The following is a 1,142,773-nucleotide window of genomic DNA, read 5'->3' as shown; positions in this document are numbered from 1 at the left end:
CCCAAGGAAACTAACCTGAAAGTTCTCAGATATCTCCAACTACCTGAGAGGTAACACCAGGGGGAAACAGCATAAAGTAATACTATTAGATAACACTCAATACATGTACACATACGGGGTGGTTGTTCTACCCTTTTCTTAGGAGAAAGAACCAGAGAACTGAAAGAGACCAAACTGCAGGAACTGAAAGTGAACCAACAGCACCTCATGGAGAAGAGAAAGATCTTTACTCCTCCTGTAGGGGTCAGGCTGGTGGCTCTGAACTATTCCTCTTGCATCACCTCATTTTTGTCATAACTCCCAGCTGCTGGCAGACAGCTAGTCCCCCTCTTCTTCCCTTTAAAAATTACAGTTCCCCCTTACAGTCCTCTCTGGCAGTTATTTTTCTGGCTTTAATAGGGGCTTGCCTGCCTCCAGAACACGTGCAGTAGCTAAGAGCACTTCCACTAAAAGAAAGGCTGCAGAAGAGATGCATCTTGGGATTAATATTTTATGAAGATTAAGTCATCATAACATTTGACTCACATGCATTATGCACATTGGTGGCTTCTTCCCACTGAGCTGTTACCACATAGGAATCTTTACAAGCACACTTAGAGTCAGGGCAAAAATCGAAGAGGTGTTAGAGCACGGTGCCATATTTATTCTCACTCACTGGCTTCCACCCCCATGTGCAAAGCACGTTCATTGAGACAGCTTCTCCAGCTGCCAACTCTGCAACAGCAGCTTGGGAATGTGAGAAATCCACCTGTTACTTCTGCCCTGGCAATTCTCACCAGTAACAAAGAGTCTGATACTGGAGTTTAGCTGGCAATTTTGCTGATCATGCACTGGGAGGGTGCAGGGGAAGAGAATCCCACTCACTCTGCCAAGGTATATTGGCTCTGCCGGGCCAGGTCTAGTCAAACTCGCATGCAAATGCACTAATTACTACTTGAGAGAAACACAGGCAGCAGGTACTATCAGCGAGTTAGGTGGTAGCATTTTCTGTCCATGATGGCCAGTGCAGAGCTAGTTGTAACAGATACATACATGTTCCCATGTCAAAATTCCCTTCTTCCCACCCACATTTTACATGGCATTATGGGAGTGCTGAAGATGATGTCAACATCTATTCATCTTCACTGCTTACGTGACCCCATTGCTATTACCATGGTTGGCTGGTGAAAACCTGGCTAGGGAAGGCAAGCCCAGCCCTGTCCCTTCTTTCTGAGGTTCCACCCCTTCCACAAACTTCACCCCTCTTCCCCACCCTTGGTGGAGCCAAACCCCATCCTGAACATCCACAGGCCCCTTAGTGTCCCCGCTTCCATAGGGTGGCACAGCCCCACCCTTCCCGGACAGCCATCACACATGGCAGCCAGAGAACCAGGCTACCATGCCACAGCCACAGCCTGCCTCAGTGGTTGAATAGCACAGGCAGTTTGAGGAAGGCAGTACCTTCCCTCACCTACTTTACCCGCCTCCCCAGGCCATTACTGTAGCACCTGAGCCTTGCAATCCATCACATGTTTATCCTCAAAATCCTTCTGCGAAGGGAAGCGCTACTATTCCCATTGCTCAAGGTCACATGGGATATCTGGGGTAGAGCAGGGAACTGCTCCCCACTGCTGGACCATCTTTCCTCCTTTCATGACAATACTGTGTATTAACAACCTCTCTGGCTCCCCCTCTCTGACACGTGTCACTGGTAGCAAGCATAGAGACCATTCCAGCCAATGAGTCTGTGCTGCATTATTCCTTCTTTGTTTTTGCCCTTGAGGGTTTATTTACAAAAGAAAGGAGAGATTGTAAATCTGCCCTGCCCAGAGCCAAGGGAGGAGCAGTTAGGGACTCCAAATAAGCAACATGAAAGGACCCAGGTCTAGTGGCTTGTGCACCAGGCGAGATTTTCCAAAGAGTAATTGAGGGCAATGCACAGATGTGCACAATCTGCAGAGATAAACAGGTGATGGAGACACCCATGCCTCTTCCTGCCCTGGCGCACTACTTCTACCATCTCTCCAGAGCTACAGACCCAAAACTAGCGGACTTACATCTCCACCCTGACAATGATAAATATGCCCCCACCAGCTAGTTCAAGATCCATGGGTCCTACACATGTCTATCACAGCATAAGTCGTAGCTCATCCAGTGCAACAAATGCCCCCACAAACAACTGTGACAACCCAGGCCATCACTACACTCTTGAAAGTGCTCACACAGAAAGAACATAAAAGAGGTTCCCCCGCTGAACCATCTTCTCGGTCTCCTTTACCCCCTGGCTGGTTTCCAGCCAGCCCTGGCTACTTGCTGTGGCGCTTAGTGAGTATGGGCAGTGAGTAGTGGTGGGACTGGTTACATTTCATCTCTGCTGCCCTTTACATGCAGGTGTCAGCCCTTTACTTGCTCCCCCACCTCACTGCCCTCTCCCTGCCGGGCCTCTTCACCCTTCTGCCTCCAACAGTCCTGGCTGCTCCTCCATATCCCCCCACCAGGGCGTGCCCCACTCCTGGCACTGTGCAGAGAACCAGCCCGCCAACATCCTGGATGGCAGACTCCTTCCTCCCCGACCTCCTCTGGCTGGGCTGGCACCCAGGGAAAGCTCACGACTCTACGGCTCAGGGTGCTGGCCAGGAGGAGCCAAGCCCTGCATGTGCCAATGTGCCAAACAGGGCCCCTCAGCTAGGCTCTGCAGGGGCAGGGAGGAAGGTTTTTCCTGCTTGCTTGTGTCCCAAACCTGCAAACTCCACAGCAGGCCCCCCCCACCCCAGGCAACAGCATAGCACCCTCTTCACACACTACACCACCCTAGGTCCTGTCCCCAGGGCATCTGGGGCAGCTATGTCCCCAGGCACCCTCCACTGCTGAGCCAGCTCTTTGCTCCCATTCACTGAAGCCCCTGCAGACAGATTCTCAGAGCCTGGGAGCACAAGGCAGCCTTAGGGCTTAATTTCTTCCTACCCACGTGCTAGCCAGGGGACAGGAGGTGTCCGGGTTATGTCGGTGGCCAGTGGCAGCTTGGAGGTGTTAGCTACCTTTCTACACTGTGTAGGTAGGAAGGGACAAGCTGCTTCCAGCCACAGGGGAGCGGGGGAGATAACCTCTCAAATACACAGGCCAGATCATCCCTGCCCCTATTTCCATCTCCCTGCAGGTGGGAGCAGGTCCCATCCTAGAGTGCTAGCCAGATGGAGTCAGGCCAGGGCAACTATTCTTCTGTTTGACAGATCTAACAGCCTGTCTCTAGAGCGGCAGTGCACTCCCCTTGTTCTCCCCCACCTGCCCTCTGCAGGATTGTAACGCATGTCAAAGCTCATTTGCCCACTGTTGATTTGCCCCTGATGTTGCTCCTCATTCCATGTGCCCCAGAGAGAGCTTGGCTTTTAAGGAAACCTATCTGCCCCTGCTTTGGTGTGAAGAGTTTATGTGCAAGAAACTTTCCTGCTTTGCAAGATCCCTTGAGATTTGTTCACTGTTAGGAATGCACAGACATCTATGGGCATCACATCAAGCTGGAGTCTGGCTCCCCATAGGCTTTAGCCAGTAAAACTTCCTTCAAACTTCTCTGGTTTCACTATACCATACACACCAGCTCCTCAGCTGCTGTAAACCAGGGCAGCTCCGCATAATGTGCTCTTTGCAATGCACAAGAAACTTTATTAGTTCTACAGAACCCAGAAAGAAGTTTGCACATTCCTGAGCACCACGTGACATTGCCTCATTTAACTGTTCTTAATTTTATACACAATTTTATTTAATAGCACGTGTCTGTAAAAAATGCTAATTTATATGCGTCGTTGAACTGGTCCTACATCTCCTCCTGTCGCTTGTGACTCCACAGCTCTTTTCTGCCACTCTCTGTACCTGGAACAGTCATAGTTCTTCAGTTTGCCAAGGAGTCTTATTCTATCCCTTTTCTCTGAAAAAAATCTCACTTCTTTTAGCAGATGGCTATTGGCAGAAGGGTCTTGAGGTTATCCCCAGGCTTGTCTAAAGTATGGGGAAGATTGACCTGTTCAGGGTTGATCTTTCAGAGTCTGATTTTGTGCATCTGGTGAAGACACGTGAAATTGAACTATCTGGGGTCAGCAGTCAACCCCTGTACTCCTTAATATGGAAAGGAGTAAGGGAGGTTGGTGCTAGAGCTTCTCCCATCGACACCCCCTCTGTGTGGCCGGCCAAATAAGTTGATGGCAGATAAGTCAATACTAACTGCGCAATTGCCATAACTAGAATTGCATATCTGCAATCGACTTAACTGCCTAGTATTCACTAAGCCACAGACACAGATGCTTCAGCAAACTTTCCACCCCAGTGTTACCCCAGTCTGCAGCTCTGTTCAGCTATTCCCACCTGACAGCTGGGTTCCCACTTGAGTCCGTACTATCCCTCCTACATCCTTGCCTGCATTTTGCCGGTTCAGTCTCAGCTTTTAGGCACTAGGAAGATATGATGTCAGGCAGGGAAGACAGAACCATCAGAAAGAGAATAAAAACCATTAAGTATTTATAATCAACTTGCCGTATAAAGAAGACAACTAAAATACATTCACAGATTTCAAAATCTTCTCAGATAAATTATTTAGGAGATGAAACACCTCTCTCCAACACAAGCCCCGAAGAAAAAAATATAAATATTCCCATAACAACAACAATAAAAACTCTGCTTAACAGAAATCCAACCAAGATTCAGTACGTATTTCTCCACTGCTGATTTAAAAGACATTCCCTAACTAGTGCTCAAACCAGCCTGTCACCTGTAGACACATGCCTGTCTCCATGGGACCCAATGCCCCACACATTACCTACCTTTGTCACGGCCTGAGCCTGTACTGTGCTTAGCATTCTTAACACCCATTGAAACCAAGGGACCCTGAGGTCACTCAGGAATCACTTAGCACCATACAGACCGGTCCTCAGTTGGCAGCACACAAACCCACAGAGACAGAATTCCAATGCCAGGTGCAATTCTTGGCGATTCGTGCCGGACTGCAGGGATGGACAACCGGGAAGAGTTCCACATCTGTGAGCCTCAGTAGCCCACAGCTCACTGGGGCTCCACCTGTGTACCCCTCCCACATGCCTTGCGCACACATCCCAGAGCCCCATGCTTACCATCTCATCCCCCTTGCTCTCAACACTTTCAGAGCATGCAAATGACCCGATTTGTGCTCTGTCCATGCTTCTCCTCCAAACAGCTGATTTACGGCATTCCAGCTCTGGGAGGGAGGGAGAGGAGCAGGGATGGAAGGTGAGTCAGGCGATTCATGGCACTTTAAAAGTTCAGGGAGGGAGGGGGAGGCTTAGGAACTATGGGACTCTGGTGCCCCAATGCTCAAGAGGCACACTGGGGAGAGAGGAGCTGGGGGGTCTCAAGCGGCCCTCCACTGCTGTACTGTATGCAAATCAATTACTTCAGTGGGTAAAAGCCAGAGTCAGTTCAATACCTATTGGGATTCATTGTAAGTGGTTACTCAAATAAAAAGCTGAACTTGCTCCTGCTGTTTGCCCCCCATTTCACAGTTGAGCAAATGAGTAATTCTGCTCACTGGGGCAGACAGTTTTAAGTAAAGATTACCAAGCCGCACTCTTTTAACTTGTATATAGGGGTATTCTCACTAGAAAACTAATGATAAGAGGCACACTTATCCAGCCAGAGAGCAGGGGCCGTGCCATGTGACCTCCATGTCCAATCCAGTGACAGCTAAGCAAAACATATCTCAAATGTGTTACTGAATGTCTTCAACACACCACTCATGAACAATCAACAGATCAAAATTATTGACCAAAGCCTTTCCTATGAGTATTTCCTGGATAGCAGTAATGCTTGTAATCAACCATTAGAAAAAGAAGGGGCTTGCAAGTTTTAAATGAAAAAAAAAAAGGCAAAGTCAATACTTGTTCATAATTTTGGGGTTTTTTTAAACAGCAGTTTTTGGAGAAAAATCCAACTTTCTAAAAAAAACAAAAAAAAAAAACCTCCACCAGTTCTAGCTACAAATTATTTTTTCAGCTCTAGTGACAACTGACTGTTACTAGAATTATTCTGACACGCTGTTCAAGGGAACATCTGTTTCCACTCTGACTCCTTTAACTTTCAGATGTGAATAACAAAAGCTTATTGTCATGCCATGTCTTCCATCTCCACTTGGCAACCGCCGCGTGATTATGAAGTTATTGTTACACGGGATGTTCTGTTTGTCAGTTTATATTTTCCGTTCGTATCTATTTTTAGGTACTCAGCATTCCATAGGCCCTCGCTGATAAATCTGAAACCTTTATAGCACATCTTGACAATTCATCTCATAGAGCCAACCTCCCAGGAAAGGAAACCTAAACCACTTTCCCCCACTTAACTGGATGAGATTCATATTCATGTCTTTTAAACTTCAAACTCAACATCTTCCCATCTGCTCTTTAGATGCCACAGTCCTTTCGCATTGCCACTCTTTTATTCTCTGTTCATAACTCTTTATGTTCCCTGAGAGGTTTCCAGATGCTTTTGAGTCTGCTACACTCATGGACGATTTGGATTTTAAAGTTCATTTTTTCTCTCCCTCTTTCAGGAAAGAAATTACCGAGGCCATTACTCCTACACAACAGTTACCTAGCAAAATCTTAGGGTCACAGATTGGAAAGATAAACATTACACAACAAACAGAGCTACTAGCCAACACCACAGCCCATCTAACAAGTTTTAAAAATACTTTCATTTACTTTTCCACTATTTATGCGGTCTGATTTCCATTTCAGTCAGCTTGGAGGAGGACGGAAAAAAATTTCAGGCTGAGCAATTTCAATAGCTATTGGCTGTGCATTGTTGGAGCATCAACACTGCTGACACCAGAGATAGCTGGATTCATAGTGCGAGGAGCATTTTGGAAGACTTTGCTCTGTACATGAACTCTGAACTACTCCAGGATCATCTTGCACAGATGGTCTAGTGGCTCTCACCTAAAGCTTACCTGTCTGTATTGGCTGTCAGACATCTGGATCACCCTGTTTATAACAACGTTGCTCAGGATTGGGGCGTTCAGCAGTGCCTGACAGCAATTTGAGAAAGTGCTGGTCTCCTAAAAACGGAAGAATTGTAGGACAGCAGTTAGCAGGAGAAGAATCATGACCAAAGTTCAACATGGTACTCCACAAGAAAAACAGTGGCAGAACATGGTACATCTGACCAGGACATAGGGGTTTCCCACCCTCCACACCCTCCCCGCCCCGAAAAAAAGCACAGAGCTGTCTAGTCACAGTGTCTCACCAAATAAGTAGATTAAGCCAGCATAAACAACACAGTGTGGGCACACTGTTTGGCTAGGTCTACACTAGAAACATCTGTGAACAGGGAAATCTTGACAGAATCTCTGAACAGATTGCATCCACACACAGCTTGCTCTGTCCACAGAGAACTGCCAGACTGCACCGTCTTTTGGTGCCAGAAAGTGGAATGGCAGCTCTGCAAAGAGGGCTGCCTGGCAGCCGAAAGCCCACTCTGTCGACAATAGTGTCCACGCTGCATTTCTGTCGACAATAATCTGTCACTAGATTGTTGTGCCTCGAATTTTTTGGCTGTGTCTACACTTGTATGCCTCTTTTGAAGGAGGCATGCAAATGAGGGAAATTGAAAATATATATGAGGTGGCAGATATGTAAATCTGCACCTCATTTGCATTTTCAATTTCCCTCATTTGCATGCTTCTTTCAAAAGAGGCATACAAGTGTAGACACAGCCAAAAAATTCGAGGCACAACAATCTGGTGACAGACTATTGTCGACAGAGTGGGCTTCTGGCTGCCAGGCAGCCCTCTTTGCAGAGTTGCCATTCCACTTTCTGGCACCAAAGGACGGTGCAGTCTGGCAGTTCTCTGTGGACAGAGCAAGCTGTGTGTGGATGCAATCTGTTCAGAGATTCTGTCAAGATTTCCCTGTTCACAGATGTTTCTAGTGTAGACCTAGCCAAACAGTGTGCCCACACAGCGTTGTTTATGCTGGCTTAACCTACTTATTTGGTGAGACACTGTGACTAGCCAGCTCTGTGCTTTTTGGAGTGTGTGTGTGGAGGGTGGGAAATCCCTATGTCCTGCTTTGAGGGATAATACTGTCAAGGGAAATGCAGAGTTTTGTCAAAACTCTGTCTACAAAATGCTTTAAGGGTGTAGATGCTACCTGAGTTACGTCGACAGAAGGGGCCTTCTGTCGACAAAACTCTCTAGCGTAGCCCCAGCCTTTCAGCGTAGTTACACTGGTAAATTTATAGAAGGAAAACCTATATTGGAAAAAATAATTCCCATCCAGACAAGTCCTTGCTGTGCCTTCGTATTAACAATTTATTTTAATTGAAGGTGAGTGAGAGCTACCAAATTCAGATCCTAACCCAGGTTTCAAGCTCTCTGAATGCTGAGGTTCTTTGACCTGGGGATAGTAAATTTAGTCTACTCTGGAAAGAGCAGCAAATTAAAAATGTTGGATCTGGAACCATATTTGTAATCAGCTGTGAACACATCATGCATCATTTAGTTTTGTGAGCAACAACTGTAGTTTTGTCAGCCCTAAATGTTCAGATATTACAAGAAAGCCCCTCAGCCCCAAATCACGAATACAGTTTATAAGTCATGATAGCTGGGATTCTTTTTGATTGCTTTCAAGGTTCACAGGTTAATGTTTTTCCCCACAAGAGAAACTGAAATGCAGGTATCAGGAACATACCAATCTGGGATGCAAGAAAACAGCAAGAATTAGAACACTGCCAAGTGGCACGTCACACAGATGTACTGGTGCTCATGCAGATAGGAGTAAAGGCTTTTGAACGCATCTGGCTATGCCCTAAAATTAGAAGCTCTCAGGAAGGAATACGTCTATACCAGTACTACTGATGTCTGTTTCTCTAATTAGCTATTTTGAGCATTGCAGGTTTTCGGGATGCGATAGCCTTTCATAAAGTAGGTTGAAGATGCTTGTTATATTCAAAATGAGTCATAGCAGAAGGCGGAAATCTGACCAGCCCCTATGTCAAAACAAATAAACTGATAGAACAGATTTTGGGGTCAGTTTACAAATAGCCATATCTAATCAAGTTTTTGACATCTGGAAAAAGCCAGAAAAAAAATAAGATTTATCCAAGACATTAGGCTTTCCCAGGGAGATTTTGATATTTTAGCCTAATAAGAATTTATGCGATTTCCCTGGTCTTGAAGCCATGTTCTGAAAAACATATGCACACTTATAAACGGGTCTTCAGTTGTAAAAATGGGAGCAAATGACATTTCACTTAGAGCAAGTGTTTTGGTTGTAACAAATGGATTCCTTCGAAACAGAGCGCTGTTTACACCAAAATACTGGCTGGTTTTGTAACTATAATTAATATTTTATGGCAACAAAAATAGAAATAAGTATTAATACTGCAGAATATGGGAGATGAATCTCAAGTGACTTCCCTCACAGCTGAATCTGAACTTCCAGAAGCTGGAAGGGCACTTGAACCGATACTATAATTCACTTTCATTTCTGACTGTTACCTCCTCCTTTTTGAAACATTTAAACCATCCTACTTTAATAATAGTAAACTTCTAACTCTCAGGGTGGTTAAACACTGGAATAAATTGCTGCAAGAGGTTGTGGAATCTCCATCACTGGAGATATTTAAAAGCAGGTTCAATAGGCATCTGTTGGAGATGACCTAGGTGGTGCTTGGTCCTGTCACAAAGGTAGGGGAAAGGGTAGGGGTTATAGTCTCTCCAGTTCTAGTATGCTATGCTTTCTCAGCTCTGAGATGTCTGTAATGTTCCTCAGTAACAAAAAGACAACTATTTTAGCATTATTATATGATTTAGTGGGTGAGACCAGAAGTTCTCAAACTGGGGGCTCACCAGCTATCTCCCTGCTTTGAAAAACAGAAAACTTGGGGGACCAAAAAGAGATGAAATAAAGAGCCAAGAGAGTCATCAATGTAAGCAACTGGGTTTTTTTCCCCCCAAAAACCCTTACCACCTCACAGTTAACTAAAAATATACATTTATTTTGGGGAAGTTCTACGCGACAAATTGTAGCAGTAATCATTTATGAGAGGGGAGCAGGACCTGAGAGAGTAAAAGGATGCAGTCCACACTAAGAATTAAGTGTGAAACTCATCCTGTAGATCATTATGAAGACTCCTCAGCATTCTGGAGTAAAGCTTTTTAACCCCTACACCAGCCAGAGTGGACTGTTGCTAACGTCTTTGTCTCGCAGTGGAGCCTCTGCAGACATTAAGATTCCAAGCCCTCCAAGTTGGAGAACCATTTATGGTCCCTCTGAATGGCCAGTGGAAAACCAATGTCAGCACTGGAATTTCTTCGAAACATGCATTCAGATTTTTTATGTTTATTGGCTGCAAATCAGCTTGACACATGACATTCTAGACTCATTTTGCAGCATCCCCTTTACAATCTTATTCCTAAATATATAGTCAAAAGAGATTTCCAGCTTTCTCCCCCTGCCCCAAACATGGCAACTGTAACAGCATTTAAAATGTGAACTATTCCATGGCCACACTTGCATTTCAGCATAGAGTATACACAGCAGTATAAACAAGTTTGTCCTGGCATGAAGATAGGGGCTCAAGAGGTCAGTCTTCCAGGGTACTCCTTTCAGTTGAGAGGAATAAGAGAAGTGAATGGGAAAGTTTCTCCCTTTGACTGAAAGATGCACACTATAACCAATATTTCTAAAAAAAGCTTATGAAAGAATTAATCTAGCTCATGTATTAAATAGCATCCATTATTATTTTTACGTTTTAAAACCCCCTGATAAGAGGGCTCAACCTCTACAATGAAAGCCCTCTCCAAAGATTCTGTACTGAAGAAAGACCCAAATAGGAGAGATAATACATCAGGTTCTTCAGGTAAGAGGTAGATAAAGGAACAGGTCTTGAATTCAACTTGAGCTGTCCAGAGTGCAGCTTTAGTAAATATCTTCAACCCCCCTGGAGCTTTTATAGCATGTTGGGTGGGAGGTATGGGGTGGGCCTCCAGCAAACGTACTATGAGAATTTAAACAACAAGCCATTGCTTAAGTAGTCAGTTCACCAATTTTTTAATCAAGACTGGGTGTCTTTTGAAAAGATGTTATTTGACAGTTCTGTCACAAACACTTCTCCCTCCTCCCTCCACAAAGGCTCCACCAAATGAGCAAATTCCTTATTGTTGCAGTATTATTTTCAGGTTCAGACTGATCAAGTCTCTTTGGGGCTACTTTACTGAACAAAGCTGAGAGCTCAGATATAGTTCATTTAATATTGTTACATACCACTAAGCGAGGAGACACTAGAATAGCGGATGAGACTGTCTGCTTCATAGCTGTAATCAGCCAACTACTCTTATCCACTGTGCAGTGCTCTGTAATTCTTATCCAATGTTAAAATCTTTAGCTTTGGGAAGCAGGCCAGTCTCTCAAGCAGCTCTTCGAACTGAACGCATCAGTGCTCAAGGATTTTAGGACTATCCTTCAGGTGTATCGGTGCTCCTCCTTTAATGCTGCAAAGCATCCGCATTCTTCCAAAAAAAATCTACTCAGCACATTTTATTCCAGCCACTACAGAATGATGTTAGTCTTGATACTGATTGTTCTCTCTCTCCAGTTGCTCATCATTTATAAGTGTAACAATAAAATGGTAATGATGGTAATTTTAGACGTACAAAGCCTTTCATGTGAAGAACTCAATGCTAATTACAAATATTAAGACTCACAAGGCTCCTGAGAGGTCACTCGATATGCCATTATTACAGATGCATAGAATGAGGTATCAAATGGGTACAGAGAGAGATTAAATGAATTTCCCAATATCAATGAGAGAGTGGTAGAAATAAGCACAAAACAGAAGTTGACACTAAACTATGTGGGGATCAGATAACACAAGCTCCCACTCAAGTGGCTTCTTACTGTCTTGATCGATCCCTCTAAAACATATTTGCATGGAAGAAATGCAATAACAAACCTAACTCTATTGGTCTGGAGTTTTTTTCATAAACTATCTCAAGAACCTAAGGGATGTGATGCATTTCATGGTCTAGCTATGTGTTGTCGTAGAGATTTCCATTCTGCAAAGGAAAAGTGTTGTCCAGCTCATTTGTATCTCCACCAAAGTCACCCATCCCTGGTCCTCCACAGATCCAGTCAAGCCTCAATGACTTAAATGTTTTGTTTGATGTCACCGAAACTAAGACGCAGCTGCTGTTTTGCTGAAGGTTGTCACAAAGCTTTTCAGTAATCGCTTTCAGACAGAATAGATGCTCAATTGTTATTTCCTGTTGAGAAAAAAATTAGCTTGCTCTTCTTTAATAATTCCCTCAGATTCCTTTTTTTAATCTCTTAAGCAAATTAGCGCAAAAGACCTTTGATGTCTGTGCCAAAAATTCCTCAGTAGTGGATGGAGTTGAGAGCATCTCCCGCTCTTATGTCTGAGGATGATAACCATTATTTACAGCCCTAAGGCATTTTTTAGCTTTTCCCGATTTCTTTGCAGAGTCTGTGTTTCGTGGCCTGCCACCACTAAGACCCAAAACCTACTGCCATCTATAAGGACAGCTATGGCATCTTTCACAGCACAACTCTTTTTTTCTGCTTCACAGTGGAAAAGCTTAGGGCACATCTATATTTATGTGAAGATCGATGCTCCAGAAGTCAATCTTCTAGGGTACGATTTAACACTTTTAATAGGGATGTGCCATATTGACTGCTGAGTGCTCTCCTATCAACTCCAGTACTCCTTGCAGTTGAGAGGTGTCAGAGAAGACAATGGAAGAATTTCTCCCATTGACTTCCCGCAGTGGGGCCACACTGGAAGTTCTCATAGGTGGAGTTGCATATCTTTAGGCAAATTTCTTTTGTGATGTAGACCTGGCCTCAGTCTGAGCAGCAAATTTCCCCATGAAAAGGTATACCCCATATCCACTGTTTGTGCTATATTACTCATCAAAACTTGTTTTAGTATTTGTCTTCACTATGCTGGTTAAGGTCGATTTTTTGGGGTTCGATTTCACATATCTAGTAGGGATGCGTGAAATCAGACTATCTGCCGGCAACAGTCAAGCTGTACTCCTCAATCTACCTCAAGGAGGTCGAAGGGAGAGTTTCACCTGTCATCCTCCCTTAGTGCAGACAGCCAGGTAAGTCACTTGTAGATAAGTCAATTCCAGCTCCACTATTGCCATAGATGAAATTGGATCTCTACAATCCACTTTAACATCTTGTGTAGACCTGGGCTTAGAGCTTTAGGAAATGACCTTTTCTCATTTTAGTCTACTCTATGGAGTTTTGCCAGCATAGCTAAGTTGACTAGGAGTGTGTATATATGGAGAAAACACACACAGCATCGACCAGCAGACATAGTTATGCCAGCAAGACTCCATTTTGACAACTCCTGCACCAGAAGAGCGTCAGCTTAGCAAATATCATGCAGTGAGGTGGAGTACAGCTATGCTGGCAGAAAGACTCCTTCCATCAGCTGACACTGCATGTCCATTGAGGGCTCTGTTAGCATAGCTGTATTAGCAAAGGCTCTGTAGTTTAGCCAATCCTTCAGAGTGAGAACCAATCAGGAGGCTCACTCACCCAAGGACAGCACTGCTATCTTATGCTTCTGAGATGCAAAAATATCCTTGGAAATTTTGTTGCAGTTTTGTTTATTACATTACCTATACTGACAGTGTTGCTGATTATATAGCCACAGGTCAGTTCCAATATGAGCAGCAGCTGGAGGTGATGGTGGTGGTAAGAGTGTTCCAGGCAAAGGTGGCAAATGCAAAACACATAATAGGAACTATTTTGCACACAATTAGCCTGTGGAACTCACTGTCCCAGTATATCACTAGGCCTTAGCACTGTCCCCAGGAAAGGGTTGGTTGTTTTATGGAGATGTTTTATGGACATAAACAAAAAAATTAAAATAATTCTAGAAGGAACATAAACTCTCGTTTTGTGTCTGAAATCACCTGCAGGTATCAGGAATAAGGAAGACATTTCCCCTGGGGACAGGGTATGCTAGAACCTAACACTTTGTGTTAATTGTAGCTTCCTCTTAAGCATCTAGGACTGGCCACTTTTGATGGCAGGACTAAATGGATGAATATGGCAATTTCCCCATTCCAGTATAACACACTGCCAGGGAATCTGAAATCAGCACTGCAGGGATAACCGACTGCAATACAATTCTTGGCTATTTCCGTTGCATCTAAATCAGTTCTTGCATTCACACGTTATTTTGCCGTGAAATGTGCACTCAGTATGCCTGTACAAAACTTTTAAATTAGAGTAACATGCAAAATATCGGCATCTTTTTATTTAAGTTGTGCTGAGGGAATAGACCGGCCTGCGTTTCCAAAATGAAAACCTCCCTGCCCGCACGCACCGCAAGTGGAAACAGACTGTGGCAATCTCTCAGTTTCTCCTCCAGGAGGCCTGATGCCGCACAGTACTCTCTGTCATGCTCTAGTGTGTTAAGGATGAGGTTGTTCCAGTGGTGACAACAGGTGTTGTGCTGCAAATGCTGCACAACAGTGACGGTCCCTTAAGTGCTCTGCAGACCATCCTGATAGAAGTAGTCTGTTCATTGGTCAGTCCCAGGGCCCATTCATGGCCACCCTCTTCTGTGGTTGCCCAGCTCAACACTGACTAAGGGATAGATTAACCTGCACTGTGGAGGTCCCTACTCTCTTGTCCCTAGAACGCTTCATTAAGAGGAGGGTGACAAGCAGTTCTCTTCCCCTGGGACTGCTATATTCCCTGCCCTCTTCTCCAGGTAAGGGCCATTCGCTCCAGGCCTGGAGACATTGGGAGAAAAGAGGGCCCCAAATGGCCCTTCCCTCAGAGCTCTAGAGCTGGGGTGCCACCAAACAATCAGGGGAGCATTCAATAAATTCAGCCTACTAAAATGGACAAGGTCTTTTCTTTCTTGAGGTACCTTCTCAGGCTCGCCGCTGGGCAAAAGGGGCAGTTGCACTGGGGCCGCGTGTTTCAAAGGGGCCCGGAGCTGAGGCAGTGCTCCTCTGTGCGGCTCTGAGGGAGTTAGCGCAACGGTCTGAGTGACACTAAGGGCTGACTACTCCTTCCGCCCTTGGCCCCGCCCCTTCTGCATGCACAGAGCCAGGCCACCCTCTCAGCTTGCCCCAGGGCCCACAGAGACCATCAGCCCCGCTGTACCTTCGTAATCCCCAGCAACAGCTTGCTCTGTCTCACAGCCCAGGTACTGCCTTACAAAAGCAACCGTCATTACTGGCTGTATGCTGTAGATAGAAGCATTGCGCAGCCTGGTCACGCTATCCACTAACTTCCCCCATCACAGAATCAGAAATGGAGTAAGGCTGGAAGGGACATTGAATAGTCATCGGGTCCAATTCTGTGCCCAGAGGCAAGACCTAGCAAACCTAGACAATCCCAAGAGGTGTTTGTCAAATCTGTGCTTAAAGATCTCCAATAATGGCCATTCCGCGCTCTCTCTCAGAAGGCTACTGCACATCTCAACTACCCTTAAAGTGAGGCATTTCTTCCCCATATGTAACCTAATCTTGCTTGCTGCAGATTAAACCCATTACTTCTTGTCCTACCACCAGAAAACATGGAGAATAATTGATCCCTGGCCCCCTCATAACAACAGTCTTCAAATATGTTAAGGTCCACACCCCAGTCTTTTTGAAGACTGAATGTGCTCCTTTAAAAAAAAAAAAAAAAAAGCAAACTCTCTCACAGGTCAGATTTGCTAAACTCTATCATTTTTCTTGCTCTCCCTGGACTCTTTCCAATCTATCCACATCTTTCTTAAAGTGCGGTATACAGATTGGACATGGTATTTCAACTGAGCACTCACCAAGGCCAAACAGAGTGGGACATATAAAATGCCTTCATGATATCAGAAGTTGCTATGAAGCTCATAAAACCATATCAGCTTTCTGCCTGCTATGTTACTTGGATAAACAATACCACAAGAACATTTGGCTCGTGACTGACTGAAAAAAGCAATGTAACTGAAGATGCTTGTCCACTCAAGTTATTACCTCGCCCACCTTGTATCCTATGTAACAGAGAGGGCGAGTACTTCTTCCAAGCTTTCAACAATACTAAGATTAGGAGCACCAGTCAGGTCCCCCCTGCAGGCAGCTGGGGTGTTGCTGGGGCTTAGCCTTCCCTCCACTGGCCCTTCAGTGCTGTTCGGAACACAGCTACCTGGGGCTTTGGTGGCAGTTTAAAGGGCCCTGTGGCAGTGGTGGCCTGAAGCCCTGGGACCGTTCAAATCGCCAGGATTTGAGGCTGTTGTACTCTTTGAACTCAATCAGTGGGCCTGCGACCGTGTCTCTCATGCTACCCATTTCTCATTGAAACATCAGCCTGACCCTGCTCATAGAAAGATCTTTATACTGGTTATACTGTTGTAATTACTGAGTTTGCTCTGGATCCCATCTGCCTAGGTACCAAGAGCATGCCAAGTATCCCACAGCTCACAAGCAAGACCCACTGGACTTCAGCAACAAGGCCTTCTTGGTGTTAGCCTTCATCCTTTCCGACTCATCAACCTTTGAAAGACATAACCTATTGAAGCAGAAACAAAAGTTAAATATTTTCTAATTAAAATAAATTATTTGGTTGTAGTCACAGTGAGGGAAGAAGAAACAAATTACAATTTGGACTGCAAGCAAAGTAAAGCAGGTACTGTCTTTCGTTATACCTATATATAAGTTGTAGCATAATAAGGGCCTCCTCTCTTTGGCAACACCCCCCCCGCCACAAATCATCAAACTGTGTCCCTCTACAGGCAGCGTATATATTAGAATATTTCACACTGGAATTGGAAAAGCTTGAGAAAAGGGCAAGAAAAATTATTAGAGGTATGGAACACCTTTTGTCTGAGGAGAAATTAATAAGATTGTCAAGCAAAAAAGTCCCAAAGACATGATTAAGCAGAGGTAGGGTAGGGGTCTCAAAAATCATGAATAGCATGAAGAAAGGAAATATGGAAGTGTTATTTACTCCTCCTCATAATGCAAGAACAAGGGATCACCCCATGAAAATAATAGGCAGCAGGTTTAAAATTAACAAGGGAAGTATTTATTCCTTCACACAATACATGGTCAGCCTGTGGAACGCCATCAGAGGATGCCATGCGGGCCAAGACTGTAACAGGACATTCAGGACTATAAGAGACAGACTAAAACAGGGTAGTCATTCTGTTCTGGTCAGTCCCTCTGGGGCACCTGGTATTGGCCATTGTTGGAAGAGAGAATACATGGCTGGATGGGCCTACGCTCTGACCCAGCATGGCTGTTCTTATGTTAAGTACAGGTTGAACCTCTCTGGTCCATGGCACTCCGATCCAGCAAAATCTGTGGTTCAGCAGGACGAGAAATCCCCAGTAGCTGGGAGCAGGGGCCAGCTGGCAGTCCGACTGGGAGTCTGGAAGTGGAGCTGGGCCAGTAGGCAGGGGGTTGGCAGTCAGAAATGGAGCCTGGCTGGGAGGCCAGTGGCAGGGAGCCAGAAATGACCAGTCAGGTTCCAAGTGTACCGTACCAGGGAGGTCCAACTTGTATTGCCGTACGAATTCAAGGCCTCCGTTTAGCTGAATCCAATGAGTATGAGGGGCTCTCTGCATTTGTTATAACTGGGCCATTTGTTTTTTTTGAATATGACTGTCTCAATCTGCAAAAATTGAAAAAGTTGTAGCTGTGCCACAGCTATATGTCTAGTTTAAAGACTGCTTGTCTGTGCAAAAGGAGACCATCTGGATCTGCTTTATGGTTAACTTTTTTTAAAAAAAGTATGTACTGTATATATAAAGTTTCTTAACTTTTGCCAAAACAACTCAAAGCATAATGGCTCCTGCATGCTATTAGCAATGCAGAGCAGCTGCAAACTTTCATTAGGATAATCTTATATAATTATATATAGTCTTCCCATACAATTGTTTAAAACCTGGCTTCTCCAAGTAACAGCATATTTTGTAATAAAAAAGGAAGTCTTCCAGTTAGGAGGAAAGAAATCATTTCAACCGGAACTTTATTCAGAGCTTTTATTTTAAAATTAAATATTGAACTTTCAAAATGCCAGATTTTTCCAGCTATACCTCCGGTGTGGTCTGGCCAAAATATCATGGTGGTTTTGCGACCTCCTGTTGATTTATTGGGGGGGGGTGGGACTCAGTGCTTCTAAGAATTGTCACATTTCAGTTTTTACTCAGCTAATAAGCCAAAAAATGTATTAAGATGCTACACATGGGCTGCTTTTTCAAAAGATCCTCTTTTTTTCTCCACGTGTGAGATTGTGGTGAAAGTGTGTAGCGAACACCCAAGTCCCTCTCTCCTCTGATTCAATTGAATGCTCACATCCTAGATGTGTAAAGACAGTGGAGAACTATACGCACCCCATCGACCCCATTCCTGCCCTTCCATATCTGGACACATGAATGTAAGTCCTGATGTAAGCAGCAAAATGTTCACTGACTTCAATGAGAATGGGATTTCTGTCTATGGACCCCATGACCAGGAGATTCAGAGATGTTAAGAAGCCAAGCCCAAAACCAAGTTTGTAATGTAAACTAAAGCAGATCCTACTGGTGGGTATTGCAAATAAAATGATTTGTATTGGGCAGCTGTAGGAGGAACATCATCATTCTTTCCTTTGGAGGTAAGGAAGACAGCAAAGCAGCTGCAGAAAGTGGCTCATGCTAGGACTGATGGACACGGAGAATACTACCAGGGGGCAGTGGAGCAAAGGGGGCAGTTGCCCTGGGGCCTGACAATTCAAGAGAGTCCGGGGCTTTGACCACTACTGCATCAGCCAGTGCCCCAGAACCCTTAAATCCCTGCCGGAGCACCATGCAGTGCCGTCAAGGCATCTCTGAGGGCTGACTGGGGGGCCTGGTGTGATGTGCACCGGGCAGTGCTGAAGAATGGCTGTCCCAGCCCCACCCCTTCTGCATGCAGACCTGCCCCATTCAAGAGCGCAGACCCAGCTCCCCCAACCCCTCTTGCCCAGAGGCCCAGAAAGTCCGTTGGCTCCGCTGCCTATGTGTTCTGCAGATTCTCTCCTCTTTGCGCCATTTCCTCCCCCTCTCTCTTCCTTAGTCTGTCTCATTCTCTCCTAACACAAGGTCACCCATGGCCAGCAGATGTCGCAAGCAGAAGGAAGCTGAACCTCTCCAAACAGCCAGGTATGGGCCACCCACACTTTGCCCTCAGCCCCCTTCTGTTTCCAGAGCAATGGGGGGTCAGGGGGAAACTCACACGATTTAAAACAAAAATTACACAACTAACAGGACGCTAGTTGCTGTTGCACCATTCCCTCGGCTTGATTGTCCTCCTGTGCCTCCTACCTTTTTCTATCTTGTCTGTTTAGACTATATGCTCTGCAAAGCCAGGACAGTCTCTTATTGTAGTTGGTCCAACACCTAGCTAAACAGGGCATCATTTCTTGGGGAGCTCCTAGTGATAATCAGAATAAACTGTTAAATAACAGAAAGTTTTGCAGAATTTAGTCTCTTGGGTACTAGAGCTGACCTGGTTGGGATGTCAGGGTATTCACATACCAGCTCTTCCACAGAGAGGTAAGTGCTGTGAAACTAGGTGGGACCAGAAAACAGCCTTAGCTTACCCGGCCTGACCTCCTGTATTACACAAGTCACTATCCCTGAACTGAGCTCAATTACTTGTGGCTGGCTAAAACAGCTGTAATGAAGGAGGTTTCTGGGGGCACTGATGAGCGAGTCAAATCAGTGCTAAGAGGCAGGGCTACTTACAACCCAAGACTGGGACTACTCCACTATAAGGCACACCAAACCAGTCACAAAGAGCACTTGTGTTCACCCTACTGGCTAGTAAGCAGTCATACAAGCAATCCTTTAGGCACTCCAGGTTCTCTTTGCAATCACCATTTCTGAAACAGATGAGAGGTTGTGAAAACCAATCTCACCAAATCCGAACAGGCTCTTCCAATTGCCAAGGATCAGCCACTTTTCCAGGTCAATTTATACTTCACATCTTACCCAAACGAACACACTGTCCCAGTCCTCTAGAATCTAACAGAAGGACTGAAGAAAAAAAGAAAAAGGGATGAGAGTGAAATTGTTCAAAGAATCTTATTACACACACCAATTGCAGACTTATTGATACAGGCTTGTAGCAGAGGTGGAATAATCTGCTGTCTTAAAACTAGTCTCCGGAATGCATCCACTATTAGGATGGGACATCGGTCAGTTCAGAGCAGAGGTCTGTTGTAGGTGATTAGCAGGATAGAAGACAAATGGAGGAACCTCTGGGACCCTTTTTATAACCTTGCCCATGTGGCGGGATTCCCTTTGTTCCTCTTGTATGAACATATGTGCCAGGATGGAGTTTGTCACATGAGCATGTCATCTGTCCATGCAAGATTCAGTGCTTTTTAGGTCTCAGTCATCACTTACATGCTGGTCTGAATGTTTACAGCAAAGCTTATCAGCTGTCAATTAGCACCACCTAAGTCAAGTACTTCTATTCACTTGATTAGCAACCCTTTCAAAATAGGTTGGCTCAGCCTCCAGTTGGTATTTCTGAGAAACATCTGAATTGCAAGTACAGAGCCAGTACTTTGAACTTGAAATACAAAAATGTTACACACATATGAGCAGTATAAACAGATTCAGCAAATCATATGCTTTCAATAGACACCTTGCTCAGCCCACTTTGCACAAGATTTGGTGCAAGCGTATGATAGTGGTTGCAACTATGATTTGAACACTCATCTAAAAAATCCAATAATGTCAGAACATCACTTCCAGAAAGACAGCCATTCTTGAGCTGAAGGCACTGAGAGAGGCAGAACCTCCTCATTCTCTCAGTAGTTTGTTCCACTAGTTAATCAGCTTCTTGATAAATCTGTGCCTAACTTCTCATTTGATGTTTTGGGGCTTCCAATACTTCCATGCAAGAAGGAGGAAGTATATCCATTATGATTAAGCAGGGTGTGTGATTTAAAGCAGTTCTCAAACTGTGGGTCAGGAACCCAAAGTGGGTCACCAGGGCTGGGGCCCAAATCCAGAGCTCCACTACCTGGGATCAAAGCTGAAGTCCAAGATCTACTAATCCAGGCTTCAGTCCTGGGCAATGGGCCTCAGGTTACAAGCTCCCTGCTGGGACTGAAGCCATTGGATTCAACTAGGGCTTCCCTGCCTAGAGCTGTGGGGCTTTTGCTTTGGCCCACACCCTGGCTGGTGGGGCTTGGGCTTTGGTTCAGGGTTCTCCTGGCATCATATAGTTACGGGGGCTGTGACACAATGACGTTAGAGAACTGCTGGGTTTGAAGGTCACTTAAATAGTCTAACCATACTAGTTCAAAAGTGACTTGAGATCCAGGGTGTCTCAGTTTCTGGGTTCCTCAAGCGGGAAAATCCTTTAAAAAGGCCCAGTTTTCAGGAAGTGGATCTCAGCCTTCTCTAAAAAAATCAGTTTGTCCCTTTACACTCGGGACCCAGAAACTGAGGTGCCCCAAAATAACTAGTCACTTCTGAAGAAGCTTCTCCACAAAAGGCATTGATTAAAAAACAAAACACACACACACAAACACACACTCAGTTGGACCCCCCAAACTGAACCTAGGTTCCTGGTCTTGGGGGGGTCCAACTGCTTCCCAGCACTTATTTTGCTTTTACAGAGCTGCAGCAAGAGCTTGTATTGTTCGGCCAGCCAGGAACACAAATACATACATCAGTTTCTGTTTAATATTCTTGGCCCTAAAGGAAAAAAAAATTGTAGTTCAAGACTGTGTCATACAATCAGTCTGACATCAAAAGGTAAACTTGCTGAGTGACGCTCAGAATGCATCCGTTCCACCACCCCAAGATTAGACACTGCCCACATTACATAACCTATTCTAATGAATATTGCCATACCACTTTCCCTCCATTCCTCTGTGCTGGGTTGGTCACCAAGATACAAATAAAATAACCAGGGCAGCAGTTTCCATCACAGATCACTTACGTTGTCTTCTCTCCAGAAGGGAATTTATTTGCTCAACTACCTTCTGTAACTTGGAAGGCCCAGCAGGCTTCTAACATCCAGATCTTTGTATTTTAATGGCAACTATCTGAATAATCAGGCAGGAAGCTTGACTGCTCTATTTCATAAATAGAGCCCCGCCAAATTCACGGTCCATTTTGATCAATTGTATGGTTATAGGCTTTTGAAAACAGTAAATTTAATTATTTTAGCTGTTTACATCAGAAATTTTCCTAGCGCTACAACTATAGGGATTCTCACCCAAAAAAGGAGGTAGGCAGGGGGATGCGTGCACGATCTTGCCACCCTTACGTCTGCATCACTGCTGGTGGTGATGCTGTTGTCAAAGCCGGACAGCTGGAGGGCAACAGGTGCTGGCCAGGGACCCAGTTCTCAAGGCAGAGCCACCACCGGCAGCAATACAGAAGTAAAGATAGAACAGTATTACAACCCGTACTTCTGCATTGCTGTTGGTGGGGCACTACCTTCTGAGCTAGTTGCCCAGCCAAAACACACCACACTCTGAGGGCAGGTCTACACTAGACCTGAAATTTGGTACTAGATATGCAATTCCCGATATGGCAATTGCATAGCTGGCATTGATGTACCTACGATCGATTTATCTGGCTCCCTCACTTGAGGAAGGCCAATGGGAGAAACTCTCCCGTTGATCTCCCTCACTCCCTGCAGTAAAGAGGAGTACGAGGGTTGACTGTCAAGCCCTTATAGTTCAATTTTGTGTGTCCCCCCTTCCCAGTAAGTGTAGATGTACCCTGACTACTCAGCTCTGAAGGCAGTGGACAAGTAAAGGTTGCAATACCATCTCACACACACACACACACACACACACACACACACACACCCCTAAAATAACCTTGTGAACCTCCCTGTAACTCCCTTTTGGATCCGAACCCAAACACTGAGAAACATTGGTCTCCCCCGTGAAATTTGTACAGTGTAGGACAAAAGACCAGATTTAATGGAGGGAGACCACGGTCCATGGTCTGTGACATGTTTTTCATGGCCAGGAGTGTGATAGGATCCTACATATAGCAACGTTTGAATAACCTGCCTAGATCCATTGCCCAGAACTCAAACCAAATCTACTATTCCAATGCACCCTAAGGCATATGGCAAGCTCCAGGTCCCATTGTGCTCCTTGGGGTGCTAGATAAACATATGCAAAGAGCCAATCCTTCCTGAAATTGCTTTACTAATCTATGAAGAACAGAGGTACAAGAAGGGTGGAGAAGAGGGCTATGGGCTAATGAGTTTGAAAGCACCTACATCATTTGGTAATCCAACGATCTTTCTGCACTGTAGGTATGTGACTGCACAGAGGGTACTATAGAGTCTACACCCGGAGGCCTGGACAATTGTTCAGGCAAATAGGAGGCACTGAAGTCCATGCTGCTGCAGCTTAAAGTGAAAAATTAAAGCTAGCTCAGGCCTGGCTACTACAGTTAAACTCCATAATGGCAATGTAAACATAGCCATAGGGTACGTCTAAACCAGGCGTGTCCAACCCACGGCCTGCATGCGGCCCTGGACAGCTAGTAATGCAGCCCCACAAGATCGTAAACTTTTAACATTATTATGTGATTTATATACATTAACTACATTATACATTTTATATGTGGCCCAAGACAATTCCTCTTCACTCAATGCTGCCCAGGCAAGCCAAAAGGTTGGACACCCATGGTCTAAACTATGCAGAAGATCGACTGGTCAGGGTCAATCTTCAAGAGTTCAATTTTGTGAGCCTGGTAGAGACAGGCAAAATTGAACCATCTGGAGTTGTTAATCGACCCCTGTACTCCTCCATACCATTAGGAGTAAAGGAGATTGATGGGGGAGCTTCTCCCATCACCTTCCCTTTGCGAGCTGTCAGGTAAATCAATCATAACTATGTTGATTCCAGCTACGCAATTGCCATAGCTAGAATTGCAAAGCTACAATCCACTTACCTGCCTAGTGTAGACCTGCCCCAAATCTCATTGGGGGGAGGGGAAAATCAGTTGGACTTAGGCTCTTCAAAGCTTTTGAAAATGGGACGTGGCTGAACTTTCCAAAAGTCCCACAATCAATTTGATCCCGTTTTTAATATAATTTGAAAGGGGGAGGTGGTTTCTACAGAAAGATGGAGTCCACCCTTGGTGTTTCCTTCCTTCCTTCCCTCCATGAGCTATCATTAACTGACTGAGTTTCTGCAGGCACTGCGGTAAAGGTGAGAGACGTGTACTCATCTACAGCTAGTTCTGGGAGGGCATTCCGTGCACACAAGGCAACGTGGGAATGTTCGCGAGGGAAGATGACAAACGGGCAACTGAGCTGGCACAGATGATGATGAAGAGGCAGTGGGGGCGACGTGACATGCAAAACCAGCTTACATAAAGTTCAGCAAATCTTGAGGCCTGACCTCCCCCACTGATTGTCCTGGAGAACTCCGTTAGCACTAGAAACACAGCTCTGTGCTTTTGGGGGTTGCAGGCTCATGGCTCCACTTTCTGCTGATCACCATGCTGTGCATGCCCCTCAGTAATGCTGAGTTCCAAAGTTCAAAACTCACATGTCAGACCTCAAAAACACAATGAAGTTTGGATAAAATGTGTGTTTTGAACTCCCCCTGCCAACAGTCTGGGTGCAAAGGGGATGCTGGCTCCAAAGATGCAGTGCTTTGAACTTCTCCTCAAACCCTACTGCATCAATTCTACGACCTCCCCAGCTCCACAGCCTTCAGCCTCGTAATTATCTAACCCCCGAGCTGCACATCACTTTGGCCCACCCACCAACCACCCTCTTCCGCTCAGCATATGTGACCACAGTTCATTACACAAGACTTTCAGCTTGGCTGACAGAGGGAATGTGGTGATCTTGTCAACAGTGAGAGAATAGCATGTGGAAACAGCTTCAGAAGGAAGATGCAGAATCTGGCTCTGGCTGCGAAGCACTGAAGTTCATGGTAAGAAGGAATTATCAGATAGGGAGAAAAAAGACAGGGGCTGAAGAGTGGGACTGGGTGACAATACAACTGCAGAAGTCCTCAAGTCCCACCCATCAGTCCCTCTCAAATACTGACTTGTAACTACTGTACTCTGCAGGTGCACGATAAGACAACACTGAAGTATGGCCATGCCCTGGCTTGGTCTTGAGCTAAGTAACATCCAGTTTCATTGCCAGTTATAACTTCCTGCTTGTCCCATAGCCCCACAACCACCTTCTTCCTTTGCCCCTGCTTGTTCAGTCAGTTTGGGAGACTCTGCCTTCTGTTCACATGGACTGGGAAGGTCACAAGTGGCGCTTATGCTTCTCTGTCCAGGGAGGGAATGGTCCTTACACAATTGGAAATCTGCTGCTGGCATCAGTGCTGGAATGAGACAGGACAGCTGATGAATGCTGAGGTCCATGGCTCCTCAATAGCAAATGTTTCTGTGCAGCAGTCCATGGCTTTGGACATTTCTAGCAGATGGCTCAGCTGGGCTGACAGTGGAATGTGTTGCCTAGATTGGACAAAGTTAACTGCAGCCTAGTGCTTTTTACTTATGAGTTGCTTTCTACATTCCATGGGATGCATTAACAGGAGTGTTGTGAGCAAGACATAAGTCATCATTCTTCCGCTCTACTCGGCGCTTATTAGGCCTCATTTGGAGCACTGTGTCCGGTTCTGGGCACCGCATTTCAAGAAAGATGTGGAGAAATTGGAGAAGGCCCAGAGACGAGCAACAAGAACAATTAAAGGTCTAGAGAACATGAGCTATGAGGGAAGACTGAAAGGACTGGGCTTGTGTAGTTTGGAAAAGAGAAGACTTAGAGGGGACATGATAGCGGTTTTCAAGTACCTCAAAGATGGTTACAAAGAAGTGGGAGAAAAATTGTTTTCTTTGGACTCCGAGGATAGGACAAGGAACAATGGGCATAAACTGCAGCAACGGAGGTTTAGATTAGACATTAAGAAAAACTTCCTAACTGTCAGGGTGGTTAAACACTGGAAAAAAATTGCCTAGGGAGGTTGTGGAATCTCCATCACTGGAGATATTTAAGAGCAGGTTAGGTAGACACCTATCAGGGATGGTCTAGGTGGCATTTGGTCTAGTGATCTATGCTTCTATGAGGAAAATCTGTTTAACAAGCCAGGAGCTCCTCACCACCAGCATACATTTGAGAGCCTGGATACCTCTGTGGATGCATAGGTCTAAGACCACCCCTGCTCCTATAATCTATTAGCTTCAGCCACCTGCAGTATCATGACTACAAACAGCTAACTGCTTCTAACAAAGCCAGGATTAAATTTAGCATCAAGACTGAAAGGGGAACAGGAAGGTAAAAGACGCCTTCTTGTTTATGATTATAGCCAACGGGTGAATGTCATATTATCTTACTCATGCTGTGACTGACCAATGGTTATGACTCAATGGCAGGTTTATGGTTTCAGGTCACATCGGGGAATAGTTTTACAAACAGATGTAAAGCTTCTCCCCATGGACTGGGTAGCACACAAGGTCAGAGTCAGCAAATCCTACCCTAAAAATAGATTCTGGTTTCAGAGTTGGTCAGATATCCTGTGTTGTCCTGCCACACTTCGTAGAGCCAAGCTACCTGCAGTGCCTGCCTAACTTTCAGGTAAGCCTAACCAATATCATCTTGATGTTTCCTATGCTATTCTTCCTTTTAAAAAGTAACTTGGCAAGTCATGGCGCAGACTGAATTCTGGCAAACCTTCTGAGGTAACTGAGGGCTTCATAACATTGTTACAGAGAAAAGGTGCAAAGAAGTTGAGAATCAATCTTTGGAAGAATATAGGGTCAGCGTCTCTTAAAAATCCTACCATGAGGACACTTATAAGAAGAAAATTAGCTAAAATAAAATGTGTTTATACAATAAATCTACTTTAAATCTGGAATGAAAACAGATTAAAAAGATAGAGAAAATCCAGCTGCAATTTTACAGGGTAATTTTTCAGTGGTATCCACCCTAAACTCAGAAATCTTCCCCAACTAAAATATTTGTTCATTCTCTGTTGATGCTTCCTCAAAATTTGACTTTTCTAATCCAGTTACAGATCCTATGAAATGTGAATGCAGTTTTAAGTTTCTTGGTCACTGTTAGGATATCCAGTGTAACTCCCAACTTCACCTGTTTTAAATTAACCAACAAAGAATGAGCGCAAAATGTATTTTTTTTAAGGCGGCATCAGAGGTTTAGAGAGGCACTGCAATAGCCAGTTAGTTGGAATGTACACAGCAGGAGGGTTTGGGAAATAATTATATAGAAACTGTGACTCTGGTTTGAAATTATTTCAAGACAACTGAATTAAATGAGCTATTTTACAACCCCCAAATCCTTCAAACTTAAGGACATCTGGGTGATTCAGAGGTTGAATTAAATGACAATATCTGCTGAAGGCAATACTAGATACAGATCATACTTTCAGGAGTTCCTTCATTTAATACAAACGGTGTACTTTTGGATGATTAGTTATGTATTTATGGCCCTTGTCTGCACGCTTTCTGGTCTCAGCTGAAGTAGAGGAAACCAGCTTTTATGGAGGTTTCAGAAGGGTAACAAAGTTAAGATTTCCCCCCTCCCCAGGATAGGCTTTTAATACTTTCTACATTTCAACTACATTTTAATCAGCTGTAAAAAAATTATCCTGAACACATTCCTCAATTCCTCGCTGCAGGACTCAAAGTACCAGATTGGCTCATAATGACACAGAGCATTGATACTATGAAGATGCTATAACCAGGAGAAGCATTTTTCAGCCCTCAATACACTTAATGAAGTAACCTAACTCAAAAGAGCTTTGTTGTAAATTATGTATGTTCAGCTCTATGTGACAAGTCCATTCTCTGACCCTAGAAAGCAAAGCACTGCCTCCACGCTAAGCCTGAAGCAGACAGTGCACTTCACATTGTCTGTACATCGAATTCTGAATTGAGAGCGCTCTGGCATGTAACCACCCGCTGCTTAACAAAATGAGATGCACTGAGGTTGATTAAAGAGGGTTAAGTGCGTGCTGGCCCAGATCAGATGTATGGAGTGGTAACATCATCCCAACTACTCATGCTGCCTGGAAGGGAAAGTACAGGACACTAGCCAGGAATTCAGGGAACGTACTACACTACCTTTCACTATTTCTAAAGAAAGAAACTTGGCTTATTTAGGACCATGATTTTGTTTCCCTTTGCAAGTGAGAGGGCACTAGTATGCAGACAGTCATACAGCTAAATTAGTTCCAGATCTCTTACATTCTCTTGAATACACATGAGGACTTCTCGTTCTGATCACTCGATCTCAGAAATTTTTCACACACTTTCAGTGTTTGCAACTATATATTTTTTCTTTGTGTAGTTAAGTACGAAATGTGATGTTGCACTCATATGGAGCTTGATAGGCCTAGGATTGCACTCAAAGTCAATGGCAAAACTTCAATGGTTACACTTGTCTTTAGTGGGACAGCTATGCAATGAACAGAAAAAAAAATTCTAGCCCACTCCAGAAGACCACAAGTGATCTACTGTAACATTCATTTTATGCATGGAAATGTTTCAGCCAAGCTCCTAGGTTTTCGGCTTAAGTACATGTTGAACCTCTCTGCTCTGAAGCTCTCTTGTCCAGCAACATCCATAATACATCATAATTTTAGTTAGCTGGATGACCACTTATCATGGGTGCGTTCAAGTTTCCCATGGTCCCATAAATTTTGTTTACAGCCACCAGTCCTGGCTCTCAGTGGTCTGTGGTTTATTTAGCTCTAATTCACCCCTAAATATCTTCTAAGAGCCCAGCAGGCAATGAAAGTGTTGGTAATGTGCTAGACAATATAGACGTCCTGTGGTCTGGAAAATTCTCTTATCTGGCACCGGTGAGGGTCCTGAGGGTGCTGGATGACAGAGGGTTACCCTGTACAAACGGGAGTAAATACATTCACCTCCTGCACTCTTGGGGTGAAATCCTGATACTATTGAAGTCAATTTCACCACCGATTTTAGAGAAATCACTCTGGATGCATAATCCTGCCCATGAAGTTCACTAGGGACTCTCTTACTGCTATTTGATTTTACGTGCCAGTTGCCCAGACGCTATGGTGATGGACACCAATAGAAAATCTTAATGAGCAGAAGATGCCTGCCTGCTCTCCTGAACTGCTTTGCTGTTTTCTTTCCTTCACACATCTTCCCTGATGATCTTTACGCACATGTACGAATACATGTACGTGTGTATTAGGCATTGCCAGAGGAAAAAAAACAGAGGAAAACTGAGGCTGCAGAACCCTAAGAAGTGAAGCCAACCCTTTTGTGTGTGGGTGAAGTAAATTAAGTATCAGTCACCCTGTGTAAACATATAGCTAAAAATGGCTTGAGCTATCAGAGATGCTGACTAATGAAACCTGCCAGTGCTTTGAACTTTTTAAAGCAGAACTGCTTTTGCTAGGAACCTAAATGTACAGAATTAGCTCCCAAGTTTGAAAGGTCTGGCCTCGGTGCCGTCCTCAGCACCCATCACCGCACTGTTTTATTGACCTGCCTTTCTCAAGGATGGGACTGTCTTCATTGCAGTGTTAACATACATGCCCATCACTTACACTAACACTAACCTCTGGAATTAGCTTAGCTCAAAGGGTCACACTGCAAAGCGACACTCAAGCAGCAGCGAGTGGTCAGTTTAGCAGGCCAGGGTAGCGGAATCCCCACTGTACAACTTGCATGTTGGCAGTACTTGTGATTTAATCCTCACCCTGACAGTACCTCAGGCTGGAGGTTTTTGTTTGTGGATTGGAGCCCATGTAAATGAGGGATACAAGAAGCTGCAGCCCAGGCTAACACTACAGCGAAGACAAGCCCTAATTGTTCTCACTTATGCAAATCAATGGGCCTACCCATGCAAGGAAGGCCAACAAGCTTTTATCTGGAGAAATGATAACTAGTTTGCTGTAGACCTTCCCCAGCCTGGCTTCACTGACCGATTATTCCCACAACTACACTTCATGTGAACTAAAGGCCACATATCGAGTCACTTGCTTTACACTTGGAGACTTTCTACAAAGATGCCAGCATGTCCACCTTGTCTCAAAGAGAGAAAGACCAGCTGCAAGTAGCCAGACACCACTACTGGTGTTTGTACAGCACCTAGCACAACAGTTCCTGGTCTCAGCCAGGGCTTCTAGATTCTTTCACGCAAATACGACAGGCAGAGGACTGGCAACAAGGGTCCAGTGCGTTAGCCTGGGGTACTCCTGAGAGGGCTTCGTAGCTATTTCAGGCCAATGAAAAGGAATAAGCTGCACAGAGAAGCAGTTACTGGGGTCCCGGCAGGGGGCAGAGGACACAGCCTCTTTTTTCTCCCTTTTACAGATGTTTGGACATAAATCTCACTGAGCAATGTGTCTGGCATCTTAGTGTAGAGCAGTAAGATTTATGCAGCACAGCAGCAAGCCAAAACATTTAGAAAACAAGAATACTTTGCACTTACAGAATGCCCTGTATCCATAGACCTCACACTGCTTCAGAAATATGCACCAGAGCCTGTCTAAACCTCATTTATGAGAGGCCAGGAATCTACAATTTCCTGAGTGCCAGAGTTTGCGGATGTTTTGGTCCCCCTTTATCCATGGGGCCACTGACACACACTGAAGTTCAGGTACAATTGCCAAGAAAGGCTGCTAATTTGGGGACCTGATTTTTCAGAGGTGCTCAGCACCCACTACTCAGTGGGAGCTGCACCTGCTCAGCACTTCTGGAAATCAGGCCTGGCATGGACATTTTGGAAACATGAGTGTTTGTGATTAGCCCAAGGCCACACAGGTGCAGGCACAAGACTAGAAATTCCTAACTCCTAGTCCTCTGCTTCGCTCCCTGGATCATACGCTTTCTCTGAAACAGACGGACCAGCTAGAACATATTACAGACCAGCAGACTTTCCTTACAAAACAACCACCAACGAACTACAAACAATTCCATTTGGCAACCGGGGAGCAGATAGTGAGCATCAGCTACAGAATCCGTTGCAGAGCCTAACGCACGCTGTTTATCCAAATTAGCTGCACAATTACTTCTATCAATGCAAAAACAGTTGAATGTTTTTCTCAGTGCACAGCACTTGAGAGAGACTTAAAATGCAGTGTAATTTGCCACAGCGTATGTCCTGAAGTGGTTTGCTAATGAAAAGAGGATTAAGTCTCCATTATTTTGTGAAATCACTAACAATATTTTCATTTATATACATATAACCCCGGGGGAAAATATTCCTTCCAACCAAATGCTTAACAAATAAAATTCATTAGATAATGTGCACTTTGCTCTTATTTATGCAAAGTAAGATTAGGGTATGAAATTACAGATGCTGGAATTTCAATCACCCTGTGTTTGATAAGTTTAAAGATCATCACAGCAGCATCATTCGGAGTCAACAGATTTTTGAACCTAATGGTTATGTCCTGGTCGGCAAATGAGTCAGGGTAAATAGAGGAAAACACATCAGCGCTTATCTTATGCGAGGCACACCAGGCTCAGCTCCCGTTGAGAATTAGGAATGAGTGAAGACTAACTATTGATTAAGAAACTCCAGGTTTGGCCCTACAGAAATAGATTATGTGACCCACATACCTAGGGGTGTACTTCATTGTCCTACGTAGTGGCTCGTAGATCACTTATGGAGGGAAACAATGAGTCTCCTCTACAGCCTCAGCTGAGAGCCAGCTGGCTTCTAGCTCAAACCATAGAACAGGGGTGGCCAACCAATTAGGAACTAAGTGCCATGGATAGAGTGCAAAGAGCCATCTATTATATATATATATATATATATATATATATATATATATATATATGTCTAGAGAGATAAACACAAATGTATAATATGTGGCTTAATGCCCTCACCCTCCTCCAGAGCCAGGCACCCCCAGCTCTAACCCAACCCCCCCACCCGCCCCTCCTCCACAGCCAAGCATCCCCAAACCCCCACTCTAACCCAATCCCCCAGAACCAGGCACCTCTAGAACCCAACCCCCACCCCTCCCCTCAGAGCCAGGCACCCCCCAGCCCTCCCCCACTCTTACTGCCAGTGACTCACTGGAGCTACCACCTCCACGCGCTTCCCACACCAAGCACTGGGGCAGGGGCACAGAGCGGCGACATCACCCCCGGCGCACAGCTCCGAGGAGAAGCCACACTTAGTGGCTCAAAGAGGCATGGGTTGGCCACCCCTGCTGCAGAGGCTCCCTCACTGAGGTTGGTCCCAGGTTCGAGCCTGCCTGTGGATGGTTACAACTGTACTCAGCAACTCTGAGGATGGGGCCCTTCATGAGTAGCCATCTGTCTGAATCCTGCATGGCAAGGGACAGGGGAGCAGCACAAGAACGTTAATCCCCGACACTTCCGTAGCACTTTTCCTCCCTAGGGTCCAAGGAAGACAATAGGTACAAATCTCCCCACCCATTTTACAGCTGGGGAAATGGAGGCACAGGGAGATGACATGACAGCCCCAAGTCACTTGTCTCCTAGTGCAGTGCACTCTCCACCCAGTGAACAGCTAACAAGGCTCAAAGAATACTGCTCAGCCTCAAGGAAGTGGCCACAGCTGTCTGGTCCATAGTAATGGTTTGGGGCAGCCGTCCCTGGCCAAGGTTTTAGGGCCCACCCCCACAGTGGCTGCCTCGACTGTCCGATGGGCTGGGCCCTGGGCAGCCCACAGGATCACTGGGAGACCTGGTGTGGGGCATCGGCTGGAGTCAGCTCCCCAGCCAGCACTCACTGTGTGGATGGGGTGGGAGAGACCCAGCAGCCTGCTCCAGTCCGCCATGCTGCCTCCCCGCAGGCCTCAAAATCATCATCTGAGTCCTTCCCCAAAAATTGCTGGAGGAAAAGGGATACAGAAGTGGTAAGTATTGTTACTGACTCTTAATAGGCGAGACAAAGCTGAGACACTCAATCCAAGTCTGACCCATAAAATAGGCTGAGCCCTTTAAAAAAAGAACCTGGACTTTCTCTGCCATAACTTCCGATTTCCCTTAGACATACATTTCTCGTCTCTATCTTTGAGGCAGTAGTAAGGGGCCAGAGAAGGAAAAGAAATCCAACCAGTTTTTAACCTCTAATCGAATTCAGGGAGCAATCTTCCCTAAGCTCTGTCAAACACAGAGACCCAATAAAAAGGCAGATGAGAGTTATCTGGTTCTTCGATGGACACTTACCATTTTTCCCCAAACAAATACTTGGCAGTAATTAATTCCAGGGCCTGTGCAGCAAGCCAGCTTTATACTATTGAAACTACATGATTTCCTGCTGAACTTTAGAATCAAATCTGAAATATATATATTATTAGGGAGTTTCAATGGATGCTTCCTTGTATTGTAACTCAATTCAAACGTCCCCTCAGCAGATAGTATTGGCAAGGGATAAAAGAGCATAGTTTGCTTGAGAGTTCAGGGGGAATATGGCTTCCCAAGAACACCAGCAGAACAGAATGGGTCTCAGAAGAGGTTCCATTTTCAGAGCACTAACTTAGCTTAAAACTGAAACAGTATGTTGCAGTAACACAGATGATCACTTGCAGATGTAACTATGCCATTTTAAGGTCGGCATGTGGAGCGCAAGACTATTGATGTAACAAATCCACATTCTACGATGACAACAACAACTAGGGGCCTCTCTCTCTGTCTCTCACACGCACCCCCATCCACCACAGTCAGGTCTAGAACCTTGGGCAGTCCCTCAGTATCAAAATTACAGGCCTCAAACCCTTGAGCTAAGGAGAACATCCTCTCCCTGCTAGCACCAGCACTAGGTCCTCGATCCTCAGCACCTACCACTAAGCAAGGCACAACACTCCTCTCTCATCCACAGTTAAAAAAATAGTACGCTGGTGTCTCTGTAAACATCAGACAGACAGCATTAAACAGGCTGGTGTCAGGAGTGTGTTTTGGTAATTAGGAGAAAGAGTTCACCTCAGGAATTACTGCTGGTAGTGCAGAAACAGAACGCCGCCATGTGCTGGAAGCATGACCACTCACATTTCCTTTCCAAACTCATGGGCCCATTTAGCCAAACTGCCCGGGCCAGTCTTAAAGGCAAGTGGGCAATCAGGGCCAAAGACCAGGGCAGCAACTTCATAGGACACCAAATCAGCAGGGGTGGGGAGGGAACATTGCTCAGCCTTCCTCCTCTCCCTTTCATTCTCGACTGGCTGGCCCTGAACGTTGGAGGGAAGGAGACAAAGAAGTGTGCCACTGGGGGTGGGGACTGTAAAAGCCAGACCAGCAAATGAGATCATATTTTAGGAAGATTGGCTGAAAGATGGTGTCGCAGTTTCCAAGGCCTGTGCACCTCTGACCCCTCTGAGGCTGCCAAGAGAGTACCCCGCTTAGGTCGCAGGCCTGCAGCCATCAGCTTTTCCAGGTCAGGGTCCCATGACCCACTGCCTCAAGTGCCAACAGAGGCTGCCGACTCTTGCCATTCACTGTGATCACCTTAAAAGTCTGACCTGAGCTCACCACCCTGTGGTCCTGTTCTCTGCTACCACGTCCTGCTTTAGGCTAGCCACTGCTTCCATTTCCTGCCTCTCCTCACCTTCCTAGGAAGGGCTCGTGGCTATGCCCAAGCCTCTCTCCAGGCACCATTTTATTCCTCAAACACAGATAGAGGCAAAAATATCAAGCACAAACAGCAGCACCTCTGCCTACCTCGTCCGGCCACAGCCTCCAGAGATTTCTCCTTGGCATCTTCCACGGCTGAAAGGAGATCACATCATTCCCTTCAGGGCCTACCAGTCTCCCTGCTGGAATTTATCTCAGCCCTTGATAGGGATCACCTGACATCTCCCCAGCTGGACTGTTAATTGAACAGGGCTGGCTGGTGGGGATGACCAACCAGCTTCCAATAAAGCAAAGTCATCTTTAATCAAACAAAAGTATCACAAAAAATCCGAAAAACAATAAACAGTTTCTCGACATGTCCCGCTTACCTGATGTCATCCATCTTCTGTATGGAGAGATGGGCAAAGTATTTCAGGGCCCCTCACAGAGCCAGTTCTCCTTGGTCAGCCACATGCCAGTTCTTGGATTGCGCGAGAGTGACCTTTCTTCCTACATCAGAGAGGGCACAGTATAGGGTTTTCTGTTCTCTGGAACAAGGTCAGACCAATCTATGCAACTTCATCCCCCATCCCCAACCCCACGTAATGACCTTTGTTACCTGCCTAGAGATATAAGAGTTTGTAGTCATTATTTCTCTTCTCCCACCACTGTGATTTCAATTCCTGAAGGAAACTCTTTAGCTCTCCAAGAACCCAGAATACAATGCCAACCCCATAAAAAACACATATCAACTTAATAAAGCTGATGCAGCAATCAGTTTTGTGTTCCTTCTCTCTGTCACAGCTGGCAACCAGTGCTAGTGAAAATGAGCCCAATTTCTGAACAAACATTCACACGCGCCAAGCAAAAAAGGAAATTCACAATCCTGCCTGAGCTTCAACAGAAAGCAGCCGTTTTGTTGAATGTTGTGGAAAAGCATCATTTTATCAGGCACCATTTTCCCCAAAACATCAGTGACCAAATCCAGTATATTTGAGGAGTTTGGGGGAGGGAGGCTAGGCTCCTCTGACTGCAGAGAGAGTGGGTTCTAGTCCCTAGGAGGCAGGCTGTCTCTCCTGGGAAGGAGCAGTCCTGTTCTACCACCTCTCTCCTTTTCCAACACGATTGCCAATCGCTGCTGTTCCCCTTACTTGGCCTCAATGCTGGTTGCATGAGGACCACGGACAAGAAACACAGAGAAGTTACAGAAGAACACTATGGCTATGTCTACACTAGCCTGGAAGATCAACCCACTCAGGGTCGATCTTCTGTGGTTCTATTTCATGTGTCTGGGAGGGATGCATGAAATCAACCTCTCAAGGGTCACAGTCAACGCCCGTAGTCCTTGCAAGATGGGAGCAGTAAGGGAGGTCAATGGGAGAAACTCTCCCATTTACTTTCTTCAGTAAGGATGGCCAGCTAGAATTGCATATCTGCAGTTGATTTACTTTGCCTAGTATAGACATAGCCTCATAACGGATGACACAAGACGACTTTTGTGTTGCTTTTGTTGGATTAAAGATGCCTTTGCTTTATGGAAGCTGGTTGGTCATAGCTGGAAAATCACAATATAACAACTCCCCAAAACAGCGGCACATCTCACCCCGCTGTACACTCAATTGGCTCAGGTTGAAACACTTCTCTACAGAGACCCCTTCATCTGCAAGAGGGACCAGGAATCCCCCCAAGCATTTAAAGTGATAGCTCTACCCTTTGAGCACACCTCTCCATACACCACAGCAAAGAGATGGGAAAAAGCAATCAAGTGACTCTGATGGGGCAAGATTAGCAGCTGCCTGAGGACAACAGGAAGGGAGGGAAGTTGGTTTCCCCATAGATGTTACAGAAAGAGGAAAAAAGGAAGGAGGCACTGAAGACAACCGGCCCCCTCCTCCCCACCACCATTTTCATTTAGTGCTCCAAGCTCAGTCTGAGAAACCAACAAATGCTGGGAAAACAGGATTAATTTGTAGTCAGAACGTCATGGATGGAATCGGTGAAGACCGATTGATTTGCCCACTCTCATTTTCTAAAGGTTTTGGCTCCATTGAGAGGAGCCCTGACTTCAAGTGCAAAGCTCAGATCAAACTTGGCGCTGGACCTGGAATTCTAGCTTCTAAAGACAGGGTTTGATGTGGAGATGAGCTGCACAGTTGGAGTAACATTCTGCAGGCAGCCCACAGAACAAAGGCACTCTTTGCCTTTGGTAACCTGACTGTCCATGAAAGTACAAGAGGCATTACAATCACTTTGTTCTTTGCAAAATCCCTTCTATGATATACTCCCTGGATCTACGGCATGAGCATACTTTTTGTAGTATGCAGGGTCTCGGAGCCAGCATGGATATGCAGCTAAACTTGTATCAATTTGAACAGAACATGACTCGAATACACTTTTACCACTTGTCATTTGCTTTCCTGCTGTTGCTGATCCTTACTGGAGATGTACCAGGTCAATAAGTAGGTTGCTCTTTAAAACATGTTCTGACTACATTAGTAGTGCCACCTCACAATGGGCCAGAATGAAATTACCATGCTGTGGAATTCCCCCCAAAGTGTTTTGTTCTTTCTGGACTAGATTTAAAGTAATGGGAATCAGAGATCCTGTTTTTCTCATCCAGGAGCAACCAGCATTGCTCTGTTGGAAGGCTGGCTCAAGGTAATTGTCTTACAGACAGAAAGATTTCTGCTTGGCTGTGGCTAGGTTAGGACTGAATGTATTTAGTGAGATTACATGAGCTAACATGTTCTATAGGTGTATCTTCACCAGGAAAAAGATGTGTTCTTCCCCAGAAGGTAAAATCCTAATGACAAAGCAGTTTGCAGTTTCCATGTGTGTCAGCAGCTCAAGTTAAAGGCTGAATTCACGGGGTACATCTATAGTCCAATTAAAAAAAAAGAACAAAAACTATGGCATGATGCAGATGGCCAGAGTCCACTGATTCAGGGTTGTGGGGCTCAGGCTGCAGGGCTAAAAATTGCAGTTTGGAGGTATGGACAATCTCATGGGGTTCAACAAAGACGAGTGCAGAGTCCTATACTTGGGACAGAAGAATCCCAAGCATTGTTACAGGCTGGGGACTGACTGGCTATCACAGTGCAGCAGAAAAGGACCCGAGGATAACAGTGGATGAGAAGCTGGATATGAATCAACAGTGTGCCCTTGTAGCCAAAAAGGTTAATAAAATGCTCCTCCTAATGCACCCCAATATGTCCAGCATCTCAAGAGAAGTTATTATTCCTCTTTATTCGAAACTGGCGAGATCACATCAGGAGTACTGAGTCCGATTCTGCCACCCCCACCCCAATACAAAAAAGATGTGGAAGCACTGGAGAGGGTTGAGTGGAGGGCAATCAAAATGACCTGTGAGGAGAGGCTGAGGGATTTGACTGTATTTAGTTTGCAGAAGAGAAGGGATTTCAAAGCAGCCTTCAACTTCCTGAAGCGGGACTCTAAAGAGGATGGAGAGAGGCTGTTCTCAGTAGTGATGGATGGCAGAACAAGGAGCAATGGTCTCAAATTACCATGGGGGAGGTCTGGGTTAAATATTAGGGAAAACTATTTCACTATGAGGCTGGTGAAGCACTAGAATATGTTACCTGGAGAGGTGGTGGAATCAAGGGTTAAACTACATACGGGAGCAGAGTTGAGTCAACTGAGAGTGTTTGCTGAAGTCCGGCCCTTTATTTGACTTCTCTGTGAACACGTTTATCCACTGAGCTATCAAGGGAGCCAGAGGTTACAAACACATTCTGACTGAGGGGGCTGCATCTGCCAGAGAACGTGTCTATCCCTTTGTATACAGCTCCAAATCCAGGCACTTGGGTTGTGTTGCTCTCAGTGTCAGCAAGGGTGGGTTCAGCTGGCTTTGACACTTCTCTGAGTTTTCTATGGTTGTATTTTAGGTACTGCCACATTCCCCGGATCCAACACCAGTTACGCGCCCGGGAACAAGATGTCTTCCTTGAGTTTGAACACCAGGAAAAGAAGTGCCTACACAGCAGTCAAAGTGGACCCTGATGGAGATTACTGCACGCCTGGAGCATTTGAACTAGAGCGGCTCTTCTGGAAAGGCAGCCCCAAGTACACTCACGTCAATGAAGTCTGGCCTAACCTCTACATCGGAGATGAGTAAGTGAAAAACGCAACCCAACAACAGAGCCACATGGCACAGGGATTCTTACCCCTACACTCCCAAACCAGGCCTTAGAAAGGGAGTAAGGCAGCCCCACCTCTTTCAGGGTGCGTAAAAGCAGATTTTCCCTTCTTGCTTTCAAGCGCCACAGCCCAAAGAAAAGGTTTTCATAGCCATGTGGGCAACCCCCCTTACCAAAGATGGTATGAGGGACCAGCTGCAGCTTTTGGGCATAGTTATGTACTGTGTTAGGTGGCTAATTTCAATGAGTAACTTGCCATTAATTGCCAAGTGACAGCCCCTTTGTCATACTGAGTGAAGGGTATATGGCTGGGGGGGAGGGGGGCGGGCAAGTGTTAGCCTGAAATGGAACTGTTGGAAGCGACTGAAGAGTCTTCCCAAAAGCTGGAAACATTTCACCACTTGTAAGTCAGAGCCTGGCTGAGGATGGGGGAGTGAATCACAGAAAAAGGGTGTGGGGGCTCCCAGGTATTAAAAATATTAAATTTGTCCTTATTCAAAGGCATAAGATGCTGTGATCTCATTCTCAGTTGTAGGGCTCATCTCACCACTCTGAGCAAATGAATGTGAAAGTTCAGGATTAATCTGGAAGCAGCTATAATATTCTGTTACCCAGAACCAGCTCCACACACAGACAATCAAAGCTGTCTGCAGAGCTGAACTTTTCTTAACCCTTAGGCACTACTGGTCAAATTCCCATTTTCCCCCTACCCCTTTCCCTAATGGGACAGTTACTTTACAACGTTACTAAACAGCACAAGCTGTAGCCCCACCAACTCTGCGGCATTCATAATATTTTTAAAAGGACCTAAAATTTGTCCATCGCCAGCATTAAAAAGTGGAAAGATAAACAGCTTGTTTTAAAAAACGTTATTTGAGTCCCAGTACCCTTGACCATTAAATTCTGCAGCAACCAAGGCAATAGAAAGACCCACACGAGAGAGCTGGGCTAAAAGCACATAGGGGATGGTTAACATTTCATAGAGGACATTTTTTGTGACGCTACAAATTAACATGGCTACTGCTCAGCTAATGGACAAGGGAGTGGAGGGGTGTATATGTGAGAGAGAGAGAGAGAAAGAGAAATTGGTTTCTTGCTAGATCTTTTTAAACCCAAGTTTCAATAAAAGCAGGGTGGACCTTGTTGAATGCACCTGATGTTTTCTTTCCCCTTCCTTGTTTAAAATTATCAGGAACTCCTTGGGGACTGGATATTAGACAAGCCAGGTACACACGTCCTTGGGCAGGGCTTGATGTCAGCGGGTACACTAGCAAACAAATTATTTTTTTTGTGGCCCATCTGTCTAGTGGGGTATGAACAGACCATCAGGCAAGACTCGCTCCATTAATGGGACACGTGGGCAGCTAAGCATTTAGTCCTAAGCAGTGAAGTTCAGGCTGCAGAGAACATCATGAGGCCATAATAATCCATTTCTGCACAACTTCACATGCTAGCACATGGGCAGTGCTGCTCTCTGAGTCCTTCATTAGAGTGGAGCTGGTTTGTTTTAACACTTCACCCAGATGTATATGTTCCTTTTTAATTACCCTCATGTTCCAAGTATTGAACCCACGATAAGTCCATTGGGAGAAGAAGAGTTTGTGTGACCAGCAGCTTCTGCCCTCAAGTCTTCCATGTGTGTCTTTTTAGGGCCTGGTTGAAGCGTTGGGCCACTGAATAGCTACTGTGGAAAAGGCAACAGAAGTCAGGTTCATTTTGTACCCTTCCCAAACATGCTAATATTAATGGATGCTCTTAGAAGTATTTAGTGGCATGCTCATTTCAAATCAAGTGTACACATACATACAGCGTTTATTTTCAGAGCCTCCACATCTGGGCCTCATTCCTGCCTTCTGCACTTACAAGGTTAGCAGCGACTGCTTATAGAAATGCCAATTAATTATCCTGACTGTATAACCACAGCATTGTTTTAATGCATTGCAGGCTACCTCAGAGCCCTGGGAGGCCATTCATTCCTTTTGTTACAGGACTTGGCTGCAGCTGTTTCCCAGAGGCAATGAAACACCCATGAGGCTTGTCAGACCCAAACTAATTAAAGCTTCAAGTTTAACATCCTGTGTTCAGCTCCAGTTGAAGTTTTCCTCCAGCAAGTTCCAAGGACTTTTAAGAGGCTCCCAAAGACAGGAATAGAAACACACTTTTGAGTCATCCATGGCCAGATTTAGTATCACGTAGATTATCTTCTATAGGACAAGGAGCTGCTTTGTTTGATTTCCTTCTTTTATAGGGCACTGTTTGATGTAAGACAGGTACCCTCTTCAGGTGACCTGGTTGGCTGATCCTCAGCCATCAATTACAACCAACACACTCGGAAAACTGGCACTGACTGGGACAACCAGCTCCTACCACAGAGCCTGAAAGTAGAGATAGTATTTGCCAAATTACCCATTGCTATGTATGATTTTGGAACAGCTCCAAAACTTAAGAGTTTATTTTCTGGTTCCAAAGTACCACTCGCAAGACTTCAGCTATAGATGATACAGGTTGAACCTGTCTAATCCAGACCTCTCTTGTTCAGCAACATCCATAATCCACCAGAATTTTTGTTAGCCGGGCAGTCTCTTACCTTAGGTGTGGCCAAGTTTCCAGTGGTCTTATAAAGTGTGTTTACAGCCATCACTCCTGGCTCTCACTGTTCTGTGCTGTTATTTAGCTGTAATTTACCTCTAAATGTCTTCTAAGAGCCCAGTAAGCAGTGGCAGTGTTGGTAATATCCTAGACAATACTGCCCACCCATGGTCCGGCAAATTCTCTTTTTTGACACCAATCAGGTCCCGAGGATGCCTCATGAGAGAGGTTCAATCTGTAGTGATCACCTAAGATCTTGGCCTTATTTGACCCTATCCCCTAGCTCTGATTAGGCCTCAGGCCTGAACCCAATTCATATCTCAACACCGTCCCGTTCATCTGTCTCTACCGAAAAAAGAAACTATGCGAGAAATTCCCTCTATGTGCAATATATTTTAAGACTATCTTCCAATTGCAAAGCTGAGCCAAACCCTGGTAGGTTTGGTGAGAAGGAACCTTCTCTACAAGTCAGTGATAGAGTTGACGACCATGGTTGCCAGAAGGGGGTGGTCTGAGAACTGATGAAGGCAATTATGCTTGCCAGTAGCTCACACAGAGAGAGCATCAAGGAGATAGGGGACAGTTGTAAAACACACAACGTGTTTAGGTGCTCATTGATTGATTCTCATACATTCGTACCCCTTCCCTACCTTGAAACGATGTCTCTGGCTTGTTCAAAGTGGCTATGGATAAGGGGGAAGGCCATTTGGATTAGTTCAGATGAAAACGGATTGGCTCACTGCATATTTATAATCACACTGTTTAGAACACATGAAGTCTTACGACATCCATGGATGTTGATTGGAACATTTCATGTTCCACGGATAGGGACGCAGAAGCTAGAATTACATTCATAGAAGGGACAGCGTGTGGGGATAATTTTACTTTAAAAAGGCACATGCGAAAAGATTTTGCTGTGATAATGGCATAGTCATCTGCCAGTCTTAGTGGAAGCTTTGTGAGCTGGGTGGTAAATATGTGACTCCATTCCAATAAAAATTAAAAACAAAACAAAACAAAAACAAAAAATAACCCACACCTAAGGCAGAAAAAGCAATGCTATGGACTTTAGCTTAAAGTGCCAAGAAACAAGTGGCAATGATGGCTTTTCACGCCAAGCATCCTCAGAAATCATTTTAGTCTGCCCCTGATTTGCAGCAGTTAAATCACTATGAGTGTCAAAGTCAGAAATTAATTGTCTAGGTCAAAAATGTTTCCAGGCTCTGATGCTTCTGATGTGGGAAAGTTTTTGGTTTGGGGCTTTTTTTGGTCTCTCTCAGAATCTACAAAACCTCCGTCAGCGGATTTGCTTCGGGCTCTGGATTGCTCACTGAATCTCGGCATTCCCTACTCAGCAGCTGATAGGAGTTCCTATGGTTGTGGAGAACTTGTCAGCTAGTTTGCAGAGGAAAAAAAAATTGCTTCGATTCTTGTATCTGAGGAGGCAGAGCAATGCCTGGCGGGGGACAAATGGTCCATTATGTCCACATAAGCTTCAGCAAGCAGGACGTCTCTAGATGCAGGAGAAGATGTGAGAATTTTAGGCCCAGGATTACTGGAGAGCGTAAACGTCTACCTTAGCCATGGCAGGTTGCCAGCTACTCTTAAGGGAACAGAGATACCATCTACAGTCAGGAATTCCTCTTTAGACACTGAACATCTGGAAGATTAGTACCATGCCCCAAGCCTTTCCTTGACTCAAAAATGTGTGAGGAGATGACTCCTTCCACAGTATCCCACTGCCTCCAATTTCCTTGACCCTTCTCAGTCTGAGCCTAAACTTGCCTAGAAAGCAGCTGTTTCTGTTGCTCAACGATCACCTTCAGGGACTGACCGAAAGATGAGTGTCCATAATGATACTGGATACACCAGCTGCCTCATCAGATAGCACTATGAAATGCTGTGGAGTAGGGAGTGTGCTCTGTGCTTTTCTTGTGGAGGGATCTCAGAGGCTGTAGTTGCTTTGCTTCCCCCAGGGAACTCCAAGGTTTAAATAGGGCTCCATCTTCTTCTCTTTGACAGGTGAGAGAGGCAATTGGGAAGGTTAATGAAGAGGCATTGGGGCGGCATCTGCAGTACGTGGTGGATACCCAACTTGTGTTTCTCTCTCTTCTGAGCAGATGGCCTGGTTGTGTGTGGGCGGCAGCTCAGGAGGGATTCAGAAGCCATCCAGCTTATTAGCAGAGTGCCCAGAGAGAGCACTGTGTATTTCTGTGGGTGAGGCACATCTGCACATGCCTTGGGGCACATAAAATTTATTGTACCCCTGGACATTAAAAAATAGAGGGAATACTGATTGGTACCATCTTTTTGTCCTTACATGAATCTTAAGGAAATAAATACCCTCATCAAGGAAATGGCTGCAACTGAATTATATTTTTGATTGGGCCACTTCCTCCCAGCCCATAACCAAGCAACATGTTCGGAATATGCATATAATATGAAGTGAAGTATCTTCTTTCCCTCCCCCCGCCATAAGAGTCACTCTCATAGCATGTACTGTCTATTGTCAGAGAATTTTACAAACACAATGATGGACTGATCTGCCTCCTGTTCCACTCAAGAGGCCCTGATGTTGTAAAGAGTTGAGCCCCTGTTTAAATGTGGTAGTCCATGTGCTTAAGTCCTTCGCTGAATCAAGACTACTGTCCCTAGGATATCTTGTTATTAAAAGGCCCGGTGGTTTTTTACTCAGTGATCCAAATTTTCTTCAATTCCTTCCTTGCCAGTTTGAGATGCATTGTCATTTTCCGAATTATCTCCCAACAAGGTACTTCACTTTCCCTGGCCTAAAGTGTGTTTAAGGCAGACATTGAAGATCATGATGGCTTATGCCATGTAAAAAGAAATCAAGCACTAAAATACAGAAGACCCAGAAGAGTACAATGAAAACAATTGGAAGATAAGTCAAATGTTGAGAGTTTCACCTATGCTGGGCATTCAGCCCTGACTTTCTTGGGCGTTGTGGCTTTATGTTCAATATTACCAGAGAAATAGAAATAGTTATCACGTTTACAAGGCAATACCATTACTTATGGAGGGCGTAATACAGAAAACTCTTAGGAGGACTATTAAAATTGGGTGCTGAGCTAATAGCAAAAGGGAGAACTTGTGCGTCATGTGCTAGCTAAAAACAAACTAAGGATTGAATTATAAACCATTGAACAAGCTAACAGCCTCTGAGCATCTCTCGCTCACTAACTGCCTTCCGCAGGCTGTTAGGTATTCAAATTTTACATGCTTTCCCTTCTGTCTACAGCACTACTAATACCATAGTGGTGCAGGAAGCACATTGAACACAAGAAAACACACCCATCTTGTGATATACCCAATAATAGCCAATGCTATTCAAATACAAAGGAGCTAAACTATGAACTGAGATTTTCACAAGTGCCTCATGACTGTGGCTGCTTCCAAGGCTACATCCTCACAGAAGTTTTGGGTTGTGCTATAAATCAACCTCACCTCTTGCCAGCGAACTTGATTTAACCGAGATGCTTGTAAATTCTGGTGTTTGCACTGCACAAAGGTTTGTTCCTGGTCCTGGTTGTGAGAGTTATGGCCAGGAACAATGTTTGAATTCAGAAGCGTTCATGAGCTTCTACATCAGAAATTACAATCATGTTAGCTCACGGTAATTAGCAATCAAGTCAGTTCATTTAAAGCAAGACCAAAACCCATCACTACTGTTCATTATATGTAAAACCTCGGAGCCCCAGTTACAGACCCGGACCACAGGGTACAAGGTGATACATAACCAGCATCAAATACCTTACAATCTGAGACCACAGATGGATACAGACTAATAAGGCCATACACGGTAACAATGTCACATTGTTGGTTATGATTGACAGTGGTCCTAGCTTACCACATTTTGTAGATTTTGTTTTGTAGATATTGAGGACAAGGACCGTTACAGAGATTTTGAAGTCTAGACTAGGACTATTTGTATTTTCACAAAGACTGTGTTCAGTACTGCACAGAACAAAGGCACAATGTCCTGGCCTTGCAGATTTTGCAACATACTAGAAAAAGGAGGATAAGTTCTTGGTATAAGCCCTCTACAGACATTACAACTAACCCTTTCAGACAGAGGCACCCAAACCCACAATGAGACCCTTACAGTCTTATCTGCAGAGGGGCAGAGAGCTCACAATGTGATTTGCAGGCAGACTCGGCACCACTGAAAGTCAGGGCATTTATTAAGGTGCTAGTTCAGCAACCGTGTGCTTGAATTCCACGGATGCACTATGGCTTATCTCAAAATAGGTGCTAAGTCCCTATCTTAACAGCACCTATTTTGAAATAGCTATTTTGAAATAGGTGCTATTCGTTACAGAGTGAGGTTCAGCAATTTCAAAATAACTGTGTGTACGCTAGGATAGTTATTTTGAAATAAGTTTGCTGTTTAGACCTACCCTAAAGGTCAAAGGGAAAAACCTCAATGATTGCATTTCTTTCAGAGTTAGTAAGAGCCATGGGACCCTTAGATGAATTTAATCCTCATTGGTAACCGACTCTTCCATTAGTTCTGTGATCGTAAATGATGACAGATGGTGTCAGAGTGTTCAAGCAAAGGAGTGGGAGGAAGAATTCAGCTCAGTTTGTGAGTTGGACAAGTCAGCTCAACCTCTCCATAGCTCCAGTTTCCCACCTGTAAAATGGGCAGAGCCAATAACTGCCCACCGCTCACGGCTGTTCGGCAGATCAGGTTGTCAGGAACATCCTGGGATGACAGTATTTTGTAAATGCAGGGGATCCAGTCTGCTTCCTTGAAGCTTTGTCAGCATTAATGTGGTTTATCATTTGCAGAAGAAGAGACATATTTCTGAGTGGATGCAGCATGAGAGAGCACCACTCACATAGCTGACAATGGTGTGTGTTTAAACAGGAAAACTGCACTGGATCGCTACAGCCTTGAGAAAGCCGGCTTCACCCATATCCTCAACGCAGCCCACGGCCGGTGGAACGTGGACACGGGACCAGACTATTACAGCGACATGGCCATTGAGTACCATGGGGTAGAAGCAGATGATCTCCCCACCTTCAACCTTGGTCAGTTTTTTTATTCAGCTGCCGAATTCATTGAAGCTGCACTTCAAGACCAGAGAAGTAAGGAGGAGGAGGGGGACAGAGAAAGACCTTGTTTGCTAACACTGATCTCTTAGTCCGCAGGATTATTAACCAAAAGTAGTCGACTCCTTGGGGGGTGGGGTGAAACAGGCAGAGAAAGTCAAGGACCATGGGCACAGGACCAACAGGCAATGGCTGGTCATTTTTGGGAAACCAGTGCTGGCATAGAGCTCAGTGTGTCTCAGCCATTGAAATCCAATGGGATTTGGTAGCAACCAAAGAGTCCTTCCCCACGGATGGGTCACTCTTAAGCAGCTGTCTCCCGAAAAGACAGGTGTCCTGAGTACAAGCAGAACGCACTTGACAAGCCTGTACACTGTTCCCTATGATTTTTCCCATCCCTGGGTAGAATAAATTTTGTTATGTGCGCCGAGGCATATGTGGATGTGCACCACCAAGAGACACACACACACGTGCTGCCAGCTGCAGGCACTCTGCTAATCAGCTCAGCAGTGCCTGAATCTCTCCTGGGTGGTCGCCCAAGTGCTCAGCTTACAGGGAACCCTGTGCAGCAAACAGTCTCAGGAGGAAAGTTGTGAACACAATGGGCCACTGAGCTCCTCTGCCATTCCTAGAGGTGGTCGCTCTGCCCTTAGCTGGGAGGCCTGTTGGCAGGGCACCTGCCCAGGCTGTCCTTATCTTGTGTATCTAGGATTCCAGTTTCCAGAGCTGTCACTTCAACATTTCTTATCCTGAAGCATTAGGCTCACCATAGAGACACACAACAGCATTTGCATCCCTCTGCCGTCAGATCCTTTCCCAGCCATAACAGGGATTTATTGTTGCCATCTTCCACGCTGTGGGAGACTGAAATCACTTTGACAGCACAGATCTGGAAACATTCGTTAAGGCCTTTGTTGAGTCCCAGCTTGATTACCGCAGTTCATTATTTGCTGACATCCAGCAGCGCTCCAGCTAAGGGTTTAAGCTCACGTGACGCACAGCAGCCTGGACCCCGCACGGACTTGGAATATTTCCTCCAGTTCTTGCTTTTGACAAAAATCTCAACAGGGTGTTTTACCAAAAGCCAGCAGAGAAACTGCAGATCCTCCTGCTGACTGACAAAGCCTTTAATATCAGGGCCTCCTAGCAAGTTTCCAATCTCTTGTGTTCTTTGCTGGTTAAATGAGCAGCTACCAGTTACCTGGCAGGGCCCCCCACCCCACCCAAGCAGTCACCAGCCAGGGCTTAAGTGTTCAACAAGCACCGTCCTCAGCCACAGAACCTGTCCTGTTAATGCAGGAAGGTGATCAATCGTGGCCATTTTAAAAGCAAAGAGCCAATTGCACTGTGTGTTTCTTGTAGATTTTAGGGTCTTAGAGGTTCATTGGTGAAGAAAGCTACTTAAAATGGGCAAGACTCTGCCCAAAGTACTGCTTCCCAAAAGGGTGGGGAATACAGGTTGCACCTCCAAAAACCAGCACTCTCTGGTCCAGCCACTACTGCTTCTGACAGGGTGATGGGTCCTTCCAGCAGCCACGAGACACCAGCACCGTCTGGGGTTCCTTCCTTCTTCTCTATGTAGTCTTGGTGATTTGTAATGAGTCTGGAGCTAATACTTCTGCTGTCCCCTCGCCTCATGTTGGAGGCCTCACTGCAATGGCTTCCCCAGAGTGTTCCTCACTTCTATGTGGTGATGACTCTCAGACATGTCAACTTCAAACCTGGCTCCTTCAGTCAGACACACTACCATTTTGACATTGTATGTTCTTTCTTTGTGAATAATATGAAGTCTTTCCCTAGTCCCATGGAACCAGTTTGTTCCACTTGGGTATCGTGGGCTTCAGCTTCTGAAGCCCACCTCTTTGGTGTGTTTTCACTGGGGGAAAACTAATTGAACAACCTGTAGGCATGGTTCAGTCAGCTGGGTGCTCTCAGAACACATTTGGTTATGTGTGTGAGGTTATTTTTTAAAGTCACTGTTCTTTAAAAAGGGACAGCATGAAGCACAGAACACATTTGTCAACAAGGTCTGTAATGCAGGTGACAAACAATTTCTCTCATCAGGGAAGGAGACTTCTGAAAAACAGTCATTTGTTTTTAACAGCTGGGGTACGAGGGCAATGCAGTCTGGAAAGATGACATCACACACACCCCAACCACTTGCGGGGCATTTTTTCCCCGTAATGCACCAGGAAAAAAAACACTTGGGAGTAAGTAGTAGAGGAAGAACATTGACCATCCACCCCATATTTGGTGGAATGGTCCCATATTTGGGACACTAAAAAGGTGGTTCCTACTTATTTTTTAAAAGGGCTTAACTGTCCCATATTTGTCCCCGTCCCCTGCCCACCTGCTGACCATTTCCATCAGCAGCTGCTGGCTGGAGAGCACTGGGCTGCTGTGTCCAGGCCGCTTCCCTGGGGCTCTGGGTGGAAGGATGGGTGGCTGCCACTTCCCCAGGGCTCTGGAGGATGGAGGGAGGGGGAGTGCTGGTGGCTGCCACCTCCTTGCCGGCTTCCTGGGGCTAGGTGGAGCTGGGAGGAGCTGCCCCTCTCCCCGCATATCTCCCTGTCCCGTGTTTGGGACAGGGAGACATATTCACCCTAGAGTCAGAGCACTAGTTTGGAAGATCTAGGCTCAATTCTCTGCCCTGCCACAGACTTGCTGTATGACCCTGAACAAATCACTTAGTCTTTCTTTGCCCCCACCCCAATCCGTATGTCAGGGAAATAGCCCTTCCTGACCACCCAGACTTAGTGTGAGGATAAATACAGTGAGACTGTGAGGCACCCAGCCATATAAGGAGTTTGGCTAGATAGATTAGCACCCCAAAGCATTTGACCAGCTACACAGAAGTAGGTGTCACTTCGCCCATCAACACACTGCACAGCTGGGCCCTGCAGGGACAGGGCAAAGTCCTGCCTTCCTGATAGGCCCTCACAGGGATCTTTAATGTCTGTGCATCTGTTGTGTCATGCAAGCGAGGTACTAAAACTTCGACAGAACTTTATTTACAAAAGTGGAACCTCTAAAAAACTGCTGCACCCTCCTGTAGCTCAGTCTATAGCTTCCCCCTCCTCCTCCCCGTTTCCTGGGCTTCCAGACTCCCAGCGGCCAGTGCTGCCAGTTCCAGGAATTACAAGCAGTGTTACATCTAACACACCACAGCGCCATAGACAGGGTCTCCATCTTTGCCATTTCCACAGGCACACGGGCATTTTTTCTCCCTCCTTTAACACCGTAAAATACAGGTTCTCTTGCCAGACGCCCACAAAGTTCTCTGTTTCCCAGCTCCCCAAGCAAAGCCTCTATCCTTCAGCTTTCCCCTCCCGTCAGTCATTTACAGCACCCTTCTGCCCTGGCCCATTGGCAACCTCGAGGCTCCAGCAACGGGAAGGGCTGAACAAATGGGAGTTCTCATCTGTTTCAAATATTCTGAGTAACGTTAGAAGGGATTATCATTTTCCGTTATCAGGAAGGCTGGAAATCTGCCAAGAGGCCGCTAAAACTATCTGCTGGGATGAGGATGCAAGCTGGGGCCATTAATCCCCTTGTGCTGGCAGTTCCTGATGTGTCTGTGAGACAGCAGGGCTGCTCCTGCCAGGAAACCACCCCCTGCGCTCCCAGCACCAAGGAGCCAATGGCTGGGAGATGAAACCAGGCTGCACTGGATGTAGATCACAACATAAAAATGCCTCTGGCCTTGCAGTGGCGTTTGCAGTGTTATTTGAGCGTTGGAGGTCGTACTACGCAGAGCTTCAGCTGCTCGCTGTCCCCCACCATCTCTTGCAGGCACAGGTCACCTCTGTCAGGTACACTGATTAAAACAAACCCAACCCCACGGTAGCTGGGCTGGGGTGCAGGTCTACAGGCTTGGGGGCTCACACAGATGTGGCAGATGTTCCCATTAGGTTTCAGAGCAGGATGTCCTGTGCCAGATGCAAGCCCAAGTCTGTCAGCCGGGGCTCTGAGACATTGCTGCCAGGAGGCTTAAAATACAGCGTGGATGTACCCACAGCGCGGCACCCTTCTCCCGTCAGGGTGCTCCACTCAACCCCAGCTTTGATCCTGCCAGGGCTCTGCAGCCCAGAACCCTTTGCAGCAGTTCCTGCAGCACACAGAAAGGCCCAATACCCTTCCACCCTCCTCTGCCTGCCCAACTCTTACCAGTAGGGGACAGCCAACGCTTACCAGGTCTATGCTAGACCTTAGAGCCAATTGTAGATACGCAATTCCATCCACTGCAATTGCATACCTGGAATTGACTTAGCTGCGATTGACTTACCTGGCCGTCCTCACTGAGGCAGGCAGATGGGAGAAACTCTCCTGTCAACCTCCTTTACTCCTCACAAGATTGAGGAGTACAGGGGTCGACTGTCGACCCTGAGGATTCAGTGTTGCATGTCCCCACTAGGTGCATGAAATCGAGCCCTGGTCAATCTTCCGGGTAGTGGAGACATACCCTTACTCATTTGCCTTACAGCAGTGCTGAGAGGCTCCCACAGAGACCGACACCGACCCCATGCCAACAATGCCTAAATGCAGTAAGGCACAACCCCCAGCCCAAGAGTTACGCTCTAACCAGGCAGCTCAGACAGTGGGTGGTGAACAGAATCGTCATCCGCAGCTGTGCCACGGGGGTTAAGTGATTCTCCTAAGGTCATGCAGGAAGTCAGTGGCAGAGCAGGGAACTAACTACTGAGCCATCTTCCCACTCTGGCCCTGATATTGGGAGGGAGCAACTGAAAGCATGCTTTTCATCCTCCCAGAGGGCATGAGTATCTGGTTCCTCAGCACCTACACCGGGCCTTCTCCTTGCAATTCTGCCCCCACCCAGAGAGTAAATGCTCCTGGACTCAGCAGATTAGTGAAGCACAGTAAACTATGGGACAGTGGGAGTCCAATAAAGGGGCGCTTCAGCATGGCTTTGCTGGCTACCTACTGTAGCACTGGAGCCCACCCCCTCTGGCTGTAAATTAGTAAACCTCCCGCTGAAGCATTAGGGGTTGGGACTCACTGGGTGACTGTCCGTGGCCAAGGCACTTGACTGCTCTAAGCTAGAGTCCCTGCCTCCACAAGAGGGTATTTATGAGGCATCCAGGGAAGCTGTAAAGCAAATGAATGGCTGTAAAGCACGCAGGGTGTATCTACAGTACCCGGGTGATTGACCCGGTTAGGGTCGATTTCTCACGCCTAGAAGGGATGCATGAAATCGAACTATTTGAGGTCAACAATCTTGCGAGGAGCAAGGGAGGTCGATGGGAGAGTTTTTCCCATTGACCTCCCTCAGTAAGGGCTACCGGATAAGTCGAACATAGCTACATCGATTCCAGCTACGCAATTGCTGTAGCTAGAATTGCGTACCTAGGATTGACTTTAAGTTGTTATGTAGGTCTGGCCTCCAATTTCTGGGTGGAAGGCACGAGAGAAGGGGAGAGTGGGGATTACTGGTCAACCTGAAAGCCATTTCTGTGTTTGCTTGTGCAGACAAGATCTTAGTTCATTGTGCCATGGGACGGAGCCGATCGGCCGCCTTGGTCTTGGCTTACCTGATGATTTACAAGAACATGACCGTGGTGGACGCCATTGAGCAAGTGCTGAAGCACCGCTGCATCCTCCCAAACCGTGGCTTCCTGAAACAGCTGAGAGAACTGGACATAAAGCTGGCACTGGAGAGGACCGACGCCAGGAACAGCATCCAAGCCGACGGAGAGGAGCAGGGCACAGGGATCTAGTCTTCCTCGTGCCCTGGGGCTACTGCTCGCTGGAGGAAAACCTAACAAGAGAAAACAGGGGTTGGAAAACAAGAGTGTGCCAAGTCCTTTGGGAAGGATCAATGCCAGCTGAAATGCCTTACAGGGAATCTCAGGTGGGAGGCAGATCAAAGGAGATGGGGGGCGATCTCCTTAGGGAGCATCACACAGAAGCTGCTGGCTTCGCACTGCTCTTCGGGGCTCGGCTGTCCAGACAAGAGAACGGAGGGACTTGGGAGGGAAGGCAGCGGCTCTGTAATGACTATGAGGGCAGGCCCCCTGGGTGAAGGCTGGGGTAGCAGGCAGGCCCATGGACTGCGATTCAGGCCCAGCTGCTCCTCCTGCCGTGTTACAATAAATGTTGAACCACTGTTATTTTAATATGATTTGCGAGGAGCTAGTTTACCCCACAGCAAACCCCCAAGTACAGCCTAACACGTTCACTGAAGTGTACCCAGCCCATGGCACAACACATTTATTATGTGTGTCAGAAGGAGTTCGCTGAACAAGGAGGCACAAGCCCAGCTTCTCCTGAATTGCCTGGGGTTAGCAGAACCCTTCCACGTGATGACACCCCCGCTGGTAACTGCCAGTTCAGCTCCCACTAGATGCGAGGCCACGCTACGGGACCGAGGGGAATTGGAGACCGAAGCAGCTGGACAAAGCCTGAGCCAGAATCAAAGCTGCAATCCTCCTTGAAGCTGACAGTTAACTGGGGTGGGTGGCACAGAAGCTTCCCTGGGCAGGGGTGGAAGCGGGGATTAGCCCGTTGTCCTGCTTCTTGCACCTGCAGCCCTGCCCACAGGCCACTCCTGCTCCACCCCCCATTCTTGCCCCTGTCCCGCTTGCCCCTCCCCACCACCACATCTCTCTTTGTGCCTCCACCCATCACAAGACCCTCTGCCCACCACATAGGGCTGCCAGATGCCCAGTTTCCAACCAGAACAGCCACTCAGAAGAGATCCAGGTGGCTCTGATTAGCACTGCTCTCCAGGCCTTTGAAAGTCCTGTTAGCAGTGCAGCAGGGCTGTGCAGGCACAGTACTGGCCCTGGCTCTGAGGTTCTCTGACAGCGGCTGGCATTTTCCTCTGGCTCCTAGACTGAGGCACAGTGAGTTCCACACACTGCCCCTGCCTCCAGCTCTGGCTTGACAGCTCCCATTGGCTGGGAACCATAGCCAATGGGAGCAGTGGGAGTGGCATCTGCAGACCGGGGCAGTGCACAGAGTCACCTGGCCGTGCCTCCACCTAAGAGCCAGAAGGAAATGCTGGCAGCTTCCGGGAACCAACTGGGGTCAGCACCACCCAGAGCCCCCTCTCCCACCCCCCTACCCCAGCACTGAGCCCCCTCTCCCACCCCAACTCCCACCCAGAACCTGCACCTCCTCCCACACTCTCTCCACTCAGTCCCAGCTGGACCCCCGCCCCCATGCCACAAGCCACTCATGAATGAGGGAGGGTGGCAGAGCGCAACCAATGGAAGGAGGGGAAATGGAGTGAGTAGGGGTGGGGCAGGAGGTGGGACAAGGGTGTTCAGTGTTCTGCATTCAGAAATTTGGCAACCCAACTGCCGCACCACTCCCCAGCTCCGAGGGAGCTTCTTCCCCTGCCACTCTGTGTCCCTCACCCACTGTCAGACCTTCCCCCACTGCCATTCGCCTCTTTACTCTCCCACCCACTGCATCATCCTCCACCACCACTTGCCAGTTCACTCCATCACCCCCGGGAGACCCTCTCACTGAGGAGGGAGGCAGAGGGTGGTGGGGACTTCGGGGGGGCGGGTAAAGGAAAGAAGGAAGACTCACCGAGCAGCAGCAGCAGCAGCAGGTGGTAAGAACCTCAGGGAAGGGGCAGAGCACGTTCTGGAAGAAGCAGAGTGTGTTCAGGAAGAGGCAGGGCCACTGAGGCAGGGCCACTACGGCCCTGACATCTGGCTGCAAGTCAGTCCATGGCAGCTGCAACAGAGCTTGGTTAGCCTCCCGTGGCATGTTACTACCTCTGGGGTGGGGAAAAAGACGACATTTTGAGTTTATCTTCCTGTACCCAAGTTTGGGCTCCCTTCAGACCCCCAAAATCCTAAAGCCAGTGCCACCGATTCTTTGGCAAGGCCAAAAGCAGACATTTCGTGGGAAGGGTCAGAGATCTGATTTGTATCTAATCCAGAGAAAATAAATTGAACTTTAAGTGTTTGCCTTTCAATCCGCTTCTTTGAGAAAGGACCAGATTCTGCTATATTCCCACCTTCCCCACTATCACCATGTCCCTGTCTCACTTCATTTGCAAGACGACGGCTAAGTACAGCCCCTAAAAATAGTTTGCAGCTGGCCCCAACAGGGTATCACTGCACCAAACGCCCTCTCAGTGATAGGGTGCAAGTCACCTAGAAAATATAGCTCTGCTCTAGCATCCTACAGCTTGAATCTCTTCTTTGGACAGTCAGAGACAATGCAGCTCATAAGCCCCAGCATGAAGCAAACCAAAACCAGGCATGAAGCATGCTCTAGTGGAGCTTGGTATGGAAGGAACCTCTGGAGGAGAGGAGATGACTTCATAGTCTAAGCCTTTAGGAAATGTTGCAATATCTTCCTCTTTAATCAGGCTTTTCCTCCACAACCAAAAGACACAACCTCAAGCCACCTCCTGTACCAACCATCCATTCCCACCCAGAATCCTACCCCAGCAGAGTGTTCAATGAGCAAACGTCAGATTTGGAATTATAGAATTCTAGGGCTGGAAGGGACCTCAGGAGGTCATTCAGTCCAGCCCCCTGCCTAAAGAAGGACCAACCCCAACTAAATCATCCCAGTCACAACTACATCAAGCCGGGACATAAAAACCTCTAGGGATGGAGATTCCACCACCTCGCTTGGTAACGCATTTCAGCGCTTCACTACTCTCCTGGTGAAATAGTTTTTCCTAATATCCAACCTACACCTCCCCCATCTGTAACTGAAGGACGTTCACCAGAGATGTTGGTGTTCCCAGACTATTTTACACAAAAGATCTTGGATGTTGCAATAGCACCCCTCCCCAGATGGATGAATTAAACGACGAAGAGTGAGTGGTGGAGTAGCTAGCCATCCATCTCATCTGTGATCCTCCTGGCTTCTCTGTTCCCATCCTGTTCAAGTGACAAGCTCCAGCAAAGCAGAATGCAAACAACACAGAGAGTCATGCTGCCATCCCGCACAGACACTTTTAGAACAGGGCAGAAAAATATAGGAAATACAAATACACTATACACAAGTGACAAAATAGCACACAGAACAAATCTTGTATATTCTACCATCTAGTTTTAACAGGCTCTCACTAAATGGCTGAAGTGTTCAGGTTTCAGAAGGCTTGCTCCTGAGGAGTTTAAAGGTTCTGTTAACCATGCAGACAGCTGCAAAGCATCACATAATTGACTGGGATACAAGACACCAAATGAAGGAAGGATAGAATGATGCCCCCTTATTGCTATGTTTTTTATTCTCCTGGAGGAGCATTCAAAACAAATGGAACTCCTCAAAAATAGACATCCTTTTTCTTGTGCAAACTGCTTTTCCCTTTGGGCTGGTAAGGCGTGGTTTGTGCTTAACATTATAAACAACCATGCTTCAAATAACAGTTTTAATGAGGTTCTGCTTGTCTGCTTCTTTAAAGAAAAACACCCATTCAACAGAGACCATGTAGGTTAACCTGAGGGTGGAAAAAATGAACATTTACAAACCATGTTGTTTTCATTATCCAAGACGGAGCTGTTGCTATGCTCTCAGTCATAACTGTTTACATTCCCGAATGAGGAGCTGGGCTTGAACCACACTACAAAAGCGGCCAACACAAAAGGCTCTCATCTACTCTGCGCACCAAACCCTAATGAGCATTGTGTTACCTCACACAACACCTCACACTAGTACCGGCATGGACCAGGCCTTGATATTCTTCCACCTAGCCAAAAGGCTAGACTAAACTGTACTTCCCTGCCTTACGGACACACACAACACCCTGTCCTCAGAGGTTTTCCCATCTAACACTAAATCTCACAGACAGGCTCATCTTCACGGCCCAGGGAAATAACTGTCTCACAGTACAGTTAATCAGAGCACTTTCTTGTCCTGTACTGGGGAACCACAAATGAAGGCGTTACAGGGAGGCTGTGGAATCAAAGCAGTGAAACCCATCTGAGAGCGCGACACAGCATCTCAAACAGATGGAGGATACACTGTCCTTGAAGGCAGTGAAAAGCTGCTTTCTGGGGGAAAATCTCAGGGGACAGGCAAAGACATACCGTGTTCCTAAGCATCCATGCCTCAAATGGAGCACTACTCATGGACTTAAACTGGGTCTGGCTAAATGTGTTTCCAAGGGTGAAGAGTAGATCGGTGCCTTTTGTAGTGTGACCGCCTTTTGCTTTCTCTTTGTGGGGCTTGAGTATCTCTTACGTGAGATGGCAACAAAGCGATTCCTGCTCCTTCATCCTTCCGGGACAGGAAGGCAGCCATCCCCATGACCCTCCCATATACAACACAGACTGCCGTCCCTTATCATGCCGTGTACATGTTTTGCCTCTCCAAGCCAACTTCGAAAGAAACTTCCATGAATGCTTGGACCCAAAGGCTTTGTGCAGGAGATAGTTTATCTTTACTCCCTTCCAGAGCAATCCCTCAATGAACCTCCCTTTTGACTGGGGCAATGAATTAATTTGGGACAGCTAGCCAACTCAGACTCACAGCATGCCCTTGCAAACTTCCCTCTCTTCCGAGGAAGAATTAAACCCTTCTTCCTGCCAATCAGGCCTATCCATCCCACGATACCTTAATGGGTCCTCACATTGACCAGGCAGACAGATGCTACGTCATTGTTCTTACTTCACTCTGGTAGGATCAAACAAAATCCCTCCTCACCTAAGCCCAGGGACCAGCTGTGCCAGTGCCTGTTCTCTGCCAATTTGGTGGCCATCATAGCTAGAAGTGGATTTGTAGCTGGTTTGGTGGTAGGTTTCTTATCGTGAAAAACAGATGGGAAATAATATCACAACAACACTGTCCGAGGGATGAGCAAGTGTCTGCACAATTCTTATGGAAAGGAAAGAGGTGAAAAATTCTACTTCCTGCTGATAGGGGTTGATTGTATCCATCTGACATGACAATGGATCATGTGCTCCTGTTGCCTGCAAGTTGCAGCAGTAACGAGATTGAGCCTGTTATATACAGATCTTCTCCTGGGCTGTGCAACACATAACTGGCTCTTTTTTATGTCCAGCAGCTTGTTGCATCTGAAGAAACTTTAAAAATATTTCCATAAGGGTACTTTCCAATATAAACAATTGCTGTACTTACCTCAGAGATGTTTTTCCATAGTCAATGGGAGAAAGACTACGTATTAAAATATGACCCACGCTATGAATATAGCTAAGACCCCCTGTTAGAGCAGTTGTTAATAGCTGGAAGGGACTGCCACCTGGCAGCCTTGAAGACTGATTCTCTGCACTCCCCACGACATAGGAGGAATCTTACGATCTTTCAACCTAGATGGATAAGGACTACAAGCAAACTCATCAGCCCACAAAACACAAATCTGAGCCATCTGGCTTTTAAGAATCTGCACGTTGTCACTGCACCAAAAAAGATGAAAAACAATCAACAGGACCCGAGTTCTGAAAGGAATTGATTAGAGTCCAATACCTTGAGCGGTCTAAAAATAGCACAGGATCAGCCAAGTTAGTTGGTCTCCATGTAAGGCTGAAGGACTCTTCTGGGTGCTGCTCTCTAGGAAACTAGGGCCTGGCTGAGTAAAATCAACACAATGTTCTGTACAAAAAGAATGAAAAATCATCATCATCATCAAGGGTACAGGAAAAGGAAGAGAATATTAAAATGTCAGCAATGCAAGGTCAGAGGTCACATGGTCTTGGGGAAGAACTGCAGAGAACAGCCAGAGACTCCAGATGGCCTTTTCTCATTTGTCTTTTCCAATCGTAGTGTGCTCTCATTGTTTTCATGTATTCCCCACCTGTCTTCATCGGCTGTCTCTTGTCTTAGACTGTCTTTTCTGCCTTGAGGCTAACATTCTTTCTGTTCTGTGTTTGTACATCTCTTAGTACAATGGGCAACAACTGGGGCTTGAAGGCACTGAGAGAATAGATAGAAATAAATGATAAATAAAAAAGTAGAGAGCAAGCTGGCTGAGAAAGAAACAAACATCTGCTATCTTGACTCTGGACATGGGTTTTGTTGTATTGATTGCTTGCCACATGAAAAAAAAAGGACTATCACAATAATCTGAAGTTATGGCAAGCACAAATAGGAAATACTATATCCTAAAATTTACTATATATTCAAGTTTGTCTATCTGTCCATCCATGCCTCTGTTTGTTCAGGAACTCTTCCTAAACTGAAGAAGGGGGTCTTCTCCACAAAAGCTCATGCTCAAACAAATTTGTTAGTCTTTAGGGTGCTACAGGACTGCCAATTATTTCCCCTAAGCTTTAAGAGCTAGGGCCACTAAATTTGGCATGCAACTTCCTTGTATCATAAATTAAAGCAAGGTAAGTGTTTGGTTGGGCCAGGACAATGGGATGTGCCTAGAAGGATATTGTTTCTCCTAACGTGGAAAAGGAGGACTCTGGTAGCAGAGACAGTTACTCTGCATAATGACCACAGGGGGCAGTAAGGGGCCAGAAATGGAAACTGGGACAACTATAATCCCAGTGGGAAAGCAGGAAGCGGGGGTGGAGAAAGGGATAGCTACTGTGAAGGTATTTCAGAGTGTGCGCCTGTTTGTCCTGCAGCTGAAAGACTTAGACCAAAAGCTGCTGCAATAAGAGAAGGCTGTGGCTGTCCTCTCTCCTTGGGACAGCCTGCATACTGAACCCCTCACCTCCAGCCCCACTCCAGGACAGTTTTAAACAAATAAACACAAAAAAATGAGTTAAGGACCCATGCAACGCTGGGACAATCTTTTATACTATATACTCAAACATAAAACACTGTATAACAAAATTACTATCTCACCTTCCATCAGAGGATCCCAATGTGTTTTTGCACATACGAGTTTTTCAAGTTTATCACCCACAATCCCTATCATAGCAAAGGGAAATGGGGGAACACCCGCCCCCTTCCTCACCTTCTTGAGGATCTGGGCTTTATTTGTATTAAACGGGGAAATTCTTCATCTGCCAATACAAACATGGCATCACAGTTTGTTGGGTTATTCCACTGTCACCATTCTTATTATGTATATATGTATAACATACCAAACAGTTTTGTATCAGCCACTCTGACAGGTAGTTAATTTTCCAATGTTTTTAAAAAACAAACAAACAAACCCTCATGTGCAGACATTAGGGAGAGTGAGCTTATTAAAAGCTTTTTGCATCAGGGAGTGATTACACAACACATGCTTTCTGTTGATATTACATTCCTTCCAATAGGATTAGCTCGCAGGTTGGGCCTTCTTTATTTGGTTCATCTAACCCAATCTTCGTGTGCAGTGCTAATCACTTACCGCTGACAGACTGACAAAGGACTGAGCAAAGCTGGCATCTGGAGGTGGTGTTTCAGTGCACTGTGATTCTGTGGCTTGCACGTCAAGTGGGCTTAGCTTACATGTGAAATATTTGGCCATGCGTTTTGCCTGTCTAGCTTATTCCAGGCAGCCCCCTCCACCCTGCCACTACCACAACAAAATAAGCTATAAAGGCAAAAGCACCAGTCTAACTGCATGCACACTATTGCTTTTGCTGGCACAGCTATCAATCAGGGATCACACATTCTATTTCTGACCAATATAACTTCTCTAGCACAAGCTGTTAGTGTAGATCTGATCTCACTGCCAACCATACAAATTTGCCAGAAGTTCAGAGGCAGGTGGGTTCTTTCCATCTTGACCAACATCATCCACAATAAAAACGTTCTGCTCTCTAAGTGGGCCCTCTTCACACTCAAACGTCATGTTCTTCCAATTATTCCTATAGTAGAACCTGTGCAAAACTCAGTCTTGGCAAATAATGCTGATGACAATTCAGCTAAAGAAAACTGATTGACTTGTAGGAAGAGAACCCAGCTGATATGCTCTTTAGTTCTGCAAGGACAGCAGAAGCAAAAAAGTCAAAACTTCTTTGTTACCAAAGTGAGCAATGGCATTGAATACTGGTTGAACCTCTCTATTCTGGCACCCTTGGGACTTGACCAGTGCCGAACACGAGAATTTGCTGGACCACAGAAAGTAAATATGGTCTAGCAGCATTATCACCACTTCCACTGCTTATTGGGCTCTTAGAAGATATTTAGGGGTAAATTACGGCTAAATAACAGCACAGAACATGTAGAGCCAGGACTGCTGGCTATAAACAAACTTTATAGGACTGCAGCAAACTTGGCCACACTCGTGATAAGTGATTATCTGGCTAACTAAAAGCAATCCATCTGAGAAGAGAGCAAAATTTTATAAAGCAGATTTATCAACTTACAACTACACATTAAAAATGAGAGTTGTTACAAATGAACTCAGATGATGTCAGCAACATCTGTCCACGTCAATGTAACTTGATTTTGAAATTAAGGGTTTGAAAAGTGTTTATTGTGTGCACATAGAACAAACTTTTCCACAAAACTTTCAATCGTACATTACAATGCAAATACTAGCAATATTCTAGCATCTGCATGCTCAGTATCAGAGCACCAGGCACTGATGTACAAGTTGGGCCTGGTGTGCCAAGGAGTTACAGTGGTGTAAAAGTGGAGTGACACAGCAGTGGTTAAGGCCCAGTTGTCTTTATTTTTGGATTTCATATAAATATACAAACAGAAGTCACATAATGTGCTGCTTTTATTTCAATGTGCAATCATTTAACATACAGAGCTGCAGAGCTTCAGTCTGAAAACTACACACACACACAATCCTGCATGTTTTAATCTCTCATCACACATTGAAATAAGCAGTGTTTTCTTCATTCTCTTTGTTGTAGTTTCCTAAAATTAAAAAAGCTATGGCAAAAACATTAGGGCAGATGCTGCTCCTACAAACATGTAAGCAAGTGTTTAGCTTTATGTACACTCCATAGTCTCTCTGGTTTCTACAGAATATTCAGTACATAAAGATAAGCATTTGTGTAACTCTTCGTATGACCATGCCCTTAATGCAGCACTATGGGTGACAGCTGAAACTCCAGAAAGACAGAAGTTCAAAGTTATGATGCTCTCAACAAGTTTAGCCCCTGTTCATGCACACACCTACATATGTGAAATAACTTAACAGGGTTCAATCAACAGGTTTAACTTGAACAGGATTCAAAGAAGAACTAGATAAATTCATGGAGACAGGATGGGTAGGAATGGTGTTCCTAGCCTGTTTGTCAGAGGCTGGAAATGGATGACAGGAGAGGGATCACATTGATGATTACCTGTTCTGTTCACTCTCACTGTGGCGTATGGCACTTGCCTGTTAGAAGATACGATACTAGGCTAGAGGCACTTTGATCTGACTCAATATGGCCAATCTTATTAACTTCACACAAGTGATCCCATCACATTCATGTGGGATGGCTTAAACATATCAAGACACCTCACAAATGTAAGAGCTTGCAGGACCAGAGCTTTCATTTGACCATACCGCACATCATTATTCAGGTGTGAGGTTTCTGTTAAGTAATACACACATTTCTGACTTTTCTGTTCATTTAGATTCCCTCTTATGAAACTGCTTTTATATACTTTTATTACTACTACTGCATTTTTCAATTGAAATTATGAAAAAAATTGATATATCAGCTTTAAGTGTAGAAACACCTTCAGCAAGTCTCACGAGAATATTTCTTTTTCGTGATTTTGTTTCATGTGTACATGACCTAGATGTGACAGACATGACGACTGCGCTTATGAGACATTCTCAGTTTTTCTGCATTTGCAAACTGCTTTTGAAAGTTGTTCAAATATCCAAAACTGTAAGGAAAGTTCATCTCTGGATATGTAATACATCATCTTGGAATCTGGATCTTCATTGTAACTGAAGATAACAGTCCAAAGGACAAAGAGAATACAGCTTTAATACTGAGAGACAGCTCTGCACAACTACACTGAAATAGCCTTCTAATAAAGCATAACTTTTTTAGAGCAAAGCACTTTACATTAAATATTAAATATTTTGTAACATCTTTTATATATATGTAATCATCCCATATTTTCTTTTATTCATTTTTAAATTATCCTAGATATTTTTATTTTCACAAAGTATACACAGCTGTGAAGCATCATCTGCATTTAACAGCCTAATCCAGAACCCACTGATTTTAAGAGGCTTTGGATCAGTCTCTCTTGTTAGAGAGATCTATAATGAACACAGTAAGGTGAAATGACAATTCCCCATGCAACATCAGACTATGACAAAGACAAGAGGCTAAAAATGGCTCATCATAATTTATTTTATGTTAAAATGTACAGCTTGGGGTTGGTTTGTTTTTTTTTTGTTTTTTTTTGTTTTTTTTAAGTGACTGACTAAAAAGATAACAGATAAATACAAGAGTGTCACTGGGTCCTATTTTACACATGTATCAAGCCTCTTCTGCACGGCCCTTACAGTTACTCTGTACAGGTACAAAGGCTACAAAAAAAGGAAGCAATATAAACAGACACATAGCTTTTGCCTTTTTACATGCGATCAGTAAGCTTAGTTTGAACTATTCACACGCTACTGCTCTATTTCTTTCCCTTAAAAAATAACTTCAATATTTTATAAAGATAGAAAAATCTACAGATGGAATGAAAATGTAAAGTTAGAGGCATTTCCATAAAATAGCAACTTTACACCAAATTCACAATTTTTTTTTTAAAATCCTGCCAAGTATTTGGACATATGTGAAAATGTTTCAAAACATGACAAATAAACACTGAGATATGCTTCATTCAGTCAACAAAAGTCTGCATTTATAAAACAGAAAGCTGCCTTTTTATTCCCACCCCTCCCACCGCCCCAAAAGAAATCGGTCACCAAAAATGGAAAAAAGAGTCTCAACTTTACACCAAACATTGAGCAATAAAACCCTTTGAACTAACCAAAATGTGAATAGCTTTTACAGCTTTTTTATTTTTACAACTTTTATAATTAACAAAAATATAGTTTTGTTTTTTTACCCTCAAACTAGGGTAACCTAATCAAGGCAAAAAACTTAAGAAATGGCTTACTGTTAAGCACGAACACTTGTACAGTACTACAAAATGCACTGTCACTAACAAAGACATTAGCGGCATGCAGAAGTGTCACCTTAAGAAACAAAATGTACAATAAATGAAATGCTAGAAGGCATTTACATGTGGGGGAAGTGGAGAGAAAGCTCAGGGTCCAGTACTAATTTTGGGAGTCTACAGATCCACATTTGTCATGGGAGCAGACACGTAAAATGGCTCTGGACCAGACTGCTACGTAATTGCAGTTCATAGAAAGAATTCTTCCTTTCCAGAGAACTTCAGTCAAAATTAAAAATTTAAAAAAAAAAAACAAAAAAAACAAAAAACCACCACTCCCACACCACCCTCCCCCCCCCAAAAAAACCCAAACAAACAAAAGAGAGGTACAAAAGAAAGAAAACAGAAAAACTTGTCTAAGGCTTTCTGCTGCATACAGCTTTTAACGTGGTGCCAACAAATGTTTTTGCATTCACACCAATTGCTGGTTTTGAAATCGTACTCGCCTATTTGTGCAGATCAATCCGATACACCAGTCTGGTAATATGACTCTCCAAAGAGCCTACCTTCTCATGTAGGATCCATTAAGAGACTGTTTAGACATGCCAGTATTCATGTAGCCATGATGCCCTGGAGGAGTGTACATCATGTTACTGTGTGGTGTTGTCTGCATTGGCTGCTGTGCATATGGCTGAGTTCCCATCATTCCCATCTGCATCTGCATAGGGTATTGGGGTGTTTGATTCATATATCCATGGTTACTATGATATCCACTGTTCATCATGGGCTGGGACATACTATAGCCGTTCATCGCATTAAGGGTATTCATATTCATGTTCACCGAATTGACATTATAAGTGGGAGCTGGCATCAAATTTACACTCATATTCATACCACGTTGCATCGTTAAGGTCCGTGCAGGTCCTTGCATGGCCACAGTCTGTGAAGCACGCCCATAGATTTGTGACTGATGAGCTGCTGCTGATGGGGGTAGGGGGGCTGATTTGGTTCTCACAGATACATGCCCTTTGCCAGCCATCTGAGTCTGCAGTCTTTGGGTATGGGATATTCCAATATTTGATGCTGCCATGTTACGCTGCAAAAGGGGAGGAGGCAAATTCATGGGAGGTGGAGTAAGATTTGGAGGCGGGGTCATAGTAGCTTGTGCTTGGGATCCTCCAGGAACTGTGTGGGGGGATTGAGAAAGCTGAACAAGCCCTGTATTACTTAAGGGTGTGGACAAAGAGGCACTGTTTGCATAGGAAGTTACAGCAGCAGAATGGCTGTAAGGCAATGAATGATCCATAAGGGTATTCGTTAACTGTTGTAGTTTGGCAAGGCTAAAGGTGGCAGATGGCTGTGGGTAATGCCCTGCTCCAAATTCACTCTGACCCATTCTTTCATATAGGCCAATATTGGCATTGCCAGTCTCTGGGATTTCAGTTAACTGCATAGGTGGTGTAAAATTAGCAGCCATGCTGCACTGAGATAACTGTTGGTTGCTGCTTGGTGGCCTTTCAACAACACAGCCTTGGGGAGATTTTACATTACAGGTAGGAGGAGAACTGATGTTGGTTTGTTGCATCATACTGCAGCTCCCGTTAATATTAGACATTTGCTGCGTCACTGCACAGCTACTCTGCGTTAGGTTACTGGATGTAAGGTTGCTATACGAGCAACTGTTTTGTGAAGAGTTGTTTCCACAGATGCTACTTCCCATTGTAGAATCGTAACTGCTTGGGTTTTCGTAGTTTTCTGTTGTGCTCTCAATGCTTCCTAGATCACTAAACCCACTATCCACAACTTGTTGTGAATGATCAGAAACTGATGGGACATCCATCATTGGGCTGGTTTCCATGTTCTGTAAAGATGGCACAGAGATGGCACTTTGATCTGGGCTGATTTGAGCATAACTGTTCTCTAATGGAGGAACGTTTGGACTATTAACAGAACGAACTGACTGGCTAGGATGAGAATGGACAGATGAGACTGGGCTACTGTGGTCAGATTGTTGACAATCATCCAGTGTGGTCATTTGCGGACTTTGGTCAGTATGAGTGTAATTCTGCAGGCTTCTACATGCCTCTTGTGTCTCTGAACAATCCTGAAATGCATCTTCCTGTTCACTTGTTTCCTGGGTTAGAGACTGAACTGCTTGTACTGTCTCTGAATCAATCTCTATGGGTTCAGTACTTTCTTCCTTGAAACCAGAATTTAATTCTTCATTGTCCTTTTGGTCCTGATTATCATCTCTGTGATCGTCATCAGATTCAGGCACAGGCTCTGAATCCGCAGTAAGCTCTTTTTGGTCACCTTGACACTCAGCTGCAAGGTCAACACTACAATCCATTAAGTCCTCCTGATTTGAATTAGCAGTTTGTACATTTATTTCTAAAAAAGACTGCTGGCTCTCTAACACTTCTTTGAAGGCTTCTCCTGGTAACTCCTCTTTCTCCACTTCTGTCGAACCCATGTGACTATCATCTTCATCATCTGCATCATGATCCTCAGTGTGAGATGGTTCTTCCTCCTCTTCCTCTTCATGATCATCCAAATGTTCAGGCTCATCTTTTTGCACGTACATTTCCTCCTGTGGGTCTTTATCTTGATCTTTTGCAATGACAACATCTTCCTCTGCATTCCTTTCTTTTTCTTCTACTTTCATTAGATTATTGTCTATGCTTTCAAAGGGTTCACTGGGTGGGTTTAGAGGCTCAGGTTCCAACTCTTTTGCTTCATCTTGAGGCTGCAAGTTCTTAATAGGCTCTTTAATCTCTTCCACTGCAACAGCAGGAACTTGGCAGGGCTTATCTTCAGATACTGCCTTCTGTTCCTCCACCATTACCTGGTAGTCAGGCTCCATAGGAGTCTCAGGTGGGGTGTATAAATTAAGCTTAAAACCAGGCTTCCTTTCTTTGTTCTGCCTCCATTTAGATGGACCACGCTTCATGCCTTTGGGCCAGCCCTGTTTACACCTCAAGGGTTCAGGATTGTCTTTAGTTTTCTCTTCTAAGATAGCTACATCCTCTGTGTTGTCTTTGGGAAGCAGAGAACAGAGAAAAGAAGAAGAAGAAAAGTTCTTAATTAGCATAAACAAATCCATTTCCACCAACATTCCATCCATTAAACCAAAATTAAGTCATACATTTTTTTTTTTTTTTAAAAAAACTTTGGATAATTAAAAGTTAAACAGCTAGTAAATAGAAACTTTCAATCTAACAACACATGTAAGCAGGGCAATATTTCCTAGACATCCACTGCTTCCTACTCAGTAAAACTGTATAAAAGTTTTACACACTAGAGCATATTAGCTGACTTAAATGTGGACAGCCACCTTATTTGTAGCAATGGTATAGTCAACCCCATGACTATATATGTATTTAAAAATCATTTGGTCCTTCCTGAATTTTAAGCAAAAACATTTTTAAATAAAGGGAAGTGTCCCCTACTAATCTGTGATTTATATAAACTATTTACTCACTTTGTAGTATTCCTATGTCATGGACAAACAGAATACAGAGTTAATTTGCAGAATAGAACAGAATGCTATAAAGTTTACAATTTTAAATCTCTCCTACTAGTGAGATAAACTAGCCTGCCAAGTGATTTACTGTACAGTAAGGCATTTGATATGGTCTTGCATGATATTCTTATCAAACTAGGCAATTACACCTTACACGTGGCTACTATAAGGTGGATGGCAAAACTGGCTGGATAACCGCACTCAGAGTAGTTATGAATGGTTCTCAATCCTGCTGGAAAGGTATAACAAGTGGGGTTCTGCAGGGGTCTGTTTTGGGACTGGTTCTGTTCAATATCTTCATCAATGGTTTCGATACTGACATAGAAAGTACGCTTATTAAGTTTGCAGATGATACCAAGCTGGGAGGGGTTGCAACTGCTTTCGAGAATAGGGTCAAAATTCAAAATGATCTGGACAAATTGGAGAAACGGTCTGAGGTAAACAGGATGAAACTTAATAAAGACAAATGCAAAGTGCTCCACTTAGGAAGGATCAATGAGTTTCACACATAAAGAATGGGAAGCGACTGTCCAGGAAGGAGGATGGCAGAAAGGAATCTAGAGGTTATGGTGGACCACAAGTTAAATATGAGTCAAAAGTGTCATGACGTTGCAAAAAAAAAAAAAAAAAAAAAAAAAAGCGAAATCATGATTCTGGGATGTATTAACAGGTGTGTTATGAACAAGACACAAGAAGTCATCCTTCCGCTCTCCTCTGCGCTGGTTAGGCCTCAGCTGGAGTATTGTGTCCAATTCTGGGCACCGCATTTCAAGAAAGACGTGGAGAAATTGGAAAGGGTCCAGAAAATAGCAACAAGAATGATCAAAGGTTTAGAGAACGTGACCTATGAAGAAAGACTAAAAGAACTGGGCTCGTTTAGTTTGGAAACTGGGGTGGGGGTGTATGAGGGATGCTACACAAAAAAAACCAGTCTGAAACAGAGCTAAATAAAACTGAAAGTACAGGCAATATAAAAAAATCAATTCAACTGATTACAAAAACAACAAGAAAGAAATATATTTCAGTGCTTCATATAGCTGCCTTCAAAGACACAGCTTCAAAAAACTAACGGCCTCTAAAAGGGTTACTCCAAAAGCACACAATAGTTGGCAAATGTAATAAGACTCTTTGGCCTGATCTATACGCAAGTATCAGTATAGTAACAGCAGTACAGCCCTGCTGCGAGGGATCCAAGTCTACTTACACCAGTACAGTTTATTTCTCTACAGGAACAGGGATAAACTATTCCAGGATAAGGCACCTCTACTCTGGTAGAATGGGACCCACACTAGGGGTTTACTGGTAAAACTATATTGATATACTGGTACAAAAACTGCGTGCAAACCAGGCATCAGCAGAGGATCTCTCAGTTGGTCAACAAAATTTAACTTTATATCATATCTTGAAAACTATTTGCTCTCCTGTACCAAACAGATACCTGCAGCTTCTGAGAAAGTTTCTATGCAGGAAAACATAACTCATTCCAAATTTGGAATTAAACTGATTTTTCCACCTGATAGTTAAATGGGAAAAAGATGAGGACTCTCCCAAAACCGCTCATTGGTGAATTCACTTCATATCTTTAGCTTTCCAGCTGGGCAATATCCTTGAAATCAAACTTGGTGAGCAGCTGTTAAGAGGTGCATTAAATAAACTGTTGTGCACATTTTAGGGAAGACCTGGGACCCTAGGCCTAAGCATCGCCCTATGAATCAACAGAAGAACGGACAATTTTGGCAGTTGTGCCAGTGCTTAAACCGCTCCAGGCTATTTTGAAAGGCGGAAACAAAAGTCTCCGGGAGCTTCTGGTGGAAAAACGCAAGGTCTCAGTTTATTAATATAGCTCTGCAGAATTGCCAAACAAAGTGAAAAGGACATATTGTTGCTGAGGAACAATGCAAATTTCAGTAGTTCTCATAACTAAACTGCTATCAATGCTGACTGCAAAAAAGTCACTGGCATAAATGTTTTCTTTGTGTAGCTATAGGTTTCATGGAATAAACTAAAGTGAAAAATCTCTTGGTTTTTCCTGGCCTAGAATGAGCTAGTTTGTTGTAGATAAACTTTTTTTGTTCTTTCCCGTATGGGGAAAACAGGTATATCTCAAATGGAAATAAAACCTGCTAATTTTCTCCTGATCAGGAATAATGTGCTGAGCAAGCTACAGCAGGACAGAGGGAGCAGAAAAACTAAACATTACATATACTGAAAAAGGAAACATGCCTCAAGCTACCATGCAAAGCAAGCAGATAAAAGGGAACTAAATGTGTAAAGGATCTCTCACAGGGACAAAGCATTAGTAAAAATGCACCTGATTTTGATAATGAAATGTTAACATTTCAACAGCTACCAAAAGCTGGTCTCTAACCTGCTGGTTAACAACAAAAGCAGGTGCTGCCTTTGAAAAGCCAACAAGTCAACTTTAACACAGTTTAAAAATAATGTTCATCTTACTTTTACACTGATCATCATGTTTACAACAATGATTGTCTTTCTCCTCTTTGTCTTCCTCTTCCTTCTTGTTCTGCCTATCAGGTTGATACTGGAATATTTTTCTGATCACAGGCTTTAAGTCATCATCTTCACCATCTATCTCACAAGTAGGTTCCAGCTGTGGCATTGGTCGCTCTTCATCTGAGTGATCAAAGGGCTCATTCAACACCTCTGTGGTTTCAGAAATTGTCTCTGTTGTAACACTACTATTAATCCTTCTGCGTTTACGACCCCTTTTCTTTTTCAAGATGAAAGGTCTCTAAAAATAATTCCAAAAATATAACAATGGACCAAGTAAATTTTGTGAAGTGAGTATATGAGGGTCTAGTCTACTTATCAGTTTATAAATTACCTTAGGTTGCACTTTTAAATCTAGATTACACTTTTTACTACTATACACTGAAGCAATACAGTTAAGCAGTGAGCATGTGCCATCCGAGACAGAAAGCACACCATAATCTTTGTGTTATGAAGGTGAAAATTAGTATCTATAGTTTAGGCTGGGCTTCCAGATTTTATTCTGGCTAGAAAAATAAAAATTCACAACAGTACTCTATAGAATATTTATGCTTACAAACACCTGATTGTACACTTAGAGGTTCATAATTGCACCTACATTTGAAAGACTCAAATGCACAGCTTATACTTTTAGATCTCATGTTCCTAAAAATTATGAAGCTGCTTATAAACAAGCAGTACATGGTAAACAGCACATTGCCAAAAGAAAAAGCCCAAGGTTAAACTTGGTGTAAATAGGAGCAACACACCAAACAATGTTACAGTTTGGCAGCTGTAGAAAAGAAGGGTTTGAATAGGTCCAGCTAAAATTTCAGTGAGCTATATTTCCATTGTTCCCTATTCATTACTGAAAGACTCACATCTACTTTAAAATTCTCTCGTCTAAAATATGCACAACGGGACTCTCATCTTTAAATTCACACCAAAGCAATGTAAATATATGCATTAAGCCAATTAGCTTAACATTTGGGTTTGTAAATTAACAAAAAATATTCAATGTGATTTTCATCAAAATAAAATTAAATATTCACATTTAAGTAAAATTTAGATGGTTTACCTCTTGGCATAAGGCGGCTTTGTATAAGAAAATAAAAGTAATATTTTAAGAAACAAGTTTTTCTTAAAAATACATTTGCTTTACAAACACTCTTATCCTACTACCTTATCAACAAGAGAAAACACAATAGATGTGACTCCATCACAAAGGGGCAAAGCAACCCCAAATAAAGATCTGCAAGAGCCAATTAAAATGTTTAGTCTGTGCCAACCTAAACAGCAGAGGGCAGTCCTTAGTTTAAAAATAAAATCTTAATACTGACATTTAGAGCCATCCATTATTTGTAATCATGTAAAAAAACTCGGAAGGAAAACCCAACTGCAGAGAAAACGGCTAAGAACTAGGGCAGGTTCACTGTACAAACACAGTTTAGGTTTTAGAAAATCCAACAGCTTAATGAAAGCTTGTGAACAGAAAAAACTCCTGTCTTTTCAAAACATCTTTTTGACAAACAGGCTTTGATTGTAATGAGCACTGAACAATGTGAACCAGAAGTGCTAAAAGTGACATACCTTTCTTTTGATGGCCAGCGATTGTGGTTTGGTCAGTCGTGGAGGTGAACTTTGATGAGTCTCATCTTCCTCCTCATCCTCACTGCTTTCTTTAGATTGCTCTGTGGATGGCCCTCGCTCTCCAGTCACTGCCACACTCTCTGGAGATCTCAAGTACTTATTTTTAGATTGTACTTTTGCAGGTGATTGCCTACTATTAGCTCTTGTGGAGAATATTTCTTGCTCTTCCTTTTCCCAGCAGCTAGCCTGTTCCATCAGACGCTCAGCCTGAAGGTTTGGGGTTAAAATAATGGGTCACTGAAACAGTATTAGCCATATTCTTAAATTCAACTACAGATTTACAATAAGTCAACCCTGATTAGCACTGCTGTCTTAGCAGCAACATTTCAGCTGAATCATCTAGTAGCTCCTTTACAACAGTTAAGATAACAAATCAAAGAAGATTGCATTTCATGGGATATTTAGCACTATTAATGATGCAGCGAATTGATTTAAGACCTTTAGCACTACATTACATGCCCAGTGACATGGATCACTGTGAGCAAGTTCATAAACACAAAGAATCGATTGACACTGCAACCTTTGAGTTCTGCTCCAAATCTGATCTGATTCCATGCTCCTGGACTACTTCAGAAATGGCAAGTAAAACTTCATGACACGTGAGACTGAGTTTAATTTTTCATATCGATCTTCCAAAACTTACTATATCTCCAAAAACCCTGAGTTATAACTGATTACTACTGAAGTGTTACACAGTCAGTATTTTGCACATAACTAAGATCTGGCAATGTTAAACAATGCTGTATTTAAGGCAGCCTACTACTGAATGGTAAAGATGAGAAAAGAAGTCCAAAGGAAAAAAAATTCTAATTGGCACTGTTACCTCTTTTTCAGCTTCCCTTTCTTCTTCAGAAACTGCAGCATTAGAAACAAGCAGCGGAGTCCATCTCAAACATTCAGGATCTACTTCATTGACACGTGGATTAGCTTTCAGTTTCTCCATGTGGCTTGTGATCAGTTTTTCCCTTCTAATAATTACAAATCTAGAATTCAAAGGCAACTGTTGATTTTAGAAAAACACCAAGACAAAAACAAAGTCATTTTGCATCTTAAGTCTCCTGCATAACTGCTTTGAAAAGAGAGGTACTGGTAAAAATAAAAGGGAAGATGGAGCCCTCCAGGTGCACATGGATGCAGGAGAAATATTGCTCATGCTGGTGTTTTCTCATCAGAACAAAATTGAGCATAATTTCCAAGGTAAAAGATATTAAACGGGATTAATTCAAGGAAAGAAGAGGAAAGGGCAGCAGCAGAATTTTACACACATTTGGAAGATGGCTGGGGTGGACCTTGCCCATCCCTGCCATAAAAATCTCCCTAATTTTGACACGGAACCTATTAGGACAAAGCAGAACACACATGGTACAGCGGCACTTAAAAATGGGAAGGTTAATGACTAAAGTATCATTCCTGTAAACCCAGTCTGATTGAGCAGAGAAGCATACTACAAATACAAGTATTTTAATAACAGAAAAAGAAATGACACATAAGAATGGCCACTCTGGGTCAAACCAATGAGCCATGTAAGCCCAGTACCCTGGCTTCTGACAGTAGTCCATGCCAGATGCTTCAGAGGGAACGAACCGAACTGGGCAGCTTTGAGAGATCCATTCCCTCTCATCTAGTTCCAGGTTCTGGTACTTGGAGGTTTAGGGACACACAAGTGTATCCCTGGCTAAGAGCCTATCATCTTTCTTGAATTCAGTTTCACTTTTGGTCTTCACCATAACTCACGGCAAAGAGCTCCTATGTATGCCTTGTGTGAAGAACTACTTCCTACATCTGTTTTAAACCTGATGCCTCAACTTCATTGGTGACCCTAGTGCCCATATTATGGAAAGGTGTACGTAACGCTTCCCTGTCTGTGACATTATCTAATTAGGATATGACCACGCAAATCACTGTAATTGATACCATATAATTACAACAAATCTTATATAAAGTGGGATGCATGGCCAGACACAGTTAAGCTGCAAGATAAATGATCCAAAAATCAACCTTTAAGGACATATTAGTAGATAATGTGTGTGTTTTTGTGTGTTTACACACACGTTAACCTCTAATGATGTAACAAAATGGTTCCTGTCTATACTGTATTTCTCTCTCTATGAAGTGTATGGCAAATCATCTCTGAATGGTAGAAGGTAACTGGCTTATGGTAATTTGTACAACTAATTACCAGTGATGCTTGGGAAATGGGTCTATTTGGAAATCTCTGATTGCCCAAGAGCTCTAAGCTGTCAGGAGATGGTCTGGAACTTTATAAAAACCCTTTAGATCCTGATCCTTTCTCTGCACCTGCAGAAGCTTCATCAGGGGAAGTCTGACTTGCAAGACTGAGATCTCTAGTCCTAAGCTTGATCTTCCTGAATATGGACATCGGGCTATACATACATAAACTACGGACTAATTCTGACAGAACTCTTTGCAACTACAAAGCTCACCATCTCTACTATGAAGCTCATGTGAGAACAGTACTCATGCCTGGATGTAAACCAATCCTTTAACAAACACACACTCCTTCCATTTTAGTAATTTTTTAGTTTAGTTAATAAGAATTGGCTACATGAAGGTATTTTGGTAAGATCTGAAATATTCATTCGCCTGGTATGTAATGTGTTTGAACCCTTAGGAATGGTAGAACTTTCTTATATGATAATTAAGATTTTCAGTAGCCCTCATCATATTTGACTTGGGTATCTGTGTAGAGACCTAAGGCTGGGTCATGCTAAGGGAAATGGTTGTTGTTTCTGGGTAACCAATATGGTATTATGGAAACTGTTTTGTGCTGGCTTGGTAAATTTACGTATTGGGATAGCTACCAGCACTGGGGATTGACTGCCCCGTTCTTTGCAGTTTACCCTATGTAATTCCAGCATGGCTCCCTTCCACATGCTCATTCTTGTGTTATGTGAATGGGTAAATAATACTTCCTTGTTCACGCTTGTCATATTCCCCATAGTCTCTCTTTTCTAAGATCAACAACTTAAAGAGCAAGGCAATCTTCTGGTTCTCCTTGGGACCCACTTCTACCATGGTCATTAAGAAACTTAATAAACTGAAGGGCACATAGATATGAAAAAAAAATACAATTTGCCAACTATCCCTATCTAGTTACATTTGCAAGGGGGAAATTCCATGTGTAGATGTATATAAAAGCCACGTGTATCTGATTTAATCCCCTTCTTCTACACTTCATGGGTTGATTTTTAAAATTTGGATGCTGTTAGTGGCAGAGACTTTGTGCCAAATTCTCCTGATATAAATTTGCACAGGCTCAATGAAGGCAACAGAGCTCCATTAAACATATACTAACAGAGAATTTGGCGTCATGCTTTCATATTTGTTTGTGCCAGGTACAAAGAGACTCTGACTGTGACTGTTGCTCATGAAAGCCTCTTTCACTGTGCAGGGAAATCTGGAAGGATAGAGTGTAGTGCAGACAACAAAAGTCTGGAACCAGACACAGAAAAGACACAGCAAACACACATATGTGAAGAACTTAATGAACTCAAGTACATAACTATTCACGTGCATAAAAATACTCATATGCTAAAGTGTCTGTACAATTGAGCACTGTTGAGATTATTTCTGTTCATCAAGAAGCACCTGTTTATAACACTGGAGTAATATACTCTTATTTTTAGCACATCAATAACCAAATCTGGAAAAGTATCCATTGACAGATCCTCCTAACTCATAACCATCTATATGGAGAGTCTCCCCTTTTTACCTATTCATTTCACCCATCCAAGGTTTTTTTAATTTCATGTTTTGTTCTCATGTAAATTACATCTTAAATTGATGCTATATTTTTAATTTGACTGCAGGAAATTGTGTCATCTAGAATACAAAGCAATGCACGGAAGACAAAATATAAACCATCAGAATATTTGGGGACTGCAAGGATTCGCTTCTCCAACACCACCAAACTTAAGTGTCCCTTAACAAACCTTCTCTCCAAAGCACTCACAGGCTGTGTCAGATGTTGCAAAGTAAACCAATATAAACGTAAATTACTGCTTGCCAAGAGTGGCAATATCAAGGGGGGAGGTGATGAGACAGTATCTCCACAATGAAGGACACCACAATTGGCTCTGCTCCTAGGAGGAGGATGATTGCTAAATTCCTATGTAGAGCCACCAATTGTTGTGATTTTGTCGTGAGTCTGGTGATTTTAGAGCCATTTTAAAAGCCCCAGCTACTGGAATTATGACAATCAAATGTGTAGCCATCACAATTGCAGAGAATAATTGCTAAAGGGAATGCACTCCAACAGAACCCTTTTTTTAAAGCAAAACAAAAAAAAAAAAACAAAACACATTTTTAAGATACTCATTTTGGTAATAGATTCATCCCTTCTAGAAAATGCCTGATGCTGGTAATAATGCGTACAGAAAAAGGTACGTATTATTGAGTCCACAGTCACTGCCTTCTTTCTTGCTTTGTAGGATACCCTTTCCTCAGCAATCACTGTCCCTTCACCAACTAAGTTTGCAGACTTTTCATTTCTCAAGCTGGAGTTTTTAAAAAAAGTGTTTTAGAGCTTATTTATGCTACACAGACTATTCTAGCATGGCTCTGGTGTCACAGCTATGCTGGCATGAACCCATAGCGTAGATGCAGCCTACATCAACAATACTTGTTTCCCCCCCACTCCCATCCCCGAGTTGTGTAACAATACCACTCCTCTGGGGGACAGCAGAAAGGCAGACAGAAGCACTTTTTCATTGACTTAGCTGTGTCCACACAGGAGGCAAGCCAGCACAGTTAAGTCACTGAAGGGTATGGATTCTTTACAAACTAAGTGACACAGCTAAGCTGATCCTAAATGGAGACCAGGCTCATGAGATGCAGAAACATGGGTCCCACTTAAAATTAACAAGACCACTGTCTTAAATCATTTAGGCATTCTGGTAATTTTACCCTAGAAGCTTAATCTAAATTTTCAAACAAGTATATTAATAAAAAGGTGCAAGTAAAAAAGGACCCTGTCAACTTAAAAAAAAAAACTGTTACAAGCACTACTGAAATGAAAGCAAATAAAGACCAATATTTCATTCTTTTGCTTCCTCTGTGCATCTGCCTCAATGGATGTAGCCTGTCAGATACCTTTGCTAGGATTTCTTTCCAACAGTAAGGAGCAGAGAATGCTCTCCTATTCTTTCACTTTTTTCAAACTAGGAAAATAGGACTGAAAAACAATGAAAATCAGAGAGGGGATCATGGTGTGGATAAGTACCTTCACTTTCAAAACAGGTGTTGGCTAGCTTTTCAAGTTTGCAGCCCCTTCTTAAGGCAATGACAATCAGCATTAAGCCTCCATAAAAGTCTATGCAAAGAACATGAGTTTAATTTCCTATGGTAAAAAGTGTACTCAACGATTATTTCTACATTGAATATGTGTGTCTTCCTAGGTACTCTTCAAGTGGAATATGCTTTACTGACCGGTCTTCCCGCCTGTCTATCATACTGTGCTGCTGCAGGGTGGTGGCAATATCATGCGGACACATCCCAGTGGCTCGGCTCATGCCCTTGATACTGATATGTTTCTCATGATGGCAATACAGATATTCTAATATGACGCTTTTCCAGTAGGCCAAGTATGAGAGACGACCGAGATCAGACAGCGGCTTTTCAGGGGAACCTGCTTGTCCTTCTCTTCTAGAAAGTAAATAACCTAACAGAGGAAAGAGAGAGAACATTTTATTGAACCAACTCACCCTGAGAATTTAGGACATGCCCTATTACAGAGAAAATATATAACAGACATGTCAATGTGACCATGTGCTATGAAAACAAGAGAGATTCAGCTGAAAAGAGAGGCAGAAAGGCTCTCTCTCTCTGAAAAGCCTCCAAGAAGGTCTTGAAAGACTTATTGTTTGGAATTCCTTACAGCAACCTTTAGATTCGTTTGTATGATATCAGTATTTCAAACCTGCATCCAAAATGTTTCAATCATGGGGAAAAAAAAAAACAGATTTTTCAGGACAATAATATGCAAAGGTGCTGGAGCACCTTGTCTTGAAGCGGTTTCCATTACATACAGGGTTTCCAGTTTGCTTCAGTGCTTCTCAGCCCCACTGATAACTTGAACATATACACTGACATTTATATGGCTACCTGCAAATACTGAACAAAGTCCTTACATGGCACTGTCACAGGGAATAACAGACCTTGGATGGCCCTACTGACAGTTGTATGATTAAAAAGTCACCTTAACTAAAACGTAATAAGCAACATGCAATATAACTTGTCGATTAACCTGAACTTGGGTGAATTTTTTTTTAAATGACATCTTCATTAAGTCAGCTGGAAGAACATTCAACTACTTCCAGTTTTGTGTCTTCCACAGTAATTAGCTTAATTTTACAGTATAATAATGAAGACTAGTCCTTTAGTCCTCCTCAATTTCAAGAAGCATTTAATTATAAAACAGAGCAAACCTGCTTCAAGATAGTGGGGAAAAAAATCTCGAAGCTGTTATTATAATGAAAAACTACTTACAGAGAAGAAATGGTATAAATGAATGACATCTATCTTTCCCTGATTAAATACTCCTTTACCTTCACCTTTGTGAACACTCTCCAAATGCAGACCTTAAACAGCAGGTATCCATATTTATGAGGTTACATTGCTCAGTGTGTATCAAATTACAGTCCACCAGCACTGCTAGTTTTCTCTCTGATAAACAGCTTTCTAAAATGACTTGATGCATTAAACTTTAAAAACAAGTCAGAATTCAATTTCTTAAATTCTCAAATCTCACCACAAATGCAAGTTCGCCACAGCCAATTTTGTGTATCCCAAGACAAAATCAGCATACTCCCCAATACATTTCCGATTTTCCCCCATACTTCAATCAGAATGTTTTTCACAATAAATTAAAGCCAGGCAGTTAATAATTTGAGTAGTGAAACAGTTGCTCTTATGTATTTATTTCCTTGCTTCTCTGCAAACTTTACTTTCTGCAAATCAACAGTCTTTGTTTTTACTTTCCTTGTGGATCCCATCCAAGCTGACAATGCAAAGCGTATCTACTCTGATCACTCTCGCATCTGGACCAAAAATGTCCATTATACAGAAAAAGCAGACATATTATCACACACAAAATTATCAGTAACATTGTGCTTGCAGTTAAATATTATTCAGCTGTCTACTAACCTGTTAATAAAAGGGTTTATGAGGAATAACGCCTACTACAGGTTGAACCATTCTAGTCTGGCACTCTCTGGTCCAACAACATCCGTGGTCCGGGATCATTTTTAGTTGACCACACATATGGTAAGTGGGCATCTGGCTAACTTTCCCGCAGTCCCATAAAGTTTGTTTATAGACACCAGCCCTGGCTCTCAGTGTTCTCTGTTAGATGTAATTTACGTCTAAATGACTTCTAAGAGCCCAGCAAGCAGCAGAAGTGTTAGTCATGCTACCAGACAATATTGACCTCCTGTGAATCAGCAAATTCTCTAGTGCAGCACTGGTCACGTCCTGAGGTTGCCGGATTGGAGAGGTTCGACCTGTAGTTTCTTAGGAGGAATGTTACCCCAGAGGAACTCTAAAGTCTGTCTACACTTATAAAAACCCTCTCGACAGTTGGGCCACTTACCATATGACTGCCATCTCTCAGCCAGTGCTACTTATGCCTTACTGCATTAAGACGGCTAATAAAAATATGCCCATTATGTATGGTAGTGCTTTACAACTTCTGTTGACTAAGATATATTTCCTAACAAGCTTTTCTTGACCACTGTGCATACAGAAGACAGCAGTCTTCATGTTCTAAGGGGTACTGGGCTGGATTAAGGGCCAAGAATAAATACTTTACTTAAAACTTGGCTATAACACAGACCCACTTATGCCCAACACATTCTGTACAACTTTGGAGAAAATTTTAGTTGTAACTGATAAGAATTCTATACCAGCTTACTTATGCTGTAAAGTAAGACAAGCTTTGTATTTAAAATGCCCAGATGTCACTGCTAATCAGACACAGTATGAACTTGCAATGCACGAAGAGGTATGATAGTTTTCGATACAAGCAGGAGAAGAGTGAGTTTGTACAAGAACACGCAATGCCCCATAATGTAGAGACCAAAGCCGGCTAAATTATGATATAATTTGAAATCATCAGCTAATGCTCTACATTGCTTACTTGGTTTTGCTTTTTCTAACATCACACCTTATATTACAGCATTAGTGCGCTATGTATATTGTACCAAAGTATCTTTGCATATCATTATGGTTATGCAACCTAGTTAAGACAGCACTAGATCAGGACTCAGCGCACCCAGTTTCCATTCCCAGCTCAGTCACTGGCTTGCTAGGTGATTAACCTCGGTGTCTGCATTTCCCACATCTGGAAAACTGGGATGATTACCTCCTTTATAAGTCACTTTGAGAAATGCTGATGCAAAGCACTACACAAGAGTGAGGTACTACTTATTATTAAATCACTGTAAACGACTTTAGAAGTTATACTCTGGAGTACAGGATGCTTCTGTTTGCTATATTCACACACACTCCCAAAACCTCTTATAACAGCTTTGTCTACATTAGGGACTTGTTAATTATACCCATTCCAGTTGAACTAACATGGAGGTAACACCAGTGTGTATTTTCACCCTAAAATTTTGCAGTATACACCTAGTAAAATGATAAAAAGTTTGGAGAACTTGACCTAGAAGGAAAGTTTAAAAAAAGTTAAAAAAAAAAAAACAAAACAAAAAACCTGGGCATTTTTCCTCTTAAGAAAAGATGACCGAGGAGAAAAGGTACTGATAAGTCTTCCAATACGGTAAGCACGGTTATAAAAAAGGATGGTGATCAACTGTGCTCCATATACACTGAAACTAGGACAAGAAGCAAGTGACAATCTGCAGCAAGAATCATTTAGGGTAGACATTAGGAAACCCAAACTGTAAGGGTAATTAAGCCCTGGAACAGATGTCAAAGGCACGTTGTAGAGTACCTGTAAGTTTTTAAAAACCAGTTAGACAAACACTTGCCAAGGAAACTCTGGTGTACTAGGTCCTACCTGAGCATGGGGGGCAGATGGACTAGATAATTACTCAAGGTACCTTCCAGTCCTACATTTCTATGACCTAAATGTATCCACAATGCTCAGATCACATTACCCTTAAAATAATTTCAACTCACAGCATAAAAGATTCGGATTAAAGAGTAACTTCATTTTACTTCCAGCGTACATAATGTAATTGGTTCTATAATTTAAATTACATCTAGTAAATTAAACTTACCAAACAGATGCCAAATAATTGATCTAAGTTGCAGGTAAATAAAAAACATTGATCTTGGTAGCTCCTGTATTTATCCTGAAGTATCTGAAATGAGTACAACACGCCCCTGTTAAATAGATAGCCCCAGTGCTGTTATCTCCATCTACTCTTTACAATGGATATCCTCAAAATGGTGACTTAACAGATCCTCTAAGAATCTAATCCATGACTTGAGATTAGGGATGCTGGCTACATTTGGCGGAAAAAGTACAATAAAGAGCCATTATAGTGGATACTGTTTGTTACCAGTAAGTGTGAAGCAGAAGTACTGCTAGGTCTAAATTAAGTAAAAAGGACTCCCCTTTCTCAGTTCACAGGGATGCATGGCGCCATCTAAGGTCTGCCAGATGAATGCTCAACAAAATTAATATCCAAAGTAATGTTAATATCTGGCACACTTATCCCTTCCTCCAGGTTCGAGAAACAATGTGTCCATGTGCATTCAGGCCCCTAGTTCTCTTACATGAATCTCCTATTACTACTACACCTCATCAAGAGAGGAGACAAAGACTGTGTAGCCGCGTCTACACATACCGGCTACTTCAAAGTAGGCGCGTCAACTTTGAAATAGTGCCCGCCACGTCTACACTATTTCGAAGTTGAAATCGACATAAGGCAGTGAGACGTCGAAGTCGCTATCCTCATGAGGAGATGGGAATAGCGTCCTACTTCGACGTTGAACGTTGAAGGAAGGCACGTGTAGCCGATCTGCATCCCACAACATCGAAATAGTGGTGTGTGCCATGGCGGCCATCAGCTGAGGGGTTGAGAGACGCTCTCTCCAGCCCCTGCGGGGCTCTATGGTCACCGTGTGCAGCAGCCCTTAGCCCAGGGCTTCTGGCTGCTGCTGCTGCAGCTGGGGATCCATGCTGCATGCACAGTGTCTGCAACCAGTTGTCGGCTCTGTGGATCTTGTGCTGTTTAGTGCAAGTGTGTCTGGGAGGGGCCGTTTAAGGGAGCAGCTTGCTGTTGAGTCCGCCCTGTGACCCTGTCTGCAGCTGTTCCTGGCACCCTTATTTCGATGTGGGCCGCTTTGGTGTGTAGACGCTCCCCTGCAGTGCCTACTTTGATGTCGTGCTGCCCAACATTGAAGTTGAATGTCGACGGCACCAGCCCTGGAGGACGTGTAGACGTTATTCATCGCAATAGCTCATTTCGATGTCGAAATAAGCTATTTCGATGTAGCATTCACGTGTAGACGTAGCTTGTATGTGGCATATGGGAGGAAACTGTATAATCCATTTTAAATATTAAAACTCTACTCCACAAATTTAAGGGCAGAGATGAGTAGCTCCCAAGGATTCCTATTGTAGGCAACACTGAAGTTCTCTCTCAACTCGTGGCTATGCTCAGTTTGATACTCAGTTCCATTGGGATCTCTCTGAACCACAACTTACCTATGAAAATTTCTGCAGAATGCTTATGTACAGCATTTTATATTATCACAATTCTACTAAAAGCAATTTTTTTTTTTAATAATTATACCACCACTATGCAACTTAGGAACACATCTCCCTTCTCCGGCTTCCATTACGCATCATGAGAGAAGGGACTGTTTGCAGCCATTGTGAAGAATCCTGACTGCGTCTAACATGACTCAAAGGCTTACAAACATTGTACGAAACAGACAATGCTGATCCATCATTTTCTGATCAAATTCATGCATGAATGTAAGTTTTTACACAGCATTTTTCAATATCCCAAGCTAGAGAAGTATCAAGCCAACTGTACCCAGTTTTTCTGGTGACAGGCTCATAAATCTGAGCTCACACATATGCAAGTGTGGTAATTCTGCTTCCTCCAGAGACTTTGTATAGTCCGAGGAAAGCAAAAACACCAAGCTCAGCAGACTGAAGCAAAGCTTCCATTTGGTCTGCTGGGAGAAATCAGGTTTCCACACCCCGGAACTGAGACATCTTGCTTGGCACCTTTTGCCTTACAAACTCCAGATGAAGTTCAAATTTGCTGCAGGGACTGGCCACACCTTTACTGCCACCTACCATTTAAATACTTTCAAAGCTGTACTGAAATAAGCAGCTTTTTTCTTTTTTTAAGTAGTAAGGCTTCCTTAAATTACAATTAATGTCCCCCATATTCAAGACAAGACTTATCACAGAGATGCCCAAATAACTTTTTTGGTGGGGTGGGAATAAGTTCCAGAAAGCAAATCAAGTGACAAGTGGTCTGGGGAAAAAATCTGTACAGAGGAAGTAAGTAAGTAAATAAAATTCTCCCCTAGAAAAATGAGTAGTATATTATTCTTTCAAAAATGCTTGTGCAAAAAATGAAGATCAAGACAGTACAGCTTTATAAAGATGTTCATGTACCGAGAGAAACAACCGGGCAACAGACTTGCAGATGTTCTCCACAGGAGACAGATGTACTTTATACCCAGAAGGCAGCTATGGAATATGGACAGGAAGTGCTGATCCCCTGAGGAATCAGTTTGTCACTGAATAGATATTTCAGGATATAGCATCCAATCAACCTGCCTATGGAGAATTTAGTGTCTTAAGCATTTACAGGGGGGGAAAAAAGGAATACATGTTTTCCTTGTTCCCCTGAAGTGGATGGCTACAATTAGATAAACTTTAACGGGTCATTCACACTTGCCATATTTCTCTTATAGTATTAAGAGAATGAGAGAAGGATCTCTGATGTATGCAAAAGACAGAAATAGCTATTGTTAAAGAGAAGTAATCAAGGATTTCACAGTTAGATGGTCCTCCCATTTCCATCAAATGAGGGACTGGATCATGGTAGATGCGTTTATTCTGCTTTGCATCTCTTTTTAAAAACAGCTGCAAGGAATCCCTGAAGCTCTCCTATACATGTAACACCAAGGAACTGCAGGTACAGATGAACTGATGACACCACTCCAGAGATCAGTGCCTGAATCTTCTGAAACTTTTCATTGTGTCAGGAAGACTCTGACTCTCCTCCTGTCAGTCAATCCCAGTTCACAGGTGGACAATCCATTGAGAGAGAACCAGATAGCTCTTTATGTTTAGGAAGGTTATCCTCTTAGTGACTTTGAGCATCTGATGGGAAAATCATCTAAAAAAAGTATAACAGAGTTACGGGCATAACTGGAACATAAAGACAAACTTCTGCTACATTCACTGAAGTAAGATGGTTTCCTGCAGTGCCAGTGAAAGATGATGTCAGTGCTGTGGAACACTGTTGCCACGGGACACCACTGTCAGTTCCACTGGCAGAAAGTACAGCATGTTAATTCAGCAGACCTCTGTGTTATTCACAAAAATGACCACAGGCTCAATTTGGTAGCGAATGCACACGATCAGGCTTATTTGTTGACAAAGCAGGACACTAGTGCCCCACAGGAGCTACAGGTATACTAGCACATGTATGCCTATGACAATGTACCTGCTCAGTCAGCATACGAGGCTGCTGTCCCCTTGGCAAGTATAAAATTACCCTTATGTGACTTCTCTTCTTATGCATTGACATAAACAAGATAGGTAATACACTCCAGATGTTTGTTACCCACATCCTTATACCTGCTAGCTCAAACAAAACCATCTTATCCATTATCCTGTCATGCCAACCTTATTTTACAAGGGGTCACAGTACTCCTGTACAATCTCTTAAGAATGTGTTTATGTAGTTTCTTAAGAGATCTGTATTTTTAATGGCATCCTCTCCAGTCAGAAATGTGCTTACATGGTATTCACCAATATCTAGCGTCTAATTTGGCTAAAGCCAGGCCTGCTCTGGTTCACAGCCTTTGGTTTACACTGTTAGTAGGCCTAGGGCTCCAGCCAGGCCTACAGATCTGAATTTCATTTTCTTCACAGGCTTGTTCTGTTCCTTTTGAGGTCTAAGATGGCTTGGATATCTTGAGCACTTGTGTACCTCATTCCATATGGAGTTAGAGAGGTAATCATGCCTGAAAAGGTCAGACCTTCCTCTTGGGAAGAAGACAGGTCTGTACAGATGCCTGATACCTCACCAGGTGACTATTAGTCAACTGAACAGCTCTTCGGGAAATTCTGAAGCTGTTTTCCCCTTTTCTGGTGGACTGGAATGAGAAGAAATGCGTGGTTAGGGGAGGGTTGGACTTACCTATGAGGAATCCCTGAAATTAAGAGAAACAATTTGCTCAGGAAGAGATGTCTCTAGGGAAATCTTGGCTGCAGTGGAGGAGGAATGCCAAGGTCTCCCCCCCCACAAAAACAACCCATCCATTCTCTAAGGACCTTCTTCTGGCACAGCATGACTATGCAAGCCATCTGCAGTTTCCTTTCTAGAAATCCTGAGGTCTCCCCTCACCCTTCTCCGAGCTCCCCTGTGATGAGGAGGGAGCAACAAATAGGAGATGGATCTTCAGGGTGATCTAATAAGTGGTTCAAGCCTCCAGAAATTTGTTGCTGCAATGCTATTAGTTTAGGCAAGAGTGCTGCCCACTGCACTCTGAGAGGCAAAAATATGTGGCCATGTGGACTGAAGGGGCAAGGCCAAAACCTAAAGCTGTCTCTGAACTGCTGCTAGTATCTGCAGAAAGAGCAGCATAACAGAAACTGCTTTTTCGGAAAGAGGCCAGAATTTAGAAGACATGTTTTACAACAACTTCCATCTAAGACAGTCCCTATGAATCACAGTGTTTTAACCATTTAACCAGTATTTAGCCATTTGATGTATTCAGCATCCTATGCAGAGGCACATCTTTGGGAAGTGTTTCCTAGCACATATTGTACCTCTGGACTGCAGTCAGATGACTTACAAACTGGCATCTACTGAGAGGCTTACAGCAGTGCTCAAGGGAAAATGGTGATTTTAAACAAGTTTGGCATAATTTCTTCAACAAGGCCAGCACAGATTAACCGAACTACACAAATTCTGTTCATACCTCTTTTATTAATAGACTTTAAACATATCACTCTTTCCAACAGCATCCATTTTGCTTTAGTAAATAGATGTGGAAGAAGAGGTCTCTTCCCAGTGCTCAGATCTTGTTTTGTTGAAATTTTGAGGATTTTTATGGAATCTTATGCAAGGCCACCTAGCTCACGAGGTAAGCTAGGCCACAGTTGTCACCCCTCCAAACATTACACTCCCAAACATTCTAATAATATCTTGGACACCAGTCACTTAAATCTTAAGATCTACTATATATCTGAGTATGTCTAAGTCTCCTCATCCAAGCGCTCCTCCTAAACTGTAAGAGCTACGACCACCAAATTTGGTACACTGCTTCCTCTTCATATCATTTAAAGCAAGGTAGTTTGGTTGTGCCAGGAAAATGGGATGTGCCTCAAATGGGATAGCTTCTCATAAAATAGAAAGGGAGGCCCCTGCTTTACAATGACCACAAGGGGGCAGCAGGGAATATGTGATAGAAAGAAGATACGGGACAGAAAGAAGGGCAAGAGGGGAGCAGCAAGGGGTCAGGGATAAGAATGGGGACAGTTAGAACCCCACTGTGCCAGTTAGGGGCAAGTATGGAGATAGGGACAGTTATCTGCTCCATATCTGAGACAGTTTGTTTGTGCATCTGTCTGTGTAGGGCTGGGGACCACGCACGCCTTCTCCAGCTGTGCCCTCCGGAGCTGCAGCAGACATGGAAAGGCACTTCTCACCTGGCCCCAAGCTGCTGCCGTGAGAGGGGGCTGGTGTACTCTTCTCTCCTGGGGCAGCCTGCATACCGAATCCCTTGTCCTCAGCACCACCCCCACAGCGAGGATTTAAATGAAGAAAAACACCTGAGTTAACAATCTAAGTAACACAGGGTAAGTCTTCTAGTTAAATATAAAAGGGGGAGGCCCCTACTCCAGGACAGTCTAACTGAGCATCACCATGAAAGCTGAAAAACACTACCAGGGGGAAGCTGTTCTAGATTTGATTTTAACAAATAGGAAGGAATTGGTTGAGAATTTGAAATTGGAAGGATGCTTGGGTGAAAGTGATCATGAAACCATAAAGTTCACAACTCTAAGGAAGGGGTAAAAGGGAAAAACAGCAAAATAGAGATAACAGATTTCAGAAGGGCAGATTTTGGTAAACTCAGAGAGCTGGTAGGTAAGGTCCCATGGGAAGCAAAACTGAGGGGAAAAACAGCTGAGGAGAGTTGGCAGTTTTTCAAAGGAACATTATTAAGGGCCCAAAAGCAAGCTATCCCGCTGCGTAGGGAAGATAGAAAATATGGCAAAAGTCCACCTTGGCTTAACCAGGAGATCTTGCATGATCTCAAAACAAAAAAGGAATCATGTAAAAAATGGAAACAAGGGCAAATTACAAAGGATGAATATAGGTAAATAACACAAGAATGCAGGAGCAAGATTAGAAAGGCTAAGGTACAAAATGAGCTCAAACTAGATATAGGCATAAAGGGAAACAAGATGGCTTTTTATAAATACATTAGAAACAAGAGAAAGACTAGGGACAGGGTAGGGCCATTGCTCAGTGAGGAGAGAGAAATTGTAACAGGGAACTTGGAAATGGCAGAGATGCCCAATGACTTTTTTGTTTCGGTCTTCACTGAGAAGTCTGATGAAGGAATGCCCAACATAGTGAATGCTATTGGGAAAGTGGTAGGGTTAGAAGTTGAAATAAAAAAAAGAACAAGTTAAAAATCACTTAGAAAAATTAGATGCCTCCAAGTCACCACGGCCTGACAAAATGCATCCCAGAATACTCAAGGAGCTGATAGAGTTAGCTATCGTTTTTGGAAAATCATGGGAGACAGGAGAGATTCCAGAAGACTGGAAAAGGGCAAATATAGTGCCCATCTATAAAAAGGGGAATAAGAATAATCCAGGAAACTACAAGCCAGTCAGCTTAACTTCTGTGCCAGGAAAGATAATGGAGCAGGTAATTAAAGAAATCATCTGCAAGCACTTGGAAGGTGGTAAGGTGATAGTGAACAGCCAGCATGGATGTGTAAAGAATAAATCATGTTAAACCAATATCTGATAGCTTTCTTTGATAGGATAACAAAGCCTTGTGGATGGGGAGAAGCGGTGGATGTGGTATACCTAGACTTCAGTAAAGCATCTGATATGGTCTCGCATGATGTTCTTATCAATAAACTAGGCAGATACAACTTAGATAAGGCTACTATGAGGTGGGTGCATAACTGGCTGGATAACCGTACACAGAGAGTAGTAGTTAATGGTTCTCAATCCTGCTGGAAAAGTTTAACAGGTTGGGTTCCGCAGGGGTCTGTGTTAGGACCAGTTCTGTTCAATATCTTCATCAACGGTTTAGATATTGGCATAGAAAGTACGCTTATTAAGTATGCAGATGATACTATGCTGGGAGGGGTTGCAACTGCTTTGGAAGACAGGGTCATAATTCAAAGTGATCTGGATAAATTGCAGAAATGGACAAAGGTAAACAGGATGAAGTTTAATAAGGACAAATACAAAGTGCTCCACTTGGGAAGGAACTATCAGTGTCTAACATACAGAATGGGAAGAGACTGTCTATAAATGACTACAGCAGAAAGGGATCTAGGGGTTACAGTGGACCACAAGCTAAATATGAGTCAACATGTTGCAAAAAAAACCAAACATGATTCTGGGATGCATTAACAGGTGTGTTGTGAACAACACACGAGGGCTACGTTTACACTAGCCCCAGATTTCGAAATGGCCACGCAAATGGCCATTTCGAAGTTTACTAATGAAGTGCTGAAATGCATATTCAGCGCTTCATTAGCATGCAGGCAGCCGCGGCACTTCGAAATTGACGCGCCTCGTGGCTCGTCCCAACAAGGCTCCTTTTCGAAAGGACCCCGCCTACTTCGAAGTCTCCTTATTCCCATGAGCTGATGGGAATAAGGGGACTTTGAAGTAGGCGGGGTCCTTTCGAAAAGGAGCCCCGTCGGGACGAGCTGCGCGGCGGCGAGGCGCGTCAATTTCGAAGTGCCATGGCCGCCCGCATGCTAATGAAGTGCTGAATATGCAATTCAGCGCTTCATTAGTAAACTTCGAAATGGCCATTTGCATGACCATTTCAAAGTTTGGGGCTAGTGTAGACACGGCCAAGAAGTCATTCTTCTGCTCTACTCTGTGCTGGTTAGGCCTCAGCTGGAGTATTGTGTCCAGTTCTGGTCACCGCAGTTCAAGAAAGATGTGGAGAAATTAGAGAGGGTCCAGAAAACAACAAAAAACGATTAAAAGTCTAGAGAACCTGACCTATGAAGAAAGGCTGAAAGAATTGGGCTTGTTTAGTTTGGAAAAGAGAAGATTGAGGGGGGACATAATGGCAGTTTTCAAGTATCTAAAAGGGTGTCATAAGGAGGAGGGAGAAAACTTGTTCTTCTTGGCCTCTGAGGATAGAGCAAGAAGCAATGGATTTAAACTGCAGCAAGGGAGGTTTAGGTTGGACGTTAGGAAAAAGTTCCTTACTGTCAGGGTGGTCAAACAGTGGAATAAATTGCCAAGGGAGGTTGCAGAATCTCCATCCCTGGAGATACTTAAGAACAGGTTAGATAGATGTCTATCGGGGATGCTCTAGATAGTACTTGGTCCTGCCACGAGGGCAGGGGGCTGTATTTCATGGCCCCCTGAGGTCCCTTCCAGTCCTAGTAGTCTATGATTCTATGATCAGCAGATGCAACTGTTAATTTTGGTCAGCTATTTCTCCTTTCCAATGCTGCCAGGCCATCTCATCAGATGCAATCCTCATAGAGCCAAAGACACAGATTGTGAAATGGGGCAGCTCTGGGAGGCTTTTTTTTTTTTTTCAAGTCAGCTTTGCATTACGGTCTAAGTGAGGTTTATATAATGTATTGGTGGCCAGGTGAAGGTTTACCGATGTCTCCATGGATTACCTTTGATGCTCATATCTGCTTTAGGGTCCTTTGGTATGAAATATGCCATTTCAAGCAAATTATGAATTTAAATTCCTCTACACAAGAGGAATTTGTTTAGCTGAAACAACAGTTAACCACTGCTTTAAGACCCCACCCAACTTTCACAACCTCCAAGCATGACTTTGCATTCTCTGTATCACCTCATACCCACTGAAAAACAACCAACCATGCCTCTTCACTGAATGTGCACCAAAAACATTTAACCCAGAATGCTTATGACTACAGTTAAGACTTCACTTTGCTTATGCAGGGAGAAGGCAGAAGCATGCATGTTTTAGGGTGGAGGAGAAAACTGGATAGGCTGAGTAAGTGGAAGAAAGGTGAAAGCACAGTTTCTGTAGGTTGTATGGGTTGGGTGAACACTTCCCTTAGTGGTATCCTGTTTGTTTTAATATATCAAGAGCTGATATAAATGCACTTGAGCAGCCTTAACCGAACTTCAGAACTTTTGTTAGGGGGCTCGTATATTAAACCACCATTTCTACTTGTAGGACACTTTAATTTCAACATATTCTTAAAGCGTTAAACTTATAGTTATGTAATAAAACACATGGATCACTTTTATTGAAGTGGTTTCATCACATGACAGTCTTTAAAGGTTAATCTTTAATGCCTACAGACTTCAGGACAATCCTGGAGGATGGCAATCCTACTTTTATCTAGTCCAAAATAATTTCTTTCTGCAGTGGCAAGTGGCAGATGGTTAACAGCAAAACCAACAGTTTACAACAATACTATTGCGTGCAATTGAAGTAAAGTGAGTTTTAGAATGCAAGACATCATTGGGCCAGGCCCACCAGATTTAACAGATTCCACTGTTGTTCTCCCATGGAAATGCCGTGAGATATGTAGCAAACACAAATTATTGAGACAAATGATAAAATCAACTTATAAGCCCACAGATAACAGCATTGTCAGTAACAGCCAACATAGATGAATCATGAACAAATCATGCCAAACCAACCTAATATCTTTCTTTGGCAGGATTACTGGCCTGGAGAGGGAGAATCTTTAGACCTGGTATATCATCATTTTAGTAAGTTTTTCCACGCAGTTTCACGTGATATTCTCATAAGCAAACCATGGAAATGCCATCTAGCTGAAATAACTCTATGGTGAGTGCAAAACTGGTTGAAAGACCATACTTAAGGAGTAGTCGTCAATGGTTTGCTAACAAAATGGGGGGAAGAGGGGCATAGCTACTGGAGTCCCACGAGGTCTGTCCCAAGCCTAGTATCATTCAGTACTTTCACTGATGACTTGAATGGCGAGTATCCTTACAAAGCCTGCAGATGACACCAAGCTTGGAAGAGCTGCAAGCACTTTAGAGAAGAGGATTAAAATTTGTAACAACATTGACAAATTGGAGAATTGATTGGAAAAAAAACCAATATGACTTTCGGTAAAGACAAGTGCAAAGTACTGCACTTAGGAAGGCCCTATCAAACAGAACTATAAAACAGGGAATAACTGGCTAGGTACTGCAGTAAAACAGTTCAAAGTTATACTGGATCACAAATTAATACAGCCTACCAATGTGATGCAGTGGAGAAAACAGGTTGTGGTGTACTGACAAGAGTATCACATGGAAGACTAGGTAGGCATGTATTGCGCTCTACTTGGTACTGCTGAGACTTCAGCTGGTGTAATGCATCCAACTCTGGATGCCACACATCATGGAATAAGTGGACTAATGGAGAGAGTCAAGAGGAAGTTAACAAAGATGACAAAAGGATGAATAATCTGACCTGTGAAAAAGGTTAAATAACTGCACCAGTGTAGTTTTAAGAAAAATCTAGTGGATTGGGGACCAGATAATAGTCTTCAGATATGTTAAGGAGCTATTACAAAGATTACAGTGATCAATTGTTCGCCATGTGATCTGGAGCTTGGAATTAAGCAATGGTTTTAATCTATAGCAAGGGAGATTAGGCTACATATTAGGAATAATTTTCTAACTCTAAAAATTGTTAATCTCTGGAACAGGCTTCCAAGGGAGATTTTAGAATCCCTGTCATCGGAGGTTTCTAAGAGCAGGTTAGAAAAACAGTTGTCAGGGATGGTCCTCTTTGGCAGAGGGGGCTGCACCATCCCCACTATCCTTGTATTTCTACGGTTCCGTAAATGGATCATACCTTGGCTGCACCTCATATAAAAAGCGCACTTCCAGGAACATAAGACACACTAAAACCAGTCAGGGTCAATGATTTGATATAAATTTTTAGGAGGCATCCCTCCTATTAAATCACTAGAATCACTTCCTGCATCTGTGTGTCCCTTGACAATTTCTCATCCATATACTTAATCTAGCCCAGCCTTGATTAATTTGCTGAATCAGATAGTGTCACAGCTCAAAGCATGACCATGGGCCATTCATTTTATGTGATAAACAAAGAATGTGGATCTGATCCAGAATGGCCATTCTTAACTTCCTCTAATGTGAATATTTACGTTTATGCTGTTCCTTTCAGGATGATGTCATATAAGACAGTTTCTTCATTCTTGTGGAAGACCTTAAACGTGACATTTTAAAATCTTTTCTGGCATTCTCTTTTCACTGCCTGTCATGCAATACGTGGGAGCATCTGGCTCTCAGATAAGAGAAAATTTGGCTATGTTACTTATCTCAGTCTAGAGGGTGAATAGCCTGTTCACCAAGACTACTGCCTTACATCTGTCACTCATAGCCTCACGTCAAAAGCATTCAAGGGCATTTCTTGAAAGAATGCTACAACAGAGATCAGATGCTTCAAGTGCTTCACTATTCAGTTCTAACCAGCTACTGATAATCTAGACATTCCATGAAATGTAGTTGAAGAAATGCAACACAGGCAAGCCACAGAAATCTCTCACATGCGTCCTCTCCCGACTTTTGGATTTTTCTGAATACTTACCTCCTGTTTTCATTTTTAAATAAATTATGCTGGATATTTCTTCTAAAAGAGTACATATTGAAAAGTTACTACACTGATATCTAAAGTGGTATCAAAAGTGCTGATATGAACAGGATGAGACTTTGTCAAACTACACTACAATGGTGCACACTGAGAAGCACCTCTTTTTCTACTTTGAAGGGGTAGAAAATAAATTGTTTTACAAAATTAAATAAAGGAGAAGTTCTTAGAAATTGATGGAGCCACAAGAACCTTGCTATGACGGTATTTAGGCAAAGCCATCTCAGTCTGAACTCAAGCTGAAACTTACTTGCATATTTTATTTAGATAAAACCACATTTGTTTTTCATTTATTTAAGAACAACAAAAAAATCAGCCCTCCAGGCTGAGACTCATGGAATCTGCCTTTTGGGAGGGATGGATTTCTCCTGTCAGTTACAAAACATTGGAAACCAGAGTTTACAGTGGAAAAGTCAGCACAATCTTAATACTGCCTCTGTCACTATGAAGCAATTTAACATATTAAACAAATTAGCCAAAATATATTAATAGCCCTGAGCAAACAGTCACCTTTCTGTAACATTTAGATTACAATAATTGCCCTCTTCTGGGAAACTCTGAATTAAAAAAAAAACAACCACCCCACAACATTCCCATCCTTTCAAGCACAGAAATAAATAGCTAATAAACTTCTGGGAACTCACTCATTCCTCTCACAGATGCCATTTCTGTTTGCATCTCAATCCAGTTTCTACTGATGGATACACAGCATGCAAACCTAAACCAAATAATGTGTTTTTTGTCTTACCAGGGCGGAGAATGACAGTTAAAGTGTATCATCATTTAGCGTCTTCTCAATGTATTCATTTATGTACAAAAAAATCAGGGAAAACCTTCAAACATTTGGATTCACTCCCTTACTCCTTTTAAAATACCTCTTTGCAAGTGGAAAAAAAATTGATTAAAAAGACTAAAGCTTTCAGACTCCCAGCAGGTTCTCAGTATTGTTTTGAGGGTAATTTAGAGAACTGTACACAAATCAGGAGCTCAAATGCAACCCATTAATCTCTAGAACCAGAGGAATTGACCCTACTGCAAAGATTTATAATTTCTAGAGTAAATTAAAAGAACCAGACATGCAAAACGAACTCTGGATGATGGACCCTCAGTGGGTCCATCTTCCGGGTAATGTAGACATGGCCTAACAGATTTATTTGGGTAAAACTTCCTGGGTAAAAAATACGTCACCAGATACATGGAGACCTGTCCATGCATCTGACAAAGTGGCTTTTAACCTACAAAAGTTTATGGCCAAATAAATCTGTTGGTCTCTAAGGTACCACAGGACTCCTTGCTATTTTTGTGATTTAAAATGAGAAAGTTGCAGAAGGAATACTGACATGAACTAGAAAGTCTGCCTAGAGGGAGTATTTCAGAAGGTAAATTTACCTAGCACAGGTCTGTTCAAGGCACCTGCTGGTGGAGAACACTGCACTGGGGGTGGGAGTCCACTAAAGAGTCTTCATGCTGACAAGTTATCTGTAAACCTGAAACATTGAGGCCACGTCTATACTACAAAATAACTTTTAAGTGGCTTACTTTGAAGTAGAGCATCTACACACAAAAAGTACCGTCCCTTGCTTCCAAGTAGGCTCCCCCCTATGTCAGACTAAAACGTGTATACACAATAGCCTCTACTTTGAAGGAAGGGGCCAGGATGATACGATCCAGGCAGTGGTTGCATGGCTAACAAACCCTTCCAGACTACCAGCCAGATGACCTCTTAAAGGGCCCCTCCCAAAACCCTCACCCGGCACGTGCTCCGGGCTGCCAAGCTGCACACAGCACAGCACTCCCTTCGCACACAGCCGAGCCACTGCAGGGTCCAGCATGGATCCCAGCAGCTCCCCGAGGGGGATCTCCTATAGCTCGTGGCCAGTCTGCTGGCAGTGCCGCTGCTGGCCATCACACATATACAGTGCAGGGCCAACCACACAGCCCCCACCCTGTGGGCCCTCTGCCGGGGGAGCAGCTGCACCACATCTTGGTTACCCAGCATCACTGGAGCTGTCCCACCAGCACCGACCAGGGGGACCGCCGTGTGCTGGAGGACTGGGACAAAGACCGAAGACTGCAAAACCTCCGGACGACCCTGCAGACATTTGAGCATCTGTGCCACTGGCTCGTCCCAGCCCTCCACCACTGGGACACCAGGACATAGCCCACAGTCTCCCTGCTTAAGAGGGTAGCCATTGCCCTCTGCAAACCGGTCACCCTAGACAACTCCTGCTCCATCGGACATCAGTTTGGGGCGGGCAAGGCCACTGATGGAAGTAAGCCAGGACAGGGACACACATCCTTCATGGGAGGGGGGACATCCAGCAAGGGGTGGCTTTGTACAGGGCTGGGGAGGAACCCTGAGTGGGGCTGGCAGAGAGCCCTGCCTGGGGCTGAGGGCCATTGGGCCATACACTCAAGGACTCATCTCTCTCGTATCCCATGCAGGTCAGCTGGGCAGTCAACACCCTCCTCCTCCGCTGTGTGGTCACCATCAGCCATCACCCCAGCAGGCTTTGTGGACCTGGGGTTCCCACTTGTTTTGGCGTGCTGGACGGCACGCACGTTTTGATCCGTGCCCTGGAACACAGCGCCGGGGCCATGATAAAAGGGTTAGCACTCCGTGGTCTGCTGGGCCCCCATGGACACTAACAGTCTGTTCATGGACATCTACGTGGGATGGTCCAGCTAGGCCCATGATGCCCAGGTGCTCAGGAACTCGTGTCTCAGCCACAGAATGCAGGAGGGGACCTACCCTGCCACACGCAGCTCCCTGTGGGAGACCTCACCATGCCCCCCTGCATCATGGCTGACACCGTGTACCCTTCACAGCCGCGGCTCATGAGACCCTACACTGGATGCACCAACTCACCACAGGACTGGTTCAATGCACTCCTGAACCATGCCAGTAGTGCCCTGGAGCAGGCTTTCAGGTGGCTGAAGGGGCAATTTTAGAGACCTCCTCATGAGGCTGCAGGTCAGCATCCTGAACATGCCGACACTGGTCGTGGCCTGCTGTGCTCTCTGCAGTATGGTGGAGGGCAAACGTGAGCCCTTTGTCCAGGCCTGTGCTGCCGAGACCGCCGCCGGGTATAAGCAGCTGACCGATGTCCCGTGCTGTGAGGAGGAAAGGAACAGCGTGTGGGTCAGGAGGCCTTTGATCAGGGCCCACAATAACCCATCCCACTGCACACCCCCACCACACAAGAGGGGCACAGCGTTAGGGACGCAAGAATGTGGATTTTCTTTGTGCAAAATAAAATTTAAAACATACTAATAGGTCATTGGATGAAATTATTTACATGAGGGAACTATGTACAACAGGGATCCTGGAGTAGGTGTTGGGTTGGGGGACTGAACTGGGAGAGGGTGCCAGAACGGGGAGGCTCATCCATCCACTGGGGCGGTGGGCCAGGAGCCATGACAGGCACAGGAGCCCCTGCCACCCCAGGTCTGGGGACCCCTGTGGAGCAGGGATGGGACTGGAACTACAGGGGGTAGGTGTGTGGAAGGGGTGTGACAGCATCAGGGTCAGAGGTGGAGCGTAGGCGGAGGGGTCAGCTCACCCTCCGTCATGCTGGCCACCAGCCACTCCATCAGTGCCAGGCAGGTGGCAGGCCCTGGAAGTTGGTGCCTGCAGCGGAGGCTGCGGGGGAACGTTGGGTGAGGCGGATGGTGACAGCCTGGGTAAGGGTCTCCAGGCAGACCCGCAACCAGACCTTCTGCTCCCTTGCCAGCCAGTCCTGCACCACAGTTGTCGGCTCCCACAGGGCGGCTGTATGTGCGGTCGCCGCCGCCGCCTCCTCCTCCCTGCGACGGCGGCATCCAGGCTGGCGGTGACTCCAGTGGCAGGCAGCCTGAGGTGGGGTACCAGCCTCTTGGACCTTGTTGTCTAAGGGCTGGTCACAGTTGGATCCTGGGTTGGCTCCCAGATGGTAGGCCTGTGGAGACAGAAGGGGACAGGGGAACATCCCACCAGTCGTGCATCCTGACCCTGTGGCTCTGGGCCCCCACTCTCCCTCCCACTGCATGGTGGTCTGGGGGCCCTGTGGAATACTGGGTACAGGAGGGTCCCCACATGGTGTGGCTGGATTCGCTGCAACCCCCTATGCCCTTCATGGTCAAATGCCCTGTGGAGCTAGACAGGGCTGTGGGCGATGTGCACGGCTGCGGGCAGCCTTCCCCCTCCCCAGGGCATTCTGAACACGCAGTGCCTACCTGCAGGTACCTCCACGCACTCGGAGGAAACCCAGCCAGAGGGGTCCCGACTTGATGGTGTGGAAGGGAGAGCGATGACAATGGTCCCAGTGCTAAAATCCTCATAATCGCTCCCTGGCTCAGTCCTCTGGTCCCTCAGGCAGGGGATGGTGTCTCCCGAGGGTCTTAGCTCCCCAGCAGTGGCCACCTCTGGCTCCTCCTCTGGCTCCGGTGGTGGTGCAGTGGTGTCTACTGCATACTTGGGGGGCTGGACCTCCTTGGTCCTCAGGAGCTGCTGAAGTTGCTCATAATGGGGGCCATGGGTGGGCTGTGCCCCTGAGCCTATGTGGGCATCCCTTGCTCAGCAGTACAGCTGCCAGAGCTCCTTGACCTTAATCCGGATGCCCTCCCCAATCCGGACAGGGTTCCCCGAGGAGGCAAGCCCCCTTGCCAGGTGCTCATAGGCACTGGCATTGCAGTGCCGTACCCCCGTCTACAGCAGGATCTCCTCATTCCTTCCACAGTGCGAGGTCTTGCACTTTCGCATCACTCCGTGAGTGGTCCCTCTTGGGATGCCACTTCACCAGCTGCTGAGATCCCTCAGGGAACTCGCTGGTGGGCTTCGGGGGCTCAGGGCCCTCTGGGGGGATGCCATGGCTGGCTTGGGGTGCAGTTGGCAGCTGAGGCTTCAGGAGGGGGCTGTGCAGCAGAGGGCTAGTGGTCCCCCTGCTTGTGGCATGCTCTCAGCTTCCTGCCTGGGGTTGCCAGGGAAGTGACTCCTGCCAGGTGGCTGGCAGGGACCATAGAGCCCTGCCTGAGCTAGAGAGACTATCTCCATCCTCCCATGGGGGAGGGGAAGCCTCCTTGGTGGACCCCTTACTTCGAAGTAGTGAGTGCAGAATGTCTACACACACCCTACTTCAAAGTGCAACTTCAAAGTAAGGTACTACTCCATTCCCAGGAATGGAATAGTAACTTCAAAGTTAGCATCCCTTACTTCAAAGTTAACTTTGAAGTAAGGAAGAGTGCATGTAGACGCTCTGCAGGCTACTTCGAAGTAGTGTCTTACTTCGGAGTTAACTTTGAAGTAAGTTTGTAGTGTCGATGCAGCTTGAGTGATGCACTCTTAGCCACTGGGCCCAGAGTCTGAATGGAGCAAAGCCCGTTAGCTTGCAGAGTAGCCACAGACTGAGTTTTCTGGAGAATATCACAATTACAATGTGTCTGAATCCAAGTTCTTTTCTGGGTTGACAAAAATAAAAAGGATTACATGTACGAAAAGCAGCTTATAGAACCTCCTGAAGCTCACCTGTAGCTATCCAACTGTGGCTTGCAGCATGCCTAAATCAACATTTATTATATTTTTCTTAATTTGCAAGTGCCTCTCTCAAACACAATGTAAACCAGCTAGGCACTTCGTTAAAAACAAGGCAAAGGTAACACAAAATCTGCTCTTCTTCTTGCTGCCTCACAGTACAAATTGTGCCAAAAACAAAGTTACTGAGCAGGCTTATTAAAAAAGAGTTGTTGGAATAACTGGATAATATTAAAACGACTTCCTATAAACACCAGAACTGGGCCAGACTGATTCCAGACACATAATGTGCATGTCCTTTTATTAAACAAGAACAAAAGGTTACACCCTAGTTTTGGAGAAAGGTTTTAAAATCATCATAAAGGCACTCATGCCTTAGCAGCTGAGAAAGGAACATGCTCTCTTACTGACTGGTGCTTGAGGATGTGCATCTCTTACTAAAGGAGGAAAAGGAAGGGTTAGCCTCTGGGAACCTCTGTTGCTGACTAGGTTCATGTCCCTGGAAATAAATTACCCTCTCCATTGATTCCCTGGGCTAGACTAGGACAAGAACATTTCCAGTGGAGAGAAGTACAGAGAAGACATAAGTCTGTAACAGAGAACAAGACAACATGAATGATGGTCTGTTTTTCCAAGAGAAGGATTTATAATTTTCTATTAATGTTTCTTGTATTCTCTTCAGCACAATCTCATCAACATAGTTCTGTATACTTCCTCTCCTCCTGACCTATCTCCAGGAATTGCTCTTTTCTTACTTACCTCTGCTTCCATAGCATTTCTTCCACAAACTGCCTCACAGTCATCATGGGGTTGCTTACCTTTCAAAGGCTAGTCTTTGGCCTTCTTCTGTATAAGCAATATTTTGAAATGCCTAAGTATCTCTCTTTCCCTCTCTCTCCCTCTCAGAGGCATGAAAGAACAGGATTTCCAGAACAGAATTCTAGTAAATTTCAATTTACTACAGGTTAAACCTCTCTAGTCCATACCCTCAGGACCTGACTGATGCTGAACAAGAGTTTGACAAACCACAGGAAGTCAGTATTGTCGAGCAGCATTACCAACACTTCCACTGCCTAGTGGGCTCTTAGAAGACATTTAGAGGTAACTTCCAGCTAAACAGCAGCACAGAACATTAAGATCCAGGAATGGCTGCTGTAAATGAACATTATGAAACCACAGGAAACTTTGCCACACTCATGGTAAGTGGTAAACCTGCTAATTAAAATCATGCCAGACCATGGAAGTTGCCAGAAAAGAGTTCCAGATTAGAGATTCAACCTGGAGTCGCATTTAAAAACTGAACAGAAAGGCATGCTATCCAAGATCTCCCATCACATCCTGAAAAGGTTTCCATCAGAGTAACTGTGCACCAGTGTTTTTAAAAAGCTATATGAAAATCCTGTAACAATTATGTCAGGACTACAAAGACATTTAAAAATTAGAAGACAATTTAAGCATCTAGGAGGACCCTACACAAGCTATACACACAAAGGAAGATCCATATTTGGGCCCCTTAACCCAAGGGGTAACCCCTAAAAAAAGCATGTTTAATTTTTCAAAATCCTAACCCTCTAAATCCTAAGGTACTGGGGGGACCAAGTTACAACACAGCTGAACTAAAGAACTGTTTACGCCAGTATGACTAAAAAAGACCAAACAACATTTTAACTGTTACGACACCACGTTAACAGTTCTAGTGCTGCGGCATGATTACGTCCTGTCTACTAAGCTGTTATCACAAAAGGTAATTCCCATTTAAAACTCTGCCAGGTACTGTGGTATTGTAAACCAGATCCAAACTAGTCGTTTATTTCATTTTCCATAGGCAATGTGTCATGGAGATGTTTTTTCTCATATTCCCCAGCATTGCTAGTACTGCTCCAGTTCCACCAGCAGTAGCAGTAGGGGAATCACAGACACAGCCAAGACTTCCTGTAGCTGCTAGTTGGAAGCTGCATGCCATCCATCCCAACTCGTAGCACATCTATACGACACGGAGGTGAAATGCCAACATGCTGATGGCATCTGAATGCACAAGTGCTACTGTTGATCGAACTCAACTGGTGGGAAAAACAGTGGGAAATTTCAGCAGTGGTATCCTAGATTAGACAGGACTTCTGAAAGGCTGGAGCCATTTCCAATAACTTATTTGTAGTCTTAAGATAAAAATCAAAAGCTTTCTACCATCTTTCATAGCGTATGGTATCTCAATTTACTTCAATAAGTGCTCATATTGCAACACAAACAAAGTAGTTACATGCATAACTGAATTTCTCTTCACCCACTGCCCTGGACTTCCAAGAGTCCCATTTGAATTTGTAAAAAGATTTGCTGATGTGACAACACACTGTACTTTAGCAATATTCAATCGAAGCCCCATTCAATACAAGCATACAATGGATTTTTCTCTGTTGAACTTATTTTCAATTGTATGAAGTTTGGAATCATAAACATTTGTACTTCTGTCTGTGCAAGACATCAAAAGTCTTTTAAATATCACACTTTGACAGAGCACTTTGACAGGGCTGAACTGGAGGAGCTAAGGAAGGCAGAGGTGTTTGTTGATGAGACTTTCCGGGACATAGTAGGGCTGTCCCACCTCCAATCTGACAGTCCTGATGCTGTTACGGAGGATGAAAGGCTCAGGGAAGGAGAGCAGTCAATGGGAGCAGAGGGAAACCATCCCATAGTTGGGACCCTCCTTCCAGAGGGTGCTATTGTATCCTCTCATACCGAGGATACTTCTCCGGGGGAGGGAGCACCAGCTGTTAGGAAGAAGCAGGTTTTAGTAGTGGGGGATTCAATCATTAGAAATATAGATAGTTGGATTTGTGATGACCGGGAGAACCGTATGGTGACTTGCCTGCCTGGTGCGAAGGTTGCAGATCTCTCGAGCCATCTAGACAGACTTATGGGCAGTGCTGGGGAGGAGCCGGTGGTCGTGGTACATGTTGGTACCAATGACATAGGGAAGGGTAGAAGAGATGTTCTGGAGGCCAAATTTAGGTTACTAGGAAAGAGACTGAAATCCAGAACATCTATGGTGGCATTCTCTGAAATGCTTCCAGTTCCACGCGCAGGGCCAGATAGACAGGCAGAACTTCAGAGTCTCAATGCGTGGATGAGACGATGGTGTAGGGAAGAGGCGTTTAGATTTATTAGGAACTGGGGACACTTTTGGGGTAGGGGGAGCCTATACAGGAATGATGGGCTCCACCTAAATCAAGGTGGATCCAGACTGCTGGCATTAAACATTAAAAAGGTCGTAGAGCAGTTTTTAAACTAAGAGGTGGGGGAAAGCCGATTGGTGCGGGGGAGCACCTGGATCGGACGGCGACTTCTCTTACACGAGGCTCCATAGATAGGGATTCCCTAGAAGTTAGTCAGATAGGGAACGTGGGAAATAATATATGGGCAAGATCAGATGTGAAACAATCGCATATAAAAAAATCCAACGCGTCTGTGAAAGGCAGACATATAAATAGCGGTAGTTTTTTAACGTGCTTTTACACAAATGCTAGGAGTCTGTCTAATAAGATGGGTGAACTGGAGTACCTCATATCAAAGGAGGAAGTTGACCTAATAGGCATCTCAGAAACATGGTGGAATGAGGACAATCAGTGGGACACTATCATACCGGGATATAAATTATATCGGAAAGACAGAACAGGTCGTGCAGGTGGCGGAGTGGTACTATATGTGAAGGATAATATAGAATCAAATGAAGCAAAAATCCTAAAGGAATCAAAATGTTCCATAGAATCATTATGGATAACAATTCATTCCTCTAATATGAATATGGCATTAGGAATATATTACCGACCACCTAACCAGGACAGTGATAGTGATGCTGAAATGTTAAGGGAGATTAGAGAGGCTATCAAAATAAAAAACACAGTAATAACAGGAGATTTCAATTATCCCCATATTGATTGGGTGCATGTCACCTCAGGACGGGATTCAGAGATTAAATTTCTTGATGCCTTAAATAACTGCTTCTTGGAGCAGCTAGTACAGGAACCCACAAGGGGAGAGTCAATTCTCGATCTAGTCTTGACTGGAACGCAGGATCTGGTCCACGAGGTAACTGTTACTGGACCGCTTGGAAATAGTGACCACAATATAATAACTTTTAATACTCCTGTGTTGGGAAGAACACCGCAGCGGTCAAACACTCTGGCATTTAATTTCAAAAAGGGGAATTACACTAAAATGAGGAAGCTAGTTAAACAGAAACTAAAAGGTAGAGTAACTAAACTAAAATCCCTGGAAGCTGCATGGAAACTGTTTAAAGACACCATACTAGAGGCCCAACTTAAATGTATACCCCAAATAAAAAAAACACAGTAAGAGACCTAACAAAGAACCACCATGGCTAAACAGCCATGTTAAAAAGGCAGTGAGAGAGAAAAGGGCAGCTTTTAAAAAGTGGAAGTCAAATCCTAGTGAGGAAAATAGAAAGGAACATAAACACTCCCAAATTAAGTGTCATAATGTAATAAGAAAAGCCAAAAAAGATTTTGAGGAACAGCTAGCCAAAAATTCAAGAAACGATAGTAAAATGTTTTTTAAATACATTAGAAGCAGGAAGCCCGCTAAAAAAGCAGTGGGGCGCTTGGACGATAAAGATATAAAAGGAGCGATCAAGGAAGACAGTGCCATTGCGAAGCGATTAAATGATTTCTTTGCTTCAGTCTTCACGGCTGAGGATGTTACTGAGGTTCCTAAATCTGAGCCAGCCTTTTTAGGTGACAAATCTGAGGAACTCTCTCAGATTGAAGTGACATTAGAGAAGGTTTTGGAGTTAATTGATAAGCTGAATAGTAACAAGTCTCCAGGACCAGACGGTATTCACCCAAGGGTTCTGAAAGAACTCAAATGTGAAATTGCGGAGTTAACAACAGTGGTTTGTAACCTATCCTTTAAATCCACTTTGGTACCAAATGACTGGAAGACGGCCAATATAACGCCAATATTTAAAAAAGGCTCTAGAGGAGACCCTGGCAATTATAGACCGATAAGTTTAACATCAGTACCAGGCAAATTAGTAGAAACACTAGTAAAGAATAAAATTGCAAGGCACGTAGAAGAGCACGAATTGTTGGGCAAAAGTCAGCACGGTTTCTGCAGAGGGAAGTCGTGTCTAACTAATCTATTAGAATTCTTTGAAGGGGTTAATAAACATGCGGACAAGGGGCACCCAGTGGACATAATATACCTAGATTTCCAGAAAGCCTTTGACACGGTCCCACACCAAAGGCTTTTATGTAAATTAGGCGGTCATGGGATAGGAGGAAAGATCCTTTCATGGATCGGGAATTGGTTAAAAGACAGAAAACAAAGGGTGGGAATAAATGGTAAATTTTCACAATGGAGGAGGGTAACTAGCGGTGTGCCCCAGGGGTCAGTCCTGGGACCGATCCTGTTCAACTTGTTCATCAATGATCTAGAAAATGAGGTAAGCAGTGAGGTGGCAAAGTTTGCAGATGACACCAAGTTGTTCAGGACAGTCAAAACCAAAACAGATTGTGAAGAACTACAAAAAGATCTCAGCAAACTGAGCGATTGGGCAGCAAAATGGCAAATGAAATTTAATGTGGGTAAGTGTAAGGTAATGCACATTGGAAAAAATAACCCAAATTACACGTACTACATGATGGGGTCAAATTTAGCTACGACAGATCAGGAAAGGGATCTTGGAGTTATAGTGGATAGTTCTCTGAAGACATCCACGCAGTGTGCAGCGGCAGTTAGTAAAGCAAATAGGATGTTAGGAATTATTAAAAAAGGGATCGATAATAAGACAAAAGATATCATACTTCCCCTATATAAAACTATGGTACGCCCACATGTCGAGTACTGCGTGCAGATGTGGTCTCCTCACCTCAAAGAAAGATATATTGGCATTAGAAAAGGTTCAGAAAAGGGCGACTAAGATGATTAGGGGCTTGGAACGGGTCCCATATGGGGAGAGGCTAGAGAGACTGGGACTTTTCAGTTTGGAAAAGAGGCGATTGAGGGGCGATATGATAGAGGTATATAAAATCATGAATGGTGTGGAGAAAGTGAATATAGAAAAATTATTTACCTTTTCCCATAATACAAGAACTAGGGGACACCAAATGAAATTGATGGGTAGTAGGTTCAAAACTAATAAAAGGAAATTTTTCTTCACACAGCGCACAGTCAACCTGTGGAACTCCTTGCCCGAGGAGGCTGTGAAGGCCAAGACTCTATTAGGGTTTAAAAAAGAGCTTGATAAATTTTTGCAGGTTAGGTCCATAAATGGCTATTAGCCAGGGATAAAGTATGGTGCCCTAGCCTTCAGAACAAGAGCAGGAGATGGATGGCAGGAGATAAATCACTTGATCATTGTCTTCTGTTCTCCTTCTCTGGGGCACCTGGCATTGGCCACCGTCGGCAGATGGGATGCTGGGCTGGATGGACCTTTGGTCTGACCCAGTATGGCCATTCTTATGTTCTTATGTTCACTAAAAACAGCCAATGGGAAGACTTCCTAAAGAGGCACTGCGCTTTCATGCATAGACTCTTGAATATGTTATTACTGGAAATTGGATGTTTGGACAACAAACCAGTTTTATGCTTTTCCTACTAACACCTTGCAAGTTGTTCTGGCTTTCACCACACAAACAGGTTTCTTACATAAAACTGATATCCTCTTATGCTGAGCAACAGCTGTTCAAACAAAACTGACAAAGGGATAAAAGTCTCATGAGTATTCCAACTTACCACTTGTCCAGAGTGATTACAGTATAAAGAGGAACATTTGGTCTTCAAGTTGGGGTGCAATTAGACAATTTATACAGCTAGCCAATATGCAATTAATTAGTGCAACAAGGACCACGTCATTCTTATGCACCTGACCTAATCATGTAGCTACGTAAGATGTTCTGAAGATGTATTTAATCCATCTGCCCCTGAAGTCACAAATCACAATTCCACTACTGATAGTTTGGCTGGGAAACGACATTTGTTCAGACAATGAATTACATGAGGCAATATTCAAGGACAAAGGGTTTGGAAGAAGAATATGAACCTCTGAGACACATAGGGACGCCAAGTCTACACTACAATGAAAAATCAATTTAAGATACACAACTCCAGCTACATGATTTGCATAGCTCTAGTTCATGTATTGGAAATCAATTTGTTGTGCCGCCCCCGCAGTGGGAGGTTGACCAGAGAAAGTCTCCCATTGACTTCCCTTACTCCTGGTGACAGGGTCAGGGGTGAAGCCCTGATGGTTTGATTTAGTGTGCCTGGTGAGGCCACGCACTAAATCAAACCCCAGATGCTCCAGCACCACCATGCCAATCTTCTAGTAAGCATATTTGTACCCTGAGTGTTCAGTCCTATTAAGAGTTGCAAAAATTAACCTCTCAGAAACTGAAGTTATTAAAAAAAGCTTTAATATTGAAACTCATTTCTGCTGTAAAGGCCTTACTCTGTATTTCACTTGTCTTACTTTGTCTAACGGAGTTAACTAAGTCAGCTATTGATACTGCATAAATAACTATAGTATTCAGGTGCCACTATGTTAATAAAATCATAACTTTACAACAGACTGTTACATGCTGCAATTAAATCTGATCTAGAAAGTTTATGAATAGAGCTTTTGTAATACTCTTGACAACTCAAGTCTGCCAACCCCAGTTTCAAGAGTGCCTGCATACTATATACATGCAAGCAGACATACACTTACACAAATAGCATCACAGGCAGCCCCCGTACCATCTCAATGGTTCTCACAATGAAGATGGATTCAAATTACTTATGAAAGCTTTTCAGATACACACACTACAGATGCCATCACATTGCTGAAAACCCCAAGCACACAAAAGAGCTTCAACAAAACCAAACTGCCGCCAAAACTTGGGAACAGCTTGAGATCTGAAACTCTCTCACACAGAGAGGCCCTCACAGACTAGAATAGGGCCTTTCAGAAAATAGTCAGCAGCACTATTCCATGCTCAAGAGATTGCTCTCAAACAGTCTGCACTGCTGAACTCTGATTTTCTACTTACACTATGGCAAAAGATAGTAAAAAGAATCCACCTAATGCAAAGGAAGAGAAGATGAGCGAACTTTTCTCAAAAGTGTGTTCTGAGCTCTTATCCATTCCCTTAAAAGGATCCCCATGAGTGAATAATCAGATTCACAAGGGTTCAGATCATGCAGATTTTTATTAAACTGAGTTTTGTTAACAATACATCCTAGTAAAATAAATTCTTAACATACAAAGTAAGAACTGGAGGGGGTTAGTGCAACATACAGTATCAAACAAGAGCTTGGAAAGCAAAGCAGCAATTTGGTAACAATTTTTATGATAAACCACCACTTACAGGGAAATATTTTCACAGAATTTTAAATCATACCAAGTGACAGCTTTCAATCCTGTGCCATGACAAAGAATTTGTTTTTTAAATTAAATGGTGCAAAGAGATGGTTAAAAAAAACGAGCAAGGAGTTGGACAGCATAGTACACTCTAAACTGATGTTTCAGCACAGAATTTCAAGAGCAAAGTAGGAAATACCAAGAAAAAGAGAAACGGGGAAAAAAGGCAGAAAAGTCAAAATGTGAGATTTGATATAAATGTACCCTCCCAAAATATGACTTTACCATTTTTCATAATATTCTGCTCTAATTATGGCAATACTTTGTGTGTGCTGTGTCCATGCCTCCTATTTATGTCAAAGATCGAGAACCTTAAATAGGAGTGGATATCATTTTTGAAGGTGCCTTAAAAATGCTTTCAAAGGGCCCACAATGCCAGGGTCCTTACAAATATTGTTACTGAGAAAATGAAAGGTCAGCTGTAATTTGATATCCTTAGGTAAGTGAACAACCTGCTACATTCTCTTTTCTTCTTTCTTGCATGAAGGAAAAATCTTTACTTATTTTGAACAGGGCCAAGTCAAAGTTTCTCTTACTATTGTTACAAGGAAGAATGGTAGCTATCACTTGCCTAAACAATTCTCAACTAAACAGAGCACACAAGGCCTGAAACCTTTGATTCCTTTACAGAGAGTTTCACAGAAGGGGTCAAACAAATCCCCTATACTGAGGGAATGAAGGGTAATGCAGACAGTATTAAAGTCAGAACAACAAAAAGTTTCCTTTGAAAATTAATTGGCTAACATTCACTTCACCTGTGCCAGGTTTTTTTGGCCTACACAATGTGGACTAATTAGACAGTAAGTGTGAGGAGAGGAATTACAGCACTTTGGAAGCGAAAACCATGCTGCCCACAGGAGAAAGAGATTTGACAGCAGGTTAAACCATTCAAAAATCATTACGGCAGTTTGATTCTTGGATTTTTTATGAACAGATCTCTATTTTAAAAACACAGTAATGACTTCAAACACTGATGTTTGTAAGTACAGGATGAACCTCTCTAGGCCAGCACACTCTAGTCTGCCAGCATCTGTGGTCCAACGTGATTTTAGCTCATGAGATGCTCATTTCTCATGGCTGTGACCAAGTTTCCTGTGGTCCCATAAAGTTTGCGGCCAGTCACCACTCCTGGCACTTAGTGTTCTGTGCTGTTATTTAGCTGTAATTCACCCCTAAATGTCTTCTAAGCAGCAGATGTATTGGTAACACTGCTAGACCTCCCCTGGTTCAGCAAAGTCTAGTGAATCAGCCCTGAGGGTGTCACACTAGAGAGTTTCAACCTGGAACCTATGTTATTACAATCAGGAATAAAGGTAATTAAGAACAAAAAGTATATTCTGGCTCTCCCATAATGTCTAGTGGTACTTATTAGACAACCCATACTTCCAGGGAAGTTCTTTGTAATCATCTCAACTGACAAGCCTGTTGTTCCAAAAAGGAAAGATTATCTCTATCGCTATTCAAGAGCATTCGAACAATTGGAGTGGGAGCTCACAGCTATTCTGTAACCAAAAGGCACATCACAGTGGGGCTAATAACTTGGAACATGGTGCAACTTCCAGATCTCACAAATCCTATATAAAAACTTCTAATTTCTTTTGTACTAGAAGCTGGAACTAGAAATCACAGAGGGTGCATGAGGTCAGATGCAAAACCCTCACACTCCAATCTGGTACTACACGTCTGCTACACCAAGATTAAGTCAAACTGTACAACATAATGATGAGCTCCCGGGAAGACGTAGGAATATAGTAGAGAGAGGAGTGCTTAGAAACTTCACTATACAGAGTCACTGTGGCACAGGCCCACTAATGAAGGTGGAGCAAGGGGGAGGAGAAGGGAGTCACCCTGGGGCCTGGAGATCCCAGCTGCTTCTTCAGGCCCTTTAAATTGCTGGTAGAGCACTGCAGAGCATGCCGGGTAGTTCTTAAGGCTGCCTGGGGAGACAGGAGTGCCACACTGTAGTCTCCAGGCAGTGCTGAGTGGAAGGTGGGTGCACTGCAGTCCAGCCGACACCAAGGGATATCTGCCCCCCCCCAACCCCACCCCTTGTACCCATGCTCCTTCCAAGGGTATGGAGCTGGGCTCCTCTGCCTCGCCCAGGGGTCCAGCAAGGCTGGAAGCCCTGCTGCTGTAGCATGCAGCTAGCCAACAAATACTGTAATCAAATGCAATGAAAGACATGCTGTTTTGCCACCAAACCACCATCATGGAGAGAAAGAGCAACCTAAGAAATACACTCTGGTGGGGTTAGTCTCAAGGTGTGGTAAGTACGACCTGTCAAACAGATACAGATGCTCAACAGCAGCATGCAAGAGTTAAAAAATCACCATGCTCCAAAAGAAACAGACCTGATTGATGAAAGTGACTAGGATCCTGGAGATAAAAGGGAAGTAGCTAAGGAGGAACACCCCTCCCCACCCCACCCCTTTTTTTTTTTTTTTGGTAAACGAGCCTCTCCCTTCTAACTATCATCTCTGAAGGACAGAAAGCCTGACTCCAAGGGCTTGCCTACATGGGGACACTTCAAGCTCTCATTCAAAAGTCAAGTGGCCTGGATTTGCTGTAGCTTAATCCTCCTTCACAGCAAACTAAGCCATTTTATTGCTGAATGAAATCATCCACGCAGGAGTTTAATGCACTTTAACTTTCAGCTTTAGTTGATTCATATTAACTTTCCTGAGTGCCCCCCTGTAGACGAGCCTTTAATCTGTCAAAGCAAGTAGGGGAGGAGATCAAGATGTGTATTTGAATTTCTTATGCACCTGTACAGACACATACCCAGATAAATGGGTTCTGACACAGGGTCCTGTGCAGCTTGCCACCTGGCCAGATGAACAAAGCGTATGGCTAAGTAGGAACTCCTGGCTCATGCAACTCCAGCAAAAACTGGCTTCTCTCTCCTTCCCTGTTTGGAGGGAGGGAAAGAGAAGCCCAACCATCAGCTCCTGATTCTACCTGGATCCCGACTGCTGCTCTCCTGAGGCTGAATTGGTGACATGAAACAATCCCAGAATGGCTTCTCCCTTCCACTCAGACCTGCCTGAGCATTTCCTTCTTTTCCAGACTAAAAATGTTGCAATTATTTAATTAAAACACAAAACTTCTTAAAAGTTTGAAAAAAAAACAAGACTAAGACAGTGTGGTTTAAAATTAGCTTGGAAGGACCTGGGGATAAAGTAACAGAACTAACACACCAGGTACTCGGATGGATTACGAAGATCTTTACATCATTTTTCCAGATTCTTAAATCCTCTGTTAAATCCTAGAAATGGCAGACTTCCTGCACGCATGTGGAAATTTTATAACTTCAATAAGTTTCTTATAGACATATTGGAGATCACACTGGCAGAGGAAGAAACTCAAGTTTTCATTCAAGACAATCAAATACCAAATATAACGTGTTAACAATATCTACAACATGCTGTTAAGGGAGGAATGAGTTTTTTCTTAGTGAGGGTGCTATTTTGCTGTGAGGTCTCCAGCAACAGGAAAATGAATAGAAATTGCTGCACTACATATGTGTCATAGCAAATGCCTGCTGTTTTCACCAGCACAGTGCAATATATAACGAGACCGTATGGCTGCCCACAGAAGCAAATATGTTGGTTAATGGAGATGCCTTTTATTAAAATCCATAACCTTCCTGCAAGGTTGTCTACTCACCCCGTCTACTGTAAAGTCAACTTTTCCTATCAAATGTCCTTTCTTCACTGTTACTATGCGTTAGCCTTCCTTCAAGTTGCTTTCAATGCCAGCAAGTTACCACTGAAATACAGATGCTCTTGCATTAGAGAAAAGTCTTACTCCTGTGTCTAAAGCACTAGGCTGAATGTCTTTTACTATTCTGATAAATGCATAGTGAAGCTAAGTAAAATGATGCTGAGTAATTCCCAGAGGCTCATCTTCTTGGATAATAAATTACCACAATATATTTCAAAGTTTATCTTTAGATTAAGATCCCCTCTCATCTAAAAATCTCAGCTTGACAGGATGCTTGTTATTGGTTCTTTCAAGAGGCTACTCTCTTGCCTTGGGGTCACCCACATCATCAGTTTTTGTCAACTGATTTCATGAAATCACAACGAGCACCGAGCATTACCTTGGCTCCCACAAACTCACAGCCCTTCACGTACTCAGAGGAAACTGATAAAGAAAAGTTGCTCACTGTAGTAACGGTGGTTCTTCAAGATGTGTCCCCGTGGGTGCTCCACAATAGGTGTCGGGCTTGCCCGGCGCCACAGATCGGATCTTCCAAGCAGTTTCTGCCGGACCGCACATGCGCCGGCGCGCGCCGATCCCTTGCGCACTCCGGTCCCCGCCAGTTCCTCGACCAACCGCCTCGGGTGCGCCTGCAAAACACTAACAGAGATCCGAAGCGGGGAGGATGGGCGGGTAGTGGAGCACTCACGGGGACACATCTCGAAGAACCACCGTTACTACGGTGAGTAACTTTTCTTTCTTCTTCGAGTGTCCCCGTGGGTGCTCCACAATAGGTGACTACCCAGCAGTAACCCAAGAGAGGGGGTGGGTAATCGGATTATGTGCAGCTTGTCCCCGAGAGGACCGCTGCAGAGAGACGGGTATCCTCTTCGAATACCCTGTGAAGGGCGTAATGTTTGGCGAAGGTGTCGTAGGATGACCAGGTCGCCGCTCTGCAAATGTCTTTTAACACAACGCCCTTGAAAAAGGCTGTTGATGCCGCCACCGCCCTAGTGGAATGAGCCCTGGGAGTGGCCGATAAAGGAGTCTTTTTGAGCTCGTAGCACATTTTTATGCAGGATACAATGTGCTTTGAGATTCTCTGCGAGGAGAGACCTTCTCCTTTCGATTTGGGAGCGAGGGAGACTAGGAGTCTATCCGTTTTCCGGAAGGACTTGGTCCTGTCTACGTAGAAGGCTAGCGCCCTCCTCACGTCCAGGAGGTGTAGGCGCGCCTCTTCGTTGGAGTTATGAGGCTTTGGATAAAACAAGGGTAGAACAATAGGTTCGTTAATGTGAAACTCGGAAGAAACTTTGGGAACAAAGGCTGGATGCAGCCATATGGTTACTGCCTCCTTGGAAAAAACAGTGCAGGGTGGCGTTGCCATGACTGCCGCAAGCTCGCTCACCCTACGAGCTGACGTAATCGCAAGAAGAAAGGTCGTCTTTATTATAAAGAGGTGGAGGGGAACCGTGGCCAAGGGCTCGAACGGTGGTCCCATTAGCGTGGTAAGCACCAGGTCCAAGTTCCACGAAGGTGGAATCGGTTTCCGAGGGGGGTATAGGTTTACCAACCCTTTGAGGAACCTGGTAACCATAGGGTGGGCGAACACCGTGTGCCCTTCCTCCTCATGTCTGAACGCCGAGATGGCGGCAAGGTGGACCTTCAACAAGGATAGTGAGAGTCCTCCTCTCTTGAGGTCGAGTAAATACTCTAGTATTGTAGGTATAGGCACCAAAAGGGGGGCCAGCTGTTTGGTAGAACACCAAGCCGTGAAGCGAGTCCATTTTTGCTTGTAGGTCTTCCTGGTGGAAGTCCTCCTGCTACTTTCTAGGACTTGCTGTACTTCCACTGTGCATGTGCTCTCTAGGGAGCTGAGCCATGGACTAACCACGCTTGCAGTCGCAGGCTTTGGGGGTGCGGGTGCACTATGGACCCCTGGCCTTGCGTGAGCAGATCCGGCGCTACCGGAAGAGGCATCGGTGGACGGTCCGACATGCGCAGGAGTAGGGGGAACCATTGTCGTCGATCCCACGTTGGGACTATCAGGATCATCCGGGCCCTTTCCCTCCTGGCTTTCTGCAAGACTTTGTGGATCAGCACTGTGGGAGGAAACGCATAAAGCAGGGGGCCCCTCCATGGGATCGCGAACGCGTCCCCCAGGGACCCCCATCCCAGTCCTGCCCTGGAGCAGAATCGTGGGCACTTCTTGTTGTGCTGAGTGGCAAACAGGTCTATTTGGGGAAAACCCCATGCGTGGAAAATCGGCCGTAGCAGATCGGGACAGATCTGCCACTCGTGTGTGAGTGCAAAACGCCTGCTCAGCTGGTCTGCCTTCACATTGTGCGCACCCGGCAAGTATGAGGCTTTCAAGATTATATTGTTGGCGATGCACCAGTTCCATTAGCGGATTGCTTCCGCGCATAAGGCACGGGATCGAGCTCCTCCTTGCCTGTTTATATAAAACATGGTGGAGGTATTGTCTGTACTGATCCCGACGACTTTGCCTTGTATGTGGTCTCGAAAGTGTCTGCAGGCGTTGAACACTGCTCTGAGCTCCAGTATATTTATGTGTAGTGACTGTTCCGTGGGTGACCACAGTCCTTGAGTCACCTCTTCGCCCATGTGCGCTCCCCACCCTATGAGGGAGGCATCTGTAGTGAGAAAAACCGATATTTGAGGCTGGTGGAAGGGTACCCCTGTTAGCAGGTTCCTGGGGTTTACCCACCATTGTAGGGATTTGCGCACCCCGGCTGTGGGCGACACCACCCTGTGAACGGTGTGTACTGCCGGTTTGTATACACTCGCCCGCCAGTGCTGCATGCTGCGCATGTGTAACCTGGCGTTCTGTACTACGAACGTCGCCGCTGCCATATGGCCCAGCAGCTGCAAGCACGTCAAGACCGGCACCGTAGGGCTGAAGGTGATGACCTGCACGAGAGAACCGATGGCCCGAAAGCGAGCCTCTGGTAGATATACTCTCGCTGTAACCGAGTTTCTGCGAGCCCCTATGAACTCTATGTCCTGTGTGGGGTCTATTTTTGATTTTGCCAGATTGATAACCAGGCCAAGTGAAGAGAACGTGTTTGCTGTGACGCGTATCATGCGCAGAACCTCCCCCTTCGAGGCCCCTTTGAGCAGGCAGTCGTACAGATACGGGAAAATAAATACCCCGTCTGTGCAGGTAGGCTGACACCACTGCCAAGGTCTTGGTGAAGACTCTGGGGGCCGAGGAGAGGCCAAACGATAGGACCTTGTATTGGAAGTGTTCATTGCCTACCATGAACCGGAGGAATCGCCGGTGAGCCGGATGGATAGTTATGTGGAAGTACGCGTCTTGTAAATCGAGGGCTGCGAACCAGTCTCCATCGTCCAGTGCTGTCAGGATGGAGGCGATTGTGGTCATCCGAAAACGCTGCTTGCGCAGGTACCTGTTGAGGCCGCAAAGGTCTAAGATGGGCCTCCAGCCTCCTGTCTTTTTCTCCGTGAGGAAGTACCTGCAGTAGAACCCTTTCCCTTGCAGTTGCTCCGGCACTCTTTCCACTGCCCCTATGAGCATGAGATGGTCCACCTCCTGCCTGAGCCTTGGTACATGGGAGGCCTCCTGGAGGTGGGGCTTGGGTGGAGGTCGTGACGGTGGGAGCGACTGGAAGGGGATGGCGTACCCCGTGGCTATGATCTCCAGCACCCATTTGTCTGTGGTGATCCTTTGCCACTGGTCGTAGAATGGTCGGAGGCGATGGTGGAATAGTCGCTTCGGATGACCTTGTGCGATGGTAGCGATGGCGCAGCCCTGGATCTGTATGTCAAACTTGTGGCCTTTGGCCCCGCCCCGAGGACGCACGGCTCTGTTGTGAACGTCGCCTGGGAGTTCTGTACTGCTGGTGCTGTTGATGTCGCCCTTGCTCGTAACCCCTGTGGTACTGGGGGCGCTGTTGCTGGTACTGGTACCGTGTTTGTTGAGGGTAGTACCTTTTCTTTGTGTATGGAGGGGTGTAAATCCCCAGGGTCCTGAGTGCCGGTGCTGTGGAACGTGCTGCTGTGTCCGCAATGTCCAGGGCGATCTGAACTCCCGTCCTCGAGGCCACGTAGCCTTCTTGCACTATGGCCTTGAGCACCGGCTTTTTGTCCTCTGGAAGCGAGTCCATGAGGGAGGTTAACCTGGAATAGTTGTCGAAATTATGGTTCGCTAAGTGCGCTGCGTAATTTGCCATTCGCAACGTTAAAGTGGAGGAGGAGTAGACCTTTCTGCCGAACAGCTCTAGCTTCTTGGCATCTTTGTCTGTTCCCCCTGTCCTGAATTGAGATGTCTTTGATGTTTGTTGCGACGACTCCACCACCAAGGAATTTGGCTGTGGGTGGCTGAACAGGAACTCCATGCCCTTCGCCGGCACGAAGTATTTCTTATCCGCTCTCTTTTGGACAGGCGGAATAGTCGCAGGGGTCTGCCATATCGTAGTGGCGGACTCTAAGATCGCTTCATCAAGTGGTATTGCTACTCTGGAGGAGGCCGGAGGTCTCAAATTTTTGAGGAGCTTATGGTGTTTCTCTTGCACCTCTGCTGTCTGGATGCCTTGCGTGAAGGCCACCCTCTTAAACAGCTCTTGAAACTGTTTGAGATCGTCTGGAGGATGGATGTCCCCCGGGGCCGTAGCCTCGTCCGGGGAGGAGAGCGAGGAACCGCTGGGGTACGTCTCTCTGGACCCTTCCGGTTCCTGCTGGTGATGGTACACCCTCTCGCTAGAGGTTTGCGAGGGAAAATCTCGGGGTTCCATAACCAGTCCCCCCTGAGATGCTTGAGCCTCTGTCCCCGGTCGCAATTGCCCTCGGGGGTACGAGATCGTCTGTGGGGATCTTTCCCTAGTAGATTGCCGATGGTGTCTATGCCCCGCGTGGTAGGGGCGACCATGGCATAATAGTCCAGCGGTTCAAACCCCAGGAAGGGTGAGGTGGTCCCAGCCAGGGTGAGTCTGGTTGCAAAAATGGAGAAGGGGGCTCCGGGTAGGCTAGGGGGGACCCCTGCCTTCTGGTTGGAGTGTGCAACATAAGCGGAGGGCTGTGAGAAAGCAACTCCACAGCCCTGTCCGGAGAGGGGCTGCAATGCCTCCTCTTGTGTGCAGCCTTCCCCCTCCCTGGAGGAGGTAACTCCGCCCCCTGACGCACAGGGGATCCCGGCCCCGTCCGCACCGTGCTAGGCACGCTCGAAGGCGGTGCCGCACGTGCGGTGTCCTTCGGTGCCTGCAGGCTGCGTGCCTGCGCGCTCTGCACCGCCGGTTCCCTGGGGGTCGGTGCCGCTGCCTGCGGTGCCCCTGGTACCGGTGCTTGTTTAGCCGCCGCCCTGCCTGCGGTGCGGGGCGGCTGGCAGATTATCGGAGGCTGAGCCGCTTCCACGTGGCTCTCCGTGCCGCCGCCGATCAGCTGTTGCTGCGGCTGGGGGCTGCTCGCTCCTCCCGTCCCGCTCGCTGTTGCTGCCGGCAGGGATCGGGCTGGGGAGGCTTTCCTCCGTTTTTGCGCTGATGGGGTGAGGGAGGCAGCTTTCCTTTTAAGGGCCCCGGAGGGTCCCTCCTGCTGCGGCCGCTCCGGCACGTCTGGCTGGAGGGCCTTATGAAAAAGCAGCATTTTAAGCCGCATCTCCCTGTCTCTCCTTGCTCTGGCTGTTAATTTAGCACAGAAGGAGCATTTCTGTGCAACATGGGACTCCCCAAGGCACCTTATGCATAGACTGTGCCCATCGGACGCTGGCATCGCCTCTCGGCAGGACTCACATTTTTTAAATCCTGAAGAGGACATTGTTGGTGAGTCTTTCAGTTGTTAAACGGGTACTTAGCACCTTCTCTGTGCTGTTTTCCCCTTCCGAGGGCCTGCCGCAGCAGGAGGGCTGATGGCCCTATGCTCCTGGCCTCCGGCGCTTGTTACTGGGACTGGATTGAAGCTGTCCCGCTTGCAGTTTGTTTGTTGCTTTTGTGTTTTTTTTTGTTTTTGTTTTTGTTTTTTTTTGCAAAAATAACAACCGGCTAACTTGCAGTAGCCTAAGTACTTGAAAAAACTTTAAAGAAAAACAGTTAAAGTCATTGAATACGCTACTTGGCCTTAGCCTAGTTCGGATTCCGTCTGCAGCCGACGGCGGTTAAGAGGAACTGGCGGGGACCGGATCGCGCACATGGCCAGGAGCGCGCAAGGGAGCGGCGCGCGCCGGCGCATGCGCGGTCCGGCAGAAACTGCTTGGAAGATCCGATCTGCGGCGCCGGGCAAGCCCGACACCTATTGTGGAGCACCCACGGGGACACTCGAAGAAGAACCACTCATTTTGAAGTTACAAACCTGTAAGCATGATCAGGATATAGCTACAAATGTTCTTTATTAGGGTACATGAACAAGTCAGCAGAAAGGTGGACAACAAAAACTATGGCAAAATGCCTTGCTTTGGACCACCACAGGCACTCTGAAACATGAGCCAGAAGATAACTGCTTCCTTATTCAAATCCTTTAGTCATTAAGTCTGATTGGTATTCATATACCAAGACAGAAGCACAGCATGTTTTGCTAGCAACTTTTCAGCAGCTGTCTGTTCCTAGCAAAGGCTGAACCCAGGCTGTACTAAACAGTCTTTGCTACTGGAGACGAGAGAACTCAGCACTAGACTGCACTAGTTCCACTCTTGATTCTTATAGTCTTTAGTAAAACCTCCTTGGGTCCTACTTGCACTCCAAGTTCTTCATCCCCAGTCCCCACCTAAAATCTGATGCTTGCAACAATTATTAAAAAGAACATACCTAGTTTTCCTAAATTAAAATATCCAAAGATCAGTATCCCACAGCCATAGAGTGAGCTATTTTCCACAGTCAGATTAAGGGCTTCAAAGAGTACATTTTCAAAAAAACCAAGGTCCCATGGCCAAATATCATAAAACTTTATAGCTCAAGCCTAACCATAAACAGCAACTGGGTATTGAAAGTCAGTGTCTTCCAGGGCTCGACAACTGTGCAATAGCTAGTAACAGAGAGAAAGCCATGTTAGTCTATATACTATCAAAACAAAAAAGCAGTCCAGTAGCACTTTAAAAGACTAACAAAATAATTTATCAGGTGATGAGCTTTCGTGGGACAGACCCACTTCTTCAGATCATAGCCATACCAGAACAGACTCAATATTTAAGGCACAGAGAACCAAAAATAGTAATCACGTTTGACAAATCAGAAAAATATATCACGGTGAGCTAATCAGAGAGTAGAGGGGCAGAAGTGGGGCAGGGGGGAGAAGAGTCAAGAATTAGATTAAGCCAAGTATGCCAAACAGCCCCTATAATGACCTATAAAATTCCCATCCCGGTTCAAACCACGTGTTAATGTGTCAAATTTGAATATAACATTTGAATATTATTGAATAATACTGAATATTTTATATTCAAATTTGACACATTAACACGTGGTTTGAACCGGGATGGGAATTTTCTAGGCCATTATAGGGGCTCTTTGGCATACTTGGACTGAAAATCTAATTCTTCACCCCCACCCCCGCCCCATTTCTGCCCCCTACTCTCTGATTTGCTCACCTTGATAATATTTTTCTGATTTACCAACCTTGATTACTATTTTTGGTTCTCTGTGCCTTAAATATTGAGTCTGTTCTGGTGTGGCTCTGGTCTGAAGAAGTGGGTCTGTCCCATGAAAGCTCATCACCTAATAAATTATTTTGTTCGTCTTTAAAGTGCTACTGGACTGCGTTTTTGTTTTGTGCAATAGCTCGTTTACCTTTCATATACATTCTGTCCTTAGAAAAAAGTGCTGTATTGCAGGAGTTTACTTTTTATGACTATTTTCCTGAAATCTGCCAGGGTTTTCAGGGCAGACAACAGTTGTGAATGTATTCAATTATGAGATCATACCTATTGTATCCAGTTGCATTTTTGCCATAGTTTTTTCAAACATTTGCAGAGAGATAAGCACAAGCTGCACAGAATTATACAGTACAGAATTTTATGAAAGAAAAGTCACTGACCTCTGGCTTAAGGAAGTCATTCATTATTGCTATCTTCTCTGTTCTTTTAGCTTTTCTCCTGATATTCTGTGATCTTCATTGTTTATGCTGACACAAAAAATCTAAAAATACTCTATGATGGGGTGTCCTGCCCACACCAGTCCTAACTAGTATGACAAGATAACGTGAGTGAATGAGCTATGCAATGTGGCACTGAAGCAGCTCGAAAAGGGCTTGAATGCAAAGCTTCTCAAACTTCGCTTTGCTGAACCCCTTTAGAAAAAACGATGTTAGTCACAGACCTCCGACTGAAACAAGGTTTGACAGAGTTGTAAGGTGTGCTTGCTAGAAACACGTACAAGAGTACTTAAAGCTATCATTGCAATGGGTGGGCCTGCTTCCAACTGCAGAATCTATCCATCCATCCATCCCTGATGATGGCTGACAAGCAAACTCATAATTCTTCACTTCCTCTCAGGACTGGAACTTTGTCTTCACAACTGCCAATGTGGAAACAGATGCTTCATATACATTTGTATTTGGGAAAGGCAGAAGCACTTAAATCACTTCTGCAACTAAAACTGGGCACAGTAAGCAGCAACAGCTGGCCCAAACTGGCTCTCTGTATGTGGTCACATTCCTCCATGCTGAAATTTGTCAAGTAAACAGCTCAGGGCTTGCTGAAACCTGGAAGGTGAGCAACAATCCCATCTCTCACACAGCCGATTGTCATGCTGTGTGTCCAGAAATTCTGTCAGTAATGGAAACCATCTCCAAGATTCTACTGCTCAGCTTAGTTTGCTAAATCTCTACTTTCTTCTGCAATGCTGCATTCTTGTTGCTCACCTCAACTATGGGTCTATCTCCTGTTGGTGCAGACAGGCTCAGTGCATTCAACAGACAACAACAAAAAGCTGCGCAATCCATATCAAGCCTGAAAAGTCTGAAACAATCTTGGAACTATGCACAGAAAGAATATCCAGCAGTTCTTTGCAAAGCTCTGAAGCTTTTTCCAGCATTGTGCCAGGACATATCCTGTGTACTTCCACATGGAACAGTAACTTCTCATGCCCTGCCCCCATTTGTAAGCACCGCTTTGCAAAAAGGTGTGATTTCAAAGGCAGGGCTTTGCAAAGCTCTTAACTGTCATGGCTGTATTTAGCACAGCATGTAATCTGGGTTCAGTTTTGTTTGCTACAACAGCTGCAAGAGTGCTCCTATGTGTATTCTGCTCAAAAAAATATATTAAATACTGCAAAATTTTAAATAAATGTGGAGGCTCAAGCATGTCAGCAGGGAGCTCTGACCATTATCTGCGCAGAGGTAGTAGATCAGCCCACTCTCTCTCAGGCATAAACTGAATGGTAAATTTGTACCTGACTGACACAGCACAAGGTCCAGGACCATCCCAGAAACACCCCAGGGCCCTGTCTCTCTGTGCCAAGTACACTATATATATGCAGGCTCAGCCCAGCAGGAACCAAGCATGGAAGGGCTTAGCATAGGGAGAGCCAGATATGGAGTGATAAGGTTCTGGGTGGTGCAATCTGGATGTGGACAAGTTAGTGAGTGAGGGGTCTGGGTGTGAGGGAGATGTGGATCAACAGGGGCTTTAGGTGGGGGAGTTCAGTGAGCAGATGCATAGGACGTTGCAAGGGGTCGAGAAGATGGCCGGAGTTCAGCAGGGTGGGTTTGGATGTGGCGGGCTAAGAGGTGGAGGTGCAGGTGATGGCTTTGTGAGGTGGGAATCCAGTTGTTGACCTGGTAGTACTGGGTGCAGGGAGTGAAGCTTGGTGAAGGAATCTGGGTATGAGGTGGTCCTAGATGCACGGGGATCAGGCGGATGCGGGAGCATCTCTGTGTACAATGAAGCCTCCCCCCACCTTGGCTAAGGTGCAATGGGGACAGGAAGCAAGCAGAGGAGGCAGTACTTCCTGCCACTGGAGATGTTTCTGGATGTGGGTCTGACCTTATCTAGTCACTCCTTGCAAGGGCAGAGGAAGTCCCATCCTCCTCACCCCAACCATGACGAGCACCTGAGTCTGGCACAGAGTGGGAGCCACTGGCCGGGGCATCTGCAGATCCATCCCATCTCCCGCCTCTCCAATTTAGCACCCTGCTGGCTGCTCTGGGCACCTGAAATAATACACCCACGCTGCTAGGGAGCAGCAGGTAATTGCTATTGTGGCTTCCCTTTGCCTCCCTTTCAGAAAGTCATTTTTCTGCAGGGAAGCTAAGAAATCTGTGGAGGACATGAATTCCATGCACACACAGCAGCACACAATTCTCCTACGAGTGACAACATATATTGTGTTCCAACCACCTGTGGGTCTACAGCTCATATGATTGGTACAATGCCATTCCTACTGCCTGTCATAATGGCAGCACCACCAGAAGAGACAGCACCACCTTTCTCCCAATTCAGCTTTCAAGAAATAATCCAATAATTTGATCTTTTTCTGACACATTGTCTCTTCTGCTAACTCCAGACTATCTTACAAAATTCCCCCAAGCCAAACATAATGACTCAAAACTAACAATTGTATTCTCTCAGGTCCCTCGCCCCACTTGGAGAAATGCTGCTCTAGTCGACCTCATTATGCTTCAGAGTTAAAGGGATTCAACTGAACTGTCAAAACATGGCAGATACATCCAATCTAGCATCCTGGCTTGGGCAAATACATGATGCCCACAACTATTACGGCACCAGTACAGGTACCCATTACATACTTATAGCACAGCCTCCCTTAATCAGAGGATTATGGAAACTGCAGGCCATATAAGCAAGTGTAATCACAATGGTGCAACCACTCACGCATGGATGCAAGATACTTGCAATGCAAAGTTCTGTAGTATAAAGATGGCTGGAAAGAGTTCCAGAAGAACAGAACTTTGCAAAAGATCTGCCCTAGCCCACCTCTGGCTGAAGCTAGGGAGTTGCAACCAACTTGCTGCCCAGAGTTTGGATTAACCTCTAGGCACAAAATGTTTACTATATGCACAGGACTACCCCCTCACCAGTTGAGGTCACATGATGATGATGTCATCATGTATATTCTGGAAGCCATGGAGCTGGCTGCCTGCAGTGTGGACCATAATTTATTCTACAGTGGACTCCTATGGATTCACCCTTGAATCCCAGGTGAGTGGCTGGGCCTGGAAGGCCCTGTCCTGCTTTTGGTTTGATAAGGAGAGAGTCTGTTAGCCCCTTTCTAACCAAGGACCCTGTGCAGAGCCAACAATCCCAGCAAAGGGTCCTAATCCTGCCCTGCACTGGACATCCTGTAGTAGTTCAACACTGGATGGCACTGTACATCAGTATAAAGTGAGACCAATTCAATATACTGGAAAAAAAAGGGGGAGGTTGTTTTAGGCAGTAAAATTATATTGTATTAAACCATATTGTATAGGGAATGGCATGGGATTTGTCACGTACACAAAGAAAGCATGTGCTAAAAGTCTGATCAGACAGAGAGCACCACAGCTCTCTGCAACAAGGGTCACTTCTAATTAAGAGAAGAATATTAGCTACTCAGCAACTATCACTTCAAGAACCAGGTGGGATTTACCCTGGAGATCTCCCATTCAGATACAGAATCAGCCAAATTCTGCTTCATTTATCGTTCTGCTGGACGCTGTTATTGGCTGCCATCAAGTGGTCTGCTCTCTCGACAATTACTTTGTGAAAACTGACAAATGTGTAAACACCTTTTCTCAGGACACATGGGAAAAAACAATTACATGCACCTTTATATAGTGAAATCCAAAAAAAGCAATAACCTGAAGCAAGAGCTTGCATGGCAAGGTCAACCACAAGCTTAGCCATGCAGGCTGATGGGTTTTTCCTGGGACCAGCTGTAAAACACAGGGGGCTTGGGGACTTAATTGTTGCAGCTACGTCTCTGTATGCATAAAAGAAGCAAAAAGCTGCAGAAAGCCAGGAGTGGTAGTAAGCGTAGCCCTGGGAGGAAGCCCAAGATACGTTTCTAATGGGCACAGTACTTGCTGGAAACGAAGAGTTGAATTTCTGAGCAAGGAAATTGCTTGCTCCTTGTCTCTAGTGGATTCATACATAAACAGGACTGCACAACAGTACTACTGGATTTGCATAACCTTTTCTCCTCTTATCACAGACAACCTGGCCAGGCCCTGAACAGTGCCTTACCACTATGCAGCATGCTTTTGCAGAAGAAGTGGTTGGTTGCAGAACATAACAGGAACACTTAAAAAATTGCACATGGTATAGAGGTGCAAAGCTGACTACAAAAACAAATGAAAATAATTTGGGATCAGCCTACAGAAAGGGTGTAGTATTAGGAAGTTTCACTGAGCACTGATTCATACAGGAATCAGACAGACTGCTAGATGCACATAACTTAAAAAGGGCCTTTCACTTACATAATCGTTTGGTACAACAGCCTAATTTACCATTATTCCACTTATACCCAGGTGGAGTTGCAAACCTCTATAACCAAACCCCAGCCTCAAGGAGCTGCTTGTACACAATACACAAACACACACACACACACTTCTCACTTTTATAGGGTTTTTTTTTAAATAAAACAATTCCTGAAGGTGAACTGACTAATATCTACGTGGCAGGAGCTTCCTTCTTTATCGTATTTTTTTATATATACAAAAAAAGGAGTAAGGAACCTCCTGCCACAGAAATACTCAGGATTTGCTTTCTCTTTCAGAATTGCTTGAAAACTGCCAAATTAACCTGCCTTATCACACTTAACTACCACACCAAATACACGTTCCAATTTTCTAACAGACTATGTGATTTAAGAGACAAATCACCTTACTTCACTAGAAAAGACCACCATCTCTACCCAGGGACAAAATTATCACCTAGGTCAAACACAAAAATCTGTATTTATTAGCCCAAATTTTGAAACACTAATGTTTACATTTAGACACCTAAATAAAAGGAGCTTGGTCTTCAAATGTATGGAGTACCAACAGCTTTCAAAGAAGTCAAACAGAGGTAACATGATCGTTGCCTCCAAATATTAACTGTCAAAATTTCGATTTGCATGCCTAACTTTAACTACCCCATTTTGAAAAATCTGATAATTGGTTTTCCCCAAGATAAAACAGCATGTGACAATGAGTAACAATATTGTACTTGTAAACTGATAGTTTTCTAATGACAAGTTGAAATAAGGAGTAACGTGATTAGAGTTATTCCAAACAGAAATGAAAAACACTGTGTGGAAACTAACACACATAATATAAATACAGACTCTCAGGACTGGAAGGGTCCTCCAGAGGTCATCTAGTCCAGTCCCCTGCAATGTACAATCCCCTGTAATGTGATGTAGGAATGTTTAGTAAAGTATCTTGGGCAGAATAAAAAAAAAGAGAATAGTCATTCAAATCTTCTTCATAGCTAACAACACTGTCCAAAATTCCCACTTAAAGAATATAACACAAGTTACTGCAGAGTAAGCAAATTAGAAAAGTCATACCAAATCTGTGTTTATATATGAGCAGTTCTTCAATCTCAACAAATAGTTTGGAACTGGATACTCATCTTCTGGGACTTCCAAACCCGCTGCACTCATGAATCAGACCATTATTCTATAAATACACATCTTACCATGCTTTCAAAAACCAGAATGGGTCAAGTTCATACTGTAGTTTTGTAGAACACCTGGAAGCTCCAGAATAACACAGCTACCCTCCGAGAGTACTTCCACCAAACTCAGCTTTCACACACAGGAAAACAGGTGAAAAGAAACATTGGCTAAAGGCATACTCTTGACTTATATTTTCATCCATGCCATTCAATTGTCTTAACATAAAAACTTGTTTCTCTGCTGTAATTTGGGCTGTCCTGCCTCAAAGCACACTTTTTCACTTAAGAGAATTCACGATACTCTTGTTTGTGGAAACTTAGGAGCTTGAACAGAGTGTTATACTAATAATTATAATCAAGTTTAGGAACAACAGTCATTTCAGCTCTTCTATCTCACTCCAGAAGCAGTTTATTCCGGGTAATCTAGCACAAAAATGCACCATTGAAGAGATGTACAAACAGGGTACAAATGCATAGCCAGCTGTATGTTAATACATGCTGTGAAGAAAAGAACAAAAAGTAGAAAGGCAAATAGAGATCATCTATATAATTTTGTTATTTATTTTTGTAGTAGAAACCTAAGAGATTTTCTCCTGGGAGTCACATGCCAAAAATCAACCTGATCTCTTTCTAAAGTCAAACTTACTCCATGAAATCTGAGAGCTTGTCTATACCACCTTGCAGCTTAGACAAAAGAAGTGTGACTAACAGTGAGCAGCAAGGAAATTTGCTCTGACTCTGCTGGTTGGGCTCTTTGGGTGCAAATCCAAAGGTTCCTAGTTCATTTTAATGAAGTCTTTAAAAAAAAATACTACATTACCATGAACTCGGAAAGTTTTACTTTGCACCCCACAGCAATGTGAAGCATTGCAGACATACCCCAAGTAACAACGTCTATCAAAACATCAGACGCTGCACAATTCAGGCTATATATAATTATCATGTATTTTTAAAAAATCTCGTAGGATGCAATCAACAAATTACAGTAGAATGACAGTAGTCTAATGACTGACTTTCTCCTTAGAAAGTTTAATTTATTAAAAAAAAAAAAAAGTCGCCTCAACCGAAGCACAGGCAACTACAGACACAAAGTTACATGTGTAATGTTAATTTTTATAAAATGATAATCATGTGCCATGAAAGAGAGGCACTTTGGCAGTTTGTAAGCAATAATCTGCTCATTGTTTTGATGTAAGTATCTGATAGGTCTCTAAACTGCAAAGCCGTGCAGCTGTTTCTCAACAGCGTGAGTCAGTGAGCTCAATTTATTTTGGGCTACAAACTCTGCTGGTTGACTTGATGAAATCAACGGCTATTATCAATTATCACTTCACAGAATCTGAGATACAATAATTACTTCCTGTTTCAAGTATAGGGAAATATGGTGTGACAAAGTGGTAAATTAAGACTTTTAAAACAATCATTATGTCAAAGTCACAACTATTTTGCAACAAGTACATTAAAATGAACCATTCTGCAGTCCAATGTTTCAGGTAAGTGGTTCTTCTAGTATTCTACGTTTTGACTGTCATTTTGTGCTTACAGGTCAGAAAAGTGGGTGTTAAATTTTACTCCACCCAGCAGAATGTTAACCCAGCTGCTCCACTCTAGTTATTTGTGAAACAGTACCTTTCACCTCCAAGAATGTGATAATTAAACCACTTATTCCCAGTATACGTGGCGAGTTAGTCTCAGCAACTGGCATGTCCCACGGCCACTTTGCCAAGCCGTGTTTTGTCCCTCCTTGCTGATGTTGCACTCCATATGTATCTCACTAGAAATTAGGACATATCCCTTTGTTCTTTGTGCTGCTGTAAGATGACCTGTTCTACAATTCTTTCCGGTGAACTGTCCTTGGCACAAAGAGGGAATTCTAGGAGGGTACTAGGAGGCTATCAACACTAGAATGATTTAGCCTGCATCCTTACTGCAAAGCAGGAAGCGGTTACCAACATGAGTTAAAATGGAACGCGAGCACTAACCCACACTTTCAGCTGTGTTTCTTTGCCTGAGTCGAAGGTATCACCTATCTCTGGTGAGGGTTGTGTGTGTGGCTGGGGGAAGATGAAGGCTAAGGGCAATATTGGGCCAAGAATCTGGTCAAATTCTGCAGTGAAGTCATATTCTAAATCATCTCAAAGAATGGGGAATAATCCAGGAGTCTGATGCACTGAAGGCTCTTTACAGAAGGGGCAGTGAACATAAACTTCAGCAGGGCCATCTCCAAAGCTCCACTGGTACCTCCAGATTAACAAGTACAGGAAGGTAACTGGTATGGAGGATGAACCCAGTGTAAGAATGCTCCAGTAAGATATATAGTGCATTGGAGTTCCTGTCTGACGCTCCCTCCAGGACTGAATTAAATAAGAAAATATTCCCATTTGCTGTCATCCAGCTAGATCTCACCAAGCTAAGCTTGGTGGTGCATGCTAAGGTAGCGTCAAGAAAAACCTGGGATTTTGTAGCAGACTTGGCAATTCAATGGGGGAGTGGGGGAAATCCCTCTGCCTTTCACATCAGTACTAAGGAAAAAAATCCAGCCTGGTGTTATTTGAGGGTGTTGCAGTCTTACCATACATACTGCGTTTCTGGTAAGGCACAACACTGAGGTCCTACCACCTATGGTCTTTAAAAGTTCAACATACCCCTTCAAAGTAGAGGTGTTAATACTCATGTCTGGGCCAAATTCAAACACAAGTAACTACTCTCTTTAATTTTCCCTGCAGTTCTAACAGTATATGGTATTCTTCACTTCCTGCTCTAAAATGTTATGTAATCTAACTGCACAGTTTAGACAGCTGTTGTGTTCTGCTCCACTGGTGGCTGCCTTTCAATGGGGGATGAAGTGATCCGTATTTATCTCACTGGGGTGTTGTGAAGCTTAATTGTTTGTAAAGCTATTGGATGAGAGGCACTATAGACATAGTATTTTTCTTAATCCTAATGTTTTTTAAAAGCAGTGTGACCATACTGTGCAGAATGTTGCAGACTGAGAATATCAGAACTCTACAGTCGCCAGCTATTGTCTTAGTCCTGCTGTTATACCATAAATGTGTTTTATTTGCACTTAAATCCACTTGCATGCCCCTTTGAGGCACAAGCCCTATTATTAGAGCCCTGTGAATTTTTCCATTTTCTTTCTCAGGAAGTTTGCTTTCTCATGCAAGGCTCATTGTAAAGGATGGTTAGGTCCTGACCCTGGGGGTGGGAAGCCCTGGGGCAAAGAGGTGGGTGTTGCAGAGTGAGTGAGCCCTACATTCATCCTGAAACATCAGCTCATTTCCTGCAGAGCTGAGCCCAGATCCCTGCTCTGGGCATTGTGGCACATGGGGTCACATTGCCACTCAGGTTTGGCCCACCCACCTTTACAAAACTGAGCGGGCACTGGCTGAAAACATGGGAGTCCACCTATTGTTTTAACCACCTATGGTGACGTAGACTCTCATAATGCTTTTAAAGTCACAGTGAAATCTCAATTTCCCATTTCCCAACATCTCTAGCCTCTCTCTAAATGACATTACAAAGTCAGATTTAAAAGCACAGGAGGCTGAAACGTTTACCTACCTTCTGTTTTGAATTTCACTGTGATTTAAAACTGAGGGGAATGAGGTGATACATGGGTACACTTAAACAAATGATCCTTAAGCTTTTCAAAAAGGTCAGAAGTACAAATTTGCATAATAAAGCAGCAAGGATAAAATCATGAATGCCAGTTTATATATTCGCCACAAACAGCAGAGTTTTCACTAGAGAAGGCAGTAATGAAATACCTCTATCCCCCACCCCTATTTTTAAAGGAAAACAGAAATATGCTCTCTTTTCATTAGAATTGTTAAGCTAAAAATATATTACAGATTAAAAAAAATGTATAAAGTGGAGAATGCGTGGGACTAACACCTTCTTTAGCTTTAATCACAAATAATTGCCTCTTTTTGTACTAATGAGCAGTGCAAAATGGAAAGTAATTTAGACGTTCATTCAGGGTAATAGCTTTGTGAGCTAATATTACTGCAGAGAGATCTATTCTCAATTTCCTAGAGTACAATAACTGAGCAGCAGTAAGTTTTTCACTTCAGGGAGCTTTTCTACCCTATGTAAATATAAATAGAAATCCCATTATCTATTGATAAAAAACAACAAAGCAGGTTAAATAAAGTTTTATATGTTACTGTTTCCCCTAACAACCAACAGCTCTGTGGATCATGAATGTAAATAAAGCACTTCACTTACTGAAATCAATGAGAAACCTTCCAAATCCTTGCCTTTGATATTGGGGCATGATCATTATGCAGGAGACATTGTACTTCTGCTGGCAAAGCTTTTCCTGAGGGAAGGAGAAACAGATCAAGTATGTCAAAGCACTGCTGAAGTGGGCAATTCCCTGCACCTGCCACTGTCCTTGTAAAATATTCCAGAAAGGTGAAAAGACGTATCTGGTCAATACCAAACCAGAATAATTCTGAAGTATTCATTAATTATAACGAGGAAGAGCATCAATCAAATGCACCCTCTAAAATATTTCTTTTTACTATTTTACCACTCGACACCACAGAAATCAAATAAAAAAAATCCAAAGGACTTGCATAAACACTATAATGAAGGTTAAGTGCCCAATGTGGGAAAAATTCTTCTGTACGACACTGATTATTTTGTCAGGGATCGACAAGGGAAAATAATCAGTAAGTTAGGTTTGTAGCAATTGCCATGTTAAATTATTTACTGCCTTTCACCTACATTTCATCTTTTACCTTTTAGCAAATACTTTTAATGCTAATACAACTGTGCAATTGAAGTGATATAGCTTTTCCATAGCCTAATGCATTCTCCTCGGAATACAAGTGGAAAAAAAAAAAAAAAAGCTTGGGCCATCACATCTCAGCATTTCAGACAAGACAAAAATCACATGACTATGTACATAAGGAGGCAAAGATTACACTGACTACCTAAGACAAAGGGAAAAACAGGAACACAAACTAAACTAAGAACCAGCCCTTGTAATAGAGTCTGAAGGATTTTTTTTTAAATGGATGCCATATAGAAGCAATAATATTTTAGCAGGAATATTCAAAAAATGCCCAAATCCACATAAGAACTGTCTTAAAATAGGCCTCTTCCTATATTTTAGCTGTAAATCTAAAAGCCACTGGGTCCTGTGGCACCCTAAAAACTAATGGATTTATTTAGACATGAGCTTTCGTGAGTAAAACCCACTGCATCATCAGATGCATCCAACCAAGTGAGTTTTAGCAATGAAAGCTTTTCACCAAATAAATCTTAGTCCTTAAGGTGTCATAGAATTCCTAGAATTCATTTTTTGCAGATATATACTAACACCACTGCCCCTCCAAGAATTAAATCTAGGTAACTTTTTAATAAATGTCAAGAGCATCAAGGACCTGAATCAGACCACTCAAATCCACATGTTCAACAGAAAGGTGCAGCAAGCGCAGATGTGACAGGAAGCTACTCAGGGTTCCACATCAGGAGATGCCAGAATAATATGGGAATTGTGATGGTCACAAGTTGAAAGGGGCAGTGTGAACTCATGCTCCTTCACATGTGAAATTTGACTACCCTTTTGCCACATTTAATAAAAGTATCACAGCTCGGGTGGAAAATGTACACTATGGTACAGCTTAGTCCCTATTATGGCCCCAAGCTCCTTGAACTGACTGCCACAATATGCACTTTAAAATATTACTTTGCCCATAGCAAAGGAGTCAGAGGCGTTTTTACCACACAATGACACTAGCTACAGATGACTGATAAGAAAGGGCCCCAATTCAGGATAGCACACCCGTATATGCTAAGTCCCATTGAAGTCAATGGGTTTCAAGTACACGTTTCAGTGTTTCCTTGAACTTGAGCCAGGACATGACAAAGCTCAGAAACTGGACCAGGAGTTGAGAAGAAAACAGCCAAAACATTTTTTGGGGTGGGGGACAAATGCAAGACATTTATTTTGAATGCTAATGCATATCCAGTGGGCCCTGATATTCACAAAGTTAAGGAATGCTGCCTCAGACAATTTCCAGATCTGAAGAAGTGGGTCTGTCCCACGAAGGTTCATCACCTAATAAATCATTTTGTTAGTCTTTAAAGTGCTACATGACTGCTGGTTTTTTTGTGAAGATACAGACTGGGATGTAATTGAATTTTTACAATAAGTGTAAAGCCATTTCTGAGATCATGTATATAGTGGCACTGGCTCGTGTGCCAAGAGAGGTGTCTAATGAAAGCTGGTATTGCCCTGAAACCACTTATGCTATTTGTATATCTGTGCCTTGTTTGCATGTGAAGTTACAGATATTCGCTCTATAGCTGTATTAGAAATGGTATCGAGCCAAGTGTACACAATGGCTGCGTCTACACTAGCAAGACTTCGCAGAAGGAGGGGGCTCTTTCAAAAGATCTTGCAGAGTGTCTCCATGTAAAAAGCAGCGCTCCTTTCGAAAGCGCTCTTCCACTCCTATGTCAGGAAGAGTGCCTTCTTTTGAAAGAAAATGGGTCTAGATGCTCCGCAAGCTCTTTTTTCCCCCCAAAAAAGAGCAGTCCTTGTGGAGCCTGATTTTTCCATCTCTGGCCCATTTTTTCAGAAGAGCAGGGGCTATGTGGATGCTTTCTTTTGAAAGAGCAGATCACTCTTTTAATATGCTTTTTTTGCATGTGGACGCACTCTTTCAAAAGAAGTTCTTTTGGAAGGGCTTCTTTCAAAAGATCTCTGTAGTATAGCTGTAGCCAATGGGAAGTGTGGTCACCGCTCCAACCAGGATGATGGACTAAGCAAAGGCTCAAATGTCAAATACACATCTCAGGAATTTGCGATGCGTCACCTGGGAAGCATCCAAAGGCAAAGTGCCACAGCCTCTCACCTGGTCAGGTGACCTGGGCTAAGCAATGGGATTGAGATCAGATGCCCGGACATCCATTCCACATACTGTGTAAATGAACTGGGACATGGTGGCAAACTCAGCAACCGCAAGAGCCCACCTGATCAGGTGACTCCATGCCCTATTGAAAGAAAGGACTTTTTCCCTCCACATGAAAAACTGTAAGATAGCCCAGGGTGTGACCATCTTGATTCCAGTCCTTCCATCTGCATGAACTAAGCCTATGTGACCTGGGATCCTGCCCCCAATGTGGTCTGTTTTCAAATACTTTCAAAGAAATCAACATATTATAATATAGCTTGCCCGCATCAATACCTGTAATTGATGTATGTAATGTATCACTTAAACAATTTGTTTCTCTCACCCTATACTTACTTTCTTTGTTAATAAGCCTTAAGATTTTAGATTCTAAAGGATTGCCACAGAGTGCTGTTTTGGTTAAGATCCAAGTATATATTGACCTGGGACTGTGACTGGACCCTTTGGGGCCTGGAACAATCTGTCTGAATTTAGTGAAATAGGTTTTAGTAACCTCTCACCTGAGTAAAGGGGAGCTGCTGAGCTGGGCTTTTGAAGCAGCTAGAGAATCTGTAGGTTTGCTTGTGCGGCTTCTGGATGGCCAATGGAGTTGGCAGAGGTACTCTGATGGTTTGATTTGCCTTAGTGAGAAGGAAATCACAGCCTGGGCTGAAAGTGGCCTGGTTTTAAGCTATATACCCTGGGTTGGTTCCTTTAGCTGTGCCCAGAACCCTCATCATATTACACAGGCTAACACAGATACCTCTGGTGTGACTATTCAGACAACACATGTACTAGAAGGTAAGCACCAATCTCAGATGTGGTAGTACCATTTCAGCTATAATCTGTGTACTTGTACTCATCTAAACTATGACTGATAGAGAGACTTACAAGGAAATAGATCAAAGATCTGAGACTGTGCAAATTACGTCTGTCAATCCCACTGTTATTTAGAGAATGTCTATACTATAAAGGCTGGAGTAGGATTCTTCCATCACTGGAGTAACTCTACCCCCCTTGAGACATAATAGCAAAGACTTCTGTTGACCTAGCAGTGTCTTCACCGAGGCTTGCGTGAGCTTAACTGCATTGCACAGGGTATGACATTTTTCAAATTTTGCCTTGAACAATATAGCTAGGTCAACCTATGTTTCACATGAAAAATATGTTCTGTACTCTCTTCAAGCTTTATATCTGAGGACAAATGTATCAGTCCAACAACTCAGACTGTGCTGATACTCTGACTTAATCACTTTCAAAAAATCTTTATATTTCATCTTTCAGATAATTTTTTTATTAAGAGCAATCTGAAGGAAAATAAGAAAAAAAACCACCTGATTTTTAAAGATAAAAATGTTTGTATGACATGTTAGTTTGGAAGCAACTGATATACAACACTCTTATCTATCTGAAAGCTGACAGAAATAAATGTAGGTTTTTTTCTATTCCAGGCAGCTTCACTTTTACCTTTCAATTAATTTTACTGTAGCCTCTGTCAAAACAATACAGAAGAATTCGCTCATAGTAATAATGGAGATTATTTTGTTTAAATTTAAAGTGCCACCAAAAGTCAAAGACATCCACTATGAAAATTAGTAACTTAGGGCTTGATTTTAAAAACTGTAACGTGCAATTAACACACACCAAAAAGTCACGTATTTAAGCACACAAGTGACCAAAAACGCATAGAAATGGTCACAGACAAATGGTCATTTTCCAGTTAATTTAAGTCCGAGTGGAAGAAGAGGATAAGCTATTGTTATTGTCTATCAAACAGCACACAAGTTTGCAGATAGGATTTCCAAAATTTTAAAAAACTGTCCTCATTATCATTTGAAATTACATATGCAAAAATAATGGACTAAGAACCATAGTTTTAACAGGGGAAAAATTATGACTTGCTAATATCAAAAAGCATATAGAGATATTGCTTTACCTTAGAGAAATAACCAACTAAGTGACAGCCTTTTTCATCATTTTTTGTAAGAACGTAGAAAAGGAATGGCTCAACATCATAATACAAGGTTTTGTGGTCCAGAAAGAGCTTGGCTAACAAGCAAAGATTTTGGCAATAAATTTTGCTCACATTTCCATCAACCTTAAAAAAAATTACAAAGATAAATTTATTTTCCATACAAACATCATTTCCCACAACACCACCATTTTAACATAAAACAGCATCTTGTACTTACAGTATCCTTTACGAAAACCTGAAAATGCAATATTAAGGGAAAAAGCGTTAACTTCAGAATAGAAATTCTCTTGCCTCAAGTAAGACATAGAGCTTCACTATTCATACTAAATTGTTTGCATTAGCAAATACCTTCAGAAGATCTGGATTTATGAAACAAGGTAATTTAATCTGATAATTGGTCCAGTTAGGTTTGGATATGTCTCTTTCACTTATTCCCCTATAATTAAACACACATGAATTTGAGAGCAAACATTATTAAAGCTATCTTAAGGTCTGGGTCGTCACTGAAGGGGCTTCCCCAAAAGTAGCACATTTTGGGCTGCACTATTTTGAGTTGCTGAAGGGCCAGCAAATGGGATGTCAGTTTGCTTTTGTACACAGCAGTATTTTAGATATAATTAGAGAAGATAAAAATTCTACACTGGAGCAAAGATGCGAGTAAGCAAAAGAAGTAAATTTTCAAGCTAAGTACCATAATTAGTCTACATCTCTTATACGTATGAAGACTCAAGCTGTGATACTGATGGTTACAGACAAGCTAGGCACAAATGCAGATTTCTTTGATCGCAATGACTTTTCCCCTGAAATAGAGAGCATAGGAAGTGTAAATAGCAGTCTTTCCCCAAGATTCTTCTTCAGGGAAATGATTACTTGCAACTAGAGTCCTTTGATGATGAGACCATCTGTCTTTTATTTACACTGAGAGCCTTCTTGTCTGCATACAGCCCCAGAAACTACTTCCTGTATTGTAATCCATTTCCAGAGTCCATTCTTGGTGTGGCCTGGACAAGCCTGACCTTTACCTGCTGCATCAAAGAATCACAGAAGATGAAGACTGGAAGAGATCGCAGGAGGTTATCTAGTTCAACCTCCTGCTTAAAGCAGGATCAACCCCATCTAAATCATACCACTGTAAAGTGGGTATAACTAGTACTAATCTCACACAGATATGTGGCTGTCTGGGGGTAGATCAGAAGACATCTGTAAATTATCTTATGATAAAAAATTACTTACAAGTTAAGAATAACTAGTACAAATACTATTATGCATAGTCTCGTGTATAGTACCCAACAATTTCAGAGCTATTTTAAGCATATCCAATGCAACTGACTCTGTAGTATGAAAATGCGGGGAGGGGTTGTTCTTCTGCACATGTGCAAACAAGTGATGAAAACAAAAAAATAAAAAGTCAGCCTTAATTAGATTTTAAAAAATTGTAATGGTTAACTATAGACATTTCAGTTAGTCTTAAAACGTTGGCATGGAATACTAGATTTTGTTTTTCAATTCTCATAGAAAGAGGAAGTGTACAATTGTTACGTTATTTCAATGGAAGACTTCCTAGCTATTAAAAGTAATTCTACCAACAGCTCACCCTTTAAAACATTCTATTAGCTATTTTGTGAAAGAGCATTTTATGTGAAGATGGAAAGGCACTGCCTAACTTTCTGATAAGACCAGCTTGTTCAGCAGTTTAAAGGGGGAAAATGGACTACAATCTCAATTACATGCGGACACCAATGATGGCCAGACTAGTATGGAGTAATAAATTATGACAATAAATCTCCTCTTAGATCTGAAGGGAAGAGTATGTAAACATGAAATGCCCTAGGGCATTTTCCGCTCATTGGAGAAAACAGAAAAATAAGAGCCGATTCCCTTCTCTGTCCAGTTGGGCAAGGAATGGTCACTGTCCTGTCGGCCACTGTACCCTGCTGAAAGTCTGCAGCATTTCTATCAAGTGTCTACTCGAGTTTATGCAGATATCGGAATTGGAAATAATCTCCCTAGCCAATGCTTCAAACTAACTGAAAAAGTGAATCTTCAAGTGTCTCAGTAATCAATTCCAAGCATCTCAAACAGCAGAAAGAAAAAGGGGTCATCTGATGAGTCCAGATTTTCCTTCTACAAAATATTCTCTCTTCTCGGGCTCTTTCTGAAAGACTCAAGAATGTTTTCAAGAAAGAAAAGAAAGAAAAATGAAGGCCAGAGTAAGTTTTGATCTATGGGTTGATGGCAGCTCAAAGAACACTGTATAGTGGTGGATTCACCACATGCCCAACTCTGCGTTAGCAGGTGCTAAAAGAACCCTGTAAAGGGAACCCGTTAGTTATGTTCACTGTTGACTCAGTAGCGCAGGCATGGCTTTTTAGACTTTGGAAAAGTTTAAGGGAAGTAAGAATAGCTCTATGCATGAGAGGACAAGGGTGTGGCTCGCTCATGCTATGGGAAAACAATAGGAGTAGTAAAATCTGGGGGAAAACATTTAGCTTAGGGTTGGTATCATTTTAATTCAGAATTATCTTTCAGTTAATAACATGAAACCTGTGACTGACTCTAGAACAGGTGCTAAGATTTGGTTCAGCTGGGGACTCCAGGAGATTATACATCCATATTTCAAGACATGGAACAGACAAACATACCTGCAGGTGTAAAATATACTTACCCAATATGGAAGTGCTACATAGCAGCACCTGTGACACCCACATTACTTTGTTATCAATATTTTTGTTTACAATTTAGACTTACTTCTCAGTATTGCGAGTCAGAAATACTGGTACCATTCTTCTGAGAGAATTAAGATGGTCCTAAGACTCCACAAGTCTTTTGTGCTAGTGGTACTGGTACTAGTGCTTTAGAAATCTAAGTAGGTTAGGGTAACTGGGTGCAGCTATGACACTTGAAGCCTTGATACAGAATATTCAACAGTTAAGCTTAAGGGTCTTTTCATAATAAAAATGTGGTCAAAAGTCCTTTGTAGATTAGCTCTAAGACATCCTGAAGGATCGTAGTCTATTTGGTTTAATTTCGGAACTAAATTAAAGGCAGTTACCCCAGCCAGATTTGGAACAGGCTGTTCAAAGTAATACAAGTAATAGCCTGGGACCAATGCACCCCAGCAGAATGCTGCAGGAGATATTTCTCAAGCTTCTGTAGTTGGAATAATTTTAGTTTCAAAACTTAGTGATCCTGAAGTCCTACATCAACCATGCAGAAAACAAATGAGGAAAATGTTTCCTTTGCACTTCCTATACAGCAAATAAATCATGCTCATTGTTCTCTTGCTTTCCAAACAAATCGGTGTCACAAATGAATGGCTATAAAATATCTATGAAATCATTGACCACGAATGGTATGGGGAAAAGTATTATCTACCCATCTCACGTAACATAAGAATTAGAGGAGCAGCCAATAAATTTAACTAGGCACCAGACTTAAAACTCCTATAAAGAAGTATTTCTTCACATGACAGTCAACTTGTGGAATTCGCTGCCATCGGATTTTGTGAACCAAAAAGTATGATGTGGTTCATAAAAAAATAAGATAAATTCACGGTGAGTAAGTCCTTCAGTTGTTAATAGCCGAGATGGTTGGGGTGCAAACCCAAGCTCTGGGTATTCCTAAACTTCTGTCAGACTTTGGGACTGCGTGATGGGGATGAATCACTCAAAAATGTCCTATTCTGTTAATTCCCCCAAATAATCTAAAACTGGTCACTGTTAAAAACAGGTTGCTGAGCTAAATGGACCACTGGTCTGATTCAGTATGGCTCTTATGCAATGTACAGAAAGGAGGAAAAAAAGGAAGGGTGGCTTTATCAGACAAGAAAAAGAACTGAAATGTAGTTGGAAGATATAGTTTGAATACACATCTCAAAGCATGTTGCACCAGCAAGCCAGGACAAGTGTTCTACATAACTTATGTGTACACAATATATATATGAGGTGGGGAAAATGAAAGGAGATTTACTCTGAGCACACTGTCAGTATTAGTGGGAAGCACATTTATGGTAGAACATCAGAGTTACAAACACCTCAGGACTGGAGGTTGCTCATAACTCTGTAAAGTTTGTAACTATGAACAAACATCCAAAGTTACATCTTTTCTTTTAAAGATTTTTAGTTGAACGTTGACTTAATATAGCACTGAAACTTCACTATGCACAAGAAAAACCTGCTGCTTTCCCCTTTCTTAGTAGTTTACATTTAACACACTACTATAGTGCTGCACTGTTGGCTTTTTTTTTCCCCCCGTCTCTGATGCTGCTTGATTGTGTACTTCCAGTTGCAAATGAGATGTTGCAGTTAACCATCAGTACCTCTGGAGCTCATAACTCTCAGGAGCTACTGTAACACGTTTATCTTCTTCTGCTCTTGGCCTTCAATTGGTACATAAATCAACTCATACATTTACGTTTTTCTTTTTTTTTTTTTAAACAATCTGGATTTTAATACACCTACCTCAAATACTGAAAGGTCATTTCTTCTGTATATTTCATTGGCTGGAGGGTGGAACCAACCACACTTCTTTGAGTGTCTTAGCAAAATATTTTTACTTTTCATATATTTAAGACAGAATTCACACAGGTAAAGCTTTGGTAGTCTGTTGAAGTAGAAAAATCATGAAGAGTTTTAGAGTATGGTTAAAGTTCTAAACTATGTGACCAAAAATTACATGTTCTCCCTCTCTTTCGCCCATTGTAAAAATATCTGAACAGACTTGAATTAAAACTGTATTTTTGTGTATGCTAAATATGCACCACAGGGGGAATATCAAAACAAGCATCCATTATCTGAAAGTAGAGATTGTCCCCAGCTTATGAACAGGTTACGTTCCAAACACCTGGTTGTAACTCGATTTGGTTGTAAGTTGGAAATACGCTTATACTGTAATCCCTCAGGGTACTTGAGGGTTAGATTCCACACAACCCTCATGTACATTGAATTTCACTAAATCAGGAAGGGCTTCAGTTAGAGCCCTGAGAGGGGGCAGGGGGGTTGAGCCTGGGGTGGGTTAGGGCAACAAGGGTGGTGAGAGGGTGCAGTTGAGCTGGGGCTTGCAGGAGGTTGGGGCCAAGCAGTACGGGGTTGGGGTGGGGGTTAAGCTCGGCCAGGAGGTTGGAGCCGGGGCTGCCAGGGGGTGGTAGGTAGCGGGGTTGGAGCTGGAGCCCTACACACAGGGGGTTGGGAACCCTGGGCGCAGGTTGAAGCCGGAGCCCTATATGCTGGGAAGGGTGAGCTGGGGCCGTGGGGGGTTGAGCAGAGTGAACCGGAGGGGGGGGGATTAGCTGGGGGGCTAGAGCCTCATGCACCTGCAGCAACTGACAGTTTGAACCCCACGCACATGCTGGTGGTTGACAGCCCAGTGAGTGCCGGGGAAGGCGGGGGGTCAGCTGGGGACAGGGAGGGGGTTGAGCCAGGCAGAGGGGGAACTGAACGGGGTTGAACCAGAGCAGGGTTGGGTTGAACTGGCAGGGGGAGAATAGAGCCCCTGTGCATGCTGGCGGTGGCTGACAGCTGGAGCACCAAGCACGGGGGTAGGGGGGAGCTGGGGCCACATGACGGAGGGACTGAGCCGGGCAGGGGGCTTGAATGGGGGGGTGCACCACGGCAGGGTGGTTGAGTGGAGGGGGGGTTGGAGCCCCGCTGGGGGCCGGGAGCCAGAGCCCCAGGCACAGGTTGAAGTCAGAACCCCATGCATTGGGGCGGGGGGGTGAGCCAGGCAGGGGGAGGGGTTGAACAGAGGTGCACCAGGGTGAGATGCGTGAGCAGGCAGGGGGGGGCAGCTTGGAGGAGGGGTTGTGGGGGAGCCCCAGGTGTGCGGCTGGAGCCCCCCGCTGGGGGGAGGTGAGCTGGGGTGCACGGGGGTGGGGTGAGCTGGAGGTTGGTCGTAAATACAAAGGGTTGTAAGTTGATGTGTTCATAAGTTGGGGACCGCCTGTAATGCACATTAGAGAGAGTCATGCAAGTGATTTTCTCTGAAATTAGAGGAAAGGTTTTATAACATAGTGGAGCTGATTCAGCTGAGTCAGAAGTGAAGGATGCCTCATCTTGACTGATCCCTGTCCTGAACTGTCATTCGCTACCTCACATAACGTCACAGGAATTAGAGAAAGAGAAGACCTAAAAGTTCACCAGGTCCATATTATACGGCTAGAACAAAAAACTGTCCCCTGTAGTAAATTTTCTAGCACTAGGTTTTTAATCACTTTAAAACTACAGAAACTGTTATATAAACTAATTATATTATAATCTCTTTGGAGAAGAGGCCAATTTATACATCCTCTAAAAGCAACTAGCACACACTGGGACCATTTATAGGTGGTTAAGATAGCTTACCTCCTACAAGAGTAACCGAGAGGGAGCCGTGCTAGTCTATACACTATTAAAACAAAAAGCAGTCAAGTACCACTTTAAAGACTAGCAAAATAATTTATTAGGTGAGCTTTCGTGGGACAGACCCACTATGCTCTGAAGAAGTGGGTCTGTCCCACGAAAGCTTACCTAATAAATTATTTTGCTAGTCTTTAAAGTGGTACTTGACTGCCTTTTGTTTTGATACTTCCTTCAAGTATTTGTAGGCACTGATTCCACATCTCTATCACTATGCTAATATATGCACATATTTCTTTCCTGGTAAACCACCCCTGAAGACTTTTCATCATTTATCGTTTTCTGTAGATGCACCTTATGGGCAATTTGGTGCCTAAAAGTGCATCCATTCTAGAGACAATTTCCTCCACTATACAGAGGAATTATCACTTCACTGTTTCACAATGGGCATCCGAGAATCACAACGTTCATTTTAAATGCCATAGTACACTGTTGGTTCATACTAATGTACTACCACTATCACTGCAGCCTCCCCATGGGATTAAATTAGCTGGTTGCTCAAATCAGTGTGGCAAAAATGAGCAAAGTTCATGAATAGGTGAAGTAGGCTATTGCCACTAGAAAGCCCTGTGTTTAACAAGATGAAGCTGTTCTGATCCAGCATGCTTCTGTTCCCTTGATGTCAGTATATTCTGTTCACAATATATATATCATTCTTACCAGAAGAGGGAAGTACAAGGTGGGGCATAAAAACAAAAGGTAAGATTTATAGTTATGTTTGCAATAAAGGGACAAATAAGAACTCATACAATATGAGTAAGACTGCAAAAGAAGTGCTTTGAGAAGAAATAATTTTGGCTGCTGCCTCAATGTGTTTGTGAAATGTAATCTCATCTGAAATACTGTGAAGCAAAATAACCAGGACAAAGCCCCCATCCTCTCCATCACAGAAACTATCCCCCCAGAAATCTGGGCCATTCTATTTATTACCTTGCATACTCCTGCGGATAAGGTGAAGAGTACCAGGTCTGGATCTCATATTTCCCAAATTCTATCACTGAAGGGTATCGGCCACTTGTTTCACTGCTGTTTACACATCCAATTTTCTGTCAGGTGTAACAAAAGCAAAATGTTCCAGTTAGAAGCAATGAGAAAAGGGTCAATTTTCACTTTCACTTGCTTAAGACTAGGAAACCTTGATGAGCTGTCTGGAAGTGGCAAAATATGGGGATGGAATCCAGGATGAAGAAAGCCTGTCCGGACTGGAGAGAGGCAGTAAAAACTGGCTGAAAATGGCATTCCGCTGGAGGGCTGGATGCTCGGAGATGCTGATCACAAAACAGGCAGGTCTGTCAGAAGTCAGGTCCAGCTAAACAGGCTTCCTGGTTTAGTAAATCTCAGAGAGAATTGTTTCTGCTTGTTTGAAGTCCTGGATCCAATTCTAAGAGGTCCTTCCCCAGCAGAACCACATGAAGGACGGTGGCATAAATAGCACCTATTTTATCACAGACGGCGACAAACCCCTGCTCCAGGCAGTTGCATGGAGGGTCCAATCTGCAACCTCCAGTGCCCAGAGGGAGTTAAAATATATGTTAACTTTAGCTGACATCAAAAAGTCCTGTGGCACCTCCATCTATTCTAAAGGAGTGTAGCCTAGCTTTCAGGAACAAACAATTTCACAGGACTGAGAAGTGCAAATACCCTATAGACACGTGATTTATGGTTGACACAATGTCAGCCCTAAGTGTTCTGGTCTATTCTGAAATTGGCTGTTGATGATTTTACCTCTTAGTTTGCTGCTAGCAACTGCTCTTTAAACAAATTCTCATCCCTCTGCCATGAGTCACAATATAGACAGTTGGATTTATTTGGTTAAGGTAAACTTCCCACCACAAAGTCCCCATTTAATTTCCTGAGTGGACCCTGGAGGTCTTTGTCCTATCAAGGGACTGCAATCATGTCAGCTAAATATCAGAGGAGCAGCCGTGTTAGTCTGTATCTGCAAAAACAACAAGAAGTCCTGTGTCACCTTATAAGCTAATGGATATTTTGGAGCATAAGTTTTCATGGACAAAGGCCCACATCATCTGATGTTGCTACCCTACCTTACAATAGGTGGAGGGGGCAGAACAGGGCTTGTACAGGAGGGCACGATTCTAGATTCTGACATCACCCTGCAAAAAAAAAAAAAATAGTGGGTGCTGCCATGTGCACCCTCCATTCCAGAGATGCAGTGTTTGCCTGATGCACAAGGTCTCCTTGAGTGCCACCCGTGAACAGCGCCTTGCACAGTAAGATTGAAAAAAACAGTGCCCCTTTACACTGGCCCCGGAAAACAAAATCCCTGTTTTGCCAGAGAGAAATCCAGTGTGTACATCAGAGGTTTCCTCAGTCAAAGCAAGTTTATAAAGAGCAAAGGAAGATATCCTGCCTCAGAAGGGTATATATTTATAACACAAACTAAAATTACAAGAGCGTGTGAGCATCAATTGATACAACAGTTTGAAGGCAGAGCCAACTCAAACATTTCAAATGACCATAATCTTATCAAATGTAAAGCATTTTAATAACTGGAAAACATAAGCAGTAAAGTTATATTCCAATCATAAAACCCAGTGTGGCATGCCTTACAGAAGAGTAACAGGACATTGACATTCTCTGGTGGCTTTTCATAACGGCTGCTTTCTGCATGGGGGTGGAGGGTTGGGGAGAAAGGGCATAATGCACAGCTCCTAATGACCAACACTTACATGTCCAAAGGGCTGGTCAAGATTTTAGTCTTCCATTCTTTGCCTAGTCAACCAGAGTAAGATACCTAAAGTCCACAAACGTCACTCATCTGGTTCACTTCCCAGGGATAACATAGCTGTAATCTAAGGCAGGGGTGTGCAAAGTGGGGGGCATGAAATTTTGTAAGAGGGGGGTGTGCAAGGTGATCAGGCTGCTACTTCCCCTTCCCACAGCACAGCCTCCTTTGCCTTCCCCCAGCCATTCCACTCCTGTTGTGCTGATCTCCGAGAGGAAATCTTTCCTGCCCCCGCACCCCCCCTTTTTTTTTTTTGGCCAGAGGCAGCAGCTCACTCCAGTTCTCTCCCCCAGGAGGAGGATGTGGCCTTGCTGCAGGAGAATAGCTTCATTAATGAGTCAATAACTCTCCTGCAGGAAAGTGAGCAAGGCTGAGTGTTCAGGGAAAACGTCCCACTGTGTACACAGCCTGTCCCATGTGTTACAAAAGGCTCTGCTTGCAGCTGCCAGCAGCAGAGGCTGCGGGACACTGTGGTTAGAGAAGCAGGCAGGCTTCACACTCTAACGAAAACAAGACAGCTCAGCTTCCAGGCCTGACCAGATCAGCAACTACCAGCTACTCACTCCCTGCTCCCGCCAGGCAGGGCTCTCAAGAAAAGTAAATCCCCCTTCAGCAGCATGCTGAGATCTCCCAAGCACTGGCTCTGGGCTCAGGTTCCACCAGTGGCTTTAATTTACAAATGCTAATTCTATTTTATAAGTCGTGTTCAGACTTAATTTCTTGAGACACCCTGGGATGGGCTTGCTTCAAAGCTTCTGAGAGTCTGATATAAAGAGAGGAACATATTTTGTTTAAAGTTTCATTGCTGCTGAGAATCCTTTACGGTAAGAATCAGTATAAGTTACAAAAATAGCACAAATTACTATCATCCTCTTTCTGTTTAGTGCCAGGGTCAGAGGAATGATCCCATGGGTCCAACTGATAAAAAAGGAGATTTACTCCCCTGAATGAACTAAAAGTAAAAGCCAAGCTTTTTGAAAGAAAAAGTGGCACTCAGAAAGCTTATTTATCTGCAGTCTGCCCACTGGCCCCTGGGGCCTTCACCACCGCTGAGGGAGAGCAGCACGTCACTTCCAGGAGACCACTGCTCGCTTCCAGGGTCATTGGCCAGGGGAGGGGAACTCTGCAGGGACAAAAAGTGGGGCCTTACGTAAAAACTTTGCTCACCCCTGATCTAAGGGAACCTATGTATATGCAACATATAAACACACACTAAGTATGAAACACTAGGTCAAAGGAAAATATCAAAAATACAATGGAGGATGAACAAACATCTGAAAAATCAAAGTATATTCATAAAAGTAACTAAACTAACCACAAAATGTTTTATTACTGATGTGATTTTCAGTCTTACCTCCATAGAAAGTTCCCGAGCCTGTTTAAAAACTTCCACATCCTCCTCAGTAACAACTTTCTTGCTCCCCACCAGAATTGCATCTGTATTTTCTCGTTTGATGCTTATTTTGATTTCTGTATCTGTTATTTAAAACCAGCAGAAGGATTATTCAAAGACATGAAGACCACATGTCTTACAATTCCTGAGTGGTACTCCTAAACAGCACTGCAGATGATGATGGCTGTTAAAAACTCCTATTCTAGTTTAAATTTTGAATTCTTTACAATTGTTATAGCAACTACACTTTCCCTCCACCCCCCTCTAGTTTTTAAAGCTGCTGCAAGAGCAATTTTCACTATTTTCTTTTCTCTCTCTTATAGGCCTTTATAGGCCACTTCAACTATACTAAATGAATCCTGAACACGACCTTGCCAAAACTGTTAAGGTGATACTAGTATATGTATAATTCATTCTAGTCTCTAACACTATCCCTCCATAAAAATAAAAAAAACTGTGTCCCCTTCAGTGCTAGTTTAAACAAAAACCCCACCTCTTAAAAATTAGAGAAGCCAATGCTATGCTAAATGTACACTCCGACAAATATATTTCCTCTAACTTAAATAAAAATAATTAGGAAAAGGACATTTTACAGCAGTACAGATTAAGTGTTGTGGAGACTGCAGCAGGATGGAATTGGTCATGAAAAAAAGCAATGGAAGAGAGGGAGATGAAGAACTGAAATGTCCATTATTGTAAGCACTGACATCACACAATCATAATGACAGCACTACTGCCAGACAGGGGGCAGGGGAAAGAACAAGAAAGTAGCATGGAAGTGGCTACTCATGCGGTACTACAAAGACATAAGCAACATTATGAAGACATTTGGGGAGCCTAGTGCCAGTACAGATGCAAAAATAATAATAAAACGGTGGTAAAGTATTAGTGAGAAAAAACATTTTGGAGGTTTAGTTAGCATTAGATAAAAGGTCAAAGTTTCATTGCTTTTGTATGAAAGTGAAGTAAGAATAAGAGAAATAGCTAAGACCTATGTGACAAAATAAGAATTTTGGTTTTGGACGGGACGCAGGTTTGGTTGGAGCTTTGACCTTTGCTTACCATCATCCTGATCAGGTTTAATCCTTCCGTCTGCCAAGCTCCCCTTCCCTGGTGAGAGGGTCCCCATCTGAGGGGTCACTTTATACTTTAATCTGCCTAGAATCCTGTGCTTTTTAAGGAAAGTTGTTCGCTTGAAGTGAGCAATTGCTTTAAAAGCACCTCCTCTAGACACACCCCATCCAGAGGTGGAGGAATGAGAAATAAACCTACTTCTAATCTCTTTCTTTCCAAAGAAATGGATATTAGATTTTGATGTGGAAGATAACTCTGGTTTACGACGCATACGTTTGGGTGGTGCATAACTTGGGTGCCCCTTTTTTCGAGACTGTCCCTGGGTGGCATAAATATGAGAAAGTCCATCAAAGAGTCCCTTTAGCTGACTGTTATTAGGAAGGCTGCTAAAGGAAGGTGCACTTGACTGACTGGAAGAACTTTGGGGAGAGTTAGAAGAGGTGGAAGTGCAGGATTTTTGTGAACGGGGGCTCTGACCAGAGATGGGAGTTGGGGGTGGAAGTGAAGAAGGTGGAGGTTTTAGCTTTTGTGTGGTACCTGTAGCCAACACATGAGAAGTGCATGACTGTTTCTGAGAGACCTTTTTCCTTGGACGATAGTGCTTTGAAAAGTCTATTATTTCACCTCGTGATCTGCGACCATCGGGTGATGGTGTAAAAAACTTAGTAAGGCCATCAATGAGCCCTTTGGTTTTCTTGTTAACTTTAAGTGTAGAGGCAGATATGTAGGTGGAGGTGGTGGTGATTTTGGTGGTGGCACCAGGCCGAGTGGGGTCTGTAACAGGCAATCTGCTGCTTGAATCCTTCACAGATGCAGCATGACCAGATGAAGGTGTGGTACAGACTTTAGTCTTTTGACCCCTACCAGGTGACCCCCTTCCTGTGAATGCATTCATGGATCCTTCATCACTGGTTACAGACCTATGCAAAAATTTGGAAAATAAAATCAGCATTAAAAAAAACTACAAAAACTGCTGACAAACAATTTTACATAAAACATATATGCCATTGCACTTAAAAGTCAATAGTGGAACCGTGACCCTTGAATATTTATGCACTACTGACAGGATTCAGTGAATGAAAGTGAACAGCTGATAAATATCAGATTTCACTGGATAGTCCATAGCCTATATCAATAGTAAGGAAGTGGGATGGAAAAGTCTTCAGTATACACAATACAATTTATTTTAAGGAAAATATGCTTTCAAGGGAGAAAAATCATTAATATACTGGCTTTGTTAACATCAATTGATTCACTGCTGTGGAATCTGTAACATACATCCAGATGTGCACGCCCTGTGCTATTAAGTATACCCAGCACATCAAAACATTTTAATTGATTTCACCAGAATGTTCATTAAAAGCTAGCAGAAGTGTTCCACCAGTATGGGGAAATAATACAGCCAATCCTCAGTACACTGGTATTTTTGTATGATCTTGTTAGATTACACCACTGAAATTAGTATTTTTTAATACAAGTGCATAAAAATATCCCCTTTCAAAAAATGAAGCTCTGTGCTCAAAATGAGGCAGTTTATGCACAGCACTACCACACAGCTAACAAAGCGACCTCTATTTTTTAGAAAAAAAAAGTGTAGTTAAAGCAAAAAGACAGAAGTAGGGAACCAGCAGAAACATAAATAAAACAATGATCAGAGAAAAGTCATAAGTGGGTTAGGCATGATATGAAGGAATCTGAGGAGAAGTGGTGAATTTTACTAAGAGTGAGCAAAGGGCATGCTTCAGACCAAAGCCCGCATTTTAAAAATAAATAAATAAATTTAAAAAAATAAAGCTGATTCAGCTCATGGCTAATGACTGAATGACAGAATATTGAAGAATGGTATTTGGCTGAAGTAAATACTAACTGAAGAGCTGAGGTTCTTCATAGTAAAGAAATACATGTCATCAGAAAGCGTTATATTGCAAACCCAAACAAAGCTGCATAATTGCATCAAATTATTCCACTCCTTTCCCCTAATGCATCCTTGCATTTATTTAAAAAGTTAGCTTATGTATTTTGCAGAGGAAGGTTTTCTTCCACAGATTTTCGCCTTCTGAATGGTGAAGCGGAAACAATTAATTCCAACAGATTACTCTAGTTAAAGATGGAACTGCCTTGTACTACCACCTGGTACATGATCTCCAAGAGCTCACCAGCCTTAAAACTGCCCTCTGCTTCACTCCCACTTATCACTGAATTTGGGTAGCTGATAAGCTCTTAGAATTCCCAATGTTATTTCAAAATATTATTTCCTCTCTCTAAAGTCTTACGAATATTTTGATGCCATAGCCACAGCACCTACTGTCAATACCAGATGGTGCCAATAACCACCAGGGCACAGAGGTTAACGAGCACCTGGTGTTACCTAATCCTCAGCAGTAACTTGCCTTGTTCATGGTTCCAAGTAGAAGTCCTATTTCTCTAGTAGAGGATAAATTTCCATACGCTACACTGAAAGGCCTAAGCAGCTTCAACAACATTGTACACATTAAGGGCCAGCACCATATGAAAGATGGTTAGGTTCACCATCTCCCATATCCTCCTACTGCTTTTAAACTTGGATTAGTTTTGCAATAGAGCCACTTAAGGAATTATTCTTCTCTAGTCCTCTTACTCATGCTTGCAAATTAAAATATAATCCCATTTTTAAGGAATACTCTTCAGTGGGAAACCCTATGCTCTTTTGAGTATGACACATACGTACAATTGGGAAGACAGAGGAATAGTTTATTTTTTGCACAAATCCTAAAAATCAGCCTCAGGATTAGCCAAGAATCCTCAGACGCAAGTGGGGAAATGAGATCTTTATAGTTAAAACCATCACACAAGCTCTTTTAGAGAACCTGGCCGTTTTTAAATGATTTACTTATAGTATGGCTGTGATGCAATGGCCCAAAGAGCAAGATGTTAGAATGGTACCATGTCATTTTAAATGGTTCTGTTGTGCTTTAGCAGAAGTGAAATCAAGGCCCTCAGATGCCATCCCTGTCATGATGGAATATGCACCCGTAGCGAAGAGGAGAGTGGGGCAGAAACACTACTACAATGAAAAGCTGAGAGGACTCATACTTTTTTCCTTTATTTTTAATGCCTACGCTGGTAGTTATCTCCAGAGTGAAGTAGGAAGTCTAAGGTTTCTCCTCCCCTGTCAGTTGCTGGTGTGTTTGTCACAGTCCCCTGGTCGTTACCTTCACTTCTCTCCAGGGCTACTCTAGCCCCACCAGGGGCATGGAGAAGTCAGAAAAAAGGCACAGGTGGTATTTCTAGGAAAATCTCTCATCTTCCTCCAGACAGGTGTCTCTTGATGCTCCCTTCATCAGCAACACTTCTTTGAAAAAGGGAAATTCACTGCCCCAAAATTTGGTTAATGTTGTTAGTAGTGCTTTCTACTTTCCAGAACATCAAATGCTCCTATTATACTTAAGTTTCTGAAAAACGGGAACTACAGGTCAAGGTAATGGCTCCCTCACCACTGCCTTCCTGCAAAAGGCAATAAGCTCTGGACCAAATCAAAAACCTTCCTACTCCTAAACAAAATCTACATTGCAATTTGTCTAACTCGATGCTACAGCACTACTGTTGTTCATACGTTCTTACTGACATCTGCTGGGCTCCTAACTCATTGATCCAGAGGTTAACTGCAGCAAGTCATGGTCATACAGCTGTGACAGAGGAATCAGAAATCTCTTTCCTTCTCTTTGACACACAGAAGGCCAAGCAGACAAAAACTGTTAAAACTCTACAGGTATTTTAGTTTGCCATGATGTTGTACCCTTGTTAGTTCCAGGTATTAGACGTACAAGGTGGGTGATACTGCATCTTCTGTTGGACCACCCTCTGCTGGTGACAGATGCAAGCTTTTGAGCTACGTGGAGCTCATCTCCAGATCTTAAAGCTGGTGTAACAATTACCATTGTTACCTCCAAATACTGATGTTCCACATTGCATGGCAACAAGAGAGAGGAACGTAAGAGCACTTCACCATTTCTAACACTCTCTTGTACATTCAGTGCCCATTAGAACTCTGCATTATCTGCACTGGCTTCCACCAAGTTCCATGCACTTCCTTTGTCCTGCTTTATTGCTTTAGGGAGATCTCCCGATATCTCTCTCTCTCTAGCAGGTTGGTGGTACACATCACAGAGCACTGCCAGTTTCAGTCACATGTAGGTGACAGTGATGTCTCACAGGGATTGTCTAGGATAAGGATGGACAGGTGTTAGGATCTAGGAACTCTTTGGTGGTTTGACTAAACAAAGTGGTTGAATGTAGGGCCATGTCAAGCTAATCTGTGTTTACTGAGCCTGATCCATGCTCAACCAAATAGTTTCTATTGCATTACTTGGTGCATTTTCCACTCTGTCCTCCAGCTGCTCAAGAAGAGTACAGTCCTGTGCTCTCTCACAGTGACATAAGGGGGCAAAATTAAGTTGTTGCGGGAGACTTCCTGCAACAGTATATTTCCTAGTTGTCAAAGGTTTAAATTTAATTTATCATAACTATGTTAGTACTGAGAGGATTACGTATAAGGGCACCTGACATTCTGGACCAGTAGGAGATGCTGCCAGTCAACCTTAACTCTAAGTTAACCAAATTTTTAGAGCATCACTGGCAATGGAGAGTGAAGAAACCGTAGGACAGCTTTAGGTGTGTATCAGTGTTCATTAATGACGAAGAAACTCTCCCACAGGACAGTGATGAGAACCATAAAAGTACAAATGAATAGCAGGGGAAGAAAGGGTTGCAAGGCACATGCAGGGGCATATGTAGGAACACATGATGAACAGTGACACGCTACTATCCTTATCTTGCTTTGCAGATTTAGAAAAACCCATTCCTCATGTTCAACATTAATGCAAAAGTTTGGCTCAGCTTCTGTGCTGCCCCAGCATGCTACCAACTCATCAACCTGCCTCTCTGATGGTCACATCTCTCTCTGATTTTGCCACAGAAATGGAGCTATCCAGTGTACAACCTGGAGCAGGGAAGCACAGCAACAAAGAAGTAGGAAAGAGAATGGCAGAGAAACTCCATTGTGAAATGGGGCTATCAATTGGGACAAGCCCAAATCTGGCCCAATTGGGACAAGCCCAAATCTGGCATCATCAGGCCCAAATCTGATGAAGATAGGCCCAAGCTCGTTTCATTAAACCCTCTTGACACAGACATAAAAATACAGGACAATTTTGGAGAACAAGGAGATCTGATTCCTCTAACTAAGCAGCTGTGTTTGCACATTCATTTTCTTCTAACACCAGAATATGAGACGGAATATTACTGGGCTCCCAAAAAGGAGGCTACCAATCAATCTACTTTGTAACCGTCTCACCTCATTTCCAGAGTAACAGTCATTATAAGAGGAGCAAGAAGTAACTAATGTGCTCTAAACTTTGCAAACTGATGCTATGGTGTCAAGATGTGGCAATCAGTGGTGTGCATACATCACTGAACCTCACTCTTGGAACAAGAAATGATGAGTGAACTCCATAGATGCGCTTAGTGCAAAGTTGACAAAATGAATCAGTGAGATGGCTTTCAATTTTGCCCTTTTTCTAAGCTGTCTTTTTAGTCCATGCTATGAATATTTCTTGCTTTGCTTTCTCATGTGTGTAGCATTAAAAGGTTGGGAGAAGGACAAGGGAGGCAGTAGTTCCTTCATCCAGTCAGCAGACCTGCCTCCAGCTTTAAGATACCCTACAACTCTGTGTTGTTATATAAATGTTCCCGGAAAAAGTAGGTGCCAAAAAAGAGTGACAACAGCCTCTTCACTGATGCATTACTTATCCCATAAGTGGAAGAGAGGTATGAGGAATTGCAGCCTGTCCCACTCCTGACCAGTATCTATTTAAACAGCAACAAAGGTCAAAAGGACTTTTTCCAAAGTAACTCTGGACTCAATAGCTCGGTCCCATGGAATACCTCTGAGGATTGAACTGGGAACAGACTCACAATGTCACCTGTTTTGTGGGCAGGGGTTTCATACACATCTAGAGGGCATTTGTAGCAATGTTAGGAGGTGGCAAATGGCTTTTCTGAAACAGCATCTTTTTGCAAATAAACACTCAGCATGGAAGAGTCTCCTGAATGGGCAACAAATCAACAGGAGGATTGTTGCAAGATCTCTTTTGGGGTAAGGTGAATTACATTTTTCACTTTATCTGTGTATCATCCATTTGATAGGGATTGTGCAGATGACCCTGATATGATCAATTAGTGTTTTTTTTTAAAGCATCATATAGCTATTTGTTATTGAGGATCATTGGCACCATTTTCATTTGGGAAAAAGGCACTGTTCACATATGAATTTAAATCTAACTCCTTCCCTTGATTCAACAGTGACTATTTTGAAAGTAATGCAGATTTTTAGGATAACTTTTTGCTGCCATAAGACGACTCAGAAATACCAACTGTACTTAATTACTTTCCATCCATTACATTGAAGATTGTGCATAATAGGTGCTTTTTATGTGGTTTTTCCTGAGACTGTAGTCCTCAGCAAAAGAATTACTGTGATTTCATTTTAAATAAATCGGTCAATTAAAATCTCATTGTGTTACATTTTCAAGAACACTCTAGTCAACTGAAAAAATGGAACTTACAACATTCGTTGCTTTAGTTTGTTTTTCGGCCGTCCAATAGGTTTTGCATATCGTCGTCTTATTTGTGCAGCTTTCTCGTGAAGTAGCTTTCTTCCCTTCTTCTTTGGTCTGCAGACTTGGCAAATCCACATCCCTACATTGATTTAGAAAAAAATGAACTTAATTATTTTAACTGTACATCCATGTGGCAGGTGCCCATTTTGTACTCATGAAATACAATGCTACACCTCAGGTGCATTATTGCAGATTCAGGTGTTGACCAGCTAATAAGCTGAGTGCCCACAGCTGGCAGCATGTTTCTAATGGTGATGGATATCCGCCTATGCCTCAATGCACGTAACACAATTTATTCCGCACGTGGATGGAAAAATTAAAGGAAACATTGGTAGGTTGCTCTGATCTAGAGGGAAAACTTTGCTGCACTTTGCCTTCTTGAAACATGTTACAGCATGGTAGTGTCTCTGCACAATTTTTTGGTCTTACAATGTAGACAGGACAAAATCGTATTCTGTATCTCCTGAAGCCCAACTAAGATTTAAGGGGGCAGCAAATTAAATACATGTTTTGGTTCCATCCATGGTGTTAAACGAACAGTGCTTTAATCCTGTCAGGGTGTGAGGGGATTGTTATGTTTTAAAAGAGTCCCCAAATTCATGATGGTTTGCAGTGTAGATATATTAGCATACTACATCAACAATCAGGCTAACTGTGATTATATATAGTTTAATATAGCTCTATGCTCCACTTTGTTAAACGAAATCAAAACATACTTGGAACCTACAAAAATTTGCAAAAGTTACTGCATAACTGGGGTTGCAAGGTTCATATTGGTAACCAACTGTGATAGTTACAACCATCTCTATCTGTGAAAACCACTCTTGAGGACAACTGTTTGCAGGGAAAAATCACTCGGGGACAACTGGATGGTGAATGGTCATGCCGATACAGCTTACAAACAATTAACAGAAGAATTTTCTTAACCACAGCATCCTCCAGAAAATAGTATCTCCTGGTGACAGCACACTATAGTACGGTTGCTGCTAGCAGCGTTTGATAAGCCATACTGTTTTAAAATCTTGTCAACAGTAATCATATTTAACACTCCTGGGGGAATTTTGCATCACCATGCACATGCAAAATTCATGGCCTCCACAGATTTCTTTGCTTCTCTGCAGAAAACTGATTTCTGATGGGGAAGTAAGGGGAAGCCACAAGAGCAGTCACAATTCCTTCCCCAGAATCACAGGTAGGTTAGTACCGATGTCCAGAGCAGCTGCAGTAGGAGGGCTAGGCAGTCATGCACGTGAGAGAAAGCAAGAGCTAGACATTCTGTGCTTGTGGCACACAGAGCGGCTTTGGGGTATTTCTGTATGGAGCAGGCTCTGTCCCCTCAGGCAGGGCAACACATACCAGCCTGGCTGCTTAGTGAATTGTTCCCACTGCTAAATTTTTAAGGACCCTTTGCATTGCCAGACTGGTGTAAAAGGATCCTTATTGTAAGAGACAGCATGACCTTTTAAATGGTTATGGTAATTTAACAATTAGAAGTGGTTTAAATTTTTGAACTGAAAAAATTTCCCTTCCAAATGCAGTTCATGACCTGTTTGCTACTGACTCTCCTAGATGTGATCAGTGATACAGGTTGAACCTACCTAGTCGAGCACCCTTGGGATCTGACCAGTGCCAAACAAGAGAATTTGCTGCATCACAGGAGGTCAGTATCATCTATCAGTATTCCAACTCTTCCAATGCTTACTGGGCTCTTGAAAGACTTGTAGGGGTAAAGTACAGCTAAATAACAGCACAAATATGGAGGAGAAACAGGACTGGTGGTTGTAAACAAACTTTATGGGATCACAGGAAACTTGGCCACTCCTATGATAAGTGTTCATCCAGCTAACTGAAATCATGCTGGATTATGGATGTTGCCGGATAAGCGAGTGCTGGATTAGAGAGGTTCAGTCTGTGAATATAAACTAACTCCCCAACCCTCACTTGCTCTTCAGTTGCCTGTGATGAAACATTGATCATATGGCTGCAAATACATGTTAACTAATAACTAGAAGTAAAGAATCAATACTAGCTATGTTATTATTAGACAGGAGATTTCCTCCAGTGCTTGGCAATCCAATTCTCCATCCATTGTACTTGCAGTTGAATTGAAATCAGTGCGATTCCAGTGCTTTATTTTAAGAAATAAAATCTGAAGAATTTTAGATTACTGTACACAGAATATTTTTGTGCAGAATTCCCCCAGAAATGGTTTTAAAATGCAGTAGCAGGTGCTTTCATTGCCGGGTTAGGTCAAAACTCTATACAACTAATAAATATGTAATTTTGACATGCTCACATCTATTTTCAGCATTCTCCAAACTCCTCTCCAAAATGTTAGCCAGCTTATAAACTTTAGAAAATGAAGGGAGGCAACACAAACCTATCTACATCAATGGCACTTGAAAGAAACGGCCAGATCAAGTCTAGCTGTAATTTCCAAGATATGGTGACTCAGTTATGTTACCCACCATCTCTCCTTACCTGGCCAAGCACAAAGATGGGCAACTGAATACAAAAAAATTGATCATTTAAGACAAAGGGTACTACAAACAACTACTTCTGGAGCAATTTTTATAACGAAGTATGAAAAAAATCAGTAAGGTCTCCGCAGGGATTTAATGAAATGAGAGAAAAGACATGTAACACTAAGCGGAGAGAGATTCTTCGCAAGAATAAGGGAATTCTGAAAACACAACTGTCACGTGTATTTTAACAATATATTCTGGAAGACTCCAAGGAGATTTTCTCCATGTGCCCTGATACATTCCACTATGTCTATCTCATAGGTTGTCAGTTATGGCCTTGCTCAACAGCTTCACTCTGAATACACAGTTCAGTGACTCAACTCATGCTATACAATTGATCAATGGGAACGTCATTCACTTTGCAGGAAGGAATCTTACGAACAGTCAAGCTCAAAGAGGATTTGCTTTTCACGTTCCAGATGGTACTGCTAAGAAATCCATAATCCATAAATGCTGAGACTAAGTGGCACTCAAACATGTGGCCTAAGAGGTTGGTACAGGAAAGATTTTCAATATCACCTTTAGGCATTCGGGAAAGCGGTGGGTCACAGCATTCCATGTGGAACCCTCTATCGCACGAATCGCAGAAGAGCATGTTATCCTAAAAAAATTAAAAAAGGGTTAATACAAAATTACTCAAGATCCCGCATCACTGCTTTTTATATTTCAAACCTGACAGTAAGAGGGACAATAAGAAATGGAAAACAGTGATTATAGAGCTTACTAAATGATATAGGCTTATATTTTTACTCTTTTTTAAAGCAGCCTGAAATTGTAAAGTTGAAGAGACTAGTGCATAAAATGTGTTAATATGCAAACACAAAACTCCAAAGACACTATGCTATTAAAATATGAACTTACTGCATTTTTGCCTTGGATTCTGCATGCACTGCATGTCTTGCATTCAATACACTGCCATCTTAAGGCCTTTACATTTGTGGTTAACTCAGGACAAAATTTCAAACATGATGGATGCCCTGCAAAAAAAGTATTTAAAAAGTGTTGAGGTTCAATAGAATTTCAACTTCTGTGTTCTACAACAGCCACGACATAGAGTTTTTCCTCACTAGAACCCTGCCCATGTAGCAATGCTCAGAATTTTATACTTTTATAGTATGGGTAGAGGTGGAAAGTTTGCATTAACTGTAATCATAATGTGTCACTAAGTCCGTAAATGCCTGAAACACAATGATGTCTTATCCAGGCTGTCTCCACAGCATATTAAATTATTACCAACTTGTTGAGGAGGCAGGGGGAGAAAGGAAGCTCTTTGTATACTTGAATTCATCCCTTTCGTGGGAGACAGAGTGAATCGTAATTCATTAAAAGAGAGTTTAATATAATAGCAGTAATAAATTTCAAAGCTTTAGAACTAGGTTACAGTATTTAAGTACACTCAAAATCTATTCACTGAACTATATAAATATACTCTATATTTTAGTTATTTTATTACTTCCTTCTGCTGTCCTACAACACACATTTTATGACAATAGTAAAAAAAAACACCACATAGTAAGATATGGATATGAACAAAATTCAAAAAATATTTGGCATTAAACAGAAATAACAAGTATCTGCTACATGCCCTCCTATGAAATGGATCTCTGCCCCTTCTGGGGTTGATGTTTGGTGAGGACACATGTTAATGATTAAGATCATCAGTTCCTCCTTTCAAGAAGGCAAATTAACAGGCACCTCCGCAAATGCAGCAGTATGCTCCTTTAGGATTGACTGAACAATTATTGCCAATGACCTCACCAGTAATTACCCTTAGTTCTGGCAAGACAGAAGTGATATGAACATGAAAGGGCAACTCCTCAAAAGAAGAAGAATTTGCCAGTTGTGTACCCACACTGATGATTAAGACCATCAAACTACAAATTGTCAGGATGGTAAGAAGATCTGAGAGCCATACTGATTCATCACTATTTCTAGACAGATGCATCGTCACAACCACAAGGAAATGTCTGCATACATACTTATCAGTGCACTCTTAGGCTGTTTGTATGAACAGCCTGAAATATGCTAATGAGAAGCAGGTGCAAATTCCCAGCGCCTCGTTAGCATAAGGCCACACGATTTGGAGTCCAGAAGTCTTTCTTCCAGATTCCAAAACAATGTGTAGAAGCACTGCCCCCAGGGGAATGAAGTCCTTCTGGAGACCCCTTCTTCCTGAAAATTTTGGGGAACAAGGGGCCTCCGGAAGGACTTACTTTCAGAAGACCGCGCTTCTACACATTGTTTTGAAGTCTGAAAGAACATCTTCCGGACCCCAACTCATGTGACCTTATGCTTATGAGGCACCGGGAATTTGCACCTGCACCTCATTAGCATATTTTGGGCTCTTCATTAGCATGCCACTTTCGGAGGAAACAGCCTTAGAGAAGAGCCTAGCCACGTGATCCAAGCTCTCCCCTCCTCCAAGTTAGACAGCTGTCAATCTCCTTACCTGTGGATGAGCCAAATGACCACAAAAAAGCTTGAGTATAAAGCAGAGGAGAATTTCTTCCTGTCTTTGTCCCAATCTCTAAAATCCTTTAACACACAGGGCTATCTCAGGGATGACCTCACAGCTTTGAAGCCCTTCATGCAGCTTTGCTCCAAAGAAAGAACGCAGTTGGAGAAAACCAGTTTTAGACTATTACATACTGGAGAAGAGGGGTCATTAGACAGAAGTTTTTATTTTAGTTGAGAACAGAAGGAATTGTAAGTTTGGTTCTGCCTCTGCCACTTACCATCTATGTCAAATGTCTCAAACTGTCTGCCTCAGTTTCCACATCCAGGAATCTGAGAGTCTTATGTTTAGTAGTAAGTGGTTTGTGATAAATCAGTTGAAGTTTTCAAAGAACTGTGATAATAAATATTATGTAATGGACAAGCTATTATTATGCTGCATACTCTCATAATCCAGAAATGTTAATAACCTAAGTGTCTTAGATTTTGTGGTCTTCTATTTCCACCAGTTCTGTTACATTAACAATTCAGACATATCACTTGCTTCTAGTGCCCATTCATGTGGAAGAGAAATATTCACTAGAGTGTTCCTGAGGACACCTGTCACAGCCAGAATGCAAATAAAAGTGTTTTAATAGCTGGATATATCTTGGTTGGTTCCTTTCTCCACTGAACCAACCACACTCCTTCCAGTATTTTAAAATTTAAAAATGGGACATGGGCTAGTAAATAAGCAGAGAGTAGGAGACACCCATCCCTATTGCCTTAATTTGGCTTCAATTTCCACTCCCTTAACTGAAGTTATCCATCCCATTCCCTGCAGACCCCAGTTACCTTTCTCCTCTCTATGCCCTATCCCCTACTGGTCTTTGTTTGTCTATCCTCCCCACAACCCCATGCCTTGGTCTCCCTGCCCTGGGCCTTCTTTGTCTAACTACATTTGTACACATTTGCTAGTTCTCACTCTCCCCTCAATCTCAGATATCTTCTCTTCCCCTTTCCTCCATTCATCCCCACAACATAACTTCATCCTATAGTTCTATTTCTAAACATGTTCTACACTGGCTAATTAAAAGTAAGTTTGTATGACATCACCTCCACCCTCCAAAGCTCTGTGGCACCTTTCACCTCTCAGCTGTGCAGTAGGGAGTAGAAGCAGTATCATCCTCTCTCTACAACAGGTGAGAAGCAGCCTCAGCATGTGGCTCAAAGGATTATCGTGACACTGTCAAAGCTGAACAGTACCACTGTGACTGTGCAGAGCTGCCTCAGCAAACCCCACAGCAGTGTGACCAGATGCCCTAGTTCAGGGGTCTGCAAACTATGGCTCCCAAGCAGCATGCAGCTCTTTCAGGACTTCTTTGTGGCTCCTGACGCTATAATTGAAAAGTTTAAAAAAAAAACCCCAACAACCCTCCTCCTGATTATTTTCAATACACAGTGAACGTCTAAAAGCCCACAAACGAACAACTCGTATCTGAATAGCAAAGAAAATGTGATCTCAAAACGCTGGATAACATCCCCTTGCATCCTCCAGAGAGATAGACTGAGAAGGTTCAGGAGTACAAGTCAGGAAAACAGTGGTGTGTACGTACACACACACACACACACACACACACACACACACACACACAGAGTTTGAGAAAACAGAATATGTTAAAAGTTTGTTAATGTCCTGCAGTAAACATGTATCGCATTACAAATCACTGCATGTGCTGTTCTTAAAATAGTGGTTACAAAACGGAGGGTTTCAGGTTATTTATTAAGTACCATCTCATATTCACCAGCACTGCAGCTTCTGAATTATGGAATTTTTTACCAAATTGGAAACAAAGAACCTTCTTGCTATTTTGGTTGCCTAACCCTGCCCTAGTTAGTTCTACATGTACTCTGACAGAAAAGGCCAAAAGCGGGCACAACAGAGCACCCCAGATTTCAACTCTGAACAGCTTCTCTGTATCAATGGTGAAAAAGCCTCCTGTTGATGGAGAATCTCCCCTCCCAAGCATTCCCAGAGTTTCCCTGTTTTTTTGCTGGAGTCAGAGTGACCATATATGATATGGCACATATGATTGAATGAATGTACAGAGCACAGACCAACATCCTCTGAAAACAAGCACTGCAGTTTTTCCTCTGAATCAGAATTTCACCCATAGACTTGCTTGGTCCAGCAAGCATAAGGATTATTGCTACAAGTTTCTTTTACTACAACACAAAGGAACCACCTTGTAGGTCCACCGCAACATGCAAATCACAAGTTCAGTTGCAACAAACCTCTACGCAGTCTAGTTTTTCCTGTTTATGTGGTGCTCTGAGATTGACTTTTATTTTAATAAGTCATCAGTATGGCTAAACTTCAGCCATCTGGCAATCTGATTGGCAGTCTCAACATTTCATTTAGTATATTTAATACATCTGAGGAACTAATTAAAGATAATTTAGTCTTAATGAGGCAGAGAGAATGTATCAGTGTTAATTCAAATGGAAGCTGATCCATGAAAGTCAAGGCTTCCAATTCTAACATGCCTTAGAACTGCCACAGATTGTTTTATAATGCAAGAATAGCTAATATTTATTACATCCTGATTAATGCAAACCTTGTTTGCAAAGAAGCCAGTTTAACAAACTAAGCACTAATGCACTCCTTTGCAAATTAATATTAGATCTGGGGTTGACAGAAAGCACTCAGAAATTAGTAAGTCACAAATAAAACAGTTAAAGGCAACATGAACTTGAATATAGAAAATCCAGCCATTTGCTTTACTATATGCTGTAAATACATTAGGATACATGCTTATAGAAGTCTGTCACAAGGTGACACAAATCAATTCAGAAGAAGCAGATAATGGCAAAAGTTTATCTTGCAAAAATGGAAATTTCCTTTTTTATAATTCTAGTTATAGCCCATGTTCTAAGCTTTTATGTAGACATTATCTCAGCTAACAGACAGGTTCTCCCATCATCGTAAGTAATCCACCCCTGCAAGAGGTGGTACCTAGGGCAACAGAAGAGTTCTTCCATTTGGCCTAATACTGTCCACGTAGAAACTTAAGCTGGCGTAACCATAGTGTTCAGGGTGTGTTTTTTCAGACCTCTGATCAATTTAGTTAAACCAACCTAATATTCTAGTGTAGACCAGGCATAAGTGACTTGTCCACGGTCATATAACAAGTGTGCAGCAGAGCAAAGGAACCATCCAGACCAAAAGGAAGATTAACAGCTATGAAACACCTTCAAAATTATGTCACCATTGACCCACCAATCTCATTAATTTTCTCAATGACTTCATTGATCATTGTCTTCTGTTCTTCTTCTCTGGGGCACCTGGGCATTGGCCACTGTTGGCAGACGGGATACTGGGCTGGATGGACCTTTGGTCTGACCCAGTATGGCCATTCTTATGTTCTTATGTTCAAACACTTGTTGCCTAAGAGGTTACAGAAGAGCACCCTTTGGGACAAGCCCGTTGAGAAAACCATCAGTTGTCTAAAAGTCCTTTATTGGCCTGTTCAAAAATTACCTGCTATAAACACTAAGTTGTCACACATTTGTACAAAGTCTCCCCCAGTCTGCAGGAATGCACTATAGAGTATTTATATATTTGATGTTAAAATGTTTTAATTTTAATTTTCCACAAATTGCTTACTCCACCAGAATAAATATTGGGAAAACTAGTATACTGGCATTTGCCTAATATTTCAAATCACTGGATGAAAAAGTTTATATTTTCATCTATATATTTTTAAAATCGGCTTTTATATATAATCTGCAGCAGCACAGATAATATGATTCCTTTTTCCTCTACCCAGGCTTCTCTTAAATACTGTAACTCAGTGCCTGTGAAAGATGTTTCCAACAGTCTTACAGGTAATGGGTAAGATTTCGAAACTCAGATGCACAAGTTAGGTTTCTAAAATCAAAGCCCAAATTTTCAAAATATGCTTCTCCCATTGATTTCAGTGAGAGCTGAAGTCACTCAGCACCTTTGAAATTTAGGTTCAAATCAACAACAACGGCCTAATTTTTAGTTCTTCAGATTTGAAAATCTTGGCATGAGAGTATTTTGACTGTAACAGGAAATTTATACTGAACAATGACTTAAAGATAAATTTCAGATGGCTCTTATACCATTTGCAAGTAGAACTAACTTACCACTGCTGCCACAGTCTGCACAGGAGAGCAGTTCTTCTGGTTTTTTTTCACGATTTGATTCTTTAGTCCCCAAACAGAAGCTACATATTGGAATGGGATCAGCTCGTGGCTAGGGCAAAAATAAATACAAATTATTACTTCTCTTATCCAAAAAGTGATATTTCAATCACCTTTCCTTAAAATCAAAAGACAATACTTTAACTTCATTTTGTTTTCTAAATGTTAGTTTCTTGGTTTATCCAGACACTGCAATATTGAAGTTATTTCTCCCCAATGGATATTATGTTGTAGCCACCTCCCTCACCTCACATTTAAACACAAAATGTATACTTTGTGTCTTGACAGTATAATTGATAACAGCACTATCAAAGCTTTTTATAAAATGTTAATTTTGCCTCAAACACAATCCAGTCAAGCACATTTATTATCTTCTTTTATAGATGAGGAAAACAGTGGCATAAGTGGTGAAATGACTTGCTCACCGTTGCATCTCCTCAGTGGAAAGCCATGAACAACTATCAATCCTGGGCTCAACTGTATCAATTTACCTGGAATAAATGGGTCAGACGTGTTAACGTAACCCAGTCAACATCTACCACTACATAGTTTTACACACAAACTATGGGGTTTGGTACACACAGACCTCAGCCTGCTTAGTACCATAGCAAAAATCTTAAAATCTGTATGGTTTAGTAAAGTTAGGGAAAAGGCAGAACAGTTAAAACACCTGAAATGTAAAACATTCAGTGAGGTTTTGATTTTAACATTATCGTGTGTTCCCTTTTCCATTAGCTAGAGAGACTAAGCAGGAAAACCCTTGTTTGACAGTATCTTTGATGATATTCCAGTTAGGAAAAGAGAAGTTAGCAGACATGTCTAGGAGTTGTGGTTTAAGTCCAGTCCCACTTCACCTCAGTGATATCTGGGATTCTGCTGGAGCTGGAAGAAGTGGCACTGTCATCTGGATCCAGTTAGGACACCCCTTGGGATTAGGTCTGGGGTCTCAGGAGACTGTGGGGGCGGGGGCGGGGGCCGACTGCCACCATGGTGAAGCTTGTTCCTCTAGCCGCCATATTTTCTTTTTGTATTCCTTCTTCCCAGCCTCATGCCCCCCACAATAAAAGTATCTTTAAGGACTCTGTAGTGGGGCAGCTGTCCCACTCTGGCTTGCAGGAGCCCAAGCTAACCAGGAAAGAACTTACTGAAAGCTAATCAAGTGAACGCTTGAAAGCAGCCAATCAGGGCCACGCTGGGCCCTAATGAGGGGGCTGCAGGGTAGAGAGAAAGGCAGTCTCTCCCTCGAGGAGAGGAGAGAAGAACTGGCTCTTAGAGAAGCGCCTAAAACTGAGCAGTGCTGAAGAACCTGCAGAGGCTGGAAGAGCTCCAAGCTGACAACTGCCAGACTGGTGCCCTGACACAAAGAGAAGGTTCTGGGGCTGTGGGAAAGGGGACAGGGAAGCAAGAAGTAGAGCAGAGTTGGAGGAGAGTTGCTAGAAGGTCCCTGGACCAGAAACTAGAGTGGTGGGCCGGCCTGGCCCCCCTTTTCCTCCTCCCCAAATAGCTGGACTTCAGTTTGCCCTTGAAGGATGGAGCTAGACTGAGTACTACAGTGAGCCAATGAGGCAAGTGATAGCACTAGAAACTTCTAGTCCCCCAGAAGGTGGGGAAAACCCATGGAGCAGACACAGCTGGAAGGCAGTGTCCTGAAGCAGATGCAATGTTCCAGGAGTGATGTGTAAGGATGAAGGAGACCAAGGAAAGAATGGTAAGTGAGACACCACTCATGAAGGTGAACCAATGAAACAGCTAATTCCCAAAACCATCAGCAGGCAGTGCTGCTGTGGTGATGCCAACCTCATTACAGACCTGTAAAGGGACTGGTGTGCGAAACAGCCCATCCTCTCATTGTTTAGTCCACCAGTTAGGCCTAATATACAACATACCAATTCTGGCTCATTAATTTCCATTTCCACACCTTCCGTTTCTACCAAGCATAATTTCAGCACAGTCACTGAACCATCTCCAGAGGTTTTTTTGTTTAGACCAATTCAATATGTCTCTTTGGTTTTCTTGTGCCTGTTCTCATTAACACCTGTTGTGACATCTTATGAACATTTACATTTCTTTTTAGTGGAGGTTACAACTAGAGTATATTGGTAGGCCCAACTATCACAACACCTCTTGTTCATGCCTGCTCCACACTGAAACAACACTATCTCTAATGAGACAAAAATCAAGGGGACATAAAATTAAACTGAAGGTGACAAAATCAAAACTGGTGAAGGAAGTAATTATTCTACACTAGACACAAGTAAATATTAGGACTCATTATTAGTATAAGTTCAGCAAAATTCAAATAAAGATTGAGCTGTAGTAGGGAAACATGAACATTACAAGTTTTAATAACGATTACAAAAACAAGTAAGAACTTTGGAAAAGCCAGATCTTCAAGTCTCTGGGCATAAGCCTACTTCTAAATACAAAAGTAGGAGGACATGTTATCCCATAACTATCCACTAGAGGGCTTTCTTGCACCTTCCTCTGAAACAGCTGGTACCAGAGAAAACATACTGAACTAACTGGACCACTGATCAGATCTCATCTGGTAATTTCCATGTCCTTGTTTAACTAATATATTCTATGCAAATAAATGAGACAAGCACAAAGTTTAACCTAGGAAGTCTTAGCCTTTCTCCAAAACATTTTTCTGATCAGCATTCACTTGAGAGGTCTCACTGATCTTGATGTTCTTCATTTGCTGGATCAAACATCAACATATTAAAAACACTTAAAATAATTAGTATAATAAATTTCAGTGTGTGAAAATTAATTGCATCGTCTAGAAAAACCTTGCTTATGGGACTGCTCCCAATGACACAACCAAGCCCAGCCCTTTCTTCAATGTAACTATTCACTGTAGGAAGTATAAATGTTTGCACAATTAAGCACTAACAGAATTTTTAAATGTCATAGTTAATAGAGAACAGCAATGAAACAGTTAAAAATCTCAACTGAAAGATCCGGAATGCAGCAGAACTATAGTATTAGTTTAGATACCAAACTGAACAAATGATTTTTTTTAAAGAGTTACACAAGCTCTAAACCTCAACATTTTTACATTCCCAAAATGTACTTGTCCCAATGTTTCTTTACTACTCCTAGCAATACTAAGGCCCCATACACCTATTTATACATAGATCCTGAATACACAGAGGTAGTAGGTTTCATAGCTGTTAACACAATGAATTAAATAAAAATCTATTTCTCAGAACTACAGATTTATTGTTTTCTTATAGGTCCCTTTAAAACATAATTGAAGGGATTCGGATAGTCACACATACCCTTGACATACACACCACACACAAAATCCACCCTCAGTAAAATATCCTTGATTCTCTGAGGAATAATGAACTTACTGGTATTCATCTTCCCTAAATGTACTAAAAGAAACAAATTATCATCTTATGTTGTATCAAATATAACTGCAGACAACACAATGATTACTTTTAATGCTATACATTGTTACAAATAATGTGCACTGCTGGAAAAAAAAATCAAATCACCAGCTAGAGAGAAAAAATTAGAAATGACACATTGTTATTTTTCTAAGTCTATCATGTTTCTAAAACAGTGAAGATGAATTTCAGTAATTTGTTTTAGACTGTTTTGGGGTCTTCTTCAATAGTACCATTTACCTTATTGGTTGGGGCATTCTTCACTTCAAAGTTTAAAAAACAATACAAAAAGGTAAGGAAGGAAAAAAAAAAAGATGGATTGATTGCTCCTCTCAATGGCAACTTTTTAAACTCAGCTCTTCCCTTCCCACTTCAAATACACTGGAATTTTTGTCTATGCAAATGTACTTCCTAAGAGTAGTCAGAACATTTCCCCATTACAGAACCCTTTAATGAATTTGCTAAAGCAACTGCAAAGAGGTTACTGACCCGGTCATCATCTTAAAAAACACCAAGCAGCCAGTGCTATGCACTGGTGGATCAAGTTATTGCTCAAATGCAGCACAGAGGGAACACTTTTGGCCCTACAAACAACAATTAAAAGAACAGCCTGTTTTTAAAAGCAATAATATTCCCTCCACAAAGGCCAATGAAACCCTCTCTTTCCAGTCATAGTATTCTTTCCTTCATTTAACAATGCTTTAGTCGTTTCAGCCATGCTTACTGCAATAAATAATTCACAAAATGTCACGTATCATTCATGTAATGAAACAAATACAGATCTACAATCTCATTTGTCTTTCCCAGATGATTTTTTCCTGTGAGAGAGACATGGCTATCAGCCAGCACTCATGCTTTTTTCTTTTTTTGTTTTGTTTTTAACTAAAGGTAACATAAAGGACAAAGGTTGTTGGTAGTTCAGAGCTAGAAAGACTGATGTCCCCATAACAAACCTAATAATAGAAAGCTTAAACATCCTATCACTTCATGCTACGTTTTCTAGAACCCTACAGCGCTGATGTTTGCCTTCAGCCATTTATATTAATGATAACTATCTCAGCACACCAGTGCATTATAACGCAGAAATAAATGCCTGCGATGCTCCATATCACTGAAAACGTAAAACACTTTGAATCCTTCCCAATGCACTAACTCAATTATCCAAAATTATGTGACTAGGATTTTAAAAGAAATGCCACAAACTAGTTTTAGGATTATTTTGGCTCACCACTGTCTCAACAGACATATGCACAAAAAAGAATTTGTTTTACTGAATTAGGATATGATCCAACAAACACTAAAAATAGCAGATTAAGTACTGTATGTACCTTACACCCATATACCTGTGTTTCCAGGTCATATCTATTTGTTTAACGGCCCAACCCAAGTAGTTAAGTACCAGTGTCCTCAACACAAAGTTAACATGTAAAAAAGAATAAAGTATAATTCTCCTCCTCCTCCTACACCAACAAGAATTGCCAGGTAAGCTCAGATCACACCATCTTTGTAGTCAGCAGTAATGGCAGGAAGAAGAAAAGACACAGCATGACTTTCACCTCAAACTCACTATACTAGCGTAGTGAAAGAAATCTTGTTGTGTCTTGTAAACTGAACTGATGTGATAGAAAAGATGTTGACTGAATAAATGTGAAACCTCAACATATTTTCTGACCGTAGAAAAAAGTCACAAATAATTTGCTACCAACTTTAAATCACCACAAAAGCTCATTTTTAAAGAGCACAAATTACTAACCGTGTTAAACTATCTAGTCAGGTGAGCTAGTAGAGGCTGCATGCCACCTGTTCAAACAGTGTGCATACAACCTAATTAATCAAGGGCCATTTTTCCCTATGAATTGACTTTGAGAGCCAGTGAAAATACCATGATACATATAATGACTTAATTTTGTTTTAGCATAGTAACTTAATATTTCTAACCTGTATTTTCTCTTACCAGAGCTTGTAGAGTGGTCACCATTAATTATTCACCACTAAGATTAAAAACTGTCTCCTTCCACGTGTGTTACTGATAACAAGTATGCAAGGATTTCACATGCTAAAACAGAGGACTGCCAACACGCTTCCTGATAGATGTTTAAAAAAAAATTAAGTCTTGAAGCATTTTCTATTATTCTTGTGAGAGTAACATGACATGAGTAACTCATTGTATTTTAACAGGTATCAGACCACAGTTATTTGCACATATATCAGACTGTTGTACTTGAATGGCACAAAAATACTAGAATGCCGCAGTGATAGTAATTTCACTGACATCAATAGCTCCGAGACATGCCCATGGGAACACAACGGCCCTCTAGCTGCACACTTCATAACCTGGAGCTGTCCAAGGACAGCAAGATGTCTCTACACCAGTATATATGAAAACCAACCCCAAGCTATAAAATAACAAAAATATTTATTATAACCACTGAAGTAATTTATATACATTGTTCAGCAGTTTGTGTTATTTTGACATTTCATAAAAAAAAGAATTATTTGCTAAGAGGTCCTTTTTCCACTCCATGTTAGAAATATAGTATTAGTATCTAAGAGCATTCTATTCTCAACACTTACAATTTAAAATACATTAAATTAATTAAACCAGTGCAAATTGTGTTTAGACAGCCACTGTTATAGAGCCTGAAATCTGCCCTCTGGAACAAGACCTTACATTTTCCATGAGCCACAGCTATTTGTCACACAATGATAATGAGCTTTTCCTACTTGACCAAATTAACCATCGATTAAAATCCAATGGAGTTACACCAATTTACACTATGACAAATTTGGCCCAAGGAGCAAGAGAGCTTGGTATTTCTCTTCACCATTTGCTAATGCTCTTATGGAAGTTACATGTTGTTCAAATACTCTCCAAGTTACTTAGACTGTGGCAATGTGATGGGGTTGAAAGGTCAAATATCAAACCTATGAGAGAGATCTTCCATGAATTCTAAGTTCCCAATTCTACAAACTCTGAATAGCTTCATACCTTGATGTGGTTCCACTGAATTCTATTGGATTAAGGGTCAAGATCACATTGTGCTTTGCAGACTCCTACCATGCTCAAAGTTACTTGTGTTCTTAGTGAGATCCCACAATTATCTGTCACCCATATGCATTAACTAGTTTAGATTTTTAAATCTGTGCTTTTTAAAACTGAAATTTCTTAAGAAAAGTTGAAAATGTTTTTAAAAAGTTAAACTCACTATAGTCCCACAAACAAACTCCCTTATCTCAAAGCTTCACCTCTACTACAAAAATGGAGTAGAAAACTTTATAGCTACATCTACACTAGAAGCATCTGTCTACAGAAGTTGCTGTCAGGAGAGAAGTTCCAACAAAATTTCTTTCAACAGATAACATCTACATATGTAAGCGGATCAATCTTTTGACCCACTCTGTCAACAAAAGGGCCCCCCGAAGCACCTACACAGCTTTTTCTCAACAGTTTCTGTAGACAAAATGCATTTTGTATGTAGACACGCTGTGAGTTTTGTCAGCCAAACCCTGGTTTTGTCTACAAAACACTCTCTAGTGTAGACGTAGCATAGATGTATTATATATACACAGCCATTATACACCTATATTCAGTAGACAGAGGCAGCAAGCGAGTAATTTCAGGCTGAAAGGTGCTTTTACGTCAAGTTAGAGGCTGGGGTCAACACTGTTTAAACTGGAAATTGCCACAATCTTAACTATGGATCCCCTGCTATGGTCCCATAATCTTTATCCCTGTGCAGACAGCTACACTCTTATTTACAACCTTACGAAAAAGTTTTCTAAAAACATTCCAATTAGTAGTACGGATCTGCTTCTCTGGCCTGTTCTAGATTTCCATAATGTTACTAAATGGTCCCTGAAGACTCTGCTTTTAATTTCAGTTCCTACTGAGATAGGGGTGTGCATACACGAACTAGAACTCTTTTTCTGCATCAGAAGACAGGCCAAGGACCAAAGGGAGCAAGGGGCTGTTATCTCAAGCACAATTGCTTTGATGGTTGATCTGTAGGAGGCACATTGGCATGGTATTATGACTACTTTAAACTGCAGTTCCCTTGCTGCACATCCTATGTTTTTATCGTCTAGAACTGACAACCCAGCTCCTTACATAGACACACATTCATTCTCTCTCTCTCTTTCTCTCACACTCACACACACACACACAAAATTTCTGCTCTTGCCTGCTCTTCATCTATAGTCCAACTGTCTTTCAGACATTACATTTGATTGAAAAGATTATTATTATATCATAATTAGGATTTAGGCTTCAGATTCATAATAAAAATACTACAAAGGCTGCTCTGAGCAGGTGCTTGGAAATACTTCTACCAAAAAATCTTTAAGTTCAGATTCTTACCACCATTAACAGCTTTTTAACCAAGGATCTCAAAATGCTGGAAAAACATTCTACTGCCTGAACCTCCAACACCCCCTTGTGAGCAGTAAAATGGGGATAACAGTTTTTACAAATGGGAATCTGAGGTACACACAAAAATACTTGCTCAAGGTCATGTAGCAGAATCAGAGCAGAGACAGGTTCCCTTACTCCTAGCGCTGGGCTTACCCTCAAGGCAATTTTCTTTTTTTGCTTGAAAAATGTGAGAATGCAAAGGGTGTTTATCCATGAAAGCTCATTATCTAATAGATAAAATCAATTTTCTTTAAGGTGCTCCAGGACTGCTTGGGACTTTTTTGTTTGTCCGTTTGTTTTTTTGTGAGGTTAACAAGTACCATTCACATAGCACTTGCATTTTAGAGCAGATTTTCACTCAGAGCCTTTATTAATCACTGTATAAACATCACCTATCTGCACCCATCTATATGCACCCATCTTTGGGAGACACCACCTCTCAGCAGCATTATCTTCCCCTAATGTTTTCAACCAATACAGATTGCTCCCTGGCAATATTAACTAATTATTATTCTATTTGCTAGAATTCTTTATCTTTATTGAAAAGAACTCTGTTCACATTTTAGTGAGTGAAGAAATGCAAAAGACAGCATACACTAAAAAAGACAGGTTTCTAAATTAAACATTTTTCAAAATTCTCATAAGACAGTGCCAGTTTTCTCAAACAGGAAGACAATATTTCAATTTACACTCAAGACAGGTGAGATCACACGAGCAACTGCTCAGAGACCAAATGTCTGATTTGTAGCTTTGGATGTCTACAATATGAAGACGACAACTGGCTACAAACAAATTTCATGCAACGACAGCAAACTTGGCCATGTCCAGGATAAGTGGACATCCAATTAATGACAACCATGCTGGACCATGGATGTTGCCAGATCAGAGAGATTCAGTCTGTATGACATCTACCATGGTAACATTCAAATGCCTCAGTCAGGACGATTGCCCCACTGCACTCGGCAGTGTATAAAAATTAAGAAAAAATATGTGAAGAAAAGTAAAGATTAAAATTCAGCCCATGTGTATGGGATATGCCCTAGGCAGAGGCAATAATTAAATACAATTTTAGTCAAATTAAGGCTTACGTCATGCCAAAGGTTTGGGTTGGTTCCCACCAACCTTATCCTACAAGCCATTATCTCTACCACTACTTCACTTTGTCTGGTTATCTTTTATAGCCACATAGGTTGAAACCTAAATCACAAACTCCTTCCACTGTAAATCAGCATTTCCCAAAGGGTGGGGCATAACATCCTGGGGAAGATGCAGAGGAGTAGGTGAGAGGTGCAGACCTATCACTCAGTTACTTTTCAATGTCTCAGGGCTTGTCTTCATTTCTGTGAAGAGCAACCTGGTTCAGGTCAATCTCTCACTGATCTCTCTGGGGTCTGCAGGTGACCCCTGTACTCCTCAATATGATGAGGAGGAGTAAGGGAGGTCAACAGCAGAAACACCCCCATTGACCTTCTTTACTGAAGACAGTAAATAAGTTTATTTCTGATACATCTATCCTAGCTATGCAATTGCCATATCCAGAATTGCGGATCTGAAATCAACTTATTTTCCTAGCATAGACCAAGCCTCTGTAATTTTTAAAGGGCAGCCTGAAGTTGCTAAGGCTGTGAAGAAAACCAGGCCCTGAGTATACTGGAGGCAGAAAATCTGAGTTTACAGAGAGCCTGAAACAATAGTAGCTACTGAGATACCGAATACCTTATTCATTTCAATGGGCACCAACTTGGATGTCAATGACAATGCTCTGTCAACACAAACTATTTCACTGTTCATCAGGAGAGATAAAAAAGGTGTGGAATTAGAAAGAATACTGCATGACAACATTTAAGAGAATCTGATTGTAATTTCTTGAAGGAGTCATTTTTGAAAATTTTCTAAGTTCAGTAACTTCTCAAGATGATACTATCAAACTAAAATTCACCTAATTTCTTTAAAAAAAATCCAGTCCCTGAGCATAGCCAACTCTTTTAAAGAAGTATGCTAATTTTTCTGAAATTCTCTTTTAAAACGTGTGCTTACAAGTCTTATTCGGGATAAGGAATGAGAGCTTTAAGTTAGTCACCTTACATTTTACTTCTAACCAAAACAGATACAAAATAGATACAAAATTGCCTCACAGAAGGAAGGATTCTTATGTTGACAATGTCCTTTTAAGTGGCACATTCAAGTTTGGTAGGCATAAAAACCAAACAGAAGAGCATTAGTTTTACTCCCCATGCAAGCATCTCTTCACAGCATTTTGGTTACACCCCAGTGATGACATACAATTTCTAGCTCTTAATTTATTATGAGTGGACACATGGATGAGCATTTACATTGCACACTCCCCATCATTACCAAGACCAAGATAATCAGCCAGCTAGTGAACCAAAGTCAGTGAGAAATCTTGGTCACAGTCCACCTGAGCCACACTGCACATACACTAAGAAGAAAAAAAGGCAACTACCAATTCTGCCAAATTATACTAAATTACATGATAGTTCGGTGATATAAATCAAATTAACAGCTGGATCTCATCTTCACTTATGAACCTAAGCTTGCATTTAAACTTAAAGTGAAGAGTGTAAATCCATTAATCCCATTGTGCTGTGACAGGATTTAGTCAGTTCTGATTACTTACAAAGACAGGAAAAGTTTCAGAGTTACAAGATGCCATCTGGCAGTGGGCTAAAGCCAAGATAATGCAATGTCCTCACAGCTCCTGTGAAACCACACCACCTCTATGAGGGCAAGACACCTACCTTTTCCAGTGGCATCACAAAAAGAGGAAGGAAGATTTCTCTTTTCCCCGGATAGCAAAAGGAAGGCTGGCTATGTCATTCTACTGTCCTTTCCATTCGTGCCATTCAAAATAAGACTGGGAGAAGAGGACAATCTCTTGTTCCTCAGAAATATCACTGAAAAGGTAGTGGACTTACAGCACCTTAAACTTTTCTGCTGGAAAGGTTGGAGCTTTTCCACCTTTGTACTAACTCTACAGCTAGAAGAACGTAACTCCAAAAGCACTGGGAATTCATGCTGAGCAGTCAGATCGTAGCAGCTGAAATGGATAGGTATGTGCTAAATAATATTCCTTTCCAGTCTGATCACCTTGTAGTTCTGAATTGCTACAGTCACTTGCTGTCAAGCCAGAAAAGCAAGTTTTCCCCACCACTGCTTCAACAGACTATCTAATTTATATCCAAAATGCCTCCAGCTCTCTGGAGTCACATAAGGAATCCCCGTGTATTATAAATGCCTGATGCAAGCTGGAACTTTGCTGTAACTCTCAGTCATCTGTGACCAGTGCCCTTCCATAGGTTACTTAGGTATCCTAGGCCTTTGCAGATTTCCCACAATGAAATTCTTCTGCTGCTTTCATCTCTCATAATTGCAGCTCTTTTTCATCTGCTCGTCATTGGCTTATGGAACTAGAAAGATGGAAGAAATAAAAAAGTGTCCCTCAAACTCCTGACAAAGTTTCCCAAGGTTCATGCTACCACCACTTCAGCTTTTAGAAAGCATCAGAACATTAGATTTCACATGCCTGAAATACTTCTGAATGTGTTCCAATCTGCAGTCTAAACTTCAAGTCACTTATGATCAGAAAGATTTACAGAAATAGTTCTTCCACCAAAAGTTCACAGTTACGCTCAAACGGCAATGGCTGACTTAGTCATTTGAAATAAACGTTCACCAAAAAAAGATTCTAGTAATGCTGGCTATAATCTTACAGTCTGAAGAAGCTATACTCTAGTTTAATACCTCTTACAGATTTCCACGTGAGAAGAACCATCATTATGATCTAATCTGATGTCCTATGTAGTATAGCCATAGAACTTCCCCTAAAATACTACCTAGAGTAGATCGTTCAAAAAAAGAGATGAGTGATGGGGTGGGGAATCCATGATAACCATTGGAACAATTTTACTATGGGTTATTTCCTGTCTGAATTTGACTAGCTTCATCTTCCATCCACGTTCTTCTCCAGATGGAAGAGCCCATTATTAATATTTGTTCCACATGTATTTATTTATAGACTGCATTCAACGAACCTTTAATCTTCTGTTATGCTAAATAGATTGTGCTCATTAAGTCTATCACTTTAAGACGTGTTTTCTACCGGAAACCCACTGATCGCTATACTTACCTTCACGCTTCCATCCTGCACATAACTAGATCCATTGTTTACAGTCAAGCCCTTAGGTACAATCGCATTTGCTCTGATCCTACTGACAGAGACCAAAAACTACAAGATCTTTACCAAATATTCATAAACCTGAATAACCCACCAGGAGAAATAAAAAAACAAATCGACAGGGTCAGATGAATACCCAGAGACCAGCTACTCCAAGATAGGCCCAAAAAGGCCAAGAACAGAACACCACTGGTCATTACCTACAGCCCCCAACTCAAACCACTGCAACACATTATTAAAGACCTACAACCTATCCTTTATCAGGATGCCACACTCCAGAAGGCCCTAGGTGACCCGCCTGTTCTCTCCCACAGACAACCTCCCAACCTTATGAGGATTCTCACCAACAGCCACAGTCTATACCGCAGGAACACCAGTCCTGGAACTTTTCTTTGCAACAAAGCCCGCTGCCAGCCTTGTCCATATATCTATTCTGGCGATACCATCACTGGACCTAACCAGGTTATTCACAGAATCACGGGCATATTCTCATGTTCCTCTACTAACATCATTTATGCCATCATGTGCCAACAATGCCCAGATGCTTTGTATATTGGACAGACTTCAAACTCTCTTAGACAAAGAGTTAATGGGAACCAGACAGACATAAAAACACTCGTGATCCACAAACCGGTCAGACAACATTTTAATGGAGTGGGCCACTCTGTTAATGACTTAAGAGTTTGTGTCTTACTGAAGAGGAATTTTCACAGTACTTTGGAAAGACAGGCTGCTGAACTCTTTCATATTCAAATTTGACAGATAAACACGTGGCTTGAATTGAGATGCGAATTTTCTCGGTCATTATAGGGGCTCTTTGACATACTTGGCTTAATCTTATTCTTGACTCCCCCACCCCCCGGCCTTTCCTCCACTCTCCGATGGCTCACCTCGAGAATTTTTTTTCCTGATCTGTCAACCCTGATTACTGTTTTTGGTTCTCTGTGCCTTAAATGTTGAGTCTGTTCTGGTATGGCTATGGTGTGAAGAAGTGTGTCTGTCCCATGAAAGCCCACCTAATAATTTATTTTGTTAGTCTTTAAAGTGCTACTTTACTGCTTTTTTGTTTTCTAATGCATTAATCAATCAACCAACCATTCTCATCTCTCTTTACATAACTACTGTCCACTATAACACCTGCAGCCAGGTAACACCCTGAAATTATCAAGGCCAACTACAGACTTTGCCACTAGTTTGATGCACAAACCTGGGCAAATTATTTCACTTCTCTGTGCTTAAGATTCTGATAAATATTGATTTCTTCATAAAGTGCTTTGAGATCAACTGGTGCTAGGTAATATTACTGTAAAACAACAAACAAAGTAATGCACAGAAATGCTACAGACAATCACAAGGGACTGTGAGAGGATTTTCTATTTAAAAGGAATGGCTAACTAAATTTAATAACAGACGGGTGGAGGCCAGGGATGTAGGCAAACTTGGACAAGAAAACCGAGTAACACAGCCAAAAAAGAGCAGCCTCAAAATCCTTTCAGGAACCGGCTGCCAAGGAAGAAAGCAAAACACACTCCTTCAAGGCTAGGTTTGGAAGATCCCTCTTCAGTGCCACTGTAGCTTTCAGTGGGGTTTATTCACGTCCCCCTATCTCTAGGGAATCTTATGCCGCAGAACAGCTTCAGCTTTACACTAATGACATATAGATCTACCACACTAAACTGGACCCGTCCCCTTCTGTCCGAATTAATAGCATAGCCTCTTTCTAGTCTCTGTCAAGGTGCAGCTGCCAACACTAAACTACTGATCACCCTGGACATTTCCATTACCCCCTCTGCAATTTACATCTGTAATCTGGGTGTCATCTTTGACTCCAACGTCCCTTGAGATCCATACAACAGGACTGAATTTAAATCTTACTGCTTTTTCTTGTGTGAGGTCCTCAAGATCCATCCTCTGGCAACTCACAGAAATACCAGATTTGCTATCTCCAAGGGGCCAGCATATACACAACCTGTTTGATTCAGCTGAGGCTCAGCTCCTAACAGCACTGGGATCAGTGTTCCCTGAAAGCCGATCGCTTGGGCAGCCACCTAAGAGTGAGATTCAAATGATGGTCAACTGATTAGCAAAGCGTCCACATTGCCAACAGCCAGCAGCATGTGTTTCTACTGTTGATGCACATTTGCAAATGCTTCAGGACACACAAAATTTCTACACGTGTAGAAAAAATTAGATGGAACAGTGACTGGGATACATTTATGATGATCATCAGAAGTTTATTATCAAACATTAAAACTTAAGAGACTGTGAGAAAGGATAATGGAATCAAAAAGTTACACACACAAAAATTAAACACACTTTCTAGAGACCAATCTTAACTTTAAAAGACTAAACACCTGCCTAAACGCTGTCCTGCCTCACTTAAACCCCCTTTACTTTGCTTCCAATCAGGGCAAGATGGGATCCCCTTTTTATGAATGCAATCACACTGCTAAGCTATTTTTCTCAAGTGCAGGATAGAGAGGCATCCCTCTTTCCCTCCTTTTTATATCCTCAAACCCATTTTTTGTCCCCATAATCAAGATGACCCCACTATCTCCTCTATGCTTAGTCTCTAGTGTGCTGACTTCATGTTGATTTCATATGTAGATGGTGAGTTCATTGTGTTGCTTTATAATGATTAAACTACAGGTCAACCAAAGACAAAGAGGTGAATGAATATACATCCTTTATGTGGCAGAAATCTGTTTGACAAACTCGCCTTGATTCAGATTTTTGGGGACATATTTTTGGTGGGTGTACACACACATCTGACCAGGCACTTGTGCACACACTTAAGTAGCAATTTTAATGACCGGCATGCCTCTGCTTTTCTTTGAAAACTTCATGTGACATTCTTTCAGGATAAATACTATGAAAGCAGCGTCCACTAAATGAGAGGTGTTTGTCGGACCTGTCCAGAGTTAGTGTTACAGAACAATAAAACTTTTGTCATTGAGGGGGCTCTTAGGGCTACGCACTTACCTTCACTTTTAAGCTCTCCACCACCCTGTGACACTGCACCCCATATTTTTATGGAAATACCTTTTAATATCAATGTGCAAAACTCAAAACCTCAAACTCGAGTTCCTGTAACCAAGCCATCACAGAGATGGGCTGTTCTCAGTGTCTGTACTACTCTGCTGTTGGGCTGTTACCCCAGCACTGTTCCTTTGCTTGAGAGACCAGAGCTTCCAGCTCAACAGGACAGGATAGTGGGGCTCCCCGCAAGGGCACATAGGTGAGCTGAGAGGTATGATTAGCCCCATCAGGTCTCAAGGGCATCTCTGTGACCCAACCATTCACATACCCTAGCAATCATTTCTTAAATACCATCAATTACTGGTTCTGTTATACCCCTAATGCTTGTAAAGGGCACCATTTAACAATCCAAAGAAGCACTACATTATTTTTCTTTAATCTCACCTTACAACTTGCCTTTGTCATGATGCCTACAAAACATTTGACAAATGTGTAAGCAGCTGGTGTGCTGAGATGTTATTTATGAAGTTCTCAATAGCTTTCCTCTTTCCTCCTACACCCATTAGTTGAATCTGGCTGTCTCTCCTGTTATATTTTAATTGTATGCAACTCTTTGGGGCAAGGATTGTCCTTTCATCATATGTGTATAAGTACAGAGTCTAACTGCTCTTGCAATACTAAAAATTAATATGACAATTAAGAAGAACATCATGGACACAGACGTGACCGCCCATAAGCCAGGGATCAGAAAGAGGGACAGTTAAGAGCCCACAGGGCCTAGCAAGCATGCCTGTTTTCAAAGTCTTTGGGAAAGCATAACCTCTAAGGGGACTGGTGAAACTTACTTCTTCAGTATTAAATTACCTTATTACTCTAATGCTTGCCTAGATGTTCACACAAGAAGTTACAAATTGAAAATATGCAGTCAACATTATCCTACATAAATATTGATATGCTTGCAGTGCAGCATAAGGTAATTAATTGTTTGGATACTAATTGTTCTGGGAAAAATGTTTAACTGCAAATTAAATTGATTACATACATATTTTATTTAACATACTCTTTGGGGGGCACGTTTGCTATTAGCGCAATCCTGATTTGAATAGCATTGGAATAAAAAGAGCAGTAAGGCATTCATGGGACCAAACTAAACACATGAAATGTCATCTTAATCAGAACAAGAACTCCAGTCATTGTGCATCAGCAATAAGTTGTTTAATTTCCATACACCAAAGCAAATCACACAAGCAATACACACCCTCACTCTCAAACACAAAACAAACAACTAACCTGGTTGTGTTTGATATTTGCAAAGGCTAGAAAAGGTGGCCAAGGAAAACTGAAGTCTGAAACCAGACACAAAATGTCAAATGCAATTCAGAAATCATAATCAAACATTTACTTCTCAATACAATCACTATATACGTGGACTTGTGCGATATTGTTTTCTCCCTTCTGAAAAATCATTTAATATTGGACAGATTATTCCTTCATCACAGATGTATTGGCATTCATTTAATTATTTTAAGAATAAGCACAGTACAAATCATATTTCATCTAAATTACAAGGGTATTCAGCTCACTTACAAGGCTGCACACTAGTGAATTTACACTACCAAATACCAATACATCATGTAAACTACTGTGAAGAGGCTTGCGGGAAATGTAAGGCATTCTATTTATCTGTTGTTAAACGACATTGATTTGTTTCTGGTAAATACTCCAAATAAGTGTTACTGCCATTTAGGCAGACTATGCTATATTTACATTAAAGCCTCGTACGTTAAATCAACAATACAGATAATTAACACACATCCTCACAACTATGAAGACAGATCCCTGGTTTCCATGATGAAAAGGGAAGAGTAAAACCTGTAAACATCGAGTACAGTAAGTGCTAAATCATTTAACTTGTGATCCAACAGAAACTGAACTCTACTCTCATGAGATTATTTAAAAGCTAAAACAAAGAAGTCACTCAATGCACCCTTTGCTTTACAAACCAGTACACCTGAGACATGATGTCATTGAAAATCTACCAGTATTCATGATAAACATTTCACACAAGTCTTCTGAAGGAATTATGACTTGTGAGAAAAATAGTTTTAGTGTACAAGGTGCTGAAATCCATCAGTTTATCCCTGCCACTTCAAATACAGTAAACTCTCGAATTAATGGACTAATGGGTGGAAATGTTGGTGAAGAGGTTTGTAAGAGAAATGTTTCAAAATCTGAATTGATGTTAAAAGATTCCTTGTTGTACACTGTGCTAAATATCAGAGACCTTGGTGGCCTAGGTGCACACTGCCTCGGAGAACCTGTAACAGACAAGGAAATGCCCTAAGAAAAATAGGTAAGATTTGGCTTGAAATGCACTAAATCAATCATTGAATGAGCACAGACCTCAGGAACGGCATTTGCAAAAGGAGCCCAAGAACTGCAAGGACAACCAGGCCTTTGCCAGGCAGGCCACAGAACCCACGATCAGGGCCAAGGAAGAGCAGACTGAGATGCTAAACTGCTTGGTGAAGCAACGCAGTGAGCCAACATAGATTCCCACCTCACATTCCGAAATCAGATTCAAAAGGTTGCCACTGTCCATATCATGCACCCTGCCTAGCTCCTCTGAGCCTACTTCCTTGGTCAGTAACGTCAAGATCATCTCCACTGACATGCCTAAAGTCCTAATGACAGTTAACGGAGCATGCGCGAGAAGCGTGGTATCCATTTTCTCACACTGCAGGAAGTACACATCAGAGAATGTCATTTTTCTATCTATCTATCACAAAAAAGCCACTGAACAAAGCAATGCCTGATGGGACATTTTGCATGGTCCCAAGATGACCTGTGCTCTATTCCAAGGCCCCACAACACCTAGTGATAGACAGCGTTGCCAGAAACTAAGGGATACATACTATCAATGGGGGGAGGTAAAGACGTGGACACAATCTGTCGAAAAAGGGAGCAAGTATAAACATATTTGGGTGACTTCTGTGTGTCGATATTAGTTTCTGCAACAAAATTCGGTTATGCAAACATAGTCTAAGATTAGAATGGCAAAAAGATTATGAAATCCCTAGGCCTTGTCTACAACAGAAGGATGTACTACTGAAACTAAGCCTAAAGCTAAACACACACTAAATCCACTAAAATAGTTAAAAATGAATATATTGGAAATAGTTTCCTTATAGGAACTGTTGAAACTAACTAGAAAGGCAGAAGGAAGTCTGGAGAAATATTCTACTTTCAGCTACCTATCGCGCTTATTTGGCCTGCATCACTGAAGCACCCAAGCACTTTGCAATTATGTATTCACCACAACCATCATAAAACTGGGCAGTGGTATTATCACCGTTTTGCAGATGGCAAATTGAGGAGCAGAGAGTAAGTGTCTTGTCCAAGGTCACACAGGAAGTCTATGGTGAAGAACAAAACGCAAGTCAGGTCTTCCCCAGACCCCAGACTACATCCTAAGACTGGAGGCTCTTTCCTCTTAATTTACTTGGGGTGGCACTCCCAAAAAACGACACACAACCCATTCCTAATAGGTGTCATTAATGATCTGAATTGATGTCAAAACAATGTACAACTCTTTCAGAAGTTAAATCCGTACTTGTTTGGTGCTGTTTAACTTTGCTAGGTTGATTACAGAAATCTTATTTAAAACAAAATGTAAATGTCTGTAAGATTAAAACTGCAATAATTAATACATTTTACAAGCTATTGCATGTTAAAGGAATTAGATTAAAATCTTACAGGACAATTCAAACCCCACTGAAGTCAGTGGGAGTTTTGCTACTGATTTTAAGAGACTAAGATTTCACCCTGAAGTTTTAAAAAATCCTCTGGAAATTATTTAAGTGAACCAGGTTTGACTGTATCATTTAAGAGACCCTTAACTTAAAACACACAAAAAGTTTTTGTACTTTTGGTATACCAAAATGTACTTACAGTTCGATTTGTTTTTCTTGTAACATTTGTTTGAACCTTACTTTCAGGGCCAAATAAACTGATTGCTTCTAAATTCAATGTATGTTTCACGTTTGCAAAACTACCAAGCAAGGCAGACAGGATTTTGTAAGAAAGCACCCTCACGTAACTGGATCTGAGCTGAGTGCCTTAGATCACTGCCAAAGAAAAAGTATGATCTAGTTATTCCACATGCACCAAAAACATTTTGATAGCCTAATTAATCATGAACATAACTTTTCAGACATTACATAATTTCACACAGACTTAACTTCCAGCTCCTGCCAAAGAAAACAAGTTTGTATGGAAAACAAATCAATACTTTTAAAAAAAGAGTGATAAAATAAGAAAGAGGAAAAGAAAGGGAAAAGGGAAAAGAGATGAGTTAATACTGCAAAAAATCTCTTACTCCGTTTAATTTTACTGCTCAAAGCACAGTAAAACCCAGAGTTAAAAAGTGAGACATTAGTTCAAATATACATTTGAAGTAAAACTACTGACTCAAAATGACGACTCCCAAATGATATCAAACTGAATTCTCCACAAACAGATGCAAATGTAAGCCATATGAAGAAGTTTCTAAGTCTCCAGCACTCCTGTTTGGGGAAACTAACATCTTTCAATAAAAATATGTTCAATTTATCATCTGTAGAATAAACTGTTACTTGTAAATCCCCAAAGAATTGAATTGTTGCTACTTTAGTTTAGTGAAATATTCTCTAAAGGCTTCATCCGTTGACATGCTTTAACATCTTTCCACAGACTCCCACCACATATTATCATTCCTCTAAGTCCCCACTGTCCTATCTGCAAAGGATCCCCCAAAGGAAAAAAACACAACGTGAGTTTTACCCAAGCACCAGAAGACAAAAAGTTCTGAAACATAACCTACTCCATCACTGAGACCAAATTGGAAGATACATGGAGGAAGGACCAACTAGTACCCTGACTCTGGGTGACTATTAACTATCAAAAAAGAGAAGTTACTCACCGTAGTAACTATGGCTGTTCGAGATGTGTCCTCGTGGGTGCTCCACGATAGGTGTCGGGCTCGCCCCAGCGCCGCAGATAGGAAACTTTCCAGCAGTTTCTCTTGGGCGCACATGCGCTGGCGCGCACCGCTCCCTTGCGCACCCCCGGCCACGTGCGCGATCCAGTCCCCACCCGTTCCTTGACCAACCGCCTCGGATGCTCCTGAAAAACACTAAACAGAGATCCGAAGCGGGGAGGATGGGCGGGTTGTGGAGCACCCACGGGGACACATCTCGAAGAAACATCGTTACTACAGTGAGTAACTTCTCTTTCTTCTACGAGTGTCCCCGTGGGTGCTCCACAATAGGTGACTACCTAGCAGTAACCCAAGAAAGGAGGTGGGTAATCGGTTTATGTGCAGCTTGCCCTTGAAAGCACTGCTGTCGACAGACGAGTATCCTCTTCGAATACCCGGTGCAGTGCATAATGTTTGGCGAAGGTGTCATAGGATGACCAGGTCGCCGCTCTACAGATGTCTTTTAACGCGATGCCCTTGAAAAAGGCTGTTGACGCCGCCACCGCCCTGGTGGAGTGGGCCCTGGGCGGGGCCAGCAAAGGAGTCTTTCGAAGTTCGTAGCACATTTTTATACAGGACACAATGTGCTTCGAGATTCTCTGTGAAGAGAGAGACCCTCCCCTTTTGACCTGGGAGCGAAAAAGACTAGAAGCCAGTCCGTTTTCCGGAAGGACAAGGCCAACGCCCTCCTCACGTCCAGGAGATGTAGGCGTGCCTCCTTGCCGGAGCTGTGAGGCTTCGGGTAAAACGAGGGTAAAACTATAGGTTCGTTAAGGTGGAACTCTGAAGAAACTTTTGGAACAAAGGCTGGGTGCAGCCGTAAGGTTACCGCCTCCTTTGAGAATACTGTGCAGGGCGGCGTTGCCATCACTGCTGCGAGCTCGCTCACCCTGCAAGCTGACGTGATTGCAAGAAGGAAGGTCGTTTTTATCGTAAGTAGACGTAGGGGAATTGTGGCTGAGGGTTCAAAAGGTGGGCCCATTAGCACGCTGAGCACCAGGTCCAAGTTCCATGATGGGAGAAGCGGTTTCCAAGGGGGGTACAGGTTTACCAGCCCCTTCAGGAGCCTGGTAACAATAGGATGGGCAAACACCGTGGGCCCTTCCTCTTCTTGCCGAAAAGCCAATATAGTGGCGAGATGGACCTTTAGTGAGGACAGGGAGAGCCCGCCTCTTCTGAGGTCCAGTAAGTATTCTGGTATTACAGGTATAGGAACATCAAGGGGAGCTAACTGCTTGGTAGAACACCATGCAGTGAATCGAGTCCATTTCTGCTTAAAAGTCTTCCTGGTGGACTTCCTTCGGCTACTCTCCAGGACTTGATGTACTCCCTCCGTACATGTACTCTCTAGGGAGCTGAGCCATGGATCAACCATGCTTGTAGGCGCAGGCCTTGAGGGTGTGGGTGCACTATGGACCCCGGGCCTGTGTGAGCAGGTCCGGCGCCACTGGAAGGGGAAGCAGTGGGCGGTCCGACATGCGCAGAAGCAAGGGGAACCATTGCTGTCGATCCCACGTTGGGACTACGAGGATCATGCGGGCCCTCTCCCTCCTGGCTTTCTGCAAGACCTTGTGGATGAGCACTGTGGGGGGAAACGCATAAAGCAGGGGGCCCTTCCACAAAATCGCGAATGCGTCCCCCAGGGACCCCCGCCCCAATCCTGCCCTGGAGCAGTACTGGGGGCACTTCTTGTTGTGCTGAGTGGCAAACAGGTCTATCTGGGGAAACCCCCATGTATGAAAGATTGGTCGTAGCAGATCGGAGCGGATCTGCCATTCGTGCGTGAGTGCAAAGCGCCTGCTCAGCTGGTCTGCTTTCACGTTGTGAGCGCCTGGTAAATAGGAGGCCTTCAACGTTATATTGTTGGCGATGCACCAGTTCCACAGCCGGACTGCTTCCACACATAGGGCACGGGACCGAGCTCCTCCTTGTCGATTTATATAAAATATGGTGGAGGTGTTGTCTGTACTGATCCCGACTACTTTGCCTTGTACGTGGTCTCGAAAGTGTTTGCAGGCATTGAACACTGCTCTGAGCTCCAGTATATTTATATGCAGTGACTGTTCCGTAGGGGACCACAGTCCTTGCGTCACCTTGTCGTCGATGTGTGCTCCCCACCCTATGTGGGAAGCGTCAGTCGTAAGAAAAAGAGAGATTTGTGGTTGGTGAAAGGGTACCCCTGTTAGCATGTTCTTGGGGTTTACCCACCATTGCAGGGATCTGCGCACCTCTGTTGTGGGCGACACCACCCTGCGGACAGTGTGGGACGCCGGCTTATAGACACTCGCCAGCCAATGTTGCAGGCTGCGCATATGCAATCTGGCGTTCTGCACCACAAACTTTACCGCTGCCATGTGGCCTAGCAGCTGCAAGCACGTTAAGACCAGCACTGTGGGGCTTTATGTAATGACTTGCACCAGGGAACCGATGGCGCGAAAGCGAGCGTCAGGTAGATAGACCCTTGCTGTAATAGAGTTAATACGAGCCCCTATGAACTCTGTCTTGTGTGGGGTCGGTCTTTGACTTCACCAGGTTGATGACCAGGCCCAGCGAAGAAAACGTGTTCGCTGTGACGCGTATCATGTGTAGTATCTCTGCCTTCGAGGCCCCTTTCAGTAGGCAGTCGTCCAGATATGGGAATATAAATAGCCCCTATCTGTGCAGGTAGGCTGACACCATTGCCCGGGTTTTGGTAAAGACTCTGGGGGCTGAGGAGAGGCCGAACGGAAGGACCTTGTCTTGGAAATGTTCTTTGCCAACCATAAAACGGAGAAGGCGTCTGTGTGCCGGGTGGATCGTTATATGAAAATACACATCTTGTAAGTCGAGGGCTGCAAACCAATCTCCATCGTCCAGTGCCGTGAGTGAGTATAGAGGCGACTGTGATCATCCGAAAACGTTGTTTGCACAAGTACCGGTTGAGGCCTCGAAGATCTAAGATGGGCCTCCAGCCTCCTGTTTTCTTCTCTGTGAGGAAGTATCGTGAATAAAACCCTTTCCCCTGGAGTTGCTCCGGCACTCTTTCCACCGCCCCTATGAACATAAGATGGTCCACCTCGTGCTTGAGTTTCGCCTTGTGGGAAGCATCCCTGAGATGAAGCCTGGGCGGAGGTTTCGGCGGTGGGAGCGACTGGAAGGGGATTGCATAACCCGTGGCTATGATCTCCAGTACCCATTTGTCTGTGGTGATCTTTTGCCATTATGAGTGGAACAGTCGGAGGCAATGATGGAACATTAGCTGGGGATGGCATTGTGCGATGGTGGTAATAGTGCAGCCCTCGACCTGTCCATCAAGGGCCTGCCCCGAGGATGCACGGCTCTGTTGGGAACGTCGCCTAGAGGTTCTATACTGTTGCTGCTGTTGATGTCCCCCTTGGTCGTAGCCCCGTTGGTATCGAGCACGCTGAGGTTGGTACGGGTATCGCCTTTGTTGAGGGTAATACTTTTTCTTTCTGTATGGAGGAGTATAAATACCCAGGGTTCTGAGTGTAGCTCTTGAGTCCTTACTGGAAGGAAGGACCAAATCGGTTGACTCTGCAAACAGCTTCTGCGTGTCGAAGGGGAGATCAACAATTTTCGCCTGCAGATCCCTCGGGATACCCGATGTCTGAAGCCAGGATTCCCTGTGCATGACCAATGCCGTAGCCATTGAGCGTGCCGCCGTGTCCGCCACGTTCAGGGCGATCTGCACTCCCGTCCTCGAAGCTGCATAGCCCTCTTGCACGATGGCCTTCAGCACCGGCTTCTTATCTTCTGGAAGCGAATCCATGAGAGAAGTAAGCCTGGAGAAATTATCGAAATGATGGTTTGCTAGATGTGCTGCATAATTTGCCACTCTCAACAGCAGGATAGAGGAGGAGTATACCTTCCTGCCGAATAGCTCTAGCTTCTTGGCATCTCTGTCTGTGCCCCCCGCTTTGTACTGAGAAGTCTTTGATCTCTGCTGAGACGATTCTACCACCAGTGAATTTGGTTGTGGGTGACTAAACAGAAACTCCATGCCCTTCGCCGGGACAAAGTATTTCTTATCCGATCTCTTGTTTATAGGTGAAGCGGAAGCCGGGGTCTGCCATATGGTGGTGGCTGACTCCATGATTGCTTCGTCGAGCAGAATAGTGATTTTGGATGAGGCCGGAGCTCTCAGATTTTTGAGGAGCTTGTGGTGCTTCTCCTGCACCTCTGCTGTTTGGATGCCTTGCATGAAAGCCACCCTTTTAAACAGCTCCTGAAACTGTTTGAGGTCGTCCGGGGGAGCAACATCCCCGGGGGCTGTAGCCTCATCGGGGGAGGACAAGGAGGAACCACTTGGGTAAGCCTCCCTCGAACTCTCAGGGTCCTGCTGTCGGTGGTACACCCTCTCACTAGAGGCTTGCGAGGGAAAATCTCGGGGTTCCAATATCAATCCCCCTGAGACCGCTGTGTTTCCATCCCCGTCCGTGAGTGCCCGCGGGGGTATCGGACGGTCAAGGGGGACCTGCCCCTGGGTGTATGCCTGTGGTGTCTATGCCCAGCATGGTAAGGGCGACCATGGCAGCACGGGCACGGTTCCTGGGATGGAGACCTGGACCACTCTCGAGGTGCATACCCCCGATGTCTGGGAGAATGAGATCTTCTCGATGACAGACAATGGTGAAAATGGTTTGTGATAGTACTCCAGGGGATCCAATCCCAGAAAAGGCGAAGGTGGCCCGAGCCACGGTGACGCTGGTTGGAGGAACAGAGAAGGAGGCTCTGGGTAGGCTGGAGGAGACCCATGCCTTCTGGTTGGCGTGCGCAGCATAAGGGGAGGGCTTGTTGAAAGGAGCACTGCAGCCCTGTCCGGAGAAGGGCTGTGGTGCCGGGTTTTTGCTGCTGCCTTTCCCCTCCCCTGCGGGGCTGGCACCGCCCCCTCCCGTGCCAGGGATCTCGGCCCCGCTGTCAGCGCCGCGCGGATAGCCTCCTTCGGTGCCTGCAGGCTGCGTGCCTGTTGGCCCTGCACCGTTGGCGCCGCGGGGATCTGTGCCATTTGCAGCGGTGCCGCCAGTTCCAGCGCTTGCCTGGCCGCCGCTCTGAAGGCTGTGCATGCCGGCTGTTTAGTAATCAGAGGCTCAGCCTCTGCCACGTGTGCTACCACGCTGCCGCTTGTTTGGGACTGCGGCTGGGGGCTGTGTGCTTCGCCCGTCCCACTCGCTGTGACCGCCGGCAGGGATCGGGCTGGAGAGAGCTTCCTCCGTTTCTGCACCGAGGGGGTGAGGGAAGCCACCTTCCTTTTATGGAGCCCTGTGGGTCCCTCCAATTGAGGCCTCTCTGGCACGTCTGGCTGGAGGGCCTTATCAAACAGGAGCATTTTCAGTCACATTTCTCTGTCTTTCCTGGCCCTGGCTGTGAGCTTAGCACAGTGGGAACACTTCTGGGTAACGTGTGATTCCCCCAGGCACCTAATGCATTGACTATGCCCATCGGAGGCTGGCATAGCTTCGCGGCAGGACTCACACTTTTTGAATCCTGAAGAGGACATCGTGGTGAGTCTTTTGAGCTGTTAATAGGGTACTTAGCACTGTCTCTGTGCCTGTTCCCCTTTCACGGACCCCAGCCTGCCGCGGCAGGAGGCCTACTGGCCTTCACGGCCCCGCGCTCTCTCTCTTTTACTAAAACTTTTATATATATATATATATATATATATATACATACACACACACACACACACACACACACACACACTTTTTGTCCTTTTTCCTCTTCTCCTCTTTTTTTTTTTGCAAGAAAAGAAATCAACGGTCTAAACTAAAAACTCTAACTACGCTGACTCTGGCCGCAGCCTGAGCAGATTCCGTCTGCAGCCGATGGCGGTTAAGAAGGAACTGGCGGGGACCGGATCGCGCACATGGCCGGGGGCATGCAAGGGAGCGGCGCGTGCCGGCGCATGCGGGTTCCGAGAGAAACTGCTGGAAAGTTTCCGATCTGCGGCGCCGGGGCGAGCCCGACACCTATTGTGGAGCACCCACGGGGACACTCGTAGAAGAACAAACCCTTTCTGCATTTTTCAATCTGTGGTCTCCCACACCACTGAAAGTTATGGGAACAGAACAGTGATGGTGAAAGCTTGCTTCCTTTTCTCCATCAATCCCCCAAGGAATGGCTCAGCAACTGCAATGTAACCGAACAAAGTGGAAGCTTTAAACATTCTAAACTGAAATTATATGCACAAGATTTGATGGATATGGATGTCAGGTCCACCAAGCTGACAGAGGCAATGGTCCCCACCGTGAAATCGTAGAAGTTAAGGAATGGGCAAGCTTGCAGCCACTTCAATGAAAATAAAACTGGGAATTTATAAGTGATTAACATTCAACATGCTATTTGCACAAGTAAATTTTAATTCTAAGATTGACTAATTAGGTCATGAATCATAACCGCAAACATACACAATATAGGATCAGATGAACCAAATAATGAATGGGAAGCAAGAGCTATATATTTTAAAAGGCTGTCAGAACTGTAGAAGTGGTTTGTTTCAAGGCCATGCATAATGTGCAGCAATTTAGAAATGATTGTCAGTCTTCATTCAATGCTCTAAATTTATTAACAAGTTAATAGCATTCAAGTAGAGTTGGTGAACATGTACACTCATTATGTTCAAAGATCAAAACAATCCATAATGGATAATCTCTCTCCAGTGCTCACTCACACTGGAGAAACTCATCATCCCCCCTCCTCATCCCCCCTCACCACAGACATCCTTTGTGTCTATTTTAAACAATTCTGTTTTCCAAAAAGCACGAGATACAGCTATTCAAAAACTTTATACTATTCTTTTGCTTTAGCCAGGGTGCTGTATAGCAAAATTCTGAAGTTCTCTGGGAGCAAAAAAGGTCACTAAGAAGATCATCATCATACTAACAGCCACACTGAAAGGTTAGACACTGGCCTATACGTTCAAGAGGTTCTAATGATTTGGTTGCTCAACAGAAGGTATTTTAAGAGACTGAAGATAAGTTCTCAAAACTTTCAGTCAATCAAGTTGCTTTAAGATAGTGAACTGAGCTCCCAAATATCAAAGCACATAAAAATCACTTGGGAAATTTAGCTATTAGATTCTTTAAAAACTGCACTCACATCAACCTGCCTGTTTCCATAAATGGAATAGTTGGTAATAGGCAAAGATCTTGTAAGCATCACATTAAGTTGCCTTACAATTGTTGCCTTACAAACTAGGAAGATTTACTAAAAGACCATGCCCATGCCTTTTCTTTTGGAAGAGTTTCCTGAATGCCCCGATTCCTTTGTTTTACGACCATAGCTCTGGGGATTCCTTCATCAAGGTCCATCTGTGCTTTGCAAGCAGAAGTATCATCTGGAGAACTATTTCTCATCTGTATTGAGAGTTATGTTTGACAACGTACTTTTGGTTTGAAGGTGAGGATGAAAATGTGAAAGAACTTCAAATCTGCTTTATTATTCAAGTCAAGATCTAATTATTACCCTGAAATCTATGCCAAATGGGTCATCCAATGCCTGATCTGCTGACCTTTCATGTTATGGGTGAACTGCTGAACAATCTTTGATTGTTAACATTAGTGTATTCTGAGCCATGTTCGATACATTGATACAGTCTGTCTGTACATAGCAGTTTACTTTTACTACATGTAAGTGATAAAAGATTAAGTTATTCACCCACACCACTGAAATTATCATGCAAAACATAATGTTAAAGTCACATCATATGTGGATATTCCAGTCCTCCTCTTAGACAATTCCAGCCACGTACTAACCACTGAAGGATGAGGATGCCTGTCTCATATTAGAGACCCGCCATTCTTTCTACTAAGTGAGTTGTATGGACAGTAATTTCTGATCCCATAACTCTGCTGGGAAAAATGGCAGCAATTGCAAAACACTAATCTACACTAAATTTACAGCCACACATACTTCAGCAACTATATCAGGACTATTGTGTTAACTTTATCTTATAGCTTGCTGAGTTCTGAAATGAGAGTAAATCTTGAGAAAGTCCAAGTATAAAATTAAATCACCTTAATTGGACTATTGCTACACAAATACTATATCAATATACTGCTAATCCCTCATTTTACCAACTGCTAAGAGAAGGTAGTTTTACAGGGGGGCGGGGGGGAGAGGAGAAAAGTCCAGACCACCACCCAGCCTCATAAATTGTACTCAGACAAACATCAACAGCCTCAGGAGAACACAGAAGACCTAGAAAACCCTAAATACTAGAAGCTTACATTCATCTACCCTACTTGAAGATACCAGACAATTACTGTATCCTTATACTAGGATAATGCATTTCAACACAGAGAACAAGATTACGTATACGTTCTGAAGTGAGGAGCAGGAGTTAACATATGTTCTGTGAACCCTATTAACATCTAGTGTGGTTAAGTGTAGTCTATTTTATACTGTATTAACTGCCTGTCTAATTCAGTGCAGATCTATATAAAAACACCGATTTAAAAAAAAATGCTCTGTATATTAACAAGTACATACAAACAGAGTATTTGATTTTTTTACCCCAGCAATACTTCACTTGATTCTAATTCATCTCCAGGATTATCATATAACTACCAGTTTAAGGCTGAATCAATGTTTCTTCACTTGACTGAGCAACCCAAATCAATACCAACAAGGACATTCTGCTGTCAAAAATGAACTGCTGTTCATGCTGCTAGTTCCCCCTGGGCTTGGTGTTACAGAATCATGTTAGATAGACCCCACCACATGCTGCTCAAAGTGACACTGATCATTCTGTAGGTACAGAACAGGGTATTGATGTCCTATATAAAGCTAAATCAACACAGATAATTACTTGCAGCTCAAGAAAATTACACAGTTATCAATGCAAACAAGTTGAAACTATTTGTATCTTGCTTTGCAACAAAAAAATCAACGCACCATTTCCATTTACCTAATATATGTGCACATAAGAGATTACAAAATTAGAGGAAAAGGGGGCTGACTATAGATAAAAGCTTTTTTTAAATTTGCCATATATTTGCTAATATAAAAAACAAATTTTTAACACAAATTCCCGGAATCAACAAGGTTGCCCTTTCAACCCAAAATGTCATAAAGAACTTCAAAAATTACACAAATCACACTTTCACTGTATAGTTGGCAAACAGGGAACATGTTTTTTGTTCTTTATACATTACCTAACACATTTTCAGTTTAACACATGACTAGCAAGTAGATAAGCAAAAAGAGAGAGAGATAGGAAGTGACTACAAGATTTCACTGTTTAAACTGTTGGAAGTGCTTGTTTCAAATACATTCCCAAAAATCTCTAGTGTGCAAACAAGGTGTACCCTTTCGTTTCTCCGAGGTGTGTTCTGATCCTTTGTAAATTTTCTCTGTTTCTTTTTCTTCTAAAGCACCAACTATGTGGAATCTCTAGAACCCAGTGATACTAATATAGCTCTGCTCCAATACAGTGTAACATTTATATAATGCAAAAACAATGAGAAGTCCTGCAGCACCTTATAAACTAACATATTTTGGAGCATAAGCTTTTGTGGCAAAGACCCACTTCATCAGATGCAATATCATGTAACAAAGAAATGGCTTCTACCAATATATGCATTATGCTACAAGTCAAGAATTTCCACAATTTTTTCCGTATCCTTCAACAAACCAAGTTTGTTCATATGCTGTCCAAGATATTCCAGTTAACTGAATCCATACTGCATGCATTTAATTGGCTGGTGGACTCCAATTCTTTAGTCAGATGTAGCATCCTTGCAAGGGTTTGCAGAAATTACTGAACACACACGTGTTACTCTCCTTTATGTAACAAAATGTTACTTAGACACTAGATCGGGGTCAGCAACTTTTTCGAGGCAGAATGCCAAAATTTGACCTTTTGACTTCTATGTATCGTCCAAGTGCCAGCGATACCTTTTAAAGTCACTAATAGTCCTACTTACAACAGCTTCAGCAATAAATAAATAAATAAATATTAAGAGCTTTATCGTTTAGGTGGTTGTTAGTAGCATTAACTGGTCTTTTTTTTAATCCACAGGCAGCGTGGCTCTGAGCAAGCTCCCAGCTGCACAAAGGAGAGGTGGGGCTGAGCTCCCACCTCACATGCCAATGGAAATCTGCTCAAGTGCCACTCTTGGAATGTGGGATGGGAGTTTGCTGACCCCTGCACTACAATTTTCTTCAATTGTTTAGCTTTATTACCACCAGCCAAACCAAAAAGAAAAGTTACTCACCGTAGTAACGATGGTTCTTCGAGATGTGTCCCCGTGGGTGCTCCACGATAGGTGTCGGGCTTGCCCCGGCGCCGTAGGTCGCATCTTTCCAGCAGTTTCTGCCGGACCGCGCATAGGCCGGCGCGCGCCGCTCCCTTGCGCGCTCCCGGCCACGTGCGCGATCCGGTCCCCGCCCGTTCCTTGACCAATCGCCTCAGATGCTCCTGAAAAATACTAAACAGAGATCCGAAGCGGGAAGGATGGGCGAGTGGTGGAGCACCCACGGGGACACATCTCGAAGAACCATCGTTACTACGGTGAGTAACTTCTCTTTCTTCCTCGAGTGTCCCCGTGGGTGCTCCATGATAGGTGACTACCCAGCAGTAACCCAAGATAGGAGGTGGGTAATCGGTTTATGTGCAGCTTGTCCCCGAGAGGACCGCTGTCAAGAGACGGGTATCCTCTTGGAATACCCTGTGAAGGGCATAATGTTTGGCGAAGGTGTCATAGGATGATCAGGTCACCGATCTGCAAATACCTTTTAGCGCAATGCCCTTGAAAAAGGCTGTTGATGCCACCACCGCCCTAGTGGAGTGAGCCCTAGGCGGGGCCAGTAAAGGAGTCTAAGTTCGTAGCACATTTTTATGCAGGATACGATGTGCTTCGAAATTCTCTGCGAAGAGAGACCTCCTCCTTTTCATTTGGGAGCGAGAGAGACTAGGAGTCAAGCCGTTTTCTGGAAGGACTTAGTTCTGTCTATATAGAAAGCCAGCGCCCTCCTCACGTCCAGGAGATGTAGGTGCGCCTCTTTGTTGGAGTTATGAGGCTTTGGACAAAATGAGGGTAAAACTATAGGTTCGTTAATATGAAACTCTGAAGAAACTTTGGGAACAAAGGCTGGATGCAGCCGTAAGGTTACCGCCTCCTTGGAAAATACTGTGCAGGGTGGCGTTGCCATAACTGCCACAAGCTCGCTCACCCTGCGAGCTGACGAGATTGCAAGAAGGATGGTCATCTTTATCATAAGGAGATGGAGGGAAACTGTGGCTAAGGGTTCAAACGGTGGTCCCGTTAGCGCATTAGGCACCAGGTCCAAGCTCCACGAAGGTGGAAGCGGTTTCCGAGGGGGGTAGAGGTCTACCAGCCCTTTGAGGAACCTGGTAACCATGGAATGGGCAAACACCGTGTGCCCTTCCTCTTCATGTCTGAAAGCCGATATAGCAGCAAGGTGGACCTTCAACGAGGATAGGGAGAGTCCGCCTCTCTTGAGGTCCAGTAAATACTCTAGTATTACAGGTATAGGGGCAGCAAGGGGGGCTAATTGCTTGGTAGAACACCATGCAGTGAATCGAGTCCATTTTTGCTTATAGGTCTTCATGGTGGAAATCCTCCTGCTACTTTCTAGGACTTGTTGCACTCCCTCCATACACGTGCTCTCTAGGGAGCTGAGCCATCGATTAACCATGCTTGCAGTCGCAGGCCTCAGGGGTGTGGATCCACTATGGACCCCTGGCTTGCGTGAGCAGATCCGGTGCCACCGGGAGGGGCATCGGTAGATGGTCCGACATGCGCAGGAGTCAGGGGAACCATTGCTGTCGATCCCACGTTGGGACTACTAGGATCATTCGGACTCTCTCTCTCCTGGCTATCTGCAAGACCTTGTGGATAAGCACTGTGGGAGGAAATGCATAGAGCAGGGGGCCCCTCCACGAAATCGCGAATGCGTCCCCCAGGGACCCCCGTCCCAGTCCTGCCCTGGAGCAGTATTGTGGGCACTTCTTGTTGCGATGAGTGGCAAACAGGTCTATCTGGGGAAATCCCCATGCGTGAAAAATCGGTCGTAGCAGATCGGAACGGATCTGCCACTCGTGTGTGAGTGCGAAGCGCCTGCTCAGCTGGTCTGCCTTCACATCGTGAGCACCTGGTAAACATGAGGCTTTCAAGGTTATATTGTTGGCGATGCACCAGTTCCACAATCGGACTGCTTCCGCACATACGGCACGGGACCGAGCTCCTTGCCGATTTATATAAAACATGGTGGAGGTATTGTCTGTACTGATCCCGACTACTTTGACTTGTATATGGTCTCGAAAGTGTTTGCAGGCGTTGAACACTGCTCTGAGCTCCAGTATATTTATGTGCAGTGACTGTTCCGTGGAGGACCACAGTCCTTGTGTCACCTTTTCGCCCATGTGTGCTCCCCACCCTATGTGGGAGGTGTCGGTAGTCAGAAAAACAGATATTTGTGGTTGGTGAAAGGGAACCCCTGTTAGCATGTTCTTGGGGTTCACCCACCATTGCAGGGATCTGTGCACCTCTGTCGTGGGCGACACCACCCTGTGGACGGTGTGTGCTGCCGGTTTGTACACACTCGCCAGCCAGTGCTGCATGCTGCACCTATGCAATCGGGCGTTCTGTACCACAAACGCTGCTGCTGCCATATGGCCCAGCAGCTGTAAGCACGTCAGAACCGGCACCGTAGGGCTGAAGGTGATGACTTGCACGAGGGAACCAATGGTGCAAAAGCGGGCATCTGGTAGATAAACCCTTGCTGTGATGGAATTTATACGTGCCCCTATGAACTCTATATCCTGTGCGGGGTCTATCTTTGATTTTGCCAGATTGATGACCAGGCCCAGCGAAGAGAACGTGTTCGCTGTGATGCATATCATGCGAAGTACCTCCTCCTTCGAGGCCCCTTTCAGTAGGCAGTCATCCAGATATGGGAATATAAACACCCCCTGTATGTGCAGGTAGGCTGACACCACTGCCAAGGTCTTGGTGAAGACTCTGGGGCCCGAGGAGAGGCCGAACGGCAGAACCTTGTACTGAAAATGTTCTTTGCCTACCATAAACCAGAGAAAACATCTGTGAGCCGGGTGAATAGTTATGTGGAAATATGCATCTTGTAAGTCGAGGGCTGCCAACCAATCTCCATCGTCCAGTGTCGTAAGTATAGAGGCGACTGTGATCATTCGAAAGCGTTGCTTGCGCAAGTACCGGTTGAGGCCTCGAAGATCTAGGATGGGCCTCCAGCCTCCTGTCTTTTTCTCTGAGAGGAAGTATCTTGAGTAGAACCCTTTCCCTCGGAGTTGCTCCGGCACTCTTTCCACTGCCCCATAAGCATAAGATGGTCTACCTCCTGCTTGAGTCTCGCTTCGTGGGAGGCGTCCTTTAGGTGGGGTCTGGGTGGAGGCCGTGGCGGTAGGAGCGACTGGAAGGGGATCGCGTAACCGTAGCTATGATCTCCAGTACCCATTTGTCTGTGGTGATCTTTTGCCACTGGTCGTAGAAGTTTTCGACCTCTGTTGAGACGATTCCACCACCAGAGAATTTGGTTGCGGATGGCTGAACAGGAACTCCATGCCCTTTGCCGGGATGAAGTACTTCTTATCTGCTCTCTTGTTTATAGGCGGAGTGGACGCAGGGGTCTGCCATATTGTGGTGGCGGACTCCATGATTGCTTCATCAAGCGGAATAGCTATTTTGGAAGAGGCCGGAGGTCTCAGGTTTTTAAGGGAGCTTATGGTGTTTCTCCTGCACCTCTGCTGTTTGGATGCCTTGCGTGAAGGCCACCCTTTCAAACAGCTCTTGGAACTGTTTGAGATCGTCCGGAGGATGGACGTCCCCTGGGGCCGTGGCCTCATCAGGGGAAGATAGCAAGGAACCGCTAGGGTAAGCCTCTCTGGACCCCCTGGGTCCTGTTGACGGTGATACATCCTCTCGCTAGATACTTGCGAGGGAAAAACTCGGGGTTCCAGATTCAACTCCCCCTGAGATATCTGCGTTTCCGTCGCCGATTGCCCTCGGGGATATTGAACCGTCTGGGGGAGGATCTGTCCCTGGGAGTATGCCTATGGTGTCTATGCCCCGCGTGATAGGGGCGACCATGGGAACACGGGCACTGTTCCGGAGATGGAGACCTGGACCACTCTGGAGGCGCATACCCCCTGCGTCTGGGGGAGCGAGATCGTCTGGGTGATTGAGAGAATGGAGAGACTGATTTGTGGCAGTACTCCAGGGGTTCAAAGCCCAGGAAGGGCGATGGTGGTCCGAGCCATGGTGATGCTGGCTGTAGGAACGGGGATGGGGGCTCAGGGTATACTGCAGGTGACCCCTGCCGCCTCGTTGGAGTCCGCAGCATAAGTGGAGAGCTTAGAGCGAGTAGCTCTGCAGCCCTGTCTGGAGAAGAGCTGTGGTGCCGGGTTTTCTCTGCTGCCTTTCCCCTCCCCTGTGGGGCTGGCTCCGCCCCTTTCCGCGTCAGGGATCTCGGCTCCGCTGCGGTGCCGCGCGGGTGGTCTCCCCCAGTGCCTGCAGGCCGCGTGCCTGCGAGCTCTGCACCGGCGGTTCCCCTGGGGTCGGTGCTGCTAGCTGCGGTGCCGCCGGTTCCGCCGCTTGCCTGGCCGCCGCCCTGCCCGCGGTGCGGGGCAGCTGTTTGATTATCGGAGGCTCAGCCTCTGCCACGTGCGTCTCCGCGCCTCCGCCACTTAGCTGTGACTGCGGCTGGGGGTTATGCGCTCCACCCGTCCCGCTCGCTGTGGCTGCCGGCAGGGATCGGGTTGGTGAAAGCTTCCTCCGTTTTTGCGCTGATGGGGTTAGGGAAGCAGCTTTCCTTTTATGGGCCCCTGCGGGTCCCTCCTGGTGAGGCCGCTCCGGCGCGTCTGGCTGGAGGGCCTTGTCAAAGAGCAGCATTTTTAGCCGCATCTCTCTGTCCTTCCTTGCTCTGACTGTGAGCTTTGCGCAGAAGGAGCATTTCTGGGTGACATGAGATTCCCCGAGGCACCTAATGCACTGACTGTGCCCATCGGAGGCCAGCATCGCTTCGCGACATGACTCACACTTTTTGAATCCTGAAGAGGACATTGTGGTGAGTCTTTGAGTTGTTAATAGGGTACTTCGCACCTTCTCTGTGCCTGTTCCCCTCTCGGACTCAGCCTGCCGCGGCAGGAGGCCTAATGGCCTTACATCCCCGGGCCTTCACTGCTCCGCTTGCTACTAGGGCTGTAAAACTTTACTTTTTACTCTCTTTTTTTTTTTTTTGAAAACAATAACAAGCTAACTTAAGCTAAAAGACGGAAAAAGAAACTCTAAAGACTTTAAAAACATTAAATACGCTAACGATGGCCATAGCCTGAGCGGATTCTGTCTGCAGCCGATGGCGGTTAAAGAGGAACTGGCAGGGACCGGATCGTGCAGGTGGCCGGGACCGCGCAAGGGAGCGGTGTGCACCGGCACATGCGTGGTCCGGCAGAAACTGCTGGAAAGATCCAACCTGCGGCACCGGGGCGAGCCTGACACCTATTGTGGAGCACCCACGGGGACACTCGACGAAGAACTAAACAGTTATTTAAAAAAATAACCCTCAAAAGCATAGTGGGCCCAGCAGGTCTCGGACAGTGGTCAGAGCTCAGGGTGGCACACTAACAGCAGGGACCAGCTGGTGGTTGGTGCATGCTACAGTCAACGGAGCGCAGCGGTCTAAAGGCATGGGGCCCAACACAACCACCTTGCCCTAATGCCAGGCCTGCTCAAAATACCTTCATTCCAAAAACTCTATTAAATTAGACAAGTCCCGCAGACTTGTGAAAGTCACCATATTTAGCTGCTTCATTTGAAGGCACAGAGTGAGAGCGTAGCCATTTCAAAACTAGGGAAAATTTTTCCAAAACAGAACTTACCAGCAGGCTTTTTGTTTGTTTGGTGGTTTTTTTAAGAAAACCAACAACTGGATCTACATGTTTCAAGTCAGTGCTGTTGAAGGATACTGGCGACTGCCAATACGCACTCTTCTCCCCCGCCCCTGGCCCAAATTACCTCTGTTATAGAATCAAAGTCAGTCTTTCGGGAATCTACTTTCATTAACTAAGTAGGAATTCTTAAAACATACTACACAGGTCACAGTCCAAGCTTTCACCCAAGGCCTTGCTGCTCCCTGAGTTGACTGACAGATTGATCCAAGAGCCACATACCAGGACTGATAGGCCTTTGGCAGAAGCCCCGAGTCCATCCGTTTCCTGTATATTCACCATGAAGTGAAGTGAAACACATCTGTACCAATGAGTTACCCGTAATCAACATTAAGTCCCTTGCAAGGTTTCAACGCCTACTACCAAGGTGACAAAACAAGAGAAACAGACGAATGTGATACTGTCTTCAGACCTGCCAACAGGGGTGGGGCGTAGAAGGAACAAAGGGGGCAGCTGTCCCAGGGGCCTGGTGATTCCAAGAGGCCCAGGGCACCAAGCTGTCAGAGCACCACAAGGCATGCTCCAAGCAGAGCTTAGGGCCGGCTGGCTGGCAGGGGAAGGGAGGGCAGAGCAGAGCACACTCCAGATGGTATTGAGGGCTGGCTGCTCCCCCGCCCAATCCCTTCAAGAAGAAAGAAAAGTTACTCACCGTAGAAACGGTGGTTCTTCGAGATGTGTCCCCGTGGGTGCTCCACAATAGGTGTCGGGCTTGCCCGGCGCCGCAGATCGGATCTTCCGAGCAGTTTCTGCCGGACCGCGCATGCACCGGCGCGCGCCGTTCCCTTGCGCGCTCCTGACCATGTGCGCAATCCGGTCCCCGCCAGTTCCTCGACCAACCGCCTCGGGTGCCCCTGCAAAACACTAACAGAGATCCGAAGCGGGGAGGATGGGCGGGTAGTGGAGCACCCACGGGGACACATCTCGAAGAACCACCGTTACTACGGTGAATAACCTTTCTTTCTTCTTCAAGTGTCCCCGTGGGTGCTCCACAATAGGTGACTACCCAGCAGTAACCCAAGATAGGAGGTGGGTAATCGGATTATGTGCAGCTTGTCCCCGAGAGGACCGCTGCAGAGAGACGGGTATCCTCTTGGAATACCCTGTGAAGGGCGTAATGTTTGGCAAAGGTGTCGTAGGATGACCAGGTCGCCGCTCTGCAAATGTCTTTTAACGCAACGCCCTTGAAAAAGGTTGTTGATGCCGCCAACGCCCTAGTGGAATGAGCCCTGGGAGTGGCCGATAAAGGAGTCTTTTTGAGCTCGTAGCACATTTTTATGCAGGATACAATGTGCTTTGAGATTCTCTGCGAGGAGAGACCTTCTCCTTTCGATTTGGGAGCGAGGGAGACTAGGAGTCTATCCGTTTTCCGGAAGGACTTGGTCCTGTCTACGTAGAAGGCTAGCGCCCTCCTCACGTCCAGGAAGTGTAGGCGCGCCTCTTCATTGGAGTTATGAGGCTTTGGATAAAACGAGGGTAAAACAATAGGTTCGTTAATGTGAAACTCAGAAGAAACTTTGGGAACAAAGGCTGGATGCAGCCGTACGGTTACCGCCTCCTTGGAAAAAACAGTGCAGGGTGGCGTTGCCATGACTGCCGCGAGCTCGCTCGCCCTACGAGCTGACGTAATCGCAAGATGAAAGGTCGTCTTTATTGTAAGGAGGCGGAGGGGAACCGTGGCCAAGGGCTCGAACGGTGGTCCCATTAGCGTGGTAAGCACCAGGTCCAAGTTCCACGAAAGTGGAATCGGTTTCCGAGGGGGGTATAGGTTTACCAACCCTTTGAGGAACCTGGTAACCATAGGGTGGGCGAACACCATGTGCCCTTCCTCCTCATGTCTGAACGCCGAGATGGCGGCAAGGTGGACCTTGAACGAGGATAGCGAGAGTCCTCCTCTCTTGAGGTCGAGTAAATACTCTAGTATTGTAGGTATAGGCACCAAAAGGGGGGCCAGCTGTTTGGTAGAACACCAAGCCGTGAAGCGAGTCCATTTTTGCTTGTAGGTCTTCCTGGTGGAAGTCCTCCTGCTACTTTCTAGGACTTGCTGTACTTCCACTGTGCATGTGCTCTCTAGGGAGCTGAGCCATGGATTAACCACGCTTGCAGTTGCAGGCTTTGGGGGTGTGGGTGCACTATGGACCCCTGGCCTTGCGTGAGCAGATCCAGCGCCACCGGAAGAGGCATCGGTGGACAGTCCGACATGCGCAGGAGTAGGGGGAACCATTGTCGTCGATCCCACGTTGGGACTATCAGGATCATCCGGGCCCTTTCCCTCCTGGCTTTCTGCAAGACTTTGTGGATCAGCACTGTGGGAGGAAACGCATAAAGCAGGGGGCCCCTCCACGGGATCGCGAACGCGTCCCCCAGGGACCCCCATCCCAGTCCTGCCCTGGAACAGAATCGTGGGCACTTCTTGTTGTGCTGAGTGGCAAACAGGTCTATTTGGGGAAAACCCCATGCGTGGAAAATCGGACGCAGCAGATCGGGACGGATCTGCCACTCGTGTGTGAGTGCGGAACGCCTGCTCAGCTGGTCTGCCTTCACATTGTGCGCACCCAGCAAGTATGAGGCTTTCAAGATTATATTGTTGGCGATGCACCAGTTCCATAAGCGGATTGCTTCCGCGCATAAGGCACGGGATCGAGCTCCTCCTTGCCTGTTTATATAAAACATGGTGGAGGTATTGTCTGTACTGATCCCGACGACTTTGCCTTGTATGTGGTCTCGAAAGTGTTTGCAGGCGTTGAACACTGCTCTGAGCTCCAGTATATTTATGTGTAGTGACTGTTCCGTGGGTGACCACAGTCCTTGAGTCACCTCTTCGCCCATGTGCGCTCCCCACCCTATGAGGGAGGCATCTGTAGTGAGAAAAACCGATATTTGCGGCTGGTGGAAGGGTACCCCTGTTAGCAGGTTCCTGGGGTTTACCCACCATTGTAGGGATTTGCGCACCCCGGCTGTGGGCGACACTACCCTGTGAACGGTGTGTACTGCCGGTTTGTATACACTCGCCCGCCAGTGCTGCATGCTGCGCATGTGTAACCTGGCGTTCTGTACTACGAACGTCGCCGCTGCCATGTGGCCCAGCAGCTGCAAGCACGTCAAGACCGGCACCGTAGGGCTGAAGGTGATGACCTGCACGAGGGAACCGATGGCCCGAAAGCGAGCCTCTGGTAGATATACTCTCGCTGTAACCGAGTTTATGCGAGCCCCTATGAACTCTATGTCCTGTGTGGGGTCTATTTTTGATTTTGCTAGATTGATAACCAGGCCGAGTGAAGAGAACGTGTTTGCTGTGACGCGTATCATGCGCAGAACCTCCCCCTTCGAGGCCCCTTTGAGCAGGCAGTCGTACAGATACGGGAAAATAAATACCCCGTCTGTGCAGGTAGGCTGACACCACTGCCAAGGTTTTGGTGAAGACTCTGGGGGCCGAGGAGAGGCCAAACGGTAGGACCTTGTATTGGAAGTGTTCGTTGCCTACCATGAACCGGAGGAATCGCCGGTGAGCCAGATGGATAGTTACGTGGAAGTACGCGTCTTGTAAATCGAGGGCTGCGAACCAGTCTCCATCGTCCAGTGCTGTCAGGATGGAGGCGATCGTGGTCATCCGAAAACGTTGCTTGCGCAGGTACCTGTTGAGGCCGCGAAGGTCTAAGATGGGCCTCCAGCCTCCCGTCTTTTTCTCCGTGAGGAAGTACCTGCAGTAGAACCCTTTCCCTTGCAGTTGCTCCGGCACTCTTTCCACTGCCCCTATGAGCATGAGATGGTCCACCTCCTGCCTGAGCCTCGCTACATGGGAGGCCTCCTGGAGGTGGGGCTTGGGTGGAGGTCGTGACGGTGGGAGCGACTGGAAGGGGATGGCGTACGCCGTGGCTATGATCTCCAGCACCCATTTGTCTGTGGTGATCCTTTGCCACTGGTCGTAGAATGGTCGGAGGCGATGGTGGAATAGTCGCTTCGGATGACCTTGTGCGATGGTAGCGATGGCGCAGCCCTGGATCTGTATGTCAAACTTGTGGCCTTTGGCCCCGCCCCGAGGACGCACGGCTCTGTTGTGAACGTCGCCTGGGAGTTCTGTACTGCTGGTGCTGTTCATGTCGCCCTTGCTCGTAACCCCTGTGGTACTGGGGGCGCTGTTGCTGGTACTGGTACCGTCTTTGTTGAGGGTAGTACCTTTTCTTTGTGTATGGAGGGGTGTAAATCCCCAGAGTCCTGAGTGCCGTTGCTGTGGAACGTGCTGATGTGTCCGCAACGTCCAGGGCGATCTGAACTCCCGTCCTCGAGGCCGCGTAGCCTTCTTGCACTATGGCCTTGAGCACCGGCTTTTTGTCCTCTGGAAGCGAGTCCATGAGGGAGGTTAACCTGGAATAGTTGTCGAAATTATGGTTCGCTAAGTGCGCTGCGTAATTTGCCATTCGCAACGTTAAAGTGGAGGAGGAGTAGACCTTTCTGCCGAACAGCTCTAGCTTCTTGGCATCTTTGTCTGTTCCCCCTGTCCTGAATTGAGATGTCTTTGATCTTTGTTGCGACGACTCCACCACCAAGGAATTTGGCTGTGGGTGGCTGAACAGGAACTCCATGCCCTTCGCCGGCACGAAGTATTTCTTATCCGCTCTCTTTTGGACAGGCGGAATAGTCGCAGGGGTCTGCCATATCGTAGTGGCGGACTCTAAGATCGCTTCATCAAGCGGTATTGCTACTCTGGAGGAGGCCGGAGGTCTCAAATTTTTGAGGAGCTTATGGTGTTTCTCTTGCACCTCTGCTGTCTGGATGCCTTGCGTGAAGGCCACCCTCTTAAACAGCTCTTGAAACTGTTTGAGATCATCCCGAGGATGGATGTCCCCCGGGGCCGTAGCCTCGTCCGGGGAGGAGAGCGAGGAACCGCTGGGGTACGTCTCTCTGGACCCTTCCGGTTCCTGCTGGTGATGGTACACCCTCTCGCTAGAGGTTTGCGAGGGAAAATCTCGGGGTTCCATAACCAGTCCCCCCTGGGATGCTTGAGTCTCTGTCCCCGGTCGCAATTGCCCTCGGGGGTACGAGATCGTCTGTGGGGATCTTTCCCTAGTAGATTGCCGATGGTGTCTATGCCCCGCGTGGTAGGGGCGACCATGGCATAATAGTCCAGCGGTTCAAACCCCAGGAAGGGTGAAGGTGGTCCCAGCCAGGGTGAGGCTGGCTGCAAAAATGGAGAAGGGGGCTCCGGGTAGGCTAGGGGGGACCCCTGCCTTCTGGTTGGAGTCTGCAACATAAGCGGAGGGCTGTGAGAAAGCAACTCCACAGCCCTGTCCGGAGAGGGGCTGCAATGCCTCCTCTTGTGTGCAGCCTTCCCCCTCCCTGGAGGAGGTGACTCCGCCCCCTGACGCACAGGGGATCCCGGCCCCGTCCGCACCGTGCTAGGCACGCTCGAAGGCGGTGCCGCACGTGCGGTGTCCTTCGGTGCCTGCAGGCTGCGTGCCTGCGCGCTCTGCACCGCCGGTTCCCCGGGGGTCGGTGCCGCTGCCTGCGGTGCCGCCGGTACCGGCGCTTGTTTAGCCGCCGCCCTGCCTGCGGTGCGGGGCGGCTGGCTGATTATCTGAGGCTGAGCCGCTTCCACGTGGCTCTCCGTGCCGCCGCCGATCAGCTATTGCTGCGGCTGGGGGCTGCTCGCTCCTCCCGTCCCGCTCGCTGTTGCTGCCGGCAGGGATCGGGCTGGGGAGGCTTTCCTCCGTTTTTGCGCTGATGGGGTGAGGGAGGCAGCTTTCCTTTTAAGGGCCCCAGAGGGTCCCTCCTGCTGCGGCCGCTCCGGCACGTCTGGCTGGAGGGCCTTATGAAAAAGCAGCATTTTAAGCCGCATCTCCCTGTCTCTCCTTGCTCTGGCTGTTAATTTAGCACAGAAGGAGCATTTCTGTGCAACATGGGACTCCCCAAGGCACCTTATGCATAGACTGTGCCCATCGGACGCTGGCATCGCCTCTCGGCAGGACTCACATTTTTTAAATCCTGAAGAGGACATTGTTGGTGAGTCTTTCAGTTGTTAAACGGGTACTTAGCACCTTCTCTGTGCTGTTTTCCCCTTCCGAGGGCCTGCCGCAGCAGGAGGGCTGATGGCCCTATGCTCCTGGCCTCCGGTGCTTGTTACTGGGACTGGATTGAAGCTGTCCCGCTTGTAGTTTGTTTGTTGCTTTTGTTTGTTTGTTTTTTTTTGCAAAAATAACAACCGGCTAACTTGCAGTAGCCTAAGTACTTGAAAAACTTTAAAGAAAAACAGTTAAAGTCATTGAATACGCTACTTGGCCTTAGCCTAGTTCGGATTCCGTCTGCAGCCGACGGCGGTTAAGAGGAACTGGCGGGGACCGGATCGCGCACATGGCCAGGAGCGCGCAAGGGAGTGGCGCGCACCGGCGCATGCGCGGTGTGGCAGAAACTGCTTGGAAGATCCGATCTGCGGCGCCGGGCAAGCCCGACACCTATTGTGGAGCACCCACGGGGACACTCGAAGAAGAACACAGCTGTCCCCCACACCTCACGTTGCCCAAGAGCCTGGCAAGGGTGCCGAGCCTCTCCCCATAGTTGTCATATTGGCAGCCCTAGAAACACAGACTATTTTAAAAATCTACAGAACAGACGTAAGGATCAATGAAGTCTTGCTTACCAGCAAGTCTTAATTGTGTTCTAAAGATACTCAACTAGTATGCAGATTGTAGATCCATTTACTTTAACATAATAAATCAACTGAGCATCAGCCCATCTCAATGATCAATAAATCCTTGGCGTCTCCAATAAAAATGTAAGTGAAAGATGTGAAATTTTATTCATATAACGTGCAAACTTATTCTCTAGGAACCAGACAGACTCCATCTCATTTACGTAAACCACTGACCAGCCAAAGAGGATCCTGACCTCCAGTAATTGCTGACCTGAATTATATTTAAAATTGTCACCTTGAGGTAAAAGGCATCCTATCACATAACAATCTCTTGAGGTAAAGATATTAATGAATTGCAACAATCCTTTCAGTTGGTTTCTCACCTAAGAGCTAAGTCTGTAGGGACTCCACAAAAATTAAATGTACCATGTTCAGATAAACAGAGACCATATTGCAGCGACATCTTTTATCATAAGGTTCCTACAAAATTTCCTTCATGTTCCCATGCACTTCTATAAAACTATTAGTCTATGTGCAAGTCTTGGGTGAAATAAGCTACTATCTAGAATCAAGGATGTGTCATTCTAAGTTCTTCTCTATCTGGCAGCCCCAGGACTGGGAGGTTGCTGGATATTCAAATATTCTGGATAATAGATATACCTAGCAATGTGCAACACCAAAGAAAAAATGAGATAAAAAGTATTAAGAAACAAAAATGTATGCAAAGTATTTTACCAACAATCGTATCATACGCTGTAAACGTACACTGTATTTGCCGTATGTATTTGTATTTACTTTCACTATACTGTTCTTATGGAAAGCGTAACTAAAACTTACTTATGGTTAAAATGCCAGTTATTTGAGAGTTCCAGACAACAGAACACCAGATCTGAAAGAGCGCACTGTATTGGGCATCAAGTAAGTCATAGAAGAGACTGAAATTTAGGATACTAGCAGATTTACCCAGCAACACTCAGGTCCTTATTTAAAGTTTGGGTTTTTTTGTTTCGTTTTGGGTTGGGTTGTTTTTTCTTTTTTCCTTTTTTTTTTTTTTGGGTGTGGGGGGAGTGGAGGCAACAAAAGAAAAAGGTACATGCTTTATTTAAATAATTGTATTTCTCAAAAATAGTGGTTTTATGAAATTATTTTTATTTCAAACTTATTAGAAAAGGAATTAAAATTTTTCCATTTAATTTTTTTAGTAAATTTTTAATGGAAATTCCATCAAGTGTATTTTCTCTCTTCATACCCATAATCTCTTAGCGCTATGTTTTAACAAAAAAAGGGGCTACAGTCACTTTGGTTTCCAATAATATTTTCTTCTGTCTTTCAAACCTTACACATTCATTCAGCTGTGGCAAAACAGAGCACTACTCTACATTTCTCAGTTCTCTCTCTTTTCTGTGAGGTTTAATGAGAAGCAATTGTATTCCAGGCTCACCCTATTGGTTTTGGCTCAACATGGTTCAGCCTCTTTCAGCATTCACTCAGTTAAGTCAAATTTGAGGATGGTACTTGATTTGGTGATTCTTTCTCTCCCGTTTTATGATATGCAATCCCATTACAGGTGCATCCCATTGTCAAGGCATAACCAACCCCTTAACATTGCTTTAAGTTATAAGAAGTAGTAGATGAAATTTCGTGGTCCTAGTTCTTACTGCTCAGGAGTTCCTGATCACACAAACACTCTGTCTAACACACACAGCAGATTAAACCTCATACCACTGCCAACAGCTGGGAGCAGCATTACAGTAGAAATAAGCCAAATAGCTGTGTAAGATTCCATTTTCTTCAATAAACCAAAAAGGAAATACCTAAGTGAACAAAAAACTTGATCAAGTCCTAAAGCTGAAAGTCTGTTTCATTGGTATTCCAAAAGTTTTTAAAATTTTACACCTCTTCCAAAAGCAAGATTTTACATCTGAAAATTGCCATTACAGTAGTCATTCGTTACTCTTCCTGCCTGTTTACACGGCCCACCAAATTTAAATTGCTCCCCTATTTTTTTTATTAAATAGTTAATGTTTATGAAATGTGTTGCAACAATTTCAGAAGTGATTTTGACCCAGAACACTAAATTAAGTTTTACCAGAAATCTCTAAGCTCATTTTTGTGGACTCAAAGTATACTTCAACATTCACTGGTTTGTTTAGCATTATTTGTTGCACTTATTGTAACAAGTTGTAGAATTCTGTAAATCTATGTAAATCTTGTACAAGTTGAACTCCTTTAATCTACCACCCTAGGGATCTAACCGGTGCCAAATGATAGAATTTGCCATACCACAGGAGGTCAATATTGTTAAGCACATTACCAACACTTCCACTGCTTACTGGACTCTTACAAGACCTTTAGGGGAAAAATTAGAGCTAAAAAAATCAGCAAAGAGCAATGAGAGCCAGGAATGGTGGCTGTAAAACAAACTTTATGGGACCACAGAAAACGTGGCCACACCCATGATAAGTGGTCATCGTCCAGCTAACTAAAATCATGCTGGATTATGGATGTTACTGGACAAGAGAGTGCCAGACTATAGAGGTTCAACATGCACTTTTACACTGTATTAACAATACTGTTTAGAAACCAATGTATATGTTTTGTAGTCACACTGTAGCATACCGAAAAGTTCCAATATTTTGGGCAAAACGCATTTTCTAAATAGGAAATGGGATTTTTAACTTCACAATTTGTTATTTTGATCTTGGTATATATTTTTACAAATGTTGTTATAAGACAATGAGAAGGGCAACGGGGAACAATTAATTATTATATGGCAGTGGGAAAACTATCTCCAGCTGATATTAGGAAGCCTACCAAAAGCCATAGGCACACTTTATTAAGTCTGCAGGATGTGTATTTGGAGTGGGAGAGGTAATGGTGGTAATGCAACTCCTAGACATGGGGATGAAGAGGTAAATGAAGGGGGATGACCTTATCTACTTACATTTTTGATCCAACCAACTGTAAACATTTACCTTTAAAACATGTTAAAAAAAAAAGAGACAGCTACATATTCTGTAACTGGTGTTCTTCAAGATGTGTTGCTCATGTCCATTCCAATTTGGGTGTGTGCAGGCGCATGCCCAGTCACTGGAAGCTTTTTGCCCTAGCCAGTAGCCATGGGGTCAGTGCAGCCCCCCCGGAGTGGCGCTGAAATGGCGACCAATATACGCACCGCCTGACACCCCTCCCCCCACCTCCCCGCTCAGGTCCCTCTTGCCAACTACTCAGACAGTGGGGAAGGCACGAGGGTTTTGGAACGGACATGACCAACACATCTCAAAGAACACCAGTTACAAAACAGGTAACTGTCTTTTCTTCTTCGTGTGATTGCTCATGTCCATTCCAAGTTGGGTGAATACAAGCCAATGCCTAAGAGGTGGGGTTGGAGCCCTGAATGGACTGCAAGACAGCCCTGCCCACTGTAGCGTCTTTCCATGTGTGCTGCATCAAAGTGTAGTGTGCTGTAAACATATGAATTGAGGACCAGGTGGCCACCCGACAACTGTCCTGGATAGGCACATGTGCCAAATATGCCACAGATGATGCCTGCGCTCTCATGTGAGTGAATGTACCCTAACCGGAGGGGGAGGAACCTCTGCAAGCTTGTAACACTCCATATCTGCTGAGAGGAGACCAGAAGGCCCTCCATCATATCAGCAACTGCCACAAAGAGTTGCTGAGTTCTTCTAAAGGGCCTAGTCCTATCCATCTAGAAGGCTAGTTCCTTTTTAACGTCTAAGGTATGTAAACAGTGCTCCCTCGGGGAGGCATGGGGCTTTGGATAAAATACCAGTAGGGAAATGACCACTTTAGGCAAAAACGTGGGGTGAGGTCTCAGCCTAACTTTATTCTTGTCAAACACGGTGCACAAGTGGTCCACTAAACATACCCTCAAATCAGAAACCCTCCTGGCTGAGGTGATGGCCACCAAAAATGCTGTTTTGTAACTCAAACAGCAGGGAGCCAGGGTTCAAAGGGGTCCCCATAAGCTTGGCTAACGCCAAACTGAGATCCCACAGGGGCAGTGGTGCCTGAACTTGGGGCTTGATTCTTTCTAAACCTTTCAGAAAGCTTTTGACTACGAGGTCAAAGAACACAGATGACTTTCCGTGACCTGGGTGAAAGGCTGAGATATCAGCTAAGTGCACCCTAACCAAGGAGAGGGACAAGCCCTCCTGTACCAGACCCCAAAGGTAATCAAGGGGATGGGGGCTTGTGAGGGAGATAGCCCTCAGAGACACCCACACTGAAAACCTTTACAACTGAGCCAAATAAGTCACCCTCATGGAGGGTTTTCTACTATTTAACAATACTTCCTTTATGGGATCCGAACAGGCCAGCTCCCAGTCCCTCAACCACGGAGCCTCCAAGCTGTAAACTGCAGAGACTGGAGATTGGGATGTTGCAGTCTCCCCTCTTGCTGCGTCAGCAGGTCTGGCCGGATTGGCAACGTCATCAGCTTGTGGAACAACAGGTGCAGGAGGGTCGAGTACCAGTGCTGATGGCCCATGCTGGCGCCACCAAGATGATCAATGCCCCTTCTGAGCGAATCCTGAGGAGGACCCTGTGAACTAGTAGAATTGGAGGGAATGCATACATCAGCCTGCCCGACCCAGGGACACTGAAGGCGTCTGCCCAGGACCCTGGGCTCTGATTGCGGTAGAAGCAAACTATCCTGCATTTTGCATTGAGGTGGGAGGCAAACAGGTTCACCTGGGGATACCCCCACTTCCAGAAAATAGAATGAACAACCTCCAGGTAGAGAGACCACTCGCGATCTGTAGAGGACCTGCTGTGTTGGTCCGCCACTGACTTGTGGCACCTGGCAGGTAAAGGGCTTGCAGCATGATGTGCCGTATGCAAAAGTCCCAGAGCATCATGGCCTCATGGCACAGGGGGAGAGGGGCATTCACCCCCGCTCCATTTGTTGATATAGTACATTGCTGTCATGTTGTCTGTACTAATCGACACACAATGTCACGTCAGCTTGGCCTTGAAAGTCACACATGCTAGTCTGATGGCCCTGAGCTCCCTCATATTTATGTGGCGCTGAAGGTCCAAAACACTCCAAAGAGCCTGGATTCGTAGCGGACCCAGGTGTGCTCCTCACCCCGAGTCCAAGGTGTCCATTACTAGGGAAAGTGAGGGCTGCCGAGGAGCAAAGGGGACACCGTTGCAGGGTTGACAAAGTCTGTGTCAGCACCATAACCGCCAGGTCTAAAACACCTCTTAGAGGGCACTACACTGATGAGAGCCATAGCTGCAGAGGGCACACCGTTAACGTGGCGTGCTGTACCACAAAGGTGTATGCTGCCATGTGACCCAGCTAACGCAGGCAGCACCTGGCCATTTTAGTGGGAACTGCCAGGATGTCTCAGATAATGGCGCCATCGACCTGAACCTGTTATTTGGCAGGAACACCCCGGCACACCTGGCGTCCAGTCATGCCCCTACAAACTCTATTGACTGAGACGGGACCAACACGAATTTCAACTCATTGATCAAGAGACGGAAGCTTACAAAAAAGGTTTGACGGATCAACTGTACATGCTGAATCACCTGCTGCATGGAATGACCCTTGACCGGTCAGTTGTGCAGGTACGGGAACAGCTGCACCCCTTGCCTACGCAGGGGCACAGCTATACCGCCATCCATTTGGTGAGGACCCTTGGGGCCGCAGGCAGACCAAAAGGCAGGACTGTGAACTGATAATGGTTCACATCTGCCATGAAGCTGAGAAACCTCTTGTGAAGAGGGTAAATTAAAATATGGAAGTGTGTGTTCTGTAAGTCAAGAGGCGTGAACCAATCCCCCCGCTCCAGCATCAGGAGTATGAGACCCAGGGATATCATATGAAATTTTAATATTTTTCACAAACTTGTTGAGACCTCTTCGGTCCAGGATGGGTCTCAAGCCCCGCCTTTAGTTTTGGAATTAGGAAATACCGGGAGTAAAACCCCTTCCCCCTGAACCTGGGAGGTACTTCTGCGGCCCCAGAACCCAGGAGGGACTGCAATTCCAGCCAAAACAGGATCTCATGAGAGGGGTCCCTGAAGAGGGACAGGGAAGGGAGTTGGAAAAGGGGGTAAACAGAAAACTGAATAGCGTATCCCCTCTCGACCGTACGCTGGACACACCAGTCTGTGGAGATGCTGCACCACATTTGGTGTCAGGGGGATAGGTGAAACAAAAAAAAAAAAGTGTGGATGCTGGAGTGGGTGAGATCAACTCGATGCTCCCAACCATGACATCAAAACTGAGGCTTTAGTCCCTGTGGGCCCTTTTGGTGGCCTTGAGGCTGTTGGGCTGAATGACGCCTGCCCGTCCTGTTCCACCTTCTACTTCCCTCCCTCTGTGGCTATGGAAACAGTCTTTTACTGAGCAGAGGGGTTAAAATGCCTGAGTTGGTTGGCAAGTGTACGCAGGCCCAAGGAGCAGAGGATGGCCCTACAATCTTTCAGACCATGCAGTCTTTTATCTGTCTTATCTGAAAATAAGGTAGGGCCGTCAAAGGGGAGGTCCTGGATCATCTGTTGGACCTCATGAGGCAGCCGGAAACCTGCAACCACGCCCTCCCTGCACCTTGCCACTCTGGACACCATAACCCTCATGGCAGTGTCCACAGCATCCATTGCTGCCTCCAGGGCTTCCCTTGAAATCAATTTATTCTCCTCCACCACAACTACAAAGTCCTGCTTGGCTTCAGGTAACATCACCTCAGAGAGCCTAGACTGGGCACTGACTGTATTATAAGCCTACCTGCTAACCTGAGCCTGCTGGTTAGCAATTCTTAACCACAACCCTCCCATTGAATAGGCCTTCCTCCCATTGAGGTCCAAGCATTTACCTTCTCTATTTTTCAGGGAGGGACCCTGTAACCCTTGGAGTTCTTCATGCTTAGCAGCGTCCACTACCAGGGAGTCAGGTGGGAGGGTGCGTGAACAAGTGCTCATTGCTCTGGGATGAGACAAAAGTATTGTCTTTCATTCCTATGGGCTGTAGGAAGGGCAGAAGCAGGAGTCTGCCAGTGGTAATTGTTTTGATTATGGGCAGAGCCACCCTGGTGGGGTCTGTGGAGGACAAAATGTCCATGACGGGATTCATTTCATCCCAGACCTCCTCCGCTTGCATCCCCAAGTTTTGGGCCACTCTAAGAAGCTGCTGAAAAGCCTTGCCATGCTCCAATATAGGTGAGACTGATAAGCCCACCACTCTCTCTTCCAGGGAGGAAGAAGATGATAGCCCTTGCACCTCCATTTGGAGGGGAAGGGCAGCAGAGAACTGTTCATGTGCTTGGCTCCCCGTGGAAATTATGGGAAACTGGGGGGCACCGTAGGTGGAGCTGGCATAGGCACTGGCTGGCCAGAAAACTCCACCACACGTGGCACAGACAGCACGATTACTGTTCCCTGTACTTAAAATCGGTGCTGGTGCCTGGTCCATCGACACCGTAGGTACAATTACAGATGGCGCTGGCACTGAAGGGATCAAGTCCTGCTGTGACAGCACCAACGATAGTGCCGAGGTGGATGCTGACAAAGCAGATGCAGAGGGCTACACAATGACCACCACTTCCTGTCTTTGTTCTAGTGGTGGAGCGCCCAGTGACGTCAACGGCACCGAGCACAGGATCGGAGGGGCCCCAGCACTGTTAAAAGGCACTCCAACAGCCTGGCCCTGCACCTCACGAAATGCCCACGGAGTCTAGAAGGGCCACTGCTGAATCACCTGCAAAGCCAGTGGCCAGCCTGTTATCATCTGAGTGATGACTACGGTGCCTGTGACGGCTATGGTGAGACCTTCTCAAGCTGCTACTCCATCCAGAGGTCGGGTAAAAGTAGTCCAACTCCAACACCAATTCAGCAGCAGATGACCACAGTGGCCACCTACATCGAGGACGGTGCCGGTGCAGGAGTATAGGGCACCTGAAACTGGCCCACAGTCTGCTGGGTCAGCACCTGAGCGCTCGGCACTGAACGCTGTGTCAGGCCAGCATCAACGCAAGCTCAGGGGTTGGTGCTGGTGTCACATCCATGGGCCCCAATCGCTCCATTTCAGTGTTACGGTGCCTGTCCACCATAGATAGAAAAGGACCTGGCACTGTCATCTGCAGGAGTCCTTGTGACATTGAAAACATCTGCATTGAGGGCAAGTCCACCACCTGTTGGCTCCTTCTCTGCACCAGCTTCAACAGATGCGCCTCCTGCCCTTCGGCAGTACGCACTGGAACCTTGGACTTGAGGCTGCCCCACTTCGACTTCAGCAAGTGATGCCTCTTGTGCTTTCTCCTCTTCATCAACTTTGGAAAGTGACTCGTATGGCGCCAAGAAGGCGACAGTGCCTGCATCTGTTCTTGGTGCCAGGAGTCCTTAGGTGACACTGTGGTTGACAGCATTGGTGAACTTTGCACACGGGAGGCTCCACTGTCTATTCCTGCTGGAGACTCTTGAGGCTTAAGAGCCGTCACCATTAAGAGGACTTTAAGGCGTTGGCCCTATCTTTCAAAGTTCTGGGCTTAAAGGCCTTACAAATTGGACAGTGATCACAAAAGTGTCCTTCTGCCAAGCAAATCAAACAGGCTGAATGGGGCATCAGCTTTGGGCATATGTTTGCCACGTTTTGAACAAATCTTTCAGCCTGGGGAGCCAGGAATTCCCCAACACCGAGGAGGACAGAAAACCCCACCTGGGCTATTAGGTAAAATGCTAAGATTAACTATCAAGTACTAAAACTATTTACACTTCAAGAACTATCTACACTATACTAGGCTACAAGCTAAAGAACTGAGCAGAAAAAGCAACAGCTCCAATGACCGGCAGTACGGCAAGAAGGAACTGAAAGGGCAGGGGCCCAAGCAGTACATATGCGGGTCGTCATATCAATGCCAGTTCAGGGGGTGCCGCACCGACCCTATGGCTACTGGCTAGGGCAAAAAGCTTTCAGCGACTGGGCATGCACCCACGCACACCCAACTTGGAATGGACATAAGCAATCACTCCAAGAAGAATATAATTCTTTGGCTTTTCCAGTCTTCTTAGATGCTTCTATTTTCTATACTCCTTCTAGCTCTCTACACCTCCCCAACCCTCAATATCGCCTATTTATGTCCCCTGCTACAAACCATCTCCCCTTCATCTGCTCTCCCCATTCACCTTTCTTATGTCTCCTGAACAGCCTCATGCCACTCAATTACCTCATCCACAAACTCACCTCCCTCTCTGTCCATTAACCTGAGTTCTGCTAATTCCCACCACCACCCTTTTCTCTTAGCCTGCCACCCATTCCTGGACTTGGAATAAAGACTACCACATTTTATTATTTTTAAAATGTTTCTTACCATACTGCTGCTCTGTATACATGCGAAAACAGCTTTGTGCAGATACAGGTAGATAGAAAAGGATATGAGAAGAATAGGAAAACCAGGTGAGAGCGTATAAGATAATATTCTCCATGCTTGACCATGTGTACACAGAGCCAGGATTAGAGTTTACACAAATCTCCCTATGGAGAAAAAAGCAAATAAACAGTTGACAGCAAGGCGGCAAAGCAACCTTGACTTACTTACAAAACTGTATCAAGTAACTGACCAAGATGGTCAGTTTCGTAGTTACTCCTTCTCCCCTTTCTTGGGGTCTTTTTTTTCTTTTTTTTTTTTTTTAAAAAAAAAAAAAAAAAAAAAAGCTTCATATGAGAGAGACTGTGAAGTGAGAGAGACTATTCCCTCTAACTTTCTTTCCTTCACCATCCTTCACCATGTATACTGCTCTTAAGAGCCCTGAATTAGCACAATAAGGAAAGCACGGAAGTGCCCTTTATTCAATCGCCTTTTAATAATCTCCCCACTAAACCACCTCCCTTCTCCCACAAAAGCCAAACCTATAAGGCCCTCTTCCTGGCAAGATGAGCAAAGTCAAACAACTCAATTTGGAATTTTCCAGTCCAAGCCATTTTGAAAAAAAACCCAAGTCAAAAAAAAAAAAAAATCTGGAAAATTTTAAGCAGTAAGCACAGCATTTTTGGAATATCATGGGTCAGAGTTTCATCTGTCTTCAAAGGATGTAGGACCCACACATTCACAAACAGCTGGAAATCTGGTCCCCCTGATTTTTTGCCAAAGCCCCTGGTAAAGAAGAAAATATTCTACTCAGAGATGAGATATGGGGGAATATTAAGAACAGGCTGCAAATTTAAACTTACAGTGGAGAGCTAGCTTTAATCTTGACTTTGGAGCGGCTAACACCACTTCATGACTCTTGCACTTTTTACTTCAGTTTTATTACCTCACCAGATTACAATCTCCTCTAAAAGGGAGATGAGAAGGTTTTGGGTTTTTTTTTTTTGTTGCTGTTGTTTTAAACTGCAACAGAAAGCAATCCTGGCCAAAACAGGAACTGCCCATTAGCCACTCTATCTCCACAAGACAGCAGCCTTATTAAATTACAACTGTTTGAACAAGGTCAAGCACTCAGGGTTTAATTCAAAGTGTTTCCAGGTATAATGCTGTCAGGTCAACTTAAACAAGCCAACAGAGGCTTTGAGCCTGATTAAATATTAAAACAGAATCTTTCACATCTGTTTTTACCCAAGGATGAAATTACTGTACATCACTTCAACCAGCTCATTAATACACTGTACACATATCTTGCCTCAAAGGTTACAGGAATATCAATGCTTTCAGAGTGCCTGCAGAGAAACCTACACAACACAGCTAGAAGTGAGGTCACTTTATACGTTAGCAAGATGTCAATATTCCTTTATAAATGTGAGAGGTAATCAGTTAGACACAGATTAATTTAAAAATTAAAGGCTGGAAACCTCCAGTGAAGCTAAACCAGTTGCTTTTCAGCTGAAACCTTTTAATCAATCATTCATCACATTCTCTTTGATAGATAACTTGATAACAGACGTTGCAACAGAAAGTTTGATCCAACGGTAATTATTTTTCAAACTGGAGAGCTGTCACGTCCAACTAGAAATCTGTGGCTTTTTTTTTCCCCCGCAAGTTTATAAGGCGTAATTTTTAATTGGAACATAAAAAGGTCCATCAGGATCATCTGTTTAAGCAGCTACCATTTCAAATAGTACTTTGATGCTAAATTATGGAGGGAAAACGTTTGAAGATATGTTTTCTTTGACAACGATACATATTGCATTAATGTTCTCAGACAAAGATCTAAAGCATTCCAACAGCCAAAAAACTAAATGCTCTTCAACTGTGGCTTTTGTGAGACAGAATAGAAATTAATCTCAAGCTTTTGAATGAAATATATAAAAATACACAATGCCAATTTACAGACAACTTAAAAATGTATGGCCAGGGTGGGACTTTGGGCAAAGATACAGAAGAGAATGGCTTTAGACCTGATCTCTAGTTATCTCAGAAGAGAGAGCAACTGTCATCCAGAAGCCAGCTGCCTACTGAAGTGGAGTTTAAACATGTACATATACAGTGACGAAAAAATATTCTTCATGAATTTGCCACAATACTTTTTACCTCACAGTGCAGTATTGCCAACTCAACAGTACAGAAGAAAAATACTATTTCAATATCACCAGGTTTACATAATAAATAGGAGAAACCCAAAAGAAGAAACTTTAAGAATGTTTTGGCATTTATACCAAGGGCTAAACCTGCACATTTTAAACACTTGGAGTTAATAAGGCATGAGACAATTTGCTCAAGACAAAATAAAATTCCAATACAACAGTCTTCTACCACAATTTACATTTGAATGATATAACCAACCAGACCAAACTATACTTAATGTAAAGTCAATAAACTTTTTTGGCTGTTGACACAAAAACCTGCTGGGAATTTAACACTTAAGGAAATTAATCATTATAACACTTTGAAATTATTTGCTCTTTAATCCACTTTGTTGTAGTTGGATTTAAATCAGTAACTTTAACAGAAAGTGGCCTCATTAAACTCGAGCCAGTTCAAAAACTGTCTTCCATTAACACCAACATATGTGAGCTAAATAAAAATATTCAGTTCCTCTTACACGTATGAATGTTCATTATAGAAGACTCCTATCAAACCACCACCATTGGAGTAACATGGAGTAAAATCATTTAATCATTGATCTGATCAAGTGTCTACAGAGACTGACTTGCCTGCCTCAGACAGATTATCTGTAGGCATTACAGAGGTCAACAGTTCTTATGTTCACCACACAAAAGCACAACCACTTCTGTTTCTCCAAATACAACAACCACAAACCCCCATACATACTACGGGTTGAACTTCACTAATCCAGCACCCTTGGGACCTGACTGGTGCCAAACCAGAGAATTTTCCAGACCACAGGAAGTCAATATTGTCTAGCAGCACTATCACCACTTCCATTGCTTACTGGGCTTTCATATGACATTTGGGGTAAGTTAGAGCTAAATAAAAGCACAGAACACTGAGAACCAGGTCTGGTGACTGAAAATAAACTTTATGGGACCATGGGAAACTTGGCAACACCCGTGGTAAATGGACATCCAGCTAACTATAATCATGCTGGACCTTGGATATTGCAGGACCAGAGAGTACCAGACTAGGAGGTTCAACCTGTATGACAATCTTGCTACCCAAACTTTCCTTTAAAAACTTAGGTCATCTAATGTGGATTTGGGATGCTTTACAGAGACAGTAGAGACTAAATTCAGTTCTGTTCAACTCATTCTGCCAGGTCTTAAGAGCACAAATCTCTCCCCTCTACTAGGTCTCCACCTGTTTTCAGCTTGAGAAACTTAAAGCTGTGAAGGACTCTCTGAGCAGCAGATCCTCGGTGCATTTTGTCAGTTTACACTACTTGAGGATCTACCCCACTCCTCCTTAAGAGATGAACCTGATTTCATTTTAAATGGAATTCAGCATGTTTACATTTTATTTACAGAGAAAAATACCCCGAAGTTTGTGCTTCTGTTTCCTCATCTGATTTGAAAAGGCATATAAACCTGAATTCAAGCCCTCACTATAAGATATGTACATTTCTCAACTAGGCTTACTTCTGCAATAGTTCTAGACATGTTAGAGAAGTGGTTTTAAAGAATAGAGAATGCCATCTCTGCAAAGCAAAAGGTGTTCCCTCAATTTAAGAAAAAAAAAAAATGCAGACTTGGCACCTTAAATGGGGCTCCACTCCTGAAAATACCAGCTCATTGCCAGTCCACTAGCAAGGCTACCTCAGTGCAATCCACATTACCCTCGCTGGCATGGTATATATAAGCAGAACAACACAATTGCTCTGTCTGGTATAGTGAACCTGACAGTGGGGAAATGCAAGTGGTAAGGAAGACGTGAAAGAATAGGCAGTTCAGAGAACACACTCGGGGCACAATTAAACCCTCAGCCAATCATCATTTTCAGCCAGGAGTGGCTAGTTTTCTTTGGAGACAGACTGTGCACCTCCATTTCAAACAGACTGTACAAGTCCACTGAATTCTAATCAGGTAGAAAAGGAGAACATGTTGGCAAAAATGTGGGTTTGCACAATTGTGGGGTCTCAGCCTGATTAATAGGATCCTTGTAAATGAACAAAATTTTACACTCTTACAAGTAATTTTGGTTTTTTTCCTAAAATGAATCCATTGCTCTGGGCCACAGATGTAGCTCACGAGCACTTGTTGCCCCATATAGTAGAAATGGGGCAGAGTGCATTAATTAAAAAGTGCCTCCTGCTAGTATGTCAGCTGAACGCTGAATACCCCTCCCCTCAAATGCTTCCAAGGCCAGGAAGGGAAAACTAAATCATTACAACTTAAACTGAAGGAAAAGACAATTAATATGTCTATGTCACGATAGTGACGTTAGCCCTGCTTAATAGTTCATCGTGCCCTGAACTGAAATTAGACATAAAAAGGTAAAACAAGAGTAAGTCCATAGAGACCAGTACAGATGAATGTACTAGGTGACATTAAAACAAGCAGATAATGCAAAACCAGTCCTTTCTCCTACCGCTGATTTATGGCTCTGGACAGAAGTCATAGGTAACAGGAAGCAACATCAACTAGCCATATGGAGAGGGTAATAAATGGCGGGAAATGCAAAATGTCACTAGAAATAAAAGAAAGTGTCTGTAGTTGAAGCAGAAAGAAGAGCAATTAAGAAACTTTCTGCAATACAATAGCCTGAGATTTAGATGCTACACTAAAGAATATTGAATTAGCTTTGAATTAAAAATTAACTAGCTTGCAGAAGGAATACAACCTGTATTAATACAAATATACATATCAAAACCAATTTTACTAGCAATTCTCGGTCCTGAAACAGATCAACAACACAGTAAAGGCTCTACTGGCTGAAATATTTGATTTTTTTGTTTGATGAACGTTTCAATTTTGAAATCTTTAGAAAAAGATGAAGGTTCTGGTGACCATTCAGCCATGCAGATTTCCTTTATTGGTTGGTATTTTTCCACTCTACATACTTTTTTTTTTTTTTAAACCACTTTTGATGAGGTTCAGCAAGGATAAGTGCAGAGTCCTGGACTTAGAATGGAAGAATCCCATTCACTCTTGCAGGCTGGGAACAGACTGGCTAAGCAGCAGTTCTGCAGAAAAGGACTTGGGGATTACAGTGAATGAGAAGCTGTATATGAGCCAACAGTGGGCCCTTGTTGCCAAGCAAGCTAAAAGGATTTTAGGCTGCATTAGTAGGAACACTGCCAGTAGATCGAGGGAAGCGATTATTCCTGTCTATTCAGCAAGCACAGAGAAAAAGTGATAGGAAGGCCCTCCCCTCAAGTGATTAAGAGAACAAGAGAAGTTTTCTAGTCATTATTTGCAAGGAGCTCCAAGAGTCTGCCTTCCCTTACCTGGACTTGCTTAAAAGGCTTTGGTTCCCATTAGCTGCATAACACAGACTGACAGTATTTGTTGAAAGACTGTTTGATTACTGATCACAAAAAGATCCTAAACTGCATGCCAGTAAAGTGGAGGCTAGCTCATGCTGTATGCATGATCCTGCAGGGCTGGTTAAATCCTCTTTACAAGCACCGGAGAACGCCCCTATACCACCGGCAGGCCACCTCTGCAAAATAAGCTATTTAGCCAACTTGACAGGAGCATCTAGCTACCAGAATGTTTTCCAAAATCTCCCTGGAAGGAATTGTCTCAACCACAAATTCACCATTCCAAAATTAACATTGAAGAGCATCACATTCCCATCCTCCTGCTTCACATTCTACTATCCTGCTTTCAGAAGACTACAGTTTACATTACTTCTCCTCTTCCTCGTTGAGCCTGGCAATTTATTTCCTGTTTACCAACAATCTTCACATAACAACAAAGGTGGTAAATCACTGTTCCAATGTGCACAAGAGAGAGGGCTCTGAAACTGGCAAATGCAGGGGCATAGACAGAAAGAAAATATGGTTTTGAAGATAAAACAGTTACAGCGCCAGAGGAAAATTCTGCCCTCCCCCTCCCCAATTATTTGCATAAATATCTGAAGCTGGGCTTAAACACAAGATCATGGCACGCCCCACAATTTCCCCTGTTGAGATTTATAGTTAAAATTCCAGCACACTTATTGGTTAGATTAGAAAGAATGAGATATACCTTTTACCAGACCACATACATTTATTATAAAACACAAACCAAGAGATTTTTCTTCTTCGGATGCTGACAGTTTATAAATTAAATTATTTTGACTAATGAGTTTGCTTCTCTTACTCTTCATTTGCACAGCCTATAGTCTTACATCTAGTCACGTCCATTACTTTCTACATAACTGACCAATTACACAGCCATAATTCTTTCCCCAGAAATACTGTAAACTGAATGACACAGGATCATAGTTACCACTCTTACAACAATTCCACAATGTATGCTGGGCTCAGTTTATGTTTTGACAAGGCTTAAGATATTTGCCCTACAGCCCACAAAGTTTGATCTAAAAAGCACCGCACAATAATTAGATTTAAGCAACAGAACTACTTAAAGCAATACATTCATCTATGGGTAGAGCTTTTACAGTTTTAGACTCATTACCTAAAGAAATTGAATAGCTGCAAGAGCTTCATTTGCCTCCTGTTCCACAAGTTTATACATTTAATTTCATTGACAGCAATTGGTAAGTATGAATTAATATTAGTACTGTAGGTCTACCCATCGTAGACAGACACTTGGAGCAATGGAGAAAGGACATGTCTTGGCTAATTCAATTTTGAAAAAGAAGCAAATGTACTTTGTACTCCTAATATGGAAAACCCTGGAATACACTCACCTAGAAACCTTTCTTCACAGAAAACCAAAATGGTAGCTCCTATATAGCATCCACATGCACAACAGTTGATAGCACACTTCAGTAGTATTTTTGTTGCTTACCATAAAATATTGCAATGTTTGCCTGTTTCTACCCAGCACAATTTCTTCATGCAAAGAGAAAACAGGTCTGAGGAAATATAAGTGTCCTATTTAACATGCACTAAAGCAAATATGCTATGAAAGCTGAGAAACAAACTTTTTTATGAACAGCCTGCAGCCTAAATTTAAGATTACCCCTGACTGGAATGGAGGGGGAATAAGAGGACAGCAATAAGAAAGTGGCAGATTTTAATCCAGATACAGCTGTACTTTATCAAAACAAAAAGCAGTCAAGTAGCACTTTAAAGACTAGCAAAATAGTTTATTAGGTGAGCTTTCGTGGGACAGACCCACTTCTTCAGACCATAGCCAGACCAGAACAGACTCAATATTTAAGACACAGAGAACCAAAAACAGTAAGCAAGGAGGACAAATCAGAAAAAGATAATCAAAGTGAGCAAGTCAGAGAGCGGGGGGGGGGGGGGGGGGCGGAAGATCAAGAATTAGATTGAGTCAAGGATGCAGACGAGCCCCTATAGTGACTCAGAAAGTTCCCATCACGATTTAAACTATGTGTTAATGTTCCGAATTTAAATATAAATGTCAGTTCGTCCACTTCTCTTTCTAAAATGGAGCGATAATTTCTCTTCAGTAACACACATACCTTGAGGTCATTGACAGAATGGCCCATTCCATTACTTTATATCTGTCCCAAACTGTTAACACTGCCCATGTGATCCAAAGAATGTATTTAGGCACCCGGTGGTGTGATCTCTCCAATGCTGACTTAGAAGCAAAACTCCCATTGACTTCAGACTCACAAATGGAAATGGCGATGGTGGAGGACAATCTGATCGAAGCATTTCAGCTCTCTTAACTTATCGAAGCAATGTTGACTGAAACACAGTGTGAACTATTTGCACAACAATTTTATGTCTGAGTCGGAAAGATATTAATGGAGGCTTGGACTTGTCTTTTTCAGGACTGCTGAACAGCTGAAGTGTGGAACTTAGCAAATAAAAGTCTCGTTGCAAAAAATCTAAAATTCTACTCACAGTTAGCAAACTCAAAAAAAATATTAAATACCCACTTAAGTAAATTCAGCCTGCAAAATGGAAAATGAGTAGAAACACAAATAAATCCAATTTAGGTTTTTTTTGTTTTTGTTTTTTTTTTTAAATAGTAGTTTTTAATCCATTCTGTTCCACCGTGTCACCTCACGGTCTCTAGCTCTAGCTGGTTGCAGTTTTCAATGGCAGAATTGAAGATAATATCCCAAACAAGCAACTTATTCATAAACATAAAATAACAGAGCTTTCACAGTTTCATACTTCTAGCTTCACAGATACCAAGGATCTTGCTATTGAAGTTTCTGGTCCAGTATCTTACCATCACCACTATTTACATTTACGGTGATGATCACTCGGATACAATGCATCTCTATTCCGCAGGACTTTTCAGCGTCTCACTTTTGGCTTCCACATCAAGATACCATAGACTGCCAACACACTCAACCAGCATATGAGGGTCCCAGCGCTCAGGTAGCAACCTGGCTCTGAACTGGTTTTCATTGCAATTAAGCATTCTATTAGCCCAAGCCCTGGGTGCACCCAAATCACTTAGCACAAGCCAGCCACAGCTTTTTGAATTGCAGAATAGACATACCCTTATAGAATGAGAGATCTAGCCTTCTACCCGGTCCTCTTCACCCTCCTCACACACTACATTCCCCATGCAGAAAAAATCCAAATTCATCGTTGAGGATTATGGGTACTAGAAGAATATTCAAGTCTCCTACAAGTAGCATAATTCCATCAGAAACCGAATAAAGCAAGCCTGTCTTGTTAAAACAAATCAGCGACAAAAGTACTATTTGGTAAGCAAGCAGAGGGTTTTCTAAGGTCTTAGATGCTTAAGAAGGGCTAAGAGCTGATCTGGGGCTTTGCATACTTTCTTGAAGACAATGCATCTTCATTTTCTCTCCCCTCTTGCAGGGACAAATGGAATAATTCTTAATTCAGATACCTGCAACACTCCACAGCACACATCATCCCAAAAATAAACACATATGCTAGATCTGCCTTAAAAATCAGTGGTCAAAACAGTTAACAGTGAGATCAATTTTGAAACCTAAACAATGATAATGAAATACATAACCAAGATGATTCAAGGAATTCCTAGCTCTGAGAGCTTTCCCTTCTGCAAGTCTGATTGCACATCCAAAGAAAAAAAAAATCACTGGTTCAGATCCCTAAAAATGTTCAGCTCTTTTGATTAATAATGAAAGTTTACATTCTAGAGGAAGGAGGAGTTTTTGTAGCAAAAGCCCAGGAAATGAAGGAAATCCCTCCAGTTAGAACTGGACAGCACATGGAAATGTATCTTCTGGAAGCCCATCCCATTTTTTTTAAAGGGACTGTTTGCTAGCAGGGAACAAATGAACATAGAGACCAAAGTCAGGTTGTTGAAGTCTTGCATCTTCTGGAGGTATTCAAGCACAGTAAACCATCGAGTTACACAGGGGTTGCATTCCTGCAACCCTTGCCTAACCTGAGTTTTCGCTTAAGTCAAGGGGAGACATTCCTGGCTCCCCTGAGCTTGCAGGAGCTGGGAAATTGACCTGCCCACCAGGGCAGGTCAGATTCCTGCCTCCCAGAGTGGTGTGGAGCCAGGAACCAAGGGGCAGTCTGGCTCCCATTTCCCCACCACTTGTGGGACCCAGGAAACTGCCCAGCCACATGCTGGTCAGATTCCTGGGTCCTGCAAGTAGCAGGAAGATTGGAACCAGGCTGCTACTTGGTTCCCAGCTCCCCGGTGCTTAGGGAACCCAAGAAACTGACCAGCCATGAGCTGGTCAACTTCCTGGTCCTGCAAGTGGTAGGGAACTGTGAACCAGGCAGCAGCTTGGCTCCTGGTTCCCCTCCCCTTGCAGAGCCAGGAAATAACCAGGACACCAGCCTTCGTCAGTTTCCTGTCTCCAGCCAGTGCAGTGGAGCCAGGAACCAGAGGCAGCTTGGCTCCTAGCTCCCCTCCACTCCTTGGAGCCAGGAAACTAATCAGGGCTGCTGCCCTGCTCAGTTTCCCAGTTCTGCAAGAGGAGGGGAGCCAGGAACCGGGAAACTGCTCCTGTCAGCCTGACTCGCAGCTGCAATTCCTGACAGGAATGGTTTCCTGCTCCTGTCAAGGTCGGCAATTACATTCACCCAAGACACACACAACTTAGTTGCACATATCTTGAGGTTTTAGTGTAGTCTGGCCTACTTGATGTAAACCTGAAGACAAATTCTTGTGCAACAGAGGCACAGTTTGTTCCTATCTAGTAAAACTGAGGCTAAGCGCCGTAATGGGAGTTGGTCTTAGCACAGCCATTATCAGAGCTAATCACCTGACAGTAACTTAGAGGAAGGGCTGGAATTTTTCATCACACAGCCAGCTGACTTTGATCTTTCTAGTTCAAGAGCCTTGGCTAAAAGGAACAAGGGAAATTTTAAACCAAATGACACTAGCGCACAGTGCAGCAACCGATGACATGCATAACCTTCTTTTGTCATCAAACCACCTTACCACAGAGCACATCAAACAGAAAGAGTTATTTTGCAGTAGTTACACAAGTGTAGGTGGATCACTGGGGACATTTAATTGCCATGAGTGTTGAGTGGTCAGGAAAGGGGTGTGACTCGCATCTTTCAGAAGACAGGGCTACTCAATAAGCTACAAGCAGAGTCTCTTTTCTGACTGGAAAGTTACCCCTAGAGCTGAATGGGTTTGCAGTTGGTTTAATGATAGCAGATAAATTAATTTGTTTACTCACAAGATCAAATACTACTAAAAAGAAATCCCAATGGTTATAACTGCCTGCTGTGTCCAACATAACAACCATGAAGCGAAGGAGGAAAAGTTGCCCCCAGGGTGGAAACGGAGCAGCTCATTGCTGTGTTTTAACAACCAGACACAAGGGCTATTAGAAGAACTCAACATGGAACACCACAGCTCATGAGAAAGAGCACTTTAACAGAGAACCACAGTAATGCTCTGTGATGGACTGCACTCTTCTTGGCCTTGTTTTGGGACATGGTAGGAATTCTGTGATGAATATAACATTGTCAATGTACCTATTAATTTTGAAGTGCTTGTTCTATATTTATGATTTATTGTACTGTTTGTGTCACTAATCCTATGAGCTGTGTGTAAATGTTCAGTAGCAAGTTAGTGGGTACTTTCAGAACTGCTAGGCAAATTAATAAAGATGACTTATTTTCCAAATAGAAGCAGTTTATTCAGCAACAAAACCAGTGCAAAGAAAAAAAAATATCCATGCAATAAAGAGCCAATACATGAAAAACTTAAACAATTAATAAATTGAACTTGGCAAAGGGAAAGAATCATGTCCATTTTATCTTCACATAAAGCAACCCTGGCTTTCACAGGATTATATACAACATATATGAAAGGTTACATACAGCATATATGAAGCTGCAGTTGTCCCCAGGTAAAGTAACAGATAGGTATGCAGACCCTAATAACATGAGGAATGTACTAGCGGGGGCATATAAAGCAAACTCTAAGGGGGTTGTCCATGGATTGAAAAAGGGAGGTGAGCCCAGGATTATTGAACCTTCCAGTCCATAAGAGTACGCAGCACCTATGTTAGCTGCCACAGAAGGGCCCTTATACCTTGCTACATCTCCCACTCCTTTTCCTCCTGAACTCCTGACCCTCTCTCCTGTCAGGTCTTTCCTTCTGCAGGCTGCCTGCAATGGTCACCTGCCAGGACCTTTGCTCACAATCTGATGCAGCACTTGATTGCAGGATCTCACTGAACAGGCCACCCCGAATCCTCCCCCTTTCTCTCTCTCTCTGGCTCAAGTATTCCATGCATGTGGAGGAAGAATCCTTAAGGTATCAATAGTGACAGCTCCAGGTAAAAAACAGAGGTTGCATTGTCAGATTCATAACAGAAAGTGAAAGTTAAGATTTAGAACTCCCTTCCCTTGCTTTTCTGATGTGTTACAAAAGACATGCTTATTGACACTTCCGTCTCACAGTGCATGCCAACACACAGCAGCAGACATGGTGAATAAGGTCCACTAGCGGTGAGGGAAATGAGGAGGGCATTGCTTGGTTTCATGAAACTATGAATTTGGTGCAGCAGCATTGAACACTGGCAGAGTTTTCCCACAGGCAGTGGTGATTCTAGCAGATATCCGATTCCCGAGGACGACGACGACGACGTAGAGCGTCCCCAGCTGCTGCTGGTGTCCAAAAGCAGCCCAGCCAGTATGCTGCTTCCCCATATACTGCAATGGTACCTGCCAAAGTTATCACTGACTGCTACAGGAAAGCGCCTACCATACCCAGCAACCTGTGGGAGAGGGTTGCAAAGTAATTCCATAGAATCTCATGGAGAGCTCAGGACAACTCAAAGTACAGTTACAGAAATAAACCGCTCAGTGTGGCCCTCTCCTGCCTAACTCTAAGGAGGAACAAAAAAGCAGATAACACTACCTCTCTCTGTTATACCGCACTCTTCTCGTATGAATAAATTAATGAAAAGTTGACAGCTGTGTCCTGCTACACTGGAAGCACCATCAATAAATCATTTTAATGGGAAACACACTTACCTGAGGTTCCTACCCCTGCATCAGACTTGCCTGTGCTAGACTGCCAGGAGAGATTACAGGGCAGGGAAGTCTCAAACAGGTCCTCGCTCACAGCACAGCTGGAACCCCCTAGTTGCCATACCCCCAATCATCCTCCCATTCCCGGACCTGTGACTTGGGTTCTGCAAAAGGTATCCATGGTTGTCTGTGCTGTGCTGGTGCAGTGTCTGCTAAATATAGCATGGAACTGTTAGTTAAAACAGTGTCTCTAGCTTGGAACTGTATCAACTGTTGGCCTCCTGACACGGCTGATGCAGTTCCTTCACTTTCCCAAGACGCTGCTTCTGGGGCCTGTCATACCCTCTTGTACTGCAACTTCATGCATGTCCACGTTTCTTCAGCGGATTCCTAGCTGCACCTGCACAGCCTCTTCTCCTTGCAGATCCAGGGAACCCAGCTTGTCCTCACAGTGGTCAGGCATTGTGGGACTGGTGAACTGTTAAGGATAACAAGTAACGTACCACCTATACTTGTGTTACACAAATATTAACCAAGGCTCAATACCTGTCATGGACATGGTCTTCCTGCATCATTGTAATGGAGCATTTGCACTGGTCCAGAGGCAAATTTAAGTGGAGACATACACAACTAGGCAAACGCGTAGCAGCTTATATTGACCTAACTTTACAGAGTAGACCTGGCCTGGGAAAAGGAGAACTTATATTCGTTCAACACTGGTGTTTGGTGAGGAAAAAACCCGTTTCCATGTAAGTTTTCTGGAGATTTCTTTGCACTGAAAATCCTTTACGGAGGCAAACAAAATTTCCATGGTCTTATGCTGATTCCTACTATTTATTTGATGAAGAACTTCACCACTCAAGAACAAGTATTGCATCTCATGCACTGAAAGGATCTAATTTTCCTCCAGTTGTAGACATTTGCAACATTTTTCTAAAAGTCCACCTAAAAGAAAAGGCCTTTCTCTAAAGCTCTTAGATAACTGTCCCAATATCAGGACACACACAACGTTGTTAACAGTGGTTAAAATTTGGATGAGACAACAACAGGGCTAAAGCTATAATTTTGGTGCACTCACAAGCTGAGCAGATGAAATTAAAAAAAGGCAGTGGTAATCAGGACAGGGGAAGAATGAAAGTTAAGCGGACAGCAAAGAGGATTAGATTTTTCCCCAGAAGATAAGCAGGATTTGAAGCACTTTAGATTTTGGCTACTTAATCCCCAAAGCAAGTTTCATGTTTTTCTGTAACCTCTTATTAAAAATGAATTTGTTTTTATTTTAAAACTGCCAGTCAATTGAGATACAAATCTGAGAAAGGGCAGGAAGCAGTTGACTGTGTAGCATATTACACTAAGATGTGAGATGCACTGGTTGTTTTTATTTCCTACTTGTTAGCAAAAATCTAAGTTAAGCTCACAGTAGGAAAAGATAAACAAAGCAATAAACCTGTTCTGCTTGAAATCACTGGACCAGTAATTAATTTAGGTGAGAAAGTGAAATCTGTTCACCCTCAAATACTCTAAATCTCTAATAATCATAAAGCCTTGCTGAATTACTCATGCTGTTTATTTGTTTACTAGCCTAATTAGTGTCATGTTACAAATCTAAAATCTGCAATGCTATTGTGATAGGTTCAATCACAGATTCCTCTTGGGTTTGTCAGCCAGTGTGCTGGTCATGCCACTGAGCCTGCCAACTGTCTTCCGAGGTGCTCCATAACCCTGTCCTGCTGGGCTACAAGCTCCAGTCTCCATCAGCAAAGGCACAGACTTGGGATAACAACTACAGTCATGATTGGTAATGCAGGCAACTAGAATTGAATAAAATGGCACGGATGCACATGCAAAGAGAGTTAGTTTCCAAAACTGTACTGAAAACAAAAGCTCCACATTTCTTTTAACCCATGAAAGAAAGTTATATTCACATATACCTAGAAAATTTTGAACAGTAACAGTAATAGCCATCAAAAGCAACAAAACGATTTGTGGCACCTGACAAACTAACAGATATGGAACATAAGCATAACCATCATAATTCCTGTTGAATTAGTAACAGAGAGATAGCTGTGCTAGTCTATATACAATACTATGAAAAACAAAAAAGCAGTCCAGTAGCACTTTAAAGACTAACAAAATAATTTATTAGGCAATGAGCTTTCATGAGACAGACCCAAAGCTCACCAGATAATAAACTATTTTTTGAGTCTTTAAAGTGCTACTGGACTGCTTTGTTTTCATCAGAATTCCTCTGCTACTGCACAGCCACAACCACAGAGATGGTTCAGACTGCACATTTGGATCTGAGCCAAGTGTGCATGTTTACTGCACCTAAGATTGGGGTTACCACCATCATGTGAATTAAGACTATTAAACAATACAAAAAAGTTATAAACTGGCAGAAAGGACTGAGCGAGCGTTACTTTGTTAAAACTGGCAAAAAAAAAAAAGCCCATTTCCTCACGAAAAGACAGGGATTCGCAGTAGAGGAGGGAAGTAAAATGGATGGAGTAATCTGATTTTACAACCTCGAGAACCTAGTTTGTCAGATGTGATCTCCCATTCAAATTGAAGGTGAGTGAGACAGTACTCCAGGGGCAGAGGCAGGTACACTGGAGCACTTACAGAGCTGAGAAGTGGGGTTGTTTCAGTCTTTCAACCAAACAACTGAAATTTACGTTTTGATGAGGAGGAGTGGTATGTGGTCAAAGTGCAGGTAGTGAGCCACTCCTTTCTTTAAAAAGTTGGTTTCTTACTAGAAATCTCAGAACACTGGACCAGCTGAGATCTCTGCAGCTTGAGATCTACCAAGCTGAGTTGCAGGTCTATAAATTCCAAGTGATTGCAAAGTGGATCTGCATGCCTTTTTAGGTGCACAATAATGCATAAATCTCAGCAAAAAGTTTCTTGCCAATCAAAGGCAAGATCCTGGCCAGTATTTTAACCATGCTGACGGAATCCAAACGGCTGGAGCCAGAATGCCTGATGCAAAACAACTGTCAAGCTGGAGCATGCTGTAATATCAGCCTCATGTAGGAAGACTACAAGGATGTTCTAGCCTGCATCTGATCCTCAGCTATTATGTCATGGAATGGTTTACAATATTCTGCCAAAAGCTGTTCAGAAAATGGCATGAACTTGGAACAGGTGATGCGATTAGTATTACCAAGCTCTTATGATTAAATATGCAATCCTGAACTGCAAGGTCACAGAGAGGATTCATACGGTCAAGAAGTCAAGGTGGTTTTGGTCTTTGTGTTATGGGACTGATTTAGAGTGGTGCTGTCTGTCACTTTCCATTTACCACTTCAACAAACTAGGAAGTAAGGCAAAGGATGGAAAAAAGAAAAATTTTGGCTGGGACATAATATTCCTTAGCAGCACACATTCACTTCGAAGGTATGTTTGCTGATGTCTGTCAGACGGCCCTGGCAGAATCCAGGAAGACCTAACTAATGGCCACAGCTACTCAAGCAAAAGGTGATATTTGCAAAGTGTCTAAGAACTTGTGCTGTAACATCTCCAAGGGGAATTTTCAATGATTTTTTCAAAAATTTTGGGGAAGATGGGGCTTCTGGGAGGAGGGTTTCGTTGCAGAAGATCCCCGTGGGCCGCACGTCTGCACATGTGTTTTGGAGTCTGGAAGAGCTTCTTCCGGCCTCCAAACCACATGCCGATATGCTAATGAGGTACAGAAAATGTGCATCTGTGCCTCATTAGCATCTTCCCTATAGCTCATCACTGTGCCACTTCCAGAAGAAGCAGCACATGTAGATGCAGCCTTTGTGTTTTAAAGGGCCAATTTCACAAAACTGAAAACAATCATGAGCCATATCAACTAGGAAGAAGAATTTAATCAGAAAAACATGAATGACACTATGGAAGCATTTAAGACCACTTTACTAAATGCCAAAAAAGCCACAATCCATGAAGGTTTGAAAAACCGTATCGGTTTAGAAGGCAAATGAAGACAGCTATAAAAATAAAGAATCTAAATATAACAAATGAGAGAAAGGAGAAGTAAAAAATAGTGGCTATCAAACAAAAACTAGGAACTGTAGAAAACTGCTAAGGGAAGCAAAGTATCATAACGTGAAATATATGGCCAAGAGAGTGATGGGCAATAAGTAGCAGCTTGACGTATACTAGAAACAAGAACACTCTTAACAAAATTATATTGGTCAATTATTAGCTGGAAATGGTAAGAATCAAGTGTTAATTAAATATTTCTGTTCTGCATTTGGGGGTGGGGGAAGCAGATATTTAGTCACTCTTTCCATTCTACTAGCATCTCAGGAGCATGTTAAACAGCAGCTACTAAAATGAGAAGGTCTGAATGAACTGGGTGAGTAGAGTCACTGGACTGCTAATGTTGTTTTGCAATAAGTCTTGGAATAGTGAGAAAAAGTTACAGGCCTGAAAGAAAGTTGATTTTATGCCAGCCTTTAAAATAGTAAATAGGATGACCCAGGTAATTATAGGACTGTCACTCTGATATTGATCCTGAACAACAATGCAGTGGCTGAAATGGGACTTGATTAACGAAATATTGAACAAAAGCAAAATAATTAATACCAAATCAACACAGTTTTATGGGACATGGATCCTGTTACAGTAACTTAATATTTGTGGATGACACTTTCTTTGATAGAGTTCACATAATATACACTGACTTCTGTAAAGCATTTGTAATACTGGACATCTTAATTTAAAAAAATAAAGATCTAAAATGAATCTGACACATTAAAACAGATGAAAAGCTGGCTAACTGATAGGTCTCAAAATGCTACTGTAAATAGGGAATCAACGTTGTGTGAATCCAGAGAGCTCCCACAAGGATCAGTTCTTGGCTCTACTATATTTAACATTTTTATCTATTACCTCAAAGAAATTGCAAAATCACAGATAAACTTTGCAGATTATTAAAAAATTGAGGGAGCAGTAAATAAGAAAAAGGACCTGTCACGACATCAAGCCATATGGCCAAATACCAAGTATACATCCAGGGACAACAAACATAGGCCATGTTAACACTATGGTGGACTCTACCCTTGAAAGCCATGATTCTGAAAATTATTTGGGGTGGATAATCAGCTGAATAAAGACTCAACACAAAAAGCGATGGCCAAAATATTAATGCAGTTCTGGGTTGCATACACAGAAATCTCAAACAGAACTAGAGAGGTCATTTAACCTGTGTCTTTGGCACTGGTGCCACCCCACTTGCATATATTATGTCAAGTCTGGTGTTCACATTTTAAAAAGGATTATGATAAATTGGAGAGGGTTCAAAGAACCACCATGCAGATAATAATTAAAGGATGAGAACATACTTCACAGGCACAGACTAAAGGAGCTCAATTTATTTAGCATAACAAAAGAAGGCTAAAGGGTAATTTGATGATACGTCTTAAGTAACTAAATCAGTGGTGTCCAATATGCTCCCCTTTTGCCACGTGAGGCGAACGGGGCAATGCAGTGTGGCAAAGTAAGGCTCAGGAGAGCTGCACGTGGGATGTCCCTCCAGCCGCTCTGGGCACATGCCCCACACCGCAAGGTTGGGCAAGCGCATGGAGGCAGTGGCAGAGGCAGCTCCTCTGGCCCCAGCTGCATTCTGGGGCAGCTTCAGCGTGGGCAGCTTCCGTGAATAATCTGGGGTTGTGGGGTGTGCCTTGCTGGGGGGCAGAGTAGCACCTGGATTGGGGAGAACGGGGCGGCAGGGTTGTAATGATCCCTTTCATTCCTTTTGGACACCGTTGATCTAAATGAACAATATTTAATAATGAGCTTGTGTCTAGCAAAGAAAGGTATAAAAAGATCCAATAACTGGAAACAGAAGCTAGACAATTCACACTAGAAATAAGGCACACATGTTTAGTGGTAATACCTCTGGAGCATCTTATTAATGGTCCTGGTGGATAACCCATTATTGGCCAGCTTTAAAAATCAGGATTTGACTGGATTTTTTTAGAAAAACACATATAAAAGACTAGGAATTATTCTAAGGACAGTTCTATGGCCTGTTATACAAGAGGTCAAAGTTGGACCAGAGGATCACAAATGGTCCCTTCCCACTTCAGAACCTATGAAACGATAAAAGACAATGAGTATACATACACTGTAAACCCTGAGAATTGCGATTTCAATTTGCATTTAACTTGCATTAAATGCAAATGCAAACATCCCACCCCCACCCACAGTGCCCAACTCGCCAAGCTGAGGAGCCTGGCGTGCAGGGACCTGCTTGCCATGCAGTTTCTCCCAGCTGGGAGAAACCACAGTGCGATCAGCTGTGTGCCCCCCAAGCTGGGGGGAGCCAGACGCAGAATGGCTGCCCTTCAACCACTTTCCCCAGCTCCCTGCTCCCCCAGCTCCCAACCCTCCCCATTTTAAGCAAAATTTGATATATGTGGAGGTTGCCCAGGATGCAACCTCCACGTAAACTGAGGGATTACCGTGTGTGTGTGTGTGTGTGTGTGTGTGTGTGTGTGTGTGTGTGTGTGTGTGTGTGTGTGTGTGTGTGTGTGTATATATATATATATACACACACACACACACACACACACACACACACACAACATAAAACAAATCACTTCTTTTTAAATTAACATTCTTACTAATATAGTAAATAAAGTTCTGTCATTTTGCCCCTATTAAAATCCTGTACAGCAAACCCCCGATAGGCGTGACTTTGATTTGCACCTAAACACGCGTTAACATGCGTGAAGCACAAATTGAAAGGAGCGCAGCTCCCTACTCCAGCTCCCTGCTCCCCCAGCAGCGGTAAGCCAGAGAGAAGCCACTCTGCTGAGGTTGTCTGCCCGCCTAGCTCCCCCACCGGGCAGAAACCGCGCCGCAGCAGCTGTCTGTCCACCAGACAACTGATGTGGCACAGCTTCTCCCCTGGCTCCTGCGAGCCAAGGGGAGCCCAGCAGTCCCCACCCATGACTTGTGCAAAATTAGAGTTATGTGATGGTGTGCAGGAGCACAACCCTTACATAACGCAGGGGTCTGTTGTATTAATATTAAGTTTTCAATATTCCTAGAAGAGTGTTTAACAAACATTCCTCAAGAAAAAATATCCTCAAGTGTGAATTTATGCCTATTATAAAAAGTTCTCTAGGACTTCACCCATTTTCTTCCTCTGTGGATGTTTTGTTTGTCTGAATGCAGTGTTATGACTCCCAAGACTCACACAGACCACTAACTGAGATAGCGTATTTGAAGGCTTTAGCAAATAATGTGCACACTATGCTATATTTTTACCATAATGTAGTCAATTGTCAAGAAAAGTCTTGCAGACTCCACATCACTGCAGTCTTAAAGATCAACATATATAGGTACAATGACGGTCAGCTATTATAGTATAAAACCAGAAATTAACTGAAATAGAGGAGAGCAGGAATGAGGGGGAATAAAAGAAAACATACACCCTCACCTTGAACTTTATTAATGTGGAAACAAATTCATCTTTGGAAGCTTTTGTTAAAGGAAAAAATAGCTTAGAACAAGATTAAAAAAAAAAAAAAAAGAATCAGAGGCCTACCCAACAAAAAGCCAGCTTCACTGCACTGATATTAAAAACTGTCTTCACCAAGAATGAACAGGAAAGGAATAAGTACTAGCTGAAAATCTCTGCAGCTCCACCTGATAAACAGTCTCCAGAGCACGACAACCGGTTCTGGGGAATCACTTGCAGAAAGTGCAGAACAGCTTTAACTTCCATTCACAAAGCTGAAGAGTAGAGTATTTTAGAAAGTAGATACACAGGACATTAGGATGTTTCTGCACATGCATTCAAGTTTCAAAGTATCAATAAAGGACACAATTTGATGTTGTTAGTGAACAGAGAATGTGTGTAAAACATACACACTCTTTAAACCCAAATGCTGCACACGCAACAAAAACTAGAAGTAAAATTTCTGCTTTGCTGGTGTGGAACTGTTTGCATAAAGTGACTCTCTACATATTGCCTGCCTCTGTGAAATTAGTCCCAATTATGGGTCTTCATATGCTAATTTTACAAATGGTTTAATGCTGGTCTTCAGTGGAGTCACTCCTGATTTACACTCACTTAAGTGAAAGGAGAAAAAAACCTCACTATTACTATAGTTTACCCATGACAAAGTAAGTATTAATGCCAGAATTCTGATAATTTACTTCAAAAAGGATCAGCATTTTCCTTCTGTCATGCAGCCTGAATATTTGAGTCTTTACATAGTAGTATATAGTTACTTGCAATTACAGGTACTGTTACAATGAGCTATTCGGCTACAGCTTGTTTTGCCTAGAAACAAAAGCACTAATATTTGCATAAGCTTGCCCTTGCTGAAAGAGCCTTTATATAAGCCCAACAAAGGTTACCAAAGTGTAAGATTCTTTACCATAGAGTCAAGTGCTAATTTCCATATGTACAACTATGCTATAGTCACATTAGAATCTGCTATGTAAACACACACATTACTCCCAAAGCAGTCTATTTTAAGATCCAAAAGAGATACATCCTTTGTTTTCAAACTGGCATTTATATAAACAGACTTTATTCCACACACTAACAAGAATTTTAGAATTTAGATCAGAGACCAGAAAAGAATAATGATGCCCATGGGAAAGGAATTGGAATTAAAATAAGCCATTACACTGAAAGGCGGGGGGGGCCGGAACTATAAAGATATTCCACTGGGAACAGGAGAAAAATCCATTTGTTAAGCCTAAAAAGCTGCTTCAAATATCAATTTATGATGGGATGCAACCCATGGTTAAATGTAACATTTTGCTTAGAAGCGGAGACTGATTTGATTCAAGATAATGAAATGTGGCAATTGGGATAATCAAACAAAGTAGAAACCTATTTCTCCTTTATTCAGAGTTGAGAAATATTTGACAAAGACATCTTTGATAGATATGGCAAAACATCTTGCTGCCCAGGTCTCTAGTAAACATCTCCCCTGGGAAGCATATTAAAGTGTTACTTTATATGAAGTATATCACTTATTTGTCACATGGGCCTTAAATTGATACTGTAAAATGTAAACTGTATCAGTTTCTTCTGTACCAAAAGTCGACCTTATGTTCACCCTTTTATAAAAGTTTAAAATATAGGAAGTCATTTTATTACACTATTCAAATAAAAATAGGCATTTCAAGTTCGGCACTAAAGCAGTTTTAACCAGAAGAGCAGAAAAATTTTCTGGTGTAGGTAGAGGTCAGTGCTTAATTTGTAATTAATGAGATGTCAGGGCTCAAGCAATTTTTCCCTTCTCTAAACTTTCATAATAAAGGTGACAAGACCAGAGGTGCCAGGGCTATGAACTACCAACCCCGGAGGTGCTGCAGCTCTGCCTTGCTGGCTGTGGCACAATTTACGGAGAGGGTGACAGATGGAATTTGAGCCATATAAATGTAAGAATAAGTAAAACTGTAGATTTACAAATTAGACAACTACTTTTTATGAAGACATTAGGGAAGTGTGAAGAAGCATGAAAAAAAACAGACCAAAGATAAAGTAAATAATTATTCAGGACTAGAAAACACTACACTTCACTTCCTCACAGCAAGCTACTCACAGCTCTAAATATCCCAGTTACTCACAAGTACAGTGATACTTCACACAACTCTTCACATATTTCTGCATGAAGGAAATCCCCATTGAGTAGATCACAATGTGCAAAGGAATCTATTCTCTACAAACGTGTACTGTAAAGTTTTCACTTTCTGTTAAAGGAAAAAATGGCCATATGGTACACAGCAAGATAGTATGAATATATTACTTCACATGCTCAAAATCACTGCAACAGCTCATCTCACTCAAAGGCATTTTACAAACCCTAACTGTCACAACCTTTTAAAAAGTAATCTTTGGAATTAAATTATAAGTGATCTCCTCATTTTTATATATATATATACATTTTATACACACACACACACACACACGGTTTATCCCATAAAAGCTGTACAGTTTTAAATACTTTATGAAACTATAGGACGCAAGAAACGTTCTAAAGCTTGATCTACCTTGGCCTGCAAATCCACAATAAATCAGAAGGGGGGGGGGTGGTTTTGTTTAATTTGTTAATACTGTGGTACTAGAAACCAAGGCCTTCATTCTTACAGAGGCATAAATCACCACCAGATATTATTACATAGATAGTCTACTGCTGGTGAACTAGACTCATACACACTTCTACAGCCTGGATGGTTGATTCTTCATCTTCTAAAGATGCTGTCTCAGGACATCCTTATGAAATTCTAAATCTTAATAGAACCATATTAGTCACAAGACAGAATAGGCAACTGTGACAAATGTCCACAATAGACACTGTTTCAATAATCAGCAAATCCTTTTCACTATAATCATTTTGTTGTGAATGCTAGTCATAGGCACAATGAAACCTCAGGTCTCTGATGGGAGCCTCTTTCTACTAGAGACGTCACCCACACCAATCATCTTCAGGCAACGCTGAAAGAAAAAAAAAAAAAAAAATAATCACATCTCAAAATTAATTTTCTGAATTAAAGCACTTGCCTGTATGAATACAACCTACCTGAACTCAAGTGAACACACACAATTCTTAAGTCAAAACCAAGGAAGCTAAACAATTACAGAAAAGCAAGCATTTGGTGTTTAAAAAAAATCAGAATTACTACTAAGCAGGTACACTTGTCAGTACTGTCAAAAAGAGGGTAGAAACCTACAGACAGTCTAATCAGAACCCATAAAAGCAAGCAACAGATAGTCAGAACCACTTCACTGTCTCTATTAATATGCAAAGATTCTGATTTCTTGGAGATTTGTCATGTGATTTATATCTTAAGAAAGATGGACGCTCTGACTTCCACAGGAAGTCTTTCTAAAATCTAAGTGAACACTAAGAGCCTGATCAGTAAACTCAGTTTCAAATCAGTTTCTAACTAACATACTTCTTATTAGCAAGTAGGTGCTCAAAGAAAAAAATTGAAACAAAATTGAAAAAAAGGGTAGCAGTTAGTCAGCCACCTGAAAAAAAACAAAACAAAACATTGTTTCTATGGATTTCGTTAAGACCATGAATATTAGAGCAACTTCTTGTTTTTCTTCTATTTAAAATATCGAACATGGTGGCTAAATAAAAAGAACTCTTGTCCTGTTGCTATGCTGTGTACCTGGAATCAGGCTGAACACCCGTTAGCATAATCTTTGTCCATTCCAAATCCAGAATTAAACAACACTAGAGCAGCTGCTTGGTGACTGGTCTGTGGAATTCAATGAATGACAAAAGGTTACCTTAATTCAATGAGATAATCAGCACACATTTACCCACTACCATGAGTTTCCTAACCATCTGCAAGGCGGCAGAGCTAACTGCCTATAAAACAACTGGCAGCATGCTGACATGTCCTCACATCTCTCATGTCAATAAAAATTTCTCTCTTAGCAACAGCTAAAAAGAAGCTGTACTTAAAGAGATTTTAGAAGCATCATGAACCAATGACTTCTTTCCAAGTGATGTTGATTGCTAATGATCCCTAAACATATGTCTAATCTCATTGGTAAAAATATATTTAATACATTTAAAAACATGGCTTTTGAAAGAGATAACAAAGGGGCACTATTGATGTACATGTAAAGGCACAGCCTATCTTCTTCAAAGCTACTACCCTACTGATCAGACCAGAAATGAGGCCAAACAAAAATGCATGAAACCTATTGAACAAGAAATCAATGATTGCTGTTGTAATTTCTATCATTAGCCTTACATTAAACTACAACAGACTTTTATCTACACAAACGGAAGTCCCGAACATGCAAAAGATACATATATGTTGCCGTACTGAAATATGAAATTTATACCCTGAACACTTTTTCTTCCAAATAAACTTTAAAGGTGAATTAAAAGATAAATTAAAAGCTGCTTTAAGAAGAAACAAACTTTTTTACCAGTTTTAAAATTGGTCCCCTCCCCAAACATCAGCTCTCTTTTGCCTATAAAATCAGGCGGCTTGTCTACCATATACAGGATATTTAAAACCCAAAACAAAATTTGGAGTCTAAATTTATTAGTGTTATTGTGCCCTTCACTAGAGACTTGATACTGTCATCAAAATACTCAAAATGGATGAAAACACTGAACCACATATGATACTAAGTACAGATAATATGGCTCAAGAGGAAATACATTTTTCCCTTGAGCCACTTATTTCTTAGTATCCATACTGAGTTTCTTTGCTTATGAATTCACTTTTAAAATTTAAAAGTACACAGAAGCATAGCATTGCAGAAGACAACATTCTGGTACTCAGAGGTTAGATATAGAAACATGGCCCTCTTAACAGATTGCAAATGCTTCCTCCTGTAGAAGCTGCATATAAGAAGTTAAAGTTGATATGTTCACACAACAAAATCTAAGCATCCAGACATTTTTGCCTTAACAAAACTGACAGCTGGGAGCTCTATGGCATTTACTAAAATAAAATGAGTTTAGAACAAGCTTACAAACATAAAACAGTCAACTGATCGGTAGTCAAAAGCCTCATTTTAAAAGGTATTACACGAGTCTATTTTGTCATCCTGGACTGTAGCTGCGAACTAGCCACACTGAACATTGGTTTTGCCCCTTTTGGTCATTTCCCTTTATCAAATGGTATGTGTAATTACCATATTGTTAAGTCTCTTTGCAAAGAGATTCAAAGCCAGACTTCACTCGCCCCACTCATGTTGAATAGCCCCACTGATAATACAGAATAAGGTGTTATTCACCATGAAGGAGGGAGACAGGCCAAAATCTGGCTCTCTTACTAAGAAGTCAAATTTATTTCAATAACTTCCTAGAACAAAATTCTGAAGGTACCACATTTCAATTTTATTTACATCACTTGTTTGAAACAATGGGATGGTATGAGAACATATGTTGTAGCCTGACTGAATTCTCTCTCAAGCATATAAATGTACTTCCTAGATGAACTCTTGGGTGACACTCCTTTGAAAGACTAGCATTATTGGTAAGTAAAATTACCACCAATGATAATGTTTGATTTTATTATATAGGACACTAGGTTGCAAAAAAACAAACAGTTAAAATTCATTCTAGGTACTTTAAGTCATCAGAAGAAGTTACCTGGAAATAAATTTCAAAGTGGGTGTTGTGCAACCTGGGAAGCAATACAGTGTAGCCTTGATTATTCAGACTCCATAAGAAGTGATCAGGTACCTGAGACTTTCAACTTTACAAAGGAAAAAAAAAAAAAAATGGAGAAACTAGAACAGCAAGGAAGTGAAAACAGATATCACAGAGATGACAGAAACATGCTGGAATGGTAGACATGGGTAAAATACAGGTATTGAAGGGCATATGCTGTTCAGAAAAGAAAGGAAGAAATGCAAAGGCAGTACAACAGCATTGTATATTAACCATGAGGTAGCCTGTAAAAGAATTTAGAAGCAATGGAATAACCAAGACAAAGTCAGTTTGCACCAAAATTCCTCTGAAAAAGAAAGCTACTAGAGGTTCCCCTAGGATAATTTGACTGACCTTTGGACACAGAGAGATGCTTTTTTAAATAATTTTAATGAAATTACTACTGCTAAGAACTGTGTGATTATGGAAGACTATTTTCCCAGATACAGATTGGAAAAACAAGCGCTACTAACAATAATAGGACAGATTTTCCTGGATGTAGTAACTCAGACTTCTTCACTGAGCCACAAGAGTGATGCCCTTAAAGAACTGGAATTGGTGAGGACCCCATAAAAAAGCTGGCTGTTTGAGTGATCATTAGCTAATTAAGTTTAAAACTAAATGGATAAACAAAAACACCTGTACAACTTAGTTTAGAAAAGAGAAGATTGAGGGGGGACATGATAGCAGTTTTCAGGTATCTAAAAGGGTGTCATAAGGCAGAGGGAGGGAACTTGTTCTTCCTTGCCTCTGAGGCTAGAACAAGAGGCAATGGACTTAAATTGCAGCAGGGGAGGTTCAGGTTGGACATTAGGAAAAAGTTCCTAACTGTCAGGGTGATCAAACACTGGAACGAATTGCCAAGGGAGGTGGTAGAATCTCCATCGCTGGAGATATTTAAGAAGAGGTTAGATAGATGGCTTTCAGGGATGGTCTAGAAAGTGCTTGGTCCTGCCATGAGGGCAGGGGGCTGGACTCGACGGCCTCTCAAGGTCCCTTCCAGTCCTACTCTTCTACGATTCTATAGCAAGGATTCTTGACCTCAAAAGTGCTAATTTAAAAAAGTGAAAGGAATTAGCCTGGGAAGTGGATTGGACTGAAGAACACAAGGAGCTGAATGTGGAGGGCACTTTGGAATTACTTTAGGTCGAAGTTCTGGAAAAACATCTGAGGCCTGCATCCCAAGAATGGGAAAAATCCACAAGTAAGGGCTCCAAACCAAGTATCTCAAAAACAGGTGACTAAGGGAAAAAAGAAAGCCTAAAAGAAATGGAAGATGAAATGGAGTAGATGTCGCTTTAATCATATGGGCTGTGTCTACACTAGCCCAAAACTTCAAAATGGCCACGCAAACGGCCATTTTGAAGATTACTAATGAAGCACTGAAATACATATTCAGCACCTCATTAGCATGCGGGCAGCCACAGCACTTAGAAATTGCTGCGGCTCGCTGCCGCGTGGCTTGTCCAGACAGGGGTCCTTTTCAAAAGGACCCCGGGAACTTCAAAGTCCCCTTATTCTTATCAGCAGATCAGAATAAGGGATTTCGAAGCTCCCGGGGTCCTTTCAAAAAGGACCTGTCTGGATGAGCCGCACAGCAGCGAGCTGCAGCAATTTCAAAGTGCTGTGGCCGCCCGCATGCTAATGAGGTGCTGAATATGTATTTCAGCGCTTCATTAGTAATCTTCAAAATGGCCATTTCGAAGTTTTGGGCTAGTGTAGACATAACCATGGAGTCAGAAAGTGTAGAGATAAAACGAAAACTGCAAAAAAACAAGTCATGCAGTGCTGGATCGTGCAAAAGAATAACAGTAAAAGGTTCTATTGCCATCTAAATAAGATGAAAACAAGGAAAGAAGAAGCGTGACCTTGAAGCTCTAAGAATGGGATGGTCATTAAAGATAATCTAGGCATGGTCCAGCACCTAAATGAATACTTTGCCTTGGTTTTTAAATGAGGCTAATAAAGCGCTTAGGATAGTGGCAGGCAGGCTAATGGGAACAAGGACATGCAGGTAGAAATTACCACATCCTGCCGGAAGTCAAACTAAAACAGCACAATAGTACTATATCAGAAGTCCTGGATAAGCTCCATCCAAGTATCTTAAAGGAACTGACACATGAAATTGCAAGACGCTAAAGTAATGATTTTAAATTAATCTGTAAACTCAGGGGTCATGTCCTATGACTGCAGAATTGCTAATAGAGTTCCTTTTCAGAAAGAAAAAAATAAAAGTGTGGAAAGTGATCCAGGAAACTACAGGCCCATTAGTTTGATTTCAGTTGAATAGAAGGTCTTCAAACAGATTTGTGAAGAAAAAGTAGTTAAGGACATAAAAGGTCAATAGTAACTGGGATAAAATACAACATGGCTGCATCTACACAGAGTTTCCCTTACACAAAACAACTAAATGCCGTTTTAACTCTGGGCATTGTTTAAGCAGCAGCAGCGCTTAGAGCTGCAAGTGGCTCCTTAAAAGAGCCGTGTGCAGGTCTCGAGCCCCAGGCTGTTGACCCATGGCCTAACCAAAAGAAGGCTGAGAGAAGATATAATTGATCTCCACAGACACACATATATCTCCAGAGGGATCAATACCAGCCAGGGAGAGGCATTATTTAAGTTAAGCGCCAGGATGGACACATGCACAAATGGATATTAACTGGCCACCAACATGTTTGGGGTCTAGCATATTTTGATCAGGAAAATATCTTCCCCCAGGTCCAATCAGAGGCCTTGGGGAGTTTTCACTTTCTTCTGCAGCATAGGGCACAGCATGAGGAAGAGGGGTAGCTCAGTGGTTTCAGCACCGGCCTGCTAAACTCAGGGTTGTGAGCTCAATCCTTGAGGAGGTCATTTAGAGGTCTAGGGCAAATAGATTTTGCTTTTTTAAAATCGGTCAGGAACGGTGCTTTCCTGCAAAAGGGCAGGGGACTGGACTCGACCTCCTGAGGTTCCTTCCAGCTCTATGAGATGTATATCTCCATAAGCTCTGTAATTCTATTCACAGGTCACTTGCAAGTGTAAATTGTGGAAACTCTGTATCTTAGAGTCTTTAAACTATTATTTGAGGACTTCATTAGCTCAGCTGGAAGTTATGGGTGTGGTTCTGTAGCCTACAATGTGCAGGTGGTCAGACTAGATGATCACGATGGTTCTTTCTGACCTTAAAAGCTAGGAGATAACTCATTCGACAGTATCAAAAGATCTACAGTCAGCTCTGCATTATGAAGAGCTCTAAAAGTCTCCTAAAATCCATAAGAAGAAACTTCTAATCATACAGAGTGCTCATGATACACTACAGCACACCCTCACTCCTCAACAGGTGTTCTACTCCTAGTAAATCTGGCACAACGTAGACACTCCTGCACTAAGATTAGAAAAAGAGAAAGTGGAGGAGGAAGAGGAGGAGAAAAACAGGACTCCCTTCTCCATTCAAAACAACCAACTGATAGCAGAGCTCTTTTTCATCTTGAGAAAAAAGGAAGCGGAGGCTGCTGCCCAAATTCAGGGAGGTCAGCCAACCAGCCTAGAGGATTTAGAATCTGTGCACATTCAGAAATCAGACTGCCCAGTCTATTGGCCAGCCATCCATCTTATCCAAAGTAGTTAGGTGTCCAAAACAATACATCTAGGAGTCTTCCCTTTGGAAGCAAAGAAATACACATTTGAAGCAGTTAAACTAGTCTTTCATATCCATGTTAAAGTCCATCTCTTTTTGAAAGATCACATATTCCAAGAATTCACATGAAAACTGTTGGGTATAGCTAGGATTCCAGTGTAGAGACTTGTTTTGTTTCAGTGCTCATGCCTACAAAAAGGCAGTGGGTGAACGTATGCTTGAAATGTGAATAGAAAAATGTCATTCTTTAACATTAGAAATCTGCTTTTCCAAGATCATCTTCTGCTCTTACTGTTAGCGAACAGTGCAATGAGGAGCTTTATCTTTTCAGAAGTGTTTATTTTGCTATAAATAACATCTTTTCATTTACAACAGACTGGTTAACCAATATGGGATTGGAAGAGGTAAATACAGTACCTACAGAAAATAGTAAAAAGAGTGACTGAAGTTTTAAAATTGTCAGTTGGCACATGTTAACAAGATAACAGGTAACATAATGTCCTTAGTACAACTAAGTCTGTTAAACTTTTTCAGATGAGCAGTAACTAACATTAGTTTCTCTGGTGTTGAAGGTTCAAATTAATAAGCCAAAGGAATGCAAAGAATAAATTCTGATCACATACAAGTTCTGGGATGTCAATAGTTGAGAAATGTTTGAATCCAACTAGCCTGTCTGCTGCCTAATTTTGTTGCTGTTTATTTATTTATGGATGGAGCTAACATTGTGCGTCAAGTAGAACTGAGTTATTTAATTGCTTAGTCTAAATACACAAATACCCTTTCAATAATTTAAGTATTTAAAGGAGTTTTAACATTCATCAATGATCTGGAAAAGGGAACTAAACACTGAAGTGGCAAAATTTGCAGATGACACAAAAACTACTTCAAATAATTAAGCCCTGAACAGACTGTGAAGAGCTACAAAAGGAGCTCACAAAACTGGGTGACTGAGCAACAAAAATTGCACATAAAATTCAAATTTTGAAAAATGCATAGTAATACATGCTGGAAAACATAATCCCAAATATATTTACAAAACAATGGGGTCTACATTAGCCATTACCACTCAACAAAAATCTTGGGAGTCACTGTGGACAGTTCTCTGAAAAACAGCCACTTAACCTACAGTGGCAACTAAAAGAAAGTTGGGACTCATTAAGAAAGGAATTGATAAGACACAGTATCCGACTGACCCTCCGTAAATCCATGATACATCCCTATCTTGAATATCGCATGCTGATGTGATTGTTCTGTTTAAAAAAAAAAGACAACAGAATTTGAAAAAGTTCATAAAAGGTAAACAACAATTATTAGGGCATCTTCCATACAAGGAGGAATTCATAAATCTGGGAGGCTTTAGGTAAGAGTTGATTAAGGGAGAATATTATAGTGATCTATAAAATCATGATGAGCATGGAAAAAGTAAATAAATGTTATTTACTCCTCTTCATAAAACACAAGAGCTAGGGATCACCAAATGAAATAGGCAGCAGGCTCAAAACAACAAAATGGAACTATTTCCTCACACAGTGCAGTCACCCTGTGAAACTCCTTGCCAAAGAACATAACTTGCAGACCCAAAACTAATAGGGTTCAAAAAGTAGTAGATAAATTCATGGAGGAAAGGTCCATCAATGGCCATTAGTGGAGCCCTTCCAAAGTCACAGCCCATTTTGGTCACTTCCATGGTAGAGAGTACACTTAATACATTTGCCAAGATGGGAGGAGTTGCAAATATCCTCCCTCTACTCCCATAAGTTCAGGGACATACAGAAATCAAGGACCTGCAGATCTTTTTGTAGGCTCAGACCTTTATTGGTGCAGTAACTCGCTCTATTTCTGGACTGCAATAAAGGCTTGTGGTGATCTGAGTCCTATAGCTGAGGAAAGACTCCACTTCAGTGAAGCTGTGTCATGGCTCTGTCATGAGGACATATGCAGGGTCTTTGAGACAACTAGATTCACTTCACATGTTTCATGAAGGCTGATGCAATTTAGCTTGTGTACCTAAGAGGAACTCCACAGAGCTACAGTGGAGAGAATCTGAATTTAAAGTTTGGATTTTATTCAGGCATGCTGAGGAAGCAATAAAAAGTAAAAATGCTAATAATTTAGTGGTGTATCAGCAAATTGTGTTTTTAATTTGAAAGTAGTCACATTACGTTAGGTGGTAGACGCAACTAACTGCCATGTAGTTAGAGGCCACGCAAAAGCTAATAATATTCCAGTCTTTGCTTAAAGTCTCCAGTTCTGCTTAATCATACTCCTTAGAAATAAAGCACAGTGAATACTAAATAAGGCTATAAGCGTGTCAGGGAGGTTGCAGAAATTAAGAGGAGTTCTGTGACTTTCGACCTTTGCAGCAGCTGGTATAGCTGGCCCAGGAGCTGCCCGAGTCTCTTAGGCAGCTCCTGGTAAGCTGCACTGCATGCTACTGGGGTAGTCTTGGGCCACCTCACTTTCCGCCTCCCCACACAGAAGGCATTTGGGGCACAGAATGGGGCAAGAGATGCAGACAACATCCATCTCAGGGTCAGGGGTGGCTCCCCTGGCCCCTAGACAAAGACATGGCCAGGACGCTCTGCATGCTGCCTCCACTTGCAGGCACCATCCTTGCAGCTCCCATTGGCAACAGTTCCAAGTCGAAGGGAAATGCAGAGCCAGAAGCTGGGGAGGTGGCAGCATTCAGAGTCCCCCTCCCCAGCCATGCCCTAGAAGCCAGGGGACATTTTGCCACTTCTAGGAAGCTGCACAGAACTAGATAGGAAGCCTACCAACCTTGCTAAACACCAGCTCCCTGCTGGGGTCCTGGGACACCCCAACCCCCAAGATTTAGTCAAAAGACATATGGTTAAAAAAAGTCAGAGACAATGAATTTGTTTGCTTCCCGTGACTTGTCTATGACTTACTAAAAGTACCCAACTAAAACGTAGCCTCAGTAATTAATAGTTGTATCCATTGGACCACAATGTACTACTATTAAAAAAAAAAAAAATCTTTGTTTACTTTTTGGTTGGGATAATCTGAAGCATATGCATGAGGGATATATATGGAATCTATTTACATTTGAAACTAGCATAAATCACTTAAGCATACATGATGGGTGTATAAACTCTGCACTGGAATTAAAGGGGATAAGAAGCAATTCTAGGCCCCAACACACCAGCAAAGCATGTTCCAGCTGGAAGGGAACTCAAAAAGGGAGCCAGACAGCTCCAAAGCAGCCTGACAGAAAAGGGAGAGAGATCTAGTCTGAGCATTCCTGAAAAAGAAACCTTCTCCCAGAAAAAAAGAGCCTGCCCGCTAAGCCATAAGGAGTGAAGGTTCAGTTACCTTTTGTTTTACTACTTTGAGACAAACTGTGAGGACTCTGGCAGGAGAATGGGTTCTAGGAAGTAGCCCGGGAGGCAGCCTTAAGGAACTCCTAAGTACTTGATATAGGTGTCTCTTGCTGTCTTCTAGGCATGGATTAAAGAAAGAAACAGTAAAAGATCTTTGCAAATGCACTGCTGGGACTGGAGACAAACAAGGGTCAGACACACCCCTGTACCTTCCTCAGAGTCACAGAATCATAGAATACTAGGACTGGAAGGGACCTTGAGAGGTCATCAAGTCCAGCCCCCGCCCTCACGGCAGGACCAAGTACTGCCTAGACAATCTCTGATACACACTTATTTAACCTGTTCTCAGAGTCTTCCCAGAAAGATAAGACTGGGTCCGGTGACACCACCAAAGGATCAAGTCACCACTCATGAAAAAAGACAGGCTGCTTCAGGGTGTGACAGTGACCTGGGAATAAAATGAGAGGTGCAGAAAGAGCACAAAACTACCCTTAACCACTAGGGAATACCACCTGCAAATATCACCAATAAGGCATAGGGGTGTGGAGAGGAGATCTACACATTATTGCTTTTAAGCTCAGCCTTTAGGAGGGGCATCTGAAGAATAAAACAAAAAACCTTGAAATTTAAAACAGAAATATCTATGTCCTGCGTGTATTTGGGGGTTAGTTACCCAATTCACAGAAAGGGGAAAGAAAGCACACAGGGAAATGGATTTCCATCCAATTTCTCTACAAACTAGTAATTTAATTAGGGTTTTTCTAAAAAGCAGCTGAAAAAGATATGAGTAGTCAGAGTTCCTTAAACTTTCCTAAGATGAGTTATGTTACCTAATAAACTGATACATTTAACAATTCCTTTGCACCATACATGCCAAGAGCTCAGCATGCTCCTTAAAGGCAATACACCTGTGGGGTGGGCAACAACTATACCCTTCCAAAGAGTGGAAGGAAGGATGGAGAAATTAAAATAACTTGCCCATTTAGACACCCTTGGTTTTATGGAACTCAAGAACAGACATCCACCAGACCCATGTTGTTCCTAAAGCCTGCTTAACTGAGGCCCATAAAATCCTAAATCCCCCTCCCTCCACCCCCAAAAATAAAAAAAAAAAAAAAAACTAAGGGACTTACCTGAACCACCAGAGGCGCACTGCCTGGACCATTGCCACTGCCGGAGCCACCATGGGCTCCTCCCACCAGTGGGTGATGGCATTTACGCATGCCCCACCCCTGGTGGGAGGAGCGCATAACGGTAGCAGCTCTTCCAGCCACACTCAGCACTGGGCTCCGGCTCCTCCAGTAGCAAGCATTTGGGGGCGGGGGCTCAGTAAACCCTCTGATTGAACAGATGTCCAGGTTTAATGGACACCTCTCCCCTCCTATTAGTCCGTTAAATTGGACAGTTTACTGGACTCCTAATTCTTAAGAGCACTTTCCAATAGACTTCCTGCTGTATGACTAACTAAAGATATGACTTTCCTCAGTAAGTATATAATTAAAGTGTTAAATAAATCAGCAATAGAAATGAAACTACAAATAAATGCAAAACACATCACTACTGCATAAGCAGAAGCCATCGACTTGCTCTGCTGGGGGGTGAGGGGTCATGTCTTATGTCCATTTAGAAAGAAGGTTCAAGTTACCAGGAAGAGTTTAATTACATTAAAAAAAAAAAAAAAACACCACCACAGAACAGCAAGATTTCCCCCTCCCTTTACATGTCTATATATTGCATATCTTAAGTGTCTTGACAATGCAATTTTGGGTGCATGTCACACAACTGATGGGAATGTAAATTTAAAATGGCCACAGAAGAGCAAATCACTGGTTTCAAAGACACGCTGCATCAGCTCTAACGCTGTGCCGCAGAGTTAAATACAATGCATGTATGCAATGTTGTAGCAGATTTTTGAAAGATAGGTTGCAATGCATCAGATTAGAACCTGCTCCAATAATCTGTTTTCTTCAGTCACCATTTCTCACTTCATTTCCCCTATAAAAAATGGTTTGTGTTCAGAAAATATCTATGTTTTGTACCTGATCATTTTCCAAAACTGCTTGAAGGCTTGTATTTGTAAGTCAACAAGATTTATTGCCAACCAACATGACATGCTAAATTGGAATTATGCCTATTACACAATTTTCCAATATCCAAAAAAAAAAAAAAAAAAAAAGTTTAAAATTTGTGTAAATGGTTTCTTGGAATAGAATTTATTGGCAGTGGTGCCAGAGTTCAGTAGCTAGTGGAAAAATTTCGATATATTGAAAGGTTTATAGCAGGTCAAAGCTAATCAGATCTGAAGTTTCCATCCCTGTTTATCAGTTCTAAAAAGAGTATGTTTATAGACTGATGAACACTTGTTCTTAACAAACCATTTTTCCCCAAAGCATCCATGTTAATTGGCCCCTGCAGCAGGACTACTGGAACACACAACATAAAACCAAGAGGAATAAAGTCAAAAATCAAAGCAGTACATCTCCCCCTCCTGGCCCCTGGTTATATTAAAATTGTTTTGACAAAAGTATTATTATTTTGACTACTCAAAAGAGATATTACAAAAAACAAGGACTATGTGGAACTGTATTTCTGTACAGACATTTTTATAAAGGTTCCTTTAATTACCAACACTTTAATAAGCAAAGCTTCATAAGAGATTGGTAAATTGTTGTTATCAACATTTCTAAACAGATGAAGAAAGAAGCGGGGGGGGGGGCGGAAATGATTAAGGCCACTATTCAACAACAAGTTCCAGATGGGAGATGGAAAGCTCACAGGGAAACTAATAGACTTCATGCTGATGGATGGCTATTGGAACCAGTTGCAGGATCTGACCATTCTGATAACTTCAAAGCTTCAAAAGAAATCTATGGCAAGCTCAGTAAGAGAACCTAGATCACCTGTCAATCCCATTTTGAACACCCCACCCCGTGCACGCATGCACACACGATTCACTTATCCATATCTTTCTGTTTTATATATTGTGAATTGTTCAATGTTTTTCTCAGCTTACGTTTTGAAAATGAGGCAGCAGAATGTAAAATTCCTTCAAGTGATGGTTCTACAATAGAACACAAAAACCAAATATTGTACATAGGGCTACCCACTCCTATCAGTGCACTGGCTAAAATCAAAAGTAGTAAATCCACCTGTTAGCTCGCAGTCTACGTCTACTCCCCAGGAAGAAATACACCGATGGCCCCGGAAACCCAAGTTTTGCACTGACGAAAGTGCACTCCCCGTTAATCCTGGGTCCCAACCACACAGATATCACATTTTAAAAAAAGGACAAAGCCAGACCACCCCAAATAAAACATTATCCAGGGACAAAAAAAATTAATACTTAGCAGCACATATTGCCAATTCCATTACATTAATACTGGCCATTCCTGCAGAGGGTTCTGCTGCATGGTAGGAGTGCCACTCTGCTGAACACATTCCCAACATGAAGCACTCTGTGGGGTAGTGAGGTTTCTTCTCTCCTGGACCAGATCCCAGCCCACCCTAAAAATCAAAGAACAATAAGGCTACACCAAGCAGGTGGACTGCTAATGTTTGCCCCCTGCCTGTAATTCCACCAGAAGGAAATAAATATGAAAGTGGCCCTGGCCTCAGACTCATACGCTCTGCTGGGATGGCAATGATCCTCAACCCCGAACATATCCCATTTACTGGTGGCAGGATACAACAGCAGAGATCTCTCACATACACAAGACACTGTTCCAGGGTAACTGAATGCAGCATGACTTTCCTCTGCAGAGAAAGCAGCTCCCACAGCACTCAATGAAACAGCTGGACTCTTCCCCACTACTCACCCTACCAGTGGAGCAGTGTCTCCAGACCTTATGCCATCAGTTTACACCATTCACAACTATCAGGTTGTTTTTGCAAACATGAGTACCATGAACTTTTAGCTAAAGCCTTATTCTGGGGCAGCCGACAGCATTCATCCATTAAAGTGTCTTACTCATCCCGGGACTTATTGATTTTTTTTAAACCATGGCTGCACAATGTTGCCAACTAATGCACCACATACCTGTGGATTTGTTTTTGTTGTTGTTGTCAGCAGGGACATGATAAAAACACTCAAAACAAACCATAAAACCAATCAAAGGCTAAGACTGGGTCAATTTGCCCAGCTGCAATCTCACAAAAACTGCTATTTCGCCCTGAAGACTTTTTTTAAAATTGTACCTTTTGTTCTTAAGAGCTGAAAGAGACATAACAAATGCAGTGATGTCCAAGTCCACAGAAGGCCTACAATAGTAGCCCAAAAACATGAGTGCCCCCTTTCATTGCACTGAGGTGTCAATTGATACCTAGAGATGATGATACAAATGCAAAGCCTGTTAGTCCTCCTATTTATCATTTAAAGAAGGAGGACCAGAGATTTGCACAATTGGTCTCATTTGGGTGAGTTAAGTGGATGCTGTCTGGGTGATACCACAACCACATATTTCTCTCCATACCTATTCCAAAACACTATCAACAATTAAGCCCAAGGAGATTAGAAAGACCCATAGACACATTCAATCCATCACCATTCAACCCCAGTAGCAGCCAAAACCACAAGCAGCCCGGTAGAGGATAGAGAGCACTTCAGATTCGTACATCTGTACGTTTTACTATGTTCAATCCTTCGTTTGTGGAATGGATATGGGTAGGGCTTAATTTTGTGGATGGAGAACAGTTTTCTTGAGCCTCAAATGCTGCCTACCATTAATTTGCATATTGAAAATACTCATCTATAACTGTAAAGAAGAAGGACCTCAACACCTGCTTCCATTGTGGTATTCAAGTGACACACAGCCCAAAGTATACTGGCCATTTAACACTATCTTCCCATATACTGAACTTCTACACATTAAGACAGCTGAAATGCTTTTTCAGGCCTCTACACCTCACTAGTTTGCAGTCTGAAGTCAATGGGATTTGAGCTCCTAAGTCAGTTGGTCAGTTCTGAAAATTCCAAAATGTAAGCTTCAGAGACTAGCTTTTAGTTTTTAAAAGACTTTTGGTTGACTTATATAAAAGCCACAATAACGTCAATTTATTCAAAGTCTAAATAATTTTCATTGTTAACACTGAAGCAATATTGTTTTGACATGATAAAGGCTTTGCATCTAGCATGACAATAAAAATGCAATTTTAGATCTTGATTCTGATATACTTATGCACATGGGTATTCCTATCAAAGGAAATGGGACTATTCATGTCAGTAAAGTTATATAACTGCTTAAATATTTCAGGATCAGACTTTATTTTTTTAAATTATTTTCCCTGCAGCAATTTTGCAAAAATTAAAGAGGCCCAGACCCCGAGCCAGCAGTGACCTCAAAAAAATTCCAAAGCGTATTTATCTACATTTGCAGTATGTCAGGAGCCTGGAATTATATCCCAATGTCAGTTCCCTAACTGCCACACCACAAATGGCACAATGAACCACTACCCCTGACAGCTTTAGAGCTCAAGGCCTGCTGCATCACAGCAGCCCCAGCCCATGTCTCTGGCTGGGCAGTCAGCATTCTTTTTCAATACCTATGCTAAGTTGCCAGAAAAGAGTTTTCTAAACCACTTGACTTCCCATCTCTTCTCTCTCAGGAAGAGAGATTCTCTACTGTAATTTTGAGGTATCAAATGAAAAAACTATGGGTCATCAGCATTCAATTTATACTCAGAAGGATTTCAAACATAGTGGAAGGAAATCAGTCAAGAGAAATAGCAGACAACCATTCCTAGTTTTCTTGGCACTTGATATACAGCTGTGCTCCTGAAATATCAAGGAGCAGTGGGACAGATAGACAGAATCTCATAAGCATCGACAAATCAACTGTACTATGATGAGAGAACATTAGCCAAATGGGAGCTGAAAAGAATAAAATTAAGGCTTCTCTCATTGTGAGACTTGACAGATTAAAAGATTTCATTTTGTTTACCAGAGAAGAACTTGATGCTTTTAACATAGAGAAATCTGAGACAGAAAAAACATTTGCAAGCTACAGATCAAATTTCTATAACCTGGACTCCCCTAATCTGGTAACATCCCTGGTCTGGCATCATCTGCAACCCACAAGGGGGCTCTAAGACTGGCACACTCCAAGGGAAAGAATGGCACACTGCAATCAGAAGCATTATCGGAGCAGGGAAGCCTAGGACCTCCCTTGGTCCTGGAAAAAGGAGGATTTGTAAGAAGAATTAAAGCAAAGTCTTCAACGCTCAGGCAACCAGAAAGTGTCAGAACACATTGTTAGGGCTTTGTGATTTAGAGGACAGTTAAGTAGGAATATCCCTTACAATACATATATAAACAAAAAACTATCTTGGGGGAGAAAAGCGGAAGGTAGAGAATGAACTTTTAGGCTGCCTACTCCCTAATGCATCAGGCTGAAGTGAAGGTCACCAAAACCAAGTCAGCTTTCCAAATGGAAAAATTAAGATCTGCTTCAGGGCTTGGAAAAGCATTAAGAAAAAAAAAAGAAGAGTTGCAAGGAGCAGATTACAGGATTCATAAAGGGATGCAAGGACTTTAGTGGGAACTTCATCAGAATGACACTACTTGATCACAAGATTTCTCAAGAAACCATTTACTGAACCCATATATATCCTCCAGAGATGCCAGTGGCTATGATGCTCCTCTCTCCTGGGGGTATGTTCTGAAGGCTTAGCTCTTCCAGGAAGAGGCAATGTATTACAAGTTAGTACTATCAAGCTTTCTCTGGCAATAGCTCAGTTATATGAGCATTGGCCTGCTAAACCCAGGGTTGTGAGTCCAATCCTTGAGGAGGCCATTTAGGGATCTGGGTCAAATATGTTAATAAATAAAAGGGGTGAGGTTCTTGGCCGTGCCAAGAGGGCAGGGTCCAGGACTTAATGACCTCCCCAAGTCTCTTCCAGCTCCATGAGATAGATAGATATCCATCCATCCATCCATCCATCCCCCTCTATATTTTATATATTATATATATAAATATATATATACACACACACACACACACACACACACACAGAGAGAACGAACACTGGAAGGGAACCTTGGGAGGTCATTGAGTCCATTTTCCCAGCCTCCTGGCAGGCCCAAGTACCTCCCATGCCCCTTTCTTTTTTTTGTTTGTTTGTTTTTTGCAACCTACTTGCTCCAGATCCCTAAATGGCCTCCTCAAGGATTGAGCTCACAATCATGGGTTTAGCAGGCCAATGCTCATACCACTGAGCTATCCCTCAGAGAAAGCATGAGAGCACTAACTTCCAGTACATTACCTCTTCCTGGAAGAGCTAAGCCCTCAGAACATATCCCCTGGACAGATGAGTAATATATCCACTTGCATCTCTGGAGGAGGAGGTGGGGAAATCTGGCAATTAGGAGTGTTTCAGACAAACTGATCCATCCATTCACTAGTCAGAGAAGGTTTTCCCTACAGGAGAGCCTCCAGTCTGAATTCCAGAAGTTGTTCAGTAGATGAAAGACTAAACACATACTAGCTGTTGGCAGGCTGGTCACCAGGGTCACTCATAAGGATGTGCAGTTCCTGATGAATACTCTCTGTAATGCAATTCCACCCCTGCAAGCAACTCCTGGTTTTAACCTTACAGAAGAAAGAGCTTTCTTCCCACCTTTTTATCTGTGACAACTCCATAAAGTGGTGAGGAATCTAGTCTACTAGTTCATAACAAACCTAGAGCTTTTTAAGTGCATTTTAGCTTCTGCTCTTGGGTATATCTGGAAGCCAGATGGGTAAGACAGAGCAATTAGCAAAACCTTTAGCCAGCAGGCTCCAGTTGCCTTTCCACAGGAAAACAGAGGAGAGGGGAGGAGCCCTGAAGAGAGGCTAGTGCCAGAATATTCTCTATACATTGGCTCCCTGCCTGACAGACAGAAGGAGAAACACCCAGTGTCTGCACTGGCAGAAGCAACATCCCAGACAATTGAAATTCAACCCATGCCAAGTTATAATTTGAAAAGCAAGTAAGGTCTTCATAGGCCAGTAAAAACATTAAATAGGGGTTCAAAGAATGCAAAATTAACAAAACAGCTTGGTTTTGCAATAAAATCAATTTGAAGGGACAAATTGAAAGTGAAAGAAAAAACACAAACAATGAATACTTGGCATTAAAACTAAATGCAGAGAACTATTACTCAACTTTCAGGTTTTTAAGGCATTCACGAGCCCTAAGAAATTATTAAAAATTGATACATATCAGATGACACATTGTGATTGAAGTCTAAATATTTTAACTCCCGGACCATAAGAAAACTCAGTAGCTATCAATACCTACTCTGTCACAAACCACTGCACATTCATGTCTACACAGAGTAAGCTCTTGAAAACTATGAACCTCACATGCCTGGTTTTTAATGCAGTCCCTCTTCATTAGTACATGAGTGTGGTGGGGTTATCCACTAGAAACCAGAGATCTGTTTCTTCACCTGTGCACACACTACATCCGTTTGGCAACAGCTCCAAAAAGGAAGATTTTAATTGGATTCATACAAGTTATACCACAGGATTTTTTTAAATATTTACCAAACAAACAAACAATCCTACATGGAAGGAAATACAGAAATAAACCATGATTCTAACCACTTAAACACACGACATCAGCTTGAATGCCTTGAATTTGACCACTTAAAAACGTATCAGTTACCCAGGAGAGAACCTTTTAAATAGTATATCCAGAAATTTTGATTTTTTTAAAAGTTGTATGCAATCTTCTGCTCTCTAGGAGTGTTAAAGTATGTAAAACTTCTAAATATCTTTTGGTGAGCCTGAGGCAAACACTCAGCATGTTCAGGCCTGTCCTTCCCTTTCCTCAAACACCTCCTGGCTGCTTCCTTAGCTTTTAATATTGCTGCTGAGCCTTCCTGAGCAGCTGTGCATAAAGAGGGATAAAACTGGCCAAAATGACGATGCAAACTGACTACATGATTTTTGGCTTGCTTCAAAAGGACAGTGAAATACACAAGATAAACAGAAAAATATATGCAAGTTTCTTCTGCTACTCTCTCTCTCTGCCCTACCTGTTTTAGAAGTTACCTGTAACTATTACCAGGTTCGCAGTTTTCAGGCTCAAGTATGATTTTTCGTTAGTGTTCCTCTGACATTAGGCTGCCTCTAAAAATATCCACACCAAGCAGTTATAGTCATCTTGGTTTTTTCCTATCTCCCATAAGAATGCTTAAAGGCATTTGCGATAACATAACTCTGTTTGGCAAAAACATCTTTTCACTCTGACTCGTCTCCTCTGTTAACATGACAAGCTGGAATTTGGTTAGTTTCTCTAATATGCCCATCCAATTGTATTACAATCCAGTTAATTTGAATTCATTCATCGGTCTGTCTCAGCTATAAGCGTTAACTATTTTTGGGACTGGGGTTGTGACTTATCTGGGATGCTCTTTAGAAGTTCAATTAATTTAGCTCAATCACACTTTCTGCCATCCAGCCCAGAAAGCTTACTGCTGACTACATAGAGGATCTTCCTAATGGAATATCTTTTGCCTATAGGGCAGGTGCTTCCAGTCTTCCATGCAGAAAGAGAGGAGCAAAAGTATATGGAACAATAAGAAGTGTCTTCACTGCACGCTTCCCTTCTCATACTGCTGGGAGCCCTGGGAAGCCCCTCCATGTAAATTTTGTACAATCACAAGAACATAAGAGCTACTGCACTGGGTCAGACCACAGTCCATTTTGCCCAGTATCCTGTCTCCAATAGTGGCCATCTCGGAGTGACAGCGGAATCTACAGAACAGAGCCCTAATGGAGCAATCCATCCCTGTCATCTGCAGTAATGAGAGGGCCTGAAAAATCAGGCTTGGTGTAAAGCTTAAAGCCTAAGGCCTCAACAGCATAAGGAGTCAACATAGAGCAAAGATAAAGCAAACACACCAAAGCTGTAGTCCTGCTCACAGGAATTTGGCAAGGGCTGCTTATACTGCAGCATAATACAGACTTAGCATCTAGCACAGTTGAAGAACATGAATATTCCAGGAAGGTGGTCACAGAATATTCTGGTTGGTACAGAGATAACAGGTACATTCCAACCCAGGTTCACTACAGGGTGGGGATGACAGCATGATGTATAGTGTTGTTTTGATGGTAATACCATCTATAAGGTAATGGGTAGTATCTAGTTACATTAAGGGGTGTCAACTTATTACAGTTAGGGGTTGCCCCGGGATATATGCCAGAGACATGTAACTTGTTTGTACCTGGGCAAACAAGTGTATGTCACTGGGATTGTGTTGACAGGCTTAGGGGGCACGAGCGCCCCAGTCTGTACCCCAGATTATGCAGAGTCCTTTGCTGCGGCATATGCATGCGCTAGAATAAAACTGCAGACTGCTTATGTAGGAGTCCAGGAGGCTAGAGACCATACGTCAATGACAATAAACCTGGTTCCAGTTCCTTCATACCTCACTTCAGTTGTGGTTTTTGGGGACTTTTGGAAGTCTGTGGGATCAGCTAACTGCAGGGTGTATACTGCATTCCAAAGAGAGCGTGTGTGCGCACGCACAGACGCACGCAAACACAGCCAAAGGTTATCAACACAGAACGGAGAACAGCAGATGTTCAGAACCCACTCTGGTAACGGCGGGTCACTACATCATCCAATAGTCAGAGGCTTCGGGTCATCCCAAGCATGGGGCTGTATCCGTGACCATCTTAGCCAATAGCCATTTATAGACCCATCCTCTATAAATTTACCTAATTCTTTTGTAACCCTAGACAGACTGTGGCCATTACAACATCTGATAGAAATGAATCCCACAAGTTAGCTGTGCATTTCATAAGTACCTCCTTTTGCTTGTATTAACTCTGCTGCCTCTCTTTTGGCAATGCCTCATTTCTGACTGTATGAAAGGGTAAATATCACTTCTTTAGTCGTTTTCTCCACACCATTTATGATTTTATAGACCTTTACCATATACCTCTTTAGTCACTTTTTTAAGCTTAAACCCTAAGTCTTTTTAGTTCATCTTCACATAGAAGCTGTTCCACACCAATCTACTCTGAAACTTTGCAGGTAATGGACTTGACATTTAAACACACGTCCCCTCAAGCCTCATGCAGATGTTCCATAGGAAATAAATAATGTAACTAAAGTTTGCAGAAACAGCATTAACTCTGCCTTGTGACTTTTACCCACGTTGGAGCTGGGAGACTGGAGCACAGCTATGGTGAGAATACCAGTGGACTATACCAGGGTTTCCCAAACTTTATGTAGTTGGGACCCAGGTTTTCTTCAGCACCCTCTTCTGCGGCCCAAAAATATAAACATAAAAAAAATGAAAAATTAATAGTTTTTCCACTGTTTATTATTTATTCACAATAATAATAGGACATAGCGATAATCTGTATATTTTCTAAGAACCAGGGCTCCCCACCCCGGAAGGCCAGTACTGGGCTGCAGACCACACTTTGGGAAACAGTACCCTATACCATTCTTAACAGAATCCTGATATTGAGACAGAGACAGAAAGAAGGATCCAGAGAACTTCAGGGAAAAGGCTAACCCCAGAGCTGGACAGCTCTAATATTTAACATAGGTTTTGCATGCAGCACAACTCCTCTGTGAGGTCACAGCCCCACCACTCAAACACCAGCATTTAAAGAGAGTTCACACTCCTGTTTTCCAAGGCAAACATCAGAGATCCCACAGCATTGTTTGTGATACCATCTCCTAGAAGCCCCACCTGAGATCAGGCCTCCAAAACGTGCAGGACACTAGAATAAGAGACAGTAACCCTTGCTGGGTAATATCAAGGTCTGCATTTGGTCACAACAGTTAAAGTTCAGTTTGCTTCCACCAACCTTTTGTATAGATGGAGTTCCATGATGCACACACATACACAAGCGTCTCCATTATCCCACCCTGATGTGTTACCACTTCTAACTAAAGCTGCATGAGCAAGTGCTTACAAGATCAGGCAAAACATCCGTGATAACGCGCCTTTAAAAACAAACATACTAGTCCTGTCAAAATCCCGCTCTCACTGCAAAAGGCTAGTTGGCTACATTTTGTTAAATGAAATTGAAGTGGTAATCTTTGATACACATTGTGTAACAACTGTATGAACTATTATTCCTTTCAACTAAAAAGCTGCACATCACATTTTTCCCTTCAGTACTAACCTATTCACTGATGGCAAGCGCAGCAGCAGCAGCAAGATGAACAAGACACATGATTAAGGAATTTATAAAAAAGTGGTTATTTTAAAATAAAGCCATGAAATTTGTAGTTTCTCAGGACACTAACACATGCACTATACTTAAAAAGGACTCACTAATGGGGCTAGATCTCAGCTGGTACATGCCCATCTCTATTATTTTAGATGATATACATAGGTTTCCAGAAGCTGATGTAAAAGCTTAGAAACTTTGAGTAAAAATATAATTAACATAAATTAGAAGCATGTTTTCCACACGTGAATTTGCTTCATATGACAAATGCTCAGTTTTTGATATCAGAGAACACTTAATATCAGAGAACTGATTTGCTGGAAAAGTTTCCAAAAATGTAAATCTATAACAACATTTCTTAGTGGTACAATAAAGGCTGACTTTTTCAGCACAATGACCTATTTGATTATTTGCTTGCTCTGTATACGAGTTACTATCCCTTTACTACCAATAGGTATTTCCTCCTAAGAGCACACAAAAGATCTGATATATTAATGTGTTTTTATTTGTTTCAAAAGATTCCCCTCAGGTGTAGAATACGGAATTCCTCAAGGTACTTGTAATGATGAAGCTCCCAGTGGTTTGCGCAATTAAAGCTATACAGTGTATTAATAGGGCAATAATCACATGGAAAGCAATACTACCAAATTCCTATTCCAAATCTAGGGCCAGATGAGCCACAAATGTTTCAAAACATTAGCACTCCCACTGATATAAGTGGCAAACTTTGAGCATTCCCACATACATATATGTTTGCATATTCAGGCCTCTAGTCAGTGTCACTCTACCATCAGCTAAAAGTGAACTATTTCAGTACTAGTCAGTTGATACAACATTATAGGGCAATGCACAAGCTAGGCTCTAATGAGAAAAGGTGTGTAAAACTGCTAAAGGAGGACTTGATAGAGATGCTAGTTACAGTCTTCGTAAGTGTCAGAAGAAATGTGCATGTTATGTAAGGTCAGAACTGAACATTACAAAAATGCATCTGGAGTTCAAAAGCCACTCTGCATGCAATCCATTACAAAAGCCACTGAGATGAAGAATTCAAAGCAGACTGAGATACCAAGTGTCAGAGTAAGAGTAATTTTACTGATGTTTCAAAAAGCACCCCACAGCCTCCAAATGAGAAAATGACAATTGGTTTTCTTTAGGTATGCCATTGATATGCTCTTATCTCATCCTTTAAAATAATGAAATGAAACCATAGAAATAATATTTGGAAGAAGTCAGTGCCATAAAACACCTCTGCTGGAAGTGTAAGAGCCACATGGTAACAGCAGCTGTATGATGGTCAAGAGGATTAAAATGGGCTGAGGAAGGTTTTCATGGCACAGAGACACACAAAAGAGCCCATGTGACAAGGAAGGGGAAGCAGCACATTGATCTGACATCTCCAGTTCTTAGAATGCACATATTTACTCTTACGCACAATAACTACAGTTCTAAGGCTGAAAATGACTAAAATGCCCGTCTTCAAGAAAAAGGGCTTAAGACTACATTAGAAATGTATTAACAACAGTTTCACTAATAAGTATTGCTATAGTTGTGAAACAAATTGCATCTAATCCACATATTATAGTACAAAACTACATATACAAAATGAAACTGCTTGAATTCTCCTATTTTTATGCAAGGATTCAGGCAACATCATAATATTACTTTACCAAGCTGATGAAATAGACGACAAAAAGAAATAAATTTAATCTCCCAAAGTGCTCAAGCATAAGCACCACTTGTTGGCCTTGTTCCTTTTCCGACTTAAAAAGCCAAACAAACCAGGAACAGCTCAAACACTTCACAATAGCATATGCAGCAATGCTAGCATCACCCTTCAGAATGTGTTATTTGAAGACTGATGCACAATTAAATTAATCCACAATTATTCCAAAATACAACAATCAACTTCATATAAAAGCTAAAGGAAAACTGGAGCTGTCACTTATTTGGATTTTGTTTTCACATGTTTAGATTTGCCTTGATTTTCCCCACTTACCTGGTCTTTTTCATGGGGTAGAAGGCTTACAGGCGGGAGAGAAGTTGGGAAACCACTGGAATATTTTGGAGTGCCTTTGCTGTCCAAATTACCATAATTCACCTTATATTGGGGTCCATCCTTCAGTAATCTCCCATTATTTACAGCACGTTTGGCTCCCAGCCGTAATCTCTGCTGAAAGACTGGGTTGTTGAAAATACTTGCGAGGTCATTTTGACTTCTCAAATATTTCTCTATGTTTTTCAGAGAGGAGCCATTTGGTTCCTGAAGCCCTTCGATTGCTCTTCTCAATAGTTTATTCCAATCCACATTATGAAGCTCATTTGAGGCTCCTCTAGACCCCTTAACAGACTTAGGAAGAGTGCCAGGTTTAACAGATGAAAAACGCCCAGGATTATCTGGGTCCTTGTAGGATGCAAGGCCTTTGTTGGTAACTTTAAGAATAGAGCCATCTTGAACACTTAGTTCCAACTGTTCTGAAACAGTTTTCTTATCTAATCCATGTGAGGCGCATACAGCGTGACAAATTCTTTCTTCAGATGGCCTTTGCTTTTGCTTTTTAACCTTTTGTATAGCCTCAAGAATCCATTCTGTGTAAAGTGGGTTTGCAAGTTTTACCATGGTTGACCAATAATATCTTCCAGCCAAAAATTACCCATAGAGGTTTCTCCTTATTCTTTTAATAAACCTTTCAGAGGTTATTCACAACTCTAAAACAATCAGAGGGTTCCACACACTGGTTAGCAGCTTCTCATAAATATCCATCTTTCAGGAATCAGGAGAGACACAGAAACACGTGCTGACTGAAATTCATTATTTTACCAACATGGAAGTCTAATAAGACTGTTCCTGGCAGCACAGGTACATCCTTACCAAGGAAGGTAAAAAGCTTTAAAGAGAGAGAAAAAAAAAAGGAAACAGTTAATGCTGAAATAGATACAGAATGACAATAAAAATAAATTTTCTGGCATCTGTTTTTAGCTTGGAGATGTACCATGTGACTTTTAAAAGTAACATTATTTGCAATATGTGCTTGAGAATTCCACACTTCCCACTCCTTTTAGAAAGTGGTCCACAAAATACATAAATTTCTAGTACAACTGTAATTTTCAAAGTCCCAACTTGCCAATCAGTTACTGCTGAGTTCTTAAATAGATTCAATTCAGGGAACCACCAGGAAATCCACTACTATAAACAAACAAACAAACAAACATGATAGGTATGCACTATGGTCTTATAATTAAAGAAATGTTTAATTGTACTTATTAGGGACCTAACTGACAAAGTGCCCTTTGTAACATTTCCTTCTTTCCAACAGCAATTAAATACTTGTTTTGTTTAAACAATGACAAGGCCTGTGGCACCTGACAGACTGACATATTTTGGAGCATAAGCTTTCATGGGCAAAGACCCACTTCATCAGATGCAACGTGGGTCTTTGCCCCTAAGGTCTTACGCTCCAAAACATCTCTTAGTCTATAAGGTGCCACAGGACTTCTCGTGGTTTTTGCAGATACAGACTAACACGGCTACTCCTCTGATACCTGTTTTGTTTAATTAGTTTATATATAGTTTAATCACAACCACCATAACAATGTGAACACTGTATGACTAATAGTACCCACAGTAAATATCAAAATGTCACAGTATGTATGGGGATGACTATATGACATCACCTCTGGGGGTTAAAAACAAGGGTCTACCTGTGCCAGCAACACTAGACATTCTTATGAACAAGGAACTTTACCAATGGAGTGATAGGATGAGTCAGATATGTATAATTCCTATTTTTCAGTACAAAGGCACACAAGTGTACTGACTTAAGTGTACAAGATGCCATTAATCCATGGCATTTGTTTCAACACAAAATTTCCTCCAGTTTCTTGTCATGAATGAGGGATCACGTGGGCTCCAGAGTTAACTGAAGTTTAGACTATCAAACAGTTTCTCAATCAGGTGTATACTCGCTTTGTGACACAAGGTGTTAAGCAAATAACTATATCCATACAATAGAGATGAAGAAATACTTCATCACTGGTAAAATCTATCATAAAAACACAGTCCATATTAAAAAAAGACCAAAACAAAAAAAAAATGACCAACTACTTCTGAGCACATTTCCTGTCATATGCCAGTTTTACATTAAAACCCCATGATACGATTAATACTTCAAATAAGAGATAAAGCTGAAAATAATACCACATAAAACAGAACTCAATGTTTAAACAGACTGTTCTCTTGAAAAGCATGATTCTCCAATTTTCCAGAAAAATCTAAATTTAAACATGCATGTCAGCTGTTAAGGCAGCATGCAATGAAACAAGTGCAAAACAAAGCCAACATTAATATCTCCAGTAAAAAACGGCTTTTTCCAATAAATCTGTTTTTCCAAGAAAAGTGAACTCCCTCTGTTCTTTTAAGTAAAGTATCAGAGAGGTAGACAAGTTAGTCTGTATCTTCAAAAACAAGAAGTCTTGTGGCACCTTATAGACTAATATATTTTGGAGCATAAGCTTTCGTGGGCTAAGAAGCAGGTTTTGCCCATGAAAGCTTATGCTCCAAAATATTTGTTGCTTTTAAATAACACGACTTCTTGTTGCTTTTAAATAACGAAATTCTTGATCTGCAATACAACTGAAAACAGAGTACACAGGATACTTCATTACCCGACTAAGAAATTGCAATTCCACAAGTCAAACTTATCTAGTAGTTGGAGTTATTTTAATCTTCTTTGAAGGTAACTTTCAAGAGGAGCAAACAGGCATGTGCTAAGTCTTGAATTTTTCTTCTTCTTGCAAGTTTCTACTCCAGAGCACATCTCATATAGTACTGCCCAGGAGGTTTAAATAGTGGAAGTGTGGTCAGTTATTCATAAAGTTAAATGGTTCTAAGCAGAAGATCACTAACTCAATTTTTATGACTGGATCATCCTTTAGCTTTGGGTGGTCCTTAAGTAATACCAGGATTACAAACACCAGTAGGTGCTCAGAGTTTAAAAAACCATCACTCATTCTGATTTTAAAAAAGGGGAAAAAAAACCACATGATATGGATATTGCATTGGCTCCTACACTGAAACTTGCTGATCTGAACAGACTGGCTAGTGAAAAGGTAGCTCCACCCTTTCAAAGCTTAATTCAAGTCCATACTAGTACACAAACCATATTAACTACTATTGTTTGAAAATTCTCACGCACCTGAGAATAAAACAAAGTAGCAGTGGTGTAGCACATTAAAGACTAACAATATAATTTATTAGGCAATAAACTTTTGTGGGACCGACCCACTTCTTCAGATCAGCATGTCCCGATCTGAAGAACCGGGTTGGTCCCACAAAAGCTCTTCACCTAATAAATTATTTTGTTAGTCTTTAACATGCTACACCACTGATTTTTTAATTTGTGAAGACACAGACTAACACAGGTCTCTGTCTACGACTGAGAGCAAGCTTCCACCCAGCTGTAGCTGAAAGGACATATATTGATACTCCATTGTGGACAGGATTAAGTTCAAGATAGAATGTCTGTTAGTAGGAGCTATGCTCTGCTTAATGTTTAAAAGCATGAAGAAGGTTTTACTACAGTTTGGAACCATGTGGTAGAGAGATGAATACTGGGCGAAGACCATTGCAAATGTAGCTATGGTGCTTAAAGAGAGATTTAGGCTGAAAACAACTCATGCTTTAAATTGAAGCATTTTGAACCTAGGAGACTGTCTTAAAAACCCACTAGTAAACACACCTTAGAAGTCAAACTAACACCATTTTATAGGGCTTGCCCATTTCCTGTAATAAAATCCTGACGGAATTCCTTTCAGTGCCAAAAGACTCCTGTTCAGCTGAATTTCTTGAGAGAGAGTGTATGTTAATGAGTTGTGTGGCTCTACACTGTATATTCCATGGAGATAAGTCAGTGCCTCAATTAAGCTCTTAAAAATCATAACTGCTGAGTCATACAAATCTGTCACATATTAGATTTACTCAAGTTCATACTGTTACATTATATTCATATTAAACTACAAACCACACAGTATAGGGTCTATTCCAACCTCTGAGAATACTGCTGAAGCATATCAATATAAATGCTGTCACCAATAGGTTACAGGAACTTTTACTAGCCAATGGCTGTGGCAGATGAGTATATAAGCTTTAGTCTACATCTAATTCTGCCTGCACACTCCTGTGAAACTCTTGGGCAGCAGAGTCACATTTTTTTTTTACTTGTTTACTTTTAATTCCATGTCACAACCTCCTGCACACTAGCACCTACTCAATCAGCACTAGTGGCTTGTATCACCAAAAGCACACAATTTCCTTGGCATATGGCAAGGTCCCCTCAATGGAGAAGCAGGACCTCTGAAATTTACTTGCTCCAGAGGTCCACCAGAGCCTGTGTTTGTTAAGCTCCAAGGCACAGGGCAACACTTGTATGACCTGGCTTATGAATGACTTTTTTTTTTAAAAAGCTGACAAATAGCGACTTACTCTGTTCTTTTGTCATGGAGTGCATTTACTTAGCAAGTATCAGAGGGGCAGCCATGTTACTGTGGATTTGCAAAAGCAATGAGGAGTCCTGTTGCACCTTACAGACTAACAGAAATGTATGAGCATAAGCTTTCGTTGGCAAAGACGAAGTGGGTCTTTGCCCACGAAAGCTTATGCTCATACATTTCTGTTAGTCTGTAAGGTGCCACAGGACCCCACGTTGCTTTTACTTAGCAAAGCACCACAAACACCTTCACACTGGGCACCGAAAAAGGTCTACTGCAAATGAAATACTTACTAGTAAACATTCTCTCCAGAATAAAGCCTAGTTCACTGCTTTAGCTTTTCTGGCTTGCCTTACTCTAAAAATTCTAAAATTAATTTAAACAAAAACAAAACACCAGAAACAATTACTTGGTCTAGTTTAAGGCAACCAAAAATCAGACCAACACTTTGAGTCACTTCCCCAGTACATACTCAGCAAAATATCACTCCAAGATAGGGATGTTGATGTTTACCCAGTAGCCTCATCCTAAATATATGAGTCTTACCAGTTCACAGTTATAAGCAAGAATACCTCCTACCCACTCTGAACAGGTGGTTGCTCCAGACAAGCCACCAGTCCCCATTCACGGTGGCCAGGAAGGGGACCAGGGCTGCTCCAGCCCTGCTGGAGCATCCTCTACCCACAGCAGCACTGTGGGTAGGGAAAAAGCTCCAGCCCAACCCTACTCATTAAACAATTAAATAAGATTTGACATCCCTACCCCAAGAGCCTTTTCAAAGTTCAATTCATAAAGCTATGATTAATAACTCTGGGGAAATATGGCTTATCACTGCCAAATCCATATAAAAAAGTCAGACGTTTAGAACTCAAAATCGCAATCGTTATCTGGACAAAAGTTTGTTGGTACTTCATTTTATTATGTACAATAGTATTCTTTACTAGTTCATCTCAGTGTTCACACTACTCTTCCAAAAAAAAAAAAAAAATCCAGACATTAGCATTAAGTAATATTCTATTAAAATTTTCATAAACTCCAACAAAGCAAGGATTAGTTTCACCACCATAATCTTAAATTGGGAGGGAACAGTTCCAAGTCTCTTGGTGGCATGCATTAATTTAGTGGGTTTAGCTGCCTCATACTATGCATTATAGTTTCAGTTTCTCAAATGCTCAGTTTTGCCTTGGTTTTGAAAGTCAAAACATGCAGTATCTTAGCAGCAAGACTGTTAGGAATTGGTAATCCTTTGACTACGTTTTTGAACATATGGACACAAGCAGAAAGCATGCAGATACAGTAGCACTGGAAAGCACAGTATCTTGCTTTGCAGTACAAGAAGACTTCCTGTCCAATAGATGTCCTATGTTTAAGTTGTAAACTAGACAAGATCAACAACACTTGCAAAATCACAACAATGTTTAGAATGAAGTCATGCATCCTAGCTGTAAAAACCATAGCTACTTAAGGGATGAAGAACGCTCTGACTGAAAATGTCATTCTTGCATGTAGTCACTAATCCTATAATCCTGAAATGACATCTTCCTTTAGACTAAAGTTGTGTCAAGATCATTCAGAAGCAATTTGAATTTCAAAAAGCAATCTGTTTGCTTAGATAGAAATAAATTTTAATTTAGTTGTTCTTTTTAATAAGAAAAACAACAAGCTTTTCAGACACCTGAAAGATAAAGATCTCAAATTTATCCTCAGATGCTTTAAACATTATGCATAAATAAAATTTTAAACAACAGATTTGGAGATGGGAGAGGAGAAAGAGGAGGAAAAAACAGCGAGTTGTGCAACCTGCAGGTAACCTGTAAAGTACCATTTCATTCAGCCCCATCCTACTTGATCTGTTCATAAACAGCAGAAGCAGGAGGAGCAGCAGCAGCAAGCCAGCTCTCTGCTGCAGCATCAGGGTCAGGTAAGGATTGCAGCAGAAGTGGAGAAAGATGAGAAAACTGCCATTGCATTAAACAAACTCTCTTGGTCACATTCCAGTCATCCAGTCCATTATGTAAAAGTAGATAACCCATAAATTCTAATTCTTTCCTACTTGTCCTTCAATTAAAGATTCAAGATATTAGTTTCCTTCTCAAAATAAATACAAGCACAAAATAAAAGAATCAAATAGAGACACTCCCAGTGCACAAACCACTCTTTAAACTAAAATTATTCAGATCATTCAGTCAGTTATTTTTCTTCTCACACAGTTCATACCTTTAGTTATGACAAGTAAATAAACTGGTACTTGCATAAACCTTAACTGCAAAAGAAAACACACTGGCAACTTTCACTGGAAGAAGAATCAAGGGATTATTTATTTTCTTGGAAAGCAGCATGCGTAAACCAAGATCTGATGAAGTGTTTTCAGGCTGTGATAGCCACAAACCAGCTTAGAACAGATTAAAATAACAACATGACAGCAACAAGCACCACCAGCAGCCCCACCCCCACACGACAGCAACGAAAGTAAACGTTTGCCGTTCCCTTCTCTTCCCCTCATCCCATAATTTAAAGCAGTAAATGTACTACTACGACACTAATCTGAAGTCATCAGCAACTATGAGGAGATATTCTGACACCCTGGTTAATCAGGCGTAGATGCTTTTATTGGGGGTATATTTTTGTGGGACGAGGGGAGATCTGAAGGCAATGAGGTTTTTTTGGAAAGGGGGCGGGGGGGATTTGAAATTCTCAGTGATAGAAGCAGCAAGTTTGGACCACGGATGCATTTTAAGCTAAGTGCGTTCCAGGCAGAATTTCTGAAGCTGCAGGGTTATTTTGAAATTGGCAGTATTTTTGCGATCTGGCAAGTCTCAGTCAGCTATGGGGCGGGCGGTTCAATTGGGAAAGGGGCTGGGGAGCATAATTTGATATTATAAATCTTCTCTATAGACAGGCACCCCCCTCCCCTTTGCACGCACGTTAGCTGGCAGGGCTGCAGGAGCGGCGGGGGCAGCATCACGGTGCAGCTGTTCCCCCCCCGGCCCCACGAGGCGGTGCCTGTGTGCGTGTGAGACATGCCCTCCCCGGCCCTGGGGGAGGGATGCGTTGGGGACAGCTCTCCCCTCCCCCTCTTCTCAGGGTACCACTCACCTCGGCTGGGATCAGGGCTGGAAAGGGGAGGAGCAACCTCCAGGTGCGGCGGCAGTGGCGGCTGCTCCCCCTGCTGCTGGCTCTTCCCCCTGCTGCTGCTGCTGCTGCTGCTGTTACTGTTGCTGGGCTGAGGCTGCTGCTGCTACTGCTGCGGCTGGCTCCCCCGCCCTCCCGACCCTGCTCCTGCTGCTCCTGCTCCCCCCGCTGCTGCTGGGCTCACCTACGCCGCCGCCATTTTGTTTCACCCTGTTGTAGTTAACGTGAATCCGACATGACACTGATTACAGCCCAATGGAGTCTCATTAAAACCTTACCTACCCCCTCCCCCTCTCTCTGGAGCGCGCACCCCGCCCACCACCGCCCGGCATTGGGCCGCGCGGCGCCAAGCTCATTGGTCTCTCCCCGCTGTCCATCGCCCGACAGCAGGAACGGCGCGCCCCGCCCAGCAGCCAGACTGGCTCGCCATTGGAAGGCGGGACGTGCCAATCCCGGAACACGCCCCAGTATTCACAAGAAACCCCGCCCATCTTTCACGGGAGGGTGGCACTGTGGACAGCCATTGGCCATCGCCGCTGCCAACACTCGCGGGGACGCGGCTACCCCGCGGCCCAGCCTTGAACTCAACCGATTGGCAGCTGATTACTGGGAGAGAAGGAAGAGAGGGAATCTCGCAGCCTTGCCCTTTTATTGGCTGTCGCTTCCGTCAATCTCCCCTATTTCCAACCCCTTCCTCTCAGTCACCGCCCGCTCCTGAAGTTTGTTCGAGAGGTGAGCGCTGGCAAGAGGCAGCGACGGCTAATGCTTCAGGGCGGGCGCGCGACACACACCAACACATAGCGTTAAATATGGAGCTTCACGAGCGTGCCGCTCATCTTGCCACGCGGGCGGGCCAGATGGACCTTCCGTGTTCTCAGCAGACGCCTCCAGAGGTGCCTGGCGCTAGCAGCGACTTAAGGACAGCTCTCACCATGGAACGGAGAGATGGGGGAGACACATGACTCCCCACAGCCATGGCCACACCAGGTGCCTACAAGTTTCCCCATGCAAACCACAAGGACTCCCAATCACACCCTCCGCTAAGGAACAATTACAGCCTCGCAGTACAGGGTGGGCGCATGCAACATACAAAAATGCCAGCCACCCCCTGCCTTCCCTCCCCCACCTAACCAGCCATCCCCTCCTCTGCAACATGCATGGGGACGCTGCAAGGCTTGGCCGAGTACAAGTGTCTGCAAACACGTGCATCAGTCTCCAATACAAAAAGACAAAAAAAAAGTACATAGCTTAGTGACAAGCGCCTTGCACAGAGAGGAGGGAAAGGGGTTATTATGGAAAATTGCAGCCTGTCACCTAATGCAAAACAAACCCCATCGCATGCTCCCCGTTATCCCCCCTCCCCCATCAACTCCTATGAGTCTAACCTCCGGTGCAGGTTTCCCCCCTTTGCTCGCAATGACCTCCTTTTCTCTGGCTGTGTGTGTTTCTGCAGCAGCGGTTCCTGCGGAATGTGCTGCCCCTGAAACGCGATCGCGCCTCTCTCGCTCTCTCTCTCCTGGCTGCAACTAGAACCAGAAACACAACAACAACACAACCTCCCCCTCACACATACACAGTGAGGAAACGCAGCCAGGATAGACAGACAAGGAATGGAGGGGGGGAATCCCTAGTTAGCAGATTGATTGCATCAGTTACATTTGAAACCCCCTTTGCAAAAAAAATAATAATATATAAAGAATACCTTGTTTCCCCTCCTCCGCTGTGGGGCTCGTCTTCTTATACACACACACATACACCAAAAAAAAAAAGGTGTGGGTGAGATATCGTGCATACAAAAATGGGTTGCAACCGTTCACGTTCAGGATGTGGGGACGCAAAGGGAAAAATATTAAATAATGACTATTGTTAATTTTTTCCAAAAGTCATGCTAAACCTCAAGTCTTCTTGATGCTAAATGGTCGCAGATTGGAACACTGGTGCTAAAAACACAGACTCTGATAACAGCTAATTGAAAGGTTAATCTGCATAGGCTGTGACAGATGAGGTCCCTCCCCACTTTTCTGTCTGCTGCTGGAAAGTAGGAAATAGAGCTTTTTAAAAAAAATACTGAGGCATATTGGAAAGATTGCTAATTGCTGATGATCAGTACCAGTCTGGCTAGATCTGGGTTACAGACCAGGCATGGGCCATGGACCCAGGGAGGGTTAAGGTTTGAGGTGTTTTGGTTGGACTGTGTGGTAGTATGTGCTTATAAACATCTGTGGTGATCTTAAAGCTTTCTTCGGGGTTCGCAAGCTGCTGAGTTCATTTGAAAATATATATCAGGAGATTTAAAACTAAATAGACAAAAATCACACAGACACACTGCAAATGGTCTGTATTATAAAATACTTTAATGGCTTCAGTACATAATGAGGGAGCCTCCTGGACCCCTTTCTCCATCCCAGTCAGGTCTGTTATAATTGCCAATGGGACCCGAAGAAGATGTGAATTGTGAATATTTTCCTCTCCTCTGTTGGTAAGATTACTGTAAGTATGAATTTTAGGGTTCAGCATGTCCTTATTTCTTTGAGTATTGGAATTATGGGAAGGCTACCCTGGTGCTGGATCCCATTTCCCACCTTCTGTTCCATGCTAGTCTTGAGTGACATGAGCAACAGCCAGACAACAGGTCAAAGCTTTTGTACCTTCAGATATTTGCTCAGCTATGGTGAGGAAACATCATACTTCAGGATAGTCTAACATAACATATATCTATAATATCATAAAATGTTACCTGCTATGGTAGCATGTAGCAAGGTGAAAGTTAATTTACTCAAAGATCTTTTCAAAAGGATCATCCGTTTCAGAAACCAAATCTGTGATTTGATCCTCAGATCATACCTATGCTTAATGTTAGTCATACCGGTAGGTCCTCTGAGGTCTCTTTCCACATACAGGGCTTGTCTATACTACCACCTTCCTTTAAAGGAAGGATGGTAATTAGGGTTTTGGGAGTTTACTAATGTACTGCTGCCACGCATAGGCCACACTTCATTAAGCAAATTCCCCCCTGCGGCAAGTCCAAAGTTTTAAACTTTGGAGTACCCGCATGCGTCTAGCCACAGCGCACCCCCCAGTACTTCAAAGTGCTGGGGCAACTTCGAAGTTCCCTTACTCCTCAAAATTTTGGCTGCGTCTACACTACCACCTTCCTTTGAAGGAAGGATAGTAATTAGGGTGTTGGGAGTTTACTAATGAAGTGCTGCCATGCATAGGCAGCACTTCATTAAGCAAATTCCCCCCCACGGCAACTCCAAAGTTTTAAACTTCAGAGTACCGGCACGCATATAGCCACAGCACACCCGCCAGTACTTCGAAGTGCCGGGGCAACTTCAAAGTCCTCTTACTCCTCATTGAGTCCCCTTACTCCTCCTCACGGCTAGACGTGTGCTGAGACTCTGAAGTTTAAAACTTCGGAGTTGCCACGGGGGGTGGGGGGTGGGGAATTTGCTTAATGAATGCTTAATTTGCCTATGCACAGCAGCAGTACATTAGTAAACTCCCAAAACACTAATTACCATCCTTCCTTCCAAGGAAGGTGGTAGTGTAGACACAGCCACAGTGAGTGAACAGCTACCTGCAGGTATCCTTTTGTAATCACAAACCCTCAAAGTTTTGTGAGGTTCAGCGCTGGCTGTGTACTGGTATCATAGGGAAAAAAAATAAAAGACAGACATCTGACATCAGACAGTGCACAGGAAATGACCTGTTTCAATAAACCAAGGTCTTTCCCACGTAGCAGATGGTCATCATGGATTTTATTTAGATCAGCAGATCTGGATTTCCATATTAATGCTAAATGTTAAGGTTTATTACAATTATTTCAGAAAGTCAATCATATCAGGTTATGTATAAGGCAGCTGGTTTGTTATGTTCCAGAGCCCAGTAAAATTGAATGGACTATTTACAAAAAGCCACTGGATGAAAATTTTACTCCAGCCTATATGGAAAAATATCTGTTGACTGAAGGATTTCTATTGGTGTTTTATCTGCACAACTGCAATATTACAAACACACAACGGGAAATTGTATCATCTGTTGATCTACCATTTGTTGGAGAGCCGTGCTTTCACCATCCACCACATGTGTCATTTTCAGAATTTAATGATTGTTTAAAACAGTTTTAAAAATCATTGGGAAATACTATAAATCAGGACAAGGGCTATATAGCACAGCGGCACAATTGAAACACTGTTTGGCATGTCATGTCAATATTTCTACTGTAAACTCTTTGGCTAGGTCTACACTTGTATTCTTCTTTCAAAAGAGGAATGCAAATGAAGGAAAACAGAAATGCAAATGAAGTACTGATTTAAATAGCTCACACTTCATTTGCATCATCTCTTTTTGAAGGAGTTTTTTTTTTTTGGGAAAAAGAAAGTGTAGATGGGGCTGTTTTGAAAATAAACCCCATCTTTGAAATAATCTTTCTTCCTGAAACAAAATAGAAAGAAAGGTTCTTTTGAAGATGGGGTTATCAGATATGTAAATTAGTGTCTCATTTGCATTTTCAATTTCCCTCACTTGCATACCGCTTTCAAAAGAGGAATGCAAGTGTAGGCACAGTCATAATGCATTTCAAAAGAGCCCTTAGCTATTTTGAAATAGAGTGTCTACACATAATAGAGCCTATTTCGAAATAGAGCCATTGGATGCACTATGGACAATTTCAAAATATCTCCTATTCCCTGTCTACACAGCCCCTGTTTTGAAATAGCTATTTCAAAATAGGCATTATTCCTCAGGAATGAGGTCTACCTAATTTGAAATAAAACAACCATTATTTCAAAATTATTTTGAAATAGCAGTTGCGCTCTGTAGATGTTATTTCAAAATAACTTTGCTGTTTAGACATACCCTTAGGCTACATCTACACTACCAAGATCTTTCAAAAGAAGTCCTCCAGAAGATCTCTTCCAAAATAACTTCTTTCAAAAGAGCGTGTCCGCACACAAAAAAGTGGCTTAAAAGAGAGAGCTGCTCTTTCAAAAGACAGCATCCACACAGTCCCCACTCGTTCGAAAGAATGGGCCAGGGATTGAAAAATCAGGTGCCATGAAGACTGCTCTTTCGAAAAAAAGGGCCCACGAAGCATATACACACATTCTCTTTCAAAAGAAGCTTTCAAAAAAAAGGCTGTTCCTGAAATAGGAGCGGAAGAACACTTTTGAAAGGAGTGCCGCATTCTTTTGATTTAATTTTGAAAGAATGCTCTTTGTGTGTAGCCCCTCCGCTGGCTATTTTGAAAGAGCTATTTATTTAAAAAAATATTTTGAAAGAACTTGCTAGTATACATGCAGCCTTAGTGTGTTTGCTGTACTGTTATTTGTCACACAATTTTTTTCCTACTCAGATGTATTTTAGTCTGTGAGCTAAATGTTGGATCCCTCTGTTGTTGTTTATTTGAACTATTCAAAGCAAACTATCCTAATTTAAAACAGCTTTATAAAATATATAAACAAACTCCAAACACCTTGAGAATGTGTCAGAAGCCAATAAATACAAAAAATTGCTTTCACCCATCTCATGGTGAGATTTACATGCCTGCAGCTGTTCCCAGTGGTGATGTTACTGTGTTTGTCTCAGAATGAGAGACACAAGCTAGGTGATGTAATATGTTTGATTGGACCAATTTCTGTTGGTCAAGGAGACAAACTTTTGAGCTCTATAGGGAAGAAGAGCTTGAAAACTTGTCTCTTTAACTAACAGAAGTTGGCCCAATAACTATTGCCTCCCCCTCCCGTACAAACACAAAAACACCTCTCTTATAACTCTTAACTACAATACCAAATAACACCCCTAAGTACTGAAAGATGTGTAGACACCTCAGGCAGAAATATGCTGTTATCCCCCCACCCCCCGCCACTTCCCTGGGGGTCTCAAATCAATACTTTCCAAGATCAAAGGCACACTATTGCGTGCAAACTGACAAGAAAATATTATGGTCCAATTCACCATACCCCCTCAATTTCCTTTGCCTAATTATGATAATCGTAATTTTTTTGTTTTTCTGTAGGAAAATAAAGGTAGGACTTCACATTTTCACTGTTAGACACATCTCTTCACATATCAACATATTTTATATATTGTATGTCACACACTTGTTCTGGAGTTGTGGATGCTCAATACTTTCAACTACCAAGCACTTCAGGCTGAAACATTATTATTGAAACCATATAGAAGTCTGAGCTCATTTGTCATGCGTTTGCTGAACTATACATACGTGTCTGTGAAGCATAGGTTGGGCAGTATACAAACAATAATAATAAATTAGGGCCTGATCCTGCACTCTATGTAGGAATTACTTCTGTATGTAAAGTTATTACCATGTGTAAGTAAGATGAGGGCCTTAATCCATGGTGTAAGTCTATTAAGATCAGTGGGGTTTCACTACAATGGCTTTGTCACCATCTATGCAACAGGGCCCATGGAACCAGAGGAGCAAGGTGAGGCTGATGTTTGAACCTTCTTTTAAAGCTCTTTATTTTATTTGTGTCAAACAAACAAAAATTAGCTAGGGCTAACAGATTAGCACCAGCTCTGAAATTAGACATCTAAACACACATGCTGCCCATTTGTGAAAGGCAGGTCCTTCAACAAGTGCGCTTCCTTTCCTGGGAATTAGTATTGTCCATTACTTTATATGCACTTAGGAAAAACAAGGTTACATAATTTTAAAAATAGACTCCCAAATTATCTCTTTTGGCGCTGTTAAGAGGTAAAATCCAGTCCCCACTGAAGCAAATGACAAAAGTCCCATTGACTTAAATTCAGCTACAATATCACCCAAGCTTTATTGTGTAAGGACCATACATATACACATTATCAGCACATTCCAACTGAAACTTTCCTCTCCTGACTCAGCCCCTGGCCTTGGGAAAAAGGCATCTGTAAGAGCTCAGTAAGTTACCTCTCTGCCCGCTTGTGTCTCCATGAATCTGTCAGGTACACAAATTCTACAGTTACAACTCTTTTTCTGGTCTGTTTCACTGCCCAAGTTCAACAGCTAGACTGTGGCCCTGACTGTGGGCTCAAGCACCCACACAGATTTCTTTCTGGCCTGGAATAACTCATCCCTTCTTCACCTGATCTCTATCTGTTCTGCAACCTGTTACTTTCATTGTAACTGAATCTGAAAGAGTGATCCATATGTGTCAATCCCCTTCAAGGTGGATTTTACATTGCTTGTCTTATGTATGAGAATACATGGTATGTTTTATTATACGCACTATTGCACAATGGAACCCCAGATCCCTGCAAGTTTCACCTTGCACAAATAATTAATAAATATTTCATTATGAGTGTTATTACCATTTATTAATAAAGTATATTCATGTGCAGAACTCACTTCTCAACATCAGATAGGTCAGTGATTATTCATAAATAACAAGATGATAATATAAAACAATCACCTGCTGATATGTCATTTAGTTCTTTTATTTTCTTTCTAAATCCCTAAAACTAAGAGTTTACAGCAGGAATGCTGACACAGCTTTAGCTCAAGAATTATAATTGGCATGATGCTATGACACAAGAATATCAGTGTTTGTTCTGGATCAATTGCCATCCCATTGGAACAAAGAGTGACTTTTAATAATCAATCACAGGTCTGTAATTTTTTTTAAATCTAAGGATTTCACTTACAAACATTGAATAATTAACCCTTACAACAGACTTCTGAGGTGAGTGTATATTATTATCTCAGTTTTACAGATGGAGAAACTGAGGCATAGAATGGCTTGTAGTGAGTGTTAGAACTGGGAATAGAAACCAGTCTTTCTCTAAAGTCCCCTGTTCAAACTCCTTAGAATATAATTACACTGCAATAAATTACCTATGGCTGGCCTGTGTCAGCTGACTTGGGCTTGTGGGGCTATAAAACTGAAGTTTATTTATGCAGACTTAGACTGGTGCCCCACAAGCCCTAGTTAGCTGACATGGTCATCCATGGGTGTTTTATTGCAGCATAGACATATCCATAGGACAGGGGTGAGAAAACTTTCTATGATGGGCCCTACTTTTCACCCCTGCAATTAGCAGGGTCCCCCCAATCTGTCTAATGTAATCCAAAAGAACAGCAATTTCAGTTATGTTCATATAAAAAAACAAGCAAACCCTTTCAGCACGTGCAAGAAAATAAGTCTGTAGAATGTAAAAAACTGTATTAACTGGTATATAAATGTGAATCCACATACATAATAACAGTAACATATTTCAACATTGTTAATGAGACGGATGAGCATGAGACCCAACAGCCAATTCTGCTGTGCCCCCCTTGTGAAATTCCCCCACCTCGAAGGGACCTGTCCCCAACTTTGCTCTCCCATGCCTTCGGATTCCAGTTAGAGAGTAACTCTGTTAGACAAGAACAAAACCATCTGCTTGGAAATACACAATTTGACACCTCTCAAGAGGCTTGTTCTGCCACAGTAACTACTAGTCAAGATAGCTTGTATACCTCATCGGGATAAATGGGTTTCCAGGACTTTAAAGTTGCACACTTCCCACAAAACAAACAAGCAAACAAACAAACAAAACTTCCCTAAAGCACAGCAGAAGAATAAGATGAGAGGCTTATATAGTGTCTTTCTTATGTACACGACCCCAAAATCCTGTGTAATGCATAAGCAAATCAAGATCAAACTTAATGCTAATAGAGTCCATTTATACACAGTTAATAAAATATTAAGTGATTAATAGATACCTAATAAATGGTTAATCAATTGTTATGAGTCCAACAGGTCAATAGGATGTTTATATCCTGTATAACAGTGTTGCTTAAACCATGTTCCGTGGAACACTCGTGTTCTGTGAACAACTTGCAGATGTGACACAAGCGTCTGACACTTTTTTGCTATCATACACTGATGGTCTAGATTTTTTGTTACCAAATCCAGATACAATGTTACTTCTTCATTGCTATGATGCCTGGTTAAATTACTTCATTTTGTTCTTGCTGTATACGTTCATCATCATCATCATCAACAACCATGGGCTCAGTGCCCGTGGGTGTCTGATGCCTCTCTCACTATTTCCTTCCATCTTTCCCTGTCCAGTGCGGAGTGGCTTAGTTTCTGTAGACTAGCTCCACACCAATCTACTACATCATCTACCCATTCTCTGTGGGATTTGCATCTCCTATTCAAACCATCCATTATGCTGAATACCAGGGTCTTGATTTTTCATTCATCATTCATGTTGCAAATTTGCCCAAATAGCTGTAACTTCTTTTGTATAACTGGCTGCAGTAGGTTCTCTTTTGGCTGTATCTTCCTATATAATTCCTTGTTGGTGACCTTCTGCATCCATCCTATGCTCAGGATCTTTCTATAACAACTCCTCTTGAGCACCGATATTCTTCTCTTTGAATCCTTTGTTATCACTCATGTCTCACATCCATACAACTTGCTGCTAATTGCTTTGCTTTTCCAGCAGTTATCCATTGCCTTCAAATGCTCTCTTGATTTCACTATTCTAGTCACTATTTGCTTCTTAAAGTCTAGATAATACATTATGTCGCTCCCCAGATATGTAAGCTTCTCTACATTCTCTAGTTCAATCCCATCTACACCCAATCTTCCTTCTTATTTCCTTAATGCCATTGTTTTTGTTTTACTGAAGTTCATAATCAGTGTGTACTGCTTCTCTTGTACCATTTTCCCTAGCTTTTCATCCTTCTCAGTGATAACTGTATCATCCGCGAACCTCAAGTTGTTAATTCTTTTCCCGTGCACAAATATCCCTTCTACCTCTTCCTTGATCTTGTCCATCACTCTAGATGTGTGATGAAGATACTCGGCGATATCAGATCGCCTTGTCTCATACCTCTACTTCTTCTAAACCAACTTCCCAACTCCCCATACATTCTTACTGCTGCCTCCACACTGTAATTGATATCCTTCAACAACCATCTCAGTCTGCTAGCCACTCTGTATAACTCCAACACCACCCAAGTCACTTTCTGATCTATGCTGTCAAATGCCTGTTGAAAATCGACAAAGCAAGTGCAGATGTTCTTGTTCTTTCGTTGAGCTTTCTCCACTATCAATCTATGCCAATATGTGCGGTATGATACTTCTATGTTTCCTGAACCCTGCTTGCTCGTCCGCTAGATGTTCTTCTAGCTCCGATCTTTGTCTCTCCGTCAGTATCACCATCAGCATTTTTGTATATGTTGCTGTTTGTTATTTTCTTTTTTTGGTCTGACAACAATTTTTTGTTCAAGAAAATTTTCATAGGCGTTCCATGTAAAAATGTAGTTTGGTGTTCTGTCATCTAAATAATGTAAGAAGCACTGCTCTATAACATCAACCAACACGCTTATAAATCCCTATAACATACTCATGGTCTGCACCATGCTTATAACCAGTGTTCCCTGTAAACTGAGTGCTTGAGCAGCTGCCCAGGTGAGTTTCAGGTGCTGCCCAGCTGATTGTCAGAATGCCCACACCCACCAAGAGCTGGCAGCATGTGTTTCTATTGGTGGTGTACATCTACACATGCCTTGGTGCACACAAAAAAATTTATTCTGCCCATAGATGGGAAAAAATAGAGGGAGCACTGCTTATAACCCTTGTTAATCCTTTATTAACCCTTTATAAATGTCACCTTATTATAAAGTGTGATCCAAAACATTTCTGCTCTTGCCACCTTCAGTAAATTATGTCATGCTCATATGGATTTTTCCCCTTGTCAAATGTGTGTGTCTCTTTTGGCAGATGGAGCTTGACTGCTGGGTGCAAACGTAGTGTTTTTCTGTCTAATCGCAAGAGGAAAGGCTGGCCTTTTAAATTCTAGCTCCCTGTGTCAGGCAGTGTCATTGAACTTGGCACAGCTTTGTATTTTTACACATCTTTACCATGCTTCTTTGTGGGCAGCTGACATGATGAAGGATGGAACTGAAAATGAATAGAGAGCTCTTTTCTCAGACCTAATGAAAGTGGTCATAATCAGTCATCTGTACAGGCCCCTCATCCTCAAATTGTGATAGGGCTTTTTTCAGTTTAGGTGAAAAGGGAGGAGGGTGGTGTTTGTAGGAAAGGTTTTAACACCTCAGATTGTCTTTGTTAGCATTAAAGTAATTAACTCTCCAATCATTATCAGTTGACTTGCCCACAGGTTCAGGTTTCCCTCCTGTTGTTCCCTTTGGGGATATTGAGTTGCCACTTCTTGAGATGATGCGATTCTCTTTAGCGTTTGTATGAAATCCCCCTTCGTGGCTTCCCACAGCTTTTTTAGTGCTCTCACTCTATTTTAATGGCTTTTGCAGTCACAACCTTGTCCATACCCATCTGGAGAGGATCAGGAAGAAAAATGCTTCTTCCCAGCCAACCATTGCAGACCTCACCAGGAGAAAACAAGTCTCAGTGGGGGAGCCATATTACTCTGTAGCTTCACAACTAACAAGCAGTCCTGTAGCACATTTATTGGGTCATGAGCTTTCATGGGTAAGACCCATTTCTCCTGGTGCCCAGCTGAGCCATTGGGAGAAACTGCATAACTAATAAACTTAATAACTAATTAACTAATAACTTAATAACTAATTAACTCTGAGTTTCTGAAGCACCCTAAATCTGAGGCGCCCAATCAGGCATGGCCTTAGGAAAAAGCAAACAAGGCTGTTGCCCGGAGCCCTGTGGCTTCAGGGACCCACACTACAATTGAATATAGCCCACCAGCAAGCCCCTGCTGTCACTGTGCCACCTTGGGCTCTGCAACCGCTTTGGCCGGGCCTCCTCCCAATGGTTAATGAATGAAGTTTCACAGCTGTGAGATAGTTATAAAACACTGTCATTTAGTTACAGCTGGTTGAAATTTTTCAGATTTTTCTCTTTTTCATTTAATTGTTTTTGTCAAATGTTGTCAAGAAGAAGAGAATGAGTGAGAGGGGACTTTGGGCCATTTTCATTGGTTTCATTTCCCTCATCCCTCCTGCATTTTTTTGACTTGTGTATCCCCTTGTACCACATGAGGAAAGGGAAATGGCCTTAAAGGGCCTTTACAAGCTGCCTTTGTTGAGAGCAGCCCAGAATCTGCTCTAACTTTCTCTGGAAGCTGAACTCTTTCCTTTATGGTCCCTCCCTTTTGTGTCTTCTGAAGTTATACCATATGGAGCTCAGCCAGACACCAAGATCTTGGCTAATGCCTCCTGCTGGGATTTTAACGGGGTATATTTGCTTGTTTATGCTTATTAATATGTTTAACATTTTATTTAAAATGCCTTGACTGCTTTCACTGTGGGAACCATTGTCAGCACTAGGAGAATCAACCACTTTCCACTGCTGCTGACACAAGCTCAGGTTCGCCCATCTTTGCAACATAGAGGGCCCTGGCATAGATGGGAAGTCCACAACCCAGAACACTCCAAGCACAGAGTGTTCTAACTTTGTTCAGTGCTGGTCTTACCAGCATGGTATCATCAGCCAGCAGCTGGTCTAAGGCTGGTGAAGTTGAACCAGAGCTATAAACAGAGGGAGATATTTTTAAAATGCCTCTTGGGAAGGAAAGAACTGTGTGTAAAGAGAATTTTTGGAAATATAGCTGATGGAGCCATCAATCGATTGACCTGCCTCAGGTATTTGAGCGTGTTAATGACCAGAGGAGCTAGGAAATGCAGTAAAGTGAAGGTAAATTATCAGTGCTGGAAACATAAAGTAATCCTCTTTAAATATTCAGCTGCAGAGCCCCGTGGCACAAGCTATCCCTTATGTTCTCTGTCACGGGTAGGTAGATAGTGACTCATCAGGATGCTGGGGTGGGGACCTCACAGTCTGGCATCATTAAGCCTTTTGTTTAATTCATAAAAATATTGTATTATTTTTAAAAGGGGGATTTTTCAACTCTCTCCGCTGATAGAAGCACAAGCAAGATCAGGGCAGGCAGTGCTGTGGCTGCATGTATTTTTGTGGTTCTAGCCATCACCCCCTCACTGTCCTGATGTTTTTTCCCTTTGTTATTTTGTATCCCACAGTGCCAGCTAAGTCAGTGAGTTGTCAGGCTCAGCACTGCTGCTGCAGGATACAAAATAGCTGAGGGGGAAAAATCAGAATGGTTGGAAGGTGGAAGGGAAAGGCCATTTTTTTTTAATGAAAACAGTAGCACCAGCTGCATCCTGCAACTTGCTAAATTAGCCAGTCTGTTGTTTTGCTTTTAAATTTTGTGTGAATTCAAGAATAGGTTGTGGATGTCTTGGCAACTCATGAATGAGGCCCTTTATGAAAGAATTCACCTTGCAGAGGGGCTGCTGTCAGGCATGCAGGCCTCTTTCCATTAATTAAGCTACAGAACATCCTCTCTCATTTTTGAGCCCCCTCGATGCTTGGGTAATCAAGCCCTGTGCACTTCCTCAATATCTATCCCTGTTTCACTTGCTTTTTTGCAGGATTTTCCCCCTCCCCATTAATTTTGGGCCACCAAACATTTTTTGTCTTAAACCTTTTCACATGGCTTATTTAACCTATTTAGATTTCATCTCCAAGCTATAAGAGAACATGAATATGTTGTTCTGATGCGAACATCAGTGTTCTCTGTGTCAGCAACTGAAGGTGCCTCAGAGCAAAGGGGGGTATTTTCAAAGCACAGATGGGAGGTAGGCAATTAACTGACTTTCAGTGGGAATTGGGTGCCTAATTCCCATCTGTGCCAACTGAAATCTCCCCTTAATTCCAGCTTGTCTTACTCACTTGAGCAGTCCTTTTGCAGGCAATGGGAGTTTGCAAGCATTATGACTAGCAAATTCTAATGAAGAATTGGGGCCTGTAACAACTCAATTACATTAGTCCTTGTATCCTGGGGCATCACCAAGGTCTCTATGACTGTATAGTAAAAGCACAGTGAACTGAAGCACCTACCTCAGGGGTGGCCAACCTGCAGCTCTTTGAACCATTAAATGTGGCTCCTCCTGGAAGCCACGCTCTGGGAGTGCTGTGTGCCCACATACCCCAGCGCTTGGTGGTAGACTGTGTGGCAGCAGTAGTGGAGGTGGTGGTGGCAGCTCTGTTGCAATTTATTTAAAACAAGTCATTTTCGACAACCGCCTCCAAAAGATATTCCATTCAAAAATAAGCAGCACATCTTTGATCCCTGGCACTTGCCCTTACTGGGACACAATGGATAAATCTGTGGATTATTAAGAAAACAGATACCGAGCTATTTAAGAGGAAAGAAATCTACAAATGTATGTAATAAATTCCCACATTACATCATAAATATAACTACCTTACAAATACCGCTGTGAAAGCTACGAAGCATGAGTGAACATTCAGTCAGTGGTAAAAATTGAAAAATAAGAAATTATTTATTTTATAATAATTATTTAAATGATTATTTATTTAATTACTGGGCATATTCATTTTCCTTTTACCGTGGTTAGCTTTAGAAAATCAGCATATTTCAACTACTACCAAATTATCTGCGATATCACAGGTTTTTCCTGTATTAAAATTTGGAACAGGTAGAATTAGAATTAACACTTAGTCTCTGCCCAGAAAAATTTACAATCTATCTCTTCATTATGTTGTAGACAGTGTTTTGGACAATGATGCTTCAAAGTACTCGGAATCTGTAGGCTCAACCATAATAAGTAAATGAGTAATAACAATAGTTAATAAACTACATGCTATTTACTTGCAAATGCTGACTTTTTAATGGCAACGTCTGAATTTAGTTTAAAACCAGTTCAGAGATATAATACTGTCCTGAATTGTAAATTTGGAATATGCAGGGAAAGGAGAAAAATGTTCCTGCCTCCATTCTGCTTTAAAATGTTCTTCTGGCTTAATTTAGCAGTACTGGGAATCAGGCAACTTGGGTTTTAAACTGGATTTTATTGATTTTAATGTAATTTACATTTTGCCAACACATCTGAAAAACCAGGCCCAAAGTTTCATTTTGTCTTCATTTCCCAACTACAAAGGCCTAGAGGAGCTATTATTAACAGTTGCTCTCTCTTACCACAGAGGGCAAGACAAGACACAATGGGTTCAAACTATAACATGGCAGATTTAGATTAAATCTCGGGGGTGGGGGGGAAGCCCTCCTTACGGTAAGAACAGTAGGACAATGGAACAGACTGTCTTGGGAGGTTGTGGAAGTGCTGTCATTGGAGCTTTTCAAAAGGAGGTTGGATAGTCATCTGTTTTGGATGGCCTAGACACAGAAATCCTGCATCTTGTCAGGGGGCTTAGACAGTGGTTGTCAGACTTGTTTGATCACAGCACCTTCTTTGTGTTTGTAGTAGTTTGTGCCCCCTCCCTGCTACACAAGTACATATATCGATTAAAAAATTGTAACTCTTACAAAATATTACAAATCAGTAATCTGGTGATTCAAAGAAAGCTATTTAAGTATACACTAATGTCAAATTTAAGCAAGATACTTCTTGGGGGGGGGGTCATGGCATTGCCACCCTTGCTTCTATAGTGGGTAGCTGAAGAACATTGGGTGGTTGGTGCCCAGCTCTGAACACAGCAATACCACACCACACCACCCATATTTCTTTGCTGCTGCTGTGCCTGGCACTCCCATCACAGCTGCATGGTAGGAGAGCAGAGACTGGTGGTCAGTGACCTGCTCTGAAGGGGGTGTTGCCACCACCAACACGGTAGAAGTAAGGGTTGGCTGGAAAATGCCTTTTATGCCCTGACCAACCCATGAAAGATGCATGATTTCTTTGCAGTTGAAGCAGGCCCCATTCTTCGCAATTGATAACATGTGCCCAGTAAGGCTTTTCCTCCCTAAATCTTCCCACATCCCTGGCAGAATATGTTCTGTGCCCACCCAGAGAGGCACCTCCCCTCATTTCAGACTCTCTAGACTAGTCTCCGAGGGGGTAGCCATGTTAGTCTGCAGCTTCACAAAAAACAAGCAATCCTGTAGCACCTTAAAGACTAACAATTTTATTTAGTAGGTAATGAGCTTTTGTGAGTAAGGCCCACTTCATCATACCCACCAAAGCGCACTGCCTAGTAAATAAAATTGCTAGTCTTTAGGATGCTACAGGACTGCTTATGTCTCTAGACTAGATACCCTTTGTGGTCCCTTCTAATCCTACAGTGAGATATTATGAAATCCAATCCATTCATATTTCTGAAGTACTTTGAGATGAAAATGCTACAGGAGGACAAATTATTATTATGAACAAAGTCATCAAGGAGGGCATTCCTGCCCAGATCCTATTTTCCCACCAACTCTGGTTGCACATTCTTAATTTGTTTTGGGGCTGATTCTTGATTGTCTTTCCCTGTTTTCCTTCAAGACATTCCAATAACCACTGGAGACCTTTGAAATAATGGAAAGTAAAATAGCTTAATCCAGTAGTTCCCAACCTTTTCACTAGTGCAGACCCCCAAACAACCCCCCCCAAATATTTCATGGACCCCCCCAATCACCACTCCAAACCATTCATGGACGTATATCAAAGCCAATTCTAGCCACTATATACACTTAATTACATGAAAAAGGAAACCACACCACCGATTTTCGGACAGCAATTAATAACACTATTGGAACGTATTTATCTAAAAAGTAATAATTAATTGTAATGTGGCAATTTATTTAAAACTTATTTTCTATGATCATTTTTATTTATCATTTTTTTTCATGGACCTCAGGGACAGCCAGGCATCCAAGAAACTTAGGTTGGGAACCACTGGTCTAATCATCTGAGCAACTGGGCAGTGGGAACTCCCAGCCCAGCCCAGGCATGTCAGCCCCCTCCACTAGTTTTGCCTGGAGCCCTGGGCTCAGTTTTCCCATTTGTTAAATAGGGACAGTAATAACCTACCTGTCACAATGAAACATTTTGAAGCTGAAAAGTGCTATTCTCTATGTAAGTTCTGAGTATTATTACACAGAACATGATCAGTAAAGGACAGGATTTTCTGAGCATGAACACCTCAATCTATTTCAATTGCTGCATACATTTTTCTATTATAACAATTAACCTCTTATAAAAAAGAATCATCAGTGAGTCTACATGTTGAATTTATATACAGTAGATAATTGCTTTGAAGAAAAAAAAAACTACAGTCAAGGAAATTGCATTTCTCCTTTTGCTTCTAAAATTACACTCTTTTGACTTCCCAGCTGGTAGGTAACACAAGCAATCAGAGTAGGGTCCCTTGAGCACAGTCGTACAACATGCATGAAAACTAATCTCATTTTATCAAGAATTAACCCACATCCAGCCATGTTTAATAAGCACTCATTTGTGACTCAAGCCCACCCAATCAAGAAGATGCACATCCCATAGGGCTTAGGTTGCAATGAATTTGCTAGTTAATTTTGCAACAATTCAGAGGCCTTCAACAGCAAGGCACCAGGATAGAAAGGAGGGATGGTTTTGGTGTTAAGACATCAGGAGATCTGGCTTTAATCTCCTTGCTCTGCTACAGACTCCCTGCATGGCCGGGGGCCGGTCACTTGATCTCTTTGGGACTCAGTTTGCCATTTGTAAAATGGGAGTATTCATACTCCCTTCATCTATCCTGTCTGTTTAGTCTGAAAACCAAGGGATTCCCAGTCTCTGCTGATGTGTCTAGGTGCAACTATAACAAACAAATAGCCATAGTAGCTGGCAAATTTAGTGCATTCGCTTCCATTTTGATTAATGTCTTTGGGTTTGTCAGTTTAAAAATCTCTTAGCTCCTCTGCCTTACCTTCCCCTTTTTAAGCTGTTTCTAAAGAATTAAAAACTCTCTGCAGTATTGAATCATGGAAACTTACAATGAAAAATGGATTGTCATGTCCATTGTTCCAGGGCTGGGGACTGGCAAAACATTTCACTTATTTACTCTGGATAGTTTCCTGTAGTACATCTGTGCTTTGTACAGCCTACCTAGCTTTAAGGATGTCCTGAGAATGAAAATTCAGACTGAAGTAATGAATACTTAACTCAATTTTGACCTTTCTTCTGCAAGTCACCTTAATTTGACCCAAGCAGTGGGGCTCCTACCATTCCCATGAGAGATCATTCAACAGTCTATCAAACATGCCATCAGTATTTTTTCCCCTGACATTTAGTTTATTTTTTTTTTTATTTTCACCTTATTGTGCCCCTAATTATAGCCCCTGAACAATTCCTCTCCTTTTGTCGTGTTTAGCTGCAGACAGTTATCTTATGCAAGCAGTTGCTACATTCCCCCGGCATCATTTAACCAAGCTATAACTGCTTATTTCTGTTCCTCATAAGCAGATTGTGTCAGCCCAATTGAATACTGGAAGATTCTAAGGTCCAGCACATTCAGATTTCAAAAATCTTCACCTGGGTGAATGTTGTGCTTATGCATATTGTAAAAAACACATTGCAAGAACAGGTTACAGTCTATTAGTGTAGTCAAACACCTGACACCCGTGTGTGTATATACATGTACGTCTGAAGGTGTTAAATGGAGAGCCATGGTGACTGAGCTGCAGGGTCTTCGAATGTGGCATTTTGATTCCCCCTGTTTTGAGAACTAGCAAAATACAGAATTACCATGTTGTAATTTGACACCTTAACCTCATGATGCTGCCACTGTACCCATACTGTATTTGTCCGACTAGATGTATCTTTTGAACATGTTTTTACTGAATTGAGTACATGAGGAGTGTCATACTGATGCCTGCTACATGGACTTTGATGCTACTCTATGGCCCTCATCTTCCAAAAGCCATACAAATATGACCCTCCATACACAGAGATTTTTTTTTCGCAGTGATAATGCTGTATTCAGTATGGTTTCAAATCAACATATGCCACACTACTTCAAGCCCTCTTTTACATTTGTGCAGGACATCTGCATATTTTACACCGATGTAATGCAAATATAGATAGATCGATAGATAGCTCAGCATGGCTACAGCCTAATTTTACATACATTGGAATACCATTAAACTCAAAGCTACAGTACTAAAGCACCAATCCTGCATATGGTCAATCTTATTGCAGTCACTACTCACCAGTGAAGATGCTGGGTTGTTGTTGGTGGGAACACAATGAAACGTCTCCATTATTTCTCAGTCTGTACCTCAGGTGTTCAACAGGAGCTCACATGCAATCCTGTCATGGTCCAGTCAGACCTATGCAACACCTATTGCTGCTCAATGCACAAAAGGAGAAACAGATCCAAATGACCCTTTGAGAGAACCAGCCTTGGCTGAAGTAGAACGTTTTCATTTGCTTCTGCTGAAGTCACTATTTGTTGTGTTGTAACCCTTCCAGGAGGTCATCGTGAGCTTTGTGTGCAGCTAGCTCAGGAAGACGCACGCTGTCCCTTGTTGTGGAGGGGCTCCAAGGGCCGATCGGTGTGGGCCAAGCAACTGAGGAGCAGAAAGGAGACCCACTATTTAGAAAAGAGGTCCCTGAAATTTTTAACCTCTCCCTCCATCCCCCATGAGCTGGGGCCAGGATCAGGGTTGTGGCTCCAAGAGAGGGTGGTACAGACAGAAGTAAGGCAGCCTCCCCTAGGAGTGCTGGCAGAGCTTTGGCTTGGGGCCAAGGCCTGCAGCTGGGGCCTCTAGGTGCGGGTCAGCAGTCAGGGTCCTGAGACTGGAGCTTCAGGCACAGGTCTGACATCTGCAGCCAGAGCTGGAGCTGGGTGGTGCTCCCTCCCTGCCCCTCATGGGCACCCCTCCACATATTCCTTGGCACCCCCAGGGGGCATGCCCCACAGTCTGGGGACCTCTCATGTAGCATGACAGGGCCCCTGTTGCCTAGGAGCAGGGGAACAAATGTGCCGGTGGAGAGGAGGGGGTGGAGTCAAATGACGGACGGGAAGAAGGGCTAGCCTGACCAATAGGAAGTGAGATTCCCTCCCCTTGGGGCACAAAGGAGGGAGACGCCATTTTAGAGCCCTCTGGAGCCTGCCACAGAAAAGGGTTGGCTGCTTGCGGAGCTGGGGGGGAGGCCTAGGCCTGCTTGCAGGGTTCCCCCTCAGACATGGCCTCTGGGGAGCAGGAAGCAAGAGCTCTCAGCTTGGCCCTGCACCCTTCCAAAGTGACTCCCAGTTTGTGGACTTTTGTTAGAAACTTCTCTCCCAGCCAGGGTGAGTTAGTCCTCCAGCTCCCCAGGGAAGGTCAGTTACTGCATGGGCAGCTCTGCTCTGGCTGTTTGTCCAGGGCTGTTGCATGCTGGGAGCATGTCTGAGCCCTAGGGTAAGGGACTAAAGTTTGGCTTCTTAGTACAGTTTTGTAAGCGGCACCTTGGGCTCAGTACCCCTTGGGAAATCCTGGGACCTGAAGCAGTCAGATTCCTGCATGAAGTGCACATCTGCCAGCAGCAAGCATCAGCCACTATACAGAGGCTGAAGAGCCCGGAGCCCTCGGAACCTGAAGACCCATGGCACAGCCGTGAGTGCACCGTCCTTTAATTAACATGTCAGGGAAATTCTTTGGGGTTTCCAATCTGGGGGGCAAGGGTGTGGGGATTTTGTTACCTGCTGCTTATTAAACCTGTGGAGGGACTAACTGTTTTACCCCACTTATGAGTTTTCTGCTCCATACTGAACCCAGTCAGCCAAGTTGTATCTGGTGCACGGGAAGATACCATGGTTATTTGTCATCAAGGGCTCCTATAAAGTACATATACCAACAGGACACTAATTTTAAGCTTGCTCTCTCAGGCCATGTGACTGTTGAATTGACAACTATGAGCATGGGCACACAGGAGAATAGTGTTTTACCAAGTAATATATTTATCTCATGCTTAATATAATTATTGTGTTAAATATATTGTGCACATTTGCATAAGGGGTGCTGTTGTATCCCTAGCCTGAAATAGTAATAACAGATACCAAATACATGGCTTCTTTTGGCAGCACCTCCACTGTAAAAATTGTGTTATTTGTTGGAACAGTCCAACTACATGGCAACTAAGTGGGGATTATCCTGTGATTGGAAATTTCTTTCAAAACTGCTCTGGTGACCCTGCCAGAAAGGAGCAAAGAGGGGTGAGGGAGGGTGGAGGCACCACCAAATGAAGTCCTATGAGAAAAGTTGCATGCTGCTGAGAGGGCACCAAGATTTAGAAGAACCCAGGCTTGTCCACAAAACCTATAAGGAGATTGGCACTTAAGGAGGTGACCAAGTGGATAGGGGATACTACACTATTTTGTGTTAGTGCGAAATTTTTTCCCTTATCTCCAGCTCAGTATTTTTTCCTGCAAGTACCAAACTAGTTAAGATGTTTCTAAGCAGTAAAAGGCAATATCTATTGAATTATTCAGGGTTGGTTTGAATTTTCTTCAATTCCATACATTTTGCAGATACTAAGGGGCTGAATCAGTAAACCTCTTCAGCTGGAATTTTCAGAGGAGCCTGGCACCCAACTTTCATTGCTGTTTAGTGGTGAGTGGGTTCAGAATTGTCTTGAATGCCTTCAGAAATTCTAGCACATGTTCAAGGTTAGAAGAGGCTTTGCTGAACTGGAGCCTAAAACCAGATTCTTCCCTCAGTTCCACATTTACTCAGTCACACTGATGTCAAAACAGTTGTTTATGTGAGTAAGGCAAGAGGACTGTAGTCTTTAAGTTATGGCACACACAAGCACTTCAAAGAAAAACATCAGGGATTCAAGGACTGATTTAGGAAAGCACTTAAGAATGTGCTTTCCTGAATTGGAACCCCAGATAGTGGTCTGCCAAACAGGGAGGTAAAGGAATTAAACACTTTGCCTCTTTTTTCTCCCTCATTCAAGAACAGCACATTCATTCATCTGGCTGATTATTTTTTTTTAAACATATAACAAGGGAAATAACATATAAAAATGGCATCTAAGGATAAGATCTAGATCAAAATCAAAGCTCCAAGGAAGCTGAAAATACAGTCTTAACACTGAAGTCTCCCTGTTAAATAGACTTTTCAACAGCATCTCATTACAGACCCAGTGTTACCGCTACCCTGAGGTCCGCTCAGTTATTTTGCATTGTATAATTTAGATTTCAAATGCAGAAGCATGAAATGGAATGTGTTGGAAAATGTTACTGGTTAAAAGCACTAATGGCTCATTGGACTAACCTTTCTATTCTGTGTGTGTTATTTCCAAACCCCCACCCCCACAACCCTTTGTGTTGCGATTTATTCCAGTACTTAGCCACTCTGAAAGTTAGGATGTTTTTCCTCATGTTTAACCTATACCTCACTTGCTGCAATTAAAGCCACTTGCTTCTTGTTCTGTCCTCACGGATGGAGAACAATTTTTCTCCCTTCTCCTTATAACAATCTTCTAGGGACTTGAAAACTGCTATGTCCCTTCTTAGTCTTCTCTTTACCAGACTAAATAAGCCCATTTTTTTTCTCAAGCTTACCTCATAGGTAATGTCTTCTAGGTTTTTAATAATTTTTGTTGCTCGTCTCTAAATTTTCTCCAATTTGTCCCTGTCTTTCCTGAAAGATGGCATACAGAACTGGACACAGTACTCCAGTGGAGGCCTAATTAGCACAGAGTAGAGCAGAAGAATTACTACTTGTGTCTTACTTATGACACTCCTGGTCATGCATCCCAGAATTTTTTTTTGTAAGACTGTTACACTGTTGGCTCATATTTAGCTTGTGGAGTCATCAGATCTATTTCCAGGCTTAAAGTTCAGCTTCTCCATACGAGTATTTCTAAACTGGGACCTGAGCTCACACATAATGAGCACTTCTAGAGAATTTTGCAGCAGTCTGCAGGTCTGTGTCTTGGTTGAAAGCAGAGATCGGTTTAAAAAGGGCATATTAATGACCATGGCTAATTTCTAATCTAGTCAAATGCATTTTAGAGTTAGGTGGCTGAGGTAGGGAAGCAAATTTTGTTTTGGTTTTTTGTTTTGAAAACCTGATTTGCATGTGGCATAGGTTGCTAAGAACTCTTGAATGCAAATATCTGATCCACCAGTAATTTACGCTGTGTCCCAAGGCTAGTCATGGTGGGTGTGTTACACATTGAGCTGGGTGTGTGATTTCTAGCTTGAAGAGACATCCTCGTGCTTTTTCTGACCCTCTTAGCATGCTTAAAAGGAGCACATAGCTCGGGCAGCACGAGCAACAAGTATGGGCTTGCCACACCAAATTTGCTCATACAGCAAGTACAAGCCCCTCCCACTGCCATGGCCTCAATCTATTTTTAGAGCATTAGGTAAGAGCTGGTTGCAGGTATGTCTTCAAACTGGGACTTCCTTCCTCCCTATCCCTATCCAGAGAAGAGCAACTAAAATGATTAAGGGTCTAGAAAATATGATGACAGAGAAAATTAAAAGCATTGGGTTTGCTTAGTTTGCAAAAGAGAAGGCTGAGAGGGACCATGGTAGCAGCTTTTAAGTACCTAAAAGGGTGTTACAAGGAGGAAGGAGAAAATTATTCTCGTTAACCTCTGAAAATAGGACAAGAAGCAATGGACTTAAGTTGCAGCAAGGAAAGGTCAGATAGGACATTAGGGCTACGTCTACACGTGAAGCCTACATCGAAATAGCTTATTTCGATGTAGCAACATTGAAATAGGCTATTTCGATGAATAACGTCTACACGTCCTCCAGGGCTGGCAACGTCGATGTTCAACTTTGACGTTGCGCAGCACCACATCGAAATAGGTGCTGCGAGGGAACGTCTACACGTCCACATCGAAATGAGGGTGCCAGGCACAGCTGCAGACAGGGTCACAGGGCGGACTCAACAGCAAGCTGCTCCCTTAAAGGGCCCCTCCCAGACACAGTTGCACTAAACAACACAAGATCCACAGAGCCGACAACTGGTTGCAGACCCTGTGCATGCAGCATGGATCCCCAGCTGCTGCAGCAACAGCCAGAAGCCCTGGGCTAAGGGCTGCTGCCCACGGTGACCATAGAGCCCCGCACGGGCTGGAGAGAGAGCGTCTCTCAACCCCTCAGCTGATGGCCGCCATGGCGGACCCCACTATTTTGAAGTTGCAGGCTGCGCAACGACTACACGGTCCCTACTTCGACGTTGAATGTCGAAGTAGGGCGCTATTCCTATCCCCTCATGGGGTTAGCGACTTCGACGTCTCGCCACCTAACGTCGAAGTTAACTTCGAAATAGCGCCCGACGCGTGTAGCTGTGACGGGCGCTATTTCGAAGTTAGTGCCGCTACTTCGAAGTAGCATGCACGTGTAGACACGGCTTACGAAAAGTTTTTCCAAACTGTCAGCATGGTTATGTAGTGGAATAAATTGCCTAGGGTGGGTGTAGAATTTCCATAATTGGAGATATTTAAGAACAGGTTGGCTAAATATCTGACAGGGATTAGTACAGGGTAGTGCTTGGTCTGCCGTGAGTACAGGGAACTGGACTGGATGACCTCTTGAGGTCCCGTCCAGTTTTGCTTTTCTGTGATTCTATCTGGATGTGTAGACATGCCCTCAAAGCAGTGTGGACACTGTGCAGGTTAACAGGTATGTGGCTGGCTCCCAAGTCTGAGTACATGGATTAGTATTGCTTAGCTGTGAGCAACTCCACTGAAAATCCCAACTCTCATTGCTGTATCCACACTTATTCTAAAACTCATTCTCAGTCACTTGAAACAATTGTAAGAAAACTGGTCTGTTCTTCAGGGTCAATTGTGGGAAGGCATTGGAAGACTTTCAGTGCTTGAATGGTTTAGTTATGCTTCCCCACTGCAAAGTTCAGATGGATTCTGGTCTCAAAACTATACTCCTATCCATGCAAGCTAGTTTAAGTAAAGTACCTCTGGAAGAGTGTCAGGCTGTGCTTAAGCTAGGCTAAGAGCGTTGACCACAGATACGCAATTCTAGCTATGGCAGTTGCATAGCTAAAATCAACATAGCTGTGCTCATCTAACTTGGTTGCCTGTGCTAGGTAAGGTTGATGGGAGAGAGCTTTTTCTCCTTGACCTCCCTTACTCCTCACCTCTTGGAAGTAGTACAGGAGTTGACTCCGACCCCTGAAAGGTCAGGTTTGCATGTCCGTACTAGATGCACAAAATCAAACTCCAGAAGATCAGCCCTGAGCAGGTTGATCTTCCAGGGTAGCGTAGACCTGCCCTGAGAAGGTTTTTAGTGTGGATGGTTGTGGGGTTAAGGCAAAAATCTGGGTAAAGGCCCTTGTTAATGGTGCATACCTTAAGGGACATATTTTACCATTGATTGTTAGCAGAGCTACCCAGTTAAACTGATGGCATTTGAACTGTTAAGCTCTTTGTGTCTCAGTTTTCCCATGGGTAAAACGGGGCTGATGATTCGGCTCTGATGCCCAGAGATGTGAGATTAATGAGGCAGTGTTTGTACAGAGCTAAGCAGTATCAATGTGCTAGTTTTAACACTTTCTTTAGGCAAACCAGCTTGAAGAGATTATTAAACCAAGTAACATGGAATGCCATAATGCAGGGTTGGGCGAAATTTTTGAGGGGGTTCCACTCCAACATTTTGGAAAGTGGTAAAAGGCTGTACTTTTCTATGGAGGAGGTCAGGGGTTGGTGCAGATGGTGGCTCAGGGTAGGGAATTGGGGTGCAGGAGAGGGTGTGGGATCTGAGAGGGAGTTTGAGTGAAGGAGAGGGTTGTGACTTGGGGCGGGGGGGTGGAGGGGATTCAGGAGCAGGGTCTGGGAGAAGATATGGGTGCAAGAGCAGATTCTGACCTGGTAGAGTGGTATAGGAGGGGATGTAGGGTCTGGGAAGGAGTTGTGACCTGGAGCAGTGGGTGCGGAGTGTGTGGGTCATGACCTGGGGCAGGGAGTTGGGGTGTGAGGGGGATGGGATGGCAGAGGCAGGGTCTGCCTGTTTAGACACTTAACTTTGGTGGCTCCCTGCCAGAAGCCCAGCAGGACCCTGGCTGCTGTGTACCTGCACACTACTCAAAGCAGCCAGCTGCTGTGCCCATGTGTGTCTCTGCCTGCTTGCCCTGGGGCTGGGGTTGTGCTCTGCAAGCACAGGTCAGACAGCTCCCATTGTCAAGTTGCCAGTCAATGGGCGCTGAACCTATTGTGCTGGGGGCAGGGACTGCACCCAAATTCTTCCTTCTTCCCTCCTGCAAGGGGCATGTGGCTCACAGAGGCGAATGGCCCCAGCTGTCAACCACTTTGAATGGACTCAGGCTGTGGCATGCAGGGAGCTTACCCTCACACCCCACCAGGCTGGATCCAAAGGCTTGGCAGGCCATATCTGGCCCATGGGCCATATTTTGCCGGCCCTTGTAATAATGCAACACTGCTGGAAATGAAACTGACTGTAAATTGTGTTAATGCATGGAATGCTAATGAGGTAAAGGGAGCAGAAAAGAGGATAGACAAAACATTCCTTGGCTGCAGAGTGAGAAAACCCTGACAGCCATAGGTGTCATGTATGTCCTTTGTAGTCTCATAGATGTAAGCTGCAGAGCACAAATCAAAAGAGAGGTGCAGGGCTAACCAGTGGAAAGAGGGTGCATGATGTCTTGGTGAGGTTCCCCAGCTAGTCTAAGCCAGCTCTGGTGACCCCATTAAAATGGGGTCGCTACACGCTTTAGGGTCCTGAACCTCTGTTTTAGACAAACGTGCATCAGGGCCATTCCTCCTAAAATGCTCCACAGAAAAAAGAAATGGATAAATTCATGGACGCTAGGTCCAGCAATGGCTGTTAGCTAGGCTTGGCAGGAATGGTGTCCCTAGAACCTGTGTGTCAGACGATGGAAATGGATGATAGCATTTTGATGATTAGCTGTTCTGTTCATGCCCTCTGGGACACCTGGCATTGGCCACTGTCGGAAGATAGGACATTGAGCTAGATGAACCTTTGGTCTGACCCAGGGTGTCCATTCTTATGCTTCTAGACACCTTCCCCTCCTGGATAATGACCAGGCCTGTAGCTGGAGGGGGAATAATAGAGGCAACTGTACAGGAGCCCAGTATTTCAAAGGGGCCTGGAGCTCCTGATTGCCACAACTGTTATGGCAGCAGCAGTGGTGGCCAGAGGCCCAGACCCCTTTGAAATGCCATAGAAATGCCACTCCACAGCTTGGAGTGGCTCTGAGGGTGGGGGAAGGGCTCAGCCATGTGCTCGAGGTGGCACGAAGGGCTGACTGCCCTGAGTCCTGCCCTTTCCACTGGAGACGCCACCCCTTTGGAGGCATAAAGCGCTCCCTCCCACACACCTGGCTCCCAGGCCTGTAGTGGCTGTTGGCCCACTGTTAATGACAGTGCCTTTACAGTGGCCAGGAGTCTAACCCAGGCACCCCAAATGACAGGTGAGAGTCTTACCTGAAGCATCCAGGATGTAATTTGGTACTTTTCCCATGCCTGCAATAAAGCGTTGGCACAAGACACACAGACTGCCTTTCTCTTATCCCTATGGCCCTCATATACCTGCATGCACATTCCACAAGGGGACATCGTCCCTTCAGCGAAACACAAACCTCCTTTTTCCCAACACTGTTACTTCATGAAGTGGAAGAGGAAAATGAGAGCGAGCACAGAGCCGTTGTCAGTGATTACTCCATTAATGCTCTTTATTAAAAATAGAAACAAGCATCTGCTAATTACAGCACACTCCCCACTCCCTTGAAAAGTAGCAAATGAATATGGGACTACACCTGTACATGTTTATTTCCTCCAGTTGCTGCTCATTTATTTTGCAGCACAAACGACGACTCAGGTAGCAGCTGCCATAGTGAAAATATTTGTTCATTGTGAAAAGCATTCTTTGTTACGCATAGCATAGCTAGGGAAAAGGGGCCAGCTAAAAGATGGGATCTAACAGTATGAAAATATGCAGGGTCCATGCTTTGTCATAACTGCAGATGGCGTCACCTAACACAGCTAGTGTAGAACCAGGATTCTCTTATATTGAATGTAGCATTCAAAAAAACAAACAAATCACCCCGTGGGCTCAATCTTTTGAACATAGGCAAGGTAGCATTGCTCAAGTGAGTAAGTAGGACTTCTCTCCAAGGTGATATCACTTGTGCAAAAATATTTGCAGACTAGGACAATAGCATCTGAAGTTCATGTTGCCCTAGTATTTAACCAGCAGTAAAATATTACAGGCCAAATCCTGAGTTGGTGTGACTTTCCATTAGCTAAGGATTTGGCCCTAGATATTTTCTGTCTTTGTTCACCACCTACAATAACCACCATATATGTTCCACCACGACATATGCAACAAGGCTTGTTGGTGTTTAATGCAGGGTTAATCTGCCATAGAGTGTCCAAATTCTGACTAGTACTGTGCACATACATAAGGTAGCAAAACTGTAGCCAGCACTGAAAGCAAGGGATAAAACGGACCTCCTGGTTTCTGCTGTTTACCAGAACATAAGGAATAACCATTCTGCAGTGTCTTGCAGTAAAACATGGAAGGGGTGTAATGAGATGGTTCATCTGGTTGGCCACATAACCCTATATGGTGACCTATAGCAAGTATGCTGCAAACAATCCTTGGGGTTAAGCCTATCACAAATAACTCCTAATGCCAGTAATGGAGTACAGTCAAGAGCAGCTGATATGGTGGCTTTAGTCAAGCTGCAGGTGCATGTCTTTGCTGCTTTTGGAGTATATCAGTGGTGCCACTTAGAGTAGAGGCTAGTCACAGCTGTTGCTAGATGCTAGCTAGAATCTGGCCCCCGTTCAAATAAATGTATCATGATGAATAAGTCCAGCCAGCAATGAAAAAATATCTAAGGTATGTTGACTATTCAGGGTGTTTTCAGATTAAACACAATGTTTACTAATGGGTAGATGGAAGAGATTAAAAAGGCTACGCAACATCTGTGAGAAATCTTTAAAATGTGGAGTGCAGTAGGGAGGTCTGTAGCATGTCACTGATTTGTACTGAGGTTATCACAGCTTCTGTTTAAAAGGTGATAGCACAATATGACCTTTAGCTCCAATGTACTGCAGTATAGGTTCCCTCCCCTTTAACAATGTGAATTTGATGCTTATTAAATGCACATTTGTGGAAGATGTAGGACTCTGTTTAGCCAGTGTAAATTTCCCCTCAGCACTTCATCAATGTGCTTTGACCCTGCATGTGCTGGATAAAGGGTTACCTGATGATACGTTCCCCTTTCAGTTGTGTGCTGTTCTGCTGAAATGACCAACAACTGAGTTAATTGTGGTGGTGGCTTTTGCACTGAGTGGTGGCTCAGTAAGAGCCAGGTTGAACCCCATCAAACTCATTTTGTTTGTCACCAAAGACCTATCATATCTTAATTAACTCTGTCCAAATTCTAATTCCAATCACCAGTTCTCTGAAATCCCCCTGTATGTATTTACACTTCTGTAATAAAACAGCCTCCCCAAGATTTCAAATCCTCCCCAAACAATTGTCTTTGGAATGGCATTTTGATACTGTCACTCAGTTTTTTAACTGGGTAAATGTCTCCCTAAAGAAAATACGCTAGGGATGGCTTCATTGTTCTCAGCAACGATAATAAGGAAATGTCCTCCCTAATGCTTAGTTTGTCTATGGTGATTCTGTATTATGGTATCACTTACATGTAACACCAGATGCAGGCTGGCTATGCAGTTGCCCAATGGCTGCCAGAATTTCTGAATGATCTTCACGTGAGTTGAGGTGTCTGTAATTACAATGTAAACAATGTTAAGTGTTTATCTTTTAAAAGGATGCTAATATATTCAAATCGTAGGCTATATTCAGTTTAGCAGGCCACACACCAAATTTCTGTCCCTCCTCCAGTGGTGAAGCTGTAGCAAAGCTATAGATAGGGGAGAGACAGGTAAGGTCTGTTAATAGGCCCTAATCAAAACCCTGGAGCCAAACAATAATTAATTTTTATTGGTAGGTGGATCCAGACATTAGCAGTCTCCCTGTCTTTACATTGGGTCAGACCAATATCCTGGACCTGAACCATTCCTCCATACTCCAGATGTTAAAAAGCCAGAACTCTTTTCTGCTTCTTTTGAATTTGCTTGCTTGGCAAGGAAGATATCTATACTTCTGTCTGGTTTGCTAATAGGACACTACTAGACTGTGCTACCCAACTGCATAACTGTTATAATGATAAGTGCAAAGAGAAATTTCCTGAGAGCTCACTTACGGCATGTGTACACTACAAGTCAGGGCAACCTCCAGCTTCCACATTCATTAACAGCAACGAAGGGTCCTGTGGCACCTTACAGACTAACAGAAAAGTTTTGAGCATGAGCTTTTGTGAGCACAGACTCACTTCATCAGATGCATCTGATGAAGTGAGTCTGTGCTCACAAAAGCTCATGCTCAAAACTTTTCTGTTAGTCTATAAGGTGCCACAGGACCCTTCGTTGCTGTTACAGATCCAGACTAACACAGCTACCCCTCCCATACTTGACACATTCATTAAGGCAGTCGTGTAAGTTCACACCACACAGTTACTGTGTCAGTGGAGTATTTCTTAATTATCAACACTTCCATCAATAGGTGGAGAGTAATGCACTGCTAGAGGTGTTGAAATGGTTTTGCATTGCCTCATTCGATCAAAACTTTGTTGCAAGGGAGAATGGGAACCTGGCTTTGATCTCCCATGATGCGCTTTCTTCTCATCTTGCCCTGACATCAACAGCCAAATAAGTCATGTTTTTTCCACTCCTTTTTTTCCTTTTTTCAAAAGCCTTGCTTAACTGTGCATACACTATAGCTTGAGAAGCATGGACTCCATTCAGCTATGCAGTCGTCTCATGAGCATTACAAACATCTCGCATGTTATTCTGCAATATTTCCAGAGCTAAGACAGGAGCCACAACATGGAACATTTCAGTGTCACACAAGTAGCCTTGCTGCAAGCTATTGAAACAATCCCTGCTTGCTGCTGGAAGTCATGCATCAACTCAACATGGAGGAATGCTTTTTCTGATCCTGAAAAACAAGCTCTGCATGGTGGAACTACATCATCATGCAGCAATGGGACAATGAGTAGTGTCTGTAAAGCTTTCAGATGCAGAAGACCACTTTCCAGGAAACCTCTGCAGTGCATTCCCCAGCCTGGAAGCACACCACTAAAATGAGAGCTATCGTGACAGTGGAGCAGTGAATGGTGATCACTCTGTAGTAGCTTGCAATGCCAGACATCTACCAGTCAGTGGGGAATCTATTCTGTGTTAATAAATCCACTCTGGGAGCTGGTGTGATCCAAGTGTGCAGGACCATTGAGCAACTTCTGCTAAGAAGCGTACTGCCTCAGGGCACTGTTCAGGACTCAGTGGATGGTTTTGCCATGATTGAGTTCCCTAAGTATGGCTGGCTTGTAGATGATGATATGCCTGCTGTCTTGGCACCAGACCGTCTTGCCAAAGAATATATATTTGTACAACTGTGTTGCACACCTTCATGGATCACAGAAGGTGTTTTACTGACAACAGTGAGGAATGGTCACGAAACCCACATGAGGTGCATGCCTTTAGGAACACATGCCTGTTCACAAAGCTGCAATGAGGGACTTCCTTTCCAGATTGTGAAATAGCCACTAATGAGGTTGAAATGCCAATTGTAATCCTGGGAGACCCAGCCTGCGCCTGACTGCCAGGATCTCAGCTGATATTTCATCATCATCCACTGGTACACAGGCCACCTGGACAGCAGTAAGGAGCAGTTCAACAATACACTAAACAAGTGCAAAATGGGGGTGGAATGTGCCTTTGCAATGCCTTTTTTTTTTTTTTTAAGAAAATAAAAGAGGAACTGATACTTACCTAGCTTCCTGAAACCCATCCCCAGCCAATCTCATGGCTGGGGCTGCTGAGGTGCCAGTACTCAGTATTGGCAAGTACTGGCCCAAAAAAAACCACTGTGCCTTTTGGATGCTTAAAGGGTTGCTGGTGCAGTTTGCTTACTAGGCGAGAGCTTAGTGAAAGCAATAGCCCCCTTGTTATTACTGTCTGCTGCATGTTCCATAATATCAGAAAGGCAAAGGGAGGGAGGTTTCTGAAGGGGTGGGGTTTGGAGGTAAATAGGCAGGCATCTAATTTTGAGCAGTCAGATACTAGGGCAATAAGAAGAGCCCAATGAAGAGCTCTGCATCTTCAGGAGGCTTTGAAAACCCTTTTCAGTAATGAGCCTCCGTAATGTGGACCACCTACCTGCATTGTACCTTACCATTTCCTCTGTCTTTTCAGGTTCCCTGTACCTTCCCTTCACCCTCCAAATACCATGCCCAGAATAGAGTTTCATTCTCACAAAGTTGTTTACTGAGCAATTGAACTAAAGAAAAAAATTTAATAAAATAATTAAGGAAAACAACAATCTTGGGTAAATTGTTTGATAAAGTTGGGAGGCAAAAAACGAAGTCAGTCTATGAAAGCAAACAGTCTTGGCCCTCAAAGGTCTTCAGGTGGACACCTTTTGTTTTTAATACCCTCCTCTGGTATCTTACCTCGATCCTCCTGGAATGTTTGCGGAGGGAAGGTGACTAGGAACAGGTCTGTTTTGCAGACTGTTGTACAGGGGCTGTTGTACAGCCTCTAGCTGTTTTTTGTGAAGCGCAGCCAGATGCCTTATGTCTGATGGGTCCTTCATAATCTACAGCATCTCATCCTGTGTGGCCCACTCATGCTTCTGGGATGCTCGCCATTTGTCAAGACAGTGAAGTCCTCCAAGCTCCGAGTTCTGTGTCAGCTGCCCCAGAGGTATTCATTATCTCATTGAACCAGTCATCACATGTTCTGTTTCCCTCTTCTAATTTGCTGTAGCCTCTTGGCTGAGGTGGAGTATGTGCCGAAGGCCAAGCATTCCACCAGAAGGCATGTAAAGCGCAAGGAAACGATTCTCGGTGCATACGCTGGGTCTGGCACAAGGCTGCTATTTCAAAGTCACTTTCCTTATTACACTCAAATGCAAGCCAGACCACAGTGAGACTTCCTACTCAATGAACCAGTTGGCAGTATCAGTCATGGTGGGTGAGGCCCAGTGGCATGGGTGATGGTGGTGAGTCTTTGCTACAGGTTGTGGAAAAACTGCCTCAGGAGCACAGGTGGGCAGTGCTGTGGTTGCTTTGTGATCAGGGACCAGCATTAAGTCTCCCAAACCGCAGTCTTTGAGTCGGCGCAGGAGTGTGTGGGGGTGTGTGTGAAAATATTTGTGGCAATGAGAGACCATAGAAACACCCATGCCTGTTTGTCTTTACACCACCAGTAGCCATTGCCCAGGGCTTGTAGATTCTGAGGTCAGCATCAATTCCAGCCACCCAAATCACCAGCATGTGAGGGAAACCATAGCTGAGGAACCTGGAAATATCCATGTCTGTGGTGCAGAACCGGTGTGACTGCTCTTCTTTTAGGCCTGCCAAAGTTCTTTGATAGTCACATGGCATTGTTGCATGTATCTGCTGTAGCCCTTTTTCACCATACCCTAGGTTATCACTGCATGGATGTCTGTGTTTCTTTGATTGGAGCTGTGCTGCATCACCTTCTATCTCCTCCAGTCTGTGGTACATTTAGGACGTTGCGTTCCCACGATCAGTTGGGCGGGTGCACTCTCTCTCTCAACTGATCCAACAGGAAATGGGAATTCAAAAGGGCTTTTTCCTATGTTTGTGGCTGTTGTGCAGTGTAGTGGAAAATATTTTGCAGTATGGTGAAAGAAAAACTTTGTGGGCCATGTCTGGAAGCCAATTCAGTTGACCTACACAACAATGCATCTACACTGCCTCTCATCCTATCGACACTGAATTAAGCACTACACTGCTTGTGGAGGTGGAGTAATTAATTTGCCCTTACAGTGAAGTCAGCGGAAAGGTACCTGGTAGTAGATACACAGATTCTTAGGTCGATTTAAGGTGAGTTCTGCCAACCTAAGTTTGTAGTGGAGACCAGGCTGGAACAGTGCCTCATCACACAACCTAGCTGCTAAGGATCGTAAACACAGGTTTATGTAGTATGGGAGCAACTGACCCTGAGGGGGAGCTCCCATGCAATGCCTTCCATATCCCTTTTGATCAGTGGACTAATATATGGCCAGTCAGGGAGCGGAGGCTAAGATATCCACACCTTGTGCTCTGTAGAGATCTCAACAGCAGGAAGACCTTGCAGGAGACATGAGGCAGGGCAGTTGCTACAGCGTCTACACTTATATCGATCCAGAGGCCCAAAATGCTATGCCGAGGTAATGTAGAAGCAGCAGTTGCCATTCAGTCCACAGCAGAGATGTGTGCCCCACACGGCTCACTCTCTGTTACTATACAACTGGAAGTGTGACTGCAGCTCAGGTACTCGTGCCCATGCTCTGGGTAGCATGGATAATGACAGCAGTGAAACTACGGGAGCTTGGGCTCAAGCATGAGCTGTACAAGCTACTTAGAATTCCATGTGTGTGCTTATGCTCCTAGCCCATGGTGAAAGCCCTGCCTGTGTGCCTAATTTTAGCTGTGCTTGCTAGATGACAGCTAATGTGGGTATCCTCAGCAGGCTGGAAGAGAGGGTTACTCACCTGGTACAGTTACGGAGGTTCTCCAAGATGTGTGTCCTTGTGGGTGCTTGACTAGGCAACTGCAGTGTAGCCATGTCCATATGCTAAAGGAGTGGTTGCAGATGGCTTACAGGGCAGCATGTAACCTGTGTGAGCTTGAGTGAGGCAATGTTTCCTCTACACATACTCGCTAAGTGCTTCAAACCAAGCTCAATTACCAGGCCTTTGTGAAAGGAAGGAATGGATTTACATTAGCAGGAACAGCAGTGTGTTAAGTAGCACAATCATCTGACACTCAGGACTAACTAGAACTGTTTACAGAATGTTTTCCCACTTTAACATGAAAGAGCCTGGATATTTCTGGCTTGTCGGGCATATAATGGCTCATATTTAGCCAATCATTCTCATGAAAGATCTTGTCTTCTTGCTTGGATTGTAATGAAGTTCCTCTTCATCCAATTTATTCCTGGTTATTCATGTATTACCTTAAAGGAATTTCACCAATTTTGTCATGGGAAATACTTGATTGGCAAGGTGCTTGGGAGACTGGTTTTTTTTTTCTTTTGCTTATGGTGTAGATTTAGCCAGCAATTTCCAATGCTATAATCTGAAGAAAAGTGATAACACATCAGACTACAGCACACAAATGAGACAAGACTTCAGATTAATAGGAAGATGATTGTTTTTCTTGACTGATTACTTTTAGCAGTTTAGAAAATTAAAAAAAACTGCATTGGAGGGGAAGGGAATGACAAAACAAACATTTTGACTGTAGTGAGATAAGTAACATTTGTCCTTTATTCGGAAGCTTGACTCTTGCCATTTTTTCTGGCAGCAGGAAAAGCAGCCAGTGTGGGTCCTGTGTGAAGGTCCATTTTTTGTGGTGTTGTAGTAAGCCTCTTCTACTCCTACCTCTTGGAGCATAGGCCACTGGTGACCATTCCCAGCATTCCTTGTCTTTTTTACATGGCTCACCTTTAATAGTAAAAGCTACAAATTAGGGTTTTATAGAGCAGAAGCAAGCAAAAAGGGAAATACAACGTACAGACAGCTTATTAGCAGAATTGTGAGGCATGAGGTTTGCACAGAGTTGTGTGGTGTTTCATCAGCAGACTTGGCAGGGGTTGGGGAGGGACACATGACCCTCTCTGCCACTTGTACTGAACATCTTAACACACTATAAAGTAGGGAGTTAGGGAGATACCTGTTGTGCGCCGATACCATTAAACATCACAATGTTAAACTTGCTTAGTAGATGACTTCCAAGACACAATTTAAAACACTGTAGGCAGTGAAGGTAGTAATTTGCAGCCAGTACTGTGCTAATGGATCACTATGGTTTCAAGTGGCAGGGTGTGATGGTGAACTTATGGTCATTTAAAAAAATTGGCCTTATTGCCATATTTGGAAGGTTGTCTCATTCCAGCATCCCTGGACAATCCAGTAAGATATGTGGACCAGTAAAGAGGGAGGCAGAGAGTGATGGGCCAAATAGTTAACAGCTTTCTTGATGATTACTTCAATCCTGAAAAACATTTTCAGCATCAGAAAAGACGAGAATTTCTCACGGTCTGGATCTAGAAAAACATCATGTTAAAACATATGAGGCATAGCGGTACCTAAAATGGCATTAAAATGTGAATTTGCATTAGAGATCTATTTAGCATTGTCAGCTGGCTATGGGTAAAGCTCCTCTAGAAATAAACTTGAGTCAGTTATCAACACCCCTCCAAACACCTCATGAGTTTTAAGAAACGGGAATCCCCAGAGGCCTATTCTCCTGGCAGAATTATGTCTGAGCATCAGATAAATTCATGTGCGCTCTAGGGGATCTCATTTTTTCAGACACACTTTAAGATTATGGGTTATGGAGCACTAGTAGTAAGAAAACCACCTACATTTGCATTTTCGAGGAGTGCTGACAGTTTAAACAAGCTGAGGATCAGCCTCTCAATTCTTAAGTTAAACCTATATGGCTGGTAGTTAAGAGAAATCATCTTACTCGAGTATAGTGCATGCCCTGATCTGGGATACAACATACACCATACTTCCAGAAGCATCGTGGAGACTTTTTGTTTGCTTTAGAGCAGAAACCCATTTTTAAGGCAAAGTGCATTCAAAGTGAATCCTTTCCTAAGGCCAGGCCAGCCAAACAGTGCAGACTAGGGACATCACTGACCATTCATGGATTACCAAGTTTGTCCTAATCAATGTAAAGTAATACCTCAGACTTACGAACACCTTGGGACATTGGTTTATAATTCTGAACAAAGTGATATGATTGTTCTTTCAAAAGTTGCCAGTTGAACATTCACTTAACAGAGTTTGAAACTTTAGTATAAGGAAGAAGAATGCTGCTCTCTCTTTGTTTTTAGTAGTTTACATTTAATGTAGTGCTTTAGCCCCAGAGCACCCACAGAATCAGCCCCTGTGCCATCTTTGGTAAATAACATGGAATTGTTGGTTATTTACGTTTTCCACCAACAAAAGATGAACCACTTTGTCTTTACCATGCTCGACAACAGCTGCAACGGGCTGCGTTTGGGGGTCATTCTAAGCCACACCTTGGGTACTTCAGTGATCCAAGCATGCCCATGATTTCCCTGCCCAGCCCAGTGATTATAAATTATATTCTCAAGCAATGCAATTTCTAAAATAAACAATTCCTTCTGGTACAAACCCACAGATAGGTGGTGCCCTTGGAGTTTTGACACACACTTCTCTATTGCACTTGTACTGGCTATATATATTCTGCCAACCTGCAGGCAGAGATTCCAGTAGCCTTCATACAGAGCCCACTGTGATTTGTAAGAAAGTTTTGTAAATTGTATTGTTAGGCTATGTCTACATGAGGCTTTTCCCGGCAAAACTGTGCTTTTATCAGGAGAAACCGTGGAGTGTCTACTTGCAAAACATGCTTTGTCAACAGTTTGACAAAACCCGGCACATCCGCCAGCAGTATTATACCTCTTTCCATTCAGGTACAACACCTCTCTTCAGTGTTCGGTCAATAAAACAACCATGTAGACACTCCAGGGCCCTTTTGTCAACAGACAGGGCTTCCAGTTCACCAGGCAGGTCTGTTTGCAGAGCTTCCGGTCAGCTGCTCTGTTGAAAGAGGGCCAGGTAGTCTGTCCACTCTCTGTCAGAGTGGATTGCTCTTTTGATCGCTGCTTTTATGGGTAGACTCAATTTGCTGACAGAAGTTCTGCCAGGAAATTGCTTCTGACAGCGTCTTCTGCTCAACAGAGGCTTCTCATGTAGCCGTAGCCTTAGAGGGGCTTGCCTCTGCTGTGGAGGTGACACAACTATTGTGGAAATAAAGTTAGGTAGTAGCAGTGTAGTGGCTACTTAAGTGACAGTTTAGGAATAGATGACAGATTGATGCACTGTTCAGTTGGTACACTTATAACAAGATGAGCTTTTTTTTTTTGAAAAGAGCCACCCTCAATTTCCAATCCAACTGACTTTAAAAAGATTTCAGAGTAGGTGTCACCCTTATCCTTAATCCCTCTGTTGCTGTTTGTTGGTTTACAGACAGGTGAATTTATTTATTTGTTTTTAATGTTTCTCTCTCTATAGATGCAGTATGAAACCCCATAGAAAACAATGGGAAACCTAAGTGACTAAAAGTTAAAAACAATGACATTCATGCTTCACTAAGTGCTGTAAATGCATAAAGTAATATATACAAAATATAAACCTCTATTGAATAATCTTTTTCATAGAATTCCATGTTACTTGTAAAAACAGTAGATAAAAGACTGTTTATATTGAAATGTGATTTTTTTTTACAATCTGTGCTCCTTCAAGCATGTGTTGTTTTTATTGCACCACAGTCATACATATCAGTTTTTTTGGGAGCAGTTCTATACCGATTTACAGCTCATGCCATTCCTTGGGTTGCAGGGTTTAGTCAATGCAGAATTTGGTCTTTTAAACTTAATTTATCTAACAACTTGTCCATATAGCTGTGCCCTAATTCTGTGCCAATCACTTGGGATGTTTAGAAACTATCACAGGAGGTGCTTTTTTACAGCCTTTACTCAGAAGAGCTTAACACGGTTTATGGACAGCATTGAGAGAAGTAGTAGAATAGGGAAACTGAGGCACTGGGTGGTAAAGAATTTTGCCAAAGTGTGCATGCCAGGTGGCAATGGAAACCAGGCATAACCAACACCTAGCCCTCTGACTTGAGTGGCAGGTCAGATGGACAGCAGGCTGAACTTTGGAGATGATTTACCTGCTCAGCTATAGCACTTTTTCTGATTTGTGTCTAGTCAGCCTTGGTTTCATTTTTAACTTTTTTCATTTTCTTTTTAGGAAAGGAGACACTTCAGCAGGTTTGGCACCTGATAACTATTAACTATCACACTTCAATAACCAAGAGATAGAACAGCATTAAATACATTTGAATTGTGCAGCAGGGCTGTAGTTCATCTCAGCACACAGCAGTCCCATTCTCTAATCACACTGAAAGGAAGCCCACCTTACTGTCATGTTGCTCTGCCCCTATCTTTCCATCCTGTCATTGGCCATGCAAGGCCTATAAAGCTCACTGACACAAACAAAAGCTTTCCCTTACGCCAATTCTGGTGAGACTGGACCAAAAAAACAGACACAAAAGACTTGCCTTTTTTTTTTTCAGAGAACATTTTATTTTAATTTTGTCATCAGTCTGCTTACTATGTGTCTTGATAAGAGAATATATCTCCTGCATTTCTGAATCTCTGATACGCAATACCACCTTGAGCTTCTAATAGAGTCTGGGTAACATTCCCTCTCATTAACACAGAATTAACTCCATTGGTGGGGTGGTTTGTAATTGCAGACTGCTGACCACTTTCTATGGCCCTAAGGGTTAAAGGGGGCAGTTTTGTTTTTTAAACACATTTTCAGCATTTTAACCCTGCCATTTTTGTACTAATCCTTTTTAAAAAGATATTACACAGCCCAAAGTTCTGGGTTTTAAAATAAGAATTTTGGTTGGCCTCTGTGGGAAATATTTAAAGCATAAAATGAATAGTGTTTGCCACAGAAGTCAGTTAGCATTCTTTTTAGATTAACAGTAGCTCAGAGAAACCTATGTGGGGGATTAGACCAAAAGAAAGATGCTTAGGCAGTAACCTCTGAGCAACTTGGTTACTGAACTAGTCACAACAGAAATAACTGTCTCAAAAGGTCTTAAGTGTGAAAATTGTCTTGGGGACATGCACAGTGAGTTAGAGATATTTAAAACAATAGGTTCATGCTTTAATATGTACCCTTAGCACTTCATATGTTTAGTTTCCATTTAAACTGTAAAATGCTGAGACAGTAGCAGTGAATACAAAAATTAAGATACTCTTTCCCTTTGATCTTTTGTAAAGACTAATGAATTGTGTAATCTCCAACACCTCTGAAATTTGTCCGGTTAAAGGGAAGTATTCCTACCTTTTCCATGCCTGTCTCAATTCACTACGAGGGCTATATTTAACAGGCCAATCACATGATTACACATGAATCCCTAATCCTAATGCTCAGGAGCACTGATTACTATAAAGCTTTTGCAGGATGAGTTCCTTTAAATCCCCAACATGTCATCACACTTTTAATTAACATTTGTCAGCTAAAACTGCGGCTAAGACATTCTAAATTAAACATGGTTCCCAAGCTTGTCATATTTCAATAGCTTGTATTTCTCATGTAATTTCCAGGTAGGGTATTTGAAGATGAAGCTTTATTCTTTTCTTCCTACCTTCCCCCAAAATAAGAAGTTACCATTAGCCCCATCCTCTCTCTGAAATATAAGGGTCAAATAGCTCCTAGAAGAAAAGGCAATTAGAACTATTAAAGGGGAAACAGTACAATGTCAGGGGAAACAGTACAATGAATGATATTGCCAATACTATTGTACTCAAGGGTGCACTACTTTCATGCATTCAGCTCAATATGGATGGGGGATGCTGGGTTATAGAGCTGTGAGACTTGGCCAAGGTCACATGGTGGATCAATAGCAGAGATGGGAACAACCCACGTGGCCCAATTCCCCCCTCCTTATTCCAAACCAGTGGAGTAGATGGAGTGTGCTGCTTCTCTGAATAATGGGCCCCTGAGCTCAATGAATAGCTCCCATTAACTTCAGTGTTATAAGAAGAAAGCCAATGTGTGTAATGTTAGGTAAAATTATTCCCTACTGTGGTAGAACGCTTACTGCAAAGTGATGGTCATTTTAGCTGGGTAAGCATTGGAAGTGGTGGGTTTCAAAGGAGGTACCCTCCTGCCAATGTCCTGATCTGAAGTGCAGTGGCTTCAGATCAAAGTGCAATTGAATTATGGTTCAAGTTGAGAGTCAGACTCACCTGAGTTCATCTGGCAGGGCTGAGATTTCAATTGCTCTTTGAAGGCATGTTTTTCAGGAAGCCCATTCTGACATAAAAGTGGTTAGTACAGGACAAAATGGAGAAAAAGACACTTGTGGAGGCAAGGCAGAGCATCAGTAACCACTACGTGGACTAAAATCTTCAAGCAGAGGTAAGGAGGAGGAGGGGAAAAGAAAATATGCTGAAAGGAATTCAAGGAAATCATCTGACAGTACCTTGGAAGTTATTTAGCATAGCTTCAATAACAAGAAGTCCTGTGGCACCTTATAGACTAACGTATTTTGGAGCATGAGCTTTTGTGGGCAAAGACCTGCTTTGCCAGATGCGTGAGTGGGGTGGGGGGCAGTTTCAGAGGAGGTTTTAAAATTTTAAAGGGGATCTCAGCAAAGGGAAGAGCCAGAGCTGACAAAGTCTATTAGCATAGCTTGGCAAGCTGTTGCTAAGTAGTCATGCATTGTCTTAGGATTTCCATGTACAGATACTAAGGAAGGGCTAAATATACTGGGTCAGATTCTGATGCCCTTCCTCAAGTTGTGCTCGCTCCTCCAGCAGTACCATTGGTTTCAAGGTAGTCTCTTGAGTTGTATTGACTCAAAGAGCTGGAGCATCAACAACCCACACTCTCATGTATCTCAGTGTAAGAACCAGGACTTCAGCTGAAGACCTGAACTCCTCTGCTTTTTGTACTAAAATAAAGAAACTTGTGCTACATATAGCAAATATAAAATATATTCCATATCTTGGGGATCGTCATAGACCCAGACCTTTTTCACTATGGAAACCGAATTGAAACAATGTAATTAAGATGAAATGAGGAGCATAAACATTGTAAATCCTACTGTTTTTAAATGAGACAACTCTCTGGGTGAAACAGGGGTAACATGGAATGAAGGTGTTACAAAAGGGAATGGAAGATGGCCCTGAGTGCTGAATAATAGCAATGTCAGATTTAATCATTAGAACTCTGGGATTTTCACAACTACCAGCCAAATTCATGCTTACAAAATAATACCTGTGTTAAACTGCACAGCAACAAGGTATGCATATTCCAGAATGGGAGTCCCTTCACGGAGATATTTACGAATAGCACCACATGTAGATGAGCCTGTAGTGTGAAATCTGAGATACAGTGCAAGAGTAGCAGCTGTGAAGTCAGGTATCTAATGTAAATGCACATAGTTGTCTTGGCAGAAATGAAGAGAGCCTGCATTGTACCCTGTCTATTTCTCAAGCATCCCTTAATCCTTTAAGGATAGGCCGCTCATTTGGCACCATGTATTGGGTTAGTAGAGTCATGTGAGTGCGGAGAAGACTTTCTGAGCTACTGTGCCTCCTGCAGTGTCTTGGTGTATAAGTAGAAATGCCATTTCCACCTCCTTTTTTGAAGGCAGAGCCTGCTCACTTCTTCAGTCAGCCAGCTCTATAGCCTATGCACAGGATTATGGTCTTTCCTCTCCACTCCTCTGAGGGCAGGTAGCACCCTCAATGTTTTAGCAGGAAGTAGTTTCTGGGCTCAGGACAGTGCAAGACTCCAGCTGTATGATGCCCTTTTGTGGTTCATACTAGCACTTTGCTACTAAATTCTGAACTCTTTTATGGTGTGAACACTACAGTGAGAAAATGCGCAACCACTTCCTTCCTTAGTGCTGAGCACATTCCTGAGACTGAACCTAGTGTCAGCCTGGACACTTAAAGTTGCAAATGAAATCTCAAGCTCCATCATGTAATGTGGGTTCAGCAACTGCTTCCTGGCCTCTAGTTTAAGAAGGCTTGTGCAGGAAGGTTGAACACATGCTGCACGGCTTTGCTCTCTTGGCAACGAAAGGCCAGGGAGTTACTTTATGACAATATTTTATTCATCAGTATCAAATTATATAGCAAAGTAACGAATGCAAGTGTCAATCTCTTTTGAACACAGTAATACAAATAAAATCCGGCTTATTGTTTAATTATCCAAAGTAAATTACAAGTTTAATAGTGTGCGTTTAAGAGACTTCATTTGGCGTATGCTGACAAGACATCCTGCATAAATATTTCTGTACCTCATTTTCACAATGTGTATATATCTTAATTAAACAAAGCATTTAAAAAGCTTACACTGAGGAGACAGATATCAACTGTACAGCTAGATCCTATCATGAGATCATGTCTCTACTTCAAAGCACTAAGAGTGCATATCTTACTGGCCAGGTTGATAGATGCATATGAATGTACAAATTAAGGTTTGGATCCTGCTTGAAAATAGTGTCTGATCCAAACCCAAGACACCACTGGAAAAACTCTTAACTTCAATGAACTTTGGATGAGGCCTTTGAATTACTGGCAAAACATCTATTAACAACTGAACTGAGAGCAGAACTGAGCCTCCAGGCCAGAGCATGCCTGTTATACTTACACTAGGGGCTGATTCTCTTCAAACTTAGGCTACTTTTAACACTGAAGTACAAGCAGTTGGGAGGAGTGATTACTGATTTACACCACTGTGAGATAAACGTCAGACCTGCTGATTTTACACATGAATAAAGTGATCAGGATTTGGCCATGGTGAAACAAGATAGAGGTTTCTCTAGAAATATTTTGAGTTTATCAGCTGTGGCAGCTAAATGAGACTTCTCTCAAACTGTGTGAATACAACTTTCCAGAATGATGTGAGGCTAAGCTTCACTTAGCATTTGTAATCCTTAAATTTACACCAGTGAAACCGTCTATTGGTATGAATAGGAAAATACCGTAGCAATATATGTTTTGTATAGTATAAAGTGAACAGAAGTACAGAAGCCTTGATGCAGGAAATTGGGAGGACGAGGAAGGGGCAATATGAAAAATTTAGGCAGAGATCCCTATAAACATAAGTTTCTCTTGATCCCTCTTATTCATTGGTATCAGTGGAAGTCAGGCTTTTCTGGGAAGGTACAACCAGAACGCTTTATGATCACACTGGCTGCATAATGTCCACCACGGATGCACTCTGTCAGCACTCGGTCATGGACGAGCTGGGAGAGAAAGCCTACAGAAGAAAAGAATGGAGAGAGAATGAAGAAGATAGTTAGATATTTGAGTACATTACACATTCCCTGATTTGGCAAATCACTTAGCATATGCCTGACTCTAAGTGTATTAGTAGTCCCTCTGAAGTTAAATTTAAACACAGGCCCCATATTGAAGGAACTTTCTGAAGTGGGGCCTTATTTTTATTTAAAGCTTCCATGTTGTGGCTTCAAGCAAACTGTATTATTAGCAGGGCTGCAACTGCCTGATACTTGAGGAGGCACAGGTAAATAAAGATGCAGGGGCCCTCCAGGGACTAACCCGATGGAACGTATCTGGCCGACGGGGTGGTATTTGCCCACCCATGCTCCAATCCCATTTCAAAATGTAGAAGCCACTCATCATGTTGGCGTGAGTTCCTGCTTTTCATATCAGCTACATTTATAGACCCATGGACCATCTGCTCCTTGTGAGAAAGCAAACTGCTTGAGAGCATATGTGTTAACTTTATTCATAGATGCAGGAGTTCAAAGCAAAATTGAATAAGAACTTTTAAAATGATCAGAAAATTCAGATAGCAGCTGCTGTGCTCTGCTCATTAGGGAAAGAGCAATCAAGATTTTAAAAACTGGGTGCTTAAATTGAGCTCTGAAATTAGACATCTAAATAAGTGGTTCCATTTTCCAGAATATGGACTAGTCAGCACTTTTGAAAGATCAGTACACTTATCTACACTTATTTGCTCCAAACCCTCCGACAGAGACAAACACCTACAGGATCTCTACCAAGCATTCTTGAAACTTCAATACCCACCTGAGGAAGTGAAAAAACAGATCAACAGAGCCAGACGTGCCACGAAGCCTCTTACTACAGGACAAGCCCAAGAGAGAAACCAACAGAACACCACTAGCCATCTCCTACAGTCCTCAGCTAAAACCTCTACAGAGCATCATCAGGGATTTACAACCCATCCTGGACAATGATCCCCTACTTTCACAGGCCTTCGGAGGCAGACCAGTCCTTGCCCACAGACAACCTGCCAACCTGAAGCAAAACCTAACCAGCAACTATACACCACACCACAGTCACTCTAACTCAGGGACCCATCCATGCAACAAACCTCGTTGCCAGCTCTGCCCGCATATCTACACCAGCAACACCATTACAGGACCTAACCAGATCAGCCACACCATCGTGGGTTCATTCAGCTGCACATCTACCAATATAATTTGTGCCAGCAATGCCCCTCTGCTATATACATCGGACAAACTGGACAGTCTCTACATAAAAGAATAAACGCACACAAATCAGACATCAGAAATGGCAATATACAAAAACCCGTAGGAGAGCACTTCAATCTCCCAGGCCACACAGTAGCAGACTTAAAAGTAGCTATCCTACAGCAAAGAAATTTCAGGACCAGACTCCAAAGAGAAATTTCTGAGCTACAATTCATCTGCAAATTCGATGCCCTCAGCTCTGGCTTAAACAAAGACTGCGAATGGCTGGCCAAATACAGAAGCAGCTTCCCCTCCCTTGGTGTTCACACCTCCAGATCAACTGCTGTTAATAAACCTCGCCCTTGCTAACTGAGCTAACCTTGTTATCCCCACCCTTGCTCTGGCTTATTTATACCTGGCCCTGCAGATTTCCAAGACCAGCATCTGATGAAGTGAGTCTGTGCTCACGAAAGCTCATGCTCAAAACTTTTCTGTTAGTCTATAAGGTGCCACAGGACCCTTTGTTGCTGTTACAGATCCAGACTAACACGGCTACCCCTCCGATACTTTACACTTATCTAGTTACCAGTGCCTATGAAATATATCCACTGCCTATAAAGCCTGAAAGCAGTCAGATATCAGCATCTTTGAAAATCAGGTCCACCTAGTTAGGTGCTTTCCTGAGGACTCTGAAACCTAATTTTAATCTCCTAGTTTGGGGATTTTCAAGGAAGCCTGCTGAGTGAGGCACCAGCTACGTGGACAACTCCCTTAGATCCTTTGAAAATTCCAGTTTCCTTTCAGAAACTCTTGTCCTTAATCTCCATACATGCACCTGCACAAAGGAACAACCTAGTTAACAGTAGTTATGATAGATGAGTTCAAATTGAATTTAAATGTGAAGAGATTAATTATATAATTAATCAGAACCAGCCCCCCCCCCAGTATTTCAAAGGTAACTGGTTTGTACTCTTACCAAGTAGTTTAATCTTTTTTTAAACACATCTCAGAATAACAAGTTTGTTTCTCTCTCTCCCCCATCTAACCACAGGAGCAAAACCACCCTCAGCCAGGAAAGTCCAGAATTAAGAAAAGACCAAACAAACTCTGTAAGCCTTTCACTCATCCTTTTATTCTTGACCTTCATTTTCACCCATCAAAGTCTCCATGTCACATTCAGGCTGCCTCCGTGTTTGACAGTGCAAGATTAGTCTCAAACCACATTTCTTAAAAGTAGCTCAAATCTACTATTTGCCACCTTATCAGAAATTCTGGTTCAAAGAGAATGACACATTCCACTCGCTCTTTTTTGACAGAGCCCTATATGTTTTCTATATTCAGTTTGGTTACTATTAATATAAACAACCTATATTTTATTGCAATACTCTAAGCGCTACAGGAAGGCTATTTTTATTTACCCTGTATTTTATCTTTAAATATTTATTCTTCATGGGATGTTCAGCCCTATTTTTAGAATACAGTAAAGCATTCTTTCCTGTGTAATACCTGTTAGTAATTTAGAGATCAGTGTGTATCACAAAGATCACATAAAACATGATTTAAAAAAATCTCAAGAACTGTGAACAATACCAATGAGCCATAACCTCTACCATCATAACAGTGAAAAAGACTCAGCTGATCCTCATCATCTCTAAATTCCACGGACATGGAGAAAAGCAATGGCATGCCAGAGATTCTGGAAAAATAGGTGTTTTGGTTGACAATGTGACAACCACAAAAGATTCTTGATATGTTTTACCATTAATATTTTTCCATGGAGTCTTGAGCCCTGTTAATCCAGTTTCCCAGATATGACTGTACTGACAAATTCTGAAATGAAAGTCTGATGTCTTCAATACACAAGGAAGAGAGTCTTAAAAATTGACAAGGAACTGTGCCATGAGCGCTGTCAGCAATGGCCATCTGAGGCTGAAGTGACCCGTCTGGCAGCAAGAGGGAGTTTTGTATAATATAAACTGAACCTCTCTAATCTGTAACACTTTAGTTTGGCAACATCCAAAATCTGACATGATTTTAATTAGCTGGATGACCACTTATCATGGGTGTGGCCAAGTTTCCTGCTGTCCCATGAAATTTGTTCACAGCAACCAGTGTTCTGTGCAGTTACTTAGTTCTAATATATCCCTAAATGTCTAAGAGCCCAGCAAGCAGTGGAAGTGTTGGTAATGCTGCTGAACCATATTGACCTCCCGTGGTTCAGCAAATTCTTTTGTTCAGCACCAGTCAGGTCCTAAGGGTGCCCAGTGAGAGAGGTTTACCCTGTAGCAGCCTCAGAAGTAATATCACATCAAGTAATAATGCAAACATATAAATCACAAGCATATACGTATAGAACTTACTAAACATAGGCAGTTAGCAAAGTAGCCCCTTGGGAAACTCCAGAAAGCACTCTTGGTTTAGTAGAAAAACAAAGCACTCAGGCAGATTTATTTTAGCTATGGAATTACCTTTTAAGTGTGTTCAATAAAAGGCAATTAAATTCAACTAAAAGTCTGAGTGTGGGTTCACCAGTGTGAAACTATCTGTACTGCAAACACTGTGAGAGACCTGTCCAGGACTCCAGTCCTAGAAAAGGAAGTGCAAGACCATACGTCTGATATACAGTACTACTGGAATGCCGTAAGTCCCTCCAAACAGTGCCCACACACAGCATTCTGTGGCATTCCAGAATGATTCCAGTCTTGGCCCATTTCCTCTGCATTACTCTCTTCCCCTATGTACTACCTACTCTTAGCTCCACATGGACATGATTATCCTTCTGTGATTCTGGGCCAGTGAACAAGTTTCTGAGAGGCTAGAGGCTCCTGGCTACCCTCACAATCAGTGCAGTACAAAAAAGGCACAATTCCTTAATGAAGAGAAGCTCTGCTAGACCTGAGAATCTGGCCTTGTATATTTTTCAAGTCAGCCTTTGAATTTTTCCCCTTTAAATACTAAAAAAAAAGTTGTCAAATATGTCAACTGGAAGACAGACAAACCCACATGACCCTTTAAAAACTGCCTCCTGATTCTTCCAGATATTCCCCCACTTCCAAGTCAATGTAAACTAAAAATCTAATCTTACATGATTCCACTAGCCATTCAGGCCACCAATGGCAAAAACAAGTAGGGAAGACATAGGTTTAAGGAAGTAGTCAACTACTGGTATGGCATAATGTTGCGTTAACACCAGTCTGGTCAACTGAGATCAGGTGGCTCACGGAGCTGGTGCCAAGACATCAGCCAACTGACTGTAAAAGACATTGGCAATAACTGTTTCTGCAACATAGTCACTGAACAACTGTATTTAGACATGCTGTGGTTCCTCCTTTTTTATTTTTGTGGCAGATGGTGGATATTACAGCCAAGAATTGTGGTAAGCCAGAAACTCATCCTATCTATCAAACTGATGGTTGGCTATTCTGAATAGAAATATTTTTGACCACAGATATTGTCCATGGGTTAAAGTATAACTTTAAATGAATTTTTAAGCCTAGAAATTAAAATATAGGTATAAGGCAGAAAAAAAAGCCTGTAGGCAAAAGCTTGTATGATATTACTTAAGCATTGAGTAATGGGAAACTAGGCCTATAAGCTTTAGCATAAGTAAGTTGACCAACAGTGACCCTAAGTCATAAAATATAATTTTGCTATAAAGAGTTCTACTGAAATTCTGTACAAAATGCTGACAGGTAGCTGAAAAAAAAATCGGTTGATACCAGTTTGGGTATTTCAGGATAGCAAATGCTTAAGTTCAGGACTGATAAATAATCAACAGACATATAAGTTTAAAATAACTAATATATTACTGTATATAAAGACACCCCAACAATATGACAGGGAGGAAGTTAGTAATGGGCAGTGGAGCACAAATGCTTGCATGAATATTTATTGCATGCATCAGCTACAATAAAGCTAATCAGGGCTTAGATTAGTGAAACCTTGGCCACCAGAATTGTCTGGCATGCCACAGATAAGTTAGGACACCATGAAGCATGTCAGGACCTTATAGGCCATCACCTGTCTCCCTGCCCTAGGTCTCAACAAGAATTGTGTGAGAATGCATATCACCAGATGCTGAAAGTAGAGTTAATAGATTACTGTTACATTCTCATTTGATTCAAAACTTCTATGAGTTCACCAATTATGTAAATAAAGCTATATCAAATTCAAGTTTTTTTCCAAAGTGAGTTCCAACTGTGCACATTATGTTTCCAAATTCTAACGTTAACTCTAATAACTCTGGGTCAAATCTTGGAAATGAAACTTGTCAAGCCTCAGAGCATTAATCTGAGTGAATCAGTTGGAAATTCTTAAACAACCAATGCACAATCATTAGAGCAGGCAACACCGATGGAATTTGAGTAGTGCAGCTTTGTACATTGTTACAGTGTAAGACAACCAAACAGATGCATCTTAAAGCCCTTTACATCTTCCCCCAAACTTCACAAACCGTAGCATCTTCTATCTCCAAATGTACTTGAAATTATACACACTATTTTATATTTCATTACCTATGTGTCTACATACAGACACAAACACATGCAGCATGTGAATCTTCCTTTAAAAAAAAAACAGCTGGATGATCTGTGCCTCTAGCTATGGTGCAGTCCTTAAACTAATTACAAGTGAAAGAAAAATGTCACTTATCCCCCTCAACAAAAACACGTATCTAACAAGTGGCAACCTTGAATTCTCGCTGTAGCTGAAAGCACATTAGAAATGCCTTTCTGATTATAGCACGAGAGGAAAGTTTTAATAAAAACTAATTAAAGTACAAAAGTCCCAAGTGGTTAACTGATTTTAGGAGCTAAATTTCTAGCAATTCTAATTATCCTCTCATGGCTTTACTTAGTGTTTCACAACCATGACAGATGACAATGAAAAACTGCAGTTAAATTCATCCAGCTTGACACCACGCTAAGCACTGGCTTCTCCCTCTCCAAGTAAAATCAATACCATGTTTGAGTAAACATGTTTACAGCTTTATTAGGATGTCTTGCTTGTTCTGTAACAGCTACTTGAAGCCCCAGTAACAAATCGACTCAACTTAGTTAAACCTAGAGAGCTGGGTAAGAGGCCCATCAATAAGGTTGTTATAAAAATAAACTGCAGGAGATCAGAAAGCTGGAACAAACAGCGTGGTAAATGTCAATATTTTTACTTCTACAGAATGACAAAATCATGAGATCAGAAATAAAAGGTTTAGGAAGTCTATTTTCACTCTACTTATATAATGTTTCACATGCTAAATGGTAACTACTTTTCACTGACTATATAAAACCTTGCTACGAAGCTTCTTATTTTCTAATCACCAGCATGAAGGCTGAAACAAGGATGCACTCAAGAGTAACAGTTAGTGCTGTTATTGCTATTTCCACTCCTCTTTTTTCTTTTAAATTTATGGCTGTATTTTTAGTGCTTTTTTTTTTTTTTTTTTAAAAAAGAATCACTCAATTGTGCGTGCAGTTTCCTCAGCCTGAGTTTATACCATCATTAATGGATGGACACTCATACAAGGAAAGCAACTTTGCACTGACTGGATGAATGTGTGCAAGTGAAGGGGGGTGGTTTCACGCTGCTTTAGTAGTTATTTCCTGCGAGTGCAGCTATGTTTGCAAGCAAAAAGAACTAAAAAGAATACCTGTGAAACAAGTCTACAAGAGCAAAGGACAGAACAAATTCCACATCATCGTTATCTCAGCAAGGAATCAGTTGATGTTTGCAAAGTGTTTTTTTTTAATTGCAAAGCATGTTTGCACTATTAATACCATCAGTAAATTTACCAAGCAATTCACTAATGCTGGTAGAGTGAGACATAATCGTGCTTCTCTGTGCCAGCCAGGGTGCTTCTGCCCTACGAGGATCCATTCTCAATGAGAGCAGGCAGTGTTGCCACATCATCGCCCACCTTGATGTTTGTACTGTGGGGCCAGCAAGCGTATACTGCATCCGGAACTCTACAGGAGCTCTGCTGCTGAAGCTTGTCCAAGGGATGCATATATGGCCTCATGCAAAGTCTACTGAAGTCAACAGGAGTCCTTTCATTAACTTCAAGGTGCTTTGCATGAGCCCCTTAATCAGCTCATACCTTGGCTGCCCTGCACATGCCTAGTAATTACCACCCACCTCTGTAATTAGCAACAGCCCTGTATGAAACCCAGGGTGGAGAGGAGGGTGTACTTTTTCCATTGATACAGCCTCCTCTTCTAGTAGAGTTCCATAATCAGTACAGAGACCAAGAGGTGAATTTGAGCACTTAGGATATATCTCTACTGTGTTTTAAAACCACATCAAGGAATCTCTTGTGACTCCACCTGCAGACTCAGGCTCACACTACAGCATTAAAACCAGCTGGGTAGCTATTCTGATTTGGGCTGGAGCTTGGACCCAAACCTATTCCCCTCTCTGGGGTTCACAGTCCATGTGCCAAGGTTTACACAGTTGTTTTTAGTTCTGCAGTGGGAACACAGCTCTAGATCTGGACTCTAGGACTTGCTGCAATGAGTTATGCAGTGTAGACCTATACCTAGGTTAAGAATCATTGATGTAGGGACATGAATTATCTCCTCTCTCTTAGAATATTGCTAATACTTTTGCACTGTTTCAATGTATTCTGTGAATAGAAATACAGGCACTAGTCAAATTAGATCAAGCCGTTTCCTTGCAAAAACCAAATGCACCAAGTATCTCTAAGAAACGTGTGATGGTCTTGTCATACTTTTTTTTCTTCTCCCTTCCTGTCTCTGGTCTTGGAAGAAGTTCTCATTTGAATCTGGCCCTGCTTCACTGGAATGAGGGGAAAAAATGAAACATTTAATGGGCTCCAGGCTCCCCAAAAGTAATCTGAGCATTGCATCAGTTAAATTAAAACATGGACACTTTCATCTGAAGGACATTTTCTGGAATCTGAAAAAATTTTCTCTCTATGCCAATATTTCCCACACAAGTAAATTGTTTCTGGGAAGTTGGATAAAGTTCTTTTTCACCATTTTGAGACATCAGAATGAAGACAAGTGGATTTTTAACAGTTCAACACATTTTCAGATTCTTTTTATCTGCTTCAATAACCCAACTGTGACACCTGGTTCCAGATGTCATGGCAAATGGACATGCCATAAAAATAATGGCTAGAAGATAATCTGGTTCATTTAATGCAAAAAGACAGTTATACATTTTACAGTGCAGAATGCAAAATGCTACTTTCTGATCAGTTTTTAACAATGTTTGTAGGAATGATGCTCCTATCATCTGCCTGAGATAATTAAATGCAAAGAGGTTTCATGAATGTAACATTATGGTAGAGATTTCACATGCACAAAAACCAGGACATTCAAAGTTATAGTTCCCACAGCAACCATAAGTCAGCCACACAGCTCTTTGCAAATACATTACTAGGCATTAAAGCACGCAGAGTGAAACAAAATAAAACCTTTGTGCAAGGGTGAGGACTTTTGTGGGCTGAAATTCTCTACCACAGCACTATATTAAGAGAGATGCTATGTAATGAATTAAATATAGTCATATTTAATGCCTTTGTTTAATGACTACTGCTATGCTAAATTGACGTGACCAGAAGAAGACTGCTGTCAATTACTAAGAAGTGGCAGTGACAGTAGTGTTTCTTAAGTACGCTGGGAAAGTATGATAAAACAACTTCTCAACTGGCACGGTATTTTATCCTTTGTGGCCCTGATCCTTCAAACGCTTTCACATATGCTTAACTTTGCTATTACGAGTAGCTCTAGCGATTTCAGCAGCTCAACCCACAGTAGTAAGGCTAAACATGTGCATGCAAATATTTGCAGGCTTGGGACCCATGTGCTTAAATATTGTGTAGTGACGTGTATCTCCGGGGTGAAATCCTAGTTTCACTGAAGCAAATGGGAGCTTTTCTATCAACTTCACTGGTGCCAGGATTTCACTCTAGGTGTGTTCCCACCTAAGAAGTGGGTGCATTTTAATGTTGGTGGAAGCGATAGACAGTATATAAAATTATAGTAGCAGAATACCTTATAGATCATCCAGTCAATAATACTCTTAGTGACAGGGCAAGATACAGGTCCCCATTAGTGGACCTATCAGATATGAAGTGACTACTATATTTCAAGTATATTATACTTCAACATGTTTTATATTTTATGCTAACATAGTATCCGTTTAATTTGATGTATCATCTCTCAGGGGACTATATCCTACCCTGTCTCCCAGAGGAAACTGCTTGATGATCTAGTCTGACTAGTGTTTGTATTTCTATTCACAGAGTACATTAAAACATTGCAAAAATATTAGCAATGTTTTAAGAGAGAGATAATATCTCATTAAAGTCACTTCTCTAACATTCCATACAACATTTTCTTCATCATTATGTCATTTTTCTAATGGATGCCACATTAACACAAAATAAAATGTTACACTGACAGTAGGCGTGACAAAATATTTTTAATACAGCAATGATTTGCTTTCAGACTAAGTCACATTGTGTCCTAGAACTAACAGAGCAAAAACTGGAACCTTATAATTTGTTATGAAAATCTAGTTCTAATACAAATTATTTTTAAACATACAAAACACATTCACAGTATTCATTTCTCATCAAGCCTGGCAAGAAGGTCATTAAGAATGATGGCTCTCCTTTAAGGCTCAGTTCTGTAAGGTCATGAGTATTCCGCAATGCTGTTGGTATCAATGAGAGCTGACAGTGCTCAGCACCTTGACAGATCAGAGCATCATAGATTAGGGCAGCTCAGACCCTAAGGCTATGTTGAGACTGCTGAGAATGGTTGGCAAAAGATACGCAAATTGTGCAATGTGTTTGTGTATATTTTGCAGACTGTTCTGTTGGGAGAGGCTTTTCTGATATTTGGCCTGTCCACAGGGGGCCAAATGTCAGAAAACCCCCCTCTGTCAAGACATCCCTTCTTCCCCATGGAATGAGGTGTACAGGGATGTCAACAGAATGCTCCTGACTGGCAGATCTCTTCCCAGAGACCTGCGTTCTGGATGCACGCTGTCAATAGAAGCTTTGTCGACAGAAGCCAACAGTCTAAACATAGCCTAATTCTGCCAAAGCAAGAACATACACGCATCTCTGTTAATACATTAAAAAAATCAAATGTTACTTCAAAATGACAGCAGGTGAATAAGTATTTTGTTGATCTTTCACTTACTTCTTTGCATCATTTTCTAAAGCATATATTTTGTGTAATTGGAAATTACCATTTTTAATTTACTGTATTTCAATAAGATGAAAAACAGACAAAACAATAAAACCAAGCAGTTGAGTACCTGGATCCCAGTGGAAAGGCAGTAAGCAAGAAACACAGATAGGACTGTATTGATATTGCATTTGGAGAACAGTGCATGACCCTGTACATATACCAGTACAAAAGGTGGGCTGTGAGCTCAGGACTGGCCACCACTTCGCCCTACTCTACCCCACCTCAGAGTCCAGCCTGGCTCTTCACACCTCTCCCTCCCAGCCATGTTACAGCAGCATATCTACATTTTTATACTCCAACAGACTACTATGAATAATTTAGTATTTAAGAAATTTAAAGATAAGCAAAGGCATTTTGTCATTGTGGGAGGGTGGCTGGCTGGGGATCCGCGCAACAGTTGGCGGTGAGCAGGGTGAACCACAGGCCAAAAGGTTTGAGAACCACTGCAATATACTATAACATTTTACATCCAAATAAAGCTTTGATTGCAAACAATTCTGATTAGTTTTCATCATAATTAATATTTACAGATTTGTACAGTTTGAAATAGTGAGCTAAAGGGAAAAAAGGAAATATTCAGTGTTCTTCCTTAGTGATGTGTTTATTTTTTTAAAGGTGGTGGCGATTTAAACAATATGGCAAATTTCTGGATTGCGCTAATTTCAATGTGGGAAATGCCTACTGTTGGTTGACTACAACATTTATCAGCATAATAGTGCACTTCTAGCAGTGACAGAGAAAAATCCACTAAAGATATAATCTGGCACTATTCTAGTTTATGTAAGGTCAGTCAGAGAGCCAGAGGGGGCCTCTAGTAGCCTCGTTTTAGATGCAGCATTTATCTTTGTGACATCAGAACACACAAGGAGTATAGTAATGAACATGTTGAGAGTTGTGACAAGTCATCCCCGGGAAGTGAAGACTGATGCCTTCTCTACAGCTGAGCTATTAGACTGGTAGATGCTGTTTATACAACAGCAGCATTAAAAATGTGGAAAATGGGTTGTCAGTCAAAATGCTTAGAACATTAAAAAGGTATTTTTATTATAACAATTTATACATCATCAGCTATGATTTCAACAACAGGATTGCTCAGAGGCAATTAGCCACCCGTGTTGTAAAAACGAAGACAATGTGAGCACTGATCTGTTAGAATGTTTATCTTCACTTGGAAGGAAAGACCAAATAACACACAAGTAGTACCCCCTTGACTTTCTCCTCATGAAGATACTATTTATAACAGAAATAAGCCATTGTGTTTTATATATCCATATATACTAAATTGCTATCACAACAATCATACTGCCAGCTGGCAAATAAAGTTGTATCTCGAGGCTGCGGTATCATTAGAGGGCTGTATTTCATGGTTGTGACATTAGATCCATGAAATGTCTCTTTTTAAAATTTGATTGAAAAAACTGTGACAACTTTCCATGGTATGTTAACAAATTAAAATCGCTATACACTGATGAACTAAATGCCACTGTATGGCGATTGCGTAGTCTTTGATATCACAGTCCTACCACTCAACAATGAATTGTTCCAATTTTATGAAACTTTGATTTCAAGACATGTACGCATTTTTTTCTTGCTGTCTATGTAGCTGGGCGAGTCTTAGAGAAATAAACATAATCTGCAAAGGCTTATTTTGTGCCCACAACAATTTTAAGAAAGCATGGGATTTTTGTTTTGCTTTGCTTTGCTTAGAACTTTATAATACTATACAAATATAGGATGTACAAGAACTTTTGATGACAGCCGCAAACTCACTCATCTCAGAATTTTAATATCACAAACCACCAAAATTACTGTTTATTGACCATAACAAAAGAACTTTCTTATGGGTAATCTCATAGCTATCTTCTGGGGCACTTTAGTTAAATCTACAATTTGCATGTAGATGCTTGCACACAAAATGCCATCATTGTAAATGAAGGAAGGACTTGTGGGTCTCTTGAAACTGGTGCACATTCATGCTCCATGTTGATTGACTATGGGAGGAGGGAATTTCTATGGCTGCTTGTGAAAGCACCACTTTTCATTCAGTCAGTTTCTTAACCACACTAAGAGTTCACAGAAAATGTTGGAGGCTGGGACTTTCAAAGGAGCAAAGAGGAATTAGCTGCCTAACTTCCATTGACTTGCATATGATTTGCATGCCTAACTTCCTTACTTCTTTGAAAATCCTGCTGGAAGCCAAAATAAAAATTTTCATGCTTCTTCGATTCTCTGTGCAAGAGGGACTGCCCAGAGCCATGGGGAAGGGATGCAAATAGGGATAAGTAAAGAGCTCCTCTGAGATTTTATGACTAATTTGAGTGAATTCAAGTCAGCAGCGCCTAATGCTATTCATCCCAGGAATTTGGTGAAGAAATTTGAAAACCACTATCAATATTTGCAAACGCATAGAAGACCAGAGAGATTCCAGCAGACTGGAGAAGGGCTAACGTAGTGCCCAGCTTTAAAAATGAGTAATGGGGGACCTGAAGACCAGTCAGTCTGACCTCAAAATCCAGAAAGGTCCTAGAGCTACGTATATAACTTCCTGTGAGCAGTTTGCATCTGGGCCCGGGTGGCCTAGTTGCTAGGCCCCCTGGCCAGGGCCTGTTGAATGGGTCTGCAGCCCCCACCCAAGAGTCTATGGGTTGAGTTTGGGGCATGGCTCCGAGAATCTAGTTCCCCCTTTTAGCAGGAGAGGGGTTCCGCAGAGTGGGACTCCTTGCTCCCCTCGGTACCTGGGCTGCACCCTCCGGTGGCTAACCAGGTGGCAGCTCTGGCCTGGGCCTCCTGCCTCAGAGCCAGCTCCTGACTCTTGGCTGGTCAGCCCACAACTGAGCTGGGTTCCCTCCCTTTATACCCCTCCAGCCCTGACACTGGCCGCAGGTGAACTGGGGTGGGGCTAACTGGGCTAACAGGCCTTGTTTAACCCCTGCCTTGCCTGGCCTCCCTCTCACATTCCTACACATCCCCCCCCCCCCGAAGACCCCCACAGGGGTCTGCCCCTCCCCCAACTGTGTTCCTTTTCCCCGGGGAAAAGAGTCCGCATTTGCATGATCCTTTCCTGCACGATGCTGGATTTGGAAGGAGAAGGGTTGAAGGGAGAGGTAATACCTCATAATTCTGGGGTTTGTTTCTTTCATTGCCTGTAGCCAGCGCAGGGGGGTGTGGGCGGTGATGAGGATAAAGTGTCTGCCCAGGAGGTAGTATCGGAATGAGTCTATGGCCCATTTGACTGCTAGGGCCTCTTTCTCTATTACCGAGTAGGCCTGCTCCCTTGGGAATAGCTTACGGCTGATATAAAGAATCAGGGTGCTTCTCACCTCCCACAATTTGAGAGAGTACCGCTCCCACCCTGACATCCGAGGCATCCATTTGTAGCAGGAACTTCTTCGAGAAGTCAGGGCTGTACAGGATCGGTTCTCAGCAGAGCTGGGTCTTTAGGGCCTGGAAAGCTTCCTCACACTCTGGGGTCCATGGGATGCGGTTGGGAACCTCTTTCCTGAGGAGGTCAGTAAGAGAGGAAGCGATACAGGAGAAGCCGGGATGAAGTGGCGGTAATACCCTGCTAACACCAGGAACTGGCGCACCTGTCTCTTTGAGGATGGAGGGGCATACTGCTGGAGGCCTTCGACCTTCCCAACTAGGGGGTGTACCATGCTCTTCCCCAGGGTGTACCCGAAGTAGGTGGTCTCATCCCTTCTGAGGCAGCATTTTGCTGGGTTCGCCATCAGGCCTGCTTCCTGGAGGGACTGCAATACGACAGACACATGTGGTAGGTGGGTCTGCCAATTGCAGCTATAGATCACTATATTGTCCAAATATGCTGTGGTGTATTGATGATGGGGATGTACAAGCCAATCCATTAGGCGCTGGAACGTAACCATAGCACCATGCAGCCTGAAGGGCATGGTTTGGAACTGGAAGAGTCCAAAGCAGATGGAGAAAGCCATCTTCTCCTTGGACTCAGGCGTGAGGGGGATTTGCCAATAGCCCTTGGTTAAGTCAAGGGTAGTGATGTATTCGGCTTCCCCAAGCTGATCGAGCAACTCATCTACGCAGGGCATTGGGTAGCCACTGAATTTGGATATGGCATTCAACTTCTGGAAGTGAATGCAAAACCAAGTGCTCCCATCCAGTTTGGGGACTAGGACTATTAGGCTTTTCCATTTGCTGGAAGATTCCTCAATTACCCCCAGCGCTAGCATCGACTACAGTTCTTGCTTTACCACCTCCCTCAACTTCTGGGGAAGAGGTCGAGGTGTCTCTTGGACCTTAACCCTGGATTCAGTCTGGATATGGTGGACAGGTTATCGTAAGGGAAGAAAGTGTCAAATGGGGTCCCAGAGGGATCTGTCCTGGGTCTAGCATTATTTACCATCTTTATTAATGACCCACTTATAAGAATAGAGATCATACTGATGAAATTTATAGAATACACAAAATGGGGGGCAGAGCTAATGTTCAAAGAATTCTTTATAAACAATAACATTCAAAAAGACAAACATAAGGTGCTACATTTACAGAAGAAACACAAATATGCTAATAAAAATGTGGGATAACTGGTTTGGCAGTAACACTGCTCAGAAGGATTTAGGAGTTGTGTTGCATCAATCTCAGTATGAGTCAACGATGCAATGCTCTTGCAAAAAAATGCAATTTTGGGTTGCATTAAGTGAGACATAGCATGCAAGTATGGGAGATGACAGCACTTCCCAACTTATCAGTGGTTAGGTCTCAGCTTGAAAACCATGTCCAGTTTTGGTCACCAATATACAGGGAAGCTGTAGAGAAACCAAAAAGGCTCCAGAGAAGAGTGAAAAAGATGATCAATGGAATGGAATGCAGCCACATGAGCAAACACTAAAGGAACTGGATAAGTTTAGTTTGGAAAAGTGGAGCTTAAGGGGGGACATGGCAGCAGTGTTCACATTTTTGAAAGGCTGCAGTAAGAAAGATGGAAATAAATTGTTCTCTCTTGCCACAGAGGGCAGGACAAGAGGCTTAAACTACACAAACTACAGCATAGCAGATTTAACCATAGGACAATATTCCCAATTTTAAGGATAGTAGGACAATGGAACACAGTGTCTAGAAGAGTCATGAAATCTCCTTCATTGGAGCTTTTCAAAAGCAGGATGGTTAGCCATCTGTCATGGATGGCTAAGACACAAATCCTGCATCTTGGCAGGGGATTAAATGAGACAACCTTGAGGTCCATCTAACCCAATTGGCTCTATGATTCTACAGGGGTAGCTTTAAAAATGTTGAATATAATTCTGCTTTCACTTACACCAATGACAAAACTGTAGAGTTCAGTGACGTTATTCATGGTTTAACACATAAAGCCCATTTTTTTTACGTTAAACAACTTCTTGGAGCAAAGTAATGATTTGATGAAGCTATCCCCGAAAAGGGAGCTACATAAGCCTGTTTATACATTTCCTATGTTGTATTTTACATATTTAAAATATTTTACATATTCAGAGCAATTTTTTTAAAACGTCAATAACGTATAAATATATTACAGTGCATTGTTCTGAAATCACTTATTTGGATGTCAACCTATGGAGAAAAATTTGCATTAGTCACAAGGAAGAGGCCAATCTTTGCACAGTTGAGGGACACTTGGAAGCTTCCCAGTAGTTTAAAGGCCAGTTGTAGTTTTTAAAGGCATTCAGATTAAGGTCGAGGATCACAAACTGCAACCTTTCTTTCACATTAAAGATGAGGGGTTTGGCTTTATTTTGGCCCATGTGGCAACAAGAATATAACCAAAGGCAGGAAAATATATCCAGTAAATCCTGTGTACCTCAAAATGATTAGCTAATGCAAAAGTCAGTGAGGCACACAGAAGATATGTAGGAGGACAGATTATTCTTGTTGTGTTAAGTACTAACTTCTATATGAATTGTGTTCTGATGGCTGATACAGTAGCTGTCACTGAGCAAGACAGATGCTATGTTTCATTAAAAAGGGAGAGAGAATTGTTTAGTCTGCAAGCATGTACACCCAGGAAGGATTTCTCTTTGGAGTTTTTAAACTATAGGTGACTTCTTCCTTGTATGTTTTTATGTTAAAGCTATCAATGGGATTTTGAAAATATGAGCTCGTGACTGCAGCTTTGATATCAACAGAAGTAAAATTTTCTGGCTTGTACTTGGCACCTCACAGCACTTATTGAGAAGCTGCTTTTATCTCAAGGATTTTGGCCCTTGCAAGTGGCATAAGATTTTTTTTATCTCATGGCCATAACAACACTGCACATATTTTGTCACTGCTACATTAAGCTACTTGAAAATAATTTGCAGTTGCAGTTCATACTATAGCACTTTTCCTGCAGCATAAAATGAAATCACATAATATTAGCTAGGACATTTGTTAGAAGACCCATAGAGCATATTGATTGTGCTCCTTTTTCCTCTTCATATGTTATTTTTCTTCTCTGTTCCATTTAGTGGACAGAGACTATGGGAGAGATTTTGTAGACAACAATGACAGCGATTGTCACAAAAATATTCTCACTGTTTTCTTTTGATACTGTGGCAATGTCAAAGAGGATTCCAGATGGCAGACAGACCTGCTATGACAAAACAGCAGGACAGCAGAAACAAGTTTTCTCTTGATCTAGGAAATTAGGAAAGCACATTGCGCTTAAAATGATACAACTTTTTATTTCCAACGCATGTTGTCATTACATGGGCTTCGCAAGACATGATTAGGGTGGTTCAAGATGGGAGTAGTTAAATAATAAGGAAATCTTTCCAAGTGCTACAGAATCAGACTGTAATTTCATTTGGCGGGCCCTGGTGACATAAACCATGTTAGCAAAGCTCAAGTGATTTGTCAATGTCACCAGAACCCTGAGGTGGAATGACAGTTTTAATTTATGGGTGTTTCAGGGATTCATATCATATTAGAACTGGAAATCTGGTGTGCTGCTGTAAACCACTAGAGGTGCTGAATTCCTGTAAAGCAGCTTTTGCTTTTTGAAGCTGGTAAAAGGATGTGGTGCTGCTGAAAACCACCAGAGGCAGCAGAACTGATGATAGTGTTCAAAAAAGCAATTGGGCTAAACAAGACTTAAAAAATAAGCATCCGGTGCCAGATCCAACACAGAAGGAGCCTGGGTTTGATCTTCCATGGGCATCTTGGTCAACTCTAAACTGAATTCAAACCAAACATGGTGGAACATCAAGGATTCCCCAGTGGGTGGTGTGGTTTCCCATGACAGATCATCGAACACACCACTACCTACCATTCAATTTATAAATATGAAGAAGAAATTTACTGTGATAAATTCTGTTCCTGCTGATGTAGCAATTTGGCTCAATCCACATCAGGTGAAATTGTGGTGGCTGCTCTATACAAGCCAGACAAAAGAGGAAGAAGGAGAAGAGAGGTGTTTTAAAATGACAATATATTTTACGAACTTTTAAAATTCAAGTTCTGAAGGGTCCTTCTGGGAAAGAGGTAATGTGGTTTTCTGCCTGCAGATGGAAGCAGGGAATTTCAGAGACATTTCTGAGGTCAAGTCGTACATCAGGACAAGTTCCAGTACAAAAATGCAGTCCATTTTTTGTTTCTAATTGCGTGGCAGGGAAAAACTTTTTGCTAGTTATACGAGGAGGCTCAAGGCCTCATTTTTAGAGGTGCTCAATACCCACAATGCCAGTTGAAGCCAATGTGAGGTCTGTGTGCTCAGAAACCTTTTAAAAATTTTTCATCTCAAAATTTTAAAATGTATTGCAGTTAAGTAGTGAGATTCTATCTAAAGAAAAAATACATTTCTTATTTCTGTCTTCCCCCGCCTTTTTCTGTCCCTAAAGCTATCTTGGGGGGAACAGGTCTCTAACCTTACATTTCTTGTTATTCACTGACGCCAACTTTTCCCTGGAATCTTGGGGGTCTCAGAACTAGATTCTACCTCAGTTTCCCATGCCTGTGGACATGAGTGGCTCAGCTTAAAGGGTTTCAACGCACACCATACATTCTAGCACGCTGGCCACTTGGGGAAAAAAACAGACTTCTTGCATATAATCTTTAGTTTCAAGCAGGGCTGACATGACCCTGTCTCAGCCACTAATTAAAGCAAAGGTCTTTGATCCAGCAGCCCATGCTCAGCCGTACTAATTTACTGCTCCCAGAGAAGTGAGAGCTATGCTGAGAGGATTTTAATTTAATTTGCAAAAACAGTCATATTCTCCAGTCTCCAATACAACCATGAGAGTATTTTATGAATCAGCAGATGGGATTTGAAGCATTTTTTGACACGGAAACTAAAAGCTCAATCAAAAACCTATACTGAAGTGTTGGGAGTATCAATATACATGACCTTCTAAAATGAGAAGACCTGAAAAGGTAGAATAAAAACTTTCCATTATTAAAAAACAAAAACAAAACAAAACAAAAAAAGCTGGGTAGGACAAAAATCCAAAATCTGGCTCTAGTGGCAGCTGGAGCTCTGGGCCCCTTCAAAAAGCCCAGCCCCAGGGCGGGCCTGAACAGTATGAATTTTGTAAAGTCCTGGCCTTTAATTCATGCGTTTTTGCAAAGTTGTGTTTAGAAATCAGTGCAGGACTTGACAAATCATTGTTTCATGTGTCTATCTCGTGACAGAGTGCTGGAAAGAGTTTTTGAGCTTTGCAGTTTGCTGTGGGTTTTTTCTCTCTGAACAATCCCAAGATCACTGCAAACTATTTGTCTGTGATCTGAATGCGCTGAGCCTGTCTACACAAGGGGGAGATACATCCATACTTGAGGTGAGTGACAGGAGTGCAGCATTTCAGAAGAAAGTAGAGATTTGAAAAACTCGGCTGAGCAGTGGAACTTCAGAGATGTTTCTACTGCTGAAAGACTTTCTGGACATAAGCAGCATGACTATTGACTGTGAGAGAGACAGAATTGTTGCTCAACTTCCAGCATTGACCAAGGACTGAACAGTTTACAAATATCTACATGGGGGAATATGATTGGGTTTGGGATCTGTTCTCAACTTTTGCAATGTCATTTTGTCACTTGAGTGGAAAAGCAGGCCAGCCACTGCTCAACTTATCCTATGACTGCACACTGGAAACTAAGTTTCAGAAAAAGACATGTGGCCAGTTATGGCCAGCTGTTGCTGCACCATACCCAGGTTTATTTTCAGTGAAAGTGTTGCCACCTTGCCCAACAACACAGGCACATCAGTCTCTGCAATGACAGCTACGAAAACAAAGTTCGTAGCACATTTTTATACAGGATACGATGTGCTTCGAGATTCTCTGTGAAGAGAGACCACCTCCTTTTGATCTGGGAGCGAGAGAGACTAGGAGTCTATCCGTTTTTTGGAAGGACTTAGTCCTGTCTATATAAAAAGCCAGCGCCCTCCTCACGTCCAGGAGGTGTAGGCGCGCCTCTTTGTTGGAGTTATGAGGTTTTGGATAAAACGAGGGTAAGGCTGTAGGTTTGTCAACATGAAACTCTGAAGAAACTTTCGGAACAAAGGCTGCATGCAGCTGTAAGGTTACTGCCTCCTTCGAAAATACCGTGCAGGGTGGCGTTGCCATAACTGCTGTGAGCTCGCTCACCCTGCGAGCTGACGTGATTGCAAGAAGGAAGGTCGTCTTTATCGTAAGGAGACAGAGGGAAACTTTGGCTAAGGGTTCAAACGGTGGTCCCGTTAGTGCATTAAGCACCAGGTCCAAGCTCCATGAAGGTGGAAGCGGTTTCCGAGGAGGGTACAGGTTTACCAGCCCCTTCAGGAACCTAGTAACCATGGGATGGGCGAACACTGTGGGCCCTTCCTCTTCGTGTCGGAAAGCCGATATAGCAGCAAGGTGGACCTTCAACGAGGATAGGGAGAGGCCGCCTCTCTTGAGGTCCAGTAAGTATTCTAATATTACAGGTATAGGCACAGCAAGGGGAGCTAATTGCTTGGTAGAACACCATGCAATGAATCAAGTCCATTTCTGCTTGTAGGTCTTCCTGGTGGAAGTCCTTCTGCTACTTTCTAGGACTTGTTGCACTCCCTCCGTACATGTGCTCTCTAGGGAGCTGAGCCATGGATTAACCATGCTTGCAGTCGCAGGCCTCGGGGGTGTGGGTGCACTATAGACCCCTGGGCTTGCGTGAGCAGGTCTGGCACCACCGGAAGGGGCATCGGTGGGCGGTCCGACATGCGCAGGAGTAAGGGGAACCATTGCTGTCGATCCCAAGTTGGGACTACTAGGATCATGCGGGCTCTCTCTCTCCTGGCTTTCTGCAAGACCTTGTGGATGAGCACTGTGGGAGGAAATGCGTAGAGCAGGGGGCCCTTCCACGAGATCACGAATGCGTCCCCCAGGGACCCCCGTCCCAGTCCTGCCCTGGAGCAGTATTGTGGGCACTTCTTGTTGCGATGAGTGGCAAACAGGTCTATCTGGGGAAACCCCCATGCATGAAAAATTGGTCGTAGCAGATCGGAACGGATCTGCCACTCGTGTGTGAGTACGACGTGCCTGCTCAACTGGTCTGCCTGCACGTTGTGAGCGCCTGGTAAATACGAGGCTTTCAAAGTTATATTGTTGGCGATGCACCAGTTCCACAGGCGGACTGCTTCCGCACATAAGGCACGGGACTGAGCTCCTCCTTGTCGATTTATATAAAACATGGTGGAGGTATTTGTCTGTATTGATCCCGACTACTTTGCCTTGTATATGGTCTCAAAAGTGTTTGCAGGCATTGAACACTGCTCTGAGCTCCAGTATAGTTATGTGCAGTGACTGTTCCGTAGGGGACCACAGTCCCTGCGTCACCTTTTCGCCCATGTGTGCTCCCCACCCTATGTGGGAGGCGTCGGTGGTGAGAAAGATAGATATTTGTGGTTGATGAAAGGGTACCCCTGTTAGCATGTTCTTGGGGTTCACCCACCATTGCAGGGATCTGCGCACCTCTGTCGTGGGCGACACCACCCTACGGACGGTGTGTGCTGCTGGTTTGTAGACGCTTGCCAGCCAGTGCTGCATGCTGCGCATATGCAATCTGGCGTTCTGTACTACGAACGTTGCTGCTGCCATATGGCCTAGCAGCTGTAAGCACGTTAGAACCGGCACTGTGAGGCTGAAGGTGATGACTTGTACGAGGGAACCAATGGCGCGAAAGCGGGCATCCGGAAGATCAACCCTTGCTGTGATGGAGTTTATGCGTGCCCCTATGAACTCTATGTCCTGTGTGGGGTCGATCTTTGACTTCGCCAGGTTGATGACCAAGCCAAGCGAAGAGAACGTGCCTGCTGTAACACGTATCATGTGTAGTACCTCTTCCTTCGAGGCCCCTTTCAGTAGGCAGTCGTCCAGATGTGGGAATATAAACACCCCCTGTCTGTGCAGGTAGGCTGACACCACTGCCAGGGTCTTGGTAAATACTCTGGGGGCCGAGGAGAGGCCGAACGGCAGAACCTTGTATTGGAAATGTTCTTTGCCGACCATAAACCGGAGAAAACGTCTGTGAGCTGGGTGGATTGTTATATGGAAATACGCGTCTTGTAAGTCGAGGGCTGCCAACCAATCTCCATCGTCCAGTGCTGTAAGTATAGAGGCGACTGTGATCATCCGAAAACGTTGTTTGCGCAAGTACCGATTGAGGCCTCGAAGATCTAGGATGGGCCTCCAGCCTCCTGTTTTTTTCTCTGTAAGGAAGTATCTTGAATAGAACCCTTTCCCTTGGAGTTGCTCCGGCACTCTTTCCACTGCCCCTATAAGCATAAGATGGTCCACCTCCTGCTTGAGTCTCGCTTCGTGGGAGGCATCCTTTAGATGGGGCCTGGGTGGAGGTCGTGGCGGTGGAAGCGACTGGAAGGGGATCGCATAACCTGTGGCTATGATCTCCAGTACCCATTTGTCTGTGGTGTAGAATGGTCGGAGGCGATGACGGAACATTAGCTTTGGATGACATTGCGCGATGGTAGTGATAATGCAGCCCTCGATCTGTCTGTCAAACTTGTTGCCTTTGACCCTGCCCCAAGGAGGCACGGCTCTGTTGGGAACGTCGCCTGGGAGTTCTGTACTGTTGGTGCTGTTGATGCCGCCCTTGCTCGTAGCCCCTTTGGTAGTGAGCATGCTGGGGTTGATACGGGTATCGTCTTTGCTGAGGGTAATACTTTTTCTTCCTGTATGGAGGGGTATAAATCCCCAAGGTTCTGAGAGTAGCCCTTGAGTCCTTACTGGAATGAAGGACCGAATCAGTTGATTCAGCAAACATCTTCTGTGTGTCAAAGGGCAGATCAACGATCTTCACCTGCAGATCCCTCGGGATACCCGATGTCTGAAGCCAGGATTCCCTGCGCATGACCACTGCCGTAGCCGTTGAGCGTGCCGCCGTATCTGCTACGTCCAGGGTGATCTGAACTCCTGTCCTCGAGGCTGCGTAGCCTTCCTGCACGATGGCCTTCAGCACCGGCTTCTTATCCTCTGGAAGCAAATCCATGAGGGAAATCAGCCTGGAGTAATTGTCAAAGTTATGGTTTGCTAGGTGTGCTGCATAATTTGCCATTCTCAACAGTAGGGTAGAGGAGGAGTAGACCTTTCTGCCGAATAACTCTAGCTTCTTGGCATCTTTGTCCGTTCCCCCTGTCTTGTATTGAGAAGTTTTCGACCTCTGTTGAGACAATTCCACCACCAGAGAATTTGGTTGTGGGTGACTGAACAGGAACTCCATGCCCTTCACTGGGACGACGTATTTCTTATCCACTCTCTTGTTTATAGGCGGAGCGGACGCAGGGGTTTGCCATATCATGGTAGCGGACTCCATAATTGCTTCGTCGAGCGGAATAGCTATTTTGGAAGAGGCCGGAGGTCTCAGGTTTTTGAGGAGCTTATGGTGCTTCTCCTGCACCTCTGCTGTTTGGATGCCTTGCGTAAAGGCCACCCTTTTAAACAGCTCTTGGAACTGTTTGAGATCGTCCGGGGGGTGGACGTCCCCTGGTGCCATAGCCTCGTCGGGGGAGGATAGAGAGGAACCACTAGGGTAAGCCTCTCTGGATCCCTCTGGGTCCTGTTGACGGTGATACATCTTCTCGCTGGAGGCTTGCGAGGGGAAATCTCGGGGTTCCAGAATCAACTCCCCCTGAGATATTTGTGTTTCCGTCCCCGTCCGCAATTGCCCTCGGGGATAGTGAACCGTCTGAGGGGACCTGTCCCTGGGGGTATGCCTATGGTGTCTATGCCCCGCATGATAGGGGCGACCATGGCAACACGGGCACGGTTCCTGGGATGGAGACCTGGACCACTCTTGAGGCGAATACCCCCGGCGTCTAGGGGAGCGAGATCGTCTCGGTGATTGAGACAATGGTGAGACTGATTTGTGATAGTACTCCAGGGGGTCAAATCCCAGAAAAGGTGAGGGTGGCCCGAGCCATGGTGAGGCTGGCTGGAGGAACGGGGAGGGAGGCTCAGGGTAGACTGGGGGAGACCCCTGCCTCCTTGTTGGAGTTCGCAGCACAAGGGGAGGGCTTAGAGAGAGCAGCCCTGCAGCCCTGTCTGGAGAAGGGCTGCGGTGCTGGGTTTTCTCTGCTGCCTTTCCCCTCCCCTGTGGGGCTGACTCCGCCCCTTTCCGCGCCGGGGATCTCGGCCCCGCTGTCAGCGCAGCACTTGGCACGCTTCGCTGCGGTGCCGCGCGGGTGGTCTCCCCCAGCGCCTGCAGGCCGCGTGCCTGCGAGCTCTGCACCGTCGGTGCCCTGGGGGTCTGTGCCGCCGGTTCCGGCGCTTGCCTGGCCGCCGCTCTGCCTGCGGCGCAGGCCGGCTGTTTGATTATCGGAGGCTCAGCCTCTGCCACGTGTGCTTCCGCGCCGCCGCCACTCATCTGTGATTGCGACTGGGGACTATGTGCTGCACCTGTCCCGCTCGCTGTGGCTGCCGGCAGGGATCGGGTTGGCGAGAGCTTCCTCCATTTTTGCACTGATGGGGTGAGGGAAGCCGCCTTCCTTTTATGGGCCCCTGCGGGTCCCTCTTGTTGGGGCCGCTCCGGCACGTCTGGCTGGAGGGCCTTGTCAAAGAGCAGCATTTTTAGCCGCATTTCTCTGTCCTTCCTTGCTCTAGCCGTGAGCTTTGCGCAGAAGGAGCATTTTTGGGTGACGTGAGATTCCCCCAGGCACCTAATACACTGACTGTGCCCATCGGAGGCCGGCATCGCTTCGCGGCATGACTCACACTTCTTGAATCCTGAAGAGGACATTGCGGTGAGTCTTTGAGTTGTTAATAGGGTACTTAGCACCTTCTCTGTGCTTGTTCCCCTCTCGGACCCAGCCTGCCGCGGCAGGAGGCCTAATGGCCTTACGTCCCCGGGCCTCCGCTGCTCCTCTTGTTACTAAGGCTTTTATATACCTTTTTTTTTTTTTGCAATAAGAAAAATAACAAGCTAACTTAAAGACTGAAAGACTGAAAAGAAACTCTAAAAACGCTTAAAACATTAAATACGCTGACTCTGGCTGCAGCCTGAGCGGATTCCGTCTGCAGCCGATGGCGGTTAAGAAGGAACTGGCGGGGACCGGATCACGCACGTGGCCAGGAGCTTGTAAGGGAGCGGCGTGCGCCAGCGCATGCGCGGTCCAGCAGAAACTGCTGGAAAGATCTGATCTGCGGCGCCGGGGTGAGCCCGACACCTATCGTGGAGCACCCACGGGGACACTCGAGGAAGAACTAAGTACTCTTTGCTCTTTTTGTAAAGCACTACTAACAGTACAAATTTATATGAAGCACACATATATTTTTGCCAATCAGTTTCTCAGTTGGTGGTTGATGATTAACATTGCATTTAAAAAGGGGTCACTCAATTAAAAAAAAATTGAGAATCTCCATGTTAGGCTGTGCATCCAATAAGTCAAGGTCTACTGGGACATGTGCTTATAATTACTCAGGGCTGGTTTACTCTAGAAAGTTAAGTCGGTTTAACTACATTGCTCAGAATTGTGAAAAATTTCACTTGCATTGACCTAGCTACTATCTTTTGAAGAACTAGATTTATGACAGCGATAGAAGAACACATTCCATCACTGCACCTGGGCCACCATAGCATTTCTAATGTAAACTCAACCCGCATAGAATCACAGAGCTGGAAGAGACCTAAAAAAGCCATCGAGTCCAGCCCCCTGCTCTAAGCAGGACCAAACCAATCAGATCAGCCCCGCCAGGGCTTTGTTGAGGTGAGACTTAAACACCTCCAGGGATGGAGACTCCACTACTTCCCTGGGTAGACCATTCCAACGCTTCACCACCCTCCTAGTGAAAAAGTTTTTCCTAATGTTCAACCTGGACCTTTCCAACCACAACATGAGACCATTGTTCTGTGTTCTGCCATCCGTGACCACCGAACAGCCTCTCTCCAGCATCTTTGCAGCCTCCTTCAGTAAGTTGAAGGCTGTTATCAAGTCCCCCCTCAGTCTTCTCTTCTGCAGACTAAACAGTCCCAATTCCCTCAACTTTTCTTCATAAGTCATATGCTCCAGCCCCCTAATTATTTTGGTCGCCCTCCGCTGGACCCTCTCCAGTGTATCCACATCCTTCCTATAAATGGGGGCCCAGAACTGGACACACTACTCCAGATGCGGCCTCACCAAAGCTGTATAAAGAGGAATAATCCCTTCTCTGGATCTACTGCCAACACTTCTCTTGATGCAACCTAATATGCCATTAGCTTTCTTGGCTACAACGGCACACTGTTGACTCCTGTCCAGCTTCTCGTCCACTACAACTCCCAGCTCCTTTTCTGCAAAACTACTACCGAGCCAGTCGGACCCCAGCCTGTAATAATGCTTGGGATTCTTCTGGCCCAAGTGCAGGACTCTGCACTTGCCCTTATTGAACCTCATCAGATTTCTTGCAGCCCAGTCTTCCAATTTGTCTAAGTCAGTCTGGACCCTGTCCCTACCCTCCAGCATGTCTACCTCTCCCCCTAGCTTAGGGGATGGATATGAGAACCTTCAAGATGCAAAAGCATGTCACTGCACTACAGCATGTCACAACAGAGGCTACAATCAACTAGGGAACTTTTGGATTGGATTTTCTCTTGGCTTATGTAGAGTCATTTTGAAAACAGGAACAGACATAACATCCTCTTTTTTTGAGAGATCATGCCAAAATATAGTAAGTTTGCAAATGGATATTAAGCAGTGCCAGATAATATTCAAGTCTAGTTTTAAAAAGTGAACTCTATTATTTTCTCATCTCCAAACAACTAAACTGTAAATGGATGTTCTAGGACAAAATGACATGATCAGAAGACATTACACTCAATTATTAAAGTGCTATTTAATATTCATTATGACCTGTTTGAAAGAACAACAATGTGTTAACATTTAAGCCAGAAGGAAACTGAGTACATTGTATAATGTGTTTGATGCAGCTTGTTTATGCAACATTCTGACAGATACAATTAATCTCATGAAAACTATCACAGTATAACATAACAACAGATTATCTTTAAAGTCATAGAACACATTTTTTCCTGTGAGAATTAACACATAATAAAACAATTTCAGGAGGCAAATGAAAACTTGTAAAGAAGAAAATTAAGTCTAAAGCACAATTTGAAATTCTAGACTAAAAAATTTGTATTTTATCAAGAATATGGGGAAAACAGTCTTATCTCCAAATAAGTAAAGTAAGCAATATGTACCTCCAACAAATGCATCCCCAGCTCCATTGGTATCAACAATTTCACTCTGGTCACTGTCTAAGACAGGAAAAGCAGTCACTTCATTTTCTACATGAATAGGGGAAAAGAAAACAGTCATTAACAAACAGAATCTGAAAGACCTCAGTGCAAAATAAAACAATCAACATGCGAATGTGAGTGCTTAACAATTCAATTTGGACCCAAAAGGATCGTTTATTATTTTAGAAGTCAGTTTATATATCACATGAACTTGTGAGTATACCTGGTTAAACTAAGGCTATTTCTACACTATGAGATAAATTCAAATTTAAGGCAGTTAACTCAATATTACAACAAGACTGTCTTAACTCTAAATACCATCAGCTCAATTTTAGGTTACACTAATATCAATATCATAATATCAGAACCAGCCAGGTGTAGCATTAAGTTCAAATTTAAAAGTCTGAATAAACACCAGTGGGGAAGCACCACATCTTAAAACTGAATTTGTTAGTCTTCAAAGGTGTCCCATATATACCCTGCAATGCTCCACAGTGCTCTGCTCTGGCCACTACTCTCCAGGTGCACAGGAATTAGATAACAGGAAGACTGTGAATTTCAATTTGGGACCAAGAAGCCCGTGAGTGTGGGGAGATATTTGTATGAGAGGCTGAGAAATGTCTTTCTTTGCTAGTAGTGCTGTGAGAGCATCTACCCATTACAAACAGCCCCACCACACACTTGGTATTTTCTTCTGCACTGCCTGGTGCCAGCCACTGCACCACATGGCAGCAAGGCTGTTGTGGGGGGTCGTGCTTGTATAAGAGGCTAAGAAACTTCTCAGCAGTTAACATTTGTGCATGCCCCACCCTCCCCCACAGGCGCCATGCATTTGGGGTCTTTTCCACGCTCAACCACATCATGTGGCTAGCCCCTGACCAAATAAAAGGATGTGCCTGCCATTTGGTGCTGACCATGCTGCCAGGCAGCATCATGTCCTGGCTTGCACGCAGTTAGGGCTCCTAGGGCAGGAAAGATTTTCAGGGGCTCACAGCTGCTGGGGAGAAGTCTACCCTGACAGCTAAGATTTTCTGGGTGTTGCTGCCACCAGGAGAAATCTCCCCTGGTGGCTAAGATTTTTGGGGCCTTTCTGCTGCCAGGGGGGAGTCTCCCCCGGCGGCTACAATATTTGGGGGCTTGCAGCCAGCCAGAGGGACTACTTCAACTGGCCCATCACTGAACCCCCTTACTCCGACAAAGACCAAGGTGGGTGGCTGTTGTTGTGGGGGAAGTCTCAAGTGGCTCCACTGGGGGGAATGGTTCAAGTGGCTCTCAAGCCATGGACACGGCAACCCACAGCCAAAAAAGATTTTTGGGGACCATGTCAACTGGCCATTCAACCTCCCAAATACCAAATCATCCCACAATGGCAATGAAATTTGGCGAGCCCCATCCCCCATGTTGGCAATGCGTGTGTAGTGAAGAGGGAAGCCAAAAATCTTTTTTCCTAGCCTTTTCTATCCTCTTTCTTCTAACTTTGGACCCCTTTATGTAGGGAAGAGTGGGTGGAGGACCAGCTGAGAATACAGACAGTGCACAGAAGCTGTATAATGGACTGGGAAGCCAAATACCCTCCCCCTCAGCAACTCTCTTTTTTCAAAACCTTTACTATCTGTTCTTTCTTCATGATTTCCATTGTCCCTGTATTATTTTCAGGGATCAAATGCAATCAAGGAGGGAGGACAGTCATTGGATGGCCAGCTGAAAACACAGACTGTGCACAGAAGCTGCATAATGAACTGGGAACACAAACCCCTTGCCTCAGCAACAATCTTTTTTCAAAACCTTTCTTCATGCTTTTCATTGTCCCTGTATTATTTTCAGGGATCAGAAGTAATCAAGGGAGAGGGGAAAGCCAGTGGAGGGCCAGTTGAGAGAGACACACCTGCTGCTTTTTATAAAATCTTTCATAGTTCAGTTACAGCTACAGTTTTAAAAAATAATTCAGTTATAGAAGCAAGAGATTTCTGTGCATTTGGTGATCTTTACTGATGCACTTGTTTTCCTTCCTCCTACCTGGAAAAATGGATGTTTGCTTACCACAGGAGGGGAATGAGGGCAATGCAATGTGGGAACATGATGTCAAATACCAGCAAAAACACTCAGCATGCTACGGGGATGAGGAAACTGTGGGACAGGTTCCCACAATGCAATGTATGTTTGCCGATTGAGTGTGACAGCAATAAGTCAACTTTGTGAGAAGCACGTGGGGAAGTGAGGATAGTCAGATTTGAATTTATAAATTCCAACATTACAAAATCAATATTAATAAATTTGAATTTGTTTCATAGCGTAGACATAGCCATAGCCATAGTGAAAGGAATATACAAGAAGATGCAAAGACAGATGCAAAGAGACAAGGCAAAAAAAAACAAACAAAAAAACATCCTGCCAGTGGGCCAGCTAAGCCCAGGATTGAGAGTTCAGTCCCTGAGGGGGCCATTTAGGGATCTGGAGCAAATAGATTAAAAAAAAAATCCATCAGGGATAGTGCTTGGTCCTGCCAAGAGGGCAGGGGACTGGACTCTATGACCTCCAGAGGTCCCTTCCAGTTCTGCCTTTCAGCTGGAGACAGCTGACACAATTTTAAGACTAGCCAGTCCAGGCCTCAGGAAGTCTCGAGTACAAAAGAAAAGTCCTACAAGTGTCTGCATTAGAAAAGCTGACATAATTACAACAGTAAAACTGCAAGCAAAGTTGAAAGCTAATACATTTTGGACACCAGAATGTTTCGAAACTTTACTTTTAAAAAAGTATCTGAGGATGAACCCTAGGAATTCTCAGTCAAAACAGATTTGGTTTCAAAACCTCCATTGAGTTTATACTCCTTCCTTGGCATTCTTTTTAGCATCTCACCTCTGAAGGTCTTTGTCCTCTGCAGGCTCCCATAACAACTATCTCAACAGATGGATCAAGAGAATCTGCACCTCCAGTTGACCAACAGACAACTGAACATAATTATACCACTTACAGACAACAGCATTAGCAATCTAGGGTTATAAATTTAATATATTCCACTAATTAATCAGCTAAGGCTTTCCATGTGGTAATGTCATAATGACGTGATACAATATAACGACTACCCTGTCACGATATTTTGTTAGTGTGTGAATTACACCTCCAACAGAGCCACTGGAAGTTCCGCCTTTGGTATGCAGTGTGCACTAAAATGGTCTCAAACAAATTCCCTTTGGCAGATAGTTAAAAAAAATTGTCTGTCAGCCAGCAAAACTAAAAACCACCCAGAGCTGCTGTTCTACTTTTATCAAAATTAAAGGCTAAGTAATAGGACAAATATTCCTACCAATATGTAAAAATTGCAGGTGTTCAGTCTTTGCACTGTGCAGCTACACAGCAGATCATGAAATGGTTCATACACAGAGTACTTGGACAGACACAAAGAATCCCAGGCTGGGAAGCAAGCATAGAATTCAAAGCCTAAAACCAGGAGCCTGTGTGTATGTTGCAGAGGTACCAGAAGGATCCTGGTTTCTAGTGTAGTGTATCAGCTCTACGGTTCTTCACCATCTGCTGTTAAGTGAACCAGGCAGATATAATGATGCTGCCTCCAGAGGGAACTGTTGGCTGGCCCACCAGGAAGGGAGGGGAGCATCAGCAACAACCATCAGTGAGAGGCAAATGAAAAAAGAAAAGGGTAATGAAAAAATATCAGATGAATATTCCTGTTAAAGAACAGGTTTCAGTCAGTACTCAGTGCATCTGCTCTGTTCAATTAATAAAGCTATTTAAAAACACCACTTAAATTCTGTTGCATCATAATCTTCAAGAGCTAAGCATTTCACCCCATCCAGTACTTCAACAGGATTCATTTGAATTGAAAATCAAGGAATACAGATCTTGTATTCAACTCTGCCAGGAGAACAGAATGCATTCAGCCAGCAGATAAAGAAATAGAACATATTTTGCTCTAGCTTATGCAAAAACAATCCATAAAGTGGCAAACCTATTAAAGACACATTACAATGAAGAGGTTTGTTGGGTTGTTGTAGCCTTCTGTATGCACACACAGATGTTCCACGTAAAGTACATGTGCCTACATATTTGTTTGTGTGTGCATGAACGTGTGTATGTGCACAGAATAGAAATAATGCAAAATGTTGTATTTTTTAATAAGCTAAGCAAGCAGTGATCAATATTAAACAGGGTTCTGCATTTAAGCAAACTCACGTGAATGAAACAGCTCACGCCACCATCTTCTTTCTCCTCACTTCTCCTGAGTCCTTCCCTAAGCTCCCTGTAGTACTCTTAAGAATGTACTGCATTTATAAACTTCTGTACTATTCCTTCTGTATTAGACATAATAGTAGGCGACTCTAAATTATTTAAAAAATAAATGCATAAATGACTTCAGCTGCTATGATAAAAATTTGCTCTAATATAATTTTCCAGTTTTTATTGGATCATCCAGTTTGTTCTTCTGGTTTCGATAAGCTCATAATATTTACAAGTAGCATGAGTCAGATGCTAAGGGTTCAGAAACAGTCTGTGTGGTTTTGCAGCATGTACTGTTTTGAAAAGTTGATATTCTTACATACTGCACATGTTTAATACAGCAAATTATAAAACCATTTTGTCTATGCAAATATGTATTACCACAACAGCATTTAATTACTCCTTGGGACCTACAGCATCAGACTATTTCCTCTTTTGTTTCAAAGTGCAGTTAACAATAACATTTAAAATATACTGAACGTTAAGGCTCTATCTTTAACCCACACAAAAGTATGTCAGTAGACTTAATTCACTTTGCTATGCCATTGCAGCAGGATATGTGATATCTAACATCACCCAACAATATGAGGGCCCTGTAGTAACTAGGAACAATGAGGTGAATTAAGGATGAACCAGAAGCCTCCACTCCAAATCTCCTTGCTATTGTGAGTTTAATGTTACTTTAATTTCATTTTCATGTGTGATATATTATATTATAAACCTCCCAAATCCATCATTGTGAACACAAAGACACCTTTGCTAAGTGCACTGGTCATCAAATGACCTTGCTTTTCAAAGTCAGTTCTGATTTCATTTATCATTCTGACAGCTTATGAAATAAAGAATAATTACATAAGTATTTTGAAATCCAAGTGCTGGTCCCCTGGGCATAAAATCCACTGTGCTCTTTTTAAGCAACAAATCTCTTATATGGTATAAACACATTCAAATGCAGGGCACCCTCTATGTGGTTTTTTAGAAGCTAGGGATTATGTGTGAAAGTTACAGCAGGTGTAAATAATTAAAAAAAATGGTAATGAATATCACTGAAAGCTAAAATCTTAGGGCATCATCTTACACTGACTTCATACCAATAAAATTCCACCATCTTCAGCCCTTGATTTACACTGATGTATGTATGATCAAACTCCGCCATGAAGCCACTGAGAGCTCCATGCCAGTCCCAAGCCTGGATGAAGGAGGAGGCTTGGTCAGATGCGTGTCGATGTGCTGACCGTCAAACAACAATACAAATGAACTAGTACAACCAAATGTTAGGAGATGCCAGCTCGGACATTGCCCGGAAAAACAAGGTCCACGATACCAATTGAGCAACTGGGATTGGGTCGATAAATTGGCTACCGAAAGATGTAGTGGTGCGGAGCTAGTCTACAGAAACCAAGCCACTCTGCACTGGATAGGGAAAGATGGAAGGAAATAGTGAGAGAGGCATCAGACACCAACAGGCACTGAGCCCATGGTTATTGATGATGATGATGATGATGAATGATCAGAATCAAGCCCTTAATGTAGTGGGCCTCCTATGCTGAGGGTACGCAATCTTAGTCAAAGTCAATCCAGTGGTAAGTTCTAACTGTTACTAATTGTTGTGTCATATATTATCATCGTCGTCGTCATCAACAGCCATGGGCTGAGCAACCATTGGTGTCTAATGCCTCCCTCACTATTTCCTTCCATCTTTCCCTGTCCAGTGCAGCGTGGCTTAGTTCCTGTAGACTATCTGCTATATCAGCTACCTGATATAGTCTGCCTCTCCTATTCGAACTGTCCATTATGCTGCATACCAGGGTCTTGATTTTTCGTTTGTTGTTTATTCTGGAGATATGCCTGAATAGCTGCTACTTCCGTTGTATAACCTTCTGCAGTAGATTCTCTTTCAGCTGTATCTTGCTATATAATTCCTCATTGATGAAATTCTGCATCCATCCTATTCTCAGGATCTTTCTGTAACAGTTATATATTACACTATCTGTTTTATTTAGAAAAAATGTACACTAAATGTATCTACACAAACAATATTTTTGTAGGTAAAACAGTAGCAGAAGACAATAGCTGTGTCTACACATGCACGCTACTTCGAAGTAGCGGCACTAACTTCGAAATAGCGCCCGTCGCGGCTACACGCGTCGGGCACTATTTCGAAGTTAACTTCGACGTTAGGCGGCGAGACATCGAAGCCGCTAACCCCATGAGGAGATAGGAATAGCGCCCTACTTCGACGTTCAACGTCGAAGTAGGGACAGTGTAGACGATCCGCGTCCCGCAACGTCGAAATTGCCGGGTCCTCCATGGCGGCCATCAGCTGGGGGGTTGAGAGACGCTCTCTCCAGCCCCTCAGCTCACTGGTGGCTGCGTGGAGCGGCCCCTTAAAGGTCCCCTCCCCCGCCCTGCCTCTGCAGGAAGCTGAGGCAACGTGCAGGCTGCAGCCTGCACACGCGGGCAGCTTGCAGCACCCTCAGCTCCTGAGAGCGGCGATGGCGAGCCAGCAGCCCCCCCAGCGCCCCCAGGGGACCCCCCCCAAGAGGAGCCAGGGCAGCCAGAAGACCTGCCAGTATGGGAAGCGGCAGCGGGGCCCCTCCTGGACGGAGGCCGAGCTGCGGGACCTGCTGGGGCTCTGGAGCGAGGAGAAGGTGCTCCAGGTAATGGGGAGCAAGAGGCGGAACGCGGATGCGTTCGCTCGGCTGGCCGATGGCCTGGCTGCCCGGGGTCACCCTGCCCGCACTCCGGACCATGTCCGGAGTAAGGTGAAGGAGCTGCGGCAGGGTTATGCCCGGGCCCGGGATGCGGCCAGCCAATCTGGGGCCGCCCCCGTCACTTGCCCCTTTTACAGGGAGCTCAGGGACATCCTGGGCTCCCGGCACACCTCCTCCCCTCCGGCCACCCTTGACACCTCGGCTGACGAGCCCCAGCAGGCCCTGCAGCCGGAGTCCGACCCGGAGAGAAGCCCCGCACCCCGGGGGCCCCCCCCGGAGGCCATCCCCGGGACATCGCGGCAGGAGGAGGAGGAGGGGGGGGGTGGGGCTCCTCCTCCGCAGAATCCAGCCTGCAGATCCTCCTCCTGCCATCCCGGAGCAGCAGCAGGGCCTCCGACCCCCGGGGATCTCCGGACCGTGGGAGCGGACCCACAGGTAGGTACCCCTCTCTGGTGGACACCCCGGGGCTTGAGGGGCGGGGGTAACAGAGATGTGTCCAGGGCCCCCCACACGCTCACATGGCCATGGCCCCAAGGACACCAGGGCCATGGCCCTCACAGCACTGCAGCCATCAGCCTGTGCCCCCCCCCACCCTGCATGACAGTGCCATGCCCCATCCCCGGGCCAGGGGGGAGCGGAACCTCGAGGGGTCCCCGGGTGGAGGGGGTGGGACACCCCGCAGCAGCAGCATGTGATGGAGTGGGGGGAGTGCCAAAGGGAGACTCAGGCTACATATGAGCCACAAGAGCCGAGGAGCTCCCAGGGGCAAAGGAGGATCCTGGCGCTACAGCTGGCAGGTGACACCTCTGCCCTGAGCAAACAGGAGGGAGGAGCCGAGCTGGCTTGGAATTGGGGGGCGAGGGCGGGGCCACAGGTAGAGGCTAGGGGAAGGGAGAGCTGGTAGGCAGCCAGCCAGAGGAGGGGGAAAGCTGCATCCCAGAGGGGCCCCCCTTGGGGTCTTCTCCCCACGACGGGTTGGAAGGACTGTCTCTTCCAACAGCTGGTGCTGTCACTCCTGCCAGAAACTGGCCATCTGTGGGCTAAGAAAGCTCTCCTGCTCTCAGACCCTGCGGGGTGAAGTGAGAGTCACTCCCACCAGGGGACGGGGTGCAGGGCAGGGGGACCCCTGAACCCCATCCATCACAGCAGCATCTCCCGGGGATGGGGAACCTGCAGCACAGGGCGGGGGGGGACAAAGGCCACGGCTCGGGGCCCACACTAACGCCTGTCTCCATTCTTCTTTCCCCCCTCCTCTCCTGTGTCCTGCACCTGCACCTGCACCATCCGAAGGACCGGAAGAGAGCGGCGGCGAGGCCTCGGTTGTCCCGGAGAGCCCTCCGGGACCCTCGCTCCAGGGCAGCCCCTCGGCCGAGGAACGACCGGCCCCGCGGAGGGCAAGACGGCGGACCCCGCACCTACTACTGGCAGCGGCAACGGACCCCCAGCTGCTGGCCATCCTCCGCCGGCAGCTGGAGGTGTCGGAGCAGCACCTCCAGCTGCAGGAGCGGGCGCTGGCCTGGCGCCAGGAGGCATGAGGGGCCTATATGCAGACATTCAACCGGCTGGTTGATTACCTGGCCCCCCATGCCGCGCCGGCCAAGCCATCGCCCGCCCTGCCCGCTCCTGCAGCCCCACCACCAGCTGCTCCAGCCATCGCCGGGCCGTCCGCCGTCGCCCCACCACCCACACGCGAGGGCCACAGCGCCGAGGGACCCCTGGAGCCACCCGAGACTCACCGGCGCCGATACCTTCCGGTGCAGCCCGCTCCCACCCAGGCGCGGACCAGACTGCAGGCACGGCGGGGCTCCCGGCCGGGCACGCCCAGTGCTGGGCTCTAGGGGCGAGGGGCCCGGGACGTGGCCCCCCCCTTGTTGTACATAGTTGGACTGTTTGTTTTTGGTGCCCCCGTTTGCCCTGTCCCCCCATGTAAATAGTTCTCCCCGTTCTCCTCCCTGCTTTTCTTTTTTGTTGATGGCGCACACTTCTTTGCTTTGTGGTTGTATTGTTTTATTTGTGCCCATCTTGCTTTGGTTGAACGTTTGTCCCTCCTTTTTGGTTTGTGTTTCACATATTTATTTATTTACATACAAAAAAAAAAAGTTTCGTTAAGACAAAAAAAACGTTTACGTTCACCCACAAGTTCGTGCTGTCATTTCTCCAGGACAAGTGGGGGGGGGCGGTGGGGTGCTCCATGGTGTGGGCATTGGGGCAGGAGTGTGGGGGAGGAAGGGGCGGGCAGTAGGGGGCCTGGGCAGAGTTCACCCCGTGGCCTGTTGGTCGAAGTGGGCCCGCAGGGCCTCCCGGACCCGGGTCCCCTCTGGGTCCACCTGCCAACTGGGGGCAGCAGGTGGCTGCACGTGTGCCCTGCCGGCCTCCGCGGCCCAGCCCTGCAGAAAGGTCTCCCCCTTGCTCTCCACGAGGTTGTGCAGAGCGCAGCAGGCACCCACAATCTGGGGGATGTTGTTGGGGTCGGCATCCAGGCGGGTCAGGAGACATCGCCAGCGTCCCTTGAGGCGGCCAAATGAGCGCTCCACTACCTGGCGCGCACGGTTCAGGCGCTCGTTGAAGCGCTCCTGGCTAGCGGAGAGATGGCCCATGTAGGGGTGCATGAGCCACGGCCGGAGGGGGTATGCCGCATCTGCGATGACGCAGAAGGGCATGGTGGTGTCCCCCAGAGGGATCTCCCGCTGGGGGATGTAGGTCCCCGCCTCCAGCTGGCAGCACAGGCCCGAGTTCCGAAAAACCTGGGCGTCGTGGGTGCTGCCAGGCCAGCCCACGTAAATGTCCTGGAAACGTCCCCGGCTGTCCACCAAGGCCTGCAGGACGACTGAATGGTAGCCCTTCCGATTGAGGAATTGTCCTCCACTGTGGGGCGGGGCGCGGATGGGGATGTGAGTCCCATCCAGAGCCCCGAAGCAGTTGGGGAAGCCCAGGGTGGCAAAGGCGGCGACAGTGGCATGTGGGTCCCCCAGCCTCACGAGCCTGTGCAGGAGCATGGCGTTGATGGCACGCACGACCTGCAGAGAAAGCACATGGGACAGCCCCAATGAGGGGTGAGCAGGGTGTGCGTGGCCCTGCCCTGCCCTGGCCCCCCTGCCCTGCCCTGCCCTGCCCTGCCCTGGCCCCCCTGCTCTGCCCTGGCCCCCCTGCTCTGCCCTGGCCCCCGTGCCCTGCCCTGGCCTCCCCCTGTGGGTTCTCTTACCTCCATGAAGACAGCCCCGACGGTGGCCTTTCCGACACCAAACTGCTGGCCCACGGATCGGTAGCTGTCCGGAGTGGCCAGCTTCCAGACAGCGATGCTGACCCGTTTCTCCACAGGGAGGGCACGCCGCACGGCAGTGTCCCGGTGCCTGAGTGCGGGGGTGAGCCACTGGCAGAGCTCCAGGAATGTCTGGCGGGTCATCCTGAAGTTCCGGAGCCAGTGGTCGTCGTCCCACTCCCCAAGCACCAGCCGCTCCTACCAGTCGGTGCTGGTGGGGTAGCTCCACAGCCGCCGGCGTGTGAGGCGGGGGGTGGAGCGGGGTGCTGCAGGGGTAGGGGTTGAGCCCTGCTGCCCTGGGGGCATCTCCTCCCCTGGGGCAAGAAGGTAGTCAGCTGCCTCCCACATGGCATGAGCCAGGGCAAGCCCTGCTCCTGCCGGGAGGGCTGGGTGGACCTCTAGCTGCTGCTGCTGCTGCTGGGGGTCCATGACTGCGGCGCCCGGGGTCTGTGTGCCTATGGCTCCTCAGACCGCGTGCTGTGCAGGCTGAGTGTATGTGGGAGGGGCCCTTTAAGGGAGCGGCTAGCTGTTGCCCCGGAAGCACTAGTCCGCCTGTTGACCCTGTCTGCAGCTGTGCCTGGCATCCCTATTTCGATGTGTGCTACTTTGACGTGTAGACGTTCCCTCACTGCGCCTATTTCGATGTTGGGCTGAGCAACGTCGAAGTTGAACATCGACGTTGCCGGCCCTGGAGGACGTGTAGATGTTATTCATCGAAATAGCCTATTTCGATGTCGCAACATCGAAATAAGCTACTTCGATGTAGGCTTCACGTGTAGACGTAGCCAATAAGGCAGAACAATATTGGTTTAAAAAAAAAGTCCTTCCTCCTGCCCTGATACACACAAACTAAAGTTGCAAACTAAAAATAGCCAGTTTCATGATGCTAGTTGAAACATTGATGTTAGCTTTCTAGTAGCACTGGGCTGCCTGTAAACCAAATTAGAATCACAGATTACATGTCTGCTTGTAGTACACTAATGAACACTAGCAAACAATCATTACATCCAATTAGACTGAGTACTTTTCTTAACTGGTTCATTTACTAGTCTCTCTTGCTCCGAGAAGTAAATTAAATGTGTAAACTTATATTTAATTACCTGTAACAGAATTCTTTAAGGCAACATGTCCAAGTACCCTTAACTTCACATGAAAAAGAAAGGCATTTAAAATGAAAAAGCATTGTCTGAATGCTTCTTAAAATCACAAGCTTTAGATCCATTGGAAGATACAGATCACAGACATGCCAACAAGCTGGGGCACATTCATTTGTGAATCTGAACTTTTTATAAAACAATAACTCAAGCAGAACCCACCTGCAACTCTCCATGCAATTTTCTTTAGACTGGGCACAAATCCAAATGGAATGGAAAGGAGAGGAAAAGAAAGGACAGAACAAAATAAAAATAAGATATTAACTTAAGCCCAGAAATACAGAAATGGCTCTAGGCAGCTGTGGTGAGGAGAAGTGAGAGGAGTATGTGGAATGAACTCCAAATCTGCTGAGCCAGACATGAATGTTTAACCCTCTCCCAAGAAGAGAAAACAGTGTTTAGGTTTCTACATCATTTTTACAGCCAGGTAATTAAACAGATCCTTAAATTAATAGAGCAATAAAGTTTTTTTTTTGTTATTCTTGTTTTTACTGCTGTAAGCAGCAATGTCACTGCTGTATTCCATAAAAGGAACAAAAGGAAACCAGCCTCGTGTACATTAAGTAGATACTGTCACACCAACATCAATACCAGCACAGTGATGCCCAAAGCGATAAACAATCCACAGGGATGGTGCAGTGCTCTAAGCCTCTGGTTAGAAATATCTAGACATTCTGTGATGATGGATTTCAAACCTAGCAGGGTTGATTCAGTCTATCATTCCAAAGTGGTCCCAGGCCAGATACAGCCTGAGTCTGCTCTGCGTAGGCATGATAGGCTCCATGGCACTTTTGTCAAGGGTAGGAGTTTGACTTTTAGTTCTACTAGGGCTGATTATTCTCTTGTAATTATTGTAAATGAGGAGTATGTTATAGAAGTGAACATTAAATGGCGCAAGCAAGAAGATAATCATGCCCATATTTTGGGGAATGTTTAGGGATTCTTCCAGTTAATAAGCACTATGCAAAATATATAAAATCAAAATAATGAACACGTAACAGCTACTGTACCATAACTTTTTATGCATGCAGTTGAGAGACTTTTTGACTATGCACACAGAAGTTAAATCTATCAAAATTGAGTGTTGCCAAACTGTCAGTGAGTCATCTTTTTCTGTACCTTGCTCATTATTACTGAGCAACATACCGCATGGCTCTGGTGCTACACTAAATAAATAGTGAAATCACGGAAACAATAATGCATGATAATTCAATGCAAAAATACCCCAGTGATGCCATCGGGCTAAATTTCTCATTTGCAGCTAGTCCAGCCGGACATACAGCACACAGCTGCACTGCCCCAGGAGCAACCATTGGGAAGAAATTTCACCTTTGAGGCAGGGAGGTCAGCTGTGCTAGGGCCTTGTTGTTGGGATGGCATGGGATTGGAAGAGTGAAATGGAGCCAGGGCTCCACTTGTTCTATGGTTCTTTCCACCTACCTACACTGGGGAGAGTACTATATGTGCAGACCCCATTCCTTCCCCCACTACATAACCTCCTTTTCTTCCCACTTCCAAGCCATCAGAGGAGAAAGAGGACAGATGCACGAGGGCCATCTTCCTTCCCTATATGCTCCTGCATAGCCACACATTATCCACTCCATCGGATTTTACTCCTGGGTAAAACAGAAGTGTTCTGGCACCTCATGTTTGACTACTGGACTAACACCTGATTCTGGACACGCAACAATATAAGACCACTGGTTTGAATTGACTCTGGATTTACATCACGGTGAGAGCTGAATCAGTGTTATCTAATTGCAAGAACTGCAAAACTCAACAGCACTAATGAACGACTCATTCTTGCATGTTTTTAATCGATCCAAAAGTGTGTTCTTCACACAAGGTCTGAGCACCCCTTGCTCTTTGGCACTCTCTGTCCAGCTCACTGCCAATGCCATCAGCTGAAGTTCTGGTTCATTTTTAAAATCTTATTTTTTTTTGTTTTTGTTTTGACCAGTATACAAAATATTCCAGTTTATCAGCGAAGCAGGGGAGGGTTGCATAAGATGCTGAAGTTTTAGTTCTGGCTCTGATGAAATATATGCATATGTAAATGTATATCTATATTCCTAAGAAAAAGTGCCCCGAAGATCTGGCTGCTGAATTTTTCTGGCATGTGTCACAATATTTGAAGTGAATTCTGTTGAAAAAGCCCCATATAACTTCACGAGAGAACTACTGCCATTTGCCTGTTAGGCATCCTTTTCTGTGAGAGCTGAAACTGCATCCGCTGAATTGCCAGAAAAACTCCCCCAATTCAGCATGGCTGCTAAAGACAGAAGGTAGCATTCAGAATGAAATAATTTTCCTGTGATCTGTGTCTGAGAGAGGGAAGGGATGGGAGGCTGAGGAAAAGCAGAGTCGTAAGGTTTAAACATGAGGCATGAAAGAAAAGCCCGATTCTGAACTTGGACAATATTTACATTGGAGTAATTCAAATGACTATAATGGAGTTACTTCTGAATTATACCAGTAATCATGATCACAATCAGACCTAAAGATAGGAATGAGTCAGGGCAACCCAAGACCCAAAATACTGTCCCATGACCTGCTCAGACATGTATGGCTTGATAGCCCACTGCATTAACTTCTATTATGACAGTTCAGCTTCACTAAAATCAATCAATCAACACCAGCATAAAACTAGTGTAACACAGTGGTGAATCCAACCTTAGACATTTATGTACGCAGACCTCACTTTTGTAAATATGCACTCAGAGACTTCAGGCACACAAAGATTTCAGCTACCGTAAATGATTGCAAGGCTTCCCATTTTTACCTTTGAGTTTTCAAAATAATTCATTTTATTTACTTGTCATCTACAAAACCAGAGCATGTTTGTTTTAGAAGTACAGAGGTACAAGCCAGGAAACAAAGAAATAGCCAATAGCGAGCAAAGAATTAAATGTTTACTATGGAGGAAAAAAGTTCATTTGTTTGGATTAACTAGTTTAGACTTTTTGCCAGTCTGTCTTTTGTTTATAGTTGTAAGTGTGCCTGATTGCTGGTATGAGTGTACGAGACTATCTGCTGATACGTGTGTACAAGAATACATGTGACTGATGGATAAAACCTGGAGGACTGTTGCCCAGTATTGATGAGATTGAGAGGAATTCCTATTGATTCAATTCATTAATACTTAATGTAATTTCATAATAATGTCCCATACCCAAGGACCTCAAAGTACTTAAAAGACATTAATTAAGTAAGATTCACCAAACTTCTGAAAGAGAGGATAATGTTACCTCCACTATGCTAGACAGAGGCACAGAGAAATTAAAACTACTATATTCAAACACTGGGCACCTAAATCAGGCCAGTTTTATTTAGATACATAAATCTGGATTTAGGCACCTAAAACAAAATTAGCCTGAAATTTTCAAAGATGCTGAGCATCCTGTCTGCTACCAGGGTCACTGGGAATTGCCTAGGACCATCTGAGAGCAAGAGTCACCCAGATGAATTGGACCAACAAAAGGCTTTGAATACTAATGACCCACGGTAGAAGTGTAAGTGCATCAGGAACTTTGGAGCAGGCAGCCACACTGGCAAGGTTGTGGGACTCCTTATGCCTCTGAAGATTCTGCCGCACCTATGTGTGCTGTCGCAGAGGGTTAGCGTTAGGGGAGGGACCACAGGTTCTGCAATTACCTGATTCCAGCAACTATGACGCTGCAAAAATGTTCCAGGTCAGTATTCTTGATTTGTGTGTTTGGGTGACTGCACTTCAATCTGTGCCACGATACTGCAACGCTGAATTGCTGGCACTATTAAGATGTTACAGCGTGGAAAAATTTTCAAGTAAATACTGGACAATATTTAAGGAGAAACTCTCAAAAATGTTAAGGTTGACTTCTGCAAAAATGGAATGTAATTTAATTTTGAAAAGAAAGAGATTTATTTTTTCAGTCGTAATCCCTCTTATTTTCACTAGATTCCTCCCATTTATGTATAGCTTTCTTTTGCATGGGGTGTGTACAGCCCTCCACTATGCAATGTGCAAGTCTTTTCAGGTACACCTCAGTGACAGAGGAGAGAATACCAAAATCACATCATTTAAATGAGTGCCATGTTAGATGACAGTTTTATTTATGTGTCATGATAATCTGAGAAACACAGGTTGTCAGGAGAGGCAAAAATGGGCCCAAGACACTTGTATTTTATTTGAGCATCACTGAGACTGAACAGAAAAGGAGTGAGCACTAGGTCATTACAGAGAACTTTTGAAGTAGCCTTTTCTTCAGGAAAATTTTATATTTAGTTTTATAAATATGATCAGTCCATCTGAGAAAGACTGTCTTCCTCAGCCCATGATCATTAGCTATCTAACACGTGGATATATTTTTTCACACCCCCTATTTTTATTCATTGGATTTTATTCTCTTGGACAAAAGTCAGGAAGAGGAGAGAGAAACTTGAGTGACACCCTATTAGTGCCTTTAAATACCTATTTTTATGTGGAGAATTTAATTTCTCCTAGTTTTGTTTAGAAATTAGATCTAGGGCTTTTAATTCTTTTTATTGCTCTCGTTCTGTATTTGTAAATTCTCTGTTGCCTTTAATTAAGATCTCTCTAGACTGATTATTATTATTTTACAGATTGGGAGTTTGCTTATTAAGTAGATTCTCATAGGCTTTCACAGTTTTTAATATATCTATTAGAAGATGCAAGTGCAGTGTGGGCTGAGATTTGTGCTATTCTCAAAGGGCCACATTCTGCTGTCAGATGCACCCAATAAAGATCAGGAGTGGCTTTATTATCTTCAGTAGAAATACTCTAGACTTACATCAAGTAACTAAAAGCAGAATCTGATGCAAAACAAACGAGAGTTTCACTGTAAATTAGTTCTTCATTGTTCCTTTGATAATTAAATATACAGAACGCTATCCTTTTATGAGCACCTAATTAGTATCAACATGATTTTACTTAATTATTACTGTAATTAGAATGTATAGGCTTTCTTCAGTTCAAAATAATGACGTGTACATTTCAATGTAAATTATGCCACACTAATATTTAGTTTATAGATATTGCCTTCATGGTGAATGCTCATTAGGGTGCAGTTATTATAACAACAATTTAGACAGTTTCTCGAAACAGCACTTGAATTGTATGTTTGCATAGCAAGCCTTTTAAAGAATGGCTCTAGGAAACAGCACTAAGAAGGTAACACAACAGGATTTATAATACACACACCACTGTCACTTACAGTGAAACCTGAAGCTATAAAAACAGGATGCTTGACAAAACCACAATAATCAGGCCAGAAGGCATAAATTAAAAATCTCCATCTTTCACATTTACAGAACCTTGTCAAGTTTGTACTACAGCCTGTCATTTTTAATTACTCTTCCTCCAAGGTTTTACTACCATACTATTAACTGCATCCTACAGTTTTACACTTAAAAATATCTTTTAAAACCTTTGATCATGTATTTTGAGCATTTAACACAGGTTGAAACTCTCTAGGCCGGCACACTCTCATCTGGCAAAATCCATAATGCAGCAAGATTTTAATTAGACAGATGACCACTTATCATGGTTGTGGCCAAGGTTCTCGGGGTCCCATAAAGTTTGCTTACAGCCACTAGTCCTGGCTCTCAGTGTTCTATGCAGTTACTGACCCCTTAATGTCTTCTAAGAGCCCAGTACGTAGTGGAAGTGTTGGTAATGCTGCTTGATAATATTGACCTCCCGTGGTTTGGTAAACGCTCTCATTTGGCACTGTTCAGGTTCTGAGGGTACTGGACTAGAGAAATTCAACCGACAGCAAATTAAAGGAAGATGAAGTTATGAACATGCTAGCAAATAAGTTAAAAATACATACTTTGTGCAATTATTTTTGGGCTATTGTCCCTGTTCTGTTGCAATTACTAGTTATTTTGAATGAAAAGGGGGGAAAAAAGACAGGAAGAAAAGTCTGCTTTTAAAGCAGGATATTGTTTAATGATTTAAATAATATTCTGCTACAGGCCAGAGCTAATTTCTCTGTTTTCTTATCTGCAGAGGGAACTAGACCATATCAGTTACATCTTCAGGTGAGAAAATGATGGTGGAGAAAGACAGTTACTTTTTGCTTTTTAATCCATCCATCATAGAGGATGTGTTTGATGATTATTTCTAATTTTAAAAAAACAATTTAAATTAATATTAAATTTTGGAATTTAAATATTGTAAACACATACTTTAGACAAATAAAAATGATCTTTTATGATATGGAAGCAAAATGAAGATAAATAACTATCAAACTGCCAAATTTTCATTTGCATGCAGTTGTCAGCCATCTCTCTAGTTTGTCATTTGACTTTTTTTTTTTTTTAATCATGTATTTCTATTCATCTTTCTTTGCCACCAGTTGAATACTACTAACTGCTGTGAAAGCCACTGTGGACTCTGCATTCATCTGTAGGTTTTCTTACAGCTGAATGTAGCCTACCTTTTTAGACTGTATTTTATATCTCTATGCCAACAGAAACGTTGAAGACTTTTTTTCTTTTTCCATATAAAAAGCAAATGGAAGCATGGTCACATTTAGAAGCCTGCAACTCACTGTGAGCAGTAAACTAAGAGGTAGCATAAGATACCAAAGAATGAACAATGCTTCTTGGAAACGGGATAAGTTTAGAACATATTCCTGATGAGTGAACTTGTCAGACTTGATCATTGTTCTTGTATTACTTCACTCCTTCATTTGCTAGCTTCCTTTTTCTGATTTTACTGGTTAAGTACTTGCTTAACTTGCAGTGGAATGCAGGATGAATCTGCAAGAGGTGTACTTCCACCCACCTCTCGCCTATGGGCAGTCCCCTGATCACCTCATTAACCAACTCCAGCATTTATAAGAAGAATAGGAAATTCATCAGTGGCAGCCTCTCTGACAGAACAAGGCTGTCACCTGTCATAGCCACACCCAGGAGTTTGGTCCACAATCTGTTGCCATTGCCTTGCAATCTGGGTTTAAGAAGCCAACTTCTTTCCGTCTCTTTATTGTATTTTTAACATCTAATTGCTATGCCAGTTTCCTCCATATTGTTTGGGGCCACAGCCTCACTAACATCTGTTTTCTGTCTCCATGCATTCCCTATCCTAAAAGCCTGCGTCACAACCTATTTCTAGGACAAATGTTTGGCACTTTGTTGCATATTTCCAAATATCTATTTTGGGTACGCACAGGGCCTCCTTGTTGGCTTCTTTACCCCCATTCCCACCTTTATTAAATCCTTAAATAAAACCCCTTCTATGACTGTTGACATTTCTGAGATGCGTATGCTAATAGGAAATCCAGGAAGCTGTCTTCATATACAAGCAAGAAAAATGTTTATGTAAGAGATACATAAAAATTTCCATCCCACAAGAAAAGGAAAATTAAAAGAGAAGTGCACTATCAGTGCAAATGCTGTGTTGAAGTGTTCACAGATGGAAGTGCAGTGATTAACAGTGAGCAATAGGTATTGTGCTACAGCCTGCTGTAATTACATAATTATTGATGAACATGCTGTTGATAAACAATGCAAGCATTAGGATATTAAATTTCTTACAATTAAGTGACTAAGGAAGCTGTTTATTGCCTTCCGCTATACCCTCTGTTAATAAGATCAACATTGCAGATGTTCATGTATGCTGCATTGATGTTTAATGATGCATGATGCTCTAGGTGGTTCCCATAACCTTGCTTTGTCTACCATGAGCTGCTTCGATTGATACGATAATAGAGAAAAGAGGTCTGAAACAAGCTGGGCTGTACTGGCACAATTTACATAACTTTTAAATTTGCCATTAGTTGATAGCCAACTGCTCCGAAAAATTCTTGTTCAGTTGTCAATGACAACAATAGATTGTACAAACACTATTCTGAAACTTACATGCTGGGGAGCATGTGTGTGTGTAAGTGTAAGTGTGAAAGAGGAGATATTGCTTGTGGTGTGTGTTTTATTCTATCAGAAAAGATACTCATTACCAAATTTCTAAAGCCAACAATTTGGAATGGAGTTCTTCTGTTTCATCCTGTGATCAATTGCTATTAGCCACAATCAGTTCAGGTTCACAGTGCAATATCACAGTCAGATTTTAAGTGTTACAAATATTTGACTTCACAGAACATCTTTTTGTTGCCCCTTTCCTCCATCCAATTAATGGGCAATGAACAAAAGTAAAACCATCAAGTCAAGTAAACACAAAAGGAATGTGTCTATGAACTTTAAATCTTGTTGGAATGATTGGATGTATTTTTAAAACAGTGTTATTATTATTGTACTGTTATATCACCTTGCATCGATGACCATTAAACTAATTGTATGCAAACATGTCTCAGAGGGGTAGCTGTATTAGTCTATGTCTGCCAGCATAACAAGGAGTCCTTTGGCACCTTAAAGACTAACAGATATATTTGGGCATGAGCTTTCACGGGCAAAAACCACATCATCAGATGCTTGTCCTTATTTAGCAGATCTGTTCTCTGTGTGCATTTCAAGTCAGCTCCCTTACTTTACTGGCATGAATAAGTATTTTATTCCTTTTAGCCATGTAGAATGCATACACATAGGATAAAGTGAGCAAGTCTACACTCTTGGTTCACAAAGAGTCAACCAAATGATTAATTTAAGCATCCACCTTTACCTTGTATTCACGTGTACACCTAACTTGTACTTTAATACCTCATCAGTGTCCAGGTTATAGATGATGCTGGGTGAACAACAAAGGTCACCATTTGATTTCTAAATATTGGTGTTAAAAGCAATTCCCACCCCTTTATATATAAAAGCAGGAACATTTACTGTGGAAACTTTTGACTCATGCTAACCACAGAACCTCACCAGTCCACTTTCACGTAATTTTCGCTTCTTAGAGTGAATCCTCTATTTACTGTGTTTATATTTTGCCAGCTCTAGGCAAGCTGTTGCCCTATACAAAGAATTCTTTCCATCCTCCTGTCCCAGAAATCAGTCAAGCAGGCCCACCTCCAATCATTTATTTCTGTAGTTCCTCCACCTTTTTCATTTTTTTCTACCAATGACCCATCACTGTCTTGTTCTTCCTAGAACTACAAATCTATTGTCAATCTTGGCACCTTCCTCCCACAGTCTACATTAATGGGAAATGGGCCCCACAGCACATAAACATCTGATCAGCTCAGTCGTGCAGCGAGTTTTCCCTGAGAGAGACAGACCTGGCCCAAGTACATGCTTATTTTGTACAATAATTTTTTGGTGACTATTTGCACTTGTGAAGATTACAGGACTGACAACGTACATTGTGTTTTGTTAATGTACATTCTGTCATCTACAGCAAAAGCATGACACAGAGAACTACAACTTATTACTGAGTGAGCATTGTGGGAAAGTTTAATCACAAGATGGGAACTAAAGTCTCTATATTAAAGGTGATAGACCAGGGATCAGCAACTTGCAGCTCTGGAGTCACTTTCGGCTCCGAGCACTGACTTCTCTGTGGCTCTGGATGCTGGAATTAGATTTACCATATGTCTGGTTAACTCTCTGTCTGGCCAGGTTTTTACAAAATCTGAAAACGTCCAGGATTTTACTCAGCTCCTGCAAAGACTTTCTGCAGCCTGGGAGTTTCACCTGACCCTTGTGTTTGCTTCTGCTCAAGTTACAGCTGCTTTAGCTTGTTGACAGGGAGCAAAGTCAGGAATGGAGTCGGCAGGAGCGGAGCTGTTCGAGAAGATAGTAGGGGGATTTGCCCCTCCCTTTTTGTTTCAGGAAGTGAGATCTGTGGGGGTGGGTTCAGGCTGGGAGCTAAGCCCTGTCCAGCCTGCAGCATGTTTGCAGGCAGCCAGCCCACCCATGCATTGCCAGTCACTGGCAAGGTAAGCACTCCCCTTGTGGGGGCAGGTTCAGGCTGGGAGCAAAGTCCAGCAGGCAGAGAGCTTGCAGCCCAGCTGTGAATGGAGCCACCCTAGGTGTGGAGAGAAGCAGTTCCCAGGTGCAGAGAAGCAGTTACTAGCTACCAGATAGAGCTGCCTTGGCCTGATTGCTGTACAGTTACTGTCAGGATTTTGGACGCTGCTCAAATTAATTAATACTGATATTTTCCCAAGTTATGGACTCGGGAGCAGGAGGAAAGAAAAAACTGTTCAGCTTGGATGGCAAAAGGGTGCTCACATTCACTGTGGGCTACTGAATTATCTTCCACCTCCTGCCCTAGGTCTGTGATGATCTAAGGCTCAGGGTCTGCCCACCAGTAATGAGCTTTCAGCTTCCCTTCATCCTCTGGGTTGTAGGTGCCAGCAACGAGGATGCTTAAAGAGCAAGTGTGCCATAGGCTGCTAATGGGGATCAACCAGATAAGTTCTGGTTCATTCTCCTAATATCTCTCACAGATGGGTCAACTCAGGCAGAGAGAGCCAGGCTTCACAAGTGCTGCAAACCTGTGTCTGAAAAACAGGCCTCAGCCAACTCTCTTTTGCTGCCAGTGTGCTCTGAAACCCACTCTCAGTCTTGGTGTGCCATTTATGGACTTCTGCTTAAGGTGAACCAATGAAATGCTGGAAAAAGAATTTTTCTCCAGATGCCTCAGCTTCTGCTCTAAGCACTAGGCAGGGGGCATGAAATTTCATAATGGGGGCACATGGCAATCAGCATCCCCGCTCTGGCCTCTCCTGGTTCCTCTCCTCACCCCTGCCATTGCAAATAGAGCATGGCGCATAACTTATGGGAGACCAACACTTGCTTCTGGGACATTGGACAGGCTCGGGGAGGGGCACTGCTAACTGCAGGAACAAAAAGTGGGGCCCAACATGAAAAAGTTTGCTGACCCCCGCAACACCATATGCTCCTACATTGAGCCCCTTTGGATCACCAATTAATTTCCGGTACTCTCTGCCACTAATTAGGACTGATCTTGAAAGCCTACTAGGACTCAGAAGAAGGTTAAATAATAAATGTGCTACTAAGGTGTGAGTAGCCTAAGTGTCCAGTTCTCTCTGTACCACAAAAACTACAACCTGTTACCAAGCCTTTCAAAGTACATAAAGTTCTGCACAGATGAACCTGCAGGTGACTATGAGATGTGAAGCAGACAGTGACGTGAACCAGACAGTGCACTCAAGATACAGTACGCACAAAGATGAGTGCAATAATTAAGCACTCAGCCATGTTTTGTTATAAGTTCTTTACCACCATGAACAATCCCACTGAAGTTAATGGGCTTTCTATTTACTTCAGTGAAGCCTTAAAAGAATTTCATGTATTCTAGCCAACTCTTTAAACTTCAGTAGCTTGCTGCAGGTCCCCATCCTGTAATATGCATTGGTAGCCCTGAAAAAATGAGCAAAAGATGTCAGTCACCTTATTCCAAAAAGATCTTAAAAATGCATAGTGCAATGTCAAAAAGGCTATGTCTACCCTAGCCCACCCTCGAAAGGGGGATGCTAATGAGACACTTCAGTATATTCTAATGAGGCACTGCATATTCATTTGGTTATAGGAATAAGGGGATTTCGAAGTGTGCAGGATCCTTTCAAAAATGACCCCGTGTAGACAAGCCATGTGCGATCGAAAGCGCAACTTTCGAAGTGCTGCAGTTGCCATTATGCTAATGAGGCACTGCATATTCATTACAACACCTCATTAGCATATCCTGATGTGTCTCATTAGCATCCACCTTTTGAAAGGGGTTGGGCTAGTGTAGACATAGCCAAAATGTCATTGTGGAAACTTCAATACCCTTACTTCACTGAGGAGTTGTCAAGGCAGCAGCAGTGGTGAGATTACTAACAACACTGGAGTACCAGATCCATAAGAATGGTAAAAAATCTAAATTGCCATCCTCCCAATAAGTTTTTAATTCGGAGCTCAAGAGTGCTTTGCTTTACCATGTGCTCATACTCAAGTCTTCTAACACGTCTAAACCCAGACAATGGATTTAATCACTGATACAAAAGTTGTAAGTTCAAATTGGTCTTGATCTCTGGCAGTATGACATTATCAGAAAGCCATTAATGGTCTGAAACTGAAACACAAGATCATTAATAAAAGCAGAACCATACAAAGGTAAAAAAAGGAAGTTTTATTAAAAGCATTGATCATGACCTCGGGCACCACAGACATTGATCTTTCTGCATCCCCACAAGAAAAAATATCAAAGCCAACTTATTATTATGATCTATTATGAAATCTGCTGAAGTAGTTGGCTCTTTAATCCCATACAATAAAAAAAATCCCTCATGTAATTAAAGTAAAATGAAAATAGATTTCTAAAAATCTGTAGTGAAATTTAAGTAATAAGCATGACATCAGATTAATGTAACGAAGTAATCGGTATATATAATATATGTGACATAACAATGGATACCATCCCAGAGGTTTTCATTTGTTACTTGAGCTATTATTTGAACTCAAAGGTTGGAAGGTGAAAGACCAGTGCACTATAACCCTCTTAATCACCAGCCCTTTGTATCATCTTATTAAACAGCATGGGCTGTGTAAAGAGAAATGGGCTATATCAAATGCTGAATGTTACAGCAGAATAAAATATGCATATGAATCCATTATACTACTGAACTTTAATTTTGAAATACACATTTAATGAAAAATTATAAAAGAATTATTATACACTGAATATGTAACAAATAAATATTTTCTTGTGAATAAATATTTTATGGCATATAGGAAAGCTGTGTGTGAGGTCCAAGTACATACTTGTCCTAAGACCAACACACGGTGAGAAACCGTTTAGTTGAGCTCTGCTGCACAGTGCCCTTCTGAATCTTGTCAATTGCCCCTCCTCATGAACAGTCTTTTCAAATACAGTTTGTAATTATTATGGTACATTTTTACAGGAGAGCTAGATAAGTTCCAGAATGATCTCTATGGCTCTTTCAAGCTTCTCTCTGCAACCACACAGGGAACTTTTGTAAAGAAAGCTGAAATTCCTACCTAACCACACACCTGTAGGTAGTTGGGATTTACAAACACTAAGGGCTTGTCTACACTTGCCCCCAACTTTGAAGGGGGCATGGTAATCAGGAGGATGGGAGATTACTGTGCTTTGCACTTCATTAGGCTAATTCTCCCCCACAGCAACTTGGAAGTGCTGCACTGCTTCCAGGGTCTCTAATCCAATATAGGCTCCTGCGTGTAGACACGCTGTTTCAGATAAAGTTTTGCTAATTCTGGGGCTTCTTTTTACTGTAGATGCATTACTCTGGAATAGTTTATTTTGGAATAACAACTCCAGAATATACAATTCTGGAATAACTTTGCTGTACCGACTTACCCTTTCTGTGTTAACTCTTCAGCAAGTCACTTAAGTGGAATTTTACTCTGAACAGGAACTATAAATGTGGTGTTTGTGGAATCACATTTGTTGTTTCTCACTGGTCACATACACAATCTACTCAGTTTAAAAGGGTACTTTTCCATAATTGCCTGCAAATTCACCCTGGGATCGGAAATTCAAAGTAGGGTTTAATTGACGGCCTTTAGGTTCCTTATTATTAGTGATGATGTGTGAAAAGGAAAAAAAAAACCAAAGTTCCCACTTGGATTCCCAGCTGTTATGTTAAATAGACAGGTTTGGCAGTTAAAAAAAGATAATTTTATTTTAACCTGAGCAAATCTGATATGGAATTTTTGTGAGGCAAATAACATGGAAGGTTCTACAGAGCCTTTTTAGGGCAAAAGTACTCCATTCTATATAGGTGCTTATACTGCACTGCTCAGTATAGTGGCTGAATGCCTTCTAGCAGTGCATTAAGTAAAATGACTAATATCTGTCACAAAACAAAGCAGCAGAAATGTAGTACTTTAAAGACTAACAAAATGATTTATTCGGTGATGGGCTTTCATGGGACAGTGCTACGTTTCTGCTGCTTTGTTTTGTTGGAATACAGACTAACATGGCTACCTCTGTGTTTATCTGTCACATATTTTATTCTCTCTCTCTGCAAGCAGAGAGCTACACTTTACCAAAGTAAAAACTGAGACACAGAGGTTAATGTGGGTCTAATGATACCTTTCCACCACACGAGCTTGTCTTGATGCCTAATTCAAGACTATAAACTTCTGAATACTTTGGAAGTTGCTAGACAAAGTGAAAAATTACTAAATATTATGCATTCTTTGAAACATAATTATTAGACTAAGCAGATATGAGTATCCAGAAACTTAATTTTAATAACATATTTGTTTGTGCTTTTAGTAAAATTCTCAAGCAACTGCTTTCAGATAGCATCCTGAGGAATGCCAACCACACACACATTCTGCCAGCTTCATCATTCATTAACACATAATTGCTGACTTTCATCATTATGTGTGCTTGATGTTTTCCTAAACAGCAGCATTTTAAAACAATTAAAAGGCAAAGTAATTCACATAAAATTAGAACAGGACCTCTCAAGCACAAATGGTGTTTTATGTCTCTTTACTGAGAATTCATTGCATGTTCAAAGTTTTCTGTTTTTCAGATAAGAATAATAGTTAACTAGATTTTTATTTGCAAAAAGTATTGGAAACAAAGACATTGTATTTGTGAATAGGAAAAAAAACCCTCTTCTGGAAAAACAGATACATTAGACAACACTTTGAACACCCAACATTCCCTAGGACCAACAAATCTCCAAATTGTGTGCAATCCAAATATAGCAAGACTGACTAGTACACTGGTTAATTGAGGTTCTTCTACTTTTTGAGGGACAAAGTATGAAATTCACCATAATGGAAGAGAAAAACTTTGGTTTTCTATGTGAGTTCAGAACACCAAATCTATAGTAATTTATGGAAAGACGGGCTAAAAACAGACCTAGCACAAAATGCCAGTAATACCCACTGTGATAAATGTGTCTGTGTGTTTTATAGATAAGCTTACAAGCAACATGCTGGGCAATGTTTACAGTATTTACCTGTCAAAGAAAACCTATTGACCTCTAGTAAGAGCTCACTGCATACTTAAACATCAAACACTCTTCTTGGTTCCCAACCACAGCTTATTGTATCATACCATTGTGATTAAGTAACTGTCCCTTCAATTCTCTATCTTGGAAAATTTCTATAAGATTTTTAAGAAATTAAGTTAAAAGTAAAAACAAAAAAATATTTAAACCTGTGACATATTCTTCTCAAATGGATGGAGTTCCACAATTCATAAGTTAATACTATTCATATTTGTGATTAACTTCAAATAGGATTGAGATCTGGCCTTAACCAAATATATATTTAGAATTAAAATTTATAATCACATTAATGCATTAAAATTAAATTTTTGTTTCTGTTCCTTATTTTCTTACCTACATCAAGTCAATGGGACTACTAACATATATTAAAGTTACTTACATGGCTATATAGGTCAGGATTGGGGTCTAGATGTAAAATTTAGTCTTACTGCAATATGAAATATTGGGAAAGGAATTACTCAAATCAGGAAAAGCTGAAAGGTTTATTGTCAAAATGTTAACATGGCTACATAGCATAGCACAGCCTATTTTAAGGTATATATTAAACAACAAGTACTATTATGAAGGGTCACATTTAAGAAAGAAAACAGGAATAGAAATTATTACATATTTATAATGTGACAGAGATTAACAGATGGAATTTCCTGACTTTCTAGTGATCTTCATGTTGCATATGTACTAGCTTTTCCATTTAATTTCCATAGCTCTTTAAGAGGAAAAAGTTCTGCTAAATTGCATTAAAGATGCCTTAGTGCACCTATCGAAATTTAAATACTTCTTGATGTTGCAACTGTATTTGGCAATACAGTCTTAACTGATGCATCCAGCCCAAGATGAAGTGGCCTTTACTGAAACATCATTAATTCAGGAAGGCTTACCTAGGGTGGCCTGAATGCATAAATCTTTAGAAACACATCCAACCTTTACTGCAGTGTTCCTAATAAAGGAGCCCACAAGCAAGGTAGCCCTAACAGAGGTGGTCTTAAAAACACTGGGAAAAACAAATGGAAAATTCTAATATTCATGCTTTAATATGCCAAATTTAATCATTCATAACATTAAAAATACTGAAGTGACTTTCTTCAAATTGAGATTGTTTTTCTTTCCTCTATTAAAACCATAAAACAAGACCAGTTCAAATTTGTAGCTTCAGCTGTTTTTTAATTATGCAAATATTTCAGTTGAAAAGTATGTTTTTCCACTGCTGAACTGATTATGCTCAGATTTTCCAAAAGATTTTCCCTTGGGCTGAGCCCCGACATAAAATATATCTAACCAAAAGCAATTTGTTTAGATGTGTCATGAACAACCTTGCAAAGTGGTAAATTTCACAGCACTTTACACTGACAAATGATACAGTGCACATATAGTTACACAATATATCCATGCCTATGTGTAATTATTGTACATATGCAAATTACATCACTTTCCAGTGAAATACTCATTATAATGTAATACGTGTTTAAACAGAACACAGGAAGTATATATAATGTCAAAATACTATAGCTAAAAATCACCATTCTGTCCTCTCGCTCTGAGCCTGCTCCATCTTCCTTGATACATTGAATTGAAACCCCAACAACCCTTTTCTGCCTACTTACATTATTATAAACCTCTCCTGGACCCTATACCCAATCCAGTCCTTTTTTGGTAGTTCTCCCTCTGTCCTCTTCTGTTTCTCTTGGCTTTCTGCTTTTCCCTATACTACATCTTACCATTAAGCAATCTTTTTCTTACAGACCCACCCCCAAGTTAAAAATCTCTTTTAAAACACCCTTTTGCCTAGCTTTGTGTTAATGCCCGAAAACTCCTCTGCCTGTTCACACTCTCTGGACTCATCCTTTAATGTCTTGCAGTGTAACTGTCCAATGTCACTTGTAAGCTTCTTAAGGGATGGACCTTAAACTGTACCATTTCCGAGGCAGGGACCCATCTAAAGCCTGGTAAGTGCTTTGCACATTTACCACATGCAACTTTATAAGTAAGGCTATATCTAGACAGTAGCCGTAAATGAGAATAATTTACACATTTTGCGCAACGCATATTGTGTAAATTGTTTTGAGAGACCTTATTTTGAACTTGGTGCCATCCAAACAGCACTGAAGTTTAAAATAAGGGGCTTTTTAGAGGTTCCTATTACCCCCTCACCATGATGGGTAGTGGAAATGGAATACCATGCTTGAAATACAATGCTGCTATTTCGAGCATGTGGTGTAACCCCAGAGTTGCTATTTTGGGATACATTTATATCCCAAAATAGCAACAATAGTCTAGACATAGCCTAAGAATAAACATGACAAATAATAATGATAAACAATCATTTTATAACAGGAAGTGAAAATAGCATATTCAATGGAATTGCAGGGGGAAATTCACAATTTTATAGAGGTTTCAGAGAGTTTAAGACTAGAAGTGACTATTAAATCATTGAGTCTGACTTCCTCAATATCACAGATCACCTATTTTCACTCAGATGCAAACACCAAGACCCTGCACCACTAGTAGAAACAAATGCGGCTGGCTGTGGGGGCTATGCCAATCACCTGGGTGGCACATGAATCTCTCCTGGGTAGTTACCCAAACATCCAGTATACGAGGAACACTACCCGGGGGAAAATTCCTTCCTGACCCCAAATCTAACAGTTACTGAGAATTTGAGCATGTAAATAAGATCCACCAGCCAGGTATGTAGAAAGAAAATTCTCAGTAAAACCATGGAATACCAGTCAAACCTGTCTAGTATCCTATTTCCAGCTACAGCCAACCTCTGAAACTTTAGAGGAAGGCAAATGAACAAACAAAAGTATTACACAGAATACACATAGCCAATCGTGCATCAGTAGGAAAAAAATTCTGTTTAAGCAAGCATCAACTAATTCCCTAAGCTGGATGTGCTACAGAATCTTTCATGAATTCACTGAGTGAGGGCCTTATTTTTACTTTTCAAGTAAAAGAAGTGGTACATCCTCTTTTAATTTTCACTTATATTTACTATTTTTACTAACCAAGTAAAAGAGTTGGTACCTGCAATGGATGTATACAGGCCTAGTCTGTTGACTTCAGTAAAGCTAGGCAATTTTACACAAGTTGTCCCACAAGATACAGATATTTGCAGAAACAAATCTAAGAAATTTGTCAAAAAGAAAAACCCTCATCATCCCAAAGTATTGTCCACAGCCTCTTGATCAGAACTGAGAAAGAACCTGCAAGAACTTCAGGTGTTAAATACTTCTCTTCTGTCCCACAATTTATGTTCATGTGTTTTCAAAAGAGTAACCTACCTCCCCCCACCTTTCCATATGCTAGCAGAGAAGTAAAATTCCATCTCAGTCTTTTACCAAGCGGGTTGCTAAGTGGAGGGCACATAAATCTAGGTCTAAGTGTACTGTCTTGCTAAGGGGAAAGGAACTACTTAGGCATGACCCGTGACAGAAGATCCAGCTAATACTGCTGTGCCTTTGCTAAAGCCCATGTACCAGAAAGATTTATGAGATTTATTATGTAATTTTTTGAAGAACAATAACCACTTATGAGCTATAATTGCATAGCTCAAACATTTACAAATAAGCCATTTCAATTAAATCGCAATTTGTAACAGTGATTCAAAGAGCTACTCAATTACTCCTATTACTTTTAAGTTTAGAAATAAAATTATTTCTGCAGGAACCCTCTTAAGCCTCAAAAGCAAGACTAATAAAAAATAAGCATAATTGATAAGAACTATCAGCAAACTGGAAAGTACTTCAGCCAATTAGAAGAGAATTACTTCTTATATCTACACTATACGTTCCCTCCCTGGCAGTACTGAAATTACTCATCACTACCAAATGAGCTCCAGCCCCTACCCAACTGTTACTCACAATTGAATTGAGAGAGTTGGGAGTACTGGGACTGTGCGGGACCTGGGGTACGGTTCTCAAGAAATAGAGTGTCTTGGTGAGATGTGTTCCACAGTGCTAGGATCTCATGAATTTATTGAAAATAACTCAATTTTAAAGCTGCTGGACTCAGACTGGTGATGCTACAAGAAGCTCCAGCTTTCTCGCTATTTATTTCTTGCCCAGGGGAAACGCTACTCTGATTGGGCAACTTCCCTGCCTCCTGGGGAAGAACAGCCAACCAGAGCAGCTGCAGGCAGCTCTCTCTCATCCCCTCAGGAGCAGAGAGGAGTTTTTAGATATGGGATGAGAGAAGAAGAATGAGCTCGTACCATTTTCACAACATGGAAGGGGCAGAAAGAGACCAGTCATTCAGATGGTTCTGCTTAATCCCCTCTCTAGCTCTGCATCGTCAGGTCTTGGAACAAAAGAGGATCCTGACACATTTGACACTCTCCACCCCCTCAAGTCCTGGGAGAGGGGAATGAAGAATTCTGGAGCTGCAAGAGGAGCAGCGTTGTACTGATGTGTGGCTGGCAATCAAAGGAGTCAGTAGAAATCTCTGTAATTGGGCAGAGTTGGGGTCTCACAGCAAGAGCCCAAAACTACCCAGAGCAGTCTTGCTTGTTCACCATCTAGCACAATGGGGACCTTTTTCCATGATTGGCGCTCCTAAGCACTATAATAATACAACTCACAAATAAGGATACTACTGCCCTATACATTTGGGAGAGCCGCCAAAAAACCAGTCACTAACCTATTCTGTAACTGAGAGGTAGCTGTATTAGTCTGTATCTTCACAAAACAAACCAGCAGCATTGTAGCACTTTAAAGACTAAAAAAATAATTTATTAGGTGATGAGCTTTCATGGAACAGACCCACTTCTTCAGATATGTATTGGAGGGGTAGCCGTGTTAGTCTGGATCTGTAACAGCAACGAAGGGTCCTGTGGCACCTTATAGACTAACAGAAAAGTTTTGAGCATGAGCTTTATGGAAATTCTGATGAAAGTAAACTGGCACGATAAAAATATAACAGAGAGATCTCTCAATTAAGTCTGCATGGAGTCTGCTTCACTCTCATGTAGTGCCTGGAGCATGCTGAAGAACAGAGCTGAACAGAGCTTTCCCTGGATTTGCTCCTGCCAATCCAGCAGATGAGTCCACTGTGACGAAGAAGACCAGAGCTGATATCAGATGCTCCCCAATGTTCCTCAGGATGGAGGTGATAAAATTTTCCAATATTGGAGTAAAGAGAATTCAAGTGCACTTTAGGCAATCTATCCAGTAAATGTTTCAGGACAGTTAATGGCAGCAAGGGGAGAAGGAATGAAAGCAGTAGATCTGTTACATGGATGCTGAGGCCCTGAGTTTGAGATAGGATGGGAGAAATAAAACCTTTCCCAGCATCTCTCTTTGACCTAATAACCAGGAAGTCACTTTTGTCACGCTCAGCTGATCAAAGTCAGACCAAAGGTTATTTAATTGCAGTCTACTCTAAAGTAGGAGTTTTCCCCTAGCCTATTCAAACCCATGGCTGGCTAACTGCCTCTTTTCCCTTCCAAGTATTCTTTTAACCTCTGACCAAACTCTTCCTATCTGGTTTCTTCAGCAAGATATAAGAATAAAATGCAAGACGACCAGTCCCTGCCAAGATGGATTAATTGCTTCTTCTGCATTAAGGAAGAGAGCCTGGATTTGTACACTCAGATATCATTCAATGCTGCAATCTTGCCAGTGATCTGCTACAAACATGCTACAATGCCAGGTTTAAAACACATGCCCAAATAACTGTGCTAGCATTGCCCTATGCCATTCTGTGGTGTCTCTATATACTAAATAAGGGACACATTTTCCTTCTATGCCTCATTAGTACTTTAAGACAAGGAGGTAGGAAAAGGCTGATCCATATTCAAGAAGGGGGAGGGGGGACAATAACAAATTGGTATCTCTTTTGAGAATTGCCCCACAGGCCAAGCATTTTTATGTTCTTAATCATTATTAAATGACTTAACATGACACACAGAGCCTGGCAAATGATTGCATCCTGACATGAGAACGAATTACAAATGAAATGAAAGATCAAGCTGTATTAGAGGACTGCCTCTGGGAAATGAAAATCTTTAATTCTCTTTTATTATTGACATTTATTTGGCTGCCATGAATAACAACATAGCAAAGAGATTCAGCGATGCTTGTGCACTGAATAGCTTATCCCAGGGCTCAAAACTGCCTTAACATTTGTCATGTTTGCTTTTGTAGCTGACACCACTACATACCCTCTCTATCCATCTTGCATTTATCATGCATATAAAGTGCATTTTCTAATTTAAGTTCATTTTCATAGGGAACAAACAGCTAAGATTATCAAGTATCAGTTCACCAATACGATCACAGTTTTAAAAATATCAAATAATGGATTAATGGATTTGTGAACAACTCCAGTTTAAAGAATAAAATAAATGCACAGTGGAAATTAAAATAAGAGTACTGGAGTGTTACATATGAGATTTAAATTTACTACCATCATTAACTCATGTATACATTTTTTACTGCTATTTTTCAGCCCACTGTACAAAGTTCAAGTGGAACATCTCCATATGGGCCACTGAAATACTGCATAGTAACAGAGAGATAGCTGTGCTAGTCCATATACTATCAAAACAAAAAAGCAGTCCAGTAGTATTTTAAAGACTAACATAATAATTTATTAGGTGATCAGCTTTTGTGGGACAGACCCACTTCTTCAGACCATAGCCATACCAGAACAGACTCAATAGTTAAGGCACAGAGAACCAAAAATAGTAATCAAGGTTGACAAATCAGAAAAATTATTATAAAGGTGAGCAAATCAGAGAGCAGAGGGGCAGAAGGAGGTGGGGGGAAGTCTAGAATTAGATAAAGCAAAGTATGTAAGAGAGTAACAGAGAGGAAGCCGAGCTAGTCTATACACTACCAAAACAAAAAGCAGTCATGTAGCACTTTAAAGACTAGCAAAATAGTTTATTAGGTGAGCTTTCGTGGGACAGACCCACTTCTTCAGACCGGAGCCAGACCAGAACAGACTCAATATTTAAGGCACAGAGAACCAAAAACAGTAAGCAAGGAGGACAAATCAGAAAAAGATAATCTTGATTTGATTTCTGATTTGTCCTCTTTGCTTACTGTTTTTGGTTCTCTGTGCCTTAAATATTGAGTCTGCTCTGGTCTGGCTCCGGTCTGAAGAAGTGGGTCTGTCCCACGAAAGCTCACCTAATAAACTATTTTGCTAGTATGTAAGAGAGGCCGCTGAACTCTTTTATATTCAAATTCGACACATTAACACATGGTTTGAACCAGGGTGGCAATTTTCTAGCTCATTATAGGCTCTCTTTTACATACTTTGCTTTATCTAATTCCTGACTTCCCCCCATCCTTCTGCCCCGCCTCTGCTCTCTGATTTGCTCACCTTGATAATAAGTTTTCTGATTTGTCAACCTTGATTACTATTTCGGTTCTCTGTGCCTTAAATATTGAGTCTGTTCTGGTATGGCTATGATCTGAAGAGGGTCTGTCCCACGAAAGCTCATCACCTAATAAATTATTTTGTTAGTCTTTAAAAATGAAATACTGCGGTTATTTTCTGGAAGCAGAGCTGTCATGCTTGCAAGGCAAGACAGACATTTCCAAATCTGAACCTTTGTTGTTTGAAAACAGTTTGTGGCTAACAAATAAGGGGAAAAATAATATAAAAAACCCAGAAGTAATTCAGTATTGCCCTAAGACCAAACTGTAAGACAGTGACATATCTATTTGGAGTCCAATCCCGCAGTCTTAGCTCTAAGCAATTTCCGATTCCACTAGAAATTGGGCTCAAGTAAGGACAGATTCCTAACAGTCCAATCCTGAAAGGTGCTAACCTCTATCTCATATTGAAGTCCAAAGGTGGCATTTAGTTCCTCACACAAGGCACTCAGCAAGTAACAGAATCAATTCCTTACTTAATATTTTACCTTGGGCAGGAATTAATGGCTAAAATGGTTTGTAACAGGTCACGGCAGTAACTATTATTTAATATAGGAAATATGGGTGGAGAAATTAAAGAACCTGTTAAAAGGCAAACACATAGTTATGTTTGTAAATCTGTGTCACATAATTACTTCAAAGAACAGACACCTCTTGTATCCCAACAAGAACACCTTTTTTCCACCTCTTCCTTTGAGAATGGAAGAGCAGACATCTGAGAAAAGCTAGAAGAGAGACTTTCTGCTCAAAGCAAAAAGACTGTTAATTCACTCAGTGCTGGATTTCACTTCCTCATTTTCACAAATGCTTAAACGTACTATACTGTTGCAGCAGCTGTTCTAAACAAGTGGAGCTTGTTCTTGTTTGAAGCAAAGATGGCTTTGCAGATAAAATCTGAAGTCATAAATAAGCAGCGTAAAACCAATTAGAGCCATGTTTTAAAATAACTTAAGAAAAATTATCACTAAATTGTTGAACATTTCTGTGAAATATTAACTTTGGACATTTAGGACATTTAGGAGTTTAAAATATGAGAAACTTTTGTCAAGATAAAATCAGGGAAAGATAAGTACTTTGAATACAATTTGACAGTTATAATTTGTAAAGCTACTTCATGATTTACCACATATATATTCCGTGATATAACAATACAGCTTAAAATATGTACCTGTAGCCATTATAGTATCATCTTTCCCTTGGGTGAAGACTACAATTCGTTGCCTTTCAGGGTTCACCTTTGGCAGGGCTTGTGCCTTCCGGGCTATCTCTTTAATATCTTCAGTCTATTAATAGCAAGAGAGAAAAAACTCTTGTAGCCAGCATACCAGAGCAGTGAAAGATTAGGACTTTATTAGCAGAACAAAGATTTATCCTCTTACAACTAGATAATAAAATAGACTTTATTGTCTATTGAGAAAGTTGTTTAAGAGGAAGAATCCTTCCTCCTCCTAAATGTTTATGTAGTATTAAAAGGCCATTGGCTATAGTCTTGGAAGTGATTCTGGAACTATACCAATTGCTATAATGCAGAGACTAATGAAAGAATTATACAGCATTTCCTAATTGGCAATTTCTATTGATTTTCCTTGTTTTGGCTAAATTCTAACCTTATCCTCCATAAAAATAAAAATAAACAGAGAGAAAATAACTCAGAAAATCTGTAAGTCCTGTAGCACCTTACAGACTAGCAGATATTTTGAAGCATAAACTTTAGTTGGCAAAGACCTGCTTCATCAGATGCATGGGGGGTGGAGTTTCTAGAGGAGTATTTAAAGAGGGGGGTCCCAGTAAAAAGGAGGCCGAGAGCAGACATGGTCTATTCAGTCAGGGTGGAAATGGCCCATTATTAGTAGTATACATCAAGAGAGGAGAAAACAAGTGAGATCAGTAGGGGGGATGTGTCCCACTGTCGGATTCTAATGTGGAGGGGTGAACATCCACAGCAGAGAAGCTGCTTTTGTAAGCGGCCAGCCACTTCCAATCTCTGTTTAATCCTTGGTTGATGGAGTCAAATTTGCAAATGAATTGCAGCTCAGAGATTTCTCTCTCCATTTGATTTTTTTATTTGTTGTTGTTTTTGTAGGACAGCTACTTTTAAATTTGTTACTGAGCGTCCAGGGAGACTGAAGTGTTCTACAGGTTTTTGTATGTTACCGTTCCTGATGCCTCATTTATGTCCATATATTCTTTTACGTAGAGACTTTCCAGTTTGTCCAATGTAAATTGCAGTGGGGCATTGCTGGCTCATGATGGCATATGTTATATTAGTAGATGTGCAGGTAAATGAGCCCCTGATGGTATGGTTGATGTTAGCTCCTGTGATGATATCGCTGGTGTAGATATGTGAGCAGAGCTGGCAGCAAGGTTTGTTGCAGGGATTGGTTCCAGGTTTAGATTTACTGTGTTGTGGTCTATTGTTGCTGGTGAGAATATGTTTAAGGTTGGCAGGCTGTCTGTAGGCGAGGACAGGCCTGCCTCCCAAGGTCTGTGAGAGTGAAGGATCATTGTCCAGGATGGGTTGCAGATCACTGATGATGCACTGGAGAGGCTTTAGCTGGGGGGGTGGGGGGACTGGCTGTATGTGATGGCCAGTGGTGTGCACTTGTTTTCCTTGCGAGGCCTGTCTTGTAGCAGGTGGCTTCTGGGTACCCGGCTGGGTCTGTCAATCTGTTTCTTCACTTCCTTAGGTGGGTATTGTAGTTTGAGGAAAGCTTGGTAAAGGTCTTGTAGATGTTTGTCCTTGTCTGACGGATATGAGCAAATACTGTTGTACCTCAGTGCCTGGTACTGTTGTACCTCAGTGCCTGGCTGTATACAACGGATCATGTAGTATGCCCTGGATGGAAGCTGGAGACGTGCAGATAAGCATAGCGGTCCATGGGTTTTTCATTTTGGGTGATATTTATGTGACCATCACAGCAGTGTCCAGGAAGTGGATCTCTTGTGTGTACTGGTCCAGGCTAAGGTTGATGGTGGGGCAGAAACTGTTGAAATCACTGTGGAACTCTTCAGGAGCCTCTTTTCCATGGGTCCAGATGATGAAGATGTCATTAATGTAGCGCAGGTAAAGGAGGGGCGCTAGGGGATGAGAACTGAGGAAGCGTTGTTCTAGGTCAGCCATAAAAATGTTGGCATACTGTGGGGCCATGCGGGTGCCCATAGCAGTGCCACTGATCTGAAGGTATAAATTGTCCTCAAATCTGAAATAATTGTAGGTGAGGACAAAGTGACTTTGCAAATGAATGATATTTGCTGGAGCAGTCACAGATTTGCTGCAGGTTGCACCTCCTAAAACCAGCACTCTTTGCTCTGGCAACATCCCTCTTCTGGCAGTGATGCTCCTGGAGCAGAGAGACAGGGCAAGGGGACAAGTTGGGCTGTCCTACCAACAGCTCCACAGAGGTGCAGTGGGGCTGGGCCAGAGGTGGCATCCCCTGGAAGCCCCATGGAGTGAGGCTGTGGCCAGAATGCCAACATCCCTCAGGCAGCTGCATGGGGCCAAAGTGCCAGCATCCCCATAGCCACATGGAGGTGGAGCTGGAGCGAGAACCACAGTCCAAGCGCCAGCCTACGTGATACCCCAATGGCCATGCAGGGCCAGAACCAGAGAGCTGGCTGCAGTGGCAACCTGTGGCTGGAAGGCTGGGGAGTTGTGACTGGAGGGAAGCATTCATCCCCCCAGTCCAGCAAAATCCCTTGTTTGTGACCACTGAGGTCCCCAGGGAGGTGCAACCTATCGATGACATTGGCAGGCTCATCATACCATCACATCCAGAAACTTATCAAGCTCACTCTTGATGCCATTTAAGATATTTTTGCCCTCATCATCTCCATGGAAGGCTATTACAGAACTTCACTTCACTGATAGTTAAAAAGTTTCGTCTAATTTGTTAATGGATAATTATAGCCATTTGTTCTTGTGTCCGCGCTGGCACTTAAATTTAATAACTCCTATCCAGCCCTGGTATATAACCCTTCTAATGTACTTATTGCAAGAAGTTATATCTCCCACCAACCCTCCTTTAGTTAGGCTACACAAGACAAGCTCTTTGTGTTTCATCTGTAGAACAGTAAGGTCTCAACATCTGAGAGGGCTGCGTGTTTAGAACCCTTGCAAATATTGAATTTCAGGAATATGGCTCCCGCCTGAAGTCCAGCTGCTGGCGCTCCTGCCTGGGGCCCTGGAGGAAGCGGTGGCTCCCGGCACTCTTGCCTGGGGCCCTGGGGGAAGCAGCAGCTGCTGGCTCTCCTGCCCAGGGCCCCAGGGAAAGTGGCCACTTGGCCGCTTGCACATAATTGAATTAGTGAACATTAAGATCACAAATCTTGAGACCCTATTGTACTGACTAGCTGAAATAAATTTGGGCCTGATTTTGGTACTTTTACTAGCTGTGTGAGGGAGAGGGGAAAGTTTCCATTTTTTTTTTTTTTAAATCTTTCATGGTACGTGTTTAAGCCATGTCTACCTGACCACATAATTGTCTCACGCTGCGTCTACACTGTGAGATAAGTGCCTTAAATTCAAGTTAGCTCAATTTTACCATGTGAGTGTCTTCACTTTAAATACCATTAGCTTGATTTGGGAGCACTAATGTTGAGATTAAAATATCACAGTTACCTGATGGGCATAGTGTCAAGCTTGAATTCAGTTCGATTAAATGCCAGGGTGGAAGCGCTACATCTTAAAATCGAATTTATTAGCCTCCAGAGATGCCCTGTACAGAACCCACAATGCCCCTCAGTGCTCTGCTCTGGCCGTTGCTCTCCAGGTGCACTGGAATTAGGTAACAGGAAGACCGTGTATTTCAAAGTGGGAGCAACAAGCCTGTGGCTGTGGGGTTATGTTTGTATGAAAGTCTAAGAAATGTCTTCCTTTCTTTGCAATTAGTGCTGTGAGTGCATCCACCCATTACAGTAAACCCTCAAATTACGCGGGGGTTGTGTTCTTGCAATTTTTGCAGAAGTACTGGGGAGGAAGGAAGCAGTCTGGTTCCCAGCTTGCCTGGGCTTGCAGGAGCCAGGAAATAGAGCAGCCCACCTGAGCTGGTTGGCTTCCTGGTTCCCAGAGTGGTGGGGAACCAGGGGGGAGCCTGGCTCCCCAATCTCCCCGCTGCTTGCAAGACACAGGAAACTGATCAGCTCATAGGTGGTCAGTTTCCTGGTCCCACCAGGGCAAGGCAGCCAGGAACCAGACTGCTGCCCTCTGTCTTCCTCCAGCAGTGTGGCTGTCAGGCTGACAGCCAGGCCCCTGGGGGATGGGACCATAGAGCAGCTTCAGGTTGTGCTTAACTCACATTAATGCAACTTATGTGCAACTTGAAGTCATGTATTTTGAGAATTTACTGTATAAATATCCCCTGCAGGGAGTCTGTGGTTCTGTCTCTACACTTGTTATTTTTCTCTGTGCTGCCTACTGCCAGCTGCTGGCCCGCCGCACCAGGTGGCAACAAGTATGTTGTGGGGGTTGTGTGTGCATAAGACACCAAGAAACTTCTCAATGGTTTACATTTGTATGCGACTCCCCCCTCCTCCTCCACAGGCACCATACAGTTGGGATCTTTCCTGCGCTCAGCCACATCATGTGGGTAGCCTCCAGTCCAATAAAAGGATGTGCGTGCCGTTTGGTGCTGACCATGCTGCCAGGCAGCACCATGTCCTAGCTTGTGCACATTTAGGGCTCCAAGGGTGGGAAAGATATTTGGGGGCTTGCAGCCGTTGGGTGGAAGTCTTCCCTGGCAACGAAGACAGTCGGGGGGACCACTTCAACTGGCCTCCCACTGAATCCCCCCATACTCCTAGCAAGGGACCAGTGGTCCTTGCAGCTGCCAGGGGCGGGGAGGGGGTGGGAAATTGGGGGCTTGCTGCCACCAGGGTGAAGTCTCCCACAGCAGCTAAGATAGCCGGGGGGGCTACTTCAGCTACTTCAACATTCCAAGTGGCTCTGCAGCCGCAGATCATAGCACCCCACCAAAAATATTTTTGGGAGCTTGCTGTCCATTGCAGACTCCTGCTGGTTTGATATTTTGGTTATAAAATCTTTTTGCTAACATTTCCTATCGGTCTTCATGCTCTAACCCCATCAAAAATCCAGAGGGGGTGGGTGCTAGTTGAGATTCCTAGTTCTGTTATTAGTTCAGTGTATGATACTTCACTGCCATCACCCATGTTGGCAATATCTGTGTAGTAAAGGGGAATGTCAAAAATCTTTTCACCTAGACATTTGTATCCTCTTTCTTCTAACTTTGCGAACACAGTCAGGGTCCCTGTATTATTTTCAGGGATCGGATGCAATCATGGGGGGCGGGAACACTCAGTTCTCACTTATTGAGAACACAGCCATTGCACAGAAGCCTTATAGTGCACTGGAAAGCCAAAGTTTTTCCCCTCAGCAACTCTCTTTTTTGAAAAACTTTCCTATCTTCTTTTTCTTAAAGCTTTCCAGGGATTTTTCACTGCCATCACCTGTGTTCGCAAGGTCTGTATAGTGAAGAGGAAAGTCAAAACTCTATTTTCCTCGACTTTTCTATCATCTTTCTTCGAACTTTGCAAATACAGTCAGGGTCCTTGTATTATTTTCAAGGATCGGATGCAATCATGGGAGTGGGAACACTCAGTGAATGGCCAGTTGAGAATTCAGCTACAGAAGAAAGACATTTCTGTAAGCTTTTTTGCCATTTCTGTGGATGATTTACCTTTCCTTCCTTCAATGGGAAAAAAGGGCATGTGCTTACCATGAGAGGGGAATGAGGAAAATGCAGTATGGGAAGATGATCTCAAAGACCAGCAAGTACACCCAGAATGCCACAGAAATGAGGGAACTGTGGGATAGGTTCCCACGATGCTCTACTGCAACAGTCAATGTTCGCCAATTGAGTGTGGCAGCAGTAAGTCGACTTTGTAGGAGCATATGGTGAGGTGATGTGAGGATGGTCAAATTTGAACTTATAAATTCCAGGATTACAAAATCAATATTAATAAATTTCTTGTAGTGTAGACACACCCCAAGTTTATGCAGGTTTATCATGTGTCTTGTCCTGGCTTTCTAATTCAGAATTTCCAAAATTATTTTACTAGTCATCTGAGACCTGTGATTCTGTGACCAGGATTGTAACCAAAATTATTACTACATACCTATCAACTGCATTGTTTTTGGTCAAGGCTATCCTGCACTTCTGAAATCTAGTTCTGGGTGTTTACAGTCCCTGCCAATGTCACAGAAAGGTTACACAATTTTTAGAACTGGCTTTTTACTAGCAGGGCATGCCATTCTGAGTGAGTGGGAGGTCTCTGCCTCCCTTTGCTCCCCAAACACCTTACCACAGCTGTTCTGCTGTCTGCTGGAATATCCAAAACTGATCCAGGGCAGAAAGGATGAGGCAATAAGGCGGCAACCAGACAAGCAGTAGCTGTTTCTTCCCTGCCTGTACAGTCCCAGATCCTCTTAACCATAAAAATATGGAGAGAGAGAAAAGACATGGTGGTTGTTTTCTCTCTGCCCCACCCCTGAAGACTGGGGGAGATATGCAGGGTGACACATGGGGAAATGGAGAGAACAAAATAGTGATTGGAAGATAAATTTCCCTATCTTGGCTGAGGGGAGAAGAGAGAAAGGTTACATTGTCCTATTCTCCAGGAAAAGAAGGATGAGAGGAACCCTGAAGATGCCAGAAAAGGAACTGAACCTGCACTTCTCCTGTAAAGATGCTACTGGATATCCTCTCAGAAAGAGGATAACTGCAAATAGGAGACAGGATGTCTGGAGTCAGAGAACAGAAGGTTTACATTGGATGAGACGAGTATCTAAACTACCAGATGTTTTTATCTAAATCCTGAATCTTTAGAGGCCATGAAGAGAGGCATGAAAAAGAAGAGAATAAAACATCAGACAGCTCAAGGAAAATAAGGCTAGAGAAGAGGCTATTAGATTTAACTAGGAGGTGGTCCCTAGAGACAATCATTAGTGAGCTCACAGTAAAGAAGATGAAGGAATCAGAGAATCTGAAGACATTTGGAGTAAACTAACTTGCTCGAAATTCAGTGTCAAAGCAGTGAGAATGATGGAGCTATAGTTTCAGAAAATGGTATGATCAAGAGAGAATTTCTTCAGGGTGAAGGATTACAAGGGTGTCCTTGAAAGCAGAGAGGAAAGACCCAAGGGGGAAAAGATTAGTTGAGGATGAGGGTGAAGGAGGAAATGAAAGTCAGTAAGATAAAACACAAATTTTCAGGTAAGTGTAAGTATACAGGAAGCTGGAAGTAGTAGTAGTAAGCTGTATCTGAGTTACACAGAAACAAAAAGGTCACAAAATACAAAATTTCAAATCAGGGTAATGTAGTGTCATGTAACTGTTGCTGCAACCTTTGAATAAAATTGGATATTATCTTTTGCCTTGAGAATAGATCAGTTAATTTTCAGTCCAACCTTCAGATATTGGGGATGAGGGAAACTAAAATGAGTCTGTGTAACAGAAGATGGTTATAATCTCAGTGTGGGAGAGTCCCTCACCTCTTTTCAGTTTAACTTAGTCTCACTACAGTAAACCTTCAAACTATGCAACTTCAGGTTGCACGTAGCTTGCTTTAATGTGAGTTGAGCACAACTTGAAGCTGCTCTGTGGCTGTCAGCATGCTTAGCTGTCCACATTGCATTTTCCTCATTCCCCTCCCATGGTAAGCAAATGCCCTATTTTCCCATTGGAAGGAAGAAAAAGTATGTCTGTAAAGGTTTCAAAGAACCATGCTTAAAGAAAGAGAAAACACAATTTAGTCATTTTCGGTAAAGTTATACTTTTATTTGGAAATACCCTTTTGTTTTGTGCCAGAGATAGGGCAAGATCCTTAGCTCTATGATAAAAATTCCAAAAATGGTGCTAAGAAAGAGCACGTTTGAAAGACCCTTTGGATGTCCTCCCACTCTAATTTATCGAGTTAGATGGTCTTCTGTCTCTCTTGAAAGAAATACCAATGAGTTTTCATCCACCACTGCATTCTGAGGCTATAAAGAATACAATGTTCAACTCTTTTCCATGTCCACCAAAGGTAGGACAAGAAGTAATGGAATTAGACTACAGCAAGATAGATTAGGTTAGACATTGGGAAAAACCTTCTAACAATCAACGTAGTTAAGCTCTGGAGTTGGCTTTGAAGTTTGGTGGTGGAAACACTAACACTGGTAGGTTTTAAAACTGTCTGGACATCTGGACAAACACGTATGAGAGATGGTCTAGGTTTACTTGGTCCTGTCACAGCATAAGGGACTGAGGTCCCCTTCAACCCTTCATTTCTATTAATCTAATTTTATTTATTTATTTTAGATTCATATATATATTTTTGCTCTGCCCAGCTTCCACTCTTGTCATACTCTTCTGTACTCTTCAAGTTGTTACTTCTCACTGCAAACTACTGAATCCATTTTAGGTATTGGGTTCTTTTAAAAAACATTATCCAAAATTTACAAAGAAGCAAAACAAAACAAAACAGCACGTAACGTATAATTGTTAACTCACAACTGACTTTTCTTCATGCTTAAACAATGGTTATTTCCCCCCACATTCTGGTTTGCTTACAAACAGCTAGTCTATCCATTTCTTTTTACATTAGACTTGGTCTTGAGCCTGGTTTGTTTACACAGTGCTTCATACAACAAACTACAAAATTCTCCAGCAGGCATTTCCAAATTACTTTGTGCTGTCCAAAGCAAGCTCTGAAAACATTCTTAAACAGTAGTGGCTTGGCTCAGCTTTTTCCAGCTTAACTCTCACATTATGTTTTATTATCTATTATGTTTAATTATATATGAAACATCTGAGGTTATCCTACTTTCCCTGAAAGTCTCTTTTTGGTGTTGGGATTTTTTTCAAACCAGAAATGAAAAACAACAGAGCAGATACTTATCACATTTTATACACAAAGTGTCAGCAAACATGACATGTCACTTACTGCCAAGCAATGGGCCAATGAGAGATCATAGTCACTGTGCACTTTACTCATGTGGTCTAATCACACGTGGCAGATTTAGGATGTTCAGGAATAATCTTGCTACAATTTCTAAGTAAACACTAATGGAAAGGTTAATAAGATGCTAGTTAACAGATACCAGCAAAAGTTGTTTGTCACTAGGACTAAATTTAAACTAAGAACATTTAAAGTCTTTAACTCAAGGTGGTAGCAAGTATAAACAATGCGTAGGCTTAATATACTACTTCCCCACTTTTTTTTATTGCCTAGCGACAACTGTGTTGAAATAATTTGTTACAATACATGTGATACTTGGAAGCATGTGCAAAATTCATTTAATTGATAGAATAAATGGCAAATATATTTTTGTGGTAACAATAAAGATTATACAAATGAAACCTGGTGGTAAAAAATAAAAACAAAACAAAAAAAAACCCTCTACATTTCTACAAAGCAGTTGCAAGAATTTATGACACACACAGGCCATGTCTACACTAGCCAAAAACTTCGAAATGGCCATGCAAATGGCCATTTTGAAGTTTACTAATGAAGCGCTGAAATACATATTCAGCGCTTCATTAGCATGCGGGCAGCCGCGGCACTTCGAAATTGACGCGGCTCATCCAGATGGGGCTCCTTTTTGAAAGGACCCCAGCTACTTCGAAGTCCCCTTATTCCCATCTGCTCATAGGAATAAGGGGACTTCGAAGTAGCTGGGGTCCTTTCAAAAAGGAGCCCCGTCTGGACGAGCCGCACGGTGGCGAGCCGTGTCAATTTCGAAGTGCCGCAGCCGCCCGCATGCTAATGAGGCGCTGAATATGTATTTCAGTGCTTCATTAGTAAACTTCGAAATGGCCATTTGTATGGCCATTTCGAAGTTTTTGGCTAGTGTAGACATAGCCACATTGAAATAGGATAGCCCAGTTTTAATACCTGAAACACAGATATACCTCTGGTGAATGATCCTAAAGAAATCTAACTTGGGGAACAAATAATATAAATCTCTCTCTCTTCTTTTGTACATAATCAGACCCAAACAAAAGTGGCAAGTTCTCATATTAACCTATGGGGTCCTAAGTGTGCTGCTCTTATTAAAGCAAATGGGAACTGAAGAGTCAAAGCCCAGTCTATATGTTTGCACTGAGAACATATTATTTTAAGTGGGTCTGATTCCAGTTAAAAAGTCTTGAAAGGGATTTACATGTGCTCTGTTCTGCAATTTAGATTTCAGTAGGATCACTTAACTATCAGTAAAATTAATAGAGTTGTCGTCACAATAATTACAGTGTTTAAGACCTGAACATTTGGAGATGGCACTATCATTCTCTGTATCAAGTTATTTGAATTTAGCCATTGAGAAACTATTAAAAAAATCTTGAGTTAATCAAATAAGAAAATCCAGACGATAAAGTTGACATCAAAAGCTCTGAAAATTGCTGTAAAATCAACTGTGTTTACTTCAAGAAAGAGAGTGTTAAGTGAGGGATCGTAAGTTCTGGAGAACACATATGGAAAACACCAACTTGTGTGCGTGCAGGAACAAAAACTTATACCACCCTTCCAAAAGAGGCTGTTTGTAGAAGCAGGGTTCACATTAATCAGTTGCTAACCATTTTATAGACACTATTCCTAAAATTCGTTTGCATAATAATAATCTGCATGTGGCAGGGTTTAAGTTATTTAGACAGTGTTATATTTCACTATTTAGTCTTGCTTCACCACTGCTTTAGCAGAGAATCCTTATGGAGTGTAATGCAGCTAATGAGGTAGCTTTTTAACTGAACAAACTGACAGGTCCCATATCTGCAGAGGCAGCTTGAAACCGTGCCCAACCTCTCGGCTTCCCAAGAGGCTTTTCAAAATTCAATAAATAACATCTGTAGGCGATGTTGGGTGCAGACCTAGCAGAGTGCGTCATAACACTGAGCTGGCAGAACAAAGAAACCATGACGACTGCCAAGTTTCCATGGCAACCGCTGCGAGGCTTGGAGAGTATAATAGCACATCAATCACTGTCCAAAAGAACTTCATTATCAGCAAGAAAAAAACCTTTAGGATCTGTTTAGTGTGCAATTGTGGGTTAACTTACCTCAAAGCCTTGCTCTCTAGCAAAAGTGGCAGCTTCCTGAAATAATAATAAAAAAAGAACAGTTAATTATAAAGTGTCAGATAATGAAGAAGTAACACATTTTCAAACTCATTCAGGCAGTCTTCGTTTTACACAATTATCTCAATAAATCCAAATACAGTTGCTCAATTTTGATACTTGCACTAAAAGGCTTTCTCCCATCCCCACCCAGGCAGGACAGCAGTATATTATCAACGGGCTTCACAAGTTCAAATGAAGAAGGTGCAATGTTTGTTTTTCTCCAGCTGGAAAATTTACTTCTGGTCGTAGTAATTTACAATATCCAAGCATAAGGCTTTAACATGAATTCTTAATTAAAAAGCATCATATGTATTATACTTCAGGACATTTAGGTCATTAAGCCTTTTTAAAAATCATTTGTTGGCTACTGTGCGTTAAAGAGATATCATGATGATCTCTATGATTTAAAAAAATGAGATCAAATTTTTGTGGCAGAATCCCTCTGATGTCTTAATCACAGTGTCCGACATTGTAACTGTGCTCTTTTCCTCAAAGAGCAGGAGAATTATCAGGAAACCACAACATCCTCATTTCTTGCCTGTGCTAATTGTGCCAATCATATCTTTTGTTTTTCAAAGCAAGCAGAAGACATAGAGGATGATAGCAATGCTATTTTCCTATCCACTTTCCACCTAAGCATAAGCAAATATTGCAGACAATTGTCAACAGTTTTTCACCTTAACTTGCCTTCTTCCAAATTAACTTTGCCACGTTATTAATAGATGGATAGCTCTTGAGCTGCAATAGCCAGATGATCCACCTAAACTAAAACTACCACCATACCAAACCATTTAAGGCAGTGCGCTTAGACATAGAGTTAGTATCTCTAGGGCAGCTTTTGGAAATGCTTCTCTTTTATACAGTATGCCCAGGAGAGAAAAAATACCCATTTGTGAACCTACATAACCTACCAATTTTTAGACATTTTAAGAACTTGAAGTGGATGCAATTGATTATAGTAACTGTACAGTCAGTTTAATAAAATGTGTTAAGCTGAAAAGCACAACTCCTCAGGCTTCTCACTGCAGAAACATAAGGCTGCCCAGGTTAGTCTTCGCTGATGTTGACAGAAAAACTGAATCATGATCCTGACAATTGGGTGCAGGCAAGGTTAGCTCCTTTGACAATTTACTTACAATAGAATTCCTTCTTGTACATCACATAGTCAATGACATTTGCTAGCCTGGCTGTCAATGAAGAGTGTAGGGTTCAAAGATATCACGCAGTGTTTCCTAAACCAGCATGTCATTAACAAATGCTGTGTTCATATGAAAAAAGGAGTCTTTAAGTCTCCACTATACAGTGATGCACTTACAATGAACTGCAATACAATCAGGAAAGGCTTAGATGGTACTGGGACATGGAAAAAGCAAAAATGAATAAAGAAAGGAATCAAACTGCACAGAGAAGATGAAAATGAACTAAAAAACATGGATTGTTGCCAGATTACATTTTTCTCCTGGTTTTTAGTTATAAAATTGAAATAGGAAGTTATACTGATCTGTCCTGAGGGTCCCTTCTTTAAGGCCCCAGAGCAACAAGACATTAACATCTGTGTTAAACTATTGTTTGGACAGCAAAGTGGATACCACTACACTCTTACATCTGTGAAGTGCAAACTATTCCAGTTAACAGTATTTTTATTTCCTTGTATGGGAGAGATACTTTTAGGAAATTCATCTTAATATTCTGGAATTGGGCATTCTCATATAACACATGCAATTTGAAAGTCCTGGCTCATCCACAAAAACTTGCGAACACTTGGATACCACTTTAAAAATACATTATCTTCCAATTTTCCCTCTTCATCTTTTATGCTGTCTGCTATCCTTACTGCTAGATAAGTAACGGTGGCTGGTTTATACAACCACAAATTTTCCTATAATGAACCTTGAATCTAAAGTGTCTGAAAGAACCACAGAGCAACAGCATGTTTCATCCGCTACCAACAAAACTCTTGAACAGTTTGTTTCAAGAATTGTGGGCTCGATCCTGAGATACGCTGAACACTTGCAACTCCCTGTGAAGGATCACATAACAATTTAAAAATAACCTTAACCTGAAAGCCCTCACAGTACAGACTACAATAAAGCTCAGACATAACACTGAGGATCTGAAGATTGGATTTGCAGAACAGTGAGAAATATTAGACACGGTATAAACACCTGGGATCGTTCAAAGTTAATTTAACAAAAGAGAGGATGATTCCACTAAACCTTAAAGTGGGGGAGGAAGAGGAGTCTGGCTTTCTGGGGGAAAGGGAACAGCCATTTCCTGGTGGAGAGGGGCTCAGAAGCTGCTGCAAAAAAGGGGAGTAGGTCTCTATGGTGACACAGTCTCATCCCAGGGACAGGAAGAACTGGGGAGCTGAAATGGGGAAGCCCAGTGGGAGAAGCCCTTTTTCCCCATACCAGGTGTAGCAGCACCCACACTTGTTTGCTTTCAGGTGGCAAAAATCCCTTGTTTGGTCAGGATGTGCTGTGGGCATCACCCTGGTTGTTCTTTCGTAGGGGGGCTGGGAAGGAATTTTTTCCTCCCCACTAGACACGCTTACGTGGAATCAGTTGTTCGCACTTTCTGCAAGGGGACTTGGGTGTGGGGGGGATTGTTATGGTGAGTAGGGAGGGAAGTGAGGCTATGATGTTGGAGCCCACTATGTAAGTGTGAGGTGGATGTCCAATGCAGGTATTCCATAGGAAAGGGATACAGTGACCAAATAAATGGCTTGGTAAAGGACTTTAAAAGGTGTTTGTTAATGGAGCGGAATGGAGGGAGGTTTGGTGCTCCTATAACTGGCACAGCAGGGAGCCAACTCCCGCCTCCCCTTTATAGCCCACCTTAACCCTCATTTGAGGTGGTGAGGGGATGATAAAGTACCAGCAATTGGTTGACTGGGGAACCTGGATGGAAAAAAAGGTGCCTGGCAGAAGCCCTGAGTAGCTATTCATGGAGTTACCTTCACTGCTTTATCTGCTGGCTAATTCCAGATATCTGTTAATAAAATTGCAGCCTGATTAAAACCATATCAAGTGTCTCCTGTCATTCTTTCAGCATAGCTGGACAATCTTTCATTTCTTTTCACAACAAGAGTGAAAAAGAAAACAAGCAGTCCCCATCTGTGCTGCCTCGGGGTGCCTCACACTGAGCTTCACATCTCTAATAAAGTAGTCAGGTTAAAATCTAACCTTCAAGTGGCTCTAACACGGAGTCTACAAGGGTTATGATAGCCAGTCAGGTCCTTCCCTAATGCGGGTGATAATCAGTATGATAATCACTATATTTCTAGGCTTTACATTTTCTATCTGACATCAGGAGTCACAAAAAAGGAGGGATTAAGGAAATAAGCAATCTACACAGAGACTTTACTGCTCCCGGGAGAATGCAGCATTTTCATTCATGCATGACATGCGACATCAGTGAAACAAAACAGAATTTTCTAAGGAGGTTGAATAGTTTTTCTCCCCTACTTTTGATAAACTTTCACTGAGTCTTATTTTCACAAAACAACACTTACTTTTGTAAAAGCCCATTTTGTGCTCAAAGTATGATACATATTTATATTCTTCATACTCTCATCTATTCCACATTTGTACTGCCTATCACAGCATATTTGTTACAGTATAGCCCAAACTAGAAGTAGAACTGGTTAACAATAATGCATAAAAAGCTGGGAAATAGCTGGCAATAGTTCCTGTAAAACTATGTCTACAGTGTAGTTTAACTTGATTAACATTCTGTCACTAAAATTAACACACACCCTTTCTTTTGGCATAAGGTTGAACAATTTACACAGGAAAGGGGAGATAAACACAAGAGATAACAATTAAAAAAAAACACCCTTCCTTTAGTTCCCACCACCGCTATATGCTTCGTCTCTTTGCTAGGTTAAAACTATTTACACTTTTGTATGCATTTTATTGCTGTTAATTTCCTAGTATTTATTAAGTGGCATTGTCTACAATCTAGACTGAGACTAATTGTATCATGGCTTGTTAAAATTCGGAAGCCTTTTATAACCAATAATATAAAAGGATGTGTTTATGAGTAAACAGAAGCATATCTTCCAAACACAGGATTTATTAACCTCTGCTTTGTTATGGGCATTTATCCCACTTTTCAGCAAGAATTTGCTGACTACTGCGCTCAGTGGTTCAACCACCAATGACTCTGTGTTCTCTTTGCCATAACAAACTCTAGGCAAACTACATATAACATTTTCCTGGAACACAGAGGCCTTCTTTTATTGGTAGTCAGGTTATATATGGCAGCTTAATTAAATGATACCCAAAACAGTAACAAAATGCGTGCTGGATTAAATTTAATTAATTTAGGTCAATATAAAACTCATACAATTCTCTTCATAATTTAAAACTATATATTGCTGAAATCAACTGATAGGCCTTTCAAAAATATCAGCATTTTGACTTTTAAGCCCACAAAAAAAAATCAGTAAATACAAATTTTGATGTTGTAGCTAAAACCAACACAATTATAAAAAATGATAAAGCAGCTGGAAAACAACAATAACCTTGCACATGAATTCCTTTACAATAATTATAGAAGATAGCAAATGGATGGGATGCACAACCTAACCTTTCCCCAAATATCTCACCATAAAATTCAGTCACTTTTTACAACATTTCTATCATAAGTTTGCCTTAATATTGACTATTTATGGTGGAATGCTCAGAAAGCCTGGTCAGTTCAACCTCTCAAATCCAGTAGTCTCTGATCCAGCAACATCTCTGATTTGGCATGACCATGGATGTTACAGGACCTGAGAGTCCCAGGGCTGGGGCAGGACCTGCATCAGTGGGGCAGGCAGGGGGCAGGGCCATGGCAGTGGCCAGCAGCCTGGCCCAGGGCCAGCACTGGAGCCTCCACTGGCCCTGCTGCAGCAGGTGGCAATGGGAGGGAGGTAGAGTCCCCGCTGAAGTGTGGGGCTAGGGTCAGAGCTCCTGATGGAGACCCCGCAGGAGGATGAAGAAGGAACCTGGTGAGCAGAAGCCAGTGGGCCCCGGAGGCTGGAGAGCCAACAGTGAGCACCAGGGCCCCAGTGGCTGGGGAACTGGTTGGGAAGCAGTGGGGCTGGAAAGCTGGCAGGAAGCCAGCCGGGGAACTGCAGGCCAGGAGCCATCTGGGAAGCTGTAAGGCTGGGGAGTCTGGAAAGTGGCAGTAGCTGGATGACAGGAGAAGAGCCCCGAGGGCATTGACCACTCCTGGTCTGGCAAAATCCCTCATCCAGGACTGCTTGGGTCTGGAGGGTGCCAGATGAGGGAAACGCAACCTGTATATGCATCGTGGAAATTCAGGTTATAGTCATAACATTTTCTGAAAGTTTTATAAGTGGTGTCCCCCATTTCCTTTGGCAAGACAAAGTAGCAGCATATCAATGGATTCTGGAACATGAATCATTTTAAAGTCTCCTACCCTCACAGACAATGGTTTTATTATATTATAATATTTCTCCAAAATCCTAGTGGAATATGAGCAACAAAACTTTGATGGATTCTTAAAACCCCTAAGATCATGCAGTTTGAGTCTGCATTTGGCAGAACCACCGATTCACTATTTTACTCCCACTAATACCTTATTTAGCCATTTCTTGAGCGATGTTCACCACCATATCCATAGCAATCTATAGCATGGCCCACTTGCTCTTACTTTTACAGACTTTTAAAATCTAACCTAAATGTTCCCTTCTTTACCTTCAGGCTATTGCTCCTTACACTATCAGCTCCTAAGAACTGTGAATTATTATTTTCTTTCATTTATATTGTTTCCTTGAATGTAATAAAGACTATGATCACCTGCTCAGACACTTCTCTTTATTTCTATACTATAATCATTTAGTCTTCTGTCTTCCTAGCAATTCTCCCCTAATCTTTGTATAACTTTGTCTTCTTTGAATTCTCTCATTTTTCTACATCTCACCTTGTTTGCCATAATGAGACACCAATAGCATGTTTTACTAAAGCAAAACTCTAATTACCTTAATAGAACGAAGGACAAGAAATTAATATAAAGACGGATACAGTTAAGAGGGAGAATTTTTAATATAAAGGGTGCACTTTGGTAAGGTGACCAGATGTCCTTTTTTTTTTTGTTTTTGTTTTTGTTTTTTTTTAAAGGAACAGTCCTATATTTAAGCTCTCCTGATGGTGAGCCTTTTTTTTTTTAAATGGGCAATTGTCACACATTTTTCGTCTCTTCCCTCCCATCAGTACTGGTGGATCCTACTGCTGGCCAGATCCTTGCTCACCAGCCACCCACCCACCAACAGTGAGCTGGAGAGTCTAGCAGCTCAGGATGGGGGTGAGTATACAAGCCCAGCAGTTGGGCATACCTGCACCATGCAGGGCTGGCTGCCACCTCACACCCCCGCTGATACGCCAGTGAAGTCCCTACTGCATGCCCACTCTCAGCCATCAGTCTTCTACCCCCACCGCACCACATTTCCAGGCAGCACTGGCTGCTTGCTGAGGTGGTTGGTGAGTGTGGACAGGCAGTATCTTGTTATGTCACCTCTGCTGGCTGCACATAGACCTTTTACATACTTTCCCTCTCACTGTCCTCTATCTGCAATGTCCCTTTACCCCTTCAGCCATGCTGGTCCTCCCTATCTTCCCAGTGGGGTGCATCCTGCTCCTGGCACTGTGCCAAGAACCAGCCTTGGTCAGGTCATTCAGCTCACCAACAGCCTGTTTGGCAGACTCCTTCCTTCCCCACTGCCTCTGGCTGGGCTGGCACCCTACATAGCACTGGCATTGGCAGCATTCACCACTCCTCAGCTAGATTCCACAGTGGTGGGAGAGAAGCTATTTCCAGCCTGTTTATACCCCAACCCTGCAGGTCCCCAGGCAGGACACATCACACCCTCTTTACATGCTGCCCCCCCACCCTAGGTCCTGCCCCAGGGAGTAAAGGACTGCTCTGTTCCCCAGGCACCTTCCCCTGCTGAAGAGTCTGATCCCTGAGGCCCCTGAAGCCAGTTTCCCTGCGCCTTGGTGCTCAAAGTGTTCTTAGGGCTTAACTCCTTCCTGCCCGCACTTTACCCAGGGGACAGGAGTTGGCTGGGTTATGTCAGTGGCTAGCAGCAGCTTGGGAGTGTTAGCTGCCTTTCTACACTGTGCGGGCAGGACGGGACAAGCTGCTTCTATTCATAAAGGAGTTGGGGGAGAGGGGGCAGAGAGTGAGGATGGGAGGGAAGAGATGCCCTTTGGAAAAACATGGGCCAAGTCACCCTTACCCCCATTCCTATGTCCTGGGAAGCAGCTTTCATCCCTTCCTGGCCACACAGTGCTGAAAGGCTGCTCACATTCTGGTGAGAACCATGACAGAAATTGGGAGGAAGGGGGTGCTGTGACCCTGTGTGTCTCCCACATGCTCCGGTGAGCAGCCATGGAGTGTGGAGGGCAGTGGTTAGGGAGGGTTGGATCAGGTCTCTAAGTCATCCCCATCCCCATGTGAGAGAGGTGTATGAGAATGTGCGCATCACCTCTCCCACTGCAAACTTTAAAGTTAAAAAGGTAAATAAAACGACTCCAGCTAGACAGTATTTCTTTTTAACAGCAGCCCAGTCAACTTGATGTTAATTTGAATGTTTGTACTCACAGAATCACAGAATGCTAGGACTGGAAGGGACCTCGAGAGGCCATTGAGTCCAGCCCCATGCCCCAATGGCAGAACCAAGTACTGTCTAAACCATCCCTGACAGACATCTATCTAACCTGTTCTTAAATATTTCCAGTGATGGAGATTCCACAACCTCCCTAGGCAATTTATTCCAGTGTTTGACCACCCTGACAGTTAGGAACTTTTTCCTAATGTCCAAACTAAACCTCCCTTGCTGCAGTTTAAGTCCGTTGCCTCTTGTTCTATCCTCAGAGGCCAAAAAGAACAAGTTTTCTCCCTCCTCCTTATGACACCCTTTTAGATACCTGAAAACGGCTATCATGTCGCCCCTCCATCTTCTCTTTTCCAAACTAAACAAGCCCAATTCTTTCAGCCTTTCTTCATAGGTCACATTTTCTAGACCTTTAATCATTCTTGTTGCTCTTTTCTGGACCCTCTCTAATTTCTCCACATCTTTGTTGAACTGCGGTGCCCAGAACTGGACACAATACTCCAGCTGAGGCCTAACCAGCACAGAGTAGAGCGGAAGAATGACTTCTCGTGTCTTGTTCACAACACACCTGTTAATGCATCCCAGAAACATGTTTGTTTTTTTTTGCAACAGCATCACACTGTTGACTCATATTTAGCTTGTGGTCCACTATAACCCCTGGATCCCTTTCTGCTGCAGTCATTCCTAGGCAGTCTCTCCCCATTCTGTATGTGTGAAACTGTATGTACTGCCTAGTTCTGATTGATTGCCATTGAACTCACTTGAATATGAGTAATTTTACCAGGTGTCCTGTATTCAGCATACAGTCACCCTACACTTTGGAAGTTGGATACAACATTTTCTTTGATGAGGCTTTCTGATAAACAAAGTTCAGATAATTTAAGTTTTATTGCAGTAGTGACACACTGCATTTGAGCTGAGTGGTTAAAAAGTATATCCAGGATATACACACTAATGTATCTTGCCTAGAATCTGTGTAAATTGTTAAAAAATAAATAGATGAAATCAAGCATTTGGGTATGCTTTGGTCACAATGCATCACAAAGGTGTCAGAAATGTAGCTCTATTAAAAATGAGTGCATGTGGAAAGACTTGTCCCTCTTGAATGTTGTAAACTAAGGAAAAAGCAGCTCACCACCTTCTCTGACCCTTGCTAGCAGTCTCTTTCCACATGGATTAATGCTTAATTGCATGCAGGATTGCTTTCTCTCTCTTCACTCCATCAATTAGAACATAAACTCTCTGCTTCCACGTTTGAAATCTGGCTCACTGCTCCCTTTGTATGTACTGTAAACGTCAAAGGTGCTGAGCTCCCTTTGATATCAGTGGGATGTCTGGGTGCTCAGGACTTCTGAAGTTCAGACACCTTTTTGCTGAAGACTTCTTTCCCCCTTTATGAAAGGTGATAACTCTCCTTATGTAGAAACCTGGTATCTACGAATATTGCTATCAAGAGCACCAAGAAGCCCCGACATGGGCCCCTCTTGTAACAGACTCATCATTGTGGGAGTTAAACTTGTGTTTGAGTAGGGGATGAAGTTTTTATTAAATGCCTCAGTAAGCTGTGCCACATTTTCCACTCTTTCAACTGCAGGCCATGTTACACCATTAAATAAGATCCAGGAAATGACATCTGTCTTAATGCAGATGTAAGCAGGGTCTGAATGAACTCTCCTCTGATGAAAGAGTGTGAGAGACTTCAGGAGCAAACTGTTTACATGACTAGACATACTCTGCTTAGATATCCAGAAGATAGAGCAGTATTGCTCAAAGTGCTCACTTTTGGCTGGTGCTGGATTATGAATCGATTTAGCACAGAGTGAGGAATTTATATCCATGAGTGGAATAATTTTTGCTATGTGCACCAGTATGGAGGTGATGTATCGCATAACAAAAGTCACTCTGCATACATTGGTTGTTAGGGATGGGGCAAAGCGGCTGGGGTGTGGAAGGGGCTCAGGGCTGTGGCAGAGGGTTGAGGTGTGGCATGAGGACTCTGGCTGGGGGTGTGGCCTCTGGGACGGGGTCATGGATGAAGGATTTAGAGTGCAGGCTGCCTTAGGAAGAGAGGACTACCCTCAGCCCTCTCTTACTGTAGCAGCTTGGTGCCAACTAAGAGGTGCCTTTCCACAGCTGCTCAGCTCCAGCATGCACAGCCGGAGGAGGTGTGCCTGTCCTGCAGCTGGGGCAGGCCTGGTTTAGCGTGGGTGGGCTCAGGAAGGGGGTGCCTGTCTCCTGGCCATGGCAGCTCTGGGCTGGGTGCCATGGCTGAGGGAGAGGTGCCATGGTCAGAGGAAAGGTGCACTCCTTCAGAACAGATAGGGAGTTGCCGCAGAAGGGGAGAGAACCTCACCCCCATCCTGGAGCTGCCACAGCGAGGAACTGCTCCCCTCTGTGTTGGGACTGACAAACAGAGGTGGTGCTCTGTTCAGGTGCAGAGGTGACACTCTGCAGGGCTTGTTAGGCAGCTGTGCAGCCATGTAGGTTAGAGGGATCTTAGATCAGCCTCACCTGAAAGGACCTCATTAATTGAGGGGCTCAAATGCCATACCCCTGTGGAAGTAAGAGGGAGGGGACAAGCATTCCAACCAGGAAATGTGGACTCTCCCTCAGGGTCCCCAGTCTGGTTTAACCTGTTTCTCTCCGCTTTATTATAAACTGTCCAAATGACAGCTGAAATCACTTGTGAAGAGGCAGTGTTTCTGCCCCGTTTGCAGAGAACTGAAAATCAAAAAAAGAGATTGAGCTACACAGGTCACAGCAGATGAACAGGAAGTAGCAGAAGGTGATTGACAGCTGGCTGTCACCATGGTTACCCTTGATCAGTGGGGACCCAAGGTTGAAAGGTGCATCTGAATGAGTTCATCTCCAACCTGGAAAGAAGGTATTTGGCCTGCTCTGCCATTTGAGTACTTATTTGGTCCTGGCTGTCCTGCCAGCCACAGTCTTCAGTCCTGGTTATTCCGTCAGCCATGGATCCTCGCTCCTGTCTGCCCCATGAGCTGCTCTTCTTCATTGCCTCACCAGTCACTTATTCCTCTCTGCTGGCTGCCTCACCAGTCCCTTGTTTGGTGAGCAGTCAGCTGCCAAACAAGTGACTGGTGAGGCAGCCAGCAGACAGGAATAAATGACTGGTGAGGCAATGAAGAAGAGCAGCTCATGGGGCAGTCAGGAGTGAGGAATGGCTAACGGAATAACCAGGACCAAACACTGTGGCTGGCAGGACAGCCAGGACCAAAGTAGTACTCAAATGGCAGAGCAGGCCAAGTACCTTCTTCCCAGGTTGGAGGTGAACTCATTCAGATGCACCTTTCAACCTTGGGTCCCCACTGATCAAGGATAATCATGGTGAGTGGGGTGTAGTGAGGGAACAGAGAGGAGCACAGCAAAGGATCTTTGGCTGTAGAACTCAAGAACACGAGACACAAGGCCCTGCCCCACACTCTCTGGGCTTTGTGTCTGATCGCAGTCTTGTATTTATGAATCCTGCTTGTGGCATTTTCCCTAGTTGATGTCAGGTGACTTCTTTCATTAAAAGTTTCATTTCTACATTCAGACTCTGGGCTTGCAAGTGTGGCATCCAAAGGCACCCAGCGATGATGTGCCATTTTCCCAGATTAGTGGAAGGGGCTCAACTCGGTTTGTGTTGTATTGTTGAAAAGGAATCCCCCAGATACTGAATCCAACCTTGCTTGCTGCTGGCTCCTCCTGGCAGAAAGATTATAGACAGAAAGGACAACAGCTTTCTGGCTGCCATGTTTTAGAATGCAACAAAAGCATCACACGTACATCACCAATTCCATGACATAAGTCTTGGGAGGGGTTTTCTTTTACCAAGCCTGACTACTCTATGCAACACATAAACGATTTCATATGATCTGTAGTTCACTGTATTTATTATAATGTGCTACATATGTTACGTATGATATCTTCATTTTATTACCTGCCCTGTTCTCAAATGAAGACCTGTAACAGCAGACCACGGACCTTAACATGATGAATCAGTACCATTCAAGAGCCGTGATTAACCTTATCTCACGTACTTAGGAATGATGCCATATCTGCATAATAAAATGCTTAAGATTATTTACGTTTGGTTAAGGAACAGAGATATTACCTGGGCAGTTGGCAAACTTAGTTAGGCCCTGTGCAAGGCAGGGGGAGGGGCCTGTCTGCGGGCTCCCAGAAGAGGCAGGGCCTAGGGCAGAAGGGGTGGGCTGTATGATAGCATCCTGCAGCCAGATCTTCAGTGCCACCTGGGGCTCTGCTGGAAATTTACAGGACCCTGGGCTCCAGCACCTGCTGTGGTTGCTGGTGCAGCAATGACAGCTGAGAGTCCTGGGACCTTTGGAAATCTGTGGGCCCTTTTGTTCCCACTGCCCCATCATTGGCAGGCCTGGTTATTAATGAAGAGTAGGTGATTTTTCAAATAAAGAAGGATTTAAAGTATACTAATGACATAACAGTATTCAAGACAAAAATTGGCATCAGTAAGATACTTTAAAAGAAGAGGTCTATGAAGTGTCCACTAGTGACCGCATGGCAGCTGGACATTTAAAAACAAAAGGATAGACAGACAGTTTATGTGACAGGTCTTCATTGGTACGATCTGTCATAATTCTGTTCACATCAATGGAACTACGACAATTGACACGACTTGACGACCTGTCCATATATACTTTTGTTAATGGCAGCGCTAAGCTTGTTGTGGCTAGTAACAAGAACATATATTTTCTCACCAGTCTAGTTTAACACAACCACCAATAGTTATTTACAACACAAAACACTCGTCTACTTTACATGGAGTTTTATGTGGTTGCAATTTGGCTTAGGGAGCCACATTCTTTTTAGGTGAGATAGTACTGCATTCCATTGTGACAAAACAACATATGCACCTACACCTGTATAAAAACTGCTCAGTTATACAGGGTACACAGAAGTCGGCAGCAAAAAAACATTGTTCCAGAACATTTTTCAATTGCTTTAGAAAGGGAGAGATGGAGTGCTTCAGAACAGAGGGAGAAAGGGAAGCATCGAGAATATCTACTGAAGCATATATGTACCTGATCAAATTCCCATATACTTGGTGAAGATTGATCCGAGTTTGGAGATGCTCTGTGGGAATACAATGATTCAAACTATTTTGCCTCTTGACAAACATTAGAGATTTGTCTAAAACATTATTCTTGTCAGTCTAGTGAGGAGCATACAACTGTTCAAATTTTTAGACAAGAGATCAATTAAAGCTAGTCACAGACTGGGTTGCCCCTGCAGAGAGCCTGAGAACCATCACTGTAGTCTCTGAAGAAGTGCATACCCACTGCTATTTATTACACAATAAAGCACATAATGGCATTAACAGGATGAAATCCTGAACACTTCTTCCTTTCCTCTAAGCAGTATCAGATCCTAAAATTACTTTAGTTCATAGAGGCTAGTTGGGATGTATATTTTGAGCTATATTTCTGCCTCAAATTTCCCCAGTGCTGCTGCAGAAACTGACCAATTCATAAAGTACATGGGCTTCACCAATGGGGAAAAGGAAAAAAAAAAAACCATGCAGAACAACTGAAAATACTATGGGATAAGAGCTGCAATGTGCACATTAGTTCCTCGTGTTTTACCAGAGGGAATTATTTGTGGGGTCCCATTTAGAAAAAAAAAATCCAATTTTGTTTCTCATATCAGCCTTGGGTCAAGGCTCAAGCATCTTCATATCTATCCATCATTATCAATGGTTTTCTTATTTAGATTATTACTAGAATTGTAGTCGCTGCCAGAATCTTCTGGAAAAATGAAAAATAAACTTTTTTGGGGAAAAAAAAAGAAGTCCGAGTCAGAGAAACTTAATGCCCATTGCAAGGTCTCCAACAGCTGTGGTAGAGATACATCTCTGAGTCATTTTGAAATTTCATGACAAAAACAGAATTATCATCTCCACATTATTATCATCTCCACATTACATCCTAGCCTCAGGAACAGCACTATATATTTCTCTCTTCACTGTATCTCAGCTCATATGCTTCTGGTATCAAATTGCCTACAAGATATTACCATAAGTTGTGCATTCTTCTGACCGTGTCTGTCTTTACTTTTAGAGGCAAATGATAGGTGGGGTGGAGATAAAAATCTCCTTGGTTACTCCACAGAACAAATAAATGAAGATGGAAACAAATATGTTAAAATCAAGTGAACAGATAAGGTGTGAGGAGAGAGAAGGATTTTATAAATGTGCACAAATGAAAGACATCCAGGATGTTTAAAAATCTATAGTGGTGGCTCTTGGATTCTCCGTCTGTAATCTGAAACCTCATGTATTACTTCCTGGCTGAGGGATCCAAACAGAAACAAAGAACTCCATCACTTTCAACAAGTCCGACTGTGATTGCAGCCTTTCAGACTGCCCTAACATCACAGACAAGACTTTCTCATCCAGCAATTTTAGCTGAAGAGAATGATTAGGTTTTTCTAAAACTGCTGTGATATAGCAGGACTTGCGGAGCACCTATTGTCAACTCAATAGCTAAAAGGTTAGTAGATTTTTAGAAGTTAAAAAAAATGTGATATACATGGTTTGTATGATGTCATATGCAGCCATTTAGAGTTATAACTAATGGCTATCAAGTCAGGAATCCTATAAAGAACACAGGGTGAATGATCATACAACTCTCTTCATGTGCTAAGTTTAACTGCTCAACTAACTCCTGTCCAAGAAAATAAAACTGACCTCTTCATCTGTCAGTAACATACTTCTTACTGATATTAATGACTGATTTTACCTTGTTTAAGTTAGTTTGAATTCAACTGACTTAGACATTCTTATTGTAGACAAATTATTATGCCACTGCCTGTTAACTTAGCCTGTAAAAGTCTGTACATTTTTTACAGCTCTCTCTGAAAACCCAACTTAAGATTCATGACTTCTGTTGCATCTTACAGTTTTGGCTACTACAGTTGTGCTAGACGCACAGGGTATGTCTACACGGCAATTTAAGCCCCATGTTGGTAGGACTCCATTTAGCAGACAACGGCAATATAGACATTTCATGATTTGCACTGGGTTTGTTAGGGCTTGAGTTTCTACGCTCATTTTAGTATCACAGGTTAAGAATTGCTGAAAATCACAGGTTCCAACCTTGAGCTCCCGGGTCTGCACTCATTATGAGGGCTTGAGTCTAACCACACATATCCCAGACTTGGTAGCACCCTCCTAAAATGGGTCTGCTGTACTCTAGTTCATAGTGCAGTGCGGGAAAACTTGATTGTCCATAAAGTTTGACTGTCTAGAAGACAAAGAAATTTGGCCCATGGCATACTTTTGGCAAACTCCCAAAGCACAAGTCTGGTGGACTTGTATCTACATTGCAAAGCAATAGGGCTTGAACCCTATTGTAGCTTTACTCAAGCTTGGACCCTCCACCTCATGAGTTCCTAGGATGCTGGAACAGAATGCTGTGTTAGATGTATTTGCAAAGAGAAAGGGTGTTAGGCTTAAGCCTGAATTCAAACTCCGGGCTTACATACAGACATATCACAGTGAGGTGCAGCCCTACCGCATAAAACTGATAGACACAGGAACAAGACAGATGCAGTATGAAAGGAGAAACAGAGGCATGGAGATGTGAAATAACTTGCCCAATGTCACATGGCAAGAGGGGGCAGAGTGAGCAGGGGATCATCACAAAAGTAATGCCCCCAGTCAAATGAAGAGAAGGTCTGATCAATGTGCCCTCTAATTTTTTCCGTGTGTGAAATGATTCTGATAAGTGCACCAAGAGGATGTGCATCACCAGTAGAAACATATGTTGTCAGCTGTGGACACTCAGCTAATCAACTGGGCAGCACCTGAATCTCTCTTGGTCATCAGTCCAAGTGATCAGCTTAAAGAGAACACTGGTTCTCATGGATCACAAGGACAGTTCCATCCCCGTTCTCTTAGCAGGAAGAATGACAACACTGACACAAGCATTAATAAAGGTGAAAAAATATAAAGGATTCTTTAAGATTTTGACAGGAATTGGCCTTACTCTACAGATTAATTTCATCTGGGCTAATCATGGTATGTCTATATTGCCATTAAAAACCTGCAACTGGTCCATGCCAGCTGACTGTAGCTCACAGGGCTTGGGCTGCACAGGTGTTTAACTGCAGTCCAGATGTTTGAACCTGGACTGGAGCCTGGGTTGTTGGACCCCATGAGGAGGGAGGGACCCAGATCCTGGGTTGCAGCCTGAGCTAAGAAGTGTACATTGCAATTAATCAGCCATACAGCTCAAGCGCTAGAATCCAGAATCATCTGGTACAAACTAGCCACAGGTTTCAAACTGGAGTGTAGCTATTCCTAGAGTTCCTATCAACCTTGGGCAGATTTGAACAAGAAACAAAAGGCTCTGTGTCCCATTACTGATTTCTTCAGTCACCTTCCCATAGGATTTGAATTTAATTATCTTTTTGAAAAATTGGCTTAGGTAAAAAATGTCTATTCTGACAGCTGGTTTTCTGCTCTCAAATGCAAAAGCAGGATATTTTCAAGAAAAAAAAAATAGGGTCCAGCATTCCAAAGCTGAAAAGGAAATGAGGATACTTCTTGTCACACCCTTTTTATTTTGAAGGCACATCTCTCTTGCCAGTAAAAACAAATTGTAAGCTACAAAAGGTGAAAAATCTGAATGACTGAATCATATACTTACTAAGTAACTTGTTTTAGGTTTTATAACTAAAAGTAAACCATGTTAAAATTGCATTCCTGTATGAATAAGCATGTGATGTTTCACTAAACCTTGATAATGTAATTCACATGGCAAACAAAATGTGTACAATATATCAAAGATATGGGTAGTTACAGGCACATAGTCTTCATGTGCAGCACATAGGTGATTTCATGCAAAGTGTGTTCCTTCACCCACTGTGATCCTTTCAGGAAGTCTGCTCAGAGCTGTACTGGATTTTTTAAACACATGGCAATATGCATAAAATTATCGGACATAAGTGGTTTTGCATGTCAGTGCCTTCATTTTCCCCTGGAATTAACATTTGATATCCTTTACTTTTCCATATGCACCATGTTTCTTGCAGTGAAACAAAGTGAGAACTTCAGTGGATTTTATATGAGGGTCTCACATCCCCTTCCTGTAGGATATATTCTTTTGTTTTATTTTTTTGTCCATACCCCTTGTACCAAATTCTTAGTAGTAAAATCAGTTGCTTTTCGTTTGCCAGACCACTTCCTTGGAGACTATCAGATCATATCTTCACAGACCACTGATTATCTATGAACTATTGTTAAAGACCACTAGGTTAAAACACCATTCATCTTAGGCAGTGTTAACCTGATTAAAACTAAGTTTATTAGCAAGGCCTTTTTATAATTGATTAGCTTACATGTTCTGTTAAAAAATAGTTTCATCTTACCTAGACATAAAAAAGCTAAAGTTCAAATAGATTTTTCCTACAGTTTAATGAATAGGAACACTGTACTAAGTGATTCTACAGATTGTAAATCTAGGTGGTTAACTTTCAACTCTAGAATGAAAATGAAAGGTTTGGCCTCAATTCACATAAAAATATTGCGGATGACTGAGTTATGGGCACAGATGCACTACAAAGGGGTAGACTTGGGTTAAGTCCAAATTAAACTCTACAATTTTCAAATGTGACGAGGACTGGCAATATTATGAAGCTGACCTCTAAGCTTCTATGCAGTAAGGAAACCATTGCAGGAATACCACTTGCTTGAAACTGTCAGTTGCATTGCTTTCTTTGTAGCAGTGTAACACATTCACAGAACAACACTGTTTCTGACATTTTGGTACATACTTCTTCAGCTTGCCTGTCACCTATGATAATACCAGATAACAGATTTAATCCCAGCACTACAAATTTGAACCAATTATCATTTCACTTTCTTCCCTACAATCTTTAAAATCTTTCATTGATTTTAGGCTCTGTCATACTATCACCAGGTTTTTTTCTTTAATTACTAGAATTTACAGATTAGTATTTCAGTATATATAGATGACATGTTTATACTGGTTAAATTTATCCCCCTCCAGGTGATACGATAACTGAAAGACTATAAATCCTCTTCAAACCAAAACTAAATTTTTTAGATTAGCTTTGGCTTTAATGGCTCCTTCAATGTCTCTATGTCCTTACATGGCCCCATCACCATAGCAGCTGAGTACATCCCAGTGGAAATCTCTCTTTTCCTTTTCTGGCCAACAGTATAAATAGCTTAATTAGTGTGTTTGCTTTTTTATGTTTTATAGGGGTCTGGATAGCAACTCCTATATTTAGGATGCCAAACACTTTTCACTATGAAAAATTCATATGACCTTTTATCAAGAAGCTGTATTATTTCCATTTTTTGCAGCAGGTGTTTAAAATTTATGAGGGAGAAACCCTGGGACCAAAGAGATGCCTATTCTTTCCCCCATGAAACTACACTCAAGCTAGCATATAACTTTTGAAGAAAATTTCCCTTCTTTCACTAATACTTTCAGTAAAACTTTAGCAACACCCCAAAGCAGTAACTAATTCTGAATGTTCTTAAAGGACAGTATCATGTTGCCAAAGCACCACCACACTGGCTTGGGAACCCAAAGAGAACAGGGCCTCATTTGTGATGGTGAGGGGGAAGAGAGAGCTGTGCTGGAATCTCTTTGCTTGCTTTGTAAGAGTGACACAGGTTTATAGAAACCCCTTGTGTTTGCATCTCTCTTTTCTACAACCATTCTAATTCAAGACTTCCTAAGAACATTCAGAAATTTTGGCACTCACATAATACAGAACTATAGTATAAATATCTATTTATGTTAGGAACACCAAGACAAAATGTAAAAAAAAGTGGAATGTGCACAGGTGGAAAAATATGCACTGAAGTGAAAAATATGGCCCTCACCTCTGTTCCTAGATATCTGTTAAAGTTTCTTTCTTTCTTTTTTTTTAAGTGATAAGCAGTAGATGTTTTCACCCTCTCTTTAAGATGATCTTGTGTGATGTCTGCTGTGTAATGTTTCAGAAATGTTTCTGGAGGGCTCTCTGATTCCAGATTTACGTTATGGAAAACAAACATACAACTGCCCCACTGACAAACAGCCACACATACATTTCACCCAGAACTTAGCAGGCTCCTGTGATCAACAGTTGGACATTATGCAGCAGATACTGTACTGAAAATATTTTTTTAATTATGTTGAACTAGTTCTTTTCAAACCTGGCATCTGTCCAAAGCACATATGGAACACTAAGCACAACCATAAAATTTTATGTGCTAGATTTGACTACAGTTCTAAGCTCTAATTTATACTTTCTGCATTTTGATAGACGACTAGCTGCAGTTGATAAAGCTACAGCATAAGGGCCCTGTTCTCCAAATACTTACACCCCAGACAGCTGGACTTGGAAAGTACAAGAGCCAAGTAATTCAATAATTATTCTTGTGTTGTGAATTGTCTAGGGATATTCGCATATACTGAGGGCACTAGAGGAAGATGCATCTCCAACAGAAGGGTTCAAACCTGTGTGTTCCCATCCTCATCAACAAGTCTGCTACATATGGTTTCTCAAGGAACTTAAAACTATCGCAGTGTCCGATAACATTCCATAGTATTTCAATAAGCATTTGTGAACAATTAGAGCTGCTCCTGGTGTCTGACTAGATCTCAGTTTGGATTGTTTTCCTCCCACCCCTTGCTCACAGCAGCCTGTGAACTAAGTGATGGCAATTGCAACACTCAGCGCTGTTACATAAACACATCATCCTTGCCAGATCCCCCTGCAGTGCTCCCACTTCATGAAATGAGTCTCTAGCATTTGGTGATGTACTGTACCAGCAGTTCTCTTTCACGTGACAGAAAATATGTCCTCTGCTCCTGGCTGCAGAGGAGCATGTGTGTGAACATGTCCTTGGAATCCACCCCAGATCATGGGGTTTGACCAGCAGCAGAGGATAAGGAAGGAGCAAGAATATGAAATCACAATTTTAGTAGCAGTAGCACAGCCTGCATTTAGAAAATGTATCAGGCTTATTCCTTCAAAGTCTGCTGTTCATATAGTAAGAGCCTGGGTGTATGGTCCCTTCACTTTCTACAACACTAGAATACATTTTCATACGTTCACTTTTACCAACAATGATAAAACATGCTAGGCCCTAACTTTCCTATAAGATGTGCGCTTTAAAGTTGACATTTAGAATATTTTCAACATGGCTATAAAAACAATAAGTGGCAAAATTAGGAAAGCATAGACATAAGGAGTGAGAACTGCATAAACATGAATGGCATTTCACACACTAAGCCATTAAATCCAATAAATCAACCATATACCTGACCAATCAGAGAAGACTGCAAAGTACACACTGCTCCAAGCCTGCCAGTTCTGCTGCTCAGTGGGATGAAGAACATGAGTGGCCATTGACTTGTCCTCACTTGGGACTACCTTCTCCAGATTTATTGTGACTAGTCCACATGTGGTAAGTATGGCACCTTCCCATTTGTACACCATGGCAGCAAGTGGATACAATATAGTGCTTTAAAACAATTAAGCACAACTCCTTCCTACTGTCCCTCAGGCAGAGTAAACTTTTTGCCTTTCACATAGAAAGGAATACAGCAGAGAAATGCCAGACTAGTTACATTTGCTTATTAATGATGGACTGTAAAGCAGGAAAACAAACAAACAAACAAAAAACCTGTGTTAATGCCCTTTAAACAGTATGTAGACTGTCTCAGACTTATGATCAACAGTATTTGTAAAAAATTAGAAGTTATCTTGTCCTGACTTCAGTCATTTTACTGGAGCACTTTGGTCATCACTACAGTGTTGGGATAGTAACCTCACAGCTTGAGGCTTAAACCTGAGCCAGTCCCAGCTCCTGATTGAAGGGTTAAGGGATGCAGAATCAAACTTCATAGACTCACTTCCTACGACTAAATAGCCACTAACCTTTCAACCTAGGATTGTTTTTAACTCCTCTTGCCAGTCTCCTCACCCACCAACAGATTAGATTGTCCATTAATGTCTCTGGGAGGCTGGGCAACACATGCACTTGCCTCTGAGCTAGGCATTAAATGTCAGGAACCTGAGAGCCAGCAGGTTGCTGGCTGAGCCTGTAACCCTGCATTCATGAACTGCTTCAGCACACAACTTTTTATATGACAGCCAGTTTTTAAGGACCTGTAAAAATTTACACACAACTCTTGAACATATTTGCAGAGCCGTGGGTAGGGAAAGACCAGGTCTGTGGTAACAGAGCTCTCCCTACCTCTAGTCACTTCTTTCTGCTGATTTGTGACCCATTGCTCTAGCCTGCCACCCTCCTGTGGATAATACTAATTTAGGAAATCCAAGACTCAAAATTCCTAATCCCACATACTGGGACTAGGTGTGCCATGAAGGCACCACCCAGGACTGCTGGAAGATTACCAAAGACCTCTGGTAAATATAGGGAAAGACAGGAACAGATGTATTCTTACGTAGGAAAAGAAACTATGTTAGAAATAACACTGGATGGTCATCTTTACAAATTATAAAACAAGCAGTAAAAAACCTAAAAGATGTTTCTACATCACCATTACAATCAGAGAAAACGTCTTCCTGAATGCTACACATTTTTTCTTGGAATACTGCAGATAGGTATTCATTTGCTGGACAAGACACTGAGTTAAATATGGAGCAGTAGAAGATTCCTTGCTGATAAGGGAAGCTTATCATTCAGTTGCATAGGCTTTACTCCACCAGTGACACTAAAGTCCTGATATCTTCTCAGAACAATTACTTTCTACCATAAAATGTTTTGTAAAGCAGCATGTGTTGCTGTTACTTAGGAAGGTGTTTGACAATTCTCAAGTTCTATCTGCAGTACTTGTGTAGAAAACGATCATAGTTCAGGTGACATTGGCGTTGTGCATTTCAAAACTAGCATAGGAATTAGATAAAACAAAAAAAGCAGACATGTAGCACTTCAAAGACTAATAATATAATTTATTAGGTGGTGAGCTTTCATGGGGCAGAGCCACTTCTTCAGATCTGAAGATAGTGATGTATGGGAAAGCAGAAACATCTTTTGGGTTTTTTACAGTGTGTTTTATAAAGATTACCACCCAATGTTTTTTCTCACTTAGTTTGTTTTTCTACGTGAGAATATATTTGTTCTTGTCTTTCCCTGTATTTATTGGAGGTAAACTGGAAATTTCCAGTACAGCATTATCTCCAGATCTGAAGAAGTGGGTCTGCCCCACGAAAGCTCATCACCTAATAAACAATCTTTTTTAGTCTTTAAAGTGCAACATGACTGCTTTTTCTTTTGTTAGAATACAAGCCAACATGGCTACCTGTCTGCTACTATAGGAAGTAAGACCATTGCCATGGTAACTACACTTTTGTAGTGAACACTGAGGTACACAGGTACATAAAACTTGTATAAATTGTGACTATGTAAGTTACTTCTGCCCTGGAGCTGCAATGATTCACTCTCTTTAAAATGGTTAAATCTGGCCATAACACATAACTTTATTTCACTAAGATGATGACCCTCCCCGCCCTCCTACAATGCATAAAGACGATGTGATCATTTACCTAAAAAGTCCAATGAACTTTTTAGAAGAGTATTTCTGCTGTTAGGTCTCTAGCCAACTGAAAGTATGCAGTCCCGTGGCTCCTACAAAACCCAGTCGCTTGGGGAAGGCTGATTGACTGCATACGCTTGGAGAGGACTGGGAAGTTGTTCACTTCTGGGAAGTGCAGAGCTGCTCCCGAGTGTAGTGCCTGTCTAAATGAGCTCGCTGCGTTTGCGCCACCACTCTTTACACAGGTTTCTGTCCATTCTGCAGCGGGAGTAATTGTCATACACAGAATTAATGGCTGGGGTATGTGGTCAGGATAAGGAGAATACAGCTGACTACTGGGATTCATCCTTTTTCTATCTATTCTTAAATAAAATGGAGTTACATTTATGTGAAGTGGGGATTTTTGCCCATTTTCACTCTATTAATCATTTGGGACAGGGATGAACAGACTGATCTCTTTTCACAAGCTAAGCTGCAAAATGCAACTGCCAGTCCTATAACACATCTCTCTTTTTTAAAAAAACAGGAATCTTTACTTTCCTTACTTATGGACATGGTGTTAAGAGACACACATTGATGGAAAGCCGTTAGTGGAGAAAGAAAGCAAAGGTAACTTCCAGTTCAGTTTGTGCAACCTTTATTTTTTAATCCCCCAATTTAGAATTGTCTAACCTCCCTGGCTGTGTCCACACTAGCCCCGGCTTTCGGGGGCGGGGATACGGTAATATAGCACTTTGGAATATGCTAATGAGGCACTCCCATAAATATGCGGTGCCTCATTAGCATAATGGCAGCCGCATGTGCTTTGAAACTGCCAGTTTCCAAATGCATGCTGCCTGTGTAGCCAGGGGCCCTTTTGAAAGGACCCCTTGATTTCAAAAGCCACTTCTCCCCAAAACTCCTGTGATGAACCAGCCTCCATATTAGGACATAACTGGTTGAAATGTAGATGTTTGGTGGGTCCACAACACAAGTTCCATTTGTGTCAGTGATGGGCAGGGGGAACGGAGGTGTATTTTGTGACAGAATTATGTCATCATGGTACAGGGGTAAGAATCAATCTGAAGACTCTGAGGTCAAAAGAATTACTGCAGATCAGAAGCTATAGAAGCATAAATCTTCAGAAACACATCTACCAGTACACATTCATTTCACATAATTTGATTGGATGAATAGAGAGTTCTTTTTAAATTAAAAAAAAAAGAAGTCAGCTCATGCAAGGAAAAAACATCTCACAAACCTTTAGATAAAACTGTATTTTACATATATGGAAAAAGTGTGAGTCAATGTCTTATACAAGTACCAGTCATGACTCCATAGTTCACGGAGTCTGTTTTGTACTCAAAGCAGGGATGTGATCCCTTTGTTTGGTATGATACTCATAATGATTCCCAAATTTATAGCACTGTTTGATTATAGAATAAATTTCCTGCACATTTACAAGTAAATCCATTAATTAGTTGCTAATGCAATAAAAATTAAAAATTGGGTTCTTAATGACATTAAACATCTGTATCAGGCTTTTATTTGTCCCAAATGATATTAAACAGTAAAATATTGCAGACACTTAAAAACTGTTCATATTGTTCACTCTTGTGCTCAGGATATACTTGAGGAGATTATCAAAACAAAAAGCAGTCAAGTAGCATTTTAAAGACTAGCAAAATAGTTTATTAGGTGAGCTTTCGTGGGACAGACCCACTTCTTCAGACCATAGCCAGAATGGTCTGAAGAAGTGGGTCTGTCCCACGAAAGCTCACCTAATAAACTATTTTGCAAGTCTTTAAAGTGCTACTTGACTGCTTTTTGTTTTGATAGTGTATAGACTAGCACGACTTCCTCTCTGTTACTATTGAGGAGATGAGTTTGTCATTAAGTAAAAGTACTGACTATTGGTTTATCTGTTATAATCACTAAAGCTATAGACAAGCTCTGGTGAACTGCTCAAGACAACTTATGCGGACAAACGATGATATCAGCAGTAATTCAACCAATTATCACCTTTCCTCTCCAGCCAATTGCCACTCAACAGCCCTAGTGGTTATGGTGACTCAGTGGTATGAGAACTGACACTTCTCAAGTCTTTTCATTTTATGATTACCTTGCTTTACTGACATCGGTCTACAAGAGGTATGGGGAGGCACACTAGACTTTGCATAGGTGCCTGAAAGGTTCCCCATGTTACTGTTCCCTTAGTTCCACTGCACTTCACACTTTTGGTGAAAGTGAGGGATTGGTCTCTGCTACTTTACAGAGCACAGGTCTCAGTAGCACAACCCTCAAAACCTGCAGTTTTGGAGCTAGATTCACTAGAATGCTTTGTTTGCTCTGATGATACAAAAGAGCTGTACATTTGTATGTGCTGGCCACCGCATGTTGGCTGCTTCAGTGAATCAGGGAGTCTAGCTTTAAAAGTAAATCACTTTTTGAACATTTTTAAAGTTCATATTCTGTATCTTCAGATTCTTAAAAATGTCACAAAGTAGCATTCTCCTTGATTTCCATTTAGTGCTCATGTGTAGCATTTTGAATAATTTTGAAAAGCCAAGGATATTCCAAGAAAAATACCCATGTTAAGGTGCAGTTAAGGTTCAGTTAATTAAGGGCAAAAACATTACAAGAAAGTTATATCCCAGAACTAAGCATTATTATGCTTGACCCAGGAAATTCAGGGTCAAGTCTGCACTTGAAAGAAATCCAGGCATATTAAGGGAAGAAAGGTAAAAGTAATATTCCCAAGCAAGCTGTACTCTGATATCTTGAGAGGAAAAATACATGAAAAAAATTGTGCTGTGTCTTCAAAAACCAGGTCATTTAATCTGGGACCGCCAGCATTAAAATATTTGAATCTTCACTGTATGGGTGTTTTGGGCCACTGCTCCAGGGCACTATTACTACTATTGATGGTAGCAAGAGTAATATATAGGCAGCCCCCAGGGACACTACCCCTATGTGGCTCCTCTCTTGTGCTGATGGGGAAGTAAGTTGCTACAGACATTAAGGGAGATCACCACACCTCCCCTGCGCATCCTGCAGGGACTGCTGGCCTGCATGTGCAGGCCTGCCAATGTGGGGGAGAGTAGCTACCCCAGGGTTCAGCCTTTCAAGAGGGCCCGGAGCTTCAGCAGCAGCACTGGCCGGAGCTCCAGGCCCCTTTGAAGTGCCAGTAGCACTGCCTCACTGCTCTGCACTGCTGTGGGAGGCCCAGTGAAGTGGTCCTAGTGGTGCTAAAAGTGACTGCCCTTGGCCCTTCACCTTCTGAGCACCTGAAGTTGGGCTCCTGTCGCACTTTGCCCCAGGGCCCACAGTGGCTGTCAGCCCCACTGAGCATGAGGTATTGATATCTGACAGTGCACTAAACTGAAAGTGTACAAGTCTGTTGTCCTGACCAGTCTCCTGTATGCCTGTGGAACCTGGACCTTGTACAGAAAACATAAAACTGCTGGAGCACTTCCACACACACAGCCTGAGGTCAATACTGCACATTCAATGGCAGGACAGAGTTACAAACCTGGAAGTCCTGGACAGAGCAGGAACCACGAGCATCGAAGCCATGATTCTGACAGCCCAGCTTCGCTGGATAGGGCACATCATACGAATGGAGTTGTTAAGAATCCCTATACAACTCCTCTATGGTGAACTCTCCCAGGGCAAAAGGAATCAAGGTAGGCCTTGCAAGAGATATGACGACTGCATGAAGGCCAACATGCTCATGCTGGTTTAAAACCAGATCAGCTAGAGCAGCACGCAAAAGACCGAACAGGCTGGCGTACTCTCGTATGACACGTGTATGACAACTTTGAAGAGCAGTGACACATATGCCTCACTGATGCTTGTGAGAGGAAGAAAGCAACAGCAGTAGCCACATCAACAGAGCCAGGACAATTCCCTTGCCCCCACTGTAAACGCCCATGCCGTTCAAAGCTTGGTCTCCTCAGCCACATGCGAGTCCACAACTGATTAGCCTGTGCAAGCTCAAGATGTCATCGTCGGACAAGACGGACTACGTACTACTAGTTCCATCTGCTATATCACCTTATGCTTTTTTGCATAGTGGAAGAGCTAGCACACAGCCTTGCTTGTCCCAGAATGCTTGGAGCCATGATAAAGACAGTGCTAATGTGACAAGGATGGAAGGCTGTATCTTGCTTTTTTTCTCTCCAACATTAAATCAGGGCACAATCTGAGCCGTAAGCCACACATTTCTTAGTAACCATCCCTTCCATTTCTTTAACTGATGGCCAACAGCTGGTACAAAAAGTGGAGCCTACTTTGAAAGTATTTATACAGAAAGGAAACTAAAATGATTGACAGTGAATTTTTACTTCTGTAGCAAAGGCTAATTTGCATTTTACGCTGTTTCAGCAGTCTGACTTTTTCAAAATCACTGGCTCAGTGGCACCATATGGAGCATGTTGAACTTAAGATACCAAGAACGTGTCCAAGATATATCTCACTCCAGTGTGTTAAAACATTCCACCCTGCAGCTGCCATTGTAAGAATATAATTCAGATCCTAAAGTTTAAAGAAAAACAGTGTCGCTTACTATACTTACCAAAACACAAGAATTCTTTGTTTCCAAGTAACAGTCACTAGATTCTACCAAAGAATAACTCTCAGTTAAATGTTTTTAAAACCAAGGCTGAGTATTGATTTTTGATTGCTCATAAGCAACTCCAGAAGGAACTGTTTCAAAAGGAATAAGTATTATATCTGATGGCTTTGTTTAATTTGGCATCTACAATCACACATGGACCCGTGGATAAAATCAGTTCCATTTTGTTTGTTGTCCTCAACAACTATTTATTGCAAGATGGTTACAAGTTTATCATCGTTATACTTCAAGTACTTTCTTTATTTTTCTGATAGCGGACACTAAACTAGAATTACTCCAAAGCTTGAACAGGTGCTGTTCGTATGCTGCATTCTCCCAATGAACCGCAGCATACATCAGGAGCCCTGGGAATATGCAGAACCATTTGCTACCCACACCTAAAACATCTGAGTGCTGTGGACCTACCCTCTTGTAGTGTTCAGCCACAGGCTGCACTTAGAAGCTGACTCCTCAAGTAAGATTTTTATGAAGTAGGTGGATGCCACATGTACTTAGTCAGGTGCTGCTGTTTCAGTCATGAACAACAAGAAGTCCTGTGGCACCTTATAGACTAACAGATAAATATATACATTTATATATTATATATATTTATCTGTTAGTCTATAAGGTGCCACAGGACTCCTTGTTGTTCTTGAAGATACAGACTAACACGGCAACCTCTCTGATACTTGTTTCAGTCACTGAGAGTAAGCCGTGCTAGTCTAGACACTATCAAAACAAAAAGCGGTCAAGTAGCACTTTAAAGACTAGCAAAATAGTTTATTAGGTGAGCTTTCGTGGGACAGACCCACTTCTTCAGACCATAGCCAGACCAGAACAGACTCAATATTTAAGACACAGAGAACCAAAAACAGTAAGCAAGGAGGACAAATCAGAAAAAGATAATCAAGGTGAGCAAATCAGAGAGTGGAGGGGGGAGATCAAGAATTAGATTGAGCCAAGTATGCAGATGAGCCCCTATGGTGACTCAGAAAGTTCCCATCACTATTTAAACCATGTGTTAATGTGCCGAATTTGAATATAAATGTCAGCTCGTCCACTTCTCTTTCTAAAATGGTGCAATAATTTCTCTTCAGTAACACACATACCTTGAGGTCATTGACAGAATGCCCCATTCCATTAAAATGTTCACTAACTGGTTTCACCTTGATTATCTTTTTCTGATTTGTCCTCCTTGCTTACTGTTTTTGGTTCTCTGTGTCTTAAATATTGAGTCTGTTCTGGTCTGGCTATGGTCTGAAGAAGTGGGTCTGTCCCACGAAAGCTCACCTAATAAACTATTTTGCTAGTCTTTAAAGTGCTACTCGACTGCTTTTTGTTTTGTTTCAGTCATGTTAGTCATAACGTGTTGTTGCAGTTAAATCATAAGGGTCAAAATCCTGAAAGCTATTTTAGCAACTAACTACCATTGATTTGAAGAGGAGTTAGTTGCTTAACTACCGTTGAGGATCTAGAACTAAAGCATCTGACACACACTGGTTGCTCTGCACTCTTGACAGCTAAAATACTCCCTCCAATCCCATTAAATACCCTTTCCTTTCTCCCTGCACAAATACGCCACAGACTATATGGTTATGGTTATATCTGGCTATGGTCTGAAGAAGTGGGTCTGTCCCACGAAAGCTCACCTAATAAACCATTTTGCTAGTCTTTAAAGTGCTACTTGACTGCTTTTTGTTTTCACAGACTATAAGTGACAGAGAGTAAGCGTGCAGTTTTTGAGGGGCTCCAGGTCTCGTTATTTGAGAAAGGAAGCCAGGTATAGGACAGAGCAGGGGAAAGAAAAAGCCACAGAGAAGATGCTTGCGAATGAGTGGAAGCTATAGCAATCTTTGGCCAAGTAACAGAAAAGAGAGCAAAACTTTCCCTGACTCACAGATGCTCTCTACACAGGGTCTGCTAACCAACGAGGAACTACTTTGACTACCACAGCAGAAGTAGAGTAGAGCAACATAGGCTCATCCTAGAGGTCACTATGCACCTTATATGGTGAGATAAAGGGGTGACTTGGAGAAAGAAACAAATAGGGAACACACCTTTTCTAGCTAGTTAGTGTTATCTTTGTCCGGGTTTAGTTACCATGGAGTCCTTCCAGAGAACCACAGACATTAGCTAATCTGGCATTAGCTAAAATACTGTCTAGTGCTATCTGGCAGATTTCCTTACTGCACTAGTGAGGAGGTATTACACAGTATATAACGGTCCTATAGAGAGAAGCAGACAGCTTGAAACTGCCTATGATTTTTTGAGACAGCCTCTGTTCCTTCCATAATAATCACCATGGTTGGTGCACTCATATGGGAAAGAGAGTTAGACCCTAGCAGAGGTAACTGACTTTCTGCTCAGAAAGTGTATGTATCACTCCGACAATACTCCAAACTACTAAGGGCCAAGAAATTAAGATCCATTGTTTGGTTCTGAAGTTAAATCTTACATGTAATAGGCCATGACTACACTAGCCCCAAACTTCAAAATGGCCATTTCAAAGTTTACTAATGAAGCGCTGAAATGCATATTCAGCGCTTCATTGGCATGCGGGCGGCCGCGGCACTTCAAAATTGACGCGCCTCGCTGCCGCGCGTCTCGTCCTGACGGGGCTCCTTTTCGAAAGGACCCCACCTACTTCAAAGTCCCCTTATTCCCATGAGCTGATGGGAATAAGGGGACTTTGAAGTAGGCGGGGTCCTTTCGAAAAGGAGCCCCGTCAGGACGAGACGCGCGGCAGCGAGGCGCGTCAATTTTGAAGTGCCGCGGCCGCCCGCATGCCAATGAAGCGCTGAATATGCATTTCAGCGCTTCATTAGTAAACTTCGAAATGGCCATTTGCGTGGCCATTTCGAAGTTTGGGGCTAGTGTAGACACGGCCCCTGTATGTTTGATATATTGTTATTCCCATTTCAGATGAGGAAATTTGAAATGAGAGAGAGGTTAAGTGACTTACCCAGGGCAGAGGGAGCAATTATCCTCAGGAATTTTTTTTTTTTTAAATCTCCTATCTCTATGTTCAATCCATTACAGCAATGTGTGAGTTCAAACATGTTTACCAAGGAACGAGTGAGATGTGAAGCTTGGCTGCTAGAATTGAGCATACATTTGGAAGATTTTATGGTGTCTCCTCAAGGTGCTGACCATTTGACAACATTCAGTGTATATATATCTTACCTGGGCTTATTCATCTTCAGGTTGTCTTGTGCCAGCTTCACCAAAATACAGGGAAGTTTAAGAAAGACTCACCAACAACAGGAGTCAAAAGCCCAACTACTGGTGAGAACACTAATCTCCTGACTTCATGAAGCTGTGACTGCAATCTAGACGTAAGAGAAGAATGAAGGGGGATTTGATAGCAGCCTTCAACTTCTGTAGTGACAGATGGCAGAACAAGGAGCAATGGTCTCAAGTTACAGAGGCGGAGGTGTAGGTTGGATAACCCTCGATTTAACGAACCTTGATAAGATGGACTTTGGAAATAAAAGATGATGTCTGCCAGCCTCTGCCCCCTTAGTCCCCACAAATAAATCCTAGAGACTCACCAGAGCTGCCGCTGGGGCTGGAGGAGCTGCTGGAGTGGCTGGGGCCACCAGAGGTAGAGGAGCCGGGGGAGGGGCTGCAGCAGGGTACAGGAGCTCTCCTCCCCCAGACTCATGGAGCATGTCAGTGCCTGGCCACAGCTGCCTGCAGTGCCACTGAGCAGCAGCCATGGGGTTGGAGGCTGCTTCCTGCTGGCAGCGGCCACACTCCACCTTCCTGTGGGTGGCTCAGATCCGGGGCCTGGAGAAGCTGCAGTGCTGAGAGCTGCAGGAGGTGGAAGGAGCCAGGCCGACATTCAGCTCCTCTCCTGGTAATTGGGAGATGGAGGTGTGAGGGGAAGAATGGAGCAGGAGGGGGAAAAGAAGGTGGGAGAGAGGACAGGAGTGAGTGATGGGCTGGGAAGGTCAGTGCATCATCATACAGTATAACCATTCGGATATAGCAGATTTTCAGCATTAATGGACACTCCCTCTCCCCATTAGTCCATTAAGTTGAGGGTTTACTGTATTAGGAAAACCTTTTTCATCAGGAGAGTGGTGAAGCACTGGAATGTGTTGCCTAGAGAGGTGGTGGAGTCTCCACCCCTAGAGATTTTTAAGTCCTGGCTGGACAGAGTCCTGGCTGGGATGATTTAGTTGGGGTTGATCATGCTTTAGGCATGGAGCTGGACTCAATGACCGCCTGAGGTCCCTTCCAGCCCTAGGATTTTATGATCCTCACCCAGTGCCAGAACTAGCCCCTACTGTAGTTTAAAGGAATATTTCAATTGATTTTAATAGGAGCTGGACTGTGGTTTAAACTATTACGTCATTTTAACTACTCTTCTGTTCCAACCTGATCACATTCCTTCTATTGACCTCACATTGTAAGCAGTAAGTATGGCATTTACAGTCTAAGACACCAGTACAGGAAGAAAAGAATGAGTAAAGGAAGAACAATCAAGGTGCCATGTTTGTGCAACAGCAGTTAAAACATTTTCCACAGAGGCCGTGTGGGAACCAGCAAAATGTTACAAATGTTCTTTAGTGTGATTTGGTAGAAAGAATCAAAGTATGCTTCTGGAATACCAACTTTACTAGAGCCTTGTGTGGATACAAAATTTGTATTCACATCCACATCTGTATATGCAAGAATGAACTGTGGACATCTGCAATGATATCCATGGATATGGGTATCCACAGATATAAAGCTGATAGCCACAAATTTGCGGAGTTATAGATACAAAATTTCTATCCATATCTGCATTTGTAGCCACAAAAATGAACAGTGGGTAGTTGCATCAACAGCCAATGATGTGAATACCTGCAGCTACAATGCAGATATCCATAGATTTGCAGGGCTCTAAATATTTCTGTGAAAAAGTTGGAAACTTTCATGGCAGAGTTTTTTTCCCTGTTGTGGAACAGGTATGTGGGAAAAGAGTAAAGCACAATCCTTAGAAGTAAGTCCTCTTCTTCCCATTCTTGCACATGTTCCTTTAAAGGCCCTGGTCATGCCTAAAGCTGCAAGCAGGCATTTCCTGGAGCTCCTATAAAAGTAAGAACATATAAATGGATGGCAAATGCCTATCTATCTTTTCCTCTATGAAGACACTTTTTCTTTGGTAAAGGGGCCTCCTTATCCTCCCACAATGGCACCATCTTTCTTTGGTACAAAGGTGACAGTTTTTCCTCAAGTTATTTAGAAGGCTCAATTAAATGCCTTCAAAGTGAAACAGAGGATGACACCAGTGGCGCCACAAGCAGTTGTCCCATTCTGATTTTTTTAAAAAATGCAATGGAATATGTCATAACATTAACTATTTTGTTACAAGAACAACTCTGATTACATAGGTCTGAGTTCTCTGTTCTTGAGAGAAAAATAATTGTAAAAGTAACATAGGAACAGCCCATAGTGGAATAGACTAGTGAGCGATCTACTCCAATATTCTGACAGTTCAGCAACAGATTCTTCAGAGGAAATTACAAGAAACCCACAGTGGACAAGAATAGAGTGCTGATATGAGAAGTTTCTCTCCAATTGTCATCAGATGATGGCTAGCTTATGCCCTGAAAAATGAGAGTTTCTCTTTCTTAACTGTGGATGTTCTCATTATCCATCTAAATGTCCAATCCTCTCCACCCATCCAGCATATAGAAACATTATTACACCCATAAAATTATATAGCCTAAAATGAAAAGCTTGGACTTATTAATTTGCATGATGAAATTAAACCATTTTAAAAATAAAATAAAAACATAAATCATAATATAGCTTCAATTTCTGCCACTATTTGTTATTTAAAGAAAATAATAAGAGGAAGGAATGCCTGAATAATTGACTCCTGAATTAAGCACCTTCCTGGTGTGATAACATCCCTCTCTAACCTATTACAAATTCCTCTTTCACTCTGGATCCATCCAAATGCCTTCTGAAGCAAGTAGGTTTCTGAACATTTATGATTCAGTATTCCACATGGCATATTTTTAGGTTCAAAATAAGTAGAATAAAATCTCATTTAAGAATAGTAGAGGTGAAGGTTGATTAAAAAGTAGTAATTAAAATTTATTTCCAGACAAAAATAGCTTTGGAAGAGAATGTGGGAATTTAATAGGTAGACTTTGAAATAGGATTGTGTTATACGGAAGAAAAAATGGTAATACTTTGTTATTTAACATGTGTGAAAAGATTATTTATTTTGACTTGTCATTTCAACTATGGCCTAGAAAGAATCCTGGGGATACAGCTATAGGAGGGTAGTACAGAAAATACCACAATCTTAATTTGAGTTACACTTAAATGAAACAGAGCTCTATCTCACTTTGACACACACCCTGTTTCCTGCTTCAAATGTTTTGCTTTAAATCTGTCAGGGACTGACACAGTATGGAATATACACCTTAATGTATCTAGGGAGTTAACTCTTACTAAAATGAATGGCTGTATATGCATACTTGTTATGATTTGCTAGATCACATATATGAAGAATTCCAAGTGAATGTAATGACTTACACAGATGTTATGTTAAATTAAAAGCACAGTGATGCAGCTATTCCCTGCTACAGCTTTTACATAATGTTAGTACTTGATCAAATGATTCCGTGGAAAAAGCCAAGTTCTGACCATGAACCACAAAACTATGCAAATTGGGATGCACATTCAAAGTCATTGAGTTATACATACCCTTTTGGATGGCTGGTAAGCTGTTTATGTAATTTAGATTTCCCCATGCCATTTTCCAACAACTCATTTCCTAATGTTTTGAGACAGACCATCAAGAACACACACAGCTTTTCATATGATATTTTAAGAACCCAGAGAAGTTACTCATCTTAGACTGTGCCACAAAAGCTTAGCCTTCCGTTGCATCCCCTTTATATAATTAAAAATACAGTTGGTAGGTTATACTAATAGCAATCAATGTACTGCAACTCTAATGACGTCAGAATTCCAGTATGGATTTCAGTTTTTGGACTGTGGTTTAGCAGAGGTCAATTTATAGTTCATAAACAATAAATTTTCTTACAGGAAGGGGGAAAAAAAAGGTGAATATCTACATTAGCCATTTTACCTCTTGGGCAATCCTTATGAAACAGCCTCAATATTGTCATTAGTAGCTTAGATTTCTTCCTGTTAGTGTAAGAATACTAGTGAAAGTCCATTATGTTAATGGAAAGGCCTATAGTGGGTGATGCAGGCTGCCTAGCCTTTACTCTCCTTTGCAGTACAGATTCAAAAATGAAATGGTTGTTGCTCAGGTTAAAAGCTGTATGTGAAACCTTCTTCACCATGGTAAGCATATTCTACAAGCTATAGGTAGAATCTGAGGCAGAGAATATGTAGATGGAGGTGCAGGGGAAAGAGGAGTTGGGTGTGTGGTTTTAGAGAAATGGTACTACATGATGGCTTGGGAAGACATGATACATAATAATCAAATTATAACTATTATTTCTGAAGCATACTGATAGATAGCTGTCTTAGTCTGTATTCTAACAAAACAAAACAAAAAAAAAAGCAGTCCTAGCACTTTGAAGAGTTTTCCTTGCAACAAGCCCCATTGCCAACTTTCTCCACATCTCTCTTCTGGAGATACCATCACTGGACCTAACCACGTTAATTACAGAATCATGGGCACATCTCCTGTTCCTCAACTAACATATATATGTCATTATGTGCCAACAATGCCCACACACCATGCACGTAGGACAAACTGCAAACACTCTTCCACAAAGAATGAATGGACAGAGAGCAGACATCAAAAATCTCCAAATACACAAACCTGTCAGCCAGCACTTTAATGGAGTGGGCCATACTGTTAAAGATCTGAGAGTCTGTGTTCTGCAGAAAAGAGACTTTAATAATTGTCTACAGAGAGAATGCTCAGAGCTAACATTCATATTCAAATTTGACACATTAACACATGGTTTGAACAGCGACAGTTTGAATTACCTGACCCATTATAAAGACTCTTTTACATACTTTGATGTTTGATCTCACTCTTAACTCTCCCTCCCCACCCACATCTCTCTGCTCTTCTGATTTGCCAGCCTTGGTAACAATTTTTCTGATTTGTCAACCCTGATAACCATTTTTCTGATTTGTCAACCTTGATAATTTTTGGACCTCTGTGCTTTACATATTGAGTCTGTTCTGGTAAGGCTATGATCTGAAGAAGTGGGTCTGTCCCATGAAAGCTCATCACCTAATAAATTACTTTGTTAGTCTTTAAAGTGTTACATGACTGCTTTTTTGTTTTGAAGCATACTGAAGTAAGCTTCATGATTATTTCCCAAAAAGCAAGGTACATTTCTGATACGAGTTATGAAAATCCAAGTAGCTTTTGCCATCTTCTTCCAAAATATTTCTGTACGATTAGAAATATGCAGAAGAAACAAATACTTATTTCCCTGTAGTAGGTATTAAAATAACTTGTTATAACATTTGAATTGGAATAGAATGGCTGTACTGAAGATTACATCTATTTGAATTACTGGAAATTATCAGATTTCCCTGGTAACACAAAAATTTGGAAGAATTCAGAATTGCTGTAAAATACAATTATAAAGCACTGTTCTTGTGGGACTGTCAAAAGTGGCAGCATATTTTGGATCCAAGAACAACAAAGGTAGCAGGAAGTGAGTGGCAAGTAATGGTTAATCCCAGGAGTGGAACTGAGAGAAGGCCCTGAGGAATTACTCATTCTAGCCAACAAGCAGATGCCCTAGTAATTCTTCTACCTGTGGAAGACAGACAATAGGAGTATGTGGGGATATGGAGAAATAGGAAGACTTAATACAACACAAAAACTGAATTAAAGAATGCTGACATTGCAATGACAAGCACAGAGAAATCAGGAAATGCCAGAATTTAAGGTCATCTATTCAACTTAAATTTGGGCCTACTGTGTGTACGCATTAAAGCCAAATTTTTAATTACATGATCACAAACTATTTTTTCCATAAGAACGACCATACCAGGACAGACCAACTATCCACCTATCCTGCCTTCCAACAGTGGCCTATACCACCATACAGGAGGGAATGAACAAAACTCCAGCTTCTGGCAGCAAGAAGTTAAGGGACACCCACAGCATGGGGTTATGTCCCTGATTATCTTATCTTATACAGCACTAGACCTATCCTCCCTGAATTGACATAGCTTTTTAAAAAACTCCTGTTATAGTTTTAGCCTTCACAGCATCGCCTGGTAACAAGTTTTGAAGGCTGATTGTATAATGTGTAAAAAAAAAAGTTTGTTACGTTTGTTTCAAACCTGCTGCGTATTGATTTCATTGGCTAACCCCTGGTTCTTGTGTTACGTGAAGGGGCAAGTAACACTTCCTTTTTCACATTTTCCACATCATTCATGACTTTATAGATCTCCATCATATCCCCACAACCCCAGCCATCAAACTTCTAAGTTAAACAGTCCCAGTCTTTTTAATACCTCCTCATATGGAAGCTGTTCCATACCACTAACAATCTTTATTAGCCTTCTCTGTACTTTTCTCAATTCTAATACATCTCTTTTTCAGCTGGGGTGACCAGAACTGCATGAAATATTCAAGGTCTGGGAGTACCATGGATTTATATAGTGACATTTTGGTTTTTATGTCTTATTATCCGCTTCTTTCCTTTGGTTGCCAACACTGTGTTAAAAAAAAAAAAATCAACTGCCAGTGCACATGGAGCAGATGTTTTCAGAGAACTATCCACAACGCCAAGGTCTCTGGTGCAGTAATAGATAACTTAGCCTCAGTCATTTTGTACGTATAGTTGGGATTATGTTTTCTAATATACATTACTTTGCACTTACGAACTTCATCAGTCATTCTGTTGCCAGTCACCCAGTTTTATTAGATCCCTTTGGAACTCTTCTGAGTCAGCTTTAGCAATAACTGTCTTGTGTAATTTTGAATCACCTCTATATTTTGCCAGTTTATTGTCTACCCCTTTTTCTAGATCATTCATGAATAGGGCCCTACCAAATTCTTAGTCATTTTGGTCAGTTTCACATCCATTGGCTTTTAAAAAATAAATTTCTGTGATTTCAGCTCTTTAAAGTGAAATTTAATAGTGTTTAATTAATACTGGGGAGGTCCTGTAACTGTTGAATTTGGAGCCATAGTAAAATTGCCATATTCCCCAGGATTGTATAAGGAGTTTGGGCGGGGCGGAGGGGAGATAGTAAGGTTATTATGTGGGAGGGTGTGGCAGAATTGCTACCCTTCCTTCTCCAGTGCAGCCTGCAAAGCTGGGCCCTCTGTCAGCAGCTGCCACTCTCCAGCCACCTAGCTCTGAAGGCAGCAGTGATGAAGTAAGCATGGCATGATGCAATAATGCCACCCATATTTCTGCACTGCTGCAGGAAAAATGCTTCCTTTTGGAACTGAGCATCTGGTGGACAGACGCTGCTCTCCGGCTCTGAAGTCACGACAGAAGCAAGCATTGAAATACTGTGAAACCTCCAAAAATAAACTTGTGATTCCCAGCAGCTCCCTTTTGAGTCAGGCTCTCCAACTGAGAAATACTGATCTCTCTGATGAAATCTAAATTTGTACAGTATGAGGTAAAAGCACAAAAAAGACCAGTATGATATTTTTTCTACCAGTATAGCACCCAACTGCTTCACAAACAAAAAAACTGAACTTAATAGCCCTGTGAGGAGAGGTGCTATCATTATCCTCATTTTACAAATGGTAAACGGAGGCACAGAGTGACTAATGCCAAAACTGTAAAAGTTGTTCAATAATGTTGGGTGCTCAACTTGCGGTGTTTAATGTCTGACTTTGTAGAATATTTACCAAGTGCTATAAAATGCTATTTGTCAAAGCACAAAGTTCTAATTTACTTCTGCTGTGGTGGTGAATTCTCAAGACTCCTATAAACCAGGCTTCAGGTGTCTCTCACTGAACACTCAGAAAATGAGGAGCACGTAGTTACAAGCATCTGTGATAATTCTGCTTTAAATGACGAGTCTGAAGTCACATTCAAGCTTTGTGGAAGGGGCAGGGATGGAATTCAGTTCTCAGGAGTGACATTCAATTTCCTTAACTGTTAAACCCTCTTTTCCAGTAGTCCTTAATCTTATTCGCTGTACACTTTCCAACTTCTCTAACTACTGAGGCAGAGGTCCTACAAACAACAGCCTTGTTTCTGGAATAGTCCTGATTAATTTCTAGAACACTGTACACTGAATGAGGCATGGTTACTGTGGAGAAATACGATATGATTAAGTGTACAGAGTCTTCAATTACAGCATCTTTTATTTTTTACACAAATCCTATAATATGATGCAATCACATGCACAGTAGGGTCCAAATAATCTTGCTGACTAGCTATATGCAACATGAAAGACCTAGCTACATATACACACCACTGCCCTGGTAGGGTTCTTACAGAGTCTAGAACATGCAAGAAAAATAAGTGTAACAGATAGCTCAGAAACTATTTAAAGAGGTACACCTCAATTGCTATACACCGTAATTTACGGATGCACAGGCAACCTTATTTCTTCTTAGTACTCAACATTCTAAACACTAATGTTCTTTTAAACAAGTGTTTTTTTGTGTGTGCAATTTCCTAAAATAAAATAAAATAAAATTCTGCCAGTTGGTCATCAGCAGTATTAGAACCTACCTGAGCTAATGAAGTAAGTGGCACCATTAGTATGGAATATTCTGATTGATCAGGTCTGCCAATGGGGAGAGGCAAAGGGGAAAACTGCCTCAGGGCCCACAGATTCAAAAGGACCTGGGGCTCTTGTCTGTCACTGCTGCAATGGCGACTGGAGCCTCGGGCGCTTAAATCACTATCAGAGCCCAGGCAACACTGCAGGCCTGGCAGGGATAGCCCCCCAGCCCTGCCGCTTCTGCCCCAAACCCCGTTCTGGGAGTTCAAACACATTTTCCCCAGGCGCCTGGCAATTCTGTCGACCCCTCTTCTACTCGTTGCAGATCCTTTTGCCAGTGTCCCTTCCCAAGCCTGCCCCATATCATGCCTGCTGTCTAGAACCAGATTTAAAAATCAGAGGACGTATCAGAATATAATACTTAAGAAATTATAAACGTTCTTTATGATAAGCCACACAAGTATCTACGTGCGAGAACTCTACAACTACATGTGCATTTTAGCAGCGCAGAATGATATTCCACTAACTGTCTATATTTCTATATAGAATAACAATGAACCATGTTTCTTATCCCTGTTTTCTTACCTTGATATCACATAAACCCTAAAAACTTTGAGCCATTGCCTTGCCCCACTACATTCTCTTTACCCATCCTGAGTGACCCCTTAAGTGGCTAAGCTCACCATGGCATAAGGAGCATGGCACAGGAAAAGAGCATAGTTGAAATCTTCCTGGTTAGTCTTACAAGCCCTAGTTATGCTGGAGGCTAAATCTGCCCCAGAACAAACTTCAGCTGCAGCTGAGTGTGGAATCCTGCATTCATAGCCAAGTATTTTCCAGTTATTTGCAAATATTCCTGTTAAACACAAACAAGCGCTTTTGTAAACATTTCAATCTTCTTCTGTGACTTTATATTAATTATACTACTTAGTTTTATTAATATCCTGACTGATAACAGCTGTTTTATGATGTAAGTGCCCTGCTTTATGCCTAATTTCATATACTTTACCTTTAAAAAGTCCTGAAGGATCAACTTTAAAACAATACACTTAGAAAAAAAGAAAGCCTGCCTTATGCCTACAGGTAGCAGAGGTTGGGCTAAAACAGAAAAGGTACATCTACACTAGAAGGTTTTGTCGACAAAACTTGCAGAGTGTCCACACACAAAATGCATTTGTTGACAGTCTGTTGACAAAACTCAGCACTTCTGCTGACAGCATTCTACCACTCCACAATGAGGAATGATGTGTTTGTGGACAGTTTCTGTCAACAAAAAAGTCATTTAGATGAGCTAGCTGGCCATCTGTTGACAAACAGGGTGTCTGATTCACTGGGCAGCTCTGTTTGCTGAGCTTCTGGTTGGCTGTTCTGTTGAGAGCGCGAATGGGCAGTTTGGCTGCTCTCTGTCAATAGAACAGGCCACTTTTTTGATCTGCCTTTGTGTGTGAACGTGATATGTTGACAGAAGTTTTCCAGAAGATCTCTTCCAACAGTAACTTCTGTCGACAGATTGCTGTAGTTTAAATGTAGCTGTAGAGTGAAGACAGCATTTCTAGAAGTTAGAACAGAAGTTAGAACCAGAAATCCTTCATTCTGCTTATTCTTAACTCTGCTAATACCTTACTTTATTACCTTGGGCTCAGTTTATCCATTTGTAAAATAGGGACAATAATACACTGCCACTGTTTGGAGATGCTCTGTAAAGTGCTATACAGTGCAAAGTATTGTCATCATTACTAAAAGAGAAGCTGTTGAGATACAATGGAACCTGCCTTCTTCTCTAGAATAACCCTTTGACCTTGTACTAAACTCAGTATAGTATCCACTCAGTACACTGACTTTTTTATTCCTCATCTCAAAAGTATCTAAAATCTGGACAGTTTAATTGACTCCTTTTTCAGAGACACTACTGAAAAAATATCATTAGCTTTAAGAAATGAAGCTTCTGTAAAGCATAGTCTCCCTTTTATATGCTCATTCATTTTCCACAAGAAGGAAAAACATTTTTGAGGTAAGATTCCCAAATGATTTAAACAGCTAACAATTAGTTAAAAGCAGCCCTAAATATCAACTTACGTATTAGGCTCAATTTTTCTTTCATTCATAACATACTAAGGTAAACCAGTCTAAAATAATAACTTATTACTCCTGAATTTGTATGGTAGTGGTTCAGACAATGTAGATAAACTGGAAGATTAATTGAAGCAGAATGAATCACTCTGAAATATGTTGCTCTATAAAGTATGATGAACTTCACAGTGATTGAGATAATTCCAAATAACGGCTTTTATCAATGATGGCTGCAAGGTTAGGAAATTATTTAAAAGCACTTCTTCTTAAGACTGCCAATGCAGTTCACAAAAAATGGGAGGAGGCAGAAAAGGGTGGGGGAGAGAAGGAGATTCAGTGTTTGCAGCTGAAATAGCCTTGGGCTATTTCAGAATCCTTCCCACAGCACATCTTTACAACAAGCCAATGACATTATAAACCTCTCTTTTGCTACAGAACACCTCATTTTTCTGTGGAGCACAATTTATTAGACTCAGACCCGAGAAAGCAGTTAACTCTGTGACTTTTGCAGTAATACTAAGATGCCATAGTTCTCTTATGATTGAAAATTCAATACCTTCACTAGAACATGGGTGTCAAAATTCTGCAAAGAAACAGAAAAGCTTTTGTTAAAAATATTTTTCCCTCTAATGAATATTACCTTAAATGTCTGTCCATTGGCCCCAATCCCCCTCCTTCCAGTTACAGATTTTATAAAAATCAAAATCCAGCCTTTAGAACACACACTTTTTGCTATTTGCTTACAGTGTTGGAAGAACAAATATTGGCGTTTTGGGACCTTTAACATCTGTTCTTCTCAGACTGAAAGAGAAAGAGAAGTTACTATCCTTGGTGCAGTAACTGTTGTTCTTAGAGACCTGTCCCCCTATGGGTACTCCACTGTAGGTGCTGGGCTCATCCCAGTGCCACAGATCGGAGACTTTTCATAGCAGTAATCAGCCAGGCCACACATGTGCAGGCAGCACCTCAATCTACTCTATGAAGTGGGAGGCAGAAATCTCACAGGGGACCTAATCTTTTTGGGCAAAATCGCCATCGCCGATGAGACTCTCTGTTTTTCAGTCGGTTGGTCAGGAGATACTGCAAATTCTGATGATGAGGGCTAGAGTGCTCTGTACAAGCGTATCATGCGCAGCCTCATTTCTCTATTGTGGCAGGCCCTCGCAGTCAGCTTACTGCAATGAGGGCACTTTTGTGGTATGATGAGCCTCACCAAGGCAACAAATAAAGGCCAAGTATGGGCTTGTCTAGTTTTGTCTTTTTTTTTTCTTTTTTCAACTGGTGCTAAATATTACTAAATCCTGGTGCTAAATATTACTAAATTAACTACTAACCATGAAGAGAACCTGTGGCAACTATTAACAAATATACTAGCATGGCTATCTCTCTGTTACTATTCAATTAACAAATATGTACACTCTTATGATCAGGTAAATGTTGAGATCCATTTGCTCCATCTGCAGCTGGGGGCAGTTGAGAGGAACTGACAGGAGCTGTACCACGCACATGGACAAAAGGTCACAAATGCCACGAGACACCAACCGCACATGCGTGGCCTGGCCAATTACTGATATGCAAAAGTCTCCAATCAGCGGTGGCAGGATGAGCCCAGCACCTACAGTTCAGCACCCATGGGGACATGACTCAGTGAAGACGAGATTACAAATGTTTTCTCTGTATGTACTTAATAAGAATACAGATCAGAGAGTAAAGAGATATGGATACGTCTACCTGTGGTGCTTGTGGTTCTCTCTTTACCTCTATTTACCACTCTCTATTTACCTCTTCACGCCAGTCGAGTCATTGCTGCCACACACAAATTGACTAACATCAACTGTTGCAGTAGTGAATTGGGGGAACCTATCCCACATTTCCCTCATCCCTGTCACATTCCAGGTATGCTCGCTGGTCTTGATGTCATCTTCCCCCATTGCATTTTCCTCATTCTCTTCCCAATCCCTGAAAATATGTTGATCCCTGGAAATAATGCAGAGACCCTCAAAATTGGAAGAAAGAATTTTTGGTTTCCCCCCACATTACAATGCCAACATGGGTGCAGCAACTGTGTTCTCAACTGGACATCCACTGAGTATCCCACCTCCCATGATTGCATGCATGTTATTCCTGAAAGTAATATGGGGCCACGACTGTATTTGGAAGTGAGAAGAAAGAGGACAGAAAAATGTAGGAAGAAGGATTTCCCATTTTCCCATTCATCTTGTTGGCACTTGAAAGGCTATTTGGCTTTCCAGTGCACTGTGAGGCTTCCATGCAATGACTGTGTTCTCAACTGGCCATCCACTGAATATCCCACCTCCCGTCATCACATGCATGTGATATCTGAAAATAATGCAGGGTCCTGGAATGTTTTTTAAAGTTAGAAGAAAGAAGATAGAAAAGTGCAGGAAAAAAGTTTTTGTTTTCCCCCTGGCGTCAGCAAGACCCAGTATGGGCGAAGGGGGGGTGCAATGGGGGGCCAGTTGAAGTGGTCCTTCCCCAGCAGCAGCAAGCCCCTTAGCCACCAGGGGAGACCTTTTCCCTGGTGGCAGCAGCAAGCCCCTTAGCCGCCATGGGAGACTTTTCCCCAGTGGCAGCAGCAAGCCCCTTAGCTACTGGGGGGAGACTGTTTCTCCTGCAGCAGCAGCAGGCCCTTTAGCCACCGGGGGGGTGGGGTGGGGGGATTTTTTCCTGTGGGGAGCAAGCCCTGGCACTGGCCAAGTGGGAATGTGGCTCTGTGGAGGACCAGCTGGGGTGGTCTTTCCCTGCAAACCCTTTAGCTGCCACAGGAGACTTTTCCCCAGTGGCAGTAAGACCTGGTATGGGCGAAGGAGTGGGGGTGAGTAGTTGGGAGGCCAGTTGAGGTGGGTCTTCCCCATGACAGCAGCAAAGCCCCCAGTATCTTAACCATGGGGTGAGATTTCCCCATGGCAGCAGCAAACCCCAGATTCTTCTTCGAGTGTCCCTGTGGGTGCTCCACAATAGGTGACGGGCTTGCCCGGCGCCGCAGATCGGATCTTCCAAGCAGTTTCTGCCGGACCACGCATGCGCCGGCGCGCGCCGCTCCCTTGCGCGCTCCTGGCCATGTGCGCGATCCGGTCCCCGCCAGTTCCTCTTAACCGCCGTCGGCTGCAGACGGAATCCGACTAGGCTAAGGCCAAATAGCGTATTCAACGACTTTATCTGTTTTTCTTTCAAAGTTTTTCAGATACTTAGGCTACTACGAGTTAGCCGGTTGTTATTTTGCAAAAAAAAAAAAAAAAAAAAAAGAACAAACAACAACAAACAAACTACGAGCGGGACAGCTTCAGCCAGTCCCAGTAACAAGCGCCGGAGGCCAGGAGCTACGGCCATCAGCCCTCCTGCTGAGGCAGGCCATCGGACGGGGAAAACAGCACAAAGAAGGTGCTAAGTACCCACTTAACAAAACTCAAAGACTCACCAACAATGTCCTCTTCAGGCTTTAAAAAATGTGAGTCCTGCCGAGAGGCGATGCCAGCGTCCGATGGGCACAGTCTATGCATAAGGTGCCTGGGGGAGTCCCATGTGGCACAAAAATGCGCCTTCTGTGCTAAATTAACAACCAGAGCACGGAGAGACAGGGAGATGCGCATTAAAATGCTGCTTCTTGATAAGGCCCTCCAGCCAGACGTGCCGGAGCGGCCGCAGCAGGAGGGACCCTCTGGGGCCCTTAAAAGGAAAGCTGCCTCCCTCACTCCATCAGCGCAGAAACGGAGGAAAGTCTCTCCAGCCCGATCCCTGCCGGCAGCAACAGTGAGCGGGACGGGAGGAGCACGCAGCCCCCAGCCGCAGCAACAGCTGATCGGCGGCGGCACGGAGAGCCACGTGGAAACGGCTCAGCCTCCGATGATCAGCCAGCCGCCCCGCACCGCAGGCAGGGCGGCGGCTAAACAAGCGCCGGTACCGGCGGCACCGCAGGCAGCGGCACCGACCCCGACAGAACCGGCGGTGCAGAGCGCGCAGGCACGTAGCCTGCAGGCGCAGAAGGACACCGCACGTGCGGCACCGCCTTCGAGCGTGCCTAGCACGGTGCCGACGGGGCCGGGATCCCCCGCGCGTCAGGGGGCGGAGTCACCTCCTCCAGGGAGGGGGAAGGCTGCACACAAGAGGAGGCATTGCAGCCCCTCTCCGGACAGGGCTGTGGAGCTGCTTTCTCACAGCCCTCCGCTTATGTTGCAGACTCCAACCAGAAGGCAGGGGTCCCCCCTAGCCTACCCGGAGCCCCCTTCTCCATTTTTACAACCAGCCTCGCCATGGCTGGCACCACCTTCACCATTCCTCGGGTTTGAACCACTGGACTATTATGCGAAGTCGCTCTCTCCAGTGTCTCGACGATCTCCCTCCCCCAGACGCAGAGGGTACACACCAAGGGAGTGGTCTAGGTCACCCTCCCAAGAACAGTGCCTATACTGCCATGGTCGCCCCTACCACGCGGGGCATACACACCATCGGCAATCTACTAGGGACAGATCCCCACAAACTATCTCGTACCCCCGAGGGCAATCACGACCGGGGACAGAGACTCAAGCATCTCAAGGGGGACTGGTCATGGAACCCCGAGATTTTCCCTCGCAAACCTCTAGCGAGAGGGTGTACCATCACCAGCAGGAACCGGAAGGGTCCAGAGAGATGTACCCTAGCGGTTCCTCACTCTCTTCCCCGGACGAGGCTACGGCCCTGGGGGACGTCCATCCTACGGACGATCTCAAACAGTTTCAAGAGCTGTTTAAGAGGGTGGCCTTCACGCAAGGCATCCAGACAGCAAAGGTGCAAGAGAAACACCATAAGCTCCTCAAAAATTTGAGACCTCCGGCCTCCTCCAGAGTAGCAATACCGCTTGATGAAGCGATCTTAGAGTCTGCCACTACGATATGGCAGACCCCTGCTACTATTCCGCCTGTCCAAAAGAGAGCGGATAAGAAATACTTCGTGCCGGCGAAGGGCATGGAGTTCCTGTTTAGCCACCCACAGCCAAAATCCCTGGTGGTGGAGTCCTCGCAACAAAGATCAAAAACATCTCAATTTAAAACAGGGGGAACGGACAAAGATGCCAAGAAGCTAGAGCTGTTCGGCAGAAAGGTCTACTCCTCCTCCACTTTAACGTTGCGAATGGCAAATTACGCAGCGCACTTGGCGAACCATAATTTTGACAACTATTCCAGGTTAACTTCCCTCATGGACTCGCTTCCAGAGGACAAAAAGCCGCTCCTCAAGGCCATAGTGCAAGAAGGCTACGCGGCTGCGAGGATGGGAGTCCAGATTGCTTTGGACGTTGCGGACACGGCAGCACGTTCCACAGCAACCGCAGTGGTGATGCGAAGGGAGTCCTGGCTCCAGACCTCGGGTATACCGAGGGATCTGCAGGCGAAGATAGTTGACCTTCCCTTCGACTCGCAGAAGCTGTTTGCTGAATCAACTGACTCGGTCCTTCATTCCAGTAAAGATTCAAGAGCCACACTCAGGACCCTGGGGATTTACACCCCTCCATACACAAAGAAAAGGTACTACCCTCAGCAAAGGCGGTACCAGTACCAGCAACAGCGCCCCCAGTATCACAGGGGTTACGAGCAAGGACAACATCAACAGCACCAGCAGTACAGAACTCCCAGGCGACGCTCACAACAGAGCCGGGCATCCTCGGGGCGGGGCCAAAGGCCACAAGTTTCACATACAGATCCAGGGCTGCGCCATCACTACCATCGCACAAGGTCATCCGAAGCAGCTGTTTCACCATCGCCTCCGACCATTCTACGACCAGTGGCAAAGGATCACCACAGACAAATGGGTGCTGGAGATCATAGCCACGGGGTACGCCATCCCCTTCCAGTCGCTCCCACCGTCACGACCTCCACCCAAGCCCCACCTCCAGGAGGCCTCCCAGGTAGCGAGGCTCAGGCAGGAGGTGGACCATCTCATGCTCATAGGGGCAGTGGAAAGAGTGCCGGAGCAACTGCACGGGAAAGGGTTCTACTCCAGGTATTTCCTCACGGAGAAAAAGACAGGAGGCTGGAGGCCCATCTTAGACCTTCGCGGCCTCAACAGGTACCTGCGCAAGCAACGTTTTCGGATGACCACGATCGCCTCCATCCTTACCGCTCTGGACGATGGAGACTAGTTCGCTGCCCTCGATTTACAAGACGCGTACTTCCAGATACCCATCCATCCGGCTCACCGGCGATTCCTCCGGTTCATGGTAGGCAACGAACACTTCCAATACAAGGTCCTACCGTTTGGCCTCTCCTCGGCCCCCAGAGTCTTCACCAAAACCTTGGCAGTGGTGTCAGCCTACCTGCACAGACAGGGGGTATTTATTTTCCTGTATCTGGACGACTGCCTGCTCAAAGGGGCCTCGAAAGGAGAGGTTCTGCGCATGATACGCGTCACAGCAAACACGTTCTCCTCACTTGGCCTGGTTATCAATCTGGCAAAATCACAAATAGACCCCACACAGGACATAGAGTTCATAGGGGCTCGCATAAACTCGGTCGCAGCGAGAGTATACCTACCAGAGGCTCGCTTTCGAGCCATCGGTTCCCTCGTGCAAGTCATCACCTTCAGCCCTACCATGCCGGTCTTGACGTGCCTGCAGCTGCTGGGCCACATGGCAGCGGCGACGTTTGTAGTGCAGAACGCCAGGTTACACATGCGCAGCATGCAGCACTGGCTGGCGAGTGTATACAAACCGGCAGTACACACCGTTCACAGGGTGGTGTCGCCCACAGCTGGCGTGCGCAAATCCCTGCAATGGTGGGTAAACCCCAGGAACTTGCTAACAGGGGTACCCTTCCACCAGCCGCAAATATCGGTTTTTCTCACTACAGATGCCTCCCTCATAGGGTGGGGAGCGCACATGGGCGAAGAGGTGACTCAAGGACTGTGGTCACCCACGGAACAGTCACTATACATCAACGTACTGGAGCTCAGAGCAGTGTTCAACACCTGCAAACACTTTCGAGACCACATACAAGGCAAAGTCGTCGGGATCAGTACAGACAATACCTCCACCATGTTTTATATAAACAGGCAAGGAGGAGCTCGATCCCGTGCCTTATGCGCGGAAGCAATCCGCTTATGGAACTGGTGCATCGCCCACGATATAATCTTGAAAGCCTCATACTTGCCGGGTGCGCACAACGTGAAGGCAGACCAGCTGAGCAGGCGTTTTGCGCTCACACACGAGTGGCAGATCCGTCCCGATCTGCTACGGTCGATTTTCCACGCACGGGGTTTTCCCCAAATCGATCTGTTTGCCACTCAGCACAACAAGCAGTGCCCACGATTCTGCTCCAGGGCAGGACTGGGATGGGGGTCCCTGGGGGACGCGTTCGCGATCCCGTGGGGGGGCCTCCTGCTTTATGCGTTTCCTCCCACAGTGCTGATCCACAAAGTTTTGCAAAAAGCCAGGAGGGAAAGAGCCCGGATAATCCTGATAGTCCCAATGTGGGATCGCCAACAATGGTTCCCCCTACTCCTGCGCATGTCGGACCGTCCACCGATGCCTCTTCCGGTGGCGCCGGATCTGCTCACGCAAGCCCAGGGGTCCATAGTGCATCCGCACCCCCACAGCCTGCGACTGCAAGCGTGGTTAATCCATGGCTCAGCTCCCTAGAGAGCACATGCACAGTGGCAGTACAACATGTCCTAGAAAGTAGCAGGAGGACTTCCACTAGGAAGACCTACAAACAAAAATGGACTCGCTTCACGGCTTGGTGTTCTACCAAGCAGCTGGCCCCCCCTTTCAGTGCCTATACCTACAATTCTAGAGTATTTACTGGACCTCAAGAGAGGAGGACTCTCGCTATCCTCGTTAAAGGTCCACCTTGCCGCCATCTCGGCGTTCAGACATGAGGAGGAAGGGCACACGGTGTTCGCCCACCCTATGGTTACCAGGTTCCTCAAAGGGTTCATAAACCTCTACCCCCCTCGGAAACCGATTCCACCTTCGTGGAACTTGGACCTGGTGCTTACCATGCTGATGAGACCACTGTTCGAGCCCTTGGCCACGGTTCCCCTCCGCCTCCTTACAATTAAGACGACCTTTCTTCTCGCAATTAAGTCAGCTCGTAGGGTGAGCGAGCTCGCGGCAGTCATGGCAACGCCACCCTGCACTGTTTTTTCCAAGGAGGCGGTAACCATACGGCTGCATCCAGCCTTTGTCCCCAAAGTTTCTTCCGAGTTTCACATCAACGAACCTATTGTTCTACCCTCGTTTTATCCAAAACCTCATAACTCCAACGAAGAGGCACGCCTACACCTCCTGGACGTGAGGAGGGCGCTAGCCTTCTACGTAGACAGGACCAAGTCCTTCCGGAAAACGGATAGACTCCTAGTCTCCCTCGCTCCCAAATCGAAAGGAAAGGGTCTCTCCTCGCAGAGAATCTCAAAGCACATTGTATCCTGCATAAAAATGTGCTACGAGCTCAGAAAGACTCCTTTATCGGCCACTCCCAGGGCTCATTCCACCAGGGCGGTGGCGGCATCAACAGCCTTTTTCAAGGGCGTTGCGTTAAAAGACATTTGCAGAGCGGCGACCTGGTCATCCTACGACACCTTCGCCAACCATTACGCCCTTCACAGGGTATTCCAAGAGGATATCCGTCTCTCTGCAGCGGTCCTCTCGGGGACAAGCTGCACATAATCCGATTACCCACCTCATATCTTGGGTTACTGCTGGGTAGTCACCTATTGTGGAGCACCCACGGGGACACTCGAAGAAGAAAGAGAAGTTACTCACTGTAGTAACGGTGGTTCTTCGAGATGTGTCCCCGTGGGTGCTCCACTACCCACCCATCCTCCCCGCTTCGGATCTCTGTTAGTGTTTTGCAGGGGCACCTGAGGCGGCTGGTCGAGGAACTGGCAGGGACCGGATCGCGCACGTGGCCAGGAGCGCGCAAGGGAGTGGCGGGCGCCGGCGCATGCGCGGTCCCGCAGAAACTGCTTGGAAGATCCGATCTGCGGCGCCGGGCAAGCCCGTCACCTATTGTGGAGCACCCACGGGGACACATCTCGAAGAACCACCGTTACTACGGTGAGTAACTTCTCTATCTCTTTCCTACCTTTGGAGCCCTAAATGCTCGACTGGCAGCATTGTCAGAAGAGTAGGCACATCCTTTTTTTGGGTTGGGTTGGGGGCTACCCATGTGATGTGACTGAGTGCAGAAAAGACCCAGACTGTGCAGTGCCTGTGGGGGATGGAAGGGAGTTTGTAAACAAATGTCAACCACTGAGAAGAAGTTTCTCAGCATATTACAGACGCACAACCCCAGGCACAGCCTTCTTGACACGTGGTATAGCAGGTCAGGGGCTGGTGCCAAGCAGTTCAGGAAAAAAACAGCAAGTGTCCAGATGGAGCTGCAAACTCCCTGCAGGGGCTATCTGAATGGGTATTGCACTCACAGCGCTAATAGCATAGAAAAAATGCCATTTCTCAGGCTCTTGTACTAACATTAGCCCACAGCCAAAGGCTCACTGCTCCCGCTTGGTAATTCAGGCTCTTCCTGTTACTGGAGAGCAGCATCCAGAGTAGACCACTGAGAGGAGCACTATGGGTTACATACAGGACACCTTTGGAGGCTAATAAATTTGCTTTTAACATGTGGCGTTTCCACACTTGTCTTTAATCGAACTTCTGACTTCGAGTTTGACGCTATACTCATCAGGTAACTGCGATTTTGTAATCTTGAGTTTAGTGCATGCAAAATTGAGCTAATAGTCTGTAAAGTGAAGACAGAATCATGGTAAATTTGAGCTAATTGATTTAAATTCAATTTTATCTTGTAGCATAGACACAGCCTTATTTCCTTTAGCAGTAGCCATTTGTGGGCCAAAAATTCAAGCAGCTAATTTAGAAGTTGGGCTTGAATTTGATTCAAATATTCAATGTATTTTGCACAGAAATGTGTACAAAATGCATATTTGTATACAATATAATACAGTATCACAAGAAACAGAAATAGATGGACAGATTTATTTATGCTGCAAAACTTCCAATTAAAACAAGCACAGAGACGCAAACCAGTGAATCAGCTGCTTTCAACGAACAAAAGCAAGTTCAAAGTCAGGACAACTGCAACCATTGACAGTGCTTTTAGAATTAAGGCTTTTCCTTGTCATCAAAAGAGGAGTAACAGGAGAAGGTGCAAGGTAAACATATACTAAATAAGACACAGTATCAAAATAAATAGTAGAATCCCTGAGTAATACATTTTCCAATATGCTGTCTCTATGAACAATATTCAAAGGATGTCTTTTGTGAGGATTTTTATATGTTATTATTAGAAACTAAGATTTACAAGCATTTTAATTTAAGGAGGCACCATATGCCATTTTGATACAACTGTTAAGTACAATAATGACGAGGCAGGCTTGTTTTATTGGCTGTGTGTGCAGATGGAACCATCTTTCTAACGGTCAGGATACACGACTCAGAACCATTTTTAAGCTATTGTTACTGCTTTTCAAAATGTTCAAGCCTTTCATACATCCTCCTTTTACAGCAGCATTTTTGTTGTTGTACCCACATACCTTTCCCAATCTGATTGCAACCGTACTCCGTAATAGCAGAACTTCAGTTCAGAATCCTGTAATTAATTTGTTCACAGACCTCACCTTTAGAAGTAACAGCTTCATACGCTGGAGAGAAGAAAGTTCTGATTTCCAAGGGATCTTGTTAAAATTGATTTCCTATATTATTGTGCTGTGTTAAGAAACTCTGATTTCACCTTCATGTTTGGGATTACTGTTGTATTCTACATAACCTCCTTGTAACTTGCACTGATTTGTGAACTGTAAATCTTAGTGTTTATCTATGCAATTTTATTACTAAAACAAAAGGACATGCCACTCAAACCCTTATTTAGGTTAAAAGAAAATAAATATTCAACATTTTCCATAGAGAAAATCTACAGGAACAGACACGTTGGAAACCTGACAAAGCTAACAAATGGTCCTCTCAGGAGCAGAGGCGCTTACAATAGGCAGGAATGTGGAAGGGAATGCTGAGATCCCTGAAACCTATGAGGATAAGAAACTCCTATATAACATTTTCCCAAAAGTTTGCAAACACCTTCCTTGGCAGCATATAGTACTGCGCCATAGGTGCTGCCATTGGTTACTGCACCTTCTTTGAGAGGTATGGAACTTGAATTCACACCCCTAAGAGCTGCATTTACTTCCCACATGACAGGTTTTCAGAGGGAACAGAGTTGCTGATTCCTGCCTGCATCCTCCTTTGAACCAAAACAGGACTACAAGACTTCTGGAACCCTCATCACAAAAAGCAAGGAGAATGTACCTTTCAAAGAAATGGGAGAACAACCATGCAGGCGTAGTACTGCTCTTCATCTTTCACTTATCCCCTTGCATGTGTTCCTCTGTTTGCACAAACATTATTAAGCAAGAAGAAACCATCAGCTCATTAGGAGAATTTACATTTGGATGTAATTTTCAAAGCCTTCATCTTTAACAACCAAAACTGCTGCTGAAAGTTAGCTTGAGTTGTAAAAAGTATGGATTCTGAGGTAAGTTTTCATAGATGAGTTAGGAAGCAGCTGATGACACAGCAGTTATCATCAAGAGAGAGCTGACCTTTATTTGAGAGATAAAACATCCTGCGGCAAAGGAGAATGTGCTTATTCCTGGCAGGTCAATTACGCAATCGTTATGGTAGCTTGGAAGGTATTATTGCTAAGAACAATTTGCAAAATGACACATTAATTATTTAATTTAATAGCAATTATTTAATTTAATTTATTTAATATTTATTATTAATAATACATTAATTTATTAATTTAATTTAATTAATAAAATTAATTTAATAAAAATTAAAAACAATGACAATAATCAGGTTCTGTAGTTATGTATTGACAGATAATGGTCACATCTACACTAGCCCCAAACTTCGAAATGGCCACGCAAATGGCCATTTCGAAGTTTACTAATGAAGCGCTGAAATGCATATTCAGCGCCTCATTACCATGCAGGCAGCTGCAGCACTTCGAAATTGACGCGGCTCGCCGCCGCGTGTCTCATCCTGACGGGGCTCCTTTTCAAAAGGACCCCGTCTACTTCGAAGTCCCCTTATTCCCATCTGCTCATAGGAACAAGGGGACTTCGAAGTAGGCTGGGTCCTTTTGAAAAGAAGCCCCCTCGGGACAAGCCGCGCGGCGGCGAGGCGTGTCAATTTTGAAGTGCTGCGGCCGCCTGCATGCTAATGAGGCGCTGAATATGCATTTCAGCGCGTCATTAGTAAACTTCGAAATGGCCATTTGCGTGGCCATTTTGAAGTTTGGGGCTGGTGTAGACGTGGCCAGAGACTTCAAAATTAGTAGCATTGGTTATTTTTATATCCAACGTTTTGTGTTAAATTTATTACGTGAAGTCTAGTTAGTAAGTGTCAAATATTGAAGCAAGAATGTTTTGGATAGCTCTGCAAAAGATTTCAAATACAAATTATCAACATACCAATAGCCACTGACTGAGCTACACTTGTAGCTGAAAACTAGAACAGTTTATTGTAGTGGTTCAGCAACACCACTCCAATTAAGGCTATGTGGCCGTTTACATTCTAAACTAGAACATTTATTTTGTGAAGTTTACAACTTCTGTTTTAATTACCATCTAGTTGAAACTTGGAATAACCAATCTCCATTCAGATGTAAATTTTTAAGCACCAGATGTAAATTAAAAACATTTTGGCAATTGGCTTTAGTTTAGGAATGGCACCAATTTGGAATTCTACTGCTCAGTGATGCTTTTTGCATTACTCTAAAAATGAACTGTTTAGTGCTCTACAGTAAAATTGTGTTGGTCCACAATGTGAAGTGATGATGAATATACAGAAGAGTAAAACCATGTGTGAGGCCTACTCCATTCTTATAAACTAACAATTCTACCATCTAACATACATTTTCTAGCTTAAATGCTTCAGTTGTATGTCTTTTTACTGTGTATGATAGATGAATTAGCAAAACTCAACCAAAACAAAATATAAAGACAGAAGGGAAGACCAAAATAGATGGGAAAAAATAGGTGTTTAGATAGAACATTGGCTCAGCCTGCTAAGATGGTTCACTTAATCTCAAGATATATATAAACAGATCATTAAACATTATTATACATGGCTTAAAATCAGGGTAATGCCTCCAGGAGAAGTAGTAAGAGGAGGAGCAGTCAAAAGGTTGAACTGTGTAAGAGAAAACTGTTCTTGTTAAAAAAAGTGTTTTGCATGCTCTTTACCACAGGTCAAGATATATGGAATAGAAACATGTGGAGCAACAACATACAGCCTTAGCTAATAATCAAGGAGTATACCATGGAAAGAGAAGGGATTTGAAATCAGACTGACAAGAGAATATACCACAGTAAAAGGCATCCTAAAGAAAGAAGAATCTAAAGGGGAAATAAACAGGTTCCACAGCAAGAAACAAAGGTGGATTTAAAATATGTATGACAAATGCAGGGGGCATTATACACTGCCTTATGTATTACATTATTACACAGTACATTCCCCGTTCTGGTGTAAGTCACTGACTAAGCTGCTATTTCGAAAGAAGATATTTCGAAAGAAGAATATGCAAATTTGGTGTTATATGCAAATTTGTACCTTGTTTGCATTTTTGATTTACCTCATTTGCATACCTCTTTCAAAAGAGGAATGCAAGTGTAGACACAGTCTACCAGAGTAAAAGTCCCCCAACAAATGCAGTGTACCTCAAGAGTGACCTGTGGCTGCAGGAATGGAGGCTCAGAAAGAGCGGCTATCAGCAGAATAGGAGATCTCACTCTGGACAGCACCCAGGATTAAAATCTTGCTGACTCAGGAACATCCCAGACATTCCAAGCTAGCAACTGTGGATAAAGGTGTGGCATTGGTAGCCAACAGGCCAAGGATGCCTCATTCTACTACAGGTTTGGAGCTGTTTGGGGAAAATAATGGTGATCCCCAGCAGGTTTTCATGACTTCTCCAAGTGATAATAAGAAGGTGAGAGACAAAGACATCTCTGAGACCAATGATGAGGAACATTCCAAACAGTCCACAGATAATGACAGTCCCCAACAAATGTCCAGCCACATCTGAAGGTCAGCATGTCTAACACATTGGTAATGATGAAGTTAACACAGTAAGCACTCCAAGCACGGAAAGGGGCCTCAAACTTACACTCTACCCCAGAGCAGATATCAGCACTTCAGCTGAAGTCAACACCATTCCCATCATGGCAGCAAGCAAAGTCATCAACAGGAGAAAAGAGTACCTGCATTGACAAGATTTTCAGTGCCAAAATGGCAGACAACTTTGCTCCTGTACCTTGAGTTAGAAGAGGTGCCAAAATTAGTGCCTACAAGTCCACAACCCATACAGCTGACACCAAAGGCACTGATGAAGAAACCATTGCATTTGAACACCACAGAATGTGAGGTAACTCAGGGGCTCACAGGAAAAGCAAGTCTCTTGATGTTCAATATGCTTGCACTGGTATGCTGTCAAGAAAGCCAAGATCAATGCTGACATCAGTACTATACTCACTGGACAAGTCACAGCTGAAACTGGGACATTTCTGAGTGCTGTTGCCCTTGCCTCAGTACTGGCCTCGCCCCAAGTAGATGGCCCTGCTCTCTCAAGTCCTGGAAGAATCACAGTGCCTGTTTGCACTCTTTTTAGAAGGGAGAGAGTAACCTCTCCCAGCTCTAGACCCACTCCTATCTATTTTATGAGATTTTTTTCCAGGGGTACCAAAAGAAGAACATTTTTTCTTCATCCCAGAAGCTGAGCCCATGCTACCTCAGATATCCTCTGGGAGGCCTAGCAATTCATAAAGGTCTTCAATAACAAGCAAGGCACATGGCTTGCTGCAAAGGTTGCTACTTCAGATGCAATTCATTGATTCACTTACAGATGCAGCACCTTTACGTAAAGCGCCCCCTCCCAGGCACAACAAACAAAACAAAATCCCTGTACACATGGATGGAAGTAGTATGTAAAATTGGCAATTCTTCTTTGAATGGTTGCAGACATGTATTCCATGTGTAGAGGTCACTACTGAAGACTGTCATCTCACGCAATGTTTAACCTGGTGATGGCATCACCTGGGATAACTGAGAGTTATCTAAACTACTCAGGTAAATCAACCTAAAAGTAGCACTAACTATACCAATGGTTAACTATATACAATAAAATCCCAGGCTGAGCTAGAACATCATGAGGTAAAATATCACACAAAATGTTCCAACGCTAGCCGTAGGCAGCGAGAAGGAGCTGAGAGGAGAAATGGAGGGGGTCAAAGAAGAGCTGCCCTTAAATAGTCAGTGGAGGGTTAAGGGCCAGAGGACATGGACATTAACACAGTAGTTATTGCCAATTTCTCTGGCTTTGGTGTGCTGGGTGCACACACACCTCAGTGGAATACATGTCTGCAACCACTCAAAGAAGAACTGCCAATTTTAAATACTACTTCCATCCAACTATCCTTGGTTAGCAGACTCACTTTATCCTACTGCACCTGAAGAAATATGTTATTTTCTAATCTTTAAAACAGAATTCAGGGCTGGTCAATGCTATGTTTTGCACTGATGTATCTGCACCAATGTACACCCTGATGGCTGACATGCCGTAGTGGCATGAAAAGTCACTTACTTATACAGTACAATTTACTCTGATTGGAAACTTAGAGGAGCTAATTTCTATCCCAGCATAGCTCTGCTGGTTGAAAAATTTCAAGGGTAGGCAAATCCTCACTCAGTTCATTTACTTATGTGACATTCTTCAGGAGTTCACCCTTTTAATTCATGATAAGCAAACATCTAAATACTTAAGAACATGCATAGAGCACTATGACTTAAGAACCTGCAAAGAGGTATCAATGCAACCAGCAAAAATCTTAGCCTCATTGAGCTCAATGTCTACTTTGCCATTTACTTTAGTGGGCACAGGAATTCAACCAATCTGGCTACCTCATACTTGCACTAAAAACATAATAAAAATGAATTTCCAATCCACCTTCCATAGGGATCATTGAGAAGTTTAATTATTTTCCTAGTGTTCTCCTCCTTCTGCTCAAAGAAAGTGTCTACTTAATTGCAGAAAGGGCCATCATGATTAATGCTATGTCTACTCTACGCAATAAAGTAGAATTTATTAGAGTTGAGTTTGTAACACTGGGTTTTATAAAGCTGAAGTTGAGTTTCTGCACATGCCCATAAAGTCAACTTAATGCGCCCTCACTAAATTGCCAAAAGTTCAACTGTTGCTGCAGTGCATTGTAGGAACATATCCCTCAGTTCCCTCAGCCCCAGGGCATTCTGGGTTTCCTTCCTGGTGAATTATGGGAAAAAATGTCGTGCAAGTGGTTGTGGGTGTGTGATGTCACCTTCCCAGAATGCACTGCCCTCATTCCCCTCCCGTTGAAAACAAACAGCCATTTTTCTGAAGTCTCTTTCCCCTGATGAGAGAAATTGTTAGACCTTTCCCCCCACCATGCCATTTCTAAGAATCCATTGCTGGCACTGTTCTTTATTCTGCCCCTTTTTAAAGAACAGTTACTTTCAAAAATAACCTGACTGTACCATGTCAATAGGCCACTCAACTACTTTTCCCATGGTGGAAGCTGAAGCTCCCGATGCCCAAATGGAATAAACTGGCTGTCTATGACAGGAAAAGACTTCATATTATTTTCAAGCAAAGAATTAAAAGTAGGGAATCACAGAGGAAAATACACCAGACAGGTGGGCTGCAGAAGGTGAAGCACCCAAATGAGCTATGGGAGCACACAGCTGACTGTACCATGCCAACAGGTCACTCAACTACTTTTCCCCCTGTGAAAATTCACCCACCTGACTGTACCATGTACCCATTATGTCCAAGTGGAAAACAGGCTCCATACAATTAGGGAACAACTTCATAGTATTCTCAAGGAAAGAAGGAAAAGTAGAGAATACCAGTGGGAAGAAATCCAAACAGTTGGTGGGCTTCAAAAGCTGAAGCACCCTTAGCAAATGAGCTCTGAGAGCACACAGCTCACTGTGCCATGTTAACAGGTTGCTCAACTATTTTCTCCCTGTGAAAATACACCAAAGAGGTGTGCTACAGAAGGTGAAGCACCCAAATAAGCTCTGGCAGCATCCAGATGACTTTACTATGTCAACAGGTTGCTCAACTAGTCTTCCCCCTGTGAAAATACACAAAACAAGCCACTGCTAGGTGGTTCATTCTGTTCATTTTTTGTAAAGAACAGTGAGTTTTAAAAATAACCTTACCAAATGTGTCTCTAGGGCTAATGAGCCCAGGGAACATATAGCTGACGGTGCCATGTCAACAAGTTGCTGGACTACTTTTTCCCCTGGTGAGAAAACACCAAACAGTTCACTGCTGGGACTGTGACTTATCCAAGCCACACACTTTACAAAGGGAGAGTATTGGTCCATGTTTATTCGGGGGGGGGGGGGGGGCAGCCTCAAAAAATACCAGTTGCCAAGGGCCAGCTGAGTAGCATGTTGACATGGTTCAATCAGTTGTGTGCCTGGGCAGAGGGGTCAGTCCCAAAAATATCTGTCAGCAGGGTCCAGCTCCACCAGCACATGTTGCCTCTGAGGGTCCAGCCCCCCAAAATTTCAGTTGTCAGGGGCCAGCCCCCCAGCATATGTTGCCTTTGAGGGGCCAGCCTGGAAAAACTCAGCTGGCAACTGATCAGCTAAGTAATCTGTTGACATAGTTCAATCAGTAGTGTGTATAGGCAGCATGGAGCAGGAAGGAAGCGGCTACCCCAAAAAACATCTGCTGCCCTCTGAGGGGCCAGCCCTTGAAAACATTTGCCACAGGGGGCCAGCCCCCTGACACGTTTTTGCCTCTCAGGAGCCAGCCCCTGAAAAACTCAGCTGGTAAGGAGCAGCTGAGTAACCTGTGGACATGATTCAATTAGTTGCATACCTAGGCAGAGTAGAGAGGGCAGCCCCGAAAATATCTGCTGTTGGGGGCCAGCCCCCCCCAGCACACATTGCCTCTCAGGGACCAGCTCCAAAAAAATTTGCCACTGAGGGCCAGCCTCCTGACACTAGATGAGATCCACCCGAAAAATGTAAAAAGGAGAAAACTAGTTTCTCGCAGCAAAGAAGCCAAAAGGACATGGGAAGGACATGCTGATATTTGGAAGCATGGGCTACACTGCACAGCTGGGCAACATGGTGTGGTGGGGCTGTGGCTAGCCACATATTTTAGTGGAACAGGGACTAGCCACATAGCCTTATGGTGCCTCTGGAGGAGGAGTGGCTGCCCTATACAAATGTAAAGCACAGAAAAAAAGGTTTCTCAGCTTCTCCAGCTAAATCCTGTGCAGGGCGAAGTCTTCACCATGCATATGGCAGGACATGCCACTGTCGGCAAGCACGCTCCTCAGAGCCCAGCTGCCACATTATGTGGTGTAGTGGGGGCTAGTCAGCCAGCCGAAATGAGATCCTCATTCTCCTGACTGCTCCACACTAGGGCTCTTTTTCATGCCTAGATGTGATTGCCACACTGGCCAGAAAGAAAATGAATTAAATTGCTGGGCTTCCTGTTTCCTACTTCCTGCACACCTGGAGAGCAGTGGAGGTGAAAATGGCCAGATCATGCACATTCTGGGCACTGTGGGATACTTCTGGAGGCCAATAAAATCAATTTATAGTAATGCTGTTTCCACACCTGCATTAATTCAACTTTTTAAATTCAAATTTGACGTTACACCACATCAGAGGGTCAGGACAAGAGAGTCGACTTTAGCGCCCCTTAAAATCGACCTAAAGGTATCTGTAGCGAAGACAGTCACATTGTAAAATAGACCTAAGTGCCTCAAAATCGACTTTCTGTTGTATGTAGACATAGCCTAATCTATGAAGATGAGACTTTTTAACAGGTTAACAGATTAGCAGCCCACTGAACCCATTACACTTGTTTAATCATCTCTTTTTCAAACTTCAACTGTAAATTAGATTCTACAGTACCATGTTCCACAAAGTTCCTTTAAGTATATGATTATGGAGAAAGAAAGATCAGAGATTATTCTAGGCATAAAAATGGTCTAAAATCAGGGGAGATTATTCTAGACATAAACATCTATCATAAACAAATATTTTTCGTAGGACTCACCGTCTCATTTCCGAAAAGGATGTCAACATAAGGCATGACTTGCATCAGTGGCTCTTTATAAAACTGGCTAATAAAAGGCGCAGAAAGATTCAAACTGAAGATCTTGTTATTTGCAGAAGAATGAGTGGCCACTTTTAATACTGCTTCTGGTGAAACTGTAAGAAAAAATCCCTGCAAGCAGACAGACAGATATATATTATTAATTTCAAAAAATAAAATCATATTAAATAAGTTGTTTGCAGTAAAGATAAAACATGAAAAATACACACAGCAAATGTGAAACTGTGTATACCTGCCATCCTTTGATTTAATTCTTTAGATTAATCCATTGTGTCTGATCTCATAATAAAACAATATAGTATTTTAACAATGGAACAGGCTATCATCATACATAACTGTTAATATTTATATCTGTTTATACATTAATAAAGCTAATATCAATCAAAGGAAACTGAAACAAATAGCTACATATATTGCCTCCCAAAAGAAAACCTAACATAGAATAAGGAGAGTAAATCTGGATTTAGGAAATATGAATGAAGATCAGACCTGGCCTTTACTTCACTTTATTACCTTCTGAGGAAACCAACTCTGCTGGTATGTATATATCAGGCTCACTCAAATTACACAAGCTAAAGCTTAAAATAAAATTGTCATTATCTGACATTAGTAGTCCCTATTAGTTTCTTTAAAGTTTCCAGACACTAGAAAAACAGGCAACATCTACCTTTTAGTCTTTAACTGAAATACATCCTTGGTAACTTTGAACTACAATGATAATATTAAATATCTTTAGTTTACTAATGTATTACAGTATTATGAACAGGTGCTCTGGAGACAAGAAGTTAAAGAAAGTTAGTATAGCTGGACGCTGGTGGGGAGTTCTAATTAACATAACTATTCCAAGCTCTGTAGATTGTACATAAGTTAAACTTAGTTAAACCCGTGAACCCCACGTGGGGCATAGGTCATCCACAAGGCTCCTTCACCTGGTTCTATCTTGGGCAATGGCTTCAATCTGGCCCCATGAATATCCCAGTTCTTGTGCTTCTGTGACTGTAGATCTCCTCCATGTTATTCGGGGTCTTCCTCAGCTGTGTTTCCCCTGAGGATTCCATTTTAGAGCATGTCGAACAATGCTGGATGGGGGTTTCCTCAAAGTATGTCCCAGCCATCCCCATTTTCTCCTTTTTATTTGGATCCCCACTGGCTCTTGGCCTGTTCGTGTCCACAGATGTTCATTCGTGACTTTGTCTTGCCATCTTATTTGTAATATGTACCTCAGGCATCTATTCAAAAACATCTGCAGTTTGTGTGTTGAGGACTTTGTGGTGCGCCATGATTCACAGGCATACAGCAGGACGGACTTTACATTTGAATTGAAGATTCTCAGCTTCGTTTCGACAGAGATGTTGTGTGATCTCCATACTGGCCACAGAGTTTGAAATGCTGCTGTGGCTTTGCCAATCCTGGACTTTATGTCTAGGTCAGTACCACCATCTTTATTCACAACACTACCTAGATAAGTAAATTGTTCGACGTCTTCGAGGGTCTCTCCCCCTAAAGTGATGTTGTCTTGTTTAGTGTGGTTGACCCTCATAGTTCTAGTTTTACATCTACTGATTTTCAGGCCTGGCTTTGAGGCAGCGCTATGCAGTGCTGCAACTTTGCTGTCCATATGCTCATGCCGATATTCCAGGAGAGCAATGTCATCAGCAAAATCGATATCCTCTAATTGACAAGAGAAGGTCCACTGAATACCTCTCTGGTGTCTGCTTGTTGTTTTCAGCATAATCCAATCCACAACCATAAGGAAAAGGAATGGTGAGAGTAGACATCCCTGTCTCACACCTGTTCGGACAGTGAAAGATTCTGTCAGAGTGCCATTATGTACAACCTGGCAAGTGGAGGATTCGTAATTGGCTCGAATGAGATTAATGATCTTCTGGGGAATGCCATGATACTGCAACAGTCTCCACAGTGTATTTCTGTCTACACTATCAAGGGCCTGTTCAAGGTCTATGAAAGTTATATACAGTGGGGAGTTCCATTCCAATGACTGTTGTATGATGATCCTCAAGGTTATCATCTGGTCTACACATGATCTCTCGCTCCGAAAACCAGCTTGTTCATCCCTCAACAGCCTATCAATCTCTGCTTTCATTCTCTCCAACAGGATCCTGTTGAAGACTTTCCCAGGAATAGACAGCAGAGTGATGTAGATTGTACATACTTTATAATAATAGTGGTCATTTTTCCAGAGCTCCGCCCTCTCCCAACTCAAATGATGAAAACAAGGCACATTTAAATTTCTTAATGGAATACTAAACAGAGCTGAACCAGAAACAATCCAGCATATCACTTAATTAAACTTCAGTTTTCATTTTTATTTTTTTAAATCCTCCAGCACCATTAAAAGTATACTGTGTCCACAGGTTTCCACCATTTATTTAAGTCTTGTGCTCATCTGTCTAGGCCTCTGCATGTCATACTGGTGAATTTAGCTGTCACTGTTGTTCTAAATAATATGTTTCTATGTTGTTCTCTTTTTTCTGTTTCCTGGTGGTGCCCAGTTATCACGTGCCATGGAACTTGTGCTGGCGGCATCCTGAAACTGTATGATAAATACATCCATCATTTTCTTTTTATGGCATTTGATGCTTCAGTATAGTTCCCTCCTTTGAATTTCTGATGTTACCAGAAATTGTCTTTAATGCACTTTGAAGATCCTTCATAGGTATTTACTTTGCAATGAGTTAATCATCCCATCAATTTCTACTTCTACTCATCTACTTCAAAAAGGGGGACAGACATGACACTAGCATTCAAAATTTATAGTTGTGTATTCAGTTCCAGTCATACATTTATTCCAAATCTTCTCAAGCTTATATTAGTTATTTGCTATTTTCGATATTCATTGCTTGACTAGCATGGTGTAGCTATCATTTTATTTCTCACTCCCGGGATAGGTAAAATTATTTATTTCTTTTAGTATGTGGACATCAAAATGGGAACCATGAATGAAAAGAAGTGATTGCTGCCATTGTGTGCTCAATGTTCTGAATCTTTGTCACTAAAATCTAATATAAAATGTTGCACTGCACATATACCAATCATCATTTCGAAACCAATTGCCACTTAGTAGAACCAATAATTAAAAGCAGAAAAAATGATTGAGTCTTCATTAAGGAGCAATCACTTACCAAATATGATTATGCAAGTAAAAAAAAAAAAGGTTTTATTTCTAGAATCTGTGACCTCAAATTCCCCCATATGAAATGGCAGACTGTGCCCCTTCTTAAAATTACTGATTTCAGACTGTACACCCACTGTATTGTGATGATTGATAGTAGTCCATATTTTATACATTCTGAGCCAAAAAAGGGACTTTATTTTTTAAACCAGTGACATATCAACTCTACCATGATAAGCTATGACACCTTTCTGGTCCATAAAGTTTAACATCACAGTGGAATACCAAGTTAAACATATTCTAAGGCTGAATCTACACTACGAGATAAATTCGAATTCATTTATATAGATTTTCTAATTCTGGAATTTATAAATAACAGAGAGAAAGCCATGCTAGTCTATATACTATCAAAACAAAAAAGCAGTCAAGTAGCACTTTAAAGACTAACAAAATAATTTATTGGGTGAGCTGTCATGGGACAGACCCACTTCTTCAGAGCATAACCATACCAAAACAGACTTAATATGTAAGGCACAGAGAACTGAAAACAGTAACCAAGGTGGACAAATCAGAAAAATAAATATCAAGGTGAGCAAATGAGAGAGTAGAGGGGCGGCGGGGTGGGAGAGTTAAGAATTAGATTAAGCCAAGTATGCAAACGAGCCACTATAGTGAGCCAGAAAATTCCCATTCCAGTTCAAACCATGTGTTAATGCGTCAAATTTGAATATAGAAGAGAGTTCAGCAGCCTCTCTTTCAAGAGTGTTGTGAAAATTCCTCTTCAGTAACACGCAAACTCTTAAGTCATTAACAGAATGGCCACTCCATTAAAATGCTGGCTAACAGGTTTGTGGATCAGGCGTGTTTTTATGTCTGTTTTATGCCCATTAATCCTTTGTCTAAGAGAGTTTGAAGTCTGTCCAATATACAAAGCATCTGGGCATTGTTGGCACATGATGGCATATATGATGTTAGTTGACATCACTGGACTTAACCAGGTTATTAACAGAATCACGGGCACATTCTCGTGAGAATTCTCCCCAGTGGCAGCAAGCCTCTTAGCCACCGGGGAGACTTTTCCCAGGCATCAGGAAGGCCCAATATGAGCAAAGGGTGGAGGGTCAGTGGGTGGGGGGGAGGCAGTTGAAGTGGTCCTTTCCCATGGTGGCAGCAAAGCCCCAAGTATCTTAGCCCCTGGGGAGACTTCCCCACAGAGGCAACAAAGCCCAGAATATCTTTACCACCCTTAGAGCTCTAAATGCTCGACTGGCAGCATGGTGAGCAATGGCAGCACAGCCTGTTATTGGGTTGGGGGCCACCCATATGATGTGGCTGAGTGCGGGAAAGACCCAGACTGTCTGGCACCTGTGGGGGAGGGAGGGGTGTTTGCACACAAATGTAAATCGCTGAGAAGAATTTTCTCGGTGTGTTTATGCAAGTATGACCCCCAGCTCAACTTTGTTGACACATGGTACGGCAGCACAGAAAAAAAATAGCAAGTGTCCAGAAAGAGAAATCAACTCCCTGCAGGGGCTATATGAATTGGCAGATGTGTTCACAGCACTAATAGCACAGACAGACAGACATTTCTCAGGCTCTCATACTAAGAAGAGGCCACAGCTAAAGGCTCTCTGCTTGGAAATTCACAGTCTTCCTGTTGCTGGAGACCACCAGCCAGAGTGGAGCACTGAGAGGGGCATCAGGAGTTACGTACAGGACGCCCAGGAGGCTAATAAATTCACTTTTAAGACGTGGTGCTTCTACACTTGCCTTTAATCGAACTTCTGAATTCAAGCTTGATGCTATACCCATCAGGTAACTGCGATTTTGTACTCTTGAGATTAGTGCACCCTAAATCGAGCTAATGGTATCTGCAGTGAAGACAGTCACATGGTAAAATTGACCTAGCTGAAATAAATTTTAATTTATTTCATAGTGTAGACACAGCCTAAGATGCTCTATTTATTAAAATGAATACCTTTCTCTGTGCTCAATCAATTATAGTAGTTCTGCACTGCCATTACTTAAGAGAGTTCACTAAATATTCTAACATTTGATTAAATATACTGGATTTTAAATAGCAGTCACATGTGGTGTAAAGTAACAAGCAACTTACAAGTAGGATCTTGTAAGGGAAGTATGATTTCAGCCTTCCCTACAGCATCACCACTACAACACTCTAATAAACATAATCATGGAAGGTTTCTATTTTCCAGTTCTCCTAATTGTTCCTTCTTCACAGCAGAATACATCTGTATTTTTATTCACAGTATTTCAGCTAAAGATCATCTTAGAAGTTCTATGCATTGACAAATTTTAGTCTAATAAGGAAACAGTTTCAGATTAGAAGTCATTTAGAAAACAGCCTCTAAATATTTCTGAAACAACAAGAAATTCTGTGGCACCTTATAGACTAACAGATATTTTGGAGCACAAGCTTTAGTGGGCAAAGACCTGCTTTGTCAGATATATCTCACAAAGTGGGTTTTTGCCCATGAAAGCTTATGCTCCAGAATATCTGTCAGTCTATAAGGTGCCACATGACTTCTTGTTGTTTTTGAAGACATAGACTAACACGGCTAACTCTTTGATAAATATTTCTGGTGCTCCACAATATCGAGTTTAGCAAATACACTATCACTTACAAAATCTGGGCTTCATCCTGCAAAGAGAAAGCACTCCTCTTGCCTTTAATGGGGCAGGATGAAGCCCAGATCAGAAGAGTAATTTCATGTTACTTTGTCCTGTTATGTGTCTGCTTTCCAAGAAACAAATCATATTTTTTTATGACTAAATGTTCACACTTTGAGCCATCCTGCAGCACCTATCAGGATTGTATCATACAAGCCTCCAAGCTGTCTCCTTTCTATTTTTGTATCCTAAAGAATAAAAATGAACAGTTTATGTAACATCTTGTCTCCATAGCAATCCCTTCTGTCTTTTAGTGTTTCATTTAATGAGCAGAGTTAATTAAAAAAAAACTGATTCATACACAAAATAAAAAGCTTTCATGCTAGCATGTTACCAGCTGTGGACAAACCACATAGTGGCCAACGTAAATATTAACTTGGTCAAATAATTAAGTTTCTTACAATTTCAGACTGAAAACTTGATCTGAATTAAAATACACTGGATTGTAATTCAAGGTGCAGAACAGAGTACCCTTGGGATCTCAGTCAAATCTAATTCGAGATTTCTCTTCCTTCTCTTTTCAAAAACAACATAAGGGTATTTGAAATGCATAAGGTATAACTTGCATTTCAGACCTTCCACAGTAAAGGCCATGAACTCACAAAAGTTACAAGACTGACTTTTGGATTTCTTTGAATTAAACTCCTCAATTTAATTCAATTCACTGTTCAAAAGGTTTCTTTCACTCATTTTCCTTAAAATGAATACAGTAGACCCCCGAGATATTGTCACTCGAGTTGTGTGTATCTTGGGTTAACGTGACTCTGACTGCTGCGTTGATCAGTTTCCCAGCTCCTGTCATGGAAGACAGCTGACTCGTCTGCCACCACTGACAGGAGAGGTTTCCCCGTTCCTATCAGTGGCAGCAGCTGAGATGCCGCCCCCTAATAGGAGCTGAGAAACTGCTTGTCGGGGTGGCAACCTGGCTCCCAGCTCCTCTGCACTCACTGCTGCCCAGGTCAGTTTCCTGGTTCTGCAAGCAGAGGGGAGCAGGAAGCCAGGCTGCTCCCCTGGTTCCTGACTCCCCTCCACTCACTGGAGCCAGTTTCCCTGCTCCTGTCATGGGTGGCAGCCAAGAGTCAGACTGCTGCCCCTGAGAGGAGTGGAAAGGCAGAGCCACGAATCAGGGTGCTGCCCCAATAGAAGCAGGTAAACTGACCAGTGCATCAGCGCTGGTCAGTTTCCCCTCTCCTGTGAGCAGGGGGTAGCCCAAAGCCAGGCTCTTTGCTGCCCACCACTCTCAGGAGACAAGAAGATGAGCAGCACTGCTGCACTGGTCAGTTTCCTGGCTCCCCCGAGCTGCGTGAAATTTGACTCATGTGGGGTTCCACAAGAATGCAACCCCTGCGCATATCGGGGGTCTACTGTATTTTGTATTAAACGTTTAGGATTACAGCCATTCTGTAGAGAACACCACCATTTTTAACACTCTGCCAACCATAATTTCTCTTTGCTAAAGTAATTTTTGGCTATTTGTTCCAAACAACAGTGCAATAGCGCTGACAAAAGAAGGGCGAAAATTTGACTGATCCAAACCAGAAATCTGGATTTAAGAAAGCCATCTGAAGTTTGCATTCCCAGTACAGGCTGAAACCTTGGGACCTGACTAGCGCCAAACAAGAGAATTTTCCGAACCATCTGAAGTCAATATTGTCCAACAGCATTACTAACACTTCCACTGCTCACTGAGCTCTTAGAAGACATTTAGCGGTAAATTACAGCTAAATAACAGCATAGAACTCTGAGAGCCAGGACTGGTAGCTGTAACCAGACTTTATGGGACCTGGGGAAAGTTGGCCACACCCATGGTAAATGGATATACAGCTAACTAAAAACATGCCAGACTATGGATGCTGCTGCACCAGAGAGTGCTAGAATAGAAAGGTTCAATCTGTACTGAAATGGACTTTGGCAATGTCTTTACTGAGGCTTTAATTTCAGCCACCAGTGGCCCCCTATACCAACATAACCAGCAAATACAATAAAAAATCATAAGGTTTGATTTGTGTCATTGTAGCTTACTATAATTTCAAGAATCGGTAAGCTCAGCAGTTCAAATAACAGTCCTTATCTATGCACCAAAGTTGCTACGTTCTGATGAAGTGGGTTTTACCCCTGAAAGCTCATTATCTAATAAATGAAATTGTTAGTTTTTAAAAAAGCTCCCCCCCTTTTTTTTTAAAAATAAAAATCAGGACATATCACCACTACAGACAAAGCCTTTGAAATCCCACATGCAGATTTCCTTCTGATGTTTAAGATAAGTGGCTTGCAGCATTTTCAAATTGGCAGGCTACATACAATATCTGGCAATAATGTAAGGTCCACAAAAGCATATTTGTTGGCCCAAAGTGTGAACATTTAGAAATGAAAATACAAGATTCACTTCTTGGAAAGCAGAGATGTAACAGGACAAAATCATATGAAATTAGTCTTCTGATTCTCAATCCCTACAGCACTGTCAGCTTCCTAAGCGGTTGGAACTTATATTTCAAAGCTACATATTATCCAGTGTTTAAAAACAGAATTATTGCCTTAAATCCCTCATTAATATATAGATACATGGAAATTACTTTAGCTCTATTCTGAAACTGACATTCTCTAGCTGAAAATGAACATATTTTGAACTCCCAACAGAAATGCCTGACAATGGAGTTAATCAGGAGAACTCTCTCAGGAAAACACTCATGTTGATGTTTATGGATGAAACCACTATTAGTATTAACAGGAGTTACAACAAAATGTCATCTGCCAATAGCTGCTGTTAGCTGAGGACATAGTCTATGCATATTCCAACTTGCAGGATTGGCATCTCCTGGCACTGAGCAATGGAAGCTTTGAAATGGCATTATCTATGGAGGCCACTTGTCCTATTCTTTCATGCCATTGTGGATTACTCTCAGGATATAAAAGGTGGAGTTGCACTCACCACTGTTCAGTGTCTTCTCTAATTTTGGCATTCTCTATCTGAGAAACTAAAGAAGTGGGGAAGATGGGCATGGCCATGAACATGCAGAGGCAATACTCTCAAAGAACAATAGCTACTGACAAATGGCTCTTTTTCTTCTTCTAGTGGCGTGGGAGATTAGCAAGCAGTACAACTCCATAAAAAGATGGACTGAGGCTTTCGAGATGAACCAGAACTGCCAAAATGATCATCAGCTCTGAAGGTGGCTACAATTTTGCTCTCTCAGATCACACTTCAGTAAGGGACAAATCAGAGGCATACATGATGAGGTAAATCTGGTACATGATACTCTCTTGCAAGTCTAAGGCCTGTAGAATGTTGCCTCAGGGAATCATTCTAGGTATGATAAATTAGAGCATAGTAACACTGTATCTTCCCTGCTGATTAGAAAAGGTGGAAAGATGGTCGTAGAAGGTAAAAAGGTGACCTGCCTGGAGCACTCTCTAAAGGAAAGCTGTGGCAGAACAAGCTCATCTGCCTGAATTTCCCTGCTTCAGGTTCCCTAGTAACGCCACTGGAAAATTCCTTAACTAATACTTTCCTTAGGGCTTGTTTATTACTGAAACAGTTTAAATAAGCCAGAGCAAATGTTCCAAACATTGTTCATTCCTTATGCCCCATATACATAGTCCTTAAAATCTCATATCTTGTCCATCAACAGCACATCACATACTCAAACATCTTCCAGAATTTCTAGATTCTTCTTTGACCTTGCCCTGGCCTTTTACCAGGACAGCCACATCAGTCCTTCCAGGTGGAGCACAAACCTGCTCTTATCAGAGAGAGGCCCCTAGGAATCTCTCCTCACAAGGAGAGTACTGTTGCCTTAATTTTACATTAAAGATCACCCCAGAGTTACATTCATATATATTTATTAAATGTCACCATTGGATTAAAGGCAAAAGGGGGACTGGCATTCAAGCACACACCCACACACTCATACCCTCCTGCACTCATACATTTACACAGGTGAACTCACACAGGTGAAGAGTTGCATTGGGACAGTAGAGGAAGGCAAGGCACAGCAGGTCCAACATGTCTGCTGCAGTCATGAATCCAGAGCAGCGAGCTGATTGTATGACCCCCTTTTCACCTTGCTCTCTTGTCAACAGTAGTACTCAGGAGCAGTCAGTACCATCCATCCTCGGGAGACAGGGAGGAGCCCAGGGCCAGGGCCCTGGGCCTCCTCCTACCTCCCCAGCCAGCCAAGACTAACTCCTGCAGAGAGGTGATGGCAAGAAAGAGAGCAGAACTCCTATAGCTTTGCACCCATCTTTTATATGTCCTGTTCCACTGCCCAAGGATGCTATATGACCATGAGTCATCAGTTAACAGCAGATGGGACTTTGATCTTCTCCTAGTTGGGCCTCTCACTCTTTCTTGGGTGGATTCTTTTGCAGGGCTCAGCTCCTATTATTCTATGGCCATCAAAGTGCTGCTGGCAGCTGGTTGTCCAGACAGGGTGGCTTCAGGGAATGATTCCATTGCACACGCACCCACATGCACACTTTCCTCACTCACACAAAAGAAAGCTTACTTCAGAGAAAGAAATCTCCCCTACACGGGAACAGCCAGAATTTCCAAACAGACTCCTGACATCTATAAAAACATCTTATGAACTTATAACACTCAATATAGGCCCAGCAGCTGTCACATAACAAATCTCATGCAACAAAACACAACCATATAGAGCAAAGCTATATCTACAAAGCAAAGCTACTGTTACAAAGCTTACAGAAAGTTACAGGAGTTAAAACCAGCAATGACTGAAAGTGACAGAACCTACATCTGCATTGTACTGTACTGAGGAGAGGAGTTATACAACAGACCTTTCTCACTCCTCTTTGGTTCTCTCACTGTTCTCTTGGCTCCAGTTTTCCCACTTGGAGAAGACAGCAGGTAAGCACCTCTGCTGGTCCATTGCTTTCAACCCTTCCTGGCTTAGATACTCACAGGCAACTCCCTCTGCTGGTCTTTGACCTTCAGCTCTTCCCAGCTCTGGCTCAGGGAGGTCATCCAGCAAACCCCTCCTTCTGGTCCCCCCTTCTCCCAGTAACTATCACAGCTACCTTTGGAGGCCACCTCGTCTCACCTGCCAACTGCTCCGCATTGGTGGCTCTTACCTGCCTCTCCTGTCAACTCAACCACTGTCTCAATCATTCCTTCCCAACTAGCTCAACTGGAGGGTGACTAATACAAGTGAACTAGCTTCTTCCCTCTTAAGGGGCCAGTGCAGAAACCTTTGCTTCCTCTCATTTCAGCTGCATGGAGCATCAGCTTGATATATCCCAGAACCACACATGCATCACGGCTTATATTGCTTATACAGTAAGAACATAAGAATATCAGAATGGCCATCCAGCCCAACAGCTTGTCTTCTGACAGTGGCCAATGTCTGGTGCCCAGACAAATGAACAGAACAGGCAGCCATTTTTCTTTTGAGTAAAACTTCCTGGTGGCCCTGATCCTGCAGGTGAATTTTTTTTAATCAAGTTCATGAAAAACACCTTTACAGTAGTCCCTCAAGTTATGCAAGGGTTGCATTCCCACACAGCCTTTTCCGTGTAAGTGTGTCGGGGGTGGAGGGGAGCTAGTTTTGCAGCTGGGGAAGCAGCAAGAGCACCTGGAGCTCCTTTTGAAAGGTAAGTCCTGGGGTTGTGGGTAGCTGTTAGGGAGGCTTAAGCCTGATGGTGACTTGGGGCCATGGGAGTGGGGGTGGGGTAGAGCTGGAGTTGTGCGTGAGGGTGGGGGTGAGCTGGAGCCACGCAGGGTTTGAACTGGGCTGTGGCGCGTCGGCAGGGGATTGAACCAGGGCTGGGGGAGGCAGGATTTAGAGTTGTGCTTAACTTGAGTTAAGCACAACTCGAAATCACGCATTTCAAGGGACTAGTGTACTTTCACTTGAATTACATGTAGGGAGAGGGAGGACAATTTGAAATGTCTGGGCACAATACTACTCAGGATGTGCAATACTGCCACAGAAATGGGCTTAACAGACCAGATAACTTTTTCCTAAATTTTTAGAGTTTAAATTAATAATCTAATAATACATTAATGTAATAGTTTACATTTTAATTATATTGGGTGTCAAGTATGGTAAGTTCCCAAACAAGTTAGATATTAAAATACTGCTGTTAATAAAAAAAATCATCAAACATAATACTTAAACAAAACAACATTAAAGTATCCAGTTTCTTTAATGTAAATCTCGCATAACTCATCTAGAAGGAGAAAATAATCTACATGGAACATACACTTACAAAATAGTTAAACAGTAAATGGGTGTAGTACATGGAACTGTTTAAATTCCATACCCCTTTTCCTCAGGAACACTAAGTACCTACACAGTGCTCATTGTACTTTCAAATTATATTTTATCTTGTTGTGATCCAAAAATGGCTATTTAATGAAATATAAACCACTGATTTCCACCATTTCCTGCTGGAGACAGTTGTTTTAAATCAGAAAGCAAAGATGGCAAAAAAGCAACAATTTCTCTGAGTAATAGTTTTTGGCTCACTGCAGTTTGTATTGTTTATTTTTTTGAAAGTATCACTTTATAACTGGAAAATGACTAAGCTGCAAGCTATTGTTTTATCGTTCGGAGAGGCCAGTGTTTCTGTTTTTGATAAAAGCTAGGTTTCAAATTATTTTCAGTAACATAGGAAAAAGCTTAGCTATCAGTAAAATGTGCTTATATTGACTCTGACATGTTCTTCTAAAATGGTGCCAACATGTCAAAAGGAGAGGATGGCTTTCAGACTTGAACAGATTTTTTTGTTATTGAAGCAAAACTTTGATTGCTGCCATATTAGTATTTATAAGATTGCAACAGTAGCATAAAATCTCCTACAAAGTATTGACATTAGAAGACGAAAAAAATATTTTATGTGCGTTCTAGCAATTTTTTATTTCTTTAAACAATTTAGACGTGAGCTTCACTTAAAAGTACTGTAAAGGTTAAGCTATTCATTCTTCAAAAATTTCTAACAGTCAAACCTAGGACAAAACAGCAACATGATTTTACATACAAATTCTGTTAAAATTATTGTGTATAAGAACAAAGAGACAGAGAAGCAATAGACTCATAAGGGAAGTCCTTTATGCTTCCCAATCTCGACTCAGTTTTGTTTTTATTTCATTCCCTCTACACAAAGAGCTTCAGGATCACAGTGGCCCTCATTTTGGCAAGGAGGAGTAGGTCCTTAGTTCTGTCACCAAAACAGCTACAGAAGGTCTCCACCATCCCCAAAGGGCTGAATGCACAGATTTACCAGGTGCAGAAACCGGGATCCCTGGGTTGTTCTGGCTCCAGAAACTGGATTTTGTAATGATTCCAAGATTTTTTTCCCACGGTCTCCACATGTTCAACATTTGTATTGTCAATAAGACGATTTAAGATTTTTTATACTCCCTGACTAAATTGTTTGCTACTCAGAACAATAGAAAGTTAATTCTGTGTGTGCGCACGCATGCAAAAACTAAGCATATGTTAACTACTGATAAATAAATGTGTGTAAAAATCATGTGCAATAGACTGTAAGGTCTCAAATACCATGTGTCACTCATCTGCATGTGAATTTGACCACTTTCACCAGACCTGGTTCCAGTGGGACAAGAGAAATGCAATTAAATCCTTCAGTGTGTTTCAGTTAGCACTTAAGTCACAGGAGCCTCTGAGCTTTGCCCTCCGGACATACTTTGCTTCTCTTGTGTAACAAAGGCTAGCAGGTAAATTATTGAAGAGCAAAGCATTTCACAGAGACACCCTTCCAATATACAATATGAAGACATCTATTCATGAATGAAGTAGATCAGAAAAGAGCATGTCATGGGAATGCTGAAACCCACAGAGAGATTGCCTAATCTTTTTACCCATCAGTACAATTGTATGGCAGCAAATTTACTGTGCATAAGTTAATAGTCAGTTATTGTTTTCATTACAAACCAAGCGTGATGGAGCAACTGCCCCACTCTGGACTCCTGGGGGTTAATAAAACCTTAGGAAGGATGTGCAAGAGGCAGCCAATTTGGCCTAGAGGAACAGCCAATCAGGGCTGGGCAGGCTCAGATAAGAAGAGCTGCAGAGGCGCTTCAGTCAGTCAGTCAGTCATATTCCGGAACTAGAGGAAGAAGACTGGCTGCTTTGCAGGTGGAGGGCAGCAAGTACCTTAGGCAGAGCCCTGCTCCAGGAAGAGACCCAGGGAGATAAAGATGGCTCCTCGTGGGCTGCAGGGCTCTGCAAGTTGAGGCCCTGAGGCAAGGGCAAAGAGGGTGCTAGGGCCCCAGGTAAGTGGTCCACAGAAAAGTACTTGGAGGCGATGCAGCTTGTGGCTGCTATCTAAAGGGTCTGTGAACTGGGACCTAGATAATGGGTGGACTTCAGTCCCCTCCCATCCTCTGACACTGAGAAAGTGACCATTTGGCTGCAGAAGCTACTGAGGGATGAACAGTGGATCACGTCATGACATAATCCCTTGGAAGGTAGAATCACACAGTGTGGCATAGCCAGAGCTATGTTATGAAGAAGGCCATAGGAATGACATGGGTCAGAAGTGATGGCAGAGAAACATGATCAAAAGAGAGAGCATTGGCTAGCAGAGCTGGTCACCAGGACATCCACTAAGGCAGGGATGAGGAACTTACAGCCTATGGTCTGGGTCTAGCCTGAGGCTTGCCTGGATCCAGCCCGTAAAGCTTGGGGCTCAGCCCTCACCCACATTTCTGCAAGCGTGTGAGCTGGCCATGGCATTCCAGCCACACAGGGAGGTGAGGAGTTGTCATAGCTGGGGCACCAGCATTGCTGCAGCAGGAAGTGTTTGACTCCTGAACCTAATGGTCCCAACCCAGGCAAGTCACAGGCTGGGTCTGCCTGGCAAAGAAGCAGCAGCTCCTGAGCTGTGAGGAAGCACTCTTTGGGGACCACTCCCCCACTTCACTCCCATTGGCCAAAAGAGCCTTTCCTTAATTCCTGGGGAAAAAATGAAGGAGATCCTCAAGGAATCCATCTTGGAGCACTTTGAAGAGGGGAAAGTGATCAAGAGTAGTCAACATGGATTCACCAGGGGCAAGTCGTGTCTGACCAATCTGATTAGCTTCTATGATGAGGTAACAAACTCTGTGGACATGGGAAAGTCAGTGGATGTGATATACCTTAACTTCAGCAAAGCTTTTGATACAGCCTCCCACAACATTCTTTCCCATAAGTTGACGAAGTATGGATTGGATCCATGGATATAAGATGGACAGAAAGCTGGCTTGATGGTCAGGCCCAACAGGTAGTGGCCAATGGCTCAATATCTGGATGGCGGTTGTTTTCAAGTGGAGTGCCCCAAGGCTCAGTTAGAGGGCTGGTGTTGTTCAACATCTTTATTAATGACCTGGATGAGGGACTGGATTGCACCATCAGCAAATTTGTGGAGGACACTAAGCTAGGGGGAGAGGTAGAGACGTTGGAGGGTAGAGATACGATCCAGAGTGACCTGGATAAATTGGAGGATTGGGCCAAAAGAAATCTGATGTGGTTCAACAAGGAGAAGTGTAGAGTCCTGAACCTGGGGCAGAAGAATCCCAAGCATTGTTATAGGCTGGGGACTGACTGGCTAGGCAGCAGTATAGCAGAAAGGGAACTAGGGGTTATGGTCGATAAAAGGCTGGGTATGAGTAAACATTGCGCCCTTGTAGCCAAGAAGGCTAATGGCATATTAGGGTGCATTAAGAGAAGCACTGCGAGTAGATCTGGAGAACTGGTTGTTCCCCTCCATTCGGCACTGGTGAGGCCACATCTGGCGTATTGTGCCCAGTTTTGGGCCCCCCAGCATAGAAAATATGTGGATGTGCTGGAGCAGATTCAGTGGAGGGCAATGAAAATGATTAAGGGGCTGGACCGCATGGCCTAAGAGGAGAAGCTGAGAGATTTGGGCTTATTTAGTTTACAGAAGAGAAGACTGAGGGGTGATTTAATATCAGTCTTCAACTTCCTGAAGGGGAGCTCTAAAGATGATGGAGAGAAATTGTTCTCAGTGCTGACAGATGGCAGAACAAGGAGCAATGGTCTGAAGTTGCAGGAGGAGGAGGAGTAGGTTGGATATTAGGAAAAACTACTTCACCAGGAGGGTGGTGAAATACTGGAATGCATTGCCTAGAGACGTACTGGATTCTCCATCCCTAGAGGTTTTTAACTCCCAGCTTGACAAGGTTCTGGCTGGGATGACTTAGTTAGGGTTGATACTGCTTGAAGCAAGAGGCTGGACTAGATGACCTACTGAGGTCCCTTCCAGCCCTGTGATTCTATGAATCACAGCCAATGGGAGAGGTGGGGGGGGGGGCACTTCTCTGAAGCATGCAGAGCCACATGAAGAGACATGCATCCATCCCTCCCAAGCTGTGCTAGGTAGGTGCCAGTGCCCCATCTCCTAAGTCCATCTCTTCCAGCCCCTCCACGCTGCCCCAACATAACCTGTTCCTGAACCTCCCCACCTTCAAAATCCCAGGCTCCCCCTCCCCTAGTCCACTCCTGAACCCGACTTCCCACCCAGACCCTGAACCCAAGCTCACTCCTGCACCCTATCTCCCATCCAGACCTCCCACCTCCAGCTTGCTCCTGCATCCTACCTTCCATACAGACTGGCAGTTTCTGTGTCCCCTCCTCCATCCTGAGCCTTTGCAGGCTGTGGCACAGGTGATTAGATTAGAGCGTAGATTAGCATGTAGTTTGTGTCTGTGTGCTGTGGAAGAACTGGAATATGGATCTCTGTAAATAGCCAAGGGCTCCCAATATGCATTGGGAAGGTCATGGGGTTCCCTCCATGGTGATCCGCACCTTGGTTGGGTCATCTGCTGATACGTTATTTCCATATTGCTCCACTGTGTTCAGTGTGCTCTCAGTATGGTGAGATAATGATTTGCTCCTATATCCTCTCATTTTCGCTGGAAAAATCATGCAGTGTCAGGACAGCTGTTGGGATTTCCTCCAGTGGATGTCAGGTAGCCCTCGTTACCAAATACTGGGGAGTGCGGTGCCAAATGATATTGCCAACTCTTTCTGATGTAGCAAAGACTGTATCAGTGCTGATATCAGGATAATCAGAACAACAGGGTCTGCTCCCATCAAAGCTGACCAATGCTGTGACCACTTAAATTGGTGCAGCCATTGTTGGCTTGTTTTTGTTCATCAGTGCTGACTGCACTATTGATGCCAGGCCAGCGGTATGGTGCCATCAGGAGATGCTGTGTGTTCAGTCCTGAGCCAGGGAAATTGGTGCCAAGGAAGAGGTACATCTTTGTGCTGTGATTGTTTTTCCTTCATTCAGACCTTGGTGATTCCAGAGGTGTCCCAAGTGTCAAAGGTGCTCACCTGAGTATATGTCTGCATCAGAGGTAGCAACCAGGGAAGAGACTACCTTTGTTGCTGTGCTGCTTTCTGCAGAGAAGTCTGAGCCCAGTGTTTTAGACTTTCAGAAGGTGCATCTTGCTTCCCATTTGGAGAAGTGCATGGAGATGCAGTCTGCTTATCTGACTCTGGTTGGAGGAATTTCTCTATTAAAATCATTTTTAGATGGAGAACCCTACTGCACTGGGCTCTGGCTTTCAAACTGCTGCAGTGGAGACATTTTGGAGGAGGATATGTCTCTCAAACAGACAGCTTACACAAAAGTACCTGTCTCAGTACCCACAGGCACTCAGCTTCACAGCATGAACTGCAGTCTTTGAAGCCTGGGGAACCAGGCATCTGAATGGGTACTTGTCACACGAGGGGGAATCACTAGTGAAATAAAACTTATTCCCCCGATAAACATTAATGCTCACTCTAACTTTCAGTGTAACTATCTAATTACACTATTTTTCTAATGTTTTTCGGGAACAGTGCTAACTCTGACCCAGAGCTCCATTTCACCCAAGGGCAGCTGAGAAGGAACTGTAGGGCTTGGGTTGTGCATGCAGTACATACAGAGACAATGCCAGGACACAATGCCTGGTGAACATGTATGACCTGCCTGGACATTGGAACTGTAAATCTCCCATCAACTGCAATGGGATGCACTGACACTTGAAGTGCAGCACCCACAGGGACAGCACTCAAACAATATGTGGTGCCGGATGATCAAATATTCTGATTAAGTAAGAGTCTGGAGTGTGGGAGGGGGCTTCAGGCTGAAGCTGGAGGAGGGGGTGGGTGAGGGGGTATAGGCTCTGGGCTGGGACAAGAAATGAGGGGTTTAGGGTATGGGAGGGCGTGAGAGCTCTAAACGGGGGCTGGGGGTGGGACTAGCTCTGAGCTGAGGCCAGGGAGAAGGAGAGTTTAAGGTTCAGGAGGTGGCTTGGTGTGCCAGATCCAGACACCTTCCTGCAAGCAGTGGCATGTCCCTTCTGCTCCTAGGCAGAGTATGGCTAGGTGGGTCTACGTGCTGCGTGCACCCACAGGCACGACCCTTGCAGCTTCCACTGACCACAGTTCAAGGCCAATGGAAGCTCAGAGCCAGTGCTGGGGGTGGGGCGGGGTGGTAGAAGTAGCCCCTTGTGATTGTTCCTCCCCTAGGAGCAGCAGGGACATGTTGCTGCTTCTGGGGAGTCATGCACAGCAAAGTAAGGAGCCTGACAGCCCTGTGCCAACCAGTCTATGAACTAGACTTTCAATGAAGATCAGAAATGCTTGTTTATAGCGCTTTCTGGTTGGTACAGGGCCCGATAATGCAGCTTTTACTAAACATCCTGTATTAAAGAGTAAGCAAGCAGTTTTTCTACTTCATGTTGGCTTTTCTTTATAATAGCCACTACCTTTTATAATTTTATAAGTTTGAGTCTAACATTATGCCTTAAATCTACATATTTCAGTGTGCGACATAAAGTAGGTTCATGTAATGACTAATTGCTTCAAAAGACATTTCTTTGAAGTAAGTTTCATTCATATGATTGAGTAGCTGTCCAAATATCACAAGTTCCGGATGGCCAGGTATTGTAAAGAAAAGTCCCCTCTGAAACCTGATATCCACCTGACAATTCAGGATCTTTCTGATCTTTCATTGACTCTACAAAGTCAGAAAAAACATAAAAACAGAAGGAAAAAAAGCAGAAAAAAACCAAACAATGGCCAATATCTAAATCTTGTAAACATGGGAATTATTATTATTTGCTATAGCAGCAACCATATGCTCCATATTCTGAAAACAAAAAAATTAGGAATGGTGCTCTTGCCCCAACTACTTGTACTTTAAATCAGGGGTGGGCAACTTGCAGCCCATGAGCCACATGTGGCACACTGGACGCCACTGTCTGTGGCTCCCCTGTCTGCCACAGCCCCACCTTTTGCATACTTCCCACACTTTCCCCTCTCTCCCAGCAGTTTTGGAGCCAGAAATCACCTGTTTCGTGCGCTGTCCCTGCTCCTGCCCTTCACTCCCAGAGCTTGAAGAGCAGTGAATCAGTGTTGTTGTCGTTAGATAGAGTCAGACCTGATGAATTTTATTTTCTGTTAAATATGGTCAAATCATTTAACCTTTTAGTACTTTTCTTTATGCAACTGAAAACATTGGTATAATGATATAGTAACCTCCTTCAAAAATTATTGTGAGGTTTAATTAATGCTTCTAAAATGATTTGAGATGCCATGTTGAAAGGTGTTGCAGAATGCAGAGTATTATCATTAATAAACATAAGCTGCAAATCAAACAAGATAAAAGGCAATGTGCTTTTCCTTCCCCATGCCTACACCTAAAAATATTGTACATTTCTTTCTTGTATATAATATATTGCATTTTTTATTCCTGCCTTGAGATAAAAAAAAAAAGTCTAGATCCTGGATAGCAATGATAAAACAGTCTTCTCAATCTCTGGAGCAATTTTTGTGGGTTAAAAAGAGAAAGAAGGATAAATTGCCACTTTCTTCCTCCCCTCATCTATCCCTTGGGGAAAAAAAATCATTACTTGAGGCAGGGAAGCTCAGTGCTCACCTACAAAAAAGGAGACATATGTCATTGAGACTAAAATAAGGATCACACTATAGTTTTTTTTTTGTAGGATTCTTCAAATGTGTAGTTACGAATACCATCTATTGTGACTGTAAACATTAAGTTGGATTTTCAGCTTCCATTTCCTCTATTTTGAGCTTAATCCTAGAGCAATGGTTTTGGCGGCTGGTATTTTATTGAGTCAGCGATATAGGATAAGAGTTTGCATTGTTAGACTGTACCCTTGGTATTAGTCCTTTTTGGTGGTTTGTAACATCAATGTAATCTGGAATCTCATTAATTATGTAAATACTAACCATATGTTGAATTCATGAAGTTTGGGATGAACAGAATATTTACAGAGCTGCATTAAGAGTGTATCAATAAAAATAAATATTATCATAAATGTATAAAGAAATATTTCTAATTCCTGGAAGATTTTAAAATACCTAATTACTGAGCTATAAAGGAACATTTAAAATAAACCTATTTCCTTGCTTATTCAAATAACCCTGAACAAGAAATATGAATAAATTTAAATTATTTTATTTTAGAATGACACAATGGTTCATTTTATAGATACAGATTAAATACTAAAGATTGTAATAAATGGCTGGCCCATATATTGTTACATTACTAGACAAAATCATTCTTGGATGTCTATGTATAAAATGAGCTTGTAAAAACTTGGATCATTTCACATGATTTTAAATGGTCTTGGAGAACTATTCAAACTAGAATATTATTCTTGCTTACACGATTTTCTTTTTTTTGGTCCTTGACATTTTGTTGGCTTGAAAAACTGAAAAAGTCCTTTGCATTAGACATGTTACTGGGTGAAAAAAATTAAACATCTGGGGGGACCACACGGGGAAGGAAGAAGGAACTGATGTGAAACTATCCTCCTATTTACCAAAGAGACAGATAAAGACATGTCATATTCTATGCAAAGTGTATTAATTGAGCATGTTCAGCTGTTAGGAATAAGGAGATTTTGATGTTTGCAGGGTCCTTTCAAAAAGGACCTCCGTGTAGCTGAGCTGCGCGTGAGCGAAACATGGCACTTTCAAAGTGCCGTGGCTGACAGCATGCTAATGAGGCACTGAATATTCATTTAAGTGCCTCATTAGTATCCTCTGATTTGGCCATTAGCATGGCCATTTTGAAGTTTTAGCCAAGAGTGGCCCCAGCCTTAGTGTTGGGATTTCCCTGATGCTTCTGAAGAGTGCTGAGAAATGGCACCAGCTCTAGGCAAAAACAATTGATCTATATGAACAAATAAAGGAATTAAGCAAATACCATAGAAAAATTAAACAACTTCACATTAGCACCATATCCTTTGTATTACATAAATTTCCATGTATACAAAATGGCCACTGCAGAAAATAGTTTTGTACCTGGATTCAATTTATAAAATGTACAGAATACACCAAAATATCATGGACCTTTGAAATGTTCACATTGTAAGCATGCAGCAACATCAAAGTTGATTACCATCATCTTCAGAAAATATTTCAAAAGCCCCAAAGAAAAAGCATATTATTCCACAAATAATGATCACATAATCAAAAGGTCTGTACTCTGATAATGGAGCATAGTCCATGTTAAAAAATGACTAGGTAACAACAAAAATCACTGAAACTTATGGCACTGTAGAAAAGCAAGCTATAATCTATTCTAAGTAAATTAGTACCTAAAGAGAATAAATTCATAAATGACAAAATAGTAGCCTCTATATAACCACTGCCATGTAGGATCTGTTTTACAACTCACTTTTGTAAAACAAAAAACAACAAACCCAGACCATATTCTTATGTTTATACCACTGAAAATCCACAATTGCTCCATTGGCTTCAGTAGAGCTCTTCTGAACTGATGTCAATTGGTGCAGACAAGACCATAATTTTGTTGGCAGTCTCAATTTTATAATGTTTTTGGAGGAAAACACCATCCAACGTGTATTTTTTACAGCTGTAAGTAAAGAAGAGTTCATACACTTACAAATCACAATTACTTGGTTTACCTCTATTTTACCTCACAATTACCTCTAGAGCTGTCACATTGTAAGGAGTAAACTGCTAGCTAATCACCAAGCACAGGAGACAAGTGCACAGTTAAGCATAGAAGAAAGAATTTGTGTTTACTTTATCCAAGTGTGATTCTTTGAGATGGTCTTTCCATACGGATCTCACACATGTCGTACATGAACCTCACGTGAAGGCAATCAGTCTTTTAACAAATACCGTTCACTGGAACTGTGTGTGTATCCACACGCCCTCATGTTACCACTCAGAATCCTGTTTAAAGGACTCTGCAACTGCAGGAAAAGAGTGGAGTCATGTGATCCACAGGGACAGAACACATCAAAGAGCCAGTCTCCCTGAAAGAATGTGAGGTGAAGTCTGACATGTGGCATTACAAAAGGTCAGAGGGCCAGAAAAAAGTAACTGGAGAAATACTCTAACCCAAGTTAACGGATGAAGGTGAAGATCCACTATGAAGTATTGAACAGTACAAGAATCTTTCTCGGGGTAGGTGGACCCCTGAATCAAGAATTGCTCCCGTGAACTCTATCCACTGGGTATGATTAAGAACAGATACCTGTCGAGATACATTAATGACCGTTCTTCCTCAGAATTTGGAAGAGCAGAGAATAGAACCCTTTTTCCTGAAACACAGGATGCATGGTCTTTGTTATAATCAGGTGAATTATAGAATCCATCTCTTGTTACAGCAGATTCTCTTGAGAATGGTCTCTGAGGAAAGATGAGGGTGGGAGGAGGCACAGACTGGAACTGGATGAAATATCTTCCGTGAATGACTATGAGCACCCACTGGTCCATCATAAATCGTGTCTAAACATTCTCAAAAATACAATAAAACGAGTAGCAAAAGGAAGCAGTGGGAGGTGAGGGGAGAAGAATAGAGATTATTGTAGATTAGTGCAGAACCCTTTACTGTGACATTACATTTGCTGCATCTAGCAAAGTCCAGGCTGTAATGCTGCAGTGGAAGAAGAAACATACTGCCTGGTTTTTGCAGCACAGTATCTTCTTGACAATTTTATGATGATGTTTTGTGGCTCAAACTTTTTTCCTTGTGCTTGCTTCTTGAGTTGACATCTCCCCTGTCTTTGCATGGGTTAGGTCCTGCGGTCATCTTCTGATGCCTAGCAACTCCACTCCACGTAACTCTTCACTTTCCTTCAGCCACAAGGGGAGCTTGTCTCTTAGGAAAATGAACAATGTTACTAATGGGCAAGGAGTACCAAAACCTTACAAGAAACAGTGATTGAAGCAACAAACTCCAACAAGAAATGACATGCCCAAAAAGAGAAATATAACAAAGGCAGACATTTACTCTTTCCAACCCCTCTCCCTGACTCCTGATAGCTTACTGGCATCTTCCCAAGCAGATGGCATGCTGAAATCTATGGGTCTATTACAAGAGTGTGTAGGGGAGGTTCTATGGCCTTCATTGTGCAGAAGATTAGATTATCATAATGGTTCCTTCTAGCCTTCAAGTCTATGAGACAGAGCCCTGAGACAAGTGCTGCACAACTGTGACTGCTGGCCAAGCTAAACTAAAAGAATTAACTCGCTATGTCTTCCCCCTGTGTAGGGCTGGGACCCCTCCTTGCTCCTACCAGGCTTCTTGATCTGAAGTCTCACAAATCATAGAATTATAAGGTTTGAAGAGACTTCAGGAAGTCGAGTCCAACCCCCTGCTAAAAGCAGGGCCAATCCCAATGAAATCATTCCAGCCAGGACTTTTGTCAAGCAGGGACTTAAAAACCTCTAGGGATGGAAATTTCACTGTCTCCCTGGGTAACCCATTACAGTGCTTTACCACCCTCCTAATGAAAAAGTTTTTCCTAATATCTAACATAGAACTCCTCCACTGTAACTTGAGACCCATTCCCTCGCCTCCTTGTTCTGTCATTTGTCACAACTAAGAACAAATTCTCTCCATCTTCTTTAGAACCCCACTTCACATAGTAGAAGGCTGCTATCAAATCCCCTCCCCTTTCTTCTCTTCTAAGCCCAAATCTCTCAGCCTCTCCTCATAAGTCGTGCACTCTAGCCCCTTAATAATTTTTGTTGCCCTCTGCTGAACTCTCTCCAGTGCATCCACATCCCTTCAGTAATGGGGCCTCAGAATTGGATGCAGTTCTCCAGATGTGGCTTCCCCAATGTCAAATAAAGGGGAATAATCACTTCCAGAGATATGCTGGCAGTACTGCTACTAATGCACCTCAACATGCCTTTAGCCTTCTTGGCCACAAGGGCACACTGTTGACACTCCTGGGTGGGGGAAGTATAACTTATAGCATTCCAGTATGCAGCCCGAGACCCACTTAGAGATTCCAAGTGAGGCTCCCTTGATCTCTCTGCCATATCATCAGACTCTTGGAGACTTTCTCAAGGACCTAGTTTCTGGACAGTACAATACCAGAGCATGTCTGAGGTAGTATAGCTCCTTCTTTTCAGGACAGGCATGGGCTTTGGGACAGAATAAAGGTACGTGGATGGTTGAGACGGAATTTTCAATTAGTTTGTGATTCAAAGTTGTCCCACTGGGGGGATATCCCACTGTGTGAAGAAGCCAGTCAGCAGTCTGTTGTGAAACTCCCATTTGTGGTTTATGCAGAGTCCTGCTCAGTGTGTTTGCCAAGGAATTTTGAGCACCTCAGAGCATAATCTCTTTGATGCCTTGTCTTTTGGGATAGACTTTAATGGACCAGATTGCCTCAATTCTTTATTAGCAGCCATCACAGGAAGTAATTCTGGGATAGCATGAGCATAAAAATCCTCTTGATGGGACTTGATATCTATGAGTTACTTGTCTGAATGCTACAGAAATGGATGCTGGAGTCTGCCAAAGATCTTTTGATGGGTCTAACATATCCTCATTAATGGACATTGTTAAATGCCCCCCGTATGGCAGAGAAGAAAACGTCAAACAGCTTATACGGCTTTTCTTGAACCATTTCTAGCGCTACTTCAAGGATGGTCCTGAGTGGGACTTTGAGGATGATAGATTCATCTTGCAAAGATGGAGACAAGATTGAAATGAAGAAGAATTTGCCTCATGACTGAAGCTGTGATTCCCTTTACAACTTCTGCTTCTCTGTACTGACTTCTTTCTTACATTAACAATTATGTGACTTTCAGTTTATCTTTAATTTACTCAAAGTGAACATTTATTCAAAAAACTAAAACAGGAAAGCAACTAATAAAATTCAGAACAAAACAGCCACATAAATAAGAAAGGAAATAATTTTAATAATTGGTCTGAGACTTCTTCTATATATTCTATATATTCTATTCAAATGCTATAATTTGAATCCTATCTCTAGTACTATCATTCCTTTCACAACTCTGTCCCACAAACTGAAATCAGCAAACCCTTTTTTCCACAGTAAATTTTATATTTACTATGGGCTAGCAATTATGTTCTAATCACTTGGATTAATTAGCACAGCAGGGTTCACTATTAAACTTGCTAGCACTTTCCTAACACTTTTCCACATTAAAAGTCATTATTTAAGAGAATGCTTATTTTTTGTCTGGGCTTTTTATTTTCATTATGTAAAAACAGCTATTGTATTGTTTGCGAACACACAAAAAATGAGGGTAGGGACAAGCACTACAGCTGATAACTTACTGAGAAACACAGTTGAGATACGGAGAGTTGTTAAACTCAAGATAGATACTTGAACTATTAATTTTGGGAATATAATATTAACTAATGCCTGTTTTAGAACAACTGATATGGCTAAGTATTAATATTATAATCCACTTACACTCTTTCTTCAGATTCCGGGGGAAAGAGTATCCAACTACTACTACTGTTCTTAAGGCAGATTCTAAAATACTTGTACTTGATTCTAAAATATCTGTAAGCTCATTCTTTGTTTTCTAATCACTGGGCTTCCACTCTAATCTAAGAGAACAGCACCAAGCTTTTTATTCCAACAATAACTATAATCTTATCGAAAAGTTACGTCACTTCTAAAATATTACTGCAATATGACATGCCATAATAATGAGGGGTAGATTACATAATGGCTTCCATCATATACTCCTAACTGAGATGTCCAACTTTGTAAGAATGACATATTCCATACTTCCTCTCTACTCAGGTATGATCCTGTCTCCCATCCTCCTAAGAAGTCTGAATAAACACACGTTCTACTGCATGGGTGCATTAGAGTAAAATACTTTTTCCACTTAAACATTATTTTTTTTTTTAAAAAGACCATTCTAGAGCCATCAAAAGTGGAGACAGAATGTCAACACTGGGCAGATAACTCATTGCTGGGGAAAAGAGCATTTCACGTTTTTCACAAAAACTAGCTTTTATTTCAGAGAATTCTGAACCTTTAAAAATACACACTACATTTCAAATTATACTGCTAAACTAAAGACAGCTGAGCTGGTTAAATCTGCAAGTACATGAGGTGACGCAAAGCCTCTCTTGTACACCTTTGGAAAATGCCCTGCTTCACTTGCCATTAGAGTTCACTGGGGAGACGTAATGTGCAAGGAATTAGACACTTGAGTGGTATTTAGCAAAATAGTTACAGATTAAGGAGTCCCCTCTCATGCATTTTTTTAAACTCACAAATGTAGGAAATCCCACTTACAAAACAAACTGATGTAACATGGCTAAATACTAAAAATTCAGGAAATGCCAAACTATGTTGCCATGTGTGTATATATTTATGATGCAGTTTTTAATTACAAGACCACATACTATTTCTCTTATGGCTACTATGTAATATTAAACACATCTTCTGCAATTGTAGTAACAGATGGGTATTATTTTGTGGTATTACATCTGACAAAGTCATGAAAATCACTTAAAGAAGAAGTTGCTGTAAATTGCACTTACACATCAATTGACAAATTAGGAATAATAATGTAGACTAGTAGTAAAAATTAGATATTTTACTGATAACCTAAATTTGTGGTTGCACTGGAAACCCTTATGACTCCAAAGTTATTTTTATGGAATTGTAGTTACATTTGAGAAAACACTTCCAACACATAACTGTTTATGTTTTTTGAATGTTAATTCCTCCACTTTTAATGGCATCACTTTAGATAGGCTTGGAGCTATTGTGTGCTATGTATTGTGATGACAGTGGCTGTAGTACATGTTGCAGTAATAGCCACATCCAGGGGAGCTCCTAATGCCTTCCTGGAGACTAAATGACCGTCTGCAAGGAGTGTCTTTAGTTATGCTCTTTGTCCACAGGGAGATCTGAGGCAAAGGCTTATTATAATTGTCATGGCCATATTTTGTGAAAAGGACATTATAGTTTGAAATGCAGAACTGTAGGCAGTGTAAAAGACCTCCTGCCCAGTAGGTCCAGTCTTTTGTGCTCATATTCATGTGGCATTACCCATGGCTGGGTTTGTTTTGCCGTTTTCTCCAACGAATTTTCCAGTGTTTAGATACTGGCTTGATCCTTTTACTGAAAAGGACAACAGTTCAACACAGGCAGATTGGACGGTTTTCCAAGATGAGCTATGCAGCTGTCCATCTCAGATTCATTTTTCCACCACCTTCTTTTGCGTCCATTTGTTATTCCGATAAATCAATGGATCTCTTTAAGAAGTCAAAAGTTAGCCACAGTGATATGGTATTATTTTGTATGCCAGAGTTTCCCTATGACAACAGGAATAGGAAATAAATGAGGAATCTCTGTTGGGTGGTAAACATAGGTAAATACCAATTTTTTATGATAAAGTCTTCAGGATGAATTCACAGGATGAAATTAAATAAGCTCAAATACAAAATGCTCTACTCAAGAGGGAACGATCAGTTACATATGCATAAATTGAGAAATGGCTGCTTAGAAAAATTACTCCAGAAGGGGATAATGGATCACAAACTAAATGAGTCAATAGTGAAACACTGTTACAAAAAAACCCACAAAAATAGTTCTGAATGTGTTAGCAGGAGTGTTCTACGCAAGACACGGTAAGTAATTCTTCTGCTTTCCCCTGTACTGATTAGGCCTCCCTGGAGTACTGTACAGTTCTGGGGGAGTCACATTTCAGAAAATACATACAGAAACTGGAAAAAGTCAAGAAAGAGCAATAAAAATGATTAAAGGTCTAGGAAATATGACTTATGAAGGAAGATTTAAAAACTCGGATTTGTTTAATGTGAAGAAGAGAAAACTGATAAGGGACATTATAAGAGTTTTCAAGGATGTAAAAGGTTGTTAAAGGAGAAGGGACAAAAATTGTTACTCATCTCTGAAGGACAGGACAAGAAGCAATGGGGCTAAACTGCAGCAAGGACAGTTTAGGTTGGACATCAGGAAAAACTTTACTGTCAAGGTAGTTAAATATTGGCATAAATTGCCTAGAGAGATTACGTGATCTCCATCATTGTTGATTTTTAAAAACTGGTTAGACAAACCTTTGTTAGGGACAGTCTAGACGGTGCTTGGTCCTGCCATGACTGCAGGGGACTGGACTAGATGACCTATCAAGTTACCTTCCAGTCCTATGATTCTATACTTCACTTTCAGTTTGCTCCTCTGATTGCCTCAAGACACAGCACTATCCAGTTGTACTAATATAAAGTAGACTCCGCTGTAATAGGACAGGATTTCTGGGCACAGCTAGAGAAACCATTCCAAAGTACCGTTGCTTAAAAAACGGGCTGCTTACAGCCCCAGGCTGAGATTTCCTTCTTGCTAAGGGAAACCCAACCAGCCACAACAGCACTTCTACCAGCCTCTTGCACCTTTCCTGTGTCCGGTGTAATTTCAAGCTCCCTGTCGGGATACCAGGTTTGCATGCAGGAATCTCACTCAGAGACACACTGTTTTTCTGTGCAGACAAGCTGCTAACTTCCCCACTTACATATCTAGAGGAACTTTCCCCTTGGCCATAGCAATACACATACATCCACATACATCCCACATACAACCCCTTTACAAATCACCCTGTTAACTAAAGGCAATACAGATAAGTTACATATATACTCATTCTTAGACATACTCTATGTGTTACAGTCAGAGCCCACACCAGAATAGTTACACATTGGAGTTCCAGGGGACTGCTGCTTTTGCTTCTCTTCTAATATTTTCATATGCAATCTTATGGCTTAAATTTCAGCATTTAATTTCTCCCTGGCTGGGGCATGCTTCATTTCGTTCAGCACAGCCCTCCTTTCCTTTTCCTTTAAACGTAGATCTTCTAGTTTCCCCTGATATTCCAGCTCCACATTTTCTTCTTTCAACTTGAACAATTCTTCATCACCCACTGAACGTGCACAGCACCAAGCCTGCAACAAACAACGAAGTTCCCCTTCTGTAGCTTCCTCACTAAAGGCGATATTTCTTTCACAGCACATCTCTTCCAGTAACTGCTTTTCAAGCTCTCTCTGTTGCGAATCCACTGCTACTGTACTTTAACCAAAACTCACACAGCACAGAACTCAAATTTAGAATAGCGTGGAGTCCTGATTCTGACTATACCACTGTAATAAGGATGGGGTTTCTGGGCACAACTAGGAAAATCAATCAAGGGTACCTTTGCTTAAAATCTGGGCTACTCACAGCCCCAAGCTGGGACTTCCTTCTCACTAAGGCAAATCTAAGCAGCCACAACATCACTTCTGCCAACACCTTGGCCAGCCAGAACCCACACAAGCAAACCCACAGACTTCCTAGCTGCTATACCAGCCCAGACCAGCAATCCCCAAATTCAGGTGAGAGGCTTTTAAACCTGTTTTATCCAACATCACACAGATTCTTCCGGGTCCCAAAGGGTTCAGCCCCACTTCCTGGTCAATATGTACTTGGATCTTACCCAAAACAACATGCTCACCAATCCTTTATATCTATGTATCTAAAGATTTATTAATAAAAAAGAAAGAATAGTGTTAGAAGAATTGTTACAACAATACTTTACATACATTAATTATGGCTATTGATATAAGCCAGCAATATCATAAGCTGATTCTTGAAAGTCTTTGCAAGCATCCTTTTTAGGGATGGGCCCCTAGTCCAGACAGGCTTAACTCATGAGGACTGAAGAACAAAGACAGTCCCTGCCAGGGCCCATCTTATGGCTTTTTCTATGTGGAGGGAAAATTCAGTTCTTCTGACATAGTTCTCAGCTTACCACCTGATCCAGTGGGTCACCGTGCTGTGTCACCATTTGTTGAAGTCCCAGGAGGAAAACCCCACCTTCATGAAAAGTGTATTGGCCATCTGAGCCTCTGCTCAGTCTGTTGTTCTGGCTGGAGTGGAAACTCACTTCCCACTGTGAATCTCAGCACTGAAACATTTCTAAAACAACTACAGAGCTAACATCTATAACTTTACACACAAACAAGGCACAGACATATAAGTAGCATACACAGATTCAGGACATTATTAGCTTTCATTAGACACCTCACACAGCCCCCTTGTCACAATAGTTGGTGCCAACAGATATGATGGACACATAAAATGGCTTCCATATTCATATAAAATCCTGTCACATCACAACTGCTAGTGGTACATTGATGCTATTCTTATCTACATGCCTCCAGCTTCCATTCAAGACATATCACACAATCCACTGTCTACAGATAAGCCCTAAGATACAACCATATCTACTCCAACAGATCCTATCAACAGAGACAAAAACCAACAAGATCTTTATTAAGCTTATAAAACTTATATATCCACCTGAGGATTGATAGAGCCAGACAAGTAACCAGAAGTCAACCAAAAAAAAATAGTCCTGTACGACCTTATAGACTAACAACATTATTTATTAGGTGATGAGTTTTCGTGGAACAGACCCACTTCTTCAGATCTAGAAGTCACCTACTTCACAAAAGGCCCAACAAGGAAAACAACACAACACCGCTTGTCATCACCTGTCGCCCTTAACTTAATCCCTGGCAATGCATCACTGACAACCTACAGCCTGTACTGGAACATGATCCCTCACGCTCACAGATCTCGGGTGATAGGCCTGTCTTCACTTTCAGCCACCCAATCTCAAGAAAATATTCACCAGCAGCTGGATACCACACCACAGAAACACTAACCCTGGAACCTATCCCAGCAACAAACCCTGTTACACAGGCAACACCATCACTAGACCTCGCCACATCAGCCACCATCAAGGGCTCAAACACCTGCACATCCACTAATGTGATATATGCACCCCTCTGTCATGTTCACTGGACAAACTGGATGCTCTCTGAACCAAAAGATGAATTGACATAAATCCAACTTCAGGAACTGGAATACACATAATAAAGGGGAACACTTTAACCTCCCTAGACATTCAATAAAGGATTTAGAAGTAGCCATTCTTCTACAAAAGGATTTAACCACAAAATTACAGAGGGAGACATCAGAATTGAATTCATTTGCAAATTGGACACATTTAAATTAGGCCTTAGCAGAGATCTCAATTATCTTGTACATTACAAGGGCAACTTCCGCACCTTTCATATTCACAGGAACAGCACACATCCTACTTAGCTTCATTTGCTTCATCTCATGGTCCTAGTAGTGACACACAACCTCTTTTTATCTCCCTCCTTCTCCCAGCCATATAAACCCTGGATTCTAATTGTCTGCTCTAATAATCTGAAGAAGTGGCTCTTTTCCACAAAGACTAAGGACCTAATAAATTTGTTAGTCTTTAAGGTGCAACAGGATTTCTTGTTATTTGTGAAGCTACAGACTAACAACTATCCATTTGAGACTACTGACGCTAAAAACCAGTCATAGTAAGGACTAAGAATTCTTCAGGTCAAGTTCAAATTCAGACGGCTCACTTTTTCATAGAGAAGTGCAAATATTGCTATTACGCCACCAAAGAACATTGTGCAGCTCCCGAAACTCACACACCTCACAGCCTCCTGCTAAAGCTGTTGCACTTCCCTATAGTAATTATTATTGCGAATCATAGAGTTAACTAGTTAGAACTGACATGAATCAAAAACAAAAAAAAATGCTTGAGAAAATTCCACCCTTTTTCCAATCTGTATCAAAAGCTTCAAAGGTAATTATAAATTTTCACCAACGATGTCAGATTCTTATGTTATTCTTCATACAGTCTGACACTGCCATTCTTCAACTTTTACAAATGTGAACAGTTATCACTTTGTTTGTATGTCACCACAGACAACATAATCAATAGTTTTCATATCTTACTGTTCATACTTTTTCTTATGGTGAATTTTGTGAGTGCTGCCCACTTTTGTTCTACTATGAAACTTGTTACTGCGTGAATAGAGAACACTTTATCTCACCAATAAACATTTTAATACAAGATAAAGCCATAGGGGGAAAAAAGGTTCAAGATTTGTTCAGTTCCCATTTTAAGATACTTTGCCCTTATCAAATTAATATCTAACAGTCATATGAAAGCAACACAATGGAGGTCTTTGTTCTCTTTAGATGTGCTAATTTAAGGTGCAAACTCCATTTCCCTCCTTTTCCCTTCACTCTCTGTTGCTGTAGTAAGCGAATCTTATTCTTTGAAACTAAATGGAGGAAAAAAATAACTAACAAGGACTATACGCTGATATGGATTTCCTTTGTCCACATCCATAATTTAACAGGATGGGCTACAATCACACACAGAAATAGTATTTACTTGTGATCTGCTTTTTGTGGCCAGATGCTACCTGCTTGGTTAATGAGGTGTCCCTTCTGATCTATCACTCAGATGCAAACAACCCATTGCTATGTTCAAATCCTTCCACAACTATATAGTAATAGTATTTATTCCTTATAGACTAACAAATATATTGGAGCATAAGCTTTTGTGGGCAAGACCTACTTAGTCAGATGCAGGTAGCATCTCGCCACAAAAAACATCTCACAAGTAAAATACTGATTAAGTGGGTCTTTGCCCATAAAAGCTTATGCTCCTATATATCTGTTAGTATACAAGATGCCACAGGACTTCTCGTTGATTTTGCAAATACAGACTCACATGGATACTCCTTGGTATTTATTTCTTGTGAACTATTACAATTACTCTGTTGTGCACCCATTCACCAGTGGATGCAACGCAGCAGTACTTTTCAAGGAAGGAAGATATCTTCTGAACCAACAACTCAAGTACATTGTTCATTACAGATCTCTAACTTAAAAAGGAACCTACTGAGGAATGTTAAGACATGTGAGGGTGAAATTCACTGATGGCATAAGTATTTGCAACTGTTAAACTCTATGGCTTTCCACTGATTTCAGCCAGCAATGAATTTGGCCCTGAATTTGTAATCTTGCATGAATATGTGGCTGGAATTTCCTTTTGTTTCTTTACATACCGCCTTAGTAAAAAGCCTTCCCTCATGCCACCCACCCAAAGAGAAAACTACTCTGACAGAATGAACATTCTACTTTTAAAACATGTAATACACTTCTCTAGTATAAATAAGCAATTTAGATTGTACAAGTCATGATGCTTTAAAGCTTTCAAGGTCCTTCTATCATTAAAAGAATACCTCCATCTCATATTTGCCTTAGAGGCAGCGAGTAAGTAATTTCTCTATGCCTGAGCTAAACCAGACAATAGAGAGTGTAATTTCTTGAAAAAAATCTTGGTGGGTCCAAGTTTAGGAACATGTTTTTTTCAATGTCACATCTTCCTTGCAGAAGCCAGATATGAAGAATGATAAAGGAGAGCATTCTGTGTCACCTCAACATCTTTAGTGAATAAGAACAAACAGAAGCATCACTGGGATTAGACAGATGAGGAAAAGACATCTGAGCACCAGATTAAAACTTCAAGGAAGGGGAAGTTCTTTCATCCTAAATCTAATTTCAGGGTGGTCCAACCTTTTCAAGACTATGGGCCAGATGCTGTTTCTGCAGACACATAAAACAATATAATTCAGATTAATTTTTTTAAGGATTTAATCATTATGTCATTAAAGGGATTAAAAATAATAAAATTAAATAGCATAGCTCATTTCTTACTTGAATTTCAATGGCATATCATGGTAGGGGATTCCCCAGACATTTTTCAAATAGTACTCCCATCTGCGCTCTTCATCTCAATCAGGCAGGACACTTGCAGCAGCATCACTAAGGTAAGGGATCATGCTCAGACCCTTTGCTTTGTAGATCAGTAAAGATTAGGGAATGGGGGGAATCTGATTGCTTACCTAGCTGGAGTAGATGGAGCTGTATGATGGTACTTGCAGCTCATCCACAGCTCCCATGGTGGACACTGCATGCAACACTGTAGTGGTGGTGGGGATATGACCATTGCTGCCCATACCAGTGCTGGACTGGACCCCATGAGTGGGCATTATAAGGTCAAGCTCCCAAGGAGGCCTCCTTTGAGTAGGCAAGGAGTGCTAAGAAAATAATCCAATCTCTTGCCCGCTAGCTCATAGTTCACGATGCATGAGAATTGAGGCAGAGGATTGAGATGGTTGGTCTACCTTGCTGGGTTGAATGGTACGTGCTGAAGAACTGAGATGGCTGCACCATGCAGATTTCTATGTCCTTCCGATGAATGAGCTGTGGTGTTGTGTGTCTGGACCCCATTTTGGTAGTGGTAGTTTGTGCTGTTGTGATTTACGTGCTGGTGTTGAGGTCTCTGTCAGCGCCAGGAGTCTATTGGTATTTGTTGGCTCTGATGCCAAGTTGCAAGTTAGCATCCTTAGTGCTGTTGATAGAATTTTGTCTCTCACCCAATTCATTCCATTTTTATACCACTGATGTCAGAAGTACCCTGTTTCTCAGCTCTGCTCGCTCTAGAAGAGCTCAGCACTAAGGACAGAGATCTCACCAGGGAAACTCTCGACTTGTGAGAATCCTGGTCTGAAGATGAGGAGGTTCACTTCCTAGAATTACTGGAAGTAGGCACTTTGTCTTTTGCCCTGGATTTCTGCAGGTTCATGAGTCTTCTTCGCAGGCTGTAATGATTTCTCCAATAAAAGCAGTTTGAGGCAGAGTTCTCTACAATGCCTGCCCCTTGTCTCCATATTATTGCAGTGAGAACTTTTACAGGACATGACTCTTCAAAGCACCTGACTCAGGAGGAGCGTCCATCAGGAATAGGCCTTGGGTCTCTGCAAGGGTCACATTTCTTAAACTAGGGGGAGATGGGAATATTAATGGTTGCTGAGGGTATCACCCAGTAAAGGTTGAAGGGAGGTGGAGAGTAAGATTTAAGTCAGGAAGGAGATTAAGCAGGTTTAAGTAAACTTTTTCTCTCATTTTCAAGCAAAGGAGTCTGCACTGTAGGGGCTGTGTGCTCCCGGGGATGGTAGATAAGGCACTGAGAAAGCCCTGCCACATGCACAATCAACAGGCACCAATGGCACCATGAGACAACTACCTGGCGTGTGTGGTGTGCCCGGACACTGTTAGAAAAATCTACACTCACTTTTGTGGAGACAAACCAACACCTAGAGTGTTGCACCCACAGGGAACTATAGTTATAATTCAATTTGTCACTGGGTAAAAGGTATCAGTGCAACAGATTAACAAAAAAAACAAACAAAACCCACAGGGATCAACAGAATTTTGAGATATAGGGCCAATTTTGTTTGCATTCTAAAGCTATTTTGCTGTTAGTTGTTTTGAATCTCTTCATTTTCTTGAGACTGGTAACCTAGAGAGTGCCCCTCCCTGATGAGTCTTCAAACTGCTATGCACTCCTTGCTTCCTATTTTTCTTTTTAAGTTCCAAGCTTTGTTACACTCGGAGGCCTGGCATGTAGAACTCAGGGTAGTACCTAAAAGGATGCCTTTCTGCTTTAAGATAAAGAAGGAAAAACTGTGAGAGAAATGAGGAGCAATACTCCATTATGAGCATGAAGACAAAATGAAGCTGAACTATTTACACCACTGTGGCATGTCAGCAGGGATGACCCATTAGTCTGGATGGAGGACTCAGACATCAAGAACACTTCTCATTAGAAACCACTGACTACTTCACAACAGACTCTGTATCTTGGATTGAAGACAGATGCTATTCACAGCATGGAAGATACGTAAACATTAGTAAATAACTGCATTTCTCATGCATGGCAAATTTAGCAGAGACAATACCTATTTAATTCCTTTTACATAGAAAAATTTTACCAAAGTTGTCTTTCCATAGAAGAACACCTTTAAAAAGGGCCTTTAAAGTTGGTAAAAATCAGCAAATTTAATCTATCCACTGTCTTTTGACCTTTAAACCCAACCTGAAAAAAGTATTCAGCAACACAAATTTGATCTCTGAAGGCCTGCTGCTGATCTCATTTTTTGCTGTTTTTCCATTAGGCATTTATAGGACTTGCTAGTGTTACAAGGGACTAGTAAAATGTCAAAGTAATCTTGCAGTTCCTGTGAATGAATTCAGCTTTTCCCTATGAGATGATAACATTTTTTTTCCTGCCAAGGCTTTTTCAGATACTGGAGTATAGACGTAATACCCATAGGTGTGATGTTATTTTTTTTTCCTTTGGTAACATTAACCAGATCTAACAGTTCAAGTGTTGAAACAAAAGAATTCTTTTTTGAGCCAATTAGGTGACTTGGTGCACATCTGCACTAATTGAAATCACAGCATGGCTTTTCAGGATTGGAACTGTATCCAAAGCATACATAGGGCTTGAAGATCTCAGTCATATGCATGCCTCCTCTTAAGTGCTGAGGAAACCAGCTGCTTCCGTTTTTGCTGTGTGCTGACACACGTGCCTCAATGACATAACATAGAACACTGAAACCTAAAGAGACTAAAAAAAGAGAGGGGTAAAACAAATGACCAGAGTGGGAAAGACTAAATGGTAATAAAAGAACCTATTCCTAATATTTAAACAGCATTTTCTAAAATGTATATTATAATTTAACAGGACTGAAATTAGATGTGAAATAAAATGGAAAGCTATGTCACACTGTCTTTTCTTCCACTGACATGGTTGTTAAGTCTCCCTATGCTAAATTTTCTTCTACCTTTGCCCTCTTTTGTTCCTCTGTCTGGTCACGTCTGCCCGCTCCATGGCTCTCTCCCAATACCAGCTTCTTCTGTTCCCACTCCTGTTCCACAGAGTGAATTTAATGGAAAAGTCTTGATCAGACTAACAGATATTTTGCCCACGAAAGCTTATGCTCCAACATATCTGTAAATCTATAAGATGTCACAGGACTTCTTGTTGCTTTTGGAGATACAGACTAACTCAGCTCCCTCTCTGATACTTGACCAGACTGTCTTCCTATACTACAGATCTACTCTCCCCATCTTACCATCTTCCTCATCTGAAAAACTCTCTCCAACTTACAGGAGCCCCACCCTACAATCCCAGCTGTCTTTTTGCAATCTTTGACTCACTTGTCAAGACCTCCTCTTCTCTTGACTCCTATTCTTTCTCTACACAGGATTTCACTGATTAGTTTAAAGAGAAAATTGACAAAATATGAGGTGATTTTCCCTGTCTCCTACAGATATCTTCCTCCTCCTCTCCTTTGCAAATGTTGACATTTCCCATCTGGTCTCCTCTGTTAGCTCCTGCGCTTACAGCAATGATCTCATTCCACCTCCTGAACTCTCACATGCCCAAGCTCATCCTCTCCTTTACCTTTCTCCTTAATCTCTCACTCTCTTCCGGCTCTTTTGTCTTATAATGCTTTAGTTTCTCCCATGTTGAAATATAACCACCTTGACATCCCACTTGTCTCTTCCTTTCATTGCCAGGATCATAGAATGCATTGTCTGATACAGTCTCTTGCTCCACTTCTATCCTAGACTCCCTCCAATTAGGCTTACACCACTGAGACGCCACTCAAACTACTCTTAATGAATAGTAACAGAGAGGAAGCCGTGCTAGTCTAGACACTATCAAAACAAAAAGCAGTCAAGTAGCACTTTAAAGACTAGCAAAATAGTTTTTTAGGTGAGCTTTCGTGGGACAGACCCACTTCTTCAGACCACAGCCAGACCAGAACAGACTCAATATTTAAGGCACAGAGAACCAAAAACAGTAAGCAAGGAGGACAAATCAGAAAAAGATAATCAAGGTGAGCAAATCAGAGAGTGGAGGGGTGGGGGGTGGAGGTCAAGAATTAGATTAAGCCAAGTATGCAGACGAGCCCCTATAGTGACTCAAAGTTCCCATCCCAGTTTAAACAGAACAACTACTCTACCCTCCTCCACATGTCAATCACTTTGGCACAAATTACCACACTCTTCTTGAAGTTTTGTCACTCTGCCCCTCTCCTAACTCTGTAACTGGTCCTTCAGCATGTCCTTTGGAAGATAGTCCTCATCACCTTCCAACTTTCGGCAGAAGTTCTACAAGACTCTGCCCTTGCTCATCTTCTCCTACTACACATCTTAACACTGGACAATCTCATCCAAAACCACAAATTCCACTACCATTTTTATGCAAATTACTTTAGTCCCTTCCATACTAAAATACTGGCCTCTCACTAACAACTCCTCACACGTCTTTGATTCTGTCATCCCTCTCTTTGCATCTGCAGCTGGCTCCCCTTTCTCTTAACATGTAAAACACTAGCTGCTTATCTTCCTGACTTAGCCTCACCCTACCTATTCCTCATTCAATACCGAGCCGTCGAAGTTGGTGTCCAACCAGCCCATGATGCCACGCTCCATTGTCCACTTGTTACATTTTCAAAACAAGCACCTGCTGGCTTTACTCCATGTTGCTCCCTCAGATTTGGAAGAAGCTCCCTATAAACATCCACAGAAATAATTTATTATCCTCCTTCAAACTCTCCTTTCCACAATGCTGATAACACAAGCTGAAAATTCTCATACTGATCAACCCTGTCTCCCTGAGTTGTTTCTTGTCTTATGCTTAGATGGTGAGATACATAGGCAAGTGTTATCATATTCTGTGTCTATACACCACTTAGCACCTGGAGTTTTGTAAGAATGGTAAAAGAAGCAACAGAGTAAGAATATGTTAGTCTCTGTACCTTGGACAAATTCCAGTTTGGCCAAATATTTCTAATTTCACCCTGTAGGCTCAACTTATATTGCATTCCACACTCCCTGTCCTAAATCATCATATATCACTGTGTAGACTGTTAAACAACTACGGCATTCCACTCTAGAGGAAGACAAATTGATCCTCAAATAATACACAAGTTCATAAAAATTTGAGAGTGCTTTGAGATCTTCTAGGATAAAGTTATCAGAGAAATACAGTTACACAACTGACAATGAAACTACAAAATTACAGATTTTCTATTACAAATAGAAGTACAGGTGAGGGTACTTTTATTTGTAATAAGGTAATTTGGTTATTTTGGTTTACAATTTGCAGAGATCACTGCGGAAGGAAAACTACTTAAAATATAAATTCAGAGCATAGCTGCAGAAAGACCACCTTGGCTTTTCTCACACAGACCACGTCTACATGGCCCGGGTCATCAGCTCCACTGCAGGCAAAGCTATGCTAAGCAGGTTTCTGGAAATTAGAAATGGCTTCCTATTTGCTTATTCATGCAGCTAATTAGCATAGCCACATGAGATTTTGATCTCGGGAGAGGGGTCTGTCAGCAGGCATAAGGGACTGGTGACAAAAGGGGGTTCAGCTGGCAGAGGCATGTCTACATGGCCTCTTTCCTGCTGGCAGACCCCTCCGCTGAGAGCTAAATCTTGTGCAGCTATGCTAATTAGCTGCATGAGTATGCAAATGGAAAGCTATTTGCAATTTCCAGAAACCTGCTTAGCATAGCTCTGCTGGCAGCAGAGCTGACGACCTGTGCTGTGTAGACATGGCCACAGATGGTAGTTTGTACCTAGCTAGTAGAAAAAAGTGAAACCAAAATGGAATTGACAGCGCTGACAAATGTGCCTCCCTATACTCTTTTCCCTCAATTCTTACCCTTTTCTCCAATATTTTTCAACTGTAAATAACAAAAACACAAGCATGTCCTGTATATCACTGTCAATCACTCTGTACAGCTTTCATCCTCTTGGAGCGCTCACAGGAATGAGGAAACTGAATTCTCAAACACCAGCTCACCCAAAAGCCACTAAAGGATTTAAACAAACCCAAATGAATGTATAAACACAAGGGAATGCAAATCTCTTTTATTCCTCTGTGTGAAACAGCAACAGGAGAAGCATTTGATTGGTCAAGTCTTTCTTGCCAACTTCCACAAAAGTGGTAAGAATACTGTAAATCCGGCATATTGCTATTTAAATTTCCAGATTTAGAGCCAGGCAGGCAACCAGGGTAACCCAGTAATTGTTTATATTAATACCTTATTGCAAAGAAAAGTTATGCCAACTGACTTCTTGATGAATCCAACTTAAAAAGACAGGCCATACTGAAATGTAGCGCAGAAGACTCTTCCACAATCTAGCCTATAAATCATATTTTACTGAGAGAAAAATGAAAGACATCAATCATAAGAAATGCATAAAGAAAAATTAAAAATGTGTCTATCCCACATAAAAACTATACAATCCTTATTTTGGGGATACCCATTCTATTATATGGGAAGATGCTGTACAGTATGCATTATTTCACACATGGTGACATGAGAAAAAGTAGTATTTAAGTGTAGCCTTTCTGCCAGGAGTTGGCAGCAGCAAGAAGGGCCAAATTCAAATAGCTGTATGGGATCACTCTTATAAAGAACGCAACACCAGCTGTAGTCCCTACCCAGAATTTCTGGGATCACTAAATATTTCACCTGGGTATCCCTAATGAATAACCCTTCCCTACTCTCACGTATTAAGTCTATAAATGAAACAAGGCAAATTTAAGAAGAGAAAAGGGAACACAGCATAAACTTGGGAAAAGGATGCAAGAGTATATATACGAGTGATAAGTAAAACACTTCCTCATGATAACTTTGGCATAGTCCTGAAACTTGGTTTCCCACCCACAACTGTTAACTGTCAATACAAAAAATTCACTTCCCTCTGCCCTATCCACTGAACTGCCACACATGGTTTCGTGTCAGGAGCGGCACAGTTCCAGAGTCCTGATGTGCACTTGGGCAGACATAGCTAGAAGTCCCTTGAGAAACACTTCCTGCGCCTTTCCTGAGGCTCTACTACCTAACCCAGAGATAGTGACTTCAGCTTCATTTAGTGTCTGGGTAAAAGGGACTTCACGGATGTTCATCCATCTCTGCCAGTGTTGTCTGAAGCTTCAGCATAGGCCCTCTTTGTGCTGCTCCCTACTGAGGGGCTGCTTCTCTGTGTCAAAATGCTGTCTCTGCACAAGTCCTGTCACAATGGCTTTTGCAACAGCTCTTGTAGTAAAGCCCACACTCAACATCATCTGTCACCTTTAAGTCCTTTCAAAAGTGCAGAATCCTCAAGGGAAGGGAACCAGTAACATACAGGACCCTTAAGTGGAGACACTGCGAGTGAGGATGCACGCTTTGCAACAAGGTAGGAGCCCTTTCCCCTCTATCAATTTAATTCCACTACCCAACCAAGTGCATCACCCCTTATGGTAGTTTCCCAAAAGTCACTGGAAGAATTCTGGGTTAAAAGTTTAGGTGGATGACGCCCTCTCTGTAGCTATACTTCCTTCATTTACCAATAGAAAGTGACAGAGTTCCATGCTCTCTGAAGAGCCAGTCTATCCGGAATTCTAGGTAAGCAGCTTATGAAGGAGCTCCATGACCCTTCTTCCTCATTTACCACCAGAAAGGAGCAGGGAGCACTTTACGTTCTCCATATCACGCGTAGCTTCATGCCAAAATGCTTACATAAGACCTACCTATTCTGCACATACAACTTTGCTGGCAGACCCAGTTAGAACATGGCTATTCCTCGACCTATATACAATACAATTGTTTACAAGTCTCAGGGGACCAACCATGTTTTACCAGACTTAGGAGGCAAATGGGTTATAAAGAGTCTCCCAGAACAAATGCATTAATAGTGTAAAAAGTTTTAAAGTTTGTAAGACTCTTTAAAATCCTTCAGGCATTGCCCACAGTGATCCAAAATGGTAAAATTAAAACAGCCATTGGTTTCACAATACAAATTAATGCTTGTAAAGTACTGAGTAGGTCCACAATAATTTCTACCTCTCCATTACAGATTCCTGTATGAAGCTCCAAGTTACTGCTGACAAATTGTAACTGAATAAATAGGCTACGTAAATGTAACTTTTCTTTCATTGTTTAGATCACAATAATTGTGTACCAATATATTTTGCTTTGATGTTGAGTTGGGAGTACAGGTAAGAGGTAAAATCATATGTTTTTAATAAAAAATCTCTCCAGTTTAATAATAAATCAAGATATAATTGTATATGCACACATATATTTATGAATACATACACATGTGCATGTGTACACACTGCATTCAAGCACATCAATATACAAACAGATTATTCATTTTTCATGTGTAACATGGATGTAATCCTTAAGGTATTTGTCACTGGAAAGAAATTCAATCAACATATTTTGAAATAAAACATACTTTATTCCTCCTTAATGTAGCTGCTGATGTCTAGAACCATCACCAAACAATGTGTCTCCTGTTCAGTTGTGGAAACATATAAATGGTATTTGATTCTTTTATTAAAATAACATATGAAAAATGTATTACAGATTGAACTTCCTTTTGGAAACTTCAGTGGTCCTGTGAGACAACACAGTCTATAATTTTTCTTACGAGGCTAAATCTGTATAGTTTTTGAAAAGTCTTAAAAGAAACCTAAAATGTGCATTAAAAAACATATGTTCTATTTTCCTGTGAGCTGAAAGATGACAATTTTTATGTTTTAATATTTAATTCAATTGAGTTAGTCTTTCCACTATTTATCTTGTGCCACAAACTACAAAAAGGTTGAAAAATTAAAGAAAGAGGGCATTTATCTAATTAAAAATAAATCTTTTAATGATGTTATGAAACCATTCAAAGCAATATTTTAGATTTGCTCCTGCTGTTGGCTTGAAGCTATGGTGTTAAAAATGTCCTGGTTAAAGTTACAGACTGTTCTAAAAAAACTGTGAGGAATTTATCCAGGATTTAAAACAGACACATGCTTTTAAAGTCAAGAACCTTCAAATGCTACAGCTAATCCACACAATAATTCAACAGCCAACCCAAGCTCCAATTCCTAACAGATACCATATGTAACCTGTAATAAAAACTGCATCAAGGTATTTCAGGCAATGGGATAATTTCATTTTCCACTTAAGAGTCCTGTTTACTTAAATTAACAAACTATCATAAGGCGGAGGAAGACTATGCCACAGTTTTGCACACAATGCTTGTACTGAAATAGATTATGAAGATACTTCAGTGTGTCAAGGACTGAATTTGACTTCAGCAGGATGCATTGTGATACAATCAGATACTGGTTTTCTAAATGAACTTGACAAGCAAGCACCCCCAAAGGCAATTTCTGTGTACATCATTTCTTACTATTTATTTACAAGAGGAAACAGGACTGGTCAAGACGACAAAGAGGTCCTTTATAGCTAAAACTCAAGAGCCTCTATTTTTGGGAGAGGGAAGAGAGAGAATTTGGGGTGGGGGAGAGAAAGGAGGATAAAAACTACTAAAAATGTAAGGTTTTTTAAATTAAGTGGAACATTGTGATTTAACGTAAGTATTCCCTTAAGTTTTGTCTAGGATGTTTTATTTTTCAGGAAGATATGCTAACTATTATTTGCATTCCCACTGGACAGTGTATTTGAAGATTAGATCTTTTTACATAGTTTAATTAATTCAATGTCACAAGACCTCTGCAAAGGAGGTAAGAAATATATTCATTTTCCATACTGGAGACTGGAGCAGACAGAGGTTTAAACATCTTGCGCCAGGAGCAACGTCCATCGTCTTGTCAACTTATTTACATTATTGTACTGTAGTACGTGAGAGCCTTGCAACCTGTAGCATATTTACATTTACAATATTTCTATGAGACTGGGAAATACTGTATTATCTCCATTTTATAGATGGAGAAATGAGGCACAGGAAAACCAAGTTCAAGATCACAAGAATGTTTGTGACAGAGCAGAAACAGACTTGTGCTCTAACTACTGGATCACCTTCCACCAGTTTCCAACTGATTCTCATAACCAAATGCCCTACTGAAGTTTTGCCAAATTATAACTGAAGTTACACAAGGTTTATTGAAATGACTCTGTACTCAATTAAAATGATTTTAACTACTAATTTATAGAACTTTTGTATTTGAATGAAAGGCTTTCACATTTGTCTTGAATTTGGGTTTTCTCAAACAGAAAAATAATTTTGATAAATAAAATTGACCTCGCAATCTCACAACATTTTAAAACCACACTTACAGAAATTACAGATATTAATTTTTCTTTTGGTGGTCTCTTAGGGTTAAGCAATGCATTATGATGGCCATACAAAATCTTTGCTAATTGTGAAGATTTTTAAAAGATGAATCCAGTTAGTTTAAATAAGGAATGTATTCTCCAAACACTTGATCATGTATCTGGGTCAAAAGTTTCATCTCATAAACACATAGCCTGTCTTGTATAGATCCTAAATAATTCATTCATGCCTTGTGTTCTGAAATATAGGGTCAGTGAATGCTCATTGTGGGTAATTGTGAACATATTTGCAATATAAAATTATGAATTAAAATGCTGTAAATTGAAAATGCTGAAAATATGAATGGAAGTATACATGTGCACTGAGTCTTATTAGTGTGAGAATTTAATTTAATCCTCCAATTTGTGCACTTTATACTACTTTTGGCATATTGGTCTTGTACTGTAACCTTCTGCACTACTTTGAAATACTACAGTACATTGTTATATTTCATACATATGGTCCACACTGATTATTCAACATCTAAACTGTTCTGTAAGGCCCCAAGTTCATGGCAGTCATTTCTACAGTGAAAGTCATCAGACAATACACCTCTAGATAGTATAAAAATCCCACACACACCCTCAACATTTCTATAATTACAATAACTTAATTCACACACAAAATAGCACAGGCAAAAACCAAGAAAAACACACTAATCAGAGGTATATCACATTAAATAAAAGGGATATATCTAACAGTGAATCCTAGTTCAGTCACTTCAGGTTATGGCCTACCTGGATCAGAGAGTGCTATTTCCTATTTCTAATGTAGCATGCTCTGTTGAAGTTCATCAATGTCATTCTGCTCTTTAGAAAGCCATCTGAGATGCTACTCTGAACAGGAAAAGATTTTCATAATGGACAGCAGAAAAATCTCTAATTTCCTATTGTTTCATCTGGACTATTTACTATACTTTATAAATAACCTATGATCAAAGAATGCAACGATTGCAAAGTGAAATACTTAAAAGTTAAGAAATGCCAATATTTGGACCACCCTTTGCATCTTTAATTCTGTTCCCGTGTGCATATATATTACGATTCAGTCTTTAAATCTGATTTTCCTTTCAGAGGACCTCCACCTGATCCAGATTACAGGACGAAATGTGCTAGAAACTTTGCATCCAAGTATCAATTTAAACAAACAAACAAACAACCCTCCCCACCCCAGTTTGGAACGTGCATACGTATCTTCAGCTGTCATTTTACTTGCATCTCTTCCAGAGGTTCAAGTTTGTGTGGCATGCTGAAGTATGATGTCAAGACAGTGCCTGTGGAGTACTGACAGACCGGTGACGGATTTGAATTAGTTAATTGTACAATATGCCTTTAAAGCAAATGTGACATGGGAAGTTGTGATTTTGGACAAATTAAAATTCTATCCAATCTGAAGGGATTTTCCTGGAAATTGGAAGGAGTTTTGCTGATCTAAGGGCAATGCCACTACCAAACTTCAAATTACTACTGCAAGCTACAGATATCTTAGAAGTAACTCTTAACAAACCAGTCATTTTTATAGTGTTCTTAATTCACGAGTCTTGAAAGGTCTGATTAATATCTTTTCACCAGGGATTGTACTTTTTATTTTACTTGTCAGAAACAACAGTTTTAATTGCAGTAACATGTGCAAGAAGAATTAGTTTAATGTTAGAAGATTATGTATTACACAGTGACAAACCTCAACCCAAATTTCTACCAAAAGTTGTGTATGAGTTCTACTTATATCTGACCATTAATCTCTTGGTTTTCTTTTCCAAACTCTCTCTACCAAGGAAAGCTAGACTTCATACACAGACATCAAATGGAATCCAGTAATTCACTAAATGGATTAGGTTGCACACTGAGGCATGATATATTTCCAGCTTGGATGACAATACCTGAAGGCGTTTAAAAATGTTGTTAAAGACATAATGAAGTTGCATTGTATATTCTGTTATTTATAAGACTATATAGCCAAAGATTCTGAGCAGCCAGAAAAACTATCCTGAATTCTGTTTCTTAGAACCATCCATTATGAAGTGTGAAAGCCTAAAAATCTTCAGATATGTCTAACAGAGAGGAAACCCTGTACTAACACAATAGTTAATGATCATAAAAATATTAAAAGCTGTTCACTACTTAAAATTGTCTCCTGTTTCACCCATATATTTTACATGACAAATAAATAGGTACCTTTTCAATCATCCTCCAAAACTTACTCTCTAAAATTAAATTTATCAATTTAAATATTTCTAAAACATCATTACATTGTAAGTCTAAAAGCTGTAAGATCGTTTATATAAACCAGTCAATCAAATAGATGTGTCTCACTTCTGAATTTGTTTCATGGACAGAGGAGGGGAAAGAAAGTGATGAAGTAGTTTTTAAAAGCAAAATTATTGAACAACTAATAATAACTAAGTTAAATCCTTTATAAAGGTTTTTAATTGCTTTAAATTTGCGAAAAGCTACCCAGGAGATTGACAAATTCACATGAATGAACTGTATTATACTAGTGAGAGAACCCTTGGCCTGAAGCCAGAAAGAACAAATAGTATGGACGTTCTCACTTGGCTGGAAATTATCAAAACCGAAGAGAAAGCTATGCAGTTAAAGTGACATGTTTGCATGGTGGGAAAAAGATCAAATATTGATCGTCCAAGCTGAGGTAATTAGAGTGGTTGTCAAGGAGATGGGATGCATGTTGTTAGCCTTAGAGAAATGCATCTTTGTTTTACACGGAGTGAATTAACAGTTCACCAGTTGGCAGTGCTTTTATTTTTTAAAGGTTTGCATATTGTCCAGTACTTGTCCAGTTCTGCAGTTTTTTAAATTTATTTATAAGAAACAAAAATGCTTATACACTTAATAAAAAGATTATTGCAAACATTAAACATTTTCCAGGTTGGCTTTTCTGGAAGCTTTTTGCTTGAAAGGAAATTGCATAGGGTATCTTACTATTATTGTCAGGGTATACTGATATGGAGTTCCACAATGTAAGTGAAGAGAGATGAATAGAGAGGAATCAAATTGGCTGCAGCTTTATTAAAACTGAGCAACCTACAACCAGTTAGTAAATCCTTGCAGGTTAGAGTCAGACCAATGGGGCCTGGAAACTCACACCTTTATGGGAACATAATGACCCATCTGCTGGGGCTGGTGCCCCTAGTGAATTGCATCTAGTGTCAGGCTGCTTATGCCTCATTAGTGGCCCAACCTGCTATGCTGAGATTTCACACTGTGACTCCCAGTCCTCCGTTAACTATACCCTAGAAGGCATCAATTGATTGTAGGCATCTCCTCCCATGTTTTGTCATCAAGGAGGCACCTGCATGCGTTAGCAAATCTAAAAACAAGATGCAACATGTGCTACACGTATATGGCTGTACAGCGTTACTGAGGAAAACAAAAATTCACGGTAATGTGCATTTCTGTAAATCAGACACACTTCAGACTTACAAGAGCCACTAATAGTTCAAATTATTACAAGATGGTCTGGTAGCACTGCCTATTCTTGAAAAACTGGGAGAAATGAATAGAAAAGATTTATTTCAAATGTGTTGCTTGTGTCCATTCTACTGTAGGTGTGTGCACTGCTCACATCATGACCCTCCCTCTTCCCTCATTGGTACCCTTAAGAGACCAGCTCTGGCACCCTCTGGAATGGCATGCACATACACCAATATAAAGGGTGCCGCTGGCTTCTTATGCCTCAGTTCCTTCTTTCTGAACTCCAACAGAGGGGAAGAAAGGTGAGTCACAGAGAGGACATGAGCAACACATCTCGAAGAACAGTTATTAAAGGTAACTATCTTTTCTTCTTCAAGTTCTTGGTCTGTGTCCATTCCATTGCAGGTGACTCCAAAAAGCTGCATCACCAGCAGCAGATAGAAGTTCACTGACGTGTCAATTGCAACATAGCTCTGTCAAATCCAGTGTCACCTTTGGCTTGCTGGGTAATGGTGAAGGCACTGTGAACATAGGTACTGAAGAGCACATGATGGCCCTGCAGATGTCTTGGATAGGGACATGTGCTAAGAAAGCAGCTGCAGACACCTGAGCCCTTGTCAAATGAGCCTTGTCTACTAGCGGAGGCACAGCTAGCAACCACTCAAAGTGTACGGATGCAGGTGATGGTCCAATTCTAAATCCTCTGAGAGTATACCAGGATCACATTGGACCACTATGTCTATGTGATATCTGGGCAGCGCATCTCACATGTCGGGGCCATGTGCCCCAATAGTCTGAGACTGACATGTGTGGCGGTGAGCGGGTAGGCTGGGAGCTGGTAACCAAAATAGCAGGAAGAGTCTTTTTTTTTTTTTCCAATTTGGTAAAAACTCCATAATTTAAGACCCGCAATGCATGTGAATATGAGATGGTCCTTAACAAATAACGTCAAACCATACTTTTTGTAGCCCCAATTTTAAGAACAGTGCACACACAATGATTTGTAATGTGATACATGTTTACTGCAGGACATTCAAAAATTTTATACATTTATTTTCTCACATTTTCCATGTGTGTTTATACTACTTTCTTCCTGACTTCCACGCCCAAACCCACTTTAATTATGCCATTTTTACGTCATGTTTAATTTGTTTTCTTTCTTAAAATGCATGTTGCTCTTCGCAGCAGGAATGCTGCAAGTTCCTTTTCCTTTTCTAAATCAAGACCATATTAGCAACAACATCAAAACACACATACAGTATCGTATCCCACAATGCACTGCACACAGTAAAAGGGGAGTTATCCAATGTTTCGAAATCACATATCGTTTGCTATTTAGATATGAGTTGTTCATTGTTGAGCTTTCAGACATTCGCTGTTTATCAAAAATAACCAGGAGGGTTGTTGATTTTTTTTTTTAAACACTTTGCAATTATAGCACCAGGAGCCACCCAGTAGTTCTTAAAGAGACATGTGGCTGTGAGAAATGTGCAACTGCAGAGGTTGGGAAAATACCCAAAAAGTTGCTTCTGTGGGGGTGTACTTATGTACAAATTACTGGTGTCCCCCTGGAAAACTACATGAGTAAAACAGTAACAGAGAGACAGCCTTGCTAGTCTATATACTATCACAACAAAAAAGCAGTCCCATAGCACTTGAAAGACTAACACCACAATGTATTAGGTGATGAGCTTTCATGGGACAGACCCACTTCTTCAGATCATAGCCATACCAGAACAGACTCCAAGTGTGTGTGCACACACACACATACACCACATCTTTATTGTACTCAAGTATCTAGATTTACATGTATCTTGCACTTTCACTCAAGTAACTTTTGGGGTACTTTTTCCACCTCTGTCCACACACGACAGATCATTAAAAGAGACATGCTAGATGGATTGTTGAGCCTTCACTGACAGATCCAACAGCACTAGCTAGGACACACACCTCATACAAATGGTCAAACTCATGGACCAAGCTGCAGAGTCTACCACAGCTGAGGCTATTTGGAGAACTGCCCTTGCTACAGCTTTGCTTTCATCCAGAATATCCAAGAACTCCCTCCTCTGTTCCTCTGGCAGTGAGTCCACAATCTTTGCCATTGACTTACTTGACTTAAACCATTGTACTGCATTGTGGAGCATAGGTCAACTACAAGTCTCACCCACTTCACGCTGTCTTGGAACAAAACTTATAGCTGATCCCAGGAGTACTCCTGTTGTTCTTCAGTCTCAGTAGATCTCCACATTGCCTGAGGTCTTCCTCTTTTGCATTTTCCTTGCAAAACTTTGTCATGGACTGCCATATATTAAAATCATAATGGCCAAGTGAGGCCTGATGGTTGGCCACTCTCAGCTGGAGGCAGGCTGTAGAATAAACCTTTCTCCCAAATAAACAGAGCCCCTTGCCTCCTTATTCTTGGCAGTCAATTCCAGCTGGCCATCTATCATGCTTATTGGCCACTGATACTGTCAGTGAGCATGAAGCATGGTGTGTATATATTTCTAACTATTTATACCCCGAAATCTCCTCCACATACAACATTCAGTTCAGGTGTCTGAATTTTGCCTTTTTGCATTATGAATTTCAAATTTACAACAATATTTTAAAAGTATAATTTTTATTAAATAATTAAACAAATCAATCAACAGCAACTTACTGGGTTAGTGGCAAACCTGGGCCTGCCAGTGTGCAAAAAGGTGAGCCAGTGAATGTGTGCCACGTGAGGGACACTGAGTAACCACTGAGGTTACTTGATTTCTTGCAGGGGGCGGGTGGGGGGGAAGCAGGAAGAGCAAGAGAAGGAAACTTCAGAGAGCAGGTTCCTCTCCCTGCCAGCAGGCTCCCAACAGCAGGGACCGAGGGAGTGGGCTCCTGTTGCCCATTCATGCTGGGAAGCAGCATTTCAGCTGCCTCCAGGGGTGAATAGGCTCCTGTGGGGTTGGCATTTCCCCTCCTGGCAACTCTTCAAAGAACCACTGTGCTCGGGGGAGGGAACTGACCAACCCCATGGCAGCTGGGACTCAGGCAACCTGGCAAAGCCACTGTGAGGGGAAAATCACAAACCCTGCACCAGCTGTACTAAGGCAGCCCTGCTGCTTGAGTATCAGCTGGCATGGGGTCATCAATTTTCCCCCACAGTGGCTCTGGAAAGAACTGTGGTGAAGGGAAATTGACAAAATTTCGTGGTACACTTGGACAGAGGTGGAAAAGGTATCCCAAAAGTTAATTGAATAAAAGTGCAGATACTTTTAAATCTAGGTACTTGAGTACAATAAAGATGTGATGTATATTTGTGTGTGCATACGTTTGTGTACTCACGCATGCACTCATGAACTTTTACTAAAGTAGTTTTCCAGCAGGACACTGGTAACTGGTACATAAGTACACCCCCCAGAAGCAACTTTTTGGGTATTTTCCCAACCTCTGCACTTGGACACTTCTTGTGGCACCCTGGTTGAAAACCACTGATGTAATACGTGTATCCTGAATGCTCTTCCCTGCAGCTTACTCCTTGACTTCTGGCATTGTTTTATGGTAGCACACACCACAGTTCCAGGAAAAGTAAAACACTGCAGCTACACATGGTCTTAAGTCCTAATACTAACTAAGCTCTGACAGACATAATAAATTGAAAATCCCAAGTGATTGAAATTTTCACACTATCTAGGTGCTCATATAGTTCACCCTCGTGTTTTATGAAGGGCTGCTAACAGACGAGAGTAGCCTTCAATCTGCATATTATCTCTGAAATACTTCAACACCCATTTCAAATCTATATTTCTGTCATTTCCAGACTGAGAAATCAACTTTCTTTCTTTCTATCTATGTTAAATGCTTCCCATCATCAGGATGTGGTTGAAAACACCAGTGCTTCAAAGTCAAAACTACAATTCAGACTATGACAGTGACCTAACAGATGACTGATCTTAATCACATTGCTGTCAGTGCCACACTCACCACTGTGGCTTTTGATGGAAGAGTAACAAATAAAGCCTTTCCCCAGCTTTATCAAGGGATATCAATGTCAGTATAGGGAAAGCAACAGCTGCATTCAAGACTCTTTGTCCCATATGGTGTTCACAAATAATATCTGCAAAGATGAAACTGTGGATTTTCAACACAAATGTGAAGAGTGTGCACTTGTATGTATGTGAGACCTGGTGTACTAAAAAGTTTTCAACTCACAAGCTACACACATTCACAAACAGATGCTTGAAGTACATCCTTCACATTAAATGGCAAGACTTTGTCACAAATGAGGAGCTTTGGAACAGAACAGGACAAGAACCACTTGACATTCAGATCAAGAGAAGAAAGTGGGGATGGCTAGGCCACACTCTCAGAAAACCATCATCCAGCATAGTCCATCAAGCTCTCCCACAGGACCCACAAGGAAAACGTAAGAGCGGAAGACCTCAGACAATGTGGAGAAGATCTACTGAGCTCGAAGGACAATAACTGGGGTACTCCTGGAGTCAGCTAGAAGTTCTGTCCCAAGACAGAGTGAAGCGGATGAGACTTGGAGATGACCTATACTCCACTTGGAGCACAAGGTTTAAGTCAGGTAAGTCAAGTCCCCCTTTATTTACCACCCCCCCCACACACATGACTTATTGTCACTCCAATAACCCCTTCAATTATAAAATATACAACCCCCTCCCTATCAACTGTAATTGCCAGGAGGGACCATTGGGATCATTTAGTCAGATCTCTTGTGTAGCATAGGCCATAAAACTTCCCCAAAATAATTCCAAGAGCAGATCCTTTGGACAAACACCTACTCTTGTTTTAAAAATTGTCAGTGATAAACAATCCACCACAAGCTTTGATAAGATGTCCCAATGGTTAATTACTCTCACTGTTAAAAAGACCTGCTGTCACTTCCTGTCTGAATTTGTACATGAGTTTTATATCATCCCTCATAAGTTTTAACAGCACAGTGGCATCCTGATGTCTTGTATTAGTGGGACTTAATTATTTTTATACAAAATACTAAACTACAGTCATTGACTTTTTATGGTTGACATTTGCCAACAGGTACAACATGGTATTATAAATAATGGAGAAAACAGTGATATATAAAGACCACTTTCTGGAACTTCGTTGGCTGAAGGTGAAAGGTGCTTGAATTTTAAATGACAACTGTACATTTAACTATAATGCTATTATGACAAATAATTAAAGCTAAACTGTACTTGTCAAAATCCATGATCAAGGTACATACTGTGATGTAAGAATGACCCTTGTCTGGTGTGTAAGTTCATTTATTTGCTAATTCACAATATTTACTTATTAGTGAAACTACTAGTTTCCATGGTCTTACAATGACACAGTCTATGCCATACATGTCTGGCATAATCAAAACCTTCATATCCACACACTTTTCCTCTTCTCAATGCCAAAGCTGAGCAGAAATGTTTACTGTGCCTAAAACTGCATTTTTTTTCTTTTTTAAAAGATCAGCAAACAAGCTGTTCCAAACAAACAAACAAAAAAATAATTAGGTCTCTGACCTGCTAATTGTCAGATTATGGACGGTTCACGAAAGGCATCCTGTGTACCCCTTCACATCCTGTGTACATGCAACCCCTTCATGTCCTGCACATGTGCAATTGTGTTCTTTGGACCACCTTCAGTGAAAGGGCTGGCTAAGGACTAGTGTCAGTAAATAATAGGGGGGACAGGAGGCCCACTAGTTCCATTTCAATACTGTATGCAACTACCAGCACAATTTTACAAACTGCAGAAAGTAGCTCATAGGGTAACTCCACTGTGCAATTCAGGCTGGAATTCAATGGCATAATTGTAAGAACATAAGAATGGCCATACTGGGTCAGACCAAAGGTCCATCTAGCCCAGTATCCTGTCTGCCAACAGCAGTCAGTGCCAGGTGCCCCAGAGGAGGTGAACTGAAGACAATGGTCAAGCGATTTGTCTCCTGCCATCCATCTCCCACCTTCGACAAAAGGCTAGGCACCATACCTTACCCCTTGCTAATAGCCATCTATGGACCTAACCTCCAAATATTTATCGAGCTCTTTTTTAAACTCTGTTAGAGTCCTGGCCTTCACAGCATCCTCTGGTAAAGAGTTCCACAGGTTGACTGTACGCTGTGTGAAGAAAAACTTTCTTTTATTAGTTTTGAACCTGCTACAGTTAGGGCTAGACCTTCAAATGCAGTAGTACAAATCCTGATCAGTCACTTAAAAAGCAGCAGCTAATGAAGCAGAGAAATGTTGTACACACAGCTTTGCTCTCTCTTTTAGAAGTCTCCCGAAGAATTTCCTAAAATATATTCTACATTTCTTAGTAACATGAAAACTTGGCACAAATCTATTCTGTAGTGGATCAATGTCTTTCCTTGGAACCAAGTCATATGAAAAAATGGCAGAAAAATGCTTTGTTTAGCAGTTTTGTCATTTGGTTCTTCTCTGATGACATCAGCAGGCCACTGCCCAAGTGCTATCTGACCGTAATAGGTTGAATAGTAACAGAGTGGTAGCCATGTTGGTCTGTATTCTAACAAAACAAACCAGCAGTCATGTAGCACTTTAAAGAGTAACAAAATAATTTATTAGGTGATGAGCTTTCATGGGGCAGACCCCACTACCTCAGATCTGGAGATGTAATATTTCCAGTACATCAGAGACGGTTTTATAATACAGAGATCTGGCAGAAGGGTCTCTCTTATCCTAGGGATTTTCTTTCTGCCCCACCTCCTCTACAAACTTTATATAATTTTGTGGTGACCTCAAAGCCTGCTTTTGCCATCTCCATCTCAGGGAATACTTCCAACACACCAATGAATATCAGATTGAGTCACTAGATCCCCTCTACCAACACCAGAAGAAAAAGAATTCTATGTGGACTTCCCCCGCCGCCCACCGATGGTCATAGTGACAGTCTAGCTCCTGGTCTCCCAAACTGGGGGACGTGAAGAAATTCTAGGGGGGGATTGAGGCGGCCAGGCCCCCCATCATTCCCCCCCAACCTGAAGAAAGATCCAGCCTTTGTTTCCAGCTCTCAGCCCCTGCCATTTTAAGTGGGTGACCTGGCACAGCCGCTATAAAAAGCAGGCAGCCGGCAAAGACCCACATGAAGCTAGCTGTCTTCTGCAAATGAGAGTGAGTGTGGGTTGCGGGGAGGAGGAGAATGGGATTAGACGAGGGACTGGGGGCTCCTGGCTTTGTAAAAGGGCAGGGGTAGAGCTCAGGTGGGCAGCTCGCAGGGCTTGCGGGGCTTGGGTGGCTGCCAGCATGTGGGACTTATGGGGTCAGGTGTCTGGCCCTGGCAGCATGGGGCTTGGGCAGGCAGCTGGACCACAGCTGGGGTGGGTGGCTGGTGGGTGGGTGGTTGGTCCTGGCAGCGTGGGGCTCGGGCAGCCACCAGGCAGGTGGACGGCTGGCAGCTCTGGCAGCGCAGGTCTCAGGTGGGCGGGTGGCTGGCGTGGACAGCTCTGGAGGCTGGCATGGGGCTCAGGCAGCTGGCCAGCTGGGGCTGAACCAGACAACCACCAGGGGCCAAGAAAAATCATTTGTGCTTATTTTTCATTTTAAATAGCATTTATACGTCAAGCTTTTGTGTTTACTTTAAATTACGAATTGTATTTTTTGTTAAAGGTGGGTTGTATGGTGGTAAAGAAGAAGTGGGGGGGAGGGCACGACGGTTTCTCAAAAGTCCAAAGGGGGGGCATGATGCCAAAAAGTTTTGGAACCACTGGTCTAAGATTTCTATATTCAATGCTTCCACAATTGTGCACAGACTGACATTATGCGCAAACAACATTGAGTGACACACAATCTCAACTGTGCTGAACACTATGTCGAGAGTCTCAAAAATAACTCAGATATTATAATCAAGCTTGCTGACAAAGGGGGTGCTGTCATCATCATCAATAAATCAGACTATGAACAGGAGGCAGCTAGACAACTCTCTGACATCACATTTTACAGGCCTCTTGCCTCCGATTCCACTTTAGAATTCCAAAAGAAACAACTGTATCTTCTTTGGGCACTCCCTGTCTCTACTCAGGACCAAATTCACATAGATAAATCTTTTGAGCCCCAACCTGGATTATGCCATTTGCTTCCAAAAATCCATAAACCTGGAAACCTGGGATGCCCTATCATTTCGGGTACTGGCACCCTTCCTACTGGACTATCCAGGTATATAGATTCCCTCCTCAAACCCTATGCCACTAGCTCTCCTAGCTATCTCCGAGATAATGGACTGCCTTCCTGAGGAAATTACGAAACATTGGAAACCTTCCTGACAACACCATCCTTGCCAACAAGCATGTAGAGGCTCTCTACACCAATATTCCACATAAAGATGCACTACAAGCGATCAGGAAGATTTCATTTTTTGGGATGTCAATTTTGTCTGCCGTTATTGAAAGCCAATAAAGCAACATGCCTCCAAAAGCATACAGCAGTTTCAGAGAAAGGGATGTAGATTTGTAACATTACAGCCCTTGAAAAAAGGAAGAAGGGAAACCCAGTTGCTTATTCACTTTTGACATCCTCCTGGTGCTTAATTACAAGTGGATATAAAGCAATATTTGTGCATTAACAGGCCACTGACCTACTGATAAGTTAAGATGATAATAAGATAGCCCAGTTAATTAGCATTTGAAACATTTACCCCTCAACCTCTAATTATAAAACAAATATTTGTACTGAAAAGGAAAACAATACAACAACATATATTGTGGATACTTGTCTCAGAAAGATACCATGTTTGGTAAGGAACTCCATTTGCCTGAAGAATACTACAATATATCAGACTGGTTTCAGGGCCTGTGACTTCCAACCACTGAATATGTGACTTAGATTTGACTTTTGGCTCAACCCCCCAATGCTGTAACAGTTTAATTAATTTAGTTGAACCAGAGATACTCATCTACAATTAAATCAAGAACTAGATCATCACAATTGTTTTATAAACTGCCGAAAAATTAATTTGCAACTGATGAGAGATGGTAAAATGGATAATGTCTTGCAGCAATTCTACATCTCTATTACCTTTCTGTAAGTCCTGCTGGATGTTGAAATACCAGAGTTGATAAAAGATGCCTGTCATATTGCTCTCTTAGAGAGATATTGTACATTATCACTGACTTTTCTTATCTATACCTAGAGCATGCATTGCAAATTACTTATGCAATAAGGAGATAAAGTTCAAGTTCATTTTCTTCGAGAGTGCAGGAGGGCCTGAGAGAGTTTGTTTTTATCCTGTTCAAAACCAAAGAGATTCACCTTTAAAAAGTATAAGTTCTTCCTACATGCTTTTGACTGACTATTAAATTCCTAAAGAATAAACACTGTCTGACTTGACCTGGAACAAAATTTTAGGATTGCAGGAAAAAAAGCATCAAGTATGGAAAGGCACAAATAAACTTTGAAAATATTGCTACAAAAGATAAATCCAAACAACATGTAATCTGAAGTTTGTAACATCATACATTCATATGTATGAACATCATACGTACAAAAACAGGACATTTGAGACATTTCGTTTTCTTATAACATGCTGCTCAGTTCATCTCTCCACAATTTCCTCATTGATTGTATCACCATCATAATAGGCACAGATGAGCCCCATAGGCATACTCTACATATATTAGTGATTACAGAAGAAATAAGCAAGTAGTCAAGAAGGTTAATAATATTTTTTGTTTATACCAGGTGTGACCCTCCATTGAAGAAACTTAAAACAATTTACAGCCATTAAAGAATAAAGCCAAACAGCACCTCCATAACCCATGGTTATACAGAAAGCTTACAGAAAAATTAGGAATCAAACCCTTCCTCACAGCTCCATCTCTTATGTCTTAACCATGAGTATCTTTCCTTCCCTCATAGTGTCTTACAGGAGCATGGTTAATTCTAAAGTTCTTGAGTTTTTAACAAATTGATTACGTCTGCTTGTCACCCCTTTTCACAGTTAGGACTTGTTTACACCAGGAAGTTATTACACAGAGAGGTAGGGTGCAACTTTAACGCCCAATAGCTGCTTCACACAGAGTGGGAACGCTTATCAGCACATTACTGCTGTATCCATATGATGAGCTCCCAATTTATTCCCCAGCTCACTGATACATACTCACACCACCTTTCATTACAGTAGAGTATCAACAGCAGGGTAGTATGGGGCTTGGCTGTGGGGATATGGGTGAGCCTAGTAAAAATCTGCCTAAAACCTTTGGGGTGTGTTGCAGTAAGAGTGGTGGTTGGTCTGGCCATGCCAGCTTGGAGCAAGGAGGACACACAGGCTTGCACTCAAGAGGCTAGACTGGGCTGTCACCAGTGCCACAACATCCACAAATCCTCACTCTTACTCAAATGTCCACAAAAAAAGCAGAACAGACTGTTTTTTTCAACTATTCATCTGATGAAGTGGGTTTTTGCCCACAAAAGCTTATGCTCCAAAATGTGTTAGTCTATAAGGAGCCACAGGACTCCTTGTTTTTGGAGATACAGACTAACATGGCTACCCCTGGATACTTTTGTAAATAGAGGGCACTCAGCTTCTCTCTCTCTCTACCTCCGACTCTCTCTCCTTACACGATGAAGAAATGAATCGAACCTTTTAGAATTAAAAGTCGTGTTTCTAAACAACGATATTTTTCCCTCAAAACCAGTGGCTTACACTGCTAAAGTAGTTCCTTATGTGCAAAACAATTGTATTATGCTATTGCTGCATCAAATAAAAGCATGGGCATTTTCAAGAGATACAGGACTGGACCTTAAGATTTTTGCTAATTTGACACAAGCAGTTCTAATAGAAAGATATATTGTAACTGGCTGTTTTGTTCCTCTTATGAGCTATACTGATATCTCTTGATGGGCAGTGTTCTGTAACAAATGCACAAGGCATGCATTTCTCATTTGTTTTCAAATATACAAAGCTGCACAAATGAAAAAACAAATGTGCTTATAAGACAAGAACAGAGTCAAAAATGGGCTTCTACTCCTCAGTCTGTTTTGCATTATCTTTGCCAAAGAGAAAATGTACTTAAACACATTGTTAATATAAAGAATGTTCAAACAACAGCTAGGCACATACATTGGAAAGAAAGCCAGGAAAAGTTTCGTTCATGTCCAAGCTGACTAAGAGTAGCAGGTTGTACTTATACAGTTAAAAATTAATTTCAGTCAACGTAAAGATAATTACTCAGCAATCATTACTTATTTATAAACATGTAACTGCTTGCTTTAGTATACAGAACTAATTCATAAGACATAAGATATTTAATACTGTAATTAAATATAGATATATTAAGTACATCAAACATTTGTTACTGATTAATACATACTGATTTTCCTTTGTCATCTGCCTGATATCATTACATTACAGTTCAGTAGGAAGGAGCAGCCATGGAAATTGAGGTGGAATCTCTAAGAAAATTATTGCTATTATTTCTATTAATATGATATTCTATTAGATTTGTACCTCACATAATACTAAAATATCACATTTGCAGTTATTTCTCTTTTTGCTTTAAACTAGGGTCCTTTGCATTTGAAAAAGTGGTTTGTATGCAGTGACTGGAGGTTTTGCTTGCCTTTCCCCCAGGGACAAGATTTGCATTAACCCAGGAAAACCAAAGTTAGCAGGCTCCGTATGGCTAACGCAGAGGAGGAAGGAGGTGGGTGGAATCCTGGAAACTGGGTGTCCCTGTGCAGCTGAGCGGTTACTGCTTATTAATAATAATTTTAAAATCAATTTATTCATGTTGCGGTAGAATCCAAAGCCCCAGCTGGGAGTGGCAGTTCATTATGTAAAGTGCTGTGCACACACAGGGATACAAAAGAGATTACTTTTTTTTAAAAGCATGCAGTGAGGGTAAGAGATTCATCATAAAAGCAAAGTGACAAAGGTGATGATGGGCAAACATCTTATACGATCCATGGTGTTTCTGTATCCTTCTCAGGAAGCACTCAACTGTCCCTCCAAATGATTTAGCCATTGCTCAAATGCACTTAATTTTTTTCCCCATCTGCTATTTTATTTACTCTTTTGTATCCCACTAAAAACTAACCTGAGTTGACCATGTTTTCATCATCCTGCCTTTCTATTCCCCAAATACCATACGTTTCTCTAAGTAGGCCCTTATGAGAGAGAGTGCAAGAGCACCAATAAGAATCCTTGAACAGTTATTCTGCCCAAGTGTGCCTTCCCTGCAAGATTGCCCAGCCCTCCCAGAGTTTCAGTAGCTCCAAGAGTAGCAGTGTCTGGAGTCCTACCAAATTCACTGTCCATTTTCCTTAATTTCAGTCACAGCATTTTAAAAACCATAAATTTCATTATTTCAAGTATTTAAATCTGATATTCCATGGTGCTGTCATTGTGTGGTGCTGACCCAAAAAGGAGTTGGGGGGAGGGATGGCAAGGTTACTGCAGGGAGAATTGTAGTACTGCTACCTTTATATCTGTGCTGCTGATGGAAGGGTGCTGCCTTCAGAATTGGCCCACCTGACCAACAGCTACTGTTTTCCAGCTCCACAGGTCTGAAGTGAGTGCAGCAGTAAGATGGCAATATTGGAAACCCCCTACAATAATTTTGTAACTGCTCTGCAACTCCCTTTTGGGTAAGGATTCCCAGTTCGGAGATGCTGGTCTCCCCTGCGAAATCAATATAGTACAAGTTAAGAGCACACAAAACATCAGATTTCCATGAGGGGTGGGAGAAAAGAGAAGTTACTCACTGCAGTAATGATGGTTCTTCGAGATGTATCCCTGTGGGTGCTCCACGATAGGTGTCGGGCTCGCCCTGGCGCCGCAGATCGGATCTTTCCAGCAGTTTCTGCCGGACCGCGCATGCGCCGGCGCGCGCCGCTCCCCTGCACGCTCCCGGCCACGTGCGCGATCCGGTCCCCGCCAGTTCCTTGACCAACCGCCTCGGATGCTCCTGAAAAACACCAAACAGAGATCTGAAGCGGGGAGGATGGGCGGGTGGTGGAGCACCCACGGGGACACATCTCGAAGAACCATCGCTACTACGGTGAGTAACTTCTCTTTCTTCCTCGAGTGGCCCCGTGGGTGCACCACGATAGCTGACTACCCAGAAGTAACCCAAGAAAGGAGGTGGGTAATCGGGTTATGTGCAGCTTGCCCCCAAAAGGACTGCTGTCGAGAGGCGGGTATCCTCTTGGAATACCCGGTGTAGGGCATAATGCTTGGCAAAGGTGTCATAGGATGACAAGGTCGCTGCTCTGCAAATGTCTTTTAGCGCGATGCCCTTGAAAAAGGCTGTTGATGCTGCCACCGCCCGGGTGGAATGAGCCCTAGGCAGGGCCAGTAAAGGAGTCTTTCGAAGTTCGTAGCACATCTTTATGCAGGACACGATGTACTTCGAGATTCTCTGTGAAGAGAGACCCTCTCCTTTTGATCTGGGAGCGAGAGAGACTAAGAGTCTGTCCATTTTCTGGAAGGACTTAGTTCTGTCTATGTAGAAGGCCAACGTCCTCCTCACGTCCAGGAGGTGCAGGCGTGCCTCCTTGTTGGAGCTATGAGGCTTCGGGTACAACGAGGGTAAAACTATAGGTTTGTTAAGATGGAACTCTGAAGAAACTTTCCGAACAAAGGCTGGGTGCAGCCATAAGGTTACCGCCTCCTTTGAGAATACCGTGCAGGGCGGCATTGCCATAACTGCTGCAAGCTCACTGACCCTGAGAGCTGACGTGATTGCAAGAAGGAAGGTTGTCTTTATCGTAAGGAGACGGAGGGAAACCGTGGCTAAGGGTTGAAAGGGTGGTCCCGTTAGCGCGCTGAGCACCAGGTCCAAGCTCCACGATGGTGGAAGCGGTTTCCAAGGGGGGTACAGGTTTACCAGCCCCTTCAGGAACCCAGTAACAATAGGATGGGCAAACACTGTGGGCCCTTCGTCTTAATGCCGAAAAGCCGATATAGCGGCGAGATGGACCTTCAACGAGGAGAGGGAGAGCCCGCCTCTCTTGAGGTCCACTAAGTATTCTAGTATGACAGGTATAGGCACTTCAAGGGGATCTAACTGCTTGGTGGAACACCATGCAGTGAATCGAGTCCATTTCTGTTTGTAGGTCTTCCTGGTGGAGATCCTTCGGCTACTTTCCAGGACTTGGTGCACTCCCTCCGTACATGTACTTTCTAGGGAGCTGAGCCATGGATTAACCATGCTTGTAGGTGCAGGCCTTGGGGGTGAGGATGCACTATGGACCCTTAGGCCTGCGTGAGCAGGTCCGGCGCTACCGGAAGGGGAAGCGGTGGACGATCCGACATGCGAGAAGCAAGGGGAACCATTGCTGTCGATCCCATGTGGGGACCACTAGGATCATGCGGGCTCTCTCCCTCCTGGCTTTCTGCAGGACCTTGTGGATGAGCACCGTGGGGGGGAACGCGTAAAGCAGTGGGCCCTTCCATGAAATCGCGAACGCGTCCCCCAGGGACCCCCGCCCCAGTCCTGCCCTGGAGCAGTATTGGGGGCACTTCTTGTTGTATTGAGTGGCAAACAGGTCTATCTGGGGAAACCCCCGCGCCTGAAAAATTGGTCATAGCAGATCGGAGCAGATCTGCCAATCGTGTGTCAGTGCGAAGCGCCTGCTCAGCTGGTCTGCCTTCACGTTGTGAGCGCCTGGTAAGTACGAGGCTTTCAACGTTATATAGTTGGCGATGCACCAGTTCCACAGCCGGACTGCTTCCGCACATAAGGCATGGGATCGAGCTCCGCCTTGTTAGTTTATATAAAACATGGTGGAGATATTGTCTGTATTGATCCCGACTACCTTGCCTTGTATGTGGTCTTGAAAGTGTTTGCAGGCGTTGAACACCGCTCTGAGCTCCAGAATATTTATATGCAGTGACTGTTCCGTAGGGGACCACAGTCCTTGTGTCACCTTTTCACCAATATGTGCTCTCCACCCTATGTGGGAGGCGTCAGTAGTGAGAAAAATAGACATTTGTGGTTGGTGAAAGGGTACCCCTGTTAGCATGTTCTTGGGGTTTACCCACCATTGCAGGGATCTGTGAACCTCTGTTATGGGCGACACCACCCTGCGGATGGTATGGGATGCCGGCTTGTAAACGCTCGCCAGCCAATGTTGTAGGTTGTGCATATGCAATCTGGCGTTCTGTACCACGAACGTTGCTGCTGCCATGTGGCCGAGCAGCTGCAAGCACGTTAAAACCGGCACCGTGGGGCTGTATGTAATGACTTGTACTAGGGAACTGATGGCGTGAAAGCGAGCGTCGGGTAGATAAACGCTTGCTGTGATAGAATTTATGCGTGCCCCTATGAACTCTATGTCCTGTGTGGGGTCGATCTTTGATTTCACAAGTTTGATGACCAGGCCCAGCGAAGAAAACGTGTTTGCTGTTACGCGTATCATGCGTAGTACCTCCTCTTTCGAGGCCCCTTTCAGTAGGCAGTCGTCCAGATATGGGAATATAAATACTCCCTATCTGTGCAGGTAGGCTGACACCACTGCCAGGGTCTTGGTAAAGACTCTGGAGGCCGAGGAGAGGCCGAACGGCAGAACCTTGTATTGGAAATGTTCTTTGCCGACCATAAACTGGAGAAAACGTCTGTGAGCCGGGTGGATCGTTATATGAAAATACGCATCTCGTAAGTTGAGGGCTGCAAACCAATCTCCATCGTCCAGTGTCGTAAGTATAGAGGCAACTGTGATCATCCGAAAGCGTTGTTTGCGCAAGTACCGGTTGAGGCCTCAAAGATCTAAGATGGGCCTCCAGCCTCCTGTTTTCTTCTCTGTGAGGAAGTATCGTGAATAAAACCCTTTCCCTTGAAGTCGCTCCGGCACTCTTTCGACCGCCCCTATAAGCTTCAGGTGGTCCACCTCATGCTTGAGTTTGGCCTCGTGGGAGGCATCCCCGAGATGAGGCCTGGGCGGAGGTCTTGGCGGTGGGAGCGACTGAAAGGGGATCACGTAACCCGTGGCTATGATCTCTAGTACCCACTTGTCTGTGGTGATCTTTTGCCATTGTGAGTGGAACGGTCGGAGGCGATGATGGAACATTAATTGTGGATGACATTGCGCGATGGTAGTAATAGTGCAGCCCTCGATCTGTCCGTCAAACTTGTTGCCTTTGGGCCTGCCCCGAGGATGCACGGCCTTGTTGGGAACGTCGCCTGGGAGTTCTATACTGTTGTTGCTGTTGATGCCGCCCTTGGTCGTAGCCCCGTTGGTACTGAGCATGCTGGGGTTGGTACGGGTATCGCCGTTGTTGAGGGTAATACTTTTTCTTTCTGTATGGAGGGGTGTAAATACCCAGGGTTCTGAGTGTGGCTCTTGAGTCTTTACTGGAATGAAGGACCAAATCAGTTGACTCTGCAAACAACTTCTGTGTGTCGAAAGGGAGATTGACAATTTTTGCCTGCAGATCCCTCGGGATACCCGATGTCTGGAGCCAGGATTCCCTGCGCATAACCACTGCCGTAGCCGTTGAGCGTGCCGCCGTGTCCGCTACGTCCAGGGCGATCTGGACTCCCGTTGTTGAGGCTGCATAGCCCTCTTGCACGATGGCCTTCAGCACCTGCTTCTTATCTTCTGGAAGTGAATCCATGAGAGAAGTAAGCCTGGAGTAACTGTCGATATTGTGGTTCGCTAGATGTGCTGCATAATTAGCCATTCTCAGCAGCAGGGTGGGGGAGGAGTATACCTTTCTGCCAAATAGCTCTAGCTTCTTGGCATCTCTGTCCGTCCCCCCCGCTTTGTACTGGGAAGTCTTCGATCTCTGCTGAGATGATTCTACCACCAGAGAATTTGGTTGTGGGTGACTAAACAGAAACTCCATGCCCTTCGCTGGGACGAAGTATTTCTTATCCGCCCTCTTGATTATAGGTGGAGCGGAAGCCGGTTGCTTCGTCGAGCGGGACAGTGATTTTGGATGAGGCCGGAGGCCTCAAGTTTTTGAGGAGCTTGTGGTGCTTCTGCTGTACCTCTGCTGTTTGGATGCCTTGCGTGAAAGCCACCTTTTTAAACAGCTCCTGAAACTGTTGGAGGTCGTCCGGGGGGCAACATCCCCGGGGGCCATAGCCTCGTCGGGGGAGGACAAGGAGGAACCACTAGGGTAGACCTCCCTTGAACTCTCAGGGTCCTGCTGCTGGTGGTACACCCTCTCACTAGAGGCTTGTGAGGGAAAATCTCGGGGTTCCAAAATCAGCTCCCCTTGAGACAGCTGTGTTTCCGTCCCCGTCTGTGAGTGCCCGCGGGGGTACTGGGCGGGCGAGGGGGACCTGCCCCTGGGTGTATGCCTGTGGTGTCTATGCCCGGCCTGATAAGGACGACCGTGGCAGCACGGGCACGGTTCCTGGGATGGAGTCCTGGACCACTCTCGAGGTGCATACCCCCGATGTCTGGGGGAGCGAGATCATCTGGATGATTGAGACAATGGTGAAACTGGTTTATGGTAGTACTCCAGAGGGTCAAATCCCAGAAAAGGTGAGGGTGGCCCGAGCCATGGTGAGGCTGGTTGGAGGAACAGGGAAGAAGGCTCTGGGTAGGCTGGGGGAGACCCATGTCTCCTGGCCTGGTTGGTGTACGCAGCATAAGGGGAGGACTTGTTGAGAGCAGCCCAGCAGCCCTGTCCAGAGAAGGGCTGCGGTGCCAGGTTTTCGCTGCTGCCTTTCCCCTACACTGCGGGGCTGGCTCCGCCCCTCCCCATGCCGGGGATCTCGGCCCTGCTGTCGGCGCCGCGCTCGGCGTGCTCGGCACGCTCATCTGAGGTGCCGCGCGGGTGGTCTCCACCGGTGCCTGCAGGCTACGTGCCTGTTGGCCCTGCACCGTTGGTGCTGCGGGGGTCTGTGCCGCTTGCGGCGGTGCCGCCGGTTCCGGCGCTTGCCTGGCCGCCGCTCTGAATGCGCGGGCCAGCTGCTTAGTAATCGAAGGCTCAGCCTCTGCCACGTGCGCTGCCGCTCGCTTGTGACTGTGGCTGGAGACTGTGAGCTACGCCCATCCCGCTCGCTGTGACCGCCGACAGGGATCGGGCTGGAGAGAGCTTCCTCCATTTTTGCACCGAGGGGGTGAGGGACACCGCCTTCCTTTTATGGAGCCCTGTGGGTCCCTCCGGTTGAGGCCTCTCCGGCACGTCTGGCTGGAGGGCCTTATCAAACAGCAGCATTTTCAGACGCATTTCTCTGTCCTTTCTGGCTCTGGCAGTGAGCTTTGCACAGAAGGAGCATTTCTGGGTGACGTGTGATTCCCCCAGGCATCTGATACATTGACTGTGCCCATCAGAGGCCGGCATAGCTTCACGGCAGGACTCACACTTCTTGAATCCTGAAGAGGACATTGCGGTGAGTCTTTGAGCTGTTAATAGGGTACTTAGCACCTTCTCTGTGCCTGTTCCCCTCTCACGGACTCCAGCCTGCCGCAGCAGGAGGCCTACTGGCCTTCACGTCCCCAGGGTGCCTCCGCTCCTCCTCTCGTTTCTAAGATTTTCTACTTTTATATATATATATATTGCAATAAAGAAACAAACAATTTAACTAAGAACTCTGAAAGAGAACTCTAAAACTCTGAAAAAAAACCTCTCAATACGCTGACTCTGGCCGCAGGCTGAGCAGATTCTGTCTGCAGCCAATGGCGGTTAAGAAGGAACTGGTGGGGACCGGATCGCGCATGTGGCCGGGAGCGCGCAGGGGAGCGGTGCGCGCTGGCGTGTGCGCGGTCCGCCAGAAACTGCTGGAAAGATCCGATCTGTGGCGCCGGGGCGAGCCCGACACCTATCATGGAGCACCCACGGGGACACTTGACGAAGAAGAGCCAGGTTTCAAGATCCATGACACATTTTTATGGCTGTAAATTTGGTAGGGCCCTGACAATATCCTGTGGAGTTATTCCTATGTGGAATCCTGTTATCCCTTTTGTGCAGAACTGCATCTGGCAGAAGCTTGCTCCTGACTATCTGGTTTATCAACTGGGGTGGTTTTCCCTGGTGTGTTTAACTGTTTAAATATAAAAATGTGCTCTCATTATCTTTTCCTTCTTACACTCCCCCCATTCTTGCCTCCCAATCTCCTCTTCTGTGTCTTTAAATTTTAAATTATTAGTTAACGTTTACTAAAACAATGGGCTTGTTTGCAAAAGGCACAAATGGGGCAAGGAAGTGGGAAGCAAGAGAGAAGCATAAATACAAGTATTCATCTTTGAGCACAACTGGAAATTTGCCTGGGCCATGAAACTACTACAAACTACAGGGCTTATATGAGATTTTTCTCCATAGTAGACAATATGTAATTAAGCAAGAGTCATGGTGAGCTAATGGGTCTTCACTAACACTTTTAAACTTCAGGGGATTATACTCTGGAAATTATGCTTCCTCTTTTCCATTGGTGGATTGCAAATGTGAAAAGACACAGGGCTCTGAAACTTTAGGGTGATTTGTTTATGTCTTCTTGTTTGTTAAGTAATTTATTCATTTTATTCCTTTGTATCAACTGTCACATGATTTCTAAGATAAGAAGAATATTTAAGATGGACATGTACCACATGCATTCCTTCATGGTACATATAAATGCTCAGGTAAATCTACTTACTGACAATGGAATTTAAATGATGATCCCTGTAGCTCTACATGATAGATATTCAGAAAGTCTAAGTGATCAAAATATGATTTAATATGCGTATTTGTAATTAGTTAAAAAGGAGCATTAGCATGCTCCTTTTCCATTTTTTGAGAAGGAAAATTTCGCTTTAAAATAAACAAGTTGCTTTCTCATTACAGGGGATGGAACAAGTCAATTTAAATAGTTAGTTTATTATATACTAATTTCTAAGGATTTTTCTCTCGTCATTGAGCAATTAGCTAACTCCAGGCTGCACAAAGCGTGGGGTGGGCCCCTCGGGGGGCATGCAATTTCCTAAGGGGGATGCAGCATGATCAGTTGATGGGTCCCAGGTTCATCCATCTCATTAAAAATGTTGAAACTGGTTACTGTTTTATCCATTTATATACCAGTTAATAATGTGTACATTCTACAGACTTATTTTTTTTTATACATGCCGAAGGTTCTTTTTCATATGAACATAATTTAAATTTGTCCATTTGGATCACATTAGACAGGTTGGGGAAGCCCTGCTAACTGCAGGGACAAGAAGTGGGGCCTGATATAAAGAGTTTGCTCACCCCGAGCTAACTGATGACTAAAGTGACTGTGTTTAAATGTTTCACAGAAATTTACTCTTGACCTGTGACCTGGAACAGATGACATATTCATGAAATGTATCATCTCCGGAAAAAGCAGTGTATAATGAAAACAAAAGCACACATTTAAGTGCAGCACTGTGCACTAAACACTATGATGTATGCACACATGCAGTAACATCAATTTACAATAAACCTTTGATTTAATGGCCTAAAAGGAAGTGGGGTGTCTGTTAATGCTGGCAGTAAGTTAAAACAGAGGATTTACTTGTACTATTTGCCATAGCACCCCCCCAACCCCACCATGTTCCCCCAGCCTGCCTGTGTATGCACCCCACCCCTGGTGGGAGGAGCAAGTGGCAGTTCCAGCTGTGGCAGCAACCCTTACTGCTCTGGCAGCCCTAGCTGTGGACCCAGCTGCCGCAGTGGTCCCAGCCACTCTGGGGGACCCAGAGGAGGCTCCAGTGAGCCACTGGCATTTACAGTACAGTACTTTCTTGGGGGAGGTGAAGAAGAGCTGTTAGACATGTGTTGTTCCCAATGTCCACTAAACTGGGGTCTGCTTACTCTTCTCTATATTTCATGATTTGGCAGCCTTAAAATGGCATGAGAAAAGGGCTAGAGTGAACTAGCTGCTAGTGACTCAAAGATACTGAAATGATCTAAGCTTCAGTGAGCAATGAAAACTCTGCATACATATAAGTGAAAGCCTACAAACCTGTGCTATTGATAATGAAAAGATACATTTCAAAACATTACTTCAGTCTTAGATTTTGGAGTATTTATCATGATTTTTGGCCATTGTTGATTGTCTTTGTTACAGACCAGCCAAAGCAGAAAAAGGCAGGCCAACTGCAGGTACTGCAGTGGTGATTACACTGCCCGATTGTGTAAAATCTCTGGGAATAGCTGCTGGAACCACAGGCATTTTTAAAATGATGATTTGTGGGCAGTGAAAGAGATGTCAATTGTCAGAGTAAAGGGAAATGGCACCTGCCGTCTCCCTTTGTGGTCCAAGAAGGGCACCCATTCTAGGCTTGTGGGCTGTCACCTCTCTTGGACGGAGACACATGAATCTCCCCCTCCTGGCTGGGGAATATCTAGGTTCGACGGTTTCCTGCCTACACAAAAAATTAAAGAAAAACCAGCTAAACAGGCCTGCTTTGCTCTTCCTCATAGATAGTTCAAAGTGTAATTGACACAGTTAAGATACCACACAAGCCTTTAGAAGTGAGCATATTTATTTGTAAGGTGAAAAGCCTTCCAGAGAAAACACATTAAAAATAATAAAATTATCTTACTAGCGTCATGTAGGTTATCAGAAATTATCCCCTTTCCAAAGAGCTCTCAACAGTGATTAATCCGTCAAACCCCATCAAGTGTTTCCTGTGTCACAAGTTCATCAGAGCTTCAGCTCAGAACAAGCATCCAAATCAGATAGGATTTCAGGGAGCAAAGATAACTCAACTTATCCCTTAGGATTGGGTCCTCCCCTGGATCAGAGATATTGTTCAGATGCTGCAGCAAAAAGGCCAGAATCAATTTTAACTGAGGCTACTTAACCAAAAAATCGTTTTCTTTGTGTAAGGACCAGGGCCTGTGGGGTGGTCAAGTCCAACGGATAAAGTCAGGAACCTAGAACCAGAGCCAGGCTCAGAGTCAGATGCAAAGCCAAAGATCAGAGCCAGAGATGAAGTCCGGATTAAAGCCAGGGTAGATGCCTGCATCAGCAACAGGGGTTATAGCAGAGACCTACAGCAGATGGGACTCTGGGATAGGAAGGGCTGGAAGGCAGGGTCCAAGCAAGGAGAGAGGATCCACAGTAGTAGCTAGTCACAGAGTCACCTAGTTGTTCTGACAACTTCCTGTGCCTCTTTCTGGCTAAAGCAGTGCATCCCAACCAATCAGAGGGGTGCACATCTGAAATCAGGTGCTTTGAGCACAGGGGTTTTGTGAGCTAAAGCTTCACTAGTTCCCTTTTCCATGGCTTCACATGAGCTGGAGTGTGGTGGCCAGTGCCTGAGCTCTGCTTAATGACCAGGGTTTGGACCCATGATCTCTCATAATCTGTTGGTTGGTTAATCCAGTTTTAACCAATTTATGTAAGTTCCCCTCTTCCGTGGAAATACGTACAAATCCTTAGCAGTATAGAAATATTCGCACTTTTAATGCAATGAATTCTTAATACTGTCATCTCTAACACCACTATTAGTAGACCACTGTCATTTCTAACACCACTGTTAGTAGAATACTGGGAAATAAGATTTTTTCTGCATAAGGTGCTCAGAGCTGAAAGAGGGGTGGTCAAAATCTTCCATATTTACAGTGGAGGTTGGCAAATACGGTGGTCGCTGCAGTTCTCCAATTCAGAGTTTCTCTAACCTGAAGCACGGATGTAAGACTTCTTACATCTGTCAGGGACCACTGTAACTCCACTTCACACCTCAACATCTTTCTCTGAGCATAATACACTATTGATTATGTTCCCTCTCTCCCCTTACATTGAGGTCGGGGGTGGCCATGGTGCAGTAAGTTTCAGAGTTGTCTGTGCCAGCTTTACTTCAATGAAGAGTTCCTCTGTAAAGGAGAACTTCTCCACTGATTTTCTAATGTTTCAGCAGACCAAAGCATCTGGCTCATGGTTTCAACTGCATATACATTGAAATCAAAAAGCAGTCATGTAGCAATTTAAAGACTAACAAAAGAATTTATTAGGTGATGAGCTTTCATCAAAGTATGTGAAAGAGTCCTTTTAATGGGTCAGGTAATTGCTGTCCCTGTTCAAACCACGTGTTAATATGTTGAATTTGAATGTGAATGTTAATTCTGAACTTTCTCTCCGTAGACAGTTGTTAAAGTCTCTTTTCTACAGAACACAAATGCTCAGGTCTAACAGAATGGCCCACTGTATTAAAGCCCTGGCTGACAGGTTTGTGTATTTGGAAATTTTTGATATCTGCTCTATCTACGTCCATTCATTCTTTGGTGAAGAGTGTTTGCAGTCTGTCCTCAATACAAAGTGTGTGGGCATTGTTGGCACATGATGGCATATATGACCTTAGCTGAGGAACAGGAGAAGGTGTCCATGATTCTGTAATTAACATGGTTAGGTCCAGGGATGGTATTTCCAGAATAGATATGTGGACAAGATTGGCAACGGGGCTTGTTGCAAGGAAAAGTTCCAGAAACTTGTGTTCTGCAGAAGAGAGACTTTAACAACCATCTACAGAGAAAATGTTCGGAACTAACATTCATATTCAAATTTGACACACTAACACATGGTTTGAACAGGGACAGCAACTACCTAATCCATTATAAGGACACTTTCACATACTTTGATGTTTCACCTAACACTTAATTCCCCACCCCTTACCCCCCAACCCCTGCCTTTCCTTCTGACTTGCCAAGAATGATAACAATTTTTCTGATTTATCAAGCTTCATAATTTTTGGACCTCTGTGCTTTATATATTGATTCTGTTCTGGTAAGGCTACAGATCTGAAGAAGTGGGTCTGTCCCAAGAAAGCTCATCACCTAATAAATTATTTTGTTAGTCTCTGAAGCGCTACATGACTGCTTTTTTGTTTTGATAGAATACAGACTACCAAGGCTACCTCTCTGTTACTATATACATTGAAGATCATCCTGCTAACCAAGAAATCATAAACATATTTTAAAAATATTTGGTGAAATCAATGAGGAAACATTTAACCAGCCCTTGTGATTAGAATTCTCAGAAAACGTTCTTTATTTACACACAGACATTTCTATAGAAGAAAAGGAAGGAAAAAGACTTTATGCTCTAGGAATTTATTCTTAATATTGCATAGTACTTAGATAAGTAAATGATGACCATTATTTGGAAACAAACAACACACAAGCTACATTCGAACACAATACAGTCTATATTGAAAATGTTTGGTAAGTTATTTCCTGTTCTAATTAAACATAACAGATCCATGACATGGGAGTGATATAAAAATATTTGCTAGAAGTGTGAAAAAGTATATAGCTTTCTTCAAAGTTTGGAAGAGGAGCACTTTGTATTTATTTTTCATTTATTACTTGTACATATTAGGCATGCGTTTTTGTGGCACATGGGTTAAGTGTGGAGAGGCCACGTTAGATTGCTGTGAAATTATGGCCTGAAGGTATTGTGATATTTATTACACACAGTTGAAAACCATTGAGCAAGCCAGAGTGAAAATGGCTGATAAGGGTAACACTCATTAATTATTAGCTCTTAAAACACCTAACAAATTGTTAGCACTTCTGACAAAAAAATGATTTAGTGACCTTAAAATACCACTGAAATAAATATATATTAGTTTATTTTAAAAATCAAAGTATTTGTTGTTTGTTAGTGTGAAAAAGGTTGGCAATAGCTGAAACCACAAAGTTTTAGGATAAGAAAGGCTGTTCCTGTGCTCATTCTCCGAGACCTCCCTCCCATCCCCCATACTACCCACACACTCTGAAAGCTGCCACCAAACCCAAATGTTTCTAAAATTTCCAATGCTCTAGTGGTAGATGTTCACATATAAATCCCATGCACCAATACATGGGATGAACCAGTGACCTGATGCATTAAGCACAGGAATCCCCATCCTTCTGTTGAGACAACTGGGTAGAAACTTACGTCAGGGAAATAAGACTGACAACTAATTCCAGAAAACCAAACACCCTTGCCCCAACCCCACTCAATTCCCCCCTCCCATCATTTTCACTGGGCTGGGACAGGAGTTCTGGACAGGATGTGAGCTCTTGAAATGGGCTATTAGGGATTTTAGATGTAGGAAGGGGCTCTGCACTGGGGGCATGGGCTCTGAAGTGAAGTCAGGGATAAGGGATTTGGGGTACACTAAAGGGTTCTGGGCTGGGGCTGAGGGGTTCAGAGTGTGGGATGGGGTTCCTGGCTGAGGCTGGCAGTAGGGATGCAGGAAAGGGCACAGGATCAGGGTTGGGGTGCAGGCTCTGGGATAGAGCATGGGCTGAGGAATTTAGCATGTAGGAGGAGCTCCAGGATGGAGCTGAGGGGTTTGGAGTGTGGGAACGAGCTCAGGGCTGGGGGCTGGAGTGTGAAGAAAGATGCAGTCTGGGACACAGGAGCATTGGGTGTTTGGAGTGGGCCATAGGCAGTGATGACTTCAGGCAACTCCTGGAAAATGGCAATATGTGCCCCCCCCCCATCGTTAGTCAGAAGGCATCTAGGTCATGTCATGTGCTGCCCTCCTCCGTCAGTGCCACTCCAGAAGCTCCAATTGGCCCTGGTTCCCAGCCAATTGGAGTTATTGAAGCGGCACCTGGAGCGAGGCCTGTGTGCGGAGCCCCCGTGACCAGCCCCCCTCTGCCTAGTGTCATGTTTAAACATCACTGTAGACATAATCGCCTCCGTGAGTCAGGGACAGCATGCTTTTGGTGGGAAAGGTCTCGGTGAGGAAAAATCCCCTCAGACACATGAAGCTTCAAATTGCCTGCCAGTTAGCAGCACTCCAACAGTTACTTTTTGACCGTTAGCTCCCCCGGCAACTTGAAAAGGTTCTATCAGATCATCCATATTCATGAATCATGGGTAACCTAGATTTGCATGCAGTGTTCTGATTGGGTGGGTCTGGAGAACTTCCAGAACCTTCCACCAAAGTGAGGACCTGTTTGAAGACTTTGCATGCATGCTAATACTGTCATACATATTCATGAGAATGTTCTATAAAAGCAGGGTCCGCAGCCCATTCTGCGGCCCTTGATGGGAAGGCGTGGTTCCACGGAACATCCGCCAGTCCCTAGACGAGCCTGAAAAGGCGAAGAGTGAAGAGCTGAACACTGCCAGAGCTGAACACTGCCACCTACCCGAGGCGCAAGATTGCACACTGTAGAAAAATCCTCTTCTGAGGTGATTTATACGTCCCTGTCCATGAGCCGTGGTGTCTGTGTGGTTCCCCTGCATCCTGACCAAACAGCCTTTAAGCTAAGCATTTAAAATTTATAATCTGCTTTACCAGCAGTGGTGACATATTTCCCTCACAAACCACATCAAAATTAGATAAATTGTAAAATGTATTTACTGTTAAAATGGTGTTTAGATACACAAAATGGCCGCTGGAAAATGACAGTTGGAGAATGACAGTTACAATTAATATTCGGCTGGCTATGAATATGTATGAAGTTATGGTTTGAAATGTTTCAAACTGATTGGTCAATTTAGAATCCTTATACATATGTAGTAGTCAAATGCCCCTTTGATACATTGTGGCACTGAGGAGGACCTAGCAGGCAGAAGTTGTCAAACAGGTCCACCCAGGCTGCATATATTCAGAAGAGCAGCCCTGCTTGTGGCATTCCGGACCAGATCTCGGAGGAGAACAGACGAAGAAGAAAGAAGACTACAGAGAAGGACTGAGGTAAGAGCTGGACTGAGCCTGTAGCCGAACATTGCTGGCGGAAGAGCCGAAGCTGACCTGCGTGTCAGTCATCGCTCACTAGCTGCCGTGGGCCGACGAAGAACAGAAGAGTTCCAGCCAGAAGACCAGAAGAGCTCCAGTCTACAAAGAGCAAAAATCACTAGTAAGGCTCCGGTTCTTTTATCCGGAGGGTTTGCCCGGCAGACTGCACCGCCTAAACAACGGTGCCCTGCACGGGGAAACCGCAGCAGCGACCCTGCCCTTCCAGTCACTGACCTTAGCTCGGGCCGGTGTCTGAAATATCACGGTCGTTCCTGAAAAGACACAGGTTTTGTTAACCAAGCCGGTTTTTCCTCCTGGCTCTCTTTTTCTTCCTTCCTCCTTTACTATCTGACCTGACGCGGCTGCTGTACAAGCGCGCCGTGAGGGTCATAACTTTCTAGCTCGACGAGAACTACAGGCCCAGCGCCTGGATTACAGAGCAGGAATAAGGAGGTATTTGTGGTCTGGGTTTAAGGCTAATATAAGTAATTAGGTGAGCAGTTAATGTTTTTATATGGTTTTGTAACAGAGAGTGGATTGGGACTTCCCCAAGTCCATGATCTGCGTCTTATATTTTGTACCCCTTGTCTCTTTGTAAAGGCACAGGAGGCCAATGCTATTGGTCTAGCCTAAAACTATTACATGCACACAGAAGAATAGTTAGGCAAACTGCTTTATAATTATAATCCAGAGCTATAAACTCCCCCCTATTTAGGAGGGTAGAGCGGTCAGGGATAACCCTATAAAGGGAAAACCCTGGTGTTCTTAGTAACCCTTTAAGGGTAATGAAGGTCTGCAATAAAGGGCTACCATAACAAGGTGGTCGAAATAGGCAGCACCTTTTTGAGGGGATAACCTTTAACTAGGAAAACCCCACCATTTAACTAAGGGGATAACCTCTCAGAAGGAAACCCCGCATACACTGGGCTCTCCCCTGCTTGGCCAGCAGGGCAACCCACTTAACTAGAGAATTGACCTAGCTTAGCACAGGCAAATTCTTATTCTAAGTAAGATCTGCTCCCCGCGGTAGTCGGCCAAGGGTTGAGCGACCTGGTGAACCTCAGGAAGATCCAGGAATAAATAAATACAATATTCAGCTCTGAAGTTATCCTTTCCATTTTACAGCATGCATCGAAGACTGCACGGTCCGTCCCAGAAGCACAGTAAGTAGCTAAGGGGTTAGATAGCAGTGCTGTTATAGCAGTTACCTATTGTTTAAGGCTATAAGCCAATTAGTATTCAAATCCTGTGCTTATTTCAGAAAAACAAGGGTCCACATATTTTGTGTCACCTAGCTTATCATAATCCACACTATTGCTTTGTTAAATAAACCCTTTCTCCCTGTTTGAACCTAACACCTTGTCCGTATTTCTTCCTTGGGTAAGCACACCGTAGCAGCGCAGTTCACACACCCTGAAACCCCGTTGTGATTAGACCCACCGTAGATGGCGAGCAGGGTTGCGGGGTAAAATCCTGGGAGCATTGGTAAGGACTCAGTTTTAGTCCAGTCCATTGCTCTGGTGTGACTGACTTAGCCTAATCAATATTCAAATTTATTCTTACGTCACTCACATCCTCGATACACACCACTCGCCCAGAAGCGCAAGACTGCCTACCACCCATGCTCCTGTGGCAAGCAGCTACAGCGGCATCAGCAGCAAGCGGTGTCCCTGTGGGGAAGCTACCAGCTGTCGAACTGGCCTGCACTTGTACAGGTACTGCGCGGCTGGCTCAGTGAAACCCAAGCCCACCATCACACTCACCGGACCTGACCTGCTGATCGGACCTGACTCATTTGCCAGACGTGACACACCGATTGAGAGAAGTATCCTCACTGACAGGCCTGTGCTTTGCATGGAGCCACAGACACCATATCCCCACTCCAGTCAGTGGCAATGGGACCCCCAGTGGGGGAGAAAGGTTGATCCCCTTGCTGTGTCCCTGCCTGGCAGGGTAGGGGCAGTACCCGGGGGCCTGACCCCAAGGCCAGGCTTTGCTGGCCTCTGGCTGGACTCTAATTTAAAAAAAGGACACTTAACAAGCCTGTTCAATCTGCTATTATTATTATAATTAATTGGTATTTATAGACATTTACAGACAGGGTTTTTTTAATGTTATTTAATTAGTTAAATTATTAGAATTGTTAGTAGTAAATAAGATAAATTTATTAAATTATTTTAGTATATTAATTCTAGATATTAGTTGTTAGTTAATAATATTCACTTACGGAGGAATTGGTAGGCACTTGCTAGCAACTTATTACGAAAACACACACTAAGGTGAAGGCGTGGCCTCCCTTCTTTCCTATTTCTCCTCTGGCTCAATAGAGAGGGAAATCCTCCATTGGCCATAATTAATATTTGGATCGGAGCAGCGACCTGATCCCGGTAGGGGTAAGAGGGGTAGAGCCCTCCCCCTCCTTTTTTTTTTTAGAAAAGACACATATATATTTATATAGTTATTAATATTTATATATTTATTATATTTATTATATTTATTACTTTCCTTCAAACTTACCTCTATACAACAACCTACCTCTACACAACTTATCTCTATACAACTTCCTTCAAACCTACCTCAACAACAACCTACCTCTACAACACTCTACCTCTACACCTAATTTATTGAAAACCACGTCACTTTAGTGTTAACATGAACACCTTGTTTTTAACTCAAGTAAGTGTGTACTGTTGCTAAAATAAGAACGTGGAATAATATTCCATTCCCTCCTTAAGAATTAATAAATTTATTGTGTTTGGAAAAAATCTGCTTGTCTGTCTCGTTGCTCCTCCTAGCTCCTGCCTGCCCAAGGGGGGCTCGGTGGGGTCCGGGTCAACCGAGTGCGCACCACGTCGTAAGTCCGCGAAGGTGGGGCCTGGGACCTAAAAGGTGGTAAGAGGTTGCTTTGTTGCGTCCTCTTGCCACCCGAGGAAGGCCTAGCATTGCTGTCAAATTTGCGGTACTGCTAGAGAGCCTCCCACAGCACCTAGGAGCCAGACATGGTGTCTGCTTCCCAGGAACCTTGAGAAGTTGGGCATGGAGCTCACCGGCTCTGCTGTGCCATCAACTGGACTTGCAATGTCTCAGTCAGTGGTGCTGACCTGAGCACCAGCTTCCCTTTTGTCACATGACTGGATTTTTACATTGGGTATGGAAGGTATTTTATGCGTGCAGTGTATCTAATCGGCCCCAAATATTGTGCTGGGGGAGCATATGATGTGTCTAATGAAAGCTGAGGATGTCCTGAATTTATGCCTGTATCATGTTGGTGGGTAAAGTTTGAAATTTTAGCTATGTAGCTGAATTAGACAATGTTTTAGGGCTAAGCTTCACAATAGGACGTGTGAACTCAGTCCCAGACAGGACGTTGAGCTAAACAATAGAGTGGAAACCAGGTGCTCAGATGACAAATCCACAGCCCAGATGTTTGGGACTTGTCAATGGAGTGGTCAGACACAGATTCCACCTGCCGTGTAAATGATTGGGGCATGCTAGCAAAACCAGCAGCCAATGGCATTTTGCCACAGTGGCTCACCAGGGTCAGGTGACTTTTGACTCTCAAGGGCCTTATGGGAAGAAGAAAGAGCTTTGTCCCTGTACACAAGACAGAACCATGAGGTGGACTTAGCAGTGTCTGTCTTGGATCCTTTTGTCTTTTGGTACCTGTGCCTGTCTTTAAGGGTCCATGTTCCAGCACGTGGACCCCAGTGGGCTGGATTTACAATTCTCCAATAACTAAAACTATGTAACCTGAAATGGACTTCCAGAGATTTTCAAGGATCAGCAAATAACATGGCTGGCCTGCATCCATAGCTGTAACTGATGTATACTTTAAAAATTTTTCTCTCTAACCTTGTTCTTTCTTTTATTAATAAATCTTTAGATTTTTAGATCTAAAGAATTTTGGGTAAGTGTGTTGTTCTGGGTAAGACCCAAGTATATATATGGACCAGGGTGTGTGGTTGGACCTTTTGGGGCCTGGAAGAATCTGTGTGGAGGTGGTGAAATAGGTTTTAAAAAACCTTTCACCTAAGGTGGGATTGTGTGGTCTGGGCTGGTACAGCAGCTAAGTCTGGGGCTTTGCTTGTGGGGCTTCTGGCTGGCCAGGGGACTGGCAGAAGTGCTGTTGTGGCTGGTTGGATTTGCATTAGTGAAAAGGAAATCTCAGCCTGGGGCTGTAAGTAGCTTGGATTTTAAGCAAAGGTATCTTGGATTGATTTCTCTAGCTGTGCCCAGAAACCCCATCCTATTACACCTTTTCAACTAAAACACCCAGTTGAAAGGCCAGACACCAAGCTACTGGAGGGGGGGAACCAAAGAAATTAAAGGCCTCTCCGGGAGGCACAGTACAGAAGGCTGAACCTAGGTGGGGCTTTATGTCATCATTGTATAGCCAATATTCTGGAATGGTCTGGTATGTAAAGTGCTCTATCTGTTTCCTGTTCAGTACCCAGAGCAGGCCTCTTCATAGAGGTTTAGGGTAGGGAGCAAGGACAGGAAGTTACAGGGGAATTCCCCAGAGGCCTGTTGCCTTTCTGGGTCCTTGATAAGTTTTAAACTGCCATAAGGGAGTCATCAAGGATTGTGAATAATGCTGTAAAAGATTAGATAACATTTCATTATAAACAGAATATTGGTTTTCTTTCCTGTCAGTTTTCTTATCACATTCATCGGAATTCAATGTATTAATTTTTAGCTAACATGTTGTCAGAGCCTATGGGGTCACAGGAATTGGCATTTCAATGATCCTTCCAGTCTAGTTCCTTGTCTCTGACATTGCTTCACAGGGAGGTGCAAGAAAACCCACAGACTATACATTAATTTGTCCACAGGGGAAGTTTCTTGCTAATTAATTCTCTGTTATCTAATAGCTGTGACTTACGCCCTTGAAATATGAGGGTCTATATCCCTAACTAAAAAAACCCTTAACTTGTTCAGCTATAGATGTTCTCATTTTCCACAGATACTTTCATAGGAAATAGGAATACAAATAACAAATATGTCAGTGACCCAAATGTTGAGATTTTATACATCACAATAGACAGGCTGATACAGCTGAAAACTAAAATATACTGGGAACTAAAAGTGAATATGTTTTACTTCATGACACCATAAAATAAAAAGTGTCAGGGTTAACAATCATGATTCTTAAAAATGGCTTAAATGTGAATAATTTTTGTATCAACTTTTGCTTAAATCATATTTACCTGTAGATATTCTGACACACAAAAATCGTATTTTTTTAAAAAGAACCAGTCATAATAGCACATGAGAAACAATTCCACAGACCAAAACAATTCAAAATTGTACTGTACGCATTTATTGCCAATGTGTGCAGCATGGGATAAGAATGTACCAAAGCCAACTTTTTATGCATTAACTTGTATATTTAACTCTGGTCAGCTTTACAGAGAAAACCTCCCAGTAAACATAAATAATTTTGAAGGTAATTTTTAATATTATCTGATAGACTATAGCTGCTGTTTGGAGCCACTATGAGCCTGCCTTATAAATCTATTAAGAGCTTTTTTAAAAGTTCAGTCACACTCTGTTAGCGCTCATCCACACTAAACACCCTCATGCTTTCTCCTCCTCCTCTCAAAACATCAGAAACAATGCAGGCCATGTCCATAACTTTCCTGGATCCTACAATCTGACATACCCGGGCAGATTGATGCACTCATGTAGAACTCACTGAAAGTAAAGGCACACCGTGGGAACAAATGATGCACCTATGCCTACCCAATTCCAGCACTGGACCCTAAGGGAATTATCAAAATAGATACAATTTGACCTCAAATAATTATTATAGAAAAAAATTCAGTCATAATTCTAATGGACTGAAATAACTGTTATATAAAACTTTTCATTAGCATACTGAAAAAAATTATGTCAGAATTGTTTTTATAGAAAAATTGTCTCCAAAATACCAGTTGATAATGTAAGTACTAACATATTATTATTTTGATGATTACCACTACTATTATTTATTTATTTGTATAAAAAAAAGCCAATATTACAATTGGCATGTAACTTTTTTTCTAAAGTGTGTAATGATAGCCCTCAAATGCAGAGTCTAGAGTGCATGAGTGCTACTATGTAATATAACTTGCACTATGCATAAAACTAAGCGAAGCAGATTTACAGCACTATATAACCATAGAGATCAGAGGTAGTCAGAAAACTCTAGTCAGGGCCAGAATTCTAAAGCTATTTTGTAATTTTGAAATCAAAACTATGATGTACACATGAAAAACCTGCTAATTGCAATATCATTTCTCAAGAAGTTTTCCCTCCTTCCCCAGGTACCAGTAGATTTACTTGATAAATTAGCTTATAATTTGTTACCGGTACAATGTTTTTTTTTCAAGTCAACATTTTCAATATGAACTACTACAGTCTGCCTGAAGTAAAGAAATATGATAAACCATTAACATTTATTTCAACAAAAAGTATGAAATTTTCGACTGGTTATGCTGATAAACACTTTGGTATCAAAACTAAGCTTTTTTTATCATGATAACCCAGAGTAATGGTCTGCTGCTCTAGGCAGTTATCTACTCTACAGATGAAAAATCAGTTCTACTTTCATGGAATTAGATTAATGCCATAACAGGAAATACTTCTGGGGCTGAACTTACTTCATACCTTCAAAGCTGGCTGTAAATTTAAGTACTTCCTGAACTCAAAAGATAAGACACGAGAGAAGGAAAAAGAAAAACAGGGGAGTGACCGTCTTTCTGAAGAAAAATATTGCTTCCTGAAAAAGCTGTCAAAAGCTACTTGCTAAGGGCATTGTGCCTGAAGGCCTAGGGCAAGTCTGGTTGAGTTGAACATGAGGAGTGTGGGGATATATCAGACACTTGTCATAAATCTATTCCTTCCATAATCCTTTCTGATATTTTTTTTTCTTTTTTGAAGACATCATACTTGGCTAAAGCTAAAGTAATGACTTTCACAGCTTTTAGCAAATACAAAACAGCTTGGTATTTTATGTACTATATTTTTAAAGTATCACAGTTCTGCAAACTTTGAAAATGCATACCCACAAACCCTAGAATTAAATTTCATCTCTGAAAATGGACATCAAGCAGCAAATGCAGGAACATCTTCACTGTATTACACAAACAGCTTTATAATAAAAATGTACAGCATTCTCAAGAGCAATTCCACATGTCCAGTAATGGACCCTTTTTTGAGTATATATAAAATGCAAAGAATATTAATGCCACATGAATAGGAATTCCAAGTGAACATCAGCAGCATGGTGAAAGTGAGCTCAAACTGTTCTCACATTCCCATAAAACAATACCAAGAAGTCACCTCTTTAATGCAATATATATTTAATTTGTGGAACTTATTGCCACAGGATGTTATTTAATCCAATAGTTAAGTTAGCTTTAAATACCCACACAAGTAATGCAGCATATGATTTATTATAATAACCAGTTTATAATTATAAGGGCTAGAATATAACTGGGTTGTTGCATGCTACCTGATCACCAAAGGAGATTAGGATTTTTTTTTTTATTTCTCCACATTTACCATTTATTAGTACAGGTTGGAACTCCTAAATCCGTCACTCTCTGGTCTGGCAACATCTCTCGTCCAGCAGGGGTAAAGAGCGAGGTAGCAAAATTTGAGTATAGCACAAAATTATGCCAAACAGTTAAGTCTAAAGCAGACTGCAAAGAGTTACAAAAGGAAATTTCAAAACAGGGTCAGTGGGAAACAAAATGGAAGATAAAATTCAATGTTGATAATTGCAAAGTAATGCACACTGGAAAACGCAATACAAATACACATACAAAATTAAGGAGATATACACTAGCTGTTACCACTTAAGAAAGATACCTTGGAGTCATTGTGGATAGCTCTCTGGAAACATTTGCTCACTAAGCAGTCACAGTGAAAAAACTTAACAGAACACTGAGTACTCATAGAAAAGGGATAGATGTTAAGATGGAAAATATCAGAAAGGTACTAAATAAATCCATGGTATGCTACATCTCAAAAAAGATAAACTAGAAACAGAAAAGATGGAGAGAAGGGAAAAAAAAGAGTGGAGAAAAGCAGCTCCCATATGTGAAGAAATTAACAAGACTGGAAGTTTTCAGCTTGTAAAAGAGATGATTAGAGAAAATATGATAGACTTCTATAAAATCAAGAAGGGCATTGAGAATGTGAATTAGGAAATGTTATTTACCACTTCAAATAGCAGAACAGCCAGAGGACACTCAATGAAATAAGAGGCAGCAGGTTTAAAAGTAACAAAAGGGTTAAAAAATAATTAATTAGTTTCATGAAGGCTAGGTCCACTAGTGACAATTAGCCACTAGTGGACTATTAGCCACTAGTGACAATTAGCCAAATACTCAGGGACCAACCTCATGCTCAGGGTGTCCCTGGGTCTTTGAATGCCAGATGCTGGGACAGAACCAAAGGGGACAGATCACTTGACAATTTCACTGGTCTGTTCATTCCCTCTGAAGCATTTGCCATCAGCCACTGTCAGAAGACACTATCTTGGGCTAGGCGTATCACTGGCCTAACCTAGCATTGGCATTTTTATAGTCTCAACTTCCTGGCTACGTCTAAAATTAAATTCTGAATGGCCCTGAAAACAACACTGTCACTTAGTGGGGGCTGATCCTGCTTGAAGCAGGGGGCTGGACTAGATGACCTCCTGAGATCCTTTCCAGCCCTATGATTCTATGAAACAAGGACAAGTCCACCAGGCTTTATTATTTCCATCTCCCTCTCTGTGTATATACTTGTCTACTGCATCTTCATTTTCAATACCATTTTTACAACTATAATGCCCAGTAAATATGATCTTTCATAGGCTGGTGAAAGGCACACATATGCATTACATCCCTTTTCCTCCAGACATGTAGTGGCTCTATATTACACAATTTTTTAGGATTTCAACTGCTCATTTATACTGGGTGATATGTTTCTGATTTGTAATCCCATTTCCCTTTCCTTCTTGGTTTTTGTCATGCCCTCAGTATGTTCCTGCTGCAGGCTAAAGATGTATTTGGAGTGAAACTAACTAACCCTCCCCTCACCCTGGTGATAGAACATCACCTCTGTAATGCTATCAGCTCTGAAGATGCAAGATTCAAGAGTTCATTCCTAGCTCTGATTTTGGGTGCTGAGCCATTTCTACATTTGAAATTAAACAAAAATATGTTTTGGAACAGTAGAGAATGGTAATTTCTTCTATCCAACACCTTTAAAACACAACTCTCCAACTGGCATAATTACCCAGAGAAGAAATAGTCGATTGTCTGCTTGTAAGTATTCTGATTCAGGATTCCATTACATCTGCCAGAGCTACACATTGTTTCCAGATGTGAACTTTATTTCTTGGTGTAAGCAGGTAAATAATAATAATAATGAACCCCATGTCCACAACTTATCATTATTTTTCAAACAGGAACATGTCAAGACACAAGCATAAGCTGCAGGATTTTAAGTGCTGTACTCATTTGTAAACTCCAATTTAATCAGTGGGAATAACTACAGAGGTTTTATAAAGATGAGTGGGAGGTAACAGATTGCTGTGAAAAAGGCATAAAAATGAGAATAATTTTATTTAAAGAAAAACTGCCTAAAGCATGCATTCCACATTTTAAACAACCAGATACAACTGAAATGTGTGTATGGCTAATTGTCTACAGAGGCTGTAACAAATTACATATTTTTTTCTTCAGCTAATTTAAATTTTACGAAGATCAGTGAAAAACTATGGTTCACTATCCTGTTCTACTTGTCTTTCTACAAAACTACCTGATTTAACAAGTCAAGCCACTGTGTGCAATTAATAGCAGGCTGTAGTACTATCAACATCTGCAAACAAGCCCATACTCATTTGTTATCTCAAGTTTGGTTACATAAAACTCAAAAATCTGTTAAAGACTTAAAAATCACTGAACATTTTTTTAATATGATATAGTCAGAATGTCTATTTTATGTTGTCATTTTTGAAATGGTTTGCATAGTTGGTAAAATTGCAGATGTATTTATTTGGTTCACTGGTATTTTTAAAAAGTTGCAACAAATTCATTTTAAGGTAAGACTGAAAATTAAAAACTTCAAAACTTAAGAAAATATTTTGTTTCCATGAAAATATAATGTTTTTTGACAATTACATCATGTTTAAATTTTCAACCATGTGTAAATGCTTTCAAATAAAAAGAAATTGCTGGGTTTTGAAACAAAAAGTTACGTCAAATTGAAAAATCATAACACAGTAGGGTGTCAACATTGGTGAGCGCCACATTCACAAATTCAATCATTCGTGAGTGGCTTCACTTCCCCGGGGCTCCAAGGCTAGAAGCGCTGGCACAGCTGCTGTGGCTTTCTTGGGGCTCCGGGGCCCTGGGCAGGAGTGCCAGCAGCTGCCACCGCCTTCCCAGGGCTCCGGGTAGGAGTGCCAGCAGCTGCTGCTGCTTCCCCAGGGCCAGAGCAGCAGGGCCATGGCTTCCGTGGGGCTCCAGGCAGGGAGTGCCAGCAGCCGCCACTTCGCCAGGGCTCCAGGACCAGGAGTGCAGGCAGCCGCCACTTCCTGGGGCTCTGAGCCCCGCCTGCCCCTGCCCACCCCCACCTCCCCCCGCCATTTGCAAAGATCAACATTGGCAAGGGTTCTGAATACAGAACCAATGCGAATATTGGGACCCTAGTGTATTTAATTTAGAAAGATCTAAAACTAAATGTTCAATTTTTTCAGATTTTTTTTCATATAACAAACAATTCAGCAAAATTGACATGAATTTACAAAACAGTTCAGCGTGGATGATTCTGCATTTTTTCTGGGAAAAAATAAAACTATTTTTTGTACAAAAAAGCCAGGGGTCATAGCTGTCACCTTCACATATTTAAATCAGTCTCTAAGTAGCAGTTCTCTGTTGTGCTTTCATGATGATCCTAATATTGCTACTGCCACTCGTTTTGGTTGTGAGTCCTACGGACAGGGTACAATATTCTGACCACTTTATGCCTTTCCTGAAATGTTGCATGACTTGTGGGTAGACCAGTTTACCCATTTAGTTCCTTTTGTACCTAATGCTGATCTATGAAACACCCTGGGCACTACCCTTACTCAAAAATCAGAGGAACCTTAATTCCGCAATTAGTCTTGCTGGGCTGGATTGTCTCTTTACATTCAAGACTCTGGAACAAACAGCATGGTACATATAACACCTCAGGAGCAGCAATTCCTTCCCTGTTCTCCACTTACTTCTGGAAAAAACTAATATACTGCAGATGCTTAACAGTATCAGATTACTAACTCCCCAGGCCAGCTCAATTGTACTGAGGAAGCAGAGCCCAGGCTGAACTCATTCCCTGCTTCATGCCAACTCCTTGCCCACCTACATTGAGAGAAGTGAGGAACTTAGGCATGCAACCTCCTTCTTGTTTCCCATGGCTGTAAAACAGACACAGAAAGACCTTGCAAAGGAAGGTGGGAGGGAGAGAAAAAGTACTGCTCCTCTTTATGTCTCTGCACTGCCACAAAGGGCCAAATCACAAGTAGGGTCACTGATTTACCAGGGGACAACTCAAAGAGTAATGTACTATTCAATATGGGAAAGGGTCGCAGAAAGGTAATTGTAATTTCAAATAAATAGATGCAGTTATTTATCCACAACTATGAAAAGAATGAGCATTAATATGTTAAAACAAACATTTTATAAACAACAGAAACCACAAGCAGTATTCAAGAATATACAATAAATAATAAAGCAAAAAAGCTAACTTTCTTGTAACATTATTTTAAAAATACTTCCAGGAAACACTTTCACCAAGGTGAAAGTGGATCATCTATGCTATTCTTCTCAATCGTTACCTATTTCTCAGGCCTTCTTTCCAAGATGTATAATTGGCAAATTACATGAAATTGCTTTTACAGGATTGGGGTCTTCCTAAATTTCCACCCCTTCCAGTGAGCTTTCTAACGACAGTGTTGGTACCCAAACCACCAGCTGTCCTGATGTGACAGTTCCCACCCAGTCTTCATTGTAGAATGCAATGCAAAAATACCAGAACTGAGTCTTGGTGAACTACTTCAGCAACTCCTAGTCCTCATCCAGTTTGAACTTTTATTTCAGGAAGCAGTAAGAAAAGAGGATTTCCAGGGAATAAAAAATATTTGGAAGCACATTGATAAGGGAAGTATAATATAACAAGGAGTATAGTTGAGAAGGTTTCGCTATGCACTGTAAATAAAGAAAAACATTTTTGTTACACTAAGGCCAAAATATTCAAATTATGTTTCAAAATACTTTAAAGAACAATATGTGTGATGCCACTACAAATAATAAACAATATCTTACCTTTTTTTTTTTTTTTAAACTGAAAAGTCATGTTGTAGTTACTTAATTTTCTATAAACAACAGCCTGAGGGATACACTACAACTTACACAGTTATATTCCTTTCATCAGTACTCGTAAGGAAATTTATGGTATAGAACCCACCTTTATGGTTAGGAGCACAATTATTTGTATAAGCTAGTTTATTGAAAATCATTACAGGGGATGCCCATAAAACTGGATTCAGAGATTAGAGCAATGTAGATCTGTGCAGACTTCAAAACAATTATAATTTATTTTCTTTCAACTTGGACTGGCCTCTTTGGTTCAGAAAAACCAAACAGAGTTTAAAGCACTCAAATAAATTGGTGTTTTTAATTTTGCCTTTTACTGGCTTCCCAGACAAAATGTTTGCAGCTAAATGATGCCTTAAAAACTAGGTTAATGTAATGTTCAGAATGCAGTTTAATTAACACAAAATCAGAAACTTTATTATAAAGGTTCCGTGGAAAACTTGTACTCAAATTGTTTGATATTGCACTGTCTATGGAGTTTTTCACTACACGAGCAAATATCCTGTGTATAATCACTGATGTCAAATATTAGTTAGCAGCCATGCTTCCTGGAACTCTTTTAAAACATTAATTCATCACTTCCAACAAGTGTGTTTGAACTGTGAACCTGGATAACAGGATGGCTGTCCCTACTTAGTTAAGTGTTGTAGGAGCTTTGCCTCCAAAAGATGCATAAATGTGGGATTTTCAGATCCTTTAAAAACAATATCCAAACAGACTGGCTGTGTCTACACGAGCAAGTTCTTTTGAAAAATAAAACAGGCCTTTGCCGAAAGAACCCGTAAAGTGTCTATACGCAAAATTCACTCTTTCAATCTGAAATCAGAACAACGCAGTGGCCCTCTTTTGCTCCCAGATGAGGAAGAGCCCCTTTTTCCGAAAGATTCTTTCAGAGAAAAATGTGCATTGATGCCCCAAGGGGCCACTTTTTCAAAACAGCAGTCCTCTTTTGAAAGAAGTTTTTTCAGAAGAGATCTTCTGGAAGAACTTTTGAAGATTGCTGTAGTGTAGACATAGCAATTATGTTTTCCCTTTTGCTCTTCAAACAACTTCTAATTTTTAGCCTTACAGAACAGGTTTGTCCACCATTTAATATACTCGAACTTATGGCCTTGTTTTTCAGAGTGCTGAACTTCAACCTCTCCATTGACTTCCATGGGAGCTGTAGGTGCTCAGCACCTTTGACAAGCAGGCAATTAGAACTTCATGTCTGAAGCTGTGAGATTTGATAAAAAGGATCCCCTAAATGGATTGTCATAATTCTTCAGAATGTCAACAAGGAAGGTGCTTCAAGAGTGTCTGTTTTCCTCGAGAACTCTCTATGAAATTATTAATATTGCCACATCCTCATTTCAGCTACAGTGGCATTTACTTGCACTTCTGAAAATGTGTCAGCTTTATACTCATTCATTAGCAAATACATTGATCTTGCTACTATCTGCTGAAGATTTTACATAAACCATGAGGATATATAGTGCTACAGAGATATATTTGAACTAAAAACAATTAGAGGCTTTTTACATGAAAAACATGAATTTGAGATACTATAAAGCTAAAAGGCACAAGATCACACTAATTAATTTCAACAGAGTTAAAAGCATCATTATAGAACAATTAAATTCTATTTTTGAAATGGGATGTATTCTGTTGTTGGAATTTCAGTAGGAGACTACACTAATCAATAATTCACAAGAAAAAGACTGTTATAAACACCTCTCCCTGAGATCAGATCTTAGTTTCAGTAGTGTACATCCAGCAAAATTTTGCATGGCATTTTTAATTTATTATGAACTAAAGTTTAAGATTTGCCTTCAATATTTACATATGCAGCAAAAATTAATTTCAATCTCATGGAAAGAGCCACAGAAATACTGACATTCTCCAGCTCTATCTTCTACAATTAAGAGAACACTTCTAGTGTATAATGCAATTATTTTATTAAAAAAATTACATGTGGAACTTTCTCTTTCACGTCTTTCATCTTTTGCTGTAATGTTTACTCCTTCAGCCACCTTAATACACTAATCACTCTTTTAAGTCTAGAGTAAAATAATACTACAGAACATGGTCACAGAAAGCTCCAGAGATAGGAGCCATGCAAACACAGGAGCAGGAACACTCAGTGGATGGTCAGCTTGAGAATTCAGCCATAGAAGAAATTGCTGTAAACTTTTTTGCTGTCTATGTGGATGCCTTACTTTTCCTTCCTTTCAAAGGGAAAAATGGATGTTTGCTTAGTATGGGAGAAGAATGAGGAAAATGCTACATGGGAAGATGTCAAAGACCACCGAGCATATCCAGAATTCTAGGGGGATGACAGAACGGTAGGATAGATTCTCACAATGCACTACTGCAACAATCCATGTTTGCCAGTTTGAGTGTGGCAGCAATGAGTCAACTTTGTGAGGAGCATGTGGAGATGAGAATGATCAAATTAGAACTTATTAATTCCAGAATTATAAAACTGATATTAATAAAGTAGAATTTATCTTGTAGGGTAGATGTATGGAGATTATGATGAAGCAAAATCTATTTAGGAGGCTAATACTGTGGAGAAAGTGCTAGGAACAGTCAACCCGGATACGAAGGTGAGGCTGTAGTTCATCCACTGTTACCAATAATGTCAAAGTTAATTTGACATTATATCAGGGTGAATGTACTCTGTTGAGGACTGAGTTACAATTTAGCTGATTCATACACTAGGTACTCAAATTATTGGACACACCAATGATACCTACAGTAGCAAGAAAAAAAAAAGCACATCACAAAACAGCTTTGTACGTCAGTGATATCCTCCTCTGCCCTAACAGTTCTGATTCATTTCTTGTTTAAGTGCTTGCTATACAATGTTAAAATTAACCATACAAATTACGAATGGTCTCTACAACAGACTGTGGGAATAAGAGCATCTGAAGCAATGAAGATGTGCTACAATTTATGAAGTTAATTTTATAATCTTCTCCCACTGTGTGGAGCTGCAGTGCAGCTGTCAGGGTTGGTGTAGGAGGACATCATGATATCTGGTGACATACCTCCTTTCATGACATTATTCAACTTTCAGAAATCATTGACTGTTCTGGCATTAAGCCACAAGTAGCAGCCCACACTTGGTAATTTTGTGTTCATATGTTGTTTTAATATAATTTCATTCTTGGATCTATTTTCAATGGGTTTATAATCATCTCAGCTTGCTAAATGCACAGAGTTTATAGTATATGAGTGAAATGGGAAAATCCAAGACAGACAGAATATCTGAGCATATGACTTCTAGATAAGTGCATGACAGCTCTGTATCACAAATAAATACATATTTCAACTTTGGCTTGAAATGCCCTTAGCAGAAACATCATTCATATATGCAAAACATGGTTATACAAAGACTGACATGAATACCTGTTAACTTGCCCACCACCTACATGCACTAAATGTTCCCTATGTATTCAGAAGACCACAAACCTGATCATAACAGTTGCTATAGCACAAATTATTTTAGAAATTTAGACAGACTCTCAAGGAGGTGCTCTCTAGATTGTCTTTCTTCACTTCTTCCCCTGAAAGTCTGACTTCCCCCCCCAACCCACGATTTGAAAAAATAGACTAAAAACACATCCAGTAATAGAACAAGTTTTCCAGGGAGAAAATCATATCAAGTAATGTTTTTATAACACATTGTCCGTGTCTACACTAGCCCCAAACTTCGAAATGGCCACGCAAATGGCCATTTCGAAGTTTACTAATGAAACGCTGAAATGCATATTCAGCGCTTCATTAGCATGCGGGCGGCCGCGGCGCTTCGAAATTGATGCGCCTCGCCGCCGCGTGGCTCGTCCCGACGGGGCTCCTTTCCAAAAGGATCCCACCTACTTCAAAGTCCCCTTACTCCCACCAGCTTATGGGAATAAGGGGACTTCAAAGCAGGAGGGGTCCTTTCGAAAAGGATCCCCGTCGGGACGAGCCGCTTGGCGGCGAGGCGCGTCAATTTCGAAGCGCCGCGGCCGCCCGCATGCTAATGAAGCGCTGAATATGCATTTCAGCGTTTCATTAGTAAACTTCAAAATGGCCATTTGTGTGGCCATTTCGAAGTTTGGGGCTAGTTCTTCTTTATGGCAGATAAGGAATGGTTGCGGTTTTTGTTTTTGTTTTTCTTTGCTTTTTGTTTTGTTTGTTCTTTCTGATTCTTTTTAGATTCTAAGTACCAATCAGGTATTTCCAGGAGGACTTTTTCGATTTCTAAATTCATAAATACTGTGAACACTTACACCCTCACTGAGAGTATAGGAATACTGAATTTTTAAAAAAAAAAAAGATTTTCTTTCCCCAAAACACTAGTTAGGCAATCCAAGTTAAACAGAAATTAATAAGAACAAACAACACAAAGTAAGTTTTACATAGTGTGACTAAAAGTTCCTTCCTCTCGCAACAGCTCAGCATTCATTTAGTTTGCCACTTCCTTGGGAGCAGGCAATATCTGAATGTTTAACAAAGAAAAAGAGTATTTTTTCCAAAAACCCTTCCACATCATCATATACACTTTAAAGGCAGGGAGAGGAGGAAGTACATCCAACATTTACCTCTTTGCAGGGGATTTTAGACTTCACAACCTCTAATCTAGATATGTACAATCTGTGTAGTGAATGCAAGCAAACAAGAAACATCCCTCTGATTTTTTTCTGCAACTTGTTCTCTTCTGCATGAACTTTGTCAGGCAACAGACCAGAGACAGCTTTACCTCTACTTCAAGACCTGTTTGGGTGAGCCAGTAGATTCACTGTGCCCCTAAGCAGAGAGAGAGAGAGAGAGAGAGAGAGAGAGAGAGAGAGTGTGTGTGTGGGGGGGTGTCCACACTCCCAGAAGGGCAGGGCCTTGATTGGAAGAGATGAGGCCTCAGTGCCACCTGGACTGCATCACACACACACAGCATCATCCACAGTGTGCTGCTTTGAACTGCTGGCACTGGGGCAATTGTCCTTCCCTCTCCCCACCAGCCAGTAAGTATGTTCCTGTTGCGTCAATTGTTTTAGTTAATTTTCTTTTCATCTTTCTGGAGTCCACCCTCTTGTAAAACTCAGATTATTTTGATTTGGTAATCTCTGGCCCTCCCCAGTGAATATATTTACATAGGCCTTCCCTGTGCTTTGTGTTTTCCATAGACATTGATTCTTGTAATTGCCTTATTTGGGTAAAAACAATTGAGTTGGTGTTCTTCTGGTATGTAAGACTCTTTTTAAAAAAAAAAAAAATAAATAAAAAGGCATGTTCACAAGCTCTGCCCACCTGAAACACCACTAAACATGGAACAAAGGTTATAAAACCAAAAATAGGTTTGTATGTATTAAAAATATGATAGAAGATAATACTAAAACTACCATGACATCATAAAACTGGAAGGAAACCCAAGAGATCATCAAGCCCAGTCCCCTGCACTCATGGCAAGTCTAGGGTCAGTCACCTCCGGCCCGTGTGCAAGCCAATTTTCATTGGCATGTGAGGTGGGTGATTAAAATTTTATGAAAAGTACGATGTATATCTGAAGAGAGACTGAGAAGATTGGAACTGCTTAGTAGAGACGAGACACAACGGAGATATAAAAATAAGTAATGGTGTTGACTGATACCCAATCACATTTAAATGCAGCAAATTTTAAACTGATGAAAGACCATAAACTTTTTACACAATAGATTTAACTTGTGAAACTCAGTACCACAAGATATCATCAAGATAAAGAACAAAGGAGGAATCAAAATATGTATATCTACATGGATAGGCAAAAATAGGAAAACGAATCTCCTCATTTCAAGGCACAAGAAAACACTTCCAACTGGTAGAAAGAAACCATTTCTAAGCCAGGTTACTTCATAATTGTCCACTTCCACTAAAGCATCTGGTGATACTACCATTCAAGACAGAGTAATGGCCTAGATGGACAAGTGAATGGCTAGTCATGGCTAGTCTATATTTTTGTATTCTTATTTTTTGTGCCATCAGGCAGGTCTTTCATTGAGCTTGGACTCTGAAATTCTTGGAGCTCTGTTACCCACAATGTTGTATTTTGCTATGTCATATTCATCTCCAATAAATCAAAGTAGGATGACCTTATTAATCATTACCTACCTTTCCCTTCTTCCTCTTCTTGGAGAAAAAAACCCCCAAAACTATTCTATGTTTCTGAGAAAATAAGTTTTTACTGCTTTCTTACTTCAGTTAACACAGTGCAGAGCCAATAAAAGATGTAAGAAAACAAGTTGGATTGTATTATGACTCATACTTCAATAAATTTGGTAACCAAGTTCCAATTTAATGTTCTTCAAAATAATAATCACTGATGATGTGCCAGCTAGAAAGAAAGCAGCTGGTTGATCAACGTCAGTAATGAATATGTGAAAACTGAACAAATTTGATACGGCACCGCTGGTGGAAAAAACCACATGGTACCATTTTAAAAATTATTTTTGCAGAATTCATTCAATGGGGGCCAGGACAGGTAGTCTGCAGCCCACAGCAAAGCCTGGCAGCAGAGGGGCTGGTGTTGACCTCCCCTGGTCCAGCAAACTCCCTGGTTCAGAACTGGTACAGTCCCAACAGTGCCAGACCAGGGAGGTCCAACCTGTAACAGGAAACCACCTCTAATACTCTCACATGGAACATACCAAGTTATTTAACAGATCTTACTATTAGATACATGCTATGGTCATTATATTATATAATATCAGTGCTTTTTTGTGCCGGTACTTGCCAATACTGAGGACTGGCACCTTGGCAGCCCAAGCCATGGGATTGGCTGTGGGGAAGGGGACAGAGAGCTGTCTGTGTACCGGCTCCATTTTTACTACAAAGGCACTGCATAATATATTAAAAACCAAAATACATAGTGTACTGTTCCTGACACATAACACTCTCTTATAACAAGCTGTGCACTGCATACTAAAAAACATCCCAATACACTTGAATTTCATGCTAAATTTGAGCCCTAATACCACACGTTAATTCAACGGCAATCAGCTATGCCAGCGCTATGAACTGTAAATATTCACTGTACTTTAATCACATACATCTAGGGATTTTATTTTTATTTTATTTATGCATTGCTATGCTTAACCAATGCTATGCTTTTAGCAAAATTGTACTGTAAAGCAAATGGGTCATACCATATCATGGCAATAATATTTGAAATATGTTACATAAAAATACTTCACAGTTTACCTACGCTGTGCAAAACTCAATCATGACATTCTCTTTATCCTACTTCTCATTTAGTTTCATTCCTACATCGTGAAAAAGTCATGCCTTCTTCAACAGCAACTGTGAGGCGTACCTAGGATTGCCAACCCTCCTGGATTGTCTTGGTGTCTCCGGGAATTAAAGATTACCCTTTAATAAAAATTACATCATGTGATGAAACCTCATGAAACGCATCCAACTAAATTGGCAGGCCTAGCTGTACCATTTGCTTGTTTGGGAGATTTATGATTTTTTTAACTCTGTCTACAAAGGTCCTAATATGTGACAATACACTTGAAAATGGGGTACATTATCAAACACAAGAAATCTTCAAGCAATTAAGGTTTATTTGTATCTTCCATGCCTAATTGTTTTAACAAACTGAAGGCAAAGGGGTGCCAAGAAAAATTAGCTATAAAATAAGTGACTGTATGTAGAATATTGTCAGAAGATACAGCTGAAGTATGGGGAGATTACGTCAGCATCTCTCTTTGCACATTAAAGTATAACCACTGCACTTCCATGAACTTTTTATGTTCTTCATTAGTACATGAATATTCCATTTAATGTGACAAGTTAGAGCCAGAAGATTTTGCTGTCCTAGCATTGCCAAAGGGGAAGAGTCCATTTGTGTACTATTTGCTTAATAGCAATACCATGCCAAATAAAACTATAAAAGACAAGACAGACCTACTTACTGAAAAGGGTATTTTCTTAAGGTTTTTAGTTCCAATACTTATATTATGTCTTTAAGATAACAAGCAAAGAGCTGTAAGAAAAAGTACAGCCTGTCTGTTCAAAATTACCATTAGTGCAATTAGACGATTTTAAAAAAAGAGATAAAGTCTAATGTGAAAAACAGACTGATATTTTTTAAAAAATCATCCCTCTCAGAAACTTTGGAAATGAAACAAAAATTATGGCAATCATACAATAGAACGAGAAGTAGTTATAACCCCTAACATATACAGTGCTAAGTACTCTACTGTAAAAAATTCTCAGCAATTGTAGCCTTTCCTGGCGATGACACTATATGATAGTATAAATGGACTTACAGAGTATCATAAGTTTTTAAAAGCTTTCAGCTCTTTTTTACTCAAGAGGCTAGTTTGAGGACTGCTTTTATGTGTGCTCTAGAGCTTAAAATTAATTTGTTACATATAGTGAATATTAACTTCCTTTTATTTACACAAGGTTTCTTTTGAACCATCAACCATTTCAGGGCCATTATCTTTTCCAAGTATTGCTAAGAAAACATATCAATGAAGGCACGGAAAACTCCAAAGCAAACATTTCTCCTGTACAATTTACAGCCAATGCACACTTCATAGTGTTCCATCAAAACTTTTATATTCAGCCAAAGCTCTTCAACCCTCCCTGTCTACAGTCAATAGCTGTACCATTGACACAAGATATTTATTTTTATATCTATAAAAATAATTAAAAACACATATACAAAGCATAAAATCAAATGCTGTGTAACTCTATATTTTAGCTGCAGGCTACTGTTGCACTTCTAGCATAGATTAGAAAGCCTATTAACACTGATTTTGTGCCAGTAACAACAAACCATACTTCATATTATTTCAATTCTTCTTTTCTTGTTATACTGAAAACAAATTGATTTCAATTTGAAGTTTTGAATTTACAAAAGAGGAAGCATATATTTGCTACCAAAGGGGCATATTCAGTGCTTCCTACACATGCAAAAGTGTGCTTAGCTTCAATGGAACTTTGGTCTGAGTAAAGAATGATGAATAGGATCATAGATATTGAACTGTTTTTTAAGAAGTGTGAACTATTAATATTCTTACCATTTTAAATAGAATCACTGAAGATTAAGTTTGGAAAAGACCTCAGGAGGTTATCTAGTGCAACACCTTGCTCACAGCACAACCAACCCCAACTAATTTATTACTGCCATGACTTTATCAAGCTTGGCCTTAAAAACCTCTAAGGATGGAGATTCCCATCGCCTCACTAGCAAAGTAGTTTTCCCCTAATACCCAACCTAGACCTTCACCACTATAGCCTGAGACCACTGCTTCTTGTTCTGCTTTCTGCCACCACTGAGAATAGTCTTGCTCCATCCTCTTTGAAACCTCCCTTCAGATAGCTGAAGGATGCTATCAAATCCTGTGACTCTTCACTTGAGAAGATTAAACAAGCCCAGGTCCCTTAGCGTTTCCTAATAAATCATGTGTTCCAGTCCCCAATCATTTTTGTCATCCTCCACAGGACTCTTTCCAATTTGTCCATATCCTTGATGAACTGAGGAGCCCAAAACTGTACGTGGTACTCCAGATGTGGCCTCACTGATGACAAACTGAGGGGAATATTCACTTCTCGCTACCTGCTGGCAATGGTCCTACTAATAAAGACGAATATGCAATTACATGTGCTGGTAAGAAAGGCACACTGTTGATTCAGCTCCATCTTCTCCTCCACTGTAATCCACAGGTCCTCTTTTGCAGAACTACTTGGTCCCCAGCCTCTGACAGTGTGTGGGATTCTTCTGTCTTAAGTGCAAGACCCTGCACTTCTCCTTGTTGAACTTCATCAGATCTCCTTTGGTCCAATCCTCCAATTTGTCTAGGTCACTCTGGACCCTGTCCCTATCTTCCAGCATATTTACCTCTTCCCCCATCTTAGTGTCATCCACAAACTTGCTGAGGGTGCAGTCCATGCCATCATCCAGTTCATTAATGCAAATGTTGAACAAAACCAGCCCCAGGGCTGACCCCAGGGACACTCCACTAGATACCAGCTTCCAATTAGCCATTAAGCCATTGATCACTACCCAGTGAGTCCAATGATCCAGTGAGCTTTCTAACCACCTTATAGTCCATTCTTCCACGCCGTACATCTTTAACTTATTGGCAAGAATACTGAAGGAGACTGTAACAAAAGCTTTGCAAAACTGAAAATCATGCTGACTCATAACAAAGTAAGGACAATGCTTTCTGAAGCTCACGTATTAAAGGTATATTAGTTTAACAAGACAACCTTCTTACAGATAAATGATTTTAACAACATAGTATAGAATGTGTTAATAAGCAGCGGGGGAAAAGTACGTAAAAGGTGTTTGACTCAAACGTTTTGGACCAAACTGTAACTGGTCCTAACAATGGCAATCAGTGAAACGAAGGCCAAAAGTGCCCACTTCAACAGCCTATCTAGGCTGCTTAGTTTGTGTGGAGAGGGAGATGACGGTGGTGGAAAGTGAATAGAGAGGAGTGGGGAGCAGTCAGAACTATTCTGTTAGTCAGCACTGGCGTATGATGTGCCATGGAAAATGTTATATAAGTTTACTGCCCTGCATTATAAAGCAAAGGAGTAACACAGAGAAGAAATATTACCCTCTGAGATAAATCCTCATTGATTTCAGTGGTCCTTATGACAATTTATACCAGGATTAGGACCTGGCCCCAGAGTTGCAATTCCTTCCTTGAGCTGCTTTGGAGGTACTGTCTATTACACAATAAGTCAAAAGTCTAAATCCAACCTATTATTTATTTACATCTACAAGCATAAGCATATATTTTACTCTCTTAAGTACATGATTCAGTACAAATACTAATATTTTAGTTGATAAAACTGTTGTAGTCGTTATCTTCACTAAACCTTACTTCCATGAGTAATTCAAGTATCTATATCACTTGCAATACCAAAAATATTACAGGAATTCCACTATCATTCAAAATACTTAGCATGTATTTTTCTTTAAGCCAACCACCCCTGTGTATCTACATCTGAATGTGTTGCTGTCTCTGGATGTCTTATTTTTTTATCTATTACTATGGCCCCTTTTCATCTCGAGAGACGGTGGTTAGCAGCGGCAGTGAGGATCTATGGACAACGTTTGAGTCTGCAGATTCTCTCGTGGCTTATCTGTCCAATATTGGATTTGCATGGTCGATTGCAATAACTGCATCTCAGTCTACTTCTGAATTCTTGAGCCTGACAGTTTTTCCTTCTAAGATGAAGTTCTTTTGCATGGCTTGCACCCATACTATGGAAGGATGATGTGCCCTGTCGTAGCAATCATCGCCAGGTATTTCAATCTGATGATGTAGATTCCCAGGATTTTAGATCAATGTTGAATTTTTTCCATGACTTTTTTGCATGTGTCCTGGAATCTTGGCTTTTGTCTTCCACCTGTTCTCAACCCACATGACAGTTCACTGAAGAGGATTCTTTGGAAAGACATTTGTCACCCATTCTTCTCACATGAGCAAGACATCACAGTCTTCTGCTGTTGAGGATTGCCATGAGGCTGGGTATGTCAGATCTTGGCAGGACATCTGCATTTGAAACTTTATCTTCCCAGCGGATATTCATAATTCTGTGGAGGCAGCAAAGATGGAAGCTGTTCAATTTCTTTCTCCTGGTTTAAGTAGCTGGTCCATGCCTCAGAACCATAAAGCAGGATACTCAATACACATGTAGATGAGTATCTTTGTTTTCACTGTCAGCTTAGGATTGTTCCATTCTCGTTTCTTAAGTCTGCCAACAATTGTATCTGACTTCCCGATTCTGATGTTCAGTTCTTCGTCCATGGATAGGTTTGTGGTGACAGTAGATCCAAGGTAACAGAATTGTTGAACTGCATCTAATGGGCTGTTATCCAGAATGACATTAGGTCGCTGACGTACACCTTGAGTTAATACAACAGTTTTCTCCACGCTTATGTCAAGGGAAAACAACTTGCCGACTCTGGACAGAGAATCCATCAGTGACTGTAGCGTGTCTTCATAATGAGCCACACAAGCTGCATCATCTGCAAAGAGGAGTTCCCTGAAGAGAACTTTCGTGACCTTAGTTTGGGCCTTGAGTCTTGCCAGGTTGTAGAGAGAGCCATTTAATCTTGTGTGGAGAAATATATCAGTGTGAGTTTTGAAATGTGCAATTTAGTAGAACTGATAAGAATATGCCAAAGAGGGTGGGGCACGAACACACCCTTGTTTGACTCCTCTGTTCATTGCAAATGGCTCCGATGTAGGTTCATCATATTGCACTACTGCTTTCATGTTTTTGTGAAAGGATGTTATGAACTTGCGTAGGGTCAGTGGGCAGCCAGTCTTGGTTAATACTCGGCATAGTCCTGATCTACTAACTGTGTAAAACGCCTTTGTGAAGTCCACAAATGCTATGAATAACAGCCTTGCTTGTTTTCTGTATTTTTCCTGTAGTTGTCGAAGTGAGAAAATCATGTCCACTGTTGACCTGCCAGCCCTGAAGCCATACTGTGTTTCTGGATAGGCTCGATCTGTGTGTTTTTGCAGGTGTTTGAGAATGACATGAGCAAATGCTTTGCCTGTGATGCTCAGTAATGAGATGCTTCTGTAGTTGTTGCAGTCACCCTTGTCATCTTTGTTTTTATAGAGAGAGATGATGTTTGCATCCTTCATGTTACGTAGCAAATCACCTGCTCTCCAGCATTTTTGGGGTAAATCATAGAGGAAGGAGAAGAGCACAGCCTTGTCTGCTGTCAGGACTTTAGCTGGAATTCCATCATTTCCTGGTGCTTTTCCATTGGTGAAAGCATCAAGAAATTGAGAAAGTTCCTCCTCCATAGGCTCTGCATCTACCTCAGACATTTCTGGAAGAGTTGGGAGGAGGTTGTTAAATTCAGGTTGTTTTGTATGCTCATGCGAATAAAGACTTCAGTAGTGTTCCACCCATCTGGACACCTACAGCTTTTTGTCTACGATCACCCATCCATTTAAATGCTTCAGTGGGGTGACTTTGGTAATGTTTGGTCTGAGTGCTTTCTACAATCCATCATACGTGGGTTTCAGGTCAACCAAATCAGATGCCTTTTGAATATTAGAACAAAGATTGGCCCGTTACTTGTATCACACACTGCCTGGATTCTCTCTGAAAAACAAATCTTGGCTATGTGTACACTAGCCCCAAACTTCAAAATGGCCGCGCAAATGGCCATTTCGAAGTTTACTAATGAAGCGCTGAAATGCATATTCAGCGCTTCATTAGCATGCGGGCGGCCGCGGAGCTTCGAAATTGACGCGCCTCGCCGCCGCGCGGCTCGTCCCGACGGGGCTCCTTTTCGAAAGGTCCCCGCCGACTTCACAGTAGGCGGGGTCCTTTCGAAAAGGAGCCCTGTCGGGACGAGCCGCACAGTGGCGAGCCGCGTCAATTTCGAAGCGCCGCGACCGCCTGCATGCTAATGAAGCGCTGAATATGCATTTCAGCGCTTCATTAGTAAACTTCGAAATGGCCATTTGCACGGCCATTTCAAAGTTTGGGGCTAGTGTAGACACGGCCCTTGTGTGTCAAAGTTGATCTCTTGTGCTTTGAGATGGATTCTTTATGTTATTCAGATATGCCTGGTATTTTTCTTCAAGAAGAGGCCTAAGAACACGAGCATTTTCATCGATCCAGTCGTTGTTAGAAAATGTACATGCTCCAAAGGCAGATTTGGCACATTCGCATATTGCATCTCTCAGCATCGACCATGTTTAATCAACAGTTTGTGGGTCAGGTTTGTGTTCCATTTTGCGAGTGACATCATCTGTGCAGCAAAGCAAAGTTGGATTTGCTGTTTGGAACAATCTGCTGAAATCTATCAATAAGCCCAATGCTGACTCAGAACACATTATATCCCTAAAGCTCTGCACCAAATCACGATATGTCAACATCATCAGTGCTTATGCACCCATGTTGGCTTTGTGCACTGAAGACAAGGACCCCTTTTATTATAATCTTCAGAAAGTTATTGACTCCTTTCCAAATGGCGAGCAACTGTACATCCTTGGTGACTTCAATGCAAGAGTTGGACATGACCATCAGTCCTGGCCCATCTGCCTCGGTCATCATATTATTGGGAAAATAAACAAAAATGGTCAAAGGATTCTAGAATTCTGCTTTCAGAAATCAGGGCTGCATCACTAATACTTTAACTTGAAAGAGTGTCACGAGGTTTCATGGTGCCACCACTGATCCGGTCACTGGCATCAACTTGACTTTGTACTGGTACACAGGAAACATCTCAACATCATCAAAATTACACATATGTATCACAGTGCACATTGTGACACTGATTGTTCCTTGATCTTCAGCAGAGTGAAAATCGTGCCAAAGAAACTCCAAATGACAAAGGAATGCAATAAGCTAAAATCAATACACTCAATACCAAAGATGCGCTGAAATGCTCTGTCTCTGCAGATGACCTCATTCATTTATCTATTAATGCTTTGCAATCTAGTATTATCTCCAAGAATATTTTTTAGTTTTGCATCAAGAAGGAGTTCTTTAAATACAGCTTGAAGTAAACAAAATCAGCTGCTCTCTGAAAGGCAAATAGTTTATCAGGAAAGAAAATAAAGCATTTTACAGGATTTTAATCTGAAATTATTGCCATCCTCCTATCACTCACTCTCTCCCCTGTTCCTTTCTCACTGGGCCAGAATTAAAGTACTGATATGTAAACGAGAGAAAAAAATTAAGTTGTGAAATTAAAGATAATACGTATGCTTCTTTATCGACCATGCACAAAGAGGCCATACTGCTGAAGCACCTCTGGTTTGAATCAAGTGTTCCTCTCACCCTCCCTATAGCTGTACCAGAGTTACTAACACTATTCTGGGGGAGTACTGGTCATTAGCAAATATTTTTGCAGACAAAATCCAGTCATCAACTAGCAGGGCGACACAATGTGATTCACGACTCTCCACATTCATCAATTATTTCAATTCTATGACCCAGTCTCAATTTCACATGGCCTACTTCATTGTCACACCACTATATCCCAAACTACATAGCATATGACTGCCCAATATTGATAGGGAAGCCCATCAACAGCCAGCCATGATTAGAGAGCTCTAACAAGAGAATGTAGAGGGCACAGGTGTAGATTGTGTGCTTGGGGATAGCGCAACCTAGTGATTAATAGGTTTGGCCCATCTGTGGGATTTTGACTGTTTTCTTGCTCTCTATGTAGGGGCTGCATGTCATGAATGAATGCCTGTAAAAGGTTAACCTTTAGTGGGTCTCTGTGGGGGAAAGCCACATAAGCCACTGGGAGGAAGAGAAATTCTTTTGAACTGAGAACAGCTACAGTTTAAGGGGCCTTTGTCTGTGTGGTTGATGCAAAGAAGACAAACGAAAATGATTGATCTTAGGCAGCTTGAATGAATCCAGTAAATATCCTGTCCATCTCATAATCAGCACATAGACATGTAAGTAGACAGGAAATATGTAGTGATACACTATCAGGTTGTTTTGATTTCAAAATTGATGTGGAACTCTCTCAGGCTGGTTGACTTCCCTGCCCATACTCTGTAATTTTTAAGCTGAATCCCAGGGAAGTAATCCTCTGTGTTTTTATATTAACAATCTTTAGTTGTTTTAATTATATTCAGTATCCAAGTACATTTAGTTACTTTCTTGGTATTTTCCCCTCTTTTGTTTTGTGAATAAATTACCTTTTTAAGGCAATGGTTTGGATTCTGTGTCCTAGAGAAGTGTCTTTGTAAATGTATGCCCAAAGCAAGGTCAGCTATCAGATGAGAACTATCAGGCTCTTTGTTTCCAAACTATCTCCTAGTGAAAGGGTAAAGCTGGGTTTGAAGAGGGCTTTTCTTTCACTTGATGGTGGCAGCAGTAATTTCCCCCCACTCCCCCTCCGGCCAGGATCAGGGAATCTGTGACCTTGTGGATTTTTTTTAAACTAAACCTAGAGAGGGCAAGGTATTTTTAAGGTTTTTTGTCAGCCACCACTTTCCGCACTCAAAGCGTCAGAGTGGGGAGGCAATCCAGATGGCTACATTTCTAGTCTCTGGGCCTTATTAGACAAGTTTATCTGCAGATGCCTTGCTATAATTTTCTGTGGCTCTGCCTTTTGGTGCTTTGACCAGACCCAGAGTTTGAATGGTGAAATCACTCTGCTGTGGTCAAGGGCACAACTGAGCAGTGCTAAGCAGGAAGATTTGATTTAAAAGGCGAACTCAAGGACTGTGAACAGAAAAGCTCAGGTAGAGGGAATGAGAGGCGTTCCTTTTGTGTTGATCTCTATGCACAATTTCAAGATGAAGAGTGATGAATGAGTGGTGTTGACCTACAACAATTATGCCATGTTTTCCTTCCAACCTGAAAGCAGAAACAAGAAAGCTAACCCTTGTATCCAAGAAAGCTAACGGCATACTGGGGTGCATTAGGAGGAGCATTTCGAGCAGATCTAGAGAAGTAATTATTCCTCTTTATTCAGCACTGGTGAGGCCACACCTGGAATATTGTGTCCAGTTTTGGGCCCCCCAGTATAAAAAGGATGTGGATTTGCTCGAGCAGGTTCAGTGAAGGGCAACAAAAATGATTAAGAGTCTGGAGCACAAGACCTATGAGGATAGGCTGAGGGATTTGGGCTTGTTTAGTTTACAGAAGAGAAGACTTAGAGGTCATTCAATAGCAGCCTTCAACTTCCTGAAGGGCAGCTCTAAAGAGGAGGGTGAGAAACTGTTTTCAGTGGTGTCAGAGGGCAGAACAAGGAGTAATGGTCAGAAGTTGAAGAGGGAAAGGTGTAGGTGAGATATTAGGAAAAACTTCTTCACCAGGCGAGTGGTGAAGCATTGGAATGTGTTGCCTAGAAAGGTGGTGGATTCTCCATCCCTTGAGGTTTTTAAGTCCCTGTAGCCAGACAAAGTCTCCCCCTTACAAGCCAGCTTGCTCGCTGCCCCCCCCCCACTGAGGAGCACACAGGGCACGGAAACGGCTGCTGACAGCACAGTCTTTGATGCCCTCTTTGAGGCCCAGATATGCTAGCTTATCGTGACCCTGAGAAGCAGAAAGTACAGCTAGAAGGCTAACAGGCCAGACTGTCAACATGAGGGGGGGGGGGGGGACCCTCAGAAATCACCCCAGCTGGCATTGATCAATATGATGCGCACACACAATCACCCAGAAGGGGACGTGCCCCGCCCGCACAAAAGAATGTCCTGTACTCCTAAATTGTTTATCTCTTGTCTTACAAGTGCAAACTAAGTAGAAATGCCCTTGTAACAAACTGGAATCACAAAGACAGACCAGTATGATCTGGCACCATAGATAAGAAAGAGAATATGTAACCCAAAAAGGGGTATAAAAGATGGGTCCAGCAGAACTCTAACTTTGAGTGCATTCCACCAACTACCTGCTGGTCGGGTCAGGTCCACAACTGGGTCCACAACTGGGGACGCCCAACCTCGTATTCTTCTTTCCGCGGAATTGAGTGACCGATCCAGCTTGGCTACGCTGGTATCGAGAGACGCAGAGAAGGTAAGATACACCCATGCTAGGTCTCTGACTTTTTTGTGCACAGCTAAAGAATTAGAGCTCTGTAACTAGTATCAAGATATCATTGTGTTAGATGGTAACACATATCTTTGTATTGGATTGTAACGTAACTTGTTAACACCTGTACTTTGCTAGCATATAAGAAGTAAACAATAGCCTTTTGTAACCGCACGCTTATAACTGTAGCTTAATAAACTTGTAACTAGTTAAGATCCAAGCCCAACTATTTTGTTAACCCTTTTGTCACTGCAACACAGCCGGCACAACAAAAGAACTTTAACCGTTTGGTTACCACAGCCTGGCCGTGGGTGAGTGTGCTGGGAGCTGCCTGCTCTAACAGTAAAAACTGGGTTGCTTAGGACCCAGGGGGAGTACCTCACCGCACATTACCCGGCCACCGGCTAACAGTCCCGGCTGGACAAGGTCCTGGCTGGGATGACTTAGCAGGGGTTGATCCTGCTGGAAGCAGGGGGCTGGACTAGATGACCTCCTGAGGTCCCTTCCAGCCCTATGATTCTGTGAACTTCCTGTGCATGAAATGCAAGCATGTGGCTATGATGAAAGAAAAATTCTTGGACTGAAGAGGGAAAGAAGGGATGCTATGGAAAATCAGAAGAGCTGAGGAGTCCCTAGATGGCCACACTGGGAAACATCCATATCCTAGATTCAAGAAAGAATAGAGATCGCCAACAAAGATCCAGCCTGAAAAAAATTAAGTGAAAAGGTTTGGCACTTTTTAACCACTTGTGACAAGCAATACAGCAGCATTCTGAACAGCTGGAGTCATAAGCCACGTCTACACGTGCACGCTACTTCGAAGTAGCGGCGCCAACTTCGAAATAGCACCCGTCACGGCTACACGTGTTGGGCGCTATTTCGAAGTTAACTTCGACGTTAGGCGGCGAGACGTCGAAGTCGCTAACCCCATGAGGGGATGGGAATAGCGCCCTACTTCGACGTTCAACGTCGAAGTAGGGAACGTGTAGACGATCTGCGTCCCGCAACATCGAAATAGCGGGGTCCTCCATGGCGGCCATCAGCTGAGGGGTTGAGAGACTCTCTCTCTCCAGCCCCTGCGGGGCTCTATGGTCACCGTGTGCAGCAGCCGTTAGCCCAGGGCTTCTGGCTGCTACTGCTGCAGCTGCGGATCCATGCTGCATGCACAGGGTCTGCAACCAGTTGTTGGCTCTGTGGATCTTGTGCTGTTTAGTGCAACTGTGTCTGGGAGGGGCCCTTTAAGGGAGCGGCTTGCTGTTGAGTCCGCCCTGTGACCCTGTCTGCAGCTGTTCCTGGCACCCTTATTTCGATGTGTGCTACTTTGGCGTGTAGACATTCCCTCGCAGCGCTTATTTCGATCTGGTGCTGCCCAACGTCGACGCTGAATGTCGACGTTGCCAGCCCTGGAGGATGTGTAGACGCTATTCATCGAATAAGCTATTCATCGAATAAGCTATTTCGATGTAGTGTGCACGTGTAGACGTAGCCATAGACGGTTAAGATGCAGCCATCAGAATGTTTAGGACATGGAGAAATTCCACACAGCTAGAAGTTTCTAATTGATACTCTATCCTCAAAGTGGAACTTGTGAAAAATCTCTCTCAGGATACAGCTAGTTCATGGGATCAAAGAGATACATGGGATATATCTCTGGATGGAAGTTTGGCCATCCAGTAAGAAAATCAATGGACTAAAAAACATCTTTGGCCATCCATGAGAGACATATCATTCAAATATTAAGAGAATCAGAATTTTTTGAAAGGGATAGGTAAACAATTTGGTGAATTAAATCATGCAATGGCACTAAGATGGGCTAGCTGAAGTTGATAGGTAAGGACCTACTGTTGGTGGTCCATATTAACACTAACAACAGTGCATCACTGAGCATATCACAGATAGCGCACTTCCAGGAGCTCAGCAGTGTGCTAAAGAAGAAAGACGTTTACATTATCATCTCAGAAATCCTTCATGTCCCAAGAACGGAATGAGCTAGAAGATTCTGGAAGTAAACTGATAGTCAGGTAAACAATGTACAGTGAGGGTTTTAGTTTTGCAGAACACTTGCCCATCTTCTACTGAGGTAAGGTCTGTAAACTTTGCATGGCTTTCACTTCAAAGAAAGGGAACCAATCTCCTTGGGAACAGGCTGGCTAGAGTAGTCAGAATGTTATTAAACTAATGATTAAAGTGGGTAGGCAAAAAGAATGATGATATGAGCACTCATTTACCACAAAATTGAGATGGTAAGAATGAAATTACTCAAGGAACCTAAGAACATGAAGAGAAGTTGTTGGTTTTCTTTTAAGTCCACAGTAATGCCAAGAGCCTGGGTAACAAATAAAAGAACAGGGACATGCTCATTATGAGCATAAATTCAAAGCAGTTTCTTTCAATTACTGATCTCTGGTAGGATGAATGTTAAAATGGTTATAATCTATGTAAGAAGAATCAAGTATGACAGAAAGGGAGAGGAAATAGCGCTCTACAGAAAAAATGGTTATCTGTTTCTGAGTCACTGAAAACTCATTTGAAAGTTACCTTGAATGTTTATGGATTAATACCTTAATTGATAAAACATAAGGCAGCATATACTCTGGAGCCTGCTAAAGACCACATATGTCACAATAGGAATCAAGGACACTGTTTTTAAGCACCCATCTATATATGTAGGGGTAAAAAGCTTTGCGATCATGGGGGACTTCCGTTTCAACTTGATTGACATATGCTAAAAGTCTGCAGCTGTGCTCAAGTCTGAAACACCTTTTGAATTTCTAAATATTATAGCTGAATTTCTTAATTCAAGAACTGTTGCATTCAAAACAGAGGAATCCTATATGAGACATTTATCTTTACAGATAAAGATTTGATCACACAACTGAAAATTAAGGGTAGTTTAGATACAAGTGATCATGACTTCATTTATAATGTGCTAACAGAATGAAGTCCAAACTAGTAACTTATATTTACTAGGTGATTTTAAAGGGCCAATTTTATGAAACTGAAAAAAATTATAAGCGAAATCAGTTTTGAAGAAGAAATTAATAAGAAAAAATTAATGATAATTGAAAATTATTTAAGAATCATTTACTATGGGCACCAAAAGCCACAACTGAGAAAAAAGGCTGTACTGTACCGGTTCAAGTAACTGACTTAGAAAGAATGTGAAGGTAGCTATGCAAATTTTAAAAAAGGATATATAAAAAAAGGAAGAAAGGGGAAGTTAATATTAACGAATATCAATCAAAACCAAGGCATTGTAGAAAACTGATAAGAGAAAGAAAGGAACATCAGGAGATATCTATGATGAGCCAAATTAAATATGCTAGGAACAGAAGAAAAAATCATCACAATAGTGTCAGTCAATAATTACATGGAAATGGTAGTATTATCAATAACAATGTATAAAAGGTGGAAATGTTCAATAAATACATCTATTCTTATTTGGGAAAAAAGCACAAAAAATGTATTTATGCCAAAGGCTGATGATGAAACACTTTCCACTCCAGCAGTAACTCAAACTACTAAAGTCAATATATACAGATAATTTGCAACCAAGACTTTTAAAAAGAGGTGGCAGTGGCTGAGTAGCTCGCTCAGCTGCGAATGTTGATTTTCTGTATGTCTTAGAACATAGGGGAGTTCCAGCAGGCTGGAAGAAAGCTAATGCTGCGACAATATTTAAAACCATTACCAAGGTAATTTATTGGCTTGTCAGTCTGACATTGATCACAGGAAAGGAAATGGAATGCCTGATGTGGGATTTGATTAATAAAGAATTAAAGGATAGCATACTTCATGCCAATCAACGAACACTATGGTAAACAGATCCTGAGATCTGTTTTATGAGATTACAAATTTGATTGATAAAGGGAATAGTGTTCATGTAATATATTTAATCTTCTGTAAGCTGTGATGAGTACATTTCTCAGAACTGAGGAAGAGTTCTGCAGAAGTTCAAAAGCTTGTCTCTCTCACCAACAGAAGTTCATCCAATAAGAGATACTACCTTGGCCACCATGTCTCTCTAATACCGCAGTGCCCAATATGTTTGCCAGTCACCACACATGCGGGTCCCACTTGGTGAGACAAGTGCATGGTGGCAGTGGCTGTGGCTCCTCCTGAGTCTCTTGCTCTGGTGAAGCTCCTGTGCCTCTTGCCCCAGTGCAGCTCTGGCCTAGAGTTGCATGGCTGGTGCAGCCCTAGCTCCTGCAGCCCAGGCCCACTGCAGCAGCAGCTCTTGAGAGTTGACGGCATTCAGTTTGTGTCAGGGATGGGGCTGAATGTGCCTGTATGTGGGGGAGGGAGTGCTGGGGGTGCCTGGCTCTGGAGGAAGGCATTTATTTAGAGTGCGGGGGAAAGGCCTGTGGTGAATACAGAAGGACGACAACCACAAGTGTGGCGATCCTTGAATTACCTTGGATACCACTGCTCTACTATCCTGGGACCAACATGGCTACAACTTCCACAAGCAGTTGACTTGGTACTGTACAACATGTTGATTAAAAACAGTGGTATAAAATTAACATGGCACACATTAAATGGATTAAAAATAGCCTGATCGGTTTCAAAATATAATTGTAAATAGAGAACCATCTCGGAGTGGGTGGGTTTCTAGTGAGGCCCAAATGGTTTAGTTCTTGACCCTATGCTGTTTAACATTCTAATCAATGACATGGAAGAAGAAAACAGTCATCACTGACAAGGCCAGCAGTAAAACTGGGGGAGTGATAAATAATGAACAAGGCAGGTTACTAAACCTATCACTTTGTCAGATGGAATCAAGCAAACAATATTCATTTTAATAAAGCTAAATGTATACCTCTAGATATGGGGAAAAATGCTGGCCATACCTACAGGATAGGGGACTCTAATCTGGGAAGCAGTTACTCTGAAAAACATTTGGGGATCATGGTAGGTAATCAGCTGAATGTGAGCTCCCAGTGTGACGCTGTGGGCAAAAGGGCTAATGAGATCTTTATATTCTTGAACAGAGGTATCTTAAATAAGAGCAGAGAGGTTCACAATTCAAGATTAACTGGAGAGGATCCAGAGAGAAGAGATAAAAAAATTATTAAAGAACTGGAAAATAATGCCTCAGAGTGAGGAAGTCCAGGAGCATATTCTGTTTAGCTTAACAAAGAGAAATTAATGGGTGACCAGATCACAGTCTGTCAGTAAATATGAGGGAATAAATATTTGATAATGGGCTCTTCAGTCTAGCAGAGAGAAATATGGCTAGAAACTGAAGCTAGACAAATTCAGACTGGAAATTAACCAATAATATAATATACCAAGGATCATGGTATGGGATGGGGTTTCGCCATCACTGGAAATTTTAAAATCAAGATGGGATGCTTTCATGAAATAAAAATATATGCTTTGGGAATTATGTTGGGGAAGTTCTGTTGCCTGTGTTATGCAGAAGGTCAGATTAGATTAACACAATACTCTTGGTTTTGGAATCTACAATGCAATACAAGTCTGTTTAAAGATTGTATTATTTTTGTACAATGTAATGTACAGAAACCTGTTTTCTTAAGTACACATCTTTCACAAAAGATTCTCATTTCACTCCCAGAAGACAGTAGTAAGTCTGAAAACCTATGTTCTATAATGTAAGAAATTTGGTTAGGGAGCATGGCTGAGAGAGTGATTCCTTGAAGAATATATGATCACATGAACTGGAAAAAAAAAAACCAAAACAAATTACAGGGATCCTTTTCCCACATCCACTTAAGAGCTAATATTGCTGAATGTTTGGGTGTTACCCCCTTCCCTGGTGTACAATCGCCTCCTGACAATGAACATCTGAATTGACAACACCATTGTAATGGTTTCACTCGTAGAAAAAAAATGTCAACAGCTTTCCATTCTACGAATACTAGCTATTAATTAGTATAGCAGTGGGTGAAACAAAGCAGCATATAAATTAACTTCATATTCTGATTTTTTTTTGGACTTTCTAACAGGAGATGTTTCAGTATTTTTAGAATTACAAGAGCTTCAAGCTCTGAACACTTTGATGAAGCTAACACCTTTTTTCTTCCAAAAACTACCCTATGAAAAGGCTGGGAAAATTGTCTTTAAAGTTTTAATGCCACCCTCAAATTATTCCACATCCTAGCCCACTATGAGCATTCTAATAACATTTCTATCAGCATTACCCTTACATGAACTACATTCTAGCCTCCTGCTGGTACTGAGAAATGCATTAAGGCAAGTCACATGATTTCACTCTTGTCAACAAATGATGGCTCAATTAGGCAGATAAGGATCTACAGCCCTCAGCAGAGTATCTCTTCAGCCCATTCTCAGCAGTTGAAAGAAGCACTTAGGGACAGCACTAGTTCTGAGGAATGAATGCTTGCTATCCTTTATCAATCCTCATTGAAAATCTTTTTTCCTTAAAAGAAAATGGGATCTATGGCATAGCTGAATATTTCCAGTCCACCGCAGTTTATCAATCTGTTTCTACAATGGATCACTGCTCTAAAATTCAATTAATACTAGAAATCAATGAAATGATGAGATTCGTTACTACACAGAAATTTACTTTTTCTCTACAATAAGGTACCGAATCTTCAGCATTCAGTTAAATTATATCAGAGTTCTGATCACAACCCAGAAAATGTATTAAATTAATACCTAAGGATAAAACATTCTTAAGTAACCCTACTGGGATTACATACTAGAGAAGCTACTGGCACAAGGAGTGCCAAAATGCTAAAGCATTTATATGAATGCTGCTTGCTTTTTGTGTGCCTGAAATGGAAGACACTGCTTGAACTCCCATTATACTGGCCCAGTTTAACACACCATCTTCCAACACCTGCTATGACTTAACTTTGCTGAGTTGTCCCCTCCCTCAAGGCAAACCCATTTTTTCCAGCATTACCATACCGAATAAGTACAGCAAGCAAAAAAGATATCCAATTTATCCAACTTGCCTGCCTTTTTCCATCTACCTATCTCACTCTTTACGCACTTCACCAAATGCAGATTAGGGATTTGTAGAGCCCTGGGCCACAGCAAGTGGAGGGCCCCCTTTAGTCCTTCCACTTACAGGTCTTCCAACCTCCTCAACTACCTGAGCATGCCTGCTAGGGAAATGGGGTCCAAGCATAGAGGCCTTGCCCCGCTCCAGCAAGCTAGCACTCAGGATGATGAGTAGTGCAAACCCTAGTGTCCTGAGTCTGTTCCATTGTAGAAGTGCAAAGCAGGCAGGTGGAGTCAGTCAGGGCACAGGAGAGCCCACTTTTCAAAGGTCCCACTATTAAGTGGGGCCATGGGCACAGGCCCTACTGGCTGAGTAGCTAATCCACCACTTCCTTTCACTCCATGATAATTTATGCCTCTTGCCTTTCCCTTCCACAAACACTTGCTTCCATGGTGTTCCACCTGAGAATGTTGTACACTACACGCTCTTTGGGCTTGTCTACATTTCTGGGCAAATCAACCCAGTGCGGGTCAATCTTCCAGAGTTCAATTTCACGTGTCTGGTAAAGATGGGCAAGATCGATCTGTCTGGGGTCAGCAGTTGAGCCCTGTACTCCTGGCTATCATGAGGAGAAAGGTAGGCCGATGGGTGAAATGCTTGATGGGTGAAAAGCAGATTTCTCATACATTGATTTTAGCTACGCAATTGCCATAGCTGAAATTGCATATCTGAAATTGACTTTCAGGTCTAGAGTGGATCTGGCCTTAAAAAAACGTATGTAGAATAAGGAACCACCTTACATGCTGCATAGCATAAGCTACTGCTATCTCAACTTTCCAGATCCCAAATGGGGAGGTATTACTACACTGCATCCAGTGATTCCACTGCTTGACCACAGAACTAATTGCAAAGAGCAGCAACATTTGCCTTCACAACATATCATACCTGTTATAAAACACAGTAACATTTATATTGTATACAGCTATTTTCATTTACCGATATCTAATGCTATGTCTAGACTGCAGGGTTTTGTCGACAGAAGTCTGTGTCAGAAGACACCTTGAGTCAAAACTCTGGCTGACAGAGTGCATCCTGACACCAAGGAATATCAAAAGAGCCCAGTCACTCAACTGGCAAAACAGCCACCCAGAACCATGTCAGTAAGGGCTGCAGGTCACCAGTTGCTCCTGAGAGCTGGTGCCAGAGCCCTGCAGAGAAGTATGCTTAAAGGGACCCCTCCAGACAGGTATTCTCTGCCCCTGCTATGGGCTTGCCTATCCCTGTGAGGGACAGCAGAGCTCTCACATTGCCTGCTGTGCTCAACCTGTGTTTGCAGGCAATACAGCTGGTTCCTGGGTGCCATGCTTCTGGGGCTGCCCCTGGGCTTGTGATAGCTCCACACAGACATGCTGAGGCTTGTGCTGAACTTTCTGGCTGCTGCGTTCCTGTTCCTCAGCGAGGTCAACCCCAAGATCATCTTTGGGACTGTCACCACAGCTGCAGAAGCTGCACACCTGCACCCCTTCCCCACCACCCATGGTGCATAGACGGCTCTGTCTGGTGACATCATACTAGTTCGGACTGGTGGGACTGGCTGGACATGGAGCAGTGGGATGACCAGCAGTGGCCCCAAAACTTCCGCATGTGGGAGGCCACTTTCTTGGAGTTCTGTGCCTGGCTCACCCCGCCCTCCAGAGTTGCAACATCCAGGTGCGGCCCCGGTTATCCAACTGAGACACCTTGACCAGGTCGTGGCTGGATTCACTGCCCTGGGGTTCCTGAATTGCATCGAGCCCATGGAGGGGACCCACATCCTGATCCACACCCCGAGTATTGCACAGCCAAACTCATCAACAGGAAGGGTTACTTCTCCATGATTCTGCAGGCCCTGGTAGACCAATGTGGACAGTTTACGGATATTTACATCAGGTGATCTGGCAGGGTGCATGACACCTGCATGTTCTCCAGTTCCAGCCTGTGCTGGAAACTGGAGAGAGGCATGTTCATCCCTCGCTGTGAGCTGGTGGTTGGGGACATACAGGTGGCCTGTCTGCATCATGGAGGACATGGCCTATCCCCTCATAACATGGCTGATGAAGCTGTATACTGGACAACTGGACCCCAGAAATGAACAATTCAATGAACGCCTGAACCGTTCCAGGATGCAGGCCAACTGTGCCTTCAGCTGTTTCAAGGCACAATTCAGGTGCCTGCTGACCCACCTCGACCTGGTGGAGTGCAACATACCCAAGCTTGTGGGAGCTTGTTGTATGCTGCACACCATTGTGGAGGTGAAGAGGGAGACCTTCCTCTTGGGGTGGGGGGAGATGCTGGCTGCAAGGTATGAGCATACAAGCAGCCAAATATCACCTCATCCACCAGGCCCACAGGGTTGGGGTGCAGATCCAGGGGTTCTGAGGGAGATCTTCACCCAAGAACCCCAGTAGCCCTCCCAGGGAGGCCTCGGGCCCACAGCCCTAGCCCATCACTACCACGACCCCTCCCCTTTGCCACTTCACTCTTCCCCAACCCTTGCACAATAAGGCAGATGTGTTGAACAATAACTGGCTTGATTGTGAAAACTACATACAAAGTGTGTGTGTGGGGGCGGGGAATAGTGGCTGGGACTTTGGAGTGGTGGAGGGCCTCTCAGCTTGGAGATGGGGTAAGGCTTGAAACAGATGCTGGGTGGGTGCTTTCAACTTGGACATGGGGTAGGGCTTGGGACAGGGTGTGGAGGGCCTCAGAACACCAGGGAGGCCGCAAACCCAATGGGGGGCAGGACCTTGAGAGATGCTGGCCCCTGGATCCCCTCCTGCTGTGCGCATTTGGGGCCCCTGTTGGCACTGCCCTGGGGCTGAAGCCAGGGGGAGGTATGGATGAGGAGAGGCTGGGCAGGTTCTGGGTTGCCAGGGGGAGAAGAAAACGGGTGGGGGGCATGCAGAGCAAGGGGATTGGGTGCTAGGGGAGGGAGCATGGCCATCACCCGGGGGAGCAGGTGGGGGGATCCAGGGCACCTTGTGGGAAGGCAGGAGGGCGTAGGGTTATGGGAGCAGTAGCGGGTGGCTGGGCCAGCATGTCCCACCAGATGCTGGTGACAGAGTCACAGCGGGACGTCAGCTGGTCTCACGCCCACAACCACCACTTCACGTTCTCATGGACGTGGTTCGCCAGGGTGCACTGAATGTCTTTGAGGAGAGCGACACACTGCTGCATGATGTTCTTGTGCACCTCCATCTCCTCCTGGGCTCCAGAGGCAGTCAGGTGGTATACTTGGGGAGATCCAGCCCTTGGTCCACGCAGGTCCAGTTACATGGAACACAAGGAGGGAGAGATGGTGAGTTATTCATGCAACAAAGTCCCTGAGGCTGTGCCTCTCATGGTCAGCAGCGATCAAAACCCCCTGGGTCCAGGGATAGAGATGTCCTAGGAGCAAAGTCGTGTGGCCTGCTCAGTGGGACTCCATGCTGCGCTCGGGACTGTGCTGGCTGCTGCACCTCCCCCCACCTCCTGTAGATGGGCTAGTAGCCAAGAAGGGTGTCTGACCACAGAGAGGTTCCCTCACAGACGGCAGATGAGCTGGGAGCAGCCTGACTCTCCCTAGGGCCCACTCATACACCTCTGTCTCACAGTGCCCATGTGCCACACTCCTTGGTGAGTCTGGGGTCAGGCCAGAACCTTGAAGCTAGACTGCTTCCAGCTGTAGGAGGTGCTGGGAGAGCCACCCTGTCCCTGGGGACTGACACTCATCTGGCCTCCTGTGAGCCTGGCAGCAGAATGCTACCTATGCCCTGGGGCTGTCTGAAGGGTCTAAGTGGCCCACACCATGAATGCACATAGTTCCACATTCTGGGACCACATTGTGGGGTCCTGCCCGAGCCGGCTGAGCAATGCTCACAGCCCGCCCCATCTGCACTCACCTCCCAAATGGGGCTCTCAATGAAGGAACCCTTTCCAAGCTGAAAGGAGGCCCAGGAGATGTCTTAGCTGTCAGGGACCAGGTATAGCGCAATGACCACGCTGTTGGTCACAGAATCCAGCTCCTGGTGCTGCCCCTCTGGTGACTGGTCCTCCTCTTCAGGATCCTGCTCCACATGGGGGGCCTCAAACTCTGAGTCCAGGCTGAGGACAGGGGGTGATGTGCTTCCCCTCCCCAAGACGCAGTGCAACTCCTGGTAGTAGGGGCAGGATGGAGGTTCTGCTCCTGAGTGTTCCAGGCCTGTACCTACCCCTGCCACAGCTCCTTTACTTTTTCTTGCACCTGTTCAAGGGTGTGCCAAGGGTGGCCCCATTTTGACAGGGCCTCTGCCATCTGACTTAGAGGTCAGTGTTCCTACACCTGGCTCTGGGGTCCTGGAGGATTTCCTCCTCTGCCCAGAAGTACAGAAAGACCTGAATCTTGGCCCCGCACCAAGAGGTGGCACAACTTTGGGAGCCCCAGGTTGTATCCTGGGGTCCCTGAGGTCTGCTCCCGCGAGGGCTTGGGGGGTGTATCTCAGGCTTCCTGGTGTTTTGCCCTGTCAGTAGAAGGAGCAGAAGGCATGGGGGAGCAATGTGTGCTGCACCACTACTTCCACACACTCAGCTTCTGACATGGGGTTCCCTGCGCTCCCTGTGGCTTTAAGAAGGGAGGCAGGAACCATAGAGCACTGATTGCTGTGGACAGGATGTCCAGTGGGGCACCTGCATGGTGTCCTGGAGGACTTTTTTGTCGACAGAAGGCCCACTGAAATATCCAGACCCACCTTTTGTTGACTCAACAGAGGCATTCTTCCTCATAGCAAGCAGAATACAGCTATCAAAAAAATCGCTCCATTCTGTTGACTTATTGTTGACCGAACATGCTTTACAAACTGTCTGCTCTCCAGGTTTTGTCAACAAAACTGCCATTTTGTCAACAAAACCCTGCAGTCTAGACATAGCTTAAGTGAGTAGGCTCTCTCAACATCTCAGAGATAAAGAACCGTAGACATAGATGTACAATACCTAGGGACAAGTGTGTGAGTTATGGTTAGAATGTGACGAAGAAGTCTTTGCATAAAAAAATCAGTAGGCATATCAATATCTACAAAAGTTCTTTTGTTGGTATAAGCTGCATTTCCATTAAGAGGCACTGATAAACCCTTTCTATTATAAACAAAACAAAAGCATTCTTGGCTTCTTCTGATTTATATAAGACCCGTGCTAGCACCACATTTGTGTGTTTTTCTTTTTCTTCAAGATCTTTAATATTTTGCTTAATCAGTGAAATGCTACTTAACTGCCTTGGTGGGATATAATTCTTCAGATAGGGTTAATGAGTAGCTGAAATGGTAATTAGTTCCATTAATACATTCATTATTTATTTAAGGGCATTAGCATTTGTTGGTGTACAACACATAGAAAAATAAGTTTGCCCTTCCCTTCAGGCCTTACAACTTTGATAGCCCAAAGGAAATATGCTGAGTGGACCAGATAAAAATCCATTTACAAAATGGTACAGCTTTAGTTTACTTCCATGGTTTTGGTGTAGTATCCATTGAAAGTTGGTCAGAAGTATCATCACAGAATCTTTACAGCTATACTGTTCCAAAAAGGAATAGCTACTATTACGTCATCATATAGTAGTTCTGCATGCCACAAAACTTTATGATGTTAGATTTCGAACTACCATGGGCACTTCGAAGTGCCTGCGCTACTTTGAAGTGCCTTTATTTCCAAGGAGTAAAGGCACTTCAAAGTAGCATAGACGCTTCGAAGTTCCCATGGCTACACAGCATGCCAGCACTTCGAAGTTGCCACGGGAGAAGGATTTGCCTAATAAAGTGCTGCATATTCATCGTGAACGCCAACATTGCTCATGCTGGTTTAAAACCAGATCAACTAGAGCAGCATGCAAAAGACCGAACAGGCTGGCGTGCTCTCGTACGACACACATATGACAACTCTGAAGAGCAGGGATGCATACACCTCATTGATGCTCATGAGAGGAAGAAAGCAACAGCAGCAGTTGCACCAACAGAGCCAGGACATTTCCCTTGCCCCCACTGTGAACGCCCATGCCATTCAAAGCTTGGACGCCTCAGCCACATGCAAGTCCACAACCGATGAGCCTGTGTAAACTCAAGACATCGTCAGACATGATGGACTACCTATTTTATTAGTAATCTTCCATCACCCTGATTACCATGCCCCCTTCAAAGTTGGGGGCAAGTGTAGACATAGCCCCTCAGATAACAAAGTGCCACTAGTCTACTGTGTGAATTAATGGCATTCTAAAATTCTTTGTTTGGGTGGTGTGGAAGCCAAGAAATGAACAAAATTTCTGCATTACAAAGGAATGTGGAAATTATCTTGAGACCAATAATATTAATATTGGCTTTCATAAAAGAAAACAATTTGTTTTGTCCTTCAAAGATGTTAAAGGCAAGCTCATAGCCTTTGAAATGCCAAGCACAATTTTCTGCATTTTTGAAGGTTATAAAACACTTCAAATTGTGGCTTAAAGCCATAACTCATGGCACAGGAAGCCCTACAGAAGGAGCCCCCAAGTGGCTACACTTCCATCTGTTCCCATCTAGCACTGCATTATCATTGTATTCTTTTTTTCAGCAGCATAAATTATACTCTCATTTATATCTGCAATTCCACTTTCTCCCATTATGGTTGCTCATGCATAAATGAAGTTATGATTTGGCCTCCAGGTCTCACTGCTTTTCAACCAGCTTGACACTCAGCTTTCAAGAGGAATTTGCAGATAGTGGTGTTAAACAAATCATCTTATTTGAAAACCAAAGCACTTTTGAGCTGAACGCTCCTGAAAAACCAGCATTTCATAGTTCCAGTTTTTAATAATTTTCCAGAGCAGAACAGCTTTAAAATTGTACTTCCTACCAAGACCTGAATTCAAGATTGCATATTTCACCGAAGCATTTAATAATCAACATAAAGAATAGTTTTTAGAACTACAGAGACTTTCACAGCTTTCCACGTAATTGAGATTAACTCTTGTAGAAGAGCCACCAAGCCAAGAAACTTTGATCAACTCTGCTTAATTCAATATTGAGGACTTGATAAACTTCTAATTAAAAATAATTATCTGAAACTTAGGCAATAATGCCAAAGTCAAATGTCAGAATTGACTGTTTACAATAGTTTCACAATCTTTCTTGAATGATTTTTTAAAGCCCTATGTATATTATGGAAATACTGACATCCTCAAATATTATGTGATACATCAGCAATAGCAGTGTCAGTCACAACAGTAAACCTCTAAATTTGTCTGTGCTTTGTTTTTGAGGTCTCTAGTCATAAGAAAAGAGACTAAAATCTAAAATCCTCGTAAGTAAAGCATCTAAAGACTGACAAGCAAAAGGATAGCTATAAAAATCTCCTTCAGATTGACTCCCTCCACTTCCTTTAATACTGAAGCCTCTCTTTTTAATTTACATTTAAATAGTGTGTTAAGTCTGTCCAGACTTTACATACAATTTGAGATTTAATGTCCCCAAAGGCAGAGTCATCTGGGAGAGCAGGATAAGTACACTTGCAGGCCTCTGCTGCAAAATCTGCTTGCAGACAGTCAGATCAGCATGGATTTATATGCTCTCAGGTTTTCTCCCCCTGGTGGTAGTGTTCAGCCTGATGAATATCTGTTTTCACTCACTGCCTGTCTTGCACAAAGGCTGATTCAGGTTTTGCAGTTGAACCAGCTCATTACCAATAGACTGATTTAGTATTCTAGCAGATTTACAAATTCCGCTAATGAAATAAAAGCATGCCATTTTCCCTCCTCCCTTTTTTTTTTTTTTGAAAGCAATATATTTTGAAAAAGAAAATGCAATTACAACCATTATGTCAGTGAAAATTACACGCTGGGTTTCTCTCTGTAGGTATCTGTCAAATGCAAAACGTACCCAATGTCTTCAGAGTAATAATGATGTTTTATCATTTTAATTACAAACACTTTGAAAAAAATCCCTAAAGTGTACCAATTGGGGTGGTCTAAATTAACAGTAGCTTGATAGCCCAAGGGTAGCAAAAATAGATTGAGCTACCAAATTTTGTAGTAGTTATAGCAGCTGTCTTCTTGCCTCAGGGAACCTGGGTATTTAACAAAGCAGACAGCCTGGCAATGGCATCTGATTAGCAATGTGTGTATTATTGGATAGAATACCTGAAGTTCTATTGTTTCAGACTGGGAATTCAGAGAGTTGTGACATCATGTAGCTCTTATAGTTCAGCTTCTATATGTTCATTTACAGGTACTGTCAATGTATCATGATAATTTCTCAGTTACTACTACTTGTATGATATTGGAACAGTTCTTTCTGTAGAACTGAAAATAATCAGTGGAGGAGTACAGCATTTAAATGCCAGATTTGTTTTCCTATGGGAGAATAAAACTTTCTTTCTAAACAAAAGAGGTGTGTTTATATTAAGTGCAAATTTGGGGGAGAGACTTTATCTCCAAGAATAGCCCCAAAGATGATTACTGCCAGGTCTGAAGAAATGGGTCTGCCCCCAAAAGCCCATCCCCTAATAAATTATTTTGTTAGTCTTTAAAGTGCTACATGACTGGTTTGTTGTTCTCCTAAAGAAGCCATCAAACAATTTCTTAACACCTTCTAATTAAATAAATCTGAGTATTGGCAAAAAAAATTAGTCAACACACCTAACCAGAAGTCTTCATTTTTGGAAAAAACCCTACTGCAAAAGAGCAATATTACACTGATGTCACTGTAAATTTAACACTTCTAAAAAAAACCAAAACACACCATATGACTCTCTCTCCCCCCCTCACCTCATGCTTAAAGTACATATCAGAAATTATTGGTGCTTGTTGGCAGAGTTCAGTCACTGGACTTGCTGCAAACGGTCTACTTCAGTTAGAAGTACATTCTTTTACTCTATCAAATCCATCTGAGGTAATAAGACTTGATGTTTTATTCAACAGAGCTGAGGAAAATTGTTGCACAATAGGTTAATTCAAAATGGCAGCATAGAAAATGCATCTGTCAGTGGGGATCAAATTACAGGGCAAGCTCCTCTCAATGCTTAGAAAAACAAGTCTGCAGTTTTACAGATTATGTTCATGTGTGTGTTTAAAGGGGTGGGAAAGGAGCTAAATATCTGAGCTAACCTCCAATTAAAGTCAATCATAAAAACAGCCAATTTAATGAGTGCGGATTTCTTTGGGTAATTATAACACCAACCACTTTTTTCTCTTTTAAATCTGTAATTCTGCCTTCTTGTTATTGCTTGCTTTGTCATTAATCGCCTCAGGAACTTGATTTCCTAGCAACAGACTCTGCCACCAAACATTTGGCTCCTGTTCAACATTTTCTTTGTGAAAAATGGCACTGCTGTTGCTGTCTGGCTGTTGCAGCTAGACTGGCTGTGTAAGTGCTCTAATAATGCATTCTTAAAAATCACATGATAAGAGAAGCAGTGACCAAGCTTCACTAATTACAGTACGGACTGTACCGAGGAAGTTTCTCTGCAATTTTAAGGTACTGGGAAATGTGTGGGGAGGGGGAAGGGAAGAGCAGGGGTTTTCAGAATCTACTTGTAAAGAAATAGCATTGGTAACTTAAAGGTGAAAATTTATAAACAAATATTTTTATTCTCTTTGTTACACAGATCCTGCTTACTTGCTATTTGAGAAAAGTGTAGGTAATATTGAAATACTGCTTGAGTTATTTTTGGTTTTGGTTTTTTTCCCCCCTTCACAAGGTATGAAGCAATAATCTTCACATACTGGGGACTGCAATTTGCAAAAATCCCCAAAAAGCAAACAGAGGACAGCCCAGCTTTTTCCCTGTTAAAGTACTTGAGGAGGCAGTGACAAAGACAGCTGTGTATAAAAATCACATTCTGAATGGCAGGGTGAGACTTCATTGTGTATCTTCACAACATATAGCATAGTAAACCCTCAAAATGTGCGATTTCAAGATGCGCTTAACTCGCATTAATGTGCGTGAAGCGCAATTCAAAATCCTGCTCCCTCTGGCCCTGGTTCAATCAAAACACCACCTCCATTCCCCCCACCCAGTTCAAACCCCCAGCAGCCCAGCTCACCACCTGAGCACGGCTCCAGCTCAACCCTCCCCCAGCCCCAGTAAACACCCCATGGTCCAGCTGACCACCCCCGCCCCAGTTCAAACACTCCATGCATGGCTCTAGTTCAACCACCCGCTCCTCCCCCCGCGCAACTCTAGCTCCACCTTCTACCCCTCCACCTTCCCTGCAGCCCTAACCCACCCCAGACTTAGCCCCCGCCATTTCCCTCTCACGGCCCCAACCCACTGCCAGGCTTAACCCTTCCCAACTGCCCCCCAACAACCCCAGGACTTACTTTTCAAAAGGAGCTCCAACTGCTCCTGCTGCTTCTCCAGCTGCAGAATGTGCATCCTGTTGGGAAAAAAGCCGCCCGCCGTCTTCCAGGAAATTCGAGTTATGCGAGGGTGCATGGGAACACAACCCTCATGTAACTCGAGGGACTACTGTATGTATCATGGTGTTGCTCAATACACTATGCTGAAAATTTGCAAGACCTTTTGTTCACCTCTTAATTAATTTTTCCTTTCTTTAAAGGGAAGGAAAAGTTGTTGCTATTCCAAAATTGATCACGAGACAGGAAATGTTTAGGTATCATGCAAAATCTGTGAATGACTTAGGGATTTCCCTTTCCACACAGCTACAGGACCTGCTTGTGGTAGGTGGCACCCCTTCTTCCATAACTGCCAAAAGTACAATTCTACAAAATGGTGAATTTCTAATTGACAAGATACCATAAGCAAGTGATATAACATTATGCTCATCCATTGCTAGCTCTGACCTTCTCTTTGACATCAGACTAGAAAATAAAAATGGTCCCTTGCCAGCCCTCATATCTACAAATTATTCCCAGAAATGCCATTTAGCAGATGTAGTTGTCTAGGAAATATTATTGGAGAATTATGGTTAATAATATCTTAGGAGGCATGACCATTGTGCAAATACTTAGTAGATATTTTGATTTCTGCGAGTGTCTGAGTGCCAGTAGCTTCCCATGATGCATAGGGAAGTACGTGCACATCTCAAAATACCGATCACAATCCATCTGCAATGTATCACATCATCTCTCTAAATTACAAAAAAAGGTTTCACTGACAAAAATCACTAAAAAGAGGAGACAACACAAAAGAAATTTCATTTATACTTACTTTGTTATAATAATCAGATTTTTTCTCTAAAGCAGAATAGCCAAAAACACTTAAACAGAACAAAATGCTGTGTCATAGTATTTAAGCTGTGCTACATTATTGCTGACATCAAACTAATGTTTTGACAGACTCATGCTGAAATCAGATAATTGACAATTCCACCATCAAGCCCATACACTAACACAGTATTTTTCTGTTTAGACAAGTTGGCACCAAAGGAAAATAAATATAAAATTATATTTCATATGTAATGAATATACCATGGACTCTAGAGATTTAAGAACTATTCCTCCCTCAGGTAAGTTTATTATACTACATTGATTACTGCCCATTGCAAATACATGACATGTCATCTATAAACAAATACATAATCTTAACAAGTAGTTGCCATTAAAATTATACACTCACTATTAATCTTATAATAGATAGGGGTACTGAACAATTTCACTAATTTAGTTTAAGGGATATATTTTAAACAGTATTATACATCATACACTCAAAATGGTTAAAATTCAAATACTTTCTTTTTGTTCACTGGAGAATAAAATATTTTCCCTTTGTTCTTCTAAAGTGCATTCACATAACTGAAGAAGATTTAGAAGATTTTATTCTAAATACAGTGCCATCAAAGGTCATCCTCACATGCTGTCAACAACAGTGAATGACATCTGTGAGAGACCAACTAAAACACAATAGTGGCCATGGGAACCTGCTTCTCCAGTTTGCTTGCAAAGTAAAGAGTTAATATCTATTGAGCTATTCTTGAAACCCCTATCACAGAATATCATAGAACAAGTCATTGAGACCAGTCCCCTGCACTCATAGCAGGACCAAGCACCCACATCAACCCTGATAGCTGTTTATCTAACCTGCTCTTAAATAGCTCCATTGATGGAGATTCCACAACCTTCCTGTGAAATTTATTCCAGTGCTTAACCACCCAGACAGTTAGGAAGTTTTTCCTAATATCCAACTTAAACTTACCTAGCTGCAATTTCAGCCCACTGCGTGTTGTCCCACCCTCAGAGAATAAGGAAAATAATTTTTCTCCCTCCTCCTTGTAACACCCTTTTAGGTACTTGAAAGCTGTTATAGCCACACATTAAAGAAATCTAATTCTTTCAATCTTCCCTCATAGGTCATAGGCCCATTTCAGTAAAATGATCTGTGTCACCCAGATTTTAAGTAATAAAATACCAAAAGAGTGTGTACAAGCAACAGACATTACTGAAATTTTTATTTCAAACATTTTTATTTTAAGAAATGGAAAATGTTTTTAAACCAATTTTGTTATTCAAATTGCATTTTGGCTGAGTGTTACTTTTTATGAAAATTTTCAAAATGAAAAATTCTCAATGAATCACAGAATCATAGAACAATAGAGCTGGAAGAGACCTAAAAAAGCCATCGAGTCCAGCCCCCTGCTCTAAACAGGACCAAACCCATCAGATCAGCCCCGCCAGGGCTTTGTCAAGGCGAGACTTAAACACCTCCAGGGATGGAGACTCCACTACTTCCCTGGGTAGACCATTCCAATGCTTCACCACCCTCCTAGTGAAAAAGTTTTTCCTAATGTTCAACCTGGACCTTTCCGACCGCCACTTGAGACCATTGTTCCATGTTCTGCCATCTGTGACCACTGAAAACAGCCTCTCTCCAGCTGTTTTGCAGCCTGCCTTCAGTAAGTTGAAGGCTGTTGTCAAGTCCCCCCTCAGTCTTCTCTTCTGCAGACTAAACAGTCCCAATTCCCTCAACCTTTCTTCATAGGTCATATGCTCCAGCCCCCTAATTATTTTGGTTGCCCTCCGCTGGACCCTCTCCAGTGTATCCACATCCTTCCTATAATTGGGGGCCCAGAACTGGACACAGTACTCCAGATGTGGCCTTACCAAGGCTGAATAAAGAGGAATAATCACTTCTCTGGATCTACCAGCAACGCTCCTCTTGATGCAATCTAATATGCCATTAGATTACTTGGCTACAACGGCACACTGTTGACTCATGTCCAGCTTCTCATCCACTTCAACTCCCAGGTCCTTTTCTGCAAAACTACTACCGAGCCAGTCGGACCCCAGCCTGTAATAATGCTTGGGATTCTTCCAGCCAAAGCGTAGGACTCTGCACTTGTCCTTATTGAACCTCATCAGATTTCTTGCAGCCCAGTCTTCCAATTTGTCTAAGTCAGTCTGGACCCTGTCCCTACCCTCCAGCGAATCTCTCTCCTCCACTAGCTTGGTGTCATCCGCAAACTTGCTGAGGGTGCAATCCAACCCCTCATCCAGGTCATTGATAAATATGTTGAACAGAACAGGACCCAGAGCCGAACCTTGGGGCACTCCACTAGAAACCGACTGCCATCCTGACAGCGAGCCGTTGATCACTACCCGCTGGGGCCGACCTTCTAGCCAGCTTTCTCTCCATCTTATCGTCCATTTATCCAATCCACATTCCTTTAACTTGCTGACAAGAATGTTGTGGGAGACCATATCAAAAGCTTTGCTAAAGTCAAGATAAATCGCATCCATTGATTTTCCCCTATCCACAAAGCCAGTTACCGCATCGTAGAAACTAATCAGATTGGTCAGGCATGACTTACCCTTCATGAATCCATGCTGACTATTCCTGATCACTCTCCCTTCCTCCAAATGCCTCAAAATGACTTCCTTGAGGAGCCCCTCCATGATTTTTCCAGGGACTGACCGGCCTATGGTTCCCTGGATCATCCATGATCTCTCCCGATCTCCATGACTTTTCAAAGATAATGGCCAAGGGCTCGTCAACAACATACGCCAACTCCCTCAGAACCCTAGGATGAATTAGGTCCAGGCCCATCGATTTATGTACATTTAGCTTTTTTAGATAGCTCCTAACCTGTTCTTTCCCCACCAAAGGCTGTCCACCTTCATCCCATGATGCATCACTTATTGCATTAGCCCAGGAGCTGTCTTTGTCCATGAAGACAGAGGCAAAGAAAGCATTAAGTACTTCAGCTTTCCCTACATCATCTGTCACTGGGTTACCTCCCTAATCCAGTAGGGGCCCCACGCCCTCTCAGATCACCTTCTTCTTGCTAACATGCCTGCAGAAACTTTTCTCGTTATCCTTTACATTCCTCACAAGTCACAATTCCAGTTGCACTTCTGCCTTCCTGATAACTGCCCTACATTCTCAAGCTATACATTTATACCCCTCCCTAGACATCTGTCCCAGTTTCCACTTTTTGTAAGCTCCCTTTTTGTGCCTAAGTTTTCCAAGGATTTCCCCATTAAGCCAGTCTGGTCTCCTACCAGATTTACTTCTCTTGCTGCGCATCAGGACAGTTTCCTTCTGCGCCTTCAATAGGACTTCCTTAAAATACTGCCAGGTTTCCTGGACTCCTTTTCCCTTCACGGTAGCATCCCAGGGGATTCTGCCCATCAGGTTCCTGAAGGAGTCGAAGTCTGCTTTTCTGAAGTCCAAGGTGTGTAATTTGCTGCTCTCTTTCCTTCCTTTGGTCAAGATCCTAAAGGCTGCCATCTCATAATCACTGCTTCCCAGGTTGTCCCCCACCTCTACCTTCCCTATTAGTTCCTCCCTGTTTGTAAGCAGCAGGTCGAACCGCGCATGACCTCTGGTTGGGTCGTTCAGCACTTGTACCAAGAAGTGATCCCCAACATTCTCCAGAAATTTCCTGGACAGCTTGTGTACCGCTGTATTGGTCTCCCAATAGATGTCAGGGTAATTGAAGTCCCCCCCCGATAACGAGAGCCCACGATCCGGAAACTTCTCTCAGTTGTCCAAAAAAAGCTTCATCTACCTCATCATCCTGATTTGGCGGCCTGTAGCAGACACCAACCACCACATCTCCAGTGCTGTCTGCACCACTAAGCTTGACCCATAGATTCTCAACAGGCTTTTCTCCCTCTATGTACTGGAGTTCCAAGCAATCATAGTGCTCTCTTACATACAGTGCAACTCCTCCTGCTTTTTTCTCTCTTGCCTGTTCTTCCTGAACAGTTTATACCCTTTCAAGACAGCGCTCCAGTCATGCGAGTCACCCCACCAAGTCTCTGTTATTCCAATCAAGTCATAGTTCTTGGACTGAGCCAGGGCTTCTAAGTCCTCCTGCTTGTTACCCAGGCTTCTGGCATTGGTGCACAAACACCTTAGCTAACCAGTCGATCTCCCCGCCCTCACTACTCGAACCAAGGGTCCACTTTTGTTGTACATTCCTCTTTGCATTTCTTCCCGGACTCCAAGTTCCTTTCTACCCACAGGTTTCGGTCACCTTCCCCCAGCAAACCTAGTTTAAAGCTCTCCTCACTAAATTTGCAAGCCTACTTGCGAAAATACTCCTTCCTCTCTTGGTTAGGTGGACCCCATCTCTTCCCAATAATCCTTGTGCCCGGAACAGTGTCCCATAATCGAAGAATCCAAAGCCCTCTCTCCGACACCACCTGCGTAACCATGCATTTACTTCCTCAATTCGACAGTCCCTACATAGCCCTTTCCCTTCGACAGGAAGGACGGACGAGAACACCACTTGAGCTCCAAATTATTTGACCCTTCTTCCCAGCGCCACATAATCTGCAGTAACCCACTCAACGTCATTCTTGGCCGTATCGTTAGTTCCCACATGCAGAAGTAGGAAGGGATAGTATTCCAAAGGCTTGAGCAGTATTGTAAGGCTCCCAGTCACATCCTGAATTCAAGCTCCCGGAAAACAGCACACCTCATGAGATTGCAGGTCTGGTCGGCAGAAGGATGGTTCAGTCCCTCTTAGGAGGAAGTCCCCTGCCACCACCACCTGTCTTTTTCTTCTGGGGGTGGTGGTCATTGAACCCCCACCCCTGGGCCTACACATCCCCTGTCCTGCAGTAGAAGCAGTTCCCTTGCAATTTTTTCCCTGTGAGGCTCCTTGCAAAGCATTCACCACCACAGAACCTGTGGAGAGTGCCTGAAAGTGATTACTTATCTCTATATCTATCAATGGGGGACTCATGTACCGGCCTTCTTTTTCTTCTAGAAGTTACATGCTGCCAGTTCTCCGCTTCATCCCTTACCGCCCTCCCCGGTTCTTCCACCTGCCATGCTTAAAAGATTAAACGCTCCATTCCGTCAAGAAAGTCTTCATCCTCCCTGATTGAGCACAGGGTCAACACGCGAGATTCCAGTCCTCTAATTTTTTCTTCTAAAATGGAGACCAGCTTGCACTTAGTGCAGACAAAATCCCTCTTTCCTCAGGGACGAAGACAAACATGTTTTCAATAAATGTTGTTTTAATTAGAGGGGGAAAAGGTAAAGTAACTTTATTCACCTCACCTGACCCTTGACAGCCACACCCTTCCACAAAGAAACAAGCAAGGAAAAATAAAAATATTTGAAAAGTTAGGGAAAATAAAATCCCTCACTTTTTTACTTCAGCTTTTTACAAAATGGAGAGGGGAGAAGACAAAATGCACAAGTGTCTCCACCCCCACAATAAACAAAATACTTATTGAAACACAAAGAATTCACAGAAAAAATTTAACTTTTTTTTTCAAAATACTTCATTTTTTCAAACAGCTGCAGTAATCAGTTTACAATGTTAGCACGTTCCCAAAGAGTATGGGGTGCCATATGGTGGCATATCATCCCTCAAACAAGACAGTTGGGATCACTGATTTTTTTTTTTTAATTCATACAAATGTGCCTTAAGTTTTATGAATTTTGAACGACTTACCATCACACAAAAATACAAAGGAGAGTTTAGACTCTCATGGATAATGGTGAACTAGCATCTTACAATTAAACAGGCTGAGTGAAATGTTACACAGGTCTAGCACTGTCACCTCACATGAAAGCAGGATACTACCTTGCACTTCTGAAGTGAACAAATCAAAATTCAACTGTGCATTCTTACAGCTTAAGAGGAGAAAAGCTTCGAGGCTCTATGTCTCCTTTCTTACTAATTCACAGATACTGAGAAACATGAAAGTTTCAGGCACTGCCAGTGCAAAGAACTGAGCATCAGAGGCATTAAGCAGGCACCCATGCTACAGGAGATGCAAATATGGGTCCTGCTGATCTTTCATGCACATAGTTTTGCAAGGAGCTGAGCCACATGATACTATACCTTTTCATAGCCAATTGGCTACTCTCAGAAGATCTTAAAGACTGTAAAATAGTAAAGATTTTAAAGCAACACAACTGAGTTACCTTAATATCTGCTCCATTTTGTATCTAGCTGTGACACTCTGAGTAGATTTCCTAGAACTGTGTCTAACCTGGAAAGCTTCTCTCTCTCATGAACTGAAAGTTGGTCCAATAATAGTGGTCTCTCTCAAGCAGGCCTGCTGACAGCAATTCCGGTCCCAGGTATAGAACAGTCAACGGGCCCCTCACCCATGCACAAGCCACACCCATGCGGACTTGGTCCACCTGACATTTGGGCCGTGCTCTGCCATGCCTTTACAACTGGCTGTACTCTTGGGTGTGCTCTTATGATAGGACTGCAAAACGGCTAACTGCACTAACCCAATCATCATTGCCCCATGCCCGCTGTGAAACTGCACCACCGTTGTGCCCCTTCTCTGAGGCTCTGTCCCTGCTCACTCCCTCCATCTCTCTCCCCCACCCTCACTCACTTTCACCAGGTTGGGGCAGAAGGGTACATGAGGTGAAGGCTCAGGGAGGGAGTTTGGATGTGGGCCCAAGTAGAGGTACAAGGCAAGGAGATCTGATATTGCCGAGTATTTTCTTAACACCCCTAGGCTACGTCTACACGTGCACGCTACATCGAAATAGCTTATTTCAATGTAATGACATCGAAATAGGCTATTTCGATGAATAACGTCTACACGTCCTCCAGGGCTGGCAACGTCGACGTTCAACTTCGACATTGGGCAGCACCACATCGAAATAGGCGCTGCGAGGGAACGTCCACACACCAAAGTAGCACACATCGAAATAAGGGTGTCAGGAACAGCTGCAGACAGGGTCACAGGGCGGACTCAACAGCAAGCCGCTCCCTTAAAGGGCCCCTCCCAGACACAGTTGCACTAAACAACACAAGATCCACAGAGCCGACAACTGGTTGCAGACCCTGTGCATGCAGCATGGATTCCCAGCTGCAGCAGCAGCAGCCAGAAGCCCTGGGCTAAGGGCTGCTGCACACGGTGACCATAGAGCCCCGCAGAGGCTGGAGAGAGAGCGTCTCTCAACCCCTCAGCTGATGGCCGCCATGGTGGACCCCGCTATTTCGATGTTGTGGGACGTGGATCGGCTACACGTGCCCTACTTCGACGTTCAACTTTGAAGTAGGGTGCTATTCCCATCCCCTCATGGGGTTAGTGACTTCGACGTCTCGACGGCTAACGTCGATTTCAACTTCGAAATAGCACCCAACACGTGTAGCCATGACGGGTGCTATTTCGAAGTTGGCGCCGCTACTTCGAAGTAGCGTGCACGTGTAGACGCGGCCCTAGAGAGAGGAATGGACATGATCAAGGAAGAGGTAGAAGGGATATCGGTGCATGGGATGAAAATTAACAACTTAAGGTTTGCGAACGGTATAGTTATCACCAAGGAAGACAAAGAGAAGCTAGGCAGAACGGTGCAGGTGCTAAATGAGAAGGGGAAATGACAGGGACTGATTATGAACATTGATAAAACAAAAATAATGGTATTTGGAGATAAGGAAATAGGAAGAGAGATCAGTGTAGAGGGGATCAAACTAGAGAACGTAGAGAAGTTCACATATCTGGGCAGCAACATAATGTATGATTTAGACTGTAAGAAGGAAATAGTGAGTAGAACAGAGAAAGCAAGAGTGAGTTTCAAGGCGACAGATGAGATCTGGAAAACCAAAGTGATTAGCTTAGGAACAAAGATGAGTGTCTTGAAAACGTGTGTATTCAGCAGCATGTTATATGATGTGAGACATGGGTGATAACGAAAGATTTGAAGAAGATACAGACATTCCAAAGGAGTTGTTATGGAAAGATCCTGAGAACAGGATAGATGCAGAAGATCACCAACGAGGAATTATATAGCAAGAGAGAGCTGAAAGAGAACTGTGGAAGTATAATATTGTATAAGTATAACGTTGTATAAGGGGACATGCTGGATACATTGTATATGAGAGGGCATGCCAAAACATGTTACAAAGTATCTGAGGGAGCACACGTAGGGACAGTTAGCTTTTGAATGGAGAAGCAATTAAGATGGAGCCAGCACGTCTAAGAAGCAGGCATCAGAATGGAAGGTGTGAAGGGCAATTAGTTAAGTTAACTGGAAGCTGTTAAAGGAGATTGTTAAGGATGGCAGGTAATTGAAGATACGTGACTGGTCTCAGGGATCTCGAAGGGTGGTGACTAAAATCTTTTTCTTCTTTTGTCTGTAACTTCTCTGTAACTTGTTCTCCAAAAAACTGTATAAATTAAGAGACACAAGCCCCACTCGGGGGGCTCACTTCTAAATGTATTAGCAGAGTGGCTTTGCTAATAAAACAGAGTGGTCTGATAAATTGTGAGTCTGAGTCAAACTTTGACAGAACCTACTGCAGAAGTTTATGCAATGGAAGTTACAGATATTTTTGCATATCTACATAATGAACAAAAAAATCAAGACCCTGGTATTTAGCATAATGGACGGTTTGAATTGGAGAGGCAGGCCCCAAAGAGAATGGCTGGGTCTAAACGTGCCCCTTCCTTTTGAAAGGGGCATGTTAATGAGCTGGTTCGAAAGATGCTGATGAGCTGCTGCAATGAATATGCAGTGCCTCATTAGCATAATGGCAGCCGCGGTGATTTGAAAGTGCGGGTAGGATGATAGGAAGAATGTGAAAGGAAGAAGGGCTTTCGAAAACTGGGGGGAGTCCTTTCGGAACGTCCCGCCCCCATGGGCAGTGCGCGATTTGAAAAGCCGCATTTTCGAATCGCTGTGGCCACCATTATGCTAATGAGGGGCTGCATATTCATTGCAGTGACTCATTAGCATATTTTGAACCCACTCATTAACATGCCCCTTTCGAAATGAAGGGGCACATGTAGACACAGGGAATGGGTAGATGATATAGTAGACTGATGCAGAGCTGTTCTACAGAAACTAAGCCACTCCATGCTGGACAGGGAAAGATGGAGAAAAATAGAGAGGGAGGCACTGGACACCAACGGGCACATGGTTGATGATGATGATGTGGGCCCTGGAATAAGGCGCATGGGGGGTTAGGAGTGAGGCTCTGGGACAGAATTTGGGTGAAACAGTGGGGAGCTCAGGCTGCAGGAGGGAATTTGGGTGCACACTCTAGGTTTGGGTAGAGCAGTGGTTCCCAGACTTTTCAGCATCACACCCCATGTTTGATTTTTGAGAAATCCTCATGCCCCCCACCTCTTCTTCACCATCATCCAAACCCCCTTTTAACAAAAAATTCAATTAATAATTTAACCCAAAAACTTGATATCAAAATATTATTTAAAATTAAAAATAATCACAAATAGTTTTTCTTGGCCCAAACATTTAATAAAAATGTAATTTAACATCAGAAACAGTAGAAACAAAAAGAATTTAATGCGAAGGATGATACTACATTTTCTTCACAAGGTGGGAAATCCTAGATTTGAAAGATGGAAGTGTGCAATGTAAATTGTTTTCAACATCCAGCCGATTTCTTTGTTTCATTCAATGTGACTAAACTTGAAAAGCATTTTTTAAACAGAGGTACATTGACGAAAATGAAGAATAATATGTAGCGCTTCTTCTCCAACTTCCGAGTATATTGGGAAATACTTTATCCAAAATTCTACCACACTTCAGTTTTTAAAATTATCTTTTGCACTTGAATCATATTTTATTTCAAGTGCTTGTTCTTGCAATACTTCTGGCAATGCATTGACATCAATGTTGAATGGATTGAATACTAATTTATGAATGGAATTGCCAGAAAAGTTGTCCAGAAAATAGCAGATGAATTTGTCAGCCAGGCAGTCCAGATGAAGCACAATTTTATTCTTCACATTCTCCTTATAAAGTTCTTGGAAACATTCATTTTCAGCGCGTGATGAAAATGTCAGAAAAGACGAAAGGTTAGGCATCTGAGCCTGTGTTCAACGTTTTCAGAGCTGGAATATTGCCAAAAATGCTGTGATGGTATCGGGGTGCACTATAATGTTTGCAGTGTTGTTTTCTTGCAGCTTCAAACTGAGGTTGTTCAAAGAATTAAAAACATCCATGAGGTATGCCAGTGGAAGTTGAACATGTGGTTCATAAATACACGATATAACTCTTCTTTTTTCTGTTGCTTGAGCAATATTTCCATTTCGTCTTTCAGTTTGAATAATCTCAAAAGCATGTTCCCTTTGGAAAGTCATCGTACTCCCGGGTGGAAAAAAAAGAAAGAGCTTTATGATCTTCTCCCAAATCTGTGCAAAGAGCTGCAAAAAGTCTCGTATTTAAAGTGCTTTTCTTCACAGAATTTACAACTTTGATGGCCAAATTCAATGAGTCACATAGGTCCTCTGGAAGGGTTCAAGCAGCCAATGCTGTGTATGATGCAGTGAGTTATGATTATAGCTGGATTTTTTTCTTTCACCAATGTCACAAATCCAGAGCGAGAGCCAAGCATCACTGGAGCACCATCTGTGCACACAGCAACCAGTTTTTCCCATGAAAGTTTATTTTCTTCAAAAAAGTCAGAAATTGTTTTCATAACATCAGAAGGTCCTTGCTCCCCACAGCAGCTATGCGCTGCCTGAGCAGTTGGAGGTGCCATGGACCTGGGACTACCACTCACCACACCAGCTGTGCAGGAAGGCAGAAGGAAGTCACCAGAGGACAACAGATGCGGCTTTTCAGGAAATGCACCAGCAGTTTGGGAAGGCGAAGCAATGCATGCACTTCCTGAGACGCTGTCTCTGGCATGCAGCTGCAGGACTCCACTCCTACCCCCCACCCCCAACCACGTCACAGGAAGCTGACATTACCTCCATTTCTGCAGGAGGTAACACCAGCAGGGGCTCTTTTCTGGGGTGAGGGGAATTGATGGGGGGTGCAGCTGGGTCACCTCATGTGTCCCCCCCCCCGGAATTTCTGCACGCCCCACAGTTTGGGAACCTACGGGGTAGAGGCTTGAGCTGCAGGAGGGCGTGAGGAGCTTACGTCAGTTGAATCCCAAAGAAGACTGGCATATCCCTCTGGCAGTGGTTAAGAGGTAGGCTGCAAAGTAAGTCTGCCTTAGCCCGGCTGTGATGTCAGCGGCACAACTTTGAAATCACCCAGGCCTTTGGGCAATTTCCCCTTCCTCCTTCCCCATCGCAGGCCTGCTCATAAGCATTCATTTGATTAAAAGGATTTTTTTCTTCACAAGCCTTAATTTTTATAATTATTTTAAAGACATTCCTTCACCAAGAATCTATTGTTTCCCCTGTTCTTTAAAGAGGCATTTGGATATTCTACTAATTGAGTGATCAGATGGGTCTACCATTCTAAAGAGCTGTGCTAAATGCCAGCACATTAACATGTGAGTTAGTAAACAGAACACTAACGGTAATCAATCATGTAATTTCAATGCACTCAGCAAAGGGGCAGCTGTTTATGAGCAATGAACAATTAAAGGAAAGACAAAATGTCTAAGATTACAAAGATAAAAGGTATAAATGAAGTAACAGCAACAAAGTAAGAATACTTCACCTACTCAGTGCAGCCAACAGTAGACATTAAATTAAGGCAGATACAGTACTAGAGAGCAAACTGAGAAAGACCAACTGGGAGAAATGGAGATAGCTAATTGGGGCATAAGGAAAAAGTTCAGTGAATAACACCTTTATGGCAACAGCAAACAACATATGGGAGAACTTAGATATTGTTTTAGCTACACGAGGAAGCAAACTAAATCATCATTCCTGAATTAAAACCTCAACTGGTTAACCACAACTTTTCATAAAGACAAGCAATTCTTCCTTTCTTAATATTTTCCCTATTGTCATTGGAGAAGCAGAATATTCTATGCCAATATGTAACAATATTCATTTGATAACAGAGTCAAATGAAAAACAAAACATCTGATTAAGACCCTTTCTGCTCTCCTCAGTGGAAGTCCAACAGGCAGCCTTTTTTCAAAGGAGATAGTAAAAACATTTCATTATATTAAATTCCAAATTTTTGCAATTTTTTTCAAATATAAAAGTATCCAGACTTAGGCACCTCAACAATTACTCTGACTTTCAGAAGTGCTGAGACCTGCAATTACTAACAGGAGCTGCAGATGAGCATCTGACAATCAGTCCTCACATTTAGATGATTAAATAATCACAGTAATGACAGGTGCCTGTGGAAAAAACAGACCATTCAGGAGCTTAACTATAGACTCAGGATACTCAAATTTAAAAAAAATCGGCCACAATTTGTAAAAGTCCTTAAAATTCAGTCCCAAAAGAATGTGCACATTGATAGAAGCAAACCACTAAGAAACATATATCAATAAAAATTAGAGTAAAGACTTCAAGATACAGTATTAATAACTACAAAACCAGACAGTGGTATGATGTTTAAAGTTGGCAGAACTCTTCACTTTCTTTTGAAATTAAACAGCAACTTGCAAGAAAACAAAGGGCTCATAAGTGTGCCAGTATGAGCCAACATTAAAGCCCTGGCAGTGAACTGTAATTAGCCACCAGAAGTACAGCTGATCAAGAATGAAATGAGGATAAGAATCCACAGGATTCAATGCCAATGGAAGAAACTGCTGTGTTGAATTATGACTGAGGAGCGGAATGGGGGAGGGAGGTGTTGAAGATACTCACCTGTAAATTATTACAAGTAATTGCTAAAATATGGAATTATTTCAAAGCTAAAAGAATGGATCATTCTTCTGTTTTCTTCTTTCCTTCTCCTTGACATCTTTTTCAGTTTTCTTAACTTCAGACATTGGTTCAGCCTGCCTTACATCTTTCTTCAATCTCAGGCTTTCAAGGTCCTCTTCTTTGGTAATTTCTTGCCAATATACCTAAATGATCTTTTCACCAGATGGGTAAAACGTATCTATTGTACTCATAAATGATACCACAAATTTCCCCTCAGGGTTCTGCTATGGCTCCATTATTTTTTCATGTTGCCCTGGCCCTTGCCCCTGCTGTGAACTGCTTAGATTTCAGGGCTGAGTTTCATCTGAATGCAGTTCAGTTGAACGCTGCATTTGAAAAGGTGTACATATCTATTCTAGTAAAAATGTACAGGGGACCTCACAGTATTCAGCACTGTCCTAGGAGAAGCACTGCCCATATGAATCGAGAAGATGGAATTGCTTGAGACCCTCAGGACAAAGTTGTCATACACAGGTACACTTCAGTAAAATGTCTAATATAGTTGAATGCTTATTGGGTTTATATTACATCTTTGTCCTACACCAGTGTATGAATAGATTCTAAAGCTCCAAGGCTTTGCATTCAATTCAACTTTTTGTATGTCTAAGGCTACACTTACACTACAAGATAAATTTGAACGTATTAAAATTGATTTTGTAACACTGTTTTCTAAATTCTAATTTGAGTATCCTCACCTCCCCATGAGCTATCCACAAAGTCAACTTCTTGCTGTCACACTCAATCACCAAACATCAACGGCTGCAGCTATACATTGTGGGAATCTATCCTACAGTTCCCTAAGCCCTGTAGTATTTAGGGTATTTTTGCTGGTGCAGCATGGGAAAAAATGCCCCACAAGTGGTTACAGGTATGTGATGTTACCTTCCCACATTGCATCACCCTCATTACCCTCCTGTGGAAAGCAAACAGCCATTCTTCCAGAAGGAAGGAAGAAAATGTAGGCATCAATGAAGACTGCCAAATGAACTGAAATGTCTTGCTTCTGTAACTGAATTATCAAAGATTTTACAAAAAGCAGCAGGTGTCAGTCTCCTCAACTCGCCTTCCAGCCACTGTCTCCCCTCCCTTGATTACATATGATCCGTGAAAATAATACAGGAACAATGCACAGCTAAAAGAAAGAGTAGGATAGTAAAGGTTTGGAAAAAAAGAGATTTTGTGAGGTAAGGTTGTTGGCTTCCCAGTCCATTACACAGCTTCTGTGCCCTGGGATCACCCAGCAGTCTGCGTCTTCTCATCTGGCCTTCCACTGAGTCTTCCCTGTGTTAAAGGGGCCAACACTTGAAGAAAGAGGATAGAAAAGGTTAGGAAAAAGATTTAGGGCTTCCCATTTCACTACAGTTGTCCAAAATAGGATGAGGCTGAAATCTCTTGCTTTCATAGGTGAAATATCCAAGATTTTACAAAAAGCATCAGGTGTCTGCAATGGGCTGTAAAGTGCAGCAAGGCGTCTGTCTTTTCAACGGGCCCACTACCCACCCTTCCCTGTGTTAAGGCAGGGGCCAACGCTTGAAGGAAGAGGATGGAAAAGGTTAGGAAAAACAATTTTGGCTACCCTCTATACTTCATGGAGTTGTCCAACATGGGGAATGGGGCTCACCAAATTTCAACAATCAGTGGTGCTCAGGTGGACGGGGGAGGGCAGCACCGATTGACTGTCAGGGTGCCGGACCCCCTCATACCATGGGCAAGGGTTGGGTGGATCAGAGGATGAAGAGTCAGTTGACATAGTCCCTGAAAATCTTTTGGGTAGGGGAGTATGGGGACCATGGCTGCAGAACTAGTTGAAACGGTCCCCACAGCAGCTGCAAGCCCCCACAAATATTTGTTGTTAGGGGGACGTAGGGTCTGCGGCTGCAGAGCCAGTTGAAATGGTCCCCCAGGAGGCAGCAAACCCCTGCAAGTCTTAGCCACTGGTGGAGACTTCCCCCCAACAGAAGCAACCCTCTGAAAATATTTTTGTGGGCCTGGTGGGGCGGGGGGGCAGCTGAAGCAGTCATGCCAGGCAGCAGCAAGCCCTCAAAAATCTTAGCCACCGAGGGAGACTTCCCCTGGGCGACAGCCAGCACCTGAAAATCTTTCCCCTTCCTTGGAGCCTTCACCATCCTCAAGCCAGCATACAGTGGCAACATGGTATCATGGCATCATGATCTGCACTGAACAGGAAGCATGTCCTTTTACTGAGTCGGGGTCTAGCCATGTGATGTAGTTTGGCGCAGGAAAGACCCCAATGGCATGGCGAGTGGTGGTGGTGGTGGGGGGCCTTGCACAAATGTAAACCACAGAAAAGAAGTTTCTCGGCCTCTCTTTTACGCACAACCCCCATCCCCCGCAACAGCCTAGCTGCCACATGGTGCGGTGGGGCAGGGGCTGGTGCCAATGCAGAAAAAAAATCCAAGTGCTCAGCTTGCAGAGGTAGAGACAGAACCATGAATTCCATATTGGAGCTATTTTGAATAGGTAGGTTCACTCACAGTGCTGATAGCAAAGAAAGAAAGAAATTTCTCAGCCTCTCATACAAGCACGACCCTGTTTCCGAATTCCTGCATGCCTGGAGAGCAGCGGACATGGAAGAGGCCAGAGCAGAGCACTGAGAAACATTGTGGCATACACATGGGACACCTCTGGAAGCTAATGAATTTGATTTTAGGACATGGCACTTCCACAGTGCCACACATTCAGACTTTTAAATTCGAACTTGATGCTACAAGCAGCCAGTTTCAACAATGTTACGATATCAATATTAGTGCTCCCTAAATCAAGCTAACAATATTTGCAGAGAAGATAGTGACATTGTAATATTGAGCTAACGTCCCTGAATTCAAATGTATCTCGCAGTGTAGACGTCGCCTAAGTTTTTGAGATGTCTTTTTTTTTAAATGAACAGGCATTAAGAGAGGAGATCCTAAATATTCTGATTCTGCTGGAAAAATAATAGTGTGTTTGGGCATAAAAGATAGCATAATATGCAGGGTAAGTTGTCTTTATAGTTAGAAAAGATAGTGTGTTCTGCAGCAAAAGCTGCCATCTCAAAAATCAGAGACATTTGAAAAATAGTCCTACTGGTTGAGAATTTTAAAGAGGTTCCTTCATAGAGTATTACAAAGAATTTGCAATGCTAGACTAAGTGTTGAATGTTAACCATGTTAATAAAGTCAAAAGTCTTCTAGACCTTGAGAGGTACCTCATATTGAAAGTTTGCTTTATCCTCCATAAGTCATCCAGTAAGCATTCAAATAAATGTAGCTGTTTAACAGAAAACGCAGGTGGGAACTGGACCATTTAAGTCACTTTTTAAAAGGCTGTCTAGTCTTTCCAGGAAGCAGGGAGGGAAATATTTTTGACACATGAAAAACACTATCTACTTTCTGAAATTTATTTCCTCATACCAACAGCAGCATATTCCCAAACAACAAATTAAATTTTACTGAACTGGCCTATCTGGAAATGAGGAGTATATCAAAATACTGCAGTGAATCAGTTACACGCTATTATAACCCAGTCACCAATAAACACTCTAGTAAAGTGGTCCCAGTCCCAATGACAGAGAACGACTGAAATTTTCCAGGAAACAACTAAAGAAATGTCTAGGAGGAATGCCAAGTGATGAATCTTGTCAAGTACTGAGATGCAGAGTAAAACTTGCAACCATCAACCAAAAACAATGAGCTTATAACTCTGTTTTGCAGTCTATTATCCTAGTTACTGGCTTAAGTGGTGACAGAACTGTACCTTTGCAGCAGTGATATGCTCAGGACTGAGGGAAAATACAACAGAGAGAGAAAGGAAAATGACAATTGGCCTCTTGTCAAAATATTTTCCTGGACATACTACTAACCTATTGTTTCATGAATCTGAGTTTCTTTTTCAAATATCCCATGTAATTTTCCAGCATGTAACAGTTTACTTCTCCATTGAAATATATTCATATCTTCAGTTTTATAAGCTTATTTCCTATCTTTTGAGGTTCTTGGTCAATGAGAGATATCCATCAAACTTCAGGAATGGCTTTCTAATATAAGCCAAATCTGTATGGTAAATCAGCTCCTCAACATGTAGCTGAGCTAAGGGCTTGAGCACAAAAGATGGGTTTCAAAAACTAAGTATAGAGAGGATTTGTTCTATACAGCAAAATACCTTTTCCCCCTCGTATGTGCTTCCCAACTTTTAACTGAAAATCATTATTCCAAATCACACATAAAAAGATTCAATTATATGCAGCTATAAAACTGATAGTTCAGTGTCGTACAGCTTTGGTAAACATTTGCCATTCTTCTTCATTTAATAATCTCTTACCCTTCCTGCAATTTTTAGCCCTACACCATTTATTCTCAAGTCTGGCATTCAGAACAGACAACAGTATGATCACCTGAAATTAAAATCAGAGTCCATTTTTAAAAGTACCCATTAAAAAATGAGCAGACTATTGAAGAAATATATATTCTTAAAATATACCTCAAATATGTAGCAAAAGCAGTGGGATGTCTTTCCTTTGTATAATTTTCTCATCTTAAGTATCTGTTTAACAGTTATAAAGGGGCAGCCTTGGCCATGAATAAAAGTTGATATCAACCACAAAGTCTAAAGCATTGCACTAACAGGCTGTAAGAGATATAAACACTAGCTACAAGAACTAACTATTTTCAGTAGACTTGTTCCTCCTGGATAATCAGTTTTTAACACCAGCTGCTCAGGTTGTGGATTGGCCGTAGCTGTCATACAGAAATCATATACTGTACATGTACATTTTTAATCATAGATGTTTTATAAATTTTCTAATCATTAGTGATCGTATCAGCAGAAGATGATTCAAAATTCACCACTTACATTCAGGTAGGATTCTGTGTCCACAGTGACACTAATATGGTTTGATGAACTCAAATAAAAAAAGAAATTATTCTGAAAACTTACTCTGAAGTTACTATTTTTCATTTTCTCTCAAAGCTTGATAACACAAGTAAGATTTAGTCATTAAAATCATAGCCCGCCCCTTCTGCCCATATTCAAAAGACTTATCATGATCATTGTTTCTGAAATATTGAGTTATAAGGTGCAGTGGTAATTACTATGGAATAAATAGCAATTAAGATTGTTCACACAAATAAACTCAAACTGTTTGCAGTGAATAATTATGCTAATAGTATTTGTCTACATAATCTCTGCATCTTTCACAACAATTTGCCAGAAAATGTGAAATGTAAATTTGATGCACTATTATAAAAACTCTTAAAATGTGTTCACTTTCCCATGGTTTCCTATACTCATGTTGAGAACACACATAACAAAATGTACTTACAAGGATGTAAATTTTAAAGTAAACAAATCAGATCATGTTTCAACCGAAGCAAATATTTTCTTTGTCAACAGCCATGAAAGTCATCATATGCAGAACAGACACCATAGTAGCTCAGCATTATAGAAATTATGTACAGTAACACACAAACATTTCACAACTTTAAAACAAGCCAAACTTACTGCGATGTAATAAACTTTGGCTTTTTCCACCAATTTCCAGTTCTTCTCCAGATCAAGATGTTTTTCTTTTTTGTAACAATTGGCAGCAGCAAGGTTAGCTACAAGAGACCTAAAATGACCGAAGAAACAGATATGATTTTGATGCCTCCTTTTTCTTAACACTGATGTGATTTTTCCCAATAAATACAAATATTATTTTAAAAGAAGTAGACTATTGGTGTAAATTCTACTATAATATATGACAGTTTACAGAGAATAAACAAGTAATTTTTGTTTACCACCTACTCTATATGTACAATTTATCTGGGGAAATCTAGTTAAATAATCCACATTAATGTATCTGTAGAATATGTGTAAATATATATAGAGAGAAAAATATAAACTTGAGGAACTTCTTTAAAAATCCAAATTTATTGAGAAATCTATAAGTATATGTCACATACCTACACAGTTAATATGAAATTCCACTATGTAAAAATTTAACACAAGCATTATAGTGTAAACAGACTCGTCAATATACACCAGGAGAGTTCTGGCCCCCAGTTCCCTGATCTAAACGTTAGATGTTTCTGCATATTTTAAAATAAAAACTTTGGAAGGGGAGAAAAATCAAAACTTCTTTTCATAGAATCATAGAGCTGGAAGAAACCTCAAGAGGTCATCAAGTCCAGCCCCCTGCTTCAAGCAGGATCAATCCCAATTAAGTCATCCCAGCCATAACTATGTCAAGCTGGAACTTAACCTCTAGGAATGGAGATTCCACCACCTCTCTAGGCAATGCATTCCAGTGCTTCACCAACCACCTCGTGAAGTAGTTTTTCCTAATGTCCAATCTACTCCTCTTCTTCTGTAACTTAAGAACATTACTCCTTGTTCTGCCATCTGTCACCATTGAGAACAGTTTCTCTCCATCCTCTTTAGAGCACCCCTTCAGGAAGTTGAAAGCTCCTATCAAATCACCCCTCTTTCTTCTCTTCTGCAAATTTTTCCATAGAAAAGAGAAACTGTGAACAGTGCATGCATGGTTCTTGTTTTCTAGCAGGGATTTATAATACTAGGGCCCGTCTCTACTAATATGAATTAATTTGATATGAAAAGATAAAATTCAAAAAGCTACAGGTGAAAGAACTGTGATGAATGTATTCTGCAAGGTCATCATTCACTAGAGCAGAGATATAACTGAAAAGGATAAGGAAGCATAAATAACCTTTTCGTCCACCTTTTAGTGGATTTCATTTAGCCAAACTCTTGAAAATAGTTCTTGGATGGATAAACTGAAAAGTCAAATTCACTTCTGTCTGCTGCTGAATAAACCATTAGTACCACTGTGAGAAGGCAGTTACATGAAGGAAAAATGAAAAAAGTGGCTCTTATTACATTTTCAAATAGTTTTTCAATTTTTGTGATGATAAAAGGAGCAAGATTAACCTATCTTAAAAGTGCAGGTCTCCATGCACAGACCACATGGGAGGAGTAGCACAAGCTTCCTTATATGCCCTTCCCCACGTCAACCATGACCCCGGTGGCGCGCATATATATGGAGTGAGTGAGTGACAGACACACACACACACAGGCCCACTCAATCATTGGCTCATTTGAGGATACTGCCAGTTATTGATTATGATTGTAGGAGTGTGGGTATGTTTACACTGCAATGTAAGCCTGCGCTTCATGTTAATTCTCATTGTGTCTACACTGCACCTGTGTTAACCCAGGGCTTTGTCCCAAGGTCTCAAAACCCTGATGGGGCTGAAGGTTCCAAGTTCAAGACAAGCTGAGACTCAGAGGCTGAGCCCTATTTCTTTATGGAACAGATAGAGCCCTGCTTGACTCAGATCCCAGGAATTAGTGTAGCCAGACAAAGTCTCGCCCTTACAAGCCAGGAAATCACCCCAGCTGGCATTGATGGATATGATGACCACACAGCCATCCCAGAAGAGGAAGTCTCCGCCCACACAAAAAGAATGTCCTGTACTCCTAAATTGCTTATCTCCCGTCTTACAAGTGCAAATTAAGTAAGAATTGCCCTTGTAAAAACTGGCATCACAAAAGACAGACCAGTACGATCTGGCACCATAGATAAGAAAGAGAATACGTAACCTAAGGGGGTATAAAGGTGGGCCCAGCAGAACTCTAACTTTGAGTGCATTCTACGAACTACCTGCTGGTCGGGTCAGGTGATTGCCTCCCAAGGTCCGCAACTGGGGACACCCAACCTCGTATTCGTCTTTCTGCGGAATTGAGTGACTGATCCGGCTTGGCTACGCTGGTATCGAGAGACGCAGAGAGGGTAAGATATACCCATGCAAGGTCTCCTTTCTTTTTGTGCACAGTTAAAGAATTAGAACTCTGTAACTAGATGTCGTTGTATCAAGCTATCATTGTGTTAGATGGTAACAGATATCTTTGTATTGGATTGTAACGTAACTTAATAACACCTGTACTTTGCTAGCATATAAGAAGTAGACAATAGCCTTTTGTAACCACACGCTTATAACTGTAGCTTAATAAACTTGTAACCAGTTAAGATCTAAGCCTGACTGCTGTTACTGTTTTGTCACTGCAACACAGCTGGCACAATAAAAAGAACTTTAACCGTTTGGTTACCACAGCCTGGCCGTAGGCGAGAGTGCTAGCAGTTCCCTGCTCTAGCAGTAAAAAACTGCGTTGTTTAGGACTCAGGGGAATACCTCACCATACATTACCCGGCCACCGGCTAACAATTAGCCGGAAGTATCCTACAGGTCTGTGAGTAGAACTTCTTTAGTCCTCTCCATCCCAACAATCTGCAATCTATTTTAGTGAAGATGGAAGACTTATCCCCTTTGCAAACAGCAATATCTCAGGTTGGCATTAATCAATTCTCTTCTCATCACCAATGTGCAAGCACACTGTCAGAGAGCTTCCTGGCTTTTCAACGGGGTGAACTGATCAAGCCTTTTGTCAAGCAACCTGCTTCTTGATTTGGTCTGTACACTGTAATGTGGAAACCAGAGTCCTAGCGCTGAGCAGAGGTCACAAAATTCTTAGCCTAGGACTAAATTACAAAAAAAGACACTTAAGTCCAGGGATCTCCAATGCTGATCTGCTGATTTGAATCCCACTAAACACGGGCTTATATTGCCATGTAGATATTGCCAGTAAATGAGACACATGGACAGAGTGACTGACCATAAGCACAGAAAAGAAAGCCAACTAATTTTACTCAGGAGGCAGCCAACTCACCACCAGTTGGTAAAAGGCTCTGAATCATATTCTCAAGCCACAGTTGTTTGAAGACTGGAATCTAACAAAACAAACCAGCCATCATGTAGCACTTTATTTCTAACTAACCTCTTCTTCATCATACCTACCTGAGATCCAGCATTCATCAAAAACAATTTTCCATTCAGGAACATGCAGGTTATTGTTGGACACTTGTTCTTTCAGGGTTAACAGACAGGCTACTTTGCCAAAATATCACAATGAAATTTAAGGCTAAGCAAATTTTTGTTTGTAAGCTCAATTTTTGTCTTCAGTAGATTCATGGAAACAAACTAATCCCACCAAACAAAAATTCAATTTGTTTAGTATTTAGACCATATAAATTACAGTAGTCCCTTGAGTTATGCGACGGTTGCGTTCCCACGCACCCTTGCGTAACTTGAATTTTGCTTAAGTCAGTGATCAGCTTTTTCCCCCAGCGAAACACATGATCTGCAGCTGGGGAAGCAGCAGGAGCCCCTGGAGCTCCTTTTGAAAGGTAAGTCCTGGGGTTGGGGCGGGGGCTGCTGGCGAGGGTTAAGCATGCATCAATCATGTATAAAATTTCTTTTTCACATGCTATAAGGTAGTATTTAAATATTTGCTTCATAATTGTAAAAAAAAAAGTTCTCTCTGAAACTGTAAATGCCGTCTGTTGGGATCATATCTTGCTCATCCAGAAAACCTATCAAAACAAAATGGGGCTTTCTGCAACATCACATTTTTAATTGCATCTTCATACTCAATGAGGAGACTATGTACAAAAAGCTTGACCCTTAAGTTCAAATTCTGGAAGAAGGAAATGAAAATAAGATTTTTTTTCTCTCTTTTGCTGTTTAGAATGTCACATGAAGCAAGGAACCTGGGTTAGGCACAAGAAGACATTCAGAGCTACTATTAACCACAGCTCCGTCACCTTTAAAAACCACTCACCATAACTAAGTTCTTTGTGTCCCTGTTTTTACCTTTTTAACCTCATTTCCTTTTCCTCGTTATTAAATCTTTAGTGGGGCAGAGGGGGAGAGAACATGCTTAGAATGCACTGCTGTTTCTTCATTCCTCTCTTCAAAAACTTCATGTTTATTGATTAGATTTCAGAAGCACCCAAAACGCTCTAATCACAATGAGAGTCCCATAACATGTTTTGTATAATTAAACTGGAATTTATGGACCTTGTCATGTACTAACTATTTAAAACAGATAAAATAAAAGTCAGTAAGCTGTTCTGTAACTGGTTCCATAACAAAGGTAAAGGATAACTCAGTGGTTAGTGGTAACAGGGAGTCTGACAGAGGGAGGCCTACGATGGTTAGGAAGACCTGCAACACCTGTGCCAGCACTACTACTGTCTCGTCCACCTGTGGCCTGTAGCCAGACAGACTGCCTGACCACAGATGCCTCTACCCAGATTCTGGTGTGGCTTTGCAGGGACTGTTCCTTGCAATTCCCACTTACTGATATCCAGGCTGGGGGGACCATCTAGTGTGAAAGGTGCCTGCTGGTGGAATGTCTCAGGCGGAGGTAGCTAGGTTGAGGAGTATCCGAGTCCACAAGCAGTTCCTGGGTAGTATTCATGTGGAAACAGCTGAGGTAACTGTCCCAGTACACAGGATGGCTGATAAACCACTGGTAGAGGAGGAGATAGCTCAGGGTGGACACTGGCAGCTTATTACTTCTGGCAGTGGGCAGTGTTCCACCCCTGCTCAGAACCCTCCCACAGTGGTATTAGGAAATCATTATGCTGTACTTGATACAGGAGACAAAGAATCACCCGGTACAGCAGAGGAGAAGCCTCGTACCCCAAAGGCTGGGAAGTCTTCTGCCACCACTGCGAGGAGGAAAGGTAGTGGTGGTCATGGACTCTCTTCTGAGGGGGACAAAGGCACCCATCTGTCGCCCTCACATTTCATCTCGGGAGGTATGCTGCCTGCCGGGGGCCCGTATCTGAGACGTTATGGAGGCATTATCGAGGATCATCCAGCCCTCTGACTACTACCCCAAGCTTCTCATCCACGTGGGCACTAATGATACTGCGAGGTGTGACACTGAGCAGGTCAAGAGTGACTTCAGGGCTCTGGAGGCATGGGTGAGGGAGTTTGGGGCACAGGTGGTATTCTCCTCAATCCTGCCCGTCAGTGGTAGGGGCCCAGGCAGAGACATGTGCATCCTAGAGCTGAATGTGTGGCTTTGAAGATGGTGTCGCCAGGAAGGCTTTGGTTTACTCGACCACGGAATGCTCTTCCAGGAAGGACTGCTAGGCAGAGATGGCATTCACCTTTCAAGGAGGGGAAAGACCATATTTGGACACAGACTGGCTCATCTAATGAGGAGGGCTTAAAACTAGGTTTGACGGGGACAGGGGAGCAAAGGCCACAGGTAAGCGGAGAACATGGAAACCTAGGAGATGGGTCGGAAATGGGAGGGAGCATGGGCTACAATGGCAGAGTAAAAAGAGGGTCAGGGCAAAACAGGGAGGCAAGCTCAAATCAATATCTTAGATGCCAATATACAAATGCAAGTAGTACAGGTAATAAGCAGGAAGAACTGAAAGTGCTAATAAATAAATAAAACTATGACATCGTTGCTATCACAGAAACTTGATGGGATAATACATGATTGTTATGTTGGTATTGAAGGGTACTGCCTGCTTAGGAAGGATAGACATGGAAGAAAGGGAGGCAGTATTGCCTTTTATATATCAAAAATGTACACGTGAACTGAGGTGGAGATGGACATAGGAGATGGACGTGTTGAGAGTCTCTGGGTTAGACTAGGAGGGGTAAAAAACAAGGGTGATGTCCTGCTAGGGGGTCTACTAAAGGCCACCCACCCAGGTGGAAGAGGTGGATGAGGCTTTTTTGAAACAACTAACCAAGTCATGCAGGGCCCAGGATTTGGTGGTGATGAAGGACATCAACTATCCAGATACATGTTGGGAAAATAATACAGCGCGGCACAGACTACCCAATAAGTTCCTGGACTGCACTGAAGACAATGTTGTATTCCAAAAGGTTGAAAAAGCTACCGGGGGGAAGCTGTTCTAGATTTGATTTTAACAAATAGAGGAATTGGTTGAGAATTTCAAAGTGGAAGGGAGCTTGGGCGAAAGTGATCATGAAATCATAGAGTTCACAACTCTAAGGAAGGGTAGAAGGAAAAACAGCAAAATAGAGACAACGGATTTCAGAAGGGCAGATTTTGGTAAACTCAGAGAGCTGGTAGGTAAGGTCCCATGGGAAGCAAAACTGAGGGGAAAAACAGCTGAGGAGAGTTGACAGTTTTTCAAAGGGACATTATTAAGGACCCAAATGCAAGCTATCCCGCTGCATAAGAAAGATAGCACATATAGCAAAAGTCCACCTTGGTTAAACCAGGAGATCTTGCATTATCTCAAAATAAAAAAAGGAATCATATAAAAAATGGAAACAAGGACAAATTACAAAGGATGAATATAGGCTAACAACACAAGAATGCAGGAGCAAGGTTAGAAAGGCTAAGGCACAAAATGAGCTCAAACTAGCTACAGGAATAAAGGGAAACAAGAAGGCTTTTTATAAATACATTAGAAACAAGAGAAAGACAAGGCATAGGGTAGGGCCATTGCTCATGAGGGAGAAACAATAACACGGAACTTGGAAATGGCAGACATGCTTAATGACTTCTCTGTTTCAGTCTTCACTGAGAAGCCTGATGAAGGAATGGCTAACATAGTGAATACTAGTGGGAAAGGGGTAGGGTTAGATGTTGAAATAAAACAAGAACAAGTTAAAAGTCACTTAGAAAAATTAGATGTCTGCAAGTCAGCAGGGCCTGATGAAACGCATTCTAGAATATACAGGGAACTGATAGGGGAGGTATCTTAGCCTTTATCTATGATTTTTGGAAAATCATGGGAGACAGGAGAGATTCCAGAAGACTGGAAAAGGGCAAATATAGTGCCCACCTATAAAAAGGGGAATAAGAATAACCCAGGAAATCACAGGCCAGTCAGCTTAACTTCTGTGCCAGGAAAGATAATGGAACAGGCAATTAAAGAAATAATCTGCAAGCACCTGGAAGGTAGTAAGGTGATAGGGAACAGCCAGCATGGATTTGTAAATAACAAATCACATCAAACCAATCTGATAGCTTTCTTTGATAGGATAACAAGCCTTGTGGATAGGGGAGAAGCGGTGGATGTGGTATACCTAGACTTTAGTAAAGCATTTGATATGGTCTCTCATGATATTCTTATAAAAAAACTAGCCAAATACAATTTAGATGAGGCTACTATAAGGTGGGTGCATAACTAGCTGGATAACCGTACTCATAGAATAGTTCTTAATGGTTCTCAATCCTGCTGGAAAATTATAACAAGTGGGGTTCCACATGGGTCTGTGTTAGGGCTGGTTCTGTTCAATATCTTCATAAACGATTTAGATATTGACATAGAAAGTATGCTTATAATGTTTGCAGATGATACCAAGGTGGGAGGGGTTGCAACTGCTTTGGAAGACAGGGTCATAATTCAAAGTGATGTGGATAAATTGGAGAAATGGACCAAGGTAGACAGGATGAAGTTTAATAAGGACAAATGCAAAGTGCTCCATTTGGGAAGGAACAATCAGTGTCACATATACAGAATGGAAAGAGACTGTCTAGGAATGACTACAGCAGAAAAGGATCTAGGGGTTATAGTGGACCACAAGCTAAATATGGTCAACAGTGTGATGCTGTTGCAAAAAAAGCAAACGTGATTCTGGGATGCATTAACAGGTGCGTTGTGAACAAGACACGAGAAGTCATTTTTCTGCTCTACTCTGTGCTGGTTAGGCCTCAGCTGGAGTATCGTGTCCAGTTCTGGGCACCACAGCTCAAGAAAGATGTGGAGAAATTCGAGAGGATCCAGAGAAGAGCGACAAGAATGATATAAGGTCTGGAGAACGTGACCTATGAAGAAAGGCTGAAAAGAACTGGGCTTGTTTAGTTTGGAAAAGAGAAGATTAAGGGGGGGACATGATAACAGTGTTCAAGTATCTAAAAGGGTGTCATAAAAAGGAGAGAGAAAACTTGTTCTTCTTGGCCTCTGAGGATAGAACAAGAGGCAACGGACAAACTGCAGCAAGGGAGGTTTAGATTGGACATTAGGAAAAAGTTCCTAACTGTCAGGGTGGTCAAACAGTGGAATAAATTGCCAAGGAAGGTTGTTGGAATCTCCATCGCTGGAGATATTTAAGAACAGGTTACATAGATGTCTATCAGGGATGGTTTAGATAGTACTTGGTCCTGCCATGAGGACAGGGGGCTGGACTTGATGGCCTCTCGAGGTCCCTTCCAGTCCTACTATTCTATGATGTTCTTTGAGATGTGTTGCTCATGTCCATTACATGTTGGGTGTACTCTTGCCGGAAGCTTTTTGCCCTAGCCAGTAGCCATTGGGTCAGTGCAGTGCCCCCTGGAGTGGCGCCTATATGGCAACCAATATATGTACCGCCTGACCCACATCTCGCTCAGTTCCTTCTTGCTGTCTACTACAAAAGTGGGGAAGGCAGGAGGATTTTGGAATGGACATGAGGAACACATCTTGAAGAACACCAGCCAAGGAACAGGTAACTGTCTTTTCTCCTTCGAGTGATTGCTTATGTGCATTTCAAGTTAGGTGAATACAAGCCAATGCCTAGGAGGTGGGGTCGGAGCCCTGGAAGGAACATAGCACAGCCCTGCCTACTGCACTATCATCTCTAGCGTTCTGTGTCAATGCATAATGGGCCATGAACGTGTGTATGGAGGACCAGGTGGCCACCGAACAGATATCCTGGATAGGGACAAGGGCCAGATATGCTTCTGAGGAAGCTTGAGCCGTGGTAGAGTGAGCTCTGATCGGGAGAGGGAGGACCCCCATAAACTTCAAGCATTCCTTAATGCAGGCCACTACCCAGAAAGAGATCTTCTGGAAGGAAACCAGGAGGCCCTTCATCCTGTCTGCCACTGCCACAGACAGCTGCTGGGACTTCCTAAAAGGTTTGGTTCTGTCCATATAGAAGGCCAGTGCCCGCTGAACATCCAAAGTAAGCAGACTCTGCTCCCTAGGGGAGGCATGAGACTTCGCATAAAAGACAAATAGGGAAATGTCCTGGTTGACATGAAAGGGGGAAGACCACCTTCGGCAGGAATGCCAGGTGGGGTCTCAACCTGACCTTGTCCTAGTGGAACATCATATGGTGCCCTTAGTTCTGACACGCTCCTGCCCCCATCAGACTTGACAATACCAGATTGTGGTCCCACATAAGCACAGGGGGACAGACCTGCAGCCTGACCCCTTCCATGCCCTTCATAAACCTCTTTACCCCAGGTGAAAGGTCAAGACAGATGCATGTGCACCTTGATAGAGGATAGTGATTACCCTTCCTGATTCAAGAACAGCATGTAGTCCGGAATAACCGGTATCTGAGTCTGTTCTGGGGATAACCCCTTTTGAGCTGCCCAGAGAGAAAAATCTTTTCCCTTTGGCTACATATGTTGCCCTTGTGGAGGGCTTCCTGATAGGGGCCTGTGGTATGTGCAGGCTCCTGTCTCCCTTGCGCGTGCGATGCAGCGTGCTGGACTGCTTCACCATAGGTCCACTGTGTGGAGGCTGAGTCAGTGCCAGGAACTGCGACAGTGCCATAAAGGATGACTCAGGACTGGTGGTCTGCATTGGCACCTGCGTCTGGGATGGTCCCTTTGGTGGCAATGAGGACTCCCAGTGAGGCATCAGTCCTGACACCGTGATCTGTAACAGGCCCTGCACGAAATGCCTCCATCTTTCAGGGCAGCCTCAGAGAGCGCGGGGTCCTGCCTTGCACCAGCGTCGATGCCCACTCTTCATGAACCAACTCATGCTGCGATCTGTCAGATGCCTTGGAGGATTCTCAGCGTTTGACTCTTCTGGGGGACCGACCCTGTTCGTGGCTCTTTTTCTTGTGAGGCACCAGAGACAGGCTTCTGCATCACCTTGTAGCGCCAGGCACTGAGACCTGGTCCCAATGTCGGGAGCTTTCTGATGGCACCAGTGATGCCAGAGCACTCTGCACTGACAATGCACCACTCTGAGCTTCCACAGGGGAAATGTCCGGGTGCAAGGCTGCTTCCATTAGTAGGGCTTTTAAACATTGCATTCTGTCCTTTAGAGTCCTAGGTTTGAAAATTTTACAGACGGTACAATGTTCACGAAGGTGTGCGTAACTGAGGCAACTCAAACACATCCTGTGTGGATCACTCTTGGGCATCTGTTTTGTCACATTTTGAACAGGTTTTGAAACCTGAGCAACCAGGCATCTGCTGGTGCCAAAGCACTAACGGGGTTAAAGTCCCACCTTGGCTCACTGACAATTAAGTGAAAACAATTTACGAGTGATAAGTAACTATCCAAACTATTTACACTAACAATTACTAACAAATTTACAAGAGATAGCGACCAGCTGAGCTACGAAAGAAGAGAGAGTGCGGAGAGAAGGAACTGAGCAGGGGGTGGGTTGGGCAGAGCATATGTTGGTCACCGTACAGGCACCACTCCAAAGGGTGCCGCAACGACCCTATGGCTACTGGCAAGGGCAGAAAGCTTCTGGCAACTGGGCATGTGCCAGCACACACCCAACTTGAAATGCACGAGCAATCACTCAAAGAAGAAATGCATATTATGAGTGTGAAACTTCAATGATACACAGTTTAGTACAAAGTAGGAACAAAATTTCAAACCTCAATAAAACATAAAGCAGTCAATAGTTCAATGTTATGCTTATTCTAACTGTACAGTCAATTTGAGGACATCAACCACTGCCTCACTCTCCTCTTGAGCTACAGTTCTCATTTTCGCTTATGACCATCAGTGACAAACAAAATCTGACTTCTCATCCTTACGTACAGTGACAGCTCTGGAACTGTAACTGATGACTTCCCTCTTTAACTCCACTATTTACATTAATATTTTTGTCCACTCATAGTAAAATGCCACTTAACTTTCATCTGTAACTAATGGATGGACTTTGAGATTAATCTCTGGCTCCCAAGGATTTCATGTACATAGTCCTTTGATTACAATAGGGGTCAGCAACTCCCAGCATGCATACCAAGAGTGGCACATAAGCTGAATTTCATCCGCATGCAAGGTGGGAGCTCAGACCTCCCCCACCTCCCCCAGACATCTGGGAACTTGCTCAAAGCCATGCTGCCTGTGGATTAACAAAAGACCAGCTACTGGTACTAACCAGCATCCAAACAGGAAAGTTCTGCATCTTCATTTATTTATTAAGGAACCTGTTGTAAGTAGGACTATTAGTACCTTTAAAAAGTATCACCGAGACTCGGACCACACATAGAGGTCAAAAGATCAAATTTTAGTACTTTGCTTTGAAAAGGTTGCTGACGTCTGGTCTAGAACTATAGACTTTAAGGCTCAGTAACAAGAAGCTACTGCAGATTATTAATAATGTTATTTAATTCCCTTCGTTTGTCATGCACCTTATCTATTCAGAACATGAAGCCAAATATAGAAGAGCCAGGCTCCCTCAGCAAATATTTTTGTTAATGCCACATTTTCTTTGCATATATTACATTCTTGAAGGTCATATATTGATAACAGTCTAAATCAAAACTTAGAATTCTATTTTATTTGTACCTATACACTTCAAGGACAAGACAAACTGCTAGGGAAAGATATCCGACCTGTTGTCACCAGTGATGCAGGCAGCACAAGTTCCTGTTGGTTCATCGTTCTGTTCGTAGTAATGAGCATCGACATGAGCTTCCTCAGCTTTCTTCTTCAGGATATCACCAAATCTATCTGTTCCAATACACCCAAAGAAAGTTGCTGCTTTGTAAGGGCTCTGGATCATCCACTGCCAATGGAAAGACAAAAAACAAAAACAAATAACTGAGAATGAAAAGAGGTGAAAAAAGCACATCAGGCAATTTTTTTTTAAAATAGGTCATGTGTTCTCCATGTCATAGATGATTTTTTTAAAGTATTAGATATATTAACTGAGGGAAGATCACTAAAGAATTCACACAGCATAATGCTGAAGGTTTAATAATCCACAATTAAAGTAAAACCAATGAGTCCCTCTGACATTGCATTCAAGTGTAATGACCTGCTGGAAAAAAAAGCACCCCAACCCCCACCCCGACCCAAAAAACCCCACCACTTTCCTGTGAGATCAGATACATCAGCAAATCTGTGTTACGTCAGAACAACTGGGTGAGAGGGGTTGCGGGGGGGCGGGGGAGGGAGTTCAAAGGTAACTGCAAAAAAACAAGAAATCAAAACAGAGAAAGATAGTACATTTGAAAAAAATACAAAGAATGTCTACAATGTTCACAATATAGATTTAAGAATGCAATCCAAATTGAAAATACTCCTCTGTATATAACTGTTATATGCAAAATAAGGGAATTATCTTATTGACACTGGTCAATTATGCAAATTCTCTGCTCTGAACTTTACTCAGAGCAAGTCTGCAAATTGTTTTTTAAATAAAGAGTACAGCTGTGTAGTGCTCCTAATCTCTTGGGTCATTTTATAAGGCTCCTCTTTTATAAATACAAATGAAAAACATACCAATTGTAGTTGATTCAGAATTGTATGCTAAAATGGGAAAAAATGAAAGTCAACAAAAAGGAAAAAAAAGGTAGTGATCTAACAAAATAATAAATGTCATGAAGAAACAATACAAGACACTACCCTGGCAATGATGAGCCAGTCAATTGAAGTCATTATAATTCCCCCTAATTAAACTCAGTAAGCTTATCCACTCAATCTACAGTACGAATTAAAAGCAACGTGAATTTACTCCCATGCTAAAGCCCCACTTATAATTGTTTCCTAATGGAGATTTAAATAAATGATAATGTCTCTATTACAAATCAGCATTAGTGGTATCTGAGGGTTAGAGAAAGTTCAAGTAACTGAGCTAGAAATACATTCCGAGACATGTCTCCATTATTCATCTCCAGAGGAAAAAAGGGCTTGGGTCACACAAAAAATTCTTCACTAATAAAAAAACAAAAACAAAACAACACATAAAATTGAAAACGTATCCTTACTGGAGCAGACATTTTTATTGTTTCAGTTAAAAACACAAATCATTTCTTCAGATGGCTGCAATATTTAGCCTTTCACAAAAATGTGTATTTGATGGGCTCTGCAGATCTGTTCGTTGTTATTCTAAAATTATTTTAAAAAGTAACAGAACCTCTACAGAATACGGAATTGCTATGTAATATATTTATGTGTTACAAAGGATACTTGATAAAACCATTTTAGATAGATTAGTCCACTGTCTTTGAAGATGGAGAGGCAGATTAGATTATGTTATAGGATTACGAATACTGTAAACTCATTTATGGAATGTAGGGAACCAGTTTCAATGTTGACAAGATGAGACAGGTTCCAATCTTGTGTTCTCCAATGAAAAGTGTGATTTACTCTGACAAACTATCAGAATTGGCAGAGTATACTATAGAAAGCACTTAAAGCATCAGCTCTGCATGAATCCTGCCAATTCCTCAAAAACCCCTGTAAGATTTCACAAACTGCACCCTGGGGATCTAACACACTTCGGCAAATGACTTATCTGTTTTTTTCATCCTTACAGGCCATATGATCAAAATCAGAGCATCAGTACTACTTTGTGTACTATATCATAGATCTATATGAAAAAGTATTTATTCTACAATACCATAATTTTGACTCTATATAGCCGTTTAACGAAATTAAAAATATGCAACTTTCTATCAGTAAATATTCAAGTCAAGGCTGGCCTTGGTAGACAAGTGATCTGAGTGGTCGCACGAAGGACCAGTATCAGAGAGGTCGCCGTGTTAGTCTGTAGCTTTGAGAACAACAAGAAGTCTTGTGGCACCTTATAAATTAATAGATATTTTGGAGCATAAGCTTTCGTGGGCAAAGACGCACTTCATCAGAGGCACGAGTGCGGGGGGGGGTGGGTTTCAAAGGGGTATTTAAAGAGTGGGGTCCCAGTAAGAGGGAGTGCCAGAGCTGACAAAGTCTATTCAGCAAGGTGGAATGGCTCAGCATCAGCAGTACTTATCAAAAGAGGAAAAAACAAGTTAGAACAGACAGCGGGATACGAGCCTTTGTCAGAGTCTATTGGGGAGATAGCAGCACCCAGAGCAGAGAAACTGCCTTTGTAAGATGCGAGCCACTCCCAGTCTCTGTTTATTCCATGGCTAATGGAGTCAAATTTGCAAATAAATTGCAGCTCAGAGATTTCTCTCTCCATTTGATTTTTGAATTTTTTTTGTTTCAGGACTGTCACCCTTAAATCTGCCACTGAGTGTCCAGGGAGATTGAAGTGTTACAGTCCTGAAACAAAAAAAAAAAAAAAAAATCAAAAATCAAATGGAGAGAGAAATCTCTGAGCTGCAATTTATTTGCAAATTTGACTCCATTAACCATGGATTAAACAGAGACTGGGAGTGGCTCACAGCTTACAAATGCAGTTTCTCTGCTCTGGGTGCTAATACCTCCCCCTTAGACTATCACAAAGGCTCGCATCCCCCTGTCTAATCTAACTTGGTTTTTCCTCTTTTGATAAGTACTGTTGATGCTGAGCCATTTCCACCTTGCTGAATAGACCTTGTCAGCTCTGGCCCTCCCTCTTACTGGGACCCCACTCTTTAAATACCCCTTTGAAACCCTGCCCCCACTCATGCCTCTGATGAAGTGGGTCTCTGCCCACAAAAGCTTATGCTCTAAAATATCTGTTAGTCTATAAGGTGCCACAAGACTTCTTGTTGCATTAAGGACCAGTTTCCAAGAATATCAAATTAACATTAGGGGATGTTGCTTCACTGTCCCTCACCTCGGGTAGATCTGCTTGGGATAGGGTGGAAGGGCTTCAAAAACATTTTTCAGCCTGGATGATGGAACATCTACAATCTGCACTGATTCAAGTCTACACCAGTCCTCATTTCTATAATAGATGTCCTAATGTATCAGAAGTAAGTTACTTATTCAAGTTCTTTGAACTAAGCCTCTGCATTCCTGTTACTTGGAGATGTGCCCACGATACTTCAGACAGCAATTCTTCAGATAACTCTACCTGTTGAGGTGCTTTCACACCCATCTGAGCATTACTGAGGAAAAGAGAGTGGGCCATATTCACTGACTCGTTCTTTCCATCTGAACTTCAAAGCAACAGATCTCTGAGGAAGAGGGGACAGTGAACCAGCAACATGAATGTGCAGAGGCTTTTCCCAAAAACACTCCACATACTGAAAGGTTTCTTTTTTGAGTGAACTCTTCACAATCCCACTTCAGGAAATTCAAGTAGCAGTGATATCACATGGCTATCAAAGATACATCTAAGGCATACCATTAAAATGATCTTGCCTGTAAGGGAATGAGCCAGCTTTAGAACACTGCTAAATTATAACATTCTTCTTATGTAAAGTCTTACTCATTTGGATGGGTGCTGGACAGTGATAATATTTCCCTAACAGTTACCCCTACAGGGTTCTTAACTTACAGCCCAATTAACACACAGCTGGAACTCATGTGACACCCTAAGGACCATATACATAGTATATATAGTATGCATATGCAGCCCACATAACAAAACACATATAAAAGCAGTATACGCAGAATACAATGGTAAGTAGGTTGAGGCAATAGCAACAAAAAAATGGGATATATCCTGGATTCTTGAATGTACTGAAGTATAAAGCTAATGTTTTATTCACATTTAATAAATGTACCTAAGCCTTCTTTCAATGGGAACTGGTCTTGGAAAGAATACTGACAGATTTATTGCTGGATTGTCATAATAATTGTTTAACACTTTGGGAAATTCGAGGGTGAATGAAAATTAAATCCTTATGTATCGGAGGGGTAGCCGTGTTAGACTGGATCAGTAACAGCAATGAAGGGTCCTGTGGCACCTTACAGACGAACAGAAAAGTTTTGAGCATGAGCTTTCATGAGCAGACTCACTTCATCAGATGCTGGTGAAGTGAGTCTGTGCTCACGAAAGCTCATGCTCAAAACTTTTCTGTTCGTCTATAAGGTGCCACAGGACCCTTCGTTGCTGTCATAAATCCTTATGAAACACTAAAATGAAGGTCAGCAATAAGAGCCTGAAGTTCACTGACTCTTCCTCCTACAAATGTTATGACAATAGTGTTGTTTTCACAGACAATTTAAACAGAAAGCAACTGTCTATTGGTTTCAAAGAGGGCTTCAACAACCTTAATGAGGTCTAAAGTCAAGTCCCAAGTTGGTACTGGGTCTTACACTGTAGAGTGACTAAACACACTCCTGCTGTCTACCTCTGGATTGGGGTCCCGAAAATTTTTCTGGTCACCCCTCTTTTTCCCTGTCCACACCCCTCCCTACCCAGAGGAACCGGGTTGTGGCTGGCAGATGACAGAATAAGGTAAGTGAGCAGAGGCTATGACTACAGCTAGGTGGTGGGGTGGGGGCCAAGAATGGCACTGAAGTCGAGGGCAAGAGCAGAGCTTCAGGTAAAGCTGAGCCTGGGGACAGGACTGAAGACAGAGTTGCAGTCAGGCTGGGGTCAAAGTGGTATTTCTTCCCTGCTCCTGGTGCCTATCGTGTTGACCTCTTTTTAGATAATGAGCTGAAAGAGCTGCTGTATACATTATTAGAGAGGGTAGGAACCAGGTACTGGACAGAAAATGTTCTAGGACTGATGATCCTGGGACTGAAATTGGAAATATAATTTTATACAATATTATTGTTTGTCTACAGCAAAAGAATTTTCAAATTGTGTAAATAACAAGCAGGAGAAGATACTATCTTGTAGTTCATCGGGATCTCTTGAATATGAATCTGAGCAACATGGTCCTGGAGCAGTCAAAGTCCCATGCTCCAAGCTTCAAGTTAAACAGACATTGGATTGGATGCTGGATCTGTTCTTCTCAGTCAATAATTCCAGTGTCATTGATAGGAACCAAGACATTTGAAGCAACTCAGAATAGCTTTGATGATATTCCAAAAAGTGTTTTTCTTGCATTGTCTCCCCTGATTTTTCAAAGGTTCCTTATTATGAACAGAACAGGGAAAAAACTGAGCCTTTAATGTAAGTCCCAGCGGTGCGGGGCAATAAGTGTTATGGAATGATTTTCTAGGACTTCTGATGAGCAGAATCTTTTGTATTTGTGTTTAGACTAAGGTCTTTATCTGGATGATCCCAATGTGGAAAATGCACAGTTTCACAGATAACTCATGTTGATTTTGAAGATTTTGGGTGAGCTGGAACACTGTCTTTTGCTGCAAGGTGAAAAACACCTGCTAAACATGATGAACACGGTTCCTAGTGAACTACTGCCACTTTGCAGAATTGCTTAGAACCAACTCCCTCCTTGCTTGTTCACAGTCTGTGATCATACATACTAAAAATTCCTGAACCTTGAAGAGAAGCATTGCGGGCCTATCTCACTACCCACTGCTCCAATGAATTTACATGCAACTTTCTCAAACATCTCTGGATCCTGTGCCATTTACTATTTCTCAAAATTCCACAGCGACTTATTTTACTGCTCCCAGCTTAGGATTGCACTTTGCTTTTCACCACTGTCTTGTAAAAAGGAGACTTGAAGACATAAGGGTGTCACAGAGTTATACTAGATTACACCGTCTTTTCTGAATGACCCTGGAGCCCAGTAAGCCATATGGCAGTTCCTCTTTATGGGACATGCAAAAGAGACTATTGTTCTCTAAAAATAAGGGGAAAGGAAGCAAAGCTGTGCTTATGATAGTTTTGTAGCTATCAAATACCCATGTGACCTGAGCTCTCCAGAATGAGGATGCTATCTAAAGGATGAAGGAGATCATGTCTGTTTATCCTTAGTTTGAAAGGCTTTCCTCTGCAGTTGCTGCTATGGTCTCTTAAAGAATGCTACAAAGAGCACAGGATACTACTATTTGATGTTAGTAGTGGAAATTAACTCCTCTATTTCTGAAGCTAAGTAGTACCCAGAGATTGAACTGTTTTTCCCTCAAGTTTCTTGACTGTGCAAAAGAAAGGTCTTCTGCTCTTGATTCTCAGCAGATAATCTTAAAGACCTTACACAGGAATGCAATCCTGAGGAGACAGCAGCAGAGACAGCTCTAGAAACAGAGTCTACATAGTCACCTGGCGAACCTGCTAATGCTGTAACACTGAAAAGCTCTTGATGCATTAGCAAGTTCACTGTGATTCTCAATTTCTGAGCAAACAGCCATCTTGCCCTTAGGTGGTATTGTTATCTATAAAATATTAATTTTGGCAATCCTAATGACCAAAGAGGCTTATAAATATCTTTATCTGCACAATACATCTTTTGATCTCTATAAGCCAATGAACACTGATGTCTTGAATCTTCCTGAATGTGCAGCTAGTAGCATACCTCCATGTCAAAGCTGAAGGAAGAGGCCTGAAAGTCTGCTGTTAGGAACATAACCATTAAGCATCTGAAACTTCTCCTTATTGTGACGTTCCTTCTAAGAGGAAGGAGTTTTCAATGCTGGACTTCAGATTGTTGGGTTTTTAGAAACAAATGTACTCAGGTAGGAGACGCTGTATTCCTCCACTCTGAAGTAACTTCCAAATTGGTAAATGGAATCTTGGTTGCTGAACCAACATGATCTTCTCTGCTCCAGATCCAGAAATAGAGGTCAACAGAGATCCTGGAGTTGGTTTCTTAGAACCTGTTTGGCACAGAAGACTGTCTCTTAAGGCCTTGCACAAAATCCGAAAACCTTGCTGGCGACAGACTCGGCTGCTAAGGTCTCTGAATGAAAGAAGGCCTAAGAATTTTTCTCTCTCTCCTTCCTAAGACCGTGGGTAGAAGGACTGACATAGAAAATAATGAAATGGGAAACTTGTGTCATCAAGACGCATGAGGCTCTGAACTTGGGAATCTGAAGCATGGAAGGCCCTTGGAAGCCCAATGTTTAAACTTTGACCTCTGCACTGTGTAATCTGCTGTATCTGACCCTGTCAGAACTGCAAATCACACCTGTGGGCACGGAGGGCTTGACAATAAGCAAAACTTGCTACTATATTATCTGCTTATGAAAAACTAACATAACTATCTTTACCACTACTTACAGATTTTTAATAAAGCAGTAAAGAGACCGACAAAGAGTAGACTAGAAGTTTCAGGCCCACCTGCAACCACACTTAGAAAAAATTGTGGAGGAGGTTAGAGCACACCATCTCCTTTTATGGCCTCATCAGCAAAATGTTCAGAGCCAGAGAGAGTCCCAAAAGGCAGAACTTTCAGACTGTTGCACTAGCCTGCTCTACCCTGAGCACCTCTCTCAATAACGGCAATATGGAGAGTCCATTTCAAAATAATTTGTTATAAACACTTGAAATGTAAGGATGTATGGAAGAGGTTAAACAAAAGTTAGCTTAAAAGATGATTAAAATGAGAAAATGGAATTAAAAAACTAAACTATTATATTAACCTGGCAAAACATATTTATACAATTTGTGCTCTTAATATAAAGGAAAACACTGGTATCACTGTTGGCATTCCAAATTACATACCTCACTAATATTTCTCGTCAGTGATGTAAGAATACATCTGAAACACAGTCTGAATTCAACATTGTATCTTTCTGCTCCTAATCATTACACGAACCTACCGTCCTAGAGTAATGTGGCTTCACATCATGTAATGGCGAATATGAAGAAAAATCCCAGAGAAAAAACAGGGACTTGCCTTTGTTTGTATATATAAGCCTAAGGAACAGAGTCCAATGTCCTGTACAACATAAACTGAGGCTGCCAAACCTTGCATGAGGAAGTGACATTGTTAAAATGTCTAACACTACCTTGAAGCAACTTCCAACTCAATTGAGTTAACAGCAGTAACTGCTCTTGAGGTGAAAGGAACTGTTAAAGCCATGCATCTGAGACCAATACCTACAATTTCTATATCAGAGGTCCACTAGAGATATTTCATTCAATTCTAGATTTATTTAAAACATAAAACATAAAACTTCCTAACAAGAAATCCACAATACCAAATACTGTTAATTTTCATTGATATGTTAACGTTTTTATCCTATTCCTCTTACTGTCCATGACCTGTTTTCCATTAACTGTGACTGCGGAGGTAACTGTCCCAGTGCACAGGACGGCTGATAAACCAATGGAGGAGGTGGACCAGGGTGGATATTGGCAGCTGGTTACTTCTCGCAGCGGGCAGTGTCCCACCCCTGCTCAGAACCCTCCCACCGTGGTACTGGAAAACCATTATGCTATACTCGATACAGGAGACCAAGAATTACCCCATACAGAAGAGGAGAAGCTTTGTACCCCCAAGGCGGGGAAGTGTACTGCCACCCCTGCAAGAAGGAAACGTAGAGTAGTGGTGGTTGGAGACTCTCTTCTGAGGGGGACGGAGGCGCCCATCTGTGGCCCTGACATTTCATCTCGGGAGGTGTGCTGCCTGCCGGGGGTCCGTATCCGAGACGTCACGCAGGCATTGTCGAGGATTATCCGGCCCTCTGACTACTATCCCATGCTTCTCATCCATGTGGCCACTAATGATACTGAGAGGTGTGATGCTGAGCAGGTCAAGAGTGACTTCAGGGCTCTGGGGGCACGGGTCAGGGAGTTTGGGGCACAGGTGGTATTCTCTTCAATCCTGCCTGTCAGAGGTAGGGGCCCAGGCAGAGACAGGTGTATCCTGGAGGTGAATGCTTGGTTGCGTAGATGGTGTTGTCAGGAAGGCTTTGGTTTCTTTGACCACGGGATCCTTTTCCAGGAAGGACTGCTAGGCAGAGATGGCGTTCACCTTTCGAGGAGGGGGAAGACCATATTCGGACACAGGCTGGCTAACCTAGTGAGGAGGGCTTTAAACTAGGTTCAACAGGGGCAGGGGAGCCAAGCCTGCAGGTAAGTGGAGAGTATGGATACCTGGGAGATGAACTTGAAATGGGAGGGAGTATGGGCTACACTGGGAGAGTAAAAAGAGGGCCAGGGCAAAACTGGGAGGCAAGACCAAATCAATGTCTGAGATGCCTATATATAAATGCAAGAAGTATGGGAAATAAACAAGAAGAATTGGAAGTACTAATAAATGAATACAACTATGATATCGTTGGCATCACAGAAACTTGGTGGGATAATACTCATGATTGGAATGTTGGTATTGAAGGGTACAGCCTGCTTAGGAAGGACAGACAGGGAAAGAAGGGAGGAGGTGTTGCCTTGTATATTAAAAATGTATACACTTGGACAGAGGTGGAGATGGACAGGTTGAAAGTCTCTGGGTTAGACTCAGAGGAGTAAAAAACAAGGGTGAGGTCCTACTAGGCATCTACTACAGGCCCCCTAGCCAGGTGGATGAGGCTTTCTTTAAACAGCTAACAAAATCACCCAGGGCCCAGAATTTGGTGGTGATGGGGGACTTCAACTATCCAGGTATATGTTGGGAAACTAATACAGCAGGGGACAGACTGTCCAAAAAATTCTTGGATTGCATTGCAGACAACTTTTTATTCCAAAAGGCTGAAAAAGCTAGCGGGGGGAAGCTGTTCTAGATTTAATTTTAACAAATAGGGAGGAAATTATTGAGAATTTGAAAGTGGAAGGATGCTTGGGTGAAAGTGATCATGAAATCATAGAGTTCACAATTCTAAGGAAGGGGTAGAAGGGAAAACAGTACAATAGAGATAATGGATTTCAGGAAGGCAGATTTTGGTAAACTCAGACAGCTGGTAGGTAAGGTCCCATGGGAAGCTAAACTGAGGGGAAAAACGGCTGAGGAGAGTTGGCAGTTTTTCAAAGGGACATTATTAAGGGCCCAAAAGCAAGCTATCCCGCTGCGTAGGAAAGATAGAAAATATGGCAAAAGACTGCCTTGGCTTAACAAGGAGATCTTGCATGATCTCAAACTAAAAAAGGAATCGTATAAGAAATGGAAACTAGGACAAATTACAAAGGATGAATATAGGCAAACAACACGAGCATGCAGGAGCAAGATTAGAAAGGCTAAGGCATAAAATGAGCTCAAACTAGCTACAAGCATAAAGGGAAACAAGAAGGCTTTTTACAAATACATTGGTAACAAGAGGAAGACCAAGGAGAGGGTAGGGCCATTGGTCAGTGACAAGGGAGAAACAGTAACAGGGAATTTGGAAATGGCAGAGATGTTTAATCATTTCTTTGTTTCGGTCTTCACTGAGAAATCTGAAGGAATGCCTAACATTGAGAATGCTAGTGAAAAAGGGGTAGGTTTAGAAGTTGAAATATGAAAAGAACAAATTAAAATTTACTTAGAAAAATTAAATGTCTGCAAATCACCAGGGCCTGATGAAATGCATCCTAGAATCCTCAAGGAGCTGATAGAAGAGGTATCTGAGCCTTCAGCAATCATTTTGGGAAAATCATGGGAGACGGGAGAGATTCCAGCAGACTGGAAAAGGGCAAATATAGTACCCATTTATAAAAAGGGGAACAAGAATAACCCAGGAAACTACAGGCCAGTCAGCTTAACTTCTGTGCCAGGAAAGATAATGGAGCAGGTCATTAAAGAAATCATCTGCAAGCAGTTGGAAGGTGGTAAGGTGATAGGGAACAGCCAGCATTGTTTTGTTAAAAACAGATCATGTCAAACCAATCTAATAGCTTTGTTTGATAGAATAACGAGCCTTGTGGATAAGGGAGAAGCGGTGGATGTGATATACCTAGACTTCAGTAAAGCATTTGACACAGTCTCACATAATATACTTTCCAATAAACTACTCAAATACAACTTAGATGGGGCTACTATAAGGTGGGTGAACAACTGGCTGGATAACCGTACCCAGAGAGTAGTTATTAATGGTTTTCAATCCTGCTGGAAAAGTATAACTAGTGGGGTTCCGCAGGGGTCTGTTTTACGACCGGTTCTGTTCAATATCTTCATTATCGATTTAGATATTGACATAGAAAGTACACTTATTAAGTTTGCAGATGATACCATGCTGGGAGGGGCTGCAACTTCTTTGGAGGATAGGGTCTTAATTCAAAAGGATCTGGATAAATTGGAGAAATAGGCTGAGGTAAACAGGATGAAGTTTAATAAGGACAAATGCAAAGTGCTCCGCTTAGGAAGGAACAATCAGTGTCACACATACAGAATGGGAAAGGACTGCCTAGGAATGAGTACAGCAGAAAGGGATCTGGGGGTTATAGTGGACCACATGCTAAATATGAGTCAACAGTGTGATGCTGTTGTGAAAAAAGCAAACATGATTCTAGGATGCATTAACAGGTGTGTTGTGAACAAGACACGAGAAGTCATTCTCCCGCTCTACTCTGCGCTGGTTAGGCCTTAGCTGGAGTATTGTGTCCAGTTCTGGGCACCGTAGTTCAGGAAGGATGTGGAGAAATTGGAGAGGGTCTAGAGGAGAGCAACGAGAATGATTAAAGGTCTAGAGAACATGACCTATGAAGAAAGGCTGAAAGAATTGGGCTTGTTTAGTTTGGAAAAGAGAAGATTGAGGGGGGGACATGATAGCAGTTTTCAGGTATCTAAAAGGGTGTCATAAGGAGGAGGGAGAAAACTTGTTCTTCCTTGCCTCTGAGGATAGAACAAGAGGCAATGGACTTAAATTGCAGCAGGGGAGGTTCAGGTTGGACATTAGGAAAAAGTTCCTAACTGTCAGGGTGATCATACACTGGAACGAATTGCCAAGGGAGGTGGTAGAATCTCCATCACTGGAGATATTTAAGAAGAGATTAGATAGATGGCTTTCAGGGATGGTCTAGAAAGTGCTTGGTCCTGCCATGAGGGCAGGGGGCTGGACTCGATGGCCTCTCGAGGTCCCTTCCAGTCCTACTCTTCTATGATTCTAGATTGTAAGCCCCATGCAGAATGGAACTTGGGCTTTTAATTCTCTATAAAGTGCCATGTCCACTTACGCAGCTACGATATAAATAATAAAATCCATTCCAAATATATTCCTTTGTACTGTACCTAAAGGGAGAAAATATACCTATAAAGTGAGATGTAATGAAGGAAGAATCTTTGTGCTTCAACCTGTTATTAAATGTCCTGGAAACTTGTAACTGGGACCTGTGGCAGGTATGGTATGAAAGACTACTGCCAACTGTACACCAGTTTTGGATTCCTCCATGCTAGGGAACTCCCTGCTTAAAGAGATGAGCTCAGGCCTTCTGACAGCGTGGAGGGCAGGGCATGAGGATAATTGCCCAGGGTTCTAGGTGAGTTAAAAGGGCCTGATGGCCCCCAGGCACCAGTGATGTCAGTAGCATAGTGGGGCGAAAGCAGGCTTCCCACCCATCCTTGGTCTGTGCCACTCCCCAAAGCTCCCAGCACAGTCCTGTGGAGCCAGAGGGGAGTGGGGGAAGGAAAGGGAGGGGTGTCTCCACACACTTCCCCCACCCCGAGTGCCAACACCACAGATCCTGTCAGCTGAGAACTGTGGCCAGTGGGAGCTGCAGGTGGTGCCTGAAGGAAGTGGCACGCCGATACCTCCTGTTGCTCCATCTAGAAGCTGCTGCCAGAGAATGCATCAGGTACTTTCGGGAGCTGGCTGTGCTGAGCATAGCTCCCCTCACCACATACTGGACTCCAAAGGTCTGCCCCAGCCAACACCTCACATGCTCTCCTGCACCAAACTCCATTCCAGGCCTTGTCCCCTCACCCCACACCTGCACTCAAAATTCCTCCCAAAGCCCATGCTCTGCACTCTTTAACCCTCTGTCCCAGCCTGATGCAAGGAAGGCAGGGTGAGAAAGAGGAAGCGATGGAGGGTGGTAACAGAGTGACCAGAGGGGTGGAACCTCGGACAGAGAGGTGGCCTCAGGGAAGCAATAGGGTATTTGGGTTTGCACAGTTAGACAGCTGGCAACCCTACTGGGCTGGCACATGGAAATCCTGGCTGCGCTGGAAGAGCACACCCAGCAATTCAGCTGGTTGCTTGCTGGGCTCCAGTCAGAGCAGGCAGAGCACTGTTCAGATGTTAGGCAGACTGCATCTTCTTGGCCATGGCTTATGCATGCCTGGGGACTACTGACTGTTTTGCCTTGTTGCCAGAAATTGTGGCAGTGAGTCTAATGAGCTGCTTTCCTATTCCTTTGTACCACCTGGACACAGAAAAAGGGACCAAGTTGCAATTCGGGATGTCTATGATTTACTTTTCTTGTGTGACTACTGATTTTGGGAGCCTCACTTATTAGTTGTCCATTCTGAAACATCTTAAAGGCATGCACATTTCAAAGGGCACATATTCAGAAGTCTCCAAAAATCAACCCTTTTAGCTGGGCGCCCAAAGTTCTTTGTAGAGCAGTGGCTGGATTATGGCTCTCACAATGTACACCACTCTTCATTTAAGAGAGATGAAAGAGCTTTATTAAGAACTAACTTTCAGTCTCTTTTTACTGATAAGCTAAGAGATGCAATAGTGTTAAGTGAAATATCCACAGACATAAAGCAAGTGTGTAGCAAAGCGGTGAGTACAAGACAGGAATAAAGCTAGTCATGTGGTCTAATTGTGAACTATAAAATGTATCCGCTGTACTGGAAGAAGTGTAATATAGAGGTGAGAGAACCAGGCTAACTTCAGAGTTCTTCTAAGGTGTACTACCAGTTCTGCCATAGGTTCACCATTTGTCCATCATCCCCTGTACAAAGGATTAATCATACTTGCTCTACAGGGACATTGTGAGGTATGATAAGTGTTTGCAAAATGCCTTTCAAATTTTATAATTGGAACAATCTAAGTACAAACTATTAACCTACTAGCATGGGCTTCAAGGCTGCCCAACACAAACACAGTGTAACACAGAATTTCTATATGACCAATTAAAATGATACAAAGTGCATGAAAAAGCACACTTATAATCCTATAAAAGTTCTCTTCAAGTCTCAGAATGCAAAAAGCACCATGTTTGCACCTCCAGTAAATGCTCTGCAGTCTGGATGACCACACACCAATTAATACCTGAATCTCAACAAGAGTCTAAGCATAAAAAGATCTTCACCCCTCTGTGCAGCATAGATTTCATAAAGAGACTCCCTCATACTGTAAACATCTGCCACTTAACTTCAATCAGCAACACTATCAAAAACAGATGGCAAAGGTCGAGTCAAAGTTTATTGACACTGATGAACTTTGACAGTCTCTATTAAATTACTTCTTCCCTTAAGGTGTATGTGATCAAAGCATCAGAAAGATTTTCACTCAGTCACATAACAAGCTATTTGTTGAAACTGAAACATCTGGTCAATATCTCCTAACACTGCAATTTCATGCACAGTTAGCAATAGGGTACATTTCTTCTCTTCTTCATATGGGTCCATAAGGGTGGCACATATGGCTGATCATTTCATTAAAAACGGATTCAATTCAAGGCATTACATACAATTGTCTCCATGCTTTATGGTGTTTTAAGTCTACCTGCCATGATTTTCCATCATCTCTGCTGTTTGCTGTACGCTTCTGCTATAAAAGCCTGCAAGTATGACAGAGCACTTAAAGCTTAACAGCTTTTGACTACTGGAGTTAGAAAGCATTTAAGGCAATGAAGCCTTTAAAGTGGCAGGTCTTCATCTGTTTTCAAGAATTCCTGATACATTAAACTATTTACCATTTAGCAAGGCTCAAGTAACAACTTATAAAAGTATTTATTTTGTTGTCAAATCAAAGCCCTCACTTATGCAGGCTGGAATTATTAGAGATCATTCTTTTGACTAATTAAGTCATTATACTTTTCTACAAACATAAAGATACACAATTCACAATTAATTTAGAAAGAATGTGGGACAATTATTAACAATTTGGTAAATTATAATCCTACTCATGAATTGGAAAGACCAGAAATACACTGCAATTTTATCAATCCCATATGCTGAAAATTATCCTCTTTAAATTCATGTTTTTGTTGCCACAGCAACAAGTTACAGTAAAATATTTTATCTGTGATCTGCATTGTCTGAAGTCAAAATCCCGCTTTTCTTTTGCAACTGTCCCTAGCTTAGCCATTTTAAAATACTAAGCTTTCCTGCATGAGGAGGGATCACATACATGCAAGCTTCTAATTTATTGTGTATTTTTCTTCCATACAAAAGAGAGGGAGGCAATAAGGATCCTGTCCAGTTTAAACATTTGTCTAATCAATGTTGGTAACCATATTTTAAGTAATCAGAAAGCTCCAAAAAAATTTTACCACAAGATTACAGTGGGAGACATCTGAACTGGAATTCATTTACAAATTTGACACATTTAAACTAGGCCTTAACAAGAGATCTCAAATATCTTATGTTTCAAGGGCAATTTTTCCACATTTGATAGTAACAGGAATGCGACACAATCTACTTAACCTGCTTCATCAAATGGTCCTACCAGTGACAGGTAACCAATTTATTCCCCCCTTCCTTCCCTCCACCCCCACCATTCCCCACAGCTATAAAAACTGTGGATTCTGCTTATCTACTCCAATCATCTGAGGAAGAGGGTTTTACCATGACCTAAAAAATATGCTTGTCTCCAAGATGCTACAGAATTGTTTGTTATTTGTATAGTTGCTCAGACAACTGATAATCATGAGTCAAATTTTATGTCCCTTTCCTCCATTGTCCATCTCGTCTCTGACATATCAGTAAGTCAAAGTAAGCTATGGACATACAAAACAAATTATTTTGTCAGGATTTTGCTCCTCAAGCCTCTGAAGGAAAGTAGGCATGAAAAGGTTCTCTCTCTCCTTCCTAGCCCATGGGTTGAAAGATTAACATAGAAAATACTGAAATGGGAAATGCGTATCAGCAGAGGTGGAAAAAATACCCAAAAAGTTATATGAGGAAAAGCACAGCTGCTTGGGGGAACGGGTGGTGTATTTAAGTACAAATCACTGCTGTCCCTTTGGAAAAATACATCAGTAAAAGTACATACACCCCACATCTTTATTGTGCTCAAGAAACCAGACGTTGAAACAGCTGCACTTCTACTGAAGTAACTTTTGGGGTACCATTTCTACTTCTCATCAGCAGGACATGTGAAGGCCTGAACTTAGGACTCTGAAACATGGAAGGCCCTTAAAAGCAAACTGTTTGAACCTTGATCTCTCCACTATGCAATCTCCCTCTGTTTCCAAAGATATCTAAGAAAAGACCAGACTAACTGGTTAATATAACAAGTATTCATGTTTGTTCTGTTATCTATATTATTCCTTCAGACACAGAGAGTAATTGTATTTATAGGTTTAATATGAAAAGCATTTAAACAAAATTGACAAAAGAAGTGACCTATAATGTACAGTTGAAAGGAATGATTAAGATTCCCAGAATTCCTTGATGGGCAGATCGAGTACCTATGAAAAGGTCAAGCAATTGTCACAGAACAAAGAACTAAACAGTTTTTAAAAATCAGCAGGAATCTATCCTCTGAGTTGATTCCTGTGTATTGCTGAGGAATTTGAACTCCTGATTACTCGTAAGTTACAAACTCATTTCACTGGGAGCTGAAGATGCTCAGTACCTCACATGATCACATCTTACAGCATGACAGACCTGATCTTGCACTGAAGGAAGTTAATGGAATTTATGGGTCTGATCCAACTCCTACTGAAGTAAGTAACTTCCAATAAATTAAACAGGAATTGGAACAGAGCTTTTGCTACAAACTAAAATGACCCCTGCATCAGGCCTGATAACAGAATTATAGAACACTAGGACTGGAAGAGACCTCGAAAGGCCATCGAGTCCAGCCCCCTGCCCCAATGGCAGGACCAAGTACTGTATAAACCCTCCCTGATACACATCTATCTAACCTGTTCTTAAATATCTCCAGTGATGGAGATTCCACAACCTCCCTTGGCAATTTATTCCACTGTTTGACCACCCTGACAGTTAAGAACCTTTTCCTAATGTCCAGCCTAAACCTCCCTTGCTGCAGTTTAAGTCCATTGCCCCTTGTTCTGTCCTCAGAGGCCAAAAAGAACAAGTTTTCTCCCTCCTCCTTATGACACCCTTTTAGATACCTGAAAACTGCTATCATGTTGCCCCTCAGTCTTCTCTTTTCCAAACTAAACAAGCCCAATTCTTTCAGCCTTTCTTCACAGGACACATTCTCTAGACTTTTAATCATTCTTGTTGCTCTTTTCTGGACCCTCTCTAATTTCTCCACATCTTTTTTGAACTGCAGTGCCCAGAACTGGACACGATACTCCAGCTAAGGCCTAACCAGCGCAGAGAAGAGCGGAAGAATGACTTCTCGTATCCTGTTCACAACACTCCTGTTAATGCATCCCAGAATCATGTTTGCTTTTTTTGCAACAGCATCATACTGTTGACTCATATTTAGCTTGTGGTCCACTATAATCCCTAGATCCCTTTCTACTATAGTCATTCCTAGACAGTTTTCCCATTCTGTATTTGTGAAACTGACCAGATTTATCTCATCTCTACAAACAGAGAAATATTAACAAAAGCACGTTTCAAAATGAAGATTAGCAAATGTGGTAAAGCAGCACAAAAAACACAAAGAAAAGTATGCTTGGGGAGATTTTGATCTTCAAAAGCTTATGAAATTCATCAATGTAATATTTTTTAAGACGCTCTGTTGTTTTCTTTTTGCCTGAAAAGTTGGAAGGCATACCAAACCTGACTGTGATTTCAATTAGCCCACTTTTATTCTGGTGTAAAAATATGTACTTCAGTAAAGTTACTCTTGATTAGTATAGGGTGTGAATGAAAAAAGTATCAGACACAGTAGCTATCCCCATATATATTTCACCCTTTTCCACTTGACACAGAGTAATTTATAAATGGTGATCTGAAAACAACATACTTTAATAGACCATTGTTTTTCATCTGTAAACTCTTTAGTTACAGGACTATTATTATGTTTTAACAGCACCTGGCACAACTACAATGGGTGCATCTACGCTAGGAACTAACTTCAAACTCAACTTGGAAGTTAGGCACTACATCAAAGTAGTGAGCATTAATTTAAAAAAAATAATTTATTATCTAATGAAATGAAATTTAAGCATAGTAAGATCAACATAATTCAATAACTACTAATAGTAAATGCATTGGGGGGAAGTTACTGCTTTCAGCATTACTGGAAAAGCCAAAAAATCCTATATATTACTTTCACTGATTACACAATATCCTTTTGGTAAAACCTGAAAATTCAATGGTTTGTGCAATGTGTATTTAGTCTGAATCTTTAACCATATCTATGTTAATTAGTTTGGGGCTAAAACCACAATAGTATGTTTTGAGTCTTCGCCCCACTGCCTTGTGGGTTATCCTGGGAAGGAGCCAGGCTAAGGGAGTAAACCCTGACAAAAAATCCGGAGGGGAGTCCTAAGGCGGTTCTGTGCCAACTTCTGGCATTCACCCGGCTACTCCTGCAGCTGAGCTGGTACCAGAGGTAGCAGTTATCCTCTCCTTTGGACTATATCAGTAAAGCTGAGAGGGGTACACTGGCGTCTGGGCAGCCCAGGGTCCCAAAAAAATTGCCCAGGCTCGTGCCTGGAGAGGTACTCCAGCATGGCTTAACAGCGTTGAACCAACACGGGAGGTAATAGATACCACTTATAAGCTCTTGCTCGATTGGCGTAAAGAACAAGCACCAGGGGTTGCCTTCAATGGTGGGAGAGATCATCGCATCTCACTGGACAGTCACCATCCGCCTCAAGCTGGGCAACCCCAGCCACAAGGGTACTGTCCTGCCACAGTTCACCTGCCTCACTGGGTGTGTGAGGCTTAAGGTTCCCAAACCTGACAAGTGACTGAAATTTGAGCACCAGGCAAACCAATAAGAAAATCAACAAGAAAAGGAAGCCATCAAAGTTTTAAGCTTGCTTCCTGGAATGCGCGGACTATGCTGACTGGTTTGACTGAAGATCTTCAGGACATCAGCGACACCCAAAAGACCGCTGTCATCAATGAGGAACTGAAGAGGCTCCAAGTTGACATTGCTGCTCCGCAAGAGATGCGACTCGCAGGTTCGGGATCTCTAAAGGAAAAGGACTACACCTTTTTCTGGCAGGGTAAAGCCCAAGATGAACCCAGAAAGCATGGTGTTGCCTTTGCCATCAGAAACACCCTTCTACAAATGGTGGCATTAGTCATGGGCAGATCAGAAAGACTCTTTCAGGTCATACTTCAAACTTGCGCCGGTTCTGTCCACCTGATCAGCGCTTATGCTCCAACCCTGTACGCCACACCAGAAGTAAAAGACATGCTTAGTGACGCCATAGCGCAAATACCTGCTCGCGAAAACTGTATATTTTGGATGACTGCAATGCAAGAGTTGGAGCCGATCGTGACTCACAGCCTTCCTGCTTAGGCCACCTCGGTGTGGGAAAAATGAATGAAAACGGACAGCGTCTTCTCGAACTTTGCACGTGCCACAATCTGTGCATCACAAACACATTTTTCCAAACCAAGCCACAGCACAGAGTGTCATGGAGACACCCACGCTCGAAAAACTGGCATCAACTAGATGTGGTCGTCACTAGACGTGATAACCTCAAAAACGTCCTTCTGACACGCAGCTATCACAGTACCGACTGCAATACAGATCACTCCCTAGTTTGCTCCAAACTCAAGGTGAGACCCAAGAAGCTGTACCACTCTAAACCAACTGGAAGGCCCCACATTTATGCCAGAAAGACAGCAAACTCAGAGAGAGACGAAAAGTTCAGAGTGACCCTCGGGGAGAATCCGTGCAGCAACCCTGGGGGTGCTGATATGACATCCAGATGGCAGCATCTGAGGGACACAATTTACAATACAGCCTTGTCGGTGTTTGGAAGAAGAGCTAGAAACACAAATGACTGGTTCGAAGCTAACTCCGATGAGATGATCCCAGCCATCGAAAAGAAGCGCGCTGCACTCCTGGAGTACAAATGCTCACCGAGCCAGAGAACCCTGCAAGCACTCAGAGCAGCCAGAAAAACAGTACAGTAGACAGCCAGGCGCTGTGCCAACAACTACTGGCTCCAGCTCTGCAGCAGCATCCAGACCAGTGCTGACTCTGGTAATCTCAGGGGAACGTACAAGGGCATCAAGAAGGCATTAGGACCCACCCAGAACAAGACGGCACCTCTGAAATCCAAATCTGGTGAAGTCATCGCTGACAAAGCCAAACAGATGGAGTGCTGGGTCGAGCACTACTCCAAGCTGTACTCACATGAGAACATTGTGGTTGATACAGCCCTCGATGCCGTCGGGCTCCTCCAGTAATGGATGAACTGGATCAGGAACCAACTGTGGACAAACTGAAGAAAGCCATCGACAGCACTGCGGTAGGAAAGGCCCCAGACCAGGATGGTATACCACCAGAGGTAATCAAGTACGCCACGGGCAACCTCCTAGAACCCCTACATGAGCTACTGTGCCTGTGCTGGAAAGAGGGAGGGGTTGCACAGGATATGCGCGACGCTAACATTGTAATCTTGTATAAAAACAAAGGAGACAGAAGCAACTGCAACAATTACCGTGGAATCTCCCTCCTAAGCATCACTAGTAAACTGTTTGCTCGTGTCATCCTCGGCAGACTCCAGAAGATTGCTGAGAGGGTGTATCCCGAATCACAGTGTGGATTCCGCACAGAGAGATCTACCGTTGACATGGTCTTCTCTCTGAGGCAGCTGCAGGAAAAATGCAGGGAGCAGAGGAAGCCACTCTATGTTGCCTTCATCAACCTCACCAAGACCTTTTACTTGGTCAGCAGGGATGGACTGTTCAAACTGCTCCACAAGATAGGCTGTCCACCACGGTTACTCAAGATGATCCAGTCTTTCCACGAAGACATGAGTGGAACCATCCAATATGACGGCATGTTATCGGATGTTTTCAGCATCAGGAGCGGCGTCAAACAAGGATGCGTCCTTGCTCCGACATTGTTCAGGATCTTCTTTGCACTCCTCCTGAAGCATGGCTTTGGATCTTCAACAGAGGGCATCTTTTTGCACACAAGATCTGATGGGAAACTGTTTAATCTTGCAAGGCTGAAAGCTAAATCGAAGGTGTGGGAGGTCCTCATCAGAGATATGCTGTTTGCAGATGACACTGCTGTAATGTCACACACAGAAGACCAGCTTCAGAAAAGAAAGGTTACTCACTGTAGTAACGGTGGTTCTTCGAGATGTATCCCCGTGGGTGCTTCACATTAGGTGTTGGGCTCGCCCGGCGCCGCAGATCGGATCTTCCAAGCAGTCTCTGCCGGACCGCGCATGCGCCGGTGCGCGCTGCTCCCCCGCGCGCTCCTGGGCACGTGCGCGATCCGGTCCCCGCCAGTTCCTTGACCAACCGCCTCGGATGCTCCTGCAAAACACTAAACAGAGATCCGAAGCGGGGAGGATGGGCGGGTAGTGGAGCACCCACGGGGACACATCTCGAAGAACCACCATTACTACAGTGAGTAACCTCTCTTTCTTCTTCGAGTGTCCCCGTGGGTGCTCCACATTAGGTGACTACCCAGCAGTAACCCAAGATAGGAGGAGGGTAATCTGATCATGTACAGCTTGTCCCCGAGAGGACCACTGTCGAGAGCTGGGTATCCTCTTGGAATACCCTGTGAAGGGCGTAGTGCTTGGTGAAGGTGTCATAGGATGACCAGGTCGCCGCTCTGCAAATGTCCTTTAGTGCAACGCCCTTGAAAAAGGCTGTTGATGCCGCCACCGCCCTAGTGGAGTGAGCCCTGAGCGGGGCCAGTAAAGGAGTCTTCTTGAGTTCATAGCACATTTTTCTGCAGGACACGATGTGCTTCGAGATTCTCTGTGAAGAGAGACCTTCTCCTTTCGATTTGGGAGCGAGAGAGACCAGGAGTCTATCCGTTTTCCAGATGGGCTTGGTCCTGTCTATATAGAAGGCCAGTGCCCTCCTCACGTCCAGGAGATGTAGGTGCGCCTCTTCGTTAGAGTTATGAGGCTTTGGGTAAAACGAGGGTAAAACAACAGGTTCGTTAATATGAAACTCTGAAGAAACCTTAGGAACAAAGGCTGGATGCAGCCATATGGTTACCGCCTCCTTGGAAAATACTGTGCAGGGTGGCGTTGCCATAACTGCCGCAAGCTCGCTCACCCTGCGAGCTGATGTGATTGCGAGAAGGAAGGTCGTCTCTATCGTAAGGAAGTGGAGGGAAACCGTGGCTAAAGGCTCGAACGGTGGTCCCATTAGCGCATTAAGCACCAGGTCCAAGTTCCACGAAGGTGGAAGCGGTTTCCGAGGGGGGTATAGGTTTATCAACCCTTTGAGGAACCTGGTAACCATGGGATGGGCGAACACCGTGTGCCCTTCCTCTTCGTGTCTGAACGCCGAAATGGCGGCAAGGTGGACCTTTAACGAGGATAGTGAGAGTCCTCCTCTCTTGAGGTCCAGTAAATACTCGAATATTACAGGTATAGGCACCGAAAGGGGGGCTAGCTGTTTGGTAGAACACCATGCCGTGAAGCGAGTCCATTTCTGCTTGTAGGTCTTCCTGGTGGAAGTCCTCCTGCTACTTTCTAGGACTTGCTGCACTTCCTCCGTACATGTGCTCTCTAGGGAGCTGAGCCGTGGATTAACCACGCTTGTACTCGCAGGCCTTGGGGGTGCGGATGCACTATGGACCCCTGGGCTTGCGTGAGCAGATCCGGCGCCACCGGAAGGGGCATCGGTGGACGGTCCGACATGCGCAGGAGTAGGGAGAATCATTGCTGTCGATCCCATGTTGGGACTATCAGGATCATTCGGGCTCCTTCCCTCCTGGCTTTCTGCAAGACCTTGTGGATCAGCACTGTGGGAGAAAAAGCGTAAAGCAGGGGGCCCCTCCAGGAGATCGCAAATGCATCCCCCAGGGACCCCCATCCCAGTCCTGCCCTGGAGCAGAATCGTGGGCACTTCTTGTTGTGTTGAGTGGCAAACAGGTCTATCTGGGGAAAGCCCCATGCGTGAAAAATCGGTCGTAGCAGATCGGGACAGATCTGCCACTGGTGCGTGAGTGTGAAATGCCTGCTCAGCTGGTCTGCCTTCACATTGTGAGCGCCTGGTAAGTACGAGGGTTTCAAGGTTATATTGTTGGCGATGCACCAGTTCCACAACCGGACTGCTTCCGCACATAAGGCACGCGACCGAGCTCCTCCTTGCCGATTTATATAAAACATGGTGGAGGTATTGTCTGTACTGATCCCGACTACTTTGCCTTGTATATGGTCTCGAAAGTGTCTGCAGGCATTGAACACTGCTCTGAGCTCCAGCATATTTATGTGCAGTGACTGTTCCGGGGAGGACCACAGTCCTTGTGTCACCTCTTCGTCCATGTGTGCTCCCCACCCTATGTGGGAGGCATCTGTAGTAAGAAAAACCGATATTTGTGGTTGGTGGAAGGGTACCCATGTTAGCATGTTCTTGGGGTTTACCCACCATTGCAGGGATTTGCGCACCTCTGTTGTCGGCGACACCACCCTGTGAACGGTGTGTGCTGCCGGGTTGTATACGCTCGCCAGCCAGTGCTGCATGCTGTGCATGTGTAACCTGGCGTTCTGTACTACGAACGTCGCTGCTGCCATGTGGCCCAGCAGCTGTAAGCATGTCAGAACCGGCACCGTAGGGCTGAAGATGATGACTTGCACGAGGGAGCCGATGGCCTGAAAGCGTGTCTCTGGTAGATACACTCTCGCTGTAACAGAATTTGTGTGTGCCCCTATGAACTCTATGTCCTGTGTGGGGTCGATCTTTAATTTTGCCAGACTGATAACCAGGCCGAGCGAAGAGAACGTGCCTGCTGTGACGCATATCATGCGTAGTACCTCTTCCTTCGAGGCCCCTTTGAGTAGGCAGTCGTCCAGATACAGGAATATAAATACCCCCTGTCTGTGCAGATAGGCTTACACCACTGCCAAGGTCTTGGTGAAGACTCTGGGGGCTGAGGAGAGGCCAAACGGTAGGACCTTGTATTGAAAATGTTCTTTGCCTACCATGAACCGGAGGAATCGTCAGTGAGCCGGATGGATAGTTATGTGAAAATACGCGTCTTGTAAGTCGAGGGCTGCGAACCAATCTCCATCGTCCAGTGCCGTAAGGATGGAGGCGATTGTGATCATCCGAAAGCGTTGCTTGCGCAGGTACCGGCTGAGGCCTCGAAGATCTAAGATGGGCCTCCAGCCTCCTGTCTTTTTCTCCGTGAGGAAGTCCCTTGAGTAGAACCCTTTCCCTTGCAGTTCCTCCGGCACTCTTTCCACTGCCCCTATGAGCATGAGATGGTCTACCTCCTGCTTGAGCCTTGCTACGTGGGAGGCCTCCTGGAGGTGGGGCCTGGGTGGAGGTCGTGGCGGTGGGAGTGACTGGAAGGGGATGGCGTACCCCGTGGCTATGATCTCCAGCACCCATTTGTCTGTGGTGATCCTTTGCCACTGGTCGTAGAATGGTCGGAGGTGATGGTGGAATAACAGCTTTGGATGACCTTGTGCGGTGGTAGTGATGGCGCAGCCCTGGATCTGTGTGTCAAACTTTTGGCCTTTGGCCCTGCCCCGAGGACGCACAGCTCTGTTGGGAACGTCGCCTGGGAGTTCTGCACTGCTGGTGCTGTTGATGTCGCCCTTGCTCGTAACCCCTGTGGTACTGGGGACGCTGTGGCTGGTACTGGTACCGTCTTTGTTGAGGGTAGTCCTTTTTCTGTCTGTATGGAGGGGTGTAAATCCCCAGGGTCCTAAGTGTGGCTCTTGAATCTTTACTGGAATGAAGGACCGGGTCAGTTGATTCAGCAAAGAGCTTCTGCGTGTCAAAGGGAAGATCGACGATCTTTGCCTGCAGATCCCTCGGTGTACCCGAAGTCTGGAGCCAGGACTCCCTTCGCATCACCACTGCCGTAGCTGTGGAGCGTGCTGCTGTGTCCGCAACATCCAGGGCGATCTGAACTCCCGTCCTCGAGGCCGCGTAGCCTTCTTGCACGATGGCCTTGAGCACCGGTTTCTTGTCCTCTGGAAGCGAGTCCATGAGGGAGGTTAACCTAGTGTAGTTGTTGAAATTGTGGTTCGCTAGATGTGCTAAGTAATTTGCCATTCGCAACAGTAGTGTGGAGGAGGAGTAGACTTTTCTGCCGAACAGCTCTAGCTTCTTGGCATCTTTGTCTGTTCCCCCTGTCTTGAATTGAGATGTCTTTGATCTTTGTTGTGACGACTCTACCACCAAGGAATTTGGTTGTGGGTGGCCGAACAGGAACTCCATGCCCTTTGCTGGGACGAAGTATTTCTTGTCCGCTCTCTTGTGGACAGGCGGAATAGTCACAGGGGTCTGCCATATCATAGTGGCGGACTCCAAGATTGCTTCGTCAAGCGGTATTGCTATTTTGGAGGAGGCCGGAGGTCTCAGATTTTTGAGGAACTTACGGTGTTTCTCTTGCACCTCTGCTGTTTGGATGCCTTGCGTGAAGGCCACCCTTTTAAACAGCTCTTGAAACTGTTTGAGATTGTCCGGAGGATGGACGTCCCCCGTGGCCATAACCCCGTCCGGGGAGGAGAGCGAGGAACCACTAGGATACGCCTCTCTGGACCCTTCCGGTTCCTGTTGGCGATGGTAAAATCTCGGGGTTCCATAACCAGTTCCCCTTGAGATACTTGAGTCTCTGTCCCCGTTCGCGATTGCCCTCGGGGATACGGGACCGTCTGTGGGGATCTTTCCCTGGTAGAATGCCGGTGGTGTCTATGCCCCACGTGATAGGGATGACCATGGCAGTATGGGCACTGTTCTTGGGAAGGTGAACTGGACCACTCCCTTGGTGCGTACCCCCTGCGTCTGGGGGAGCGAGATCGTCGAGAGACATGGGACACTGGAGAGAGCGATTTGTGATAGTACTCCAGCGGCTCAAACCCCAAGAAGGGTGAGGGTGGTCCCAGCCAGGGCAAGGCTGGTTGTAAAAATGGAGACGGGGGCTCCGGGTAGGCTAGGGGGGACCCCTGCCTTCTAACTGGAGTCCGCAGCATGAGCGGAGGGCTGAGAGAAAGCAACTCTGTAGCCCTGTCTGGAGAGGGGCTGCGGTGCCTTGTTTTCTGTGCAGCCTTCCCCCTCCCTTGAGGGGGTGGCTCCGCCCCCTGATGTGCAGGGGATCTCGGCCCCGTCTGCGCCATGCTCGGCATGCTCTTGGGCGGTGCCTGCAGGCTGCGTGCCTGCGTGCTCTGCACCGCTGGTTCCCCGGGGGTCGGTGCCACTGCCTGCGGTGCCGCCGGTACCGGTGCTTGTTTAGCCGCCGTCCTGCCTGCCGTGCGAGGCGGCTGTTTGATCATCGGAGGCTGAGCCGCCTCCACGTGGCATTCCGTGCCGCTGCCGATCAGCTGTTGCTGCAGCTGGGGGCTGTGCGCTCCTCCTGTCCTGCTCGCTGTTGCTGCTGGCAGGGATCAGGTTGGGGAGACTTTCCTCCGTTTTTGCGCTGATGGGGTGAGGGAGGCAGCTTTCCTTTTATGGGCCCCGGAGGGTCCCTCCTGCTGCGGCCGCTCCGGCACATCTGGCTGGAGGGCCTTGTTGAATAGCAGCATTTTAAGCCGCATCTCCCTGTCCTTCCTTGCTCTGGCTGTTAATTTTGCACAGAAGGAGCAATTCTGCGTGACATGGGACTCCCCAAGGCACCTTATGCAGTGACTGTGCCCATCAGACGCTGGCATTGCCTCTCGGCAAGACTCACATTTCTTGAATCCTGAAGAGGACATTGTTGGTGAGTCTTTTAGTTGTTAATGGGGTACTTAGCACCTTCTCTGTGCTGTTTTCCCCCTCTCGGATAGCCTGCCGCGGCAGGAGGGCTAATGGCCCAAGGCTCCTGGCCTCCACTGCTCCACTTGTTACTAGGACTGGACTGAATTCCGTCCCGCTTGTTGTTTCTTGTTTTTTTTTTGTTTTTTTTTGAAAATAACAACTGGCTAACTTAACAACAGACGAAGAACTTCAAAACTTTAAAGAAAACAGGTAAAACCACTGAATACGCTAACTTGGCCGTAGCCTAGTCGGATTCTGTCTGCAGCCAACGGCGGTTAAGAGGACCTGGTGGGGACCGGATCGTGCACGTGGCCAGGAGCGCGCGGGGGAGCAGCGCACATCGGCGCATGCGCGGTCCGGCGGAGACTGCTTGGAAGATCTGATCTGCAGCGCCGGGCGAGCCCGACACCTAATGTGGAGCACCCACGGGGACACTCGAAGAACTACTGCTGGATCAGTTCTCCAAAACATGCAAGGACTTCAGGCTTTCCATCAGCCTAAAGAAGACAAAAGTACTTGGTCAGGATGTTGCTGAACCACCATCACTCAGTATTGACAACTGTACATTAGAGGTCATCCACGAGTTCGTTTACGTCGGGTCCACCATCACCAACACCCTCTCCTTGGAGACTGAGCTAAATAGGAGGACCAGAAAAGCAGCCACAACTCTGTCCAGACTCAGTGAGAGAGTGTGGAATAACATCAAGTTGTACACCTACACCAAAATGCAAGTCTACAGAGCCTGCGTCCTCAGCACCCGCCTTTACGGCAGTGAGTCTTGGACCCTGTACGCCCGTCAGGAAAAGTGGCTGAACGTCTTCCACTCGTACTGCCTCAGGCACATTCTTGGAATATCGTGGAAGGACAGAGTGTCCAACACCGCTGTCCTTGAGCAAGCTGGAATCCCAACCGTGCATACCCTCCTCAGGAAGCGGCAGCTCCACTAGCTTGGCCACGTCCACAGGATGAATGATGGAAGGATCCCAAAAGACATCCTGTATGGTGAGCTAGCCTCTGGCAAAAGACCTCCTGGACGCCCCCAGTTGCGTTACAAAGATATTTGCAAGAGGGACGTCAGGGAAGTAGACATTGAGCCAGACAGCTGGGAGGAGCTGGCAGACGATTGCAGCAGATGAAGGCAGGAAATACACAGGGGCCTTCAGAAGGGTGAGATGAGGATCAGACAGCTAGCAGAGGAGAAGTGAGCCCACAGAAAGCACAGTAAGGACCGGTCAGACACCCATTACACATGCAACAGATGCAGCAAGGACTGTCACTCTCGTGTGGGCCTTCACAGTCACAGTCGACGCTGCAAATGATTATTCCAATTGCAACTACGAAGGGCGCGATCCATAGGCTACATAGACTGAAGGATGCCTACTACTAGGTCTTAAGTAATCCGTACAATCATCCACACTACCTAAAATCTATTAAATTTAAAAGCAAAATAAAACATTTAAAACACAAGAGATTGTAAACTAAAGTAATATAATAAAGGCCTAGAAATTGTAGCATTTTTCTCAATAGTTAGAAGCAGAAACATCTCACTCTTAAACCTTGTACTCTGAGTGGAGCATGGGTCATTTACAAGTCTCCTCCATTCACTGTCTCGGGACAAAACTTAGCTGACGCAAGCAGTACCCCAGTTGTTGTCCTTCAGTCTCAGTCGATCTTCTCCACGCTGTCCAAAGTCTTACTCTTTTGCATTTTCTTTGAGCATTCCATGTGAGAGCTTGATGGACTATGCTAGAAGATGGTTTTCTGAGAGTGTGGCCATGCCATCCCCGCTTTCGTCTCTTGATTTTAACATTAAGTGGTTCTCATCCTGCTCTGCTCCAAAGCTCCTCATTTGTGATCAAGTCTTGCCATTTGATGCAAAGGATGTACCTCAGGCATCTGTTTATGAATGTCTGTAGCTTGTGATTTGAAGACTTTTTAGTATGCCAGGTCTAGCATGCATACAAGAGCACACTCTTCATGTTTGTGTTGATGATCAGTAGTTTCATATTTGCATATATTATTTGTGAACACCATGTGGGACGAAGGGTCTTGAATGCAGCTGTTGCTTTGCCTATCCTGGCATTGTCATCCCTATCTGTTCTCTGTCTCTGCCCATAATACTCTCCAAGTAGGTGAAAGCAAAAACATACTTTATGTAATTTTTGGTTAACCACTCCACTAATACGTTAATTATATCATTACATGATTTTTCCAAGGATAACATGTAATTCCATTTATTTATTCTCTACAGAGGCAGAGAAAAAAAGTAGATTAAGAAGCTGTCAAGATGATAAAATGACAGCCAATGCATATTTATTTTTGCCATATAGCATGCAAGGTTTGTAAATATTAGTATAAAACAGAAGCAGTGAAGTAGCTCCTGGCATTGAATGTATGCTTCACGAACTGACTGAACGAAATAATACTAGGACATTTAGAATGTCTAAAGCAACTGAGGGAGGGGGGAAAAAAAAGGTAAAGGCTCCATCTAGCCTGCATTACAAAAAGAATCCGTTTGTAAATTAAGTCCAAGATAAGTATGCTACCAGTATAAAAGCATTCAAACTGTTAGCATGTAAGTTAGCATGTAAACTGGAATCAGGCTGCTATAGAATTTTTTGCTATACCACTGTGTTTGATTTAAGAACTAACTACCTAATTACAAAGACAACTGCTAACAAATTCGACCTTATCTTCAGTTTTCCAGAAGACACCTCAAAGTATTTCACTTTCATATAATCGAAAGGATAAATTTTCCCCATATCCATTGGTGGTATCTCACTGATTTCAAGGGGGATGTAACAATGTACTATGACATGATAATGTGGCCCTATCCCTTTCTGTCTTATTTCAGTAGGTTATGCTAGTAGTTAGTAGGTAACTGATAAAGACCTGGAACTATAAAAATGTTCCTGTAACACAGGTCTATGGTGAGATTAACTAATGCTTGCAAAGCTGTTTGAAGTTAAAAAGTACTAAATCAATGCTAAGCATTATTATTACAATGGCACTGAAATACTACATCTACACAGCAATGAAGGGTCCTGTGGCACCTTATAGACTAACAGAAAAGTTTTGAGCATGAGCTTTCGTGAGCACAGACTCACTTCATCAGATGCTGGTCTTGGAAATCTGCAGGGCCAGGTATAAATAAGCCAGAGCAAGAGTGGGGATTACTGATGTCTGCTCTGTGTCCATTGTTTGGTGAAGAGTTTGCCCAGTTTGTCCAATGTACATAGTAGAGGAGCAACATAATGCCATATATCATACTGGTCAAGGTACATGAGAATAAGCCCTCGATCTTGTAACTAACGTGGTTAGGTCCAGTGATGGTATCCCCAGAATAAATATGTGGACAAAGTTGGCAATGGGTTTTGTTGCAAGGAAAAGTTCCAGGATTAGTATTACTGTACTGTAGCCTGTGATTGCTAGTGATAATCTTGCTTAGGTTAGAAGGTTGTCTATAGGAGAGGACAAGCCTGTCACCTAGGGCCTTCCGCAGTGTAGCATCATGATCTGGAATAGTTTGTAGGTTTTTAATGATGTGTTGCAGGAGTTTGAGCTGGGGGCTGTAGATAATGACAAGTGATGTTTTGTTATTGAACTTCTTGGGCCTATCTTGAAGTAGCTAGTTACCAGGTATTCATCTTGCCCTGTCACTCCGCGTGCGTGTGTGTGTGGTTTTTTCATTTTTATTTACTTATTTATTTATTTTAAAACTTCTCCCGGTGGGTAATTAAGTTTTATGAACGCTTGGCAGAAGGCTTTAAGTTTTGAGTCTGTCAGTAGGATCAGAGCAGTGGTATCTCAGAAATACCTAATAGTGCTGGTGGCATTGGGTTTGAGGAGGGAATCTACATATCTGGATAGTCCAGTAGTAAGGATGCCAATACCTGGAATGATAAGGAGTCCTGGGTATCCAAGTATGTGAATTTTAGGCAGTAAGTGAAATAATCCAGGTTGAGGTTAGATGGTGCGTCTGAGTGCATTTGGTCTTGAGTACAGACAGGGAGTTCCTTAAGTAGATGGTGTAGTTTCTTTTGAAATTCTGAAGTGGGATCAGAGGAAAGAGGTCTGTAAAATGTGGTGTTACCGAGTTGTCTAGCTGTCTCCTGTTCATAGTCTGACTTATTCATCATGACAACAGCAACCCCTTTGTCAGCTGGCTTGATTATAATGTCTGAGTTATTTTTGAGACTCTGGATAGCACCGCATTTAGCACAGTTGAGATTGTGTTGCATTGGGGTGTTGTCTACACTACCACCTTCCTTCGAAGGAAGGATGGTAATTAGGGTGTTGGGAGTTTACTAATGAAGTGCTGTGGTGCATATGCAGCACTTCATTAAGCAAATTCCCCCCCGAGGCAACTTCGAAGTTTTAAATTTCAAAGTACCAGCATGTGTCTAGCCACGGCTCACCCTCTGGTACTTCAAAGTGCCAGGGCAACTTTGAAGTCCCTTTACTCCTCAAAATTTTGAGGAGTAAAGGGACTTCGAAGATGCCCCGCTACTTTGCAGTACTGGCGGTTGAGCCGCAGCTAGACACTTCCCGGTACGTCTAAGTTTAAAACTTCGAAGTTGCCGTGGGGGGGGGGGGGGAAGGCAGGGCGGCGCAGCGGAATTTGTTTAATGAAGTGCTGTGTATGCACTGCAGCACTTCATTAGTAAACTCCCAACACTGTAATTACCATCCTTCCTTTGAAGGAAGGTGGTAGTGTAAACAAGCCCTTGGTGTTGTTTGTGTATAATTTCAGTCTGTACACGATTGCGGAAGCATTGTATATAGAAATCTAAAATGTCACTATGATGTCAGGGGGAGTCCACATAGAATTCTTCTTCTTTTGGTATTGGTATATTGGTAGGAGGATCGAGCAATACAGGACTGATGTTCATTGGTGTGTTAGACATACTCCTGTAGATGGAGATGATGAAAGAAGGCCTCGAGGTCACCACAAAATTCTATTAGGTTTGTGGAGGCTGCTGGGGAGAAAGAAAGTCTTCGGGATAAGAGAGCCTCTTCAGCCACGTTAAATTTGTAGCTTGAAAGGTTAACAATATTATCTGGTGTGTTGTATTTTGTTGTAATGGTAGTATCCTGAGGTATGAAGTAATTTAGATAGTTTGTCCTTTCTTTTTTGTTCTTGATCAAACAAACTCTCTAAAATATATAGCAAATATATTTTAAACATACAATTTAATCTTTTTATTATTCGTAAGGCATCATGATATATTCTATATTTATCAACAGTTTAGGTAGCAATAGTACACATGGTTAAACTGCATTATTTTTGCATTATGGCAAATACTTGACTTGTAATTCATGCAATAAGATCTCAAGAAAAACATGGAAATTAAGCCAAATTCTTCTGACATCAAGTCACAATGAAACCACTTCTAGATTGGTAAATTATTTTAAAAATGCTTAGAAAGTTCATCCTATATTAACATGACAAACTGGATTCAGGAAAGAACTACTGGAACTTACTTAAGAACCATGTTTTTCTTCTACAAACCTAGCGACTAATAAGAACAAATTACTATATTTTCATTATGGGTTAATATGGCACCTCAATTTTAAGTCAGGCTAAAATGGGCGGATCAGATGTTGTTGAAGGACCAATGAATGTACCTCTGGAGTTTTACAATATAACCTACACGTACCTTTATACTTCTGGCTTATGAAACACTGCACATTCAATGGAAGGACAGAGTTACGAACCTGCAAGTCCCAGACAGAGCAGGAACCATGAGCATCACTTCACTGGACAGGGCATGTCATACGAATGGAGGAGGCAAGAATCTCTAAGCAACTCCTCTACGGTGAACTCTCCCAGGGCAAAAGGAATCAAGGTAGGCCTCGCAAGAGATATAAAGACTGTGTGAAGGCCAACATTGCTCATGCTGGTTTAAACCAGATCAGCTAGAGCAGCATGCAAAAGACCGAACAGGCTGGAGTACTCTCGCACGACACGTGTATGACAACTTTGAAGAGCAGCGATGCGTACGCCTCATCAATGCTCGTGAGAGGAAGAAAGCAACAGCAGCAGCCGCACCAACAGATCCAGGACAATTCCCTTGCCTCCACTGTGAACGCCCATGCCGTTCAAAGCTTGGACTCCTCAGCCACATGCAAGCCCACAACCGATGAGCCTGTGCAAGCTCCAGACGTCATCATTGGACACGACGGACTACCTACAACCATAATATCCTTCTTCGATAAGGTTACTGGCCTATTAGATGGGAGAAAGCAACAGATAGCATATATCTTGATTTTAGTGAGGCCTTTGAGAGTTCCACATGATTTTTTTTTTTTTTTTTTTTTTATAAGCAAACCGGGGAAATGCAGTCTAGATAAATTTGCTATAAAGGAGGGTTCATGACTAGTTGAAAGTCCATACTCGAAGAACAGTTATCCATGTTTCACTGTTAAATTGGGAGGATGCATCTAGAGTGGTCCTGCAAGGGTCAATCCCAGGTGTAGCAATATTCAGTATTTTCATTAATGATTTCAATAATGGAATGGAGAATATACTTTTATCATTTGCAAATGACACCAAGGAGGGACTGCAGGCACTTTGGAGGACAGGGTTGAAATTCAGAGGGACCTCTACAAAGAGAAGAATTGGCCTTAAATCAACAAGATGAAATTCAATAAATATAAATGCAAAATATTTCCCTTAGGACATAAAAATCAAATGCATAATTACAAAATGGGATAGATGATGTAGTAGATTGGTGCAGAGCTAGTCCACAGAAACTAAGCCACTCTGCACTGGATAGGGAAAGATGGAAGGAAACAGTGAGAGAGGCATTAGACACCAACAGGTGCTGAGCCCACGGTTACTGACGATGATGAATAACCAGCTAGGTGGTAGTACTTCTGAAAAGGATGCAGGGGTCATCATGGATCACTTGACTGCCAGCTTCTCTGCCCTGGGCATTATCATCTCCCCATTAGACTCTGACAAAGGCTCACATCCCCCCGTCCAATCTAATTTTTTTTTCCTCTTTTGATAAGTACTGTTGATACTGGGCCATTTCCACCTTGCTGAATAGACCTTGTCAGCTCTGGCCCTCCCTTCTACTGGGACCTCACTCTTTAAATACCCCTCTGAAATCCCCCCTCCACAGGCATCTGATGAAGCGGGTCTTTGCCCACGAAAGCTTTTGCTCCAAAATATCTATTAGTCTATAAGGTGCCACAAGACTTCTTGTTGTGACTGCAGAAGTGTATTCTCATCACAACACTCATCTCTGAGTGCAGCTCATGCATTGCACTCTGTCACTACAATGCTCTCATTAGGGATCACTCGAGAGCACTCTACTGTGGCACAGCACCACACATCTCCTATCTTGTCTGTCTCCTCACACCATTATGTGATGCAGTTCTGAAACAGGCTATCATTCTGTGGTGTGTTAAGAAAACTGTTCTATTTATGACATGGGAGGTAATTGTATCACTCTGATCAGCACAGCTGGGGACTCAGTTGAAATGCTCCATCCAATTCTGTACACCACACTTGAAAGAGGTGGCCAAGCTGGAGAGAGTCCAGAGGCCAGCAACACAAATGAGAAAAGGTTTAGAAAACCTGTGAGGGAAGTTTTTCAGAAAACACAACCAGTGAAGGGATGGGAACCAAGTAACAGTCTTTCAAATATGTAAGGTTCTAAAAAGGACTGTGACCAATTGTTCTCCCTATCCACTGAAGGTAGGGCAAGTCACAATTGGCTTAATCTACAACAACTGAGATTTAGGTTAGATATTGGGAAAAACTTTCTAACTAAAAGGGTAGTTAAACACCAGCCCAAACTTCCAAAGGAGCTGTGGCATTTTCATCATTGGAGGTTTTTAAGAACAGGTTCATCATCAATAACCGTGGGCTCAGTGCCTGTTGGTGTCTGATGCGTCTCACTATTTCCTACCATCTTTTCCTGTCCAGTGCAGTGTGATTTAGTTTCTGTAAACTAGCTCCACACCAATCTACTATATCATCTATCCATTCTCTGTATGGTCTGCCTCTCCTATTCGAACCATTCATTATGCCAAACACCAGGGTTTTGATTTTTTGTTTGTCATTCATTCTGCAAATATGCCCAAATAGTTGTAGCTTCTGTTTTATAACCTTCTGCAGCAGGTTCTCTTTCAGCCGTATCTTTCTATATAATTCCTCATTGGTGACCTTCTGCATCCATCCTATTCTCAGAATCTTTCTATAACAACTCCTTTTGAACACCAATATTCTTCTCTTAGAATCTTTTGTTATCACCCATGTCTCACATCCGTACAACATGCTGCTGAATACACACATTTTCAAGATGCTCAGCTTCATTCTTAAGCTAATTGCTTTGCTTTTCCAGATCTTATCCATTGCCTTCAAACTTGCTCTTGCTTTTGCTGTTTCCTTCTTACAGTCTAGATCATACATTATGTTGCTCCCCAAATAAGAACAGGTTGGACAAACACATATCAGGGATTGTCTAAGTTTACTCAGTCCTGTCTCAAGGCAGTGGACTAGACTTGATAAGTTGTAGAGATACCTTTAAGCCCAACACAACTTACTCTTGGGAGAATTCTACAACAAAAAAATTAAAAATTCTATGCACAATATTTTCAATGTAGGCAAAATTCTCCATATTTTGTCAAAATAACACAATATAACCAAAGTTTGTTTCAATTATTTTGGTAATTTATTTCAAAATACTTAATGGCAAACATGTCTCCAATAATACACACAACAAAAAGATTCAGAAAAAATGTTTGACAAATAAGCATGTAAATAGAGAACTCTGAGTAATTATTTAAACAACAAAACAGAACCTTATTTCTCACACCCTTCCCAAAGCAGTGCAAAGGCTGGGAGATTATGGAGTAACGGAGGTACTAAGGAAATGAAAATCACTGTTGTGAACTTGGAAGGTTGTTAGGTATGGATGGGAAAAGTAGAGGGCAAGTGGAGGTGTGGGGTTTTTTCAGGGTGGGGGGGAGGTGGGAAGAGAAGGAATGTTTGGGAGCTTCCCCAGAGTAGACCCTGATGATCCTTTCCCTTTCACACTGAGTCGGGCACATCTGCCCCTGCCTGCCCCCAGAGTGCCTTCCCCATGAGTACCTGCACCCCCCGCATATGCCCTTGCACACCCTATCCATGAGTTCCTCCACCCAACTGTCCACTTTCCCCATATGCCCTTTCACTCCTTCCCCTACCCCCATGTGTGTCTGTACCCCCATAGAGCCACCCCATTCCTAGATGGCCCTGCATCCCACACCCTGCCCCACCCTACCTCTGGCTCTTCACTGTCATCATGTGACCCTGCACCTCCACACCCTGTCTGTCTGGGCCCTCGGTTGTCCTCCCCACTAGCCCTTATAAGCTCCCATCTGACCACCCTGAGCACCCCAAACTGTCTCCCAACTTGGCCTGATAGGCACAGCAAAGAAGGCTCAGCAAGCACTGTTTCTTCCGTAGCAGGGTGGGAGTGTCTGCTGTGTTTTAGTGCCACAGCACGCTTCGGTGTGCAAAAGCTGGAGTTGCAGACATTATTTTCTCCCAGGGGCTGCTGTTGTGTTCTCGCACAACAGCACCCTCTTGTGGTTAAAAAAAACAGAACGGCAGCAACTTTTCAGACTTTTTTCTGCACAAAAAATTAAAAATACGTCCAGCTCCTTAATTAGGCACACATGCAGTGATACAAAATTTCCCCAGGAGTAACTTCTGTCCTTTTTTTCTTTCAGTTATGTTCCCACATTTGTCACAGTGCAGGTAGGCAGTGTCCCAGGCAGCCACCATTCCAAACACACTCCTGAGCCCAGATTAATGAAATTCTCTAGGCTGACCTGCCTCTCATCTCTAGGAAGTAGAGAAATCGCAGCTCACAGTGAGGATCGTTTCCAGAATCAGTGGTAATAAAAGTTCATCTTTTGCCAGCAACCATTTATATATTATGCCACTATACTTCTGAGCCAACATTATGGGACAGTCTTCCAGTTGTGTTTTTTTTGGGGGGGGTTGGGGGAGAGAAGTGGTACACACCAGCCAAAATAAATACTTAACTTTCCAAAATGTGTTTGTTAAAATACCACCCGAAAGTAGAATGCGGTTAAGGCATTTCTACAATTAAATATTACTTGTAATATAATAACTTCAACATTTTTAAAAAAGTTTTCCTTTACTGAAAGCCAAAAGCAGCATTCTTTAATCCAAGAACTATGTCTAATTTTCTTGCTAATCCATTAACCACTGTAATAAATTACTACAGTTTGAACAAGAGATGGCAAAATTAAATTAGTATTGGGAGGGTGGGATGGCTCAGTGGTTAGAGCATTGGCTTTGTAAACCCAGGATTGAACTCAAATTGCTGAGGGGGCCCTTTCAAGGGTCTGCAGCAGTTTAGATTAAAAAAAAAAAACAATCAGGTATGATGATAGGTCCTGATGTAAGCGTGGTGGACTGGACCTATGGAGGTCCCTTCCAGCTCTATGAGATATGTAAAGATGCAGAACTAGAAAAACATTAGCATAGCAAACCTGCTCGTTCAGAAATCAGTAATAAAATACGTGTAGCTTTTCAAATCTTCATTCTGAATGCTTAGGAAGGCATCTATACTGTAATTTCAGCTGCAGAAATGCCTTTAATCCAAACAAAGATCATACAGAGTACATAATAGACTCCAGATGTAAGAAAATTATTGAACATTAAAAGAAAAATAGAATAAAATAAAAATACAGAAGTTTCAGTTTATTCCTAAAGTTTCTTAGGTTCCCCCCAAAAATCCTAAATATTGCTTGACTGCCAGTCTACAACATTGCCATTAAAATGAGTACATTAAAAATGAGGCTCAGAAGCTTGTATTCCAGTGTACACAAAAGGAACAAAAATAGCAAACAGGCACTTAGAGCACAATGATCAAATCTGGTAAACCATGGCATGTAAAGACGAAGACAAGTTTTGGTATGTCGGTAGCCTTCATCAGAGCTGACTGAAAATCAGCTAATTTGTTATAGTCAGGAGTTTATAATGAATGTAGAATACATTTTCATGTATGTAAACAGTGTTATGATAAGATGTAACTTACTTCAAGTAAGGAGGGCACATAACCATAAATATCCTGCATATATATGATTATGTGTCACTAAAGGTATTGCATTATTACTTAGCAGACAGAATAACCCTAAAGTATTCTCAGGTATATTTTTTTTCTGTTGTGATAAATGGCCCTTGCAAGGCATGGCCATCTGAAGGGGGAAAGCTGGCCTCCTGAATAGCATGCTATTTATGGTGGAAATTCAGTTAACTGCTCTCCCAGTTAAAACCCAGATCTCCTGTCTGAGAGAACACTGGAACTTCCTCAAGAAACTCTTGTAACTACTTTGCCAGTAACCACAGATCGTCATCCTGTAACATCCTGTGGGTTCAATGCAAGAATTTCTTTGAACTGGCTCTGAGTCCTTAAACTGCAGAAACTAACAATGTAGTTGGGAGAAAAATCAAGCTATTGTTTCCAGTATATGGGTAAACTGTGCATGTTCAGTGAATTAAAATAAACAAACTTTACATTTCCACAGAAGCCCAAGGGGGTACTGTCTTCTGTATACTCAGGAAATTTGGCATAAAAATCTTTGCAGAAAGTGTAGTTATCCAGTAATAATAAAATATCATAATGGCAGAGTTCTTACTGAAAGCGATTTACCAAATATAGATGGAGCACTTGCCATTCTGTATGTTGCTTACAATATACTACAACAGAAAAGAGAGTATGGAGATGGAAACATCTATCCTGTGAGAGGATGTATTCTAATATGATAAAACCTCCTGGGAAAAGCATGGGTAAAAAATTGATGGTTAGAACTGAAAAAAGCAATTGATGACCACCATACTCATCTCATGTGGAAAATTTGCCAGAGCATATGGATGACTCAAAATTGGCCCAATGGGAAGAAGGACCCTTACAAAAGACAGGTGATATAACAGACGGCAACAAATACTGTATCATCTCCCTGATAATGCTGTGCTGCATAATTCAGAATCTATTGCATCTCAGGGCAAAAGAAAGGCTGAGTGGCTGACATGCTTGTTCTGTTAGGGAGTTTATATCCAGAAGGCAAAGGCAAAACCCCATCATGTTAGATGCAAGTGGCCGCATGATAACTCTCAGTTGTAGGTGCCCTGAGAAGCATTACAACCACTTTCTATGCCTCAAACATCAATGCTGTGTAACCATTGCTGGAGTCTACAAAATTAGAGAGGAACAAGGACTATCCCTGAAGTTGGCAAAAACAAAATGTGTGTACATTAAAATAAAATGGAAGTGGATTTCACAATTAATCAAAGCCATAGAAGGAGTAGCTGAACTGAATTATGGGGGATCATACAGATGAAACCAAAGAGGCTGCTTCAAAGAAACTGGAAGGTGACTAGCAATAGCTCCTTCAGCCATGGTCTCCCTTACAAAAATTTACAATCTCTGTGGCATCTCACAATAGACAAAGGTTTGACTAGTGGAAAAACTTAATTATTTTTCCACAGTGACTTACAGATGAGAATCCTGGGAAATTAAGTCTGTTGACAGGAGCAAAATGGGAGCCTTTGAATCATGGTGCTGGCAATAACTCTAGTGGAGCTCATGGGTGGAAAGGATCAACACTTACATTAGAAATATTATGGGAGAGAAACTCTGCTTCAAAATCATTACATGCAAACATATGTACTTTGCTCACGCTAGGGGTACAGATGAAAATAACCTTGATAAGGTTGTCATGGAAGGAATGGTGGCAGTCAGCACAGTAGGGACAGGCAGTGAAGAGATGGATAGATGGCATGGAGAACACCACCAGAAAGTCAGCTGCTAGGTGTCAGCAAAAGGGTGAGTTATTGTGGTGGTTGTGCCTAAAGTTGAAGCAGGAATCTGCCTTACTGCCCCTAGCTGGAGTTAGCCAAGGATCAGAGCCTGAGTTTGAGGCCATATGCCAGAGCTAAGGGTCACATCCAAAGTTAGAAATCGGACCTAAGGGTCAAAACCAGAGTCAGAGGTCAGATGGCAGAGACAAGCAGCTGACCCTGAATCAGAAGTCATCAATTAGAGCCAAAACACAGAGCTTGGTTACCTCAAGAGAGACAAGACAGGGGGCCACATTTGGTGCAAGGCAGGAGCAGGGCAAAACATGGTGAGAACAAGCAGGAGCAGGAACTATTGCAGTGATGGACAAATGCATTTAAAATGATATAGATTAGATTTGTCCCTTTAAATCATTTCTCAGAATTACAGAGTTTTGATTTTTTTCATAGAACTACTCATAACACCTCCTACATTAAATATCCAAAAATTAACTGTTCTGCTAATTACCTCTGCCTTAGCAAATCAATGAGCAGTACAATGTCCAGTAGCATGTGACAGCTGCTCTTTCTTCTTTGAGTCTAATGAATCAAACATAACTCAATTAATCCGATTGCTGCAGAAAGGATCTAGTCTCCTCTTGACATACTTGCATAACTGCCATTAATATTAACGGATGTTATGAATGTTATCGTGATAAGCTCTTCTGAAGGCACAGTGCACAACTTATCTGATGATGTGAAATGGTTCTATAATATTTGCACTCCCTGCTGCAACACCAGAGGAAAAAAAAGTGCACACCTCTGTTGACCACAATGAAACAACTCCAAAAGGGTAATCATGCAGTAAGAGATAGATGCAATGACTATTAGCAGGGCCCTACTAAAATCACAATCCATTTTGGTCAATTCCATGGTCATAGGATTTAAAAAAAATCCCCATATTGACACAGTGCATGTCACCTCACAACGAGATGCAGAGATAAAGTTTCTAGATGCCTTAAGTGACTGCTTCTTGGAGCAGCTAGTACAGGAAACCACCAGGGGAGAGGCAACTCTTGATTTAGTACTATGAGGAACACAGGATCTGGTCCACAAGGTAACTATTACAGGACCGCTTGGAAATAGTGATCATTACATTACAACATTTAACAGTCCTATGGTGGCAAGAATCCCTTAGCAGTCCAACATTCTGGCATTTAATTTCAAAAAGGGGAATTACACACAAATGAGGTTAGTTAAACAGAAATCAAAAGCTACAGTGATTAGAGTAAAATCCCTGCAAGCTGCATGGAAAATTTACAAGGACACCACAATAGAGGCCCAAACGTATATCCCAAATTAAAAACATAGTAAGAGACCTAAAAAACGTGTCACCAAGGCTTAACAACCACGTAAAAGAAGCAATGAGAGATAAAACGGCATCTTTTAAAAAGCGGATGTCCACTCTGAGTGAGGTAAATAAGAAGGAACATAAACATTGCCAAATTAATTGTAAAAATGCCAAAAGAAAAGCCAAAAAAAGATTTTGAGGAACAGTTATCCAAAAACTCAAAAAGTAATAGCAAAATGTTTTTTTTAAGTGCATTAGAAGCAGGAAGCCTGCCAGACAACCAGTGAGGCCCCAGATGATCGAGATACAAAAGGAACAATCAAGGATGATAAAGCCATTGCAGAGACACTAAATGACGTCCTTGTTTCAGTCTTCACAGCTGAGGATGTCAGGGAGATTCCCCAACCTGCACCATCCTCCTGGGCAATTAATCTGAGGAACTGTCCCAGAATGAAGTGTCATTAGAGGAGGTTTTAGACAGAGAAAGGAAGAAAATTTAACAGTAACAAATCACTGGGACCGGATGGCATTCACCCAAAGGTTCTGAAACAACTCAAATGTGAAATTGTGGCATTATTAACTGTGATTTGTAACTTATCCTTTAAATCAGCTTCTGTACCCAAGGACTGGAAGACAGTCAACGTAAGGCCAATATTTAAAAAGGGCTCCAGAGGCAACCCTGGCAATTTCAAACCAGTAAGTTTAACGTTAGTACTGGGCAAATTATTCGAAATAATAGTAAAAAAATAAAATTGTGAGATGTAGAAGAACATAATTTGTTGGGCAAAAGTCAACATGGTTTCTGTACAGGGAAATCATGTCTTACTAATCTATTAGAATTCTTGGAGGGGGTTAACAAATGTGCAGACAAGAGGGATCCAGTACATATAGTATACTTTGATTTCCAGAAAGCCTTTGACGAAGTCCTTCACAAAAGGCTCTTGTATAAATTAGGTTGTCATGGGATAAGACGTAAGATCCCTCCACAGATTGAGAACTGGTTAAAAGACAGGAAACAAAGGGTAGGAATAAATGGTAAATTTTCTGAATGGAGAAGGGTAACAATTGGTGTTCCCCAAGGATCAGTCCTAGGACCAATCCTATTCAACTTATTCATGAGTGATCTAGAGAAAGGGGTAAGTAACGAAGTGGTAAAGTTTGCGTATGATATCAAACTGTTCAAAATAGTCAAGATGAAAGCAGACCGTGAAGAGGCTCAAAAAGATCTCGCCAAACTGAGTGACTGGGCAACAAAATGGCAAATGAAATTTAATTTAAAGTAATGCACATTGGTTGGACAAAATAACTCCAAGTATACATACAATATGATGGGGCTAACTTAGCTACAACTAATTGGGGTTATCGTGGACAGCTCTCTGAAAACATCCACGCAGTGGGCAGCGGCACTCAAAAAAGCAAATGGGATGTTAGGAATGATTGAAAAAGGGATAGCAAATAAGACAAAAAATATTTTACTCCTGCTTTATAAAAACTCTGATATGCCACATCTTGAAAATTGAGTACAGATGTAGTCTCCTCACCACAAAATTTTGGCATTAGAAAAGGTTTAGAAAAGGACAACTAAAATGATTAGGTCTCATATGAGGAGAGGTTAAAGAAACTGGGAATTTTCACTTTAGAAAAGAGGAGACTGAGGGGAGATACGATAAAGATATACAAAATCATGAGTGGTGTGGAGAGGGTGAATGAAGAAAAGTTATTTACTTGCTCCCATAATATAAGAACTAGAGGACACCACATGAAATTAATGGGTAGCAGGTTTAAAACTAATACAACGAAGTTCTTTTTTACACAGCGCACAGTCAACCTGTGGAACTCCTTGCCAGAGGAGGCTGTGAAGGCTAGGACTATAGGGGAGTTCAAAGAAGAGCTAGATAAATTCATGGAAATTAGGTCCATAAAAGGAGGAATGGGTAGAACTAGAAAAGAACAAGGATGAGTACTGTAGCACTCACAGGTGAATACATCTCATAGTTGTACTGTAGGCAATGCAGAAAGTAAGTTCTCCTTCTTTGATTAGTGTCCCTGAAGGGGCTTCATCTGAGATGATGCCCAAGCAGTAGCTGCATAAGGAGGTGGAAGGGTCAGATCAGAGTCCAATGCGGAAGAGATAACTGCACTGCCACAGGTACCAAAGTGTAATGAACAGAAAAAGTAGGATCATCTGCGTTTCCACTTCTTGCGTAGTCCAGTGCAGTTTGGAAAAAGAAATGAGAGAGGAAAGGTTTGATTCATATGAAATTCTGAGGACATCTTAAGTAAAAAAGTCCAGGATGTTCTGTAAGTGTGGCGAGCTATTTTCCTATACATCTATTTTCATAGATGCACTAACCACCCCAAAACACACTAACTCATCTCTTTGGTACTCATAAACCAAAGAATATGCTCTGGGGAGAACATATGGGATAGACATGTTAACACACTCAAATCTGCTTTAATCAAACAAGTCATTTAAACAGAAAAGTAGATTGTATCATGGAACAGACTGCACAAATACCCCAAGAGCACCTGTTTCAAAACAGAAACAAAATCCCCTCAAACCATACATTCTTGGTTGTCACCTAGGGCACGTCCACACATCCAAGTTATTTTGAGATAACAGCTATTATGAAATAACACTGCTGTTGTCTACACTATGCAACCACTATTTTGAAATTGGTAAACCTCATCGCAGGAGGAATAACACCTATTTCAAAATAGGTGCCCTAAAGACGTGGGATAGCGCTTATTTCAAATAAGCACTGTGCGTGCAGACTATGTATTTTGAACTAGCTAAGTGCTATTTCAAAACACATTTTGGCTATTTGGTTATAGGAATAAGGGGATTTTGAAGTCTGCGGGATCCTTTCAAAACGAACCCCATGTAGACGAGCTGCACACAATCGAAAGCAGCATTTTCAAAGTGCCGCGGCCGCCATAAGGCTAATGAGGCACTGAATATTCATTGCAATGCTTCATTAGCATATCCAGAAGTATGTCATTAGCACCCCCCTTTTGAAAGGGGGTGTGCTAGTGTAGAAACAGCCTCCCTGTGTCTACACGTGCCCCTTCCTTTCAAAAGGGGCATGTGAATGAGCGGGTTCGAAAGATGCTAATGAGGTGCTGCAATAAATATGCAGCACCTCATTACCATAATAGTGGCCATGGCAATTCGAAAGTGCAGCTTTTCTAACTGCGCGCCACCTGTGGAGATGGGACCTTCCAAAAAGACCTACCCCCCAGTTTTTGAAAGCCCAGATCTGGTGATAAGAAGAAGGGCTTTTGAAAACTTGGGGGGTCATTTCGGAAGGTCCCGTCTCCACGGGCAGCACGCAATTTGAAAAGCCGCACTTTCAAATTGCTGGAGTCACCCTTATGCTAATCAGGCACTGCATATTCATTGCAGCGCCTCATTAGCATCTTTCAAACCTGCTCTTTAACATGCCCCTTTCAAAAGGAAGGGGCACGTGTAGACCCAGCCTCTCTGGCCATTTCTACACAGGCCACGGAGTGAAATATGCTAATGAGGAGTGGATGCAAATTCCCTGTGCCTCATAAGCATAACATCATGTGATTTGGAGTCTGGAAGACTGTTGTTCTGGACTCCAAAAGGCCGTGTAGAAGAGCGGCCCCAGGGGGACTTCTGGAAGGATGTGCTTTTTCTGGAGGCCCCTTTTCCCCAAAAATTTTCAGGAAGAAAAGGCCTCGGGAAGAAGCATGTCCTTCTGGAATCCCTGCTCCCCCGGGCCACGCTTCTACACAGCATTTTGGAGTCCAGAAGAACAGTCTTCCAGACTCCAAATCACATGACGTTATGCTAATGAGGCATAGGGAATTTGTATCCACGCCTCATTAGCATCTTTCGCTTTGTGTATTAGTATGCCACTTCTGAAGGAAGTGGCCTGTGCAGAGATAGCCTCTGTGTGTAGCAGCCCTATTTCAAAATAGGTATTTTGCAACAGCTGTCCCAGAATAGCTCATTTTGAAATAGGCCTGCTAGGTACACATAGCCCTACTGTCCCCCACTGGAACCCATAAGGGGAATCATCAAACAACAAGCCAAACCCTACAAGGACCCCATCCTGAAAGAAATCAGAGTCCTCAGGAAGAGTCCCTGTTAGCTTCCAGGACCATGGTTGGGTCAACCCCAAGAATTCTGTCCAGGTGCTCATAGCATCAGCACATCTTGGGATATGACCCTGATTGCCTGCTGGCTTTTCAGACTTTACGGTAGCTCTGCCAGAGTTCCTTTACTTTCACCCGGCATTGCTCAGTGTCCTAGATGTATCCTTTACCAATCATACCTTCCAAAATGTTCTTGTAAATGGTTGCATTTCGCTTGCACACACTCAGTCTGGTCATTACTGATTCTCCTCCACACACAGAAATGAGATCGAGGATCTCACTGACAGTTCATGCTGGAGCTCTTTCATGACCCTGAGAACTTAAATCCAGAGAAGAACCCAAGCACTCATGATGGCTGAATGCAATGGATGGATGTGACAGATGACTGAAGTGTGATATCCATGCTGGTCAGACAGAAAATGAATTTGAATTCCTGATACTATTCAAATTCATGGGCTTCCTGTTACCTATTTTCTGCATACCTGGAGAGCATCAGCGCTGAAAGCAGCCAGAACAGACAACTGTGTGGAATAGTGGGATACCTGTGGGACTCCTCTGGAGGCCAGTAATACCAGTTTAAACAAGCTGTTTCCACACTACCATTAATCCAAATACTTAAATTTGAATTTCCTGTTAATATTACTTGGGTTGTCAGGTTAAAAATATTGGCTATAGGCCCCACATGAATGAATGATATTTGCTGTGTGAACAATTATGATTTAAAATCGAGTTAAGTGCCTTAGAATCAAATTTATGCTGTAGTGTACACACAGCCTATTTCTATAATTGACTATAAAAGGATCAAGTGGCAATTCACAATCCTCAGGGAATAAAAGCGGCTATGATGCAACTGTGGTAAAACAGAAATTCTAGGGAGACTCTACAGTTCTTTGCCAAAGATGCAGAGGAGATATTTTATTCACCATATCAGCAGTCCTTGCCTATAAACATTGTTCTTGGTGTGTTTTACAGAAATCTCCCCCTTCTACATGCTTATTGCACTAGCATTAGTGTCTTTGACAGAGATATTCAGGAGAACCCTGAAATATCATCTATAGTACATAGTTCAAGAGAATAAATGAATGCTCTGTGGTCACTTATAACATAGTATTTACTCTTGTTAAGTCAGGGCTGCCCTTCAATCAAATTCTTGATTTGAAAACACCCTTCAGGGAAAATCTGTCAAAAAAGCAAATATTTAACAGCCACGGCCCCAAACCCAGTGCAAGCAAGGGGGGAAAGAGCTATATTTAGCCACTATGAAACCATTGCACAGCTATATTTTACTAGAATTGACAACAGAAGCAACATCTTTTTCTGAAAATCAACATTTAGAAACTGTCATTTTAACTGCCTTATAATCTCTCATTCCCACCTCATTTCTTGATGAGCACATTTTTAGTCCTGAGAGGAAGGAAGCCAACTTCATTTTTTTTTTTAAATTAGGTAACTTTTTCCCCACTTGAAACATTTAAGTCAGCATCTCTCCAATGCAAATGACAGCCAACATTTTGAAATCTGGGTGCTTAGATCCAGCTAGATACCTGAACAGAACTAGTCTCAATCTTCACAAGTATTATACAATCCCTTCCTTTGTTTAATTTAGTGGGAGCTGGAGTGTTCACTGATTTCTATGAGAGCAGGAGTGAACACTACTTCTAAAAATAGTGCTGTTTCTACCTAAATACCTGTACCCTAAGAAGAACAGAAGTTGCATTTTGTAGAGGACTTTGAAGTTTCTTTTTGCTCCACAGAAGAATGATAACTCAACATACTGAAATTCTCCAAAAAAGAAGACACTGAAAAAAATCATTTTGGTTAGGTCAAAATATTTTGTTTTTTTGACTTCTTAAAATTTTATATTATGGCATAATACAAAGTAATAACAAATAATCAAAACAAATTTTTTCTGAGCATACACATAACATTCCTTTTGGAAAATGTCAGAAGGGGATGCTTTGGCATCATTGGGGAAAAAAATCTGTGAAACAATTTCTTGAAGCATTTTGATTTCATTGGTTTTGATTTCATTGACATGTATAACGTCTTAAGATAAATCTCTTATGCACTGTATTTTAATTATCGGAGGGGTAGCCGTGTTAGTCTGGATCTGTAACAGCAACGAAGGGTCCTGTGGCACCTTATAGACTAACAGAAAAGTTTTGAGCATGAGCTTTCGTGAGCACAGACTCACTTCATCAGACTCACTTCATCAGTCCCTCTCTTGAGGTCCAGTAAGTATTCTAGTATTACAGGTATAGGCACCTCAAGGGGAGCTAACTGCTTGGTGGAACACCATGCAGTGAATCGAGTCCATTTCTGCTTGTAGGTCTTCCTGGTGGAGATCCTTCGGCTACTTTCCAGGACTTGTTGTACTCCCTCTGTACATGTACTTTCTAGGGAGCTGAGCCATGGATTAACCATGCTTGTAGGCACAGGCCTCGGGGGTGTGGATGCATTATGGACCCCTGGGCCTGCGTAAGCAGGTCCAGCGCCACCGGAAGGGGAAGCGGTGGACGATCTGACATGCGCAGAAGCAAGGGGAACCATTGCTGTCGATCCCATGTTGGGACCACTAGGATCATGCGGGCTCTCTCCCTCCCGGCTTTCTGCAGGACCTTGTGGATGAGCACTGTGGGGGGAAACGCGTAAAGCAGGGGGCCCTTCCACGAAATCGCGAACGCGTCCCCCAAGGACCCCCGCCCCAGTCCTGCCCTGGAGCAGTATTGGGGGCACTTCTTGTTGTGCTGGGTGGCAAACAGGTCTATCTGGGGAAATCCCCATGCATGAAAGATCGGTCGTAGCAGATCGGAGCGGATCTGCCACTCGTGTGTGAGTGCGAAGCGCCTGCTCAGCTGGTCTGCCTTCACGTTGTGAGCGCCTGGTAAGTACGAGGCTTTCAATGTTATATTGTTGGCGATGCACCAGTTCCACAGCCGGACTGCTTCCGCACATAAGGCATGGGATCGAGCTCCGCCTTGTCGGTTTATATAAAACATGGTGGAGATATTGTCTGTATTGATCCCGACTACCTTGCCTTGTATGTGGTCTCGAAAGTGTTTGCAGGCGTTGAACACCGCTCTGAGCTCCAGAATATTTATATGCAGTGACTGTTCCGTAGGCGACCACAGTCCTTGCGTCACCTTTTCGCCAATGTGTGCTCCCCACCCTATGTGGGAGGCGTCGATGGTGAGAAAAATAGAGATTTGTGGTTTGTGAAAAGGTAACCCTGTTCACATGTTCTTGGGGTTTACCCACCATTGCAGGGATCTGCGCACCTCTGTCGTGGGCAACACCACCCTGCGGACAGTGTGGGATGCCGGTTTGTAGACGCTCGCCAGCCAATGTTGCAGGTTGCGCATATGCAATCTGGCATTCTGTACCACGAACGTTGCCGCTGCCATGTGGCCTAGCAGCTGCAAGCACGTTAAAACCGGCACCGTGGGGCTGTATGTAATGACTTGTACTAGGGAACCAATGGCGCGAAAGCGAGCGTCGGGTAGATAAACCCTTGCTGTGAAAGAATTTATGCGTGCCCCTATGAACTCTATGTCCTGTGTGGGGTCGATCTTTGACTTCGCAAGGTTGATGACCAGGCCCAGCGAAGAAAACGTGTTTGCTGTTACACGTATCATGCGTAGTACCTCTGCCTTCGAGGCCCCTTTCAGTAGGCAGTCGTCCAGATATGGGAATATAAACACCCCTTGTCTGTGCAGGTAGGCTGACACCACTGCCAGGGTCTTGGTAAAGACTCTGGGGGCCGAGGAGAGGCCGAACGGCAGAACCTTGTATTGGAAATGTTCTTTGCCGACCATAAACCGGAGAAAATGTCTGTGAGCCGGATGGATCGTTATACGAAAATACGCATCTTGTAAGTCGAGGGCTGCAAACCAATCTCCATCGTCCAGTGCCGTGAGTATAGAGGCGACTGTGATCATCCGAAAGCGTTGTTTGCGCAAGTACCGGTTGAGGCCTCGAAGATCTAAGATGGGCCTCCAGCCTCCTGTTTTCTTCTCTGTGAGGAAGTATCGTGAATAAAACCCTTTCCCCTGGAGTCGCTCCGGCACTCTTTCCACCGCCCCTATAAGCATAAGGTGGTCCACCTCGTGCTTGAGTTTCGCCTTGTGGGAGGCATCCCCGAGATGAGGCCTGGGCGGAGGTCTTGGCGGTGGGAGCAACTGAAAGGGGATCATGTAACCCGTGGCTATGATCTCCAGTGCCCATTTGTCTGTGGTGATCTTTTGCCATTGTGAGTGGAACAGTCGGAGGCGATGATGGAACATTAATTGTGGATGACATTTCGCGATGGTAGTAATAGTGCAGCCCTCGACCTGTCCGTCAAACTTGTTGCCTTTGGGCCTGCCCCGAGGATGCACGGCCTTGTTGGGAACGTCACCTAGGAGTTCTATACTGTTGTTGCTGTTGATGTCGCCCTTGGTCGTAGCCCTGTTGGTACTGAGCAGGCTGAGGTTGGTACGGGTATCGCCTTTGTTGAGGGTAATACTTTTTCTTTCTGTATGGAGGGGTATAAATACCCAGGGTTCTGAGTGTGGCTCTTGAGTCTTTACTGGAATGAAGGACCGAATCAGTTGACTCTGCAAACAACTTCCGTGTGTCAAAAGGGTGATCGACAATTTTTGCCTGCAGATCCCTCGGGATACCCGATGTCTGGAGCCAGGATTCCCTGCGCATGACCACTGCCGTAGCCGTTGAGCATGCCGCCGTGTCCGCTACGTCCAGGGCGATCTGGACTCCTGTCCTCGAAGCTGCATAGCCCTCTTGCACGATGGCCTTCAGCACCGGCTTCTTATCTTCTGGAAGCGAATCCATGAGAGAAGTAAGCCTGGAGTAATTGTCAAAATTGTGGTTCGCTAGATGTGCTGCATAATTTGCCATTCTCAGCAGCAGGGTGGAGGAGGAGTATACCTTTCTGCCGAATAGCTCTAGCTTCTTGGCATCTCTGTCTGTTCCCCCTGCTTTGTACTGGGAAGTCTTCGATCTCTGCTGAGACGATTCTACCACCAGTGAATTTGGTTGTGGTTGACTAAACAGGAACTCCATGCCCTTCGCCGGGATGAAGTATTTCTTATCCGCTCTCTTGTTTATAGGTGGAGCGGAAGCCGGGGTCTGCCATATGGTGGTAGCAGACTCTATGATTGCTTCGTCGAGCGGGATAGTGATTTTGGACGAGGCCGGAGGCCTCAGGTTTTAGAGGAGCGTGTGGTGCTTCTCCTGCACCTCTGCTGTTTGGATGCCTTGCGTGAAAGCCACCCTTTTAAACAGCTCCTGAAACTGTTTGAGGTCGTCCGGGGGGGCAACATCCCCGGGGGCCGTAGCTTCGTCGGGGGAGGACAAGGAGGAACCACTAGGGTAGACCTCCCTTGAACTCTCAGGGTCCTGCTGTCGGTGGTATACCCTCTCACTGGAGGCTTGTGAGGGAAAATCTCGGGGTTCCAAAATCAACTCCCCCTGAGACAACTGTGTTTCCGTCCCCGTCCGTGAGTGCCCGCGGGGGTACTGGACAGTCGAGGGGGGACCTGCCCCTTGGTGTATGCCTGTGGTGTCTATGCCCAGCGTGATAAGGACGACCGTGGCAGCACGGGCACGGTTCCTGGGATGGAGACCTGGACCACTCTCAAGGTGCATACCCCCGATGTCTGGGGGAGCGAGATCGTCTGGATGACTGAGACAATGGTGAAACTGGTTTGTGATAATACTCCAGAGGGTCAAATCCCAGAAAGGGCGAGGGTGGCCCGAGCCATGGTGACACTGGTTGGAGGAACAGAGGAGGCGGCTCTGGGTAGGCTGGGGAAGACCCATGTCTCCTGGTTGGTGTTCGCAGCATAAGGGGAGGACTTGTTGAGAGCAGCCCTGCAGCCGTGTCCAGAGAAGGGCTGCGGTGCCGGGTTTTCGCTGCTGCCTTTCCCCTCCCCTGCAGGGCTGTCTCCGCCCCTTCCCGTGCCGGGGATCTCAGCCCCGCTGTCGGCGCCACGCTTGACATGCTTATCTGCGGTGCTGTGCGGGTGGTCTCCTCCGGTGCCTGCAGGCTGCATGCCTGTTGGCGCCGCAGGGGTCTGTGCCGCTTGTGGCGGTGCCGCTGGTTCCAGTGCTTGCCTGGCCGCCACTCTGAATGCTGTGCGGGCCAGCTGCTTAGTAATCAGAAGCTCAGCCTCTGCCACGTGCGCTGCTGCGCTGCCGCTTGTTTGTGACTGCGGCTGGGGGCTGTGTGCTACGCCCGTCCCGCTCGCTGTGGCCGCCGGCAGGGATCGGGCTGGAGAGAGCTTCCTCCATTTCTGCACCGAGGGGGTGAGGGACACCGCCTTCCTTTTATGGACCCCTGTGGGTCCCTCCGGTTGAGGCCTCTCTGGCACGCCTGGCTGGAGGGCCTTATCAAACAGCAGCATTTTCAGCCGCATTTCTCTATCCTTTCTGGCTCTGGCTGTGAGCTTTGCACAAAAGGAGCATTTCTGGGTGACGTGTGATTCCCCCAGGCACCTAATACATTGACTGTGCCCATCAGAGGCCGGCATAGCTTCACGGCACGACTCACACTTCTTGAATCCTGAAGAAGACATTGCGGTGAGTCTTTCAGCTGTTAATAGGGTACTTAGCACCTTCTCTGTGCCTGTTCCCCTCTCACGGACCCCAGCCTGCTGCGGCAGGAGGCCTACTGGCCTTCACATCCCCGGGTTGCCTCCGCTCCTCCTTCTCGTTTACCAAGACTTTCTGCTTATATCTATTTTTTTGCAATAAAGAAACAAACAAACAATCTAACTAAGAACTCTGAAAAGAAACTCCAAAAACTCTGAAAACTCTAAATACGCTGACTCTGGCTGCAGCCTGAGCGGATTCCGTCTGTAGCCGATGGCAGTTAAGAAGGAACTGGCAGGGACCGGATCGCGTACGTGGCCAGGAGTGTGCAAGGGAGCGGCGCGCGCCAGCGCATGCACGTTCCGGCAGAATCTGCTGGAAAGATCCGATCTGCGGCGCCGGGGTGAGCCCGACACCTATTGTGGAGCACCCACAGGGACACTCGAGGAAGAACTAACATGATATCAAGTTAATGGACCTCACTGAATTCACTCAAGTTATTTGGGTATCTGCTCGTGGCAACAAAGTAGGTGCCTACTTCTAATAATGCACGTTAGAGAAGAGAGCAAATCAATTCTATGGATGACAGGATTACCATAATATGACTGTCTGAAAAGATAAAGAAAATGGGAGGAAAGAGAAATAGCTGTGAAATTCAGAGAACAACTTAAACTTGATGAAGAATTGTATTTTCACCATGTTAGTCTGTTTCAGCAAAACCAACAAGGAGCCCTGTGACACTTCACAGACTAACAAATTTATCTGGGCATAAGCTTTCATGAGCTGGAACCCAATGATGAAGTTTTATGTTCTCTGAAAGGTATAGGAGGGAACAGTCAACAGCAGCTCAAAAGCAGGAGGGAATCCCCCTAAAACAAGATTCCAGCTCCACGGGACATCATATACAGGTGGATATTAGTTTACTATTTTTTCAATCCAATGTCTGTTATCAATAGGAGGGCAGAAAGCTGAGCTAGCTGTTCGGTATCCTTCAATGGAACTTCCAGCTAATGCTTTTTGTTTCACAAAAAGGAGACAGACAATCTAACAATTGTATACACTTTTCCGTCTGCATCACATAGAGAGTCTATTCCGTTTACCCAGGCAAGTACTCCATCTTAAAGGTTTTCTACTTTTTAGAATAATTTTCTCTATTCCTTTATGAACAGTAATCTTTCAGAGATGTCAGCTATGAACCATCCAGGCCATGAGATGGAAGCATATTAAGTCAGGATGGACGAAGCAGCTGCAGTAGTAGTGGGAAACCATGTCTTTGTTTAGCAAGAATGACAACAGACATCTGGCCAATATGGCTAGTAAAGCTGAAAACCATTGTTGACAAAGTTATGCTGGGGCAATGAGTATAAACTGTGTCCAGTCTTGATTTTGCTAAAATGACTAACAATCAATGATCGCATCATATTTAGGTTGCTTCCAGTCTCAAGAGACTGGTCAATTGTTAGTCTAATCTTACACCAAAGACAATGCTAGTGGCCAATTACAGAGTAAACCTAACTAAAGGTTTGTTAGATAAGGGAAAAAAGTTACTGAAAGATTAAAACAGGTAAAATATATGCATGGGTGATTAACAGTGTATAATTTCAAATAGCAGCAGAGAGCTAGAAATCATGTAGTTTCCCAAAAGACTCACAGGGGTACCCAGAATAACTCTAGCAATCTCTATTTTCTAGGTCAATTATTCTGTCCTGTTAAAATCCAAAACAATCAAGAAATACAGGCTCTTCTCCTGAACACATACTTACAAACCTTTTCACCGAATAGAGGCTGACACAGCCACTACCCACATGGGCTTTTCCTTTGATAATGAAGAGTGCGAAATGCATTTTGAAATTTTGACCTCCAGTCATCACACAAAATCATCAATTGCTTTGAAATTAGTGCTTTTCTGTGAGTTCTTCATTTGCAGATTGCAAGCCTTGTTTATTTGTCTGATGGATTATGTTAGTTACAGAGGCATTTACAATGCAAATGTTTGCTATTACATTATAACAGGGATACAGTTACAAGTAAGTGAAAATACTGCTTTCAACATCCCCTTAGTTTTTATGCTGTTTAAACACCACACACATTTATATATTTAACTATTACTTTGATATATAGTAATACTCAGGTGGCTTGACCAGGGGCTTCAGTTTGGACTGGCACCTAATCTGTCAGCATCACAAACAGTGCTAAACACCACCATTATTTACAGAGCAATTATCATTTGAAAAACTAACCTCATATGACCTTTATATTAATACGGTATTTCCATCAAAGAGGATCCCAGAATTGCTTTACAACATATGCATATAGAGTAACGCTTCACTATAGCTTAAAACAGGAAGTGAAGAATTTCTCAAGAACAGCTTGTGCTAAGTTTTCCCTTCAAGCAATGGAATTCTTTTTACCAGATGAGAAATAAGATGAATTTCAGTTGCTCAACTGGTAATGACATTTAATATAATTAGTTTTCACAGCTGCATTTTTAAAAAGAAACACATTAAACATTTCCTCAATACAGAAAAATCCTGTTACTTTACTTTTCAAACGGAATGTTATTTTTTGAGAAGTTGGAAAGCTATCTACTCAGAAATGAGTCTAAGAGAGTTGTTTTCTGAAGAATGCCAAGTTTTTTTTATGATACCATGAATACTTGTGCTTTTAGACATTACAAATCCAACCTTTCACTCGAGAATATAGAACTCCTGTATTTAATTAGGTTAATTAAACTGGACACGTTTAATCTCTTTATCATAATAAAACCTTAACTTGTCATTTCAAGAATGAAAACATGATTGCAAGAAAAGAAAAATACCAACAGGTAAACCTTCCATAGCTGTTTTGCTAACTTATTAAATCTGTATTTAAGTACAGCAAAACAACACTTAGAGCCATGGTTGAAATTTGATTAGTCAACCACAGAACAAACTCTTAAAGTTGAATGAACAACCATGTAGAAACTTAAAAATAAAATTAGGCAAGTCACATAACACGGCTAATTAATTTTATTGTAATAAATAAAATTAAGAATTGAAAAATTTGTTGACTTAATAAACCATAACAGACCTGTAAAAATATAACTAGTCTGGGAATTAAAATGACTTAAATTTGCCATACTAGAGTCTTTGGGCAGATGTGCATCGTTCTGCTTTTTCCCATGCTATTGTAGTTACACTGTTACTGCTGGGGGAATTTTATGCCACCGTGGAAGCACAGAATTAGTGCTTCCCACAGAATAAGTGATTCCGACGGGGAGGTGAAGAGAAGCTGCAATTACACCTGTCACCTACCGGCGTGGTTGTGACACTGGAAGAGGGGACAATTGGTTCATGGGCCTAAGCTACCATCTTTATAATGTAACAGAGAGAAAGCTGTGCTCGTCTGTATACTAGCAAAAGAAAAAAAGCAGTAAAGTAGCACTTTAAAGACTAACAAAATAATTTATTAGGTGAGCTTTCGTGGGACAGACCCACTTCTTCAGACCATAGCCATACCAGAATGACTTAATATTTAAGGCACAGAGAACCAAAAATAGTAACCTAGGTTGACAAATCAGAAAAAAAATGATCAAGGTGAGCAAATCAGAGAGTAGAGGGGCAGGGCGGCAGTCAGGAATTAGATTTAGCCAAATATGCAAAACAGCCCTTATAATGACCCAGAAAATTTGCATCCTGGTTCCAACCATGTGTTAACATGTCGAATTTGAATACAAGAGAGAGTTCAGCAGCTTCTCTTTCAAGACTGTTGTGAAAATCCCTCTTCAGTAAGACGCAGACCTTTAAGTCATTAAGAGAATGGCTGACTGCATTAAAATGTGGGCTGACTGGTTTGTGGATCTAAGACAAAGAGCTAATGGGCACAAAACAGACATAAAAACACCCCGGGATTTTAATTCTGATTTGTCAACCTTGATTACTATTTTTGGTTCTCCGTGCCTTAAATATTGAGTCTGTTGTGGAATGGCTATGGTCTGAAGAAGTGAGTCTGTTCCAGGAAAGCTCACCTAATAAATTATTTCGTTAATCTTTAAATTGGTACTTTACTGCTTTTTTGTTTCTTTATAATGCTCTGCCCATGAGGCCAGATAAAGAGGCACTGGATATTAAGGTGATGGACAGAACAGAGTACACCGGGCTCTTGCAGGGAGGGGAAGTGTCATACATTGGAGTTCAGAATACCTTGTATGGGGACATACTGATGCAGCAGCAGAGGAGCTACTGGGATGACAAGATTATTCAGCCCTTGACTCAGAAATTGGGGATGCAGGGACACTTGAATGGGCGATAAAGGAGTGGCTGAGTGTGGGGTGCAGGGATACATGGGAACAAAAGTAGAAGTGCCTAGCGGAATAGGAGAGCCTAGGGGTCAGCCAGCATCTCCAACTCCCTAATAATTCCCCATCAAACCCTGCCCCCCCCCACCAAAAAAATACAAAAAAAAAAAACCCTGTTACATACTTCTCCCTCCCACTCCCAACAACCCTTCAGCTTCACTCCCAGGTTCCCAGCAATTTCTTCCCTCTTCCTAAGCTCCTATGTTACATCCAACTCCCTCAAGCCTTTGCACCACTTGGGTGGGGTTCAGGATATAGGCTTCTGTATTGTAGTTTAAATAAATTATTACTCATTGTGTATGCATATGACTAGTAAGGAATTTATTTGTCAAAAAAATTTCCTGATTTTTGGTCATTTGTATTGTTACAGACATACCTGCGGAAATTAAGTAAATTACTAAAATAATTGAAGGTGGCATGATTATATTGTTATTTCAACAAATAAATTATGAAGAATTTTTCAGAATTTTGAAATTGTGTGTCGGTTTTTGGGGAGTGCAGCATTCACCCAGGAGTAATTTAATTATGTGCACTTAATTGTGAATCAGAGCCTTACCTTGTAGAGCAGACAGATCCACAGAGAGTCATTGCCAACCACAAGTTATAGCAGCACTGAGGTGGTCACCATACTCCAAATCCAAAATTAATTGGAAGTGCATCAAAATAACCCAAAATATGAATTCGTTTTCCAGAATGCTTTTTACCCTTTTTTTATCAACAGGCAGACTATTAGGTCAATTACTAAATTCTAGGTACCCAAGCACTTTTCAGTAAACTTGTTAATTTCAGATCCATTTTAGTTAAATTTCTAGTACTTAGTAAACTCTTTCATACCCATCATTCTATTATCTGAAACTCAAATAACCAGCATTTTAACCATAAGTAAATTTTAGTTATGTTTTCCATAAGTAAAATATCGTGGAAGTAAATATAAATAAATACAGGAAAATATGGTATGAGTTTACAGTGTACAATACTACTGTTGTTGTTAAGTAAAGTACTCTGCATACATTTTTGTTTGTTTCTTAATATCTAATCTTGTTTTTCTTTAGTGTTCTACATTGCTAGTTACACCTCTTTATTATCCAGAATATTTGACTATCCAGCAACCTCCTTGTCCTGAAGCTACCAGATATGAAAGAGTTTACTTTAATTATATATGATCTGTTTTCAGTTACCTGAGACAAAGCAAAATTCTATTCTGCTATCTGGATTATTGATGATCAGACCTTTTTTAGGGTTAGATCTTCAGTTTTTACCCTCACAGTGGCTCTCGTTATATGATAGTCAACATGCTTCCTCCTGTCAAGTTTCCTGTTAACAATGCACTCTAGTAGATACTACATTTAATATGTAACCAAGATTAGAATGTTTTTATGACAGTAAATGCAGTTGTTATAATTTCTACATTTTTTCTAAACCTTTTATGAATTCCCAGCTTCTCTCTAGAAGACTTGTAATAACACCACAGAATTTAAATTATTTTGTTTAATTTCGGATGCATCAATTGGCTATCCTTCCCAAACAATTTTCCAAGTGATTTCTTAAACTAGTACAGTTAAATTAGGACAAATTTCCAATTACTATATTGCTTATAAGGACTATTTAAAATTCCTTCAAACTACATATAATAGATACTATCTTTATCTATATTGGTGAAAAAGTTGAATTCTGTCATATCTGACCATTGGGTTTTCTTTAATTTTTGAATTCCATACCACCTCACAGGATCAGGCCTATCATCTCTTATTACCTGCTTTGAGCATCAGCCTTTTTCCCTAATAGCTTGAGCTTATTATACATCTGCCCATCATGTACATTTTCTTTCCTCAGTGTTGTCTCATTTCTACCAATGACCTTACTCTGTATTGCCTAGCAAAAATGTTTCAGTCTTTAGGGTAAAAAGGGCTTTCATCTTAATGCTTATCCTTTAATTGCACTCTGAATGTTCTGGTATTATTATTCTTTGCATTGACATTGTAATGATTTCACACCATTGCCCTCAAGGAACACTGTGGCTGGTGACATAAATCAGACTTCAGTTTTGCCACACTCTTAGTAACATTATATCCCTCACACATTTATAAGACATATATTAAATGTCAGAATCTTCTCCTGTTTGCCAATACTAATACTGTGCTCTCTGTTGGAAAAAAATTCCATTACTAATTACAGTACTGCCAAAAGAAACCACATGGTGACAGATGTCTATCCAGAAGTTACGCATAAATTTGCCTGTTCCTGGTCTCAGCGTGATGCACTTAGTTCTATGCTATCATAAAAATTGGTTAGAACAGCATACAATATAGTCTGTGTGGAGAACAGTCTCTTCAGACCCTGCCTCCTAGTTGTCAGAGCATTGGCTATCCATAGTAACTGAGTGCAAGTTAAGTGTTTGGCAATAGTGCCTCATGTTGCAAGAATGGAGGACTGGTGGTAGTGCAACCCAGGCCTTCTCATTCCCTACAGGCTCCACCTTAGGGCGCTGGAGCAGATGGTTCAGGCATGTGATCTCAACTAGGGCATTACCCAGCCTATTCCCCAGGATTATTTCCAACTGCATTCGGGACTTTTCAGTGAAATGGTGAAGGCCTGGCTAATGGCCTGCAAAGTGTCTGCCATAGACAGGGTCCAAAGATCCCCTCCCCAGTTCATAAGCATTACTCAGCTGTATGGCAAGGTTAGATTCTGGGAGATATGGGGTACCTGTGGGAATCCTACAGGAGCTACCAGTGTAGGTCTGCTTCCTTTCAGCTTTTAAGCTCCACATCCACTGAAAGCACACCCAGCAGGTATAGCTGGGAAGAGATACCCATAATCAAGGACTGCTCCTTAAACCCCTGTTCCCCAGCTTGGAGTCTGTACATCCCATCACAGACAGTCAGCAATGAAGGAATAAAGAGACACTGAAGTCATGCAAACAACCGTCTCTCTTTACCGCATTAGAAATCATTATCACAAGCAGTTTAATGCTCAGTAAAAATGATGGAAAATGACTCATATATTGATATAGCATTTGTTATGGCCACAGTAGGTATTGGGCTTGCCCAGCACCACAGGTTGGAGAGCTTTCCTGGCAGCACTCTGTGGGGTTGTGCACGTGCAATCCCAGCACATGACATTCACACCAGAAGGGATAGCATGTCCAACCCCACTCTCATCCCAGTTACTTCACTGATGCCCTAACAATGCCCATCACACTGAACAGAGGGAAGGAAGGTGGCACGTGGGAACACACATCTTGAAGAACCATCACTACCACACAAAGGGACTAACTTCTCTTTGTTCTTCAAGTGCTGTCACACAGGTGATCCACAATAGGTGATTGTAGAGCAATACCCCCCTAGCTAGATGGTAAGTTTTGGTTTGATGTGTCTACTGTGGACAGTACTGCTTTAGAAACTAGCAAGTACTGGCAAGACTTTGTCTGAATGAGATTGTATCGCACAGTGTATCATGAAGGCGTGGTTAGAGGACCACATGGCTTAACAGTATATTTTCTGTAAGCGTATTCCCTTTAGGAAGACTGTGTATGTTGTTACTAATCTCATAAAATGTGCCCTCAGAAATGCCAGCAGTGGTTTGTTTCAACCAGAATAACATTGAGCTATGAATGTAGATACGAGTCTTGACATAGGTTGGGATGACAGGGGCTATTCCTTTGATCTTACTGCAATGGATAAAAATAATCTGCATTTTTCTAAAGGACCATATTCTGTCTATGTAGAAGGACATGGCTCTCCTGACATCCAGAGTATGCAGCATGGCCTCCCCATGGGAAGTGTGTGGTTTAAAGGCAGAAAATAAGTAGGATTATATGTTGATTGATATGGAATTGGGAACATACTTTTGATAGAAACGTAGGATTGGGTCATAATATCACTTTCTATTTGTGGAAGGTTGTGTATGGTGGTGAGCTGGTCAAAGCAGCTCTCTCACTGACCCTTTGAACTAATGTTATCACCACTAGAAACAAGGTTTTCACTGTTAATACAGCTAGGGAATGTGTGGCCTTTGACTCGAATGGTGGGCCCATCAATGTATGAAGGACAAGTTCTGAGTCCAAACCCAGAGGTACAAGTTTATGAGGAGGTATAATGTTTGCAAGCTTTTGCAAAACCTTTTTACAATTGGGTGAACAAATACTGAGAAGCTTTCTATGGGGGATGGAAGGCTGCAATTGCTGAAAGTTGGATTCGGAGTGAAGACAGCAATAGGTGAGGTAAGAATGCGGTCAAGAATTAAATACAGGGCTTTTATGGATTGTATGCCCCTTTTGGAACACCAGGACGAAAAAAGTGGTGCCACTTGGAAATGTACATTTTATATGTTGTTATTTGCTCTATAACAGCACATCTTTCACTTGTTGGGAGAAGGGGTGTGCATGCTCTGGGAGCCACACAGAAACCGGGGCATTGGATGGATGGTACACAGTCTGGAGTGAAGCATGGAACCGTTGCTCTGGGACTGCAGGTCTGGACAGCCAGGAAGCAGGTAAGGAGGACAAAGTAGTAGGTCAAACAGTAAAGGAAAACAGATCTGTGTGGGCCATGCTGCAGTCCTGAGGATAATTTGTGCTCTGTCTGGATCTTCCTGAGGACTCTGGCAATCAGACAAATGGGTGGAAAGGCATACAGGAGAAGAGTATTTCAGAAAAGGAGAAATGTATCCCCTAGAGATTTGTGGCCTTTGCCTGTTCTCAAGCAGTACCGGATGCATTTGGAGTTCTCCAGTGCTGCAAAGAGATCTATGGCTGGATAGCCTCACATCTGGACGAGGTATTGTGTCATTTTGCGGTAGAGCTCCCATTCATGGTTCAGGGAGAAATGGTGACTTAACAAGTCTGTGAATGTATTGGGCATGCCTATAAGGTATGATGCTGTGAGGACAATGTTGTGACCCACACCAGTTCCACAGTTTTACGGCCTCTGCACAAAGGGACTATGACCAGGCCCCTCCCTGACGACTGATATAGAATATAATCGTGGTATTGTCCTAGAGGATCTGGATGGTCTTGTTTTGAATATGACACAGAAAATGGTTGCAAGCATTGGAAACAGCATTTAACTCAAGAAGGCTGATGTGTAACCTCTATTCGTCCCTGGTCTGTCCATGTTGGATATGATGTTGTTGGCAATGCACTCCCCAGAGAAGTGTCCTTCATAGTTTGATAGGCTGGTTGGGCATGATGAAATGTGACCCCTACTAGAGTGTTTCATTATTGGGTCCACCAGTGTAAGGACTCAGTTACCTTTCGAGGTACTGATACCCATCTATGTATTTGACAGCTATCAGGGGGTTAATACTGATGCCAGCCAATGCTAAAGTAATCGAAAATGTAGCTGAGCATTGGGGAGGACATAAATAGTGGCTGCCATGTGGCTGAGGTGGCAAATGCATGTAAGAACAGGAGCTGTAAGGTTGATGGTAAGTTGTGATATAAGGTCCTTTATAGCCTCGTAGCTCTGCCTAGGGAGATAAGTTCAAGTGGTTGTGGAGTCAAACTGAGCTCCTATGAAGCCAATGCATGTGGTAGATTCCAGGGTTGATTTGGCAACATTTATAAGGAACCCAAGAGATTGTAGGAACAGTCTTATGGATTAGACCATGGCTCTGGTAATGTCCTGTGATGGTCCCTGAAGGAGACAAACATCAAGACAGGAGAATATGGTAATGCCTTCCTGTCTGAAATGCGCAGCTGCTGGTGCAAGGAATTTGGTGACTACCCTGGGGGCAGCTGAAAGCCCATAGGGCAGGACTATTTACTGATAGTGTTGTGCTCCAAGGGTGAAGCACAAGAAACATCCGTGAGTGGGGTGAATGGTGACATGGAAATAAATGTCTTGAAGATTGAGGGCTGCAAACAAGCCCCCCTCATCCAGTGCAGGGATTATAGAAGATAGCTGGTCATCTTGAATCGCTGTTTGTAAATGCATTTGTTCAACTGCTGTAGATCTGGGATGAGTCTCCAACCTATTTTTTCTTTTCTGTTAGGAAGTAGTTTGAGAAAAATCTTTTCCCTGATGCTGTTTTGGAATTCCTTCTATGACTCCAATTTGTAAAAGATGGATCACTTTGAGCCATAATAAGTTCTCATGGGAGGGGTCCCTGAAGATGGATGGGTAATGGGGGGTTGCTGGAGGGATAGAGAGTAGAGGGATAGCATATACCTGGGTGATGATATCTAACATCCATCTGTCTGTAGTTATTAGCACCCACTGGTGGTAAAAGGGACATAGCAAATTATGGAATATTTGTTAATTCTGCACTGGAGAGTGTGAGGGGTTCCATGAGCCCACAACCAAAACTTCAAACCCACTGTTTCGGGCCGGTGGAGGCACTGAACAGTTATTTGGGACTTTGTGTCTCTGATTTCTTCGTCTACTGGTATTATATTAATAAAATTTGGCGGACCACCTTGCAAATGATTGGTCTCTGTATCTATGGTATGGGGGGGTATCTTCATCTACAAAATGGGGGATATACATCCCCAAAGTATGCAAAGTAGTTCTTGTGTCTTTGCTGGAGTGTAAAAATAATTTCATCTGTGTTTGCTACAAATAGCTCGACTTTATTGAATGGTAAGTCCTCCAGCTTTGTCTGGAGTTCTTTTGGAACACCTGCAGCTGCCATGAGGATCTTCTCGTAGTAATGCTTGTGGCTCTGGCTGCTCTGCCAGCCAACTCTAGTGCCATCTGCAGTGCTGTTTTTGCTGCAGTGTGGATTACCTGAACTATAGATTTCAGGATAGTCTCTTGTTTCAGGGAGATGAGAGATTGAGAAACTTTAGAATAATTGGCTAAGTCGTGATTGACTAACAGCACTGAATACTTAGCTATGTTGAATCATAGTTCTTAGTTGAACTATAGAAAATGAATAGATCCTTCTACCAAATAGCTACAGGTGCTTATGCTCCTTGTCAAGGGTATTCTTCTACATTGATGATTTTGCTCTGCAGCATCCACCACTAGGAGAGTTTGGTTCTAGGCTCAAGAACAAAAAGCCCGTGCTCTTCACCAGGACAAAACCTTTTCTCTCAGCCCATTTGTTGGTGAGTGTGGCTGTGGCAGGGTTTTTCCAGACCTCATCTGCTGCCTCCATTATGGCTTCATCAAGTGGAAGAGCAACTCTGGCAGTTGTAGGTGGTTGTACATTTTTTAGAAACTTGTATTCCTTCTCAAGTATTTCTGTTAAAGTAATCTGCTAGCTAACAGACACACTCAAACAGATCCTGTAATTCTTTCAGGTCCTCAGGGGAAGACTAGTGTATGCGTGAGAGTGCTTTTCTGTGGGACATGGCAGATTGAGGTGGTGGTAAGTGAGGGGGAAGGAGCGATTCAAGATCATCTGGCAGGTGGGTATCATGCAATTCTGTATCTTTTCCATCATGTGAAAAAACAGACATGATAGGAGATGGCTGTTGCTGTGGCACAGCACATGGCCCTCCTGAGTGATGTTTAATGAGACTGCTGTAGCAGCAGAAAGATCAATGTGATCAAGGTCTGGAGCAGTAAGGCTTGTGTGGGTGATGAAGGTGTGAATAATGATGAACTGCATGGGTTGCCCTCAGAGATGAATGTTTAGATGAACAGATGCTTCTGTAGTCAAAATATCTATTATCCCTAAAAGAATGTGGTAATGCGAGGGCTTCTGGAAATTGACCACTCCTTCTAGGTGAGTGGTCTCTATAATCTACTGAGTAATATGATCAAGGTGAATGATAATACCACGATGTCTTGTAATAGTGATGGTAGCCAGTCTCAGTATCCCTGTGGTGATAGGATGGACTGGGGCACATGGCATAGTGCCCGCCGGTGACTCAGGCTGCATCTACAGTACAAGGTAAAATAAAATGTATTAAAATCGATTTTGTAACTCTGGAATTCATAAATTAGATTTTGAATATTCTCACCTCCACACATGCTCCTCACAAAGTCGACATATTACTGCCAAGCTCAATTGGCAAACATCAGCTGTTGTTGTGCATTGTGGAAAGCTATCCCACAGTTCTCTCTTCCCTGTAGCATTCTGGGTATGCTTGCAGATCTTTGACATCATCGTCTTCATTCCCCTCCCATGTTAAGCAAACATCCATTTTTCCAATCAGAAGGAAGGAAAAGTAGGGCATCAACAAAGATGGCAAAGTTAACAGAAATCTCTTTCTTCTACAACTGAATGATCAAGGATTTCATAAAAATCAGCAAGTGTGTGTCTTCTCAACTGGCCATCCATTGACTGTTCCCCCCACCCCCGCTTCCCTGATTGCATCTGATCCCGGAAAACAACACAGGGACAGTCTATATTCTCAACCAGCCCACCACTCACTCTTCCCTGCATGAAGGGGTGCAAAACTAGAAGGAAGAGGATAGAAAAGGTTAGGGAAAAAAGATATTTGTCCTCCCTCTTCCCTACAGAGACATTGCCAACATGGTGGATGGCAGTGAATATCATACACTGAATTTATAACAGAAACAGGAATCTCATCTGGCCATCCACCCACTGTTCCCTGTGTTTTTTTGTTTTTGTTTTTGTTTTTTTGTTTTTTTGCAGAGGGAGAAGGGTCAAAGCATGAAGAAAGAGAACAGAAAAGGTAACGAAAGAGATTTTACGAATGAACTATCAAAGATTTTGCAAAAAGCAGCAGGTATCTGCAATGTGCACAAGCCCCCAAAATATTTTTGGCAGGGGGCCAGCTGACATCCCCCCACAGTGGCAAAAAGCTCCCACCTTTGGGGAACTAAATGCATGCAAGCCATGACATGGTGCTGCCTAGCAGCATGGTTAGCACCAAATGGCAGGCATGTCCTTTTATTGGGCCAGGGTTACACCTGTGTGATGTGACTGAGTGCAGCAAAGATCCCGACTGCGCGGGGCCTGTGGTGGAGGGAGGAGGGTGTGCGCAAATGTAAACTGCTGAGAAGTTTTTCAACCTCTTATGTAAGCATGACTCCCCCGCCCAACAGCCTTACTGTCACATGGCGAAGTGGGGCAGTGGCTGGCACCAGGCAGCACAAAGAAAAGTAAGTGTACAGACAGAACCATGAACTCTGTGATGAGGCTATTTGTAATAGGTAGATGTGCAGACAGTGCTAATAGCAAAGAAAAAAGGCATTTCTCAGGCTCTCATACAAACCATGACCCCACAGCCAAAGGCTTCCTGGTACCGATTTGAAATTCACAGTCTTCCTGTTACCTAATTCCTGTGCACTTGGAGAGCAGCAGCCAGAGCAGAGCACTGAGGGGCATTGTGGGTTACACATGGGACACCTCTGGAGGCTAATAAATCTGATTTTAAGACGTGGTGCTTCCACACTGGCCTTTAATCAAACTTTGGAATTTGAGCTTTACACTATACCCAGTAGGTACCAACAATATGATATCGATATTAGTGCTCCCTAAATTGAGCTAATTGTATTTACAGTGAAGACAGTCACTTGGTAATATCAACCTAACTGCCTTAAATTCGAATTTATCTCATAGTGTAGATGCAGCATCAGTTAAAGAATGTTAAAGCATCAGATAAAGAATGAGAGTGGTGGTTCTCTGAGGGAACTCTTAGTTTTAGCCCTGGCTTTTCGCAGTGCCGCAGGTGACAGCTTGTGCTGCACTGTGGTTTGATGTTGCTCTCCCGGTGCTGGGATAGAGTGCAGCACCACGTGTTCCTCTGGCACTGGTAAACACAATAGATCAGCCAATGCTGGCTGTGCACTCAATACGGCAGGCACTGGTTGGTCTGCCAGTGCCAGTGATGGCCACACCACCGTTTCAGTCATTGCCGGTGCTGTGGGCACTGAAGCCACTTTTGCTGAGGTGCAGCTTTTAGTTTTAGAAACAGAGATAGGCTTGGACTCTTGTATGGCCAAAGTTTATTTCCCGTCCTCATGTACAAAGACAGCTCTCAAACTATGGTGCTAGACAATGCAGTATGGGAAGGTGGAGGGCAGCCATCTGTGGGGAAGGAAGGAGTTATGAGCTGTCTAGCAAAACTAGACGTACACAAATCCATGGGTCTGAATTTAATGCACCACCCAAGGGTACTGAGAGAATTAGCAGGGTTTAAAACTTCGAAGTTGCCATGGGGGTGCAATTTGCTTAATGAAGTGCTACATATGCAGTGCCGCACTTCACTAATAAACTCCCAACACCTTACTTACCATCCTCCCTTTGAAGTAGGGAGGTAATGTAGACACAGCCAAAGGGAGCATTTTTATAGTCTAGCTCCCTGTCCTTTCTGGTTCTCGCAGTTAGGCTCTTACACTGTGAGCATTTTTGAGAAATATGAGCCCCTCCAAAGCAGCGAATACATTCAGAGTGCCCATCTGTGGTGGGCATTGGATCGCAGCACTTTGAATATTTTTTAAAACCAAGTGTTAGAGATATTTTTATCTTCCTCAACTTTAGTTTTGTTTTGTCTCTTCTTCTTCCTTCCCTTTTTTTTAAATGGGTTGCGTCAGTGAACGATGTACAAGAAATATGAAACTGATGAGAAAGAGGAAGTTCCTTTTTTCTCGTTTTGCCTTTTTCTTAACTCAACCATGTTATAAAAAAGAATTATATGTATAGAAACAAAGATTTAATAATTATAGGATATGTATTCTACACTTCTGAGGGGACAGGAGAGAGCTGAGCTCTTTCTGCAGCCGAGGACAGCTATGAAGGAACTGAGGAGAGAGCGGAGCTGTGTGCAATAACCCTAGTGGCACAAACTGTGCAGTGGGATTGCACATGCTCAGCTCCATTGAATGCTGTTAAGAAAAGTCTCTGTTCTGTGGTGCTGGGCAACCCCAACACACATCTTGGAGTACCAATGGAAACAGGACTCCAAGAAGAACCCTGGTTATACACAATTAAGATTTCACATATAACTGTTAAGAAAAAAGTACACTAACAACTACAACAAAAATCTAGAGCCATGTAAAACTATCAATAGCAGGCATTTCATATTTTCAAGGAACTGAACTCTCCAGAGGAACATTTTACTTAAAATGGGCAAGGGATCTTGTTTTTAGATTTTGGATGTCAAACAAGACCTGTTATTGAAACATTTAATAATTTCAAGATATTGGGGTTTCTTTTTAAACATTACACAATTACACAACTGTATGCTGTCAAATTTAAAGGTTAGGTAATGACACACAATGCATAAAATAATATGAGGTCATTACTTCATGTGATTATACCCCATGGAATACTGTAAAAACAACAGTGTGGGTTCCAGGTTTATGTGTATCAATTTTGTTCAGAAACACTGTAACTTAGAAGCTATTTGCCCCAGTAACTGACAGACCTTCAGATTCATCTTGAAATATGAAAGACGAAGCTAAGTTCTTTCTAGCTCAAGCAACAAAAATTCTGCAAGGAGAACTTAGTTAATCCTCCTGACAATACATGAAACAACAGAATACAAATAACTCTCTCTGGCTACGTCTACATTATGAGATAAATTCAATTTTTAATAAATTCTGTTTTTTAATTTCATTCTTATGACTTTCAATTTAAGTGTCTACAAACCTTGACTTTCGACCCATCATTTTTCCATATCGACTTTGTGCCCCCCACTGCCCTATGCAATTTTGACAGCATGAGTAGTGCATTGTGGGTACTTATCCCACAGTGCCTTAGCCCGTTTGCTTGTGGGTGTTTCATGTTAGAATCCCAGAATGCAAAGCACTGTCCCAAAATTCAGAGCACCCGCAAACCTGCCTGGGTTCCCTATGCCGGGTGTCCTGTGCAGATGTTGGCGTAGCGGTGGGCAGCTATGCTATCAGCCATGTCCACCCCACCCGGTTCTGTCAGCTGTGTACCCGCTGCAGACTTCAGCATAGCGGGGAGTAACTGTGCCTTCAGCCCTCCCCCAAACCTGCCTGGGTTCCCTGTGCAGCGCATCCTCTGCGGATGTTGGCACAATGGCAGGCAGCTTTGCTATCAGCCCTGTCCACCCCTGCCCAATTCCATCAGTTGTGCATGCCGGCCTTTATATTTGCAGGCCAGTGTGCTGCAGAATTCAAATTCAAATAAAAAATTCTCAGGCTTTCTGTGACCTTCTTCCTATGCACCTGGCTGGAGAGCAGAGGAGAAGGAAGCAGCCATACATGGAGGATCATCGCGTAGCTTTGTGGGATACATACGGGACATCTCTGGAGGCTAATACATTCAAATTAAAGACATAGTATTTCCACAGTAGCCTTTATTAGAAATTCTAAATTGATGCTATACCCATCCTGTAATATTGAAATTTTATCATCAGTATTAGGTCTCACTAATTTGAGCTAATGGTATTTACAACAAAGAGAGTGACATTTTAACATTGAGCTTGCTCCTTTAAATTTGATTTTATCTTGTAGTGTAGACACAGCCTCTGTTAGCACAATTAAGACCACAGCAACAAACATGATAAAACCAGAGCAAGCAGATATGAAATTTAGCACCAACCCAGAGCAGTTCTGTTGAGTTTCACAGTCCCTTTCTTGATCATTAGTGAACTTTTTTAACACCAAAGCTGAAAGCACTGCTCATCCATAAACCACACCCATAATTGTGTTTAAAATTACTTGTATTACCATTATCAGATTTGACTTGAAACAGTAAACTACCACTAGTAACTGAAACAGAAAAATAAACCAATTGTGGGGCTAGCATGACCAGCCGTACAAGCTTATTTTGCATACACAAACTATCTTAGGTTCTTCTAAAGCAGCTCTTAGGCGCATGGTCCCTAAAACTCAAAGATGAGAGTTTTACTGTTTTGCCCCCTCCAACCAATTAGGCAGGTATATAATATTAATGAAAAAAATTCAGAAAGATTTTTATAAGTAGTGAAATACAATATTCACATATTTCCTAGTTGGCAGAATTCAAACAATAATACATTATTCATGATCTGTATACAGCTATCTATATACATATTTTATAGACCAAATATAATGGATCCAATTGTTTGAAAGCATGATAGAGATCCCAGATCACAGCAAATATCATATAACAAGAAAGAGATATAAAGCCAAGCTTTATTGAGACAATTTCTTTTTAGTTTAATAGGAAGCTGCAATCCTAACGAATTTTTTTCAAGTGTTCATCAAAATTCCAACATTCACGACAAGAAAAAAAATCCACACAAGGAACAAATCCAAATCCAAAATCTAGAATCTACCAAAGCAAGTAATGTTGAATTCGAGATTTTAAACTGGAACATGCCCTTTCAATGCCATTTCCAGTTCAGGAAAACTAGGGACCAATTTAACGTAATTATAGAGAGAAACTAAATTTTGGATATGTTTAGGTTCTAAAAAGGGACGATAAGGGGTGAGCAAAGACTTAGAAATGACTTCTTCTGCTGTCCTCTTAATTCAGGCTTTCGTCCTCACCTACCTACTTAAAAAATTGTATGCTACCATTTCTTTTCAGCCTTTTAAGGTATGTCTACGCTACCCTAAAAAAAGCCCCTGGCTGCAAGTCTTTGAGCACCTTCATTTTGAAGGCGGGTCGGGTGGGGGGAGAGGCATTGAATATCAGACCCCAGGTAAAGTGAGTTAGGCTTCTGGGGCTTACACTACAAGGCTACAAAGAGCTGTGTAGACATTCTAGCTGAGGCTGGAATCTGGGTTCTAATAGCCAGTCTCCCAAAGTTTCAGGATCTTGGTAAGAACACGTACACTACCATTTTAAGCTCCATAGCCCACACTTGTGGCAGCTCACCTGGACACTGCAGGATCTGTTTTGCAGTGTAGCCTTACTTCAGAGGTCAGTTCAATTGACAAACTTATAGAGCTGGAAATATGAACATAAAGATTCCCACTCAGGCTGGAGTCCAGGCTCTGAAATCCAATGATGGGAGTGGGTCTTAGAGCCTGGCGTCTGATTCAAGTGGAAATGTCTACATAGGTAAATTTAGCCCTGTGGTCCAAGCCCTACTAGCCTGGTTCAGTTAAGGTAGGCTCTGAGGCTTGCGCACAAGAGTTTTTTTAATTTTTTTTATTTTAAATAGTGAAAATATACATTTAATATGCTCTTCTATCAGTTATCTTTATGTTCAATTTCTTTTTTTTTTTTTTTTTGAAGAAACACAGTTTATCACACATTTTTCCCATCTACACTTTTCTCTGGGTTCCTGCCCTACTATTCTAAACACTCCTTGTGGAGTCCATGCGTAGGATTATAAATTACCTTAAAATGTAGACAATTTACTTCTCTTTCTCTTCAATGAAAATTTATTATCTGCTGCCTTGATTTCTAGCTTATGCACCTTCTTTTTTCCATAAATAACTAGCTTGTTGACAGTATTGGTGTCCGCATAACCTATCCAACAGAGTTTCTGCTATGAATACTTATACTGCCCAATCTACAAACCCCACACTGTACGCCATGTTTAAGTTCCCTCCCTATAGTTCCTATATCTTATTTTACTTTCTCCTACTTTTGTCTGGTCATCCTGCTGATTAAATAAATTCCCCCTTTTGAGTCATTCTACATCTTTCTCCTCCTCCAATGTCTTCTAAAAGAAAAAGGCACGTCTCTTTTTCACTACTTGGTATCATCTAGAACAAGACAAATACTCCAAATATGCATCTAGAGGCAAGTGTAAAATATGAGGGGCTTTTAAAAAAGTGTCATGAAATAATTCAAAAATCGTACATCTGGAAACGTGCTTGGAGAATATCCCTCTGGATACACCCAAGCTGCTTGCTGTTTGTCTTCTTGTGAAAGGAAAATCTCACAGGTAGAGAGGTATTCTTATGTGAGGGCTGACTCTTTCTCCATACTTCCACAAATTTGGAAACAATCTTAACTAATTAGCCAAGAGTTATGAAAATCTTTCGGCAACAAGCTTTCTCCAAAAGGCAGATTGTTGGAGACCATTCAAAAAAGGGTTTTTGTTTATTATGACCATGGGACTCAGTTACTGCCATTCTTGCTTTCAGCTTGTCTTTACCGCTTAAAATTTTTTTGCACTAACCTCGGGATAATTTATGTCTGTAAGTTTCCCCAGAATAAAAGCAACAATGAAAACAAGGCATTTCAGTTCTATCATTACGTGAACTAGCAAGGTCATCACTATACAACTGTCAGGTGCTCCCAAGTTTAGCTCACAATTAAACTCACGTGATTTGTCTTCACTGTTTTTACTTTAGGATAGATCACGTGCATTAGCCTTTGGCAAAACAGACACTTTTTTAGCACTGAAGATAAGGCCCCAGGAAAACGTCCTGAAGTGCCGCTCTTTTACTTATTTAGTTGATAAAGCATGCCTCTCCAGTGGAATGAGTGGCCACAATGGTTTTATATACTTTGTTTACAAACTAGTAGACAGACCATCTAATCTTCTGTCAGCAGATTTCAAAGCCCTTTTGGCAGAAGATGTCAAAAAATTCTGCACTAGTTCAGCAAGTGTTATTCAGATGACTACATGTACCTCTTCATTACGCACTTTTTCAGATGTTACTATATTTCATTTTAGCCAGCAAGTAATGCATTTGCTGTTGCAATCTCTGGAATATGTGCTCTTCTGCAGGATCAGCTGCCTTAGCCCATTTAACATCAATTCAATTTCCTGGTAAACTACTTGGGGCAAAGACCTTTCCCCTATATTTACACCTATGACAGCATATATTTTAACAGCACTATAAAAATTCTCTAAACAAAGATCCATTCTAAAGATTGCATAGATGAGACAGTCTACTATCTCAAACCCTAAGAAGTGAGGAAATGCCCATTTCTGGGATACCTCTACTGCCCACAGAGGGCAAGAGACCACCACCACAAGGAGACCTCTAACTGATAAGATATAAAATTTATTTCCCTCGCAGTATAATGCAGAATTTTAATTAGAACACTCCCAGAACTCCTTGGTTGCACAGAAGTGGAAGCTAACAGTCATCATTCTTTGCTCCACTTGGCCAGCTTTGGCTGTCCAGACTGGAGGACCTTTGGTCTAAGATACAGCACTTCAGCTGAGCCTGAAGAACTTGAAGCACTAGAAATCATAGTTGCTCTCACTTGGCAACCCTGGTTGGTATGAGCCCAGGCTGAGTGATGGTTTGCAGCACAGACAACCTTCTTATAGCTTCCCAAACACAGAGCATAGTGGGGACAGGATGGAGGGGAACGTCACTGAGGAACCTCATGGCTTCAATGCTGTTGGAAAGATAAGTTAAGAGGTGGCCATCTTTTCTACTACTACAACTACTACTGCTTAGCCCTTGTATTCCCTGTGGAGCATAAGTCATCTACAAGTCTCCTCCACTTTACTCTTAGGACACAACTTCTAGATGTCTCCAGAAGTACCCTAGTTGCTGTCCTTCAGTCTCAGTAGACCTTCTCCACATTGTCCAAGGTAGTCTTCTCTTGCATTTTCCTTGTGGGTTCCATGCAACAGCTTGACAGACTATGCTAGATGACAGTTTTCTGAGAGTGTGCACTAGCCACTCCAATTTCTTCTCTTGGTTTCAATGTCAACTGGTTCTTGTCCTGCTCTTTTCCAAAGCTCCTCATTCACAACGAAGTCGTGCCATTTGATGAGAAGGATGTACCTCAGGCATCTGTTTATGAATGTCTGTAGCTTGTGATATGAAGACCTTTTAGTAAGCCAGGTCTCGCATCCACGCGAGAGCACACTCTTCACATTTATGTTGATGATCCATGGTTTCATATTATTTGTGAAAACCATATGGGACGAAGAGTCTTGAATGCAGCCCTTGCTTTCCCTATCTTGACATTGTTATCCTTATCTGTTGCTCCATCTATGCCCATAATACTCCACAATTAGGTGAACTGCTCCACACCTTCCATAACATCCTCACTCCTGATCGTGGTGCTGTTGGACTGGTTGATCCTCATTGTCTTGGTCTTTCCCTTGTTAATGCTCAGCCCAGTCATTGAGACAGTTTTATCTAGTGTTGCAACCTTTTCTTTCATGCTTTCATTTTGGTGTGAAAAGAGGGCAACATCAGCAGCAAAATCAATGTCCTCTAGCTGTTTGAAAAGCATCCACTGAATGCCTCATTGGCGGCCAGCTGCTTTCCTGTTCATAATCCTGTCCACTGTGATCAAGAACATCTTTACTGGGCAGTCTCAACTCTACATGGTAATCAAAGTTCTCAAGTCTACCAGTTTGAGCTGTATCAGAGTTCCAGTTCAACACGTAAGGGGAAAATTCCCTAAAAAAATTTACTTTTGCACTGCAGATGGTGCACTGAACTAGAAGGCAGGACTCCACAAGTTCAAGTTCCACCTATTTTAATTGCTCCTGTTTACATTCCTATTTCTGTACATTTTACAAACCTATATGATGGAGCAATACTTATATTAAAAGCCAATCATGTCTCAGTCACTGCATGTTACAAATAATCTGTGAGGTTGCACAAGATCATTTCTACAAGAGATGAAAATACATCCAATGTAGTTCGATAATTAACTTCAGTGTCAGCCACTCAGAAAAAAATCTGACAAATCTATATGGTGAATGTAATTTGTAAATCACTGTTCCAGAGCTAGGAATAAAGCCAAGATTCCTGACTTTCAGCATGTCTTGCAAATGATTACAAAATCTATTCAAAAACTGTATTCTGCCCCTCTCTGGTGGCTGACCCACAGATAATAGCTGCCTCTGAGTCTACCAAAGTCTCCTGAAGCTCAAATGATAAACAATAAGGACTTGAAATCTGAATGTCTTGGGTTAAAATTATATAGATGGCCCACAGGATGGTCCTTACAAGAGTATATGGTAGGATTCCTATTTTTCAGGTTCATTTCTTTTTTAAAAGTTTCATCTAATTTACGGAGTGAAAACTAGCTTAAAATAGGAGTTATATAAAAATTATTATAATTTCAATTATGATGTGATAAACAAAACAAAGGGGTTCACATTTCAGTCACTGGCCATACCTTTCAATTGCCTGCATCAAAATTAGTAAGTTTAAAGGTTTGATGTGTGACAGCCTTAATGAAATGGGATCTATATTTCCTAATGGTTGTCTATGGCTTTAACCCTCCACAACAAACATTAGGAAATAGCTCCTGGTTTTACTACAGGCATCCCTCCCATTAGTAAATCAGCGACCATCTTTACCTAGTTCATAAACAGCTTCAATCCCACTTGGTAGCAGGAGTCCCAGTGTAAGATAAGAGAAATGGTAGCCATTTTGAATAAGAGAAAATTGTGACTAGAATTATAAAGTTTAATAATTTTGCTGAATTACAATCTAACTTCTTCAAAATGAGCATTTGACGTTATCTGGCATTATGGTGTACCTACACAGGAAGTCTGAAGAATAACAAACCTGCTATTAGGTAGTAAAAGGCTTCTAAATAAAAGTTGCACATTTTAAATTGCAACAAGAAGTCCTGTGGCACCTTATGGACTAACAGATATTTTGGAACATAAGCTTCCATGGGCAAAGACCCGCTTTGAAGTGGGTGTTTGCCCATGAAAGCTTATGTTCCGAAATATCTGTTAGTCTATAAGGTGCCACAGGACTTCTTGTTGTTTTTGAAGATACAGATTAACACGGCTACCTGTCTGATATTTTAAATTATGGTGTTTATATAATACATCTACTACATAATCTGAAAGCGTATCTACAACTGTACACACAAAATGTAATACAGATTTAACGTCTCTAATCCAGTACCCTTGGGACCTGACCAGACCTGAAAGAGACAATTTGCCGGACCGTGGGTGGTCAACATTATCTAGCACATTACCAACACTTCTTCAATTTACTGGGCTCTTAGAAGACATTTAGGGGTACATTACAGCTAAGTAATAGCACAGAATACTGAGAGCCAGGACTGGTGGCTGTAAACAATCTTTATGGAACCGTGGGAAACTTAGCCAGACAACCACCTATCACAGGTGTCGCCAAAATTATGACAGATTATGGATGTTGTCAGATGAGAGTGTTCTGGATTAGGGAGGTTCAACCCGTACTAGATTAGCATTCATTCACTAGGACGTAACAGAATATATTCACAGTTACAGAAGTGCGAAAACCTATCTTGAATCAGTGCAAGCCCAACTTCATGATATTCATACCTCTAAAATTCTCATGTAATAAATTTTTCACTTCAATCATTTATAGACAAATTATAAACCCTTAAAAATAAATGTGGTCTAACTGAAATGTTGCAACCTGAACAAGAACAGTGAAAGAGAAAACTATTTTTTAAAGAAGTGAGAAAACATTAAAGTAATTTCAAGAGCTCAACTTATTTTAGGTATCAGACTAACATGCACTCACTGAGTAATGCTCCTGGGCAAGATGATAAGCAACTTAAAACAAGAGGTTGTTTAACTGTCAACACCTTCAGAACATTTTACTGTTAATTTGTTGTAAGGAAAAACAAACCTGGGCCACTTTAACGGAATTTTGAGTAGAGCCACCAGCATGATATTCTACTTTGAACTTTTTCACAAGTTCTTCAAACCTGTAAGAAACCACAGGGGTTGGAGGGAGAAAGGAAGTCAGATTCTGCAATTTCTCACCGTGTAAAAATTATATAAGCATTTAGATTAGAAATGTATGAGATCAAGTTATTTGTAAACAGGAAACTGTGATATATTAGCTCTTTTACAAGGTGTTAGCTGAGAAAACACAGACTAAAATAGCATGCATGCACAGTATGTACGCTAGGCAACTTGCTAAATGAAAAAGCAAGTGAAGTCAACTTGATTTCCTTCCTTCTAATCGTATCATGTCAATTCAAAGAATGTCACAGGAACACAGCATCTGAAACTTATGCATTATGACAATTAACTTTCACGCTTATAATGTACATATTCACGTGTAAAAGGAAAAAAATTAATAGTAACCAAAGAGGAGATACTGATTCACATTTCTTCTAGCTAAATACGTAACAGAAAAGTTCACTAACATGATACCACATTTAGTTTAAAACTGTAGTCAAATAGTGTGCACTCAAAAATGTAAACAATATTTTAAAGCATGAAGTTTCAATTTGTTTGCCAGGTTTTCAAACTTAATAAATACATCTACTGCTAGTTTGACAAAATATGGATATAAAGATAGGAACTCTAAATGTAAATTGTGGCAAACCACATCTTTTCTCTTTCTGTTTTCTAATCCTCTAATTTGAATCAGCTGGTTAAAGATAAATAACATAAAAATCATGGCGTCTGAATGCTGTGAAAGAACATGATCACAAAACCTATTTTCACAATATCAAGATATGTATAAAGACAACTTGATTACTTTAAAAGGCAAAGTCACTCTTTTTAACACATAGCATATAATTCTACGGTAAAAATGTCTTGTTCCACTAGTTAGCTCTGGTGCGTAGCTACCACGGAAAAAAAATAAAAGGAACTTTGTTAAAAATGCAATACAAGTTGAACTGTTTACATTAAAGAAAGGTCAACAAACTGTCAGTGCAAATGTAATGTAAAATTTTAATTAAGTTTCGACTATCATCAAGGGAAAAAAAAACACAGAAAAACACTGAACGGAAACATAGTGAAGCCTGTGTTAAGGGACCAACTAAAACAGTTTAACAGAAGTAGTCTTCTAATAAAGATTGTGCAGAATAGTATTCTATCCAGTTGTAGATTCTTTGCAATAATCTCTTAAAACAACAGGCTGACTAATAAGTTGATCCCCTTGCTTAAGTTTAAATGGAACAGTTTCATAAAGTCAGCACATTACTTTTCATTTGTCACTCCTGTTCGTTTCCACTGGAATATGAATAAGGAGGCAATAATTAAAAAAACTCTTTCCTCTAATTTTTAATGCTCCTATTTTTTAAATAAATTAGGTAACCATCCACACAATAAATACTAGTAGCAGGAACACAATAAATACTAGTAGCAGGAAGACTGTGCTGTCACAAAAAGGCAATTCATAATGTCAAATACGTAAAAAAGCCAAAAGGCTGAGAGTTTAAAAATAAGACAGTGTAGCTGCTTCGGGCTCCCAGAAGGGGTCTTCCCCTTCCAGGTCAGCAGGTGGCCATCCCACCCCACTGCCACAAGTCCCAAAACAACCCCCAAGTCACTCGTTCAAGGGAGGGGTTCCCACCTTGTCTCAGGTGGGTGAGAGGCAACAGCTGAAGCCCTGTGCCTTACCTCAGGCAGGTGCTTGGGGAAATTTGCTCTAGTCAGGGCCTAGCCCTAGGTCCAGGCAACGGTAAGCCCCCAGTCCTTGGCAGCCCCTGGCCCTAGCTCAGGGCAGGTCCGCAGGCTCACAGTCTTTAGGCGGGTCCCTGGCTATGCAGCAAGGTGGGGCAGCGAACAGTCTTTAGGTGGCCCCAGCCCTAGCTCAGGGGAGGGCTGCACACATCAAAAGGGAGCACACGCCCTGATCCAAGGCGGGGCAGGCCCAGGCCCTAACTCAGGGCGGGGCAGCAAACAAGAAACCCCAAACCCTGGAGCAAGGCCAGGCTGGGCCAGGCCCTGGTTCAAGCCAGGGCAACAATATCACCATCTTATGTGCTGCCCAGGCCCTAGCTCAAGTGGATAATCCAGTCATTGCTCTGGGTCTGGCTGGTCTTCTTCAGGACAGTTCTGCTGGGGGACCCGGTTTGTCAGGACCATCAGGGTCTCAGGCGGCCCAATCCAGGCCTTGGCCTCACTCCCAGCTGGTCCTCCACCTCCCAGGCTGGAAGCCTAGAGCCGTCCTCTGGCTTCCCTGGAGGCTCACCCCTGGCAGACTCCTCAGGCTGCCAGGCAGGGAGCACAGAGCCATCCTCTGGCTCCTCTGGAGGCTCAGTCCCTACTGAATCCTTAGTCTGGGCTTTTATAGGCCTGGCCTCACCTCCTGACTTCCAGTCAGGTGACTGGGAGGGGCAAGGCTCTACACAAAATGGCTCTCAGAAGGTGTCCTCCCCTTTTGGGTAGTGGGGTGGCCATTCCGCCCCCCTATAGACAGCAACACACCATGAATCCTAATTATGACTGAATCTGATAATATTGTCAAAAAGGAAAAGAAAAAACAAACAAACATTCTCAAGCATGCTGGTAGCTGTTTCCATTGTTTCAAAGTTATTACACTGTCTAGGTTACAAAGTGATTTGGGGGGTTATTATACTTGCCTCTCTCATACAACCAAAGCAGAGAAGTTAGAAGCAGAGTAAGGATGTATTATCAACCAGTCAACACTGTGATATCAATGATCTAGAACAATGGTGCCCAAGCTTTTCTTGTCATGCCCTCCCTTACCAGTAGTCATATTTGTCCATGTTCCCCTCCTTCTTTATTGCACAATTGGCTCAGAAGAAAAGCTTGTGCTGAAAGCGGAGATGAGGCTAACGGTGGAGTTGCAGGTCAGAGAGAGAATGAGGGCAGACCTGGCCTGGGGATGGAACAGGTGGTGGAGTAGAGCTTTGGCTGGGGCCAGAGCTGGGCACAGAGTGGGTAGCAGAGCATACTGGGGGCAGAACAGAGCTGGCAGACAAGTGGTGCTCCTTTCCTGTCAGCACAAGCCGCAGTGTGCCTTCGGATAGTGGCTGGGGAGTCAGACTCCAAAATTTGTGGAACACTTGTCTAAGATCTGGGCATGTTGTAAGCACATGCTTATTGTAGCTATACATAACATGAGGGTAATCTGTAAAGTCAAAATGGCTGAAAAACTTTAAAAATTGATTGCAACAGACCATGAAACCAAATCATGAGTCATCCTGTGATATCCTAAACACTGAGCTCTCAGACATGCTCCATTCCTTCACACTGGACATTTTAGAAAAATATTACATAAATATAGATTACCTCTAGCGTAACGCTGAAGAAAGGTTTACCATCAGTCAGGAAAGTAGCTATTAAAAAAGGCACTCTCCTTGAACATAATGCTAATGCCACCACACAAATGTCAATGATGATGCTCCAGATCCAGTGTATCTATCAGAAAGTTTTAAGAGTCTATTTTGCCTCGTGCCAATAACCTTAGGCTACATCCACATTACAGCGGTCTTTCGAAAGAAGTTCTTCTAGCAGAGGTCTTCCGGAAAAACTTCTTTTGAAAGAACATGACCACGCGCAATAAGGGACAAGGGGGCCCTTGGAAACAAGGAGTGGAGGTTCAGGGAAGCTGAGCCCCAGGGCATGTGACTCCCTACTTTTACATAGGCCAGCTGCGAGGTGTTGGCCTCGCAGGTTCAGGGAGGAAGAGGAGGGGACCAGGAGGGGGCAGAGGAGCCTGTCATGGCAAGGGGCACCCCTTCATGAACTCGCGAGCATACCTGCTCTCTCTCTCCTCCACAGGTCATGAAGGCAATCAACACAGTGCTGCTCCACAGGGTTGCCCGTGTCGGGGAGTTCAATGCTACCATTGTTGGGTTTGCCGCCCTCAGCTTTCCATGCGGCTTCGGTGCCATCAATGGCATACAGATCACCATCCAAGCTCCAGACTACAGTGAGGCCTGCTACATTACCCATGAGGGCTACAATTCAGTATTACTGCAGGCCCTGGTGTACCACAGGGACGGTTCATGGACATCTACATGGGCTGGGCTAGTCAGGTAAGGCCTGGCCCATGACACATGGGTCTTCTGCAACTCCAGCCTCTTTCAGAGGATGGAGGCGGGGACCTACATCCCCCCAGCAGCAGCTTGTAATCGGGAACTTCACCATGCCCCTGTGCATGCTGGGCAACGTGGCCTAACCCCTGCAGCCCTGGCTCATGCAATTGTACACAGGCCATCCCGACCCCACCCAGGAGCTGTTCAACTGCCACTTCGGCTGGGCATGCTACCCTATCAAGTGTGCCTTTGGCTTCCTGAAGACATGCTTCAAGTGACTCGTCACACACTTGGATGTCCTTCCACAGTTCCTGACCACCAAGCCCACTGAAGCAGGCTCCAGATCCGGGAGGCCCTCTGGGAGAATTGTGCCCACGGGCCCCAATGACCCTCCCTCAGGCATCACCCCACAGGCTCCTCTGGCCTGCGCCCGACCCCATCTCCATCATGACCCCTCATGCCCATACACCCCTCATACCTCCACCCAATAACGAGGGACACAGGGATGCAGGAAAATAAACTTCTTACTAGAACAAAATGAAACACTGCAAAAACCTATTTATGGGGTGAACGGAGAGAACGATACACATTGGGGGGCCTGGGACAGAGGGTGGAGGCATGTTAACTTGGAGGCGGACCCTGGAACTTCCAAGAGGATCAGGGTGAAACCTCGAGCCACAGCAGCCACAGGATCCCCTACTGCCCTGGTTCTGGGGAAGTAGGGTCATGGGACAGGTGCAGCAGGCTTGGGCAGGGGGGAGATGACAGCAACCACGGCCAGGATCCACTGGGCAAAGGACAGCATAGGGACTGGGGGGAAATAAGGCAGGAGCAGGGCAGTGAGGGGTTCAGAGAAGTTGGCAGGGGTGGGAGGCTGAGCCATCCATTCGTCCAGGGCCCTGCCAATGTTGTGCAGGTTGCCCATGAGCTCTACCCAGTCCTCCTGCTGCCAGGCGAGGTTGTCCTCATCCAGCCTCAGCTGCCATTCTGTCAGTTCATTCTGGTGGCAGAAAGTGGCCATGTAGGCATTGGCCTGGCCGGTGCGACGTGGCCTCCTGGCATAGGCCTGCCCTGGCAGCAGTGCTTGGGTGCCCCAACCCTCTGCTCTGCTGGTTGTGGACTTGCTGACCCAAGGAGTTGCACAAGGCTGGCTGGCCTCATAGGTGAGGTGGAGCTTACCTGGACCTCAAACAGTGCAGCTGTAAGGACGGAAGCAAGAGAGGGAGATGGCACATGAGTTCTGCACCCCAGCCCCATGCCCCTCCCAGCCCTGGGGGCAGCAGCTCCCACCCTTAGGCTGAGGGACAGAGATGTCTGGAACCACTGAAATTTGTGCCCTGCATTGTAGGCCCTGCAGCACATGTATTCAGCGGTGCCTTGAGGATGGAGCTGACTTCAGCAGCCTCCCTCCTCCATGATGAATAGGCTAGTGGGAAAGCGGGAGAGCTTGTCCGGCCATGAAATGTTCCTCACATAGATGGCGGGTGAGCTGGGCGCAGACTGGCCCTACCTACCCACCTTCCTCAAGTGAGGTTTGTGGTGCTGTCCATGGGGCCAGGTGTTGACTGTTGCCTGTGGGCATGCCCACATGCCAGGAGTGTACTCCTCAGTGGGGTGTCCTTCTCTGGTACGGTGGCCTAGCTGGAGGGTCCCAGCTGGTCCTGGTCTGACACTGGCTCCGCCTCCGGCACTGCAGGAAGCTCTTCTGCCATGGTGTTGAGTTTGGTGCAGGGGGAAGGGAGCTGTCCTGTCCCCGAAGGAGGGCATGCAGCTCCCAATAAAAGGGGCAAGCCACATCCCTGACCCAACTGTACCTCTGGTGAAGCTCCTTCACCTTGCAGTGGACCTGCTTCAAGGTCCAGGCAGGGTGTCCTCAGACCACGAGTCAGGTGGCCAGCCGGCCATAGGTGGGGGTCTTCTGACTCTTCCCTGTGGTCATCCACAGGACCTCCTCATCCTACCTGAGGTCCAGCAGATTCTGGAGCTTAGGCTCAGTCCAGGATGTGGCCCTCCTTTTTGTGGCTGGGTCAGGCTCCTGGGACTTCACAGCTGGCTCCCTGGGGGACCCTTGGGGGTCACGGAGCGGCTGGTTGTCAGTCATAATACAGATCAGCACTGCAGGGAATGGCTGTGAGGACATGGGGCTGCTTGGATCAGCTTCTTGCTGCCTCCACACTCACGGCTTACTGCCACAGGGTCTCCGGGGCTCCCTGAGCCTTTAAGGCAGCCAGACACAGGGAGCATAGTGCTCTAATAGCACTGGCCAGGGAATATCTGAGCTCCAGCTGGCTAGCACCATGGAGGACTTTTGAAAGATGAGAAGGGCCCCCAAAGCAGCTACGCACACTTTCTTCCATAACAATCTTTTGACAAAAGGTGCTTTTCCTCATCCAGGAGCAGAAGAGGGCTGTTGGAAAAAGCGCCACTTCTTTCGATTTCATATTGAAACAGTGAATTTTTTTGTGTGGACACTGCAGATTTTTGAAAAAGGCCTGGGTTTTTTCAAAAAAACTCACTAGCGTATATGCAGCCTGAGTGAAAGATAAAATTTTATTCAAAATACTTCATTAGTTGTGATGTCAGAAGCTAGAAACAATGCCTGATTTTCAGATCTTAGGTTGAGTTTCCAGAATTATCAGATCAGATGTATCATTCTGAATGGTCAGAGAAGCAATGTGAGGTACAAGCTACCAATCAATAAACATAAAAATTACACGATGGGGTTCCAAAGTCAATAATTTTATTATAGTCATACTAATATGCAAGCTATTTTTCTGGCCATTCATTAAATTGATGTTCTTGGCTTCACGCTCACTTATCAATGACAGAAAATCTTGTGGCCCAATAGTTTTATACAATACCTAGAATAGACACTTCCTATCCAATGACAGAGGGTCATGCTACCTTAAATAAAGAAATCATCCTCAATAGTGTCTCTTGATTATTAGTATCTGTGCTGCTAAGAGGCTCCTGCTTCTGTTATGATAGCTATTGTGATAGGGTAAGGCCAGGGGAGTGAGTACAAGAGGGAAAAGCGGGGCTGTGTTGAACTGGCAAACAGACCGAGTGGGAGCAGCCGGGAAGGAGGCTGCCCTGGGTCAATTGGGGCCAGCTGGTCCCACTTAAGACTGCCTTTAAAAACCCTCTGCCCAGGGGAGGTGATTGAGTAGAGCCTAAGAGGCGACTGGAGGGAAGCAAGAGGAGCTTTTCTAGGAACAATCGAGGAGGGGAGGAGTTTTCAGCAGCAAGGGGCTAGGACCCCTGTCCAGAAGGCCCTGAGATTCGATGTGAGGATGGAAAGAACTGATCACCTAGGGTAAGCCAATCCAGGAAGGGGAATGTGCTGCTGCCGCCACTACCTGGAGGAGGTATGGGGGTGGGATCATCCGGGGATGTGGTTCAGGGAGAAGAGCTGCAGTGCCCAGGGCCAGGGGAGCCCTTCCCCACCAGCAGCAGCCACACACAGTCCTTGGGCTGGAACCCAGAACGAGTGGGAGTGGCCCAGGTTCCCCCCAAACCACCAATTCCAGGAAAGGAAATGGCATCCTTGCCATGGGGCCAGTGGACTGAAGAGAGGCCCGGAACCCAGGAACGATGTTAGCCTTACCACACTATACACAGACTACTTTCACAAGCTGTAGTATCTTAAAGATGTACTCATGGAAAACTTATACCATAATAAAACGATTCGTCTTTAAGGTGCTACCTCTGAATCTTATCACACACTTTCATTTGATGACTTATATGCTTTCAGGAGAAGAGTGTGAAGAGAACTATTATAAGGAAAATTCTGGAAATGGGAAGTTATCCGTTAATATTAAATAGTTAAAACTATCAACTTCAACACCCTTCACTAAAGAGTACTGCCTGTACATATAATACATCCAGTTATATAAAACTGACTAAAATGATTAAATTCTGTGGAATTCGATCATTATCAAACAGTAGCTCTTGTACTGAAGTGAAGTTTCACCACAAAGTTAAAAAAAAAACAAACAACTTCTATTGAAGTTTACTAATTGTGTCCAAGTTTACAGCTAATTTTACAATATTACATATTTACACTCAAATAGTTAATTTCAAATTTAGCAATCCATATATAGTTATTTTGTTTCAACAGATTTTCTTTCAGTTTTAAAGTCTCCGTTAAAATATTTACCAAGACAATATTTTTCAGGGAGGGGGAGAGGTGGGAGCAGATCAACCTGACCCATGTAATCTATGCAATCACATCTACACATACCACTCTTTACATGTGATAATAGGCATAACTGTCCAATAACTACTCATGTATTTCAATACTCTGGTGAAAGTGTGAGTTATGATCTCTTTTTATTTCTATAAATTCTCCATTTAAAACATTTCAGTAATGAGATACCCATCCTAGCAAACTAACGACAGGCTGGCAATTAGAAAGAATCACAAGCTAAATTACTACATACGCTTTTCACAGCTATCCACACTACTAATTATCTACCAATTGTGTGCCAAGCAATTGCAACCTCTTCTGATAGCAAGTTGCCGAGGGAAAAAAGCAACAACAATATGCCTCATAACAACATCTTCTCAAATAAAGGAATGCAACAACAACATGAACAAACAATGTTTTGGCAAGATTTGTAAAATTAAATTGGCATGTTACATCTTCTATCAGCTTAAATACTTGGTATCCAATCCACGTGGTTATTTTTTATTATTTTTGTATCCATTGGACAGCAATTAAAATATTAACTCTTTTACTTGAAAAGACCTATGCCCACAACTGCCTTGACGTCTGTAAGATACCTGAAGAGCTACTTGTATTAATATACAATACTGAATGCCCTACTATATTTATTTAGAGCTGTGACTTCTAGTGAATGGAATTACTTTACTCTGCTGTCTGTGTGATGAAGGTTTGGCTATTACTATGAGAATGGCTTTGAAACTAAAACAATATGCAGTACTGGCATCAGATAAAATATTATCTTTAATATCTCAATCTCAAGGTGACAGCAATGGTAAGAAAATTACTTGCAATTATTTCACTGAATTAGGCACACATACAGCAAGTCTTTGCTGTTCTTCACTATTTATTAGTGAGAATTATCTTTAAAACCCTCCACCTCATTTCATCATTTTTATACGACAATATCTTCAGGGCCTGTCAATGAATATGTCAATTGAAAAAAAATATGCACAAAGGCAAGGAAATCCTTTTTGCTGACTGTTTTCAACATCATGATGGAAAGGAGACATAAATGATATAGTTAATTTAGCTCCAAAAGTCAGGCAATCAAATACTGAACTTAAACTTAAGAACGACAACTGGATCACATTTTTAATATCGAGACAGACAAAAAGCACTACATGATCAAGGAAGCTGGGGGAAACTTGCTGTGCCACTGGCCACACTATACCTGACCTACACATGGGAAATTCCATGATACTGGGGTGTCAGCCCAGCAACTTTCTTGAGTGTTAACCTGTTTTTCTTTTTCTTTTTTGTTTTATGAGAAAAAAAAATCAACTGGAGCAACTCTCTTTATGGCCAGCAGATACCTATTGCACCTTGCACACATGTAGTCATGTTTCAGATAAAAATCAAGAAAATTAGAACTTAATGAACTAAACTAACGCTGCTATTTCTGGTTCTGCAACTGAAAGTCTTTCTGAGCATTTCCTAAATATCTGGCATATCCTGAGAACTTTGGCTCCTCTGCCAATCTTGGAATATATCATTACCTTGAACAACACAAATATAAATCTCATCATCAGCACTATCAAAAAGGCCATGAGTGTGGTACCATAAATCAGGTCATCATATTGCAGAAAATATTAGTAAAAACATGTTTGCAACAGTAGCAACACATGTTTCTAGCTATGGTACTGCTGATCAATGTTAGCAGTAACCAGAAAGAATGCAAGTATGTTAATGTTTTCATAAACAACCCTGGCAATGATATGGCATCTGTCACTTGCTTTTTAGAACTGAAGTGCTAATAAATGCTGGTGCTGAAGGGTATATCTCAACAAGAGACTACTTCTAGGAGATATGTGAAGCAGAAAAAGCAATGCAATAAGTCTACCGCAACTATTCAGACTGGCCATGTGTGCTTGGGAGATGGGTCACAGCAGGGCTCCAAGCACAGGTATTGTGGATCATGGCAGCATGCTGCCTGGCACTAGCATTTGGGGCAGTCACAGAGAAAGGCAAGCACATGAGACTCAGGGAGCGGGACCCCAGGTACATGCATAAGGGGAATGCAGTTGCTGGGAGGGCAACAGTGTGGCAGTGAATGCAGGGACCCATTTGCCCGCTGTTGGCTGGGAGGGCCAAATGGCGGGGCAATCTCCTCAGTGCAGCTGGAGCTACTACAGCTCCTGGGATAGTGGATAAGCAGCAGCTGTAGCAAGGGACAGTCTGCCCGGACCATCCCCATGCCCTCCATTGCAGCTCAGCATGTCTGAGCAGCCCTGACCGCAGGCTCCACAGCTCAGGAGTGCGTGGTTCCTCAGGGGATGTCACTCACATTTGCTCTCCTGGCTGCTTCTTGCCCGGGACCTGCCCTTCTGGCTGGTCTGCCCCCAAACCTGACAGAGACAAACTCCTTCTGTGTCCCTCCATGTTGTGCATGAGTGCAGCAGGCAGATGCTTCTGCTCTCCCACCAGCGTGAGTCCTCTCGATTATCCAGAATATTTGATTATCTGGCAACCTCCTGGTCACCTGGATGCCAGATATCCAAGAGTTTACTGTACTACATTTACTGGATTTATTTAGTCTAAGATAGTTCTGTCACCTTCTATAGTTCTCTAACATTTTCAATTGCGAAAACAGGTCATGCTAAAAACACATATCTTAATTTACTAAAGCAGCAAGGAAAACCACATTAACATCTCAATGTCCTCACCTCTAATCTTAACATTTAGTTCTTCAGAAGAAGCAATGAGTGACAATATCTGAAGAATCAGCATTGTAAATCAAAGAAAAATTGCTTAACAGTGAAATCAGGTTCCAACAGGAGCTATTTAGGTGATACTAAAAAGCCAGTATTACGTAGCTTTTTTAGGTACTGATACCATTTCTAGTTAAAGAATAGTTTAAAACAATCCCAAGATCTAATAGTCTGTTTTTCAAGCAATACTTGGGACGTGAATGATGACGGGTCACCAGATGTATGAGTAACTGGAAGTACCAAGTTTAATCATTTAGGGATAGGTAAGTCCAATACACCCAGAGTCTCACATAGACTATACAACTTACAAACTGTATATGAGACCAAAGTAATCAGTAATCTCATTGTTCTATGAAAAAAGTAAATCAATTTGAAACAAATATTCAATACAATATTAAAGTAACAAGAATTTAAATATTTTGTTGAACATCTTAATTCACAGAAGAATGATGAGTCTCTGTAACTGACTACTAAGGAATCAACTTAAGACAATTTTCTATAAGGTGTTCATGAAAAACAATGAACCAAACTAGTTCTATGATTCAAGCCAACAGTTTATTACCTTAACTGCAAGATAATAATTAAGAAGTTAATTTCTCTTTCTTAAAAGTAAATACTATCATGGAAGATGGACCTTTGATTATGTTTATATTCTAAGTACAGAACTTGTTGAGTATATTAAACTTTCAGTTTTGGGTTCAGATTTCAAATCTTAAGATAAAAAGTTTAAAGACATTAAAAATTAGTCCATCCTATTCCTCTCTAGATTTCTATCTACATTTCAAAATGATCTCAAGGCTTGACCCAATTGGGAGTCACCATTCAAGGAACAGCCTGTAACTGCAAAAGTGCTGCATTTCAAGACTGAGGTGCAATGGAAGAGTTACAAGGAAAAGCCTACACAGTACTTTGGGGCTGTCACTGGCTTTTCTCAGTGCAACTAATTCCTAATTTTTTTATACATTGGACTGATACAAAGTTGATCAGTCCAACGAGGGGGGCAGGGCAACCAGATTCCTGTTGCAGTAGAACAAAGCCATAATCACCCCCCACCCACCCCCCACCCCAGAAGAAAAAGAACTGCCACAGCGTTCTGCTACCAAGAACAGTCAATGTATTTTAGGACTATGATGGGTAAGTTACCGTTGAATGTAGATGATTTTGGTCTTTTCCAGTGAAGTACAAAAGAACTGTGACTTCATAGAAGTACTTACTACTGCGAACTAAAATTTCACATTAAGTATTTTACTAACCGCCTCATCCAAACAAACAACAAATTAAAAAAAAATAAAATAAAGAAAAATAAATCAGTAATTCCAAACAGATTTGGCTTATGAGTACCAAATGTTAATAGAAGAAAGAAAAAATGCATAAGCAAATTGTAAGATTAATAGCTTTGAAATATTTTACCACAAATGTTAGCTAGGTTGAAAAAAATGCATTTAAATGTCAGTTTGATAAAAGCCAAAAGAACATTTTCCACATATGTTTGCATTTAGGCATAGTGAAACAAGATGAAAAAGTAACAGCCTTTCAAAAGTAAGGTTAAAACATCAGCTTTTAAGGATCATGATTTAAAGGCATTTCTCCAAGTTAATTTTTTGCTTCTTTCTTCTGTAGAAAATCAGGCAGCTTTTCATAAGTGTTCCTTGAAAAGCCCTAAAATATGAAGGCCATTCTTAATTATTTGAATATTCCCACACACACATCCTACCCCTCCCAATCCCCACATATCCTTGAAGATATACAGAATTGTTTACAGAAATGTCAGGCAGTACTAAATAAAATTGATGGCTGATATTTTGACGTTACAAGAAGAAGAAAATGTTTCAAGTAAATAATTTATGTTTCCGGGCTATTAAAAAATGTAATAGTAGGTTTTGGCTTCTACTTCTTGCAACAGACACTACAGGTTGAACCCCTCTACTCTGGCACACTCCGAACCTGACTTGTGCCAAACCATGGGTCAGTATCATCCAGCACAGTGTTTCCCAAAAGGTGTTCTGCAGAACCCTGCGAGAAAATTCCTCTGCGGCTTCCTGTTATGCTGCAGCTGAAACAGTAGAACTGAGTTTAACTGGTTTAACGGCCGGCAGGGCAGCAGGCTGGATCCGACCATTAAACCAACTGAATTTAGTTCCATTATTTCAGCGGTGGCAGGGCAGGGAGCTGCAGAAAGCCCCTCAGTCACCCCACTAGCCGACTGGTCACACCCCTCCAGTGGGAGTGCCTCTTCTCAATCCTGCCAGTGGAACACCTCCACACCAGCCTTCCTTCTGTTGTGTGCACATGGCCACCTGGCATAGGCTCCCCAGCCAGTGCCATGGATGGGTTAGTCTCAAAGCCAGTTTGGGGCTGAGGCGGGTTAATTCTGGGGATGGGGGCCAGGCCTGGGGATGAAAGGGTTAAGCCTAGAGCTGGGTGGGTTGGCAGTAAAGCTTGGGGATAGGGAGGCGGATTTGAAGGCTGGGTGAGGGGTTAAGCCTGGAGGTGGGGAGGTGCATTTGCAGGATGTGGGGGTAAACCTTGGGGATAGGGAGGTGGATTAGGGGGTTGAGGGGGGGTTAAGCCTGGAGCTGTGAAGGTGGGTTTGCGAAAAGGGGGATAAAGCTTGTGGATAGGGAAGTGGATTTGGGGTGAGGGGTTAAAGCCTGGAGATAGAGGGCAGGATTGGGAGCAGAGTGGGGTAGAGCCTGGGAATGGGATTCTGCAAAATTCTTTCAAGTTTAAAAGGGTTCTGTGACCAAATAAAATTGGGGAAAACTGGTCTAGCAGCACTACTGACACTTCCACTACTTACTGGGCTCTTAGAAGACAATAAGAGGTAAATTACAGCTAAGTAACAGCACAGAACCCTAAGAGCCAGGACTGGTGTCTGTAAACAAACTTTATGGGACCACAAAAAATCTGGCCACACCCCTGATATTACACATCTGGATAACTAAAACTATTCTGGATCACTGGTTTTGCCAGACCAGTGAGTGACATATTAGCGATGTTCGACTTCTACTAGATAATATATATACATTGAGTATGTGGACATAAGCATGTACATACAAACCTTGAATTTCTATTATCTAATTATACTAATAATTTGCATTGCATAATATCATGTGACTTTACTCCCTCTTAAATCATTAAATAAATAGTTTAAAAGGGACACATGCTTGTAAAAACATCTTCTGTAATTGATGGACTAAACAACTGAGGCGCATCTATGTAACTTGAAAGTGATCTAAGGGAATGTTTTGGGATATGAACTTTAGGAACCTATAATCTTTACAGCAAATGACAACTACAGATTTACTCACTTGTGCATATTCCACAGAACTGAGAAAGAAATATGCATGAAATAAAGGGATGAAAAAATAAATTTACTCAAAATAATGACAACACAGTAAACATAGTAAAGTGTTCAACAGAGTAGCCACATTAAATAAGTAAATAAATAAAAATTCACTGTATCTAATCTACTCACTATCAGCTCAAAGCCTTTTAGATGGTATCTACATTTTCTTCTCCCTCTGAGGTTTTCCAAATGCTTTTCAGAGTCTTGTCTACCCCACGAACAGATCCTATCTTGCAAAAGCTAACATGCCAAAAAGGGGAGTCATCACCATCCTTAAATCTGAGGAGGATACTGCTTGTGCTATGGTAACATATAACACCAACTTGTACCATTTCCCTACACAGCCACTACCTTTCCCAAGATCAAAGAACAACAGACTAGAACAGAAAAAATCCTTGGTCATTTTAGGATCTCATAAACTGGTAATAAACTGAAGTTACATTCCAGAACCATGAGGAAATACAAGTCTATGAAGTAACTATTGTTCTTTGAGATGTGTGTCCCCGTGAGGGCTCCCCTGTAGGTGCTGGGCTTGTCCTGGTGCTACAGATCGGAGGCTCTTCAAAGCTGTATCTGGCCACTCTGAGCATGCATCATTGCTGTGTTGCTCCATTTGCACTCTTTTGGCCACGCGGGCAGACTGGTTCAAACCCGTTTCTTAAAACCATACCAGAATCTGAAAAAACAAACCAACAAGACAGACTCTGCAGAGTGGGAGGAAGATGGGTAGTGAAGCATCCATAGGGACACACATCTCGAGGAAAGATAGTTATGGCACCGAGGTGACTAACTTCACTTTTGAGTGATGTCCCTGTGGGAGCTCCACTGTAGGTAACCACCAAGCAGTTCCCCATCAAGTAGGAGGAGGGAGAAGGAGTCTCCGTGTAATTGATGTGGAGGACAGTGAAGCATCTGCAGCCCATCAGTTCTGGATAGCTTAGTGCCTCATGAAGGTGTCATGGGATGTCGAAGCAGCCACACTGCAAAGGTCTCTAAAGGGAACTCCCCCTTCAGGAAAGCCATTGAATCTGCCACTGCTCTCATGGAATTATACCCACAGTTGGGTCAGAAGAGGTGTCTGGCTGGAAAAGTAGCACTGGGCTATGCACACAGTGATGATGTGAGCTATCTGTTGAGATGACAAAGGTTTGCCCCTGGAATGCTCCGCTAGTGAAATCAGAAGCCAGTCTGTCTTCCAGAATGCTTTTGTTAGGTCTATATAGAAGGTGATTCCAAAGTATGTAGTGCTGCTTCCTGCGGTGATGAATGCGGGTTAGGATAAAACACAGGTTAGACTATTGGTTCATTAATGTGAAAGTCCAAACAAATTTTTGGAATGAAAGCTGAGTGATGCCTGAGAGTTATTCCATCCTTGCTGAAGACCGTATAGAGAGGCCCCACCATAAGAGCTGATATTTCACTGACTATGGGCGGATGCGATAGCAAGAAGGAAAACTACCTTCATGGTAAGTAATTTAAGAGAAGTATTAACCAGAGGTTCAAATGGCAGCCTCATCAATACCTGGAGTACTAAGTCAAGACTCCATGGAGGAGGAGTTGGTCTATGTGGACGGTACATATTTGTGAGTCCTTTGAGAACTCTCTTAGTAACTGGATGGGTGAACACTGAGAACCCCTCTGTGTGTTCTCTGAAGGCTGAAATCAATCCAAAATGCACTCAGAGAGGTCAGTGCCAATTCCAAATATTTTACATGCACCATATAGTCCAAAATAGCATGAAGGAGGGATGTTAGCAGCTCCACATGCTGTACCAAGCACCAAACCATGCATCTGTGCCACTTGGAAAAGTAAGTGTTCCTGGTGTTTTGCCTCCTGCTATACTTTAGGATTTCCCTGACCTGTGCGGATCACAGGAGTTCAGAATCACCAAGCCATAAGATGTAGCATGCATCTCTGAGGGTGTTGTAGGGTTCCCTGGTTCTGAGTTAGAAGGTTTGGTAGAAGGGGCAGGGGATGGGGAGGGTATGGCAACATTCCCTGTAGGAGGGGAAACCAGTGTTGTTGCTGAGCCCATGCGGGGGCCACTAATATAATGGAGGTCCCATCCATTCTGACCTTCTGGGGTACTCTGGGGATGAGTACCACAGGAGGAAAGGCATACAAGAGAGGCTCCTTCCATGTCATTAAGAATGCATTGCCTAACAATCCGTGTTCCATTCCCGCTCTGGAGCAGTAACAATGGCATTTCTTGTTGCCATAGGTGGTAAGGATGTTGATGAGGGGAATGCCTCAGCATTGAAACAGGGAGTGAATAACTCCGTTGTGGAGTTTCCATTCATGATCTGGTGTCAAGCGTCTGCTCAATGAATCCACAGCAATGTCATTGACCCCAAGTAAGTAAAATGCAACAAGTGTGATGTCATTCCAAATGCACTAATTCCAGTCAGACTGGCTCTGCACAGAGGAAGCGTGAACAAGCCCCTCCCTGATGACTGATAGAATACATTGCTGCAACATTGTCTGTTAGTATCTTGACCGTGGTACCCTGAATGTACTGTTGGAAATGTTGGCACGCTTCAAGAACAGCCCCGAGTTCCAGTAGGTTGATATGAAGCAGGTGTTCCTGAAGGACCCACTGACCCTGGATGGAGAGGGTATCCATGTGGGCTCCCCACCCGAGTAAAGAAGTGTCCATGGTAATATGTTGGGAAGGTTGCCTGTGATGGAACAGGACCCTGGATAGAAGATTTTTCCTGCTCTACTACCATGGAACAGATAAGAGTAAATGAGGTGGAGGTACCACGAAGCAGTAAAGGCTGAGGTATGTGCGGCTGTAGATAGTATTCACCCAATGTTGCAGTGAGCAAAAATGAAGTCTGGTGTATTGCACAATGAAAGTCGTGGCTGCCACGTGGCCCATGAGTCTGAGGCATACCACTACTTGGACCGTGGGATTGAGTATGGGAATATTTATAAGGTCCTGGATGGTCTGGAATCTGTGAAGGGACAAATACACTCTTGTGGTAGTTGCATTGAGCCTAGCCCCAATGAACTCCAGATCTTGCATAGGTTGGAGGGTTGATTTTTAACTCATTGATAAGTAGACCCAGAAAGTTAAAAAGGGTGTTTGTAGTCTGCACCATGTATGCCATCTCTGAGGGTGAGGGAACCTTTATTAGACAGTTGTCCAGGTAGGGAAATATCATAACCCCTTGTCAATGATGGTATACTGCTACCACTGCCAGAGTTTTGGAAAACACTCTGGGGGCTGTAGACAGCCCAAATGGGAGGACTCTATACCAGAAATGGTCCAGTCCTAGAGTGAACTGTAGGAACCATCTGTGAACCAGATGAATTGTGACATGAAAGCGGACATCTTGAGGGTCAAGAGCTGCAAGGTAACTGTTGAGGTCTAGAATTGGAATTACTGAGGCTAAGGTCACCATTTTGAACTGCTGCTTCCGCGTGTAGAGATTTAGCAGATGCAGATCTGGTATCAGTCTCCAACCACTAGTTTTCTTTTGCTTGAGGAAGTAATGGGAGTAGAAGCCTTTGTCCCTGAATTTGTTTGGCACTTGCTCTCCTGATCTATGAATAGGAGATGGTGCACCTCCTCATGAAATAGAGTCCTGTGAGAGGGGTCCCTGAAGAGAGAGACAGGGTGGATTGTGTGGGAGGTGGGATGGAGGTGCATGAGATTGTGTTGCCAGATCTTAGTATCTCCAGAACCCACCTGTTGGTTGCGATAGAGACCCACTGATGGAGAAAGGGCCTCAGACAGTGGTGAAAAACACTGAAAGGTTGAGGGGTAACCTTAGCGATATTGCTGCTCTCAACCAATAACTCAATTGCTGCCTGTTTAACTGGGAAGGTTGACTACGTGCTCCCTGATTTCTGCACCTTTGCTGCCCCTGCTGGGTGCAAAGTTGGTTATAAGGTTGAGGAGGCTGATGGAATTGGGGCAGTAGTATCCAAATTGATAACATCTCTGATAAGGATGGTATTGCTGCCTCCTATAGGGAGAGGTGTAAATCCCGAAAGTGCACAGTGTTGTTCAGGAGTCCTTAGTAGAATGGAGGACCATACTGGTGTTTTCTGCAAATAACTTCTTTTTGTCGAACAGCGGGTCTTCGACTTTAGTCTGCAGCTCCTTGGTTATGGCAGCTGCTTGCAAGTATGCCGTAGCTGTGGCCCATGATGCTGGGACCACTACATCCAGGGCTATCTGGATGGCCGTTCTAGCTGTGGTATAGCCTTCTTTGACCACTGACTTGAGGACTGGCCTCTTCGACTCTGGCAGGTAGTCCATAAAAGGCATGAGCTTAGCATAGTTATCAAACTCGTGGCTGGATAGCGGGCCACATGGTTTGCTATACGCAGCAGCAAGATTACGAAAGTATACAATTTTCTGCCAAAGATGTCTAACCACTTAAACATCCTTGTCTGCTGTTACACCTCTAAATTGTGGTGTGCACAACCTCTGCAGCATGGTGCCCACTATTAACAAGTTGGGTTGTAGATGTGTAAATAAGAACTCCATGCCCTTTGGGGGTACTAAGTACTTTTTGGCCTTTTTTTTTTTTTTTTTTTTTTTTTGTGCAGGGGGCTGAAGGAGAGGTTTGCCATATGTCATCAGTCACCTCCACAATGGCATCATCTAAGGGAATGGCTATTTTAGAAGACTGAGCAGGTTGCAGGTTCTTTAGAAGTCAGTGTCATTTTCCTGCACCTTAGCAAGCTGCACATCCTGGATAAAAGCCACCCTTTTGAAAAGATCATTACACTGTCTCATGTCATCCGGGGGCAAGATGTCCCCTAGTACAATAGCCTCATCAGGTGAAGAAGATGACTGGTCAGTAGGAGAGGCATCTGGGTGCTGCTCTTCTACAACCAACATGGGCGCTATCTCCGATTCTAAATCTTGGTATGACAAAGAGCGTGGTGGTGGAGCTGGAACAGGTGACAGTTGAGGAGAGGCAGAACGCATGGTGGAGTGGCCCCATGATTGAGACTTGTCATAGGAACCTTGTTGAGGGGAATATCGTCTAGGAGAACAGTATAGACAATAATCATGGAATCGGCAGCTACTAGAGTGACATGAGCATACTGAACCATAGGAACATCTGCACCAGTCCCAGGAGGAGTCCCTGAGACGTGAAGCAAAAGATTGACAGGACATACGAGAGCAGGTGGACAGCAAAGTTGATAGACGTATATTATAGGACACACTCTCACAAGGAAGAGTTAAGAATAGTGATAGTAGCCCACAGAACTCATAATAGCAAGGGCTGCACCTCTCCAGCCTACCTATTCGCAGAGCAAGTGATCTCAGTGCTGGTACCGTTGGGGATGGAGATGGTGCCAATGAAAAGGTAGGCAATGGTGACCATGGAATAGGACTAAGATGCCAAGTTTTGGTTGATGCCTTCCTTAGTGCTATATTGCAGAGAACTTCCAGTGCTGCTAGTGTCTACATGGCCGGTGCCAGAGAGTGAGGTCGAGAAGTCACTGGTGCAGAGGCTGTCAGTGCAAACAGTGTTGTGGCCAGTGTGGCAGCCAGTGGCTCAGGTGGTGTCAATACCAGTGCACTCTGAACCAGGCATTCAGAAGAAGACAACAACAACGATGGTGGAGACACTCTCGGCTCCAAGTGTTTGAGACCTGAGGACTTTGGTGTCCTTGGAATGGATTTTGCAATTTCAGAAGTTGCAGCTGCCTTTGAATATGAAGAGGCGGCACTGGAGGTTCCAGGCTTCATGGCTATATCAGATGTACACTGCGAGGTAGCAGGCAACGATCTGATTGGCAAAGTCATGGATTTTTTGGAATGCACAGCCACTGATAAGGAAGCCCTGCACTTACGAACAGGCTATTTCGCAGACCTTTTGGCATCTTTATTAGAAAGCTCAAGAGCCTTATCAAATAAAATCCTTTTTAGGTGCATTTCACAATTGTGCTGTGCTCTGGCTATCAATTTAGTACAGTGCTGGCTTTTTGGGGGGCATATGACCCTCTCCGAGACATCTTATGCATTCGGAGTGCCCAACCGAGGCAGGCATTGCTCTGAGGCATTACTTGAATTTTTTTTGAATCCTTGTGGGCCAGGCATGGCAAGTAACTAGTCCATGGCCCAATTCACCAACAAGTTATACAACAGCACTGGTATCAACAAAGAAACAGTAGAAAACATAGTATATGGAGATATTCAAACAACTTTAAACTTCAACTTCAAACTTTTTTTTTTAAAATTTTAGGTGAATAACTAAATAAATAATTAAAGGAGGGAAGGAAAATTAATGATAATAAAAATTGAAGAATTAGAGATTTGAGTCTCATGACCTTGAAAACTAAAAGAGGAAGGTAGCTCCATCTGCAGCCTGGGGTGGTTGAGAGGAACTGGTTCGAGCCAGTCTATGCACACAGTCAAAAGAGCATGAATGGAGCGACACAGAGACTGCACATGCACAGACTGGCCACATAACAGCTTTGAAGAATCTCCCATCTGCAATGCCAAGACAAGCTCAGTATCTACAGTAGAGCACACACGGGGACATCCCTCGAAGAAAAAGGGGTGTTTATTACAACAAAAAATGGTAAAACAGAAGTTTTATTTAATCAAAACATTTCCTTCTACAAGGCTATAATTTTATGGTATAAAAACAACAGGCTAAGGCAAGTTACAACAGTAAAATAATTGCACTATATTGAATATATATAGTAAAGTGTATATCTGAAATGCGGAACTCCAACTTCAAATGCATTTGCTATAAGCCTTTGCAGTTAAATCTACATTCCTAAATCAACAGTAATTTGTTCACGTTGGTTGGTGTCTAAGAACTTACAGTCAAAAATAGATATGGACACTTTTTTATCTCGATGTCAGTGAACATTCTTAGACTGTTTTACACTGGTGCATTAAACATAAGCTATATAAGTAGAAGATATTATGAGAGTACTTCTAGTACAGCTACTACTTTGCATTTCTTTCTCCCCCATGCCATCCCCCAGCAAACATGCAGAAATACGAGCCATGTGAACTGGTTCACAATTATATTAGATTTTTTGGCCATTATTTTGTTGGTAGGAGAGGCTGAGGAAGGGGTTTGCCATATGTCATCAGCTGCATCCATAATGGCATCATCTAAGGGAATGGCCATGTAAGAAGACAGGGCAGGGTGCAGGTTCATTATAAGTCAGTGACATTTTCTCTGCACCTCAGCGAGCTGCACATCCTGGCTACTAGCCACCCTTTTGAAGAGATCATTACATTGGCTGATGTCATCCGGGGGCAAGATGTCCCCTAGTTCAATGGCCGCATCAGGTAGCACAGAACTAGACTGCTCCCACATATATTTTGCCCAGAGGCCCATGGAGGCTGTTAGCTCTGCTGGGTGTAGACCATCATTTGCTTTATCACTATTATTTCTTCATACATTACACAAAACTTATGCATGTGTGCTTCGTATACATTGCAGTGGTTTTCCACTTGTGCCTTAAAACCATAAAGAAATGTCTTCCTATCTCAGAATATTCCACTATATAACGGGCACAGTAGAGACAAAGAGAAAACACAAGCACTCTAAAAATGAGATACATCCGTGGATATTTCTTGCTCACAACAGGTAATATTAAAAGGAATAAGCAGAGGGCTAGGCTATTTATTGGATCAAAAAAGCGAATGTGTACTTTTTAATCTTTTCAAAACTGAAAAGGTTATCTGTTCTTCAATGAAGATGAACGATGAAATGTAATACTGAACGCTTTACCAAACAGTATTTATTTTACAAAATAAAAATAAAAATTAGAGCTCCTAATAATAAATATGTAATAATCACAAGACCACGAGATGTTTCCCACCTAGCATAGTAGAGACCAGAAGTTAACCATCAGTAGTTCTTTAGTAAATGCTAATTGAAGTAGCAATTTCATAAGCATCAAATTACTACAGTTCACATCAAAGTAAAAATTTGTTTAACTTAACAACTTTTGCCAAGAATGTTTAATATTAAAATCATCAATCATACAAGAGATCTTAGCGCTTATCTTCGCTATAATTTGCATTAACGCAATAAAGCTGCTGGTGAAACTATCCTAAGCATCCTTCAAAATGGTGATATCTCAAAAAGAAAAAATTGCTAGTATGAGATGATTTACCATAAATCAGTAACTACAATTTTCACTTTTATCCAGCAATATAACAGACTTAGAAACAAAAATGTTCAAAGCTAGAAATGAACGCTTTCAAGAATGTGGTTTCTAATTCAAAGCACACATAATATCTGATAAGTCTGCCCAAACATAATTGCTTCAATCTATCATTCCTAGATTTAAGAAAATTCTACCCAAGTAATATTTCCATTTGGTTAACAAGTGCAAAATAACTACTAATTATATAAATCAATATTCTATAAACTGGGTTTATTTTTTCAGTTATCAAAACAAGGTTTAACTACATTGCTGTAATATCTGTTTAAGTATCTATGCTCTTTATCACCCTGTGCTGTTTTAAAACCATTTAATCAAGCATCAATCCAAGTTATAGGTCTTAACTAATACACTGTCAAAAGAATGTTAAGATATGACCAAGAAACTATTACAGGTATGCCTCTACTAGAAAATACTTGATTTGCAGTAAACTGAATCAATGCTATCACATACCTCAGAAACAAAGGAACTACTGCAAAACCTGGCTTTAGTAAGCACCACAAGATAAAGACCAATTCATTTCGTAAATCTAAGGTTTCCAATGAAATGTTTCTGGTTAAAAAATTTAAGGAAGGGGTGTGCAAAGTAGGGGTGTGCCTGAGGAGCACTGCATGATCCACCTTCCCTCCCCTCACCGTGGGACCTTCTGCTGCCTCTCCTGTGGCCTATGCTAACTCCCACAGCCTCCCTGGACAGTTTCTGTTGCTTCCCCTACTGATCCCATGGCCTCCACAGCCACTGTTGCTGAGGGAGCATTGTGAACAATGAGAATGGTGCCCCACCCACTGCAGCACCCTCTGCGCCAATCAGAATGCATGCAGACATCACCAGGAGGCCCTGGGTCAGGGGATGGGGCAGCCAGCGAGCTCCTGGCTTGGTAAGGCAGCCAGTCTGGTCCCCATAGCAAACTGGTACCCAGGACCTCCTGTCTTCTGAGATGCCAGAGCAGAGTCAGTGTTGCTGGCCGGTTGGCAAGGAGTGGGTGTCAACACCTCCCTGAAATCAGCAGTACCAAGCTCCACAGACAGTGGAACAGCAAGGGTAATACCTACAAGGTAGAGGTGGTGATGTAGTGAGCCCCTGAGTCCCTCTCCCTGCCCCTCTGAGCACCACTCTTCCTTTCAAGTTATCCCCTGTGCACCTGTCCCCCTTGGAGCACCCCTTGAGTCCCCTGCATGCCCTCCTTGGGTCCCTTCCCTAAGCATCCCTCCCACTTTGGAGCCCCCTTGGAACTCTGCAGCACCCCCTTCCTGAGCATATTTGCCCCCACCCCCGTACCCCCTCCTGTGGTTCTCCCTCAGATTGGGGCGCCCTGCTAACTGCAGGGACAAAAAGTGGGGCCTGACATAAAAAGTTTGTTCACCCTGATTCTTGCTCATCAGATTTACCTTTTTCAAAACAGAATTCAATGCTCATTGTGATAGATGGGTATTTAGAAACATTCAGTTTCTGAATCTTGGTGTACTTACTTCATGTGATATTGGACAAGTAGATCCTGAGATGCAGCTGATCAACATGGCCAAGCTTGTATTTTCATTTATGGGAACTCGGAATTGCACAGGAAACAGTGTCCTCTCAAAAGGTATTAACCATAGATCAAATAATGTCTTTCTAAGTTAGTTTTCAAGTGCATATTAACAAAGATAATGCTAATTGTCCATAGCTGCTGGGAATGAGGTGAAGCATAAGTCGAATCTGAACTGGTTTGAGGAACCAGAACACCTGGTTTTCTGAAGAGGACAAAAATCTTGGTTTTCCTCTAAAGCAAAACTATTGATCCTGGCAGAAGAGAGCTCCCCAGGTTGGACACACACATATTGTTACTCGACAGAATGTATGACAAACTGCCTGCTGGAGAGAAAGTTTCTAATTGTAGTAAAATTAAGGCCTAAGCTCGTGCAACACGGGCCTAGTCTGAGGTCTAGCTAACAATGGACAACCACAACTAACATAAAAGCAGAGCTAAGCTATGAGCAAGAGGCAGGCCCCTGATAACAGAACTTAACACAAACAGATCTGAGAGTGCAAAACAGTAACTGATAATCAGCTCAGGTGTAGAACAATAATTGGTACTGGTCATAAGTTGAAATAATATGGTATCACCAGCTTATTAAAAATGGTACCCACTCCTCACAGATCCAGATCCAGATTCAGGTTCAGGAGAGGGTCTAAAATGACAGAATGATGAATAAGAGATGATCTAATCGAACCACAAGGTACAGGGTGATGGGCGGTAACCTGACAACATCAGAGAGTAGTAACCTGCTACGTCAGCACTGAAGTATGATTTGTTTGTACATGTATATAAAGTGGTGTCTTGGACAGTCTTTGTATGACCTAGGGGGCAGTGGACATTTCCTACTGACTCAGTCATTCCATTGCGGCTGGTACATATGTGCAGTGGTTCAGTAAAGCCTACTGACAATTATTATTGTACTTTGCTTTACAATCATAGAATACTAGGACTGGAAGGGACCTCAAGAAGCCATCGAGTCCAGCCCCCTACCCCAATGGCAGGACCAAGTATTGTATAAACCATCCCTGATACACATCTATCTAACCTGTTCTTAACTATCTCCAGCAATGAAGATTCCACTATCTCCCTTGGCAATTTATTCCACTGTTTGACCACCCTGACAGTTAGGAACTTTTTCCTAATGTCCAGACTAAACCTCCCAAGCTGCAGTTTAGGCCCATTACCTCTTGTTCTATCCTCAGAGGCCAAAAAGAACTAGTTTTCTCCCTCCTCCTTATGACACCCTTTTAGATACCTCAAAACCGCTATCATGTCACCGCTCAATCTTCTCTTTTCCAAACTAAGCAAGCCCAATTCTTTCAGCCTTTCTTCATCAGTCACATTCTCTAGACCTTTAATCATTCTTGTTACTCTTTTCTGGACCCTCTCAAATTTCTCCACATCTTTCTTGAACTGCGGTGCCCAGAACTGGACACAATACTCCAGCTGAGGCCTAACCAGCACAGAGTAGAGCAGAAGAATGACTTCTCATGCCTTGTTCACAACATATCTGTTAATGCATCCCAGAATCATGTTTGCTTTTTTTGCAACAGCATCACACTGTTGACTCATATTTAGCTTGTGGTCCAATAATAACCCCTAGACCCCTTTCTGCTGTAGTCATTCCTAGACAGTCTCTCCCCATTCTGTATGGATGAAACTGATTGTTCCTTCCCAAGTGGAGTACTTTGCATTTGTCCTTATTAAACTTCATCCTGTTTACCTCAGTCCATTTTTGCAATTTATCCAGATCATTTTGAATTATGACCCTATCCTCCAAAGCAGTCGCAACCCCTCCCAGCTTGGTATCATCTGCAAACATAATAAGCATACTTTCTATGCCAATATCTAAATCGTTTATGAAGATATTGAACAGAACCAGTCCTAACACAGACCCCTGCAGAACCCCAACTGTTATACTTTTCCAGAAGGATTGAGAACCATTAAAAACTACCCTCTGAGTATGGTTATCCAGCTAGTTATGCATCCACCTTATAGTAGCCTCATCTAAATTGTATTTGCCTAGTTATTTTATAAGAATATCATGTGAGATAGTATCACATGCTCTACTAAAGTCTAGGTATACCTCATCTACTGCTTCTCCCCAATCCACAAGGCTCATTATCCTATCAAAGAAAGCTATCAGATTAGTTTGACATTATTTGTCTTTTACAAATCCATGCTGGCTGTTCCCTATCACCTTACTACCTTCCAAGTGCTTGCAGATGATTTCTTTAATTAGGTACCTGCTCCACTTTTGATCCTTATCTAGTCTGTGGGGCCCTCTTAAGGTCTGCTGTGGTCATTGGGTCCACATCATTTGAACACACACACACACACACACACACACACACACTCTTCTGGGTATCATCACTGACCAATTAAAAGACCTTTGAGGCGACCACAGCAGTAAATCCGCCTAACTACACTAACACGTAAAGTATTTATCTTAATTAACAACGATCCTACAACTTACCAACAATTTTCATAATGACGTACAAGCTAACTTACCTTTTCTCTACAATGCCACTGAATTTTGGTTTTAGCTTGAATAACCCAAACTGGATGTACAGATTTTTAAATTAGGGCATGTACTACTCAGACACCTTGTAGGGAGGGAGACTGAAAACCAACCTTGACAGTTGTAAGAACCAGGAGTGGTGATACTATCAGGGCACCTTGTTAGGAACCAAATACTGTTGTAAGGAAGATAACTTAGTACTGTGTGGCTACTGGAAAAGACAATTAACCTTAAGGCTTTGTTACTCTTCTATCTCACAGAAGGTAATTTATATTTCAACAAATCAGCTTTACCTGCCGGTCTTTAATTGCTCAATTACTAACATCAGCTTAATTGTACCAATTTATAAGAGCTCTATTGTTTTGCATTGTGATAATTACTCACTAAAACAATCTGTAATATGTTACAGAGTTCAGTCATCTAAAAAAAGGAGAAGCAGAACAATAATCCCAAACAGAGATCAAGCAATGCAAAAGAAATTAGTTTGAAATCAGTTATCCTCCCATCCCAAGAACTATGAAAATGCTCGTCACTTCCAAGAAAAACATCACATTTCAGAATAAAAAGCATCAATAAAAGTCTCCATGTGACACAACAACCTGACAATTTGCTACTATTCTTTCCATTCATCTCATCTGAAGCATCTTCTTTCAAGCAGTCATGCAGGTTCTAGAGTTATATAAACTAATCGTTCGTATTACTGAATTTGGGGAACTCAACAACTGAGGTAAACGAAGCAACTGGTTTAACACTTTTTAGCAATTACCACCCATGTAGACAGCTGTAGATAAAAGTGATTTTTACACCAATCACATAAAGCATATACCTACATCAACAGCCATCAAGCAGAACAAATTTTGTGCAGTCAGGCTATTTAAAAGTTTGATGAAGAGAAAGAAAGTGTAGATTCACTTTCAGAAACAAATTCTTTTTGCTATGTCAATTCCACAGGCCTGTCATCTCGGGCCTTCTGGAGTGTGGCATAGGATAGGTTGGAGGTCTTAATACTGTATTGCAGTGGTTTGAGTTGGGGGCTGTAGGTAATGACCAGTGGTGTTTTGTTTTTGGCTTTTTTGGGCCTATCTTGGAGTAGCTGGTCTCTGGGTATTCGTCTGGCCCCCTCTATTTTTTTATTTCTCCTGGCAGGTAGTACAGGTTTATGAATATTTGGTAAAGATCTTGTAGTTTTTGGTCTCTGTCAGTAGGATCAGAGCAAATGCGATTGTACCTAAGGGCTTGACTGTAAACAATGGATCTAGTTATGTGTTTAGGATGGAATCTAGAAGCATGTAGGTAAGTATAGTGATCAGTAGGTTTCTAATAGAGAGTGGTACCGATCAGGCTATCTTTGTTTTGTACTATAGTGTCCAGGAAACGTATCTCTCGCATGGAGTAATCAAGGCATAAGCTGATGCGCCCCACCATGATAGGCCTGTTCTCTCCTACAGACAACCTCCCAACCTTATGAGGATTCTCACCAACAGCCATAGTCTGTACCGCAGGAACACCAGTCCTGGGACTTTTCCTTGCAACAAAGCCCGCTGCCAGCTTTGTCCACATATCTATTCTGAGGATATTATCACTGGACCTAACCAGGTTAGTCACAGAATCACGGGCACCTTCTCATGTTCCTCAACTAACATCATATACGCCATCATGTGTCAACAATGCCCGGATGCTTTGTATATTGGACAGACTTCAAACTCTCTTAGACAAAGAGTTAATGGGCACAAAACAGACATAAAAACACTCCTGATCCACAAACCGGTCAGCCGACATTTTAATGGAGGGGGCCACTCTGTTAATGACAAGACTTTGCGTCTTAACTGAAGAGAAATTTTCACACTACTTTGGAGAGGCTGCTGAACTCTCTTTTCTATTCAAATTTGACACAAACACGCGGTTTGAACCGGGACACGAATTTTCTGGGTCATTATAGGGGCTGTTTTGCACACTTGGCTTAATCTAATTCTCGCCTCCCCCCACCGCCAGCCCCTCTACTCTCTGATTTGCTCACCTTGACAATTTTTCTTCTGATTTGTCAACCTTGATTACTATTTTTGGTTCTCTATGCCTTAAATATTGATTCTGTTCCAGCATGGCTATAGTCTGAAGAAGTGGGTTTGTCCCACGAAAGCTCACCTAAGAAATTATTTTGGCTATAGCTACACTAGCCCAAAACTTCACAAAGGCCATGCAAATGGCCATTTCAAAGTTTACTAATGAAGCGCTGAAATACATATTCAGCGCCTCATTAGAATGCCAGCAGCCACGGCCCTTCGAAATAGATGCAGCTCACCCAGACAGGGCTCCTTTTCAAAAGGACCCTGGCAACTTCGAAATCCCCTTATTCCTATTTGCTGTTAGGAAAAAGAGGATTTTGAAGTTGCCAGGGTCCTTTTGAAAAGGAGCCCCCTCTGGATGAGCTGCACAGCAGAGAGCTGTATCAATTTTTAAGTGTATTTCAGCGCTTCATTAGTAAACTGCAAAATAGCCATTTACATGGCCATTTCAAAGTTTTTGGCTAGTGTAGACATGGCCTTTGTTAGTCTTTAAAGTGCTACTTTACTGCTTTTTTGTTTTACATAGTCAGCGTATTTCCTGAATCATATTTTCTCCGCTGTATTTGATCATCTCTCCTGTGATCTTATCATTTCCAGGGCTCTCGTTCTTTACTCATTTCACTGTTCTTCCGACTTCCTCCTTTGAAATACTGGTCTCGCTCTCAATGTTTGGTGGAGATATCTCTTTCATTTCTTCAAATCAGTGCCTCTGAGACACTCAGGTCCAATGTGCTTTGTAAAGAATGATGCAATATCTCATCCATCACTGCACAACCTTCTACTTGTTCATGAGCATCTCGTCAGTCTTGTCTTGAATGCCCATTGCTTCAGCTGCCACTTCCTATTGGCCATCTAAAGTCATTTCTGCATAATTTAGACCTCTTTTAAGAGAAAGAAGTTTTTATGCTTATAATATTCCTAAACATCTTATACACCTCCTTTCTCTTACACTCACCGTAATACCTCTCAATATTTTCACACTGCTCCTCTAAGTGGCCTTACCCATTCTGGCCACTTTCCTTACCTCATTGCATTTCACTCTATATTGCTGTCCCGCCCTCTTGGAAACATCCCTTCTGACCCTGAACGCTCTCTTCTCTTGGACCAACTACAGAGTCTCCAGCATAATCCACTTCTCTTCTTCCAGAACAGTCTGCCCAATTGCCTCTTCTATTGCTGAAGCTATCCCTTCGACTTTCTTATCTACGTCTTTCTTTGTGCCTGCATTCCTGATCTTCTCTTTGAGTGCTGCTCTGTACACATTCCATTTCTTCCTCATCTAGCCTTGCCATGTCTCTTCTTTTCTTAAATTGTGTCTTATATGTTCTCTTGAGTTTTATCTTAATATTCACGATCACTAGACTGATACAAGAAGTCCTGTGGCACCTTATAGACTAACAGACATTTTGGAGCACAAGCTTTCATGGGCAAAGACCTGCTTCGTCAGAGCAATAGACTGTCATCAGAGTCTATATCTGCTTCTTGAAAAGTTCAGCACTGCTGTACTGATTTTAGCTGTCTTTTTCTTATGAAGAGCATAACAATCATGTTCTTGGACTTCCTGTCATTCCATCACCATGTCCATTTTCTACAGTCCTGTTGTTGGAATCTCATGTTGCACATCACATCTCATGCTCCATAGCAAACTCTAGTAGTTTCTCATCTTGTTCATTTCTTTTTCCATATCCAAACCTTTCCATGATTCTCCCCCAACCTTCATTATCTGTTCCAACCTTTGCATTCCAGTCTCCTCTGATGATCAACACATCTCTCTCTGGGGTCTCCTCCAGCATCTTTTTCAAGTCTTTATAGACTAGCTCAACCTCTTCCTTCATACTGTCCAACATGAGTGCATGCACCTGAACAAGTGAGACACTGAACAGTTTAGCTTTGAACCTTGCTTCCATCATTCTTGCACTCACCGGGTTGTATCCTAACAATGCTCTTCTAGCTCTTTTGCTAAGAAGGAATCCCAGCTCCTGCCTCATGCTTCTTTTCATTCCCTGACCAAATGACTTCACAACCGCACACCTCTCCCAGTGCTGTCTAACACATCTTCACCCATCCAAGTATATTGCATCACTCTCTCTCCACCTCCTTTGGAAGCAGCTCTAACTTTCCTGTCACCCAGTGTTCGAATGTTCCACATTCCAATTGATAGTATATGCATTAGTTGCAATTCTCTTTCGGTAGCCAACTTATCCGCCCAACCCGTTTATTCGGGCAATGTCTGAGCTGGCATCTTTTATCAGTTAGTCGTACTGGCATCAGATTTAATTCGTATTGCTGTTTTATGATCAGCGCATCATCACTCATTTGACCACTCTCCTCCTCCATCCAGGCTTGTGACTGGCAGGCACACCCAGGGGCTTCATGGCGGAGTTTAGTATTTCATATTTTAATATATATTTCTAGATATCTTTGTTCATATACAATATTTACATGTCAGTGATGTCTCTATTTCAAATATATTTTAAGTTTTATTCACTAGATAAAATGTCTCCTGGAGAGATTAGCCAACTATTATCTGCTGAAGACCCTTTCTGAAAGCAAGACGAGGCCCATTTTCTCTAGATGACTCATTAACAGGCAGGAAAGGATGAAGTGTCCCAGCTTGAAATGCCAAGATCTAAAAATAACTTAATTCTACAGACTATGATAATTCAGTCTATCTTTTTAATTCTATTAGCACACTCTCAGAGGATCACCTTTGGAAAAAAAAAAAAGATACATTTAACCTATTTAATCAATAATAAAAAGAAATCCTGGAGAAACAAAAATCTAGGGGAATGGTGCTGCCTAAATCACAGATATGTGACATTCCAGATTACTCAGTATTAAGGAACCAGATCTACAGCATAACTGACAATACTAGATTGGGGGAGGTGGGGAGAGACACTCAGCTGTGATGAGTGGGAGGTTTCCTGTGATGAGTGTGGCCATCTAATGTAATTTCTGCATAATTTAGACTTCTTTTAAGAGAACCAAGTTTTTATGCTTATATGGCTGCAAAGATTACACTTGGAACATTAGGGCTATGCACATTTACATTCCTGAATCTGCAGACACTCAGCCACAATGACTGCAAGCAGCAATTGAGCATACTTATACCCTGACTCTATATTCAGAGTTTCAGATCTTCTGCTACAACCCCTGTAGCCACCAGAGAAATTGCGAAAAAACACAAGAATTTCTCATTGATGTTACTTTGTAAAATTAAAAAGAACAGCATATTCAGCCAAGAGAGTTGATCATGAGGTACAAGGACCAACAAAATGGAGGCTGGGCTAAGGACAGAGTGATGATAACTACTCTTCTTTCTCCTCAGAACTCCCAGCAAGGATGGGGAGGAATGCTGAATCTGAGTATATAAAGGAGGAAAACAATCAGCTAACAAACTTTCCCACCACTCTTTTACTTGGCTTCACATTCCTGGAACTATATCTCACCAGCTGTGTGACTCCACTCATATGGAGTGAATTTTAAATTAATACCTATTTTAGTATATTCATGCAAATAATACAAAAATCAATGCGGTGTCATAGTTTGCAGCACCTATGTGCCAAAGGAGGAAAACACAAAACTTGAATATCAAGCTTATAGTTATGTTACTAAATTTCCTTACAGGAAACATTAATTTTCTGGCTCATGAGGTAACATTTTATTTCCTCATCTTGATAAAGTAAGTAGGCCTTTTCTAGGCTTATATGCTATTTTGATACAATACTTATCAGGCTTTTGATGTGTTTAAGGCTCTCTTATCCTTATAGCACAAACACCCTTTTTTCTGTTTCCGTATGTTTTAGACTACTATGCAGCATTCCCAAGGTTTGCCACTCCTTTCTCTGATCGGGGGGGCGGGGGGAGATTAGGTAGGAAGAGAGGTAACTAAACATACGAATTCAGGGGTTAATTGAAAGAACACATTCTCTTTATGAAACACATAACCTGAGGGATTCCATTGAAAGCATCTCCATTTTCAAGACTAACAGAAAAGAAATGACAACCAGAAAGGTAATTTCTGTAACTGCATAACCACAAGGTTTAAGACCTTTCTGAGAAAAACAGCACCTCCAATACTAGACCCTTCACTTGGGGTTTCCAACAAGGCTCTCTCTCAGCTCCAAAGTCAGCATCTACATGCAACCACGAATGTGAACTAATTAGACAACATGGACTCAAGTGCCAGCAATATACAGATGACAACAGCTCTATCCATCCATCGCATACAACTACATCATTACGACCAAGATGGGGTAATGCATTGATAAGATCAGCTGACAGCTAAAGATTAAAGATGGTTAAAGATGAATCTGAATAAGACAGAGATTATGCTGGTGAGTACAGTAAAACATTTTGAAGAGCGTGAAGTCAACCTTGGTTGATGGCATACACCCACAATGAGTCAATTCAGTCTGTAATTTAAGAATATACGTGTGTCCTTCACTGACAGTAGTCTATCACATTGCAGCTTCCACAAGTAATGTCTGCTACTACCACTTGTTAGTCAAGGTACTCCTTTCCATAATAGCAACTAAGGGGCCTGTGGCACCTTACAGACTAACAGAAAAGTTTTGAGCATGAGCTTTCGTGAGCACAGACTCACTTCATCAGATGCTGGTCTTGGAAATCTGCAGGGCCAGGTATAAATAAGCCGGAGCTGGTTAGGAACCATACACCACACCACAGTCTCTCTGACTCAGGGACCCATCCATGCAACAAACCTCGTTGCCAGCTCTGCCCACATATCTACACCAGCAACACCATTACAGGACCTAACCAGATCAACCACACCATCGCAGGTTCATTCAGCTGCACAGCTACCGATACAATTTATGCCATCATGTGCCAGCAATGCCCCTCTGCTATATACATCGGACAAACTGGACAGTCTCTACGTAAAAGAATAAATGCACACAAATCAGATATCAGAAATGGCAATATACAAAAACCCGTAGGAGAGCACTTCAGTCTCCCAGGCCACACAGTAGCAGACTTAAAAGTAGCTATCCTACAGCAAAGAAATTTCAGGACCAGACTCCAAAGAGAAATTTCTGAGCTACAATTCATCTGCAAATTCGACGCCCTCAGCTCAGGCTTAAACAAAGACTGCGAATGGCTGGCTAAATATAGAAGCAGCTTCCCCTCCCTTGGTGTTCACACCTCCAGATCAACTGCTGGTAATAAACCTCACCCTTGCTGACTGAGCTAACTTTGTTATCCCCACCCTTGCTCTGGCTTATTTATACCTGGCCCTGAAGATTTCCAAGACCAGCATCTGATGAAGTGAGTCTGTGCTCACAAAAGCTCATGCTCAAAACTTTTCTGTTAGTCTACAAGGTGCCACAGGACCCTTCGTTGCTGTTACAGATCCAGACTAACATGGCTACCCCTCCGATACTTTCCATCATAGTAAACAATAACCTAACCTGAGGTATTCATACACTTTTATCACCTACTCGATTACAGCAATCCAATATACCTGGCACAGAGCCTTCAATATTTTGGAAACTTCAACCAATACAGAATCCTGCAACATGTCCTCAGCAACACTGGATGCTATGGACACATGAAATGACTCCTTGCTACTATACCAGCTATGTCTCCTGCACCTTCCCACCCATTTCCCTCTTCACTCCCTATGTTAGCTTTCCAGAGAATATTCAGTGTCTCAGTCCTGGAAACACTGATGACCCCAAGGCCAAAGGTGAAGATCACATTGAACGCAAGGAAAAGAGTTTCCAAACAAGTGTTTACACTGAAAAGATTACACTGACCATGGCACCTCTCAGAGAAAAATGGCAACCCAAATTTCTCTGTGTATTGCCAAAAGGCTTATGGAGGGAGGGAGGGAGGCTCCACTACACTACCATCCTGTCTGTTCATTTAAGCTGCCATTCACTTTGATTTACTTTAGCTCTCCCGATATTTAAGCACACAATTAATTCTGGGATCTTTATCTATTTCCCTGTGTATGCCAGATGATTGTGTACCCCTTGCTTGTTTATTAAGCAGCACTCCTCATCATGTATTATCAGTCTTACGGTGGTGATATATTTGCTCTCTCAGGTATAATAGGACCAGATGAGTTTGTTGAATTTTGGTGGTGGTGCATGAAATGAAGGGTGACATAGTTTCTGATCAGTTGCTGGGTTACATGAGCTATAATGGTACACCCATTATTGAGATTATAAACTGATTTTGAGATGGGATAACAAGTTTGTCCTGTCCTTTTTTACACTACCAAAGGAGGAGGATATAGCCTTCAGGAATCTGAAACCTCTGGAAGGAAAGAATGAAGTTCGGCAGGCAGGCCCTCAGACGGGTGTCAAAAAGGGTAGCTGCCCTGAGCCCCTTTGTATTGCTGCAGAGCACTGTGCCGCTGCCCTGCATGCAGCTTTGAGAGAGTGCGGGGGGTGGGGTGGGGGGACAGGGCTGACTGCCCTTAGCCCTGCCCCTCCCCCCTTGCCCCAGCCCCTTCAGAGAGAGAGAGCCAGCCCCACCCGCCTGGCCCCAATCTTCTCCTGGGCCCATGGTGGCTGTTGGCACTGCTCTCTGAAGGGAATGCAGACAGTTGCACCCACCTTTGACGGAGTACAAACAGTGAACCTGCATTCTGATCACTCAGTCAAGCAGAGGCCTCAAGACAGAGAGACTTATGTTCCCCTCAGGCCAAGGGAAGAAGACCAAAAGGGCTTGTGGCCTTCTAAAAAGACTGTTACATGCAGATTACTGTAAAAATGGTGGAGGGAATCTAAAACAAAAGGACACAGTGAAGGCATGATCATGGGCAGTCTATGCAGTTTCATAAGTCATGTGGTCCAGGCCCCTAATAATTTCTGTTGCTCTCCACCAGACTCTCTCCAATGCGACCACATTCTTTCTCTAATGGGAGGAAAGAGGGATGTCCCCGAATTAGATGCAATACTTCAGATGCAGCTTCACCAATGACATACGGGGAATAATCACTTCCCTAGATCTGCTGGCCATACTTCCACTAATGCAGCATGGTAATGTATAGCCATGCCCTTTCTTAAAGCTTCTGGACTTCTGCTAGCACTCTCCTAGACAGAGATGAGAGAGAGAATTCAATGCTCTCATATTCCTCTGGCATCTTCTTTGTATTACTTTCAGTCCAGAGCCCTGGAGGCAGAACTACGAATCCAGAAACAAAATGGAAGGAGCAATAGCCTCTTCTGCAGGTTCAGAGACAATAATTTATTGATTTCAGTTTATTCAACAAGTTTAGTTGACTGACTAGTTTATTCAAAGAAAAGAAACAAATCTGGAGTTAAAAAGCAGGATGGCTTGTTCTCCTCTCCCAATTTATGAATAAGAATTAGGTGTGAGAGGATTAAAGTCCTATTCCAAAACAAATTGAGTTTAAAAATCCAGTAAATAAGAAATGCAAGATTATATATTAATCATTTCTTATCATAAAAAAGATTAAGAAGCTGAATACATGTTATGTAATTTCTTAACTACATGTATACAGGTGCATGTATTGTCCTGACTAGCAAAAGGAAGTACAGTAGACCCCAACTTACAAGTAAGTTGTATTCTTGGGCAACCACGCATAAGTCAAATTTCACATAAGTTTGGAATGGGTGGTGGAGGGACCTGTCACCTTTGGGTACCCCCGCCCTGACTATGCCTGGCTTCCTGCTCCCATGAGCAGAAGGGAGCCCTGAGCCAGGCTCAGCAGCACTGGTCAGTTTCCTGGCTTCCACCTCTTTGGGGAGTCAGGAAACAGACCAGCGCTGCTGCACCTGGCTCCAACCTGCCCCCTGCTCCCAGAACCAAGAAACTGACTAGTGCAGCAGTGCTGGTCAGTTTCCTAGCTACAGCGAGTGGCGAGAACCTGCAACCAGGTGGCAACAACCTCAGGCTATAGGAGTACTGTTCTTCTAAGTGTTGTGTGCCAGTTGCAGGGGAGAGGAAAGGGGAGAGCAGAGCAAGAAAGATTTCATGTGAAGTCTCTCCTCCTCCCCCACAAGTCGCACACAAACCACATGGCCCAAGTGGTCTGGGGCTGTGGCAGGCACTGAGCCTGCCTGTGGACCCTGCTGGGCTACTGGCCAAGTCGCCTAGATACGTCTCCCCCAACCAGAGCCTTCATCCGACTCCCCACACCATCCTGAATCCCATCTCCATGCCCCAGTTCATCATCCCTCCTGCCCCAGGTTCTCTGCACCACCCTCACCACCTGCTGCAGGTTACAACTCCCTCCCAAACCTAGTACCTCCTCCTATAACCTCCTCCCGGCCAGAATCCTCTCCTGTGCCCATATCGCTCCTCAGTCCGGCAGCACCCTAATACCCTGTCCCAGGTCACAACCCCCTCCTTCACCCAAATGCCATCTCAGACCCCACACCCCTCTCTTACATCCCAACTCCATATACTGAGCTCACTTCTGCACCCAGTTTCCATCCCAGACCCTGCACCCTTGACCACTTACCAAAATCTTGGGAGTGCCCCACTCAGCAAAAACTATTGTCTACCCATGGCTTAAGAGTCAGAGTCATTCAGTCCTCAGACAGTGGGGATCCCTGCTCCAATGGACCTTTATGACTTTTTTGTCTTTTTTAATTGCTCCTGAATGAAGTGTTACATTTCCAATCACTGGAGTACTGGAAAGATAAATTATGAAAACAGATGTTTCTGTTCCAAGTTTGTATCTGAGTCCAATATAGCTATCATGGACCTTTCCATAACAAACAGCCACAGTCTTGACAGACTCGCCTTTAGTATATTATTCTTGACGAACTTTAAAAAAAAAAAAAAAAAAAATCACACACGTGGCTATATGTTCCTCACCCAGACAGTAAAGGCATCTAACGCAGATATAGTCAGAAGACTAATCCATGCACATAAGGAATATTGATTGAAATTTGGAGATCTGGGATTAGTCACATGCTTCCCCCACCCCCAGATTTTTCACATGCTAACAAGTTAATTGAAACTGTCGTGCATCCACTAGACACCATGTATAAACAAATTCATTTCCTACTATAAATCTAATTCCTAAGGACTTTTCCAAAAATTAGTTCAACCACGTTGCTCAGCACGTCGATTAACTATTTCACATAACCACCAGAGTTAGGTCAACCTAACCCTTACTATAGACACAGCTACATCAGTGCTATAAGCAACCAGCTCTTGGATATGTTGATTATCTAGATCAACAGATGAGCCCCTTCCATCAATGTGGGATTTACACTAAGTTGCTACTTGTCAATTCGTCAACATGACCAATGAAACCGCCTGTTGAAACAAATTTCATAATATAGATGCTGCTGTATAATCTGCCTTTATCCATGTCATTCTCTGATGTAGAAACCATCCTCAAGTTTCTTCTTGGGCCTAGACAGGCCAGGAAGGCTTTAAATATAAAAGGCCTCATTCTAAGCTTGTAGTTCATAATGTCCTGTGTGTGTAAATCCTGAACTATTTTATACACAACTATTGGACTGTACACAACTCAGCAGAAACACTGATGTGATTAACTCAATAAGTGAATCAGTTATTTTAAAGTTACATTGGCAGTTATTTTACTTTTTGTTCATGTACTCAGTTTCTACCATGGTAGTTAAGCACGACAATGAAATAAAATGTTATGTCTCTTATTTGTTAATCTTAAAGAAATTATTATTTTTATACCAACTACATAGCACACAATGGGTGCATCTACGCTAGGAACTAACTTCAAAGTTAGGCACTACTTGGAAGTAGCCAGAAGAGAGTCTACACACGGTTTCCCTTACTTAGAAGGTCACTTTGAAGTAGGGAGCCCAACTTTGAAGTCCTTACTCCATTTCCAGGAATGGAGTAGTGCCCTACTTCGAAGCAGGGTGTATGTAGATTCCCAACTTCAAATTTGTTTACTTCAAAGTTGTACTTCCAAGTAAGCAACTTCAAAGTTATTTTTGTAGTGCAGACACAGCCAATGCGATTCAAATAGTATTTTGATTTTCAGAAGTACATAGCTATTATGATACAATTTTTAATTTGTGTGCTTGAAACCGGTCTCTTCCTAACTTGCAAGAACAAAGCAGCTTATTAACAATGCCCTGTAGTCAGTAAAACTCAAGAGGTATTAATTTATGGCTTCATGTGTAATCAGTTAAATTTTATATGAAATCTTAAACATCTTTTTAAAAACACCACAAATAGTTCAGTAACAGCAACCATAAGATTAATCTTTCTTTTCAAAATAGAACCAATCACAAGTTGTGTTTAAGCCTGCATTCTAGTAACGAGACAATACTTAAATTGTTATCTTTCAACAATACGTAAAACATTAATTAAAACCAAAAAGCATAGGACTGAGAAGTAACAAAGTATGCCCCATAATACATCTTCACTGTTTGTTTATACAAAGCCTTTAGAAAGTCAAGGCATAGAACAAATAAATTCAGGTTTTTATCAGGAACTAATTAAACACACACACACACACACACACACACGACCGAAAAGATACATTCAATATAATATATAGAACGTGTAGTCAACTAAGTCTTTAGGAAATGTGTAATCAGAAAGCAGACTGTTCTCAGCTCACTGGTTTCCACCCTGGAACTTACTCCTCCTTTTTGATTTAACAGAGGTGAAGTAGGGTGTTTTTTTCCGGGCACACAGCAAGGCCTTTGCGGATCTGGGAACTAAGTCAGCAAGCAGATTTTATTTTGGTTGATTACTAAAAGTAACTAGTGAGTCAGAAAGAATATACTTTATTAATGTATGTAGACTTCAAAGGTGCATTTTAGAAAGCTTGACATTTGATTTTTAACAAAATTTCTTTTAGTTTAATAAGGCAGATTTTTGTGAACGGTTTTTAAATTATGCCTGTTTTGCAGGGTATCAAGGTGCAAGGAAAACATTGTGAAAATATTATAAAACTTATTTCTTAACACAGTAACTGAATAAAGCTTACCAGCTGTCCTTTACATTTTCAATTTAAATATTCTTAACTATAACCAACAGACCAAGAGTAATGAAGAGAAATTGAAATCTAAATACAGTTTTTAGAAAAGAAGTTACAAGCACAGAAAATAGGAGCTTAGCAAACAATTGCCAGCCTAGCCTTATCTTTTGTATGACTACCATGCTGATATAAATACATGCTGTGGAAATAATACGTTATATTTTTTCCACATCTTTTTTCCAATGACTGGCACTAACCCATGAGAATGCTGTACTGAATATCCTTCACATATACAGCAATTTACATTTATCTTTCTTCTTATAAAAATTTTATCACTGGCTCTTTTAAAGGGACTTCCTGCATCTTGTGAGCATCTGTAACACACAAAAAATTTATATAGTATAGACACCCTGAACGTGTTCCAAGTAAAATACTCTTTATAAGAAATACCATTTTAATTTTCATTCAGAGTGGCCTATTTCACAACTGACAGCTATGTTCCTCTTCATTACTTAGTACTGGAGTCATCAAAATGAAAATATATAATATGTATTATGAAGTAATAGGACATATTACACAGTCATGGGATACACCAAAATTCACCTACAAAGAGATAATCCAGATAGTGAGCTCTATGCTGTAAAGAACTGAAAGCATGAGCTACTGATACCAGAATTTACACTTCTTGGAATTACACCTCAGACTTTAAGGCCAGAAGACCAGCACGATCCTTTAGGCTACACACTGCATGTCACAGAATCTCACCAATCCACACCTGTAAAAAATTCACAGCCTCCAGCTGAGTTACTGATGTCTTTAAATTATTATGTGAAAACTTCAGACTACATAGCATCCACAATTTATATCAGCTTAAAGCTGCAAGTGACTCCCAGGGTCTCTGCCAATCTGACACAGAGGACCATTCCTTCCTGTCCCCATCATTACAGCAACCCTGAGCATCTTGGCAAGACTCAACAGCCAACCACTTGGGAAAGAATTCTACGTAGTAACTCAGAGCCTTCCCTATCTACCTAATATACAAGGTCCTTATCGTCACACGCTTGAAAAATAAGCTCTGCAGTTTTACTCAACTTTAGTTGATACACTGAATAAAATACTTATCAGTACAATTAGGCAAAAATGTGCGATTCCTCTAACAAATAAATAAATACATGATTCAAAAAGGCCTTAATAACTTAACACTGACCTTGACCTTGCAAAGTAGAACTTATCTACCCAACAGTAACCCAGTTAAATCTGAATTTGATACTCATGGGGCAATGAACAACCTTTTGAACTAATATATACAAGTCCCATTTTCAGGCTAAACATATCTGGATTTTTGACAGTGCCATAAATTCCTCTGTCTGATTTTTCACATGGATTAAAATAGTATTTTTCTCCCAATTGTGTTTATTCTTTCATCTGTTTTTGGCACTCAAATATCAGACCCTCTTTCAAAAATTAATTCTTCCACTAAGAGCTGTGGTTTTCAGAGACACTGCACTTATGTCACACTAATCAGATCATCAGCCAAAGTTAGTCCCAATAAATGGATATACCCTGCAGCAATTCAACTTCTCTCAAAAAATGCTAACTACATGTGTTATCTGAAGTGTTCTCAGTTTATCTGTACTTTCAAAAAGAAAGAAAAGAAACATCTGAAATACCTTCTTACACTGTGCCAAAAATCTGAATGCTCAGATGGCAGCCTATTAGAATTTTGAAAATATCAGATATCTAATCAGGGGTCATGCTATTAAAACTGTCCAAAACTGTACAAATTATGTCCACCTATTTATAAATATCTCTTCTAAAAAAATAAATGAAACTCCAGAGGATTGATGTATGATTCCAAGTCTTATTATTTCCATTGCAAGTTGTCTATAAAGAAGACAAAAGAATAAATATATTTAGGTTATTAGACAAATGCAATTCTGAACTTTGGAAAGTTATTAATTTACATAAATGTAGGACTGCAGTTATGGGTGTGAGAACACTGAACTATTATATTGCGTTATACACCAATAATGTTTAATACTCATATTAATGATTTGGAATACCTTGCCCATCAAATCAAGAAGAAATATCACCTTTCTTCAGAGGCCATTATCTACAACCTGATCTCAAATATGTTTATTATTTGGGCTCTAAAATTAGTGTTGATTACATAGGGACAAATACAAATTTTCACAATACCAGTTTTCAAACAAAATTACCACATTAGTACTACTATTTGGAAAAAAAAAAATCTTCATTATACAATGTAATACACATTGTTAACAAGCAACCTTGCAATTTTATTCCTTTATGCAAATAATCTAATTTATGTTGATGGAACCACATTAAACATAGCAAACAGATTATCTCCACATCATGACACAAAAGCAAATGTATTCTGAATTCCTCCCATATTATTTACAGTAAGTAATGTAATTTCAGTGGGGCCACATTCTTCCTGCATTCAATAGTATAGTATAGGTATTTTTCATTGTTTGTCTAGTCAACATTCTGGCAACTGAAACTGAATTGACAAGACTTCAAGTGTTTTTTACTGTAAATGAATTTTTGTAGTTAATTCATGCAGGAATATGTTAAAGATGTTAAAACAATGCTATGATTTAAATATATTTTAACTCTTAAGCAGCAGCCCATCATGCAGATGCATGAATTTTCAGAAAGAATCTTAAACTTCTCTGATCCATTAAAAATAAACAATGTTCAGAGTAGAGTAGATCTTAGAAATGATACACTCACATTTTCATACTCTGGTAACTGTAAAAGAAACAAAAGTTTTCATCTACTCTGTATCTGAGTGAGTATGCCTGTCTATGTTGGTTTGTTCAAGAATTCCTCCAAAACAGTAAGAGCTAGGATCACCAAATTCTGTATACAGTTTCTTCCTATCATAACTTAAAACAAAGAATGGGACTGTTTCTTATAAAACAAAACAGAAAAGAAACAAACAGCAAGCAGATGAAAGGGACTGGCTGGGGTTTGACCCGCTCCTCATTCAGCACTGCCCCAGCCCTCAGCACCACACCTCCCAAATGCCCTTGGGGTTGGAGGGGGGCGGCCAAAGCCCTTCCCCCAAATTTGTATGGGGACATAGCTAGTTGTTTCTCTTCGTCAGGGCGTGAAAGGAGCATAATTCCTCACTCTGACTGAGGAATTCAGTTGGCTGATGAGCTGTGTACTTTTTTCTCACTCCCTGATAGGGACAGGAAGGGGAATGGCAAGCAGCCCTGGTTCAAATCTTGGAGGGAAAGGGAGCTTCATCCCACCTCTCCCACCCACCCACACACATATACACACAGTGTCCCCTGACTTGAGCCCCTCCTCACCTCCATACCTGACTCCTGCACTCACCGTACACCATCCCTCTGCCCCTCCTCATCCACAATCTTATCTTCTGCACCCCCACATGACCTCTTGCCCTAAGTTCTGCTCCTTCCTTCTATGGAAGTGCTGGGCCGCTCCTTTAGAGCCTCTGATCTTGGCGAGGTCCTCTCCATGGCAGTTTACAGTTACAGGGTAGGGTGCAATGCTGTGGCTAATTGTCTTTCTGAAGCCCACAAAACAGATCACGAGACTTGGGATGGCTGGATAAACCACCTCAGGAATTCCACCTCAGGGCACTGGCCTTTGTTGCAGCTGCCATACAGGTAGTAGCAGTGACAAAGCTGAGATTGGCCTGGGTTGCAGGGACCTGTGCTCGATAACGGCCTCTAAGGCAGCGTGCTCACTGACCTACAACCAAAACTGGGAGGGTCTGCAGAATCTTCCCACACTGGGCCAAGTGCTACAACTCCTTAGAGTGGGATGAGCATCTGTCTTGGGAAGCACTGGGGATGGGCAGAGCAGCAATGGTAAACCAGTGATCATTGATGTCTCCCACTGTTTGCTTAGTGCCAGGACATGGAGTGGGACAATGAGCTAGACTGGGTCCAGTGACACAAGACCTCTGAACCCTCAAGGAACGACGCGATGGAAACTGGCACAGACAAGTTGGTGACTGGCATCATTAGCAATACTAATACTCTGGAGACTTGGGGGCCTTAGACGTGGGGGGTAGAGGTGGGGGGGTAGAAGCTGAGGAAACTGGAATTATTTAGTCTACAGAAAGGAATAACGAAGGGGAATTTGACAGCAGGGAGATGCGGAAGGGGAAGGGGAATTCCAAATAGGATGGATCTGGGCTATTCTCAGTGATGGCAGATGACAGAAGCAGCAGCAATGGTCTGCAGTGGCAGCAGAGGTGGTCTAGGTTGCACGTCAGGAAAAACTATTTCACCAGAAGGGTGATCCAAGCACTGGAATGGATAGCCTACGGATATGATGGAATTTCTATTCTTTGAAGTTTTTAAGGTCAGGTTTGACACAGCCTTAGTTGTAATTATTTATTTGGGGGTTGGTCCTACTTTGAGCATGGGATTGGACTGGATGACTTCCTGAGGTCTCTTCCAAACCTAATCTTCTGTGGTTCTATGATAAACCACTATAGATAAGGGAACTAAAACCTATGAAACTATTCACATTATAGAAAATGAATTTGCACAGAACAAGAATTAAAGAAACTGACCAAAGCCACAAAAGTTCCAAGCAGTGTCACTGGTGGCAACAAGGAACTGAGGGCGGTGAGAGCCCACAGCACCTCTTGTACCATGCTATGCAGGTGCCAGTCTCAAAGACTCAGAACTAGGTTCCTAAGAATACTGCTGAAGGAAAAGTTTCCAGCATCAGTGCACATGGCAAGCACACATCTACTGTGGAATGAACATGTGTAAGAATTCAAAGCAGCAAATGGATTTCTGGTTACTTCTACAGAACTGAAATATTGCTAAAAATTACCCCCCAAAATAAAATTATTAACCACCCCCCAAAATAGAAGCCCTAGCTATATTGTAAGTCTATTCTTCAGCAGCAGTCATTCTCTCCAATTTTCTTAAAAAACAAAACAAAACCAAAAACAATACATTTGTTCATAGCTTTACTTTGTATCACATTTTTTTAGTCTTCTGAAGCACTTTATCTTCTACTAAAAGTGTAATCATTTATAATCACAATATACTTATCTTTTCAAAGTTGTATTTCCCTAGGCAGGCCAGTTAAGAGAATACATTATGAGAAAAATCTGCAAATTATGGACACAAATTCTGCAAACTGTTATATTTCAAAACAAACAATGAAAGATGCATCAGTATGAAATGTAGATAATTTCAGAACTAAATCACTGAACCTTACAAAAGGGTTTCACACCATACTTTTTTTTAATTTGTCAGTATTTGCCGATACTGAGTACCAGCATCTCAGCAACCCCTGCCAGCCATGGGATTGGCTTGGGGTAGGATGCAGGAAGCGGCTCGGGAGCTGGCTGAGTACGGACTCCTCATTTTATTTTAAACAAACACGGTACTGGCTGTACATTTTAGAAAGCTTAGAACAATTCAGGAAGATAAAAAAAAAAAAAAATCAAAAAATAAATGGGCAATACCAAACACGTCAATCATGACACCCATTCTGTCTCTCTTAACTTTGAATTAAATAATCTGTATTTAAACTTAACTTCTTTCCAACACTGCTCTTATCTCATTTTTAATCCCTGTGAATTGACAAACATTGAATCAACAAACATAAATCAGTGTTTATGGTTAAGGAAGAGATTAAAAAGTGGCTGAAGAGTATTACATATATGCCAGTGTAAATATACTGCCTTTAAACCACAAGAAAAATTTCTCAAACCAGATCTTTCCCTTATAAACTTAAGGGCCTCGATCGTCTAAAAATTAATTTTTCTCTCTCTCTCTCTCTCTCTCTCTCTCTCTCTCTCTCACACACACACACACACACACACACACACACACTTACTTTTGATCTATCATTTTGCTTTGAAAGATGTAAGGTTTAAAAAAGCATAAAATGCCAAGATGACACTTCTCTGATCACTTGCTTTTCTCCAACATTCTGGAATTTCTCTAGGTTTCCATTTTAAAGCCTAAATTCTCTGTCAAACAGAATTCACATACAAGCCCAGCACTGATGTCATCCACAATGGGTCATACGAGTAAAATTATAAATTTCAAAAGTATTATACTCCCTCTGTTAACAGTATTTTACAACAGCTGCTTTACTTCCTAATTGCTCTAAATGCATTCCTGTATTTTTTTTACTAAATACTTTTAAAAATAGATTTCTATATGCCTGTGTACTTTTGAGTTATAAATTTCAATCTCCTAACTTATTAATAGACTTGGTTACAGTCTGGAACATCATTTCCTTCATGAAACATTTATAAAAATCCTTTTATTCTCTTTACCCTCTTCAGTTAACATTGTGCTAATTACGCTTTATTTTGGCCAACCTTACTACTACTATACAGGCCTTAACCAAGCCTGTACTTTTGTTCAATTGCCCCCTTTTCCATCTTATTTTGGTTTGTTTATTTCACTTGTATGAGTTTGAAACCCACATTGGTTTTTCATTTCTTCAATAATTTTCTGACAGACTGCAGCTTGATTGGTTTTATATTGCAGAATATTTTGGGTAATCCCCCCTGGTGGATTGTAGTGAAGTATTTACCCTCAATGCTTCTTTGTCACAGTTGTTGAGAGGAGCATGCAAATACTGTCCTGATTTGCACTGCCTAAATAAAAGCCAGGCAAAACACCAACTCCACCCTCCTCTGGAGGCTCACAGTGACACTAAACAGGCAGCCATGGGCATGAAGGGAATGGGAACATGGCTCTGCCTTCCACCTTATACATATTTATATAAACTACACCATAAAGGGACAGAACATTCAGCATGTAGCCTCTGAAGTGCATACCTATGCACACAGTGAAGCACTAAGTCCTAGAGCTACCTCTGAGGCAATGTATTGTTACAGAGTACTGGTACCATGTGATGCAGCACCTATAAGGTGACAGAATACTAGTTTTCATAATTACTAAACTAACTGCTTTGAACAAAACCCCAACCCCGATATGCTTTTATTGCTGCACTCCAGGATACAACTCTTCATGCTGCTGAATTCAAACAGCGTGGTTATTGGTTCAATTTTCCTTATTTTTTTTCCATGTTTTAAATACCTCTCTTTCTGTGTGTAAGAAGAAGAACTATGCTGGTTCCTCAGCTTCTAGGAAACAGATTTGTTTTCCACATAAATTAGAAACTTCTCTGATGACATTTGGCCACATATTTTACCCAACATGTTAGACTAGTTAAAATACCTAGGATAGTTAAATAACCCGGGCAATTGGTCCATATATTTTTCCATTATCACTTTCCCCTTTTCTGGTGGCCTGTATCTATTGTCCACTAATTCCATGTACCCTCATCCCTTGTTAAACGAGTACTTTACTTATGAGTTCTTGATAAAACAAGGGACACATACACCTACCTTTTTTCACCAGACGAGTGAACTTCCCCCGACTAATATGATCCTTACCCCCTAGCCCACAAACCCAACCCACTGCAGCATGCCCCCCTTCCCCCGCCAGACCTGCAGATGCAACCCACCGCAGCCTGACACCCCACCCCTCACCTCTGGACCCGCAGACCAAACCGGCTGCAGCCTAAACCCATCACTGGCCCTGCAGATCCAACCTGCAGCAGCTTGTGAGGGTAAAATTCTCAGTCAGGTTTTTCAAAGGTAACAGAAATCCTATTAAACATTCCTATTCACTGTGGAAAGAGCTGGGTGAGGCAAGAGAACCAAAGAAATAGCAGTAGCAGAAATACTTCCTCTTTCATATGTTTGCACAATAACATCATTACAAAGTTCTGCGATATCCTCATCATCTTCGCTATCCATTTTTCACCTCGTATGACTTGTTGCTATCATCCAGAGTTAGAATAATCTGGCTAAGAGAAGGCTACAGATTAGATCATGCTCTCTGAACAAGCAATAATTGACTGGCGTTAAAGGTAGCTTACACTCTTTTTTTTTCTACACCATGATCAGTTTGAGTCGATAATGCAACTGTGACTGTTCCTTCTGAGCAGAAGACACACTAGCTGTGTCTAGATGTGCAAGAAAAGAGAAGTTACTCACCTGTCTAGTAACGATGGTTCTTCCAGATGTGTCCCCTTGGGTGCTCCACAGTAGGTGTCAGGCTCGCCCCGGCACTGCAGATCAGAAATTTCCAGCAGTCTCTGTCGGGTCACGCATGCGCCGATGCGCATCGGTCCTTCGCGCGCTTACCGTCACGTGTGCGATCCGGTCCCCACCAGTTCCTGATCAACCGCTCCGGATGCCTCTGGAAAACATGAAACAGAGCTCCGAAGTGGGAAGGAATGGGTGGGTAGTGGAGCACTCACGGGGACACATCTCGAAGAACCATCGTTACTACACAGGTGAGTAACTTCTCTTTCTTTTTCGAGTGGTCCCCATGGGTGCTCCACAGTAGGTGACTATCCAGCAGTGACCCCAAAAAAGGAGGTGGGTACCCGATTTATGTGCAGCTTCCCCTTGAAAGGACTGCTGTCGACAGGCACGTATCCTCATCAAACACCCGGTGCATGGCATAGTGCTTGGCAAAGGTGTCATAGGATGACCAAGTCGCCGCTCCGCACATGTCTCTCAGCGCAATTCCCTTGAAGAAGGCCGTCGACGCCACCATCGCTCTAGTGGAGTGAGCCCTGGGTGGAACTGGCAGAGGAGTCTTGCGAAGCTCATACCACAGTCTTATGCAGGATACGATGTGGTTTGAAATCCTTTGTGAAGATAGGCCTTCCCCTTTCGACCTGGGTGCGAGGGACACCAGGAGTCCGTCCGTTTTCTGGAAAGGCTTAGTCCTATCTATGTAAAAGGCCAACGCCCTTCTCACATCTAATAAGTGCAGCCGTGCCTCCTTGCTGGAGTTGTGAGGCTTAGGAAAAAATGAGGGTAATACTATCGGTTTGTTAATGTGGAACTCTGAAGAGACCTTTGGAACGAAGGCTGGGTGTAATCGTAAGACCACTGCTTCCTTTGAGAACACTGTGCAGGGCGGTGTGGCCATTATTGCTGCAAGTTCACTCACCCAACGGGCTGACGTAATCGCAAGAAGGAAGGTTGTCTTCATGGTAAGTAACCGGAGGGGAACTGTGGCCAATGGTTCAAAGGGCGGTCCTGACAGTGTGTGGAGGACCAAGTCCAAACTCCATGATGGCGGTAGCAGTTTGTGAGGGGGATACAGGTTTGCTAACCCCTTTAGGAACCACGTGACAACAGGATGGGTGAATGTGGTTGGCCCTTCCTCTGTGTGTCAAAAGGCTGATATAGCTGCGAGATGGATCTTTAGCGAGGATAGAGAGAGTCCCCCTCATCTGAGCTCCAACAAGTAGTCCAGAATTACAGTTATAGGGACGTCCAGAGGTGCTAACTGCTTGGAAGAGCACCAGGAGGTAAATCATGTCCACTTGTGCTCTTAAGTCCTTCTGGTGGAGGTCCTGCGACTGCACTCCAGGACTTGGTTCACTCCCTCCGAACACATGCTCTCTAAGGCGCTGAGCCATGGATTAGCCACGCCTGTAGGCGGAGTCCCTGAGGATGTGGATGCACTATTGACCCCCGAGCCTGCGTGAGAAGGTCCAGTACTGCCGGTAGGGGAAATGGCCGGTGGCATGCCATGCACAGAAGCAGCGGGAACCATTGCTGTCGGTCCCAGGTTGGGACTATGAGTATCATGTGTGCTCTCTCCCTTTTGGCTTTCTCCAAAACCTTGTGTATGAGTGTTGTGGGAGGGAATGCACAGAGTAGATGGCCCTTCCATGGAATCATGAAGGCGTACCCCAAGGATCCTTGCCCTATGCCTGCTCTGGAGCAATACTGGGGACATTTCTTGCTGTGAATGGCAAACAAATCGATTTGGGGAAACCCCTATTTGTGAAACACTCGTCGGAGCAGGTCGGAACGGATCTGCCACTCGTGCATGAGTGCAAAGCGTCTGCTGAGTTGGTCCGCCTTTACGTTGTGGACACCCGGTAAGCATGAGGCTTTTAGGCTTATATTGTTGGCAGTGCACCAGTTCCACAACCGGACAGCCTCCGCACAGAGCGCACGAGATCTGGCCCCTCCTTGTCGGTTTATATAAAACATGGTGGAGGTGTTGTCGGTATTTATCCCGACTACTTTACCATGCAGGTAATTTCGAAAATGCCTGCACGCACTGAACACTGCTCTGAGCTCTAGTATGTTTATATGCAGTGTCTTTTCCATGGGGGACCATAACCCTTGAGTGACTTCGTTGCTGATGTGTGCTCCCTATCCTGCATGGGATGCATCTGTCATGAGAAAAACGGTAATTTGCGGTTGGCAGAAAGGCACCCCTACTAGTAGGTTCTTGGGGTCTGCCCACCATGCCAGTGACCTTTGCACCTCCATTGTGGGTGATACTATCCTGTGACCAGTATGGGCTATTGCTTTGTGAATGCTCGCCAACCAATGCTGCAGGCCTCTCATATGCAGTCTGGCGTTTTGTACCACAAACGTGGTGGTCGCCATGTGCCCCAACAGTTGTAGACATGTTAGGATTGGGACAGCGGGGCTGTATGTTATTACTTGTACCAGGGATTTGATGGCGAGAAAACGGGCATCAGGCAGGTATACCCTTGACGTAGCAGAGTCTATTCGTGCCCCTATAAATTCTATATTTTGCATGGGCTCGGTCTTTGACTTCGAGAGGTTGACGCTGAGGCCCAGCGAGGCAAATGTGTTTGTGGTGATGTGTATCATTCGTAAGACCTCTGCTTTGGAGGTTCCTTTCAGCAGGCAGTCGTCTAGGTATGGAAAAATGAAGACGCCTTGTCTGTGTAGGTACACTGATACTACCGCCAGGGTTTTGGTAAAAACTCTGGGTGCCGAAGAGAGACCGAATGGAAGAACTCTGTACTGGAAATGTTCTCTGCCTACCGTGAATCGGAGAAAACATCTGTGCGCCGGATGAATTGATATATGAAGATACGCGTCCTGTAAGTCGAGGGCTGCAAACCAGTCTCCATTGTCAAGTGCCGTGATTATCGAAGCAACTGTAGTCATTTTGAAACGCTGCTTGCGCAAATACCGATTGAGGGCCTGTAAATCCAGGATTGGCCTCCAACCTCCTGTCTTCTTCTCTGTCAGGAAGTACCGGGAGTAGAAGCCTTTCCCCTGGAATTGTTCCGGTACTCTCTCCACCGCCCCTATGAACATGAGGTGGTCCACTTCCTGTTTTAACTTTGTGTGGTGAGAGGGATCCTTGAAAAGGCACCTGGTGGGAGGTTTCGGTGGTGGCAATGATTGAAAAGGGATTGTGTACCCTGTGGCTATAATCTCCAATACCCATCTGTCTGGGGTGATGCTTTGCCATTGAGAGTAGAACGGTTTGAGCCGATAGTGAAACATGTGTTGAGATTGGCAGTCAGAGACGGTCTTGGACTTGCAGTCCCTGATGTACCCATCAAACCTGCTGTCTCATGGTTTGCACAGAGGGGGCGTGGCCCTGCTGGGGCCGACGTCTAGGGGCCCTGTACTGCTGTTGCTGCCCCTGGTCATACCCCCGTTGATATTGAATACGCTGTGGTTGATAAGCATAATGCCTTTGTTGAGGGTAAAACTTCATCCTGTACGGCGGGATGTATATACCCAGGGTCCTAAGTGTAGCTCTCAAGTCCTTGCTGGAGTGTAGGACCGAGTCAGTTGAGTCTGCAAATAACTTCTGCCTATCAAAAGGATGATCTGCGATTTTTACTTGTGGATCCCTGGGAATCCCAGACGTCTGGAGCCACGATTCCCTACGCATTACTACCGCAGTGGCTGTGGAATGAGCTGCTGTGTCCACTACGTCCAAGGCAATCTGAACTCCTGCTCATGAAGCTGCGTAGCCCTCCTGGACGATCGCTTTGAGGACCGGCTTCTTGTCCTCTGGAAGAAAATCCATGAGGGAGGTAAGTCTCGAATAATTGTCAAAATTATGGTTCGACAAGTGAGCGGCGTAATTCGCCATTCGCAGCAGTAAGGCAGATGATGAGTAAACCTTTCTGCCAAGTAAGTCTAATTTCTTTGTGTCCTTGTCCGATCCCCCTGACCTATATTGGGACGTTTTGGCTCCGTGCTGCGATGAGTCAACCACTAGTGAATTCGGCTGTGGATGACTGAACAGAAATTCCATGCCCTTTGCAGGGACAAAATACTTCTTATCCACCCTCTTATTTGTAGGAGGGATGGAGGCCGGAGTCTGCCATATGTTGGTGGCCGGCTCCATAATCGCTTCATCTAATGAGATGGAGATCTTGGATGAAGCTGGGAGTCTCAGATTTTTGAGGAGCTTATGGTGTTTCTCCTGCACCTCTGCCACTTGAATGGCCTGTGTTTGAGCCACGCTTTTGAACAACTCTTGAAACTGTTTTAGGTCATCCGGGGGAGAGATATCTCCAGGAACAACTGCTTCATCTGGGGAGGACGAGGAGGCATCACTTTGATACATTTCCTCTAAGTTCTCAGGTTCCTGACTCTGTTGACATGTTTGTTCTTTCGAGGTTTCCGGATGGGGTTCCAGATCCTTTGAACCACTCTCTGACTGGGAAAATTGTGATGTTCCCCCAGGGTGAGACTGTGTGCTGTGATGTCGATGAGGCATTGATGGGGATCTACCCCGAGATCCAGATCCCCTGTGCCGATGTCCCATGTGGTAAGGGTGGCCATAACAGCAGGGGCAAGGGCCCGGTGATGGGGACCTGGACCACGATCTGAAAGTGTAGACGTGGCGTGTAGAAGGACGTGACCATCGAGATGACATTGACAAAGGCGGGGATCCTCTGTGATAGTATTCATAGGGATCCCTGCTGGAGGTTGGTGAAAAGTGTCTAAGCCCGGGGGATGGCGGCTGAAGGAATGGAGATGGAAGTCTGCAGCAGGCTGTTGGAGTTGTTGCCCGATGAATCTCTGGGGGAGAGCGAGGTGATAATGGCAGCGCAATGATCTCCGGGGAAGGACTGCGGTGCCGGGTCTTGGTCTTCGCTTTCCCCCGTTCAGGCACCGCACGTGTTCCCATCAGTGCCGGGGAGCTCGGCACCGAAGTCGGTGCCACGCTCGGTTCTGCTGCCCGCGGTGCCACACGGGTAGTCTCCTCCGGCACCGTTGGGCCCCATGCTAGGTGCCCTCGCTCCGGTGCCACAAGGCTCAGTGCCATGGAAGCCAGTGCCACCATTTCCGGTGCCTGCAGAGCCCTTGGTGCCACCTCCTTAACAGCTGGAGGCCCCTGCGCAGGCACATGTGCCGTGGCCTTCCCGGTATGAGAGGCCAGCGGGCTCGGGCCCCGTGTTCCGCTTGTCCCGCTTACAGAAGTAACGGGCAGGGATCGAGCTGGTGAAAGCTTTTTCTTCTTCTGCACAGAGGAGATCAGAGAAGCCGCCTTCCTCTTGTGCAAGCCCGAAGAGCCCTCCTTATGAGGCTTCTCCAATGTCCCAGGCTGGAGGGCCTTGTCGAACAAACCTTTTTAGCCTCATTTCCCTGTCCTTTCGCGCTCTAGCTGTAAGCTTAGAGCAATGAGGGCATTTCTGGGGGACATGGGCTTCCCCGAGGCACCGAATACATTTGCTATGTCCATCGGAGGCAGGCATGGCCTCCAGGCATGAGTCACATTTCTTAAAACCTGGCGAGGACACTGTTTGAGCTTTAAAGTCTTTAAGTGCTAACAGGGCACTTAGCAGTTAATCAGTTCGGTAGCAGATAACAGTTAACAGATAACTTTTGAGGCCTTCAGATAGCGGACCCGCCCGAGGCGGCTGCCTCCGTCCTTTTTCTTACTCTCTTTTCCTTTTTAAACTATATACACTCTAACATAAACAACTATAATAACTAGGCAACAACTTATAACTATTAACAATAAGTAAAACAGAGTTTATCTGTCTCAGGCGTTGGAGCCGGAGTGGATTTCGTCTGCAGCCGTTGGCGGTTGAGAAGGAACTGGCGGGGACTGGATCGCGTACGTGACCGTAAGCGTGCGAAGGACCGACGCGCATCGGCGCATGCGCAACCCGACAGAGACTGCTGGAAATTTCCAATCTGCAGCGCCGGGGCGAGCCCGACACCTACTGTGGATCACCCACGGGGACCACTCGAAGAAGAACTTTGAAATATCTAGCCCTCTTTCAAAAGAGCGGAAGGAGCATCTACACATGTAAAATGTTCTTTCAAAAGAAAATTGAAGGAATGCGGTGCAGACTTCGAAATCCGAACCCCGATCTTGTATCAGGAAGAGCATCCCCTTTCAAAAAACTATTTTGAAAGAGTATACGTATAGACACTCCACAGCGCACTCTTTCGAAAAAGTAGTCCACCATGGCACCAGCCATCTAGAACGCAGGGATGCTCTAGCCTGCAGCACCGGGGCTCTATGAACCTCACGTCCAGCTACCCTTAAAACATGGTCACAGGAACCCTGTGGCAGGAAACCGAGAGCATGCTAGGAGCAGCCCCAGCACGTGCTCCCACAGCATGCCCTCACAGCAGGCCCGGAGCAGCATCAGGCATTGATGGACAGCAGCCAGCCCCCACAGGAGCCCCAGTGACTCTCCCCACCCAGAGCTGTCACAGGGCTCCCAGGAGGCTGGGAGCAAGAGAAAAAAAAAGTGGGCTCCCTCCTCGACATAGAGGAAGCTGAGTGACCTCCTCAGTTTGTGGCAAGAGAAGAAGATCCTGAGGGAGATGGGCATGAAGCGGTGAAATGCTGCTGCATTCGGCTGCCTGCCAGGGCCCCCTGGAGTGCACTGTGGACCAGGTCTGCAGCAAAGCAGAAGAACTGTGGCAGGGCTATGCCTAGCCTAGGAGCAGGTCGGCTGCTCTGGGGTAGCTCCGGCACCCTGCCCCTACTACAGGAAGCTACAGGGCATCCTGGGGCCTCAGGACAGTTTCCCACCCCGACGGTGCTTGACACATCGGTGAACGAGCTGCAGCTGGAGGCAGAGGAGCAGCCTGGACCAGGGCCCAAGAAGCCAATGTCACCATCAAGTGGTCGAGCACGGAGAGGACCTGATCATCTATATCCCCCTCCACTTGTCCAGGTGGGAGCCAGGCATCCCTGGACATCACCAAGGGACCCTTGGGCATGTACACAACATGGCACCCACCCCAGTCCACAGGGTGGGGGCGGGGCACCTGCCAGCCAGCCCTGCACAGGACCAGTGGTCCTGGCCTGGATGAATCCCAACCTGGCATGGCACGTGGCACCCCGTGACAGCCACTAGCAATGGTAAACACCCGCCCTGCTGGACAGTACCACAAGCCACACATGGGGCGACACATAGTCGGGGTTGGACAGCACCCGGGGACTGCACTGCACAGGCCGGGAACCCCCACCCGCCCAAGATACCCACTGGCCCCTGTGCCGGTGGATGGGATGCTGGCTGAGGGAAGTGGGAGGGTGGCCTGAGTGGGAAGGATGCTGCCCCCGGGAGGGGGAGCGTGGCTTGAGGGAGAAGGGTACTGCCCCCACATTCACTGCCCCCCAGGCCATAATGTGGTACCAACACTCTGTCCCTCTCTCCACACAACTGCACCATCCGAGGGCCAGAGGAGCCACACCCCCTCCATCATTCCAGAGAGCCCCCAAGCAGAGGTGGAGAGCAGGTCCAATCCCATGAGGCACACCCTCAGGGCCACAGCTGGAAGGCCCCCGGTGGGCATAGGAGGACCTGGCCAGCCACCAATAGGCTAAGGTGGCTGAGCTGTACCTTTGGCTCATGGAGGCTGACCTGGAGTGGCATTGGGCAGCATGGGACAGGCAGATAACAAACCTAGAGAGCACTGGCAACACCCTCAGGCAGCATGCGGACAATGTGGCCCTCCTTCTTGCCTCCCTGCTGCCCCCAACCCACAAGCCCCTCACACAGCCTTACCTCCCAGTGCTCCCTGCCCTGCCGAGGACCCTGCAACCCTGGGGGATCCCGGGGCTGACGGGACTTGCAGCCTACCACCCCAGTGCTTGACTGAACTCTCCTGCCCCCCTCCAGGTTAAGAGCCCTCCCACCCGGCCTCGGTACACGTTGTTCCCACCCCACCCCGTACAAAGATTCCAATTCAGAGTTTGATAGTGTGTAGGTAAAGTTTTATTTTGCTAATGTCCCCTTGTGACATGCTCTTTGGGGAGGGATGGTGCATGGCGGATGTGTGGGGGTGGCGGTGGTGGTGGGGGATGGTGAGGAGCAGATGTGTGTGAGGGATGGGGGTGGGTGGAGGTCACAGGCAGTTGGCCATGAAGCTCTGCTGGAGTGCTTCCTTAATTTGGAAGCCACCCTGGTGGGCATGGCAGATGGGGTCAGCGCCTCACTGCTCATAACTGGTGCAGGCCCCACTGGCCCTCCCCAAAAGTAAGCATCCTCCTTGTTCTCCATGATGTTGTGGAGGGCGTAGCAGGCGTCTGACACCTGGGGCATGTTAAGGACCCCAACCTTGAGTGGAGGCACCGCCACCGCTCCTTAAGGCGTCCGAAGGCCCGCTCAACTACATTGCAGGCCTGGCTGAGGTGGACGTTGAAAGTCGCCTGAGTGGGGTTGAGGAGGCCCATATACAGCTGCATGAGCCATGGCTGCAAGTGGTACGCCTCGTCTGCCACCATGCAAGAGTGGCATGGTGACATCCCCCTGCCCAGAATCTCCCGCTGTGGGACAAAGATGCCAGCCCCCATGCGCTGGCAGAGCCTGGAGTTCCTGAAAGAGCAGGTGTCACATATGCAACTGGCCCAGCCCACGTGTACGTCGCTGAACCAGCTACTGGAGTCCACCACGGCCTGGAGAACCACCAAATGGTAGCCCTTTCTGTTGACACACATGCTATCCAAGGCACCGAAGCAGTTCGGGAATCCCAGTGTGAAGAATCCCAAGACAGAAGCATCTGGATCGCCCAGGCAGCCAACCCTGTGCAGCAGCATTGCATTCACCACTTGGACCACCTACACGGGGAGGAGGGAGACGTGCACTCCCCTGAGGGCATGGCAGGCCATCCATGGCCCCCACCCCCTGCCTACCCTCCTCCTGGCCCCCTGACTGCCCTCCACAGGTGAGGGTTTCCCTTGCCCCAACTCTTCACCCCCCCATGGGAGCGTGTGACATCGGTCCGACTTACCTCCATGAGTACAGCCCCAACGGTGGCCTTGCCCAACCCAAACTGGTGTCCCAAGGAGTGATAGGAGCCCAGAGTGGCCAGCTTCCCGATGGCTATTGTGACATGCTTCACGAGGGAGACAGTGAGAAGCATTAAGGTGTCATGGTGCCAGAGCGCAGGACTGAGCCAGTGGCATATCTTATGGAAGGTCTGCCTGCTCATCTTGAAGTTTCTGAGTCATCGGTCATCATCCCACACCCCCAGCACCAGGCACTCCCACCAGTCAGTGCTGCTCTGATGGCTCCAGAGGCACTGGGGGAGGAGGCAGGAAGGAACGGTGGGGTCCTGGGCAGGGGGGACTGCTCAGCCTTCCAAGTAGAATGGGGACTGCTACAGTGACAGTGCATAGCACTGCTAGTAGGATCTCCATGTTGAGGGCGCCCTCAGCAAGGAGCCACTGCTGGGACTCCATCCCAGGGCACCAGTGAGCTCTGCTTGGCTGGGGGAAGCTGGCTGCAGCCCCAGAAGGGCTTGTCGGACATGGGACCCCATCTGTGGTGTTTCCAGCCCCTCCTTCTTTCAAAAGAGTGCCTGAAGCCATGTGGACACTCCCTTTCAAAAGGCTGCAGGGGCTGTTTGAAAAGGAAGATTGACCCATTGATCCACTTTTAACATGCAGTTGCTCTTTTGAAAGTCGTGCTTTCAAATGCCGTATTTTGATTTTACCCTTTCGACGGGGTGCTTACGTGTAGACACAGCTACTGGGACATGCATGAATTCAAAGAAGGAAGTGAATTAATTGAGCCCCAAAGTTCATCTCTATTTGTCTGTGTCTATCTGTCACATTACCATGAAGGAGCATCAACAACTTCCAGGTTATTATATAGTGGATGCACAAAAAATGTTGTGGTTTAGTTTTAAATCAGACCAATGCTTGGCCCTAGTTTGATTGAGGACTTGTTGTTTAGTGATTATCTAACTGTGATTTTAATATTTTCTCCTATATTCAAGCAAGTGTGCTGATGAAACATTTTCCCATCTTTTTGTGCCCTGAATACTTTGCTCATTTTACAATTGGAAGTAAGTTAAAATTAGAGTCCCTAATTAGAGTAGGTAAGAAATTATGTGCAAAATTCAGCCAATAGGCATATGGGAAAAAATCTTTGCTAAAGTACTAACAGCATAAAATTTAATTGGCCACTAGCTATTACTGCTCAACTGCCAAGGGCAGTGTAACTTTCAGTAAATTTCATTTACAGCTGCTCACTTGAATATTTTTAAGAGTGAGTCAATCTTCAAAACTAGATAATTAAGAATAGGGCACTGAATAAGAACTACAAGTCACATGAATGTATTGTACCAGTGATTTCAGCCCATAGCATTAATCTTCTCAAGAATGAACAAGATTCAGTTATTCTTCTCAGCTGAAAAATGAAACAGCTTGTATCTCTTTGAGGGGAAGTGAGCATTTATGTACACTATTTGACATTACGATTTCTTTTATTTTAATTCCATTTGAATGCTTCAAACTTTTGTTAATACAATAAATCTGTTAAGTCTGAACCTGATTAATGATGCACTGTATCCAGCTAAGTAGAATTAAATTAGTATGTAATTGATTAGTGCGTAATTGGTGCAGTGTTGTAGTTTTACCAACTTTAATTAAGATGCCTTATTACAGATCATTTACATTCTAATATAAAACAGAAAACAGAAGCATGAGGAAGTTCATCTAAAGCTCAACATAAGATAAGGTAGACAACCTTATAGATTAGAAAAGCATATAAACTAATGCCTTGCCAAGTTCTTTAAGACTTGTAAATCACATCCGTTTAAATCTTTTAAGAATGGCAAATTGCTGATTAACCTTTCATCCTGGATTTTCTAAGCAATTTGACTGTTCATACTAATTTTACTGTACTAGACTTTTCTCACAGAAGTGGATAAATCTACAGTACTACAGCCTGTACAATTAAACATGAAATCATTTTAGGCCAAATACAATACTGGAGGAATGGCCAAGCAATGGGTCTTTGGTCAACGAAATGAAACTCCTGTTGAGACCCATGCACCTTAACTGGCTGGCTGGCTGATAGCTTTTTGAACTCTATCCACAGCTATTTTGGCTCCTAGTCTCTAACTGGTTGGCTACTACTGCAATACTGAAATCATAACAAAAATAGGGGAATTCAATGTACACTTAAGATTACTGGCGTGTAAAAAGTTAAACAAAATCAAAAACACTTAAAACTGAAATTTACTGCAGACATCTTTCAAAGAATACATATTTTACTAGAGGCACTCAGAAAGGAGAAACAGCATCTCAGCTACAACACACTGTGGCAGTATCGGCAATTTTCTCAATACTCTTGTAAGTAGAAACTACAGTCCAGAACCTTGGACACAAATTCTAGGCTCCAATAAGTATACCACCGTAATAATTATGTTCATAGCCATTAATGTTAATGACACAGATAATAAGCTTGCAGTGAATAATTCATGCACTGCCAGATCTCACTATGATGTTCAGTACTAGCTGTTTTTTAGACTACAAGTTATACTGGATTTTTTTACATCTTAAATTTACTGCACAAACATATAGGAACTATTTAGTATAGTCAAGTCTAATTTAATATCCTTGACTACTAATGAAATTATCATCAAATAATTTCATACTACAATTCTAAATTAGGGCAAGCCAGCAGGTTTGAAACCACCAATGAGCCAATTATCAGAATTTATAATGAAACCTGAGTGTAAATTAACAACAAAAAATGAGGAGTCAAGATGGACTGAGAATTTTATCGATATGTTTTTTTCATCTGAAATGATTTGAGGTTTGTAAGCACAGACATAAGGAGTGCATGCCCTGCCTATTTTTACTATGTGTTATCTTGGTAAGTGCAAAAAAGCTAAACGTAAAAGAATTAAAATACACTCAAATGTAATTGACCTACTTACCTAGGGTACTAATACTTTAAATATCTATAGCGTGCTTCTGTTACCAAATTCAAATCAGTACAATTTATCATTCTGCAGTCTTCCGCAATCTTTACCTATACATTTTCTTTCACTACACATTTTGCATTTATCTTGGCAAATTTGAGATGAATGTATTTTAATCTATTTTAAAATGACTGTTTCCAATAGAAAAATGCCATAACCTGTCTTACAACCAACGCATATTACCACATCTTTTCTGCCAACACACAGTTGGATTACCCATATTTCAATATCTCAAACAATAATGTACAAATCTCATAGCACACTTTGTACTTCACCATTGGTTGGCTCAGAAAAATTTACCCTCTCTGGCAGAAGTCCTTTCTAATATGGAAGGGAACTAAAACATTACCTTACAGCAATATGGGCGACAGCCAGTATTGTTTCTCAATAGACATGAAAGGTGGTATAAGTTTAATTAGAGAGTGCCAGGCAGGGCAGAGCTAGAAATGAGCCAACAGTGTGCCTTTGTAGCCAAGAAAGCTAATGACATAGTGGGGTGCATTAGTAGGAGCACTGCCAGCAGTTCTAAGGAAATGATTATTTCCCTTTTTTCAGCACTGGTGAGGCTGCATCTGGATAACTGCATCCAAGCCTGGGCCCCTCATTATAGAGAGAGTCCAAAAGAGGACAACAAAATTATTAGGGGGCTAGAGTACATGATTTATGAGAACAGGCTGAGGGATTTGGGCATATTTAGTCTCCAGAAAAGAAGAGGAAGGGGGAACTTCATAGTAGTCTTCAGCTACCTGAAGCGGGGTTTCAAAGTGGATACAGATAAGCTGTTCTCAGTGCTGCTAGATGACAGAACAAGGATAAACAGTCTCAAGTTGCCATGAGGGGATATTAGGAATTACCTAGATTGAATGTTAGGGAAAACCATTTCACTAGGAGTGGTGAAGGTCTGGAATGGGTTATCCAGGAAGGAGGTAGAAATGCCTTCCCTAGAGATATTTAAGTCCAGGCTTGACAAAGCCCTAGCTGGGCTGATTTAGTTGGGATTGCTCTTGCTTTCACAGCAGGAGGTTGGACTCAATGACCTCCTGAGGTCTTTTTCAGTGCTATGATTTCATGTGACCCACAGATACACCCTGATGCCCTCCATATATGTGTTTTTTGCTGAATATATTAAGTTTATCATAACCTTAACGCAGGCATGCTACACACATGTAAAGCTAAGTTACTACCTCCAGGATAAAGGTAAAAGGCATAAAAACAAGTAGTGATAAGTGAGCAAAAGACCAGAAAATACTCATAATATGAATAAACTTAAGAGGAACCAAAAAGAATTAACATACCTCGTAAGAAAGTACAGTAGAGTCTCAATATTTGTGAACCTATGATTTGCGAATTCAGTTGTTTGCAAGCTGCTGGAACAGGGAGCGCCAGCAGCCATGGGCTGCCATATTCGCAAAATTCAACATTCGTGAGGGTTCCCAACAAGGAATCCCCACAAATGTTGGCACCCTACTGTACTAGATCTAAGAGTAATTTCAAAAATATGAATTACTTTGAGTAAATTTCCTGTAAAAATTAAATGAGTGGGATGTTCTGTATGAATCTTAACAGGCAGAATAGAGACCATACACAAACACCATCCTACAAATATTTTATATTAGAAGGTTTGCAATGTAAATTTTACATGGTGTTGGCTGGGTCCTTTAACATAAATAAGCTTTTCTTTTCTTTATTTAAATCATTATTCAAGGGTGGGCCTGGGGGTGAGGGGTTCAGTTTGTAGGTTGTTGCACAGAGAGGGAACAAACTCAGTCCTCTCTCACTGCAGCAGCCTGGAACCAGGTGAGACGCACATATCCATGGCCGCTGCAGCTGTAGTGATCACAGCCAGGGGACCCCTGTGGTCATTCTGCAGTATAACTGTCCCTCTTACCAGAACCCTCCCTTTCCATTTTATGGAGAAACAACTGAATTCCAGGCACATTCCATTACCCTGGCACAACCAAATCCTAACTCTGCTTTAAGTTATAATAAGAGGAAGATGCATAGCAAATTTGGTGGTCCTAGCAGTTATCATTTAGGAGGTGTTCTTCAACAAATACACTCATAAATGCATGGACAGATTGTCAAACACACAAAGTTTCTAAAATATATAGTAGATTAACACCAAAAACAAATTGACATAGCTGGAAAATATATATGAAACTGATGGAATAGGAAAATACCAAGAATAAAATAAAAATATTTGTAGCTCTTGAAAAAAAAACAGAGGACCATCTTTGCAAATACAATGATTACCGTAATGTGTACCCAAAATTGTATCTTGGAAAAAGGACAATGAGATAAAATAGTTACAGACTGGGAAAAGGTTAACTTATTAATATCAAAAGAAACAGAGTTGCAACATCTGTCAAACAAATGATTCATGGGTTTTTAGTGTTCTGAAATTATGGGGAAAAAAAAAGAGGATTAGCATTTTCAAGGAATAATTCATATTTGATCACTACTTACAAAATCCCCTGTATTTTACCAAATTCCATAAAAAGGTGGTAGGGACAACAATAAGAGTAAAACCACATAAATCTGTCAAAAGTACTCCAGTGGAATTTCACAATTCAGGGGAAAGGACTTTTGCATTTCCAACTGGAAGCAATTCTCCAAACAATAACTAAGAAAGTTAAGTGGGGGCAGGGTGGGGAAGAGTGAACAGAAAAGTAATAGGTTCATATTTTTACAGAAGTACAGAACACCACTAACAATGCAAGGTGAGGTAAGGTTCGGAAGAGAAAATGAATTAACAAGTCTCTAGAGGTTATCAGAAGAGTATAATGAAATTTCTTATTAGATACTACCAGTGTTATGACAGTTTCAAAAATATACATTGTTCACAACAAAATACTGGGGGACAAAGTGCCATTATATTGGGGAAATCATCTGTACATAATCTGGAAAACTGACAAAATGGAACATTTTGTTCTGCAGCTTGAAAAGCAATGCAACAGTAACTTTAAGGATCTATGTATCCTCAAATTCTTATTATACTGTTAGGGAAATAGTCAGATTTAGTGGCTTTGAACAATCTGTCTATGTCTATATTGTGAAATCCTGATGCCATTAAAGGGCTGTGTCTACACCACAAAAATAACTTCCAAGTTCAGTTTCTACACACACCATACTTCAAAGTTAAACTTTGAAGTAGGGCACTACTCCATTCCCAGGAATGGAGTAACAACTTTAATGTTGGGTTCCATACTTTGAAGTTAACTTTGAAGTAAGGGAAAACGTGTGTAAACTCTCTGCTGGCTACTTCAATGTACTGCCTAACTTTGAACTTAACTTTGAAGTTAGTTCCTAGTGTAGATGCACCCAAGGTGAGTGTTACCAATGTCTTCACTAAGGACAGGATTTTATCCTTGGTGTCCAAAGTCAACAATTGACAACTATCATGGGCCATGCCCTATTCGATGAAACAGCTTGTGTCAGGTCATAAGATTTTTGAAGACCAAGCACTATTTAGTATTATTACGTAAGTTAATACAGTAGTTCCTTGATTTACGTGAGGGTTGCATTCCGAAGCACCCTCACATAATTCAAATGTCACATAAATTGGGGCAGTGGCTTTTTCCCTGGTAGAGCACATGTTCTGCAGATGGGGAACCTCCAGGAGCACCTGGAGCTCCTTGTGAAAGGTAAGTCCTGGGATTGGGGGGCAGCTGGGGAGGCTAAGCCTGGGGTGAGTTAGGGCTGCAGAAGGTGGAGATGACCCGGAGCTGCATGCAGGGGGATGTGGGCGCGGGTGAACCAGGGTGGGAAGGTTTAGCTAGAGACACGTGTGGGGGTGGTGAGCCAGAGCCCCAAGTGGAGGGTTTGAACTGCAGCAGCAGGTTGAGCCAGAGCTGCACATGGGGTGGGGAGTGAACTGGAGCCATGCGCGGGTGGTGAGCAGGGCTGGAGGGGGTTGAACAGGGGCCGTGTCGGAGCAAGATTTTGAATTGTGTTTAACTAGCATTAATGCAAGTTAAGCACAATTCGAAATCGTGCATTTCAAGCATTTACTGTATTTATTTTATATATCCGTGCCCTGAGACCCCACTTAAAAAGGGCCCCTCTTGTGGTAGGCCTTATAACAAGTATGTTTACAGACTTAACATGGGGCTTAACAGAGACCTCAATTATCCTACACATTACAAGGTCAATTTCAGCACCTTTCATATTCGCAGGAGTGGCACCTATCCCACTTAATTTATTCCTTCCATGGGTCCTAATAATGACGGGTGATTCCCCCTCCCTTTTTTTTTCTGCGTTTCCTCCTCCTCCTCCTCTATGTAAACCATGGATTCTAATTTCTGCTCCAAAGCTGAGGAAGTGAGTCAAACAGGAACAAAAAAAAAGTTCTATATTGAGGCACTGAGTCCAGAGTCACATTTCAAAGGGCAGTAGTACCAGAGCACTGAGACAAGGCAGCGAAGCTGCTGGAAGAACTTCGGCAATGAAGCATACAAAGTCAACCTTTAACGGCATGAGAAATATAAACTAAAGTCTTTGTACTGAAAAGATACTGATGTTGAAGCACTATGGTAATATGCCAAGGCACTACCATGCAGAATGCAGTGAAAACCAAAGAGCAAATAAGCAAGTCACTAAAAGCAGGCATGTTGAAAAAAGCAGATAGTGAAGCACAATTGATGAATGTTAAAAAACACTGGAGACAAATATCTCAAAAATCTGGAAAAACAAAACTGATAAGGGGAATTTCATCAGTCTCATAACAAGGAGATAAAATGCAGTAATGAGAATCCTGAACAGATGGTATCTTTAAAAAATTATCTTATTCATCATATTTGCAATAAGATGCTCTGAAGCTAATTTGTTATATGAAATCTATCACAATCACTGTACATTACACTTTTAAAAGCATATGTTACACAGCCACTGCCACAATTTGACGATGTTGCTACATCTTGATTGTTGAAAACCCCGTCTATATTCAGTCACACTGATTAAAACATGAGTATGTGATGTGGTGCTTCATAACTGTCAGAAAATAAAGCTACAGTAAAGAAACTTAAGTGAACAGGGCCAATCCAATGAACACATGAGAATTCCATTTGCGAATGCATCTGGGGTTCATGATTTTTAAATGGACAAGACTGGATATGATGAACAGGTATTGCTTTCTAGAGATAAGGGGGTTGGGCACCTACCTCCATCAAGAAGGTCTATGCCATGGGTCAGCAACCCCTTGCACAGGTGCCAAGAGTGGCACTCAAGCAGATTTTCATCAGCATGCAAGGTGGGAGCTCAGCCACACCCGCTATGGATTAACAAAAGACCTGCATCAACAGGTCCGGGTGTAATGGAAATGTTATCAGCTTGCACACCGACAGGTCCAACAGAACCGAATACCAATGCTGCCTGGGCCACACTAGCGCCACCAACATTGCTGAGACCTGGTCTGCTTGAATTTTGAGGATGACCTCATGGACAAGGGGAACCAAAGGGAACAGCTAAGGACCTTTCCAGGACATGTTGAATGCATCCGCAAAATGTCTGGCACTTCAAATTGAGGTGCATGGCAAACAGGTCCACCTGGGGATAGCCTCAAGCTGCAGCATGTTCTGGTGAATGGACCACTTGTAGTTAATGAAGGATCTGCTGAGGTGGTCTGCTATGGTATTGTGGACCCTGGGTAAGTAATGGGCCTGCAGGAGAACTTAGTGCTGAATGTAAAATTCCCATTACTTGTGAGCCTCATAACACAGGAGAGAGGAGCATGCACCCCACCCTCTGTTGATGTAATAGATTGCTTTTGTGTTGTATGTACTCACTGACACTCAACGCCCTGATATGTTGTCCTGAAACTCCTCAAACATCAACCTGATCACCCTGATCTCTCTCACATTAATGTGAAGCTCGATGTCTGATGCGCCTTAGAGAGCCTCAGTCTGGCATTCCCTCAGATGTACCCCCCATCCTAAACCTGACGTGTCAGTTACCAGGGACAGGGAAGACGGGGGAGTCCTGAATGGTACCCCCCATACATATGGTCTGAGCGTCCAGCCACCCATGTAGGGTCTGCAACACCTGGTGCAGCAACATCGCTAATTTGTCTATATCATCCCTCATAGGCTGGTACACCAATGTGAATCACAACTGGACGGGACATAGTCAAAGTCTGGCACGTTGCACCACGAATGTACAAGCTGCCATGTGTCCCAGGAGCTCCATGCAACACCTAGTCATCATGGTGGGGAACCTAATCATGTTATTTATGCTGACAGCCATGGCCTGAAACCTGCTCTCTGGCAGGGAGGCCCTGGTGAGCACAGAGTCCAGGAGAGCCCCCACAAACTCTATTCTTTGAGTGGGAACAAGCCTCAACTTTGCTTCATTTACTTGGAGGCTGAAACTGTTGAAGGCTTGCTGAATAAACCCTATGTGCTGATGGACCTGGGACAGTTAGCTACCTTTGACTAACCAGTCATCCAGCTACAGGAACAAGTGGACACCGTGCCTACAGTGGAAGCCTGCAACCACTGCCATGGACTTGATGAAAACCGTTGGAGTCATCGACAGGCCAAACAGAAGGACTGTGACCTGATAGTGTCCTCAGTTCACCACAAATCTTAGAAACCACCTGTGGGGAGGGATAGATTGTGATGTGGAACTATGTGTCCTGTAAGTTCAGAGAGGCAAACAAGTGCCTTGGATCCAACAGCAGGATCATGAGCCCCAGAAAGACCATGTGAAACCTGACCTTTTTTTTTTTTTTATAAACCTGTTTAGGCCTTGCAGGTCCATGACAGGTCTCACTCCCCCTTTCGATTTCAGGATTAGGAAATAATGGGAATAAAACCCCTCGTCACTGATGGCAGAACCTCCTCTACTGTCACTCCTCATTCAGGGGCTATCTCCTACCTGAGTTGATTCTTGTGAAAGGGGTCCCTGAAGACAGACAGGGAAAGGAGGTTAGAAGCAGGGTATGAACTGAACTGGATAACATATCCCCTTTCTGCTGTACGAAGGACCCACCAGTCCAATGTTAAATGGCACCAGGCAGGGTGGAAGGGGGATAGGTGTACTGAAAATATAGGGTGAACTGGATCCATAACGGGGAGTGCTATGGCACTCCCGACTGCAACGTCAAAAGTTGGACTTAGGGCCCGGTGGGGGCTTCTGCTGCCCTTGGCCAGCCTAATGGGAGCACCTCCTGCTGCTCCAACCATTAAACTTTTTTTAATCCCTAGGCTGCTAAATGAACTGCCTAGAGGGAGGGCAGGAGTTGAAACACTGCACTGTGTCATGGAGTATGGAGGCTCGGTGATCTCAGAGTGGCTCTAGAGTCTTTAAAGCTGTGAAGACTCATCATTTTTTTCTGAAAATAGAGCTGGCTCTCCTGAATCATCTCCTGTACTTCACAGGGGAGGCCAGAGACCCATAGCCATTCCCCACTTCTCACGGCCATCCCTGATGCCATGGGCAGTGACACCGCATCAGCAACATCCAAGGCAGCCTGCAAAGCCACAGAAGAGAACAGCTTGTTCTCCTCCACTACAGTCGTAAGCTTGGACTTGGCATCTGGAAGGAACAGCTCTGTTAATTTTGAAAGGGAGGAAGCTGTATTGTACCAATACCTGCTCCCGAGGGTTTGCTGATTAGCTACTCATAGCTGAAGCCCTTCAATTGAATAAAAACTTTTCTACCATGTTGGTCAAACCATTTTGCCTCCCTGTTTTTGGGCAAAGGCCCCTGAAACCCCTGTTTCACACTATGGTGGGCTGCATCCACAACCAGGCAGTAGGGAGGGGGATGAGGTACTCATGCCCCCTAGAAGGGGCAAAGTACTAGCTTCCATTTTTCCTCACCATGGGCTGGACCAACACCTGTGTCTGTTACACAGTCTTAGCCATCTGGGTGATGGTTTTTATGGTAGGCAGCGCCACTCTAGTAGGACTGGATGAGCACAGAATATCTGTCACGAGGTCGGGCTTGTCCTTGACCTTTTCTGCCTGCTCCCCTAAGCCCTGGGCCACCTGGTGAAGCAGCTGATGAAGGGCCTGGCTGTCCTGCAAAACCGGGGAAGCAGAAGAGCCAGTGACCACTTAGTCCAGGGACAAGGATGTGGCAGCACCCGCCTGCAATGTGTAGCACATATCCATGGCTGCCAACAAGTCTGGTGCTCCTGCCTGCCCCCCTCCCCCCCAATGCAAGGGAGGGGGAGACAGCTGTGACGCCTGTTCAGGAGATGCTGAGCCCACAGAGAGTTGTGCCAAACTCTGCACCGCAAAAGGAGAAGCCACTGACGCCAACATCACCTGGAACCCTCCAGACTCCACAAGTGCCAGCATGGTTGGTGTCATGGTGGACATCACTGAAGGGAAAGGCGTCGAAACCACCAGAGCTGATGATGGTACCAGCACTGAAGGCATCAGTGCTAGGGAGACCAACAGTGCCACTGAGGACCGTTTCAAGGGGAAGCAGCTGTTCTGAAGAACCATCACACAGAGGGGCTCCCAAGGAGGCCGATGGTGCTGAATGAGGTACCAGAGGAGCTTCCAATGTCAACACCATCAACAGCAACCGGTGACAGTAGGCCAATGAACTGCCCTTGGCTCTCCTGAAATGCCCATGGGGTCCAAAATGCCCACTGCAGCACTGGCCGCCAGTTTGGCAGCCACTACTCTGGTGTGGAGCGTTAACGCCATCTCAAGGAAGAGCAAGCACTCCTACTTGTACCAAAGCTGGAAAAGTAAGAGTCTGATTCTGACTCAGATGCCTCCAATGTCAAAGACCAAGGAGGCACCTGTCCTGAAGATGCCTGCATTGGCACTGGCTGAGATGGTGCCAATGCCAGCACCGCAGCACCAGCAGGGCTGGGGTTGGGGCAATAGGTGGCAATGCCATCATGGTGGGCTTGCCCCAGATGGAAGATGACTTGACACCTCCCTTGGGTACCTTGTTGTTGCTGACAGAAAAAAGGGCGTCATGATTTGAAGGAAGCTCTGCACTGCTTTGAGTGCCTCTGGCATCCATGATAACTCTGGAGAGTGGTGACTGGACCTTCAGATCAGCATCAATGCTCGGCCCTCCGAAGTATGCCCATGGCGCATCTCCCCCATGGGGGTTCTCTCTCCACTTTGATGCTGTGGGAGAATGGCCCATCAGGGTCTTTTCTTCTTGTGAGGAACCAGGGACCAAGACTAATATCTCTTGGGAGGCTGAAGGGCCGGACTGTCACCACGGCGCCATCTCCCTTCTCCTTCAGCAATGCCATGGCCAAGCTCAGTGCTGGTGCACTCCGCACTGAAGACGATGTGCTCACTCTGGCAGACACGGACTTCACAGGCTGGAGAGCTGCCTCCATCAACAAGACCTTGAAGCGCTGATCCCTGCCCTTCAAAGTCTGGGGTTTAAAGGTTTTACAAATCAAACAGTGGTCCCACTGGTGGCTCTTGCCCAAACAGTTCAAGCAGGCCACATGTGGGTCGCTCTTCAGCATGTACTTCCCACAGTCAGTGCAGACTTTGAAGCCTGGTGGCCTTGACATACCCGAGTGCCTGGGCCTAGAGGAGGGGGAGTGACCTCCCTACTGGAGCTGATGAACTACTCTACTAAGAATGGTAACAAAGAGGTAGCCATGTTAGTCTGTATTCTAACAGAACAAAGCAAAATAGCAGTCATATAGCACTTTAAAGATGATCAAAATAATTTATTAGGTGATGAGCGTTTGTGGGACAGACCCACTTCTTCAGGTCTCTCCCATGAAAGCTCATCACCTAATAAATTATTTTGTTAGTCTTTAAAGTGCTACATCACAGCTGTTTTGTTTTTTCCACTAAGAACAATAGAACTATAACTATTAACACCTGATTAGAAACTATTTAAAAATAAGATCTAAGTGCTACCAGTTAACTCAGGATTAGAAAGGCAAGGGCACAAAATGAGCTCAGACTAGCTACAGGCATAAAGGGAAACAAGAAGACTTTTTATAAATACATTAGAATCAAGAGGAAGACCAAGGATAGGGTAGGCCATTTGCTCAGTCAGGAGGGAGAAACAGTAACAGGAAACTTGGAAATGGCAGAGATGCTTAATGACTTCTTTGTTTCTGTCTTCACTGAGAAGTCTGAAGAAGGAATGCCTAACATAGTGAATGCTAGTGGGAAAGGGGTAGGTTAAGAAGATAAGATAAAATAAAAAAAGAACAAGTTAAACATCACTTGGGGCTTGTCTACACTAGCTCCTTACTTCGAAGGCAGCATGCTAAGAAGGGTGTTGGGAGTTTATTAATGGAATGCTGTGGTGCATATGCGTCACTTCATTAAGCAAATTCCCGCCCCCCACCCCCAAACGGCAACTTTGACGTGTTAAACTTCGAAGTGCCGGCTCGTGTCTAGCCACGGCTCACCCATGGAAGTCTCTTTACTCCTCAAAACTCCTCATTAGTAATCTGAGCCTTTAGCTATCATCTTTGGAAAATTGTGGGAGACAGGAGAGATTCCAGAAGACTGGAAAAAGGCAAACATAGTGCCCATCTATAAAAAGGGGAATAAGAACTATGCAGGAAACTACAGACCAGTCAGTTTAACTTCTGTGCCAGGAAAGATAATGGAACAAGTAATTAACGAAATCATCTGCAAACACGTGGAAGGTGATAAGGTGATAGGGAACAGCCAGCACGGATTTATAAAGAACAGATCATGTCAAACCAATCTGACAGCTTTCTTTCATAGGATAATGAGCCTTGTGGATAAGGCAGAAGTGGTGGATGTGGTGTACCTAGACTTTAGACTTTAGTAAGACATTTGATACAGTCTCTCATGATATTTTTATCAATAAACTAGGCAAATACAACTTAGATGGGGCTACTATAAGGTGGGTACAAAACTGCAGGAAGGGAGGTTTAGGCTAGACATTAGGAAAAAGTTCCTAACTGTCAGGGTGGTCAAACACTGGAATAAATTGCCTAGGGAGGTGGTGGAATCTGCATCTCTGGAGATATTTAAGAACAGGTTAGATAAATGTCTATCAGGGATGATCTAGACAGTACTTGGTCCTGCCACGAGAGCAGGGGGCTGGACTCGATGACCTCTCAAGGTCCCTTCTAGTCCTTGTATTCTATGAATCTGCTCGCATAAATGAAGGGGAGTTCCAGCAACCAACACTGCGGCAAGAAGGAACTGAGCGGGGGTGGGGTGGGCAGGGCCTATATTGGGCGCCACTCCAGGGGCACTGCACCAAACCAACAGCTACCAGCTAAGAGAAAAACTTTCTGGCAACTAGGCCTGCACGTGTCCATATACATCGGAATGCACATGAACAATCACATGAAAATCAACATTTTCTTTCCGTAATGAGAACATTATTATTTCTGGGCTCAGGTTATAAGGCCAAAAACGGCACACTGAAGCTATGTCTATACTACAGTCTATGCCAGCAAAAGTTACATAAAATTTTTATTCCCATAAAAATAGGGAAGAAGGATTCTTTTGAAGATGGGGTTTACTTTCGAAAGAGCAGTGCCTACACTGGTTTTCTTCTGTTGAAAGAAGCTGTTTCAAAATAAGAACATGCAAATGAGGTGCCTGATATACAAATCTGAGCATCATTTGCATTTTCAGTTTACCTCATTTGCATATCTCTTTTGAAAGAAGAATGCAAGTGTAGTAGACACAGCCAGTATATCTTCACCAGAAACGCTGCAGTGGCACAGTTCCATCAGTACTGCTGCAGCATTGTATGTACACACCTGCCCAAACAAAACACTACCACACAGCACGACAAATTGCTCCTCGTGGAAGTCTCCATCAAAAAGATAAAAAATTCCCAGGAGAGGTGGACATGTGACATCCCTGTATCCCCGCCATGCCACACCTCTGTTTTGGAGGAACCATTACCCCCCAGACTATGCTCTTAGGTACCTTCACCTGGACCCCATCCTGCAGAGATTCCCTTTGCTTCCCCATCATCTTCTGTGGGGAAGCAAAGAAATTCTGCAGAGGGATATGAATTTGGTGGGCATAAAGAATTCTCCCCAGAAGCAATACTACGTGACTATATAGGAATGCTAGCTTTTTAGATTAAGGGGCATGAGGCACACCAAACTTCCAATTTATTCCTAAAAAGAATGGATACTTCTTAGATTTAACAAATGAAGGCACAGCTACACATTTTAATCCTAAATTTATGCAAAAAAATAACCAAGCAAATGCAAGTTTAAATTCACAGGACAGATTTAGTAGGCACATAGTAAACAAACTGAAGGGCTGGCCTAATGTGAATGAAGCGAGCAAGCAGCTTTGGTTTCATACCAACTGCATCAAGCAAGTAAATCTCTTCTGAAGCATGCATCTTCAAAAAACAACTATAGAAGGGAAGATCACCTTCTTTGCTAATTTCACGAATGCCACAAAAATAACCACTGCCATTTGTATACTCAATTTTTTAATTTTTTTAACTGACCTGATATTTTCTGTTGCAAGTTCTATGGGCAGATCGAAATAAGTGAAGTAAGTATAGGTGAAAGTGGAACAAAGGAGAAGAGAAAGGAAGAATATAAAAATCATAATACTGCTTTTAATATTAGCATATCTGAAAAGTTGGAATGCATCTTCAATTCTTCATACAATATTTGAAAATAAATTTCAAAACATTCTAGACATTTTAAGTCTCCATCTCTTGCCTAATTATTAAACTGCAATCTTTAAAAGCGTGTGCAATTTTTCAAGCAATTGCTTACTACTTGAAATGCAAATTTATATGCAGGACCTCTTCCCACCTAAAAAAAAATTGAAGGGCTTTCAAAAGCTGATTTATCTTCTCGTTTATATGGGGTAATGCACTGAATTAGCATAAAGTAGTCAAAACTGTTTTTAAAAATGTATTAGATAGCTAACTATGCAACCCCTGCCGTTTTTAAAAGACAGTCCCCTTGGTAGAAAAGCATTCCAAGCGACAATTTCAGTAACTCAGCATCTCTCTAATGATAATTAGACTTCTTATGAACATGCAGATTTTACAGAGCTGATTGGCTTATATGTCTCTTTCCTCAATATCATGTACAATGAAAACAATCGTATTATTAAACAGCGGGCTCCCTGTCAAGTTTATATTAAACAAACAAACAAACAAACAGGTCACAGTAGACAGTTACCCTCTGTTCAACCTTTTCAAAAGCATAGGTTAGCAGACAAATATTTCCACATTGGTATTGTGACCCAATGACAACACCAGATTTTCTTTCAACAAAGCTACACAGATTTGGGGATGGGTGTTGACTGTGCCCATGTTTACCACAGAAGTCAAATTGCAGAACAATAGCACCATCCAGTGGCAATCTCATAATTTAAAGAGCAAATCACTTTTTTCAGATGGTGCCTGAGAAACAATAAGAGATGAAAACAGATGGCCCAGCAAGGAAGCTACATTCTGGGATCCAACCAGGGAATGCAAAGCAAACAACACAACAGAAGAGAGGAATTGCATCTTAAATACAGATTCTGGATACAATTGGCCTGATTTACCCATAACAAATACAAGCTTACAGTGTAAAACCATTTCAGTGCTGAAAATCCAGCTAGCAGTGCACACATTGGATTTCAAGAACCTTCTCCTAAACCAGCAATCCCATTTTGTTTTAACAGAAGTCTGAACTCAACACCTATTCAGTACATGCATCACCACACTTCTGAAACCTGATCTTTGGTATGGTTTTCATCTGTTTTCCTCTGATCTTTTTTATATTGAGTATTGAGCAGTTTACTCTTCTGATGGCCTCATTTTCTTATTCCCTTTGAAGGCCACAAGCTCTTGGGGAATCACAGAGGTGGCCTCCACTCAGGGTACCCCCCCACATGCACTCATGGCAGAGGTGACTATCAGGGAAGCAAAAAAGACACTTGGCCTTGTCATGTATGAGCGAGCAAGAGCCGGTCCCACTTACCGGGCTCCATCTCCGGAGTCCCGTTACAACACGAGCCCCTCGAGAGGATCGGACCCCGGTACTAATAGTGGCCTGGTGATCCGTGCTGCTGTCACGTACGATTCCCTGTTTGCTAAAACCTTTTTGGTAAAAATTAAAATGTATTGCCAATTAGACCTGATAAAAAGTGGGCGTTCAGTCAAAAATACAGTGCCAAATTGTAAGGGTATACACAGGTGCCTGCACCAGCTCGTTCAAGCTACCCGGAGGGGGCGTCAGATACAGCTCACCACCCCAATACACCTACAGTATGCCTGTGGACAAATGAGAATGAGACAAGTGAATAGTTCAAAAACAGATAAAGAATTTATTTGTTTAGACTGTTTATACCTTCTAAACCCTCAGTTTAGTGTACAGTAACAAGTTGTTGTAATACACTCTTAGATATAACTGTCACATAGTTATTATGTTACTCACATGAAATATGCTGTACATGCCGACTGTGGCTTGAAACATTGGCACTTAGCCAGAATTCATTGCAATACAAGAAAAGTATAAGATAGCAAAGATTTTTGCTTCCCTTGCTCCTATTTTTAACCGACCTCTGAGGTCGCTACTCTCCAAAGTCTGGTTATTTTCCTTGAGCTCAAGGCCCTGCTACCCTGAGCTATATTACATTAATACCACCAACAATAGTAGTAATTGTTCAAGGTGAGGTGCTTTAGTAGTCCCACCAGGAACGACTAAATACTAATAAAAATACATTCCTTTCTGTAGTACAATATTTATTTTAAATGAATGCTTATATCTTTAAGCAAGTACAGCTAGGATGTTAAACAGTGTTTTGCTTCTTAACTGAGTGTGATAAAATGAACAAACAACAATAAGCAAATAAATTCTTCACTAAACTTATCCTATCCTATACCTAACTAAATAACTAACCACCTAATTATTTAATTAACCTATCTAATCCTAACCCTATACTTAATCTTAACCCTATACTAGTACTAATAGTAGTAACAAAATTTTGCTTCTAACTAAACAATCATATTGAATAAAGTTTCTTAGTTTGTTTATCAGCGCTATTAAGGAAATTAGAGTTATTGTGTTTTGTTAAATGTTTGGAGTCAATAATTAGGACACAAAATTAATTTGAAGGATATTATCAGTGGGTAGCTGGAGGAGCGCTTTCTTTTGTGCGTCTCCTTCGACGGCCACCTTCTGGATAATGCTGCAGCTCAGTCACTGGTGCTGTTGTTGGGCAACTGCAAGTGATGATGTGGCCGGTCGCCAGGAAGCGCTGCTGCTCTCTTGATGCAATGTGGTGAGCTAGGGCAGAGACACTGCTCAACACTGCTTAGCTGCAGGTAAAGTGTCCGCTCTTTTAGACAGGTGTGCAGAGACGAGGTTTTACATCACATGCCAGTGATTTCAGTAAAGCAGGGTGGTGGAGGCTCGCTCAACACCGCCACTGCTATCAGCTCTTTTTATAAGAAGGCAAGGCGCTGCTGTTGCCGCTTGTCAAGTGCCGCAGCTGCTTCTCTCTTCAGGTAGCTGCCACTGCCGCTTTTCTTCAGTCTTTTTCCGTAGCTCCTCTCTCTGGTCGTCCATGAGTTCATTTACCTCGGGTCCACCATCACTGACACCCTGTCGTTGGACACTGAGCTGAATAGGAGGATCGGAAAAGCGGCCACAACTCTGTCCAGACTCAGCAAGAGAGTGTGGAATAACAACAAGCTGTACACTCACACCAAAATGCAAGTCTACAGAGCCTGCATCCTCAGCACCCTCCTTTATGGCAGCGAGACTTGGACCCTGTATGCCCGCCAGGAAAAGAGGCTGAACGTCTTCCACTTGCGCTGCCTCAGGCGCATCCTTGGAATATCATGGAAGGACAGAGTTACCAACACCGCCATCCTCGAGCAAGCTGGAATCCCAACCATGCACACCCTCCTCAGGCAGCGTCGGCTCCGCTGGCTTGGCCACATCCACAGGATGAATGATGGAAGGATTCCAAAAGACATCCTGTATGGTGAGCTAGACTCTGGCAAAAGACCTCCCGGACGCCCCCAGTTGTGTTACAAAGATGTCTGCAAGAGAGACCTCAGAGAGGTAGACACCGAGCTGGACAACTGGGAAAAACTAGCAGACAACCGCAGCAGATGGAAGCAGGGGTTACACAAGGGCCTTCAGAAGGGCGAGTTGAAGATCAGACAGCTAGCAGAGGAGAAGCGAGCGCACAGAAAGCACAATAAGGACTTGCCAGACACCCACTACATCTGCAAGAGATGCAGCAAGGACTATCACTCTCATGTGGGTCTTTATAGTCACAACAGACGCTGTAAATGAAGTCCTCAACTGAAACTTTAAAGGGCGCAATCCATAGTCTATGCAGACTGAAGGATGCCTACTACTCCTCTCTCTGAAGGGCCTCACAACCAAAAGGCCCCTGACCCTTCTGCGGGCCGCTTTTTATAGAGCCTCCTCATGAATATCGAGGACACCCAAAAATTCCATGCGGACCTGTTTGAAAACTTTAGTTTTGTGGTCCACCAGACTTCAGAAAGTTCTGGAAAGTCCAGGTATATTTACACAGGTATGCGTTCATCCTTGATTTCACAGGTAAGTTCATACTGTAATGGCACTAATATTCAGGCATGATTGGATTATAAGTGACCGTTGGGGCTCCAACGGTAATCCCCTCAATGTAAGTGAATGGACATGTGATGGTTTAAAAGTAAAACCATTTCCAACAAACAATTTTAAGGTAAAACCTCATGATTCGCATGTGATAAGCACGACCACACATAGGAGGAGACCTTGCAACTCACCCCGAGGGCGGGGACGTCAAAAACCCCACTAAAGGATTCTTAACAGGCCTGAGGAGTTTTTGCCTGAGGCTCTCTATATGAGCACCTCAGATGTACATCAGCATTAAGGATCACCTCAAGAGTAGGGTCAGAAGAGGTTGGCTTTAAAACATGTTTGCAGGGGGTATGTGAGGAAAGGACAGGAAAAAATATATTTGAAGTCACACAGTTTACCTCTACTCTACTGCTCCTCTCTGCTTCAGCCACCTGGACCAGTTTGGCACCCATCCTACAATTCACTATGTTTCTATGTTTCTGTAAATTGTGTTTCTAAAACAGATATTTAGACCAACTAGACAGCATGACCTTCTTTCTCTGCACCATTCACTAGGGTGTTCACATAGTAAAGGTGAAGATCAACCCTCCACTTCAAAACACATCTTTAATCACTGATGTTAAGATAAATACATTAAATGATTGTTAGGCACTCATATACTATGAAAACTGGAGCTATAGAAGTACACTGACAATTCTGAATAAGACCTATTTTCAACAAAAAGTCTATTCCTCTGGCCTTACCAAACACATCCCATAAAAATCACACACAAACACTGAGGCCGCTTCTACACGTGTCCCTTCCGGAGGGGCATGGTAATGAGCAACCCAGAAAATGCTAATGAGGTGCAGATGTAAATTTCCCATGACTTATTGGCATATGTCCATGTGATTCGGAGTGCGGAAGAAGCTCTTCAACACTCTAAAATAGCTATGTAGACACGTGGCCTGCAGCAATCCCTCAAAATTTTGAGGAAGGTATCCCTCAAAATTTTGAGGAAAAAGGGGCTTCCAGAAGGAGGGTTTTCTTTCAGGGGATCCCCAAGGGCTGTGCATCTACATGGCTATTTTGGAATCTGGAAGAAGCTCCACTCATCAACCTGATTTTTAAGAGACTTGTGTTTTTCTTCTTCCATCCTAATGGCACCACAAAAATTTCTTTTTTTAATAAAATTTATTCCACTAAAACTAAACAAGAAAGTCAAAAAGAATGTGATATTTCTAAGCCATATATGAGGAGCCTACAGCACGAGGACTTGCCTGGATCTGGCCTGCAAAGCTTGGGTCTCCTTCCAAACGCACAGTGGGGCAAGTGGACACTGGTGATCCAGCCACATGGGAAGAAGCTGAGGCTTGGCGCGCCTCTGTGTAGTTGGAGGGACCAGCACCAGCTCACCATGCTGCCGGGGTGGAGGAGAGCTGTCAGCCACATGGGCCAGATCCAGACAAGCCACACAATGCACACAGCCCACAGGCTTTGCCTGGCAGCAAGGAGGAAGCAGCTCGGGGAACAGCAATTCAGAGAAGCTCTGTCACTGCACTCACCTGCAGGCTCGACCCCCATCGCTCAGACTCCTTACTAATGGGAGTTGTGTGGGGTGGGTCCTGCAAATGCAGGGCCATATTGGAGCCACCACTCATGCCTGGGAGCTGCACCAAGTGGGCACTCCCATCCCCTGTTGCCTCCCACACCCTCTTTGCCTCCTCAAGCCTGCTCCTGCACCCTACCTCCCACCAAGACCCCCCCTCTCAGGTGCCACTTTCCCACCGTAGCCCACTCCTGTACCTTACTTCCTGTTCAAACCCTGCACCCTCACACCCAGCCTACACATCCTGTCCAGTGGGCTCCTGCTGTCCTTAGATTCAGCCTACTCCTGTACCCTACTTCCCACCCAGACCCCACACTCCCAGTCTACTCTTGTACCCTACATCTTGTCCAGATTCCACACTCCCATACCACCCCCGGGAAGCCCCTTCTTGTACACTGAACCAACCCCTCATTTTTGTCTCCACCTCAGATCCTTGGAGGCGCCACAAAATCTAGTCCCAGGCCCCCAGAAGAGTTATTTCAGCCCTGAGTCTCTGCATGTGTCTCTTTTTTTCTGCTTCTCAGTTGGGGATAAAGTCAATGAGGCTTGTGTTTGTTTTCTTTTCAGTTGTATGTGGCCCCAAACTGATTTTCATGGGGTCAGAAGCCCTAATCCCCAAAAGGTTGCTCACCCCTGTTGTAAGCAGTGGAAGATGATAATATCAACTTTGCATTTTGGGTTCAATTCACCTGTAAGTGAGCACAATGGCCAGCTAAGCTAGCGGTATAGCTCTTCTGTTCGCGAGAAAAATGCAGCACAGCTGGAACACAAACTAAAGTTGTCTCCTCCTTCCTCTCTTCCAATTTCTCCTCCTTGTGCCTGTGCACACATCCCAAATTCCATATCCCTGGAAAAGTGGAGTATATACTCCAGCTGCTTTGTTTTAACAGAACAGTATAGAGTAGCAGAAAACTCAACTTAGTGTAGTACGCAGCTTTTGGGCTAATGAATTTCTCGAATTCCTGCTCTCTCCTGCAATCCACATAGCACCACAAACATACTTCCTGCAACAGAAAGGAAGCCGTGCTACTCTATACACTATCAAAACAAAAAGCAGTCAAGTATCACTTTAAAGACTAGCAAAATAGTTTACTGGGTGAGCTTTCGTGGGACAGATCCACTTCTTCAGACCATAGCCAGACCAGAACAGACTCAATAGCACAGTTCTCTGTGCCTTAAATATTGAGTCTGTTCTGGTCTGGCTATGGTCTGAAGAAGTGGGTCTGTCCCACGAAAGCTCACCCAGTAAACTATTTTGCTAGTCTTTAAAGTGATACTTGACTGCTTTTTGTTTTGATACTTCCTGCAAGTTTCTCTCTTATTGCCTATTCCTTCTTCCCCTGCACACAAGCACCCATATGGAGTCACACTTCTTTTCACTGTCTTCCTGAATTCCTTTCTGGCTAGATTTCATACAGCAGGCAGCTTTTGGTAAGTAATATTTAGTACTAATGCATATTTTTTGCATTTACTCGTTATAACAAAGTTTCTGTCATCACAGACCGAATCATAAAATCTCGAGACTCCAAGAATTGCCTTTCACAATGAACACCACCTTCCATCATTCCTAATGAGACTGAAGCTAAGCTGTTTTCATCTAGGAGTCCCATGCTATTAGACGGAGAAGAACACTGAACCCAATTTCTTTTTCAAATGGAGTCTATGCTCAAAATTTCACTAATCTAATTACATGGGAGGCCTGAAACATCTGCTTTATTCCTTTAAGACCATCTGAGCCAAAAAAAAGGTAAATCCTTGCTTCAAACACAGATTTTGGTGTTAATGATGGTCTCCATAACAATAAAGTGGAAGCTTAAGTGACAAATGGTCCTCAACTTTAAGTGTGTAGAGGCTCCCTGAGTTATGTCAACAGAAGGCCCCTTCTGTCAACAAAACATTCCAGTGTAGACTCGGCCTATCAGTATCTGGGTTAATATACTTTAATTTGATGTGTGTGGAGTTTTCACCAAAACAATCAAGGAAAGACAGTTGACTGAAAACTATTTAATTCTTTTATGCTATTTTCTCATTTTATTCTAAGCATGAATAAGGGTGAATGAGAATATGTGTAACGTTCAGGGAGATTGTGTTGATTTGTGCAACTAGTAATTGTAGAGAGCTGTGTTGCCTGAGGGCCTGCATATGTGTGTGTGTGTGAGTGTGTGTTGTACGGTTTTGAAGAACTGTGGCAGTTGGGCAAAGCAATCCACCATGTGTAGATTCCATATAGCCAATTAAACTGTTGCATGCAAATTAACTATAGAGCGAGGGTAGTGACTGGTTGGTATCACAGTGGTCTAGCAGTCTTGGCACAGTGTAACTGCATGTCTTCCTGTCGCATGGGTGTAAACGATAAAGTCAAAATGGCTGAGAATGTATACTGAATGGTAACAGCTTGAATATCCCAGTGATGACTGAACCCAGTGATATTCTCTATGAAGGGTGAACAACATGCCTGTCACTTCACAGTGACTCAGACATGCTAAGCTTCAGAATGATATAGACAAGTGATAATCTTGGACTATTATATAGATAGGCTACTGGTCTTAATTGCAACTCTAGAAGAGGACCATCTGTTTAAGATAAATAAGCCCACAATATGGAGTACTAATTAATGCCCTTGAGGCCAGGCTCAGCTGAGGAAATAAAAGACTGAATGGGTCATGAAGACTAACCTGCACAGACAGATGTACGGATGGGCTTTCCACAAAAAAAGGTATGTTAGTGGGACAGTGTGAGGAAATATTATGACTGCTGTTCAGCCATACCTGATCTGAATAAAAAAGAGTTGATGATTTTAAATGAGAATTTTTGAAGTGAATTTAGTACAGGTGAAAATCTGCTTTCATAACAGTATAAAATTAAGAGTAACTAAAATGCTATCAGTCTAGAGGTCTGCCAAAATAATACATATCTGAATAGATCGATTTTTACTCTCCAAAACGACAAATGACACCTTATTTTTGTACTAAATTTATTTCAAACACAGCCTAATTTTAAATTTTTCATATTTAAAGTTATTAATTAAAATGCAAAGGAAAAATCTCTAACATGTTGTGCATTGAAAAGAGTATAAGCCCCAAGGATAAAATGACCACAGTCATACATCTTATTGCCAAAATGCCAATACAAGTAACACATTGCAAGAAAAAAAACAGGAATTATACCTTAACAACTCAACTAGAGATTATGGAGGAACTACAAATTGCAAAATTAATTGTGATTAATCATTCTGCTAAGAATTAATAGAACAGCATTTTTAAATATTTTGGATGTTTTTCTACTTTTTCAAATATCCTGATTTTTATTAAAACACAGAACATAAAGTGAACTCTGCTTGCTATATATTTATTACAAATATTTGCACAGTAAAAAAAAAAACGGTATTTTTCAATTTGCCTAGTACAAGTACAATTTGTTGAACTTACAAATACATGATTATGTCCCAAAAAACCTGCATTCAAAATAAAACATAAAACCGTAGACCCTAAAATCCACTCACTCCTACTCCTAGTTTAGCCAATCACTCACACAAATTTGGTTGCAATTTGCCACCTACTTCCTGTATTCATTGTCACCTGAAAGTGAAATGGGAATTTCCATGGCATTGCTGTAGCTGATATCACAAGATATTCATGTGCCCGATGCGCAAATAATTTACACCTTTCATGCTTCAACAAGCATTCTGCTGCTGGGCAAGAGGTGGGTGTGTAGAGGGAAGGAGAGCCCTGAGCCTCTGGGACTGGATTAAAACAAGCCATGGGCCTGAGCCTGGCCACAGTCTGTAGGTTCCCTGTCCCTGGCATCAGGCTTGAAAACTAGAAGAAAATGTTACTGGAAATCAAGTTGACTGTAGTCCTTTTTTGTTAAAACACAGTGAATAAGATTTTTTTTGGAATTAAGAAAGATGTACTTCATGGAATTCCCATTTTAGCCAGCGGATGTACATCTACATGGCCTATTTCCTGCTAGCAGACCCCTCTGCTGAGAGCAAAATCTCACATGGTTATGCTAATTAGCTGCATGGATATGCAAATGAGGAGCTATTTGCAATTTCCAGAAACCTGCTTACCTTATCTCTGTTGGCAGCAGAGCAGACAACCCAGGCCACATAGATGTGGACATAGATGCAAGGAAATGTGAGATTGAGGCTTCTGCTTTATCTTGTGTATGTTTGCTTTATGGTGTTAGTAATGGAACCCATCGGGTAGTTTTACTTTTGTGATCATGTTTCCCCTTCTTAGGAGTATGGTATCTCTTGTCTAGCAACTAGCATCATGCCTTTAAAAGAAAATTGAGTTAATACGTATCCATTTGGTTGAGGAAAAATTGCTGCTGCTTACAATATTTACCTATATCGTACCTTTCAGTATTCATATACTTTCCTTCCCATGATGTGTGAGCACTCAAGTACCAGTGCTGCTGCTTCATTGTTAACTCCCTGGTTACTGAAACTGATCTCTTACTACAAAATCCTGAAATGAGGTTAATGTTTTAAAATTACTTTGTGGTGCTACTGATCATACACATTCTTGCAATGGATTGCAATCAGTACAACAAAGAGTTATGGGCACGTTCACCTAAAAAAATATTTGTGCAATTCCAACTAGAGATTCAATACTCAAACAAAATCTGAATTCTCTTCTTTAAGTTAAACTTTTTAAAAGCTCCCAACCGCAGCTGTGACATACCAGGTTCAACAAGATACACATATTGACTATTGTGTAGACTCTATCATTGCAGATATTTAGAAGCAGGTTAGATAAACATCAGTCAGAGATAATCTTGGTGTTTGGTTCAGCTGAGTGCCAGGGACTGGACTTGATGACCCTTTAGGGTCCCTTCCTATGATATTTGTCCACATGTTTCCAAACTAAAATGTATAACAAGTGCCACCTTGTGGCGAAGATATATTAATTGCAAATGTAAGTGTATTTTGAATTTGAATTCTGTTAACAAAGCTGTCTTGTCAATTGTTTTCCTTTCTTTAAGAAGTATGCACAAAAATAGAGAGTTCACAATAGCTGCCAGAAGAGTGAAGATGATTCAGACGTGTTTTCTTTCTAAATTCCATTTTATAAAATATTCAAGCAAGAGTCACTTCCCCTACACCGACCTGTTAAAAAGATAGGCAGTTTCTAGTCATGGTACCCTGAATAGTGAGAGACCAATAGCCAAAATGTGGCCTTCACACTCTGAATGCAGGAGGGGGGTTTATCTGGCCACAGCAAAGGAAAAGGTGTTGGTGCCTTTTTAGATCTCTCTCTCTCTCTCTCTCTCTCTCTCTCTCTCTCACACCCCCCCCTCCACCTTTTATTTAATAAGGAGAAGGGGTGGGGCCTAGGGGGGAATGAGGGACCACCACCTGGACCAGAAGTGACTCAGGTGGTCCACTGACACAGACACCTACAAGAGAAGGGTTATTTATATCCTTTTCTGTCAGACAGAGCAGTCTTTTCATCTTGGAGCTGCAGCCCTCTAAGGCAGGGGGTGACCAACTTTTTACATTGGGCCACACTTTTCATCCCTGCAATTAGGAAGGCCCCCCAACCCATCTAATGTAATCCAAACCAATGGAAATTTTGGCTATGGACATAAAAATAAAAAACATGCATAAGGAAATAAGTCTGTAGATTGAGAGGGAGTTTAATTCTTTTGTTAATAAGGTTATATGGGCAGGAAATAGTTTGGTGTAAATTAAATTCTCATCCTGCATTATATACACTAACTCAAGCAAGGGTCATTTTCCCTCCCTGCCTGAGGTGACCACCAGAACAAAACCCGACCTAGTCTGCGTTTAGCTGTTCCTGGGGATTTTCCATAAAACAGTCCAACTATTCCTGACCACTGAGAATTTCATATATACTTCTTTACTCCTGGACTAGAACTAACAAACCAATATTCTATCTCACATGAGAATGAATTGGCAATAGCTCTTCCACAAATCCATTATACATATCCTATATTCTACCCTCTGTAACACATTGGTTCTGCTGAACTAGCTCCAGGAAAATTATCCAGCATCACTCTGACACCTACCCTTAAAGAATGTAGTCTTAGAGCTGGACTAGCAAAACTTTAGATCAACTAATTATCTCTTTTGAATGTACTGGCAACACATCCCTGGTTCTTCAGTAGCCACTTTGCATACTACTAACCTTAATACCAAAACAAAAAAGCAGTCAAGTAGCACTTTAAAGACTAACAAAATAATTTATTAGGTGAGCTTTTGTGGAACAGACCCCCTTCTGCAGACCATAGCCATACCAGAACAGACTCAATATTTAAGGCAGAGAGAACCAAAACAAAGTCTCTCTGATTTGCTCACCTTGATAGCTTTTTTTTCCTGATTTGTCCACCTTGATTACTTTTTTTGGTTCTCTGTGCCTTAAATATTGAGTCTGTTCTGGTATGGCTATGGTCTGAAGAAGTGGGTCTGTCCCACAAAAGCCCACCTAATAAATTATTTTGTTAGTCATTAAAGTGCTACTTGACTGCTTTTTTGTTTTGATAGTAGATAGACTAGCACGGCTTTCTCTCTGTTACTGAATACCAAAGTACACCCAATTCGTCTGCATGGAATAGCACAGAATTAACAATTAAGTCAACTGACCAGTCTACTACCTTCAGAGAACGCTAGATTTTTTTTTTTTTTAAAAGAAAAGAGATGGTTAAATTCACAAAATACAACACATCATATAAGAAGAATCCTCAAAACATGTTAAGATAAAAAGCACTTTTAAAAACGCTTACTGGTAACTATCACTCCAGATCATCGAATTTACACTAAAATTACTTTAATCAAAAATAAAATTTAAGTGTTTCAAATATCCCAAATGACTTCATAAGCACAATTGTTAAAAATATTCAGAGAAGTCATTGTTTATGCTAAAACCACTAGTGGTATGGTATTACTTTACCACTTCCATTTCACTTAGCTTGCAAGACAAAACGAGACCGGTTTCTTCACTTTCTAGTTTTTATACACTGGAATCATGTGGTATGTGACTTCACAGTACTGCTGAATAATATGAAACAAAATCACATCTTTTTACTGTATGCCACATTCACAGAACACCAAATCAGGAGGCTTAATTTAAATAAGTGCATTTATATACTCTGTCAATCTGTAATATTTGACCTCTTCATAAACAAACTACAACTTAGATTTACCCTGCAACATATAAAACAGATCAATAAACATTTCAGCTGTGTCGACACTAGACAAAAACTTCGAAATGGCCATGCAAATGGCCATTTCGAAGTTTACTAATGAAACGCTGAAATACATATTCAGCGGCTCATTAGCATGTGGGCGGCCGCGGCACTTTGAAATTGACGCGCCTCGCCACCGCATGGCTCCTTTTCGAAAGGACCCCGCCTACTTCGAAGTCCCCTTATTCCTATGAGCAGATGGGAATAAGGGGACTTCGAAGTAGCCGGGGTCCGTTTGAAAAGGAGCCCTGTCTGGACGAACTGCGCGGCAGTGAGCCGTGTCAATTTCGAAGTGCCGCAGCCACCTGCATGCTAATGAGGCACTGAATATGTATTTCAGCGCTTCATTAGTAAACTTCGAAATGGCCATTTGCATAGCCATTTCGAAGTTTTTGGCTAGTGTACACGTAGCCTTCATGTGTCAATTCAGATATTCATGTCAGATCAAAACCATTTTTTAAAATATTGGGTGCCTACTTTCCACTAGAATTTAGGAATCTAACTTTAGGTACACAGTTTTTACGAACTTCTCTGAATATTTCAATTACCAGAAGATTCTCAAATTTGTGGGGCCCTATTTTTCCTCTCAGTGTTGCATATGGAAAAAGGACATAAAAATAAAGTTGAAGGAAATTTTGCAGACTAATGTAGAACAGTTTATTTGGGCAGATACTCATAGCTTTTGTGTATTATGAAGATATTCCAATGTTTTAAATGTCACGCGGCAAAAAGTCAAACTGCAATTCTGAACGAGTTCTAAACAGGGAGCCTGTAACCCAAAGAATCAGCTGGAAAGGTTTTTTCAGAGCTGTAGGCAAAAACTATTCAGGTAAATTCTCATCATATTTACATGTTTTTACCAAATACTTTAATGTATAGTTCAAAATTATTTTATCAATAATGAATGCCATATCTTCCCAGCAACTCAAAGTCTCCAAATATTTACAGAATATATTATCTGAGCCACAGAAGCCTTTGCTATTTTTAGTCTCCTTTTTAAACACCAACAATATACCATAAAAGCACCACACTATGTTGATTCAAATCAGTAGTTAATATGTGAAAACTGGCAATTAAAGAGAGTAATAATTCTACTGTACAGTTTATTCATTTAAAAATCAGGTAGAAAAATTACAATTAAAAATCATCACATGAGATATTACACCAAGAAGGGCATTCTTCTGTTGAGGCTTCCATATTTAGTGGGTATTTCAATGAAGAGGATGGTATGACTAGAACCCAAATCTGAGGAACCTGGGATGCCTGACATGGCAGCTGGAAAGGCAGGCAGAGCCACCTCCAGGGAATACAGTGAAGATTTAGCACTAAAAGAGTGATGGTACCCTGTAACCCTCTGAGTTGTCAAATACCACTATCTAACCCAGGGAAGCTGTCTTGAGACCTTCTCTCCATGCTTTCTCTTCTGATTGCCATTCTGAGTCCATCCTAACTCATGCCTTTTGATACAGCCTGATACTACCTCTGACCTCCACTCTCTGACCCCAGCCTCACTCTGACCTTGACTCTTGCTTATTGAACTTGGCTCTATGATTCCTCCAACCCCTGCTCACATGTGGACCCCAGCCCAGTTGTGACCATTACACCAGATTGCCTACAGCCAAGTCCCTAACATCCATGTAGAGGAAGAGAGAGAGATGAAATCCAGGTGGCTTTATAAAATAGAGGTCGGTGAGGCTGCCAGCACGAACTATGAGTTTGTTAGTATGGAAAGACAAAACTTGAACTCTGAAATACAGTAATCCAGTTGACCAATAAATGCTATCATTTAAAAAAACAGCTGTCTTGCACTGCTGCAAATAACATCCGAGTCCAGTGTTCCTAAAGCAGCAAAGCGTCTTTCAGAAGTTTATATTCATTTGGAACCACTGGAGAGCCACTCTGAGCAACAAGGTGCTAACACCCAAATACTCATTCCTGGAGTAGCATGTCTCAACCTTGGAAAAAGTGGCCTGATGCATTACACAGGACACCTCCAACAGATGCTGTATAAAGGCTTGGCAAAATAGGAAGCACTATTAATCCATGACAGAATAATAGAATTCATTAACAATTTTCCAAACTAATATCTAATATGACTTGTCAGGAAGAATAAAATTAGGTAAATTAGATACAATACCTTGCTAATAGTTTTGATGGACCACAGGAGGCACACAATAGCTTTGATGGACCACAGGACACACTGGCTAAGTCTACACGAGCACAAATCTTCAAAATGGTCATGCAAATGGCCATTTCAAAGATTACTAATGAGGTGCTGAAATGCATATTCAGTGTCTCATTAGCATGCCGCCGGCCACAGCTCTTCAAAATTGCCATGTTTTGCTCCCACGTGTTGCATCCAGATGGGAGTCCTTTTCTAAAGGACCCCAGGAACTCTGAAATCCCCTTACTCCTATCTGCTGGTGAGGCGCATGCTAATGAGGCACTGAATATTCATTTTAGCACCTCATTTGTAATCTTCTAATTAGCCATTTGCACGGCCATTTCAAAGATTTATGCTAGTGTAGACATGGCCAATAACTATCAAGAGTCGAACATTCCCACACCCATATTAACACAGCCTCAGACATACAGCAGCGGGTATAACAAAATCAGAGGGGCCCAAGCTTGATATTCCTGATGTTTCAGGAATTAAAGGAAAAGCCCCACAATTTCGGATCCATCTTTTCTTGTCCATTGTAAAGCAGAAAAACAAAAATGTGGGAGAACAGGCCTAGTCTGTTAATTCTTTGCAAGTCACCTTTAACAAAGGTCCAAAAACACAGTGGATCAGACAAGGCCACACAAATCAATAGGGCACACTCAGCTGTGGAGAATTTGTAAACATTTTAAGTGTAGGCAGTGCCCTCTGGTGGCAATGGCTGTGTGTCGTACCTTGCTGTGAATATTAAGGTCTCTCCTCCTCTACTGTCCCCCATGGCCCCTCTTCAGCTCGTGTACACGCTGGATAGTCAGTGAGGATGAAGTGCATAGTAAACTGGGCTAGGATATGCAAAGGGAGCAGCTGCCCTAGGTCCCAGTGACTCAAAGGGTCTGGGATTCCTGGGCACTCCTGCCACGTATGTAGACGTGGTGGTGGACAGAGCCTCAGGCTCTTTACATCACTGCAGGAGTGCCATGTACCTGAGGGCTGCCTAGGGGCAGAAAGGCTGCTGCATGGTGTGCTCTAGGAAATGCTCAGGGCTGGCTGCCCCCCCAGTACCACACCTTCCAGCCAGGCCACCTCCCTCTGGGAGCATGGAATGGTCTCCCAATAGGACCATCCCTTGGCCTAGGGGCCCTGCAAGTCTGTCATTTCCCCCGGTAAAGGATCCACAGTTTCCTTGCTTTATTCATTCAAGTTCTGTGGAACACAATAAGGCTGAGGTACACTGTAATAAAAACACATATAGTGATGCTGTGATAAGGATATTGGACTGATACTGATTCTACCCCAGTTTACCTGTGTGATATGAACCAAGAGCCTTCATCTCTCTTCCTCTCAGTTCTGAATCTGAAAATAAGAGGCAATACTTCCCACCAGAGTGTTACAATAATAAAGCCATCAAGGTGCGTGGAGGTATACAAAACACATATATAGTGCAGCTTCTGGCTGGTATGCAAAGGGGGCCAAACATTGAACAATAGTATTTGGGGTTTTTTTTTAAAAGAACAGATGCCATTTTCACTAATCATCTCTCATCCTTTGAATGAAGCAGGAATAAGTTCTACAGAAAGGGCTGTATACAACTGTGTAATTAAAAGACTATCATAACACACTTAAAAATATAGGCTGAGTTACAGTTGTGCAGGTAATCTTTACTTCATGACTTCCAGACTTTGAAGTTCTTAAACTCTGGGCCCTTGACATTGGTTAACAGTAGGAGTTTTATATACTGTATCAGGCATGAAATCAAGGCTAGATGAAGAGGTTGGATATTCAACTTTTACGCTATTAGTTTTTTCTTGCCTGCTGCAGCCCCAGATCAGTCAAGCCTGCAACATGTGGCTCTCTACTCTAGATGCTAAAGGGAGGGAAAGGTTTCATGCGATGCTTCTGCCCATCAGTAAAATCTTTGAGCTCCTATTGGCCAGACACTGGCCAATGAAAGCTGAAATATTTCTGCTGGGGGGGCGGGGTAGGGGCAGCACACAATGCACCCTTCCCCTGGGATCTGGAATTGATGGCTACATGGAGCAGAAAGTTGCTGAAAGGAGCAGGGGGCAGTCTCACACTGCTTTAAGACACTTCCTGCTGTGTGCCTGAGGGTCCCAGCAGGTGGTCCGTGGGCTCCATCTGGTAGATTGGTGGGCTGCACGTGACCCCACATGCCCTTATCTTGCCCACTTCAAATTTTCCACAATGCTTTGAAAGCATCCATTTAATACACTTGAGCTTCCTATTCACAGAATTAGAGGCTGGAAGGCATCGCCAGATCATCTGCCCATTTCAAATTCACACAATCCAATCAAATGTTCAGGGTTTTGCTGCTACCATTGCTACCATTTCAGCAATGTCTTAACAATAAACACTGCTCTTTGGCCCACAGTCTACATTGCTAGTCAGACGTATATTTGGAAATGGGCAAATAATACAGCACTTCGGCTTCAACTTCCAAGAAAAGCTGAACCAACCCACCATAATTACTAGCTGCAATAAATTAGTTTCTTCTTCTCAAAAAAGGTTGATCTTGGGCCACCGTCAGAAAAGCTGTGTAACATTAAGGAAAAACAAAAAAGCATGTGAGACTATTTGGTCAAAATGACCTCAGTTAGTGCCACTACTGCAAATCTAAGAATTACAAATGGCAGCAATTCCAGCCAAGAGGATTAAACAGGAGAGTACTGTTGACAAATCTTTTCCTTTTTTCATAATTTTTTTTAAAAAGAAAAGCAAATTATTGTGTCAATACTTGAAGCAAAAAACAACAGGCATAAGGGTCTGGCGACAGAGGGACTTTTTGCAAGCAGGGGCATGTCCACACAGCCTCTTTACTCCAGCAGCCCCCTCTGCCAAGACCAAGCTCTCGCGTGGCTATGCTAATGAGCCATGGGACCATGCTAACGAGCAGCCATTTTCAATTTCGAGGCTGCTCATTAGCATGGATCTGCCAAGAAAGCCACGCCTGAAACAAGGGTAGCACAGTTTAAAAAAAAAAAAAAAAAAAGAGTCTATTTAAAAGTAGCAGTAGTTATAAATGTAACAGAAAAGACATTATAGGATGTTCTCAATTTGAAGAAGTGTTTTTATGATCAGTTACAAACATCAAGATAAGCAGGGATGTGTTGCACTGGAGCAGCCTATCGCACTGCTCCATTAGAGTTCCTCCCTTGAGCACAGTCAGATAAGACTAGACATCTGAGGCACTACAGAACAAGTAATTTCCACAGCATGGAGTAATGTACTTTATTAATCTGTTAAAATCAGTGGTTTATAAATATTAACTATGGGAGCTCCAGCCCTACCCCATGATATCACCACAGAGACAAGAATAGGCTTCTATGGCAGCTGACTGCCCCTGGGGTGTGGGAGGATCACAATTTTTGTTCTGAAAATTTAACAAGTTAAGTATTAAGCAACGCCTTGAATTGGTTACAAAGTTTGTCTTTTATCTGGTATACTTGTACAGCAAATAGTACAGCAGAAACTTGATCCCAGTGCTGTTTTTAAAATTTGAATATACGCTCATCTCTTGTTTAACGAGTACTTGATTTACGAGTACTTGTTGAAACGAGAGACATACATACGTATCTTTGTTCACTAAAAGAGTGAACTTCCGCTGCTTATACGAGCCAGCCAGGGGGTCCCTGGTCAGGGCGTGGGGAAACCCACAGCCCTGCAGCTGGCTCTGCTCCAGCCACTGGGTCCCTGGCTGGGGCTCAGGGAGACCTGCAGCCCCGTGGCTGGCTCTCCTCCAGCCACTGGTTCCCTGGTCGGGGCTCAGGGAGACCCACAGCCCCGCGGCTGGCTCCTCTCCAGCCACAGGATCCCTGGCTGGGGCGACGGGAGACCCGCAGCCCTGTGGCTGGAGCGGAGCCAGCCGCTGGGTCCCTGCCCAGCCCGCTCCCAACACCTCTGGCCCACAACTCCCTGCGCACACCTCCCAGCCCCGTCCCAAACCCCCCAGCCCACTGCACCCCCCGAACAGGTACCACTGCTGCAGCCCCAGGAACCAGCTGCCACCTCCTCCACTGGCGCCTCCATGATGTTTTAACCCTTCCTCCTGCTCATGGCCCCAAACTGCCCTCTGCCTTTAACCTTTTCCAATTCTCCCCCGGGGGTTCACTAACATTTCATGCTGTCACTCCTTCCCCCAATTAGGAACACTAGGAACCAATCAAAGACTTTAACGTATATGTAATGGTAATTTAGTGTCCCTCTTACAAGTTTTCACCTATGAGCAGAAAGTTGGAAACCAACTGGGCTCATATAGCGAGGGATGAGTGTACTGAAGTCTACATTTTGACCTCAACTATTTGTCACTGTTCTGTCACAGTAACAATCTGTAATAAATAATGATGCAACTCACATTTTAAAAGGGCATGAAAAGGTGAAGGCTTTACTATAAAGTTTAAACTATTTCACAAGACAACAGTTTCCATCAAATGTTAAGTTCGGTCAATATCTACTACAAAAAAAAAAGTTGTGTAAACAGTTCAATATGTGCTGGCCAAAATAAAGATCTGTTTAAATGCCTTTCAACTTGTCCTTAACCTATTAGAATGGTAGCATTCTCCACACCTCCAGGCTAATAACTTTAAAAGATGTAATCCTATTTTATTCCAAGGGTACTGTGTTAAACATGTCTACTATGTCCTTACATGTTCCATCATCACAGAAAATGTCCTACATATGAACCACCACATTTTTAATCCATCAACTGTTTCTGCCTATCTTTTGCATGAAACATTAGTTATGTCACGTGAAACATTACCATGAAGCGAAAATAAATGTGAAGGCCTTTTTAATCCTACATTAAAAAGCCGGCTATTTTGAAATAAAACACCTGTTGCACTTTTTGGTAAAGCTCAGTACCCTTCAGGCTCTATGTAAACAATAGTTTCCATCCAAACTCATTGGATGCATCTACATTTGCCCCCACCTTCCAGAAGGGGCATGGTAATAAGCAGGGAGGAAGATGCAAATGAGACGAGATTAAATATCTCATGCCTCATTTGCATATTCCCATAAAATCTCGCTTCAGGAAGATCCCCTTCCAGAAGCAAAAGCTGCCGTGTAGGTGGGTTTCCTTCAGAAGGAAACAGGGGTCCTTCCAAAGGAAACCGCCTTTCTGGAAGACCCTTCTTCCTCAAACATTCAAGCAATTGATACATAAGTTTCTGTATAGATCGGGCAGCAACTAATGTTTTGGCATTGTTAAAACCATCACATTCAGTATTTTACGGACTGCATTTGGTAGTGAAGTGGTAAAAGGAAAGGAAACTCTCCTGAAAGGAAACTCTTTTTCTAAACAGTTTCTCTCACACACACACACACACACACAGCGCAAAAGTAAAACTTCAGAATCTCATATCTACCTCCAACTTCAGCTTCCAGTTTAAAATGCCATCATAAATCTTTTACAAGAGTCACCCCAAAGTACTGAGGAACTAGACACATCCATAATTTTTACAACTTTTTTTTAAGAAAAACCTCAATGTTTTCATTCTCTGTACTGTTTTTAGGTTCCAGCGTCTGCGAACCACCTTCTCTCTAGGAAGAACAGGAGACCATCAGTGTCCAATAATCATGTCATTTGTAGCGAAACCTTCATCGTACTTGGGAGGACCACAGGAGAAGATGCGGGGTGGGGGGGCCCCAAAGGGGGAGAGGCACATTGGGTAACAGAGGGGAGGGGTAGTGGGGAGGTGGACAGGGGGAACTCTGGGGACTCGCCTGCACGATCACCTCTACCTTGTAGGTATTGGCCTTGTTGTTCTAGACCACGGGCGTCCAACCTTTTGGCTTGCCTGGGCCGCACTGAGTGAAGAGGAATTGTCTTGGGCCGCATATAAAATATATAATATAGTTAATGTATATAAATCACATAATAATGTTAAAAGTTTACGACCTTGTGGAGCCGCATTACTAGCTGTCCAGGGCTGCATGCGGCCCGCGGGCTGGACACGCCTGTTCTAGACTATTTGCAGAATTTGGTGCTGCTGTAGACCAGGAGGTGGTGATCCCAAGTCCCTCCCTCGCTCCCCAGCCCCATCCCCAGGCAGCAGCACTAGCTCTGCACAGGCATCTCAGGGAGGGGAAGGAGCAGTCCCAGTTGCCAACAGGCTGTGGGGACCAGACTGGCCACCTTACTAAGCCAGGAGCTTGCTGGCTACTCCCATCACCTGACACAGGGCCTCCCAGCAACACTTCCACACATTCTGATAGGCCCAGAGGGGGCTGCAGTGGGCAGAGCACCTTTCCTGTTGGTCACTGCGCTTCCTTGGCAACAGTGGCAGTGGAGGCCATGGGGGAGGTAAGGGAGGCAAAGGAGGCTGTGCAGGGGAGGGCCGGGAGAACCAACGTAGGCCACAAGGGAAGCAGCGGAAGCCATGTGGTGGGGAGGAGAGGCTGATCACACTGTGCCCCCCCCCTTACAAAATTTCTTCCCCTCAGTTTGCACATCTCTGTATTAGAATACTGATATTTTAGACATCACTATTTTGACATTCCGTTTCCTTCCTGATAATAGGTTGGTCAGCTGGCATTACACACATAAAACTGCTTCTTAAATCACAAGTTCTTACACAACTCCAGACCTCATATAGCCTTCTAGTAAAAAGAGGAATTAAAAAAAAAAACAAGTTCAACTTGATTTGTTGATTATTGTTTATGCTCTGATTGTAGTACCTGAGGATAAATAAACTAATAACCAGGAGTGTAAATTAAAGCTGACACACCTTCCAAATAATATTTGATGAAAACAGGCAGGAACAAAACTGCAATGGCAAATTTGCCCTTTGTTAGTGTGCTTTTAAAATGAAATCCAGAAAAAGTAAGGCAGAAGAGGAAAGAGCTTTTCAAAACATAACACCACTGACCTGCACAACGATGCAATGACCAGGTGTTTAAATCTTACATAGTGTGGGGAGAAGAAAGATGCATGGCATTTATTTAGTAATCTTCATGTCTGAAGTTACTAGAATGGTCTATCCTCTCTCTAGTAAACGTTGTAAGCTAGTGGAATGTTTAAAATTAGCCTCCCTCTTGATATATAGGACTCCATGTTTCAATAACTCCTTTGAACTTACACAGATATCAATTATACACAACATTACCTTGCATAGAGCTCAGTCAGCATAAAGATCATCTGTATGTAAATAGTTTTTAGAAATTACTTATCTTTGTCTTCACAATAAACTGATCTGTTTTTAGTCACTCAATAAAACTCATCTGTACCAAAACTGCATTTCTCTATTACTAGTAATTACTTCATTGGATGTAACTTTGTTTAGCACAAAATTAAGCGGTAGCAGAAAATACATTTGCCTACTTCAGTAAAACACTTAGCAATAATAATGTAGCTTTAGCCTACTTCGGGATACATTTGTACCCCAAAATACAAACTGTTCGGTATTTTGTTCCTGGTTATTGTACGAGGGTTACCAGGAAGTTCAAAATAAGCACTGATCTTCATTCAGACAGTGAGGTCCAATGGATAGGACACCAGACTGACAATCAGGAGTCCTATAGCATTTTATTCTTGGTTTTGCCACAGCTTGACTGCTTGAGCTTGCAAGCCACTTATCTGTGGTTTTGTTTCTCCATCTATAAAATGGGAATACCATCAGCCCCACTTGAGTCACATAAGCATCTTTGAGACTCATTGTTAAAAATCACCAAAGAGCTCATCATTTTAACTTTTACATTTTCTAAATCCTATGCAAAAACTCCCTTAATCCTCACAATTTTCTGTGAAAGAGATACTAGTTTACTATTCAAACCCAACATATAATAGCTTTATAAATGCAACTTCAGCCTGTTTATATCGGCACTATGTTGTTGTAGGAGACCAGTTTTAAAAGACTAAAGTAACTGTATTAAAATAGTTTAGACAAGATTTAAAGAAGAAAGCAGGCAGCTAAAACATTTTTCTAGACGACCACAAAAACACTTCAGTCTTTATATATAGTTAGCATTCCAGGATGGAATTTGTTCTTGAGACTTGAAAGGATAAACAGCAGATTAAATAAAAATGTTATCATCTTAGTATATATAAAAAGGGGGTAAATTATATTTGCCTTCTTTATTTTGAAAAGAAAAAAAAAGTCTTCCATGACCTGCACACTTAGTACAACAATACAAAAAATCAGAATGTAGTCATTCCATAAAGTGAAAATCTGGCCATTTAAAAAAAAAAAAAAAAGACCTACTAGATGAAAGCTTGTATAAATACAAGTTGGTGACAATGCAGAAAGGGAGTGGGAACGACTATTTCAAGTGACCAGGAAGTAGGCTTACTTTCATCACTTCTGAAATATATACAGTACTTTTTTGAACCAAAATGCACACAAAATTTAGAATTCAACTTTCCTGTGGGAATTAATCAGACTCCCAGGACTGGAAGGGACCTAGAGAGGACATCCAGTTCCATTCCTTGCAATTATGGCGGGACTAAGCGTTTCCTAGGCCACCCCGACAGGTGTTTAACTCGCTCTTAAAAATCTCCAATAATGGAGGTTCTATAATGTCTCTAGGCCATTTATTCCAGTGCTTACCTACCCTGATAGTTTAGTAGGTTCCCCCTATGTTCACTTAAACTGCCACTGCTAAAACGTAAACCTGTTGCTTCTTGCCTTCTTTTTTAAAAACTGCCTTTTACATACTGGCAAACAGCTATGTCCCCTCTCAGACTTAGTCTACACTACTGCAGTAAACTGATCTACATTTAAATCAGTCTGGTCTCTTGCCATTTTTCCCGTCTTTCCTATGCAGTGAGATAGTTTGGTCTTCTGCTCTTTAAAATGTCTCTCTGAATAAATGCTAACTTTGTTGAAAGAGAAGTTACTCACTTGTAGTAATGATGGTTCTTTGAGATGTGTCCCCATGGGTGCTCCACAGTAGGTGTTGGGCTCGCCCGGCACCACAGATCGGAATTCTTCTAGCAGTTTCCACTGGATCGCGCATGCGCCAATGCGCACTGCTCCCTTGCGCGCCCTCAGTCATGTGCGCAATCTGGTCCCCACCAGTTCCTTGACCAACCGCCCCGGATGCTCCTGAAAAACACCGGACAGAGATCCGAAGCAGGGAGGATGGGCGGGTAGTGGAGCACCCACGGGGACACATCTCGAAGAACCATCGTTACTACAAGTGAGTAACTTCTCTTTCTTCTTCGAGTGGTCCCCGTGGGTGCTCCACAGTAGGTGACTAACCAGCAGTAACCCAAAGTAAGGAGGTGGGTACTTGATTCATGTGCAGCTTGCCCTTGAGAGGACTGTTGTCGACAGACGGGTATCCTCATCGAACACCCGATGCAGGGCATAATGCTTGGCGAAGGTGTTGTAGGATGACCAAGTCGCTGCTCTGCAAATGTCTTTCAACGCGATTCCCTTGAAGAAGGCGGTTGATGCCGCCACCGCTCTGGTGGAGCGAGCCCTGGGCAGGGCTAGCAAAGGGGTCTTTCGAAGCTCGTAGCACAGTTTTATACAGGACACAATGTGATTTGAAATTCTCTGGGAAGAGAGGCCTTCCCCTTTCGACCTGGGAGCGAGAGACACCAGAAGCCTGTCTGTTTTCCGGAAGCGCTTAGTTCTGTCTATGTAAAAGGCCAACGCCCTCCTCACATCCAGGAGATGCAGGCGCGCCTCCTTGCTGGAGCTGTGAGGCTTCGGGTAAAAAGAGGGTAATACTATTGGTTCGTTAATGTGGAACTCCGAGGAAACTTTCGGAACGAAGGCTGGGTGTAACCGTAAGATCACTGCCTCCTTTGAGAATACTGTGCAGGGCGGCGTTGCCATCACTGCTGCGAGCTCACTCACCCTGTGGGCTGACGTAATCGCAAGAAGGAAGGTCGTTTTCATGGTAAGTAGTCGGAGGGGTACCGTGGCTAATGGTTCGAAGGGTGGTCCCGATAGCGTGTGGAGTACCAAGTCCAAACTCCACGACGGTGGTAGTGGTTTTCGAGGAGGGTACAGGTTTACCAGCCCCTTCAAGAACCTTGTGACGATAGGATGGGCGAATACGGTGGGCCCTTCCTCTTTGTGCCGAAAAGCTGATATAGCTGCAAGGTGGACCTTTAGCGAGGATAGAGAGAGCCCGTCTCGTTTGAGGTCCAGCAGGTATTCTAGAATTACAGTTATAGGGACGTCCAGAGGAGCTAACTGTTTGGCAGAGCACCAGGAGGTAAAGTGTGTCCCTTTCTGTTCGTGAGTCCTCTTGGTGGAGGTCCTTCGGCTACACTCTAAGACTTGTCTTACTCCCTCCATACACGTGCTCTCTAAGGCACTGAGCCATGGATTAACCATGCTTGTAGGCAGAGTCCCTGAGGGTGCGGGTGCACTATGGACCCCTGAGCCTGCGTGAGTAAGTCCGGCACTACTGGTAGGGGGAGCAGTGGACGATCCGTCATGCACAGAAGCAGGGAAAACCATTGTTGTCGGTCCCAAGTTGGAACTATGAGTATCATACGAGCTGTCTCCCTTCTGGCTTTCTGCAGAACCTTGTGGATAAGTGTTGTGGGGGGAAACACGTAGAGTAGAGGGCCCTTCCATGAGCTCATGAAGGCGTCCCCCAGGGACACCCGCCCTATTGCTGCTCTGGAGCAGTACTCAGGGCATTTCTTGTTGCGCTGGGTGGCAAAGAAATCGACTTGGGGAAACCCCCAGGTGCGAAATATGCATTGTAGCAGGTCGGAGCGGATCTGCCATTCGTGCGTGAGTGCCAAGCGCCTGCTCAGTTGATCTGCCTTCACGTTGTGGGCTCCCGGCAAGTACGAGGCTTTCAATGTTATGTTGTTGGCAATGCACCAATTCCACAATTGGACTGCTTCTGCACATAGCGCACGGGACCGTGCCCCTCCTTGTCGACTGATGTAGAAGATGGTGGAGTTATTCTTGGTATTGATCCTGACTACTTTGCCGTGCTGGTATTTCCGAAAATGTCTGCATGCATTGAACACTGCTCTGAGCTCCAGTACATTTATGTGCAGTGTCTATTCTGCGGGGCACCATAGGCCTTGCGTCACCTTGCTGCCCATGTGCGCTCCCCATCCTATGTGGGAGGCGGCGGTTGTAAGAAAAATGGAAATTTGTGGTTGGTGGAAGGGCACTCCCACTAGCAGGTTCTTGGGATCTGCCCACCACGCGAGCGACTTCTGCACCTCCGCTGTGGGCGATACTACCCTGTGGACGGTATGGGCTGCCGGTCTGTAAACGCTTGCCAGCCAATGCTGCAGGCTTTGCATGTGTAACCTGGCATTCTGTACCACAAACGTGGCGGCCACCATATGCCCCAACAGTTGCAGGCATGTTAGGATCGGCACCGCAGGGCTGTACATCATGACTTGCACCAAGGTTTTGATGGTGCGGAAACAGGCGTTGGGCAGGTATACTCTTGATGCGATAGAGTTTATGAACGCCCCTATGAACGCTATATCTTGTGCGGGTTCGGTCTTTGACTTTGCAAGGTTGATAACTAGGCCCAGCGAAGTAAACGTGTTTGTGGTAACGCGTATCATGCGTAGGACCTCTGCCTTTGAGGCCCCTTTCAGTAGACAGTCGTCCAGGTATAGAAAAAATAAACACGCCCTGCCTGTGCAGGTAAGCTTATACCACTGCCAGGGATTTGGTAAAGACTCTGGGTGCCGAGGATAGGCCGAATGGAAGAACCCTGTATTGGAAATGCTCCCGGCCGACCGTGAAGCGGAGGAAGCGCCTGTGTGCCGGGTGGATTGTAATATGAAAGTAAGCGTCTTGTAAGTCGAGGGCTGCAAACCAGTCTCCATCGTCCAGTGCCGTAAGCATGGAGGCAACTGTAATCATCCGGAAGCGCTGCTTGCGCAAGTATCTGTTGAGGCCCCGTAGGTCTCCAGCCTCCTGTTTTCTTCTCTGTTAGGAAGTATCGTGAGTAAAAACCTTTCCCTTGGAATTGTTCCAGTACTCTTTCCACCGCCCCTATGAACATGAGGTGATCTACCTCCTGCTTCAGCCTTGCCTCGTGAGAAGGGTCCCTGAGAAGAGGCCGGGTGGGAGATTTCGTCAGTGGTAGTGACTGGAAGGGGATCGTGTAACCCGTGGCTATAATTTCCAGCACCTGTTTGTCTGTTGTGATATTTTGCCATTGGGAGTGGAACGGTTTGAGGCGATGATGGAACATGAGTTGAGAGTGGCACTGAGCGATGGTGTTGATAGTGCAGTCCTCGACATACCCGTCAAACTTGCTGCCTCTGGGCTTGCCCCGACGTTGTGCGACTTTGTTGAGAACGTCGCCTGGGGGCCCTGTACTGTTGCTGCTGTTGACAGCGCCCTTGGTCGTAGCCTCGCTGATATTGTGCGCGTTGTGGTTGGTAAGCTTAGTGCCTTTGCTGAGGATAGAATTTCTTTTTCTTGTATGGAGGAGTGTAGATACCAAAGGTCTTAAGTGTGGCCCTCAAATCTTTGCTAGAGTGTAAGACCAAGTCGGTTGATTCTGCAAACAGCTTTTGCTTGTCGAAGGGAAGATCCACGATCTTTGCCTGTAGATCTCTGGGGCTACCAGACGTCTGGAGCCAGGACTCCCTATGCATTACTACTGCTGCAGCTGTTGAGCGTGCCGCTGCGTCCGCCACGGCCAGGGCAATCTGAACTGCCGTTCGTGAGGCCGCGTAGCCCTCCTGGACGATCGCCTTTAACACCGGCTTATTGTCCTCCAGGAGGGAATCCATGAGAGAGGTAAGTCTAGAGTAGTTGTCAAAGTTATGGTTTGATAAATGTGCCGCGTAGTTTGCCACTCTCAGTAATAAGGTAGAGGAGCAGACCTTCCTGCCAAACAGCTCTAATTTCTTAGTATCTTTATCTGACCCCCCTGATTTGTACTGAGGCGTCTTCAACCTCTGCTGAGACAATTCGACCACCAAAGAATTGGGCTGTGGGTGGCTAAACAGGAATTCCATGCCCTTGGCTCGGACGAAGTATTTCTTATCTGCCCTTTTATTCGTAGGCGGAATAGAGGCCGGAGTCTGCCATATGTTAGTGGCTGACTCCATAATGGCTTCGTCCAGTGGAATAGCGATTTTAGATGAAGCCGGGGGTCTCAAATTTTTCAGGAGTTTATGATGCTTCTCCTGCACCTCTGCTATTTGAATGTCCTGTGTGTATGCCACTCTTTTGAACAGCTCTTGGAAGTGTTTAAGGTCATCCGGAGGGGAGACATCCCCGGGGACAATTGCCTCATCTGGGGAGGATGAGGAGGAGCTGCTAGGATAAACCTCCCCCAAGTCCTCTGGCTCCCGAGTTCGCTGGTATGCTTGTTTCCCCATGGGCTCTGAAGGAAAGACTCGGGACTCCGGACCAAATTCCCCCGGGACAGCTGCGTTCCTCTCCCAGAGCGAGAGTGTACACGGGGGTATTGGCGAGGAGTGGGAGGGGATCTGCCCCTGAATCTAGACCTCCGATGTCGGTGTTCAGTCTGATGAGGACGGCCATAACAACGTGGACAAGGGCCCGGTGATGGAGACCTGGACCACGATTGGAGTGTCTACCCATAATGTCTAGGACAGCTGGATCTCTGTGACGACATTGATAATGGTGAAGCTGGTTTGTGATAGTATTAATAGGGATCCATGCCCAAAAAGGGTGAAGGTGGCCTGATCCAAGGTGAAGGTGGTTGGAGGAACAGAGAGGAAGGTCTGAAATAGGCCGGTGGAGTTGCCACCCTGCGACGTGGCGTGTGTATCTCGGGGGGGTGGGGGGAGGCTGGGTGATAACGGCATTGCAGCCGTGCCTGGAGATGGACTGAGGTGCCGGGTTTTGGTTCTAGCTTTCCCCCGCCCCTGCAGGGTGGGCGCCGCCCCCTCCCATGCCGGGGATCTCGGCCCTGCTGTCGGTGCTGCGCTCGGTACCGTCATAAGCAGTGCCGCACAGGTAGCTTCCTCCGGCGCCACCGGGCCCCGTGCTGGGTGCCCCTGCGCCATCGGTGCCATGAGAGCCAGTGCCACGTGAAGTGGCGCTGCCAATTCTGGCGCTTGCCATGCTGGCGCCCGCGGCACCCTCAGTGCTGACTGCTGAATAGCTGGAGGCCCGGCCCCGGCCACGTGCGCAACTGCGCTGCCACTTTCCTCAGCCCTCGGCTCAGGACTCTGCGTTCCATTCGTCCTGCTTGCTGAAACTGCCGGCAAGGATCGAGTCGGGGAGAGTTTCCCCTCCTTTTGCACCAAGGGGGTCAAAGAAGCTGCCTTCTTTTTACGCGACCCAGAGGGCCCTTCTGTGTGAGGCTTCTCCGGCGGCTCAGGCTGAAGGGCTTTATCAAACAAGATCATTTTGAGCCTCATCTCTCTGTCCTTCCTGGCCCTGGCTGTAAGCTTAGCGCAGTCCGAACACTTCTGGGTAACATGGAACTCCCCCAGGCAGCGAATGCACTTACTATGCCCGGCATAGCCTCGTGGCATGACTCACACTTCTTAAACCCCGAGGAAGACACTGTGGTGAGTCTTTACTGTTAATAGGGCACTTAGCCACTAATGCGTGTTCTACAACCCAAATAACATTCACGGCCTTCAGGGTAGCAGACGGCTTAACCAGCCTTCTTTGTCTACGCCTATTCCCTCTGTTCCTCTTCTCTCCTGCTATTTTGTATTTTTTTTTTTTTATTATAATAGTAAGAACAACAAGCTAACAAGTAAAACAACTATCTTATCTGTCTCAGGCTTTAGAGACAGAGCGGATTCCATCCGCAGCCGTTGGTGGTTGAGAAGGAACTGGCGGGGACCGGATCGCGCACATGACCGAGGGCGCGCAAGGGAGCGGCGCGCATTGGCACACGCGTGATCCAGTGGAAACTGCTAGAAGAATTCCGATCTGTGGCGCCGGGCGAGCCCGACACCTACTGTGGAGCATCCACGGGGACCACTCAAAGAACTACTACTTTTCTCCAGAGACTTGCTTCCTATGGGATCCTGCTTACCAACTCCCTGAGTTTGCTCAAGTTTTCTGGAAATCTATCATCTTTATTTTGTGTTTTTCCCCCTACCATTACTTGAAATCATGAACTATACCATGGAATGATCACTTTCACCCGACCTGCCCTCCACTCTTCAATTCTCAACCAGTTCCTATTTATCAAAATCAAATCTCAGAAACCTCTCCACTACTAGCTTTCTCCATCTTCTGACATAAAATATTGTCTCCAATACATTCCAAGAATTTTTCAGATAATCTGTGCCTTGCTGTGTTGTTTTTCTCCTCAACATGTCTGGATGGTTGAAGATCCCAATCATTACTAAGTTCTGTGCTTCGGAGGATTTCGTTAGTGTGGTTTTTTTTTGTTTGTTTGTTTGTTTTTTAAATCATATCCACCTCTTCCTGGTGAAGTGGCCTTTAGCAGATCTCTACCATGACATCACCCTTGCCTTTTTTTTTTAAATCCTTTTATCCTTACCCAGAGACTTTCATCAAATCTGTCTCCTACTTACATCTCAACCGCAGTGCAAGTGTATATATTTTTGATATGTAAGGCAACATCTCCTTCCACTTCCCCTCTTCCTGAGCAAACTGTACCCTTCTGATTAATTTTGAACTCATGTTTTATCCCACCAACTCTGTGATGCCAGCTATGTCATAGATGTGTTTATTAACTAGCATTTTATGTTCTTCCTGCCTGTTTCCCATACTTTATTCATTAGTATATAGACAGCCAAGATATTGATTTAGTATTACATTTGAAATCCAGAAACATTTGTTTTAGCTGTGAAGGGGCAACACTGTCTGAAAATAAACTTTTTACTTTATGGCTTCAAATTCACTATTTTATTTATACATATATATATATATATATATATATATATATATATATATATCAAGTAAGCAACAATGTAATGAAAAAAGATTGGATATATGCAACAAAACTCTATTTAGTAGAGAATGTTTGCCCAATAACTTCAGAACATGGCACCTTGTCTCTTATGTCTTTCATACACTTTTCTCGCACAAGATCTCACATTCTTACTAACAAGGATTTAAACAACAGAGTAAGTAACTGAAGCTACAATGGATAATTTTTACTGACTATGAAAGCCATGTTTCATTTACAGCAGCATAGTTCTTGTGTCTTCAACCCTTCTATTTCTTCCCCTTTGTCCTCTGCCAACTGGACAAACCTCAACGAGACCTCAAAATTTTATTTTAGAACAGCCAAGGGATTGTGCCTTTACTTATAAGCATTGACCAGTCTGCCAGATACTCCATTTATATCTCAGTGGTTCTGATTTACACTGTTATAAAATCAGGGGACAAAAAAAACAAACTGCATACCCTGGTGTTTTCCCACAATCATGACCCAATGTTACTCACAGATTCCCCTTCTTATCCAAGAAGCAAAGCATGTCCTCATGCATCTAAGCAGGAGAGACAGATACTTATAGAGAAAAATCTCACCTATGCAACAGGTTTGAGCAGTAGGCAGTGATATATCCTTTGCTGTTTGCACATCTCATACTATCCCCAATTGCTTGCATGTGGACCACCAACTTAACTTCCTGAGTTTGGAAAAGATGTTTCTTCATTATTCTTAATTGCAGTTTTATAAAAGCAGCATTAAGCGTCTTTGTCTTCACGCAAAGATGAAGATGTTTCAGGGCAAAGGCTTCCCAAAGAGCTTAAGAATTCTCAGGGCAGGTCTCCACTAAAGGGCATAAATCAACCACATTTATGCAACTCCAGCAACATGAGTGCCTGGGGGTCTCCACTGTGGGGGGCTGACAGAAGAAACACTTCCATCAATTTCCATTACCCTTATCGTTCTGGTGGAGTGCCAGAGTCAATGAGAGTGTGATTTGGCAGTTAATTTAGTGGGTCTTCACTAGACCCACCAAGTCAACCACCAGAAGATGGATCATTGCAGTGCCAATCCCCTAACAAGTGTACGCAAGCCTTCCGGTCATTAAGACCTCCTTCCAATCCATGGTTCAAATCCACTTACAAAAGCGTTCTCATTACTAGTTTTCAGTTTTAAGATACCCAACAGGGAATAAATTCAAGAATCGTCCTGCTTTGTGAAGGATATTGAGCCTTGTACACCCAGTTGTCTCTTACTTCCTAATCAAACTCTAAAAACTCCATTGTCTTAAGTTTGATAATGACAGCAATTACAGCTAACCACCCAAAAATAAATAAATACAAAGATGGCAATTCTTTAATGTTGCTTTACGTAATTTAAAGGCAGAAAAAACTCACTAGAACATCCTAATCCTTTTTCAGTTACCTTAAATTTCTTACAAATCTGTTAGGCTTCAATTACCATTCCTGGTCTCAGCACAACCTTCTAAGTTGGAGGTGAAGGTAACCAGACATTTTTGAGTTATGCAAACATGTGGGCAAAGTTTATTTTCAAAAAATGCTCCAAGGGCCTTAGCCAAAAATTTCAGATTTGGGTTGTTCCCTCACAAAAGGAAAACAATAAGTTGCAAGATAGTTATTAGTATGTCAACACAGACTTGTATGCACATGTAGTTTAGAATCCTGGGTATACACAGGATTACTTTAAGCTTTAGATTGTCTCACGGGATATGATACCTGTAGGTATTTTTAAATAATAAATGATGTTACTATTATTGCAATATTAAGAGATTAGGAAAATAACCATGCAGAGATCAAAAAATTTAGAAAGCCGTTCCACAGTTTCTCTTGGGCTGGGTCTACACTTGCCCCCAACTTCAAAGGGGCAAGGTAATCAGGGTGATGGAAGATTACTAATGAAGTGCTGTGGTGAATATGCAGCACTTCGTTGGGCTAATTCTCCTGTGAGGCAACTCTGAAATGTCAAAATTTTGAGGAGTAAAGGCACTTCGAAGTGCCCACAGCTACATGCACGCCAGCACTTTGAAGTATGACACTTCGAAGTTGCTGCAGGGGAGAGTTAGCCTAACAAAGTGCCGCATATTCACCGCAGCACTTCATTAGCAATCTCCCATCACCGTGATTCCCATGCCCCCTTCAAAGCTGGGGACAACAGACAAGCCCTTAATGTTTTAACATTTTATATTTCAGAAGCTTATTGGTACCATCTATACATAGGAAGATTCAGCACCTGTCCAAAAGTTAAATGTAAATCTTTAAAATTACTGTTTCTATTTAGCCATGGGGGGGGGGGGAAGCAGGGGGGAGGGGCGGAGAAGAGGCAGGCAGGGCCAATACTAGAAAGAGATAAAAAAAAGGATTCTCCTCTTTATACTGGAGTCTTCTTTTGCATGGCTTAGGTAAAGAGCAACAGCTATATATTTATATCTAGATTTGAGAGCCAGCACACTGCCAAAGCTGGTTAATGACCTTCAAGTGCCAGACAAAAGAATGCAAGGGACACTCACACATGCTTGTTTGTTCCCAGTGATCACAACTACATAGAGGCATTTGCCTTCTTTTCCATTTAAGAGAGTTTCCACATCTCCTTCGAGAAGTCCTGAGGCGATTCAATCTGGACCACTTTTTCTGACATAAATGAGAACCCAGTGGTTCCCTGGCAAGGCAAAAACAAACTGTTTCTTCTGAGAAGTTGAAACACTCCATTTGTTCACTTATATTAAGTGATTCCTATGAATGAGGGTGTAACCCTATCAGCCTCTTTATGCCAAATGGCAAAGGCCATGTCTAAGACTGTGTTGTCAAACTACTCAGACAAGTAATGTCTTCTAAGACATGATGTAGTGACGAGTGACACGGTGGTCATAAATATTGTGTCACGAAGGTACAGGACATTCATAAAGAGTTATGCAAGTATGCTAGAAATACATTCTTAAAGTATATTTTGGAAGTAGCTGATTAAATAGACTGCCCTAGACAAAGGAATCTTGATTTGACTGTCTGCATGGCTTGACTACAGGCTAAAGACAACTGAAGTCAATTTACTTTTACAGTAAACTATGTGGATTGAGCCAATCAAAAAAAGCAGTGTACAGAGGATGAGGAAGACAACATGTCATCTACACACTAGCAGGGGAGAACAATTAGTTATATATTTCACAGGAATATATTTCAAACATTTACTGGACTTTAAAGAAGCATTTTTTATTGCTTGTCTACATAAATCTTCAAAAACATCAACATTTGCTCACAGTAAGTTTCAAACCTTTTTAAAAAAGGATGAGGGACCACATTCATATGCATGTGTTTGTGTCAGCCTAAACACAAGGGTGTGTGTGTGTGTGTGTGTGTGTATATATATATATATACATACACACACACATACACACACACATATATATATATATATATATATATATATATATATATATATATATATATATATATATATACATACACACACACACACACACACATACTTACAGTTCTTTATGTTTGTCCTCTGCCAAGATTTGGTCATTTGGTTTCAGCCCATACCTTAATTGGGTAGAAGGAAAAAATAGGGTTACTTCTGAAACAGAAAATTCATTCTCAGTTTGAAGTCGACAGTCTTTGTCTCCCTTCTATTTGTATTTCATGTATTTTGAACCAGAGAGCAATACATGTTAAAATACATAGCATTTCCGAGCTGACACAGCTAACTTCAAGAAGTTTTCCGTGAAATTACTCCCCTGCTAACAAAAAATTCCCACTAGCATTATGAAATACCAGAGAAACTCAAAAGGATACAGAAGTTTTGAGAATCCACAGTAATCAAAAGCTTCAGGACAGAAGTGGAGGGAGATGTGGATGAAAAAGTATCAGCATGTAAATTCAGGTTGATTGAAGTATTTCATGCTTTTCTAGGGAAGAAAAACTCCAACTGATCCAGTGTGCACACTAACCCCAGAATAGTAACAGAGAGGGAGCCGCAGTAGTCTATATACTATCAAAACAAAAAGCAGTCCAGTAGCACATTAAAGACTAGCAAAATAATTTATTAGGTGAGCTTTCATGGGACAGACCCACTTCTTCAGACCATAGCCATACCAGAACAGACTCAATATTTAAGGCACAGAGAAACAAAAACAGCAATCAAGGAGGACAAATCAGAAAAAAAAATGATCAAGGTGACCAAATCAGAGAGTGGGGGGGGTGTCAAGAATTAGATTAAGCCAAGTAGGCAGACGGGCCCCTATAGTGACTCAGAAAATTCCCATCCCAGTTCAACCCATGTGTTAATGTGCCGAATTTGAATATAAAAAGACAGGTCGGCTGTTTTCCTTTGAATAGCGATGCAAAAAAATTTTTTCAGTAACACCCATACTCTTAAGTCATTAACAGAATGGTCCACTCCATTAAAATGTTGACTAACTGGTTTGTGGATCTGGAGTGTTTTGATGTCTGTTTTGTGCCCATTCACCCTTTGTCTAAGGAAGTTAGAAGTCTGTCCAAAATACAAAGCATCTGGGCATTGTTGGCACATGATGGCATATATGATGTTAGTTGAGAAGCATGAGAAAGAATATTTCAGAATGAAGTGTGTGTGTGTGTGTGTGTCTGTGTGTGTGTGTGTGTGTGTGTCCCCAGAAAGAGTCCATGTACTTTGTTTCATTCATAAATCCATAGAACTTGAGGGGACTCCTAGATTATCTAGTATGATCTGTTGCAACACAGAGACCATTACATTTTACAAACAAGTCAGTACTGAAAGCAATTTTGCCATTTAACTGAATAGAATGAGCTCTCATATGTTGCTCTAAAGCTTTTTCTCCAGACCTCACACTCTCCTGCTCTTTCTTTTCAAAAAAGTGTCTTCACAATGTAAGTTATCTATTGCTCACTAACACAGCTGAACAAGTGCTGAACAGGATTATAGACATCATTAAAACCAGCTATTGTAATCAGGGTTTTATTATTCTGCACCCCAAGATCTCCACCTGTCCTACTGCATGCCCATTTGCAGTGATATAGTCTCTTTGCTGTGCCATATTCCCACCCTTAAGTCTCACCCACGCCCCCCCATTTTCTTTCCACATCCTCAATCTCATTTCCCACACACTTATATTTTCCATCTCCTCACTGGCTCCTATACCAACCAGCCACCACCATCCATGAGGGCAGTATGACTTCAGACCAACTGAAGGTGGGAGACAGAGTCTACCCCTCATACAACTTTTGTTGATAAAAATCACAACCATCTCAAGTAAGGACAACTCAAAATGACACAGGAAAGCAATGGTGGCTTCAGTCCCATTACTGTTAATAGGGCACAAATATTTTGAAGACTTTTACTAACTGAAAGCCTGAAAGCAAAATATTATGAGAAGCCTTTAATAATTGAACCACAAGTATTGCAAGACTTTGGCTCCAAAGCTGTGACGTCCTCATACAATACCGTCTCAATAGCACCTCTCTTAAGTCTCAAGCTAGCCATAACTGTGGCACTATTGTATAATGATACTGCCACACACTTACCTTAGAATTCAACTTGAAAGACACAGTCAGTTAGTGCAGTTCACAAAGTAATGGTGCATTGTGTTCACAATGACCCACACCAGAAAGGAATTTATTTTGTTCAGCTTTTTTTTTTTAATCATTCCTATACAATGACACCATTGATAAGCAAACATATTACGTTCAAGAAAAATTTACTAAACTTCTTGGCCAAAGATGGTGTGGAGTCCGGGAACTGGTATCTTTCCCCACTAAACCGAAAGATTCAGGGTAATTTGTACATTAAAGCAACAGAAGGCCCAACAATGAAGGTTTACTTCGTGCGGAGCCAAAGCCTCCAAGTCAACTTGTATAGCTGCTGGCAACCTATGGGAGAACAATCAGAATCCAGAAGACAGGGACAAGCATTCATCCAAGCAAAAGTCAGGGTTGTTTCTGGATGGGTTTCACAGGGGTCAGATGCTATTTAAGATTTTCATGAGTGATCTGGAATTCAATATAAAATCATTGCTGATAAACTTGATAGGAGATACAAAAACTGATAGATTAGTAAATGAGATGAATGGGGCAGTCACATGTTTATCTGAACCACTTTGTAGCCAGGGCCCATTCAAATAAAATAAATTTTAATAAAGCTAAGTGCAGAGTCACACACTTAAGTACAAAGAGTGCAAGTTATAGCTACAGGAAGTGAAAGGACTGGACCCTGAAAAGCAGTGATTCTGAAAAGAATTTAAGGGTAACAGTGGATAAGAAACATTATGACTTCCCAGCACAAGGTTGCAGTAAAGGAGTCCAGCGTGATATTTCAATGTGTAAACAGGGGAACATGAACAGGAAGTCAGACTAGATGATCTTATATTCCCTTCTTGCTTCCGCCTCCCACAAAAAAGGTAATCAGATTGGTGAATAATATGCCCAACAGAAAGAGTAAGCCGTGCTAGTCTATACACTAGCAAAACAAAAAGCAGTCAAGTAGCACTTTAAAGACTAGCAAAATAAGTTTATTAGGTGAGCTTTCGTGGGACAGACCCACTTCTTCAGACCATAGCCAGATCAGAACAGTGATCCAATTGACAGAGACCAAAAACTACAAGAACTTTACCAAATATTCATAAACCTGAATTACCCACCAGGAGAAGTAAAAAAACAAAAACAAATCGACAGGGCCAGATGCATACCCAGAGACCAGCTACTCCAAGATCGGCCCAAAAAAGCCAAAAACAGAATACCACTGGTCATCACCTACAGCCCTCAACTCAGACCACTGCAACCAATTATTAAAGACCTACAACCTATTCTTAATCAGGATGCTACACTCCAGAAGGCCCTGGGTGACATGCTTGTTCTCTCCTACAGACAACCTCCCAACCTCATGAGGATCCTTACTAACAGCCACAGCCTATACCCCAGGAACACCAGTCCTGGAACGTTTCCCTGCAACAAAGCCCGCTGCCAGCTTTGTCCACATATCTTTGCTGGAAATACCATCACTGGACCTAACCAGGTTACTCACAGAATCACGGGCACTTTCTCATGCTCCTCTACTAACATCATATATGCCATCATGTGCCAACAATGCCCAGATGCTTTGTATATTGGACAGACTTCTAACTCCCTTAGACAAAGGGTCAACGGGCACAAAACAGACATCAAAACACTCCAGATCCACAAACCAGTTAGTCAACATTTTAATGGAATGGGCCATTCTGTCAGTGACCTCAAGGTATGTGTGTTACTGAAGAGACATTATCACACCGTTTTAGAGAGAGAAGTGGACGAGCTGACTTTTATATTCAAATTCGGCACATTAACACATGGTTTAAATCGTGATGGAAACTTTGAGTCACTATGGCTACGTCTACACATGCAGCCAACATCGAAATAGCTTATTTCGATGTAGCAACATCAAAATAGGCTATTTCAATGAATAACGTCTACACGTCCTCCAGGGCTGGCAACGTCGATGTTCAACTTCGAAGTTGCGCGGCACCACATCGAAATAGGCGCTGCGAGGGTACGTCTACACGCCAAAGTAGCACACATCGAAATAAGGGTGCCAGGCACAGCTGCAGACAGGGTCACAGGGCGGACTCAACAGCAAGCCGCTCCCTTAAAGGGCCCCTCCCAGACACAGTTGCACTAAACACCACAAGATCCACAGAGCCGACAACTGGTTGCAGACCCTGTGCCTGCAGCATGGATCCCCAGCTGTTGCAGCAGCAGCCAGAAGCCCTGGGCTAAGGGCTGCTGCCCACGGTGACCATAGAGCCCCGCAAGGGCTGGAGAGAGAGCATCTCTCAACCCCCCAGCTGATGGCCGCCATGGAGGACCCGGCAATTTCGACATTGCGGGACGCGGATCGTCTACACGGTCCCTACTTCGACGTTGAACGTCGAAGTAGGGCGCTATTCCGATCCCCTCATGAAGTTAGCGACTTTGACGTCTCGCTGCCTAACGTCGAAGTTAACTTCGAAATAGCGTCCGACGCGTGTAGCCGTGACGGGCGCTATTTCGAAGTTAGTGCCGCTACTTCGAAGTAGCGTGCACGTGTAGACACAGCTTATAGGGGCTCGTCTGCATACTTGGCTCAATCTAATTCTTGATCTTCCCTCCCACCCCTCCACTCTCTGATTTGCTCACCTTGATTTTTTTTTCTGATTTGTCCTCCTTGCTTACTGTTTTTGGTTCTCTCTGTCTTAAATATTGAGTCTGTTCTGGTCTGGCTATGGTCTGAAGAAGTGGGTCTGTCCCACGAAAGCTCACCTAATAAACTATTTTGCTAGTCTTTAAAGTGCTACTTGACTGCTTTTTGTTTTGATATGTCCAACAGAAGAAATCTGAGTGGTAGGGAAACATGCTGGGGAAGAAGGAGGAAGAAGACTGACAGAAAGAAGATATGAAATTAAGAGCAAAAGGAGAAAGGTGGTATTTTTATCTTCTTTGAAAATTAAGGCCTTGTGATATAACCAATTGCTGTAGCCACCAAAGGCAAGTTAAACAACTGTGAATAGGAAGGAATGATGGTCCATGAGGTTGCTAGTCTCTCTACTAAGAACAAATTGAGCATTTCTACACCTGACAGTAAATTGGATTTGGTACACTAAGAGGAACCAGATCTTCCAGTTACATTTGTGCTTGTCAACAAGTGTACCTTTGTAAATAAAAACATTTAATTCAAGGCAGAAATCCAGAACAAAGTAGTTTTACTCAAGAAGATTCCTAGACATGAAATATTACTTCTTGGGATATATTAGTATCAAATAAAATGTAACAGGACTTAAGTAGCTATTAATAATATTATAAGATAGATTTAAAAGGCTTTAGAAATTAAACCAAACAATAGGTTTAAATGATTAAAATGGATTACAAAAGAAAAAAGCCCACAGCTGCTTAATCATCACACTGACGCAAGCTATGATGCCTTTAATAAGATTTGAAGCAAACTGTTTTGACAAGCCTCTTACAACCAAATCAGAGGGTCAGAAATTACAATAAGATATGTAAGCACCTAAGTGTTTGAAAATGAAAGTGTGTCCAAAAAACCTGAAATGCTGGCACATACAGCCGCACAGGATTCCATCCCACTTCAAAGAATCATTCTTCGAAAATTATATCTAATGCATGTTATATTTACCAAAACATTTGCCACAGTTTTCTACTCATTTCAAAACCTTACTTCATTAGCCTTTCATGTGTACCAATTACTGTTGTATAAACTTCTGTATAAAAATTAAACATTTTATGCAAGTAATTTTCATTCTATTGCCTGTTTGAGCTCTTTGCTTATTCCTTTGAGTATCCGATACGTAAACTGTGTCATTAATGACTTATGCATTGTTTCATTCCAGAACAAGCTAACCTTTAAAAACTGCTTCTACTTCCACCAGCAACAATTTTTTTTACGGTTAAATGATTCCCAACTAAGGATGCAAGGTTAGTTTTAGAAACATCAGTACAAAAACAAATCCCTCCAAATGTTGCTCCCCTAAACATTCACAGACACACACACCCAACCGAAACAAGAGTCTACTTAAAAATTGGTGAAATGTGCATGAACCATCTCTCTTCATTATTTAATCAAATCTATTTGCCAGGATCACTTGAAAATTGTTTTGTTAAGCTCTGTCTGCCAACACAAATGGCAAATTAGCTCCAGATTTTTTCACTAACCCAAGAGACATAAGCTATAGTGACCCTCCCCAGGTAGATATCCTGCATCTCCACAAAAATTCAGACTGTAATTTACTTTCCTCCCTTTCCTTCAAGGTCACGTAGCATTAAAGCAGGGATGGAAAACTCACAGCCTTCAGGTCGGATCTGGCCCCAGTCTTACCTTACTTCAGACTGTGATGACGCTGAGGGCATCATCCCTTTCCCCTGCACAGAAAGGCAAGCTGTCACTAGCACTCAGAGCCCCCCTGCAGGCAGAGTTGTGAAGTAACTAAGCAAAAATACTTAGTTATAATACTCAGGTATGGTTTTCTGATATTTGTACTCAACTCAAATAATTTTTAAAATACTTTTACTCAAGTCAGTTTTTAAGAAAATATCATACTTTTTACTCCACCACCATGTCCAGAAGCACTTAGTTACTCGATGCTTTCACCACCCCATTGACACTTACACAAGCCACTATTCTGATTGGCTAAAGCACAGCCACATGCGTGAAGCATTCAATTATCAGGCAGTAATGATTAACAAACAAACAAGCACGCACAATGACACTGCCAAGGAAGAAGCCTTTTAGAAGCTACATCAACACCTTTTCATTCATAAGCAGTATCGACACATGGGTGGGGCTTTGTGGGCTGGATCTGGTGTGGAGGGGAGAATTTGGTCCCATGGGGGTGCTGCTGGGAGGCGCACTTCAGTTGGGCCAGAGCAGTCTCCATCCTCAGAGGTCCTGGGCGCAGTGTGTGTGTGGGGAGGGGTTTCCAACAGCCAACCTGAAGCTGCCCCAGTCCTGGCACAGCTCCTTGTAATTTGCAATTTCTGTAATTTGACTCCTATATTTAATTTGGTCAGAGATAAGTCCTGTCTCCCTCCTCTTTTAGCACTTCTCACTTGGAGATGTGTGGCCTCCAAATGATTTTTCTTTGGGTCAGTGCCCCCTAACCAAAAAATAAAAGTTCCCCACCCTTACATTAAGGCTTACTTCTCAAAAGTGTGGCTGCAGGAGGCAATATTGAAAATCCTCCAGCTGCACTTGTACAGTATTTTGAATGTCTGTGCTTTCAAATAAAGGTTATCTGCTGTAGTTGCATTAACTACAGAAGTTAACACTTGCAGCACCTTGAAGCATGGAATACCATACTTTGCTTTCAAGAAAATCATGTCAACAAAGTGATGGTAATCTTCATAACATAAAGGATCAAGCTCAATACATATACTACAGTTCTGTAACACAAGTCAAGAGCTGATGCCAGTAGTCACAGTGTCAGTGATGCTGTAGTAAATTCATTTGCAACAGTTTTCATAAACAAAGAGTCTTAGAAATGGAATCAAAGCCTTGTCTAGATATAAACGATTGCCTACTCCTCATTCACCAGAAAAGGAAAATATAGCTTCTGAATGCATGATTAACAGCCTTCATTATAAATCCAGTGACCAACGCAAGTCATTTAAGAAAAAACTCAACAGCCACGCCCTAAGCAGGAACTGGTACACCACAAGTCAGACCAGAAAATTATTTTTCCAGCAATAAACACCAGCGTAGTCTCATGGAAGCACTGACTGTACAACCTTGAAGATTACTACTGGTATTGCTCTGCTATAAATAGGTGGGTTTTTTTGTTTGCTTGTTTGTGTTTATTTTTAAAAACCAGAAGAGAGAACTTTTCATTATTTACACAGTAGAAGCTTGGCGTTAGCAACCCTACTTAACAAATCGTTCGTCAGCCACAACCTCATATGTAACTAGAACTATGCAATCAGGCATCAGCAAAGACCAAAACAGAAAAATACAATATAGTATTGTGGTACATGTAAACTACAGAAAAACAAAGGAAAAGCAGCACACTTATTCTGCACAGTATTGCTTCAAAGCCCACTTCAGTCAATGTTTAGTTATCAACTGTTGAAAAGCACTATCAAGTTTTGTTCAAAGTTCTAAACATTTTTCAATTATGAACAACTTCCATTCCTGAGGTGTTCATAACTGAAGTTATACTGTAGTTACATAGAAAAAAAATAACTATTTGCAGATTCTAAATACTGGTCTGCACATAAAACCTCGATCTGGAATAAGATAAAGTATGATCTTAAAGCAGATAAACTCTTTCCGATTAACTCCAAGTGTGAATGCTCTTATTCTGGCATAAGATTACATTATTCTGAATTTTAAGCTATTTCCAAAATGTATTGAACTATTTCAAAATAAAGGCAGTCATTCTTGAATAAGAGCACCCACACTTAAGCTACACCTACACTACAGAGAATGCTCGAAAGAAGACCTTCTGGAAGATCTCTCATGAAAGAGCTTCTTTCGAAAGACTGCATCCACACACAAAAAAGCAGATCAAAAGCGAGATCTGCTCTTTTGAAAGACAGCATCCACACAGCCCCCACTCTTTCGAAAGAACAGGCCAGGAATCGAAAATGAAGACTTCTTTCGAAAGAAGGGCCCTGCGGAGAATTTAAACACGTTTTCTTTCGAAAGAAGCATTCAAAAGGGAGTGCTCTTCCTGAAACAGGAAAGGAAGAGTGATTTCGAAAGAAGTGCCACATTCTTTCAATTTACTTTCAAAAAAATGCTTTGGGTGTGTAGATGCTCCATGGGCTCTTTTGAAAGAGCCCCCTTCTTTTGAAAGAACTTGCGAGTGGAGACACAGCCATGGAGTTAATCACAAATGACTCCCAATGTGGACAAGGCCTCATTAAAATATACCTGCCAGATACCAGGATACATTTCCAGATTAAAATGGCTATAATGTAACCTGGATTTTTTTGTTTGGCGACAGGCAATCACTAGTCATGTCTTATTACCATGTAAATAACAAAACAGAAGCTGTAGAAACTCAATCCTATCACCTGTCATTAGTATGATAATCTTAAGAAATTAGGTCAAGCATCAATTATTTTCCTTTAGAAGTAAAAAAAATCTAACTTTAAGCAAAACTATCAAGCAATTGATGGGCCTTTATTTGCCTTTCCCTTAAATAAATACATAAATTCCCTCTTGATGTAGGTAACTGATCAGCCCACCAAACATCAGAATTTTCTCATTTGTCTTGAAATGCCAGCTCTGCTAAGCGAATTTAACAAAACTACTCTTGGATGTTATGCTTGTTAGAACAATAAGCATACAGGCAATGAAATCCATATTTGTGTTTCCAGAAGTTTTGTTCATGTGTGACAGCCTAAATTTGATATAGATTATACCCTTTTGATTTTGAAGCATGCCACACTTCTGTTTGCATGGGTTGAAGTTATGATCCTTTTAACTACCCATATTAAATCTTGCAAATTGCCTGCTTGGAGGAATTACAAAAACAAAACAACAGCAGTGCCCATTCAGTCATTCTTAATATACAAGGAAATAATGTGAAGTTAATATTTTAGGCGAAGCAGATCGCGAGCTTTCACTTTAAGCCTTTGACTGAAGTTTACTGATGCTAGTATTCAGACAGCAAGCTCAGCTGGTAATACCAAACTACAGAAATAAATTGTGTATCTTAAAAGATGCTGCTACAATAGTAGCCACTGAAGGAAATTCAAGTAGCAGATCATCCAAAAAGTGGTTGCTAGGTTCCTTCAGGAAAAAGAAACCTTCTAATAAGCAAGAATAAGCAAACATGAGTGACGAAGAAATCCATTACCAAGTCTAGTAGCAATGGCAAACATCAGAATTCCAAAGTTTATTTAGGTCAGTTAAAAACCAATTAGTTTGTTGTGATTATTCACTGTACTGTACTGCAGTTAAAGGTGAAAATGACTAATGTCGGAAACAATCCTTCATTGGGAGAGATACAGGCTAATGATCTGAATGTTCTTTTCCACTTCTGACTTCCATGGGAGTAAAACATGAGGGGGAAACCTGGCTTGCTTGGATCCAGACCCCAAGGTTCAGAGAACTCCTCCCCATCATTGAGTCAATGTCAGGATTGTAGGGGCAGGACTTTAAGCCTCATGGGCCAGATTCAGACCATGGACTCTGACAGGGAGTGGAGGGGCAGGAATTGGCTCAGCACAGCACCGCTGCTGCTTGCTGCTGTTCCCCCAGCTGGAGGAAGTCCAGGGGAGTAGCAGCACTGCCCAGAGGTTTCATTCCACTGCTCTGATTGCCAGCATCCCTCCCATCTTCTCCTGCTTCTTCCCTCCTACCCTGATTTCTCATTGGCACCCTGTTCCAGCCCTCCTCACCCCCACCCTGACCCCTCCCTTCCAGATCCCACATCCCCAACCCCCCTACCCAAATCCTCCACCCACAGCCAGAGCCTGTGCTCCTATCCCATGCAGACCCCCCAAAGCCCACTCCTGCACCCCACTTCTGTCCACGTCTCCACCCAGCCTGCTCCTGTACCCTGCCTCTTGCCCAGACCCAAGCCCACTTCCTGGCAGTCCATCTGCCCCCGCCCCCCGCCCGTGAACCCTTCATTTTGCTCCAACACCTTCCCCAGACTTGAGGGGCCCACAAAATGTATTCGCTTTACCCCCACTAGGCTCCGGGTCTGGTGAGTGAGGGAAGTGTCTCTCTTTTTATTGTTTTTCTGTCAGGGACAACAGGGGTTTGTTTTTGTTTTTTTGCTTTTGGGTTTTTTTTTGTTGTTGTTTTGTTTATTTGCTTGCTTGTTTGTTTGTTTTGCTTCTCGCTTGTGTAGCTGCTATTTCTCTATGTGTCATGAAAGAGTAGGGAAGGGGTTAATCTCTTCCTGGGGTACCTTGAGCCCAGGTGAGCCAATGGGAGTGGAGGGACTTTTTTTTGAACTGAGAACAATTGCAGTTTTGGGGGCTTTTTGTCTGCTGGGATGGCAGAGAAAGAAAGAAGTAGGAGATGCCTCCCAGGCAACTGGAATGAAAATCACAAATATCCTGTCTCAAAATCAGCCACAGACATGTAAATAAAAGGGAAATCTAGAGTTAGACACAATCAGGTTATGGTTATTTTGCATTTGGTTGGACTGGCTATCTGCTGTTTGCTTGTTACCTTATTTTGTTGTTTGCTGCTCTGTTCTCTTTTATTGCTTTGACTTGACATTTTTTCCCCCTGTAACTTTTAAGCTGAATCCCAGGGAAATAGTTTTCTCTGTGTGCAACCCCACAGTTTATTTTGTGAGTAAATCACCCTTCTTAAACAAATGATCTGATACCTGTGTCTTGAGAAGGGTCTGTCTGCATACCTCCCTTTGGCCTCATAGCTATTAAGTTACAGCTTGCTGTTCTCAAGCCCTCTGTGGAGGAGAGAATAGGGCTGGACTTTTCCTCACGGGGGCGTTTCCCAGTGTACCTCCCTGGGTTAAAGGAGTCTCCAAGGACTGGGATGGTGGCAGCCTACCTTCCACAGTCCAGGGGATCTGTGACCTTAGGAAATTTTCAAGAAATGCCTGTGTATAGGCAAGGTGTTTTTAAATTTTTGCGGGCCCCCACCTTCTGCAGTTGGAGAGCCAGTGGGTAAGGAACCTAACCCAAAAAAAGGTCCCTGCCCTTGAAGTAAAAAGACACAGGACTTTTAGTGACAAAGCCTACAGGATGCAAATGCTTAAAATATTATTTTATCTGGATATGTATTGAAAATAATATTTTTAATTTTAGAGATCAAAATAAAAAATATGGCAAATAGTGATAAAAAAGAAGAAGTTCACAAGCAACAAGAAGTCTTGTGGCACCTTATAGACTAACAGATATTTTGGAGCATAAGCTCTCGTGGGCAAAGACCCGCTTCATCAGATGCATGAGTGGGGGGTTGGTTTCAGAGGGATATTTAAAAAGAGTAGGGTCCCAGTAAGAGGGAGGGCCAGAGCTGACAAGGTCTATTCAGCAAGGTGGAAATGGCCCAGTATCAACAGTACTTATCAAAAGAGGAAAAAACAAGTCAGATCAGACAGGGGGATGCGAACCTTTGTCAGAGTCTAATGGGGAGCTATTAACACCCAAAGCAGAGAAACTGCCTTTGTAAGCAAGCCACTCCCAGGCTACATCTACACTAGCAAACTACAGCCAAGTAGCCTATTTCGAAGTAAGAACATCGAAATAGGCTACTTCGACACGTATCATCTACACATCCTCCAGGGCTGGTGCCATCAACATTCAATGTCGAAGTAGTGACGGAGATTGTTGAAAGGAGCTGCCTCGGAAGGAAATGCAGAGCGTCCACACACACAAGTGCTCCCCGTCGAAATAAGGGGCCAGCAAAGCCCCAAGCCGCTCCCTTAAAGGGCCCCTCCCAGACACACACGGCATGCACAGCACGAGATCCACAAAGCTGACAACCCGATGCAGACCCTGTGCATGCAGCATGGATCCTCAGCTGCAGCAGCAGCCAGAAGACCTGGGCTAAGGGCTGCTGCACGGGGTGACCACAGAGCCCCACAGGGGCTGGGCAGAGCGTCTCTCAACCCCTCAGCTGATGGCCACCATGGAGGACCCCGCTATTTCGAAGTAGCGGGATGTGGATTGGCTACACGCGCCCTACTTCGTCGTTGAACATCCAAGTAGGGTGCTATTCCCATCTTCGGATGGGAATAGCGATTTCAACGTCTCACCGCCTAATGTCGATTTCAACGTCTAAATACCACACGGTGCGTGTAGATGCAACGCATGCTATTTCAACGTTGTGCTGGCTACCTCAAAGTAGCCAGCTAGTGTAGACACACCCCCAGTCTCTGTTTAATCCATGGTTAACGGAGTTAAATTTGCATATAAATTGCAGCTCAGAGATTTCTCTCTCCATTTGATTTTTAAAATTTTTTTGTTTCAAAACTGTCACCCTTAAATCTGCTACTGAATGCCCAGGGAGATTGAAGTGTTCCCCCACGGGCTTCTGTACATTACTGCTCCTGATGTCTGGTTTATGTCCATTTATTCTTTTATTGAGAGACTGTCCAGTTTGGCCAATGTAAATCACAGTGGGGCACTGATGGCACATGATGACATATATTATATTAGTAGATGTGCAGGTAAAAGAATTTCACAGTATTTCTTAGGGAAAATACACACTGTAAGATCCCAGGAAAGGCAGGGAACAGAGAGAAAATTCACTTTAAAAAAAACTGCTGGCTGCAGCTTTGACTTTGTCTTTATGCTGTACATTCACCTTGTCACTTTCACTAATTCCTGCTTCAGTATTAACTGTAAAATGTTATACTCCTCATGTGGAGATTTTGAACCAATAACTAAATACCAGGAAACAATTTTCCCTTGAGTCAGATTGCAGAGACCCCAACTGGCTGCCTTTTCTAGTGACAAGAGCCATGGTTCACATGGAAGTTTGCACTCGAATAAAGGGTAGACTCCAGAATCTCAAGACTTTAAAATCTGAGGACTTCAGTAACTCAAACAGAAATTAAGGACTAATTCCAAGAGTTATTCGGGTGAGATTCTGTGGCTTACAATATATAGGCGGTCAGACTATATAATCATTCTGGTCCTTTCTGGACTTAAATTATGAGAGTTTAATATTGCATTGACTGGAAACTCACTGTGCTGCAGTTTATATTTTCAAGACAAAACATCACTATATCAGAACACAGTATTTTTCTATAATTAGAACTCTTATTTTTCTCCCATGTCACTAAAATCACGTTTGAAAATTTACTGTGAAGTTTGAAACTGCAAGCAGCAGAATTAAAATTTCACTCATTTTTACCTCATGTGTACCTATTCATGATGCTTTAATTTTAAAATCACCTTTCAAATCAACAGAACTTTAGTTTGATGAAAGAAATGCCATCAGGCAAAATCCTTATATAAAAGGTCTGTTGAAATAACAGGTAATAATAGTGAATTAAAAGTACTCTTTTCTCTCTCCTGTTCTGTTCCCAGTACAAGTATATAAACCAGTAACTATTTCCAAAATCAACTTGTACCAAGATACAAAATTATAATTGCATGTCCAGCATAATCTAATGACAGCTGGGACTCAACCTATAAAAGACTGCCTTGTTGATCCAAGCAACAGTCTGCTTGCAATACACATGGAATAAAATTCCTCTATTGTTTGTCATGAGGGTGAGGCTGAACTGCAGACAGTCACAATTATATTTATTACCCAAGATGTAACTGCATTTCTACTATTAAAGTCATTCTTTTATTATAGAATCATAGAATACTAGGACTGGAATGGACCTTGAGAGGCATCGAGTCCACGCCCCTGCCCTCATAGCAGGACCAAATACTGTCTGAGACCCTCCCTGATAGATATTTATCTAACCAGTTCTTAAATATGTCCAGAGATGGAGATTCCACAACCTCCCTTGACAATTCATTCCACTGTTTGACCACCCTGACAGTTAGGAACTTTTTCCTAATGTCCAACCTAAACCCCTCTTGCTGCAGTTTAAGCCCATTGCTTCTTGTTCAATCCTCAAAGGACAAGAAAAACAAGTTTTCTCCCTCCTCCTTATGACACCCTTTTAGATACCTGAAAACCGCTATAGTGTCCCCCCTCCATCTTCTCTTTTCCAAACTAAACAAGCCCAGTTCTTTCAGCCTTTCTTCACAGGTCATGTTCTCTAGACCTTTGAGCATTCTTGTTGCTCTTTTCTGCCCAGAACTGGACACAATACTCCAGCTGAGGCTTAAACAGCGCAGAGTAGAGCGGAAGAATGACTTCTCGTGTTTTGCTTACAACACACCTGGTTAATACATCCCAGAATCATGTTTGGTTCTTTTTGCAACAGCACCACACTGTTGACTCACATTTAGCTTGTGGTCCACTATAACCCCTAGATCCCGTTCTGCCATACTCCCTCCAAGACAGGAGCTTCTCGTTCTGTGGATGTGAAACTGATTGTTCCTTCCTAAGTGGACCACTTTGCATTTGTCTTTACTAAACTTCATCCTGTTTAACTCAGTCCATTTCTCCAATTTGTCCAGATCATTTTGAATTTTGACCCTATCCTCCAAAGCAGTTGCAGCCCCTCCCAGCTTGGTATCATTTGCAAATTTAATAAGCACACTTTCCATGCCAATATCTAAATCATTGGTGAAGATACCGAACAGAACCAGTCCCAAAACAGACCCCTGCGGAACCCCACTTGTTATACCTCTCCAGCAGGTTTGAGAACCATTAATAACTAGTCGCTGAGTAAGGTTATCCTGCCAGTTTTCAACCCACCTTATAGTAGCCCCATCTAAGTTGTATTTGCCTAGTTTATTGACAAGAATATCATGTGAAACAGGATCAAATGCCCTACTAAAGTTTAGGTATACTACATCCACCACCTCTCACTTATCCACAAGGCTTGTTATCCTATTAAAGAAAACTATCAGATTGGTTTGACATGACTTGTTCTTTACAAATCCATGCTGGCTGTTCCCTATCACCTCACCACCTTCCAAGTGTTTGCAGATGATTTCCTTAATTACTTGTTCTATTATCTTTCCTGGCACAGAAGTTAAACTGACTGGTTTGTAGTTTCCTGGGTTGCTCTTATTCCCCTTTTTATAGATGGGCAGTATAGTTGCCTTATTCCAAATGTCCTGGAATCTCTTCTGTCTCCCATGATTTTCAAAAGACTATAGCTAAAGGCTCAAATACCTCCTCTATCAGCTCCTTGAGTATTCTATGATGCATTTCATCAGGCCCTGGTGACTTCCAGACAAATAACTTTTCTAAGTGATTTTTAATTTTTTTTTTTTTTTTTTTTTTTTTTTAGTTTTACCTTCTAAACCTACCCCTTTCCCACTAGCATTCACTATGTTAGGCATTCCTTCTTCAGGACACTTCTCTGTGAAGACCAAAACAAAGAAGTCATGAAGCATCTCTGCCACTTCTCAGTTTCCTGTTACTGTTCCTCCCTTGAGTAAACTTGAAGATAATCAACATTGCTTGATCTGTGTGCCTAACTCTGCTGATTCTATAGAACTGAATCTAGAGCTACGTCTACACTGGGATGCTACATCGAAATAGCTTATTTCGATGTAGCGAAATCGAAATAAGCTATTTCAATGAATAGCGTCTCCACTTCCTCCAGGGCTGGTGCCGTCAACGTTCAAACACTGACGTTGGACAGCACTACATCGAAATAGGCGCTGCAGGAGAGCATCTACACACAAAAGCGGCCCAAATCGAAATAAGGGTGCCAGGAACAGCTGCAGACAGCGTCACAGGGCGGACTAGCACTTCGGGGGCAACAGCAAGCCGCTCCCTTAAAGGGCCCCTCCCAGACACACACAGCCTGCACAGCACGCGGTCTGCAGAGCCACAAGCACGCACCCCGTGGAAGCAGCATGGACCTCCAGCAGCAGCAGCAGCAGCCGCCGCCAGAGGCCCACACACCCGCCCCTGGAGGACCAGTGGCTGCCCTGCTCAGTGCTATGCAGGAGGCAGCTGACCATCTTTTATTTGAGGAAGATGAGCTGCCCCCAGGGGATGAGGAAGCAGCCCCAGACCTTGCTGCCCTCCCAGCCTCGCCCCCCCGGGCCGCCGGCTGTGGAGATACTCCACGAGCACGAACTGGTGAGAGTGGCTGGTGCTCGGTGAGTGGGACAATGACCGCTGGCTCCAGAACTTCCGGATGAGCCGGCAGACATTCCTGAAGCTCTGCCAGTGGCTCACCCCTGCCTTATGGCACCAGGACACCCCCATGCAACGTGCTCTGACAGTAGAGAAACGGGTCGGCATCGCTGTCTGGAAGCTGGCCACTCCAGACAGCTACCGATCCGTAGGGCAGCAGTTCGGCATGGGCAAGGCCACCGTCGGGGCTGTCCTCATGGAGGTAAGAGGAACCGGGGGGGGGGGACTCTGGGGGGTCAGGGGGGAGCCCTGGAGGGAGGGCCAGACACACCCTGCACACCCCTCACCGGTGCTCTCTCATGTCCTTCCTCTGCAGGTCGTCCGCGCAATCAATGCCCTGCTCCTCCAGAGGCTCATGTGGCTTGGGGACCCGAATGCCTCCATCGCGGAGTTTGCCAGCCTGGGCTTCCCAAATTGCTTTGGGGCCCTAGATGGGACCCATATCCCCATCCGTGCCCCGGAGCACAGCGGAGGACACTTCCTGAATAGGAAGGGATACCATTCCGTGGTCCTCCAGGCCTTGGGTGGACAGCCGGGGCTGCTTCTTGGACATTTATGTTGGCTGGCCTGGCAGCACCCACCATGCCCGGATGTTCAGAAATTCGGGCCTGTGCCGCCAACTGGAGGCAGGGACCTACATCTCCCAGCGGGAGATCCCTGTGGGGGACACCACCATGCCGCTCTGCCTCGTCGCAGACGCGGCGTACCCCCTCCAGCCCTGGTTCATGCACCCCTACATGGCCCATGTCACAGCCAGCCAGGAGCGGTTCAACACACGCTTGAACCATGAGCGCCAGGTGGTCGAGCGCACTTTCGGCCGCCTCAAAGGGCGTTGGAGGTGTCTCCTCACCCACCTGGATGCAGGGCTCACCAACATCCCCCAGGTTGTGGGCGCGCGCAGTGCACTCCACAACCTGGTCGAGAGCAAGGGAGAGGCCTTCTTCCAGGGCTGGGCTGTGGAGGCTGGCAGGGCCGATGTCCAGCCACCCGCTGCCCCCAGTCGCCAGGTCGACCCTGAGGGGATCCGGGTCCGGGAGGCCCTGCGGGCCCATTGTGACCAGGCTGAGGGGTGAATGCTGGCAGGGCCAGCTGCTGGTCAGCCACCCACTGCACCCCCCCATCCTCCACAACACTCCCTGCCCCCACGCCTACACCACAAAGCACCCGAGAGCACACATAGCCACACTTTTCTTTGAAATAAATGGAAATTTTGTTTGAAACAAAACAGTGCAACTTTATTATTAAAAGAAGAAGGGGGGAACTATGTACATGGGGGGGCAGCTACTAAACGGGGATAGAACAAAAACTATTTACAAAGATGGGAATATGTACAAAGGAGGGGGGCCTTGGGGGGGCAACGTCCTCGGCCCTGCACCCCCTACTGTCCAGCGCCTGGTGTGGGGGGGGGCATGACCCACATCTGGGCTGGAGGCCCCGTCGAGGCTGGGTGGGGGCCGGGAGAACTGGCAGATAGGGCCGGGCGGTGTCCGGAGGCCCATGGTCCCCCTTGGCGGCAGGCCTCAGGATGGCTGATGGTGGAGGCACGGCAGGCGGAGCGGCGGGGGGGAGCTAAGTGCCCCACGATGTCCTGGAACATGCTCATGAAGGCCCCCCAAGCCTCCTGGCGCCAGGCTAGCGCTCGCTCCTGGAGATGGAGCCGCCGCTCCTCCACCTGCAGGCACCACTTGGACACCTCCAGCGGACAACCGCAGATGGCTCCGCCGCTGTCAGGCTTGTCCTGGGGCTGGTCCGTGCTCCGCCGAGGGGCTGGCCTGCTGGGATGGCCCCGGTGGGCTGTCCGGGACCACAGACACCACACCGGTGCTCTCCGGGCCCTCCGACGGTGCAGCTGCGGAACAGAGGGGGGGAAGAAGAGTGGCGACAGCCGTTAGTGTGGGCCCTGACCCGTGGCCCTTGTCCCCCCACCCCTCTGCTTCTGGTTCCCCATCCCCATCCCCCAGAAATGCTGCTGCTGCTGCTGCTGGGTGTCCAACCCCCGCCCCCCGGGGACCCTAGGTTCCGCTCCCCCCATCCCCAGGGATGGGGCATGGTGCTGTCCTGCTGGGGGGCAGGGGCTGATGGACTCTTCTGAGGGACATGCCACTGCTGTCCTCAGGGCCATGGTCATCTGCGTGTGTGGAGGGCCCTGATCATGTCCCTTGTCCCTGCCCCTTAACCCTGGGGGTGTGCACCGGGGGGCAGGTACATACCTGATGGTTTGCTCCCGTGGTTGGGGGCCACCCATCGGGTGGATGTCCTGCTGGAGGGGAGGTCTATCAGCAGCCCCACATCGCTGGAGGCCTCCTCCTCCTCCGGCATCCCAGGGGTGGGCTCCTGGGGGTGCCCCTGGGGTGCAGGGCTGGCCTCTGGGGCGGACTCTGTCTCCGGGGCCCGCTGGGCGTCGTCAGCCAAGGTGTCAAGGGTGGCCGGGGGGGGAGGAGGTGTACCGGGGGCCCAGGATTTCCCTGAGCTCCCTGTAAAAAGGGGCAAGCGGTGGGGGTGGCCCCAAATCAGCTGGCCATGTCCTGGGCCCAGGAGTAACCCTGCCACAGCTCCTTTACCTTACTCCTGACATGGTCAGGAGTGCAGGCAGGGTGACCCCGGGAAGCCAGGCCACCGGCCAGCCGAGCAAATGCATCCACATTCTGCCTCTTGCTCCCCATTACCTGGAGCACTTCCTCCTTGCCCCAGAAGGTTCCGGATCTCGGCCTCCATCCAGGAGGGGCCCCACTGCCTCTTCCCCCGCTGGCTGGCAGGCTGGGAGCCCTGGGTCCCCTTGGGGGGAGTGCCCTGTGGGCACTTGGGGGGCTGGCTGGCTGCCATGGGTGCAGGGTGGTGGGTTGGGGCTCTGGGAGGATGTGCAGGCTGGGCATGTGTGTGCGCTGCTGCCTGCATGTGCTCTCAGCTTCCTGCACAGGAAATAAAGGGGCGGGGAGCTTTAAGGGGCTGCTGCACGCAGCGACCATAGAGCTCAGGGGCTGGAGAGAGCATCTCTCAACCCCTCAGCTGATGGCCGCCATGGAGGACCCTGCTATTTCGATGTTGCGGAACGCAGATCGTCTACACACGCCCTACTTCAACGTTCAACGTCGAAGTAGGGCACTATTCCCATCTCCTGATGAGGATAGCAACTTCGACGTCTTGCCACCTTACATCGATTTCAACTTCGAAATAGTGCTCGGCACGTGTAGACACGGCAGGCGCTATTTCGAAGTTGGCATGGCTATTTTGAAATAGCCGGCTAGTGTAGACGCGGCTTAATTGTTACATGAGATTTCTCCAGAGCAAGAATAAATAACTTTGTTCTCTCATAAAATATCCCAAGTTAGATTCTCAGGTTTTTGTTTGTTTTTTTTTTAAACTCCCAGGCCACAAACACTCAAGAGGTGTAGACTTGAGCAAAGAGTAAGGCAAACCAGGAGTCTCAAACTCTCAGCCCACGGGCCATCTACGCAATCCATCCCAGGGGTCCCAGTGGGAAGAAGCTGAGAGTGTTAAGATATACCCCTCCCCAAGCTCCACACCTTCCTACTACCACTCCACCTTTTCCCCTCCCCTCCACTGAACCCTGTACCCCAAGAGATACAGCCTTGGGGATTACAGGAGGGAGCCTAGTGAAAGGTGGCAGCAGCAGTCAGGCCTCCCTCAACACACCCCACACTCAGCTTCCCAGCACCCCTGCGAGTGAGATGAGGAGGTGAGTGTCTTTCCCCCCACCTTTTTTGGGTGGAGGAAGAACGATTTACGATTGTTTAGAGGAGATTTTGGAACAAATTGATAAACTAATGACCCCTCGATCTCGGACACACAAATTCCTCACATTTGCCACCTAAAAATAACTCAGGTTTGGGAAGCAACGAATTCATTTAGTTTCCCCACAATGACCTTACCTTTCTTGAGAGCTTCTTTAGTATCCCACTGGTTGTTTAGCAGGCTTCCTGCTTCTACTGTACTTAAAAGAATTGCTATTACTTTGAAGAACAACTAGTTAAAAACTCAAAATTTTTAGCCTTCCTAATTAAATTTTTTACACCTTGTTTTCTGCATTGTATGTTACTTTCTATTTCCTCACTAGGATTTAACTTCCACTAGGTAAACAATGCCTTCTCTCTCACTGCTTTTTTCACTTGGTTGTTAAGCCACAGTGGCACTTCTTTGGTTCTCTTAAGTTTTATAACTTGGCATATACATTTAAAGTTCAACCTCTATTATGGTGTCTCTGAAAAATTTCCACACAGATTGTATGGCTTTCACTTTTGGCACTATACCTTTTAATCATGTTTACCTAACCTCCTCATTTTTGTGTAGTTCCCCTTCATGAATCCTCCCCCGGCCCCATGAATCCATTAACAATATTCTTTTCCTAATAACTGAAGTTCCCACCTCCCCCAGGGAAGCAGCCTAACTGCAAGAGGCTAACACACCACTATAATGAAGGAGGATCCAAACTATGGGATCATTTCTTCTTTACTATTTCTTCTTTGTTATTCTCAAATACAAAACCTGCATCAAGATGACACAGAATACTGAGCATACCTGAAATCTAATGAAATCTGCTAGAGATCAACTAAAGAGTAACATCACATTGTTCCATCTGCTTGTCACATTTCTGTAGCTATTTTTAAAAAATTAACTGAAGTCCAAAACACTAAGATAAAATCAAAGGAAGTTTTTCCCCTTAAAGTAACTTCAATCATAGATCATACGTATAAAAACATGAGAAAGTAGAAACAATAACAGTTATGTGTTTTATTATTGGATTCTTATCTTTGATAATTCTTGAGCAATCTGTTTTACTTCATCACTGTAGTAACTAGAAGCATCCCTCTAGTCTTTCCTATTTGTTGCTGCTGCTAATACTAGTTTCAGAAAGAAGAGAGGGAAAAGAAAAAAAAACCACCATCTCAAACAGCAGGAAATGTCTGCAATTATACCCAGACTAAAAGCCGTGATGTTATATAGCAGATTCAGTCTAAGAGGGGAAAAAAAACAGACCCTAAATATTCTTGTTATGCTGGGGCATGACTCAATCCATCTTTTGGATGGAGAACAAGCCAGTTTAATTCTCAGTGAACTGAATGTGAATACATATTAACGCTCTCTTGTTTAGGGCCCAGTCCGTGTTATAGAAACTGATTTGTTGACCAAAAAAAGTCTCAAATTATGCCTTTAGCACAGTATTGTTTAGTTACAGTAAGCTGTGATTCAGCTCTTAGTCCAGTCACACACAGTCCATGTGTAAAAACAAAAACTCCTTCCAGAACATAAGGCCCGAGTGAGACTACCTCAATGTCTTTGGTAATGTCCAGAAGCCCCCTCCTGACTGTTCAGTCCATTAACGGTCCAACAGGGCCCATCACAAAACCCTTCTCTTTGCAATGTCTCTGTAGCCTTCCCTGGACTTTGTCTTCAAATCAGTGTGTCCAAGTGCACCCATCACAGTACTCTCAGCTAGATTCTAGCTACATGGCAAAGGTTCCTGCCCTGAGATGGAGCAGCACACCAAGGGCTTCCACTCCTGGAGATGCTCTGCCTTCACTTGAGTCCTCAGTGACAACAGTGCTCCCACTGAACCGCTCATTTTGAACTCCGTTCACTGACTGCATCTGACACAGTGTCAATTCACCTCCTTTCTCAGGGTAACAGTTCCAAATATAGCCCTTGCCTAGACCTGTATAAAAGGTACTGCCCTTCCCTATGACTGTATAAATTCCTTTGCTCAGAGCTTAGCCACTTCCGTAGTGACTTTTATTTTTGTGGAGAGAGAGAGGGGATTTGGGTTCATCACTATTCTACATCCCAGTGCACTAAACAGCAACCATGTAGCACATCTCTTTAACTAACTGCATCCCTGGGCCACTTCCCATAGTCCCCATCTTCCTTGAGTCTCAGCAGCAACATCCTTGCTCCCTTGATCCCTGCCAGCAGAATGAACTGACATTACCCCTGCAACTCCATTTAACACAAGCCAGCAGGGCCTTGACTCTCAATTTCCTTGCAACCTCTGTCTGGCTGTATCCTAGGACCACTTGAAAAATGCTGAGGGTCTCAGCAGACCATTTAATTATCTTTCCAAATATTAACAGAGAGATACCCGTGCTAGTCTATATAACTATCAAAACAAAAAAGCAGTTCAGTAGCACTTTAACGAAATAATTTGTTAGGTGATGAGCTTTCGTGGGACAGACCCACTTCTTCAGACCAGAGCCATATCAGAACAGACTCAATATTTAAGGCACAGAGAATCAAAAACAGTAATTAAGGTTGACAAATCAGAAAAATATTATCAAGGTGAGCAAACCAGAGAACAGAGGAGCAGAAGGTGGGGGGGGGAGTCAAGAATTAGATAAAGCAAAGTCTGTAAGAGAGCCCTGAAAATGAGCTAGAAAGTTGCCGTCCTGATTCAAACCGTGTGTTAATGTGTCGAATTTGAATACAAGAGAGAGTTCAGCAGCCTCTCTTTCCAAACTGCCATGAAAAGTCCTCTTCAGTAAAACACAGACTTTCAGGTCATTAACAGAATGGTCCACTCCATTAAAGTGCTGGCTGACAGGTTTGTGAATCAGGAGTGTTTTTATGTCTGTTTTATGCCCATTAATCCTTTGTCTAAGAGAGTTTGAAGTCTGTCCAATATACAAAGCATCTGGGCATCGTTGGCACATGATGGCATATATGGTGTTAGTTGAGGAACATGAGAATGTGCCTGTGATTCTGTGAATAACCTGGTTAGGTCCAATAATGGTATCTCCAGAATTGATATGTGGACGAAGTTGGCAACAGGCCTTGTTGCAAGGAAAAGTTTCAGGATTGGTGTTCCTGAGGTATAGACTGTGGCTGTCGGTGAGAATCCTCATAAGTTTGGGAGGTTGTCTGTAGGAGAGAACAGGCCTGTCACCTAGGGCCTTCTGGAGTGTGGCATCCTGATTAAGGATTGGTTGTAGGTCTTTAAATAATGTGTTGCAGTGGTTTGAGTTGGGGGTTGTAGGTAATGACCAGTGGTGTTCTGTTCTTGCCTTTTTTGGGCCTATCTTGGAATAGCTGGTCTCTGGGTATTCACCTGGCTCTGTCAATTTGTTTTTTTTATTTCTCCTGGTGGGTAATTCAGGTTTCTTCTAGAGTCTCTATACCATGGGTCCAAATCATAAAGATGTCATCGATGTATCGTAAGTAGAAGAGGGGCATTACGGACGAGAGCTGAAGAATCGTTGTTCCAGGTCATCCATAAATATGTTAGCCTACTGTGGGGCCATGTGGGTGCCCACAGCAGTTCCACTAATCTGGAGGTATAAACTGTCCCAAAATCGGAAATAATTGTGGGTGAGAACAAAGTTACAGAGGTCAGACACAAGACTGGCTGTGGTGACATCAGGGATGGTATTTCTGATCGTGTGTAATCCATCTTTGTGTGGAATATTAGTGTACAGAGACTCTACATCCATGGTGGCAAGGATGGTGTTGTCAGGAACTTTTCCGATGTTTTGTAATTTCCTCAGGAAGTCAGTGGCATCCAAAAGTTGTTTGTACTGTTAGCTAGCTATTGTAAAACACTTTGGATAAAAGCACTATATAGAAACCACTTCAAGTAATAAATGCTCTTTTGTTCTACAAATATAAGTGCACAACTTATCTCCCCGATCACAGCAGCCACAGAGCTGAGGCCAGGAAGAAGAGCCCTGCCCTGGAGCCGGGGAAAGTCTCCTCTTTTTCTGGTTGTCACAGCCCTGCACATCCCAGATCCCCTCTACCCCATCCCTTCACTCCCACTTACCTGCTATTTCTCCCACGTCTCATCCCACAGACCACTCCCTCATATCCTCTATTCCCCCAAGGCCACCACCTCACCTTACATGCGACGGTGTAGAATACAGGCACCTAATTAGTGGAACAAGACTTCCAAGACACTATTTAGATGGGCAGCCCTTCTTTCTCTCATGTGCAGCCACCTTGGTGTGCACCTTAGAGGGAACTATCCACCAACTAATTGAATGAATCTTGTGGACCACTTGTGGGTCAGCCCTTTGAAAACCTCTGATCTATAGTATATTTACCAGGCAACCATTTGGATACACTTTCTGAAAAATAAAATGTGGTGAATAGGAAGATAATATTATAAAAAACAGAGCATTTCACATTCATAAACACTCTACCCAGACTTCAAATTGTATATACTTAGCCACAAGCTTCCCCAGAAAGAATACACAATAACCTTAAGATGGCCTTAAAAATTTAATACCCTGAAGGTAAAAACTTTCTTAGTTTTCCATATATCCCTTTACAGACAATTTATTTGAGGACCTATTATCATTACTACCATCACAGTTCAGCTAATACACCAATGGCAAGAATCAAGCCTGTACCGTGCAATTAGTTTTGACAGCTCTAATAATACTCTAACATGTTACTGAAGTTCACAGGGCCACTGGTGCTGAAAGATTCTTTCAAAGTCATGTGCAACAACATTGGTACAAATTTTATTTTCTCATCCAAGAGTTAAGGCAAACTCCATCATTTAGCACTGAATGGGTTAAAGAATATCATTAACTTAGTGATGTCTGCTTACCCACTAATTAACTTTTGTTTGGAACAGTGGATTCAACTCAAAACAAACAGTTACAATAAAAGTGTTGCCAATTGTGAAACTCAGTTCCCAGACCACAGTCCATTGTAATTAGAGAGACGATGGGTTGCTACATCTAAGTCATCGTCAAAAAAGGAAGGGACATATCTTTTAGGCCAATTTTTACTGAACACTGTTGGTATGGTCTGCTCCATGCAGAAAGAGGAAGAAAGCCCTAGTCACAAAACTACCATGTAGGCTGTTGGCTTGTCTGTGCAAATGGGGAAGGACTTAAAATATACAGAGAGTCTATTCAGGTCTTTTCTCAGGAATTCAAGTTTTATTTTCCTCTGTATAAAACCGGGCAACACATTCCCCAGCTTAAGCCTGTCTCCTCCACTGTGTCAGTGACTTTCTGCTGGATCCTTCTTACTCCTGGCAGTTGTTCTCCACTACTCTTACCGGCCATCTTTACCTGAGAGTTATCACAATCCAGGGCCTGCCTCAGGAACCAACCTGCTTCCTCTAACTTTCCCCCATGCCAGGATCTTCTAAAGAAGACACTACCCTGCTCCATTCAGCTAGCTTCCCAGCTGTGTAACTTGCTGGTTTTGCAATAGGCTGATCACTAGTTGATCAGTCTCTGCCAGGAAGTAGTTTAAAAAGTCAGGCATGAGGCTGGGTTCTAACCTTAAAAAGTCAGCTCCCTCAGAAGTATTTAAAGTAAATAGAAAACATTTTCAAACAGCCTTATTTACATGAGCCGATGGAGCTGTGTCTGCTCAGGATGACAAATATTTGGAGAATATGCTTACAAATGTATAATTTAAGCTGGCAACAGCAAGCTCCTCTTCAAATCATCACAGTAAAGAGTAGCAAGGTCTACATGAGCTAAGTTTTGAGCATCATGTTGGTGCCCATCCCACTTACTGTGAACTAGCAAACTGCCTGGACAAGCCCTTGCAGCCTAATGAGCACCTCAGTTAATTTCTTGTAATAGTGTTGCTTTTCCAATGCAACCCACAATGCAATACAGCAGATCTGCAAGACCCACAAACTTACACGATTTTGACTTACACTTTTCTAGCAATAACGCGAGCTGAAATAGCGAGTGGCAGGGAGCTGGGAAACTGAACAGCACTAGTCAGTCTCCTAGCTCCCAGGAGTGGCGGGAAACCAGGCTCCCTGCTCCCCTCCACTTGAAACTGACCAGCACAGCAGCGCTGGTCAGTTTCCCAGCTACCACAAGCAGATGTGAGCCAGGCTACTGCCCGATTCCTGCCTCACCACTGCTCACTGGAGCAGAGAGCCAGGCACAGCCAGGACCAGGGAACGGAAGGAAGCAGTGTCCTTTTCCCCACCTGGTCTTGACTTGCATGAAATTTGACTCATGTGTGGTTGCCCAGGAATGCAACCTACTACACGTAAGTCAGGGGTTTACTGTACTATTGTATCACTTCACTGCAGAACAATTCTTATGAGGCTTTAAAAAAATTTCTCTAGGAATTTTCAGAATGGTTTTGCAAGTATTACAATGGAAACTTTATTGTATGCTCTAAATGAGAATTGCAGCAGGTTTTATTAAACTTTAAGAGTTTCTGAACCACTGTTATGAAGAGTTCAAAAGTTTCACACTTTGAGTGGTTCCCTTCCAACACAAGTGCAGTCTTACTGCTAAGTTAGGTCATCCAGGCTCCTTACCAAGCTTACCCTTAAAATATAAAAGCTGCCAATACTTATTGTTGTGTTTATTTTCTTTCATTAGGATCCACAACTTTTTTTTTTTTTAAATCTCAAATGGCCCAAACAAATACAAAGTATTAAACAGGCAGAAGAGTCTCACAGGAAAGTCTAAGAAATAAGTGATAAAACTTATTTTTTTCCATTGAGGACTGATTCTTGGACCAACATTTCCATTAACAACTGAGAGGATGGAATGAGAGAACACTCAATGTTAATCATATTTATACGATATGAAGTCAAGAATGATTTGTGATGACTTTGACCAACAAGACTAACTTACTCACTAAAAAACAAAAAACAGAAGTAGTGAGAAAGAGCAATGACTGGACAGAGCTGAATTTATGTGGAAGTATTCAGGGAGTCAGCATTATAACTGGTGCTCTATTAATAGCTGAGGATCTCTACGCCAGACAAATGGGGGAGCTGCAGTTGCATCTACTACTTCTTCACAGTGTGAGAAAGCTTCATGCCACCAACAGGAGAAAGATGGTGATGTGGGTGGTAAAGTGGCAGGCTGTCTGGAGAACTTGCATGAGGGCTGAAGAAACAGACAAGAGGATAATCCATGTGATCCAGCCATTTTTGCTCTTGAACAGCACATCAGAACTAAGTAAAATGCCACAAACCACATTAAAAGAAACAGCCAAAGCAAAAGCCCTTAAAATATGAACTGGTTCCTGAAGAGAATCAAGTTAATGACACACTAGAGATCTCTTCTGGTATGAGACCACAATCCTGAAAAAACTGAAGTTAAGAACTTGCAGCTAACAGTTACTAAATTCCAAGTTGAACTTCTAGAGTTAACCAGGAACAAATATTTTGTAAGTTAACATGGGGGAAAAAAACCTTTACACTTACTTGTCAAGGAAGTCCTTGTCCACAACTGCACAGATATCAAGAAGGGGATTTCCCATTCCGAAAAGCACATTTTCACTACAAAAGAACCAAAAATTTTTCAATTGCAGTTTATTGTTTTAGTCTACCATCATATTTTTTGACGAACACAATCTAATTTTGCCCAAACAAGAGCTGCATAGTCAGTTTATCTGGAATCCAGACACCACAGCTAATTCAAACAAAATGCAAACTTGTATTCTATGTAATCCACTGAGAGTTAATGCACGTCTCAAATACGTAATACTTTACATTCTTTTATGCACCCATTCAGAGAACAAGCCCTGCTGGCAGTGGCTCCTCCTGCAGCGTGGCGTATGTGGCAGCTTGTGTAGCAGTGGATCTGGTGAGTCACCAACAACGGGGGAGGGGGGGCATGTGTGCCTGGCATGAGGCGGAAGGTGCAGTGATCCTTACATTTCTATTGGACATCACTGTTCTATGGGTTTCACTAGGGTTCTATTCACAGGTTATATAAAGGGGGCAACAGTGGACTAGGCATATTGAGCCATATTTTGTTGTGTACCTGAGCAGCCACAAGTTTAACCTTATAAAAGTAACTGTTAAGGGCAGTATTTAATACTGCACTGCCTCACAGCTATCCTTAAAACCAGTATTTTTTTACTGATGATATGTTCACATTTAATGTTGAAAACCATTACTAAAACAAACAGTATGATGCAAACAAGCAAGTTAAAAGCGATTATCTAATTGTCAAATATTTTTTAATTTAAAATTAGCACAGTCAGTTATCTTCCATACTTTAGAGAAATAAAGAAGAACTAGATAATACATGATACAGAGGCAAAATGTAATAGAAGCAGCAGCTCCTTATCAGACTTTCCAACAGCAAATTCAAATCCATCATGTTCCCTACCACACCAAACACCTGCTGGCTCCAGTTGGCTGTTCAAACAAACACCAACAGTATCTCGCAAGTGAAATTAAATTTTTTAAAAAATTAAATAAAGAAACCATCAAATACATACCTTCATCCCCACCATCTATTCATTTGGCTAGTATTCTCCAAAGCAAAGTATTTCAAGGCTCAAAATGTAAGCCAGGCAACAAAGTAACTTTACAAGGCTGTCTATAGCTCTGAGACCCCTCTTCAACTCTCAGTTAGGTCACAAATGAAGAAGTTTCCATGGCATTTAAACAGCTTGTCAAATATTAGTAGAGCCTTGCATGGATACAAATTTCTACTCGCAGATGCAGATATCTGCGGACAGAAATCAGTACCCACTGACCCACAGGACTCTATTCCCAGGACATGAGGCCAAAGGAGAGCAATGTAGGGTTGCTGTGCAAGCACAGGCAGGGCCCATAGGAGCAGAACAACCGCAAGGCTGGGAGGAGCTGCCAAGGAAGGGTATTGGGGCTTGGGAGCAGCAACACCCCTTCGTCTCCTTTGGCTACAGTGTCTCCTAGAATTAGAGTGCAATATGTCAGAACTTTGACTGTCAGACACACCAGAATCAAATTCTTTATACCCATCGTCAAAAGTAACTTAAGGAGCTAATAGGGATCCACCATCCCTGTGTATTGTGGGGCATTCTTCCATTTTATCTATGTTGCTAAGTCTCCTAAGTTTTCCCTTTCTTAGCAGTGTCTAGAGGAATTCTTTACATCAGCTCTTTTTAAGTGCTCCTTCAAATGCTATAGCACTATCTTATATAGTCATTTAATTGTGTTCTCTGCTGCAGGGAATTTTTGTAATTAATATATCATTAATAGATTTAAGTTGCAGGTACAAATGTAGCAATATGTAGAATAGCATTATAGGGGTAGAGGATTAATATGCATGTTATTGGTAAGATTATGTCAGGTATACGAGTAAGATTGCTATAAAATAAAGCCTGAAGTCTGCCAAAATTCAGTTTAGCTATGTATCAGGTCTGAAAGACAGTGACATGAGTAGCTGATGCTTGGGTAAGCAAGTACCAGTAAAAGTGGCAACATTATTTTAAGAAGATGTGTTAATGGTGGGCATTTGGGACAACAGTCCACACAGTGTGCCCATCACAATCCCTGTGTCTACACATGCCCCTTCCTTTCGAAAAGGGCATGTTAATGAGCAGGTTCAAAAGATGCTAATGAGGCACTGCAATGAATATGCAGTGCCTCCTCAGCATAATGGCGGCCACAGAGATTCGAAAGTGCGGCTTTTTTAATCGCGCGCTGCCTGTGGAGATGGGACCTTCCGAAAGGACCCCCCCAGTTTTCGAAACCCTTCTTCCAATCACCAGAGAGGAAGAAGGGCTTTCGAAACAGGGGGTTCCTTTCAGAAGGTCCTGTCTCCCCGGGCGGCGCGCTATTTGAAAAGCCGCACTTTAGAATCGCTGCAGCCACCATTACGCTAATGAGGTGCTGCATATTCATTGCGGTGTCCATTAGCATATTTGAAACCGCTCATTAACATGCCCCGTTCGAAAGCAAGGAGCGCATGTAGACCCAGCCAATATGTCTAATTGTAACATCATGGGGAAATTCTGCAATAACTGCAAGTCACCATGAACCTTTTTGACAAGGTGTTAATGAAGATAAGGGGAAGAAAGGCATAGCTGATAGCGTAGCCTTCAGGGAGCATGAAACTTTGGCAGAGGTTACTACGATTGAGGACACCACTGATTATATGAATCCATCAAGATTATAAAGACAAAACTGCCACAGGGCACACCTGGGATGGGACTTAAAAAATTGAGGTAATTGACACCAGCAAAAGAAGGTTCAGCAGTTCTAACAGAAACCAACACTATTTCTATGGTCTTCAATTTATTAGTTCCAGAAAGAGACAGTTATTTAAAAAAAAAAAAAAAATTGAATCTGGCACTGCATGTTCAAATACCCCAAGGCTGTGGCCACACTTGGCCAAAACTTTGAAATGGCCATTTCAAAGATTACTAATGAGGTGCTGAACTGACTATTCAGCACCTCATTAGCATTAGGACGCCTCCGGCCATTGCACTTCAAAAACGCCACTTTCAGAAGTGCGCGGCTCGGCGCGGCTACACGGGGTCCTTTGCGAAAGGACCCCACTCCTTTTGAAATCCCCCTATTCCTCTCAGCAGAGGGGAATAAGGGGGTTTCAAAAGGAGCAGGGTCCTTTCAGAAAGGACCCCCGTGTAGCCATGCCAAGCCGCGCGCTTTCGAAAGTGGCGCTTTTGAAGTGCCACGGCCGGAAGCATCCTAATGCTAATGAGGAGCTGAATAGTCAATTCAGCATCTCATTAGTAATCTTCAAAATGGCCATTTGCATGGTTATTTTGAAGTTATGGCCAAGTGTAGCCACAGCCCAAAAGATTTTGCAAATCTTTTCTGTTAACTTCCAAAGTGGTTGGCTGAGAACTACATAAGGAGTGAAGACAGAAATGTGCAAACTATTTAGAAACCACTGCTCCTTAGCAACATTAGTAACCTGATTAAGGTAAGCAGTGCTGTAGCACCTTAAAGACTAACACAATTATTTATTAGGTGATGAACTTACATGGGTAAGACTCACTTGCTTACCACTTAATTAATAACTGTGTTAGTCTTTAAAGTGCTACAGGACTGCTTTCTTTGTTTTGCGAAGATACAGATTAACACAGCTGCCTTTCTGATTAAGGTAGATGTAGTTTACTTGCAAACTAGAAAGCTAGTGTTCAAGTGTACATTGACTTTTAGATTAGACACCAATATCTCATTTTCTGTTACTCCAGCTGAATGTCAGCATTAAATTGGCTTTAAAATTCTGGAATTTAAATGGTCAAAGCTAGTTTAAAACTTCACACTCCACTGATAACAGAAGAAAGTTAAGGACCAAATGTTAAGAACCTATTTCTATAAACAGGACATTTCAGGTTCTCCAAATATGTTTTCAAGTAGGCAGACCAGTGTTTGGGCCTTTTCCAGCCAGCAAACCTCAGAATCCAGAGATCACAAAAAGAAGCTGCTTATTTTTGTGGGTTTTCCAGAACTGGATTTCCACCATTCCTAGTCAAGGGTCTAACAGACTACCGAAGTTCAGGTTTTGGCATACTGAAAATTAGGCTTTAAAAACCTTTTTATACAATTCTTTTGTATTCTTTGTTGTCTTACTACTGACTTTTGTATTGTTGAGAGAGCAGCACGGTCATCACGCTTTGCAACTTCTCAATGATCCTGTCTGCATTATACTGTTTTGTCAACAAAAGGCAGATTTTTGTCAACAAAACAGTGGAGTAGTACATGAAGCCATGTTCTGGCCACCAAATTAAATTCTCTGCTATGCCAATCTAATAAAACCACCTTGACAAGCGGCACAGAGCGATGCACTGTCAGAGTGATGCATTGTCCCAATAGCCACTGTGCTTGCTTATGTTGTCCTAAATGGCCTCTTGTAGGTGTCCCACAAATGCTATCATCACTGGACTGGTAAGTGGTTTCTACTCCACTCCCCTGCAGCCAGGTATGCAAGCCATGTACCCTTCATTCTTTAAAGCTCCAGGAATTTTTGAAATTCCACTTTGTTTTCTTGGCTTGGACAGCTCACAGTGCATCCTCCCAGCTGACAATGCCATCTTACTGAAGTGCTCCTTCTTGGAGAACACTGGGCGTTGTTTGATACATTGGTTTTGAAAGGAGAGAAGACTACGCAGTTACAGTTACAATCAAGACACAGAACCTTTGCTCACGTCATAGATGAGAAGGGAGTGAGGCAGGCACACCAGAAGGCAAAGGCTCTGGTATGGCACTGAAAACATGCCGCTTCTACAAGGAGCTGCATGCCATCCTCTTTGGTAACTCCACCTCCACCCTCGAAATCCCCGAGTATTTCAGGAAGGCTGGAGGCACCAGCAATTCTGTGGACAGAGTGATACACAAGGAGGCTGAGTTGGAAGAATATGTGGGACAAAGGACAGACTCTTCCAGTGGCATGGCAAGCCAGGAATTCTTCTTCACTTTGGAGAGAGACCTAGCCAGTCCCAGCAGACCAGCTCTGGTGTACCTGAAGCAGGGAGAGGGGACCTCCTGTAAGTACTATTTTACTTTGATAATGCACAGTTACAAAAGGTAGAGGTGTCCATTATTTTGTTACAGGTTGCATGTTTAAGAAGGGATCAAAATCAACAACACTTAGTACTCACTGCATCTGCTTTGCATTCCCCTGTGCAGCTACACACTGAGGGGTGGGACCTGTGGAAAAGTTTGTTAATGACATTTAGCTCTCCTGGGAATCACCCATAGAAATCTCTAAGAAACTTTCATAAAGACACTCTGAAATCGTCTGCCAAAGTTTTTTGGGAAAGCTGCTTTGTTCTTTCCCCAGTTAGGAAACATCATGTTAAGCGGTAATTACTTCTGGAGGTAAGCAGCATGCATCATGGACCCAGGCTAAAGTTGCATGCCTGGAGGAGATGCAGCTTTATGTCTTCAGTTATTGTCAGTAGTGTAATTTCAACTTTGCTTGCCCCAGCCTGTAGAAAATGGTGCAAGTATTCCCAAGGCTGGTTACAGGCAGCCAAGATTAGTGAGTTGGCTGCATGAGTGGCCCTTCTTTGTCTCAGTGAGCTACTTGGGCAACCTGCAGCCCACCGGGGTTCTACCTACAGCCCATGCACCGCAGTGTCCCTCTCCCCAACACTCCTTGTGCACAGAGGGACAGACAGGGGGTGCATGAGCCACAGGTGGAATCCAAGTGCAGCCAACATATCACAGGTTGCCCACTACTGCTTTAGACACTTGTATTCATTTCCTTCTGAAACCATCTGAACATTTGTCCTGTCTTGTACCCCCAAGCCAAACTCACCATGCTTGTACAGGGAAAGAAAGAACAAACATTATGTAACTTTTAGGATTTAAGAAAGAAAGTGCACACACTGGATATTATTTCTTTTGCTTCTGCAGATATGCCTTCAAGAGCCAACTCCTACACACCAGTGAAGCACTTCTATCAGATAAGAAGGCAAAATGAGGCATAAGGAGGACATGTTTTGCAAAGTGCTGCAATCATTATATCAAGCCAAAAGTGAGCCCAGAGCATGGAGACAGAGAAATGCAAAAACTAAAAATGGAGAGCCATGACCAGGTAACACAGGGTCAGGAACAGATAGCAAAGCTCACAGAGAACAAAAACAGAGGTGCTGTGATGGATGTTATTGGACACTGATACTGAGAGGTCCTGATTGTGTTGCAGGTGCAACATGTATGCTTGATTCTCTCTGCAGTCCATACAGAACAGCCTTCCTTCCTCTCCCAAACTCTTACACACACTCCTCTGAAGTTCCTGGTCTACCACAGTACCCTTGCACTCCTACCCCTCTGTATATTTTCCATAACAATATCTCAACTTCTCAAAAGCTAGTGTTGAGATCCTCACTTTAAAGAATGCTGCTAAATGTCACTCTCCTTGTAAAAAAGATTAATCTATGCATCGTTTAATAAAAAAATTATTCTTACAAAGATAGTGATTATTTGCGACCTACAGAGGCTCATGGAACATATGCACTAGCAAACAGTACGTTTGCAGAATACAATTAAGGCTTAGGCAGAATCACTGTATGTGTCAAGTAAACAGTACCTAGCACAATTTGTGACAAAGACACACATTAAGCATGTCTGATTTCAGTAACTCCCACTGAGCCCCTCTGGTATCTGGCTGCTCAAAATTAACCATCAGGCAACCCATCTCAACACTTCAGCTCTGGGGAAAAACTTTCCTCCTTTGGCTTCACAAATGTTGTGCCAAGTTGGGATGTAAAATCTGGTTTAATTAGATAATGGCTTAAATATTATGTTTGCCCAGTTGAATGATTAGACAGGCTGAAGCAACCCTGCCCACAGCACACCAGAAGCCCACCAGAGATCAGGGCTGCTTCACCTGGACTTGAGCACCCCTTCTCGCAGTGCTCCCAAACCAAGCCTGCCATAGTTGAGAGCTGCTCCTGATGAGATGGAGTGTCCATGCTCACAGTGTGCCCCAGGCCCACCACAGACAAGAGCTGCTCCAGTCAGACTGGAGCATCCCTGCCCCCCACCCATAGGAGGCCCCACAGGATTGGAGCAGCACCCTGCCTGTGGTGGATGGGGGGCTGCTCCAGCCCCCACCAATTAACCATGACCAGTAAGCCTCATCCAGTTACAGGAAGGTTTACCAGGTAACCAAGAACATCCTTAACACAGAGCACAGCAAGCTGCTATGACTCTGGGAATATTTTCCACATTGAGGTCCAACCTGACCAAACTCTCCTTTCTTCCTGGCCTGGCTGGGCAGCCACACAGCTCTCTCGATATGTGTGCGCGCGTGCGGATCTGTGTGTATATGAAAGAAAAAGATATAATTTTTTCCCCCTCCCTGGTGACAGAATGACAATCATGTCAATGTCTGCCGCCGCGGGGGTTGAGGCACGGAGAGGAGACAGGTGCATACAGGGGGAAGCCCCAGAAGGGACGGGGCTGGCCACACAGCCACCCAACCAGGCCAGGAAGAGAGGGCAGTTGGCAAGTGTAGTGAGCAGGGGGGCGCAGCCCCCAAGTGACCTCTTAATTCCACAGTCATGTGCACCTGCTGAGCTTGTTGTTGGAGCATTCCTTGCTGCTGTCAAAGTTGCTGGCATATGGCTTCAACAGCCACAGGAATAAGGGCTAGGTTGGGTTTCCCAGGATCACTATGGCCTTTTCCACATCTCCTATTGGTGGTGATGGTACCACCACTTTAAAACCAGTTAAAAAAAAATCTCTTTAACATAATATGTATCTCTATAGTTTTCATCTTCAGTCATGATGGACAATAAAATAGGACTGGTCAATTTCATGTTATGTCAATTATTTAGATTCAAGGAAGAAAAGTTAAAGATTGCACAAGGATCTGTGTGTTGCATAAACTTTTTCTATGAAGTCTAAATATTGACTAGGAAAACTCTTGTTTAATTTATTGAATGATGTTCACTGTTCCCCTTTTTTTAGTCCATCTGACTTGTCAAGGTACAGACCACAGACAGAGGTTACCACCTCCATAAAAATAGAAATGCAACTCTGACCATTAAATGCGTATAACAATGCTATCACACACACACACACACACAAAAAAGTCCTTGCCATATAATTTTTTTTTTAGAGCACCATAAAAAATAAAGTCAAAAATCACAATACCACCAGTGGCTTACTTTCAAGAATACAGTAAACTCTTTCGCATCTGGCATTCTATCATCCGGAACTGTCAAAGAACCAGCATTTTAACAATAAGTAAATTTTAGTTACATTCTCCATAAGTATAGTATATGTGAAAGTAAATACAAATAAATGCAGCAAATACAATATAAGTTTACAGTATACAATACTACTGCTGTTGGTAAATAAAGTACTCTGCATACATTTGTTTGTTTCATAGTATCTAACTTTTTTTTAAGTGGCATGCATTGTTGGGTATAGCTCTCTATTATCTGGGGCTGCTGGACATGAAAGAGTTTACTGTACACGGACAGTGCTTGGGAGTGAACATGGACATGTATATATACATTGAAGACCAAGGTATTGTTCTGACCTTGCAATTACTACAGATCCTAATGAAAATAATTAGTAATCACAAACTATTGTGTAAATTATTTAATATAAACCCTTTTCTGTTAGCCCCATTTGGGGTGGTGGCATAGACTTCTTCATTAGAGAGATTCATTTCCCATAAATAGCCAAAGATCTTTTCTTATTACAAGTAACAAAAGTAAGGAGGTGGAGTCAACATACCAAAAAAAGCCTACACCCTCTTTCTTTTGCTTCTGGATTGACTTGCCCTTTCCGAAGTTACACCTACCTCAGAGAATTGAAAGGGACCTTCAGAGGTCATGAAATCCAGTCCCCTGCACTCACAGCAGGACCTCTCAACATCCCTGACAGATTTTTTTTTTTTAAGTCTATTTGCCCCAGGTCCCCAAATGGCCCTCCTCAAGGACTGAACTCTCAACCCTGGGTTTAGCAAGCCAATGCTCAAATACATTTAAAATTGTCAAACTAATCTTAAGTGATCATAATTCACGAATAATATGCATTTGATCTTTTTATGCAATCTTAAGTACATAATAGTGTTTTCAAAATTACATACACTTTTTTTAACGTAACTCCAAAATTGGTAGTCTGACACCAACAGCACTGATTTTAATAGATATATTTCATTGTTTCACACACCTTGCATTTTAGCATATCAGCACTTTGGAAGAGTGACATCAAAATGGGAATGGAAATGTATCAGTGTCCAATAATATGCAGGTAGAAAATAACTTCAGTCTTTATAAAGTGAGAATTCACGCTTAAAGAAATATTTGAAAATATATATTAGATTGTTCTTGTAGCAATTATGACATTTTGAAAAATCAAATCCGAGGAGCGATCTGAGCTGCTCATTGACACTATAGAATCGCAATTACAAACACCAGAATTACAAACTGACCAGACAACCACACACTTCACGTACAATCCAAAGTATGTAATCCAGCAACAACAGAGTAAAACATACACTACAGGTTCAACCTCCCTCATCCAGCACCCTCCGGACCTGAGTGGTCCCATACCAGGGATTTTGCCAAACGAGGTCTGGTCAATTCTGCCTAGCTGTTGGCCGAAGCCCCTGCTTTTAGGCTTCCGGCCCGTACCTTCCCAACCTTTTCTCCATTCAGGCAGATTACCCAGCTGCCAGCTCCAGGCCTCAGCCACTCCTCCCAAGCTGCGGCTTCCCATGCGGCCCAGACAACAAGCTGCCAACTCACCAACTCAGACCGCTGCCAGCTCAGGCCACTGCTCCCTGCTGCTGCTAGCCCTCCTTTGCTGCCAGACCAGCTGTGGCGGTCCTTCCCTAGGCTCATTTCACTGGTCTGGCTGCCCCCTCCTCCTCCCAGCCCTGGGACTCTCTGGTCCTGCAAGATCCATGGTCCTGCCAGATGAGGGATGTTGCTGGAGAGGAGAATGCTGGATTTGGGAGTTTAACCTTTACAGTGTTAAAAATAAGCTACTAAAAATAAAGGGAAAGCATTTTTCCTCTGTGTAGTAAAGTTTTAAAACTGATTAAATAACTGTTCTGTTGCAAACTTTTGAAAAAAAAACATCTAATTTTGTGCAGAGAAACATTTCAGAGTTATGAACAAATTGTATTCCCAAAGTGTTCATAACTGTGAGGTTCTACTATACTACCATGTCTAGACAACAGTAGCAAATAACTTATTTCACTATCAGTTGGTAATTGTAGTTTATAAGGTTTACAAAACCAAGCTGGTTATTGTAATATATAAGACAGTAAGTTTTCCTAGGTAGATGGCACTTACTTTTCAATGTCCAGAAAGCTTTACAGTACAATTATTTTTGTCGTGTTGTTGTAGCCATGTTAGTTCCAGGATATGAGAGCACATGAAGGTAGCTGAGATAATATCTTTGATGGCACCAAATTCTTTTAGCAAAAGAGACAAGATTTTGAGCTCAACAGAACTCAAAAGCTTACCTTTTTCACCAAGAGAAGTTGGCCCAACAGAAGTATTACCTCACCTACCTTCTCTCTCCCAATAATAAAAATGTCACAAAATACTTACTACATGGTTTGGCCTCTTTCTGCGTGGATCCAGTCTACATTATACAAGTAGAACCTGTCTCATCCATCACCTTTGGGACCTGACTGGTCCCTGATGAGAGAATTTGCCAGATGACGGGAGGTCAGTATCATGTAGCAGCATTACCAGCACTTCCACTGCTTACTGGGCTCTTAGAAGACATTTAGGGGTAAATTACAGCTAAATAACAGCACAAAACACTGAGAGCCAGGACTGGTGGCAACAAACAACCTTTATGGCCCACAAGAAACTTGGCCACACCCATGATAAATTGTCATCCAGCAAACTAAAATCATGCCAGATGAGAGACTTCTGGATTAGAAAGGTTCAACCTGTACTACAAGTTTGTTACTAAACCATATTACGCACCCAGTCCTGAATTTATGAAGAATCACATCACACTAGAACTGGAAGGGACCTTGAGAGGTCATTGAGTCCAACCCCCTGCCTTTACAGGTGTACCAAGCATTGTCTAAACCATCCCCGATAGATGTCTAACCTGCTCTTAAATATCTCCAGCGATGGAGATACCACAACCTCCCTAGCCAACTTATTCCAGTGTTTAACCACCCTGACAGTTACCAAGTTTTTCCTAATGTGCAACCTAAACCTTCCTTGCTTCAGTTTGAGCCCATTGCTCGTTGTCCTACCTCAGAGGCCAAGAAGAACAATTTTTCTTCCTCTTCCTTATAACCCTCTTTCAGGTACTTGAGAACTGCTACAATATGTCCCCTCTAAGTCTTCCCTTTTCTAAATTAAAAAAAGCCCATTTCTTTCAGTCTTCCCTCATAGCTCACGTTCTCTAGACCGTTAATCATTCTTGTTGCTCTTCTCTGGACATTCTCTAATTTCTCTACATCCTTCTTGAAACGCGGGACCCAGAACTAGACAAAACACTCCATTTGAGGCTTAATGAGTGATGAGTAGAGTGGAAGAATGAATTCCCATGTCTTGCTCTCAACACTCCTATTAACGCATCCCAGAATCATGTTTGCTTCCCCACTCCCCCAACAACATCATGCTTTTGACTCATATTTAGCCTGTTGTCCACTATGACTCCTAAATCCCCTTCTGCAGTACTCCTTCCTAGACAGTCGCTTCCCACTGTGTATGTACAGAGCTGAATGAGCCTCTCTCATTGGAGTACTTTGCATTTGTCCTTATTAAACTTCATTCCTTTTACCCAGACCATTTTGAGTTAAGATCCTATCCTCCAAAGCACTTCAACCCCTCTCAGCTTTGCATCATCTGCACACTTAATAAGCGTACTCTCATGTCAATATCTAAATCATTGATGAAGACGGTCAGTAGAAGTGGTCCCAAAACAGATCCCTGAGGAACCCCATTTGTTATGCCCTTCCAGCATGATTGTAAACCATTAATAACTATTCTCTGGGAATAACTATACAGTCAGTTATGCACCCACCTTATAGTGGCCCCGTCTAAGCTGTATTCGCCCAGTTTAGTGATAAGATCATGCGAGACCGCATCAAATGCCATACCACATCCACTGCTTCCCCCTTATCCAAAAGGCTTGTTATCCTGTCAAAGAAAGCTATCAGATTGGTCTGGCATAATTTCTTCTTCACAGATCCATGCTGGTTGTTAGCTATCACCTATCTTCTTCCAAAGATGTCATACATTATGAAAATACACTCATAGGCCGTTTCTACAAACGGACGGAAATATGCTAATGAGGCATGAATGCAAATTCCCCACACCTCATTAGCATACGATCACGTGATTTGGAGTCCGGAAGATGTTCCTCCAGACTCCAAAATGCTGTTTAGAAGCACAGCCCCGGGGGTGCTTCCAGAAGAAAGTCCTTCTTCCTGAAAAGTTTTGGGAAGAAGGGGCCTCCAGAAGAAGGACTTCCTGCCGGGAGATTCCCCGGGGCCCGCGCTTCTAAATGGTGTTTTAGAGTCCAGAAGAACATCTTCCGGATTCCAAATCACGTGACCTTATGCTAATGAGGTGCGGGGACTTTGCATCCGTGCCTCATTAGTATATTTCGGGCCCTTTATTAGCGTGCTACTTTCTGAAAGTGGCACGTGTAGAAACGGTCATAGTGTATAACATTTCTATAGTACTAGACATTAGTCTTGTCCTCAAAAGCGAAGTCAAACAAGCCATATTCTAACACGTTAAACTGATGATATACAGCAGAGAGGGCAACCTCATCTACCGAGTGGGCCACATGAGAGGCCATCCTTCATATCAGTGGGCTACAAGAATGTTATGTCCCAGGAGATTGTCTTGGTTAGGGTAGATTTGCTAACTCTACTTGCATACTTAGAATTTGTAAAGCATGCCAATCGAACCACAGCAGTGCTTCCATTGAATGCAGAGCTACCTATCTCATTGCTCTCACTAGGTTGTGTGCAATCAGCACACACCTCATTTCACATGATCTTGCTTTGTGTGTGTGTGTGTGTGTCACTTTAATAATGCCAGTAGGAAAAAAAAAAGTAGACAGACACCAGAACAATCTGGCAACCCTGCACATGGGCACTATTAAACAAAATATCATGCTGCCCACTAGCTGCAGGTTTCCCACCACTGATATAAAGACAAAACCTGTATACAGTTCAGTTAGGACAGGGTCTCAGATGTAGTAAAACAGCTACATATAGTCATTCACAGAAATATTTAAAATCTTGCTATTAATGTTGCTGAGAAGTTTGAGCCACACAGTTCTGTTCCCAGTGCAATTGTTTCTGTAGCACAATCATCTTTCACTGTAATTAAATTTGAGACCAGAGGCACTTCAGCACTTCTCAGTGGTGCTGGAACAATTTTTAAGGTGATAGTGCTAAAAGCCATTAAATCAGCACATAAATCCTGCATATGACAGAAACTACTTCAAGCCACAGGGTGCAGCAACATCCCCAGCACACCAGAACCTATGGTAGTACTCTATAAAAGGTGAAAGGCTGCTTCAATTAAATAAAGCACTTAAGCATATGCCTAACTTTAAGCATTCAAGTAACCCCACTGAAGTTAAAGGGGCTATTCACATAGTTTGTTGAATAGGGGCCTTATATATATATTAAGTTAACGTTTGGCTAAGACACACATATTTACAAACAGAGTCAATGCAGTTATCTTCAATATACATTTCACAATCCTCTGAAAGACATGATTTTAGATCCCAAGCACTAAAGCCAAGGCCTATTAGGAACTTCATCTGTCATACTGAACACTGTTCTACTACTAGTGAGATTTTAAAAGAATTACATTAACTCAACATAACTTGATAGTTTAATAGCATTATGTTGTACAGAGCTGTGACTCTTTCACTTCTTAACTGGAGGCAGGATGACATCTGATACACTTAACATGAAGGGGTAGGGGACAAATGGGATAGCCACTTTGAATGATAATTAAGCTCAGAAACTGTAACTCTAGACAGCTCTTCAGGAACTATGGGACTAACATGTATATATATGATAAAGGTCACTAGTTCACTTCATAGCACAAGTTCATTTAAAGGAAGAGGTGCTTTAAGAAAAAAGTTTTCCCAAAAAAAAAAAGGGTTTTATACTACTGCATGTTAAGCTATACATTTTAAATCTAGTCCCTGTAATTATTACCCATCTGTGACCTTGGCTTAATGTTCAGGACCAACGTGAATGTTGAAGGTCTTTAATTAATCTTATCCTCCTCAGCATTTTTGATTGAGCTAAAGCAAGTTTAAAAATGTAGCCAACATTGACTGCATCATAACATTAATCTATTACTGTGGGATTAGGCAAGTTACTGCCATATTACTCTAGTTGCTCCTTCCCCACCATTACATACACAGTATGCATAAAAAAAAGGTTTAAGTTCCAAAGCTAACTTTAGAATGGATATTCTTGCCAATGTTATACTGAGTGGTTTTAAAACTGTGACAAATATATGTATCTACTTCTCTCCGTAAGTCATCAGTATCTATCACCCATTTGCCCACATTACAACAGTTTGATAGTCCATCACTTTAAGGTCAATGCACTCCCAAATAATCTTCCTAGAAATGCTTATCACAGCAAGTCAATGACAGGCCAATTGCTCCACACATCATTATTTGGATTTCAACCCAGATGCCACCATGTTTCCTGTATTAGTGGAACACAATTATTAAACCCTGCAGAGATTTACAGAGATTTCAGTTCAGAAGCGGCTTTACTTTGCCAGCTAGCAACCAAGGTAAGTACAACAGGAGGATGTAAGAAGGCATGTACTTCCCTCTCATATTGGAGTGGCTTTTAAGTTTGTTTCAACCAAACCCAGGTAACACATAGATCAGAGAGTAACAGACAAGGAATCACCTCAGGACAGGGAACTTGCCTGTAAAGCATCCCGAACGCTCATGGAGCCACGAGATACCAAGTGACAGTACCATATTACCACAGTACCATACTACTGGTGTATTTTCGCAACCTACAGGTAATGCCCAGCCGATTTAAAGGCAGCCCTTACATAACTACAGTGGGGGCGAGAGGCGTCCCTGGGGGAGAAGGGGCTGTCAACCACCACATGAACGGGTACTGCGGGGCGGAGAGAAAGGATGGTCCAGCAGAGACATTCCGCCTCAGAACCCGCGGGAAAAGGAGGCGAAGGAAGGGGGAACTGAGCCACCCCAAGCCCAGCACCCACCGGAGAAGGCGATAAAACGAAATCTCCCCAAGTGCAGGCAGCGGCAGTTAAGTCAACGTCCCCCTACCACTCAGCCGCGCGGTGCCCTAGGAGTCGCGCTAGGAAGGCGAGGCGCAGCACTACCTGAGAACTGGCATGATTCCCTCCGCGCCCTCCTGAGAGAAGTCCCCACCCGCAGCAGCTGCCGCCACCGCCTGGCCCATCAGCCCAGCTCGCGCTCTGTCCGCTGAGTAGCCTGAGCTCCTTCACTGCTCCGCCAGCCCCGCCCACACACACACACATAGACGCAGCGATTGGCTGACGCCGAGCAGCGGGCGTCACCCAGCCAGAAGCGCCTGAGGCCGCGGGGGACCGAGACGCGCCCCTGAGCCGTTAGTAACTGAAGGGCTCGAGCCGCAGCCCCCCTGAGGCGCACGAGACCGGCCACTTGCCGGGCCTGGAACGGGCACGCTCGCTCTGTCGGCCATCTTTGCTGTGGGCAGACATACCCTCCACCTAAACTGTCACCCCACCTTTAAAACCCACGCCCAACACAGCACGTTAAATGGGTTGCTTTAGTTTACAGCTGCCTTGCTGCCCGCTTTAAAAATGGCCACCAAGGGACGGAGGGAAGGGGGAACCCTTCTCCCTGTGACCCTCACAATTATGCCTGACTGCTCTCTCACAGCTTGTTCCCTCCTCTGCCTCCAGGGAGCTGCCCTACTTAACATACACAAACAAACTGGGCTGGGGGAATCGTAGCAGTGCCCCCCTCACCTGTGCACACTGTTGAGCTCCTGCTTGTTCTCCCTAAAGCCACTGATGCCCCCCACAACCACCACCACCACAGTATTATGAAGGCTGAGTGTTCCCTGATCCTGAGGCAGCTCTACCCGACAACTCATCAGAGTGGCCTTAAACTAATCAGGTGGCTTTTTGTTCTTCCCTTTTCTGCAACAGTTTGGGTTATTTGCATTGGGTTGATTTTTTTTTTTTCTAATTCTGAGTCACTTAGGTCACTGCCTCCAGCTTTCCGCTGCAATGGTAAGCACAAGACATTTATTTCTTTCAACAAAAAGTAATCAAGTTATCACAATTTCAGGAGCTGGTGCTCCAGCAAATACTAGGGAAGTTAGCAAGCCAGATTCTCTCCCCCAGCCACACATTTTCGGAGAGGGAGATATTTAGTCCCCAGAGAGGAGGTACTTAATGCTCTCTGCTAAGATGAAATAAGTGCCCACCCTATTACCCACACTGTAGCAACACCTTGGTGGTGGATACTGACAACCAGTTTGGCCCCGGGAGGTTTGGGCCCTGCCAATGTTAAGGTTGAAAGACTACCAAGGTTACCCTTTTGTACCTAAAATGACTTGTGCTCTTTCACATAGATGGGATGAGGATAGACAAGTGATTTTTCAGTAGTGAAAGGTGCTAATAGTCCCACAATTTATTGTTCTTGCACATCCCTCAACAGTCATTTTCCTCTCAAACTGTTCCTAATTTTACACTGAATTGCTGATAACCCACACAGATTGGGCATTTATTCATTACATGATGTTACTGCCACCAGAAATACTCAGTCGTGAACTTGATGTCTCACACAGTGTTATTTATGCCAAAAAAAAAAAAAAAGTTCTGCTGAGTATTTCTACAGTACTTACCATGCGGGGTGACAAAATCATTTCTCTTCAACCTCCCTCCTTCAAACAGGAAGAGTAATTCAGATGCCCACTTTCCTTATAGTATTTTAATTGACTGAGTGTATTTGCATATGCTGCTTTTAAAATTCCCCCTATGGACAGAAGTTCAGATTTCTTATTACAATGACAATTATATAACATTTATAATCATCTAACAATAATTCTGTAATATAGTAATAGAAGATGTGTTCCAACTTTCCATTGCGCTTCTACCAACACTGCTTCTCTGATGACAATTCTATGGACCATATGTTGTACGTACACAAAGAAATCTATACAAACAGATGAGCTATGGTTACACTAGCTAGTTTTGGCAACAAAACCTGGTTTTGTCAACAAAACTGGTGGAATATCCACACACAAATACTTTTTTCGAGGGTCTGTCAACAAAATTCACTACATCTGCTGGCAGTGTTCTGCCTCTCAGCCATGAGGCATAACACTAACCTCAACAGATTCTGTTGACAAAAAAGCGGTGTGGATGCTCTGGGGGCGCCTTTTCTCAACAGACAGGGCATCCAAAACAATGGGCAAAACAATGGGCAGCCCACTCTGCTGTGCTTCCAGGAGCCTGTTTTGTTGAGAGAGCAGCTGGGCAGTCTGCCTGCACTGTCGACAGAGCTGAGCGCTGTTCCGATTGGCTTTTGTGTGTGGCCACACTCTGTTGACAGAAGATTGGTCAGGAAAGCTCTTCCAACAGTGACTTCTGTTGACACAGTGCTGTAGTGTAACCATAGCCCTGAGCTTTCAAATTACAGACAGCAGACTAGATTATTTTTATCATTCTATTACTTCTTTTGGAAGTCAAATGGCCAAACCCTTGAGCCTGCTTTCTGCCTCTGACTGTGCAAAGCAACCAGAAAGTCAGCCACTGGGGGGATTTTCCTTGTGTTAATAAAATCCTGAGGTGGCTTATTGCCAGCCACCTTAGCAGTTCTACACCACCCCTCCCAGGAAGAGGACTCAGTTAAAGTCTCCTGTCCCATCTAAAATAGCTGACTGGTGGTTCATACATATTTATAAAGTTAATTTGTTACCTCTTCATAGTTACTTCCTCTATCATACAAAGTATGGATTACTTCAAATGGAGCATTTTGGTTTTTTTTCTTGTTTAGAATTGCAACCATTCTGTATTTTCCTTCTAACAAAAGACAAAATGCATGTGTCCTAATTCGCCTTTTTTAAGTGTGGGATCCCTTTACAAAGAGACGTACAATTTTTCAAGTTTGTTAAGTAACTTTTTCTCCTTTTGGTTACTAAATCTATTACACACCAAGAGATATTCTATGTAGACTGTCATTCAGGAATAATAGGAAAGCTACTGAAACCAAAGAATGCCTTACTTCCTTAATTTTCTGTTAGCAGTTCAGATGTCAGAGTGAGGTTTTAATTACACTGAAGGTTTGCCAATGGAGAGAGGAATAGAGAAAAAAGCAGAGAATGAAGAGAAGAGAAAAATCACCTGCCTCCCTGTCTTTCACGAATAAATTGAGTAGTCATTCCCTGAACTAGAATTCTGTGAACAATGTTTTTTTTTATTTACTAGCAATTAAAAATGTTTGGGTTAAAGGAAACATTTTGTTTGACAAAAATGAAAAGTTTTGATTTCACTGAGCCTTTAAGCTTTGAAACAAAAATATTTTAAAATGTGAAAGTCTTGCCAAATCTGTTTGTTTTGTTTTCTTTTTTTTGCTAAAAAAGTTTTATACAAAAAAAAATCATCTAGCTCTAGTTTCAACTTTCAGTTTGCCTCTTAATCTTGGATTTAAAAAACTAGATAAAAATGGAAAATTTGATCTTACAGAAAAATAAACCATACTTATAAAGGATACTATGGTGATGATGGTCAAGAAAGGGTCAGTCTCCAAAATCCTCACTTGCTAAACACACACACATATATGTGTGCATGTTTTATTTTAAACACACTGGATGTACTCAGTGTGGCTATTCACTTGAAGTTAAGCAATTGCACCACTTGTACAAAACGCAGACCTTCAGAAAGAACTTTCTTCATATCACCAGTTTGTTACTTGATCGCATGTGGACAAAGTGGAAAGCGGGAACCTCTCTCCCCCCAAAAAGTTTTCTGAGCCTTAACTAACCTGCTTAGCGTAGATGACCAGATGGCCCATTTTTAAAGGGATGGTCCTGTATTTAAGATTTACTTCACGTGTCTCTACTTTAAAAAAAATTAGGCAAATTGTCCTGTATTTTCTCTCTCCTCACATCAGTACTGGTGGATCCTTGCTCACCAGCCGTCCAACCAGCAGCAGTGAATGGTGGAGGCGCAGTGGCAGATGATGAGAGTGGGTGTTCAAGGCTGGCAGTTGGGCAGAACTGAACATATGGGACCAGCTGCTCCCAATACTTGCTGCATGCAAGCTCGTGGCCAGCAGGCTTCCCCTCTCCCTGTCCTCTCCCTGCTGTGCCCATTCATAAACCACCAGCCCTGCCTCTCTTCCACAGTGCCCCCTGCCCGACCAGGTGCATCCCACTCTGGGCTTTGTGCGGAGAGCCAGCCCTGGTCGGCTCATTCATCTCACCAACACCATGGCTTGCAGGCTCCTTCCATCCCCCACTGCCTCTGGTTGGGCTGGCACTCAGGGAAAGTTCAAGTGTCTTTGACTCAGGGCATTGGGCTGGAGGAACCTAAACCCTGGATGTGCCAAGCCCCACACAGTGCTGACAGGGAGAAGCTTCTCCACCTCTTGGCTAAGGCTCTGGAGTGGTGAGGCACTTAGCACCCTCTTCACATCCTACCCCTCCCCCACCCTAGCCTCATCCCTGGCCATAGCTCTTGTCCCCAGGGATTGCAGGGCTTCTCCCACCCCTAGGGCTTTCCCCAGCTAAGCCAGCTTTCTAGCTCGATTGACTCAAGCCTCTGCAGTCAGGTTCCCCAGGGCCCTGGGGCTCACTACGTACTTAGGGCTGAACCCCTTCTTGCCCAGGCTGTAGCCAGGAGACAGGTAGAGGCTGGGTTATTATGTCCACCGGCAGCAGCTTGGATGTGTTAGCTTCCTTTCTATATTCTGCAGGCAGACCTTGCACCTCCATTCCTATCCTGGTCCCCTGAAGCCCCCTCCCCCACAGTAAATCCCTCATTTTTACCCCCCACCGCAGAACCTATGGGGATCCAAAAAAATCTACTAGTCATGGGTCCCCGGAAGAGTTCATCTGGCCTGTGGAAAGCTCTGAACCTGAGTTTTCCCTCCCTTTCTGTCCCCAGTGGGGCTGGAGCATGAGGGGAGTGAAGTGTCTCAGTTGGGGACCACATCAGCAAGGGCTGGTGGCCCTCGTCTTTGTGTGGCCCTCTGACTTTAAAAAAATCCTCTGACTCATTTTTTCCCACCTATAAATAAAGACAACGTTGAAACCTTTTTCCTTGTGAGCTTAAATATTTCACGTTATTTAAAATGAAGTTTGGTAGACTAACATGATACACGCAATAAGATCTAAAGATATGCCCCCTTATGTTATAGCTGTGTATTTTAGTTTTTATGCTCCAGTAGCCTACTATGAATAATTTAGTTTTTAAAGTATTCATCGATAAGCAAATGCATTTTGTCATTAGCAGTGGTTGGCTGGTGGTCCCCAGAAAGGTTTGCATTGAGCAAGCTGGGACATGGGCCAATAAGTTTAAGAACCAATGCCCTAGAGACAACTAATTATTTCAACAGGATACCGTTTTCCCTATGCTTCTGCTAGAAATATCAGTCATATCTTTTGTTAACAATACACTTCCAAATAGTAGAATTGCATTCCCACAGAAGACCCTTACAGATGTGCTGATCAGAACCCTGCTGAGGAAGTCTCGAAGGACAATGGAAGAGACAACCATTTCTGTACAAGTGCGGGGCAGAATCCACAAACATGGCTTGTTTCCCCCTCAACTCCCAGCAACACAATTTTAACATAACAACCCAAAACCTAAAGCTCAAGCTTGTCCATAATTCAGTTATACACACTCTCTAAGCAATTTAAACCAAAATTAAGCTCCAGATCCAACAGCTTCTTTTACACTCATTACTTCTCCACAATGATTCTCTAACAACTTCCATGCAAAGAGAAAGGAAAATCCCAGGAGACCTAATCCCACAGAAACAATATAGACTTGGAGTGGAAACACAGATGATCCTAGCCCACAAGTGTTCTTCCCAGGGACCCCCAAAGTGCTTGTATAAAACCTTCACACATAGTATGAAATACGTTATTTAAATAATCAACAAAATAAATAAGTCTGTATTCCAGTCTGATAACTGAAAACAATAAAAACAGCACTGGATAATTTTTGCTTTGGCAGTTTGTGTGTAATTACTTCAAGCTTTGAGCAATGATGCCTGGGGCCTCAACTACTAATTCTAGAATTTAATAACTGCCCAACAACTGGAAAAACAAAAATCAGAACCTTAATCATTCTAATGCAGGCATTTTTTCAGCTGTCCAGTCAACTAACTGCCTTGGAGAATACGTCTAAACAGCAGCTAGAGGAAAAGCTTGTTGCTCATATTCCCTCACAGAATGAAACCACAGCAGCTTTTATACAATGATCATCTTTCTAAAAAGAGAATTTTGTAAAATATTACTCCCTAAATATCCACATGTCAATAATATATTCATTGGTTTTACCTTTGTTTTGGGACCCAGTAGATGAAGCTAATACACGCATGCCTCTGCATAAGGCCTCACTCCAGTCAGTTCCTATGAAGGCAACGAGACTACTCATATGAGCAAAGGTATGCACCTGCTTGTTTGCAGAATTGGGGTCTAGAAGAATCGGGGAATTAGAATTGGGGTCTATCTTGGAAAGAAAAAGATGCACAGATCTAAAGGGATGAAAGCAAAGAAAATAAATAAAACAGAAATAAAAGAAGATAGGGTAAAATAAAAAAAACAAGAGAAATTCAGAAACAAATTAATCACATCTAGATGGAAAATTTATTGTATTTTACTTCCTAGTTTACAGTTTTATTTATTTGGATTGGTAGCTGAAAGAAGCCACAATAAAACCTCTCACCTGAAACTGTGCAATCTTCCTTCACTTGAAAGAGGTCTGGAATGGGAATAATTTTAACAGACATGCAATACTAGTAACTTAGCAAAGATGCTAACTGTAAAATAACAATAAACATTTTTGATTTTTTTATACATATCAAAAAGACCAGGCCCCATATTCAACTATAATATTAGCAACAACTTTTCCTAAAAGCCATTCACAATTGTGTGCTTGGTAAATAGTCTAAGGAGAAAAAGTTGCCTAAGAGAGCAAAGAAGATGTTGTGCCTTGTATTTTTAGTTTAAAACATCACCTGCCAAAATTCAAAGCTTGCCTTTTCTACGTATAGAGCAATCAGTTTCTTCAAACTGCCAACTACATCAAGACCATCCAATCAACATAAGAAATGCAGAGCATCCACAAGAAAATGGTAATGTAGCTGACATGACTTTATCACAGAAAGGGATTTGGCACAAAAAGCTCCCAAGTAAATTGTTCATTTCTCTGTTTCATATATATGTCTATAGAGAGGATTTTAGAGGAATTTTTAAATTATTTTATAATCTTAGAATCAATTTATACAATGCCATAAACTGCAATTTATACAACGATACAGTTTGTGTATTATTCTTCATCTGTATCCTTACACAACCTTCCATTTTATTTGCTTTTTTACACTGCAGCTGCAATCAAGCAAGAAGTTCTTTGTCAATTTGTTCCAAATGACTCCCAAGCCCTTTGCCTGAGTTGGGAGAAGTTAATTTAGAGCCCAATATGGTGTATAAGTGGTTCAAATTTTTCCCTCCCATGCATGTTACATTTATCAATCCTGCATTTCATTTGCCATGCCATCACGTTGCCCATTCATCTAGCTTGATTAAATGTTTCTGAAGTCCCTCACAGCCCTCTGTAAACTAGAGATGTTAATGGTTAACTGGTAAGCCACACCTTGAACAGATTTATAACAGATAACAAAAATAAAATGTATCAGAGAGGTAGCCCTGTTAGTCTGTATCTTTGACAACAAGAAGAAGTCCTGTGGCACCTTATAGACTAACAGCTATTTTGGAGCATCTGATGAAGCGGGTCTTTGCCCACAAAAGCTTACGCTCCAAAATATCTGTTAGTCTATAAAGTGCCACAGGACTTCTTGTTGTTCTTGAACAGATGAGTCTTACCAGTTACAGTTAACCAAAAGGGGCTGGAGCAGCCTGTTTCAGGCAGGGAGCATTCCAGCTGGGCCAGAGCAGCCCTCATCCACAGCAGAAGGGGCAGCTCCACCCTGTCTGTGGTGAGCAGGAAAGCCACTCCTGCCCATTCAACTTAAAGTTTAACCGGTAGAATAATTAAACAGGATTTTACATCCCTGCTATAGATTTGGCTAACTGACATACTTGTGTGTCATCTGCACATTTCATCACCTCACTGCTCAGACCTGTTTCCAGATCACCGATAAATCTGTGAAGCTACATTGGTCCTAAAGTGAAATCATAGTTCACTGCACCAGGAACTTCTACCGTGAATGGTCATGGACCATTCATCTGTCTCCTAACCAGTTTTTGATCCCTGGTAAAGTTTTGCCTCTCATCCTCATGAGTGTGGGTTTTCTTAGCAATCCAATATGGAGGAACTTGGTTAGAAACTGGATCTTTTGCAAATCTAAACAATGTCATCCATCTTTGGGGTAACAGCTGACAAGTTCTGAGCATTGCAAAGTTCATCAAGGCTTGATTTTACTTGGCAGCAATCATTCTGATTAGATCTTGACCTAAAAAATCCTAAATTAATGTTTTTTGCTTATTGTGTTTTTTCTATAAACTCTTTTTCCCCCCCAAAGACAACTTAAATAATCATCTATCCCAGGCTCTATGTATCCTGAAACCAGTTAAAAGCACAACGTAAAAACATCAAAAAACAACCACTGCCCCAAAGATTAAAACAAACAACCAGCAGCACTTTTCTTCTCCCCAACTACTACAAAACAATTCTCAGTCACCAGACCTAACGAAACTTCAATCCCACACAGTCAGTTCAGACTGGACTAAGAAACACAATGGAAGCAGTATGTCCCAGGGAAAGAGGTGGTTTCTCAAGTAGGCCCCAGATTATTTAAGCCTTTGCATGTCACTAGCATTGCTTGTGTCCTTAACTCAATTAAGGAGATTTTTGGGGGGCATGGGGTGAAGGTAAAAGAAAATGTTCATATTTTATGTAAATGATTATATTTTTTCAAAAATACAATGTTCTTTTTATGAAATTAATTTTTATTTTAGACTTCTTAAAAAAGGGATTGTTAACATTTTTCCATAAAAATTCTTAGTAATTTTTTTTTAATGGGAATTCCATCAACTGTATTTTTTCTTCACCCCTATAAACTCTTGTCATATGCCATGTTTTAAGCAAAAAAAGGCTATAGTCAATTTGGTTTCTAATAATGTTTTCTTCTAATTGCCAGACCTTAAGCAAGTACCAAAACAGAACACTACTCTAAATTTTTTTTTCCCCCTGTAAGCTTTATTGAGAAGAAATCCTATTCCAGGTTCATTCTATTTTTCTGGCTCATTTTGGTTCTGTCTCTTTCAACATTTGCTCAGTTATGTCAATGTGGAGGACTGTACTTGATATGGTGATTCTGTTTCTTTTCTCCATGGTTTTATGAAAAGCAATACCATTCTAGGCACATCCCATTTTCCTGGAACAACCAAATCTTTACACTGCTTTCAATTGTAAGTGCAAGCTGTAAACCGAATTTGGTGGTCTTAACTCCTACCATTTAGGAGGAGCTCTTGTTCAACAGAACTTTTTGGTTTTTGGAGAATAAAATGATAATGTACATGCTTCATTTGAATCCTTGCTCTGGGATGGGACTGGGGATAAGAGGTTCAGTATGCAGGCTGCCCCAGGGAGAGAGGATTACCCCAGCCCTCTGTCACCACAGCAGCTTGGGGTCAGATGAGAAACCCCTTTCCATGGCTGCTGCAGCTCCAGCAGGCACAGCTGGGAGAGAGGTGCACCTCCAGGTTTGTCTGTCCCCTAAACTCCCCAGCCAAAGTGAGGAATGTGACAAACCGTAAGCCAGGGGTCAGCAACCCCCAACATGAGTGCCAAGAGTGGCACGTGAGCCGATTTTTGTCAGCATGCAAAGAGGGAACTCAGCTCTGCCCCTCCTCCCCCATGCAGCCAAGAGCTAGCTCAAAGCCATGCCACCAGCTATGCTACCAATCACCACCTAAATAGTAAAGCTCTCCATCTTAGTTTATCTATTAATGAAGCTGTTCTAAGTAGGACTATTAGTGACTTTAGAAATTATCACCAATCCTCAGACTATATATAGAGGTCAAACGGTCAAATTTTGGCACTCCACCTCAGAAAGTCTGCTGACCCCTGCTCCTTGCCAAAGGGGAACAGCCAGCAATGTTCCTGTATGAATCATGAGAGGAGGGGGCAGGGGCTTGACCATCCCTCACTACCTAAAGCATGCCTGGAGGGGGTGGGTGGGAGGCTTAAGCAGTCCCGGGAGGACTGTACTTCATTTGGTGTTTGTGTTTCTTTTCTGTGTGGTTTTACGAGAAGCAATCCCACCCTAGGCACATCCCATTTTCCTGGCACAACCAAACCCTTACTTTGCTTTAAGTTACGATAAGAGGAAGCTGCCACCTGGGAAGGCTTAGGGGTGGTTGTTATGGGTGGCTCCAGAGGTGTGATAAGAGAGGTGGGGCAGAGCTAGGATGCCTCCAGCTGTGGGCGAGGGAAAGAGCTGGGGACAGCTGCCATTGCCAGTCCATGACAGTGAGAGAAGGAGCCACTCAGAGCAGAGGTCCGGCTGCTGCTACTGACTTCCCTCACTCCTGGGCCAGGTAGCAGTTCCCTATCAGTAGCAGCAGCTGAAGCTTGGCTGGGAGGTACCTCCCTACAGTCCATCACTGGGCAGCAGCTGCTCCCAGCTCCTCTTGTCCCAGGGTCGGTGGTGGGAATTGGGGTGGGGGGGCTCTGGGAAGACTGGGGCTAGCCACATGGCTCCCTGACCACCCAGGAGGGTCAGTACTGGCCACACGGCTCCCTGACACCCTGAGAAGTGGGGGGTGTGGCAAGCACTGAGAGCAGCAGACTGCTACTAGAAGTTATCATTTTGTTCCCTCATCTCAACTCACTTCCACCCTGTTCATTCTATCTACTATCATGCTATGGAGTCTGACTTTTTATCTCCAAGTCTGTGAACTCTGGTTCAGGGGTTCAATTTCTTAATTACATGTCTGTACAGCATCTAATACAATTGGGTTCTTATCTTGCCTGAGGTTCCTATGTGCTAACATAACATAATAATGAATTACAATACAAAGCGAGGGATGAGATTCTATTGGATAGCTTTGTCCTCTTTTTAAATCCATCTCCTCTCTACAGCAGTTTATTAATAACCACCATGACGCTTTACACAGTGCCTGTCGGTCAGGGATCTCTAAGCCCTTCTAAAATGACTAATCAAATGCTTTCCAATGCATGTGCCCATATCTATCACTGAATGAACTAATGCAGACTGACATTTTTCCCTCCTTTGCAGCTCCTACTTCAACTTCCTCCAGGTGATGGTGCTTTTTTCACTTTTGTCTGTTGAATACTTAGTACCTCTTGATCTGCTCTTTGCAATCATGCCATTTTCCTCCTGGTCCCAATATGCTGAAATGATTGGAAAAACCCAGGTACCCTCAAGGCTAGGTTACTCATACTTAAAAGATGTCATGGAAGGACATCATCCAGGTCTAGATCAAATACCGTTACACGTGACAAAAGAAAAAGTGCAACCATCCTGTTCCCCCTCAATGCACATGACACTGACTTTCTATTCTCTGCCAAATGCACAAGCAGTCAAGAGCAAAAGCCCAAGCAAGGCAACACGCATGACACTACCATGTCCCTGAACAGACATTGCAAACCCACAGCTTCTGAGTTGTGTACAGAAAGATCAAACTGACTGCTCACAAACAAGTTCTCTGTCCCTTGTGCTGAGACTTGAAACTGACCTTTGCCTCCGGGTTTGGAGCACTTTAATTTGCAATGGTGATAGAATTAAGAACTGAGGTTGGGGGTTGGTTGAAACAACACTCCTAGACAACATAAATCTCTCAGATCTACACATAACAAGCAGTACTGTGGCATTACAAAGAATAATTTTTTAGGCCGCAGACTTTCCTGGGTAAAACCCACTGCTTGTTATTTCTGAAGTTACAGACTAACACTGCTACGCCTCTGAGACGTTTAACCTGAACCTAGCAATGTACCCTAGAGCACAGGAGGAAGAAAGATATCTAAATATTTTATCAGCAACATTGCAAAACCCTCATCCCTGAGATTAGATCAGTGTGATCTTGGATTAGGATCAGAGTACCCCAGTCAATTATAAGGGATGTGTTTAAAAAAATCTTACTGAAATATTAATTAATAACATACTCAATTGTTAGAGTACTCTGTGCTTACCCCACGGCTAAAGTGCTTCTGCTAGGTACGCTGTCTGTTAGAAAGCAAACCAAAAGGAAGAAGCCGGTAAGTGGTCTAGCCACAACTTTCCTAAGGAGTCACCCGTGTTAGTCTATATCTGCAAACACGCTGGACTTCTGGGGCACCTTAAAGACTGACACATTGATTTGGGCATGAGCTGCCGTGAGTGAAAACTCCCGCTTCGCCACCTGCACATCGACCCAGGAGAGCTTCTGTACGATCCACAAACACCTTAAACTGCTCTACTGTGTTGTCACACCCGGGCTGCCCAAGTGCCGGGAACTCAAACAGCAGCCCCCGCGCCGTGCTCCTCTGCGCCTCTCTGGGGTCACTTTCAGGCTGCGCGCCCGTGAAACAGCACGTGGTCAGGGGCAGCGTGAACAGCACAAAATAACCCTTCCTAGCGCCCACGCCGGGCTGCCCGCTTGCCTGACCCCCCTGGAGGGCAGCTGAGTCCCCCTCTCATTACCTTAGTTGGTTGGAGTCCAGCTTGAGCTTCTTGGGTTGGGGTTCCTCCGCTGCCATCTTCATGCTCATTAGCCAGCAACGCCGCCTCAGGCTTGTCACTCGCCTCTTGCCGCGGCGGCAGCTGCAGCTACCAACCAGGGCAGCAAGCGGCCGGCTGCAGGCGGAGCGAGGGAGGCAAGGGGGGGGGGCAGCAGGGGGGGCCGCGGAGCGCCTGATTAGGAACGGGTGGGGCGCGGGGTGGCCATAGGTAGCACGACCCGGGTAGGGCCGAGTCAGGGGGCACGGGTGCCCTTCTCCCCGGAGAAACCTTTACCGACGGGGGGCAGTGACACGAGCCCCCTCGTTCTTTGCTATGCAGATCACGGCAGGCAAAGGACGGCGGGGCGGGAGGTAGCTTTTCCCCGGGTGGTGGGGATGCCCATGCTCTAGGCGGCGGCGGCGGCGGCGGGACACGATTCCGCAAAGAGCCACCGGCGAGGCGAGCAGCCACGTCCCTACACGGCTGCAGGCAGTCCGGCAGGCAGCCGCGCGAGGAGGCATGGGGCGTGCCGGGTCCTGACGGCCATATTTGCCGCTGCTGGAGGGGGAGTGAGGTTGCTGTCCTGAGTGTGAGCGGGGATCTGCCGGTGAGTGCGTGGTCGCCTGGCTAGCGGGGGGCGGATCGGTTGCTGTTCTTGCGGGGATGGGGGGAGGGGGTGTTGCATCACAGCGTTATTGTGGTAGGTAGAAGAGCCGATCGTTGAAGGCAGCTATTGCTTCTCCTTTGTGCTGCAGACGCCTCTGAGCGGCCAGGCGCCCGTCCCACTCCTGCTCGTGGGAGCGCCGTACTCGATTGGGTAATGCTCGCCGAGCGCCTGGCGAGAGCTGAGCATTTCGCTTTGGCACCCGACTCTTGGCTGCCTTCAGCCCTACAAGGCGTGTTTTCTGAGGAGGGTGTTTCCTTTCTGTTGTGCTGGGGGAGGAGAGGTTTGGGAGAACGCGAAATGTTTATTATCTCTGGTGTGTCGTTTTTCTGGTTTTCCACTCTGGCTCGGGAATAACTCCTGTTGTTAAGGCCAAGGTGTTAACAATCCAAAATCTGACGGGATTAGACGTTTCGCTGAGCAGCTTCTTTAACTTCAAAATGTAAAATACATTTCAGTCGATGTATCTGTTCCCTTCTCCTCTCCCCCATGTGCTGTCATTGTGAGTTAATTTGCTGTGTACTGAGCCATTCGTTTTCGGATTGGATTTCAGTCATAAAGTCTCTTTTTTTTTTTTACAAATGATTTTAGCTTTGGCTCCTGGAAACTTTCTGTTCTGTGAGGGGCAATGAGTTGCTACCGTCCTAATACTTCCTCGTTCCTATACTTTAAATCACGACCTGAAACCTCTTCCCCCAGGATAGGTTTGTTTCAGAACTTACTTTTGATACTATCACAATTCTCGTCATATTCAGGTTTCTATTTATGGTGATAGCATTCTATAAAATATGAAAACAGGAGACATAGATGTATGTATAATAACTAATATTTGAGGTTAACTTTCTTAACAGTCTCTACTTAAATTCAGAATTTCTGATAACAATTAAGTTTCAGTGGGGTAGCTGTGTTAGTCTGTGCCTTCACAAAGTAAAGGAAGCAGTCCTGTAGCACCTTAAAAATTAACAACTTTATGTATGAGATAATGAGTTTTTACGGGTAAGAAGGCAGGGTGTTTTACCCACAAGAGCTCATTACCTAATAAATAAAATTGTTAGTCTTTAAGGTGCTATAGGGCTGATAACAACTGAGAAATGAAAAATACTAGATTTATGTGGGACCAAAGTGTGGTTTGATTTGCATTGTGTGCTTTAAGGTTCATTTCAGCATTTGTGGCACATTTAGTTTTAGTTTTTATTGGCTGAACTGAGTAAGAAGTAAATGTACGTTGAGAAGAAAATTTTCTTTCTAGCTCCAGTCTAAGGTGGGAGAAAATCCAGTTGTGTCTTTGGGTTAGGCTTAGAGGCAGAATAACAGAGGTGATGTTGTGGTTGGTGTCTGCTACAGACCGCCAGATCAGAGAGATGAGGTAGATGAGTCTTTTTTCAGACAGCTAGGTGAAGCTTCCAGATCACAGGCCCTGGTTCTCATGGGAGACTTTAATCATCCAGACATTTGCTGGGAGACCAATACAGCAGCACACAGACAATCCAGGAAGTTTCTGGAGAATGCTGGGGATAACTTCTTGGTACAAGTGCTGAAGGAACCGACCGGGGCCATGCAGAACTTGACCTACTGCTCACAAACAGGGAAGAACTAGGAGGAGAAATAGAAGTGGACGGAAACCTGGGCTGCACTGACCATGAGATCATAGATTTCAGGATCCAGACAAAAGGAAGAAGGGTGAGCAGTAGCATACAGACCTTTAATTTAAAAAGAGCAGACTTTGACTCCCTGAGAGAACTGATGAGCAGGGCCCCTTGAGAAACAAAGATAAACTCTCTTTTTCCGCTTCAAGAGAACTGGCAGTATTTTTAAAGAAGTCTTACTGAAGGCACAGGAGCAAACTATCCCACTGCATAGTAAGAAATGGAAACGCACAACCAGCTTGGCTTAAAAGGGAAATCCTTAGTCAGCTTAAAATTACAAAAGGATGATGTAAGAAAAGCTGAAGTACTCAATGTTTTTTTTTTGCCTCAGTCTTCATGGAGAAGTCAGCTCCCACACTACAGTCCTAGACAATGCAGTATGGGAAAGTGGAGGGCAGCCATCTGTGGGAAGGAACAAGTTCTGGTGATGGGAAGAAGAGCTTTCAAAAACTTGGGGGGGTCCTTTCGGAAGGTACCATCTCCACGGGCGGCGTGTGATTCGAAAAGCTGCACTTTCGAATTGCTGCGGCTGCCATTATGCTAATGAGGTGCTGCATATTCATTGCAGCACCTCATTAGCATCTTTTGAGCAGGCTTATTAACATGCCCCTTTTGAAAGGAAGGGGCACGTGTAGACCTAGCCTAACAGTCACACACACATGTATTTCATAGAAGCAGTCACATAATTTATCAGTCTTTCAACACCACTGGAATCCAGAAGCTTGATATTAAGGAAATGTAATATACTGTATTAAGTAGAGTGGTTTATTATATCAAGCTGTATGGTGAAAGTTTACTTTATTATTATTTATATAGCATCTTAGTTTGCTAGGCATGTCATAGGATTACTACATATGTGCCCCTGCCCTGCGAAGGTTTTAGGCTATATTTTATATACCTCTGAATAAGTGATGAGCAATGGCATGATAACAGGAAGATGTAGGATGTAACAATTAGTCCTGCGCTTAGCTAGGTGTATTGCATATTTGTAGTGATTCTGTGTCTAACTCTTTAGCTTTGTTTTTAGTCCTTTATGAACAGCAGAGTAAAATCTTGTTGGTAACCCTCAGCTGGTTTCTCCAAAGTTTTGTCTATGCTAGGAAACTTAATAGCTGTTGATAACTTGTCAGCAATTGGTGCATTTGAACCAGCATTGAAAGTACTGTAGCTTAACTGGATCTTGCATTTGCCTGGGGAAGCTTACGAACATCTGTCTAATGACTCTGATGTTGGGAGTGCCAATTAACACTGCTCAGTTTTTAACAGCCCGTTCCAGGACCATGTTCACATTAGCACCAATAAGAATTTCTTGAAAGAGTCCTTCATGTACACACACACTTAATACTAATGTCAGTGTCTGCTTTCTCAATGTGTAGTCCCTTTTCTGTTGTTGACCATGTTCCATTCCAGTAGCCCTTACTGGCTCTTGCTTGGCAGGGGTTGTGGGGACCACCATAGTCTGAGCTTGAAAGTACAAGTGTTAGGAGAAGGTTGCTCCTCTGTAAAATTACAGTCTAAGGGTATATCTACAGTAAGCCGGGAATCCACACTGCCATGATTGATTCACCGGCCACTGATTTATTGTGTCTGATGTAGGCATGATAAATCCATCTCCAAGCTCACACCCATTGACACCAGTACTCCACCCAAATGAGAGGAGTACCTGGCGTCGACAGCAGATCAGTTCCCACCGACCTTCCCAAATGTGAGACGTAGCAGTAAGTATGTCAGCTTCAACTAGCAAATAGCATAGCTGAAGTAGATCAGCAGTGCCCCATAATTTAGAGCAGGCCTTAAATGAAGAAGGGAGAGGAGAGAAAAAAAAGATGACTGATTTCTATATTACACATGCAGAGGCAATAAGTGACTTGTTGACAATCACACAAAGTCTGAAGATCTAGAAGTGGAACTAACATAGCTTTGAATGTCGGAGCCTTACGGACAAGACTGTTTTGCTCACACCAATGGTTACTTGTATTCGTAAGCAGCTATTGTTGTTTTTTTTTTGTCACTATAATATGCTAGCAGCCAACCTGTTGTCGCTCTTTAATGCATACTTTTTCTCTCTGTGCTTCCTTTGAGCTGAAAATGTTGTAGCTGTGATTCTCAGCAGGGCTAATTTTTAAAGTGGCAATGAACCTTTCATTTCATCTATCTAAGAAGTTGCTTTTACTTGTTCTAACTAATTAAAGGTACAGTGTCAGCATGCAGTGTATTTGCTGAAGGGCTTTGTTTGGTTGCTTTTTTGAAAAGCAGTTACACCTGCTCCTATGTCTTTAAAATTTTACAAAGACTCAAAATTGGCGAAGTGAGTTTTCTCCCCGCTTTTTCTAGACCCATACAAATGAAGATGATAATTACTGGTTAAAGTACTGCCCTCTACACAAAGCAAGCAAAATATGCATTAAGATTAATAATTTTTTTTAGCAGTTGTATTTGCTCAGGTGTTAAATGCAGCAAAAATAGTTATTTAAAATGTTGAATGTAAAGCAACTTAAAGGATTCTAAAAAGAGCTCTCTTTACTGTTATGTACACAGAGAAAAGAATGGAACCTTAAATTGACACATTTGCATTTAAATGCTAAGCAAGGCAACACAAAGGCTACATCTACACTACAGTGATCTGTCCATGGAAGTTACTGTTGGAAGAGAGCTTCTGGCAAAAGTTCTATTGACAGATCACATCCACACACAAAAGAGGACTGAAAGAGCAATCCGCTCTGTCAACAGAGTGGCCAGGCTGCCTGGCCCCCTCTCTCAGCAGAAGGGCCACCTAGAAGCTCAGCAAACAGGGCTGGCAGCCCAGTGAACACTGCACACATACGCACCCCTAACCACTGAAGCTTTAACATGGCATTTTTGTCGACAGAAACTGTTGACAAAGGCATTACTCCTCATTATGGAGAGGCAGAATGCTGTTGGCGGAAGTGCTGCGTTTTGTTGACAGACCTCTCTAGTGTAGATGTAGCCACAAGGAATTTTGTAAACACAAGAAGGGTAACCTAAGAGGCAAAAATCAGTCAATAGGGCGGGGTTTTTTCCCCGCAAAAGCTAATGGAGGAAGATGCTGAGTGCAGGATACAAAAGGAAATACAGATCCATATAAAAAATAATTGAAATATTATGTTTATAAAGGGTGGCGTAAAGAACTGAAGAAATAAAAGGCCATTCTGCATGCAAAACAGAAGCAAAACAGGTGAATTACAAATGCAGTCACCTAAAACTGAAAGGAGTGGTAATGTAAAAAGCGAAAGAATGGAGATGTAACAGAAGAATAAAGCTGTTTGCGATAGGATGAGAAAAGTGTATAGCCACTTTAATTTATCAAAATGGGACTTAAATAGCTTGATTCTAAAAATCAAGGATTTAATCTGTAGTACACTTAATATTTTGTAACTGAAAACACTCTGATCTGTCTTTGAAAAGTGGCAAAAGCACATTTCCATCTATCTGTATGTAGGTAAGTGAAAATGCCACGTAGGCATGGAGGGGAAAAAATGTGGGTTTTTATTTATTTTTAATGTTGCCATCCTAACTTACATTGGGTGAAGTCCTCTGCTGTGCAGAGAGCCAGTACAAGATCTGTGCACCTACTTAGTGAATCCCACTTAGTCCCTCAAAATTCAACTCACTTCAGTGGCACCTTGACTTTTTACTGGCCTTTCTGCACACTGAGCGAATAATGCCTTTGAAATCCTTAGGTCCATAAGGAGTATGGAGCTAGTAAACATTAATAAGGAAGACAAAAGCTTGTCCCTTTGGAACTGTCTACAGTGCTATTAAAAGTGGAAGAAGTTGCTAAAAATCTAATTGCTTTTTAAGCTGTATAGATGATGATCAGTTTCTAGCCATAATAGAGCAATGTTTTAGTTTCAAACACAGTAGCTAAATGTTTAAAAGAGAGACAAAGTTGCTAGAGTGGTACTGTAGGTGGAGAATGTGTTCTCAAGTATTTACAAAACCTCAGGCAATGTCATTTCCTCTTTAAACTCTGACTTCTATTTGGCAAAACTTATGGAAAGAGTGGTGACCTATTCAGTGGGTTTGTGCTTGGAAAGGAATATAAGTAATGTAGAGCTTAAACTAGATGCTTTTGAGCATTGAGAAGAACTTTGATGCTAAACTTTTCCTTGTTGCAAATATTAATTTTTGGCTTCTGCAGGCCATTATGGAGGGATGAACTGAATATGGGGGAATGGCAGATAGAACAAAAGACCTAGCCCTGAGAAGTGGCTCTGAAGAGGGTTGAGAGCACATCAGTACTAGGGACCTTTTTAAGTCTGAGTCCCAAATGGAGGTAGCAACTGATGTGGGGGAGGTAGGGATGTTCTGACAGTTGTTACAATTTCATGCAGTATTTTGGGAATCAGATTAAGTTTTTATAATCCCTATTAGATCTGAAGAAGGGGATGTGTCCCACAAAAGCTCGTCACCTAATAAATCATTTTGTTAGTCTTTGAAGTGCTGCATGAATGCTGTTTAGTTTTACATTCCCTGGTTCATCATGATACATATGCAGCTCCATGGACCAAAAATGGGGGTGTGTGTGATAAAATTAGGCCTTACCTATACTTAATGGCACAGTTGACCTATTTCAGCTACATAAATAGGTCAGTGTACTTACCTCAGTGACTTGCATGCAGTAAGATTGATGGGAGAAAGCTCAGAGATTGATTTGATCACCTCATTTTCTACCAACTGTCCATTGATTTATCCCACCTGCTGTAGAAATGATCAATCTACCATGTAACCTGGACAAGACCAAAGTCAGACTGTAAACACGTTCAGAGTGGTATCACTTCCAACACAGGCTTTCACTGGTTAGAGTCTTGGCCTTTTAAACCCAGAGTTGTGAGTTCAGTCCTTGAGGGGGCCTTCCAAGGGTCTGGGGTAGGATAGATTTTTTTTTTTTTTTTTTTTTTTTTTTTAAAAAAAAAGGTCCTTCTGTGAGTGCAGGGGACTGGAGTCAATGATCTTTCAAGGTCCCTTCCAGTTCTGAGATGTGTATACACAGCTTCAAACTGGATTCCTCAGAGACCACCAGACAAAGGAAGGGCTGTTGGTGTAAGATGTCTATATTTAAACTTTTTCTTTGAGTCACTAAATGGGCAGGACTTATTTCCCAAACGGGGGTGGGGGGGAACCATTCCCAAAAGGTTGGAGGACCCTGGAAGACTGATTGGGTAATTCCTGTTGTGTTTAAATCTGTGTCTGATGGTGCTGTCCCAGAGAGGCTAATTTACTCTTAAGGGTAGATGTGTGTGTTTTGAAAGAGCTGTGTTGTAACTGCTGGCACTACATTGTTCATAGTGCTCTTTGGAAAAAGGTCAGCACTTACGCTTTGCTCTAGGCAGTCTGGCTTGCTGGAGAGATCACGTGTAAGGCAGGATTCTGTACAACCATGAGAATCCCAGTTGGAAGGGATTACAGCCTTAAAACTCCTGAGGACAAGGGGTCCCTGTATGGAGACAGGTGAAAATGTGAGACCAGGGAAAAAACATGTAGTTACCCAGAAACTCCTGACAAAGACAATATTCAACTTTCTATCCTTTTCACTCTTACTAACTGAACATTATAGAAAGGCTTCTATGTGGAGGAGAGTGGCATGCTGCCTGCCATCCATACTTCTCAGCAGGTAAGTGCTGGTGTGGCAATTGGCCATATCAGGGATAAGAGCAATATATGGTAGAACCCAGAATTACAAACTTCCCTATTCAAAATGTTGCAGTTTTCCCTCTTGTTCTTCCTTTACCTCTAGCATTTCCTGTTTAATGGGATATACAGCCAGATTTCACTACCATTAGCCTATAGGCATTAGCATAGCTAGAATCAACAAATCAGAATCAACTTTCTTACCTAGCACAGACTGGGGCTCTTCAGGCTTGTGCTGACATCCTTTACACCACGCTATTGTGTGGCGTACAAGGATCGACAGCCAAGCCAAGAGAGATCGCTTTTGCCACATCTTAACCCATGCAGCAGATTGAATTCTAGAAGATCAACGGGGGCGTGGTCAATCTTTTAAGTGTAAATCAGCTCGCTCACATACAGAAAGTAAATGGTCTCAGTGGAATAGCCCTGTTTAGTCTCGAGAACAACAAGGAGTCTTGTAGCACCTTATAGACTAACAGATATTTTGGAGCATAAGCTTTCGTGGGCAAAGACCCACTTCCATCAGACGCTTACTCTTACTGGGACCCCACTCTTTAAATACCCCTCTGAAACCACCCCCCCCCCCACTCGTGCATCTGATGAAGCAGGTCATTGCCCACAAAAGTTTATGCTCCAAAATAAAATGAAGGCAGCCATTCCTACCTCCTGCAGTTGTAGGTCCAGGGAGGGTTAGTGGGTTATGGATTATAGTAGCAAGATAAAATCTTTGTCTCTGTTGAACTCATGATAATTTGTTATTTTAAGCTTCAAGGCTTGTTTTTGAAGGTATTGCACAGGCCTTCTTTGAGGACAAGGACTGAGGTCATATACAGAGTGATCAGGTACAGTGCATCTTTTTTTTTAAATCCCTGAAACTGACATACAGCAGATGACAGCTTTAAATGGGGGGGAAAAAAAATAAACAGCTTTTGGTTCTGGCAAAACCACTGATTTAAAGTGTATCAAATTACCACTGGAATTCATGTTTGCCCCAGGGAAAAAACAGCTTAAACCAGACAAGCTTTACCTGTTTGCGTCTCTATGGCTCTTAAATGCCAGTCAATTTAATATGCAAGAACACTTCCCCCCTCCTTATGCCCCCCCCCCGAAAACAAGCATCCCAGATGATCTTTTAGAACTTCTTTATTTTGTATTTTTCTCCTTTCTGTTGTTTTTGGAGGAGACAAGGGAATATGCTGGTTAAACTTCTGCAAACCATAAGATGATTTCCCATAGTTTGTTCCAAATCATCCCATTCTATCTGCATCCAAACAAGATTCATAAAGCTCTGTCTTTACCACATCCATAACAGTAATGGAGAGGTAGCCTTGTTAGTCTGTATTCTGACAAAACAGCAGTCATGTAGCACTTTAACGACTAACAAAATTATTAGGTGATGAGCTTTCGTGGGCAGGCTTACTTCTTCAGATCTGCATCCATAACAGATTTCTTATCCTGCGCATCAACCCTGTCCTTTAGTGCCTTAGAATCTCTTGGATATTAATAGACACTGTAACCTAACTTAGTTGTTCTTCTGCTTGGGCTGATTTCTAAGATGTAGTTAACAAAGGTACCCTAAATGACTCCCAGTCATAACCTAGAAACTGGGTTTATGGAGGATTTTTCATCAATATCTCTTATTATCCTTTGGCTGCTTTTTCTGCACACTTTTCCCCTGGATTTTTCCCCCAGTCACATTATGTCTGCCTATCCACTTACAGATCCCTTTATTTAAAAAACAAACAAACAAACAAAAAAAAACGCTACCATAACTTCTTTTCAAAGCATTGTATCTTTTAAAACCTTTTTAAATGTAAGGATTTTGCAGCAGTCTCCTTTAGATCTCTGAAGTTCTTTTCCCAGCAGTCCTATACCAACAATATTAGGTGCTATGGAAACTTGATTTCAGGCCCAGTACTTCTGCCTCTGTCCAAGTAAACTGGAATGCCACTGAAACTGGTCAGATGAAGGGTCCTCTCTGTGCTCCCTCATGGAGAGGGGTGGGGCAGTGGAAGTGCTTTTATTTCAGCTTTGCATGGCTCAGCACTGGTCTGCAGCCTTTCCAGGATCTATTCCTTGTCATTCCAGCAATTCCCAAAGCTGCTCAAATTTACAGCAGCCTCCCAATGGCTGCCTATAGGCTGCAGCACTGCACGTCAATGCTTTGTGGTTCTTTGGCAATGTGCAAATACACACCGTGCCGCTTTCAGAATGCGTCTGACAAGGAATAGGCCCTACACTGCTCTTATGCTTTTGTGGCTCTTGTGTGTTGGCAAGGCATTAGGGAGAATCTGCTAAGGACTACACCACCAGATTGCTGACTTCCAAATAGGCAAATCTTGCCAACTTGTGACCCCTTAGTCTCAAATTTCACTATTGAGAATTATTTGACACGTTGCCTGATTGGCCCCTGATTCTGCAATGCATATGAGAAGTCTGTTTGTTTGATAGTCTAAATTGGGGTGCACAAAGTGGGGGGATGGGCTTAGTTGGAAGGGTCATGGAATTTCATCAGAGGGATGCAGCACAGTCAGCAGCTGGGTGGCAGGCTCATGCATCTCAATAAAAATATTGATATGTTACTGGTTTTCTATATGGTTATTCACGTTTATATACTGATTCATAAAGTTTTTACATTCTACATGTTTTCTTTTATGTGCTGAAGTTTTTTATTTTTTTCCAATATGAACATAACTGAAATTTCAGTTGGTTTGGATTACTTTAGGCAGGTTGCAAGGACGAAAAGTGGAGCCCGTTGTGGGAAAAAAAGGTGGCTCACCCCAACCTAGATCAAGGGTGATTAGAATACCATAATCTATTCTCTTCATCCAGTTCTATATCTGACCTATTTTTGAACAGTGAATTTCCTCAGATTCTTCCCCAGACATCCTTGGATGCAATTTGCATGTAAGAGGAGATGGCTCCAAACATGTTTTTTTCAGGAATGTGGAATTAGATGAGGTCTTTGTAAACAGTTTCCCAGTTAATCACTTGGATTTTGAGCTTTCAGGATGAAACATTCTACCCTCTGTCCCCAAAGGAAATATGGTTATTCAACAACTAATACTGTAATGATTTCTTTAATTGTTAGTCTAGTCATATATGCAATAGTCAGTGATGGAGTGAGTCAGATTTGGAAACAGACAGAATTGAGGATGCAAGTAAATACATTATGAAAGGCCCTGTTAGTTGGGAGATGGAATACTGTACAAATCTGTACCTCAAAGACAGGCTATGACTTCTAGTATGCAAAAGCAAGACAAATAGTGGAAAGGGTTGTTTTTTCCTGCTAAATTGCTGACTAAAACTGCTTCAAAGCATTTTTTAAAGACACTATTTAAAAACAGAACATCTCAGAAGATGATTACCAGTGGGCAAAAAAGACTCAAGTTGATTTAAATATATGTTGAGGAACACATGAGAACCAGAAATTCTTTTAAAAAATGAGGCAATTATGATGAAACCTATGACTCAGCTCTACTGCAGACATGTAGAAAGTAGGTGTCATTTAAGCACTGGTTTTTGTTAATTTCTTTTACACTCAGTCTGGGAGTTTCATCTGATTAAAAGGGATGAGTGCCAGACACCAAGCAATTATGAGTTGACTGCATAATATTTGTCTTAATGTACTTTGAATTCCAGCTTTTAAAAGTGTGTGACTATCAGTCTTCCTTAAAATAAGGAACGTTAATTGAAATGACAATCTTACAATGATAAGGATACAGAGTAATTGTACTTAAGACTGTATCTTGGAGGGGGAGGGAGAGGTCACTCTCTGTGGTAACTGGCTCTTTGAGATATTTTGTGCATGTGGATCCTGATTATGGTATCCACCTACCACAACTGGAGTTCAGAATGTTTTCACTAGCACCATTCAGTAGGGGTTGTGTATATTTTACGTTATCACTTCACTCCCTGTCAAGCCCAAGGTCTTAACAGCAACTTCAACCACCATGTAGTTCTTTTGACCCACAGAATCTTTGTTTATAAGAATCAAAACTGTGAGGCTTAGGGGGTGGTGTCACAGGCTGTACATAGCTTGAAGAACCAAAATTTATTATAAAGATAAGTAATGTTGCTTCCCCATAGCTGTAGATCCCATTTATAGTGATGAACCAGCAGGCACCCTATAGGAGGAGGGAGCTAGGAATTATTTGACAAAAAGATTACAAAACTTGCTTGAATATGTAAACTGAAGATCAGAGAGAGAGCTGCTCTGCAGACTTCCACTATTGGAACTTGATTTAGATATGTTACTCATAGGTTGTGTCTGTACTAGCCCCCAACTTCGAAGGGAGCACGGTAATTAGGGTGTTGGGAGATTACTAATAAAGTGCTGCGGTGTATGTGCAGCACTTCATTAGGCTAAATCTCCCCCATGGCAACTTCAAAGTGCTGGCGTGTGTGTAGCTGCAAGTACTTTGAAGTGCCTGAGCACCTTCAAAGTCCCTTTACTCCTCAAAATTGCTGCGCTGGCACTTCGAAGTTGTTGCAGGGGAGATTTAGCCTAATGAAGTGCTGCATATGCACCACAGCACTGCATTAGTAATCTCCCAATACCCTAATTACCATCCCTTCTTCAAAGCTGGGAGCTAGTCTAGACACAGCCATAGTGCTTGGGCTCTGGTGAAATGGGTTCAGATGTTTGAAGGGGGAAGACTTTGTTATAAGCATTTCTAATACAATTAGGAACCATTGTGAATTTGAGATAAAAGCCAGCCTCTTGGATTTATTCCTGTAAACTATGGAAAGTCTAAATTTAATGAAAATGGGTAGTTCTGTCTAAGCAATATATTAGCCATCTTCTCACATATGGAGCATGGAATTGAAATTCAGTCAGTGAAGCATGAAGTTTTGGGAAAGTTAATAAACTGATTCTCAGTGCTCTGGAATAAAAGATTGAGTGAGATTAAGACCACATCAGTGTACCCATATGAAACGCTATAGGAAATGTTTTATCAATAAGGCTTGCAATTTCATTATTCTAATAGCTGATGTAATAGCCAACAATAATGTCATCTTCATTGACATCAGATTAACTGGACATTGGCAAAGAATCAAAAGGGAGGACCCATAAATCACTATATTTATATCCCATGTTGTACCAGCATTTCTCAAAGGAGAAAATAATATGAATAATCCATCTCGGTCTAGTCACTGACTGAAGGTTAAGAACTGAACTTCCCCCTGTTTGAAGATGGAATGCTGATACAGCAGCTAAGTGACTTTGACTGAAGTAATAGATAACCTAGTGTGCTGTGTGTGTGTATATATAAGTAATCTAAAATACCTGACTAGAACACCAGTGTGGAGTAAAATCCTTGGAAGATCTCATCCATAAAGAGAGAAGTGTGTGTGTGTGTATTATTATATATAATTATAGTGACTATCTTCCTGTTCTGAAGAGCACTGTTCTTACTAAGGACAGACACATGGATGTTATCCTAGCCTTGACATGCAATGAGGCTGAGTTTTGGTATAAAGAATTAAAATGTGATTTTTATTTATTTATTTTTAAATATCACCCTTCCAATGCATAAAGGACATGAGAAATTGGTGGTTTGATACTAGCAGTAACAATAAGAACCAAAACTGGTAAGAGGAGCAACCAATACAAGTTAAGCTTTCTCTTGCCTTTTTTTCCCCCAAAATACTCTTGGATTGAATGAAAAAAGGGAAAGCATCAGTTTGATGCTGTGACCAATTAATAATGCAGGCAGCTGCCAGAGATCCTGGACTTTTTCCTGCTTGAACAAAGTATTGGACACCTCCCTGTTCTTTTTTTTGAATTGATATGAATAAGTTTGTATGGGAACTCTCTGATTTCATGGAAATTGAATTTAGAAGACTTTTTTTTTTAATTCCCACTCATGGGATAACGAGCATTTTCCTGTTTCGTACAGCCACTAGACTCCCAGCAAGAGAAGAGCTGCCTGATGCATGTCTGAATACTCCATTCTCAGTTTATGGCGTCCTGGTTTTAAAAAATAAAGTGTATCAGACTTTCCTGCCTGTTTATTATAATAGGCCCCTATGAAACTGTCTGTGAGAACTTAAATAATCCTTAAATATAGATAAAAGTATTTCCAAGAGCAGTGAGATTAGCTTGCCAATTCTAGCACATTCATGTAAAATTGTCATCTAGGTGAGACCTACGTTGATGAGGCTAAATGGCTATCTATGTACTTCCCAGTCCATCTTGGATGCATCAACTAGAGTCTGATGCAATCAGAGAAGCAAACTGAATTCATGCATGTATGTTTCCCACCATTCACCATTCCACAGGGGTTAGAATTGGATCCAGAATCAGCACATTTAATAATGTGGCATCTTGGTTTGCAAGCTAGACTTGATTCTAGCTGAAAGTGGCCTGAGACACAATTTGGCAAATGAAGTTATGAACATACTTACTAAAAGCCACATGGCATAAATGTGACAGAGCCTTGTTTTTGTTGAAGGCTAAGTACAGCAGTGGAGGATCAGATTTTTTTTTTTAAATCAGGTATTTGTCTAGTGTGAGGAATGTTCTTTCTGCTACTGAATTCAAGAGAGATCTAATGAAATGTATAGATCAGGATGGAATCAGATTCAGCTTTAAATTGATCCATAACTCCAGGGTGGAAGAAGAAGAATCACTTTCCTTATGGCTGCTTTTGATTGTAGTTGTCATTTTCTGTCCCTGCCTCTTTCCCGTGCACACACTGAAGCCAGTTAGCCGTGTAGTGGTTCAATGTGCAACCCTTGTCAGCCTTGGTCCAATTACCTGAAAGTGGATCTCGAGCCTCTTAATGAGGAGACTCCTCAGTCTCTGTGCTAAATAGATTTTGACCACAGAATGGTAAATCATGCATGCTTGCTGCTGCTTCTCTCAGGGAAATTGGTACAGATAACCATAATGAGTGTTTGTATCACAGCCCTTCAATGGACACCAGAATAAGCAGCATGTAATGCATCTTGAAGAGATTTTTAGTGGTCAGTGGATCCTCTTCATGTATTGACTTACCCTATGTAAAATAACTCCAAGCTTATTATCCCAACACTAATTTAGCCATACTTTTCTTTATCAAATCCAAAGTCCAAATGGCATTCTTGCAGTTGTTCTAACCATGCCTAAATGAACATTTTACTCCATCCAACCAGTAACAAATGGTTTTGATAAGCATTTGATCAAGATACTTAAATGGTGTGAAAGCCATGGGTACTTAATCTAATCCTTGGTGAAGTAGGTATTAACCACAAACTCTTCCAGAGCATAATTTCAAGTCCTTCAACAAACCAATGATGTAATTGTCAGTCACTGATTTCAGCTAAACATAAATTTGAGACAGTTAAACCTCATTTCCCATTTTATCTAGATTAGATGAACAACTTCTTCTCTTTCCCAAGGTTTTTTCACTACACTTTTTCATTGCACTGGGGTTCACGTGAGTTTTATTTGTAAGATAGCACTGGTATATAGGGTGGGAAGGTTCCAGCTGTTTCCTTTTAGACTGAGTCTTTGTATATTTAAAGCCAGTTGTAAACACTGCTGTTGGTTACAGGCTTTTTTTAAAGACACTACTATTTTTTTAAACCAGGCATCTTCCACTCTCCTTTTCTGTTGGCGTTGTGAGCCCATTATTTTCAAGGCCTGCCTTCTGCTTGCTAGACTGGCCCTTTCTTTGCAACATGTTTTCTTGAGATAACTAATTTCTTCTACACTTGTCTTAAATTGGAAGTAATTTGTCATTAATCTGACAATCTATCATTTTGCAGATAATCCTTAGTTAAGTAGCATGATTTGATAGATTGCTGTCCTAACCAGTGTTCCCTATAAGCGGAGCGCTTGGGTGGCTGCCCAGGATAATTCAGGGACTGCCAAGTCGGTTAGCAGAGTACTCACAGCCGGCAGCATGTGTTTGTATTGGAGGTGCACATCTGCACATGTCTTGGTGCACGTAAAATTTATTCTGTCCATGGATGTTAAAAAATAGAGGAAACGCAGGTCCTGGCATGCTAAGCAACTGCATAATAGTTTTTCTTCTTACAGAGATCAATTCTTTTGAATTCTTTCTCCTTGGGAGTTGAGTTCCTTAACTTTTTAATTTCAGTAGTGGCACTATACCAGTGAAGATGAAGATGAAGTATAAAAGTATCTCGCCATTTGACAATACTAGGTATCTATGGTCGGCATATTTTGAAGTAGCTGAAATGAAGGCAAAATCATCAAAAGAAACTTTTTGCTGGCTTAATAATCTGTTCACTAATAGGCAGAGCAACGCTGCTGTAGGATGTTGGTTGTGGAATATCAGACTGCTGATGAGATTTTTCTTTTCTGCCCTATCTCCAATGGAACATCCAGAGGTTTTGTCCAGTTTCCTCCCCCTACCCTCCATGCACTTCAGTAATTCCCGAAAGGTTTTTAAATCATCAGATGACTCTAGTGCACCCCTTGAAAGGATTTCACTGGGTGTGGAAGATCAAAATTCTCCTGATTAACTGGCATTTTTCTCTGTCATTTTGAGACTTGCTATTCCTCTGTTTGCTGAACTTGATGAGGATAGTGATTCATGAGGATTTGCAACCAGTGACTTGCAGAGAGATATGTTCAGGTGGAACTTGTCCTTCACATTGTGGCCATGAAGGCCAATATAGCCATGGTTGCAGACCACATGGGAAAGGGGCCTTTAACCAAATCAGAAAAAAAAACCCAACCAAACAAGGAACATTGTGAGAATTAACATATTCAAGTCCAGTAGGAGGTTCTTTCCCATGTCCCTCCCTCTTCTTGTTTTTGTTTTCTTTTTTTGGTGGAGGAATTTTGGATCCAGCCTTTGGACAAGAAAATATCTAATGCAGGCACCATAATAGGAGGCTGAAGGATTTGTGTAGGAGTTATAGCCTTTTATGTTGATTTGCAGAACTTTTCATCAAAAGAGCCCTTGCTCCTTTTTGAAGAGGGCACCTACCTTGCACTGAAACTGGGGTGGCTTGCACTGAAACCAGAACACAGAAACCAGAATTCCCCTAAACCAGAACAGAATTCCCCTAAACCAGAACCCAGAACCCAGAATCAGTCTCTTTCCAGGAGTCTAAAGAACCTAAGGAAAAAGTATCTGTGTGGACTGTCTCTCCTGAGTTTTTGCATTTAGATGGACTTGTGAATGATACACTTAGGAACTATGGTCCTCCTTCAAACAGCAAAAGCCTCCATCTTGAATGTCAGAGGAATGACCCCTTTGCACATGGATGGGTTCAGGTCATGTCCCTCAAGTTGTGCTTTTAACTCTGTTCCGTGCTCTTATTTCATCTTATGTTAGTGCCAAAAAGCTAAGTGAAACCATAACAGTTACACTAGCTACAACATTTAACAAGTCTATTGACTAAGTAACACAGCCAACAACAAGGAAAAAGACCACAGAGGAACACAGTCAGGTTCCAATTTACTGCCTTGGGCATTCAAAGGAACCGGGGATGGGTTTGCTGTGTCCTTTATGCTCTCAGAGGAGGTTGAAGATGAGGTAACTAGAATTAGTGTGTGGTATTGGAGTAAAAAACTAGGAGTCAGAATAACAAACAGGGCTGTTTGTGCCATAGAGTTAGAGTATGCCAGGCTTCAAAAAGGAACTTTACCCTGCCTGTGCTTTGGCAGGACCAGCCACCCTGCAGTGTATAATTTAAAAAACTCATCTGTAAGACAGAATAAATATGAGCAGCACAAAATAACACTCCCCACCAGTTAAGGCTCTGTCATGGATTTGCTCACCACTAGGGCTATCTCTTCCTTGCTGTTTGTTCCAGGTCTACCTGCACCTTGGTGCCTGTCTCTCCCATACTCTGTCTCAGCCTAGAAGGGGGAAAATCAAAGGCTTTTTGTACAAAGTGCCTCCGAGGACTCTTTCCATGCACTACCACATCACTGTTGACTGACAGAATAACCTGCCCCCACCACCCTCCTGTGATCAGCAGCTCCCCCAGCCCCCAATAACTCCTTTTTAGGGTCTGGACTCCTACACTTACAACACCATGAAATTTCAGGTTTAAATAGCTGAAATCATAAAACTGATTATATTTTAAAATCCTATGATGGAGAAATTGACCAAAAGGGACTGTGAATTGGGTAGGGCCTTATTCATAACAGTGCCAGATTCTGAACTCTTCCAGTGCAGCTTGAGGGAACTGAGAGAGGCATAAGAGCAGGGAAGAGAAGGAGACCTTAGAGCAGTGAAGAGAGATGTGGAAGGGGCTGGAGCAGTACAAGGAGCACATGGGAACTCCACACCTTTGCTATGCTTCATGGCTGAGGGTTGTGCCCTGAGGGGCCAGCAGATCTTTAGACCCCACCACTTGTTCAAGTGTAAGGGATCATCCAAACACTGTTTTGAAAACCCAAGTCACTGACTGACTGAAACTTTGGAAAAAATGAGTTTCCAAAAATGTGACTTCTCTGTAACCCCTAAGGGACCTTCTTCAAAGGGACTGTTGGTGTTGGGGACCTCAGAACAAAACCACTGGGGGGGGCACCTTCCTTTTCCATTGAATCATCTGCGTGCTCCCCACTGTCCTACAGTTACACTCTCTCTCCAACTTGCTGCTCAACCACAGTAAAGGAGAGAGACCTTAATCAAGAGGAGCCCAAAATGAACTGAATTCCTTTCCCATGCTGACTCCACAGCTAGGGAAGGGACTCTAGGCTCAGCTTTTCCTTTCCTGCTACTGTTTTGAAAGGGGGAGGGCAGGTCAGAGCAGCTTGGAAGAGCTGTGGGGAAGGGAGAAGGGCTTCAGGAAGAGGGCTGGGAAGGGAGGGTCACACTGCTGGGCAGGCATGGAGATGCTGTGGGGAAGTGAAGGGGCTGAATTGCAGCCAGTGATTTCTGTGGCTCAGATAATCGCTGAACGGAGCAGAGTCTGTGGAAGGTGGATTAAGTGGGCTGTGGAACATGGGGATGTAGAGATTTTTAAACAAGGAAATCAAATCCCACACCCAAATTTTGTAACCCAATTAAGGTTGCTGTGCTTCCCAAACATCAAATTCAACATTATTCAAATTATCACAACCCAGGAAGTACACGCTCCACACTCATAATACAACTTCAGCTTTTCCCACTTTACGTAATAAACCCCGATGTTTCAGTAACACGCCCTGAGCACTCTCGTCTCGGGAACAGCACAAAACACTTTAGGAACAGACCACTGCAGGGTAAAATGGAACACCACTTCTTTGCTAAGGTAAAACTTGGGTTTAGATTAGGTATTGCCTACAGGAGCTGTGCCACCTGACCACGCTCTGCGAAACTGCATCCGTGTTTGCCACCTTCACCTTTCTCCTGAAGAGTCCCGAGCTTCCTGTCGCTGAACCCTAGGGAACGTTGTGTTTGCCACCAGACAGCTGACGATCCCTCAGAAGTTTCCTGTACCCTGCTGCTGACACAGAACATGTCATTGAAATGAGGCACACTTGTTCCCCTGAGGCACTTGTTCATCTTTCCTCATCTCTGCAAAAGCTCTGCCAACCTGTTCCAACCAATCCCACCATTCAGTAGTAACTCCTGTCAGTGCAGCTGGGTGGTGTTTGTTCTCACCTCTGGAACACTGGATGAACCAGCACGTTTTTAGTCATCCTTGTGTACCTGTCATGGGAAGGTTTCAGCCAGGGGAATCCCACGAGTCTGTAGAGTGCGGAGCTAAGCTGGCGTTGTTGGATAGCACTCTGTACATTTAACTCTTGGTTTCCTGTGTTGGGTGCAGCTGAGCTCAACTTTCTGGAAGGCCACAAGGCATCACAATAAATGTAGGGCCAGGTAATACTAGCAAAGGAGAGGTAGGCACCATGAGTGGTTGCTTATGTTAGTCCCTTACCAGTAGGCATCATTTCTGCCCAGTGAATTTTCTGAGACTTTCCTCCAGATTTTTAATGCCACCCAGCAGTAAGGAAAGGGTGAAACAGTAGAATCTGCATTTGAAGAAAAGGGGAGAAAGACAATTAGTGTCAGCATATTGAAGACGCTTTGGACAAAACCACTTCAGATTTGGGAGACGGGGGTGGGGGGACACGAGAGGTGTTCACAGGTTAGGGTGACGAGAAAGAACCTTGTGGACTCCCACATTGCAGAGATGTTGACTAAAATGAGCAGGTTATCTTTGCAGCCTCTTGGAGTGGAGAGTAAATAACCTGCTGAAAGGCTGCTTCCCCAACCCTTTGTATCATCCCCTACATTTGGGTGAACAGTCCCTCAGCTGACAGTATTGAAGGCTGCAAGTTTATTAAAATAAGCATGAATGACTTGTCATGGCCTATGGTCATGAGTTAATCATTCATGAACATCCACAGTCTGTTCCTTCCTAAAGGTCTGAAACCAGAGGTGTGTGCAATCTGATTGTGAAATACTTGTCCATAGCAGTGAAAGAAGGTAGCAGAAAAGTGCAATATGTGAAGTGTTAAGAGGGTGTGTTTGGGAACAAAGTGCTCTTTTGGAAGGTTATCCTTGAGTAAAGATGCATTGGTTGGGTGGTATATGTGTAATTTCTAGGCGTGGATCCAGGAACTTTACCCTCTGAATGTCCCGGTTCTAAAAATATGTTGCACTGTGACTACTGCTGTCATTTACTTGTCCTGTGGGTTAAAGGGATAATTCAGTCCTGCTTTTTAGTGGCTTCACTGATGTTTCAGTATGAAGTACTTTCTCAAGTACAGTGTGCCTGTTCTTGCTTCCTTTTCTTGCGAAATCTGAGCTCTGATTCAGGACAGATCAGTATCTAATGGTGAGGACTCAGTAGCTAAATGGTGATCATATACCATCATGGTCACCTGAAGATTCTTATGCTAGAGACTGTTGTTTGCTGTTTTATTTAGCAAAATTTTACAGTAAAATAATGATCCAGGTTTTACATATTTAATGAAGGAAGCACATGATTTGCTAAAATATTTTAAACTTTTGAGAATCAAAATGCTATCTATGCAAAGCACTATGTGAAATAAATTCCCTTAATTGAGTTTTCTGTAGAGAAGTATGCACATTACCACTATGTGTCTCTTGATGACAGTAGCAACAGAGATGTCTAAGATTGGATCGGAGTCTGAACTGGCATTTTATTGACAGGTTGGTTCTGCCAAATCTAGGGGTGTGGCGCACAGATGCAAGGTTTTGACTGCTTATGTACCTCTTGCTAGCACTAAATTGGGGAGTAACATGAGAGAAAATGCCTTTTTGAAGGGAATTCTAGAACTGGGATTGAAATGGTGAAGCTATTTTGGAAAATCATAGAAATTTAATTTTAGAAGTTTACAAAAATGGTCAAACAACTGGTATTTATGAACAAAAGAAACACATTTCTCTTGAGCATTTGCAAGGTCATAAGCAGGGTTTATTATATCTGCTGTTATTGCAGTAATACAATCAATTTGAGGGATGATCCAGGGCAACTTACTCGGATCAGAATTTTACAAATCGGTGTTTAACAGCTCAGCATTTCAGGGATGAGTGATGATGTGTGTTCATTTAAAAAAAAAAAAAAATGTAGCTCATGCTGATCCATGGAATCTATGGGCTTTAACAGCAAGACAATGTCTAGTGATTAAAGATGATCCAGCATTCGGCTCCAAAGCCCTTTTGCAGTCAATGGGAATCTCTTTACAAACTACGCTGGGCTTTGAAGCAGGCCCGTATAGAATGAAGTCTCACACTGGATCTGGCTACACAGATATATATTAAAACTCTCCTTCTGCAGCTTTGTTTATATATGCTGTGAATTGGGGATTGTCTTTGGTAACCAACAGGCTATTGTGTCCATATTAAAATGTGTGCAAGAACTATTCTAAGATTTTATTGCTGATTACTTTCATGTGTGGTGGTGGGGAACAAGGTGTACACTGACTGATTAGATTTGTATGCTTGTGTGACCACTGTGTGAGACTCAGAGGTTGAATATGCAAGGTATGCTAAAGTGAAGGTAAGTTGGCCTAAAAGTTGTCCCGGTTGCTGTGTTTAAGAACACTTAACTCTTAAAAATTACCCAATTTTTAAAAATTACATTGCTATTTCAGTAACAAACTACATGCTGGATTAATTTTAGCCTGAGATATGTTCAATGGAGACTTGCAATAGTGTTTAATTTCCACGATAGTGTAACAAGTCCAGAAATGCTCAGCCCCTTGGCCTAGGGCGGGCGGTAGCAAAAGGGGGTTAGAGCACCAGCCCGTACTCAGTTCGGGTGGTCAGCGGCTCACCGCTACAACACCCTACAGGCCCCAGCCCTCAACCTAGGGCAGGGCCGCAGTTCACAAGAGTAGTATAGTTCTGGGCCTAGCCCTCAGTCCAGGGCAGGGCAGCAGTTCACAGGTAATAGCACAGTTCTGGGCCCAGCCCTCAGTCCAGGGCAGGGCAGCAGTCCCCAAGTACTAGCACAGTTCTGGGCCCAGCCCTCAGTTTGGGGCGGGGCAGCAACACAAGGTTTAACCACAAAGCTCAGCCCTCATTTTGGGGTGGGGCAGCAACCCAAGGGTTTAAGTGCAGGCCCAGCCCTCAGTTTGGGGCGGGGCAACAACCCAAGGGTTTAAGTGCAGGCCCAGCACAGGCTGGCCCTGTCAAGGAGTGGGGGGGGTAGGGGGTCGCAGGCCCTCCCACTCCGCTGCGACCCAGCCCGGGGCCCTGGGGGTCGCTCACACGCCACCCCGGCAGTGGGGATCCAGACTGCAACACACTGCCATTGGTTCGTGAGCGTCGTTCCCCGGGCCTCTTCCAAGGCGGGGGGTCTCCGCTGGCGGGAAGGTCCTGGTAGGTCTGGGAAGTCCGGGTAGTCTCCTTGGGGCATGTGGACCCGGGATTGCTTGGAGCCTCTGGGGGCCTGCTCCTCTGGCCTGGCCGGGCGGCCGCAGGCCCTCTTCCTTTGGTTCCGAGGAGCTCGTGCAGGCACGTCCTCCCTGCCCGGAGGCCCAGGCCCAAATGGGTCCTGGGTCCTGCCTTTGGCTCTTCTAGCCCTTGGCCCCGCCCTCTGAGGGGTGGGCCTCTGGTCTCCTGACTCCGGCCCCGCCCACCAGGGCCTCTGCATAGCCTCCCCTGCCTCCTGGTCTGCAGGAGGCCATACTGACTCACTACAGATAGATTGATTTTTAAATCTTTTCCATTCATAAATGTTGGGTTTATTCTTTGTAATAAAGAGTGTCTTTTTACTGGCTGATATAAACCATTAAAATATGTTGATTTACAATTAATGAACCTTTAGACTAGATCTGGTACATCTTTTTGCTATTTAGCAGGGAATGCTAGAACTATTTATTTAAGAATATGAAGATACTGGGCTATATGTTGCTTAAAGTAGATTTTTACTATGAGAAAATTATGCATGATATTTTATTTAGGTAATTAACTTTCTGCTCATAATTAGTCATGAAGTATTATGACGCTAACTTGGAATATAGACTATTTAGTCTTTGTGTGTTTATTTTTATTAAACAAAATATTTTGAGCAGATAAACTTCTCTAATCAACATTTCACATTTACAACTACAGGTTGAACCTCTCTTGTCCAGCACCCTCAGGACCTGACTGGTGCTGGACGAGAGAATTTGCCAGGCCATGGGAGGTCACTATTGTGCATTACCAACACTTTCACTGCTTTCCGGGGTCTTACAAGACATTTAGGGGAAAATTATGGCTAAATAACAGCACAGAACATTGAGACACCCAGGACTGGTGGCTGTAAACAAACTTTATGGGGCTGCAGGAAACTTGGTGACACCCACAATAAGTAGTCATCTGGCTAACTAAAATCATGCCAAATTCAGATGTTGCCAAATGAGAGCATTCTGGATTAGAGAGATTCAACCTGTAATTGATTGATTAACTGTAGTCACCTGAATTAAGTTGTTTTTGGTCTCACTCTCTAAAATAAAATATAGTGGTTGTTTTAATACATCTCTTCAACTCTATTTCAGGTTCAGGAGTGCTTGACTATACATGCCACAACTTTGTCTTGTTTTTTGGGGGGAGTTTGAGAAGACAGCTCTTCTGGCATAATAGTAACTCTAAAGAAACCACGGTATGCATGCACTCTTAACCATGTTCAAGTGTTTGTGGGGTTTTTTGGATTATTCTAGCTTCTACCTTGGAAAACAGCTATATATCCTTTCTCACCAGCTTGATGGTGAATCTGTTTAGCCATGTTAGTGTGTTGCAAGTGAATGGGAAACTCAACAGTGTGAGCAGATGCTTGAGTTTTGAGAACAACAAAGTGTCTGCAACACTCTTCCAAGTACTCTGACGAGTCTCAAGCATTGGGTAAGCTGAGGGAGGTAAAAGGAAGGGAAGATAGGGAAAGAGGGAAACTTCTTGGGCCTGAGTCATTAAACCTGGTTGTTTCAGGCCTGTGTAAATATTACTTTGTGGCTGAGTTGTGTTCATTAAAGAAGCAATTATTTCCCCTGTTTAGCACTGATAAGGCATCAACTGGCCTATAATGTCGAGTTCCGAGCACCACAATTTGGAAAAGAAATGGACAAATTGGAGAGCCACAAAAATTATTAAAGCTCTAGAAAACCTGAGGTACCAAGAAGTACTGGGAGAAAATGTTTGTTTAGTCTGGAGAAAATATGACTGATGAGTCACATAACAGCCTTGAACTACATAAAAGTTAGATAAAAAGAGAAGGGAGATAAATTGGTCTTGTTAACCACAAGGACAAGAGGCAATGGGCTTTATTTGCAAGCAGGGGGCATTTAGTTTAGACATTAGAAGAACTCTCCTATCAGGGATGGTAAGCACAGGAATAAATTACCCAGGAAGGTTGTGGAATCTGTCATCAGACATTTTTAAGAACAGATTAGACAAACACCTGTTAGGGATAGTCTAGCTTATATTTAGTACTGTCTCAGTGTGGGGGATGGACTAAATGACCTATCCAAGGATCTTTGCAGTATTACATTTCTGTGATCCTGGTTTTGACTTTCTGGAGGGTGAATGTTAAACTGAATTGTTTTTACCAGTTGACGGTTGTACTGCAGAACACACTGAATAGCTTTTAATACATCAAACTTGCTTAACTATGCCTTCAATTTAAAAAAAAAATCCTGAGTACTTACTACAGTCACAGCTTACTGTCCTTGTGCGTACTTCCTTTTAGTAAGTAAAGGAATTACAGCAAATTCTGCAATAAAGAAAAATAGCTGGTGTGGCAGCTCGTTAAAAAAATTCATGGTGCATTTTCATACAAAGCCAGCACCTGAATGAAGAGAAAGTGGGAGGAGAAGTTAATGTCCATTTTCAAATTGCTTCCATCTGTGTAATGTGTATAAATGTGTCTCCAACAGAAATGATCCACAGTCTGTTTCTTATAAACTGTTCTGGTGATATATTCTTGGAGAAGCACTGGAAGAGCGTTGTGAGCCAATCTGTGTGTGATTATTTCTTTGAAGCTCAGGAGAAAGCAGTCGATGTTGAGAATGTGCCTCCTGTTATCTCAACGCCCCACCACTACCTCATCAGCATCTACCGGGAAAAAATCTTCTTTGTGTCTGTCATACAGACAGAAGTGCCACCGCTCTTTGTCATTGAATTCCTGCACCGGGTAGCAGATACATTCCAGGTCTGTTGCTGATAAATTCTTTGAATGTTCAACTGGGCCAAATATGTGTCTTACACAAGTTTAGAGAAAATAAAGGTTGCACTTCTCTAATCCAGATTTTCCCCATTTGACGTCATCTGGGGTCTGGCATTGCTCCCTGGGCTGGAGCATTCATGGGGGTGGGGGAAGCAGGGGACCCCATGTGTAGCAGCTCCTTCCCCACCCTTCAAGAGCATGGCGCATAGCTCATTTGCAGCTTTCAGGCTCAGGGAGGAAAGGGGTCACCTGCAGGAAGAGGCAAGGTTGCCAGGGAGACTTGCAGTGAGGGAGTAGGAGTGCAGTTCTGGGGCCCCTTCCTCCAATCATTGCCTCTCCCTACCTCCCCCTTGCTGATTCAGTCAATACCAGCTCGTCAAGTGCCACCAGAGTGGAGCCCTGCAGCAGCAGGGCTGGCTTTGACCTCCCCTAGTCCAGCAAATTCTGTGATTTGGGACCACTGAGGTCCTGAGGGTGGCGCACCAGGGAGACCCCTGTAGTAGCAAAAACCTCCGTCGGTAATCTGATTTCCCCTTATGCCCTATCACCCTAATAAATTTATTAGTCTTGAAAGTGCCACTAGAGTCATAGGCTATGTCTAGATTACAGGGATTTGTCAACAGATGTTTGTGTTGGAAGATATCTTGCAACAAAACTTCTGTGGACAGATCACATCCAGACCACAAGGCGGATCAAAAGAGCTATTCACTCTGTCGACAGAGAGCAGCTAGACAGGCTGGCCGCTCTCCTGGCAAAATGGCCACCTGCAACACAGCAGTCAGGGTTGTGTTGCATCCTGGAGGCCTTTTCTGTCAACAGAAGGCCCCCCAGAATGTCTAGATCAGAGTTTTATCGACCATATCTCTGTCAACAGTGGTGCTCTTCATCATGGCAAGCAGTGTACAGCTGTCAGCCAAGGCGCTGCATACTGTTGACAAAACGCACTTGGCAATCTGAATGTTCTGCCAGTTTTGTTGACAAAACCCTCTTGTCTAGACAGAGCCTCTGCTTTTGTTGATTTCCCTTGTGGTCTAAGGTGGTTTCTCTTTGAAGCAGAATTTTACTTAATAATCCATAAAGTTCCCAAAGGCCTTCTTTGCTTTTTTACTTATGGATATTAAGTTTCAAGAAACTTACACTTCAAACACAACAAATACTGAGTTACAAAAGTTTCCACCTTTTCATAATTGTGTATTGTATGTATTCTACTGGTGCAATAAAACTCAGTGAAAATTGCGATATATTTTTGTAATACAGCTTATCACAATGCACCTTAAAGCTACTTGACCGATTATAATGAACAGCACTGAAGAAATTCTGTGGTGTGTGTTCAGAGTATTTCCTGAACTGAAAACTGAACAATGGCCCATACTTGCACTGGACTCCATAATAGCCTTGTGGTTCAAGACATGTTCAGCAAAGCCCTTGCTAGCATTATTATTGGTTTTCTAAGCAAAAATAAACGTCAGATAATTTTTGATGCGGATAAAAATCCTTTCCCTCTTGTCATCTGATTTGTTTAGGATTATTTTGGCGAGTGCTCTGAGACTGCAATTAAGGACAATGTGGTTATTGTGTATGAGCTTCTGGAAGAGATGTTAGACAATGGCTTTCCATTGGCAACGGAATCAAATATCTTAAAAGAGTTGATTAAGCCTCCCACAATTCTGCGCTCTGTTGTCAATTCCATCACAGGTATGATTAAAACAGCCAACTAGTTTTTGAATTTTTTTTTAAATAACCTGAATTCGCTGGTATTCCCAGAGAACAGTTACTAGTGGCTCAATGTTGAGCTCAAAGGGCAAGTCAAGTAGAGTCCCTCAGGGACTGGTCTTGGGTCCAGTTCTGTTCAAGATCTTCGTCAATGATTTAGATAGTGGCAGAGAGAGAGAATACTTGGTATTTTTTGTGGATGATAGCAAGCTGGTAGGGGATGCATGTGCTTTGGAGAAAAAGGCTTAAAATTCAGAATGATCTGGAGAAATGGTCTGGGTTAAATAGGGTGTAAAGTGTTCAAATGTGCTCTAAGATACATTAACTTCCAACATCACCAATCCTGCATTCTTAGCATCCTAAAAGCTCTTACAGACATAGGTCAGATACTCAGAGGTGCAATGATGCAGAGGAGAGCACTGTCAGAAACTACTCTGGGGGAAGGCTAATTTGATGGGAGGAATAGTTCAGTGGCTAGAGTATTGCCCTTTTAAACACAGGGTTGTGAGCTAAACCCTTTAGGGGACTTTCAAGGGTCTGTGGCAGGTCAGATTTAAAAAAAAAAAAAAAAAAAAAAAAAAAAAAAAAAAAAAAAAAACCAGTCCGGTATGGTGAAAGGTCCTGCTGTGAGTGCTTGATGTGACTGGGCTCAATGACCTTTCAATGTCCCTTCCAGTTCTATGATACGATGATGATGCTCATTCAGAAAATGTGACTCTGGATCATGCAGTTATAGAAACTAATATTTATAATTTGTGGTTTCTGGACTAATCTTATTTTTAGTGCATAACTGTGGGAGCTGGAACAAATCTCTTCTAACTGTTTGTGTTTGAATTGTCTACATTTCCCAGGCAGTAGCAATATGGGAGACACGCTTCCCACTGGACAGCTGTCCAACATTCCTTGGCGCAGAGCAGGGGTCAAGTACACAAACAATGAAGCCTATTTTGATGTAATTGAAGAAATAGATGCAATTATAGACAAATCAGGTAAGATGCATGGTCAGCGTAGATTTGCTTCCTAAAGGATGTTTCAACATTTTATTTAAGCTAGTGCTCTTTAGAGAGAATTCAAGCAGTCTAACTGGCTGCCTTTATACATAACATGCCCCTTTGAAATATCGTACACAAATGTATTTCTTTATCATAAAACAGCAACGTGGCTTGAGCCGCTTTTTCACCAAGGTCCTAAATGCAGGGTACTTCTTGCAAATTAGATAATTATGGCTTATCTCTTGGTACCTTTTTAATAGCTACCAAATGCAATGTATTCTTGAAGGGCAAGGCAACTGGTCTGTTGTCTTTATGTCCACTGTTCTTTTATACCAACAATTGATCCTTATATTCAAGATTCCTCTGTCACTTGCAACCTCTCCAGCTTCCCCATTATCTGCCTTTGGTAACATACAGAGAATGGTCTTTTGTAAGTAGCCAGCCAGGATGAATGCTGAATACTGAAATCCCTTGGGGCGTGTGGGTTTTTTTTTTTGTTTGGTTGGGTTTTTTTTGGATTCGGGGACAGGACAAGGATTGCATCTAGTTTGCTCAGTGCCATCCAAAAAAGGCAATAGGTAAACTCAGTAATGATATAGCAAAATTGCCATCTGTAATTCTATCATGGCTCCCTCTTCCAGCAAATTCTGAGGCTGTTTGAATCCTACTTGTGAGCAGTTCGTATTTCCTCCTAAGATTCTTTGACTTCAGTTCCTCAAAAGATCTCACTTCCTTTCTTGAGAGACATCCTAGACTTCATTAGAAGGTATGCAACTGATAACGTCCCTTGCTAGTAGAGGCTGTTGCCTCATTTTACATCAAGACTCTCAATGTCGGTTTTGAAATTGTATCACCTCCTTTTCAATCATGCCACAAAAGTAAATATTAGCCAGTGGTTCCCCTTTCAAATGAGTGGACAGTAGCGTCTACAACTCCTTTTCCCACCCCTGCCATGAATTCTTCTGTTGTGTGGCTACCTGAGCCCAGAATTCTACTGAAGACCTAAAACCCTTTTGCTCCCTTGGAGCATTTAAGTCAGTGGTTGCTTTTTAGGTGAGAAATATCACGGTCTTACATGGTCTGTCTAAAACATGACCAGTTTAAGAGATGTAGGTCTCTTACATCTTGACATGTATTTCACTAAACAATAAGAAGAACCCCCAGCACTGCAATCTTTGAAAGCCAAGGATACTTAAGCCAATAATTCGATAACGTGCTGTGTGCATCATGGGTTTTGTCTTGTTTTAGCCTTCATATACAACCTTGCACAACTTACTAGGAATAAAATGATGGGTGAGGAGCTGTCACATGTGACATTACACAGTGTACAATGTAGACTATTGAACAGCTGAGTTCCCACAATTTTCCAGCCTCTGTCTCTCTTACACTGGTTTGCTCTGAAAGTAACCACTCCTGATTGCTCTCACACAACCCCCAGTCAGTATATCACTCTGAGCTATACTGTTCTGAGAGCTACAGCCAGACACTCTTGAATTACCAGTCCAGTCCAAGGCTTCCCCTAGAAATGTGCATCTTGTACTGCCCAGCCCTGTCTTGGATGATATAAATTCATCTAAATTCCATCCTTTTATTAACAGAAAAGGATATGCACAAGTTCTGTTATGCCAAATGGAGTTTCCCAAAAATTTCAATCAAAAACCACACTGGTTTAGATAGGACAGGTTTATTAACCACAGAAAGATAGATCAAGTGATTACAAATCAGAATTTGCTCCAAAGAAATAAAAATTTAGCAACACAATTCATATCTAACTTAGCTTGCAAAGTGAATTCAAGCCAAAGCTGTTTCCTTGTTCCTCAGGTTGTGGTGTGCCTTCAGTAGAAAGAAAGGGAAGAATGATTTGGGGCATCTGTTCCTCATTCTTTATACTTTTCTTCTTGAAAATCCCCTTCCAGCTGGGTTCAGGAGGCAAAGGCTATGGAGAGCAGAACCTTCAGCAATGTCTTTGCTAAGATGTAAATTTCACACTCGCGCTTTCCTTACAGAAATGGCCACTTTTAACAAGGTGATGGCCTGGGGGGGGGGGGGGGGGTGTGTGTGTGTGTGTGTTTGGACACCTGCCTGAGGCATCAGTTTGCCTTTTTGTTGATGAGGAGCTGAGTTTCTCATTGTCCTTAGAAATATTGTAAAGTGAAATGCTTACAACTTCACATAAAACGTTGCCCTACATTTTACTAGTTACTGATAATAAGCAAATTATGATTTTTATACGATGCCTCAAAAAAAGCTTTGTAAAAGGGGTGAACGTAGGGTGACAGACTGTCAGAACTGTCTCTAGCAGAGGCCATGTTCAGTATAGGAAATCCTGTGTGATTAAGCAATAGTGAGCTGGCTTGGGTCCTGAACAATTGTTTGAAGCTGATAAACCTAACCAGCCTTCTGTGACATATGTAACAAGAATGACACTTTGCATAGCTGAATGCAAGATACAGTGGTAGCTACACCATTGTGTAGGATGGGTTTGTGTCCTCGTTACTGTAAATCATGTCTGTCTCTCTCCCTCTCATTATTTTCCAGGTTCCACGGTCTTTGCAGAAATTCAAGGGGTCATTGATGCCTGCATTAAGTTGTCGGGAATGCCTGATCTTTCTCTTTCATTTATGGTAAACCTAGCAATGCAGTTGGCTGATTGAATGAAACTGTTGTTTGTATGTTTAGCACAGTTATGCAAAAAAAAATTATACAGAGAAGACTCCAGCTGTTTCGTCCTGAGAAGAATATTCTTATACAGTCTTCAGCCACGTTATTCATTTTAAATAGTGCATTTAACTTTGCACTGCTCTCAGAGTGGCTACACTGGTTAGTAACTGGTAATGGGGATGGAAACCCTTTTGTCCCAAGGTTAGCAGTAACTAACGTCTGCTATTATCTGACAGATTTGTGATTTAGTGGCCTAACAAAAGGTGGACCCATCAAAACTAGCTCTCCTCCACTGACTTCCTTGTTGACAGCCTCAGCACAGAGGGCAAAGAAGTGAATGTGCATGGAGATCGAATTTGGCTTTTCTCATTTACAGCCAATCCCAACAGTTCAGTTTAGGCACCATGATGTGTTAACTGAGGGGAAACTGATGTGTCTGTTGTCCATTTGGACCTGATCTGATGGTCAGGATGTCATTCTAGCACCTCTCTCTGCAGCAGCCAAGCTGAGGATGGTGGGGGAGGAGGATTTTGAGGAAAGGATTAAACCAACTGACATCAAACCCAATAGGGGAGCAGCTTACATTTGTCTCACTTCCTGTAGAACCCGAGGCTTCTGGATGATGTCAGTTTCCATCCCTGTATTCGGTTCAAACGTTGGGAGTCTGAAAGAGTCCTCTCCTTTATTCCTCCAGATGGTAACTTCAGACTGATCTCCTACCGTGTGAGCTCACAGAAGTAGGTTGGTTTTTTTTTTTTTTTTTTTGGTTACCCAGGCTTCACTTGGGACTTGTCTGCATAGTCTAGTCCATGCTCAGGCATTGTGTGCTAAATGGCCCATGCAGACCCTGCTGGCATGCACTGAACCTTTCAAACGTTAATGCACCCGAGGAAATTTTGTAATACACACCAGCAGTTCCACCTGGGCCCTTTAGGATATGTCATGCTAGTGCACCCTGGAATCTCCATTCCACTTATGGGCTAATGAACCATGTAAACAAGTTGTGGAATAGGCTCATGAACATCTCAGTTTGCTCTGACTTATGATATAATGACTGGAATTCTCGTTAGTGCTAAATACATGTTTGCGGGTAGCTGTCTGAGACTATTTAATCTGATGCTGTCACAGTTTTTCTAACATTAAAACAAATCCCATCTTGGCAGAGATACTGATACTATCTCAGTGGTAATTGTTCAATTGGGGAGATCACTAGCTTGTTTAAAAAAAAATTTGCTTCTGATGTTTCCATTGCTAGAAATGGCTCTGTCATTTAAGACACTCTCTCTAGCACATTGATCTTTGTGTTCTTTTTAAACTAAGTTGCAGTTACCTTCCTCAGTTTCCCTTTAATATAGGCAAAAGTGAGACTGTGTCCAGTAACACACTGCCTGTAAGTACCTTTTTGTAGTGATTTGCTAAACTGTTCTGCACCATTAGAACGTGCTATTGCCGTGTGAACTGCTAACTTAAGGGCTTTGATTTCTGCCCGCCGCGCCCCCCCCACCTTTTTGGATCTCTTTTAGGACAGCATTACATTCTAGTTCCAAAGCAACTGGTTCTGATTTATCCTGCCAACACACTAAAATAAAGGATTCCTTTGCAAACTGTTCTTTTATTTCCCCCAGTTCAGGGGTGTGCAAAGTGGGGGGTAGGCCCCCTCAGGGGTATGAAATTTCCTAACGAGGGGGGGAGGTGCAGCACAGTCAGCTGTTGTGTCTCAGGCTCATCCATCTTATTAAAAATGTTGGAATATGGGCGTGTGTTTACATTTATATGCCAATTAATAGTTTATGTACTTATTTTCTTGCACATGCCAAAAGGCTAGGGTTTAGTGGTTCGTTGTTTTTTTTCATATGAACATAATTGAAATTTCCATCAGTTTGGATTGCATTGGACAGGTTGGGGAGCCCTGCTCATTGCAGGAACAAAAAGTGGGGAGTGATGTAAAGTTTGCTCACCACTGCCCTACTTGATCTGAAATCTTATTTTTTGCTAACTGCATTTAATTCCCAGTTTCTGTCTTCAGCTTGGTAGCAATTCCTGTGTACATGAAACACCTAATCAGTTTTAAGGAGAACAGCTCTTCTGGGAGATTTGATGTTACAATTGGACCTAAACAGAATATGGGGAAGACAGTGGAAGGAGTCATTGTCACTGTTCATATGCCAAAAACGGTTCTAAACATGAACCTCACTTCCACACAAGGCAGCTATACGTTTGATCCTGTCCTTAAAGTAAGTCTTCAGCTGTTTATTTCTGTCTTTAAATTCAATGCAGACAAAAATTAAATTAAGGGTGTGCCATATTCTAGAGAGCTCTGAAAAAACTTAACAATTCAATACAATTTCAATAGACTCATGTTCTAAAAAATTACTGTTCTGCATTTTGTGTTTTGTTTTGTTTTGTCTTTTCTGGTAAACTGTCAAGGGCCACAGTCCTCTTTGAAAACTGTATTTCATACCTGTGTTGTTATAACCCTAAAGGGGACAACAAAAACACTCTTTCAATTTGTTTAATGCATGTGTCAGCACGTCTTGTGTCAATTTTGTTTATGGCACATTCCCTTCCCTGCTGTTCTGTAAGAAGAAATTTACTTGTAACTGCAGGAGCACAACTTTCAACTCAGGTAGCAAATGGCAGGCAGGTGTAAGCTGCAATAAGATAAATAGACAGCAAGGAGCAGGATGGGATGGAGGTGGATTTGGGTATTGTTACCATTGCTCTTATGTAGCCTCCAAAACCTTTCTAAACTAAACAGGGAGTGCAACAGAAAAAAGTTGACCTGTAATTGTGCTTCTCCAAATAAATCGTTCCAATGCAATTCTCACTTATGAGTCTTGCATGTGGGAATTGACAACCAGAAATGTTAATGCTCAGAGAAAACTAAGAGCAATTTTAGCAGGCTGGGGTTTGGGACAAGTTCCCCTTCTCATGCCCCTTTCTGGGCCTGCTACTGCCACAGGAAGTTATCAGTTAGCTCTTGATCTGAGCAGTTCCCCAAGAAATAGTTTTATTTTCATGAGTCTGTTGCATCAAAAAGTGAACCAAGCCCAAGGTGGTCATGAAGGGTTACCATATAAGAGAGAGGATATTCCTGAGAGGGAGTGTATCTGTATCAGTATCTGTCAACTCATGTTGTAGTAATGAGTTACAGTATGTACAGTACATACAATACACTCTTCCAGGGGTGTCCTCTCTTTTTTTTTGTTTCAAAGGTCAAATATGGTAAACCTCGACACGTGTACCAGACCTACGATCATCCCAGCTGGGAGAAAAAGTGGGTGAAGGAGCAAATAGTCCCAAAATATAAGTAAAACTTACTTTCACATCCAGTTCTAGTTCTTCTCATATTTAATGGATTTATGCAAATGATCAGTGTCTTTCTACGTCACATGGGACAATTCATTTGGGAATAGGCAAAATAAAAAAAATAGTAGGAAAGAAAGTAAAACATCTTGCTGTCCTCCCACACATTTAAATCACATAGTAAGGTGGGAGGGTGCTCTCCCCAGCCTGACTCCTTGTTTTGTGTTAGTACAGAAATACGTGAAATTGCATCCAAAGGATTGTATTTGCCTTAGAACCAAAGCCCACTGCAGTGGATTTTACATCTGTTAAACACCACTGGACATTTGATCAGTCCCTGTAGAGCCAGGCAGTAGAAGTAGGAATAGACACACTGTCTGTCTGATCATATTGCAGTCACAAAACCCTGTTCCTACAGTTCTGCTGATTTTGCATCTGATGTCATTTTGCCAGCATTGTCCATCCTGGTATGGAATGGAGAAAAGGGCCAAGGGGGGGAGGTGCTTTTGTGCTAATCGCCTGAAACAATAGGAATTTATAAAGCACCGGTGATGCAGGTGGTCTCCTAGCTGTCCTGTAACTTCAGAAAGCTCCTTCTCTTCCCCCCCCCACCCCCAGCCTCTCTTGCAAAGAGCTATTCTGCTCCTCTTCCTTTTTCTCTGTGCTCTTACCCCACCTCGTGCTTTCCTACCCAGGTATCTGCTAGCTTTATACAACTTCCCCTCTGTATTTGTGATCTGTTCATTTGTCTGAGTTATTTATTAGGAAGCACTGCTAAGAAAATGGGCCCTAGTAAGGGTCCTGGCCTCTGGGCATTGCTCTTACCTCACACCAGCAAGGCAGGTTCACATTGGCTGTGGCCACACTTGGCCAAAATTTCAAAATGGCCATGCTAATGGCCAAATTGAAGAATACTAATGAGGTGCTGAAATGAATATTCAGCACCTCATTAGCATGGTGCCAGCCATGGCACTTCAAAAGTGCTGCATCACACATGCATGTGGCATGGCTATAGGGGGTCACTTTTTAAAGGACCCTGCGCATTTTGAAATCCCCTTATTCCTATCAGGGGATTTTGAAACGGGTGGGGTCCTTTTGAAAAGGATCCCCATGTACCCACGCCGCGCACGAGTGCAACGCGGCACTTTTGAAGTGCCGTGGCTGGTGCCATGCTAATGAGGTGCTGAATATTCATTTCAGCGCCTCATTAGTGTTCTCCGATTTGGCCATTAGCATGGCCACTTTGAAATTTTGGCCAAGCGTGGCCACAGCCATTGGATTTAATCCAGGCAAGGGTCCTAGTTTTACACTCCCCTGCCCAGCCCACAAATCAGAAGCTTGATTATTAACTTGACTTCTTAAAGTGTTTGCTAAAATCCACTTTGGGTTTTTTTTTTGTTTTTTTTTTTTTTAAGGTGTTGACGTGGGATGTTGGCAAAATTACGCCTCAAAACCTACCAAATCTTAAGGGCACAGTGAATCTACAGTCTGGAGCTCCCAAGCCAGAGGAGAATCCCAGCCTCAATATTCAGTTTAAGATACAACAGTTAGCTATTTCAGGTAAGACTGTTGCATTAACCAGAACTAATATAGTTGGCGGAAGCAGAGATCTCCTCCTTGTGCTGAAATGGAGTTGACCTAAGGGATCTATGGATCACACCGCAGAGTTCAGTTCAAACACAGGAAGTGATTTTTGAAACACTAAGGGCTTGTCTACACTTGCTACTTACTTCGAAGGGAGGATGGTAAGTAGGGTGTCAGGAGATTATTAATGAAGTGCTGTGCTGCATGTGCAGCACTTCATTAAGCTAATTCTCCCCTGCAGCAACTCGGAAGTGTTAAACGGCTCCGGAGGCACTTTGAAGTACCGGTGGGTGAGTTGCGGCTATACGCGAGCCGGCACTTGGAAGTTTAATGCTTTGGAGTTGCCGCGGGGTAGAATTAGGTTAATGGAGTGCTGCATATGCATAATAATCTCTTGACACCTTACTTACCCGGCTCCCTTCAAAGTAGTTGTAGACAAGCCCTAACCTAACTGTCCCATCTTGCAAGTGGAAAATACTGGCATATTGATTACGTGGGACATTTTGCATGGTCTTTGCAGGGCAAGGAAGAGTTGAGTGCAGGGCAGGATGGTTTCCCTAAGTTCTTGGAACTCTGTGGGCTCAGTGCAGGAAAAACGCCATCCTGATTATTGGGGGTAATGTTATTTTGGGGGACTGTTCTCCTTCTCACTCTCCTAATCTTAGAAAGCTCTTAACTCACTGCTTCAGCTTCAAACTATCTCCTCTGGTTTCAGAGCACAAAATCAAACTAAACAGCTACAGTGTTAATACAACCATGGACTTCAGAAATTAAACTGAAAGGCCCCCCCAGTCCTGCAAACAAACACTGCTTGTGAATACCACTGCAAAGTTACTCACATAACCAAGTATTTGTAGGAACAGGGCCCTGCCCTGCTCCTGTACCCTTCCTTGCACCCAGACTCCACCCCCAGCTCATGTACCCTCTCTCCTGCCCAGACTCCAATCCAGCCTGCTCCCCGGCAGCCACTTTCCAGGCACTGAATCCTCACTTTTGGTCCCATCCCAGGGGCCAGTCACAAAATCTACTTCCCTAGTCCCTCTAAGCCCTGGGGTGGAGCTTGAGGGTAGTCAGGCAAATGTCTTATTTCTGCTTCTTATTTGGGAGCTAGTTCTGTGCAGGTAGGTGTGGTTTTTGTTTGTGGTCCCTGACTGACTCCCTCCCCCCGCCCCCCCCCCCCCAAATGGGTCTGTGTCCCCTCGCCCAAAAAAGGTTCCCCACTCCTGAACTAAGCTCTCCTCTACCAGATGTTTCCAAACTTCAGGGCGAAGGGGGTGTGAAAATGTATAAAGTTTTGCTTTTGTAACTCTTGTTCTTCATGTTTCTCTTTGTGTAGGATTGAAAGTGAATCGCCTTGACATGTATGGAGAGAAATACAAGCCTTTTAAAGGTGTCAAGTACATCACAAAAGCAGGAAGATTCCAAGTCCGGACATGAGAAAATGCTTTATTTGCCAGAGCAAGTAGTACTAGTTTTTTCTTCATTTGGAAATTCAACCACTTAGTGACTTATGCTGCTATTATTAGGTGCCAATTGAGTAATAATGCACACTTGATTAATTTGGGATCAAGGCATTTCTGTTCAGAGCAGCTATTCAAAATGTAGCCTGTCTTTTTCACAAACAAGACTTTTAACCTAGGTTGATTTCTTTTGTTCTAACAATTTCACACTTTCAGTGAATCCTTTTGATCAAGTATTGTCGGGTGGCTTGGAGAACACCACAACTCACTGCCAAATAAGATACCAAAGCCAATCTTGCAGATGATTAAGCACACTGGCATAGGCCATGCAACGCAGCAGGACCCTGGTGTGATGGCAGGGTTTACTACTGCTGGCGTAAGAGTGAACTAGGCTATTCTCAGAGCCTGCCACAAGCTAACATTTCACAGTGTACATGACATCACTTCAGAACTAGCATGCAGCAGAGAATGGGTAGGCTTCCTGGTGAGCATGGGCTATGTGCCATTTGTCACTCACCTCGAGAGCCTGTCCAATGGAGAAAAAACTTTTCCTCTTGTTTACAAGCTACTGCCTTAGGAAGCATTTGCCTTACTCAGCTTTCATTTGTTCCACTAGCAGATGAGCTGATAAAATAACCTTCTGCATCCAAACCTGGGAGTGATTATTTCAGTACTCCACTTTCTTTCCACCTTGCATCTCACTTAGTATTTTTTTATTACTATAGTTGTAGGGAGGGAGATCTATTTTTTAAGTCAAGACTCCTCTTTGATTGAGGAGTTTCCTCTTTGAAACAAATGCCACCAGACATCTGTCATGTGTACAATGGAGTGTAGCTTTCAAGTAGCACAGTATCAAATGTAAACTGTTCTCAAAGGTTGTTTGCTTTATTTGTAATTAATTCAAATAAAAGGGAACTCTGCTGCCAACATCTCTGCTTATAAAAATGTATCTTGACTTATGACTGCATCTCTAACGCACTGGCAAACAGTACATGAAATGTTTGTTATACAGGATGCACTTCTTAATGTGGTACTCCATCTGTTGACCATGGATGTTGCAGGACCAGAGAGACCTGGGGCTGGGGCCAGAGCAGTGGCCAGCAGCCTGTCTGGGTCCAGAGCCTCCACCTACCAGAGCCTTGTGGCCCTAGGAGTGCAGCACCAGAGACCCATGGCCGCCTAGGGGAACAGGAGTCTGGCACTGCTTGGGGCATAAGCCCTGGACTTCCCTGGCCTGGCAAATTCTGTTGTTCAGGACCTGACACATCCCAACCGTGGTGGAACAGGGAGGTGTAACCTGTACAAACAGAGAAACCCCGAGCTACAGTTATTGCCTTATTCCATGTGGCTGGAGCTATGGAGTAAGTACCAACTCTCAGCAGGATATAGAGGTGATGAACAGTTCATTTCACTCTTCTGTTCTTAGAAAAGTTGAAATGCATAACTGTCAGTCCTCTTTAACACTAACCCCTAGGTCTTCTACAGTTGAGACCATAACTCATTAGGCACTCACATTGTCCAGACCACCTGTTCATTGAATGTGCCATGAAATAGACTGAAGGTCAACAATGCCTCATTGGGGCAAGGAATCGGAACACTTCACTTCATGTCCCCTGCTTTGCCATTGACTTTGCTCCCTGACTTTTGTCTATTTTTACGTGTAGCACAGGTGAGCAACCTGACCTGAGTGGAAAAGATTAATTAAAACAAAGATCCACAGCCAAAACTTTCAAACTTGGATAGTAAAACTGAATTTAATTCTTACTTAAGCACTCAAACAACCAAACAAAGCCTGACTGAGCAACTTCAGCTTGCCCTGACACTTAATGCAAGTTTAGCTTATCTAAAACTCTGGCTAATTTTATTAAGGGGGATACTTAATTTTTTTGGTGTCTGGGCTTATATTTGTACCTAGATGATGAATAACCCAACCAATGTTGAGGGAACAGCCTTCTCAGTGAAATGAGCATTCTGAGGGAGACAGTAATAACTACATTTCAGCCAATGAGGAATTAAATACAAGCATGTGTTCTCATTGGACAGGGGAGTTATCCTGCAATATAATCAACTAACACTATGCATTACCTTCAGCTATACAAAATGTCTGTTCAGCTCACAATTCCTCAGTGAGGTGGCACGGATAATGCTGTTAGGGATTAGTAGAAGGGAATAGCGATTTCCATGTGCGCTGGGGGGGGAAAAAACAGTCTGTAAGAAATGGTGCTGTAAATTTTTGGTCCAAAGTCCAAGCAATAGACACCTAGAGCTTTCACTTCAAAGCTAAAATATTAGTCTTTGACTATCATAATTAAAATGGGACTAACCTGTACAAATGAAGCAAGGCTAGCATCCCCTTGAGGTGTTAAACTGAGCAGTAGATTGAATACTCTTAAAAACTGCTGGGATCCTAGTTATACCCAAAGCCTTGTATGTACAGTTACACCCTCCCTGCACTGGCTCTCCCTTTGGATCCAAAGCAGCATACTGGGAATGCTGCCACAGCTTCACTTAACAGTTTTATCTCCAGGGAATTAGACGTGAAGTGAGCCCTGTTACCCATTCTGGAGTTCATTTGATATTCGTTCATTTGAAATTTTCTGTGCTGACAACAAAGCTAACCTAGAGATTGTAGCTACAAAGTCATGCAGTGTATCCTACATGCTTTCTTAAACTATACAATGTCAAATTTCAAACACAAGATGTTCAGCCTTGTTTAGTTAGGAGAGTAAACTCCTGCTCTGGAGGAAAAAGGAATGGAAGGCCCCTACATCTGAAAGGACTGCTGTTCACTTTTCTCCCACAGGGGGTCATACCTGCAAAAATTCCAGTAGGAATAATTCTACACTATGCAACAGGCTGCTAAAAAGTAGGAATGAGCATTTTAAATACCCTGAATTCACCTAAGTGAGCAGCTCAGCATTTATTTTTCAAGCAGTTTCTAGTCCTCATTCTTGCACTGGAGTTGAGCGGGTGGGGGGGGGGGGGTGCATGCATGCGCAGAATTGAGTTGCACGTTAAGCGCAACTCGAAATCGTGCATTTTGAGGGTTTACTGTACTAAGGACAGAGCTACTCTACATTTGTACACTTTTATTCGTGTACATACTTCTGTTAGCAGCATGGGGAAAAGTGAACTGGGTTTTAGTCACAAAATATATGCCCTGATTAAATCCATTAGCCTCTAAGGTGCTACAGGACTCATTGTTTTTATTGGTGAGCTTGTTCTCCCATCAGCATAGCTACTGCCTCTAAGGGAAGTGGATTAACCAAGCAAATGGGAGAAAGTTCTCCCATCAGCACAGGAGTGTTTTTGCTAAAGCACTACAGCTGCACTGGGGATGTGATGACAAGTCTTCAGTCTCTGGCTTAATTACACTTCATTGTACTCTCCATTCCCTTTCCAAACATAGGTTTCTTTCAGACAGCAAAGAGGAAGAGTCAACAGCAGCCCGTTCTCTGCATACCTTAAGTAGCTCAGGAGCTAGTTCAGGAATGTGATTTTTGGATTAGACCTTCAGGGCACTTCACATTCTATATATGCTAACATAATTGGCAACGATCTAGCATGATGTGTTCCAGTAGTTTGTGGCTTGGATTCACAGAAAGGCCCGTGAGGCATGCTGCTTTGCCAACACACCTTGTCTTTCCTCCAGTTTGAGAACATCATACAATGCATGTTAACTGTACAATGTAAGCCTGTTTGTCTTCATATGCAACTCTGTGGTAAGTACAAAATTGGCTGTCTTCCATCCCTTTAAATTCCAGCTGATTTCCAGCCCAGGAGAAGAAAATGGAGCTGTTGTCAGTACATCTTCTGCTTACTCCAAGTCTATTTTTTCACCCTCTCAAGTTTTACACAGACAACCAAATCCTTGACTGCCGCTGAAAAGGAGGATTGACTTCACACCCAGCTGTTAGCACTAAGTGGAAAAGCACTTTATTTTAGTGAATAGCTAGAGTGTGTGTAGTTACTACAGTATGAGTTACATAGAGCTTGTATACTTATTGTTCACACATTCCTAGTGGTCGACTGTCTCACTGAAACTCATCCAAGCATGTTGCAGGCTGCAGCTCTCAACCCACAGCAGAGGCTGCAATAGTGGAGGGGGCAGGTAAATAAACTTTTTGCATGTCTGAGTGAGGGCAGCAGGTGCATACCCCTTAAGAGCTTCATTCAGTCCCATTAGACCAGTGACAGCAGGTGTGGAGAAACCTTTGGGATGGGGGCCACACCTGAGAAGGAAAAGACTTTTGCCATGGCCCGAAAGTGAGGAGTGTGGGTAAAAGACTCATCCCTCTCTTCAACTCAGGGCACCAGGGTTCCTGTGATACTCCAGCCCTGCTGGGGCAGGGGGGGAGGGGAGAAGGAACAGGGACCTGAAGCTCAGGGCTTCCTCCCAGGGCCAAATTAACACTTCTGGGGGCCCCCTATGCTGCTATACTTAGGCTCTGCAGGCCAAGGCAGAAACTCAGTCCTTCACCCCTAGCAGCTCTCATTCTGCTTAACCAGCTACTGGCGCCAGTGAAATCTTAATGCAACCTAATGTCTGCACGGAATGAAGTGGTATTTATCTAAACCAGGCACAGTGTGAATTAAAGGGATTCTTCTTAAGTCTAATGAAAATAAATTAAGGTGTCTGCTGTCCACTCTGCTTTAACAGTCAATCTAAACTTTTCCTCTGCTTTAATAGGAAGCTCAGATCTCTTTTCCTTGTCCTATCTGAAGATGACAGTACAGCACCAGCGGGTGAAAAGGGGGAATTCTTTAGTTACAGAGATCTTTTCACATGCCCAAGTCACCTGATTCCACTTAAACTGAAAATGATATCTTGTCCAGTGGGCGCCTTCTGATCTAAGACTTCAACTGCAACTAGGATAGGAAAGTTCTAGGCACCAACTGCCAATGCATTTGTCACAGCCCAGGCAGAAAGCTGCAAGAGGACAAGCAGACTAATTAGGCCTTAGCGAGAGACACGTGTACCAAACCCACTTGTAACCATACTAATGGCTGTCTGTTTTTGTGTGAAGGAGCACCCAAGAATGTGTGTCTAGGGGGATCTTCTCTGACTGTATCCATGCTGTTGCACTTCACATTCCCGGATGTTTCAGTGCCATTTTTAAAAGCAACACAATTTCATGAAACCATGAATATGTTTCACACCTAGTTCAGTAAAATGCAGGGAGGCTTGTTGTCTGTCTGCCAAATTGCCCACCCAGGGTACCGTTTCCCTGTTTTTCTGTGCCACTCAACTTGTGTCTTACAGCAGCAATAGAACTCAAACATATATTCTATAAGATCAAAGGTGAGTCAGGCAACAAAGCAAATTCAACAGCAACAGGCCAATCCTAGAGGAACTTTGTGGGAATGTCATTCCAGGAAGATGAGGGATTTGATTCCATGAAGGCTCTTAAACCCTTCAATTTATTTTAACAGTATTTTGTATGCTCTGTGATGTGAGTGAAGCTATCGCCAGAAAAATGCTGGCAAAAAGATTCTCCCCCTGCATTTCTCTGATCCCCACTAGCAAAATGGAAGACATATGGGAATGGGATTTTTTTTTTTAAGCTAATATGAAAGGTTGTGCAACTTCTAGCCTTCTAATGCATAACTTGTAGAAGGCTGAGCCCATAGGCTGCATTCTGTTTATGCAACCATGAATGTTTTAGCTCATTTTGGAGTACATGGCAGCTCCTCTTATATCCAGAGAAAGTATAAATTTAGGCACTTTTGAACCTTGCCCTTCTTGACTCTAAGGTCCCAATGGTCCTTAACAAATCTGCCTGGCACTCAGCTAGAATTTGGTCAAGAACTACATCTCCCTCATAAGAGTGTACAAAGTCAAAGAGTTGAGTTTCTTTACCTCCAGATCTGTTTAGTGGCCAGTTGGCACTTATGCGCATGATGTTCACCTTGAGCACTGTCAGTGGTTACTAAGTGAAAGTTGACAGCTGCCTTCCACCACCCTTCACAATTACCTTCAAAGTCATGGGGCACACCAGCTGAGTGGAATGGGGATTTGCAGGGACTTCCATGGGGTTTCCTTGTGCCTAGTAGTCTCTTCTCCAGCTTCCAACATAAGCATTTTGACTCCTCAAGTTAGGCATGTGTGCATCCAGACTGCTCAACCACAGGATTCAAGCAGGACTTTGCACTTCTGAATTATTTCCTGGACTGGCATTGGGAAATATGCCCTACAAAGTAAGTGAACAGTCTGCACAAAATACCAAACATTTAACCTCCTCCACCACCACCCTCATTACAATGTTTCTTTCTCTATGTACAACAACTAGCTATGTCAGAATTTTCCATGTAGTAGAAAGTTTGCGTTAATTCTTTCAGATAACTAACTTGAACCAAATTAGAACAATAAGCTCACATAACTGATAGTAGCAGTGATTATATCTTTCTATTCTGAAATAGAAATTAGGCCACCTGTTTAAGCACAAAAGGGGTACATAAATATTACCCAAAATGCAACTGTTTTATAACTTTTTAAGAAGGTAACTAACCCTCTAAATTTATATTTCTGGTGTGCTGACCCATGTTCTTTCTACAAGTGAAGACCATTATTCTTCAATCCCTGTAAATATTCACAAAGTGACATTTATACAAATGCATTTTTATTTTGTTTTTAAGAGAACAAAAAGAAAAGGCTGAAAATATTAGACAGTACAACAAATTTTGATTTATAAACAAAGTATTAGTGGTAAATCATTTCTAACGAACATTCAAGGTCTCTTTAAATTTTTGCTTCTTTTTAGGTCTGAAGACCAATAGTGTTCAAGAAAGCACACACTGCATAAGGTGTACAGTATTTCAGCTCCTACAAAAGTTTAAGAACTTATAATAGCAAACATTCTGGAGAAATATCAAAGGCAAACATGATTCACAACTTTCTCAGACATTCCTTAATAAAACAAAAAGGCTACGTCTACACTAGCCCCTTTCTTTCTGAAGGGGAATGGTAATGAGTGAGTTGGAAAGATGTGAATGAGGCGCTGACATAAATATGCAGTGCCTCATTAGCATAATGGCAGCCACGCACCCTTCAAAAGGGCCGCTTTCAAACTGCGTGCCACCTGTGTAGACAGGGGACTTCTGAAAGGATCCCATGGACTTCAAAAGCCCCTGTTTCCTACTTGATTTTAGGAAGAAGGGGCTTTCGAAGTCTGCGGGGGTCCTTTCGAAAGGCCCCAGTCTACACGAGAGGTGCGCAATTCAAAGGCGGCGCTTTCCAATCGTGTGGCCCCCGTTATACTAATGAGGCACTGCATATTCATGGCAGTGCCTCATTAGCATCTTTCCAACTTGCTCATTACCATACCCCTTCTGAAAGGGAGAAGCTAGTATAGACATAGCCAGTGATCTTTGGCATAAACAATCATGTATTAAAGGCATCAGTAATATTGCATTAATATCAGTCAAGCAACTAAACCGTGATGATAAAAATCTCAGCATATGTCTACCCAGGAACTAGACAACTGTGGCTGTCCCGTGCCAGCCAACTTGGACTCAGGGGACTTGCCTCACAGTTATACTCCCAGGCTAGGGCCAAGCCCAGACGTGTACACAGAAACACCACCCCAAGTCCAGGGGTGACCCTGAGCTGGCTGGCAGGGCGGCTAGTTGGTGTGCAGATGTACCCACAGAGAAGCCTGAACTATTTTGAAAGCAAATACAGGAAGACTATTCAGAAGACCCTCAACAGCCTCCTCCTATTCAGTGTTTTACTGTTGAATAGAAATGACTATATTATGATAGCGTTAAAGGTCTGATATAAACCAACCAAAGACAAAACATTCTGTTAAGGCTCCGTCCCACTCCTTCACCCTTCCTTGTGTGGGCAGTTATTAGAAGAGTCTGAGAAAAGACTAAGTACCATGTGTTTGGCATTACCAGGACACAAGGAGTGACTTAAGGATGAACAAGTGCTTTCTCTTGCTAAGGTCAATTTAAGGCAGATTATTATAATGTAATTTAAATGTGTAATTTCCCTTTTAGATAATTGTGCAGAAGAGAAAAAAACCCACAAGTGTAGAGTATGTAGAGTAATTGTAGGACAGTTGCCATCACTGTGACTCAGTGTCTGATGAAGGGACAGCAACAGTACGTGAACAAAAGCGGCTTGAGAGCATGGTCATCGTGTCAATCCATACCAACCAGAAACAAAGGAGCCATGTCACTGCTGCATACATAATTAAGTTAGCAACAGGTTTTGTACACACAGGCTATTTCTAACATGTTAGCAACCTAATTTTCATTTCAAATGCCAAAATATATTATTAAACAGCTATCATAAACATGTTAAAAATGAAAGTGTGTTTGTTGAAGTACAAAAAATGTCCCAAATCTGTTTTCTTAAGACGGGAGCAAATAATGTAATATCTAATTCAGTTAATTGCTACTCACCCTTAAATTTGTATTTAGAATCTCAACCTAGAAATCATGTTCATGGCTCATTAAAGTTATCTGAGCAACAGATTGACATTGGGAACACCAAAAATCTCTCTAAATGGAGTGCTTCTACTTTCACACATGTTCCACCATTAGAATGAAAGGCAGTGAGGTACAAGCGACATAAAACTGAGTATAATTTTCCCCACAACAACTCTGAAGAGAAGTGTCCAAAGATGGAGGGTGCATGTGCTTGGTTTCAAAGGAAAGGAGTTAGAGCTTGATTAGGTTCTATCTGAGCATCTTGTTCATAAAACATGTTCCTTAGAACATGACTGAATGACAAATGCAGCTAACGATGGATTTAAAAAATTAGCTCAGTATTTCATCAAATTTTTATTGGGGATGAAGGGAGAATTTGTGCTTTTCTAAGGCCTCTGAAAATTCAACAATCAAGCTGTCACAGTTTGTGACAAACACCTTTGCCAGCCATTTCAGTACAGCGCAAGAATGCAGATTCTGGAATGACTACAGGGGACAATGGGGAGTAAAAGATGACAGCTCAGTTCTTCCTGACCTAGATGTGACTGCCAGACAAAGTAACAGCAGCATAAAAAGATTATTTTAGCAATGTGATTTCCCCCCCCCACACAAAACAGAGGGGGTCTTTTCTGGCATAAATGAACTTTACTACACATAGCTTGTAACAATTCTGTGGTGTAGAAAACAGCTAGCTGAAAACTTACTGAAAAGGTGAATTGTTTTAATGGTCACTGATTGTCCCCCCAGAAACAGCTAAACAACACTGTTAGTATTCCAGACCTCAAATTCAAGCTTAAGTCAATCCATGTGTCATACCACCACATGGAAACTACTGGAAGATACAGTGCATAAATGAAAAGTGTGTCTCTGAGCTTACAGAATTCATGAAAAGAGGATCTTCAAAAGCAAAAAAGAATAAAAAATTGTCATTGTGTCGGAAGCAATTTTGAGATGCTGGATACCAAATGCTTTCCGAAGGTGTTTAAATGCATATTTTTAATAATTAATGCCCTTAGAATGGGGCATTAGCATAAGCTAATTTTAAGCTCATGTTTACAGCACAGTTTGCTGTTAAATAAACTTCTGCTTCAGAAAGGCATTTTATGTTACAGAAGGTAATGTTATTTGGCAGTTGTTTACTGATACCAAGGAGTCTTTCTAACCCAGCGAAGAGTGAATCCAGCATCTGTTCTAATCTTAATAGACGCTGCTTCCGCTTCTCTCACAGTCTCCTTTACAGATTGCATAAGGTTCTGGGCATTGTGAACCAGCATCTCAGTAGCCTGTAGGTAAAGGAGAAGAGTTAGTCTTTCACATTCTTAAACACCCGACGTGGTAGAACAGCGTTCACATTCAGATGCGCAGCTGTTTAAGGCAGAACCATGAAATCCTATCTGAAGACTCTTCACAGGAACAGGATGCTATGTCCTTCTTTTTAATGTAACCCAAAAAAAAAAAAAAAGACCTGTTCCATAATTTGGAAGGCTACTTCCTGCAAGTAGCAAGTGATTTTCTGGCTAACAAAGAGAAGAGCTTTCTCGTCATATGGCATAACTGGGGTTCTCTGAGACCTGTCCGTTTGGGAGTACTGCACATCGTGTGTGTCTGCAGTCTGTACCTCTGACCGGAGGTTTATAGTGGCAGTGCCTATTCAATCTGCGCATGCAACCTACGTATCCTCGTGTCCAACATCAAGAGACAAGCATCTCAAAAGAACTCCAGCTACTGCACAAGTTAACTAACTGCTCTTCCTTCAAATAATATCTCTGTGGGTGCTTAGCTGCAGGTGACTGACTCTGAAGGTGGCCTAAGAAAGTAAGAGGTTCAGACCAAATAGGAATAAGGGGCTTTCAAAGACTGGGAGGGTCCTTTCAAAAGGCCCCCCATCTACACAGGCGGTGCGCGATTCAAAAGTGGCACTTCTGAATCACTGCAGCTGGAATTATGCTAATGAGGCACTGCATATTTACGGCAGCACCTCATTAGCATCTGCCAAAGTGTCTCATTAGCATCCCCCTTTCTAAAGGTGGGGGCTAGTGTAGACATAGCCTGAGAGTCAGAAAAATTTCTTCCATGTACTCCAGCGCAAGGAAAGGGGTGGAAGGGCAGTGGTATAACTGTTTGGCTTGCAAAAATGATCAACGTGAGAACGGTACTCAAGGTGATAGAGGAGCTGGTGATTGATAGCACCAGTGCTGACAAACTTGCCTGTGCTCATTAACAGTTTTTAGCTGCCAAGATACTAGCAGATCTTTAGGGTAGCTAAATTCTTGTAGGGCTGGTGGTAGAAAAGACAAGGTTAAGCAAGAACCTCTGGAGGACAGCTTTGGTACAGACACTGCTGGTATCAAACATTAGGCATAGGATTGAGTTGACTCATTCCATTGTTACTCTAGGTAGATGGGTGGTCTTTGTTGACTGACAGGCCAGTGTTACTCAGAGCTGGTCAGGGAAAGGCTTAGAACTTTTTTCAGCAGTGACTCTGCTGCTCTGGGTATGGGTACCCCAATTCAGTACCTTCTATCTGTCTTATTCTTCATCTTTGCAATACCTACATCAGTCAGAGCCTGCATGGAACTACGCTTGGGACACAAGAGCTACGTCTACACGTGAAGCCTACATCGAAGTAGCTTATTTCGATGTAGCGACATCAAAATAGGCTATTTCGATGAATAACGTCTACACGTCCTCCAGGGCTGGCAACGTCGATGTTCAACATCGACGTTGCGCAGCACCACATCGAAATAGGCGCTGCGAGGGAACGTCTACACGCCAAAGTAGCACACATCGAAATAAGGGTGCCAGGCACAGCTGCAGACAGGGTCACAGGGCGGACTCAACAGCAAGCCGCTCCCTTAAAGGGCCCCTCCCAGACACAGTTGCAATAAACAACACAAGATCCACAGAGCCGACAACTGGTTGCAGACCCTGTGCATGCAGCATGGATCCCCAGCTGCAGCAGCAGCAGCCAGAAGCCCTGGGCTAAGGGCTGCTGCACACGGTGACCATAGAGCCCCGCAGGGGCTGGAGAGAGAGTGTCTCTCAACCCCTCAGCTGATGGCCACCATGGCGGACCCCGCTATTTCGATGTTGCGGGACGCGGATCGTCTACACGTGCCCTACTTCGACGTTCAACTTCGAAGTAGGGCGCTATTCCCATCCCCTCATGGGGTTAGCAGCTTCGACGTCTCGCCGCCTAACGTTGATGTTAACATCGAAATAGTGCCCAACACGTGTAGCCGTGATGGGTGCTATTTCGAAGTTAGTGTCGCTACTTTGAAGTAGCGTGCACGTGTAGACACGGCTAAGGTCTCCATGGTCGTCTTCTACATTGGTGATGGGGATTTACTCCTTACTGCCATCTGCTGAGGCAGATATTAAAGCTACCTCTGTAGACAACTTCTGTACCTTAGATGTACGAGATGCTGCAGTGCTACCCTTTCTCTAGAGTCTCTGGTGACAGATCTTGATGTGAACGGGGCACTAGTGGTACTGGAACTGTGTGTGCGCGCAAGGGTCCTGCAATCCTTGATCTGGCTGTAAATCCTAGATCCTCCATCAGCAGGGGTCTGAACTTGATTTCCCCATTTTGGGGGGTATTTCCCCTTGAGGGAAGTGCAGATCTTGCACATTCTGGGAATTTGTCTGCCTCCCAAATAGCAAAGGCCTGGGAGGATCCATCACTAATGGCAATTACCTCACAACAGGAGTGATGCCTTTTGAATCCCAGGAAGCACTGCATTCCTGCACAATATAACAAAAAGGACCCCTAGAAGGGGAAAAGCTCTTGACTACTAACTATACCTATCAATAAAATATTGTGTGGAGGGGTTAGTTAGAGAAAAGGGGAATTGTTCCAATAACTACACTAACTACAGAATACTTTGGCAAACAGGAACACAGCAGACTCAGTCTCTGGCCAAAGGCAGCTCAGAAGGAACTGAGGCCTGTTGACCCAGGCAGCCCCACACAGCCTCGGCACAAGGCATGAGCATGTGTGGGTGCATGTAAATGCTCAAGTGGCACTGCTACCAAAAAATCTCTGATAAAAGGTGCAGTGCAGGCCTGAAGGGGAGCACACACAGGGACACTAATCAAAGAAGAACAGCAATTCATCCTTTTCCTCATGGCCTACCTTTTCTGAGTGAAAACGCATGTCTGAACACAAGTTGAATACCTTGCCATTGCTAACACATCCATCTACCAATATTTTCAGAGAACCTACAGGAATTCTAGACCAAAAAATTAGCTACTGCAAATTTCACAAGACAACAATGACGATGCTTGTTAATGAAGCAGGAAGAGCTGAAACTAACATGTTTTAAATGATTCCCCACTGTAGCTACAGCATTCTTAAACTAGCATTCATTGTAAACCACCAGAGGGCATTACTGAATAATCTCTTATGCCAAAAAACAAAACAAACAGTGCTACCTTTTTGTTTTGGACTAGGATTGTTTTCAAATAGAGGCAATGTCTAGTTACAAGCAAATTAAGTTTTCTCCATGGCTATGTCTAGGACCCTGGAAACTTTGAAATCCCCTTATTCCCATCTGCTCATAGGCATTCTAATGACGCGCTGAATATGTATTTCAACGCTTCATTAGTAAACTCTAAATGGCCATTTGCATGGCCATTTTGAAGTTCTGGGCTAATGTAGACATAGCCCATAAGACAGAGGAATATCTGATAGTTTATGGCATAATATAATACCAAGATGTATTAAAACGAACTTTTACTGGTTACTGGGTCAAATTTGTTAACTCTCCATATCTGAGACACATCTGGTTATACATAGAACACCCACCCGCCCCCTGCCTGGTGCCCTCCTCCTCTCCATTGGCTAGCGAGCTGGGGTGTACTTTACAATTAACTATGCGACTCTCTCTTACCTGTTCTGACTCCTCATCACTGATATTTGTCCTGCCCAACATGGTAGCTTTAACAGTGGAAAGGATTTTGAGTTGCGTGCTGATGGTTGGGATTCGCTCACAGACCTAAGAAGTTGGGAAGTTACAACATTTTAGTTTTTAACTTGAACCAACTGATATCCCATTTTTAAAGTAAAATGAAGATTCTGCTCATCTCTACAGCAATTTCCCTTTGCTTATTGCTCAGGTACAAGCATACACCATATAAAGTTCAAGGGCACCTTGCGTGATGTTAATGAAGACATGTCTACATGAACATTTACTGCATTGCATCCTAAGCTGAAAATTGCAGTATTCCAGCATGCTATGCACTAACTCCCTATGTGGACTGTGCTAGATCCCAACAAAAGTTCCCTAGAGCACACTGATATATTGTGATTTGAAACAGAATTATGTCAGACTGTACTCTGGCAGTTTTAGTGAGCAGCAGCAGGAACCAAATGGACAGCTATTGTGCAGCATGCTGGAGCACTGCAGATTTAAACTCCAGTTTGCTGTGCACTAAGCGTTCATGTAGACATGACCTAAAGCGATGCACCTGAGTCTTCATTTCCTTCCGAAGCTTGGGTAACCACTCTAGCAAGGTGGATCTTTGCTAAAGCAAAATTCACTTTTCCTCTGCCCCAAATACTCCTATTTGATCAGGGACAGAGGAAGAAATTTGGGACTGTATTGGTCCTATTGCCAATACCTAGACTGGATAAGGATGAGTATGTGGATGGCCCGGGTGATAAAGACATTGGTAGACTAGTCTCTTGACATTCACAGAATGACCTATCCTCTCCCATCTGAATAAAAGGGCCCAATCTCACAAAGGGGGAGTTGAACAAAATCAACATTTCATACACTTGGGCTACAAGACTCACAAAAGCTGGGATAGGGAACCACGGGAATCCAGAGGCGACTCTCAGACAAAAAACCATCACTCTCCAGTCTTCAGCCACACTGAAGGAGGAGGACACAGGAAGGGAAATGGTTTATGTGCATTATTTTAAAGTTAGCCCAGATTTTTACCTGCAAGAGGTTTGTTCTAATGCGCTTGTCAGTGCACTGCTTTGCCACCTCCTTAGCCAATCGAGTCACTTCATCTGATGCTTTAGCAATATCCTTGGCACACTGAATAAGAGCTCGTTTGTTTCCACTGCCACCTCTCACTAGGCGGGACATCTCTGCCATCAGCAGAGCCATTCGCTTTGCAGCTGCAATTATATCATTACCCTGCAGGGAATAAATATGACAACGAATGGTAGACACTGCAGTGTTAGGCCAGGAGTTACAAAGCTAATATAACCACACCTGACCCATAATCCACACTCACTAGCAAGCCCCTTCATTAAGGAAGAAAGAACAATTAAAGTCTATTGAAAAAGCTTCTTCATAAAGAACATTGAAGATTTGTGCAAATGTTGTGAAATACTTTTCCCCTCCAACAATCAGCATTTCAAAACTGAAAAAAAGAATGGTGAGCAAAGTATTAGTTTGTGCCTGAAGTGGAAGTAGTTACGCTTCTGCCTGGATTTTAAGAAGAAGTGCGTTCAAGTGTTAAGACATTCTAGATTTCCCCAATAAAAGCAACATTACTTAAAACACAAGTGCCAGTAAAAAAGTAGGCAAGTTAAATAATCTACTATGAACAATTGAACATAAGAGGCATCTGAAACTTGGGCCTAGTGTACACTTCCACAGGCTATTGATCCCAGTTTTGCAACTTCAGCTATGTGAACAACGTAGCCGAATTCAACAGTATTTTCACTGCTGTAAATCGACAGTTGATGCTCTCTCGTCAACGCCTCTTATTCTTTTTTTTCCCCGGTGGAATACTAGAGTCAACAGAAAAGTGCTCAAAAGGTGATTTATTACATATATATTAGACGCAGTAAACTGACTCTTGGTGGACTGATTGCTGCCCATCAATTTGGTGGGTAGCGAAGACATGCCCAGAGTCATGAATGTCTGGCAACTATGCTACCACTTTATAGTAGACATAGAAAACAATGGGAAAGGAATTTATACCTAGAATTGGCCACTTAACTGGACATTCTAAAGTGGAACCCATTTGTTAAAATATTTTTTCCTTCCAGTTGACCCTCTTTGCTAGTTTCCTCATAAATAGCAAAATATGTATCTGATTTTTAACCAAAGAAGAAGAGCTCCACTGGATTAGCTTTTAATGCTTAACCAAATCTTCTCCCAGAGATGTTGTTTCAAAATGGAGTTTGTTTTTCCAAGTGAAATACTTTAAATGTTTGTCATGGGTGACATATATGCATGACTGAGGCAAAAAGTATTTTTGTCCTTAGCTCCAAAGTTAATACCAGATACAAGAAAAGTCACATCACTGACATGAACTGTCAGAATATTTCGTCTCACTTTTATAATAAATACTAGAATCACGAAATATTCACATAAAAGTGGATAAAGTGAGGTATTAGCATAGTGATGAAGGAGCACAAATTCTTTTTTGAGTAAAAAGGCTTTTGCAGGAAGTCCATCACAAAAGGCACACACTGAAAAATCTGAACCAGTGAATGTCTCCTGTTCCTATGGAGATTCTCTCCAGGGCTTGGTGCTATTAAAAATATTTCAAATACGTCACCTCAAGTGGTATAAATATGACATCATACAAAAAGATTTGTTACTTGTCAATATAAACTTAAACAATTTGCTAATCTATCGTCATCATCATCAATAACCGTGGGCACAGTGCCTGTTGGTGCCTGATGCTTCTCTCACTATTTCCTTCCATCTTTGCCTATCCAGTGCAGAGTGGCTTAGTTTCTGTAGACTAGCTCTGCACCAATCTACTACATCATCTATCCATTCTCTGTGGGGTCTGCCTCTTCTACTTGAACCATCCATTTTGCCAAATACTAGAGTCTTGATTTTTCATTCGTCATTCATTCTGCAAATACGTCCAAATAGTTGTAGCTTCTGTTTTATAATCTTTTGCAGCAGGTTCTCTTTCGTCTGTATCTTCCTATATAATTTCTCATTGGTGACACTCTGCATCCATCCTATTCTCACAATCTTTCCATAACATAATCTATTATGCCATTTGTAATCCATTAAAGGAGGAAGTCACAGAATGCACAACTTTTAATTTTGTTAATAAAGAGGGATAAAATTAGTTAGGAATATTCAACAATATAATTTTTGAAATCTTGTAATTATCCAGCACTAGAATCTGAAAAGGACAGGAATTTTTCTGAAAGCCCTTTCTATTAAAAAATGAGTGACTCACCATGACACAAACATACATACACACTGGAGAGCAGCAACATACATATCTTGAAGCATGCTGGTTCCACAATGAAATAAGTGACCAGCCTTACAAAAACTTGTGTGTTTAGACATAAGAAAGTGCTTGTGAATTCCTGAACGGAAGCTTAGCTCTGCATTGGTAACACAAACCATTCTGAGCTAACTAACACATTCAGTGCAGCTTCTTCAAGAAGAGTTCTCTCATCAATGCTAGCATTTGCAGTACAGCCAAGTGCAAGTCAGCAGACAGTTCCCCTTAATAACACTGCCATACAAAGCCATTCTTTATCATACAGATTTAGTTGAAGCCATCAGTCGAGGCAAAGCACAATGAACATGTTAAATGACTTCTTGTATGACGTAGGTTCTGTTATTATCTGGAAGTCATTGAGAAACCAGTCATGGCTTCACAGGTGATCAGAAAAAAGTCCCTTTACGATTTACATACTGCCATATGCAAAAAGATAAGCAGATGCAATCAAAAGAAAAAGAAGCCTTTTTATACGAACAAGGGAACCAAAAATCGAGCATTGACAGGCCTATCGAACTTGTGAAGCCACTCTCGATCCATAAAAATGAAGTGCAGGCAAATGTTTATTCACTCAGACTCATGGGGCCCAGCAAGTATCAAGAGTGATGCAAATGTGTCAGCATTCAAAATGGCTGGATGCACACAGATCAGCTGCCAGTGGGAAATGGAGGAGTACCTTACTAGACCACTTGGTTGCTTCCTGATGCAGAGACTGAGCAGCGGCCAGAATGGGCTGGTTAACAGGCTGGCTGGTTGGCATTAACAGCAGCTCAGGCTCGTAATCGTCTTCAGGGTCAGAGGGGAGAGTGAATTCAACATCATCTGCATCCTCCTGCTCATCTACACCTACATCAGCCTCACTGGCTTCATTAGCCACAGTCACACCAGGCTTTGAAGGTGGCAGGGAAATTGGAGAAACAGGGACAGTTAGTATAAGAAGCAGGATTTGGTAAAAGAGCTGAGCTGGTTTAGTAATCAAACAGCCTCTTGTCCTGTGAAAGGAAAACAAAAGCAAACCAAGGATCACCAGAAGAGGGCCAACCATTTCACCTGTGAACCAGTAATATCAAGAAGTTGAGGAGAGAAACAGAGTTACTGGAAAGATGTAAAAACATATATTGTTCAAGTGAGTACACGTGATTTATCTTATTAATTTCAAGGAACTCCGAATTTTAGAACAGTTTTTCTTTTTTAATACAAAGGTAGTAATGTTTTTTAAAATAAGCCAATAAGATCAAAAACAAAAAATAAAAACAAAACCCATGCAAAAACAGGCAAGGACATAGTATTGGTGAAAACAAACTTTGCTTGTGGATGCAGTTTCACAAAAGGTCTGGATGAGGTAGGAATAGGCTCAGATAATACAGCTGTCAGATATTCCCTTCAAGAAGGAAAGAAGAGAATTAACAAGAACAAAGGAATAACAGAACTGGAAATAATAGCTATCAGGAAGGTCTACAATACAGGAACAGGTTGATCTAAACTACACAACCTGAGTTACATTAGAAGTGTAACTCAAATCAATGATCTTAGATCTGGTTGGGGTAGGGTCCACACCGCTGGTCTGCCAGGGGGTCCAGAGCACCCACAGCCACATCCACACTTGGCTCAGTGCACATAACAAAATTTATTCCATGTATGGATATAAAAAATTAGAGGGACCATTGATCCACACCACTGTGGGTCAACAGGATAAATAAATAAATAAATAAATAAAACAAACTCTACTTGTTGATTCCTCTTACTCTTCTCATTCTAGTGGAGTACCAGAGTGCACAAAACACAGATCAGTCATTGATTTATCATTCCTGTAGTCGATGTGATAAATCGATCCCTGCTGGATCAACTACTGCCCCCTTGATCCGGCCCATCATGAAAATGTGTCATCCACAGTACACAGAACAAGGAGAAGAGAAGGAAAAAACCCCCACAAGAACAGGGGAGAGCATTTTTGGTAAATGGAGTTATTAGTGTTCATTAACAGACTGAAAATGGACTGTGAATAAAGAATGTTTAGAGTATAAATGTATGATAAAGAGGACTCTTGTTTTGCCATAATGTTACAGTTATTTCCAGTTTTGTGAAAAAATGATTTAAGTCATTACAAGCAGTGCCTATAATACAGAGTGCAGGGAAGATATACTAACAAAACAACAGCATACCATATTTTGCATGACATGGTATCATAGCCAACAATTCCAAGACAATTTTATTTTTACATAATTACTAATCACATTCTTAATACCAGGGGAAGGGAGTGAAACAAGCCAAATAATTCTTATCAAGAAAATATGTACTTCTAGTGCGCCTTTCTTTTTAAGCAAGGCCTTGTATGGTCAAAATCTACAGCAAAAAAGCATTGAAAGGGAAAAGCTAGAGTTTATTCTCCATAAGTGACTCATTAAAGTTTCAGTCACACATAGCATCTTCCAGATATTATACAACGTAAGCCAGTTCTGATGGAAGATGGGCTTTACAATTCTCTGTGTGGCAGCCTAATTTAACTCACAAACCCAAATGCCAAAGCTATCGTGATATAGATAATGCAACGGAAAATAGCCATATTTTTGGGGAAACTGACACACACACACTCACATGGGAGGGGAGAAGTCCAGGGCCTTCCCAGTAAAAAACAATATTTGTAAAAAGAAGAAATTTGAAATTGTTTAATCTTATAAATACAGTGCCTTAAAATCCTGATAAAAAGATGTTCAGTACCCATATTCCCTCACACACAAAGATATAAAAGCAGTTCGTTGTGACAAAAAAAAACCAAAAAAACCCACAGAAGTCAAAGATGGGCTTCATGCCCTGGGAGCCTCCCTCAACCTGAATTTCAGCAGGCTTACGATGAGCAGTATCTTGTGTGACATGATCTGTCAAATCCCACACACCGTGCTTAGTGTCTGCCATGCTAGGTTTTCTCCACAGGAGAAGGCCACCCACTGTCACTGCAGTGGAAAGTTTAAACTATGAGATTCTGTAAATAGCTTTTAAAAATCTTTACTGCTCAAGAAAGCATTTTAAAACTAATCTCCAGAGAGAATCCAGGATCTGTAGGGAAGAGCTGGGTGAAAGGGCACACGCCACTGGACCTTGCAATTTCCTGCAGCTGTATTCATGGGGTCAGCTCGCTTTGCAGCCTTTGTGACTTTATGTTTTAAAAGAATGAAGGAAAGACAAAAGGTTAGATTTCAATTTCCTGGTTGTGTTGGTCTGAGTCACCTTTCTTGAGAGGTTATGAAAACATTGGTTTATAAACCAGGGATCCCAGCACTGAGAATCATGTTATTTTTTTAAGTTGTATTGGTGTTTTGCTCTGGTAGGTAAGTATTTTAGCAGGCATATTTCTTAACAAATAAACTACATGAGATATAATAAACATTTCAATACTTATTGTATTTAAATTGTCATCTTCAGAATCCAAACCATTAAACACTTTCTGAAAAGCAGAAATTATAATGCATTGTCCATTAAGATGGTTAACTAGGTAAAGGAACACTCATTGTGGGATGTGAACACACACAGGTAACCATAAAGCAAGCAGAAGATATACTGAACCTCTCTTGTATAACACAGCTCTAATCAGAAAAATAACTCCAAAGTGGATCTGAAGGATTTCATTTTTATTACAACGATTTCCAGATCAATTTTCATCATTTTACAGGTAAATGGCCTTTTCCAGATCAGTTCATCTAACTCATTATGATCTGTTTACTGCTTTGCATATCATCCAAAACAATGGTAATCCCACACACCAAATTCTGGCTTAGAAGTCACACCTGGGAAAGCACACAGTTGCTTCCTAGATTTTGCTTCTATAATTGTAACATGGGTAAAAAGTTACTTTGTTCTACAAACCAGAACAAACTCCAGATCACATTTTCAAAGCATCACAGTCAATATAGGTAAGAAAAGTAAAGAGTAGGAAAGAAATATTTCTGTCATTGTATGCAAGCATGACTGAATAAAAAAAGAGGAGTGAAGTCCCATTTTTATACCATCACACTTCTGACCTTAACTGCATCTTACAGGAGAGGGACAGCTCAGTGGTTTGAGCATTGGCCTGCTAAACCCAGGGCTGTGCGCTCAATCCTTGAGGAAGCCATTAGGGTATGGGGCAAATATATGTCAGGGATGGTGCTTGGCCCTACCAAGGGGGCAGGGGATTGGACTAAGTGACCTCCCAAGGTCCCTTCCAGTTCTAGGAGGTGTGTGTATGTGTATTTCCACACAGCACATTTGCACAGCTAGAAAGGCTGTCCCCAGACTTAAAACAACTCAGATCACAACTGCTGCAAGTTTCATCTTCCCAATTTCTGTGCTAATTTGAACCATTTAAATGGAATGATCTTTGACCTCAAAGCCATACAGTGGCTTCTATTAATAAGGTGTCTTAAACAGTGCCTTCCTAACACACAGCAAAGATTATAAATCTTCTGGAAACAGAGGGCTCAGAAGAGTTAACTTGATGAGCTACTTACAATCACCCAATCTAGCATAACTGGTTGGTTGCTGTGATGTCCACTAGACCTACTTTTAGTAATTTTAACAAAGCCATCTGCTCCCTAGCTTAAAGGGGGCGGGGGGGGGGGCAGGAATCAATGGTGCTGACACACCCTAATGTGCCTTGAGGACCAGTCAAATCCATGTTTGCATACAATGTAAGGTGTATTACACCAGGCCTGCCAACGGGCATTTCAAAGGGGCCCAGAGCTCCAGCCACTGCTGCTGCTTCTTTGGCAATGGCTGGAGTTGTGGGCCCCTCTAATGTACCATGGCAGCACTGCTCTGGCTACGCACAGCTGTGAGCGGGGTGGAGCCAGGGGTAAGCAGCGCCACAATCTGGGCAGTGCAGAGAGTTAACTGTCCTTGGCTCTGCCCCCGACCCCCACCTGCTCCAGGGCCCACAGAGGCTATTGGCATCATTGTGCATTACAATAGCTCTCCACATAAGACTGACCTTGAGAGAGCTGTTCTGCTATTTTATGTTTTGAAAGTAAAAAGATTCCGATTTCTCCTGCTCCAATGACTGACGAATAGATATCCAGTGGGTGGGTATAAGCATTAAAACTGAGCAGCTTTGCTCGTTAAGGGATGCTAGGATAAAGAGCCTGTCTACTTCTCAACCTAATTCTGTGGCAATACTTTTCATTCTGCAGCCACATGGCACACACAGGGGGTTCTGCAGCATCTTCCAATTGTATTTTCATATTTAATTTTTAAAAACTTTGTAACTGTGCACTTTGTTTCATGAGATATTAGGTTCCATTTATTTTATATTGCCCTGAACATTTACATTCTCAGCACACTCCAGAACTTAAGGTCTACATACGTTCAGCTGCTGCTGACCTATAATGTACACTTCCCTTCTGTTGTGTGTGTTCATTCCAATTGCTGTAGTAAATCCACCCCTCTCCAGGGGTAGTAGCTAACGTGAAGGAAGACCATTTCCATTGACCTAGGCTGCTTCTACACTATCACTCTCCTGTCAGAGGTGCCATGGTAATGAGGTGCTAATGTGCATATTCATAATGGCAGCTGCGCAAATTTCAAAGTGCAGACTTTGAATTGCAGATTGACTGTGTAGATGCAGGCAGCTTCGATATAACCACCCCACTTGGACATTCCCATACTCCCACCTAGTTCTGTGGAAATAAGGGAATGTCGAAGTGGGATGCTTATTTCACAGCCGCCCCCATCTTCACTGTCAGTCTGCAATTCAAAGTCTGCACTTAGAAATTAGTGTGGTTGCCATTATGCTTATGAGGTGCTGAATATGCACATTAGCACCTCATTAGCCTGCTTCGAATTGCCTCATTACCATGGCACCTCCTACAGGAGAGTGATAGCGTAGAAGCAGCCCTAGATGCATTTACAGCAGTGGTTAGGTCATTTCAGACACCTCAGCAGATCAGCAGGCCCACGGGGCAAAGTGGGCAACTGCCCCAGAGCTCAGTGATTAAAAAGGGCTGAACTCCCACCTGCTGCTAATGCAGCAGCGGCACTTGCCAGAGCCCTGTCTGGTTTACTCTGTGGGGCACTGAAGACTGTCCATGGAAGGGTATCCCCAATCACACCTCTTCCAGCCAAGGCCCCACCTCTTCTGGGCGAATGGAGCCTTTCCCCCTCCCTCCAGCCCCACCTTGCCAAGGGGCCCAGAGACTTTGTCAGCCCTGCTATACATCAATCAGGGCGTGAAATTTTTCACAACCCTCAGCAATGTAGCTAGCTACAGTTTTTGGGTAGACCAGGGTTTAGCAACACAAATGTGTAAATTCTGTTATAAGGCAGGATTTGCTGTTGGAGTAGAGGAAAAGAGGAGGGGGCTCCTGCATCTGAGAAGCTATGGAAGACAGTTTGGGTTTGTGGTGTGTTAGATGCTTACAAACTAGTTGACGATACTGCCACTGAAATTCACTTAGTTTTCAAAATGAACACCCCACCGACACCCATGGAGTCCTTCATGTCTCTCAAAGCCATTTCTCACATCATTGCATGGATTCCAGCCAAGAACCGTGTCTCATCCAAGATTACTCCTGTCACGTCTGTGGGAAAATTGGCAAGGCACAAACTGGGCTCCTCACCACTTCAAAATTCCCCAATGAACCCCTTTGGCAGACATCATCCTCCCATAAAGGCATAGCCAAAGAAGCCTGAGAAGTATACAAGTTTTCTTCCCAGACAAAGGCTAGAAAAATGAAAATCTGTAATCTTCAGCATAATGCTCTGACAAATAACCAGCAATTTAATCATGGCAAACAGAATCCCAACTACAATGCTTTGTTTTATCCCAGGAAATGAATGGAATGGCAACCGCTGACCTTGGGATTCTAGTTTCTTTTGGTTCTACATCTTTTACTATTTCTAACTGCCAGAGATAAACACCTTTCTTACATTAGTTCTTAAAAGCAATAGAAATGAACCCTTTTATTATATTTTACTTACCTTGCTAGACCATTTTCTGGCTTCATCATGTAGCTGCCTGGCAGCCATCATCATGGGCTGATTAATCACCTCTCCTGCTTTCTGCTCTGGGAACTCCTCATCCTTCTCTTCAGGTGGAGGAGGTCTGGGTGGCGGAACTTCGCCCTCGGGCAGGGGTGGTTTTGGTGGAGCAAGTTCATCAGTCAGCTATGCAAGAAAGGAATAAATACATTCAAAATATAATGGCACAAAACAGAGTAGCAGGCTATTAGACATCTTCAAGACAATGAGGAGCTCAGGCTGTCTCAGATTTAAGGAAATCTCCATCCCAAAAAACCAAAATGTTGTCAAAGCAGTTTACGCCTTTGCACACAGAAGGCTGGCCCGCTGACTGTGGTGCTTTTTTAAAATTTTTTTAAAGTCTAACACAAATGTTTTCCCAAACCAAACAGAGCATATAGCTTTGACAGTTTGGTCAAACTCTGTTTTTTTTCCTTTAACTTAAATTCAGATGGTTGCCCTAGACTATGGTTTCCCAAACTGGGTGGGGGGAGGGGGGCCATGAAGAAATTCTGGGGAGAGTGTGAGGCAACCCAGCTTCCCCCATCATTCTCCTGCCCAAAGAAAAAGCCGGCCTTTGCTTCCAGCTCTCAGCCCCTGCCATTTTATGTGGGTGACGAGCACAGCCACTATAAAATGCAGGCAGATGGCAAAAACCCATGTGGATCTAGCTGCCTCCTGCAAAGGGGAGTGACTGGGTTGGGGAGAGAAGTGGGACGAGATGGGGTTAGAGTGAGGGGCTAGTGGTGCCTGGCTTTGGGGGAGGGGAGGGGCGCGGAAGTGGGGGCTCACAGGGCTTAGGCGGCTGGCCCCAGCATAATGGGACTCCAGAGGCAAGGGCTGGCAGGTGGGCAGCTGGCCACAGCAGTTCAGGGTCCCCAGCAGCTGGTGGGCAGGCAGGTGTGTGGGCGGCTGGCCCCAGCAGCACGGGGCTTGGGCGAGTGGCTCTGGCAGTGCAGGGCTCAAACAGGCAGGCAGTTGGCATGGGCAGCTCTGGCAGCTGGCACAGGGCTCAGGCAGCTGGTGCTGCACTAGGCACCCACAAGAGGCCAAGAAAAACTATTTGTAATTATTTTTACCTTTAAATAACATTTTTATATCAAGTTTTTGTGTTTATTTAAAATTACAAATTGAATTTTTTTGTTAAGGAGGGTTGGATAATGGTAAAGAAGGGGGTGTGCGAGAGTTTCTCAAAAATCAAAAGTGGGGGGCACGATGCTGAAAAGTTTGGGAACCACTGCCCTAGTCAAATGATGTCCAATAGAAATTTCAGGATTGCCACAGTCCCGCCCCACACAGCCAGTGTCCCCTCCCCGTCAGAGCCAGGCACAAACCCTCCCCTCCCCCTGCAACTGCCAGCAACTCACCACAGCCATGGCCACCACTCTGGGGCCACTGGGCCCCACAGCTGGAGATGGGCCAGCTGCACCAGGCTACACCCACTTGGGTAACCGCTGCTGCCATGCACTTGTCCCACCAACTGGTAGAGCACATGCACAGAGTGGGCAGAGAGGACTCCAATTTGACACATCTCAGTGTCTCTTTCACCACATGTGGCGAATGGGAAGCGTACTGGACACTGCTGCCCTAGACTAATAGCTGCAGTAAACATATCTCTTCCCTCTTGGAAACTCGTCTCAGTTAAGAAACATGGATCCTGCTAAAGAAAACCAGCTCCAGATCCACTTAAATATCTCAGTGCTAGTCTATAAATCAAGCAATGGATTGGTGTCTAGTGGTTATAAAGGTTGCCTGTCTCCCTCTGGCTGCTTCAGGAAGAGTTCTATGATGTTTGCACCTCATTTCAAGTCCGCTGAAATCAACGGAAGATTCTGCCATTCAGTTCAGTGGTCTTTGTATCTGGATCTATTATGAGATGCTCCAGTCTTAAGTTAAACTTCTATAAAAGGATCATCAAAATTATTTAAAGTGAAAACTGATGTCCAGTACATCCCAAGATGATGCCACCTGAAGAAGCGCCTCTGATGAAAGTGTTAACTATCACTGGTGCAATAAGCACTTCACGAGTGCAACTCAAAAGAACTGTTAATGAGAAATTCAACTGCACTTACATGAAGCTGCTCAATATCAGGGGGAGGAGGAGGAAAATCAGGTTCTTGAGGCTGGAAGGCTTCTCTGACTTTTGCCACAGCTCCCAAAATCCTATAACCAGAATCCAGGAAGCTTTTCTGCAAAACTGAAGAGAAGATCCAGAGCTTAAACTTAATAGGTCCTTGGCATGCTGCCTGCCTGGGGGCTTGAAAGCACTGCTCTGAGGAGTACTTGCAGTTTGCACGATTGGTGGTTTAAATTATTCAGGTACCTTCAAAACTTAATTACAAAATATAAATGACAATGTTGCAAAGTGAATTTTAATTTTGGAATGCTAATTGTAGAATAGGCAACAGGTTTAAATGAGTACCAGGGCAGGAAGAAAAATCCACTATGAACAGCTAAAATAGAGTCATGCACAAACATGCAACATCTTACCATATGTACGGAGGGCTTCCTTGCCAGCAGGTTTCAAATATTCACCATGACAAATATCATAAGATACAAGTTTCTTCATAAGACGAAAAAAATGGTAACAAAACTAATGGCTTAGCCTGTTTCTTTGAACTTACTGGTGGCTTTCCCATTGAATTTAACGGTAGCATTAAGTTGTGCACACCTTGATCGCTCAATACCGGGTTTTAGAGGTCATTGATAGATGGACAAGGAGAAAAACGCATAATCTGAAAAGCTTCAAGCATCAAAGCGGGAAAATGTTTGAGAGAAGCGCTTTCCTTAATGCTTACCAGGATCAGAAATGTTTCCTGCCACAGCTTTAGCATCCATTACCATTGGTGATATAGTTTTGCTTAGATCATCAGACGCTGCCTTAACAGCTTCACGGAATTTGGGATCCTCTGAATTTTCAACCTCCTTCTTGGCCACTAACAGGATCCGGTTTGCTCGTCGAGCAATGCTGGTGGCACCAGCTACAAGCATTTGAGGTTGGATATTGGCCATTGCAACTTTACATTTGTCTAGGTCTTTCTTAATAGCTTCTTCCGAGGCATCCAGCAGAGACTTGGTATCAATTGCTTCATCTACCAGCCCTAAGATAAAAATTGAACATGTTAACATTCATCTTCCATGCACAGAAAGGGAGATGGGTATTTACAGCTCTGGAGGTTGTTCAACTTTGAAAGTATTTACTCCTCTAGATGTAGCTAGTTCCTTAGGGCTTGTCTATACTAAGCAGAAGATTGACCCACTCAGGGTTGATCTGCTGGAGTTTGATTTTGCACATCTGGTACAGATGTGACAAAATCCATCCCTCTAGGGTCGCCAGTTGGCCCCTGTACTCCATGCTACTGCATGGAGTAACAGATGTTAACAGGAGAATATAAAGACTAAGTCTATACTGGGGAAATAAGACGATTTCATATGCTGATTCTAGCTATGCAAATACCGTAGCTAGAATTGCATATCTGAAATCAACTTATTTCCCTAGTACAGTCTTTGAATTAGATTCAGATTCTAGATTGCTAATCAAGAGAAAAGTGTGCCAGAGAAAGTTACATACAGTAACACAAAGATTAAGATCATTCTGTAGCATCTGTAACATCTTAAATTCTCCAACCACTGCTATAGATCACTTTGAAAGAGGGAACAAGGAATGTCATAGCTAGAACTGTTATTGCATGAACAGTGCATACAGTGATCAATCCACTCATGCCTGTCCGTCATCCACAGAACGCCAGCAGAAACATACACAGTGGAACAGAGCTCAACAGTCGTCTGCTACTCTGTAGCAGAAAGAACAAGTCGCATTAGGAAGGGTGACTTTTAGAAGAAATTTTATAATTGACAAGATATGATTGACTAGACAGCCCATGGTATCTGAAATATCATGCTCAAAGTGCATTAGAAATGCCTAGGTATGTTTGAACTAGAGAACACTGAGCCGGTATAAGTTAGCAGCTTTGAAATAACAATAAACCAGTACTGGTTTGTATTATGCAACATATGCATTTTCCTGGATCACAAGCTGCAGGCCTGTTATTTATTTAACAAACAAAAATCTAGTTGTGCAGCCTTTTGTGCACATTTAATCAACCTTCGCAGTAGAAAAATGCCAAGAATTTGCAATGAATAGCAAAGCTTTTCACAAGAATTCTTTACCTGTCATTTTTTCCACATTATCAATCCACTGGTTTTTCATCGTCTCAAAATGTTCATAAGCAGCTTGATTCCCAGGATTTCTTAAAAGGATACGTGCAGCTGATACTACCTGCAAAATGTTGAATATTTAATACAAAAGTTTTCTTATACAGGGACACTCTTCACTGACTTGAAAATATACCTTTTTAGACAACTAGATGCCCAGTTTCATACTTCTATTACTCATATGTTAATTTTAGTTCCACTACCAAATGCCTTCAAGTGGCACAAAGAATTCCATGTGAAGAGTATTTAAAATTTCCCTTAGAATCAAGTATCTCAAGTTGTAATTCATGTGCCACATGAGAAGGTACGCTGTCATGATAAAATTTTGCTCAAAGGAGCTAAAGCATGTAGTAAATAAAGTAGTAAAGTAAAGAAGTAAATATCAAACAGAGACTTATGTAACTGAACAAAAAATGCTTTAAATAAAAAATCATTTTAAGAAAAATACATTCTTTTCTACTTACATATTTGATTAGAAGTCTTATTAGAAGAACAACTCACTGAAATTACTGCCCAAATGTTGGAGAGCATGCAACTTTCTCTGTCTATTTATCCTTAGGTGTGTAATAGCTAAACACACATCCTCATCTACATAGTTCCACTTTAAAGTGAATGTCACAGCACAAATACATACAGAGTTCTCCATGTTAGTTACACCTTAATGCAAATGCTACTGGTAATAATATAACCAACATCTTGTTTGGTGACTGGGATCATACAAAAAATTCCTTTGAAGATTAACAATGCCAACCAACTTAATACAATACTGAGAGGAGTAAAGAGACCTGTGGCGTGAGTTCTCTTGCTGATTTCACAGTTGCTTGAATGCCTTCCACGGTGGTTTTATTAGCAGTTCCAACAGCAGCTGCTTTTTCTGCTGTTGCTCCAAGTCTAGCGGCATGATTTTCAAAGTTTGCTGCCCTTTCATCAAACACCTGTGAGAAAATGAGGGACAGAACATTGATAACAGTTAATGTTCTCAAAGAGATACTTTTTCTACTCAGAGTATAAAGCACACACATCACCATTACATTTGACCAACTAAATATATTTACGTTAGACATAGGGGAGATGTGAACTCAAGACTTCCTATTTGCTAGTCAGATACTTTTACGAAGAAATATCTTGGGACAGCAATGTTTTACTTTGCAAGCCTTACATTACTGCCAATTTTTTCTAATCAAATTAACAGACATTACAAACAGCTAAGCCATACAGTATAGCTTGTTGGCAGTGTGTTATCATACTTCCACTAATGCATGGTACTTCTTACGTTATTCTGCAGTAGAGCTAGCAGGAATTCCTGACACTGAAGCCTCAAAGGCATTTTGTCACAGAAGCTTTAGATCCACATTTCCCTAGGAATTAATTTGCCTACCAAAATTAGGTTTCATTGGTGAGACGAATGCAACACATGCCAAAGATTACAATGGTCATTCTTGATCTAATGGATTAGAAATAATTGCAAATTTCATAGATATTTAATAAAGGTTTTAATGTGTTTTATTTAAAAATAAGAGAAATAAAACAAAAGAATTTTCCATGGAAGATTACAATAAAGTGGACATTTACTCTAGAAACTAAAGCATGCTAAACAGAAAAATGTATTTCTACACAAAACACACATACTCTTTGTTTTAGGGACTTGTTTTTTGAATATGTACTTTAGTCTTAAAAAAATTAAAGTAAATTAAACAAAAAAACCATATCCAGTAGTAAAGCCAAGTTCCCAGGCATCAGCTCTGGCCCTGTGCCAACCAGCTGACCAAATACAACTTCTAAGTATAGCACTTTGTACGCGTTGCACAAAGCTAGTGGTCAGAAGCATAGAAGTCAAGTTTCGTAGTGGGGAAAAAAAATAGATCTAACACATTGATACATTCTTGAATGTATATGACCAGTATCTATTACCTGTCAAGATATAAAAATGATTGATTAGTTTAAATATCCATCTGCCATACAAGTAGCTTAGGAATGCTGAAAGCATCATGACAGCACAATCCTAGGTAAGATCCTGGGATTTACTGAATGTTTATGGACTGACTTTTCCAATGAATCATGATACAACCTTCAGCTCCCAGTAGGTCAGACGGTGGCATCAGACTGCTCTTCCAGATTTTATTTGCAATAATGGATCAGAAAACTATGAGCAAAGATTTGTCTTGTACAACTGTACATTTAAGTGTAAGAAGCTTAGTGTAAGAAAATTCTGGTAGTCCCCACCACACTTACCTCATCCCTATTGGGTGCATCAGGAGGGGCAGTGGCTGCCACTGCCAATAGTTTAATTGGGGTTGTAGTGTCACTAAAAACATCAGAAACCTCCTGGGTCATAGCTTCTTGCATCCTTGTTTTCAAATCCTTAAAAACATGGCATAAATATGAGATTTTGTAGGACCTTCGAATCTCATGTACAGCATTCTTGCAAAATTAAAGTTCATGGGACCACACAAAATGGCAACCAATTAACAGAAATAACCTCCACCAATTATTTTTAAACACTACTTCTTAAAGTCATCTGTAATATTAACATTTTAGCCATTAGTCATTATAGACCAAATTACCACTGTGGGAATAAACAGTACCATGTGAGACCCTAGATGGTCTTCAAATAAGTAGTTGCTGCTGTGGTATTCTAGGCAAGTTAAAAAAAGAAAAACTTGGCCAGTTTTCTGAGCATCCCATCCTGGTGCTCATCAGGAATCACAGACGGAATGGAGTCTGCAAATTAGTCTGCCTGTCCCATAGCATACCAAGAACTGGTTCTCTAAAGAAGAAGGATGTCAAGTGCTCCAAGTCTTACTGAAACAGTGCAACTCTCTACACCCCCAGGAAAAGCTGCTCTCACAGTCAAGCAGTCAGTGCAAGGTTTCCTATGCTGCTCCATACCGAATTCAGTATTTATGTACCCATTCCACCTGCATGAGCAAAGCCTCCTCAGCACTTACACTGCTCTTAAGTGGTGACAGTTCTGCAGATACTGAAGTTTTACCTTCAAAGAATCCTGGAGCTGAGTGGCAACTGCTCGAGCCTGAGGAGACTCTCCTTCTCCTCTTGCTGCCAGATCAGCGAGCTGGGCGGCCAGCTGTTCTACACGATCACATTTAGCAAGGAGATCTTGACGGTAAGGTCCCATCATGACATTGGCTAAACGACGACCCTCAGCAACCAATCCCCGGATTGCAGCCTGGCCTGCAACAGAATTAAGTACTTCATTACTTCACAGACCTTGGCTCTGGTTGGGATTCCGGGTGGTCTTCCCAACTCTGCTGAGTGAACCTGACTACTATGATGAATGAGATTATAAACCAAATATATAAAACTTCAATTGAAATTATTTGTGAACAAAAGCTATACTGCTGTAACAGTATAACCAATATGCTTTTTCTACAGCCATATTGAAATGGCCTTCCTCTACAGCCAGAATGAGGAGCAGCAGCCATTAATTGTCGAGCTACAAGTCACATACTCAGATTCCATCTGAAATCTCATGACAATAGTGTCACCTCAGGCTGTTAAAAGGGAGACCACATCCTAATGCCACCCATTGTCTCCAGATAAAGAAAGCAGATCTCAAGATATCTAAAAGCAATGAAGGGTCCTGTGGCACCTTATAGACTAACAGAAAAGTTTTGAGCGTGAGCTTTCGTGAGCACAGACTCACTTCATCAGATGCTGATATGTAAAGAAAACTTAGCTAATAGCTTTTGTCTGGCAAGCAATGACTTATCAATAGCTGAGATTGTGGAATCACCATTCTATGGTACCAAAAAAGCAGTAAAGTAGCACTTTAGACTAACAAAATAATTTATAAGGTGAGCTTTCGTGGGACAGACCCACTTCTTCAGACCATAGCCATACCAGAACAGACTCAATACTTAAGGCATACAGAACCAAAAATAGTAATCAAGGTTGAGAAATCAGAAAAAAAATTATCAAGATGAGCAAATCAGAGAGTAGAGGGGCGGCGGGGAGAGCGGGAAGTCAAGAATTAAATTAAGCCAAGCATGCAAAAGAGCCCCTATAATGATCCAGAAAATTCACATCCTGGTTCAAACCACGTGTTAATGTGTCAAATTGAATATAAAAGAGAGTTCAGCAGCCTCTCATTCTATGGTGATTGTCTTCACTTTTCTACTGTTTTCTGTCTGATCTCTGTCTGGTTTGTAATTGTTCCTGTATGCTGTATAATTTGCTAAACAGGATTCAAGTTTCACTACTTAAACTGGAGTCCAAGAAGGAAAGGAAAGCAATAAAGAACAATAATGATGGAAGAAGGAACACTTTAACGGAAGAACCTGGGAGTATTCACCCCCAAGATCAACACTGCAAGACCCTGAGGGGTGGCAACCAGTATCCAGAGATTGACTTTGTCTGTCCCAGCAGGGGAAGTCTGCCTGCCTTATTAGGATTGGTGAGTATGATAGTGTGTGCTTAGCACGTATTCTGCTTTCTTGGCAATTGCAACTAAATAGAGAATAAGAATATTACTGTGTAAGGCTTTTTCAGTGGCACAGATCCTGCCTACGTGAGCCCTAGGAATTGGGTAACGGTGGGAATTTAAATTAACACAAGGTCACACCTTGAGCTCAATGGATTGGGTGAAGGTGTGTGTGTCCCTGAAGTGTGGAAGGGAAAGAAATTTATGCAGGTAACACTACCAGCTAGAAAGCTGGTCAGAAAACTAGAAAAACACCACAAATGTGGAGGAATGGTGATTAAGCATTTGTCTTTGTTAATATTTCACTGATTTTTCCACCACTTCCCATTATTAACAATAAAACAACTCCTGAATCATTACTATGTGCCTGCAAGTGACATACCATGACGATTTGATTTTTCTTTATTATTTTCTGGTAACAAAATGATACTGCTGTTCAATAAGTTTGTGCAGTAACTATATGAAATGATGCCCTACCCTTAAGGCAAGCCTTATATCTACTTTCAATTTACATGGGAGCTAATGTCCTAATTTGCAAGACAATATACAAATGTGCATACTAGGCATGGTACTTGAAATACAAACAATACAAAGCAGTGTACAAAATCTTACATTGTTTTGCTCCTAGTTATACGTATGGATATTAGAAAGTAATTTAAAAGGTATATATCGTACCACTTGTTGACTCATCAATTTATTTTTTGGTGAGCACGGTAATTTTATATCAATTTTATTTAGAATAATAAATGCATGTTAAATTCACATATTCACTTAATCTGAGCATCACCTTAAAAAGGCCCTGAAGTTTTCATAACCTTTGGGCTTCTTCTACCTTGCAAGCTCTCCCATCTTTGATACAATGCACATTTTCTTCTGCTTAAGTTCACGCAGAGGATCCATTACCACACTTCACTAGCAGGAGCACAGAATGCTGCCATGAGCAACAGGCTCTACAAAATACATACCTCTACATCAACCAGAAGTTTCAAATGTGCTAACAAAATCTCAGGGGAAGCAGTTTTACTGTTTTAATTTGTACCCAAGCAGCAATTCAGCATACAGCTCACCTACTCCACGGTCATCAACTGTAGGGTTGTCAATCCATCTTTGGGCTTGCTCAATCTTGCCCTCCAAATGAACAGCTGCTTTAACTGGTCTGGTGTTTGCTACTGCCCTGTTCGTTTTAGACTGTAAATTCTGCAGTGATGTAGCTACTTGCTTAGCCAGTATCCGGGCCTCTGGAGAGTCTCCTTTCCCACTGAAAAAACACAAGAAATACAGCTGCACTCATAAACTCAAGTGAAATCAATACAAGATATTTAATACTTTTGAAAACAGACTTATCTGTGATACATTTATTATTGTGAATTATCAAAGTTTGATTAAATGATACATATTATACGCACAAAGACAGAAATTAAAAATGACTGATTGACACAAAGCTCTATTTGCAGAGTTAGAAAGATATCAACGCACAGATATAGGGTAGGAAAATCTGATGAAAGCCTTATGTCTAAAAGCGCTAACTACAAAAACGGAAAAGGTGTCAGATTGTCTATCAAGACCACTATTGACTCACACACACATGTAATGTAACCTTCATCTTCTACTATGCACCTGCCTTTCAGATCCAATACTGAAACACCATCTATTGTGAAGCACTGAACTAAAGCTGACAGACCTTTGTGGGACCATTTTAAAGCTATGTTTTTTTTCTAAAATTTATCTCTAATAGAACATAGGCATAAGGATTAATGATTCAAGTGCTTGAAAGATCATCTGATAGTTTGGTAACCTTCTTAAAGGACCAGAATTGTAATTTGTCAAGGCATCTGTACAAAAAAAATGCATGGAGTGCAACATATTTAGTATTACAGCCTGGGCAAAATTCTGTGTTATTCTGAAACTCCTTTCTACTCTTCCAGTAGTGCAAAAAGGTCACTTTCTCGCTATACCTTGCCCATGCAGAACTCCTGTAGCAGGGGACATAGATATTTTCTTACAGGGGGACCTCAAGCCACCTGTACTTCAATAGTAGAGCTATGTGAAAGGAAGGAATCTCTTCCTAGAAGCCACTAGTCATTCTGAAGTGTAAGAATATGATAGTCCCTGTCCCATGCAAGTACTTTGCTCCATGCAGGAGGAAACCCCACAGTACAAGACATTCATTTTCAACAGAACAGCTAATTATACTATCAAGATGCGAATTTCTCTATGCAACTACTTTGAATTTCTTGATCCACTGAATGCATGCACTCAAAAACTGGCATTGCAAGATGCTCTGATACCACAATGTGCACTGTACAGATACATACTGTCTTCGTAGGTCTGATAGTTTAGCTGTCAGAGCAGAGATTTCTCCCAAGGAACGCAGAATGTCATCTCTTTCTTTGGGGTCTTCACACAGTTCTGCAATTTTCCTGGCTTCAGCCATAATCCCACGAATATGTTCTTCCCCTTCACTTCCACCATTAGGGTCTGCGAGCCAGTTCTTCACACAAATAAATGGGTACAATAAAGATTAAGATGTCCATTTATATAAAATCTTTTAAACAAGGGAATTTCACAAAAAGTTCTTATATTGATCACATAGCATGATATTCTAAAGGTGACCAGATGTTTTATTATAGGAGGCAATCCCTATGAAGTTATATACATCTTAGCTACCATTGTCAAGTCTCACTTACACATCGGGTTTTCACAAGTAATTTTAACTAGAAGTGGCTTATAGGTCTCAGAGGGGTAACTGTTAGTCTGTGAGTTCACAAATAACAAGTGCCTTTAAAAACTAACAAAACTTACACATTTATTAGGTAATGAGCTTTTGTGGGTAAGACCCACTTCCTCAGGCATGGGAGTAGGCAATTAGAATCCAGGGTTTACATAGCAGGGTAAGAGGAAACAAAGGAGGAGACAAAGGGGGTCACCTGTCACTAACAGGACCAGTAGATGAAGCAAATTAAGTTAAGTGGGATGTACGCCACTCCTGCAAACATCAAAGGTAGGGAAAGTGCCCTTGTAGTGCTTAAGTTAATTGAGACCTCTGTTAAGATTTAAACTCTTAAGTGGTTTGAGTATTCACAATTGTTTTATACTTAGATTTCTCATAAGTCAGATTTATTTTAACAATGTAGATTTATAGAAATCTCTATGTTGTCCAGTAGGATGCTGGATAATAGTTCTATTTTAAATAGAATTAATGGAGCCCATGACCTAACAATTCAAGATCATGTTTTGCTGTCATAAAGAAGGTACTCCATAACCTTCCTCCACTCTGAAGCTGAATAAAACTACCCTCTTGGTGAACAATGGACTGTTTTACCATTTCCATAAACTCAGCAGCACTCAATCTGTCTCTGTGCCTTCCACAGAGAGCCCCAGGGAGTTCAACATTGCAAATAACTTCCATTGGATTGTCTCCAAAATTCTTAGACAAAAATGTAGTCAAAATTAAACTGTGCCTCTCCCTCTCTTCAGAAACGTAGCCGTTTACATCTGTGTTGAAGAATTTCCATCTTTTACAGAGAGGAGAAGAGAGGCCGGGTAAGTGAGAAATTGTAACAGAACTGCTGGTCTCCAACGAGGTAGTGTGATCAGAAAGAAGAGACACATGTATGCTCAACAAAGTGTCCCCAGTATATACCTCATGTAAAATAATCACCTTGGCTGTTTCTACACAGGCCACTTCCTTCGGAAGTGACATGTTAATACACGGAGCGAAAGATGCTGATCAAGCATGGATACAAATTCCCTGTGCCTCATTAGCATAATGTCATGTGATTTGGAGTCCGGAAGACTGTTCTTCCAAACTCCAAAATGCTGTGTAGAAGTGCGGCCCCTGGAGGGCTTCCGGAAGGATGTGCTTCTTCCAGAGGCCCCTTCTTCCCAAAAATTTTCAGGAAGAAGTGGCCTCCAGAAGAAGGACTTCCTTCCAGAAGCCGCCCCCGGGGCCACGCTTCTACATGGCATTTTGGAGTCTGGAAGAACGGTCTTCTGGACTCCAAATCACGTGACGTTATGCTAATGAGGTGTGAGGAATTTGCATCTGTGCCTCATTAGCATCTTTCGCTCCATGTATTAGCATGCCACTTCCAAAGGAAGTGTCCCATGTAGAAATGATGCTAGTGTTTGGGGACAACTGCAACAGCTCAGCCCAGTAACTTAAAGACACAGCTCGAGGGATTTTTAGAATTCATAAAATTACAAGGTACCTGAGCAGCATCAATTTTTTTAGCAATTGCCTGCTTAGAGTTGGTCATGGCCTCCAGTTTGCGGGCTGCATTTTCCACTTTTGCTGTAAGCAAATCCAGACCTTGAGACACCTGCTGAGCTTTCTGCATGGCCATTGGTGTAGCGCCTTGTCCTCTACTCAAAAAAAGACAAAGATCACCACAAGAGTGTCAAACAAAAGGCTTTTTATTATTAATTATTAATTAGGATTATTACTACTACTACTACTACAGAAGGTAGAAACAACTCTTTTCAAACTTTTTATCAATTACTGATACAATCATATTGCAAAGGTGTTCAGGAGACCTATTTAAAAAGTATGCTGGGGAGTAGGAACAAGAAGGTAACAACTCATGTGTCTCTTAAAAAAAAAACATAAATGGTACCCATCTCTTTCTAGAATTGTACACCTAGAATTTCTAGAACTGTACATATAGCATCAAGACAAGAACTGATTTTTTTAGAAGGTACCATAGTATAATGATGAGAAAGAAAGGGCATTATGACAGCAGTGTGCAACTGTGGCAGGGCCCAGTGGCTACTTCCTCTGTTCATTCCTCAGAGGTGTTCCAACTCTTCTAGAAGTGTTTAAACAATGGCACTCGGGGCAGTAATGCTTTGCCACTTCTCCATATTGCCTTCAGCATGGAGGACTGGATAAAAATGTGTTTCGTAGACAGACTCTTCCTTGGTTTCCATGTTTAATTAGTTCAAAGACAGAATACTGAAAAACACACAGGCTCTTTGTAGACATCTTACTAATCAGAACTTGACGGAAGTTTATTGAAATACATGTAGAAGATCAGCAGGGCTCTGCAGGAGAAAAACTGAGCCCACTACAGGTGACTGATCAAACATTTAAAAATAAAGTATAATTTCTTAATATACAAGCCCAAGAATCTTACAGTATCAATGGGTTTGCAGGAATCTCAGGTTCTAAGTGTCTGAAGGACTAGGGATCATGAAGTGATTTTTCCTCTTCTTATATGTAATATCTGGCTTTGTTTGCTTCTCATCCATTGTTCACTTGGGCTGTGTCTACACAGGCTCAAATCTTTGAAATATCCATATTTCAAAGATTACTGATGAGGCGCTGAATTAAATATTCAGCACCTCATTAGCATTAGGACGCTTCCGGCCGCAGCACTTTGAAAGCACTGCTTTCGAAAGCGTGCAGCTCGTCACGGCTACAGGTGGGTCCTTTTCGAAAGGACCCCGCACCTTTCGAAATCTGCGGCAGGAAATGTCCTAACACTAATGAGGTGCTGAATATTCAATTCAGCGCCTCACTAGTAATCTTCGAAATGATCTGTGCCCGTGTAGACACACCCTTGGAGTCTTTTGCCAGAAGAGGACATTTGTTTTACACAAGTATGAAAATCATGGTATTTTTGAAGTTTTGTTTTACATGCCCTCCTCTTACATTTCCAATGCCATTCCTGGCAATGTGCAAGATGCATCAATATTTCAAAAGAAAATAAACTGTGCCAGGAAACCACTAGTATCTACCTAATGGATCACTGGAACAGTTTATTTTGTTGACGCAAGATCAGTGCTAGGAAACTGACAGTCTTCAGCTACACATCAATTTTGTGTCCTCATCCACCAAAATTCAATTATAAAAACTTCATTATGAGGTATTTTATAATCCTCCTGCCTTTCCAGGCCCCCTGACATTTTGACAGAATAATAAAAGTTCAAAGTGCTCTACAAAACATGATCTAATTGATCGGATTAGGCCACCATACATTCAGCTGCATCTGGTATAAAACTACTCTTCCAGTCCAAAAAAGGAATTTCCTTATGAGACAGACAATGGGCCTAATCCTCTTCCCACAACATTATGAAAGTTTTAAATAAACACCTACAGTCAATGAAGATACACAAATGGACAACTGATATAAGCAAAAGACTACAAGGCCAAATGCGAAATAAAAACAAAAACCTGTAGGTGAAGACAAACTTCTATATTATTTATCAGGGTGACGAGCAGCTGCTTTCTTCTGGTACATCAGCCTGGCAACCCAAAGGACTAGGGTGATATGAATAATATGCAATGTGTGGATTTATATAAGGTACCTATGCGTGTGGAATGATTTATACCTAGCTGATTGCCCCATTTCTGCTTGTTGATTTTCCAAGACAAATCAGATTGCTACATGTCTGCAATTAAGTGAAGTCCGAATGATCTAATTCAGTTATTTTGTCTGCATTGTCCCAAGAACACTTGTAAATAAGAACTGACATCACCATGTGTTTTGTCCCTCTGGAAGACAACCAACATAATGAGTCCATGCTTCCAAACGTAGCCTGTTGTACCACAGTGATAAACATCACAACCTGAACAACTATGTACTTCAGAGACACTGTAATATTAATAATAGAAGGTTTACCTAGCTCGGAGATCAGCCACTTGATCAGTCATCTGGCCTAGCATTTTACAGGTTCCCAGAATCTCTCTGCGTTCTTTGCCTGCACACAATTCTCCCACTTTCCCAGCTTCATCAAGGATCTGCCTTATGGCTTGCTCACCAGCATCCCCTAATATGCAGAAAACAGTCAGTCAATAAGTACACTGAAAGACGCTCATTACTTATTAAGAGGAAACTGCTAGTTCAACCATGACATGCTGCACTAATCACACTTCATTCACTAAGTAAAGGACATTAATTGAAATAACTGGATGGGCGCACAAAGTGCAAGAAATCCAATACCATATAAATCTGTATAATAAGACAATGTCCCTGCAACACCATAGTGTTGCTTTAAAAATATATCCTGTCCCATGGATTAGGCATGAAATGAATCCCTAAAGGTGGGTTCATTTCTATTGATGAAGCATCAAAATAAAAGTTTGGGAATATAAAACACATTTTATAAAACATGACTTTGGACTGGGAGTAGAGTGTGGTGGGTGGGGGAAATGGGGACTACTTTTCAAAGCAGGTTTCTTGGTGTTGGAACACAGTAGTTCTAGAGTTTAAATTCTTTTTAAAAAAATGCCATGAAGATTTTGCAGGCACCTCCAGCATTCATAGAACACTCATATATATTTTTAGCAATGACTCAGTGACAGGGCAACAAAACAGTAGACAGTGGATTTGGGATTAATGAGGTTACTTCAATGAAACTGAGTACACTGCATGACTGATTTTCTTTTTCAATCTAGAAACTAATTTATTTCACTCACTTCTTAACATTTAATAATGTCTTTGTATAATGATGTACACACATCTTAACACAATAATTAAAAATCAATGTGTAAAATACAAACATTCTTTTTAAAAGAAAGAAAGTAGCCAACCCTGTTAAAACTGGATTGTATTAGTAACACCAAATGATATTTTGTAGGATATATTTAAATCACTTTTAGTCACAGGAAATCAGAGTTGCCAAGGTTAACTATATAGAGGGAGGGGAGAAAGAGAGAGGGAGGGAGGTTTAGAACAGTCACAGTTTACACAGCAAAAATTCCATTGTTGCCACTCTGGCGTAAATAATTGTTTTTAAGTTGAAATCTTTGATGCACTAATGAAAAAACAAAAACAAAAAAAAACCAGGCAATTAGTTACATTGAGCTGCAGGACAAAGATCGGATTTTTTTTAAAAAAAGATATGTCAAAAACAGCAGTTTTATACCTTAAAAAGATATTTCTGGTAAGATCAGAGGGTGAAAATACATATAAATAACAATGGAAGTATATTCTGATCATTACTGTATAGAACTAAAGGTATCAAGCCCGGAGATGCAGAAGGGAGTCACATTTTCCCATGTTAACTGTAACGTATTACACTTTTTTACCGGAAAGGAAGATAAATACAGTATTAAATATTTAACACGTTTCCTAGAAGAAGGGCAAGAAAGATTTGTTTACATGCAGCTTGAACTCTGTGATTTGGACAACATCATAAAAAACTAACCAAAGCACTTTGCATATAAATCATTTTCTTACAATTAATATTTGAATGAAGGAACATCTGTGCATTTCTCTTCAACATACTTCACTTGTAATTAGCAATATACCAGCATTTTGTCTTTAAAAAAAAACACCAATAATTTAGGCAGCAAGACTCTAAACACTACATGAGTGGAGTATGACTATTACCTGGTGGTGCACTGGGATCCCTTAGCCAGCCCTTTGCCTGGTTTATCTTCGAATCTATTAAGGCCAAAGCTCTCTTCATGGCTTCAGTATCCTTTACAAAAGAGAATCCTTCACAGTCAATCAATCATTCTCTTTGCCAATGCACAGGTATTAAACGCAATCAAAGCTGGCAGCAATGAAGCTTAACACGAGTCACTTCTAAACTCCTATGAAAACAGCTCAAAAATGTATTGGATAGCAGCCGATTCTTTGTTCTTGAGCATTTAAGCCAACAAACAGATTTTCATTTCATTCAAAACGCAAAGAACTCTTACATGCAAGATCTTTAGTTATTTTTATTGTTCGGTTATTTACCCAGTGCTACCATTCCTGGAGGAAAAGAAAATGCAACGATTTTCAGATATAGTAGTTTAGAAATCAGGTTTACTAGTGTATGCCAAGATTCTGTAGAAACTACAGTGAATTTGACAAAAAGATTATGGTTTTCAGATATTTTCAGAAACTACTTGACCCTAGTGGAAATGGTCAACAGGTCAATGACAATTTTAATGCCCTTTTTTGCCTAATCTGTTGAACAGCTACATTTTTGGAATTCATCTGCTCTTTGAAGTCGGACACATACTGAGTCACTTTTGAGGAGACAATAACAAAGATAGGAAAAGATACAGATTTACCATCAACTATTATAATTCAGAAAATAATAAGAACTTTAAAATCAAGAGACTTCAAATTCATGTACATGTTAAGTCCTTTATAGTAAGCATAAGCTTTATCTACTCTAATCATGGCAGTTAGGCTTTTTCTGGGAAGCTCTATTCCAAACCCTAGCAAAACTATTGGATCACTAACACTCCAACTATTTGAGAGGCCAAAACTTTTGAGCCCTGCTTTCTGTTTGCCAGTGTTGATTTGTTAATTCTCCACTAGAGGCCACTAAAAGTTTTCTATACAACACAGTAGGACAGAACTGGAACAATCAAATGGAAAAAGCACAAGGCAGGGTCAGAACAACAGCTCTTCAATAAGCATGTAATAAAGGTAACTTAAATTTGTTAACTCCAGATAATGGTTTCCCAAACTTGGGGGGCATGCCCCCCTGGGGGGCATGAATACATTCCAGAGGGTGGTGTAAGGTGACCCAGCCCCTCCCATTATTCCCCCCACCTGAAGAAAGCCAGCTTTTGCTTCTGGCTCTCAGCCCCTGCCACTTTACGTGGGTCACCCGGTACTGTTGCTATAAAAAGCAGGCAGCTGGTGAAGACCTATGTGCAAAGATGAGTGAGGGTGGGTTGTGGGGCAGGAGGAGGAGGATGGGGTTAGATGGGCTGGGGGTGCCTGGCACGGGTAAGGCAGATGGGGTAAGAGAGGGAGGCTGGTGGTGCCTGGCTGTGTGAGGGGGAGGGGCTCGGGGGGGCAGCTTGTGGGGCTTGGGCAGCCAGCCCGCTTGCACGATTCACGGGGCTTCGGCAGCTGGGCCCAGCACTGGAGGGCTCAAGCAGCTCGGGCTGGTGGGCGGGCGGCTGGCCTGGGCAGTGTGGGGCTTGAGCAGCTGGCCTGCAGCTGGTGTGTGAGTGGGTGGCTGGCCCTGGCGGCATGGGGCTTCGGCAGGTGGCTCTGGCAACACAGGTCTCAGGTGGGTGGGGCAGCTGGCACAGGCAGCTGGCACAGGGCTCAGACAGCTGGCCAGCTAGGGCTGCACCAGGCACCTGCAAGGGGCCAAGGAAAACTATTTGTGCTTATTTTTAATTTTAAATAACTATTTTATATCAAGCTTTTGTGTTTATTTTAAATTACTAATTTAATTTTTTGTTACAAGGGGGGTCAGATGATGGTAAAGAAGAGGTGGGTGGGTGTGAAGCTCTCTCAAAAATCCAAAGGGGGAATGATGCCAAAAAGTTTGGAAACCACTGCTCTAGATTATATTAATGAGGTGCCCCAGCCACAGATTCCCATCTTTATGACAGCACCTTTATGCAGCGCTCTGATACTGAACATAGTATGTCAGCATAATCGTCCCTTCCTCCCGCACACACAAACCCAATGCACCCAGACCAGATATCTCAAGAATGCAAGATGCTTGGGACAGATTTCAGTGTCTTGTACAATGAAGGTTATACTGGCAGCACTCAAGAGACTGAAACCCTTGTTTGAAGTGGATCAATGTATCCACGCCTTTGTAATCCCCAAGCTAGATCGCTGCAGTATGTTTTATTTAGGGCTGAACACAGGGACTTCACTTGGGGCAGTAAGAAAAATTAAGTATTCTTTCTTAGGGTGAGACATTTTCATCAAGCTATACTCTGCTCCGCGACCTGCAGCAGGTACCTTTTCACCTCTGAGCATAGATCAAAGGACTGCTTTCAATCTATGCAGTCCCATCGCTTGCGAGACCCAGCTCCTTAATGATCACACCAGGCCAAGTTGCAACTTCTAGGTGGCTGTTGGAATCGGGGTCTGGGTTTGAACTCTCCAGATCCAGTGGCAGAACATACTCATTAGAAGGCCTATGTCTCAACCTGTTTCTTTTATGTTCTGTTAGAATAGGAGATTGATGAGCTTCACGGCTAAGTGACAGATCTGTATTTGGAGTGGCTTTGAAATGGCTTCAGACTATTGCAGGGCAGGACATGCTGTTTTTTAACAACTTCAGAGCTCTATAATATGTGAAATCTGTATTTAATTTAAGGCAAGTGATAAGATAACCACCATGCATGCAAACATTTAAGTAAACTGATAAATCCTTGTCACTTTTGATAGCTGCAGCTTTCAGTTATCACATACGCAGTATAAAGGAGTTTTAGGTCTGAACAGACAGTGGATAACAAGCTAATCATTCCATAAACAATCAAAAAATAAAAGCATTCACTAGGGCAATGTGTACACTAAAAGACTTTGTCAACAAAACCAGGAGAGAATCCAGATTCCCAAGGCCTTCTGTCAACAGTAAATTCGGTACTCTTTTCAACAGTCTCATCCCACTCCCCGTAAGACATAACACCTCTGTCAACAGAAAGCTGGTCCGGAGTTCTGAGGGGGCCCTCTGTCAAAGGGCAGGGCTTCCGGGACACTGGGCAGCCCTGACTGCTTTGCTTCCAGTTGGCAATTTTGTTGAGAGTGTGGCCGGGCAGTTTGGCCGCCCTGTTGACAGAGTGGATCCTTTTGCAAGCTGCTTGGCAATTAGGCTGTGATCTGTGCACAGAAGTTTTGTCAGAATAGATCTTCTGACAAAAATTTCTGCCAACAAATCACTGTAACCTAGACATAGCCTGAACCTTTATTAGTTGCTAGTCTCTCTATTAATGCTCTGACCCTGTAAACTTTAAGATTTAAATTGGGTCACTCAGTGCTTAAAATTGAGCTTGTGCACAAAACTTGGCAAAATGAGAATTTTACCATGGAGAAAGGGGTTTAGACATTAAAAAAAATTAGCCCACTACACCAACATCGCTGAGGCATTCATTATAACTGCACTATCAAGCTTTGGATTTTTACTCTATATTGAAGAGGATTCACGAGGATAGACTGAAAAAAACCCAGCAATGTTTTTGCACTTTAGGTCCAGTTAAAAAATGTAAAAACCCATGTCTTCCTCTAGATAACGTGTGCTGGTCATGCCCAAGAATTACATTTAAATCATGCTAATTGCAGTTCTCTTAATTGATTTGTGTATTTATAGTCAGTAAAATGACTCGGAAAGTTTCCAATATTTCACTGATTGTCTTGTTTAGTCAACAAAAGACAACATGATTTTACTTTATTATTTTAGCCTCAACACCTTTTTATTTTGAAAACTCCCAGTACAGTACAACTTTCTCAACCTGGAACTTAAAAAAGCCAGTTGTCTTCTGTTACCTTTCCCATTAGCATCGTGGCTTCGTTCCTGATCATTCTGTGGTATTAAGTTTTGTCATCATGTGTATCAAATGCATCAATTGTGGGGGCTCCCCAATAGCTACAGACATAATGTACAGATAGAAATAGCTCCCCCACCCTACCCCCTTTTCTTTTATGGTGGTCAGTCAAGGTCTGTTCTGCTTGGATATTTCAGATTTCTAGAAGAAAACTCATTCTTGTGGCCAATCAATTGGTTCGTCCAGTTCCAGAGCACCTCTTCTATAAAAGCATATGTTACTAAGTGTCATATCAACCCCTGGACTGCTCAGGAAGCTCCACAGTTGAGTCTATCAAGATCACAGTTTATGGTACGAGAGATTCTGCTTTTGAGCAGCAATTCATACGATAGTTCTCAGCTTTTAGACCATTTTAAATATTATCATTCTATCCCAGTAGATTTCATTTCTAGTGGAGGCACTCCATCAGAACAGGCTCCTTAACTGGGCACACTTATACTGTACTTGTTGTATGCTTCATCCCTTCAGCTCTGACAGAAATTTACCCACTGTCAGACTTTTGGAGAGAGATGGAGCACAGAGATCATTAAGGCCGACAGTCTTACCAATTGATATAAGTTGTGAAGCGGGGACATAGAATTAAACACCTAAGGAAACCACTTCTAATACAAAAATATTGAGCAAGATGTTTCCTGTTCTGGGCTTTGATCTCCCTGGATTTCTGATACTGTTTCACTGATTTGTTTCCCTTCAGACTCAGCTAAATTTATGGTGTCAATTTTCCTCAGACAAAGGAGGCGGAACAACAGAAACTAAACTGTTCTTTGTTTAATCAGGGTTATCAATGCTTATGTGGAGAACAGGCAATGGGAATCTTAATCAGTCAATCCTCCAGAAAATGTGCCACCTAGATCAGGGTTTCTCAAACTGTGGGTTGTGACACCCTTTTAATGTAGTTGCCAGGACTCACTTAGACTTGCATGGGCCCCAGGCCAAAGCCCAGGCCCCACCACCCAAGTCTGAGGGCTTCAGCCCTGGCTGGTGGGACTAGGGCTTTGTGCTCCCCAACTCACACCTGGAGCAGCAGGGCTCAGGTGGGCTCAGGCTTCAGTCCATCCGTCCTCATGGAACAGTGTCGTACTATTTGTTGTCGAAGGGGGTCACAGTGCAATGAGGACTCTCCTCTTTTTGCTGCTTCTGCTGTCACTTGTAATTTTGTGAACAGCCACAGAGCTAGTCCAGACTGCAAAAATAATATTGGCAATGCTCTTGCCCGCAAGGGAATCTCTGAAATATGACACTATCCCTTGTTGCTGAATATTAACTATAACCTCTGAATCACTAAGTGCTCTAACTCTAGAGAAGTTGTGTAATATCTGCATTTCTTTACCAAAGAAGGGAATGTTGGGGAAGTACAGCAAGTCCTTTTTTATGGTATATCAACTAGCCTAGTCAAACAGGGTTCAGCCCTGGGAAGCGTCCAACAAGACTTCTTGAGAGCTGAGGGCTGTTGGGAAGCATCCAGAAGTGCTCGGCATCTTGCAGAGTCCATTCCTTAGTCACTACAGGCTTGCTTGTCTTCAGCCTCAGAGGGAACTTTATGAATTTAGCTCTGCAGAGGCAAGTTCTCTTTTGCTAGTTTTGTTACAGGCTGTAGACATTTGAATTATCAAAGTAGAAACTAAACATTAATTTACTCTACTATATTCTATTTGTAGTTTCATCCTCACTCATCTATTGGGATTATTCATTTAACTATTCATTAAAAAACACCTGCACATGAAAAATTTGTTGCAACGATACAATTCAACGATTCAGTTTTGCTTAAGAATAATGTCAACGTTTGCTTGGCACTTAAATTTTAAAGCAACAAACAATTTAATCAAAAAACGAACAAAAATCTATATTTAAGGAAGTTCATGGTTTACCACAACTAAAATATATTGTCAACATTTTAAATTAGCATCCACTTTAAAAACAGTGTTGGAATTATCTTAACAAAGTAAAATGGTGTGCACTTGATAGGAAAAACAGTTCTGCTCCAAATGTTTTCCTCCACTTACTTTATTCCCTCTCCTTTCTGTAGGAATCATCTCTTTCCATTGGAGGTTTCCACCAATAAGGAGAAGCATGCAACAAGTACAGCAAATATAAGTAAATTAATCGTTCCTCTCCCCTCCAAAACCAACCATTTGCCAGAGGAATGTCTGCTGTGTGGGACGACTAGCAAGACTCCCAATACAAGGATGTATTTCTTCTTACAAGTGTTCAGTTGTAACATTAAGTATCCTTCGTACAATGAACAGTTCCACACATGAGCAACGCCCAATGCTACACATCTAAAATGCAGACAGTCATAATCCTGCACATTGAAATATAATACATAATTAAATTACTACTCTACATTTACCTAGAGTGCACAATGATATACTTGGAATACTGACCACAAAGCATACTTATGTATTATGCACACCGGCCAAAATTTTCCACTTCGAGATACTATCTAAGTAAGCATTTATACACAAGCCCCTTGACTCGTGTTACTAATAAAAATGTTTCATATATCTTAAGAATTTGAAAATCTCACTACATACATTGCACTGCATTCATTTTAGGACAGTCAAATCTTCCTGGTTTCCCATGCACTACAATAGTGAGGTTGTGTGTGTTTCAGATAAAGCGGGAAAATATTTAAATCTTTAAGAAAAAAAATAATATTTTTAAAAAGAAGTTATGAGCCTAAGCCACTTGGCCTGAATAGAAGGCTTAAGCTCCCCAAGAAAACTTATATAATAGGGTGGTGCTGATGACAACAAAGAGATTCCTCCCACAAACTACAAGAAGGGCAAAATTACTGAAAAGAGCTTTCCAAGAGACAGAAAGCCTGCTGCTGTGTAACAAGACTCTAGGACTGTGAGCACCAGAAGCTAGTAACATAGTATGAACAACAGCATTCTAGAGGAACCAGTCCTACAAATTTGGCAAGGCTCCCATCAAACAGGAGTTATGATCACCCTCACTTAACAAGCTTCTCCAAAATTCAGATAGCCTAGATACCTCTGCTCTAAAATCATTTAGAAACCTGTATTAGACCTACATACATAAGTATGGTGTTACAACTGGCACACAGAAAAAAATACACAGCACACTGTCTGCACACAGCACAAAATCCCACAGACATGCTTTTTTGTTTTAGTACAAAAGTACAGGTGCGGGGTTTGGAAGAAAGCTTACCTTCTAAATGTGAGAAAAGATAAGAAACAGGAGAACAAAAACAAAGATGCATAAAGTAGTCATAATAAGGAAGTAGCAGAGCGGTAAATAAGTCATAAGCAAAATAAAGGTCAAGCCTCCAATATATAAGCTAAAGCCTTTTTAACATCCGGCTCACAACAGGTTCTCTCAGAGGGAATTAGTCTCTCTTTGGCCATGTCTACACTAGCCGCAAACTTTGAAATGGCCACACAAATGGCCATTTTGAAGTTTACTAATGAAGCGCTGAAATGCATATTCAGCGCTTCATTAGCATGCGGGCGGCCGCGGCGCTTTGAAATTGACGCGGCTTGTCCTAATGGGGCTCCTTTTCGAAAGGACCCCGCCTACTTCGAAGTCCCCTTATTCCCATCTGCTCATGGGAACAAGGGGACTTCGAAGTAGGTGAGGTCCTTTCGAAAAGGAGCCCCGTCCGGACGAGCCGCATGGCGGCGAGCCACGTCAATTCTGAAGCGCCGCGGCCACCCACATGCTAATGAAGCGCTGAATATGCATTTCAGCGCTTCATCAGTAAACTTCGAAATGGCCATTTGCGTGGCCATTTCGAAGTTTGGGGCGAGTGCAGACGTAGCCTTTATGTCTAAATGTGTGGATTTTGTTTTTAAAGAGTTTTCCAGTTTATTGCTGTCCCACTGATCCTAAAAAGCCTATATTTTGAAGGCCAGCTAAACACAGCTGGCATTCCAACCACTTGCTGTACTGCTATATTTGTGGCTACACAGGTTGCGAATGCACAAAGCAGTATCTCTCCATTCTGCCCGTGCTTTATCTGTGCGAGAAGGTAAGCATTGACATAGAAGCACTTTCTGTGCTAAGTGGACAATCAGGTGGAGCAGAGTAATGGCATCCCCTGCACAGTCACTCCAGATGCATGCCAACAGCTGCAAACAAACCCAAACACACTGGATTGATATGGAGTCATTGTTATAATTCCAGCTTCTCAGATCTTGTTTCCCAGCTCATCTCTTCCAGAAAGACTGTTCAAACACAGAGCCTTTTTGGAGGTGAAGGGTAAAGAGAATATGTATTGATACTAATTTCTCACATGCCCAGGATGGTACAAAAAGATTTGCTTACTTAAGTTATGGAGCTTTTCACCTAGGCTATGTCTACACTAGAAGCATCTGTCAACAGAAGTTGCTGTCATAAGAGACGTTCTGAAAAAACTTCTGTTGACAGATTTCATTTATACATAAAAACAGATCATCTTTTGACCTGCTCTATCGACAAAAGGGCACCCTGGAGTGTGTACACAGCTTTTTTGTCAACAGTTTCTGTTGACAAAACACATTTTGTGTATAGATGCTCTGCGAGTTTAATCCACAAAACCCCAGTTTTGTTGGCAAAACTCTCTAGTGTAGCCGTAGCCCTAGTCTTTATATAAAGCAACAAATTCAGGTTTTTGTAGATAACGTGAATGCAAACTAACTTGCCTGTTAATACATATGGAAGAGCCTTCAGGTAACAATGGATTGGGTGAGTGAGTAAGTACTGTACTGAACTGGATAAAATTTGTATGGAATACAAGAGACACCTTGTGCACCCAACGTACTCAGATCCCACAGTGTAAGATTTGGTTACCAGGACACTGAGATTAAAACATGCTCCTTCCTTTTCGTACTTGGCTATCTTATTTTTAAGCACTTGTTATCCTTATTGATTTTAAACTTCCACAGTTTCTGGGAAACTGTGGGGGACAATTATTTAATGATAGATGTTGAGATTCAAAAAGTCAAAGCTTTGTAACTGTTAAAACACAAATTTCAACCTATGTCAAAATAGATCAATTAAACAGCCTTGAGTCAAACTTTGGTAAGCTATCAAACAGCAGTTTCTCACATTGCTTATCTGTAAAATTTTGACCACCCTCAGTGAAAACGTTTTTCATTGTGGCCGTGTCTACACTGCCCTTTAGCTCAGCGCTGCTGCTAGCAGTGCTATACTAACGACAGTTCAAGATTTGCAAACTCAGACAGCTATTTCGCTCTCAGTGGGGGCAGGTGCTGGCAGTACAGAAGCCGTGTGGATGTGTCTCTGCCGACTAAGCAGCCCTCTGCTGCCAGTCCCTTATGCCTGAAAAAATTCAGTGCTAATTAGCCAGGCGAATTTGCAAATGGTCCTCCACTTGCAATTTCTTGAACTGTCATTAGCATAGCGCTGCCAGCAGTGGCACTGTGCTAATGGCCTGTGTGTTTACAGTGAAATGAGCACCTATTGAAAAAATCTAATCCTTCAAGACCAATTATGATATAATAATATATCTTGTTTCAGGAGGTTATGTACATTCTAATCAAACACTTTTGAAAACCTCAATACATATTTGCTGTTAGAAGCTAATGAGAATCTGACTCCTATTTCCAGAAGGAAAAAAGTGAACATACCTTGCTAGCCCAGGCATCCTCATCCCAGGAAGTGAGCTGCAATACACGGATGATCTCATTTATTTCAGCACTCATCTTCTCTACTGTGAAAATGCGGTTTTTCAAGGCCTCTTCTATCCCTTGGCTTTTGGAACTTTTAGTGGTTACAAAAATCTTCATAGCTGTGAACATTGCACTCTAGATTAGAGGAAACTATCTAAGGAGATACGATTGATATACAAGATATCTTCCTCCTACCTAAACTCAGAACAGTAAGCTATATGTTTCGAACAGGACAGAAAAGCATTGCAAAGGCTGATGACTTTGAAGACTGATCTCTGTGTAAGTTCTACTGGTACAACTATGGCAGAGGGGTAGCCATGTTAGGCTGTACCTTCACAAATAATGAGTAGTCCTGTAGAGCTTTAAAAACCAATAGATTTATTAGGTCATGAGAAAGACCCAATTTATCAGATGATTGAAGTAGACACATAGAATCCAGGGTTTATATAGGAGTGGAGGGAGGAAGAAAGCTCATGACCTAATAAATACGTTAGTCTTTGACGTGTTACAGGACTAGGTGGTGTAACTATGTTGATTAACAGGGTAGGAGTTTTTTGTTTTGTTTGTATCTTTCGGACATGGCCATATGCACTACAAGTTGTCTTATCTTGCTTCCCAGAAACAAAGCTATGTTAGAATCTAGTTTTAACTGTGGTTTGGTCCTCTTTAAACACTCAGACCCTCCAACCCTTTAGAGTCAGTTCCACAGATTAGGCCTGCATCTATACTAAAGCCCAGATCGATGCTCTGAGATCAATCCATTGGTGGTCTATTTAGCAGGCCTAGTTAAGATCCACTGAATCAACCATAGATTGTTCTCCCATTGACCCTGTTACTCTATTCCCGACAAGAATAAAGGAAGTCGATGGAATTTTTTCCCCCATCAACCCCTTGCAGTAACTCGACTTAAAGGTAAGTTGACTCCAGCTATGTTGTTCACGTAGCTGGAGCTGTGTAGTTTAAGTCGACTTTGTGTTGTGGTGTAGATGTAACCTAAGATGAAGGCATGTTGGCAGAACATAACCACTACTGAAAATTCTTTTGGAGATAGAGGCCAAAATCTGAGTGGCCCTTTGATAGTAAATTCACCATTAAAAAAAAAAAAATCAAAGATGGGACAAAAGTTAAGGCTCTAAGAAGAATTACACATGGACCAGATGCAGGGCAGTTCTGAGCAGCCTTCCTGGACAGCTTTGCTTAAAAGCTTCCATTCTCTGTCCTGATCTATCACACTGATCGTGACTGCAGCTTAGACGTCTGAACAAGTAAATTGTTTAAATGATGCACAAAATGGTACTCAACAGCAAGAAGCAACTGTCTGATCAATTTTCTACTTCATTTAGTGGTCAGTTCTTACAATAAAAGCAACACTTTAATGTACTAAGCTGCTTATTCCACTCAGCAAAGCCCAGGTTGGTGCCGGGGAGGGAGGAAGTATGGTCACAAGTGTGAAAATCCTGACATATTAAGATGTGTCCCCCATCTCCTAATCTCACTTTTATCCTTGTCTTGGGGAGGATAATCCACCTCCCTCTCTAGTTCATCAGATGAGCCTGCCCTCTGGCTAACCACATGAATTTTGCTAGATGAATAGGATATTTCCACTGTTGCATTGATAGCTCTGCTCCTGGAAAAATCTTCAGCTGTTAACCCTTCCCCTTTTCTTGTCCACTTGCAGGATAAAACACCCCATCCCTTTCTGAACAAAAATGTGAGAAGTATGCCATGTTTATGATATACTTTTCAACGGCCTTCACCCTCAAAGTTTTTTTTAAGATTCTTTCCCCTAATCCTCCCATGGTGGCAACCAGACTGTATTAATTTGAGACAAGTTATGAACAGATACAGAAAAAACAGGACACCACAGCAGAGTTTATCCACATAAATGCACACATGCAAACTACCATTTTAAAATACTCATTCAACTCTGTACATGATGACAAGCATGCATGACAAAAATACATCTGGTATAACTAGTGTATTATTAGTTTATGTAGCTCATTTTAAGTCTGAGATGCACTGAACTTAAAATAGGAAATATCCAATGTCTGGAGTTGGAGTTAAAACTTGCCATCCCCTCCCAGCTTGCTGCAAATCAACCAGACATCTAAATATTTGCAGGTAGCCCAAGAGGCAATGCTTCTATATTAATGATCATAAACACACATGAATCCACATTCAGACAACATATTTGCATTTAATAGAGCAGAAACTACCTGAAATAAGGACTGGCAACAGCTCCTTCACGGTGTTCATGGAGTTCACCAGCATCACTCTGTGCTCTTGATGAGTCAGTTCCTGCTGTCTTTCATCAATCATTTTAGCCATCTTTGTCATTCCTAGGTCATACAATGAAGTTTAAGTGATAAAACTGTTAATATTGATTTTCCCCAGATTCATAAACATTTAACGAAGACTGTGTAGGCTCAGTTATTTGTTCACCTTTCTGGACAAGAGTGCAAACATGTAATGAAAAAGACACCACTGAAGAAGTTTAATATCTGCTACTTTTCATTAAACCATATTTCAGTAGTTTCAGGGAAGCTAGAGAACCAGTTTCTAGTTAATTCAAGATAGAATATAGGTCTCATCATTCTGAAATTTGTTTAAGACAAGAGCTACACAAATATAGAAGTAACAAATAGCCTTTTTCATAGAAATCTGCTCAGCAACATCTGACAAGATAATTTAGAGATCTTTTTCCTTCTTTGATCAGTTCTCACCTAATTAATGGTGTGGATGACATGAACAGTAAAACATCACTGACATGGATTTAGGTTTGTTGGCTTCAAAGACTTCCACTGTGTGGAAATATTATGTGATTGCATTAATTTAAATTGTCCTAAAAAACTGAATATCTTACTTCTCTAAAAATAACAATCAATGATGAAAGGAAGAGAAATAAAGCAAGTGTTACTTTGGATTTCTACGCTAAATTTAATTTCAAGACTTACATGAGAAACAGTGCAACGTATATGGATAATTACACTTTCAACTAGCTAGAAACTGGGTATTCCTCCTCAGCTCTAACTTAAATACAACATGCAATCTGCAGGTCTTAAGATATTTTCATTTTTCATGTTTGCATATGTTCATGGAAATCATATTCATGATGGGATCTAGAAAGCAGCACACTGTTTCAACTATAGAGGAGACTGATTTCTGCCATGGAAGAAATGAAAAGGTTTTAAGGGGGTTATTTCAACTGGAACTGAGGGGAAAGACACACAGAGGTACATTTGTGCAAAAGCACATCTTTAGAGATACCAGAGTAACACTAACCAGTATAGAACTGGACAGATTGAGTTGGGAGTGGTACACTACAGAAGGAAAAAGAAAATTCTTAGGTTCAGGAGTTAAGAGAAATGAAACATTTGTGGGATACTTGACAATAAATTGCCCAAGAAGTGCTGAGATCACAGAGATGGAGTAGCAGCATTATACCTAAGACTGTATAAATTTACTATGATTAGGTTTTAAGTGTTCAGTGATTATTTGAACCAAACAAATATTCTTCTTAAATCAACATCCAGTCCAAGTGAAGCCAAAAGGAAAGAGCACAACTTAGATGTGTAAAATATTGGGAGGAATAGAAGAAAAGTTCAAGATAAGCTGCCCAATCTACCAAATAAGTAGGTTTGGCAGGGATCAACTTTAAGGGATAGATAATGGCAAATCTCAATTTCAACTGACTCACTGAAATAGGTAAAAAAAGAAAAAAAGGCAATTGGAGTCTATTCCTGGCTGGAGGAATAAAGCGTCACAAGTTCTGTGGCAATGCAGGGAGCCCACTTGCAGCCCCACTGCTACTGGGGCTATGACAGAGGGCTCCCTGCACAAGAAATGATGGCTGACCCCTGAAGCTGCAAATTTGAAGGAAGTGTGCTGTGATGGGAGGTGGAAGCAAAGTCCCATGACCAGGGCAGAATGGGGAAGCCACCCCACTATTGAATGACTATCTCCAGGCAAGAGTTGTTCCACAGTAGGGTGGTCTCCCTTGCAGCTGGGGCTCATCTCCCCCGCCCCCTTGAAGTTCTGGCCAGGGGGCTCTGCTCTGCTGCACCAGAACTGAAAGCCTCCCCAGCACCTTGCACCCAAGTGTCTTGGGTGCCCCAGCTGAGCAGAGAGCCCCCTGCAGACCTACTATCAGTGCTATTAATCACCAAAATTAAAAAAATAGATATCTACACAATAAAATCAGGTATAATTTTTTATTTTATACCTGAAAAGGAAACCTGTGAGAACTAGCAGGTCTACATGATTGCCTGGGAGCAAAAGGTCCCTGATCTTCTCTTTGCTGGTAAACAAAGACACTGTCAGCAAGAGAGGCATCAAAGGCCTTGCCTAAACTTGACGCAGCATATTGTGTATGTGTAGTTACACAGGACAGTAAAAAGCAGGTGGTATTCACACAGCAATGTGTAGCTGTTCACAGCAGGTTCTCACAAAGGGAAGCAGAAGGGAAAGGCTCCAGGGACATGACATTGGCAAAAAATATAGTGCAGCCAAAAACATAATATGGCCATAGGATGCACTGCTTTGGTGTGTAGAGAGCTGTATATAAGGTATATACCCTAAAGGTCTGGCATGTCTACATTTACCTGTACAGATCCCCCCCAGCTCCCATACAGATATTTATATCCATGCTACTAGGCAGACAGTGTTTGTACTCTACACATCACTATGAGCACAGACATGGCCAAACAGAAGAGATGCGACATAAAATGATTACACAGCAATAAGTCCAGCAGATAGATACTCCTTCACAAAGAATTAAGAATCATGTGGGAGAGACTCCAACAACAAAAATGCAATTTTTCAGTAAAATCATCTATACCAGAGACAATGCTTGAAGTTTGCTGGATCACAGATCAGGACATAAAATTTCTAAAAATTGAGCTAGGTCACTGAGGGGTACACATTTCTAATGCTACCTAAGGAAAAAACTGGCAGCTCTTCCTCACAAAAAGGGAAAGCAAGAAAACAGGCAATTAGGGGAAAAGCAGGTGGAGCTGTCTCCCCTTGGGAACCAACATAAATAGATTAAAATAGCAGCTCCACAGCAGCTCCGCTTCCTCCTCCTGTCCTGGGAGTAACAGGAAGGATACTCTGCTCCTCCCTCCCCTGCTGCAACTGAACAAAGGTCCCCAAGGTAGTCCCCTCGGCTGACAGGCTTGGGAGAGAGAGAGGAAGAATCCCATGTATTGCAAAACTGAGGCTGTGGGGAGGGGGAAGAGGGGTTTACAACTGATTTGGGGCTGAGTTTTATGGAGACCACTTTAAACACTAAACAGATAACTGGTTGATAGCAACTAGTCCACCTGGCTGTATGAAAAACACCAGACACTATCATGGAAATGACAGACCCATGAGATTTGGTTCAGTGCAGCTAGGTGAACTGGCTGGAGAATGAGAATTATAAAGTACTGAAAAACGACAGGGACAAACCAGCATGATTCCTGCAAAACAAAATCATGGCTCACGAATCCACTCTGAGTTTCAACCTATCAGCTAAGTCGACAACACAATACATGTATTTAGTTTGAGAACCCTTTCATAACTTGGGATGTAAAAGAACTCTTGCTCCCCACAGCTAAGGTTAAGGATTGTCATGCATTGGAAACTGTCTAATGGATAGGCAGAAGTAACTGTCTGTTTTCACCATGGGGAAAAAAACCAATCTAACAGGGAAACAGTGCCCCACCAATGACTTGTGCAAAGACTGGAGTTTAATATGTTCTAATGTTAACACATTAATATTCTGGAGTATGGGATCAATGACAGAGTGAAAGTTATGGAGATAACTTTACATTTATGATATCCCAAACTACTGAAGAACTTAGGAGGAATCTAACAAAACTAAATAAATACAAAATACCATAACAGATGAAATTCAGGGTTGAAAAATGCTACGTTTCTAAAACACTGACAGACATAATTTGAGCTACTCATACACGTTGTGAGTTCAAAACTTATTGTAACCACTCCAGGAAACTGATCTGTGTTTATTATGCACAGCTCAGTGAAAATATCGGCTTATTAAGTCATTGCAGTACAAGCAAAAATGTTGGGCTACATAAAAAGCAACTCATTTTGTTACAGTGCTTTTCATCACGAGACCTCAAATTGCCTTTCTAAGTATTGTCCTCATTTTGTAAATCAGTGGTGTGTCCGGCCTTAAAACAGCAGTCAGTTCTGGTCACCTTAGCTCAAAAATAAGTAATTTTGTATATCTCAGAAGTAAAAAAAGTCCAGAGAAAAACCAATGGAAACAATTAAAGCTACAGAATGACTCTCATATGAAGAAATTGGCAAGAGTATGACTGTTGATTAAGAGATAAGCAGATACATGAAGGTGGTATGTAAAATACTGAATGGTTATTTCTTCAGGCACAAAAAGAGCATGCCAAATAATTGCCCGCAATTTCATTATTTCCCACAGGGGCCCCCCCCCCAAAGTAGGTGGTTCCTACTATCGCATGGAAACACTTAAGCCAAGAATTTACGAGGGTGAAAAAGATTAGTCATTGTGTCAAGGCACTTCCCCCACCTTGTCAGCCTTAGCATTTCTCCCTTTGGTGATAGCAGGACCTGGAATAAATCAGCTCCACTCCAGGTTTATTACCAATATTTTCAAGGTAGACCTCAGGGCATGCCAAACTACTGCTCCTCCACCAAACAAAAGAAACAAATTCACAAACACAAAACAAAGGGGCGATACACCTTTCCCTGCTCCCTCACTGAGTAGTGAACATCAGTCCTTTCCCTAAACAGATATTCAAGTTGTTCTCCTTAGCTGCGTCTACACGTGCACGCTACTTCGAAGTAGCGGCACTAACTTCGAAATAGCGCCCGTCACATCTACACGCGTTGGGCGCTATTTCGAAGTTGAAATCGACGTTAGGCGGCGAGACGTCGAAGTCGCTAACCCCATGAGGGGATGGGAATAGCGCCCTACTTCGACGTTCAACATCGAAGTAGGGACGTGTAGACGATCCGCATCCCGCAACATCGAAATAGCGGGGTCCTCCATGGCGGCCATCAGCTGGGGGGTTGAGAGATACTCTCTCTCCAGCCTTTGCGGGGCTCTGTGGTCACCGTGGGCAGCAGCCCTTAGCCCAGGGCTTCTGGCTGCTGCTGCTGCAGCTGGGGGTCCGTGCTGCATATACAGGGTCTGCAACTAGTTGTTGGCTCTGTGTATCTTGCACTGTTTAATGAAAGTGTGTCTGGGAGGGGCCCTTTAAGGGAGCGACTTGCTGTTGAGTCCGCCCCGTGACCCTGTCTGCAGCTGTGCCTGGCTCCCTTATTTCGATGTGTGCTACTTTGGCGTGTAGACGTTCCCTCGCTGTGCCTATTTCGATGTTGGGCTGAGCAACGTCGAAGTTGAACATCGACGTTGCCAGCCCTGGAGGACGTGTAGACGTTATTCATCGAAATAGCCTATTTCGATGTCGCAACATCGAAATAAGCTATTTCGAAGTTGGGTGCACGTGTAGACGTAGCCCTTAAGGGAGAAATTCAGTCTGTCTCCCTGGAGGAGCCCATCTTCCTGCAGCAGCTTGTCTCTCTTCATTCTCTCAGTAGATGAGAGGTTTTTAAAGGCAGCCCTTAACTGGACTCAGGTGTCCCTAACTGACCTGAGGTACCCCCTTCTCAACTTATAGGAAAAAGCCTCACTCAAAGGCTAACGCATCTGCTCTTCCACCCCTCTCTGGCAGCCATCAAGCCTGACTTTGTCACACTGTATGTGACAAGACAAACATGCTTTATGGCATAAGGCAACATCTAACAGGTGTTAATTAAACTTCCCTGTGGGCCAGCTATCTCAGGATATGGTTTCTTGGCTCTCTCTCTCTCTCTCTCTCTCTCTCTCTCTCTGAAGCAGTTGACACTGACCAATACTACAAGAGGTACATCACAGGTCAGGTATCATACACTAATTTTTACGTACACTTTCCTATTCACATGCACTTATTTTTGTTCAGTCGAAGTTTGTTAGCTAATATTTTCCTGTAGCACAACTACTACAGGTTGAACCTCTCTCGTCTGGCACCCTCAGGACCTGACCAGTGTCCAAAAAGAGAATTGCTGAACTCCAGGAGGTCAATAGCACATTACCAACACTTCCACTGCTTACTGAGCTCTTTGAAGACATTTAGGGGTAAATTAAGAGCTAAACAACAGCACAGGCCACTGACAGCCAGGACTGGTGGCTGTAAACAACTTTATGGGACCATGGGAAACTTGGTCATGCCCATGATAAGGTTTGTACAGCTAACTAAAATAACGTCAGATTACAAATGTTGCCAGATGAGAGAGTTTCAAATTGTACTGCTGCAAATCAAATGGTCAATTAGAATCCAGGGTTCACTTCTACTGCTCTTATTAGCGACAGGTTATCTGTTTTTTCCCCTCCTTCCTCCACCCCTCCCCCGGCTACATAAACCCTGGATTCTAACTGTCTACTCCAAATCTGAGAAAACTGTGTCTCACCCATGAAAGTTCAATACCTAATAAATCTGTTAGTCTTTAGTCTTTAAGGTGCTACAGGACTGCCTGTTATTTCTACTATGTTGTATTTTTGCTGTACATCAGCAAATGCAAATTACAATATTCCATCAAAGTAACAGATATAGTACATCCGATTAACTGCTCCTCTGCTTATTTTGATGGGAATAAACCAAAATTGGTCAATTATATCATGGTGCCCAATTTTCTAACTAGAACTACTATGTATACACTGAAAAGAATATTTATCAAGCAGAAAGAGGTAAAAAATACAGTTGGCCTCTACTGTTTCCAAAGCACCAGCGTCAGCTCTCTCCTAGATGTTGCCTCTGAACTATTGGGGATATAAAACTGTTTGCAAGAATATATTCACAGAGAATTGCAAAGTTCTAACCTGGCCCTAGATTCTTTGTATATGTCACCAAATCCTCCATGGACTCTACCACCTCTGCCACAGTTAGGTATTCCAAAATTCCTTTGCAGACACGAATGATTTTACGGACCTAGGGGGAAAGAAAAACATTCCAGCATTATTAGATCAAGCTATAATACAAATGAATTAGAAATGCTGGTTTGTTACTGAAACAAAACAGGTATAGCATATGATAACATAAATTACAGAAAATTAAGTGGTTCTGAATGTTGAATAACATGCTTACAATTTGTTTATTCAAGAAAGCCTCATTAGCCAAAATCAGCATGTTTGTACTTAGAAATGCAAATCCTGATTCTCCTAATTTCCAACTGTATGAAGACAAAGTATATCAGGGAAGAAGTAAAATGGTAAGGAACAGAGTAAATGCCATCAGTTTGAAGACAGCATAGTTCCAAGTTTATTATTATTATTCAACTGATTAAAAAAAAAATCAGCTAAACTAACCTATATCAGAGTAGCATGCTCCCAAGTCTACCTGATAAAATGTTACTAATTTTTGCGATAGTTTTACACATGCAGAACACCTTATCCAATATTCCTTTTTAAAAGGAGATTCAATTTCTTAAGTATTCCAAAGAACAACGAACACTTGAAGAGGTACTTATTCTCCTTTTGCCTCCTTACACATTCTGTACACTTTGGCCTAATACTCTATAAATCCACATTAGCCTTTCAACTGCTTTTTTAGAAAAATTCATGATGTGTATAAATATTGCCTCTTCTATTCTTCCACCACTAGGGTTACCACATTTGAACTTTCAAAAAAGAGGAAATCCCTGAGAGTGAGTGTATCTGTATCACCATTTACCAACTCACATTGTATTAATGTGTTATAGTATATACAGTACATTAATATGACATGAGTTGGTATATACTGATATAGATACACTCCCTCTCAGGGATACCGTCTTTTTTGAAAGTTCAAATATGGTAACTCTACCACCACATGCAAAATAGATCCATGGCACCATGAAATCTTATTTAAGAGGATGTCACTAACAGTAGCTCTTAACTACTGCTAAAACTAAGTTGTGTAAGTCAACACTAAAACAAGGTCTCTCTTGAAACATAGTAATAGGCCGTGTCTACACGTGCCCCAAACTTCGAAATGGCCACGCAAATGGCCATTTCGAAGTTTACTAAGGAAGCGCTGAAATGCATATTCAGAGCTTCATTAGCATGCGGGCTGCCGCGGTGCTTCAAAATTGATGCGCCTTGCCGCCGCGCGGCGCGTCCAGACGGGGCTCCTTTTCGAAAGGACGCCGCCTGCTTTGAAGTCCCCTTATTCCCATGAGCTCATAGGAATAAGAGGACTTCGAAGTAGGCAGGGTCCTTTCGAAAAGGAGCCCCGTCTGGACGCGCCACGCAGCAGCAAGGCGCATCAATTTCGAAGCGCCGCGGCAGCCCGCATGCTAATGAAGCGCTGAATATGCATTTCAGCGCTTCATTAGTAAACTTCGAAATGGCCATTTGCGTGGCCATTTCGAAGTTTGGGGCACGTGTAGACGTAGCCATAGAATGGTTGGGAACATGCTAGATTTGTGAAAGACAATGTCATAGAATACAAGAACTGGAAGGGACCCTAAAAAGTCTTCAAGTCCAGTCCCCTGCACTCACGGCAGGACCAAGCACCATGTAGATTATCCCTGACTGATTTTTATCTAACCTGCTTTTAAATATCTCTTACGATAGAGTTTCCACAAGTCACTATGTGTATGTTGTTGAACCTGGTTATGTCACAGCTGAGGTTTAAAAAAAAACTGAATTCTCATCTTCTCATCTTGAGTATTGAATCTGGAGTTGGAATTGCACAAGTACTTTAAGGTGCATATGCCCATAACTCTTTGTTGTACTGACTGCAATCACTTGCAAAAATGTGTATGATCACTAGCACCACAAAGTAATTTTATAACATTAGCCTCATCTCAGGATTTTACAGTAAGAGATCGGTAACCAGTGAGTTAATGAAGCAGCAACACTGGTACTCAGGTGCTCACACGCCATGGGAAGGAAAGCATGTGGAGGCTGAAAGGTACGATATAGGTAAATATTGTAAGCAGCATCAATTTTTCCTCAACTAAATAGGCACGTATAGTTTACATTAACTCAGTTTCCTCTTAGAGGCATGATGCTAGTTGCTAGACAAGAGATACCATATCCCTGAGAAGGGGAAACATGGTCACAAAAGTGAAGCTACCCAATTGGTTCCATTACTAAACACCATAACCCCCAAAATACAGAAGATTAAGCAGAATCCTCAATCTCACATTTCCTTGCATCTATGGGTTTACATGAAACTAAGTTCCACTGGAGGGGAAGAAGGGTGAAGAATTAAGAAGTCCACACAAACCCATAAGTAACAAGTATCAGAGACAGTAACGAAGGGTCCTGTGGCACCTTATAGACTAACAGAAAAGTTTTGAGCATGAGCTTTCGTGAGCACAGACTCACTTCATCAGATGCACGAAAGCTCATGCTCAAAACTTTTCTGTTAGTCTATAAGGTGCCACAGGACCCTTCGTTGCTGTTACAGATCCAGACTAACACGGCTACCCCTCCAATACTTGATAAGTATCAGAGAGGCAGCCGTGTTAGTCTGTATCTTCGAGAACAAGAAATCCTGTGGCACCTTGTAGACTAACATATTTTGGAGCATAAACTGTCATGGGCAAAGACCCGCTTCATCAGATGTATGAGTCGGGGGGTGGTTTCAGAGGGGTATTTAAAGAGTGGGGTCCCAGTAAAAGGGAAGGAGAGAGCTGACAAGGTCTAGTCAGTCAGAGTGGAAAAAGTCCATTAATCAGTAGTATGTACCGGAAGAGGAAAAAACAAGTCAGATAAGACAGGGGGGATATGGCCCATTGTCAGAGTCTGATGTGGAGATGTTAACACCTAGGGCAGAGAAGCTCCTTTTGTAAGGGGCGAGCCACTCCCAGTCTCTGTTTAATCCTTGGTTAATGGAGTCAAATTTGCAAATAAATTGCAGCTCAGAGATTTCTCTCTCCATTTGATTTTTGAAATTTCTTTGTTTTAGGACTGCTACTTTTAAATCACTTACTGAGCATCCAGGGAGATTGAAGTGCTCTCCCACAGGTTTCTGTACATTACCATTCCTGATGTCTGATTTATGTCCATTTATTCTTTTACATAGAGACTGTCCAGTTTGGCCTCATACCATCAGGGGCTTCTTTACCTGCACATCTACTAATATAATGTATGCCATCATGTGTCAGCAATGCCCCACTGCAATTAATACTGGCCGATCAGTAACTGATTTAAAAGTAGCAGTCCTAAAACAAAGTGATTTCAAAACTACTACTGATAATGGGCCTTTTCTTCCTGACTAAATAGACCTTGTTAGCTCTGGCCCTCCCTTTTACTGGGACCCCACTCTTTAAATACCCCTCTGAAACCACCCCCCGACTCATGCATCTGATGAAACAGGTCTTTGCCCATGACAGCTTATGCTCCAAAATATCTGTTAGCCTATAAGGTGCCACAGGACTTCTTGTTCTATAAGTAACAAGGCAGCATGAAAAGGCTTTTCTTGGTAGGAAGACAGGCACAAAGAATGCTTTCAGTCTATCCAAACACAGTCCTTGCCATGGATAATGAGTTTAGGGAAGTGCTGTAAATTAGCAAGTGCAAATTAAGTGGGCACTTGAGATGACAGGATTCTGCTCAATAAGAGATGATGTTACTGGTACTAGGACACCTACCTCAGCCTCATCAAATGTCAGAAGCAAGTCTGATGTTCCAGAGAGGATGCCTCTCGATCCATCAATGAGATAATCACGAGCAGGTACTGAATAAGGATCTGCTTGCAACATCTGGGCTGCCTGGACAAGTTTAGTGCAGGCATTCTCCACTCTATGTGCAACAAGAAGATCCAGCATTAATACTTACTCTGCATCCTCTACCAGGAAGTGAACAGTTGTATAAACTTGTAGGGGATTGAAATCTCATTATCTGTAACTATCAAAAGCACAGAAAACAATCTGCTTATCCATCCCAACAAATGAATACACATTTATGGTTCAAATGTGTGAATCTAAATATTTACATATCACTGATGAAGTGAGCCATTGTCTGTAGAGCAACACGTAGTTCTCTGGAGCCTTACCAATCTCAGGAAGAATACTATGATAGAAATGCCAACTGACAAGTGAAAATCTACAACATTAACATGAGACACAAAATAACATTTCAATTCCAAAAAGTCAAGAGGTTGCGCAGGGGGGGCAGTTTTTCCAACAGGATCATAAAATCCAAGCAATCACTGTGCAACATCCTGGCATTTGCATAATATTCTATTAATGTCTAATGGGCAAGGTACTTAGTCACTGCTATAAATTCAGATAAAAGGACATTATGTGAAAAAGTACTGAGGATCCTCATATCCTCATTTTTAATGAAAAGCCCTCCCAGCTCTTTAACACACATCACTACTTGTGCACGAGTATCACGTGAATAGGCATATGGTTTACCTACAATTTAGGAGATTCTAATACAAGATCTCTAGACTACAGATGCCAAGTCCTAGGGCTACTGAAGGGTCTGAGTGTTGTTTTAACACTTAAGTGATCACAGTCAATGTGAGTTTTAAAATTAAACTAATTCTATCCAGCAATCTGAAATGCAGCACTCAAGAAAACTATTTTGAGTTAAGGAGTAAGTTATTAATGTCTTCTACTTTTCACAAATATATTCATTGAGCAAGTCAATTAGCAGGCTAGCAGGTAGCAAAGCATAAGCTTGCTTCAGAGTCAGATTCCAAAGCTTTAACACCACCCAACTGTTAACTTGGCCACTCTTATCTGGATAGTATCCCAGCACACAGCAACCACTTAATCTGCCCCAGTTTTGCTGTAGGACAAAGCAATCAGTGGAGTATTTTGCCAAGTTTAAGTAATTGATCAGACAGTACTGATATCCTTTATGTTCATGTTTTCCTGAAGGTTCATGAAACACAAGCATATGAAGTGGTGCTTCTTAGAGTGAATACAGGCACTTGTACAACTGTGCATATATTTTCAGAAAGTGCTCACTAAACCACCTTTTGTATATTTATTCCCACAATTGTTTGACAAAACCAAAAAGAAAAATTATAAAATGTGCTAAACAGCTTTAAAAAAAAATTACTTCCACCTTCCTCTCTCTCCATCCTAATTGTCCATTATGCTATCACAGTTGAATACCAACACCAAACGGTGAACTGAATACTCATCACTGAACACAGGTTAGGAATGGATGCTAGATTCACAGAATTGGGGAAAAGTTAACACACGCATTCTGAAGTCAGGGCAGGGGGAGAGAAGGAAGCAGAATGTATTACACATCAGATGTGGTGAGAAAGAAGATAGTGGACTGAAGGAGTAGAATTAACAATTTTAAATCATCCCTTCTCAGCAAAGTACCTCCATTTTCTACTGCAATTGAACTCAGGGGTGTCCCTACAGGGAGCCAGTTGAATAAGTTAGATTCAGAACCATTCGCTAGGCACAGTAAGGAAAACAATTGAAAAGTAATAGTTCATTTTTAAGACATGGAGCATTAAGTTGACTTTTAAAGAGGAAATTGAATGACTGCATGACAGAAATAAGGCTAGTACCAAAGTTTGTTTACAACATAAAAGCATCCAAGTGTACTGACAAAAAATGATTAAGATGCCCTGTTTTCCTTCTGCCTCCACATAGAGAGGAAAAAACTGTCACTTAGCCTTGCAGTAAATGTGGGTCTTCAAGATGTGTCATTCATATAGTTTTAATCAGTGCTCTTTTTGTTTAAAAAAAAAAAAAAGGAAAGAAAAAAACAGGGTGCGGGGGGGGACAGTACTTAGCCAGCTCCTTGTCATTCCACCTATGCCCCCCAGGCCACCAATCCTGCAGCTGGGGCTGCAGAGGTGCCATTACTCAGTATGGGCACAAAAAAACCCACTGATTTTAATATATAAAAATTACTTTTGGTACCGCTTGCTCCCTGTTCCTTTCTCTGCCTCCTCTTGCCTCCTTGGGGCTGCATACACAAAAGTGCCAGGCAGCATACACTGTGAGGGTAATGTGCGGAAGCTAGCCACAAACTTCCCTGTAGACACCAGCCATGGATCCCTTCCCTTGCTTCCTAGGGTGCATCCTGTGACAGAATTATTTTTACTTGGGTCTGTGTGCTGCAATGTGGTTCCAGAGTCCCAGATTCAAGCACAAGTCACAAAATCTTTAACTTAGGGTTAAAATGCAGCACAGATCCCCAGCTAGCTTCACTCCAACTAGCCATAGACTTACGTTACTATGTAGCCAGACCTTCGCCACTGCTGGCCAAAAGAATACCAAATGGAGTGCATGAGTTGCGCATGCCCCTACGGCAAAATACACTTGGACAAGTATTTGAACAACAACAAATCCTTCTGTGTCTGAAGCTTACAAAAAGAAGGGTTTACATGAACAAGTTTACAAGACTTCTCATCCCCAGCTATTCCCTTCTGAGGGTGCAATAAAAGCTTCAATCAAATTATTGTTTAAGTGACATGTTCTAGCTTTTTGGGTAATCATTGCTGGCCTAATAACAGACACAAAAACATATGACCTTCCTGGAGACAGAACATTGGTTATACTGCGCACAGGTTTACCTCTATTTTCTGGCTTCCTTCCACAGGGCAAATAAGTACAGCTCAGTACACAGATTCTCCTTATGCCGGAATCTTCAGCTATCCCTGAATAAAGTTCAGTCAAATATCAAATTCTTACCACAACAGGCTAGATATAAACCAAAATTTACAATCCTAAGAAACTACGCTATAATACCCTACTTTCTTAATGCTGACCAGAGTTCCTCCTAATAAGCATCTAGGCACACAGTGCTAAGAGCAGTGAGATCATTGAAAAGTGACTTTTCCATCCTCTCTGTATTTCTGACCACACTAAGGAATAAATCACACAGTACTAGAAAAACCTGTGTCAGAACAATACAAGACTGTCAGTCAGCAGTTCCCCTGAGTAGACTCAAATGGGAGAGCAAACAGACCTTATCACACAACCCACCTTCCATGAAACATCTGGTCATCTCATTAAAGGGTAATACTCAGAATTGAATAAGAAAATCCATTTAGACTAATAAGAGTCAGAAAACAGGAACGAGGTCTGGTCTTCATTATGTAAAATGTAATTGTAGCTACATGGCCAACATACTTCTCTCAAGTTATTTTTTCATTGCTAAACGCAGTTAAAGCTACATTGTATTTCATTTCAGACTCACTAAGAAAGGCATTAAAAAGGTATCCTATATACCCAACACAAAATCATAGGCTCAAAACTGCTGAGTTTGCCAAGTCGAATTTTATGGTAATTTGTGTAGAAGTCACAGTACATTAAGCTTAAGCAAGTGAATGGAATTTCTTAGCATTTAGAAGATTTAGAGGTGGATTTCTGTTTAGTTGTATAACACCCAGTTTAGTGAAAACTTCCACACATTTACCTCTCAAAATGCTGCAGTTTCAGAATATGTGCCTCTGCCTACAGGAATGGGGGTTTTGTAAAAGAAAAAATGGAATTTATTGCCCAATGGAAAAAAATAGTTTCACCCGCAAGACATGCAAAATCCATAATCACAGCACTTAACTGCTTTTTCCCCCCCAACAGGAGCTATAGTTTGTTTAGAAAAATTGAAAAATGTATTAGATTTGGAATCAACCTGAAAACAAAGTTTTTAAGCTACAAAATTATTCAGATGTTACTGTCTCAAGATAACTCTCTCACATCTTATGGTCTTATTTTGTAAAGTGACAAATTGATATACAAGAACCACAGTATCTGGACAAGGTTAACTGTGAGGCCAACAAGGTAGGCAGATTGTGGAAGGGTGTAAAGGACAAAAAATGTTTAAAAACTCCTTTTTCATGCTAAGCTCTATACAAATGATTACAACCTGTGATTCAAATTTATTTTCTCCCACTCAGTAAAATTATGGGGGGGTCGGGGGGAGAGGAAGACTAGAAAGAAGACTGTATGCTAAGATTTTGTCAACACCAAACCTGGAGAGAAAGCAAGGAGGCAGAGATCTATTTTTGCCTCCAGTGATGAGTTGTTTTCTTCTCTTGCGGAAGATTTGGAAAACATTTTCTCCTCAACCAATATTAACATCAGTTTATACATTATGTAAAGAAAAAATACTAATCTGACAATTCTCTGCTAAGTGCAAAGATATTTTTGAGGCATTAGGGGATTTTTGGTTCATTTTAACAGTCAGAATGCATGTTAATTACTGTAATTTGAAATGGAAAAGCCAGTTAGTTCTAGAAATCTGACTGCCAGACTCGTCTACTCACCTCTGCTTTAACACCAACAGCAACACATTTATGGGCCAGACTAATTATATATACATATGTATTTGACTACTCTTGTTTTTGGACATGAGCAGAACATTATGATGTCTTACAATGTAATTGGATCCATGTGTGTCAAAACATCTACTTATTTTTAAACACCCAAGCCAATCCTTAATTTTAAATGCCACATGATAGCTCAGTTTCTAAAGTTTAATTGCTGCAGGTGTGTCGATATAGCTTTCTCATGTTTTATTCTGGTACTTACTTCCCTTCTGGTACAATTACATTATATTACATTTCATTACAGTCAATGATGTTTGCATCATTCTGCTGGAACTACTGACATCAGAACAGTGTCAAACTTTTGTTATAATTATAAAAATGTTAAAGGGCTCTTGGTAATCAATTACAATTCCTTCAGAAGCTAGTTTCCACAAGTGTACAGGGTGCACATGAAATTTATGGACACAGTGACATTTACCACAAGGAACGCAATGTTATGTTTGACCAACAGCAGACTAGTTAGCAGAGTGCAGGATTTAAAATATACTGTCAAGCTGCTGTTAAATTTGTAATTTTAAATTCATCACTTTAAAATATTTTAAATAGAATACCCCATCCTGAACAATTATTTAAACCTAAAATCATGCAGGATCCGAGACTGAGAGATTAAAATTCCATTTGTTGAATACTAAATTATTCCTCAGTGTCTCCAAATGCTTTATAAAAATTCTGCAGGAAAGGAAGTAGTATCTGCTGAATCCTCTTCTCACTTGGTACTTACATGGGAAGCATGCATACCCAAACAATGATCCACTAAAATTCGTTCACTTGCATGTTTGCAAATAAAACACTTCAGAATAGATACATATATATGGTGGGTCTGTCCCACGAAAGCTCATCACCTAATAAACCATTTTGCTAGTCTTTAAAGTGCTACTTGACTGCTTTTTGTTCAGAATAGATGTGTTGGGGTAAATAAAGCTTCATGGGTGATTTGAAGTCATGTTAGAAAATATGAATTGGAAAATTTGAGCAATCTGCTAATTACAGCAGCAAGACTTAGTGTTAATTATATCATTTTACAGCAGCTCTCATTCCTAAGGATTCCATATGAAACACCCATTGATCTCTCTCACACACACACACACACACACACACACACACACACAAACACACACACAACCCCGCCCCATCAAGATAAACTACAACAATCAGTTGATAGTATGTGGAAACAAAACAACAGATTAGGTCAGGAAGTAAATACTCAGAACACTTCTGAAAGTTTTGTCTAAAATTACTTAGGCTGCTAAATCTCAGGTTCAAAAGTATTTGGGTAGTTAGGAGCCTTTGAAAATTCTACACATTGTCTAATGAAACTAAATTACTCCAGTGCCATTCAGCTAGGCCTCAGAATTCAGAGACTCTTCTCTTGCATATTCACAGAGAGGTAGCCATGTCAGTCTGTATTTTCACAAAACAAAAAAGCAGTCCTGTAGCACTTTAAAGATGAACTAAATAATTTATTAGGTGACAAGTTTTCATGGGACAGACTCAGTTCTTCCAATCTGGAAAATTCTGATCCTGAAATATCTTCTCTTGCAGTCACTGAAATTTCTATGGCACTCCTCATACAAAATCAGGACCTTCTGGGGTCTCAAGAAAAATATGGCACCTTCAACAAGATGCAGCAGTTTATCATCATAAAAGGCGTTACTTTATCCCAACAAACATGGATGTGTGCCACTTATTTAATTCACTACAGTTTGTACCTCTCACATCCAGCACCCTTGTGACCTGACGGGTGCTGGACAGGAGAATTTGCTGGACCATAAGAGGTGAATATTTTCTAGCACATTACCAACACTTCCAATCTTTACTGGCTCTTGGAAGACATTTAGGGGTAAATTCCAGCTAAATAACAGCACAGAACACTGAGAGCCAGGACTGGTGGCTGGAAAAAAACTTTATGGGACCACAGGAAACTTGGCCACGCTCCTAAGTGGTCATCCAGCTAACTAAAATCACATCAGATTACGCAGCTTGCTGAACGAGAGAGTTCCGCATTAGAGAAGTTCAATGTGTAGTAGCAATACCTACAGCAGACTGAGCAGGACGTCTCCCAGGACATTCCAGATCAACACAGACCTGGCTCAGGGTTGCTAACAGTCTCCAAATTAACAGATGGTTGGGTCTTTTCGTTTTTTTTAAAAAAAAAAAATAAATAAAATAAAATAGCTTTGGCCATGGGGCATTCTCCTGACGGGGGCTTCCTCCAACCTGTTCTGGCTGCTCTTCTTTGCCTCTGTTTTGGAGTTCTTCTTCACCATCCCAGCACAGCAACAACTTTTGGTGGGCATGCAATGCACTGCACACCTCTGCCAGTCTCCCAGTTGCTCGGGGGGAGGGACAGAGGACAGGGTACAACAGGCTAGGTGTAGCAACTTCCCACAGATTCCCTGCCAGTAAGTCACAGCAGGGTCATAAATGGAGGCAGTCCCCCGGCTCAGCTGGGTGAACAGCTCCTGTGGGTCCCCTCCCAGGCAGGGAGTAGGGCCTAGATAGGGGATGGTTAGGGCTAAGGAGCGGTGGCAGGGCTGTAAAAGGAACAGGATTGTATCTGCTGTGTGCTGCAGGTTCAGATGCCTGCGTTGTGGGCTCCCTCCTTCTCCCAGCAGACTGCCTGCTGCCTACCTTGGTTTGTCAGCTGGGCTGGGGTTTCACACGTCATCACTGTCAACTCGGGTGAGAGACAGGAGTGTTGTGATGTATGAATGAAAGCACTGAATACTGTTCATTTTTTTTCCTTTAAAGCCATCTTCATATTACATAAGAATGGGTCTGTAAAAGAGGTTGGCTGTAATTTTTTTCTAAAACTGTCCACACACATAATTTTCAGCAGTTGGCAGACCTGACCCAATCTGACCAATCTGATAAGGTTATAGCCCAAGATAGAGTGGCTACCCACTTTCCACAATGAACTGAACTTAATGATTATCCCTGGCACTATGATAAAGGACTATAGCATAAAACCTTAAGATAAATCTTTATGAAAAACAAAGATAGTCAACAAATGAAAGACATTGTATTACAGACACTAAAATATTGCTGCAAGAAACTCATCCTGACAAGGAGCATTTCTTCATTCTCTAAAGTATCTAACATGCTTTCAGCACTGTTTGAAGTACAGGAATACAATTTACCAGAAATTCTTAAATTTCTCACAAAGGTCAGTTAAGGTCACTGATAAAAGCAATTTTTATTAACATACATTTTATTCTAAGAGCCCTCTCTGCTGCAAATTCTAGGGCACAGCAGTAGTAAAGTATCGGAGGGGTAGCCGTGTTAGTCTGGATCTGTAACAGCAAGGAAGGGTCCTGTGGCACCTTATAGACTAACAGAAAAGTTTTGAGCATGAGCTTTCGTGAGCACAGACTCATGTGTGTATCTGATGAAGTGAGTCTGTGTTCACGAAAGCTCATGCTCAAAACTTTTCTTTTAGTCTATAAGGTGCCACAGGACCCTTCGTTGCTGTAGCAGTACTAAAGACTCCTTATACAGATAGTCCCTGACTTACAAACAGGTTATGTTGTGAACACCTGACCATAATTTGATCCTAAGGCAGAAATACCCTTATACAGGTAGCTATCAACTGCCCACTACTGGTAATTTTTATAATATTACTTCACCAGCACACCAAATGTAACAAAGCACATACAAAATAAGAACACACCAGGAGCGACACTGTTTGATCCTCTTCGTATTGCCTCACTATCGTTATTTTCCGTTCTAAATCAATAGCTTTACTCTTCCTCTTCTCACCACCCTTATCACTAGCACTTTTCCTTTTTATTTCCATGATGGCCAAAAGCAAACATGGAAAATACTGTAAGGGAAAAATACATGAGGGAATGAAATGTAAACATGCTGCCCGCCCACAGACACACAAACACAATGTGCTACTGAGAACCAAAACAAAACAAAGGGTGGCAGAACAACATGTTGGCTGCAGCCATGACTGAGCTGCCTGCGCTGTTCAAGAAACTAAACGTACATGGTTCTCAACTTGAAAATATTATATAGTACAGTAATATGGGGTTAAAGGGAGGTTGGTAGTAAGTATGAATGGTCATACGTCGATGTGTTCATAAGTCGTGAAAAGCCTGTACTAGAATCATCTAGTGAAAAATAAGTACTTAAAAAAAAGTTATTTCTGTTCCCAGATGAATAATCATCCACATGAACAAACATTTCAGAGATAAAATATAAAACCCCAATCTTGTATAAGTACAGTTTTGCCAGACTGTTCTTAATTTATCTTCTGGTATATCTCAAATTAAATTGGGATATTTAAAATTTATTCTGAGTGCAGAGACCAGAATATCCATATTATCTTGGGTGATGGAGTGGGGGGGAATCCATGTGTGAGACAAGGAGAGCAGCTCCCAGTGGCTAAGGATGACCCTGGGTCTATAACCTAGGCTGGCAGGTAACACCTCAGCCCTGAACAAAGAGGAGGGTGGAGCCGAGCTGGTTTTGAATTGTGGGCGGCAGTTGGAGGCTAGGGGGTGAGGGAGCTGGAAGGCAGCCAGCCTGAGGAGGGGGAAAGCTACACCCTGGGGGGGCACCCCTCAGCCTCCTCTCCCCAGGATGGGTTGGAATGACTATCTCTGACTGCTGTACTCACGCTTTTGTGAGAAACTGGGCATCTGTTGCCTAATAAACCTCCTGTTGTACCTGCTGAGTGAGAGTCACTCCTGCCAGCAGACGGGGTGCAGTGCATGGGGACCCCTGAACCCCATCACACTTCTTGCTACATGTCCAGAGTTTCCAACTCATCCCCTTTTTCTTTCTTCTTTTCATTAAAAATGAGGTGAGCAATATGAAAAGATTACACAAAAGGAGATTTAAAGAAGATATACTGGTCATGGCCTCATTGACAGAGACAATCAAATAACAGGATCAGGTTTTTAAACTATGATGTCACTAGTTCTGATCTGAATTATCTCAGCAGCCAATGAAGGATGTCACCATGCAATGGCTGCCGAGTGACCTATTTGAAATGAATTTGCTGGTCTCAGTCTCACTCCTCCTTGCAAGCTTCACAGAGCCAGCAACACAGATAATACTAACTTGCGCTCTTGCAAGCAGTCCCACAGAAGCCAAAGCCAAAGGATGCTGAACTAATCTTGCCCCTACCAGCAGCCCCTCCAAGTCAAGGTTAAGGAACATCAACTGGCTGGGGATGAGTGGAAAAAAGATGGTGTGAAACTGGGTGATGAAGTGTAGCCAACCAGGCTCGGGTTCCCCAGAGACGAGGCCGCACCCAGAAGGCGAGTGCTATATTTGGTTTATTGAAAGCGCGTGACACCCGCGGCGGGAGCCCCGGAGACACCGCAGTCACCCGCAGGGGAAGACCTGACACGCCAGAGCTTTGCTCGGGGAGAGGCTCTGTAACCGGCCTCCTAACACCAGCTGATAAAGCTGAACTTATTAACATAAGATTGCCTAAAATTGCTTATGCATTTTTATCACTATTTTTTGTGGCCTACTGCTAGCGTAGCCTTGAAGTCTTTGCAAGCAAGCCTTGTTTGCAGTTGTTGCCATGGCAGGGTTAGTTCTTTTGCAGCTTTTTACCTTGCACAGACTGGTTTGTTTGGAATTTTCCTGAGGATTTACAGAGGGGTTGGACTGCACTTCTGACCGCTACAAAGTCTTCTCACACCCTACACTCCTCCCTGTGACCCCTTTGTGAATTCCGAGGCTAGTAGGAATTAAGTGAGGTGGTTGAGGCTTTTTTGGCAACACAGTGTGCACCTGTGGAACAGACTTGACAACAGCATATGAGAGCAGTGAAAGCAAAGTTACACAAAAGTGTATAGTTTTGCAAGAGACCAGGAGTAGCACTGACACCTGTAAACCATGTGTTCATGAGCTGTCCCACGACCATACTGTGGGGCAGACAAAAGGCAGATGCGTTGATGGCAGTTTGTGCCAACATTACCCATATGTTGGAGCTGTTACTGCTACGTGGGCCCCACTCTGAGGCCGTTGCTACAGCAGTCCAGAGGTACCCATGACCCACCCCATTAAGGGGACTGGGGTTTGTACAGTAACAGGGGCGATGCCCGTGACCCACTTCAGCCGTGTCTACACGTGCCGGCTACTTCGAAGTAGCCGCGCCAACTTCAAAACAGTGCCTGCCACGACTACACGTGGCAGGCACTATTTCGAAGTTGACATCGACGTAAGGCGGCGAGACATCGAAGTCACTAACCCCATGAGGAGATGGGAATAGTGCCCTACTTCCACGTTGAACATCGAAGTAGGGCACGTCCAGCCAATGCGCGTCCCGCAACATCAAAATAGAGGGGTCCGCCACGGCGGCCATCAGCTGAGGGGTTGAGAGACGCTCTCTGCAGCCCCTGAGCTCGATGGCCACCGCGTGCAGCGGCCCCTTAAAGGTCCCCGCCCCCTGCCTTCCTGTGCAGGAAGCTGAGAGAGCATGCAGGCGGCAGCACAGCCACGCGGCTAGCCTGCACGCCTCACAGCAGCCCACAGACACCCCCCCCGCTGCGATGGTTGCCCGCCAGCCCCCCAAGCGACCCCAGAGCACCCCCCCCCAAGGGAAGCCAGGGCTCGCAGGCTGGCAGCCAGCCCAGGAAGCGGCAGCGGGGCCCCTCCTGGACGGAGGCCGAGCTTCGGGACCTGCTGGGGCTCTGGAGTGAGGAGGAGGTGCTCCAGGTAATGGGGAGCAAGAGGCAGAACGCAGATGCGTTTGCTCGGCTGGCCGAGGGCCTGGCCGCCCGGGGTCACCCTGCCTGCACTCCTGACCACATCAGGAGTAAGGTTAAGGAGTTGCGGCAGGGTTACGCCCGGGCCCGGGATGTGGCCAGCTGATCTGGGGCCGCCCCCGTCACTTGCCCCTTTTACAGGGAGTTCAGGGAAATCCTGGGCCCCCGCCACACCTCCTCCCCTCCGGCCATTCTTGATACATTGGCCAGTGAGCCCCAGCAGGCCCCGGAGGCGGAGTCCGCCCCGGAGGCAAGCCCCGCACCCCAGGGGCCCCTCCAGGAGCCCACCCCTAGGGCACCGGAGGAGGAGGAGGAGGGGGGATCCTCCTCCAGCGATGGGGGGCTCTGGATCACCATCCCATCCCGGAGCTCCAGCAGGGCATTCGCCCACCGGGTGTCCCCCAACCATGGGAGGGGACCATCAGGTTTGTACCCCCCGGTGCACACCCCTGGGGTTGAGGGGCGGGGGCAACAGACATGACCAGGGCCCTCCACATGCCCAGATGACCATGGCCCCAAGGACAGCAGTGGCATGTCCCTCAGAAGAGTGCATCAGCCCCTGCCCCCACAGCACGACAGTGCCATGCCCCATCCCTGGGGATGGGGGGAGCGGAACTTAGGGTCCCCCGGGGGGACAGGGCGGGACACCCATCATCATCAGCAGCAGCATCTCCTGGGGGCAGGGATGGGGAACCAGCAGCAGAGGGGTGGGGGGACAAGGGCCATGGCTCAGGGCCCACACTAACGGCTGTCTCCACTCTTCTTCCCCCCTCGTGTTCCGCAGCTGCACCATCGGAGGGACCGGAGAGTGCCAGCAAAGTGTCAGTGGTCCTGGAGAGCCCACCAGGGCCATCACTACAGGCCAGCCCCTTGGCGATGCACCGACCAGCCCCAGGGCGGGGACGACAGTGGAGCCAGCACCACTCCCAGGCGGCGATGGACCCCCAGCTGCTGGCGATCCTCCGGCGGCAGCTGGAGGTCTCAGAGCAGCGCCTGAGGGTGGAGGAGCGGCGCCTCGAACTGCAGGAGCGGGCGCTGGCCTGGCACCAGGAGGCATGGGGGGCCTTTATGCGCACCTTCGAGCGCATCGCGGACTACCTGGCCCCCCATGCTGCGCCGGCCGCCGCTCTGCCTGCCCTGCCTGCTCCACCCGCCGTCGCACCGCCATCTGCCACTGAGGGCCCTTCCGCCAAGGGGGACCTGGGGCCTGCTGACACCCGCTGGCCGTATCTGCTGGTTCGCCCGGCCCCCAGCCAGCCCTGGCCAGGGTTGAGGCCGAGGCGCGGCTTGCAGCTGCCCACCCCCAGCACTGGACATTAGGGGGTGCGGGGCCCAAGACGTGGCCCCCCCTCCCCCTTTGTACATATCCCCTTTACTTGTGTTTTGCAAATAGTTTGTATTAGACTCCTGTTATTTTATGATGATACCTGCCCCCCTGTAAATAGTTCTCCCCTTCCTTGTCTTCCCCTTTTTTTTCCTTTCATCATATAATACATATATATAATATTTATTTTGGTTGTAAACAGTATAATAATAATAATAATAATAATAATAATAATAAGTTCAACATTTTCTGGTTTCACGAACAACATGTCTACTTTTATTTACAAGAAAAGTTGGGGGGGTGCTCTTGGGTGCTCTGTGGTGTGTGCATAGGGGCAGGGAGTGTTGTGGAGAATGTGGGGGGGGGTGCAGTGGGGGGCCTGCCAGTGTTCACCCCGCGGCCTTGTCGAAATGGGCCCGCAGGGCCTCCCGGACCCGGGTCCCTTTGGGGTCCACCTGGCGACTGGGGGCAGCGGGTGGATGGACGTCGGCCCTGCCAGGCTCCACAGCCCAGCCCTGAAAGAATGCCTCCCCCTTGCTCTCAACCAGGTTGTGGAGGGCGCTGCACGTGCCCACAATCTGGGGGATGTTGGTGGGCCCCGCATCAAGGCGGGTGAGGAGACACCTCCAGCGCCCTTTGAGGTGGCCAAATGTGCGCTCCATCACCTGGCGCGCGTGGTTCAGGTGCATGTTGAAGCACTCCTGGCTGGCTGACAGATGGCCCGTGTAAGAGTGCATGAGCCAGGGCCGGAGGGGGTATGCCACATCTGCGATGACACAGAGGGGCATGGTGGTGTCCCCCACAGGGATCTCCCGCTGGGGGATGTAGGTCCCCGCCTCCAGCCGGTGGCACAGGCCGAATTCTGGAATACCCGGGCGTCGTGGGTGCTGCCAGGCCAGCCCACATATATGTCCAGGAAGTGGCCCCGGCTGTCCACCAAGGCCTGGAGGACCACTGAGTGGTCGCCCCTCCTGTTTAAGTAGCGTCCTCCACTGTGCTCCGGGGCACAGATGGGGATGTGGGTCCCATCCAGAGCCCCGAAGCAACTGGGGAAGCCCAGGGTGGCAAACCCCGCGATGGCGGCATCCGGGTCCCCAAGCCGCACGAGCCTGTGGAGGAGCAAGGCGTTGATGGCGTGGACACCCTGCAGGGGAAGCACATGGGAGACCACCAATGAGGGGTGTGCAGGGTGTGTGTGGCCCTCCCCTCTCAGGGCTGCCTCCCCCTCTCCCCATGGGTCCTCTTACCTCCATGGAGGACAGCCCTGATGGTGGCCTTGCCGACACCAAACTGCTGGCCCACGGATCGGTAGCTGTCTGGAGTGGCCAGCTTCCAGACAGCGATGCCGACCCGTTTCTCCACACTGAGGGCACGCCGCATGGTGGTGTCCTGGTGCCTCAGTGCGGGGGTGAGCCACTGGCAGAGCTCCAGAAATGTCTGCCGGCTCATCTGAAAGTTCTGGAGCCAGCGGTCGTCATCCCACTCTCCGAGCACCAGCCGCTCCCACCAGTTGGTGCTTGTGGGGTAGCTCCACAGCTGGCGGCATGTGCAGCGGGGGGTGGGGGGGGCTGCAGGGTTTGGGGTTGCTTCCTCCTCCCCTAGGGGCAGCTCCTCCTCTGTGGCTAGGATATGATCAGCTGCCTCCTGCATGGCATTGAGCAGGGCGAGCACTGCTCCTACAGGGGCGGCTGGGTGGACCTCTGGCTGCTGCTGCTGCTGCTGCTGCTGCTACTGGGGGTTCATGCCTGCGTCGCCGAGATGTGCGTGCCTATGGCTCTGCAAACCGCGTGCTGTGCAGGCTGAGTGTGTCTGGGAGGGGCCCTTTAAGGGAGCGGCTAGCTGTTGCCCCAAAAGTGCTAGTCCTCCCTGTGACCCTGTCTGCAGCTGTTCCTGGCACCCTTCGTTCGATGTGTGCTACTTTGGTATGTAGACGTTCCCCCGCAGCGCCTACTTCGATGTGGTGCTGCCCAACGTCGACGGCACTAGCCCTGGAGGACGTGTAGACGTTATTCATCGAAATAGGTATAAGCTATTTCGATGTAGTGTTCACATGTAGACGTAGCCTTAGTGTTTTGCAAAGCCTACACCACTGCTAGGATTTGCTTTTTCGGGGGGGGGGGGGGGGGGGTGTACCTACCTTTGGCTCCGCGGAGGGCTCGTGACCAGAAGCCGATAGGTTTTTTCGCTGGGTTTCTACCTGCTGCCACAGACCCCAGGATGCCATGTTGCCGACGGTTGTTACCTTTAGTTTAAACGGTTGGCTCTGCAGCGGTGCAGTGAGGCGGGCATGTGCCACCACCGCCTCTTTGCAGAGGTTGAAAGCTTGTTGGTTCTTCTTTGTTTAGTTCCACTGGGTGGCTTTGCGCACAAGCTCCTGTTACGACGGTGTCTAGGGCAGCTTGAACAGTTGGTTCATCTGGTTCCGAGATTATAATGTTGTTGATGTAGTGGTAGCAAGCCGTCTGGTTGGGGAGGTCCAGACACTCCAGATCGGCCTCCACTAGCTGATGTTAGATCATTGGGGAGTGCTTAAAGCCCTGTGGTAACATAGTAAACGTGTACTGCTTTGTTAGCCACGTGAAGGCAAACTGCTTTTGACTCTTGGGATGAATGTCAATAGAGAAAAACGCATTGGCCAGGTCTATGACTGCGTGCCACAGCAAGACTGCCACAGTGATGCGCTCCAGGATGGTAACCATGTCCGGAACTACGGCCGTAAGCTCCAGGGTTACCTTATTGAGTTCTTGATAGTTCACTGGTATGCGCCACGATTTATCTGGCTTCTTCACTGGCCAGATGGGGCTGTTGGAGGCACTTAGCATGGGGCGAATAATCTTTGCCTGTAGCAATGCAGCAATAGTGTTACTGATCTTGTGCTCTCCACCAGGAATACGGTACTGCTTGACTGACACCAGGGTCTGGGGGACCAGCAGGCGCACAGGGTCCCATTTGGGATGTCCTTGCAGTGGGGGCTCCCCAGTTCTGATTGCCCAAATGTATTGGGGGTGCCCAAAGGCAAAACAGCCCATACTGCGTATTTACACGCCAGCCACGCAAAACATCCATGCCAATGATGTATTCACCTAAAGGTGCAGCCAGCAGAGTCGCCCAAAAGGGAAGGGCTTTTCCCAGCGTTAGGGTGACCGTCACCAAATAAGCGGTGGTCTCCACTCCCCCGAGGCCCTGCACAACCACCGCGTGACCCGCAGTCTGGGTAGAATGCAGAATGGTCACCTTAGCTTCAGTGTCTAACAGAGCTAACACATGCTGCTCCCCTCCCCAGGGCCACTTGATGGTTACCGGGATGAATGGGCGCCAGTCCCCTGCTACCTGTCGCACAGCCACAGCCCGTACTGCAGGGGACCCGCCTCCCCCTCACTTCTTAGGGGGAAGGGTCCACTCGACCGGGGCGTTGGGGTCGGTCCTCCCCCCAGCTCCTGTACCTTTCTGTGGTGCCTGAGTCTTGCCCGCCCTCTTGGAGGCACCCACATCCTTACTCCACTGGGTAGGCGGCAGTTGTAACCAACGCTTGTACAAGTTTGGTGTTGGCAAACCATTGATCTCCTCATGGGGGACTCCTGCCTTTAGCAAGTCCATCCACATGGTTCTCCAGGTTACCTGAGCGTGCCCTTTCTCCTGTCCAGGGGCTCCCGCCCGACCACCTTTTGCGGCGCAGACCACTTTTGCGCCTATGACAGCCTCTAACTTCATCAACATTTTAACCAAGTCACCTACATTCCCGCCCGCTGCCATGACCATGGCCATAAGGGAGGCCTTCAGCTCAAGGGGGGCAAGGCGTAACAGAGCGGCTTTGATGGATTTCTGGACTTTTACATCGGCCAGTCCTATGTCAATGAAAGCCACAGCCCAAGCCATGCCCAGCTGCCGCAGCGCACTCACCCCTTTTGGGATTGTACGCCAGGGCCTCACCAGTGCTTCCAGTTCCCCCGGAGAGGGGTAGACCTGGTCCACTGCCGTAGGTAACCAGTGGTACAGGGACGGCGCTTCCATGGAGTTTCCCTGTGCATCAGTAAGACCTTGCATAGTCTGCAGTGCCTGTTTGACCTGTGAATCCTGGGACAACACGCCCATCTGGTAGAGTTCCGCAAGCAGCAGCAACACAGTGTTGCCCGCGTTGTCCCATACACACACTAGCCAGACCAACGGGCCTTCCCCTGGCTGCTGCTTAAAACTTTTTACCATTTCCTGCAACTCACTTGTTTTAAACGTTTGCCAGACCTTATTGCAGCAACCTCCTTCTGCCCTCAGCTCCCGTTTGGGGTGCGCCTGTCTCGGGTCGGTTTGCACAGCCTCCCCGTTCACCTCCCCCTCCTCCACAGATGAGGAAGAGCTCCAAATATTACCATTCCAGGTCTTAGGGTCCCAAGTGGCTAGCACAAGGACCACACTCACTTGGGCCGTTGATACTGGTTTTTTCCCTAGTTTTATGTGCCGCCAACTCACAACTCTTGCCGCCAACACCTCACAACGATGGGTTAACTCTTGAGTCCTTTTGGACTGCGAGGTAACCACCTCCTGCGCTATCACCCACGCATTCGCCAAATCGCAACATTCCTGCTCCTTCCTCTCCAGCGCCTTTTGCAGGCAGAGAAGCTCATCATGCAGGGCCCGGAGGGCAGTTAGGAAAAGCCATGCTACCTCTCCCACCGCCCTTTTTCCCGTCCCTGGCTGGCGGCTCAGCCGCAGCCGACGCAAAGCCCCTTCTACCTGTACTGGCGTCACGCCTGCCACCTCCTGCAACTCTGGCCAGTCTGCTGGGGCTGCCCAAAAGGCCACCATCCGCACTACCGGCCCCCATCGCTCCGTCGAGAGCCATCCTGGTACGCGCTGCAGGAACAGCGCTGGCTTCCCTGCCTTCCCCGCTTTTGACCAAAAAGGCATCGTACCTGGAGAACCCTGCTCGCTGCGCCAATTGTAGCCAACCAGGCTCAGGTTCCCCAGAGACGAGGCTGCACCCAGAAGGCGAGTGCTATATTTGGTTTATTGAAAGTGCGTGACACCCGCGGCGGGAGCCCCGGAGACACCGCAGTCACCCGTGGGGGAAGACCCGACGCGCCAGAGCTTTGCTCAGGGACAGGCTCTGTAACAGGCCTCCTAACACTAGCTAATAAAGCTGAACTTATTAACATAAGATTGCCTAAAATTGCTTATGCATTTTTTATCACTATTTTTTGTGGCCTACTGCTAGCATAGCCTTGAAGTCTTTGCAAGCAAGCCTTGTTTGCAGTTGTTGCCATGGCAGGGTTAGTTGTTTTGCAGCTTTTTACCTTGCACAAACTGGTTTGTTTGAAATTTTCCTAAGGATTTACAAAGGGGTCAAACTGCACTTTTAACCGTTACAAAGTCTTCTCGCACCCTACATGAAGCACACACTGCACCACTACCAGGCGCATCAGATCTGTTCTGTGGTGGACTGACTATAAGCACCAGGATTGTCAAAGAACTGTTAAACATTAATTCATTTAGAATGAAAGCCTAAATAAAAACCTTTTGTAATACAGATTATTTGTTCAAATGCTGTACTAGAACTTTAGATCTTCAGAAACTCAGAATGTGCTTTGTTTCTTTAAATAAGTGCTGTCTAGAATATGTTTTATCAGTAAGCAAATAGCTGTGATTCACACTTTTCAATACAAAACAAATCCAAACAAAAACAAATGCTTTTCAACTTAATACTTTGGCACGTGGCAAAACACTTATTTTTTTAAAACATGGAATTTGTTCTTCATTAACCCAGCATCTATTACTTAGATATCCTTCATAAAACTTCCAACGCAATTCCACTTCAGCCTAACATATACTAACTTGCTGAACGACTGATACTTAAAAGTTTCCCCAGAGCAGTGCTGGCTCACTAAATTCCAGGAAAGTTATTAATTTCTGCCATCTGGTTCTCCCTTAAACAAAGCACATCAACTAAATAAGGTGAAACCATGGTTAACCACATGTCTTGGACAGCAACAAAATAAAACATTTTGCATTACACTGAGGGAACAGCAATACAAAAGATAAGCTTTGAAAAGCATAAGCATATCCCTGTCATGCCTGTGAATCTTCAAAAAGTCTATTACCAAAAATTATTTAAAAATATTTCTCTCTGCGAGCCATTCTCTTTCTCTTCCCTTCTCCCACCACACTCTCCCCCTCTTCCAGCTGACAGTACTCTTTTGTTTATTATTACAGTATTTGGTTCAGTAGTTTCCTGTTCTGGTTCTTGAGCATCTTGCCTCTCTCTCCCCCAGGAAAACATTAAGATAGTGATTTACCATGTGCCAGCAGAAACTGCTAATAAAGAAAACGCTGAACTCATTGAGGTGGGTAGGTATGGGAAATCTTTTCAATGAGAGTTTGTCATTTGACAGTGACAGTAACAGTGACAGTTTAATGACCATTAAAAAGTGATGTTTCATTTTTAAGACTCGGGTCCACAGAGGAGAATATAATTTGCCTTCAGTGCCGAGTCATGAATTTAATTAGAAGGTCCCCTCGGTTAGTCTTTAGGGGTCTTAAACACATTTCCAAGTGAAGTTATGCAGCAATGGGCTATGCTGTCACAGACATAGTCCTCCAGCCAAAAGACTTGAAAATACTTATTGGGAGAACAGCACCATACATTAGAAAAATCTCCTTAGCACACTTCATACCGATTCATGAAGATACACTGTTATTTATACTTCCTCCATGCCGACACCTCCAGAGCATAAGATAACCATGGGTTTGGGGGCAGAGGAGGTGAATGTGGGGGAAAGCTACCCATGAAAACAAAGGCTAGCAGAGATTTGGCATCTGGCTATAGCCGCGTCTACACGTGCCGGCTACTTCGAAGTAGCCACGCCAACTTCGAAATAGCGCCCGCCACGTTGAAAGTTGAAGTTGAAATCGACGTTAGGCAGCGAGACGTCGAAGTCACTATCCTCATGAGGAGATGGGAACAGCGCTCTACTTCAACGTTGAACGTCGAAGTAGGGCACGTGTAGCCGATCCGCGTCCCACAACATCGAAATAGCGGGGTCTGCCATGGTGGCCATCAGCTGAGGGGTTGAGAGACGCTCTCTCCAGCCCCTGCGGGGCTCTATGGTCACCGTGTGCAGCAGCCCTTAGCCCAGGGCGTCTGGCTGCTGCTGCTGCAGCTGGGGATCCATGCTGCATGCACAATGTCTGCAACCAGTTGTCGGCTCTGTGGATCTTGCGCTGTTTAGTGCAAGTGTGTCTGGGAGGGGCCCTTTAAGGGAGCGGCTTGCTGTTGAGTCCGCCCTGTGACCCTGTCTGCAGCTGTTCCTGGCACCCTTATTTTGATGTGGGCAGCTTTGGTGTGTAGATGCTCCCCTGCAGTGCCTACTTCGATGTTGTGCTGCCCAACATCGACGGCACCATCCCTGGAGGACGTGTAGACGTTATTCATCAAAATAGCTTATTTCGATGTAGCATTCACGTGTAGACGTAGCTTATACCTGTTAGCAAAAGCCTAAAACCTTTCTTGCTAAGCAAATAAATGAGACCAGAGAAGAGATGACATATCTTTGAGCATATCCACCATTAAAAATAAAAGGTCCTCCCCTTCCCTGGGCAGTAAAAAAGTCTATTTTTAGATCAGGGATGGGCAAATGCTGGCCCACAGCAGAGATCTAGTCCACCAGGATTTGTCCCTGGTGGGCCTCCACCTCTATATTTACCTGTGCTTCTGCTGGTATCAGATCACAGCTTCCATTGACCACAGGTCCCCATTTGCACCCAATGGAAGCAGCAGAAAGTGGTGGCCCAGTTCATGCCACTTTCTGCCACTTCCATTGGCCACGAGTTACAATCCCTGTCCAAAGAGAGCTGTGATCACCTGGTATCTGAGGAGGTGCAGGTAAACATAGAAGTGGTGGCTCGCCAGGGACTAACCCTGACATGTCACCTTTTTTATTGTCACACTTATTCTAGATGTAGGTTCCTGTACCTATGGCAGACACTTTGGTATTGATAAGCTTACTTGATAAAGGCTGGTGGCATGTCCCTTTTCAAAATCTGGTCTTCGGTTGTCTGCACTGTTTCTTTTCCAACCTGCAAGAAAAATCCAAGAGTCATATTTAACCCCTCAGTTTTGCAGTGTCAGTTCAACATTTGCATCAGATCATGCACCAACAAAAGGAACTAGTAAGTGACAAGCCCTTAGCTAGTTTTGGTAACTTTTCTACAGAGTTCTGAATATATAAAGGTGCTAAATACAGGTTGAACCCCTCTTGTACGAACACGTCCATAGTTCGGCATGATTTTAGTTTGCCAGATGACCACTTATCATGGGTGTGGTCAAGTTTCCTGTGCTCCCATATGGTTTATTTACAGCCACCAGTCCTGGCTTTCAGTGCTGTGTGCTGTTACTTACCTGTAATTTACCTCTGTCTTCCCAGAGCCCAGTAAGCAGTGGAAGTGTCAGTAAAGTGCTAGACAATATTGATCCCCCTGTATTCTGGCAAATGCTCTCATTTGGCACCAGTCAGGTCCCAAGGGTGCTGCACAAGAGAGGTTCAAACCTGTATTAGAATTTTTAAATGCTACTCTTTTTGGAATGTATTAAATTCATGGACAATAAACAGTTTGTTATTCAATGTACAAGTTCTGTGGAATGCAGTATGGTAATATTATGTTCCCTCTACCGATCTGCTCAGATTAATAATACTAACACATACATTTCCAATATTGTTGCAATTAAATTTTGAGGAAACGATTCTCACTACTGCCAAAAGACAATTTTCTGATTAGGTGTTGCACAATTCAAGAACACCAACTGCAGCACTGAGCAGTAAAAATAAGATGTTATCGATTTATTTTTATAAAGCACAGAACATAGTTGGACAGTCTTATTTATGCGTTTCTGGGACTCCACTTATGAGTCGTATTTATATTTGAATCAAATTAAATGTTTTAAATCTCAATGCAGAAACAGAAGAGAAGCTGATTTGTTTTTTCTTCTTTCAGAAACAGAAAGAAAAATCACCATTACACAACTTTGTAAGAAAACAGAAGCAACTTTATATCCCTCAATAAGTTTTGCAGGTTTGCTAATAAAATGTGAATCAGAAAGAAGGCGCCAAGGTAAAAAATAAACAAAACTAATCCCCACTTTACCCTTCCACCTGGCTAACCTATTAGAAAATGTAATTAACTACAGGAAGTAAACACACACACACGCACACGCACACATCCCACTACCCTCAGACAAAAATAATGATGCACCAGTTTCCCCTCACAGTTAATAATGAAGGGACAAAACTAAGATCTGGGTACAGTCACTGTTTTCACACACAATAGCTCTTGTGTTACACAAATCTTTCCAATCAGCAGCTGTGGACTATGAGATCATAAAAACTTGACAGAATATTTCCAGTTACATTGTTTCCCATATTTTCCAGCTGAATAAGCCATTCAGGAAGGCCCTGGGAGGCCAAAGGTCTTTAACCCAGGCACTAGTCTGTATTAAGTGCTTCCAGGGCTGCCTGAGGTACAGACAACACTGTACCTTAATTTTTATTTTATCTACAAATATGTTGTAATGTACAACCATTAAACTGACGAGGTTTTCGTTTTCCTGCATTACACTCCCAGACCAGAGAGATGTTAAAAGTTGGAGTATTTTATTAAAACTAGTGTCAGAATCCAGAAGACACACACAGAGCTTACATAAGCCTCAATGCTTGATTGTTTCCAGGAGTACAAGCTATACTCTGATCACCAGCACTTGCCCCCTTTGAACTCTTCAGTGCAGTTCTAAATGTTATAGGAACAAGAAAGAAAAATATAGCCCCTGACATTTTCTAGTTCTTACATCAAAAACAAGACAAAACAACCCACGTTTAACATGAACATGCGTACTGTAATGTAAGTGCTACATTTGCAAAGTACAGAGGTAATTTCTGCCCCTAGATAAACCAGAGGAATTCTCACTGAAGTCCTCAGGGCTGCGTGCATATTCGAGAAAAGACAAACCATACTCCATGTGGAGGTAGTTCTCTGTTTTTTGCATATCTGCAGAGTATAAACAAGCTAAGATAAACTCTAACAATCTGCGTCTTTTGCATACAAAGATTGCATAATAGACCTAAGCAGTCATCTGTTTATCCACCCCATCAAAACCTGAGATTTTGAATTTTATCCCATCACTAGCCAGGATGGGAAAAGTAGAAATCTCACATTTTTTTAAACCAAAAATGTGTGGGACTACAGGGAAGGTCTGTTTGGGTCATCAGAAATACAGAAAATTTCAAACATTTCAGTTATTTTAGACTTTTTACAAAATGGTTCTACTGTCATTTTGAATGAGAAAACTAGATTTTTATTAGAATATTTAAAAAAAAAGAAGTAAAAAATTGTTGAAACCAGCCCTCTCCTGTTTTGATGAATTAGCACTTCCAAACAAAAACATTTCAGAAAAATTCCGAAACAGCTCTACTGCATAAATTATTGGGTAGTCCAATTAAGACAAAAGGAGTATCTATGTCTACTTATTTTTCAAGAATATCTACAGTTTGATATTTTGTGCACAACATGTTTTAATCAAACATACATGAAAGCTAACTGGGTGATCTTACCCTGGACTTGAAAAAGTTACTCTCATTCTGTGTGAGAAGATTACTCCGGCAAGAGATAGGGACCAACCCAATTTCTGCAGAATCTAAGTCTTCATATTAAAATAAATTTAAGCACACTGGGTGGGCCTACACTTGCCCCCAGATTCGAGGGGGGCATGGTAATCATGGTGGTGGGAGAGTACTAATGAAGTATTGCGGTGAATATGCAGCACTTCATTAAGCTAGTTCTTCCCCCATGGCAACTTTGAAGCGTCAAACTTTGAAGTGCCAACATGTGTGCAGCCATCGACACTTCAAAGTGCCTTAACTAAAGGCACTTTGAAGTGCCTGCGGCTACATGCATGCCAGCATTCTGAAGTTTTACACTTCAGAGTTGCCATGGGGGAGAATTAGCCTTATAAAGTACATAAGCATATTCACTATACCACTTCATTAGTAATCTACCATCACCCTGATTAACATGCCCCCTTTGAAGCTGGGGGCAAGTGTAGACAAGCCCTTAGTGTTGCAAGGATCCCCTGAAGGTGAAGAAAGAATAAACATCAGAGTCCACAGTTTCAATGCCTCTGTTGCATGTCACACTACCAACAGCAAGAGCGGGACATTAAGAACCTGGTTCCTGTTGGGCAAACCAATAAGCCGCATACCAGCTAATGCTACCAATCACCACCTAAATGGTAAATCTCTGCATCTGAATTGACTTATTAATGAAGCTTTTGTAAATAGGACTGTTAGCGTTTACCTTTTGACCTCTATGTATGGTCCAAGTGCCAATGATACTTTTTGAAGTCACTAATCGCTCTTCCTTTCTAATGGAAATGGGCAGGTATGGGAACTGTACCTAAAGATCTCATTTCTCACTTTTAACTCAATCTCGTTTCTGAGGCAGGATTGCTAAGCCTGGCCATTCCAAAATCTTAAGATTTGCTTAAAATCATGAGATTTTTTTTAAAAAAATCAGTGTTGGGTTCTTTGTATTCTGAGTCTTTACAGCGCACTCTGTTCACATTTACAAGCTTTTCTCTGCTCCTAGAAGTACTAGAAACTTGCTTTCATTATTTTTAATTAAAGGTGAAAGTTCAGTGAGCATTGACAAGAGTCTTTGCCCTGGGAACATAGGCATGAGAAATGGCACCTTTTAAACAAGACCGTTACTTTGCAGACTGCCTCTTTTTCTCCCACAGTAGCAGCCCAGAGAATGAGGGTGGGGGCAGAAGAAGAGGAATTGGGGGGAAAAAAAAACTAAAAAACAAATAGGCTTTGTCTACACTTGTAACTTTAAGGCACAGCTGCAGCAACATTTGAACACAATGTTGTTGCAGAAAAAGTGCTGGGAAAGATCTTGCCCAGAGCTGCAGTAATCACCTCCAGGAGGGGAGTAACCAACTGTACTCAGAACATGTTTACACTGGTGCTTACAGTGCTGTAACTTGCTGTGTCTGGTGGTAGAGGTGCTTTTTTCACACCCCTGACCAAGAAAATGATAGCATGGGAAAGTGACAGCATAGACAAGCCATAAGAGAAATTAAGGGAGGTATATGTAGTAAAAATTTCCTTACCCTATTATTCCCTCCTCCCAGAAGCCACACATTTATCCCACACCCACTAACCAGAGGCAGACATGAAGAATAGATTCTCCTGTAGAAAGGTAAAGGACAATAGGCTGGTAGGAACTCACAGCAGCTAGAGTAGACAGGAGGCTGGGCTCTTCATCAAGCTGAAGCCCTTTGATCTGGTTTGTGAGGACTTTACTCCCTCTTATATACCTGTGGCTAGTGGAGGTATACTCCCTGTAAAATTCCTGCCCGTGATTAGCAATTTTTCCCTCTCCTCCATTCTTGCCCACTCTCACCCACATCCTCAGGGCTGCTACTGTGGGAGAAAAAGAGGCAGTCTGCAAAGTAACGGTACTGTTTAAAAGGTGCCATTTCTCGTGCCTATGTTCCTAGGACAAAGGCTCTTGTCAATGCTTGCTGAACTTTCACCTTTCATTAAAAATAATGAAAGCAAGTTTCTAGTACTTCTAGGAGCAGAGAAAAGCTTGTAAATGTGAACAGAGTGCACTGTAAAGACTCAGAATACAAAGAACCCAAAACCGATGTTTTAAAAAAAAAAAATCTTGTGATTTTAAGCAAATCTTAAGATTTTGGAATGGCCAGGCTTAGCAATCCTGCCTCAGAAACGAGATTCAGAGTTAAAAGTGAGAAATGAGATCTTTAGTACTGTTCCCATACCTGCCCATTTCCATTAGAAAGGAAGAGTGATTAGTGTTTACCTTTTGACCTCTATATATGGTCCGAGTGCCAGTGATAATTTTTAAAGTCACTAACAGTCCTATTTACAAAAGATTCATTAATGAATCAGTTAAAATGCAGAGATTTACCATTTAGGTGGTGGTTGGTAGCATTAGCTGGTCTTTTGTGAATCCATAGGCCGCATGGCTTTGAGCAAGCTCCCGGCTGCATGTGGGAAGAGGGGCAGGGCTGAGCTTCCATCTTGCATACCGATGAAAATCAGCTTGCGTGCCACTCTTGGCACCTATTCTGGGGGTTGCTGAGCCCTGTCCTAGACTTTCATCCTTACCATTAGAGACCATAACAAACAAATACAACTGCAGTAGCTGAACCAGTGTGGCCAGGGGGTTGTCATCCGGATAACTGATAAAAAGGGAAGAAGTAAATAAATGGTGCAAAACAAATGCTAGCAATGGTTTGTATAAAAAGCAACCTTGCCTACTGAATTTATCTAGTTTAGATGCCAGTAATATGTCATCATTATCCCAAGTCACTGTATGTGCATTAAGCCAGCAACAGTATTTAAAAATGTAGCCTGAAAGGAATACACATACTGTGAAACAGAAGATATTTTAGCAACTGCGTGTTAAAGTTCATGTCAGAAATTATCTGCTTATCTATGCAACTCCAGCAATGCCTCTACAGCTCCTGCAATTTCTCATATTTCCCATCTCTAAAGAATTCGTCTTGAAAACAAAATACCAATAACCAAATGAAGTATAAAAGGGTAAACACAAAACAACTTTCTGATCACACAAGTATCAGGCGCCATTGCCCACTCCTGTCAAACTGCAATATCCAGAGGAAAATATTTAAGCTCTAGGAGCTGATGGGCAATATCGTCTCTGTCAGCCCAAAACCATAAAAAATGGCCTAGACTGCAAGGCTAAAAATAAGCTTCTGTTAGATGCTACTGGAGTCTGACAGAAACAATGATAAATGTGCATGCCTGCCTCCTGTCTGTACAGAACTGCTACATTTTTGATCAGCTAAAAGAAAATATTTACAAGTATGGGTGAGATTACCAGATTCCTTATTCAGATCACTCTGATTTGAGGCTGTAAACTCTTTAATTTGCAGTTGATTTTTAATTGATATTTATTTATCACAAAAACACAAGACTGAATTTAGCAACCACACACAGAAATAACCACTGAAAGAGGGAAAAATGTTTGGCTCCTGTACTATAGGAAATCAACAAAATATTTGAGTATGGCTCACATTCAAATTTGCTCTATTGAACTTGGTTCCCAGATACTGCCACCCAGCAGGATTTAATTTAAAAAATTATCCAAGCATCACAGTCAACTCTACTTTACACACACTGGTTTAGCAATAAAAATGAATTTTCAGAATAAAGACAGAGTTTGGCTGGCTCATGAAAGGTAGCCGATTTAATGCAGGATTCACTTGTCAGTCCTCGGTCCCAATACATACTCTGATGGGAGGATGCCCTCCATGCTCTATCGAGAATATGTCATATGTTTTAGAAGCAAGAATGAACAAAGACTATGAAGGACTTGTGAATAGGCTCTTTTAGCATAGCACCCATTTTACAGGCTGCTTCCTGTCTGCTACTCCAGTTCATTGACATCACCGAACGACTCACAAACTAAATCAAGATCTTAATAAGGCAAATGGAAACATCTTGCCATTTAACTATCTATTTATCCAAGTTGAAATCACGTTGAAAATCAGTTAAATAACCTAGGGAGAGGAAAAACACTGCCTAAGAGCTTTACCCTCATGCAGTGGTTTGCAACCAAGGGTGCACCGAGGCCTTCCAGGGGATACATCAGCTTACCTAGCGAGATATTTGCTAAGTTTTACAGCAAGCTACATAAAAAGCATTAGCGACACTGATACGAACTAAAATTTGATACAGATAATAACTTTATGCACTAAACTGTAAATACAGTATTTATATCAATTGATTTATTTTAGAATTATATCATAAAAAAGAAGCAATTTTTCAGTAAGTATTCTGTGAAACGTTTTGTATTTGTACAACTGATTTTGTAAGAAAGTCATTTTAAGTGAGGTCAACCTTGGGGGTGCTGAACAGGATCACAGTAGTCTGGAAAGGTTGAGGGACTCTGCGCTAGTGCATATTTCTTATTCAAACTTCATCCCTATTCCATTTATTGCTTTGAACTTTGATTTTTTCCACTTCCAGTCTTACATCAGTTGCACCAACTCTTGGGAAAAAAAAAAGATTAAAAATGTGTCACTGCCAGATGTTTTAAAAACATGCTCTAGTATCAAATATTTGAAAAGCCTATACATGCTGCGCTTCTAGAAAAATAAGCCACATCAGAATAGGAGCTGCAAGATAAACCCATATGTAAACAAATAAATCAAGCTCTTCCTTTCTTACCTGTAGTTCATAGAGGACCATAAAGTACTTGATAACACAATAAATAACACTACGAAATTAATACTTGACCCAACCTCACTATACAGCCTAATTTTAAGCAAGTCAGTAGTTTTAATGAAGTCAACAGAACTATTCATATCATCAGTCAGGCACATGCTTAAACATCTTGCTGAACTGCTTCCATCTACAGGCCTTACCTTTCATTTATGTATGCTTTTTTGGTTGGCTCTCTCAGGATTACACTGGAGAGGAACCATTCCAAAATCCTCCACTAATAAATCAAGAAAATTAAAGTTCAGTCGTCCATCCCCCAATGTCAGGAAATGAACCTGCTTCCTATACTGAAATTTTTAATCCCAGTTTCAATTGCCCCGTGGCCAAGGAAATCCTTGAATGAAAACGTACAATTCAACTACAGCTGTTCTATTACAGAAAAATACTCTACAGAAAACAAAACGAGTGACATCATCTGGACACCAAAACTAATTCTCCTGATACTGCAGAAGCCCAGTAACTCTGTGCAGATGAGTCCACCATACAAGTGTTCTGATTAAATGCAGGGTACAAAAACCAAGACAAAGGAAACACAAAAGCAAATAGTAGGTAGTCAATACAAAAATTTTAATTGGAGACCTCTTCCAGGACTATTATGGAAAGCTTCTCTCCTGCTGCAATACTTCTGATACTAGAACTACTTCAAGATTATAATATGCTAGCCTCTCTCTAATCAGGACGATACAAAGATAAACTCTTTCCTTCTAAATTTTCCAGAAAAAGTATGTATATGCAACGAGAAAAACAGCAACTGCCTAGTTTGTGAAATACATGGTTGCAATATCTCAACTCTGCCTCTTATGAAGGGGGCACACAGGCAAACCTTTCACTGAAAACACATAAAAAACCCTGTTTTCTGACTTATTTTTATGACACCCATGGCTATAAAAGATCCCTGCGTCTCCAAGTGACTCCAACTAGGTGATACAGAAGTACATAAATATTTAGAGAAAGACAACATGTGAACTGAAGACCACTAATGAGGTTCATAATAAGTAGGGCAATTATGATATTGTAGGGCTAACAAGCCCTAAAAATATCTAATAGAAACAAACTAATCTGAAGCAGAGGAGAGGTGTGGAATACAATGATATGTCAACAAGGCAGTATCCCTGTTAGTGATGGCCTTGTGTTGGTCAACACCCCCACTTCCAACTCAAAAATGAAAGTTAAAACTGTTTTACAGGAGGATGCAGGGATGAAAATATTTGAAAAGTATTAATGAGAGCATTTCAGAGGGCAAGAAAGATGGAAACTTCATTTTTGGCCTCTAAAATGTAGTAGGTCACAGAACTGTGTCACAAAATGTTCACATTTTGATAATGGGAAAAAGTTTCCTCTCCTGAAAAGCAGAAGGAGTGGCTTGTGGGAACTTGCATTTCCAGTTTTGATAGCTCATTTACCAACACATGAAAATGAGCAGAGGTGGCACTGCTGGTGGTGCCTGTGCTCTAGCAATATTCAGGGCCTGGCTCCACTGATGTTTCGGGCCATGTCTCTTTCTCAGCCCCACCTGCTGCCCCTGCAGCTCTCTCACTTAGGCTGCATCTAGATTCAGTCAGTCTGCAGGCAGCATGATGCAAATGAGGGCTCATGAAATTGCAAATGGCCACTTATTTGCAACATCTGCATGAATCATTTGCATATTTATAGCAGAAAATAAGTAGTGTAGACATGGTTCTGTCAACAAAAACCTGCTCTGTTGCCAGCCCCTTATTCTTGATTTTTTTTCAGGGATAAGGGGCTGGCAACAGAGGGGGATTTTGCCAGCAGAATCATGTCTGCACTGCTTGTTTTCTGCCATGAATACGCAAATGAGTATCCATCTGCAATTTTGTGAGCCCTCATTTGCGTCATGATGCCGGAAGTCGGACTGAATCTAGACGTAGCCTTAGGGTTAGAATTAGCAAACAACTAAAAATGTCACCATGAAATTAATCACAATAAAGTTTTGTCTATACACTCTACTAATTTAAGGAAAAACAAGTAACCACATGGAAATTGCACCTAAACAGGTCAGATGCTACTTTCACCATTCCGTAACGAAGCAGATAAAAAACCCAAAGCTAGTTTTGTTATGTCATGGAGTATTGCTAATGCTAAATGTCCACAGGGCAATGGAACATGGACCCAATGGATAGTGGTCAATGGTTCACTATCTGGATGGCAGTTTCAAGTGGAGAGCCCCAAGGCTTGGTTCTGGGGCTGATGTTGTTTAACATCTTTATTAATGACCTGGATGAGAGACTACATTGCACCCTCAGCAAGTTTGCCGATGACACCAAGCTAGCGGGAGAGGCAGATATGTTGGAGGGGAGCGACAGGATCCAGAGTGACCTGGATAAATTGGAGGTTTGGGCCAAATGAAATCTGATGCAGTTCAACAAGGAGAAGTGTAGAGTCCTACACCCGAGATGGAAGAATCCCAACCATTGTTATAGGCTGAGGACTGACTGGCTAAGCAGCAGAACAGTGAAAAGGGACCTAGGGATTGTAGTGGATGAAAGGCTGGATATGAGTAAACAATGTACCCTAATAGCCAAGAAGGCCAATGGCATATTTGGGTGCCTTAGGAGGAGCATTTCAAGCAGATCTAGAGAGACTGTGTTCCCCTCTGTTCAGCACTGGTGAGGCCACATCTGGAGTCTTGCATCCAGTTTTGGGCCCCCCTCCCCCCTCAGTATAGAAAGGATGTGGATGTGCTGGAGCAGCAGAGGGCAATGAAAATGATTAAGGGGCTGGAGCACATGACCTATGAGGAGAGGCTGAGGGAACTGGGCTTGTTTAGTTTACAGAAGAGAAGACTGAGGGGTGATTTAATAGCAGCCTTCAAATTCTTGAAGGGGTGCTCTAAAGGGGATGGGGAGAAACTGTTCTCAGTAGTGACAGACAGCAGAACAAGGGGTAATGGTCTGAAGTTACAGAAGGGGAGGTGTAGGCTGGATATTAGGAAAAATTACTTCAGCAGGAGAGTGATGAAGCACTGGAATGCTTTGCCTAGGTAGGTGGTGGAATCTCCACCCCTGGAGGTTTTTAAGTCCCGGCTTGACATAGTCATGGCTGGGATGACTTAGTTGGGGTTGATCCTGCTTGGCGCATGGGGCTAGACTTGATGACCTCTTGAGGTCGCTTCCAGCTCTGTGATTCTATAATTCCATGAAAATTTGGTAAAATGAATATTGCAGAAGTGGTTGCAATTTTAGATTCAAGCACCACAAAACAAAGGACTAATAAAGGACATTCCAATTTTGTGCCACACTACAGAGAGGTCTGTTTTCCAGATCAATGCTGATGTTGTAAACAAGACAGAAAACGATCTAAAGAATTCTCCAGCTCTTGACAAATCCACAGATGATAATGTTTGTTCACTACATTTCTTTCATTAACTGTGAAGGAAGTACTGGTCATAATGATGTTAAAAGAAACAGCCTATGGTGTTGACATAAAGAATGCACTTGACAAACCACTGACAAGTGCCAATATACCAGTGAATAAACTTATCAGTGGTGCAATGGATGGAGCCCTGCAATGGTGGGGGGTGTGAGGAGGAGGCCTTCAGACACTTGAAAAGTGACCCAAAATTCCAGAGTTTTTCCCTGTTCATTGCATCATGAACATCTCACAGGCAGACATTCTGAGTATAGAAATGTTACCAAAATGGTCCTAGAAATGGTCAGTTTCATCCACTCAAAAGGGAAGACTCACTGACAGTTCAAAAAGTTCATCTAACAGCTGGCTCTTGAAGACAAATCTAAAAATGTCTCTTTCCCCTGTATTTATTGTATTTATTTGGTAATGGTCATATACATTTATGACACTATAAAACTGAACAAACAGGGATAAAGCAAAACATTTAGTTTTGTAGAAAAGATTAAAGACAGGACAAACAGAATGATCTCACCCAGATTCCAACAGCTTTGTATTTTTAAATGTCAGTAGATTCACTTCAGCATTTAATTACTGCAAAAACTCCAAGTGCTTTCTATACTCCATTGTCATCCTGAACCTCAATCAGCCTTGAAACACACCACTAACTTTTAACAGTAATTGTTAGCAGCATAAAGAGCTTTAATATGTGCAAATAAAAATGCAACCAGCTGCTACGTACTGCATTCTAAGGTCTTATATTTATCATATTCAAATACCTGCAAATCCTGTCTTTCCAAATACCAGAATACTTAGAACACAGCCCCACCATTCTCAGGAGTGATGATATTTTAATAGTACCATGGTGACAATTCTAGCGTCAGGCATTTTTCTTTGGAAAATCAAGGTAATAATAGCAGTTCTGTGACTGAAGACAGGGTTGAGAAATGTGAAGTAGGAAGGAAGGAAATAAATGCATTCAGGTAGTATATTCTGAATTATAAATTCATTTTGAGATAAGTTTAAATTAGATATTACAGTAACTAATCATGGCAAATTTGGATGATGATTTGCTTCTTCCTCACATACAGAATTTTGTTTCAGTATGAGAGGACTGCAGATTCCAAAAAGACTTTTCAATAAGTATTGTTATTCACACATACATTGTATTGTCAGTTTTCAAATGTAATAATTTTACGACTATCCTCCTTCAGAGGTATTTTTATTTCCAGATCATTTCTTAAAGTCTTATCTTAACATCCTTTAAAGGAGATGACAAACCGGTTTTCTTGGTGCCTCCAAGACTTACTTTTGTGTAACAAATATTCCAGCCTATAATATTCTGATGGATCCATGTGCATCAGTGCTGGAATACACAGTCTGTCTACAGTCAAAAAGGTAATTTTTTTCCAATTCTGAGCAGTTCTCTGGAGGAGGGCTAAACCCTGCTTGTTAAAGAATATTTTTAGCCAGGGAACATACTATAAAAATGCTACCTTGGCCTTCTATTGAACAAGCCAATTTCTGGAGGACAAATCTAAACCTCCTCTATGGTAAGGTGGTAAGCCTCCTTCACTGGATCTAAGGTTTAATGAAAAAATTATTTCTCTCCCAGGTAATTTTGTCAATCAAAAATTAATCTGAAACTTTACAGTCTTGTAATCCAGTTTTTGTTTCTCACTTCACCCTTTTTATTAAATACAGAGCTATAATGGATGGGATTGCAGTGAAGCGGCCTGATGCGGCAGGCAGGCCTTCACTTCAGACAAGCTTTCAGCATTAATCACAGTATGATCCTGCACCCATACATTTTCACCTGTGTACAGAAGAAAAATTCACTCATCCACTGAAAAACAATAATTTTGATTAAATACGGGGTTCCTCATTTCTCTTGAATAATAAACAGCCTTAAGCCATGTCCATATGAAAAAGTTAATAATGGCAGCAGCTTAAATTCATTGCAACGTTATTTACCTTTAAATAAAACAGAATAAGGTATCAGTTTGTTCAATGGGACAATGTTCATGTAAGGCAATTTTATAGGCACTCAAATTCAAATACAGATTAAATTTTAACTATAGGGCTTGTATGACTTGTGCACTGTGCATTGGGTTTGAAATGCTCGTCAATTTTCATTTAAATGGAAAGAGGCTTCAATCCAAAATTTCTTTTTCTGTTTAATTTACACAAAGAGAGCAGTTTGGAGTTCATCTGGATGTACAGTATACATAAGCATAGTCAGCTATGGTCACTGCCTAAAAACAGTCTGTCAGCACAAAAGAGGTGACTCCTCGGTTCAGAAAACTTACTGATGTTATTGTGATGAGATTAATGCTTCAGCTTTATTCTAAGTGTATTTTAATAAGCATTGTCTGAAAACATCTGCTCAACATGCAGTGGGAGTCAAAAAAGCTAATATAGCCAGAAACCATTAGGAAAGGGACAGATAAGACTGAAAAATATCAGAATGCCTCTACAACAATGGTGGGCAACCTGCGGACCATTGGAATTCTACACATGGCCCACGAGACATTTTTTAACATTGCCCATGTGCAGGGTTGCCATATTCTGCTACAGTTCAATTGACACACCCCACAAAACAAGCACAGTTAGCAAAACTATCCTTATCCCAAGATCAACTTGGTTACAGCAGTCTTGTGTGGGCCACTAAGATGCAGGAGGGCCACTCATGTGGCCCACTCACAAGCTGAAGTTGCCCACAGCTGCTCTACATAAATCCATAGTATATCCACACCTTCAATACTGCGTGCAGTTCTGGTTACCCCATCTCAGGAAAGATATGAAAATTGTAAAATGTACAAAGAAGGAGAACCAAAAATTACTAGGGCTACCTAATGGAACAGCCTCAATATGAGGAGAGATTTAAAAGACTGGGACTATGATAAAGGTCTATACAATCATCAATGGTGTGGAAAAATTAATAAGGAAATATTATTTACTCCTTCCTATCACAGAAAAAACAGGTATCACCAAATGAAATTAATAGATAGCAGGTTTAAAACAAACAAAAGGGAAGTACTTCACACAATGCACAGTCAACCTGGGGAACTCACTGACAGGGCATGTTGTGAAGACCAAAAGTACAACAGGATTAAAAAAAGAACAAGGTAAATTCATGAAGGACAGATATATCAATGGTTCAGCAAATTACAAACACATTTGAGGCAAGGAGTGGTGGTTCTGATCCAATGGTGACAACTTGTTAAGCCTATGACATCAACGGAAGAACAGGAGTAATGGCTGGAAGTTGAAGACGGAGAGGTGTAGGTTAGATAATAGGAAAAACTACTTCACCAGGAGGGTGGTGAAGCATTGGAATGCATTGCCTAGACAGGTGGTGGAATCTCCATCCCTCAGGGTTTTTAAGTCTCGGCTTGACAAGGTCCTGGCTGGGATGACTTGGTGGGGGTTGATCCTGCTTGAAGCAGGGGGCTGGACTAGATGACCTCCTGAGGTCCCTTCCAGCCCTATGATTCTGTGAACTGCCAGTCTTCAAGTAAGAGCTAACGCCATACCCCACCCAACCCTAGAAAAAGAGTCTGATTACAGCTGCACTGTTTACTTGCCAGCCACTGTTTTGACTATTCAAGAGGGCTTCTCCTTTCAGGATTTATTTTTGAGTGTTATATAAATGTCCAAAAGTTGAAAGGCTTTGGAGCTCTTTGTATATACACTGTATTAAATAACAGTCTATCCATTATGCAGTAGAGTGGCATATATATTGTAATGAGAAACATCTCTGTATCTTTCCTTATTATGCTTTATCAAGGTCATGTTTCACTACATTAAAGCACTGTAGGGAACCTTTATGGAGTACCAGCAGAGTCTGCACAGACCAACGACCATTCAACGCATCAGTGTGCTTTAAAAAAAAAAAAAAAACCACGCACCTCCATACAATCTGCATTACGCTTTGTGCGGACAAGACAGAAGTAGCTCTCGGTGTTCATCTAACAAACACTGGATTTTTTAAATTGTATCATAATGTTTTAATCAGTATATCAGTTAAAACCAAAAGTCAGAAAGCCTACAATTAAAATATTGATTTCGATATTCTGCGCAGCTGGAATACCACCATACTTTATCTTCACAACCAGAAGCTAAATGTAGAGAATGTAGAGAACAGATCACCTGCTAATGCCATCACCGTGTCAACTATTAAAATACTTCTCCTCATCTCTCTGAAAGCTCATTGGATGATGTTACCCTGCAAAAATACCAAAGTACTTTTAACATCTCCATCAATAGCAAGTTCATTTGGGAGGACTTCACTACCCCTAAAGAACAAAAGCTTGCTACTGTTTTACTAGTGCCAAGCTGTGCTGAAGACTGCTTTGCAATCCATGCCTTCTTGAACTGTTAAGGAGTCAAGACAGTGTACTGTCTCCTATTTATTTGAACTGAAAGCTGACCTGCTGAACAGTGAAACAAGAGAACAGCTGCTGTGTCTCCACACAAATTAAACTGGCATACACAAAGACATTCAAGTATAAAGAAACTGTAAGCCAGCCAAATTAGTATTTTGGTATCTGAATCCTCTCTTACTCATCTCCATTAGAACACAAATGTTTACATCAGAACACAGATTAACCACAACATTTGCTCAAATCAAATCTTGTTAGATTGTGTTATATTACATTTTTAAAATAACTTAATACAACAAACATTCCACTTCCCCTCAAAATGTATGTGGACAGTATTCCCTCTATTTTTTTCTATTCCTGGGTGGAATAAATTTTGTTATGTGCACCAAGGCATGTGTGGATGTGCACCACCAACAAACACATGCTGTCTGCTGTAGGTGCTCTGTTAATCAGAGTTGGGCAGCACCTGGATCATTCCTGGGCAGCTGCCCAAGTGCTTAGCTTACAGGGTACACTGCATGTGGATATGGAATGAGAAATATCGAAGTTGTCTTCCAGTATAAGAGGAAGTTCACAATCCACGAGATACTTATAAGACATTCCACTAGCTTACGAACATTTTTGTTGATCCAATGCATAGCCTATTAGCTGTTTTGAGCACACAAGTCTCAATTATTTGGAGCCCAGGTTAAGGCTCCTATAAACATGAAAAGGAAGAGAGGAAAGCTACCAGAATTGGAATGTTAGCATAAAACAAAAATGTTGCAGTTGAAGTAATCCCTAAAGGTTTTTATGCAATTCAATGTTTCTTAACTTTCATAATTTGCTAGAAGCTAGCTCACTACAAATTGTTCACAGACAACTAAGAACAAAAGAACGGCCATACTGGATCAGACCAAAGGTCCATCCAGCCCAGTATCCTGTCTGCTCACACGAGCCAATACCAGGTGACCAGGGGGAGTGGACCAAACACGTACTGATCAAGTAATCTCTCTCTTGCCATCCATCTCCAGCTTCTGACAAACAGAGGCTGCGGCACCATCCCTTACCCATTCTGGCTAACAGTCATTAATGAATGTAACCTCCATGAATTTATCTAGCTCTTTTTTATACCTGATTATAGTCCTAAGCTTCACAGCCTCCTCTTGCAAAGAGTTCCACAGATTGATTGTGTGCTGTGTGAAGAGCTTCCTTTTATTTGTTTTAAACCTGCTGTCCGTTAATTTCATTTGGTGTCCTCTAGTTTTGATATTATGACAACAATAATTTTTCCTTGTTCACTTTCTCCACACCACTCATACTTTTATATACCTCTATCATACCCCGCCCTTAGCCTCCTTTTTTCTAAACTGAAAGGTCCTAGTCTCTTTAATCTTTCTTCATACAGGACCTGTTCCAACCCCCTAATCGTTTTAGCTGCCCCTTTTTGAACTTTTTTTAATGCCAATACATCTTTTTTGAGATGAGGAGACCACATCTGTACACAGTATTATAGATATGGGTGTACCATGGTTTTACATAAGGGCAATAAGATATTCTCCGACTTATTCTCTACCCCATTTTTTAAATGATTCCTAACATCCTGTTTGCTTTTTTGACTGCTGCTGCACACTGCATGGATGTTTTCAGAGAACTACCCACAAAGACTTCAAGATCTCTTTCCTGATGAGTTATAGCTAAATTAGTCCCTACCATACTGTGTGCATAGTCGGGATTACTCTTTCCAGAGTGTATTATTTTACGTTTATCCACATTAAATTTCATTTGCCATTTTGTTGCGCAATCACTCAGCATTGTGAGATCGTTTTACAGTTCTTCATAGTCTGCTTTGGTTTTCAGAAACAACAAGGAGTCTATCTTGAGCAGTTTAATGTCATTTGCAAACTTTGCCACCTCACAGTTTATCCCTTTCTCCAGATCATTTATGAATTAGTTGAATAAGATTGGTCCTAGAACGGACCGTTGGGGAACTCCACCAGTTACTCTTTTCCATTCTGAAAATTTACCATTTATTCCTACCTACCTCACCTCTGTTTCCCACCTTTTAACCAGTTTTCAATACTTGAAAGGATCTTCCCTCTTATCCCATGACAACTTAAATTTATGTAAGAGCCTTTAGTGAGGGACCTTCTCAAAGGCTTTCTGGAAATCCAAGTACACTTTATCTACTGGATCCCCTTTATCCACTTTTGTTGACCCCTTCAAAGAACTCTAATAGATTAGTAAGACAATTTCCCTTTACAGAAACCATGCTGACTTTTGCCCAAAAAATTATGTTCTTCTATGTGTCTGACAATTTTACTCTTAACTATGGTTTCAACTAATTTGCCCGGTACGAATGTTAGATTTAGTGGTCTGTAATTGCCAGGATTGCTTCTAGAGCTCTTTTTAAATATTGGCATTACTTTAGCTATCTTCCAGTCCTTGTGTACAGAAGATGACTTAAATGATAGGTTACAATACACAATTAACTGTTCTGCAAGTTCACATCTGAGTGAACTCCTGGGTGAATGCCATCCGGTCCCGGTGACTTGTTACTGTTAAGTTCATCAGTCAGTTCCAAAACCTCCTCTAACGACACCTCAATCTTGGACGATTCCTCAGATTTGTCACTTGCAAAGGACGGCTCAGGTTTGGGAGTGTCCTCACATCCTCAGTCGTGAAGACTGAAGCAAAGAATTCATGGCGTTTCTCCACAACGACTTTGTCATCTTTGAGTGCCCCTTTTGTTTCTCGATTGTCTAGGGGCCCCACTGGTTGTTTAGACAGCTCATAGAAAAAGAAATCAGTGTTCAGTGTATGATTTCAAACAAAAATTTGTATTAAAAATAATATCCTTTAGTAACAAAAATATGTTAGCAATAATGTAAGGATGTGTACGCAACCTTCTTAGTGTATATGCAACATGGCTCAGGTAGCGCATAGCCAGAATTCAGCACCAAATTTGGCCTATTGGTTAGATCATTAGCTTCCCTGGCCCAGGCCAGGTACTTCTGGGAAGTGACATGTAAACAGCAATCCATGCAATGACACGAAATATCTCATGCAGTCAGTACAGTGAGTCTCTGAAAGAAACTGAAGCCCACATAAAGCCTTCTATATTTTAAAGGTCATTTTTATGACTGAACCACCTCTTAATTTGAAGACTAGTACATTGAGCCGAATTCTCGCCCCGCCATAAAAGTTATGGGATGTTTGTTGTGTGAAAATACACTTGTGATAATTGGGCTTACATATTTAACCTTATTGTGAGTTTAACTGTAGACATTAACAAAACATCAACCCATAACAATAAATGTTGATGGAAAAAGGTCTGAATGGGAGACAAAGAAACTGAATTAGCCCAAACAAAAGGCCAGCTGATATAATTCAAAGGGCTGTGTAAAGATCTTGTCTGGTAAACAAGCGAAGTGTGGAATCAGGAATCAGTGAACCAAATTTGATGTGCTGGAAATTAGGCCTAACTGCTGGACCAGATAATGAAGGTGTGGATTCTTCTGCCGATCACTCCCTGTTTTGGAGTCCTTAGCCCATCGCACACCCCCTTTTGGGATCCTTAAGGAAAGGCTTTGAAAAAGCTTGCTACATCACCATTGTGACTGCTATCATCTCCCAGGATCGTTGACCTTCTTCATCCAAATCCTGAGAGATGTCCTGACCAGACCTGGCCAGAGAGAGGGATCCAGATGATACAGCCACCTCCACTGACTTTAGCTAAACCCCAAATACTATTTGGAATGTAAAATTTGGTCTCTCTTCTCTCACACACCCATATGTCTTGTTCCTTAACCATCTTATTTATTCTTCTCCTTCTCCATACAGCTATACTAGCAATACATTAGTTTGGACCTAGACTGGAGAAGCTGAGATAATATATTCATAAGGACAAAGCCACTTCTTGGCTGACTGATATTCCAGAATATCAAAATAGTAAGAAATGTTTGATACTTTTGATAACTTAAATGTTTTTTTCATCCAGAGAACCAATTTTAATCACCCAAACAAGACATTAAATTGTTTCTTAATAAGACTTGTGTTCCTACAATTAAAAATAAATGCCATAAGAAATTATCCTTTTACTTCAGTTAAAATCCCTTGCAGTACAGTTGATCAGAAAGTGGACTGGTTACCAGCATTTGAATGGGAATAAGAGAAGCTGTTCATGAGTGGGACTGTACTGGGCTGGCTGCCCCACTCTAGGAATGGAGAGGTTAAAAGCAGGCTGAAAAGAAACCGTACAAACCCCTCCAATCAGAGACAAGCTTACTGGGAGGCTCCTTGCTGGGGCACCCCTGATATAAGAAGCTGTTCAGCAGAACAAAAAAGGCAGCTGGTCCTGATCAGTGAAAGGGAAGGACTGGCTCTCTATGAGAAGCACCTTGGTTGGAGTAGAGCTGGTAAGACTTAGGGAAGCTGGAAGTGGAAGGGTCATGGGGAAATAGCCTAGGGAACATTAAGGGCAGTTAAGGGGTGCGAAGGAAGGCAGGACGTGGCTGCTGCCACAGGGTCCCAGAGCCAGAACCCTAAACAGTGGGCAGGCCTGGGTCCCTCCTTTCCCCCTTGCACCACACCTTGCCACAAGTAGCATGGCCTATACAGGCCGTGGCTTTCCCCTGAGGAAAGGGAACAGACTTTGGGGTGCAGTTAGCCACGGTGGCTGGTGTATTGATGGAGAATTGTTGATATCCCTGGAAGTGGGTGAGAACGGAGTGGTGTGCACTGCTGGAGGGCAGTGTCCTGAAGAGGATTCCTTGGCCCCGGAAGCGACATGTATCCTGAGCCAGAGGTGGAGTCAGTGGAGCAGTGTAACAATGGGCAAGACACTAGCCAGAAGGCAGTGCGCTCAGTGACCAGAGCTACTTCTCAGACTAACTGGTAGGAGGTGCTGTGGCAGTAAGCTGACCCTGCAACAGCAGAAAAAAAGTTTAAAGTTAGGTAGGGGAGGGCCTGTAGCTGTAACAACAAAGTTTCCAATTCCTCAATGCGATAGTGTATTTATTTAGCTCCCTCTTTTGTGTGTATGCGGGGGGCGGGGGAAAGGTGGGGGGATACAGCAGGAGAAAATTAACATTGCCAACTCAGCATTAAATTTTTGTAGTTCTCCTGCTGCCACTATAACACAAATCAAAGACTATTGTGTATTAAGGCCCTGATTCAGCAGCAACTTCAGTATAAGAATAATCTCATTGATTTCAACAGCTCTTAAGCACTATACATAAATTCTTCAACAAATCAAGACCTTAATGCAGTCACAAAACAAAAAGGGCAGTCCTGTAGCACTTTGAAGACTGACAATACAATTTATTAGGCAATGAGCTTTTGTGGGACAGACCCACTTCTTCAGATCTGGAAAATTCTAAATTTGATCTGAATTGTAACAGTGTGTCCATCAACTGCGTGGCATTATGTTCCAAGGCTCAAAGCTGTTTAGACACTGGGGCTTTGTGAAATGAATGCATATACCTGAAACTAAGTTGTATTATATTTACTATAACATTTGATACTGAAGCTGTTCCATGTGTAAAAATGATTATCCCTAAGTCGGGGGAAAATGACCCAAGCCACCACTCTGCATACATTCATATTTAGAAGCAGCATATGTTGTATGACTCCAGCATCGTAACTACAGTGGCTGAACAGCAAGAAGGAAATGTCAAGTTTATGGGGAAGGTAATTCAATATAACATGAAAAATATACTTAAATATCCACCTCAAAAAGATGAAGCTGTTTGAGGAATAGTGATGCACAGTGTTTGAGAAATATTATACAGTTTGGGATGATGAGAAATGAGGCTTTCTGTTCAGAGTTTGAGATAAGATTCAGTCTATTTCTGGTTCTCTGTACCAGCTGTCATTTCAGTTATGAATGTTCTTAATATAGTGAGTGCCATTAAGATATACAGTGTTACCTGACTAAAAGCATTCTCAGGGACAGTTACTGCATGTAATATATACATAATGTGGTGCATGTTATAAAGAAGATTTGTAACGGATTTCAATATGACTGGAAGCAACCATTCAGAAACATCACATAAGAAACCTCTGTAAACAGGAAAGCGTATGACAAGTAAGCAAATCAGGTGACTATACAAAATACAGATTGATGTATCTTGTTTAATATCTAGCTATAGTCAAGGCAACGTCCTATGAACTGAAGAGGATAGCCACTAACACATAAGCAAATGAGGTCTATGAAGTGACCTGTCCCTCTCCTCGAAGAAGGGACTAACAAGGAAAATGGACATTTTAAAATCAAACAAAATTAACACCACATTTGGAACACTAGAAAACTAGAAATATGTACTAAAGTTCACCACAACCAACTAACATTTTTTAAAACATAAGCCTTTTGTAATGAGGCATTAAGTGGTGTTGAAAAACCTAAATACATGTTGGCCAACATGTTTTAGAAAAATCAGCATTTGTTCACCCAGACCGTTAAAGAAGCAGCTACACACTCCAAATTCCAGCCATAAGTAAAAAAAAATCTGTAAAACAAACTGCTACATTTTGGCAAGGTGATATAGCACAGTGGTATTCTGCAGTTTCTACCACATTCTGAACTGTTTTATGTACTGTTCACTCTAGTAAACTTAATAAATTCACTTAAAAATAATGTATCAAGAGCACGATGGCACCTCAGAATTTCAACAACCCTACATGATTTCTATAAAGCACTATATAGCTCATGTTGACATATTGTAGGTTATCATGAATCCAATCACAACTTCTCAATGCCTCTAAACTTACCACCTCAGAGGCAGCCACCATCTGCTACCACTATCTACAAAGGCTGCAGGACAACCCAGCTGCTAATACTGGTGCTGCAATGAAGTAGAGGAGCCTCAATGGGGTATTGGGAAAGGGAGAGCATAATGATTAGAAAGATTGTGAGAAACTATAAGGACTGATAAAACTGAGGTAGCAGGAAGTGTGTGGAAGTGATAACCCACTGAGGGAGAGAATGGAAAAAGCAACACCTTACCCAGAGAATGTCAGATTTAACCAGATAATGTTATTTTTATTTCAATATTAAAGATATAGCTTAGAGTGTGACTAACATATCTTGAGCAATATCAGAATCATGCATTCTCACACATTGTATTCATGTAACACTGCCACCCCCTCCTCCACACACATATACATAAACTGATGACAGGAATTAGTTACAGAAGGAAACAGTCATTTAATTCCAAAGGCCTAAGACACCTACATACACACGCACCGCTTTTGCAGATCTAAAGGCCCTCTTTACTGTAGAAAACCACCCTGGTCTCTATTGGTATATGGATTAATAATTATATGTGGCAAGAGCTCCTTTAATTAATTTTAATCATTTTGCTATGCAGCATGCAAAAGTATTCAAATTACCGTGGCTGTAGGCATCCTTCAGTCTGCATAGACTATGGATCGCGCACTTTAAAGTTTCAACTGAGGACTTCATTTACAGCGTCTGTTGTGACTATAAAGACCCACACGAGAGTGACAGTCCTTGCGGCATCTCTTGCAGATGTAGTGGGTGTCTGGCAAGTCCTTATTGTGCTTTCTGTGCGCTCGCTTCTCCTCTGCTAGCTGTCTGATCTTCATCTCGCCCTTCTGAAGGCCCTTGTGTAACCCCTGCCTCCATCTGCTGCGGTCGTCTGCTAGATCTTCCCAGTTGTCCAGCTCGATGTCTACCTCTCTGAGGTCTCTCTTGCAGACATCTTTGTAACACAACTGGGGGCGTCCGGGAGGTCTTTTGCCAGAGGCTAGCTCACCATACAGGATGTGTTTTGGAATCCTTCCATCGTTCATCCTGTGGACGTGGCCAAGCCAGCGGAGTCGATGCTGCCTGAGGAGGGTGTGCACGGTTGGGATTCCAGCTTGCTTGAGGATGGCAGTGTTGGTCACTCTGTCCTTCCATGATATTCCAAGGATGCGCCTGAGGCAGCGCAAGTGGAAGACGTTCAGCAGGCCAAGATATCGACAACCTCTCATGGGACATTTACTAATGAATAATAACCTTCTCTGCTCATTTGGGATTGTTGCTGAAAAGCTAAAAGATATGTTCTCGATTATGCAAAACAATTATTTTAAATCTATGAATCACTTGTGTGTAAATACTAATAGAAGTCCAGAACCCAGCACAAATTAGTACTTGAATGCAATTATTAAAAAAATTCAGTCTGAGCATAGGATTTATCCATCTTCACTTTTATTAGCTGTGAGGGATACATTTAAGCTGTGTCTACATGGCCCCTCCCTTTTGGAAGGGACACTCAAATGCTACCAATTGAAAATGCACATGAAGCGCAGATTTATGCAAATAAGGCATGAGATTTGTACTCTTATGCAAGCACATTTTTGGAAGTGCTCTTTTCAGAAAAAAACAGCCGGGTAGATGGGGCTCCTTAGAAAACAAACCCTGTTTTCAAAAAGATCCCTTCTTCCCAAAACAAAATAGGAAGTAGGCATCTCTCAAAAACAGGGTTTGTTTTTGAAGGAACACTGTCTACACAGCTGTTTTTTTTTCAAAAACAGCACTTCCAAACAGCGAGTGACTGCCTCTATTCAAATGAGGTACACTATATGCAAATTAACACCTCATTTACATTTTCAATCAGCCACATTTGCAGTACAGCTTTTTTCTCTCTCCACCTGTCTCTCAGGAAACTTACGCATAAATAGAAGACTGTTGTCCACTGTTTACTTTTCAGACTGTTTCAGTGGTTCTGCAGATTTCTTCAATACCTACCAATTGAAACCTGGACCTTGTACAGAAAACATATAAAACTGCTGGAGCGCTTCCACACAGGTAGCCTGAGGTCAATACTGCACATTAAATGGCAGGACAGAGTTACGAACCTGGAAGTCCAGGACAGAACAGGAACCATGAGCATCAAAACAATGATTCTGAAAGCCCATCTTTGCTGGACAGGTCACGTCATACAAATGGAGGACTCAGGAATCCCTAACCAATGGTGAACTCTCCCAGGCAAAAGGAATCAAGGTTGGCCTCGCAAGAGATATAAAGACTGAGTGGAGGCCAACATTGCTCATGCTAGTTTAAAACCAGATCAGCTAGAGCAGCATGCAAAAGACAGAACAGGCTGGCGGGCTCTCATACGATACGCATATGACAACTTTGAAGAGCAGCGACGCGTATGCCTCATTGATGCTCATGAGAGGAAGAAAGCAACAGCAGCAGCCACACCAACAGAGCCAGGACAATTCCCTTGCCCCCACTGTGAATACCCATGCCGTTCAAAGCTTGGACTCCTCAGCCACATGCGAGTCCACAACCGATGAGCCTGTGCAAGCTCAAGACGTCATCATCGGACACGACGGACTACGTACTACCAATTGACTAAGTCAACTTCTGGGTTTGACAAAAAACTTTATTTAAACTTGAGTAAAAACAACACAACCAGATCAATAAACTTTTACTAATCATTCTAGTTCTCACTGCAATAGGAACAGTAACAGAGAGAAAGCTATGCTCGTCTATATATTATCAAAATAAAAAAGCAGTCAAGTAACACTTTAAAGACTAACAAAATAATTTATAGGTGACGAGCTTTCGTGGGACAGACCCACTTCTTCAGACCATAGCCATACCAGAACAGACTCAATATTTAAGGCACAGAGAACCAAAAAAAGTAATCAAGGTGGACAAATCAGAAAAAAAATTATCAAGACGAGCCAATCAGAGAGTAGAGGGGCTGAAGGCGGGGGGGGGGGGCAGTCAAGAAATAGATTAAGCCAAGTATGCAAATGAGCCCCTATAACGACCCAGAAAATTTCCATCCCGGTTCAAACCACGTGTTAATGTGTCCAATTTGAATATAAGAGAGAGTTCAGCAGCCTCTCTTTCAAGAGTGTTGTGAAAATTCCTCTTCAGTAAGACGCAAACTTTTAAGTCCTTAACATAATGGCCCACTCCATTAAAATGCTGGCTGACCAGTTTATGGATCAGGAGTGCTTTGATGTCTGTTTTGTGCCCATTAACTTTTTGTCTAAGAGAGTTTGAAGTCTGTCCAATATACAAAGTATCTGGGCATTGTTGGCACATGATGGCACATATGATGTTAGTTGAGGAACATGAGAATGTGCTCATGATTCTGTGAATAACCTGGTTAGGTCCAGTGATAGCCCCTCCAGAATAAATGTGGACAAAGCTGGCAGCGGGCTTTGTTGCAAGGAAAAGTTTCAGGATTGGTGTTCCTACAGTATAGACTGTACTTGTGGGTGAGAATCCTCATAAGGTTGGGAGGTTGTCTGTAGGAGAGAACAGGCCTGTCACCTAGGGCCTTCTGGAGTGTGGCATCCTGATTAAGGATAGGTTGTAGGTCTATAATAATGCGTTGCAGTGGTTTGAGTTGGAGGCTGTACGTAATGACCAGTGGTGTTCTGTTCTTGGCTTTTTTGGGCCTATCTTGGAGTAGCTTTTTTGTTTTGCAATAGGAATAGTGTAAGTTCACAAGAGCTTCCTCTCTCCTTAAGAGTCTACCAAGGATTTTCTTCCTTTTTTATGGAGCAAGATGCTGGTTGAGCCTTCACATTTAATTCTGCAAAGTTCCTAAAGAACTGTTTGGGTGGAGCTTCCATCTAGCAGTTCAAGCTCTCCAGCATGGGTTCCATAACATCCAGCAGGGCCAACAACCATCATCGGATACATGGTAATGGGCCGGGGGGTAGGTGGTTCCACACCCACGGAAGGAGCAGGGCTGATGGCAGAAGAGGCATGACCCAGGGCTGGCAGCCCTTAGTGCTGCCCAGACCACTCCTCACAGCTGTCAAAGCCATGCACTGCTCTGACACTAATCCAAAGAGGCCCATGGCAATTGTCCCATAACCCCACCCTACCCCCATAAGCAGGTGTGTACCCATCAAACAAATTCCACTTTGAAGAGCATCTCACATCAAACAATGTTCAAATTACTTCCTCCACAACACTGAGCTAAGGCACATTCTTTTCAGGAACATTTCTGACTCAACACCACCTCTAGTAGCTCTGTATTTCTTTAAAAAGCCAAAGCCACATGGCCACAAGGGAGAAATAATACTCATTATACCACAAATAGTTAATGGGCAAATGTTAAGTGAAGCTGGGATGCCTCCTGCATCCACAGCCCAAAACACAGGATAGATGAAGTGTTGCTAATTTACAAGAACAAAAGAATCTCATTATTGGACCCTTTTTCACCACCATAATCTACTTTTATCCAGATAAAACTCTGTGGGCTTGTCTACACTTGCCCCGATCTTCGAAGGGGGCATGTTAAGCAGGGCAATGGGAGATTACTAATGAAGTGCTGTGGTGAATATGCAGCACTTCATTAGGCTAAATGTCCCCTGCGGCAACTGTGAAGCGCCGGCATGCGTGTAGCTGCGGGCATTTTGAAGTGCCCACACTACTTCAAAGTGCCTTTACTCCTCAAAAGTGCCCGTGCCACTCTGAAGTGCCCACAGCTACGTGCATGCTGTCACTTCAAAGTTTGACGCTTTGAAGTTGCCCCGGCGGAGAATTAGCCTAATGAAGTGCTGCATATTCACCACATCACTTTATTAGCAATCTCCTGTTGCCCTGATTAATATGCCCCCTTCAAAGTTGGGGGCAAGTGTAGACCCAGCCTTTCTGCACTAAAACTATTGCACAGTGAAGTGAAATCAAACTAGCTTAAATACAGTGACAGAAAACTTCACTACAAAATTCTTCTAGAAGAGAAAATTTGCATAAAACTGCCTCAGACACCTAGGATTCCAGACAATACACCACTATTGTTAAAACTCTGTTCTGATCTAAATAAAAAGCACAAATATTCCAGATAATACACCACCACTGTTAAAACTGTTCCCAAGATTCTTTCAGTAACAGATCCTACTATAATGTATAAGGTTAGCAAAACTTCCAAGTTAGAAATGAATACTAATACCTGAAGACCTACATAGGTACAAAATTTGTTTCCGTGTCTGATCCCCAAACAACGTCAGTGGACATAATACAGATATGCACAGATTTGCGTGGTTCTACTAAAACCACAGTTTTGGGGTGTAGGGGGTTTACAGGGAGGGGTAGTACCTCTGTTGGAGGGACTTGTTGTACCCCTTCAGGGGTAGTCCATCCACTTTGGTCCCCGCCTGTCACTCAGCTCTCACTTGTGGCTCCAAGTAGCTGCAGCATGCGCAGTGGCCACACCCTGGGCAACGGCTTCGGCAGGCCGGCCAAACCAGGTGAGCGTAACCGATGGGGCTCAAACCCTCAGTGAATTTTCGGATGTGCCTACCCAGCATGTGAAGTCAGTTCCGGAGGACTGGGCGGAAGAGATCATTTAGATCCACCAGCCAAGAAGGCAGTTCTGCAACGCTTTGTGGAAAGTGAAGAACTTGACAAGGCACGAAAGACATCGAGGCCATCCACTGTAACCAAAGAAGTTACCAGTCGTGACGATTCGATGTACCACTGGTGCCTGGCTTCCAAGGTCAAGAGAGTGGGATTGCTCCCGTGCAACGGCTCTACCACTTAAAAAGCTTTCACGCACAGGTCCTGTGCTTTGTCATCATCAGATCGATGGACTATCACTACTAAAACCACAGTAATAAGTACTGTATGGCACTCCTGGGGAATTACCGTGGCATGTAACTGCATGATCCACATTTCCTTTAATCCTCCTTATCTCCCAACAGTCCCCTAGTCTCAGCTTGGAGGTGAGTCCCACTTGGCATGACATTCTATCTTTAATAGAATTTGTTTCATTTTCTGAAGCCTCAGTATAACAGTCAATTAACAGTCATCAAATATTTACAAAGGAAATACAGTAAAGACTACCAGAGAAAATGTTGTGTCCTACCCCAGTATCACATTAAAAGTGGTATAAAAATATTTTTAATGGACCACAACAGGATTTTTGGTTCAGACAAAGGCTTAGAAGGTGGAAAAGAGTCGTGTTCCAGTTTTTATGGAATTCATGCTGACAAAGTAAAAAAGTTAATTTTTCATGAGCATCTTAAAAAAATTAATGATCAAAATGAAGAATTTAATGTGATAGAGTAGTAATTAATCTTTTTTTATAAAGGAAGCTATGGATACACAAAAGATACATGTGATCTCGAGGGAGTGATTACAGAGATAGGAAATGGTACATCAGCCTAATGATTTAGAAAGCAAAAGCTGCACCTTTGTTGCCTGTCTGTACACCTGTAGTGAAAATTTGTAAATCAGAAGTTTGTAAATCGAGGAACAGATGTAGTTGTTCTTTAGATATAATTTAGTATCAGTGTTTTAAATACAATGAAAAAAATTTAATGCTCTCCAGTCTTTTGGACATCCAAGAAACAAGTCAGTTAGCGCCAGTGTAAACCATGAAAAGGACGCCCTGGAAGCAATGATTGAAAACAAAATAATCAGATATTACAATGGATTTTAATTGTCTCTTAGGTACAGTTAGCATTTTGCGTGCAGTAACTCACTGTTGAAAAACACAGTCCCGTCTTTTTTATCTGAAACAAACAAGAAGTCCTGACTCCACACATACCAATGGCTATGCTAACTGTGTAATCCTCTCTATGACAAACACTAGTAGCATTACTGATTTGCACACTTAAAAAAAAACAGTTTATCATGTCAAAGCAGCACTTGCACATATTTAGAGAGAAAGCAATCTACAAAGTAGAAATTAATGCTTTATGGATAAAAACAAGAGATTGATTGATAGTGCATCCTTGGGTCAAAAACAGTTGTCAGCTGTTTCAAAATGTGTTCTTTAACATATGGAGAGGCTGATGCAGATTCCAATAATTATGGTGCATTACTGCCTCTGAACAGAGTACACAAAATACAAGATCAGATTTTAAGCCATTAAGATCTTAAACAACTGTTGCATTTGGAGCTATTGTACAATCAGTAGAACTCACAAAACAACTCCATGGGCAAACAATTAAACAATCTGATTCATTTTTAAAATCAAAACTGCAGGAAAGCTTTGTGATGTGAGAGCCAATGATTTCTGAACTGAAACATTGTCCCCACCTAAGAGGTCAGCACCTTTCTTGCAGAAAAGATCAAGTTATTGGGAGTTCCCTGTATGTGTGTTATGTGCATGTACATTATAGATGCAAAGTGCTAATAGCTGAGGAAAGGTTATAAACCCTGGCGACAGAAAAGAAGGAACAGGGGAACTGGACCTGCCTCCCCACTCCCTCAAGCGGGGGCTGTAGAGTGCCAGTGGCAGAGAAGGATTGGTGGAGCACAATCAGAGTGAGTGGCACTGTGGTTGGTGCTGTGATTTCTCACCTGTCTCTGAGGAGACTGGAGCAGGGGAGTGACTGGAGACCCTGAGCAGGAGGGAGCCAGCGGACCCTGAGGAGGAGGCCGGAACTGGCGGGTGAGGCGGCACACTGAGTAAGAGGACAGGGGAAATCTGGGGCGGGGGATGACCGGAGACCCCAGAATGGGAGCTGGCGGCGGCAGGTAATTGGGAACGCTGAAGAGGCGGGAGTTGCGCGGGGGAAGTGAGCTGGCGGGTGCCTCGGACACACTGAGAAGGAGGCGGGAGCGAGCTGAGGTGCGCTGAGGAGGTGGACGGGCAGCAGACGGATGATTGGACTCCCTGAGGCAGGCGCCTGGGTACACTGAGGAGGAGAACGAGAGTGGAAGGGAAAACTGACGGGTGACCGGAGACGCTGAGGCGGGAGCCTCGGACCCTTTGCCTCCCGCCCCTGCCCGGGCAGGGAAGGAAGTTCAAGGCGGAGCGGTTAGTCCCCGCAGCGCCTCGTTGGCGGGTGGCCGGCTGGGCTGCCCTCGCCCCAAACTCACCCGGACCAGGTTGCTGACGGCGGCCTGCACCGCGGCCACGGGGGCTGTCAGGTCCGGGATGGCCTTGCCGTCTACCTCCCCCTCCTCGTGCATGATGACCAGGTGGGAGATCTGCTGCGCCACGGGCTCCAGGATGCTCTCGATGGTGCGGGTGTGAAAGACTGGCATGGCGCTGGTAAGGCGGGGGGCCGCGGCCCGAACTATGAACAAACTCCTAGCGTCGGGCAAACTCCCGGCACTGGGACTCGAACGCGGTGCGCACCGCACTTCTCACTCGGCAGCGCCGATCCACTGCACTGACTCGCCTCCCCCAGCTAGGGTGGGGCTTTCAACCCACGCAACCTACCCCTCTCTTTGCCCGCCCACTCCCCGATTCCACCCAATGGCGGAGCCTTGCCAGCGGCTCCCACTGGCTGTAGTGCCGCGTCCATCAACATTCCAACGCCTCCGTCCCGCTTTTCCCAACCGAGTTTGGTTGCACAGGAGTTGGTATCCCAGAGTTGGGATGACGTCAGACATTCTGGTGTCCATATAAGGAGATGGTTAAAGCCGGAGCGGCTGAGCTAACTGGGGAGGGGGAGCGTGGGATTCCAAAAGCGGTGGGGGAACGCCCGGCTCAGCTGGTCCCTTGGGTCCCGGGTCCTTCTAGGTGGCTGATAGGTGTGGGCGTCCCATTAGGCTCACTGCACTAGAGGACAGTGCTGCCGGCTGTGTGTTTTGCAACGAATTTTAAGGTGCTTGCGGTGCGGGGGGGGGGGGTAGTTAAGCTCCGCTTCTGGAAGCAGAGAGGGGAGATAGTTAAAAAGTATCGTTTTGTTTTCAGATTCCTGTGCCCAGCTGCTGCGAAAGGGGGATTATCGTCACTAGATACAACCTGTAAGATTTACGGGGATTTTTTTTCTTCTCTCTTTCTCCCACAAGTCCTCCAAAATGATTATACACGGCTAGTTTCTGGGGCCGCTTGATAGGCTTGTAGTGTTGTATTTACCCAAAGGCATAGTAACCAAGCGCCTAACCAAGCGCCCCACCAAGCGCGGAGAGCGTAAGATGTGGTTGGCAAATCACTCCTCTGCTTCTTACTTTCTCTTGCCAAGAATTTTCCTCTGAAGAAATGACTTTCAACACAGTTCTCCGAGAGAGTGGCAGAACAGTATAGGTTATTCTCTTATCCCGGAAAACTTGTCTCTGGAGGCTGTTGTGCTGAGGACAGTAGTGATAATATAGTTTTCCATCCTTGTTTTGAGAACTCTAGTTACAGCCTGCCTTTGTGGCCCAGGATCCTTTTTTATTCTTTAACCATTTTATGTATTGTACCTTTTCTCCCTGATAGGACACATAACAAGTACTTCTGCTGTTTGACTCTCCTTTTATTTCAGTCAAAGGTCCTGTTGATGCTGTTTGGCGATTTAGCAGGGTTGGGCATCTGAAAATGAAACTGACTGCGGTTTTCCTACTTCTGTGTGACTAAATGCCAAAAATTAAACAGCATGAAAAGGAAATTGATGGTTATAAAGCTGTAAAAGAACCCTAATCTAAGGAGGTGGTTGTAGTAATAAAGGCATAGGCCTTCCAAGTGTAAAAGTGGGGGAAGATGCACACTACAGCTAGGGAACCCAAATAGAATTACTACTGCTGTTTCCTCTGTTACAGTCAAAAAAAAAAAAAAGACTAAGTTCCTGCTTGTGCTTAACATGTTATGAATAAAATGCCTCTGAACCTGAATTCCAAACAGTTATAGATGAAATAATTTAGGTTAACTTCTTGAGCAAGTGTATCACTCCCCTACTGACTGATTGCATTCTTGGGCTAGGTCTAGATTTTGGCGACTTGCCAACAGAAGTTTTTGTCAGAAGATATCTTCTGTCAAAACTTCTGTTGACAGATTGCAGCCATATTGCCAGGCGGATTGCAAGAGTGATCAGCTCTGTCAACAGAGAGCGGCAGAATTGCCTATCCACGCTCTTGCCAGAACGGCCAATTGGAAGCACAGTACACTGGGCTGCCTGTTGTCACAGAAGCCTTGTTTGTTGACAGAGGGCCCCCCTGAAGGTGCAGACAGGCTTTCTGTCCACAGAATCTGTTGACAGAGGTGTTACTCCTGGGGGGGGTGGGGAGTGGGATAAGGCTGTTGACAAAAGCACAGAGTTCTGTCAATTTACTGTCAACAGAATGCCTTGGGAATCTGGATGCTCCCTGGATTTTTGTCACCAAAATGCTAGTTTTGTTGACAAACCCTCTAGTGTAGACATAGCCTAGAAAAGTTCTGCAAAATGCTGCTACAAGTCACGCGAAAGCACTGTTCTTTGGAGCTGTGTCTACACGTGCCGGCTACTTCGAAGTAGCTGCGCCAACTTCAAAATAGCGCCCGCCACGGCTACACGTGGCGGGCGCTATTTCGAAGTTGACATCGACGTAAGGTGGCGAGATGTCGAAGTTGCTAACCTCATGAGGGGATGGGAATAGCGCCCTACTTCGACGTTGAACGGCCAGCCTGCACGCCCCCCTGCAGCCACAGGCCCCCCGCCCCCCGCTGCAATGGCTGCCCACCAGGCCCCCAAGTGCCCCCAGGGCACCCCCCCCCAAGGGGAGGCAGGGCTTCCAGCCCGGCAGCCAGCCTGGCAAAAGGCAGCGGGGCCCCTCCTGGAAGGAGGCTGAGCTTCGGGACCTGCTGGGGCTCTGGAGTGAGGAGGAGGTGCTCCAGGTAATGGGGAGCAAGAGGCGGAACGCGGATGCGTTCACGCGGCTGGCCAAGGGCCTGGCCACCCGGGGTCACCCTGCCCACGCTCCTGACCACGTCAGGAGTAAGGTGAAGGAGTGCGGCAGGGTTACGCCTGGGCCTGGGATGTGGCCGGCCGATCTGGGACCGCCCCCGTCACTTGCCCCTTTTACAGGGAGCTCAGGGAAATCCTGGGCCCCCGCCACACCTCCTCCCCTCCGGCCACTCTTAATACATCAGCCGACGAGCCCCAGCAGGCCCTGGAGGCAGAGTCCGCCCCGGAGGTATGCCCCGCACCCCAGGGGCCCCCCCAGGAGCCCACCCCTGAGGCACCGGAGGAGGAGGAGGGGGGATCCTCCTCCAGCGATGGGGGGCTCCAGATCACCATCCCGTCCCGGAGCTCCAGCAGGGCGTCCGCCCACCGGGTGTCCCCCAACCGTGGGAGCGGACCATCAGGTATGTACCCCCCTGGTGCACACCCCCGGGGTTGAGGGGCGGGGGCAACAGACATGACCAGGGCCCTCCACATGCCCAGATGACCATGGCCCCAAGGACAGCAGTGGCATGTCCCTCAGAAGAGCGCATCAGCCCCTGCCCCCCCAGCACGACAGTGCCATGCCCCATCCCTGAGGATGGGGGGAGCAGAACCTAGGGTCCCCCAGGGGGAGGGGGTGGGACACCCATCAGCAGCAGCAGCATCTCCCAGGGACAGGGATGGGGAACCAGCAGCAGAGGGGTGGGGGGACAAGGGCCACGGCTCGGGGCGCACACTAATGGCTGTCTCCACTCTTCTTCCCCCCTTGTGTTCCGCAGCTGCACCATCGGAGGGACTGGAGAGCGCCGGCAAGGTGTCAGTGGTCCTGGAGAGCCCACCAGGGCCATCAGTCTAGGCCAGCCCCTCGGTGGAGCACCGACCAGCCCCAGGGCGGGGACGACGGTGGAGCCAGCACTGCCGGACGGCGACGGACCCCCAGCTGCTGGCGATCCTCCAGCGGCAGCTGGAGGTCTCAGAGCAGTGCCTGCAGGTGGAGGAGCAGCGCCTCGAACTGCAGGAGCAGGCGCTGGCCTGGCGCCAGGAGGCATGGGGGGCCTTTATGCGCACCTTCGAGCGCATCGTGGACTACCTGGCCCCCCATGCCATGCCAGCCGCTGCTCTGCCCGCCCTGCCTGCTCCACCTGCTGCTCCACCCGCCGTCACACCGCCATCCGCCACCGAGGGCCCTTCCGCCGAGGGGGACCTCAGGCCTGCTGACACCCGCCGGCCATATCTCCCAGTCTGCCCAGCCCCCAGCCAGCCCTGGCCAGGGCTGAGGCTGAGGCGCGGGTTGTGGCCACCCACCCCCAGCGCTGGACATTAGGGGGTGCGGGGCCCAGGACATGGCCCTCCCCCTCCCTCTTTGTACATATCCCCATCACTTGTCTTTTGTAAATAGTTTGTATTAGACCCCTGTTATGTTATGATGATACCTGCCCCCCCCATGTAAATAGTTCTCCCCTTCCTTGTCTTCCCTTTTTTTTTCCTTTCATCATATAATACATATATATATATATATATATATAATATTTATTTTGGCTGTAGATAATATGATAATAATAAGAGTTCAACGTTTTCTGGTTTCACGAACAACATGTCTGTTTTTATTTACAAGAAAAGTGGGGGGGGTGCTCTTGGGTGCTCTGTGGTGTGGGTGTAGGGGCAGGGAGTGTTGTGGAGGATGGGGGGGTGCAGTTGGGGGCCTGCCAGCGTTCACCCCGCAGCTTCGTCGAACTGGGCCCGCAGGGCCTCCCGAACCCGGGTCCCTCCGGGGTCCACCTGGCAACTGGGGGCAGCAGGTGGCTGCACATCGGCCCTGCCAGCCTCCACAGCCCAGCCCTGAAAGAATGCCTCCCTCTTGCTCTCGACGAGGTTGTGGAGGGCGCTGCATGCGCCCACAATCTGGGGGATGTTGGTGGGGCCCGCATCAAGGCGGGTGAGGAGACACCTCCAGCGCCCTTTGAGGCGGCCAAATGTGCGCTCCACCACCTGGCGTGTGTGGTTCAGGCACATGTTGAAGCGCTCCTGGCTGGCTGACAGATGGCCTGTGTAAGGGTGCATGAGCCAGGGCCAGAGGAGGTATGCCACATCTGCGATGACGCAGAGGGGCATGGTGGTGTCCCCCACAGGGATCTCCCGCTGGGGGATGTAGGTCCCCGCCTCCAGCTGGCGGCACAGGCCCGAATTCCGGAATACCTGGGCGTCGTGGGTGCTGCCAGGCCAGCCCACATATATGTCCAGGAAGTGGCCCCGGCTGTCCACCAAGGCCTGGAGGACCACTGAGTGGTCGCCCTTCCTGTTTAAGTAGCGTCCTCCACTGTGCTCCGGGGCACGGATGGAGATGTGGGTCCCATCCAGAGCCCCGAAGCAACTGGGGAAGCCCAGGGTGGCAAACCCCGCGATGGCGGCATCCGGGTCCCCAAGCCGCACGAGCCTGTGGAGGAGCAGGGCGTTGATGGCGTGGACAACCTGCAGGGGAAGCACATGGGAGACCACCAATGAGGGGTGTGCAGGGTGTGTGTGGCCCTCCCCTGCCAGGGCTCCCCTCCCTTACCAGGGCTGCCTCCCCCTCCCATCGTGGGTCCTCTTACCTCCATGAGGACAGCCCCGACGGTGGCCTTGCCGACGCCAAACTGCTGGCCCACGAATCGGTAGCTGTCTGGAGTGGCCAGCTTCCAAACAGCGATGCCGACCCGTTTCTCCACACTGAGGGCACGCCGCATGGCGGTGTCCTGGTGCCTCAGTGGGGGGGCAAGCCACTGGCAGAGCTCCAGAAATGTCTGTCGGCTCATCCGAAAGTTCTGGAGCCAGCGGTCATAGTCCCACTCTCCGAGCACCAGCCGCTTCCACCAGTCGGTGCTCGTGGGGTAGCTCCACAGCCGGCAGTAGGGGGGCGGGGGGCTGCAGGGTTTGGGGTTGCTTCCTCCTCCCCTGTGGGCAGCTCCTTCTCTGTGGCTAGGATGTGATCAGCTGCCTCGTGCATGGCATCGAGCAGGGTGAGCACTGCTCCTACAGGGGCGGCTGGGTGGACCTCTGGCGGCTGCTGCTGCTGCTGCTGCTGCTGCTGCTGCTGCTGCTGCTGCTGGGGGTCCATGACTGCGTTCCCCGAGGTGTGCGTGCCTATGGCTCTGCAAACCGCATGCTGTGCAGGCTGTGTGTGTCTGGAAGGGGCCCTTTAAGGGAGTGGCTAGCTGTTGCCCCGGAAGTGCTCGTCCATCCTGTGACCCTGTCTGCAGCTGTTCCTGGCACCCTTATTTCGATGTGTGCTACTTTGGCATGTAGACGTTCCCTTGCAGCGCCTACTTCGATGTGGTGCTCCCCAACGTCGACGTTGAACGTTGACGGCACCAGCCCTGGAGGACGCGTGGACGTTATTCATTGAAATAGCCTATTTCGATGTCGCTACATCAAAATAAGCTATTTCAATGTAGCGTTCACGTGTAGACGTAGCCTGAGATTGCTGTGTTAGGGCCTCCGATATAACTCTGAGCCTAAAACTGTTATATTATGTCCTATATGTAGTGTACTCCTCTTACTCACTCCTCAGGTTTTGCCTCTGTTGTGCTTTGCCTATATATTGTCTCTTTAGATATCTGGACTACTCCAAGGGCTTGTCTACACTTGTCTCCAACTTCGAAGAGGGCATGGTAATCTACCATTACCCTGATTACTAATGAAGTGCTGTGCTGAATATGCAACACTTCATTAAGCTAATTCTCTCCTCCCCCCCGGTGGTTCCCCCCCGCCCCAGAAATTTCAAATTGTCAAACTTGGAAGCTGGCATGCGTGTAGCCATGACTACTTTAAAGTGCCCATGCTACTTCAAAGTTTCTTTACTCCTCAAAATTTTGAGGGGAGCTGTGGGATGGTGGAGCTGTGGGGCCAGGCGCGGCCAAGCAACTGCAAGGTGTTGGGCAGAGGAGCTGTGGGGCTGGGAAGCCACAGACCAGGGAGCTGCAGGGGAGCCACGGGCGGGAGTGGCCAGGGATCTGTGGAGCTAGCAGGATGTCTGGAAATGTGCTGGAGGACAGAAGGGGAGCCCAAAGGGCATAAGCCACCCCTCTTCCAGCAAAATCCCTCATCCAGGACTGCTAAGATCCCAAGGGTGACAGATGAGGGAGGTGCAATCCTAACATTGAAAATACACTTGAGTGCCTGCGAGTTCTGAAGGGTGCACTGTAAAAGCACCTGAATTGTGAACTGGATGTCACTGAGATTTAAGCTATGGCATACTTTTTGCATTATTCTGTGGTGTGTTGGAGGACAATGCAGACTATTGGGGTTTGTGCCACTCCTCTCCTGCACCTTGGGTGCCTGAGCTACTTGTAAACAGCCTTCCATAATGCCAGCCACACTGTGTGTGTGTGTGTCTGTCTGTCTGTCTATCTGCCTGTCTGTCACTGTGTCCGTGTGTGTTGCCAGTTACACCTTGTCTTTCACCAGCCTTGGTTATACTGAAGGGTGGTCCCCAGTAGATCCCCACTCTTGGATTTTCACCCCAGGTATGTTTCTCTTGAACAGTACAAATATACTAATTACGTTATTCTTTAAGGGAATAACTAACATGTCAGTTTATCTCACATAGTTACTAAACACTTCAGTTTAAACATATTAGAGTCAAAAAATGTAAAACAAGTTTATTATCTCCAAAGAGAATTTTTAAGTGAGTATGAATTATGAGGCATAAAAGTCAGAAATAGTTAGAGCCCTGCATGGATACAGTCTTGTAACCATCTCATCTGTAGCTGCAAATTCAGCTGTGGAAACCCACATTAACACCAGCAGATTTCTGCAAATTTGCAGGGTTCTAGATATAAAATTTGTATCTGTGTCCATCTCTAAAAAATGAGCTATGGACCTTTGGACTGACATCTGCAGTTGCAAATACCCATATATATATAAAGCAGGTACCTGTGGATATGCAGGGCTTGAGAAATGGTTACAGGAAAATGCAGATAATTTTCTCATCACATGCTCCAGCAAATCACTGACAAAACTGTCAGGTAAAGTCATTTTGTACACAACTTGATGATGATAGTTTCAGTGGGAATTCTGTAAGACTGAAGAATATTCCACAATGTCGGTCTGTGCAAGCTATCAAATGCCCTTTGAAAACCAATGAAACTGATGAAGGGAGGAGTTGGCTGTTCTGTTCGTTTGTCTCTGATAGTCCTCAGTGTGATTAGCTGGTCTGCACAGGTCCTTTTGTGCTGGACTTGTCTAAGATTTGCATCCGCTGCATCTATTATCTTGTGTAGCAGGAAGTCTGGAAAGGGACTGGAGGTAATCATGTAACAGATTAATGTAACTTCTCTCCAGTGCACAGACATAGCAAGATCACACTTCTTGGGTAATCTGACATTGATTGTATGTTTCCAGTGGTCAGGATGGTGCTGTCTCCTAGACTTCATTGACCAGCTCTGCAATTTGACTAGGGCAGTGCTATTTAGCATTTTTGCTGTAATTTGATGATCTGCTGCTGCTTTATTTTTCAGCTTTTTGATGACAGTTTATGCTTCTAACACCAATATTGATGCCAATTTGATCATGTCCACATCTCATCAACATTTGGGGCTGAGGCGGGGTCGGGCCTATTGTGGATTTTCTGAAATGCTTTGTCCATCTGTGTGTGGGGTTTTTTTTTTTGTTTGGTTTGGTTTCATTTTGTTTTACCTCACTTGCAAGTACTTTTTCATCTTTGCTTTTTACTGGCTTGTGTCCTGTTTTGAAATTTCCACACAGGATTTTAAGTCCGTTGCTAAACTGCTCTGTGGTTTCCTATCACAGTTGCAGCAGATCTTCGTCTTATCTCCATTTATCTTTCCTTCTATTGCTTTTCACTGACTTGTCTGCTTTCTTATACTCTGCTTTTGCCTTTTCCAGTAGTTTGTTGACTATTATATTCAGGAGTTATCCTGTCAGAATCGTAGAGATACAAACACCAGCATTACAAATTGGCTAGTTAACCACACACCTCATTTGGAACTGGAAGTGTGCAATTAGTCAGCAGCAGAGACCAAAAAAAAAAAGAAAAAGCAATATAGTACAGTGTAGTGTTCAGTGTAAACTGGTAGGCCCAAGGTCAAGGGAAAATGGGGAATTGCCCTGTGGCCTTGGCAACTTAAAAGGGCTAAGGGGGTCACTGGCAACACAGCACGGCTATGTCAGGCTTTCTGCCTGACCCAGCAGTTGCTCTGTGCTCCTGGAAGTGGCAGGCACACCCCTTTGCACCTCGGGACTGGGGGTGGGGGTCTCCACATGCTGCCTTAACTCTGAGTGCTGGGAACTGTGGACAATGGGAGATGCAGGGGTACTACCTGCACAAAGTGGTGAACAGAAAACCCCAGGCCTCCCCTGCTAGAAGTCACTGCCACAGGAGTGCGCCAATTGCTTTTGGGAGCCGCTTAAGGTAAGCAGAAATGGTTAGAGCCCTGCAGAAATGGTTAGAGCCCATATCCCCTCCTGTACCCCAACCTAGAGCCTGCACCTGCTTCTGCACCCAACTCTCTCCCTGACCCTGCACACCCTCCCACAACCCAACACCCTGTCCCAGCCCAGTGAAAGTGAGTGAGTGTGGGGGAGAGGAAGCAATGGAGGGTGGGAGATGAAGTGAAAGGGGCACAGGGCCTTAGAAAATTGCTGTGGCAGAGGACGGGGCAAGGGTCTTTGGGACTGCACGATTAAAGAGTTGGCAACCCAATCAGGCAGGCAAGTGGAAGCCTTAGCTGTGCCAGGAGAGTGCAGCAAGTAGCTTAACTGGCAGCTCACTGAGCACCAGCCAGCACAGGTGCACCCACATAGGCACAGCTTGTGCATAGAGGAAGGGCATTGACAGTTCTGCCCCAGGGCTCAGAATTACTGTCAGAGGGCTGTAAACTGCTGACAAAATAAGGATTTTTTTGTTTGTTTGTTTTTAAAAAAAAGACTTGACGGGGCATGGAAGCTGGTTTTGTGTTCGTTTCATGTAAATTAAGATGGTTAAAAGTAGCATTTTTCTTCTGCATAGTAAAATTTCAAAGCTGTATCAAGTCAATGTTCAGTTATGCACTTTTGAAAGAACAACCAGAACAACCGGCTACTTCGAAGTAGCCGGCATGTGTAGACACAGCTCCAAAGAACAGTGCTTTCGCGTGACTTGTAGCAGCATTTTGCAGAACTTTTCTAGGCTATGTCTACACTAGAGGGTTTGTCAACAAAACTGGCATTTTGGTGACAAAAATCCAGGGAGCATCCAGATTCCCAAGGCACTCTGTAACCAGTGAAATGTTTTTGTGAGGCTAAGTTCTTGTTCTGAGGAAGTAAGACTCTGCTGTGTGAAGGTTGGCTGATCCATGTCTTAGCTCCTGAGAACAGGACAGTGGGTGTTGAGGTAAAGTCAGACTCATTACATCAATCACAGTGAATTGTAGGAGAAATCAAATCCTAAATCCCCAGCCTGGAAGGAAAATCTCCTGCCCCGAGAAAGGTGACAGCTTGATGCCTGACCCCTGGATGAGATAGGTTCCATCAAGGAGGCCAAGAAAGCATCAGAGCTGCAAGTTATTGGAGGAACTGAAGTAATAAATAAAATGATTAGTCTTAAAGGTGCTATGGGACTATTTGCTTTGTTTTGTGAAGGTGCAGACTAACACTGCTACCCCTCTGGGGAAACTGACACTCACCATAAATTAGTAGCACAACTGGGGAAAGAATAGACCTCAATCTTCCACACAGTATGTGTGGTTGGGACTGGCAGCCATATCAAGGTGCAACAGGTCGAATTTTGCATATTATAAATCAGTAATAATAACTGCCCAGTGAAAGTCCTCCTGGAAATAAATGCATAGCAGCGGGAAGTTACAAAAAGTAATTAGTCAATGTTATAAAATAATAATCTGTAAAATTCCATTTTGCAAACTTATGAAAACCTGATAAACTATTTATTTTGTCTTTTGTGGACATTCAAACTGAGCTGAAACCTGATTTTCAAAAAAAATTGCTTTCAAGTTTTTGTTATTTTACTGAGTCTAACATACATACGTGTAGATATTTTAAAGGACAAAAACAGATGTTTGGGAGTTCTAAACTACCTCTTTATGTTGGCTCCAGTAGGTACTGCTATTGTATGCACAATAAAATATAAAAGAACAGATGGTCATTTTAGCATCCTTCCAACATTATGCTCACCTAACAGGTCAGCGTGATTAGTTGTGTGTGTTTTTTAAGGGCTGAGTAAGTTGCTGCAGCCTCTCTAGTCGTAATAGTGAGTGAAGAGAGCTTTTTTGCTTAGGTTGGTCAATTTTCAGGATGGTGTTACAAGGCTGCATCATAGGTCCATCATTTAAATGCTTTGCTAGTTAGCACCATGAGCAACTAATTTTGAGACTAGACTCTAGCATTTTTACCAAAAGATCGGCCAGTAATATAGCAAGTGCTCCTTATAATGTTAAGCGGCATTTGCCTTTAAATTTTTTCCTTTACTTTGCAATGTTTTGAGTCTGTCTCCTTGACACCAAATGAGTAACAGTTCTGCAGAAGTCTCTTGTTTAAATCAGATTCCTTTGCTTGGTCTAATATTCCATATTTGTAATTGTAAATTGTTTATGCTCCTCCTATCACATTCTTTCTCCAGCATATGTGGCTTTATTAATTCACCAGCTCCTACCTGGCCAGGCTATGATGGGTTTTTATTGTAATATTTTCTGGCTTTTGTGTGCATGGTAGGAAGTATGAGTTACTTTATTTGTCTGCATTTGGTCTAGAATTACAGACATTCAAAAATTTACTCCTAGACCAAAAGAAAAAAATTTCCCCCTTCAAAAATATTTTATATAGTTTATTAGGGTTAGCAATACAGTGGTGCTTAGCAGCCCCAGGATACTAGTGGTTAGAGTCAAGGCATTAAGAGTCGGGAAGCTCTGTTCTTTTCCCAGCTCTGGTACTAATTTATGGTGAGTATCGTAGTTCTCGAAGTAACTTACACCTCTGATCCTCTCTTGGCCTCCTCATTTAAGACACACACCTCATCTGGGGTTCAGGCAGTCCCATTTCTCAGGGCAGGAGATATTCCTTCCAGGCTGGGGATTTAGGATGTGATTTCTCCTACAGTTCACTTTGATCAACTTTGCGTCAGCACCTACCTTCCTGTTCTCAGGGGCGAAGACAGGGTTATAGGAGTAAGGTGATTTCAGTGTTTGGTGGAGTCCTTTCGAAAAGGACCACCGTGTAGACGAGCCACACAGTAGCAAAATGCTGTGGCCGGTAGCATGCTAATGAGGCACTGAATATGCATTTCAGTGCTTCATTAGTATTCTTCGATCTGGCCATTAGCATGGCCATTTCAAAGTTTTTGGTAAGTGTAGACACTGCCTAGGAGCCTTCCCCCAATTATAATGGTAGTTGGATCAGACCTGTAATGACGTAAGGAAAAATTAATACATCTCTGTCTCATAAGAACCCTAAGATCCCGATATGCCCAGAATGTTACTCAGTTCCGTCTTGTACTGACCTATTTACTTAATTGTATTGCTCATTTTGGCTACGCACGTATAGTCCTGAATTTTGTTGCAAATATATTAGGGAGCAGAGGTTTGTATGCTGCTGCCCTCTTTTCTCTCCATTACTCATTGCCTTCAGGGATCTTGTAATAAAGTTATAAAATTAAGTCTCATGGTACTTTTACCACAAGTAGAATGTTTGGTGTGAGAATTCATACATAATTGTGCAGAAACAGAACTTCACACAGTTACAAATCACATAGCCACAACGAAGCCTCTCTAGTGATACTCAGTTAGGAACTCTGTATGTGGCTATTTGCACTGCGTGCTGCTATGTGGGGGTGTAGTGTACTTCATAGCAAATAGCATGGTCAGTGAAGTGGAATCTCAAAAGGCTTCATGCTCCAAGTACTTACTGTTGAGAGATGGTCTTGCCACTGTAAAGTCCAATGGAAGACCATTTGCTTGCTTACAGTAGCTAGTGAGTTCCTACCCAAGGCAGGAAATCTTTTAAAGATGAGACCACAAAGGACTGTACAAAGGCCCCAGTCCTTCAAAGCTTTAAACACATGCAGAAGTCAACAAAACAGTGAACATGTAAACGTTGCCAATAAAACACTCCTGCTTTGGCAACACAATAGAGCCACCTCAGAGAGAGATGTAGAGCATTTTATGGAAAAGTTACTTCAACAATGTGTTAATGCAGACACTGCTCAGTTATGACTCTGTAAATGGCCTCCAGGAAGTGTCCCTCAGTGCCATCTTGAGCATTTTGGTGAGCAGTTTGAACTCCATGCCCAGGTACACAAGCATCTGCCACTCCCCTTTAAAGGCATTGGAAATTTTTGAAATTCTGCTTCCTCATTGCCCAGTAAGCACAGCTTACATCACATCTTCCCAGCTGATTGTGGCAGCTCTGCACAGAAAATGCTCTCCTGCTGTGAGCACACCTGAGTTGTTGAATCTACTGGCACTATGGGAAGAGGAGGCTATTCAGTCTTAGCTCAGCTCCATCCGTAGGAACTTTGATACCTATGGTCAGACTCTTGTGGCTTGTTGGATAAGGGACACACATCAATGCTGTGCAAAAGATCAAGGAGCTGAGGCAAGCATACCAGAAGGCAATGGAGACAAACCAGCTCTGGTGCTGTGCTGAAGACCTCCTGCTGCTTCTATGAGGAAGCCACCCCTGCTGGCAAGTCCATTTCCACCCTCAGGAACCCTGGGGATATGTTGGCAGTGCTGGAGGTGGCAGACAGTCGACTCAACCTTGAAGACAAAGTTGTCAGTGAGAAGGGTTAGTTGGAGAACAGTGTGAAGAACACAGCAGGGTCGTCTGGTGATGCAGTGCGCCCTGGATCTCCCTTCCACTCCATTGGGGAGGAATAGCCAATTCCAGCATTCTGTCTTTGGCATGCATGATCCTGGAGAGGAGAGGCCTGGTAAGTGTTCTCTGTAAGTTGATGCTGCTCAGTTGAGCTGTTCTTTGCTGTGGATATAGTAGGAGTAGGTGAAAGAATAGAAATGTACAAGACTAGCTTTGTTTGAGTGTGCTCCGCATTCCTCTGTGCAGCTAAATAATGTGGCAGAACAGCATGTTAATGCATACTGAGATTCCATGGGAGTCCTTCAGAGAGATCCCTAGGGAACTCTCCTGTAGGTACTTGCCAATCTCCTACTGAAGGTTCCTTAGCAGAGACATTTTTTTCCCTCGCCCCACACTATAGGAAACTTTCCCATGCCAATCAACAACTACTTGTGCAGGGACCAAAGCAGTGCACCATGAGCAGCATAGAAACTGGGTCTTGGCCACAATGATGCAGGAATGCACCCTTGCAGCCTTGCTTATACTCAGGAGTGAGATAATGGCTTCAATGACCTGCTGCTATGGAAAATAGTGGCAGAATTTACATTATTGTCTCTAATCACTTGCAGCGATCCCCTTAAGAACACACTTAGACGCTTTGCCTCCTTTTAAGCCCCAAGTCCTTTGGGGCTGAACTCATTTTTAGGGTGCCCACCAAGATGTGAGCTGACTGAGGGGCAGTGAGAAAGTAAATAGTGTTACAAGAGGTGTATTTAAGTATGATGATTTCAGTACTGTGTGTGAGTTAAAAATCAGGATTCTGTGCATTATTTCTTGTGCTTCGGCAGATCTGGCCTACTGGGAATGCACCTGGGTAGCGTTTTCACCAGATAAAAAAATCAACCAAGGCAGCACAAGAAGGCCAATTCGAAGCATGCTACAATCCTCAGAGGCTGAAAAAAGAGAACACAAGGAGTGAAGAGAGACCTTGAAGAAGAAAATAAACTAGAAAGGCCAGATTGAATGAAGGGTGAAGAGCACACTGGAAAGGACCAGGAGCAGATGATAAAAGCGATGGAGGAGCAAAAGTTTTGAAGAACCCAATCACACTCGAGGCAGAACAAATGAATGCTTCCCCTTCTCCCTCCACCCACTCCCTTGTCGTTACAGGACTACCTTGCCCAAATTCCTCCTGCTTCATTCATTCCACCCTTAGAATAGCTTCCAAAATGATAGCTGAGCTTACACGAAGCTCCTTACCATGGAGGCTATAGCTGGTTATCCTGAGTGTCCTGATGACAATGGTACCGTGTCCTATTGTAATCACCTGTCTTATTAAACTAAAGAGTAGCTAAGCGCTGAATGATCTTATCAGATGTATGCAGTTTAATAAAAGAAACCTATGCCAATACTTCCTTTTTTTTTTCTGTAGCCAGAGGTCTTTGAAATCAAATAGTAAATGTTAAGAGTTTGCTGTTGTAGGAAGATGCTTGGTTGTTATCTCTAATTTATAGGTGACTTAAACAGATACAGTGAGGATAAATCCCATGGATGAAGTCAGATGACCAGCAGAAAGAAGTCTTTTATCTTCAGTTCAAATTGAGTGGCAAGAGCGATTTGTAAACTTGAGCACTATCATCAGGACTTAGAGCAGAATTGGACACAAATTCAGTTTCTACCTGAAGGCATTTGCTTTCTTAAAGACAGATGCAGTGATGGCAACTTTCAATGTGAGGCATAAATGAGTGGAAATTTTAAGGTTGTTTCCCCTCTTTCCCCCTCTCCCCCCGCTTGAGTTTTTGTGCCAACTACTCCGGATCCCAAACAGTTCCTTAATCACACTGCATTCTTCATCAGGTTATGATGGAGTATTAGATTGTAATAGCAAATATACCATAGGGTATAATAATTATAATGATTGGGTATAATAATAATAAATATCATAATTATTGGCTAGAGGAATGTTTTCAAGGACAGAAAACAGATGCCATGGGGGGAAAGTAATTTCCTTTGTTTCAAATAACGCCAAACAAATGTATTTTCTCTTTTCTCATCTGTGTACAGAGCCACCCTCACCATGGCTACGTCTACACGTGCCCCAAACTTCGAAATGGCCACGCAAATGGCCATTTCGAAGTTTACTAACGAAGCGCTGAAATGCATATTCAGCGCTTCATTAGCATGCGGACGGCTGCGGCGCTTCGAAATTGACGCAGCTCGCCGCCGTGCGGTTCATCCAGACGGGGCTCCTTTTTGAAAGGACCCCGCCTACTTCGAAGTCCCCCTATTCCCATGAGCTCATAGGAATAAGGGCACTTCGAAGTAGGCGGGGTCCTTTCGAAAAGGAGCGCCGTCTGGACGAGACGCGCGGCGGCAACCCGCGTCAATTTCGAAGCGCCGCGGCCGCCTGCATGCTCATGAAGCGCTGAATATGCATTTCAGTGCTTCCTTAGTAAACTTCGAAATGGCCATTTGCGTGGCCATTTCGAAGTTTGGTGCACCTGTAGACACGGCCCATAGGATTAAGTGGGGTGACTGTCCCAGGCCCCACACTTTTGGGGGCCCTGTGGTGGTTGACCCCCTCTGTCTGTTGGATTTGAGAGATGAGGGGATTGTGGGGGCTCTGGCATTGTGGCAGCAGAGGTCACTACCCACACCCCACTCACTGCATGGGAGGCAGAAGTTGGCAGCTAACTCCACTCTGCTGTAACGCCATCCCAGCTTCTCCTCAGTGGCTGAGAAGCAGGGAGCAGAGGGCTGAGAGGGCAGTATGGGGGGGGTGTGGAATACTGCTCCTGCTCCCACCACCTGCATGATGAGTGAATAGCAACTCCTGCTGCTGCAGCACCAGCTCCTGTAATCACCCTGATGAGCTTTGCTCAGTAAATTATTTTTGAAAATGCTTTTTATGTGTAGACGCTCCGTGGGACCTTTCAAAAAGGGGCCCTCCTTTCAAAAACTATTTCAGAAGAACTTGCTAGTGCAGATGTGGCCTGTGAGTGCTGATGAGGTTGTCTCCCAGTACATTTTTACTCTATACGCAGGTATTGGCACTGGTCATTTTAAATGGTGGCTTATAGTTGGTTTTAAAAGACTTCTGAACATGTTTGTATTTATCAAAAAGTGACTATTTTACTGAGCTTCAGGGCCATGTGTTTGTGGAAGTCAACTGCAGATGAAAAAAGCAAATCTCTCTTTGCTGTGGCAGTGTATGCTTCCCTATCACAGCTCCTTTCCCAGGACTTCCCCACTCTGACCACATCTTCCAGCAAACTATTTAAGCGTGTGTTTAAGTCCACGAGTAGCCAGAGAAGTCCAGTGTTTTGCTGGTTTGGGATCTCTGTGGCACATCTCTGTGCTGCGGATAGTTACGGGCTTGCTGGCATTTTGTGAATATGTTAGTTCACCACACAGCCAACACCTGTGACTTGCTAGAACTGCTTTGGCACAATAAATCACTGCCAAAGGCTAACTGGTAGACTATATTGAATAATAATGGGGTTGGAGCAGGGGGTTTCACTTCTTTTTACTCATTGGATTCAAAGCTTTAACTCTGTCATAGCTCCTATGTGACTCAGTCATTTTCTTTTAGCTCATTGGCCAACGGCCTACAATTTCGGAGCAGTGGGATTTCAGTTATGTCTCATGTCACCATGAAGTTCCCAGTGGCCATGTTGTTCAGTACAAACACAAGAGTTAACTTCTGAGAGCCACGAATTCCTAAACACCCCACGTAGGTGCAGCAGATATAAATCCAGGTGATAAATTGCTTTGAACATGAATCTTTGATGGCCTCTTATATACTCTGGTCGTTGATTCACCGCCAGGAGGACTATTTCCAACACTAAATCTCTGAGTAGCTTCAACCATCTGCATTAAACAAGGACAAAAAGGCTATTACAACAATATTGCCTTCTTTCTATCCTTGGGCAATGGTCTCCCCATTACCTCTACAGAAGGCGCTCACTGCAGGATCGGGACATAAAGTATCATTTTCTTCCCTCCACCTTATCACTTACATTGCTCTAAAGTCCAGTGCCAGCAATATACAACTCTGTACCACTGGCAGATGGAAAAAATGTAATGTCATCAGGGCTGTGGGTGGGAGTTAGCAGAGCAGCGAGCCGCGAGTCCCATGTTTCCACTGGAACATGCAGCACATGCTTCTAGACCAGGAAAACTTGACAAATTTTCATGTCTACAAGAGCTATGGTTAGGGCAGCAAATTATATGAGCCCATGGTGCCTCCCCAGCACATATTCCTGACCCTGCTCCAGCAAAGTTCAGGGCTGGGTCTCCTTTCCTTCTCAAAAGTCCTGCCTGCTTGCCCCCTGTGCATCTCCCCTGGTGCATTTCCTGGCCTTGCCATCTGCTACCCATGAGTGATTTAAAATGGCCTGGGTACCTCTGCCCCACCATCTGTAGTACAGCAGACCTGGAATGGCTTCCTGCCTGTTGGCACATCTCCCTACAGCCCAAGGTGGGGGTTGTCTCCAAACACTATCCTCATCCTGAGTGCCACTGTGGCCAATGGGAAGCTGCAGTGATCATGCCTGCAGGCAGCATTGGGCAGAGACTCCTGGCCCCCCTGCCTCCTAGCTGCTGCCAGAGTGGGGTACCTCAGGTAAGTACCACATTCCCCTCACCCTCCCAGAGCCTGCACCGCCATGCTCTCCTTCTCCCAACACTCCCTTCTGCTCCCAAACTCCCTGTCCCTACACCTTTCACCCCTCTTGAACTCCAGCCCCAGGCCAGAGCCTGCACTCAGCATCCAGACTCCATTGCAGAGCGTATATTCCAAACCCCCTCTGACACTCAAACGCGAGCGCAGAACCTGTTCCCCAGCACACAGCCTGCACCCAACACCCAGAGTCTGTCCCTGAGCATAACCCCAGACTCCTTCCCACACTCACATTCCCTCCTAGAGCCTGTGCCCCTCTCCCACCTAGACTCCCAGAGCCTGAGCAAATACTGTGGCAATCCCAAATTCTTGCTGAGAAACACTTTTAGTTCCATTGTGGTATGTACAACACTGAAGCAGAACAGTAAGTGGCAAAACTGAAGATGAAACATAGAATGTGCTCAGGGCCAACCATAAATCAAATGGTGCCCCTCTCCATTTGTTAAACCTTTGAATGAACTTATTTATTTTGCATTTATGGTCCATTTCACTCCTTTGATGTACAGTTTATCTCTGCCATATAAGATGATAATTTTGCATGCTAAGATCTGTGTATCTGTATTTATTCATATCGTAGAATACTAGGACTGGAAGGCACCTCGAGAGGCCATCAAGTCCAGCCCCCTACCGTAATGGCAGGCCCAAGTACTGTCTAAACCATTCCTGACAGACATCTATCTAACCTGTTCTTAAAGACTCCTCAACCTCTTTTGGCAATTTATTCCACTGTTAGACCACCCTGACAGTTAGGAACTTTTTCCTAATGTCCAACCTAAACCTCTCTTGCTGCAGTTTAAGTCCATTGTCTCTTGTTCTATCCTCAGAGGCGAAAAAGAACTAGTTTTCTCCCTCCTCCTTATGACACCCTTTTAGATACCTGAAAACTGCTATCATGTCGCCCCTCAATCTTCTCTTTTCCAAATTAAACAAGCCCAACTCTTTCAGCTTTTATTCATAGGTCACATTCTCTAGACCTTTAATTATTCTTGTTGCTCTTTTCTGGACCCTCTCTAATTTTTCCACATCTTTCTTGAACTGTGGTGCCCAGAACTGGACACAATACTCCAGCTGAGGCCTAAACAGTGCAGAGTAGAGCGGAAGAATGACTTCTCATGTCTTGTTCACAATATACCTGTTAATGCATCCCAGAATCATTCTTGCTTTTTTTGCAACAGCATCACACTGTTGACTCATATTTAGCTTGTGGCCCACTATAACCCCTAAATCCCTTTCTGCTGTAGTCATTCCTAGACCGTCTCTCCTCATTCTGTATGTGTGAAACCGATTGTTCCTTCCCAAATGGCACACTTTGCATTTGTCCGCATTAAACTTTATCCTATTTACCTCAGACCATTTCTCCAATTTATCCAGAACATTTTGAATTATGACCCTGTCCTCCAAAGCAGTTGCAACCCCTCCCAGCTTGGTATCATCTGCAAACATAATAAGCGGACTTTCTATGCCAATATCTAAACCGTTGATGAAGATATTGAACAGAACCAGTCCTAAAACATACCCCTGCGGAACCCAACTTGTTATACTTTTCCAGCAGGATTGAGAACCATTAAGAACTACTCTCTGAGGACAGTTATCCAGCCAGTTATGCACCCATCATATATCATATATAAACAAATAAAAAGACATTTCCTCTATGCTTACATTTTTAAATTTTAGGAATAACTGAAATGTACTAACATCAAGAAATTGAACTGTTCATGAATATTAGGTGGACCAGAATTAAATAAGGATACAGTAGGTGACAGCCTTAGAATGTTAATCCTTTTGAATTTGAAGGTGCTTTTCTTGCCTTTGCCATGCTGAACTGAATCACTGGGCCAAAGTGATCCAAAGACTAGTCAACGGCATTTTCAAGCAATAAAAAAGTAAGCATAGGCAGTCTCTCTTTGTACATCACTGATAGAACATATGTTTTAATAAGACTGAGCCTCAAAAATCTTAGAAATTTATCAACCATTATGTATTAACCATGGTAAAAGAAGTAACAGTATTTCTTTTATATTGTTGTGTAGAGGGGTTTGTAAATATCTTCACTATCTCATTAAGTAAGTCCTTATTAATTGCTACTTACACTTTTCAAGTTTTAAAACACAAGTCACTTCTGTAATTAAACAATCAAAGAAGGTTCATAATATTGCAACTGGGCTCTCATTTCACTTCACTTTATTCTTACATTTCACTGATGGACTTATATACCTGCAAGGTCATGGCTGACATTTTAGGTTTGAAGAAAATGTAGCTCTCTGGAAGTCTGTGAGGTTCCATGAGATTCTACAAAGGTCCACAACATTCTTGAAGGTTAGGGAAAAATGAATCTACATATTGAATATCTGAAACATTTTTACTGCAGATGTTCTATTTTCCCTTTTCATTGCTAACAGCTTGGCACTCACCAAATCTGGCAGCCCAAGTGGTTGCCTGCCCCCTAATTATGGCCCTGAATGTACTTCTCTTCAGAAGTTATTAGGGAAATTTTATTGTCAAAAGGATGAATAAGGCTGTAATGCTTAGCATTTACATTATGCAAAGCTTTTATCTCACATCATTCTACAAACATGAGCTAATCCTCACCAAAATCCTGTGGGAAGGCAAGTAATATCAACATTTTGCAGATGAAATAAATACAAGTGAAGTGATTTTTCTCAAAGCCTGTGAGGGAGTAATTAGCAGTCTTGGGAATGGAACTTGAGAGTTGCCCTAGGGTCTGTCTACACTGCGACAATTAGAATAATAGAAAAATAGAGCTGGAAGAGACCTAAAAAAATCCATCAAGTGCAGCCCCCTGCCCTGGGCAGGATCAAACCCATCAGATCAGCCCAGCCAGGGCTTTGTCGAGGCAAGACTTAAACACCTCCAGGGATGGAGACTCCACTTCTCCCCTGGGTAGACCATTCCAATGCTTCACCACCCTCCTAGTGAACCTGGACCGTCCCAACCGCAACTTGAGACCATTGTTCCATGTTCTGCCATCCGTGACCACTGTGCACAGCCTCTTTGCAACCTCCCTTCAGTAAGTTGAAGGCTGTTATCAAGTCCCCCCTTAGTCTTCTCTTCCGCAGACTAAACAGTCCTAATTCCCTTAACCTTTCTTCATAGGTCATATGCTCCAGCCCCCTAATTATTTTGGTTGCCCTCCGCTGGACCTTCTCCAGTGTGTCCACATCCTTCCTATAACTGGGGGCCCAGAACTGGACACAGTACTCCAGATGTGGCCTCACCAAAGCCGAATAAAGAGGAACAATCACTTCTCTGGATCTACTGGCAATGCTCCTCTTGATGCACCCTAATATGCCATTAGCCTTCTTGGCTACAGTTGCACACTGTTGACTTATGTCCAGCTTCTTGTCCACTACAACTCTCAGGTCCTTTTCTGCAGAACTACTACTGAGCCAGTCAGACCCCAGCCTGTAACAATGCTTGGGATTCTTCTGGCCCAAGTCCAGGACTCTGCACTTGTCCTTATTGAACCTCATCAGATTTCTTGCAGCCCAGTCTTCCAATTTGTTTAAGTCACTCTGGACCTTATCCCTACCCTCCAGCATATCTATCTCTCCCCCTAGCTTAGTGTCATCTGCAAACTTGCTGAGGGTACAATCCAGCCCCTCATCCAGATCGTTGATAAATATGTTGAACAGAACAGGACCCAGAACCGAACCTTGGGGCACTCCACTAGAAACCGACCGCCATCCCAACATCGAGCTATTGATACCTCATAGCAAAATACCACAAGGCATTGAGTTTCAGACGCTGATTCAGCAGACTTGAGTCAACCACAACCATAAGGCAAATCTATTACTGTGTTGCAGACTTATTTTTACTGTTTATTTCACCTCTACTTATTAGTAATTGTGATGAGGTCTGACCACCTCCAGATTATCCTGGAATGGGAGAACACCATTCTGCGAGTGGAGGAAGTCCTGCTCCCAAGTTAGACTGGGCATGTTTGAAATGTTGTGCCAGCATAAAAGGAAGCAGCTCAGGTCAGTCTGGTCTGGATGTGGGACAGGAAGGACCTGTGGACCTGTTATGTTCTTAACAGCTGAAGACCAGTCAGTGGAAGCTGGAGACTCTAAGGACTGAAATAAGTTTCCACAACCAAAAGCACCAGAAGCTGACCGGCACCGAGGAATCTGGAGATCCCAAGGCTTCCTGGACTGCCATATCACCAAGTACAGTAGGAAATGAAGCAGGCAGGGTGAAAACAATGAGATGTCATGTGGCATGTTAGAAACTAACAGATATATTAGGATATAAGCTTTTGTGGGTAAAACCCACTTCATGAGATGAGTTGGAGTAAATTACAGAGGCCAGGATATATACAATAACAGGAAGGGTGAGCGAATGGTATCTCCCACCTGGTTGAACTCAGCTTGTTTTGGTGGAATTCTGCACTGCAGTTGTGACAGACTGTTCCACCATGCTCAGGGCTATGGGTCAGGTGCCTGATGGAGTCTTGTGGGCCTGGGGCCCCCTACCTGAAATGCCATCTGCCCTGCTGGTGGCCCCTTTGGTATTGGCTGTTAGGCCCTGCCTTGCACTGAAGGGCTGCTGTGTTGATTTTGGCTGATAAGTTCTGCTGCTCTGGACACTGGGGCTATTGCCGTTGCCCTGTGCTTTGGCTCTGGGGGTTTGTGAAGTCTGAGATCACCCAACAAACTTAACTACAGTGTCCATACACCCACTCTCCTCCCACTTACAGCAGGGGGTGTGTATAACTGCTACCATGACTTTACTCATGCGTCTGCTATGGTCAGTAGTGGTTTTGCCTGTTGAACCTCCAGTTCGGCTTTGAGTTAACATTGCATTTTCAGAAAGGAGAACAATAATAAGGTTTGGCTGTTACAGTGCTTTTCATTTGTAGATCTCAGTGACTTCTACATAGTTTGGCAAGCCTCACTATCTCCATTTTACAAGCAGAGAACTGAAGTACAGAGAGCCTAGGGGTACATCTAGACCCCTGTGGCTGGCCTGGGCTGCAGGGCTATCGTACTGTTCTTGAACTCTCTCATTTAGAGTCCAGCATGGCTCTGGAAGTCAGTAATTCCATGTCTGGAATGTATGCAGTGAAATCAACCCTGCAGCCCATGTCCCATGAGTCTTAGTTGGCTGGCATGGGTCATCTACAGGTAGCTAGCAATGGTGTAGACATACCAGAGGGGGCTTAACTGAAGTCATGTAATAGCGTGTAGGAAGTTAGAAAGAGAACCCAGGTTTCCTGACTCTCATACGTATGACCCCAGTCCAGTGCAACACTTAAATGCTAAAGCTGTGGACAGGAATTAGAATAATAATTGTCTGATGGTTGCGAGCAACAGCAAGACGGGGAGAAATATAGAGGGACTCACTCTCAGTGCAGATGCCTGAGGTCTATGGGAATGGAAGTGGGTTTCCGTATTGATCCTTGTCGCCCGCTGGGGTTACAAATGACCTCTGTGCATAGCCACAAACATATTCCCAATGAGAGGAGAATATGACAGCAATTCTATACCTTCATACAGAGGGCATGATTCTCCACTGCCTTTTCCCAAATTCTGCCATAGTGGAAATCATGGGGATAAAAGACAATGCAATGTGCAGGGCATTAAGTTTCAGGCCCACTGAGTGTTTTAAAATACTTTCTTCTTTTCTGCAAACTTTCTGCATTAGCTACAGATTCCCTAGTGAGGGAGTTAGTCAAGGCCGGACTCACATTTTCCCTTCATAGCGTATTTGATTTATATCAGTTCAAGGAAATGGTAATATATAACAGTGACTTGGAATTTAAACAGCAGCTGTAACCCATTTCCAACCTGCAGGACAGTTTCCAAATATGGGAGCATGTAAGAAGCTACAGCAATAGTAGTTCAGGGGGAGCCATCCTTAGTCTGATAAGAAGGAATATTCAGAGCTTGCCAGTACTTGGAATATATGGGCCTTTACAAACTGGCCCAGAGAGGTGACTGCTATAATGCATGAGTCAAAGTAAGAGAGTGAAATAAATATACAGCGGCGGTTGGAAAGGAAAATAGCTTGGAGTTTAATCATATTGGAGCTAGCACTAGAGCAATAAAATCAACGTTTCCCTATTATCATCCCAGTTTAAGGGCTTTAATGGTCCATGTATCGCAAGAGTTCTGATGTTCGTGCAATTTCTGAGGAAGACATCGCAATCCCTTGAGGTTTGCAATTGGGTTGCTAATTTTGATTGTACATATTCCTGGAGGTGTCATCACAAGACATAATATTTACGATTCCAGGGCAATCCTGGAGGGTTAGCAACCGTAGTACCCCTTCTCGGCCAAACTGAGAAGCTATAAAAAGCATGCCTGGAATGGATGCCTTTTAGAAGAAGAAACAACCTCTACTCCTTTCTCTGACTGAGAGGGAGTAGGGGTTTTCTGGAGTGAGGGGCCAACCCGGGGGCCCTAGGGAAGAGATGAAGAACTTACTGCTTAAAAGAACTGTGGTTGCTTGTGGCAGCTGTAAGTCAGACTGTATCATTATCTATGGGTTTGCCTTTGGGATAGACTGAAGGAAACCTACCTCTTTGTGTTTTGTTTTTATCTGGACCACACTAGAGAAAGCTGGCTTTGGACAGGGGTGTTTTCAAACTTGGGGCCTGAGGCATTGTCCCTCTTATTGCCTTGTCTCTCCCAGAGTGCTGAACTCATATTATATTGAATACTTAAAAAAAAAAGTGTTGCAAGATTGTTAATTTATTGTTGTTGCCTAGGTGTAAAATCTCTCTTGTGAAAAACACTTTTCTCTTTCACCATCTCAGTCTCCATCTCTCCCAGATGCAGAAAAAAGATTTAAGAGAGCTGAAATGTCACAAAGCATGAATTGTCTGTGCCCTGGGTTTCTATCTTCGGGTTTTGTCCTAGGACCAATTTAGCCCTCAAGATAACATGATATTGCCATGTACTTCACTGAACCACAACATTATTTCACGCCAAAATATACCAATGTGATTGTATTTCAGAGGGTTTGAAAGTGATTTTTCAAGGCCCAGGGATATCCTGTGAAAGAGATTGATCTTCTGTCTTTCAATCCATAAATCATTCTTGGAAAACTGGGAACATGTTCCATATCCTGTGGAAACAGTAATATCTGATCATGTAATTAAAGACTATATGGTCTGTTTTAAAGTTGTATGGTGTCCTGAATTCTGGTATGTCCTGACTTGTAAGTGCTTGACTTTACAATCTTAACATTCTTTAAAGGTAGGGTTTTTGTGGAAGTAATTTATATAACATGGGTAGATTGATCAAGATTTCCCTCCTCAGATTCCAAGATTCTTTAGATTCCTTTTGAGCTTGGTACCGACATTAGACTTACAAGTATGTAATTGCAAAGATCACCTCTATAACCCTTTTTAAATATTGGCGTCACGTTAGCGATCTTCCAGTCATTAGGTAGAGAAGCTGATTTAAAAGGAGAAGTTACAAATAGTTCCAGAGGTTCGCATTTGAGTTCTTTCAGAACTCTTGGGTGAATGCCATCTGGGCCTGGTGACTTGTTACTATTAAGTTTATCAATTTGTTCCAAAACTTCTGCTAATGAGACATTAGTCTGGAACAATTCCTCATATTGTCACCTAAAAAGTACAGCTCAGGTTTGGGAATCCCCCTAACATCCTCAGCAATAAAGAACAATGTAAATAATTAAATTAGTTTCTCTGCAATGGCCTTATCATCTTTGAGTGCACCTTGGTCATCCAGTGGCCCCACTGGTTGTTTAGCAGGCTTTCTGCTCCTGATGTACTTCAAAACGTTTTGCTATTTTGAGTTTTTGGCTAGCTGTTCTTCAAACTCTTTTGTGGCTCTTCTTCTTATGTTTTTACACGGAACTTGACAGAGTTTATGCTCTTTTCTATTTTTTTCACTGGGATTTAACTTCTACCTGTTAAATGATACCTTTTTATCTCTCGCTGCTTCTTTTATGAAAACAAAAAAGCAGTAAAGTAGCACTTTAAAGACTAACAAAATAGTTTATTAGGTGATGAGCTTTTGTGGGACAGACCCACTTCTTCAGACCATAGCCGTACTAGAACAGACTCAATATTTAAGGCATAGAGAACCAAAACCAGTAATCAAGGTTGACAAATCAGAAAAAAGTTATCAAGGTGAGCAAATCAGAGAGCTGGGGCCAGGGGAGTCAAGAATTAGATGAAGCCAAATGTGCAAAAGAGCCCTTATAGTGTCCCAGAAAATTTGCATCCCAGTTCAAACCACGTGTTAATGTGTCGAATTTGAATATGAAAGACAGTTCATCAGTCTCTCTTTCCAAAGCAGAGTGAAAATTCTTCAATAAGATGCAAACTCTTAAGTCGTTAACAGAATGGTCCACTCCATTAAAATGTAGACTAACTGGTTTGTGAATCAGGAATGTTTTGATGTCTGTTTTGTGCCCATTAACTCTTTGTCTGAGAGAGTTTGAAGTCTGCCCAATATACAAAGCATCTGGGCATTGTTGGCACATGATGGCATATATCATGTTAGTTGAGGAACATGAGAATATGCCCGTGATTCTGTGAATAACCTGGTTAGGTGCAGTGATGGTATCGCCAGAATAGATATGTGGACAAAGCTAGCAGCGGGCTTTGTTGCAAAGAAAAGTTCCAGGACTGGTGTTCCTGCGGTATATACTGTGGCTGTCGGTGAGAATCCTCATAAGGTTGGGAGGTTGTCTGTAGGAGAGAACAGGCCTGTCACCTAGGGCCTTCTGGAGTGTGACATCCTGATTAAGGATAGGTTGTAGGTCTTTAATAATGCGTTGCAGTGGTTTGAGTTGGAAGCTGTAGGTAATGACCAGTGGTGTTCTGTTCTTGGCTTTTTTGGGCCTGTCCTGGAGTAGCTGGTCTCTGGGTATTCATATGGCCTGTTGATTTGTTTTTTTTATTTCTCCTGATGGGTAATTCAGGTTTATGAATATTTGGTAAAGATCTTGTAGTTTTCGGTCTCTGTCAGGAGGATCAGAGCAAATGTGCTTGTACTTCAGGGCTTGACTGTAAACCATGGATCTAGTTATGTGTGCAGGATGGAAGCTAGACACGTGTAGGTAAGTATAGCGATCAGTGAGTTTTCGGTAGAGTGTGGTACCAATCAGGCCATCCTTGATTTGTACTGTAGCGTCCAGGAAATGTATCTCTCGTGCAGAGTAATCAAGGCAAAAGTTGATGGTAGGGTGCAGATCTTTTATGGTTTGTTAAGCCACTTTTTTGGTACTCTTGCTATATGGGTGACTCCGCTTTTTTTTTTTTTTTAAATTTGGGGAAGCTTTACTGAAATCAGTGTGAGCTGGTCAGGAAAGGTGCATAATGCATCCATCTTTAAGCACAGAGAACTGTTCAGAAAGCTCTAAGCAGCAGCTTTCTTCCCAGCTGGTAGATTACTATTCGTAAAGTTGAAATGCCAATAACGTTTCTGGGAGATCCAGCCTACCTCTAGCCCCCACACTCTTGAAGCCATATACTGGGCACCTCAACAGCTCCAAAGAGTTCAACTATTGGCTGGGCAGGTACATAATGACCATTGAATGTGCCTTTGTTTTTTTTTGAAGGTTGACTGCCTATTCATCACATTGGACCTTCATGGAGAAAAATCACTAATGGTTATATCTGCCTGCTGTGTCCTGAATAATGCCTGTGAAGCAAAGGAGTAAAAGTTTCCACTGGATTGGAAGGCAGTTGTGGAATGGCTGTCTTCTAATTTTGAGCACCCAGATATGAGGGCAATAAGAAAAGCCAAATGTGCAGGTATTCATCTTTTAAAGATTGTTTTAATAGTGAGCCACAGTGGACTGTATTGCTGTAGTATAATATACCTGGCCTTCCTCTTTTGCAGCCCTGTATAATCCTGTTGAGTGTTGTGTACAGTAAGATAACATTGCCAATGCATCTATTAATACTGTCTGTGAATGTCAGCACCATTCTGCACGTTATGACCTAATAAACATGAATTATGTTTCAAAAACAGTTATTCCATAGCAATGCAAACAGAAAAACATTTACAACTTAATAAATTAAGAGGAAGGAACAATCTATTTCAGTAACATACACAGTGACTGTAAAAGACACAGTATGTGTGCAGCTGTGCATGTTTTTAATGTTGCCAGGGCAGAATGGTAGGGGTCATGTAGCAGCCCCTGATAACACAGGAAATGGTGAGGGAGTTACAGGGAATTCCCAATATGTAGTTCTCTCGGGACTGCAGACAGAGGTGAGACAGGATTGTTGAATATGCAGGTCTACCAGAGTCTGCAGCATGTCTGTTTGCTGTTTGAGGGAAAGCAAGCATTTCTTGCTGCACATATGTTTCCTTTGCCTTTCTCATCTCCACTCTATCCCTTTCCATGCAGTCTGAAAGAAAGATCCTCCAAGCCCTGTGCTCATTATCTGAAGCAAGAGAGGCTTGCAGGATCTCTTGGAACATGTCATCCTGAGTTCTTTTACTTGACTGGCTAAGCTGCTCTGCTGGTATGGAGGGAGAGTCCCCAAGGCCACAGTTCAACAGCTGCAAGAGACGACATGCAGAGGTACCATTGTCAGTGTATTCATGGGAGGTTGTAAGTGCTGCTTTCTCTTTTCTGCATGGCAGCAGTCACAGCACCAGCTGCGGTGAGCTGGGCCATCTTTTTGGAGGTGTGGGGCCTGGGATAATCCCTCTTCCATCCCAGGCCTTGCCCCCTTTCTGCATCTTCTGGCTCCTGCTCTACCCCCTCCCTGCCTGTGCTCCACCCCTGTTCCACTCCTTCCCCAAGCAATGTGACTCAGGAGTACTGAGGGGCCAGGTTCTGGGCAGCAGGGATCAGGTCCTCCCCACTCACAACAATGGTGGGAAGCAGAGCAACGTGGCCCCAACCCATGTCACTTGGGGGAGCACAGTGGGCTTGGGACCAGGTTGTTTGGCTTCTCGCTACCACCCACAGTGAAGTAAAGTGGCCCTGCTTGGAGTTGGTGGGCTGGAGAAGTCTGGAGCTGGATTGCTCCACTTCCCACGGGCTTCTGCTGCCACTGGTGAGTGTGTGGCAAGCCTCACCCCTGCTGCTGGTACCAGCCCCACCTCCTGCTGATCTACCAGGCTGCCCTAGGCCCCATGGGACCTGAGGCAGTCAGCCCAAACCATACTATGGACATGTCTGATGGTGAGTATGGCCCTGGGGCAGTGGGCTGAATTGGGGAAATAACTGGGGATAGTTCATAGGCCTGAATATGTGTATAAGGTAACTGAAGTGAATACTGGAACCATTTTGCCACTGTTGTGGGTGATTTTAGTTACTATCTCTCTCTAATGTAGGCTGGCTGCTGCCCAGGACCATAAGCTACTAACTTGTGTGCTGCAATGTTTTCAACTGAAATAATTGCTCTGTGGTGTAGGAAAGTGCCCTATAGTGATAGAAGAAATAAGGCAGCCCTTCCCAGAAACCTTTGGCAGAGGATTGCAGACTACTTGCAGGAAAAGTTCATCATGTTTAGCTGGGCAAATGCTAGTTGCACTCTTCAAGCCAGACAACCAGGATATTCCAAAAATTTGTGTGGCTTTACCAGCTGTTTTCCTGGCCACTGGGTAGCATTTTGCAATGGTGATCAGGTGGGGCATTGTGGGACACCTCATGCAGTGAACTGACAGTCAATGTAAGTAACACAGAGTTTACACTGATGATGCAACAAGCTAATCATGTCCCTGTTCCCTCTAGGTTGGAGATAGAGTTATTAAGTCATCCTAGTGGGGCAGTTACATCAATGGGACTCAAATTTCAGTGTGGACACTTCCATATGTAGATGGACACAAGGCACTTTATGTCCACCTAGCTCTGTAATGTAGGCGTAAGCTGCTGAAATCCCTGTAGTTAAAGCAGGTAAGAGAAATCACGTTCTTGTTTCATTACACTATGCCTTGGCAGGATGCCCTTTCTAAACTTCAGCTCCATAGACTCTCATTTTAGTGCTGCATGATTTTTGGAGCAAAAGTTCATTTTCATCTGGCAAAAAGCTGTTTCCTGTTCCTGGGTCTCTAGTGTTTCATGTTACTCTGAGATCCAGCTGAGGAGGGTGATGAAAGACTAATGATTCCCAGATGAACACACGAAAAAGCTTCAGTTGGTTAGTAACAATAATAATAATAATAAATAGATAGTGAAACAGCAGTGGAAATGTGAGTTTGGGATTAATGCTCTGTAAGAGCTCTTTTGTTCTAAGGCTTGTCTTCAGACTGTTTATTTTTTTTCTATTTTCCTTTCTATTTTAGCTCATTTTTTTCAAGTGCTGAACAAGAAATTAAACATATAGGTTAAGTCTTGATCATCTGGTGAATCATGTACTCCTGTCAATAATTGAACAGAGGAAAGAAAAGTTTGTTTCCTTTTGGTTTTAATCTCTACTGCAGTCTTAGCTCAAGTTGTCTGTGTTCAAGTCAACTTCTGTCAAGTTAACTTCCTCAGATGAGTGTAATCACATTGCAGAACACTTAAGCAGCACAGATTGTCGGTATTTGCAGAACATAGTATCTAAGACCCCACTCCATTACTATATCTAGCATCAGTAGCACTTCCAGCTAGCCTTTGAACCGCTTAGCTTGATATAGATTTTGTGTTTGTGTAGGAGTCAGGTCAGCAGCAACACTTGAGTTATACTCAGCAGTGGCAACAGTACAAGACCAATATGCCACCGTCCTGGGGCACGGTGGAAGGGGGCAAGGTGGAACGAGGCCCAGCCCTGTGTCCCAGAAGGGGCAGGGCCAAGAGCAGAAAGACAGTCAGCCCTCAGGCCACCCAGGGCCCTGGCCCCACTCCCCTAAAGCTGTGTGCAGCCAACACAGCATTACCACAGTATTTCAAAGGGGCCCAGAGCTCCAGCTGCTGCCAAAGTAGTAGTGGTGGTGGCTGGAGCTCTGGGTTCCCTTTGAAATGCTGAGCCTGGGGGCAACTGCCCTTTTCTCCCAACCCCCCACGTGTAATTCCTGATTATACCTTTAGCCTAACAGCACAGTGAAAACAAGCCCTTAGTTTTCAGACAAAATCTGTGCTGTGGAGTGCTGCATGCAGCCCTCAGATGAAAAGTGCTTGGTAGAGCACGAATTTTCAATAAAACGTGCAAAGAGTGAATCATCTGACATTATTCAAGTTCATTAATGGCACAAAATGCTAGATCATATACTGAGTCGGGTAAGTGATGAAATAGTTGATGGAGCTAATTAGAATTGTTTTGTCAAAACACTTTTTAGACCAAAAAAGGGCTTTCTAACTAAAACAAATTTCTGTGGAAAATTTTAAGAAAGGTTAGAGAGGCTTCATTTTTGTTTTTACAAACCAAAATTCAACATTTTTTTTTCAGTAAATCCTTTTCATGTGAGGTAAAATAAAATGTTAGGAGGTGCTGGAAAAGTAAGAATATTTAAAGGCTATTTTTTATTTTTTGAAAAATTGAAACTTGAAGAAATTTGGGACAAAAAGGTGTCAAAACTTCTGACACATCAACAGTAGAGCAAATTGAAACTACCACTTATCTGAAAGATATGAGATGGATGCATAGGGCAGCACTTGCTAATGATTTGACTTGACTTAAACCCTTGTACTCTGCGGGGAGCATGGGTCATCTACAAGTCTCTTCTGTCTCGGGAGAAAGCTTCTAGTTAACTCCAGGAGTACCCCAGTTGTTGTCCTTCAGTCTCAGTAGCTCTTCTCCACATTGTCTGAAGTCTTCCTCGTTTGCGTTTTTCTTGAGGGTTCCATGTAAGAGCTTGATGGACTATGCTGGATGATGGTTTTCTGAAAGCGTGGCCTCGCCATCCCCACTTTCTTCTCTTGAATTGAACGTCAAATGATTCTTGTCCTGTTCTGTTCCAGAGCTCTGCATATGTGACAAAGTCTTGCCATTCCATGCAAAGGATGTACCTCAGACATCTGTTTTTGAATGTCTGTAGCTTGTGATTTGAAGACTTTTTAGTACACCAGGTCACACATCCATACAAGAGCACATTCTTTTCACTTGTGGTGAAGATTCGCAGATTTGTCTTTGCAGATATTATTTGTGAACTCCATTAAGGGATGAAGAGTCTTGAATCCAACTGTTGCTTGCCCTATCCTGGCATTGATATCAGAAGCTCCGCCTGTATTGAGAAGCCAACAGAGAAGTTTAAAAGGCTGTAAAATGGGACAAGAAGAACTTTGTTGAAAACCTTGCATAACGAGTGGAACCAGCTGAAGGACAGAAACTTGAGAGAGCTGTATGACAAAATATGGAAGCTAGCTGGGTCACTGCATGCAGTGGATCAGCCACTACAGCATAAGCTGGGGCGTGTGCTAAAGAACCCAAGTGAGCAGCTCAGTAGATGGAAGGAACACTTTGAAGAGCTACTGAGCATCGCTGCCCATGTGGACCCCCTGGAGTTACCACCTGTGAATATACCTCTGCTTGCCAATGAGCTGCTTCCTTAATGCGGCTTTCATGCTTCCAGACATGATCTCTAGTTTTAGATGCCTCAGTGGGTTATAGTCCAACATGTCAACCAGAAACGGGAGCAGCTGTTGATGTGCAGCCCTCCTGAAAACCAGGCCCAAGATTTATCAAGCCAAGTTGATCAACAGAGGCAACAAAAATGTAGTGCACGTCCCAAAATGTACGTCAACAGTGCAAGGCACCCTTCCAAAGGAAAGAGATGTGCTAGCACTTCCTTTGCATCACACATTAATCCAGTGTCATTAAAGGTATACTTTAGACCTCATCTTGCTCTCTCCTCCACGGGCTTTGCTCAAGTAACTCCACTGACTTAGAAGAAATTGCTCCATTTTTTTTTAACCACTGTTAGCAAAATCTAGCCCACTGTCTGTAAAGGGACATGGGACCCAAATTACAACTTCTGTGAATTTTGGGGATCTTTTGATCCATAGCTCAGTCATGGGCTGAACTAAACCCCAGGATATGACCCTACCTCCTGTATCTGACTTCTACTCACATCAATAAAGTAAGGAATTGACCTTTTAAATCTTCACAGGGCAAAAATGAAATGCAGGGCCTCATGCTTGCTGAAGTACTCATATGAAGTACCTTCTACTGGTGCAGGATTAAGCATCCATTAGCAGGTGTCTTTATCTGTTTGGGGTTTGTTTGTTTGTTGTCGACACACAGATGCAAATTTTACTTATAAAACCAACTGAAAACACCAGTCTGGTACTTTCTGGTGTAAATTCTCAGACTAAATGCCTGACATATTCAAACCCTCAAGAGCATCCACACACTTTCTCTGGGTGCACGTACAGCATGTGGTCCCCTGTTAAGCCCCTGATCTTTGTATATTCCTGCATGGTATGAGTCAGCTGTAGCTCCTTCTGTTTCATGTGCAAGTATCTGAAGTCTGTACCACACACAGACGCTCACCATGTTTCCCTCCTGTCATGAAATTTTTATTTTCTTCACTTGCAAGCCCAAATCCTTGCCAAACTCATTGAGCTGTCCTGCAAACAATAAATTCTGATGGCACTTTGACAGTGTCCATAAATGAAATGTATTAACGCTTTTCATATTTTTTTTTGTTTTAAGCAACTTTTAGAATCTTCCCCATTTTCATACAAAAGTTTAGCACCAGGATTTATGCTAGTAGTTTATATGAGAACTGGGATAGGTGAGCTAGGGTGACATTGCTTTAGGGGAAGCAACATGTGTCTGGTGTTTTGGCCAGCTTTAGCTTTTATGAGCTGGTTCTACCCACTGTGGTTGGGTTTTTGTTGTTTTTTTTTTTAATTTATTTTATTTTAGTAGTTTATGTGCCCTTGTGTATTTTCTTTTTTCCAACAAGATAACGTTGCTGGTACCCAACTGACGGCCATCTCCACCTGCAGTTTAACCTTGTATAGTACAAATAAAACCTGTGCAGCCAGAGACAGCATGTGGGGGGCTCCAAGCATTGCATGCCCCCCTCCAGTACCATGGAGGGGGACGGGCAAGGAGCTAGCAGCTGGTGCCTAAGTACCCCATACCCCACATGTTAGCAGGAACAATGATCTGAATCACCTTTGGCCTCCCATATGGACAGGGCACAGGAGTTGCCTCCAGCTAGAGACTGAGTGCTGAAACTTCAACTCTTGCATGGATATATTCTCCTGCATGAAATGGTCCTGTCTTAATACAAGCATAAGCTGAATGTTTTGAATTATGTCAGGAAAAAGGCTATTTATTTGTCAGGGTAACAGGATACCCTCAGGAGATATTGTGATAGGAAAATAACTAGCTATTATCTTCTGTTTCTGTTGCTCCCTTTTCCACCTGTAATCAAGCGTTTCTTCCACTCAATATTAAGAATGCACTTGGGTATCTGCAATAGCCTCTGCTATAGCGGAGATAATGTAGCTTATAAAACAAGAGCTGTTTATACTTAAAATTAGCAGCAGTATGCAAATAAATGACAAGGGGGACCTGATGCATGCCACCATGCCCTGCTCGTGGAGTATTTGTAAGGGAAGATGTAGATAAAATGATCATAGGTGGAAGGCTGCTGCCTTTTTTCATGTGACACCTTTTGTCTACCACCCAACCCTAATAGAGTAATGTTTCTTAAACTTTTTGACCATGGAATACCAAACATACAGAATATTTTTTTTGTGGCACACCTATGAAAATGTTCTTAAAAAAAATTGTTGCCAGACCCAAAAAAAATACAAAAAAACAAAAAACAAACCGGCAACATACAGCAAAAACAAAATGAAGTAATTTAATCAGGTATCATAGCAAGGAAGAACTAAGACTGTATCTGGTTTTAATAACAGAAAATATATACTATCAGCATATGATATCAAAGTGTCAAGTGCTTGCGGAACACCTGTGAGTTGTTCACGGAACACCAGTGTTCCGTGGAATGTAGTTTAAGAAACGCTGCTCCAGAGATACATACACTCACCCCATGTGGGTGTCTTCAGAGGACTGCTCTCTTGAGCAACTGTTCTCCACCCTGAGACACATCCTGTGAGAAACTGCATGTGAGCTGAGAGTGATCTGTTGTATGATCTCTTCACTGAAGCTGAGAACAGCAGAAGGTGCTCAAGGCCTGGTCCAGTCTGTAGATTGTTTTCACCCAGTTCCTCAATCACTCTGACATGGCAGGCTGAAGTTCTATTTGGGTTTGCATTTCTCCTGGAGACTGGGAGAAGGAACAACAATAGAACAAGTGTGAAAATTAGTTTTGAAGATGAAGTGGGATGGAAACAGCTTTGAATGAAGAGCTGAGATGGGAGAAAATATCTAGTGGAACATGGTGTGTGTGCTTCAATTTTAAATTCAATGTAATTCATGTATCCACAGCACAAAGCCCATAAGGGACTTAGCTACCATCAAATTGCACAGGAAGTCAGCGCATAAAGAATAAACCTCTTGCAGCCATAATATGTTGCAAATAAGATTACTGAGCACATTTGAATACTTCATTAACAGTAACAAAGGCCACGTGGTGCTTCACATGTTATTGTCGGTAGAGCTCTGCATATGAGATATGCTTTCAGAGAGCAGCGATCATGTGGTTAACACACTAGTCTTCACCTCTGGGAACTAGTTGCATTGGTGTGAAGTGGAACTAACTCCACAAGACAAAAAAGCCGTCCTGTAGCACTTAATAATTTATTAGTCTTTAAAGTGCTACAGAAATGATTTTTTGTTTTGTGGAGATACAGACTAAAATCATAGAATCATTGAATCATAGAAGAGTAGGACTGGATGGGACCTCGAGGGGCCTTCGAGTCCAGCCCCCTGCCCTCATGGCAGCACCAAGCACTTTCTAGACCATCCCTGAAAGCCATCTATCTAACCTCTTCTTAAATATCTCCAGTGATGGAGATTCAACCACCTCCCTTGGCAATTCGTTCCAGTGTTTGATCACCCAGACAGTTAGGAACTTTTTCCTAATGTCCAACCTGAACCTCCCCTGCTGCAATTTAAGTCCATTGCCTCTTGTTCTAGCCTCAGAGGCAAGGAAGAACAAGTTCCCTCTCTCTGCCTTATGACACCCTTTTAGATACCTGAAAACTGCTATCATGTCCCCCCTCAATCTTCTCTTTTCCAAACTAAACAAGCCCAATTCTTTCAGCCTTTCTTCATAGGTCATGTTTTCTAGACCTTTGATCATTCTCGTTGCTCTCCTCTGGACCCTCTCCAATTTCTCCACATCCTTCCTGAACTGCGGTGCCCAGAACTGGACACAATACTCCAGCTGAGGCCTAACCAGCGCAGAGTAGAGCGGGAGAATGACTTCTTGTGTCTTGTTCACAACACACCTGTTAATGCATCCTAGAATCATGTTTGCTTTTTTTGCAACAGCATCACACTGTTGACTCGTATTTAGCTTGTGGTCCACTATAATCCCTAGATCCCTTTCTGCTGTACTCATTCCTAGGCAGTCCTTTCCCATTCTGTATGTGTGACACTGATTGTTCCTTCCTAAGTGGAGCACTTTGCATTTGTCCTTATTAAACTTCATCCTGTTTACCTCAGCCCATTTCTCCAATTTATCCAGATCCTTTTGAATTATGACCCTATCCTCCAAAGAAGTTGCAACCCCTCCCAGCATGGTATCATCTGCAAACTTAATAAGTGTACTTTCTATGTCAATATCTAAATCGTTAATGAAGATATTGAACAGAACCGGTCCTAAAACAGACCCCTGCGGAACACCACTGGTTATACTTTTCCAGCAGGATTGAAAACCATTAATAACTGCTCTCTGGGTACGGTTATCCAGCCAGTTGTTCACCCACCTTATAGTAGCCCCATCTAAGTTGTATTTGCATAGTTTATTGATAGCTATATTATGTGAGACCATGTCAAATGCTTTACTGAAGTCTACATATACCACATCCACCGCTTCTCCCTTATCCACAAGACTCATTATTCTATCCAAGAAAGCTATTAGATTGGTTTGACATGATCTGTTTTTAACAAAACCATGCTGGCTGTTCCCTATCACCTTACCACCTTCCAAATGCTTGCAGATGATTTCTTTAATTACCTGCTCCATTATCTTTCCTGGCACAGAAGTTAAGCTGACTGGCCTGTAGTTTCCCGCATTATTCTTGTTCCCCTTTTTATAAATGGGTACTATATTTGCCCTTTTCCAGTCTTCTGGAATCTCTCCCGTCTCCCACAATTTTCCAAAATGATGACTGACTAAAACTGTGACTGACTCCACAAGCAACACTGTAGGGATAGAAGAGAGGAGAGCTTACATTCATGACTCATAGGGTTGCCGACTGCTGGAAATGATTTTTATGGACAGTATAGAATAAAATTACAGACAGCCCAACTTTTTTATGAACACACGATTACGTAATATAAAGATGTTTCAAAAGGACAAAAATGCACAATATTCCACATGCATGAGGACAGTCCTATTTTTATTACAGTCTCCCAAGCCCCCTCCTGGGAGGGAAGCCCAGAAGCCACTCACCTGGCTGAGACCAGGGGTTGCCACCGGTGACACCCCATTGTGACTTACCAACAAGGAACCTGAGGGAGGCTGCTACTCCTAGCTTGCTGTGCCCCATGCTCTGCCTGCCCCCAGCTACAGGAAGCCCAGCAGGGGTGTGTGCTGCACGCACACTACCAAAAGTGGCGCCTATGCTAACACTAGCAATGCGGAAGGCGTGTGCAAAGGTGAAGGGAGAGAAGAGCAGTCCTCACCAGCCAGTAGCAGATTGGAGCCAGTGGCATTGGAACTATTTTGGGGGTTGGAGTGCTCTGCACCCATCTTTAGACCTGTTTAGATCAAGTTGCTAACTCTCCTGGACTGGAGAGATTGCTGTAAATAGCATATGGTCAGTCCAGTCTGGGACAGTTAGCAACCCTCACCACCCCAGGCCAGGGCCATGGCTAACAGCAACTGCAGAGCCCTGGGCCAGTGGCAGGACCCTGGGGCCAGTGGGCTGAGGAGCCTGCAGCAGGCTGGTGAGTGGTGGTATCCTAGGTGAGGGTCAGCAGGACCCTTGGGGGAGCATGGCATAACCCTTGGGCAGGGCTGGCAGAGCTTGCAGCAGGGGCTGGTGGGACTTTGTGGGAGGGCGGAGGCCAGCGGAGCCCACAGGAGGTCTGGCGGGATACTGGTGGGGGAGTTGCCCAAAGGCCAGGAGCCAGCAGCAGGGGCAGTTCCTGGGTGCAGGGAAGCTGGGTGCAAAACCTGCAGGTGCTGCAGCACCCCCCAGATCCCTACTTCCCTTGCCTGTTATCTCTAGGTGAATTCCCCTCTCCAACCCTGTCTCAGGAAAGTGAGGCAGGGTGAGCACAACAACTCCAGGCTGGGCACAGGATGCAGAGGAGGGGGTTGCTAGGCCAGGAGACACATGGGGCAGCCATGTGTTCTCCAGTTTAGACTGTGCCACCCCAGTATGGAGAGGCACAAGTTGTTTATATACTGCTTGAAATCTGAGGGGTGAAGATTTCTGTGCATAAGCAAGGGGTCCCCAGCTGTTTAGCTTGAGTTAATCCTAAAGGACATGTAAATCTTGCAAATGGAACTTAAAGAGCGTGTCTTATTTGTGTGTGTATGTTTACTAGCTTTAACTTTGTAAAGAACTTTTATTTCTCTTCTTAGTTAATAGATTGTTAGTTGGTTTATAATAGGATTAGGCCTTGTATTTGGTATGAGATCTGACCTGCATTTGATCTGGGATAGGTGACTGGTCCTTTGGGACTGGACATAATGTTGAGTATTGTGCTTTTTGGTGTAAAGGACCATTTATCACAAAGAGAAGAGGCAATTGAGCAGACTGTTCTAGAAGAAGAGAAGATCAATAAGAAGTGGATTATGCAGGAGACACTGAAGTTGGTCAAAGAGAAGAGAGTGTTGAAGATCAGAAGGGATGGTTCTGAGAGGGAACAGCAATATAGAGTGAAATGCAATAAGGGAAGGAAAATAGCCAGAAAGAGCAAGGCGAAATGGTTAGAGGAGCAGTGTAAAGATACAGAGAGGTGTCACGGTGAGTGTGAGACTAGAGAGGTGCACAAGATGATCAGGAATAGTAATAGGAAGTGGCTGCTGAAAGCAGATGGCGATCAAAGACAAGAACAGTGAGGTGCTCATGAACAAGGAGAAGGTTGTGCAGCGATGGATGAGATATTGCACCAATCCATACAAAACACAGTTGAACCCAAGTGTCTCAGAGGGACTGATCGAAGAACTGAAAAGATATCTCCTCTGAGCATCAAGACCAAGACTGATATTTGAAGAAGGAAGTAGAAAGAGCCACGAAAAGACTAAAGAACAACAAAAGCCCTGGAAATGATAAGATCACAGGAGAGATGATCAAATATAGCAGAGAAAGTATGATTTGGGAAATACACCGACTACGTAATATAGCATGGAAAGAAGGGAAGGCACCTAAGGGATAGACAAGATCCATGCTGGCGACAAAACACAGGAAAGGAAGCTCATTGGAGTGCAAGAACTACAAAATGCTTGTCTAATGAGTCATCTAGGCAAGACAGAGAGACTGAGATCACAGATAGAAGATCTAGCGGACAAGCAAGTGGGATTCAGGAAAGATAGAAGTGCCATACAGCAGATATTGGCAGTAAGATTGATAGCAGAGAAAGCTCGACGAAAGAGCAAGAACCTCTACAACTACTTCATCGATTTTTCAGAAGGCATTTGACAGTATAGATCAGAAAGTGAGTTGGGCAGTGTTGGAGTCATACAGAGTGGATAGCAGACTGATACAATCATTGACAGTTATCAAAAACAATGCAGAGGCAGTAGTGAGAACTGCTGGGAAGTCAGTTTAGAATGAGTAGAGGTATGAGACAAGGAGATCCAATATTGCTGAGTATCTTCGTCACACACCTGAAGAGAGCGATAGACAAGATCAAGGAAGAGGTAGAAGGGAAATCTATGCACAGGATGAGAATCAATAACTTGATGTTCACAGATGATATAGTTATCATTGAAGAAGATGAAGAAAAGCTAGCAAGAACGGTGCAGATGCTAAATGAGGAAGGGAAGCAGTATGGACTGATTATGAACATCGCTAAAACAAAATGGTATTTGGAGATAAGGAAATAGGAAGATCAGCATAGAAGGGATTGAACTAGAGAATGTAGATAAGTTCACGTATCTGGGAAGCAACATAACATATGATATAAACTGTAAGAAGGAAATAGCGACTAAAGTAGCAAAAGGAGGAGTGAGTTTGAGGGCAATTAATAAGATGTGGAAAAGCAAAATGATTAGCTTAAGAACGAAGCTGAGCATCTTGAAAACGTGTATATTCAGCAGCATGTTTTATGGACATGAGATGTGGGTGATAACAAAAGATTTAAAGAGAAGGATATTGGGATTTGAGAGGAGTTGTTATAGAAAGAGACTGAGAATAGGATGCAGAAGGTCACCCACGAGGAATTATATAGGAAGATACAGCCAAAAGAGAACCTATTGCAGATGGCTACACAACAGAAGTTACAGTATTCGAGCATATCTGCAGAATGAATGACGAACAAAAAGTCAAGACGCTGGTATTTGGCATAATGGATGGTTCGAATAGGAGAGGCAGATCCTACAGAGAATGGGAGAGATGATATAGTAGATTGGTATGGAGCTGTTCTACAGAAACTAAGCCACTCTGCACAGGACAGGAGAAGATGGAAGGAAATAGTGAGGGAGGCATCAGACACCAACAAGCACTGAATCCATTTTGAGGAATAAGGGGACTTTGAAGTTGCCTCGGCACTTAGAAGTACCAGCAGGTGTGCTGCGGCTAGACACGTGCCGGTACTTCGAAGTTTAAAACTTCAGAGTTGCCGCGGGGGGGTATTTGCTTAATGAAGTGCTGCCTACGCAGCACTTCATTAGTAAACTCCCAACACCCTAATTACTATCCTTCCTTCAAAGGAAGGTGGTGGTAGTGTAGATACAGCCTATCTGTGATTCCACAATGAGCTCCTCATTATGCACGTAGAGTTCACACTTGGAGATAGGTTGGTGAAATCTAAGTATAGAACACCCAATCAGTTTGGGGTTTTTGGCCTGTTTTGTGAAAATCTGCCTTCAGATTGTCACCTGTGTTTGAGAGTCACTTTATAAAGCTTGACACCTTTCACCTGTCTGTTTTAATGGTGCTATCCAGGCTGACTTAGGTATGATTTAGAGTTTGGATTCTACCTTTATTCACGCCCAACAACTTGTCACTTTGCAATATGGACACTGGCTGAAACATTGATAGCCCTGCAAAGCCTTCCCAGAATTCCTAGAAGAACAGACAAGGACAGAATCAGAGTGGCTCCATTTACTGCAGCACAGAGAATGGTGGGATAATGACTCCAGAAGTCCTAGCTACATACACCAGGGAGTACAAGCATAATTGAAAATGCACCATATCGGGCATAACTTTGCAGTACTGCTCACTTGGGCTACATCTGCAGTGGAGACATATACTTAAACTGTCACCTAATGTGATAACTTTCTCTCTTCCTGCCCTTACTAAGTATAGGGGAAAAAATGTGGTTCCCAGCTGCTGTCCTGTCCCATATCATGAAATTAAGCTGCTTAATTGATATTTCTCATTTGATTGCAAAACATCCTTGGTTTTTGTCTTCTTCCTTGAGAGGAGGAACCATCCTCTCCACCCATTGTTATGTTGAAGCAATATGTAGATATTCATCGGGACTTCATAAAGCACTTGTGTGATTTAGAATTACAAATACCATTGGCTTCTGAAAAGCCCATCCATTGTAAACCCCCTTCTGTGATCATAGTTCATATGGCAACACCAGAAATGTAGTTGTAGAGTCATATAGTATTCGTCTGGCTTAGAGCTGCTGAGCACATATGCTTCCGCCTGAAGTCTGTGGGAGCTATAGCAAGTCAAAACTTACCACATATACTTATCAGTGTTAAACAAGCATTTCCATTTTACAAGCAATGTTTACAAGCAATATAGTGACAAAGTGTTTTTTGCATGAATTCAAACATTTTCTGTTGGGTGCCAACCTTCCTGGTCTTCAGTAGTGTTTTCTTTACTTCACAATATCTTTTTTCATTTTTTTTCTTCAAATAAGTCATTATTTATATTAGCACCTTGCAGCTTTCAAAGGACAATTCAGTTGTTGGCTGGTTAATACTCAGCACCCATTTTTGGCTTTGTTAGGCAAGTAACACTCTCTACATTTTATAAATAATGACACAGACTACAATTTAAATGCAAACAAATCATTCTTCCTTTGTGTCTTTAAATGGAAATTGCAAAGTCACTTGTTTGAATCCAATAGTCAGTGTGTTCTTTAAGCATCTTTTTTCACGCCAGTGTGGAGCAGCTACTTTTTTCTGTTAAACATTTCCTTTTATTGGTATTTTTGCAATGACTCAGTGGTTACTCCGCACACGACAGTTGTGCTCAGCACATCAGATTTTGGATTGTATTATTGTTTGTGCATTCACTGCTGTTTTGGGAGCTGATCACATGTAAGGCTGGCTTCTTCATTGTTAATGCTATTTGATCTCTTTTGTAGAAATCTCTACTAGTTATATAATGAGCCACGCAGTCCAGTGGGTAAAGGCACTGAATAGGAGATAAAACCTTGGTTCTATTCCTAGGTCTGCCACTGACTCTTGGTGACCTTAGGTAGTTTTCATAGCTCCACTGGCTTCAGTAATTTATACCAGCTGGAGTCCTGCCCCCAGTGAATTCCATTACTTTAAGATGGGAGCTATATGATATTCTGGAAGTCTGGTTTAAACACAAACACTGTATTACTTCAACTATGTTGGGCTGGCTGAAGTGGTAAAACCTACTGAGTTGTAGCAATATACATGTGTTTATGTCATCATCACTTATTCTGCTTCCCATATGGAAATAAGCTATGCCAGTGTAAAGGTGTCTCTGTACTCTGTAGGAGGCCTCTCACAATCTGTTCTTCTCACAAACAAAACAGAGACCACTCCAGTTCCAGGCACACATGCTTTTATAAATTGTGGCAGTGCCGCTGCCACTGCCGCCACCACCTGCTACTGCTCCTGCTCCTATATACAGTTGATCACAGTAACCCCCCTGCTTACCCAGCTGTAGGGGAGCAGAGCCTTCCATACCTTAGCTCCACCCCTTCCTGCATGCCCAGCTGCCTTATACAGCCAGTCTGCTCCAGGGGCTCACAGCTGCCAGCTAGGAGGCCTGGATTTGCTCAGCCGGCTCCTATAACTCTCTTTGGGTGGAGCTGCCATGACAGCATTCTGGCTCTGGCTCTCTGGCCAGTAATCTGTCCCAACTGATATAATTGCATGTATATTAGGGGTTGCATTAATATGCCCATATCTGTGAAAAGTCACACCCCTAATGGACTGAGTCACAACAGCAAAAGAGCTGTATGTAGAGCAGACCTGAGTTTTCTGTGGTTTTTGCTTCAAGTCATGATTTGGCCCAGACTTGTTCAGAACTGAACCCACATTTCCAAACTTGGCCCAGGTTCTCTGTGTATAAGGAAATCCCAAACCCATCCATTTCCAATTTCATTCTGACTGGCCTCTACTTCCCCAATTAGCAGTTTTATTCTGGTGTATTACTGCTTTAATTGCCTGGAGAGGGCTTTTTAGTCAGCAATGGAAAGAGATATATATGACGAGAGCATGCAATCTGAAAGTAATGAATTGCACAAAACATTTAAATAAGGTCAGATTTTTAAAAGATTATTAAAATATACCTTTTTTAAAGCATCTTCTCTGCAAACTAACTGGCAGAGGATGCTCATTCACATTGTCTTACTGTCATTAAATGAATATTCCTATCTCACCATCACTGCCAGTATTTCTTCAAAACATTCTGTTCATTTGTTTAATCTAGTATGCTAAATAATGCTAATTGGTATGAGAATACTGCAGTTGGAATGACTTTTGCTTGAAAGATAAAGTGTAAAGAATGTTCACTCTTTTAATAAAAACACATTTTTCTAAACAAAATTTGCTTTAGGAATGAGAAGGCACTTAGTTTATGTGGCTTATTATGGAGGACACCTATAGACAGAAGGGCCGATCGATGTATGTTTACTTGGTAGCAGCTTCTTGATGAAAATGATTGAAGAAAGGGTTTACATATTTCCTGAGCACTTATCAGAAGATCGTGAACTAATCTGAGTGCAAATTGCTAGATTAGGCCTTGTCTACACTGCAGAGTTTTGTCAGCAAAAGGCCGCTTTTGTTCACAAAACAATGGAAGCATGCAAATTGTAATGCCACTTTTGGGAACAAAATAAAACCAACTTGATGAGAGACATAGGGCTTTATGTGCAGAAGTCTTGTCAAGGAACTGCTAGCGTAGAGGCTATCACTCATTATGTCAACATAACTGGCCTCCCCCAGTATCCCATTATGCCTACTGTGACCACCCTGTTCACCATTTTGAACTTGGCGGACGTGTGTCCATCTTTGGGAAGAGCTTGGAGATCTCACAGAGATCTCTTGGTAGCTGAGGAGGCTGTGGCAGAGCCAGGGGCTGATGTGAGGGGGCGGTTATCTCTCTGGCAGCCCCTGGCTCTGCACAGCACAGCAGCTTCTCTCCCACAGCAGCATCCCACTCTGCAAGCCTGTCCTTCAGTGGTTCCCTCCAAGTTCTGATTGTGTGTGGATGAGAGTCTAGATGTGATGGAGATAGAGTGTGTTTGTGTGTGTGTTGGGGGTGAAGGTGTGGGTATGCTGTCTCTTTAAGTGCAGACTTAAAGAGACAGCATACCCACTCACTTACTTCCAAACACACACTGCTTCCATGTCTCCAATCAGACACGCACTCCCTGTCAGATTTCCTTCTTGCCTCCCCACCATGTATGCTTTCCTGAAAAGTGTCTGGCAATCTCGTAGGATGCCCATGGAACAATGGCCTTGAGAAACCTGCATTATATGGCATAATGCCTCACCCCATGAGGCATTGGAAACCCTTTCCAAAGCACCATGTGGCCAATTGCACAGTGGGCTAGTTGATGCAAGAGCTACTAATGTGGATGTATTTTGCTGACACAAAGAGAATAGTGTGGACATGCAAATGTGGCTTAACTAAAGTGCTTTAATTAGTGTAGCGTAACTCTTTTTGGTGATACTCTGCAGTGTAGACAAGGTCTTACTTTGCATGGCTGGTTTGGAATGCAGAAGCATAGTTGGTTTTTGCTGAAACCCTGGAAGGTGGGGCAACTTTTCATGCACAGTCAGAAATGGTAGGCAAGTTGGTCTCCCTGTGCTTCAAAATGTTTACAGTATTCTGTGAACAAACCCAGCTGAGGTAGGTGGTAGAACTGGTCAAAAATCAGAATGTTCTGCAGAAATTTTCAGAATTTTGACCCTTTTTTGGTTCAAGAATCAGGATAAAATGTCGAAATATTGGGGTTTTTTTTGCTTGTTTGTTTCGGAACAGAATGTTCAACAAAATTTAAGACTGGAAAAGTCAAAGTGCATAATTTAGAGGTCTCTGATCAAAATGAAACTTGTCTACATTTCTGAATTGAAATTTTGTAAAAACTTTTAAATTTTAAGCTTAATTTGACATAAATGTGTGTTGCCTTCCTTGAGCTGTCTTAGTGCCTTATGGGAATTGTTAACTGAAAGCTTCATACCGCATTCTTCTCTAAGGGCTTGTTTTCTTGGCTGGACTGAATTGCCCATGGTACTCCAAGGTCATGGGATTCCTATGCTTCATCCCAAGTTCACTCAAAACTAATTATCCCAATTTGAACCAAAAAAGTTTCAAGAAAAATCACATTTTTTCCATGGAAAATTTATGTTTTTCCAGAAACTGTAGTTTTAATGGCAATGTAGTGACAGAAATTTCCTGGCCAGCCCTACTGTTCAGCCAAGTTAGTGCAAAGACATTTGTATCATTGCTGCCTGTGTCGTGTTGTATGATGGATAGTTATCTTCGGTTTTCAAGGCTGTCAGTGAAGTCTTGAGCTTGTCACTAGAACTGAATTCATTTAAACACTACACCGTTTAAACAGATCTCTTCATACGACTCACATTTGGCTAAATTGCAAACTAAAACTAATTTTTAATTCAAATTCAAGCTATTTTAGAAGCTACAAGTCTCTTACGTCAGCGGTACTCTCCACTTGCCTCTTTTACTCTTTTTTCGCGATCTTCCCTCTCCCTTCACTTTTCTATCCATTGATGTCAACTCCTCCTCACTAATCAGGACCCACCAAAGCAAACCAAAATAAATTATGGAGCCAACATGGCAGTTTTGGCATCGCATTGTTCTCCCTGCTCTGTATTATACTCTTCTCTTATCCCAAGGGTGGACAATAAGTGGCCTGCAGGCTGGATATGATTCTTTAGGGTTAGCCCCGGCTGGGCCAACAGCTGCTTTATTTATCTGAGCACCTGCAGCCGTGGCCTCTTGCAGCTCTCTTTGGCTATGGTTTTCCAATCTCAGTCAATGGGAGCAAAATAAAAAAGCCTTAACTTTAACAGGGTTTCTCCCCTAATCTTTTTAGGTGCTTCTTTAACAGGAATAAGAACCATAACTTCACTAAGTATCAACAGTGCTCCTTGTGTTCATGTGCACTGAAATTCACAAAACTTATGGAAAAATTTTTTGTACATATGCACTCTCTGTTTAACTGATAAATTAATCCCTGACTTGAACTTTGGCAGCACAATTGAAATCAGCGGTACTATATGGGGAATATGGGAGTGAAGCACAGTAAAATTTGGCCTGGTTTTATGATCATAAACTATGAACATTAATATTTCATCTCTTCTTAAAATCAAGCCTCTTTCACCACAGTGGCCAAACAACCTCTGTAAAATTTGTTCCAACTACAGGTCAGCTATGCAAGGCCAATCAAAGGGGGGTGGAGCACGAGGGCCATTTGGACTTGCCCTCAAGCTCAAAGGGGGGCCTCAAATTTGTACAGGTGTTAATATTTTGTCATTTGGTAAGTTTCACAACTTGTTTTTATGAACATCCTTCAATAATTAGAGCATTTGCACAGAAAAAAAGGCTGGAAAAGCATTGGTTAAATATATTCCAAGCATGTCTCACTCTGCTATGACTAGGGCCCTCAAAAGCTGGATAACAAGGTTAGCTCAGTCAGCAAGGGTGAGGCTTACTACCAGCAGTTGATCCCCACCCTTGCTCTGGCTTATTTATACCTGGCCCTGCAGATTTCCGAGACCAGCATATGAAGAAGTGAGTCTGTGCTCACGAAAGCTCATGCTCAAAACTCTTCTGTTAGTCTATAAGGTGCCACAGGACCCTTCGTTGCTGTTACAGATCCAGACTAACACAGCTACCCCTCTGATACAAAAGCTGGATGTGGCCCAGGCCTCTCTGGACCTCTGAGGGGCATTTGCTATGAATCAGAGCAAGAAAGGTCTGTCCAAAATAAAGTGCACAGTATGTGCTGGCTTCCTCCTTATGTGCAGAAGTAACTCCTGTAGCAAAATTGCACAAGGGCTTCAGCCTATCACCATAAAGTATCTCTGCAAACGCCAGCAATAGACTGGAACGTTTCACTTAGGCTGTGGTTTTTATTACAGAAATCAAAAGAAAGATCCAGCAAGTTGTGGGCTCTAGGAAGCCAAAGAATTTTCATCAGCTTTGCACACATCCTTCTGTGTAACCAGAGCTGTCAGCCATGCTAACTTATCCTGGGAAATGACACAGAAACTTCTGGTCACTCAGACAAGCCTCTGAGGCACAATCCGTGTTATTTGGGCTATTTCTAAAACAGTTTGTGATAATAAGGGGCAGAAATGCTATTAATGTCTTCCTGAGAGACAAAAACACACCAATAATCATTTTAAAACCATTTCTATGACATGCTTCTTCTGTTATGGCCATACAGGTTCTCTTCTACCAAGGGAGCAAGTTATCACTGTGTACCAAATGGCTTTGGTTCCTCTTCCCTTCCACCCCATCAGCTCGCAATGCTATGAAGTGCAGGTCTACATTAGACATTAAAGTCAATTGTAGATAAGCAATTGCATTGCCTTATTTACAATCTACTTACTTGGCTGTCCTCATAGAGGGAAGTTGATGGGGAAAAAAAAACCTTTCCTGTTGCCCTTCCTTACTCCTCTCAATATTGAAGAGTACAGAGAGTGGCTACTGATCCCAGATAGTTCTATTTCACGTGTCCTTGTTAGGTGCATGAAATCGAGCCATGGAAGATTGATGCTGACTGGGTTGATCTCCTGCACAGTGAAGATTCCGCTAGTTGTGCTTGTAAGAGAGCTGCCATGGAATACAGCTGTAATTAATTTGAGCTGTTCAATTCTGCTGGAAGTTCTTTGAAAGCAGCCGTCATTCAGGATTCAGCATTTTGTCAGCACATCATAGCATCCTAGAATCCTAGGGCTGGAAGAGACCTCAGGAGGTCATTAAGTCCAGCCCCATGCCAAAAGTAGGACCAACCCTAACTAAATTATCTCAGCCAGGACTTTGTCAAGTTTGGCCTTAAAAACATCTAGGGGTGGAGATTCCACCACCTCTTCACCACCCTTCTAGTGAAATAGTTTTTCCTAATATCCAACCTAGGCCTCCCCCACTGTAAATTGTAACCATTGCTCCTTGTTGTGCCATCCACCAGTACTTCTACATCGGTGTGCATGTGTCTAAATGAGGCGGCACTAATTGTGTGTGTACCAAGTATGTCAGGCAGCACTCAGATAGCAATGTGAAACAGTCTCCAGCTACATATGGTAGTGAGTAAGTTGCTACAGGAAGGAAGAGAAATAAACAAGTCACTGCAAAGTATTGTGTTAATGATAGTAAGGAAGGCCTTGTCTTCAATTTTGAATTAGCCCTACACCGAACAGCTGCATCCGTGCAACCCCTGATGTAGGCGAGGAAAACTGACATTTGCACTTTCCTCAACAATGGGCTAAACTTTGCTGAGGCAAGCTTCAGCTTGCTTTCTGTGTACTAGGTGTTTGCATCAGTGGAGCTATACCCAAGACTGAAAGCAAAGTTAATTCCCAAGCAGGCAAGGCTAATGTGCACTGAGAACAGACCAACGGAATCCCTTTCATTTCAGTAGGGGTGTAATGACACCACACAGCTGAACTTGAGACAAAGTCAGGTATTTGAAGAGCAGCAACACCAAGGTGTTACAGCACTCCAAAATGCAACCTAGGCTGCTGTGCAAATAGGAAAGACTAGGGCTTTTCAGTACAAGCTACTTAATATTGTGCAAAGATGTTTCCAGAAAAGTAGAGATGGTTTGCATCAGCAATAAAACCTTTGCAAAACATCCTTTAAAAGCATAATCTCCTTTCATCCTCTCTGGGCTACTCAAATGTCCCAGAAGTATAATTCATGGCTCTTTGATAGGTGATCAATACATGCCGCTTTGATGGTGCCTGTAATATTGGTCTGGCTTAATGCATTGGCTAGTGTAGTTTTTTCAGGTCAATATCTGAAATCTTATTCCCCTCCTCCTTGCAGATGCCCAAACCTCTAGCCTACAGTTACACTACAGAAATCTGTAGATAAAAATTGCTCTCGGAAGAGATTTCCCAACAAAAATTCTGTTGACAGAGTGCAGCCACACACAAAAGCCAATCGAAAGAGTGCTGGGCTCTGTCGATAGAGCAGCTGGACTGCCCAGCTTCTCTCTTGGCAAAACAGGCACCCGGAAGCAAGGCAGACAAGGCTTCCCATTGTTCTGGAGGCCCTGTCTGTTGATGGAAGTCCCTTGGGGCATTTACCCAGCTGTTTTGTTGTTGATGAATGCTTTGAAGCATAAGGCTGTCAGGAAATGTGTTGGGTTTTGTCGACACACTTTTGACAAAACCAATTTTGTGTGTAAATGCAATGGGAGGGTTGTCGACAAAAGTGGGGTTTTGCCAGCAAAACTTACTAGTATAACTGTAGCCCTAGAGTACAGTCTTCTCTTCCTCCTAAGAGAGGCATGACGAGAAAAAGACAAAAAAAAAAAAAATGGCTATGCAGAACACAGGTGCAATCAGCTTTCTAATCATAGAATCCTTTGCCTGGCTTTCAGCTAATTACACTTTAACAAGCTCATCTGAGGTGGGTTTGGTCTATGACAGATCAGAGAGTTCTCTGAAGAATTTCTAGTGCTTAGACTGCCTTATCACAGCAATGTGTTCTTTCTTCCTCTCTCCATGGAAGAGACTCTACAAGACTTAGCTATCTGGTAAATGAGCTTATTCAGTCATTTTCAAACTTACCTTGATCTCCTAAATTCAGGGTTTTCTCGGATGTTTACTAGATCAGTCCTGCCTGTATAGCGTTGCCAGCTCACAAGATTTTATCACAAGCCTTGCCCTATTTGGTGTGTTTTTAGTGAGTTCTCTTTCCTTCAGTCCTGTGGTGGCATGAGAATCGGTGCTTTTTAAAAGAAGGTTTCTTGCCTTCACAGTTGTGGAGAAATGTTGAAAATGCAATCCTGAAATGCTCAAAACTCAAGGGAAGGAAAATTTTTTTTTTAAAAAAATCCCTCTGATTGTAAACTTAAATCTTAACTTTTAGGGGCCTCACTCAGTGGTTTGAGCTTTGGCCTTTTAAACCTAGGGTTGTGAGGTCAGTCCTTGAGGAGGCCATTTAGAGTCAAATAGATTAAAAAAATCTGTTAGGGATGTTGCTTGGTTCTGCCAGGAGGGCAGGGGACTGGATTTGATGACCTCTCAAGGTCCCTTCCAGTTCTATGAGATATGTATATGTCTATGTATTATTATTGTTTTTATTTTTTGAACACTTGGCTTTGAGTGTACTGAACCCACTAAACACACCATTGCAGACGAGTGACCTGTTTGGACCACGTTAAATATGTTACTTGGATTCCATGCCAGGGATTGTCTTTTATTATGTGTATGTACAGGACCTAGCTTAACAGGCCCTAATTATGGTTAAGGCCTCAGGGTTCTCTATTTACATTACATATAATAATTAACACGAGATACTTAAACTAAAACTAAAACTAAAATCCTTAAAATAAATCCTTTATAACAACCTCTATCTGAAACATTTAATTAACATTTAATTAACCCTCATATATAACTAGAGTAGGAAATGGAGGCAGAAGCCCAGCAGCAGAGTGGGGGCTATCCTGTTTATTGTGTTGAGTGCAGTATGTATGACTACCTACCCTGTGGGCGGGTGGCGTATGTGTGCGCTCGATGCAAGGAGCTCCTGGCCCTCAGAGACCGAGTGCGTGCTTTGGAGGCCAGGGTGGCTGAACTGGAGGAGCTAAGGAAGGCAGAGGTGTTTGTGGATGAGACTTTCCGGGACATAGTAGGGCTGTCCCACCTCCAATCTGACAGTCCTGAGGCTGTTACGGAGGATGAAAGGCTCAGGGAAGGAGAGCAGTCAAGGGGAGCAGAGGGAAACCATCCCGTAATTGGGACCCTCCTTCCAGAGGGTGATGTTGTATCCTCTCGTGCCGAGGATACTTCTCCGGGGGAGGGAGCGCCAGCTGTTAGGAAGAAGCAGGTTTTAGTAGTGGGGGATTCGATCATTAGAAATATAGATAGTTGGGTTTGTGATGACCGGGAGAACCGTATGGTGACTTGCCTGCCTGGTGCGAAGGTTGCGGATCTCTCGAGGCATCTAGACAGACTTATGGGCAGTGCTGGGGAGGAGCCGGTCGTCGTGGTACATGTTGGTACCAATGACATAGGGAAGGGTAGAAGAGATGTTCTGGAGGCCAAATTTAGGTTACTAGGAAAGAGACTGAAATCCAGAACATCTTTGGTGGCATTCTCTGAAATGCTTCCGGTTCCACGTGCAGGGCCAGATAGACAGGCAGAACTTCAGAGTCTCAATGCGTGGATGAGACGATGGTGTAGGGAAGAGGGGTTTAGATTTATTAGGAACTGGGGACACTTTTGGGGTAGGGGGAGCCTATACAGGAAGGATGGGCTCCACCTAAATCAAGGTGGATCCAGACTGCTGGCATTAAACATTAAAAAGGACATAGAGCAGTTTTTAAACTAAGAGGTGGGGGAAAGCCGATTGGTGCGGGGGAGCACCTGGATCGGACGGAGACTTCTCTTACACGAGGCTCCATAGACAGGGATTCCCTAGAAGTTAGTCAGATAGGGAACGTGGGAAATAATATATGGGCAAGATCAGATGTGAAACAATCGTGCATAAAAAAATCCACCACGTCTGTGAAAGGCGGACATATAAATAGTGGTAGTTTTCTAACATGCTTTTACACTAATGCTAGGAGTCTGTCTAATAAGATGGGTGAACTGGAGTACCTCATATCAAAGGAGGAAGTTGACATAATAGGCATCTCAGAAACATGGTGGAATGAGGACAATCAGTGGGACACTATCATACCGGGATATAAATTATATCGGAAAGACAGAACAGGTCGTGCGGGTGGCGGAGTGGTACTATATGTGAAGGATAATATAGAATCAAATGAAGTAAAAATCCTAAAGGAATCAAAATGTTCCATAGAATCATTATGGATAACAATTCATTCCTCTAATATGAATATGGCATTAGGAATATATTACCGACCACCTAACCAGGACACTGATAGTGATGCTGAAATGTTAAGGGAGATTAGAGAGGCTATCAAAATAAAAAACACAGTAATAATAGGAGATTTCAATTATCCCCATATTGATTGGGTGCATGTCACCTCAGGACGGGATTCAGAGATTAAATTTCTTGATGCCTTAAATGACTGCTTCTTGGAGCAGCTAGTACAGGAACCCACAAGGGGAGAGTCGATTCTCGATCTAGTCTTGACTGGAACGCAGGATCTGGTCCAAGAGGTAACTGTTACTGGACCGCTTGGAAATAGTGACCACAATATAATAACTTTTAATATTCCTGTGTTGGGAAGAACACCGCAGCGGTCAAACACTCTGGCATTTAATTTCAAAAAGGGGAATTACACTAAAATGAGGAAGCTAGTTAAACAGAAACTAAAAGGTAGAGTAATTAAACTAAAATCCCTGGAAGCTGCATGGAAACTGTTTAAAGACACCATACTAGAGGCCCAACTTAAATGTATACCCCAAATAAAAAAACACAGTAAGAGACCTAACAAAGAACCACCATGGCTAAACAGCCATGTTAAAAAGGCAGTGAGAGAGAAAAGGGCAGCTTTTAAAAAGTGGAAGTCAAATCCTAGTGAGGAAAATAGAAAGGAACATAAACACTCCCAAATTAACTGTCATAATGTAGTAAGAAAAGCCAAAAAAGAGTTTGAGGAACAGCTAGCCAAAAATTCAAAAAACAATAGTAAAATGTTTTTTAAATACATTAGAAGCAGGAAGCCTGCTAAAAAAGCAGTGGGGCCCTTGGATGATAAAGATATAAAAGGAGCGATCAAGGAAGACAGTGCCATTGCGGAGCGATTAAATGATTTCTTTGCTTCAGTCTTCACGGCTGAAGATGTTACAGAGGTTCCTAAATCTGAGCCAGCCTTTTTAGGCGACAAATCTGAGGAACTCACTCAGATTGAAGTGACATTAGAGGAGGTTTTGGAATTAATTGATAAGCTGAATAGTAACAAGTCTCCAGGACCAGATGGCATTCACCCAAGGGTTCTGAAAGAACTCAAATGTGAAATTGCGGAGTTATTAACAGTGGTTTGTAACCTATCCTTTAAATCCACTTTGGTACCAAATGACTGGAAGACGGCCAATATAACACCAATATTTAAAAAAGGCTCTAGAGGAGATCCTGGCAATTATAGACCGATAAGTTTAACATCAGTACCAGGTAAATTAGTAGAAACACTAGTAAAGAGTAAAATTGCAAGGCACATAGAAGAGCACGAATTGTTGGGCAAAAGTCAGCATGGTTTCTGCAGAGGGAAGTCGTGTCTGTCTAATCTATTAGAATTCTTTGAAGGGGTTAATAAACATGCGGACAAGGGGCACCCAGTGGACATAATATACCTAGATTTCCAGAAAGCCTTTGACACGGTCCCACACCAAAGGCTTTTATGTAAATTAGGTGGTCATGGGATAGGAGGAAAGGTCCTTTCATGGATCGGGAATTGGTTAAAAGACAGAAAACAAAGGGTGGGAATAAATGGTAAATTTTCACAATGGAGGGGGGTAACTAGTGGTGTTCCCCAGGGCTCAGTCCTGGGACCGATCCTGTTCAACTTGTTCATCAATGATCTAGAAAATGAGGTAAGCAGTGAGGTGGCAAAGTTTGCAGATGACACCAAGTTGTTCAGGACAGTCAAAAGCAAAAGGGATTGTGAAGAACTACAAAAAGATCTCAGCAAACTGAGTGAGTGGGCAGCAAAATGGCAAATGAAATTTAATGTGGGTAAGTGTAAGGTAATGCATGTTGGAAAAAATAACCCAAATTACACGTACTACATGATGGGGTCAAATTTAGCTACGACAGATCAGGAAAGGGATCTTGGAGTTATAGTGGATAGTTCTCTGAAGACATCCACGCAGTGTGCAGCGGCAGTTAGTAAGGCAAATAGGATGTTAGGAATTATTAAAAAAGGGATCGATAATAAGACAAAAGATATCATACTTCCCCTATATAAAACTATGGTACGCCCACATCTCGAGTACTGCGTGCAGATGTGGTCTCCTCACCTCAAAAAAGATATATTGGCATTAGAAAAGGTTCAGAAAAGGGCGACTAAGATGATTAGGGGCTTGGAAAGGGTCCCATATGGGGAGAGGCTAGAGAGACTGGGAGTTTTCAGTTTGGAAAAGAGGCGATTGAGGGGCGATATGATAGAGGTATATAAAATCATGAATGGTGTGGAGAAAGTGAATATAGAAAAATTATTTACCTTTTCCCATAATACAAGAACTAGGGGACACCAAATGAAATTGATGGGTAGTAGGTTCAAAACTAATAAAAGGAAATTTTTCTTCACACAGCGCACAGTCAACCTGTGGAACTCCTTGCCCGAGGAGGCTGTGAAGGCCAGGACTCTATTAGGGTTTAAAAAAGAGCTTGATAAATTTTTGCAGGTCAGGTCCATAAATGGCTATTAGCCAGGGATAAAGTATGGTGCCCTAGCCTTCATAACAAGGGCAGGAGATGGATGGCAGGAGATAAATCACTTGTCTTGTGTTCTCCTTCTCTGGGGCACCTGGCATTGGCCACCGTCGGCAGATGGGATGCTGGGCTTGATGGACCTTTGGTCTGACCCAGTATGGCCATTCTTATGTTCTTATGTTCTTATGTTCTTATACAAATCATCACTGTTACTTCTGTTACATTTGGAGCAAGGAGAAAGAGGCTACATGTCTAAAAAGCCAGCTGTTATGCACATAAAGGAAGTTAAATATCTTTTATCACTATGAGCACCTTTCTGGAAACAATAAACTGATGGGACTTACAACTTTTTGAGCTCTCTCAGAGGGATAGTCGTCTGTATCTGTAAAAACAACAAGACATCCTATAGCACCTTACAGACTAACCGTTTTATTAAGGCATAAGTTTTCATGAGTAAAACCCATTTCATCAAATGACCTGGAATGGAAATACAAAGATGGGTATATATGTAAGAAAATTACTGCAAAAGAAAAGTTACTATTCATGTGATCAGTCAGTGCGATTGTAGCCACCAGCGTAGATGTGGATATCCATGGAGGGGAAGTTGCCTCTATAGAGTGTTAACCAATTTAGACCCTTATTGAGCCTAATTATATCATTTTGGAGCTAATTTGCAAAATCAGTTCAGTGGTCTCCCCTTGTATTGGAGTTCAGACTTTTTTTAATTTTTTTAAAGGATGGCTACTTTTAAATCCTTTGCTCAATGGCCAGGGAGCTGTTCGATCGTTTGCTTATCTAAGGCAACCTATTAAATGAAAGCTGGTATTGCTAGAAGATCATTTAAAGTGATTGCATATGGCTTTGGAGGCTCTTTGTTGTGCGTGCTTGTTCATCTCAGCCTGGTAGGTTTACAAGTTAAAAATGTGTTGTTTGACTGCCAGTGCTGTAAATGCTGATTAGAACGTGAAAAACAAGCTAAGTATTGTTTCAGGCTCATGCATTTTCTGTAATGAGGAGCTTATGCATGCTGGGGGAGGGCTAGGTCAGTGGCTAGGGCCTTGGCCTTGTAAACCCAGAGATACATGTTCAGTTCTCAAGGGGCCTTTCAAGGTTGCTGGGAATAGGATAGATTTAAGGGAAAAAAAAAAGTGTTAAGGCTGGTAATAGGCCCTGTTGTCAGGGCAGGGGACTGGAATCAATGACCCATCAAGGTCCTTTCTAGCTCTCAGAGGTATGTTTACAATTCGTGCTGAGCATAGAATAAAGACATGCCAATTCTGCTGGCAGAGCATGAGTCAGAATTGATAGAATTCAGAGTTCTGTGGGGAAGGCTGTTTTTGATCACTAGAATTCTGGGGAGATGCATTATAAAAAGTCATTTTTAAAAACAGGTTTGTCAGAGATGACTGTTCCCTTAAGATCCAAAATCCAGACCTCTCTCAAGATCTCTCTCTCTTTATTTTTTTTGTATAAAATTGATTGTGAGGCACTCACACAAACTTACTTAAAAACAGTTTTCACTGGAAGCAGTCTAGAACTGAACATAGACAAAAAATAGGCTTTTGTAAAATCCCATAGGACTACAGGATCAGGATACAGAGTGAAGATTAGTGGAATTTGTAAAACTAGCAGCTTTAGTAAAGTCTCTTTTCCACCCAGAGGTCTGCAGAGAACTAACTTACTCTCTAGCACCAATGTAGGATATCCTCAGTAAATAGCCTACAAAAAGTTTGCTAGAAACAGAAAATGAAATGGGAAAAGGAATCCAAAGTAGCAAGTCTGCAGAAGGCTAGTAAATAAAATCTAACCAGCTGTGAAAGTGATTCAGTCTCACTTTGATGTTCTGAGCATTTCAACTCCCATTGGTTTCAGTGGGAGCTGAGAACATCCTGTATCTCTAGAACCATCTGCCCCAGGACCTCTGCTCTGGGGGGCCCCTTCAGTGGCAGCTGGAATGAGCCGCAGCCTGCTCCAGCCCACTGTGCTGTGCCTCACTGCAGCAGCAGAAAGCCAGGCACCCCCAGGTGATCCACATCCTGCTGCTGCTGTGAAGAAGAACGCAAAGGGCTGGGAAAAGAATGGGGTGGAGCAGAACAAGCTGCTGAGTTGCTCTGGCTTCTGCTGCTACTGTGAGTGTTGGGGGGTGACCCCTCATGGCACCCCATACCAGGATCCCTGGTAATCCCCTGGTTCACATTGCTTGGGAGAGGGGACGTCGGGCAAAGGGGCAGAGTAGTGGGGCTGGAGGCAAGGGATGAAGCAGGGGAGGGCCTGCAGCACAGGGGTTGCCCTGGGCGTTGTACCTGGGGCAATGAGGTTTTCTCCAGGCCAAGGGATGGTTCTGTGTATTTCATGGGGTTGAGGCCTAAATTCCAACTGAGTGACTGAAATTTTGTCATGATCCAAAACAAGCAATGCAGATTGGAAATATGACTGGAAAATCTCACGGACAATAAACCCAGTTTATAGTTCCAGCTTCTTTGCAATGCTCAGATGAAGAGACCTGCATTTCTTTTGTTCTGTTACCAGTTGTACATACAAGTAGAAAATACATGCAGCCTTCAAACTTGAATGCAAGAGAACCCTCTTCCTCCTTACTATCACGTAACATTAGCCGTGTAATTGGCATATGCCTTAACAAACCTCCCCACAGAAAGGCCGTGGCGTATAGCTGCCAGGCAGCTGCCAGAGACCCTAAGGAGGAGAGGTCTTTTTACCATCTCAGTTCACTCCTGTCTTCTTTCTTCTGTTGACAGGATATGATGCTTGCCTCTCTCCCAGTTAATCTGTTAAAGGAACATCCCTGGAACATGGTGTGATGACTTGCTCTGTCACAGCACTTGGCTGTGAAAGATTAGGGAAATTTATCAAATATTTTCAAAGTCTGACACTTGTTAACCTTTGTCTACCCAAATTAAATGCTAATTATTAGGACTGCCTGGAAAGGAACAGATCTGTTTTACCACAAAAAAAAAAAAAAAGAAAGAAAAAAAAGATAAAGGTCTTGAAATCTGTTGTTGTTCTGAGGCAGACAGTGAAGGAGACCTCTCAAAATGTGTAGCAAAAAACCACAAATGGCCAAGTAACAAGCTCTTGCAGTGCACTGAGTTAGTCAATTATTGATGTGGTTGTAAAGCTAAAGAGCATAGGGAAAGGCGTGTACACAAAGTGGCAGAGCTACGGTAGAGCACCTGTATGCATGTGGTCACACAACCTTCATTTTGGCACATTGATTTAGATTATCTAACAAAACTGTATGGAAAAGAAACAGAGAGGGAACCGTGCTAGTCTATATACTATCAAAACAAAAAAGCAGTCAAGAAGCACTTTAAAGACTAACAAAATAATGTATTAGGTGATGAGCTTTCGTGGGACAGACCCACTTCTTCAGACCATAGCCATAGAATCATAGAAGAGTAGGACTGGAAGGGATCTCGAGAGGCCATCGAGTCCAGCCCCCTGCCCTCATGGCAGGACCAAGCACTTTCTGCCATGAGGGCAGGGGGCTGGACTCGATGGCCTCTCGAGGTCCCTTCCAGAGCAGACTCAATATTTAAGGCACAGAGAACAAAAACAGTAATTGAAGATGACAATTTTTTTCTGATTTGTCAACCTTGATTACTGTTTTTGGTTCTCTGTGCCTTAAATATTGAGTCTGTTCTGGTCTGGCTCTGGTCTGAAGAAGTGGATCTGTCCCACGAAAGCTCACCTAATAAATGATTTTGTTAGTCTTTAAAGTGCTACTTGACTGCTTTTTTGTTTTGATTGTATGGAAAAGAGGACTTGATGGTTTTCTCTGAATGAGATATAGACAAAGTTTTATGCTATTTAGTAGTTTCCTTGATTCTTACTGTTTGTGTTGCTAAAACACTCTGGAGTTACTTCAAGTTAACAAAGTATGTAGTGTGTTTGTGTTTTGTAGGAACTATATATATCGAAACCCCGAACATCTTCGGCCACACTGCACAAATGCTTGTTGGTAACCACCTGATCTTATTATTGTTTCCCCTTTGTATGTTTGAAATTTTACTACATTGTCTTCAGAGTGGGAATCAGACTTGTGCCATTTATCTTTATGGCTTGGTTCCTTCTGGCTGCCTCAAAATAATTAATATGTATTCCCGTTCTAGTCTGTCTCACACACATGGATTACCTGTGGATAAATGGCAGCTGCTGTGTCTGCCAAAGAGTTACCTATGTTCATATGCTCCCCAGCAGGTGTAATTTTAACCCATCCACCTACTGCATGTGGTTCATTCTGCCATGTAGTGACACTCTCAGACCACTTACAGAGAGAGAATGAACCTCCTCTACAGCTGTTGCTACTAGGCAGCTGGCTTTTAGCTCAAGCCAGAGGCCATGCACTAAGCTCCAGAGGTCCCAGGTTTGATTCTGCCTGTCAGTAGTTACACGACAGTCTTCCGTCTTTAATAATGTTTTTCTAAAAAAGAATTTTACACCAAGGGAATTTAAGAAAGCATGTAATCATGGGAACAAGAAAGAATTTCATTTTCGTATTAATATGTAATCCAATAAATAAAACACCAATTAAGAAGCCTATCAGTTAACATAAAATAATGAAGTACCAAAAGAAAGGCTGGAACTGGATGCAGTTTATAGGGTACAATTGGACCTGGATGCTTTCAGAACTGCTCCAGTAATAGCACCCCTTATCTGGCTGGAATAACTGAGTAATGCAGTGGTGAGGTCAACAGACATCCCTTGAAGTAAATAACTCTTTGGTGAAGTGCGCTACCTACCAGTGTGGCCATCTCATTACTTCACCCCTCTCCAGTCATTCACTAAGTAAGAGCAAAAGCATGGCCACACTGGTTCAGATGAATGGTCTATCTAGCCCACAATCCTGTCTTCCAACAGTGGCCAGATGCTTCAAATGGAATAAACATAATAGGGCAACCTTTGTGTTTTATCTTTTAACCAGTTACAGATCCACTAGAGGGCCTTCTCTTATTCCACACAACCGCTTATTTTACTTAAGAACCTTTGAAGAACATTGTCAACAGCTTTCTGAAAGCCCACATACACTATGGCCGCTTCTACACTAGCAAGTTCTTTCAGAAAATCAGTTCCTTTTTCAAAAGAACATGTGGAGCATCCACACACACAATGCACCCTTTCGACCTCAAATTGAAAGAATGTTTTTCTTCTTTTGGAAGCCATCTTCCACTCATGGATCAGGAAGAGTGCCTCCTTTTGAAAGCTTCTTTAGAAAAAAACTGTGTGTAGATGCTCTATGGGCCCTTTTTTTTTTGAAAGAGCAGTCCTTGTGGCACCAGATTTTTTGATCCCCAGCCCATTTGTTCAAAAGAGCAGGGGCTGTGTGGACACATTCTATAGAAAGAGTGGATCAATCTTTTTTGTGTGTGGACGTACTCTTTTGAAAGAAGTTAAAGAAGATTCTTTGTCCATGGGTTTATAGATACCCTTAAATATGTCTAATAGATTGGTGAGGCATTATTTCCTTTTACCAAAGCTGTTGACTCTTCCCCAAAAAGTAGTATTCATCTGTATGTCTGGTAATTCTGTTCTTCACTAGAGTTTCAAGAAATTTATCTGGTATTGTAGTTAGGCTTACTAGCCTGTAATTGCCAGGATTGCCTCTGCAGCTTTTTTAAAAATATTACTGTCTTATTAGTTATTCTCCTATCACATGGTACAGAGCCTGATTTGAGTGATAAATTACATATTCCTGTTTATCAGTTCTGCAATTTCATAGTTAAGTTAATTTCATTCCACCTTATTCTAGTAATTCATTACTGTTTAATTTATCAGTTTGTTCCCAAGCTACTTCTGACACCTCAGTCTAGGACAACTGCTCAGATTTATCACATAAAAAGAATGGCTCAAGCATGGGAATCTTCCTCGCCTCTTCTGCAATGAAGGCTTATGCAAAGAATACATTTAGCTTGTCCACAGTGAACTTAGTCTTCCTTGAGTGCTCCTTAAGCACCTCAGACGTCTAGGAGTTGCACAGATTTTGGTAGACTTCCTATCTCTGATATACTCTTATTTGGTGATGAGCTTTCGTGGGACAGACCCACTTCTTTGGCTCTCTGAGTTGTGGGGACCTGGTGCCTGGTTTCCTCACTCCTGTCAGAAGTGACAGCCTCTCTGCTCCTGTCTGGGCTGGCAGCCAAGAGTCAGACTGCTGCCCCCCAGAGGAGTGGAGAAACTGACCAACACATCAGCACTGGTCAGTTTCCCATGTCCTGTGAGCTGCAGCTGCCACTCACAAGAGACAGGAAACTGACCAGCGCTCCTCTGCAGGTCAGTTTCCTGGTTTCCCCCTACTTGTGTGAATTTTGACTTACGTGGGATAGTGCAAGAATGCAACCCCCACGGAAGTCAGGGGTCTCTTGTATTTGACTGTTTTCTTTCATACTCCCACACACCCACCAACATGACCTATTTTGTCATTCCTATATATTGTGTACGCTGATATTAGTGTCCCATTGATTGTCACACTTCCATTCAGTTTTTGTGACAGCTGTTATATCAACATCCTCATTTAATACCAGGTGCTCAAGTTCTCCCAATTAGTGTTTAGAATTCTAGCATTTGTATACAAGAACTATTTTTAAAAAATTGTCAGTATTTAGTTGTCTGCCTTCGTGTGATAGAACTCAATGGGATCCTTTTTTGTTTGACTGTTTCTCTTCGATTACTACCTGTATTTTAACAACTTCTGTGGGAACTCTGTATCTTCCTCTTTAATAAGAGATAGAAGACGCCCCTTTAATGAATCTTGTCCTAAGGAGTGTATGGGTGTGAGCACCCTGCAGTTGGCTTTCTCCCTGCCCCTGCATTTAAAAACTCCTCCATAACTATTTTAATTTCACATTTTAGCTTCTTGGTTCCCTTTTGTTTTAGGTGGAGTCTGTCAGTGCTTCCTATAAGCTGAGTGCTTGGGCACCTACCCAGGAGAGATTCAGGTGCCATCCAGCTAATTAGCACAGTGCCCACAGGAGTGGCACATGTTTCTATTGGTGGAGCACATCTGCAAATGCCTCAGTGCACATAACAGATTTTTTTTCATCCGTGGGTGGAATAATTAGAAGGAACACTGGAGCCCATTCTTCCTGCATAGTTACCTCCTCTCCAGTTTCTTCTAAACCTAACTACCTCCTCCTATACCACTGAGATCCTCCAGTTCTGGCTTTGTAACAGGTTCTGTCCACGAAACTGGAGGCACTTACTCAAAGAATGTGTCTACACAGCACAGGTATTTTCAAATAACAGTTGTTATTTCAAAATAATTATCCTATACAATACAAATGCTATTTTGAAATAAATTCAAAGTTGCAACTGGCTTATTATGAAATGTATGTATGTAGGTAGTCTGTCGTATTTGCCGATGATGTCTTGAGCTTGCACGAGCTTTGAACGGCATGGGCGTTCACAGTGGGGGCAAGAGAATTGTCCTGGCTCTGTTGGTGTGGCTGCTGCTGTTCCTTTCTTCCTCTCATGAGCATCAATGAGGCATATGCATCGCTGCTCTTCAAAGTTGTCGTACGCGTGTGGTACAAGAGCACACCAGCCTGTTTGCTCTTCTGCATGCTGCTCTAGCTGATCTGGTTTTAAACCAGCATGAGCAATGTTGGCCTTCACACTGTCTTTATATCTCTTGCAAGGTCTACCTTGATTCCTTTTGCCCTGGGAGAGTTCACCTTAGAGGAGTTGAGTTTCTTGAGTCCTCCATTTGTATGACGTGCCCTGTCCAGTGAAGATGGGCTTTCAGAATCATGGCTTTGATGCTCTTGGTTCCTGCTCTGTCCAGGACCTCCAGATTCATAACTCTGTCCTGCCATTGAATGCGTAATATTGACCTCAGGCTGTGGGTAATCCTAATTTCATGATTAAAAGCACCTATTGCGAAATAGGGGCTGTTAAGGCAGGGAATACAGCCTATTTTGAAATAAGCTGTGTGTCCAATGACTCTGTCAAAAAAGGCCCTGTGTGTGTATAGATGATGTATTTTGAAGTAGCTAAGCGCTATTTTGAAATGCCTTTTTGTGTGTAGTAGTGTTATTTCAAAATAAGTTATTTCAGAATAAGGCTGCTGTGTAGAGGTACCCAAAGTTGCCAAGGGCAGCTTCCACAGTCATTATCCCTGTGAGCCATCTGAGCCGTGTCTACACGTGCATGCTACTTCGAAGTAGTGGCACTAACTTTGAAATAGCACCTGTCACGGCTACACGTGTTGGGCGCTATTTCGATGTTAACATCGCCATTAGGCGGCGAGACATCGAAGCCGCTAACCCCATGAGGGAATGGGAATAGTGCCCTACTTCGAAGTTGAACGTCGAAGTAGGGACCGTGTAGCCGATTCGTGTCCCGCAACATCGAAATAGCGGGGTCCGCCATGGCGGCCATCAGCTGAGGGGTTGAGAGACTCTCTCTCTCCAGCCCCTGCAGGGCTCTTTGGTCAACATGTGCAGCAGCCCTTAGCCCAGGGCTTCTGGCTGCTGCTGCTGCAGCTGGGGATCCATGCTGCATGCACAGGGTCTGCAACTAGTTGTTGGCTCTGTGGATCTTGTGCTGTTTAGTGCAACTGTGTCTGGGAGGGGCCCTTTAAGGGAGCGGCTTGCTGTTGAGTCTGCCCTGTGATCCTGTCTGCAGCTGTGCCTGGCACCCTTATTTCGATGTGTGCTACTTTGGCGTGTAGACGTTCCCTCGCAGCGCCGATTTCGATGTGGTGCTGCCCAACGTCGATGTTGACCATCGACGTTGCCAGCCCTGGAGGACGTGTAGACATTATTCATCGAAATAGCCTATTTCGATGTCGCTACATCGAAATCAGCTACTTCGATGTAGGCTTCACGTGTAGACGTAGCCCTGGTGACCAAGCCTGCAGAATCTGAGAATGATGAAATTCAATAAACATAACTGGACTTAGGAAAGAAATGAAATGAACAAATACAAAATAGGGAGTACTTTGAGGCAGCTGTAATGAAGGAAAGGATCTGGGGGTCACAAACTGAACGAGGCAGTAGTGTGATGCTGTTTTGAAAATTGCTTGTTACATGAATGACTCTTCAGAGCATAACTAGCTTTTTGGCATTACTTAATGGCTAGAACAAAGGATGGGGAGCAGGACCATATGCCCTGGTTTTTAAGCCCCGATCCCGCTGTCTGACATTTGGTAGCCCTTATGAAGAAGCAGCTGAGGCAGAGGGTAATTTTGTTTCTCAGATTGTCTCCCGTCAATCTGTACAACCAAATTAGATCAAATAAGCATTTTGCCTGGCAGGCAAGAAGTAACTTAATTTACTTTCAGGCCCAATGATGTTGTGGTGCCAGGAGTCTTGCAAGCTACTGTGTCACAACTTTTTCTAGAACTAAGGCATGTTGATCTCAGTTATACCCTTCTTGGCGCAGAGTCGCTGTCCCTGGTCAAGGTTTCGTCAAGGCTGAGCTCCCACCTGCATGCCAAGGATAATTAGCTTGCATGCTTGGGGTGCCAACCCCTGGTTTATACCCTAATCAATTTGTTAGTCTCTAAGGTGCCATGGGACTGCTTGTTGGTTTTGCAGAACCTTAGAAATGTACTCGGGATATCAGAGGTAGATCAGCAGGCACACTGGGCCTCATTATGGTATTGGAAAATCAAGAACTTTGATAAGATAAAGATGCCAGGCAGACTGAAGTTGGCTCTGGACTTAATTTATTTCTAAATTCTGTCTTTGACAAATGTCTTTGACAAGTGCTCTGTTACAATTTGCACAAGCTGGAGCTTATAAGCCACTATCTAAACAGTTCAATATGTCCTGAATCCTAAAACTGTCATCTGTGCTAGCTGCTGCCCTGACATGAAGATCCACATCAAGGGGTTTGAAGCAGATTGTGCTTTGGAACCATGTTTGAATAGAGGAAAGAGCTTGGATAGCAGCATGCTATCCGGTGAAAAGTTAATGTTTGAGAAGCAGAGCTGAAGTTCCTTTGATGGGCTTTTGCTGCTTGGTGCCTGAAGCATTTTCCTAAAGCTTCCACTTATCAAAGCTTCCGTTGTGTCGTGGAGCAAGGAATGGGCCCCATTTCCAGGCTTCCAGAGAGGCTTTATTAAGCTTTTTGAATGCCCTGGAATCCAAGAGGAGAAAAGCAAAACATCCAATTGGTTCCAGTAATTCTCTTCGCTAGAACACATGGCGGCAGCCTAGCTTGTGTGCAGTGTCATGTGCTGAGCGTATAGTTGTTCTTCAACATGAGACAGATACAATATAAGATACAATTGTTGCTCTTTATGATTTTTTTTTTAATTTGTGCGTGTGATTACTTACTAAAGACAACTGGATTATCCCAGTACCTTAAACGGCTCTTGCTTGCAAGAGGAAGCCTGACAGAAGGTATAGAACAGTGCACTGCGACAGCAAAGTCTCATTTTCAGAAGAGATTTAAGCATATAGAAGACTAAATCCCAATGACTATCAGTTTATGGAATAGGGACTCAAGCTCCTAAATCAGTTAGGTAGTGTAATGCTCAGCACAACAATGTCTAAATCTGGGGCAGAGTGCACTCCTTTGAACTCTGAGTGCAATTTACAAATCTGCTGAATTGAGAGATAAGGCAGAGTGTTTTGTTGGAGCTATGGGCCAAGAACTTTGGAGGACAAGTCTACACTAGAAGATAAAATCGATTTTAGATACACAAATCCAGCTACAAGAATTGCAAAGCTGTAGTCAACTTATCTAAAATTGATTTTTATGACATTCATACAGCAAGAGGTTGATGGGAAAAACTCTCCCATCAACTTCCCTTACTCCTAACGAGGGGCAGAAGTACCAGCGCTGAAGCAGGTGCACTGTAAATTGAATTTAGCTTGTCCCAACTAGACATGTTAAATTGAGCTCCAGAACAGTGACTGCCGCAGGCTCTTAGGATTCCAGCACTGACATTAACTCCGGTGGCTGGTTGTGAGCAAGTTGCTTTAAATTCTGAGCTTCTGTTTCCCCATTTCTCTTATCCCACCCTCCACCCCTTTTTTAAAAAACTTTTCTTTTTAAAGGGTCCAGTAGCAAAAGTATGTGCTGTTGTTTGGAAACAGATACACACAACCAACAGCCCATATATTCAAGTAAATAGGCTTCAGAACAAGATCATGCCAAGATCATGAGTCCAACCTAAGGAGTACTTAACTCTGGTAAATTCTGTTTTTGAACTAAACAGATTAGTTTTCATGTTCTTTACGACTTGGTTTCTTCCCCTTTCCTCCCTACTTAATTTCAGATTCAGGAAATATAATTGCACAGGTATTTCCTAACACCAGTGAGTGTTTCCCTATAAAATGTCATTGTGGGTTCTATACCTCTGTGTGTGTGTGTGTGTGTGTGTGTGTGTGTGTGTGTATTTATCTATAAATGTTCTTAAGAGCTGTGAATTTCAGCTGGTCACCTGACTGGCTATATGCAAATTATGATGTATACCATATGCAATGACAGCAACATGCTGAGTGATGGCAAAGTCTCCCAAGGAGATTCTAGACAGGCAAAGACAAGCTGTGGGGGAGCTACCCTATTTAGAAGTGAAGACAAAGGATCAGGGCAACTCTTCTGGGGTGCAGAGGTATGCCTAGAGATCTGTCACCAAGCAGACAAGCTGCCAGCTGGCTTGTTTTAGGAATGGGAATCAAAGATTGTCTGACACTGGGGGAGAATCTTGCAGTGAGTTAATCTTTGAAAGAGGAGATTGTCTTGTTAGGTAAATTTAGGTTCTTCTGTGTGAGTGTGTTATGATCTTTCTTGATGTGTAAACCTTTGTTCCCAGGATTTGTTTTCTGTCATTTGAATCCTCTGTTCTTTGTTCAACAAATTTAAATTTGTTTGTAGAGAAAGTAAATATTTGTGCTGTTTGTTGAGTGGAGCTGTGTGCTGCGGTGTGACTCAGAGGATGTATCATAGTTTCAGGAATAGAAAATTGGGGAATTCAGAATGACAGCAATGTAGGGCTGGAAGGGACCTTGAAGTCATCAAGTCCAGTCCCTTGCACTGAGGTGGGATGAAGTAAACTTAGACTATGCCTGACAGGTCTGTGTCCAGCAAGTTTTTAAAAAAATGTCCACTGATGAGTTCCAAAACCTTCCCTGGAATCTGATTTTAGAGCTTACCTACTACATATTATAGTACAAAAGTTTTTTGCTAATATCTAACTTTTCGATGAAGATCAAGCCCATTTTTTTTTTTGGTCTTTACTTTCAGCTATCAGGGAGAACAATTGAACACAGCCCTCTTTATAACAGCCTTTAACGTGTTTGAAAACTGTTATCAGCCCCCTTGTCTTTTCTCAAGACAAACCACGCCCAGCTTCTTAACTCTTCTGCACAGGTCAAGATTTCCTTTTTTCATTCTCCTCTGGACTCTCTCCTTTTTTTACTACATTTTTCTTAAAGCATGGCATCCAGAACAGGACATGTATATCAGCTGAGACTTCATCAGTGCCAAGCAGAGAGGGACAATGATTGGCTATATCTTACCTCCAATACTCCTGTTAATATACCCAAAAATGTTAGCTTTAGTGTTTTTCTTCCCCCCTGCCGCCCCAGCAGCATTACATTAGTGACAAGTATTCAATGTGGGATCCATTATGGCCTCCAGATCCTAATCAGCAGTACTATCACCAAGACAGTTACTCCTCACTTTGTAGTTATACATTTGATTTTTTTTCCCCATCCTGAATTGAAGTATGGGTTGAACCTCTCTAGTCTGGCATCGTTGGGACCTGACTGATGCTGAATGAGAGAATTTGCCAGACCACAGAGGTCAATATTGTCTAACAGCATTATCAACACTTCCACAGCTAACTGGGCTTTTAGAAGACATTTAGAGGTAAGTTATAGCTAAATAAGAACACAGAACAATAAGAGCCAGGCCTGGTGGCTGTAAACAAAGTTCATGGAACCATGGGAAACTTGGCCACACCCATGATAAGTGGTCATCTGGCAAACTAAAATCATGCCAGACCATGTATGTTGCCAGATGAGAGAGTGCTGGACTAGAGAGGTTCAACCTATACTCTGCACTTGTCTTTACTGAATTTCATTTTGTTCATGTCAGACCAGTTCACCAATTTGTCAAGGTCATTCTGAAATCTAACCCTTTCCTCCATAGTGCTTGCAGCCCCCTGCCAGCTTGATGTTGGCTGCAAATTGTATGAGCGTATCTTCCATTCCATTTCCAAATCACTGATCAAAATATTGAATAGTATTGGCCCCGGACTGACTCCTGTGGGGACCTCCCCTTTCCACTCCCCAGACATACCCTCCAGTCTAACAGTGAACAGTTGATAACTTCTTTCAGTATCATCTTTCAACAAACTGTGCGCCCACTCTATAGTAATTTGGTGTAGACTACATTTTCCTAGTTTTCTTATGGGACTGTGCAAAAGCCTTATTGAAATTCTGTGAGCACCCAGGAGACTGGCGCAGGATGGTGCAGGTGGATCCTCAGCTTAGAGGAGTGGGGAGTGCTGGGCATTGTCATTTTCTAACCAATGGAGGGACAGCAGAGCCTGTGTAGGCTGAGAGGGGAATGCTTGTGCTGCTTGTGGCTGGTGGTATTAGGGAGCTGGCAGCAGGAAAGTACAGGTAAGGCATCCACATGCTTACCATAGGTCACAGCAGGTAACTCCCAGCCTTTGGGAAGTGTCACACTGGTCCATGGAAAGCACAAAGCACAGGTATTAAATGCTCAGATCTAAGTGACCCAGGTCTCAAGGTCTGGTTCAGGCCCCACTGAGGTGTCTGTGTAAATATCCATAGGGTAGAGAACAGCCAGGAGCTGGACTGATATCCTTAGGTACATCCTGATCAGGTAATTGTTTCTCTGTTGCATTTAGATAGGCAGCTGAGCTGCACAAAACAATTTGGCTGAATCATTCTGGTAAAAAAAAATATAGATTGGGCAACACCAGAATGCCCGTCCCAATTTATGTCAGTTTTGTCAAATTCTCTGGACCACCAGAGCCCTTTAAAAAATGAGAACTTTAACTGTTTCCAAATAAAATTTTGGAATATTTTGGTCTGAAACAACTTTGGTTAGAAATTTCCTTCTACATTATTTTTTTAAAAAGTGGCAGACTTAAAACTGGAACAAAATATTTCTAGCTGATGGATATATTCCGTTCAACCCCAATTTCTTGACTTCAGTGAAAACATTGATAGTTGCCCTGAAATTATTTGTTTTTTCCAGAACTGCTGGCTACCTGAAAAACAGTTCAAACAGCTATAATTGGTTCATACCCTGAAGAATTGCCAGACCTCTTCTGCTTGGAAGGCCTCTCTCATGTTGCACACAGGAAGCCTACTAAGTGGTAAATATGCATCTAGCTGATTTGGGGTTCTGTTTATAGGGCTCTTGGAATAGCAAGTTTGCAGGAGTGAAAGGTGGAGGCATGGTAGTCTGGGCCAGGAAGGAGATTCTCAGGGGTGGGTGGCTGTACTGAAGAAGATCTACGGATGAGTGAAAGAGGGTATTTTAGAGGTACCGCTTAGCTAGGTGCAAAATTGTACAGGGCCTGGAAAGCAAGAAAAAGTAGATGGACATCTGGGGCAGCCTGTGTCTACACTGTGTTTTAAAAACCACAGCAGTGAGTCTGATTTATGCTACAGCACTTAAAATATCCATGTAGACCTGTGGTTCTCAACCTTTTCATTAGTGCAGACACCCAGCCACCCTCCCAAACCATTCATGGACCCCCATCAAGGCCAATTCGAGCCACTATGAAATGAAAAAGGAAGCTACAACATCAATTTTTGGACAGTAATTAATAACATTATTGGAAGATATTTAATTTAAAAATAGTAATTAACTATAACTTTGCAGTTTATTTAAAACTTATTTTATGTGATCATTCTTTTTTTTTTTTTTTCCCCATGGAGCCCCTGCAATATCCTCACAGACTGCAGGTTGGGAACTACTTATGTAGACATTGCAGCTTAGTCTGGCACTGACTCTGAAGCTTAGTTCCATCCTTAAGCTTCAGATTCTGAGCTCCAGCTTTCTCCTGAACATCTAAGATACTTGTTTTTTGGGACCGTAGCACAGCCCTGTGAGCCTGGTCTGTAGCCCCAGGCTTGCTGTAGACCCTGTGACTTGCTGTTACAGTGGAATATAACTTCTCTGGGATGGCATGATGGGAGCAGATGTCCAAGTGTTTCCGGAGACTAGTGTCTCTGTTCCAAGATCCAGTTGTTAACAGGACAGAAATGCATGGTGGTATGGATTGAAACTGGCTCCTAAGGAGGGGTCCTGATCTTCTAGCCAGCTGCAGGTGGAAAATGGCCTTATGGGTCATAAGCAGCCAGAGATAAAAGACTGTGACCTGTATTTTAAAAGGGGAGCATCACCTATCCAGCTGCATGTTCAGGCACAGTGCCCTCACCTACTAGAATCATCTCTGTCTCGTCTAGCTCATTCGTTCAGAGCTTCAGTTAATACAGAAAGAACAGAATCTAGGCTGATGGAAGACCATACCTGGAGTTGTGTTTTGTGCACAACAGATAAATAACAACCAGGGAGATCAAGTTGGTGCTCAGGCCCAAACTTTAGTTATTAGGACTCTGCTCCTGTTTCAGTTTTACCTAGACACAATTGTGAGATAGCTCTGAAACATTCATATTCTGTGCTTCCGGACTGATTGGTAAGTAACGTTTTATAAAAACACACTACAAAAATGGGGAAGAAATAGGTGCTAGCCGATTAAGTTTTAAAAGCATTGTGAACTAAGCTGTCTAACAGCACTGGGAATTTAAATAAGTAACTGACCACAAACTTGCTCTCTGTTCCACAACTTTCTTTTTTTTTTTTTCTATAGTTGTAGTAATTCTTAGAAACCATGAAATCTTCAGATCTAGGGCAAGGAGGGAAGTAGGGCTGGTAAATATAAAACTGAGTCAGGTATTAAGTGTGTCTCTTTCAACAAAGGGCAAATCTCTGTCATGACAGAAATGTAATTGTTTAAAGTATCCACATTGTTCCAATTAAGTTGCTATCTACTGTCTATTTTCAGCAATCAAGTGTGGCTGGCTCATCAGCATGCATCTTCTAGTGTCCTTACAGTTAATGAGTTATAACTGCAAACTTAACACTTACAGGTCTAATGAAGTGGCAACAATCCAGTGATTATGATTAACTTGATGTTTTCTTAAGTCTATTAAAATATTTTGTATTCAAGTAGCTTCCTCCATCCTTGAGTAACATTCGTTTCGTCTAAAGATCTGGCTTGTGGAGGCATTAGATAGTGAAGCAGTTCTTTTCTTTTGCTGAAGAAAACTCAACCAGAACCAATGTGCCACCACAGCACCTCTGCCTGTTTGGGAGCCTTTTATTACTGTGATGTTTGTTAGCCAAACATGTGGGAGAGCCCAAGGCACTAGGGGGAAAACATATTGGTTTGACTGTGCCTGCTCAGGTGCATCTTTCTCCTTTGTAATAGTATGCTTTCCCCTGCCTTTTCTCTAGTGGTGTGCAGTGACACCAACTTTGTCTAAGTAGGCAGGGAGATGGAGCAGTGGTTTCTCTTTCCCGGGGTCATTCTCAAGTTTTTGTGCTTGGCTTCTCACTGCCAGTGAGAGGTGCCTCGGAAGTGCACATTGCATATCAGCTTTCTAGATGTCCAAGGCAGCTGTCTGTCTGTTTACTCTAACTGAGCAAGAAGCGATCCCAAGTCCTAGCACCTAAACTAGTGTCAAGAGCAGAACTTTGGCTATTGGGATCCTGCTTTCTTTTGTACCTTCTGTGATGACCTAGATTTGTGTTGCCTGGGCCAATCCCTAGTTGCCTGACTGCAGTGGCCCTTGAGGTTTGGTAAATCACCTTTTAAAACCAACGATGAAGACTCTGGGGGAGTCCTTCTGTTTTATGTGCAGCCCTGAATAAATCCCTTCATCTTTGCCTTGTCCTGATCAGTCATTCCTGTCACTGCAGCATTTCATGGGGCTAGAAGTGAGTGTCAGTTATACAAATAGCAACAAAGGGTCCTGTGGCACCTTACAGACCAACAGAAAAGTTTTGAGCATGAGCTTTCGTGAGCACAGACTCACTTCATCAGATGCTGAAAGTCTGTGCTCACGAAAGCTCATGCTCAAAACTTTTCTGTTAGTCTATAAGGTGCCACAGGACCCTTCGTTGCTGTTACAGATCCAGACTAACACGGCTACCCCTCTGATAGTTATACAAATGGGTTTTTACAAAACCGAGGAACATTTTTGCTAAAACAACACAGCCAGGCTACAGGGATTTAGACAAGAAACCTGTAGATGGGGCACAGCTGCAAAAAAGGACAATAAGGGGAAATGAAGCCCTGTTGAGCACCTGACTACACTCTCCCATGAGGGAAGAATTCTTGTTATACAACTGGAAACTGCCTGCAGCAGATACACGGTGCTCAGTGGTTTTCTCCGTGTCCCAGCTGCTTCTGATGGGACTGAGTTGTAGATCAAAAATTGCTTGTAGTTTCCTGTTGCTATGATTTGCCACTCCTGTGCCAATGAAATATGAAGTTCAAGTTCAAGGTCAAACTTGAGGCCTCTGTTTGGCCAGTCACCACCCAAACTACGTAATGCTGCTGCCGAAGACTAATTTGGTTGGGTGAGGAGTGGTGGAGCGGGTAGGATAAGATCTGAATAGAATCATGGAAGTGACTGCATTCTGCTGTATCTGCATTGGCACTCAAGTGTGAAGCAAGTCCTCAGTGGGTTGTTAAGATTTCTTCAGTGACTGTGCAATTTAACTAACCTTTTCAATACACCTGCACACCTGTGAAGAGCTGTGTTTTACAGTGGTGGCAACACACAGTGGCAATGCCTGCTCTGGAATAGTGTGGCTGGGTTTTAATACACCAGTCATGGAGGTGTCATTGCAATCCATCATGGTTAGAGCCTTGCAAATCTGTAGATATTCACTTTATGTCCACGGGTGCCCTCATCCTTGGATGTGGATGTGGATGCGGATATCCACTGATCATTTCTGCAGATACGGATGCACCTCCAAATTTTACATCCGTGCAAGGCTCTAATCATGTTCTGATGAACTTAAATGATGTTAGATAAGTTGTATTTCCTGCTCTTGTTGTTTTTTGGATGTAGTTCAAACTCTCCATCTGTAGCCTGGGAGCCATAAACTTTAATAGTTTGTTATGAATAGATGGAATTTTTTCAGCAGCAGTTTACAGGGCACAAAGTTTTTGCATAGAATGGCTGACTGCTACTCTGCCGTGCATGCTAACACGGTTGTCAGGTGCGGGAGGGGTTTGTGTTGTATGTAGTAAGCACCATCCAAGTGTAAAGCAAATTCGTTGTTGTTTGTGTTTCCTCCATCAAATCAGAAGTGGCATGAAAATTGCTTTTGAGCTTTCTAAACTGCACTTTCCAAGTCACCTGGGGGAAGATACTATTGCTATTAGGACTGTGTGACCTGTTCCGGAGAAATGCAAGCCCACTTATACACTCCTGGCTGAAGTAATACAGTCATGTCAGTGGATCAGCTCAGAGAAGTGCACTGTTGTGTTGGCATTGGGTTTTTACGTACATGGCTTGACCTCAGAACACTTCAGGGAACTATATTCCAGACTTTGAGAACTGAACTGAGGTGTGATGACTTCTACATCTGCTGATGGGGGAAGTGAAAATCAAAGACAAAAGGTGGTCTGTGTGCATGACATGCATGTACACATCTGGTCAGAATAGGTGGATAAAGGGCGGGAAGCAGCAAATAAAACCATTTCTATTCGCAATGAAAGCCTGACAGGGCTGGGATGGGTGTGTGTGTGTGTGGGTATTTCTGTTTGCATCTGCCTCACTTTTGTTGTCTTAATGTGACTAAGAACAATCTCCAGCTCTGTGGGTTATGTTAGTCACAGCCACAGGGACGCACTGTGTGGAGAAGCATACAGCTGGCAGACTGACTGCAAGGGGGAGGTCCCAGAAACTTCCCACTTTCCTCTCTAAAATGCTGACCACAAAGCCCCTTGTCAGGGATGCATTACTGACCACCTGAATTTAGAGGCCAGTGCTGGGCAGCTAAGATTGTGCCTTTATGGAATTACTTCCTGGTGTCTCCACATAGACATCTGTGCTGTGGTCCTAAACTGTTGGTAAGGCATAAGCCACAGAGGAAATGACTATGCCTTGGTGGGGCAGTTTGTTCTTGTGATTACAGTCAACACTGGAAATTCTAATTCAAGGAAATGAATTATAGTTCTGCACAGACCCCATCAACACTGTGCCTTACTCAGGGCCAGTTTTAAAGGCTCCCAAGCAGAGCAATTGCTCAGGGCCCCACAAACCTAAGTTATCTCAGTCCTGCAGTAATGGAGGCATGACGGCAATTCCACCTCTACAAATGGAAATAACTCCCATTAAAGTGTAAAAAACAACTGTTGCAGAACAAAATCAGACTGTGTATTTTGTAGAAACTCAGTTGCTTACTGAATCTCAGCTCTCTTGTATTTGTTTCATTTGTTGCATCTGCATTTCTAACAGCGAATTCCTTGTGGTTCGTGGGTTTTGAGTTTGAGAATAGGAGCAATGGAAGCTCCCTAAAAGTGTACAGGAGCCACTGGCATCTGAACCAAGGCCCCACCCTCATGCAGCCCCTTCTCCCTGAGGCCCCGGTCCCATTCACTCTCCTCCATCTCCCCAGCCATCATTCGCCTTTCTGGTTGGTAAAAAGTAATAATGCCATGGTCCCCTTCCTGGTTCCCCCGTTTGAGACAGTGGAATACAATTGGGCAGTCAGTGGTGCAAGTCCAGGATTTGGTGTTTTCCAAAAAAAAGTGCTTTATTGTCTCTTTAAAATTATGGGTAGGTGTAAGTTGAACAAAACCACTATTAAGCAGGAGAAGCTAAATCTGGAGATAAAATGCACATAGTCCAGCAGAGCTCACAAAAGACATACTTCTGGGGAAGAAAGCCAAACACTCCAGAGCATATCCTGCACCAACTACACACATTACACCACAAGAGGCAGAGAGTGGGGAACATTTGACTTCTGTTTCTCTATCCACTGAAGAGAAAATGGAATTATGAGGAGCAAACTGAAAGTGGAGAAAATGTTCTGGACAAATCTGAGGATACAGGTATGAGAGGCGTCATTAAACGCTGTCTGATGGCCTAATATTGTGGCCAGAAAGAGTAACTGACAGCTGAGAACCAAGGATGTGATCATGTCCAAAGAGATGTCAAACAAATACCGAATACTGAATGTTCAAAAAATAATGGCACTATTCCCCAACCTTTTAAAAGGAGAACTATTATGTTGACCTTAAAAATTATGGCCGAGTTCTCTGATCATGGCTTCTGTTTTTATTGTCATCAGGTAAATATTTTGCTTTTATTGCACTCTTTCTAGAAAATGTGGTAAGTTGTTTGGAAGGGTGGTTTCAATGCCTGGAAGCGCATTCATCCTTGTATCAAAGAGCTTGAAAGCTCCTTGACACATTCACTCAGCCTGGGGTGTGGCAGAATCTGAAAGCAGGGATCAATGGCAATAAAATTAGTGACAATGTAGGTATGGTGTAAGTCTCAGTAGAAAGGAATGACTGAAGAGCTGTTCTAATCAGAATTGTTTGCATAATTTGTCATTTGGCAGAGTGATTCTAACAATGGAAATTTCCTTCGTCAGGTTGAATTACTGGCAAAATTTGAGCCTGTAATGAACACCTGAGGTGAATTAAGAAAAGAAAAATTACTGATCATTACCTGCATCATTCATTCCATTGCTGAAAGAGTTAAGCATGCAAAATATGAGCAAATATACCCTGTATTTCTCAGGTCTTTAACTCAATTAAGTGTTTTTTTTTCTTTTTAAGGAAAATATACAAGAATTTAAACAAATCAAATATTTTTTGAAAAGTAGTGTTATTTTATGAATTTTTTAATTTGGATTTCATTAAAACAGGATTGTTAACATTCTTCTGGGTTATTTTTTAGTAATTTTTTAAAACGAGAAATTCCATCAAGTGTAATTTTTCTTCATCCTTGCAAACTCTTATCTTTTGCTGTGTTTTAACAAAAAGGGGTTCTAGTCCTTTTGGTTACCAGTAACATTTTCTTCTAATATTCAGAACCTAAGCATGGATTTAGTTGTGCCAAAACAGCAGTAATCAAATTTTCTCCATCTTTTTAAAATCCCTTTTCTGTAAGGTTTATTGAGAAGCAATCGTATTCCAGGTCAGCCTCCTTCCTTCCCAAGCTTCTCCCCCTCCATCTGGGTCTGCCCTGGATCCGGCCACACCTGCCACTTCCTCCAGAAGCACGATGCTGCTTATGGTGCGTGTGGGGGCCATCCCACCTCTGCACTCGGTGGAAGCAGTGCAGAGCTAACGGTGACTCCAGGGGGAGTGGGCGCTTGGAGGGAGGGTGTGTGTGCATGTGACCCCTCAAACATCACCCTTGGTGTGAGCCCTCTTGGTTCTGTTGTGGGGACTCAGTAAGTGTAATGCTAACCCTGGCGCAGACAGCTAAAGAAGCCTCCATTTCACCCAGTGGGTCTTTGCTGTGTGGACTTACCCTCATAGGCCAGCATACTTTTCTAGAGCAACACCTGCTCCCTCCCCAGATCCCTGGACAGACATTAACTATAGACCCTGATCTACTACAGTATAGAACTACATCATAGAGCCAGACATGCCTGAATAACCATGTTGGGAATTGACCTGTGCTTACACTAGGATATAAACAAGGGCACAGGGGCCTTTGATTACTTGACCTTGAGAGAAGGATCTGACTGATACTTTTATTTTAAGGGACTTCTTAAACTTTCAATCATAGCTTCTTTCAGGACATGGAAAATTGCTGGAGGAAATCACAGCTTTCCATCCTCTTCCCTCCAGTGGATGTTCTGAGCTCAGCTATGCTGAACGTGGGGACCTGGTCTTCCGTATCTAGTGTAAGAACCATTTTCTGTCCCGAAGGAAAGGAGAAGAGCATTAAACTGTTGTGGGAAGCACTTGGGCAGCAGTAATGGTAGATATTTTATAGATGGCCTTACTTTCCTCAGTAAGGTTCTAGAAAAAATGGCCTAGTCCGTTTGTGTTGCTTTTGTGTTGTCAGCTAATTAGAACACTTCAGTTCTGAGCCACAGAAGCAGAGTTCCCTCTATTTTTTTCCATCCATGGGCAGAATACATTTTGTTGTGTGCACCAAGGTATGTGCAGCTGTGTACCACCAATGGAAACACATGCTATTCACTCTGGGCGCTTCGCTAATCAGCTGGGCAGCTCCTGAATCTCTCCTGGGCGGCCATCCAAGTGCTCAGCTTACAGGGAACACTGATCACAAATAATTCCTCCTCCTCAAATCTCGTCTCTGCATTCATCTTCCTCTTTAAAACTATAATGCATTCTGAGAGGTGTATAAAATACATAACTTCACATGCTGTATTTCCAAGGGCAATGGACTGTATATGTATCCTGCTTTCATGAGTCCATTTACTGTAAAAGCAGTGCAATAGTTTCTTTTGTTTTTCAAGGAAAGAGGTCCAAAATCATCTCCTTATTGATCCTGCTTTTTAACAGCTTGTTTAAACAAAGCACTATAAGATCATTAGCAATGTCTGTAATTCTTGGGGTTACTAATGGACAGGCTGCTTTTTTGCTTTCAAAGTAACCTTTCATATTTCTGACACTTAAAAAACATCACTTCAGACCTTCATCCAGCTGAGTGTGCTATTCAGAACCAATATCTCCCAAGAAAAAACAAGGGTCCTGTAGGAAGATGATAGTTCTCTGGAGAGGGTGGCATTCTTTCCCTGGGTTGGTGCTGAACCAACAGAGAGAGAGAGAGAGAGAGAGGTCCTGGAACAGAGGTGGTCACAGACAGCATTCAGGACAGGGCCTTTATTTCAGTAATCTCAGCTGATGCACAAATATCTACTTTCCATAGAGCAAATCTGTCTCAAGAATTGAGGTTTGCAGTGTTGTAGCCTTATGGGTTCCATGCTGGGTGTAATGTGACAGGGTTTCTGGGCACAGCTAGAGAAATCAATCCAGGGTATCTTTGCTTCTCACTAAGGCAGATTCAGTCAGCCACAGAAGTACTTCTGCCAGCCCCACTGGCCAGCTAGAAGCCACACAAGCAAACTCACAGAATTTTCAGCTGCTCTATCAGCCAAGACCAACAACCCTCCAGACTCAGGCGAGTGATTTTTAAAACCTATTTTACCAACAGCACACAGATTCTTCCAGGCTCCAAAGGGTCCAGCCACATTCCCCAGTCAATATATACTCAGATCTTACCCAAACAACTTGAAAATGCCTAAATTCTTCAGCTCTAATCATCTAAAAGTTTATTTACAAAGTAAGAAAGAACAGAGCTAGAGAGGAAAAATTGTTACAACGATCCTTTACAGACATAAATTACAGTTATTGATGCAGAACAGCAATGTTCTATGCTGATTCTTAAAAGTCTCTGAAAGTCCACCCCATAAGGGGTAAGATTCCACGTCACGTATTTTTAGTTACTGGAGATCTGGTAAGCTGGAGTCAGCATGCTGGAATATGGATCCTTGGAACAGGTACAAAAGACATAGACTTTTTCTTTTTCCAAGATGGACCCTGCTAGGCCCCTTTTATAGTTTTCTCCTATGGAGGGAAAAAGCCCATAGGCCCTTGAGGGTTGATGTCCTCTGACCTAAATGACCCACTGTGGCAAAATGCCATTGGTTTTGCTAGCACGCCCCAGTCATTTACACGGCAGATGGAATGGATGTCTGAGCATCTGATTTCAATCCCTTTGCTCAGCCCAAAGTCACCTGATCCAGTTTTCCCTGCCCTGCACACTGACAAGTTCCAAATTTCTGAGATGGGGGTTCAATGTCTGAGCCTTTGTTTATAGTCCATTATTCTGGCTGAGTCTGAGTTCACACTTCCTATTGTGAATCTTAGCACTAAAATATTTCTAATACAACTACTGAGCTAAAACCCATAACTCTATCTAGAAACATGAGACAGACATATAAGTAGCATACCCAGATTCAGGGCATCCTAAAGTTTCATTAGACACTTCACATAGACGCCCCCCCCTCGGCACACTGTCTGGGGACAATAGATACAATGGACACACAAAAGACTTCCATATCCAATATAAAAGTCCAGTCACATTGACAGTGAGTACAGTAATGTGTTTTATTGGATCAACTTCAGTCAGTGGAAGCTTTGAAATATACACTTCAGAGCTACCCAGAGCTCTTCTTCAGGTATGGGGAAAGAAATCAGTTTCTGAGAGCTGGTCTAATGCTTTCTTCTGCAACCAAGAGGCCTCATATTTTTTTAAAAGAAAGTTAATATTTCTACAAATACACCAGATGCCAAGGATGCCTTAAGATGAAACTCCATGTCTTCATTCCAGAGAGGGCTAAAAGACAGGAAGACTAGTGTTGTCTTGGACATAGCTGCCCCAGCTGAACAAATAATTGTGGTTGATATTTAGCTTCAGTGCCCTGATCTTCCTCAGTATTGTGATGGAAATTTAGCAACTCTGTAATGTTATGGAAACAAATTGTCTTAGGAAATGCTTGCTACTCTCAGGTTTTATTTAGCAATCACAAGGAAGTGGTATTTCAGTCCTGTTATGAGCTACTGTGCCTGTGCTGGAAAGAGGGTGAGGTTCCACAGGATATGCGCACCGCTAACATTGTAACGTTGTGTAAGAACAAAGGAGACAGAAGCGACTGTAACAACTACCATGGAATCTGCCTCCTAAGCATCACTGGTAAACTGTTTGCTCGCGTCATCCTTGGCAGACTCCAGAAGATTGCTGAGAGGGTGTACCCTGAATCGCAGTGCGGATTCCGTGCAGAGAGGTCTACCATTGACATGGTCTTCTCTCTAAGGCAGCTGCAGGAGAAGTGCAGGGAGTAGAGGAAGCCACTCTACATAGCCTTCATCGACCTGACCAAGGCCTTTGACTCGGTCAGCAGGGATGATCTGTTCAAACTGTTCCACAAGATAGGCTGTCCTCCACAGTTACTCAAGATGATCCAGTCATGCCACGAAGACATGAGAGGAACCATCCAATATGATGGCGCATTATCGGATGATTTCAGAATCAGGAGCGGCGTCAAACAAGGATGCGTGCTTGCTCCGACATTTTTTGGGATCTCCTTCGCACTCCTCCTGAAGCATGCCTTTGGATCTTCAACAGAGGGCATCTTGCTGCACACAAGATCTGATGGGAAACTGTTTAATCTTGCAAAGCTGAAAGCTAAGTCTAAGGTGTGGGAAGTCCTCATCAGAGGCATGCTGTTTGCAGATGATGATGCTGTAGTGTCTCACACAGAAGACCAGCTTCAAAAACTGCTGGATCAGTTCTCCAAAGCGTGCAAGGACTTTGGACTTACCGTCAGCCTAAAGAAGACAAACGTACTCAGTCAGGATGTTGCTGAATCCCCATCAATCAGCATTGAAAACTATATGTTAGAGGTCGTCCATGAGTTCGTTTACCTCGAGTCCACCATCACTGACACCCTGTCGTTGGACACTGAGCTAAATAGGAGAATCGGAAAAGTGGCCACAACTCTGTCCAGACTCAGCAAGAGAGTGTGGAATAACAACAAGCTGTACACTCACACCAAAATGCAAGTCTACAGAGCCTGCATCCTCAGCACCCTCCTTTATGGCAGCGAGACTTGGACCCTGTATGCCCGCCAGGAAAAGAGGCTGAACGTCTTCCTCTTGCGCTGCCTCAGGCGCATCCTTGGAATATCATGGAAGGACAGAGTGACCAACACCGCCATCCTCGAGCAAGCTGGAATCCCAGCCATGCACACCCTCCTCAGGCAGCGTCGGCTCCGCTGGCTTGGCCACATCCACAGGATGAATGATGGAAGGATTCCAAAAGACATCCTGTATGGTGAGCTAGCCTCTGGCAAAAGACCTCCCGGACGCCCCCAGTTGCGCTACAAAGATGTCTGCAAGAGAGACCTCAGAGAGGTAGACATCGGGCTGGACAACTGGGAAGAACTAGCAGACGACCGCAGCAGATGGAGGCAGGGGTTACACGAGGGCCTTCAGAAGGGTGAGATGAGGATCAGACAGCTAGCAGAGGAGAAGCGAGCGCACAGAAAGCACACTAAGGACTTGCCAGACACCCACTACATCTGCAAGAGATGCAGCAAGGACTGTCATTCTCGTGTAGGTCTTCATAGTCACAGTAGACGCTGTAAATGAAGTCCTCAACTGAAACTTTAAAGGGCGCAATCCATAGTCTATGCAGACTGAAGGATGCCTACTACTACTTTTTTAATACTGTGCATTAGCAATAACATAGCAGTAGAGCCATCTCAAACTATAGGTGGATGACGTTTACTTTTGCTTTGTTCTTTCAAGTGACTTTAAATGTATTCTTTTTAAATTGGAGGTTATCTTCTCTTCTGTTGCTTCATGATGTATGTAGAAGCCCCAAAGGTTTTAAAATATTTTATATCATCTTAGAAATATTCTGTGTGCCAACACTGTCACTTTCCAGCTTTGCTGGACAGACTTTGAGGAGGTGTTCAAGTTCATGCTACACTAATTGAAGTGTGTGTGTGTGTGTGTGTGTGAGAGAGAGAGAGAGAGAGAGGTCTCTATTAAAGATGGCCCTTCCCCAGTAGTAACTGAAATTAAATAGACATTAACAAAAGTTATCAAAGGGTACACCACAGGTTAAGATGTAATTAAAATGGGTGAAGGTGTGCCTGCACTGCTTTTAATCTAGGGAGCATGGGCAATGAAGACTCAGATGTATGGATCCTAGACTGAGCAAGCAACCTGCATGTACCCAGAATCTTTAGCAGGCCACATTCTTCCTATCATTGCTACCTTTGCCAACCAGATGAAAGCTAGCATGAGGATGCCTACCTGCACTGCAGTCACATATCAATTTACAGGGCACATATACTCTCAAATTTCCCTCCTCTGTTGCTCAGCTTTTACTCTCTTGACTCTTTGTCATAATTTCACTAGTTCTCAGATCATGATAATTTCCCAGACTAGACAACTCCTTATTTGCTAATGGCGGGGTTTTTGCAGGGAGTGAGGTGGGGTGATGCTAATACTTTCTGGGGTGGGTGTGTGTGGGTGTGTGTTTAAAAGAACGAAAAAGGACCCTGGAAGAATTTCATCTATTGCTGGTCACCTTTTAATACAAGTAGTAGCATGTGTGTGTGTGTGTATGTGTTGCAAACACAAAAGTGGGCTCTGATAGATGCTTCTACTTGCAGTTTCCTAGTTCCTGAAAGTGTGGGTCAACATGGGAGAAAAAACAGTGGAGCTCGAGCTCTTGGTGTGTACAGCAATCAGTGGGTAGTGTACTGCATAAGTTGGGTTGTCAACTTTCTAATTGCAATGAACTGATTGCTCTTGCCCTGCCCCTGCCTGACCCCTTTCCCAAGTTCCCTCTCCACTCTGTCACTCACTCATTTTCACCGGACTGAGGCAGAGAATTGATGTACAGACAGGGTGAAAGCTCTAGCTGGGAGTGCAGGCTCCAGAGTGGAGCCAGAAATGAGAGGTTCAAGGTGTGAGAGGGAGCTCTGGGCTGGAATAGGGGTTGGGATATGGGAGGAAGTGATGTAGTGGGCCCAGAAATGAGAGGTTTTGTGTGTAGGAGGGGGTGCCGGGCTGAGACAGGGGATTAGAATATGGGAGGGAATATAGACTCTGGTACAGAAGTGAGGGCCCGAGGGAGAGCCAGAAGTGAGAGGTACAGGGTATGGGGGGAGGGCTGAGAGTTGAGGCAGGGGGTTGCAGTGTGGGAGAGATGCAGGCTCCAGGTGGTGCTTGCCTTGGGCAGCTCCCCAGAAGTGCTGACACATCCCCCAGTGTCTGGCAGAGGTGGCTTTGCACACTGCCTCAACCCACAGGTGCCACTCTTGCAGCTGTCATTGGCTGTGGTTCCCAGCCAATGGGATCTGTGGGGTCAGCACTCAGGGAAGGGTCAGTGCATGGTGTATCCCTGGCCATCCCTCTACCTGGGAACCAAGGGGCATGTCACCTGAGGGAGCCTGCTATCCCCACACCAAATAGACTTTCAATTAACGCATCAATTTTAGGCAAAACTGGTGCATTTGTTGCTTAATAGAACTATACATTGATGGATTTTATGTGCCATTTAATAAGTGCTGAAGAAAGAATGCAGCAGTTTGAGCCTTTGTAGTTATCTCTCTGAGCAAAGTTCTATGCAAGAAGGAAGTTGGGTGCTTATCAGTAGGGTCCATAAATTCACATTGCTTGTGTGAATTTTAAGTCTTCCTTTTTCTGACTAGGATTCATACATGATGCTAATGAGAGTACATGAAAGCCCAGAAAAACACACAAAAAACAAAAACCACCCACACAGTGGTGGTATGGTGGTATCCCATATTGCATTAATTTGTTAATATAGGTAAAAATAATATATTGTGAACATTCTGCAGCTGTAAATTGAAATCTAGGTTGCTGTTAGAATAAGTTAGTTACATGACAAGTAGTTCTTCTTAGTGGTATGCTGCGAACATATACAGGCAGAATTAGGAAAACAAACATTTATGTTGCAACCTTTCAGGAAAGGTATAACACGGCTTTCCTTATAAGAATCCAGAAATCTGACAGAAACCATTTACAGAAAGAGAGAAAGCAGGCTGCTCCCTTTGGCAGAGAGTTGTGGCTCAACCCACCTTGAGCCATATTGGCTTTTTTGCACAGACATTTTTGATGACACAGATCACATGCTTCCTGACAGAGCCTGCTAGCTTGTAAGAAAGACTAAGAAACTCTTTTAGCACTTGATTCAATAGTTTCTAATCTTAACACAGTTTTCAGTACACAGCTAGTAGGAAATAACTAAACAAGGAGCTAGGGGAGTGATCCCAGCTAGTGGTCCTTGAGCTAGCACACAAAAGATAGTAGTGTAGCTGCGTAGCATGAGCAGTGGCAAGCGGCTGTATGGACTAGCAGGGCTAAACACAAACCTCCTTAAACGCCACTGATAAGTAGTTAGCCTGGCTAGTCTGTTCTCCTGCTCAGCCTGGCTACACTACCCTGGACACACTACTACCTTTAGTGCATCAGCTCAATGAAATCTAGTGCAGGTATGTCTATTGTGGGCTGCGAATCACATCTCTAGCTCCAAGTGTAAATGTACCCTTCGATCCTTTCGTCGGCTCAGGGAAAAGCAGAGATAAATGTTCTTCCTCTGTGATCTTTGGAGAGCCTCCCTTAGCATTTCAAAGTGTGTTTTAGAAGCTCTCTCAGCATAGAAGCCTTCCTCTCCAAGTCCCTGGTTCCACAGAGAACGTTGTTAGCAGCTGCAAACTGGTTAGTGGCTTCATAAAATGAGCTGATGGTTTCCTTGGTTCCCACTGGACGGAAGTGGACAAAAGTTGGTGGCCTTAATGGGCACAGGTATTAGCCCTGGGGTGACCTTTCTGCATAGGGGTCCAGCATGCCTGGTTGGATATGAGGTGCAACATTCCTATCTTACACCCCCCACACAGCACATGAGGGGAGTGTTTTGGAGGGACTGTGCTTCAGAAAGGCCCCTCTGAGGAACAGTGTCTCTGGGGGCTACTGCAGCAGTACAGCTCACATTCCTCCCTGCGCTAAAGACACAGTCCAGCTGTACAATTCTAAATAGCTAAAACATGTGTCATAGCTAGTTGAGCAGGCAACTGCTCTTGCTAAAACACCTTTCCTCTGCTTGGTAACCAAAAAGCTGAGTAAGATTAAAACGGCTCCTCTGAGCCAAATTCTGCCATTGGGCCATATTAGGGGGCTGGAGCTGATGCAGGTGCTGCTTAATGCAAGATTGGGCCCGATCCTGACGCTAATGAAGTTGATGAAATCTTTGACACAGAGTTCAATGGTAGCACGCCAGAGCCAATTGTATCAAGGCAAACTGCTGTTTATCGCTTGGTGAGGTTAGTTTATATTTCAAACACCAGCTCTGTATTTGGCCTAAGTTGAGGCAACAGACCTCTGAGGGGTATGCAGGAAGGGATAAAAGGGAAATTTAATTTATGGACTCTCTCTGGTAGGTGCTCTTTCTGCTAGACACCTGCTCTCTGGCCTGAGTAAGCAATAGTCAGACTCCTTCAGACCCACTTCTCAGCATCCAAATTACCCTACCTTATGCAGCACTGCTGACTTTGGTTCATTGAAATTTAACCTGTCTCTGTTACCTGATAGATGTTGTAATCTTCCAAACTTGTTAGAGAACTGTTGAAAGTGACCATTGGCCGATCCTTCCTCTATCTTCCCTTGAGTTTTGTCTTTCACAGAACGGGTCCTACCATCAGAAGTGCTCTTTCTTCCTCTTCCAACATGATGGCAAAGCGAAAGTCCTTTCTCCCACTGAAGTTGTCATCCTTGTTTTAACCAGCTGCATGAAACTGCACCATGTTCTTGAGTCCTTCCTGGCTGAGAGGCTTTACATTGTTACCTCAGTAATCGCTTCTGACTCAGGCTGCTTTGCAATTAGACATCCTTATGTAAGAAGAAAGCACTATTTGTAAATCAAATTAAGCAAGCATAAGTATTTTTAACCCTGTTGCCTGTTTCCTCTAGCTAAGATGTACTCCTGCAGCATCCTAAATTATTCAGGACTCTGCCTGTGGAATTTCCAGTCTCCTGCTGAAAACAAGATTACAAAAAAAAAAAAAATCAAAAGCACATGCTCTATTAGCACCTCATTCAATAGCCCCATTTTTTAAAACCCACAGCTGCTGCGTAGACTGCAGCCAGTGTCTCTTTAGGTTGGTATTTGACATCTGTATTATGTTATGAAGAATTATCCAACGCCAAATTGCTATTCAGGCTGACAGTGTGAAACGACTGGAATGGAGGTGGCATAGAATACCGCCTTTAGCAACAGTTCGCAAAAGTTGGAAGGAAATCCAGGTTTGCATGCAGAGCCACTGACTTGTGGTTTGTGCTCAGAGGTTAAGGCTGGAAGGAAACACCAGATCACCCTGTCTCATCTTCTGTTGAAGTCCAAGTCCAACCACCAGAATTAGAGTGAAGTATTACAGCCCCTAGGCAGGGATGCCAGAATAGGGGAGACCAGGAGGCCATGCCTGCTCTTTTTTACCAGCCATAATAGATTGTGGGAGTGGATGCAAAAAATAGTGAGCAGAGGGCAGGGTTTTGGGAGGAGAGAGCGGTGTAGGGGCAGGGTTTGTGGGGAAGGGGTAGGGGCAGTGCATCAGGGAAGGCACAGCTTGCAGGGGTGGGGTCATGGTTTAGGCTTCAGTGGGACCCACTCTTTTAGGAAATTTCCGCTGCACCTGCCTTCAGGAAACTAAACTATTGCATGGTACAAGCTGCCACGTGGAAGGACTGAGGTGCACCAAGGCCCAGGACCCCTGCAATTACAGGGAATTGATTAAGTGATATATTTGGTGATTAGTAACAGAAAGAAAGCCGTGCTAGTCTATATGCTATCAAAACAAAAAGCAGTCAAGTAGCACTTTAAAGACTAGCAAAATAGTTTATTAGGTGAGCTTCCGTGGGAGAGACCCACTTCTTCAGTCCATAGCCAGACTGTCTGTTCTGGTCTGGCTATGGTCTGAAGAAGTGGGTCTGTCCCACGAAAGCTCACCTAATAAACTATTTTGCTAGTCTTTAAAGTGCTACTTGACTGCTTTTTGTTTTGATACTTGGTGATATTTGCTGAAATAAATAGTTGTGACAGATGGTTATAGATAGCATAAGATAGAGCACACATGTATGTGCTATGGGCTTACTTCCCTGATACGGCAGGATCCTTTGCAGCCCTCATCCGAAAAACTCTTGTAGAGCAGCAATTATTTGGAACAGGCACATGTTGGAGCAGAGTGAATAATTTCACTAAAAAGAGCAGTAGCATTCAAATTGCCCTCATTTTCTGTGCATAAATGGCAATCAGACAGACTCTCACCTATTCAAAATCTATTCCCGACTTTCTTCATTGAATTCATTATGCTCTGCACAGGTAGTGCATTGTGATTATTCAAAGCTTGTGGAGCGGTGAGCTTCAGTGCTCAGGATACTGCTGTCTGGTTTGGAATTGATTGCTTCCTGGCTAATCGGCATAGCATGACTTGTGAGTGGTGAAATCCAATTTATGGCTGGAAATAGCTTTTCAGCCACGTGTGGTTATCTTCCCTTCATAGGGTAGTTTCAGAATTGCATGTTGACAGGCTTTGTCCTGAAACACTCCCTGGTGAGTCTTCCTCATGTGTTACCATTCACCAGGTAAGTTCAGATGTTAGTAACTGGTAGGACCCAAGCATCCCTACTCACTGCTTCCAACTACAACACCCCTTTGAGAATCCCTGATACTGGTGCTTCCAGAACCTATTCCTCTCAGCTTCTGTGGAACCTGCCCCTCCTGGTGGTTCTCTCCTGAGCAGGTGGTAAAGGACTGCAAAAAAAAGAAAAAAAAACATAGCAAGGTGATCCCATAAAACACGAGTCCTTGTCATACATAACAGATTTTGCACATAGCCTTGTTAAATTTGTCCCATACAAGGTGGAGACGGTAATATCTCATAAGCCGTGTCTACACATGCACGCTACTTCGAAGTAGCGGCACTAACTTCGAAATAGCGCCCGTCACGGCTACACATGTTGGGCGCTATTTCAATGTTAACATCGACGTTAGGCAGTGAGACGTCGAAGCCGCTAACCCCATGAGGGGATGGGAATAGCACCCTACTTCGACGTTCAACGTTGAAGTAGGGACCGTGTAGTCGTTGCTCATCCCGCAACTTCGAAATTGCAGGGTCCGCCATGGCAGCCATCAGCTGAGGGGTTGAGAGACGCTCTCTCTCCAGCCCCTGCGGGGCTCTATGGTCACCGTGTGCAGCAGCCCTTAGCCCAGGGCTTCCGGCTGCTGCTGCTGCAGCTGGGGATCCATGCTGCATGCACAGGGTCTGCAACCAGTTGTCGGCTCTGTGGATCTTGTGTTGTTTAGTGCAACTGTGTCTGGGAGGGGCCCTTTAAAGGAGCGGCTTGCTGTTGAGTCCACCCTGTGACCCTGTCTGCAGCTGTGCCTGGCACCATTATTTCGATGTGTGTTACTTTGGCGTGTAGACGTTCCCTCGCAGCGCCTATTTCGATGTGGTGCTGCGCAACATCGATGTTGAACATCGACGTTGCTAGCTCTGGAGGATGTGTAGACGTTATTCATCGAAATAGACTATTTCGATGTCGCCACATCGAAATAGGCTACTTCGATGTAGGCTTCACATGTAGACGTAGCCATAGTGGAACAACTTCTGTTGGTCAGAGACACAACCAGTAGAAGTTGGTTTAATAAAAGATAATATCTCACTCACCTTGTCTCTACTATTTTGGGACTGACGTGGCTTCAACTACACTGCATACAACAGTCAGAAGTTGACTGTCTCAAAGGATAGCTTTCACAGCTGTCAGTGCCAGGGCACTTATTCAGTTCCTTGTTCCAGCCTCCCTTCTTAAAAGCCATCTGTTCTGTGCACTATGGAGGTCATGTGCTCTTTAATAAAGGAAATGGCTTTTAGAACTGAAGAGCAGGATCATCATGTATGTTAATTAAGATGGGGAATTGATGGTTTCATACTTGTACTGGGAGAGACTATTCCTCCACTCTCAGTTCCAAGCCTGAATCTACCACTTGGAACATGACTCCTTGCTACAGCTCCTTTCTGTGTGACTGCCCTATATACAGGTGCATGGGTGGTTTCAGTTCCTATGCCATGATCAGCTGTTCCAGTGAAGGAGTTGTCAGCATACAGGGCTGTAGACCCCAACATTTTCTTTGGGTTTTGACTGTCCTAGTTCACCGGGGTTTTCAGCTGCAAAACCAGCAGATCTGAGACGATTAGCAGGTCTCATACTAGCCGATCTCTGACAGTACAGTTCCTACCAAGCAATCTCAGCTAAGGAATCTCTCACTACCCACTGCCCTACAACTCCTTAGAAAGCAATTTGGTAAATTAAGGCAGAAAGGATTAGGCTTAATTTACCCATTCATGCTGAAGTTGCATGGAAAATGTTGCTGAAAGTAGAGCTATCAAAATGAACAGTTAAACCAGAAGTGTATTTGTCCCCATGTCCTGGAGGGATTGGATGCTAACTGGCAGATGTGGACTCAGGTTCTTAACATATGCCTGACTTCATTTAGGTTTGTAGTTTCTTTGCTTTGCTTTGCTCTCTGGGTCATATTGTGGCTTCTGTTGCAATTCAGGAGTATGTTCTGCAACAAGAAGTGGTCAAGTGATGAACCAGAGGCTGAGGAACTAGAAGTTTTTCCATCCTGCTCAGTCATTCACTGACATTTTGGGCAGGAACCTTTTGACTTCTTGCACTTCATTTTGCTCTAATGTGTACAGTATGTGATTGTGTTACATACACAGTAGTGAATGTACTTACAGGATTTCTAATGCTCTGATTAGGCACTATGTACATGCAAATCCTCTTGGAAAAAAGCTGCCCTCTTTGGCTATGTCCACACCAGAGAAAAGGACTTAAGGTTTACAGTGGATGAGAGGATGGATATGAGCCAACAGGGTGCCCTTGTAGCCAAGAAGATTAATGGCATATTGTAGTGTGTTATGAGAAGCATTTCCAGCAGATCTAGATAAGTTATATTATCCTCTACTTGGCACTGGTGAGGCCACATCTGGAGTGTTGCACCCAGTTCTGGGCCCCCCAGTATAGAAAGGATGTGGATGTATTGGAGGGGGTTCAGCAGAGGGCAACGAAAATGACTAGGGGGCTGGAGCACATGACCTATGAAAAAAGGCTGAGGGATTTGGGGTTGTTTAGTCTGCAGAAGAGAAGACTGAGGGGGGATTTGATAGCAGCCTGCGACTTCCTGAAGGGAAGTTCTAAAGAGGATGGAGAGAGGCTGTTCTCAGTTGTGACGGAAGGCAGAACAAGACGCAGTGATCTAATGATACAGAGGATGAGGTGTAGGTTGGATATTAGGAAAAACTAATAAACCCCTGAAACCCCGCCTGGTTACAGGCTCCCCACGTCACTGTAGGAGCGAGGAACCTGACCAGCACTGGTCAGTTTCCTGGCTCCTGTCAGGGGCGGCAGCCAACTGAAGGAACCACTGGAGAAACCGTTCCTGTCAGGGGCAGCGGCCGACTGTACTGTTGCCACTGACAGGAGAAGTTTCCCCGCTCCTGCTGGGGTGGCAGCTGAGGGTCAGGCTCTCAGCTGCCACCACTGACAGAAGCAGCGAAACTGATGAGTACAACTCAACTGATGGTGCTCTCCTCAGTTTCCTGGCTCCCCCCAGGTTGCATAGGAAATTTGACTTGTGTTGTGAGAATGCAACCCCCAAGTAAGTTGGGGGTCTGCTGTATTTCACTAGAAGGGTGGTGAAGTACGGGAATGCTTTACCTACTCTTTGACAACAGACAGGGCTTCCAGGACACCAGGCAGCCCTCTCTGCTGTGCTTCCAGTTGGCCATTCTGTCGACAGAGCGGCCACATAGTCCAGCAATCTATTCTTGTAATCTACTTGGCAGTCTGGCTGTGATCTGTTGGCAGAAGTTTTGTCAGAAGATATCTTCTGACAGAAATTTCTGTCAACAGATTGCTGTAGTGTAGACGTAGCCTTTAAGTTTCAGCCGCTCCTGACACACACTTTAGAGGAAAAATTAAACTATACGGTAAATGTAACAATCCTGTAGATCTGGCATTACAGAGGTGCTGCTGGTCATAATGATTCAGGACATTATTAATTCTGTTACAAGGCCTATTTCCTGGAGTGAATTACTTAGCTGTAAAAAGCAGTCTCCACTGCAGCTAGAGCTGGTTACATACTGCAAAAGCTCCCCTTCAAACAGTTTGAATTAAAAAAAAAAAAGTCCATGTTTGCCTTTGGATTTTTCTATTAATATTTCATCACACTAATTTACTCTGGAATATCTTGTAAATTTTAAGCAAATATTGCAAAGGAATCAAGAATAGAAAATTTGAAATAGGTAAGCACCAAAAATAGATTCTAATGATGCCACTCTTCCAATCAGAGAAGAGAAGTCATACTAGGAGTCCAATCAACATCACTAGAATTTTGAATATCCTGTCTTTTGCAATGAACTGCTCAGGAAACAGCCACAAGCTAAAATTCATTTTTGTGAATAATTAATTGGCTGATTTCAAAAGATCAGTTCCTGATTTTTCTCAATCTCTTCACAGACAAAATATGGCTGGAAATATGAAATTTGTCAAATTCTCAGAAATTATTCATACCTTTTGATTTTTAGTGAAGCTGATGAATACCAGAATCTGGTGCTGGAGGAGGGAGTCTTTTCTCTGTACGGAGTGAAGCACGGGTAGTAATAGTGGAAGCGTCTCCAGATAATTTAATCAGTGTTTCTGAACTTGAAGTTACTCAGCAACAGATCCTAGAAAGATCCTCTGCATGATTGAAAAATGACATCAACCTCCACATCATTCATGGAAGATGCCTTTCAGTAGCAAGGTACAACAAGGTGCTCTCTGCGGTTTGTCATATTATCTTTGTTACTCTATGGCTGTGTCTACACTAGTTTACTAATGAAGCACTGAAATACATATTCAGTGCCTCATTAGCATGGGGGCGGCCGCAGCACTTCGAAATTGATGCAGCTCGCCGCCGCGTGGCTCATCCAGACGGGGCTCCTTTTCCAAAGGACCCCAGCTACTTCGAAGTCCCCTTATTCCTATGAGCAGATGGGAATAAGGGGACTTCGAAGTAGGCAGGGTCCTTTGGAAAAGGAGCCCCATCTGGATGAGCTGCGCAGCGGTGAGCCACGTCAATTTCGAAGTGCCGCAGCCACCCGCTTGCTAATGTGCCGCTGAATGTGTATTTCAGCATTTCATTAGTAAACTTCGAAATGGCCATTTGCATGGCCATTTCAAAGTTTTTGGCTAGTGTAGACGTAGCCTTTGTTACCATGTTATTACTGTCAAGTTAGATCAGATTAATTACTTACCTGTTATTTTCAGAGGTGAAAAAGTACTCCAAAAGTTACTTGAGTAAAAATGCAGCTGCTTTCATTTCTTGATACTGGAGTACAATCAAGATGTGTGAGTGTGTGTGTATGCACTTTTACTCAAGTAGTTTTCCAGAGGAACACTAGTGACTTGTACGTAAGTACACTCCCACCCACCAAAGCAGCTGTACTTTTACTCAAGTAACTGTTTGGGTACTTTGCCCCCCCCTGGTTATTTTATCCTTCACTTAATTTTTCTAATGGATTTAGATACATCTTTCGGAATAAAATGGACCTCGCGTTTGATAATTGCTGTGATCTGCTTCTGAAGCAGAATTCCACTAGCTATGGTGGGGAGCTGAAATACCACTTTCTACATCAAGTACAAGTCTAGAAATTAGTTTGAAGAGATTCTGTTCCACCACTGCTAAGTCAGGGTTTTCCCCTGTATCCTCAATTGTTTTCACAGTATAGTATGTCATGTGCTTGTGGCAGAACTGACTGATGCAAAGGAACGAATGATTAGACCCTACTTTTTAAGTGTTAGTGGTCTGTGAAGTGAGCTGGTTTTGAGTAACTTCTGTACTTTATGCTGCTGGTGTAAGCTGTTTGTGCTATGCAGAACTGCCATTTTTAGCAAACAGCCAGGCTGAAAGAAATGTGGAACTTCTCAGCCATGCTGATTGATCCCTGGAAATAACATATTTACTTGATCTGTCCAGAATGAACTAGAACAAATGTAGAATGTGACATTAACAAGCAACATTCATTTAAGTTACACTTGAGTTCTGTACATTAGATTAACTATGTCTGTGGAAATTCACCTCTTCTCAAGTGCTCTTTAACGTAACTACAAATTAAGATTTTCTGTTTTCTGAATACATTTCTCTCCCCTGGATGGTAATCCAGTTGCAATCTACAAAATCTGCCTTTAAAATGAGCACCAAAGATAAGTCAAATATCGATTACATTGGAGTCTAATAGTAAAGCAAGGACTGCCATGCTTGTGGTTGTCAGCCTTGCACATTCGCCACAGCCCCTGCCCCACTCTAAGTAAATGCCCTCCCCCCAGAGCCAGGCTCCCCCAACCCCCCAATAAATGCCCTCCCCCTCTGCCAGAGCCAGGCTCCCACAGCTTGCCCCTCTTCTAAATAAATGCCCTCCCCTTTCCCTAGAGCCAAGTACCCCCCTTTGGCCACCGGAGTCATGCAGGTGCCGCACCAGGCCACAGGCACCAGGGCAGCAGGAGCCACACCGGGCTGCAGCTACCAGGGCTGAGTCGGGCCGCAGGAGCTGGATGGCTCCTGGCTGGAGCTGCAGGAGTCTCGCTGAAGTCACTGCTGCAGGGGCCGCCTCCAACTCCACCACCGTGTGCTTGTCCTACCAAGTGGTGGCATGCGTGTGCAAAGTGGGCAGAGGGGCGCTCCGTGCATGTGTCTCTGCAGAGACACATTTCCCCACACCACAGTGTCCCCGTTTACCACATGTGGCAAACGGGGAGCATATTGGACACCATGCTTCTAGCAGCTGGTAATGGTTTTGGTTCTTGAAAGGTGCAGTTGTCTGTAGGGTTATGCTGTACTGCAGCCATGCGGAAGTCAGCTGGTTTGATGTTTTATTAATTTTGTCTGTCGGGTTTAAATGACCCCTTGCAATTTTTGCTTTTTTGGGTGGGACCAGGAGCTGATAATAACCTATAATCAACAAATTATTGATTGACTGTTCCTCTTCCCCTATAAGCAGAAATTCTTATTAAATTTGGGATATTTTACTGTAGTTTCACTGCAAAACTGAGGGTGCTTGCCAATTTAGATTACACCTATTTGCTTTTATAACTTAAGCTGCTTGGGCTATTATCACAACTCACATGATATCATTCCTGTTCCTCTATGGATGATTAGACTTCGGGCAGGGAACGTTCATGGAAAGCAAATCTTAAAATTTACTTTCTCAGAGTATTTAAGTATGTGTATTTATCTGCAAATATTCATCCTGCTAGAACTCAGCTATCCAAATATTGGTGAAAGGCCACAGCAAAAGTAATTTATTTTAAAAATGTGAACACATTGGTGGGGGTGATCGTTTTTGTGTGTAGTGCTCACCTATCTGTATAGGACAACATATAGGACTTGCTGGCTTCAAACTTGGAAATTGCTTTTTGAGGTAGAAAGTCCAAGTGAACACAGGTGTAATGGGCTGGACCAATAAAACTCAAATGGAAAAGTTTTGCTGTTACTCATTTGAAGTGAGGTGGCCGTGTTGAGCACATCTCTGTATGTGCCTGAAGAGACAGTGGGAAAATATGTCATGGTACAGGGTGTCAATAGCTCTTACTACCATGTGTTGGGGCAGCAAAAGTTACACACAAGCAATGGTGTGAGTGCTTTATGCAGCTGTGCCCATACAAGTTGCTGTAAGACTTCATAGCATCTCACAAAATATAGTTTGTTCCCTTCTGTTCATTCTTTGGCCTGGTCTACTTTTAAAAATTGTGCCCATATAATTATGGTTGTTAGGGTTGTGTCTGTCATATTAATTGATTATTACACCCGTACAACTCCTGCTGTGGATTCAATGATACCCATCTAAAGGTGCCTCATGGTATTATAGGTTATTTCCCTCTCCATATGCAAATAAGCCAACTTCCACCAGTACAACTGTGTCCACGCTAGAGAGGTTAACTCTGTGAACTATACCAGTACAATTAAAGTGGCAGAACTTTTAAGGCAGGGCCCTCCCTTTGGCTCCTTTTGCTTTCCACTTATGAACCTTGCATTGCTCATTGCAAAGGGCACAGAGATAGGGTATGTCCCTTCAGCTGGCGGCAAAGTTTGGGAATGTGCAAGAGGAATGTCTCATTCCTTTAAAAAGTTTTTTTAGATATATAGCTCCATGAGGGCCAGGGCAAGGGAACTCTTAGTACTCCCCTTTCATGCTGCTTCCCCGGAATTATGCAGCCATCTGATGCCCTGCCGTAATCCTTTTGGTTGTGAGCTGTGTTTTAGCTCCTCCAAGTGGTTCATGGTAAACAATGCCACTGACCTTTATAATGCTCTGTACCACCCCCAAGAGCTATCTAAGTGTGTTTATGTGTCTATGTATAAAAATAGACAGAGCTTGAGATGGCCACTGTGAAATGCCAAGAGTTTTCTGGTAGTTTTCATAACCATATATGCAGTCTAATATTTCTTATCGTATGGTAGCACCAGGTCACCCATGTATTGACATATTCCCTCCCTTCAGTGTTCCCTGTAAGCTGAGTGATTGGGCAGCTGCCCAGGAGAGATTCAGGTGCTGCCCAGCTAATTAGCAGAGTCCCCACAGCTGGCTGTGTGTCTTGGTGCACATAACAAAATTTATTCTGCCCATTAATGGAAGAAATTAGAGGGAACACTGCCCCACACTCCCACATGCACAGGGAAGCGCTGTCATGAAGCATTTGTAGCTTAACTATAAGGCAAGGTTGATCCAGTAAGCAGATGTGAGGAGCAAAATGTAAAAGAGAGAGATAATAATTAATTATTCCTTCCATTCCTCTTCATAGCTGCTGGTCAGTATTGAACGTGAATGACTTTTCTACATGAATAGATGTAACTTGCTCACTGATTAGATTAAGCTGTCAGGGGCTGAAATGGAAAAGCAGCATTGCAGGAAAACCACAGTTTGTATCTTGGAAATACAAGCCATTTATAAACCCACTGGGAAGCTGTTCCCTCCCAGCTCCCTGCTTTCCTGTGGGTGTCTCAGCATTCGTACATGGTTGCTTTCCAGTTTAATGATAATCTGGGTTGACATGAAATTTTGGAGTGGCAGGGTTTTTTTTCCTGGTAATTGTGCTACAACTGAGTGCAAATGTCAGCAATACTCAGGTGAGAATCATAAAAAGCACTGAAGATTCAAATATCAGAGGGGTAGCCAAGTTAGTCTGTATCTTCAAAAACCACAAGAAGTCCTGTGGCACCTTATAGACTAACAGATATTGGCTGTGTCTACACGAGCCCCAAACTTCGAAATGGCCACGCAAATGGCCATTTCGAAGTTTACTAATGAAGCGCTGAATTGCATATTCAGCGCTTCATTAGCATGCGGGCGGCCGCGGCACTTCGAAATTGACGCGCCTCGCCGCCACGCGTCTCGTCCCGACGGGGCTCCTTTTCGAAAGGACCCCGCCTACTTCGAAGTCCCCCTTATCCATAAGGGGACTTCAAAGTAGGCGGGGTCATTTCGAAAAGGAGCCCCGTCGGGACGAGACGCGAGGCGGCGAGGCGCGTCAATTTCGAAGTGCCACGGCCGCCCGCATGCTAATGAAGCGCTGAATATGCAATTCAGCGCTTCATTAGTAAACTTCGAAATGGCCATTTGCGTGGCCATTTCAAAGTTTGGGGCTTATGTACACGTAGCCATTTTGGAGCATAAGCTTTTGTGGGCAAAGACCCGCTTCATCAGATGCATGAGTGGGGATTCCAGAAGAGGGTCTAAATTTATAGGCTTATGAAAAGGAGGAACTAAAAACTCTCCTCTGGAACCCCCATTCATGCGTCTGATGAAGTGGGTCTTTGCCCACAAAAGCTTATGCTCCAAAATATCTGTTAGTCTATAAGGTGCGACAGGACTTCTCGTTGTTATTGACGGTTCAGTTGTTCTCTGCCAGAGGACATGTTTGTGAATGCACTAAATTATAAGGTAGGGACTCAGTGTTTAGTGTGTGTCTATTGTTGCCTTTTCCTCTTTATGTTGAAATGAAAGGTGAGCGAAAGGTGAAGTATAAATACAAACACATGACTATTTATGTCTGCATGCACAAGAAGTTCACTGACTATGGAGAAGGGACCCATCTCATTTTCTGAGGCTGATCCTCCACCTAGTGGCAGCTCATCTGATAGTGTAGTGGGAAGGCAGAGTGCTGCTCCCCAATGTCCAGGACAGGTTATGGTTTTTTAGTGTTCAGAAGAACCTCAGAATTATGAACACCTCCAGTGGAGAACTCTGAATGTTTATAACTCTGAACCAAACATTTTGGTGGTTCTTTTTAAATTTACAAGTGAATGTCAACTTCACTACAACTTTTCAACTTTCTAATGCAGAATTAAAATGCTGATTTCCCTTTTCGTTCTCTTTTTTGGTAGTACATGGTACTGTACTATGGTGGTGCCAGTAGCTGCTATGGACCCTGGGGCCAGGTGGGAGAGGCCCCACTCTGCACACCAGAAAGTTGGGGCCAAGGGCATTCAGCCTTCAGTGCTGCCCAGACTGTGGTGCTACCCCATCCTGTATAACCAGAGCATCACTGTCTTAGCACTTCAAAGGGGCCTGCAGCTCTGGCCACTGCCAAAATAGCAGTGGTGGTAGCTGGAGTTCTGGGCTCCTTTAAAACTCCAGGCCTGGGCCAATTGCTCCTTTGCCCTCCCTCCCCAGTCAGTGGGTCTGCTGTACTGCATTTACTTTTTTACACTTTTTTGGCTCGGCTGCTGCCTGATTGCGTACTTCTGGTTCCAAATTGGGTGTGTTGGTTAACTGATCAGCTTGTAACTATGTGCACGTGCTCAGTCTTCCTTCTCTGGGCCACTCCTCTTCTCTGTGGGAGAGGTGTCAATCAGGGTGTCTCCAGATTAGACACTACTGGGAGGATGAACAAAGAAGAGCAGGTGTATTGTAACACTGAGGGGTATCAGTGAGTGTCAACTTGAATTGTGGGGTATGTCTGTGCTGCAGCTGGAGGTCTGATTGCAGCTTCAGTCAAGACCATTAAAAACAGCTGGGAAGCAGCCGTAGTCTGGGGCTGTCCAACCCTGCCCAGGTCCCCGGGTGCTAGCTTACATTGGAATTTGTAGCTATGAAGACTGGTGCTATTTTTTCACCATATAGCTAGATTACAGCTAGTGTAGTACATCTATTCATGTTGCAGTCTCATTGCCAGTTGCAATGAAGGTGTAGCCCCAGACAGCTGCAGAAATACTTGAGGCTGAGGCAGTGCTGAAAAGCTTCAGGTAGTCCCCTGTTTTGACCAGGGCACTTTGAAGATTTTTTTACAGTCACCAAATAAACTGAGCAACTTTGTGATAGATATGAAATTCTTAATGATGGGGCCCTACATAGTCATTAAAGACAGGAATTATATTATTTGTATTGCTCATGAGGTATGAAATAATCCATGTTAAGTAGGTCATTCCAAAGGAACGTAGATAAACTTTTCTCCTCCGTAACACAGCTGTGTTTCTACTTTATGATGTGCTTGTATTAAAATAATTACACAAATATTTAAAAGTGCATTGGCTAGTATTGTATCCCTCCACATATATTGATGTTAATAAGTCACTTGGCTTTACGACTGCAATGGGTTGAGAGAGACAGAGAAATCCTCTAAAATGACCTGAAATGTAACTTGTTTCTGTGAACTCGCTATTGTCAACTATTACCTTGCTCCTTTCAGAGTTAGAAGTAAGAGCTATTTATTCAGCTGAAAAGCTAGCAATTTTCCCTGCGTGAAGGACATATGGGACCTTATGAAAGGTGTATCTACACTTTGAGCATGTGTATGGTTCCTGGCTGAAAGAGACATGGGGTCGAATTTGGTATGGTTGATTTTCGAGCACCCAATTTTACAAAGTTGAGGGTGCATGTCCAAACTGGTGCATAAAGTTAATGGAGTGTGTCCCCATTAGCATTGCAAGCTTCCACTTTGTCAGCAATACACTGTGCGTACCTGTCCCACAGTTCCTGATGCCCCATTGTGTTGTGGGTTTCTGTCCTAGTGTCTGACAGAACCAAAATGTGCCACAGGTGGTTATGGATGTGTGTCAGCAGCATCCCATTGTGTGTTTGTTTCTTCCCCCATCCTTTTGGAAAGAAATGGCAACAAGGGTTTTAGTGCCCTTTTTTCATATCCATGCAGATGCTAGCATGGAAGGCTAACCTGGAACCTGTACAGCTTCAAACTGTTGTGTCAAGTATTATGATCACCTCACACATTGTGCTACTGTATGCGCAGAGCCTAAGCAGCCATCACAGCAACAAAGACTCTGAGGAGGACATGGACATATATGAATGTGAGACACTGGAGAAGAGGAAGAGGGAGATGCTGGCTACACTCCATGTTTTGTACACTGTGGAATGCCGATTCTGGTGCTATGAAATAAACAGAGACTTCTGGGAAAGCATTGTTCTGTAGGTATGAGACAATTGGCTGTGGCTACAAAACTTCCGCATATGTAAGGCCACTTTCATGGAACTTTGTGAATTGCTTTCCCCAATCCTGAAGCTCGCAATACCAAAACGAGACCTGAGCTGAACGCTCAGAAGCATGCAACAATAACTCTGTGGAAGCTTGCAACACCAGACAGCTACTGGTCAGTGGGCAAACAATTTGCAGTGCGCAATTCTATAGTGGGGCTGCTGTGATCCAGGTAGCCAGGGTAATCAATACCCTTCTGCTATGAAGGAATGTGACTCTGGGAAACATACAAGACATAGTGCACAGTTTTGCTGCAATGAGGCTTCCTAACTGAAGTGGGGTGATAGACAGAATGCTCATCCGTATCCTGGCACTGGACCATCTTGCCATAGAGTACGAACCTGCAAGGAGTACTTCTGCATGGCGTTGCAGGTGCTCGACCACAAGGGTCATTTCACTGACGTCAGTGTGGGATGGCTGGGAAAGGTCTATGATGCACAGATCTTTAGGAACTCTGGTCTGTTTAGAAAGCTGCAGAATGAGACTTTCTCCCCAGCCCAGAATATCACCATTGGAAATGTGGAGATGCCAATAGTGATTCTGGGAGATCCAGCTTACCTCTTGCTCCCTTGGCTCATGAAGCTATACACAGGCAGCCTGGATCACGATAAGGAACAGTTCAACTACAGGCTGAGCAAGTGCAGAATGGTAGTAGAATGTGCATTTGGCCATTTAAAAGCCAAGTTCCGGAGCCTCCTGACTCGGTTAGATCTCAGCGAAAGCAACATTCCCTTTGTGGTGCCAGCCTGCTGTGTGTTTAATAATTTTTGTGAGAGGAACGGTGAAAATTTCATGCCAGCCTGGAAGGTAGAGACAGATCTCCTGGCTAGTAATTATGAACAGCCAGACACCAGGGCAATAAGGAGAGCACTGCTAATCCATGAAACTTGGAAAAACAGTTTTATGAATGACCAGACAGTGACATGACAGTAATTCCCTGTTGCTCTTATGGAGGTCCCCCACGATGTTGTGTGCTTGCCTGTAAGACCCCCTCCTACACTCCATGCAACACAGGAAAATAAAGACTTTGGTTTTGTGAGTTTATTCATTTTATTCAGGAGACACTAAAGGAGTTCATTGAAGGGGCTTTGGGGGTGTGTAAGCAAGGGTATTTTGCCATCACAGGTGGGGGAATGTCAGCCTTCTGCTCTCAGAAGCATCCCTGGGAGTGGAATGCAAAGCTGCCTTTGACCTTTCCCCCTGCATATTGTGGGTTGCTGATGAGAAAGGTTAAGGAACATGGTGAGGAGGGCATGTGTGTTCATGGGTTGCAGTAGGTTTTCATCATGGGTTGCAGTAGGGCTCTGTGCTCCTGTACCAGGCACCAGAGATGCTCTGTTTGCTGCTTCACCAGATGCAATATTTCCTTCTGGGTCTCCAATTCATGTTCTCTGTGCTCTCTCCTTTCTTCCAGATCAATCTGCTTGTTCTCCAGCATGGTTCTCCTCCCATGTTTAACTCTGCCCTGTTCATGCAGGTGACTCCCATGTGCTGTATGAACAGATCTTCCCACCAAAACAAAAAGCAGTCGAGTAGCACTTTAAGGACTAGCAAAATGGTTTATTAGGTGAGCTTTCGTGGGACAGACCCACTTCTTCAGACCATAGCCAGACCTATGGTCTGAAGAAGTGGGTCTGTCCCACGAAAGCTCACCTAATAAACCATTTTGCTAGTCTTTAAAGTGCTACTTGACTGCTTTTTGTTTTGATAGTGTATAGACGAGCACAGCTTCCTCTTTGTTACATATCTTCCCACGTTTGTTTTGGCCTGCAGATCTGTGCCAGTCTGATAGCTGGGCCGCGTCTATATTACACCATAATTTTGAAGGAGCTTATTTGGAAGTTTAACTTCAAAGTAATGAACTTCAAAAATGCATGTCCACGCACACAAAGCAGATAGAATTCGCCATCTGCTATTTTGAAGTAGCTGCCCAGCACTTCAAAAGGAAGTGTCTACACACCCATGGCCCTTATCTCAAAATAAGAGTGCAGGAAATGCTGCAGATGGAGGTTGCATGGCTGACAAGCCCTTCCAGGGCCTGCAGCCAGCCTGTCCTTTAGAGGAACCCTCCCAACACACACACCCTGCATGTGCTCAGGGCTGCCAGGCTGTACACAACACAGCACATCCTTAGCACAGAGCTGAGCTACTGGGGAAACCTTTATGGATCCTCAGCAGCTCCCCAAGTGGGATTTCCTCCAGGCCGTGGCCAGCCTGCTGGCAGTGCTGCTGGTGGCCATCATCCAGCAGCACTGCAGGGCTGGCCACACAGGCCCCCTCCTGCAGGCCCTCTGTCGGGGCAGTGGCTGCACCCCACCCCAGTGATCTGGCACTGCTGCAACTTTCCCACTAACACCAACTGGTGGGACCGCCTTGTGCTGGGGGACCGGAAAGACAACTGGTGGCTGTGCACTTCAGGATGAGCAGGGAGACATTTGAGAAGCTCTGTCACTGACTTGCCCCAGCCCTCCAGCACCAGGATGCAGCCCACACTCCCCCTCCCCAGGGCCACGTACCCACCATGGGGAGGGCACCCAGCAAGAGGTGGCCCTGCATGGGGCCGGGGAGGAGGGCCCTGCACGGGGACAGGGAAGGGGACCCTGCACAGGAACAGGTACCACCCAGGCACACACTCATGGGCACATTTGTGCTGCACCCCATGCAGGTTGTCCGGGCAATCAACATCCTTCTCCTCCACTGGGTGGTCGCTGTTGGGGACCTGGACATTGCCCTCTCCAGCTTTGCGTACCTGGGCTTCCCCAGCTATTTTGGCATGCTGGACAGTATGCACATTGCCATCCAGGCCCTGGAACACAGTGCCGGCACCTTTATAAACAGAAAGGGGTACCACTCCGTGGTCATTCAGGCCCTTGTAGGTGCCTGGGGCCAGTTCATGGATGTGTGTGTGGGGTGGTCAGGCAGACTCCATGATGCCTAAGTGTTTCAGAGCTTGTGGCCCGGCCACCAAATGCAGGAGGGCACCTACCTCCCTCCTGTGGGAGCTCCGGTAGGAGACGTCACCATGCCCCCCCACATCATGTCCGATTCCGCGTACTCCCGCACCCATGGCTCAAGAGACCCTACACAAGATGCACTGACCTGTCCCAGGACATGTTCAACACACAGCTGAACCAGGCCAGGAATACAATTGAGTGGGCATTCAGGAGGCTGAAGGGGTGATTTAGATGCCTCCTAATGAGGCTGGAGGTTAGCCTCCTGAATGTGCCCACAGTGGTTGCAGCCTGCTGTGCTCTCCACAGTATTGTGGAGAGTAAAGGGGAACCCTTCGCCTATGGCTGCACCTCTGAGCCTGCTGCAAGGTACGAGCAGCCACCCGCAGCTCGGTGCTGCCAGGTGCATGAGAGGGAGGCCCTGTGGGAAGCGTTTGCTCGGGTCCCACATTGACTCTCCCCCAACCACATGCCTCCGCAACTCCATCTCTCACCACCCCCCACCCCCCAATAATGACACGGGAGTAGGGATGGAACTTGAACTTTCCTATTGTAAATAAAACTTGCATGTTCATAAACCTGTAATCCAAACAAGTGCCTAAAACTATGTCCAAGGGAGGAACTATATATAAGAGGGATAGGGTGGGGGCATTGGAGGAGGGAGCCAGAGTCTGAGGGCGTACAACTATGTACAATGGGGGAACTATATACAAGAGGGATGGGGTGGGGGCAGGAGCACTGGGGGAGGGAACCATCACACTTGTAGGCTTGTCGTTTGAATCCTTCTGTAGCGGTTTACAATCACACCAATCATAGTCATATATAAACACACACACATACATTTTTCTGGTGATTTGATGGAGGAATAATGTCCCAGCTGTTTTACTGAGTGATACTCTTTGTCTTCCAATCCCAGTAAATAACACACACACTCATTTAAACAATTTTGAGGCATCGTTTTTGTGAGGTGGAAGCAAGTAATTAGAATCCTTCTCAGAATGTTGTCTTGTGTGGTTCTGAACTTAATTTTGCTCTTCACATCTTTATAGTACAAAGCTTTTGTTAACCAGTTTGTCTGAAAGTTAATTCAGCGATTGCATTCAGGGCCTGTTTCAAAAGTTTATCCTAAATGCTTTTTAGAGAGAATTGCATGCATGCTTAATATCACGGTTATAAAACTTCCCTGTGGTATCTTTTTTCATTCAGTCATCTGTATCATTGAAACTGTTCATGTTTTTTCCTCTAATGCCCATTCATGTAAATAAGAGTAAATTATACCTGATTTATATATTTTTTCCTTTGATCCAGTTTTTCCAAAGTTTTTTCCTATAAAGCTGGGGTCCTTGTCTTATCAAACTTCCTAATCCACTGAGCTGCAAATGATGATTTGCAGAAATTTGAGAGCTGGGTGAACCCATCAGAGCTCTGGGCTTCTGCCCTTCAGCACGGCAATGGTGTTAAAGCGTCAGGCCTGTGGGTGATGCCAGCTGGAACCTGGGGCTTCAGTAAGAGCAGGGCTGAAGCCCCAAACCCTAGCAGGTGTCTCCTGTGAGGCTGAAGTCCCTAAACTCCCCATTCTTGTCCCTCTGGGCAGAAGACCCTAGCTCCTCCATCCAGCTGCAGGACAGAATCCCAGAGCTTCCTCTCCCCAGTCTGGTCGATGGATAATGAGAGGCCATGGGGCTCTGCAAGCTGCACTTTAATGACCACCTCTGTCAGGGTTCCAATTAAGTTTTTTCCATCTGCGGGCAGACTAAACTTTATGTGCACTAAGGCATGTGAAGATGTGCACGACCAATAGTGACACACGCTGGTGGCTGTGGGTTTTGTGAGCACTCTGCTAATCAGCTGGACAGCACCTGGATCACTTTTAGGGTTTCTCCCTGTCATAAGGATTTAAACAGGATGTATTGCATTCTGTGCTGCTTCACAGCTTGTGCAATTTCAGTAGCTCTGATGGCTTTGCAAGGCAGGTATATGCCTGGCATTCACTAATAGACACTCCGTATTTGGGTTATGAATTACAGTCTGGTTAAGGCTGGGTAAGCCGCGCTTCATATTAAGGTGGGTGATGTGAATTGCCCACTTCTGAGTGAGTGAGTGCACTAACCCCACAATAGGTCCTCTGGTTAGCAGTGCCAGCCAGTGGGGCTGACACTCACAGCAGGCCCTGGAGCAAGGTGGGAGGAGGGGCTGGCTCCACACCCTGGAAGGGGCAGGTTCAAGGGAGGAAGGGTTGTGGCCTAGGGCATTCAGCTTCCAGTGCTGCACAGGATCTAGTGTTGGGCTCTCCCTACACTCCATCACATCTGCGCACAGCAGTGCTACTGCAGCAGTTCAAAAGGCTCCAGGGCATCTGCTCCATCCGTCCCGCCCCTGCATCAGTGGGCTTGGTTCCAGCAATGATCCCCAGCTCAGCAACTGAACTGCCACATTGCTCTTAGACACAGACCCCCAGATCCGGGTTCAAACATTTCAGTGGTGTGAGGCTTCTCATGGGAAGTGCCTGGCTGCACGGATGCGTTTACACCATGAGCAACAAACGGGAGGCAATGTTAATTGGCCATGTGTCACCTTAATTAAAAGGAATTTCATTTACATTTGAGTCACCTTTCACGTCTGCCTGCAGTGAAAATACGCCATATGTGGTAAAGCAATCTCCCTCTTTAGTCAGTGGTGTCACTTCCTGGAACAGGGCCGGCCAGCCAGCTTCCTGTGCCCTTCAGCTGCTGAGGGGCTGTGCAGCTCGCTGCGTTATGCGCACTTCTAAATCTGGGTGTTTTGTGGGAGCATAAAAGAGAAGTAGCAAGCCTGAGTTACAGTTAGTCACTTTTACACACTTTTCTTTGGTCTTTTCTGTTGCCCTATGCCCATATATGATCTCTTTCCTAGTCTTATTGGGTGCAGCCTTGGCATTGTCTTCAACTGAAATCAATAGGCATTTTGCTCAAGTTGAGGCAAAATAGCAATGTTAAGATTGGTCCCACAAACCTTTGCACACAGGCAACCCTGCAGGTGTATGCCTAATACCTTTAGAAATTGCCTTTATGCACGTTTGCACTCGGAGGAGAGGCAGATTGGTGATGTGTATATTTTGCCTTTGCAGAGCATGTCTGGCTCTTGCATTTTGAAGGACCTTTAAAGCATTAAGGCCAGAATCCTTGAGGTGACTTTTGGGCCCTCTGGAGAGCTACAGATGTCTTAAAAGCTGAAAAGGTATTGTATTGTGAAGGACAAAAGCAACACATTCCAGCAAATGGTTAACACATTCTCCTTCCTCTGCCACTCTGGGCATGCTGAGGTCTCTGAAGAATGGGATTGTGTTGGTGTGTGACACATAGTATTACTTCTCTGCACATCCACAGGAGTTCGTGCTGAAAGGTTAACCTTCTATTCTCAGGGCTCCATGTCTCTCCCTGGAAGGCACAGGCAGGGAACAGTTCTGTATGCAGGAATTTCTGGGGTATGTTGTTTTGTGTAAATGTGGATACCCCTTCAGCAGGCCTTGCCCTTCTCCCCCCACCCACGGCTCTCCCACTGCCCGCCTCCAGCTGGCTCTGCCTCGACTCCCAGTCCAGCCAGCCTCTCCCTGTCCCTCTCCTCCAGCATCCCTGCTGCTGGTAGCCATGACCATGCACACAAGGACTCCTGCTGCCCTACCCCTCTCTCCCTTTCCTACCTGCCCCGTGTGCCAAGGTCCTGGCTGTTGTGCACCTGGAGCTTTCCTAGCTGCCTCTAGCCCCACGCTTGAGCTAGGGCTCTCCTGATGGAGTTCAGGGCAGGGGAGCAGTGTTCCCTCTAAGATTTTCCATCCTTGAACGGGTTGAATTTTCTTTTGGCTGGGTTCAGATTTCTCACGTGCAACACCAGTACTGGGGTAGTGTGTAGATGTGCATCACCAGTACAAACAAAAAACCTAGATATAAATATATAACTATATTGTAAACAGTCCCTAGATGTGGAAGAACATACATGAAAATAAGGGATAATTAACAAGGAGCAACGCTTATGATGGTTATCTAAAATTAAATCAAATAAAAAGAAAATGAACACTACTCGAAGTACCTGCAATATCAATCTTTCTCACAACTCAAAATAGTGAACGCACCAAAATGCATATTATCCACACACAGCTCAGCTTTAAGATGCTAAACAAATCTATGAGTCAATTCAAAATACTCCAGAAAACATATGGGATGGAGTGTGGGAGGCGCAGGGCAGTGGGCTGGGGATGTGGGGGTGCAGGAGTCAGGGTTGGGGTGCACAAGGGGCTCAGGGCAGGGTGTTGCAATGTATTGGGGTGCAGAAGTCAGGGTAGGGTGCTGGGGATGTCAGGGGTTCAGGACTAAGGGTTGTGACATGTGAGAGGCCCAAGAAGGCATCAGGGTTCAGGAGGAGTTTAGGACAAGTTGTCGGGAACGGGAGATATAGGAGGCAGGGCAGGGGTTTGGGAGTTGGGGGTTAGGGTACAGTGTGTGAGGGAAGTAGGGGGGATGACCCTGGAGCCAGGTTATTTTACCTGGCTGCTGGAGCTGAGCCCAGATTGGAGGGCCACTGCCATAGCCTATAATGCTGGGGCCATGGTTGCTGAAGCCACAGCAGCATAGTTACCCCCACGTCAGCCCCACCACCCTATTCTCCTGAACAGCCCCTCCACCCCATCCCCTGCTTGGCCAAGGGCACCTCTCACCCCATCTCCTGCTCGCCCTGAAGCTCCTGTGCACCTCCACTTGACCTGAAGATCCCACCTCCACTCAGCCCAGGAGGGGGGAGGATTACCTGTGGCAGGAGAGAGGAAGTGATCACCTCCCCTTGGCCTCCTTCTTCCTTCTACAGGACCACGTATGGTGCTGGACCAGAGAGCCTGGTGGCCAGAGTGGAGGCTGCAGAGTTGCAGCTGGGAGTGGTGGCCTGGCAGCAGTGGGGGAGTTGCTGCCACTACTGTGGCTGTGAGTAGAAGCCTGGCATTGGCTAGGCAGTCTCTTCTGGGAGTGTGGAACAGGAGGGGAGCCACATGGCCATGGAGATGGTGAGCCGTAGCTGGAAAGCAGTGGCCTGGCTTCCAGCCCTGCTGCAGCTGCCACAGCAGGACTGGGAGCCAGGGATGCAGCAGCTGTGGGAGGGCTGGGAGCTGGGCCACAGTGGGGTGTGGGGTAGGCTGGGACATCCCACCGCAAGGCTCAGAGCCAGGCCACCATGGCCAGGCTGGGAGCTGGGGACAGGACAGCCTAACAGGGGCCAGTGTCTGGGGCCAGAATGCTGAGGGGCTGGCAGCAGGTGAGCACCACTTGTCTGACAAATCCTCTTGTCTGCGAACAGTCTGGTCCCCAGGGTGCTGGAACAGGGAGGTCCAGCCTGTATTAGGGACATCAAAATCATTTCTACAAGAGACCTTCTTTTGGAGGAGCTAATTCAGACCTGTCTACCCTGACTTTCTCTGAGCAGCCGCTTATTAGAATGGGTGTGTTTGGAATATGTGGGTACATTTGGGGAAAAAAAGTACCATCAGTCTTATGTATTCCAGTCTCTGAGTTTTCTTCTGAAAAATTATTGAGTCTAAAGGATTCTGAGGCCTTTGCAAATCCAAGACTCTTGTTCTTCTGATACCCAGCATGACAAATACACCTTGTAGTTGTGCAAAAATCCTTAGCGTGTTGCCTTACCTAGGCAGGGATGTGTCAGCATAACTATGGCTAGCATGTCAAGAAGGTGATAGGCAGTACATTAATAAATAAGGGACTAAATCTGGCTGCCTCTTGGAGAGTCATTCCATTAAAGACAATGGATCTATTTACTTTAGTAAGACAAGCTATGTTTGGTCTGGGGTGGTAGTTTCACTGGAGGAAATTGACATGCACTGCAGAACTCTTGGGAGAATGCCAGAGGGGAGGTCTGCCCAGCAATTAAGGACTCATGGCTAGCCTATGTCTGTAATGTAGATATTTGGGCTTTGGCTGGAGCCTGGGCTCTGGGACCCTCTGCCTATGCAGGGTTCCATAGCTCAGGCTCCAGCCCAAGGCTGAACATTTCCACTTGAGGTTTACAGCCTGTGCCAGCTGTTTAATTACCCTGTAGGCACACTCGTGGTGACGTTCTTGCATTTTGCTTCCACAGTTAGGAATGCCATGCAAGTGCATGTGTTTCTTTGTGGCAGCATTCACTGGGCCTGGAGCAGACATGCTAGCTTATAGCAATTATTTATGGAAGTGGCTCTATCCTGAAATTTCTAGCCCATTAGCTGTTCACTTAGGTGTACTTAGCTGCAAGGCTCCATTTGCTATTGGTACCTAAGAATCTTGCTCTCTAGGCTGCAGGAACAATGCCAACAGTGTGGGATCTCTTAAACAGTGAAGACTGAATCACCCTGTAGTTTATCCCCACTATCCAGTTCCTAGAACTTATGGCAGATCTTTCCAATGTAGGTTTATCCTCTTTTCTTGATGGTGACATTTTGCCCAGGATGAAAGTTAAAAGGGCCAAAAGGATCTTCTTGTTCTGAGCCCTTTTCTACCTGGGTTGCTAGTGCTGTAACTGTTCCAAATCTTCCACTTTTTAGAACTGGAGCCACACTGAGGGGATGTGTAAGTTAAACTCCCTTGTTTTCAGCTTCTCTTGGATCCACTTACTGAGGTGGAGGGGAGTCTAAATTTGTGTATTGTGCACCTTTCTTTGCCCTATTCCCACAGGCCAGTCCCATCACCCAGGATTCTCTCCATAATTTCTTAAGTTCAAATTTGAATATGGCCTTCTAAAACCAGTGGTTTTTGAGGCAACTACCGGAGAAGCTGGACTGCAGCCCCTTCTTGGGAATGATCTCCCTTATCCTCCTGCTCTGGAACTGCTTCTACTTAGAAAAGGGAGAGACCAGATTCTTGCAACACTCCAGCCAGGAACTGAGGATCTTTTGTGCCAACGGATACCTCTCATGGAGCAAATGAGAGCTCTTACCTTGTAAAGAAAAGGAAGGATGAGTACAGAATGCTTACTGGATGCAGGCACCGAAGGGGCCTTGCTTTTCTCTTAGACTTAGCAGAAGCTGCAGTTAGTACCTTGGGAATAGAGAATTGGTTGTTCTCTAACTCCTTGGTACCTATAGTAGCATCAGGGGATAAAAGTCTGAACATATGGTACGAATGTAATCTTGAAAGGAGAGCAAGATTGGATTCAGTGTCTGAATTGTACTTTAATTCCATCGGTAGAGATGGTGCATCTTCCACCATTTCTTTCGTTCCCACAGCCAAGAGCTATAGTACACCTCCTATAGCAGAGACGTGAAGGAAGGGCCTTGTTTTGTTTCTGTTGCCTCATATTTGCTGTGATGACACTTCCTCTGCATACCACCCAAGAGCTTTCTAGTGAACATATGATTCTATTTGCTTCAGTGGCTAAAGATCATACAAATGGGAGAAGCCTTAATGAACTTTCCTGTGTTAAAGTGACCCCCTCCTGCTCCACTCATTGAGAATTGTGCATGGCTGAAACAGCTAGCTAATCCAATATTGAATTATAAACATGAAGTCCAAGAACTCTATGCTGTTTATCCCCAATTAAAAGACTAGGTAATTGAGTCAGAAGTCATGACTCGCTCAAAGCTAGAATCCAAAGCACCCAGTCCTGCTTCAATTCATGCCCTTGCAACTATTGTACAGAAGAAAAAAGGGGAAACATCCACATAGGAATAGCAATTTTATTGACTGTTTTTATCCCCAAAATACAAACAATAAGTTAAACAAAATAAAATCATTAAATAATAATTGAGGTTCCAGCCCTCATACAAATATTGTGTCCATAAAACAAAAGCCAGCTAAAAAATAGAATGCACTGGTGTACTGTGAATCTTGGGAAAAGAAGTAGCTCCCAAACAGTGACTGAGTTCTGGCATTTACACTCATGCAACGTATAGTGAGCATATGTTCAAGGACAGCAGATTTGAAGACTGATTGTGAATCCTTAAATCTTACCATCAGACATGCAGAGATGGTAGGATTAGGCCCCATGGAAGGGACCAAACATTCCTGAGAGGTGTCTTGAAAGTCATCGTGGATCATTTATAATGGCTGGCTTTCTTGCAGCACAGTCCCTAATTAACCTCATTATAGTAAAGCCCCCTTGTCTGGCTCCGTGCATGAGCACAATTCTCATTTGCATGCATTTGGCATGTGTAAGGAGTACAGGACTGAGCCTACATGCCAACAATTGCTTTGCTACCTTCATTCAAAGCTGAGTGGTGTTGGGGACGGGGAGGAGCTGGTTTGTGTTTTGTCGAACCACAACTACAGTCTGCCCATGGCAATGCATTGATAAAAATCCTCCCTTTCTCATGCACTAGCACCAGTCACTCACTCTACCCTGGATTCTGTTCCACCCTAACCCATCTGATGAACTCGGTTTTACCCACAAATGCTTACAACCTAATACATGCGTTAGTCTCTAAGCGCCACAGGACTGTTTGTTGTTTTTGAAGTTACCCCTCTGAGACTTTTCACTGCATAAGGTTCCTACTGCCTAGTGGTTTGTACCCTGATATGCTTCTGAATGTTTAAATAAAATAATTGTTGGTTTAGACCAAATATTTACAAAACATGCACTTTAAAAAAAGTTACAATTTAAAACCATTAACTGGATGGTTGATAAAACTTTCATAGGTGCTTATAAAAGTGACTAATAGTGATTCATATATAAAGGACATATACAGTGTCTTGATTGGAAATACGCATTTCAGTGTTAAATATCTGAGTCTTCCATGTGATGACTTTCACATACTCCATGCAGGGGATAATGGAGATACAGATTATCTGTCTGCTTCAGATGCACTGCAGTGAATTTTGAAAACAAACCAAGCAGGCATTTAAAATGAAGCCCTGTGAGAGAAACACTCACAAATCAACTCCAAACTAACGTTCAGTGTTTCCATGTCCTGCATCAATATGTGGCTCAGTTCCAGTCTATTGAAATGAATGCTAGACTTCCTGCTTTGCATCCATGTGTCAAGGAAAGGTCACTTTAATTTAGGGAGGCTGTGGCTTTTGAAGCTGACTCCCTTCATGTTGGCCTCAATCCAAGAAAGGTATTGAGTGACTCTGGTGTAGACGCCGGGCCTGTTTTCTTTAGCACATCCTTCTCCCCAGCTGACAATCCCATACAGAGACATCCTGCCATTGTGCTCGCAGACCAGTGGTCCACCAGAATCGCCCTGACAAGGCAAATAAAAAAGATCACAATCTGATTTTCGAGACTTAGAACATAAGAACATAAGAAAATAAGAATGGCCATACTGGGTCAGACCAAAGGTCCATCAAGCCCAGCATCCCATCTGCCGACGGTGGCCAATGCCAGGTGCCCCAGAGAAGGAGAACAGAAGACAATGATCAAGTGATTTATCTCCTGCCATCCATCTCCTGCCCTTGTTATGAAGGCTAGGGCACCATACTTTATCCCTGGCTAATAGCCATTTATGGACCTAACCTGCAAAAATTTATCAAGCTCTTTTTTAAACCCTAATAGAGTCCTGGCCTTCACAGCCTCCTCGGGCAAGGAGTTCCACAGGTTGACTGTGCGCTGTGTGAAGAAAAATTTCCTTTTATTAGTTTTGAACCTACTACCCATCAATTTCATTTGGTGTCCCCTAGTTCTTGTATTATGGGAAAAGGTAAATAATTTTTCTATATTCACTTTCTCCACACCATTCATGATTTTATATACCTCTATCATATCGCCCCTCAATCGCCTTTTTTCCAAACTGAAAAGTCCCAGTCTCTCTAGCCTCTCCCCATATGGGACCCTTTCCAAGTCCCTAATCATCTTAGTCGCCCTTTTCTGAACCTTTTCTAATGCCAATATATCTTTTTTGAGGAGACTGCTGGAGAACTAGGATAGAATGCTCAAATAGCTTTTACGGTCAGCATGAGAAGAGGCAGCCTCCTTAATGGGCTCAAAGGCAGTGAGATGTTACATGAAGTACTCTGGTATCATCACTCCTGCATATTAGATTAGTACATGAAGTGCTCTTGTTATAGAAGGCATGAGCTGGGATGGCTGGTATTGGAGGATCAAAAGCCATTTTTCTCCCACAACTCGGAAAGAGAGAAATATTTAAGTATCTGCCCACAGGACATGTTTAGTGCCCATTCCCTCCTCCTCCGAGTCCACGCAGTGCCTGACTCACAGTGTGAGGGTGCATGGGAGAAGAGCTGGATTTCAGGAACCCATGCCATGGATCTGAGTCTGCTTCAGGCTGCAGAGGCTAGCTCTGCTATAGCTCTTTGCATATCCATGCACAGCTGGTTAATTGAAGCTAGAGTAAGCTGGGGAAGAGCAGGGGCGTAGCCACCAGATCCATTACTTTGTATATCCACCAACTGCTGTTCCAATTGAGCAGCCATGAAAAGCTCCAGAAGCTGTTATAGACCTAAGCCATGAAACAGCCTTCCTGTTTCTTTACAGGCTGGATGGTGAGGGGCCAGAGGAGGGGAGAAAGATTGTTGTTCCTCCGTCACTAGCATAATATTTTCTGAACCACAACTGACTACTGCAGCGTGAACTTCACTGAATAACTGAGTTCTTGTTAAAAATAAAAAAAAATGACCCACAGTCCCTCTCTGCAAAGCCCAGTGGACATTGAAGATTCCAGTGATGGAACATTAGCACAGACCAGATGGATTATGTTAGAGAAACTCTCCCAGTTGGTTTTAAAACAAAATATAAACAATCGTACCTTGCAGGCATCTGTTTTCCACTGCACATCCCCAGCACAGATCATATTGTCATTCACCTTGGTTTGGCTGTAGTATTCATCCTGGCACAGGGACTGTGGTATTAAGTTCACATTGGCTGTCTTCAGTATTTGGGAGTAGTAAATATCCCCTGCAAGGAAGGAGCTTAGTTAGATTGGCTTTTCCCTCAAATCTTCAGGCTGTTATGGTCACTCTTGAAGCAGCAGCAGAAGTTAATTTGTTCACACAAAATACCAGTTTTGAGACTGCTACATCTCTGTTATCCAACAAATGGTTTTAGCAGATGAATAAAGTTCAAAATATATTGTTTCCATTAGAATTTTCTGTGTCTCAAACAGAAATCTTATCTGATTCCCAGACAAAAAAAAACAAACAGTGCTTTGATACCTTCTCATAGTGGAACCAAACCTACAGTCTTTATTCATGCAGAAGTGTAATCTGATTTTCAATTTTTCTCTGCAGCAGGACTGGTTATGTGGGCATGCTTTGTGTAGCTTGCATTCATTTGTGTGTCTTTATCAAAGGGTGAGATAATTTGGGTAAGAGCTCCTCTTAGAACTGGGGCACAGCAAGGGAAATTGGAGAGTTAGAGGTGGTGCTGAAATTCAAATGCTCAAAAATATGTGTGTGGAATAAAAGGAGGAAGGCCTTCCTGAGTTATTGTCATGATGGGGCATAGTGAAGCAGCCAATATGCATGGTCCATTGACTTGTGTAAATGTGATTGTTTCGTCTGAGTTTGTTGGGTCTCAGTGCACACTGTAGTTCTCTGCATGGCTCTCTTTTAAAACTTCCATAAGACACACAAGCAGTGATGCCCCAGATGTGTGCTTCTTCTGCACTGCAGGAAGCTGCAATTGTTATAGGGTAGAATTTTTAAAGGAAGGGAGTTGGGTGCTCAGAGGTGAGCTCCAGCAATCTGAGGCCTTGGAAAATCCCCAGCCGTTGCTCTTCATGTCTCCAGGTTTTAAGATTTTTGTATTTCTCTTCTAGTACCAATGTTTCGTTCCTCCTTCCTACTGTGGTTTTAAAAGAAGGATTCTCTCAAGAATATAAGTGCCTAAGACCAACTGGTGCTAAAGATTTCAGGAGAGGGATGGAAACCTATCTTGTCATATGGCAGTAGTGGGCAAAAACCACGCAGTGTATGGACAGCTGCAGTGGGAAAGTGTAAAGAAGAAAACTTGATTTCTGGGAGTCAGACTACTCAGAAGAAGGAATATGGTTCCAAATACATGAATTAAAATCTATTTTGATTTTAGTACTACATGCTCAGATCTCCTCTGCTTGTTCCAGTTGTCTCAAGGCAAAAGAAAAATCCCATCTCCTATGCTTCTAATGTGTATTAAAATGAACTTGGGTCAATTCCTGGTCTATAGCACAGTGCTTTGTATACTGGGTGGAGTTAAGCTGCCATGCTGAAAAGTGGAAGTATAGAAGATTCCCAAGTTTGACTAGCTACATATGGCCTAGTTCTACCAGTATGAGTTTAAGATAATAGTCACTTACAGTGATCTTCTTTCCCATATCCAGAAACTTCACACTGGGTTCTGTCCCTCAGCAGCAGGTTTTCAGGCGGCAGACAGATAGTTTTGACATACTCAGACTCCACTGCACAGCGTCCAGAAGCAGACTTGAGTTTCATGAGAGCTACATAAAAATCAAAGTGGCTACAGTTAATATTGTAGAGTAGGAAATCTATTTAACGGAATCCGCTGAAACGATACATTTCCAACAAGTGCTGCAGTTCTACATGCCTTCTATCCCACATTTGGGGTCTGAGTCTGAGGTCATTACTCCGACTATTACTTGTCACACAGATCTGGGCCAAGGGAAGGGAGAAAGATTGTTGTCTGAAACTGGTATGTTTTTCGCCCTTTAACTTCATCTGCCTAAGTGCCCATGAATGAAAACACTGTGGGGAGTCTTATCTGGGCTGGACAAGTTAAACCCCAGCTGCTCTTTTCTGGACAGTTCCCTGGCTTGTGAGTCGGGGTGGTGTCTACTGTCCCTCTAGCTGAGGCTCTGCAGAGGTGCTGCTATGTTGCACTATAGCACTCAAGCACTCAATCAGCAACAGGCAACTAAGAAGAGTGCGCTGGCGTATGAGTGGCCCTCCTTCATCTCAATGGGGTGCAGCAGTCTGCAGCCCATCAGGGTTCCACTTGTGGCTTCCAGGCCCCCTGTCTGCCTCCTACACCCACGCACCTCTTGCATACTGGGGCAGTGGAGCCCCATACTTCCTACACCCCATCTCTCTTCCAGCACTTTGAGTGCCCTGAATTGCCTGATTCTTCTCCATCCCTTCCAGAGCCGGAACAGCTGCAAACAGCATAGGAAAGCAAGGGACTGGACTCAGCCTCTTGAGGTCCCTTCCAGTTCCAGTATTCTATGATTCTCTTTTGTGGGGGTATGTGAAATCCATTTATATTTACAATCTAGGGTAGTGCCATGCAATGATATTCTTTACATTCCACTTCACATCTTCGAAGTGCTTTGCAAACATTGACTTGCCCAAAAGGGAATTCGACCCAAAACAGGCCTAGTTATCAGGAGTGCTTGGCTCCTAGCACCCCCTATTCCAACTACTAAGCATTGCTTCATTCTGTATCTGTGCCCCTAGTTTAGAAGAGCATATTTCATATGTGAGCTGCGTGATAAATGTGTAGTTCAGACACCACTTACCAATATCGTTGTTGTAGGTACCCGTTTCCTCTGAATAACTAGGATGTTTGATGATTGTTTCCACCTGGAATTTTTGTTCTTTGTCATCAATAGCATCCAGCTTGGACTTCCCAAGAACAATTGTGTAGCCTGATGGATTCGTTCCACTGCGAAGAAAATAAATAAAGGAACCATAAGGATTATTAGGTGTCTGAGGGAAAGGACAGGGTATTTTTTGTTTTTAAATTGGCTCATAATGTGGATAAAAGTCTTAAAAGTCCTGTGAACTTCTTGTTTCCTGTTTCAAAAATCTTGTGTCAACTACAGCAACTGCTAATGAAAAAAAGTGAAGGTAGGTAGCTTAGAGAGTCTGACCTTAAATATTTTTCTAATAACTGTGTGCCCCTAGTATTGTCTTTTAAAATAAACAGAAACTGGGTGTCCAAATTTGCGTTGGACTGTTATTTTAGCTGGTGCTCTTGTTTGCAGCTGACTCTTTATGCATTCAGGGCTTTCTGGGCAATGAGACCTCTTGAGGCAGTTAGAATTCAGGGGCAAGTCAGCTTTCCACAGTTGCCAAATGTTCTGCGCAGGAGGTAAGTGGACCCCAATCAGAGCAAAACTGAGTTAGAACAAAATCCTGGCTGTAAGGGAGGGATAAATTGCTGTCTGAATAAGTTTTAAATGTCACCCTCAGAGCTGCACTGTCTAACGAGATATCTTCAGTTTGCTATGAGATACAAGATACAGACTTCTAATGGCAACGAAGGGTCCTGTGGCACCTTATAGACTAACAGAAAAGTTTTGAGCATGAGCTTTCGTGAGCACAGACTCACTTCATCAGATGCATCCGATGAAGTGAGTCTGTGCTCACGAAAGCTCATGCTCAAAATTTTCTGTTAGTCTATAAGGTGCCACAGGACCCTTCATTGCTGTTACAGATCCAGACTAACACGGCTACCCCTCCGATACTAGACTTCTAATGGTTTAACATTCTCTCTGTACTGCTTTAAGGAAAGAGCTCTGCTGTGGCTGAGTTACATGTTTGGTTTTTAGCCCCTGGAGTATTGCCCAGAGGGCAGTGTTCCCTGTAAGCTGAGCGGTCGGGAGGCTGCCCAGGAGACATTCAAGTGCTGTTTCTATTGGTGGTGCGCATCTGCACATGCAAAACAAAACACTATATATTTTGCCTATGAATGGAAAAGATAGAGGGAACGTTGACAGAAGGTCAAAGCGAAAATAAATCAGCAGTAGACAAAGAAGTGATAACGTGTGCTCACTGTGGGGAGAAGCAATGTGCAGCAGTAAGCACCCAGCAAGGGTCAATGAGGCTGCCACCACACACAAATAAGTCCTTCTCAATTCTGCTTGAATAATGGAAGATGGTGGCTATCCAAGGCTGAGACTCAATAGCTGCAATGCTTCCACTAACAATCTTGAAGTACTTGCTGGAGCTCCTCTGGCCACACGTGGGTTCTGTGGAAGGAAAGGAAACGCATATTGGAGCGGTGCTCAGATAAAGTGCACTCACAGTATGACAAGTGAGTGGTGGCATTCCCTGCTTGGAGTGAGTGCTTGGCTGGTTGCCTGGGAGAGATTCAAATGCCATCCAGAGCTGGAAGCAGCTGTTTCTAGTGGTGATGCACATCAGCACATGTCTTGATGCACATAACAGAATTTATTCTGCACATGGATGGCAAAAATTAGAGGGAACATTAGTGAGCACCAGTCCTGGTGCTGCAACTGGCTTAAATACCACTAAGTCTTTCCAACAAATATTCAAAAATAACGTGTTGTGATGTTCTCATTCAGTCATATCATCTAATACTGAAGAGCACGTACAATTTGAAATGGAGGTTATTAGGGGCTGAATTCTGCTTGGAGTGAATCTGTGGAAGCTAATGCGGCTATAGAAGAGAATAATTTGCTCCCCATGCCCCAGTTGTACTAGGAGTCTCCTGTTTGAAATTCAGCATGTGCTGTGAAAAGGCACCTAAAAACTAATGAATCTCTCCTGCTCCCCTGCTTTCCACTGAACATATGTCGTACCCCTCTTATGCAGAAGTCCAGAGGTTAAGGTCACCTTCAAATCTGCAAGTCATTTTCAGGTAAATTCTAACCTACCTGTTTCTTCATAACATGGTTTTATGTCACAGTCGGTTGCGATAGTCTGATAGCCCCTCCTAATGTAACACCATGGCTTAGCTTTTCCATTTGGGTTTCTGGAAAATGAGAGAGATATGCTTTGCTTGTAAACTGTGCTTCTAAAAGCTAGTGACTCAGTAAAGTTTGAATTCCCCCTAAAGAGGTTTTGTCAAGGAGTAAATCTGCATAAGGACAAAAGAAAATATTTGATGCATAAAATATACAGCTGATCTCTATTATTTGCTGTGTTGGTTCATCTCTATCACGCTCTTGAATGAGCCAAGACAGTGAAGTCTAGAGAGCACGCAATACCCATTAATTTAAATGAAAAAATAATGGCACTAACATCTTTTCAGAGTCAAGTCTAAATTTTAGCCATCAGTCTTGGAATCTCTAGGAACTCCACTGAATGCATCCTGTCATGGCAAGTACTCTGGGCAATAGCCAGCCCCAAAGGCATGAGAGCTGTAGGAATTACCTGCAGTAGTTGTGTTGCCCAAGTCCAAGCTGCATGGCATTTCTCAGGCCAGCATTGTAAGCCCTCCTTTTTAGTGAAGGAAAGTCCCATGACAAGCATTCTTCATTCTTCTCATTCCTTGATGCGGTCCCTCTGTAGTCCTGACCATTCTCCGTATAGCATTGGCTTTCAGTGTCTGAAACAGGAACACAAAATTGGCAGCATATTCTGGAGTGTTCACCATATGGCATGATGGAAAGAAGCAATGTGGTTACATTCTAATGAAAAACAGGATAAGAGTCCTGTCACTGTTCCACACTTGCCAGACAGGTCAATGTGTGGCCTGGAATGTCACTTCCTTGCATGTTCAACACATGCAGATCTAAGACTAAATATGTGTGTTTCAGTTCTCTGGGAAATAGACAATAATCACATCTTGAATCAAATCTGTCACTCTTTATGAAGGATCTTGGCATCTGCTACAATCTAAGACATCTCACAATACTTCTGGAGATGAGTGTAAAACAAACCAGCAGTATTGTACAAACTGAATTAGAGAGGTTGTGACCTTCACAAGATTAGCTAATAACAGAGTTGAGAATGGAACCCAGGAGTCCCATTTATCTTTGCCCCAATATTTAGGCACTGCTCCATCCCCTTATACATCAATACAAGTTATTAAGTTATTAACCTGTTGTGTTTCTATTGGAAGTACTTTCATTTTTCTTGGTGCATAGAAACTGAGATTAAAAACACCTTAAATGTTGAAAATAGGCAGGAGGAGAGAAATGTGTGTGTGATGTAGGGAAGTAGGTGGAATACAGAATGGGTGAGAGACCACTGTACCTTACCTATTTCACAGTGCTGCCCACTGTATCGTTTTGGACACAAACAATGGTTAATCCGGGAAAACAGTTGATAGGAAATGCAGGTTCCTCCATTTAAACAGTTACAGTCTGTAACCAAAAGGCACAAATAATGAAAGTTACTATTTTTTCAATAGATCCATAAAGTGAAGGATAGTTGAGGCATGTTTAATATATAAATATTCCAAAGGAATGTTGTAGTATGTGCTAGGTGTAATGGCTGTATTTTGGCCACCGATTTTTGATGCATAGAGATAGAAATGACAAATATTTACCCTCATGTCTTGATTTATATTTGCTTGATAGCTTGTGTTGCTGCCGCCGGGTCAAAGCCTAAGGGGGGAAATACAAATTTTTAATTTTTTTAAGGAAACAGTTTCTTACAAATTGTTCCTTTATTTATGTACTTATTTTTGTCTGCCCTTGGCATATATACAGAGAATCGCTAGCTATGTTCCTTGTCACACGCCTGAAGCCTAATGAGTTTGTTCGTGTTCTATGCTTGCAACGGACAGCAGAACTTTTTTAGATCATTCCGTGTAGTCCACCTAGGATGAGTGGGAATACAGTGAAAGATTATTGCGGAAAAGTAGAATGAAAATACCCAACTGCATGAATGTACCAAATCAACATTTCTTTTGATGCTCTGCTAAGAAGGTCAAAGCTGCTCAGAACCAAAGCCCATATGACCACTGCAGCCCTTAGCTTTTGGTAACCATGCTGCTGGTGCATCCTTGCTTCACAGTGGTAGTGGCCACTGGATCTATACAGCAGTAGTTCTGCTTGCCCTGTGATCCAGATCCTGCCTCTGCCTGGTATGTATGGACTGTGGACAGGGGCCTCTGCTGTAAAGCAGGAGAAGACAAGATTAGATTCGTAGTATGCTGCCCCTTGAAGTGGGCACAAAAGCAGGACTTGGCTACAGAAAGCTTCTGTTGCATACATGTGTGTGGATAGTATTGTCTTATGTGATGCAAGCTGATAGGAACCAAAATATCTGAAGTCAGAGTGAGGGGTTTGGGAGAGGCATTCAAATAAAGCCTAATATACTACATTAAATCTCTGTAATTGCACTAGAATTAGGAAGGGAAAAAAGAGCAAAAATGTCAGAGGCTGCTGCTCTCTCCAATTCACCTAATTCCCATCTAAGTTCTCTCCACTTAAGTGTTTCCTCTATACCCGTAGGCAGCAGAATCATAGGTGACAACGACAAGAAAGAAGGCCCAAAGCACTGTGCCATTACAGAAAAAAGCCTGGTGTCTATATTTAGTAGAAATTAGTATGCTAATAATAGGCCAAGCTCGGTGATGAAAAGGGAAGCTTTTATCAAATGGTCAAAAATGGAAATAAACAAAAGATGTGCTGAGTGGGCAGCCTGTTGTGAAACTTACTGATTCGAGGCTTGTGGTAAGTGCCCCCAGCAAAACTGAGATAAAGATGAGTAACTTCATGGTGTTGAGTAAGTCGTGACTTGGTTGGTTCCTTGCCTTCTACCTGCAGTATTTCCGCTTCTGAAAATAAAAGAGGAACTTAAAGTGGCATTATGGGTTGGAGTGCTTGGTTATGTTGTTCGTTCAGCTGTGTGGACTTCATCTAGAAACACAGTACACTCAGGAGAAGGACTAAAGAATAACTTAGTATGGACTATTTGCCCTTCTTCCCCATGAACTAACACAGAGCTGGTTTTATGAGCCTGGTTTCAAACATGTTCTAAAGAATGGATTCCCTTTGGTTTATTTTTGCACTGCTTTTTAACACCTGGAGCTAGAATGCTGTTCTCTTGAGACTTCTACCACAGCTGTTGGACATGGAAGCAAAGCAAGTCTAAAGAGACCTACTCTGGCACGTGATGACTTCTGCATTCATGAGTGAAACCCAAGGACAAATCCTGCTCTCAGTTAAGGATTGGGTTGCAAACTTCACCTTAAATCACCAGGCTGTGGATAGTTCAGTAACATTATTTTGCATCTTTTTCCAAGCATTGGTACATATTTTAAAACTACCCATCTCAAGTAAAAGAGTAGAAGGCTAGGGAAGTGGAGAGTTTCTCTCTTTGGTCACTACTGCAGAACAGTGGTGTCAATGCAGAATTAATTGACAGTGTTGTTCAGTGGCTGGCTGACTGTGGCTACCTATTCTCAATGGACATTCAAGTAGCTCAGGGCTACATTTACAAAGTGCCTGGCACCCAATATTGGAGCTGCAGTCTCAGAAGAGCTCAGCTCCCATTTCAGTAGCTCATTTCCTATCAGTCAGAGTTGCTGAGAATTCTAGAAAACCTGGCTTTTTTCTGGGAATCTTTTCAAAATTTAGTCTTTTTCTCCACCTTTCCTATTTAAGTATAAAAAGTTCACATAAGAGACTCTGAGGGTGTGTTCTTCCTTGGTTCTAATTATGCAGTTGCCACTGACAGCCAGAAGGGTAATGCATGTGCAACAAATTCAGCATGCCATGTAATCTGGTTATTTAGTGACTAGTTTAAAGGAAAACAAACTGTCTTACAAAACATGATAGAGGAAGGAAAAAGTTACCACACAATGGCTGTTTTCAACATTTCAAAGAAAATCGGCACATCTAATTGGAGTGTTCCCCCCCACAATCATACATGACTGTTCCTAATTCCAAAACAGAGGCATATATCTCAAAATAAAAAAGTTCAGAGCATTTAATTATAAAGAAGCACCAGTATACTACTTCAAGACACAAGATATTCATCAGCTAAATACACATTTCTTCAATCCATTTTAAATTGCAGAAAGCTTGCTGTTCTGCTTATGAACCATATTTGCATTGAACTAGTTGACTGAAATTCTGGACATGTTTGAAGTGAAACATCACTCATTAATATTCCAAGAATCATGTTCCAAGCTCAGTTGTTTGGAATCTCAGAATATAACATTTTGCAGGCTGAAGTGAGAAATATTTTAAAAATGCGTTATATGATGTTTGGAGTGGGAGCTGGCAATTGAAACAAACCTCTCAAATTGTGATACATAACTTGTGCCACTGGGTTTTAAAAAATCAGCCACTCCATTCCAACTGGCATGGCATACTGCATGTGTTTTTAGAAAATAGTTAGATTGTAAAGGCTTTGCACTCACCCCTCCACTAGCAATGCCGAAGGCTTGTAGTGTTCTGTACTGTGACAGCAGAAGGTTTAGTCTGGCAGATCCTTTAGCAATCTGAACCCTTTGCTTGCTTTCTCACTGCTCAGCAGGGGAAGTGTATCTGTATATAAACCCTGAGCCTGAACGGTGATTGGCTGGCTTTAAGCATTACAGCTTGATGACAAGATACCAGTTAAGGTTGTCTCAAGCCTTGCAACCGGAGGAGAATTTTTTGATTTTTAGAAAACAGGACGCAAGTCTTTTCAAACAAATGACTCAGTGGGGGGCGGGGGGGGGGGGATTCTAATCTCTTCCTACTGTGGTTTCACAGTAAACCCTTTGTAATCCAACAGTTTGATGTACTCTGTAGTTAGCTCACTGTAGAGTTCCTTATTTTAATGTGTCCTCCTTGGAAGCCAATAATTGATTACAACAGTATCTAAAAACGGAGGCGATATATGGGTGAGGTTTTTGATAAGGGATGAAATGTATTGTTTGTCTTGTAACAGCATCTTGTGACTGTTCTATATCTTTATGTAAATTTATATAGCACCTTCTGTACTGAAGTCACGCACTGGTTTACTTTCTGAGTGCAGGGTCTGCCAACATCCCTGGCAGAGCTACTGTTGGATGCCTGTAGGGGAACAGTCAGAATAATGAGGAGGGCTTGGACTCTCCAAATGTCTATTCTGAATGAAATTGCTCTGGCAAATATTTCTCCACAATGTTATGACTCTGTAGTGGGATGGTGGGCCTTTGTAGTGGGATAGTAACAACATCAGCTTATTATAATAATAGTAATGTGAAATGATGTAATGACATGGGACAATGAAGGACTGCTCTGATTCCTGTATCCCCTTCTTCCCTCAGTTGAACCTCACAGAGGGATTATATATGGTCTTAAATCATACACTCTGTTAATACAGCCAGGGCTGCTACTATTTATAGAATCATAGGATTAGAAGAGACCTCAGGAAGTCATCAAGTCCAGCCCTCTGCTCAAAGCAGGACCAATGCCACCAGATCATCCCAGCTAGTGCTTTGCCAAACTGAGACCTAAAAAGCTCTAGGAATGGAGATTCCACCACCTCTGTAGGTAACCTATTTCAACGCTTCACCACCCTCCTGGTTAAATAGTTTTTCCTAATATCCAACCTAGACTTCTTCTCCTGCAACTTGAGACCATTACTTCTCGTTCTGTAAGCTGTTGTCACTGAAAACGGCCTCTCTCCATCTTCTTCGTAATCTGCCTTCAGGTAGTGGAAGGCTGATATCAAATCCCCACTTACTCTTCTCTTCTATAGACTAAATAAACCTAAATCCCTCAACCTTTCCTCCTAAATCATAAACAGGGCACTTGTTTGATGAAAGCAGGTTGAGCTTCAGGTTACTGTTTCCAGAAGGAATGAAAATTGATTAACTTAAAATTAATGATGAGTAAAAAACCAACCATAAGTTTAAGCTTCATTAGAGCCACTCATTTGTCTTATCATTATAATGATGTAATATAATCATTAGAAGAATAGTTTGTCTCCGAAATCTATGACTGACCTACATTGGCCAAATTCTGCCAGAACTCCATCCCCCTAAAGTCCTGTGTCAGTCAGAGAAGACCTTGCTCTAGGTTTTCAAGGAAACCCAGCCAACTGGTTCACTTGCTGACTTTTAACATGCCACTTGCAAAGTTGAGACTGGAGATGGATGCACAGATAGTATGGAAAGGAAGAAAGGAGACCTTCACTAAACCCCATGATGAAATCATTTTAGTTGTCTTCGCTATTGTCTTTGAATCAGTTATGAACCTGACAGACTGCTTCAGATACCTGCTGCAATCTCTCAACGAAAGCCATCCCTAGTCTGAAACTTTGGTGCCAACAAAGTGACAGTGACATTTGTCCCCACACATCATGAACTACCCACAATCACAGAATTACAGTTCAGCTACATCACCCCAAACTGCGTGCTCTTTTGTGGAGTCCCATCATTTTATGGGGGATAAATGTTGCTGTACTGTTAAATTAGTTTCCTTTTCCTTTTCTAACAATGTTGTTTGAAATAGTTCAGAAATGGGCTAAATTCTGCTGTAGCCTTTTTCTTTTCCCCTGTATTCTACTTGTCTGCTGTATCTCATCTCCCTCAGTCAGGGGAAGTATTGGGACTGATGTGGTGAAGTTCAAGACCTTCTTAATTTCCTGCTGGGTATGGCATATAGCAGAATTCCAGAGTGCCACATGGCAGCCATTTTATCCCATGCTTCAGTGGCTTGTGTCACACGTTCACAGGCATGATGGTGGATGGAAACCAGGCTGAGGAGATACAATGAAGAAGCCACAACGGGGAGGAGTGGGGGGCGTGGAGAGAAGGGAGGTTCTAGCCAATTTCACTCCATATGAGGCATAATGGGTAAGATTCAGCACAGTGAGGGCTTAGCGAGGCCTTCTGCATTGCAGCCTCCTCATGCCTCTCTCTGACCAAATCCTTGTATCTGAATGGGTGAGTAAATGGTGCTGGAGAATAAGGCTGTAGTGGGATAGCTCTGTGCACACATTACACACCCTGCTATGGGGCAGAGACTGGGTTCAGGTCTGACACATTGTGGCAGTTCTGGCCCTGCCCCAAGTGATGACACACAGGGAGTACCCCACAGTAGGGATCTGGTGCTCAGGAGTGGTAGTGCACAGTTCCGTACAAGCTGGACCTGTTCTGCTGCCAAATGCCCCGTTGCAGCTGCATTGCATTGTTACATGGCTTCTGTGATGGGGAGGCCTTGTGTGTGACCATTGTTTTCTATAAGCTGTGCACTTAGGTGGCCACCCAGAAGAGATTCTGCTGCTGTCCAGCTGATTACCAGAGCACCACAGCTGGCAGCATGTGTTTCTATGGTGGTGCACATCTGCACATGCCTTGGTGCACATAGCAAAATGTATTCCACACATGGAAGGAAAAAAATATGGGGAATACTGCCTGTTACCTCTGCATGGGGTTGATTTTTCACTCAACAACAGCTTGATCAAGAAGTCTGATACCAAGGCTATGGTGGCACAGGAGAATATTTTCAAATTCAGAATTTGTATCTGAGTTATCTTGGAGCAAAAGTCAGGGAACGAACAGCCTGTTGAAGAGCTCACGAAAGAGCTACATCACACTGAGCTGATGTGCCCAGGTCAGACTTTGACTAAAGCAGCAAAGGCCAACCTAGGCAAGTGAGTGGGCCACATGAGTGGCCCTCCTTCATCTCTGTGGGCAGCAAAATTGTTGTGATCAATGAGGTCACTCGGAAGAGGGTGGTTTTGCTAACTGCACTTGCCCACCTAGAAGTTGCAGGGTGTGGCAAATGAACAGTAGCAGTGCTTTGATTGGATGCATTGGCTCCCATGGTCAATGTTACATGCAATCTGCACACACCTCACTTCATGTGCCCTGGTTCTTTGGGCCTGTCACTTTAGTAAAAACCAGCGGGAGAAAAATGACATGGACAGAAACCAGCAGAATCTGGCTGCCCTGCCATGGCCAGTGGTAAACAAAATGTCTCGCAGGCCACACATAGAACCCTGGTGGGCTGCAGGTTGCCTACCACTGAACTAAAGACTAAGGAGTCATGTGGCTGAAGAAGGAAGCTACGATACTACAAGGACACTGAGACTGGTGACCTCTGAGCAATTCTCTGGCCTGCTGTTTCCTATATGACATTATATTGTTCTCTGTCTGTGCTATGTGTGTGACTGTTTATAAAAGAGTCTGGGCTCAAATATCTTGCGACGTGGTATTGAAAGATATTGTAAACACAACAGAGTTCCATTTGCTTTCATTTCCCTTCTCAGGAGCCGGGGGGAATTGTCTCTTTGGGATGTACTTTTTCACAAGTGATGGCAGATCTGCTAACGGAGGACCCAGAGAGGCTGTTGCAGAGGTGCCCAGCAATTCAAAGGGGCCTGGAACTCTGGCCACCAGCTCTACTTGGGTGGTCTGGGTGGTGCTAAGGGCTGACAGCACTATGCCACACCCCTTCTGCTGTCAGTCCTACTCCTTCCAGAGGCATAGAGCTGGGCCCCTCCCTGCCTACCTTGCACCAGGACCTGTGCTGGCTGTCGTCCCGGTGAATCATGGTCTGATGTTAATGTCAAGAAGAAATAAATGCATCTTTAATACTTTTGTTCTTGTGGCCTCCATTTAAATCCCCATAGATAAAATTCTCAAATAGTCAGTTAAATAAACCATTTAAGCATTAGCTTATATATTGCCTTTTTTGTAAAATAAAAAAATAAAAGAGGGGCTTGTACTCAGCTGGCTCCCCTTCTCCCGCAGCCAAGCCCTCTTCAAACTGGTGTCTTAAGTTTAGCATCTCAGGCTGTGATTCAGCAAATAACTTTGGAACATGTGAAGTAAATAACACTTAAATCCTTAAAGCTACATATGTGCTTAGAATCCTGGCTGAATCAAAGCCTCAGGGATTCCAATTCAACCAGTCCTGCAGCTGCCTGGACAAATCCTTCTGCGGTACCCCCATTGAAATCTGTAGGGTTGCACAGCTCCAGCCTGTTTGCTATATGGATGCAGTGGCAAGACCAGGTCTCAGAATTTGCTCTATTAGGGCCTGATTCTGATTCCTCTAATTCTGACTTTATGGTGGTGTAACTGTTGATTCTGTGGGGTAGCTTATTATTTACACCTGGTATACTGTAATTAAGAGCAGAATCAGTCCCACAACCAGTAAAACGTTTGCAGCTTTAGACAAAGTCAACTTGGAATAGGAAAATTAAAACAATTTCTTCCCAACTCGTGGCCCATAGAAATTCTGCAGGTCTGCGTATGCTCTTTGTCAGCTATCTGTCAAAATCCACTGTCTCCCACACAGACGTGACTGCAGCCGAGCACTGGATTCAGCCAGGCACCTGATGCTATGGCTGCATCTACACTAGCAAGGAATTTTGAAGCAGCTACCCAGCAACCTCAGGCAGGAAGCTGAGAGCGTGACAAAAGCAGGGGGGACCATGATCTCGCTGCTGCGTGGCCCCCGTTTGATTACGGAGCCAAGTCACATACCCCCAGCCAGCAATATTGTCAAGCCAGGAGCCCTATGACCCCCTGGAACCCATTGGCAAGTCCTCCAAAGGTTCACAGCAGCCAGGCAAGCTGTGCCAAAAGAGGGGGAATGAGGAGGTCCTGCTCCACACAGGGGTGCAGCACCAGAATGCAGTTGCATTTGAGCATCTGGCCAGGGGGCTCGCTGCCCAGGGCCACCCCGTTCGGACTGTGAAGAGTGTCTGCACCAAAGTGAAGGAGCTGCAGCAAGCATACTGCCGAGCAAGAGAAGCCGCCAGCTGCTTGGTGGCACAGTGTGCCCATTGCCTCCATTACAAGGAGCTGCCCCACCTCCTGGGGCTGAAGGAGGTGGCCCTGACATGGCACCTCATGGACACCATCACCCCCCCCAGACACAGAGGAGGAGGTGGGTCCATTGGGTGCCACCAGCCCTGCGCCAAGGGACCAGGGCGCAGAGGCCAAGGGTGATGGTGAATGGCGCAGTGAAGGGAGAGCACAGCTGGTGGTAACCACCGTGGGCACACTTGGGAGGCTGATGTCCAGCCTTGTAAGGAGGCATTGAAACCTCCCCTTTAAGCTCCCAAATGCCTGCTCAATGGTGCCCCTGGCGTGGTTGAGGCGGCTGTTGAAAAGGTCTTGGGATGGGGTAGTGCATCCTGTGTAAGGCCACATGAGCCACAGGTGCAGTGGGTATACAGCATCAGCCACGATATGGGGTGGCATCATGATGTCCCCCAGCAGGAGCTCCTGCAGCGGGACATAGGTACCTTCCTCCATCCAGAGTTTCAGCTACAAGTTTTGGAACACCCAGGCGTCATGGGCCTTTCCCAACCATCTCACACAGAAGTCCATGAAGCAGCCCCTTGCATCGACCAGGACCTGGAGGACCACCGAGTGGTATCACTTCCTGTTCACATAGGCTCCCGCGCTGTGGTCTGGGGACTGCATCATGATGTATGTTCCATCCATCATGCCAAAACAGTTCAGAAACCCCAGCTCCACAAACTCGGCGAGGGTGACGTCCAGATTCCTGACATGGACGACGTGGCAAAGGAGCACATTATTTATTGCTCGGACGACCTACGTGGGGTGGAAGATACACACATTCACGAATGCCAGGCTGGATGGTCCTCTTCCCCCTTCCCCAGCAGGGCCCCCTACCCCGTCCCCCCTTGCCCAGTAGCCCCCTCCCCATGGTGGGTCTGTAGTCTGAGCCAGGCTTACCTCGAGCAGGACTACCCCGACTGTGGCCTTGCCCACCCCAAACTGATGGTTGACCACAGTAAGCACCATGGACAGCAGGCTGGCCACAGAGGAGAAGGAGATTCCCCTAGGGGAGCAGCTGGCAAGGCATCTTCTCTCTGGGTAGCTCTGCTCCCTAGCACACAGTATGCTCTGCTGTGTGCAGCCTGGCAGCCCTGAGCATGTGCAGGGTGGGGCGTGTAGAAAGGGGCCCTTTAAGGGAACAGCTGGCTGTGAGCCCATCAGGGCTTGTTGGCCATGCAGCCCCTGTCCACTGACGATGTGCCGATGTATTCCGGGTCCTGTGGGTGTGCGTGGGGTTTGATACAGCGGGGGGGTGGATGACCCAGGACCGACCACCCCACCGCTATAGCAGCCTTATATAGTGTAGCAGCAATATGTGATTCAGTGTATCTACTTTAAAACCTGGGTTTCCCCAGTATTATGAGTACCAGGAACAATAACACTCCAATTGTGAACACCACAATCCCCTGTGGCTGTTCTAAGTTCCAATAATTCTCTATACAGCCCCAGCTAGTCCAGCTAGTGGTATTTACCGATAGTGATTGATTCATTTATTCATAACTACAACTACTTAACACTTGTCTTATATATATTTATTTATTTGGCATAGGCTAAACACTAGGTTACATATACCTGTATATAATTACATGTGACTTACCAATAACATCCAATGCTCCCACATCTCACCAACAACGTTACAGCGGCCCTTCCAGTCAGAGATACGGCTTGGTTGGGACCTTTCGTGGTGGTGACGTCCGGGTGATCAGGCTGGGGTCTGCTGTCTGGACTGGAAGTTGCTAGCCTCCGCCTAGTGTCCAGGAGCCCACACCCTTATTCCTGCTAAATCACCTTTTATACTGTTTCTTACTTGGGGGTTCGATACCTGGCCAATTAAAGCGTTTGTTACCTAATTTGGGCTTTCTATCCTCCCGGCCTGTCAGAACATGTTACAAGATTTCCTCTGTCCTTGGTCATTTTCCGAACCTCCCCCCAGGACCCTCTGATGTTGCACAACCAAGATGTTCTCTCTGGGGGGCTTCCAGCTACTTGCCCCAGCTGTTCTCTTTGGGGACTTACTATCGCTTGTCAGGATGTTCTCTTTGGGGACTCTCCCCCTACTTGTCAACTTTCTGATTTCTTTCTCCTGGCCTGGCTTTAGACCTTCCCGCCGTCATATGATAGCATTCCAAGATGGAGCATATGGTCATTCTGCCTTGCGAGTGAGGCCCGGCCACCAGGAGCTCGTGCTCCCACATCCACGTTGTTTCCTGGCTTCTTATTTTGAAATAGGGGCTAATGGTGTCTAGGCACTTCCTTTTGAAATATTGGGACACTATTTCAAAACAAGGGCTGGGGGCCTTGTGTGTGTAAACATGCAACTTTGAAGTCTGTTGAACTTCGAAGTAAGCAACTTCGAAGTTACTGTGTAGTGTAGACTTGGCCTTAGTCAACAATTCTGAGCCTAGCAAGCCAGGGTCAAGTCCTGCTTATTCTCCTGTAAATTGTAGTCTCTACAGCATTCACTAGAGTAAAAAAAGCTAAAGAAACCTCAGGGGTTTTGTCACTGGATTAAGCTGCTCTGATGCTGAACACTGAATACATACAGAAAGAAGCTTTCCTGAATCTGTTGTGTTTTAACAGTAGAACACACTTTAATCAATAATGGGTTATGTTGCTTACAGTGGCATGGATTTCAGAATAATTGGTTGTTGTTTTAGTGGTACGTATGGAAAGAAATTTGCTATGACAGACAATGTTCTAAAATATTCTAGCTGAGTGTTTACACAATTGGGCACTTTTCCAGTAAACCACTTTGTTTTGTCCCTTTATCAGGTAAGTTTATTTTTCAAATCAGTTCTCTGCTGGCTCTTAGTAGAAGGACAATTGAGTTTTAATAAACCAGTAAAGTTGGCAAAACTAATATGGTGTTAACTTAAACAAATACACAAGATTTTTCTTTTTAGCTGTTACACTCCAGCTGCACCTCATCTGTAGATCAGGAATTTCCAGAGAAGGTTAATTTTAAGTAAACATGAATCATGAAAATTCTCATGCTTTAGTGACTTCAGATTACTTGTCAGTTAGTTGTGGTGTTAATCCAGGTGTGAAAGATGATCTCATTTCCTTTAGGTATAATTCTGCAGCTCAGGTTTCTTTCTTTCTCTCTGTTTTCCTGTTCAGCACTTCGTCTGATTAGTGCTCTTGCAATGATCTTTTTTATTCCTGTTGGTTAAAGTAGCAGAGTTTGTCAGCTGTGGGTCCCTGGCTGCTCTCAGGATGCAGTCTGAGGTTGCATATTTCTCTGCAAACAGTGTAATCAGTCTAAGAAACTTGCTTCACTTGAATCCAGAACTCAATGACTGTTTTCTCAGTTATTCTAGTGCAGTGCTGGCCTTGAAAAATCAAAACAAAACAACCCTGCTCAAGTACAGTGATGCTAAGACCTTCAGCTGAGGTTTTCAAAAGGGGTGAAAGGGCAAGGAACCCAGTTCTATTGTGCCTAATTTCCTTGGGAAATCTTGGAAAATAAATCCCAGCCATCATTCTTATCTTACTCATTCGCCTTTGGAGTTTTGGTCAGTAAAATAGGTTTCTGAGATGCTGTTTCTCTTCCTTGTTTTTCAGTACTGTATTCTTGTGTGCTCTCCCACTGCGTCCTGTTTTGCCCCAGAAGTGCCTGCCTTGGTGGATTGCTACACTGCTGTGCAATATATCTATCTGTCACATATGGTGCATGGATTGTGACAAATGCCCAGTGAAGGTTCAGTCTGTACACACCTACAACCCTCTCTGAGGTTTCTTGGGTTTGCTCATATGCCTGAAAATGTGGGGATGTGGGCCTTGGCATATCCCTTGTTTCTGTGCAAACTGATGTGCTACGCTCTTGATTCATCAGCTAATGTTTCAAGCTGAAAGTGATTTAAGATGTAGATGTTGGATCCAGCTATGAAACAGCCCAGAATGTGTGGTTGTGGACCACTGTGGGCCCATTTCTGTCTTAAAGTCAGCTAGCCTGGTGGGGGTGAGACCCTCATTTTGCCATCTGTGTGGCCAGCCAAGCAAGACAAGACAGTCAGAAACATACAGAGTCTTTGGGTGAATCTGCTGTCCTGATAATGCCCTGTAAGGCAGGAGTTTTTCAAAGGACTGCTATGTTTGCATACACTATATGGCTCTGAAAAAAGCGCATGGAAGCCAAGCCTTTGAAAACACACGGGGCGGGGCGGGGGGGGGTCACAGAAAGAGATGGAGAGTGCTGCGGGCAGGTCTACACTAGGAGAGAAAGTCAACCTGAGATACGCAATTCCAGCTACAAGAGTAGCATAGCTGAAGTCAACGTACCTTAGATGGACTTTCTCTGTCATCTGCCCAGCGGGAGGTCAACAGGAGAAACTCTCCCATCTACTTCCCTTACTCCTTGTGACTGTGAGGAGTACCAGAGTCAATGGAGGCATGCTCAGCGTTCAGTTTAGTGCAGCCCTACTAGATCTGATAAACTGAACCCCAGAAGATTGAGTTCCATCGTATCGACATTGCGGGAACTGTAGACGTACCCTGTGTGGGCCAGGTTTCAGCCAATCAGAGGGCTGAAACCTGCACTGAAAATGACAAATTGGATCAGAACCAGATACCAGATTACTCTACTCTTCCCCTCCTCCCAATTCTGAATGCTGGGTCATCTCCATTCTGAGACCACTGCTTCAGGAGCAAGAGGGATTGAATGAAAGACCGAAAGAAAACAAGCCTCCTAAGGTGAGATCCATAAAGCAAGTCCTAGAAATAATATGCATGGGGGGAGGGGAGTCTGACACCAGCTGCCTCTCCTATATAATCACTAGGTACTTTTCACTTGAAGACAGCCCTCCACCCAGGGAACCTATTAGAGCCACCTAGCCATGCAGCACCTACACGAGAGCAGGTGTCCTTGTGAAGAGGCAGCTTCACAAGTAGTTTCTACTATTGCTGGATGAATATCCTTTCTCAGAAGCCTTGCTGGCTTGTGGGGAGGAGACAACATGTTTGTTAGTGCTCACGCCTCTGCCCTCTCAGGTGGAATTCAGAGGTGTGACAGCAGCCTCCACCAGGGAAGACTTGTCTGCCCGGAGAACAGGAGTTAGGAGTCAGGATGTGTTAAATCTTGCCAGCTCACTTGAACTGTAGAGCTCCATCAGCTGCTGCAGGCTGGAACTGGGTTTGTATCCCTGACTTACAAAGGATTATTTTGGTCGTGAATCAATCAATCAAGTGCCTTTGAAATGAGCCCCACTATCTAACCACAGTGTCAGGAAAAATATTATTTATTATTTATATTACTTTAGTGCCCTACTCATGGAATAGAACTATATGGTGCTAGGTACAATACACAGGCAGAAGAGAGACTGTTCCTGCACCCAAGAGCTTAAAACCAAATCGTAAAGTGAGATCTCAGTACAGTACAAGCTGATGGAGTTTTCAAGGAAACAGTGAGATGATATTGATTGACAGTTGTCTCATCCTATCAGCACCCTAATCATTGACAAGATCACTTTGTAGGTGTCACAGAAGAAGAGAACAACAAAAAGTCTTGTGGCACATTATAGACTAACAGATATTTTGGAGCGTAAGGTTTCATGGGCAAAGACCCACTTCATCAGATGCACCAGAAGAAGAGTATTTTGAAGAAGGCTCCTCAGGCAGTTTTGCAGCTGTTGGCAGAGAGAAAGCTGTATGGGAGGAAGCACTCAGCACTTTACAAAACTTACTCTTTGACCCTAAACAAATAGCCTTATGCTCCTATTACCTTTAAGAAATGGCATAGTTAATACAGGCGCTTCAGTGGAATTTTCAAAAGCACTTGTCTCATTTCCAAAAGTGACTTAGGTTCTCAAAGCCTACATTCTATTTTCAAGTCAACAGAACATACACTCCGAAGTCACATGAACAGTTTCTAAAATTTTATTTGCCTGTTTTTCTTTCACCAGTTGACAATAACTGTCCTCCTCACAGTGATTCATTTTTAAAAAAGAATGATTCCTGCCTTTGGATCTTGTGATGTACACAAAAAGTAATTTATCTCATTTAACATGGTTTCCTATTTTAAATAATTGCTGAGAAGAACTAATCCTGCCTCTAATACTGAGAAAACACAGGAAAAGAGAATAAACAGACACATGTTGCCAAACACAAGGAAATCAGAGTTCAGGACAGCTGGGTGCTGTTTCTGATTTTTGTCCTTCATTCTCAGTGTCTTTTGTGTAACTATCTTCTCTGTACATCACTGTATGCGTCTGTCAAATGACAACAACAAGCTAACTCTTATGGTACTTTTACACAGCTTGTGGCATAACTTCAATGGGATATGACAGATAATGTCTTCTAGAGCAGTCAATATTTGAAAAAAAAATGTATACCTGGAATTTAGATGAGTCGAATGTAGGGCTGTTGATTAGTCACAGTTAACTCACACAATTAACAAAAAATTAATTGTAGTTAGTCATGGTTTTAATAGCATTGTTAAAAACTAGAATACCAAATGAAATGTATTCAATATTTTGTGTGTTTTTCTACATTTTCAAATATATTAATTTCAAATGCAATATAGAATACAAACTCACTATAGTGCTCACTTTATTTTTGATTATAAATATTTGCACTGTAAAATGATAAACAAAAGAAATAATATTTTATAGTTCCCTACACACAAGTACTGTAATGGAATCTCTTTATTGTGAAAGTGCTATTTATTAATGTAGACTCTTTTTGTTATAGAACTTCACTCAAAACACAGTGTAAAACATTAGAGCCTATAAGTCCACTCAGTCCTACTTTTTGTTCAGCCAATTGCCAAGACTGTGGCCACACTATCCCTCCCTTTCATAAGGGACATGTTAATGAGGCAGTTCGGAAGATGCTAATGAGGCACTGACATGAATATGAAGCACCTCATTAGCATAGTGGTGGCCATGCATGATTCAAAAGTGCCGCTTTTGGAACTCATGGTGTCCATGTAGCCGGAGGACTTTTGAAAGGCCCCCTGACTTCAGAAGCCCCTTCTTCCTAAAACCAAATAGGAAGAAGAGGCTTTTGAAGTCAGGAGTTCTTTCAAAAGGCCCCCGTCCACATGGGTGGCGTGTGTTCTGAAAAGCATTTTTGAATCATGTGCAGCCGCCATTACGCTAATGAGGCACTGAAAATTCATGACAGTGCCTCATTAGCATCTTCCAAACTCCCTCATTAATATTGCCCTTTCAAAAGGGAGGGGCCAGTGTAGACACAGCCCAAGAGAAACAAGTTTGTTTACATTTACAGGAGATAATGCTGCCCGCTTCTTATTTATGTCACCTATAAGTGAGAACAGGTATTCACATGGCATTTCTGTAACAGGTATTGCAGGGTATTTACATGCCAGATATGCTTAATATTCCTATACCCGTTGATACATTGACCACCATTCAAAAGCACATGATTCCATGCTGATGAGATATGTTACTGAAATAATATGTTAATTGAATTTATGACTAAACTCCTTGAGGAAGAACTGTATGTCTCTTGCTCTGTGTTTAATCTTCACTTTCTCACATATTTCACGTTATGGTAGTATCTGATGATGCCCCAGAATATGTTTGTTTTAAGAACACTTTCAGTGCAGATTTGACAAAATGAAACTACAGAAAAAGAAAAAAAAAACACCAAAAAAGATAATCAACCTTCTGATGATGGCATCTGTCATAGATGATGAAAATGAACATGGATTGGTCCGCTTTCCTTTGGATCATTATCAAGCAGAATCTGTCATCAGCATGGACGCATGTCTTCTTGAATGGTGGAAAAGCATGAAGGGACATATGAATCTTTTGCACATCTGGCACATAAGTATCTTGCGATGCCAACTACAATAGTGCCTTCCGAACACCTGTTCTCACTTTCAGGTGATATTGTAAATAAGAACCAAGCAGCATGGCTATGATTATGAACAGTGCTTTTTTATGTGTGCCAGTACTTGCTGGTATTGAGTACTAGCACCTCAGCAGCTCCACCCATGAGATTGGCTGGGGAAAGGGGGCAGAGAGCTGGCTGAGTACCGGCACCTCTTCTCTTTTACAAAAAAGGCACTGGTTATGGGAATCCATAACTTCTGTAGACCTCCATGACAATTTCTGCCCCAGGGGTGGGGCTCCCAGCTAGTTCTGCCCATGTAGTTCCCATCCCCTGCACTGGTGGCGGGTATCCTCACAGCTGCCCAGCAATGCTCCCAGCTGCTCTGGGGTGAGAGAACAATGCAGCAGTCCACCCTAATAGGCACAGAGTCCCCAGCACTCCCAGGTACTGAAGAAGTGGCTGATCTGGCAGCCCCAGCATTAGATGCTGAACACACCTACCCCTTTGTCAGGAATATTTTTGGTGAAAGTCAGGGGCAGACCACAGGCTTCTGTGGATTTTTGTTTATTGCCCATGACCTATTTTTGACTTTTACAAAACATAGCCATGACAAAAGCTTAGTCTGAACTATTATCTCCTGAAATGGTAAACAAATGTGTTAGTCTGACCAACTGTATGAATAGGACTGAGTGGACTTCTAGGTGCTTTAGTTTTGTTATTATGCAATCTTTTGTATATAATTTTACATTTGTAAGTACAACTTTCACGATAAAGAGATTGAACTAGTACATATATGGGGTGTACTGCAAAATACTCTTTCTTTTTATTATATTGATAAAAATAAATATAAAGGGAGGACTGTACACTCTGTATTCTGTATTGTAATTGAAATAAATATGTTTGAAAATATCCAAAATATTTAAATGGTATTGTATTATTGTTTAATAGAGCGATTAATCACAATTAATATTTTAATCATTTTACAGTCCTCATCGAAAGGAAAAGGAGGGAAAGAATATGTCATATTAACTTTTTTAATAAGGGGGTGGAACATTTCCAGGAATTTAACTAGAAGCTGTGAAACAGGGTGATGCGTGACTCTACAAACAGATGTTTCCAGATAGTGCACTTCCAATGTCATTAGCAGGACAAAGTCAGCTCTGGCACAATTGCAAATAGCTCCATTAGAGCCTAATGTAGTCAGAAACGATAGCCAGCTAGTTAAGAATTTAAGCTCGCTAGGAACTTAGTAAAAAGTCATTGGTGTGACATGTAGAGATTTTGCTTGGAGATAGTGAGATAACGACTGTGAACAACAGTCCCTCCATATCTTGGGCTGATGGCAAGATTTCCCTATTAAGGAAAATTAAAAATGAAGCCTCCTTTATGTGGCTGTGTTGACAAAGATGCTACAGCCATTCTCACTAAAAGAGTCTGCTACAAAATTGATCCACATGTCTCAATACTTTCACAAAGAGAAATATTTCTGGCAATACACTGGAAGGTCAACACTTCATCAAGGCAGGAGGAATAGCTGAGCAGAAAGGAAATCTTCCTAAAAGAGCAGAAAAGGAATAACCCCATTAATGAATTCTTCCAGACAATGACTGTATTATGTATGTGAGCCCTGCAGATCCATAAGCGGAGACTCAAGTGTGGAATGAGCCAAAGGAGCAAGTTGTATGTGAGCCACCTAGAAGCTGTGCATCCTTTATTTCTCCCATGTGACAGAGTCGCTTGGTCATGAAATAGTGATCCTTTCTGATTATAACCCCAACTATCTGCTGTTCTCCATCTGCCCCAAATGCTCTCACAAGCTCTTCAGTTGTGCTGAGGGTGTGAGGTCCAACAAGGAAAAGCATTTGGGTTTTTTTAAGTGTGAACTGTTGACCTGGGAGTGCACTCACAATGGATCTTATCCACAGTGTCTACTGAATCCTTGATCGCAGCAGTGCACTCCTGATTGTTACCATATCACCACCATCCTGCTTAAATGAATCTATGTTCTATGGCAGTGAACTCTTTTGGTGCATCATACAGGGTTCTTAGGATTCCTGTGGACTCAAGAATTTTATTATAGTGGTCATGGAAGATGCTTCTATGACCTCCCTAGTGGGCTGACATCCTCAGACCACTAGATGAATGGTGCACAGCAGTACTGCTGGCTTCCTCACTGTGCCTACGTCAGCACAAAACTTCTGGCTGATACAAGCTTGGCACAGCTTCTAGGTGGCTCACATACAACCTGCTCCTCTGGCTCATCCTAGGCTTGAGTCTCCGCTTATAGATCTGCAGGGCTCCCACGCACAGTACAGTCACTGTCTGGAAGAGTTCATTAATGGGATTATACCAGCATCATTAATTCTCCAGGGCTTGTGCACCAGAAACTCCCATTGATTGCCATGAGGAAATTTGGATTGGGTGATCCTGTCTGGCTGGGAGCTGGCTGATGTAAGATCTCCAAAGCATCCTGCAGCTCCATTTCTGAGGGACATAAGTTACAAATTGGGGTAGCCCAGTCTCCAGCTGATTCACCCCTTGGCCTCTCTGCAACTGACACAAAAATTAATAAGTTACAGAAGATCTTTTGGGGAAATTTTGTATTCTTCACCAAGGTCTTTTATGGAGACAATTTCAATTGATTTCAGACAAGCCAGCAAAGGGGGCTAAGCAGTGCAAAATTCAAACCCTCCTAATTACAACTTAATTTCCAATGTATTCCTAATCCTTTCCAGCAGCTTTTCCACAAACACTGTGTCAGGAATTATAAAAGGGCAGTCAAATTCCAGGGGAGGTTGCCTTGACATGGCAGGGGTGCAGAAACAAATTATATATCCTGTGCAGCTGTGCCTGTTTGTGCTGGCATGCTCAAGCCACCTCGTGTAAAAATGTGCTGTTTAATCATTTAGAATTAGCGAGCTACCACTCAGGGAGACAAAGGTTGTGATTCTCCCTTTTTCATATCACAGGACAGAGACATTTATCATCATCAGTAACCAGATATAGTTGCGCTGGGGCATAGGCAGGCGCATGCATATATCTAGGAGTTATTTAAAAAGAAAAGTCCTTCAACCAAAGTTGCAGATAAAAGCACAACTCTCTCAGAAAAGTTTAGCTGTCGTCTCTCTGTAACATGGGATAACCGTGCCTAGCTTACACTCTTGGAAAAGCATCCCTTGCAGTGTCTTGGAGGCGTTGGGCACAAAGAACAGCTAATGTTACCTTCCTTTGCTTTTTTTTCTGTATTTGAAATGACTGAGTTTACTTTGCTGTAAGAAGTGGATTTTAATACAGCACCTAACAGAGCAATGCTATATATTTGCAAAACCCTCTTCAAGTTTTATTTTTTTGGATGTGTGACAGGATATTTAGTTTCAAACATTCTTTTGTATGTATAGAAAATCTATATGTTTTGTGCCCTGATCCTTTCTGTGATATTCTTGGCTAAGCAGCTTCAGCTCTAATCAGTACTTGGAAATGCTGCATTCAACCCCCAAAGTCCTGCAGGAAGTGGGGTTGGTGATTCAGTAGATGGCACTCTGCCCTCTGAGTCAGTGTTGAACCAACGCCTCAGCGGAGTTTTACGGTGCGGTTGTGGGAGGGGGAGGTAAAATGTAAAACTGAGGTCCTGACTACATGCAATCAATGGGGGATTTATTGACACTACTGATGACAGCAGAGATATTGGCCACAACATTCTGGCAAGATTTCAGCTTTGAATAGGTATGTTCATCGTTCTTTTCCCTAGTAGCTTCACCAGGAAAGTTGTTCTTTTTCCCCTTCTAAAGCCTGTTGCTAATGCAGAAGGGATATCACATTCCAGCACACAGAAGGCTATTTTCCTTCCAGACATACCATCAGAATTAGCGTCACACTTCAGGGAAAGCTATACCCTTGACCAGTCTGTCTCTTCCTGGACATCTATTTAAGTGACAAGCCCAGAACCTCATCTTCTTTTGGAATTTCTGTAATTCACCCCACTTTTTTTATACAAACTCTCCAGATTACAGCAGCCTTGTTCATCTTTCCTGTTTCCTTAGCAGCTTCAACTAGTATTGATATCTGCCAGAGAGGCTTTTGACTAGTAGTTAAATGCAGTGACTCAAAACAGCCTCTTCCTCACAAAGCATTATCTATTTATCCACAGGAACAGAACAGGGAAGAAAAGCGTGAACATAATAAAAGGCCTACATGCATCTTGTCCTACCTACCAGCTATAGGTAGGTGTGACCCTCTAATATCTGGCCCCGGAGGGACATTGTCTCCATAGCAGTCAGTGTCTCTCTGTCTCCCTCTCAGCCTCTAATCCAAAATACAGGTTAGCAATAGCAGATAGTGGCATCCAACTTTACAAAACTACACCAAATGCTCCTGCAAAAAAGTCCTGGGATCACATCTCAATGCCTCACCCACCATGTGTGGTTTTGTGTTCTTTGGTTTTTATAACTGAAAATTGCTCAGATATTTTCACGGTTTAAAGGATTTGTAGAAGAACATTAGGCTGGTTTGGTGGCTTTCATTTTCAATATGATTTTTATTTGGTTGGCATTTGAATATTTTAATGGGATTGTTTCCCCTGAAGTTTTTTCTGTGCTAACCATTAGCAGTGTTGAAACTATGATGTCAAGCTACATGTGGGTGGTCTGGCTTTGATAGTAATAGGAATATTTTTGGACCATCTGATTAACTGCCATCAGGGGGCCAGATAGAATTTCCACACCCCTGGGCTAGGTGAGTGTGTGTATGGGGGGGTGGAGGGGAGTAGGCTGTGCGCTCCAGAAGGGGTGGGGCCTTGGGTGGAAGGGGCAGGCTAGGGGCAGCTGGCCCTCAGTGCAGCTGAGAATGCACTTCCCAGGGTCAGTCCCGATTTAAAGGGCTTAGGACTCCAGCTACTAGAGCCCTGGGCTCTTTTGAATTGCTGGGTCACAGGACAACTAACCCATTTGTCTCCACCCCCTGCCCGCTCAGTGGGCCTGACACCCCTTATTAATACCTGGGCTTTTATTTGGTTTTATTTATGGAGTTGTAGGATTTATTATTTTTTTTAGGTGGTGAAGTGACACCTAAAATTGTTTGTAGGGAGAGTTAGTGGGGTTTTCTGGTGTATGAGCGCAGTTAGTTATTCCTGGAAATAATTGTGCCCATGCTTAATTTTAAGAACCCAAAAAGTCACACTAGAGTGAAGCACGTGCATAAATGTTCAATGCACAGGCTTGGCAAGGTGGAGACTGCAGCAGGGGAGATGTAGCCCAGCAAAGGAGCCTGGCCCACAAGGAGTCAGAGGGCCCTGGCCAAGTGGGGTGCACCCAGAAAAGAGGCACCTTTTTGCAAATCAAGTGATTTTGGTATTTAAGTTTTTCCTGAAGAGCAGAAATTTTCTGTAGGGGTGGAAAAGAACATGGTCCATATGAGCAGATCCTATTGCGTGTCTGGGCCTATATAAGTTAATATAAGCTATGTATTGCACAAAGACTTCAACAGTATATGTGTCCCATGAGTTATTAATTGATTTTGCAAAAGGTCACACAGGAAGTCAGTAACAGCGCTAGGCTCAGTGGCTAATCCACCACTGGTTCAATAGACCCTGTGCCCCAGGGCCCTGGCTAGGTAGAATGCACCTAGAAAAATGGAAGTCCCCAGGCCCCGATCCTCTCTGCTTATCTGGAGATTCTGCCGGGAAGCTGGATTGCAGCAAGGGGGGCTGTCTTGCTCTGCCCCCCACCCAGATCAGTCTTCCTTTTCCTTCACTATGCAATAAGAGCTCCATTCTGTTTTCCTAACACCAAGTGTATCACCTTACTCCTTCAGTGATCCCACTAAAGGGAAAAGGACAATGTGTGAGCAGTTGGCTTATTACTTATCATAAGAAAGGTGACAGACTCTGGCTCCATAAGACAAGTGTTGAGATTTAAACAGCTCAGACTCAGCTGTGAGATAAGTGAATGGCATTGGTTACCCTCAGCTGGGTAGGTACCAATCTATCCCTGTCCTTTCCCTAGCCCGCACAAAACAAAACAAAACAAAACAAAACAAAAACCTCCACTCAATCATGAAGGAAGACTGGGGACTCTGACAGAGATTCAGCCAGGGAGAGAAAATAGGAGGAAGGGCTGGGCCACTGAGTCAAGCAGAGCAGAGGAGAAGGAAGAATGACTGAAAAATAAGATTCAAAGTATAGCTCTCCAGAGAGGAAAACTGTGTTAGAGAGTGCTAGAGAGACCTTGAAATAAACAAGGCCAGTATCCCTGGGGAAAAAAAAAACATTTAGTCTATCATAATAACTGTCAATGGCTCTTCGGCATCAGCTTTGGCATCAGCCACTAGTGTTAGAATGTGCAAAACCAAAGAAATCAGGAGCACGTCGTGGCTTTATATCTCTGCGCTGATTCAGCACTACTAGCCTTTTCTGAATTTCCTTCTCATTCATTCCTGCAATTCACTGCATCAGCAGCAAAGCCCAGCTGAAATAGCCCAGTGGTGCCTCAGTAACAGTGTTGGAGCGTGTGACAGTTCTGTCTCAGCTGAAATCCACAATGATGCCCCCGTCTTCTCTACCATACCTTCCCATCCCAGTTATCCAGACTCCTGTGTAGATGCAATGCTGCTGCCCACATTCTGACATGTGCAGAGTAACATGGCCACAAAGAATAACTTGTACAGGTTGAACATCTCTAGTCCAGCACCCTCTGGACATGACTGGTACTGAAAGAGAGAATTTGCTGAACCACAGGATGTCAATATTGTCTAGCACATTGCCAACACTTCCACTGTTGACTGGGCACTTAGAAGACTTTTAGGGATAAGTTACAGCTAAAGAGTGGCACAGAACACTTAGGACCAAGACGGGTGGCTGTAAACCATCTTCATGGGCCCATAGGATACTTGGCCACACCCATGATAAGTGGACATCTGACTAACTAAAATATTGCCAGATCACAGATGGTGCTGGCCGAGAGAGTGCTGGATTAGAGAGGTACAACCTGTATCTTATTTGTAAACTGACATATATCACTTGTGCATATTTTGACCCATTTGTAGAAGGCATCAGGTGTTAATGGCTTGGACCTAATGTGAAGTAAAAGAGAATCCACTGGTGAGGGAAGTGGTATCCACAAAGTAGATTTTTCTTTAAACCTCTTTACCTTTGTGTATTTGTGACTTTCTCCAGCCAGTTGTTCTTAGGTTAACCTTCGGGTATCAAACTTTTTAACTGTGCTTACTTGATTAGTGGGAGCCGATGTCACTCAGCTGCTGGCATTCTAAGTCTGATTCACTTTGCTCTGGTGTAAATAAATACAAGGGTGGAGAGAGCAGTGGATGGAAAAGACTCCTAAATCAGCATGGCTGTGCTTTATACCCATTTTGCACTAATTGTATAAATGACCTTAAAAAGTAATGGTGACTCCAGACAGGAGGCAGGGTCTGTTGGTTCCCACTAGGGTTGTCAGCCCTCCAGGATAATCCTGGTGTCCCCAGGAATTTAGAGATTAATTAAAGATTGTTATATGTTAAAACCTCCAGGAGTAAATCCATCCAATATTGGCAAACCTAGCCCCAGGCAGTAAACACCCCAGTCTCCTGCCAGACTTTGCTAGTGGAGGGGGGATGGCTGTGAGTGAGCACTATCAGGGAGGTAGTTTGAGCAGAGGAACTGAAAATGGTTTTAGTCACAGTAAAAGGATCCTCCTGCTATCCCGTGACTTTCTGGTATTTCCCTTGGTTTGTGAGGCGGTATGGAGTGAGTACTTTGTACGCCAAAACCGCTGCTCACTTGGAGCAGTGCAGCAGGTTTGGTAACGGGAGGTTTAGCAGGAATGTGTGCCATTGCCAAGTCATGAAATGCATGAAATCCCTTTCAGCTTCAGAGCAGCTCCTCGAAGGACACTGGGTGAAAAATCCCCAAGCAAACAAAAGGTATTGTCCCTACCTGCCTTCGCTATGAATAGGGCTTTTCATCCGTCGCCGTACCTTGTCATTTGGCAATCTCGGGGAATGAGTTAACAGCCTTGGCGGCCCTGTGGTTCAGATCAAGGTCTGTTCAAAGGGCAGGCTCACTCCACTCACTTCTTGGACCTGCAAGGTGAAGGCAAAATGGATCAGACACCAGGTTTTATTGCTGGAGAGCTCAGACATGTGGCAATATTTATTCATGCAGCCCATGCACTGCGCCTGCAGGAAGGGAACAATGAATGACGACTACAATCTGAGCCAATTTGCAACCTGTGGGGTGGGGATTGTCTTCTCACCCAGCACAATGGGGTCCTGCTCCCTGACTGGGCACACAGGCACTATGAGAATACACATAATTAATAGCTGATTTGCATATCAATGAAGGCGTGCTCAGAGTTAACAGAAGTGAGTTTGAGCCTGCCGTGGCCTGCCATGTTGAGTTCTGTCCCAGTGACACTAAATGCTTTTGATGCTGCAGTTTAGTAGAACAGAGCCTGAGGAGACTGAAGGTTGGGTACTAACGGCCTGGGTTTACATTTATATTGTTGTCTCTGTTCACCACTCTTTACTCTAGCACTGCAAAGGGGCAATCTGGGACCCCAGATGGACCATGATATAGCTGCACCCCTAGTCCTGCTCTCTCCCTTAGCCATTGACTTGGTGCCACCTTCTCCTACCACAGAGGCAGGAGCAGCAGCAGGAGCAACAGCAAAGACGCAGGGTGTGTGTTCCCCCTTTCTTATATCCCACAGGTGGATACAATGCACTGTCCTCCTGGCAGAGTCCTTTACTGGGATGGTATTGCCAGGGTCCCCCAAAGCCGGGGTCTTAGTGGTAACAACACCTCCTTTCCATGCATGAACAGTTCGCACCTCCAAAGCAATTGATTCTGCTTGTCTGCAGATTCTGGCATGCAGGTAAATGTTGCTGCATCCTCATCTGTCATTGTTCTGCTTTTCTTAAGTACGGGGTGACATGCTACTTTCCTCTCTAAATGAAAGCTGAGGCTCATCAAATGTCTCCAGCAGCTGGGACCATAGGTTTGAACCTACAGTCCGATGCCTTACAAAGGCCTTGAGTGGTCACTGGAGAAGTGTAAATGTGCCTAAGTGTAAATGGGAAGTGGGCTTTATGTCATTTATGAAGACTCTTACAAGCGTTTGCCCATTCAACAGAAACAGAAAAGTTACCAGATGCTCCCCTGTGCTATTTGCATTATTCACCTTGTGTTTAGGATTGCAGTAAGTTTAATTACAGTAAGAGGCGCATGTCTGTTTCTCCCTCCTCCCCCATGTCTACCTACCTTTGCAAACGGTTCTTCAAAATACCATCACTTTTATAAATCCCATGATTCTGCTCCACTTGTTATGGCAAACAAGCTGAACAGTGAAAATAAGATTTCAGGAGATGTGTATTAGCTTGTAAATAACATACGTTAAATAATTTCCTTTGAGCTGGCATAGGCAGTAGAATTGCTTTGCTTTAAAGGACATGAACTGTTTATGATAACTTAGCGTGAGTAGTAATATTCCACCTGTCTGAAATCTCCCAGTAGTCAATGATAGCTCTGGATTTAAGGTCTGATATATATCCCATTAAACTCATGAAAAGACTCCTGTGGATTTCAGTGGGCTAGACCCTTGAGGACTCAGTAAGGACTGTAGGATTTGGCCTGTGATATATGGTCTTGAGCAAAGATGCCAGGGTATAAATAATTTATTCCTATTTTTATTTTGGTTGTACAGCATCTAGCTCAATTGTAGGAAGTCTTCTCCTCAGGATCAGTAACAGACCCTATATTGCAGGTCAGAATCCTTTTTATCAGAGTAAAGTAAAAAGGCAGCTAAAGCCCACTGAACCATTCTTTGAATTAAAAAGTAGTACCCCATATTGATTTGTCCTCATAAAAAATTGGTGCAATGGTCTTCCCAAGTGGAGACTGCTTGCCCGTTTTCTATCCATGTCCAAATGTTGCTCCTTTTAGTGATCCATTTCAGGAAGAAGGGTTTAATAACAGGAAGTGTGGCAGGTCATTAGCTGCCCCGTTATAAAGGTGATGCAATAACAGGAAAATGAGCCACTTTGAGGGACAGTAATAAACTTTCAAGTGCTCACATACCCCATGTTTGCTCATAAAGAATCACTGGTGATTCATATACTTAGTTTCATAGAGGTTAGGGCCAGAAGGAACCATTAGATCAAGTCTGACCCATGTTCCCTCTAGGCTGAGCACTTGGGTGGCCACTCAGATGGCACCCAGCTGATTACCAGAGCACCCACAGCATTTCTTGCTATGGTGGTGCCTACCTGCACATCTCTTGGTGAACATAACAAAATTTATTCTGCTCATGGATAGGAAAAATTAGAGGGAACACTGAGTCTGACCACCTGTGTATCACAGGCCACTAAATTTTACCCAGGTCCCCCTATAATATTAAGCACAAAGACCTTTGTCAGAACATGGCATTTCTGGCCTCAGGAGACTACCTCATGTGCCACAAGGAGAGACTAGGGTATCAGTCTTGGTCTAAGCCCTACTTGTTAATCTAGACAGGGAGAAAAGTCTTTACATTTGTCCCACCCCAAACCTGAAATTTTAGGCACAAAAGATATGGTGAACCAGTGCAGTACCAGACTGGGCTTTATCCTCAGGCAGCTAATCTTCTCAGTGAGGGTTGGAAGGATTCTGCTTTCAGACTCTCTGCAGCTGGCACACTGGGAACAGGAAAAGGGATGTAAATTAACTGAAATCTCAGGTCTCTCTATTACAGGATCTCTCTACAGAATGGCCCCCTGTACATACTGTGACAGGGCATTCCATGTTCTTCTTCGAGTGTCCCCGTGGGTGCTCCACATTAGGTGTCGGGCTCGCCCGGCGCCGCAGATCGGATCTTCCAAGCAGTTTCTGCCGGACCGCGCATGCGCCGGTGCGCGCCGCTCCCCCGCGCGCTCCCGGCCATGTGCGCGATCCGGTCCCCGCCAGTTCCTCTTAACCGCCGTCGGCTGCAGACGGAATCCAACTAGGCTAAGGCCAAGTAGTGTATTCAATGGCTTTATCTGTTTTTCTTAAAGTTTTTTCAGGCACTTAGGCTACTATAAGCTAGCCGTTTGTTATTTTGTAAAAAAAAAAAAAAAAAAAAAAAAAAAAACAACAACGAACAAGCTAGGAGAGGGACAGCTCAGTCAGTCCCAGTAACAAGCGCCGGAGGCCAGGAGCTAGGGCTATCAGCCCTCCGGCTAAGGCAGACCATCGGACGGGGAAAACGGCACAAAGAAGGTGCTAAGTACCCACTTAAAAACACAAAGACTCACCAACAATGTCCTCTTCAGGCTTTAAAAAAAAAAAAAAAAAAAAAATGCTGCTTCTTGACAAGGCCCTCCAGCCAGAAGTGCCGGAGCGGCCGCAGCAGGAGGGACCCTCCGGGGCCCTTAAAAGGAAAGCTGCCTCCCTCACCCCATCAGCGCAGAAACGGAGGAAAGTATCTCCAGCCCGATCCCTGCCGGCAGCAACAGCGAGCGGGACGGGAGGAGCAAGCAGCCCCCAGCCGCAGCAACAGCTGATCGGCGGCGGCACGGAGAGCCACGTGGAAGCGGCTCAGCCTCCAATACTCAGCCAGCCGCCCCGCACCGCAGGCAGGGCGGCGGCTAAGCAAACGCCGGTACTGGCGGCACCGCAGGCAGCGGCACCGACCCCCGGGGAACCGGCGGTGCAGAGCGCGCAGGCACGCAGCCTGCCGGCACCGGAGGACACCGCACATGCGGCATCGCCCTCGAGCGTGCCGAGCTCGGTGCTGACGGGGCCGGAATCCCCTGTATGCTCCCCAGCCCGATCCCTGCCGGCAGCAACAGCGAGCGGGACGGGAGGAGCGAGCAGCCCCCAGCCGCAGCAACAGCTGATCAGCGGCGGCACGGAGAGCCACGTGGAAGCAGCTCAGCCTCCAATAATCAGCCAGCCGCCCCGCACCGCAGGCAGGGCGGCGGCTAAACAAGCGCTGGTACCAGCGGCACCGCAGGCAGCGGCACCGACCCCTGGGGAACCGGCGGTGCAGAGCGCGCAGGCACGTAGCCTGCCGGCACTGGAGGACACCGCACGTGCGGCACCGCCCTTGAGCGTGCCGAGCTCGGTGCGGACGCCGGAATGCCCTGTATGCCCCCCAGCCCGATCCCTGCCGGCAGCAACAACGAGCGGGACGGGAGGAGCGAGCAGCCCCCAGCCGCAGCAACAGCTGATCGGCGGCGGCACGCAGAGCCACGTGCAAGCGGCTCACCCTTCGATAATCAGCCAGCCGCCCCGCACCGCAGGCAGGGCGGCGGCTAAACAAGCGCCGGTACTACCGACCCCTGGAAAACCGGCGGTGCAGAGCGCGCAGGCACGCAGCCTGCCGGCACCGAAGGACACCGCACATGCGGCACCGACTTCGAGTGTGCCGAGCTCGGTGCGGACGTGGCCGGGATCCCCTGTATGTCAGGGGCGGAGTTACCTCCTCAAGGGAGGGGGAAGACTGCACACAAGAGGAGGCATTGCAGCCCCTCTCCGCACAGGGCTGTGTAGTTGTTTTCTCACAGCCCTCCGCTATGTTGCAGACTCCAACTAGAAGGCAGGGGTCCCCCCCCTCCTTGGCCTACCCAGAGCCCCCTTCTCCATTTCTGCAACCAGCCTCACCCTGGCTGGGACCACCTCCATCGCTCTCTCCAGGGTCTCGACGGTCTCCCTCCCCCAGACGCAAAGGGTATGCACCAAGGGAGTGGTCTAGGTCACCTTCCCAAGTCCAGTGCTTATACTGCCGTGGTCGCCCCTACCACGCAGGGCATAGACACCATCGGCAATCTACTAGGGAAAGATCCCTACGAACGATCTCGTACCCCCAAGGGCAATTGTGACCGGGGACAGAGACTTAAGCATCTCAGGGGGGACTGGTTATGGAACCCCGAGATTTTTCCTCGCACACCTCTAGTGAGAGGGTGTACCATCATCAGCAGGAACCGGAAGGGTCCAGAAAGACGTACCCCAGCGGTTCCTCGCTTTCCTCCCCGGATGAGGCTACGGCCCCGGGGGGCGTCCATCCTCCGGACGATCTCAAACAGTTCCAAGAGCTGTTTTACGAGGGTGGCCTTCACGCAAGGCTTCCAGACAGCAAAGGTGCAAGAGCAACACCATAAGCTCCTCAAAAATCTGAGACCTCCGGCCTCCTCCAAAATAGCAATACCGCTGATGACGCAATCTTGGAGCCTGCCACTATGATATGGCAGACTCCTGCGACTATTCCGCCTGTCCACAAAAGAGCGAAAAAAAAAAAAAAAAAAAATACTTCGTGCCCATGAAGGGCATGGAGTTCCTGTTCAGCCACCCACAACCAAATTCTTTGGTGGCGGAGTCGTCGCAACGTGGGGGAATAAACAAACATGCCAAAAAGCTAGAGCTGTTGGGCAGAAAGGTCTACTCCTCCTCCACGCTACTGTTGCCAATGGCAAATTACGCAGCGCATCTAGCGAACCATAATTTCAACAACCACATTAGGTTGACCTCCCTCATGGACTCGCTTCCAGAGGGCACGAAACCAGTGCTCAAGGCCATCATCCGACCATTTTATAACCAGTGGCAAAGGATCACCACAGACACATGGGTGCTGGAGATCATAGCCACGGGGTACGCCATCCCCTCCCAGTTGCTCCCACCGCCATGACCTCCACCCGGGGCCCCACCTCCAGGAGACCTCCCATGTAGCGAGGCTCAAGCAGGAGGTAGACCATCTCATGCTCGTAGGGGCAGTGGAAAGAGTGCCGGAGCAACTGCAAGGGAGAGGGTTCTACTCGAGGTACTTCCTCACGGGGAGGTCCATCTTAGATTTTCGAGGCCTCACCGGTACCTGCGCAAGCAACGTTTTCGGATGATCACAAACGCCTCCATCCTTACGGCACTAGACGATGGAGATTGGTTCGCAGCCCTCGACTTACAAGGTCCTACCGTTTGGGCTCTCCTCAGCCCCCAGAGTCTTCACCAAGACCTTGGCAGTGGTGTCAGCCTACCTGCACAGACAGGGGGTATTTATATTCCAGTATCTGAATGACTGCCTACTCAAAGGGGCCTCAAAGGAGGAGGTACTACGCATAATATGTGTCACAGCAGGCACGTTCTCTTCGCTCGGCCTGCTTATCAATCTGACAAAATCAAAGACAGACCCCACACAGGACATAGAGTTCGTAGGGGCACGCATAAATTCTATTACAGCGAGGGCGTATCTACCAGAGACTCGCTTTCGGGCCATCGGCTCCCTCGCGCAAGGCTTCACCTTCAGCCCTATGGTGCCGGTTCTGACGTGCTTACAGCCGCTGGGCCACATGGCAGCAGCAACGTTTCGTACAACAGAACGCCAGGTTACACATGCGCAGCATGCAGCATTGGCTGGGCGAGCGTATACAAACCGGCAGCACACACTGTTCACAGGATGGCGTCGCCCACAACGGAGGTGCGCAAATCCCTGCAATGGTGGGTAAACCCAGAGAACCTGCTAACAAGGGTACCCTTCCACCAACCACACGTATTGGTTTTTCTTACTACAGATGCCCCCCTCATAGGGTGGGGAGCACACATGGGCGAAGAGGTGACGCAAGGGCTGTGGTCCTCTATGGAGCAGTCACTGCACACAAATATACTGGAGCTCAAAGCAGTGTTCAACGCCTGCAGACACTTTCGAGACCAACTGAAAGGCAAGGTAGTCGGGATCGGTACAGACGATACCTCCACCATGTTTTATATAAATCGGCAAGGAGGAGCTCGGTCCCGTGCCTTATGTGTAGAAGCAGTCCGGTTGTGGAACTGCTGCATCGCCAACAATGTAACCTTGAAAGCCTCGTACTTACCAGGCGCTCGCAATGTGAAGGCAGACCAGCTGAGCAGGCGTTTCGCACTCACGCACGAGTGGCAGATCCGTCCCGATCTGCTGCAACCGATTTTTCCACGCATGGGGTTTTTCCCCAGATAGACCCTGTTTGCTACTCAGCACAACAAGAAGTGCCCACAATTCTGCTCCAGGGCAGGACTGGGACGGGGGTCCCTGAGGGATGCCTTCGCGATCTCATGGAGGGGCCCCCTGCTTTACGCTTTCCCTCCCACAGTGCTCATCCACAAAGTGTTGCAGAAAGCCAGGAGGGAAGGAACCTGAATGATCCCGATAGTCCCAACGTGGGATCGACAGCAATGGTTCCCCCTATTCCTGCGCATGTCGGACCGGCCACTGAGGTCCCCTCCGGTGGCGCGGGATCTGCTCACGCAAGCCCAGGGGTCCATAGTGCATCCGCACCCCCAAAGCCTGCGACTACAAACGTGGTTAATCCGTGGCTCAGCTCCCTAGAGAGCACATGTACGGAGGAAGTGCAGCAAGTCCTAGAAAGTAGCAGGAGGACTTCCACCAGGAAGACCTTCAAGCAGAAATGGACTCGCTTTACGGCATGGTGTTCTACCAAACAGCTAGCCCCCTTTCGGTCCCTATGGCTGTGATATTAGAGTATTTACTGGACCTCAAGAGAGGAGGACTCTCGCTATCCTCGTTTCAGGTCCACCTGGCCGCCATTTTGGTGTTCAGACACGAAGAGGAAGGGCACACGGTGTTCGCCCATCCCATGGTTACCAGGTTCTTCAAAGGGCTGGTAAGCCTATACCCCCCTCAGAAACCGCTTCCACCTCTGTGGAACTCGGACCTGGTGCTTAATGCGAAAAGGGGACCACCGTTTGAGCCTTTGGCCACGGTTTCCCTCCGCCTCCTTATGATGAAGACGACCTTTCTTCTCGCAATCACGTCAGCTCGCAGGGTGAGCGAGCTTGAGGCAGTTATGGCAACGCCGCCCTGCGCTGTTTTTCCAAGGAGGCGGTAACCATACGGCTGCATCCAGCCTTTGTTCCTAAAGTTTCTTTCTGAGTTTCATACTAACGAACCTATTGTTTACCCTTGTTTATCCAAAGCCTCATAACTCTAACAAAGAGGTGCGCCTACACCTCCTGGACGTGAGCAGGCGCTAGCTTTCTATATGGACAGGACCAAGTCCTTCCGGAGAACGGATAGGCTCCTAGTCTCTATCGCTCCCAAATCAAAAGGAGAATGTCTCTCTTCGCAGAGAATCTCTAAGCACATCGTATCTTGCATAAAAATGTGCTACAAACTCAAAAAGACTCCTTTACTGGCCACGCCCAGGGCTCATTCCACTAGGGCGGTGGCAGCATCAACAGTCTTTTTTCAAGGGCGTTGCGCTAAAAGACATTTGCAGAGTGGCGACCTGGTCATCCTGTGACACCTTCGCCAAACATTACGCCCTTCACAGGGTATTCCAAGAGGATACCCGTCTCTTGGCAGCGGTCCTCTCGGGGACAAGCTGCACATAATCCGATTACCCACCTCCTATCTTGGGTTACTGCTGGGTAGTCACCTAATGTGGAGCACCCACGGGGACACTCGAAGAAGAAAGAAAGGTTACTCACCGTAGTAACGGTGGTTCTTCGAGATGTGTCCCCGTGGGTGCTCCACTACCCGCCCATCCTCCCCGCTCCGGATCTCTGTTTAGTGTTTTGCAGGAGCATCCGAGGCGGTTGGTCAAGGAACTGGCGGGGACCGGATCGCGCACATGGCCGGGAGCGCGCGGGGGAGCGGCGCGCACCGGCGCATGCGCGGTCCGGCAGAAACTGCTTGGAAGATCCGATCTGCGGCGCCGGGCGAGCCCGACACCTAATGTGGAGCACCCACGGGGACACATCTCGAAGAACCACCGTTACTACGGTGAGTAACCTTTCTTTCTTTATGGGAAGATGCTTGTGAATGTGACATAACCAATTGTGCTTTATATGAGGTACCTCATGTGAGATATCATCAGAAATGTTGTAATCTATCTACTATATACAATTATCCCAGATATATGCGTGTATCAGTCCTGTATTTGAAGCTAGAAATGTGAAGTTTAAACCTGTTTTAATAATGTTGTCATGCTAAGTGAGGTCTGTTAATGAGAGGTTTCAAAAAAGAGCTAGATAAATTCATGAAGGACAGGTCCATCAATGGCTATTTGCCAGTATGGGTAGGAATGGTGTCCTTAGTTTGCTTGTCAAAAACTGGGAACTGGCGGTAGGGAAGGGATCACTTGATGGTTGCCTGTTCTGTTCATTCCTCTGGGACACGTGGCATTGGCCACTGCCAGAAGACAGGATACTGGGCTAGATGAACCTTTGGCCTGACACCAGTGTGGCCATTATTACATAATACACAAGGAACTTAATTGTCTATAAAAGAAGTAAACCATTGTTTGTTAGCAGCCTTCTCTCCACACAAGTACAAAAGTATAATAGCTAATGACAATAAATGATACCCAAAAACTTACTTTCTCAAGTGAGACATTTCTGCAGCTGTCATAGAGATGTGAATGGGTGATGAATAGAGCTGGTCAAAGATTAGTTTTACTGAAAATGCCATTTTGTCAAATACTAAATATTGTGCAGAAACAGCTGCCAAGTCAAATGTTTGTTTATTGAAGGTTTCAGGTCAAGGAACAGCCATGAGTTTAAGGAACACACATGTGAGTTCAGGCTCAACTCCCTGCACCAAATTGGGCAGACCTGGGATTTGAACTTGGGTTTCCCATACCTAGCTAAGGGGGAAGTAGGTGAGAGTGGGAGTTGAGCTGATGTTGAATATTAGCAAAAGGCACGCCACACATCCTTTTCATCTTTCTCACACCTAGGTTAAAGGATTTGAAATGGGAGAATATTAGAGGGTGAGACAAACTTTCTCTACTGGACAAAGCATCAGAAATGTAGCACTTTAAAGACTAACAAAATGATTTATTTGGTGATGAGAGTCCACGAAAGCTCATCACCAAATAAATCATTTTGTCAGTCTTTAAACTGCTACATTTCTGCTGCTTTGTTTTGTTTGAGTACAGACTAACATGGATACCTCTCTGTTACTATTTGTCTACTGGAAACTATTTTTTGTCTTTTTCCTCTTTGACTTTCCTTGTTTCACAACAAGCCACCTGCCATGAAAGTGCAAACCTTGTTCTTAGTCTAAGTTAAAAAACAAGTTTGTTTATTTATTTCTTTTTTAAGTCTGAAATTAGTTCAGTTACTTTGTGGTTTCTGTCATTTCTCATTTTGAGTGGGCCTCTGCTTATGGAGATTTTGGCCATGAAAATGGAGGCTTCAGGCATCAACAATGCATTTTAGTGATCTTTCCAGATCAATTAGCAGACACAAAAGGTTCAAATTGTCAATGTTTCTCACTCAGATACCAGCACTGAGTTTTAATGTTCGGTACAAGGAATTGCTTATTTTTGGCTTCCAAGAAAAGAAGAATACAACTGTCATACTTTCAGAGCAACTGCATCTGTGTTCTCCTCTCTGGGAGTGCCCATTTGGGTCTCCAGCCATCATCTGTTTCCAGGTAGGGACCCTTTGCCCACTTCCTTACAACCAGGGGCATTTAGTGCTGCACACCTCCTTACCTAGCCAGCAAAACAGCTGCCCGATGTGTTGCCTTCTCTCTTGGGTCTCTGGACAGCATATTGCCTGCAGTTACAGGTTAACACACGACTCTTTTTAAGCACGCACATTTGTTCTTCAGGTAGAAACACTGCAGAGAAAACATAAAACCACTGAACATTCCTATAAATGTAGCTGCTGACAGGTGAACTCAAACCTGTGACTTCTGGAGCTTAGTGCAGGAGCCTCTACCATTTGAGATGAAAGGCAGCTGCCGCTCCACAAAGGTTGTAGAGAAGACTCAGTCTTTCTCTCTATAAATGGTCTAGGTGCCCCTACATGGGATAGCGAACCAAACCCCTAGGTATGTGGGTTACATAAGCATGCTAAAAGCTTGCGAGAGGCCATCCGTCCGTCTTAAGGGGTCCTAGTAGTCTCTTTGCAAGGGTTGAGACAGATCAGAAGGTCCTGTTTGTTTGCTGGATCAGCAAGTGCACCTGGAGTTAGTTTAAACAATTATTTTGTATCAAAAGCCTTTTCTTTGCCTTTTGGTCTCTGGAAAATCCCACTATATGCAAGATACCCCCGTGGTGGTAATTGTCTGAAGTTGTTTACAGACTAAGTAATTCACTTTAACCTCTCCCTCCTCATTGGTTTTTTGGTTCCTGGAGGAACTGCTGTAACCCTTTCTCTGGATTTTTATGCAATCCCTGGCCCACCCAGATATAAATGCCATTCAGAAGCCTAATACAATATGGTCCCCAAAAACACCTCCTGTGGCTGCAATATCTGTCAAAATAGTTTATAAGGAAGTGATAGAAGGAAGGGCTTCTGAGCAAACTAATCACTTCTGGGTAGCTGTTAGCAGGAGATGTTCCCTAAAAGCTGTGGCATTGAAGGGCTATTTCCACAGAATGGGTTAAAGTTGAACTAGGAAGAATCTGTGAGCTACCTAGAGACTCCAGCTAGGGCTAATTACAAAGCTGTCGTAAGGGAAGAGGACACGGTGAGCAAGGGAGCTGGTTTTGAAGAAGTGTAATGACAAAAGATTGCAGGAGGGAAAGATGTGACCCTTTCTCTAGGCTTAGCCATGAAACCTAGGCCTGCTGGAAAGTGAGAAAGTGAGAGTGCTGCCATTTACTAAGCCCCCATATGGCCAGAAATTGCTTTGCAAGCAGCCTGACTTGTTAGGCCCTCCAAGAACTCCAGTGTCTTGCAGCACCCCTGTCCAGGGATGGCCTAATAACGGAAAATGATTCAAACAAACAGTCCCCACAGTCCCAACTCTAAAGTCTATGTGGTTCTTCCACCATACACAGAGCACTTCCTGTCCACCACTCCTCACTTTTTCTGGCTTCGTCTCAGCCCTGTAGCCTTGGCTTTCTGTTTCCGTGCTTCCAAACCCCCTGGCACAGGGTATTCCTTGCAGGAGCCTTTCTTACTTCCTGTTATTTTTTGTCTTTCTACCTTTACTGACACCTACCTACTACTTGTTATTGGGGCTTGCCTGATCCAGCCCAGGTATTCCTCTTCAGTTAGTCACCAGTGTCAAGCCCACAGCTCTTCCTGGGCAAGCCACATGTGATATAGACAGATGACCCCAAGTTGCACTCATTTGCAGAAGGGGAGGTGCTAACAGGCTGTCGAAGCCACAAACCAAAATTGGCACTGATCAGAATCTCTGCAGTGCTTAAGGAAGCACCTTCACATGCACTCTTTAGTCAGCTCTGTATGCCAGGGCTTGCCCTTGGATCACAAACTATGGTTGGCTTCCGCAGTGCCGGCACCAGGAGGATCATCCCCCAGACAGAACTATGATCTTTAAGCCTCTTCTGTGTTGCGCTGATCCCTTCACCCAGCATCAAGGGGCTGAAGCAGAGGTGAGGAGCTGGTCCCAAAGGTGTACTTTGCACCAATCATTTCTCATTCCACCTCTGTGAGTCAAGCCCCACCTAACTCTTCCTCTCTTTGTTTGCTGAGACAAGTAACACAATAGTCTTGGACATAACTCATGCCATTGGGCATTAAATGCTGAGCTACGGTGACTTAGCAGGCCAGAAGCTGGGGCCTTATTATCCACTGAATCAGTCACTGAGGAGAGACAGTGCAAGGTGTGGGCAAAGCAGCTGACTTAGGGCAGGAGCCTGTGGATGGAGGGGACTATGAATTAGTCATACTTGCTCTAGGTACATGTACACCACGTAGTTATGGGCAAGTCCGTTCTCAGTGAGTTTTAACTGAAGGTTGCCATTCACCCTGCCCTAATTCCCCATGCTATAGAATAGAAAATGGGACTGTGATGATGAGCTGTCTCATATTGCTACCCTTCTGTTTACCATACACCGCAAGAAACATTAACCCTCATCCAGAGTCATGCTTGTTCTGCTCAGGGTGCAGTGTGTGGACCCAAAGCCTCTCTGTGTACAGGCAAGAGAGCTGCCAGCAGAGTGGGCTCTGTAAATGTCTTCCCACTCCATAACTCTCCGTCATAGTCTGCTCAGTCTTATAGCTGTTTCACTGGCAGGTCCCACTCCAAAGCCCATTGGGTATGTTTTGAGGAGAGGAAGTTTTATTATTTGCTTGATGCTTTTGTATGAGGAATGAACCTGTCAAGAAGTGAAATCTGTTGTTACACTAGCTAATGGTTGAAGTTCATTCCTTTTAATTGTGATTGGGGCTCCCAGAACGCTGAAGTGCATCCCTTTTAATTGTGGTTGGGGCTGCTTAAGGAATAGCATCTGGGCTAATGCAAAAAGACAAAGAAACGAGGGCTTCTGCATAATTCACAGCCTCCCACCTTTGAGCTATACCTAGCCCATGTCTTTGAGATACTTAGCCCATCTCTGTGAGATACCTAGGCCATGTCTTTCAGATACCTAGCCCATCCCTGTGAGATACCTAGCCCATCATGCATGTTGACCCTGCTTGCCTTCAAGATCATTCTTTGGGCCCATGAAGACTGAGGAGGCTATTTGCTTTCTGACGCTGCTAGAATAGACATGCAAACACATAGTCTTCTCTGGCTCCGTTGCCCCTCACTGAGGAGAAATAAGTGGAGAATGTGTCCTGCCTTTCCCTCTGACTGCTTCCCCTCACTACAGAAACAGATAGGCTTTCCAAACCTCATCACTGGGGCAGAGACCAGCAAAGAGGCCACTTTGCTCAGCCCAGTATTCCTCCCCTGCTGAAGGTGAGGTTGAGAGGAGAGAGCTGACCTTTCAGATTTGCCTCTGACTTCCTTTTGCTGCACCTGAGGCCCATGAGATTCCGTGTGTGTTAAGTCTGAAGATGTTGATGAAGGCAATCTAATTTAATGTGATAGGCTGCTGTTTGGGAGGGACTGCTTTGTGGCGTTAGGTGGAAGATTGACGCCCTCGCAGGGAGAGCTCATTGTGCCTGTATTGTAGTTAGGCGCTCCCTTTCCTGTTCCTTCATTCCCCAGCATGTGTAGTGGGAGGGAGCTCGCCAGCTGAGCTCCTAGTATGCATTGCCTGTGAGAGCAAGACTCCCAGACCTGGAAGTCTAGAAGGCACCAAGTGGCCTTTCATTTTACATCTGCCAAATAACTCCCCTTTGTCCTTTCAGTTGTAAAAGGTTTACAATTTAAAAAAAGGGACAAAAGATTGGAAATTCACTGTTAGGGTTTGCCCATGCATATTACTTTTGATTATTAATAATACTTAGAAATGTATGTTTTCATAGTGCTGTACAGACAGTAAAGAAGTGAGGTCTGAGAATATCTCTGTGCATTGGACATGCTGTGTCATTATTTTTATTTTGAAGTTGCAGAGACGGAGGCAAAGCCGTAAGGTAACTTTCCCAAAACCAGAAATCAATAAGGTTGGCAAGCCTCCCAGTTTTGCTGGGACACTCCCAGAATTGGGCTCTATCTCCCCGTGGCTACTCATGCCAAACTTGGAGATGTAGTAACAGAGCGAAAACCGTGCTAGTCTATAAACTATCAAAACAAAAAAGCGGTAGAGTAGCACTTTAAAGACTAGCAAAATAATTTATTGTGTGAGCTTTCATGGGACAGGCCCACTTCCTCAAACCATAGCCACACCAGAACAGACTCAATATTTAAGGCATAGAGAACCAAAAGTAGTAATCAAGGTTGACAAATCAGAAAAAAAATTATCAAGGTGAGCAAATCAGAGAGCAGAGGGGCAAGTCAAGAATTAGATTAAGCCAAGTATGCAAAAGAGCCCCTATAGTGTCCCAGAAAATTTGCATCCTGGTTCAAACCACGTGTTAATGTGTTAAATTTGAATATGAAAAAGAGTTCAGCAGTCTCTCTTTCCAAAGCAGTGTGAAAATTCTTCTTCAATAAGACGCAGACTCGTAAGTCATTGATAGATGGCCCACTCCATTAAAATGTAGACTAATTGGTTTGTGGATCAGGAGTGTTTTGATGTCTGTTTTGTGCCCATTAACCTTTTGTCTGAGAGAGTTTGAAGTCTGTCCAATATACAAAGCATCTGGGCATTGTTGGCACATGATGGCATATATGATGTTGGGGAACATGAAAATGTGCCCGTGATTCTGTGACTAACCTGGTTTGGTCCAGTAACAGTATCTCCAGAATAGATATGGGGACAAAGCTAGCAGCAGGCTTTGTTGCAAGGAAAAGTCCCAGGACTGGAGATTTAGACCACTACATGTCTGGTGCTGCAGCAGGACTAAGGCAGGCTCCCCCTGCCTGCACCTCTCCCAGATGTGGCTGGCACATAGAACACGGAGAGGACTAGAACTAGAAGGGACCTTGAGGGGCCATTGAGTTCAGTCCCTTGCCCACACCTCTGAAGCTCCTGAGTCTGTGTGGGGGTCAGGGGGCCTTTGCATGCTGCCCTGACCCTATGTGCAATGGGAGTAGTGGGGGGTTGGGGGGCCAGTGCCTGCATGTGCTGTCAGTGTGGTGCCTAGTGGCACTTCTTTCTGTTGGGGCTGCAGGTCATAGCGTCCACTTCTGGAAGGAGTGCAGGGCCGGGGCAGAAAGAGAGACTGCATTAGTCTCGTGGCTTTGCAGATGAAGGTAAGCACCTTCCAGCTGGAGCCTTCATTCCCACACACACCCTAACTCCCTATCCCATCCCTGAGCCCCATCTTGCACTCCAAATCCCTCCCAGAGCTGTCACCCCACACCTCTTCTTGCTCCCTCACCTCCTGCCCCCAAGGCCACCTCCTACACTCGAAACCCCTTGGCTCAAGGCCAAATCCAACACCCATCCTGCACCCTAACCCTCTGCTCCAGCACGGTGAAAGTGGGGAAGAGTATGCAATGGAGGAAGGGGAGGGTGTGCCAGAGAAGGGGCGGGTGTTTGATGTTGTATGATTAGACAGTAGGCAGTCCTAAAAAGCAAACTAGAGTAACAGCTGAAATTAGAACCCAGTATCTCCTGTGCCCTAACCCTGGTACTGTTCCTCAAGATAGAAGATGCTACCACTTTTGGCCCACAGCAGAGGAAAAAACCTATTGCACAGTCTACCCACTCAAACAAACTTTTGCATCATGGACTATATCAGCATCGGTGGTAAAAAATGTTGGGAAATGTCCAGAAAAATGGCTCCTTTTTAACCATTACATGTTTCTAAATGTTTCCAAACAGTTCTATCCACAAGCCAATGGCGCACAACCCACTCCCAAGTTGTTTCCCATAGACCAAGAAACATTACCCTAGACTGTGCTACCTTTCGAACTGGCAGCAAGTTTGAAAATTGGATGCTAAATCCTTACTGATGACACTTTCATTCAGACCCTCTATGCTGTACTGTGCTCAGATATTGTGCTCATATTCTTATTTTTAAATGTCCAAAGCAGAAATGATTGTTTGACATAACAAGAAATTATTCAGTGTATTATAGAAATCTATTTGAGAGAATTTTGTGCACAGTGGTACTTTCTAATATATTAAACCTATGTTTATCTAGTGAAATTTAGAAGCTTTTTTATATATTGTAAAGGAGGAAAGATACAGATATCATATTTATTATTTTATAACTTACTAAGAAGGGTCATGTTGTCTTAAGGCTCTATAGATCTTCCTGTACTATGTTTAGCTACAATCAAAATACTTCTAGCTGGGATCACAATAGCTCTG

The 1,142,773-nt window shown here is 43.2% G+C and overlaps 6 protein-coding genes and 2 long non-coding RNA genes across 17 annotated transcripts; 4 read left to right on the top strand and 4 right to left on the bottom strand.

The window, feature by feature from the left end:
- The first annotated feature begins 26,453 nt into the window (after positions 1–26,453).
- Positions 26,454–54,301, top strand: DUSP29 (dual specificity phosphatase 29). The gene is made up of 4 exons (XM_075000021.1): positions 26,454–26,590; positions 38,444–38,669; positions 46,176–46,396; positions 51,848–54,301. Exons 2-4 carry the CDS (start codon positions 38,494–38,496, stop codon positions 52,093–52,095), a joined length of 645 nt encoding a protein of 214 aa, XP_074856122.1. The 5' UTR covers positions 26,454–26,590; positions 38,444–38,493; the 3' UTR covers positions 52,096–54,301.
- Positions 54,302–63,640: 9,339 nt separating this feature from the next.
- Positions 63,641–266,048, bottom strand: KAT6B (lysine acetyltransferase 6B). 5 transcript variants are annotated; one of them, XM_075000017.1, is made up of 18 exons: positions 265,904–266,048; positions 258,321–259,209; positions 159,493–159,601; positions 153,748–153,863; positions 153,406–153,487; positions 150,308–150,440; positions 144,243–144,625; positions 142,593–142,714; positions 139,423–139,538; positions 136,561–136,702; positions 132,318–132,335; positions 132,062–132,223; positions 127,448–127,541; positions 76,386–76,617; positions 71,761–71,920; positions 70,878–71,144; positions 69,252–69,549; positions 63,641–66,310 (listed from the first exon to the last, which is right to left on the bottom strand). In XM_075000017.1, exons 2-18 carry the CDS (start codon positions 258,939–258,941, stop codon positions 63,837–63,839), a joined length of 5,529 nt encoding a protein of 1,842 aa, XP_074856118.1. In that variant the 5' UTR covers positions 258,942–259,209; positions 265,904–266,048; the 3' UTR covers positions 63,641–63,836. The 5 variants fall into 5 exon arrangements, with proteins under 5 accessions (XP_074856118.1, XP_074856120.1, XP_074856117.1 ...); XM_075000019.1 differs by having other exon boundaries at positions 144,570–144,625; XM_075000016.1 differs by lacking the exon at positions 132,318–132,335 and having other exon boundaries at positions 143,694–144,625.
- Positions 266,049–308,433: 42,385 nt separating this feature from the next.
- Positions 308,434–832,394, bottom strand: ADK (adenosine kinase). 2 transcript variants are annotated; one of them, XM_075000013.1, is made up of 11 exons: positions 832,196–832,394; positions 804,338–804,412; positions 776,490–776,543; positions 670,031–670,109; positions 594,474–594,646; positions 582,549–582,657; positions 442,106–442,276; positions 382,397–382,432; positions 371,519–371,633; positions 336,655–336,741; positions 308,434–309,606 (listed from the first exon to the last, which is right to left on the bottom strand). In XM_075000013.1, exons 1-11 carry the CDS (start codon positions 832,261–832,263, stop codon positions 309,482–309,484), a joined length of 1,092 nt encoding a protein of 363 aa, XP_074856114.1. In that variant the 5' UTR covers positions 832,264–832,394; the 3' UTR covers positions 308,434–309,481. The 2 variants fall into 2 exon arrangements, with proteins under 2 accessions (XP_074856114.1, XP_074856113.1); XM_075000012.1 differs by lacking the exon at positions 832,196–832,394 and adding an exon at positions 819,685–819,762.
- LOC142015999 (uncharacterized) lies at positions 562,447–586,905 on the top strand. The gene is made up of 3 exons (XR_012646256.1): positions 562,447–562,539; positions 562,670–562,698; positions 586,632–586,905. It is a non-coding gene; the product is annotated as an uncharacterized LOC142015999 (long non-coding RNA).
- Positions 832,395–832,688: 294 nt separating the features above from the next.
- AP3M1 (adaptor related protein complex 3 subunit mu 1) lies at positions 832,689–870,394 on the top strand. Its single transcript, XM_075000011.1, has 10 exons — positions 832,689–832,820; positions 856,089–856,192; positions 857,460–857,734; positions 859,273–859,444; positions 860,314–860,451; positions 862,993–863,078; positions 863,719–863,852; positions 865,142–865,349; positions 867,837–867,981; positions 869,342–870,394. The coding sequence occupies exons 3-10, from the start codon at positions 857,462–857,464 to the stop codon at positions 869,440–869,442; spliced, it is 1,257 nt and encodes a 418-aa protein (XP_074856112.1). The 5' UTR covers positions 832,689–832,820; positions 856,089–856,192; positions 857,460–857,461; the 3' UTR covers positions 869,443–870,394.
- Positions 870,395–878,901: 8,507 nt separating this feature from the next.
- VCL (vinculin) lies at positions 878,902–983,166 on the bottom strand. Of its 4 annotated transcripts, none has more exons than XM_075000005.1 (22): positions 982,895–983,166; positions 953,029–953,099; positions 932,314–932,464; positions 928,553–928,661; positions 921,867–921,989; positions 919,609–919,769; positions 910,104–910,197; positions 908,391–908,538; positions 905,979–906,132; positions 904,083–904,258; positions 902,835–903,025; positions 900,319–900,518; positions 899,559–899,687; positions 898,112–898,261; positions 897,282–897,390; positions 895,910–896,212; positions 895,184–895,308; positions 893,073–893,258; positions 886,801–887,013; positions 883,847–884,050; positions 882,794–882,898; positions 878,902–879,184 (listed from the first exon to the last, which is right to left on the bottom strand). In XM_075000005.1, the coding sequence occupies exons 1-22, from the start codon at positions 983,060–983,062 to the stop codon at positions 879,038–879,040; spliced, it is 3,417 nt and encodes a 1,138-aa protein (XP_074856106.1). In that variant the 5' UTR covers positions 983,063–983,166; the 3' UTR covers positions 878,902–879,037. The 4 variants fall into 4 exon arrangements, with proteins under 4 accessions (XP_074856106.1, XP_074856107.1, XP_074856108.1 ...); XM_075000006.1 differs by having other exon boundaries at positions 910,104–910,194; XM_075000007.1 differs by lacking the exon at positions 886,801–887,013.
- Positions 982,941–987,228, top strand: LOC142015994 (uncharacterized). 2 transcript variants are annotated; one of them, XR_012646254.1, is made up of 3 exons: positions 982,941–983,069; positions 983,718–986,066; positions 986,424–987,228. It is a non-coding gene; the product is annotated as an uncharacterized LOC142015994 (long non-coding RNA). The 2 variants fall into 2 exon arrangements; XR_012646253.1 differs by lacking the exon at positions 982,941–983,069 and adding an exon at positions 983,270–983,628.
- A 105,576-nt stretch (positions 987,229–1,092,804) lies between these two features.
- On the bottom strand, positions 1,092,805–1,105,172 carry PLAU (plasminogen activator, urokinase). The gene is made up of 11 exons (XM_074999460.1): positions 1,105,091–1,105,172; positions 1,103,381–1,103,500; positions 1,102,265–1,102,322; positions 1,101,975–1,102,079; positions 1,101,145–1,101,319; positions 1,100,646–1,100,743; positions 1,099,802–1,099,997; positions 1,098,543–1,098,688; positions 1,097,367–1,097,507; positions 1,095,840–1,095,988; positions 1,092,805–1,094,318 (listed from the first exon to the last, which is right to left on the bottom strand). The coding sequence occupies exons 2-11, from the start codon at positions 1,103,438–1,103,440 to the stop codon at positions 1,094,124–1,094,126; spliced, it is 1,323 nt and encodes a 440-aa protein (XP_074855561.1). The 5' UTR covers positions 1,103,441–1,103,500; positions 1,105,091–1,105,172; the 3' UTR covers positions 1,092,805–1,094,123.
- Between the last annotated feature and the right edge of the window lie 37,601 nt (positions 1,105,173–1,142,773).

This window comes from Carettochelys insculpta, chromosome 7, assembly GCF_033958435.1.
Source record: "Carettochelys insculpta isolate YL-2023 chromosome 7, ASM3395843v1, whole genome shotgun sequence".
Lineage (NCBI taxonomy): Eukaryota > Metazoa > Chordata > Testudines > Carettochelyidae > Carettochelys > Carettochelys insculpta.
The sequence above is the reverse complement of the archived record's forward strand: the minus strand, read 5'-3'. Positions and strand labels throughout refer to the sequence as shown.

Bases quoted from the DNA above. Each gene is read 5' to 3' on its own strand.
- KAT6B (XM_075000016.1), bottom strand. From the start codon at position 258,941: ATGGTAAAACTTGCAAACCCACTTTACACAGAATGGATTCTTGAGGCT. The intron at 144,626-150,307 runs GTAAGTTCCATT...ATTTTTGCATAG, and splicing joins AAACTAAAGCAACGAATGTT to GTCTGTAACCAGTGATGAAG. The intron at 66,311-69,251 runs GTAAGATGAACA...TGCTTCCCAAAG, and splicing joins ACATGATGATCAGTGTAAAA to ACAACACAGAGGATGTAGCT.
- VCL (XM_075000005.1), bottom strand. From the start codon at position 983,062: ATGCCAGTCTTTCACACCCGCACCATCGAGAGCATCCTGGAGCCCGTG. The intron at 921,990-928,552 runs GTTAGAACTTTG...TGTATGACCTAG, and splicing joins TACAAAGAATCTAGGGCCAG to GAATGACAAAGATGGCTAAA. The intron at 900,519-902,834 runs GTGAGCTGTATG...ATTCTGTTGCAG, and splicing joins AGTTGATGACCGTGGAGTAG to GCCAGGCTGCAATCCGGGGA.
- DUSP29 (XM_075000021.1), top strand. From the start codon at position 38,494: ATGTCTTCCTTGAGTTTGAACACCAGGAAAAGAAGTGCCTACACAGCA. The intron at 38,670-46,175 runs GTAAGTGAAAAA...GTGTTTAAACAG, and splicing joins AACCTCTACATCGGAGATGA to GAAAACTGCACTGGATCGCT. The intron at 46,397-51,847 runs GTAAGGAGGAGG...TTGCTTGTGCAG, and splicing joins TGCACTTCAAGACCAGAGAA to ACAAGATCTTAGTTCATTGT.
- AP3M1 (XM_075000011.1), top strand. From the start codon at position 857,462: ATGATCCACAGTCTGTTTCTTATAAACTGTTCTGGTGATATATTCTTG. The intron at 859,445-860,313 runs GTATGATTAAAA...TACATTTCCCAG, and splicing joins TGTTGTCAATTCCATCACAG to GCAGTAGCAATATGGGAGAC. The intron at 863,853-865,141 runs GTAGGTTGGTTT...TTCTGTCTTCAG, and splicing joins TACCGTGTGAGCTCACAGAA to CTTGGTAGCAATTCCTGTGT.
- PLAU (XM_074999460.1), bottom strand. From the start codon at position 1,103,440: ATGAAGTTACTCATCTTTATCTCAGTTTTGCTGGGGGCACTTACCACA. The intron at 1,100,744-1,101,144 runs GTAATTCCTACA...CTCATTTTCCAG, and splicing joins GGGCAACACAACTACTGCAG to AAACCCAAATGGAAAAGCTA. The intron at 1,099,998-1,100,645 runs GTAGGTTAGAAT...TTCCTTCCACAG, and splicing joins ACCATGTTATGAAGAAACAG to AACCCACGTGTGGCCAGAGG.
- ADK (XM_075000013.1), bottom strand. From the start codon at position 832,263: ATGAGCATGAAGATGGCAGCGGAGGAACCCCAACCCAAGAAGCTCAAG. The intron at 804,413-832,195 runs GTAATGAGAGGG...GTTCTTTTGTAG, and splicing joins CTGGACTCCAACCAACTAAG to TGAAAATGTGCTTTTCGGAA. The intron at 309,607-336,654 runs GTACATATTGCT...TTTCTTCTGTAG, and splicing joins TGGGGATGCATTTGTTGGAG to GCTTTCTCTCCCAGCTCGTC.